This window comes from Schistocerca americana, chromosome X (genome assembly GCF_021461395.2).
Source record: "Schistocerca americana isolate TAMUIC-IGC-003095 chromosome X, iqSchAmer2.1, whole genome shotgun sequence".
Classification (NCBI taxonomy): Eukaryota; Metazoa; Arthropoda; class Insecta; order Orthoptera; family Acrididae; genus Schistocerca; species Schistocerca americana.
The window spans coordinates 264290363-265443795 of NC_060130.1; the positions used below are offsets into that span (position 1 = coordinate 264290363).

Below are 1153433 nucleotides of genomic sequence, written 5' to 3' on the forward strand. Positions count from 1 at the left end.
GCTCGCTCACAGATAGATCTGTACCTACTGATTGGAAAATTGCGCAGGTCGCACCAGTGTTTAAGAAGGGTAATAGGAGTAATCCATCGAACTACAGACCTATATCAAATGGTTCAAATGGCTCTGAGCACTATGGGACTTAACTTCTGAGGTCATCAGTCCCCTAGAACTTAGAACTACTTAAACCTAACTAACCTAAGGACATCACGCACATCCATGCCCGAAGCAGGATTCGAACCTGCGACCGTAGCAGCAGCGTGGTTCCAGACTGAAGCGCCTAGAAGCGCTCGGCCACAGCGGCCGGCTATTCAAAGAGAAGTAAGAGTTTTTGAATGGGCAGCAGCAAGATAAAGCAGAAAAGTTGTAGGCCGACCTTCGTAGTGTCAAGGTGCAAGTAGCCAAAATATTAGCTTCTCACAGTGGCCACGTGACCCCGAGTAACTGGAATGCGTGAATGTGAACTAAGGTATGATACGCAAGCGTCTGATGATAGAACTCCAGGATTATCAGCTGCAAGCAAAATCAACATGGACCATACTCAGATGTTAGCGGAAGGAAACATCCTCGGATATGGAAACTTTTGATTACAAACACTACATTTTGGTTAGAAAGCTCCAAATGTTCAAGGACAGCGAGAATTCGATGTACCCGAACTCTTGGTTTGAACAATTTGATCGATGTTTCCCACCATCCTAATCGTTTATGAATCAGTTAGATTTTATCTGTGGACTTCTGGATGGAGATATCACCGTAAGAACACAAACGATTCCGACATATAGGGAATTCTGAGATGCATTCTTAGGTAGCTATTGGTCTAAAGCTGTACAAGAGAGGGTGAAAGTAGATGTTATTAGGGGCGTGACTTCAAGGGCTCTGGACAGCATAGTGCCACGAAATTCATGGAAACCCAGTTTAAGAAAAATCAGTTCTTAGGTGCATAGTACAGTTCAGCAGAAATCATTTGATTTTTCCTACCAGAAGACACTAGGATACTTTTAGCACATTCTTGCAGGACGCAAGGGAAATGATATTGAGGCTTTCAGAATCTGCTGCAGGAACCTGAATTCACGCAGCGGGAAGACTATCGTTGACAACGGCCATATGATTCAGGACGCGGTTTCGTAGGTCCGCAACGACATCATAATGACCGTAGGAACGGACAGGCTCAAGGTAACGCTAGTGGAAATTTTCGCCCACCTCAACCGCACCGTGGCGGATGGAATGGCTTCCAATGCCATAACAACAACAATAATAATTCTGACTAGGAGAAAAATCTGGAACCACCCCAACCATCAGTGGAGACTGTTGAAATACGCCCACCCAACCCATGATTTAACCCTGTTGATGGCCCTTTATCACAACAGTAACGAGGAGCTCGCACAGGTTAAGTAGTAGAAGCACCTGGGCCCGACCTCAGAGCAAACGACATAAACGTCATAGACTATAAGGATTTACGAGAGGCTAGAAAGACGGGAAAGGAGCGAGCCGAAACGAATGGAAAATTTCGACAGTATCATGTGGGCCAGGAGGTACTTATCAAGTCTCATACGTGATCCAGCAAGCAAAAGGGCTTGTGCCGTAAGTTCTTTCCATTGTACAAGGGGTGATCGAAAAAAGTCCCTTTGGGGATATTGCTGCAGCGCATATGCAACGTAGCAGGTCTCTGATGCGGGTATACAAGCACCGATATGCAAGCAAAGGATTAGTGTCGCATTCCTGTCTTTCTGACACGCTTGCAGTAAATGCAGAAATGTGAACTATGGCGACATTACTACCAAATGCGACCAAGGAGGACGAACGTACTGCTATTCTTCTCTTGGCTACCGATGGACAAACGCTGGCAGGCATCCATCGGAGAATGAAGAATGTATATGGAGCAGCATTTCTGTCGAAAACCATTGTTGTGGAATGGTACACCAAGTTCCGTGGAGGTCGCAATTCGACACAAAATGCCCCATAACGTAAACGTCGTAATGCAGAAATTACACCATCTCAGATGGGAGACACTTGAGCACACACACTATAGCCCTGATCTCTCCCCATACGACTTCGGTCCCTTAAAACAACCTTAAAAAGTCGACGATTGCTGTCGGGCCAGGATGTGCACCAAATAGTTAAGGATATCTTCACGCAGCAGAACACCAAATGCTTATCTTCAAGCTGGTACATCGATGGGATGATTCCCTCAATGGTCACGGCGTTTTTGCCTGATTGGCATACCGATTCTGGACTGTGCAGCATTCAGACGGAAACTTTTTGATCGCCCTTGTACTACGGGTACCCTTTCGGAGATTCGCGCTTACAAATGTCAGGGATTTTTTTCTCTGCCTTGTGATGGCTGGGTGTTGTGTGCTGTCCTTAGGTTAGTTAGGTTTAAGTAGTTCTAAGTTCTAGGGGACTTATGACCACAGCAGTTGAGTCCCATAGTGCTCAGAGCCATTTGAACCATTTTACAAATGTCATTGAAGTTGAATCTCTGATTTCACAACAAATCTCGTGGAACCCATAATTTAAGCAATTTCAAACTCATCAGTGAATAAATATGTTAGAATTAAGCAATAAACATTTAAGGCGTTTTGGTTATAGGTGATTAGCCTAGTGGAGGACAGATACAATCCAAGGCAAAAAAAAAAGATACGCACCACGAAGACATTATCCGAATCGGACAGAAATAGGTAGATGTAATGTACATGTACAGACAATCATATGATTACAATTCCAGAAAAAACTGATGATTTATTCAAGAGGAAGAGCTTCACAAATTGAGCGCAAGTCAGTAATGTGTTCGTCCACCTCTGGCCTTTATGCAAGGAGTTACTGTGCTTGGCATTGATTGATAGAGTTGTTGGAACTCCTGAGGGATACCGGGCCAAATTCTGTCCAACTGGCGTGTTAGATCGTTAAAATCCAGAGCCGGTTGAACGGCCTTGCCATAATGCAATAAACGTTCTCAACTGGGGAGAGATCTAGCGACCTTTCTGGGCAAGGATGGGTTTGGTAAGCACGAACACAAGCGATTGAAACTCTCGCCATGTGCGAGCGGGTATTATCTTACTGAAATGTAAGCCCAGGATGACTTGCCAAGAAGACCAACAAAACAGGGCATAGAATATCGTCAACATATAGCTGTGCTGCAAGGGCGCCGCGGATGACAACCAAAGGAGTTTTGCTATAAAATGAAACGACACCTGAAACCTTCACTTCTGGTTGTCGGGCCGTATGGTGGGCGAGAGTCGGGTTTGTATCCCACTGCTGGCCAGGGCGCCTCAGACACGTCTTTAGTGGTCATCAGGGCTCATTTCGAAGCGAGACGCATGACTGAAGACAATTCTACTCCAGTCAATGAAATTCCAGCCCGAAAACGAGTCTGGAGACGCCCTGGGCTGTAGTGAGAAACCAACCTGAGAGTCGCCCGCCCCATGGCCCAACAATGAGGGGTGTCGTTTCACGTCATAGCAGGAGGACCCCTTTGGTTGTCATCCGTGACAAACTTACGGTACAGCGGTTCGTCGACGCTATTCTATTCCCCAGTTTGTTGCCCTTCATGTCAAGCCATCATGGGCTTACATTTCAGCAAGATGATGCCCGCCTGCGCACGACGAGAGTTTCCACTGCTTATCTTCGTGCTTGCCCAACCATACCTTGGCCAGCAAGGTGACCAGATCTCTCCCCAAACGAGAACGTTTGGTGCATTATTGGCAGAGCCCTCCAACCATCTCGTGAGTTTGATGATCTAGTGCGCCAGTTGAACAGAGTTTGGTACGACATCCGTCAGGAGGACGTCTAACAACTCTATTAATCAGAGCCAAGCCGAATAACCGCTTGCATAAGAACCAGAAGTGGAAGGCGTTACTGACTTGCTAAATTTGTAAAGCTCTTTGTCTTGAATAAATCATCCACTTTTTCTGGAATTGTAATCATTTGTTTTTCTGTACATTTGCATCAGATCTACCGATTTCTGTCTCATTCGGGTGATTCCTTCGTCGTGCTTCTTTTTATTTTCGTTTTCTTAGAGTGTATGTCGGTACTGATTGTTAGTTGTTGTGCCGGCCGCTGTGGCCGAGCGGTTCTAGGCGCTTCAGTCCGAAACCGCGCTGCTGCTACGTCGCAGGTTCGAATCCTGTCTCGGGCATGGATGTGTGTGATGCCCTTAGGTTAGTTAGGTTTAAGTAGTTCTAAGTCTAGGGGACTGATGACCTCAGATGTTAAGTCCCATAGTGCTTAGAGCCAATTGTTAGTTGTTAGTAAAATTCAAAAGATAGGGGCTGTGAGGGGAAAGGCGTACATTCTTCTGATTGAGTAAGGTGAGATATTGTTACGAGCATTCAGGGTTGATTTGGGGATCGGCTGGTCGCATATTTTTGTGTAACACTGTGTGTTCCCAGTCGTCGCGCGCAATCGAACACTTGCACGCGCTAAAATGAGGTAATGCACATACATCTATGAGTCCGTGACTTACCACTTCTTCAAATGCTAATTAACACTTGAAATGTGCCTTTTTCGGAAGCGATAAATTTAAACTAGGTGAGCAGCAACTACGTTTGTTCCGTTTGAGGAAACCAAGCGAAGAACACGTTTGGCGACACTGTCTCTGGCAGGCTATTTGAATTTGCGCACGCAACGACCTTATTTGCTAACTTCATTGCTAACAAGGGAACCTCCCCATCGCACCCCCCTCAGATTTAGTTATAAGTGGGCACAGTGGATAGGCCTTGAAAAACTGAACACAGATCAATCGAGAAAACAGGAAGAAGTTGTGTGGAACTATGAAAAAACAAGCAAAATATAGAAACTGAGTAGTCCATGCAGACGATAGGCAACAACAAGGATAATGTGACCTGCGGAGCACCGTGGTCTCGTGGATAGCGTGAGCACCTGTGGGACGAGAGGTCCTCGGTTCAACTCTACCCTTGAGTGAAAAGTTCAATCTTTTGTTTTCAGACAATTATCAAAGTTCAGGCAATGACACATCAATTTCGCTCTCCAAAATTCCAGGACATGTTCAGATTTGCTTGGACATATGCAGGATTTGACGGTCTACACAAGGAAAAATTTGAAAACGTTAAAAACATATGTTTTGACAGAGCACAGGGAAAACTGTACGACTGTGAAACTGTTGCATTCATTTGTTGCAGTTTGTGTGACAAACTCTTATGTTTTCATCACTTTTTTGGGAGTGATTATCACATCCACAAGAAAACCTAAATCGGGCAAGGTAGAAGAATCTTTTTACCCATTCGCCAAGTGTGCAAGTTAGGTGGGTCGACAACATATTCCTGTCATGTGACGCACATGCCGTCACCAGTGTCGTATAGAATATATCAGACGTGTTTTCCTGTGGAGGAATTGGTTGACCTATGACCTTGCGATCAAATGTTTCCGGTTCCTATTGGAGAGGCACGTCCTTTCGTCTACTAATCGCACGGTTTTGCGGTGCGGTCGCAAAACACAGACACTAAACTTATTACAGTGAACAGAAACGTCAATGAACGAACGGACAGATCATAACTTTGCGAAAATAAAGAAATTAAAATTTTCACTCGAGGGAAGACTTGAACCACGGACTTCTCGTTTTGCAGCTGCTCATGCTGACCACGGGACCACGGCGCTCCCGAGCTAAGAGAGTCCTTGATGTTACCTATCTTGCACATGGACTATTCAGTTTGTATATTTTGCTTTTTTTTCATAGTTCCACACAACTTCTTCCTGTTTTCTCGATTGATCTGTGTTCAGTTTTTCAAGGCCTATCTACTGTGCCAACTTATAACTAAATCTGAGGGGGGTGCGATGGGGAGGTTCCCTTGTAAGTATCTCGGAAACGGGGCAAGTTGTCGAATTTTTTTCTTAATAATTGTTTCTCAAGACAACCTCCCCTGTAACACCATTGCGAGCTTTTCACACTGTTTTTGACCACACTGTATAGTAGATGAGAGACAACCACCACATAAGGAAAACAAGGAGAGAAGAAATATAGATTCAAGAGGACAACCATATTTTAAAAGCGGCACCGGATGTTTCATCTCCGGTGAAATAAATAGATACAAGTGTACTAGTTGAATAAAGAGTCACAGAAAAGGCATATAACGAGGCTGAAGAAGAACACGAAGGTGAGACGACACGAGATATGATAGTCTGGCTTAGAAAACTGAACGGTACGCGACTTCAGGCATACCCGTTCGGCGCTGTGGCATCTGTGCGACAAGACGTGAGGCGTGTTCACTGAGCCCAAAGTGTGAGCAGAGGGTGAATAAAGGGGGCCTGGTGCAAACCGTCGTCGTCCCAAGGGTCTGGCGCCTGACAGCGCAAGCATGAGCTACAGCTTCACAGTGACCCAGGCCGCCTGTCAACTATCGAGTATCGATCCAACTGAACCTGTCCCAGGTAGCGGCGTAGCATGCCTCCGGACAGCTGACGCGACGTCATTTTAACGTCACAGGGTGTACCGAAGACGAAAAGAACTGCCTGTCGACTTTCGCGATCGTTTGGTTCATAACACGCGAACCGAACACGACGTTCAAAACGATAACATTCACCTCAAGCAGAGAAAACTTTTTCTTTACTGCAGGGTACGTTAACCATTAACCTCGTAGTTCCATCGTTTATAAATGTGTGAAACTGCTTCCATGTTGACGGGGCTGTGGATATGGGAGCGATTAAAAAGCGTTGGCAAGATTTCACTCCTAAACTTTCTTAAGAATTTGTATTAACTATTTTGCCTAATACGCCTCCACAACGCCAAAAGCCAGCCAGCATTGAATTCAATACCGCATATACAGGGTGAAAAGTATTTAAACCGACAAACTCTAGGACAGGGCCGGCCAGAAATTCTGCACGCGTGCGGTCCTCCTGCACATGTGCAACTTCCGGGTCACGGCGTGCACGCCGCAGCCATCAGCGTTCATGTAGTGCATGTTTCTACGCACAGATGTCGCTTTATCCACTTGCTGGGATACTCTGTACCGGCGCATTCTAGTGCTCTTTCCACAGCTTGCAAGCCAACCATGGGAAGGTATTTCGCGTATTAAACATTTAAAATACTGTCACAGTCTACTCATTGAGACGTCTACTTTTATGTTAACAGTTTAACCCAGTAAGACATGTAATACAGTTAACAACCGTGGGTTTTTATTAAGTCAGCTTGACTGACGGCACGTAAATACGCGCAATGTTTGTGATCTAGTATTTAAGAAAGAGAGCACTTAGTGACTTCCAACGAACCTGATTCACGATTTCAAATAACATTAAATTAATGCAAGGTTTCCTATAACTAATTCTCGGTGCCCTCAGCTACACCCACATAATTTCTGTCTTACTGACCTCTGAACAGAATGATAACCGCAGACCTCTCGATGATCACCTGTTATTTCAATACCATTATTGCTATATCTTTCATCATTTCCGTCTGAAATCTGCATAATAACCGACAATTAGATGAATGTTATGTTTTATCGACTTCTGCTGAGCGTAGCCCTTCACACATTAAAAAAAACCCTAAATGTAAGTATACATTGGAACAATCGGTTTAATGGCCAATTTTCCTGATAATAATGTAACATGGAACAGAATGAGGCAATAATGCACAGTTAGTAAACAATAATTTTTAATTATGAAAGGAATAAATCCAAACACGTTTATCACTGGTCATGAGAAATGACATAGTTAATATCGGGCACAAAAGCACAGCTCATTGACAAACGCAAGCAGTTGCGAAGATTTTCATCACTTATGCTTGATCGAAACCTTGATTTATTCATTTTCATCACCGAGAAAAATCATTCACAAACATATGTCGACCCGAACATGAACATAACTCTCGCGGCTTCTCAGTGCAGGCGCGGAAACTCTTGTTGCGAAAAATTTTCGTAGAATTCTTTTGTACTTCACACTGCAAAGAACTTGTCCTTCAGTCCTGTAGGTCGATCAATTCCATCTGTAGATCATTCGGAGCATCTTCAACTGACGACGAGAACGGTCGAGCCAAGAGGCGAATGACAGGAGACAAACTCATAACATCTGCAAATCGTGCTCGAAATTGTTCCTAAATTTTTACAATTATTGACACGTATTCTTGAAATCTAGCACTTGCATGGACCAGTACAAGAGTCGGGAAATGTGCAGTGTTTTCTGTCAATAGCTGGCTCTCCCAAAGCGCAAGCTTCCTTTCAAAGGCATTTACTTTTTCCAACATGTCAGAAATTAAATTATTTTCACCTTGCAAAATGACGTTCAGGTTGTTCATGTGAGACGTAATGTCCACGAGAAATGCAAGGTCTGATATCCAACAAGGGTCTTCCAACATAGGTTCACTTTTTCCCTTCTCATGTAAGACTGTTACTATGACCAAACGTAAATCAGAAAGTATTTTCAGCATTTCACCTCGACTGAGCTAGCGTACTTCGGTATAGTAAGGTATGTCGCCGTACTCCGCTCCTAATTCCTCCAAGAACCGCCGAAACTGGCGATGCGTAAGCACATGTGGCCTCAGATACACTCCCGGAAATTGAAAAAAGAACACATTGACACCGGTGTGTCAGACCCACCATACTTGCTCCGGACACTGCGAGAGGGCTGTACAAGCAATGATCACACGCACGGCACAGCGGACACACCAGGAACCGCGGTGTTGGCCGTCGAATGGCGCTATCTGCGCAGCATTTGTGCACCGCCGCCGTCAGTGTCAGCCAGTTTGCCGTGGCATACGGAGCTCCATCGCAGTCTTTAACACTGGTAGCATGCCGCGACAACGTGGACGTGAACCGTATGTGCAGTTGACGGACTTTGAGCGAGGGCGTATAGTGGGCATGCGGGAGGCCGGGTGGACGTACCGCCGAATTGCTCAACACGTGGGGCGTGAGGTCTCCACAGTACATCGATGTTGTCGCCAGTGGTCGGCGGAAGGTGCACGTGCCCGTCGACCTGGGACCGGACCGCAGCGACGCACGGATGCACGCCAAGACCGTAGGATCCTACGCAGTGCCGTAGGGGACCGCACCGCCACTTCCCAGCAAATTAGGGACACTGTTGCTCCTGGGGTATCGGCGAGGACCATTCGCAACCGTCTCCATGAAGCTGGGCTACGGTCCCGCACACCGTTAGGCCGTCTTCCGCTCACGCCCCAACATCGTGCAGCCCGCCTCCAGTGGTGTCGCGACAGGCGTGAATGGAGGGACGAATGGAGACGTGTCGTCTTCAGCGATGAGAGTCGCTTCTGCCTTGGTACCAATGATGGTCGTATGCGTGTTTGGCGCCGTGCAGGTGAGCGCCACAATCAGGACTGCATACGACCGAGGCACACAGGGCCAACACCCGGCATCATGGTGTGGGGAGCGATCTCCTACACTGGCCGTACACCACTGGTGATCGTCGAGGGGACACTGAATAGTGCACGGTACATCCAAACCGTCATCGAACCCATCGTTCTACCATTCCTAGACCGGCAAGGGAACTTTCTGTTCCAACAGGACAATGCACGTCCGCATGTATCCCGTGCCACCCAACGTGCTCTAGAAGGTGTAAGTCAACTACCCTGGCCAGCAAGATCTCCGGATCTGTCCCCCATTGAGCATGTTTGGGACTGGATGAAGCGTCGTCTCACGCGGTCTGCACGTCCAGCACGAACGCTGGTCCAACTGAGGCGCCAGGTGGAAATGGCATGGCAAGCCGTTCCACAGGACTACATCCAGCATCTCTACGATCGTCTCCATGGGAGAATAGCAGCCTGCATTGCTGCGAAAGGTGGATATACACTGTACTAGTGCCGACATTGTGCATGCTCTGTTGCCTGTGTCTATGTGCCTGTGGTTCTGTCAGTGTGATCATGTGATGTATCTGACCCCAGGAATGTGTCAATAAAGTTTCCCCTTCCTGGGACAATGAATTCACGGTGTTCTTATTTCAATTTCCAGGAGTGTAGTTTACTGTAAGCACAACAATTTGCGTGACGTTTGCTAACGTTGTTGATTTTGCACAAAGCGGCTCTCGATGCAGAATGCAGTGAATTCCAATCAACGTCTCGTCAGTGCGCCCTAGCTTTTTGCGCATCCGTGCTATGAGTCCTCTCTGATGGCCTTGCATTGATGGTGCTCCATCTGAGGTCACTGAGACTAACCGATTCCAGTCCATACCGACACCATCAATCGCTTGCTCGACAGCTTGGAGTAAGTCCGCACCTGTAGTAGTCCCTTTCAAAGATACTAAGTCCAAAACGTCCTCTGTTACACAAAGTGCGTTATCGACACCTCGTATGTATATCACAACCTGCTTCATCGAGCGCAACAGAGCACGCAAAAAAATCTTTAGCCTTATTTATTAGCTGCCTGTGCACATCGCCGGCCATAGCACCGATACGTCTTGTCACTGTTTGTTTGGATAGACTGATTTCTTGAAACCTGCTAACGTTCGTGGGACACAAAAGTTCTGCAGCATCAATCAGACACCCTTTCACAAACTCCCCTTCGGAAAAGGGTTTCCCAGATTGTGCAATTCTTAACGCGATTTTAAAACTTGTTCGCAGTGAAGATTTAGTGTGGTTGTCATTCTGGAAAATTGGGACCAGTACACTGTACAGCGTACAGTAAAATAGACATAAATGTAACACTAGAAACTAAGAGTTCAAGAAGTATCAGTTACTTTGAAGTACAGTAAAATCGAGTTGATGTGTCTCATCCATTTTCTTAAGGACATTTAATTTTGCTTGCCGTTCTTCACTGTTGAGTACACTAGACTCGTCTTTGTGATACGTATTGTAGTGTCTTTCAATTGAAACTTACGCTGGACACCTGTTATTCGGCGGCATAGCAAACTCTGTGAGTTTTCACCAACGGCTACAAAAAAGAATTGCAGTCCCAGTCATTTTTAAACAACTGAGAACATAGATCTCCCGTCCTTCGCTTTTTCACAGGACCTGCCATTTCTCAGTACTTCTCTGTTAAGGTTACGGTCACCAGGGGTACACGAGACTGGGTATGTTGCGCTCTTGCTTATACCACATAAACAGGGAACTGGAGCCGCCGCCGTTCATTTAGGACACATGTCTAATAACAGATGTCGCTGTCGCACACGTGCGCACATGTGCAGCACTTCCGCACGTCTGCACACTGTGCAGCGTTTGGCCGGCCCTGCTCCAGGAGGTTGTAGGGGACATCAAAACAAATATTTTTCCCTAATGTCATTTTTTCATATGAGGAGTATTTAAAACGGTAGAGGAAGATTTCTCTGGCGGCAAATTAATTAAACCAACAAACACTTTTCCATTCTTTTATGACCAAGAGACAACAGCTAGGTAGCAGATACGGCCCAAACAAACAGTCTCCAGCAGCACCGACCCACACATTAACAAATAACCGCACTTGATGAGCGCTAGTAACTGTAGTATGTGGGTTATCCTGACTCCAAACATGCGAATTGTGCATGTTGAGAACTCCATCACGCCCGAACGTTGCTTCATCGGTAAACAACACAGAGGATGGAAATGTAGGATGCATTTCACACTGTTCCAAGTACCACTGCGAAAACTGTGCTCTGGGTGGATAATCAATTGGTTCCAGGTTGTGGACACGCTGTAAGTGAAATGGACGTAACAATTGCTCTCGAAGGACTGTTCTTACATTCGTCTGTTTCGTCCCCATGTGAGGTACAATTGCTCGAGTGCTGACTGAAGGATCCCGCTCCACATGCTGCAGGACAGCTTCCTCAAATTGCAACGTTCTTACCGTGCGTCGGCATCCCTGTCCAGGTAATCTGCTAAATGACCCGGTCTCACGCAGACGTTGGTACACAGCAGCAAAGGTTGCATGATGCGGGATACGGCGATTAGGATATTGTTGTTGATAAACCCGCTGTGAAGTTCGTCCGTTGTGGTGCGCTATGTAGTACGCACCAACCATATCAGTGTACTCACTCCAGGTGTATCACTCCATTAGTAAACAGAGTCAATGCACTACTACACTGGTGGACAGCAGTTGCCTACAACTGAAGAGCGCAATACGCCCTCTAACAACTGAAGATCGTAATACGGCCTCCAACGGTTTAATAATCCTCGTAGGAAAAAATGACATTAGGGAAAAATATTTGTTTTGATGTCCCCTACAACCTCCCAGCGTTTGTCGGTTTAAATACTTTTCACCCTGTATTCAACAGTGTTAATTAAGGTATCTCAACAAAATAAGACTGATTTTAGACTCTCTGAAAACCAGTTTCAGGAGTTGGTCTGTAATCAGAAATGGTGGGTAGCCATTCTAGCAGACGAATTAAGGCAACAGTTCATTTACCTAAGTCCAATGAATAAATGCTATTTGAAAACGACACATTGAGGATTTCCTGAAAAAGCGTCGCTATTGGTAAATTAGTTGTAATAAAATGAGGAAAAGCATAATATTGGTGGCTAAAGATGTACTTTAATTGAAGACGTTTGTTTGGAAAAGAAGTGTCCTAAAAGAACTAGCTTGTAAATTGTCTTTTATACATTTCATAGATGACTGAGACTATCTTACCTTAATGTGTTAGTTTTTTCTATGATTTTTATTCTGAATAGTTATTTGCTTTACCAGATGATGAACGTATGAATATTTATTCGCATTTGCGGGTTACACGCTTAATTTGTAAATTATTGACATGGTTCCTGAAAAGGGGCAGCGGTCGGACTGTGAAATAGTCTGGATAAAGCTGTCAATCAAACAAGGATTGACCATTGTATTTTGATGTTTTTATAGACCACCAGCATCCGCAACAAACGTCGCAGAACGTTTCAGGGAAAGTCTTGAGTACATAGGAAATAAATATCCAAATTATCCATTAGTTATAGGTGGAGACTTTAATCTGGCACCCATTGACTGGGAAAATTACACGTTTATCACAGGGGGCAGAAGCAAAGACTCGTGTGAAGTTATTCTAGGAGCGCTCTCAACATGCAACCTTGAGCAATTGGTTAGAAAACCAACTCGAGATGGGAACTCATTAGATATCTTGGCGCCAAACAGACCTGATCTTTTCGAGGAAGTTAATCTAGAAGAAGGTATTAGCGACCATAAAGTCGTTGTGGCTTCTATGTCAGTGGAAGTTGCAAAAAAACCAAAGAAACAGCGTAGAGTTTTCTTGTTTGGTAAAGCAAATAAAAGTGTCATTAATGAATATCTTCATAGTCAGCTCCAAGCATTCACAGCGGGACACAAAGATATTGAGCATCTTTGGTCGGAATTTAAAGGTATTGTCCACCACCTGCTAGAGAAGTATGTGGCTCAAATGGCTCTGAGCACTATATGACTCAACTGCTGAGGTCATTAGTCCCCTAGAACTTAGAACTAGTTAAACCTAACTAACCTAAGGACATCACACACATCCATGTCCGAGGCAGGATTCGAACCTGCGACCGTAGCGGTCTCGCGGTTCCAGACTGCAGCGCCAGAACCGCGCGGCCACTTCGGCCGGCAGAGAAGTATGTGCCTAGCAAAAATATAGGGGAGGGAAAGGATCCACCTTGGTACAACAAACATATTAGGAAGTTTGCTGAGAAAGCAGAGAATTTTGCACAGTCGTTTTAAACGTAGTCACTGCCCCGTTGACAAACAGAAATTATGCAAAATGAAAGCAGCTGTCAAAAGGTCAATGAGAGATTCTTTTAACGAATTTGAAATCAATATTTATCTGCAGATTATAAAGATAACCCAAAAAAATTTTGGTCGTACGTAAAATCTATGGACGCAACAAATAATTCAATACTTTCTCTTGCTGACAATACGGGTAATGTGACGGATGATGATAAACAGAAGGCCGAAATTCTAAATCTAGCTTTCAAAAACTCGTTTACAGTAGAAGACTGCAGCACCGTTCCCCCTTTCAATTATCGAACAAACGCAAGGATGGCTGACATAGTGTTTAGTGTATCTGGGATTGTAAAACAGTTAAGATCCTTAGACGCCAGGAAGGCAGCTGGCCCAGACGGTATCCCCGTAACATTATATGTTGACTATGCTACAAATACAGCACCATTCTTATCCATCATCTACCAGAGGTCATTGGAACAGCGGACTGGAAGAAGGCCCAGGTCATAGCAATCTACAAGAAAGGTAGAAAATCGGATGCACATAATTACCGGCCAATTTCACTGACATCGATTTGTTGTAGAATCAAGGAACATATTTTTTGTTCAGACATAATGACCTTTCTAGACTCTGAGAAGCTCATCTGCAGAAACGAGCACGGTTTTAGGAAACAGCGGTCATGCGAGACACAGGTAGCCCTCTTTGAGCATGACGTACAACAGGCTCTAGATACCGGCTCCCACGTTGATGCCATATTTCTCGACTTTCGAAAAGCGTTCGACTCAGTTCCACACTGTCGCTTGCTACAAAAAGTGCGCGCTTATGGTCTATCCGATGACATGTGTGGTTGGATAGACAGTTTTGTAACAGACAGAGAGCAGTATGTCGTCGTGAATGGGGTGACTTTAACAGAAACAAGCGCAACTTCAGGTGTGCCCCAGGGCAGCGTAATAGGTCCACTGCTTTATATGATTTACATAAACGATCTGGTTGATGGTATTGACAGCGGCATTAGACTGTTTGCCGATGATGCTGTAGTCTACAGGAAAGTAGTATGACAAGAAAGTTGTGAACGAATCAATGAGGGTTTGCAGAAAACAAATGCGTGGTGTAATGACTGGCAGTTACCTCTCAATATTAGTAAGTGTAACCTACTGGGTATAACAAGACGAAAATCCCCATTAATGTACGAGTACAAAATAAATCCCAGTTTCTGGAAGAGGTAACATCCGTGAAGTATCTGGGTGTGACTACTCGAAATGATCTCAAATGGAATGATCAGATTACACAAGTAACGGGCAAGGCGAACTCTAGATTGCGGTTAATCCTGAAGCGATGCAGTGCTTCAACAAAGGAAATTGCTTACAATACGTTAGTTCGTCCAGTATTAGAGTATTGTTCGTCTGTATGGGACCCTTACCAGTTGGGTCTGATTCAAGAGATTGAGAAGATCCAAAGAAGAGAGGCAAGATTCGTGACTAGTACATTTAGCCATCGCGAGAGCGTTACTAATCTCATAGAAAGTCTCAAGTGGGACACACTTGCAGATAGACGATGCGCTAAACGGAAGGGGCTGCTCACTAAATTACGAAATCCGATCTTCGCCAAGGATGTAGAGCATATATTATTACCACCAACTTTCAAATCGCGCAATGATCACCATTCAAGGATAAGGGAAAGTATAGCTCGTACTGAGGCGTTGAGACAATCGTTTTTCCCTCGTGCGATCTGCGAGTGGAACAGAGGAGGGGAGTGGGGAATATGACTGGCGCAAATTATGCCCTCTGCCACACACAGCTTGGTGGCTAGCGGAGTATATATGTAGATGTAGATGATTGACTGACCTGGCCTCGTAACACCGACCAAAACGGCCTTGCTGTGCTGGTAATGAGTGTGGTTGAAAGGAAGGGGAATTACAGTCGTAACTTTTTCCGAGGGCATGCAGCTCTACCGTATGGTTAAATGATGGGGGCATCCTCTTGGATAAAATATTCCGGAGGTAAAATAGTTCCCCATTCGGATCTCCGCGATGTGACTACTCAGGAGGATGTCATCGTCAGGAAAAACAAATCTGGAGTGCTACGTATCGGAGCATGGAATGTTAGATCCCTTAACTGGACAGGTCGGTCAGAAAATTTAAAAAGGAAAACGGATAGGTTGGAGTTAGATATACTGAGAATTAGTGAAGCTCAGTAGCAGCAGGAACAAGACTTAGGGTCAGGTGAATTCTGGGTTATAAATACAAAATCAAATACGGGTAATACGGGAGTAGGTTTAATTATGAATAAGAAAATAGGATTCCTGGTAAGCTACTATGAATGGCACAGTGAACATATTATCGTGGCCAAGATAGACACGAAACCGACACCCATTACAGTAGCACAAGTTCACACGCCAACTAGCTCCACAGATGATGAAGAGATTGAAGAAATGTATGATGAGGTAAAAGAAATTATTCAGACAGTTAAGGGAGATGAAAATTTAATTGTGATGGGGGACTGGAATACGACAGTAGGAAAAGGACGACAAGGAAAAACTGTAGGTGAATATGAACTGGGGGAAAGGTATGAAAGAGGAAGCCGCTTCGTAGAAATTTGCACAGCATAATCTAATCATCGCTATCACGTGGTTTAAGAATTATGAAAGAAGTTTGTGTTGTGTCTAGACAAGACAGCCTAGACACAATGAGAGGAAGCCGAAAGGCACGCGCTACGCTCACGCAGATGGGCGTGAGGTCTGAAACAGGATACGTAATGAATGCTATAAAGAAAAGTACGTAGCTTCTGGAATACTTAACTTAAATCCATCCTTTTGGTACATCTGGAGATTGTGGCGATACAAGTGAGACTCTTTAGATACATGCAATGGCGCCTTGCTAGGTCGTAGCCATTGACTTAGCTGAAGGCTATTCTAACTATTGGCTCGGCTAATGAGCAATGCTTCGTCGATGTAGTCGCTAGCAAAGTCGTCCGTACAACTGGGACGAGTGCTATCCCGTATCTCGAGACCTGCCTTGTGGTGGCGCTCGGTCTGCGATCACACAGTGGCGACACGCGGGTCCGACATGTACCAATGGACCGCGGCCGATTTAAAACTACCACCTAGCAAGTGTGGTGTCTGGCGGTGACACCACAGTTTGTATACGTGAAAAAGACCAGTAGAAACCGGATGATTTCAGATTGATTGTATAATGGTAAGACAGAGATTTAGGAACCATAGTTTAAATTGTAAGACATTTCCAGGTGCAGATGTGGACTCTGACTACAATTTATTGGTTAAGAATTGCAGAGTAAAACTAAAGAAATTGCAAAGAGGTAGTAAATTAAGGAGATGGGACCTGGATAAGTTGAAAGAACCAGAGGTTTTAAGAGTTTCAGAAAGAACTTTGGGCAACGACTGACTAGAACAGGCGAAAGGAATACAGTGGAAAACGAATGGATAGCTTTAAGAAATGAAATACTGAAGGCCGCAGAAGATCAAAAAGATAAAAAAACAAGGCCTAGGAGAAATCCTTGGATAACACAGAATATATTGAATTTAATTGACGAAAGGAGAAAACATAAAAATGCAGTAAATGAAGCAGGCGAAAGGGAGTACAAACGTGTAAAAAATGAGACTGACGACAGGAAGCGCAAAATGACTAAGCAGGAATGGCTAGAAGACAAATGTAAGGATATAGAAGCATGTACCACAAGATTTTGCCGACAGGAAAATTAAAGAGGCCGTTGGAGAAAAGAGAGACAACTTTACGAATATCAAGAACTCAGATGGAAAACCACTCCTACGCAAAGAAGGGAAAGCTGGAAAGTGGAAGGAGTATATCAAGGCTCTGTACAAGGGAGATGAACTTGCAGGCAGTATTACAGAAATGGAAGAGGACGAAGATGAAGAGGGAGAGCCAACAATGAAAAATCTTTTCTATCAGGTGTGTAAGATATATGAGCCAGGCAGAATACCCTCAGGTTTCAAGGAGATTCTGGACAAAGGAGGGCACACGCGATGCAGTCCTAACCCTACGACTTATCTTAGAAGATATGTTAAGGAAAGGCAAACTTACGTTTACAGCATTAGCAGACACAGCGAAAGCTTTTTACAATGTTGACTGGAATACTCTCTTTGACGGTTCTAGGCGCGCAGTCCGGAACCGTGCGACTGCTACGGTCGCAGGTTCGAATCCTGCCTCGGGCATGGATGTGTGTGATGTCCTTAGGTTAGTTAGGTTTAAGTAGTTCTAAGTTCTAGGGGACTTATGACCACAGCAGTTGAGTCCCATAGTGCTCAGAGCCATTTGAACCATTTGCATCAAACCAGTGAAGCACTGGTGACCACAAAAACAAAGTATAACAAATCGTATCAAGAACGACGTGATTTTATAAACCTTCAACGTGCCATTGCCTTAAAACGGCATACTATCGTGACACGCAAGTTACAATACGAAATTAGGGAATCCAATATGGTGTTTCCCCAGCACCCAGCATCGAATGTTAACGAAAGTCGATAGCAGTTCCTGCGGTCTTCGATAAGTGAATGTGGCGTAGGTAACTGTAGGCTACCCGTCAGCAACTGTTAAGCCTCGAGTGAGCGCATAAACTCGACAGTATAATTTTCATCCGCGCATATCGCTGAGTCATGCGGGGCGTTGGCCACCAGGCAATACCTATTTCTGTTGCAAAACACGATGGAAACTCCGTAGCACACGCTACAGTTGAGCGAAGGGCTCTGACTGACATTCTTCCCTGTGTGGGAAGAACCAGCCGTTTTTCACCGAATACGTCTCGGTTCGAGTAAAGACTAATTTCTTACGGGCGGAACGCCGCGTTTAGTGAGTCCTGTTACGGAAATACTGTAATAATTCGCTCTAAGAGCACTAATTTGGAACGCACTGTCTTCGTACAGCCGAGCAACAACCAAATATTTGCACTTACGTCCATGTGGCTGACTACCAGTTGGCAGAGTCAGTGTGCAAACTGTTCACTCGAGGAGGAACTGTTGCATACACGTCATACATTAATCTGGACACCAAAAATAGCATCAATTCATGCTGCGCCCAAGTGAGGCCCATGGTAACGCCTCGACCCCGGAGACACGAGAGTGTGGCTTGTCACAACATCAGCCAAATAGAGCATAAATGCTCGATGACGGACGCAACAGTGCGGATATCGAGAGGCCTACAACCGGAGCGGCACCGCCCCTTTCGAAATGCGCACTCCGTCTTGAGTCAATGTTGTGTGTCAGTGCCATGTGACGATACATGGCGCCACAGTACACGGACTTAGGCATCTGCTTCATCGTTGTCTTGAGTGATACGTTTCTTTTATTACAGGGCAACTCGTTTTTCTGTATTATCATGATTTACGATGCGTAATACTGTAAAACTGTGTTTCATTGTGTAATATTCCTCATATTAGTCTTAGTATTTTCCATATTCTTGGACGATCTTTCCGCCATGGTCTTTACCTTAATGTAACTTTTTTCTCATAAACTGATTGTTGAAATCTACATCTACACCTACGTGATTACTCTACTATTCACAATAAAGTGTCTGGCAGAGGGTTCAATGAACCACCTTCAAGCTGTCTCTCTACCGTTCCACTCTCGAACGGCGCGCGGGAAAAACGAGCACTTAAATTTTTCTGTGCGAGTCCTCATTTCTCTTATTTTGTCGTAATGATCATTTCTCCCTATGTAGGTGTGTGCCAACGGGATGATTTTGCAATCAGAGGAGAAAACTGCTGATTGAAATTTCATGAGAAGATCTCGTCGCAACGAAAAACACCTTTGTTTTAATGATTGCCACTCCAATTCACACATCATGTCTGTGGCACTATCTCCCCTATTTCGTGATAACGCAAAACGAGCCGCCCTTCTTTGAACTTCTTCGATGTCACCCGTCAGTCCCACCTGATGCGGATCCCACACCGCACGGCAGTACTCCAGAATAGGGCGGACAAGCGTGGTGTAAGCAGTCTCTTTAGTAGACCTGATGCACCTTTTAAGTGTTCTGCCAATGAATCGCAGTCTTTATTTTGCTCTATCCACAACATTATCTATGTGATCGTTCCAATTTAGATTATTTGTAATTGTAGTCCCTATGTATTTAGTAGAATTTACAGCCTTCAGATTTGTGTGGCTTATCGCGTAATCGAAATTTAGTGGATTTCTTTTAGTAATCTTGTGAATAACTTCACACTTTTCTTTATTCAGGGTCAACTGCTACTTTTCGCTCCATACAGATATCTTATCTAAATTATTTTGCAATTCGTTTTGGTCATCTGATGACTTTACAAGACGGTAAATGACACTATTATCTGCAAACAATCTAAGAGGGTTACCCAACTGTCTTTCGCAAGAGCGATATTTTCTGAATCCGTGCTGAATGTGTGTCAATAAATCGTTTTCTTCGAGGTAATTCGTAATGTTCGAACACAGTTTATGTTCCAAAACCCTACTGGAAATCGACGTTAGTGATATGGGCCTGTAATTCAGCGAATTATTCCAGTTTTCCTTTTTGGGTATTGGTGTGGCTTGAGCAACTTTCCAGTCTTTAGGTCTTTGTGTGAGCGAGCGATTGTATATACGAGGGTTGTCCAGAAAGTACGTTCCGTCGGTCCCGAAATGGAAACCACTGGGAAAATCCAGTAAAGCTTTGCACAGATGTGTTGGGCAGTTCTCTAGTATCCCCGTGGATCGCGTCGCGTCACTCTTTTCAGTTTTGAGCGAACAGTGAGCACGTAAAGATGCATAGGGAATAGCGTCTCCCGCCAAGTATCAAGGTCTAGTTAGAGATATCGCCTGTGTCATGCACCCCGCGTAACACAACTGCCGAGCAGTTCCTTCTTCATGCCAATTCTCGGCCGCATACTGCAGGGGCAATGAAGACGCTCCTGCAGCGTTTCCGATAAGAAGTGTTTGATCACCCACAATACAGTCCGTTATTGGCTTCCCCTGAGTCTCATCTCTACTCACAAGAACCGCTGGCTCTGAAGACAAAATTTTTCCACAGACAACTAGCTGCAGACCAGTGCAGGTAATTGGCCGAAAGCACAGGCGGCTGCTTTCTATGTCGAGGATATTGGAAAGTTAATACAACACTACCGCAAAATTCGAAGTTGGAGCGGCGACTATGTAAAAAAGTAGGTGGAAGGTGTACCTAACTGTTGCAAATGAAACGTTTGTTTTCACTGTGGTTTCCATTTCGCGACCGATCGGCACTTACTTTCTGGACAATCCTTGTAATTGCTAAACATGGAGATTTGTATCAGCATACTCTGAAAGAAACCTCACTGGTATACAATCTGGACCAGAGGCCTTGCCTTTATTAAGTGATTTAAGCCGCTTTGCTACACCAAGGATATCTACTTCTATTTTTCTCATCTTGTCAGTTGTTCTTGTTTGAAATTCAGAAATATTCACTTCATCTTCTTTGGTGAAGGAGTTTCGGAAAACCGTGTTTATTAACTCTGCTTTAATGGCACTGTCATCAGTGACTTCACCGTTGTTATCGCGCAGTGAAGGTACTGATTGCGTCTTGCCACTGTTGTGCTTTATGTATGACCAGAATCTCTTTCTGTTTTCTGCCAGATACCGAGACAGAGTTTCGTTGTGGAAATTATGAACAGCATCTTACATTGGAGTACACACTATATTTCGAACTTTGGCACAGTTTTTCAGATCTTGGCGATTTTGCGTTCTTTTAAATTTGGTATGCTTTTTTCGTTGCTTCTGCAACATCGATCTGACTCGTTTTGTACCATCACTTATTAATTTATGTGGTATATATCTCTTAATTGCCATCGATACTATCTCTTTGAAATCATTCCACATCTTTTCTACGCTTATATGGTCAGATAGGAAGGAGTGGAGACAGTCTCTTAAAACGCCGTTAAGAGCATTTTTATCAGGTTTTTAAATAACGTACTTTGCATTTCTTTTTTATGGTTGTCGGTATTATGGTATTCAGCCTAGCAGCAACTGCCTTGTGGTCGCTAATCCCTGTATTCGTCATGAAATGGTGTATTAAATATTCACAGTCAGTGGGTAAATTTTCCCTTGCCATAGAAATAGACCCCTTTGGTCACAATTGGTCGTGTCCTATCAAAGGGTTTACATGTCATTAATAATATTGTCTTGTCTACTTTTTACACACGTTTTTTAAATGTTTATGTTGATATGCAGATCGGTAGTGCTTAAGTCAACGAGAATTTTCTAACTCTTTTTTAGATTATAATAATTATTGTGATTTTGTGATGTGTTGTATAAACATTTGGTGATAGTTCACGTCATTATTTTGTTTTAGAGTACAATGACTACATATTTGTTTTAGTGCAATTAAGAAGCGAGTGCTTGTTTGGACAAGCAATCACTTGGTTGAGTGAGTGTGCGCTTCTTCAATCGAGTGAGTATTGTTGCCTCACAGGAATGTTTGTACCCGACAGTGTGGAACCGTTATTGCCCAGATCCCTTGGCGATTCACGTATTTGTCTGCAATGGCTTTTTTTTATTGTAAATGATAGTAAATTTTGCACAAATTATTGGCTGTTCGAGGGTCATGGCTTGACCGATATGCAAGGGCATGAAACTAATAAAGAAAACTAAGCCGAACAGGCACAGTACCGCATTCAATTTCCCTCTTGTCCCCTCTGGTAACTGACGGTAACAGTTTGGGTATTCAGTGATTGACTTTAAATTTTGTCGTTCTGTGACGGCAACATTGGCTTAAATTTTTAACTCGGTCGCAAGGTTGCGTCCGGTTGCAGTCATCCTGACATTTCATTCTTATTAAGCACATATATTACTTCGCTAATGCGATATGCAGATTTTCTTTTTTATAGTGTAATGTACGCTGATGAGTCAAAACATTATGATCACTGCCCACCGCGAGGTTGAATGCCTCCTTGTGGTGTTGAGGGCACGTGACGCAGTAAGGTAAGAATGTAAGCGAGCGGAAGAGAGACGAATGGGCAGTGATTATAGTGCAGATACGGGTCACAAATATGGAAATCCACCGATATAAGCGGTTTTGACAAAGAGCACATTGTTATGGCCCTGAGGCTGGAATCAAGAATCTCTGAAACGACGAAGTTGGTCGCCTGTTGGCGTACTACTGTCGAGTGCACCTATGGAAAGTGGTTGAAGGATGTTGAAATGACGAGTAGGCTACATGGTATCGGACGACCACGTCTCATCACAAAACGTAGAGGTCGGAGGCTCTCCCGCTGTGTAATCCAGCAGAGGCAGCGGAACGCGTCGTTGTCGAATGAATTGCATTTTTTGTTACACCAGGTAGATGGCCGGGTCCTTACACGCCGTAATCCAGGCGAACAGCTGCACGAAACATACACCGCGCCACAGACGCAGGCCGGTGAGGGCAAATTATTGTATGAGGTACATTGAGTTGGGATTTCATGGGATACGTGGTGGTAATCGAAGGCAATATGACAGAAGTGAACTATGTGAACATTATTGCGGACCACCTGCATCGCTTCATGCTTGAAGCCTCCCGGCGATGACATCTTCCAGCAGGATAACGTCTGCGTTGTAAGGTCAGAATCGTGCTACAGTGGTTTAAGGGCATTGCAGTCAACTCACGTTGATGTTTTGGCCAGCAAATCTGCCTGGTATGTACCCACTGGAACACATATCGGGCACCAGCTGTGTGCCCATAAACCACCATCCCGTAAATTGCGGTAATTGCTTGACCTGTGCGTAGACATCTGGTGCCATATACTTCTGGAATCCTGTCAAGGACTTGTAGAATCCATGCCAAGCAGGATCTCTGTTGTACTGTGTTTTAAAAGTGGAACAACACGCTGTTAAACAGGTGGTCATGATGTTTTGGCTCATCGTTGTATGCATAATGTGGGGCTTGATTCATAAATGAAGTGAAGATTGCATAAATGATGACTGCTGAGTCTACACACTTCTGTTTTGCAATGTATCTTTCTGTAGTGAATCTAAATGTAGTTGGGAGGGCAGAACAACCGAGTCGTGGTCAAGTGTTCCATTGGGACAGCTCAAGGGGAGGCCAGGCCAGGCCAGGACAGGACTCTGGTGTGGCCGTGGACAAGCACTGTTTTATACTGCACACTCAGGTGAGCAGGCAGCTAGCGCCGTCTGAGGAGATTAACATTTCCGTGAACTGGAGTAGCCTGGCCGGTGTTGCTCCGCTAGCAGCCTAGCAGCCACAGTTTCCAATAGCGCACTTCTAGATTGCAGGAGACCGCGCGCATTGTTGGTGGGAGCGACTGGTTGTAAGGCTGGGAACAGCGACCGAGCATGAAAAGATCGTTTCATAACGTGGGAAGTGCGCAACACCACCGTTCAGGGCCGTCAACTTTGTAGTGTCCTAACGGCCTTCTGGTGCCGCTAATAACAGTCCACGTGGAGTTCTGGCGAGAACACTACGCAAACTGTAGGAACCGTGTCTTGCACTCGTCAGAACTTGCAACTTTCCGAAAGTAATCATGAAATTCTACATTAATGAGCAAGCCACATGTAAGGGACAGACGATCCTTCAAATAGGTCATTGTGTAATTTTGGCCGCATCACAAAGGCAGAAGCAGCAGAGTGTAAGTTTTAGATTCATCCCCCCTCCCCAGTCGCCCACCTTCAATTTCTGTCTAGCCTTCATCATCACTGTTTAGCCTTTCTATTCAAAGTAAAAAGGTATGCATTTCAGTAATTATCTTCTTTTGATACAGTTCAAAACTTGGAAAATGCACAGTTCAACATTACATTGATTGCAATCCAAATTATGTTTCATTTCCGATCAATCAGTGCAAATCCCTAACAAAGAAAAAACGAAAAATATACTCTTTATACTTTTATTGTGTTGGCTCACTTGGAAAAACGGGAATGGCTCCATCTAGAAGCTGACAACAAGAAACAGGCGTCTGCATACATCTCCACCTTCCCATTTTCTTGCCCTCCAATGTCCTCCTTTTTCCCACTCCTCCTCCAACTTTTCTTTTAAGCTTTCTCGTGTTCTTTGTGTGTCACAAAAATGCACTGACACAGAAATGGTATCCACGGCACATGCTTTGGCTACTATTCCCGAGTTACACTTCTGGCAGGGCAAATTCAAGTCAATCATTGGAAAACGAAAAATGTTAAAATGCATACCCTAACGCAATGGCACCACAAGAATGGGGTATTAGTCATATTTTACACAGGTTGTATGGTCTATACGACCACATTAACACTTTGAAGGGAATGCATTCTGCTCTAGTTCCACCTGTTGCTGCGACTAGTCAAGGCATGTAGCAGCTACACAGACTGTGCAAGGCACTACCCATGATGTTGCACACATGCCCAAGGAGGGCTCTCTCTACTATGTACACTGACCAGCGATTTTAATCAGTATAATACAGAAAACATTGAGGAACACCAGTTGCAAGCGCATAGGCATTCTTCCTCTGGAAAGGTACACTGCACTGACAGTGGATGTACACTGAGGAGACAAAAATCATGGAGTAGTGATATGCACCTATACTAATGGTGATAGTATCGTGTACGTAAGATATAAAAAGGCAGTGGATTGGAAAAGCTGTCACTTGTACTCAGGTGATTCTCGTGAAAAAAATTTCCAATGTGGTTATAGCCACACGACAGGAATTAGCACACTTTGAATGCAGCATAGTAATTGGAGCTAGATGCATGGGACATTCCACAATGGAAATCGTTACGTAATTTAATATTCTGAGATCCAAAGTGTCAAGAGTGTGCCGCAAATGTCAAATTTCAGGCATTACCTCTCACCACAGACAATGTACTGGCCGAAAGCCTTCACTTAATTATCAAGAGCAGCAGCCTTTGTGTAGAGTTGTCAATGCTAACAGGTAAGCAACACTGCACGAAATAACTGCAGAAACCAATTAGGGATCTATGACAAACATATTTGTTAGGACAGTGTGGCAAAATTTGGCATTAATGAGCTATGGCAGCATACGACCGGCATGAGTGCCTTTGTTAACAGCACGACACTGCCTGCAGAGCCTCTCCTGGGCTTGCAACCATACCGGATGGATGCTAGATGACTGGAAAACTGCGGCCTGGTCAGATGAGTCCCAATTTCAGTTGGTAAGAGCTGATGGTGGAGTTCACGTATGGTGCAGATCCCGTGATGCCTTGGACCCACATTGTCAACAAGACACTGTGCAAGCTGGTGGTGGCAGCATGATGGTGTGGGCTGTGTTTACATGGAATGCACTGGGTCCTCTGGTCCAACTGAACCGATCGCTGACTGGAAATGTTATGTTTGGCTACTTGGAGACTATTTGCAGCCATTCATAGACTTCATGTTCCCAAACAACTATGGAAATTTTGTTGCTGATAATCCGCCAAATCACCAGGCCACAATTGTTCACAATTTGTTTGAAGAAAATTCTGTACAATTTGAGTGAATGATATGGCCACGCAGATCACCTGACATGAATCCGCATTTATGGGACATAATCGATAGATCAGTTTGTGCACAAAAGTCTGCACCAGCGATGCTTTCGCAGTTGTGGACAGCTATGGAGGCAGCACAGCTCAATATTCCTGCTGGGGACATCCAACAACTTCTTAAGTTATCTTGCTGTTTGGTATCTCCATAAGAAATGCTGAAAGCATATGGTAACTGATCCTAAAAGATTCTGCTAGATACACTCCTCCAGTTGTCCTGGACAATGCTGCTCTCATCACTAAACAAAACAGTGCAACATTCATCTCTTCATTTGTGACTTTTACCTGACCATATAGGCAGTTCACATGGTAATTAGGTTGAGAGTGGCACTATCACTTGTAACCTAGCTTTAAGTACATGACTCCTAACAGTTCTATTTGACATCAGGTGTAATGTTGGTTTTAATTTGTCTTGCAATCACCCTGTAAGCTACAGTGACTGTTCATACATGTGGTGCATAGGAGCTGTGGCTCTGGATCTCACTGAAGTTCAGTTAATTGCATGAATTGTGCTTGTTGATGCTATTCTGTCCTGTCCAGAGTGTTTAATGACCCAGCTTAGTGCGTGAAACAACAAAACACTCTTTCATGAGGTCAAATACTGCTCTGTTAACAGAGACATATTCGGATATGATGTGACATATTTGGATGTTTTCAGTTCTCATTTTTCACTAGTGCCTACAGGGCTGTCATGGTGCCTTAAATGTTCTGCATCACAGCTTGCACGTCCCAAGTTATGTTTACATTTTTTTCTAAAGCAGTGGCAAAGTTTCTTCCGTGGCCTATCCATTTATCATCCTTATCACCATCTCAAAATGTCTAGATTTTTGTTGCTTAGGGTGCTACTTATGTTATACACTCACAATCCAAGCCAGGTGCACTTCATACTTGTATAGAATCTGTCTAAATGTCATATTTTATAGCAGAGTCAATATCTACTTGCTGTATTGTATAGACATGGTTCGAAAAATGCCAGTTTTCGTCCTGTAATACTGTTTTGTACATTAAATGATTTCTTTGTATTGCTACAAGCCACATGTGGACTAAATTTCATCTGTTTGTAATAATATGTTCAAGATGATGTGGTTTTCTTGAAGAGTAGTGTGTTTTGTGGTACACTGCAAACTATAATGCTGCAAAAATTTTACACCAGGATAAGTGGAAAGTGTCTTAAAATTAATTTTCCAGAACATAAATGAAGATCCAAGATTCACTAGTGAAAAAAGAAAAGATTCCTGAAAAGCACACTGACTGATGCCAAGCACTAGCAACAATTTGTGCCATGCAGGGTAGGCGTGTGGTCTGAGGCGCCTTGCTACAGTTCGCGCGGCTCCCCCATCGGAGGTTTGAGTCCTCCCTTGGGCATGGATGTGTGCGTTGTCCTTAGTGTAAGTTACTTTAAGTTAGATTAAGTAGTATATAAGCCTAGGCACCCATGGCCACAGCAGTTTGGTCCCCCAGGAACTTACCACAAATTTCCAAAAATTTGTGATGGAAGTTTTCTTGCAGCGAGGAAACATAACACATATTTATTCAGCAAAGCCACACCATTTCATAAGCAATGAAATGGCATCAATATGAAGAAGAGTCAGATACAGTGCAAACACAAGTGTATTGTTGATGAATCTGTACAGCCTACATATCACACTGTCATGCCTCAGTATTAAGAAGTAGACAGCACTTCTCACAAGGAAACCTCCCCATCGCACCCCCATCAGATTTAGGTATAAGTTGGCACAGTGGATAGACCTTGAAAAACTGAACACAGATCAATCAAGAAAACAGGAAGAAGTAGTGTGGAACTATGAAAAAAATAAGCAAAATATACAAACTGAGTAGTCCATGTTGAAGACAGGCAACATCAAGGATAGTGTGAGCTCAGGAGCACTGTGGTCCCGTGGTTAGCGTGAGCAGCTGTGGAACGAGAGGTCCTTTATTCAAGTCTTCCCTCGAGCAAAAAGTTCAATTTTTTAGTTTCAGACAATTATCAAAGTTCAGGCACTCACACATAATCAACTTCGCTCTCCAAGATTCCAGGACATGTTCAGATTTTCTTGGACATTTGTAGGATTTAAGGGGTCTACACACGGAAAAATTTGAAAACGTTAAAAACATATGTTTTGACAGAGTACAAGGAAAACTGTGCGACTGTGAAACTGTTGCATTCATTTGTTTCAGTTTATGCAACAAACTCTTATGTTTTCATCACTTTTTTGGGAGTGATTATCACATCCACTAGAAAAGTTAAATCGAGCAAGGTACAAGAATCTTGTTACCCATTCGCCAAGTGTGCAAGTTAGGTGGGTCGACAACATATTCCTGTCATGTGACGCATCAGACGTGTTTTCCTGTGGAGGAATCGGTTGACCTATGACCTTGCGATCAAATGTTTTCGGTTCCCACTGTAGAGGCACGTCCATTCATCTACTAATGGCACGGTTTTGCGGTGCAGCCGCAAAACACAGACACTAACTTATTACAGTGAACAGAAACGTCAATGAACGAACGGACAGATCATAACTTTGCGAACATAGAGAAAGTAAACTTTTCACTCGAGGGAAGACTTGAACCCAGGACCTCTCGTTCCGCAGCTGCTCACGCAAACCTTTTTTTTTTCTTTTTTTTTTTGTAATCTCATTTTGTTCATTTTCGTTCGTTGTATCTGCTCGGGGCGGACATCGGAAGACACCCGATTCAGTTCGTGGTTGATCCATTAACTCAGTTTTTTTTTTTTTTTTTTTAATTACATTGGGCAACTAACCCCCTGACCGAACACGCTGAGTTACTGTGCTGGCATCCATGGGACCACGGCGCTCCTGAATTCACACCCTCCTTGATGTTGCCTATGTTCCGCATGGACTACTCAGTTTGTATATTTTGCTTATTGTTTTCATAGTTCCACACAACTTCTTCCTGTTTTCTCGATTGATCTGTGTTCAGTTTTTCAAGGCCTATCCACTGTGCCAACTTATAACTAAATCTGATGGGGGTGCGATGGGGAGGTTTCCTTGTCAGTACGAACAATGTACCAAACCTTAGGCTAAAACATGAATCCCCGTCAATCTGTCAGCATCAGTTCTCCAGAATAAGACTCCATACAATTACTATTCAATTACAGAATATTCAAGTAATGCCTGGTGTATCTTGTTTGTCTGTCATCTGAGGATACATTTTTATGAGCTCCAATACAGTTATAAAGCCATATGGGATCAAAGAACATCACAGATGTATTTATGGGAAAAGTAAACATTTTACACATGAGTTTGAATATGTCTTTCTCTCAGTTGTAAGTTCATTATTACACTGTGGGTCATTAAAACTGCAATACACTGAAAGAAACATGGAACAAACATCAAACTGGCATGAACTATAATACTTGCTTGGTTATGCATGTGATTAGTATCTCACCACAACAACATGAAGCAGATATGTGTAATGTTAGCTACATTCTGTACATAGGGAAAGTTATGCAGTGGGTTTCTCATTCAAAAATTATATTTCAGTGACAACTGTTTTGTATCATGTAAGAAGGAGGAATGTCTACCAGCTCATGTTGGAATTTGACAGCAGCAGGTTTGTGGCCTACTGAGACTGGGGACTATCATTTTGCAGTATTGCTGCTTAGTTGGTCAGGATCACATCTCTGTCATGCAATTATGGAATCAACTGGTTCAGGAGGGCCAAACGTAACACCATGCAATGTAATACAGCCACATCACATACATTTGTGTCTGTAGTTTTTTGAGATTCCTTGCATGAATTTTCTGCTTGTCTGTAGTGAGTTTTTACTAAAGAGGTTTTAATGTTTCTCCATCTTCTTTTTACTTGAAGTCACACACAAATTTTTGCACTTCACTATAGTAAGGCTAAATGTCAAAACGAGCTGAAAAAGCACCTGTTTGTGACAGTCGTGGAAAATTGTACAATGCAGTCAATTTAATCCACAAGAAAGTGAACATCATATAATAACATTCACAATTCATTCGTAGAAGTGCAGCCATCTCTGACTATACATACTCCTTAACAGCAACAGCATCTTTGGTTGCTTTATTAAAATCTCTGTACACAACAAGCTTGCCAAAATTCAGCAGCCTCTGGACTTCCACAGATGAGAGGAAAATATTCTTTCCAAGTCACCAAATCTTTCAAGCCCTGCATAGCCACACACACTACACCTGCAGTGATTTCATCTCGAGTTGATAAAGACAAACGCTTGTGAAAATTCTATCTCACACACTGCCAAAATGGAACATGGAACATTTCTGTATAAGAAGGATTATTTATGTCCGCTTTCACAAAGGAATGGGGGAATATTATAGTTAAATGAGAAATTGACATAGTACACAGCTGAGAACAACACGCACAGCAGAAATGTGACTATAGGTCACAATGTGATCTACGGCAGAATAATATTTTCTGTTCTAAAAATATTGTTAATGTTATCCCGGACAATGAAACACTCCATAGCAAGGTTATAATGAAAGCTACCAGTAGTGCGACACTTTTTGGATGGCCAATGCCACTGCCCAATTGCCAGCCACAGGGAAGGTCTGTAGCCACTCCCCATCTTGCCCTTGCAGGGGTTCTTCCAAGCTAGATACTGTACGTGTGCTGTACAGTTGTCACTACTTCAACCACAAACTCTGAGTCAATTTATTTATCTATGTTAGCTTAGCAACTGATATTGTCGGCAGCTGAGAAGACTGCATGCAGCAGTAATGTTGCTGTAGGTTGTGGCATAATTATGCCAGAATATTATGTGCTGTTCTAAAATTATCATTAATCTAATGTTGAACAATGAAGCACACCACAGCTAGCCTGTCATGAAGTCTTCCAGTAGGGCAATACTTTTTGGATGACCAATACTACTGCCCATTAGCCAGCAATGGGGCAGAAGGCAGAGGGAAGGGACTGTGTCCCCACACTCTGCCTCACTCCTTGCAGGCATCCTTCTGAGCTATGTACTGTATGTGTGTGGAGTGCAGTATTTATTATTTCAACAACAAAATAAGTGTGAATTTATTCATCTACAATACCCAATATTCACAAATTAAAATTTTAGGTGCAATGTAAGCAAAAAATGAATCACTGAACACAAAAGCTTTGATTAATGCATACATAAATTCACATTTATTGGTCCAGCAAATTCAAAGTAGTACATTTACCACAAAGAGATATGCATGTCATATATAAATACAAAGCATGAAATTTGTAAGTATGAAATATAGAGAGTGTGTCCAGTCATACACATTTACAGACAATAATGAAGTTATAAGCTAAAATGCAAATATACATACGCACAGCATAATGCTGAGAGGCTCGCATGGATGTGGAATATATTTACATAAATATCTCCACGTGTAATGCATACGTTTCAGTAAACAGAAGTGTTCTTAGACCTTGTGGAATGCGTACAATACATTCTGCGAGAGCCAAGTGAAAGCCTTAAACCAGTAATAAAAATCTGAATTATCACACCATTATCCTAGAAGTTCGACAATGACATAAATATCCTGTAGTTGACAGTATAGTACCAATATATAAAACAGTTCCAGCACCAATTTACAACAATAGCTGCATCACATGAGAACTACATACTGCTTCTCTGCTTCTGATCAACCAACGAGAAGTCTACTGAAGGTGTCACACCATTCTGTATGTCTGTTCACAAAATGAGTGACTTCAACAATACCCTAAGTTACCAACTTATTTTGTGACTAAATAGATCACTGCAGTAGCTGCAGCCATTTTATTATAGAAAGAAAAACATTGATGCCAACAGAAACTGAAGTGAATTTAAATACATTCTTGGGTTTGTAGAATGCTGCACTTCGATTTCACAATATGCTAGAACTGAATGGATACCATTTTGAAGAGCTTTTAAACAAATAGACAATTTCTGCCAGCAATACACATTATGAGGGATGATAGGTGGGTCCACTTTCACCGAAGGACACAAATAACATGCTACAAATGGCAGCATTTCGGCTAGCCAAAATTTTTTAAGATGAAGTCTCACGCAGTGAATGTAATTCTCCTTCTGTCTGAGAATGAATCAGGCATATTCATTCACTATTACACAGATAAGGGGAACTGTAACCAGTGCACCATATTCATATCACATTAGGAGTTCATCTTTGGCTTGGAATCAAATCAGAGCAAAAGGATTTCATTTTTTAACATAACGATGTAAACATTTGTGAAATACATAAGGTGTAGCCAGTGAGTAGTTGCATTCTGACAGTCTTCCTAATACATCATATTTAACAGACTTTGCTCCTAGATGTTTCATGTTTCAATTACTGAAGAGGCACTAGGAAGGAGGGGATGGTCTCTTCTTACAAAAATGCATTAATAAAACTATCAATGTTTTCACCTGATTCATTCTCACATTAGCATCTTTCAAGTGCAATAATAAGACTGATATTGCTCACCTGAAAACAGAAAGTCATATACAGCAGTCCACACAGATGAACCACTCCCATGCATTTGCCCACAATAACTACTGCCTTTTTCAACTACAGAATCATTAATTTTTTATAATGGTTTTATATCTTTAATAGTTTTCTTGTTAACAACATAATGCTCAGTGTTCTGAATATATGTCGTCCAGTAAACAACTTCAGCAACAAATGAGACACTCTTAAGATAAAAAGGAACAGCAAGACAAAATATACATGTAACAGAATTAAAAATTACAGGTATCGTACATCCAACCAAATTTTTGATAAAATTATGGAGATTTCTGGAAACTATTTAACAGACTTGAGATAACATAAATGAACTGCATTGTTTATAGTACTATATTTCTTTCTACAGCCCCAAAATTTTTCAAACTTACTGTCACTGTCATGTTTTGATAAAGTATTAATCACTCAGTTGTCAGTGATCTGGCAAAACAACTGGTACTTTCATGAAAATTTAACACAAGGCAATCTCACAGAAGCTAGTCAACAGCAAGAGCAGAATACATAATAATAACTAATGTTGTTTTCAGTAATAAACATAACTGACTGCACAGAGAACAAGCTCACCAAAAAATGAACTCTGTTGATTTCTTAATAGCAACTGGAATACAATAGGCCTATGAACGTAATGCTTATGCCTAATTTATTAACAAGCATTTGTTGTGGTTTCTCAATGTCTTTTAATAACAGTGAAAGGATTCCTTCCATATTATTTCTCATTAAATAATTTATCTATGTATCAGAAACATCATGGCTAAATCTATATTTTTAGTAATTTTGTTCATTACATATAACATATGACAGATTTTCTATTTTTTCTTGGTATATATGTAAAATAATGTGATCCACTATCTCAAGTTATGAAATTCTAAAACAGAAAGTTTGGTTACTCATATCTATTTATTTTAGACACAATCGGATCATATTTAGAAGTGTGTGATATAATTTTACTGAACTTGCTGCTCTTTTCATAAATCTGAATTTGATTATGACCACCACCTATTCCAAAGTAATTGCTTTTGATGAAAATTCCTTTCTAAATTATAAGCTAAAATTCTGTGCAACAAAAGTTGGTTATGATATATCAGACACTTTCAACCACTGTATTACTGAGACATATAGGTCCCATGTGAAAATATCGGTGGGACACACGTCTTGCCCTTGCCAGCACTGGACAATGAAATGGCAGGAAATCTTTTTCATATTGTTACTTCTCAAAATTACATTAATTAAAATAACCATACATTAATGTCAATCATGTAGAAATAATGGTAATGAAAGGGTTAAGTGTGATGGAAAGCTGTATGATCGAAAAGAGTGACGCTGTTAAAGATGAAATTGCTTCTTCATATGTGGCTTTGAGGGCAGAACTTTGTGAGAAAGTTGACACTCTGGCAATCAAAGAGCAAAAGTGACAGAAGAGTTTGGCTGAGGTGGAAACTCGTCTAAAATCAGAAACTGATCTTATAAGAAAGAAACCATTTTCTGTACAGTCCAGCAGCAAAGAGAAATTTTAAAAAAGTTCATGATCTTAGTGAGCCAAAAGATGACAAATTAAAAATCGGAACTTTCAACACGCGAGTTAAAGAAAGTAGAATCTGAACCAACCAACAACTGGCAAATACTGATGTTAAATCACATAGCCTGCAGGATGCTGGTATTTTGAGACATAGTCGCACTACATGGGGCAATGTACCAGTGAAATGTTTTTCTGAGGTAGGAAAATACCACCCAGCAGACTATTCAATACTATATGGATAATTTTGTACCTAACATGTCAGATACTGAGAAAATTAAAGTTGTCCGAAGACTTTTGCAGGGAGATGCTGCGACATGGAGTAACCAAAGTAACTTATAAAATTTCAGTTATGAGGAGTTTTAAAAAAGTTATGATAGCAGTTTCTGGTCAGAAGCCACACAGGTTTTAAGGCAACCCACAGCAAAGGGGATGACACCAAAATGGGAATTCCACAGTGACTGGAAGGGGTAATAATAACTTCATAAATTATCTTCCTGGCAGAATCCGAGAGAGAGGTTTCAGATTTGATTCCCTAAGCAGAGGAAGAAACAGGCGTTTTCAAGGTGTTGAAGTCAGTAGATACAGGGACCAGAACTTGTAAACAAATGGTTCAGTATTCCACTACACAAACATTATGAGAAAGTAATGAGCGCTCCAGATGAAGACCACATTGCTGGGACAATGGATGCAAGTGATTCAGGATGTTGTAACCGCAGGAACAAGCCAAGTCTAATTGCAGTACCTTGAGAATAGTACGTAGGAAGAAGTTAAAGTTGTAGCGCTGGACGCCAGGCGTGGCCGAAGGGTCAGCCGAGCCAGCAGTCAAACTGTTGGGCAGTGGCGCTTGATAAGAAAGCAAACAGCCACCAGATACAAACTAAGGTCTGTGTAGGGACTCATGATAAGCAATCAATTAAGGAGTATCAACAGAAAGCATTCCTGGCTAGAGAGAGGTCTGGGAGTGGAGAGAGAAAGAAAGAAAGAGGGCCCTTGGTGGGGACAGCGCTACATCATGAGGAGCCATTGAAGGGCTCAGGACGCAGTGCGTGACCATATAGGGAGAGGCGCCTCTATCCCTCCACTCAGCCTCTGAAGAACAATAGCAACAACAATGCTTTAACGATACCAAATAAGGACAAGTTGCCTTTGACGCTACGTCATGCCAAGCGCTGGCGGGGTCGAAGGGGAAACGCTAACAAAACCTGAGAGCAAGCCGCTCTGAGAGTCTTGTCTTGTCTTGTCTTGTCTTCTTGTCGAGTAGTTAGCGTGATAGCAGCAGCCGACTTGGGCTGAGGAACGGGCTGTAGGCAGGCAGCCGGAGATAGTCGCTGAAGAGCATTAGGGCGTAGCCGCGGGACTCTAACGTAGGGTGCTAGGAAATATTGCAGAGCTTCTAGTAGGCAGTCGGAACAGTGGAGTCAGTCACCGTCTCTGTATTAGACTTGGCCTTCCTGTGAATTCAGAATAAACTGCAATTTGTTAAAGTTATCAATACTTTAATTCTACCCGCTTCCTAGCCTTGTACCTTCACACCAGGGATTTCTACATCTTAGCCAGATCAAAAAGTCTCCCTCTCACTAAGGTCAACCGGCTAAATCCCATCCACGAACCGTGTCGCTCAATCCCTCGCAATACCCACGCTTGAGACGCGACAGGGGGTCAGGGATACTTGTACATTATGTGGGTGTAATCTGAACACTAGTTTTATGGCCACAGTAAAGAACAGTTTCAAAATAAGTAAGTAAATGGGGAGATTCAGCATCAGACCACAGATTTTGCTGGTACATTATTGACAAAGTGTGCATCGGTGACAGAGAAAGAATTGTTTTCAAGATATTGGCCATTCTTAAATTTAAGTACTACTTCTCGGGACATTTCACCATTGTGTACTTGGATCATAAGACATTAAGCCAGAGATGCACAGGCCACTGCCCACCCCTCACTGTTTGTTTCTGTAATTTTTTTTACTCATTTTTCATTTCCTTCCAGGAAGGAGAGAGCAGGCAGTTGTAGAACTCAACTCTTTTGAGCCACACCTGTCTACCTGGCATTGGGATATGGGGACCCAATGCAGAAGACTAACTTGTCTCAAGGCATGTTATTTTTTAACTTGAACGTGGGCTATTACTCCCCCCCTCCCCCCCAGACATTTTGTCGTCTCAGTGGTGGGTTTGTGGCCCTGCATTAAGCTATTTGCATGGATGTTGATCATTCCATTTACAGCTTACTTGATTTGCTTTATTCTGTCAACAATTCAGTTACAAAACTGCATATATTCAAGGAATGGAAACAAGGTAGCAGATGCTTTATCATGGATTCCAGTACGCAAGAAGCAGTTCGGTCAAGGGTGTGATACAGATAATAAATTTACAATACTGTACTCGGTCTAGCAGAAATGGTCTACTACTTTCAACAGCTAGTAACTCATACTGCTCCACAGTGAGGATAAAACTGAGAAGATTAGAGTGTAGCAGGAAAGATGTCACTATAGTTACAGTGGAGCATTGGATTGTGACACACAGTACTTTTGTGACTGAAGCGTAATTCAAAAGTAGCACAGTGTGGTACTTACATAGTAGAAATTATGACAGCAATTTAAAATTAGGAGACATGGAAGAGTAACTGAAAAGCACACAGTTTGAAGGTGGGTTGATCAGCTTTGTGCTAATGTAAGTGCTACAAATAAGAACCCACTACAAAAGTAGAAGCGAGTCCTCGGTGTTTGATAAACACACATGCTGCAGTTTTACACTTGTCAGACAGAATTGTGTGCCACATTCTCCACAGTGATTTAACTTATCATCAGTACAAAATGCGGGTGACCCACAAGTTATCAGAGCATAACAATGCCTCCCGGAAACAGTTCAGTACAGACTTAATTGGCTTACTGCATGAGATTAGGAAAATTGTCCAACCTGATTATATTAGACTAGGCACAATTTGAACAGATAGGCCATGTCAATAAGCAAAACATGCAATACTGAAGCAATGGGAATCCACAGGAACTCCACAAAAAGACCCTCTATAGTGAAAAGGTCATGGGTTGCGACAGTGTTTTTGGCTTCCAGGATTATTGGACCCTACCTTTTTGAGGATCACCACAGAAATACAGTCATAGTCAATCTGGAATGTTACAGAGGCTTATAGATGACTTTTTTGATTCCTGAATTACAGAGGCAGGGTATTAATTTGACATAAATTTATTTCCAGCAAGACGGATCAACTGCTTATACTGCTTGACACAAGACTGCAAACATTACACGCAATGTTCATACGCTGAATCATCTCATTTTCAGGAGACATAACATGACTAACCAGATCTCCCAATTTGAGTGCTTGTGATTTCGTTTGGTGGGGCTATGTCAAGAGCTGCACCATGTGTCCCCAACTTCGACATTCTGAGACAATGCACCATCAAAGAGGTCCTGGCAATTATATCTGGAATGTTTGTCATGGACAGATAATGGAAACATAATTTGTGTTATTGTGTAATGGCCTTATATTACTTATCAATTACCACTTCTGTCCTTTACATTTGGTAGATTGTGTCTGCCACACCTGTACATATGCGTAAAAGGTGTAAAGGAGGAAAAGATTATAAGGGAAGTGTGCAAGGACTTGTGAAGAAGGCAAATTGGAAATCCTAACTGCATATTGATAAAAAGGAGTATTGATATGAAAGATCATGAGATGTTGAAGAAATTTTATAAGATTTGTAATGGTATCTTGTTCAAAAGAGAGGAAAAAAAAAAGAGGAGTGTGATGATTGGAAAACATGTTTCCGTGAGAAATACACAGATGAGTTGGTTATGTACGTCTATGAAAGCTATGGACACCATGGCCCACAAAAGTGTATAAAGAAGCTACAAAAAAAGTCTACTTTTACAACATGGCTGGGAGAGATACAAAGCTGTTTACAACACGTGACATATCTAAAAAAGTAAAAATAACGAATAAAGCCATCAAGGAAATATGCAATGTATTATTCCTGACAAGATGTTAAGTTGCAATGGTCCTGTATGAACCTCAACCAAAATCAAATGGAGGATTCTCATATGTTCTTGTGATCGTTGATATAATTTCAAAATTTATTGAACAATACACGCTCAGGAAAGCAAGAAGTGGGTAAAACGTTGGAAAATCGGAGAAAGGCTACTTCCCACACAGGGAGAAACCAACAGCATTACTGACAGGTAACAGAGTATAGTGTACATCGAATAGGTGAAGTCATTCATTGGATGCATGGGAATAAAACATATTAAAGTATCAGCTTATGACCCAGAAAGTATCTCTGCAGAAAGAGATGGATGAGTGTATTTGTAATGTGGGTGTAGAGTATATGTTTTATGTGAATTATTACTTGCCAAGGTGAACTAGTTACCCAGTAATAGTGGGAATTACCTTTGTCACATGACTAGATACAGTCACATACCAATTCAAAGGAGCAAGCATTAACTCTGTGAGAAAATTGTTCCATCTATGGGACCTGATTTTAAATGGTACCAGAATGAATGAGTTATTATCTGTTGACAAGAGAACATTAGATTTTTTAACAAAAACATGGATCATCATAACTAAAACAACCAGTGGTTTATTTGGACAAACCATGGATTCATACACACTACATGGTGTGCAAATTTTTCAAAGTGACAGTGAGTGAAGAGTATTATCAAAAAACAGTGCCAGGAAATGTTTCATTATTATGAGTGTAAAGTTTTGTTTTGTGTTGATTTCATCTCTATGACTCTAATAGAAACACTTCGGACTATCATGTACAAACAAACAGAAAAAAATTGAAACACATATAGATAACAAATCTTTAACATAATGCAGTGCTTCAGCAACCCTGAATTGTTCAGACAATAAGAAATTCAGCCTTCACTTGCAAGGTAATTTTTTTTTTAGTTTACCTAGGATTCAATGCTAATAATGGTTTCTCACTCACCCACCAACAACCTTAAAAAGAATTTAGTTCATTCTCTTGATAAAAGTACTGATAAATCATCCCTGTCAGGTGTATGTAAGATCACTTTTGCTGAATGTCCCTGTTATTACATTGGCCAGACAGGAAGGGCCCTGTCTGTTAGGTTTAAAGAGCATCTCCTGACTAAAAGCGGTGGCGGAACATGAGGATCTACATTTGCTGAACATCTTGTCCAAATGGCCCATGCTCTCAAGCCTCTAAAAGATCAGAACTTTTGCATAATGAAGTCAAAGGATGTAAGTTAGACACACTTGAAGAATTTCAAATTTTTAAACATCTTATTATTGATACAGAAAATTTAGTTAATGATCAGCTGCAACTAAAAAATAGAAATTATTTTGAAGGATTTCAACCTTTACTCCAGTGGAGTTGACCCGTGGTCCGCTTCGAATGGCCGATGCTGTTTCCTATCGGGTTTGCCCCTTTATTATAGTGCATTTGTACATTGTCTCCATATATTTTGTAATATACTGGTAATGACACCAGTTGCAAAGGTGTGTCTTAATTTGCCTGTTTTATGTTCAAGATATTTCATGCTTCGCCCGCCTGTGTCTCCCCCACTAATTTATTAGTTACTGGAGTGGGGTTTCGTCCTCTTATTACAATATTTGAATGTAAATTTTCTTGCTCTGACTTAGTAGTTAGTTCTTAGGAAAATTGTTTAATGTACTATACCATAGGTAGGCATTTGTCCATTTGCAGAACTGCTTCCTGTCACATTTTGTTTGCAATTTACATTGCGCTAAGTAATTTTGAGACAGCTTGTCTCTAGCACTCGTGCATGCACTTGGCAGCTGGCCGCGCCGCGGAACTGCTCGCAACGACTATTTTCCTTGTTGCTTACGTGTGATCCTTATCCTTGGCCCGGCATAGCTCCGTCTACATTTTTCTTATTGTTTTTAGTATAGACAGACATAATCTTATGATTATGTGTCTTTATTCTGCATTAGTTTTATTCTGTGACATGGCCAAAGTTTGGCTATCAAAATAAATTAATTTTTGTATCACGATTGTACTTATTATGAGATCATGAGATTGATGATGAATTTCAATATTTAATATATGTCCGTATGGGTTAATTTATAGGTTCTGAAGAAGATACCATTATTGGCATCAAAACCTAAGTAAACTAAAAAAATTTTACCTTGCAACTGAAGGCTGAATTTCTTATTGCCTGGACATAGAAATAAGGTAAATCGAACACTTGGCACTAATTAAGAAACACCGAACTTCTCACCTTGCAAGAAAATGGTTCCATTTCTACTGCCACAAAATCTAGAACTAAATTCTATACAACTATTCTGGAATCTCACAAAGAATAAGTTACATTGTCACAGTAAGTGAAGCATCTTGAACACTTGTCCAAAAAAATAAAGGCTCATACTTTTGCTGCTAATAAACAAACATTGTGTCACTTACCCTGGTGTAAGTCTTTCAACGTGAAGCCACTTCAGCAGACTGTTCACCGTTTTCCTGACTTTACTGCCAGAGAAAAATTTGAGGTGGGCACCGGGAATCAAACCCAAGTCCCTGTGTTACTAGCCAAAAATGCTAACCACTAGATCACATAATCAGTGAGTTTACATTCCTGTGACATTAACTTTTACTGCTGAAAATTTAGAAGACTAGAAAGTTTATGTAGCATATCCAAAAAAGTGTGTAATGACTACTGGATGACAGATAATTTGACATACAATGAAACTGAAAATATAATACAATCAGTTGGCACAGATTTACACAGAGGCAGGATTACCTCCCATGGCAAACAGCAGACTATGAATCAACAGACACAGCTGTGGAAATTAGCAATATCACCAGAGAACAGAGTTTTACAGATACTGTACGGCGAGATGTATTGCATGTCCTTTTACTGTTCTTGTTCTAGATGGCTACTTATTCAGTGTACTGATGTGCAATACATGACAACCGTCCATGTGAAAGAGCACCTGAATGTACATTGAGGGTTAATAATAATCAAATACAGGCCAAACTGTCTTCTTCCAGAAGTGACTTAGGGAAATCATGGAAAACCTAAATCTACGCTGATGAGGCTGTTAGTTCCTTACTAGTGCTGACCATTGCTACACATGTGGAATATTTGGAGATGATGACATATGAACTGGAGAATTTGAAGAAGGAAAGAAGCATGATGAGTGTTTAACATTCTTCGTATTACTGGCAAACAGCACCTTGGAGTATCAGATCTGTAGATGGTCGTCTAGTCAGATCAAAACTGGTCATCATTAACTTAAGAAAAACAGTGATCCATATGAAGTTTTCATTCATTATACCAACAGACATCACAGTTTCCCGAGACATGCCACCACTTATATTTAACACTATGAATGTAAGAAGGATGACAGATTTACGTTAAACATTGTGTCAACAGTGTGGTCATTAGAGACTGAGCACAGGCTCGGCTTACTTAAGGATGGGGAAAGAAATTGACTGTGCCCTTTTCAAAGGAATTATCCCGAGATTTGCGTGGAGTGACTTAGGGAAATCATGGAAAAGCTAAATCTGGTTCGTTGGATGAGGATTTGAACCATCATCATCCTGAATGCAAGTCAAGGGTGCTAAACACTGCACCATCCTGCTTGGTGGTGGTGGTGGTTAGTGTTTAACGTCCCGTCGACAACGAGGTCATTAGAGACGGAGCTCATGCTCGGGTCAGGGAAGGATTGGGAAGGAAATCGGCTGTGCCCTTTCAAAGGAACCATCCCGGCATTTGCCTAAAGCGATTTAGGGAAATCACGGAAAACCTAAATCAGGATGGCTGGAGACGGGATTGAACCGTCGTCCTTCCGAATGCGAGTCCAGTGTGCTAACCACTGCGCCACCTCGCTCGGTTCCTGCTTGGTGTTTAACATTATGTTGACAATGAGTTCAATAGATACAGAGCTAAAGCATGCCTTGGGAAAGGAAACTAGTTGTGCCTTATCAAAAGAACCACCCCAGCATCCACTTAAGTTACAAAATCACATAAGACCTGAATATGCATTGCTGGATGTCTTACTTCTGAGCCCCTTCTTTCCATAACTGGGGAAGCAGAATACTGTCAACGTATGGCTTAAGATGATTAGGTTATCATATTATGTGACTGTGTCTAAAATAAAAAGAAGTGAATAATATATCAATTACTCTTCTCCACATAAAAAATGTCACTTGTTGCAGAAATTCTGGTTTTTGCATGTTTGTAATTCCTCTGTGAAGTGGTTTTTGTGCGTTGTTTCCAATAGAGATTAATAACTTCCTAACACAAATGAAAATAAACAGACCAGTAATTTTTGGATGTCAAATATCCTGAAATTATGGCTCCTACATCTGGAGATAAAATTTCAGTTAATGTTAGTGCATATTTGCAATGACAACTTGATGTTATGAAACTACATCAGCAGAAAATATTGGCTGTTGAAAGCACAGGTACCTAAATACCTATCCATTGTCATTATGTTTTTCATTTTCACATTTACAGTTACTTTTAATTATGTAATAAATAAACATCACTGCATACTTTTTCCGTTCAGTTACTTCATGGGTCTTCCTGAAATAGGTTGTCAGGCTGCTTTCTTCTATATAATACAAAATTCGTTCAAATCTTAAAAAATTTACATATATGCAGCCAACTATAACTAATTATATGAGATGATAAATGGTATAGAAATCACACAGCTGAAAATGTCTTTTGCATAAATATGACAACATCAAAAAATTGACATTTAATCCGAAGGCAGCGTTGCCTTCATAAAACAGCAAAAAATAACATTCTGTTGCACAAACAAGAAGATTTATGTTCTATAAAAATATTTTTGAAGTTGCTCAGATATGGAAAAGCTACTCTAATGAAATATATTCACTTTTGAAGTTACATTCAATACACATAAACTTAAAACAAATACCACAACTGGAAAACAAATTTACCATTAACTTAGTTCCACTGCTTGAATTCTACCCTCTCTCACAGTCTGCATCTTTCTAGAGACCAATGACTGTAAATTATTCATCCCAGCTACACCATTTTCTTACAATTTATTGTGACATATAGCTTGCCAAAAAACAAATTTATCCTTACTCTAGAAATGAATCTATTCTTTTCTATATTCAATATAATAGAGGGAAACATTCCACGTGGGAAAAATATATCTAAAAACAAAGATGATGTGACTTACCGAACGAAAGTGCTGGCAGTTCGATAGACACACAAACAAACACAAACATACACACAAAATTCTAGCTTTCGCAACAAACGGTTGCTTCGTCAGGAAAGAGTGAAGGAGAGGGAAAGACGAAAGGAAGTGGGTTTTAAGGGAGAGGGTAAGGAGTCATTCCAATCCCGGGAGCGGAAAGGGGGAAAAAAGGACGGGTATACACTCGCACACACACACATATCCAGACACAAGCAGACATATTTTTTAAATATGTCTGCTTGTGTCTGTATATGTGTGGATGGATATGTGTGTGTGTGCGCGAGTGTATACCCGTCCTTTTTTTCCCCCTAAGGTAAGTCTTTCCGCTCCCGGGATTGGAATGACTCCTTACCCTCTCCCTTAAAACCCACTTCCTTTCGTCTTTCCCTCTCCTTCCCTCTTTCCTGACGAAGCAACCGTTTGTTGCAAAAGCTAGAATTTTGTGTGTATGTTTGTGTGTGTATCAACCTGCCAGCGCTTTCGTTCGGTAAGTCACTTTTCTATATTCACATTTAAGTAACACAAAAATCTATATGGTGTCAGCTTCCACCAAAAAATTACAAAATAATATTATCTTACCAATATTATTCTTGAAAACAGAAATGCATACTCTATGGACCAATGACAAATTACTGAGTGGCAAGAAAGATATGCAGCAACAAACAGAGACGGAAATTATTTCAACAGTGACTACACTGAAATAGTTTCTCTACAGTCTATTTTCACAGAAACTTTTAAAAAATCTTGACTTATTTATATTATCCAATACTGGTTTCCAGGTTAACAGTCTGGCTAAAACATACCTCAGTCTATGTCAGCTGAGTATTTTGTATTGAAGTAAGTCCTTTGTCCACTTCACTCTCACTTATTTGTTCATCTGGCTGTCATTATAGGCTGTGTGTGAATTTGATCAACCTCAATAATTTTTATATAATTTTTGAAAGTGAGGGTCACATGGTAGCCTCCATACAGTCCTATTCACTGTCAGGAACTGCAAGCTATAACTTGAGAATGGAAACTGCATGTATATCCAAATAATACAGAAGAAAAGCTGGCTGAAGTACCCTCATTTGATCACATTGAGCATTAAGGCTAACTGGAGTCAATGAAATTTCAGGGAGCTTACATTAACTACTCTCACTAAGAACCTGAATGTTGAGTGCACTAACTAAACACAATTACACCTTCTCAAACAGCTGGAAAGCTGCTGTCATTCCCACATATAGCAGCATGTATGTTCTACAGAGAGTTGTCATAAGCATATGACAGGGATACTGCCAAATAGGTCGACACAAGAAGTGCGAATTATGACCTGATCTGGTGAGGATCATTACTCTGAATTACAACACATCAGATATATATAATACATTTGCAGCTAATAATGGCACAATCAAAATACTATCACTAGTTTACTGCCATCAAGAGTGAATACTTCAAACATATAATATGAATTCTACCAAGTCCACTAACATTAATGCGATCATCGCTTATGTTCGACATCAACATGCAATAATCACTCACAGACAGCCAGTGGCAGCACTAGCAGAGAAGGATAGATAAAGCATAGCAGAGGGTGATACGAAAAGCAGAGCAGTGGGTGTCATAATGTGGAAACAAAGCAGTTTATCCAAAACCCAAAAGAGCATGATCACATTGGCTTCCAGGGCACGGCTGAAAGCATTTCTGAAATGGCTAAGTTTGTAAACTGTTCATATATAGCCTTGTTAAATTTCTGTACACCGTGCATTGCAAATAGCGCCAATTCAAATGGGTACTGAGACACCTGTAGTGCATGATGAGCCACAGATGATGGGGAGAACGACGGCTGTGGAGACGTGTGTGGGCGAACAAGACATGCAACTGTTGAATATTTAACCACCCAGATGAACCATGGGGCTACCAACACTGTCTCCTCAAGTACTGTTCAGCAAATGTTCCTGTGTATGGACCTCCACAGTAGGCATCAGGTTCATGCACCCATGCCAACTGCTGTTCATCGACGATGAAGGCTGGAATTTGCACGCCAGTACCCCAAATGGACATCCACTGAGAAGTGACAGGTGGCCTTTTGCAGATGAACCACATATTATGCTCCATCGGACAGATGGCCATTAGCGTACATGACATGAAATGTCTGAAAGCCTTAAAGATGAGGAAAAATGGGTACTGGGGCAAACTTTAAAAGCTTTCTGTTTCCTTCATGAATAATCTTTAAATCCACAGAAATGAAATCCCTGGCCTTGAGATCATTACTCTTCACTTGACAACAATGCCATCCAGTATCACCGCGTGGTTTCAAGTAAGTGAGATTTGCCCTTTCAGTTCTAAAACATTTTGCTTGAAGTAATATTGCTTCAGTCATCTTCACTGACTGCCCACCTCTTGATAGTACCTGAATTGTGAATATCAGGGTGTTGAGTTATCCACCTCCTTGTTAGAACCATTAAATTCCTCTTCCATTGATACAAATCCTCCAAGCAAACTAATGTAACATCAAGAAGAATTGTGACACCAGCAACTATTCATCCTTGTCCAAATGTAGGGCTTTCAAAGCAGTGTAACAGTAAAAGGAGGCACATGCCTATTTTGATAAACATTCTTACCAAAAAGATAATGGTACTAGGCCTAGTTCAGAATAGAGGGGGAAAATGCAGCAATTAGAAATGGGGGGGGGGGGGGGGGGGTCACAGAAAGACGAAAAAATCTGTAAGATGATATGTCAGATTTAATAAGCTATGATAAAATCTGTAAGATGATATGATGACCACAGATTGCCATCAGGCACAAATTCTCGAGGGGACTGAATGCCCAAGTCTTCAGGATCCCAAGAGTACCTACTTACATAAACATCATTTGAGAACACTTAGCTACGAGACTGTGCTCCCAGGGTTAGCTACTATACTACTAATTAATCACACAAGATAGCTGAAAGTAAATCAATTGTAATGAAGGAAGGAGTGGAGTGAAACAAAAGAGTATACTCAGTAATGATGATCACTACATTCCTTAGCATGCAACAGGAAAATAACAGCACAGAAAAATCAGTGTCTACAAGCTGTTGCCTCACAATAACTGCCTGACAATAAGGTTTGCTAACTTCAAAACATGTACATAAAAAAATAAAAATGATACCAACAAGTTATGACTGGTTGCAGTTAAGTGTTAAATATGTGGTTAACTTTCAGCAAAATGTCACTAATATAGCTACTGTAATAAGCTGAATCTTAACATATAAAAATTTTCAAGAAAAATGAGCACTGCACCGGTGTGTGTGTGTGTGTGTGTGTGTGTGTGTGTGTGTGTGTGTGTGTGTGTGTGTGTGTGCACGCACGCACAATAAATATTTCACTGACAATATGGATACACGTGCTATTACACAGCAATTTTCTGCAACTGTGAACAATAACAACTTTGTGAACATTTTGCAGTTTTGTTACAGAGAAAAAGACTTCATAGCTCACAAGAAAACTCTGAGAAAAATTTATTTTGCAGGATTTGCTTTTAAAAGTTACCAGACTGAATGAGTCATCACTTCAAAAAACATACTACATTTGATTAAAAAAGAAATAAAAAAATTGAAGCATCAGAATTAAAGCAACTTGCTATTTATTTAGACGAAATGTGGATTCATAACACTGCACTGTGAATAAAGTTTGACAAAGTGGCAATCAGTTGTAAAGTTCTTTGTTAATTAGCCCTATACAATACCTTAAGCAATGAAGTTGTTTAATGTGCAGGCTTCTTTTTTTTTAAAAAAAAAAACACAATTTAATGGCAGCTTGTACATACAGTCATACAATATTGCATTATAAGTAATAATACATTTCCTTGTCTCGCAGTGCTGGGTTTGAGGGAATGGCTTTTCCTGGCTTTTGACTGACTGGATGACAAAGAACAAAGGCCTCTTATAAGCTGAAGAAACACAAGGAAGACCAAGTATGGCAGTCATTGGATGTGAACGTGTTAGGTAAGGTCACTCATCCATGGACAAGGCAGATTTGTGTAAGTATGTACAAGATGTATCTGAAAAGTTTGGTGAATAGTCTCAAAAAATAAAGGAAACAAGAGTTACAATCAAAATACCTTCACTGGTCTTCAAAGTAATCACCACTGGCAAGAATACACTTCTAATGTTGGTTGTAAGGCTGTTGGAAACCTTCAGGAAATACTTCTCCTGACATCGCCCAATGCACCACAGTCACGTGATGTTGGACATCCACAATGTTTGTGAATATTCATGAACAATAATGCCTGCAATGTTGTTGCTCATCTTCAATTCATCTGCTCTCATCCTCAAAGACAGCTGCCAGCCATCTGCAGTGCAAAATGCAGCAATGTGGTAACATGAAATTTGACTAAAATTAGGGATAATGGTGGTGGAGGTCACGGAATGTTAGTGCAGTGTTGAAGTGGTGACTAAAAAGTTGTGTGTCCGAGTGGTTTAAATGCTTTAGGGATGAAAAGGATAGTGATGAGGATGAGCCGCGTTCTGGTTAATACGAAAAATCCCTGACAACATTTAACGAATATGACGGATGCTTGTGGATGATCAGTGGCTGTATTTGAAAATGAGAACACAAGAGTTGAAGATAAGCAAAGGCAGTGTAAGCAATATTGTTCACAAACACCTGCAGACATTGTAGATGTTCAACAACATATGACAACTGTGCATCAAACCATTCCACAAAAAAGCATTTCCTGACAGTTTCCAACAGCTTTACAACCAAAGTCAGAAGTGTGCTGTAGCTAAAGATGAAGGCCAGTAAAGGTATTTTATTCATAATTCTTGTTTCCTTTACTTTCTTAGGCCATTCACTAGACTTTTCAGACACACCTTGTGTGCTGTGGGGAACAATACTTTGCAATTTTCTGTGAACTTATCAAATACTCATTAGAAGTAAGTCACCACTTCATTACGAATGGTTTTATTCATTTCGCCAGTTGCAGTCAATAAAAAAGTCTTGGCGTCCTAAATTGCTAGTTAAATTATTGGCTATTTCCATCTGGACCACTCTTTGCAGCAGTATCAGAGGTGAGTGAGCAATGAATCAGCAACCATTTGCTGCATACTGCGACAAGTGACATCATTTGAAGATTTGAGGTGAGTAAAATTAGAATTCTGGGTGTGCCTGAAGAGTGCATGTGCATGTGCACCTGCAGCACACAGGGGAAATGTAGAAACGCTACAAGCAGTCACTATTCACATTCTCAAGTCCTAGGCTGTAACATGATGCGAGTGTGACACAATGTGTCATTGGATGCAGACAGTGACAGTTTTTTTCCCTTCTTCTTACTTCTCATATATGACACATGGAGAGCAAAAATTAAAAAAGCTTATTCCAGGATCACACTCATGAATGTAGGCTCAGTTCTGATAATTCTCCATACCTCAATGAGCTGGAGAATAAACCACCTTCCTCTAGTTCAAAAAATAGTGAAATACATTCCAAACTGTATAGTAATAACAAACATTAGCAGACAGAACCTTAACACTAGTTACAGAATACAAATGCTATATTGTTCATTTCATTCACAAAACTTTACAGGAAATAGATTTTTCCCCCTGTGGGTGCTACTATACTAACCAGTCCTTAGAGAAAAGCACTACGTCACATTAAAAAAGTGTGTACTGATTACTGAAAAACAGATGCTCTTATAGATGAGGAAATTTAAAATATAATAATGTCAGTAGCTGTGGATTAGGGCAAAGGGTTGGCATTATCATCCATGACTGATTCAACAGATAACAAATCAACACACACAGCTTAACAAAGGGTGAATGTGACTGCAGGTTTAGTTAACTGAGTAGTATCTAACAGCTATACATGATACCATTCATTAGTTAGTGGGACACCACACGAGACTCCTCTTCACTAAAATAAGCTGTGTGGGTGGTAATAAGCTGACAATGTGTCACCTGCTGTATCTTTTTTGAAATTTCACTGACGTCACACAATACTTTCTCACACAGTTGTCTGAAGATGAAATGCTACAAATGTATGCCAATAGCCTTCTGAAAGAATTATTTAGTGAGCAAGCAATATCCACCCATTTCACACTACCATCATCACCTGACCTTATCTGGTATGAACTACACACACATTGCCCAATTGAGGGATACCCTAACACAACACATCCACAGGAATCAACCACAATAGCTGCAGAGGCCTCCCAGAAAATGGTAGCCCAATTTCAAGCAAGCTCATACATCTAAAGTGGTATTTCCAATACTTCATGTGATCAAATGAGGATTGATACAGTCAGAGTACCACATTCAAGCCATAGCTAAAGCAATGTTAAACCAGTTCTTCATATTTTATATTTAACTTTGTGTCACATGGTGAGTAACTTAGAGGGAATTACAACTCTGTACTGACACTGGTATGTTTAGCTTGATCTGTCTTATATCTTTCCTGTGGCACAGTTTATTGCAAGGTGTTTCCACACATTGACACATCCAACTAAAAAGTCATGACTAAATCATCTGTTCTAAAAATGAAATGAGATACAATAATTCATGGGTTGTGGACAGGAATATGGTAATGCATTACAAGTTTCTGGGCTGTAATGGCACCTATACACTATGATACTTTTCCCCTTTAGTCTTTAAACAGTTATCCCCATTGCCAATACATGTCGCACTATATCAGTTTTGCTAGTCCACAGCTGTCTAATTTTGAGAGCAGAAGCTGGTAATGCAAAAATTAAGGTGGATACTATGAGTGAAATATGTGATACTTCTGGAAGAAGCAGCAGGAATAAACAGTTTCCTGTTTGATCAGGAAGATTTGAACACTAGTGATGTGATGGCTGAGGACTCAGGAAGTGAATACAATGCTTGTAGTGAAGATGACTTGGAAATCAGTGATACAGGAGAATTAAGTGCCAATTGTTTTCATTATTGTAAATAATGTTGGATGCTTTTTTGTTCCAGAAAATCTCATTTCTTTCCAAAGAAATGATTTTTTTTTTCATTCATTAGAAAAACAGTATATTAATCAGTGCTTAGTGATGAACTTTAGTTCTAGATATGACAGGAATTATGTTTTGCTAAGTATATGAACAACAATTGTGTGGGTTACCAACTCTTGCCAGTGAGTTAGCTAAGTAATTCGGCACATTACTGAGATATTAATATCTGCATAACACACTTCTCCACGTTTCTGAGGTACTAAAAATGAAATGTACGAGTACTGAATACAATACAGGGAAATTGGTGGAACACAAATGGTAGCTTAAACGTCACAGCAAGCAAGAGAATGAAATTGAACGGAGGAAAATACACAAGAGCTTGTGCAACAGTGGTAAAATATGATGATCTTACAATTGTATGCCTTACAAACATACTGGATGTAACAGTAACAATTTGTATTGGCAAATACCTTTTGAAATTAATATATACATTTATGTTTTTAAATAATATTTGGCATTTGTTTCATTACAGGAAGGGAGTATCGATACTCTGGGCAGCACCTTCATGAGAAAAGATAAATGGGAAGACTGTGATCATAAACTAAAATATTTTGAAGTGGTGGGTACAGAAATCAGAGGTATATTATTTACAGAATTCTGGCAACTTGGTAATAATGATCTCCAAAATGCTTATGTCCATGGTTGATTGTCAGTGACATCTGTAAAATATAGATTTACTCAAAGGGTGAAAGCAGCAGGTGAAGCAATAGTATCCCATATACTGTTTTGAAAGGTTCTAGTGCAACAAAGGTATGCAACACAGCATTTCTTAATGCACATGGGCTTCAGGAACCAGGGGAATGGCAGAGAATTTGGCTGAAAATATACGAAAAGGAATGAGCCCACTGCACTAGATAAAAGAAGGAAGAACATGTTCACAGAGGTGCACAAAGATTTTGTGCTTCAGCATAACAACAAAATTTTGATGTTTCAATGGCACTACTGCAGGCGACACAATATTGACAAGATATACACTGGCCATGAATTTGCAACAAGTATTATTAATGATGACTACCAAAACAATGTTTGCAAAATGAGAGACATTAATCCAGTCTCAATGAACAAGTACAGAAAAACATATCAATCATGTAGTATCTGTTTCAAACATCCCAAAAGCGACACTTGCAAAAAATGCAATTAATTTCATCTCAAAATTGGGGAATGCAGACTGATCCAGGATTCCGTTGCATTGAAGAAAGCACTTAAGGAGTAAGAATATCACTAAAGGAAGGCACAAGCAAGGATATAAATTATAAGAAATTCAGAAAATTTGCTAAGGATGATACAGATACAGTCATGTTAACATCTGACTTGCAAAAAGCTTTTCCTATTCTGAAATTGAGTACTGGACCAGCATTCTATTCAAGACAGATTTGAGGGTATGATCTCAACATACACAACTGCAAAAATGGAACAGGCTACTTATACCTCTGAGGTGACTCCACAGCTTGAATAGGTCAGAGGAGAGAGTAAGCTCCTGAAGAAACACTTTGAGCCATTGGACTTGTTGCATTCTGAAGTTACTTGGTTGCAAGTGGGTGTTTTGAAACAACAGAATATTACTTTCCCATCCCACGCCACACAACACTATCTTCTGACCCAGATTTAGGGCAAGTGGAAACTTATGTTACAAGTCATGTACAGTTTGTGTTCTCTCCTGAAGAGTGTCTGGAAATTTTAAAAATGCCCAGACACAAGAAACATTCTGCAGCTACACAGACACATCAAACAGATTTTGTATTGCTCAAAAACCTAAGGAAAAAATTCACATTCCACATCAAAAATGAAGAAGGAAATTCTGCAAAGTTTAAGGATGCTGTAACCTTTATCATCACAAAGCCTGATGTTCTGGAACTTAAGGTAAAGCATCATTACAGTGAGGGAGAGGTAAAATGAAATCTTTGTCATGGAGGACAAATAGGATGCCCGTGATCATCTCAGTTTTCAAAGCAGTACGACGGCTAGAGAAAAATTGATGAAGCTAAATTGAAAAATATAGCAGCTTTACAACAATATATTCTATCCAGTGAGTACAATAACTACTTTGAAAAACTGCAAAAAAGCAAAAAAACCTGAAGGAGAGTTGGATGAAGATATCAATGGAGATATGTGTATATCTGAAAGGGAATAAGTGTGTTCAAATGTTTCTGTAAGGAATTAGTATCAGATGAGACAAGTGTTCCTAATAACATGTAATAACTCAAGACAGACATGAATAGACTGCTCAGTATTTCTTTCTTTGTACTAAATGGAATCATACTTCTGCAATCACATCAAATAAATGCTTTTGTAATACTGACAACAACAAATTATCCACTTGAGTCACAAGGACTAAATAAAGGCTAAAATGTACAAATACAAGAATTTTAGTACATATCAACAAACCACTCATAAAATAGAGACACAGAAAACTGAATCAAGTAGATTGCGTTAGATCAAATGCCAGATGTGTAGTTAAACAAAGAAAAGGCCAATGATATCTGCCTCATACTACTGAAAAGTAATCTGTAAAGCTATTTAGGGATAACATCAGATAGATATTACGTGCAGGAACACTACAGAAATGACACACACACCTTGAATCAACTAACAACCATTTGTTTACACATGAGATAGAACAAGAGAGAAATAAAAATATTATGCAGGTCAGTAACAGTAGTCATAAATAGGAGACTACTATTTAAAGATTAAGTTTAAGTCTGCCATTCTAAATAAATAATAAAAATGTAGAACGATTACAAGTGTTGAATAACTTAAAATTTACCACAGTATAACTTCTGGAAAAAGTCATACTGAAACTTATTTCTTACATATAATTAACAACTAATGTCAACTCTTTGGTACAGTCAGTGAGATTATACTCACACTAATTACAACTTGTTCACAGCTACAGAGGCCAACTACAGAAAAAAATGCTGACAAAAGCAAAGTTTCTAAAAAATGTAGGTTTTATACAACACAAATCAGGTACACTGGTGAGAAAAAAAACACACAATCTGCTGTCACAAAACATGCAACAACAGATTACATGTAAATTATACAAAATCAAAAATTACCACACTTTAAAAAAATAAGAATGGCAAATGTTATGCTCATAAAAGTGAAAACACTTAACAAACAACAGCATAGAGAAATTCACATAGATCTCTATTATGCAGTCACTAGGACCGGTTTCTAACAAGATGATTATAATACCTTCTCATTGGTTTGTTAATCCTATTAATTAAAACCTCATCAATACTGATGTCATCAGAGAAAGAATAGATCACTACCATAAAGAATGGAGCACGCATATTCTGAAATACATATGCCCTTCCATTAGCTATTATGTGTTATGCAACACTTCTATATGATGCCTTTCTTACGATTGCCTTATACATTTGGTAAAAAGGTACAAACACCAAAGTTATGTCCACCTTTCAATAGCTATTTAATGGATGCTGCATATCTTTCCAATACTTAGACTTTTACAATACACGGACACAGACGTCACTTGTTCTGTATATATTTATTCTAGACTATCACAACGAATAATTTCTTGAACATAAATATTAACATTGACACACATAATACAGCAAATATGTATACTTTTGTACTGAATATCACTGAAAAGATTTCAAGATTAGTTTTCAGTCTTCATTCACACTGTTACCTGAACATTTTGTACAATATTACTCCATTCTACCTTAGATGGTACAAAGTAAAATGCTGGCGAAATTTTGGACCCACAGGGACATTGGCAACCTGTAAAAATATTTATTATGATAAGTATACTTAAGCTGATTGTTATAAATCAATGAGAAATAGCAAAATCAATTAAACTTATAAAGTTGTGTAGAATGAAAGTGTGTTATGGCATAAATAAAATGTAAAATGTAGTTTTAGACAAAAGACGTATATTCAAAATTATAACATGTTTGAAATGTGTAAAATAGCTGTTCCAGCTTAATGCACCATGATGAATTACACACAGCAGGCATGCAGACCACAGAACAGTGTGCGGGGCTGGTCAAGGGTGGTATTTACGGGCTGCATAGGAAATGCTGTTCACAAAGCTATTCTGAATTTCACAAGGCTCTGAAGAGAACTATTGTCACTTTGAAAGCTAACCTGCAACTTAACCATGAAGAGGACAGCCCCCCCTCTGATCTGCAATTCAGTCTATTTTTAAGTTGAGGCTACTACAAGTAATCACGCCTTTGACAAACTGTGTATGGATCACACACACCTGATTATCAAGCATACACAATATCTTCTGCATATGGTACTCAGTAATATCACCCTTCTAGTTGCCATAGTAAGGTGGCCTCACAAAAGAATTGAAAGTTCTTCAGTATTTCATATAACATCTCAAGAAAAAAGTTGCACTGTCCTGAGAGCAAATGTGAATCACAAGGTACTGTTCATGTAAGAAATTCTCTGTTAAAGCACAACTGTCACGTGGCCAAAACAATAACATTTTTCATTAATATACAATGACACAGGAGAACATATGCTTTGGCATGAAAATACGAAAAAAATATTCATTGCTGGTGGAGGATTTTCAATAGGTTTCCACCTGTAACCACAGCTGTCTGTAATGGCAGGTCCTTATTTAGATTTACAAACATAAAGCAAATAGTGGCCCTGATTTTTGTTCTCAAAAATCATATAGTTTTTTTCTTTGCAAATACATGTCTGCAATCTTAGTACACACAAATGTACCGCAGTACACAGCTAGAAGAGTTAAAACAAAATGACACAGCCCATTTATAAAATGGAATACATATGAGGGGGTAATCGTAAAGTTTTAATTATAACCTCTTAGTACAGAGCTAACAAATAGTGCACTGTTCTTCATAATCTTACTTGATATTTCATCACACCCATTCTTGCTTTGCTGGTTTCTTGTAGCTGCATGTGATATAATTGTCTCACAATATCAGCTTTGAAGAGTACTGCACATTTACTTGTACCAATAAAATTTTGATTTGACTCATTATCTACTGACAGAAAATGATTATCAAATTTTTTGCACTACTCTGGTAGGCCACAAACAGTTTCATTCTTACACAAAAGAGGTGTAATATGTTGAGCACTCATAGTCTGCCCTGCTGCCACTTTCAAAACTGACCATATAATGCTACTTTTGTTCTGAAACTTTTCTATTCTCTTGGTGTAATTCTTTATTTTAAACTGACTGAAGACAATCTTCAGCACTTTCCAGTACTGTCTGAAATTCTGTAACTGCACTGTGATTATCCTTCATGTAACAATATAGGTTCCGTCTCCTACACGATATACCAATGTCTCTGGTTGCTTATTAGTACTGTACATCTCCGTGTGATGTTTTACAGGATAAGAGTTATCAAAGGTATGTTACTTAACGAGGAGGGAAAAAAAAATCCTCTTGTATATGAATGACCATCTCCTACAGCTTGTTCAGAAGGTCCTGAAACATTCTAAAGAAAGTATTGGTCTTGGGAGGTAGAGAACAATACTTGTTGACATTTACTGATTAATATTTCGTCAAGGACAGGCAGAAACAGGAAATGCAGATGAGATTTGAAAGATGTAACAGGTTAACCTGTCTTTATTTACACCACTTTATTCACTAGTAGATATTGAACTGGAGATTTTTCTATCATGTCATTACACCTTCAGTCCATATTACGTACAACTATTAAGAGCTCATTCATTCCTTGCTATTTAAACATTTGGTTTATCTGTGATTGTGGTGTAACTTCTGCAGAATGGCAGAGGATGACAATGAGAGCACATTACTAAAATCTTAAGAAGAAAACGTTTATACAGAAAACATAATTGATCTGAGGCTACAGGTAATTAACAGCAGTGCTCATGATCAGAATTTATATTATGAATTGGGAAGATATTGTGATTCTAGAAGAAGCAAGTCACAGCGAAATTTAAGTTCTGCACAGATCATAAACTGTTCTGCACATTAATGCAGTAAAAATTGTGCTGTGATAAGCATGGTGCACAAACCTTATGTATTTTCTTTGATACTTGGTGTCTAATGGAACAGGATAGACTAACATAGAAGTTTGCTGGGGTGTTTTTCCTCACTTACCATCTGTTTGCCACAGGCTGTATTTTTTGCAACACCACTATAGAACCATGTCTGAAAGTGTGTGTATTCATGATGTTTACACAGAAACTAATTCTTTTTGAAGCAACTTTGAGGAAATAATTTAGTTAAAAAAACAGCTTATTATTTCACAGCTTGCAGTTTCATATCACTAGTTGATACTGAAGTAGCTATATTTCATTGATGGATACAGTTGCTTTGAAATTAACCTTTCAGACCCACTGGCTACAATTAATATTGTTTTGAAATTAACTTTTCAGACCCACTGGCTACAATTAGGTACATTAGATTTTACTGTCTCTTATTACACAAATATTTTTCCCCAGTGGAAAAATCATATACACATTTGTGAACATTTAATCTTTTTATCAAGTACAAGTGTTCTCACTTGTTGTTCACTATAAAATTATTAAGTCACTGTAGCCCCGTGTAGCAGCTTGTGCCCATCAGAGTACATGGAAGTGGTTGGTTAGTTATATTCCATTGTATAAATGAATGTTGTTGTTGTTGTTGTTGTTGTTGTTGTTGTTATTCTGCATGGTGATTTTTTGAATGATCAGTTTATTTATTAAAACAGTGACTATTTCAAAATTAGTTATTTTAGTTCACAAAAACGAGCTAAGTGTACATAGTATATTTTGAATACAGGTACTCCATTGAAAAATGTAGCTACCGGGTACTTTGCGTCATACATTGTTGTATAAGAAATGAAACTACGATAACAAAACTTTTTCAAAAGTTAAAAGTAGAGAAATATTTATACTCAATATAGACTACATAGATTTCATATAATGGAGGAGCAGTGGTGCCATCAAAGCTGCAGAGAGAGACTACGTCATATCCAGTAGCATATTTATCAATCCTTGATATCTGCAGTGCGGAAATTTTATTTATTAAACAATATCCAGTAACTGTTATCGTTACCAATATGTTAATGTCAATTTAAAGAAAGGATAAGTGCGAAAAAGTTTAATAAATTTCAGAACATGTACTGTTTAATCTGAATGGAACATGTGATATATTTTTTAATGATATCAAAAGACAAGACCACATAATTTTTTTTCTTTTAATGGTATCATTTATGCAGAATCAAGTCAGCTGGTGAGTAAACATCAGAACAGAATTTAAAGAATTAGAGGTTACAATGGAATCGCCCTCTTCTATAAAAGTTGTTATTGCTTTGGAACAAAAACTAAAAATAATTTTGGTGAAGCAGGCAGTATACTTGTGGCATACGCCATGACGAAGAAACTTTCCTTAGGAAAAAAGCCTTTGCCAGACTAAAAATTCCACAACTCGTGGTTGCTCAAAGCATGCTTACACTTGGAGGAAATTGCGACACTGATAGAAAATAACAGTTACAGTCCAACACTATTAACTATGAGGGGCAGTCAAATTAAAACCTTAAAAATGTAATGAACATTTGACTTCCTGCAGCACTGTCCTGTGAGTTGACAGTTCAGAGACAAGTGCTTTAAACAATGCCCAAAAGGTGGTAGCTTACTGCAGACAAGTGAAATATGGGCACAATACCAGTTTACAATGGTTGCATCACTTGCAACTAGGACCAGTGAAGAGCAGCACTCTGTCATATGTTTTTTCAGCAGTGAAATTCATCTATGAAAGAAATTCCAGTTGGTGGGGCACATTTATCACTGCAGCAGGTGGTATAAGTGGAGCAGAGAGTTAAAAATGGTACAACTTCTGTGGCAGATACTCCCCACCCATGTCAAGCATACCACATAGTGACAACAGAGTCTGTTGCAGCAGTGGAAGCCATGAGCCATAGCTCAGCAAATCACATTATTAATGAAGTGCTTAGAATTTCTAAAATCATCTTCTAGGTGGGTGCCATGGCATCTCATTCCATAACTGAGTGACATACTGATGCCTGTGAAGAATTTCTGTGGTGCTTTGAAACAGAAGGTGGTGGCTTCCATGTGAGAATTGTTACAGGAGATTAGACCTGGGTCCACTACTACCAATCAATCTGAAACCACGAGAATGCAACCCAAGATGTCAGAGGCACAACTATCTGCGAGAAAGTTACGCCAATTGGCCCTTGGGATAAATGAGGTGTTATCTTGGAAACCAGGAGAGAAGTACTAGCAGAAATAAAGCTGTGTGCATGGGTGCCCAGATAGCTCTGTCAGTGGAGCATTTCCCAGTGGAAGAAGGGCGATTTCATCTCGAACTATACAGGTCAAGGGCGAACGTGTCACATCACTATTTCAAAGTTTGCTGAAAAAAATATACATCGAAGTTCCATGTGATCTCTCTCCAAAACTATAATATTTTGATCTTCAGATGATTTGTTAAAATGCTACAGACCTCTCTAAAAGAGAGGATGTGTGAAAATGTCGTAATGAAAGGGAAAATTGAAAAATGTAATAAGTAAACCAAAAGTGATAGAGATCTGAATTTAGTTTCAATAAATACTTTGTTCCCAATACTATGAGACATGATTAATTCAGATTTTTTTTTTCCCGGGAAACCAAACCATGAAAAGTTGTAGCTTTTCGTGAATTGCAAAATTATGTTTTGAAAATATGAATAGTCACAGGATCTTAACCGTCTTGAGAAATGATAAAGTGGAAGAACTGCTAACAGTCAGCTATGATATTAATGCATAAAATTCTTAAGCTGTCGAAGCATTTGTACATAAAGGTGAAAGAATCTGAATTTTCTGGTTATTCTGAAATTATTTTCTCCAAAACCCCCATCCCAATGTTCTAAAAATTTCATGGTATGTTCGTCAGTCTTTGTACCTAGGGAATGTACAATCAGAGTGGGCAATACTCGTCTGTACAAAATGTGAGAAATTTTTTAGGTAGACCTAGCTCTACTGTCAAGGTAAAAAAAATCATGATCAATTTAAATATTTAAATTGATCGCTGATTTTAAGCAAATGTCATCAAAAACTGGTATTTCTGAATCAAAATTATTACTTTACAACACTGTAAGGGCGTGGGACAACAATTCATAACTTTATTCAAAAGAATTTTATAACAAAAAAAAGATATACGATATTTATACCCACTTTTCTTTTTATGAAATTATTCACACATTATTATTGTCTTCTGTCATGGTTTTACTTCTTCATGACTTTCCGCGAATTAAAATTGCCTACAATGTAGCAAGCAACACTGCACTGTTGAAAAGAGTTCAATAGTTTTTTCCGTCTGCTTCTTGTTGAACCTGTATAGCCGAGCTGAATTTGCACATGGACAAGGATGATCCAACAAGAGCAGTACTTGGGAAATGGAAACTGTACACTGATCTATTAATGATAGCCATTTGAAAGCATTAGCAGGATGGACCATGAGGTGCCATAAAGAAGAAGGTTATATCTTCCAGCTCATGAGAGAGACTTACAATCTGTGCCACCCACCACTGATTGTCATAAACACAAGAAATTAAGCAGCTCACTACAAAGTCTTCCCATGTATATTGTAGTCCCTGCATTTCACACACAGTAACAGGCTGCATTTCATGGAAAACTGTTCTTGGGATGTATGTGCCACTCCGGGATGCGACCCAGTAGTGACTCGATTGAATTACTATCACAGGATTCATAGCAGACCAATCTACTCTCTTTTTTAAACTGAATTTCCTTAATGTGCTTTCATTTAGAATTAAGAGTTTCATGTTTGTTACTAATTTTGACATGGTGTGTACAAATCCAGTAGCATCAACAGCTTCATGCTGGAGATTAAATCTTGTTGCAAGATGTTTACAGAGACCTCCTACAACATCACATGCAATTTTTCCATGACCTGTTGCTGAAAATATCGATTTTTTTTGTCTTAATTCCTGCATTACAGTGTTGAACAAGCTCATAAAGCTGAAAACAGCTTTTAGAATGAGGTGTTGCACCATCAGTCACATACACATGTTCAGGAAATGCACGGCCTCTAGATGCTACGTCATCAATTATCATGCTGACAGCATAGCATGCACGTGCACTGTCATGAATGAGATCACTGACAACAGCAAAACAATGTGATGTTCCAAGGAAGTGAGCAACACATGAATACCGATAGCTGTGATGTTTGCCAGTGGAAACTTTGAATTTTGTTCTGCAAAGCAACAGACCAGTTCTCAGCAAAGTGGAAATGAAGAACTAATGTGTCAGTATTGTGGGATGTGGCTGATTTTACTTCTGCTATGGTCTGTCTCTGAATCCTCCAGATATGACGGTGAGCTATTCCTTTCATTACCCCAATGCCTAATCTCTGTAACAAACTTCTCTGGCTCTGCTGTCTTCTTTGCCAACTCTCCTCCCTGCCACAATGCATAGATTACATCACTGTCAGTATCCTGAAGGTGTAATGCTTCAACACCAGGACACATTGCACACTTCTGCAGCCAACATTTCTCTTGCGGCTCTTGACATATACACAAAAGCTTCAGGTCCATCTCTGTGTACTTCTTTCCTATGACACTGCTTATGGTGAAACCATGTGCATACTTCCTTCACTGGCTGGCATTTTATCCATTTTGGTCACAAGGAGTAGAATTTTGTGAGACCAGTTTTTGAATTTGGGTTCTCCTTTTTCATTAGGAGATATGTGGTTAGGACTTTGCCTGCTGCAATCTTTGACATCACTTTGGTAATATTCCAGAGCAACAGGAAGCATATCATGTAGCAACGGATGCCCACAGTAAGAATCTGGGCATGCCCAAATATTTTTTCCATTCTTTATTTTACGAGCTTTTGAAATCAAGAGGAAGTGGTACGTATTTCTGTATCTGTTGCTTACAGTAGCTACCTGGTATCAGTGTCAGTAACTGTATTGTCTCAGTATAGGTGGCTGCTGAGATAGCAGTATTTAGGTTTAGAAACCACACATCACATTTTGTGTATCTATCACTATCTTCAGATTCTGCACACAGTGCATCTACATCATACACTTCACTAAGTTTTGGAGGTGTTGCTTGTGTAAAACTTGTTTCAATTTCTTCCACTTTTCTTTTTACAGTCTGTTTTCATCTTGTGCATCTTATGTTTCCTGGACTTTTAAGGAGGGGTATAGTAGGGGCTACAGCAGAAATGCATCAACAACTTCACACCCAGGAATATAAACATCTGCACTGTCTTCTTCAGTTTCACATTCGGGTGATGGTGATGGTTCAGGTGGGATGTCATTAAATTTCTTGTAGTGAGTGTAGCAATTCCTGCACAATGGACATGATGCTAATACCGTTACTTGAGGACCAAGATATTTCTGCAACACTCTGACAGATTTCCAACAACTGTGAAGTGTATTTTACTTTTCTTAAACACCATCTTCTTGTGTCTTTTTTTCATAGTCCACACACCTCACTCATTCAGTCCTGTATTTCCTCACTGACACTGTACCTAACAAAAAGTTCAAACCAAACACAAAACTTGGTGCAGAAACCATTATGTGCAAGTTCTTGCTCGTTTGTTATAAACACAAGAGTGCTGGAAACATTGTTGCCAACATGTATATTTTACACTAGAAATTCAGTGATGCGAATATGCAGAACATTGAAAATTTTTTTAACACTTTACACAGAAAAATATTGCCCACTGTGTTTGCGCTAACTACTAACATATTAACCAAACAATATTTTGTGTAACGCACAAAAGTTTTTGGATGGGGATTTTCGAGTAAATAATTTGTAAAAACGCAATTATTTTACATTTTTAGTAATAAATATTTGCATAATATAGATAGTTGGAGCAGAGAAGATGCTGTTTACAATTACATCAGTAGTACCTGGCAATATGACAGAAAAGATAGCATTCTGCGACTTTCCAAATTTGGAAAAAGAAAAAAATATATTAATGGAAAAATTAACTTAAATGTCGTATTTTCATGTTAAATTTGTAATTAAAGGAAGCCCATAAGCATGCAGGTGTCAACCAAATTTCAACACACTAAGAGGGAGGTTTAACACAAAACATCTGCTGTGTCTGCAGTACTTTTGGATTATTAGCTATATTTTTTTCTCTACTGTTTTAACAATTATTTACAAAATATACATTTTTCAAAGGGCCATACCATTTACAAAAATTAAGATAAAACGAAAATACTTTATTTCTTAACACTTATGATAGAGAGGTCTAATATATACTTTTTACAGAGAAATTCATGACCACGAGTTGACATGACATGTCTGATTTGAGATGAAATCACACAGGATTAAAATATGTGCTTTTCATTCTGAGGCAAAAATAAAAGTGTTTTTCATCTCGGCAAAGCTGTGGTGTCAAAATGTAACAGTTCTCATTTTAGTACCTTCCTAAGGTTGATGTACTGCACAAACTTTTTTAACACTAGTTTATTTTTGATTTGAGATCTAACCCACTTGCATATAATTAAATGTTTCCTCCTTTCTTCCCTCCTATTAGAAAGAAAGTTAATAATAGAGGTGTCTTTCCTTGGTGAAAGAACATTGTGAATGTGATGACTGCAGGGAATATTTAGCTATGCTGTGAGGTGTCCCCCACCCCAAGCTAGAGTGGCTATGCAGTGGATTACATTCTGCTGTGGGTGATCCTATAAATCCACTGCATTGACATACTGGTGTCATCAGAGAACTGTCATAGCAATTTCAGCCATGAAACAATCACATCAGCATGGAGAATGACCTAACAAGTAGCAGCATGAGCTGATTTTCAGTTTTCTTTCTCCATTCTGTCTCACTTCATATCCTCAAAGACTGGGATGTGCTTCTATCACTATCTTCCACAACTGTTATACCTCTTCTGACAATAGCTAGGCATTTTGGCCTTTTCTCAACACTTATTCTATTTCAACAAGAGTTTTCCTTCCTTTCTTCATTTCACATGATCTGTTCAGACCATGTCTCCAAACAGCTGTGACACATTGTAGAATACAGCTGTGACACTTGGAGTATCAATGATGTCTTCATCAACTGCACAAGGCATGTCATGCACCACTCTCATGTGCACAAAAGAGACACTGAAACAGGCCCCTGCAATCCACTGCTGTAGGGGGTTCATCATACACCACTGGGTGGCAATACCCACACCACCACATGAAGCCAGATTCCCGTCACTTCACTGCCTGCAACTGTGACTGCACCACACATCTTTTCAAGCCTTCACACTCAGATTACTCAAAGATTACGCCAAGCTTATAGACGGTTTTCAGAGGGACTAAGACTTCATGCACCTAGCACAGCAGTATTGCTGCTCCGTCTGCTACTGAATACTGGAATCCAGTACTAGTGGAACAAAGAGAGAGATTACAAAGAGACTTAAGGATACAAAGTTATGTTTGCCTAATACTGTAGACATTGTAAATAAACACATTTAGGTTTTAGTCATTCTATAGTTTTCATGTGTTTTAGAGTGTTCATCCACCTCACTGCACTGACAGACGCAACAGACATTTCTGGTGAAGAGTCTGTGATTACTGACTACTTTGATCCAAGGAAGAAGGTTCGACATCTCTGCATACTGAACTTATCAACATTTCTTTCAGTGTCAGCAGAAGTAACTGAAATTTTCCTTCCGAGAAACAACCGGACCAAAAGTGTCTGGAGTTCTTATTTTTGCATTATTCTTACAGTGTTCCTACAGTTGTAAAATGTAAACTTCCATGACTGCAAATGTTAAAGTTAATAAAATATTTTGGGCTAGTATTCCAAGGGCAAACGGATTTCTCGATGGCCATAGATACTGTAAAACACCCCAGGATTTCAGTAGCAACGAGGGAGGCATGGAACTGAATAACATGTGGATCCCAGTGCTGAAGGAGACGTATGTGACTCTTCCATCATGGGGCAATAGCAACAGCGGATGATGGTAACTGACAATGGCCAATTGCACCCGGGTATTCAGAGCATGTGACAACACACCACTGCAAGAGAGCTGCAGTAAGTACCAAGACAGTGTGTGAATCAGACACTCAAAGAAGCTACAATACTGCTTGGAAATGTCCTCCACAGACGGGGATGAAACATTGCATTTTAATGTGAAATTCATCTGACCCACAGTATTTTATTAACTTGTTCCTAAGTTCTTGAAGTGATTTAAATTTTGTATGGAATGGCAACTTCTGGAATGCCGCATTTCACTGTATTTATTCAGTTTCAGAGCCAACAAATCCAGATTCCGTACCAAGCATTAACAAATTGGTGGAAGCACAGGATCAAACATGACTGAAGCACAGAATGCTGCCTCCTCCCTTCCACCCTTTTGATGAAAACCAACAGCAATAGACAGAGTAATACATGCACCTTGAGCAGCACTTTGTACCTTACAAAATTACAGGTAGCTTATAATTTTTTTTCCTTGGCTAAGAGTGCATATTTTTTGTCAGTGTACGAAATTGTTCCCTCAAGTAGAGCCCCAAATCCTACCCCATAAGGAGGACATTTAGAAGTTAGATGAATTCTTTGAGGCTCAGATTCATGTAGCTGCTTATCATTTCAAATTTTATCATTTGCATTGTCATAGGAATCAATCGTACAAGAAATGGCTCACTGAACTTAGGGGCATTGCTAGGAACTGTAAATTTAACTGCACTTGTGAAGCTTCTTTTCAAGATGAAATGATTCACAATGCCATTGTTCAGAATCTTGTTGGCACCAGATTCTAAAGCATAACGGCTCTTGTGTCAATGATATACTTAACATAATAAAAGTTCAGGAAATACAAGACTTTGTGGAACTCAACTTCAAAGTGCCTGTTGTGCAACACTATCTGTGGGCACTATCACGTGTAGCACATGTTAACAGCCACAAGCCACAGCACATGCAGTGCCCAACTTGTATTGCTAACTCACATGTTCGGAAGTCTTGTGTCGAGCATTATCCCATGCACGATAACAAACACTGCTTCTTTTGACAAGCGGAAAGCCTACACTGGCACAAGTCAGAGGACACACAAGCAACTGTGCCTGCAAAACAAGTGCAAAGCAAACTCCATTATACTTCAATCTAGATTTGAGCAAATGGAGGTAAATATGATTTCACATTCTGAATCTCTATCCACTACTCCTGGCAATACTCAAAAGAACTGTAGATGCAGGTGCACAAATTGCAAAGCAACATGCATGTGCAAAACTTGGGTAATTCAAATTAGCCGTCCTCATGTGGACAAATGCAAAAGGCTCTGTCTCTCACAAAACAGATAAAAGCAGTCTTCTGAAAATGAGAACGGATAATAATACCCCGAATAGAAACCACAAACTATTCATATCTTTATAGAATTGTAATCAATCTGTACGATTTCAGTTACGTACTGGTGCTTCAGTCACACTGATTAATCAAACTACTTATGAGCAATTGGGACATCCTCAGCTCCAATAATTATGACTGTGCCTCACAGCCTACAATGGCTAAACTATCTGTGTTCTTGGTGTCTTGAAACCTATTTCTGCTAGTCAATGGTTAATGATTCATTCTCACCTCCACCTACTGAGAAGCTTATGGATCACCTAGTACTTACATAATTCTTTTCTAAAACTGATTTTGTCATATTTCCCTGGATGAGAACAAAAAACTTTATTGTTGACTTGTACCAATACCAGTGCTTTCCCTTCAGAAGCACACCAGCTTCTGTATTATTTCAAAGCAGTCTTGAACAAGTGATGTCCAATGCTTCATCATATTCACATTATCTGGATGACATCAATGTGTTTGGACACACATCGGAATAGCATTTCAAAAATTTGGAGAATCTTTTTCCAGTTTTAACTGACACATGGCTTAAGTGTAATTTACAATAGTGTTCATTTTTCAGTACTGAAATTAAATATTAAGGACATCTCACTGACAGCCACAACACTCGTCCCTCGATTAAGTATTTAGACGCCATCTGGAGATTATATTCTCCTAAAAATGTATGAGAACTACAGGCAGTCCTGCGCAAGTTGACCTATGTATCAAATTTATTCTGAATGCAGTGCAAACTGCTGTTACTTTGCATTGCCTCCTGAGTAAAAATCTTCCTTTGCAGTGGACTGAAGAATTCAAACAACTGTTACAAAGGTCGAAAAATGCAATGCTTAGTCACCCACGCCTTACTTATTTTTACCCACAAAAACTAGTAGTGCATCATCACATGAAACAGGGGCAGTTTTATCTCACAAAGTTGGAAACACTAAATGGCCCATAATATTCACATGGCCCAAGTCAACTGCTGTCAGCTGGAAAAGGAAACTTTAGCAATCACCTAGAGTGTAATGAAATATCATCAATATCTGCAGGGCTGAAAATTTTTTCTCAAGACTGATCATACACTGCTGACTGATGAAAGATGTGCCCGATCGTACAGCACAGAAGCTGCAATGTTAGTAACTTCTTCTTTCATATTACCTGTATGAAATTCTAGTGCACTACAGCACGGCATGCACATACAGACACTCTATCTCACTCACCAACAACAAATAATACACAATTTTATGAATAAAAAGCTTCCTGTCCTCAGCTGATCAATCAGTTTCAAAAGCACTGGAAGGTTTCCCCACTAACTGTCAGCAGGTTACACAAGCTACTGAACAGGAACAGCCACTACGAATGCTCCAGTATTACATTTGGATGGGTTTGCCTTGTAATATGAAATCAATTTTAGGTGGAGTAATATACAAATACTATGCACAACACAACAGCCTTTCTGTTCTGAATGGTGTAATTTTATTGCATACTCCCAATGAACATATGTGTCATGATTGTCACATCTTTGCAGCAACATGTTTTGAAACTATCACATGAGGGTCATTGGAGAATCATTAGAACAAAGCAGCTAGCACGACAGCACTGTACGCAGCATGGGCTTGACAAGCAGATAGAACAGGTGACTACCAAATACCACGCATGCGCGGATAACCAGGCAGTGCTTGCCAGCAATTTTTCAATTGGGCTTGACCTGACAGTGCTTGGCTACGCATCCACATTGATTTTGCTGGTCCTTTCGGGAATACAAGGTAACTGATTACCAATGCCCACAGTAAATATCCACTTGTCAATTCAATGAATATGACAACTAGCACTAACACGATATGAACTGATTGTGTAACTGCAATGTGCAAGATGGTATCAGCATCTCTTCATACCCTACAAAAATATAAGCTCTTCTCTCTTGAATTGAACAAGAAACTTTTACAAACATATATACTTCCAATTATTGATTACAACGATGTTATTCTGAAAAGCCTCTCCCAAGAAAGGTCACGGAGCTTGGAATAGGTCATGAATGCCTGTGTTCGTTATATCTGTGATGTTCAGGTCTTTGATCACATTCCACCATCATATGCACAGCTATCCTGGCTGCGTGCAGGCAAGCACAGAAATTTATATACCCCTCTGTCTTCTCTACCATCTTATCAACATACATTGTCCCTGATATCTCTCTGTGACCTTAACGCTCTTGTGTCAACAACATGGTAGAAACACCCAGTCCCATCAGAGCAAAATCCTTTCTTTCCCACTCCATCATTCAGCCACTTTCTCGAAGTCCTTCTCAGAAACAGGACCTAGACTCAGGGATAACCTTTTACAGTACATTAGAAAAGAATAGCATCTCCAGTTTCAGGTGTCAGTTAATGGCACATCTACCAAAGCAACAATAATGATTACCATTGTCCCTTTTGCACTTGTTACTCCTGTACACCCTTCTTTCCGCCCAGATGTTCCTCATTTCTCATTATTCTTAGCTGCTGCAGCCTCCTTAAAATTTCCTTTTCCCAGAATTGACTGTACCAGGGGTAATATCTAATTTGTACACTGTCATCATCATCATCATCATCATCATCATCATCATCATCATCACTATTAGTGGCAGCGGCAGCAGCAGCAGCAGCAGTAGTAGTAGAAGTAATACAGGTGCTGCCAGTGTAAACTTTAGTTCATAGTCAGTATTACTTACTCATATGAATGTGTGGTGTCCGTTCTTTTGGCCAAGTCCGAAAGAGCACAAAAAACCCGCAGCTGTGATACATTGTATGTAAATTGAAAGTTCAGAGAGAGTTGAGGGGGGGAGGGGGAAGGGGTGGAGGTGGGGATGGGGTTGGGGGGGAAGGGTGGGGAGGGGAGGGGGGAAAGGAAGGGATTATTGATGTCAGCTGCATGGGGATTTGACATGGAATCAGCAGTGATAAGTGAAAAATGTGTGCCAGACCGGGACTCAAACCCATGATCTCCTGCTCACTACACAGTTGTGTTAACCACTGCGCCATCCGAACAAAGTGTTTGCAACTGGGTGGACTATCTCAGCATGCCTCTTGGCTGACCCACACTCCCACCTAGCACCATCTATCCACTGTCCCTGTCAATGTACTCCATGCTCACTATTTCGACATGCCCACCCGAAAGAATAGACACAGCACATTCATATAATTTATTTGCCTCAATGGGCAATGAATAGACTTCAGTGCAGATGCAAGATGGACAAGGACTGCAGATAAGTGGCACTAGGCAGAATTGTGGGTTGGGCGACAGGTGTGCCGAAGTAGTCAGCGCAGTTGTGATAAACACTGTGTCCGGGTGGTGCAGAGGTTAACGCAACTGCCTAGTAAGCAGGAGCTCCCAGGTTTGAGTACTCGTCCCACACACTTATTTCACTCGTCGCTGATGACTCCGCGTCAAGTCCTGATGCAGCTGACATCAATAAACCCTTCCCTTCCCTTCTCTTCCCTTTCTCCCCCCTCCACTTTCAATTGCACTTTCATGTCTCAGATGCCCAAACTTCATGCTTCATACTTGAGGGAAAATACTTTGTTTTTGTTCTCAGCACCTATTGCACTTTGTTTCTTCAGCACACTTTGCTGGCAGAATTACTATGTGAACACCAATCAGGTTTCACTTTTGAGACCTAAACTTGGCCAGAAGTTGGAAACAGTGTGAAACAAGACTCATCTGACCACATGACTTTCTTCCACTGCTCCACAAACCAGGCTTTATCGCTTCAGCACCACATTTACTGTTAGGGGCACACCCACCTACAAGAAGGCTTGTAGAAGTGATCCACACAGTTACTGTTTAATATCCCTGACATGAATCTGCAGTAGAATCTTAGAACAGTCTGAGCTCAAATGTAACAAGGTATCCTGACCAGAATGATCTCCTCTATGCCAACCGGTATGGATTTAGAAAACATCGATCACACGAAACCTAACTTGCATGACATACTGAAGGCATTGGATGAAGGTAACAAGGTAGATGTAGTACTTCTTGATTTCCAAAAAGCATGACTTGGTACCATACCTATGCTCATTATCAGAAGTATGATCATATGGGGTACCAAGCAAAATTTGTTATTGGACTGAGGATTTTTTTGTAGGAAGGGTGCAGCATGTCATCTTGGAAAAGGAGGGGGGGAGAGAGGGGGGGGGAGAGACAGAGAGAGAGAGAGAGAGAGAGAGAGAGAGAGAGAGAGAGAGAGAGAGGGGGGGGGGGGGAGGGGGAGGGGGAGGGGGGGGGAGAGAGAAAGGGGGGCGGGGGAGATATGAAATGGAATGATCTCACAGGCTCAGTCATAGGTAAACCAAGTGGCAGCCTTCAGTTTATTGGTAGAATGCCGGGGAAATGTAATAAGTCTACAAAGGAGATTGCTTACAAATCACTTGGGTGAACCATCCTAGATTTTTGCTTGAGAGCGTGGGACCCATACCAAATTGCACTAATAGTGAATATTGAATGTATACAGTGTGGGGCAGAAAAAATGGCCAAAGCTTTGTTTGACCCTTGAGATAGTGTCACAGAGATGGTGATGGAACTGAAGTGGCACTGACCCACTCATAATGCTAGGAACAAATTCTAACAGATGGAAGAGTTGTTTGGCGAATTTTATCATAACTGTTATTTTTTTGGTACCTAATATTTTGGCCATTTTCAGGCTATGTGCCTTCTATCATATTCCTATTTAACTACTATACTGTACCACGGTGTATTTTTAGAAAACTCCTCCATCTTATCTTCTCCCTCTCCCTCTCGCCCCCTTTTCTCTCTCTCTCTCTCTCTCTCTCTCTCTCTCTCTCTCTCTCTCACACACACACACACACACACACACACACACACACACACACAGTGATGAAACTCTGATATTTTCAACAAGTTAAGTAGTCAGCTGTGTGATGGCAATCTACTTGCCATTCACTATGTAAAAAGAGAAATGTATACCTAATAAGACACATGTTCATGATGGCATGCAAGAACATTTGTGTGTCCCAGTAATAATTTTAAAAATTCTTAATTACAGTGAATCGTACAGAGCAAAGTGTGATTACAGAAGTCAAGAAGGATATTAATTTGATCCAGGAAAAAATAAACTTGATGTAAATAAATCTGGCTTTGTGGGTGGACAATAAAGCAGAACACAATTAAATGACTATAAAATTTTTTGAATTCTGGTTTCATCAAATTGGAAGTATATACTGTAATACATATTCAATAAATAAATCTTTAATGAATAAGATAAATAATTAATTAATTAATTTCAGACACAAGTAAACCTCATTTTTTAAAAAAGGAAAGAAAGAAAGAAAGGAAGGAAGGAAGGAAGGAAGGAGTGCTCCATTTAAATGTGTTTACGCAAACCTAAAATTACTGCATACGGTGGATAAATGGAAATAGCACTGTCTAAAGAAACTATTTTAAAGAGAGCATCATATCCTTATAACTGGATGTCAGTCACAGGCTTGTGAATTTAAAAGACAACTCGTATCTCAAATATATGTAGGTCACATTACTTCAAAAAATTTGTCACATGGGACTCTACAGAAAATTGTTGAGTGGCTACATCCAAAATACATTCTTGACTATAAAACAAGCTTTATGAGCAACAAAATAGGAAAAAATTATCATAAATTCCAGCAGATTCTAAAAGAATGATTAATTCTTCATTGACAGAATGCAAGCTATATACAAATATCTTATTTCTTTGGCAAACCCACAGTAGTCAAACATGAATTCCCCACTTTTATTAAACAAATTTTGCTAAAGGGGTATTAAATTGACATCTACATACTGTACATACTCCACAAGCCATGATATGGTATGTCGTCGAGGGTACATTATACCACTACTAATCATTTCCATTTCTATTCCACTAAAGGACAGAATGAGAGAAAAACAACTGTCTGCATACCTCCATATGGGCCCTCATATCTCTCATCTTATGTTTGTGGTCCTTAAGCTAATTGTAAATTGGTGGCAGTAGGACCACTCTGCAGTCATCTTCATATACTGGTTCTCTAAATTTTCTCAGTAGCATTCCTCAAAATGAACTTCATGTTTCCTAGAGGGATTTCTATTTGAGTTTCCAATCCATCTACGAACACTTGCATGTTGACTGACCCTGTCAGTAACAAATCTAGCAGCCTTTCTCTGAAATGCTTTGATGTCTTCGTTTAATCCAACATTGTGGGGATCCCAATCACTCCAGCAGTAGTCCAGAATGGATCACATTAGTGTTCTACATGTGGTGTCCTTTACAGGTAAACTATACTTTCCTAGAACTCTCCCAATAAACTGAAGTCAACGTTCCCCACTACAATCATTACCAACTCATGTCATTTCATACTACTTTCACATCTATTATGATCCCAAGCTGTGTTTGTTTCTAGCTGACGATTCTCTTTCAGAGATAACACATAGCAGCAGGGAATATTTGTTTCCAATGGCCTTCACGAAAATGACATCTGGAAACTGACAAATATAATTTTAAAGATTACAAACATGTAAACTACATTAAATATTAGTTAAATTACCCATTGTCCAGCTGAAGGAACCCAGCTTTGCATTACACTTTGGGCAGTAAAGCTTCCCTTGCTGGGAGTTGGTGACTACTTTCATCCAGGCTAATGGCTCCACAAAGTAAGTTAATGTGCAGACATCAAGCTCATTTGGCAAGCTCCATTTATTATCAGTCCACAATGGTTTCTCCTTTGCAATATGTGGCAACAAGTTCGATGCACTTGCCACAATTCTCCTGTTCAACAAGAACCATGTACAAATCATAAGTTGGAATTGCTTATTTACAGCTGAAGGTATATGCTAATGATCATTGGCCATAAAGAAATAGATACAAATAAGGCAATCTTTTCGGACTTGCATTCTGATTAATAAATACGTGTAGCAACAAATATGTGAATTATACGTTATGCCTTACATTACATGTATTTTTAGTCATTATAATTCAGTCATCCCTGATGTAATTTATTTCTGATTGGCAACAAAACAATTCAACTTAATTGTATCTGGTGAAAGGACTCCACTTGAAAGCAAATAAAATAAAATGAATTTTGACTTAAGGCTGATTAATATTTTTTTTCCACCTCCTTCACCTCATTATAAGAACACAGTAATTCTTTTGTTGATACCTGCACAAAATAATATGACCATCTCTGGAAGTGTACTTTCAGCTGATTGATATTGTTTTAAAACTACACAGATGTGAGAATTTTATATTGTGAATGTGGTGTCTTACCCTATTGACAACACACCCAACATTCTACATCCAAAGATTGGCAGCAACACATGTGACTGCCTTGCCAATCTGCAGCCAGCTCGTAGACAGCCCCTCTGCTACGCATGTGAATAGTGCTGGCACCACACCAGCTTAAAAAGACACAGCACCAATGATAGCCAGTCTAATTGTGAAGTTCACTTACAGCCTCCGCAGCTTTACTAATTTGTCTCTCTATTATTGTGATTATTTATGATGGATGTGCTTGTGTAACAGACTAGTTTGGACTTGCAGAAGAATGCTAAGTAAACGATGTTACATACATATTGTGTGTCATCCTAATTATTTTGCTCTCTGTCTTAGTACACACCTATTCCTAGCGTCCATTGCTGGACTGATCCAACAACTGGCAACAAGACTGTAATCACAGGTGTTCCGAACTTTGGCCTGCACTTGCCTGTGTTTTTTCACTTTTCTCTGTATCTAATTCACTTTTTTCAGTGACTGTGCAAACTTTTTATAGTAATTTTTGTGTTTATTCATCACAGCTAGTTCTCTGCAAAAACTGTCAGTAACACAGATTGTTCAGATTGTACAGCAGATGCAAAATTTGATGGAAATGATGACAGGACTGCTCGCAGTGCAAGCTAACACACCATCAGCAGGGCCATCATTCCGTACTTTTGACTCAATACATGAGAAATGGTTTGAGTACTGACCACAACTCAATGCACACATCACGGTGTATCACATTGAAGGTAGGGATAAGCAACCTTATATTCTTGTAACAATTGGTGTTTCAGTGTACGGGCTAAAAAGTTTTCCACTCCGCCCGGCCTGACAGCATTCTTGATGAATAATTAATTGCTGTGCAAGACACATACTTTGATAAACAGAGTCAGCTCCACATTACAAATACCTTCATTTGCGGAGGCAACCTAATCACACACATAAACAGTAGTTAAGCAGACTTACAAGGGCTTACACGCCATTGCATATTTAAAAGAGAGTGCGGACATTATTACAGTGATGCCACAATCAGGAATACCATTGCTCAAAACTTGTCAGATCCTTGTGTATGTGAACAGATTCTTAAGTATCCTGATTCTAGTTTGCAACGTGTTTTGGAATCAGCGGAGCACCTTGCTTATATGACAGTGCAGTGATTGACTTTGTTTCTTCTCCTATTTGCACCATACAGAGTAGTAGTAGTAGTAGTAGTAGTAGTAGTAGTAAACTGGTTTTGCTCATTGCTTGTGCACAGTGGCACACAAAGTCTCAACCAGGGCTGCATTTAAACATTCAGCTGACTGGCGGTGTTGAATCTTGCTCTTGGCATTTCACAGCACACATGCACCAGTCATGCCCATCACGATGCTAAGCGTTATCATTGTGGTAAGCACTGTCGCATTTAAGCTGTCTGCAAAAATACAAATCCAACAGGCACTTTACATGTTCTCCATAGTCTCAGACAGTGAATGTTAATGCAGTTTTTTCAAAGCCCAGTGACTCCAGTGTAACACAGTACACATGACACTCACTCCAGAGTTAGAGTGAATAAAAACAGGGCTCAGACAAACAGTAAACATAAAGGTAAAAGCTTTCAGTCTTGTAATATATGACATGTACTACAGAATACTATGAGGAAGTCTTATCCTTGGGGGTTTTTGACTCATGATCGAAAAGCATGTTGTTGTCATGATGCAAAATGTTTCCAGTGTGGAAAGCAAGGTCAAGAGTTTGTTTACAAGGCAACCCAGGCTCGAGCAACAGCAAATATGCTATGCAGGTATACAGCCGCAGCACAGCAATCAACAAGAGCACTCTGTAACTCCAAGGCCATTAAGCAACAGCTTAACAGCTTGCACTTTTGCATTGTGAACTCTTCCGCTGCAGTACGGAGACAGGAGAACAAACTTTGTTCAATTAAGAGCAACTCAAAGGAAAATTAAATTGCAGTTCAACACTGGTGCATCAGTCTCTCTTATTAATAAAAGCACATATGAAAGGATGAGTGACCCATAGCTACAGCAGCCTACTTTTGTTTTGTCTGAATATAAACAGACACAAAATTCCAGTATCTGGCATCTGCAGTTTGCCAACAACTTTTTATAAAGTTTCAAAATGCACAGTTTCGTGTACTCCATTCTTGAAACAGTGCAAACATTTTTGGTTTAGACATGTTTGATTTGTTCAACCTTTGCGTACAAGACAATGTTACAAATCAGTGTTTCAATGTCTCTCACTAATGTTTATGGCTTGTGTAAGATTGAATCAGGGTTAGGAATGGCTAAAGATTTCGAAGTGCACATTACTGTTAAAGACAATGCTCAACCATGATTTTTTCTTGCACAGCATTTCCCTCATGCAATACATGAGCAGGTTGCTCAGGAACCTGCAAAGATGTAACGGCAATGTGGTTATCCAATCTAAAAAAACCATCAGGTGGTTTACATCTGTGTGCTGACTTTAAGGCAACAGTAAACACACAATCTGTCGGACTCATTTCCTCTCCCACCACTGGAGGAATTAATGAATAGATAGGGATAAGGCAGATTCTTTACCATGACTGATTTAAGTGAGACATTTTTAAAGTTACCGCTGGACAAGCAGTCCAAGCAATATTCTACAATCAACACTCACCTGGTTATGCTCCAGTTTCAAAGACTACCATTCAGAAGTGCTTCAACTCCTGTTTTTCAAAGTTTCCTAGAACAATTAGCAGCCAAAGTCCTTTCATGTATAAACTACCAGGATGATAATGTTGTCACGGGCCATACACCTGCTGACCATTTGGCAAATTTAGAACATTTGTTTAAAGTGCTTTCTGCACTTGGCTTAAAGTGTAACAGGAAAAAGTGCTCCTTGTTCCACAAAGAACTTTAATATTTAGGGCATTTCATATATGCACAGAGTATGCATCCTGCTTCTTCGCACTTGTCTGCAATTAATGATTTACTGGTGCCCTGCAACATCAGGGAACTACAGGTTGTCATGGGCAAACTCACATATTACGTTAAGTTTATTGCAAATGCTGTGCAAATTGCTGATCCGCTGAACCAGCTGAGCTGGGAAGGTGTTCCCTTTGTGCTGTCCCAAAAGTGTCAGGACACATATCTGCAGTTAAAGGACGCACTGTTAAGCTGTTATTGTTGTCGTCGTCATCCTCTGATTCATTTCGATCCAGCTAAGCCTGTTTTGTTAGTATCTTCTTATGGGATACGAGCTGTGCACTCCCATAGAACTGTTTCTTCTGACAGGCCCATTGCTTCTGCTTCAAAAACTCAACAAAGAGCAGTGCAATTACTGTTGACTTGAAAATGGGGAGCTCTTACCAAGTTCTTCCAATATTTGTATGGTCAGAAGGTCTATTTGATTACAGATCATCAGCCTTTGATGGCTTCCTTCAATCCTTCCACACCTGTCTTGAAGATTGCAACTTTGGGGTCTGTTGTTGTTGTCTACTTATCAATATGAGTTGTTGTACAGACCCACTGCACACAACATTCGAACACAGAGTTATTGTCTCAGTTACTGGTTGATACCGACAGATCATTTGACTCATCTGAGGAATCATGTTATCAAATCAATACTTGAGATTTTGAAATTATCAAAAATTTTCCTCTTGACTTTTGGCATATTGCCGGGGCAACTACTTCTGACCTAGCTCTTCATGTTGTTTTGGAGTACATGCACCATGTATGGCCACGTGGTTTGAAAGAAATGCCCTACCCACTGACATGTTGTTAGTCACTCACTATCCACAGTCATGTGTTCTGCTGTTGCATACGGAGAATGACAATGCACGTCTTGTGATTCCCCACTCCCTGCAGTGAGTAAACAATGGACCACAATTCATATCAGCTGATTTTCAACAGTTCTGTGCAGCTAATAGCATCCACCATGTGACTACTACAGCTTTTCGCCCTCAGACTAAGGATGAAGCGGAACAGTTTATTTGAATGTTCAAAAGTCACATGGAGAAACTCTTCCTCCCACAGAAGGGAGCAAGCCTTAAAGGTTTTTCTGTCCTCCTACTGCTCCTTGCCACATGATAAGCCGCTGGCAGAATTATTACACAGTTGTGGACACTGTACCCTGTTGCATTTCCTGTGGCTGCCACGGAAACAATTCATTCCACCTTGTCAGAAAAGTTTCAGCAGCAGGATCAAGTCTTCTTTAAAGTGCTTGACAGGAAACAGTGTTGGGAACATGGCGTCATTACAAAAGCCATCAACTGATCTTTTTACATCAACCAGTGTTCCACTATGCTGCATCAGCATCACCAGAACCAGCTGCAGTGCACTTCCAAGTATGTTAGTGATTCTGCCACAGAATTTTTGCCCACAGACAGAGTATGCTACTGGGGTCCACACCAGCAATCACCTACACCTCTCCGCCACTCGCGGCTAGCACCATCCACAGTAGTGCCGGTGAAGGTAGACATCCCACTGCCATCGTTGATATAAAAAATGTCAGCATCCATCCTGCAGCCTGAACTGTGTCCCCTTCTGCTCACTTGATCAGAGTGTCAGCTTCTCAGGATGCAGGCGTGCACCCTGTGACTGGTTTTTCAGTCGGTGTTCCTGGTCACTCACAAGTGGGGTGCAGACAGGGAGCTGCCATTGGCTACTGTTACGGTCTCCTCATCTGCACCTGCATTCAGTCTTCTGGTCACCTGCCCCACACAACGATGGTGCAGAAGTTTGGGGTGGTATTTGGGGGGGGGGGGGGGGGGGCGGCTTGTTGTCAGACAAGCGAGGTGCCAAAGTGCCAAAGCAAGGTTGGTACTTCGCAACCACAAGAGAAAACAGTTGCTACATGCCGCATCAACAAAGGAGTGACACTGTGTAGCCACACCCAGAAACCTTTCACTACACTGCTGCAACCACTGAGCAGAGTACCATGCAGCCCAATCTGCAATCATCGACTAAGATGACAGCATCATCCTCTACTAGGCCAGTTGTGTGATCAGTGTACTAGGCAGAACTCAACACGAAGATAATTGTTAAATTTACTTTGAGTGAGACACTTGTATTTTATCTATATCAAGTGATATGTTAATGTTCAGAGACAGTACTAAATATTAACAATATTCCCACGGAAATGGATAGTACAAAGTTAAGTAATTCTCCTTATCTATGTTGTAACAAGCTGAACAAATATTTTATGCTTTAGAGTATCCACTTTGTCTCCTCCCACAGCAAAATAAAGAAACAAAACTAATTAAAAATACGATGAGAACAGTGGAACAGTATCTCGCACATGTGTGCACTCTCTCTCTCTCTCTCTCTCTCTCTCTCTCTCTCTCCCTCTCTCCCACACACACACACACACACACACACACACACACACACACACACAAATTGTATATGTTTCAAATTTAATACTAGTATCTTCAAACCCACTCCTCTTGCCAGCTACCAGTGAGTTACAAGTGGCAAGTTGTTACTGCAGTACTGGAGGTGCAACAAAACAAATAAAACCATCCAGGAACTAGAAGCAATTATTTCATTGGAATCCTTATTGTGAACAGTGTACTATAGATGGTAATGGCAAAGAGTATTACTTCCTAAACACTTCACACGAGGAGCACCAGTCTTATGTTCAAACTTCTCAAACAGACCTTCACCAACACAGTGCATTAAAAACTACTGAAATTTTCATAATAAAACCTGCTTTAGAACTGACTCCAGCAAGGTTAAGTTGTTGTTGGTGTATAAATACCCTACACAGAGTGACTACGGAGCTTACTGACCACTATGACCCAGATTGGTGGACCATTCATACCAACAGCTTTCTTACACAGTTTTTTTAAGGTGATGCTTTAGTACTTATTGGAGTATGAGATGCAGAATCAAGAGCCACTGACACTGCTGAATCCCAGTATCATAAGAAAGGTCGGAATCATTAGACCTGAAGTAAAACATATCCCTCTCCATGATATAACAGTTGGAGAAGGATATCAGATCCAGGTGGTCTGTGGTGGTAGTGTTGGCAAAAGACACTGCCATTGTATAGATGACTCTCCTCACCAAGCAGAGGCCCATTTTTCATGCATATTACCGGTTTTAAAGTGTCAACAATCCCCCTAATAACCCTTTTGGATTTAAGAGAATGAAACTTCTTAAATTTTTTCAGTACCAAAAAGATAGTCTGACATGCTATTTGTATTCTGTCCCTACTGGTTGTCTATCTTTTTTTTAGTGGTTTTCTTGGGAAGACTCAACAGTCAGCTATTTTTTGTTTGGTTGATTGTTGATACCCACCAGCAGCACGACCATTCTGCTGAGAAAGAGCACAATCTGAACATTTCATCTTCATCCTGCGAGTAGACAGATAAATTTAGGTTTATCCAGAAAGTGGCTCCCCATTACACAGCAAACATATTACATCTTGGTGGCAGATGCCCAGAGGTTGCCTGCCAATGACAGTTTAACCTCAACAACTAACAGAGACAAAAATTTGTTCCTTGCAAGAACGTCAATGCTCCAGTACACTAGTCAAAAATTTATATTGGTTTTTTGGCTGCAGTAAGCACCTAAAGCTGTTAAATGCATCACCTAGCCTCCACTTGAAGTTTTCACAAATGAAGACTTCACTAAAAAATTTTATGGAGCAATTTTCTAATAATGAAGAGATCTTGCAGCTGAGGTATTATAAACTTGCCTAGCAACTCAAAGACTCAGTGGAACAAATAGGTTAGTCACTGAAGCACTGTAACAAAAATGTATGAAAAGACCGCATAAAGAACTGCAGTTTGGGGAGATATTGGTGCTCAGTTCCTGTCTGAGATAGGGACATGGAATACAAAGCTTATAGCTTAGCCTGAACCAGCGGCCATTTGTACAGCCATTCAAACATCTGTCCTACTGTAGCTATGTTACAACAAATTAAGCAAGGTTTGAATGACAAGTCAGATCTGGTGTCCAGGCAAATTGAGTGAATCAATTAATTCCTTTTGCAAAAGATTTTAAGTGGGGTGAAATTAATGTTCAGTTAATGGCACTATTTGTATGTTTCAAACTTGTGTGAATCGGTTCAAAATTTTGTAAGAGGGTAGACAAATTCATTTCATTAATGGTCATCCTCTTGTTTTATGAAAGGTTTATCCATTTCCATGAGATAAGCATGGTTTAAAAGGCAGTACAAAAACCTACACTGGATCAGTCATAAAAGTCAACAAAAATCTACATTGGTTGCCAAGCTATGGTACTCTAATGTCAAACTTTTGGTATAGCGAAAGTTGGGAACCAGAATGAAAAATGCTCCTACCATATCACATAGTGGCGAATATGTCCTGGGCAGAGTTGGGGATGTAAAAGAACGGAACTAGCTGGAACTAGCTTTTCAATTCGTTTGACAGCTTCAAAGACATTTAAATCAAAATATCTTTTTTTTTTTTTCACACACACACACACACACACAAGTTAACCCTACTTCCCCACCATGCGGGGTTTCAGTGGTGTGGACCACGTAGATCCCCAAATCTTGTGGGGCCAAGATGGACACGACTGACGAAAATAAATTAAAACAAACTGAGGGACAAACTGAGACCTCAGACACCCAAACATCGGGGTCAAGACTGATGGAATGCACTCTCACTACTGAATCAGGGTCTAGACCTGAGCAACAAGTGGGAACTGTAACTGAGAAGTTGGACCAGATCAAGATCAAAGCCTAGCCTGGGGTCCAAAGGAGGAAACTTCTCAGGGAACAGTAACAAAAGGAAGGAAAAGAATGGCTTTGTAAACAAAAATGGGGGAATTCAAAGGGCTTAAGCCCAAGACCCTCAAGAGAAAACTGTCTCAGGTTGACGGGGATACACAGACCCCCACAATGTTGATGACAGGTAACAAGAGGATAAAGGAGGAATCTAAGATTCCCTTCTCTCAGGATAAGTGAGCCCAGAAAAAGCTGAAGCAAGAAATAGGGAAACAGACTGGCTATCCACTGGTAGGCATCACCTCGCAGCAGGAGCAGCATGTGCAGATGGCCCTCTTTGAAAAGATTAGGGGTGGAGATTCTGGTCCAGGACCCAATTTCAGGAGGGACTATCTAGATTGTGGGGCCCTCATCTTTTTCTGTGAGGGGGTGCATATGATGGAATGGCTCAAGGACAAGGTGCCCATGAGATCCCCGTGGGAGGATGTGAAGCTGCTGCTCAAGATGGCAGCTGAGCTTTTTACGACTACAAAGGTATTAATATGGGTACCAAAGATTCTTAAGGATGTTCCTTCAAAGACTCTGTTAGAGATAATAGGGGTCCACAACCCAAAAGTCCCGACAGAGGATTGGAGAGTAATCAACCAGAAGGCTGTACCGGAAGGATGAACCCTGGTGGTGGAGGTCCGAGAGAAGTGCCTGAAGGCGATGAGAAAGCAAGACCTGAAATTATTTTTAGGGTTCTTGCAGATCACCGTCAGGGTAATCAAAGACCTCAAGGCAATGATAGCAGCAAGACAGAGACTTGAGGTGCTGCAGATTAATCTGCAACACAGTAAAGGGGCCACTGCTGCCCTGAGCCATCGCCTGGGGAGACAGAAAGTGGACATGGCCCTGGTACAAGAAACCTACTTGTTTAAAGAGGATGTATCGGGCCTTGTTGGCACTCGAGGTAAGCTGATTTATGCTAAAAATCTAAGAAACTCCAGAACATGCATCTATATGAGAAATGGAATTTCTTTCATGCCAATGATGGATCTCTGTTCGAGGGACCTGGTGACCATCAGGATGCAGCAATGTGAGGAAGGTACAATGAGGGAAATTGTTTTGGCTTCAGCATACCTTCCTTACGAAGACAGCTCTCCTCCTCCTCTGGAGCTGAGGAGACTGACAGAAGCTTGCCATCGGCAAGGCAATAGACTGTTGGTTGGCTGTGATGCCAATGCTCACAACCTAGTGTGGGGCAGCAAGGACACCAACAGTAGAGGTGAGTACCTTCTTGAATTTCTCTTGTCTAACAACTTGGAGGTCCTGAACAGGGGTGACGAACCTACATTCAGGAATAGCTAAAGGGAAGAAGTAACTGACATAACTTTTGGTTCCATGATGATTGGCAGCTATGTCAAACAATGGCATGTGGCATTAGAGCCATCCTCATCGGACCACATGTACATTAAATTCAAGGTTGAAATGGGATTCAGACAGACCATGGCCTATAGGAGCCCCAAGAAAACAGACTGGGAGACATATAGGAGGGACCTTGACTTAAGCTTATCAGAAATTAAAACCTCGATAAGGAATCCAGTAAGTTTGAGGAAGTAGCAGGGGCTGTAACCTCTGCCATAGCGACCTCATACCAGGACAACTGCTCAGTCACCAAGAAGTGCACAAATAGGAGTATGTCTTGGTGGAAAAATAACTTGGAAACACGAAGAAAACAGGTACGAAGACCGTTTCACCTTGTGAGACAAAGGATAATGGGCAAAATATTATAAGGCCCTTGTCAACTAGACAAGCAAAGGAGGCATTCTGTGAGGAACTGGAAGACAGACTTCACAAAATCCTCACCAGAGAACCAACTAATCCAGGAGGTATGTTGAGGAAGGAGGATGTGGAATATACAAAGACAGCACGTGAGACGCTGGAACTGCTCCTTAATACTCGCTTTCCTCAATGTGCTCTGGCGGATAACATAGAGCAGAATGTGATCCCTGAGAGACAATGGTTCTCAGGCACTCCAAGAGAGGACTGGAAATTGGCCAAGGAGTGTGTCGACTTCAGTAAAATCCAACGGGCAGTGGGAACATTCCAACCGTTCAAGTCACCTGGCCCAGATGGAATCTTTCCAGCTCCCCTGCAACTGGCAGGAGGCAATCTTATAAGAGTGCTATACAGGCTATTCAGGGTTAGCCTAGCGGCAGGAATCTTTCCCAATACATGCAGGGCAGTGAAGGTTGTCTTTATTCCAAAGCCAGGGAGAATTGATCATACCAAGGCCAAGGATATGAGACCAATCAGTCTATCCTCCTCCATTCTTAAAACATTGGAAAAAAACAGTTAATGTACATGTTGAGGAGAGAAGGCCAACTAGAGAGAGGAGGCTAATTGGGGTTTCTCTACATTCAAACCAACACGCATATCAACCAGGTAAATCATGTGAGACAGCTCTCCATCAACTCATTGGGAGGGTGGAGAGAGCACTCCACTTTCAAGAAACAGCCCTATGCATCTTCCTAGGCATCGAGGGGCTTTTAGTAACACAATCTACGATTCCATGGTTAGGGCAGAAGAGCTGTTTGACCTAGGGAGCACTATATGTAGTTGGACTAGCGCCATGCTTAGTGGGAGGAAGATGGGAGGCCAGGGCACAGTGATGAACGAAAAGATGGTAATTAACACCACTAGGGGTAGTCCACAGGGTGGAGTTTTGTCTCCTTTACTGTGGAATCTAGAGGTGAACGAACTCATTAAGGAAATAAATTCCAGACAATGCTTTTGCCAAGGATACGCAGATGACCTTGTCATAGTAATACTTGGCAAATTTACTGAAAAAGTTAGGAATATGGCACAAGGTGCACTGGACATTGTGCAGGACTGGTGCATTAAACAGGATCTAATGGTTAATCCTAAAAAGACTGTTGCAGTACCATTCACAAAGAAGCACATCCAACACTCAAGTTGGAATCTAAAGCTTTTCGATAAAACTCTAGCTGTGAAGGGGATAGTGAAATAGCTAGGGGTAATCTTAGATGAGAAACTAACATTGACCTCTCACATTAAGAGCATCTGCTCCAAGGTGAAAGATACCAGAAGAGCTTGTGACAAAAACTGGGGCCTAAGTCCCAGAGGTAAGCACTGGATATACACCACGGTGATTACACCTAGGATCTCCTACGGGGCCGTAGTGTGGTGGAAGAAGGTAGAACAGCAGGTTGCAGCTAAGGAGCTTGCTAAGGTGCAGAGACTGGCCTGCTTAGCAATAACAGGTGGAATTAGCAGCACACCAACTGCTGGAATGGAAGCCATGCTGGACATGCTTCCACTACATCTTTGTGTCAAGATGGAGGCAGCAACTGGTGCAGGCAGTCTCAAAACTGGTAAAAAACTGGATCTCATTGGGATATCCAGAATCGCACACTAAAATAATGAGCGAGGTAAATATAAGAATAGCAGGGGAAATGCTGGCCGACTATATAACAACCCCTAACTGCTTCAACAAGCCTTACATTATAATAATTAGAAGCACGGAGCAGTGGGAAAAAACAGTTTGACATCATACGTGGGACATCGTCTGGTTCACTGATGGGTCGAAATCAGACCAAGGTGCTGGGGTTACAGTGTACAGGGCTCGGCCAAGACTGGAGGGCATCATTTCACTACGAAAACTGGCCTCGGTATTCCAAGCTTAAATTACCACAATCAGGGTGTTTGTGGAGGAGAATATGCATATGTGTTACAAGGACAATAGCATCTACATCTGTTCAGACAGCCAGGCAGCCCTGAAATCATTGGCAGCTCCTGCAACAAGATCTAAGATTGTTGCAGAATGTCATAGGTCTCTGGTGGAGGTAGGGGGAAGCAATAGCATAAACCTAGTGAGGGTCCCTGGCCACTCAGGGATCTGTGGCAATGAACAAGCCGACAGACTGGCAAAGATGGGGGCAATGACTCCATTCATTGGACCAGAACCTGTCCTGACAATCACCAAGTACAACTACATAACTAGCTTAGGAGACAGCACATAGAATACTGGACCAAGGTCTATAAACAAAAACATGGTAAGGTAATGATGCCAAAGCTGCATTTTAAAAGCTCTGTAACCTGGGCTTAAACAGGAAAGAGATTAAACTCATGGTTGGACTGATGACCGGCCATGGGAACTTCAAAAAACACCTACATACAATGGGTATAATGGAAGAAGACCCTGAATGTAGGATCTGTGATGAGAGTGAAGAAACTGCATCACACATAATCTTCGAATGCACGGCATTGGAGAGCAAGAAAGAGAGAATTTTCGGGACAACCAGATCGGAAGAAATTGTGTCTAACAAAGAACTGCTAAAGGGATTCCTTGCACTATTTAAGGGCATTGGTTTGCTTTACTAGGTATACAGGGAGTGATACTGCACAATAAACTCTCCCTGCGGACAGTGGCGGGTCAGACCAAAACTGTTTTAGCTTCCCTGCCAAAATCAAATCAAATGATAAAATACTTGGCTGATGCCTCACCCAACTCATGCCAAACTTTTTTTTTTTTTTAAAAAAGAAAATAAGAATTCTTTTAAAAGAAGTACTGCTGATTTATTATGTCACATTGAATCATAAAATTGTGTATTCTCAGCACAAGTAGTTCACATGTCTGAAATTCATGGCGATAAGATATGCACTACGTAAGTACATCAGTTTGCCTCTGTTGACCAATGCAAAATAGGTGTCGGATCAGAGGACTGCAGATGGCACGGAACTAAAGGAGGCAGAGCAAAGACTGATAAATATGAGGTCCTAACATTTTCTGTAGGAGAAATTAACAGGTTCCACAGATAAAAACAATTTTTGTTGCAAAACACAGATTGGGGGGGGGGGGGGGGTTTAATTTATCCAGTTGCTGCTTTAAGTTACTTACATCCTACTTTTCCTTTAAATTATAGCTCTTCTTTTTTCTCACTGGCAAACAACTGGGTCATATCTCAAATTGACAAGATTAATGATGTAAAACGTACCAGAACTTTCTGGAAAATGAGACACGGATGTCAGCAACAAAAGTATGGGGTGCAGTCTTAATGTGGAAAAACAGTGTTTGTGGTAAGGGAGAGGAAGATAATTTTGCTTATTTTGACAACCATAAAAATGATTGTTTTTTTAACAAAACTTACATAATTTTCTGTTGATAATAGGATCAGGCAGTAGACACTAGCTGAACAGCTCCCAAAAATGGCACTGCAAAACAATTAACTTCTCGAAATCTATCAGTTAAATGTCAAAGACTACCATCCTCGACAATTTCACGTTCACTCTGGGGGTTGGTATTTACCGATTAAGTTAATTAATTTGAAACGAGCTTACACTGTGTGGAACACTTCACTCAGTGGCTGTGTTTTCATCAGTAGTCATACAAGACATTCCATGTGATGTAATTTGTGAAGACAATGTACTAGGTCATTATAAACACGTCATTTACTCAAAAATATTATATGTAAGACTGAAATTGTTACTAAGAAGTACCTGTAGAACACAGAAAACAATGATGCTTTTAAATTAATAACAAGCTATTGTTGGGAAAGGAATCGATACAAGTAACTATCCAAAAAATATGTAACAATGAAACTGACCCTATATCAATGTATGTTAAAAAAAAAGTCCTCAAATAATTCTCTATCATTAGGGTAATTTACAGTTTCCCATACATCATCATCATCATCATGTGCTCTGCCAAAAGGCAGGTTTTCACATGGTAGTTCTTCAGGCTGTCCGGTCTTCTGCCATCCTCTTCAGGTCTGCATAATTTCCTCTTCCCTTTATGTTGTCTATCATCTTGTATCTCCTTCTTCCTCTCAGTCCTCTCCCACAAACCAATCCTTCCAAGGCATTCAATGAATGTCCCAACCAGTTCTTTTTCCTTTCTCTTACAACCTTCAACAGACCATCTCTCACCAACCCTTTCCAATAATCTTTCATTACTCACTCTTTCCATCCAGCTTATTCTCTCCATTCTCCTCCACATCCACATCTCAAATGCTTCTAACCTTTTTTCATCCTCTTGTCTCAGCATCCATGTTTCTGCCCCATATAGTGCCACACTCCAGACGAAACATTTGTCAAGCCTTTTCCTTAGACCTTTATCTAATTTGCCACATGAGAGTCTGCTCTTTCTGTTGAATGCCTCCTTCGCTATGGCAATTTGCGTTTTCACCTCCTAGTGACGTCTCAAGTCTTCAATTATTGTGCTTCCAAGATATTTAAATGCACTTACTTGGCTAATGGTAGATTATCCTATTTTAACATTGGACAGTCTGTGTCTTGTACTGATGACCATACTCTTTGTTTTTGCTGTGTTTGTTCGCATCCCATATTCCACACAACCTTCACTCAGATCTTTCAGCATGTTATCCACTGTCCGCTCACTTTCTGCCACTAATACCACGTCATCAGCAAATCTTATACATTCTATTCTCTTTCCACCAATACATAATTCCTCTTTTCCCATCTAAGCCTTTCGCAATAATCTTTTCAAGGTATGCATTCAACATCAGTGGGGAAAGGCAACAACCTTGTCTAACACCGCGTCCAATGCTGCTTCCTTCTAACATTTCATTTCCAATCCTTGTCCTCGCTTTCTGGTGTAAATATAGATTCTGTATCACTCGTCTCTCTTTCCAATCTACTCCTTTCCTCTTCAAAATATCCATCAGGTTATTCCACTGAACTCTGTCAAAAGCCTTTTCTAAATCTATAAAAACAGCAAAGATTTCTCTACCTTTTCTCATATAATTTTTAATATTGAAAAAAAAAAAAAAAAAAAAATGTCAATTGTTTGCTAGATTCACATACAAATATACTCAACCCATATAAAAATAGTTCTTAACCAGTGTGATATAAAGTTTTAAAAATGTTTGTAGTGTATGGGAAACTTTCTCAAAAAAATAGTCTAGGTCCAGAGAAAGTTTTCCATACACTACAAAAATTTTTAAAACTTTATATCACACTGGTTAAGAACTATTTTTATATGGGCTGAGTATATTTGTATGTGAATCTAGCAAATAACTGACAATTTTTTTTTCAATATTAAAAATTCTGTTAAGTATTTAAACAAATATTCATATTATACCGCAAATCCAAACACACTCAATATAGTTTGCATACTGGAGGCATCATGATCAACTTCTCAAACCGCATTTCTTGAAGCACCACAAGATATTAATTGAATGATTGATGAATTAAAACTTCAATTAAGCTACCGAAAAATAAATCTCAACAAGAACAGCAGCTGATAAATTTGCTACAAATTACCAACAATTTTTTGCTATAGCACACCAGAAAAGTAGAAATTTATAATGCACATCACAAGGAGTAGTAGCTGTGACATTTCACATTCAGTGCTCTAAATCCATAAAATTAACAATAAAGCCAACAACGACACACTGAAATTAGTAAAAGACATCTATCCTTAAATATTTCACTACATTTACATTCAATTTCCAAAGCTATCCTTCATATATATTGGTGCTAGACTGTGCTAAAGAATAAACATAAAAACATTCTGTAGTATATATATTAATAATAGAAAACAATAATTACATGCATCCTTCCAAGATGTGCACATGGGCAAAAAATCTGAAAACTGGCATCCATCTGAGGCTATTGTCATTGGAGTTGTCAAAATTTTACGTTTTGTTGCACATTTCTCACACTGCAATGAAACATTGTGTATGTTTAGAGATTTAAAGCTTTCTGGCAGATTAAAACTGTGTGCTGGAGTGGGACTCCAATCTCGAACTTGGCCTTTCAAGTCCTGGTCTACAACACAGCTTTAATCCGACAGGAAGTTCCAATCACAGCACACACTCTGCTGCTGACTGAAACTCTTTTCTTGTAGAGATTTATTGGTAAATGAGCTAATATGCAAACATTGTCACCTGAATCAGCTTGTTTTTTTAAAAAAGTAAATTGCACTGAATGTAAATAAATTTGATCCATATTCCCTATCCACTGCCAACGTTACAGTGTGAAACTCAGTATTATTTCCCACTTATAAAATGCTTGGTTCTCCTACAGTTCGTGTATATGTGAGAAAGAAACTAACATTTAAATAGAAAAGCATATCTAATTAGACTTTCTGATATGGTTATAATAGAGGGAAACATTCCCCGTAGGAAATATATATCTAAAAACAAAGATGATGTGACTTACCAAATGAAAGTGCTGGCAGGTCGACAGACACACAAACAAACACAAACATACACACAAAAAATTCAAGCTTTCGCAACAAACTGTTGCCTCATCAGGAAAGAGGGAAGGAGAGGGGAAGACGAAAGGAAGTGGGTTTTAGAGGAGAGGGTAAGGAGTCATTCCAATCCCGGGAGCGGAAAGACTTACCTTAGGGGGAAAAAAGGACAGGTATACACTCGCACACACGCACATATCCATCCACACATACAGACACAAGCAGACATATTTAAAGACAAAGAGTTTGGGCAGAGATGTCAGTCGAGGCAGAAGTGTAGAGGCAAAGAAGTTGTTGAAAGACAGGTGAGGTATGAGTGGCGGCAACTTGAAATTAGCGGAGATTGAGGCCTGGCGGATGACGAGAAGAGAGGATATACTGAAGGGCAAGTTCCCATCTCCGGAGTTCGGATAGGTTGGTGTTGGTGGGAAGTATCCAGATAACCCGGACGGTGTAACACTGTGCCAAGATGTGCTGGCCGTGCACCAAGGCATGTTTAGCCACAGGGTGATCCTCATTACCAACAAACACTGTCTGCCTGTGTCCATTCATGCGAATGGACAGTTTGTTGCTGGTCATTCCCACATAGAATGCGTCACAGTGTAGGCAGGTCAGTTGGTAGATCACGTGGGTGCTTTCACACGTGGCTCTGCCTTTGATCGTGTACACCTTCCGGGTTACAGGACTGGAGTAGGTGGTGGTGGGAGGGTGCATGGGACAGGTTTTACACCGGGGGCGGTTACAAGGGTAGGAGCCAGAGGGTAGGGAAGGTGGTTTGGGGATTTCATAGGGATGAACTAAGAGGTTACGAAGGTTAGGTGGACGGCGGAAAGACACTCTTGGTGGAGTGGGGAGGATTTCATGAAGGATGGATCTCATTTCTGGGCAGGATTTTAGGAAGTCGTATCCCTGCTGGAGAGCCACATTCAGAATCTGATCCAGTCCTGGAAAGTATCCTGTCACAAGTGGGGCACTTTTGTGGTTCTTCTGTGGGAGGTTCTGGGTTTGAGAGGATGAGGAAGTTGCTCTGGTTATTTGCTTCTGTACCAGGTCGGGAGGGTAGTTGCGGGATGATCTACGTAGATCAACACCTTCAACCCATTACGTGCAGTCTCCCATCCTTCATCAAAGACACCAACCACTTTCTCGAACGCCTGGAATCCTTACCCAATCCGTTACCCCCAGAAACCATCCTTGTAACCATTGATGCCACTTCCTTATACACAAATATCCCGCACGTCCAGGGCCTCGCTGCAATGGAGCACTTCCTTTCACGCCGATCACCTGCCACCCTACCCAAAACCTCTTTCCTCATTACCTTAGCCAGCTTCATCCTGACCCACAACTTCTTCACTTTTGAAGGCCAGACATACCAGCAATTAAAGGGAACAGCCATGGGTACCAGGATGGCCCCTTCGTACGCCAACCTATTCATGGGTCGCTTAGAGGAAGCCTTCTTGGTTACCCAGGCCTGCCAACCCAAAGTTTGGTACAGATTTATTGATGACATCTTCATGATCTGGACTCACAGTGAAGAAGAACTCCAGAATTTCCTCTCCAACCTCAACTCCTTTGGTTCCATCAGATTCACCTGGTCCTACTCCAAATCCCATGCCACTTTCCTTGATGTTGACCTCCACCTGTCCAATGGCCAGCTTCACACGTCCGTCCACATCAAACCCACCAACAAGCAACAGTACCTCCATTACGACAGCTGCCACCCATTCCACATCAAACGGTCCCTTCCCTACAGCCTAGGTCTTCGTGGCAAACGAATCTGCTCCAGTCCGGAATCCCTGAAGCATTACACCAACAACCTGACAACAGCTTTCGCATCCCGCAACTACCCTCCCGACCTGGTACAGAAGCAAATAACCAGAGCAACTTCCTCATCCTCTCAAACCCAGAACCTCCCACAGAAGAACCACAAAAGTGCCCCACTTGTGACAGGATACTTTCCGGGACTGGATCAGATTCTGAATGTGGCTCTCCAGCAGGGATACGACTTCCTAAAATCCTGCCCAGAAATGAGATCCATCCTTCATGAAATCCTCCCCACTCCACCAAGAGTGTCTTTCCGCCGTCCACCTAACCTTCGTAACCTCTTAGTTCATCCCTATGAAATCCCCAAACCACCTTCCCTACCCTCTGGCTCCTACCCTTGTAACCGCCCCCGGTGTAAAACCTGTCCCATGCACCCTCCCACCACCACCTACTCCAGTCCTGTAACCCGGAAGGTGTACACGATCAAAGGCAGAGCCACGTGTGAAAGCACCCACGTGATCTACCAACTGACCTGCCTACACTGTGACGCATTCTATGTGGGAATGACCAGCAACAAACTGTCCATTCGCATGAATGGACACAGGCAGACAGTGTTTGTTGGTAATGAGGATCACCCTGTGGCTAAACATGCCTTGGTGCACGGCCAGCACATCTTGGCACAGTGTTACACCGTCCGGGTTATCTGGATACTTCCCACCAACACCAACCTATCCGAACTCCGGAGATGGGAACTTGCCCTTCAGTATATCCTCTCTTCTCGTCATCCGCCAGGCCTCAATCTCCGCTAATTTCAAGTTGCCGCCACTCATACCTCACCTGTCTTTCAACAACTTCTTTGCCTCTACACTTCTGCCTCGACTGACATCTCTGCCCAAACTCTTTGTCTTTAAATATGTCTGCTTGTGTCTGTATGTGTGGATGGACATGTGCGTGTGTGCGAGTGTATACCTGTCCTTTTTTCCCCCTAAGGTAAGTCTTTCCGCTCCCGGGATTGGAATGACTCCTTACCCTCTCCTCTAAAACCCACTTCCTTTCGTCTTCCCCTCTCCTTCCCTCTTTCCTGATGAGGCAACAGTTTGTTGCGAAAGCTTGAATTTTTTGTGTGTATGTTTGTGTTTGTTTGTGTGTCTGTCGACCTGCCAGCACTTTCATTTGGTAAGTCACATCATCTTTGTTTTTAGATATATAATTAGACTTTCTATTATTTTAGATTGTTCTACATTTTATCTTAATGCAATTTCAAAAAAGCATGGGAAACAGACAATACTAAAGTTACACACTGCCCTTGAGCACAAGGCACACACTGCAATATGAGCACAAGGCACACACTGCAATATCAGTTACCTGGTTTGCTTAGACTTATAAGGAAGAAATTTCAATGCCAGTTTAGAACCAGTGATGTAAACTAAACATTTACCAAAACTCACCTACACTTACGGCAACAATAGACCAGAGGCTCAGGTCTAACGGTGATTAAACCCGGATCTGGCTTCACAACATCTGCACAGCTTTTTGGCAATATCTTGACTGTAACAATTTTCTCTTGTTATGTTGTACCCCAAATCAAACAAGTAAGGAAACTATTTTAGGTTGAATTCATACTAGATTCTTAAGAAGGCTGAAATGTGGTACAGTGGAACTTTGTTTACCTGGACCTCATTAACTGGATTAAAGGCAACAATCTGTGACAACAACGATTAAATTTAAATTCAACCGAGTGCTATATACAGATCCTGGCTATGTGTCAATTAACAAGTTGACTCTGAGCTGTAAAGTACTGTATTGTCCTATTTGTTGAGAGTGTAAACTGGCAACAAAGAAAAAGGAAGTTGTAGTGTCTGTGGACAAAAATTTACATGAACTGTATAGGATGGATAAAGGAAAACTGTTGAAAAACATTGCTGCTGAATTTGTCATGAAGCATTTGCAAAGATTTCAGTATGCTCAGACATGCTGTGAAAAAACAATGACATTGGTTACAGTGTGATTTCTGATGATGAAATTATTGCCATTTGTTTATCTGCAAACAAAGATAACAGAGATGGTGGATTACCTGATGGAAATGGTGCTCACTCTAAAGGCATTATGACACACATGTAGGCAACAACACAGTTGGTCAAAATAATGATTTATTTCCATGACCATGAAGATTTGCTCCTTGATTTAGTCCTACAAGACTACACGTGTAAAAAAAACTCTTTAGCTGAACTGATGCTGGTGAAATCCCTACATTACGATGCTGCATGTAGGTGACATACAGATATGGCTCAAAAGAAATTTATTATTTCAGTGTATAAATCTCACGATTTTTTTCCTCGATATCTAGTTGTATGCAGTTCACTTGCAGGCCTCTGGTCCTCCTGCACTGGTACATTTAGGTTTGGAGTGTATAGTACAAAAGGACTCACTAATCTCGCTTTATTTGCTCTCCACAATGATGAGATTTAACACAACCTGTTATGTAAAAATACTTTATTCCATAATACACAAGACGCTACTCCACAGTACTTTACAAACTGTACATTTCTATCTGCTGTAGTGCTTGGCTGGCCAAGATATACTTCTGTTCACTATGGTATCTCCAGGACACTCGATGTATCTGCTCTTAATGGCCACTTGGCAGAACTTGCATGTATATAAAACCTGGAAAGTCCAGTTCCATACATCTGAAGTTACAATATTCCCAGACAAGGAGAAGGTTATACTGTAGAAGGTGACCTATCCAGTTTGCAACATGCCACTAGATGGCACTTGGAGGGTGCAAAGTGAGTTATGGAACTCAACATACTCCCACTCTTAGATCAGATTCATTCCATAGACCAAAAAATGAGATGATTCTTCTGGGTGTGGAACATGTCAGAAAGTACGATATAAAACATTCGAATATAATACTTACTACCCTTATCATTTGTCAGGAGATCGTCAAACAGATGAATACATTACAATAAACTGGAACTGCTAATATTTACAGAATACACAGTCAGGATGAAACATAGTTATGCACTTTTAATAAATTCATTTTACACAAAAATCTACTCTTGACTGTTTTGACCAAGTGCTCTCAAAACTGAAATCTAACAGACATTTTTACTCAAGCAGGTCTAACAGTCTTTGTTAAGATTTTCATCTATAGAGTAGAACGAGTTGCCCATCAAAAAGTCTTTCAAACTCTGTTTAAACCGTGCTTTAACTGAAACCAAGATATTAATAATTGCTGGCAATTTATCGAAAATGGGGTTCCTGAATATTGGACCACTTTATGGACCAAGGTAAGTGATTTTAGGTCTTTATGTAGATTGTTCTTATTCCTCGTACTGACACTATGTATTGAGCTATTGGTTGGAAATAGATATATATTACTTGCAACAAATTTCATTAAGGAATAAATATACTGAGAAGCAGTGGTCAGAATACAAAGTTCCTTGAACAGGTTTCTATTAGATGTTCTCGAATTTACACCACAAGTGATACTTAGTACACACTTTTGCGTGCTAAAAACTTTTGCTTGGTTTGATGTGTTATCCCACGTATGACATAACAGAATGAAAGTAAGCAAAGTATGCAAGTTCTTTTTATATTTATTTTTCCTACATCTGACATCATTCTCACTGCAAATACAGACTTGTTTAGGCACTTCGGCAATTCTGTGGTATGCCCTTCCAAACTGAATTTATTATTGAGTTGTAATCCCAGAAATTTAACACTGCCAACCTCTTCAATCTGCATGTCTTCATATGATGTACACATGCTGGAAGGAAATCTCTTGCAGATTCTGAACTGCATATAGTGGGTCTTTTCAAAGTTTAATGACAGTGAATTAGCTTTAAATCAATTGTTAATGTCAGTGAAAATTTGATTAGCAGAAATCTGCACTTGACTAGCTACTTATTGCAATGTTTGTATTGTCTGCAAACAAAACAAACTTAGCATCTGGCAATGTAACAGATTTACGTACACAAGAAAAAGCAAAGGACCCTAGATGGAACCTTGAGGAATATCATATGTAATTAATTCCCAATCAAACGAAGACAGACTGCTTACTGAACAGGCATTTCACAATGACAACCTTTGTTTCTGGTTGGTTAGAGAAGACTCAAACCATTTCGTAGACTTACCAGTGACACCATAATATTCCAATGAGACTTCTCATTTTACGAGATAAATATAAATTTAATGAGCAACAAATGAAAATATCAATCCCAAACAAGGAAAACAATACAAATGAATATCACTAGATACAAAATCAGAGCACATAAAAATAAAATACAACATTTAGGCTACACAAAAAGTAACAAAATATTACTGTCAGAACACATACAAAACATGAAAAATATTAACAATTAAAAAGGGAGGGGGGTGAGAGACAGAGGGAGAGGGGGGGAGGGGGGAGGGAGGAAGGGAGGGAGGGGGGAAGAGATGGGGAGAAGGATGGGAAGAGGGGGAGGGGAGGGGGGAGGGGGAGAGGGGGAGAGGGGGAGAGGGGGAGAGGGGGAGAGGGGGGAGAGGGGGGAGAGGGGGGAGAGGGGGGAGAGGGGGAGAGGGGGGAGAGGGGGGAGAGGGGGGGAGAGGGGGGAGAGGGGGGGAGAGGGGGGGAGAGGGGGGAGAGGGGGAGAGGGGGGAGAGGGGGGAGAGGGCGGAGAGGGGGAGAGGGGGAGAGGGGGAGAGAGATTATTATTGGGAGGGAGGGAGAGGGGGGGGAAGAGATGGGGGAGTGGGAGAGGGAAGGGGAGAGGGGGGGAGGGGAGGGGGAGAGGGGGGAGGGGAGGGGGAGAGGGGGGAGGGGAGGGGGAGAGAGAGAGAGAGAGAGAGAGAGAGAGAGAGAATATTATTGTCACACTGCATAAGAGACATGAAGAGTACTTAACATTTAGGCCAGAAAAAGCAAGAAAAATATTACTGCATGAATATGGCGGTTAAGAAATTAATGCTGACAATAGTCACTCGATCCACAAGTGAAAATTTACAGTTTCTCAAGCTGAGATTGTGTCGTATGATTTGCTGCTGTAAATAGCAATTAGGTGATGGGCTTCTATTGTTTACCACCACACAAATGAGATGGAACACATAACTGATTCACTGCTAAGGCAGAAGAGACAGTTTTGCTGTAGGTCTCTTAATCTGTCCATTAGCAGTTTTTACTATCACTACACGCACACATTTGTCATGATTGGGAAACAGCTGCTCGACGACACCCAGCATCCACACCAAGGGAGGCAAGGATACGTCTTGGTCAGAACATGAATGCCAATCCAGGGCTGCATTGCTCCCTCTGATGTGCATTTACTGCATTGCTACAGCTGATGCAAGTATTCAATAGATCACCTCTTCCAAGAGGACTGATGCAGCTGCTCTGTGCAAACTGTTTGCAGGAATCTTAAGGACAGAGGGTTCAGGATTGGCACAAACAGCTGTCCAATTAGAAAATGCCCATGACTGAGAGCAGATGGAGAATCTATGTCATGAGAGAGAGCACACAATGGCCTTGAATTTAAACACACTTCTACCCAAGTTAACAATGTACTCAGGTCTTCATATGTCAATACTGTGTTGCCAATGACACGTTTGAGATGTGACTTCATACATTTGAGCCCTGCTTCCCACAGTCCACCAAAATAAGGAGCATGAGGTCGAGTAAAATTCCAAGTGATATCCTCTGAGGTTGAAAAGTTCACCACACTCATCTGTAGCATCACAGCAGAAAAAAAGTTTAAGTTCATTGTGTGCACCTAGACATGTAGTACCACTATTACCATACATGTGAGAAGGTTTCACTCTTCTCACAATGAATCTGCTCAGGACAGCCAGACATGAGTTCATTACTAAGTCACTAACTAACTATAGGTGGATGGCTTTGGTTGTCATACATAAAAATAAAGCAATATAGGCCTTGGTAGTAACTGTACACCATCTTCCACCATGCTTCACAATAACAGGGCCTACATAATCCACTACACAAAACTGAAAGGATGAGACTGGTTTACTCTAGATGTTGGTAGTTGACCCACAAGTTGAACTGCAACCTAGGACTTATACCTAAAGCATTTCAAACATTTCCCGATGATGCTTCTAACTGTTCTGCCCATTGGGAATCCAAAACGTCTTATGGAACATAGACAGCGAAAGCTGTGACTCAGAATACAACTGATTTTCATGTTCATACACAGTGAGAATTTTTGTCAAATGATCTCATGTAGTATCATAATAGGATGTCACTCATCATACGGTACATTAACATTCATCAACCTTCCTCCCACTCATAAAATACCTTCTGGATCAATGAACCGGTGCAAATCTTCTAATTTGCTATTATGTGGAACAGAGGCATTGACCTTCAGCAAAGTGATCTCACTGCCACATTCACCATGTTGAACTACGCCAAAGGCTCTTTTGATATCATTTTGGCATTCTTGTGAGGTGACTGGGCCAGTTATTCTGTCTGCTTGTTGCAACCTATTCTTGTTAGAAAACCTCAGTGCATAAGCCAAAACCCTGTTGGTTTTCTTGAATAAAGAATATTTACACAGCAATTCATCATCAAGCTTAATGACAGATGCCAAGGATACTTGGACACACATTCTTTCTGGTGTATCTTCTACCACAAGTAAAGGTCAACTGCTGTAGTCCAGGTCATAGTTTGATAGCCATGAAGGGCCAGACCACCACTGTGGGACTAATGCCACATGATAAGCTATCAGCAGGGCTGTCTTCTGATTTAACATGTCTCCAACTAGAAACTGTCTCAGTCCTAAATTTCACAGACCCTGTTGGCAACAAAAGTTTTCCAGTGACTAGGACTATGTTGCCGGCAATAGAGAACTATTGTGGAGCCCATCCACAGATGTACAACACTATTTTTTATGACGTCTAAGACAATTTCCACCTTGCAAATGAGTTGAGCAAAAAGCAGTGCACCACATGATTCCAGTCATGGTAGTGTGTGTTGTCCGACAGGTGCAAAACGAGATTTGGCTGCAGCCAACGAAACTACAACATCGTTACTGTGAAGAACATATCCGATACATACACAAGCACCATATAGCAACTGTGAAGCATCACAAAAGATGGATTTTTAGTTTATCATATTGACGACAGGGAATGATCTTACTTCTATTCAAAATATCATTTACGGAAGGCAACTACACATAAAGGGCACGCCATTCATTAACTGGGTTGGATGGAAGAGTTTCACCCCAATCAAGACTTAGTTGCCCCAAGTACTGTCTGAACAGCTTGCACATTATGACTGCTGGACCCAGAAGTCCTAGTGGGTCAAAAATAGATGCTATTGTAGACATAACATTATGCTTGCTAATCTTTAAGCACTGATGATTTTTCAACTGTACACGGCACTGAAATGTGTCAGAGTTAGGGTGCCATAAGATTCCTAAAGTTTTATGGCTTCTTCGGCAGTGAGATTACAAGGCAAATATGTTTCTCTTGTCCCGCACTGGAATTTGTTCCATAACTTTGTAACTATTGGATTACAAGGCAAATATGTTTCTCTTGTCCCGCACTGGAATTTGTTCCATAACTTTGTAACTATTGGAATGCCATTTCCTCAGTGAAAATTCCCCAAAAGCAGATAGTTGGGTCACCAAAGAAGTCTTTCACATAGCAGCTACACAACAAAGTTTATGATGCCACTAGAAACCTGTCCTGAGCTTCCACAGCCAACTGTTGTAGATATGTAGTCACAAGAAAGGCTGCAGGAGCAGTTCCATAAGTGACTGTAAGTAATTTATATTCCGGCATTGGTTTAGATGGCGATTCGCACCACTGAATTCTCTGCAGTTTCCTATCATCAGCATGGAGACAGAGAGACCTGTTGATACATTTTTGCTAGGTCATCTGACAGACTCACATTAATTTTATAATATGGGACAATAAATCTGGTTGGATAGTGGGACCAACCATCCTCCATGAGTCATAGTTCAATACACGAATGTGGCATATTCCCTTTTCAGATTCAGTTACCTTTTAAATCTCTGCTCAAGATGGTCCAGTCATCGAGAGGCCTTGTTGTCATGATTCACCTAAGGGTTAACAGTCAAGTTCCACTAGGTCCCAAAACCTTCGCAGTTTGGTGACTAGATTGTAACCAATAACAAAGCACGTGGCCACTGTAAGAGGAGGCATGATGCATGAAACTGAAGTAATTCTACCAGATAAAATCCAGCCACATTTAGTTTCAATCAGTCATGGTGATTTGGTTTCTCCAACATTTCTCTACATACAACATTGATGAAAATCTCAGCACCAAGAATTAAATGTACTATGACAGGCTTGTTGAATTCGGAATCAGCAACTGGTAGATCAAGTGGGACATTCCAAAATCTTATGCCTATATTGCTTGCTGGTAAGTCACTGGTGACATTGTCCACAAATAGCATAACTAGTTCTAATATGAAAGTTGCTAAACCTAGATGACACTTCAACAATATATGTATAAGACACTGAGTCTGCAAAGGCATTGTTTATGCCATTCACAGAATATTACTATTTCATTTCAATTTTAATTTATATGCCATGTTCTTAGATATAAAAGACAGCTGGATTGCACTACCTAGCAGCACTCTACAAGACTGCTGCCAACTCATGCCGCCTTTAATGTTGACAACAGCAGTTGCCAACAAAGTATCACAGTTTATGTGAGACCTCACCTCTGTAGGCTTCCAGATTCACAATTCTGTCTATCCTTTGAATTAGCTGACTTGTGGAGCAATAGCAGTACATTGTGCCTTCATTTAGAGGTCTTATAAGGAGAAACCTCACATTTATTTGAGAAGTTACCAGGGCATGTGCACAAGAGCAAAGCTTATTTCTTGTTACAAATGTCTGTTGCTAATCGATATTTAGTGCTTGAAAGCCCTTGCATTTGCTGATGGCATGAGATTCATTATAAAATTGACATGCCTCCTCAGCTTCTACATCTACATCTACATTTATACTCCGCAAGCCACCCAATGCTGTGTGGCAGAGGGCACTTTACATGCCACTATCATTACCTAACTTTCCCGTTCCAGTCGCGTATGGTTCTCGGGAAGAACAACTGCCGGAAACCCTCCGTGCGTGCTCGAATCTCTCTAATTTCACATTTGTGATCTCCTCGGGAGGTATAAGTAGGGGGAAGCAATATATTCGATACCTCATCCAGAAATGCACCCTCTCGAAACCTGGACAGCAAGCTACACCGCGATGCAGAGCACCTCTCTTGCAGAGTCTGCCACTTGAGTTTGCTAAACATCTCTGTAACGCTATCACGCTTACCAAATAACCCTGTGACAAAATGCACCACTCTTCTTTGGATCTTCTCTATCTCCTCCGTCAACCCGACCTGGTACGGATCCCACACCGATGAACAATACTCAAGTATAGGTCGAATGAGTGTTTTGTAAGCCACCTCGTTTGTTGATGGACTACATTTTCTAAGGACTCTCCCAATGAATCTCAACCTGGCACCTGCCTTACCAACAATTAATTTTATATGATCATTCCACTTCAAATTGTTCCGTACACATACTCCCACATATTTTACAGAAGTAACTGCTACCAGTGTTTGTTCCGCTATCATATAATCATACAATAAAGGATTCTTCTTTCTATGTATTCGCAATACATTACATTTGTCTATGTTAAGGGTCAGTTGCCACTCCCTGCACCAAGTGCCTATCTGCTGCAGATCTTCCTGCATTTTGCTGCAATTTTCTAATGCTGCAACTTCTCTGTATACTACAGCATCATCTGCAAAAAGCCGCATGGAACTTCCGACACTACATACTAGGTTCAGCTTTTTTTTTAAGCAGATGAGCCTTCCTGGCATGCCCTGTTTGATTTGAGTTACTGGTATTTCCTTGCAGATCCTTAGAAGTGATGTCCCTGAAGCCAATCAAATCAAGAGCCTGACCCTTTTTTTCTAAAAAGACACCGATCAGCTCAAGAGCCTGACTTTCTTTTCTAAAAAGTCTATTAGTTGATTCTAAGTGGTGAACATGGACACACACATTTTTGCCCCGCCCCCCCCCCCCCCCCCCCTCATGACAGTCGGTAGGTCACATAGCAGCCAGAATTGCTTCCAAACGAATGACTTCATGTAGTAGAATGTCAGGTTTAAGAGCCTCCAAGGCCTTCAAATGGCTACACACGATTGATTAATTGCCTGTAACAGGTTGCCATGCCATGATCGACTGCATACAAGGTCAACAAAGCCTTTGCATGTCTGGCTGCAATTATTTTTGTATTATCATACAGCCCTCCTGGTTAGCCGTGCGGTCTAACATACTGCCTTCCGGGTGGGAAGGCGTGCTGGTCCCCGGCATGAATCCGCCTGGTGGATTAGCGTTGATGTCCGGTGAGATGACCAGTCTGTGGATGGTTTTTAAGGCGGTTTTCCATCTGCCTCAGCGAATGCGGGCTGGTTCCCCTTTTTCCACCTCAGTTACACTATTTCAGCGACTGCTGCGAAAACTACACTGAGGTGACAAAAGTCTTGGGATACATCCTAATATTGTGGCATAGAGCAGCAACTTCATGTGGGATGGACTCCACAAGTCATTGGAAGTCTTCTGCAGAAATATTGAGCCATGATGCCTCTACAGCCGTCCATAATTGTGAAAGTGTTGTCGGTGCAGGATTTTGCGCACAAACTGACCTCTCAATTAAGTCCCATAAATGTTCGAAGGGTTTCATGCCGGGCAATCTGGGTGACCAAATCATTCACTTGAACTGTCCAGAATGTTCTGACATTGCACATTGTCATCCTCAAAAACTCTATCATTGTTTGGGATCGTGAAGTCCGTGAATGACTGCAAATGGTCTCCAACCAGTTGAACATAACCATTTCCAGTCAATGATCAGTTCAATTGGACCGGAGGACCCAATCCATTCTCTGTACACACAGTCCACATCATTATGGAGCCACCACCAGCTTACAAAGTGCCTCGTTGACAACTTGGGCACCTGGTTTCATGGGGTCTGTGCCACACACTAACCCTACCATCAACTCTTAGCAACTGAAATAAGGACTCACCTGACCAGGCCATAGTTTTCCTGTCATATAGGATTCAATCGATATGGTGACGAGCTCAGCAGAGGTATTTCAGGCGATGTTGTGCTGTTAACAAAAGCACTCACATCGGTCGTCTGTTACCATAGCCCATTAATGCCACATTTTACCACGATGTCCTAATGGATATGTTCGTAGTACATCCCACATTGGTTTATGCGGTTATTTCATGTAGTGTTGGTTGTCTGTTACCACTAACAGCTCTACACAAAGGCTGCTGCTGCTCTCGGTTGTTAAGTGAAGACCGTAGTGAGAGGTACTGCCTGGAATTTGATATTCTCGACACTGTGGGTTTCGGGATACTGAATTCCCTAACAATTTTCGAAATGGAATGTGCAACGCATCTAGCTCCAAATGCCATTGTGTGTTCAGACTCTTAATTCCCATTGTGTGGCCATAATCACGTTGGAAACCTTTTCACATTAATCCCCTGAGTACAAATGACAGATCTGCTAATACACTGCTTTTGTATGCAATACTGCCGTCATCTGTACATGTGCATATTGCTACTGAAGACTTTTGTCCCCTCAGTGTATTTCCACTTGTTATGTAAAAATACTTTATTCCATAGTATAAAAAGCGCTAGTGCATACTACTTTACAAATCTCACACTTCTGCCTGCTGCAGTGCTTGGTTGGCCAAGACATACTACCATTCATAATTGTGTCTCCAGGCTACCTGTTATTCTAACAGATGGCAAGAAACAATGGATTCCACTCACTGCAGCACTTGCCAGGCTGACACATCCAGTTGCTCGCTGTAGTGTCTCCAAGGTAACCTTTTCTCTAATATTATAACAATGCACTCTGCTCACTGATGTGCTTGCCTGGCTGACACACGTCTGCTCACTGCAAATTCTCCAAGGTAACTGACAATTTCTGCTCACCGTGGTCCTCAGCAATACCTGCCTGCCCTAAACAAGAGGACAGGTATGCACTCACAAATGCAGTTTCAAAGTTCCTGGTAGGGAGCAGTTTATACTGGCAAAGCTAATCAGTCCAGTTTACTAAATTAGGCACTAGACATCACTAGGAGTGGCAAAGTGAGCTATGGAGATCAACACCAGTCAGCATTACATGGAAATAATATGTAATTTTTGTCTTTACATAAAAAATAAATATAACGTGTTTATAGCATTCAACCCATGTCATTCTATTTTTTCCTGATCTCCTGGGTTTCAGGAATTTTGGTCATCTGCATGACCTAAGGTCCCACATATGTGGATAAATGAAGTTTCACTGTATCTCTTACTCATGTGTCCTAAGAATGCACTGTAACCAACTAAGGACTATATACATTCATCATACATAATTGTGTCAAGTAGTAGAGCAAGTCAGGCCACAATGTCATCGTAATTCATTGTGACTCTTATCAGGCTACAGCAACACCACTTGCTTTTCCTTCACAACTGTGTGCAAGTTTGACATTTGTGTTAGTGACATTCTAGACAGTACCGTTGGTTAATTCAATCATTTAACTGAGATGTTAAACTGTTGCGATAATAAATACAAGGAGAAAGTAAACAAGAAAAACGTGGTTTTTTTCTGTGAACAGTTTAACGGAACAAAGCAAAATTATTATGCTTTTGCTGAGTTGTAAAATTAATTACATAATTTTAATTCATCTGCAACTGTTTGGCAACAGTGGTTTTTCATTATCACCTGGAAAATAATCTACTAAACTCTGCAAAATTATCTTGGTGGCCAGGCATTTCGTCAGAAATACAAACATTTAAGTAGAAACTCAACTGTCTGAAGATCTGCACCATCTTCATCATCAAACAATGGATGACTGTTGGATCGACTCATGTCCCTTATATAGACAGCAATATTAGAATGCAGTCTTACAGAACAAAAGATCAGCTCTGAAGATACCACGTATCTCTCACTTCATTTCACTGGGACACTACAGTAAAAGCAGCAGCAATACTTTGTACATGCACCAGTAGAATTAATAAAAACAGTAGCTACACTCTTAGTGAAGTGAGTAGAAATTATAAAATTTTAGTTCACTCCACGAAGGAAAATTAGGGGAAAATTTTTGCACAGTGCTAGGAGGGAGTGTTCCTAACAACATCCTAAAAATCCTGACTGGTCGGGTGTGAGCATTGGAGTGGGGGTGGGTTTATGGGTCACTGTTTTGGCTTTTCTCTGATAACTCTAAGAGCATGTCTTCTAGCGAGAATGTTTCCCATCACAAAATTAAACTACATAAAATTTCCTACAAAAAAGGTCCTATACATTTTTTTCTGCATTCAGTGGCTGGAAAAACTGCTGATTGTAATGGTATAAAATTAAAGTCTATCTTTATGTGAAGTTGAGCTGTATTAAGAGAGAAATTGTGTTCTGGGGGTGCAACAAGGTGAACGGTGGAAGGTGATGGAGGGAGGAGGAGGAGGGGGGGGGGGGGGGGGGGGGAAGTAGAAGCACAAGGGAGTGTAGGTTGCGGGATTGTGGACATACACTTCCCTCCCTCATAGGTCTGCAAATTGAAGGTCAAGCAGGTCATTCCCACTCTGTCTACTCCACTACGTCACAGGAAGAAACTACAGGGTGTTTCAGAAAGTTTTACAGGCCCTCCACAGCACGACGTATGAATCATTGGTGAGGCAGTGTGCAGATGTGCACAGCGAGTGTTTATTTTAAACAAAATGTGTTAACACTACATGGAATGCAGGTATGAGTTACTAATAACACTAATGCAAGTACTGCATATGGACAAAATCCACACAAATCATTGCACAGTATTCTATACTGCTAGAGGACAAACTGATTCCTAAGTCATACTGTATGGCAGCTGTTGCGTTCTTCTGGGTAAGACAAATTCCCTCACTGTGATCACTGCTCCAGTTCTCTTACATGAGTATACAAAATAACTTCACTGAGCGTCTGTTTATACAGGGTGTTACAAAAAGGTATGGCCAAACTTTCAGGAAACATTCCTCACACACAAAGAAAGAAAATATGTTATGGGGACACGTGTCCGAAAACGCTTACTGTCCATGTTAGAGCTCATTTTATTACTTCTCTTCAAATCATATTAATCGTGGAATGGAAACACACAGCAACAGAACGTACCAGTGTGACTTCAAACACTTTGTTACAGGAAATGTTCAAAATGTCCTCCGTTAGCGAGGATACATGCATCCATCCTCCGTCGCATGGAATCCCTGATGCGCTGATGCAGCCCTGGAGAATGGCATATTGTATCACAGCCGTCCACAATGCGAGCACGAAGAGTCTCTACATTTGGTACCGGGGTTGCGTAGACAAGAGCTTTCAAATGCCCCCATAAATGAAATTCAAGAGGGTTGAGGTCAGGAGAGCGTGGAGGCCACGGAATTGCCTCTACCAATCCATCTGTCACCGAATCTGTTGTTGAGAAGCGATTCTCGTCAGCCCACACATATTGATTGTGAAAATTTACACATTTGCACTGAAATGAGGATTGACACATTGTTAGATGAACCATTCGCAGAAGTGTACCCGTGGAGGCCAATCAGCTGCTGATAGTGCCTGCACATGCTGTACATGGTACGGAAACAACTGGTTCTCCCGTAGCACTCTCCATACAGTGACGTGGTCAACGTTACCTTGTACAGCAGCAACTTCTCTGATGCTGACATTAGGATTATAGTCAACTGCACAAAGAATTGCCTCGTCCATTGCAGGTGTCCTCGTCGTTCTAGGTCTTCCCCAGTCGTGAGTCATAGGCTGGAATGTTCCGTGCTCCCTAAGACACCGATCAATTGCTTCGAACGTCTTCCTGTTGGGACACCGTACTGGAAATCTGTCTTGATACAAACGTACCGCGCCACGGCTATTGCCCCGTGCTAATCCATACATCAAATGGGCATCTGCCAACTCCGCATTTGTAAACATTGCACTAACTGCAAAACCACGTTCGTGATGAACACTAACCTGTTGATGCTACCTACTGATGTGCTTGATGCTAGTACTGTAGAGCAATGAGTCGCATGTCAACACAAGCACCGAAGTCAATATTACCTTCCTTCAATTGGGCCAACTGGCGCTGAACCGAGGAAGTACAGTACATACTGACAAAACTAAAATGAGCTCTAACATGGAAATTAAGCGTTTCCGGACACATGTCCACATAACATCTTTTCTTTATTTGTGTGTGAGGAATGTTTCCTGAAAGTTTGACCGTACCTTTTTGTAACACCCTGTATAGTGGAATTATTTTCAATTCATCAAGTGAGTACTTATTTGTAGTTTTTAAGTGAACTGTTATGTGAAAAAGCTCAACTGCTGGAGCTCTCAGCTGTCTGTCACATTGAAAAGCCTTTTCAAAGTGTAACACGCTGTCAATATGTATTTCACAATGTCGATTTCATTGCCTCCACTATCCCTGTCTGGAACACTTTTCACAGCACAAGGTGTATCAAATTCATCATCTCAGACTTGCCTCTCCCAAAATCTGAAGAGGCTTAAATTGTTTCCCTCTGCAATAGAAGTATGTCATCTAGGCGTTTTAGAGCTTCAGATATTTCAACACTAGGTCAAGAAATGGATTACAGCAGATTAATAGTCTGGACTTGAACACTATCTGTACCATTTCTTCAGATCATTCAACCATATTCCTTCTTTGTGACTTATTCACTGATAGCAATGTGTGAGTTATTTTGAGAGAATATATTTTACACATTTTTTAAACCTAAAATCATGTGAGGGCAACTAACTTCCCTATCCAACTCCTGTGAGGACTTAAAATGGTTCTCTCTGAGCAGTAATTTTAGTATAGCCCACAGTCCATCTTGCTTTACTGTGCCTAAGGCCTTGACAAGTCTGTAAAAGCCATACACAATGGATAGCTTTGAACTCTGTACTTCTCTTGCATTAGTTTGGCACTGAAAATTATGCAGGGCATGGTATCATGTAGTCATGAAATACATTCAAAAATCCATCAGTGATTAACAAAAGCTATTTTGCAAACTTAGCTTTAGGTAAGAATACTAATTACAGAAACTTGTTAGAAAGACCACTACATTTCATATGTTATATTTTGTTGTGTTTCTTAAGTTAATTTTTGAGAACTTCCAGCACATTCTCCTTCATTCACAATACATGAAATTGTAAAAAATATGCAGAATCAATAAAAACAAAGGATGCCAAAGTGACAACTATCTGATGACATAATAATTATTTAAAACAATAATAATTTCACTCCAAATGACATGATTACATACCTTTCTTTACATTTTCTGCTGCTATCTGTAGTCTGAAAAGACGAAACTGTAGGTTCTTTTTATCAATTTTCCACCCCATAACATGATAAAGTTGCAGCTGAAGCTGAAATCCTTGATTTGGCATTGTTACATTTCTCTTACTTTTCACTCTGAAACAACACAAATGAGTTAATCATAACTAAATCACAGTTTTCACATAAGTAATTCCAAGTGAAAACATTTAATCACTTGAGCATATTTATTGAGTTTTGAAGCTTTACACATTCACTCACTAAACATATATAGTAAGAAACACAGATTTCAACATAGCTTTATAAATGATATTAGTGAAACTCACAACATGTGGATGATTAGTATCAGTATGTATTGCCAATACAAACACTGCATCAAAATTTATGAAATTACATAAAATATTTTACTGTAAAAATGCTCATGAACAAGACATTTTGAATCACGAACAAATATTCCACTTATGTTCTGTAGGAATTTTGTTATTACGCATGCAGCAATTACATGTCCATTTATTATATTACTTCAAAGCAATGAGAAAAATCGAGAGAATCTGAAAATCCTGAGAAACTGAAAGAGTGGTACACCTACAGCTATATGACTACCCTGTAACCCAAACTTACATCTTGGTACAGGGTTCACAGAATCACTTTCAGATTATTTCTCAACCATTCAATTTTCAAATAGCAGGTGAGGAAAAATGAATACCAAAATCTTTCCGTGTGAGCTCCGATTTCTGTTATTTTATGACAGTGGGCATTTCTCCTTATGTAGGTGAGAATCCACAAAATATTTTTGCATTTGAAGGATAAAGTTGGTGATTGAAATTTCATGCAAAGGTCTTGCTGCAACAAAAAACATCTTTGTTTTATTGATTGCCATCTGAACTCTTGTATCATACCATAACACACTCTCCTCTATTTTGTGACAAACCAAAATGAGCTGTCCTTATTTGAACTTTTTCATTGTCCTCCATCAATCCTATCTGGTAAGGATCCCAAATCGGGTATCAGTCAATATTCTGGAAGAAGACAGACAAGTACAGCAGACATTGTCGAAGTTCTTCTTACATCCATCTTCCCCACAGTGAGCACAAGTGATTTCTTTCCTGGTGTAGGGTTATAATAATGATATTTGTTGCTGTGGTGGACTACTACATAGTCCTTAATAGCTATATACCTTTTGTCGTTGAGAAGGACTTTGCTCATGTCGGGTCCTACCTCTATTATGAGATGAACTACTTTCCTTCCTTTTGGTCCAGTTTTACATTCTGGAATAAACGGAGTCAAAATGATCCCTTTCATGTCCCCTTCAAAGTTCTGTGCATACACAATCTCCTTTAGTTGCAGCACCTCCATGTCTGAAGGGACATTGTAAGTTATAATGGAAGGGTTTATTTTTTGCGGTAGTTCGCAAGTGAGGCTCTTGCATAGTTGTATTATTCATTAATCCTGCAGTATCATCTTATGAAGCTGTTTTCACAATAACTGTATTTTTCATTCTATCCATCTGTTTTACGCAGATCTGCTTGTTTGTCCTCATTTGTACAAGACTTTACAAAAATAGTATTACTCTGTTTCTTAATTGCTATGTTAATTTTGTCAGTTACATTTTCTCATTTCTCTGCAGCACTTGTCTAGCCACAACACTGGTACGAGGTGTACTTATTTTCTTTATTTGGCTCTCAGGCCCTCATTTTCCTATTTGACTTGCTGTAATTTCGTTGTTGTGATAACTTATGAATTGCCCACAAGGCGATCATTTTCTTCATTTCTTCTGCCTTAACTGTTTTTTTTTTTTTTTTTTTAGATCCAGAGATCACTTTATCAATAAACTCCATAATTTCCTCCAAAATGTCGCCCACACTGAGCATGTTCATTAGACCTCTCTGTCGTTTGCCATGAAAAGCTCAGAACAGTAGCTGTACAAAGTCACTAACCTGTCCGCAACACACACCACAAGCCACACTGCATCAGCAGGGCCGGGTGCCACTAGCCACAGCAGTCAACGCCAGCCTGATCAAACCACTGACGTTGCAAAGTCCGCCCAGTTGTTGCTGATGCCACACCACAGCACACCCGTAGCATGGCCTACTCGCTGGCCCCATAGCCAGTTAACTGGCTTCATCGACCAGGTACTTTCCATTTTAACTTCACATGTCCACATTATTGACTATGTCCAATTGATCACAGCCGAGGAGCTCTTTCATAGAAGACTACCAGTGTACTCATTCTTAGCACTGATAATTATCTCTCAACATCACTTTTAACCATGCAAGTACTGTACTGTCATGGAGCTGATGTTACATTGCTATCATCACGGCCAGCATTCATCATTTATTATATTTGAACCTTGAATTTGTTTCATAATTCTGATCTTAAGAATACTGGTCCATAATTTTGCTGGTCTGTTCTTTCTTTAGGAACTTTGTTATAAATTTTTTTCACAGTTTAATGTTAAAATTTTGACATATAAAATGTTAAAATGTCTTTACTTTGTACATGATCTGACTGCACACACTGTGTATCATCTAGCAACCATTCATTGGAGAACCTCAAAACTATCGCCTAACCTGTGGGGAGGGGGGGGGGGGGGGGTAAAAAAATCTGCACTCCACAAGTTTTCAGCTGCCAGAGTTGCTGCTTCCTCTGTGTAGTGCACCCCTTTCCTTTGACAGGTCCTACAATTCCCCACCCCATAACAAAGGTCAAGAAATCTACAGCCAAGTCTGGCACAGAATAGATTGAGCCTCTAGTTGAGACCCTACATACGACTCCAAACCAAAATATTCCAATCATGAACTGTAAATTGTAATCTCTGCTTGTGCCCACAAGTGAGGCTAGTGGTCTTCACAATTACTGCCAGCTGCCCGAACAAACCGACGATGGCCTCCGAATCAAAGCAACAAGCATCATTTGTGTCAACACAACGTACAACTTGCAGGTGACTGCACCCTCCACCTTCAACACTCACAGGACCCCTTACATATGTGTGGCCCCCAGCAGCCATATCAAGCACAAACTAGACCTCTTTCCAGCACTGGACACTATTTCCCTAAAGGGGTTCTATACAGTACCTAACATTAGAGATCCTGGTAACACAAATCCTCCCCATGTGTCTGCATGGACCCCACTGAAGGAGCAGCCACTTGTCTATTCACAAGGTGTATGGGCAAGGTCATACAGCCACAGTCCCCACATTGATTCTCCATCTTCAGCAATGTGAATGTGTTACCTGCCACTGATTCTGCAGTGAGCGCAGATCCCACACAGTGGGTACACTGGAGGGTGCCTCATTAGCAGAGCCCATGGATGAAATGCGCGACATCTGAGACATCCCATTTGACATGCCAGTTTCTCCGTTGCTGCTACAACCTAAAGCAACAGCTCGCAGAGAGCTGACCACAGCCAACATGCCTCACTGTCTTCAGTTGTTTGCGAACTGCTATACGATGGTGGAGAAAATGGCCACAGGAGGGCGGTGTGTGTGTGTGTGGGGGGGGGGGGAGGGGGGGCGTGCATGTGGGGAGGGCGGGGGGGGTGCATGAGTGTTGTGCGGAGCCTGAGGGGGAGTGGGGGTAGTTTACATCATTTGTTTCATAAGTATTTAGTTCAGACTCATTACTGTTAGACACCAATATTAATAATCCACACAGCACTAATTTGAATTAGCTTCAGGAATTCACAACAAAATATCAACATTTTCATTATCAAGTTCCACAATCACATTATAAAAGCTAAATAGCTTGTTATTATTTCCAATTGGGTACTTACATTTCAAATGCATCATCATAGGAGAGGCAGTACTTCTTCATCATATAAGCGATCACAACTGCTGGGCTTCGAGACATTCCAAAGTAGCTATAACAGAACAAAAACCTGTTTGTTATTGTTGGGATAGGGAGCTCTCGATGAATTTTAAAAAGCTGACGTAGTTCATTGGATGAACTACAATACCTATATAGTCAGTCTCTCTCTCTCTCTCTCTCTCTTTTTTTTTTTTTTTTTTTTTTTTTTAGGGCACAAAACTGCTATGGTCATTAGCGCCTGGTCCGTGACTTAGGAAACAGTAAAAAACCGAAAATGGAAAACAGCAGCAATGGGAACGAAACTCAAAAAATTGGAGAAACTAAAAGTAGAAGGAAGGCTTAAACATCCACTACAGAAAGGGGTTGGTTGTCCCCAAAAAAAGCTTCAAATGACTGACGTCATTTCACTGGCACTAATAAACTCGAGAACGCAATCGGCCGAGCGTGTGTCATCTGCTAAAACTGACGAGATATCAGGCGAAAGCTGTAGACGGGCGTGTAACGGAGTAAAATAGAGGCACTCAATTAAAAGGTGTCTTACCGTCCACAGCTGAGAGCAGTGGGGACAGGGTGGGGGAGGATCGCCGCTTAAAAGATGTCGATGGCTAAAAAGACAGTGCCCTATCCGGAGTCTAGTTTAAATTACCTCCTCCCAACGACGCGTTCGGGAGGAAGAGGTCCAAGCATAAGGAAGAGCTTTCACGTCCCGCAATTTATTATGGGGAAGTGTCGACCAATGTGTGTGCCATAAAAGAACAACGCGATGTCATAAAATGCTCCGTGGATCGGCGAAGAGAATCGATTGAATAGCTGGCCGAAGAAGAGAGACTGCAGCCTTGGACGCTATATCGGCCGCCTCATTTCCACAGATACCAACGTGTCTCGGGAGCCAGAGGAACGCCACCGAGATGCCCCCCAGGTGGAGCAAGCGCAGACAGTCCTGAATCCGGTGGACCAGAGGGTGGACAGGGTAAAGAGCTTGGAAACTGAGGAGAGAGCTGAGAGAATCTGAACAGATAACATACTGTATCCGCTGATGGCGGCGGATGTAGTGGACAGCCTGGAGAACAGCGTAAAGCTCCACAGTATAAACCGAACACTGGTCGGGAAGCAGAAATTGATTTGGGGTGTCGCCAACAATATAGGGGATGAACGGAAGGAAGAGTGCCACAAAGCAGTAGTCTCCTTGATAGTGCAGAATTTATTAGAGGGTGCAGTAGCCCACCAGTTGTTGTTCCATCTCGAGATGAGCAGAGGCCTTAACTGCACCTGCAAATCTGCACCGGGGAGTGTAAAAGTGAATAATGGGAGGGGGGAGGGGGGAGGGAGGAGGAGCAATCGCTTCTCTAGTCACCCAGCCAGTTCATTCCATGGGATGCCCATGACTTGGGATGCAGAAAAAGGCAATACGATTAAGTTCAAGGAGGTCAGGGATAGTATATGTCACCACAGTGTGATACCTCACTGAGAAACCAAGGAAATTCAGGTCCTAAGTAAAATTGCTAAGCGAGTCAAAAGCTTCTATCCAGTCAGTTGTTGATGAGTCCGGTGTGGCATTAAAAGATGACAAAAGGGAAGTTGAAGTTTTAATTTCATGTTTAAGAAATCATTCAAGCAGGACTGTACAAATATACCATTGTTTGAGTGTCACACAGACTCTCATATGGAGGACACAGTAGTAGGCAATCCTACTGTTGAGGAGCAACTGAAAGAGTTGAAAACAAATTAGTTGTGAGGTCCACGTAGAATCCCAGTTCAGTTTCACAGAGAGTACTCTTCAGCACTGACCCCTTAGCTTGCATTTATCATGAATCTCTCACCTACCAGAAAGTCCCAGGGTAAAGAACGGACCTGCAAAATTACTAACTGATATCCTTAACATCAGTTTGCTTTAGAATTCATGAACACATTCTCAGTTCGTATATAATAAACGTTCTTGAGATGGAAAAGATTCTGTCCACAAATCAGCATGGATTTAGAAAGCATGGCTCAATCAAAACACAGCTTGCTCTTTTCTTGCACAATATGCTGCAAACCATGGATAACCAACAACAGATATATTTCATATTTCTCGATTTCCAGACAGTGTTTGACACGGTGCCAAACTTCAAACTGTTAACAAAGGTATGAGCATACTGAATAGGTTTTCAGATAAGTGAGTGGCCTGACGACTTCTTAAGTAATAGCACCCAGTACATTGTCCATGAAAGCGAGTGTTCATGAGAGACAAGGGTATCATCAGGAGCGCCTCAGAGAAGTGAGGTAGTACCGCTCTTATTCTCTATGTACATACACTAGTAAACCCAGCAATGCTTTGCAATTGCTAAATATGTATGGGAATTGTACGTTCGTCCTGAACTATTCCTCCCCCTCTCTCAGTCCATGACCTCTTCCCACCTCGTTTCACCCATCTCCTCTCCTCCTCTCTCACGGTCCATCTCCTCTCCCTCCCCCCAATCTCTCTCATCTCCTCCTCACCCCTCTCTCTCTGTCAATTTTTTCTCCCTCCCCCTCTTTGTCCATCTCCTCTTCCCCTCTCTACCTGATCTTGAAACTTGTTTATTGTTGTTTGCAAACGAGATCTCGATTGGGAAAGGAAGTCACTTCATATGAATGGGTAAATTGGTTGGGATCATTAACCTCTTGATCTAGAACAATGTGCAAAACTTATGGTCCAGAATTCGGACCAACTGTGATGATCACAAGCCTGGCCCATGACATCAGTCATGTGAAATGCAAACCTGGCGGGCCCAGCCTGTGGTATGATGGTCGCAACTTGTGATGTGACCTCCTACACACAACAGAGATCTCACTTGTGATAGTTCTTATTGTCACTTTGTATCACACCCAGTTACATGTTATTCTCGGTTACTTTCTCACATATAAATATATGTTGTTAAATCTTAGGGACGTATCCCCATAAAACATAAACGTTGTGAGGAGAACAGAGACTGTTATTTTGATACTTCTGCTACCAACAGTGACATCATACATCCTGTACGACAAAAATGCAGGTAGATTAGTTATTGAGGATGAACCGCTGGTGAAGATCAACTGCCAGAACCTTGGATTTGAAAGAAATCAAAAAGCGTCAAACAATACACAACTATACAATGACTCCAGGCATGAAACAGGCAATCTTACATCAAGTAGGAACAAATAAAAGTGAATAAGATATATTCAATACAGTATTTGATAACATGATCTGAGAGAGTACTGTAACTGAGACTAACCGGTATGAAGAACAAATACGAACCAATCCAAACAGAGTATGAAGAAGCATCAACAATTGCTTTCCTGTGAATTGTAATGTAGTTAAAAGATATTTAGCATTGTCCATAATACTGGTGCAGGTGAAAAATAGAACAATAATTTAACCGAACTGGTCAAAGATGGCTGTTACAGAAATGCCCATATTTAGAAAAACAATGGTGCTAAAAAGATATCTACAAATTACAAGATGGTTACACTTTGCAAATAATGATCTGCTTGCCAATACAGACAAATTGAGCAAAATAAGACCTGTGACCAGGTATCTGAATCAAGACTTTAAAGAAGTGTAATAAATGAAACACGACATTACTATCGATGATCATTCATGAAATTTAAGGGACGCGTATCTTACAAACAATTCAATCCATCAAATATGGGACGATTCCTCCAAAAGTGCTGTCAAAGAGCTATTGTAGTCAGTGTTACACAGAGGACACACTATATATCTAGATAATTGGTACTTTTCATCAAAATTACTTATGACACTATCACGCAATTATAGAACAAATATCACTGTAATAGTATGTGTGAATAGAAAGAATGTGCCAAAATATTTCGGAAAAGTTAAATTAAAGAGAGGGAATACAGAATGATGAGCTGCAATCGAATACTCGTAAAATGGAAACATAACCAAGATGTTCATTTTACGATGACAAAAATGAAACAGTCGATATGATTATACAGGGAACCAATCGTACTTTGAAACTGAGATGTGTTATTGAGTACCACAAGGGAATGACTGGGACTAATCAGCAAGACCAAATACTAGCATGTTTCCCAATCATCAGAAAATATGAGGGGGGGGGGGGGGGGGTTGTACCCAAAAGAAACCAAACTAATTTTTTGGTGGGCAGAACATTTGTAGTACTTTGTTTTGCCACTAGGATTGAATACAGCAAACATTACAGAGTCAATACGCCAAGTGCCATTGCTGAAGGAGGTCAGGAATAGTTTCAGCAGAATTTATAGACACCTGTTCTGTCTGACTTTCGTTTTTGCAATGGCTGATTTTCGTGAACAGCGTGCAGTGGTGAAATTTACAGTTTTGCCCAGACAAAAGAACAGAAATGCTTGAAATGTTAAAAATGGCATAAAAGGACTATGCTATGGTAAAAACTGAAGTGTGAGTGGTTTTCCCATTTCAAAAATGGTGAGATATCAACTGATGACAAATCTCATTCTCGTCATCTTTCCACAGCCTGAACACACAAAAATATTGAAAACACTTACCCAATCATCAACAAATATCAACAACGCACCACTGAAGAAATTGTGGAGCTGTTGGGAGTGACTTGAAGTTCAGTGCAATGAACTGTGACACAACATTTGGGAATGAAAAGGGTGGCTGTCAAATTCGTGCCATAACTGCTGAACAAAAACAAGGTTGTGTGGAAGCATGCTGTGCTTTGAAAGAAGAGTCCCAAAATGATCCAAACTTTTTCCAAAGTTATCACAGATCATGAAACTTGGTGATATGCTTATGATCCTGAATCAAAGCAACCATCAAACCAGTGGAAGACTTCAAGTTCACCTTGCCCCAAGAAAGCTTCTCAAATTTTGAAAATATTCCTCAACAGTGTGTGGCAGAAACTGTGATTTGTGGTAGTCAGGCGACTAGTTTTTCCATCAGGACAATGCCCCTGCTCACACAGCCCTGTCTGTAAGACAATTCTTGACCAAAAATAGAAAAATAGTATGACCCCTGTTCCTTGCACCCACACTCACGTGATATATCCCTATGCGACCCCCCCCCCCCCCCCCCCCCCGAATGGAAAGGCACGTGAGGGGAAAGCATTTTGCTGATGATGGTGAGGCGGAGAAAAAAAATGATGGGGCCATTATCAATCATCACAAAATGTGAATTTAAACAATGTTTTTAAAAACAGAATAAAAGATTAGACAGATGTATTAGTGCAAATGGAGAGTAGTTTGAAGTAGATTGAAGATTAGTGCTTAAAATATGAATAAATAGGTAAAAAAAAAAAAAAGTTCCGTTTCTTTTGAGAACCCCCCTCATATACGAAAGGACATCAAAAAATTCTCTTTTATCAATTTGTACATTTTGTGCAACAAAATAAGTAATGGGAAAAAACAGTTACGTTGATTATAGGATTGAAATAGTCCTATCATTACTGAAGAATATACCTAAACCAGATTATAAAGGATGAGGATGAATATATTGCAGTCAGGTAGTGGGCCCATTTTCCTTAGCATATTGACCCAATAGCATGAGAATCAAAGCCATCAAGACTATAAAGTTTGCGCAAAAAATAAAAATGTAGTGAAACAACGTCGGATTGCAACAGATGCAAAGTTCCATTACATGTACCCATATGTTTCAAATGATAACACACCCTTGAAGATAATTGATTTGCGTTGTTGGTTATTGTAAGAGTGCTAATTATGTGAATTGTGGATGTATTCAGGAACTGGAGATAAATAGTATTGATTTATATTATACTTTATTGTTTGATGATACATCTTTTGTGGTACTTCTAACACAATTATTGAATGAGGTTGTAATTACCTATCAAATATTTCAAAAAAAATTAAACCAGTTGGCTCTTACACATGTACTTATACACTCCGTAAGTCGTGCACAATTGGTAAAATGTTGGACCAAATTGCCAAATTGGGAAATGGCTCAAAGGCCGAGTGATCGTGTTTACATTTTGGGCCAGGCTGCTGAAACGTAAATCATAGGTTAAGGGGTTAATATAAGGCATACAGACACACCTCTCCAGCTGCTGAATCTGTGAGGATAATAACTTCAGTGACTGTATTCTCAAAGTTTTAATCTGTGAACCAGTACAATTTCAAAGTTTCGGACGATTAAGATACCATAGTACAGTAGTAGTCTGATCATAATTCAGTAAGTCATAAATACAACAGTCCCCTGACATCTTAAAACTGACTGCAATGGAGAAAACAAAACAGCACATTGTTGTTTATATATGTAGAAGAAACAATTTGTATAATGATGTAAAGCCCTTATACATAAGTTAAAACTGACTGTGATAAAGAAAACGATACCACACATTGCCACAGCTTGTCATCATTGAAATGGAAATGTCGTGTGGCTAGGGCCTCCCGTCGGGTAGACCGTTCGCCTGGTGCAGGTCTTTCGATTTGACGCCACTTCGGCGACCTGCGTGTCGATGGGGATGAAATGATGATGATTAGGACAACACAACACCCAGTCCCTGAGCGGAGAAAATTTCCGACCCAGCCGGGAATCGAACCCGGGCCCTTAGGATTGTTGATACAGCACAACTCAGACAAAACTTATAGTTGGTATGATGAATGTCAGCTTGCTCCAAATGTAGGAAAAGGTGTGTTAACACAGATGAATAGAAAAACAATCCCACAAAATACAAATAAAGCATTAGTAGGGTGCCACTTTACACAGTCATGCTGATTAAATATCTAGGTGTAAAGTTGCAAAGCTATATGAAATGCAACAAGCACGAAAGGACGGCACTACAAAGGGCAAGTGGTTGACTCCAATTTATTGTGAGAATTTAAGGAAAGTGTGGTTCATCTGTAAAGGAGACCACATATAGAACACTACTGTAACTAATTCTTGAGTACGACCACATATAGAACACTACTGTAACTAATTCTTCAGTACTGCTCATGTGTTCGGGATCCCCACTAGTTCACACTGAAAGACGATATCAAAGCAATTCAGAGGTGGGCTGCTAGATTTGTTAACGGTAGGTTCGATCATCATTCAAGAATTACAGAGATGCTTAGTGAACTCAAGTGGGAATCCCTGGAGGGAAGAGGATATTCATTTCGAAGAAACCTACTGAGAAAGTTTAGGAAACCACCATTTGAAGTTGACCGCAGAATGATTCTATTGCTACCAATGTACATTTTGCACAGGGACTATGAAGATAAGAGAAACCATGGCTCATATGGATGCATACAGACAGCTGTTTTTCCCGCGCTCTATTTGTGAATGGAACAGGAAAGGACATGACTAGCAGTGGTACAAGGTACCTTCCACAAGGTGGTGCAGTGGAGTGTGGTGTACTGTATTTACCTAATTATAAGATGAGATGAAATATTGAAGTCTGTTTGTAACGCCGGAAATGCATATCCTCCTATTTCCATCTATTGTACTATTATTTTTTTCCTTGTTTTGTTACCTCAAGATATGACATTTCTGTCTCTTTATATATTGTAATTGCTTTACTGTTTGGATATATATATATATTTATGCACTTATGTCGATGTATAATTGGTTTGTTTCGTAAATAGTATTTGTATTTTTACGCTGGGTCTTGCCTAGGGAAAACTGCTATCGAACGATTACATCGATAGGTCGTGTGAAGACTCAAAGTGTGTAGGATCTTTGGTAGTGTTAACTCTGCCGCGTGCAGCGCGGGCAGAGCAGTGAGAGTCTGGCGGGAGTAGCGAGTGGAGCAGGTGTTGTGTGACGCTCCCGCGAGTTGCCGCGCTTTCGGGGTTTGGCAGCATGTAATTGCGCTCGACTCGCGATGATAGTTTCTGACATGGTGTCGCGGACGGGAAGCATTAGCTGGCGCACATCAAGAGCCCGTTTCGCCTGGTGACCGTGTCGAGAAGAAGGCGCGCCAACATCCAGCTTCTGCAACAGCGACGGCCGACAATGAGTGACTGTCGCCACCTCCTCGATCGACGGCTTCAAACCTTCAATCAACCAACAAGGAAGACTGGAAGCACGTAAAGTTTTAGAACTGTATGGCAGACCTCAGCTTTTAATCTTGTTCCATTTGCCTCGCAAAATTACAGCAACTTAGCATGAACCTTTGTTGCTCATTGTCCCAATTGCATACCAAGCAAGGTCCCTTCCTTTTCCGGAATGAACCCGAGTGTCGTTGAAATTCAGACGCCAGCATTAAAGTAACATCATTTCACTGCTTTAGTCTTAAAGGTATTCATAGCTGGCTTCAATATTCAGATTACACAAGCACAAATTAAGAGTGCGAGTTTTGTTATCGTATTTTAGCTTACCTGTGACTGCAGCTCAGCTTGGTACGTACTACATTTTACTATTGTTAATTGTTCAGAATCATTTAAATCAAGATCAAAGTTAAATATCTTATTTCTAAATTGCGTAGATTCAAGTAGCTTTTGAAATGATTGTTGAGGTAGTCCAAGACTAACTGTATGTTACTGAATTTCGATGTGCTTCAGAAAGAAAGCTCACTATTAACTTCAGTCACTAAATTAACTTTCGATTTCCCGGTTTTAGTAATTCTTTTGCTAAATTAAGTCAGAGTGTAGCGAAATTTATTACTTCTGACAAACTTTCAGTTTTCACACTACACGTGTCAACCTTCAGTTGCCACGCTTCTAGTGCTAATTATATGTGTAATAACCTTTCTTTTTCAGTTACTATAGTAATTGTCCTTAGGACTGGCGACCGTAATTTCCCCCAAATCTCAAATACCTAATTACCGATAGTTAATTGTTAACGTAACGGCTGCACATTTACTTTCCTTATTAACTTTACCCCTTTTCAAAATTAATTTCCACCAGTTTCATTAGCACATTTCCTTTCATTTAGATGTAACCCTTTCCTCCCTCTTTACCGACAGGTTAACTTCGGTGACGATTGCTTTTCCAAAACTCCCATTAGGTACACGCGGTTTCATTTTTCACTGTCATTAAGGTCGATAAGTGAGGGGGAGGTTACACGTGGCGACCTGGTGACAGGACAATTTTCAATTTTGAGGTTGTTCTGGACACGAAGTTTGCATTGTGCAAATATCGTAACAAAGTACTGGTTACGTACAGGCCGTTACGTCAGCGAGAACAAGTAGTGGGAGTAATCCTAATTATATTTGAGATTTGTCATTTATATTGAAAATTATTAAAATGAGTGAAGGCAACAATTACCAAAATTTGGTAGACTTGGATACGGAACAATCGGTCGAACAGTGGGAAACGCGCACGGCGGTTCCCATTGTTCAGGGGCAGGCGGCTAGCATGAAAGACGCGACCGCCGAAACGCAACAAAGAGCAGAAATGGAATTCCAAACTTTAGAAAATGTTTCGGAATCGGAAGCGAAAATAAAATCTGTACCCCTTGATGATGAATTCGGGGGAACATGTATAGAGGAACCAGCTACGGAAGTAAAACCGGTAGTCTCCGGGAATTTAACTGATTTATTGAATGTTTTGATTAATGAAATCAAGAGTCAATCGGCAGAAATTATAGCTCTGTCTGCCAAGCAAGAAGCTCAGTCTGAAAAGATTGAACGAAAGCTAGACAATCAGAACAAAGCTATTAATGTTGTTAACAACAATGTTGGAGTTGTTAATACAAAAGTTGATAAAATCAAAGAAGATATTGTTGTAATTAATACCGAAATCGGTAATCTTAAACAGGAAATGATAGGCGTTCAGGCGGAAATTGCGAGCATAAATACTCGCTTTGATTCCGAAATTAGCAGAATCGAGAAAAGTGTAGGAGAAGCAGTTGCTCCGATCATCGAGAATAAGGTGACGGAACAAATTCAATTAGTGAAAAAAGAGGATCAACAGAAGGTGGAAACTTTAAAGGCTTTAGTGTCCGAAGTAGACACTAAAGTGAGGGAGCAGGCTAATACCTGCGAAGAGAAAAAGAGGGAAGTGGAAACGCTTGCGACAACCACTTGCCAAGTAATTACGAGAGTGTCGGAATTAGAAAAGAAATTTGATGAAAAACAGAGCTATGTGCCAATCTGTGCACATAGTTCGGAATTGTTGACGAAAGAGGAGCGGTTCGACCCCTTGAAAAAAGGCGGTATACACGCGACGGATTTCATTAAAAATTGTGAAAGAGTTTTACCCAGACCATGGACTAATGAGAGAAAAATTAATGCGGTTATTGATGTGCTGGCTGGTGATGCCAAGCGTTGGGGCTTAAACCTCGACATTACGAACCTGACTTTTGACGAGTTTAAAAATTTGTTTCTGGCTGAATACTGGTCAGAGCAAAAACAGCAAAGTGTCTGGCGCGAATTTGTCGTATCGAGGCCTTTCGATGCGAATTCGCGCGGTTCGATGAGGGAGTTTTGTGAGGGCTGGATCCGCAAGTTGGAATATTTGCGTGATCGCCGCACGGAATCCGAAATAGTCTGGGAACTCTACAAGAAGCTTCCAGATGATACAAAACGCTACGTAGGAAGCAATTACAGGACAATCAATGATGTCCTGGAAAGAGTTGAGGACGAGGACAATTGGCGCAATAATCGCGACAGTGGTGGAGGCCGTGGTAACAACAACAGGAATCACAACAACGATAACTATGGGAATAATGCATACCGCAATCTTGGCAGCAATAACAAAAATGGTTCGGACCGTAATAACAATCGGTACAATGCAAATAATAACAGGAATGACGGAAACCAGTATCACACTAACGTGATACGGGCTTCACAGAATAGTAATAACGCCAGAGGGTGTGATCAGCCGCCTCAGCAACATCCGGGGAGCGTATCTGCTGGGACGAGACAGGGAAACCATTAGCCGCGCCGGTGAGGGGCCGAGCGGGCGTGGAGAAATTTTGGCGGCCCAATAACAGGAGAAAACCCAGGTATCGTCATTATGAAAATTCCGTGTGGAATAATCAACGGCGGGAGAGTGTGCCAGTGTTAAGAGAAAAGAGTGCGCCCACAAGTAGTAGATCAGCTGTATACACGGCAGTAGAAAATACATTCGCTGTCAGTGAGAACAATTTAAGTAGTGTTCCGGAAATCGATCATAAAGTGGCAGCTGTAATACCCACAGCGGAACTGGAGATTGAGTTTAAGAATGATTCGCAATTGTTGAGAGAAGATCAGATGTCGGATAAAACGTCCGTCATTGAGCGAGGGGATGCAGAGAGGGATGAGGTCTGGTTAAGGCAGTTCGGTCGCTTATACGACGAACTAAGAGATTATAGGGGTCTGTATGGGAGAAGTGTTTATGGGGAGCGCGTGCAGTATTTGCCGCGTCTCGTCCCACAGGAAGATAGTATTTGTGAAATGATAGAAAGTTCTGGCCCTAACCGGCAGACTTTACCAGAAACAGTTGATGTTAATGGGGAGCACGATCAAGATGCGTCGTGTTTCGTCCCGCAGGAGTTGAATGTTGAAGTAGTAACGGAAAGTTCTGGCCCTAACCGGCAGACTTTACCGAAAGTTGTAATGGTAGAAGTAGCCGACCCATCCGACGCGAACATCCAGTTTAAACATTGCGAGAGTATTAAGGAGAAAGATTACGAAAATTTTAGTGATAGCCGGACACGATTGGTAGAAAAGCACATAGATTACAGCTTGTATGAGGTTAGAGCTGACATTATACAGTCAGACGATAGCACTGTGGGTTGCGCAGATCCAGAGGAAGTAATTTCAGATGCTACTGGGCACATTCCTCCAGGTAGATTGGCAGATGAGATCAATCTGACCAAAGTGGAATCAACGAAGGTGACAATTAGTGAAGTGATAGCAAAGCAGCACTCACTAGTTGACGAGTTACAGGAAAAGGTTTCGGTATTGGAGGCGAAGCTACAGACTAAGCCTCAGGACAAACGTGTTGAAATTAAAACTGTATGTGAACAGAGGCTGAAAAAGCCGCCAGATAAGCCGAATTTAGGATCAAAGCCGGATGGTTTTTTCTGGAATGACCTGGATATAGACGAGGATTTACTGTGGGAAAATAATGAAACAGTCGAGGACAAGTGTAGACAGATAGTAGTGTCTGTTAATATGCACGACCTACAACTAAACGTGTTGATTGACACCGGTGCAGAATTGAGTGCTGTATCTGGGAAAATATTTGAGTTACTGAAAGACAGACCTGGCATCGTAGTTATGCCAGTAACAGGAGTGAAAATTATCGGTGCTACTGGGAAGGCCAGTAAACCGGTCAGAAAACAGATTTTTGTCAACTTCGAGATATGTGGGGCACGATTTGAACAAGAGTTTGTCGTCGTGCCAGACTTAACTACGGAAGTAATTATCGGGTTAGATTGGCTATTAAAGTACCGTGCAGTGATTAACTGCGAAAGCAAAACTTTGACATGTGTGTCACTAGATAAAACGATAGTAGTTAGTTTTGACGAGGCAGGAGACGGTGTGCATAGGCAATACCAGCCTATACACATTGTTAACTGCCCGAATGGTATTGACGTAGGTATGAAGCTGAACTACTGTAATGTGAAGAATCTCGGCATTGACAATAATGTAGAAAGTGAATTGGAAAGTATTGTAGACGGTGTGTCAAACGTAACACACGAACAAAGACGAGGCCGACTTTCCCGTACCTATTGCCATCACAACCATAGGGCATGGGGCAAATATGTAGCAGTATTTGAGAGAATTATGAACACCTTGAGACATGAATCTACGGGATTTTCTCCAGAGGAAATCCTGTTGGATGACAGAAGTAAAAGTTTAGTGGAAGAGATAATCAAATTCCCTCCACGGATTGACATTAGTATTGGTGTGAAAAAAGATCGTTTGCGAGAAGTAATGAAGCTTAAAGCCGATGCTCGCATACGTCGTAATGACGCTAAAGCGCGTTTTGCTAAGTTTGCAATCGGAGACTTAGTACTTGTAAAAGCTCATGAGAAATCGAGCGAGTTAGAAGATTTAAGGATGTGCCATGTTGCGATGCTTTTGCCTGACCTAGAGATCATTAAAGAACTTGTAATTAACAAGTAATTAATTTTGATTAGACGTTTATCAATTGAAAAATCCAAGCTGCTAATTTAAGTTTTCAGCTGAGTCACAGTAGATTAAGCAACGTAAATATGATTTTGTAACTAGCTGTAAGATTTCATGAATATGTGTTTTACTAGTCATTGCCGATGTACTTAGACGCTGTTTTAAGTTTCAGGCTAGTACATGCGTGTGATGATGGACAGTGTTGAGTTATCCACTGTGATAGTATTAAGGGACTCCTTGAGATTACTCGGGAGTGAGTTTTTCCTAAAGAATTCAGTGAAACGGACGTTCTGGAAACGCCGTCACAAGGGCGAGTGAGATCAAGCGTGCCGCACACGCGGGCGCAACAATACTGGCGAGGCGAGCCGCTGTCGGCTCTTGTGCCGCTGTTGGCTCTTGTGCCGCTGTCGGCATTCTTTGTACTTGCGAGTACGAAAGGCGGAATAGTTTTTCTTCCCGGACAGCTGATGTGAAAGAATTCTGCTGTCAATATTTATGTTTTTTTCGATCTACTGAATATTATTTTCTTGTTTAGCGTTAAGTGGAACCTCATGACGAGATATTAATTATGAAAAGGTTATGTAAAAATGTGTATTCTATGTAATTAATTATTAATTTGCGTATTTTGATATACCTGTTTTCTATGACCATGTAATCTGATTAATTTTGTAAATAGTATTCCATTTCTTGATACTGCTAGGATTTTAATGATTTTGGAATAGCTAAACCATTTTCTATGTTTTCTATGAATTTTAATATGTTGTCAACCTGTTTTATTTTGTTCAAGATGACAGAGTGGAATAAGATTAGGAGTGTCTCCACTCAATTATTATGGTCTAAAAAAATTTATTTATGCTTAATTAGACGAATGCTAAATTTTGTTGATGTTTTGAGCATATGCATTTCCGCTGTTTCTTTTTTGGGACATTTTCTGAGTCTGTTTACGTTACACGAACATCCTCAGACAATGTGGGGCACGTGTAACGCCGGAAATGCATATCCTCCTATTTCCATCTATTGTACTATTATTTTTTTCCTTGTTTTGTTACCTCAAGATATGACATTTCTGTCTCTTTATATATTGTAATTGCTTTACTGTTTGGATATATATATATATTTATGCACTTATGTCGATGTATAATTGGTTTGTTTCGTAAATAGTATTTGTATTTTTACGCTGGGTCTTGCCTAGGGAAAACTGCTATCGAACGATTACATCGATAGGTCGTGTGAAGACTCAAAGTGTGTAGGATCTTTGGTAGTGTTAACTCTGCCGCGTGCAGCGCGGGCAGAGCAGTGAGAGTCTGGCGGGAGTAGCGAGTGGAGCAGGTGTTGTGTGACGCTCCCGCGAGTTGCCGCGCTTTCGGGGTTTGGCAGCATGTAATTGCGCTCGACTCGCGATGATAGTTTCTGACATGGTGTCGCGGACGGGAAGCATTAGCTGGCGCACATCAAGAGCCCGTTTCGCCTGGTGACCGTGTCGAGAAGAAGGCGCGCCAACATCCAGCTTCTGCAACAGCGACGGCCGACAATGAGTGACTGTCGCCACCTCCTCGATCGACGGCTTCAAACCTTCAATCAACCAACAAGGAAGACTGGAAGCACGTAAAGTTTTAGAACTGTATGGCAGACCTCAGCTTTTAATCTTGTTCCATTTGCCTCGCAAAATTACAGCAACTTAGCATGAACCTTTGTTGCTCATTGTCCCAATTGCATACCAAGCAAGGTCCCTTCCTTTTCCGGAATGAACCCGAGTGTCGTTGAAATTCAGACGCCAGCATTAAAGTAACATCATTTCACTGCTTTAGTCTTAAAGGTATTCATAGCTGGCTTCAATATTCAGATTACACAAGCACAAATTAAGAGTGCGAGTTTTGTTATCGTATTTTAGCTTACCTGTGACTGCAGCTCAGCTTGGTACGTACTACATTTTACTATTGTTAATTGTTCAGAATCATTTAAATCAAGATCAAAGTTAAATATCTTATTTCTAAATTGCGTAGATTCAAGTAGCTTTTGAAATGATTGTTGAGGTAGTCCAAGACTAACTGTATGTTACTGAATTTCGATGTGCTTCAGAAAGAAAGCTCACTATTAACTTCAGTCACTAAATTAACTTTCGATTTCCCGGTTTTAGTAATTCTTTTGCTAAATTAAGTCAGAGTGTAGCGAAATTTATTACTTCTGACAAACTTTCAGTTTTCACACTACACGTGTCAACCTTCAGTTGCCACGCTTCTAGTGCTAATTATATGTGTAATAACCTTTCTTTTTCAGTTACTATAGTAATTGTCCTTAGGACTGGCGACCGTAATTTCCCCCAAATCTCAAATACCTAATTACCGATAGTTAATTGTTAACGTAACGGCTGCACATTTACTTTCCTTATTAACTTTACCCCTTTTCAAAATTAATTTCCACCAGTTTCATTAGCACATTTCCTTTCATTTAGATGTAACCCTTTCCTCCCTCTTTACCGACAGGTTAACTTCGGTGACGATTGCTTTTCCAAAACTCCCATTAGGTACACGCGGTTTCATTTTTCACTGTCATTAAGGTCGATAAGAGAGGGGGGAGGTTACATGTTTCCCACTTGCTTAAGCACAGCACTCTGGAGCAGTTGGAGGGGGAACAGTGCTACCAGTGAGCCATGGTGCGCCTTTTCTGGTACGCCACCTCTTTGCCGTGACACTATCGATTACCCCGCTGTACTAGGATCTTTGCCCCAGTTGTGATCTTGTGGGTGTTTGGCACTCAGGGCAGTTGGTTGGACTCGCTACGAGGCACAAGGACATGCCTGCGTGGACGAAAGAGGAAAACATGCCTGCTCAGCCAGCAGTGGCACAGTGGGTCTACTTCATAAGGCAGTAACGAGTTTGTTGTGGACCTGCCTGATGTCAACTCCCGGCACTGTTCGTCGCATTGCTTTGGTGCCTGTTTTCTCGGAGAGACACAGCCATGGAGACCATCTCGAACACCGCTCTCCATCGAAGGTGTAAGTGATTTTGGTGGCTTCGTTTCATTCAATGATTTGTGTTGCAGTGAGTGTACTTGTTGCTCGGTTGCCCTAATGTACGTGTTGTTGAAGTAAGAGCAGCGGGCAGAGTGTGTAACCGCATGGAGACCAGCAGTTACTATTTCTTTTAAAAATCCACTGGTTGGATTACTATTAGGAAGCCGATTAGCTCAGAGGTGTGTGTGTTATATTTTGGCTTTTTGGGACAGTATCCAGAAGTTTATGTATTGTCTGTATCAGATTTTCAGTGTATTTTGATTGCCATCAAATTGACGTCCCTCGTATTTTGCTGTAAAATTTGAGTCACTTCTACTGAAAGCACTTACTCAGTTATTAGTAAGGACTCATATTCTGTAAAGCTAGTCATTTGTACGTAGTTCCTTCAAATATGTACATTTACTTGAAAGCACTCACTCAGTTATTAGTAAAGGCTCGTATTCTGTAAAAGGCAATCATTTGTACATAGAATTTTATACGCATGCATTTATTTGAATGCACTCACTCAGTATTAGTAAAAGAGCAATTGGTTCTTCATTTCTTTGTTGTTTATTGATCTCTTAACTTGTATTAATTGATGTTTGGTTGGTGTTTGTCGTGTCTTCTGTGGTCTGTTTGTTTTCCAGTTTTCTGCGAGTTGGGGTGTGTGGGAGCGGCGCCACGTTCCGCTTCTTTGCACAGAAGCTGTGACATGCCGTCTAATGGGAAGTGTCTCCCGGTTGGGCCCCGGGGGTTTAGGTGTTGTTTTGGACGGCTGGTCTGCTGCTTCTGGCATTTTAAGTTAAGTCACCTTTTGCCCAGGGCAGCCTGGCATCACTGCTCATTTGGTGAACATTTAACATATTTCATGTATATGAAAAAATTATATTGGTTTTTTATTTGCTTGGGAATGAATTGTACCAAATTGTAACTTCTTGTGCTGCTTGTGTTATTTGGGTTCTTAACGAACTGGTGTGTGTTTCATATATCAATTCCATAGTGCAAATTATTGCTCTTTTAAATAAATTGTCTGTACCTCATTTCTTTAAATCACTTTCTGATTGTAATTTATTGTTCCTTTAAGTACTGAAATCTCTGTGGCTCATCTCTTTAAGTCAGTTTTTGTAATTGTGATTTGCTGCCTTGCTTGAGAAGCAAGGTATCTGTGATATTTTGGTATTGTCTTAAAGGTGGCCACATGTTGATTTTCTCTTAGCTATTTTATAAATATTGTCTTTGAATAAATTGTTCATTTATTGATTTGGCGGTTGTTGTGTTTAAGGAATCACATTATAGGGGCCTTGACCTTCTACATCTACATCCATACTCCGCGAGACACCTGACGGTGTGTGGCGGAGGGTACCCTGAGTACCTCTATCGGTTCTCCCTTCTATTCCAGTCTCGTATTGTTCGTGGAAAGAAGGATTGTCGGTATGCTTCTGTGTGGGCTCTAATCTCTCTGATTTTATCCTCATGGTCTCTTCGCTAGATATACGTAGGAGGGAGCAATATACTGCTTGACTCCTCGGTGAAGATATGTTCTCGAAACTTTAACAAAAGCCCATACCGAGCTACTGAGCATCTCTCCTGCAGAGTCTTCCACTGGAGTTTATGTATCATCTCCGTAACGCTTTCGCGATTAGTAAATGATCCTGTAACGAAGCGCGCTGCTCTCCGTTGGATCTTCTCTATCCATTTTAAATCACTCCTAATGCGTACTCCCAGATAATTTATGGAATTAACTGCTATTTTGTAGCTAAATGATAAGGGATCTATCTTTCTATGTATTTGCAGCACATTACACTTGTCTACATTGAGATTCAATTGCCATTCCCTGCACCATGCGCCAATTCGCTGCAGATCCTCCTGCATTTCAGTACAATTTTCCATTGTTACAACCTCTCGATATACCACAGCATCATCTGCAAAAAGCCTCAGTGAACTTCCGATGCCATCCACAAGGTCATTTATGTATATTGTGAATAGCAACGGTCCTATGACACTCCCCTGCGACACACCTGAAATCACTCTTACTTCGGAAGACTTCTCTACATTAAGAATGACATGCTGCGTTCTGTTATCTAGGAACTCTTCAATCCAATCACACAATTGGTCTGACAGTCCATATGCTCTTACTTTGTTCATTAAACGACTGTGGGGAACTGTATCAAACGCCTTGCGGAAGTCAAAACATGGCATCTAGCTGTGAGCCCATGTCTATGGCCCTCTGAGTCTCGTGGACGAACAGCGCGAGCTGGGTTTCACACGCTAAGTGTACCCCCCTCATCCCGACTTTCTCAGTCACAACCAGGTTGACAGAGAAATACAAGAATGCAAGGACGGGAATAGTAAGTGGGCAGCAAATCATATCATGTTGCCAACCATGGGAATTTATACTGCATACTTTAGCTATTTAGGAACATCTGTTTGTTTAAACTGCACTTTGCCTGAATTCACTTGTGGTCAGAATTGAATTGACTTTAAAACTGAAAAAAATACTCAACAATAGTACTCATTTTTGCAGAAGATGGTAAAAGTCAGGATGGGGGTCAGTGGTATACTTAGGTATTTTTCGCTGCAATGTTGTCAATGCTCACCATGACATATGATGGGAACGAAAGGTGATGTGTGTCAGCTGCTGGTTCTATGCACCCAATGAGAGAGGGGCGGGCAGTTTCGGAGCAACAAACATTGTAACAACCTCATGTCAGCACAGAAGCTAAATTTGATGCGCATCCAGATACAAACGGCTGCGTTCTCATGTCCCACGTTAACCACAACCTCACCAATAGTAACATGTTTGGAAGAAACAAACAAATATTTGCGGTAACGAAGATGTAAATTTCACTGCTATGCTATTATTATGATGATGATGATTAAAAATAGTGATACCACAGACAACAGGATTAGTAAGTGAAAAATGTAGAAACAAAAATCGTCCGCAAGTTACTGTAACCCTTTTCTTTTCATTTATTTTATTCTTCCTTGTATTACCAAAATGTAGACAAACAATAAATGGCTTAAATTTAAAATAGGTATAATGTCAACTTTTTAAGCAGATACTTTATGTCAATAAAACAGTTGATAATTTTGATTCATCAGAATATGTTTTTCTCTGGAAGCCTTTTGGAAAGAAAGGGGTCATTTTATAATCAGGGTCGTCTTATACTTTGGTAAATACAGTATGGTTGTGGATGTAGATGTAGACGAATAGCCTAGAGACTGCTCACTGAGTCAGTACATATTAAAATGCGGTCAAGGGAGACCTGTTTAACAAAAATGAGGGCTCTGTTAATGGCCATCAGCTCGAGTGTAAAAACACTACATGTTTCCAGCAATGAATGGTGTTGTTGAATGGCAGAAGTAACAGCATAACCCACTCTATCCATGGTTTTCGAGCCATCAGTGTGAAAGATGGCAGCACTGTGATACTCCTGACAAAGTGAAAGAAACAGACACTGAAAGGTCAATAGGGCAACTGAGACTTTAGATCCTTGAAACAGACGGGTCCTAATTCACGGCCTAAAAAGTACCAACCACGGGAGGAGAACATGAGGAGCGTATTCAAAGGTTAGGCAGAGGTGCTGCAAGACACATTCCAAGTGGTAATCCCATTGAAGTGTGGGTGTCCGGGGGGAGGGGGGGGGGGGGGGGGGGGAGTTGCCCCACACACGCAAAAAGAAGTGATTTGTTGGATGATCAGGAAATTATCAAATGGAGATTGCATAAATGACCACAGGTTTGTACAATCAGAACTGAAGAAGGAAGATCCTTGCTTCGGCAATGAGACTGTCTACAGAACTATTCCGGAAGGTGCCAGTGTTTCAGTCGAAGTTCACGATGATGGACTGGGTCTAAATTTCGAAGCTGAAGTTGCCAACGGGCCATACATCTGGCAATCATAGTCCAAGTGGGGCTGGAGAATAGTGTGGTCCGCACCCAAGAGATGTTGGCAAGGTAGCAGACAGTGTTAGCCTCTTGCTTGTAGCTAGTTTTCAGTTGACAAAAATGGGGGCAGTCAAATCATCATCTTATCAAGGAGCAGCCCCCCCCCCATATATATATATATGGTTATAATAATGGGAACATTCCACACACACACACACACATATATATATGGTTATAATAGAGGGAAACATTCCACGTAGGAAATATATATCTAAAAACAAAGATGATGTGACTTACCAAATGAAAGTGCTGGCAGGTCGACAGACACACAAACAAACACAAACATACACACAAAATTCAAGCTTTCGCAACAAACTGTTGCCTCATCAGGAAAGAGGGAAGGAGAGGGAAAGACGAAAGGATGTGGGTTTTAAGGGAGAGGGTAAGGAGTCATTCCAATCCCGGGAGCGGAAAGACTTACCTTAGGGGGAAAAAAGGACGGGTATACACTCACACACACACACATATCCATCCACACATATACAGACACAAGCAGACATGTCTGGAAAGCACACTGACAGGGGGACAAAAGGACACGAGATTTGTGGACCCAGTATTAACGGCAGGTTACAACCCTTTCAAGCCTTTGCTGAGCACATTGATGAGTCTTCAGCCATTAACTGCCAACAGATGAGGGATTTTGCACAGCTTAAGGATCGGAATGATGGTACTATGTCACTATTGAGATGGGAAGACACCATCGAGCAAAATACAGTTGAACATCATGGAGACATGGAGCTGTTGAGTAACAGTCAGATGTTTATCATCTGACTGTAAATGAAATCGGGGCCTGGGACCATATCATGACACAAGGCAAGAAGCTGATGCAATTCTTAGTCAGTAAGGGGTTTATTACACAATTCAGCATGCTGATAGGCGATGGAGAGGGGGATGTACGCAGTTTGTTGCTTATGCATTTGGTAGGCAGCTGTACAAGAAGAGGATGCGGACACTGTCATGAAGTGGGTTGCAAGTTGTTCAGCACAAGCTGGTGAGTCAGTACAGAGACCATATAAAAGGAAGGGACCCAGTTCAGCTGTGGATCTTTGGCGATCCAGAAGACTAAGGAGCTTGGCCCACACCTGGGGTGAAGAGGCATACATTCCCAGGAGACATAGCACTCCCAGCATTCCTCCTTACTTTGTTTAATTAGATAGAGAGCCTGAGCATAGTCTCTTTAAAATGAAGGATGTCACTTGAAACACTGCAGGGTTCTTTGTCAATACTGAAAAACTATTGCAATGTATTCGGTTGGTTGATTTGAGGGAGGGGACTAAAGAGTGTGGTGATTGATCCCATTGGATTAGGGAAGGATGGGGAAGGAAGTCAGCCAAGCTCTTTCAAAAGACCACTCTGGCATTTGCCTGAAGCGATTTAGGGAAATTCCGGAAAACCTAAATCAAGATGGCTGGAAATGGGTTTGAACTGACATCCTCCCAAACGCAAGTTCAGTGGGCTAACCACTGCACCATCTCGCTCAGTGTCTCTGATCTACCATGGCACCAACTTGCAATGGTGGGGACCTATAGAAAGAGAAAGCAGTTCAAGCAGTGTGGGCGATCGTGTCAGATTGTCTTGCGCAACCTCAACAATGCAGACTGGCCGAGGGGATGACAGTAACAGGAGAAGCATACAGCTGACAGCTGGCTCTGTGAAGCAGCCAATGTGGTAGTCGGTCCATGTGGTGGTAGCAAGAAAGCAACAGGATCACTGGAAAGTGATCCACATCACCAAGATTGTCACATAGTGACCAATGCAATGAAGCCACGAGATTGGGAGAAAAGATTGTTAGAGCGATAGCAGAGGCAGCAAGCGAGACTGGAATAGAAGGGAGAACCGATAGAGGTACTCAAGGTACCCTCCGCCACACACCGTCAGGTGGCTTGCGGAGTATGGATGTAGATGTAGATGTAGAAGTGGGTTGGAGTAAAATCATTGAGAGGCAGAAGATCACAGTTGGTACGAAGCTGGTCAAGAAGAAGGCCCCAACCATATGAAGTGGAAGCCCACCCCCCACAGGTGGTGGTGCGCACTGAACACCACAAGTAGGAGAAAAGGTGGGGAAAGCTGTTGGATTAAGGTGGGCAACTCAATGTAAATACGTGGCCTGGCTGGAGATAGGTAAACATTGCAATTGCAAATGGTGAGCACTGAGGTCATTTACACCTGCACCACTGAATCTTCCAATGTGGCACAAAGGGGAATACACTCACTATCATCATCTACAGGAACCAACATACAGATCACTCCAGACGCCTTCTCAGGGTCAGGACAGTTCCAAAAGAATGCACAATAACCAAAGAGCACTGAGAAATGGTCATCAATGAAGCATGTTTCTTGTAGATCAACACAAATTGCAGAAGAGTACGAAATAAGGTGTTGCAGTTCCAGCAGGTGGTGGTAATATCAGCAACAGTTCCACTGAGTTATCAAGTTATGGGTGTCAGGTTATGCATGAAGGGACCAGAAGAACCAGTCACACCCCAGGATCACTGCCTGTGATTGATGGCGATAGAAAGACATCAGTGAGCATTGGTTCAGAATCCAATGGTTTGTGGGGATCAGGTGTCTTCAGGGTCACTTAAATAACCTTGTCCTCCTCCTCCCCTGAGAGTTTTGCTAGGGCCTATCCGCAATGAGTGTGGGGACAGATGAAAAGCAGGCATCCTATGAACCCTCAGGTAGCACTTCCTCCAGCCATTTGCTGGTGTCGGGCCTCTGTTCTGTTGGTTTTCAGGGAGACGGGCCTGGAGAGGAAGCCCCGTCATCAGCAGATGCCAGAGGAGGAAGCTACTCCTCCAGCCAGGTGCACGAAGTGTTTCTTGAAGATCATGCTGCAGGAACCACAAGAGATGACAGAACTGGACATGGATGTGTTTTTATGGGTGCACGACAGCAACGTCTTTAGCTCCACAAGAAGGGAGGATGGTAGGTGAACTGATTTGGAAAAAAATGAAATAGTTGGAGTGATAGCTGTGACTTTTGCATAATTGGTCATAATCAACAAGATGCGAGCATTCATATTTTTTTGTGCCTCAATATATGATGGGGTCAATAGATTTATATTCTTGTAATTTCTTTTTTTTTTTTTTTCCTTGAAGACTCAGAAAACTGGTGAACATGGAGGACAGTGTTCTGTGCAACTGACACATGAAGGTGGTTGTTCACAAGAATTACCTTTGTGGAGTGATCATTCACAGTTGCTGAATTTTGAGTCCACCCTGCAGTGGCATGACATACAACCAAAGTGTAAGCATCGAAAGCACCTCACGAGTGATCGGACATAAGGTTTCACTTCACACCTTTACACCATGACTAACTTTTTCCATGAAGAAATTCCATTCAAAGGTTGAGATAAAGGCTCCTGTTCCTGTTCGCTTATCCTAGAACTTTTTCAGATGTGCCCGATAAAATGTATGCCTCACCACTTAAGATTATCCCATAGCTCTGCACCTGCTTGGGGCATAAGGTCCTTGTGGAAGATAATCCCTTAGACCATATACAAAGTTTTGTGGGGGACAATGGTCACTTGTATGTCACCCAGACATTGATATGCCAGAACAACGGAAGACTGCGACACAGAGGAGGCTCTAATCAACAGTGATCCATTGCGCATTGTTCTCAGTGACTCTCACTTCTACAAATTTATCTTCAACATGTACCACAAAAATTAATGGCTTTGTTGTAGTAAAAGTATACCCACCAGTTCCAGTACACACTAAGTATTGGATACATTCTATTGCTTCCATATGTCTGGTTTGCCCCTCTTCCTTTAGGGTACCCAGAGTAAGAAAAGTAGAAGGGTTACATCTACCCATACTGAAATTTCTATGCCTGTCTGATGAGACGGCCACATCAGAACAGCCATTGTTTTGGTGTAATTTAATATGTTTCATATACAAAACATCTGCCTTATGCCAGCTACTCTGCTCAAGGGTTCTCCCCACAGGAGTCATCCAGCCACAGCAAGGGTCATCTGGCATAATAGCCACTGCCGCAGTACGAAGGGAATCCACTTCTTGGCATGTGTGGGGAGCTACCAGCTCATGCAGTGTGATGCCAGTGTTGTCAGGATGCTCAACTGAACTGGTACATAACAAAACCACTACTTCAGACTGGCTGCACCATTGGCTTGAAAGTGCAAATCAGAGAGCATGCGCAGTAGGTGCCGTTTACAGTGTTCTTCCCCAGTCCGTCCACACTACAGGAAAAAATTTGGAAAATGAAGGTCAACCCAGAATGGAGTCAAAAATTACTTCAGCCAAAAGATGATATAAAGTAAAGGAAAGCCAAACCTAGGGAATAGTGACGTTGACATCAAAGGCTGTTACCATTAGAAAAAGAGCACAGGAAGGAAGGATAGTCAACAAATGACAGACTGCACCACAGGGAAGGAAACAGGTGCTGCAATAGTTTGAGGGCCTTTGCTTATCACACACATACTCACAAAAGAGTCATGAGCTACCTGTGGGAAATTTCACCCTGGTGTATGCGCCAATCAACAACAAAACTATACAATAAGTGGTTACTGTTACTCCATCCATCATTGTATCCCACCCAGGACTTTGCAGTATTGTATTTATATAATTATGTATTTTTTTTGAGTCATACCATACCTAACATAAATTTACATAGCTATATCAGTGGACATGGCTGTCGTGATCTAGTGAGTAGAACACTAGGCTCAGGCACTGGAGATCTCAGGTTCAATCCTGGATAGGGGCAATGATTTTCCCTCATTCCAGTCCCTCCAGAACGGCCTCAGGTTCGCTCAACCTACTGTCAAAATGAGTACTGGGGATACTTTCAGGGGATAAAAGGCAGCCAGGGAGAGGCGCCTGCCACCCATCTCCTGCCCAGTGTTGTGGCAAATAGAAAGGCTGCTCTCTACCTGAGTCAGGCCAATAGTCCAGTCGCAGGCTTGCACCACAAACTTTCTACCTTATCGGTGTACACACACTAATTGTTATGCCTACAGTTTTTTTTTTTTTTTTTTTTTTACAGCAATCTGGCAATTTTTTAAGCAAACTTGACCTTATGACTTATCTTAGAAGAAAGATTAAGGAAAGGAAAACCTACGTTTCTAGCATTTGTAGACTTAGAGAAAGCGTTTGACAATGTTGACTGGAATACTCTCTTTCAAATTCTAAAGGTGGCAGGAGTAAAATACAGGGAGCGAAAGGCTATTTACAATTTGTACAGAAACCAGATGACAGTTATAAGAGTCGAGGGACATGAAAGGGAAGCAGTGGTTGCGAAGGGAGTGAGACAGGGTTGTAGCCTCTCCCCAATGTTATTCAATCTGTATATTGAGCAAGCAGTAAAGGAAACAAAAGAAAAAATTGATGTAGGTATTAAAATCCAAGGAGAAGAAATTAAAACTGAGGTTCGCCGATGACATTGTAATTCTGTCAGAGACAGCAAAGGACTTGGAAGAGCAGTTGAACGGAATGGACAGTGTCTTGAAAGGAGGATATAAGATGAACATCAACAAAAGCAAAACGAGGATAATGGAAAGTAGTCGAATTAACTCGGGTGATGCTCAGGCAATTACATTAGGAAATGAGACACTTGAAGTAGTAAATGATTTCTGCTATTTGGGGAGCAAAATAACTGATGATGGTGGTGGTAGAGGGGATATAAAATGTAGACTGGCAATGGCAAGGAAAGCGTTTCTGAAGAAGAGAAATTTGTTAACATCAAGTATAGATTTAAGTGTCAGGAAGTCGTTTCTGAAAGTATTTGTATGGCGTGTAGCCATGTATGGAAGTGAAACATGGATGATAAATAGTTTGGACAAGAAGAGAATAGAAGCTTTCGAAATGTAGTGCTACAGAAGAATGCTGAAGATTAGATGGGTAGGTCACATAACTAATGAGGTGGTATTGAATAGAATTGGGGAGAAGAGGAGTTTGTGGCACAACTTGACAAGAAGAAGGGATCGGTTGGTAGGACATGTTCTGAGGCATCAGGGGATCACAAATTTAGCATTGGAGGGCAGTGTGGAGGGTAAAAATCGTAGAGGGAGACCAAGAGATGAATACTCTAAGCAGATTCAGAAGGACGTAGGTTGCAGTAAGTGCTGGAAGTTGAAGAAACGTGCACAGGATAGAGTAGCATCGAGAGCTGCATCAAACCAGTCTCAGGACTGAAGACAACAACAACAACAGTCCTTCACGGTTCTCTCGATCAGTGTTTCCTGGTCCACTTGTAATTCTCACTCTTTTCTTCTTAAAAGAAACTTGTACATACATAGCCTTGTGTTTCTTGTTATTACTTACACTGACACAGGGGGACAAGGATGGAGCCTCCATGTGTGTATTCTCCAAGTAGAGGGTGTCTGCATCCCCTGGAAAGATTGCAATTTAAAGCAACACCCACTTCTTCCACATCTGGAAAACGAAGTGAAATGAGAGAGACAAATGGCACTTGTCACTGCCAACCTTGATCACTGAATGCATAAAAGTCAAAGGAATCACCAAAAATAAATAAGTAAAACTGTCAAAACTTTGCCACACACATGAATGGGATATACTGTGCATGCTAGAAACGCACCAAGGCAAAGGTGAAGTAAAACCACACATAGGGGGAATGCATTAAAGTATAGAAACTTTACACCCTAAATATGGTAGCGCAATCTCCATAAAGCCTGATACTGCCATAGCATCAATGAACAAAACCGAATGCAACAACACTGACCTATTAATAACTGAATGCAGCACATTCACCTCAGTGTCTATACACAAAATCTTTGGAGAGAGGCTCAAGCCTGACATTACTACAGAATTTCTATAACAGAAAACCACACAGGAAGCTTGTTTGGTTGGTTGGATTGGAGAGAGAGGGACCGAACTACAGGGTCATCAGCCCCTTTTTTCACATTCGAACAGGTTGCAGAGTAAAATCATTCCCCAAACGAGTCTGAGAAGTAAAAATGGCGGAAAACTAACTGGGAAACACACTGAAAGAGAAAATGAAAGAGGTAAGACAAAATAGGAGAATAAGCATCAAAAGGAAAAACACGGGAGAAGGTATTAAAAGAGCATAGCACATAGCCTGGGCTGGCTGAACACAAGAAGAAAAACAAATGAGCCAGCCACTCTGCAACACACTAAAATCTCCAGCATTAAAGACAAGGGCAGAGGAACACAGAGGGAAAAGACTAATACCAATGTGAACAAACTGCACAGAAAGAGCGAGGAAGAGTTAAAATGGAGATAGGGCAGAGGCCTGGGAGAGAAGGCCAGATGCCTATCATTAGATTGTGTGATGAAAACCCCGCTTCGTAAATAAAATGTAAAACTATATCAGCTATTGAGGCATTGTCTCCCAACACCTTAGGCAGTATGACAGGAAGGTTAAAAATCCACTGCAGAGTGGCTAAAGTTGGGCAGTCCAACAATATGTGGATGACAGACAATTGGGAACCATACCAACACTGAGGCAGGTTCTTGCGACAGCGGAGGCGACCACGAGTCAGCTAAGTATGGCCATTGCAGAGCTGGCATAGGACAACTGAGTCCCTGCGAGTGGCTTGCACAGATTAGCACCACACATTCGTTGTCTGCATGACAAAAGGTAGTTTATTTGGTGCATTGAGAGTGCGCCATTCACCATCCCAGATCCCGAAAACATTACAGTACAAGACCGATTGGCGATAAGTCTCCGGTGGGCCGATCTCCAGAGTTGGTTTACTGGTAGCTTGCTTAGCCAGCCTGTCAGCAAGTTCACTGCCCAGGATCTAAACATGTCCTGGGCTCCAAATGAAGGCCACTGAATGTCCACTGTTTCTGAGGGCATAAAGAGACTCCTGGATAGTTATTACATAAGTATGGCGAGGGAAGAACTGGTCGAGAGCTTGTAGGCTGCTTAAGAAGTCATTACAGATGACAAAGAACTCACCTGCGCAGGAGCGAATATGCTAAACAGCTCATGTGATGGCTACCAATCTGCAGTGAAAACACTGCAGCCATCTGGCAAGGAGTGCTGTTCGGTATGTCCAATGTGAGCATAAGCAAAGCCAACGTGACAGTCGACCATTGAGCCATCAGTGAAGACTATTTTTGAGCCCCAGAACTCGTTGAGAATAGAGAAAAATTGCTGGTGGGAGGCCTCAGGTGGAAGTGAGCATTTTGGGCCTTGGGATAGGTCCAAACAATGCTGTGGCTGAGGCATGGACCATGCAGGCATATGTCAATGACCTGTAGGAAAGGTGGTAGAAGGAAAGTATCGAGTGCAATAAGAAGTGACCGGACGCAGACTGCAATTGGAACCCACAATCTGGGACACGGTTGCGGGAGATGGATTGCAGTGCTAGGGAAAAGGCAATGGTAATTTGGATGGTAAGGCAAACTATGGATGTGGGCAGCATAATTTGCAAGCAGTTGTTGTCACCTGATCCGCAATGGAGGAACGCCAGCTTCCACGAGGAGGCTGTTCACTTGGCTCATTTGGAAAGCTCGCGTCACAAGTCAAACTCCACAGTGGTGTATAGGATACAGCAGCCACAATGCTGAGTGCGAGGCTGAACCATACACCAGGCTACCATAGTCAAGGCGGGACAGTACAAGGGCCTTGTACAGCTGCAGCAGTGTAGGGCAATCAGCACCCCAGTCAGTGTGGTTCAGGCATCGAATAATATTAAGATGCCACCAGCACTTTTCCTTAAGCTGATGGAGATGGGGAAGCTCAGTTAAGCAGGCAGTAAGTCCCCACTACATTAAGTAGTGATGAACTGAGAGCATGATCTAGCTCCCTCATGGTAAAGGCGGCATTGTAGCACTCACAATTCGGAGAAGAGAATGGTATCACCCAAGCCTCCTCCAATCGTTTCCGATGGCAGTGGTGATAGTGGGAAGAGCTCGAAACTTCCGCAAAATGAGAGCCCAAAGTGTTAGAGATAGCAATAGGGTCCACGATGACATCGTCTGCTACTGTCACGCCGGAAATTGGCAAATGGACCTTGGTCCCAGAGAGCCGTCATAAATTGGCCCACATGACAGAGGAAGGGGTGGAACTGTTCAAAGAACTAGTGAATGAAATCCAGCTGGTTTTTTTTTTTCTATCTCAAAGAACGTGACGAGATCTGCATTACCGGAATCCAGGTTTCCCGAACAGCAATGCAAAAAGCAGGTGTAATGCGTAACAGGTGTCATAACTCAGCCAGGTGGGAGAAAAAAAAACACTGCAATTCCACTGGAGGATGACGCTGTCTGTCGTCTGGGAAGGCAGGAAGGGACCAAGTAGGTAGCTTTTGCCTCAGGGTCACCTGCCGCCACCAGTCGGGTGCTGATATCCAGGACCACTGCGTTTGAAGCATTGGCAGGATCTATGTCCTTGGGAGATGCTAGAATCTCCACTTTCCTCGGATGTGGAACTGTTAAGGAGTGGTGGCATGGGGGTCACTGGAGTTCCAAGTTTCTTACCTATCTTCTTCTTGGACTGTCTGCCCCCTTACTGCTCTTTCTGGGTTTGCCTGGAGGGCTTCTTGGACGTAGCTTCAGGTACAGATGAAGACCATGAAGCCCTTCGACCAACAGCTTGTGGATCCTTCAGCCACTGGCTGGTCCACTTTTGCACAGGGGGAGACTTCGGAATAGAGTCCCAAAGGATATGAGCCAGAGGATCTGTTGCTTCCCCAGCTGGGGTGAGGGGACCGATGCCCTGGCATTTGGGAGGGGTATTGCTCTCAAAGTAGGTGCTTTGGGAGCAACAGAAGAAGAGGTGCCCCCAAACCACCAAGGGAGCAGATGTGTTCAGGCACCCTGGAGGGGCCACTGTACGAGGCAGAGACGTGGGGACTACTGTTGCCAGTGCGGGTGACGTCGATGTAGCAGCAGCACATGGAGATGTCAAGCGAATGGGGTGCAACAGTTCATATATCCGTTTAGCCTCCAGGTAGGTCAGCCAGTCCAGGGTCCTTTACTCCCTTATTTTCCACTCATTTTGGAGTACCGTGCAGCCCGGTGAGCAGGGGGAGTGGTGCTCTCCATAGTTCACACAGGTGGGACGAGGGGCACATAGAGTATTTATATGCAGTTGACGTCTCAGCATGTGGCACTGGAATTGCAGCAGGAAGACATGTGCCTGAACTTCCAGCACTTAAAGCACAGCACAGAGGAGGGACGTATTGTTTGACGTCACATCGCTATACCATCACCTTGACATTATCAGATTACGATTCACCCTCAAAGACCAAGATGAAGGCACCAGAGGCAACCCTATTCTCTTTGGGCCCCCTATAGACACACTGGACAAAGTGAACACCCCCATCATTCCAAATTGGCACAAAGCTCGTCATCGGACCACAACTGAAGGTCGCGATGAAAAATAAATCCCTGGGCCATGTTGAGGCTTTTATGGGGAGTGACTGAAACAGGGATACCATCCAGCGGGTCACAGGTGAGTAACACCCAGGACTGGGCTGGGGTGCCGTCTGAAACAGGACTGACCCATTGCACATTTTGGACAGCACTGTTACTACTCCAAACTTATCCTCCAGGTGTTCAACAAAAAATAGAGGTTTTGTATCCAGAAAGGAGTCCCCATCAGTTCTGCTGCACACTAAATAATGAGGTGAATATGGCTCTCTTCTTCCCGTAGCCCTACGTTCCTCCCATGGTGCAGCTTGGGAGGGGAACAATTTAGGGTCACACACAGCAGCATTGCATTCAACCTTCCCTTTTTTAGAGGCTGCAGGGGCCATTCGGTCCCCAGCAAAAGATGACTTCGTCTGTTTCATTGCCGGTATCTGCCCTGATGACACCCAATCCGACCAGGGGCTCTTGCCACGAACACCACCCAGCAACAGCAAAGGCCCCCTGGCATGATGGTTGTTGCTGGGAGTCCCAACGACCCAAGACAATGGGCATCTACTCCTTGGCATATGTGGGGAGTTTACATCTCAGGGATCAGCAGTGTGATCCCTGTGTAGTCAGGGGGCTATGACCAAGAGGGTACACGATGACCCCTCCACGAAGGACTGACTACCGTGCTGGATACTGGGTGTGTAGTTTGGGTCATGTAACAGTAAGTAAATTGTTTCAGCCCACTGTTCCAATAAGTGGCCATTGTCATCCATTGCATTGCAGTCTTATGTGATGCTGTGACAAAGCCCCCTATCCCCCTCCAGGTTCGGGGATTAGAATAGTCTTGAGGTATTCCTACATGTTGAAAGAGGCAGCTAAAAGGAGTCCACCACTTTTCAGCCTAATACATTATGGTCCCCTTTTAGGGTGCGACCTCCACACTGTCCAAATTTTCTGAAGTGAGGGCCATTTGGGAAAGGATGCCTTACATGGTGCATCTTATATCCCTCACACATTAGAATCTTCTGCACCTCGTATTGTCATGGCGCTGCAACTCTGCCAATATTCCACCTATTTGGGTGAGGACACCTTACATGACCTTACATGGTTCCTAATCTCCATCCATTGCCCGCAGTCCTCTTTGCCACATGACAATATTGGATTTCTAATTTGTTCCTTTAACAGAAAAATATGGAAGTGTGATGACAGCCCTGACAGCTGCTTTATTAGAGCAAATGTGCATAACCAATGTCTAAAAACTGCATTCGAGTCTCTCTCTAAAACACAACACAGGCTAATTGTAAGCCAGACATATGCTGCTATTAGAATCATAAAAACAATATTCTGCAGACGGTTTGATTTTAGAAAGGTCAGACTAATGATCTCAGCAGTTTGGTCCCTTAGGAATTAACACACACATTTGAACATTCAGAAAGGCCAAATAGGTAGACTACCTGAAAGGTTTCAAGGCAGAAATAAAGAAACGCAGCTCAAAACTGGGAAACTACAAAGGTTCATAGAGATTCTCCCAATATCTTCCAAGAGACATACTCTGTTAGGCTGCAGATAATATTTTATTTTAGGCCTCACAGATGAACCAAAAGATATCCTGAATAAACATGAAGCACTGTACATACAAGCAAGACCCTTTTGATGAAAATATTATCTTGTATGGAACTGCACTAATGGAAATGTTCAGTGAGACACAACAGAGGAAGCAGACTGAGACCCTGGAAGTACTGGGACATGACCAACAGCAGCACAATGGCCTGGAACTTAGTCAAAAAAGCTCAACTGTGATCCACAAGTAGTGGAATAAATGTCAAAAGTAACATCAGATCAAGCTCCCATCAACTCCTCCTAACTAGATAGTCCAACAAAGGATGAAAAAAGTCCAAAATCAATAGATGCCTATAGCAAGATTCAAACTACTTCATAGAGCCATTTTCCTTAAAAGAATTCATCCTATAACTAATCTCAAAGAAAAATGGAAAAGCAGCAGATATTGACAACAACGTTGTGCGGAACAGATAAAACAGCCAAACAATGGATCCTGGACCTTATCAATCACTGCCTCAAGACATGCGAGGTCCCAAAGATGTGGGAGGGGGAGGGGAAGAGGGGGAGGGGAAGTGGGGGAGGGGTAGAGGGGCATGGTGGAGAGGGGCATGGTGGAGAGGGGCATGGTGGAGAGGGGCATGGTGGAGAGGGGCAGGGGGGAGAGGGGCAGGGGGGAGAGGGGCAGGGGGGAGAGGGGCAGGGGGGAGAGGGGCAGGGGGGAGAGGGGCAGGGGGGAGAGGGGCAGGGGGGAGAGGGGCAGGGGGGAGAGGGGCAGGGGGGAGAGGGGCAGGGGGGAGAGGGGCAGGGGGGAGAGGGGCAGGGGGGAGAGGGGCAGGGGGGAGAGGGGCAGGGGGAGGCATGTGGGAGGGAGAGGCATGTGGGTGGGAGGGGGAGGGAGAGGGGCAGGGGGATGGAGAGGGAGGGGATGGAAAGGGGAAGAGAGAGGGAGGGGAGGCAGAGGTAGAGGGGGAGGGAGATGGAGAGGGGGAGGGAAGGGTATAGGGGGAGATGGAGAGGGGGAGGGAAGGGTATAGGGGGAGATGGAGAAGGGGAGGGAAGGGTATAGGGGGAGGGGTAGAGGAGGAGGGTGGAGGGGGGAGGGGAAGGGAGAGGGGGAGAGGGTAGAGGCGGAGAGGGGCAGGGGGAGAGGGGCAGGGGGAGAGGGGCAGGGGGGGAGAGGGGCAGGGGGGAGAGGGGCAGGGGAGAGGGGCAGGGGGGGAGAGGGGCAGGGGGGGAGAGGGGCAGGGGGGGAGAGGGGCAGGGGGGGAGAGGGGCAGGGGGGGAGAGGGGCAGGGGGGGAGAGGGGCAGGGGGGAGAGGGGCAGGGGGGAGAGGGGCAGGGGGGAGAGGGGCAGGGGGGAGAGGGGCAGGGGGGAGAGGGGCAGGGGGAGGCATGTGGGGGGGAGAGGGGCAGGGGGAGAGGGGCAGGGGGAGGCATGTGGGAGGGAGAGGGGCAGGGGGATGGAGAGGGAGAGGATGAAAAGGGGAAGGGAGAGGGAGGGGAGGCAGAGGTAGAGGGGGAGGGAGATGGAGAGGGAGGGGGGAGGGAGATGGAGAGGGGGGGTATAGGGGGAGGGGGGAGGGAGAGGGGGAGGGGAGGGAGAGGTGGGAGGGAGAGGGGAGGGGCAGAGCGGGAGGGGCAGAGGGGGAGGGGCAGAGGGGGATGGGCAGAGGGGGAGGGGCAGAGGGGGAGGGGCAGAGGGGGAGGGGCAGAGTGGGAGGGGCAGAGGGGGAGGGGCAGAGGCGGAGGGGCAGAGGCAGAGGGGCAGAGGCAGAGGGGGAGAGGCAGAGGGGGAGAGGCAGAGGGGGAGAGGCAGAGGGGGAGAGGCAGAGGGGGAGGGGGAGGGGGAGGGGGGAGAGGGAGGGGGAAGAGGGAGGGGGAGGGGGAGAGGGGAGGGGGAGAGGGAGGGGGGAGAGGGAAGGGGGAGGGGGAGAGGGAGGGGGGAGAGGGAAGGGGGAGGGGGAGAGGGAGAGAATGTATCACTGACTAATACTGAACTGCACAGCAGGCATCTAGGACCCAAGGCTCATCTGCCAACAGGCTGGTTTCAGACTAGAAAAATATCGCAGCAGCCAAATCTTATCTCTTACTGAACACATAGAGGAAGGATATGAAAAATAAACAAATAATAAGACTAGACTTGGTTGACCAAAGCTAACACAGTGAACCACAGGTTGCTCATGACAGAACTGTATGACAAACAAAGATTTACCAGCTTGTAAAATTCACTGAATCACTCCTGCAAAAATAGAATGTTCTATGTCACACTGGAGGGCAGAAAGAGCTAATGGCAACAACAGAAGAAAGGGCTCACGAAGCATGTGTCCAGGGCCCCCTCTGATTCAGCCTGTATACCAATGACCAACTGACACCAAGTTACATGACCCACTTCCCTTATGCCGACGATCTGGTCATCACAGCTAAATGGAAGATTTTTGGGGTGGTAGAAGAAAACCCAGAATGTGCTCTAAGCATCACGTCAGTATACTACCACAAAAACACCCTTAAATCTAATGCTGCAAAGACACAAATCAGGGTCTTCCACCTTCGCTCAAAACAAGCAAATTGAAAGCTGACTGTAACATGAAATGACATCATCCTGGAACACACAGATAAGCCATCATACCTGGGTACAATAGAAATAAATATTTATATCTGAAAAGATGACACGGAAGGAACTCACTGCTGCCACTAACCTCTGATGTACAAACATCACAGTAAGAAGACCCTTCAAAGTTGCAGCCAAAAATTACTTACTGAGAAAACTGCCTAACAGCAAATGGGGACCTAGACCAAAGGGACTATGAATCCCAGCCCAGGCACAGTACTTCTCCATAGCGCAGAATATGCTTGCCTGGTGTGGTCGAGATCTGTACATGCCAAAAAGATCAAATGCAACATGTCAGCTAATAACTGGTTGCATGAAACACACGTTCCTAAATAACCTATTCAAAGCAGCCGGACTTATGAATCTCAACTCCTGAAAATATGGTTACAAACATGCTGAGAAATTTAAGCATAATCTCAATGAATGACACACCATTTGGAGATTCCTGTGAACCTTGGAGACTTAAATCCCACAAGAGATTCATGGACAAAGAACTCAACGAGTTTTCAAATGACTGCCTGGCACTACAGAAGATACCCAGCGACAAGAGCTTGAGCTTGAAGATTTGGACAAGAGCATGAACAGCATCAGAATGAGCAGAGTACTAGTGAAAACAAAACTGATCAAGTGGGACATTATAGATGCTCACAATAGCAGATGTGATTGTGGCAAACCTCAGGATATGGAACATCTTCTCACCTGTCCTAACCGTCCCAGTAAATACACCCTCAAAGAATTCTGAAAATAAGAAAATACTGAAGCACATAACAGTGCACACTCACCAATGAACAAGTACTGCACCATCCTCTTGTCCAGCCTTGATAAATTCAAATGTATCCTCAAAATAACTCAAAAGATCTTCACGGGGGTTGTCTGTAACTGAAATACGCACATAGTTTAGTAAATCCAATGACATATAAGAAATAAATTATTAATACAGATAAATATTTATAACACCAGGAAAGACAGCAAATAACAATATTTTACTTATTGTGCACGTCCAGTAAAGCAGGAAGAATACATTATTAATTTTCTATGTCATTTGTGGGTATACATGTGTGTAATTCACTACACAGAGCTGTCACATCTGCCAGGAACAATGGCCGGTGCTCAACAGCGAGGTCATTAGTATCCTTACAAACATTAATAGGAACAAATTTGCTTGAAGTGTCATAATACTAAGAAGTCTTACACAAAAAGAAGCATTCTCTTTCATTCTCACTCTCACTCACAATCACTGGACATTTCACACTAGGTCACATGTATTAAGACAGCATAAATGTGGGCAGATGTTTGAAAACTGCCAATTAAAACAGAAGAAAGATAGAGGAAAGCTCAAATAATTATACATGGATATGTGACTGGCTGATCACTTACAACAAACATGGATAAGCCAGCCACCCTGATAATACATTAAAAAACTTCTAACTAAAATTTTAGGGGACAATTCGGACATTTCACAAAACTTTAAAAGTAGTAGCATTTTTTTTTTTAATTTGCAATTAAAACAGATGGCAAATGCATCAGCAAATGAGCTGCTGCCCTCTTGTCTGAATATAAAACACAGTCTACTGAAATGTGGTGCGTCACGGTCTGTATGCTCCAAGCATCACGCATTGGAAGCCTTCTATCGTCTCACTAGTCACAGGGCTGTGTTCTATGTGGAGACAGGTGAGAAGGACCTCATCCCATCTTCACGGCTGGAAGTCGGTGTTGTAGACTTCACTAGATGCAGCTTACTGTCTGCCACTTCCAGGCACTAGACTTCCCATTGATGCACGATTCTGTACCTCAACAGGGAGGTGATAGCATGTAGGGGGGATGGCACACATGGAGCTGGTTTGAGGAGGGGTATCAGAATTGCCTCCATCCATAAGTTGAGAAACTGGCCTGTTTGCCATATCAAATAAAAACAGTGTATTCCTTTGATGCCATTTTCAAGATCTGCAGCATACTACATCAGATTTTGTCGTGACCGGATGAAGTATCACAAGCCTCCAACTGTGATGAATCCAAGTTCTACATGGAGAATAGGCAGTTGTAGGACTAAGAATTCTTGGACCTGAAGTCCAACTCACTCCTCTCCAAGGTGGCATGGGAACAGTGGAACACAGGAGCTTGGCTGGCAGTGGGAGTAATCACCACAAAATGCTATGCCATTGTCTGGGCAATATATTTGGGAACTGTCTGGAGACAACCCTTGTTTTAGCACCACTGCTACAGGTAACTGACAGTGTTTACCAAAATTCCTCCTGACGGCTTCCCATATTTTCATAAAACAATTTGAGCAGTTGAGAGATTTCAGGAATACTTTTCATGACCTTTTCTTGCCCTCCTTGATTATGTGTCGAGCCCTGGCTTGTACTAATCGAAAGGCTGTGTGGTTTTCTGCCATTGGGCAGCATTTAAACCATCACAAAGCCATATGTCTGATGCAGATTGCTGAGTGGCACTCATTTGTCCACCGAGGTACAGGTTGACTCCAAAGATGACCTGAGGAATTTGGGATGGATAAATTAGCGGCATGGTGGATCACTGATGTGATGTGGTCCACCCATTCTTGGATGCTGCCTTTGTGTTCAAACACAGCCATCTGGCAGAACAGTGTGTAGATAGCTCTGCTGATCATCCATCATGGTGGTGTCCTTTCAAGAATTGCTTCATTCGATAAGTGAATCTAATGTGGGAAGAGGCCACTCAAATGAAGGTCATCACCGACTTCCCACTGGGCCGAATCCGCGAGGACTGGGGAGGAGAGTGAGAGGTCTACAGCTAAGGGTGCCCAGTAGCAGTGTTGAAATAAGTAGGATTGCCTATGTTGAGGATGCGAAGCTCTTGTGACATCATGAGACACTATAAATCTTGAGCTCTAAAAATACATTATGGGCATTGCAGTTTCCCAGAAGGAGAAATGGGAGTTGTTGTATAAGATCTCTGAGAGCCTCAGAATCTATTGCTCCATGTGCTGGTAAATACAGAGAGCAGAGAGTAATCTGTTGACCCAAATGAACTTCAATGGTAACTGCTCAGTAACGAGAGAGAGACTAGAGGAGTGGTGTGTGCTATTGACAAACACAGCAAACACTCCTTTGTCCCTTTCCCCAGTCAGGTCATCCTTTGGATCGAGGGTATAGTCCCATAGCACAGGGGCCTCAGTAACTTTAAAACATGTTCCTTGCATACAGAAGCATAGGGGGTGTTCTTGTGCTACGAGTTTCAGTTTCTCCACTGCCTGCAAAGGGTGGAGGCTGTCTTGGGGTGAGATGGTTGCCACAGGCATTCATATTTCACTGGCTCTGAAACATGAGAACCGTCAAATAGAATGAGGTCTGTATGATCTGATGATATAGAACCTGGCTTCTTCTGACGCTTGTCTGCCAAAGAAGGTTTTGTAGGAATGACTGAGGCAATGATAGTGACAGTGCTGGTCTGTTTACTGAAGCTTGCCATTTAACATGCCTGAAGCTCTGCCATGTTGGCAACCATGGTCTTTTCTGATGTTCTGGGGAGAGCTATGGGCTCCACAAAAACAGCACTTTTACAAATGCTTTGACACTATCAACCACCATTTGTGTAGAGGCATGAGCTTTCAGAATAGGCTTTTTAAGAACTGAAGTGAAAGAAGTAGTGACTGTGGGAGGCTGCATGGACTTCAAGATCATTTTTGCCTGACCATACTGGTAACACTTGATTGTTATCAGTTCCTGCATCTTCCTTTCTTCAAGACAGAAGCAGCAGTCCTTACTCCAGACAGGATGATCCCAGAGCAGTTTACACGGGTTGCCCAGAAAGTAATGCACCGCATTTTTTCCTCAGTTGAAAACAATGCTACGAAAGCAAAACATTATGTGTGTATTATTTGAAGTCTCCTGAGTGAGCACGCCAAGTTTCCGTCACTTCTGATAGATAGCGTAGCTGCAGGACAGTTTCAAAATGGTATCTGTAGGTGATGGATATTACAAGCAATGTCCTGTCATTGAATTTCTCACTGCAGAGAAAGAAAACTGTGGAGAATATTCACAAACACTTGTGCAAAGTCTGTGGAGCATCTGCCGTCGACAGAAGTACTTTTAGACGCTGGGCACAGAGGGTGACATCGTCAGAAGGCGGTTCAGCAGAGCTCCATGATTTGTAGCGGTCGGGCAGACCATCCACGGTTGTCACACCTGACATGTTGCTGCCAGCTGATGATGTCACCCACAGGGACAGATGCATTATGACTCGAGAAGACATTTCAAGGATGATGATGAGGTGATTCACACAGTGAAGCACTGGCTCTGCCACCAGGACAAGGGTTGGTACCGACAGGGCATGTATGCCCTTGTTTCATGGCGGAAGGAGGCCACAGAATGGGATGGAGATTAGGTGGAAAAATAGGGTGTGTAGATAAAACACCATTCTTTCATGTGTGTAATTCTCATTATGTTCAATAAACAATTGTTGAAGAAAAAAAAAAGTGGTGCATCACTTTCTGGACAACCCTCATGCATACTTTGGAGGAGATGAACAAATTACTCATTTGTGGGTGGCTTTACCACATTTGCCATAAATGGCTTCTCTTACATGCAAGTGTGATGTGCCCAAAGTGCTGCCATTTACAACAGTGCACTGGGTTGGGGAGATAAGATCACATGTGTAAATGAAGGAAACCTGCCTTGATATGCCCTGGAAGTTTCCTGCTATTGAATATAAGAATAAAGGAGTGCAATTTGAACAGATCGACATCAGTCATTTTCATTATATTTTGTACGTCAGTGATGCCTTCTTGGGCCCACTCATCTTTCAATTCTTCTTTGGGGATATCTACAAGTTTTCAACAAGACATAAAACGTTTGCTGTAGTTCAATATGTCAAGTAGTTCTGTTTTGATCACAAATTCCCAGACGAACTTTCCTTTCTGGAGATTTGTTGCTTGTTGGGAACTACAAATTTTGACCAACAGTATCCCATTTGAAAAATGCTTCACAGATTTTGAAGTGTCAGCAATGCCCTCTAAATCCTTTTGAATGTACACAGCTGTCCTCTTCACTTTTAACTATTAAAAACACATTCTAACTAGCAGCACGTGTTCTGTTACTAGAAACAAAGCTCTTTGAATTAACTCTTGTATCAGGAGAACTGGCAACACAAGCTCTCTCAGCTGGTGTTGGCACCCACTAGCTACACCCATTCTGCTAGGATCTGAAAGAGACAAAATTGGGGATTCCATCTTAGTCCCAAGTGCAGCTAGGGAAAAAAGGTCTGCCCAGACAGTGCCCTGCTTGTCTAGGTAAGCCTTCTAAAATTGAGGTGTGGCAGGTTCCTCAGAGGTTGACTGGTAATGACTGTTCACCTCAACAGCCACACATATATGATTGGTCTGTAGCACACTTTGAGACTGACAGCAGCTGCTTCTTCTTCTTCTTCTTCTTCTTCTACTACTACTTTTTGAGGCTTTTACCATCTCCTCAATTCGCAATCTGGGCGGTTAAGCCAAGATCCCCATTCCCTGTGACAACGTTCCACTGGCTTGCCACACAGTGATTGCCGAAGCATGGTCAGTGCTTACAGTGCCAAAGGACTGAAGGCACTCACTAGTCCCCAACTCAGGAAATCCGGGTTTCCTAAGGTCATAACACACCCAGCAATTGAATGCTGATTTCTCATAAGTGTTTGCCACTTAGCACAACCTGGGCAGGAAAGTGTGGCTTATCAAATGTCATGGACACAGTGAGCAGTATTCTGAAGTACATCATTCCATGCCACTTCGACTCTATACCAATCCGTTGTAGCCATGCTTTCTTGTAATGTTTTGTGTTCCTGGCTGGATGAGGAGAGGATGGTATGATAGGTGGGTGGCCAGTTGCCTCTCACTACTACACAAAACGCACACTTCGTTAAAATACACTTTATTACAGGAACCAATTGAGTACTTAACTTCAATTGTGTCCAATCTGAAGTTCTGTGGTTAACAGCAATCAATCAACATGTACTAATTCTTGAATCTTGCCCGTATTCATATCACAACTATATACAATGACTGATGTTTCCTCACAGCTAGCTAAGGTGCAAGGGGCGACAACTATCACTGTGGAATACTAGACCACAGTGCAACATATTGAGGTATGGAGATTGAGAGTTTGAGACAACTCAGTCAGCGGTGGTGGCCTATATGCATGCTGCCCCGGTGTGTAGCCTGAGATCATGTCTTGGTCTTCTCTTGTCATAGGCACACTTAGTTCAGCACCTCCCATACAATGTTTCCTTGTGTCAACCGGTGTGCTGGTGAAGGCATACGCCAACACACAATCAATGTGAGGGTTTGCTGTTTCCATGAAGGAAACTGTTACAAAAAAAAAAGTAAGGACTCCACAAGCAGTAGTTGAGAACTCTGCACGTCTGTGGAGAAGCTCTCTGTTTACAGTTCATTAAGCACCTGCAGTTAATTTACTGTGCTCCATTCCACTTCCTTCTACAGATCCTTTTCACTATTATATCAGCATTAAAAACTAAATGAGTAAGCAAGAGGGTAACAAATTGGTTACTCTCTACTGACCCCTCTAACTCAAACTGATTTTTATTTTGATATTATGAGTCAAAACAACAATGCAATTATTTGTACACAGCTTTTTTCATTATAATGTAGAATTTAAAACAAATTGCATTAAGAGCAAAACAAAAAATCTCTCACATGTATATATACAATGAAAGACCCTAGACCATCATGTAAGGAAGACTCATAGCACTCTAAAACTTCCCACACAAGGCCTAACAAAAAATATCTGCCAGGCACACTGAATATCAATACTTTACTAAAGACTGCAAAACTTAAACAATTGATGGATGTATTAAACAGATGTAACATACTCACACTAGCACTTCAGGAAAGCAGACACGGAGACGATAACATACTTGAAACGGAGGGCTACGGTACTTACAAAGGTAAACAGACCATAAAGAATAAATAGAAAGTCACTATGCTTGGAACAGCTTTTATGGTCAAACGGAATATAACAGAATCTATAACAAATTTTACATCCACATCAAAGTGAATATCACTCATCTCATTTACATCAGCAAACTATGGCTATATCATCATAAAAGCAAATGCACCTACCATCTACGACAATTAAAAAAATTCAGAAAAAGTCAAACAATTTTGGGAACCACTAGAAAAAGACGTATCAAAAATATGAAAGCACTATGGGGAAGTACTCTTAGAAGACTTCAATCCACAGATTGGCAGAGAAGAGAATTAATTACAAGGAAATTATAGGAAGTTTGACATATTGCCTGTTGGCTTCTGTCACAAGTTCTTTGGTCAACATTTGTTGGAGGATTTTTCTGATATTGGTTGGTTTAAAAGAGGGGGGGAGAGACCAAACTGCAAGGTCATCGGTCCCTTGTTCCTAATAAAACTACACCACAAGTGTGAGAATAAAACAGATGAGACATATAACACAAAACAGAAAGAAAGGAAAGACCACAAGAATGAAGGAAAGGCAATGAACACTATAAGAAACAAAAGGACAAGAAAATAGAGAGATGCGAGAAACAGTTAGAAGAGAGTAAAACAAGGAAGCAGATTACAGTGGCTGGCCAACCACAAAAATAAAAAGGAAAAGCCAGCCACCCTGCAACACATTTAAACCTCCACCCTGAAAGCACTAGGGTGGAGGACACAGAGGGACAAAGGACATGCGCAAAAACTCAGATCGAATGATAAAACCCACCCTCATTAATGAAACATAAAACCAAATCAGCCGATGAGGTGTTGCCTGCTAAAATCAATGACAACGAGTCCAGCAACTGAAGATGAAGTCACAGGGCAGCCAAAGAAGGATACAGCGAAAGAATATGGGCTACTTCAACTGGGCGCCGCACCGACACTCAGGCGGGTATTCACGGTGCAGGAGGTAGTAGTGGATCGCCCAGGCATGGCCTATGCGGAGCCAGCAGAGAACCATGGAGTCCCTGCGAGAGGCCTTCAAAGAGGACTTCCACACATTCGTGGTACCCTTTATGGCCCACAGTTTGTTGTGCGTACTGAGATTTTGCGATTCCGTCTCCCAAAGCTGAAAAATCTTGTGGCGTAATAATGAACGCAGGTCTGTTGGGGGGATGCCCTTCTACAGAAGTGGTTTCCGTGTAGCCTGTTTGGCCAGCCTGTCAGCAAGTTAATTTCCTGGGATTCCGACGTGACCAGGGGTCCAGATGAACAGCACTGAGCGACTGGACCGTGCCTGGGTATAGATGGGCTCCTGGACAGATGCTACCAAAGGATAGTACTGGTCGATAGTTTTCAGGCTGCTCAAGGAGTCAGTACACAAAATAAAAGACTCCCCAGGGCATGAACGGAGATATGGAAGTGCACGAGAAATGGCCACCAGCTCTACAGTGAATACACTGCAACCATCGGGTAAAGAATGCTGTTCAATATGGCCACCGTAAATGTAGGAAAAGCCAACGCGACCATCAGCCATCGAGCCGTCGGTGTAAATCACTTCAGAGCCCCGGAACACGTCACAAATCGAGAGGAAGTCATAGCGGAGAGCAGCAGGGTTAAAGGAGTACTTAGGGCCACGTGAAAGGTCCAGACAAAGCTGCGGCTGAGGCGTACACCATGGAGGCGTACGTGAACGGACCACAAGTAGAGGTGGTAAAGGGAAGGACTCCAGTTAGGAGAGAACGGACCGCACGTGAACTGCAAGCGTTAGCCCCGATCTGGGCTGTCGATGCTGGAGATGGACTGCCGCAGGCGGGAAAAGGAGACGGTAATTCAGATGCGCAGGAGAACTATGAATGTGTGCAACGTAACTGGCGAGCAGTTGTGCATGTCTGATTTGCAATGGAGGCACCCCAGCCTCCACCAGTATGCTGGTCACCGGACTCGCCCTAAAAGCTCCTGTCACTAGTTGAACCCCACAGTGGTGCACAGGGTCGAGTAAATGCAACAGTGAGGGCGCTGCCAAACCATAAACCACACTCCAATAGTCAATTCAGGATTGGACAAGGGCTCTGTAGAGCCGCAGCAGCGTAGAGTGATCTGCACCCCAACTGGTGTTGCTCAGGCAACGGAGGGCATTGAGAGCTGCCAGCACTTCCAGTTCAGCTGACAAAGATGAGGAAGCCAAGTCAATCGAGCATTGAAAACCAGTCCTAAGAGTCGATATGTCTCCACTACAGTGAGTGGATTGTCATGAAAGCAAAGTTCTGGGTTCAAATGAATGGTACGATGCCGATAGAAGTGCATGACACACGACTTTGTGGCTGAAAACTGGAAGCTGTGGGCTACAGCTCAGGACTGCGCCATGTAGATGGCTCCTTGTAGGCGATGCTCAGCAACACCAGAACTGGAGCAGCAGTACAAAAATACAGAAGTCGTCTGCATACAGAGAAGGTGAGACGGAGGGCCTGACAGCTGCTGCTAGACTGTTGATGGCCACCAAAAAATAGAGAGACACGCAATACAGAGCCCTGTGGGACTCCATTCTCCTGGATATGGATGGAACTATGGGAGGCACCAACTTGGACATGGAAAGTATGGAGCGACAGGAAGTTTTGGATAAAAATCAGGAGCGAGCCCTGGAGACCCCACTCAAACAATATGGCAAGGATATGATGTCACTAGGTCATGTCGTATGCTTTACGTAAGTTCATAAAAGATGGCAACTAGGTGTTGCCGTCTGGAAAAGGCTGTCCAGATGGCAGACTCGAGGGACACAAGATTGTCAGTGGTAGAGCAACCCTGGCAGAAGCCACCCTGACATGGAGCCAGTAGGCCACGTGACTCCAGGACCCAACACAACCGACAACATATCATACAGAATGAGATTTTCACTCTGCAGTGGAGTGTGCACTGATATGAAACTTCCTGGCAGATTAAAACTGTGTGCCCGACTGAGACTTGAACTCGGGACCATTGCCTTTTGTGGGCAAGTGCTCTACCATCTGAGCTACCGAAGCAAGACTCGCGCCCGGTCCTCACAGCTTTACTTCTGCCAGTATCTCGTCTCCTACCTTCCAAACTTTACAGAAGCTCTCCTGCGAAACTTGCAGAACAGTTTTAATCTGCCAGGAAGTTTCATATCAGCGCACACTCCGCTGCAGAGCGAATATCTCATTCTGGAAACATCCCCCAGGATGTGGCTAAGCCATGCCTCCGCAGTATCCTTTCTTTCAGAAGTGCTAGTTCTGCAAGTTTCGCAGGAGAGCTTCTGTAAAGTTTGGAAGGTAGGAGACAAGATACTGGCAGAAGTAAAGCTGTGAGGACCGGGCATGAGTCGTGCTTCGGTAGCTCAGATGGTAGAGCACTTGCCCGCGAAAGGCAAAGGTCCCGAGTTCGAGTCTCGGACGGGCACACAGTTTTAATCTGCCAGGAAGTTTCAACATATCATACATTCCAGCAGCTTACAAAGAATGTTGGTGGCGCTGATGGGCCAATAGCTATCCACATCAAGCAGGTTTTTACCAGGTTTGAGCACCGGAATGATGGTACTCTCCCGCCATTGCGATGATAAGACACCATCGCACCAGATCCGGTTGAAGATGACGAGATGTCGCTTGTAGTCAGATGAGAGACAATTAATCATCTGGCTGTGGATCCGATGAGGCCCAGGAGCTGTGTCGGGGTAATGCGCAAGGGCACTGAGGAGCTCCCACTCTGTAAATGGGGGGTTATAAGATTCACTGTGGGTGTAGTGAATGAAAGGATGTTCCCTTCCAGCCGCCGTTTGAGAGTGCGAAGGGTTGGGGGGTAATTCTCTGATGCAGAGGCTCGAGCAAAGCGCTCAGCACAGTGCTCGGCAATTGCATTTTCATTGGTAGATAACATGCCATTTATGGTAACACCGTGAACACCTGTTGGCGTCTGGTACCCGAAAAGACGTTTGATCTTTGCCCAGACTTGGGAAGGTGACGTATTGCACCCAATGGTGGAGACGTATCTCTCCCACCACTCCTACTTCTCTCGTCTGATAAGTTGGTGAACGCGGGCACGGAGCCGTTTAAAGACTGTGAGGTGCTCCAGGGAAGGGTGACGCTTATGCCACTGTAGAGCTCATCGAAGCTCCTTAATTGCTTCAGCAACTTCCGACGAGCACCAAGGGACTGCCTTACGCCTCGGGCACCCTAAAGAGCGAGGGACTGTGCTTTCTGCCGCAGAAACAATTGTTGTAGTCACCTACTCAACCATCACATCGATGTTACCGTGTGGGGGAGATTCAACGGTGACAGTAGAGGTGAAAGTTTCCAGCCCGCCTTGTTTAAAGCCCATCTGGGCAGGCGTCCGTGGGCCTGCTGCTGGGGCAGTGACAGGAAGCTGGGAAAGTGGCCACTGCCACACAGGTCGTCATGTGCTCTCCAGCAGATAGGTGGGAGATGTCCTGGGCTGCAAATTGATAAATCAATGACCGAGTAACTACCATGAGCCACAGTGAAACGTATGGCAGCCCCAGTATTTAAGAGGCAGAGGTCGAACTGAGACAGTGAAGTTTCAACATATCTGCCTCAGCCAGTAAGCACAGTGCCACCCCACAAGGGGTTATGGGAGTTATAATCTCCCAAAAGTAGGAAATGTTCAGGGAGTTGATCAATCAGTGCAGCCAATACATTCAGGGGTACTGCACCATCTGGAGGAAGATATACATTGCAGACAGTTATTTCCTGCATCGTCCTTATTCTGACAGCCACAGCTTCAAGAGGGATTTGAAGGGGCACACGTTCACTACAGACTGAGTTTAGGACATAAATGCAAACTCCACCTGACACTCAATTATAGTCGCTACGGTTCCTGTAATATCCCTTATAGCCATGGAGTGCAGGGGTCTGCATTGCCGGGAACCATGTTTCCTGGAGGGCAGTGCAGACAGCAGGTGTAAAGCTTAACAGCTGCTGTAGCTCAGCCAGGTGGTGGAAAAAGGCGTTGCAGTTCCACTGGAGGATGACATCATCATGAGACTGGGAAGGCATGGAACATTCAATGAGATAGTATACACCTCAGAGTCACCTGCTGCCACCAACATACTGCCTGAGCAGTCTATAACCATTGCGTCTGAGGGTCTAGTGACATCCACTTCCTCAGCAGACGCCAATATATCCACCCAATCCTCAGACGCAGTGCCTGTGGGTGCCACCACAATTTTCTTGGTCTTAGGGGTTTTCTTTTTGGATTTCTCTCGCTGCTCCTTGTATTTCCCTGGCTGGGAGGACTTCACTGGCTCAGTCTCCGGGACTGAGGATGAGCGTGAAGCCCTACAACCAGATGCTTTTGGGCTCTTCATCCACTGGCGGGTGTGATCTTTCCCATTAGCAGAAACCTGGGGAGGGAGTGACCCAAAGGACCCTTTCCTAGCAAGAGAAGCCAAAGAAGCCTTATACTTCTCTGGATCAGAAGTGGGGATGGATGTCCCCGATGGTTGAGGGGGGGTTGCTCCCGAAGTAGGTGGTGCAGGAGCAACTGGGAGGGAAATGCCTCCCGCCCCCCCACCATCAATGGGGCAGGTGTAGTCTTCCGGTTCTGAGAGGTGACTGGGGTTGGTGGAGCTGATGGTGCCAGAACTGTTGTAGTGGCGGTGTTAGGACGATGTCATATGTACAGGATGCAGGCGTTCAAATTTTCTCTTAGCCTCAGTGTAGGTCAGTCAGTCCAGGGTCTTGTACTCTGTGATTTTCCTTTCTTTCTGGAGAATCTTGCAGTCTGGAGAGCAAGGCAAATGAGGCTCTCCGCAGTTGACACAGATGTGAGGTGGTGCACGTGGCGTACTGGGATGTGATGAACGTCCGCAATCTCGACATGTGATGCTTGAAGTACAGCGGGAAGACATATGGCTGAACTTCCAGCACTTAACGCACCGCATCGGGGGAGGGGTAAAGGGCTTTACATCACAGTGGTAGACCATCACCTTGACCTTCTTGGGCAATTTATCACCCTTGAAGGCCAAGATGAAGGCACTGGTGGCAACCTGATTATCCCTCAGACTCCGGTGGACACGCAGGATGAAATGTACACCACGCCACTTTAAATTGGTGCGCAGCTCATCGTCAGACTGCAAAAGAAGGTGTGGTGTCACCGCCAGACACCACACTTGCTAGGTGGTAGCCTTTAAATCGGCCGTGGTCCATTAGTAGATGTCGGACCTGCGTGTCGCCACTGTCAGTGATTGCAGACCGAGCGCCGCCATACGGCAGGTCTAGAGAGACGTCCTAGCACTCGCCCCAGTTGTACAGCTGACTTTGCTAGCGATGCTACACTGACAAATACGCTCTCATTTGCCGAGACGATAGTTAGCATAGCCTTCAGCTACGTCATTTGCTACGACCCAGCAAGGCGCCATTACCAGTTTATATTGAGATTGTTATTGATGTATCAACAAAAGTGATGTTCTCCAATTATGGATTAAAGTTAAGTATTACATCAACTTCGTACTTTATTTGCAATTCTCAAGACATTGTCCTGTTCCAGACCTCACGCCAGTCTGCGTGAGCTTAAACGCGTGCCTTTCGGCTACCTCCGAGTGGCTTGGCTGTCTTGCCAAGTCACTACAGAAGGTCCCTGTGAAATATGATACCCTGGACCATATTTAACCTCTTATGGGGCGTGATGGTTACAGAAACATCCCCCAGCTTGTCACAAGCAAGTAATGCCCGTGACTGGGCAGAGGATGCTGTTTCGATCAAGACTGACCCAAATCTCATTTTGGACAAGCCCTCCACCTCCCCAAACTTGTCCTCTAAATGCTCAACAAAAAACTGAGGCTTCATCGTAATGGAATATTCCCCATCAGCTCTCGAACATACAAGGTAACAGGGCAAAGAAGAGCCGCTGCCATGGTGTGACCAGGGAGGGAAACGATTTGGGGTCGTACTTCTGTGTATTGAAATGAGCTTGTGAACGTTTAGAGACTGCTGGTGCTTCACCACCAGCAAGACATCATGTACTACGCTTCATCACATGTCATCAGTCCTGATGCCACCCACTCTGACCAGGGGCTGCCCCAGAGGTGCCACCCAGCTGCAGCAAAGGCCACCTGGCAGGATGGCCATTGCCGGGAGTCCCGATGCCCCAGGGGGATGGGCATCTACCCCTTGGCATACGTGGGGAGCTAACGGCGCAGGCATCAGCAGAGCGATCCCTGTGTAGTCAGGGGGCTACAACCAACAGAATATATGGTGGCCCCACCAAAACGGACTGGCTACTGTGCTGGATATCAGGTGCAAATATGTCCATGGTCATTGTCGGCGCAGAAAGCGACACTGCATAGAGCAAGGTGGAAAATGCATCCAGGAAGGTGTCCTCACCCAAGAGATGGAGAATGGGAGTAACAACGAGAAAGTGGGCTGAAGATCTCAATGCCTGATGGACACAATGCACCATGTAAGGTGCCTTTCCCCAATTGGCTCACTCTTCAGGAAAATTTTGAAAAATGAAGGTCAAACCCTACAGGGGACCATCACATAAAGGCTGAAACGTGTGAAACTCCTTTTAGTCACCTCTTATGACAGGCAGGAATACCTCGGGCCTATTCTTTCTGATTTTTCGAAAGCGTGAGTGGCTGGCATTGCCAGAGCTTCACCCTCAATTGCTGGTTGCCATGACTAGACTGGAGTCTAGCCCATAGCCAGAAATTATACGAACCTGTCATGTCAATGTCTGAAGGCTTTTTCCTGGTCATTTCCACAGCGCTTCTCCTCTTGCTACCTGTTACAGTAGTTCGCTGTAGCACAGGAATCCCAGATCCTTTTAGCTCGAGGCTTTCATCTTTCTTACAAAGCAGTTGTCATGTTTGTGGATCTCTGTGGCTTCCATGAACAAGCAACCATGGTAGCTCTTCTCCATAACAATGACTCCTGTGTCGACGGATTTTATTGTGTGGTTGGTCTCACGCAGCATGTGCTCTGTCATGGCCAATTTCTCCACCTGCTCCACCCTACAATGCCATTTATGTTCAGTGACCCACAAAATGGATCACCCAGTCATTCCCACACAGACTTTTCCACGTGTAAAGGGTACATGATATATTCCCAACATTGCGAGTGGGTCCTGAGACACACTTTGATCGCGGTATGTTTGTAATTCATCAGAATGTCAAAAAGTGGCCATGAAAGCCTCAATACTTTTGCAATAGGAAATTTTTCCCCACAAAAGCACACCAACAAGATCAGAGAAAGGTTTCAAATTCTGCAGACAATTCGACCTAAAAGTAACGTCAAGCTTTTTCAGAAAATTACCACAGAGAAGAAAGACCTTAATAACATTTAGGCGCATATCAACTGGATCACGTAGAAATAACCAAACAAAATCATTGAGAAATCATGAACATATTTGTCAGAATGGGACAAGGCACAGACGCTGATATCTTTTTAACAGTAATCAAAGCCAAATTTCAACCAAAACTATCAGCACCTAAAATTTAAGAAGTCCACATAATTGACACACAATTTTTGTCAGACAACAGGAATAAATTCATTAAACAGATTCACACAAAGACGACGGGACACTGGACTGAGATCAGAGCAGCCATAATAGAACCAGTGAAAGAACTACAACAACCACGAAAAAGAAGAAAACAAAGATGGTGGAACAAGATATGTGACTATGTGATAGAAGATATACACTGCATGGAAAAAATGGACCTGCTGCAAATAGAAAAGACGAACACAATCCCTGAGATCAGGAAACAGACACTTAAAAAAAATTAGAACAGAGAAACACAAATGCTACAAATACAATTAAAAGTAATGAATACAAATTTCAGATAGAACAACAATAGTTACTTCTATAAAGTTTTCAAAAAATAAACAACACAGTAAAAGCCAGTGAGATTTCACTTCAAAGATTCGGCAGGCAGACTGATTACCAAATATGAAGACAGATGCGAGTTATTAGCAAAATACTTCAGGAACCTTCTAACAGCGATGAAAACCCCCCTTCAGAACAATCATCACTGCATCAAGCTGAAAAATACATTGGCCAGTTGAAAAATATGGAAAGACAGGGTATAAGCTGAAATGTGGAAACTGAGAGGGAAGCAACCAGCTGAAATCATTCATGAGGTTATTACAGATTTCTGGGAGAAAGGAAGAATATCAGATGATTGGAAACAAGCCATAACCCATCTACCATATAAGAAGGGAGACATGACAGATAGCAGCCATTGCCGAGTCATGTCTTTACTTCCAGCCACCTATATCTTAACTCTTTCAGAAATCCTACAATTCTGTAGACAGACAGACAGTATTTCTAACACTAGAAGAAGCAGATATCAACAAAGCTACCAGACAATTAATTGAACAGACACTTACAGACATGACTTCGAAAAATTTCTGCAAGAAGTTCCTGAATCCTTCAGAATTAACTCAGGAGTTTAGCAGGGTGATAAGCTCTCACCAATTCTCTTCAATTTGGTGTGCGGGAAGGATAAACAACTACAAGAGAAAAACATTGAAGGAAACCATCTGGGACAAGGAAGAGGAATATTCGAAGTGAAGTGTCTCACTTGCTGATGCTAATGCACTTATTTTTAAGGAAAAATTAGTTGTAAAGACAATCACATAAAAACGTCATACAATTGCACCCTAAACCCAGACAACAAATATCGTATGAGGAAACACAATACGTGAGCACATGCACACACAGAGAGAAAATACATACAAATCAACATGGAGATATTGGAAGAGTTGATAAGTTTAAATATTTGAGAGAACGGATGCAATCAAATGGATCAGGCAACACCACATGTAAAGAAAGATGAAAAAACAAATGGAATTTGCGTACAATTTCACCCAAAACTGAATAATAAAAGATCAGTGTCATTTCAAACAACAGTAACGGGAAGCACTACACAGATCTGAATGTCTTACACCGAAAAAGACGGGTGAATAAGAATGACTGGAAGAGAAAGAAAGGCCAATACAGAGAAAAATTTTAGGGCCACAAAAGAACAAAAATAATGGGATTAATAAGAGAAATGAATATTTCAACAAACATACAGAAACAATTCCAGACACATTATGGAAGAGGCGATTAAAGTTTTACAGCCATATTCATAGGGTGAATGACAATAGGCTAATGAAGAACATTTTCAGTTTCATTTCAAAATAAAAAAAACTTAGAGAGAGATGGCTGGAATAGACAAGAAGGCACTTCAGAAGACTTACAATCACAAAAGACACCACACAGGACTGGAAAAATTTCAGGCTACTGATCAACACTGCAAAATCACCCATCCACCCAGAAAAAAAACAAAAAAAAACCTAGGAGAGTTATATCAAATGAACAGAGGTACGCCATTAGCCATCACATGAACTTCTGGGAAGATAAAGACTGCACCATAGTTTTACGATCTAAGTGGTCTACAAGTGGTAAAATTTTGTAGACCTAATAATAATAATAATAATAATAATAATAATAATAATAATAATAACACTGGAATATCATTCCTATTAATTATATTTTTTAAGTGCCTGGGACTTACTGATTCAAGTTCAACAGTGATTTCATAAACATCAAAATGAGTGGGGAAAAAAGTTCTTTAAGAAACCCTCCCTCTAGTTCAAGAAATGCTAAAACTTGCATCTGAAGAATTACATGTTTTATGACAGGAATTTGGAGAAGAAAAAGTAACGAGCTGCTAGTTAGCGAGATACATTCACAAAAAGGCTGCAGTTCTTTATCTTGTGTAGAACAAATATTTATTCTAGAGGTAATTCTGAAACTCCATTTTCTTCCTTTGGTAAACAGCCACTTTATACAACATACTAAATTTTGCAAAAACATGTTACTAACTCACCCTACAATAGTGAGACGAAATCAATAATCACCATAAAACTTTAAAGACCCATACAACGTCTCAAGCTTCCTTCTGGTACACTGGATATGTACAAGAAAAGATGCGCAAATTTCTCCCACCCTGGCCACCACTTGAAATGAGGTATCACTGTATGTACAAGCTGAAATGTGTTTTTTTTTCCACAGTCACTTTCTTATTATGTGCACTTTGGTTTCCAGTGAGATGTGACCTGCTTTTTTCAAATCATAATTATATCGAGACTGATGCATATAGGTTGTTGTGGTTGTGGTCTTCAGTCCTGAGACTGGTTTGGTGCAACTCTCAATGCTACCCTATCCTGTGCAAGTTTCTTCATCTCCCAGTACCTACTGCAACCTACATCCTTCTGAATCTGCTTAGTGTATTCATCTCTTGGTCTCCCTCTATGATTTTTACCCACCACGCTGCCTTCCAATGCTAAATTTGTGATCCCTTAATGCCTGAGAAAATGTCCTACCAACCGGTCCCTTCTTCTCGTCAAGTTGTGCCACAAACTCCTCTTCTCCCCAATTCTATTCAATACCTCCTCATTAGTTATGTGATCTACCCATCTAATCTTCAGCATTTTTCTGTAGCACCACATTTCGAAAGCTTCTACTCTCTTCCTGTCCAAACTATTTATCGTCCATGTTTCACTTCCATACATGGCTACACTCCATACAAATACTTTCAGAAATGACTTCCTGACACTCAAATCTATATTTGATGTTAACAAATTTCTCTTCTTCAGAAACGCTTTCCTTGCCATTGCCAGTCTACATTTTATATCCTCTCTACCACCACCATCATCAGTTATTTTGCTCCCCAAATAGCAGAAATCATTTACTACTTCAAGTGTCTCATTTCCTAATGTAATTGCCTGAGCATCACCCGAGTTAATTCGACTACTTTCCATTATCCTCGTTTTGCTTTTGTTGATGTTCATCTTATATCCTCCTTTCAAGACACTGTCCATTCCGTTCAACTGCTCTTCCATGTCCTTTGCTGTCTCTGACAGAATTACAATGTCATTGGTGAACCTCAAAGTTTTAATTTCTTCTCCATGGATTTTAATACCTACTCCGAATTTTTCTTTTGTTCCCTTTACTGCTTGCTCAATATACAGATTGAATAACATTGGGGAGAGGCTACAACCCTGTCTCACTCCCTTCCCAACCACTGCTTCCCTTTCATGCCCCTCTACTCTTATAACTGCCATCTGGTTTCTGTACAAATTGTAAATAGCCTTTTGCTCCCTGTATTTTACCCCTGCCACCTTCAAAATTCGAAAGAGAGTATTCCAATCAACATTGTCAAAAGCTTTCTCTAAGTCTACAAATGCTATAAATGTAGGTTTTCCTTTCCTTAATCTTTCTTCTAAGATAAGTCGTAGGGTCAGTATTGCCTCACGTGTTCCAACATTTCTACGGACTCCAAACTGATCTTCCCTGAGGTCGGCTTCTACCAGTTTTTCCATTCATCTGTAAAGAATTTGCGTTACTATTTTGCAGGCATGACTTATTGAACTGATAGTTTGGTAATTTTCACATCTGTCAACACCTGCTTTCTTTGGGATTGGAATTATTATATTCTTCTTGAAGTCTGAGGGTACTTCACCTGCCTCATACATCTTGCTCACCATATGGTAGAGTTTTGTCAGGACTGGCTCTCCCAAGGCCGTCAGTAGTTCTAATGGAATGTTGTCTACTCCCGGGGCCTTGTATCGGCTCAGGTCTTTCAGTGCTCTGTCAAACTCTTCATGCAGTATCATATTTCCCATTTCATCTTCATCTACATTCTCTTCCATTTCTATAATATTGTCCTCAAGTACATCGCCCTTGTATAGACCCTCTATATACTCCTTCCACCTTTCTGCTTTCCCTTCTTTGGTTAGGACTGGGTTTCCATCTCAGCTCTTGATATTCATAGAAGTGTTTCTCTTTTCTTCCAAGGTCTCTTTAAATTTCCTGTAGGCAGTATCTATCTTACCCCTAGTGAGATAAGCCTCAACATCCTTACATTTGTCCTCTAGCCATCCCTGCTTAGCCATTTTGCACTTCCTGTCAATCTCATTTTTGAGACGTTTGTATTCCTTTTCGCCTGTCTCATTTACTGCATTTTTATATTTTCTCCTTTCATCAATTAAATTCAATATTTCTTCTGTTACCCAAGGATTTCTACTAGCCCTCATCTTTTTACCTACTTGATCCTCTGCTGCCTTCACTACTTCATCCCTCATATAGGTAATGATATTTAATGTTAGTTATTACAAAGTATGTGAAAGAATACAAAACAATTCCGAGTTGCCATTCTTACCTTGAATAAATTTTGTTTTGATTCCTGGACCCATGACAATGCTCTTGGGAAGAGGACAAGAATCAACAGTCAGTATGTGATTTATTTTATATTTTTCCAGAGCTTCTAAATCAGTTGCTGCTGTAAGGTTTCCTGAGGGAGGAGATCATCACATGGTATAAATAGTACTTTCAGTAATTCATATATAAAGGCATGTAAAATATCATTTTAAAATATCTGAATGATAGTTCTTACTTACTTATTATACTTATCTAGTAAAGACCCAAAAGTATTATTAGAAAAAAAAACAGCATAAACATTCCAAATTATGTAGAGCAGAATTTGATCTTATGCAAGCAATGGTTACTAACATCAAACGTACAAAAATGCAGACTTGTACACTTCACTCAACTAAAAATGCAGTAGCAATTCACAACAGTATTAATGGCTCACAAATGTGCTCACAGGGTGCAAATATGTATATGAGCAGAAACACGATATGGAATGATTGAAAATTTAGTTGCATGTCACTGACTCTTCAGTACTTGAGGACACTGCAGCCTATTCACGAGAAAAGATTGTTTGCAAAATCCTAGTCAAGATCTGTTTGGAATATCTACATCTACAACTATATTCCGCAGATCACTGTAAATTTTATGGCAAAGGATACTTCCCACTGTACCATACATTAAGGTTTCCTCTTGGTCCATTAGCATACTGCGAATAGGAAGAATGGCTGCTGCCTCTGTGCATGGTGCAATAGATCTAATCCTGTTTTTGCAGTCACTATGGGAGTGTTACTTCCTTATGTTTGAGCTCATTATATGTTTTCAAATTCTACAATAGATTCACTCCAGAGTTATTGGATGGTACTTCTGTGGACCATTTCTGGTACTATTCTTGTAGACAGGTGTGACCAGTGTTTTCTTCCAACCATCTGATAGTTTTTTTTTATTTTTATTTTTTTTATTTTTTTTTATGATTAATCATACAAATGATCCACAAAACATGAAGCTAAATCTATGGTATATTATGATTAAAAAAGGGGCTATAGCACAGTCAGCAAGAGAGAATCCTTGACAGCTGTCAATGTTGTTGCTACCTTTAAACTGTGAAGTTCAAATGGCTACAGATGAAAACAAGTCATCCATTCAGTTGTGACTACACTGAGACATTGCCATAGACACACACACAAAATTGCATTAAGTGACTGGTTGACATAGATGTGCAAAGTAGATGCACCAAGACTATCGCAACTACCAGGGATATTCTTTCACTGACTCTACTACAATACCTTAAAGTGTTTATTAATGATTCTGTCAACAGTCATAGTATTTATATTAGGCAACTAGTTTCAAACTTTACAGGTTCTTCTTCAAGCCTGTTCTGACTGGGCTGCACAGACAGTGCTGATCTTAATAATAAACAGCAAAGTGGCATTCTGCAAACATTTATAAAGCATGTGTTGCCAGTCCGATTTTTATTATTACGATCTGGCACAGTCAGTGCAGCTTCCATAGGACAGGCATGAAAATGAACATGTAAGGTTTGAAACTAGTTGCCTAATATAAATACTGTGACTGTTGACAGAACCGTTAATAAACACTTTAAGGAATTTAATAAAGTTGCTGGTTCCCTGTCAACAAAATGCTGAAACTGAAGTATCTGCTACATTATACTAGAAACTCAGCCTGGCTCCACACAGGGGGCACTAAGTATCTCCAGCTGGAATTCCTTGTGGACTAGTCTACCTGTTAGTAAAATTGTATCAAAATCCCTACAGCACTTCCTGACATTAGTCTTCACACTGACAGAAAAATGCGGTAATGGACTTTAATTTATAATTTGTATAGAAGTTATCTGTTGCAAATTGTGTATGATTAAAAGCACAATAGGGGCCAACCAAATGCAGCAATGTAGCTGTTAAACACATATTCGGGAGGATGGAGTTTGCTCTATCCGACTATCTCCGTTAAATTTTACTAAATCATTCAATAAAATGCTGGAATGATTCCTTGAACCACTGTCAACCATCTGTTCTACCCTCTCAAAACATCTGTGTGTAAGTACATCAGAGTTATTTCTTTTCATTGTATTATGATGACAAATCACATAACTGAGAGACAATCCCTGCATGATTAAATAAATAAATATTACCTAAAATTCTGGAATCTTAAGTTTTGAAGCAAATACCGGGTGGTTATAATTAAACTTTCCCCATTTTACATGTTACAACATGGAAACTAATTACCACACAAGTACCAAACTTAGTAACATTAATGACAAGGACAAACGGAAGAGAAATACTGCAGAATCAATTCAATTGAAATACTTTTAATGTGCTGCTACAATACATCATACCATTACACACCAGGGCCATTACTGCTACAAAAGGGGCTCAATATGGTGCGCATCAGTGTCCAGAAGATTCTGAAAGCACTGGATTGCATTTTGCATAGCAGAAGGAAGCATATCCGTAGGTATGCTGGCTACCTCTCTTGATTTGCTGCACTTCAGATCAGCACGTGTGAATGTTCCCCTGATAAACCCTGTCCTTCCGGTAGCCCAACTACCAGAAATCACAGGGAGTGGGATCAGGTGATCATGCCAGCCAAGCATTTGGAAATGATCAGCTGATAATTTGATCATTTCCAAATGTATGTTGGATAAGCAGGTGAACTTCACAAGAAATGTGTGGTGGGCACCATCTTGCATGAAAATTGTTGAGTTCAATGTGACTCTCTCTGGTTGAGTAGGTATGACATGCTGGCGAAACATATCACAGTAGCGCTGGCCAGTCACACTGTACGTCTTTGGTCCTCGGGTGCCCATACAGTGACACGTTCACCACAAAGAGGAGCTTCATGCACAGTGACTGGATGTGAAGATCCCCACACTCAGCAATTCTGTGTGTTCATCTCACCCGTCAGAGAAAAATGAGCTACATCTTTCCCATAGGATGGTCCAGCGCCAACCCTCATCAACTTCAATCCTTGCGAGAAAGTGGAGGGCGAAGTCAACACGTCATCATGTGTCTTGTGGTGCAAACTATTGTATGATATAGATCTTGTATATATACCATTTGAGAATGGTTTGAAGCACTTTCTGTACAGTGGACCACGGGACGTTCAACTGTTGTGACATGGCATGTGCACTTGCACTGTCTGACAATCGGGAATTGTGTATAACATTGTCTGCCATAGGAACAGCAATTCCATCAATCACCTGTGGTGCAACTGGTTGTTAGCCTCTTCCCAGAGCGACATCCATTTCCCCAGTTGATCCGAACTACTACTTCACGCTCAGCACAGAAAATGGAGACAGATAGCCCTTCCATAATCCTTTCACACTGCTATATTCTCAAAGTGAGGCTGCAGCATTACTGTTGTTTTGATGTTAGAGATTCACCAATAATGACCTGCTCCTTCTGTCCAAGCTTATGTTGACACGTCAACACATGCAGTGCAACTGGTCAGGTATGTGAGACTATGAATCACAATGACTTATGATGACACACCTGGTGGCCATTGTTGTAGCTGGATGGAGGCGCCATGATGCATAGAAATCATGCACCCCATACTCTGAACATTAGTTAAATCACATTTGGTACTCATATGGTAATTAGTTTGTGTGTTATAACATGTTAAATAGGGAAATTTTAATTATAACTGCCCAATATATTGCTGAACATGGTGTGCAAGCAAACACGGAATATAAAATGTATACATGAAATAGCTGAATCCATGGACACATTTTACGTTCCACTGTTGAAAGATTTCAACAGATGAGGTGAAGATTTCAACAGATGAGGTGAACAATATTGAATAGAAATCACTTTAAGAATGACATTAATTGTCCCATGGAAATTTCAAGAACTGATTTTCAGAGGGAATATATGGTCAAACTAGTCTGTAAAATTTTATTGGATGACATCATAAAACAAAGAACAGAAGACACAAACAAAACTTCCTGATCGTATGCAATGTCATCTCCAGTGGACACAACACACTTTCGACAACATTATAAACTGAAAACCATCAACAAGGTTTCTAATCCAAGCACTGATGTCACAAGCCTTTGGGTGCATGTCAAAATACAATACAGACAGCTATATACTATGACTGTGTTGGGTGTTTACCCTTCTTTTGATCTGACCGGTACCACCAAATCTCATCACATGTTTTGAAGTTTGCAGAAAATATGGATCTCTGTCATATACATAAATGAAATCTAGTATTTTTTTCTTCCCATGATGCTTTCTGTTCATCAGTCAATTTGAGTGGCATAAACTGGGAATGGGTCATCTATTTATTCAAATATTTGTGAATTATAGTGGCCAAAATCTGCAGGAATGATTCCGAAACCAGTGGAAAAGGCCAACCGACCGAGGGTGTCACAGTGAGTCGCCGGAAAGTAAACAGGTGGACAACAACTAGAGAAAGAAAAACAATAGAGACAGCACAGAAGAGTTAGTCCAGTGAATAAACCAAGATCAAAACATGAGACATAGTGAATTCAGAACCAAGACAACAATGTGTAGCGAGAGCAATACAATAGCACAGAGAAAGCGCGACAGACTGACTGACCAGCTACATAGCTGGCTTTTAAAGGGCAGCTGTGAGCATTGATGGGTCGGCAAGATGGGCATGTCTGCACAGTCAGTGCTGCACCAGTGTTCACAGATTAGAGCAGTACTGTCTAGTGTGGTCGTCATCGAGATCCCTGTCTTCCACAGACTTTGAAACTCACTGAGCCAGGATATCAGATGAATGACAGCTAATAACAATGTCCTTGCTAATCCCCCATTGATGTGATATTGATCTCAAGAGGTAGTAGCTAAATTTGTACCACTACCTGTTGTGCTTGTTTGCACTTGTGGATCACTGACAGTTTCCTTTCTGGAAGAGTCGGAATCAGCTGTAAGTACATTTACACTTCCAGCATTCATTTTGTAAACTTTTACTAGTAATGAGTGTGCCCAAATCAATTTCAGTTCTCCTTGACATACATCTCTTTGCACATACATGCATGAATTATTAACACACACTGACATTTCATTTCATTGTAGGTCAGTTCACTAAATATTTTAGATGCACCTCATTTAAACAACACTCACCTACATTTAACTGATGTACAAGCCAAGACAGTAACAGTAATTGAAGGATATAAAGCAGGCACACAAGCAATCACTCTTCACATGTTCCTTCTGCAAATGTAGTGAGAGAAATGCATCAGGTACAGTAGAGCATTAAGTACCGGTACTCACTGCCATACATTTAAATGTATAACGTAGATATGGATACAGCAGTGCACATCTCTGTTGGAATGGTGTGACTCATTCTTTGCATCAGAGTGATAGCCACCATGTGACATCACATTGGTCTTTTTTTTAAAAAAAAATCAGTTACCATGCCATCCACGAGTGTCTGGACAGTAACTCTGACATCACTTACAGCCTTTACATACGACCAGAATTTCTTTGGGTTTTGTGACAGATTTTTTGATATGATGTTGATATGACTATCACTGAAAGTTTCACACATAGCCCATTTGCCAGTTAAATGTGTTTCATTCAGCACCTCTTTACCTATAGCCCTTTGCTTTCTTTTATATCTACAAGGCAATAGTTACTCTTTCTTTATAAGTTCGTTTACAGAAACTGTACTCTATGGAGGGTCCCTTCCAATATGAATTGTTCTACTAGGTACAAGGCTATGAAGTGTAAGTTGAAATACTCATTTAAACTTGAGCCACATGTCCTCTAAGGTAAATGTTTTGAATTCCTCTTTCAGATATGACACTACTGCCTCTCTGCTTCAATTACTAAACATGTAAATTCTTCTACTTGTTTTAGCTACCCTCTGTGCTTTCAACTTTGGTAATAATTGTTGATAAAAAAGCCACAGTGTTGTAGAGGCTATTTTAAATTTGTGTTTAACACAATGGGCACTAACTGATGAAGGAAAATGTGTGTTAGGAATGTACTTGTAAATCAGTGCCAAGGTGTGGATTTAACGAGATATTATCCTACTTTAAGGGTGTTGAAAAACAGTGAAGATAAAATTTAAGATAGATACTGTAAACCTGCTAGGTACGTGTGAACTGGAACTAAATATCTGAGAAACGAAGATAATGCCCTGCCTCTAAACGTTATAACTCAGACATAAACGCTAAAAGAAGAATTATGATCAGAGTAACAAAATGTCAACTATTGTAAAGTAAAATGTGTATCTCTTTCTAGGTGACAACTGTAATGAGGGTAGGATGTGTCAGTCATTATAAAGTAAATGTCCATCTCCTTCAGGGAAGTGATTTGAAATCAGAATAGGAAGTGTCTTTCATTGTAAAGTAATTATGTATTGCTTCCAGGTAACTAGAATTATAGTCATGGTAGGCAATAAATAACTGTCTAAAAGAAATGTAATCATTCATGCTAAAGTAATACAATAGACTAAAACTTACATAAAAATTTGTAGTCACAGAGCACAGTACCCATAAATTTTTCCTCAGTGGAGGGAGCTGTCCCATATGGGGTCAATGCAACCCCTGCGAGCAAGAGTGGTAGCCATTGTGACTGATTCTGCTTACTGAATACGAAGACACGCAAGTGAAAGGGCATTGACTGGGTGTAGCCCAATGTGATATATGGCCGCCACAAGGGATGTAAGGTGGTGGCACATCACCCAAGAGAGTTCAGTTAATCATGGAACAGTAAGTCAGAAGGCCCCTGTGTAGGTTGGGCCTCGACTCCGAATCTGCCTTGGCTCTGTTGTTTGATATTTGCTGTGTGTACCTTCCTCCAGCAGGTACTTTGTAGACTGTCTGGAGTGGACTACTGTACTTTCAAGTGTTCATTCAGGCAAGCACTAAAGTTGTTAATCAAGTGTTGCATTTTGTTTGTATTTTCTTGGCAGAGTGCCATAATTCCTCAAAATATTCGATTACCCAACGCCATAAATAGCTAATTAAATAGACCTCCCTCTGAATACTGTCAACAAGTTCCTATATCATTTGCTGGATGCGAAAAGATGTGGAGCACAAATGAATGAAATTCAACAGCATTATACAAAATGACCACCCCCCAAGAACCATGGACCTTGCCGTTGGTGGGGAGGCTTGCGTGCCTCAGTGATACAGATGGCCGTACCATAGGTGCAACCACAATGGAGGGGTATCTGTTGAGAGGCCAGACAAATGTGTGGTTCCTGAAGAGGGGCACCAGACTTTTCAGTAGTTGCAGGGGCAACAGTCGGGATGATTGACTGATCTGGCCTTGCAACACTAACCAAAACGGCCTTGCTGTGCTGGTACTGTGAACGGCTGAAAGCAAGGGGAAACTACAGCCATAATTTTTCCTGAGGGCATGCAGCTTTACTGTATGGTTAAATGATGATGGCGTCCTCTTGGGTAAAATATTCCGGAGGTAAAATAGTCCCCCATTCGGATCTCCGGGCGGGGACTACTCAAGACGACGTCGCTATCAGAAGAAAGAAAACGGGCATTCTGCGGATCGGAGCGTGGAATGTCAGATCCCTTAATCGGGCAGGTAAGTTTGAAAACTTAAAAAGGGAAATGGATAAAAAAAATGGTTGAAATGGCTCTGAGCATTATGGGACTCAACTGCTGAGGTCATTAGTCCCCTAGAACTTAGAACTAGCTAAACCTAACTAACCTAAGGACATCACAAACATCCATGCCCGAGGCAGGATTCGAACCTGCGACCGTAGCGGTCTTGCGGTTCCAGACTGCAGCGCCTTTAACCGCATGGCCGCTTCGGCCGGCGGAAATGGATAGGTTGAAGTTAGATACAGTGGGAATTAGTGAAGTTCGGTGGCAGGAGGAACAAGACTTCTGGTCAGGTGAATACAGGGTTATAAATACAAAATCAAATATGGGTAATGCAGGAGTAGGTTTAATAATGAATAAAAAAATTGGAGTGCGGGTAAGCTACTACCAACAGCACAGTGAACGCATTATTGTGGCCAAGGTAGACACGAAGCCCATGCCTACTACAGTAATACAAGTTTATATGCCAACTAGCTCTGCAGATGATGAAGAAATTGACGAAATGTATAATGAGATAAAAGAAATTATTCAGGTAGTGAAGGGAGATGAAAATTTAATAGTCATGGGTGACTGGAATTCGTGAGTAGGAAAAGGAAGAGAAGGAAACATAGTGGGTGAATATGGATTGGGGGAGAGAAATGAAAGAGGAAGCCGTCTGGTAGAATTTTGCACAGAGCATAACTTAATCATAGCTAACACTTGGTTCAAGAATCATAAAAGAAGGTTGTATACATGGAAGAATCCTGGAGATACTAGAAGGTATCAGATAGATTATATAATGGTAAGACAGAGGTTTAGGAACCAAATGGTAAGACAGAGATTTTGGAACCAGGTTTTAAACTGTAAGACATTTCCAGGGGCAGATGTGGACTCTGACCACAATCTATTGGTTGTGAACTGTAGATTAAAACTGAAGAAACTGCAAAAAGGTGGGAATTTAAGGAGATGGGACCTGGATAAACTGACTAAACCAGAGGTTGTACAGAGTTTCAGGGAGAGTATAAGGGAACAATTGACAGGAATGGGGCACAGAAGAATGGGTAGCTCTGAGGGATGAAGCAGTGAAGGCAGCAGAGGATCAAGTAGGTAAAAAGACGAGGGCTAGTAGAAATCCTTGGGTAACAGAAGAAATATTGAATTTAATTGATGAAAGGAGAAAATATAAAAACGCAGTAAATGAAGCAGGCAAAAGGGAATACAAACGTCTCAAAAATGAGATTGACAGGAAGTGCAAAATGGCTAAGCAGGGATGGCTAGAGGACAAATGTAAGGATGTTGAGGCTTATCTCACTAGGGGTAAGATAGATACTACCTACAGGAAAATTAAAGAAACCTTTGGAGAAAGGAGAACCACTTGTACGAATATCAAGAGCTCAGATGGAAACCCAGTTCTAAGCAAAGAAGGGAAAGCAGAAAGGTGGAAGAAGTATATAGAGGGTCTATACAAGGGCGATGTACTTGAGGACAATATTATAGAAATGGAAGCGAATGTAGATGAAGATGAAATGGGAGATATGATACTGCGTGAAAAGTTTGACAGAGCACTGAAAGACCTGAGTGGAAACAAGGCCCCAGGAGTAGATAACATTCCATTAGAACTACTGACGGCCTTGGGAGAGCCAGTCCTGACAAAACTCTACCATATGGTGAGCAAGATGTATGAGACAGGCGAAATACCCTCAGACTTCAAGAAGAGTATAATAATTCCAATCCCAAAGAAAGCAGGTGTTGACAGATGTGAAAATTACCGAACTATCAGTTTAATAAGTCACAGCTGCAAAATAGTAACGCGAATTCTTTACAGACGAATGGAAAAACTGGTAGAAGCCGACCTCAGCGAAGATCAGTTTGGATTCGGTAGAAATGTTGGAACACGTGAGGCAATACTGACCCTGTGACTTACCTTAAAAAATAGATTAAGAAAAGGAAAACCTACATTTCTAGCATTTGTAGACTTAGAGAAATCTTTTGCCAATGTTGACTGGAATACTCTCTTTCAAATTCTAAAGGTGGCAGGGGTAAAATACAGGGAGCAAAAGGCTATTTACAATTTGTACAGAAACCAGATGGCAATTATAAGGGTCGAGGGGCATGAAAGTGAAGCAGTGGTTGGGAAGGGAGTGAGACAGGGTTGTAGCCTCTCCCCAATGTTATTCAATCTGTATATTGAGCAAGCAGTAAAGGAAACAAAAGAAAAATTCGGAGTAGGTATTAAAGTCCATGGAGAAGAAATAAAAACGTTGAGGTTCGCCGATGACATTGTAATTCTGTCAGAGACAGCAAAGGACTTGGAAGAGCAGTTGAACGGAATGGACAGTGTCTTGAAAGAAGGATATAAGATGAACATCAACAAAAGCAAAACGAGGATAATGGAATGTAGTCGAATTAAGTCGAGTGATGCTGAGGGAATTAGATTAGGAAATGGAACACTTTAAGTAGTAAAGGAGTTTTGCTATTTGGGGAGCAAAATAACTGATGATGGTCGAAGTAGAGATGATATAAATTGTAGACTGGCAATGGTAAGGAAAGCGTTTCTGAAGAAGAGAAATTTGTTAACATCGAGTATAGATTTGAGTGTCAGGAAGTCGTTTCTAAAAGTATTTGTATGGAGTGTAGCCACTTATGGAAGTGAAACATGGATGATAAATAGTTTGGACAAGAAGAGAATAGAAGCTTTCGAAATGTGGTGCTACAGAAGAATGCTGAAGATTAGATGGGTAGATCACATAACTAATGAGGAGGTATTGAATAGAATTGGGGAGAAGAGGAGTTTGTGGCACAACTTGACGAGAAGAAGGGACCGGTTGGTAGGACATGTTCTCAGGCATCAAGGGATCACAAATTTAGCATTGGTGGGCAGAGTGGAGGGTAAAAATCGTAGAGGGAGACCAAGAGATGAATACACTAAGCAGATTCAGAAGGATGTAGGTTGCAGTAAGTACTGGGAGACGAAGAAACGTGCACAGTATAGAGTAGCATCGAGAGCTGCATCAAACCAATCTCAGGACTGAAGACAACAACAACAACATACAAAATGCCATAAATAAATTTTTGTTGAGGAAGGTTTTGAGGGAATGAACAGACACACCACGGTTTGACAGCCATTCCAAAAAGTTGCTACTAAAGCAACGAGAACATCACGGATTAAGCAAAGTCAAATACTTGCTGGGAAAAAAAGGGGGGGCTGGGTGCAGTTAAAGTTATAGTGACAAGAACCCAACAAATCCGAAGATGACAACAAAACCAATATCGGCTGGCCGACTTGGTCAAGAGTGTCGACAGCTAGTTGCCAAAGAACAACAGACGGACAAAATGAGAGAATGACAGACAATGGAGATGGCATGGCATAATAACAAGTCCAAAGGGCAAATCATATTGAATACTAAGACGGAGCGAATTCAGAACTAAGGCAACAGTGTGTAGCAAGATTGATACAGTAACACAGAAAAATCACAAGTAAAGGACAGAGTGGCCGCACTGCTGGCCTTATAGGGCAGCTGCGAGCCACAATAGGCTGGCTGGGCAGGTGTGGCTTGTGGTGGTGCTTACACTGGCACCCCAAATTGCAGCAGCACTGCCTAGTGGCCATCACTGATGTCCATACTGTCCTGCAGGTCTTCAAATGTGCTGCACTACGGTACCAGAAAAGTGATCATAAGGAGCGCAATGTGAGAATCAGTTCAATGAACTGAAAAGTAAAATCTAGCCAACTGATCTGACAAACTTCTAATAAGTTTGGCCTTTTGTAGATTAAAATCAAAATAATCTATTTAGTTCCTCAGTGATCATACTGGTACCGAAATGTAAGATGACAGAGAGACGGCTGAAACAATGTATTCGGTTTCTGGAATTGTTTCCTGCAGAAGATCATAATACATTTACTCCTTTCAATTCACTGCACGAATGCCGAAATGGCAGGTTTTGAGAGAATTTCTCACGGAAAAGAAAATGTGAAACTGCTCAACAGTGGAAAGGCATCTAGCCTGCACTTTATATTTTGCAGTTTTAAAACATTGTTTTCTAAATCCCTGCCTCACCAGTACATAATCTACCAGATATCACATGTCCGTAAGTCTCTTCCACATACACAGTTTTCTTTCGTAATTCTTAAAACAAGTGTTTACATTATTCTTCTCTGTGCAACTTCTACCAAGTGGCTTCCACTTTCATTCCTTTTCCCCAGATCATGCTTTCCTACCACTTTTCTTTCCTTTCTTCTGCCCTCTATAAAAACCCAAAATATCACCATAACTAAATTTTTATTTCCCTTAACATACTGAATAACTTCTTTTATTTGAATGGAGACTCCATCAGGAGTAGCATGCACCAGGATCTTTACACCAATATTAATAACAACTGAGTCAGTGTTGGCCATTGAAGTAGAAATCTTTATTTCTGTTGCAATTTGATTCCAATCACTGTGTGACCATCTTCAGTGCTGTCGATAAAACAAAAATTTGCCTGCCTGCCCAACTATACAGGTAACAACATACAGACAAGATTGTTTTCATCAACATACCTAGTATTAAAGCCCTGTGGACTCACAAATGAAAGCATTAACATTTGCAATATCTGCACATATCAATGAAGAGTACTTGTCAGACTGAAGGTACAAATGCAACTGAGCTAGCTGCTTACATGGACTTACACAGCTATGCTCACTGCCAACACCAGACACAACAGCGCCCTTTTTAGTGATCATTATTACAAGATCTTTTATTAATGAGAATCGAAGACATAATAATGAAATGTAGTATCTAATCCATGCATCACACATCAAGAACATTACACAGCTCACGCCTTCTGGCATGTGTTTCAGGAACCATGTCCCAAAGTATGTGATTTAGCATGAACCATCCTAGAATGTAGTATTGCAACCATTATATTAACATAACAGTGAAATAATTCCACCAAAACCAAAAGAATCAGGTTCCCCTATTATGCCATTCGACATTTATTTTTATATCCATACATTTCCAAATGCCTTTTTAACAGACAATGTCTAAAATAAAATGTAGGTATAAAAATACACAACACCGTGAAAACATCTTTCAAATATCTCTTGACCTACTCAGATGTTTGTTTACCAGATTTCAATGTTGTCACATGACAATTCTCAAATTCTCTGTCCAAACTCGCTATTAGCTTCTTTTAAAACTATGAAGAGACAGGTAGTCAGTCTGACAAAACCATTTTGAGCCTCGTACTTGAGGACAAGAAACTTATTCATGTAATGATCCCCCAAATTCTTGAAGCAAAGGCACAGCTGTGGGGCATATACGGCTTCCAAAGTTGGAAGAAATTTATGAGAAGATTTTCAGATCCAGTTCTGTTGAATGATTATGATGTCAATCTCCACTTGAGAAATAATATAATTAAGCTGCAGTCACTAGTACACAATCAATTCTATTCACCAGAAGTCTTATCAATGTACTGATATATGCCTAATATAAATCCACTGTTTGATTTTTGCCTAAATTAAATCATGATGTTTAGAGGATCACCCAATACAATTTGAAATCCTGCTGAATTTTGCTTTATATTGCGCTCTCCATTGTGTATATAATGTGAAGAAATTTTGTTCATTTTGTGTGCATGGCAAAAAGCATTATGTTTTAAGCATTTGTTTACAGATTATCACTATTTTAATGAGTTTGTATAACGATAATGTATTATTTTAATTAGCAAAATACACTAATGTGAAACGGTAAAAAAATATGAATATAAAACAACCATTTAAAACATAAAACAAATATAAGTAAAATAAATAATTAGAATACTAATGAATATTCGAATATTTTGATTAGATATGTTGCAAATAATTCTATAGCACATTCTGTGCAGCTTCTTTTACACACAAGTGGTATTTCAGAGAGCACCTTTATTACACATGAATGTATGTGGGCTCAACCTTCTGTAATTTATGTTGTAACAAAAGTTTTCGTTTCTCAAAATTAATTAATGGTTGTCGGGTATTTTACAAAATTTCAAATTATTACAAAAGTTGATTATACAATTTTCAAGAATATTAATTAAATATCAACATTTAAATGAAAAAAAAAAAAATGTTTTGTATATCATTGTTTCGAGGATATTCTCTCTAAACTAAATATGCCAAATTACCTATCGGGATGTTTTAGCTCTTAAAAAGTGAAATTGGGCAGAAACAAAAATACATGTATTGCATTATTTTGCTCCCTCTACACACCCACCAAGTTTAAACAACATCATTTGTTTATACTTCCAGGGAATGTCCACCTACTAGCTTTATATTATGTACATCCCTCATGAGAGAATACATGCACTGGAAACGGCAAAACTCACGAACGTTAATATTTAATTACTTTTCAGTGACTGGAGTATGCAATATTAATGAAAATTCTTCTGAACTGTGTTGCGATTGTCAAGAGTGTATAATTTTACTGTCATTGAAACCAGCTACTGTTTGACCCAGTGATTTGTGTAATGGACTAATTTAAATGAATCACCCAATTGCAATCACCTTTAACAAATTGCAAAAGACTATACTAAATTGGAACTGTGTCATTTTTTGATAAATTTGAACCATTAATCTTGTACAATAAGAGAAGAAGTTACTTCCCATGGTAATTGCAAATGCTAGTCTATAGGCTTACACTAATTATTTTTCATAGTGTAGAAAGTCATCACCGTAGTAAATGAGAGAATTCCACAAGGAATAAAGTGTGTGGGATGTCACACCAAACAGTTGGTGTCATGTACATTATTGAAAGAACATCATACCCCATTTATGTGAACTTCCAGCTTTGAGGTGTTCAAGAAGAGGTGGTACTGTGGGAGAGTTTATGAACACAAGATCAGCTATTAGCTATGCTGCACATGCAATTCTCCCATGTGTCTCTTGGCATTATCTGAAAATGGTAATACCAAAGACAAACTGTGACTTCTCCCTACTTATTGGACCCCCCCCCCCCCTCTCCCCCCAGATTAGACAGGCAGTAATTATTGCAAATGTCAATGTTACTTGTGCCACACTCTTTTAGTATGTAATGTATCCAGATGAACCAATGTTTAAAAATTACTTTGACTGCAGACAGGTTGAGATAATTCTATCACCTACACAGTGAAGTAAACTGGGACCAAATTATATAAGTAAAATGATCTATGGGCATATGTGTGGGCAGAAAATGGCATTACAGCAAACAAAAAATAGTTCTGAAACACAACATGACACCTTGCTTGCTAACATGCAAAATTAATAAATATTTAAGGGAATGAAATAAGTAAAGGAAAGGCTAATATCAATAATCATGCAACACTGATATATGGTACTGGCCTGTCTGTATCTAAGCATATTCAGATTACAATGTGAGTGTACATGTAAACAAACAAATATTCTAACAGAATTGTTAAGGTTCTTGTGGCTAATTGTTGACAAACTGCCTCTTGGCTTCTGTCTTGGGTTCTTCGGTTAATGTTTGCTTGACGATTTTAGTGACATTAAGCCAGTACGAATGGCTGGCATTGTCAAAGCTTCACTTTCCATCATCTAGTCCACCACCAGCAATGTAGGGTGAAGCTTTGACAATGCCAGCCATTCATGCTGGAGAAATGTCAGAAAAACAGAAGCCAACAGGCAGTTTGTCAAATATTCTAATTCTAATTCTCTATCACTACCCATATATCTTATAGAAGTATCAGTTGATGCACCAAAAAATTCGATTTAAAAAAGAACACCTCACAGTAGCACCAGTTAAAGATGATGTAATATCAGAAATCAAATGTTTTATTAAGAAGACACCATACTGAATCTGTATTTTCAAAGTCAAAAACATCTAATATTTGCTAATGTAAATGTTTTGTCATAAGTATCCTGGTTGAACATTACATTCAAGGCAAAAGGACACAGCAATTATTTTGTGAATTATACGGAAGTGTACTACTCTTTCACATCCAGCTGCTCCAATGTTACAACAATAAGAGAGCATCAGTGAATGAGTTAAATAAACAGACAAATATACCCTACAAAAATTCAGTCTGTTGTGGGAACCATCCAGCATTAACTGTTATCAACAAAACAGCAGCAGCACATGTTGCATGTCACAGATTAAATACGTACTGCAGCCTAACTTATCCATATTCATCTACTTCTAATGTGACTAATAATTCCTTCACCAATGAGATGTTAGGCTTCTTTCCTTCTGCATCCACACTCCAAAAGCAGCACTCCAGACAGTATGGAAGATACTTGTACACACACTATACCTCAATTAAAATAACTTTAAAATAATGTTTGAGTGGGTTAAGTGGTGGGGGCCACCAAATCATATTTCTTTCTCATGAGTAATGTGTTCACAGTGTTGCCAGTTTTTATCACCAAAAGGACGGACACATCAAAATCCAGCATATATACAGTATGCAACAACATGACAAGAATTGTAGTTATTCTCATTACATCACATTTGTTGGCATCACCAATTCAAACCTTATTGTCATCTTTCAACCTAACCTAAGCCTCAGGCTGTGCTACAGATCAGTCTGTCTCCACAACTTTCACTGCAAAGAGATTCTGGTCATACATATAGTATTCTAGCGCCAAGGAACAGTCAATGCCTTCTCTGCGTGATAGCAATGGAAATACTATCGATGACAGCACTACGAAAGCAGAGTTATTGAATGTAGCCTCCCAAAATTCCTTCACCAAAGAAGAAGTAGTAAATATTCCAGAATTTGAACCAAAGACAGCTGCCAACATGAGTAACTTAGAAGTAGATATCCTTGGAGTCGTGAAGCAACTTAAATCACTTAATAAAAACAAGTCTTCTGATCCAGACTGTATACCAATTCAGTTGCTCTCAGAGTATACCAATGCAATAGCTCCATACTTAAATCATATACAACCGCACACTCAACAAAAGATCCGTACCCAAAGACTGGAAAGTTGCACAGGTCACACCAATATTCAAGAAAGGTTATAGGAGTAATCTACTAAATTACAGGCCCATATCATTAACGTCAATATGCAGCAGGATTTGGGAACATATATTGTGTTTTAACGTTATGAATTACCTCAAAGAGTATGGTCTATTGGCACAAAGTCAACATGAATTTAGAAAACATTGTTCTTGAGAAACACAACTAGCTCTTCACACACACACACACACACACACACACACACACACACACACACACACACACACACACACACACAAAAAAAAAGTGCTACTGACAAATGATTTCAAATTGATCCCGTATTTCTAGATTTCCAAAAGGCTTTTGATACAGTACCACACAAGTGGCTTGTAATGAAACTGCCTGCTTATGGAACACCATATCAGTTATGTGACTGGATTCGTGATTTCCTGTGAGAGGCATCACAGTTCCCAGTAATTGACGGAAAGTCATCAAGTAAAACAGAAATGACTTCTGGTGTTCCCAAGGTAGTGTTATAGGCTCTCTGCTGTTCTTTCTGAGCAGCCACCTTAGGTTGTTGCAGATGATGCTGTCGCTTATCATCTAGTTAACTCATCAGGAGAGCAAAACAAACTGCAAAATGATTTAGAAAAGATATATGAATGGTGCAAAAATTGGCAATTGACCCTAAATAATAAAAAATGTGATGTCATTCAAGGGAGTACTAAAAGGAATCCATTAAACTTCGGCTACACGATAAATCAGTTTAATCTAAAGGCCTTAAATTCAACTAAACACCTATGAATTACAATTCCATACAATTTAAATTGGAAAGGACACACAGAAAATGTTGTGGGAAAGGCAAACCAAAGATTGCGTTTTATTGGCAGAGCACTTAGAAAATGTAACAGATCTACTAGAGAGACTGTCTACATTATGCTTGTCTCTCTTCTTTTGGAGTACTGCTGCATGGTCTGGGATCCTTACCAGATAGGATTAACAGGATACATCGAGAAAGTTCAAAGACGAGTAGCACATTTTGTATTACCGAGAAATAGTGGACAGATTGATGAAATCTTCTCGGGCTTCCATCTGGGTCATTCTCATCATCTTCTGGCGAAGTTCGCCATTGACAATGACACTCACTGAAACGTCGCAGATTTTCAACACAGCTACCCGGATGGAAGCCCAAGAAGATTTTGTTAGCAGTATACACCGGGAAAGCCTACATTCACAGGGGACAGATTGTCACAGACATAGTACACGATTTGGGATGGACACCATTAAAACAAAGGTGTTCTTCGTTGGGCGGAATCTTCTCACGAAATTTCCATCATTAAGTTTCTCCTCCGAATGCAAAAGTATTTTATTGATGCCAACTTACATAGGGAGAAACGATCATCATAACAAAATAAGGGAAATCAGAGCTCACGGAAAGATATAGGTGTTCGTTTTTTCCGCACCCTGTTCGAGTGTGGAATAATTGAGAATTACTGTGAAGGTGGTTCGATGAACCGTCTGCCAGGCACTTAAATGTGATTTGCAGAGTATCCATGTAGATATAGATGAAATAATACAGAGCCAAATACACAATATCAGTGTTATTTTTGCACACAAACTGGTATTGTGTCAGACACCACATAATTGCATCACAGATCATGGTTGATGCTTGGAATCAATAGGTCCAACCCACCCAACTGCTTTTGTATTTAAAAATTGTGTACTTTCCTCACTGCATATGTACTACACTGAGTTATTTCATCAAAACGACATTTTCCCGAGTACTCTTCGCACTCCTGTCAGTTATCTCATTCTGCTCTTTATTTGGTATAACAGGCATTACAGCACTATATCTTTCTTCTGTTGATTCTCCACAGTAAAAGACAAATTCTATTTGAATCACATCCATTTTGCCAATCTGATAACTGTATGTGACTTGTTTTCCCCAATCTTACTCAAGTCGTCTTGATACAGGTGATCTGAGTTCTCTTACCCCTTTTCCATGGCTTAAAGATCAGACAGACCAAAAAAGAATTAACTGAATTACATTCATGGAAAAAACATGAATAAAATAAATGACTTGAAATATTATAACTGAAATACGTTCCTGCACCTTAATCTACCCTTCAGGGATGTCAGCTTCATCCTGTAACCTAATGATAATGTGGCATGCGATGCCATACGTGAGCAAACGGAAACAGAACAAAACACTGTCAATGTTTCTTTTGCACCTTTATTAGTTTTGAGAACATATGAACTTCAGGTGACAGAATGGTCCGTAGTGCAGTGAAGGTCTAGGTTAGGTTGGAAGGTGATAGTTTGACTGCTGGTTAGTGAACCAGTATAAACACTTCTGTCACAGGTATGTGGGCCACAGGCTGGGAATCTTACAGGGCTTCAAAAGACATTTTTTCTCTTGCATGAAATTAGAAGCTCGGTGAAACTAAAACAACATGATGAATATTACTGTACAGGTAGTTTTTACTGCAGAGATTTTGTGACACCACAATACTGGCTCAGACACACAGGAACAAAAAGATTACTCTTTTGGGTCATGACATGACAAATTCAAACTTGTGTCTAATGAGAATTTAATCCTGGATTATCAATTTACGTGCCAGTACAGAGAAAAAATTTCCATTTGAAACAATTTTTCTTTCAGTGTATGTGAAATACTACATTTTAGATGGAAATTAATGTTTTGGGTTTTCTTCACAAAGAATTCTGATCAAATTGTTATTAAGAAATTGCAAGTCAACCACAGCTCATAGTACCACCCATCTGCTTTCACTGATTTTGTGACATCACGATGGTGTGGCGTACTGAAATGGATCTTGTTTGCAGAGGGCATGTTGGAATGATGGGTGGCACACTCTAGTGAGAGATGCATATGTTCATAAATTGTTGGTGAATGTTGCTTGTGATTCATTGGATTGTTTTGGTGCTGTGTGTAAGAATAATATTAGAAGTGTTTGCGGTGGTTTGTTAGCGAGTCATTCTGATATTGGCTAGCAGTTATGGGCAACAGAGTTGTTTTCAGGTCTGGAGTTATTAGTACAGTGTGTTGTTTACTGCTGGAGACTTTATTTTTTCCATTTTTTTTGTTAGTTACGGATATGACGACAAAGTTCACGAGTAGGTCACTGCATGCCACTATGGGGGTGACAGGTTGATCATAATTAAATTTCTACAGTCATTCAGTCTAATTGCAGAGTACATTAATTGTCATGCTTGTGAAGGTGGTACGAGACTGACCAAAGCTGCTACATCTCTGAGTATATATGAGGCATTGTCAGAGGGACAATGTATAGTGTTTTACCTAGAGGGTTTTATGGTTTGAGAAGTATAGACTGGCCAGTTGAGAAACTGTGCTGATAACATACTGAAGACATAAGGGGTCAAAGCCAAAGGGTGATATCACAATCTTTGGTTTTTGGTAGTACAGTGATCTCACAGGGTCATTAATGTTACTTTCCAACTGTATAGGCCACACAAGGCCCTTGTGTCACCTAATGATTTATTCTTTCTTACTGGATTTGTCCTCATCTCTACTAGAGTATAACCAATGCAAATCATTTGTTGATTCAGTAGAGCATAAGATGATCTGAATGACTGCCCTGTGAAATGGAGGAAAATTGCATCAGAAGTAGCAACACAGACACCGACTGCCATGAGCGTATCAAATGTAGTAGTACATATTTACAATGACTTGGAAATAAAACATATCTGTTTTACAGCCTATATATTTGTGAAGCGATTAGAAAGATGACTCAGTTCAAATTTTTTTTTTCTCCTAGAGAACATGGATTAATTTGTCTGATTCTAATTCTTGTGTAAAAACTAACTGGAAACATTGACACTTTTTTGTGAGCTTGTTGAATTTCGCTAACTATAGGCAGCTCGAACTACAATTCGACAGGCTAAGCATGGTTCCATAACATACTGGTCCCTTCCACTAATGGTAAAATGCATGTGACTCCATAGTGATCTCTCAGAGCCTGAGCAGCATTAAGGCCACATTGTTAATAGCAAGTTCCTATTTCTGGGCAGTTCATGTTATTAATTTTTTTCTCCTCTGATTTAATTCATTTCATTTAAGCGTATTTAAGTAAAAAGATACACAACCCTATTGCAGGGAACGCCGGTCCTCCACCCACCATATTTCCCCAATTTCCTGATATTCTATGGAAGAACGTCAAGTGCCAGTGTTTGAGAGCAACAGAGGAGTAAACATAATTAGCAATGAAAATCTGAGTCAGTTCTGGAGCGGTATCCTGATGGTGTACATCGATGGTAGCAATCAAAACCTCGTAACTCCATCTGTCTGTGAAAACCTCATGATTCCAGTAAGCAGTAAATCCGATATCAATGAGAGAACTGAAAGTGCATGGATTTCTCTAATCTGTCAATAACTAGGATTCCACCATATACACAGAAGCGTCAAAGAAACTGGCATAGACATGCATATTCAAATACAAAGAGATGTACACAGTGCTGTGGTCGACAAAGCTATATAAGACAACATGTGATTGGTGCAGTTGTTAGATTGGTTACTTCTGCTAAAATAGTACATTATCAAGATTTAAGTGAGTTTGAACATAGTGTTATAGTTGGCACACAAGTGATGGGACACAGTACATCTGAGGTAGCGATGAAGTGGGAATTTTTCCGTACAACCATTTCACAAGTGTACCGTGAATACCAGAAATCCCGTAAAACATCAAATCCAGATATCATTGCGGATGGAAAAAGATCCTGCAAGAACGGGACCAACGATTGAAAAGAATCATTCAATGTGGCAGAAGTGCAACTCTTCTGCAAATTGCTGCACATTTCAATGATGGGCTATCAACAAGTGACAATGTGCGAGCCATTCAACAAAACATCATTGATGTGGGCTTTTGGAGCCAAAAGCCCACTCATATACCCTCGATGACTGCACAACACAAAGCTTTACACCTCGCCTGGTCCTGTGAACATTGACATTGGACTGCTGCTGATTGGAAACATGTTGCCTGGTCAGACGAGTTTCGTTTCAAATTGTATTGACTGGATGGACGTGTACTGGTATGGAGACAACCTTATGAATCTATGAACCCCTCGTATGTCAGCAGGGGACTGTTCAAACTGCTGGAGGCTGTGTAATGGTGTAGGGTGTGAGCAGTTGGAGTGATATGGGGTCCGTGATACGTATGAGTATGACTCTGACAGGTGTCATATACATACGCATCCTGTCTCATCACCTGCATCCATTCATGTCCACTGTGCATTCCAACAGACTTGGGAAATTCCAGCAGGACAATGCGACACCCCACAAGTCCAGAATTGCTACAGAGTGACTCCAGCAACACTCTTCTGCGTTTAAACACTTCTGCTGGCCACCAAGCTTCAAAGACACGAACATTATAGAGCATATCTTGGACGCCTTGCAGCTTGCTGATCAGAAGAGATCTCCACCCTCTCGTACTCTTACAGATTTATGGACAGCCCTACACAATTCATGGTGTCCAGCACTACTTCAAACATTAGTCGAGTCCATGCCATGTCGCGTTGCAGCACTACTGCATGCTTGCAGGGGCCCTACATAATATTAGGCAGATGTACCAGTTTCTTTGGCTCTTCAGTTAGATACAAATGTAGCAAAATTATTTTTTATCACTTTACATGTTTTTTAAGAAACAACTGTTGCTTTTCTTGTAAAATTTAACAAAATGGAGTTATGAGATTTTCAATGCCTCCACTGATATGGTTTAGGTGACTGACTGCAAAAAAACAGGGGATTCGGTTTATCCGGAGTGGCACTTATTTTTTGTCATAAGATATTCACTGCATCACATGCCCAGTATTTTTACATGTATTTTAGTGATAAAATGTCACATCATTTACATCATACATTTCAATCAATGTAATGCAGTTGTTTCTGGTTCTGTTTGATCATTAAGCCATGGGAAAGGATGTGGGAATTCGGGTAAAGTTTACAACAGGCCACCGACGTGCAGATGCTGGCAACGCCTATGCGTGTATGATTAAGAGAAAACGTGTTGTTACTTTCAACAATAAAAACTGATCACTTATCTGAAACACTGATTCACAATTCAGCTGTTTCGCCATCTTACATTTCCCAGACAGCCCTTTGTACAGTTTGTCTGGGAGTTCGAAACATTTGTATCAAGGAGACAAGATGGAGCATTGGGGATAGCTACAGTCACTTACATTTAACAAGCTGACAATAGGGCTGAGTTTTACTAAAGCTTGGAGAACTAAAAGAAAACCAATGCAAGAAGAAATGAATAGTGCTGCAACGACTGTTATACAAAATAGAAGGCTGGAGGAGAAAACTACTGTGTTTGGAGAGTATACCAAAAACTGGCGTTTTGAGAAAGCTGTACCCCACAGCTCTTATGTATTTAAAAAACGCCATAGTTCACTACCAAGAGCTGCTAGTGAATGGATTTTTATACAGCCATTCAAGCTGTTTCAAATGTATTAAGTTACCTTATGAAGGTCTGAGGACAAATAGATAGTAATAAAGGAATATTAACTATCAGTTCCTGGTGGTGAATTGTGACATTATTTGATAAAATGTCATGTTTACGAAAGTAATACAATGCTAGTATCTAAAAGTAAAAAACGATAATATATGTGCAACGAGAAAAGCAGACAACATACACACATAAATTATTTGCTTTTGGTAGAAATCTAACTACGAGGCACACAAAAAGTTTTATTGCAAAAGCTGTCAAATTTCATAAACTAAGGCGAACAGAAATTCTTACTTCAGTGAATTATAGCACTCCGTATCTTGTCTAGAGATTTTACGTCAATTCATATCAGAAGTGTAGAAGAATTAAAATGGTTAGTTTCAGATTTTGGTTCAGGCTATCACTGAACTGTGCATGCAATGACTTACCAATCCATAATTTCGGCTCTATTTCATTAAGTGTAGTTGGTCCTGCGTTAAAATCGTCTCGCAACAAAACGCTTACTTCTTTCAGTTTCAAGCCTTTCGTGCAATCCATTCGATGATTATCTTCTAAACTTAGTGGTCAACAACAAAGTTCTAGGTGAAATTTCTGAGGACCTGTCAATTGATTTTTCAATATTTCTATTTCAGTCTACGAGAACATTAATGACAATATTACTCGTTTACTGAACATAAAACATATTGTACGTAAACAATGATTAAGAGGGAAAACACTAATAAATCATTGCTTTACTAAAATTTACCTATTTAGTTTCACTACGAGGACACAACAAGCAACAGTTTGAAAAACACACGCACAACACAATCAACAGAGCTGCCAACTGCCTTGACAGTTGACATTACCGAAAAAATTTTTGAGGTAAACGCAGCGAATATAGCAGCAGTAGTTCCAAGATTTGGTACAAGTTCTTTACAATTTCATTTATTTTAGTGTATTACTTTTCAACAATTTAAATTGGTTATTTGTAAAATATATAACTATAAAACGCATAAATTCTGTTTAAAAGTTAAATCCAATCTTTACATGTTTGTATTTAACATTCATGCACAAACAACAGTGAAAAATATTTTGTTTTTATCACCATCGGCGAATATGGAACTGTTTACATTACATACGCTAAAACTTATTTACAATAACAAAATAAATGCTAAGTAGCTGGAGCTATGTCAATAATAATGAAAATGCACCGCTATGAGATAGAGGAAAGTTGCCAATGTTATATAAAATATAGTGATACATTCAGAGAGTAAAGGGGTCCTCACACGCTCATTATTTCTTGCGCAGTAATTTGTGTCAATATATTGCACGAAAGTGCTAGGTCAAGAACAGTACATTATCGCTGCCTAATATTTATGCCAAATAGAACTCTTGTCTTCGTAGGGAACACGTCGACCCTCAGCGATGTGGAACTCGTATGTATTGCGATTGAGTTGTTTGCCTTGAAAAACATAAGCAGAATGTACGCAGGGTGGACGAAGAAAGTCTGAAAAGTTTCCAGTAAACATTTCAATGTACCAGGGGCTCTTTGACTCCAGCATAGATTCGTAAACCACAGCAACAACAACTAATTATAAATTAAACATCTCATGGTCATTCTTTTCCATTAGATATGTAAAACCGTAGTCACAAGATTTGGCGCTTACGATACCTAAGACTGTAGTGCCCAGACAGGTAAAGCCTAGCATACAGGTTTTAATCACTCGTCACATTGTACCTAAGTCGTGTTATGAACAGCGTACTATGTGTATAATGCTGACTTCCATGTATGAATAAGGGTAAATTATAATTATCTAGTTTTGTATGGCGCTAATATGGATAATTCATTTGCTTCAGATGTTTTTAATCTGTAATTGACGTACTTTACAGTATGTATAGTATGCAAAGTATGTATAGTATGTACAGTAAGTGAACACGAAAGTGTTCTTTGCATAAGTATTTGATTAACAGTAATAGTAAAGTTGTATTGTAGTAGTAATGAGTGGTTATACCGTGGGACTGGTGTGCACTGCTTGGACAGCGCTATCTAGTTGCCGGTTGTGAACCACTAGAATCGCAGCAGGTATACATGCGCGGAATAGGGCAGTGTGATGCCGACCGTTGTTAGTCGAGCAGCGATCACGCACCAAATAGTTTTATCTTGTGACTGCAGTTTTACATATCTTATGGAAAAGAATGACCATGAGAGCAGTTGTTTTTTATTTTTTGAGATAATGATTTTATATCAGCTGGTCTGCCTCATGTATTGTTGTATCCAAATGGTTTATAACTGTTAATCTACATTCAGGTATGAGGTACTGTACTAATAGTAATGTATATAGTGTAACTCACGTAAGCCCTCCCTCAAACCTGTCATGTTACATCTTCACAGATCCAATGATGGCACCTTTAGTGTGTTGGTTCAAATGGCTCAGAGCACTATGGGACTTAACATCGGAGGTCATCAGTCCCCTTTAGTGTGTTGAAACTGGGTAGCCAGTAAACAGTATTTAAGCGATTTTGGCTTTTGAATTATTTCATAAATCGTAATGATTTGTAACGAGTCATTTTACATTCACATCACAAAATAATTTGTAAATATGACTACATGCTGAAAATTTAAAACATACAGATGTCAGTTAGTAATTCTTAGCACCACCTTTTACACATTACAATAACACAAATTCTTTTACAGAATAGACGGAGTTGTCAAGGAGAAACTTAATCGCTTTCTTTGCAAATATTTGCTTTGCTGAATGTCTGACATTTTATATCATTGGGTAAGTTATCAAAAATTTTAGTTGCAGCATTGTGTAACCCTTTTTCTGCTAGAGACCATCTTAATGGGGAGTAATGAATGTCATTTTTCTTCTGGTATTGGATTAATCTGCATCATTGTTCCTTCTGTAGTTAAGTGGATTACTTACAACAAACTTTATGAGGGAATAAATATACTGTGAAGCAGAATTCGGAATGTTCAACTCCTAAACATATGTCTACAGGACGATCATGGGTGAGCACCACACACTATTCTCACAGCACCTCTTTGAGCGATGAAGACTTCCTTTCTTAAAGATGTGTTACCACAGAACATTATTCTGTATGACATTATTGAATGAAAATATGTCAGCTTACTTATTTATATGACTGCAGGGTATTGTGGCAATATGTAATGGCAAATTCTCTCGAGCTTCCAGCCATGTAAAGTGATTTAAAATCCTTGAGCTTTTGGCTGAGTACTCCTTGGCCATTGTCAACTGGTGACTGGTTTCCTGTTGCTACTGCCGTCCTTATGTAGCCGCACTGCCTCTTGTGACATCACTGCTGCCAACTCCAACGCCATACTTTGATGTAGGCCGCTGTGTTTATTGATGGTGTTGTCACCAGTTTTTACCTCGATCGCTTCATTAATTGCACTGTCCCAGAAACTTCTAGTTCGTGCTATAAATGATGTCTCTTTGAATGCAATACGATGCCTGTTTTTTAGGGCATGCATGTCTCGTGTTTACACTGTGCTGTTCAGTAGTGCTTGTCCAACATTTAATTGTCCACATCCACACAGTAGTTCATATACTTTTGGCCTTCTGAGGCCTACATCGTCTTTCACAGGCCTCATTAGTTTTCGGGTTTTTGTTGGAGCCATGAAGACAGAATCTATTTTCTGTTCTTTAGGTGCTGGTTAATCTTTCCTGTTATTGAGTAAGCTTCTTCAAGTCCTCCTTGGTGTCCCTTTGTTTCCATGTTTTCGGAAAGATGGCTTGCGAAATTTTGAGGTTGTTGTAGACGTTTTCCTTGAATTCTTTCCATAAGTGGCTTAGTTCCTGCGGCAGGCTTTCTGTGACTGAGACGAGTTCCGCTCGATGACCCAAGGTCCTCAAAACAGAACGTTTCTGTGACAGATGTTAGCGTGCAGATATAGGTCTGTGTGAGTGGGTTTCTGGTAATCAGTGTGGGTGAGACACCTATTTGCTTTACGGCAGACGAGAACGTCAAGGAAAGGCGAGGCACCATTAGTCTGTCCCTCCATAATGAATCTGATGTTGTTATGGATATTGTTGATGTGGTCCGAGAATTCTCCCAGCTTTTAATGGCCGTAAGTCCGCCCCGGTAGCTGAGTGGTCAGCGTGACAGACTGTCAATCCTAAGGGCCCGGGTTCGATTCCCGGCTGGGTCGGAGATTTTCTCCGCTCAGGGACTGGGTGTTGTGTTGTCCTAATCATCATCATTTCATCCCCATCACGCGCAGGTCGCCGAAGTGGCGTCAAATCGAAAGACCTGCACCAGGCGAACGGTCTACCCGACGGGAGGCCCTAGCCACACGACATTTCCATTATATGGCCGTAAGAACAGACAATGAATGTGTCGTTGACATAACGATAAAAACAACTAGGCTTTGCAGGAGCTGAGTCGAGGGCGATGTCCTCAAAGTGCTCCATAAATAGGTTGCCTATAACTGAAGCTAATGGACTCCCTATTGCCACGCCGTCCATCTCATTAAAATATTCTCCATCATACAGAAATACGTTGACATCAGAGTGTGCTTAAATATATCCACAACAGTGTCGTCAGATAAGTGGGAGAGCAGATCTATGGAATAATCGACGGGAACGCACGTGAATAACGACTCTTCGTCGAAGCTGACCATAATATTACCTTCTCCTAGATGCAGGCATTTAATTCGATCGATGCAGTCGGTCGTATTCTTGATGTGGTGCACACAGCGAGCAAAATGCAGAATAAGGAAGCTGGCCATATGTTTCGCGAGTCTGTAAGTCGGTGATCCAATGGTGCTCACAGTGGGACACAGAGGTGAGTTCTTCTTGTGAACCTTTGGAAGACAATACAGTGTAGTGGAGGTACTCGTGGGAGGAGTTTTTCAATGACATTCTCTTCCAGTGAAGACGTCTTGAGACTTCCAACTTATTCCTCATTCTTCTAGACGTTGCGCCCATTTGTAATTTTTGATATCCCTCCTCCTCCAGCATCAAAGGAATCTTCGCTTCATAGTCGGCTCATTCCATAATGACAACTGTATTGCCCTTGTCAACTGGCAAGACTGTGAGGAGAGAAGCGTTGTAGATTTCTTTAACCCTAGGACGCCCAAGCCTTTTTTTCTAACTTGGATGCCTAAGGGGGGGGGGTGTTCGGCGAGCCCACAGGTATTAAATAAGTTTACTGACGAAAAATTACAACTTTCAAAATGGTTTATGTATTTTAACTAAGGCATCGGTTTATAAATGTTGTTAATTGTTACAAATATTGGATTGAGTGAATAAAAAATTGACATATTGCAATACAAAATACAGATGTGTTCATATACAATAGGCTACTCTGAGTCCTCAACTTCAAGGCAAGAGACACACTTCACAATTTTTTCTGAACGTGTGTACACACATGTTTATGACACTGTCCACAATACTGTTTTGGTTTTTCTTACATTGTTGTACTTCTGTTTCTTTGTTTTAGCTTTTCTTACACATATGTGGCACCGACCTTTCCCTGCAGGAGGCTGATGTGCTTGTGTTGTCACTTCTTTGATTTTCTTTTGTAGAATAGTCTCCACTGATTGAACAATTTGGTTAGATAACCCTCTTGCATTGGCACTTCTTTCTTCTACCTGCAATTTCATTAGTTCCATCCCAGCTTGCAGAAGATAAAGTTTCCATTTGTTGTGTTTCTTTTCATTCCATCTTGGATGATGCTGGATGTATATGGTGATTGCATTGACAGCACAAATGTCAACGAGAGAGTAATATGCAGATAGAGGCTATCTCTTTGTTCCCCTCTTGCAGGTGTACATACGCGCCATTTGATCAATGATATCAATTCCACCTTTAGTGGAATTATAATATGCATTTGTCTCGGTTTTATTCTTCTCTCCTCCAACAGTGCCTTTATCTTGGTGCACTGTTACCAAACATCAGTAAGTTTTTACTTGGTTTCGTTTTTGCTGTGTAGGACACCAAAGTTACTGAAGGCCTGCGTGTTGGGAACTGCACTAACTCACTGCAAGTTTACAAGATAAATAACAGCTGACTGACATCAACAATCACTTCCTCTGAAAGTAAACCGATTGTTGTGAATATCAAGAATACCAACCAACAAGAAACTAACTTGCATTCTTGTAGAGATGAGAAATACGAAATCCCACTAAGGGAAATTTTCTATAGCATGGAAGCCTAAGGGGGGGTTTGTTGGACCCATAATAAGTTTATCTATTTTTTCTTTCAAAGCAGGAATTTTCTATAAAATATATTGACACTAACGTTTCATAAAATAGCCAACAAACAGTAACTCAAAGGGAATATGTAGTATGAAAGTTACTTGGGCAAAAGCAGGGGACATTAAAAAATTGTGGGTTCAACGAACCCCCCCCCCTTCCCCCTAGGCGTCCTGGGGTTAAGACCGTTACGTTCAGCTGTTGTCATGTTCGAGGTTGGCGGCTTGGATTTTGAAAGAATGCTGCACATTTATCGACGAATTTATTCGCAAAATGCCCTGTCAAACTGCGGAAGAAATTCGTGGAGAAACGAACAGCATTCTTTCAAAATCCAAGCGGCCAACCTCGAACATGGCAAGAGCCGAGCGTAATGGCCTTAAAGAAATCCACAACGCTCCTTTCCTCAGTAGTCCTGCCAGCTGACAAGGGCAGTGCAGCCGTCATTATGGAACGAGCTGACTATGGCGCAAAGAGTTGATTAATGCTGGAGGAGGAAACATATAAAAAATAATGAAGGGACCCAACATCCAGAATAATGAGGAAGACGTCACAGATTCCCAAGAGGTCTTCGCTGGAAGAGAATGTCATTAAAAATCTCCCCCCTCTCGCACCTCGACCATCTACATTCTATGGCCTTCCAAAGGTTTAAAAGAAGAACATACCTCTGTGTCCCATTTTGTGAGCACCATTGGATCACCGACTTTCAGACTCGCAAAACATTTAGTCAGCCTTCTTACTCTGTACTTTGCTCGCTGTGTGCACCACATCAAGAATACGACTGACTAAATCGGCCGAATTAAATGCCTGCATCTTGGAGAAGGAAATATGGTTGGCTTTGATGTGGTGTCATAATTCATGCGCATTTCCATCCAGAATTCCATAGATCTACTCTCCAAGTTGTTTGACGACACTGTTATGGATTTATTTAAGCAGACTCCGAAGTGATCGTATTTTTTTGTAGGGTGAAGAATATTTCAATCAGGCGGATGGTGTGGCGATGGGGAGTCCATTAGCTCCATTTACAGCCAACCTGTTTATGGAGCACTTTGAGTACATCGCCCTTGACACGGCTCCTGCAAAGTCTAGTTGCTTTTATCGTTATGTCAACGATACGTTCATTGTCTGTTCTCATGGACGTGAAAAGGTTCTTAAACCACATCAATAATATCCATAACAACTTCAAGTTCACGAGGTAGGTAGAGACTAATGGTGCCTTGCCTGTCCTTGATGTCCTTATGTGCTGTAAAGCAAATGGGTGTCTCAACCACACTGATGTTGTTGTTGTTGTGGTCTTCAGTCCTGAGACTGGTTTGATGCAGCTCTCCATGCTACTCTATCCTGTGCAAGCTTCTTCATCTCCCAGTACCTACTGCAACTTACATCCTTCTGAATCTGCTTAGTGTATTCATCTCTTGGTCTCCCCCTATGATTTTTACCCTCCACGCTGCCCTCCAATACTAAATTGGTGATCCCTTGATGCCTCAGAACATGTCCTACCAACCGATCCCTTCTTCTGGTCAAGTTGTGCCACAAACTTCTCTTCTCCCCAATCCTATTCAATACTTCATCATTAGTTATGTGATCTACCCATCTAATCTTCAGCATTCTTCTGTAGCACCACATTTCAAAAGCTTCTATTCTCTTCTTGTCCAAACTATTTATCGTCCATGTTTCACTTCCATACATGGCTACACTCCATACAAATACTTTCAGAAATAACTTCCTGACACTTAAATCTATACTCGATGTTAACAAATTTCTCTTCTTCAGAAACGCTTTCCTTGCCATTGCCAGTCTACATTTTATATCCTCTCTACTTCGTCCATCATCAGTTATTTTGCTCCCCAAATAGCAAAACTCCTTTACTACTTTAAGTGTCTCATTTCCTAATCTAATACCCTCAGCATCACCCGACTTAACTCGACTACATTCTATTATCCTCGTTTTGCTTTTGTTGATGATCATCTTATATCCTCCCTTCAAGACACCATCCATTCCGTTCAACTGCTCTTCCAAGTCCTTTGCTGTCTCAACCACACTGATGACCAGAAATCCACTCAAACGGATCAGTATCTGCACGCTAACATCTGTCACCATCTGTCACCGAATTGTTCTGTTCTGAGGACATTGGTGCACCAAGTGGAATCCATCTTAGATGCAGAAAACCTGCCAAAGGAACTGAGCCACTTACGAAAATATTCAAGGATAACGGCCACCACGACCTCCAGATTTCCAAGAACACGGAAGCAAAAGGACACCGAGGAGGAAGCAAAGAAGCTTGCGTTTTTGCCATTTTGTCGCTCAACAACAGGAAAGATTAGCCAGCTCCTAAAAAGGCAGAAAATCGATTCTGTCTTCATGGCTCCAACAAAAACTCGAAAACTAATGAGGCCTGTGAAAGACGATGTAGGCCTCAGAACCCCAAAAGTATATAAACTACTGTGCGAGTGTGGACAGCTTTATGTTGGACAGCACTGTGTAGAACTGCTTTCACCTTCGGTACCCTGAGAAATCAGTGATAGCGGAGCATGCTCTAGAAAACAGAGATCCTCTTGCATTGGAAGAGACATGAGTTATTACATGGACTATTAGTTTCTGGGATAGCGAAATTAAAGAAGCGATCGAGATAAAAATTTGCGGCAACGCCCTCAATAAAGATGGCGGCCTACAGGGCAGTACAGCTACAGACCCGGCCATCGGAAGGTTGAACCAAGTGCGGACAGGCGCGCAGTGAAAAAGTTATCTTATACTGCGTTGGAGCGGGCAACAGCGATGTCGCAGAAGTCAGCATGGCTGTGTGAGGATGGCAGCAGCAACCAAAAACGAGACACCACTTGAAAATGGTAGAGGATTACTCAGCCAAAAGCTCATGAATTTTAAACCACTTGATGCAGCTGGAAGCTCGAGAGAATTTTATCAACTTACTTGATTGTCTCTCCCCAAGATCTGCAATGAGTCTAAGTGCAAATGTGGCTGAACAAAATTGTTTTAGGAGTTCCAAAATGTGCTTTGTCCAGTCGAGGGCAACCATTCGCAGGGGCAAGGGGGCAGCGGCACCCCTCTCCCCCCTGTGCCGTAGCAAGGAAAAACTATAGTGCTTTCAGGTGTTTTTCTGTCAAGAAAATTATCAAAAATTCGCTGTTACGTAGGTATTTTACAGGGTCGGAACTGGACCTTTTTATTGGTTACTTGAAAGTTGCCATTTGTCTTCCAAAATATTAAAAATACTCCATGCCCCCATGTCTTGCCCCACTCCACCCTCTCTACAAACCACTGACTGGGCGCTGTTATTTCCAGTTTAAATTCTTATCACCATGGAAACCTAACAATTTTGAAGTTTCCACCCTATATATTATTTTCCCACTATGTGTTACCCTTATCAGTGGTGTAGTACCACGATACAGAGTGGTCCATTAATCGTGACCGGGCCAAATATCTCACGAAATAAGCGTCAATCGAAAAAACTGCAAAGAACAAAACTCGTCTAGCTTGAAGGGGGAAACCAGATGGTGCTATGGTTGGCCTGCTAGACGGCGCTACCATAGGTCAAACGGATATCAACTGCGTTTTTTAAATAGGAACCCCCATTTTTATCACATATTCGTGTAGTACGTAAAGAAATATGAATGTTTTCGTTGGACCACTTTTTACGCTTTGTGATAGATGGCGCTGTAATAGTCACAGACATATGGATCACAATTTTAGACGAACAGTTGGTAACAGGTAGGTTTTTTAAATTAAAATACAGAACGTAGTTACGTTTGAACATTTTATTTCGGTTGTTCCAATGTGATACATGTACCTTTGTGAACTTATTATTTCTGAGAACGCATGCTGTTACAGGTTGATTACCTGTAAATACCACATTAATGCAATAAATGCTCAAAATGATATCCGTCAACCTCAATGCATTTGACAATACGTGTAACGATATTCCTCTCAACAGCGAGTAGTTCGCCCTTCCGTAATGTTCGCACATGCATTGACAATGCGCTGACGCATGTTGTCAGGCGTTGTCGGTGGATCACGATAGCACATATCTTTCAACTTTCCCCACAGAACGAAATCCGGGGACGTCAGATCCGGTGAATGTGCGGGCCATGGTATGGTGCTTCGACGCCCAATCCACCTGTCATGAAATATGCTGTTTAGTACCGCTTCAACCGCACGCGAGTAATGTGCCGGACATCCATCATGTTGGAAGTACATTGCCATTCTGTCATGCAGTGAAACATATTGAGTAACATCGGTAGAACATTACGTAGGAAATCAGCATACATTGCACCATTTAGATTGCCATCGATAAAATGGGGGCCAATTATCCTTCCTCCCATAATGCCGCACCATACATTAACCCGCCAAGGTCACTGCTGTTCCACTTGTCGCAGCCATCGTGGATTTTCCGTTGCGCAATAGTGGATATTATGCCGGTTTACGTTACCGCTCTTGGTGAACGACGCTTCGTCGCTAAGTAGAACGCGTGCGATAAATCTGTCATCGTCTCGTAATTTCTCTTGTGCCCAGTGGCAGAACTGTACACGACGTTCAAAGTTGTCGCCATGCAATTCCTGGTGCATAGAAATATGGTACGAGTGCAATCGATGTTGATGTAGCATTCTCATTACCGCCGGCCGAAGTGGCCGCGCGGTTCTGGCGCTGCAGTCTGGAACCGCGAGACCGTTACGGTCGCAGGTTCGAATCCTGCCTCGGGCATGGATGTGTGTGTTGTCCTTAGGTTAGTTAGGTTTAACTAGTTCTAAGTTCTAGGGGACTAATGACCTCAGCAGTTGAGTCCCATAGTGCTCAGAGCCATTTGAGCCATTCTCATTACCGACGTTTTTGAGATTCCCGATTCTCGCGCAATTTGTCTGCTAATGATGTGCGGATTAGCCGCGACAGTAGCTAAAAAACACATACCTGGGCATCATAATTTGTTGCGGGTCGTGGTTGACGTTTCACATGTGGCTGAACACTTCCTGTTTCCTTACATAACGTAACTATCCGGCGAACGGTCCGGACACTTGGATGATGTCGTCCAGGATATCGAGTAGCATTCGTAGCACACGCCCGTTGGGCATTTTGATCACAACAGACATACATCAACACGATATCGACCTTTTCCGCAATTGGTAAACGGTCCATTTTAACACGGGTAATGTATCACGAAGCAAATACCGTCCGCACTGGCGGAATGTTACGTGATACCTCGTACTTATACGTTTGTGACTATTACAGCACCATCTATCACAAAGCGAAAAAAATGGTCCAACTAAAACATTCATATTTCTTTACGTACTACACGAATATGTAATAAAAATGGGGGTTCGTATTTTAAAAAAACGCAGTTGATATCCGTTTGACCTATGATAGCGCCATCTAGCGGGCCAACCATAGTGCCATCTGGTTTCCCCCTTCAAGCTAGACGAGTTTCGTTCTTTGTAGTTTTTTCGTTTGATGCTTATTTCTTGAGATATTTGGCCCAGTCACTATCAATGGACCATCCTGTAAATGCAGAACTTTCTTAATAACTGTTTCTCGGCACAATCTAACCCACAACACCCTTAGAAGCTTTTCAGACTGTTTCTGACCACCCTGTATAGAGAGGGGCTAAACAAGGGAAATGAACTTGAATGCAATATTACTGGAAGCGAAGAGGAATTAGGTGTAGATTGGATGGGAGGTATTCTGTGGGAGATATGCTGTGGGAAATATGCTACTGCTAGAACAATTTGAAGAGCACTGAAAGTCCTTAGTGGAAACAAGGCTCTGGGAGTGGAAGACATCCCTCAGAGTTATTGAGATCCTTGGGAGAGGTGACCATAAAAATCTATTCCACATAGTATACAAGATATACGAGACAAGCAAAATACTCTTAGCCTTATGGAAAAATGTAATTATTCCAGTTCCAAAGAAAGCAGGTGCTGGCAGGTGTGACTATTGCTGAACTGTCAGTTTAATAATACATGGTTGCAAAATACTGACACAAATTATTTACAGAAGAATGGAAAAACCCGTAGAACCTACCCTGTGGAAGATCAATTTGTGTTCTGGAGAAATGCAGGGTAATACTGAACTATGATTTAGCTTACAGGATTGGTTAAAGAAAAGCAAATCAACGTTTGAAGAGTTAGGGAAAGTTTACGACCATGTTGACTGGAATACACTTTTTGAATTTCGTAAGGCAAAAGGGATATAATTCAGGAAGCAAAATGTTTTTATACAGCTTGCACAGAAATCAGATGACAGTTATAAGAGATGAAGGGCGTGAAAGGAAAGCAATTGTTGAGAAGGGAGGGAGACAGTTTTGTTGCCTGTAGCCAATGTTATTCAATCTGTACACTGAGCAAGCAGTAATGAAAACCAAAGAAACATTTGGAGAAGGAATTAAAGTTCAATAACATTGTTATTTTGTCAGAGAGAGGAAAGGACTTGGAAAAGAATAGCTGAACGGAATGAACAATGTCTTGAAACAAGAATAAGCAAAAAAAAGGCCCATAAAAATTAGCTTCTACGTCAAGATGAATATTTCAACGCGATGCTAGTCTTTTCCAAGTAAACTCTACAACAGATTCCAAAACACTACAGCAAAACCACATCAAACTATTCTAAACACAAACTTCAGCAGACTCTGTCTTTCACATTACATAAGAACTAAATTTATACATGTAATTGTATACAGAACGTCACCTGCAGCTCAATATGTCAAGCACAAAACCGAAATTAACTGGCTGAAACAGGAAATTAGATGCCTACCTACCATGAAAGAAACTCAATGTAGAATTATTCAAAATTCGTCTCAAACGATGAAAATACATCAAAATCTGTGAAACATTAGTGACATAGCAAATACAGCCAAACAACATACAGAAACACTAATAAAAATAAAATGGGAAAAATAACAACAGGGACTAAACACATTTGAAACAAAACAAAACCATTAAATACAGAAACAGAAGGGACACAGACCATACATTCTACAAATGTACGGCCAGTCTTACTGACATAATTCACAAGCCAAGAATTGAATCTGCTAGAAAAAGGACACAAATACAATGTTGACACACACTTGACACACACAAGACAGTGAAGAATCCTAGCCCAGAAAGTGAGTACATAATAAAACAACAAGGAAAGGACAATAGTCCAACCTTCAATGCAGACCTGACAAAAGAATTTGTTGCAGAAGAAATTAGATGCATAACGATTGAAAACTAGAGTTACATACTCTCATGAACAAAATGAAAGAAAAAAAACTCCCAGAAAAAATTAATAAATCGAGAAACAATGAGGCTCTCATCACAAAATCAGTCAAAGTCAGCACTGTGTTAATAATGAAACAGGAGGAATGCAAAAATAAAATCTCAAATTTTCTAGAATCTGGTAATATACCAAAGATGGTCAGTAACCTAGCACAAAGACACCAGAAAAATACAGATACTTCTAAAAAATCTCACTCGCATTCACAAAACAGAAAATGAATTATGGAAAACAGATATCCAACAGCCATAAATGTATGGAATAATTGTATTACACTGTTAGTATCAGAGTCTCACTTACACCATCTTCAGGCCATTGCACAAATCAATAAAATCATCAAACTTACAATAGTATGCAAATGTGTTATTCAACTTCAATTGTCATTGTTTAAAATAATTACACAATACACATGCCTTAGTAAAACGTTAAAAATTGAGAGATCTAAAATACAGAGATGGTAAGATAAAATGTATGACATACAAACACTGGTCACTGTACACTGTCATGTAACTATTACTAGTACTAATAAAAACAGCTCAAACAAAATTCAGAATTAACATAACTTACAAAATGCAGCAAAAATTACTATATTATAGTAATTAGGAGAGCCTTTATTGAAAAATACGCCAAATCATGACATACAAACAGAAGTATCACATAAATTGGTCATACTATATCCAAATGGCATGAAGACAGAAAAGTAAGAAAAGGAAATGATATCATAAGTTCCATAAAGGAAGAAGGTGAACTGATTATAATGGCGTAATTCAGCTGTGTAGGAATGTAAAACCGCTGTAAAGAATAGAAAACCACAAATGGGAATCATGCACTTAGCTCAAAGCAAGTCTATGTTCGAAAATGTAAATTTTTCTGTTTTTCCTTTTTTGCTGTTGTGCAAATAAAAGAGAAAACATGTGAAGCACAACAAAATAAAAACAAAATACTGTCTTTAAGCTTGTATCATGTAGCTGTGACTTAGATTGTCCTATTATTTGTGTGACTTATCCACTGGAAAACCATTTTCATACAATGTAACCAAAGATATAAAATGGAAAAGAAAAATTTAAAAGTGAATTCAATAAAGCAAACTTTCAAACTGTGTATGCTAGTGTAGGAGTAAATAGGGAAATGTACTCTAAAATTCAGTCAACACCTATCACTATACAACAAACATATAATAATTATTGTAATAAGAAACCTTATGAATCATTTTAAACTGTAATAGTATAGAATAAAATAGGGTATGAGGGAAATTGATATGTTAAAAGAATATGAACTGATACTTAGAAAAACAATAGTGTTGGAAAAAAGGACAAAGAAAGGCTAAATAATATTAATAAGACAGAATATGAACCAACATCTGTCAAATTGTAGAAGTACTGCGAATAACGTATACAATAACACAGCGAAAGTTCGAAGTGCAGGTTTTTGCGGTGAAGAAAACGTAAGAGAAAACATGCTGCACACGTAAACACACACACACACACACACACACACACACACACACACACACAGATGCATAGAGAGAGAGAGAGAGACTTTTCCACCTAGAATAAAACCTTCCCAGTCATTAATTTCTGATGTAAATAATTTTATACATTAAGTTCTCTATGGTTGCAGATGACAAACTGCGAAAGAAAAACTGGAACCTAAAATACAGAAATCCACAGCATGTGATATCAAAGTGTACACGAAACATTTTGTCTATTATCAAATTTGCAAATACGTTTTCTATATGTGCAGATTGGAAAGAGTAAGATTGCTAGTTATTTAACAGAAAGGAAATAAAAAACCAAGTAATGATGCTATAACTTCAACAATACATGTCTGGGTAAAAAGAACAAAAAAAGAAATGTTTCCTCAAAGCAAAACCCATCCAGAAAAGAGATATAACAGGCTCGTTTCAGTAATTGCCAAAGAACTACTTTTAAGCATCAGAAAATAGGCATTGCTGTGCATGCGCATCTGTGATAATGTATGAACTCCATGTTCCGTGTATGTGCTGCTCAGACATGTCTACTTCCACATCTGATTATAAATTCATTGCTTGGTCATTGGTGACACTAGTTTGTAACCCCCAATTTATTTTACGTCATGCTGTATTCTATCACTCCAGAACTAAAATGCTGTGTTTGGCAGCTTTTGTACTACAATTTGCATACTAAGAAAACGCCATGGTTAGATACACTGGTGCTTCAAGGATGTATCAAAATAAGGTAATCCTATATAATGTGATGTATCATAGTTAAAATCGGGAAATGCGACTGCGAGGTACAAATGTGTTATCTTCAGCTTGTATACATTTACAATTCCGAATCAAGTTCCTTTTTCAGTCTTTTACGTCATGAATCCTACTTTTGTACTTACATAATAGTCGTAAAATATGTCCAGAAAGCATTCTTCTAGCAGAGCAGAAAAGGTTTAGCTGTATTTTATTTATGTTGGCAAGTTTTATATTTGAATTACTTGATGAAGAGGGCTATTTTTATAAAGACAATGTTTCTTTTGTGGGAACATAGTGAGTCATTTTATGTCTTGCACTTTGAGCATGGGCATGTAGTTTTTTTGCTGTTAGTTCCAACTATATCAGGTGATCTCAGTACGCTGCTAAAATGCAAAATAGGTAAAGTCTGCAAAACTAGGTTTTCCGCATATAAGTATTTGCTTTGTGCTTTCATTGCTCTTTCCTGATTGAGAACAATGTTCGAAAAAGGTTTAGAGAGCAATCATAATATGTATGAAGCCATTAAACTAGGTTTATTACAGCGTCAGTCTCTGGTCTCGTGTTGTAGTATGCACTAAATCAGTCTTAATTATTGTTCTTAAATATTGAAGTTCAGGAAAGTGTTTCTTCATATTTTCAAGTAGAAATCGATCTGCTGCATCATTGAATTTTTAGCATTCCAATGTAGTGACCATCAAATATGCAGAGCAAGGAAAGTTACCGAAATAAGTCTTAGAATGTTTGGTGTAAAGATTTTTTGTCCTTTTACTAATGTGTATGAATGAAACCAAGACAAAAGTGAGTGTGCAAAAGTATAAAAAACTGTTCACAAAATATACAATACATATAAACCAAAGAAACTGTATTACAGTGATAAAACGTGGTATGCTGCCAGTCTATAACATGCCACAGAATGACATTCTATAAATATCAGACGTAACACAAAATAAGAAATAGCCTAGAGAAGCTAACAGACAGGGGTCGAAACATGTCTTGTGATCGAAAAACAGTGTGTTTCACTGAAGAAAGGTGTGTAAAAGGGACCATTTATTCTGCTAAAGCTGTCAATATATTTGTAACAGAATATTTTATTCCATACAACTGAGCAAATGCGCCTGCTTGTACGTACAGCGTTAATGGATCTTACATTCTCCCATAAAAGGAACAAGACATCAGAGCATACACGAAGAGCATCAATATTTAGTAAACAACACTAAAAAAGCATAATTCGCCTTAAAGTGGATGTGCTTTTGTCCATGTTCACACTGAATTACCAAACTTTTCTGTGTGATTTTCGCGACGCCAATTTTCTTGGAGTATTCTCTCATATTCAGTTGTTTATTTATGCATGAGGAAATAAAAATTTTCACTTGAAATGGAGTGAACGATTGAATTCGTCAAGAGTGTGGAAAGAGGATAAAAGAACAGTTCGTTTTAGTTAATTTGTAAAAGCCAAAATTCTTCATAAATTCAACAAAAATAACTTCAGTGTTCTAAAGGACGGTTAATGTTGCTAATAACGTGGAAATAAAACGAAATCAGAAAACTGAAACAAATAACATGTTATGCTAGTCTTCTGCAATTATGTGACTATATTTCATTTCACTTGACAGCTCCCAGTCACAGCAATCCGTTTTGTTCTCATTTGATATTTGAACTGTGCCTGAAGTGAAAAAAAAAACAGCAAAATAACGAAACGTAAACTCAAGTCACAAAAAGTCAACCCTTACTCCAACGGAGTGAATGTTGCAGGTTGGCAACGCCAGAAAAATATTTCATGGTAGATTCTGGCTGCTTGCTACTCACTACTTAAACATCTATCAGTCACACTCCAAGTTGCCAGAAGCAGGAGAAGGGACAGCTTAAATTCGACTTCAGCTCTGTGCATGCACATGAGCCGATTGGCAGCTGCTTAAAAGAGCCGCATATGAATCACTGGGGTGTGTCAACTAATGAGGAAAGCTGTATTTCTTTCATCTGATTTGTAATATTTTATAGTATTGCTACCTCATTAAAGTAAGCCATACAAAGAGACAGAGAGAGAGAGAGAGAGAGAGAGAGAGAGAGAGAGAGAGAAAGAGAGAGAGAGAGAAACAAATTATACTGATTGTGGTGATTATATAGTGAGGCAAATGTGTAAATATTGTAAGTAATTAGTAGATGTTGAGTACACACATGTCAATTGAAATTTAATGAGGCACTGCAGTATTTACAGAGGTGGAATCTCATGTACTGTGTTTGTGTTTGTTAGTTTGTGTGTGTGTGTGTGTGTGTGTGTGTGTGTGTGTGTGTGTGTGTGTGTGTGTGTATGTGTGTGTGTGTGGGTGTGTAAAATTTGTAATGAGTTTCCCCCCCAGATCTGTGTCAACTTACCCTGAAACTCTATCAATTTTCCCCCCATCGCACCCTAAAAAGGTGTTAGCTTGTCCCAAAACTATGACAGCTTGCCCCCCCCCCCCCAACAAAAAAAGTGTCAACTTGCCCCCTAAACTGTATCAACTTGATCCCAAAACTGTGTTAACTTGCCCACCCCCCTCTCCTGAAACTGTACCAGATTGCCCCTAAAACCGTATCGTTTAAAAAACGGACCAGGTCGGAACACAGAGACCATTTAAAAAACAGAACATGACCAGAGTACATCTTTAAAAAAAGAGGACGGGTCAGATCACGCAGACTGTTTAAAAAAATTAAATAAATTCGAAGACACATACCGTTTAAACAAATCGAATCTGATCAGAACACACAGACCATTTCAAAATGGAGTGGAATCAAAACAAGACCACTAAAGAAACAGAACTGGATTGGAACATAGAGAGAAGCAATGGTGGTCAACTGTTCCATTCTGTTATGTTTTTTTTAAATGGACTGTGTATTTCGACCAGTTTCATTTTTTTAAGTGGTCAGTCTGTTCCAAAGCAACTTTCTATTTTTTAAGTGATCCATGTGGCAAGCTTCCAACACAGGTGGGTAAAGACAGTAGTACCCTAACTGATAATGTTTTTCTTTGATGAAGCTCAAAGCAAGAAAATAACTGTTTTCACAGTAATAAATGCTCCCTCTGATCGTGATGCACAGTTAGTTACAATAGGTAAAATAATGCAATACAGTAAGAATATCCCCTAATTGAAATCAATTAGAATCATAGTGACTCCAGGTCAAACAATTTTATAAATGGTTTACAAGAGATGACATGAGATGAAATTTATAATGAATCAAATTCTAACATATAAATTCGTATCATTATTTGAAAATAGCTTCCTACAGAAGCTAATCAGAAAAGACATTAAACATCCCTGTACAAAACCATAGATCACTAGAGGGATTAAAGTATCTTGTAAAGGGAAAAAGGAAAGATACCTGCTAGCTAGATCAAGTAGAGATCGTGCAGCAGTCGTGCACTATAAAAATTACTCGAAATTAGTAAGAAAAGTTATTGAAATCAAGGAGCTTGCGCATAATGTCATAAATCAGTCATTTCGACAACAGGCTTAAGGTTATATGGAATGTGGTGAAACAAGAGACAGGACAACCAGCCGCAGAACAGGATTACATAAATATTGAACTGAATGGAAGCGCTATAAACGATGTGTCACAGCTACAAATATATTTAGTAACATTTATTAAATATAATAGAAAGTATAGTGACGAAGAGTTCAAGAGAAAAGTCAAAACAGTGTGTTGAAAAAGCAACTCTCACAAAATTCATTCATTTGAATGTGTCACCAATTCCTAATTCTGTAATTAAGAGGATTATATATTCTCTCAAAAGTAAAAGCTCACCTGGTTTTGATGGTGTTTCCAATAGAGCACTAAAGATCTATTCTCATGCAATAAGCCCCATTTTATCTGAAATTTGTAATGCAACACTAACAAAAGAGATTTTTCCACAGAGAGTGAAATATGCTTTTGTTAAACCCCACTTTAAGAAAGATGATAAGAGAGATGGGAATTACTACCGATCTATGTCACTACTGACATCATTTCCCACTATTTTAGAGAAGGTGACGTGGTCTAGCAATAACATCCTCAGCGAATCACAGTTTGGATATGAGAAGAGTTGCTTTACGGAGAATGCCATTCCCATGCTCAGCCAGCTGGTATTTTCTGTGACAGGTCTAAGGCATTTGACTGTGTGAACCACATTATTTTCCTAGATAAATTAAAGTTTTATGGGACTGATGGTATAGGCAACCAATGGATAATCTCATTCTAACCAAAAGAATGCAAGAAATTGTACTTAGTAATTCAATCAATCTAGGCCTACGACAGTATTCTGACTGAGGAGATATCACATGTGGGGTTTCCCAAGGTTCAATCTTAGGTCTACTACTGTTACTCTTGTATGTAAAGATCTTCTGTCTAATACAAAACAAGTGAAATAAATTCTTTTTGCAGATGACACTAGTATTGAAACCAGTCCAAGAATACGTACAGAAATAAAACAAATGCTAATCACTGTCCTTAAAAGTATTATTGACTGGTTTTCTGTGAATGGTCTCATCCCCAATTTTAAAATGATACAACATATTCAATTCTGTATATCTATGGGTGCAATGATAAATGTAACACAGAGTGAGGAAAGAATAAATAAGGTGGAAACTTCAAAACTCTTATGTGTCTATGCTGACAAGAATTTAAATTGGAAAGAGAACATTTTGAAACTCCTAAAGCAGGTGAGTTCAGCCACATTTGCACTTAGAATCACTACAAATCTTGGGGACAGACAAATAAGTAAGTTGACATACTTTGCATATTTTCATTCAGTGCTGTCATAGGGAATAATGTTTCGGGTTAACACATCTTAAAGAAAGAAGGTCTGCATTGCTCAAAAACACGGTGTAAGAATATTATGTGGTACTCACCAAGATCATCTTGTAGACATCTGGTTAAGAAGTTCGGCATTCTGACTAGTGCTTCACAATATGTTTATTCTCTCATGAAGTTTGTTGTAAATAATCCGCTACAGTTCTAAAGGAACAATGACATACATCATTACAACAGGAGAAGGAAAAAAAGACATTCATTACTCCATATTAAGGTTGCCTTTAACAAAAAAAGGGGCGCACAATGCAGCAACTAATACTTCTAATAACTTATGAAGTGATATAAAATATCTGACAGACAGCAAAGTAAAATTTGGAAACAAACGAAAAACGTTTCTCCTTTATAACTCCGCCAATTCCATAGAAGAATTTCCATTGTTACAATGTGTAAAGAATGGTGATTAGGAATTAGTAACTCACATCCATATTAAAAAAAACCCTTACAAAAGTACAACATGTAGCCACATAACCGCATTTATAAATTAATCTGCAACATGAATGTAAAATAACTTATTCCACATCATTATGATTTATCATGCAAATGATCCATGGAACATGAACTCCCATTCCTTTTTTTTAAACAATTTGCGTGTTCCAACCCCATTCCATTTTTAAAAACGATATGTGTGTTCTGATCCTGATACATTTTTAGTGTTACGTATGTTCTGACCAGGTTTCATTTTTTTAATATGGTCTGTGTGTCCAGACCCATTCTACTTTCTTAAACGATATAGTTTTGGGAGCCAAGTTGATAGATTTTTGGGGGCTAGTTGACAGAGTTTAGGATAATTCATAGAAGATTTGGAGCACGTTTATTGAGTGTTGGGACGAGCTGACATAGTTTTTTCAGCAAGCTGATACAGTTGTGGGGGTATGTTGATACTGTTTTGGGTTCAAGTTGATATAGTTCTGGGGTAAGTTGATGCAATATCAGGTGTAAGTTGATATGATTTCATGGGCAATTTGAAACAGTTTTGGGGTTCAGGTTGATGCAGATTATGGGGCAAGTTGATACAGAATCAGGGTACGCTCATACAGTTTTGTGGGGAGGAGGGGAAATGGACACAAATATGGGGGCAATGTGTTATAAACTTAAATACTCTCTCTCTCTCTCTCTCTCTCTCTCTCTCTCTCTCTCTCTCTCTCACACACACACACACACACACACACACACACACACACACAAAATCACACTTACACACTATGCACATGTTCCACCTCACTAAAAACTCTACTTCCTCATCATTAAACTTTGTCCTACATGTACCCACACAGCTTCAAAAAATTATGTACAATATTTCCACATTTGCTTCATCACCATCATCATAATGAGTTAATATCATTGCTCTGATTTATATAACACCAGTCACAAAAACTGACACAGACAGGAGAGTGTTGCTCCATCTCCGCATCCAGTGACGCCAGTGGGATTAGTATGACACTTAGGCCAGCTGGTTCCAATGGGCCTTCAAGGCTCGTTCCGACGGAGCTTAGTTTTAGTTTATATAACACAGTATATTTCCTGTCTTTTTCTGTCTGTCTGTCCGTAAAACTTATTACAGTGAGTCAACAACATTATAATATACTACAGAGGGAATGAAGGGGCAGCTGTTTTCGCAAGATTCCACAGTGCAACAGCAGAAGATGATTACATTTTGAACTGAAAGATGAAATTAATAACTTATAGTGGAGTCACTAGGATACATGACTGACTTTGATATTGGAGGAGGTTTAGACAGAACGGGAAATAACATTTTTTGCTTTGGTAATTCTCGTTGACAAGTGCACTTTAAGTTGTAAGTTAGATCAGCAGTAAGGCCCATGTGTGTTTTCAGTGTTGTAAAACCATTTTTTATCTGTTAAGATCAATTTAATGTATGTTACAGAGATTGAACTACACTCGTCTGCTAATGTCCACACTTCAAAAAACGTTCTCCATCACCCGGGTTCCCAGAACTCCTGAAGACAGACGTTGACTGTGGATATTGTATCACAGACACAGTCCCTTTGACTGTAAAGATATGTCACTAAACCTGCCCAAAGACGTAAACAACCATGCATGAGCAGCGCCTATTAGACGGAGGGGGTCCGACAGCCAATCAGTTTCAGTCGTTCCACCAGGAAGGAGGTACACAGCTCGTGTTGTCTGTAGTTCAACCAAGCCTAGACGGTCAATATCGCCGTTCGATCGCGTCCGCATTGTTACTTTGTGCCAGGAAGGGCTCTCAACAAGCAAAGTGTCCAGGCGTCTTGGAATGAACGAAAGCGATGTTGTTCGGACATGGAGGAGATACGGAGAGACAGGAACTGTCCATGACATGCCTCGCTCAGGCCAACCAAGGAATACTACTTCAATGGATGACCGCTACCTACGGATTATTGCTCGGAGGAACCCTGACAGCAACGCCACTATGTTGAAGAATACTTTTCGTGCAGCCACAGGACGTCGTGTTACGACCGAAACTGTGCGCAATAGCCTGCATGATGCACAACTTCACTCCCGACGTAGATGGCGAGGTCCATCTTCGCAACCACGACACCATGCAGCGTGGTACAGATGGACCCAACAACATGCCAAATGGACCGCTCAGGATTGGCATCACGTTCTCTTCACCGATGAGTGTCGCATATTCCTTCAACCAGACGAACGTCGGAGACTGCTGTGTGCAGGAGTCCCCACAGCAGGTGGCTACACGGGTAGCAGGGGTTGTGTGGCGTGGACTGGGCGGTTTTTAAGGTTAGAAGACCTCGGGCAAGTACAGAAAGGGCAACAGCCTCAAAGGGTGCGGGGCAACGTCAAGACATGCGGGGACCAAGCAGCAGTCGGTATTGTAATTGTAAACTGTCGAAGCTGCTTTGGCAAAGTACCGGAACTTCAAGCGCTGATAGAAAGCACCGAAGCTGAAATCGTTACAGGTACAGAAAGCTGGCTGAAGCCAGAGATAAATTCTGCCGAAATTTTTACAAAGGCACAGACGGTGTTTAGAAAGGACAGATTGCATGCAACCGGTGGTGGCGTGTTTGTCGCTGTTAGTAGTAGTTTATCCTGTAGTGAAGTAGAAGTGTATAGTTCCTGTGAATTATTATGGCTGGAGGTTATACTCAACAACCGAGCTAGGTTAATAATTGGCTCGTTTTGCCGACCTCCCGACTCAACAGAATTAGAGGCAGAACAACTGAGAGAAAATCTGGAATACATTTCACATAAATTTCCTCAGCATGTTATAGTCTTAGGTGGAGATTTCAATTTACCAGATATAGACTGGGACACTCAGATGTTTAGGACTGGTGGTAGGGACAGAGCATCGAGTGACATTATACTTAGTGCAATATCCGAAAATTACCTCGAGCAATTAAACAGAGAACTGACTCGTGGAGGTGACGTCTTGGACCTACTGATAACAAACAGACCCGAACTTTTCTACTCTGTAAGCGCAGAACAGGGAATCAGTGATCATAAGGCCGTTGCAGCATTCCTGAATATGGAAGTAAATAGGAATATAAAAAAGGGAGGAAAGTTTATCTGTTTAGCAAGAGTAATAGGAGGCAGATTTCAGACTACCTAACAGATCAAAACGAAAATTTCTGTTCCGACACTGACAATATTGAGTGTTTGTGGAAAAAGTTCAGAGCAATCGTAAAATGCGTTTTAGACAGGTATGTGCCGAGTAAAACTGTGAGGGACGGGAAAAACCCACCGTGGTTCAACAAAAAAGTTAGCTAACTACTGCGAAAGCAAAGAGAGCTTCACTGCAAATTTAAACGCAGCCAAAACCTCTCAGACAAACAGAAGCTAAACGATGTCCAAGTTAGAGTAAGGAGGGTTATGCGTGAAGCGTTCAGTGAATTCGAAAGTAAAATTCTATAAACCGATTCGACAGAGTTTCCTTGGAAGTTCTGGTCTTACATTAAATCAGTAAGTGGATCAAAACAGCATATCCAGACACTCTGGGATGATAATGGCATTGAAACAGAGGATGACACGCGTAAAGCTGAAATACTAGACACCTTTTTCCAAAGCTGTTTCACAGAGGAAGACTGCACTGCAGTTCCTTCTCTAAATCCTCGTACGAACGAAAGAAATGGCTGACATCGAAATAAGTGTCCAAGGAATAGAAAGCAACCGAAATCACCCAACAGAGGAAAGTCCAGTGGACCTGACAGGATACAAATTCGATTGTACACAAAGTACGCGAAAGAACTCGCCCCCCTTTTAACAGCCGTGTACCGTAAGTCTCAAGAGGAACGGAAGGTTCCAAAGGATTGGAAAAGAGCACAGGTAGTTCCAGTTTTCAAGAAGGGTCGTCGAGCAGATACGCAAAACTATAGGCCTATGTATCTGACATCGATCTGTTGTAGAATTTTAGAACATGTTTTTTGCTCGTGTATCATGTCATTTCTGGAAACCCAGTTTCCAGAAATCTACTCTGTAGGAATCAACATGGATTCCGGAAACAGCGATCGTGTGACCCAACTCGCTTTATTTGTTCATGAGACCCAGAAAATATTAGATACAGGCTGCCAGGTAGATTCCATTTTCCTTGACTTCCGGAAGGTGTTCGATACAGTTCCGCACTGTCGCCTGATAAACAAAGTAAGAGCCTATGGAATATCAGACCAGCTGTGTGGCTGGATTGAAGAGTTTTTAGCAAACAGAACACAGCATGTTGTTCTCAATGGAGAGACGTCTACAGACGTTAAAGTAACCTCTGGCGTGCCACAGGGGAGTGTTATGGGACCATTGCTTTTCACAATGTATATATAAATGACCTAATAGATAGTGTCGGAAGTTCCATGCGGCTTTCGCGGATGCAGTCAGACATGCAAAGGCTTTGTTGACCACGCATGCAGTCGACCATGGCATGACAACCTGTTACATGCAATTAATCAATCGTGTGTAGCCATTTGAAAGCCTTGGAGGCTCTTAAACCTGATATTCCACTACGTGAAGTCATTCTTTTGGAAGCAATTCTGGCTGCTATGTGACCTACCGACTGTCATGAGTGGGTGTCAAAAATGTGAGTGTCCATGTTCACTACTTAGAATCAACTGATAGACTTTTTAGAAAAAAGAAGTCAGGCTCTTGAGCTGATCGGTGTCTTTTTAGAAACAAAACGCCAGGCTCTTGATTTGATTGGCTTCAGGGACATCACTTCTAAGGATCTGCAAGGAAATACCGATAACTCAAATCAAACAGGGCATGCCAGGAAGGTTCATCTGCTTAAAGCTGAACAGAGTAGATAGTGTCGGAAGTTCGATGCGGCTTTTCGCGGATGATGCTGTAGTATACAGAGAAGTTGCAGCATTAGAAAATTGCGGCGAAATGCAGGAAGATTTGCAGCGGATGGGCACTTGGTGCAGGGAGTGGCAACTGACCCTTAACGTAGACAAATGTAATGTATTGCGAATACATAGAAAGAAGGATCCTTTATTGTATGATTATATTATAGCGGAACAAACACTGGTAGCAGTTACTTCTGTAAAATATCTGGGAGTATGCGTATGGAACGATATGAAGTGGAACGATCATATAAAATTAATTGTTGGTAAGGCGGGTGCCAGGTTGAGATTCATTGGAAGAGTCCTTAGAAAATGTAGTCCATCAAAAAAGGAGGTGGCTTACAAAACACGCGTTCGACCTATACTTGAGTATTGCTCATCAGTGTGGGATCCGTACCAGGTCGGGTTGACAGAGGACGTAGAGAAGACCCAAAGAAGAGCGGCGCGTTTCGTCACAGGGTTATTTGCTAAGCGTGATAGCGTTACGGAGATATTTAGCAAACTCAGGTGGCGGACTCTGCAAGAGAGGCGCTCTGCATCGCGGTGTAGCTTGCTGTCCAGGTTTCGAGAGGGTGCGTTTCTGGATGAGGTATCGAATATATTGCTTCCCCCTACTTATACCTCCCGAGGAGATCACGAATATAAAATGAGAGAGATTCGAGCGCGCACGGAGGCTTTCCGGCAGTCGTTCTTCCCGCGAACCATACGCGACTGGGACAGGAAAGGGAGGTAATGACAGTGGCACGTAAAGTGCCCTCCGCCACACACCGTTGGGTGACTTGCGGAGTATAAATGTAGATTTAGACTTGTTTGGAGGCAACCCGGTCAGGCTGAACTCCTTAGACACACTGCCCAGCGAGTACAGCAAGGTGGAGTTTCCTTGCTGCTTTAGGGTGGCATTATGTGGGGCCAATTCGCGCCCCCATCGTGGACGTCTAGTGAATGACTTCCTTCAGGATAACGACATCGCTCGACTAGAGTATCAAACAAGTTCTCCAGTCATGAACCCTATCGAACATGCCTGGGATAGGTTGAAAAAGGCTGTTTATGGACGACATGTCCCACCAACCACTATGAGGGATCTACACCGAATCGGCGTTGAGGAGTGGGACAATCTGGACCAACAGTGCCTTGATGAACTTGTGGATAGTATGCCACGACGAATACATGCATCAATTCAAAGAGGACGTGCTACTAGGTATTAGAGGTACCGGTGTGTACAGCAATCTGGACCACCCCCTCTGAAGATCTCGCTGCATAGTTGTAGAACATGCAATGTGTGATTTCCATGAGCAATAACAAGGGCAGAAGTGATGTTACGTTGACCTCTATTCCAGTTTTCTGTACAGGTTCCGGAACTCTCGGAACCCAGGTGATGCAAAACATTTTTGATGTGTGTATAATTTTTTTCATTTCTGCCAGTAAGTGAGCTACGTGATTTTCAATAAGTAATAAAGATAACCTGAATGTGATAATGTTTTCTTTGGAGGGCGATTAAGCTTGCAAAGTATGGTGCAACAATCGAACTTTGTAGAGTGTAGAATAGTAACTGCTACAAGTCACAGTCGATATTTGGTTGTTAACAAGTCCCCTTGGCCTATAAATTTTTACCAATATTGGCAATACGCGAACCACATATATTTTTTAAGATCTTATAGAGTAATTAAATTACGATGCTACTACTATGTGTGCTAGGTGCCAGAAGTCTTCCATATTTCGAGAAATAATACATTTTTTGTTTGCTGCAAAATTTTAATTTTCATATTTGATAAGAGATCTGTTATTACACTTACATATTATGATAAGATTCCTCTGTGTGTGTGTGTGTGTGTTGTGTGTGTGTGTGTGTGTGTGTGTGTGTGTTGAATCAATAAATTGTTAATCATTTTATTTCGGTTCCAAAGTTTATATTTTTGAAATACTTGAATTCCATCCCCACCCTATTTTTTTCCTTTGCTATCTTTCATCTTTGTCTGATTCTAGCATCATCTATATTAATGTTTTGATGGATGTAAAGCTAGCAGACGTTATCCTTGTGCGTTACAAAAATACGTAGTTTATGTGATACACAGCATTAAAAAAATCTTATCAAAACACCTCCTTCCTTCCTCCCTTCCTGAAATAGTGTTTTGTCAGTTTGTTTGCCGTTTGGCTGTGTTGTATGTGAGTGACTGTATTCTACATCTTCTGTTCTGACCAGGTTATGACGTTATTTAGTAGCTGGATTAAGGGGAATACATAGTTCTAGTTGTTATATATTGCAGCTTTCTGTGTTACTTATCATTCCACATAACCTTGATAAAGCTCAGTTATTTGTAATGGAAAGCAATAATTGCCAATTATCGAATCTATATAAAATTGTGCATGATGAAGTGACACATGACTGAAAAAGCTCTAAAACAGCAGACTATGACAGTTCGTTCTATGAATTGCCAACAACATTTCCTCAGGTTGCACTGACAACGTCCTTTACATATTTTAGATGCGGAGATACCACTGTAGCACCTGACAAACATCACAGAACTACACTCCTGGAAATGGAAGAAAGACCACATTGACACCGGTGTGTCAGACCCACCATACTTGCTCCGGACACTGCGAGAGGGCTGTACAAGCAATGATCACACGCACGGCACAGCGGACACACCAGGAACCGCGGTGTTGGCCGTCGAATGGCGCTAGCTGCGCAGCATTTGTGCACCGCCGCCGTCAGTGTCAGCCAGTTTGCCGTGGCATACGGAGCTCCATCGCAGTCTTTAACACTGGTAGCATGCCGCGACAGCGTGGACGTGAACCGTATGTGCAGTTGACGGACTTTGAGCGAGGGCGTATAGTGGGCATGCGGGAGGCCGGGTGGACGTACCGCCGAATTGCTCAACACGTGGGGCGTGAGGTCTCCACAGTACATCGATGTTGTCGCCAGTGGTCGGCGGAAGGTGCACGTGCCCGTCGACCTGGGACCGGACCGCAGCGACGCACGGATGCACGCCAAACCCGTAGGATCCTACGCAGTGCCGTAGGGGACCGCACCGCCACTTCCCAGCAAATTAGGGACACTGTTGCTCCTGGGGTATCGGCGAGGACCATTCGCAACCGTCTCCATGAAGCTGGGCTACGGTCCTGCACACCGTTAAGCCGTCTTCCGCTCACGCCCCAACATCGTGCAGCCCGCCTCCAGTGGTGTCGCGACAGGCGTGAATGGAGGGACGAATGGAGACGTGTCGTCTTCAGCGATGAGAGTCGCTTCTGCCTTGGTGCCAATGATGGTCGTATGGGTGTTTGGCGCCGTGCAGGTGAGCGCCACAATCAGGACTGCATACGACCGAGGCACACAGGGCCAACAGCCGGCATCATGGTGTGGGGAGCGATCTCCTACACTGGCCGTACACCACTGGTGATCGTCGAGGGGACACTGAATAGTGCAAGGTACATCCAAACCGTCATCGAACCCATCGTTCTACCATTCCTAGACCGGCAAGGGAACTTGCTGTTCCAACAGGACAATGCACGTCCGCATGTATCCCGTGCCACCCAACGTGCTCTAGAAGGTGTAAGTCAACTACCCTGGCCAGCAAGATCTCCGGATCTGTCCCCCATTGAGCATGTTTGGGACTGGATGAAGCGTCGTCTCACGCGGTCTGCACGTCCAGCACGAACGCTGGTCCAACTGAGGCGCCAGGTGGAAATGGCATGGCAAGCCGTTCCACAGGACTACATCCAGCATCTCTACGATCGTCTCCATGGGAGAATAGCAGCCTGCATTGCTGCGAAAGGTGGATATACACAGTACTAGTGCCGACATTGTGCATGCTCTGTTGCCTTGCCTGTGTCTATGTGCCTGTGGTTTTGTCAGTGTGATCGTGTGATGTATCTGACCCCAGGAATGTGTTAATAAAGTTTCCCCTTCCTGGGACAATGAATTGACGGTGTTCTTATTTCAATTTCCAGGAGTGTATTTGGATCTTGAAATATTTCATTTGAGGATGCACTGTGTCTTACAATTCTGTAGTCCTTAATAATAAAAATACATTATTCCAGTAGTTGCCAGGGCGTTAGTGTTTTAGCTGACACGTGTTTTTATCAGTTATAAGCTCAGTCAGGTTAGTTATGCAACATCGTCTGATTTAGGCCTAAACTGAAATGTTACTTTTGTGTTTAGCATGTTATTTTTTACCCACATGTGTTTAGGTGTGAAAATAGCATTCAGACACTTACTTTGTGAGTTCATCAATTTCACATATATACAGGGTGAATCACCTAAAACTTGTACCGCAAATATTGCGGAGATGGAAAGAGCTATTGATGAGCAGCTTTCACAGAATAGTTTAACAGTCAAGGGTTCGTATTGTTAGCCAAACAGATTATAGTAATACTTATAAAGTGTATTTTTTGTGCAAACATACACACTTTAATTGGAACAATGCCTATTGACATTAACAAACTAAAAGTAGGGTAGATTAGAATTGTTGCAGGATTATAGTGTGTAATTCACGAGATATCATATTTTTAAAAGTTTCCACTCTGACACTTATTTGTGCCAATAGTTCTTAGGTACGATGTTGTTATGTTTGCTTACAGAGTGTTTGTGTGTTTCTTGAGTGCTTTGCGACTTGGTAGCCAGTTAGTGTGTGATAGTCCAAGCAGTAGGTCGTGAGGACACGATGGAATTTACTAATGTGGAAAAAGCTGACATCTCATGGTGTGTAGAGAGTATGCAAGGAATTGTGTGTGGAGGGTATGTGAAGAACGCTGTGTGTATGCAGCAAGATATCCCAATAGACGTCAACTATATGTCAACTTCTTCAACCAGTTACGTAAAAGTGGTAGTGTAACACTTAGACAACGTAACAGAAGGAAACAAGTGATGACAGAAGAGGGGAAAATTAATATTCTTGCTGCTGTTGCAGTTGATCCGCAAGTTAGTTCCCGTGCTGTCGCTCGATGAAGTGACATGAGTCAGGCAAATGTCCTACGCCATTCTCCATCGACATATGTCCCATTCCTATCACATCTCTCTCCATCAAGAGCTGCATGGGTACAATTATGAGTATCGTGTTAACTTCTGTACATGAGCATTAAGACAGGATGCTCCAGGTGTAGCATGTGTCTTATTTAGTGATGAAGCCACTTTTACGAATCATGGCTAGGTAAACCTCCGAAACATGCACTATTGGTCTGTTCGCAATTCCCATAGACTTCGTCACGTGGAGCGTCAGCGTCCATGAAGTGTAAACATGTGGTGTGGGATAGTGAACCATCAGCTTACAGGCCTGTGTTTCATAGATGGAACACTGAATGTGCACAAGTATTGCAGATTCATAACAGACCATCTTCCATGGACGCTAGAAGATGAAACCTGTGCTACCAACATGATGGCTGTAATGCCAGGAGTGCATGAAGTACTACAGCATATCTTCAAGGACTGTATCCAAATCATTGGTTTGGACGCAGGGGAACTGTATCTTGGACGGCCCATTCCCCAGATCTGATGCCTGTACACTTTTTTCTGTGTAGAAAGCTGAAAGACGCTGTCTACAAGGTCACATCAACTACATCCAATGATATGCAACAATGCATTACTGCAGCCTGCTCAGACATCTCCTTGAAATGCTAGAACACAGTCGTTTCATACCAGACTGAAGCGTGTATTGCCACTGTCAGTAGTCATTCTGGACACATCCTGTGATGGTCGATTGTCTCGTTAATGGCCAGAATCCACATAACTAGTGTATGCACTTGCGTTGTTCTTTAGTGTGTGCTACCACAAATATTGAATAAGTATCGGTGTGGCAACCTTTCAAATTACGATATCTCGTCAACGACTGGCACTAGAATCCCACAACCAGCACCACTGACATTCTAATTTACCCTACTCTTAATCTGCAAATGTCAATAGGCATTGTTCCATTTAAAGAAGTGTAAATTTGTGCAAAAATACTTTCTAAGTATTATTACAATCTGTTGATTTTCTAACAATACGAAACCCTGACCACCAACTCATTCTGTGAAAATCGCTCATCAATAGCTCTTACCATCTCTGCGATATTTGCAGTGCAAGTTTTAGGTGATTTTCTCTCTCTTTCTCTCTCTCTCTCTCTCATGCATACGGGTGTGGGTGTGGATGTGTGTGTTTGTGTGCGTGTGGGTGTTATGTGCACACACGTGTGTGTGTGTGTGTGTGTGTTTGTGTGTGTGTGGTGCGCGCGCGCGTGTGTGTGTGTAAAATAACATTGTGGCACTTGATGTAAACAATGCACTTTTTTTGTTGCTGACGAATTTCTCCAGGCATTTTAGACGTGGAAAGAACATTGTGACACTTGACATGCATAATAGAACACTTTAGATGTGGAAAATATTACATTTGTTGGGAATGAAAATTGACACTTCACATAAATATTTCATTTTTGTATCGCTGACGTATTTTTGCAGACCTTTTAGACATGTAAAGAGTAGCGTGTCATTAGAAAAGCATCGTAGAACAATTGAGACGTGGGAAATAAATAATTTGAGGTTCTGTTGTGCCTTACGCCTTCTATGGCACAGGAATCGCACTTAGCACATTCACTAGTGCTCCTTGCATGTACATCTACGTACGTACTCCACAAGCCACCGTAGGTGTGTGGCAGAGGGTACCACGTACCACTACTTGTCATTACCTTACCTTTTCCACTCGCAAGCAGAACAAAGGAAAAACGACTATTTGTAAGCCTTTGTGTGAGTTCTGATTTCTCTTATCTTCGTGGTCCTTACTCAAAATGTACATGGGCGAGAATACAATAGTACCGCAGTTGGCATCAAATGCCAGTTCTCTAACGTACCTCAATTGTATCTCGTGAAAAGAATGTCATCGCCCCTCCAGGGATTCCCATTTGAGTTAACAAAGCATCTTCGTAATACTGTGCTGACCGAACCTACCAGTAATGAATCTAGCAGCACACCTGTGAACTGCTTCGATGTCTGCCTTTAATCTGACCTGGTGCAGATCCCAAACACTGAAGCAGTACTCAAGAATGGATCGCACTAGTGTCCAGTACGCCTTCCCTTTATAGATGAGCTACACCTCCCCAAAATTTCCCCAATAAAGTGAAGTCGATCATTTGCCTTCCCTGCTACCAATCAGACGCGCTCATTCAATTGTGTATTGTTCTGTAACATTACGAATAGATATTTACTCATAATTACTGTCTCAAGCAGCACCCTACCAATGCGGTATAGGAAAGTTACAGGATTGTTTTCCCTACTCATCCACTTCGTCTTACATTTTTCTACATCTAGAGAAAACTGGCGTTCATCACACCAACTAGGAAATCTGTCAGAGTCATCTTGTATCCACCTACAGTCACTCAACGACGACACTTTCCTGTACACCACAGTGTCATCAGCAAACAGGCGAAAATTGCTACTCACACTGTCCGTCAGATCATTTATGTAATCAGAGACTAAGAATGATCCTTTCACACCTCACTGGGGCAACCTCATGATACCCTTGTTTCTGATAAACACTCGCCATCGAGGACAACGAGCTGTGTTTTTATTACTTGAAAAGTATTTAAGTCACTCACATATCTGACAACTTAATCTAAGTGCTCGGATCTCTGTCAACAGGCTGCAGCTTGGCACTGTGTCATATGGATTCCAGAAACCTAGGACTACGGAATTTGCCTGTTGCCCTCTTTGCTAACGTATGTTAGATGTAGAAATACTTCTTAAGTAATAGAACCCAGTACGTTGTCCTCGATGGAGAGTGTTCGTCGGAGGTAAGGGTATCATCTGGCGTGTCCCAGGGAAGTGTGGTAGGTCCGCTGTTGTTTTCTATCTACATAAATGATCTTTTGTATAGGGTGGATAGCAATGTGCGGCTGTTTGCTGATGATGCTGTGGTGTACGGGAAGATGTCGTCGTTGAGTGACTGTAGGAGGATACAAGATGACTTGGACAGGATTTGTGAGAGGTGTGAAAAATGGCAGCTAACTCTAAATATAGATAAATGTAAATTAATGCAGATGAATAGGAAAAAGAATCCCGTAATGTTTGAACACTCCATTAGTAGTGCAGCGCTTGACATAGTCACGTCGATTAAATATTTGGGCGTAACATTGCAGACCGATATGAAGTGGGACAAGCATGTAATGGAAGTTGTGGGGAAGGCGGATAGTCGTCTTCGGTACATTGGTAGAATTTTGGGAAGATGTGGTTCATCTGTAAAGGAGACCGCTTATAAAACACTAATACGACCTATTCTTGAGTACTGCTCGAGCGTTTGGGATCCGTATCTGGTCGTATTGAGGGAGGACATAGAAGCAATTCAGAGGCGGGCTGCTAGATTTGTTACTGGTAGGTTTGATCATCACGGGAGTGTTACGGAAATGCTTCAGGAACTCGGGTGGGAGTCTCTAGAAGAAAGGAGGCGTTCTTTTCGTGAATCGCTACGGAGGAAATTTAGAGAACCAGCATTTGAGGCTGACTGCAGTACAATTTTACTGCCGCCAACTTACATTTCGCTGAAAGACCACAAAGATAAGATAAGAGAGATTTGGGCTCGTACAGAGGCATATAGGCAGTCATTTTTCCCTCGTTCTGTTTGGGAGTGGAACAGGTAGAGAAGACGCTAGTTGTGGTACGAGGTACCCTCCGCCACGCACCGTATGGTGGATTTGGGAGTATGTAGACGTAGATGTAGATGTACTACAAGGCACATCTTTTGTGTTATTTTTTTATAAATAGTTTTCGATGTGATGCACAGTTAGGGATGGGTTGGGTTGTTTGGGGGAAGAGACCAAACGGCGAGGTCATCGGTCTCATCGGATTAGGGAAGGAAGTCGGCCGTACCCTTTCAAAGGAACCATCCCAACATTTGCCTGGAGTGATTTAGGGAAATCACGGAAAACCTAAATCAGGATGGCCGGACGCGGGATGGAACTGTCGTCCTCCCGAATGCGAGTCCAGTGTGCTACCACTGCGCCACCTCGCTCGGTGCACAGATGGAATTCGTGCTCTGGGGCTCTATGTGATGACTACTAAAATCCCATGCTGTGATTGACTCTTTTGTGTTGATCCTACAATGAAATTGTGTGCACAGAGGAGGGGGAGTTGAAACATAACATATAAAAAGATGTTTTATTTTTTATTATTTTTATGAAGAAACCACCAATCTGTAAGAAACTCTTATGTCACAAAATGTATATGTAATATCAAGGATTGAAGAACTTATGTCAACTACAGCTCACAGGCAGTGTGCACAAGACATAACCCCTGTATTACATTAATATTTTTGGGAAACAAACGATGTATTAGGAAGCCGAGACTTCCTCTTCTGGCTACTCACTTACTTTACAAATCTCGATGCATTAGGAGGCATGTGTAGCTAGTTCCGTGTCATATCTGATTTACTGAATAATAATCGTTTTATACATCGTCACTGGTGTCTGCAGTTACTGTAGAAACCTTTGTCATTATCATATTCAGTTTGTTTAATGATCTCATGTTTTTCAGGTAGCTGTATCAGGAAATTGTGCACACATTGTTTGAAGACAGAAAGACTGATTGGTTGTTACATCTCATGGTTTAAGTACTTTGTCTGCACAAGTCGAGCTTCCAGATCTATTTTTACAATGTCTTAATTAACGTTTATTATCACTTTTTACATGGAATTCAGCATATTATATTTAGATCAATGGCCCTTCGAACAGTGATGATCAATATCCACCAGGGCCTGATACATGAAAAGATCATTATGCATAATGACATAGGTATTGGAATGACAGTGATTCAGTCCAGTAGACAATTTGATTCTATCCCAATGTGTGTCATATTACTAACCCCATCATGCCATCACACTTATTGTGTGTCTTTTTCATGGCAAACCTTTACATATGCAGTAGAATATTTTTATCAAAATTTAAATATTTATATCGCTTTTATTTGTTAGTAAGGAAAGATAAGTTACAACTGGCGACTGTGCAGGACTCTTCTTGCGAAAATATTGAAATTTATGTATGTACATGTATTACAGATAATCTCTTCCTTGCTTGTGATACACCTAATAAAACAAAAAGTATATAAATGAGTCCAAGAAGAAGAAAGGGTCACGAAAGGAATGTCAAATTATATTTACTTGGATATAAGATAATTATATGATATTACAAAAATATTAGTCATTTCAACAATCAACAAAAATACCAGATAAGGACATCACTGCTTTTCTCTCTTGCTGTCAGATGTCACAAATCTTGAGATTCTGCAGTGGACATATCATATATTACGAAAAAATTTGAATTTTCAACTTGAGGAATTTTATTTATACTTATTGTTGGATTATCACAGATCATGACATCAAGACTGCCATTACTGCATTCCATGTAGTTCAAATCTTAGCGCGATTTTATCTTGTGTTGTAATGTTGCATGCATCTTCTTGAAAGTTCAAGAAGAATTTAATTATTGATAATGGGCCAAGTAATGTGAATAACATTAGTTTTCAAAATTAGTAAGAGTGTTATAGCGAAAATTTGCGAGATAGAAAATATGGCTCATAGAGAAGTAATACAGAGTCAAGAAAATGTTAAAAATGGCAACATGGTGGAGCCAAACGTCGAAATTTCAGATGCAGCTGCCATTGAAACTAAAATACAAGAACATCTGACTGCTACCAAAACAGTTCAACAAACATCTGCATGAGCAGATCAGTTCGTAGAGTTATATAAAACTTTAGAGGCTATGCTGAGTACCACATTAAGGAATATTGCGAAAGAGCAACCAGAACAATTAGAGAACAGTTTTACCCGCAGTTTGCAAGAGTTTGACATGAAACTAAACAAATTTGACAAAAGACAAGATAGTCAAATGAAGAACAATTTTGAATTCTTAGTGACAAAATTAGATGTACAGGCAAAAGAGAAATTAAATCATGTAGCAAATGAACAGTCAGTTCAAATCAAAACAATTCTTGATCAGGTCGTAAAAGAACTATCAGTTCAGATCAACGCAAATTTTGTTGGAAGTACATTCTGATATAACAGCATTAAAAGAAGTAGGTCAAGGAATACCAGACGTGATACAACAATTAACGAATGACATGGGCATGCTAATAACAGCGCACAGCAAAATATAAACATTAGAATAATGTCTCGCAACTCAATTTCAGAATTTACTTGTGGAGCAAGTGGGTAAGATCAAAGACAGTTTTGACAGGCAACGCCAGGAATTTGCAAATGAGTTTTAATCCTGGTGAAAGGTGCGACAGACTTAAAGTTAGTGAATCGACCAACAATGAATTACCTGCTGCTGCACAAAGTGTGAGTCAAGATGTAATGCGCGAGTGCAGCATCTATAATGATATGTAGAAAATGAATTAGCACAGATTAGGACTTAGTTTATATTATGGTGGTGTGAACAAGTGAATTCTGAGATTTATGGCCTGTGGCAAGAGACAGCAACGCTCTAAGTTGCTGTGCATGATAAGCCGCCGGTAAGCACAGATGCCGGTGATGTTTTCGGAAATGCATTTTTGCTACAGTGTAGCGAGGAGATGGGACCAGTCAGTCCCTGCAGAGATAGTTCATGGACTCATGTGGGGTCAGGTCCGACATTATCCACTACACTATTGGAAGAGAGCCTTCTAAAACACAAGTATTTCCAGGTGATTTTTCTGGCGAAAAAGTTATAAAAAATGGTTCAAATGGCTCTGAGCACTATGGGACTTAACATCTGAGGGCATCAGTCCCCTAGAACTTATAACTACACAAACCTAACTAACCTAAGGACATGACACACATCCATGCCCGAGGCAGGACTCGAAATTGCGACCATAGCGGTCGCGAGGTTTCAGACTGAAGCGCCTAGAACCGCTCGGCCACACCGGCCGGCTAAAAAGTTATCACATCCAGTTGAATTCTTAAGAGGGTTCAGAGGTGTATTACTCAAAATGTGAAACGATCAGCGAAAGATCAAATTTGCGGCCGTTTACATACAAAGGTATGATGCCTCTGGGTTATCGAAAGAGCCAAAGAGTGTCAAAGAATTTGAAAGAACTTTCTTAAAAAAATACTGGTTTGCAACCATAAAGGGGCGACTTCAGGAGGGAGTGTGCAATCATCTACATCTACGTCTACATCTACATGGATACTCTGCAAATCTATTTAAGTGCCTGGCAGAGGGTTCACGGAACCACCTTCACAATTCTCTGTTATTGCAATCTCGTATAGCGCGCGGGAAGAATGAACACCTGTATCTTCCCGTACAAGCTCTGATTTCCCTTATTTTATCGTGGTGATCGTTCCTCCCTATGTAGGTCGGTGTCAACAAAATATTTTCGCATTCGGAGGAGAAAGTTGGTGATTGGAATTTCGTGAGAAGATTCCGTTGCAAAGAAAAACGCCTTTCTTTTAAAGATTTCCAGCCCAAATCCTGTATCATTTCTGTGACACTCTCTCCCATATTTCGCGATAATACAAAACGTGCTGCCTTTCTTTGAACTTTTTCGATGTACTCCCTCAATCCTATCTGGTAAGGATCCCACACCGCGCAGCAGTATTCTAAAAGAGGACGGACAAGCGTAGTATAGGCAGTCTCCTTAGTAGGTCTGTTACATTTTCTAAGTGTCCTGGCAATAAAACGCAATCTTTGGTTAGCCTTCCCCACAACATTTTCTGTGTGTTCCTTCCAATTTAAGTTGTTCGTAACTGTAATACCCAGGTATTTAGTTGCATTTACGGCTTTTAGATCAGACTGATTTATCGTGTAACCGATGTTTAACGAGTTCCTTTTAGCACTCATGTGGATGGCCTCACACATTTCGTTATTCAGGGTCAACTGCTACTTTTCGCACCATTCAGATATTTTTTGTAAATCGTTTTGTAGTTTGTTTTAATCTTATGATGACTTCATTAGTCGATAAACGACAGCGTCATCTGCAATAAACCGAAGACGGCGGCTCAGGTTGTCTCCCAAATCGTTTATATAGATAAGGAACAGCAATGGACATATAACACTACCTTGGGGAACGCCAGAAATCACTTCTGTTTTACTCGATGACTTTCCGTCAGTTACTACGAACAGTGACCTCTCTGACAGGAAATCACAAATCCAGTCACATAACTGAGACGATATTCTATAAGCACGCAATTTCGCTACGAGCCACTTGTGTGGTACAGTGTCAAAAGCCTTCCGGAAATCCAGAAACACAGAATCGATCTGAAATCCCTTGTCAACAGCACTCAACACTTCATGTGAATGAAGAGCTAGTTGTGTTTCACAGGAACGATGTTTTCTAAAACCATGTTGACTGTGTGTCAATAGACAGTTTTCTTCGAGGTAATTCATAATGTTAGAAACACAATATATGTTCCCAAATCCTGCTACATATCAACGTTAATGATATCGGCCTGTAATTAGTGGATTACTCACACTACCTTTCTTGAATATTGGTGTGACCTGTGCAACTTTCCAGTCTTTGGACACGGATCTTGCGTCGAGCGAACGGTTGTATGTGATTGTTAAGTATGGAGCTAATGCATCAGCATACTCCGAGAGGAACCTAATTGGCATACAGTCTGGACCAGAAGACTTGCTTTTATTGAGGGATTTAAGTTGCTTCACTACTCCGAGGATATTTACTTCTACGTTACTCATGTTGGCATCTGTTCTTGATTCGAATTCTGGAGTATTTACTTCGTCTTCTTTTGTGAAGGCATTTTGGAAGACTGTGTTTAGTAACTCTGCTTTGGCAGCACAGTCTTCGATAGTGTCTCCATTGCTATCGCGCAGAGAAGGCATTGATTGTTTCTTGCCGCTAACATACTTCACATACGACCAGAGTCTCTTTGGATTTTCTGCGAGGTTTCGAGACAACGTTTAGTTATGGAAACTGTTAAAGGCATCTCGCAGTGAAGTCCGCGCTAAATTTTGAGCTTCTGTAAAAGATCGCCAATCTTGGGGATTTTGCATCTGTTTAAATCTGGCAAGTTTGTTTCATTGTTTCTGCAACAGCGTTCTAACCCGTTTTGTGTACCAAGGAGTATCAGTTCCGTCGTTTGTTAATTTATTTGGTATAAATCTCTCAATTGCTGCAGATACTATTTCTTTGAATTTAAGCCACATCTGGTGTACACTTATATTATTAATTTGGAATGAGTGGAGATTGTCTCTTAGGAAGGCGTCAAGTGAATTTTTATCTGCTTTTTTGAAGAGGTATATTTTTCGCTTATTTTTCGAGGATTTGGGGATTACAATATTCAATCTCTTTACGACAAATCTGTTCACTAATACTTGAATCGGTTTTGATGCTCTTTATTAACTCACGATTATTTGTTGCTACGAGGTCAAGTGTGTTATCACAACCGTTTACTATTTGCGTGGGATCATGAATTAACTGTTCGAAATAATTTTCAGAGAATGCTTTTAGCACAATTTCGGATGATATTTTATGCGTACCTCCGGAATGAAACATGTATTTCCGTAAACATATCAAGGGTAAATTAAAGTCACCACCAACTACTATCGCATCAGTCGGGTAGGTGTTTGAAATCAAACTCAAATTTTCTTTGAACCTTTCAGCAACTGTATCATCTGAACTGGGAGGTCGGTAAAAGGATCCAATTATAATTTTATTCCGGTTGCCAACAATGGCCTCTGCCCATACTAACTCACAAGAGCTCTTTAACATGAAACCAAGTAGTTTGAGAAAGTATTTCGAGTGACATCTCAGCATAATGAGATACTGAGACGAACCCACATCTCACAAAAATGTTATGAGACTATTAAAATTGAAGTCAGCAGCACGTATAAAGGAAAAATTATTCCTTGGGCAAGAGGCAAATCTAGTGCAACTGATGTTTGTTCTTGATCCACTGCATTTAGTACATGAAAATTGTAGGTCAGCTCTGGCAATGGTGCTGGCCTGCAGGTATCGGCCAGCAGCTGTCACAACAATCACAGCAGGAATGCCAGATGGCGTGGCAATGGCGCACAGCAACATGGTGGACCTACTGATGCGAACAGACAGCCACATCAAAATAGTACTCCGTTTTTCAATAAAACAGGGAGAATAATCACTGGTTTAACCCGGGATATAATAACAACCCACCTGGGAATGATAGTCAGAACTGGCAGGGTAAACATGGACAATATATGGAAGCCTCCTAGAATAAATTGCACTGGAGCAATCCATGCACGCAACACGAATGTTCGGAAAAAGCACAGTCGTAATCCCTGCGACAACCCAAATTTGTCGCAGTCAGGCAACCAGAACTTGTCGCTACCATAAAACCAATCTGTTAGAACAGTGTAGGTGTCAGAAGACCATGCTCCACTGACCCCAGTCGGTCGACTAAAACATGTTCATACTCAGCTCTCTGGTGCATGTCGTGGGGTGTAGTGTGGGCAATAGATTGATTCCAGCATAGATATGCTGAGATACGACAATATGGACATTCATGATGAGTTATGCAGTGACAATGAGACGCGCAAAGGGCAGACAGAGGGTTTGGTCCAGGAACCTTTAGTCTGTTAGTGGGAGAAGCTTTGCTATTGTTGAAGATACAGGTGCCATGATGAACATTGTGACTAGCAATTTATTTGATACACTCAGTGAGACATGATGAATACCCACTTTGCCAGTACAGAACTGCAAAGTTTTGGGAGCTACTGGCATGAAATCGCAAAGTGTGAAAGGATGGATGTATGTTAAATTGATATCAGGTAATGGGCTAATGCAATGCACATCCCTAATCGATAGAGGCTTAATTGTAAGTTGTATAACTGGTTAAAATTTAGATATGAGATGAACAGTGTCCTTGAACTTTCAAATGTTAAATGGATTTGGACAGTTCATGGCGAGGGAGTCATTTGAGTCTGTTAAAAACTAAAGCACCAAATGGTAGATACTGCCAGGGTAACAGGATAATCATTACACGTAATGAATTACTGTGTTTCAACTGAAACGTCCCCTTAGAAAATTTATGAATGACTGTGCTGGCAAAACTTCTTACGTTATTTGATTTTCAAACAGCTGAGCAAAACTGAACGTACTCAGACATTTCTCTCTTTACTTATTCTGATCATCACTAAACTGACACACAATATTTTTAGCGCAACGCAATCTGACTTTCAATAATCCCTACAAAAGAATGGCCCTGACTAACAATAACATACACCTTTGATGATTCACTTATCTCACAAAAATCTTCGTTACTCGAGCTACTGCAATACAGCGAGTGCCAATACTGCGAACTAAATAAAAGATTCTATCTACTGAATGCACTAACTACTGATAGGCATAGTTAGCAAATGAAAGATTTTGATAGAAAACAAACAATGTATTTACCTTAATAATGTTCAAAAGTCATCATATATATATCTATCAATTCCTGACATCCATCTTTACAAATTTCCTTTTTGTGGCGGACACACGTCCAGGTCGTCCGCTTATAGCAACCTCTCAAAATTCTGGCATCTCTCTCTCTACATCCACAACTGCTGGCGGCTCACCTCCAACTGCGCAACACTACGCACTGTTCACATCCAACTGCCCAACACTACAATAGCGAATATTCCAACAATGCCAACCAGCCACAGACTGCACGCAGCACAGTCAGTGATTTTTATACAGAGCGCTACAAGGTGTTACCAACATAAAAACCTAAACAGCCTACTTACACAACGAAATTCAGTCTCACTGTTTTGATGAATCAGAGTCATACACTAGTAACGTGAATGTGGAGTCTATTACGAACTGCATTCATGCTGCTTTGATGCTGCACAGCAAGCCAACTTGGCTGATCTACTAATGAAGTACATTAATTTCTCTTCTGACAAACCTGGGATCATTAAGGGTTACCGACTTAATATGGAGATAGTTCCCCACAAAATCTACTGTTTATCTACTTATACCACCCTGTGGACAAAATGTGAAGCCGTGGGGAAGAAGATTAAAAAAATGCTAGACTGGAGGGCAACTGAATCATCACTTTCAGTTTATAGCAATTCTTTGCAAGCAGTTGGCAAGCAAAATGGATAAGTGCATTTTGTTCTAGACTTATAGGAGATAGATTAAATAAGTGTACCAGTACAAACAAGACTGGAGAAGCTCAAAGAGCGTATCCAGAAATTTCATGGAGTTAGGTGCTTAAATAGTATCGACCTCAGGACTGGCAGAGTCTATTGTCAGAAAATTCCAGAAACTATGCAGCCTTTCCTTTTGGAGGCTGAAGCTATAAGCTATCAATTTAGGGCACTTCATTTTGCCAGTTCCAGGGTTTTTGTTGCAGTACTGGACACAAAATTGGAATTAGAAATGTTGGAGAAAGTGATGCTCCATGTACATGGCGTATTAATTGCTACATCTACATGGGAGGAGCAATTCAAGACAATAGAAAAGGTACTGTATACATTTTAGCATTGGAGTAAAAGTTAACCTAGATAAATCTGAGATTGGAAAAATTCCAGCTTAAATTTCTAGGTCATATCATATAACCAGAAGGCACTGTACTGAAGCAGAATAAGATAAAAGAAATGAAAAATGTTCTACCATGAACAACACAGAAACAACTGAAAGTTTTTCTAGAAGATCTGTGTCAGAGCAACTATCGAACAACGATAATTTACTGAAGTTGTTAAGAAAGAATCCTCCATGGTACTGGACAGAGGAATCTCAGATAGAATTTAATAAATTAAAGATGCCTTAGTCCACTGAAAAATATTACACTATCCAAATGTGAGCAAAGATTTTTGTATTGTCACCGACACTTCATGTTTAGGTCTTGGATCATGTCTGTTTCAAATTAAAGAAAACAATAGAACACCTGACGTATGTATAGTAGGTCTTATCAGTAGAGTGTTAAGAGAATGTGAAATGTGACATTCAGTAACAGAACTAGAGGCTCTAACTGTGGTCTGGGATTTCAAAAAAATTCAGTATTACATACATGGAAAACACATAAAGGTATACTGTGATTACAAAGCGTTAAGCTTTCTGCTCAATTGCAAATTACTACACCCACATTTAGCAAGATGGTCGTTATCACTACAAGAGCGCAATTTAGAAATATTGCAGGTAAGTGGTAAGGAGAACATGATAGCTGATGCTCGCTCCAGGTTACTTGAAGATCTGTCAGAACTTTTAGAAATTGTGGAACAGGAATCAAATTTATTTCAAGGTGTACCTATTAATGCCTGGAAACATTGTTTAGTTCCAAAATGTGCGCACAAATTAAGTAAGCACTGCTACTTTCCAAATTTATGCAGGAGAGGGCACCAGATTACGTGAATGTATTTAATCCATCAGAAAACAGAGCCACTCAATCAAAACAGAACTGCACCCTATTCTCAGAGAAAAACATTTAAAAAGTTATCAGTTGTAACAGTAGACCCTCTGCTACAGGTTATGGGAGGTGTCAAGTACTTAGCAGCCATGGAAAACTCATTTTATAAGTATGCCAGAACGTACACCATTTAGTCTCGCCGACAACTGCTCCCATTATCAAAAGAATTGTAAGCGACTACATCCCACACTTCGGCCATCCGCTAGAGATTTTATCTGATAATGCATCCGCCTACACAGGGAGGAAATATAAAACTTTGCTACGCGATAATGGTATAATACAAATTTTAACATAGAAATTAAATTCAGAAAGAAACCCCTATATAGAATCTTCAGGAATTCAATAGATATATAAGCAGATACACACCAGATAAACACTTCTACATTGCAAACACAGTCGGAAATATTATTGGCAAAAGGTGTAAACAATGACTGGTTAAAATCATTGGCACAATTACAGCAAGAGGAGGAGCCATGAGAGGAAAAGGTCAAGAAGATTATGATCTCATCAACTGAGGGTGCTCACAGGAGAAAAGAGGCTTGTGGTAATAGATTACAGAAAATACAAGAGTTTAACATAGGAGACAAGGTAATCCTTACAACCACCAAAATTTTCACTAAGTATGAAAATAATAAAAAATGGCGATTGATATATACCGGTCAGTTTAGATTCATGAGAATCCTTCATGCAGGGTGTTATCTGATAACATATTCATGCAACCATCGTATGATTTATTCAAGAGAAAGAGCTTCATAAATTGAGCAATTAAATAATTTGCTTGTCCACTTCTGGCCATTATGGAAGCAGTTATCTGCCTTGGCACTGATTGATAGAATTTTTTGTCCTCCTGAAGGATAATGTGGAGATTCTGGCCAGTTGGACCATTAGATCGTCAAAATCCTCAGATTGTTGAGGGTCCTGTACGAAATGCTTGTGTGGTGTGGCATCATGGGGAACAAACTCATTGGTCTATATTTCATCGATGGCACATTGAATGGACGAACATGTTGAACGTATTTGGAACAGGAACTATTGGTTCTACTACAGGACATTGTCATGGACGTTCAACAGTGCATGTGGCTTTAGCATGATGGTTACCCAGCACGTTACTCAATTCAATCACGGGAGGTATTAGACTGTCTTTGCACTGGTTGGTGGATTGGCAAAGGTGGCCTATTAATTGGCCCACTAGGTAGCCAGATTTGACGTCACTGGATTTCTTTCTGTGGTGATATTTAAAATATAAGGTGTACCAGCAAGTGCCAACTTTCAGTGAAGACAACCCTGTGGTGACATTCCACAGATTTGCTTCTGTCCTGCATATGGTCATTTGAAAAGTAGATCACTAAGTGTATTGAAGTTGGCAGTACTACGTTTGAACACTTACTGTAATTGGAAAGTACCACAGCATTAGCCTCAAGCCACGGCCACAGTGGTGCATCAAGTAGTCCCCTGTTCGATATATCAGAGGAATAAAACATTGCGAATGGGGTTTCAGAGTAGAAGTTATGAAATACTGACCTATACTACCCTTGCAGTATGGAGGTGGGGTCCCACGTGTCATTGGGTATTCAAGGGCCATTGATTAGCATGTTGTAAATTATGATTGTTTGTCCATTTCTATTCCTCTGATTACAGCATTGTCTGTGGCGAAATGAAGAAAACGCTTCATGCAAAGTGTATGTAGATTTTGCCATAGAATCATAATCTGCAATAGAAAATGGGGGTTCCCGTTGAAGATTTCAAAGTTACCGCCTGGCACCCACGTGCAGAGTGGGGTGAGGGGTCGAGTGTGATATCATTGGATGCCCCCTCTGTCACAAACATATTGGAATATGTAGTTTTCGAGATTTTCCAACGTCTTCAGTTAAAATAAACCCTCTGTATATCATTGAATAGTAATTACTATTAAGTTTTGGTGTATGCATTTTGTAAGTGTGAGTTTTAGAGTCTGTTTTCATTTGCTATACATACTTCTCAATAGAAACTATATTTCATGACAGTTTAATCGGGATTCATCATTTTTATGCTCAAAGTACCACTATTTCATGAATTTAGTCAATTAATATTGTAACGATATATGCTCATTAAGATTAATCACTTTCTGTGTACATTGTGAAGTGGTATAATGTTGCTCACTTGGCTAGAAACTGCAGTTTTCGTTAGAGCTGGCTCATTCTGTTTCTTTACACCTACAGGCTCCCAAAGTGTCACACATAGGAACTATGGGCGAGTCTGTGTTGTGGTATGCATGTATCAGAATAGGACTATGTTACAATAATATAGATGTGCAAATCTGTTTGTGTTGTATGTATTATCAACTAATCATATTACATGAATATATTTAAGAAATAACAGTTTGAACAAGTATATATATACAATGTTTTTGCGAAAATTATTAAGGGATATCTGTTTTACAGAAGTGTTTCTCCATGTCCTTCTTCTTCTCCAAAAAGTAATTAGTACAACGGGAACTCATAATCAGTGTATCATCCCATTTGTTTTTCTTTGAAAGAATGCACAGTCTCTATTACGCATAGCTCAGCCAGAAAACAACTACCGATAGATTATAAAATTCTTTAAATGACTGATGTCCAGTTGAAATTGTATAAGTTTGAATAGCATTAATTAAAGTTTAAATGGCACAGAAAATTATATTATTTACTAATTGAAGTACAAGACAAAATTGTGTTACATGTACACTTTTAATTACTAGAGTATTTTGTTCTAGTAATGAGGCTACATACAGGACATGTGAACTCAAAGTTAACAAAATTAGGTAAGCATGAAATGGAATACTAAATTCAGTTCTGGTGCATTGTTAACTTATGAAGTAGTAAGTACCATGTAGTATTGCAGATAAACTCATATTAATGTTTTCTATATCATCTAACTGTTATCACGAAAATCAGTTTGAAAAGGTGTGAATTGCAACAACATACAGTCATCATATAATCAACATCAGTGTTAGCCATATTTTTCAAAATCACATTTCATATAAATAAATTTCAGGGTAAAAATTTCATAGGTCATGCGGAATAGTCCTGCAGTATAACCATTGTTAGTAGTGTTTTAATTTTATCAAATTCAAATATGATACATAGCGTTTCATATATATATCGTCAAACGCATATCAATATATTTCAGAGTTGAATACAAATGTATTTTATCACATGTAAGGTTATGTTAGTTCTCCTTTCACAAGACTGTAGTCATTTGTTGTATAAAGATTTCTCTCTTTTCCTCTGTATATCTTGACAAGTGTAATACGCCTGTTGTATCTCCAGCTAATGTACGTCACATTTCTTTAATTTGTTTGACACTCGAATTAGTGAGGGTTGGCAAGAGCTAATAATGGCAAAACCTTCACAAAATCCTTGATACTATCGCTGTGTTAGTTAGTCATCAGCAGATGGATGTATTTCATCTCAAGATGGACATACAATGAGTTTGACAGTAAGTGGTAACATGAGTATTCATGTGTTTTTATCATAATAAAAGTGTGTTTTTTAAAAAGTGAATTACTAATTCTATTAAGATAGGGACAGTCAGGAAGGGCAGTAATAACATGGCTGTTTCCCTCCCAGATAAGACAATCAGTGTAGTTGATGTACCACCATGTGCATAAAGAAAATTCATATACATACAGGTTCTTACTCTGTAATATGTGTGACTTTACAATCCTTCCTCATTCAGCATAATACGTCCTCATTACCACTGGAAACTAGAAGAGTAGAAGAGTGATTTCATAGAGTATCAATAATATAGCAGTTTCAAAGTACATGACATTTGCAACATAGGTATTAACTACAGCGACATTGTATATTACATACATGTACAATACATTTAAATTAAATCTCCAGCATGTATAGTCTGTTAAATGTAGAGAGCTACATACAAAAGTTTGGTGGTATGGAGAAGATTTCAAAGTACTTTTGAGTATGTACAAACTTCCAGTGTGTGCATATATCTCATGTCTGTTTTAGTCTGGTTTTGATGCTTCAATTTTACTAACTAATCATTATTCCAATGCAATCCGCAACTGTCCTATCACAATAAGTTCACTACCCAAACTGTTATTTAGATCATTTGTAATTCCACTGATATTGCTTTTTAATTTAGCTAAATCTTTTCTTTGTTTATCAATTTCTTCCAGCACAAAACCCTTATTTATTGAAATACACTGTTGTTACATAAACACTGTCTATCCCACTCTTTCTACCTTACCATGTTGAACAATTTTGCCTGGCATTCATAGAAAAAAAAGAGAAAAATCATACAAGTTTACGCAAACTAACAAACTGCTTGTCACTATTACACCAAACAGAAAAAATCTGACAGAACCGATCTTTCTAGTCAATGATGTACATGTTCCTTGTAGTTAGTTTCCATTCATTGTTTTCATCATTTTCCTTTGCCCATTGGTCTCATTTGGTCCATATTGTGGTCAGTGTTGTTGACATTTGTAAACTTTTTGAATTTTGATAAAATTTCATTTTTGTGATGTGTAGGTGCCTGAAACTTAGAAATGCTTAACAAGACCATTGTGATGATTTTCAATGGATCCCAGCTCATCTGCCAAATTAAAATGTATGTACCTTTTGTGGCTACTGGGACATTATACTTAATTTGTTGTTTCTTGATGTTTGAAGATGAAGTGCATCTGTTCAGTGCAAATATCTCCATTTGTAAGAATGTATTGGGTTCACCAAAATTTTAGGATCTGTGCATCTTGGTTAATGAAATGAAATTAATGTGGCTGAAACAGTTAAACTCCTTTGAAATTGTGATTTATTTGTATCACAAATGATGTCACACTGAATGACTTCAAACAAGCCCTTACAAGTCTTGAGCAATACTGAGCCACCTTGGCTATTGGCAACATTCCCTACATAGTTAACAATAATCAGAACATGACTACTTGCATTATTTAAAGCATTAATTTCGAAGTTTACAATGAAAAGTTAAATAGTTTTCCAGAAATAGTTTGGATTTAGAAATAATGACAGTCACTTGAGAATAATAAACATGCCAAAATAATGCAGTTATAAAAGCCAGAATATTAAAATACTTCACCACAGCACTACTTTGTCTACAAATGGAACTAACTTTTAAAAATACAGATTTGACTCTGATGCTAGTATAAACACTGGATTCTTACATATTGTTGAATAGTAATTACTATTAGGTTCTGGTGTACAAATTTTATAAGTGTGAGTTCTAGTATTTGTTTTAATTTATTATGTATACTTTTGACTAGAAATTATATTTCATAACAATTTAATCATAATTCATTATTATTATACTCACAGTACCATTATTTTATGAATTTAGTCAATTAATATCGTAACAGTGCCTTCTCATTAAGAATCATCATTTTGTGCGAACATTGCAAAGTGGTATCATATTGATTACTTGGCCAGTTGGCCAGGAAACATTAAGAGTCAACCCATTCTGCTAATCTGGAAGCTCTGTCGAACCAGTCTTCAGACTGAAGACCACAAATCTGCAACAACAAGTAGGGGATAGCCTAGGGTTCAATATTATAACAGCTATTTTCTTTTGTATATATTAATGATAGGTCATAGGATTTTTCTATCACTTAATGTGTCCTTCATCTCTGTCAGTAATTTGTTTACGTGAAGAATGCCAAGTTATGCAATGGTGTGGAGACCACATTAAACTGTTGCCACACTATAACTGGTTGGGTAAGTCAGTTAAACCACTGGAGAAAAAATTACTGTACACCAGTATGGCATAAAGCAACAAATATGAATATCCATTGAGTATGAGAACTAAAAAATAGAAAGAAATACAGTCAGAGCTATGGGGAGACTTACATCCTGCAAACATAAATTTAGGGAACTCAAAATATTACCAGCACTGGTACATGAGTTGTATACACACAAAACCATTACCTTCTGTATAATGGTGGGTATAGTACTATCAAACAGTGACTTTCATATATAAGACACCAGACTGAGATAATTATCATAACTGTAGTAAAAAAACTTAAATAATTGACAAATTCCACATATGTAATGGGAATACAGGCTATCACCCAGTTTAAATAACGTAAAAGAGCTATAAGTTATTTTAAAGTAAATTAAAATTGTGTCTTGTCTGTGAATGCTGGCACAGTGTAAAGGAATACTTGTAGAAAAACTTATAGTAAGGTAAATTTGAGGAAATGTTAACAGTGTACAGAATAAAATGTATTTTGGTTATTTACTTGTGGAAACTCCGGCCATAAACTAAATGTGAAAAATGTATAATTTTAGATTTGCATATATTTTCCTCAAAATTCTTTTACATAATTTGTCAAACTTGTTTAATATATGCTACACTGTAAAAATTACATATTATTTGATGTACCAAATATTATTAGTTATTTAGAACTTTCAAGAAAAATAAATAATTATGTTTAGTCAGTGACTTTCAATATGCCAGAATAAAATACTCTCTGTATTCTAGTACTATCAAGTTGCACTGAAAATGGAAATGATTTCCTCAAAATTGTTAACTGTAAGCCAGTCAGTGCCATAGGGGAAATTATGATGAAACATTTTTGTTATGCCCAGTGTAATACGTTCTGAGCCATAAACTTACCTTTTTCTTTTCAAGTCTTATATATATATATATATATATATATATATATATATATATATATATATATATATTGTATTAAGGAAAGTAAATTTTAACATGAAGATAGTTTTGAAGACTTCAGTGCTTTATTGCACAGTAGCCTGTTGCATTTGTATTTGTTCCCTTTTAACACGATAACATAGAGTTTAACAGGAATGTGGTGTCTATCGACCACTCGAACAACACATTTGTGTTTTGACTGAACAGACTCTTTGGTTTAACAACACTTTTGTTTCCACATGCTGGCTGGTTCACATCTGTGTTCTTGTGTATAAAGCTGAGTTCATGAAGTTAGTGTGTGTTGGTGCTACTATTCCGTTGTATACTACAAGGGAACAGAAGTTACCACAGGGACTACCAGTCACACTGCTACATCGCATTGTTTACATATTCAGAGTGTTGCTGTAGGAGAAAGTTACACATAACAATACAATTCACATGATATCTGCATTGAAATTTCAGTGAGGCTGTATGTGAACAGCTTATTATTTTATTTAAACCTTGGTTCGGGAGTCAAACTTTGGTTCAGGACTCTACATTAAACTGTAGGTCCTTCTACAACTGGCTGTGTAATTCAGTCAGCCTATAATGTGGCCAAGCTTGTAAAGCACTATGATGTTCAAATCAACCTTCAGGTTGAGGTTAGCTACAGTTTTATTAGCATTTATCATCCCACAAACAAAGAGATTATGAGAAGATATTTCCTGCATTGGCCATTCAGTAGTAGCTGCTGAGAAAATAAGTGGATTACTGAAGGTATTAGAAAGTCCTTCAAGACACTGAAATATCTAAGTTCTTTACAGAAACGTGTTATATGAATGCAGAGTATCTAAATTAATAACACAATTATAAAAAGTTATTCAGGAGCACACAGCTTAATTAAAAAAATAATTTAATCAGAAAATAATATATAATACAGTGCATTAAAGTAAAGTTGTATGGGATGTTAAAAAACAAGAAACCAGAAAAAGCAGATACAGGTACAACAACGTAGAGATCTAAGATGGGAGTATATTAATACAAAATATACACACTGTAGCAAATTTTTTAAATGACTATTTTTCAGATATTGCACAGAAGCTGCAACAAAAGGTCCCGAAAACAGGCATGGAATCCACAATGAATTACGTGTCCCACAATAGAGCATTATATTAAGAAGACAACAAAAAAATAAGTCAGGAAGTCAATAGGCCTAGATGAGCTGCCAGTCGTTGTTCTGAAGACGTGCAGACACAGCATAAAAACTCAATCAAATTTGCTTTAGACTGTGTTCTAATGGCAAAACACTTAGAAGATGCAACAAATCTACTAAAGTGACTGCCAATGCTACGCTTGTCCACCCTTTGTTGGAGTGTTGCTGCGCCATGTGGGATCTTTGCTGGTGCAGGTGCAGGAGTCATTAAAACTTAGGTATTTTTCGTTGTGGAGAGATTTTTTCACAAAATTTCAATCACCAACTTTCTCCGTGAAATGCGGAAATATTTTGTTGACTCCCACCTACATAGGGAGAAATGAACATCATAATAAAATGAGAGAAATCAGAGCTCGCATGGGGAAGATTTAGGCAGTGCTTTTTTTCTTAAAAAAATTTGAGGGTACTCCGGCATTGGATATAATGCAGCGAAAATTACTTATAACTGAAGCATGGGATACCCTCCTTCTGCTTTTAGCCATGACGTCATCAACGTGTTTAACTACAAAAATAAAATGGTATCGGACTCTTCAGTTGACTTTACTACAGTTCAGAAGAATGTTTACAGTTTCACTTTCGTCATCCACTTATGTTGAACTTCCTGGCTTTTCACTCGCACGCGAATTATTGACAGTTTTTGGTTTTTTAGATGCAAGATAACAAGTAAAATAGTTTGTTAGTTTTCTGCTCATCTCTCGCCTCCAACATAACTTACAAGTTGCAACGAAAGACAGGACACACTGTAAAACTTCGCACAACCGACAAGAACGGAACAGCAAACGCAAACGAATAGAGAACAACAAAACAAAGATGGCAATGAATCGCGAAAGATCGTGGTAGCGGGACCGTAGAGACATCTTTCGGTAGCCCGGCATTTGAGCGTACACATATCCGTTTAGCACTACCATCGCCCACTATTAGCGGGCGAGGGCATTATATGCTTGTCGAACTGGCTGCCAGCGATTCAGTTGTCGAGAACGGTTGCCGCAGCTTCAAAATGCTTGAAACAGTCAATGACATCGCTTTTCCCACCAAAAACTGCACTGGTATCGTTCGTATTGCAATTACCAAAACGAAAATATGAAAAAAAATATACGTACGTGAAATAAATCTTTGGCACTCTTCCAAGTTCTCAACATCGTAAAAAAAATTACTTTGCCGACGAAAAAGTTTAGGGGTACGCATCCCCCAGCACTCCCCAAGAAAAACAGCACTGTCTACAAAGCTGGGGTGCTATTCCAATATCGGAGAGCCAAAGCAATACTGACGATTTAAGAAGGGGAAAATGAGATGAAGGCGTGAACTGAAGTTTGTGTTAGTAAGGGCGTTGGACTAGGGTAATCCGTGCAAATGTCGTAGCCACAATGCCACGGTAGTGTAGTGGTTAGCTCTTATATCTAGTAATCCAGAGACATAACTCCGAGTCTTACCATGAGTTTTAATTCAATACTTCAGCTTCTATCATTATTGAAAGCCGAGAAATTGTCTGAACGTGGTTCTGTGGACCTACTGCTAAACATTTCATTGTGACTGCAGAGTAGTGATGTTGACGTTAGACAGGCATTTCACACGTTTGGACATTAAAAATTAGTAAAAAATATAGAGGCACTAGATAAGAGAGGAACAGCTAATGAGTTGTTCCAAACATAAAAACAGATTTTTCTTTCTACAAGTAAATGATCTAGCTAAACTAATGTTTATCGATTAAATGACCTGCTTGTACAGTGTATTTCACAGTGCACTAGCTTACGAGAAAGAGAGGTAAGCCAGACACGTACCGAATCCACGCAGCAGATGAACAACTATGGGCTGATACACTGGCCAGCTTGAGTGTGGTTTTTAGGCGGTTTCCTACGCTCGTTTAGCAAAAGCCGGGCTGATCACCAAATTCTGTCTCAGAGAATACGATATGCGAAGAGTAAAAATACGATAACATACGTAAAAAGACTGTATGATTCACAGCTGGCAAGCGCAATATCTCTGCTTCAGGTTACTTAGACGACTGTGACACCAAGAAGGCCATCCGGCCATAAAATAATAAAATAAGGAAATACGGCAAAATAAGGAAATTTGTCAAATGCTGGAAAAGCAAACCCTATACTAGACGGGATTAACACTTGGGGAAGAAAAAGAAGCAGAATTCTTTTGGTGTAAATAATGACTCTACCTTTCGATGTTTTCTTTCACTGGCTTCAAACTTTTACGTTTACAATATGTTGATTCATGAAGGACAGCGCTACGACAGTCTTCTGGATTAACGAAATGCGATGAAAATACTGGGAACCAACAAAATATAGCACAGTTTGTTGGGAGTACGAAGCGTGCTGAAAAGTAATGCCTATGAATTTTTTATGTTAAAACTCCTGAACGTTTTTACATAAAACGAATGTTATTAACATTCTGCAGCTTTATTTGTCATGGCTACATATTTATTTCTCAACATAGTCACCCTGGCGCCCAACAGATTTCTCCCAACGAGAACGGTTCGTTGATACCGTCACAGCAGAATGTTTGACTTCGTTGACGGAGGTGCAACCTCACCTCTGCTTGCGTCGCTGAAGTGAAGTCCTCGAAGGAGTTTCTTAAGGTTTGGAAACAGATGAAACTCGGAGAGGGCCAAGTCGAGAGGATGATCGATGACAGTGAAACCAAGGCGTCGGATTGTTGCACATGTCGCAGCGCTCGTGTGTGGTCTGGCATTGACATGCTGAAGGAGAGGGTGCTCCACGTGTGGTCGAACTCATCGAATTCGAAACTCGATTACAGCACGCTGTTTTTCACGCACTACACACCGCCACGTTACACGCTACAATTCGGAGCCCTCTACCGAGAAAAATGGTTCAAATGGCTCTGAGCACTATGGGACTTAACTTCTGAGGTCATCAGTCCCCTAGAACTTAGAACTACTTAAACCTAACTAACCTAAGGACATCACACACATCCATGCCCGAGGAAGGATTCGAACCAGCGACCGTAGCGGTCGCGCGGTTCCAGACTGTAGCGCCTAGAACCGCTCGGCCACTCCTGCCGGCCCCTCTACCGACAGAGGGCTGCGAATTTGTAGACCCGACGAGTAAAGATGTAGAATGTTAATAACGTTTGTTTTATTTAAAACGTTTTATAGTTTTTCACATAACAACCCGAAAGGATTACTTTCCAGCTCTCCGTCGTATTTCCGTGAATTCGACGATAGAATTTTGGTGCCGTTCCTTAAATTTTTGCATAGTTTCTGCCAGACATGCAGTATGTATACTGTGCTATATGTTTCATAAATGATTATGATGTCTTAACGTATGTTTCTTATTTGACAGAATTTGTGCTGTGCTGGTGGCAGCAGGTGTTAAAATTTTTGGAAATTTGTGGTAAGGTCTTATGGGACCAAACTTCTGCGATGATCGGTCTTTAAGCTTACACACTACTTAATCTAACTTACGCTAAGGAGGACACACACTCCCATGCCCGAGGGGGGACTCGAACTTCGGACGGGAGAAGCCACGCGGACCTTCACAAGACGCCCCTGACCGCTCGGCTACCCCGAAGGCAGCAGGTGTTACAGTTGCTGTCTATGCGCTATATATTTTTACTTCAGTGTTTCAGATAATTCATAGCGGGAATGCTGTGACCATGCAAGAAATCATTCGTTCAAAATTTTCAACATATGACTTATTATTTTGAGCAAACATGGTTGCTGTGTTCAATTCTAATTACCATATCGGAAGATTTCTTCATTTCTCCAAAAAGTAGTAATAAATTCTGTAGTCCTACATCAAAAACATGAAATATAATGCTAATTTTGTTATTTTATACTTCTGTTCGTTTTCTTGAGTTGCCAAAACACGTTCCCCTCAATCCATGCACATCAACTCATGACAGTATGGTTCATATCAAGAGAAAATTGAACACTGTGTGAAGCAAACAACAATACAGTAAGAAAATAAAACTTCATCGACAAGCCAAATATTGCCTTAAATACAGAAAAGTAGTAATTTGAACAAAAAATTCTTAATGTAATTTAAAGTTTAAAATATCAATTTCAAATAGGACCGCTAGGCTCAACATAAAATACGTTGCGGTATTTATTTTTTGTCGACACATGAGGTAAATACTAGAAAATACTGTTTAAAAGGTTCATTCATACTGCTGCACTCCGAGATAGTTCAGCACATGAACTGCAAATTTTTAAAGTTTTATTCATTCTGCGACTAGCCAATGGAGGCCAGCCCAGATGATGTGCTGCTCAAGTAAGCCACTAAGCAGTAGCCGGCCGTTGTGGCCGAGCGGTTCAAGGCGCTTCAGTCTGGAACCGCGCGACCGCTAAGTAGTTCTAAGTCCTAGGGTACTGATGACCTCAGATGTTAAGTCCCATAGTGCTCAGAGCCATTGGAACCATTTTGAACCAAGCAGTATTGTTGACATTTAGTCAAAACATTCCAGCAAAAAGAGATTTACTTTAGCGATTTGAAAGATGAAACGCCACGCATTCATATAATTATTTGCATCGATGGGCAATGAATCCACAAACTTCGATGTGGATGCACATTTGCCTTCGATCTCCAGCGGGAATCTAAAATTAGCGAGCCTGGAGGACATACCTTGCCGCAGTGAGTACACCGGTTCCCGTGCGATCACCGAAGTTAAGCGCTGTCCTGCGTGGTCAGCAATTGGATGGGTGACCATCCAGGCCGCCATGCGTTGTTGCCATTTTTGGGGTGCATTCAGCCTCGTGATGCCAATTGAGGAGCTACTCGACCGACTAGTGGCGGCTTCGGTCAAGAATACCATCATAACGACCGGGAGAGCGGTGTGCTGACCCCACGCCCCTCTTATCCGCATCCCCCTCTGAGGATGACACGGCGGTCGGATGGTCCCGGTAGGCCACTCGTGGCCTGACGACGGAGTGCTGGAGGACATGGACGAGGCTGTGGATAGGTGGCGCTAGGTGGGAATGTGAGTCGGCCGGGAAATGTGGCGAGATAGTCTGCGAGTGTACCCTGCGAGGTCGTGTGTCCGGACGGTCTGCTTTCAGCGGCCGTCGCGTGCTGACCTCTGCCGCGAGCTGCGGCCGTCTCGCTCTCCTGCGCTTATCTGTCTGAGCGCTTGTTGCAGCTTTCCGCTGTAGTGTTTGTGTATTCGAGAATATCGGAAGATGCTAGTACGAGTCAACTCAATAGAGCAAACACTTTGACGTTCACCTTCTATCGGAACTTTATTAAACCGAACTCTTACGAATCTGGATCTTTTCCTGAAGAATCTGTGAAGATAGGTTGTGATGATTTACCTGGTGTCTATTTCTCGATCGTGAGTACTGTTGTGTATGTAAAACTGATTAATGCCGATCTTCGTGATAACATTGTCGAATCTAGTGGAGGAACCATTAGGTTCAAGCCATTCTGCCGGAAACGTTGGTGAAGTTAGTGTTACCCACGCAGGTTTCGGTATAAGAACAGTAAGGATTTTTGAATTACCATTCGAAGTTCCGGGCGAGCAAATAAGTGCAGCAGTCTCGACTTACGGGAAAGTGCTCAGTAATATTTCAGAAAAATGGTCGAACTCACATGAGTTTCCGTTGCTGAATGGTGTCAGACAACTTAAAGTGAAGCTACAGAAACATATCCCATCTTATATTAATGTTTGTGGCTACCGAGTTACGGTGATGCATGAAGGGCAGCTTACGTTCGCAGAGTCTGGCTCGACGGGGCACGTGCGGGCATCATGTATACAACGTCGTGTGGCCCAGCAGCCGGCCGACGAAAGACTTACGGCTACGTCCTCCATGCCGATAACGCACTTAGCAGCTGTCACTGCACTCCCATCCAGTGCCCCCTTCTGGTCACCCTCAAACTGTTAATGCTACTGCCGATACTCCAATGGAAGTCACTGAAGTAGCCCAGGGCATCCCGGCCGCACCGCAACCGACCGAACATTCCAAAGAAGCCCTAAACGACCCATTTCCGAATAGTATTCCGAAATAAGCTGCACCATCTACTGACGGAAACGTCACTGAACCTGACCAGGAAGTTGCAGCAGAAAATTCAGCAAGCTCACCGAAAAGCAGCTCCAAGAAACGAAGAATTGCACATCAAGCTGCTGAGCAATTTGTTCCACCAATGCGCGAAAAGGTCCAACAAGTAGTCCGGAAATTAAATGAAAGTTCAGAGGAAGGTTCTAATCGTACTGAGCCTGAACATGTTCACACACACCAGCCGCTTGTCGTGAACCCACCCCTGCAGAAACAAAACAAGACAAAAGTGCAGCTTTCCATCCAGGTACCACAGAAATCCGCTGTACAACCGCGAATATAATGAATTTCCTTGAGACAGAGAAGTTGCTGTCCATGCATCAGCGCGGCTTTAGAAAGCATCGCTCCTGCGAAACGCAACTCGCCATTTTTTCACATTATATCTTGCGAACCATGGATGAAGGGCATCAGACGGATGCCATATTCCTTGACTTCCGGAAAGCATTTGACTCGGTGCCCCACTGCAGACTCCTAACTAAGGTACGAGCGTATGGGATTGGTTCCCAAGTATGTGAGTGGCTCGAAGAGTTCTTAAGTAATAGAACCCAGTACGTTGTCCTCGATGGTGAGTGTTCATCGGAGGTAAGGGTATCATCTGGAGTGCCCCAGGGAAGTGTGGTTGGTCCGCTGTTGTTTTCTGTCTACATAAATGATCTTTTGGACAGGGTGGATAGCAATGTGCGGCTGTTTGCTGATGATGCTGTGGTGTACGAGAAGGTGTCGTCGTTGAGTGACTGTAGGAGGATACAAGATGACTTGGACAGGATTTGTGATTGGTGTAAAGAATGGCAGCTAACTCTAAATATAGATAAATTTAAATTAATGTAGATGCATAGGAAAATGAATCCTGTAATGTTTGAGTACTCCATTAGTAGTGTAGCGCTTGACACAGTCACGTCGATTAAATATCTGGGCGTAACACTGCAGAGCGATATAAAGTGGGACAAGCATGTAATGGCAGTTGTGGGGAAGGCGGATAGTCGTCTTCGGTTCATTGGTAGAATGTTGGGAAGATGTGGTTCGTCTGTAAAGGAGACCGCTTATAAAACACTAATACGACCTATTCTTGAGCACTGCTCGAGCGTTTGGGATCCCTATCAGGTCGGATTGAGGGAGGACATAGAGCGGGCTGCTAGATTTGTTACTGGTAGGTTTGATCATCACGCGAGTGTTACGGAAATGCTTCAGGAACTCGGGTGGGAGTCTCTAGAGGAAAGGAGGCGCTCTTTTCGTGAATCGCTACGGAGGAAATTTAGAGAACCAGCATTTGAGGCTGACTGCAGTACAATTTTACTGCCGCCAACTTACATTTCGCGGAAAGACCACAAAGATAAGATAAGAGATTAGGGCTCGTACAGAGGCTATAGGCAGTCATTTTTCCCCCGTTCTGTTTGGGAGTGGAACAGGGAGAGAAGATGCTAGTTGTGGTGGATTGCGGAGTATGTATGTAGATGTAGATGTAGAAGATCTCCTTTTGCGAAGAACTGGGCGAACGAGACCGTGGAAGATGAGGAAACTAGAGAAAGTCCTTTAACTTTCAGAGAAGCACTATCAGTCTCCGGTTACCTCTCCCAGACCAAGTAACGGGAGGCAGATGTGTATCCGACACTCATTGATAGCTTTCATACTGACTGCGTGTGATGAAGGTTGAATTTATAAAACGTAGTACTTTATGAACCCGTCTCAGGCCTACAGGATTGCAACTTTGGACATCAATAGCATACGCAGCTCCCTAAAATTAAGTATCTTGAAAGGCTTTCTGCATGCGGCAGACATTGATATTATTCTCCTTCAAGAAGTAACGGACATTTCCCTACACAATATCTTTGGGTACAGGGCTATATTAAATGCTGGAACTGGAAGTGAATTGGGGACAGCGATACTCTCTACAGGGGGTATAATAGTCATTCACGTTGAAAAACTCACAAATAATAGAAGGCTCGCTTATACTATGCATAACACCCGGGTAATTAAGTAATTAATTAATATGCTCCATCTTGTAGCAGTAAACGACGCAACCGAGCAGTTTTTTTTAAATACGAAATTGTCCCTCTCTTCGGAGTTTATCTGGAGATTTTAACTGTGTCCTACGTTCCAAAGACCAAGTCCCTAGTTTTAACTCCTCTGATGAATTAGAATATACAGGGTGTTTCAAAAATGACCGGTATATTTGAAACGGTAATAAAAACTAAACGAGCAGCGATAGAAATACACCGTTTGTTGCAATATGCTTGGGACAACAGTACATTTTCAGGCGGATAAATTTTCGAAATTACAGTAGTTACAATTTTCAACAACAAATGGCGCTGCAAGTGATGTGAAAGATATAGAAGACAACGCAGTCTGTGGGTGCGCCATTCTGTACGTCGTCTTTCTGCTGTAAGCGTGTGCTGTTCACAACGTGCAAGTGTGCTGTAGACAACATGGTTTATTCCTTAGAACAGAGGATTTTTCTGGTGTTGGAATTCCACCGCCTAGAACACAGTGTTGTTGCAACAAGACGAAGTTTTCAACGGAGGTTTAATGTAACCAAAGGACCGAAAAGCGATACAATAAAGGATCTGTTTGAAAAATTTCAACGGACTGGGAACGTGACGGATGAACGTGCTGGAAAGGTAGGGCGACCGCGTACGGCAACCACAGAGGGCAACGCGCAGCTAGTGCAGCAGATGATCCAACAGCGGCCTCGGGTTTCCGTTCGCCGTGTTGCAGCTGCGGTCCAAATGACGCCAACGTCCACGTATCGTCTCATGCGCCAGAGTTTACACCTCTATCCATACAAAATTCAAACGCGGCAACCCCTCAGCGCCGCTACCATTGCTGCACGAGAGACATTCGCTAACGATATAGTGCACAGGATTGATGACGGCGATATGCATGTGGGCAGCATTTGGTTTACTGACGAAGCTTATTTTCACCTGGACGGCTTCGTCAATAAACAGAACTGGCGCATATGGGGAACCGAAAAACCCCATGTTGCAGTCCCATCGTCCCTGCATCCTCAAAAAGTACAAACTGCCTTAGACGACACTGCGAACACCTCGTGGTTTATGCAAGATAGTGCCCGGCCACATCGCACGGCTGACGTCTTTAATTTCCTGAATGAATATTTCGATGATCGTGTGATTGCTTTGGGCTATCCGAAACATACAGGAGGCGGCGTGGATTGGCCTCCCTATTCGCCAGACATGAACCCCTATGACTTCTTTCTGTGGGGACACTTGAAAGACCAGGTGTACCGCCAGAATCCAGAAACAATTGAACAGCTGAAGCAGTACATCTCATCTGCATGTGAAGCCATTCCGCCAGACACGTTGTCAAAGGTTTCGGGTAATTTCATTCAGAGACTACGCCATATTATTGCTACGCATGGTGGATATGTGGAAAATATCGTACTATAGAGTTTCCCAGACCGCAGCGCCATCTGTTGTTGAAAATTGTAACTACTGTAATTTCGAAAGTTTGTCTGCCTGAAAATGTACTGTTGTCCCAAGCATATTGCAACAAACGGTGTATTTCTATCGCTGCTCGTTTAGTTTTTATTGCCGTTTCAAATATACCGGTCATTTTTGAAACACCCTGTACAAAGAATTCAGTTTAACTGACACGTGCGACCACAATAACGATGAAGCGCCTGTTTTTACGTTGAATACTAATTGATCGGCAAGTCGCTTGGGTAGGATATGCATATCTAACAACTTAGACTAATGCCCTGCACACAGAAGTTTCACTAACCACGCTGTATTTATATGCACAATGAACATGAATAAATAGGACACCTACCGCGCTAGAAGTTACTGGAAGCTAATAGTTGCACACTTGCAAGACGCCGAGTAGCACGAACGTTTCCACAGAACTTCGCAGGAATGTGAAAGTGAATTCAGAGTCTACAATTCTTCTCTGACCTGGTGGCTAAAATGCGTGAAACCATGTTTAAGGAAAACGTTGATCGACTCTTCTCGGGGAAAAAAGTTTCTGGTACAGGAAAACAGCCGAATTTTGTTTCTAGAGCCTGCGGGATCTGTGCAGACTGGGCGCCTCTGTCATTGGAAATTATGTTGCGATCAAACGAATCAAATCCGAAATTTTGGCTCTGAGGCGAAATTAGTTACGATTCCAAATACGTGCGGGAACGCAGGGTGACGTTTTCGGTGAAGAAACGTCAGTATTTCATGTCATACGCGAACAGAAAAGATTGTCACAGAACTTTAAAGTTCTGACGGGACTGTTCTCACAACACAGAACGGCATTAAAAAAGAAGTCTATGGCCATCTTGCTGACCAGATGTCGAGCAGTGTTGTTAATTGCGAAGCACAGAAAGACCTGTTACTAAATCTTCAAAGCAGACTTAGCACTGCGGCATCTCGGGGTCTTCTAGAAGAGATTGACGATGATGATCTGGTAACCACAATCACGCAGAGTCCCAAAAACAAAGTGCCGGGGCCTGACAGCCTTCCAGCAGAGTTTTGCCAGGTTTCCCAGGCGCAAATGAAATCTAAATTGCTCTCAGTATATAACGAACTAATTGTTACAGGGAAACCTCAAATGAATTTTCGGAAGGAATTGCGGTGCTAGTACAGAAACACCCACACAGAGCGTCACTAAAAAACCTAAGACCAATTAAAAACCAAAACTAAACTTCATCCGAACAGGCCTTGGAAGGCCCAACGGTACCGGTCGGCCGCCGTGTCATCCTCAGGCGTCACTGGATGCGGATATGGAGGGGCATGTGGTCAGCACACCGCCCTCCAGGCTGTATATAAGACCAATTACTCTCCTGAATAGTGACTACAAAATTATGGCGCGCATTCTTGCCTGCAGACTAAAAATGATAATGCATGAGGTAACCGGCCTGTATCAAACTAGTGTAGGTAAAGACAGACCAATTACCGAAACTGTTTGCGAATATAGGGGTATCAGAGCGATGGCAGATGTTCTCAGGCCTCTGTAGGCTATAATGTCTCTTGATTTCGACAGGGCTTTCGACAGGGTGAACCACCAGTACGTTCTCAAAACAATGACCGCGCTAGATTTTCCCCCATGATTTGTCAACATCATTGGTAGAATTTTGAAGGACATCACGTCGAAAATCATGATTGATGGTCGGCTAATTAGGCTACTTGTGTTCACGGGTTCGGGGTGACAAAGTTGTCAGATGCCGATAGGCTTGTTTGCCATTGCCATTGAGCTCCTGCTAGCCACTCTGCAGAAACAACTATGAGGGCTGCACATACAGGGCCAAATATTGTATGCAAGGCATACGCAGATGATGTGGGTCTTGTGACCACCGGTGAAGGTGACTTGGAGAAGGCATTGCAGGTCATCAGCAAGTACGAACTTCCATCAGGTGAGAAGCTAAGGAAAGCTAAATAACGCATCGTGAATGTATGGCCTGGAATATCTTTATAGAACACGGAAGACCTCAATGTGGTCACCCATATGCAAATTCTGGTTATGAATACAGGTCTAATATAAAGCATACTATAGCTGCAAACTCTAGGAAAATCTTTGCTAGGGTGCGACCCAGTGTTAAAGAACATTGCGTGGGAAGACTCGACGACATCAAAAGGCGGCCTTTGCAAATATGTACACGGTCTCTAAAGTCTACTATGTGCACAGGTTTTACCCAAACCACGTGTAACAGCAGCAAGAATTCTCTCTGATTTGGATTATTTTGTAACTCGTGGTAACATTATTCGTGTCATCCACATATAAGCTGTGGAAGAAGACACCCACCAGCCTCACGTCCCACTTACTTGACAGAATTACCCCCACTGTCTTGAATCCACCTGGAGACGTATGGCACGTCCCCAGTGGATTCTATCATTTCCAACAATTATTAATGGAACAGTTATATTCAGACCAGAGTCCGCCCGTCGGATATGGAAAAAGTTGAGAACTTATACGTGAAGTTAATAGAAAAGAAAAACAGAAATGCGATTGAACAAAAATACCCCCGTACTATAACTGGAAGCTCATTTGAAAAAATATCAGCACTCTTCAACCACCCACAAATGTGAAAACTACTTGGTACACGGCAATAAACAGGAAAGTAGCAACCAAATCGAAACTTCATGCAATCCATCTGCGTGATTAAACATGTAAGAATTTTGACCTAATAGACACAGAAGAACATAGGTTTGTGTGCACTCTAGTGAAAGACATTCTGGCGAGTTATCAGACAAATGTTGGTAACGATAACACGAACAGTACCCCCAAATATCTTGCATGCCGACATTTTTTATCCTAATGGTGTGCCAGGTCTCTTTACAAAAAGAAATGCTGTAAATTGGCTGAAAGACCAAACAATACATTACCTCCTGACTGTAGAAAATAAACGAAAGATGATTTCCACATGAAGCATCGCCACGTAGTGAAGGTGTAAGACTATAAGAAAAACTTGTCAAACTTTTTAGTAAATATAATTATGTGAAACATAGTGTCCAATGTGAAGAGAACAACAAAAAATGGTTCAAATGGCTCTGAGCACTATAGGACTTAACATCTGAGGTCATCAGTCCCCCAAAACAACATTTAAACTCAAGAACAAAATAACGAATTCTCGTTAAGTCATTTTTTTCTCTCTCCTACGATATTCTTTTTACTTGTTTACTTATTTTTTTAAAAAGGAAATAGAAATCTTCTCTGAAATACATCGCTCAGAAGCACCTTGTTTTGTGTTGAAGCGATCTCGGAGGGAAACTTTGTCCTCACGACGGAATACCTCGTACTTTTTATTATATATTACTTTATCCCGTTTGTGAAAACTTCTTTCAATCAGAAGTAGTGACTGCCCTAATTTCTTCTGTTCTGCGTTACATTTACCGTTACCCGAAGTATCCAAAATGGCAGCACCGAGCTTCCGGCGAGTGGAGTGCTAGGAATTAAGAGAAGACCAGCTTGGTAAATCAACTTCGGGAAACTGATACATAAAAAAAGATGGTTCAGTGGTTAACCCAACTGCCTACTAAGCAGGAGTTTCTGAGTTCGACTCCCAGTCCGTCACACATTCAGTCGTCGCTGCTGATTCTGCACAAAGTTCCGATGCAGCTGATATGATTAGTTCCTTCCCTTTCCTTTGCTTCCTTCCTCCTCCTCCTCCTTCAATTTACATATACTGACGCATAGTGGCCCGGAATAGGTTGCAATTAGTGTCAGTAAGTGGTCGTTACACTTCCCGACACGACGTGTTGTGTCGAGAAGCTATTGTTTGGTGAGAAGTGATCGTTGGGTAACTCTACAGATACAGACACTGTGGTCTGGTGTCGAGCAATAAGAGTGGGTACTTTGCTAATAACGTACGAGCGGTGGTATTTAGCATATCTCCAGTTCAGCAGTATCTGCTCAGCACAATGGGGGTGTGGTGAGTCTCACTTTATGTGTTCTCAGTTATTAGATTTAATTTGTGAGTACTGTATAGATTATGTGTGTGTGAATTCCTAAGGGACCAAACTGCTAAGGTCATCGGTCCCTAGACTTACACACTACTTAAACTAACTTATTCTAAGACGAACACACACACCCACGTCCGAGGGAGGACTCGAACCTATGACGGGAGGGGCCGCGCAGTCCGTGGCAGGACGCCTCAAACCGCGCGGTGATAGATAATGCTTAAGGTTACGTTTATGAAGCCACATGACTCTGTGGACTTACAGTTTTTAAGAGTAATGGTAGACCCGATAATCTAGTACCAGTAAGGTGTCAGTGTTGCAGTGTTGCAGGGTACGAATTACCGTCCACTAAGGCTGTAACATCCACATGCTTTACTTGAGGACGTTTTGGTCATTTGGCTTGCGATTGTTCAGAGTGCAGATGGGCTATGGTACGTCGGAAAAAGTAATTTTTAAGGTTTTTTGAGGACTAAGTGCATTTGTTAGTTATTAGTGTTTCTGGTATTGATTACGGTAAGAGGTAAAGTACGCAAAATGTTAGAACCACGAGTTGCTGCTGCTGCCACTACTACAGAGTCTGCAGCCGCTCTGACACAGCGAGTTCGTGTGGTAACAAATGAAAATTCTAGCCAGAAGAAGGAGCATGAGGAACTCCTTCGGAGATTTGAGGGTTTGGAGGCCGTCCAGGTTCGATAACAGTTTGTCAGTGGAAAGTAAGGTAGCATTGGGGATGGTTTCTTTTCTCGACCAGGCTGTAGCCGCACTTATCAGTCCCTTTTCGGGTAAAACAACGAAAGATGTATCGATATTAACGGTCCAACTGCAGCTGCAATGAGTGGTTGGTCAGGTGAAGTAGCCCTTCGTGCAGGTAATTTGCGTTTAACAGAGGAAGCTAACACACGAGTTGCATTATGAGACCCTGAGTTTCAGCTGTTGGCCGCTGGACTAAGCCAACGCCAGCCTTTTTTTTTTTTCTTAAAAAAAAAAAACAACAACATCAACTCTGTACTTTGTCTTTGAAACGTTATGAGTCAGCGGAAATATTTTCAGATAGGATTCGCAAAGTCAATGCACAGACTTATGTACCTACCCAAAATGCGAAGGCCAATAAAGTGTTACTGTAGAAAGCTGGAAACAACGTTAGACCTTTTCTTGCGTGGAATACGCACAGAAATATCACGAAGAGTTCGCATGGAGAGTCCTAGGAGAGGATAGATTTTGCCACGAAACAACATGTACAACATCGTGTAATTGCTTTGGAGCTCAAATGTTACAAGTGTGGACGTATGCAGGAACGGTGTAGGCAACCAGAGTGTTACTAGCGTGGGGAAGTGTGCCCTCGAGTATTGGATTGTCAGAATATTAAGAATGGGATGCGCCGTCCGGAAAAGCGACCATTAAACTCAAACGGGAATGCTTCGACCATCGGAAAGCAGTCCCAATATACCGTAACACTGCACAAGTTAGTGTACAGACGGAACGCTTCTTAATGGGCTTAGTGAGTGGTGTGGGCCAGAGGTTTCTTACAGATACCGAGGCGCACGTGTCTGTTGTCAGCTTGGACCTGGTGAGCAGGAGGAGACTTACGTGGCGTTGCCGATAATATTATGGAGTCCTTGGATACGACGATACTTGAGTTTATTATTGAGAAGACTAAGTTTTCAGAGCGCAAGGAAGTTTTCCAACATGCAGGTGAAGGATATCGACTGATTCTCGGGCTACATTTTCTCGGCAAACATTGTGCTAGGCTTGATCTTCGGCAGCTCAAAACTGAGCTCAGTGGAACTTTGTTTCAATTGGGTGAGGAGGAGAAGGAGGAGATTAGTGTTTAACGTCCCGTGGACAACGAGGTCATTAGAGACGGAGCGCAAGCTCGGGTGAGGGAAGGATGGGGAAGGAAATCGGCCGTGCCCTTTCAAAGGAACCATCCCGGCATTTGCCTGAAGCGATTTAGGAAAATCACGGAAAACCTAAATCAGGATGGCCGGAGACTGGATTGAACCGTCGTCCTCCCGGGTGCGAGTCCAGTGTGCTAACCACTGCGCCACCTCGCTCGGTTTCAATTGGGTGACATAGTTGCAAATGAAGCCATGTCAAAAGGCTCATCTGTCATGAAGTCGATACCAAATAAACTGCATATGAGTTCATTAAAAACTGATCAACAGGACAAAATACCAGAAGGTAAGGGAAAATTAGTGTGAGTGTCAGTGGGTACCGATTTGTCTTGTGGGGCTTTGTATGTGGTTAAGTCACTATCACGCAATGAAGAGTTGGATGGTTCACATTGTTTTGCATGCAGAAGTATAGTGCGCATGTATAATGTTAGTGGGTAGCATATGGTTCACATTAACATAGATAACTTTGGCAGAGCTGAAGTTAGTCGGTCAGAAGGCATAGTTATAGCCACTCTAGAAGTATTAGAAGAACAGGACTTTGATAGGTTGAGTCTGGATATAAACATGAACAAGCCGTCAATACAGCAGTGCTATGTAAGAAGGTGGGTCACTTGAAGAGAGTAGTGGGACAAGGCGAGCATGGCCCCACTCTGCATTGTTGCCAAATTTATTCAAGATGGCGGATCCAAGATGACGGCCATAGATGTGGCAATGTCACAATGGTGTGATGGTGGGAAGTACAAATTTTGGCAGGAAAATAGGCTAATTTGGCTACCTACACTTACCTTCTGCAGAAAAAAATAGCGGATAGTGCTCCCACACCGGCAACAGCAGCAGTTTGGCAGGTAAATTCACTAAGAGCCAACCAGAATGCTCCATTCACAAAACATGCAGGGTATAGGAGCCTCTACAAACTGGTTCAAACAAGACAGGGGTAAGGTAACTACTGAAAGTTCTATGAGGTCTGAGGGTAACGTGATGTCTTCTTTGTTTGAGTGTTCAGAGATAAGGTCAAGCAGACCAGCCTCCTCTGGTGGAATGCTGTCCCTCAACTGTCATTGTGGCTTTAGAGCATCTGCAGACCAGCAACTGTAGAACACCGAAAATTCAAGATATTTTTCTCGTCTGTAGGACAGTGCTTCGAATTCTGTTTGTGTAATTACTCTGATTTTCCCGTCTGTGCCTAGACATCAGTGTGTGGTTCGAGAAGTGAGGAAAAAATAATGTCCCTGACTCGAAGAGCAGCATATATCAACTAAGCCCACTCATCGTTTTAGAAAAGTGATGAACACCACAGCAGCTGTACGACTTATAAAGTTTTCTCTCTCTCTGGCAACATGACAAGCAGCTAAAACTCGAGAAGTGGTGAGTATAGTGTTTAGAGTTACAAAGATATTTGTTTCGACTTACAAATATCATCTTTTTGGTGTATAAAATTAGATATTGCAGCTGATATCGGTTTCAGGATCTGTTTCCCACAAAAGCGTGTGAAGTGTTTCTTGGACGGTTTCACAACTCTGTTGCAATCTTTTTCTTTTAGAGTCCATGTTCAAGTGTGTGGCAGTCGTGGCATTCCTTGGTATAAAACGTGTAATTGTTTAAGTACTCTCGTGTAATCTGCAAAGCATGCTCTCTCTCTCTCTCTCTCTCTCTCTCTCTCTCTATTTGTGCAGTGGTACATTTAGTTAATGTGATATCTTCAAGTAATGTGTGTTACAATATTCTACAACACCAAGTGTAATAACTCCTGAAGCAGTTTGTGTTCAATGACAAGGGGTATCTGTGTGCTGGGGATGGGAAGGGAGGAGGCTGCGGATATTTCCAATGCGACAGGAAGTGCTTAGCGGCTACTGCATGACTATGCCGTAAGCCAGTGCAGAGACTTGGGGCAGGTAGCCCGGCGCGTTGCCTGCCTGAGTCCCTGGGCCATTGGAAGAGGCCGCGTGCCAGAGTGGGTGAACGTCTTGCCTCTTGCATTTCGGAAGACTGACTGACTGGAATTTTATCAAATGATCTACATTTACAGTGCACACATTTATCAGTATGAGTTGCGAAGCATAACTTAGCCCATATTCGTCTTCACCAAATATCAATGCTATCAGCAGCTATCCTTCCCCAGCACAGACATCTCGTCCATTAAACACAGTAAACAATTACTCCCATCATCCCAGTCCAGCAGCTAGACACAGACTGAGTCCTTTACCTGCCATTTTTCCCCAGATCGCCATTTTGGATTTCGTCATGTGAGGGGTGAAGGGGATGGACGACAGTGTCCTCTGGTGAACTAGATCAGTTGGACTCTGGACCTCATGGTGCACACACTGGAAGGAGCAACTGTCTGTGACAACTCAAATTGATTAAATAAACAACGCATGGAAAATAAAGAGTTACATCTGTCCTATCCAGCAGCCCAGCACAGACTGTGTCCTTTTCCCGCCAATTTCCAGATGGGTGAGGGGGGTTCAAATGGCTCTGAGCACTATGGGACTTAACATATGAGGTCATCAGTCCCCTAGATCTTAGAACTACTTAAACCTAACCAACCTAAGGACCTCACACACATCCATGCCCGAGGCAGGATTCGAACCTGTGACCACAGTGCTCGCGCGGTTCCAGACTGAAGCGCCTAGAACCGCTCGGCCACATCGGCTGACGGTGAGGGGGGCAGTGTGGGTGGGGAGGGGAGTGGAGGGGAGGAGAGGGGAGGGTTTTAGTTTAGTGGAGATAACCCAATTGGCCTAATTTCCCATCAAAATTTGAACTTTCCTCCATGACGCCATTTCGACATTGCCACATCTATGGCTGCCATCTTGGATCCGCCACCTTGAATAAATTTGGCAACACTCCAGAATGGGGTCATGCCTCCTTTGTCCCACTACTGAAGGGCAGTGATTCCAGAGCTGTGGAAGACGAAAATTTAGTGACTTGTTTTGTACAGATGGGTGGTAACCAGCAACTCTTGTAACTCAGCATTGTATACCTGAAGGGGATAGTACACCAGTTTATAGGAAAACATATCACATAGTGAGGCATTTACAGCTGTTAATAGTGGAGATAATTGGGCATCATTCCGAGAAGGGATCTTTGAAACTAGAGATACACCCTGGAGTGCAAATATAGTTATTGCCCCCCCCCCCCCCCCCCTAGAAATCTTTAGCTGGAATGAAGAAATACTGTGTTTGCTGTGAGTATAGGTTTCTGAATGCACAAACCGTTACAGATTTTTGTCCAATCCCTAATATTACGGAAATTTTGGATAATTTGGGTCAGTGTCGTTAATTTACTACAATGAATCTAACGTGGTTATCATCAGATAGAAGTAGTGCTTGAGGATAGACCGGAGACAGCATTTACCGCACCATATGGTCATTTTCAGTATAAGCTCATGTTCAGTTTAAAAAAATGCGGTTGCTACTCTGCAGCGGTTACTGGGTGGAATTTTAAGAGGGTTGAAGACGGCAACTTGCATGGTGGGTTTAGATGACATATGTTTATTCAGAGGATATATCAGAGCATGTGAGACGAGTTAGAGATGTGTTTAGTGTATTACAGTCAGCACATTTGACACTGACCATGGTAAAGTGCCATTATACAAAAACTCAAGTTAACTTCCTGGAACGCGTAATTAGTGAGCATGGTGTTCAGGCCGATCCTCATCTTACAGAAGCAATTCAAAATTTTCTAGCACCACGAACGAGCAAATGGATAGAGTCATTTGTTGCTTTGTGATACTGCTACTGTAAATTCTTAAAGGATTTCGCAAAAATAGCCAGTGTGAACAGATTACTCAAAAAGGGTGTAAACACAGAAGTGTCAGTTAGCATTCTAGAAACTGAAGGGGGCATTGATTTTGGATCCGCTATTGATTTCTCCAGATTTGGATGAAGGCTTAATCCTCTAATGCGACACTTCCAATGAAGCAGTCGACTGTATTTTCAGTCAGATTATTAACAGACAGCAGTGTATGCTTTGAAGCAGAATATAACTGCTCAACTCTAAGAAGGAAATGTTAGCAGTCGTATACAGTATTATATATTTCCGATGTTACCTGGACGGTAGGAGATTTAAAATTGTGACCGATCATGCGTCACTGAAATGGGTGCTTGGACTGAAAGACCTATCTAGTTGTCTAACATGTTGGGCTTTCAGGCTTAGTGAACTTGCTTACGAGGACATCGATAAGCCAGGTAGAAAACACACAAACTTGGACATGTTAAGTCGCGAAGTGGGTATGTTGGGCACACTTGGATATAGTGTGTTGGGATTAGGGATGCTGACAAAATATGGATATATTTCCAAAAAATACCGATATCTATCGGCGATACTTTTCCCTCTGACATATCGATACAAAATGCCAATATCGTGTGCCGATATTTTTATTTTATAGTACGTTTTTTCACAATTTCTGGACAGTATTTTAAGTTGTTCTCCTGGAATTACAGAAGACAGCAATTTTACTTTCACTGTATGAAGGAGGTATACTATTTTTTGATCTTTCACCACGTCAAATCTTTCTCTTTGTCTGTGCGAAGCAAGTATATGTGGCATAAAAGTAGTAGTCCGATTGCACTGGGGGGGGGGGGGGGGGGGGGTGAATGGAATAACAAGAACTCCGATGTGAATAAATAGCACACCCGCTGCGTTAAAAACAATTTTTAACTCAACTACTGTGCTATTTCTTCACATCGGCAATCTTCAAAAACAGTTGCTGAAAATGACGAGCAAAAATCTGAATAACAAGATCAGTTTTTACGGTGGGTGGATACTTGTGAGGGGAAATGGTAACGCAATCGCCTCTCGGCGCTACCAACACAAATATCAGCTTTAGGTTCACCACGCAATTTTGACATTACAACTGCTAGGTCGCCGGCGTTGCCAGAAATGAAAAACGGGGAAGTCGACGTGAAATGTTCCGGACAGACCCATCGGACACCTTTTATTGTGCCATGTACATGCAGTTATCATTGGTAGCAAAGAGGTTATGGAAAAGCGTGAATGTACCTAGTTTTACTTTCAATTCTTGGTCTAAGGGGGATAGGCAGACTGATAGCTTGTTGATGTACAAAATGTTGTTGTTGTGGTCTTCAGTCCTGAGACTGGTTTGATGCAGCTCTCCATGTTACTCTATCCTGTGCAAGCTTCTTCATCTCCCAGTACCTACTGCAACCTACATCCTTCTGAATCTGCTTAGTGTATTCATCTCTTGGTCTCCCTCAACGATTTTTACCCTCCACGCTGCCCTCCAGTACTAAATTGGTGATCCCTTGATGCCTCAGAACATGTCCTACCAACCGATCCCTTCTTCTGGTCAAGTTGTGCCACAAACTTCTCTTCTCCCCAATCCTATTCAACACGTCCTCATTACTTATGTGATCTACCTATCTAATCTTCAGCATTCTTCTGTAGCACCACATTTCGAAAGCTTCTATTCTCTTCTTGTCCAAACTATTTACCGTCCATGTTTCACTTCCATACATGGCTACACTCCATACAAATACTTTCAGAAATGACTTCCTGACACTTAAATCTATACTCGATGTTAATAAATTTCTCTTCTTCAGAAACGCTTTCCTTGCCATTGCCAGTCTACATTTTATATCATATCTACTTCGACCATCATCAGTTATTTTGCTCCCCAAATAGCAAAACTCCTTTACTACTTTAAGTGTCTCATTTCCTAATCTAATACCCTCAACATCACCTGACTTAATTCGAATACATTCCATTATCCTCGTTTTGCTTTTGTTGATGTTCATCTTATATCCTCCCTTCAAGACACCATCCATTCCGTTCAACCGCTCTTCCAAGTCCTTTGCTGTCTCTGACAGAATTACAATGTCATCAGCGAACCTTAAAGTTTTTACTCTTCTCCATGGATTTTAATACCTACTCCGAATTTTTCTTTTGTTTCCTTTACTGCTTGCTCAATATACAGATTGAATAACATCGGGGAGAGGCTACAACCCTGTCTTACTCCCTTCCCAACCACTGCTTCCCTTTCATGTCCCTCGACTCTTATAACTGCCATCTGGTTTCTGCACAAATTGTAAATAGCCTTTCGCTCCCTGTATTTTACCCCTGACACATTTAGAATTTGAAAGAGAGTATTCCAGTCAACATTGTCAAAAGCTTTCTCTAAGTCTACAAATGCTAGAAACGTAGGTTTGCCTTTCCTTAATCTTTATTCTAAGATAAGTCGTAAGGTCAGTATTGCCTCACGTGTTCCAGTATTTCTACGGAATCCAAACTGATCTTCCCCGAGGTCGGCTTCTACTAGTTTTTCCATTCGTCTGTAAAGAATTCGTGTTAGTATTTTGCAGCTGTGGCTTATTAAACTGATAGTTCGGTAATTTTCACATCTGTCAACACCTGCTTTCTTTGGGATTGGAATTATTATACACTCCTGGAAATGGAAAAAAGAACACATTGACACCGGTGTGTCAGACCCACCATACTTGCTCCGGACACTGCGAGAGGGCTGTACAAGCAATGATCACACGCACGGCACAGCGGACACACCAGGAACCGCGGTATTGGCCGTCGAATGGCGCTAGCTGGGCAGCATTTGTGCACCGCCGCCGTCAGTGTCAGCCAGTTTGCCGTGGCATACGGAGCTCCATCGCAGTCTTTAACACTGGTAGCATGCCGCGACAGCGTGGACGTGAACCGTATGTGCAGTTGACGGACTTTGAGCGAGGGCGTATAGTGGGCATGCGGGAGGCCGGGTGGACGTACCGCCGAATTGCTCAACACGGGGGGCGTGAGGTCTCCACAGTACATCGATGTTGTCGCCAGTGGTCGGCGGAAGGTGCACTTGCCCGTCGACCTGGGACCGGACCGCAGCGACGCACGAATGCACGCCAAGACCGAAGGATCCTACGCAGTGCCGTAGGGGACCGCACCGCCACTTCCCAGCAAATTAGGGACACTGTTGCTCCTGGGGTATCGGTGAGGACCATTCGCAACTGTCTCCATGAAGCTGGGCTACGGTCCCGCACACCGTTGGGCCGTCTTCCGCTCACGCCCCAACATCGTGCAGCCCGCCTCCAGTGGTGTCGCGACAGGCGTGAATGGAGGGACGAATGGAGACGTGTCGTCTTCAGCGATGAGAGTCGCTTCTGCCTTGGTGCCAATGATGGTCGTATGCGTGTTTGGCGCCGTGCAGGTGAGCGCCACAATCAGGACTGCATACGACCGAGGCACACAGGGCCAACACCCGGCATCATGGTGTGGGGAGCGATCTCCTACACTGGCCGTACACCACTGGTGATCGTCGAGGGGACACTGAATAGTGCACGGTACATTCAAACCGTCATCAAACCCATCCTTCTACCATTCCTAGACCGGCAAGGGAACTTGCTGTTCCAACAGGACAATGCACGTCCGCATGTATCCCGTGCCACCCAACGTGCACTAGAAGGTGTAAGTCAACTACCCTGGCCAGCAAGATCTCCGGATCTGTCCCCCATTGAGCATGTTTGGGACTGGATGAAGCGTCGTCTCACGCGGTCTGCACGTCCAGCACGAACGCTGGTCCATCTGAGGCGCCAGGTGGAAATGGCATGGCAAGCCATTCCACAGGACTACATCCAGCATCTCTACGATCGTCTCCATGGGAGAATAGCAGCCTGCATTGCTGCGAAAGGTGGAGATACACTGTACTAGTGCCGACATTGTGCATGCTCTGTTGCCTGTGTCTATGTGCCTGTGGTTCTGTCAGTGTGATCATGTGATGTATCTGACCCCAGGAATGTGTCAATAAAGTTTCCCCTTCCTGGGACAATGAATTCACGGTGTTCTTATTTCAATTTCCAGGAGTGTATTCTTCTTGAAGTCTGAGGGTATTTCGCCTGTTTCATACATCTTGCTCACCAGATGGTAGAGTTTTGTCAGGACTGGCTCTCCCAAGGCCGTCAGTAGTTCTGATGGAATGTTGTCTACTCCGGGGGCCTTGTTTCGACTCAGGTCTTTCAGTGCTCTGTCAAACTCTTCACGCAGTATCGTATCTCCCATTTCATCTTCATCTACATCCTCTTCCATTTCCATAATATTGTCCTCAAGTGCATCGCCCTTGTATAGACCCTCTATATACTCCTTCCACCTTTCTGCTTTCCCTTCTTTGCTTAGGACTGGGTTTCCATCTGAGCTCTTGATGTTCATACAAGTGGTTCTCTTATCTCCAAAGGTCTCTTTAATTTTCCTGTAGGCAGTATCTATCTTACCCCTAGTGAGATAAGCCTCTACATCCTTACATTTGTCCTCTAGCCATCCCTGCTTAGCCATTTTGCACTTCCTGTCGATCTCATTTTTGAGACGTTTGTATTCCTTTTTGCCTGCTTTATTTACTGCATTTTTATATTTTCTCCTTTCATCAATTAAATTCAATATTTCTTCTGCTACCCAAGGATTTCTACTAGCCCTCGTCTTTTTACCTACTTGATCCTCTGCTGCCTTCACTACTTCATCCCTCAAAGCTACCCGTTCTTCTTCTACTGTATTTCTTTCCCCCATTCCTGTCAGTTGCTCCCTTATGCTCTCCCTGAAACTCTGTACAACCTCTGGTTTAGTCAGTTTATCCAGGTCCCATCTCCTTAAATTCCCACCTTTTTGCAGTTTCTTCAGTTTTAATCTACAGCTCATAACCAATAGATTGTGGTCAGAGTCCACATCTGTCCCTGGAAATGTCTTACAATTTAAAACCTGGTTCCTAAATCTCTGTCTTACCATTATATAATCTATCTGATACCTTTTAGTATCTCCAGGGTTCTTCCATGTATACAACCTTCTATCATGATTCTTAAACCAAGTGTTAGCTATGATTAAGTTGTGCTCTGTGCAAAATTCTACCAGGCGGCTTCCTCTTCATTTCTTAGCCCCAATCCATATTCACCTACTACGTCTCCTTCTCTCCCTTTTCCTACACTCGAATTCCAGTCACCCATTACTATTGAATTTTCGACTCCCTTCACTATCTGAATAATTTCTTTTATTTCATCATACATTTCTTCAATTTTTTCGTCATCTGCAGAGCTAGTTGGCATATAAACTTGTACTACTGTAGTAGGTGTGGGCTTCGTACCTATCTTGGGCACAATAATGCGTTCACTATGCTGTTTGTAGTAGCTTACCCGCATTCCTATTTTCCTATTCATTATTAAACCTACTCCTGCATTACCCCTATTTGACTTAGTGTTTATAACCCTGTAGTCACCTGACCAGAAGTCTTGTTTCTCCTGCCACCGAACTTCACTAATTCCCACTATATCTAACTTTCACCTATCCATTTCCCTTTTTAAATTTTCTAACCTACCTGCCAGATTAAGGGATCTGACATTCCACGCTCCGATCCGTAGAAAGCCAGTTTTCTTTCTCCTGATAACGACATCCTCTTGAGTAGTCCCCGCCCGGAGATCCGAATGGGGGACTATTTTACCTCCGGAATATTTTACCTAAGAGGACGCCATCATCATTTAATCATACAGTAAAGCTGCATGCCCTCGGGAAAAATTACGGCCGTAGTTTCCCCGTGCTTTCAGCCGTATGTACAAAATATCGAATAACAAATCAATACTTAAATATACAGCTCTAAAAGCGGCTGTATATTTACAACGTGCAACCGATATTTTTGGAGGCAGGTTCGTCGATAATTTTTCCATCAACGTATCGATAATTTTTCGATATCTCGAGAGCCATTAATACTCTTATGATGTATCGAATTCCCGATATTTTTATGAATATCAACAGTCATAGTTGGAATGGTAAGAAGCAGAGACAGAATAGGACGATTGTAAGGCTTTTAAGACACTGCCGTGCTTTATTGTACCTGAGGATTTGTTGTACAGAGACACGAAATTCGGCCTACGTGTCATGGTTCCAACAGTGTTTCAAAATGAGTTGTTATAACAGGCTCAAGACTATGTGTCGTCAGGTCATAGTGGCCGACGAGCAGCAGGTAAGTATTTTACGGAACGGCTTTAGTGGAGGAAGAGGAAACGTGGAGTTGTATGTCAGAGACTGTGTACCATGTGTGCAAAGAGCGGATATTTTGCATCAGAAAATCCCTTGGCATAGGTTGCCAGAGGCGTTGAAGCCATTTCAAATGCTTGGTCTTGACATTTGCTGGTCATTCAACAAAACACCTGCAGGGTACAGGTATGTGCTTAAGATCATCGACCATTTTTCATGGTTGCTAGTAATGGCAGCAATTCCAGACTAACAGGCCAGTACTGTGACACAGACATTAGTTAACAGTTGATTACTGGAATGTCTGATACCTTAGACTGGGATCAGATAAGAACTTAGTTTCAGAACTTATGAAACAGCTATGCCATGTTTTACCTGTTCAGAAGTTATGAACAGACTCGTTCCACTCTCAAACCAACGGTAGGATAGAGAGCGCCCATAAGACCATTTCGAAGGTGTTAAGCTTCCATGTTAATGCTCCACAAAATGACTGGGATACCTATCTTCCACATGTGAGTTGTGGGTACTGCTCGAAGACCTGTACAGGAACGCGCAGGTCACTATTTGAGGTGGTGTAGGGACGAAGATGGCGTTCCCCTGACGTTTTATGTCCTCAACTACGAATGGATTGCTAATCAGTAAATAAGTTTGCAAGAAGTGTCCGGGAAGTATGGACAAACGAACAAAAGGCAAACGCAGAGGCTCTGGAACGCAAGGAACAGCCGAACTGGTGTATGGGCAACTTACTACAGTATCATGTAGGGTTGTGGGTATTGGTCACTAATCCAGATTCACTGATGGGAAATCCCGATACACAGGAGATGACGTCATCGGTGAATGTAAAGGTATAACTTCCTATCAAAACGTCTATCGTTCATGCCAGTCGGTTAAAACCATTTAAAGGTATGATGGTTGCGGTACCACAATTATCTGCGACCGACCTGGTACGCAAAGGTGCAGACAGAAAGAATCTCCAGCGGTTACCCCCCTGGGGCTGAGTATTCGTTTGCTGGGTATGGGCTAGGCGACCCTGGGTTCCTGAGCTGGTGACTGGTAATTGCTACGATTCCTCTGTAACCGTAAGCTCCAGTAATGCTTCAGCGACCACCGTGTGGCGTGGTGGTGGCATATTGTATGTTTTTAGAGAATGGGGTCCTTGGCTTCACCGTCTGGACCACGAACAGGATACACACTTCTATAAAAAAGAAACCTCAACCTCGAAGTGTGCTATGTGCTGATGGGTGAATGGCTGCTGAGTTAAAACAGTCTCCAGTGGGCAACCTCTGGGGCACCTGCATCCGACCAGCTGTATGAGGCTTGGGATCCCTACGGAACGGCCTCATCAAACCACTACTCATGACAGGACGAGTGTACTGTCAGGTAGTATACCCACTTATCAAAGCCTCGGCTGGTCAGTCCTCCCGAGAAGAAGTCTTCGACTCATAGTAACAGGGCATTAGTGTGCCATAACACGTTCATTGTAATTGATAAACGGGGGGAACCTTTGACAAAGTCTCGCCTTTCTGTATTCACAAGCCATTGGAGGTTATTACTGAGTTCCTAAAAAGTGTCAAACGACTTCGTAATGGAACACTTCTAGCTGAAACTGCTAACTTAAACAAAGCATATAAGCTTATGGGATGTGAGGCCTTAGGTGACTACCCAGTCGAGGCCGAGTTGCGTAACACCCTTAACTTTAGTGAAGGCATGGTTACCTGCTCCGATATAATGGAGATGAACCCCGTGAAGTTACGTGAAGAATGGAAAAATATGTGCATCAATGAAGTGCAGAGCTATATGAGGAGACTCAATGGCACATCGGAAAAATCTGCAACATTTATTCTAACGTTTAGTACTCCAGAATTACCTGAACACATCCTTGCAGGCGATGTCTGTCATAAGGCCCACCCATTTGTCCAAATGTCATAGACTTGGCCAAACCACTGTGGTATGTAATGGGAGGGCTACTTGTGGAAATTGTGGACGCTCAGCTTACGGATCAGGCAATTCTTGTACACTTGCTCAGAAATGTATAAACTGCTCTGTGGATCATCCAGTATGGCGCAGAAAGTGTGAAGTTTAAAACGAGGAAAGGAAAATTAAAAAGTTTAAAATCACGAGACGCATACCCTATGGTGAATCTAAAAGAGTTATGCAACCTCTGGTTTTTGCTGCTACTTTTGCTAACTTAAACAAAGCATATAAGCTTATGGGATGTGAGGCCTTAGGTGACTACCCAGTCGAGGCCGAGTTGCGTAACACCCTTAACTTTAGTGAAGGCATGGTTACCTGCTCCGATATAATGGAGATGAACCCCGTGAAGTTACGTGAAGAATGGAAAAATATGTGCATCAATGAAGTGCAGAGCTATATGAGGAGACTCAATGGCACATCGGAAAAATCTGCAACATTTATTCTAACGTTTAGTACTCCAGAATTACCTGAACACATCCTTGCAGGCGATGTCTGTCATAAGGCCCACCCATTTGTCCAAATGTCATAGACTTGGCCAAACCACTGTGGTATGTAATGGGAGGGCTACTTGTGGAAATTGTGGACGCTCAGCTTACGGATCAGGCAATTCTTGTACACTTGCTCAGAAATGTATAAACTGCTCTGTGGATCATCCAGTATGGCGCAGAAAGTGTGAAGTTTAAAACGAGGAAAGGAAAATTAAAAAGTTTAAAATCACGAGACGCATACCCTATGGTGAATCTAAAAGAGTTATGCAACCTCTGGTTTTTGCTGCTACTTTTGCATTGACTCTTAATAAGCCAATCGCCAAGTGTGATGCCTCCACACAAACTCAGACCACAAATTAAAGTATGAGCACATGCACTTGACAGTGTACCTGTGAGGGAAACGCTACACTCGAACCAGAAATCATTCGGAAGCCTTCAGCGTCAGGCTTACCACCTAATCCACAAACCGCTGCCCACCATGAGAAGCCTACTAAACTGTCCCCTCAAGCAAAGCAACCAATTCCAATGAAAAATTTACTTCAAAAAGTCGAAGAAAATGGTAGTTAAGCGTTCGCATCAGCGAAATCTCTCCCTCTCAGATGGTGACTATACACTCTAGGATATGGTGACTATGCACTTAAGGATATGGACTTCCAATTGGAGGAACTGGAGAGCCGGGAACCGGCTAACGTTCCCCCTGACCTTCCAGGTAAATCACAGTCTCCAAGGGAGAAAGACAAGACCAGCGATTGTTAATCAATGGCCCCCACAGGGACGTGGAAGTTAAATGGATACCGATCCCATTTGGAAGAATTACAGCTCCTGGTTCAGGAGAAAGCGTTCTGCACCTGCTGACAAGAAACTCATTTTAAAGTAACAGAGGCACCTGTGTTACGGGGTTACAACTGTAGGAAGGAAGATACACACATAAAAAAAGTTTTGCATCACCTTGGTTCTGAGAGTTCCGGAACCTGTACAGGAAATTGGAATAGTGATCAACATAAGCATCATTTCCGCCCTTTTTATTGCTCATGAAAGTCACACATTGCGTGTTGTACCACACTGCAGCGAGACCTTCAGAGGTGGTGGTTCACATTACTGTACACACCGGTACCTCAAACACCCAGTAGCACGTCCTATTGCATTGATGCATGTCTGTATTCGTCCTGGCATACTAACCACAAGTTCATCAAGGCACTGTTAGTTAAGATTGTTCCACTCCTCAATGGCGATTCGACGTAGATCTCTCAGAGTGGTTGGCGGGTCATGTCGTGCCCTTTTCAATCCATCCCAGGCATGTTCGATAGGGGTCATGTCTTCGATAGGGGTCATGTCTCTAGTCGAGCGATGTCGTTATACTGAAGGCAGTCATTCACAAGATGTGCAAAATGGGGGCGCGAATTGTCGTCCATGAAGACAAATGCCTCGCCAGTATGCTGCCAATATGGTTGCACTATCGATCGGAGGATGGCTTTCACGTATCGTACAGCCGTTACGGCGCCTTCCATGACCACCAGCGGCGTACGTCGGCCCCACATAATGCCATCCCAAAACATCAGGTAACCTTCACCTTGTTGCACAGTGTGTCTAAGACGTTCAGCCTGATCGGGTTGCCTGCAAACACGTCTCCGACGATTGTCTGGTAGAAGGCATATGCGACACTTGTCGGTGAAGAGAACGTGATGACAATCCTGAGCGGTCCATTCGGCATGCTTTTGGGCCCATCTGTACCACACTGCATGGTGTCGTGGTTGCAAAGATGGACCTCGTCATTTCCGTCGGAAGTGAATTTGCGCATCATGCAGCCTATTGCGTACAGTTTGAGCCGTAACACGACGTCCTGTGGCTGCACGAAAAGCATTATTCAATATTATGGAGTTGCTGTCAGGGTTCCTCCGAGCCATAATCCGTAGGCAGCGGTCATCCACTGCAGTAGTAGCCCTTGGGCGACCTGAGCGAGGCATCTCATCGACAGTTCCTGTCTCTCTGTATCTCCTCCATGTCAGAACAACATCGCTTTAGTTGACTCCGAGACGCCTCGACACTTCCCTTGTTGAGAGCCCTTCCTGGCACAAAGTAACAATGCGGACGCGATCGAACCGCGGTATTGACCGCCTAGGCCTGGTTGAACTGCAGACAACACGAGCTGTGTACCATCTTCCTAGTGGAATGAGTGTAACTGATCAGCTGTCGGACCCCGTCTGTCTAATAGGCGCTGCTCATGCATGGTTGTTTACATCTTTGTGCGGGTTTAATGGCATATCTGAATAGTCAGAGGGACTGTGTATGTGATACAATATCCACAGTCAATGTCTATCTTCAGGAGTTCTGGGAACCAGGGTGATGCAAAACTATCTTTGGTGTGTGTATTACCAGAGACAGGGTTAGAGGTGGAGTGCCTGTTTTCGTTGATGACAGATGCCACTCCTCTCTTGTCCCTCTTACCATGACCATACAGACAGTTGCAGTGGGACGTTCTAGCTCCATTTAACATGACAGTGGGTTCTTTATGATGGTTTAGGTGCAGATGCACTGACAGAACTCTTCCAGGGACTCCCGCGCCCATTCATCATTGTTGGGGCTTCACTGCACACAATGTGCTATGGGATCGGCTACCACTTGCTCCAGGGTTCGGATGGTCGAGCGACTCGCCCTGGCCCGCATCTCGTGGTCGTGCGGTAGCGTTCTCGCTTCCCACGCCCGGGTTCCCGGGTTCGATTCCCGGCGGGGTCAGGGATTTTCTCTGCCTCGTGATGGCTGGGTGTTGTGTGCTGTCCTTAGGTTAGTTAGGTTTAAGTAGTTCTAAGTTCTAGGGGACTGATGACCATAGATGTTAAGTCCCATAGTGCTCAGAGCCATTTGAACCATTTGACTCGCCCTGTCAGAGAATATATTCCTTCTGAGCTTGGGTCAGAGAACACACTTTTCCACAGCTACAGGGTCTTTTTTAGCCATTGAGCTTTGTTTTTGTTCCCCAGCTATTGCAGACTCAGTTCAGTGGGAAGTGGCTACAGATTCACATCCTAGTGACCCCTTCCCAGTGGGGATCCATCTGCCGACTTGGACAGAGGTCGATAGGAGACCATGATCATGGATGAGTCAAAGTTGCAGTACATTCGGCAGGTTATTTTTGAACAAATGATTGTGCGCAGAAGACGGTGGTCCATATCACTTGTGAGATCCAACGGGCTGATGCATAGTCCATCTGCCAGTCTAGTAACCACTTCAGACGACGGCGTGTCCTCGGTGGAATGACGACTGTCGCTTGGCGATCAGAGCCAGATGAACAGCTCTGCAGAACTTCACACATCATACAACTACAAAAAGCTTTCGTGTGTTCCGATCTGCGAGAGCACATGCGAGGCGAGTGACAAAAGAACAGAAGAGGGATTCCTGGAAGGAATTCACGACTTCCATTAATCAGTCCTATTTCCCCTGCACAAGTTTGGGAATCAATAAGGTGGATTTCAGGAAAGGGCAGTATACATCCCCTTACGACCTGGTCAAGAAATGGGGTCTTGGTGGATGCGCCTGAAGTCATGGCTCAGGTTTTAACTGAAAACTTTTTTAGAGTCACTGCGTCATCCACACAAGCTTCTGAGTTTCAGGTGTTCCGTAGGACTGTGGAGATGAGGAAGCTCCATTTCTTCTCGCATAATTAGGAAGTCTACAACCTTCCACTCTCCATGTGGGAACTGGAATCAGCTCTGCCTGCAGCCAGAGATGCTGCTCGAGGACCGGATGAGATTAATTATGCCATGATGCGTCATCTGTGCCCTGAAGCGAAAGGACAGCTCCTCTCTTGTTCCAATCAGACCTGGTTTTATGCACCATACTCCATGACTTGGAAGGAGGCAATATTAATTCCATTATGGAAACCAGGCAAGAACCGTAGCGCTCCTAACAGTTACCAGAGTGTAGCACTTACCAGTTTTGGGAGTAAGACTCTTGAACACATGGTCAACTGCCGCCTCGTCTGGCTGCTCCAATCCCAAAGTTATCTGAGCAGCTCCCAGTGCGGTTTCAGTCGCTACCGTTCCATCCTTGCCAACTTAATTCTACTGGAGATGGCGATACAGTAGTCCTTCTTATGGCGAAACTGTTTGCTGTGCGTGGTTTTTGACCTCCAAGAAGCATATGCCACTACTTGGAGGTACAAAATCCTTCGCCAACTTCACGAATGGAGACTACGTGAACGTCTGCCACTTTTTATCCAAGCATTTCTGGAGGAACAGAGTTTTCGATAGTGCGGTGGTAATACCTTGTCTGACTGCTATGTTCCAGAGAATAGGTTCCTGCGAGGCAATGTACTCAGTGTCACATCGTTTGCTGTTGTTGTTGTTGTGGTCTTCAGTCCTGATACTAAGCATATTCCTTCTGAATATGCTTAGTGCATTCATCTCTTGGTCTCCCTCAACGATTTTTACCCTCCATGCTGCACTCCAGTACTAAATTGGTGATCCCTCGATGTCTCAGAACATATCCTACCAACCGGTCCCTTCTTCTCGTCAAGTTGTGCCACATCCTCTTCTCCCCAATTCTATTCAATACCTCCTCGTTAGTTATGTAATCTACCCATCTAATCTTCAGCATTCTTCTGTAGAACCACATTTCGAAAGCTTCTATTCTCTTCTTGTCTAAGCTATTTATCGTCCACGTTTCACTTCCATACATGGCTACACTCCATACAAATACTTTCAGAAACGACTTCCTGACACTTAAATCTATACTCGATGTTAACAAATTTTTCTTCTTCAGAAACGCTTTCCTTGCCATTGCCAGTCTCCATTTTATATCGTCTCTACTTCGACCATCATCAGTTATTTTGATCCCCAAATAGCAAAACTACTTTACTACTTTAAGTGTCTCATTTCCTAATCTAATTCCCTCAGCATCACCAGACTTAATTCGACTACATTCCATTATCCTCGTTTTGCTTCTGTTGATGGTCATCTTATACCCTCCTTTCAAGACACTGTCCATTCCGTTCAACCGCTCTTCCAAGTCCTTTGCTGTCTCTGACAGAATTGCAATGTCATCGGCGAACCTCAAAGTTTTTATTTCTTCTCCATGGATTTTAATACCTACTCCGAACTTTTCTTTTGTTTCCATTATTGCTTGCTCAGTATACAGATTGAATAACATCGGGGATAGGTTACAACCCTGTCTCACTCCCTTCTCAACCACTGCTTCCCTTTCATACCCCTCGACTCTTATAACTGCCATCTGCTTTCTGTACAAATTGTAAATAGCCTTTCGCTCTCTGTATTTCACCCCTGCCACCTTCAGAATTTGAAAGAGAGTATTCCAATCAACATTGTCAAAAGCTTTCTCTAATCGTTTGCTATTGTTATCAATGGTATTTCCTCCGCCGCCAGAAGCTCTGTCAAATGCTCTTCGTTTTTGGACGACTTCGCAGTCTTCTACTCTTCCTCCGATCTACAATGACGACGAGGCAGGTACAGCTGACAATTAGGAGGCTGGGTACCTGGGACAGGACAACGGGTTTTCGGTTCTCTCCAGAGAAGACTACATGTGTCAATTTTAACCATGCTCGTAGACATTACAAATCAACCAGTGCTCACAATGGTGGACAATATTTTACGTTTTCAGGAAATACTGCGATTTTTGGTTTTATTATTTGACTCGAACCTCTCGCACCTGAAAGACCTACGTACAAAGAGCTTCCAGTCATTGAATATTTTGAAATACCTTAGCCGAAAAGTATGGGGAGCTGACAGGTTCCACCTCCTCCAGTTTTATAGGGCATTTGTTTGGTCACATTTGAATTATGGCAGCGTGGTCTGTGGATCAGCCCGTATTTCCTACCTCAATATGTTTGACACTGTCCACCATGAGGGCATTCGGGTATCGACTGAAACCTTTTGGACCAGCCCACTCCAGAGTGTGTGTGCAGAGGCTGGTGGATCACCACTCTGGATTCGGCGAAGTATCCCTTTGGCTCGACATGCACTGAAAATCTGTGTCACCTTAGTCATTGGCACTTAGTGCAGTGGTCCAATCTAACTTTGATTGGCTGTTCTGGAATCGGCCCCATGCGACCAAGCCATTTCGGATACTGTCTCAAGGATCTGGATCTATCAGACCTCCAAATACACAGCCAGGGATGGATTGGGTTGCTGCCTTGTTGTCTTCAGAGGCCCAAAGCGATTTTATGCTTGATGGGGGGGCAAGAAAACTTGTACTCCAGATTATATTTTTACAACTTTGTTTTCTTCCATTTTAAGTATGTACCAAAGTTTTATCGTTGTTAGTATGGACCCCAGTAAGAGAATGTCCTCACTTGTTCTGCTGTTTTCCCTGATAGGGTCTTTAAAGTGCGTCTTCTAGAACAATTTACGAATTATGATGCATAGTTGTGTGGCATTATAATGACACTGGAGAGGATTCAGGCATCACCGTACAAGGATTCTTGTCTGTTCTGACGCGCTTAGTGCACGTCAAACATTTCACCAAATGTATCCAGTAGAGCAGTTGATTCAGCTCATCCATGACTCCTTACAGCGGCTCCAACACCGTGGCAAGGAGGTGCTGGATACCTGGCCACATTGGGATACAGGGAAACGACATGGCCAACAAAGTAGCCAAGGAAGCACGTCGGGATGGTGTTGTCCGTCAATGACCCATCCTGTTGCACGCCGTCATCTTATTTCCTGACAGACACATCATGCGTCAATGGGAGACTGTATGGTTGCAGGTGATTAAAAACAAATTGCAGTCGCTCAAATCGACCACACAGGCATGACGGACTTCATGTCAGCTTCTCTGCTGGAAGGAGGTTCTGCTTACCAGGCTGCGCATCTGACATTGCCCTTTAACACATGAATTCCTCATCTGGCGGGAGGATCCACCACTCTGAGGTTTCTGATGTGCCACTTTCACTTCAGAATGTTTTGGCAACGTTTGTCCTACATATTGATATTAGGACAGCCCTCAGTCTCGATGGAGATCCGCCCACCATCTTCGCCGATACTGATTCCGGTGTTACAAGTGTGGTAAAATTTTGCGAACTGTCAGGCCTCATGCCTAAATTGGTGGGGAAGGGAGGCAGACTATAATGCATTATCAACTGCTCTGCATATGGGGACAGACTTATTCCCTATCCATGAGATTTTCAGGTTGACTTTTCGTCAGTGCGCTGACGAATATGATGTTGAGTTCCCCTCACCTCAAATTATCCAGCGGTTAGAAAGCATAAGGCACATGATATGCCTTATGCTTTGAGGTCACATAATTAGTTGCGTTGTTAGTTCCCTTACAATGTTTTTGGGGTGTTAGATTTATTCTTGTTTTTGTGTTGATGGACATATTTTAGATTGTGTTATGTTCGGATGGATTTAGTGTTTTCATGTTACTGCCACAAGTATTTTTCTTTTATTGTTGTAGGGATGTTGTCAGGTCTCTTTGGCGTTGTTTCTTGTTTTCTGCTTGTCGTTAGTTACTCGTTTCGGCAGGACGGAGGGGATAATGGACAGTTCCTTCTGCAGGCGGCAAGGTCGTGGGAACATTCTGGGTGATAGATACGTATGAGGAGGCAAGAGGTAGCGTTGATTTCAGATAATAGGGAAGCTCGTGTAGTTATGGTGTTAGCGATTTGGAGAAATGCACTCAGGAGAGTATTGTCATCTGTCCAGACAGAGCAGTACAGACTGATACGCGGACATGTGAGGCGAGTATGTTTTTTCGTGAAAACGAATGGGAAAGTTGCAGAATGGAAATCTTACTCGTACGGTCCTACTTCCAAAAGGTCGGGGTGCTTTGGCTGTACTCGGTCTTCTCGCAGAAAGTGTGTTGAAGAAGAGAAATCTGAGGGATTGTGGAAATAAGAGTTGCAGGTAAGTGGTGTTAAAAAAATGGCTCTGAGCACTATGCGACTTAACTTCTGAGGTCATCAGTCGCCTAGAACTTAGAACTAATTAAACCTAACTAACCTAAGGACATGACACACATCCATGCCCGAGGCAGGATTCGAACCTGCGACCGGAGCGGTCGCTCGGTTCCAGACTGTAGCGCCTAGAACCGCACGGCCACTCCGGCCGGCCGTAAGTGGTGTTATTGACAACGGCATGGCTTGTGAGATCGTAGGGAAGGGTCTCCGTCTTCGGATTTCACTCACTGGTACAACTTTCATTTCAATGACACGGAATATTTTGTACTGGCCGGAAGGGTCACTAAGGGTATTATCCACCCAAAATTTCCCTGAACTTATGCATTCATTAGACACAACTATCGAGTCACAGCAGGGTAAAATTTCAATGGAGCAGATGTTACAATATTTCAAGATTTTCAACAAAGTCGTCAGCGCAAGTTTATATCGATAAGCATTTAAACTACAAGTTGTGGCGTGTTTCTACTACATATTTCCGTTTTTCTTTGTAATAAACAGACATGCACAGCCTACAGATTCACTGACACATCAGTTGCCAGTCGAGTGATTAGCTGGCATGGGACAAAGGAACAGTTGATGGAAGTAAAACCATGGTATTTATGTAGTATAAGCATTACTTTAAGGATCGTCCTATAATAAGGTTCTGAAAACCCCACTTTAAGAGTAAGCTCATGTTGTAATATATAAGGGAGATATCCATATGGGACAGATAATGGTTAAAAGTGGATGTTGCCTTCAGCATGCTACAGAGTTTTGTTGGTTAAGAGTAATTTCAAGGTAAAATTAGTCTTAGAAGATGCAATACATCCCGAAAAAGTTCAGCGCGCGAATTGTAACTTTTTAAAGTTTAATTCTAGCTGTGGACAGAAAATAAGGCCAGCTAGGACGATGTGCTAATCAAGTAAGCCACTAGTCAGCATTGTTGAGATTACGTCAAAACATTCCAGTCAGATGATCTTTGCTCCTCTCCCTGTGACCGAGGTATGCAGTACTGCGAACGCCTCAACACAGTGAGACCAAGAGTGAAGTAATACTTTGTAACTAAGAGCACGTGTGTGTTTCTGAGAAACCCACACTTGGCATATTTATCCGGGCCTAGCAACCTGTGCTTAGGGCATAGCGAGCTAGGAAGAGCCGACAGGGCAAGGAATATGGCAATCCCACTCAGCCCCTCCTCATCCATTCTACCCCCCACCCCCTCACTCCACCCCAGTAGGGTTAAGTCAGAAGCGTGGCTATAAAAGTGTAATTAATCGACGTTAGAGGCTCAAGGCATTCAGTCGCGCAGCTATTCTGTCAGCATCTTCAACCGGACAGAATGACGAGCTTTTGAGTTTCAGAGAAAGTACGGCTATCTCTGGGTGATGAAAATTGGCTGGCTACCTTTCCACTGATTAACTCATGATGTTTCGGCACCAAGCGCGCCGTACCTGTGGCGTGTCGTCTGAGAGACTTGGGACAAACTTCATCGATGCGGGGAGCAGGTATCCGGCCAGACTCCGCCCGCTGAAGGACTTCGGCCGACGGACTGCAATGTGTTCGGGAGGTGTGACCTGGGGTGTGAACAGTCCTCTGTGGTCGGTGTGGCCCCCTTTGAGGGGGAAAGGAGCGCGCCAACGGAGACGCTGGCAGTCATGGGGGTTTTTATCGCAATCAGCCAATCATCTTCTTCACAGTCAACGTCTGCTAAACGGAAACTGAATGATCAAAGACCCTCTCAGCTGCACCACAGTTCCTCGTGGTTTCACATGCTGAAGATGGTCAGTACTTTGCTATGGTAAATCCATTTATTATTCAGAAAGGTGCTGACGCAATTCCGGCTCTGTGAAACCATGCTCTCGTTTACGCAATGGCACTTTGCTTTTGGAGACTACTTGTGATTCTCAAGCACAAGTGCTTGCAGCTGCACTCCTCCATGGCTATCCTATTCGTGTCGAGGCCAATCGTATGGTGAATTATTCCCATGGTGTTATTTACACTAGGATACTCGACGGTCTGACCGAGGCAGAAATCCAAACGTACCTCTCTGATCATCAGGTGATGAAAAAGGTAGATGCATCTTTAGTGCCCACACGCACTCTTTTTCTCACTTTTGATAGAGTAGTGCTTCCATCAGAGATTAAAGTAGGCTATAAAGTAATCACAATCGGACCATACATTCCAAACTCGATGGGCTGCCACCAGTGTTATCCTTACAACCACACTCGAATGTGTTATTGAAACATGGCCAAATGTGTAATCTATGGTAGGGATGCGATGCGAGGATGATTGTCTGCCTCTTCCCCGGTATATCAACTGCAATGGCAGCCTCCTCTAGAGACTGTCCCGTGTATCCTAATGAGTGGGCTGTCCAGAGATCCATATGAAGGAAAAGGGGCCGGCCGCGGTGGTCGTGCGGTTCTAGGCGCTCCAGTCCGGAGCCGCGCTGCTGCTACGGTCGCAGGTTCGAATCCTGCCTCGGGCATGGATGTGTGTGATGTCCTTAGGTTAGTTAGGTTTAATTAGTTCTAAGTTCTAGGGGACTGATGACCACAGCAGTTGAGTCCCATAGTGCTCAGAGCCATTTGAACCATTTGAAGGAAAAGGTGCTTTACCCTGTTGCTGACAAGTTGTTGGCTTGTTAGACCCCTGCATTCTCCCATCTGTCGCTTACAATACTGTTCTTGCTACATCTCGCTCCACGAAGGACATGTCCATGCTGACATGCGACCTCAAATTCAGTACCACGGCTGTAAAATCGCCCAGTGTCACGTAGCATCCCTGATCCTCCTCCAGCTGTGCAACAAGCCATCAAACTTTCGCCTCATGGGGCGAAGTCACCTGCTACACAACAGGCAGGCCGGGAAGGACAGAAGGAATACTCCAGGGACACTTTTTACGTCCCTCCAGCCAACAAACATCTGAGTCTTTTTCTGCCAGCCAGAAAGGCTCCAAGAAATCAAACAAGGGCAAACGGTCTTCTCCTTCAACAACTTGGAGATCCTCTTCAACAGCGTCGCCATGTGACTGGACTCCGCAGACCGACAAGGGAGAATGCCAACGCCTCTGTAGATCTCATGAAGGAGGATCCTCCAGCCACTGCGCCCTGTAGCAGTGAGTTTTCGAAGGCTGGCACTCAGCAGCTGCCAACGTGACAGCCTTTCATTTTTTCCTTCTCCCGTTTCCTCGTCATAGCTCTTCTCCAATGGAACTTTCGCAAACTTAGATACAGGAAGAGGAATTATGGATGCTCTTGGAATCGCAGCGTCTACTTGTTCTCTGCCTCCAGGAAACAAAATTGCGTCCTCTCGGCCGCTTTGAGCTCTCTCTCTTCTTTGTGGTCCACTTTGACCTTCCACCTGAGGACGGCATTCCATGTCGTGGGGAGTCGTACTGCTCGTCCTGGACTACGTTCATAGTCAAACCATCACCATGGCTACCTGGCTTCCAGCTGTTGCAGTCTGCATTTTCCTTCCTCACTTCACATTCTCCCTTTGTACCGTTCACATCCCTCCATCCTCTCGTGGAACCAGGGCAAATTTCCTCCAGATTATTGGGCACCTCCCTCACCCCTTTCTGCTGCTCGGTGACTTCTCCCAGTATCCGTCCGAGAGGTGCCCTCAAATGCCTTAACACGGGAGTACCCACGTTTCTTTCAGACTCCACATACACCTATTCCCATTTGGACCTCTCCTTCTGCAATGCCCAGCTTGCTCATCGTCTCGAGTGGTCCACTCTCTCTGATATGTACTCGAGCCACCATTTCCTGTGTGTTATCCGGTTCCTGAGTCCTACCCCACCTACGTGGCAGTATTCTAAGGCAGTATTCTAAGGACGAATGGCAGTATTCTAAGGACGGCCAGAAACTTTACTCCTCCCTGGCGACCTTCGACGAACAACATTTCCTCAGTTGTGAGTCGCAAGTAGAATATCTTACAAATGTTATCCTTACCGCCGTAGAACTTTCCATTCCTCGCACTTCCTCTTTACTGCTCCAAGTCCCAGTCGCTTGGTGGACTGAGGTATGCCACGACGCATGCAGAGACGTGCTCTCCACGTTTTTAGCCGTCATCCAACGGTGGCAAACTGCATTCATTATAAATAATTGCGTGCTCAGTGTCATCGCGTTCCTCGGGCTAGCAAAAAGCTAGCTGGATTTCCTTTACTAGTTGTTTTAACGGTTCCACTCTCTATTTTGCCGTGTGGTCCAACCTTTGATAGCTCTCTAGGACCAAGGCCCATTCTCCAGTTTCCAGCCTGACCATAGCAGATGATGTCATAGTGGACCCTACTGCTACTTCCAACACCTTGGGCCGCTATTTGCCGGAGATTTCGAGCTCCATCCACTATCACCCTGCCTTCCTCCATCGGAAACGAGTGTAGAAGATTTGGGCAACACCTTTCTCTCCTCATAATCGTGAGTGCTACGATACCGTTTTTACTGTAAGGGAGCTAGATCATGCTATTACTTCATCCTGATCCTCCGTCCCAGGGCAGGACGTTGTTCACATTCAGATCTTGCAGAACCTTTCACTTGCAGACAAGCACTTTCTCCTTCATACATACAATCGCATCTGTGCGGAGGGCACGTTTCCCAGATGCTGGCGTGAATCCACTGTCATACCCATACCTAAGCCCGGTAAGGACAAACGCCTTCCTTCTAGTTACCGCCCCATTTATTTTACCAGCTGTGTTTGCAAGGTGATGGAACATATGATTCATGCCTGGCAGGTATGGTGGCTCGAGTCCTGCAATTTACTAACCACTGCACAGTGTGGATTTCGAGCGCGCCGTTCTGCAGTTGACCGTCTCGTCACTTTGTCAATCCATCTCATGAATGGTTTTCTCCGGAAATACCAGCCTGTGGCCGTGTTTTTCGATTTGGAGAAAGCCTAGAACACCTGCTAGACGACTGGTATCCTCTGTACCCTCTACACATGGGACTTCCGTGGCCACATGCCAGTTTCCTTCAAGAATTTTTAAAAGGCCGGGTTTTCAAGATGCGTGTGGGTTCTGCCTTGTCGGACATCTTTAGCCAGGGAAACGGTGTGCCTCAGTATTCCATCCTGCGCATCGTCCTCTTTGCTATTGCCATTAATCCTATTATGGCATGTCTCCCACGATGTAACTCTGGCTCCCTTTTCTTTGACGATTTTGCCACCTACTGCAGTTATCCACGGACTTTTCTCCTTGAGCGACGTCTTCAGCGTTGTCTGGATCGTCTTTACTCGTGGAGCATAGACAATGGCTTTTGCTTTTCCACTGACAAAACCGGTCTCTTCAAAACTGGACTATGGGTGTTTCGTTTATGCATCTGCACGTCAGTTCATCTTACGCCATCTCAATACAGTCCACCATCGTGGCATCCGTTTGGCCAATGGCGCCCTTTCCACTAGCTCGGTTGAGAGTCTGTATGCAGAAGCTGCTGAACTACTGCTGTCATATCGCCGTGGTTTGCTCCTCAGCAGGTACACATGTTGTTCGTCTACCAAGTTCGACCACCCATTCTATGCTCCTTCTTTGATGACTCCTTTGATCACCAGTATGGGGTGCGTCTCGCTTCTCTGTTACCTCCAGGATGTTTGCTTTCGGCTATTGCTCTGACAGTTTAACTTCACGCTACCTGACACTTACCAAATGGATGCGAATCCTTCACCACCTTGGCTTCGTGTGGCAGCCCGTGTTCACCTTGGACTTCATTCCCTTCCTAAGGACGCTACTCCAGCCACGCTCTACTGCTGTAAGTTTCTCGATCTTCGCACGGATGGTTCTCGGACTCATCGTGGTGTCGGGTGTGGCTTCATCATTGGCACAGACAATTTTCGGTATCGGCTTCTGGACCACTGCTCAGTATTTACAGCAGAGCTCTTTGCCCTGTATCAGGCCACGCAGTACATCTAGCAATACAGGCTTTCCAATTGTATCATTGCTCTCTCAGTGGCCTTCAGAGTCTCTTTGTGCTGTGCACCGTACATCCGTCCGTGCCAAGGCTGTACTCCTCGTACCTTGGCCCGCTAGTTCTTGCATTCGCTCCGATGATCTGTGTTGCCGTCTGTCAGCAGGTGGTGTCATTGTGACATCACCAATGGCCTTCCATTCATGGGAACAAGCTCCGGGGAATTAAACCTCTCCCAGCGGCTTGGGTGACTTCCTCTCGGCCCTCTCGCCGTGAGGAGATCGTTTTAGCTAGGTTGCGCATTGGGCACTGTCTTCTTAGCCTTCACCATTTGTTATGTGGTGATCCCTCAGCTCTTTGAGCTCATTGCCCTCAACCTTTGACGGTTCGCCATTTCTTGACGGATTTCCCTTTTTCTGATCATTCACGTTCTCATTTATGTTTGCCGTCTGAATTATCGGCCGTTTTAGACAACGATTCGCGGGCTGTCGACCGGATTTTACTTTTTATCTGTCGTAGCAATATGGCGAAGGACATTTAATCTTTAGTTCAGGACCTCTGTTGTCTCTATGGCGTATTTTATAGACCTTTCTCCAAGTCCCAGTTTTTAGTCGCCATTCATTCGGTCGACAGGGTTTAACGTGCAATCGGTTTCAACTCCTTTTTCGTCGTCGTGTTCTACGTTTCTGAGATGGGCGCGTATGACCCTAGTTGTTTTTGCGTCCTAAAACAAAACAAAACAGATGGACTGCAAGCTGTCTACGATCCGTCTTGGGGAGACTGCCCTCACGGCCTCCTAGCCACCTAGACGGCATCAGCCGTCATCCTACTTTACCCCTGGTGGTGACCAGGGCGTTGATGCTCGGCATCAGGACATGTAGTGTCGGCTATCGCATCAAAGTGCACGACATAGGGGTGACGAGTATGCTTGAGGATGCCTAGACGACACATCTCTGGAGGTCCTGGGCAGGCTGCTCTCGTCTTCGCCTGCTGGCGACCCACACGGTGCTACGGCAGCTGCCGCCTGCGACCCAGGACTACAGACATCACCTGCGTGATCAGGACTTCAGCGAATTCCGCAACCGGCTGCGTTTACATGCACACAGTATGCACCTGCGACGGGCCGGAGTGCTATATAAGGCAGCATGAACACACACGTCAGTACGACCACTGTTTAACTGCACACCATGCCTGAATTTGCCCCCCCCCCCCCTCCGACCAATTCTCTCTCCCATCCTATGCGTAGCGGCCCTGAAATAGGTCGGGTCATGGGAATACCTTTCAGGTGATAAATAACTTCCTTAACAAATATCCCTCCTATTTCAAACCCATCCCCTTCTCAAAAAGCTTTCGTTGTTGAGCAGCAATCGAACACATTAGTGGGTGCACAAGTTACCTAAGATTCTATGTATTTTAAACTATGAAATTTTTGTGAACAGCAAATAAATTTACTTGTTTGTCTTTAAGGGTTAAAGTATGTTCATTGATCGGTGTAAAATTTGCAGCAGCTAAGTTCTATAAAATAATCTATCATTCAATTCGAAAGTGTGTTCTAAAACAAAGCACGCACCTCATCCCTCAGGTCAAACATGTGGGTTAGTAGAATGAAATTTTCACTCTACAGCGGAGTGTGCGCTGATATGAAACTTCCTGGCAGATTAAAACTGTGTGGCGGACCGAGACTCGAACTCGGGACCTTTGCCTTTCGGGGGCAAGTGCTCTACCGACTGAGCTACCCAAGCACGACTCACGCCCCGTCCTCACAGCTTTACTTCTGCCAGTACCTCGTCTCCTACCTTCCAAACTTTACAGAAGCTCTCCTGCGAACCTTGCAGAACTAGCACTCCTGAAAGAATGGATATTGCGGAGACAAGGCTTAGCCACAGCCTGGGGGATGTTTCTAGAATGAAATTTTCACTCTACAGCGGAGTGTGCGCTGATATGAAACTTCCTGGCAGATTAAAACTGTGTGCCGGACAGAGACTCGAACTCGGGACCTTTGCCTTTCGCGGGCAAGGAAGTTTCATGTGGGTTAGTATTTTAACTCTATCTAACGATTTTGATTACCTCATCAAGAAAATTCTTATAACTGGGGTAGTAGCAAGTGCTTGCCTATGGATGGTGCAGTGACTACTACAACAGTTTTAGAAGTTATTCTTAATAACTTGTATCGTGTCATTAATTATGCCACTCGTGGCCTTTGCTCCATGGATGCAGATATTAATACCATTATCTCCTGGAATTTTATTCTCTTCAAGAAGAAAATTTAGGAGACCAAGTGTTTCATTTCCTGCTGTAAGTGTTAACAGAGATTTTCAAAAAAGAAAATCCTCAAGTAATGAGTTTTCTTGCAGATACCTCACTGTTATACTTAATACTGCGAGTCCAACTACCTATTTGGATTCATATGTTTGTAATGATAATTTGCATGGTTTGAGACGAAAAGTAAATTCATTCTTTATACACAGCCACAGTTATAACTATATTAAATGAAAGCAACATTTTTACACTTACGCTGTATTTATTTATACGTCTTCATTCCTCGACCAGTTCTGGCTTTTTAAGCCATTGTCCAGTGATTAGTTACAAAAAGGTGCCATACAACACGAGAACACGCTATAACTTTATAGACCTAACCATAGCGCCTTTTTGTAAACGCTGGATAATGACTTAAAAGGTTAAACTAGTTGTGAATACAAACTAAGTTTAAATAAACAGAACGTAAGTGAAAAATGCGTCATTCATTTATTTTTTATATTGTTTACTAAGTCTAATGTGCTGAGCTACCATGTTATTCGAAAGTGGGATCTTATCTATTTCTTTTTCTGATATTTCACCTAACAGACATTTTACTATCTTTGTAGTGGAAGGATTGTGGTATCGATAGCTACGATGCCACGGCGTAGGTACAAGTTCTTAGATTGGCACTACGAGAGCGGACGAGCCACACCGACGACAGCGCCCTCTAGCCGGCGCTGTGCAGCTCTACGAGCACGGCTCCAGATTCAGCCCATTTGATGACGAGCAGACGACCTAGCAAGATTGTTCCTACTGCATGGTGGGCGAGCCACTACAGATTTTGCCTGTGTAACTTCTGTGAGCTTTGATACATCCGGCTTCGCACCTACGTGTTCCTCAGTGCAAAGTTATGTATTCACGGTTATTATCTTGTTGTGATATAGTAAAACCACTTTTACTTTAATTGCAGTAGCGAGAGTTCTACCTCACCTGCTCCTCCTAGCTTCCTACATTCGGCCTACCCTTCAGTTTTCAGGAGCAGACCTACGCGCCGCCTCCCAGGTGGGATACAAAATGGATTAATAGAATTTTCCGGATGAGTAGGCTTCATCGCATTGAACTATCTGATAGCCGACTGAGTAGGAAGTCTCAGTTGCCTTATTTACTGTGAAGACCATGTGCACACTCAGTTCAATAATGTACGAGTGTGCGAAACTTAAAGGACGAAAGTAACTTTCGTATGATGTTTCACTGAAACTTGGACCATACACAGAAAGAGCTGCTGCAGTATAGTACAGAAGGTAACTGCAAGAAAGTCACAGACGAACAAAAATGACCCTTTTATTCAAAGACAATAACGAGACTTAAGTTGGGACGATTTATCTACATCTACATCTACATTTATACTCCGCAAGCCACCCAACGGTGTGTGGCGGAGGGCACTTTACGTGCCACTGTCATTACCTCCCTTTCCTGTTCCAGTCGCGTATGGTTCGCGGGAAGAACGACTGTCTGAAAGCCTCCGTGCGCGCTCTAATCTCTCTAATTTTACATTCGTGATCTCCTCGGGAGGTATAAGTAGGGGGAAGCAATATATTCGATACCTCATCCAGAAACGCACCCTCTCGAAACCTGGCGAGCAAGCTACACCGCGATGCAGAGCGCCTCTCTTGCAGAGTCTGCCACTTGAGTTTATTAAACATCTCCGTAACGCTATCACGGTTACCAAATAACCCTGTGACGAAACGCGCCGCTCTTCTTTGGATCTTCTCAATCTCCTCCGTCAGACCGATCTGGTACGGATCCCACACTGATGAGCAATACTCAAGTATAGGTCGAACGAGTGTTTTGTAAGCCACCTCCTTTGTTGATGGACTACATTTTCTAAGCACTCTCCCAATGAATCTCAACCTGGTACCCGCCTTACCAACAATTAATTTTATATGATCATTCCACTTCAAATCGTTCCGCACGCATACTCCCAGATATTTTACAGAAGTAACTGCTACCAGTGTTTGTTCCGCTATCATATAATCATACAATAAAGGATCCTTCTTCCTATGTATTCGCAATACATTACATTTGTCTATGTTAAGGGTCAGTTGCCACTCCCTGCACCAAGTGCCTATCCGCTGCAGATCTTCCTGCATATCGCTACAATTTTCTAATGCTGCAACTTCTCTGTATACTACAGCATCATCCCCTGGACATTACAAAAGGCGGGATGTGGTTCTTAATAGGGGATGTGATCACCACAGACAGCAGCGCATGCTCTGCGAAGAGCTCTCATGCTGTCCACAAATTTGACATCTGCTGAATGGCCGTTGGTGCATCTGAACGTGCTGCAGTACGCCTCCCAGCACATTACACTCGTGCTCGAATGAATTAAGGGGGGGGGGGGGGGAGGATGGTCAGGCCAGTCCATTCGCTGAATATCCACTCATTCCAAGAGCTCCGTCCGCAGCTCGTGGTCGTGCGGTAGCGTTCTCGCTTCCCGCGCCCGGGTTCGATTCCCGGCGGGGTCAGGGATTTTCTCTACCTCGTGATGACTGGGTGTTGTGTGATGTCCTTAGGTTAGTTAGGTTTAAGTAGTTCTAAGTTCTAGGGGACTGACGACCATAGATGTTAAGTCCCATAGTGCTCAGAGCCATTTGAACCATTTGAACAAGAGCTCCTCTATCTGCGTTGTTCGATGTGGTCGCGCATTGTCATCTATCAAAGGGAAGGAGTACAGTGTTACAATAATGTTGATCGGTGAGTGTCCGTGTTCAAAGGCGTGGATGTTGGTTGGTTGGTTGTTTTGGGGAAGGAGACCAGACAGCGAGGTCATCGGTCTCATCGGATTAGGGAAGGACGGGGAAGGAAGTCGGCCGTGCCCTTTGAAGGGAACCATCCCGGCATTTGCCTGGAGCGATTTAGGGAAATCACGGAAAACCTAAATCAGGATGCCCGGACGCGGGATTGAACCGTCGTCCTCCCGAATGCGAGTCCAGTGGATGTCAGTACGCCGATGCATAATTATGCCTCCCCACACCATAACACTCGTACCACCAAAACGATCATGTTCGACAAAGCTGGACCTTCCCTCGTATGACGAGACCCCCAGGAAAATTTCTAGAACACGATCGTTTCGGTCGTCCAGGTGTTACAGTGTGGGGCGGCAGCGTCAAGCATTTTCCGCGGTAACGCAGAGGCACGCGGAATTGGCGTTCCATCTGGAAGCACCAGACGCTAGCGATTGCCAGTGACGGATCGTCTCTGAGATGTGGATGGGGACTCAAGTAACGACTAGCATAATAGAAAAAGATTTATATGTCAACATTTAAATTCGTCCATGTTGTCCGACGATTGTATGTTAATGAGTGGTGCAAATCCGGTAGTGCATGTGATTAACTATACCACGAAAGTGTGCGAAAGAAAGACGAAGTCGCGTAAAGGCATACGGATTTAATTTCTTTATGACATGCTAGCGAACCCGGGAATGCTTCGCAGTTGCTTAATATACACTCCTGGAAATGGAAAAAAGAACACATTGACACCGGTGTGCCAGACCCACCATACTTGCTCCGGACACTGCGAGAGGGCTGTACAAGCAATGATCACACGCACGGCACAGCGGACACACCAGGAACCGCGGTGTTGGCCGTCAAATGGCGCTAGCTGCGCAGCATTTGTGCACCGCCGCCGTCGGTGTCAGCCAGTTTGCCGTGGCATACGGAGCTCCATCGCAGTCTTTAACACTGGTAGCATGCCGCGACAGCGTGGACGTGAACCGTATGTGCAGTTGACGGACTTTGAGCGAGGGCGTATAGTGGGCATGCGGGAGGCCGGGTGGACGTACCGCCGAATTGCTCAACACGTGGGGCGTGAGGTCTCCACAGTACATCGATGTTGTCGCCAGTGGTCGGCGGAAGGTGCACGTGCCCGTCGACCTGGGACCGGACCGCAGCGACGCACGGATGCACGCCAAGACCGTAGGATCCTACGCAGTGCCGTAGGGGACCGCACCGCCACTTCCCAGCAAATTAGGGACACTGTTGCTCCTGGGGTATCGGCGAGGACCATTCGCAACCGTCTCCATGAAGCTGGGCTACGGTCCCGCACACCGTTAGGCCGTCTTCCGCTCACGCCCCAACATCGTGCAGCCCGCCTCCAGTGGTGTCGCGACAGGCGTGAATGGAGGGACGAATGGAGACGCGTCGTCTTCAGCGATGAGAGTCGCTTCTGCCTTGGTGCCAATGATGGTCGTATGCGTGTTTGGCGCCGTGCAGGTGAGCGCCACAATCAGGACTGCATACGACCGAGGCACACAGGGCCAACACCCGGCATCATGGTGTGGGGAGCGATCTCCTACACTGGCCGTACACCACTGGTGATCGTCGAGGGGACACTGAATAGTGCACGGTACATCCAAACCGTCATCGAACCCATCGTTCTACCATTCCTAGACCGGCAAGGGAACTTGCTGTTCCAACAGGACAATGCACGTCCGCATGTATCCCGTGCCACCCAACGTGCTCTAGAAGGTGTAAGTCAACTACCCTGGCCAGCAAGACCTCCGGATCTGTCCCCCATTTTGCATGTTTGGGACTGGATGAAGCGTCGTCTCACGCGGTCTGCACGTCCAGCACGAACGCTGGTCCAACTGAGGCGCCAGGTGGAAATGGCATGGCAAGCCGTTCCACAGGACTACATCCAGCATCTCTACGATCGTCTCCATGGGAGAATAGCAGCCTGCATTACTGCGAAAGGTGGATATACACTGTACTAGTGCCGAGATTGTGCATGCTCTGTTGCCTGTGTCTATGTGCCTGTGGTTCTGTCAGTGTGATCATGTGATGTATCTGACCCCAGGAATGTGTCAATAAAGTTTCCCCTTCCTGGGACAATGAATTCACGGTGTTCTTATTTCAATTTCCAGGAGTGTATATCGGAATTGAATATATGTCCTAATCTCCTTCTCCCCCTGTCTCTCTCCCTCCTTCTCCTGTTCCCCGTCTCACGCTCTCCATCTCCTTCTACCCTTGAGACTTCCGCGCGACCGCTACGGTCGCAGGTTCGAATCCTGCCTCGGGCATGGATGTGTGTGATGTCCTTAGGTTAGTTAGGTTTAAGTAGTTCTAAGTTCTAGGGGACTGATGTCCTCCGATGTTAAGTCCCATAGTGCTCAGAGCCATTTGAACCTTGAGACTTGTTTATTGTTAATGCAATGGAAATCTTGAGTGGGAATTGAAGTCGGTTTAAATCAATGGGTAAAACGGTTGGGATCATTAATATACTGGGTATAAGCGTCCTCTCCTGCCGCTGGCTCTCTCAGGATAGGAGCTCTAATGACAGTCTTTCGCATAGTTTTAACCTGCAGACAGGTACGACTACTAAGTTTCGGACGATTCAGATTCTGTAGTAGTAAACCGATAAGCCATAAATACAACTTTCTCGTTTTCTGTTAAAGCCGGCTGCCAGGAAGAAAACATAACAGCACATAGCCGTGTATACAATTTTTAAAAAATTGTGCGTAAGGAAAAAGAAAATACAAGAAAAACAAATGGTCCAATGGTTTAAATGCCCTGATATTGTACTTAAAACTGACTGCGAGAAAGAAAACTACAGCGAAAATTTTCTTGGCACATTTTCTTTCTCGCATTCGGCTTTAACAGAAAATCTGTCGATTGTTGTTTAAAAAATATACAGCCTAAGTCCGTCTGAAGGTTTATTAGAGTACAGAGTAAAAATTTGAATCAAATCAGTCAATAACTTTTCGATATATAGCCTGTACCCGGCCGAACGCCGAACGTTTGTTAGAATATCATGAAAAATCTGAGGTAAATTAGCCAGGAACATTCCGAAATTTTTTGGTAACTACGTTACACGATGATTTTGTGTATATATTTTTCCCACGTGTATTAAAAAGTATGTAGCCCATGACCCTCCGAATGTTTATTAGAGTATCGTGTAAAAATTTGAAGTTAATCGGTCAAGAATTTTTCGTGATTTTTGTTAAAAACGTTTCCCCATTATATGGTACATATACAGGGTGAGTCACCTAACGTTACCGCTGGATATATTTCGTAAACCACATCAAATACTGACGAACCGATTCCACAGACCGAACGTGAGGAGAGGGGCTAGTGTAATTGTTTGATACAAACCATACAAAAATGCACGGAAGTATGTTTTTTAACACAAACCTACGTTTTTTTTAATGGGACCCTGTTAGTTTTGTTAGCACATCTGAACATATAAACAAATACGTAATCAGTGCCGTTTGTTGCATTGTAAAATGTTAATTACATCCGGAGATATTGTAACATGAAGTTGACGTTTGAAATCTCCGACGCTCAGTTGCGTGTTGTAACAAACACGGGCCACGGTCGCCGAGCAGCATCTGCAGGGACATGTTTACGATGACGACCGTGTTTACGAGTGTGGCTGTAGTGCAGTGTTGTGGTTTGGTCTAGCTGTCGCAGTGTCCGCATGGAGCGCTTGCTGCTATTGTTATTCTGCATTCGTCTCCGCACGCAGACCAACTGTAGTACACCGTGATACCAGACGTCTGTGATAGTGTAGTGTTGTAGGAACTGTGACCATGGTGTATTCGAACTCTGAAAAGGTGGAGACGATACTCATCTATGGCGAGTGTCGACGAAATGCAGCTGAAGCCTGCAGGGTGTATGCAGAACGGTACCCGGACAGAGAGCATCCAACGTGCCGCACATTGCAAAACATCTACCGCCAACTGTATGCAACAGGTATGGTCGTAGCACGCAAACGGGTCCGTAACAGGCCCGTCACAGGAGAAGCGGGTGCAGTTGGTGTGTGAGCTGCTGTTGCCATGAACCAACACATGAGTACACGGGACATTGCGAGAGCCGGTGGACTGAGTCAAAGTAGTGTCATGCGCATACTGCATCGTCACCGCTTTCACCCATTTCATGTGTCGCTACATCAGCAATTACATGGTGATGACTTTAATCATCGAGTGCAATTCTGTCAATGGGCATTGACAGAAAATGCGTTGCAGTTCTACCTGTTTACCGATGAAGCGGGTTTCACAAACCACGGGGCAGTGAATCTACGGAACATGCATTACTAGTCCGTGGACAATCCTCGCTGGCTCAGACAGGTAGAGCGACAGCGACCGTGGACTGTAAATGTACGGTGCGGAATCATTGGCGACCACCTCATTGGTCCTCACTTCATTGCAGGGGCCCAAACAGCTGCAACATACATCGCGTTTCTACAGAATGATCTGCCAACCTTGCTCGAAAATGTCCCACTGGAAACGCGTCGACGTATGTGGTATCAGTGTGATGGTGCACCTGCACATTCCGCAATTAACACTAGGCTGACCTTTGACAGGATGTTCGACGGGCGTTTCATAGGACGTGGAGGACGCATAAATTGGCCAGCCCGTTCTCCTGATCTTACACCTCTGGACTTCTTTCTGTGGGGTACGTTAAAGGAGAATGTGCACTGTGATGTGCCTACAACCCCAGAGGATATGAAACAACGTATTGTGGCAGCCTGCGGCGACATTACACCAGATGTACTGCGGCGTGTACGACATTCATTACGCCAGAGATTGCAATTGTGTGCAGCAAATGATGGCCACCACATTGAACATCTATTGGCCTGACATGTCGGGACACACTCTATTCCACTCCGTAATTGAAAACGGAAACCACGTGTGTACGTGTACCTCACCCCTCATGGTAATGTATATGTGCGTCAGTGAAAAAGACCAGTAAAATGTGTTAGCATGTGGACGTAATGTGCTGTTCCAGTCTCTTCTGTACCTAAGGTCCATCACCGTTCCCTTTGGATCCCTACGTAATTCGGTGCTCTCCGATACACACAATCGAACAGCGGAGGAGTGGTACTCAAGCGTCAACTTTAGGTTACAATATCTCCGGATGTAATTAACATTTTACAATGAAACAAACGGCACTGATTACGTATTTGTTTATATGTTCAGATGTGCTAACAAAACTAACAGGGTTCCATTTAAAAAAACGTAGGTTTGTGTTATAAAACATACTTCCGTGCATTTTTTTATGGTTTGTATTAACCAATTACACTAGCCTCTCTCCTCACGTTCGGTCTGTGGAATTGATTCGTCAGTATTTGATGTGGTTTACGAAATATATCCAGCGGTAATGTTAGGTGACTCACCCTGTATATATTCCACATACATTAAAATATGTAGCCTATGTCTGTCCGAACGTTTATTAGAATATCAAGTAAATATCTGTAATATGTTAGTCAAGAACCTTTCGAGATTATGGTAACAACTTTAAACAACAACTTGTTTATGTAGCATTATAGATTATCTCACATACTTCATTATTAATGTTTTCTTATTTTACCGTCAACAGATTTGACGAATTACCATTTACGATTATTCTTTATCTCATTACGTGGGTGAAAATATTTAGAAGAAGCCGTTTAAGTTGCTATGATTCTCATAACAGCTTTTAGTATTGCAATTGACAGTATTTAAATGCAGTTTACTAAATTGATAGTACATTACCTGTTATGTGGTAGGCGCTAATTTATAACAGAAAATTTTTGACAGTTGTTCCCCAGTATTTGCTATGTTAAGATCACGCATTTTCACCACTCTAGTTAACCAAACAATCAATGAAGTTGTATCACAGTACTCAACCCTATCTTTAAACTACTATTAGCATTATCTGAGCCAAGATAGACACAAAGCCAACATCCACCACAGTGGTACAAGTTTACGTGCTTATTAACACCACATATGATGGAGAGATTGAAAGAATATACGATGGAATACAAGAAATTATTCAGATAGTTCAGGGAGACAAAATTAGAAGTGTGATGATGAGTGGAATTCGTCAGTAACGAAAAGAAAAGGGAAAATAGTAGAATAACATAGATTTGGGGGAAGGAATGAAAGAGGAATCCACTTGGTAAAATTTTGCACAGACCATAATTTAATAACCGCTAACACTTGTTTTAAAATGCTCTAAAAAGATTCATATATGGAATAGACATGCAGGCTCTGGAGGGTTTCAGACTGGCTGTATAATGGTACGATAGAGGTTTCGAAACCAGATTTTCAGTGGTAAGACATTCCATGGCGCAGATGCAGATTGACGACAATTTAATGGTTATGAACAGCGGATTACAACTAAAGAAACGGTAAAAAGGAAATTCTGGAGATTGGACCTGTAAGTTAAGACCCAGAGATTGTCGAGAATCTCAAAGGAATCATTAGACAACTATTGACTGAAACAGGGGAAGGAATACACTAAAATACGAATGGGTAACTTTGAAAGATGTAGTGGAGGCAGCACTGGACGAAACTGGGAGTAAGGTACAGTAGAAATCCTGGGATAGCACACACCACCCTACTGAATGTAACCGACAAAAGCGGATAATGTAAAAATTGAGTAAATTACGAAGGCAAAAGGAAACAGATGTTTAAAAAATGAGAGTGACAGAAAGTACAAAATAGAACAGCAATAATGGATGGGGGAAAATACAAGACTGTAGACGTATGCATTGGAAAAGACAGATTCCACAAGTAGCAAGAATTAAATTAAAAAAGTTGGAGTAAAGAATTCTGTACGAATACCAAGAGCTTAGATGGCAAACCAGAACTAAGTAAAGAAGGGAAAGTTGTAACGTGGGAGAAATATGTAGAAGGGGGCTATACAAACAAACTTGGACACAGTGTTAGATTCCTATAAAATTTGTGGACACGTGAGACAATACTGATCCTAGAATGTATCTTAGAGGATATACCAAAGTAAGGCAATCTTACATTAATAGCATTTATAGATGTAGAGAAAGCTTTTGATAGTCTTGACTGGAATACACTCTTAGATAATCTGAAGGCGTCACGTATAAAACTTAGGGACACAAGGTTATCTACAACTTATACAAAAACCAGGCTGCAGTTACAAGAGTTCAAGGAAAACAGAAGCAAAGAGGATGTAAAATGTGAACTGGCAAGAGCAAGAACAGCTTTTCTGAAAAAGAGAATTTTGTTGACATCGACTATAAATTTCAATGTCTGGAACTATTTTAAGAGGTATTTGTGTGGAATGTCACCTTGAAAATTAGTGAAACGTGACGGCAAAGAGTTTCATCTAGAAGGGAATGGAATCTTCCGAAATGTGGTGCTACAGAAGAATGCTGAAGATTAGATATGCAGATCACGTAACTAATGCATAGGTTCTGAATCGAACTAGAGAGAAAAAAGGCAATTATGGCACAACTTAACTAAAAGGAGGAATTAGTTGATAGGACATATTATGAGGAAACAAGGAATCATCAAGAGTGGGACTTAAAAATTGTAGACGGCGACCAAGACTTGACAACAATAATAGATTCAAATAGATGCAGGATGCAGTAATTATATAGAGATGAGGAGGCTTGCTCAGGATACGCTAGTGCAGAGTGCTGCATCAACACTTACCTCAGGCTGAAAACCATAACAAACAGTGAGACGAACTGTCTTTCTGGTTAACACAATGTTGTAGCAACTGGAAACATCTTTGATTAGCTAGGTCAATTGTGTATTTATTGCCAGAATATTTGTTTAGTGTAGCCTCCAGTACATATCACTAGTTACATGCGTAGTTTCCATTAGTCACTGCAAACAGCATTACATTGGGAAAAGTTACAGCTTGTAATGCAGTGTACTTAAGGTGACTGACAGAAAGTGATAATGTTGTGTTACCGAGTTGGGCACTTTGCAGTTTCTGGAATTCCCTGTCAGGCAAGTCAAATCATCTGGAATATCATAAATTCCTGCATCAACCAATAACCAATGACTGGTTACATTTTATCCATGACTTCCGAATTCATTGGGAGTTCTTAAACTGTTAGAAACCATCGATGCCAAATATATCGTATTGCAGTTCTGCAAATGTCGCCATAAGTACTTGATACAGAGGACGCTTTTCTGCTGACTTCAGATATCATGTTATCATTCTCAGGCCGATTAAAGGATCCAGTAATCAGGTTAATCAGAAAACACATGCGGCAGTTTGGCAACCAAACGTCCAATCGATTGTTGTGTCGCATCAGCTAAAGTGGAAACTCTAAACTAACTATTGTGACCATTGTGGTCCTACATAACTACTTGAAAGACAAGGTCCAGTGACATTGCTGACATAGCACGACGTATTGTCCTCCAGAGCTTGTAGATGGTGATGATATACTGAATACTATATTTGGTACTTTATGCCAAGGTGTTTCACTGAACGATGCAATCGGCAATGTATAATCTTTCGGCAAAATAATCTGAATTAGTCAGAGGCTTTATTCCCCACTCATAAAAATTATTCTAGCCATTCTGAAAAGACTGTTTGGCAAGTTAGTGATAGTACATGAAGTTATAAAATATTCTAAAAGTTGCAGATAAGCAAAATGTCTTAATGCAGAATTAGATAATAATTATTTGTACTGGTTTAAACACAGTAGATCTATAGTAAATATTAACCTGTTCCATGCCACTGTACTTCTTACAAAGGTATTAAAGCTGTCAAAAAATACAGGGTGTCTTAAAAAGAATGACAAGATTGTAAATAGAATTATTTATTAGGAAGAAGGGCTTAACAGCAACAAATTGCATATTATATTAATCAGAAAAGATAGAACTTTATAATAATCCATCGTACATGTTCAATATGTCCTCCATTGGCTGCACGGACGACATCTAGCCAATAGCCGAATTCATCCCAAACTGATCGTAAGGTGTCTTCTGTCACTGAAGCTACAGCAGCTGATAATCTGATTTTCAGTTCATCGATGTCACGATGTAAGGGAGGAACGTAAACACATTGTTTAACATATCCCCACAGGAAGAAATCACATGGTGTTAAGTCAGGGGACCTAGGAGGCCAAGAGTGTAAAGCTTGGTTTCGCAGTCCTGTACACCCTATCCAACGTTGAGGCATGTTGGCATTGAGGAAACTGCGCACGTTGTTGTGCCAGTGTGGTGGTCCTCCATCTTGCTGATAGATGAAATTGTCAGAGTCAAGTTGTGGGAATAACCAGTGCCATAGCACTGCAAGATATGATTGTCGTGTTACGGTTGGGGTTGGGTTTGGGTTGTTTGGGGAAGGACACCAGACAGCGAGGTCATCGGTCTCATCGGATTAGGGAAGGATGGGGAAGGAAGTCGGCCGTGTCCTTTCAAAGGAACCATCCCGGCATTTGCCTGGAGTGATTTAGGGAAATCACGGAAAACCTAAATCAGGATGGCCGGATGCGGGTTTGAACCGTCGTCCTCCTGAATGCGAGTCCAGTGTCTAACCACTGCGCCACCTCGCTCGGTCTGTCGTGTTACGGTTTCTTCCCCAAAAAAGTAGGGTACATAAACCTTGCTTTGCGAAACAGCACAAGAAACATTCAATCACGTTCGAATTGAATTGTTTCATGAGGATTTTCGACCCCCCATATACGCACATTATGATGGTGAACCTTACTGCTAATATGGAAAGTTGCCTCATCGCTGAATATCAACCGTGACATAAAAGTGTCATCTCCCATGTCCTCCAGAATAGCATTGCTAAAGTCCACTCACTTCACTTTGTCAGTATCTCGAAGAGCTTGTACGGGTTGTAATCGGTATGGTTTGAGGGCTAAATGACGCCGTAAGACACGCCACACTGTCATGCGCGGTAACGCAAGTTCTCGACTAGCACGACGCGTAGACTTGCAGGGGCTCCGCTCAAATGCTCGTCGGATTTGTTTCACTGTTTGTTCAGGAACGCATGGCTGGCCAGGACTTTTGCCTTTACAGAGGCACCCTGTTTCTTCAAACTGTTAATACCACCGTCGAATGTTCTTTGGTGATGGTGGTTTAGCACGAAATCGAATATGAAGTGTCTGCTGAACTGCGATCATTGACAGAACGACTAAATTCAATAACACAATACGCCTTCTGATGCTCGGGCGCCGTATTGCACGAGACTGGTTGCGCGCTCCAGGTCAGCCCTCGTAGCGACATCTAGCGGATTTTTTCTGAAACTCCAGACCTTGCCGATTACATCTAGCGCTGTTTCAGTTACCTAGTGATATTTGTCTCAATATTATTACAAGTTAAAATCGGCTCATTCTTTTTGGGACTCCCTGTATATCCATCGATTAAAAAAAGTATAGTTACTTCCATATCTCGATAGATAAAAAAAATCGTGTATTTATCACACCAAAAACTATGTGACTCTTTGTGTGCTATCATTTGCAAAAAGTTCATTTCCATATCTTGAACCGTTACGACCACATGAATAACCAATGCTCATGGACTGAACTGGTCGAACCGCAAGTGACCTGCATGCGACGCATCCACCAGACTTCCAATCCAAAATCTCGAGAAAGGAAAGAAATATCTTTGTGCTTACAACTTTAAATACAATTTAGGTATGTTGGCTTCATTTCATGTGCATCATTGTATGACCTAAATCGAACCACATGCAAAGCCAACGCAATGCGTTTTTACCTCTGCATGCTCTTAATATTTCGGCAATGATTTACTTAATTTCGTGCAGCACAGTAACTATGATGACTAACGTAAATAAGTTCAGTATTTTAGCGAGCGAAGGTAAAGTGAGAAATAATCAAACTCTTTCACTGAATATTTTTCTTAAAATCGGATGATGTATGTTTCAGCGTGCCCGCCACATCCGCTACAGCTCATTGCCGAGAGTATGCATAACCCACTGTGGGCACAGATGACATCACACTCAGCTCGTTCCGTAATTGGCAGCATGGGCCTGCGGTTAGGCTCGGGGCAGCGGCAGCGGTTCAACATGCACAAACCGCGACATGGAGCTTGCCGTGAGATCCACATAGAGTTTTTTCTACCGAAATCCTGCCGCTGCCGTACACTTTTCCGCAGGGCAGCTCCTAGTAGTACAGTCAGCGTAGAAACATTAAGGGAAAAATTTGTGAAGTCACAGAATTTTGTGCGGTGGTAGGAGGGAGTGCCCATTAACGACATACTAAAAATACCCATCGGTGGAGTGTGTGGGGTGAGGGGCTCAAACGTAACTTCGTTTTTCTTAAATAACTCTCTCTAAAACCGCGGATTCTAGTGAAAATGTTTCTCACTAAAAAATTAAACTTCAGTAAATTTCCCACTGAAAAGGCCACAATTGTTTTTTTCTCTGGGACTAATAGGTTCTGCATAGCTGAGGATATTTTCGTTCCGTCGTTAAAACTACAAGAAAATGCCTGGTTTTCTCACCAGACACGTTTCGCTTTATTGAGGTAAAGCATCATCAGGGGTCTGTAATGAAAGATATTTACAATTTAATTAATTTTTAAGATCGAAAAACAGTTCGTTAACAATTTGTTGGTTTGTACTTACGGTAATTTCTGCTTTGTTTCTCGCTTACGTCAGGAAATGCAGTCTGCTAACACGTCTTTGGTTTCTTTCTTCATTAGACATTCATACTTACTTGTAGTCTAATTTTTTGCTGCTTTGTAGAAGTATGAATTTTTTACGTTTTACGCGGCATACTTTTTCTTTCACCACTGTTTACTGTTTATTTTTATAATTCGAAGCGCGTGTTGTGTTTTGTAGTGTTGCCAACATTGCCACTATTCTGTCTTTGACCTATGCATTTTTGTGGTTAATTATATGTTATTCTATTTGTGTTGCTGTGCGTTTGTATACTGTGTAAAAGTAATGAAGTAGTAATGGAGTGTTTTTTTTGTGACTGGGTGGGGAAAGGAGAAGCAAAGATGAGTGGACGTAAGTGCAGAGCAGAATGACGGAGAGTGAGTTGGAAGAAAAGATGAGGAGCAAGGAATGAAACGAACCTGGGTGGGAGGAGGGAAGCTGGGTGGGAGAAAACCTGAAAACACACAACCAGCTACCTCATGAACACACAGGTGAAACAATAAAATTGTTACACGTGTTTTAGTGCACAGTAACTGACGGCGAGAGCAAACAAGTAAATCAAATGCTGTAAATTAAATCAGAAGTATTGTTTAGGTACCGCATCCTCTTCAGTTAATTTTTCTTTCCTAATTCCAGGGTTAGGGATTTTTCTTATTCGCTCGTAAATACGCATGTTTTCGACTTGTTCTTGAAATGTGTATTTTTCTCCGAAATAAGCATAGTATACCTTTCCAACACCCATGTCCATGGCCTGTCAAATGGAAGCATATTACACAGGCTGCTCTGTTCTGTTTTGTCTCACAGTGCTGCTATGGAGAAGTTGGCCCGCCCGGTTAGCCGTGCGGTCTAACGAACTGCTTCGCGAGCGGGAAGGCGTGCCGGTCCCCGGCACGAATCCGCCCGGCGGATTTGTGTCGAGGTCCGGTGTGCCGGCCAGTCTGTGGATGGTCTTTAAGGTGGTTTTCCATCTGCCTCGGCGAATGCGGGCTGGTTCCCCTTATTCCGCCTCATTTCCACTGGGGGCCGAACCGCGCAATAACCCCGGATTCGGTGTGGGGCGGTGGTGGGATGAGTGGACTGCTGTAGCCTGTAGTGGGGTAGTGAACCACTGAGGTCTACGGCGAGGACGAAGCCTCTCCGTCGTTTCTAGGTCTCCAGTTCCATACAATACAATACAATACAAGGGAAGTCCATCCAAAAATTAAGGTTCAAACTGCGGAATCAATACTTTAGAAACTATATATTTCTGTAAATTTTGTGCATTTGTAGAACATAATATCAACTGCTTTTCCGTAAGTCAGTACGTATTGTGAATATTGATATTTTCCCGCTGTAGAAGCACTTTGCTAGAGTCCTTAACCATTTTATTGTTCCGTCTTGTACCTCATTACCATCTGAAAAAAATTGTCAACTGAGGTATTGCTTCGACTTCAGAAACAACTGAAAGTCCGTTATTTGGCGCGAGATGTGGACTGTGGACTACATGGTGGGTTTTCTAGGACTGAAACAGTTTGCGTCACATGTAAAGTGCGGACAGTTATTTACAAGTAAACAAATTACCTGCGACAGCATCTCTCAACGTTAAATGTGATGAGTCCAAAGCAGCTGTGTATCTTTTCACTGTAGCATTGATGTTCTGTTAACAGTTTGTGTCACGTGTAATGTACGGATAGTTGTTTTAAAGTAAACAAATTACCTGTGGCAGCCTCCCTCAATGTTAAATGTGATGAGTCCAATGCAGCTGTGTATATTTTCACTGTAGCATTGATGTTCTGTTGAGACAAAAATTGGACTACAAATGGGTCCTCGTATCCCAAAATTTTTGGAATTATTCTTTTTAGTTAAGATGATGTTTCGAAGGTTTCCCATGATATTCGTCGTGTTTTATAAGAGCTATAGTGAGCCGTACAAACTTTATCACCCTTCACGGGATTACGATTTTACAGGTTATTTAGACCTCACTTGTTGAGCACAACAGCTTTGCAGTGGAGGTCTGAAGAAGTAATACAGCAACCAGCACTGATATAAACTGTGGAACGAAATTTTTTTTCCAATGTTAGCTTACTCGCGTTACTTTTGTGTAACTCATGTAATTATACAGGAGTACAAATAATATCACTCCTTGTTAATTGCAGAACAAAGTAACAGTTGTTGAATGTGCAGTAGTGAGTGTCTTAGCTGCCATTTCTTGATTACTGTTTCTATAATATGTATTCCTGCTCAGAGCAGTAGAACATATCATTTCATCAGAAGAAAAAGAAGAAAAAAGATATGCATTATAACATTTCAAGTGGGATTCTTACTAAGAATTTATTCAGATTTTAATAGAAATGTCGGTACAGTATGTAACATATTGAAAATAAAATTCGTTATGATCTTGGCAATCACTGTATGTTTTCACCAAATATTTCTAAATTATTTGACGTTTACGTACAAGAGGCTAGCGTAATTACTTTCACATAGTTTTCAGAATACTGTTGTGAGATATTTCAACAGAGATAAATATTTTTTAAGTACAGAGCAGAACTCTTAAACCGCATAATAATTCTGTACCACATTCTTCAGTATGGCATGTTACAACAACAACAAAATTATTACAGGCTTTAAAAGTAGTTGGGTGGTGAAAGAAAATTTCCAGTATAAAGTTCTCCTTAGTAAGATGTAGAATAACTTCTTCTCTAGCTGCACATACACAGGCTTGGTTACGTCTGTATATTTAATCTAGTCTTGGTATATAAAAAACTAGCAGCACTTTTTAAGCACGACAAAATTAGGTGCCCAAAAGTCTGTTTCGTTACAACATTAATGTTTAACGTCTGTACCGTCCCGTTTGCTTATTTGTTCTGACGCGAGCCCACCAAAGCTGCAGTGATTTGGCATGATTTAAATTGATTACGACAAATGTTGTCAGCGCACAATATTCGTGGATGTATGGACTGAAGGCATTATGACATTAGCAACAGCGTCGATGTTAAGATATATAAGGTATATAACTGATCGTGTTGGTCTATTGCACTGAAGTGCAGGTAGCACCTGATACACATGCGGGCCTTCTTTGACAAAGGGCCGGGTGCGTTGACGGCGTCGATGCTGAGCAGCCGGAGAGCTGGGTGTGTGAGATACTACAGCTTTCCAGGATGGATAGCGTACTGGTCCGCTCGCAGCCGTAGGTTGGCGAAGCTGTTGCTGACGCAGCTGTAGCTGGGTAGCGGCTGGGCAGGTTGTGCTGACGCGTAATGCGCCGATGCTGCGCCTACTGAGAAAAGAATTCATTAAATCGGAATACATACAGTGTATGATTACAGTGTTCCAATTTAAACATGGCAGCCATAACAGTAAGGCACTACCAATATCTCGTGCGAGAGCATTTGCTAAATAGGCCGAGTAGGGAAAAAGATGCGTGATTAGTGAAAGCAAACCAAACGGAACCCAGAACGTCAAACTTACGCAGTCACCTCATCCACTCTCAATGAGATTTCAACTCTCACTCTACTGGGCTTTGGAGCCCATCCTAATATTCAGTCAGTCCCTACAGATTCAGCAGATTGCCGACTTCCCTTTCTATATTTGGGGATGTTCCTCTCCTCAACAGCACTGCTTTCCTTTTAAGAAGCTTGTTTGCAGATAATTCTTCTAAACTACCCCATCTCCATCGTCTCATAAACAACACTTCACATTAAAGCAGAGGTGGCCAAGAATTCAGCACAGAGCTGTGCCCTGGCCCGCGTGCCATAGCGCTCAGTCAGACTACACGTTTACCGTAGATATGACTGAAAGTCATGATACAGGCGTGCGATCATTGTAATCACAAGAATAAAAATGGCTTTAAAATAGCTAGTTGGTAGCGAAATAGTCACAGAATGTTTATGGACCCTTCTTTTATTCATTTCGCGTTTCAGGCTCTGCCCATCTTCAGATGACTTGGTGACACATATATTTTTTCACAATCTTCCAAAATTAAACAGGTGTATAAATGGAGCCCCTATTCTAAATCGCCATACAAGAAGACATTTAAGACGTAACACATACCCTTTGAAACAAAGTGAACAAACAATTCTGACGAAGTTGTCAATGAATGTCAAAAGCGATATCATCAGAGAATGCGGCTGTTGTCTACCGCGATGAACCTATTCGATTTCTTCAAGTGCCTATGGCTGATAATTGAATAGGCTCATCGCGGAGACAACAAGCGCATAACAGTTCCTGATTCCAAAGTAAGTAAACATAAGTTTGCCGATAGAGTGGTCGACTTTACAGACATAGAGTTCTCCGATGATTTTGACGTTCATTGACAACATTGTCAAAATTGTTTGTTCACTTTATATCAGAGGGTAAGTTTTACGTCTTAAATATCTCGTTATATAGTGATATACACTCATACTCATAAATTAAGGATAATTGCAGAATATGGTGCCACACAAGGTGGCACTACACAAAACTGGCGTTAATAGCATAGGCACATAGGGAACACACACGACACAGATCTGTAAGTCCACGGTATTGGTGATAAGTTGAGAAAACCGTCCCGAAACACATGTGCTGCAAAACGCCACTGTTTCATGCGCATGTACCCCGACATCAATATTGGATATGATCACCATGCACACGTACACAGGCGGCACAACGGGTTGGCATACTCTGGATCAGGTGGTCGAGCAGTTGCTGGGGTGTAGCCTCCCATTCTTGCACCAGTGCCTGTCGGAGCTCCTGAAGTGTCGTAGGGGTTTGAAGACATGCAGCGATACGTCGACCGAGAGCATCCCAGACGTGCCCGATGGGGTTTAGGTCTGGAGAACAGGCAGGCCACTCGCCTGATATCTTCTGTTTCAAGGTACTCCTCCACGATGGCAGCTTGGTGGGGCCGTGCGTTATCATTCATCGGGAGGAAGGTGGGATCCACTGCACCCCTGAAAAGGCGGACATACAGGTGCAAAATGACGTCCCGATACACCTGGCCTGTTACAGTTCCTCTGTCAAAGACGTGCACCAATCATAATACCACCGCACACCATCAAACCACGACCTCCATACAGGTCCCTTTCAAGGACATTAAGGGGTGGTATCTGGTTCCTGGTTCACGACATATGAAAACCCGGCGAAAATCACTGTTCAGACTATACTTGGACTCGTCCGTGAACATAACATGGGACCACTGTTCCAGTGACCATATACTGTGTTCTTGACACCAGGCTTTACGGGCTCTCCTGTGACCAGGGGTCAGTGAAATGCACCTTGGGGTCTCCGGGTGAATAAACCATGTCTGTTCAGTCGTCTGTAGACTGTGTGTCTGGAGACAACTGTTCCAGTGGCTGCGGTAGGGTCCCGAGCATGGCCGTCTGCGGGCACTGATGGTGAGATATCGGCCTTCTTGTGGTGTTGTACACTGTGGACGTCCCGTAATGTAGCGCCTGGACACGTTTCCTGTCTGCTGGACTCGTTGCCGTAATCTTGAGATCACACTTGTGGCACACGGAGGGCCCGTGCTATGACCTGCTCTTTTTGACCAGCCTCCAGTCACCCTAGTATTCTACCCCTCATAACGTCATCAATATGTGTTCTTTGAGCCATTTTCAACACATAGTCACCATTAGCATGTCTGAAAACGTCTGCACACGTACTCGCTTCATCGTACTCTGACATGCATCAACACACCTCTGCGTATGTGGACTGCTGCCAGCGCCACCGTGCGACGACCACAGGTCAAATTCACCGCATGGTCATACCCCAAGGTGATTTAAACCTACAAATTGCCCACCAGAGCGTAGTTTCACCATGTATCAGCATTATCCTTAATTTATGAGCATTATACGCGTGTGTAATTTTGCAAGATTATGAGAAAACACCAGGTCATCTGAAGATGGACAGAGCCTGTAACGCGAAATGAATGAAAATGTCGAGAAACATCCTGTGACTATTACGTCGCTACCAACCAGCTATTTTAAAGCCATTTTTATTCTTGAGACTACACGTTCCGAACGCCGTCACGCTACGATGTCTGGGCGGGAAGTGGGAGAAAAGGGGTAAACGGCGAAGACGCCGTGTTTAAATGGCAATGCAGTCGTACTGTACACGACTTCGTTTCTTATGTCTCAACAACACAGATGACAGAGGAAACAGGTTTTCGGTATTATTTTTGGCCGGCTGTAAAAATAACGTAATCTTTATCTGGTGCAAACAGTTGTCATACAGTCCGACGAAGAAAATTTCACAAATATTCGCACTCAGGTTCCCACGTAATCGTGACTTATTTAGTTTCATAACAGAAAGAAAGCCTTTCACACACATTCTGATCAAAACTTTTTGTCATCTTTGCAAACTCGTTGTGGAGACGTGTAAACTCTGCCTGGGGAAAACAGTGTAGGCATACTGGACATTTTAAAAGTCAAAGGATGTTAATTAATGAAAAGCCGCTCCCGTTGCTTTTTTTAGAAATTTATTAAGTTCCCACGATCGGTTTCGGCTTTCATATTACGTCATTAAGTGCATCTGAAAGTTACGCTGTAGGGAAGCAACATCAAATGATCATTTGACGTTGCTTCTCTACAGCTTAACGTTCAGATGCACTTGATAATATCCTAATATACGAGTAAAGACCGAAACCGGTCGTGTGAACTCAATAAAATTCTAAAAAAATCAACTGAAGAGGCTTTTCATTAACTGGACGTCGGTTACAGAATCAGCAGCATCATCAAGACAGTGTGAAACTAATAATGGTAAAAGGATTTCTCTTTAAACGGGAATTACATTGCAGATCAACCAGTTACATCTGCACATACACAGGGGCGCTTTCAGCTAAAACGGTAAACGGTCTCGAAAGCAGACGTAAGATTGGCGGTGTCCTCAAAAACGTTTAGAAAACTATCCTAGTTGTTGTTGTTGTGGTCTTCAGTCCTGAGACTGGTTTGATGCAGCTCTCCATGCTACTCTATCCTGTGCAAGCTTCTTCATCTCCCAGTACCTACTGCAACCTACATCCTTCTGAATCTGCTTAGTGTATTCATCTCTTGGTCTCCCTCTACGATTTTTACCCTCCACGCTGCCCTCCAATGCTAAATTTGTGATCCCTTGATGCCTCAAAACATGTCCTACCAACCGATCCCTTCTTCTAGTCAAGTTGTGCCACAAACTTCTCTTCTCCCCAATCCTATTCAATACCTCCTCATTAGTTACGTGATCTACCCACCTTATCTTCAGCATTCTTCTGTAGCACCACATTTCGAAAGCTTCTATTCTCTTCTTGTCCATACTAGTTATCGTCCATGTTTCACTTCCATACATGGCTACACTCCATACAAATACTTTCAGAAACGACTTCCTGACACTTAAATCTATACTCGATGTTAACAAATTTCTGTTCTTGAGAAACGATTTCCTTGCCATTGCCAGTCTATATTTAATATCCTCTCTACTTCGACCATCATCAGTTATTTTGCTCCCCAAATAGCAAAACTCCTTTACTACTTTAAGTGTCTCATTTCCTAATCTAATTCCTTCAGCATCGCCCGATTTAATTTGACTACATTCCATTATCCTCGTTTTGCTTTTGTTGATGTTCATCTTATATCCTCCTTTCAAGACACTGTCCATTCCGTTCAACTGCTCTTCCAAGTCCTTTGCTGTCTCTGACAGAATTACAATGTCATCGGCGAACCTCAAAGTTTTTACTTCTTCTCCATGAATTTTAATACCTACTCCGAATTTTTCTTTTGTTTCCTTTACTGCTTGCTCAATATACAGATTGAATAACATCGGGGAGAGGCTGCAACCCTGTCTCACTCCTTTCCCAACCACTGCTTCCGTTTCATGCCCCTCGACTCTTATAACTGCCATCTGGTTTCTGTACAAATTGTAAATAGCCTTTCGCTCCCAGTATTTTACCCCTGCCACCTTTAGAATTTGAAAGAGAGTATTCCAGTCAACATTGTCAAAAGCTTTCTCTAAGTCTACAAATGCTAGAAACGTAGGTTTGCCTTTTCTTAATCTTTCTTCTAAGATAAGTCGGCTTCTACTAGTTTTTCCATTCGTCTGTAAAGAATTCGCGTTAGTATTTTGCAGCTGTGACTTATTAAACTGATAGTTCGGTAATTTTCACATCTGTCAACACCTGCTTTCTTTGGGATTGGAATTATTATATTCTTCTTGAAGTCTGAGGGTATTTCACCTGTCTCATACATCTTGCTCACCAGATGGTAGAGTTTTGTCAGGACTGGCTCTCCCAAGGCCGTCAGTAGTTCTAATGGAATGTTGTCTACTCCCGGGGCCTTGTTTCGACTCAGTTCTTTCAGTGCTCAGTCAAACTCTTCACGCAGTATCGTATCTCCCATTTCATCTTCATCTACATCCTCTTCCATTTCCATAATATTGTCCTCAAGTGCATCGCCCTTGTATAGACCCTCTATATACTCCTTCCACCTTTCTGCTTTCCCTTCTTTGCTTAGAACTGGGTTTCCATCTGAGCTCTTGATGTTCATACAAGTGGTTCTCTTATCTCCAAAGGTCTCTTTAATTTTCCTGTAGGCAGTATCTATCTTACCCCTAGTGAGACAAGCCTCTACATCCTTACATTTGTCCTCTAGCCATCCCTGCTTAGCCATTTTGCACTTCCTGTCGATCTCATTTTTGAGACGTTTGTATTCCTTTTTGCCTGCTTCATTTACTGCATTTTTATATTTTCTCCTTTCATCAATTAAATTCAATATTTCTTCTGTTACCCAAGGATTTCTATTAGCACTCGTCTTTTTACCTACTTAATCGTCTGCTGCTTTCACTACTTCATCCCTCAGAGCTACCCATTCTCCTTCTACTGTATTTCTTTCCCTCATTCCTGTCAATTGTTCCCTTATGCTCTGCCTGAAACTCTCTGCAACCTCTCGTTCTTTCAGTTTATCCAGGTGCCATCTCCTTAAATTCCCACCTTTTTGCAGTTTCTTCAGTTTCAATCTGCAGTTCATAACCAAGAGATTGTGGTCAGAATCCATATCTGCCCCTGGAAATGTCTTACAATTTAAAACCTGGTTCCTAAATCTCTGTCTTACCATTATATAATCTATCTGATACCTTTTAGTATCTCCAGGATTCTTCCAGGTATACAACCTTCTTTTATGATTCTTGAACCAAGTGTTAGCTATGATTAAGTTATGCTCTGTGCAAAATTCTACAAGGCGGCTTCCTCTTTCATTTCTTCCCCCCAATCCATATTCACCTACTATGTTTCCTTCTCTCCCTTTTCCTACTGACGAATTCCAGTCACCCATGACTATTAAATTTTCGTCTCCCTTCACTACCTGAGTAATTTCTTTTATCTCGTCATACATTTCATCAATTTCTTCATCATCTGCAGAGCTAGTTGGCATATAAACTTGTACTACTGTAGTAGGCATGGGCTTCGTGTCTATCTTGGCCACAATAATGCGTTCACTATGCTGTTTGTAGTAGCTAACCCGCACTCCTATTTTTTATTCATTATTAAACCTACTCCTGCATTACCTCTATTTGATTTTGTATTTATAACCCTGTAATCACCTGACCAAAAGTCTTGTTCCTCCTGCCACCGAACTTCACTAATTCCCACTATATCTAACTTTAACCTATCCATTTCCCTTTTTAAATTTTCTAACCTACCTGCCCGATTAAGGGATCTGACATTCCACGCTCCGATCCGTAGAACGCCAGTTTTCTTTCTCCTGATAACGACGTCCTCTTGAGTAGTCCCCTCCCGGAGATCCGAATGGGGGACTATTTTACCTCCGGAATATTTTACCCAAGAGGACGCCATCATCATTTAATCATACAGTAAAGCTGCATGTCCTCGGGAAAAATTACGGCTGTAGTTTCCCCTTGCTTTCAGCCGTTCGCAGTACCAGCACAGCAAGGCCGTTTTGGTTAATGTTACAAGGCCAGATCAGTCAATCATCCAGACTGTTGCCCCTGCAACTACTGAAAAGGCTGCTGCCCCTCTTCAGGAACCACATGTTTGTCTGGCCTCTCAACAGATACCCCTCCGTTGTGGTTGCACCTACGGTACGGCCATCTGTATCGCTGAGGCACGCAAGCCTCCCCACCAACGGCAAGGTCCATGGTTCTACATCTACATCTACATTGATACTCCGCAAGCCACCCAACGGTGTGTGGCGGAGGGCACTTTACGTGTCACTGTCATTACCTCCCTTTCCTGTTCCAGTCGCGTATGGTTCGCGGGAAGAACGACTGTCTGAAAGCCTCCGTGCGCGCTCTAATCTCTCTAATTTTACATTCGTGATCTCCTCGGGAAGTATAAGTAGGGGGAAGCAATATATTCGATACCTCATCCAGAAACGCACCCTCTCGAAACCTGGCGAGCAAGCTACACCGCGATGCAGAGCGCCTCTCTTGCAGAGTCTGCCACTTGAGTTTATTAAACATCTCCGTAACGCTATCACGGTTACCAAATAACCCAGTGACGAAACGCGCCGCTCTTCTTTGGATCTTCTCTATCTCCTCCGTCAACCCGACCTGGTACGGATCCCACACTGATGAGCAATACTCAAGTATAGTTCGAACGAGTGTTTTGTAAGCCACCTCCTTTGTTGATGGACTACATTTTCTAAGCACTCTCCCAATGAATCTCAACCTGGTACCCGCCTTACCAACAATTAGTTTTATATGATCATTCCACTTCAAATCGTTCCGTACGCATACTCCCAGATATTTTACAGAAGTAACTGCTACCAGTGTTTGTTCCGCTATCATATAATCATACAATAAAGGATCCTTCTTTCTATGTATTCGCAATACATTACATTTGTCTATGTTAAGGGTCAGTTGCCACTCCCTGCACCAGGTGCCTATCCGCTGCAGATCTTCCTGTATTTCGCTACAATTTTCTAATGCAGCAACTTCTCTGTATACTACAGCATCATCCGCGAAAAGCCGCATGGAACTTCCGACACTATCTACTAAGTCATGGGGGGGTCTTTCAGGGTAATAATAAATTTTTCAAACGTCGCATTGTCTTTAATGCCATTCAACTTAGGGAAATGGGAGACGTTTTTTGTCAGAATTTGTCCATTCTACAATACGATTTTCTTTTTAAATGCATCCCCATCAAATGAAAAATAACTTGTTTTTGAAATTGTAGAGTCATCCCTTGGGCAGTGTGCAGCTAAGAACACTTGAAATGCGAAATCTGCAATCCGTTTCGAATGTTCTAATTTTCATTCCTGCACTTTTTTCCTTCATAAATTCAGCAATAGTTGGTTTTAAATCGAATAATCGTTACAGGCATGCCCCTTATACTTTGCAGTATAAGATCTACATCTACATCGATACTCCGCCAGCCACCGTACGGTGCGTGGCGGAGGGTACCCTGAACCACTACTTGTTATTTCCTTTACTGACCAACTCGCAAATAGAGCGAGGGAAAAACGACTATCTATATGCCTCCGTATGAGCCCTAATTTCTCGTATCTTATCTTCGTGGTCCTTACGCGGAATGTATGTTGGCGGCAGTAGAATCGTTCGGCAGTCAATTTCAAATACCAGTTCTCTAAATTTTCTCAATAATGTTCATTGGAAATAACATCTCCTTCCATCCACGGATTCCCATTTGAGTTCCCGAAACATCTCCGTAACACTTGCGTGTCGTTCGAACTTACCGGTAACAAATCTAACGGCCCGCCTCTGAATTGCTTCGATGTCTTCCTTTCATCCGACCTGGTATGGCTCTCAAACACTCCAGCAGTACTCAAGAAAGGTCGCACTAATATACTATATGCAATCTCCTTTGCAGATAAACCGCACGTTCCTAAAATCCTGCGCCGGCCTAAGTGGCCGTGCGGTTAAAGGCGCTGCAGTCTGGAACCGCAAGACCGCTACGGTCGCAGGTTCGAATCCTGCCTCGGGCATGGATGTTTGTGATGTCCTTAGGTTAGTTAGGTTTAACTAGTTCTAAGTTCTAGGGGACTAATGACCTCAGCAGTTGAGTCCCATAGTGCTCAGAGCCATTTGAACCATTTTTTTGAACCTAAAATCCTCGCAATAACCCGAAGTCGGCAATTCGTCATCCCTACCACAATCCTCACATGCTCGTTCCATTTCATATCACTTTGGAACGTTATTCCCAGATCTTTAAACGACATGACTGTGTCAAGCAGGGCACTACTAATGGTGTATCCGAACATTTTCGGGGTTATTGTTGGTACTCATCCGCATTAACTTACACTTTTCTACATTTGGATCCAGCTGCCGTTCATCAAATCAAATAGAAATTTTGTCTAAGTCGTCTTGTATCTTTCTACAGTCACTCAATTTCGACACCTTACCGCACACCACGGCATTATCAGCAAACAACCGCTGATTTCTGCCCACTCTGTCCGCCGAATCATTTATGTATACAGAGAACAACAGCGGTCGTATCACACTTCCCTGCGCCACTCCTGACGATACCCTTGTCTCTGATGAGCACTCGCCGTCGAGGACAACATACGGGGTTCTTTTATTTAAGAAATCTTTGAGCCACTCACATTCTGTGAACTTATTCTATATGTTCGTACCTTCGTTAACAGCCTGAAATGAGGCACCGAGACAAATGCTTTCCGGGAACCTAGAAATATGGAATCTACCTATTGCCCTTCAGTCATTGTTCGCAGTACACCCTGTGAGAAAAGGGAAAGCTGTGTTTTGCGCGAGAGATGCTTTCTATAACGATGGTGATTCGTGGACATAAGTTTCTGAATCTCAAAGTTTATTATATTTGAACTGGGAATATGTTCAAGGATTCTGCAGCAAACAGAAGTTAGGGACATTGATCTGTAATTTTGCGGATCCGTTCTTTTACCTTTCTTATATACTGGAGTCACCTGCACTTTTTTTCCAGTCGCTTGGGACTTTGTGCTGGGTGAGAGATTCACGATAAATGTAATGTAGGTAGGGGGCCAATGCCGTAGAATACTCTTCATAAAGTCGAACTGGGATTCCATCCGGACCTAGTGATTTATTTGCTTTCTCATCTTTCAGTTTTTTCTCTACGCCACGGATATTTATTACTATGTCGTCCATACGGGAGTCTGTCCGATCGTCAAATGACGGTATGTTGATAATATTCTCCTGTGTGAACGATTTCTTGAACGTGAAATTTAAAGCTTCGGCTTTCATTATGCTATTTTCAACTTACATATGACCATAATTTTCTCGGGTTCTCTGCCAGATCTTTTAGTAAGGTGTGATGGTAGTTGTTGTATGCTTCGCGCATAGATCTTTTCACAGACGCACTAATCTCTACTAACCTTCGCTTGTCATTATTTGTGCGTTCCCTTTTGAACCGAGAGCGCAACAGTCTCTGCTTCCTTAGTATCCGACGAATCTAGTTAGTAAACCAAGGTGGGTCTTTTCCATCCTTTATCCACTTACTAGGCACATAACTCTCCAGACCACGACTTACAATCTGCTTAAATTTTGCCCATAATTCCTAGACATCCATGTTACTGAAAGTAAGTGATTCCAGTTCACTGTCTAATTGAGATGTTAATAACTGCTTACCTGCTCTATCTAGCAGAAACACTCTCCCAGCCTTCTTGATTGATTTGTTGACTTTCGTAATCATAGTTGCTATAATATCATGATAGATAATCCTCGTTTCTGTACTGGCATTGTCAATAAGGTACAACCTATTTGCAGCTACAAGGTCTAAGATACTTCCATTGTTCCATTGCGTGTGGGCTGACGCGCTATTGACCGTAGACTTTCCATGAATGACTCTAGAACTGTCAAAGCGGAATCGGATGGCCGGTGAAAACATCGAACAATTAACTTGGTTTCACCTACACCTGATACACGTGACCAGATGACTTCACTGTCACACCCAAGCTCTACCTCAATAGAGACAACATATTTGTCAGTTGAAATGAACACTCCCCCCTCCTATGGCATCTAATCTGTCTTTCCGATGTACGTTCCACGACTCGCTAAACATATCAGAGCTTTCCAGTTCGGGTTTCAACCAGCTCTAGGTCCCAAGAACAATATGAGCGCGAGAACTTTGCTGGAGGGCAGTAAACTCGGGAACTTTATTACAAATACTTTGACAGTTTACTAATAAAATTATGACAGTTGAAGTGTCTTTATTCTGAACGCTGTTTGACTTCCCTTACTGTATATGGGCTGGAGAGTGATCATCAGACTACCTCAAACTACTGCCTAGTCTTAAAAACCCTCGTGTGCACTTCATAAGTACTCTGGTACCCGAGTAGCTGCTTCCTTTGTGCAGTGCACCCCTGACATATCAAGAGGAGTCCTACAAATCCCCAAACGACAAGGCAGGTCTTGAAATCTTTAGCCAAGAGCATCACAGAATTGTGGAGGGCTTTGGCTGAGACTGTCCACTCGGGTGCAAACCAAAGGACCCCGATCAACTCTGGGAACGATGCTGCAAATTGCAAGCTCTGGTTCCATCCCGTGCGCGAGGCCAGCAGTCATAACCTCCTCCGCCAGCCGCCTGCACGAACTGAGGATCGCCTCAAAACCCATGCGACAGGCGCCGTTGGTGCCGACGTGAGCCACAACGTGCAGACCACTGCACACAGCACGCCTGGCAGCCACATGCAAGGCAGCCTCCACACCTCGGATGAGGTACATAGGCTTTCTTTCCAGCCCTAAACGCTATCCGCCTAAGGAGCTCCATAACGCCCCTAACATTGGAGCTCCAAATGACTAGTACACCCCCCCCCCCCCCGCCCCCTTCCCGCCTGCCAGCTCGAACGCTGCTGGAGCGCCGACCTGTCCACTCATAGGATGAATGGGCAGCCTGTCTCTACATTGGCCCTCTGCCTTGAGTGACGCGAACGCGTTACCACCCGCCACTCATCCCGCTGTGAGGGCGGATCCACCGCGTCGGGCACACTAGGATGTGCCTCGGAAGCAGAGCCCGTGGGCAAAACAAGCGACACCGGAGGTGTCCCATGCGACGCACCATATATTTCGCCACCGCTACACCCCGAGACAGCAACCTGGAGATGACTGACCGTAGTCAAAAGCACATTCAGCTAGATGTATAGTCTCCATTCCCTTCGTTCAAATCCTCAGAAACTGTTGTAACTGACAGTGAAATAATATGTGCGGCTTCAGATACTTTGCTATTCGTACCAGCACTACTCGTACAAGCGACTTCTTCACGCGATCCTTGCCTGAATTTAGTTCAATGTCCTTCTCGATCGATACAAAAACTTTTTGCTCTTTCATTGTCAAGTAAGCCTTTAAAGCTTTTTCCTTGGTGTTGTAATGTCGTTTCATAGCAAATTCGCAGTACGCATTGATTACGCAACTGCATAATAGCTACTGAGAATTCTCATCCCTCTCTTCTATCATTCACAATCATTTTTATAGGTTTATGACGATACATAGCTAGACTACCTCTTCTTGTGCGAACAGCCACTGGACCTATGAACGAATGTCATACTACGAACAAATAGCGAAGGGTAAACAGCACTCACACCACGATTCTGCCGAGCTGAAGAGAGGCGTGCTGGCCGAAAAACGCCGCACCGCAACCCTAAATAAATTGTCGGCTGTACCGCGTACTTCCGAGAATGAACCGGCAAACCTGAAGCAGACCGAGGCTTGGCCCGCCCACGGACCGCACACCCCACACCCCATGTCCGCGTGCCGTTTGGCTCACCGTGGGCGGCCCTGTATAACAGCAAAACCATCAGGAGCCACCAAACGGATAACTTATATAATTACTTGATTCACATAATCCCCCTTAATGTTCCAGCCTCACTTTATACTACACTACTGGCCATTACAACTGCTACACCGACAAGAAATGCAGATGATAAACGGGTATTCATTGGACAAATATATTACGCTAGAACTGACATGTGATAACAATTTCACGCAATTTGGGTGCATAGATCCTGAGTAATTAGTACCCAGAACTACCACCTATGGCCGTAATAACGGCCTTGATACTCCTGGGCATTGAGTCAAACAGAGCTTGGATGGCGTGTACAGGTACAGCTAGCTGCCCATGCAGCTTCAACACGATACCACACTTCATCAAAAGTAGTGACTGGCGTATTGTGACGAGCCAGTTACTCGGCCACCATTGACCAGACGTTTTCAGTTGGTGAGAGATCTGGAGAATGTGTTGGCCAGGCCAGCAGTCGAACATTTTCTGTATCCAGAAAGGCCCGTACAGGACCTGCAACATGCGGTCGTGCATTATCCTGCTGAAATGTAGGGATTTGCAGGGATCGAATGAAGGGTAGAGCCACGGGTCGTAACACATCTGAAATGTAACGTCCACTGTTCAAAGTGCCATCAATGCGAACAAGACGTGAACGAGACGTGTAACCAATGGCACTCCATATTATCACGCCGGGTGATACGCCAGTATGACGATGACGAATACACGCTTCCAATGTGCGTTCACCGCGATGTCGCCAAAATCGGCTGCTACCATCATGATGCTGTAAACAGAACCTGGATTCATTCGAAAAAATGACGTTTTGCCATTCGTGCACCCAGGTTCGTCGTTGAGTACACCATCACAGGCGCTCCTGTCTGGGATGCACCGTCAAGGGTAACCGCAGCCATGGTCTCCGAGCTGATAGTCCGTGCTGCTGCAAACGTCGTCGAACTGTTCGTGCAGATGGTTGTTGTCTTGCAAACGTCCCCATGTGTTGACTCAGGGATCGAGACGTGGCTGCACGAACCGTTACAGCCATGCGGATAAGATGCCTGTCATCTCGGCTACTAGTGATACGAGGCCGTTGGGATCCAGCACGGCGTTCCGTATTATCCTCCTGAACCCACCGATTCCTCATTCTGTTAACAGTCATTCGATCTCGACCAACGCGAGCAGCAATGTCGCGATACGATAAACCACAATCGCGATAGGCTACAATCCGACCTTTATCAAAGTCGGAAACGTGATGGTACGCATTTCTCCTCCTTACACAACAACGTTTCACCAGTCAACGCCGGTCAACTGCTGTTTGTGTATGAGAAATCGGTTGGAAACTTTCCTCATGTCAGCACGTCGTAGGTGTCACCACAGGCGCCAACCTTGTGTGAATGCTCTGAAAAGTTAATCATTTGCATATCACAGCATCTTCTTCCTGTCGGTTAAATTTCGCGTCTATAGCACGTCGTCTTCGTGGTGTAGCAATTTTAATGGCGAGTAGTGTAATTTGATGCACCAACATTCTCTGTCAACTAAAACGTAATAGTACGAATCACTAATCAGTATTTCACTATGTGAAGTATCAACTCAGTTGCCTGATTAAAACTTGTGTTTAATTTTGTCCATCTCGTCTGCAACTGAAGAATCTTGAATATGGTTAAACTGACGCGGAAAAAATTAATTTTTTCATCTCAAGGAAGATGTGCTGTGTTTGCTTCAGAAGCATCTTGAATGCGGAGAAATGTCTTCGTACATTATTTACTCTTTTATCCCCCCACCACAGATTTCGAAATGCATAACTTCATTTTTACGTATACGCCGTCGTATGTTCACCGTGGCCAAAAGAGCACGATGAAAATTCAACTGTAAATCAGCCACAGAACACCTCTGTTGGAAATCTATACAAAACGAAGTTGTCATCGTAAAGAAAGAAATTTCTCCATATTCAATTAAAATTTTAAATAACTACTCTCTAATAAACATTACTTTTACAACACCTGTTTTACTTTTCATGCAGACTACTTAACTATTACAGATACAAACCAAAGGAGCGAGCAGGGGACAACGAAACAGGTAAATAATTCTGATAAACATAGGTACGGAAACAAATGGTTTTCGAGGTACGACTTACTATGACTTAGGAGGAGAACACGGCAAGTGCCATAATCCAATTTCCCAGAAACTTTGTTCAGTGAAAGGAGTCAAAGCAAACGTAAATGTGTCACAGCTTATCCATAAATACTGCACCCTTGCTGAGCAAACGACGCTCAAGATATTCGGCGTACTTTACAAGCATTTCAGAACTCGAAAATCTCAGCGAAACTGGTGACACAGTGGCTAGACTCGCAGCCTCTCAATTTTACGCCGCATGTTCGAAACCCCATTTTTATTTTGTTTTCTTTCATTTATCTACTCATGTTTATTGGTGGTTACTGCGTGAATGTTTCTTATCAAGCTGAAGGATAAGAGGGCGTTGATTAATTATAAAGTTACAGCTGGGTTCCTAAATGGCATACGTTTACTATATAATATGTACGTGTATTGTACTTTCAGGGGTTACAACCCATATTATCGTATATCGTTCTTGTATCAGTTCTTATATTTATTCTTATGTTTATTCTTCAGGAAGATTCTGTGCATTATCTTGGATAATTCCGATTGTAGAAGCATTCGAAACAGAAATTTCGAATACCACCAGTATCGCACGAAGGCAGATTCGCCGCAGTGACATTTCTTCATATGAATCTCACTCGGGAAAGAAATTTCACTAACAATGCTAAAGACTTCGTGCGTTGGCAATAATTTCACAGCAAACAGAGCATAACCGATCACCTTTCCGAAAACTTGCTCTGGCAATTGATTGTAAATCTAGATACACTACAGGAATTTCACCGAAAACAATTTCAAATAATTTTCTCATTCATTTATTATTTATTTTTAATTCATTCGCCAGACATACAATTATTAGACGAATAAGGACAACGTTATTTCAATATTCACTTCAATATTCTTCTACGGACGTGGGTAGATAAATCAAAAATAAAAAAATAATAATAGAGTTTCTAACTCCGCCACTGCTGGTCCCCAGCCCGGTGCCTCATCTCGCAAGTGGTGAGGAAGGAGGAGGGGTAGCACCTCGTAATAAACCTGGGTCCATCTGGCTCCAGATGGTAGAACCCCGTGAAGGCCCCTGCCTAGGGTTACAGTTGAAGCCCGGTCAACGGTCTCAAAGGCGGAAGAGGAATCCTAATTCACAACGGCAGAGAGAGAGAGAGAGAGAGAGAGAGAGAGAGAGAGAGAGAGAGAGAGAGAGGAAGAACATAATGGAGAAAACAATGAAAAATAATCATTTCGGACTAACAATCCGATCTTACCTTGGAATTTATTTCCTACCATGTACAATGTACAATTTCAATTGCAGAATGGAAAGTCCGCTAGAAAAAAACACTAACCCAGGTGGTAACTCGAAAGAGGAATCGACCATTGCTTTATGCAATGCATCGGCAGATAGGGTTCTGGGGAGTCTCAGCATCTGCATTAAGGATGAGTCGGAGCATTCTTGGTATCCTTCCAAACTCAAGTTCAAAAGAAAATTCTTTGCAGGCACCTAGTAAAAATTGGTGACAAAAAGAACTTAAAATTCTCTTAGATAAGCATGAAATACAAATTTTAGCAGTTCGAGAAACAAGATTTTTGGATGAAATGTTACAGAAACCAAAAATCGTAGAATTTTTAAGGGTAAACCAGCAACAAAACTCACGGAAGGCATGAAAATACTTGGTACCGCTTTCTATGGCTGGCTCTGAGCACTATGGGACTCAACTGCTGAGGTCATCAGTCCCCTAGAACTTAGAACTACTTAAACCTAACTAACCTAAGGACATCACAAACATCCATGCCCGAGGCAGGATTCGAACCTGCGACCGTAGCGGTCTTGCGGTTCCAGGCTGCAGCGCCTTTAACCGCACGGCCACTTCGGCCGGCCCGCTTTCTATGTTCACAAAAAAATTAGTAGATAACATTACAGAATTCAAATCCAGTTCAGAAAGACTATTTCTTCTCACAGTTAAATGCAAAAATAAACAGTATACCTTTGTCAATTGTCGTGCTCCAATCAGTGATGACAATAAGAAAAATCCGAGTAAAGTAGAAGCATTTTGGGAACTTCTAGAAGAAGAAATATCAAAAATTCCAAAATCAAATGTTGTTATACTATGGGGGATTTTAATGCACAAATAGGGAGGGAAAAATCGTTTCGAAAAATAGTAGGGTATTATCCAGCCCATAAAAGAACAAACAAAAATGGCACAAGACTAATCAGTCTTTGTAGAACATTTCAGCTGAAGGTAATGTCAACCTTCTTCAAAAAATGGATCTCTCCAAGTCCAATGTTAGGGGAGTTCCAGTCAGATCACGTGGCTATTTCTAAGTGCAAATTTAAGGAAATCATGTATGTAAAAGTTGCAAGAAACAGGGAATTTGATTCTGATCGTTACCTGACTAAAATTAAACTGAAACCTCCCCCCCCCCCCCCCCAATAAAAACCAAAGGAGACAGCAAAAATTAATTAAATATAATACAGACAGGCTCAACATCACCAAAAAGGTAATAAAAATTTTCAAGAAGAAATTAAAGTAACTAAATCAGGGAAATGGAAAGAAATATTGAAAGAAATCAACAGGGCAGCGAAAAATGTACTTGGAACAACAAAAATGAAGAGGAAAGTCTGGTCGAATGAAAGAGAAGCACTTACAGAAAGAACAAAACAGTGGAAGAAATGGAAATGTTCTGGGAAGCCTGAACACCTTGATGAATTTATAATGCAAACGAAAGAAACAGCAAGAATAATAAAGAGTGCTAAAAGATCTTTGAGAAATCGCAACTTCTTGACATATAAAACAACTTTGTACAAAATAGCTCGCGGAATTTCTATCAGATGTTTAAAAGTCATCTAAAAAGTTGCCAAGCTCCAAGTATTTGCTTCGCAGATGAAAATGGTAAAGTAGGCCTAAGCAACAGCCAGAATTGTGAAATACTAAGAAAGTACTTTAAAAAATTATTGAACTGTGAAGAACCAAACTGTAAGCTAGAATTTCCAGATCTTAGTGAAAATACAGAAGCAGATCTACCACCTACAGATGAAGAAATAAAAAAAAAGCAATAAGTGTTGTGTTGGCAGAAGAGCCAACACCGTGTTACTAGGGGAGGCCGAAATGGACGCGTTTTAGCTCACACAGGCTGGCGTGAGGAGGGAAGGACTATACTGACGTGAGGTCTGGAACATGACAAGGAATTAGAATTCAGAAAGCGGACGTAATTAGTTTGATTCTTAACTTTAATCCATTAATGATGAGCATCGCTCTTGACGGTACATGATTCACAATATTATCTGTTCAGAATAGTAACTGAATATGGCGCCCTGCTAGGTGGTAGCAAATGACGTAGCTCAAGGCTATGCTAAACTGTCGTCTCGGCAAATGAGAGCGTATGTAGACAGTGAACCATTGCTAGCAAAGTCGGCTGTACAACTGGGGCGAGTGCTAGGAAGTCTCTCTAGACCTGCCGTGTGGCGGCGCTCGGTCTGCAATCACTGATAGTGGCGACACGCAGGTCCGACGTATACTAACGGACCGCGGCCGATTTAAAGGCTACCACCTGTGTGGTGTCTGGCGGCGACACCACAATAAGTATCCCGAAAAGCAACTTAACAGCACATCGCATGCAGCGCCTTTCCTGGGCTCGTGACCATATCGGTTGGCCCCTAGATGACTGGAAAACCGCTTACTGGTAAATTGAGTCCCAACTTCAGTTGGTAAGAGCTGACGGTAGGGATCCAGTGTGGCGCAGACCCACGGAGCCCTGGATCCAAGTTGTGAATAAGTTAGCGTGCAAGCTAGTGGTGGCTCCATAATAGTGTGGACTGTGTTCACGTGGAGTGAATTGGAACCTCTGTTCCAACTGCTACATGGAGACAATTTTTAGCCATTGATGGACTTCCTGTCCCCAAACAACAATGGAATTTTTATGAATGATAATGCGCCATGTCACCGGTCCGCAATTGTTCGCAATTGGTTTGAAGAACCTTCTGGATAGTTGGAGCGAATCATTTGGCCACCCGGTTCGTCCGACACGAATCCCATCGAACATTTATGGGACATAATCGAGGGGTCCATTATTTCACAAAATCCTGCACCGGCTTTTTGCAGTTATAGACGGCTATAGAGACAGCACAGTTCAGTATCTCTGCAGAGGACTTCCAACGACGTGTTGAGTGTATGCCACGTCCAGTTGATGCACTACGCCGGGCAAAAGGTTGGACACGATATTAGGAGGTATTCCATGGCTTTTGGCACTTTAGTGTGTAATCCGAGACACGTGTTCCCTTATTTTGACTCCTCTTCCAGTGAGTGATGTTCCTGGGAAAACAGTTTATTGCACTTGTCGTGTTCTCCTCGTGAGTACACGAACAGCTTTTAAGAGAGTCCACGAGGATCCGAACTCCAGACATGCACTAGAAGACAAATAAAGTAGCACATGCGTTCCTCATGGTCACCGTTCATAGGAATGCTGGCTTCAGCATGTCTCCTTATCGATGCCTGTACACGCTCAAATATCCTAGGAGTGTTCTGAATCCATTGTCAACGACCCACAATCCATTTCCCGAGTTCACCACCACTATCAACATGGCTGGACTACGCCAAAGCATTTAAATACCCTTCCCCCCTTCCCCCCTCCACCACCAACACACACGCGCACAAACAATTCCACCGGGCTCATCTCGGGGTACCAAGGCTCATGGTATTGCCAAACCACTACCGATACACTTGTTATTGAAACGCTATTTACTAGTGGTTATTACTCGGCAAAGCGAAGTGGTCATCTTGCCACGGTGGTAGCATCGTCATGTTTACGTCCGATAAACAGGGAGGGGAAATAATGGTTCAAATGGCTCTAAGCACTATGGGACAACATCTGAGGTCATCAGTCCCCTAGACTTAGAACTACTTAAACCTAATTAATGTAAGGGCGTCACACGTATCCATGCCCGAGGCAGGGTTCGAACCTGCGACCGTAGCAGCAGCGCGGTTCCGGACTAAAGCGACTAGAACCGCTCGGCCACAGAGGCCGGCGGGGAAATAATGCTGGCGTATACTCCATATTCTTACAGATGGAGTGCTGTCACACATCGCCCGACGTCACCACGTTTACATGCGCCACAGTTTGTGAATGACGAAAATCTAATTTCGATATCCGAATGCGATATTTGCTCTTGTGGTAATATGTTAGGACCGAATACATTTTGATAACCCGATGAACCAGCGGTTCCCGAGTGTCACTTGTCTAACACCAATGGATTACCAGTATGTAAATCTGATGTTCCAATTTAGCCAATTCTATGAAGTGAGATTATCGGCGCCAAAGGAAATAGTATACGCATGGGTATTCAAACACAGAGACATGTAAACAGGTAGAATACGGCGCTGCGGTCGGCAGAGCATATACAAGACGAGTGCCTGGCGCAGTTACTAGATCGGTTACTGCTGCTACTATGGCAGTTTATCAAGAATTTAAGTGAGTTTGAACGTGGTGTAACAGTCGGCGCACGAACGATGGGACGTAGTATTTCCGAGGTAGCCATGAAGTGGGGATTTTCCCGTACAACCATTTCACGAGTGTACCATGAATATCAGGAACCCGGTAAAACATTAAATACAAAATTGTTAAGGCTTTCGTGGCCACTTGTTGACAAACTGCCTATTGGCTTCTGTCTCGGGTTCTTCGGCCGACGCTCATCTAATGATTTTTCTGACGTTTCGCCAGCACGAGTGGCTGGCATTGTCAAAGCTTCACCCTCCATTGCCGGTGGTGAACTGGAGCCGAGCTCGCGGCCGCAGACTATATGTACCTGGCGCGCCAACGTCCGAGGGCTTCTCCGCGGTCATTTCCGGTGCGGTTCTCCTCTTGCTACATGCGACGGTCGTTCGCTGCAGTACGGGAACCCAGGATACGTTTACCTTAAGGCTTTCCTCTTTCTTGTTGAAACTGTTCGCGTGTTTGTGGATTTCTACAGCTTCTCTGAACAAGCGCGTGTGATAGTGCTTCTCTACAGCCAGAACTTCCGTGTCGGCGAATTTTATTACGTGGTCGGTCACATTCAGTGCGTGCTCTGCCACGGCCGATTTCTCCACCTGCCCCAACCTGCAATATCGCTTATGCTCTTTGATCCCGGTGTTAATTGATCGTCCAGTCATTCCGACATAAACTTTTCCGCATGTGCATGGTATACAGTATATTCCAGACATTGCAAGTGGGTCTCTTTTCTCCTACGCCGATCTAAGCCACTCTTTGATCTTCCTTGTCGGTTTGAAAATCGTCTTTACGCCGTGTTTGCGCAATATACGGCCGATTCTGTCCGTCACTCTGGGAATGTATGGCAGAAAGGCCGTACCCGACATTTCTTTTTCTGGTTCCTTACTTCTGGACATTTTCTATCAACTAAGTAGCAGAATGCATCGAGACGACTGGGTCAAGATCGACAGCATCACTCACAGGAGCATGCAGAACGAACTCGAGCGCTGCACCGAGCGGCAAAAGAAAAAGTTTGAAAGATGCCGGAAGCAGACCGACAAGGCGATTCCCAACATGTCACACACAGTGGTCAACCTCACTGAACGACAATTGACTGAAGAAGAAGTGTCTGTTCTTCAAAAAGGAGGGAATTTCGCTATCATCCCGAGAACTATACCTATGGAGGACATCATTGCCAACACCGAAGCAGCCATTCGGACCCTTCCTTGTGAAAGGGCAGAGGAAATACGCACTGAAACAGCCAGGATACTGCGCCGAGCAAAACCACCAGCTTGCAACCTGAAGAAAGGAGAGGTACAAGCCATTAAGAATCTCAACGCCGACAAGAGTATATTGGTACTGCCTGCAGATAAGGGGAATGCGATCGTCGTAATGAAGACCGAAGATTATGAGCAAAAGATCCGAGACCTATTAGATCCGACGACGTACCGAAAACTAAGCGCAGATCCGACGCAGCGTATCACTCGGAACACGAATCGATTAATCAAGGCGTCTTCTCTGCCGGCGGACATACAGAGAAACCTGCGCAACACAGAAGCCCTACCACCTCGGCTGTATGGATTACCCAAGATCCATAAGAACAACGTTCGACTGAGACCGATCGTTAGCGCTCCTGGGTCACCAACGTATAAACTGGCGAAACACTTGGCCTCTCTGCTCCAGCCACACGTGGGGAAGACCGACACATACATTAAGGACTCAGGACATTTCATTGAGAAGCTGAAGAAACTGAAACTTGCGCCAAACGACATCCTGGTCAGTTTTGATGTTGTTTCGTTATTTACGAAAGTACCACTCAGTGACGCTCTGGAGCACATCGGTTCCATGTTCCCGCAAGACATCAAAAAGCTCTTCCATGCATGTCTCACCACGAGCTATTTCACGTGGAATGGCGATTTCTACGAACAGCTGGAAGGCGTCGCCATGGGTAGTCCTCTCAGTCCAGTGGTGGCCAACTTCTTCATGGAACAATTCGAAGCACAGGCACTGGAAACGGCGACTTGCAAACCTAAGGTGTGGTTCAGGTACGTCGATGATACTTTCGTGGTGTGGAGCCATGGTGAAGAACAGCTCGGTGAATTCCTCAGACACTTGAACAGCCTCCATGCCAACATAACATTTACCATGGAAGTAGAAAAGGACAAGAAACTGCCATTTCTAGATGTGCTGGTCACAAGGGACGGCGAAAACCTGGGACACAGCGTGTATCGAAAACCGACACACACGGACCGATACCTGCACAAACTGTCAAACCACCACCCGAGCCAGAAAAGAGGCATGATTAGTACGCTCGTAACGAGAGCAGGACGAATATGTGAGCCTCAACACCTCAAACGAGAAATGCAACACCTGGAAACTGTTCTGAGGAGCAATGGGCACTCCACAAATTACATGTGAAGTGTAACAGAGCCAAACACTCGGCGAAGTAAGGAACCAGAAAAGAAATGTCGGGTACTCCCTTTCTGCCATACATTCCCAGAGTGACGGACAGAATCTGCCGTATATTGCGCAAACACGGTGTAAAGACGATTTTCAAACCGACAAGGAAGATTAAAGAGTGGCTTAGATCGGCGAAGGAGAAAAGAGACCCACTTGCAATGTCGGGAATATACCGTATACCATGCACATGCGGAAAAGTTTATGTCGGAATGACTGGACGATCAATTAACACCAGGATCAAAGAGCATAAGCGACATTGCAGGTTGGGGCAGGTGGAGAAATCGGCTGTGGCAGAGCACGCACTGAATGAGACCGACCACGTAATAAAATTCGCCGACACGGAAATTCTGGCTGTAGAGAAGCACTACCACACGCGCTTGTTCAGAGAAGCTGTAGAAATCCAAAAACACGCGAACAGTTTCAACAAGAAAGAGGAAAGCCTTAAGGTAAACTGATCCTGGCTTCCCGTACTGCAGCGAACGACCGTCGCAGGTAGCAAGAGGAGAACCGCACCGGAAATGACCGCGGAGAAGCCCTCGGACGTTGGCGCGCCAGGTAAATATAGTCTGCGGCCGCGATCTCGCCTCCGGTTCACCACCGGCAATGGAGGGTGAAGCTTTGACAATGCCAGCCACTCGTGCAGGTGAAACGTCAGAAAAATCATTAGATGAACGTCGGCCGAAGAACCCGAGACAGAAGCAGTTTGTCAAAACATTAAGTCTCCGACATCCCTGCTGCCGGAAAAAGATCCTACAAGAACGGGATCAACGACGACTGAAGAGAACTTTTCAGTGTAACAGAAATGCAATCCTTCCGCAAATTGCTGCAGATTTCAATACTGGGCCATCAAAAATGTGTCAGCGTGCGAAACATTCAACGAAGCATCATCGACATGGGCTTTCAGAGCCGAAAACCCACTCACGTTCCCTTGATAAGTGCACGACACAGAGCTTTACGCGTCGCCTGGGTCCGTCAACACCGAAATTGGACAGTTGATGACTGGAAATATGTTGACTGGTCGGACGAGTGTCGTTTCAGATTGTATAGAGCGGATGGACGTGTACGGGTATGGAGACAACCCCATAAATCCGTGGACCCTGCATTTCAGTAGGGGACCATTCACGCTGGTGGAGGCTCTGTAATGGTGTGAGGCGTGTGCAGTTGGAGTGATAGTGGACCCCTGATAGTCTGTGTAGTGTGCGTACTGTAAGACCTTCGGTACACACACCATCAGATTATTTCACTCGTCGCTCTAACGAAGTAGGCGAGTGTCAGCAATATGTCTCGTGGTCTTATCGTGGCGTGTTTATCTTCTGCCGTTAGGTCAGACGATAGAAATGCCACTTGCACGCTGAGAGTAGAATATTGACAGTGACAAACTTTAAACAGAACTTGATTAATTTTCCCACACATTTACTAAAATAATAACGATCATAAACCGTACTTAACTTGATTCTGGATGCTATTTACAATTGACAATCTGAAGTTCCTTTGACCTTCGTACGTTAATCTTATTCTCACATATCTCTGATACTTGACAAAGTGTCTACACATTTATCTTCATGGCTATGTACAGGAATATAATAATCTTATTAGGCGCAGACTGAAACTTGACTATAGACTGGTACAGACTAATGCAGACTGGCTAATCGGAGGTCTGTACACTCGTTATAATACCTCGAGCGTTCAGGTATCACTGCGCGAGTGTTATCCGCCAGGAGAAAAGGTTCTACGTTAGCAGCAATCTCATTGGCTGCGTTAGATATTAATACGCGGATCGGCGGAAGCAGAATTTGGTCCGTCTCTATGACAGCGCCATCTCGTAGTGCGGAGACGGCCGAGCACTGCGCCTGCGCTGTTGTGCTTAGCGGGGCGCGCTCTATTGGGAAAGTTGTGTACGCGCTGACTACGCGGAACTATGTATACAACAGTCTGTATACGACTCTGACAGGTGACACATTCGTAAGCATGCTGTCTGATCACCTGCAACCATTCATGTCCATTGTGAATTCCGATGAACTTGGGCAATCTCAGCAGGACAATGCGACACCCTACACGTCCAGAATTGCTACAGAGTGGCTCCAAGGACACCCTACTGATATAAAACATTTCTGCTGGCCACAAAACTCCCCAGACAATAACATTATTGAGCATATCTGGGATGCCTTGCTACGTGCTGTCCAGAAGAGATCTCCACCCTCGCGTACTCTTACGGATCTAAGGACAGCCCTGCAGGATTATTGATGTCAGTTCTCTGGCACTACTTCAGACATTTGTCGAGTTGCGGCACTTCTGCCTGTTTGCGAGGGCCCTACGTGAAGTTAGGTAGGTGTACCAGTTTCTTTGGCTCTTCAGTGTATATCGAGAGAGAGAGAGAGAGAGAGAGAGAGAGAGAGAGAGAGAGAGAGAGATATTTAAGATGAGATGTTTAAAAGTCTTATATAATATATGCGAGAATGTTTTACTACTTCTGCCTCGTCATGAGCATTATGGAACATAACTGCGGCGTGATCACTGGTTGAATATTATTGTAATCAAACATTTTGGACACTTAACTGCAACGGCTGGATATATTTCGAATGGGTAAAGACACTGCGAGTGATTAACAAAAAGTATTTCGCGTGATGGGTGAATACATTAAAACAAACGTTTTCTTTGTCGAGCAGTGGACTAGCGTATAGGCTTAAGACGCATTTGTGTCAGGCAATAGGTTGAGAGTTCAAAGCAGATGGCGTGGTTTTAAAGGTAAGCTTTCAAAACTTCATCAAAATGATTTTATTCATTATTTTCATACAATTAATTGTATTTATCTTGTTCCTAATCCTTCGCCGCGTCACTTTAATTGTCTTATTAACGTTTTTATTTGCCGACCACCTTACATATGGTTTCAAAATGTCGATCCCACCTTGCTGCGTAACATACCGTATGTGTAGACTGCGGCACTTTTCTAGTAGCTTTGGTCAGTTAAGGTCGTACCCGCGTTACTGTGTAATGAGTGTGTTGCATACTTATCAGGCGTTGCCTCATAACGATCGCTTTCTTTACGTACCGACATGTGATCCGTGTCTTATTACATTCGCCCAAAAACCAGAAGCGGAGAACGATCTAGAAACTGAGTGAGGATATGTAAAGAGCCGTGTAATCAATGGGAAATTTTTGTTGCTTAAGAATAATTAGCATTTATAACAAAACTGAAATTTTCAATGTTAAATTTGGATTTTATTCGAAAACTGTTGGTTTGTAAGGTGAAACATATGTGGCAATAAAAATAAAGAAAACGATAAAGATATACCATATAGTCATAAAAACGCAATTTCCTCCTTAAAAATGTAAAATAACAAAACTCACAAAAAATAGCAAACGTCACTCCAATACGTTGTCGAAGTTATATAAAACATGTTTCTGTTATTTATAAGTCACGCGGGATTAGTCGAGAGGTCTAAGGCGCTGCAGTCAGGGACTCTGCGGCTGGTCCCAGCTGAGGTTCGAGTCCTCCCTCGGGCATGGGTGTGTGTATTTATCCTTAGGTTAATTTAGGTTAAGTAATGTGTAAGCTTAGGGACTGATGACCTTAGCAGTTAAGTCCTATAAGTTTTCACACACATTTGAACATTTTTTTGTTATTTATAAACAACTTTCGCATTTATCAGTAATAACAGGTAATTCTTACCTTTGATGATGATGAAGAAAGCTCTACTGAATACTAAATAATTATTATATATATTTTTAATGTTTCGGTATGCAAACTGTCTTTGTACCAAAAATAATTGCTTTTTTTGCATAAAAGAGGAGAAGTTACGCTATCAACTAATTTGTATTACATATAAAATGCAATTTATATACTGCGAGGATATAAAATACACAATGGAAGAACACTCAATGATGTATGGTTCTAATTATGTGCAAGACAAGGAATCCGACAAACAAAAAACAAGAGCAGCCATCGGCTCCCATTTTCTCTCTTACACATTCATTTACGTTTCTTTCACCACCAGTCTACGAATATTACCGGTAATCTTACTATTTACTATGTTATTTATATAGTGCACCAAAACTACCGAACTGCACGCCTTGTACACGAACAGTGTTGTCATACTGGCATGATTACACTTGTGTACGTTATATTGGGGAAACCATTGGTTTGAAGACCTATGGTCATTAGGATTATTTGATTGTTTCATTGTCCCTTTCGTTTGTATGTATAACAGTCAAACAGCCTATGTAATTTACTTGGCTGAAAGCCTTCGCATGTTTTACTAATGATAGCTCAATCTCTGTTGGTACAGCGCTAAGCGGACGAAAGAATCAATTAGTAAGCGAAAAGCTAATTAATAGAGGTGGCCCAGTGAATGTGACTCTGAGCTGATTTTGTAAATGATTGGGATTCAAATCTCTGTTCCATCATCATGATTTACGTTTATCTGCTTTCCGTAAATCTCAAAAGTTTCCTTTCCCATTTCTGTCTAAGAAAAATCGTATTGCATCTCTAATGAATAGGTCTTTAAATTCAACGTTTTGGCACCTATATTACGCCATGTGAAAGAGGAAGAGAAAGAAAACATCAACTAATATGAAGACATATGCGAGTATTGTCCCTTCTTTCACAGCTTGGTTACATTATTCTTAATGCCCTATTCTTATGTTGTTGGCAGAGAGGCCCTTGAAGTTCGTCTCGTCGTTTCGTTTTGCTCGAAAAGGGGCTCTCTTGAACTTCACTCGTTTCGAGAAGAATTACTACTTATTACTTCAAAATTTCAAACCATTCTTGTATGACATTTTGCTACCATGCTTAGATACATTTTTTATTGATAATAAGAAATTACAGGCAATTTTTCACACGTCTCTCCGTTTCACTACACATGTTGTTTCAGCACCTCACCGACAGTCTTTGCTCAATTATAAATTAATTAGCCGGCCGGAGTGGCCGTGTGGTTCTAGGCGCTTCAGTCTGGAACCGAGCGACCGCTGCGGTCACAGGTTCGAATCCTGCCTCGGGCATGGGTGTGTGTGATGTCCTTAGGTTGGTTAGGTTTAATTAGTTCTAAGTTCTAGGCGACTGATGACCTCAGAAGTTAAGTCGCATAGTGCTCAGAGCCATTTTTTATAAATTAATTTTTGTGTCGTATTTAAGATGTCGGCTTTGAATTTTGCGCAAGATGTCTATATGTTGCCGAATATGGGAAAAACGCTTGCATGAAACATACAATAATTGAAGGTCTAATGTCCCGCCAATCCAGCGATATGGAGACAGAGTGGAGGCGAAATTATTTGAGAGACAGATAGTTCCGCTTAGAGCTACCGCGCCTCCAGGGCTCGCAGCAAACACAGCACATGAGAATGGCCGTCGGCCCGCAACGCTACAGGATATTCACAAATAAAACTGGCACCTCGCTTCTCTGGATCTGAATTTTGATTTGGAACCCTGTTGATCTGGCTATGCACACATTACCTGATTTGCGGCAATGAACCGCCCAGTTCATGTCAGACTAGGACACAAAATAGGTGTGCTCGAATAAATTTACAATAGATACTCAAACTGTCTGCTTTGAGCCTCATTGCATGAGAGGACTCAGTTTCACATTGTGAAACCCATAACTAATTCGGAAAATCAACTGGGCTTTGGTGGTAATCGAAGTGATATACACAATCTTGATGAGCATCGCAGCCCCCCTCCGAAAAAAAAAAAAAAAAAAAAAAAAAAAAAAAAAAAAAAAAAAATATATATATATATATATATATATATATATATATATATATATATATATATAATGGTTCCTTAAAGCAGGAAAACGAACTGGCCTGGCTTCGGAGTAGGTGTTATTCGTCTTATAAGTAAACAATCTTCCTCAAAGTCAACAGATACTTGCAGTCGCACGCCAACGATGAAATGTGCTGATGCTTCGCTATATGTCTAGCAGTTCTACAAGCGTGGTATGCAGGCAGATGAGCCGGTCAAAGAAGATGATTATCAACCATTCACCCAAAGTGTTCAAGGTAAGTAAGATTTAACAGCTACTAATTAAATGAGGGACCTTATGGCTCTACTAACCTTTTCCCGCGACTTCTCCTATGTATGAATTTGACATACATATTGAAAACCCCTCCTCATCCCTCTCCCTCTCCCCTGACAAGTAAGCTGCCCTGCAAAGAGCTGGCTGGTTGATTTGGCAGGCCTATACCTTTCCTACATAGCATGCTTGTACTGCAGTGCAGTCTATACATCAAGGGCTGAAAAAGCACGTTTTTGCCTGTATCTCCACTCCTATTGGAGCTAGGAGGTTATGAACTCAGCAGTGTTGGTACTCGTGGGGCGTGCTGATGCTGTACCAAATTTGGTTGACATCGATCAAGAGGTTTTGGAGGAGATCTCAGTCATACACACCTACCCACATTCACATATGTACACTGCTTTATGTATATAAAAAATGTGTCTTTCTGCCTGCTAAAGTAACCAAAATGTATGAAGCAGACATCACCTGTGAGTTAAAAGTGTGTGTCAAAGGCAGTACCATAATATTTTGAAGAAATCATGATAAAAATGCAACTCGAGATATGAAATCTGGTGGTTCTAGTACCTGAAGATGGTGCATTTATGGGTTGTAATTCCGCAATACTCTCTGAATGGTTTCATGATCTGTCCTTGTAGCATGTTTACTGGTTGAGGGCACATTTCTAAACTTCTATTTGCTTCCACAAAATTTGACATTCTAACATCACACATTTCATCACTAACATGCTCAGGGCTAAGACTCCCTCTTTTGCAAAGATGTTGATAAATTGCAGCAAGGGTACTGTGCAGTGGGTCTCCTGTTAGCAAATCTCTGCTCTTACATATCACGAGTATTGTATGTTGCCCCATGTAGATATATACTCATGTCTATGAACTCAGTTTGTAGTTCAGGCTAGATCCAGAAAAATCACATGTAAGTATCACTAGTAAAGCGTATGGAAGGCTCAGAAACAGGACAACGAATTATGATCTGGTTTTGGTGCGTGGATCTTTTGTACACATACTTCATAGACTAGGTGTTAAAAATGGCTTTATGAACAAAAAATGATCTTCTGCGCGTGATCCGCCATCCCTCAACATTTTTTGATGAGTACCAGGAACATTGTGTTTGTTTCTTGTGTGTAAAATTTTCATTGATAGCGGTAGGTCCGATTTGCTGCTATTGTCTTGTTATGGACTAAAATACGAAATTCGTAAGAAAAAAATTACAAAAGCGTCCTTTAAAATTTTGCTGTGGGTTATGATTTCCTTATTTCCTTGTAAAGATACAGTGTTGTCACATTTAATTCACATTTTATATGATGTGAGAGAACGTTAGAACCTATAGGATACAGGAAGTACGCTTTAGATGGAGTGTACAATAAATATAAAACATTAAACACATTCTTAAGAATCAAAAATAAAATATTAACTCATGAATATAAATTATAATAGTGGACATTTATTACATGTAGAGTATTACTTGTGTTGCTTACATACCAATTTTTAGCTTTTGCATGAGACCTTTACTTTTCATCTGAGCTGCCTTTTCGGTTGTATTTGGTTAAACATCAATCACATTTTCATCCGCTTTGTTCTACCTATTACCCCATTCATAAAATTCTACTTGCGCTTTAATCTGGGTTGTGTATCAATTTAAATTGTAAGTGATGCTGCGTCATCGTAATGAATGCTATACCTGACTGTTATGGTAATAACACGAATGTGTAATTCAAAAGTTTTGCTTTCGAAGCCATGTCCTTTAAATCCGAATCATTCGGCTGATAGGTCTGTTTCTCTGTTTTACTGATGCAACTGGAGAATAATTAAGTTTTTGCCGCTAACATTTGTATCGTTTTCTGTAGTGACTTAACAAAACAATATCTTTAAAACTCAGTGAGGTTAAGGTAACAGACTTGTATTCGGCTAGAGTGGACTGCAAAAAGAGTCCTAAATTATTTGCTACGTTTCCAGGATGATTTCTCACAACTACTATGATACGAGGACAGTTCAATAAGTAATGCAACACATTTTTTTTCTGAAACAGGGGTTGTTTTATTCAGCATTGAAATACACCAGGTTATTCCCCAATCTTTTAGCTACACAACACTATTTTTCAACGTAATCTCCATTCAATGCTATGGCCTTACGCCACCTTGAAATGAGGGCCTGTATGCCTGCACGGTACCATTCCACTGGTTGATGTCGGAGCCAACATCGTACTGCATCAATAACTTCTTCATCATCCGCGTAGTGCCTCCCACGGATTGCGTCCTTCATGGGGCCAAACATATGGAAATCCGACGGTGCGAGATCGGGGCTGTAGGGTGCATGAGGAAGAACAGTCCACTGAAGTTTTGTGAGCTCCTCTCGGGTGCGAAGACTTGTGTGAGGTCTTGCGTTGTCATGAAGAAGGAGAAGTTCGTTCAGATTTTTGTGCCTACGTACACGCTGAAGTCGTTTCTTCAATTTCTGAAGAGTAGCACAATACACTTCAGAGTTGATCGTTTGACCATGGGGAAGGACATCGAACAGAATAACCCCTTCAGCGTCCCAGAAGACTGTAACCATGACTTTACCGGCTGAGGGTATGGCTTTAAACTTTTTCTTGGTAGGGGAGTGGGTGTGGCGCTACTCCATTGATTGCCGTTTTGTTTCAGCTTCGAAGTGATGAACCCATGTTTCATAGCCTGTAACAATCTTTGACAAGAAATTGTCACCCTCAGCCACATGACGAGCAAGCAATTCCGCACAGATGGTTCTCCTTTGCTCTTTATGGTATTCGGTTAGACAACCAGGGACCCAGCGGGAACAAACCTTTGAATATCCCAACTGGTGAACAATTGTGACAGCACTACCAACAGAAATGTCAAGTTGAGCACTGAGTTGTTTGATGGTGATCCGTCGATCATCTCGAACGAGTGTGTCCGCACGCTCCGCCATTGCAGGAGTCACAGCTGTGCACGGCCGGCCCGCACGCGGGAGATCAGACAGTCTTGCTTGACCTTGCGGCGATGATGACACACGCTTTTCCCAACGACTCACCGTGCTTTTGTCCACTGCCAGATCACCGTAGACATTCTGCAAGCGCCTATGAATATCTGAGATGCCCTGGTTTTCCGCCAAAAGAAACTCGATCACTGCCTGTTGTTTGCAACACACATCCGTTACAGACGCCATTTTAACAGCTCCGTACAGCGCTGCCACCTGCCGGAAGTCAATGAAACTATACGAGACGAAGCGGGAATGTTTGAAAATACTCCACAAGAAATTTCCGGTTTTTTCAACCAAAATTGGCCGAGAAAAAAAATGTGTTGCATTACTTATTGAACTGCCCTCGTATATTTATAGCGGTGTGACATATTAAATTATCTTATTGATATAGTTAGCCTCGCTGAAGAAGACGGCTACATAGCTCTCGGGTAGCTGACCTGAAATAATCGATTCTTCGACAAGTCTAACAAAACTGCCTCTGAAATAGATGACTGGTCCGAGAAAACGGTACGATAATTAATCGCATGTGTTCTTCGAATAGAGATTTCAGAGAGCGACCTCTCTGCTCTCTCTTTCCTGGTAATCCGACATCTGTCCATTCGATGAAGCAGAAAACGGGATTCATCGGAAAAACAACGTTTTGCAAATCAGCAGTTATCTGATTTCAGCCACTGCGTAACACAGAGTGAACAGAAGATTCGTGTTACACAATTCTCACTAGCAAAAAATATTTATGATGGCTTCTGTTTATCCAGTTTGTTTGTCCATGCAACCGTGTTCTTTGAAAATTCACTAAATCATATGTAATCGATTTCCGTGTGCTTTAATCACATTCTCAGGAAACTTCCAGAACTCGCAAGCAATCAGTGCAATTCTAAATCTTCAAAGGACGCAGCAGTGTGGACAAGCGAATTCAGTTAACAGAATTAAGATATTACAGCTGATCTGCACCTGTTCACCTTGCTATGAAATCTGTAAAAATGTTTTTGAGAAGAGATGAAACTGATTTATATTAACATAGAAAGTGTAGTTTTTGAAGAAATAATACCCAGATAAGAATCTTAATGAATAAAAATTCTCCAATTTTATTCATACCCCTCAATTATGCATAACAATTATCTATGCGTTCTTTAACTGCTGATTTGGTTCAAATGGCTCTGAGCACTATGGGACTGAACTTCTGAGGTCATCAGTCCCCTAGAACTTAGAACTACTTAAGCCTAACTAACCTAAGGACGAAACTTCCTGGCAGATTAAAACTCTGTGCCCGACCGAGATTCGAACTCGGGACCTTTGCCTTTCGCGGGCAAGTGCTCTACCATCTGAGCTACCGAAGCACGACTCACGCCCGGTCCTCACAGCTTTATTTCTGCAGTATCTCGTCTCCTACCTTCCAAACTTTACAGAAGCTCTCCTGCGAAAGTTTGGAAGGTAGGAGACGAGATACTGCAGAAGTAAAGCTGTGAGGACCGGGCGTGAGTCGTGCTTCGGTAGCTCAGATGGTAGAGCACTTGCCCGCGAAAGGCAAAGGTCCCGAGTTCGAGTCTCGGTCAGGCACACAGTTTTAATCTGCCAGGAAGTTTCATATCAGCGCACACTCCGCTGCAGAGTGAAAATCTCATTCTGGTAACCTAAGGACATCACAAACATCCATGCCCGAGGCAGGATTCGAACCTGCGACAGTAGCGGTCGCGCAGTTCCAGACTGTAGCGCCTAGACCCGCTCGGCCACCCCGGCCGGCTAACTGCTTATTTGCTATGCTTATTAAGCTGATCATCACACACAGGTGAAACTATTCTTGTTAAATGTTATTAGGACTACATAACACATAAGGGTGAAATGTTTTGTCTGACTGAGAACAGGCCTTAGAATATTATTACAAATGACATTAACGAATTGAAGTTTGTAAAGTAAGCTAACTGTTTGAAGCTTCCATTATTCGAAGACCAGTCCTTCGGCCGGAAAGGTTATGGCGACTTTCTTTTTGGATTCGACTATCTGGAAAAGGGTAAAATTATTACGGATGCATATTATTCATCGTTATTGGACCGTTTGAAAACCGAGCTGCAAGAAAAACGCCAGCAATTGGACCGCAAAAAAGTCATTTTCCATCACGACAATTCACCAGCACACACCTCAGCAGTTGTGATCACAAAATTAATGGAAATAGGATTCCAACTCGTTTCACATCCCCCCTATTCTCCAGACTTGCCTCCCCAATTTGAAGAAATGGCTGGTGGGACAAAGATGTCATTCAAGCGAGGAGGTGATTGCAGCAACTAATAGCTATTTTGCAGACTTGGACAGTTCTTATTAATCAGAAGGAATCAACAGATTAGAACAGCGTTGGGCGAAGTGTATGAGTCTAAAAGGAGACTATGTCGAAAAGTAAAATAAGGTTTATCCCAGACACGTAAGTAGTTTTTATTTTTGCACGGAATTTTCAAACGCCCCTTGTATATGAAACCTGTAGTGGGAAGTGAGGGGGGGGGGGGGGGAGGGAATGGGACGCGGGAAGACGGTGCAGTTGTCGTAATGGGGGACCGGAGCGGTTTATCTGACGTCCAAAAGGACATGATCATTTCCTTTCAGGCCAAGTGTGGAAGGATTTCGGAAACGACAAGGTTTTTTAAACTGTTCACATGGCCGCCGCGGTTGTGGTAAATTAGACCGTGCATGACAAAGTGGCTCTCTCCAAACCTGGAGCCGAAGCACCATGGGCCACAGACGGGAGGGGTGAAAGACGGCTGTGGAGATGTGTACGGGCGAATAGACGTGCAACAGTTGAGCAACTGACTACTTAGATGAGCCAATGAGCTACCAACAGTAATTCCTCTGAACGACCGTTCAGCGAACGTTGTTGTGCATAGGCCTCCGCAGTAGGTGCCTGGTTCACGTACCCATGCGGATTGCTGTTCATCGGCGACGAAGGCTGGAATTTGCACGCCATTATCGCAACTGGAAGTCCAGCGAGTGGTGAAAGATGGTCTTTCCAGATGAATCACGTTTTATGCTCCATCGGACATACGGCCGTTGGCGTGATCGATGTGAAACGTCTGACAGTAAACACACTGCAGCATTGATTTGAAGAGTCCAGGCTGGAGAAGGGAGCGTTATGGTCTGGAAAATATTTCCGTGACATTCTGGAAGGCACAATGGATCAACACAAGTATGCATCTATCTTTCGGGACCATAATCATGCAATTTGTTTTTCCTCGACATGATGGCATCTACCATCAGGACAGTGCAACGTCTCGCAAAGCTCACAGTGTACGTGCGTGGTTCAAAGAGCACCAGGATGAGTTTACCATACTTCCCTAGTCACTAGACTCTCCAGATTTAAACCAAATCGAGAATCTGTGAGACCACCTGGACCAGGCTGTCCGCACCATGGATTCTCAACCGAGAAACCTAATTCAGCTGGCCATGACACCTGCGATCCGTGCTGAAAAATATGGTTGTTGAGGGATTTGACAGGTGCTCACATTAATGAGACTGGGCGTGTGTAATCAATGCTCGTTGTAGGTGGACTGCATTTTCCTAGCATCCACGAAAGCGCCACAGCCACCCTGGCCTAATGGAAGAGTCTCAAGATTGACTAGCCTTGTTAATGGTTAACTATCCATTTAAAATTTCTGTAAGATACAGTCCTAAATCTTCCAGGCTATTTTTCTTCAATTGGCCAGCTTTACTTTTGTACACACACTACATTATTACGCTGACAACTCTTACGATCTGAACTCTTAATGACGAAACAAGTTAACAGGTAGGCACTTGCAACAATGACATCCTTATTCCACCACTGGCCTGTTATAGGCAATTGTTATCACGTTGTTTTTTCTTTTATTTAATCACATTCTTGCCTCATTTACGAATGTTTGTTCACAATAGAACGATTCGAGAAAATATGGTCAACTCGACCCTGATTCTACCAAGAATTTGCAAAGTTTTATATCTGTGTCTGTAAATAGGTAAGTATAGTGGATTAACCTTTATTATTGCTTTAGTTTCGTTGTGAAGGCTCAGTACACGACATACATAAAATCTAGACATATGAGCTGTCTGAGTCACACGAATAAATGTTTTAGCTCATTAAAAAAGTTTAAAAAACTCGGTTCTTCTAAAAACGATTAGTATTCAGATGGGGGTACAGGATATTGCATATTTAGCTAGCGAATTAAGAACTTTCGAACAGTAAATATAATAATTAAAATAAGACTTTGCTTCACCAACGTGTAATCGTAGTACCACAGTTTCCCAAGCAGTACATGGCATGTCTCTCCATGCGAGAGAGTCCAGAGCTAAAATTTCCCCTCTCTCGGATCTTCGGAAGGGAAACACACTGAGAGGTGACGTATATAAAAGGAAGAAGAGAAGAATGAAGGAAGGAAAGATAATGATTGTAACACGGAATATCCGCACACGGCAGCAAGCAGGAAAACTAGGAAGTGCAAAACACGAGATGAAAAGGATCGTATTAGATATGCTTAGCATATGTGAAGTAAGTAAGAGTCGTGTGACTAGTGCCTCCCGTCGGGTAGACCGTTCGCCGGGTGCAAGTCTTTCGATTTGACGCCACTTCGGCGACTTGCGGGTCGATGGGGATGAAATGATGATGATTACGGCAACACTACACCCAGTCCCTGAGCGGATAAAATCTCCGACCCAGCCGGGAATCGAACCGGGGCTCTTAGGATCGACATTCCGTCGCGCTGACCACTCAGCTACCGGGGGCGGATATGCGTGAAGTGAGATGGGGAAGAACGGGTAGGTAGAAAATGGCGATTTTAAGCTTTTTACACCGAAGGGAAATAAAGAATGGCGAAAACGGAGAGGGAATACTAATACGAAATTACTTGAAAAATAAGATAATGAAGGTGCAATGTATTGATAGAAGATTGATGATGATACGACCCTGCAGGGTTGTTCGAAAGCTATAGCGAAGGAGGCGTTCGATAGAAAGGAGGTTCTTATGTGTCAAATTAGATAAAAAGGTCTAAGGAAAAGGCTTGGTAAGCGTGTTACCTGGAGTGTGGCACCCTATGTGGCTAAGACAAGAAACATGGACACTGAGACGAGAGGATGAAAAAGAGGCTAGAAGAATTGAGATCTGGATGTGGAGGAGAATGGAGAGAATGAGCTATATGGAAAGCATGTGTGGCGAAGGAGTGCCGGAAAGGGCTGCTTGGAGGAGAAGACTGCTGCAGGTTATAAGAGAAAGGGAGAAGAACTGTATGAGACTTTCGTTGAGACGGGAGCACTTGCTAACAGACGCTTTGGAAGGAACAGTTTGTGGGAGAAGATTGATAGAAAGAAGATACGAGATGATAAACGTCATAAAGGGCGCCCAAATCATGCGGACCCGAGGAGGATGCCAGAAGACTGGAGAGCATGGACAGTTACCCTGCGAAAACCTGCCTTTTGGCTGAACACTAACGATGGTTACATGTAGTTATTTAACACAAAATGTTTTTCGAACTTTTCAGTCAACTTCACCCCGGCGGTCAGCTTCATCCTCTCTGACGGCATGACAGCGCGATCAGGAAATAACACACGACGTTCTCCAAGGTTCATTGAAGCTTTCTGCCACTACAGCTCTTGAGTCAGCTGGTCTGTAAAAGCGTCGGATTACTGTGTTTGGTACAGCTTTGATACTTACCTTCGTCCAGATTCTTCCGCGTTCAGAATATGTAGTCTAATAACATCACTAAAAATGATCGAGTTCTTTGTAGAAATAATTACATCAGCACCCGCGTCCAGCCTATCTTCGCGAAACGAAATTTAAGGTTCTGGTCGCTACTGACTTTCAATTTTGAGATCGCTTTCTGTTCCTATCACTATTTTGACATTATTACCGTTAATAACGGAGAAAAAGTATAGGACATTACTATGAACGATCCTAATGACTAATACCACGTTAGAGTCTTCTCATTTTGATATGCAAGGACGAATGAAAGGAGAGCGAATACCTACATTCGTAGGTGTAAAGAAGGACTTGAGACATTGCTACTACACACACAGCTGCTGGGCTTGACGATTAGGTTGCTTACCCGCATTTCTCTTTGGAAACGGCAAGTAATTAAACATCGATGATACTAAGGACTCTACCAACATAAAAAATAAACAGTTTGCACATCCCGTCTTCTCTATTGCCAGAGTAATCACTTTCCGCGTGTATTCCATGCCTGAGCCATTCAGTGTCAAAAAAATTCCCAATTCGATATCTTCTTAGAATCGTCTGAGTATCTGATACAAGGTTTCAAATCGGCGCCGGATCAAACGACCGTAATCGATTCTGGGCACGATGTTGGAAATCACTAGCGGTACTTCCCCATTATTAGTTCAGCCAGTTGTGTAGAGGAACGGAGGACGGCCCAAACAATACGGGCAAGAGGCGTCAGTCGTGTCAAAATGAGCTACGACTTACAGCCGGCTGCACACAGCGCATCAAATAGCTAGATCTCTGACCGGATATGAGACCCACAAGTCTTTTATCTACACCTGCGTATGCGGATATTAAAAAACCGTGGGTCGCTTTAATCAGTTCAGTCCGATGGAGCTCTAACGCTAGACTTGCCTCTGGCTTCAATTATCGTCTGCTGCAGCTAGTAATTACATTCCATAGATTAAGAACGTGGAGGCTGATCATACCCGCATTTAAATACAACATAGTCGGTCATATTCTGACACTTGTCTTAAGTTTTCTGTCATAATTCCTAAAAGGCATTTTCTAAAATTTTCACTGGAATATTTTCTCGATGTTGGGAAGTCAAATGAATTCGTGTTATGAAATATCTCATCATGCATACTGTTAAATATTAGCCATTCGTTCAGTTATCGAATGTAGGTCAATTCCCCAAAATGTTAAATCATCGTAACGTGCTACACTTGTCAATGTAATAACTGATGGATTCTGTATTTGTAGGCATATTTCAGAACAACGTTGATAGATTCACTGATTTTATGCCGAACTTCATTTATGTCATATGTGATTCACGAACGGGAGTCGAACTATAAGCGAAGATTCCACTGGATGGAGTGATCTAGAACCATCTTCATGTAGCTTTGTGACAGCTTCAGCCAACTGCGTAAGTAACCTGTGTTGAAGTAAACGAAACAGCAATGACTCAGACGTAAGACAGCTCTCGGTATGGCGGAAGCAAAATGTAAGTGTAATTTTGTAGAAATGCAGGAAGATTGACGTTATCGAAATCAGTAACTCTTGCATATGTCAATGACGCATCTACCATCTCGAGGACTCTACATATGCATGCCAATGCAGTGGCACTCAGTCCCGAACTGTTAATAGCAATGACTTAATTTATGAATGCATGCTTTCTTGGCGATATGTACTGATAAAATTCTCTCAAGCTTCCAGCGGCGTCAAGTGGTTTAAAATCCGCGAGGTTTCGGCCTAGTACTCCTCGACCACTGTTAAGTGTTGATTGTCTTTTGGTTGCTGCTACCGTCCTTACGTAGCCGCACCGCCTTCTGTGACTTCACTGGTGCTCGCTCCAGCACCACATAGGGTAATCGTGCCCGCTTCAACCTTCTGACGGCCGGGTCCCAAGTCGTGCTTAGCTGTAGGCCGCCCTCTTTATTGAGGGTGCTGTCACATATTTTCATCTCGGTCACTTCTTCAGATCTGATTTTTTTCCTGGAGGAAGAAAATTTTTTATTTATGTGGTAATGCTTTTAAGCGATTTTTTAATGATTTTAGAGACAAGATTTATTCAGAAATATGTACCTGTTTTCAAAACATAATTAGTAGAGATGTGCATTTTCTAGTGCATACCGGAGGATTAACAAAGATCCTACTAACAAGGCGACAATAAGGACTGCTGCCTTGCTGAACGCTTCATCACTACCGAAGGAAGTCATAAGAAGTTTAAAAGTACGAGGTGCAGTACCATCGGGATTTTATGGTCTTCCTAAAGTTCACAAGATGGGTAACGATGAGGGTCTAGAGGACTTGTCTATGAGACCTATAACGAGCAGCAACGTATTTTTCTGCCAAATATTTAACTTCCTTAATAAAACCATTGGTAGGAAAATGTAGTCACCACATTCGTAATTCTCTGGATTTTATTCAGAGACTTAGCAATGTCAGGCTAAATAGTACGGATGTGCTTTTTAGTTTTGACGTGGTATCATTATACACCAAGGTACCTTCAAAGTACTCTTTATCTCTCATTGGCCAAGATTTTGATAAGAACATTACGGCCTTATTTGAACATGTGCTTTTATCATCTTATTTTCAGTTTGACGATGAATGTTATGAGCAAATTGATGGTGTTGTCATGGGAAGCCCCCTCTTCCTTCTGGTAGCTAATTTATTCATGGAAGACTTCGAGGACAAGGCACTGGACTCAGCAAGTTTTAAACCAACGGTCTTCTGGAGGTACGTGGACGAGACATTCGTGGTATGGTCCCATCGGATGGATGAATTACATCGATTTATTGATCATTTGAATTTCATCCATGCTAGCGTTAAATTTACTATGGAAATAGAAAAAGACGGCTGCCTCCCCTTTTTGGATGTTGTCGTTTGCCGTAAAGGTGATGGCACATTAGGACATGCCGTATATCGGAAACCAACACACACAAATCTATATCTTCATGCCAGTAGCTGCCATCACCCTTCACAGACCATAGGTGTCCTTAAGACCTTAGTGCATCGGGCGCACTGTATATTCGATAAAGACAATTTGCAAGAAGATCTCACATACCTCAAGAGCATTTTTAAATCGAATGGATTTTCTCCGCAACAAATTCATAGAGCATTCGATGCAAAACCTAAAATGCAGGTATGTGATGGAGCAGAAGAGAGTAATTCCTTCAGATCTTGTGCGTTTTTGACCTATGTGGGTGCTCTTTCCTCGAAGATAGGCCGTATTCTTGAGAAACACTGTGTTAAGGTGATCTTCTGCCCTCCCCCCCCCCCCCCCACGAAGATTGCAGCTTTACTCGGCTCTGTGAAGGACGATTTACAGCTTCGTAAAGCGGGTGTGTATCAGATTCCTTGCGGAAATTGTGAGAAGTCGTACAAAGGTCAAACAACACGCATCGTCCATGAGAGGTGTGTGGAGCATCGAAGACACACACGCTTATTACAGCCAGACAAGTCAGCTGTGGCCGAACATTGTATTGATATAGGGCATTCCATGAATTACGGTGATGTGAAGATTTTAACATCCACCTCTTCTTTTTGGGAATCTGTCTTCAAGGAAGCTATAGAGATTAGATTAGCTAATAATTTAATTAATGGAGATAATGGTTTTAATTTGGACAAAGCATGGAATCCTGCTCTTAGGGTAATTAAACTACAAAGAAGTCGTCGTGGTGTTACCGCCACCGATCAAACATCGATAAGCGAACCGAATGTCTGTACGTCTTCGCCACAGACGGCGCATGGGTAAGCGTATTTCTTTGCCGCCGACCAGCATCTGTGACTCGCATGCGCAGTATCGCCGTGGTGGAGCATATAAGGCCGCGCTTGGCATCTTGTCGTCAGTCTTGTGACTCACTCTGAGGATGGCCGGACGATACGCGGCCGAAATGTCATGCCCGAAATTTTATGGACTATAATTTGTACACCTGGCTTCAATTTATGGATTAAGATCACTAATTACGAAATATTCTTTATTGTAATAAATAGTAAAATAATCATTCAATAATTAACGTTCAAAAGGACAATAACAATATTGGATTATACAGTGGAATATGGATAGTTTTATGTCGGGCAGACTGTGCGTACGATTGAACATCGCTGTGTAGAACATGAGAGATGCTTTCGTCTTCGGTATCCTGAGAAATCAGCGATAGCGGAGCAAGCTGTAGAAAACGGGCATCGTCTTGTATTTGAAGAGACATCAGTTATTACACTGACTAGTAATTTCTGGGATAGCGTAATTAAAGAAGCGATAGAGATAAAAAATTGTGACAACATCCTCAATAAAGACGGTGGCCTACAACTAAGTACGGCTTCAGACTTGACCATCGGAAGGTTGAACCGGGTGCGGTGGGCGCGCAATGGAAACATTATCTTATGTGGCGCTGGAGCGAGCACCAGTGACCTCACAGAAGGCAGTGCGGCTACATAAGGACGGTAACAGCATCCAATAGACAGTCGCCAACTGACAATGGCCGAGGAGTACTCTGCCGAAAGCTCGTGGATTTTAAAGCAACTGGCGTGGCTGGATATTCGAGAGCATATTATCAGCAAATTACAGTAATCACAGATGATGATGGCTCTGAGCACTATGGGACTCAACTGCTGAGGTCATTAGTCCCCTAGAACTTAGAACTAGTTAAACCTAACTAACCTAAGGACATCACAAACATCCATGCCCGAGGCAGGATTCGAACCTGCGACCGTAGCGGTCTTGCGGTTCCAGACTGCAGCGCCTTTAACCGCACGGCCACTTCGGCCGGCACAGTAATCACAGTTACCGATCGCTTATAGTGGCAATATACGAAAACTATAAAATTGACTCAGCCCTTTAAATTTTAGACGCAAGATAATTGTTATTACGGATCTGCGCAGATTAACCATTTAATATCCTCAGGCTTTGATCTCCAATGTAAATATTACTGTGGATATTCACGTTTATATCAGCCACGAATGGAGCCGCTACCTCATCTCCGACTCTCTGGCAAACATAACTCAATGGTCTCCAGCTACATTTCTGACGGGCTACATTACCCGACAAATGGGTGGTTGGTTGGTTGTTTGGTTTGGATGGTAAAGGGACTAACCTGACATATGCTGGAGCTCCAAGTGACCAACATACCCACCCTCTGTTCATGTCTGGACTTTCCTAGAAGATAAAAATCAGTAGACGAGTCATCCCGTGCTGTCTAAGGTGTGCTGTAAGTAATTTAAAGCACCTCATATCGGTTGCGTAGGCATCAAGACCAACAGTGTGGGCAGTGTGTACATTCGTTTTCGTCCTGAGATGCCACTCACCTTTGGGAGAGGAAGAAGCGGGTCAAAAGCGAGTGACTGCGTGTGAGATCGCTCTCTAAGTTTTTACATATTTTTAGGTTTCAGATACATATTTAGACGGTTTTTGTGATAATAGTTACTATATAAGTGACTTATTAGTGGTTTCTTCATTCACCTCTGCCTTTCTTGTGTTGTGACCTGATATTTGTGAGTGTTTCGTAGCGAGCAACTTAACCTCTTACCTGTGTTTACGCCGGCCGGTGTGGCCGTGCGGTTCTAGGCGCGTCAGTCTGGAACCGCGTGACCGCTACGGTCGCAGGTTCGAATCCTGCCTCGGGCATGGATGTGTGTGATGTCCTTAGGTTAGTTAGGTTTAAGTAGTTCTAAGTTCTAGGGGACTGATGACCACAGATGTTGAGTCCCATAGTGCTCAGAGCCATTTTTTTGAACCTGTGTTTACATTCCGCGCTGACCAGTTGCAGCTGTAGCGGCGCATCGAAAGCTAAGTACTAATTAATTGTGTGTGTATAGTGGTTTAGTTAGGAACTTTAGTAGTCTTCAACCGGTGTTTTTGGTGCTTTCTGGTGAAATAATTTCAGAAGAACCTTTTGGGAACTGATTTCAGTTTCTTTCCTGTGTCATTAGACGTTTGATTCTCTTTCTGTATTAGTCTTTTGTTATATTCTCATTTGTTGTTGATTAATACTGTTAATAATAGTAGTTACTTCCCTTGTAGAGTAAGTTTGTGATTATTGTAGTCAGGTTTTTAACATCTTCTTGTTGTAGTAGCGGAACTTAGATAAAGTAGTTTACTTGTTTCAATAAGTGTAAAATTTTACCATGAGTGAGAAGTGTGGGCTTTGCCGTAGGTACGTGAGTAGTGGATTGCGGTGTGAGACTTGTTCGAAGTATTTTCACTGGGGGGAATGCAGTGGGGAAGCCAGCGGGCATTCTGGTGAGATCCTCTCCTGGAATTGCAGGTTATGTAGCAAGATAAAGTTGATAGAGGAGCAGGAGCGTAAGATCTGTGCCCTTCAGGTGCAGTTGAAAAACACACAGGAGGATCTAGATAGGATGAGGAGGGAGAAGGGGGTTGGGGAATGGGAGCTGGCTGTTGGCAAGAGATCTGCTAGGAGAAGAAGATTTTCAGATAGTTTTACTATCGGTGTTTGCAATAGATATGACTAACTGTCAGAGTCTAGTGGAGAGGACTCTCTAGTAACTGTAGATGTAGGAAGTATGCAGCAGACCTCAGCAGTTACGGTGGCTAGGACAGTTGCAAAGTCGAAGAGGAAGAAGAAGGTTCTGCTGTTAGGTAGTTCTCATGGCAGAGGTGTAGGCCAGCAGTTGCAGGAAGTGTTTGGGAGTGAGTACCAGGTCACTAGCATTGCGAAGCCTAATGCAGGATTGGCTCAGGAGACTGTTAACATAGGGGGGTTACGTAGGGGTTTTACTAAAGAGGATCAGGTAGTGATTGTGGGTGGGGCTGGTAATAGTATTGATAAGGATGGGGAGTATGACATAGATGGTGACCTGGAAAAGATAGCCACTCAGACTGGCAACACGAATGTGCATTTCGTGGAACTGTTTCAGCGTCACGATCGGCCTCATCTTAATACAGCCGTCAGGCGTAATAACATGAGACCTGGGGGTGCGCTGATGACAGAAAGCATGGGTCACATTTCAGTGGTGTCGGTGGATGTGGTGTCACCGCCAGACACCACACTTGCTTGGTGGTAGCCTATAAATCGGCCGCGGTCCGGTAGTATACGTCGGACCCGCGTGTCGCCACTATCAGTGATTGCAGACCGAGCGCTGCCACACGGCAGGTCTAGAGAGACGTCCTAGCACTCGTCCCAGTTGTACAGCCGACTTTGCTAGCGATGGTTCACTGACAAATTACGCTCTCATTTGCCGAGACGATAGTTAGCATAGCCTTCAGCTACGTCATTTGCTACGACCTAGCAAGGCGCCATTATCATTTGCTATTAATCTTGTGATGCATGTACCGTCAGACCAATGTTCACCAATTATGGATTAAAGTTAAGTATTCCCGAAGCTACGTACTTATTTTACTAGACTCAACTCCTTTAACTGTTCCAGAACTCACGCCAGCCTGCGTGAGCTTAAACGCGTGCCTTTCGGCTACCCGTCATTGTGGATTGGCTGTCTTGCCAGTCCACAACAGTGGAGTCTATCAGCAGGACGGGGTTCACTAGACATGGCCTGCACCTCAACAGGTACGAGAAGGGGAGGTTGGCAAAGCTTATAGGTGACAGCGTAGGTGGGGGTGGTGGGATCACTCATGGGAAAATTCCTGCAGTAGTGGGTGTTAGAGCTGCACCTTTTTTAGATTGAAGTCAGCTGATAGGTATACCTGCTTAAGGGAAGTCTCTTTAACAAAGGAACCACTTTTGACAAAGCTTAGGTATCCGAGAAATGAAGGAATTAGTATATTTCATCAAAATATACAAGGTATTAGAGATAAAGTTAGTGAACTGCTTATAGATGTTGACTCTGAAATTATTGGTATATCTGAACACTTCTTAAATAAGGAGATAATTCAGAGGGTTCCTTTACTAGGATACAGGTTGGCTGGCAGCTTTTCTAGGAGCTCTTTGCGGTGTGGGGGAGTAGCCATGTATGTGAAAAACGGCATCCCATTTGAGTCAATTGATGTTTCAAAGTACTGCACTGAAAAGGTGTTTGAATGCTGTGCAGGTGTGGTTAAATTTAATGGAGCTAAACTTCTAACTGTTGTTATTTATAGATCCCCAGATTCCGATTTCACAACATTTTTGGCAAAGCTAGAGGAGGTTCTTGGTTCACTTTATAGGAAATACAAAAAGTTAGTTATATGTGGTGACTTCAACATTAATTGTCTAAGTGATTGCGCAAGACCTCCTTAATTCATATAATCTTATGCAAACCGTATTCTTTCCAACGAGAGTGCAAGGGAACAGTAGAACAACCACAGACAACATTTTTGTTCATTCCTCATTACTAGAAGGGCATTCTGTTAGCAAAAAGGTGAATGGCCTTTCAGATCATGATGCACAAATTTTAACTCTAAAAGACTTTTGTGCTGCAACACATGCTAAATATAGTTATCAACTGTTTAGGAAAGCTGATCCAGTTGCTGTAGAGACCTTTGTAAACCTTATCAAGGAACAAGAGTGGCAAGATGTTTTAGTGCTGATACAGTAGATGATAAATACAATGCTTTTCTCAAGACTTTTCTCGTGCTCTTTGAAAGTTGCTTTCCGTTAGAACGTTCAAAACAGGGTACTAGCACAAACAGGCAGCCTGGGTGGTTGACTAGAGAGATAAGAATATCTTGTAGAACAAAGTGGCAATTATATCAAAACGTTAGAAACAGGCAAAATCTAAATGCAGCAGCCCATTACAAGCAGTATTGTAAGGTGCTTAAAAATGTTATTAGGAAGGTAAAAAGTATGTGGTATGCAGATAGAATAGCTAAGTCTCAGGATAAAATTAAAACCATATGGTCAGTCGTAAAGGAAGTGGCTGGTCTGCAGAGACAGGTCGAGGATATAGAATCAGTGCGTAGTGGGAATGTCCGTGTTACTGATAAGTCGCATATATGTACAGTATTTAATAATCACTTTCTGAATATAGCAGGTGAACTAAATAGAAACCTAGTCCCAACAGGGAATCATATAGCGCTCTTAGAAGAAAGTATTCCGCGACTGTTACCTGAAATGCTCCTCCATGATACTGACAAGAGGGAGATTGAGTTAATAATTAAATCACTAAAGACCAAGAACTCTCATGGATATGACGGGGTATCTAGCAGAATACTGAAGTATTGCTCTATGTATGTTAGCCCAGTACTTAGCCATATCTGTAACTTTTCCTTTAGGAGTGGTCGGTTTCCTGACCGATTAAAGTACTCGGTAGTGAAGCCACTTTATAAAAAGGGAGACAGGGATAATGTTGACAATTTTAGACCTATTTCTATGCCATCGGTGTTTGCTAAAGTTATCGAGAAGGTGGTATATACAAGGTTACTGGAGCATTTAAATCCACATAATTTGCTGTAAAATGTGCAGTTTGGTTTTAGAAATGGTTTAACAACTGAAAATGCTATATTCTCTTTTCTCTGTGAGGTTTTGGACGGATTAAATAAAAGGTTGCGAACGCTAGGTGTTTTCTTTGATTTAACGAAGGCTTTTGCGTGTGTTAACCACAAAATATTACTGCAGAAGTTGGACCATTGTGGAGTAAGGGGAGTAGCTTACAATTGGTTCGCCTCTTACTTTAAGAACAGAATGCAGAAGGTAATTCTCCGCAATATTGAGAATGGTAGTGATTTTCAGTCCCAATGGGGCACTGTTAAGTGGGGCGTTCCCCAAGGATCGGTGCTGGGGCTACTGTTGTTTCTTATTTATATAAATGATATGCCTTCTAGTATTACAGGTCATTCAAAAATATTTCTGTTTGCTGATGACACCAGCTTGGTAGTGAAGGATCTTGTGTGTAATATTGAAACAGTATCAAATAATGTAGTTCATGAAATAAGTTCATGGCTTGTGGAAAATAATTTGATGCTAAATCACAGTAAGACTCAGTTTTTACAGTTTCTAACTCACACTTCAACAAGAACCGATATTTTGATCAGACAGAATGGGCATATTATAAGCGAGACGGAACAGTTCAAGTTCCTAGGCGTTCGGATAGATAGTAAGCTGTTGTGGAAAGCCCATGTCCAGGATCTTGTTCAGAAACTAAATGCTGCATTATTTACCATTAGAACAGTATCTGAAATAAGTGACAGTTCAACACGAAAAGCAGTCTACTTCGCATATTTTCATTCGCTTATGTCGTATGGTATTATTTTTTGGGGTAATTCTTCTGATTCAAAGAGGGTATTTTTGGCTCAAAAACGGGCTGTTCGAGCTATATGTGGTGTAAGTTCGAGAACCTCCTGTCGACCCCTATTCAATAGTCTGGGAATTCTGACATTGCCCTCACAGTATATATTTTCTTTAATGTCGTCTGTTGTTAGCAATATTAGCTTATTCCCAAGAGTTAGCAGCTTTCACTCAGTTAATACTAGGCAGAAATCAAGTCTGCATCTGGAATGCACTTCCTTGACTCTAGTGCAGAAAGGAGTGCAGTATTCTGTTGCATCCATTTTCAATAAGCTACCACAAGAACTCAAAAATCTTAGCAGTAGCCCAAACTCTTTTAAGTCTAAACTGAAGAGTTTCCTCATGGCTCACTCCTTCTATTCTGTCGAGGAGCTCCTGGAAGAGCTAAAAAATTAAGCAAATTCCAGTGTTATGTTGTTGATTTTCTTTATTTAAACTTACGACTTGTCGCCTGAATATGTTTTTTATATTTCATTTTATCTGTTTCTACTATCGTGTTATAATTTCATGTATTGACTCGTTCCATGACCATGGAGACTTCTCCTTAATTTGGTCTCACGGAACAATAAATAAATAAATAAATAAATAAAATAAACTCATGTGACTTGGAGGGCGCAGCAACATACACTGATCCGCCAGAACATCATGACCACCGACCTACCATCGATAGAAACGCGTCCTGGCGACAGCAGCGTCACCTGGCGAAGAATAACTGTTGATCATACACACGCACGATGCATGTAGTATCAGTGAGCATGCTGTCCGTGTGTACAATGCGGAAGGTGCGCGATCTATCTGAGGTTGACCGAGGGCAGGTTTGATGGCTGCAGAGCTGTGGTAAGCGTCTTCAACACGGGGCGAAACCAAGGTGAAACCACGTCGACACGTTGTGGGATTGGGTTCGTCACATCCAATTACAGATGTTGGATTCGTAGGCTGGGCAGATTGGTAAAACAGAACAGGCGGCGAACGGCGAACTGTGGCGGAACTAACATCAGACTGTAATTGGGCAGAGTACAAGTGTGTCTGAACACACTGCCCTGACCACCCTTAACCATGAGCCTTCGCAACCGACGACCTGTACATGTGTCAGTGTTAACACCATGACATAGGCAACTACGACTGAAATGGGCACATGACCATCGGTGATGAACATTGGCCCTGTGACAGAGCATTGCATGGTCTGATGAATCCTGATACCTTCTTCCTCACGCTGTTGGGAGGGCGCGAATCCGTCGTCATCAAGGGGAACGGCTCCTTGACACCTGTACTGTGGGAAGGAGACAAGCTATCGCCGGCTCCATTATGCTCTGCGGAACATCCACGTGGGCATCCATGTGTTCATTGGAGCTCGTGCAATGCACCATGACGGCCAAGGGGTATCGCGCACTGGTTGGAGACTTTTTCCACTCCTTCAGGACGATCATATCCCCTGACGGCAGTGGCATTTTTCAACAAAATCATGCGCTATGTCACAAGGCTGCAAACACTTCGACAAGGTGCCGTGTGGCCACTTGAATAACACCTTTGGCAACAGATGGATTGGGTCTGACTGCCCTGTAGCCTGGTTCCATCGCTCATCGGAACTGACGCCACTGGATTTGCATTTCTGGGGACACTAGTATACGAGGCACATGGTGAGTAGGGTAGCAGTGGGCATAGCGGAACACATAACGATCTTGTCACATCCGGTGTCAGGTTGGACACCCGGTGACAGGATCGACACCTCGGATCCTTATATTTTGATAAAGGTCAGACAGGGAAACCGCCACAAACGTTAGGTAACTACGTGTGCTATATCCAAGGTCATGGTATAACTTGATACTGGTCATGAAGTCCTATCCACACACACTAGGCAAGTGGACTATCTATAAACAAGGCCATGAAGTAACTGTAAAGATACTGGTCATGTGATACAAAATTGGCAAGAATCCCCTCCCATGTCTCTCTCACCACATTAAAATGATAGGAAACCTCTCCCATGTCTGTCTGCCAACAGGAGCACAATAAAATGGCGAGTAAACCATTAAGATTCGAGATCCCCTCCTCCTCCCTCTTATCTTTTATAAATATCTTAACTGCTTAGGCCACTTCATGCGAGGTCATAGTATCATTGGAGGACAGGTTTAGGCTTGCTATAAACAACAGCAATTGAGTACTGGATTATCAACAATAATTTTCTCTCTGTCTGTAGTTCAATTACTGCATGAGCCTAGTCAACTGTACTCTGCAGTGAAAAGTTTTGTAAATAATTACACTGAAACAAAAAAAACTTATGGTTTATTGATGAATTTTTTGTTAAGCTTTTGCATATTTATTAAAAATATTTTCGTAATTTACAAAATATTTACAAGCTTATTTTACAATAATTTTTCTTGTAATTTGCTTATACATTTTTCTTTAAAACCAATACTATCAGATACTGTTTTCACTAGAACTAGAACAACTTAACCAGTACATTTCCCATCCCACGTAATAACTAATTTCTGATTTAAAGTAAAGAATCGCTTTTTCGAAACCCTTTAATTGCCTCCCTTCCCGAATAGAAAGTTCGAAATTTGGCTCTAAGGTACCTACATCCTTCCTCTGTAATGGTGAAAATGTCGACGTCACATTGGGGCTCGACAGCAAGGTGTCGATACATGAGAAAAGAAGGCCAGAGGTCAGAAGTTGATGCCATGTGTAAAGTGGGTTAATAATGTCACGTTGGCACCAAATTTCACCACAGTTATACCCAGCGCCAGTGAGGGCGTGTCACACGATAAGGTCGTCACCGCCCCTCTTACTCACATTTCACTCCCTCTTTTGACGCCTCTGCGATGGAGGTAAGAACGGCGACGCCTAGCGTTGAAATTATGGGATTTCTAAAGAGTGGCTGAGAAAAAATATTTCAAACACATCACCGCTCAGAATCGAAATGAAGACGCTGCACGGAAGGCATAAAGGGCGTCAATGAAATCATACCTTTCCTTGGGGCGTTGATTCCACATATTTCGTGGTCGAAAACGATATTCCGCTGTGCGATGAGCAAAAGGACGACTTTGTTGACAACCTCTGACACTGTTGACATCTCCTGGGCGATTCAGTCCTTCTCGATGGACACCAAGGGACTGCAACCGAATTGAACGTGATCTCACCCCTTTGGAGTGCAGTCTGAGCGCAATTTTTGCTGTGTTGTACGAGGTGCATTCGAGTTCTAAGGCCTCCGATTTTTTTTCTAATTAACTACTCACCCGAAATCGATGAAACTGGCGTTACTTCTCGATGTAATCGCCCTGCAGACGTACACATTTTTCACAACGCTGACGCCATGATTCCATGGCAGCGGCGAAGGCTTCTTTAGTAGTCTGTTTTGACTACTGGAAAATCGCTGAGGCAATAGCAGCACAGCTGGTGAATGTGCGGTCACGGAGAGTGTCTTTCATTGTTGGGAAAAGCCAAAAGTCACTAGGAGGCAGGTCAGGTGAGTAGGGAGCATGAGGAATCACTTCAAAGTTGTTATCACGAAGAAACTGTTGCGTAACGTTAGCTCGATGTGCGGGTGCGTTTGTCTTGGTGAAACAGCACACGCGCAGCTTTTCCCGGACGTTTTTGTTGCAGTGCAGGAAGAAATTTTTTCTTCAAAACATTTTCGTAGGATGCACCTGTTACCGTAGCGTCCTTTGGAACGCAATGGGTAAGGATTACGCCCTCGCTGTCCCAGAACATGGACACCATCATTTTTTCAGCACTGGCGGTTACCCGAAATTTTTTTGGTGGCGGTGAATCTGTGTGCTTCCATTGAGCTGACTGGCGCTTTGTTTCTGGATTGAAAAATGGCATCCACGTCTCATCCATTGTCACAACCGACGAAAAGAAAGTCCCATTCATGCTGTCGTTGTGTGTCAACATTGCTTGGCAACATGCCACACGGGCAGCCATGTGGTCGTCCATCAGCATTCATGGCACCCACCTGGATGACACTTTTCGCATTTTCAGGTCGTCATGCAGGATTTTGTGCACAGAACCCACAGAAACGCCAACTCTGGAGGCGATCTGTTCAACAGTCATTCGGCGAACCCCCAAAACAATTCTCTCCACTTTCTCGATCATGTCGTCAGACCGGCTTGTGCGAGCCCGAGGTTGTTTCGGTTTGTTGTCACACGATGTTCTGCTTTCATTAAACTGTTGCACCCACGAACGCACTTTCGACACATCCATAACTCCATCATCACATGTCTCCTTCAACTGTCGATGAATTTCAATTGGTTTCACACCACGCAAATTCAGAAAACGAATGATTGCACGCTGTTCAAGTAAGGAAAACGTCGCCATTTTAAGTATTTAAAACAGTTCTCATTCTCGCCGCTGACGGTAAAATTCCATCTGCCGTACGGTGCTGCCATCTCTGGGACGTATTGACAATGAATGTGGCCTCATTTTAAAACAATGCGCATGTTTCTATCTCTTTTCAGTCCGGAGAAAAAAAATCGGAGGCCTTAGAACTTGAATGCACCTCGTATATGTTGCCACTATGAACCGTTCAAAACCATTCAACGAAATTTGAACGTGATCCGAAACAGCAAAGGCTTCTCATGCTCTTTCAGTGCTCCTGTTCACGCCCGCCTGTTACGCGACCACAGAGGGGTGTGACATTGATATATGTGTGAATAAAACGGTAAAGGATCCCTCTAATGATGCTTCAGTTTGGCAAAACCGTCGGAGACAGCCGTCCACATTTATTGAGTATTTTTTTTTAAATCTGTACAGAGAAAGCCAGCCTGAGGCACCGGCAGGTAGGCTACGTTTGACACACCTCTGAGGGCAGTTCCCTGTCTGTAGGCTCCTAAGAGTACTTCCCAGGTGCTCTCTGTAAAGGCATCATTCAGCTGAGATTGACCTTACGGAGCTGCTGCCTTGACACCGCTACCTTATTCCGTCAATCTTACATTGATTGGCTCGACTTTTCTGTTTTCATACCATTTGGATGACATCACTGCATCCTTACGAATTTATCCATAGCTTAAAATAAACTGTCAGAGTTACCTCTTGGTACTCTGCCTTTTATGCAGCACTCATCAAAGTTTTGCCTATATGGGCCCTCATCCAACAAGCTCAGTAAATACGTTTTAAATTTTCTTTGTCCTGCCTGAAAGCTGTAATAAGGTTCTATTTATCCTGGACCAATTGCTTTGTGGTCCTTGAGTATGTGTGGCTCAAATAAAATGTAACAACTTACGTGTGACGGCCAAAGCAGAAATGTTCCTAATATCATCCTGATTTTGCACTCTTACTTTGTCAAATATGAATAAGCTGTTTGGCTTCACTTCTTTAAGTGATGGAATATTGCTGCTTTCACTGAATATCAGGTACGCTACTCCCTCAGTGCTGAGTAATAACTTGTGCAATAGGTGAAATTTTTGCTAAAACTGTGCTTTTGATTAAATATATGTATGCTCGAAGTTGACCACCTCAGGATACGTAAAGTGTTAGAACAATATTAGTCCTCCTACAATCTGAAGGTTCTTTAATCAAAGCACCTGTGTTATCAGGAAATAATCAGCCATTCTTCTTTCTTCTTCTTCTTCTCCCTCCGGTTTACAGAACATCACTGCAGGAGCAGTAGGGTTCCACACGACTCTTGTGAAGATGTTTTGTCCAATCCATCATCATAACTAAACGCCCACATTGGCGTACAGAATATTTTGTTTGGAACACACAAATATAGCTCCCAAACGTTTATAAGCACTTAAGTACTGCAGGGTATATGAAGAGACTTAAATTGATCGCATTTCAGTGCCTATATGTGGCACAAGTGGCTCATACATTTATATCTCCATTATGGCACTATATGAATAGAAAAACTGAGCGACGATTTCTTCTGATGGGCAAAGAGATCAGCGAGAAGAGTCCAACACTTTACTCCACAATGTCTCGTAGAATCGATGGACGTAGGCCTGCCCCCTCAGTCGATAGTCTATAGCAGCAGTGCTCAAGATTTCGGCTTGTGGGAAATGCCTGGGCCAGAGTGCCAAAGTGCTCAGTCTCACTTCACATTTTTCCCGCCACAATGCCGCGCTGTTTGAGCATGAGAGGGAAGGGGGAAAACAGGGGAAGCGCCGCTTTTAAATGGCAGTACTGTTGCACTGCATATGACTTGGTTATATGTTTCAGATATCTCAACAACATACACACCTGAACAAAGAGGGGAATATCATAGAGTTTGCCTCAATGACTTCTTGTAGTACACTCATTGAGGTTTGTACAATACTTTATTAACACAATAAACATAATTCCTTCTGAAAACAAGAGCAGTTTTGGTTAGTTACAAAAAATCATTACAAAACAAAGCAGGCTCTCTCCTAAGCGTACAAAAACAGTGAAAATCTTCAGCTCATGATGATTATTATCAGTCTTTAGTAGTGAGTACGTCCTGGCTACACACGCATGAGTTCTTCCACTCTGCGAGCCGGCCGCTGTGGCCGAGCGGTTCTAGGCGCTTCAGTCTGGAACCGCGCGACCGCTACGGTCGCAGGTTCGAATCCTGCCTCGGGCATGGATGTGTGTGATGTCCTTAGGTTAGTTAGGTTTAAGTAGTTCTAAGTCTAGGGGACTGATGACCCCAGATGTTAAGTTCCATAGTGCTTAGAGCCATTTGAGCCATTTTTCCACTCTGCGAGGTATGCTCTGGATGAGACCAAGTTTATCTTGGGGTATGAGCTCCCACGCGTCAATGGCAGCTTCAGTGATGTCCTGAAGATTTTCAAGTGGTTTCGGACGCTGTGCAATGACCACCTTCAACAGGTCCCATGAATGCTCAGTTGCATTCATAGCTGGGGACTGTACTGGCCAATGCATTCGGTTGATGCTGCACATTTGAAGATACCAAGACACTGGTTGTTTGGTTGATTCGGGGGAAGGGAGCAAACAGCGAGGTCATCGGTCCCACCGGAATAGGAAAGGGTGGGGAAGGATGTCGGCCGTGTCATCACAAAGGAACCATCCCGGCATTTGCCTGAATCGATTTAGGGAAATCACGGAAAACCTAAATCAGGATGGCTGGACGCGGGTTTGAACCATCGTCCTCCCGAATGCGAGTCCAGTGTGCTAACCACTGCGCCACCCCGCTCGGTACCGAGACACTGCTAGAGTACAGTACGGTCTCACATTGTTATTGACTAGGATGAGGTTGTCACAGCTTTCACGTCTGCAGGCTCTTATAATCGTTTGTAGGACCTCTTGGAAGTATGGGGGGCCAGTCAAATAGCCGTCCAGAACATAGCACTGCTAACTGCAAAAGATGAACTTCCTGAACGTATCGGCGTTCCTGGTGACGTCTAGCGCTTCTCCAAACCCTAACACGTCTAGTGTCCGGTCGTAAACCAGTCCTGGTTTCGTCAGAAAACATGACATTACTCCATTCTGCAATGGTCCAGTGTTGATGTGCAAGAGCCCAGGTCATTAGATTTCTTCGGTTCCGTTGGTTTAGTGCAAAACTTCTCATTGGTCTTCCGGAATGAAGAACATCCTGATGCAATTTTCCACGCACTGTTTGGTCTCAGATGTGAACCTCTGTTGCCCGGAAGAAGTTATTTCCAATTTTTGTTGCAGATAATATTGGGCGCCTGCGAGCCGATAGTAGGAGGAAACGATCTTGTACTGTTGCTGTCCTAAGAGGACGACCGCTGCTATGTCTGTCATTCACATTTCCCGCCTCTATGTACCTTCTCCACACCTTAGACACACCACTTTGAGTGACATGTAACCGATCGGCAACATCGTGCGGGCAAGTAACTGCAGTGCTGAACACAAACTGAATGATACTGGATTACTAGCGGTGTACCGCAGCGGCAGCGGTGTGTTCACATGACGGGGAAACGGCCACAAAACATGCCCGTAGTAAACATCGTCCAGTATACTCGTATGGCCTCTAACTGGATAATGCATGATGTGCCTAGTTTCACACGTTGCCCCGTAATCGTGACTTATTTAGTTTCATAATCGAAAAAGATCTTTCACACAAATCTGTTGATCGAAATATTGTAGCACTTTTGCAACCTCATTACGGAGACTTGGAAAATCTAATTGAGATAACAATGTAGACGGCCTGGGCAGTTCTAACACAAAAAGATTTGTAACTAAAACTGGAATTACCTTGCAGGTCAATCAGTTACATCTGCACATGCACAGGGGCTCTTTCAACTGAAACGGCAAAGATGTCGAAAACAGTTCGAAAACAGGTCTAAGACTAATAGTGTCCTCAAAACCTCTGTAAAACTATCATAATTCTTGCAAGGCCACAATGAATCCTTCTAAACTCGCGGTTTCTTTAACGCCAGTTAGCGAAGGCAACTGGATTGCCTTTGTCAGAATGTGACCTTTCTACAACGCGATTTTCGTTTTAAATGCATCTCCATAAAATCAGAAAGACGTTACCTTGCAATTTCTTACTGCGTTCAGTTTGCAGTCAAGCCCTCTTAAAATGTTAATGTTCTAATTTTCGTTCCTGCACTCCTATTTCCTTGATAGATTCAACAATAGCGAGATTTAAATCGAAAAATCGTTCTAGGCATGCCCCTTGACTTAACCAAAGCACTTTGTAGTAATACACGAGGCGTATTCGGAGAGTAAGGTCCGATTAGGTGCGAAATGGAAACCGCTATGAAAATCCGACGGGACTTTGCACAGATGTGTTGGGCAGTGTCTTTAGCGTGCCTGTCGATCGCTTCACGTCGCTATTTTCAGTTCAGAGCGCAAAGCGATCACGAAGAAATGCCTAAAACAACAGTGTCTCCCGCAAAGTATGTCTATCTTGTGAGAGGTTTCTTCTGAAGCTATGTAGCCCACGTAACATAAATGCAATGCGTTTGTTTCTTCAAGACAATTTTCAGCCGCATTCTGCAGGGGCAATTGAGACGCTCCTGCAGCGTTTACGATGGGAAGTATCTGATTACCCACAATACAGCCCGTAATTGGCTGTCTCCGTTGTTCATCTCTGCTCACATGAACCGCTGGCTACGAAGACAACACTTTGGCACAAACAACATAAGGCAGAGCAGTGTAGAGAGTTGGCGGAAAGCACAGACGGCGGCTTTCTGTGCGAGGCTTTCAGCTTTCCCCACGGAAAAATGTCTACAGGTGTCAAATCTAGGCAAGGGGCGGCCAAGGTACAGCTCCTCTGCGTCCAGTCCAATGATATGGATACAATTCGTGAAGACATTTTGTAGTACTTCGTGCACTATGGACTGGACAGCCATCATGTTGGAACCATAGGTTCCTCTTAGTCTGCAGAGGAACGTCTTCTAGCGTCCGTGGAAGATGGTCTGTTAGGAGGCTGCGATACTTGGGCGCGTCCAGTGATTCATCTATGAGCAACTTAAACTAGAAGGGACACATAGAAAATGTTATGGGTAAGGCTGAACAAAGACTGCGTTTTATTGGCAGGACACTTAGAAAATGTAACAGATCTACTAAAGGGACTGTCTACACTACGCTAGTCTGTCCTCTTTTAGAATACCACTGCACGGTATGGGATTCTTACCAGATAGGATTGACGGAGTACATCGAGAAAGTTCAAAGAAGAGCACCACGTTTTGTATTATCGCGAAATAGGGGAGAGATTGTCACTGAAATGATAGAGGATTTGGCGTTTTTCGTTGCGGCAGAATCTTCTCCCGAAATTTCAATCACCAGTTTTCCCCTCCGAATGCGAAAATATTTTTTTGACGCCGACCAACATAGGAGAAACGATCATAATAAAAAAATAAGGGAAATGAGAGCTCGCACAGAAAGATATGGTGTTCGTTTTTCCCGCGCGCTGAACGAGATTGGAATAATAGAGAATTGTTGTAAGGTGGTTCGATGAACCCTCTGCCACCCACTTAAATGTGATTTGCAGAGTATCCATGTAGCTTTAGAAGTAGACGTATGAAAAACAGGCCTATGAACTGATAGTTCACCATCCCACACCACACGTTTACACTCCATGGACGCTGAAGTTCCATCTAACGAAGACAATGGGCATTGTCAATAGACTAATAGTGTGCGTTTCGGCGGTTTACACAGCCATCCATGATTGGTAAACGTGGCTTCATTACTAAACAAGATACGTGATAAATCTGGAGTATCCTGTTTGAATGCCCGTGCACAGAAGTTAACACGATTCTTGTAATTGTTTCCATGCAGCTCTTGGTGGAGAAAGATGTGATAGCGATGGGACCTATGTTAATGGAGAATGGGTAAGCACTTGCCTCAGTCATGCCACTTCCTCGTACGATTGCACGGGAGCTGTACGGATCAACCGCAGCAGTAGCAAGAACATTAATTTTCCCCTCTTTTGTTGGTTGCTTGATTTGGAGGATGGAACCAAACAGCGAGGTCATCGGTGCCATCGGAGCAGAGAAAGATGGGAAAGGTGGTCGGCCGTACTCTCTCAACGAAACCATCCCGGAATTTGCCTGAAGTGATTTAGGGAAATCAGGGAGAACCTAAATCTGTACGGCCAGACGCGGATTTGAACTGTCGTCCTCCAGAATGCGAGTCCAGTGTGCTAACCACTGCGCTACTTCGCTCGGTCCCTCATCTGTCGTCAGTTGTTTCCTTCTATTACGTTGTAGAGGTGTTACACTACCAATTTCATTTAACTGGCTGATGATGTTGATAATTGCCTGTATGGTTGACGTCTATTGGGATATCTTGACGCATAGACCGTACAAGAACGAACTGCATTCTTCCTACATTCTCCATACACCATGAGCATCTCGGCTTTTTCTGCATTGGTAAATCCCATCGTTCACTCACGACATACTGCTTGAACTCTCACACACAAAAGGACTAGCAAGTCGCACTGCACGCACAGAACACAAAATCACACTGTAAGCGAACATGACAACATTGTACTTAGCTATTACGCAGATTGAATGACACAAACAAGTGTCAGCGTGAAAACTTTTCAAAATACGATATCTCGTAAATCACTCGCACTACAACCCTGCTGCAAATACCAGTGACATTCTAATTTACCCTAATTTTAGTTTATTAATGCCAATAGCCATTGTTCCATATAAAAAGTGTTTGTTTGCACAAAAATACTTTCTAAGTACTGTTACAGACTGCTGAATGGATTGGTAGTCAGGGGCTCGTATTGTTAGCCATTCTGTGAAAACCGCACATCAATAGCACTTTCCATTTTCACTAATTTGCTGTGTAAGTTTTAGGTGATTCACCATGTATACTGCGAATGTGGTTCTTTTATCCTCCGACCGTTACCTCGCTATTTAGGCTGCACAACTTTGGTGTATTCAAGAAAACGACTTAATCTAGAAATTCTGACTGTTTCGATGATTCAGCTGGAGGGCTACGACTTCCAAGATGACGATGACGTGCGACTTACTGCTGCCTATCCCTTGTTCGAGGGGGTGAAAGCAATGAATATTTGTAAAGTGCCTTTGAACATCAGTAGGAAACTTACTGGAAGAATTAACGGTTTAAAAGTTGTATATATGGTTCTCGGGTGAGACGTCGGATGTCATAGTGCAAACTCCACAATATTTCGTCAGCGGAACTGGCCGACATCTTCAGATGCGACGAACACACTGCTAAGGCAGGACCAGGGCCCCCTATTTATGCCAGTTTTAGGCAGGAATTGCGCATGCGTGGAGGCGCCAAATTCGATGGCCAATAGCGACGATATCAGCTGGTAGTTGGAAGGACAGTAACGCCACCAACAGGATGAAGAACCAAATACTTCGGCGCACGCGCGGAGGCTGCCGCCGCTGCTCTGCGCTGCCATCGGCCGCCCCAGCGACCTCTTTCGGAAGCCGCAAGCGCGGAGGCTGCCGCTGTTACTCTGCGCTGCCATCGGCAAGCAAAACTGCGCGTCCACGTAGGCGCCTTGATTATTCTCCCGTTGTCAACAGAATATTTATGTTGCTGGCGAATCGTCGTCAGTCTCATGACCAATAGTATTCCTCTCTGCTCGAAGCGACTTCAATATGGCCAGTGCTGGATCCCAAGCTGTACTAAGCTGAAAGCCCGTGTCTCTGTTTACAAGATTCGTCTAGCTACGTATTTCCACTGCTTCCTTAATAACACTGTCCCAGTACGAACTCGTCGATGCGAGGATTTTTGTATGTTGATAATTCATAGAATGGCCTGTACTGAGACAATGCTCGGCCACTGCAGACTTTTCTGGTTGCTCCAGACGAGAGTAGCGTCGGTGTTCAGTGCATCTCTCTTCTATAGTGCGACAAGTTTGTCCGATGTACGACATGCCGCAGCTACAAGGAATCTCGTAAACACCGGGTTTTCTTAGGCCAAGGCTGTCCTTAGATGAGCCCAAGAGAGCTCTGAGTTTTGCGGGCGGACGAAAAACACATTTAACTTTATGCCTCTTCAATAATCTTCCTATTTTTTGAAGAGACACCGCCGATGTATGCAGTTGCACTGAATCATTCAGTAGTGCTTGATTCAGTGACAGCGGCAGTGAATGATAGCGGCAGTGTCCTAGAGGCTGCGGTGGAGGCGGTAGGAGCAACCAACATTGTGTATGAGCATTCTGCCTCCCGGTATGAAGAAGCTGTGTGTGTTTTTAATAGGTTGCCTGATAGAACGCAAGTGGGTGAGGGTCTGTGACTGAAACAACTCTTTAGGAAAAACATGCCATGCTTTATTCATTTATTAATGTATGTTTCATTGCGTTGTTCCAGCAAACAATTTTTAAAGTAGTTGCCTTCTGCAGACCTAAAAATTTGGTCTGTATGGCGTTCAGGCCAATAGGTGGCATCACCAACATACGAGTTCCCTCTGTCAACTCACCCTCTACAGTCTTTACAGATTCTAGAGATACAAATTTTGGTACAGGCGGTGCTCCGCTTGGTTCACTGTAACAAAATGTTCGCTCAGATAGTCTACAAACTCATAGTAAGCAGCTCTTACATATGGCTACCAATGGCACAGTCTTTCTGTAGCGATCAATAATCCACAGCACAGATTATCTACATTCACAACACTCGAATATTTTAAGTACAGGGTGTCCATAATTAAAGTTTCAGTTTCACAACGCTGGAAAAAGAGAACCACTGCTCAGAATGTCAAATTTAAACAGCGTACTATTGACGAAGGGGGAAACTCATGGGACATAAAAAAATACGAAATTTGACCAATAGTAAGCGACAGAATATGCACACCAACAGGTGCTTGGCACATGGCTGTTGCTCAGTTTGCGTCTGGAACGCCCAGCCTGACTGTCTCCATGGTAGTTCTGGACATTTAGTGGTATGGGGAAAAAAGGATTGGTCCGATGTCTGCTATCCGTCCGGAGAAAACTATTACAAAATTTGAAAAGAATGGTTCTTTTGATGCGCTTTGTGACAAAGGGAGAAAGGTAGTTGATCCTATGTCTGTCGAAGATATGGCCACAGCGTTGCATGATGGGTCGAGTGGTCGTGTGCACGGAGAATTGCCCGAATGTGGGCACGCCTGCGAGCGCGGCGCATAAAATCCTACCAAACATGCTGCATTGCTATCCATGCAAAATCGTCCATGATCAGGACTTGCTTCCTGCCGGCATGCGGGCAAGGAAAACGTTGGCGCTGGAACTTCTCGCTCTCATGTAAGTGGACAATGAATGGGCACGCAACATTCTTTGGACGAAGCCTATTTCCTACTCCAAGGACACGTCAATACGCAGAATTGCAGAATATGAGCAACGGAAAATCCGCACGCACATCAACCTGTACCACTTCATTATGCAAAGGTGTGGGTTGATAGCATCGTTAATCGTAGGGCCGTATTTTTTCGAGGAGACGAGTCCTGTGGGGGTCGTTACCTGTGCCGTCGCTGGTAAACGCTGTGAGTGTCTTTTGCGCACCAACGTCATTCCAAATCTTCAACAGCGTGGATGTGAAAGTAGGAACGTGTTTATACAAGATGGCACTCTTCTGTACACTGCACAGCCAGTGAAGCAGCTGCTGCGGAGGCTGAGATCTATTGTAGAACATGCCGTTTCTCGATTTCAGCTTGTGGTAGGAAACGGCGGAAAGCATATTGAACATGTCTTGTGCCAGTTTCATGACAGTTAGAAACCTATTCATTTTGCTTTTTATGTGTTTTTTTGGCCCCAGGAAAATTTAAAACAGATGACATTTTGCCTTTTATACTGTTTTATACCTCGGCACAATATGATAACAAGCAGATAGAAGAAGTGGGCAATGTTAAATTCTTGGGATTACAGCTTGATAATAAATTCAACTGGGAGGAGCACACCACAGAACTGCTGAAGCGTCTAAACAAATCTCTATTTGCAATGCAAATTCTCTCAGATATAGGGGATATAAAAATGAAAAAGCTGCCATACTATGCTTACTTTCGCTCCATAATGTCATATGGGATTATTTTTTGGGCTAATTCATCAACCGAAGCTAAAGTTTTCCGGGCATAAAAACGTCCAATAAGAATTATATGTGGTGTGAACTCAAGAACATCCTGCAGAGGCCTGTTTAGGGAACTAGGAATACTAACTATTGCTTCCCAATATATTTATTCCTTAATGAAATTTGTCATTAAAAATATATCACTTTTTCAAACCAACAGCTCAGTTCATGGAATCAATAGTAGAAATAAGAATATTCCTCACAAGGATTTAAAGTCACTTACTCGTCTACAAAAATGTGTGCATTATCCAGGAACACACATTTTTCAATAACTTGCCAGCAGCCATAAAACGCTTAACAACCAATGAAATTCAGTTTAAGAGAAGCCTAAAGGATTTATTGGTGGACAACTCCTTCTGCTCCATTGATGAATTTCTCAGTAGAACCAACTGATTTTGTGGTTGTGTGTGTGTGTGTGTGTGTGTGTGTGTGTGTGTGTGTGTGTGTGTGTGTACAATCTAACTTCTGCACCATTTCAGTGCAGCAATGTGTTCACTGTAAATATGTATTGTAGTAGTTCTATTGTATGTTTATTACCTTATAAATAAATAAAAAATTTTTTTAATTTTAAATTCAGTACATTAGTGTGATCTTAGTAAATGAGTGTTGTAAAATGATCCTTTCATATAGTGTTCATTTAAAAAAATGACGAACATTCCACTTGGGACCTGTGGAAGGTACATTAGCTTACGTGTTTTAGTTGTAAATATTGGTCATTATTGTTTTTCGGACATGTTCTACACCCTGGAGGACCTCCTCACTATGTAATAGTTGGAATTAAAGTAAATCTAATCTAATCTAAAAAAAAAAAAGACTTTTCCCATCTGATGTGGTACGAATTCGTCGTGGCGGATTGGCTTACCTAACTAATAGTGCCACAACTGTTGGCTGCCGAACTTTCGCACTCATGTACAATGAACAGTACAAATGGTGTAATGTGCAACTCAGACCATAGCCATTGTATTGCGAATCGTCTATCACGTATTGCGGACCCCATTTATGTTAAGATGCTTACAACTCCAACTACTGGTAAAGGTTTCGTTTACATTTTTGTTTTTGTTCCATGATATTTCCCCTGCGTCAGTAATTTGCTGTTAAAATTTGACTTCAATCTGAGCAGTGGTTCTCTTTCTACAGCGTTTTGAAACTGAAACTTTAATTATGGACAGCCTGTATATGCTTCTATCTCATGAAATAATCGCCGTACGTATCAACTACTGATACTTTACGACCATAGATATGAATGTCAGTTGGGGTATGGAATTGATCGTACTCGTCCATCATCTCATTCCTTACATAACCCATTATATTACACAAACATCCACACTTGAACCATGAATACTGAAGTCTGGTACCGACGCGTTGCACGTTTTCAACTTCAATCACCACGGCAAAATCATTGTCCGATAATACGAGGGTTGTTCGGAAAGTAAGGAAAGATCGGTCGTGAAATGGAAACCACAGAGAAAATCAAAACTGTTTTCTTTGCACAGTTAGCTACACCTTCCAGGTACTTCTCTACATAGTCCCCGCTCCGACTTAGACATTTGTCGGAGCGTTGTACCAAATTTACAACACCATCGTCATAGAAGGCAGCCACCTGTGCTTTCCTATAATTCTCTACGCTGATCTTTAGCGCGTAGCCTGTGCCCATGTGTTGTCTTCATATCCAGCGTTTCATGCGAACAGAGATGATACTCAGGGCGAGCCAATTAGGGCTGTGTTGTGGGTGATCGAACACTTCCCATCGAAAAGGCTGCAAGAGCGTCTTCACTGCCCCTGCAGAGTGCGGCTGAGAATTGCCATGTAGAAGGAAGTGCGTGGCAGTTGTGTTAGGCGGGCTGCTTTCATTAAGGCGAAGCCTCTCAGCGGGCCCTCTTACTTGGCGGGAGACATTGTTGTTCAAGGTACCTTTACTCGTTCACAGTGCGCTCACAAGTGAAAAGAGCGTGTTGATGCGACCTACGGGCATACTAGAGACACTGCCCAAAACGTCTGTGAAAAGCCTCATCGAATTTTTCCTTTTCGCGACCTATCGTTCCTAACTTTCCAAATAGCCCTCGTAGACCCACAATAACTTGTGTCGATCAACCTATTCTAACTTTATATGTGCTAGCGAAAACTAGTACTCTTGAGGGGGGACTTGCCTACGATTCTGTGAGTTGTGCCAGCAGTTGCTGCGGCTGCTGCGAAGCTGAATGCCTGGTCGTGGTGTGGGCACGTGACGCAGTAAGGAAAGAATGTAAGCGGAAGAGAGGCGAATGGGCAGTCATTATAGCGAAGTTACTGGCCAAAAATACGGAAATCCAGATATATACTCTGTTCTGACAAAGAGCACTTTGTTATGGCTCTGCAGCTGGAAACGATAACCTCTGAATGGGCGAAACTGGTCGCCTGTTGGCGTACTACTGTCGTGAGCACATATGGAAAGTGGTTGTAGAATGGTAAATAACGAGTAGCCCATATACACTACTGGCCATTAAAATTGCTACACCACGAAGATGACGTGCTACAGAAGCGAAATTTACCCAACAGAAAGAAGATGCTGTGATATGCAAATGATCAACTTTTCAGAGCATTCACACAAGGTTGGCGCAGGTGGAGACACCTACAACGCGCTGACATGAGCAAAGTTTCCAACCGATTTCTCATACACAAACAGCAGTTGACCGGCGTTGCCCGGTGAAAAGTTGTTGTGATGCCTCGTGTAAGGAAGAGAAATGCGTACCATCACGTTTCCGACTTTGATAAAGGTCGGATTGTAGCCTGTCGCGATTGCGGTTTATCGTATCGCGACATTGCTGCTCGTGTTGGTCGAGATCCAATGACTGTTAGCAGAATATGGAATCGGTGGGTTCAGGAGGGTAATACGGAACGTCGTACTGGATCCCAACGGCCTCGTATCACTAGCAGTCGAGATGACAGGCATCTTATTCGCATGGCTGTAACAGATCGTGCAGCCACGTCTCGATCCCTGAGTCAACAGATGGGGACGTTTACAAGACAACAACCATCTGCACGAACAGTTCGACGACGTTTGCAGCAGCATGGAGTATCAGCTCGGAGATCATGGCTACGATTACCCTTGACGCTGCATCACATATAGGAGCGCCTGCGATGGTGTACTCAAGGACGAACCTGGGTGCACGAATGGCTAAACGTCATTTTTCCGGATGAGTCCAGGTTCTGTTTACAGCATCATGATGGTGACATCCGTGTTTGACGATATCGCGGTGAACGCATATTGGAAGTGTGTATTCGTCATCGCCATACTGGCGTACCACCCGGCGTGATGGTATGGGGTGCCATTGGATGGGGTGCCACTGGTTACACGTCTCGGTCACCTCTCGTTCGCACTGACGGCACTTGGAACAGTGGACGTTACATTTCAGATGTGTCACGACCCGTGGCTCTATCCTTCATTCAATCCCTGCGAAACCCTACATTTCAGCGGGACAGTGCACGACCGCATGTTGCAGGTCCTGTACGGGCCTTTCTGGATACGGAAAATTTTCGACTGCTGCCCTGGCCAGCACGTTCTACAGATCTCTCACCGATTGAAAACGTCTGGTCAATGGTGGCCGAGCAACTGGCCCGTCACAATACGCCAGTCACTACTCTTGATGAACTGTGGTATCGTGGTGAATCTGCAAGGGAAGCTGTACCTGTACACGCCATGCAAACTCTGACTCAATGCCCAGGCGTATCAAGGCCGTTATTACGGCCAGAGGTGGTTGTTCTGGGTACTTATTTCTCAGGATCTATGCATCCAAATTGCGTGAAAATGTAATCACATGTCAGTTCTAGTATAATATATTTGTCCAATGAATACCCATTTATCATCTGCATTTCTTCTTGGTGTAGCAATTTTAATGGCCAGTAGTGTAGTATTGGACGACCACTTATCATCACGAAACGCAGATGTCGGAGGGTCCCCCACTGTTTAATCTATGATAGGCAACGATCTGTGCCAGATGTGACAACAGTGTACAACGCTGGTGCAGGCACAAGTGTTTCAGAGCACACCGTTCAAAGGCCACTGTTGAACATGGAGCTCCACATCACACGACCCCTACATGTTCCTGTGTTGATGACATCGTTTGTTATGATTGTAGTGGACACAGCATCACTCAGTTTTCACCGTGGATCCATAAAAACGTGGTGCCTGGAGAATGAATCGCATTTCTTGATACACCTGGTCAATGACTGGCTCGTTACATGTCGTCATGCAGGCGAACGGCTGCACGAAACATGCACCGCGCTACAGGTGCAGGCCGGTGAGGGCAGAATTATGCTATGGAGTACACTGAGTTGGGGTTTCATGGGACCTGTCGTGGTAACCGAGGGCATCATGATGGCAGTAAGCTACACGAACATTATTGCGGACCACATGCATCGATTCACGCTTCAAGTCTCCCCCTACAGCGATGACATCTTCCAGCAGCATAACTGTCCGTGTTGGAAGGTCAGAATCCTACTTTAGTGGTTTGAGGGGCATTATAAAGAACTCGCATTGTCTTTGGGAGGCGCCCTCAGAGCTGATCTCACCGTGAGGCGGTATGCAGACCTGCATTATGCTAACTCGTAATTCTACAAAGAATCCCCCTGACATTACTCCTGAACGCAAAATCTGACTTTCAGTCCCTTGGCCCTGTTGAAGAATCATGTCAGGTGAAGACGCACACCGTACATGTAGTAATCAATTTAATAAAAACACTAAAGTAATCTCCCAAAAGAATGACTGGGTTGAGGGGACTGGCGGGTAACTTTTAACTAGAAACCACAAATACTGTGCAAAATGAAAACATTTTTTATTAATACTAGGTTTTTACATTAACATATCAATATATTAATTACACTACTGGCCATTACAATTGCTACACCAAGAAGAAATGCAGATGATAAACGGTTATTCATTGGACAAATATATTATACTAGAACTGACATGTGATTACATTTTCACGCAATTTGGGTGGATAGATCCTGAGAAATCAGTACCCAGAACAACCACCTCTGGCCGTAATACAGGCCTTCATACGCCTGGGCATTCAGTCAAACAGAGCTTGGGTGGCGTGTACATGTACAGCTGCCATGCAGCTTCAACACGATACCACAGTTCATCAAGAGTAGTGACTGACGTACTGTGACGAGCCAGTTGCTCAGCCACCATTGACCAGACATTTTCAGTTGGTGAGAAATCTGGAGAATGTGCTGGCCAGGGCAGCAGTCGAACATTTTCTGTGTCCATAAAGGCCCTTATATGACCTGCAATATGCGGTCGTGCATTATCCTGCTGAAATGTAGGGTTTCGCAGGAATCGAATGAAGGATAGAGCCACGGGTTGTAACACATCTGAAATGTAACGTCCACTGTTCCAAGAGCCGTCAATGCGAACAAGAGGTGACCGAGACGTGTAACCAATAGCACCCCATACCATCACGCAGGGTGATACGCCAGTATGGCGATGAGGAATACACGCTTCCAATGTGCGTTCACCGCGATGTTGCCAAACACCGATGCGACCATCATGATGCTGTAAACAGAACCTGGATTCATCCGAAAAAATGACGTTTTGCCATTCGTGCACCCAGGTTCGTCATTGAGTACACCATCGCAGGCGCTCCTGTCTGTGATGCAGCGTCAAGGCTAACCGCAGCCATGGTCTCCGAGCTGATAGTCCATGCTGCTGCAAAAGTCGTCGAACTGTTCGTGCAGATGGTTGTTGTCTTGCGAACGACCCCATCTGTTGACTCAGGGATCGAGACGTTGTTGCACGATCCGTTATAGCCATGCGGATAAGATGGCTGTCATCTCGACTGTTAGTAATACGAGGCCGTTGGGCATCCAGCACGGCGTTCCCTATTACCCTCCTGAACCCACCGATTCCATATTCTGCTAACGGTCATTGGATCTCGACCAACGCGAGCAGCAATGTCGCGATACGATAAACCGCAATCGCGATAGGCTACAATCTGACCCTTATCAAAGTCAGAAACGTGATAGTACGCATTTCTCCTCCTTACACGAGGCATCACAACAACGTTTCACCAGGCAACGCCGGTCAACTGCTGGTTGTGTATGAGAAATCGGTTGGAAACTTTGCTCATGTCAGCACGTTGCTGGTGTCGCCACGGACGCCAACCTTGTGTGATGCTCTGAAAAGCTAATCATTTGCATATCACAGCATCTTCTTCCTGTCGGTTAAATTTCGCGTCTGTAGCACGTCATCTTCGTGGTGTAGCAATTTTAATGGAAAGTAGTGTATGTCATAGTGTGGGTAGATAAAAATGGCAACTAACACAAAAGTATTAATTTTTTTTTAGTTTTCAATGCGGATTGGCACCTCTCCTATCACTGACAGAACGCACGAGATTCTAGTTGATTTACCTATCAACATGAAGGTTAATGGCACACAGAAGAAAACTACCCTTTGAGAACACACTGCACTGCATATGTGGCCCACAAATAGCCCGCCTGTACCTATTTCGGCAAGAGCGATTTGAATACGGCCGGAGATGCAGATATTTATCCTGTGATGTACGGCAACACCACACCAGGCGGCCCCTATGTGGTGTCCCGATTTCTATCAGCGTGTTGTTGCAGCTGTGACTGTCCCACGCTAACCGACCCGAGTGACCGAGCGGTTCTAGGCGCTACAGTCTGGAATCGCGCGACCGCTACTGTCGCAGGTTCGAATCCTGCCTCGGGTATGGATGTGTGTGATGTCCTTAGGTTAGTTAGGTTTAAGTACACTCCTGGAAATGGAAAAAAGAACACATTGACACCGGTGTGTCAGACCCACCATACTTGCTCCGGACACTGCGAGAGGGCTGTACAAGCAATGATCACACGCACGGCACAGCGGACACACCAGGAACCGCGGTGTTGGCCGTCGAATGGCGCTAGCTGCGCAGCATTTGTGCACCGCCGCCGTCAGTGTCAGCCAGTTTGCCGTGGCATACGGAGCTCCATCGCAGTCTTTAACACTGGTAGCATGCCGCGACAGCGTGGACGTGAACCGTATGTGCAGTTGACGGACTTTGAGCGAGGGCGTATAGTGGGCATGCGGGAGGCCGGGTGGACGTACCGCCGAATTGCTCAACACGTGGGGCGTGAGGTCTTCACAGTACATCGATGTTGTCGCCAGTGGTCGGCGGAAGGTGCACGTGCCCGTCGACCTGGGACCGGACCGCAGCGACGCACGGATGCACGCCAAGACCGTAGGATCATACGCAGTGCCGTAGGGGACCGCACCGCCACTTCCCAGCAAATTAGGGACACTGTTGCTCCTGGGGTATCGGCGAGGACCATTCGCAACCGTCTCCATGAAGCTGGGCTACGGTCCCGCACATCGTTAGGCCGTCTTCCGCTCACGCCCCAACATCGTGCAGCCCGCCTCCAGTGGTGTCGCGACAGGCGTAAATGGAGGGACGAATGGAGACGTGTCGTCTTCAGCGATGAGAGTCGCTTCTGCCTTGGTGCCAATGATGGTCGTATGCGTGTTTGGGGCCGTGCAGGTGAGCGCCACAATCAGGACTGCATACGACCGAGGCACACAGGGCCAACACCCGGCATCATGGTGTGGGGAGCGATCTCCTACACTGGCCGTACACCACTGGTGATCGTCGAGGGGACACTGAATAGTGCACGGTACATCCAAACCGTCATCGATCCCATCGTTCTACCATTCCTAGACCGGCAAGGGAACTTGCTGTTCCAACAGGACAATGCACGTCCGCATGTATCCCGTGCCACCCAACGTGCTCTAGAAGGTGTAAGTCAACTACCCTGGCCAGCAAGATCTCCGGATCTGTCCCCCATTGAGCATGTTTGGGACTGGATGAAGCGTCGTCTCACGCGGTCTGCACGTCCGGCACGAACGCTGGTCCAACTGAGGCACCAGGTGGAAATGGCATGGCAAGCCGTTCCACAGGACTACATCCAGCATCTCTACGATCGTCTCCATGGGAGAATAGCAGCCTGCATTGCTGCGAAAGGTGGATATACACTGTACTAGTGCCGACATTGTGCATGCTCTGTTGCCTGTGTCTATGTGCCTGTGGTTCTGTCAGTGTGATCATGAGATGTATCTGACCCCAGGAATGTGTCAATAAAGTTTCCCCTTCCTGGGACAATGAATTCACGGTGTTCTTATTTCAATTTCCAGGAGAGTAGTTCTAAGTTCTAGGGAACTGATGACCTCAGAAATTAAGTCCCATAGTGCTCAAAGCCATTTGAACCAATTTGTCCCACGCGATCAAGGGCAAAAGTAATGCCCGGGCTGCCGGAAGAAATACAAAACTTCACTATCAAAAATTGGCTCTGAGCACTATGCGACTTAACTTCTGAGGTCATCAGTCGCCTAGAACTTAAAATTAATTAAACGTAACTAACCTAAGGACATCACACACATCCACGCCCGAGGCAGGATTCGAACCTACGACCGTAGCGGTCGCTCGGTTCCAGACTGTAGCGCCTAGAACCGCACGGCCACTCCGGCCGGCACTTCACTATCACTCCGTCGCACGGACCGGAGTAAAAGCGACCGCTTCCCTTCGAATTCAAAACGCGAGTCCGTAATTCCTGTAGGTATTATACGTACTTGGCGTCCGCGATGCCCATCCAGTAGTAGCAATTTTCTTATGGGCTATCCAATTTCGTCACTCCCGCTCGCTGTCTGGATGTCCAGCAACTGTCCAATCACCTCTCCTTCTGGGAGGCGCCCGTTGCCTGTGGTCTCTGGCCCGAGCACCACACCGGTGCGGTTTCCAGCATTCGCGGAAGGTCCCTCTGCTGGCTGGCGACGGCGCCGCCATTGTCTGGTACGGGCGTCCGGTCTCGGGTAAGATCTAAGGGACGCTTTTGCACCGGATGCCCCCTCTGTGTGTGTTATAAAATATCCTCCCCCCCCCCCCCCTTCTGCTCAACACCGACTCTGCCGCGGAATAGTTATTCATAATACGTAGTTTTCACTGCAACGCAACTTTTGCTCATTGTGCGTTTTAATAGACCTGTGATAATTCCAATTATGCGTGCGAACCCTTAACTTCCGCACTTTGCTGATTGCCATGGCAACCCTCAATTCGGTAATAAAGACACAAATTGGCAGATAACGTGGTTAGGTTAGTGTTTAACGTCCCGTCGACAACGAGGTCATTAGAGACGGAGCGCAAGCTCGGGTTATGGAAGGATTGGGAAGGAAATCGGCCGTGCCCTTTCAAAGGAACCATCCCGGCATTTGCCTGAAACGATTTAGGGAAATCACGGAAAACCTAAATCAGGATGGCTGGAGACGGGATTGAACCGTCGTCCTCCCGAATGCGAGTCCAGTGTGCTACCACTGCGCCACCTCGCTCGGTCAGATAACGTGGGTCTTGCACTTGCAGTACTGCTGGAATCGTGTCAAGGATTTGTAGAATCCATGCCAAGCAGAATCTCTGTTGTGCTTTGTTTGAAAAGTGGAACAACACGCTATTTAACAGGTGGTCATAATGTTTTGGTTCATCGTTTTTTAGTTTAACGGCGGTGGTTGCTGCGGTTGTGCAGTGTCGCTGAACGTCACCACATCTGATAAATCAGGAAACTGTGGACTTCTGATGCTGCGGCAGTGCGGCCAGTAGAACGTGTTCTTGTCCAGCAGTTCCATTACCACTGGTTCAGGTGTGTGTTGCTATGCTGGAGCAATAACAGACCATAAGTATATATTCGAATATATATTTCTCAATAACAATATTAATAATTCAATTATTGTTACATACTAACCTTCAAATCTGCCAGTACTATTCCTCTTGTGTTTGGGAGCGCTCGCTGGCCCCTGGTGCTGTTGCTGCTGCTGCTGCTTCATCATTCTCTCACTATGAAGCTCAGACTGCGAGTGAGTAGGGAAACCAGACGTCCGGATTTATCCCGACATGTCCTCCTATTTAGCTCTTTGTCCGGGGTCCGCGCGGATTTTTACAGTGTCCGGCTTTTTCGCAAAGTTGAGCGTAATACAGTTAAATTTACAATTCGTCCCGCTTTACTGCTCTTTTCTTAAATAGTTTGACTATTGGCACAGCCTTCGTGATAAACACGCACGAAGGCGGTGTTAGTAGGTGGCATCAGGATCGTCGATGTTATCGTTGATCGACCTATAAGCGAATGCAAATATCGGTTATTTAAAATTTTCCTTTCGTATCTTCGCTTTGTATTGGCTCGGCTTCCTGTAGTGGACGTGTGATTTGTGAGTGTAATTTTTAACCGAGTGAGTTACGTAAAATATTTGGCTATTGTTGTGACTTGGCAAGACAACCAAGCCACTCTGAGGAAGCCGAAAGGCACGCGTTTAAGCTCACGCAGGCTGGCGTGAGGTCTGGAACAGTTAAGGGAATTTATAGTAGCAAAGAACGTAAGTAACTACTGGAATACTTAACTATAATTCATAATTGGTGAACATCGGTCTGACGGTACATGCATCACAAGATAAATAGCAAATGATAATGGCGCCTTGCTAGGTCGTAGCTCAAGGCTATGCTAACTATCGTCTCGGCAAATGAGAGCGTACTTTGCCAGTGAACCATCGCTAGCAAAGTCGGCTGTACAACTGGGGCGAGTGCTAGGACGTCACTCTAGACCTGCCGTGTGGCGGCGCTCGGTCTGCATCACTGATAGTGGCGACACGCGGGTCGGACGTATACTAGCGGACCGCGACCGATTTAAAGGCTACCACCTAGCAAGTGTGGTGTCTGGCAGTGACACCACAGCTGTGCCTAAACGAAAGTGTACATTTTCTGATGTCCTTTCCTGCAAATATCCGGCTTTCAAGTAAGGGAGGAATGAAAGATATGTGGAGCTGGAACGTAAGTCTCAGTGGCCAATAAAGGTAAGAAATAACTCGACAGATTAACCGTCATGGTTTTATTCCATTGTTTCATAGTCATTCAATTTATTTGTATTTGGAAGGTTAAAGTGCAGTTTACATGTCGTCAGCCGCTGCTTCAATTGTACATGTTGGTAGTGGTGCGTCGAATGAAGGGAAGTGAATGGTCTTACGTTTTTCGCTTTGTAAACAATTCCGTGTTGTTGATATAACAAAATAATTGACGCCACACTGTAACCACAATCAATGTTTTTAATTTTTTTATATTGCTCAGTTAACCACCACCCGACCGTCAGTAACAATTGACAACTTTAATGGACAGGGCTAATAACATCTATGAGCCAATTTATTTGCAAGATGAATTAAGCCATCTGCGAACGGCTTTCAAGAGAAATGGGTACACTGACAACGAGATAGATCGAGCAGTCCACCCTAGAAGAAAAGTGTCCGAAAATACACGACAACAACAACCGTCGGCTGGAAAAGTTTTTCTTCCATTTATTCATAACATCACGGACCGTACTGGGAAAGTTTTGGCCAAGTTTCAAGTGGAGACAATCTTTCGACCTACCAAGAAAATAAGTGAAAGTTTAAGATCGGTGAAAGACGCACGACACCCCTTAGCCACCCCAGGTGTGTATAAAATTCCGTGTAGCTATGGCATGGTTTATATTGGAACAACTAAAAGGAGTGTTAATACCCGCCTAACGGAACACAAAAGGAACTGAAGATTGGGACAAATTGGCAAATCAGCTGTAGCGGAACACGTTTTCAAAGACAGTGATCACGAAATAAAATTTAGTGAGTTAAACGTGATAGCTAGGACCTCACTTTATTACACCCGCATGTATAGAGAAGCTATAGAGATCTACAGGCACAAAAATAATTTTAATAAAAAAGAAGAAGGATTAAAACTAGACCAGATACGGCGGTCGACTTTGTACCAACGAAGTGACAATCGATTACCTGTAATCGAGAGAGATGGCAGTAGCCAGAGATAGTTTTAAAGTCGAAATTACGTGATGAGTGGTGGCGCCATCTAAGCGCTCTATATAAGCGGGACCTCCAGCGCCTAACAGCCAGTCGCCGACTCACCTCAGAAGATGTTGCCCGCAGTAGGTAACGAAACGTCAGGAAGGAGAAGTTTTATATATGGACCACGGCAATTCAGCCCGGAAGTTTTAATTAATGAAGACGCCGGCCGTGAAAGCTTATACCTGTATGTTATGAATGGAAGATTTGAGTGGCATATCTTGTTTTGGTGTCTCTACTGATGGAAGTAACCATGGCAATATAAAAATGTTTCCGATTGTTGTACAATATTTCGACTACAAACAGGGTGGTTTAAAAACAAAAGTAATCGAGCTAAAATCTACTCTAAATGAAACATCTGAGACAGCTGCAGAGTACATTAAAGAAACATTACTGAATTTCGGTATTGTTATTAAGTGTGTGTCATTTACTGGTGATAATGCAAACACAAACTTTGGTGGTATTATCCGCAAGGAAGGCAATAATATATACAGCAGATTATAGACATCTCTGAAAAATGAGCATTTAATTGGAGTGGGATGTCCAGCTCACATTTTACACAGTACAATTCAGCATGAAGCTGATTGTCATTCTATTGATTTAGAGTGTATTATTGTGAAAATATATAATTATTTTTCTATTTACACAGTTAGAACAAAACAGTTGCGATCTTTCTGTGAATTTGTTGAAGTTAATTACAAACAAATCCTGTCTCATGTGAAGACTAGGTGGCTGTCTCTTTTTCCAGCCATTGAAAGGGTACTGAAAATGTATGCTGCTCTTAAAGCTTTCTTTCTCTCTGAAAGCAAACCACCAAAGGTTTTGTTTCAATATTTTGAGAACAGGTTGAGTGAAGCTTACTTATGGTATTTGCATTCATTGATGTCTTTGTTCAGTACAAGTATTCTGGAATTAGAAAAGGAGAACAACTCTGTGGTTGATGTCATTGAAATTTTAGAGTCAGTATGTAAAGTGCTTGAAGCCCGATTAAGTGAAAAATTTATTTGCCCTAAGGTCAAGCAGATCCTGAAAATTGCAACAGAGGAAGGCTTCGAGAAAGAAGCCAAACTTTTTATGGAGGAAGCTACTTTACTTTATCAATCATCCCATGAATATTTGAAACGGTGGCTTTGTATGTTTGAAGACTTCTCATGTTTTAGATGGATGTCACTTAAAAATGATTTTTGCTACAGTGATGTTGAGAAAAGCCTTGTGTATTTGCAGGAGAAATGTAAAGCCTTTGAAATTGAAGATGCAAAATGTTTTGATCAGTTCTGCAATTTCAGCCAATTTCTAAAAAGGAATAATAATGATCCAGAATTAAGGACTTTATTTTGAAGTAAAAATGAGCAATGTTTTTTGTGACAGTAAGTCAGTTGATTGTCACCGAGAGATGCTGAAACTTGCTGAATATTTTTTCAGTATTTCAGGGCGTAATGCAAATGCCGAAAGAATATTTTCTCTAATTACCACACAGTGGACTGATGAGAGGAATAGATTAAACCTTGAATCAGTGAAAGGTCTGTTGATGGTCCAGTATAATTTAAAGGAATTTTCATGTGTGTCATTTTACAATTATCTGTTAAATAAGCCTTAATTTCTGCAAACAATTGGTTCCTCCGAGAAGTATCAATAATTGTTAAGGAATGCATTTATGTTGGATGGGGAATACTGGAGATGAGGATACCACCCGTCAGGTTTGGACAAGTCACATGAAAGTAGCCAATCAGGAGTGGCGTTTAGGCAGCTGTCTTTACTAAATCTTAAAACAACGCGTAAATATAAAAACAACTGATGCCACACTGTCACCACAATCAATGTTTTTAATTTAAAATAAAAAAAAAATATTGCTCTGGGAATCGCTACCTGACCACCAGTAACAATTAACTACTAGTTTTACCTGTAATTCCCGGCAGTCACGTGACTTGTCCAAAGCTGACGGGTGGTATCCTCATCTGCAGTTGACCAGTTTGATGTGTTTTTTTTTCTTCCTTTGTCCTCCTTTTCGAAGCTGTTTGTCCTCCTTTTTAAACAATTGCATCTGGTCACCCTACGAATGAGGGGGCTAAAGCAGCTGGGTTCATAAAGTGATAAAGTGAACGGAGAGCTTGATTCCTATTAGCGCAAGGATTTCCCGCCATTTTAATGTGTTCTCATTGGCTGAGAGGGATAGGGATGGGTTTCTCGCCAATTTCATATCACGTGACTACTATCGGTAGCTCGTACAGTTGCCTAAGGTGTGTGGGGACTTCCCTGGCTGACGCTGATCAATTCGCTGTGGTTCCTCACGGGAGGGAAGTGGGGGATGACTTTAAATGTAAGGAGCACAAGTGTTCCGTCTGACACGGGATATGTAACCTGACAACGAATCTGATAAGATTATCTCAGCATGAACCAGTGTCAGTAACCTACTACCGTGGAGTAGCAGCTGTAGTCATCCATAACATGCCGAGAATCTTTCCAAGGGTTCGGCAAGACATCATCAGGCTATGTACAAAATGTATCGAAGTTGCTGGCATTTATATTGAGCACCTTCTTTAAGTGAACTAAACTGGTACTTTCTGACATTAATCTACAATGTGTAATTTACTCCTTGCCTAGCTCGTGGTTCCAATCCGCGTACGTCCTCTTTCACATTTCAGAAACGCTGGCACGCAAACGAAGCGTTTTCGAACATACGTTTATAAGCACAGTATGTTCACATGGTACCCATCCACCAACCATCATGTCTTGTAAAATTACTTTTGATACGCTCAGTATAATAATAGTAATGAGCTACGATGTGCTAACACACAAATCGGAGATTAATTACTCTTGGAAAAAGAGAACTACAATAGGAGAGCACCTAGGCTACTGACAAGGGGATAGTCAGACCTGCTGAAACGGATTTTGATGAGTCTTAGGTATGTTGTAGAGGAAACAGTTCTCAGTACCTGAACAGTGGCTTTTTATTCGACGGTCCCTTTTTTCCGAGAAAATTGTTGTTGAAGTTTTATGTGGCCCTGCTACACCTGTAACGTTAACCTTCCACCAAGTGAGAGCAGGGCAGCGGCTAAAGTTCACGGCTACCTCGCTGACAAAACAGTTCAGATCCTACCCTTGTACTTTTTTCTTTTTTCAGTTTCATCTTATAGCGTATCATTAAATACTGCGTCATTCTAGATACGAACGAAAGTACTTATCTCTACTTTTGATCTCTATTATATTACACCTATCAAACAGGCTGCCAGTACTAATCGACGTACAACAGACTCGTTGCAGAACAAGAAGCGATAACCGTCCCTATGCAGAAAAAATATCTGAATAAGATTAGCCATTCTTTCACAGCACACTGTTCTATAACTGCTTCAGGAAAGTTGGTTGGTAGGTTTAAAAGAGGGGGGAAAGGGACCAAACTACGAGGTCATCGGTCCCTTGTTCCTAATAATACAATGCCACAAGTGTGACAATAAAACACACGAGACATATAACACAAAATAGAAAAAAACCACAAGAACGAAGGAAAGGCAAAGAGCACTAAAAGCAACAAAAAGGACAAGAAAACAACAGAGAGACGCGAGAAACAGAAGAGAGTAAAACAAGAAAGCAGATTACAGTGGCTGGCCGACCACGAGAATAAAAAGGAAAAACCAGCCACTCTGCAACACATTAAAACCTCCACCCTAAAAGCACCAGGGTGGAGGACACAGAGGTACAAAGGACATGCGCTAAAACTCAGATCGAACGATGAAACCCACTCTCACGGATGAAACGTAAAACCAAATCAGCCGGTGAGGCGTTGTCTCCTAAAATCAATGATACCGAGTCCGGCAACCGAAGATGAAGTCGCAGAGCAGCCAAAGAAGGACACAGCGGAAGAATATGGTCCACTGTCAACCGGGCGCCGCACGGACACTGAGGTGGATCTTCACGGCACAGGAGGTAGCCGTGGGTCGCCCAGGCATGGACAATGCGGAGCCGGCAGAGAACCATGGAGTCCCTGCGAGAGGCCCTCGTCGAGGACTGCCGCACATTCGTGGTCCCCTTAATGGCTCGCAGTTTGCTGTGCGCACTGAGATTTGCCATTCCGTCTCCCAAAGCTGAACAACCTTGCGGCGTAATAAAGAATGCAGGTCAGTTGCGAAGATGCCGATCTCCAGAAGTGGTTTCCGTGTAGCCTATTTAGCCAGCCTGTCAGCAAGCTAATTTTCTGGGATTCCGACGTGACCAGGGGTCCAGACGAACACCATTGAACGACTGGACCGTTCCATGGCATAGATGGACTCCTGGATGGACGCTGCAAAAGGATGACGAGGGTAGCACTGGTCGATAGTTTTCAGGCTGCTCAAGGAGTCAGTACATAAAAGAGAAGACTCCCCATGGCACGTACAGAGATACTGAAGTGCACGAGAAATGGCCACCAGCTCTACAGTGGACACACTGCAGCCATCTGGTAAGGAATGCTGTTCAATGTGGCCGCCGTGAATTTAGGCAAAGCGAACGCGACCGTCAGTCATCGAGCCGTCAGTGTAAACCACTTCAGAGCCCCGGAACACGTCAAGAATCGAGAGGAAGTGACAGCGGAGAGCCGCAGGGTTAACGGAGTCCTTAGGGACACGGGAAAGGTCCAGGCGAAGCCGCGACCGAGGCGTACACCATGGACGCGTACGTGAACGGACCACAAGTAGAGGTGGTAAAGGGAAGGACTCCAGTTTGGAGAGAAGGGACCGCACACGAACCGTAATCGATAACCCCGACCTGGGCCGCCGATGGACTGATGTGGATGGGAAAAGGAGGCGGTAATTCGGATGCTCAGGAGAACTACGAATGTGTGCAATGTAACTGGCGAGCAATTGTGCACGTCTGATTTGCAATGGAGGAATCCCAGCCTTCACAAGTACGCTGGTCACCGGACTCGTCCTAAAAGCTTATGTCGCTAGTCGAACCCCGCAGTGGTGCACAGGGTCGAGTAAATGCAACACTGAGGGCGCTGCCGAACCATAAACCACACTCCCATAGCCAATTCGGGATCGGACAAGGGCTCTGTAGAGCTGCTGCAGCGTAGAGCGATCTGCACCCCAACTGGTTTTGCTCAGGCAACGGAGTCACTGAGGTGCTGCCAGCACTTCTGCTTAAGCTGAGGAAGATGAGGAAGCCAAGACAATCGAGCGTCGAAAACCAGTCTTAAGAATCGATATGTCTCCACTACAATAAGTGGATCGTTATGAAGGTAAAGTTCTGGGTCCGGATGAACGGTACGACGCCGACAGAAGTGCATGACATACGACATTGTGGCTGAAAACTTGAAGCCGTGGTCTAGAGCCCATGACTGCGCCTTGTGGATGGCTCCCTGTAGGCAACGCTCAGTAACACCAGTACTGGTGTGGCACTACGAAATACAGATGTCGTCTGCATACAGAGAAGATGAGTTGGAGGGCCCGACAGCTGCTGCTAGACCGTTAAAGGCCTCTAAAAATAGAGAGACACTCAATACAGAGCACTGCGGGACTTCATTCTCCTGGATATGGATGGAACTAAGGGAGACACCAATTTGGCCATGGAAAGTACGGAACGACAGGACGATTTGGATAAAAACCGGGAGCGGACCCCGGAGACCCCACTCATACAATGTGGCAATGGTACGATGTCGTCAGGTTGTGTCGTATGCTTTACATAAGTCAAAAAAGACGGCAACCAGGTGTTGCCGTCTGAAAAAGGCTGTTTGGATGGCAGATTCTAGGGACACAAGATTATCAGTGATCGAGCGACCCTGGCGGAAGCCACCCTGACATGGAACCAATAGGCCACGTGAATCCAGGACCAAACCCAACCGCCGACATACCATATATTTCAGCAGCTTACAAAGAACGTTGGTGAGGCTGATGGGCCGATAGCTGTCCACATCAAGCGGATTTTTACAGGGTTTGAGCACTGGAACGATGGTGCTCTCCCGCCATTGCGATGGAAAGACGCCATCGCAGCGGATCCGGTTAAAGATCACGAGGAGATGTCGCTTGTAGTCAGATGTGAGATGTCTGGCTGTGGATCTGAACAAGCCCAAGAGCTGTGACGGGGCAATATGCAAGGGCACTGAGGATCTCCTAGTGTGTAAATGGGGCGTCATAGGATTCACTGTGGCGTGTAGTGAATGAGAGGAGTTTCCCTTCCAGCCGCCATTTCAGAGTGCGAAAGGCTGGGGGAGGGGGGGGGGGGGGGAATTGCGTTTGCGTCGGTAGATATCACGCCATTTATGGTAACACTAGGGACACCTGTTAGGGCCTGGTACCCGAAAAGACGTTTGATCTTTGCCCAGACTTGGGAAGGTGGCATATGGCACCCAATGATCGAGACATATCTCTCCCAACAATCCTGCTTCCGTCGTTTGATAAGTTGGCGAACGCGGGCGCGGAGCCATTTAAAGGCTATGAGGTGCTCCAGGGAAGGGTGCCGCTTATGCCACTGTAGAGCTCGCCGACGCTCCTTAATTGCTTCAGCGACTTCTGGCGACCACCAAGGGACTGCCTTATGACTCGGGCACCCTAAAGAGAGAGGGATCACGTTTTCTGCCGCAGAGACAATTGTTGTAGTCACCTGTTCAACCATCACATCGATGTTACCATGTGGGGGAGATTCAACGGTGACAGCAGAGGTGAAAGTTTCCCAGTCCGCCTTGTTTAAAGCCCATCTGGGCAAACGTTCGTGGGGCTGACGCTGGGACAGCGACAGGAAGATGGGGAAGTGGTCACTACCACACAGGTCGTCATGTGCTCTCCAGTGGATAGATGGGAGAAGTCCTGGGCTGCAGAGTGATATATCAATGGCAGAGTAACCACCGTGAGCCACACTTAAATGTGTAGCGGCCCCAGTATTGAAGAGGCAGAGGTCGAACTGTGATAGTGAAGTTTCGACATCTCTGCCTCGGCCAGTAAGCAAGGTGCCACCCCACAAGGGGCTATGGGCATTAAAATCTCCCAAAAAGTAGGAAAGTTTAGAAAGTTTATCAATCAGCGCAGCTAATACATTCATGGGTACGGCACCATCTGGATGAAGATATACCGGGTGATCGAAAAGTCAGTATAAATTTGAAAACTTAATAAACCACGGAATAATGTAGATAGTGAGGTAAAAATTGACGCACATGCTTGGAATGACATGGGGTTTTATTAGAACCAAAGAAAAACAAAGTGCACAAAATGTCCGACTTATGGCGCTGGACAGCAAAACGTCAGTGACCGCGCATGACAATCGTGCATAAAAGGAGCTGTAATGAGGGAGAGAATCAGATGCGCCAGCAGTAGCAGCATGTTGACGTTATCTAAAAAGGCGCTTTTAGTGAAGCTGTATTATCAGAATGGGGAATGCGCTAGTTCAGCGTTACGATCCTATCGCCATAGGAAGGGGATTCGAACGGACAAAGGTCCGTTGACAAATGCAGCTGTGGCGAGAATGATTTCGAAGCTCGAAGCTACTTTTGTTTAGACGATAGACCCCATAGTGGCCGACCGAGCACAAGGCGTAATGCCGCTGAGACAGTTCAGGAAGAAACGGAGATTGTAGCGGGTTCGTCTATGCACGTGGAAGTCAGCACTCGTGCAGTCACACGTCGCACCGGCATTCCATACACTACTGTTTGGTTGGCACTTAGGCGTACCCTCCAATGCTATCCGTACAAAATCCATCGGCATCATGAACTGTTACCTAGCGATTTAGTGAAGCGGAGGGCATTTGCGGTGTGGGCGTTTCAGAAGATGGCGGAAGATGACGATTGGTTGAGTAACGTGTTGTGGACCGACAAAGCTCATTTCACGCTCCGAGGGTCTGTCAACGCCCACAACTGCAGAATTTGGGCTACCGAAAATCCTAGAACTGTCGCGGAAACTCCATTGCACGACGAGAAAGTCACGCTATGGGTTGGATTTATCACATTTACCGTTATCGGGCCTTTTTTCTTCGAGGAAATGCGTGATTCCGGTTTTGTAACTGCTACCGTGACGGGTGAGAGGTACGCTGAAATGTTACAGAATCGCATCATTCCCAGCCTGGCTGATAAACACCTCCTGGAACGTACGATGTTTATGCAAGATGGCGCTCCACCACATATTGCTAGACGCGTGAAAGATCTCTTGCGCGCGTCGTTTGGTGATGATCGTGTGGTCAGCCGCCACTTTTGTCATGCTTGGCCTCCCAGGTCCCCAGACCTCAGTCCGTGCGATTATTAACTTTGGGGTTACTTGAAGTCACAAGTGTATCGTGATCGACCGACATCTCTAGCGATGCTAAAAGACAACATCCGACGCCAGTGCCTCAAATGGTTCAAATGGCTCTGAGCACTATGGGACTTAACATCTGAGGTCATCAGTCCCCTAGAACTTAGAACTACTTAAACCTAACTAACCTAAGGACATCACACACATCCATGCCCGAGGAAGGATTCGAACCTGCGACCGTAGCGGTGACGCGGTTCCAGACTGAAGCGCCTAGAACCGCTCGGCCACACTGGCCGGCGCCAATGCCTCACCATAACTCCAGACATACTTTACAGTGCTGTTCACAACATTGTTCCTCGACTACAGCTACTGTTGTGGAATGATGGTGGACACATTGAGCATTTCTTGTAAAGAACATCATCCTTGCCTTGTCTTACTTTGTTATGCTAATTATTGCTCTTCTGATCAGATGAAGCGCCATCTGTCGGATATTTTTTGAACTTTTGTATTTTTTTTTTTTTTTTTGGTTCTAATAAAACCCCATGTCATTCCAAGCATGTGTGTCAATTTGTACCTCTCTATCTACATTATTCCGTGATTTATTCAGTTTTCAAATTTATACTGACTTTTTGATCACCCGGTACATTATAGACAGTTATTACTTGTGTGGTCTTTATTCTGACAGCCACAGCTTCAAGAGGGGTTCGAAGTGGCACAGGTTCACTACAGACTGAGTTTAGGACATAAACGCAAACTCCACCTGACACCTGTTTATAGGTGCTACATTACAAATGTAATGTATTGCGAATACATAGAAAGAAGGATCCTTTATTGTATGATTATATGATAGCGGAACAAACACTGGTAGCAGTTACTTCTGTAAAATATCTGGGAGTATGCGTGCGGAACGATTTGAAGTGGAATGATCATATAAAATTAATTGTTGGTAAGGCGGGTACCAGGTTGAGATTCATTGGGAGAGTGCTTAGAAAATGTAGTCCATCAACAAAGGAGGTGGCTTACAAAACACTCGTTCGACCTATACTTGAGTATTGCTCATATGTGTGGGATCCGTACCAGATCGGTTTGATGGAGGAGATAGAGAAGATCCAAAGAAGAGCGGCGCGTTTCGTCACAGAGTTATTTGGTAACCGTGATAGCGTTACGGAGATGTTTAATAAACTCAAGTGGCAGACTCTGCAAGAGAGGCGCTCTGCATCGCGGTGTAGCTTGCTCGCCAGGTTTCGAGAGGGTGCGTTTCTGGATGAGGTATCGAATATATTGCTTCCCCCTACTTATACCTCCCGAGGAGATCACGAATGTAAAATTAGAGAGATTCGAGCGCGCACGGAGGCTTTGCGGCAGTCGTTCTTCCCGCGAACCATACGCGACTGGAACAGGAAAGGGAAGTAATGACAGTGGCACGTAAAGTGCCCTCCGCCACACACCGTTGGGTGGCTTGCGGAGTATAAACGTAGATGTAGATGTAGATGTTAATCCCTTATAGCCGCGGAGGGCAGGGGTCCGCATTGCCGGGAACCAGGTTTCCTGGGGGGCAATGCAGATAGCAGGTGTAAAGCTTAACCTTTTGACTGCTGAAGACGCGCCACCTGCTTGAAGCGCTGAGGCGCCGCGGCTTGCGGCGTAATCCGTCTACCTGCGCTGCGTGGCTGTCCCTTGGAGCCGCTGCCGGGACCGTATCGGCCTGCGATGCTCAACCCGCCCTGTGCTGAATATGTCACGGCTGAATACGACTCGCGCAGATCCAGCGTGAATTTTTGGCGACTTTGAGCTGTAATATCTCGCGCCATAGTTTTTGTAAAGAAATAAAATTTGGCCACCTTGTTCAACTTTATGCGTTCTCTTAAGAATAATAATGAAAAGAATTTTACGAGCCACATTGAGCCAGAAAATTGTAGGTAAACCGGCCAAAAAATTAGGTTTGGCTTCTTGCATCTCCTGAACTAATACTATCACGAACGTGAAACTTGGCATGTAGTAACCTAACAACACAAGGTTCTTAAATATAATCTTTCATTTCTATTGCACTTTTCAGTACTGAATGAATTCCTCTACGTCAAAAATGCGCTACTTTCGTTCTGGAATGAAAGTTGGGAGCGAAAATCAGGCACGAAAACAATGTAAACTTCAGGATAGCATGCCTAGTAGTGTGAACGCATGATGAAAATGAAATTTAGAGTGCAATAGATTGAGTGCACAATGATAAAGAATAAAAAATTTTCTTCAAAAATGGTTCAAATGGCTCTGAGCACTATGGGACTTAACTTCTGAGGTCATCAGTCCCCTAGAACTTAGAACTACTTAAACCTAACTAACCTAAGGACATCACACACACCCATGCCCGAGGCAGAATTATTAGCCCCCTACTATTTTCCAATAATCTCCAAATTAGTCGAAAGGATGTTGATTTTTATGAAAAGATGAAAGCAGGGTGTATTCGATACTTCTTTTTCAAATACCGTTTTCTATTAATGCTTCAAAGCCAGTCTCATTCGAACAACAAATTTTAAGCCCCCCACCCTCCCCAGAACAGTGAGTTTAATTTTCAAAATTGGCTAACAACAGAGGCAAAGTAGCAAGAAAAATCGCACTGAAAAAAGAATTTTAACTTTGCCATGTTGTTTCTCGTTGACCAAAGGCGTTTAAATCAGTTATACAAAACATGTTTTGTACAAGTAGACCGATTGGGATATACATTTGTACTGCTAAGGATAAGAGAATATAAGTGTCCATGTTACGTGTTAATAATTTAAATGTATCGTACGCAGATTAATGTATGGGTTTTGTTATACTGGAGCAATGTACTATGCGTAATTACATTTGCCACAGTGCAGATATTACGCCATCTCAATCACCAAGTCCGTTCATTTGCCAGTAAACTGCTACATATGAAGAAGTCAGGCTTCGTTTGAATAATTTTACACCTGTTGCATCTATTTCCAATTCTTCTTTTCGATTCGGGCTTTGGACCGGCACTGGAGAAGTTAAAAATAGATTTACATTTTTTTTTACATTTTTGCCTTTTTTAAGTAATTCATTTAGAACTTCTCTAAACTTTCTCAGATTTAGTTCCCAATGATTAGTAATGCTTCTTTGTAAGATAAGTTTCAAAGCTGAGTGCAACACATAATGGAACGTTGCAAGTTTTGCATTGGTATCTAGTTTCCCGGCGCACTTTCTATTTCGTGCAAACCACGCATCTGAACATCTGCGAATGTCCGCTCACGATAACAGCCGGAAAATGTCTCCCTGTGAATCGCAGAGGATTCTCATCATCGTAGCGCCTTCCCCTACCAGCCTTTCTTCGTTCTGTAGCATATTTTTCTACAATCTCTCTTACGAGAGAAAGGTGAAACTCTGCGAGTGCCATTTTTGACCGATGGAGAGCATGAACATTTAGAATGCACAAATCCAGAATGTGAACAAATATTTCTTATACCATTTCACAGTCTTACGCACTGATCCCACTGAGCTCGCCGCCCTCTGTGGCCGAGCGGTTCTAGGCGCTCAGTCCGGAACCGCGCGACTGCTACGGTCGCAGGTTCGAATCCTGCCTCGGGCATGGATGTGTGTGATGTCCTTAGGTTAGTTAGGTTTAAGTAGTTCTAAGTTCTAGGGGACTGATGACCACAGATGTTAAGTCCCATAATGCTCAGAGCCATTTGAACCACTGAGCTCAGTAACATGTCACAACGATCAACTGCACCCATACTCGAATTGTACTCTACAATACATTGCGGTTTCTTTATTTTTTCGCCAGTATTTCTGTCACTCTTCTCTATTTCAACCATTCGTGTTGTCTGACTTGTGGCCAACATCTACACCTCTCTCTTATCGCACCATTTGATAACAAGGACCTTGTCAGTGGACCTAAACTCAGTTTCTCCTCGTTTTAATTTCTTCTGCAGTTTTCCCATGTTGCGCCTGTTCTTACGAACAGTGCCACTTGCGGCTGTTCTATGGTTGTGAAGTCAGAGGAACAGGTACGGGCTTGAGTACCAGTTATCGACATATAGAATATGACCCTGTTCCAAATATGGCTGCGTAAGAGTTGCCACTTCGTCGTCACTTTTTCCCAAACTGTGGAACCCAATTTCTGTTGTTGCGCCTGTTTATAGAATAAAATCTAAAATATACCCACTCTGACAGTCACACAGTCCAAATGTCTTTATTCCAAATCTACTTCTCTTAGTTGGAATAAATTGCTTAAAAGATAATCGTCCTTTGAACAGCAAGAGACTTTCATCGATACAAAGCTTGTGATGTGGGCGAAATGAATTACGAAACGTCTTACAAACTTTGTCAACAATCGTCCTAATTTGAAATAGACTGCCGCCTCCAGTACTCGCAGAGTTATCACTGAAGTGTAACATTCTCAGAAGTAGACAAAAACGGTCTCGGGACATAATTTCGCTTAAAACTGGTGTTTTCAAAAGTGTATCTCTGGACCAATAATCACTTAATTTTAACTTTTTAACTTGCGCCATTATAAGGCAAACAGCAACAAAACAATACATTTCCTCAAATCCAGTGTCTTTCCAATCTGACAGTTGAGAATTCACAGATTCTGTAGCATTTTCTCTGGTGTAAACATAAAAAGAATTTGTTTCGTTTGCAATAAATTGCAACAGTTCTTGAGACATAAATATCACAAAAAATAAAAGAATGCTTGGGTCACTATGTAATTGACATTTGTGTCCTGAACTCGAGTCATCGAAGTAAGGGTTTAACGGCTGGAAATCGATTTCTTTCCAGTCAAGTGTGTCACTTAAGCTCGCTCTTTTCTGAACCGTTTCACTGTCACTTTCTGATTCCTCGGATTCGGAGGAACTGCTGACTGTAATTCTTGCTCTCCCCTCTGATGTAAACGGCTGAGGACTACAGCTTCGAGATTCTGTTGAAGACTCATCACTGTTAGCAACGTCAGATAATTCACACCCACTGTCGCTCTTAGTGAGCATATCCAGGATTTCTTTATCTGTGCAACCACGGCGACGTGACATTTCTCACGTAGAAAATAAGAAAAGTGACGAAAATACAGGAATGTAAGTGGAATTCTACAAAGAGCGAACACAGCAACAAAGATATATGCACTCTCGAACTACACAATCAGACCACTGCACAGCTACAAGAAGAGCAGGGCGGAAAGGCAGCTCTGCGTGTATACACGTCCGTAGCGCTCCGGTAACTGTGACTCAGCTCACCAACATTGGTCTGTGCGGCTGGTCCCGGCGGAGGTTCGAGTCCTCCCTCGGGTATGGGTGTGTGTGTTTGTCCATAGGATAATTTAGGTTAAGTAGTGTGTAAGCTTAGGGACTGATGACCTTAGCAGTTAAGTCCCATAAGATTTCACACACATTACATTACATTACCTAAATTCGTCCCTAGCAGTGGGAAGGCCGGTGGCGTGGGACGCGTAAACACGTCCTTAGCGCTGTAGGGAAGACCCAAGGTCGCGTGTATACACGTCATGCGAGCCAGGGGAACGGCGAGGAATGACGAGTTAACACGTCCGCAGCAGTCAAAACGTTAACAGTTGCCATAGCTCAGCCAGACTGAAAAAAATCGCCGCAATTCCACTGGAGGATGACGTCATCGTGAGACTGGGAAGTCGTGGAACATTCAATGAGGTAGTTTGCGCCTCAGAATCACTTGCTGTCACTGACTTTTTGCCTGAGCGGTCTATATCCATTGTGTCTGAGGGTCTGGCGGGATCTAGGTCCTCAGTGGACGCCAAAATCTCCACCCCATCCTCAGACGCAGAGCTTGTAGGTAGCGGTGTTGTGGGTGCCACCGCAGTTTCCTTGGTCTTAGTGGTTTTCTTTTTGGATTTCTCTCGCTGCTCCTTGTATTTCCCTGGCTGGGAGGACTTCACTGGCTCAGTCTCCGGGACTGAGAATGAGCGTGAAGCTCTACAACCAGATGCTTTTGGGCTCTTCAGCCACTGGCGGGTGTCATTTTTCCCACTAGCAGAAACTTGGGAAGGGGGGGACCCAAGGGACCCCTTCCTAGCGAGAGAAACCGAAGAAGACTTCCGCTTCTCCGGCTTAGAAGTGGGGACAGACGTCCCTGATGGTTGGGAGGGGGGGGGGGGGGGGGAACGTATTGCTCCCGAAGTAGGTGGTGTAGGAGCAACAGGGAGGAAAATGCCTCCCACCATCAAGGGGGCGGTTGTAGTCTTCCGGCTGTGAGAGGTGACTGGGATGGCGGAGCTGATGGCGCCAGAACTGTTGTCATACCCGCAGAACGCAAGTGTTCAAATTTTCTCTTAGCCTCAGTGTAGGTCAGTCGGTCCAGGGTCTTGTACTACATGATTTTATTTTCTTTCTAGGGAATCCTGTAGTCCGCCGAGCAAGGCGAATGGTGCTCTCTGCAATTGACACAGATCGGAGGCGGGGCACATGGAGGGAGTACTGGGATGTGATGGGCGTCTGCAATCTCGACATGTGACGCTGGAAGTGCAGCAGGAAGACATATGGCTGAACTTCCAGCACTTAAAGCACCACATCGGGGAAGGGGTATAGGGCTTTACATCACAGTGGTAGATCATCACCTTGAGCTTCTTGGGCAATTTATCACCCTCAAAGGCCAAGGTGAAGACACCAGTGGCAATCTGATTACTCCTCAGAGCCCGGTGGACACGCAGGATGAAATGTACACGTTGCCGCTCTAAATTGGCGCGCAGCTCATCGTCAGACTGTAAAAGAAGGTCCCTGTGGAATATGATACCCTGCACCACCTATATTTAAGCTCTTATGGGGCGTGATTTACAGAAACGTCCCCCAGCTTGTCACAAGCGAGTAACGCCCGTGACTGGGCAGAGGATGCTATTTTGATCAAGACTGACCCAAATCTCATTTTGGACAAGCCCTCCACCTCCCCAAACTTGTCCTCTAAATGCTCAACAAAACATTAAGGATTCATCGTCATGAATGATTCCCCATCAGCTCTTGAAAATTCAAGGTACCGGGGCGAGTAAGATCTGTTGCCATCCTTAGCATGACGTTCCTACCAAAGTGTGGCCAGAGAGGGGAACGATTTGGGGTCGTAGTCCTGTGCGTTGAATTGAGCTCATGAACGTTTAGAGACTGCTGGTGTTTTACCACTAGCAAGAGATGATGGACTATGCTTCATCGCGTGCAATCTGCTCTGATGCCACCCACTCTGACCACAGACCCTCCCCACGGGCGCCACCCAGCTGCAGCAAAGGCCACCTGGCAGCATGGCCATTGCCAGGAGTCCCGATCCCTCAGGGGATGGGCATCTACCCCTTGGCATAGGTGGGGAGTTAACGGCGCAGGCATCAGCAGAGCGATCCCTGTGTGGTCAGAGGACTACAACCAACAGGGTACATGGCGGCCCCACCAAAACGAACTGGCTACCGTGCTGGATATCAGGTGCAAAGAAGTCCATTGTCATCGTCGACGCAGAAGCGACACTGCAAAGTGCATGGTGGAAAACGCACCCAGGAAGATGTCCTCGCCCAAGAGATGGAGAATGGGCGGGACTGCAATGCGACGACGAGAAAGTGAGCTAAAGATCTCAATGCACGATGGACACAATGCACCTTTAAGGCGCCCTTCCCAGTTGGATCGCTCTTCGGGAAAATTTTGAAGGATGGAGGTCAAACCCTACAGGGGACCATCACATAAAGGTTGAAACGTGTGAAACTCCTTTTAGTCGCCTCTTACGAGAGGCAGGAATACCTCTGGCCTATTCTTACCCCCGGACCCACAGGGGGACTTCACGAGAGACATTCCTTTACGTTTTCTTTTGTATGCAAGAACCATCCTTGAAGTTTGGTAGAATTGTTCGAAAAGGAGTTGACGCGTTGACTCATATACTGAAAAATGTGGTTGTGACCTGCACGGAATCGGGGCAGTTCACGAAAGAGCAGTACGAAGACTTTTTCAAATGTCATTCTTCTGTACATGGGAGAAGAAAAATTTCTATAACGTACTAATTCGTAGGAGGGCAGATGGTCAGACACTTTACCATCAAATCTTTATAGATGAACGAAAAGCATGCAGTGCACCGTGAGAACTATCCCACCAAAATGTACTCCACTTTGTCAACCCTGAGAGATTTATTTTTACAGGCAGGTTAAAATTATCACTAAAAAAAAGTCAAAATGCTCTGCACTTGCTAAAGACTAATAGAGAAATCGCTTCGTGGGATATTCCATAAAAATACCATCTTTAACCTTACATCAGTTTAGTGTACCAGCTGCCAGAGAAATGATCAAATATTCGTGTTTCGCATCGAAGTTGATCGAGGGGAGAATAATCTTTTTGAATTTAGACGAACTGTGTTTTCCGATATCGCTTCTGAAGAAACCTATGTGACTGCAAGGAGGTAACTTTGGTTAAATGTGCATGGTGGTTTCTGCAGTTTCTAAAACAAATGCCATACGAAATACTGTTCTAGCGCAGCAAGTGCTAGCGAGTAAAATGATTCTTACTTAATGGTATTCCATATTAAGTGAAGAAATTAAAAAAAATATTGGAATGATCTGTAACGCGGAAGTCGCGAGCATTAGCCGCTGCGCTGCTCTCACTTCGTCAACACAAAAAATGATTCAAATGGCTCTGAGCACTATGGGGCTTAACATCTGAGGTCATCAGTTCCCTAGAACTTAGAACTACTTAAACCTCACTAACCTAAGGACATCACACACATCCATGCCCGAGGCAGGATTCGAACCTGCGACAGTAGCTGTCGCGCGGTTCCAGACTAAAGCGCCTAGAACCGCTCGGCTACATCCGCCGGCTCGTCAACACAAAAAGATGATTAACGTTACAGGTATATGAGGTTCAAGGGTCGTCGCATAAAGTCACTAGCCAGATAGTCAGGACAGGTCCTACTACAACATACACAAGGTTCATCAAAATCCATGATTAATTGGTACGATGGACCACATGTGTGATGCTGCAAGAGGCGCAAAGCTATTGTACTAAAATTACGGACTACAAAGGACGAAAGAAAGGAAATAAATACGAGAGAGAGTGCAGTTTAGACAGCATAACACTAAACTGTTCCACAAAAAATAAAAACGCGAGCTATTGGACATGGGCTGACATTCCACACAGAGAATCGTTTGCGAATAACGGCGTTCAACTCTACGACGTTCAAGCCACATGGCTATGGTGCTGCAGGTCGCACGAAACTACACTACTGAAATTCCGAACTGTGAGGACTGAAAGGAAAGAAATAAATACGAGAAATAGCGTCGGTGACAGCAACACAGATAACGCACATAGGCGTACAAACCAGTTTTAGTTTTCAGTGGAGGAGCATAAGCTGCGATTTACATTCTACATCTACATACATACTCAGTAATCCACCATACGGTGCGTGGCGGAGGGTACCTCGTACCACAAAAAAATGGCTCTGAGCACTATGGGACTTAACTGCTGAGGTCATCAGTCCCCTAGAACGTAGAACTACTTAAACCTAACTAACTAAGGACATCACACACATCCATGCCCGAGGCAGGATTCGAACATGGGACCGTAGCGGTCGCGCGGCTCCAGACTGTAGCGCCTAGAGCCGCTCGGTCACTTCGGCCGGCCCTCGTACCAGAACTAGCTTCTTCTCTCCCTGTTCCACTCCCAAACAGAGCGAGGGAAAAATGACTGCCTATATGCCACTGTACGAGCCCTAATCTCTCTTATCTTATCTTTGTGGTCTTTCCGCGAAATGTAAGTTGGCGGCAGTAAAATTGTACTGCAGTCAGCCTCAAATGCTGGTTCTCTAAATTTCGTCAGTAGCGATTCACGAAAAGAACGCCTCCTTTCCTCTAGAGAAGCATTTCCGTAACACTCGCGTGATGATCAAACCTACCAGTAACAAATCTAGCAGCCCGCCTCTGAATTGCTTCTATGTCCTCCCTCAACCCGACCTGATAGGGATCCCAAACGCTCGAGCAGTACTCAAGAATAGGTCGTATTAGTGTTTTATAAGCGGTCTCCTTTACAGATGAACCACATCTTCGCAAAATTCTACCAAAGAACCGAAGACGACTATCCGCCTTCCCCACAACTGCCATTACATGCTTGTCCCACTTCATATCACTCTGCAGTGTTACGCCCAAATATTTAATCAACGTGGCTGTGTCAAGCACTACACTACTAATGGAGTATTCAAATATTACGGGATTCTTTTTCCTATTCACCTCCATTAATTTACATTCATCTATGTTTAGAGTTAGCTGTCATTCTTTACACCAATCACAAATCCTGTCCAAGTCATCTTGTATCCTTCTACAGTCACTCAACGACGACATCTTCCCGTACACCACAGCATCATCAGCAAACAGACGCACATTGCTATTCAACCTATCCAAAAGATCATTTATGTAGATAGAAAACTACAGCGAACCTACCATACTTCCCTAGGGCACTCCAGATGATACCCTCACTTCCGATGAACACTCACCATTGAGAACAACGTACTAGGTTCTATTACTTAAGAAGTCTTCGAGCCACTCACATACTTGGGAACCAATCTCATATGCTCGTACCTTAGTTAGGAGTCTGCAGTGGGGCACCGAGTCAAACGCTTTCCGGAAGTCAAGGAATATGACATCCGTCTGATAACCTTCATCCCTGGTTCCCAAGATATCAAGTGAAAAAAGGGCGGGTTGCGTTTCGCAGGAGCGATGCTTTCTAAAGCCGTGCTGATGCATGGACAGAAACTTACCTGTCTCAAGGAAATTCATTATATTCGAACTGAGAATATGTTCGAGAATTCTGCAACAAACCGATGTTAAGGATATTGGTCTGTAATTTTGAGGATCCGTCCTTCTACTCTTCTTATATACAGGCGTCACCTGCGCTTTTTTCCAGTCGCTCGGGACTTTACGTTGGGCAAGAGATTCGCGATAAATGCAAGCTAAGTAAGGAGCCATTGCAGTAGAGTACTCTCTGTAAAACATTCGTAACAAGTAGAAATTGCGTGTCATACTTGTACTCGGTCCCGAATGCAGGTGATACGTCACAAATTGCGGTATTCGTCGAAGTGACAGGCTTAAAGCATCAAACTGCCATTATTTTTGACGAGTGTAATTCTTACTCAAATGTAGCGAAAGGACTATGTTGGATGAAGGGTGTCTCACGGACTCAACAACTCCTTCTACGTGGCAGTCGATTTTCACAACTGCCAAAATTCGAAACAGCCATAATCGCCGCTGGTACTCCTGACAATCACGCCAGGGATGAGTAATAAAAGATGGAAACAAGGAAGATAGGGGTCTGACGTCCCGTCGACAACGAGGTTATTGGAGACAGAGCACAATGATGAGGAGAAACGCTGACGGAAAAATATCGAACACCAAAAAATAATTAATGTAGAGTAACGAAATTTCTAGAATACATTTGTCGAGGTAACATGTTTAAGTGATTAACATTGCAAGATCACAGGTTAATGTAAGAGTGAGATAAGCCATTGCAAATGTCAAATGCTGGTACATTAATAACCGGTGTAACAGACAGAGTGTTGCATGCAAGCAAGCAAACGTGCATGCAATGTGTTGTACAGGTGCTGGATGTCAGTTTGTGGGATCAAGCTCCATGTCTGTTGCACATGTGCGGTCAATGTAGGGACGGTTAATACTGATTGTTGATGACGCAGGAGTTGTTACCGATCATAATCCACATTTGCACGGTTTTCCAGCAGCTCTGGTGGTCGAGTAGGCCAAGACAGTTCAAAATGTAGACACTTTGTAGACCATGTTGGGTTGCAACAGCAGTACGTCGGCGAGCTTAATCCTGTTGGAAAACACCCCCTGGAATGCTGTTCGTGAATGGCAGCACAACAGGTCTAATCATCGTACTGACGTATAGATTTGTAGTCAGGGTGCGAGGGATAACTATGAGAGTGCGCCTACTGCCATAAGAAATCGTAACCCAAGTCATATCTCTAGGTATAGGACCAGTGTGTCTAGCAAGCAGGTAGGTTGGCTGCAGGTTCTCAGCTGGCCTCCTCCTAACCAACAAACGGCCTTCACTGTCAGCGATGCAGAACCTGCTATCATCGGAAAACCTCTACCCTACTCTCCTATCAGCTCTCGCTCGACAACTCTGAAGTCGCAAATGGAAGAGCTTTGCGGTCAGTGGAATGACTATCACATCTCCATCTACATTTATACTCCGCAAGCCACCCAGCGGTGTGTGGTGGAGGGCACTTTACGTGCCACTGTCATTAGTTCCCTTTCCTATTCCAGTCGCGTATGGTTCGCGGGAAGAACGACTGCCGCAAAGCCTCCGTGCGCGCTCGAATCTCTCTAATTTTACATTCGTGATCTCCTCGGGAGGTATAAGTAGGGGGAAGCACTATATTCGATACGTCATCCAGAAACGCACCCTCTCGAAACCTGGATAGCAAGCTACACCGCGATGCAGAGCGCCTCTCTTGCAGAGTCTGCCACTTGAGTTTGCTAAACATCTCCGTAACGCTATCACGCTTACCAAATAACCCTGTGACGAAACGCGCCGCTCTTCTTCGGATCTTCTCTATCTCCTCTGTCAACCCGACCTGGTACGGATCCCACACTGACGAGCAATACTCAAGTATAAGTCGAACGAGTGTCTTGTATGCCACCTCCTTTGTTGATGGACTACATTGGTTCAAAAATGGTTCAAATGGCTCTGAGCACTATGGGACTTAACATCTGAGGTCATCAGTCCCCTAGAACTTAGAACTACTTAAACCTAACTAACCTAAGGACATCACACACATCCATGCCCGAGGCAGGATTCGAACCTACGACCGTAGCGGTCTCGCGGTTCCAGACTGACGCGCCTAGAACCGCTCGGCCACACCGGCCGGTGGGACTACATTTTCTAAGGACTCTCCAAATGAATCTCAACCTGGCACGCGCCTTACCAACAACTAATTTTATATGATCATTCCACTTCAAATCGTTCCGTACGCATACTCCCAGATATTTTACAGAAGTAACTGCTACCAGTGTTTGTTCCGCTATCATATAATCATACAATAAACGATCCTTCTTTCTATGTATTCGCAAAACATTACACTTGTCTATGTTAAGGGTCAGTTGCCACTCCCTGCACCAAGTGCCTATCCGCTGCAGATCTTCCTGCATTTCGCTGCACTTTTCTATTGCTGCAACTTCTCTGTATACTACAGTATCATCCGCGAAAAGCCGCATGGAACTTCCGACACTATCTACTAGGCCATTTATATACATTGTGAAAAGCAATGGTCCCATAACACTCCCCTGTGGCACGCCAGAGGTTACTTTAACGTCTGTAGACGTCTCTCCATTGATAACAACATGCTGTTTTCTGTTTGCTAAAGACTCTTCAGTCCAGCCACACAGCTTGTCTCATATTCCGTAGGCTCTTACTTTGTTTATCAGGCGACAGTGCGGAACTGTATCGAACGCCTTCCGGAAGTCAAGGAAAATGGCATCCGCCTGGGAGCCTGTATCTAATATTTTCTGGGTCTCATGAACAAATAAAGCGAGTTGGGTCTCACACGATCGCTGTTTCCGGAATCCATGTTGATTCCTACAGAGTAGATTTGGGTTTCCAGAAATGACATGATACGCGAGCAAAAAACATGTTCTAAAATTCTGCAACAGATCGATGTCAGAGATATAGGCCTATAGTTTTGCGCATCTGCTCGACGACCCTTCTTGGAAACTTTCCAATCATTTGGGACCTTCCGTTCCTCTAGAGACTTGCGGTACACGGCTGTTAGAAGCGGGGCAAGTTCTTTCGCGTACTCTCTGTAGAATCGAATTGGTATCCCGTCAGGTCCAATCGACTTTCCTCTGTTGAGTGATTTCAGTTGTCTTTCTATTCCTTGGACACTTATTTCGATGTCAGCCATTTTTTCGTTCGTGCGAGGATTTAGAGAAGGAATTGCAGTGCGGTCTTCCTCTGTGAAACAGCTTTGGAAAAAGGTGTTTAGTATTTCAGCTTTACGCGTGTCATCCTCTGTTTCAATGCCATTATCATCCCAGAGTGTCTGGATATGCTGTTTCGATCCACTTACTGATTTAACGTAAGACCAGAACTTGCTAGGATTTTCTGTCAAGTTACAGAGCGTCTATCTCGGGGCTGTCAAACTAAACGATTTGTAACAGTTCGTTGTGTCATTATGGTGCCAACTACTGTTCAGATTGCTGCTGCTGATGCATTACGCACTACGATGCGCCAGAGTCGTACGCTGAACGCGGTGGTCTTTCGCCTCGGTAGTTCCACGTGGCCGTCCGGAGCCCGGTCTTCTTGTGACTACGTTCTCGTGAGCACTGCTGCCAGCAAATACGTACAGTAGCAGTGGCTACATTCCTACCAAGTCTTCCTGCAATATGGCAGAAGGAACATGAAACTTTTCACAGTCCTATACGCGACTCAGTAATGGTGCTGAAAATGGCGTCTTTGTTGCCTAAAAGGCATTCTTGACTGACATCAACTCGCCACGCCCAATGTCAAAGGTAACTAACGCTCACGACCGTTACAGCGTGTGTTTAAAGCAAACCTGATTTGCAACCTCGTAGTGGCGCTACTAGCGCCGCTCTAAGACGACTGGTGCGAAATCGGAATAGACATCTTTTAGATGTAGACACACGCCTACCAACTTTCGTTTACGTCGTACAATTCCTGCTTGGTGTTGAGATTTTTTCCGTCAGTGTAAATCTTTCGAGCCCCTTTTCAAAGCAACTAACCCAAGATTCGCCACTATAGATTTAGGGAAATCATAGAAAATCGATCGCCAGATAGGGATATGTGTGTCGCTCTTTGTGATTCCAATGCTTTAACCACAGCGCAAATTAAAGATTCAATAAGAGGCACATTTTAAAGACGATATCAAGAAATAAATTAGGAATATTGATGTGTAAAATACTGAAATAAGATATTCTTTCACCTGGAGTTACGAAGACACAGGAAGGAGAAGCTTCGGCGATGACTGGATACTGCGCGCCGCTAGGTGTACTGGATCTCCAAGGGCACTCGTAGCTGTAATACTCAGCACCTGCGAAAAAAAAGTTTGTTCACTGGTTTCCATAAGGCAGTGAAAAATCTCAAGAACCACGAGAACTCGACACCTAAGGGCCGAATCTAATGAAAAGAAACCAAAGGCGAAAACTTGCAACACAGTATAAATAAACTTGAAGATTTTGTCTGACAATGTATACATGCTCGAACGTGAAACATGTTTATGTCTACGATATGGGTGTAGCAGTACATGTAATGCAAGTAATGCCAACGCAGTGTTATTGTCAACTTCTCTCCTTCAGCAAAGAATGTAGGAGCAAGAATAGGTGACAATCTAATGTGGACTGAGCAGGTAATTGCAGTGTGCAAGAAGGAGTTAGCAGCTCCCTATGCCGTTTAAAAATATGAAAAGCTCTTTCTTCTTGAACTGAAAAAGAAACTAGTACGAGTACAAACACTTCCAGGTATTGATTACAGCGATGTTACCCTGCAAGGCCTTCCCCAGGAAAGTTCACTTCGCCTGAAACTGGTTATGAATGCCTGTGTTCGTTACATTTGTGTTCGAGTATTTGATCACATTTTAGCATCAAATGCTCAGCTATCCTGGCTGCATGTAGACAAGAGCACATACTCCAATATCCCCTGCCGTCTCTACTGTCTTGTCAATGAACACTATCCCTCGTATCTCTCCTCGATTTTAACGGTCTTGTCTGTACAATTTCAGAAATATCCAATCTCCTCAGAGCAAAATCCCTTCTGTCCCACTCTGTCGCTCAACCACTTTTTCGAGGTCCTTCTAAGTAACAGGAACCCGGATCTGGAATAACTTTTTATTGTTATATCAGAGAAGCGAATAACATCCCCAGTTTCAGAAGATAGTTATGACGGATCTGCTAAAGCAACAATAATGATATCGTTGTTCTCACTCGCATTAGTTATCCTTGTACGTCCCTATTTCCAACTTAACCTTCCTCATTTCTCAGTACTCTTAGCCGAGGCTGTCTCCTTAAATTTGCTTTTCACCAGAATTCGCAGTATCAGTAAACACCTATTTTGTACACCTATAAATTCGTCTTACATCTGCCACTATCATTATTATTATTGTCTTTATTATTATTATCATTATTAGTAGTAAAAGCTGCAGTATTACAGGTAATGCCAATATTAACTTTGTTAGTTCAACTCAGTAGGTATATAATTTACTTACATTTCCGCTTCAGACATTCAGATCATTTTAACACTAGTTGTCGTATTGAAGTTGTTATCTTTTAGGAAACTATGATTTAAAAGAGGTACTGCACTTGTGTGTGAAACGCTGATTCGATGAAAGAGATGGCCCTAATCAGATGCAAATAAATAAAACAAATAGATATTACCCAAGCAACACTACACTGAAGCGCGAAAAAAAAAGACTGGCATTGGCATGCCTGTTCAAATACAGAGATATGTAAATAGCCAAATACGGCGTTGCGCTCGGCGACGCCTAAGAAGGACAACACGTACCTGGCGCAGTTGATAGATACGTCAGTGCTGCTACAATGGCAGGTTATCAAGATTTAAGGGAGTTTGAACGTGGTGCTATAGTCGGCGCATGAGCAATGGGACGCAGCATCTCCGAGGTAGCGATGAAGTGGGGATTTTCCCGTTCGACCATTTCACGAGTGTACCATGAATATTAGGAATGGGACCAACGCCGACTGAAGAGAATCGTTCAACCTGACAGAAGCGCAACCTTTCCGCAAACTGCTGCAAATTTCTATGCTGGACTATCAACAAGTGTCTGCGTGCGAACCATTCAAAGAAACATCATCGGGCTTTCGGAGACGATGGCCCACTCGTGTGCCCTTTATGACTGAAAGACACAAAGCTTAAACCCTTGCCTAGGCCCGTCAACACCAACATTGATAAGTTGATGACTGGAAACACGTTGCCTGGTCGGACGAGTCTCGTTTCAAATTGTATCGAGCGGATGGATGTGTGGCAATTGAATCTCAATGTAGACATGTGTAATGTGCTGCGAATACACAGAAGGATAGATCCTTTATCATTTAGCTACAAAATAGCAGGTCAGCAACTGGAAGCAGTTAATACCATAAATTATCTGCGAGTACGCATTAGGAGTGATTTAAAATGGAATGATCATATAATGTTGATCGTCGGTAAAGCAGATGCCAGACTGAGATTCATTGGAAGAATCCTAAGGAAATGCAATCCGAAAACAAAGGAAGTAGGTTACAGTACGCTTGTTCGCCCACTGCTTGAATACTGCTCAGCAGTGTGGGATCCGTACCAGATAGGGTTGATAGAAGATATAGAGAAGATCCAACGGAGAGCAGCGCGCTTCGTTACAGGATCATTTAGTAATCGCGAAAGCGTTACGGAGATGATAGATAAACTCCAGTGGAAGACTCTGCAGGAGAGACGCTCAGTAGCTCGGTACGGGCTTTTGTCAAAGTTTCGAGAACATACCTTCACCGAAGAGTAAAGCAGTATATTGCTCCCTCCTACGTATATCTCGCGAAGAGACCATGAGGATAAAATCAGAGAGATTAGAGCCCACACAGAGGCATACCGACAATCCTTCTTTCCACGAACAATACGAGAATGGAATAGAAGGGAGAACCGATAGAGGTACTCAAGGTACCCCCCGCCACACACCGTCAGGTGGCTTGCGGAGAGTGGATGTAGATGTAGATGTAGATGTACGGGTATGGAGACAACCTCACAAACTGCGGGGGACTGTTCCAGCTGGTGAAGGCTCTCCAATGATGTGGGGTGTGTGCAGTGATATGGGACCTCTGGTACCTCTAGATACGACTATGACAGGTGACACGTACGTAAGCATCCCGTCTGATCACCTGCATCCATTGCGCATTAAGACGGACGTGGGCAATTCCAGCAGGACAATGCGACACCCCACATGTCCAGAACTGCTACAGAGTGGCTCTAGGAACAGTCTTCTGAGTTTAAACACTTCCGCTAGTCACCAAGCTCCCAAGACATGAACATTATTGAGCACATCTGGGATGCCTCGCAACGTGCTGTTCAGAAGAGATCTCCACCCCTCGTAGTCTTACGGATTTATGGACAGCTCTGCGGTATTCATGGTGTCAGTTACCTCCAACACAACTTTTGACGTTAATCGTATTGCAGCCCTTAGGCTCGCTCGGGGGAGCCCTACACGATGTTGGGCACGTGTACCAGATTCTTTGGCTCTTCAGTGTAGATCACATGTGTGATCCTGTTACTAACGGTGTCTGTTAATTACATAGGAGAATAATGACATTTTTGTTGAAAAGCTTTCCTTATTGTGGCAAAATTTCGAGAGGAGGTCTACGAACAGCAATATACGTCTCGGGAATAGCAAATGAGCTGTATCTGATTTCGATAAAAAAACCGAACTGTTTTCTGTTGGCGAGACGAGTGCAAAGTCTTCCAGATTTGTTGCAGTGTAAGATGAAATCGTCGAATGTTGCGCCAGCTTAAGGGGTTACACGAACTTCAGCGATGCCATCTTTATAGATCAGTGTAATCATAGTTCTAGGAAAAGACACATGAAGCCATGGGCGGCCACCTACAGGTATTTTATGTTCGAGCGGTTCTAGGCGCTACAGTCGGGAACCGCGCGACCTCTACGGTCGCAGGTTCGAATCCTGCCTTGGGCATGGATGTGTGTGATGTCCTTAGGTTAGATAGGTTTAAGTAGTTCTAAGTTCTAGGGGACTGATGACCTCAGAAGTTAAGACCCATAGTGCTCAGATCCATTTTTTGTTGTACATTTAGTGTGTTGCATACCTATTGGGCGTTACCTTATTTTGACCGCTTTGTTTTCGTATGTGATCAATGTCTTACTAGGTTCCCCTAGAGAACTGAAAGCGGTGAAATATCTTGAAACTGAGTGTGGGTATATAAAGGGTCACGTAACCTATGGAACATTATCGTCTTGTCGTGTTAAAATTCTTCTTATTTCCGTGCTTGTTAAGGAAACTGTGTGAGGAATTCCGCCTTATTCAAGAAACACACACAAAGGTATCTTGCATAAGGCGGGATTTCTCATCCAATCTGCGGAACAATTTCGTTATACGTCGTTATCGTCCTATCTGTTACTTAAAAATAAACAGTATTTGTGGCAAAATTGGAACTGTCATTGTTTAATTGAGGTTTTAGTCGAAAATTGTTGATTTATAACGTGAAACAGAGGGATATTTTTGAAAAAATTAAAAAAATGCAGATTTATCATATAGCACTAGAAACAACACACGGAATTTTTACAGAATATTTCGAGAAAATATGACAGGATATCAACCTCGAAGCTTATGCTTCAAAAGACAAGATGGAACACCGGAGACAAATCCGAAGAAAAACTGTGAAATATTAGCTCGATACGTTGACACATTACTCAACTGCGATGAACCAAAACAGAGAATACAGTTTACAAATCCAGAAACTAACCAGGACTCCGAACACCCAACACACGAAGAAATAGTGAAAATAATAAAATCATTGAAAAATGACAGAGAACCAGGAGAAGACGGACTAATTGCAGAAATATGGAAATTAGACCATGAAAACATTACACCCAAAACACACAGAATAATCAAAAACATCTGGGAAACATAAAAGGTGCCAGAAGAATGGAAGTCAGTCCTAATACACCCTCTCCACAAGAAAGGAGACAAAACAGACCGTAATAGCTACAGAGGAATTTCGTTAGTGCCTGTGACGTACAAAATTCTATCCAAATGGTCCAAATGGCTCTGAGCACTATGGGACTTAACTTCTGAGGTCATCAGTCCCTTAGAACTTAGAGCTACTTAAACCTAACTAACCTAAGGACATCACACACATCCATGCCCGAGGTAGGATTCGAACCTGCAACCGTAGCGGTCCCTCGGTTCCAGACTGTAGCGCCTAGAACCGCTCGGCAACTCCGGCCGACCAAAATTCTATCCAACGCTCTATTAAATCGCCTAGATCCTCAGATAGATTCACATGTCGGAGAGTACCAAGCAGGATTCAGGAAGGGAAGATCGTGCAGTGAACAGATCTGGTGCCTGAGAACAATATTAACAACGAGAAAGTCCAGAAACACCACAAAAACATCTGTTAATTTCAAGAAGGCATACGGTTTCATTGACAGAGAAACACTTTTCAGAACACTGGAAGAAATGAAGGTAGACAACAAGACCAGGAAACTAATTCGGGAAACATTAACAAATACAAAATCCAAAGCGAAGTTCATGGGAGAGATCTTGGAACCGTTCGAAATCAAGACAGGAGTGAGACAGGGATATGTCCTGTCATCCATTTTATTTAACGCAGTTTTAGAGAAAATAATCAGGACATGGGTCAAAGGAGTCAGTGGGGTAAAGATGGGGAGACACAAAAATAGAACCATAAACATAAAATGTCTTGCCTTTGCTGATGACATAGCCATCACAACAAATAACAGAAAAGAAGCCAAAGAAGCCCTAGAGACACTACATGAAATCGCAGCCATAACAGGACTACAAATTACGTATGAAAAAAACCAGTACATGGACACAAAATCCACAGACAGAAACCTATTGGTAACGAAGTGTGGAAAGATAGCTCAAGTAGAAAGTTTCAAATACCTGAGAGATATTATACGGAAAACAGGACTAACTTCGACAGCCAATGAAGAAAGAATTGCAAAGCTACAGACTTACATGGAATCATTACAACAAAAGAAGTATTTCCGTTAATGCCAAATCAGACACTACAAAACAGTAGTCTTACCAGAAGCCTTGTATGTCCCAGAAATGATAGTAATCAGGGGAAGAACGATTCGCCTGGGCATTAAGTCAAACAGAGCTTGGATGGCGTGTACAGGTACAGCTGCCCAAGCAGCTTCAACACGATACCACAGTTCATCAAGAGTAGTGACTGACGTATTGTGACGAGCCAGTTGCTCGGCCACCATTGACCAGACATTTTCAACTGGTGAGAGATCTGGAGAATGTGCTGGCCAGGGCAGCAGTCGAACATTTTCTGTATCTAGAAAGGCCGATACAGGACCTGCAACATACGGACGTGTATTATCCTGCTGAAATGTAGGTTTTCGCAGGGATCGAATGAAGGGTAGAGCCACGGGTCGTAACACATCTGAAATGTACCGTCCACTGTTCAAAGTGCCGTCAATGCGAAAAAGAGGTGACTGAGACGTGTAACCAATGGCACCCCATACCATCACGCCGGGTGATACGCCAGTATGGCGATGACGAATACACACTTCCAATGTGCGTTCACCGCGATGTCGCCAAACACCGATGCGACCATCATGATGCTGTAAACAGAACCTGGATTCATCCGAAATAATGACGTTTTGCCATTCGAGCACCCAGGTTCGTCGTTGAGTACAGCATCGCAGGCGCTGCTGACGGTGGTACGATGTCAAGGGTAACCGCAGCCATGGTCTCCGAGCTGATAGTCCATGCTGCTGCAAACGTCGTCGAACTGTTAGTGCAGATGGTTGTTGTCTTGCAAACGTCCACATCTGTTGACTCAGGGATCGATACGTGGTTGCACGATCCGTTACAGCTATGCGGATAAGATGCCTGTCATCTCGACCGCTAGTGATACGAGGCCGTTGGGATCCAGCACGGCGTTCCGTATTACCCTCCTGAACCCACCGATTCCATATTGTGCTAACAGTCATTGGAGCTCGACCAACGCGAGCAGCAATGTCGCGATACGATAAACCGCAATGGCGGTGGGCTACAATCCGACCTTTATCAAAGTCGGAAACGTGATGGTACGCATTTCTCCTCCTTACACGAGGCATCACAACAACGTTTCACCAGGCAACGCCGGTCAACTGCTGTTTGTGTATGAGAAATCGGTTGGAAACTTTCCTCATGTCAGCACGTTATAGGTGCTTCGTGCTTCGTGGTGTAGCAATTTTAATGGCCAATAGTGTATATGCCACGAAGACGACACTTTCTCCGATTCGTGTATTGATATGCCGGAGTTACCTGTTAGAGAAATCACCAGCAGAAGACGTCCTATCTCTTGCAAAATATAACAGCAGCTCCGCCCCAGGTAGCAATATACCAGAGCAACAAGTTGACGCGGTCACCAGTTCACGGCGCCCGATAAATAATCCCGTGAGACGACTCAAAAATCAGCGAACGCGATGTGCCGGAAGATGTAGCAGCACTCCACATGTCGAGCATTTTATCGACTTTGCTCTGTATACGTTAACTGGTCAAAAGTATCCGGACACCTGTTTGTGGACATTAATATGGGGTGTGTGCACTCTTCGACTTTATGACGGCTTGAACTATACTGGGGACACTTTCAGTGAGGTGTCTGAATGTCTGTAGAGGAATTTCAGCGCACTGTTATTAAAAATCCGAAACCAGAGAAGGTAGTGATGCTGGACGCCGGGTTCTGGAGCGAAGTCGACATTCTAACTCATCCCAAAAATGTTCCATTGGGTTCCGGTTGGAAGTTAGGAACAGGTCAGTCCGTTTCAGCAATGTTACTGTCCACAAACCGTTACCTCATGAAATATGCTTTATGATGACAAGGTACACTGTCATTCGGATACAAATAATCATCGTCCACGAAGTGTTCCTCTAAGTACGCAATACAGAATACTGCAAAATGAGTTCGTATCCTTCGGCATTTAATTTTTTCTTAAGCGTAATAAGGGGACCACACGATAACCATGAAAAAAACCCTATACCGTAACACAACCTCTTCCGTATGTCGCTGTTGGAACTACAGATGATGGCAGGTAACTTGCTCTCGGGATTAGCGAAATCCAAACCCTTCCATCGGACAGCTACAGAGTATAGCGTGATTCATCACTCCAAAACACTCGTTTCCAGTCATCCACTGGCAAGAGACGTCACTTTTTTCACCACCTTAACCGTCGCTTAGAAATGATTGCAAAAATGTGTGACCTAAAAGGAACTGTTTGACCATTGTACCTCATTGCTTTTTAACTCCCTATGCAGAATTGTTATCCTAGCAAGACAGCTGTTAGTACTTTTGGAACTAAAGAGTGATTCTATTCGTTGAATTCGTGCGATTTTTTGCAACCACCCTTTGCAATGTCCGACAGTTCTTGTCCGTCAGTATATGAGGTGGACCTGGTGTTGGTTTAGCTCTAGTTGTTACTTCGCGTTTCCACTTCACAATAGCATTGCCTTCAGTCGACTTGGGCAGCTTTAGAAGGGTTGAAATATCCCTGTTGGATTTGTTATCAGGTGACACCCAACGACTAGACCACGTTAGAACTCACTGATCTCTCCTGTCCGACCAGTTCTACATCTATATCTACATATATACTCTGCTAGCCACCATACGGTGTGTGGCGGAGGGCACATTTCGCGCTAAAGTCGTATTCCCCCCTCTGTTCCACTCGCGGATCGCGCGAGGGAAAAACGACTGTCTGAACGCCTCAGTACGAGCTCTAATTTCCCTTATCTTTGAATGGTGATCATTACGCGATTTGAAAGTTGGTTGTGATAATATATGTTCTACATCCTTGGCGAAGATCGGATTTCGGAATTTAGCGAGCAGCCCCTTCCGTTTAGCGCGTCGTCTATCTGCAAACTTTCTATGGGATTTGTAATGCTCTCGTGATGGCTAAATGTACCAGTAATGAATCTTACCGCTCTTCTTTGGACCTTTTAAATCTCTTGAATCAGACCCAACTGGTAAGCCCGCCGGGGTGGCCGAGCGGTTCTAGGCGCTACAGTCTGGAACTGCACGACCGCTGCGGTCGCAGGTTCGAATCCTGCCTCGGGCATGAATGTGAGTGATGTTCTTAGGTTAGTTAGGTTTAAGTAGTTCTAAGTTCTAGGGGACTGATGGCCTCAGAAGTTAAGTCCCATAGTGCTCAGAGCCAACTGGTAAGAGTCCCATACAAACGGACAATACTCTAAGACTGGACGAACTAACGTATTGTAAACAATTTCCTTTGTTGAAAGACTGCATCGCTTCAGAATTCTACCAATAAACCGCAACCTAGAGTTCGCCTTGCCCGTTACTTGTGTAATCTGATGATTCCATTTGAGATCATTTCGAATAGTCACACCCAGATACTTGACGGATGTTACCGCTTCCAAAGACCGGGCATATATTTTGTACTCGTACATTAATGGGTATTTTCACCTTGTGATACGCAGTAGGTTACACTTACTAATATTGAGAGATAACTGCCAGTCATTACACCACGCATTCATTTTCTGCAAATGCTCATTGATTTGTTCACAACTTTTGCGCCATACTACTTTCCTGTAGACTACAGCATCATCGGCAAACAGTCTATTGCCGCTGTCAATACTATCAACCAGATCGTTTATGTAAATCGTAAAATGCAGCGAACCTATTACTCTGCTCTGGGGAACACCTGAAGTTACGCTTGTCTCTGTTGAAGTCACTCCTTTCAGGACGACATACTGCTCCTTGTCTGTTAGAAAACTTTCTATCCAATCGCATATGTCATCGGATAGGCCGTAAGCAAGCACTTTTTGGAGCAAGCGACAGTGCGGACCTGAGTCAACCGCCTTTCGAAAGTCGAGAAATATGACATTAACCTGGGAGCCGGTGTCTAGAGCCTGTTGTATATCATGCACAAAGAGGGCCAGCTGTATCTCGCATGACCGCTGTTTCCTAGAACCGTGCTGGTTTCTGCAGATGAGCTTCTCTGAGTCTTGAAAGGTCATTATGTTCTGCTGCTATGTCAGCACAATACATCTCTCCTCCTGTTGTATTGGCGGATCCGGCTCTTGTGACATCTAGTGGTCAATTTGCATTTCATAGAGGTGTCCAGATATTTTCGATCAAATAGTGTACATATAAAAAATACATTTTCCAATGTTACATGGTTCCAAATTTTTGTCTGGACCAAATCGTCAAAGAACTAAATTAAAATTAGTTAACACTCCCTTGTTTTGACGAATATTTTCTGGAGATTTTCTCTGGTTGTGAGACAAATGCCGGAACTGGAAATGCCTAACCAAATATTCACAGTTTGGATTTGGCTCTGCCGCGCTACGAGGACGTCTTGTATTTATATGAAAAGAGCCTGATTCCACAGCGGCTTACAACTGTCACATCCTTGGCAGTTTCGTCCTTTTACAGCCGAACAGATTTGATGAAGAACACGCCCTATGTTAGAGTGCCATGGGTATCGTAAAATGAGGTGAATAGAAACTGCGGGGTGAATAGAAACTGCACTTCCAAAAAAGTTATATGCTATCGTGTCAGAAGACAAATGGGATTATCATTCAAAAATTTGTTTGTCTAGGATGGTAGTGAACCAGTGTAACAGGAAAATTATGAATTTCAACGTTGGCGACACTCTAAGTTCATATTTTGTTTACTGCGTGACAAACATAGGATGTGGCGCTGAATTTGCTTCGAACTTTATCTGTAAGTACGAGTCTAAATTGTGTCGTTTTAAGTACGTGGTTATCAAAGTTGCAATTCTTTAACTAACGGTTCAGCTTTAAATTATACTTCAGTCTGACTTGAAATTCGTCCAATTGAAAATGTAGGGTTTACGGAATTTATGAGGTGAACAGAAACAGTAATCGTTAGTGTTTCTTCAGAAGAAGGCCAAGAATTTGAGGGAAATGAAAAAGCATCTGGCACATTTCTCATCCCAGGAGAGTGATTAAACGGTTCAAATGGCTCTGAGCACTATGGGACTTAACATCTTAGGTCATCAGTCCCCTAGAACTTAGATCTACTTAAACCTAACTAACCTAAGGACATCACACACACACATGCCCGAGGCAGGATTCGAACCTGAGACCGTTGCGGTCGCGCGGTTCCAGACTGTAGTGCCTAGAACCGCTCGTCCACTCCGGCTGGCTAAGCTGTGATTAAAGTATATGGGAAAAAACAGCAGTAATTTAATTTTTATAATTTAACATTTGTAATTTAGGAGGAAAAGATTATGTTGGGCTTTCTTTTAACAAAGAAGACCGATTAATCACGTTTTATTTAACAGTTGTGGAGTCATTTTTTAATCAAGGAGATGTTGTTCGAAATCCCCCGTCACTTCTGGGGATACGACTTGTAGATTCAAAGACATGATCGTTCTTAACGATAGTGCCAGTACTGCATATATTCACAAGTAAACCAAGTCCAACAGTTTACTGTTACAGTAAAGTTTATTTATTGCTATCGTTTCGGCCTGCTATGGACCACGAAGATTTTTATCTCTTCCCTGATTGTGATTTCCTTCTTTTTCCAGTAGATTTTCATTTTGGCTGACTGTGCTTCTTTTCTCTGTTTTGACCATTTGCAGGCAAGACGTGGAACTTGCGTAGTTTGCGAAATAAGGTTTTTAGTAATTTTGACTTTTTCTCTGAAAACTTCTCGATCCTGAATGGCATCAAATGAAATTTCAGCTTCCTGTAAATCCTTTTTATCTTGGCTTGCCCATTTTGAATACGATTTTGTTTTTGAAATTGATGAATGTATGCGATGAGTAAGTCTTTGCGGGTTCATTCTTTCCAGATGACCAAAAAACATGATTCTCCACTTCATCATGCTGGTAACAATGTCTTCTGTATGTTCGTATAATTCACAGTTGTGTCTTCGGCGGAATTCTCTGTTTTCTTTGATAGAGCCAATGATTTTCCTCAAAATTTTCCGGTCTTTTATTTTAAGTTTTAGTAATGGTCCTTTCTAAGTCATGTTTGAACATTCTGATGCGTACAAATACGGTCTAATTACGGTGTTATAATGACAAAGTTTTACGTTTAAAGACAGGCTTTTGCTTTTGTATAAGTCTTTGCACAGATGAAAAGCACCTTCTAGTTTAGAACACCTACTTTCTACAGCTGCATTTTCTGAACCGTCAGGTGTAATTATTTCTCCAAGATATTTAAATTTCTTCGACTGCTTGATTTTCTCTTGTTGTATTTCAATATGAGGAGGAGCGTGTTTGATGTTTCTGATGAATTCGGTGTTAAATGGTACTTTTAGGCCAGTCTTAGCAGCAATTGATTGTAGGCTGGACACTTGAACCTTAGCTTCGTCAATATTATTTGCAATGTGTGCCAGATCATCAGCAAAAGTCAAACAGTTTCCTCCGAGGCGATTTCTTTTGTGTCCAATTTGAATCATATAACCTGGTGGTACGGTGCTTTTCCACTCTCTGACTATCTTTTCCAGGACACAGTTGAAAAGCAATGGAGAGAGTAGGTCACCTTGTCTCACCCCTGTACAGATTTCAAATGGTAGTTAGAGATATAACAAGCTTGATTAGGAAACCAGGATGAAATACAATAATTCGCGCAAAATTTTTAGTTTTTGTGTTAAGTCAAACTTTTTTTCAACCAGATCAATTTTGTTTCTTATTCTCCTAGATCCAAAACAGATTTCGATGTGTCCCTACTCCTCCGAGAGACCAGTACATAGAAATAATAAAACGATAACACTAGTATTCTATTTTATCATAAAAGAATGAGGTACGTATTAAACCTAATTATAAGTTTCAAGTTAGGTGCAAGACCTATAATTCCATGTAATTTTGATTTTCATACTTCTACTTAAAATCATCAATTTTTTTCTCCTACAGTTGAAAACTGTTTCTATTCACCTCATTTCATGGTAATCATGCCTTCCGACATGGAATCTTTTGGCCAGTTTTGTAACTATTCCATCGACCTGTTCGGTATGTATCTATTTTTATGCCTTACAGAACATGAATTTTAATATTGATATCACATGTCCTGAGAGGACTGAGGCACTAATAATACATTGTTATTAACCTCTTCCGATGAGTCGTCCTAGAATGGCAATGCTCTGTGCTGCATTAATTTAACGTCATGTGAATTTTCTAAAAGTGGTCTGAAAAGCTAATTGGATAACATGTATAGATGTAAGAACTGATCAAAGATTGCTTGGCAATTGAACCAAGTTAGTCGACTAGATTCGACAAGCTCAGATTGAAGCAACCTTGTTAGACAGACAAGAATAATGAATAACATGAGAAACTTTCGCTTCTCCATGTACTGCAGAATGATAGTAATATGTTCTGGAATCTTGCGTTATGTCCTTCGGGATGTGGTGACTGCAACGTTGTGAACGTATTTTCCAACTGATTGCCCATGATATGAATTCGCCTCGGCTCTGTGCAAATGCATTTCGAATACGCTCAAAGTTTCCATTTGACGCTATTTCGCTTGTAGATGCCATTTTTTGTAACGTTATTACGTTTGCCTGTGACTAGAGGGCTGTTTGTTGAACCGGTTGTGGATTTTATATTGCATATGAGCAATTAATTCACTCTTTGAAAGCTGTAGAATACAAATCAACTGTTCCACTCGCATCGCCGTTTTATTGCGAAGAGAAATCAGCACAGTTTTGTTGCACTGACAAAGAGAACTAGGTGGTATTTAATCTCTCTCCAACAACGTTCAATATAAGGTGCATTCAAGTTCTAAGGCCTCCGATTTTTTTTCTAATTAACTACTCACCCGAAATCGATGAAACTGGCGTTACTTCTCGACGTAATCGCCCGGCAGACGTACACATTTTTCACAACGCTGACGCCATGATTCCATGGCAGCGGCGAAGGCTTCTTTAGGAGTCTGTTTTGACCACTGGAAAATCGCTGAGGGAATAGCAGCGCGGCTGGTGAATGTGCGGCCACGGAGAGTGTCTTTCATTGTTGGAAAAAGCCAAAAGTCACTAGGAGGCAGGTCAGGTGAGTAGGGAGAATGAGGAATCACTTCAAAGTTATTATCACGAAGAAAGTGTTGCGTAACGTTAGCTCGATGTGCGGGTGCGTTGTCTTGGTGAAACAGCACACGCGCAGCCCTTCCCGGACGTTTTTGTTGCAGTGCAGGAAGGAATTTTTTCTTCAAAACATTTTCGTAGGATGTACCTGTTACCGTAGTGCCCTTTGGAACGCAATGGGTAAGGATTACGCCCTCGCTGTCCCAGAACATGGACACCATCATTTTTTCAGCACTGGTGGTTACCCGAAATTTTTTTGGTGGCGGTGAATCTGTGTGCTTCCATTGAGCTGACTGGCGCTTTGTTTCTGGATTGAAAAATGGCATCCACGTCTCATCCATTGTCACAACCGACGAAAAGAAAGTCCCATTCATGCTGTCGTTGCGCTTCAACATTGCTTGGCAACATGCCACACGGGCAGCCATGTGGTCGTCCGTCAGCATTCGAGGCACCCACCTGGATGACGCTCTTCGCATTTTCAGGTCGTCATGCAGGATTGTGTGCACAGAACCCACAGAAATGCCAACTCTGGAGGCGATCTGTTCAACAGTCATTCGGCGATCCCCCAAAACAATTCTCTTCACTTCCTCGATCATGTCGTCAGACCGGCTTGTGCGAGCCCGAGGTTGTTTCGGTTTGTTGTCACACGATTTTCTGCTTTCATTAAACTGTTGCACCCACGAACGCACTTTCGACACATCCACAACTCCATCATCACATGTCTCCTTCAACTGTCGATGAATTTCAATTGGTTTCACACCACGCAAATTCAGAAAACGAATGATTGCACGCTGTTCAAGTAAGGAAAACGTCATTTTAAGTATTTAAAACAGTTCTCATTCTCGCCGCTGGCGGTAAAATTCCATCTGCCGTATGGTGCTGCCATCTCTGGAATGTATTGACAATGAACGCGGCCTCATTTTAAAACAATGCGCATGTTTCTATCTCTTTCCAGTCCGGAGAAAAAAAATCGGAGGCCTTAGAACTTGAATGCACCTAGTACGTTTCTATCTTTAACAGTTGTTTGAAACGAAACTAAAAAGTTGGTTTCTTTCTCTCAAGAAACGGAGTTTTATTCACAGTTAGTGCTACTCAATTATTAACAATGTACCAAACGTGGCCCGGTCATAACTACAGCGTCAGACTACAACTTCTAGGTAATGCATTTCTATCTTCATTCGGTCTGATTATTTCTTTGTTTTTAGAGTTGAAGTGAATTTAAATTCTCACGACGTTTGGTGGAGTGAAAAACTCAAGTCCCTCTACAATTGACTGGTTCATCTGGGTCTGAGGTCGGGGAAAGCAAACGCATTGGGCCAACCACAATAAAGCACAATGGCACTGAAATGAACCTCAGCATGACAGATGAACTTTTAAATAATAACGTAGACATGGCCTTTGGATTTGATGATTACCTCAGTTCTGTATGTTAGGACACGCTGCACAGGCTATAACAGTGCAAGTATCAGGAGGTCCCAAGCTTTTTTGAGATTATGTGTCTCTTTGTGTGTGTCTTCCCTGTTTTCCGAAATTTCCACAGTTTATCTACTGCGCATCGCTTTTTGGAAGTAGATAGATAAGATAGCGCTTCAGAATGCTCATAATTTCATGCAAGGGCAATGCGACACATATTCACGCAATAACTGCAGTTTCAGGAGACAGGCGGTCCGCACATCTTTAGAACAATGTGGGTTTTTCTATGTATCAACATTCAGTTAACTGCCAGAGATGACCCAATTCGAAATACTGAGAAATACCACTCTACGTGAAAATTCTTCTTCATTTGAACAAAATTATCATCACGATGAGGATGAAGAGCTGCATTGGATTTAAGATGAACTCGTCCCATCAATCCATTTTGCCGTGCCCATTTCTCTGAAGCTGCTTTATGGAACATAAGCAGTGATATTTCCCATGGTACAGAGATATTTCTTTACTTGAGCGATGTGTCGTTGTTCAGACACGGGACCCGCGTCCACGATGGAGAGAAAAATGGAGGTGTATCGTCTCGTCAAGATATTCCGCAAGTCACAGTCGCACTGTGTTTGACCCGCCACATACAGCTTAACACCTTGCAATACATGAAGGTGAAGTACTCCCGGATCGAATCCGAGGGGAGATTTAACGAGCGATCGTTTGGTACCTTGAGCAGCCTGGCTATGGTATTTAGGCGGTTTTCCACTCTCGTTTAGGCAACTGGGCGAGTCAGGAATCTCCGCCTACGAAAATAAACAGTTAAAATTCGATAACATACAGATCAAAGTGCACATGAATCACAGACAAGTGGCAATTAAGACATTCTTCCATTAGGCTGACTGACAACTGTGGCGACAGAACGAGCATCTGGTCAAAAAGTTAAAATAAAATAAAATTTGACAAATTATGAAAACAACGGATGATGCCTTGTACTGTCTAACAGACACGAGATGCTAAGATAATGAAAGGCAGTGCATTACGTGTGTACTGTCTAAGTCGTGTTAACACCACAGAGTTACTAAAATAAAGACAACTAGATCGTTCATGGTTGATCATGTAGCATTCCCACATTGAACAGGAGTAGACTTGTCATTTGCAGGGCAACCCTGTGTAAAAAATGCTTTGTTCGTGTGCCGCTTCCTACTGCAACAGGAAGAATGGAAGCAAAAATAAAGATGTAAGTAATTTATGTTTCACAAGTTAATTTTTCATGGTTATTGTTTACGTTCTAATATTATTTTTCCATAATATTTTCTCAGAAAACAAATGGTTCTACCATAATCAGGTGATAGAATATGGATGTTCGTTTCCGTTTGAATTCCCTCTAACTAATTATTCCTTTAAGCAGAAGTGGATAGACGCGATTTCCAAAGAGAATTTTAGATCTACAGCAAATCACTGGCTGTGCTCTTCTCATTTTGAAGTGACTGATACCTATAAAAATATGGCAACACAACGTCAGCTAAAGGACGACGCTATACCCACGTCGTCTGTATATACACCGCAAAGATAAAGTACAGTTTCCTGGGAATCGCGTAATATATGTGGGAATAATCTCATAACTATCTAAGAGGTGCAGTTAAATGAAATCGAGACAGGTGGAAAAAGCAAGTTAACAGTTTATTATTTCAAAAGTTATCCCACTGTGAGACAAGACCATTGTTCATGGAAAAATGTCTGCGGTTGCTTACGGAACCATGATTGTGCCCAAGAGTGCACCTATTCGTCTGAAGCAAATCTACGGCAACGAATGCCATGCGTCAGTGCTCCAAAAACATGGAAATCGGATGGGGAGAGATCGGTACTGTATCGAGGATGTGTAAGGGTTTCCCAGCGAAACTTGTTCACCCTACTCGAAATAACAGGCAAACCAGCTCTGGAAAAGTCATGATAACCTTTTTCTTTGACTGAAAGGGCCCGCTGCTCATTGACTTTCCGGAACACGGCAGCACAATTAACACACAGTGGTACGTGGACACACTGCAAAAACTGAAGTGCACCAAGTTCAAACGGCCACAAATGTTGACGGACAGCATCATTCTGTCAAGGTTGTTCGGACAACGCTGCAGAAATTTCGCTGGGAATCCCTCACACATCCTCCACGTAGTCCTGACCTCTCCCCACACGATTTCCTTATTTCTGGAGACCTGAAGGAGGACATTCAATGTCGTCGAATTGCTTCGGATGAAGAGGTGCACTACTGAGTACAATTATGGTTCCGTAGAAAACCGCAAACATTTTTCTCTGAACGCACTGAACGTCTCGTTTCACCGTGGGATAAATGTATTAACAGTTATGGAGATTGCTTTTGAAATAAACAGTTTACTTCCTTTTTCCTGTCTGTCTCGTTTTCATTTGACTGCCCTTTATATAATAATTGTATCTTTTCTAGGTTACTGAGGAAGGTAAACCACGCAAGCCGAGGAAGTATATTGACTGTTCAAAACGAGTGTGAGAATGAAATTGTCGGTTCAAACAATGCAATATAAAAATATTAACATAAATGAAAAACAGTGAAAAGTACGTGCACAAGACAGAGGCAGAGTGTGTGGTAGTCAGGAAATTTTAAAAATGAATGAAAGTGAAACATTTAGTGAATGATAAAATAATCTAAAACTCTGCTACTTCTAAAGTTCCACGTAACGATCTTGAATCATTAACTTGCCGCATTTTCGCTCCCCCATCTCAGGAAGGACGCTACATTCTTGTACAGATATCTGTTAATTCCCGTCTTTTAATGTAGATCAAATACAGTAAAATAGGAAACTACATCCGTTTAAGAATAAGTTGAAGGAAGACCTGATTATTCAGTAGAATTTCCGAAGCAAACAAGATTTTATTTTGTTCTTTAATTTGCTTTTGTTGTAACTCATTCCGGCCAAATCAGTATGCCAGTATTTATATTCGTCCCGGCAAATGCCAGCTGCAGCTGTTACATGCTCCACTTTGGGAACAATTGCTTCAACTCTCCGCTATGGCGTCGGGCTTGGCTCTCAGTTTACACCGAGGTGACAAAAGGGCTTGGTTCGGACTTTACACTCAGCTGACAGGAGTCATGGGATAGCGATATGCACTTATCAGATGGCGGTAGTATGGCATACACAGTGCATTTGCGGAACTGCCATTTGTATTCCGGTTATTCACATGGAAATGTTTCTGACGGGATTATGGCCGCACGACGGGAAATAACAGGCTTTAACGCCGAATGGCAGTTGAAGCTAGACGCATGTGACATTCTGTTTCGGAAATCGTTAGGGACTTCAGTATTCCGAGACCCAAACGGTCAAGAGTTTGCCAAGAATATCAAATTTCCGGCTTTACCTCTCACCACGGACAACACGGTGGCCGACGGCCTTCACATAACAACCTAGGGCAGCGGCGTATGCGTTGACTTGTCAGTGCTAACAGACAAGCAACACCAAGTGAAATAACGGCACAGATAAATGTGGAACGTATGACGAACGTATCAGTTAGAACAGTGAAGTGAAATATGGCGTTAATGAGGTATGGCAGCAGACGACTGACGCGAAAGCCTTTGCTAACAGCCGGCCGAAGTGGCCGAGCGGTTCTAGGCGCTACAGTCTGGAACCGCGCGACCGCTATGGTCGCAGGTTCGAATCCTGCCTCGGGCATAGATGTGTGTGATGTCCTTAGGTTAGTTAGGTTTAAGTAGTTCTAAGTTCTAGGGGACTGATGACCTCAGAAGTTAAGTCCCATAGTGCTCAGAGCCATTTGATTTGAACCTTTGCTAACAGCACGACATCGCGTGCAACGCCTATCCTGCGCTCGTGGCCATATCGGTTTGACAGGAAAACTGTGGCCTTGTCAGGTGAGTCCCGATTTCAGTTGGTAAGAACTAATGGTACGATTCGTATGTGGCGCAGACTTCCCCAAGAAGCCATGGACCCAAGTTATCAACAAAATGGTTCAAATGGCTCTAAGCTCTATGGGACTTAACATCTGAGGTCATCAGTCCCCTTACACTTAGAACTACCTAAACCTAACCAACCTAAGTACATCACACACATCCACGCCCGAGGCAGGATTCGAGCCTGCGACCGGAGACTGAAGGGCCTAGAACCGCTCGACCACAGCGGCCGGCTAGTTATCAACAAAGCACTGTGCAAACTGATGGTGACTCCATAATGGTTTGGGTTGTGTTTAAATGGATTGGACTGGGTTCTCCAGTCAGACTGAACGCGTCATTACTGGAAATGGTTATGTTCGGCTACATTTCCAACCATTCATGGACGTCATATTGCCAAAAATCGTTGAAATTTTTATGGGTGACGATGCATCATGTCACGGGGCCACAATGGTTCAAATGGTTCAAATGGCTCTGAGCACTATGGGACTTAACATCTTAGGTCATCAGTCCCCTAGAACTTAGAACTACTTAAACCTAACTAACCTAAAGACATCACACATATCCATGCCCGAGGCAGGATTCGAACCTGCGACCGTAGCAGTCCCGCCGTTCCGGACTGCAGCGCCTAGAACCGCAAGACCACCGCGGCCGGCGGGCCACAATGGTTCGCGATTGGCTTGAAGAACATTGTGGGTCATTGGAGCCAATGATTTGGCCACCCAGATCGCCCAACATGAAACGCATAGACCATTTTTGTGGTGGTGATAAGTTCCTGTGGGACCAAACTGCTGAGGTCATCGGTCCCGAGGATTACACACTACTTAACCTAACTTACGCTAAGGACAACACACACACCCATGCGCGAGGGAGGACTCGAACTTCTGACGGGGGCACCGCGTGAACCGTGGCAAGGCGCCCAAGACCGCGCGGCTACCCCGCGCGGCGCATCGAACATTTATGGGGCATAATCGAGAGTTCAAAATCTTGCACCGGCAACACTTTTGCAATTATAGATGGCTACAGAGGCAGAATGGCTCAATATTTCTTCAGGGGACTTCCAACGACTTGTCGAGTTCATGCCAAATAGAGTTGCTGCACTACGCCAGAAAAAGGAGGTCCGACATGAAATTAGGAGGTATCCTATGACTTTCGTCACCTCGTTGTAGCAGTAAACAGCTTGTAATTTCGTAATGATGTTTGTAACACAGTGCCGCGGAGACGCCATATGAACCGCCTTTGTTGAGTGGAATCCTAGGACGACAGGGGACACCAGAAACAGGACAAAATAATAGTAGCGTTCAATAAGCCACAAGGGATCTTATGCTCGGTGGCCCCTAGCCGCTGTTCGAGAAGAGGCTAGACAGACAGTCTTACGGGACTTGGTAAGATTGTCTGCCGCGAGTAGTGAGTGTAATGGGCAGGGGCACTATGAATGTAGTGTATGGACGTCAAGTTGGGAATGTGGGTCTCACGGGGAGCGTGCAAGAGATAAATCCCTGCAGTCGTACTATCCTCTGTGACCTCGGTGGCGCAGATGGATAGAGAGTCAGCTATGTAAGCAGGAGATTTCTGGTTCGAGTCCGGGTATGGGTACACATTTTCAACTGTCCCCGTTGATGTATATCAACGCCTGTCGACAGCTTAGGGTCCTGGTTTAATTATCATTTCACTCTGATTATATGTGAACATGGGAGAATAACAGAAATAACTTTAAAGACAAGTGGTCCCCCCCCCCCCCCCCCCCCGATAGCCTATCTACATCCGGTAATTAGTAGCGTCTCCTCCACAGGCAATGTTGGTGCAATTTTGATTTTAATATAGGTAAAATAATAAAACTTCTGCCATATAACGAGGCTAGGTATTCGTGTTTTCTTGCTGTCGATCATTTGGAGTTTTCTCTGGGCTGAGGAATACGGGAGAACAGTCTCCTTTCATGTTCATCAGGTGGCGATGACTCGGGCGCCTGGGGTGACCTGTAATAGTTTACGTGCGCTTTTCCTTCCACGGGGCATCTAGTCCTTTATTTCGAATTTCTGGTTAGAGAGACTCCCGATCTCCTTTCAAATCATTGGGTCACATCAGGTCACGTGCCTCGTTATTAGTTTAGACGCGCTTGTGTTTCGTGGGTGGGGGGGGGGGGGGCGGGGGAGGGGGGCAGGAGGAGAAAGAACCAGAGAGTTTTTCGTCACACTGGACGTTGGCTCGGTGGCGTCCAGACCTAGCGAGGGCGAGTGGGGCTTCGCTTCTTTGGCTGGATTGAAACAGAATTGGAGAAGAGGTAGTTTCGGTCAGGCATCGTTAAATTTTAGAGTTCTCACTGTTATTATTCATTTGATGTGTAGCACATTAATAACTTCGGCGATTCGCGAGTGAACTTTCACTTAATAAGTCTCTGAGCACATACGAGGGCGTGCTGAAAAGTAATTCCTCCGATTTTCTATGTGAAAACGATAAAAGCTTTTTAAGTAAGCCAAACGTCATTAACATTTTACATCTTTATTCTTCATGTCTACATATTCACTCCTTCTTCCGCTAGAGGGCCCCGAATTGTAGCCTGCAAGATAGCGTCGTGTAACGTAACTACACTGATCAGCTGGAACATTGTGACAAGCGATCTACTATCTATATAAACCCGCCCAGGAGATAGCAACGTCACCTGGCGAGGAATCGGCAACGACGACTGAAATGGGCACTGGACGTTGGCGTAGTAGCAGAGCGTTGCATGGTCTGATGAATCCCGATACCTTCTTCCTCATGCCGATGGGAGGATGCGAATCTTCCAGGGGAACAGCTCCTTTACACCTGTGCTGCGGGAAGGAGACAATCTGGCGGCGGCTCCGTTATGCTCTGGGGAATATTCACAGGGGCATTTATGGGTCCAGTGGAGCTCGTAGAAGGCACCACGACGGTCAAGGAGTATCGTACACTGGTTGCAGACCACGTACACCCCTTCATGACCATTACACTTCCCGACGGTTGCGCCATTTTTCAACAAGATAATGCGCCATGTCGTAGGGCCAGGAGTTTGATGCAGTGGTACGAGGAACGCATTGGCGAGGTTCAACTGATGTGCAGAAGATCGAAGTCGCTGGCGCTCAGTTACCTCAAATGCTCTTCAAAACTTTGAGCTGGAACGCCGAAGAATGGAGAATGACAAACGTCGGAGACGTAAACTCCTCCAGGCTCAGCCACGTCCTCCACCTTCCATCAGCTGTAATGTCTGTGGCCGCCTGTTCCATGCTAGGATTGAATTGCTAAGCCATCAACGACACTTCCACGCCTGAACCGTGTCAAAGGAAATCTCAGGAGAGAAATGAAAACTCGGATACGAGTATCAGCCGACGACGACGACGAGATACTATTAACTGCTTTTGCATGTCTGCCTAGCACGCCTCCCCCTTCCTCCCACAACATGGTCTACGTAATCGTAGATTTTAGAGTGATCCCTGGGCTCAGTGTTTTCCGTTTAGTTGTTTCTCTCGTACCCTTCGGCCGACATATAACTGTCTAAAGTAAGATCTATATAACTAGATACTGTCCCATGTGCATGGATGGTATCTGAATGTAAATTTCCTTTATATGCCGTTTTCTATGTGTATGTAATTACAGCAAATAAATAGGACACTGACTGGACTTTTTCTATTAAACCTGTAGTTAGAGAATCCTTGCCCCTGGTATTAAATGATTTGGCAAAGACGACATCCATTATTCACTCACAAGGGCGTATTCCTTTTAACCTTTTGCGTAAATCTTAAATTACATGTCTGAATAAATGGGGACAGTTGTGACTGCCGGGAGGTCCAGTCGCCATCGCACATGAGAGACAAGTTACTTCGATACTCACGTGCGGCTCCTTGCAACCCTATACTTAAGGGGATCACACCGTGGTTCAGGTCGAAAAAAATCGATTTTCAGTTTTCATCATATTTCGATAGATTAAGGATTTATTTAAGTACTCTGAAAAGGATACTGCTGAAAAAAAAATTTTTTTCGAGCATTTAAAGAGCATTTTCCTTCCTCCCACGTGTGTTTATGTGCCACGCCCACTTTTCTGTGACCCACTTTTCTGCATATATTTTAGATCCTTATATCCCCTACATTTCACGTTATGGATTTTATTTACTCCCGAGCGTGTTGGCTATCCTTTGAATGCAACGGTTGGTATTCTTTTGTTTCTGCTGTTTGTAAACAACACGCTTTCAAACACGCGGTTAGTTTTGTTCAAGTGTGATTGCGGGTAGTTGTTATACTTAGGTTTGCAGTGCTCGTTGACGTGTGTTCTATTGTTTATTGAAGATGGCGAAAAGTAAAGGCATTTTCAAGAAACGACAATTTAGAGGAAACAAGTTAAGAAAGATTTCTGTGCAAGAGGTTATGTCGCCTGGCAACGGTTTTTCTAATTGTATTTCTTCAATAAGTGCATCATCAAAGAAGCTCTCACCATTTCAAGAGAGTTACAACGAATTTACTATAAGTGACAAGGGTTGCAGTAACATTATTATAAATTTGAGGATATTATCAGATGTAATTTCTAAATTTGTACAATGCTGAGTCACAGAGTGTGAAAATTTGTGAGAGTGCCAGTGGGAGAAAAGGTCTAGCAATTGGTTTGGATTTAACTTGCACTAAATTCTCAGCTGTGATTTCATTTATGAGGTCTTCAAAACCAAATGCAAGTGGCTCTTATGAAATCAATGCTAGATTAGTTTTTGCCTTACGATCCATTGGCAAGGGCATGGCTGCAGGGAGAACATTTTGGTCAGTGATGAACTTACATCAACCAGCAAATAAATTTGCTGCTATGGAAGCAGTGGAAGAAAATGATGGGTGTTCGGATATTGCAGTTGCACTTGATGGAAGTTGGCAGAAAAGAGGACATACTTCTCTGAATGGAGTAGTGACTGCCACGAGTGTAGATACCGATAAAGTGTTAGATGTGGAGATAATGTCTAAATATTGCAAATGTTGTAAAGTCAATGAGGAACAAGTTGTGGTATGGAAGTTCATGGAGTACAACAAATATGTCATCGCTCCGTAGAAACAAGAGGTGTACGGTACACCAAATATTTGGGCGATGGTGACAGTAAGGCATACAACAATGTGGTGAACTCTAAGCCATATGGATATGCCATTCTTATCAAAATAGAATATGTTGGCCATGTTCAAAAACGTTTGGGAACAAGGCTGAGAAAACTAACTATTGATATGAGAGGAAAAAAAATTAGAAGATGGAAAATTGTGGACCAGACAGGGTCGGTTAACTAAAACTGAAATAGAAAACTTGCAGGTATACTATGGGCAGGAAATTAGGAGAAATAAGGATAATCTGGAGGCAATGAAGGGAGATGTTTGGGCCATATTCTTCCATAAGTCCTCTACTGATGATAAGCCACGTCATGGATTGTGTCCATCAGGAGAAAATTCGTGGTGCAAATACAATAGGGCTCAGGCAACTGGAGAACCTTATTCTCACCAGAATTCTCTTCCTGCTGCTGTTATTACAGCAATTAAAGCTATTTTCAGAGACTTGGCTCATCCTGACCTTCTAATGAAATGTCTGCTTGGGCAGACACAGAACCCAAATTAATGTTTCAACAGCATAATTTGGAACCGCCTTTCTAAAACTGTATTTGTAGGCATGCATACATTGAAACTAGGAGTTTATGATGCTGTTATTACATTCACCTGCGGTAATATTGGAAAGTGTTGGCTACTGAAAAAGCTCGGAATTAATGCTGGTGAAAATATGATCACTTGGTTGCAACATTGCGATAAAATGAGGATAGCCGATGCAGACAGGTCTGCATCTAATATGGTCAAGAAAGCAAGACAAACATCCAGGAAGGTGAAAAAGAAGCTGGAAGACCTGCTAGAGGCCAAAGAAGGGCCATCATATGCAGCAGGACAGTTTTAAGTAACTGTAAGAAACAAATTTCAAAAGTTTTTCTTTAAAGTCAATTTCCCGCAAACTAAAATTTTTAGTACATATGTCACATTATTTCAGAAACTATCATAGATAAATGAATGAAATTTTCAGAGGCTCTGCATAACATAAAAAGCCACCTCTGCCATTACATTCATTAATATTCCCCCATTAGAAAGTTCATAAAAAATATTTTCTGCAGAAAAAAACTTAATACTTTTTGTTAATAAATTTAAAAAAGTATTTCTTAAAAACTACGAAGTGGATAAAGTAGATTTTAGTACAGTTGACTCTATTAGCGTCATGTAACATACAGAAAAAATATTTAGGTCCTGCATCAAATAGTTTTTTCAGAGATGGGTCAAATAGTTCCCTAAATTAAGATGGGTTAGATAGGCAGGATGTGGTCCCCTTAAACGTATAACTCTCTCACTTAGCGAGGCAAAGATGCCTTTGTGGGCGAAGGATAGAAAAAATTACGCAGTTAAGCGGCTGAACCTGCCCTTCGGGGTCTTCCAGTGAACAGTGCCATACGTCTTGACTTTTTTAGAGCATGCCATCTGTGTACCCGGTATAATCAAGTATGTCTCACACTTAAGACAGCGCAGAGACGGGATCTTTTGTTCTGCAGTCGCCACATAGAAACTGGCCCACGAATGGGTGCAGGAAGGTGTTCTTCGTAGTTGAACCACGCTTTAGTCGCCAATATTCTAGTGTCATATTCATCTAAAGGTAAATTGTTAGTCGATACAGTCACGGGAGTATCGTGGAAACAGAATGGTTTGTTGATGATTGTGTCCTGATGCGAATGGACATCACTTTTGACAGGCTTACTGGGCTGCACGTTTTCACTGATAGTCGAAGTAATAGTTTCAACGGAATTACTTTCGCGTGGTTTTTTCCATTTTATTTTTAAGGTGAAGATTTCTAGTTGCGATCAGAAAGTTCTCGTTCGAAAGTTGTAGAGTCCAGAATTGTCAAGCCAATGAGGCAAAACCGCCATCGTCATTTAGGCAATCATCCCATCGATGCACCAGGTTGGTGATAACCGTTTGGTAAAACATTGTGTCCTGCTACATGAAGAAGTCTGTAAATACGTGTTGCACGTCCTCGTTCGATACGTACCGTCGACCCTTTAAGGCCGTTTTTCAAGGAACGAAGGAGTGATAATCGCATGGGAAGAGATCAGGACTATAGGGCGGGTGCTCGAGCGTCTCCCATTTGAAATGGGGTAACTTCTGTGTTACGACATTTGCAATATGGAGACGTGCGTTGTCGTGATGCAGCAATACACCTTGGAGCACCATTCCACAACGGCGGTTTTCGAATTACATGTTGCCACATACACATTCTTCATTCTCCGATGGATGTCTACTGATATAAGTCCTTCAGCAGCCAAGAAAAGAATAACAGCACGTTGGTCCTGTTTGGGCGCATTTGGTAATAACGTCGCCATAGTTCACTGTTCTGCACTTACCGCACACACATCGAAAAGACACGAATGAAACACTGATGCCTTGGCAGGCACCTTTGTTCTTGAGGATGACTTCTCTCTTCCTCAGTGGTGTGAGGTACAAACTGTGGAGTTGCTCCTGCGCATATGGTTGCAAAGAAGCGTAGACAATTATATATATCCTCTATTTTGTTTGGCTTCTTTATTTTCGCGCTGCATTTTTATTTCTTCTGTGCTTTTCAGCGCTTTTATTAATTCCTTGCCTACATGTCGGTACTTAGATAGCCGCATCAGTCATGCTTTGTTGTATATTGCTGCAGCAACGCCCTCGAACTGAAATCGATCTAATCTACTCGAAAGGCTAACTGCGGCTTTCAGTATGGTGATTTTATACAATATAAAGTTGATATAAGGCAAATGATTTTATACAATATACCGGGTGATCAAAAAGTCAGTATAAATTTGAAAACTGAATAAATCACGGAATAATGTAGATAGAGAGGTACAAATTGACACACATGCTTGTAACGAATGGGGTTTTATTAGAACCAAAACAATACTAACGTTCAAAAAATGTCCGACTGATGGCGCTTCATCTGATCAGAATAGCAATAATTAACATAACAAAGTAAGACAAAGCAAAGATGATGTTCTTTTCAGGAAATGCTCAATATGTCCACCATCATTCCTCAACAATAGCTGTAGTCGAGGAATAATGTTGTGAACAGCACTGTAAAGCATGTCCGGAGTTATGGTGAGGCATTGGCGGCGGATGTTGTCTTTCAGCATCCCTAGAGATGTCGGTCGATCACGATACACTTGCGGCTTCAGGTAATCCCAAAGCCAATAATCGCACGGACTGAGGTCTGGGGACCTGGGAGGCCAAGCATGACGAAAGTGGTGACTGAGCACACGATCATCACCAAACGACGCGCGCAAGAGATCTTTCACGCATCTAGCAATGTGGGTTGTTTTTTTGGTTCTAATAAAACCCCATGCAATTCCAAGCATGTGTGTCAATTTTTACCTCTCTATCTACATTTTTCCATGGTTTATTAAGTTTTCAAATTTATACTTATTTTTTGATCATCCGGTACATATGATATAAGACAAGATTAAACCTTAAAGTCCGTGTTTTTCAACCAGTTAATTAAGCTGGATGTGAGACTGAACAAGTCATCGGGAATTCCAGGGTATGAATGAAGTGGGCAGTGTTTGACTAAATGTTCAGTATTCTGCTCTTCTTGATTACATTCACACACTGGTGAACTGATCCAGCCCCGTTTATACCTGAAGTAGCTACAACAACCATGTCCAATCCTTAACGTGTTGAAGCGGCACCAAAGTTTCCTCGGTAGGTCAAAACCTTTTGGCTTGTTTGTGGGATCAAGGTGATGGGCTCTTGTTCCCAATATTTTTGGTGACAATTCATGCTTCCAGCTTTCATTTAGATCAAAACCATCCGCGATAAGTTGTCCTGCAGTAACACTTGTTGGTCTTCTTGATCGCAATCGTTGCTGTGGCAGATGACAGAATTCCTGGTGCAGTGGTAGAGAAGGTGATGCAGAGATTTTCTTGGCCTCCCTCAGTAACTTCCGGGAACGCAGCTGGATAGCGTCCGGAGAAACTGTCGGTGTTTCAACAGGTGAACCTTGAAAACGACGTGTACAGTCGAGGACTGTACCCGGCTGCATTCCCAGAAGTTATTTGAAAATTCGATACGTCGGGAAAAACTCAAGTTTCACACCACGGTGCTCAGCGCCCGTAAATGGGATTCTTTGAAAAAGAGCTGCCGTTTTTTCTCCCGAAATCATGATGGCTCAATTCAAAGAAGATACGAGAAATTAGCGGGCGGAGGCTCGTATACAGTCTTTTTTTTGTTCTATTTAAAAATATATTTTCATGATTTCATGTCGTGTTACTTGATCCACGAATTTCCTCGAATGCAACCGTAAAAAAATATTCTCTTCATCTGATATAACTATTGCAAGACTTCCAGCTATTTTCTGAGCAATCTGTAAGACTAACAGGAGAGCTTTTCTTTGTGGATCGTTTCATTCTCCTCACGAAGGAGGTTGCTCTGCAACCAAATGATGTTAGAATATACACATTTTAACAAAAATGGTTCAAATGGCTCTGAGCACTATGCGACTTAACTTCTGAGGTCATCAGTCGCCTAGAACTTAGAACTAATTAAACCGAACTAACCTAAGGACATCACACACATCCATGCCCGAGGCAGGATTCGAACCTGCGACCGCAGCGGTCACGCGGTTCCAGACTGAAGCGCCTTTAACCGCGCGGCCACACCGGCCGGCACACATTTTAACAGTTTCAGAACTACCTACGTATATTATTTTGGCACAGTAGGCGAGTCACATAAGTACATTCGTAAATATACAGCACCCGTGGATTTGCTCATATTTTGGTCGTCGATTTGTCCAAAGTTGTAGATCCACGACGTTATAAACGGTATCCCAGGCGGAACTGTCAGTATTCAGGGATGTGACAGGAACGACCATTTGAAGCAAAAAATCTTTTTGTGGACATATGCCCTGTGCCGAGTAGTTTCCGAGATAATATACATATTTATTTTCTACATTATTTAGTAAATAGCCAGGTTTACACATCTGCACAAGTGCAACAGTTAGTAAAGGTTACAAAACGCGTTTTACAAAGTATCAACAGAAAAATGCGTATTTTTAACACATTCACCTCTAAGCATTATCATTCACGTCACATTACAGGTGTTGTACAGTTCGCCTGCCCACTTCAGTGTATCCGTGCACATTTGCGACATGTGTTGCTTGCCTAAGCGCCTCAACACGTTCCCTAATGAGGGCAACAGGGTTCATGGTGCGACCAAGCAGTCCATCACGCGTATTCACCTTTCGTTTGGACACCTCAGACTTCATCCAGCCGCACAAACGAAAATCTAATGACGTAAGGACTGGCGATTTTGATGGGCAGTTAATTGTACTATCACGACCAATCCAGCGATTAGGGTAAGCGCATTTGAGATGCTCCCTTACACGTATGGTAAAACGTGGAGGGGCTCATGCTGGAAGTACATAGATGTCTGCAAGGCCAAAGGAACGCCCTCAAGGTGTTCACTAAACGAATTTTCAAAAAGATGCAAATAATTTTACTCCGTCATCCAATTTTCTAGAATGACTGGACCTATCAGCATCTTACCGAACATGCCCCACCAAAAATTGATCGGAAAACAAACTTAGAACTTGATTTCGCTGTAGTGTGTGGATTTCACTGTGATCATCGATGATTATTACGTGTGTTGTTGATTCTATTCAGTGTAAACGTGGCTTCATCAGAGAATTGTTTTAATGGGAGGAAATGACGATTAAAGTACTCAGTAGTAAAGCCGCTTTATAAAAAGGGAGAAAGGGATACTGTAGATAATTTTAGACCTATTTCCATGCCATCAGTGTTTGCAAAAGTTATTAAAAAGGCTGTTTATGTTAGGACAACTGATCATTTTATATCACACGATTTGCTATCAAATGTACAATTCGGGTTTAGAAGCCTTTTAACAACTGGAAAAGCTATATTCTATTTTCTCTGTGAGGTACTGGATGGGTTAAACAAAAGGTTTCGAACGCTTGGCATATTTTTTGATTTAACTAAGACATTTGATTGTGTTGATCATAAAATATTGCTCCAGAAGTTGGACCATTACGGAATACGGGGAGTAGCTCACGATTGGTTCACCTCTTACTTTAGCAACAGGCAGCAAAAGGACGTTATTCAAAATGTTGATAATGGGTGTGATGTGGTGTCTGAGTGGGGTAATGTCAAGTGGGGGGTGCCCCAGGGATCTGTGTTGGGGCCACTCATGTTCCTTATTTATATAAATGATATGCCATCTAGTATTATAGGTAACTCTAAAATATTTCTGGTTGCTGTTGACACTAGCTTGGTAATAAAGGATGTTGTGTGCAAAATTGGCTCGGTTTCAAATAGTGCAGTACATGATCCAAGTTCATGGCTTGTAGAAAATAAACTAACACGAAATCACAGTATGACTCGGTTTTTACAATTTCTAACACATAATTCAATAAAACCTGACTAATCATATGATTAGTGAAACTGAACAGTTTAAAATTCTAGGTGTTCAGATAGATAGTAAGCTGTCGTGGAAAGCCCACGTTCAGGATCTTGTTGAAAGACTTAATATTGCCATTTTTACTATTCGAACGGTATCAGAAGTGAGTGATCGTTCGACACGAAAATTAGTCTACTTTGCTTATTTTCATTCGCTTATGTCGTATGGTATTATATTTTGGGGTAACTCTTCCCATTCTAAAAGGATATTTTTGGCTCGGGCAATAAGTGGTGCAAGTTCACAAACGTCTTGTCCAACCATATACACGAGTCTGGGTATTTTGACATTGGCCACTCAATATATATCTTTCTTACTGTCATTCCTTGTTAACAATATTAACTTATTCCCAAGAATAAGCAGCATTCACTCGGTTAATACTCGGCAGAAATCAAACCTACATTTGGATCGAACTTTCTTAACTCTTGTGGAAAAAGGTGTGCAGTATACTGCTGCATCCATTTCCAATAAGCTACCACTCGAATTGAAAAATCTTAGCAGTAATCCACGCCCTTTCAAATCGGAACTGAAGAGTTTCCTCATGGGTCACTCCTTCTATTCTGTCAAGGAGTTCCTTGAAAAAATTAAGCTGATTTTTATTGTATTGTTGATTGCGTTTACTTAAACTTATGGACTGACATTTTTCGTGTTCATGTACATTTATTTTTATCTGTTATTACTTTTATGTTGTAATTTCATGTACTGACACGTTCCATGACCTTGGAGATTTGCTCCTCAATTTGGTCCTACGGAACTTGACGTATAAATAAAATAAATAAAAAAAACTAGCGACAATATTCAAGTCATGTGGTGCTGTTACCAATGCGAGGATTGTGGACAAGCTGTATGTGAAATGGGTAAACTTTTCCGAAGATATGAGGGTGTGCTGAAAAATATATCTCAATTTTTTTTAATTATAACTCTTTAAGCTTTTTAAATAAAACTTTATATTAAAATTCTACATCTTTATTCTTCATGTCTACATATTTATTTCTCAACATATTCACACTAGCGACGAACACATTTCTCTCAATGAGAGACCATTTCTTTGATGTTGTCACTGTATAATGTTTGACTTTGTTGACGGAATCACAACCTCATCTCTGCTTGCATCGCTTCATCACTATCAAAGTGATATCCTCGAAGATATTGTTTAAGTTCTGGTAAAAGATGAAAATCGGGTGGTGTCAAGTCGGGGCTGTATGGAGGATGATTGATGACGGTGACCCCAACGTGTCAGTCTGCTGCAGATGTCGCAGCGGTTGTGTGTGGTCTGGCGTTGTATTGTTGAAGGAGAGGGTGCTGCGTGTGCGGACAAGGACTTCGAATTCGAAACTCGATTATTGCATGCTGTATCTCACTCACCAACAGTTACGTTACAAACCATCACGTTTTTTTGTTGTTTTTGTTGTGGTCTTCAGTCCACAGACTGGTTTGATGCAGCCCTCCATGCTGCTCTAACCTGTGCAAGCTTCTTCATCTCCTCGTACCTACTGCAGCCTACATCCTTCTGAATCTGCTTAGTGTATTCATCTCTTGGTCTCCCTCTACGATTTTTACCCTCCACGCTGCCCTACAGTACTAAATTGGTGATCCCTTGATGCCACAGAACATGTTCTACCAACCGATCCCTTCTTCTGGTCAAGTTGTGCCAGAAACTCCTCCTCTCCCCAATTCTATTCAATACCTCCTCATTGGTTATGTGATCTACCCATCTAATCTTCAGCATTCTTCTGTAGCACCACATTTCGAAAGCTTCTATTCTCGTCTTGTCTAAACTATTTATCGTCCATGTTTCACTTCCATACTTTCAGAAACGACTTCATGACACTTAAATCAATACTCGATGTTAACAAATTTCTCTTCTTCAGAAACGCTTTCCTTGTCATTGCCAGTCTACATTTTATATCATCTCTACTTCGACCATCATCAGTTATTTTGCTCCCCAAATAGCAAAACTCCTTTACTACTTTAAGTGTCTCATTTTCTAATCCAATTCCCTCAGTATCACCTGACTTAATTCCACTACATTCCATTATCCTCGTTTTGCTTTTGTTGATGTTCATCTTATACCCTCCTTTCAAGACACTGTCCATTCCGTTCAACTGCTCTTGCAAGCCTCTGACAGAACCACAATGTTATCGGCGAACCTCAAAGTTTTTATTTCTCCCCATGGATTTTAATACCCACTCCGAAATTTTCTTTTGGCTCCTTTACTGCTTGCTCAATATACAGATTGAACAGCATCGGGGAGAGGCTACAACCCAGTCTCACTCCCTTCCCAACCACTGCTTCCCTTTCATGTCCCTCGACTTTTATAACTGCCATCTGGTTTCTGTACAAATTGTAAATAGCCTTTCGCTCCCTGTATTTTACCCCTGCCATCTTCAGAATTTGAAAGAGAGTATTCCAGTCAACATTGTCAACAGCTTTTTCTAAGTCTACAAATGCTAGAAACGTAGGTTTGCTTTTCCTTAATCTTTCTTCTAAGATAAGTCGTAGGGTCAGTATTGCCTCACCCTGAAGTAACTAGAAGGTTTCGGATAGATCATGTTACAGGCTACGATTCTGAGCTTTCTATCGGCAGGGGGCAGTAAATATGTAGGCATTAAAAATAACGTTGTAATAACGTTGTTGATCGTTAATAATGTTTGTTGTATTTAAAAAGCTTTAAGGGCTTTCGCTCTAAACATTCTGAGGCTTTACGTTTCAGCACTGCCTCGAAGTTCGTCATATGCGTACTCTGGGGCATTGATACATGCAGAAAGTCGCCGTGTGCTGGTATCACGACTTTGCTGCACCATTTCAACATTCTGTTGCTGTTCCTGCACAGGTTTTTGAGCTACACGTTCAGAAGAAAAATGAGAACTTGGAAGAATACCTGTTTCGTACAACTCTATGCCCACGGTATCTTTCGACAGCAGCAGCAGCAGAAGCTCTACCTCCGCAGAAGTGGCAAACAGAGACCTTATTTGCATATTCTCCATTAGCGTATCAGAGGGGCATTTAGTCACCGCGTCTACAAAACACAGTTAATTGATGATTCTCTCCGATACACCGTCAGTCCTTCGCGCTACTTCACTCACAACCTTCGACCATAGATACTAGTAGACTGGCCTTGCTGTGCAGGAGCTATTGGGCTCATGTGGCTCCAACATAAACCACGTGACTGTTGGCGAAACGTGGCGGGATTTCAAATCAGCGGTCTGCCATCCTATGTTTGTATCGTATTTTCCCCACATTTCTCAATTGACTGCCAAACGCTTCCAACAAAAATTACTTTTTTATTTGCGAAAAATTATGCCAGAACTACATTTGACCTGGATTTGTTCACAGTACCATTTATAAAATCTAACAAATACATCGAACGCCACTCTGGTGGGCAGCGGGACGAAATTACTATAAACTATCAATTAAAGTAAAATGTCGTTAACATTCTTTTAAACAGTAAGAGTGGGCTCGTGTCAAAACTTTAAACATTGGATTCGCCACGTTTTGAGCTCTAGTCACTTATAAAAGAAAATGGGATATGGGAATTATTCTAACAACATTCAGACTTACAGGCATTGGAAGCACAGATTTCAGAAGACGAGGCATCATCTAACGAACGCCTTCCAGTGTGTGATTTGCGGAGCTTAGGCCTCTTCGATTTCATATGCTCCGGGAAATAAAAAAGTGTCGGAATAGCATCACTACTTAGCCAATTCCCTCCAGTGTTAGCCCTATAAAAACATCAGTTTTAAAAATGACAGACACTGTAAATACAAATTATAAACATACATTGTAAATAATAAATAACCTATCAAAACACTTCTCCTCGAAGTGCTTCGAGCACAGGCGCGTATGTGCAGATGGCTTAAAGTTTTTCCGTTTCAGGGCCTGTATCCAAAGCTGCCTTCGGTTTTCATCCTTAGGGAACCTATGAGTAGGAACGAGGAACAGTTATACTTACTTCTGTAACCGAATTATCACAGATTCTTTCCAAAATGTAATATGAGTCTGACTTGACAGGTATCACTTTCAACACTTTAATTTACGTGATACCCTATTTCAAGTGTAAAAAAACATATAAAAGTCACTTCAGCAGATTTCAATAAACGCATCTGCACTATCATAGAAACACACGTGAAATGTAATGCCATTTCCCCCGACAAAACGCTGAGTAGAACCAAAAGCGCAACACGAAACAACCATGTTTTGCCAACATTCACGTGACTTCAGCCCATAGATGTTGGAGCCACGAAAATAACGTCAGGGCCAGTCTATTATACTTATGGTCGAAGCTCACAACACACCATAGGCAACCGCACATTCAACGGGCCAATTTAATGGCGGAAAGACATCCCGAGCAAAGATATTGAAGGCAACGAGGTAGATTGCGCTAAAATAAAACATTAAAGAGGGTGGGTGGGTAAGACACGTGTGCGCCTCAACCCAGAAACAAATGTACATTAAATGTGATATTGCAGTGCATGTGTTGTTATGAAGAGTGATGCAATGTTCCTCTGGACATGCATGCATGTCCGAAGGAACTGCAGTATCTTATTTATCCGCCGATACCAGCCAGCGACTTTCAGTTAAACAATGTCCTCCCCTGTACGAGAATTACATGGTATGTGTAAGAGTACAGGTTGTGATGCAGGGATTACGATATATGGATGTTTGCGTCTGGCCGTGGCTCGTGCACGGATAGCCAAAGTGGTAAAAAAAAATAATTAAAAAAGTGGTTAAGGCGACCGCTCGCGTAAAGCGGGAAGTCCAGGTTCGAATCCCGGTCTGGTATAAATTTTCATTGTCGTCGTTCTATTACACAACTAATTTTTGTGCGTATTCGCAACTGCAAATACATTTCACGTATTACACTAATTGCATTCTATCAGGGAAAGCATTCGGAATGTGGAATGTGTCCGTGTGAAGGTTTTCGGATAAAATGAGCGTTCCTGTCATATCCCTGAATATTGACCACTACTTCTGGGACTGCCTGTATTATGTTAGAGGCGATATTGAAATTATAAATAAAAGCAAAATATTCTTTGTCGTTATTCGGCACAAAATAAAAACATATTGCTCCATTTCAATATACACTCCTGGAAATGGAAAAAAGAACACATTGACACCGGTGTGTCAGACCCACCATACTTGCTCCGGACACTGCGAGAGGGCTGTACAAGCAATGATCACACGCACGGCACAGCGGACATACCAGGAACCGCGGTGTTGGCCGTCGAATGGCGCTAGCTGCGCAGCATTTGTGCACCGCCGCCGTCAATGTCAGCCAGTTTGCCGTGGCATACGGAGCTCCATCGCAGTCTTTAACACTGGTAGCATGCCGCGACAGCGTGGACGTGAACCGTATGTGCAGTTGACGGACTTTGAGCGAGGGCGTATAGTGGGCATGCGGGAGGCCGGGTGGACGTACCGCCGAATTGCTCAACACGTGGGGCGTGAGGTCTCCACAGTACATCGATGTTGTCGCCAGTGGTCGGCGGAAGGTGCACGTGCCCGTCGACCTGGGACCGGACCGCAGCGACGCACGGATGCACGCCAAGACCGTAGGATCCTACGCAGTGCCGTAGGGGACAGCACCGCCACTTCCCAGCAAATTAGGGACACTGTTGCTCCTGGGGTATCGGCGAGGACCATTCGCAACCGTCTCCATGAAGCTGGGCTACGGTCCCGCACACCGTTAGGCCGTCTTCCGCTCACGCCCCAACATCGTGCAGCCCGCCTCCAGTGGTGTCGCGACAGGCGTGAATGGAGGGACGAATGGAAACGTGTCGTCTTCAGCGATGAGAGTCGCTTCTGCCTTGGTGCCAATGATGGTCGTATGCGTGTTTGGCGCCGTGCAGGTGAGCGCCACAATCAGGACTGCATACGACCGAGGCACACAGGGCCAACACCCGGCACCATGGTGTGGGGAGCGATCTCCTACACTGGCCGTACACCACTGGTGATCGTCGAGGGGACACTGAATAGTGCACGGTACATCCAAACCGTCATGGAACCCATCGTTCTACCATTCCTAGACCGGCAAGGGAACTTGCTGTTCCAACAGGACAATGCACGTCCGCATGTATCCCGTGCCACCCAACGTGCTCTAGAAGGTGTAAGTCAACTACCCTGGCCAGCAAGATCTCCGGATCTGTCCCCTATTGAGCATGTTTGGGACTGGATGAAGCGTCGTCTCACGCGGTCTGCACGTCCAGTACGAACGCTGGTCCAACTGAGGCGCCAGGTGGAAATGGCATGGCAAGCCGTTCCACAGGACTACATCCAGCATCTCTACGATCGTCTCCATGGGAGAATAGCAGCCTGCATTGCTGCGAAAGGTGGATATACACTGTACTAGTGCCGACATTGTGCATGCTCTGTTGCCTGTGTCTATGTGCCTGTGGTTCTGTCAGTGTGATCATGTGATGTATCTGACCCCAGAAATGTGTCAATAAAGTTTCCCCTTCCTGGGACAATGAATTCACGGTGTTCTTATTTCAATTTCCAGGAGTGTAGGATCGTCAGTGTTTCTACCTTACACATTAGAATCGAATCATATCAAACAGCTACTCCCATTACTGTATAGTAACCGGCGTAACTCACTAGAAATTCTCCAGAACTGTCCAAAACTCCAGCTTCTTTTTATAGTGGCTTGTGATATCATTCATATGACGTCAATAAAGCCTTGTGTCAGGATTATGAAACGTCATGAATTGCATAATCATTTGGTTCACATAACAATGTATTTCTTGAACTGGGCCGACCTGGTGGCTGAAGGGCTAAACAGTTCAAAAACGAAAATCACTACATCAGTGTCTAAATCATAACAAAATGTGGTAGATATAAAACTTCCTTTTGATTAACATGAATTAACTTATCGTCTTTTGAAAGAAACAAATTACTTGTATGGGGGTGAAGCGATATGAAATGGAACGAGCATGGGAGTATTGTGGTAGGGAAGGCGAATGGTCGAATTCGGTGTATTGTGAGAATTTGAGGAAAGTGTAGTTCATCTGTAAAGGAAATCGCATATAGGACGCTAGCGTGATCTATTCTTGAGTACTGCTTGAGTGTTAGGGATCCGAACCTGGTCGGATTGAAAGAAGACATCGAAGCAATTCAGAAGCGAGCTGCTAGATTTGTTACTGGCAGGTTCGATCAGCATGCAAGTGTTACAGAGTTGCTCGGGAGTTCAAGTGGGAATCTCTGAAGGGACGAAGACATTCACTTTGAAGAACCCTACTGAGAAAGTTTAGCATTTGAAGCTAACTTCAGAACGATCCTACTACAGCCAGCATACATTTCGCGTATGGACCACGAACATTAGAGACGAGAAATTTGGACACATGCGGAGGCATATAGGTAGTCGTTTTTCCCTTTCTCTATCTGCAGGTGGAACAGGAAAGTTAACGACTATTTGCGGTACAGGGTACTCTCCGCCGCGCACCGTTCGGTGGCTTGCAGAGTATGTATGAAGATGTAGTTGTAGATGTATTTTCACCTCATGCATCGAATGTGATACCTAAGTGGCTACAGAATTCTTATCAGAGAGAATGTCGAAAAGAAAGATGAGCAGGGCTCTCATATCAGAATTTTCGGAATTAGTTCACAGAGGCTATTCCTCACAAAACCTGTCATGTCGCTTCGTATAAGAGGCGTTTCTGACTTACAATAAATGTTAATTATGTTGGGGCTGATTCCTGAAAGGGAAACCAAATGCGACAACTCGAATAATACGATGGAAGTTGATAAAGGAGACGTAAGTAAGAAACTTGATATGAAAAGAGACGGATAACTGGAAGTACATTTACTCTGCAGCCGATAGTTTTTGTTATGTTACATAAGAAACAACTGTTTTTACACGAAAACTTAGGTTAGGGTGAACAAAGGGCCTGACTTGTGAAGCACTCAGTCAGGTATGTTTCGAATGTTTGCAAAATTATCACTGACTTTGAAAAAGAGCAGAGAATTCAGTAGAATGATATCACAAGTCAAGAGTATTATTATTCGCAGGAGAGCTTCTGTAAATTTTGGAAGGTAGGAGACGAGGTACTGGCGGAAGTAAAGCTGTGAGGACGGGGCGTGAGTCGTGCATGGGTATCTCAGTTTGTAGCCGGCATGGTGGCTCAGCGCGTTCGGTCAGAGGGATAGCTGCCTTCTGTAATAAAAAAAAAAAGAAAAAAAAAGAAACTGAGTTAATCGATCAACAACGAACTTAAAAGGATGTCTTACGACGTCCGCGCCGAGCAGATGCAACGAACGAAACCGAACAAAATGAGATTAAAAAAGAAAAAGAAAAGTTGGTAGAGCACTTGCCCGCGAAAGGCAAAGGTCCCGAGTTCGAGTCTCGGTCCGGCACACAGTTTTAATCTGCCAGAAAGTTTCATATCAGGGCACACTCCGCTGCAGAGTGAAAATCTCATTCTGGATTACTATTATTTTTACTAATTATTTATTTTGGAAACAGCTCTCTCACTGTCTCACACTCGCATGAGAAATTTACAATTTCTTTACATGATATTAGCTGAGCACCCAGTACTGTCCGGGTTGTATTTATTCCAATTCTACTATCCATCTCCTCCTACCCGTATCTGTGCACCTCCACCCCATATGTGTCCATGTCCTCCTTCCCCCTCTCTGTCTGTCCATCTCTTCCTTCCCCTTCACTCTTCACGCTATCAGCCCCACCCTAATAGGAGGTTGCTGGTTCTTAGCCCAAAAGGATTTCTTTCCAGATTGTAAGTAATACGTGTATCAGGTTTTTAAGTTTTGTTACCCACGGCTTTGCCTCATACGCACAAGTCACGTACAATTCGCATGTATTTAATACATTTCACACATATTCTCACGCGTATTTTATCTGCCTATAGCCAGTTTCGGCCTGAAGTTTAGTTTCCACGCACCTCGATATGTATGACGTCTCATCTCCTGAACTACGTGCCGTACAACGAATTATCTGGTAGGTATATTCATCCGCGTATGAGGATACTGTCTGCAAAAGTCTTGCAAATACAATTAGTAGCAAAAAAGTAATAAATTAAGCTGTCATGAATGATGCTACTATTTTCTGCATGAACAGAGAAAATGTAGTTTTTTTGGTGCTTGTCTGCGACAAAAAGATTCTTAAAAGTTTGTTAAAAGTCTCTAAGTACTCTCATTCTCAAATACTAAATAAATAAAGTCTGGGCATTCGTGCGTCGTGGGCTACACTTCTTTTCGCCCCCACATCCATCCCTTTATTAGATAGATGGTACTTACGCCCACAAAGATTCTTTCCAGACGGGAAGTGATGTGTACCAAGTTTGGTTGAAATCAGTCCGGTCGTTCAGGTGAGATGTGGAATATACATACATACACCAGATGAGTACCTGGTATTGCCCAGGTGTGTATTAATCCCAATGTTAGTCCATCTTCATCTCCACCCCCTTTCTGTTCATCTCCTCCATCCCCAGTCTCTTTCCATCTCCTCTGCTCTCACTTCCTTTCCACCTACATTTGCTTCCCTCTCTATCCACATTAACATCCCCCTCTCCTTGTTCATCTCCTCCTCTTTCCTTTCTTCATTCATATCCTCCTCTCACTTGTCTCTCTCCATCTCTTCCCCTTTCTCTGTCCATTTCCTACTCCCCCTCTCTCCTCTATATGCTTATCTCTTCCTCTCCCTTTCTCTGTCCATCTGCTCCTCTTTCCTTTCGCTATCCATGTGCTCTTCCTTCCTTTCTCTATCCATCTGCTCATCTGCTTTTCCTTCCTTTGACTGTCTATCTGTTAGCCTTCCCTTTATCTGTCCATCACCTCCTCTCCCCTCTCAAATCCATCTTTTCCCCTTTCTCTGTCCATTTCCTACTCACCCTGTATTGGTTCGTCTCCTCTTCTCTCCCCTATTTGCCTACCTCTTCCTCTCCCAGTCACTGTCCATCTCCTCCTCTTTCCCTTCCCTGACCATCAGGTCCTCTTTCCTTTCTCTGCCCATCTCCCCCTCTCCCCAGGCCGTCCATCTCCCCCTCTCCCCAGCCTGTCCATCTCCCCCTCTCCCCAGCCTGTCCATCTCCTCTTCTCCCAGCCCTGTCCATCTCCCCCTCCCCTGTCCATCTCCCCCTCTCCCCATCCCTTCCACCTCCCCTCTCCCCACCCTGTCCTTCTACCCCTCTCCCCAGCCCGTCCATATCCCCTTTTCCCCAGCCTGTCCATCTCCTCTTCTCCCTGCCCTGTCCATCTCCCCCTCCCCTGTCCATCTCCCCCTCACCCCATCCCTTCGACCTCCCCCTCTCCCCACCCCATCCATCTCCCCCCTCTCCACCCCATCCATCTCCCTCTCTCCCCAACCCATCCATCTCCCCCTCTCCCCACCCCATCCATCTCCCCCTCTCCTCACCCTGTCCATCTGTCCCTCTCCCCAGCCTGTCTATCTCCCCCTCTCCCCACCCTGTCCATCTCCCCCTCTCCCCACCCCATCCATCTCTCCCTATCCCCACCCCATCCATCTCCCCCTCTCCTCACCCTGTCCATCTCCCTCTCTCCCCACCCTGTCCATCTCCCTCTCTCCCCACCCTGTCCATCTCCCTCTCTCCCCACCCTGTCCATCTCCTCTTCTCCCCAGTCTGTTCATCTACTTCTCTCCCAACTGTGCTAATCTCCTCCTCTCCCCAATCGATCCAACTGTACCCTTGTCCTTCCACCTCATTTTCTCTCCATCTCCTCCTTCCCCTCCTCCCTCCACATTGTCACTCTCACTCCAGTAGGAGGATGGTAATTCTTACACCAACAGTGCTTCTTTCCAGATTGTAAATAATCTGCGCACCAAATTTGGTTATGGATAAGCTTTCCGCCTGTGGCTTCACCCATGTATGCACATGTCAAACGCATTTCACATATATTTATTATATATGTGGCTACTGTGTGTGTAATGTGTTGTGCCTAGACTTAGTAGTAAAGATGTAATAAATTAAAACGTCATGCAAGATATGGCAGTTTTTCATGCATCTGAGTGTTTATGGGCTTATAAGTCCTGAGCAATGTGCTGTACAATCGTATAATTTGACGGTATATATGGACACTGTCTACGAAATAAGCTGCAAATGCAGTTAGGAGAAAAGAAGTAACAAATTACAATGGCATGCTTCATGCTACAGTTTGTTACATGAACAGTGAAAATGTAGTAAGCCATAAACTTTTTTCCTTTCATCATTTTGCGGGGTCCGGCAGCGTGACAAGTATTTTAAATGTTTGAAATTACGTGCAAAGTTTGTAGCAAGGTTCTAAATGGGCTCATTCTCAAATACCTGATGACTACATCACGAATATTCGCGAGGCGTGGGCTACACTGCTTTTTCACCCACACCCCCCATCACTTTTATAAGTAGGTTGTTTTTACCCCCACAGGTGTGATTTCTAAGCAGTAAGTGAATTGTGTGCCAAACTTGGATAAACTTGTGCCAGTGGTTTAGGAGAAGATGTGGAACATACATACGTACATCTATTTGTATAGTATGTATGTATGTATGGATGTATGTATACGTACATCCATTTTTATAATATATATGAGTTATTGGTGTACACCTTCAGCAGTCAGCTACCTTTCACTATACAGAACTTAAAGAATTGTAGCCGTCCACTGTGGCCGAGCGATTCTAGGCACTTCCGTCCGGAACCGCGCTGTTGCTACGGTCGCAGGTTCGAATCCTGCGTCGCGCATGGATGTGTGTGATGTCCTTAGGTTAGTTAGGTTTAAGTAGTTCTAAGACTAGGGGACTGATGACCTCAGTCCCATAGTGCTTAGAGCCATTTGAACCATTTTGAAAGGATTGTATATTTGCAATCGAGTAGTTGAAGGGACTGGAGGCAGTACGAAATTTACACATGCTAACGGATGTTAGGAAGAAGCAACACAAAAGGTGAGAACTTAAGGAGATGGGACCTGGATAAGCTGAAAGAACCAGAGGTTGTACAGAGTTTCAGGGAGAGCATAAGGGAACAATTGACAGGAATGGGGGAAAGAAATACAGTAGAAGAAGAATGGGTAGCTTTGAGGGACGAAGTAGTGAAGGTAGCAGAGGATCAAGTAGGTAAAAAGACGAGGGCTAGTAGAAATCCTTGAGTAACAGAAGAAATATTGAATTTAATAGATGAAAGGAGAAAATATAAAAATGCAGTAAATGAAGCAGGCAAAAAGGAATACAAACGTCTCAAAAATGAGCTCGACAGGAAGTGAAAAATGGCTAAGCAGGGATGGCTACAGGACAAATGTAAGGATGTAGAGGCTTATCTCACTAGGGGTAAGATAGACACTGCCTACAGGAAAATTAAAGAGACCTTTGGAGAAAAGAGAACCACTTGTATGAACATCAAGAGCTCAGATGGAAACCCAGTTCTAAGCAAAGAAGGGAAAGCAGAAAAGTGGAAGGAGTGTATAGAGGTTCTATACAAGGGCGATGTACTTGAGGACAATACTATGGAAATGGAAGAGGATGTAGATGAAGATGAAATGGGAGATACGATACTGCGTGAAGAGTTTGACAGAGCACTGAAAGACCTGAGTCGAAACAAGGCCCCCGGAGTAGACAACATTCCATTGGAACTACTGACGGCCTTGGGAGAGCCAGTCGTGACAAAACTCTACCATCTGGTGAGCAAGATGTATGAAACAGGCGAAATACCCTCAGACTTCAAGAAGAATATAATAATTCCAATCCCAAAGAAAGAAGGTGTTGACAGATGTGAAAATTACCGAACTATCAGTTTAATAAGCCACAGCTGCAAAATACTAACACGAATTCTTTACAGACGAATGGAAAAACTAGTAGAAGCCGACCTCGGGGAAGATCAGTTTGGATTCCGTATAAATACTGGAACACGTGGGGCAATACTGACCTTACGACTTATCTTAGAAGAAAGATTAAGGAAAGGCAAACCTACGTTTCTAGCATTTGTAGACTTAGAGAAAGCTTTTGACAATGTTGACTGGAATACTCTCTTTCAAATTCTGAAGGTGCCAGGGGTAAAATACAGGGAGCGAAAGGCTATTTACAATTTGTACAGAAACCAGATGGCAGTTATAAGAGTCGAGGGACATGAAAGGGAAGCAGTTGTTGGGAAGGGAGTAAGACAGGTTTGTAGCCTCTCCTCGATGTTATTCTATCTGTATATTGAGCAAGCAGTAAAGGAAACAAAAGAAAATTTCGGAGTAGGTATTAACATCCATGGAGAAGAAATAAAAACTTTGAGGTTCGCCGATGACATTGTAATTCTGTTAGAGACAGCAAAGGACTTGCAAGAGCAGTTGAACGGAATGCATAGCGTCTTGAAAGGAGGATATAAGATGAACATCAACAAAAGTAAAACGAGGATAATGGATTGTAGTCGAATTATGTCGGGTGATGCTGAGGGAATTAGATTAGGAAATGAGACACTTAAAGTAGTAAAGGAGTTTTGCTATTTGGGGAGCAAAATAACTGATGATGGTCGAAGTAGAGAGGATATAAAATGTAGACTGGCAATGGCAAGGAAAGCGTTTCTGAAGAAGAGAAATTTGTTAACATCGAGTATAGATTTAAGTGTCAGGAAGTCATATCTGAAAGTATTTGTATGGAGTGTAGCCATGTATGGAAGTGAAATATGGACGATGAATAGTTTGGACAAGAAGAAAATAGAAGCTTTCGAAATGTGGTGCTACAGAAGAATGCTGAAGATTAGATGGGTAGATCACATAACTAATGAGGAAGTATTGAACAGGATTGGGGAGAAGAGAAGTTTGTGGCACAACTTGACCAGAAGAAGGGATCAGTTGGTAGGACATGTTCTGAGTCATCAAGGGATCACCAATTTAGTATTTGAGGGCAGCGCGGAGGGTAAAAATCGTAGAGGGAGACCAAGAGATGAATACACTAAGCAGATTCAGAAGGATGTAGGGTGCAGTAGGTACTGGGAGATGAAGAAACGTGCACAGGATAGAGTAGCATGGATAGCTGCATCAAACCAGTCTCAGGACTGAAGACCACAACAACAACAACAACGGAAGTAAAAGTGAGGTTCAGATAACTCTTTCAAGGGCGGTGGTTACCGATGTTAACCACTTATTTTACAACGCATGGTGGCCAAATGGGGCAGTGGTTGTCGTTGCGAGTCACACACATAGTTGTGGAAATTCTCCCTAGATAACATGGCATTAGATATCACCCGTTTCGCTTTTCTGTTTTCAGTACAATGCAGTTTATTTGTTGGCTTTCAGCAGTTTCGCGCGGTTTAGTTGGTTGACGTTTTGAAGATGAAATTTGGCACATATATACTACTTTTATTTTCAAGTAAGTATTTTCATATGTGAATGTAGTTAGGCAAATTAAGATTGATTTAATGAAAAACGTTCTGCCATTTTTAAAACAGACAGCCGAGGAGAGCGTAATCTGCAACTCCACAACTGAGTGCTGGCAGCGGCACATGGCCCAGCTACCGCCCAGGGACGCGGTCGAACGCACGGCCGGCGCTGTAAACACACCGCTGACGTACGCGGCCGCAGCTACGAGGGCAACGCAACCCCAACCTGTGACGTCAAACAATATTCTGGAAACGTACAATGAGAACGTCTCACAGACTGGTAACAGCACGCTGAGTCTACACATACCGATTCTAGTCAGCATAAAATGGGACCTACAAAAACAGCGAAAGTTGCGAAGTTCTCCTATCAAAATCCGTACCGACTGTCATACAAAACGTGGAAAAGGACAGTAACGCATCTGAAGAACGTGTTGCAACAACTCGTAGGAATAATACATTCAGCAGCTGAAACTGAGGCTCCCAAAACGAGAGGCAAATTGCGTAAAATCAATCTGAAGGACAAACCACAAAGTCACGACATATCACATTAACAAAAAGACTTTCCAGTACGAGTCGAGGCAAGGAAGACAGCAGAAGCAACCCCTTGCTGAGCCCAAATTAAAGAACAAACAGCGTAGAAAGCCAAGCAGCTACCGGTCGCTCTTCTGGAAAAAGGAAATCTGAAGTAAAAAATGAAGATAAAATCTTAGCTGCGGTAAAGTGGAGCTAAATGAAACATTTCAACTTTTTGGGCCCCTATAGCACATATTTTACTAGCCGTATTAAATTGTAATGGTGAAGAGATCATAGTTTTAAGTTATATGCGATAAATGTACGTTGCTTAAAACGTTCAAATGTGTGTGAATTCCTAAGGGACCAAACTGATGAGGTCATCTGTCCCTAGACTTACACACTAATTAAACTAACATATGCTAAGAACAACACACACACCCATGCCCGAGGGAGGACTCGAACTTCCGACGGGAGGGCCGGCCGAAGTGGCCGAGCGGTTAAAGGCGCTACAGTCTGGAACCGCACGACCGCTACGGTCGCAGGTTCGAATCCTGTCTCGGGCATGGATGTGTGTGATGTCCTTAGGTTAGTTAGGTTTAAGTAGTTCTACGTTCTAGGGGACTGATGACCACAGCAGTTGAGTCCCATAGTGCTCAGAGCCATTTGAACCATTTGAACCGACGGGAGGGGCCGCGCAATCCATGACATGGCTCCTCCGACGGAGACAGCCACTCGATCTATGTCAAGGCGCCTCTAACCGCGCGGTCACTTCGCGCGGCATTGCTTCAAAATCTATTATTCTTCACCGTAAAGAGCAAAATTTAAGACGTTGAAACAAAGGATAAATTAAAAATTCGTGAGGATATTTGAATCGTAAATGTGGCCACGTAAATCACTGAAAACTGTCATAGAGTTATACACAATATGGAAGATAATAGCCGCGGTGGGTAACCGCGAGGTCAGAGGCGCCTTGTCACGGATCGAGTGGCCGACCCGTCGGAGGTTCGAGTCCTCCCTCGGGCATGGGTGTGTGTGTTGTCCTTAGTATAACTTAGTTTAAGTCAGATTAAGTTGTGTGTAAGCTTAGGTGCCGATGATCTCAGCAGTTTGGTCCAATAGAACTTTTTTTTAAAAACAAGATAACATTTTTTTAACTGTTCCAGTAGTTGTTAAACGCGTTTCCCACAGCGGAATTGGTTACGACCACACAAATTCCGTGAAACCACTCCTTGCACTGATCACACCTGATCCAGTCCCCTTTCTTCACAGATATATGTAGTAATATTTGATGCTGCGAAACCACATGGTATGCTTTTTTCTCCGGACTCAACTTCCGGAAATGATGAAGAAGAGTCCTCTTCTGTATTTGAAGTTTCTCTTTAACATCCAGTGCGTTTCTGGAACCCTTGACATTCTTTCTTTGGGAGTTTTAAAATACAACTTTCTCTCTCCTCATGTAAGATTGAGATGAACTGGTGATGTTAGATGGTAAGCTGAATTTTTCTCCCTCCTCGCACGTTTGGTACCGAGTGATTTTCGTCGGGACTGGTACAACAGAAGAAAACAATTATGATGAAGTTTCTGAGTTTTGAATCTCTGAAATTGTTAGAAGATTAGGAGTTGAAGGGCCTGGATTTACTTCGATTCTGCTGTAATACAGCGGGTTTCATCACTCAGAAATGTGGACGAAGGAATGAATTTGTGTGATGGTATTATGTTTTGATTAAAGGGGAAAATTCCTGTGCACTCAGATCCCTTCACAGCATTCCCTTCATTACTTTCACGTCTTAAGCCGACGTCGAAAATTTTACAAAAACAAATTTTGAAACTGAGGCTGAATGATTAGTGTCTAAAAATTAGGCTAAATAAATACTTTAATAAGGAAGGAATAATACATATTATATTCAGATTCAGAAAGCACCACGAAGGCTGATTCACATAGCCCCCCTCCCTTATTTTTTTACGTGTGAGCAGTTGCTTAAATTTATAACAAATGTCGATAGTCGTTCTGTGGAGCGATCTGGTGGATATTATAAAACTGGTAGGGGAAAGATTATAATAAGCATCTACGTATTTCAACAATAAACATTATTTTAAAAATATTTATTATAAACAATGTCTTCCCTCTTCTGTTTCCATCTGAATGATTTGTGTCTAAATTAAATATATTTTGAAAACGCTCCTTGCCACTTGTGCAGAACTTGTCTTGCTACGTCCGAGATGTGCACACAAACTGAACAGTAATATATTTTCTTGTTTATGATTCAGAAAGTCCCACCCTGCCGTACAATGGATTGAGCCACTGAAACGGAAACTGACGAGGAAACCTGACATCGACAAGCAACGAATCAATCAAACGGTAACTGATATTTGGAAATGGTGACGACAATATTCATGAAATCAATTCTTGGTCACTTGCAGTCAAAATTAAAAAATAAACTTGTGTGAGCATATTAATCCATAAATTACAAGAAAGTATATTACTGAATAATGCCTAAGTGAAAGTGTTAAATTATATGGTAGAGATGGAACAAACTTACAACGTAATGACGTTAAACATCAAGATAATTTGAAGTCCACATAAAAATACAAAATAGAAAATACCTATATAATTCTGGCACCAATACTGCTGTGGTAATGACTCCATGTCTTAAGATTAAAACCTTTCTTAAAATTTTATGTCGATGTCGGTAACTTTATGGTCTACGCATCAATAAAATCGGATCCGTAGCATTTTAGGACACAAATTTTACATCGAAATTAAAGAGTTTATTAGACAAATTTTGCCAATGTGTTAAAGACAATATTTCATAAGGAAGGTATAGCTTTATATCGTAAGAAAATTATAGTAGGACACACAATCTGGTACAAGAAATACTGAACAAAAATGAACGCCACGTACTAGCTACTTTCACATGTTTGATTCAGAGATTAAACTGCACTTTCGATTCCAAAAATGTTACATAAATCAATGAACTACGTGCACCGCATACGTTACATTTGCTTTTAAACCTGTTTTAACTACCTTATGTAGGTGATGTAACACTCAATTCACATCAGTTCAGTACCATATATTAATGACTTTAAAAGAGGGACGAGTATTGTTCATATATGAAGAAAAAGACAATGTAGACTCAGATATATTCTATTGATTCTATTTTCTCTTTTTGAAGAGCATAAGCGCAAAAGGTTACTCTTATGAAGATTTAATTATTTGAGGAGCTGGTATCTACGTTTCTTGATTGTTGAGATTCAATCAGAAACAAATTAATTTTCTGGACGAATGAAAATTTTGGTCGTTACCATCTGAAACCACGCCGAGAAGGCCAAAAAAATTGATGAACTCAGGGAAGGGCTGAAGGGAAGGAAGGAGGGCCTTTAAGAAAGAGCAAATCGAGAAGTGGAATAAAAGTCGGCAGAGCATAAAAAGTTTGTAAAGTACTTACCCGTGAAAGGCAACGTCCCTAGTTCGAGTCCTGGTTCGACACTCGGTTTTAAGATGCCAAGAAATTTCCTTCGTGTATAGTTTACGGAAGTAAAACTAGCTTCCACGTCCGTTTTCATTCAGTATTTATATAAGGAAAGTTGCTTAAACTTTGTGAAAGAATTTGAGTGACGAAGTAATCAGTTGGTGATTGTGAGTGCAGAATCTTATATTCTCTATTAAATTTCAACTCGTATCACTAGCGTGACTTTGAAGAAACTACAGATTAGTGATTGTAACTTTTAACTGAATCAGAAAGCTGCCTGAGTTACTTAAAAGTATAGCAATGTTTTTGAAAGAGTATTGATATTATATATTGTTTCCCGTGTTATGTTCATGCATAATAGTAGTGAATTGTGTATGCATGTGACTGCGGTGCTGTAACGCTGCTAGGCTCCCTTGGGTGCACGTTGTTTTCGTGCGCTACCATTCCCCTGTAATCCCATCGGATATTCCATTTAATAAAGTAATGACTCCACAATATAAATAAGATAACGATATTGGTACTAGGTTTATATAGTCAATATTTTTTGTAGAGCGTTTGCTCATCCACTTCAAAACCTAAAACCGCAGCAATCACATCCGCGGAAAGTCCGACTGGTGTAATCAATATTCCGATTGTTAATAGAGAAAACAGCGGGTAGGTTGCAGTTTGTATGAATTCCGTATTACCTACCGCAATCGGAGGCCACAGAAATTTCACGGCTATGCTCCTCAGTGCAGAGGGGGCTGGCGGCATTTGACGCACCTGTGCTGGAGTGTTCGGCAGGATGCGGCGGTGTGAGGGGCAGCGCCGGTGAGCCCCTCTGTAGCAGCAGGCTGCGCTCGTTGCGGCGAAACTTGGCGCGCCTGTTCTGGAACCACACCTGTGGACACAAACACAGACGTCACAAGGAGAGCCAGTCTTGTCAAACTGCACCTATATGTTTATTCACCCTGTCCCGCGACCTATCGTCTACACAAATTTTTGGACTAATCTGCACAGTTACCCTGGTGGCACTGCTGTTACAACCGGTAGACTCTGATTCGGAAGTAGCTGGGACCAAGTTCCTACCTGAGCCAGACGTACAGATTCAAGTTTTACGTGCGCTTCTTAAATACACAGCTGGTCGTTAAAATTTCAACGCGAGGAAGGATCGAAAATCTTACTTAATGTCTGCAAACAGTAAGTTAGGTTGAAAATACGATTAAATTTCTAGGAGAATTGTGGGTGCACAGGGTCCAAAATTTGGTACACAGAGCTGCCACCTGTGACAGCAACAATGGCTCTAACCTGGCTGGGAATCGAGTCGAAATGACACTGGATGACAAATATGGGTACCTCGTTACTTGCTGTTTCATCTCTATGCCAGTTATTGGTTCAAATGGCTCTGAGCACTATGGGACTTCAACATCTGAGGTCATCAGTCCCCTAGAACTTAGAACTACTTAAACCTAACTAACCTAAGGACATCACACGCATCCATGCCCGAGGCAGGATTCGAACCTGCGGACCGTAGCGGTCGCGCGGTTCCAGACTGTAGCGCCTAGAACCGCTCATGCCAGTTGTAATGGCTGCTGAGTGTGGCATGCTGGTCTCTTGCAACACATGACCATACATTTTCAGTGGGTAAAAGATCTGGAGAATGAGCTGAGTATGGCAGTGATAGAGGTAGATAAGGGCGATTGTGGCAAGGTGAGGTTGTGCGTTATCTTGTTGAAATATAACTTCACAGAGCACAGTCACCGCCCTCAACATGTTAGAAATGTAACGGCTGCTGTTCAGATTACAGGCGAAGCTAACTAGAGGCCACCGTTTTGTGTACCCAGCAGCATGTCATACCATCACAACAAATGCTGGGCCGTATGAAGATGACAAATGCGATCAGACATGATTCATCCTCTGTACACACATACATCCACCGCAATACTGTCCGTACACAGAGCCGGGCCCAGTCATAAAAATGTGGTACTTAGTCCAAAGCTGTCACTGGATGCACCACTGTCTCTATGCTGCCTCGTCAAGGGAAGTCGCTACAAAGATCGATGCGCTGACAAGCCGTGGGCCTCAGGGTTGTAGTGGGGTAACCGATTGTTTTCAACAACCGTTTGGCTAGTCGACTGTTTTTTCCCAAACTTGTTTTTTTTTTCAATCGAAAGAAGCAGCCGAATGAAATTTGTCTAGAGCCACGTCACTACACGTTTGAATGGTTTCACTTACTGTGAGACAATCGGCTGACCTAAGTATCTGTCAGTTTCCAAGATAGCAGATACTGATCGTAGTGGCACAGGGGGTCACTGTACTCGCATTCTGGAGGGCTGCAGTTTTCAATACCCCATCCGAATATTATGAATTAGGTTTATCATGCTTCCTCTCACCTGCATAAGGCAAATACATCGATGGCTTCTTCGATAAAGAAACGACTGATTTCGTCACACTTTCTTTTTCCCGACCCGTAATTCTGCTACGTCTCTAATGACCTCTTCGTCGACGTCACTTTCGGCTCTTCATCTACATCTATATCTACATCTACATCATACATCACACTCCACTTGTCACTTGTGCGAGTAACTGACCCCCCCCCCCCTCTCCCCCGCCCCTTCCCTGATCCACTCGCGACTGGCGCATGGGAAGAATGATGTCGGTGATCCACTGCATTATCGCAAATTTCGCGAATTTGCTCGTCGTGCCCATTTCACGAGATGTGAGTGGGTGTTGTTCGACTCTTCCCGGAAAGTGCTGTCTCGAAATTTCAGCAGTAAACATACACACGAGGTACACTGCCTCTCTCGTTGAGTTGCCGCTGTCGATCATCTCTGAAATGCTCTCGCGCTGACAAAACGATACCGTAAGGAAACGCGCCGGTCATCGTTCGATCTTCTCTATCCTTTCTATCAGTCGTATTCGATAAGGATCCCAGATTGATGAGCAATACTCAAGAATCGGTCGAACGAGCACCTTGTAAGCCACTTCCTTCATGAATAGGATACATTTTCTTAATTCTTCCTATTTATCTTAGTCTAACATCTGCATTTCCTCCAATTTGCTTTATCTGGTCATTGTACTTAAGATCTCTCTGTATTGTTACCCCTAGATATTTTACGGTAGATACTGTTTCCAACAATTGGTCACCAATAGCGTAGTAATATTGTTACGTCTGCCACAGACGGCCCCTGCCAGTCAGACTACACTCAAGGCACCTCTGTGTACCATATAACATACACAAGCAATTGCAGGCGCAACCAAGAGGAAAACAATTCTTAAAAACAAACAGAACTTGCTAGAGACTAATGCGAATCTGTTTCTGCAGAGGTAGCCTCACAGATACAGGGAAAGTTGGAGTACTCCGCCGGCCTCCGCCGGCCTCCGCCGACTTTATAAGGCCAGCGCAGCAGCAGTACAGCCAGTTCGTCGCCGAGCTAGGACCAGCTCCGACGGACCTCACCGACGCTCTTGATGAATGGTTGTCTACAAGTTATTTGTTTTTGTGTGTATAGAGTGATTGTTCGAGAAGTGTAGTTCAGTGTTAATTAACGACATTATACTGAGTGTTCTACAATACTGAGTATTCTCCAAATATAGTAGGGGATTTCATTTCCTACGTATGTGTTATATGTTACATTTGTTTACTTTCAGGATCAGCTGCTTGAGACTACACCATTCCATCACTCTTCTGTGGGTCAAGCCGGCTGGTGTGACCGAGCGGTTCTAGGCGCTTCAGTCTGGAACAGCGCGACCGCTACAGTCGCAGGTTCGAATCCTGCTTCGGGCATGGATGTGTATGATGTTCTTAGGTTAGTTAGGTTTAAGTAGTTCTAAGTTCTAGGGGACTGATGACCTCAGATGTTAAGTCCCATAGTGCTCAGAGCCATTCGAACCATTTTTTCAGTAGTTTTACAACTCTACGCTGGAGTAACTTTCTGGAGGAAAAGGATTAAAACTCCAATCCCACATTTCTAGTGTAGGCCTTTTGTGGTTTCCAGAATACGGTGGTAAAACAAATACAAACGGAATTTTTCTTCCTGATAGTCTACGGTTGGTGCCAACGACCTTGCCGCAGTGGTAACACCGGTTTCCGTCAGATCACCGAAGTTAAGCGCTGTCGGGCCGGGCTAGCACTTGGATGGGTGACCATCCGATCTGCCGAGCGCTGTTGGCAAGCGGGGTGCACTCAGCCCTTGTGAGGCAAACTGAGCAGCCACTTGATTGAGAAGTAGCGGCACTGGTCTCGGAAACTGACGTACAGCCGGGAGAACCTTGTGCTGACCACATGCGCCTCCATATCCGCATCCACTGACGCCTGTGCGCTGTGGATGACGTGGCGACCGTCGCCAAAGTCATAATCGCCCCCCCCCCCCCCACCACTCTGTTCCACTCGCGGTTCGCACGAGGGAATAACGACTGTCTGAACTCCTCAGTACGAGCTCTAATTTCCCCTATCCTTGAAAGGTGATCGTTGCGCGATTTGAAAGTTGGTGGTAATGATACATGCTCTACATCCTGGGCGAAGATCGGATTTCGGAATTTAGTGAGCAGCCCCTTCCGTTTAGCGCGTCGTATATCTGTAAGTGTATCCCACTTCAAACTTTCTATGAGATTTGTAACGCTCCCGCGATGGCTAAATGTACCAGTCACGAATCTTGCTGTTCTTCTTTGGACCTTTTCAATCTCTTGAATGAGACCCAACTGGTAAAGGTCCCATACAGACGAACAATACTCTAAGACTGGACGAACTATAGTATTGTAAGCAATTTGCTTTGTTGAAGGACTGCATCGCTTCAGGATTCTTCCAATAAACCGCAATCTAGAGTTCGCCTTGCCGGTTACTTGTGCAATGTGATCATTCCACTTGCGATCATTTTGAATATTCACACCCAGATACTTGACGGATCTTATCGCTTCCAAAGACTGGGCATTTATTTTGTACTCGGACATTAATGGGGATTTTCGCCTTGTTATACGCAGTAGGTTACACTTATCAATATTGAGAGATAACTGCTAGTCATTACACCACGCATTCACTTTCTGCAAATCCTCATTGATTTGTTCTCAACTTTCGTGTGATACTACTTTCCAGTAGACGACAGCATCATCGGCAAACAATCTAATGCCGTTGTCAATACTATCAACCAGATCGTTTTGTAAAAGGTAAAATGCAGCGAACCTATTACGCTGCCCTGGGAACACCTGCAGTTACGCTTGTCTCTGTTGAAGTCACTCCATTCAGGACGACATACTGCTCCCTGTCTGTTAGAAAACTTTCTATCCACTCGCATATGTTATCGCATAGACAGTAAGCGCGCACTTTTTGGAGCAAGCGACAGCGCGGAACTGAGTCGAACGCCTTTCGAAAGTCGAGAAATATGGCATCAACCTGGGAGCCGGTATCTAGAGCCTGTTGTATATCATGCACAAAAAGAGGGCCAGTTGTGTCTCACATGACCGCTGTTTCCAAAAACCATGCTGGTTTCTGCACATGAGCTTCTCAGAGTCTAGAAAGGCCATTATGTCTGAACACAAAATATGTTCGATGATTCTACAACAAATCGATGTCAGTGAAATTGGCCGGGTAATTATGTGCATACGATTTTCTACCCTTTTTATAGATGGCTATGACCTGGGCCTTCTTCCAGTCCCGTGGACCTTTCCGATGTTCCAATGATCTCTGATAGATGATGGATAAGAACGGTGCTATATTTGTAGCATGTAGTTGTTGTTGTGGTCTTCAGTCCCGAGACTGGTTTGATGCAGCTCTCCATGCTACTCTATCCGGTGCAAGCTTCTTCATCTCCCAGTACCTACTGCAACCTACATCCTTCTGAATCTGCTTAGTGTATTCATCTGTTGGTCTCCCTCTACGATTTTTACCCTCCTCGCTGCCCTCAAATACTAAATTGGTGATCCCTTGGTGCCTCAGAACATGTCCTACCAACCGATCCCTTCTTCTAGTCAAGTTGTGCCACAAACTTCTCTTCTCCCCAATCCTATTCAATACCTACTCATTAGTTATGTGATCTACCCATCTAATCTTCAGCATTCTTCTGTAGCACCACACTTCGAAAGCTTCTATTCTCTTCTTGTTCAAACTATTTATCGTCCATGTTTCACTTCCATACATGGCTACACTCCATACAAATACTTTCAGAAATGACTTCCTGACACTTAAATCTATACTCGATGTTAACAAATTTCTCTTCTTCAGAAACGCTTTCTTTGCCATTGCCAGTCTACATTTTATATCCTCTCTACTTCGACCATCATCAGTTATTTTGCTCCCCAAATAGCGAAACTCCTTTACTACTTTAAGTGTCTCATTTCCTAATCTAATTCCCTCAGCTTCACCTGACCTGATTCGACTATATACCATTATCCTCGGTTTGCTTTTGTTGATGTTCATCTTATATCCTTCTTTCAAGACACTATCCATTCCGTTCAACTGCTCTTCCAAGTCCTTTGCTGTCTCTGGCAGAATTACAATGTCTTCGGCAAACCTCAAAGTTTTTATTTCTTCTCCATGGATTTTAATACCTACTCCGAATTTTTCTTTTGTTTCCTTCACTGCATGCTCAATATACAGATTGAATAACATCGGGGATAGGCTACAACCCTGTCTCACTCCCTTCCCAACCACTGCTTCCCTTTCATGTCCCTCGACTCTTATAACTGCCATCTGGTTTCTGTACAAATTGTAAATAACATTTCGCTCCCTGTATTTTACACCTGCCACCTTCAGAATTTGAAAGAGAGTATTCCAGTCAACACTGTCAAAAGCTTTCTCTAAGTCTACAAATGCTAGAAACGTAAGTTTGCCTTTCCTTAATCTTTCTTCTAGGATAAGTCGTAGGGTCAGTATTGCCTCACGTGTTCCAATATTTCTACGGAATCCAAGCTGATCTTCCCCGAGGTCGGCTTCTACTAGTTTTTCCATTCGTCTGTAAACAATTCGCGTTAGTATTTTGCATCTGTGGCTTATTAAACTGATTGTTCGGTAATTTTCACATCTTTCAACACCTGCTTTCTTTGGGATTGGAATTATTATGTTCTTCTTGAAGTCTGAGGGTATTTAGCCTATCTCATACATCTTGCTCACCAGATGGTAGAGTTTTGTGAGAACTGGCTGTCCCAAGGCCGTCAGTAGTTCCAATGGAATGTTGTCTACTCCGGGGGCCTTGTTTCGACTCAGGTCTTTCAGTGCACTGTCAAACTCTTCACGCAATATCATATCTCCCATTTCATCTTCATCTACATCCTCTTCCATTTCCATAATATTGTCCTCAAGTACATCGCCCTTGTACAGACCCTCTATATATTCCTTCCACCTTTCTGCTTTCCCTTCTTTGCTTAGAATTGGGTTTCCATCTGCGCTCTTGATATTCATACAAGTGGTTCTCTTTTCTCCAAAGGTCTCTTTAATTTTCCTGTAGGCTGTATCTATCTTACCCCTAGTGAGATAAGCCTCTACGGCTTTACATTTGTCCTCTATCCAACCCTGCTTAGCCATTTTTCAATTCCTGTCGATCTCATTTTTGAGATGTTTGTATTCCTTTTGCCTGCTTCATTTACTGCATTTTTATATTTTCTCCTTACATCAAATAAGTACAATATTTCTTCTGTTACCCAAGGAGTTCTACTTGCCCTCGTCTTTTTACCTACTTGATCCCCTGCTGCCATCACTACTTCATCCCTCAAAGCTACCCATTCTTCTTCTACTGTATTTCTTTCCCCCATTCCTGTCAATTGTTCCTTTATGCTCTCCCTGAAACTCTGTACAACCTCTAGATTAGTCAGTTTATCCGGGTCCCATCTCCTTAAATTCCCACCTTTTTGCAGTTTCTTCAGTTTTAATCTACAGTTCATAACCAATAGATTGTGGTCAGCGTCCACATTTGTCCCTGGAAATGTCTTACAATTTAAAACCTGGTTCCTAAATCTCTGTCTTACCATCATATAATCTATCTGAAACCCTTCAGTATCTCCAGGTTTCTTCCATGTATACAACCTTCTTTCATGATTCTTGAACCAAGTGTTAGCTATAATTAAGTTGTGCTCTGTGCAAAATTCTACCAGGCGGCTTCCTCTTTCATTTCTTAGCCCCAATCCATATTCACCTACTACGTTTCCTTCTCTCCCCTTTCCTACTACCGAATTCCAGTCACCCATGACTAATAAATTTTCGTCTCCCTTCACTATCTAAATAATTTCTTTGACTTCATCATACATTTCTTCAATTTCTTTGTCATCTGCAGAGCTAGTTGGCACAGAAACATGTACTACTGTAGTAGGCGTGGGCTTCGTGTCTATCTTGGCCATAATAATGGGTTCACTATGCTGTTTGTAGTAGCTTACCCGCACATCTATTTTTTTTTATTCATTATTAAACCTACTCCTGCATTACTCCTATATACTCTAAACACTATGTCAGCCATCCTTTCGTTTGTTCGATAATTGAAAGGGGGAATGGTGCTGCAGTCCTCTATCGCAAACGAGTTTTTGAAAGCTAGGTTTCGAATTTCGGCCTTCTGTTTATCATCATCAGTTACATTACCCGTACTGTCAGCAAGAGAAGGTATTGAATTATTTGTAGCGTTCATAGATTTTACGTACGACGAAATTTTTTTGGGGTTATTTGTAGAATCTGCAAATAAAATATTGCTTTCAAAAAGAATCTCTCATTGACCTTTTGGTTGCCTTAGCGAGTTTTGGGATTTCAGTTACGTCTCTTTCAGAGCTAGTGTTTATCAAAGCACAGAGACAGCTCTGTAATTTCTCACAGAGACTCTGTAGTCCGTTTCGCTGAGATTTTGTTGTATTAGAATTTACAGTCAATTTGAGCAACATCGTTTTCGTCCCTCTTTACTTCACATCACTCAAAACACACAATAAGATTTTAATAACATTTCTTTGCGTGAGAGGTTAACTTTCGTCACCTGTAGGTGACATTAGAAAGGCCATGAGGCGACGATTTCTCCATTATCGAAAACATGCATCAACAGTGGATGATATGCAGTACGTGCCTGTAGAATGAGGTTATTGGATACCTCCTAATCTCGTGTCGGACCTCCTTTTCCCCGGCGTAGTGCAGTAACTCTACATGGCATGCACTCAACAAGTCGCAGGAATATTGAGCCATGCTGTCTATATAGCCGTCCATAACTGCGAAAGTGTTGCCGGAAGAAGGTTTTATGCACGAACTGACCCCTCGGCTACGTCCCATTGATGTTCGGTGGGACTCACGGCAGATGATTGGCTGGTCACGTCATTCGCTCGAATTCTCCGAAATGTTCCTCAAACCAATCGCGAACAACTGTGACCCAGTGACATGGCACACTGTCATCCTCAACAATCGTTGTTTGAGAACATGAAATCCATGAATGGCTGAAAATGGTCTTAAAGTAGCCGAACATAACCGAAGACCCAGTTTATTCCATGTGAACACAGCTCACGTCATTATGGAGCTACCACCAGCTTGCACACTGACTTGTTCACATCTTGTGCACATGACTTCGTGGAGCCTGTGCCACACTCAAACCCTACCATCAGCTCTTACCAACCAAAATCTGAAGTCATCTGAAGAGGCCATGGTTTTCCAGTCGTGTTAGGTCCAACCGATATGTTCACGAGCCTAAGAGAGATGCTACAGGTGATGTCGTGCTGACAGCAAAGGGCCTCGGGTTGCTCTTCTGCTGCCGTAACCCATTAACGTCAAATTTCGCCACAATATCCTAGCGGATACGTTCTTCCTACGTCCCACATTGATTCTGCAGTTATTTCCAACCGTGTTGCTTGTCTGTTAGCACTGACAACTATAAGCTGCTCTCGGTCGTCAAGTGAAGGCCGTCGGCCACTATGTTGTCCATTGCGAGGGGTAATGCCTGAAATGTGGAATTCTCGGCATACTCTTGACACTGTATATCTCGGAATATTGAAGTCCCCCAACGATTTCCGAAATGTAATTTCCTATGTGTCTAGCTCTAACTATCTATCCACGTTCAGAGTCTCCTAATTCCTGTAGTGCGGCCATGATCACGTTGGAAACCTTTCCACTTGAATCCCTTGAGTGGAAATGGTAGTTCCGCCAGTAAACTGCCCTTTTATACCTTCACTTGCCTCGAGATGGCTCAAATGGTTCAAATGGCTCTGAGCACTATGGGACTTAACATCTGAGGTCATCAGTCCCCTAGACTTAGAACTACTTAAACCTAACTAATCTAAGGACATCACACACATCCATGCCCGAGGCAGGATTCGAACCTGCTACCGTAGCGGTCACGCGGTTCCAGACTGTAGCGCCTAGAACCCCTCGGCCACTCCGGCCGGCCGAGATGTCTGGGTGTTTGTGTTGGCCTCCTCATTTCATCATCATTCATGAAAGTGGCGAGATTGGGCTGAACAAAGGTTGGGAATTTGTATGGGTGCTGTTAACCACGCAGTTGAGCGCCCCACAAACCAAACATCATCATTATTATCATATTTTATACCTCGTGTACGCGGTACTACCACCATCTATCACTTCAGTGTGTACAGGAAATACGATGGAATCTGCATTACGGGACGTCCCGTTTGCTCACTTCTGTACGATCAAGAATATAGTATTGATTCATGAACATTAAATAAACTCAACTTCATAACTGAAAGAAACGTTACACCTTCTTGTTATATGATCTGCGAGCTGGTCTATTTTTTGTGTAGTGTAAAATACTGACACAGGGGCTTAGGTACATACGCGTTTGCCTTATTTTATCTGGCGTAAATTTTGGCAATAATGTGAGCGCTACGAGGGTTACCTAAAAGAAATAAAAGCTATATGTCTCCCGTAAAAACCGGAGAGTAATAAAGTTACGACACAAAAATCACAGGACAGCCATTGTGAAGAGCTGCCAATGTGTCTCAGTTATTTGTTAATGTACAACAGGGGCAAATATTAATGGATTTTTAAACGGAGACTATTGTGAATACACATTCGAAGGAAATCAGTGCAGTCTGTATAGAAAGGTGCTCACGTTCTCAGGGGGAGGCAGGTCACTACGGTAAGGCCTACAAATGATAAATGATACAGAAGACCCGGTACAAGAGGGGAATGGATGATTTTAATTCAAAAGCAGAGTGTTAACAAAAGAACGAAAACCTTTTGAGAAATGTCATAGGTCAAATACTACTTCAATTTCTCTAGCAGAACGACATTTTTGTCGTTAAAACATTTTTCCCGAACAAAGCAAATAGAAAATGCCTTCAACGAGGACAATATTTAATTAAATCTGAAACGAATATAGTAACTGAAATGTATATGACAGTCCTAAATTAATTCATTATTTCAAGCTATCACAGCCAAGAGAAAAAGACAGATATAAATAAACTTATGTAATCGAAAATTAGAAATTTTGTCTATGAAATGTAATTTAAAAATGCGGAGTATGTTGTATTAACTGAGGCTATAAGTTCAGGCCTTCCTAAATAGAAAATTGTACATAGCTGAAAGGGCGAATTAATTATAAAAAATGTTTAAGGAAACCTCCAAAGGTGGTGAGGTACGAAGAAGACAAATGGAAAGACCATCTCGAATGGAAGAAGGCAGCTATTAAAGGTGAAAGTTTCACACAAATGGATATAAGAACGCGATAAAATATGCCGATTTAACAAAACTGTTCGGAAATGCCTTCAACGCTATTTAACGAAGTAGAATGAAAATTTAGCTAGAAAAATAGAGAGTGATGAATTTTATGATAGACATATATCACATCTGAATATTGAAGATGGCACAGTAACTAGCAACTGATTTGAAGATTTCTTTAAATGTTTGTATAGCGGAGGTGGTGATTAAAAAAACACTTTTTTAATAATGAAAATAATAGCATTTCTGAAATAGCTGCAAGGACATTCGAGACATGGAGGAAGAGATGGTCTTTTGGAGGAAATAATTAAAAATGTTAAGAAAATTTGCATAAAAGGCACATTAAAAGTTGTTTATTGAATGTCGGTGAAGGAAGACAATTTCCCACTACTGGATCAATACTGTATTTGCTCCACTTAAAAAGAAAAGATAGGCAAGACATAAAACTGTAGAATAAGCAGAAATCTTTGAGTAATCACCAGATTTTCAGAAAATTGTCCCTAACCGCACAGAAAAAGTATTAGATTTCAAGCAATCGAAGGAAGAAGTAAACTTTTTAACTGGGTATCCCACAATTGGCCAGTGGGAAGTTGCGAAAATTTTATAGACCTGTCAGATGTCTGTCAAACAGAACGTTTCCTAGGGTTAACAGACTTTGAGAAAGCTTTTGACTTATTTTCAACAGACTCTGAACTAACAGCTCTTGGGAAACGACGCATGATTGAACCTATACTAGTATACTGAAGAATATACGTGCCAATACTACGGCATGCAGCGACTTCATCAGTATGGCGCTAAACTGAGCGGAAAAACGAAGGAGGGAACGTATAATTGGAAATAGCTGAACCATCACTCTACAGATAACGGCAGTGTTAACTTCTAGAGTAAATAAACTTCGAGGACTAATACTTCAGCAACTGACAGAAAAAGTTCATTATTCACAGTGTTGAGAATGGCTGTGATGTGGAGCCCGAGTGGGGTACAGTCAAATGGGGGGTGCCCCAGGGATCAGTGTTGGGACCACTCCTGTTCCTTATTTACATAAATGACATGCCCTCTAGTATTATGGATAATTCTTAAATACTGCTGATGACACTAGCTTGATAGTAAAGGATGTTGTGTGCAACACTGGCTCGGTTTCAAAAAAGTTCAGTTCATGACATAAGTTCATGGCTTGCAGAAAATAAACTAACGCTAAATCACAGAAGATTCAGTTTTTACAGTTTCTAACACGCAATTCAACAGAACCTGACGTTTTATTTTAGCAGAATGGGCATATGATTAGTGAAACTGAACAGTTTAAGTTTCTATGTGTCAGATAGATAGTAAACTGTCGTGGAAAGCACACGTTCAAGATCTTGTTCAAAGACTTAATGCTGCCATTTTTACTATTCAAACGGTATCTGAAGTAAGTGATCGTTCGACTCGAAAAATAGTCTACATTGCTTATTTCCATTCGCTTATGTCGTATGGTATTATATTTTTGGGTAACTATTCCCATTCCAAAACGATATTTTTGGCTCAGGAAAGGGCGGTTCGGGGAATAAGTGGTGTAAGTTCACGAACCTCTTGTCGACTCCTGTTCACGAGTGTGGGTATTTTGATATTGGCCTCTCAATATATACATATATTTCTTACTGTTATTTCTGGTTAATAATACTAGCTTATTTCCGAGAATAAGCAGCTTTCACTCAGTTAATACTCGGCAGAAAACAAACCTGCATTTGGATCGGACTTCTTAACTCTTGACCAGAAAGATGTGCAGTATACTGCTGCATCCATTTTCAATAAGCTACCACAAGAATTGAAAAATCTTAGCAGTAATCCACGCGCTTTCAAATGGAAACTGAAGAGTTTCCTCATGGGTCACTCATTCTATTCTGTCGAGGAGTTCCTTGAAAAATTAAGCTGATTTTTGTTGTATTGTTGATTGCGTTTACTTAAACTTATGGTTTGACTTTTCGCGGGTACATAAACATTTTATTTTTATCTATTTTTACTTTTACGTTGTAATTTTATGTACTGACACGTTCCATGACTTTGGAGATTTGCTCCTCAATTTGGTCCTACGGAACTTGACGTGTAAATTAATGGCTCTGAGCACTATGGGACTTAACTTCTGAGGTCATCAGTCCCCTAGAACTTAGAACTACTTAAACCTAACTAGCCTAATGGCATCACACACTTCCATGCCCTAGGCAGGATTCGAACCTGCGACCGTAGCGGTCGCGCGGTTCCAGACTATAGCGCCTAGAACCGCTCGGCCACCACGGCCGGCTGACGCGTAAATAAAAATAAAAATAAAATATTCAACAATAGTCAAAGTATGTTCACTGTGGGTTCTGGTCCTATGCCAAGCTTAGTTTATCTAATTCGTAGAGCTGGACTAGGAGTGGATATCCGCAGCCATCTCACGTTCTACTCCTTTTACTGTAAGATAGTACAAAGGTGTGTAAAACTTAAGCACGAAAGTAGCTTTCATGTGAAGTGTCACTGCGCAGTAACATAGCTCGATGAAACTTGGAGTACGTATAGAAAGAACTGATGCAGTATAGAACAGAAGGAAACTGAAAGAAATACGCAATGAGAGAAACAGAAATGGCACTTTCATTCAAAGATAATAATTACACTGAATACACCGCGATTTACGATAGTCCCCTGGACATTATAAAAAGCGGTACATGGTTCTTATTAAGGCGTGTGATCACCACGGACAGTGCTACGTGCTTCCATGCTGGCGACAAGTCTAGTAAGAAGATATTATGACAGGACGTTCCATTCCTTCTCCAGTGCGGTTAATAACTGCTGAATTGTCGTTGGTGCCTGTGGACGTGCTACAATACACCCCCCACAAGTTTAAGTCGGGGAAGCGGGCAGGCCAGTTCTTTTCCCAAATATCCTTTCGTTCCAAGAACTGCATCCACGCATTTCGATGAACTCGCGTATTGTCATCACGCATGAGTTCAATCATCGTTCCATAGGCAACCGGAAACTTTTTCCCGTGGAGGCAGTGACTGTCTTGTCTCGCAGTGGTATAAGTGTATTAATCGTTATGGCGATTTCTTTTGAAGTAATAAACAGTTTCCAGAATGAAATTTTTACCCTGCAGCGGTGTGTGCACTGATATGAAACTTCCTGGCAGAGTAAAACTGTGTACTGGACCGAGACTCGAACTTGGGACCTCTGAATTTCGCAGGCAAGTGTTCTACCGACTGAGCTACACAAGCACGACTCCCGAGTTAGTTGTTCTCACAGCTTTAATTCCGCCAGTACCTCGTCTCCTATCTTCCAAACTTCACAGGTCGTGAGTCGTGCTTGGGTAGCTCAGTTGATAGAGCACTTGCCCGCGAGAGGCAAAGGTCCCGAGTTCGAGTCTCGGCCCGGCACACAGTATTAATCTGCCAGGAAGTTTCATATCAGCGCACACTCCGCTGCAGAGTGAAAATTTCAATTTGGAAACATCCCCCAGGCTGTGGCAAAGCCATGACTCCACAGTATCCTTTCTTCCAGGAGTGCTAGTTCTGCTAGATTCACAGGAGAGCTTCTGTGAAGTTTGGAAGGTAGGAGACGAGGTACTGTAGGGAGGGGTGGTGGGTCGTGCTTTGGTAGCTCAAAAATGGTTCAAATGGCTCTGAGCACTATGGGACTCAACTTCTGAGGTCATTAGTCCCCTACAACTTAGAACTAGTTAAACCTAACTAACCTAAGGACAGCACACACATCCATGCCCGAGGCAGGATTCGAACCTGCGACCGTAGCGGTCTTGCGGTTCCAGACTGCAGCGCCTAGAACCGCACGGCCACTTCTGCCGGCTTTGGTAGCTCAGTTGGTAGAGCCCTTGCCTGCAAAAGACAAAGTTTCCGCGTTCGAGTCTCGGTCCGGCACACAGTTTTCAACTGTCAGGAAGTTTCAATAAACAGTTTGCTTACATTTTTAATCTCATTCGTTTTCATTTATACATTGTCCAGTCACATTAACGTGATTACCGCCCATCTTCGACGTCAGCGTGTAATAACCACTCATAGATGACGGGTGGCAGCACTAGCAGTGGAGGATGTATGAAACATGTCTGGGGAGTGAGGGGGGGGGGGGGGAGGGGACACCCGGGAACAGTGCAGTCGATGTCATAAAGCGGCAACGGAGAGATTTACGCGACGTCCAAAAGGGCAAGCCTGATAGAATTTCGGAAACGGCTAAGTTTGTAAACGGTTCGTATACCGCCATGGTTAATGTACACTACTGGCCATTGAAATTGCTACACCACGAAGAGATAGGACGACTTCGACTGGTGATTTCTCTAAAAGGTAACTCCTGCATATCAATATACAAATCGGAGAAAGTGTTATCTTCGTGGCATATACACTACTGGCCATTAAAATTGCTACACCACGAAGATGACGTGCTACAGACGCGAAATTTAAACGACAGAAAGAAGATGCTGTCATATGCAAATGATTACCTTTTCAGAGCATTCACCTATAACGTGTTGACATGAGGAAACTTACCAACCGATTTCTCATACACAAACAGCAGTTGACCGGCGTTGCCTGGTGAAACGTTGTTGTGATGCCTCGTGTAAGGAGGAGAAATGCGTGCCATCACGTTTCCGACTTTTACAAAGGTCGGATTGTAGCCTACCGCGATTGCGGTTTATCGTATCGCGACATTGCTGCTCGCGTTGGTCGAGATCCAACGACTGTTAGCAGAATATGGAATCGGTGGGATCAGGAGGGTAATACGGAACGCCGTGCTGGGTCCCAACAGCCTCGTATCACTAGGAGTCGAGATGACAGGCGTCTTATCCGCATGGCTGTAACGGATCGTGCAGACACGTCTAGATCCCTGAGTCAACAGATGGGGACGTTTGCAAGACAACAGCCATCTGCACGAACAGTTCGACGACGTTTGCAGCAGCGTGGACTATCAGCTCGGAGACCATGGTTGCGGTTACCCTTGACAGTGCATCACAGACACGAGCGCCAGCGACGGTGTACTTAACGACGAACCTGGGTGCACGAATGGCAAAACGTAATTTTTCGGATGAATCCAGGTTCTGTTTACAGCATCATGATGGTCGCATCGGTTTTTGGCGACATCGCGGTGAACGCACATTGGAGGCGTGAATTCGTCATCGCCATACTGGCGTATCACCCTGCGTGATGGTATGGGGTGCCATTGGTTACATGTCTCGGTCACCTCTTGTTCGCATTGACGGCACTTTGAACAGTGGACCTTACATTTGAGATGTGTTGCGCCCCGTAACTCTACCCGTCCTTCGATCCCTGCGAAACCCTACGTTTCAGCAGGATAATGCACGACCGCGTGTTGCAGGTCCCGTACGGGCCTTTCTGGATACAGAAAATGTTCGACTGCTGCCCTGACCAGCACATTCTCCAGATCTCTCACCAATTGAAAACGTTTGGTCAATGGTGGCCGAGCAACTGGCTCGTCACAATACGCCACTCTTGATGAATCGTGTTGAAGCTGCATGGGCGGCTGTACCTGTACACGCCATCAAAGCGCGATTTGACTCAATGCCCATGCGTATCAAGGCCGTTATTACGGCCAGAGGTGGTTGTTCTTGGTACTGATTTCTCAGGATCTATACACCCAAATTGCGTGAAAATGTAATCACATGTCAGTTATAGTATAATATATTTGTCCAATGAATACCCGTTTATCGTCTGCATTTCTTCTTGGTGTAGCAATTTTGATGGCAGTAGTGTATATCCTGCATGGTGAAACTGCGCTATCCAAAACCGGCGCGGAGGCAACTGTGGTGCACCACGGCACAGATGACAGGGGTGAACGATGGCTACGTAGATGTCTACGGGCGAATGAGACGAAAAACTGTTGAATAGTTGATCACCCACATGAACCAAGAGGCTACCAACAGTTTCTCCTCAACTAACGTTTAACGGATGTTGCTGCGTATAGTCTCTGTGGCAGGCGCCTGGTTCATGCACCCATGCTCACTGCTGTTCGTTGGCAACAAAGGCTGCAATTTGCACGCCATTAACAGGACGTCCACAGAGTGGCGACAGGTGCCATTACGTTTTACGCTCCATTGAATAGATGGCTGTTCGTGTGTACGGCATGAAACATCTGAAAGCGAACACCCTGCGAACAGGAGGGAGCGTTATGATCTGTTGAATGTTTTCGTGGCATGCCCGAGTGATCTCGTCATTCTGGAAGGTACAATGGCTCATCAAAAGTATGTATCTGTAAAAAAAAAGTTCAAATGGCTCTAAACACTATAGGGCTTAACGTCTGAGGTCATCAGTCCCCTAGACTTAGAACTAATTGAACCTAACTAACCTAAGGACATCACACACATCCATGCCCGGGGCAGGATTCGAACCTGCGACTGTAGCAGCAGCGCGGTTCCATACTGAAGCGCCTAGAACCACTCGGTCACAGCGGCCAGCATGCATCTATCCTTGGGGAGCATGTCCACACCTATTCGCAGTTTTTATCCTCGGCACAATGGGATCTACCAACAGGAGAATGCAACATGTCACACAGTTCGTAGTGTACATGCGTGGTTCGAAGAATACCATGGCGAGTTTACAATACTCCGATGGACGCCAAACTCTTCGATTTTAAACACAACCGAGAATCTGTTGGACCACTTCAAATAAATGGTTCAAATGGCTCTGAGCACTATGGGACTCAACTTCTGAGGTCATCAGTCCCCTAGAACTTAGAACTACTTAAATCTAACTAACCTAAGGACATCACACACATCCATGCCCGAGACAGGATTCGAACCTGCGACCGTTGCGGTCGTTCGGTTCCAGACTGTAGCGCCTAGAACCGCTTGGCCACTCCGGCCGGCTGGTCCACTTCGATCGGGTTTTATGCTCAATGGATCCTCAACCGAGAAACCTAGCCCAGGTATCTATGGCACTGGTCTCATCGTGGCCTTGTGAGAGATAAGGTTTGGTGATGATGTTTGGTTTGTGAGACGCTCAACTGCGCGGTTATCAGCGCCCGTACAAATTCCCAACCTTTGCTCAGTCCAATCTCGCCACTTTCATGGATGATGATGAAACGATGAGGACAACACAAACACCCAGTCATCTCGAGGCAGAGGCTGTGGTGTTGTCTCTCCCAACTGTCACCTGGAGCACGCTTTTGGAGTAGCACTGGTTCTGTTATTTGGCCGATATGTTCAGTTCTTCTTCAGAAGCGAATGTGAACCCCTGCAATTTATTTCCATAATCCAGTGCATACTGTTTGATAAACAAAATCAATAACTATGTAAATTGTTTCCAAATCTCTGAAATGAACTTTTCGGGGACACATCTCAACAAATGAAATGTTTCCGTGTACAGCAACACAATTAGCATTTCAGTCTTTCACTTCAGCAATTTTTCAGACAACGTAAACATCTAGGCAACAATCAAATGCTTCATGAAGTTCTTCAACGGTTTTTTTGTCACTGATGTATAAATTATGACACAGCTACAAAGTTTTAACAGCTTTAGTAAAATCGTACTGACATTGAACTGCATTTGGTGGACAATCGGCATCCTGAAACGCTTTGTAGCTTCTTCGAGTGAAGGAGGAAGGTCACATTTCCTTCCTAAGCTCGGTGCCGATTCATTTCCACTCTTTAATTTGATTTGCAGTGTGCTACGATGTGTTTTAAAATTTTCAACAGGTTGTTTTGCCCTTCTCAAATCTTCCGCAGTTCATTTTCTGCGCATTTGAAACAAAAAATTGAATAAGGTTAATTTACCGAATGACCAACACATGATTCTATTCGACAACTGTGAGATAAAAAGCAGAGCTTACCTTCGGGTCCGATTCACTTCCGCTCTTTAACCTGTCTCGAAGTGTGCTATGAGGTGTTTTAAAATTCCAGTTGTTTTTAAACTTCGGGAGTTCGTTTAGCTTGCTCTAGCTTCCTTGTATAATTGCTATACTATCTAAAACAGAAAGAAAATGCGCTATGCCAATACCCCAAATGCATGTCTTCAATCAACAACAACAATGTGACGCAAATTAGGACTTACCTTGATGCTATGAAGTCAACAGTATGCGGCAGTTAATTGCGATCTGTGTTAACACCGTTACTTGCTCGACGTCCAAACAACTGACAGGCGAGCTCACACTGACACTCTTAAATATAGAAGACTCCCGCAGTCACAGTTGTGAATGACAGTGTGGTTGTTCGATACCACACTTGTTAGGGGTTGCAGATATCGACCGTGGCCCGTAATAGGTATCGTTGGACCCGCGAGTCGCGACTAGCGCAGCTAGCGCTGCTCCGCGGCTTATGACAAGGATCTAGCTAGCTCTCGTCCGCTCTTGCTCGGGACGTCAACTAGGAATGTAGCATAGCCTTCAGCTGATAGGAAACAACCTCTAACAAGGCGCTTAGTCGGGTATGGCATAAGTAATGCCTCTCTAGATATCTGTTTGTAATTATATGTACGCAGCATATGAAGAAGCCTGTAACACAAGTACAATATACACTCCTGGAAATGGAAAAAAGAACACATTGACACCGGTGCGTCAGACCCACCATACTTGCTCCGGACACTGCGAGAGGGCTGTACAAGCAATGATCACACGCACGGCACAGCGGACACACCAGGAACCGCGGTGTTGGTCGTCGAATGGCGCTAGCTGCGCAGCATTTGTGCACCGCCGCCGTCAGTGTCAGCCAGTTTGCCGTGGCATAAGGAGCTCCATCGCAGTCTTTAACACTGGTAGCATGCCGTGACAGCGTGGACGTGAACCGTATGTGCAGTTGACGGACTTTGAGCGAGGGCGTATAGTGGGCATGCGGGAGGCCGGGTGGACGTACCGCCGAATTGCTCAACACGTGGGGCGTGAGGTCTCCACAGTACATCGATGTTGTCGCCAATGGTCGGCGGAAGGTGCACGTGCCCGTCGACCTGGGACCGGACCGCAGCGACGCACGGATGCACGCCAAAACCGTAGGATCCTACGCAGTGCCGTAGGGGACCGCACCGCCACTTCCCAGCAAATTAGGGACACTGTTGCTCCTGGGGTATCGGCGAGGACCATTCGCAACCGTCTCCATGAAGCTGGGCTACGGTCCCGCACACCGTTAGGCCGTCTTCCGCTCACGCCCCAACATCGTGCAGCCCGCCTCCAGTGGTGTCGCGACAGGCGTGAATGGAGGGACGAATGGAGACGTGTCGTCTTCAGCGATGAGAGTCGCTTCTGCCTTGGTGCCAATGATGGTCGTATGGGTGTTTGGCGCCGTGCAGGTGAGGGCCACAATCAGGACTGCATACGACCGAGGCACACAGGGCCAACACCCGGCATCATGGTGTGGGGAGCGATCTCCTACACTGGCCGTACACCACTGGTGATCGTCGAGGGGACATCCAAACCGTCATCGAACCCATCGTTCTACCATTCCTAGACCGGCAAGGGAACTTGCTGTTCCAACAGGACAATGCACGTCCGCATGTATCCCGTGCCACCCAAAGTGCTCTAGAAGGTGTAGGTCAACTACCCTGGCCAGCAAGATCTCCGGATCTGTCCCCCATTGAGCATGTTTGGGACTGGATGAAGCGTCGTCTCACGCGGTCTGCACGTCCAGCACGAACGCTGGTCCAACTGAGGCGCCAGGTGGAAATGGCATGGCAAGCCGTTCAACAGGACTACATCCAGCATCTCTACGATCGTCTCCATGGGAGAATAGCAGCCTGCATTGCTGCGAAAGGTGGATATACACTGTACTAGTGCCGACATTGTGCATGCTCTGTTGCCTGTGTCTATGTGCCTGTGGTTCTGTCAGTGTGATCATGTGATGTATCTGACCCCAGTAATGTGTCAATAAAGTTTCCCCTTCCTGGGACAATGAATTCACGGTGTTCTTATTTCAATTTCCAGGAGTGTATACTATTTTTTATCAACCGCTACTACACTACTGGCCATTAAAATTGCTACACTAAGAAGAAATGCAGATGATAAATGAGTATTCATTGGACAAATATATTATACTAGAACTGACATGTGATTACATTTTCACGAAATTTGGGGTGCATAGATCCTGAGAAATCAGTTCCCAGAACAACCACCTCTGGCCGTAATAACGGCCTTGGTACGCCTGGGCATTGAGTCAAACAGAGCTTGGCTGTACTGGTACAGCTGCCCATGCAGCTTCAACACGGTATCACAGTTCATCAAGAGTAGTGACTGGCGTATTGTGGCGAGCCAGTTGCTCGGCCACCATTGACCAGACTTTTCCAGTTGGTGAGAGATCTGGAGAATGTGCTGGTCAGGGCAGCAGTCGGACATTTTCCGTATCCAGAAAAGCCCGTACAGGACCTGTAACACGCGGTCGTGCATTATCCTGCTGAAATATAGGGTTTCGCAGGGATCGAATGAAGGGTAGAGCCACGGGTCGTAACACACCTGAAATGTAACATCCACTGTTCAAAGTGCCGTCAATGTGAACAAGAGGTGACCGAGACGTGTAACCAATAGCACCCCATACCATCACGCAGGGTGATACGCCAGTATGGCGATGACGAATACACGCTTCCAATGTGCGTTCACCGCGATGTTGCCAAACACGGATGCGAACATCATGATACTGTAAACAGAACCTGGATTCATCCGAAAAATTACGTTTTGCCATTCGTGCACCCAGGTTCGTCGTTGAGTACACCATCGCAGGCGTTTCTGTCTGTGATGCAGCGTCAAAGGTAACCGCAACCATGGTCTCCGAGCTGATAGTCCATGCTGCTGCAAACGTCGTCGAACTGTTCGTACAGATGGTTGTTGTCTTGCAAACGTCCCCATCTGTTGACTCAGGGATCTAGACGTGTCTGCACGATCCATTACAGCCATGCGGATAAGATGCCTGTCATCTCGACTGCTAGTGATACAAGGCCGTTGGAATCCAGCGCGGCGTTCCGTATTACCCTCCTGAACCCACCGATTCCATATTCTGCTAACAGTCGTTGGATCTCGACCAACGCGAGCAGCAATGTCGCGATACGATAAACCGCAATCGCGGTAGGCTACAATCCGACCATCATCAAAGTCGGAAACGTGATGGTACGTATTTCTCCTCCTTACACGAGGCATCACAACAACGTTTCACCAGGCAACGCCGGTCAACTGCTGTTTGTGTATGAGAAATTGGTTGGAAACTTTCCTCACGTCAGCACGTTGTAGGTGTCGCCACCGGCGCCAACCTTGTGTGATGCTCTGAAAAGCTAATCATTTGCATATGACAGCATCTTCTTCCTGTAGGTTAAATTTCGCGTCGGCAGCACGTGATCTTCGTGGTATAGCAATTTTAATGGCCAATCGTGTATAAGGGTCGTCCCGAAAGTACAAAACGTTTTGGCATAAGTAAATAAAGACGAAAGATATCAACACAAAGCTTTATTTGCGGCGTTAGAGTACCTTTCTCTATTTTCAATGTAATCGTCATAGCTGTCATAACACTTATTTTAACGTGAGACCAGTTTTTCCACTCCCTTGCTGTACCGCTCTACTGCCAAAGATCTGAGCCATGACGTCACTGCTTGCGTGTATTCGTCGTTTGCGAACTGTTCCTTCAGGTTCGTGAAAAAGTAAAAATCACTTAGTGCCAAGTCTGGGCTGAAAGGAGAGTGTCCAAACATTTCCCACTATAGTCGTTGATGTTCCTGCTCTGTTCGTGCTGATGCATGAGATCGCGCATAATCGTGAATCAAAAACACCTTTGCTGACAACATTCCGCGTTCCGTACTCATAAGAGAGGTAGACAGTAGTCGGCAAGGATCAAGACAGGAGCCGCATTTGTCGAATTAAACCGAAAACACATGCGAAAACGAATTAATGTGCAATACTGGAACCATTTCAAATAAGAGTCAAATCATTTTATACTCCAATTTTTTGTTTTGGATGAGTCATGGTCCCCCACTTCAAGTCAAAAACCACAAAGGGCGAAGGTGATTTAACCTACGGGACAGGGTATCCATGTTTTATACCTAAAAGGGACTCTTAATCCCGCATCTCGTGGTCGTGCGGTAGCGTTCTCGCTTCCCACGCCCGGGTTCCCGGGTTCGATTCCCGGCGGGGTCAGGGATTTTCTCTGCCTCGTGATGGCTGGGTGTTGTGTGCTGTCCTTAGGTTAGTTAGGTTTAAGTAGTTCTAAGTTCTAGGGGACTGATGACCATAGCTGTTAAGTCCCATAGTGCTCAGAGCCATTTGAACCATTTGACTCTTAATGTTGATTACCTTCTTCTTCTTCCCGCCATCCCGTAGGAACGGTGTCCGCTTTTGGGGTCAATGCTCGCTATTTCTTACAATCTAGCGCTTACTATGGATTTAGGCTTCTTGAGCTTAGGTCTGCGATTGTACTGTCTAGCCACCGTAATTTAGGTCTTCTACCTTGTCTCTGGCCTTAGACAGGGAGATGCTAGGCTGAGCTAATAGCTAAAGTAGGTGGTGCCCGTATGACGTGTCCACTGAATATTTTCGTTGATTGGAGCCACCAGCTATTTGTCGGATCATTGTATTGTTCAAATGGTTCAAATGGCTCTGAGCACTATGGGACTTAACTGCTGTGGTCATCAGTCCCGTAGAACTTAGAACTACTTAAACCTAACTAACCTAAGGACAACACACACGTCCATGCCCGAGGCAGGATTCGAACCTGCGACCGTAGCGGTCGCACGGTTCCAGACTGTAGCGCCTAGAACCGCTCGGTCACTCCGGCCGGCCATTGTATTGTTGATGTGGTCGATCAGAGAAATGCCTAATGACCTTCTCAGTATCCTTGCAATGAGTAAAATAATAACTGGTGAGAACTACGCAAGTTTTCTGGACGATAGTATTAAAAAATACATACGTATTCCATTTATCAGCAGAAATAGAACAGAATGATAGCTCACCACATAAAAGTACCTGTTGCTGTAGATGTTGAATTCGCTCTGTTCCGACATGCGTTGTATACTTATATTCCTCGACAATCGCTGCTTGTCGGCTGTAACAGTTTCTGGACACGTCCAAGCTCTCTCCAGCGCTTGCCTCTTTCAGAACCGGGAATAATTATTTCATTCCAGAAACTTCCCTCGATAGGTGGAAAACTGGAGAATATTAAATATGGCCTGCAGGAACATCTACTCTATTCACAAGATTTCACAGCCGCTGATATAAGCTCATTTCTTTACTCAAAGAAATTTGTGCCTCGAAACTTTTTTGAGTTCAGTCAAGTGGTTATGGTTACTGGCTACTGCAAATGGTTATTTGGTAAAACTTCTAGAATCATGCATCAGGAATGGGATATAGTTGCTGAAAAACGTAATTTCCCCAAAAGGGGACTAGATAGAAAAAATACGACTAATAAGTAGGTCGGGAAACTTTCACGTTGCCTTCTCATTATACGTAAGGGACGGCTAATGTTTTTGGTGATGCTACAGCCATTCGGAAATTGCGTGCTTCTATAGCGTAACGCGCAGCGTGCTAACTTTACGAGACAGGGAGGTGAACCAGACCCGTGCCAGATCCGCGCGGCGGATTAACGACAATGGTCCAGTACAGCACACGGGATGAGTGTCGTCACAGCCGATTTTTCACGCTCGTTTAGACAAGTACTGGGCTGGTCCTCAGTGTCCAACTCAGAAAATACATACACCAACATTTAAAATGAGAAAACATGTGCAACAAAGTTTACACGATTCAGACAGATGGCGTAAACGACTTCCCTGCATTATGCTGACTGCAGACAACGGCGATAGCAAAGGCATATGGCCACAATCTTAAAACAAAATGAATTTTCCAAATCATGACAAACAGCGCACTCTGTACTGTGAGATTCAAGAGGTAATAAAACAGGAGAGCTTTACATATGTAGGTGAGAGATGGCGGCCGACCACTGTACACCTGTGACTTGAGTCAACTCCAGAAGCAAACGTTATAATTTGGACGGTGTCGAGACATTGGAGATCAGACACTAGGGAGAGAGCTTCAGAGCTAGAAGTCTGCAGCTAGCGCTTACGCTCGCTCGAACTGCTCGGTGCATGTGGTTCCGCTTAAGTCCAACAGATGGCAACACAGTCGCGTTGGACGGGGATTGCAACTGCACTCGACTTCCATCACGCTAGTTCGAACAGAGACCCACGAGAAAGACAGGCAGTGGCGCATACGTCACATCACGTGACATGACAAGTCTCAGGCGGGGAGCGTGTAATTATTTCAGACTAGTTTAATAATTCTTAACTGCGCGCTTAAATGCATGCAAACGATCGACAGCACAAGACTAAGATCATGGGTGCGTACATTTTCGTTGACATATTGATTTACCGTGGATCTTACAAGGAGCCGAGAGTTCGCGAAGTATGGGGTACAAGACGACTCGAGGCCTACGAGAAAGACGAGCGTAGGCGCGTACGTCACGAAGGTAGGCCTGAGCTCGCTCGCTCTCTCAACTCGGCAGACAAGCTACGTTTCTGCACCTATTAACTCTTAACTAGGTGTGTAGGTACAAACGAAAATTGAATCTTCTACTGGAATCCGCTGTCATGGAGTCATACTTTTATTAGTTCTACGTTGATCGGAAGTCTATAGGCCTACTTATAATTCGTTACGGCTATAGTGGGGTACAATAAAATTAAAATCATGCCAGAATGATTATCAGCTGCATAAGGCACTACCTCTTTTATGAAATGAAGACTGTTAAGCGGAAGAGACTACATGCTATAAACAAACCATTATACCATTTGTGGGTATTGATATTAACTTAAATTTTGTTGTAGTACTGTTAATCAGTAGGGCTTCACAATAACAGAGTCCAGTAAAAGATGCAATTCTCGTTAGTACGTACATGCCCAGCTCGAGTTAACAAGTGTAGAAACGCCTTTTGTCTGCTGAGCTGAGCGAGCGAGCGAGTTCAGGCCTGCCTTCGTGACGTACGCCCTGCGGCCTGTCTTTCTCGTGGGCCTCGAAGCGACTACCGTGACGTCACAAGTTCGTTGCGCGGGGGGGGGGGGGGGGGGGGGGGTAGGGAGGGTCGTGTTTCTCATGGGCCCTGCGTCCGAGAGTACAGTTATCGAAAGGCCCGACCGTCTAAGGTCCCATTAAAATTACCTGTTAGTTGAAACTTCACTCGTTGGAGCCAGTTTCCTCCAATTAGAGCGCTCATGTCACATCCAGACCGTTCGCCGTTGCCAAACTGCCACTTCACTTTGAATTCCTCATCTGGAATTCTTTCCCAATGTGTATGCTTATCGAATCATAGGCCTCGCACTTTTATTTTGTATTTCATCATACATGATAACAGCCGGCCGAAGTGGCCGTGCGGTTAAAGGCGCTGCAGTCTGGAACCGCAGGACCGCTACGGTCGCAGGTTCGAATCCTGCCTCGGGCATGGATGTTTGTGATGTCCTTAGGTTAGTTAGGTTTAACTAGTTCTAAGTTCTAGGGGACTAATGACCTCAGCAGTTGAGTCCCATAGTGCTCAGAGCCATTTGAACCATTTTAGCCATACATGATAACAACACCACAAACGCCGGCCGGAGTGGCCGTGCGGTTCTAGGCGCTACAGTCTGATGACCTCAGAAGTTAAGTCGCATAGTGCTCAGAGCCAGCCAACACACATAATGATGCTGATGAAATACGCACGTTTCATACACAGCACTAACTAACCACTACTGCGATTCAGCGTCACATATGCGGTTATCTTAATCAGAGTGATCGGCTTACATTGCATAAGCTTTGCACGACATTAAGTGAAACCGAATTTTTGAAGGCTACAATTCATCATTGCGACAGTACGATGAGTTACAAACAGAGGACGTTGTCTATTGTTCTACTTTACCGCAATGGTTAGCGTTTTAACCTCCCATGTTAAAGGTCGCAGATTCGAATCTCGTCAAAAGCAGTCGCTTTTTTATTTCGAAATCTAACTGAAAGATTTTGATTATCATTTTTATTAAATTAACTAGTTTAAATGTATTTTTTTCTAATTCTCTGTCACGTTATTTTCATCATAGTATTGACTTATTTTTCTACCTATCATTATTTTTCGTATGGAATCTGCATGTGTCGTCTATAGCCTGCAGCCAAGTGCCAACCAGGTTTGCTCGTCGGTTGGTAACGCGGCAGCTCGTGTAGCCAGTGAGAGAACAGTTTCAGTAACCAGTGACAGCGAGAAATTATAGTTTGCTTTTAGCGCTGAAACTGAACTTTTTCTGTCTTCAGTTTGCTCGTAGAGATTAGCTTTAAGGGGCTCCGGAACGCCCTATACTTGTGATGTTAAAATAACGCTTATAAATTACATCTTTCCTCACAAAGTATTTGAGGTAGGAAGTTGAACTTTTTACAGATTATTTATTGGAATATGGGCTACAACTTAACACAGGGATTTTACAAAATTTTAGTTCAGTTATTAAAGATGATTTTTTTTCAATTGCAATGAAAATTCACAACATTTTTTTGCAATTTTTTATTTATATATTCAAAAATATACAGTTTTTTGGAAAAAGGCTGTGTTAAATTATGCAGAAGGTACTGTGTAACATTTACTGAAAGTTTGAAACAAATATGTTTGGAAGATCCTTAGAAAACATGTAATTAGTATGAGAAAATAAAAGTTTTGGGAATCGAGCGACAAAGATTGGATTAACTTTTTAGTGCATTCCAGGTCCATAGGATGGATTATCTTCATCCTCTGCAAACTCCTCCTCCAGCTTCCTCTTGTTCCTCCTCCTGTTTACTCTTGGTTGTATTTCTAGACTCTTTACAGCCCTGTCTGCAGCCCGAAGGCGTTCCTTGTCTAAAGCAAGCATCGCTCGTTGTTGTGTTCGTAGATTTTGCTACCATTTTCTTCAGTTGCAGTTACTGCAACACTATTCCAAAAGGTGGTCATGTATGAACACTTATCACATCTCAGTTGTATTTCACTAGCAAGTCCTACGTGCTTTATTATGGAGAGTTCCAGACCAACTTCACTACAATGAATACATCTTACACAGTTTGAAAAAATTCCTTTGAGAACCGACATATCAAATATTTCATTCACATCCGATTCTCCCATAAAACTTTCATAGTTTTCACTCATTGAACCAAGCTTCTTCTGTGAAGTATTTTCTTTCCCACTTTGACTGCTATGGGCAGGTGTACTTGAGAGGTTAGGTTCACTCACTTGGTTATCGTCTTTATTGTTTACAGTAATAACACATACCTTTGGCTTTCCAACATTTCTCCTTTTCTTAAAAGCCTTCAGAGGATTTCTAATAACTTTACTTTTACTCATTATTATACTTCAACAAAACAGAGACTCAAGAAACAGAATTAATTACGAATATTTTCGAGATAACGACAGAGTAAATAAACATGAAACAATCGACAATCACACCAGCTATATATATTGAACCATCACAGGTTAGCCACAACACATACTTTATCTCACATCACTAAAATGTACCTGATGAACACGGACGTTAATAATAACACCATTTGACAGCAGTTTAACAGCGCCACAGTGGGTCGCGCCCATGTAGAACACATTTCAAAAAAAATTTAAAAATAGTTGTAGTCTTCGGAATTGAATAAATTATATATCTATTAAAAGGTAATAGTCTGCAGATTCAGAAAACGCAAAAAAGTAAAAATTGAACTTTTCATGATTTTGAGCCTTTCCGGAGCCCCTTAACAGTCGCGAACAAAGCGATTGTGATTTTAGATTTGCCATAGATCGCTGACCACTGCTTTCTCGGATACATTACTGACCTCGAGGTTGTGGTTAGCTTAGGACACGAGTCGAAATTTAGGGCTGCAAAACGCGTCGTTTGCCATGGTTCATCATCAGTCACTTAGAATCAGCAGTAAACAAACTATCTCATACTTCCGACATACCTTGCGGCAGCCACTTCCAACATTGCTCCGCATTATACATTAACAGCATTTCAAAAAATGGCTCTGAGCACTATGGGACTCAACTGCTGAGGTCATTAGTCCCCTAGAACTTAGAACTAGTTAAACCTAACTAACCTAAGGACATCACAAACATCCATGCCGGACGCAGGATTCGAACCTGCGACCGTAGCGGTCTTGCGGTTCCAGAACAGCATTTGTGAAGGTACTTGCCGTGTTGTGTGTTATCTATAACCGAGAGGAAGTCAGTGATCGATGTGGCAACACTGTTGCGGCAAGTGACAAAAGTCAACTACCAAGTAATTTTAAACAGACAATAATTACCCGAACTGCGCTGAGATGCTCGTTGCAAGATCATGACTCGTGAACGTGACACGAAGGTGAGTATGAAAGCGAAATTGTTTCGAAAGAATATAGCCTGGATGCGAAAGATGGTGGTCGTAACAGCGTCTGGCAAAGATTTTCAGCAGCGTAGAAATCATGCCAGCTTCAGGAGGTGCTCCACTCTCCTGCCTTACACGTCCAATAACACATATCTAAAAGCACATGTTTGCAGAACACAAAGTGCGAGTTCGAAAAATTTCCAGTTTCAGTTAAAGGTACGATAACTAAAAAGTGTGTAGAAGTTATTGCAGAGATCTTTGTTCTTTTACATTAAGATCAGATGGTGAATTTAGGACTTTGTCAGGAGCTTGCGGAGAACTGGAGCCTCTGAAAAGCTTACTGGTTATAACGACAACGCTGCAAAAGAACTCGAGTCATGTTTAGACGCACTGAAAGCTGCAACAGAATTGCTGGAAGACGAGAAATATAATACAACTCAGTTTACTTTTTTTATGAGTGCATAAATTGGAAAGTCATTGTAATGCATAGTCTGAAGACATAGAGGTACAGTTTCTTGTTTAATATACACGGTGCTCGCCCTACAAATGAAAGTCGTACTTTACTACGAAACAATATTTTCAGTATCACTCATATTTTGCCAGTACAGTTTAAACTTCCGTATTATCGTCTAGGAGCTGTAAACCCTACGGTCGCTGACAGAGCGGTCTCTGCCTCATCGAGAGTGGAAGTCGGCATTCGGACTTTACGCAGAATAGCAACATTTTTGTTACCGATTATTAAAAATCATGCCCGTATCTGATAGAGATGTGACACTTCTATGATGATATATCGGTTCCAGGTAAGCTAGAACAAAATATGAGATAGTAATATCTGCCGGCCGATGTGGCTGAGCGGTTCTAGGCGCTTCAGTCTGGAACCGCGCGACCGCTACGGCCGCAGGTTCGAATCCTGCCTCGGGTATGGAAATGTGTGATGTCCTTAGGTTAGTTAGGTTTAAGTAGTTCTAAGTTCTAGGGGACCTCTGATGTTAAGTCCCATAGTGCTCAGAGCCATTTGAACCAGCCAGTAATATCTTACTCTTTTTGTGGTATCTGTAAATATTTATTTTATGTCAGTCGCGCTCATCAGCCAAAAAATGTAGTATTTGTTTTCAAGTGAATAGACTGTGCACCATGTCATACTCAATCCAAAAAAAAAAAAAATGGTTCAAATGGCTCTGAGCACTATGGGACTTAACATCTATGGTCATCAGTCCCCTAGAACTACTTAAACCTAACTAACCTAAGGACATCACACAACACCCAGCCATCACGAGGCAGAGAAAATCCCTGACCCCGCCGGGAATCGAACCCGGGAACCCGGGCGTGGGAAGCGAGAACGCTACCGCACGACCACGAGATTTGGGCATACTCACCACACCGATGAGGTTGCCTTGTATTTAATCCGAATGGAAAGTGGTGCCGTCGACGATCTGCTTGCGAGGTGGAAGCTCAAAAATGGTTCAAATGGCTCTAACCACTATGGGACTTAACAGCTGAGGTCATCAGTCCCCTACAACTTAGAACTACTTAAACCTAACTAACCTAAGGACATCACACATATCCATGCCTGAGGCAGGATTCGAACCTGCGACCCTAGCAGTCGCAAGCTTCCGGACTGAAGCGCCTAGAACCGCTCGGTCACCGGGGCCGGCGAGGTGGGAGCGTAACAGTAATATCTTCGCTAAGCTATCTAATCTAGCGAGAACAAAGTTTTGTGGGCAGCCTCAAATGCGGCTACCGAAAGATATTACAGTCGACATGGAACGTTATTTCGGACAAACGAAGCAAATTTCATCCGAAAAAAAGTTAGATTAAATTCTGATAATTCATTCTAATTACCACGCTAACAGTGAATAATTCGGAGATAATTTTGTTCCTCTTTGAGTTCTAATTTCTTAGGTTTCAAAATTCACACATGTAAATTTGAATCAGTTAGGCAGACGGCGTTATAAAAAACAGCATTGCGGTTTTTCACTCCTAGACTGGCTATCATTACAAAATTTGGTGGTTACTTAGTTATCTTGCGAGACTTTAAAATGTTTCCAAATTTTCGTTATTGTATAAACCAAGCTATTTTCTCTAATGGATGACGAAGTTGTCACGATTCAGCAATATTCATCTACAGCGTCGTAAATTGATCTGAATTTAGTTCCATTAGATGGTGGGAGTACGTCACAAGCAACACCACCATGCAGACACACAGGGCTACTACTGCTACTATTGGTAAAACGTTCACAATAGCAGAGCGGTGAGCGCGCCATGCCGGGCGGCCTCTCCCTTACCCCTTTCCCCCTATCCCCACCACCACATCGCCTCCCTCCCCTCCCCTCCCCTCCCACCGAGCACCGCATTCGACCACAGCCTGCCCCCTCCGAGCATTCACACTCGGCGCGCGGAGCTCACGAGCGAGTACTAGCGAGTAAAACGTCCAGTTCGCCGACCTCTAATTCAGACGCACTACTACTGTCACTTGCCGATTGTAACAGTTCCGGGATATGTAGAGGAACTCTGCCGTTGATGAATGTTACAACCTGCAGCGCTTGCCGCTCTTGTTAACTGGTAATAAACTTTTACTTTCATTTCCTTCATAACGCTCACCTGTGACAGAAACTGTCTGCTTTGTAAAAGAGAAAGGGCCTCATAATGACAAGCACGGTAGATTCTTCCGTATCTACAACCACATCAGAAGGCCTACTCCGCAAGCCATCTGACAGTGTGTAGTGGAGAGTTCTTCTAATACCACTAACTGATCTGATCTCTCCCTTCCCTATTCCACTCATGAATGTATTAGCTCTTAATTTCTCGAATTTTTCATCATGCTCGCGAGATTTATGTGGTAGGAAAGTAATATGTTGTCCGACTTCTCTCGGAAAGTACTCTCGCGAAATTTCAATACTACATCTCTCCGTGATGCACATCTCCTCTCTCGTAGCGTATGCCACTGGAGTTCGTTGAACTTTTCTATAAAGCTCTCACGACGACTAAACGATCCCGTGACGAAACGCGCTGCTGTTCGTTGTATATCCTCTCTCTCTCTCCCCTACAAGTCCTACGCGGTAATGGTCCAAGATTGCTGAACAGTATTCAAGAATGGCACGAACAAGTGCCTTGTAAGTCACTTCTTTCATGGATGAGTTATATTTCCCTAAGATTCTTCCTAATGCCCGCCCGGTTAGCCGTGCGGTCTAATGCACGGCTTTCCGGGCGGGAAGCAGCGCCTGGTCCTCGGCACGAATCCGCCAGGCGGACTTGTGTCGAGGTCCGGTGAGCCGGGCAGTCTGTGGATGGTTTTTAGGCGGTTTTCCACCTGCCACGGCGAATGCGGGCTGGTTTCCCTTATTCCGCCTCAGTATGTCGGCGATTGCTGCGCAAACAAGTTCCCCACGTACGCGTACACCACCATTACTCTACCACGCAAACGCAGGGGTTACACTCGTCTGGTGTGAGACGTTCTCTGGTGGTGGGGGGGGGGGGGGGGGGGCTCCACACAATAACCCTGGGTTCGGCGTGGGTCGGCGGAGGGGTGAAGTGGACTGCGGTAGTCGTCGTGGGGTTGTGGACGACTGCGGCTGCGGCGGGGACGGAGCCTCTCCGTCGTTTCTAGGCCCCCGGTTAACATACAATACAATACAAGATTGTTCTTATGAATCTGTTTGGCGTCTGCTATTCCTATTATTTGCTTTATGTAGTCATTCCACTTAGGGTCGCTCTGCTTAGTTACTCCTAGATATTTTATGGCTGGCTCTGAGCACTATGGGACTTAACATTTGTGGTCATCAGTCCCCTAGAACTTAGAACTACTTAAACCTAACTAACCTAAGGACATCACACATATCCATGCCCGAGGCAGGATTCGAACCTGCGACCGTAGCAGTCGCGCGGTTCCGGACTGAGCGCCTTAACCGCGAGACCACCGCGGCCGGCTAGATATTTTATGGTAGATACCGTTTCCACCAGTTAGTCATCAATAATGTAGTTGTACAGTAGTGGATTTCTGTTCCTATGCATGCGCAATGTGTTTATTTACGTTCAGGATCAACTGCCAGAGACTGTACCATTCATCAATCTTCTATAAGTTATTCTGCAAATCGATACCATCTTCCAACGTTGCTACTTCCTTATAGACAACCTCATCATTTGCGAACAACCGTAGAGTTTCCGATGCTATCTACTGGATCATTTATACACTTCAAGGTGGCATCCTATCTGGGCCATGCACTGCAAGTGCAAGGCCCAAATTATCCGCCAATCTCCATTATTATTACTGAATTGACGGTTGCCATGGCAACCAGCAAAGTACGGAGGTCAAATTAAGGGTTTCGCACGCGTAATTGTACTTATCACAGGGATATTAAAACACGCAATGAGCACAAGCTGCATTGTAGTAAAAACCACTATCCCATGGCAGAGTTCTCTGCCGGAAACCACTGCAAGTGGGCTCGGTGCTGAACAGCCGGGGGGAGATTTTATAACACCCACAGAGAGGGCCGCCCGAGTCGGCATCCTGTGCAGAAGCGTCCCTTTGATCTTATCCTAGACCGGACGCCCGTACCAGACAATGGCGGCGCCGTCGCCAGCCAGCAGAGGGACCTTCCGCGAATGCTGGAAACCGCACCGGTGTGATGCTGGGGCCACTGACCTCGGATGTTAAGTGAATGCCATCATCCACTGCGTTGTCCATGGTGAGAGATGATGCCTGAAATTTGGTATTCCCGGCACACTCTTGACACTATGGATCTCGGAATATTGAATTCGCCGGCCAAAGTGGCCGTGCGGTTAAAGGCGCTGCAGTCTGGAACCGCAAGACCGCTACGGTCGCAGGTTCGAATCCTGCCTCGGGCATGGATGTTTGTGATGTCCTTAGGTTAGTTAGGTTTAACTAGTTCTAAGTTCTAGGGGACTAATGACCTCAGCAGTTGAGTCCCATAGTGCTCAGAGCCAATATTGAATTCCCTAACGATTTCCGAAATGGAATGTCCCATGCGTCTAGCATCAACTACCATTCCGCGTTCAAAGTCTAATTCCCGCCGTGCGGCCATAATCAGGTCGGAAATCCTTTGCCGGTGTGGCCGATCGGTTCTAGGCGCTTCAGTCTGGAACCGCGTGACCGCTACGGTCGCAGGTTCGAATCCTTCTTCGGGCATGGATGTGTGTGATGTCCTTAGGTTAGTTAGGTTTAAGTAGTTCTAAGTTCTAGGGGACTGATGACCACAGAAGTCCCATAGTGCTCAGAGCCATTTGAACCATTTTTTGGAAATCCTTTCACTAGAATCAGCTGAGTACAAATGACAGCTCCGCCAATAAACTGCCCTTTTATACATTGTGTACACCATATTAACGCCATCTGTATGCGTGCATATAGCTAACCCATGAATTTTATTACCTCAGTGTATATAAACTGTGTACAACAGACAGGTCCTGGTGATCTCCGCTCTGGTAGGAGGCAGGAGCTCTACTGTATGTTTACTATCAGCAACAGTCGCGGAATCAAGTAAATAATGCGACACTAGTGACTTATTCACCGATTCCGAGAGGTTTTTGAAGTTACGCGTGGGTCTATGATGCTGACGTGCAACAGGTGGGTGCATTTACACTTACGTGAAGTGGCGCATCCGTCCAGTAGACGCTTAACAGTCGTTCTATAATATCAGTGTAATTCACAGAAATTTGACGTCTGCTGGAGACGACTGGTTTCATTTCATGTGGATACTAGCCAGTTGTGTCACTTTGGCAGCTGGGGCTCGGCAGAAACATCAGCATTGCACTATATTAGTGGATAACTATCAGTTTTGTGGGGGATAATAAGTTTTTCCTGGAATCTATAAAATTTAGTTCCTACGTCGTGACATGTCTCGCAACTGAACAACTTATTTGTATCAAAAGTGACAATATTAGTGTCCAGACGCCCCTCCACCCTCCGAAAAACTTTCCATGAATACGTCCCAAAAGTATTGCTAGATTGTGCAGGAATAATAATTCATAGTGTGATAAAACGGAAACTCTTTTCCTTTTGATGAAACTTCAAATCAGTAAGCCGGCCGAAGTGGCCGTGCGGTTAAAGGCGCTGCAGTCTGGAACCGCAAGACCGCTACGGTCGCAGGTTCGAATCCTGCCTCGGGCATGGATGTTTGTGGTGTCCTTAGGTTAGTTAGGTTTAACTAGTTCTAAGTTCTAGGGGACTAATGACCTCAGCAGTTGAGTCCCATAGTGCTCAGAGCCATTTGAACCATCAAATCAGTAAGATGTATTGCCGGCCGGAGTGGCAGTGCGGTTCTAGGCGCTACAGTCTGGAACAGCGTGACCGCTGCGGTCGCAGGTTCGAATCCTGCCTCGGACATGGATGTGTGTGCTGTCCTTAGGTTAGTTAGGTTAAGTAGTTCTAAGTTCTAGGGGACTGATGACCACAGCAGTTAAGTCCCATAGTGTTCAGAGCCATTTTTTAAAAGTAAGCTGTATTAATCCTATTTCTTGTATCTGACTAGCTATTTAGGACACTATCTTAACAAAAAGCAGTAAAACAGACTGTGGTTTTGCCGAAGCGACTGGTTGAATTATCTCTTTAGACAAGAACAAATTTTTAAGACGCTAACCAATTTTAGGCTTTCGTACCTCAGTCAGTAAAAACGGAACCCTTATGGGAACACTTTGTTGCTCGTCTGTGTGTCCGGCAGTTAAGATATCTTTCTTCAGGAACGGATATGAGTGTCAAGTTGGAATTTGTAAGGTACTGAGGTTTATGGTCCCTTGGCGGCTAGACTTGTATGCTTCTAAGTCAATGCAATCAAAATATACGGCTGTTTATGTCACATATTTCGATACTCGCACGCTCTCGTCAAAACCTGTAGGGCACTTCCGTTGACGTAAAACTGTAAAATTTCGGAAGAAGCACAGTTTCTCAGTACAAGTAAAGGAAGCAATACGAAAATTTTCAATTGTTAAATATATTACATACAATCATATTTTTTGCCATTTGTTGTCCGTCGTTCTGTCTTTTCCTCTATCAGTCTGTTGGAAACCTTTTTCCGAAAACTTTTAATTTATAATTATATCACATGGAATCTTTTTGCCGTTTGTTGTCGATCAGTCCGTCTGTCCTTTGGTTAAGACCCCTGTTCCTTAGGAACGTGTAGAAGTGTCAAGATGAACTTTATGTCAAATACTAAGGTCTACGGTTCCTTGGCGGTGTAAAAAATATAAGCTTTCAAGTCAATACGATCAAAAAGTAGTCATGTGTGTCATGTTTTGATACTCGCAAACTCAGTCATGGAAACCTATATAGATGAAGTGTCTATATACATGTCGAGCCTGGTTGTCTAGCGGTAAAGCACGCGCCTTGAAACGGAGAAATCACAGCATCGAATCTCGGTATGATCGCAGATTTTTCTGTCTTCATTTTAGTAGTAGTAATAGTAGCTTTATTCATCCGTAGATCACTTCTTACAAGGATATAGGACATGTCAAAGTATTTAGAAGTTTAGATCAATTTAAAATAAGCTCATTCGTATACATATACATTTACAGACTTCTAGTTAGAGACAATCATTAGATTTACTCCTGGTATACAATAATTTTTTTACGAATAACTTATTAAATAATGTAATGCCACACTGTTCACTCATATCTCACTATCAGTTACTGCACACACTACACACACATTGTTTCATAACACTCCACTCACTAGACACACAAACACACACACACACACACACACACACACACACACACACACACACGCACGCACGCACACGCTGGTGGTCTCAGGGACATTTTCTGTGCCACAACTTCTCATTTGCTATCCCGAAAAACTGAGTCAGCATCCCTCTATAATGAATGAGATGTTGAGCTCAGAAAGAGGAAGAGGTGTTAGTTCTGTGCAATGCATAGATTGGGGGTAAGTTTTTCTAGAAAAGGAAAAAAGAAGGGGAAAACAGTGTCAAGAAGTTATGCAGAATGTTGCATGTTTCGTAATAATAATTATTATTTATTTGTATAACATTTTTTACCAAACCCCTACGCTCTTTTATCTAAGTAATCCTTTGATGTATAAAATGTATTGCATAACAGGTACTTTTTAGCTGTCTTTTTACACTCGTAAATAAGTGTATTTTTGCAATTTCTTTTATCTCTTTTGGTAATTTGTTGTACATTTTTATTCCTTGGTACGAAATGCTGTTTTGAGTTTTATGTTTAACCTAGCTTTCACCACTCAACGATGCAATGAGTAGCCTGAAACAACACGTGGTTCGGATTCCACTTTAAATTGCAGATCTCTTTCCCCGGTAGAATGACTGGGTTAGGATAGGGACACACAAATCGCCAAAGTGGCGTCAAATAGAAAGACTTGCACCAAGTCTTGAGTCACACGAAATTATTATATAACCGGCCAAACCCGATTTTAGGTAGAACTAGTTTCACCTAGGTCAAACTCCTTCATCCTGTTACCGATAGGATAAAACAGTTTAGCCTAGTTCGTATCGGTTTATCCTAGTTAGAATTTACATGCTTTAAGATAAATTGGTACGTCCTAGTCTGAACTAATTCCACCTAGTTTGCATCTTCTATAAGCTTTCCAAAGTAAACTGAATGAAGGAATAGAAATAAAATAGTCAATATGATTGATTAAAGTTATTTATTAACTAATCAGTAATTTCACATCTATCAACAGATCAACTTACATATTGCTTATTTACTTATTTTTGCACTGTTTCCTTTGGTGGCGCTTAGAATTGCAGAGTACTTTGTTTTTCTTACAATTGCATTTGTTTGTTGTGCAGTTTTTCATGCAACTGCATTTCACGAAGCTTTGCCCTGATCCAACAGAATGTTCTGTGGCTGCAGTCCATAAAGATAGTTCAATACCTGGTTATTATGTCCCATATCTAAAAACTTCTGAATACAGGCATCGAAATCAGTTCTAAAAAAATAAAAAAGAAGTTAAAACAAATGTTTTTTAATATTTTATTACAAAAGATCGTGGAAAATTTTAATAACATTATACCTGCAATAATATTTTTGAAGTACACCATGTTTGGTGCCAACTTGGTAGAGGCCCTCATCAGTCTTTTGAAGTATTACTCCAATTATGTTTCGAAGGTCAGCTCTGACTTTATCTACAACTGGAATAGATATGGCTACGTTGTCTCCAATGTCAGCTGGTGTATGGGATTTGTGAGAGGAAGCTTTCATTTATTTAGCTTCTTTTTTAAAATTTTCTGCCCAAATTTTTCTAGCATTCTGAATGTCGTTTGTGTCAATTTTTACAATGTTATCATCATCACTGCCTTCGTAGTGTTCAGTATTGCTGTTATTTTCGATTGCCTTCTTTAGGTCACCTTCATCTTGAATATCATTCATGATTTCTTGAGGCAACGAGGAAGTGGAAATTCCTACTCTAGGTTCGATTCCAAATAATGCTTTGTAAGGCGATTGTTTTATACCAGAGTGGTAAGCTCGATTTTTCATGAATTCCGACCACTTCGTCGAATTGTTGTCCTTTAACCAAGAATTTATCATATTTTCAATGTCATGGTTGGCACGTTCAACAGAAAACCTGACTTTGGCTGTGCCTTGGTTTTCCACGCACAATTTTCAGTTCTAACCAAAGCTTTGAGAGTTCACTTATAACATTATTGCCAAATTCCCTGCCGTTGTCAGATTGAAGAATATAGTTAGGAATATTTCAATCAAATGATAAGCCACTTCCTCAGCCCTGTTTGATGTTAACGCACAAAGGAGAACAAATTTTGTGAGATGGTCTTGGTAAACTAGAATGAATTTTAAATTCCCGTCTGGTTGTGTTTGTAAAGCAATCAAATCGACTTGGTGTCTGCTATTCATTTCAGAATGGAGAATTGGCTTTGAAACTAGCCCTCTTTTCTTTTTTGTCTTCTTCTGTTGACAAATATCACACATTGATAATTAGAGGCATATCATTTCCTTTGTGATAGCGAAATACTTTTTTGATCCACGGCTAACATCCTATCGCGACCACCACGACCCACAGCTACATGAGCTGCGTCAATCACAAATTCAAATGGCTCTGAGCACTACGGGACTTAACTTCTGAGGTCATCAGTCCCCTAGAACTTAGAACTACTTAAACCTAACTAACCTAAGGACATCACACACACCCATGCCCGAGGCAGGATTCGAACCTGCGACCGTAGCGGTCGCGCGGTTCCAGACTGTAGCCCCTAGAACCGCTCGGCCATCCCGGCCGGCACGTCAATCACATCATAAAGTTCATCTGCGAGAACAAAGTATTTTATATTCCCTTCACACCGTGCAATGAGTTTTTTCGCATCACCGGTCTTGAAAACAGCAAATCGTTTCAGTCTTCTTTTTCTTTCCAACTTTTCCGCGTCTTCTAGTTGTTTAAACAAATCCACATATTCGTCTGCTAATAACACATTATAATGACAAGACTTTTTGTTTTCACTCTGCAGAATTTCCTCCAGAAACTTTTCTCTCCACAGCTGTTGATTGGCTTGTCTACTACACGAAGGCTCATCCATGATGAAACGCCTCACAATAATTATACTATGATTATAATAAAATCTTTTAAACGCAACCAGCAACTTAACACGCGCACTCGTCGATGAAAAATACCGTTCAAATCAAAGAACAGTGCTAGCGAAGAGCGGTAGAGAGGCGAGAGGGGGGGAGCCAGAGATGATTCGAGAATTCCCCGTTCGTACAGGCAGCGACATGCGTTTCGACTAGGGAAAATTAGTTCAGACTAGGACGTACCAGTTTGTCCTAATGCATGTAAATTCTAACTGGGATAAACCGATTCGACCCAGGCTAAACTGTTTTATCCTATCGGTAACAGGATGAACGGGTTTGACCTAGGCGAAACTAGTTCACCCTGAAATCGGATTTGGCCGTTAACATATACATAATTAAGTCTGCACGGAACCCTAAGAGCGGGAGACCTACTCCCACTTATCCGGTTTTTCTACTCACAGATGACTCACTTAATAACAACGTCACTGAGCCTACTTTTTCAGTGAGTATTCAGAGATACGGAAGTGTAAGCGCCGCCATGAAAAGGACACCCCTGCTGCGATACACTAGTTACGCCACTGATCACATGTGCTAAATTTTGTAACGATACACGCAGAGGAAGATACAAGTTATCGTCACTTTGTGCAACACAAAAAACTTTTTTGTTTCGAAAATTCACGTGAGCAACATTCGCAGGGCGTTGAAAATGTCGGCATTACACCTCGAGCACAGCTTGAGCTGATGTTTTCGCTATCCTCGCTTCTTACACGTGCTCCCATAAATCCTATTTCATCAAACATTTTAACCGCCTTTTTCAGTACGAAGCGAGACACAGACGCTTTATACTACTAATAAACTAGTTGTACTTTAACTTCGGAGTTCGGCAATGTACCTTCTAGTGCTACAAGTGTGTTCTGAAAAGTAATGCCTCCGAATTTTTTATGCGAAAACTCTTGAAGCTTTTTAAATGAAATAAATTTTATTAACATTCTACATCCTTATTCTTCATGTCTACATATTTATTTCTCAACACAGTCACCCTAGTCCGCCCCGATGGCTGAGTGATTTTGTTCAATAAAGATTATTGCATCTTCAAAACAAAACAAAAAAAAAGGAATAGTCAGTGGTCAACGTTGCGATCTGTCACCCCAAGGGGCCCGGGTTCAATTCCCCGCTGGGTCGGAGATTTTCTCCGCTCAGGGACGGGGTGTTATGTTGTCCTCATTATCATTTCATCATCATCAGTGGAAGGCAACGGGAAACCACCACTGGAATCACTTCCCTAGACGCTCATGCGGTGGACTTCTCTGAGGCTTCCCCCATGACAAGACCTGCCGTAAGGCACAACACAAAGTTTTCTATAGTCATCCTAAAGATGATCATATTTCTCCCAAGAACAGTCTAGTGTTAGTACCGACAACTTTACCTCTGCTTGTACCGCTTCATCACTACCATAGTGAAGTCCTCGATGGTGTCATTGAAGTTCTGAAGACTGATGACAATGGGATGGGGTCAAGTGGGGACTCTATGGAGGATGATTGATGACAGTGAATCCAACCCGAGAAGTTGTTGCCAATGTCGCAGTGCTCGTGTGTAGTCTGGCATTGTCGTGCTGAAGGATAGCGTGCTACAGATGTGGACGAACTCTTCGAATTCGTGCTGTCAGTTTCCTGAGGGGTTACAGCGTGCTGCTTCTCACGCACCGGCATAGTTAAGTTGCACTGCGCCGTGTTACAAGCTGCAATTCAGAGCCCTCTAGCGGCAGAGGGTTGCAATTTGTGCCAGCGAAGCGGGAAAGCCGGCCGCGTAATACGCATGATTTGTGATACCTCCACCGATATCGAGAACAAAATAACTTCGGAGCCATTACTTTTCAGTACGTGCTAGTACATCTACATCTACGTACATACTCCGCAAGCCACCTTGTGGTGTAGGTCTAATGCGGAGGGTACCATATACCACTTACTTCATTTCCTGTTCTACTTGAAAATGGAGCGAGGGGAAAACAACTGCCTATTTGCCTCCGCACGAACCCTAATTTCTCTTATCCTGTGCCGGCCGCTGTGGTCGAGCGCTTCTAGGCGCTTCAGTCCGGAACCACGCAGCTGCTACGATCGCAGGTTCGAATCCTGCCTCGGTCATGGATGTGTGTGATGTCCTTAGGTTAGTTAGGTTTAAGTAGTTCTCAGTCTAGGGGACGATTGACCTCAGCCGGCCGCGGTGGTCTAGCGGTTCTAGGCGCGCAGTCCGGAGCCGCGCGACTGGTACGGTCGCAGGTTCGAATCCTGCCTCGGGCATGGATGTGTGTGATGTCCTTAGGTTAGTTAGGTTTAAGTAGTTCTAAGTTCTAGGGGACTGATGACCACAGATGTTAAGTCCCATAGTGCTCAGAACCATTTGAACCATTTTGATTGACCTCAGATGTTAAGTCACATAGTGCTTAGAGCCATTTGAGCTATCTTATCCTGTCTTCGCGTTCCTTACGCGAGAAGTGTGGCGTCGTCCGAAGAACGAGATTCCAAGCAAGTTTGGTATCTCGCGACGGTGCCAAAAGTAAGCATAGTCGCTGCCAAGCGCAACGACGAGTAACAGACGTCGGCTTAGACACGCCATCGAGAGTTGTATACGCGGCCGCTGAGGAACGCGTCACGAGAAAGTGAAGCCGTGGCACGTACGACAGAGCACATGACACTGCGTCTTACGAGTGACAGCAGGCGTGTCCGGAGGGAGAGCAGATAACTGTCAGGCGAATTTAATAATTCTGGAATGCGTGTTTAAATGCACACGAAACAATTAAGACCTTTAGTGGGTACATTTTCAATTAAATACTGATTTTTCGTGGGCGCTGCACAGAGCCGAGCGTTCGCGAAGTGTGGGGGAAAACCCTACTAGTGTGACGTCACAAGTTCGTTGCAGGGGCCCGTATATTCGCGTTGGCCCCGGCAGTGCCGTTCAGGCAAGTCTGCTATCAAATGGTTCAAATGGCTCTGAGCACTATGGGACTCAACTGCTGTGGTCATAAGTCCCCTAGAACTTAGAACTACTTAAACCTAACTAACCTAAGGACAGCACACAACACCCAGCCATCACGAGGCAGAGAAAATCCATGACCCCGCCGGGAATCGAACCCGGGAACCCGGGCGTGGGAAGCGAGAACGCTACCGCACGACCACGAGATGCGGGCAGTCTGCTATCATCGCCAAAGACGACAGCATCCTCTCTCTACAGCCAGCAGTGCGAGAGATATATTAGACAGAATTATTCACCAAAGTATATAGACAATTGCACTTTGAGAGAAGAGACTTCTACTGTATCAAGCGATACAGTAACGAATATAAATGACATCTTTTTCTTCAAAATTTCGCGGCCATTTCAGCAACCGTATAGATATTAATTTTAATTTTAATAACCAACAGCCTCAGTTGCAATGTTTACCTAGATTTACCTACGTTTCAATCGGGTTATTAAAATTAAAATTAAAATTAATAAGCGTCATCTCTGTGGACAAGGATAGTTTCAAAGTTCAGTGTTTCATCTTGTTCGAGTTACAATAAAGTGATCTCATATTTTGTATTTGTTATAGTATGATCTCAGCCTAATCGGGAAGTAAATCCAAGAACCCACCACTGTACCGACGAGTGCTATTTCGTCAGGTGCAACAAAAAGTACGTTGGTGGCAGGTAGAATATTTTTGCAGTCAGGTGCAAATGCTTGTTCTCTAATCTTCTCAGTAGTCGCTACCCAAAAAGAACGTGGTCTTCCCTCCACGGATTCCCATTTGAATTCATGAGACATACCCGTAACTCTCGCATGTTGATCGAAACAACTGGTAACAAATCTAGCATCTACATCGATGCTCTGTGAATCATACTTAAGTGTCTGGCAGAGGGTTCATCGAACTATCTTCAAGTGCGCATATATCTTTCTGTACGAGCTCTGTTTTCCCTTATTTTATTATGATGATCGTTGCTCCCTATGTAGGTCGATGTCAACAAAATATTTTCACATTCGGAGGAGAAAGTTTATGATCGAAATTTCGTGAGAAGATCCCGCCGCAACGAGAAACGCCTGTTTTAATTATGTCTACCCCAAATCCTGTATCATGTCCGTAACACTTTCTCCCCTATTTCTCGATAATACGAAACAATCTGCCCTTCTTTGAACTTTTTCAATTTACTTCGTTAATCCAGTCTGGTTATGATCTAACACCGTGCAGCAGTACCCCCAAAAGAGCACGGACAATTGCAGTGTAGCAGTCTCTTTAGCAGATCTGTTGCATCTTCTAAGTGTCCTGCCAATATATCGCAGTTTTCGTTCACCTTCTCAACAACATTTTCTAAGTATTCTCTCTCCTTTTAGCACTCACGTGGATGACCTCACACTTTTCATTATTTATCGCCAACTGCCAAGTTTCGAAGCATACAGACACCTTTTCTAAATCATTTTGCAATTTGTTTTGATCTTCTGACGACTTTACTAAACGATAAAAGACAACATCATCTGCAAAAAACCTAAGACGGTTGCAAATACTGTCTCCTAAATCGTTTATGTAGACAGGGAACAGCAGAGGGCCTACCTTGAGGAACGCCAGAAGTCACTTCCGTTTTACTCAATGACTTTCCGTCGGTTACTACTAACTGTGGTGGCCTCTCTAACAGGAAATCATGAATCCAGTCGCATAGCTGAGACGATATTCCATAAGAACGCAATTTCACTACAATTCGCTTATCCGTTTGTGTGGTACAGTGTCAAAAACCTTCAGGAAATCTAGAAGTAAGGAATCAATTTGAAATGCCTTGTCGATAGCACTCAACACCTCGTGCGAGTAAGGAGCTAGTTGCGTTTTACAAGAAACATGTTTTCTAAATCCGTGTTGACTGTGTGTCCATAGTCCGTTCTCGTCGAGGTAATTCATAATGTTCAAACACAAAATACAGTATGTTCCAAAATCCTACTGCATATTGACGTTAATGATATGAGCCTGTAACTTAGTGGATTACTTCTATTGTCTTTCTTGAATATTGATGTGACCTGTGCAACTTTTCAGTCTTTGGGTACGGATCTCTCGTTGAGCGAACGGTTGTATATGACCTAAGTAGGGAGCTGTGTCATCAGCCTACGCTGAAAGGAACCTAACTGGTATACCGTCTGGACCGGAAGACTTGCTTTTAGCCGGCCGCGGTGGCCGTGCGGTTCTAGGCGCTACAGTCCGGAACCGTGGGACTGCTACGGTCACAGGTTCGAATCCTGCCTCGGGCATGGATGTGTGTGATGTCCTTAGATTAGTTAGGTTTAAGTAGTTCTAAGTTCTAGGGGACTGATGACCTAAGATGTTAAGTCCCATAGTGCTCAGAGCCATTTGAACGATTTGAACTTGCTTTTATTAAGTGATTTAAGTTGCTTCACTGCTCAGAGAATATCTGTTTCCAAGTTACTCAAGTTGGCAACTGTGCTTGATTCGATTCTAGAATATTTATTTCGTCTTTTTTGGTGAAGGAATTTCGCAAGAATGTATTTAGTTGGTTGGTTGGTTGGTTTAAAGATTAGAGGGCCCAAACTGCAAAGGTCATCGGTCCCTTGTTTCATAAAAACACAAAGCACATTGAATCTATCCACCAGTCAAGCGAAGCACTAAAATAAACCGAGCGAGGTGGCGCAGTGGTTAGCACACTGGACTCGCATTCGGGAGGACGACGGTTCAATCCCGTCTCCGGCCGTCCTGATTTAGGTTTTCCGTGATTTCCCTAAATCGTTTCAGGCAAATGCCGGGATGGTTCCTTTGAAAGCGCACGGCCGATTTCCTTCCCAATCCTTCCCTAAACCGAGCTTGCGCTCCGTCTCTAATAACCTCGTTGTCGACGGGACGTTAAACACTAACCACCACCACCACTAAAATAAAAAAATTCCGGGGGAAGAAAAGCCCCAAGGTCAATGGTAAGACAACCCGGAAAACGGAGCACGGCAACAAAAACAACACACAGAAGAAAGGCAGGAGGAATTAAAACTGTACAGCAGAGGACTGTGGCTGGCTGATCACGAAAATAATAGGATGAGCCAGCCACTCTGCAACACGTTAAAACCTCCAGCCTAAAAGATTTGGGTGAAGTCGAATTACAACACAAAACTAATTAAAAGATACAGCTAAAAAGAGGGTGACGTAATAAAATTAAATGGACCTATAAAAGTCGCATGCGAGAATAAAACTTAAAACCCGATCTGCCATAGAGACATTGTCACCTAAAAGAGATGATAAGTCACCCTGGACATTAAAAGCTCGCCTGAGAGCGGTTAAAAGAGGACATTCCAACAACACATGGGCCACCGTCATGGTTGCACCACAGCGACCATGAGGGGGCTCCTCTCGACGCAACAGATGACCATGCGTCAGCCAAGAGTGACCAATGCGGAGCCTACAGAGAATAACAGAATCTCTGCGAGAGGCCCGCATGGAGGAACCCCACACAGTCGTGGTCTCCTTTACTCGCCGCAGCTTGTTGGGTACAGACAGAGTGCGCCATTCGTCTGCCCACATCCCAAAGACCGACGGCGCAACACCGATCGGAGATCAGTTGCTGGAAGGCCGATCTCCAACGGCAGTTTGCGGGTAGCTTCTTTGGCTAACTTGTCGGCGAGTTCGTTTCCCGCTATCCCAAAGTGTCCCGGGGTCCATATGAACACCATTGAACGTCCACGCTGTTCAAGAGCATGAACGGACTCCTGGATGGCAACAACAACGGCATGGCGTGAGTAGCACTGGTCAAGAGCGTGTAGACTACTGAGAGAGTCACTGCAAATGACAAAAGATTCTCCAGCACTGGTACGAATACGCTCAAGGGCACGGAAACTGGCTGTTAGCTCTGCGGTGTAAACACTGCAGCCTCCCGGCAAGGAGCGCTGGTCTACATAGTCCGCATGAGCCTAAGCGTACCCCACACGGCCATCAACCATCGAGCCATCTGTATAGATAGCCTCTGAGTCGCGGGATGCGTCGAGGAGAGCAAGAAATAGGCGATGCAAGACTGCAGGAGGAACTGAATCCTTTTGCCATCGTGAGAGGTCCAGCCGAAGCTGCGGCCGACGAATACACCAAGGTGGTCTATGTGAGTGGACCTGAAAAGCAGATGGAAGAGGCAAAGATTCGAGTTCACTAAGGAGTGACCAAACACGGATCCCAATGGTATGGTCTCATCGCGGCCGCCGGTGTGGGATATGGACTGCCGCATTAGCGAAAAGGAGACGGTAGTTAGGGTGACGGGGCGAACAACGGACGTGGGCAGCATAGTTGGCTAACAGTTGTTGACGCCGAATGCGAAGCGGAGGAACCCCAGCCTCAGCAAGTAGGCTATTAACAGGGCTGGTGCGGAGTGCTCCTGTCGCCTGTCGAACCCCACAGTGGTGAACAGGGTCCAGCAGTTGCAACGCTGAGAGCGACGCTGAGCCATACGCCACACTCCCATAATCCAGTCGGGACAGCTCGAGGGCTTTGTAGAGCTGCAGCAGCGTATTACAATCTGCACCCCAAGTTGTGTTGCTGAGGCAGCGGAGGGCATTCAGATGCTGCCAGCACTGATGCTTGAGCTGACGAATATGTGGAAGCCAAGTAAGCCGGGCATCGAACAGCAATCCCAGAAAACGGTAAGTGTCAACAACCCTGAGCATGGCATCCTGAAGATAGAGCTCAGGGTGGGGATGGACAGTTCGACGCCGACAAGAGTGCATAACACAAGTCTTCGCAGGAGAAAATTGAAACCCATGGGCTAGGGCCCACGCCTGCGCCTTGCGTATGGCTCCCTGCAACCTACGTTCTGCAACACTAATGGTGGAGGAGCTGAAAAAGATGCAGAAATCGTCAGCATATAACGTGGGTGAGACAGACGACCCTACTGCTGCTGCAAGGCCATTAATGGCCACAAGGAAATGGGGCACGCTCAATGCAGAGCCCTGTGGAACGCCGTTCTCCTGGATATGAAGTGAAACATGGGATGTGCCAATTAAAACGCGGAATGTCCGAACAGATAAAAAATTCTGAATAAAAATGGGGAGAGAGCCCCGGAGACCCCACCTGTGCAACGTGGAGAGAATATGGTGCCGCCACGTCGTGTCATATGCTCTGGAGAGGTCGAAAAAGACGGAGACGAGGTGTTGGCGCCTGGAAAAAGCAGTGCGGATTGCAGACTCAAGGAAGACCAAAGTATCGGCGGTGGAACGGCCCTGACGGAAGCCGCTCTGGCACGGAGCCATAAGACCCCGAGACTCGAGCAGCCAACACAGCCGTCGACTCACCATACGTTCCAGTAGCTTGCACAGAGTGTTTGTCAAGCTGATGGGCCGATAGCTATCCACATTAAGCGGGTCCTTACCAGGCTTCAGCACCGGAATGATGGTACTTTCTCGCCACTGCGACGGAAAGACACCATAGCCCCATATGCGGTTGAAGATGGCAAGAACACATCGCTGACAGTCCGGGGACAGGTGTTTGAGCATCTGATTGTGGACGCCATCTGGCCCAGAGGCTGTATCGGGGCACTGTGCCAGGGCGCTTTGGAGTTCCCACAAACTAAATGGGGCGTTATACGCCTCAGGGTGGCGAGAAGCAAAAGAAAGCCGTTAGCCTTCCTCCCGGCATTTTAGCGCGCGAAACGCGGGCGGGTAATTCCCCGACGCAGAGGCCCGAACATAGTGCTGTGCGAAATGCTCGGCGATTGCATCGGCATCGGTGGATAGCGCCCCGTTGATGGTAAGCCCTGGGACACCTGTAGACTGCTGCAATCCAAAGATGCGCCGAATCTTCATCCACACCTGGGAGGGTGAAGCACGGGAGCCAATGGTGGAAACTTACCTCTCCCAGCACTCCTGTTTCCGCCTTTTGATGAGCCGCCTGGCCTGAGCACGGAGACGTTTGAATAAAATGAGATTCTGCAAAGACGGGTGCCGCTTATGTCGCTGAAGAGCCCGCCGACGTTCTTTAATGGCTTCAGCGACCTCCGGAGACCACCAAGGCACTGACTTTCGCCGGGGGCACCCTAACGAACGAGGAATGGTACGTTCCGCAGCGGAAACAATCGCAGCAGTCAGTGTCTCAACCGCCACATCGATGGTACCGTGGGGGAGAGATTCAACAGTTGCAGCAGAGGAGAACGTGTCCCAGTTTGCCTTGCTAAATGCCCATCTAGGCAAGCGTTCATGGGAGCGACGCTGGGATAGTGAAAGGAAGATGGGAAAATGGTCACTACCACACAAGTCCTCATGGACTCTCCAGTGGACCGATGGTACAAGCCCTGGGCTGCACAACGACAGATCTATGGCCGAGAACGTGCCATTCGCCACACTGAAATGTGTGGAGGCGCCAGTGTTTAAGAGGCAGAGGTCGAGTTGAGAGATGAGATTCTCGACATCTCTGCCTTGGCCAGTAATCTTCGTTCCACCCCACAGGGGATTGTGGGCGTTAAAATCCCCCAGGATAAGAAACGGCGTGGGAAGTTGGGTGACAAGTGCAGCCAATTCGGTCAGGGAGACTGTATCACCTGGAGGGAGATAGACACTGCAGACGGTTATGTCCTGGGTAGTCCTTACGCGGAGAGCCACAGCTTCCAATGATGTTTGAAGGGGCACAGGAGCACTATATACAGAGGTAAGGACATACACGCAGGCTCCACCTGACACACTATTGTAAGTGCTACGGTTGCAGTAATAACCCCTGTATCCACGAAGGACAGGGGTCCGCATTGCCGGGAACCAGGTTTCCTGGAGGGCAATGCATAAAGCAGGTGTCACGCTTAGAAGCTGACGTAGCTCAGGTAGATGGCTAAAATAACCGCCACAATTCCACTGGAGGATTGTACAAAGCGCGTCCTGTAGGGGCATGCAGGCACTGAAAAGGCAAATTACGTCGCAGGGTCACATGCTGCCACCGACTGAGTGACGGACGTCGCTACGTCCATCGTCTCTGAGGAGACGGCGAGATCCAGGTCATCAGGGGACGCAAAGAGCTCGACCTCATCCTCAGAGGCTGAGTTGACAGGAAGCGGTGGCGCGGGAACCACTGGGTCCTTATGCTTCTTGGAGAGCTTCCGCTTCTCTCTCTTGTCTTTGGGAGGAGGGTTTGCATGCTGGGAGGGCTTTCCTGACGCATTATCAGGAACAGAGGAAGAGCGTGAAGCCCTTGGACCAGCAGCTGGTTGCTTCTTCAGCCACTGGCTAGTGTCTTGTGAGACATTGGTAGAGTCCTTGGAAGGGACTCCCCCAAGGGACCCCTTCCGAACGAAGGAGGCTGGAGGAGGCTGTTGCATCTCCGGCGGAGTAGCCAGAGAGGGCTGTCGCTTCTCCGGCTGAGGAGCTGGAGAAGGCTGTCGCTTCTCTGGCTGAGAGGTGGGGACTGTCGCCCCCGTTGTTCGGGCCGCACTGCTCCCAAACTGGGCGTTTCAGGAGTAGTGGAAGAGAGAGTGGCCTGTACCAGCGGTGGGGCAGGCGTGACTTGATTTCTCTGTGGGCCAACGGCGAAGGGAGTCTTTGCAGGGACTGGTGGCGTCAACGTGACGTAGCATAACTCCTCAACATAGGTGTGGGGTTGAGTTGTTCGAGCTTCTTCTTTGCCTCTTGGTAAGTTAAACAGTCCAAGGTCTTAATTTCTTGTGTCTTCCGCTCTCGTTGGTAGACCGCACAGTCTGGTGAGCAGGGAGAATGATGCTCCCCACAGTTAACGCAGGTGGGAGGCGGAGGACATGGAGCATTAGGATGCAAAGGTCGTCCACAATCACGACACGTGGGGCTGGCAGTGCACCTGGAGGACATGTGTCCGAATTTCCAGCACTGGAAGCATCGCATAGGGGGCGGGACATAGGGCTTGACATCGCACCGGTAGATCATGACCTTGACCTTCTCAGGCAAGCAGTCGCCCTCAAAGGCCAAGATGAAGGCACCGGTAGCGACCCTATTATCCTTGGGCCCCCTAAAGACACGACAGACAAAGTGTACACCTCGTCGTGCCAAGTTCTCCCATAGCTCGTCATCAGACTGTAGCAGAAGATCTTTATGAAAAATAATCCCCTGGACCAAATTTAAGGACTTATGGGGAGTGACGGTAACGGGGATGTCACCGAGCTTCTCACAGGCGAGTAATGCCCGGGACTGTGCAGATGAAGCTGCTTGTATCAGAATGGCCCTGCTCCTCATTTTGGAAAGAGACGCCACTTCCCCAAACTTATCTTCGAGATTGTGCACAAAGAAAAGAGGCTTAGTCCCAAAAAATGAATCCCCATCAGTTCTGCTGCATACAAGGTATCACGGTGAGTATGGCTCCTGTCTGTCTGCAGCCCTACGTTCCTCCCATGGTGTGGCGAGGGAAGGGAACGAGTTGGGGTTATATGTCACAGCGTTAAATTCCACCTTACCACGCTTAGAGACATTGGCGGACAGGCCACCACCAGATTGAGATTTCACCCGCTTCATTGCGGGGCATCCGCCCCGATGCCACCTTCTCCGACCAGGGGCTCTCCCCACGGGCGCCACCCAGCCACAGCAAAGGCCACCTGGCAGGATGGCCGTTGCCGGGAATCCCGATGCTCCAGAGAGACGGGCATCTACTCCTTGGCTTACGTGGGAAGGTGTCAGCTCAGGCATCGGCAGTACGATCCCTGTGTTGTCAGGGGGCTACAACCTAGAGGGTACATGACGACCCCACCAGAACGGGCAGGCTACCGTGCTGGATTTTGGATGCCATGGGTAGTAGGGTTCGTTATGAATAGGAAGGTAGGGCAGAGGGTGTGTTACTGTGAACAGTTCAGTGATCGGGTTGTTCTAATCAGAATCGACAGCAGACCAACACCGACAACGATAGTTCAGGTATACATGCCGACGTCGCAATCTGAAGATGAACAGATAGAGAAAATGTATGAGGATATTGAAAGGGTAATGCAGTATGTAAAGGGGGACGAAAATCTGATAGTCATGGGCGACTGGAATGCAGTTGTAGGGGAAGGAGTAGAAGAAAAGGTTACAGGAGAATATGGGCTTGGGACAAGGAATGAAAGAGGAGAAAGACTAATTGAGTTCTGTAACAAGTTTCAGCTAGTAATAGCGAATACCCTGTTCAAGAATCACAAGAGGAGAAGGTATACTTGGGAAAGGCCGGGAGATACGGGAAGATTTCAATTAGATTACATCATGGTCAGACAGAGATTCCGAAATCAGATACTGGATTGTAAGGCGTTCCCAGGAGCAGATATAGACTCAGATCACAATATAGTAGTGATGAAGACTAGGCTGAACTTCAAGACAATACGCAAAGAAGTGGGATACGGAAGTACTAAGGAATGACGAGATACGTTTGAAGTTCTCTAACGCTATAGATACAGCAATAAGGAATAGCGCAGTAGGGAGCACAGTTGAAGAGGAATGGACATCTCTAAAAAGGGCCATCACAGAAGTTGGGAAGGAAAACATAGGTACAAAGAAGGTAGCTGCGAAGAAACCATGGGTAACAGAAGATATACTTCAGTTGATTGATGAAAGGAGGAAGTACAAACATGTTCTGGGAAAATCAGGAATACAGAAATACAAGTCGCTGAGGAATGAAATAAATAGGAAGTGCAGGGAAGCTAAGACGAAATGGCTGCAGGAAAAATGTGAAGACATCGAAAAAGATATGATTGTCGGAAGGACAGACTCAGCATACAGGAAAGTCAAAACAACCATTGGTGACATTAAAAGCAACGGTGGTAACATTAAGAGTGCAACGGGAATTCCACTGCTAAATGCAGAGGAGAGAGCAGATAGGTGGAAAGAATACATTGAAAGCTTCAATGAGGGTGAAGATTTGTCTGATGTGATAGAAGAAGAAACAGGAGTCGATTTAGAGGAGATAGGGGATCCAGTATTAGAATCGGAATTTAAAAGAGCTTTGGATGACTTATGGTCAAATAAGGCAGAAGGGATAGATAACATTGCATCAGAATTTCTAAAATCATTGGGGGAAGTGGCAACAAAACGACTATTCACGTTGGTGTGTAGAATATATGAGTCTGGCGATATACCATCTGACTTTCGGAAAAGCATCATCCACACAATTCCGAAGACGGCAAGAGCTGACAAGTGCAAGAATTATCGCACAATCAGCTTAACAGCTCATGCATCGAAGCTGCTTACAAGAATAATATACAGAAGAATGGAAAAGAAAATTGAGAATGCGCTAGGTGACGATCAGTTTGGCTTTAGGAAAAGTAAAGGGACGAGAGAGGCAATTCTGACGTTACGGCTAATAATGGAAGCAAGGCTAAAGAAAAATCAAGACACTTTCATAGGATTTGTCGACTTGGAAAAAGCGTTCGACAATATAAAATGGTGCAAGCTGTTCGAGATTCTGAAAAAAGTAGGGGTAAGCTATAGGGAGAGACGGGTCATATACAATATGTACAACAACCAAGAGGGAATAATAAGAGTGGACGATCAAGAACGAAGGTCTCGTATTAAGAAGGGTGTAAGACAAGGCTGTAGCCTTTCGCCCCTACTCTTCAATCTGTACATCGAGGAAGCAATGATGGAAATAAAAGAAAGGTTCAGGAGTGGAATTAAAATACAAGGTGAAAGGATATCAATGATACGATTCGCTGATGACATTGCTATCCTGAGTGAAAGTGAAGAAGAATTAAATGATCTGCTGAACGGAATGAACAGTCTAATGAGTACACAGTATGGTTTGAGAGTAAATCGGAGAAAGACGAAGGTAATGAGAAGTAGTAGAAATGAGAACAGCGAGAAACTTAACATCAGGATTGATGGTCACGAAGTCAAAGAAGTCAAGGAATTCTGCTACCTAGGCAGTAAAATAACCAATGACGGACGTAGCAAGGAGGACATCAAAAGCAGACTCGCTATGGCAAAAAAGGCATTTCTGGCCAAGAGAAGTCTACTAATATCAAATACCGGCCTTAATTTGAGGAAGAAATTTCTGAGGATGTACGTCTGGAGTACAGCATTGTATGGTAGTGAAACATGGACTGTGGGAAAACCGGAACAGAAGAGAATCGAAGCATTTGAGATGTGGTGCTACAGACGAATGTTGAAAATTAGGTGGACTGATAAGGTAAGTAATGAGGAGGTTCTACGCAGAATCGGAGAGGAAAGGAATATGTGGAAAACACTGATAAGGAGAAGGGACAGGATGATAGGACATCTGCTAAGACATGAGGGAATGACTTCCATGGTACTAGAGGGAGAGCCGGCCGGAGTGGCCGAGCGGTTCTGGGCGCTACAGCTTGGAGCCGCGCGACCACTACGGTCGCAGGTTCGAATCCTGCCTCGGGCATGGATGTGTGTGATGTCCTTAGGTTAGTTAGGTTTAAGCAGTTCTAAGTTCTAGGGGACTGATGACCTCAGAAATTAAGTCCCATAGTGCTCAGAGCCATTTGAACCAGCCACTAGAGGGAGCTGTAGAGGGCAAAAACTGTAGAGGAAGACAGAGATTGGAATACGTCAAGCAAATAATTGAGGACGTAGGTTGCAAGTGTTACTCTGAGATGAAGAGGTTAGCACAGGAAAGGAATTCGTGGCGGGCCGCCTCAAACCAGTCAGTAGACTGATGACAAAAAAAAAAGAGGGTAGTCCATAGTGATCGTAGGTGCAGATGGTGACGCACTAAGGGCGTAACTTACACAATCCATCAGGTGTGCATGCCCAAAATGAGGGATTGAAGAGGATTGTGAGGAAAAATAAGAGGACGAGAGCTGCAAAAGTCACTGCAGATCTGAATGTCGCACCAAAGTCACACGAAGGTGGCTCCATAAGCAGGAAATTTTAGGTCGAGCTGGAATTCCAAAACAACTTACGAGTGATGTCAATTCCCGTAAAGGGAAAACGTGGTGCTGAAGGCATAAAACCTGGACCATGGAACAATGGAAGAAAGTATTTCGATTGGATGAGTCGTGTTTCACACTGTTTCCAACTTCTGGCCGAGTTTACGTCTTGCACCATGACGCAGACCGCTTGCTACCAAGAGTGAAACATGGCGGTGGTTCGGTGGTGATTTGGGCAGCCGTACCGTTACGGTATTCAACGGGCCCCATGCGTAGTATCCTAGATGCCATTACTGCCAAGGATTATGTACCCATTCTGGCTGATCAAGTCCATCCCATGGTCCAGTGTTTGTTCCCGAATTGTTGCATGTTCCCTGGCCACTACAGTCACCAGTTGTCAATATTATTGAGCCTTTGTTGTTTACTAAAGAGAGAAGGGTGTGTGATCGCTATTCACCTCCATCGACTTTTCCTGAAGTTTCCACTATTTTGCAGTTAAAGTGGTATAAGATTCTTTTGAAAATCATAGGGGACCTGTTTTATTCATTCCGAGACGAATGGAAACTGTTTTGAATGGCAAAGGGTTTCCTGCACCCTACCGGGCATGATAACATGTTGCGATTTTGGTGGTACCATACGTGCGCCCCCTGTATCGGGGAACCTATTTTCTAAGTTTTGATCTTACAAGGGGACAGCGCGGGGCGGGTCTCAAACTGTGAGAGTAGAAGTACACTGTTCAGCCAGAACATTATGACGACCTGCCTAATGCCGCATTATCTTGTTGAAAAATGCCACTGTTGTCATGAAGGGGTGCACATGGTCTGCAACCAATGTACGGTACTCCTTGGCCATCATGGTGCCTTGTACGAGCTCCACTAGACCCATGGATGCCCACGTGAATGTTTCCCAGAGCATAATGGAGCCGCTGCCAGCTTGTCTCCGGCCTGCAGAACAGGTGTCAAGGAGCTGTTTCCCTGGAAGACGACGGATTCGCGCTCTCCCATCTACATGAAGAAGGTATTGGGATTCATCAGTCCAAGCAACGCTCTTCCACTGTGCCAACGTGCAGTGCCGATGGTCACGTGCCCATTTCAGTTGTAGTTGACGATGTCGCGGAGTAAACATTGGCACATGAATGGGTTGTCTGTTGCGGAGGCCCATCGTTAGGGTTGTTCGGTCACACTTGTACCCTGCCCAGCATTAATGTCTGACGTTAGATCAGCCACAATTACCGCCTGTCATGTTTTACCAGTTTGTCCATCCTACGATGTCCGACATCTGCAATGAGGGGTGGCATCCCAACCCCGCGTCGTCTGGACGTGGTTTCACCTTGGTTTCGCCACGTGTTGAAGACACTCACCACAGCACTCCTCGACCACCCGACAAGTCGTGCTGTTTACGAAATGCTCGTGCTGAGCCTCCGAGCCATCACAATCTGCCCTTGGTCAAACTCAGATAGATCGCGCGCCTTCCGCGCTCTACACACGAACAGCATGCTCACTGATACTACATGCCCCGTGCGTGTGTCTGACTAGTAGTCATTCCTCGCCAGGTGACGCTGCTATCCACTGGCTACCCAATTTTTTAATTGTTCATATTTTATTCCTCGCAGTGTTAAACTGTCTATTATATAACGTAAATAAAGTTTAACAGTTCAATTTATATACGCAAACTTAATATATACAGTTATTTACGATTACTTTAATTTGAATTATGAATATAGTTAACAGTTAATTTTCTTAACTGGGTGAAGTTTTGAATGGAAATAATATTTCCGAAAGTTCTAGCAAGGAATTATCCGATTTTTATTTGTTACAGGCAGATGCATTGCATTTTTTGGGTGATAATCGTCAAAGAAACATTTAAAACATTAATATTGTCCACACAACGCACATTTTATGAATGCATTTTTTGAATTAGATTTTTTCCTAAAATATGCTTCAATGGGAGGCATACTTCGTTCATGTCTTTAAATGGCCTTTTCTGAGTCAATTTTGATATGTGCCAATAACATCGAATCATTGGGGTGAGAAAAGGGGCACGGAATTGACGCTGCATGGTCGAATGTATTTTAATGACTTCTTCCCTTGACGACAATTCCCCCTGTTGTTGTAGCAAATCAAGGGCACCCTGTAATCTTTTAATTAGATTTTTGACTTGGCGATAGAAATATAAATAACTGGGCTGAGCAAGAGGGGTACATCTGTGTGGAATGATTTTTACAGTAAACGTTACTTCGTCTTCCTCATTCCTGAATGTCTCATCATACGCTGTCAAATCTGTTTGCCCCCCACTTTCCCCCACGAATTCCCCAATAGAAGGAACTTGTTGTTACCAAAGAATGATTTTAATGTAGTTTCGAAAAATTTTGCTTTAAACTCTTTTTTAGCTTTCCTGACTCCGAGCAGGTAACGACGACATTCTTATACACTTCTGATTTCTTCACGGTACCAGCAACTCGAGGACCAAATTTTCTGTCAGACTCTTGCATACATAAAAATACAAGGGGTAACAGTTTTCCTGAAAGGGTTAAATTGTAATGCGCTGTGTAAGAGTAGGTGGTTTTGGAGAGATTGAGTTTTTTCACCAAAATGGTTTTCGCTTTCTTGTAAGCCGGGGTCGTATTATACGTTGATTCATACTGGCGTCTTGTCCGGTCAGTGTCAAGTACATAGTCAAGTTGAAGTTTGAAACCATGTGTCTCGTCTGTATCCAAAATTTCTCTGCTGCTTCCATCGTTTCTTCCAAACTTGTAGCATAACTTTTACTAACAAATTTGGTCATTTTTCGCTGTGTTATAGAATGCTTACGTTTGAAGGTTCGCAGCTAGGTATCATTAGAAATAAATTGAAATTTTTCTGATATACATGAGAATGCGATTGTCATTGCTCGTTGTTGTAATGTCCTCGTCGTCTCCTGTTCATAACAACCTCTTCCATCCTGAAATCTTTCCCAAATTTCGGAGTTGATGAATGATATTTTGTCATTTCTAGTGCCATCTTGTTCTATTTCTTTCCTCCAAATCTGACGATAAACAATTTGTTTCAAAATTGGTAATCGCGATTTTAGTGATGGGAACTTCCATTTTGGATGAGCATCAGCAATATCGATCACTTTCTTCTTATCAGCCAAGGACACCAAAGTACTAGAAGAATATATGTCTGGATCGTAAGAATCATCCTTCGCGTCTGTACTGAAAGAAGGAATTTGTAACCAATAAAATAATACTGCATATAGCAAAAATGTATGTGGCACAGAGAGAAAGAGAAAATTCACATGTTTCTTCATAAAGACATTGTTCACCGAGATCGGTTGATAATATAAAATGTTCATAATTTGCTGTGAAATTATCAGACATAAATTCAATAACCTGCTGGGCAATTGCTTGATCTATAGCTATTGCTGCAGGAGCTGCAGACGCTGGAGGATTGTCGGCCATCATGCCATTTTATTTATACATTTAATAACGCAATGAAGAGCACTGGTGAAATTTTTTAAAATCTTTATCGAAAGTTTTAAATACGATGTTTCCATTTGTCACTTCTCTGGTAGAAAATTCTTGCTAGGTTTCTATTTTCCAATAAAATAAGTTTTTACGAAAAGCTACCGCAGACAATTGCGAAATGATTTTCATACTGTAGAGACCTTTGCAATAGCTTAGAAAATAGTTGAAATCACAAACTGTCAGACATGAAGTATTTAAAAACAGTTCCTGTTTAACTGTATTCATTATTCAAGTTAAAATAAACGTAATTAATCGTAAACTGTATATATATATATATATATATATATATATATATATATATATATATATATATATATTGAACTGTTAAACTATATTTCAATTTTATAACTGATATTTTAACATTACGAGACATAAAATAGAATGAAATTATCACTCCTACGCTTACTGAATACGCCACGCCACTAACTTTGCAATGTTGCTCAAACAATGCTCACAACGTAATTAGCTGCAATTGAACAGCTCTGTCAGGAGGCTGAATATGGAGTTAGATCAGTTGCTTCGGGCAGCTACTTCGTCAGGAATGGGTTTAGTTTCTGTTGATACTATTCGTGGGTGAAACTTCACAAGGCATGGCCTGCATCTCAAGAGGAAAGGAAAGCCTAAATTGGCCAGGATGATAGCTAAATGATTAAGGAGGCCACTGAAACCGATAGGAGTGCCTTATTTTTAAGCTAAAATCAGTGTTCAGTGATTCAACACTGAATGATATTGAACTTAATGAGAAGGTCAGACAGGCAGGTATTAGATATGTTAAAATATCACAAGATTCTCATAAAAGTACAGTAAATATAGTGTTAGTAAACTACTTCAGAATATCAGATGATTAAAAAACTAAGTAGATCAGCTTCTTGTTTGCTTAGAATATTTAGTTACTGAGGGTGGAACAGACGTACTATGTCAGAACATCATATAGTCAGAGATAGGGAAAAGGTAAATGTAGATGGATATAAGCTTTCAGCACATACGAGTATAAGTGTTAAAATTTGTCACAGTATGAAAAATTTAGAAACTAAAAAATTCTGTGGAGAGTGTCATACAGAAGCATGTGCCTGTGAGGTTAAACTGAATAATGATACTTTTACAATTGTATCTCTGTATAGTTACCCATTAGGAAATTTTCAGCTATTCCTGAAAAACTTGAATTTTTTGTTGTGTTATCCGTCAGACAGAGGGAAGCAAATTATTGTTTGTGGGAATTTCAATGTCAATTTTCTGACAGTCTGATAGAAAGAATGACCTAGAAGTATTACTTGATTCTTTCAGTCTGACATCAAATATGTGATTTTCCCGCTCTGGTGGTACAGGAAAGCAGCACACTGATAGAAAATGTTTTTTATAGAGCAAGATAAAATTAATCAGTTAAAAACTTAACCTGTTAAGGATGGCCTTTCTGATCACGATGGACAGCTAGCAACAGTATATAACATAGCTCCATTTAGTAATGCAAAACAGTCCTCCAAAATAGTGCATTGAATTAATGATATAACAATTGCAAATTGTTGAGAAAACTTGTACCAATCAGAGGTGTACAGGGAACCTGATGCTAATTTAAAATTTAACCTGTTTCATGATACCTTTGTGAGTATATTTGAAAACTGTTTCCATAAGAAAACTGTCAAATATAATTGTAAGAAACCATCTACAAAGCCATGGCTTACTAAAGGGATAAAAATATCTTGCAAATAGAAAAGGGAAATTTATCTTATAGCGAGAAGGAGTAATGATCCAGAAAAGAACATTAGAGAAACTAATGCACTGTACTAAGAAAAGCTATTAAAAAGTCTAGAAGTATGTGTGCATTCTGTCTCAGATTAGCACCTCTGAAATAAAATTAAAGCAGTTTGGAATATTGTTAAGCGGGAAACAGGGCAGCCAGGAGCACAGGAAGACTGTACTTCTATCAAACTCAATGAAAAGTTTGTTAACAAAAAGTCAGAAGCAGAAAATATTTTTAATAATTTTTTTAAGTGTTGTAAGGAAAATACAATACAGCTGTTCATTAGAAAATTCAAAGCTGTATATGGAACAGACAATACCTACGCAATTTAATAAAAATAAAATTCAACCCACATCTCCTACTGAAATTAGGAAAATGATATATTCACTCAAAAGTAAAACGTAAAAGTAATAGCTCGCATTGAACTGATGGCTGTTCCAACAGAGCTTGTTACCATCAGATTAGTAGGATTCACAGCCACAGGTGTAGTAGCTCACTGAAACAGGGTATTTTTCCAGACAGACTGAAATACACTATTGTTAAACCATTACATGAAAAGGGGGACAGGTGTGATGTTAACAACTACCTCCCAATCTCACTTCTGACAGCTTTATCTAAAACTCTTGAAAAAGTAATGTTTTTGAGAGTAGCTTCACATATTTGTGAAAATGAAGTAGTATCAAAATGTCAGTTTGGTTTTCAGAAAGACCTTTCAACAGAAAATGCTTTTTATGCCTTTGATGATCAAATATTAAAGCTTTGAATAACTGTATATCGCCTATTGAGATTTTTCTCTTATCTCTCTAAGGCTTTTGACTGTGTGACTCATGAAATTCTTCTAGATAAGCTTAAGTATTGTGGTATGAGTGGGAAAGTGCACAAATAGTTTAGTTCATATTTAACTGGAAGAATGCAGAATTTTGAAATTAACAGTACAGATAGGCTGCAAAAATCAGTAGTGTCCTCTAACTGGGAAGGTAACAAGAACAGTGCCCCAAAGGATTCATACTTGGGTCCCTTATAGTTCTTAACTTATATTAATGATTTGCCACTCTATATTCATAAAGATGCAAAGTTCATTCTATTTCTGATGATACAAGTATATTAATGACATCCCAAAAAACAAGAATTAGCTCAGGAAATTGTAAACAATGTCTTACAGAAAATTATGTTTTCTGCAAATGGACTCTCACTAAATTTCGAGAAAACACAGTACAGTTCCTCAGAGATAATGGCGTAACACCATTGATAAACGCAGACTCTTAACAAAAGTATGTTGCTAAGACAGAATATTCGAAATTTCTGGATGATGAGGAATTGAATTTGAAGAAACACATTGATGATCTGCTGAAACTGGGGTTATTGTAAATTTTGATGATAAACATATCAGTAAATTAGGCTACTATGCCTATTTTCAGTTACTGTTTTCATATGGCATCATATTTTGGGGTAGTTCATCATTAAGAGAAAAAATACTCATTGCACACAAGCGTGTAGTCAGAATAATAGCTGGAGCCCACCCAAGATCACCTTGCCGACATTTATTTAGGGAGCTAGGGATAATCACAATACCCTCACATTACGTGTATTCACTTACGAAAGATGTTATTAATAACCCATCCCAGTTCAAAAATAAAGCAAAGTGTATAGGTACCACACTAGAAGAAAAGATGTTCTTCACTATGCCGGGTTAAATCTGAGTTTGGAACAGAAAGGGGTGAATTACGCTGCCACAAAAATCTTTGGTCATTTACCAAATAGCTTTAAAGGTCTGACAGATAGCCAACCAAAATTTAAAAACAAATTAAAAGAATTTCTGAAGGACAATTCTTTTTAGTCTACAGGTGAAGTTTTAGATATGAAGTCGTAACAGTAAAAGAAATTAATTATACAGGGTAAAGGAACCTTACGATAAACTGACGTGTTACACATCATTACGAAATGTATTCATGATCTATGGAACGAGTATTAGTGTAATGTAAATGTTTCATGAGCAGCGCATAGATCGAGCGGGAGCCTCCAGTGGTTATTTGAGGGGTCGGGAATTTTACGCCACCGGATGAAATCTCCACTGCGTCGACGGTCGTGTATCGCAAGAAGCAGCCTGAGGCCACACTCCCCTTTTGTGGCCATTATTTTAATAATGTAAATAAAACTGAACGTGTACATGTGATAAAAGTGTGGAGTAAGAATGTATTGAGTTGCTGACGGAGCCACGCTCTCTTATACATTTATATAACAGTACTTAAAACGTTAATTCCTTGGCTTTTATTGTATTCAGTATCGAAAATAAACCACCTTAAAATTCTTGTGATGTTAAAGGTATTTCGGAGTTCTGAATTTCAGCAAGTATGTAGCATTCAGGGCCTTTATTTTCATTTGTGTTTTCATGATTATTTGAAAGACTATTGCTTCAGATGGGTATCTCTGGAGGGAATACGACACTCTTTTCGCGAGTCACTATTGTGAACATTTATAGAACCGGCATTTGAGGCTGACTGCAAAGCGATTCCAGTGGTGCCAACGTACATTTCGGATAAGGACTATGAAGATAAGAGAAATTGCTGATCGTACTGAGGTTTACAGACAGTCCTTTTTCCCTTGCTCTCTTATAGAGAGTAACAGGAAAGGAAATGACTAGCAGTGGTACGTGGTACCCAAGGACATGTACCGTACATTGGCTTGAGGCGTATGTATGTAGACGTACACGTAGATTGTTGGTACTGAAGAATTGTAAAGAAAGGGATACTGAACATTACGGAAACTAAAAGTTAATAATACCTCTAGCCATACAGTACTTCGACGAAGTAAGTTTACGACAGATTATTTGATTTTTTTTATGGAAGGAAGTAAAAAGTGATATAACATTGAAAAAAATATGAATTACTATTGTGGAAAGTGATTAGAATGAGACACACATCTTAAATTAAATTTGGATCAAACTGAGCAAAATGATTTGCGTACAGAAAGTAAAGCTAGTCGTTGGGCGCCAATGTAGTTTTACCCCTGGTTCCTACGGTTAAAGGCTATCAACTGCGCAGAGATCACTCAGATCCTTAAAGCGAAATTTTTACTGAAGGAAAATAGGATACCTTGTGTCCATATTCCATCAGATTATCGATTAGAATAAACCGCCAAGCTCAAATTAACTTCAGACAGAAAAGTGATCTACGATGTAGTAAAACGAAACTATTACAATTCTTTAGCGCAGAAAACTAATTCAGTAAGTCGCACAAATAAGCTTGGGCTAAATACGTGGGTCGTAGTCATTTTAAAATTCAATGAAAAAAATTACCTTCTCAAGGCAACACACCTTAGCTTACTAGAATGTTCAAAATCTGTGGAAAAATTGTGCGTGCAAAATTTAAATGTATAACAACTATAACAGATATGTAAATTTCTGATTACAATATCTGACTGATTAGTATTCGCAGTCACGAGTAGGAAAAAAGAGTGGCAGCTGGCAAATCCGTTTAAGTATTGATGGCCAGCAGTTGCTGCTTCGACATACAAGTGAAAGATTTATCGAGTTTGGTAAAAATGTTTCATTACTAAATAAACGTCATTCTCATTGTGTGAAAAAATACATCGAACTGATCAGTCTTTGGTTTTAGGTGTTTTCCCGTTGCTGTGTTTTCAGAAATAGTTACAGGAATCGTGTACACCGAAATAACTCTAAGCACATCTGTGCCTTCTCGGAGGGCCTTCACTTCGTATCTGAAAATTTTAAAAAATCATTAACAATTACAATCTGATAATTTTGAAGGCGTACACCTACTGCTATTAGTATTGTGGATTTCTTACTTAGTTTAATTAATAGACTTTTTGAGTGTATAACTCTTGGTTTTGTCAGTCTGACAAATTCAGGAAATAAAACAGAATCGTTATGGCAGAAAAAGATGTCATGGTACCGAGAGGAGAAAACGTCAACCTTGTTTTATACTTCTGTGAAGAATGTACGGTATACACTACCAGAAAAAGCTAATGTGTGTCCTTTAATCGTTTTATCGGCGCGGCTGTGTTTTAGATATAGACCGTAAATTCAACTAAATACTGAGGGATCATAATTACGAATAACTTAAATTGGAACGATCCCATAGATAATATTGTGGGAAAGCAAACCAAAGACTACGATTTATTGGCAGAACGCTTTGAAAATGTAGCAGGTATACTAAAGAGACTACTTAGACAGTTCCATAAGAAAATGTACGACATAATTTTAAATGTAACGTCCGCAACTACATCTCTGGTAGTGGTCTCGAATGTGTAATCAATGCGCTTTTGCACATTGTATAGATAAACAGCGTGAGAGTTGAATGTTTTGTTTTGTCGGTTGCAGTTTAAAATGAGTGCAAAATATCTGAAACATCACGAGGCAGTTTTCCTTGTATATCATCCAAAGGGACCAAAACGTTCATATGGAGCAGCTGCTAAAATTCATAGAAAGTCAAAGACATTCGTTGCAAAGTGGGTCAAACGATATTTAGAGGTAGGAAACGTGAATGATTTACCGAAGAAAGGGCTAACGTGCCCAGCTATAATCGATAATGGCGGCGATTGAATTAACTATTAGGTAGTTGTACAATTAGTAATAATATGTATTTTCATATAAATATATGTTTATAGTAGTGTCTTATTCCATACAGATAATGGCGTACACTTCCTTGTGGAACTGACTGTACACCACGCTTGTCCGCCTTCTTTTGGAGTATTACTATGTGGTGTGGGATCCGCGTCAGATGGGACTGACGGAGGACATCTAAGGGCAGCTCGTTTTCTATTATTGTGAAATAGGGGGAGGGGGGTTAGTGTGAACAGGGATGGCACTCATTAAAACAAACGCGTTTTTCGTTGCGGCAGGATGTTCTCGTGAAATTTCAATCACTAACTTTCTCCTCCGATTACGAAAATATTTTTTTGGCGCCCATCTACATAGGGAGAAACGATCATCATGATGAAATAAGAGAAATCAGAGTTGGCACAAAAAGACTTAAATGCTCAAGTTTCCCGTGGAATGGTAGGGAAACAGCTTGAAGATGGTTCGATGAATCCTCTGCCAGGCACTTAGTTATGAGTTGCAGAGTAGTTATGTAGATGTAAATCTGAAGATGGCATAATTAGATCACAGCTGGTCACTGAAATAAATAATTCTACGTGATTTAGACTACGCTTTGTTCATAAAAATCGCACTAGTAACAGCAAAAAGACTAGGCTTTAAAATTTGTTAACCACTTTGTAATTCTTACGACATGTTTTTGAAATATCTGTCACGAAATGTAGCCTATAAAGATTCTTCGATCATATTACAGGCATATGGGAAAATGTCTGAATAAACCAATAAAAAACCGTTATGTGTATCAGCAAAAACACCAGACTTTACGTCGTATATTCGCTGCGTTACGATGCTGCTCTTCGAATTATTGACTTTCCACATTTTGTGTTATTTTTGGATATCCGGGTAAGTTAAATTATTTGTGGAGGCGCATGACCAGGTGGAACAAGGCACTTTAAATGGTCAGATTCAGTTCCTTTGTTATTAATCACTTTCGTAACTTATTTCCTCACCTCTAAGTATTTAGAACAGAGACTGTACTGGGAATGCTGGCTACGAAAAAACAGTTAGTATGAGATGAATGCGTTTCGATTTTGGAAGGGACATAATTAACTACATGGACTAGGTAAATGGAGATGAATTCTATTTACAGATTTTTCTGACTCGAACGTGCGTCCACGCTTACTTGAATGCTGTTAGGCAGACAAAAGACGGGCACAGGTGCGGTGGGCGACGGGTTGAAAAATACTAGAGGCGAGCCGACTTGAAAAGTAATCCGATATCAGCCGAGGTGGAGCGACGTTAGTAAAGATTGGAGATGGCGTGTCTCCGTGTGGCAGTAAATGAGAAACACATGCCAAGTGGGCGCCTCGCCTACCATCACGCCCTTAGCACCGCCCAGTTTCTCCGCGTTGATGGTCGTACTCGAATGAACAAACGTATCAAAGCACATTTCACATGTTCTGACAAGGGAAGGTCACGGTAGTTGTCGCGGAGAACAGGACAAAACTATTTCTGTTTACTGACTAGAAATAAAAACTCTTTGTAACGTTTTAGCTGCTATTCTGCAACGGCAGGACAGGAGAAGCAGGAATGGATGGAGCGATAATAGGTTTGCCCTCTCTACTAAAGTCCTCCATTTACGTATCGCTCTGCAAGCAGCGTTCTGGTCGCAATACGTCAGATGGGTTTGTGTCTGCTGGCAGAGAAGAGCGGATTATCTTTGTGGTGTGGAGGTGTGTTTGCAGAGTTAAAAGGTGTTTTACGCCGGACAGTGAGACACGCAGTAATTATGAACCTGTTGGTGGAGTACTTTGGTATTGCAAAACAATTTACCTAAAGGAGCGGAGGGTGTTATTGATGAACAAATAAAGCTACAGTTGACAGAAGAGTATTCTGTAGGAGCAGAGGTCATCAGTCCCCTAGAACTTAGAAATACTTAAACCTAACTAACCTAAGGACATCACACACATCCATGCCCGAGGCAGGATTCGAACCTGCGACCGAATGTTACACATTCCAAATACATACTAACTTCATGTACTAACCATGTACACATGTTACACATGAAGTTATTTAAACAATACGGTTTGATCATTTCAGTTACGCTGATGTTAAAGAAAGACAACAGAAGATCGTGTTACTGACTAAATTACCAGAAACAATTGAGTTAAACATCAAGAAAAGTTTTTTAAAGACATTCAAACTTCAACCTGAAGAAATAAAATCTGCGCTTTGAATTACATGAGCTCCAATCTTTACAGAAGCATAATTAGTTCTTTATGATGGATATCAGCAAGTTGGTGGGATAATTTTAAATATAAAACAGTTTAATAATCATATGAGACAATTTCTGAAATACTTGAGAATGGCGGAAAGGAGATATATAATAAAGTTGACTAGCCTTCCAACTACACTTTCTGGAAATTAATTGAATGTTAAGTATCTGAAGTGATCAGACCTATATAATCAGTCTTTTACTGCGAAACTGACTTACACATCACAGTTCAAAAATGAACAGGGCAATGTGCCAGTCATTGAATATTACATTTATCAGATAGAATCTTATGGTTTTAACCAATCGATAAGGACATTTCTATAAAAACGGTCTATTTCCAGATTTCTAATATAAGCCAACAATGCACCTTTAATGTTTTGAGTTTTGACACTATTAGACACACAATCTCAATTTCACGTAAGTTCTGTACACTAACTTATAAATTTCAAAAACTACTCTCTGAAATAGAAAAAGCACACATCATAACTATACTGTAAAATCTTAAATTATATCCTTAAGGTAACTACAATACATCACTGTCAACACAGTCTTCTTTTTTTATACTAACCAATGCCCATTCTTTCAAAAACAATTTTTAACATATTACCGAATTTTTTTTTTTGTGATTCGAATACCTTCTAATTTTGTGGAATTCACACAGCATGTGAACCTCGAACTCTATGATGCTATCGGATCCTAATTTGTTAAGGACATAATTAACAAAATTTCCCAGCAACCAGTACACAGCGTTATTTTTTGCTTCTGGGAAATAGCCTGCTTCAGGCCTGTGTATCAATGACAGCGATATATACTCAGGGGATGTTCTTGTAATCAGAGCTATTTGCTCCTGGATCCACTTCCAGCTATTCATGTGACCACTGCAAGTATATCTATGAATTATTGTGTCAACTAGATGGCATTGTTGACATAAATTTGTTTCACAGAGTCCAATTGCGTGCAGTCTTTCATTGGTGCTAACTATGTCGTTAACTGTCTTGTACCATGACGTTTTTATATTAGACATGAGCACATTAGAACTAATGTTTTTCCAAATCTCAGTCCACTCAATGTTTGGGAACTGTCGTTCTATTTTGTTCCTTTCTTCGCTCTTCTTTCGTTCCCGCATTATGGCTCTCGATGTTAAGTGTCGTGACTTCCTGAGTCCGACACTGACATAACTAAACTCAACATAGAAAATCCTCACATGCTGTAAGCGACTGTTGATATTCTGCACGTCAATCGGGGGAAGCAGGCTTCGAGGTATAATGATCTCGAAAAGTTGGCTGGTTATGCTTTCTCGCGAGTCTTTTATTAAATTAACTTGCCTTTTCATAAAAAGTGCAGAGGCTTTATCCGTTATATCAGTTAATCCTAGTCCACCATTTTTAGGATCTAAAGTGGCTACTTTAGCAGGTACTCTGAACACTTCACCTCTCCACAAAAAGTTTGTGATTTTGGACGTTATTCTCCTCGCTATCATTCTCGGTATTGGAAACAGCTGGGCAGTATAATAAGCCTTAGCAAGGATGCATGAGTTGATATACTGTGTTCTTTGAACTTGGTTCATATATCGAGTTAAATTCTCTACAATGGCTCCTTGCACTTTATCTGCTGCAACTTTCCAATTTAAAGCCGTCATTTTCATAGGGCATGCTGTCAGGGTGATCCCAAGTGTTTTATGTTGTCGGACTAAGTCTGCCCACTCGACGTTGATATTATCAAAACCTCTGAGATTTAACATCTTACTTTTTTTTCCGTTTGCATTGGCTCCAGATACTCTACAGTACGAATCAATCACTGTTGCTAGCGTGGTTACCTCGTCACTGTTCCTTATAATGACCCCTATATCGTCAGCATAGGCTCTTATAACTGTTTTATTTCCTGATAATGTTAAGCCTTTTAATCTAGCATGAACATGTCGGACGAAAGGTTCCAGCGAAATGGCGAAGAGCGACATGGACAAAGGACTTCCTTGAGGAACACCTCGTTGTATTTGCATCGGCCTGGATTGTTGACAATTCACCGCTATTTTAGCATTTATTCCAGTTGCTATGTTCTTAATCAACTGTATGACCCTATCGTTGAAACCTATTTTCTTCAATGTCTGTAGAAGATATTCGTGATTTACTACATCGAACGCTTTATAAAAATCTGAAAACAATAAAGCACACTTTATGTTTGTTACAGAAGTTATTGCAATGATATCCCTGAATTCTGCTAGATTTTGAAAAATGGTTCTGCCTTGCGCGCAGTTTTTATGTTGACTAATAATTTCATCTGTAAGGCATGGAATTCTATTGTTTACTATTCTAGCTATTAATTTATAATCAGAATTCAGCAGTGAAATTGGACGAAAATTATTTAAATCTTTGTTTCCATTATTTTTTGGCGCCAGAACAATTTTACTCTCCTTAAACTCACCCGGAATCATTTTACCCTGAATAACCTCATTTACAATGTCCGTGATTTTCGCACCTAGTATTGGCCAGTAACGGATGTAAAACTCTGCTGGCAGACCATCCGGTCCTGGGGATTTTTTTGGTGGTGAGGCGCACAGAGTCTCATACACGTCTTCTTCACTGACAACCTCGAGAAAATTTTCGTTGTCATCTTCTGTCAGCTGTGGGGCTAGGATGTCGAGGAATTCTTCCAAGGAAGCATCACTACTTTGATGTCCTGAATATAGCTCGCAATAATAGCGATAAATCTCGTCCGTGATACTCTGCTGGGTTCCGAGAATCGTGGCGTGTTTTGTTCGAATTTCATCAATAAAAGTTCTTCTCCCGTTTTTCGTATGCTTCACTAAATGATATAGGGAAGTAATTTCAACTTCTGACATCGAATTTGCCTTCGATTTTATTTTCAACCCTTTCATTTGACTTCTCTTGATATTAAGTAACTTGGCTTTGACTTTTTTGATGTCTGCCATCCGAAGTGAGGAACCTGCTGAGACTTGATCATATAGATCTCTCAAAACGGAATAGTAATGTTCTATAGGGCATTTCATTTCCCTTGCGCTCTGAGCACTGTATTGAATAAGAACCTTCGTCAACTTTGGCTTTGCCATTTTAACCCACCAGTCAATAGCAGTGGCATATCTACTACAGGGACGCAAGCATATTGCCCATGTTTCTTTAATCAGGTCTTCCAAATCATGATTTACTAACAAGGAAGCGTTCAAATTCCACTGATTCTTGAATCGGCGAACCGGCTGTCTTGTTAGATTTATGCAAGCTAAGACACTTGAGCGGTCCGAAAAGTACGTAGGAATGGTTTCTACTTTTGTCACGGAAGTTTCAAGATTGTTAGAAATATATAGTCTATCAATCCTGCTACGTGATGTTGCCGTGACATAAGTGAACTCAACAATGGAGGGGTATTTGATTTCCCATATATTCTTTAATTCTAAACCAGTAACTAGTTGTTTTAGTTCACTTGAGAAATTAAAATTTGGTAACTGATCTTTTTGATTTAAAACACAATTAAAATCACCTCCAAGTAATAACTGTCTAGGAGTTTTCCTTAACAAGTATATCAGGTCATCTTTGAAGAAACGTGCCCTGTCAGATCGATGAGAACTTCCTGAAGGGCGTACAAGTTGATGATAGTCCCATCATAGATATTTAGTCCTATTCCCCTTCCGGATTCCAGTCTTTCCACCTCACTTACTGTAATCCCTTCCCTCACCAAAATAGCTGTTCCAACACTTGTTTTGGGAGACACATTTATGTAACTGACAAAACCGGAAATTACCAAATCCGAAATTAGAACTTCTTGTAACAGGGCAATATCAGTCGCGGATTCGTACAAAAATTCCTTAAGGGCCGATAATTTCAAACCGGTCGTAATTTTATTTATGTTTATAGTGGTGACAAAATAAGATTGCGTCATTGTGCTGTCACTATGTAATTGTTTTGATGAACTGTGGTTCAGAGTTCAGTTAAGCTGTAACAGTTTTCTCGGAAGGCTCAACATGGAATAACACTTCCATCAGTTTATTAGTTACTGCCCCGTTTTTTTTTCTACTTCTGATGTTTTCTCTTGTACCGCAAGCAGACTGATTTCCTGGTAAACTTTCTGATTTTTCCTCCAGTGATTCGTGTAGGACCGTTTCGGACAGAACATTCTTTGGGCTTGGATCGCCCCTACCGGATTTTCCCTTCCCTTGGTTACGAACTACATTCTCATTTGCTTGCGTCGGCATTTTACTTCGCGGCTTATCTGGAGCAGCAGCAGACGCTTTCGCAATTTCGGTTGCCGGCGACTGCCCTGAGGTGTTGACCGTGATTTCAGTTTGGTCACCACTTCCTCGTTCTTTATTAATTCCACTCACTTCCTTATCGAGGGAAACACATGGAGACTGCAGTTTTGTAACATCTCCCTGAATTTGTTTATTAGCAGATAGCTGCTGATCTTTGCAGTCGGCTACTGCACCTGTTGTTTCTTGCAAATTAATTCTGTTTACACCCCCTTCATTTTCTGGTACCGTATGTGTATTATCTTTCTGTTCATTAGTTTCCATTCGCATTTTTCCTTCAGGTTCCTCTACCTCCTCTTCGCACTGTTTTTGCTTGCGAAGTGAGGGAGTGGGACAAGACAGCTCGTCCTCTGAACAACTATCAGTTATCTCCAGAGGTCGTTTTTTCGGTTGCATTTCAGTTTCACGAGTAGTGGCAACAGGGTGTCTTTTTGTTGTTACCGGGGAAATTGACTGTTATCGTGAAGGGAGACATCAGCTTGGCCCGCTGCATTAACATCCTCAACCAGCTGATCCGGGATATTCTTTGGTAACAGATCATTTAAGGTAAGCTTCTGACGTTGTATCAAATTACTTTTAAGAACAACAGTTCGCCGCGGAAATTCCTGTCTGAAGTGGCCGGTTTCGTTATATACATGACATGTAGCTTCCTGACCTGTATAAACAATTTGTCCTTATACCCACAAACAGTTACGTGAGACGGAATATTCGTCTTGACGTCCACCTCTACACAGCGGACCCCGTTAAAACATTGCAGTTTAAAGCGAGGCGACCATCTTTCATTTGCAATTGATTTAAAGTCTCCGTAGTTTGAAAGAGCTTCCTTAATTTTATCATTCTCAGTTTCAATGGGAAGATTCAAGACACTAACGGTTTTATAACGAATGTCCGCTCTATAGATGGAAACCTTACTTTTATAACCATTTCTGTGCACAAAATCTACTTCATTTAGCAACAGTCGAAGCACTGATTAACTTGACAAAAACAGTATTTTTCCTGATCCAGTTGCCAGGTATGGACGGTTTCAGAATTTAGACCAGTCACCTGCGTAATCCAGTCATCTATTTCCAGGGATGTCGGCTGAACAGGACGCGATTCCTTGTCAAAAGCGAATACCAGAGTATTCTTCCTGAGGTTTGTACCCATGGTTAATCCAGCGACGCAATTTCGGTTGAACAACCGAAATTCCAAGTAGCAGCAGCAAGACCAGAAAGAGCGATCAGATCACAAGGAATAGGAACGAACACGGAGATTAACGGACGGACGGCACTCGGCGAAGCCCAAGTATAGCGAAGTAAACACGGAAGTGCAGCGCAACAGTTAACAGCGGAAACTCGCGAGCGCGGCTGAAACGTAACTGCCACTCAGCTACCGGCGCCGGCCTAAGTGGCCGAGCGGTTAAAGGCGCTACAGTCTGGAACCACACGACCGCTACGGTCGCAGGTTCGAATCCTGTCTCGGGCATGGATGTGTGTGATGTCCTTAGGTTAGTTAGGTTTAAGTAGTTCTAAGTTCTAGGGGACTTATGACCACAGCAGTTGAGTCCCATAGTGCTCAGAGCCATTTGAACCAATGAGCTACCGGCGGCGGACGCCAGATCAAGTAATTAATGCCGACTAAGCGAGATCTAATAAAGAGTTACGACCCCGCCGGACTCTCGCAGTGAAGGCAAGCAAGCATGTGTTTGGTGCGGCTGGACCCATAGCGGCTACCACACACTCTTATACGGTAATGCCTGGGATTGTGATGGATGGTACGCTGCTACCCCAATTTGTATGTCCTTGAATCGGAGCCCACCAGCTATTTTCCTGAAAATATAAACATAAATTTACCGAACTTAGAGGCGCTTGCTATTAAATTTGCTAATATAACAAATAGAAAAAAGCAGGTGCACCAGCACACAGACTGGGACCAAGACATAAGGGCATAGAATTAGACTGTTTAGCATTTGCTGATGACATGACACTGATCGCACAAGACATTACCGATGCACAGAAACAGCTAGAATTATTACAAGAACAAGCAGCTAAAATAGGATTACAAATTTCATTTGAAAAAACAAAATTTATGACTGACATCAAAGATGCACTTTCTGATCTCAAAATTGGTAATAACTACATCTCTCGAGTAAAAGAATTTAAATATTTAGGTGAATGGATTGCAGAAAATTGTAATGAAAACAAATCTGTCAGATCAAGAGTCCAGAAAATGGAGACGGCGTTTCAGTGAACAAAAAACATTTACAACAAAAAGAGTCTCTCGTGGAACTGCAAAATACGACACCATACAACAGTAATTAGACCCGAAGCTCTCTACGCATCTGAGACACTAAACCTTCAACACAGAACACTAAAAGAGGAATTAGAAGTGAAAGAACGTAAGATAATGAGGAAAATCCTAGGACCAAGAACTAAAGATGGGGTGCATTATCCAAAAGCCAATGGAGAAATATATAAAAATATCTCCAAAATAACAGACACAATGCGCATGAGAAGAATCCAATTCATGGGGCACTTAGAAAGAATGGACTCAAACAGGTTAACGCACAAAATCCATACATTTTTAAAAAACAAAACTACAAGACCGAACTGGTACAAACAGACAGAAAAAGGCCTGAGAGAATTAGGGTCTCCAAATTTACATGATAGAAATGAAATCAGAAAAATCACAAATACACGGGGTTTTGAGGAAGAAGAGAGAAAAATTAATCGACATACGTGGTCTACGCAACGAAAGCTAGCCCATTCGTTGTTTATGAAGGAATACTGGGCGAAAAGGAAGGCCAACAAATGTTGATTACGCGTGGTCCTAAGTGATCCATCCGCGAAGAAGAAGAAACAAAGGGGAATTTAAAAGTCTTCCTAGAGCAAGTTATGTGGTCACATATACAGAAAAAATTACAGCCGATCTCTTGGCTGACTCCTGGACAGCCAGTAAGAGATGAACTATACAACCCTACAGTTCGTGAAGGCGCTGAATCCGTCAAGAAGCTGATTTCGGCGAAGTTCACAGGTAGTGTGCAACCTGCCGACGTTTCCTTCTTCAGTCCCTACAAAAATTTAGTGAAATTTATTACAGATATAATTGTGATAGCTTCTGACAATGACACTAGCGTATGGCATAGAGACCACTTCTCACGCCTTCAGTCGTTTATTTCCAGTTCTCGGCGGCCCTATTCTCCAACTTAATAAAATTTGCATTTTTCCAATGCAGCTACATCGAAGACTTTCCTGGTGGTTTTCAAACACTCTTGGAATACACCGTCAAAAAAGGATTAACGGAAGAGTGTTTCCACGAGAACTGTGACCAAACTGCATCAACTGTGCACACTGCGAGACGTGTCTATGCATTGACCATGCTGTTATCGCTGACTTACATATTTTTTTGCCTCCGACAGCGTAGGAAACTCTGTTTTAGAGTGGTTTATGTCATTTTACTGACTATTTCTCTCAAATAATCCATTTGTGTAATAAATCATTCATACTTACAGTATCCTCATCGTAACTTCGACGACTGATTCTCCTGTTGTAATAGTCCGTAGCAGCTACAATTTCAGTAGTGTGTGTACACTTTTTCGGTTTATTAACTGCGCTATGTATTAATATAATTTGTGCGACAATATATCGTGACCTTCCGTTGTAAGATGGGCGCAACTAGGTATTCAGGTCCTTAGTTATTAAGGAAATTTGACGAGAGCTTCTTATCGTAAATTTTTCAAGGCATGTGAAACGCCCTTTACTGTGCCAGATGCCTATACAGACTCGACAAGTACGCGTAATTTGTTATCTATTGGTAATATATTCAGCTTTTCAGTTCTTATTAAATGAACGTTTAAGAACGTAAATATAGGTTCTGTGGTCTGTTCTTTGTTTGACCCTCATCAACATGCTAGAAATGTAGCAAGTTGGAGACGTCGGCCTATTCGTAATACATCTTAATGCAGATGAACTTAATTTTTTTAAAATTCCTTGTGTCCAACTAACAAGCGCGTTTGAAAGTATCTAGCACTTTTTTTCTCCTCTCAGTATCTCTTCATTTGTTTATTGTGTTTCATTTTACGTTCTTCAGTTCAGCGAGAAGTTTTTGGACTAGGCTTCTGAGCAAATTTGTGTTTATGAATTAAGGTTTTAAGTTTCGTGCTATCTTGGATAATTTCATTACGAATGACGAGTCCCTTTAAGCTTTTTTAGGGCTTCTGTTAGCCAATTGTACCGGTTTTTCATGGCGAACGCTAAGTTTAGAATTTTCTTCGTTGAGACCCGTTTTCTGTTACTTGATAGATGTCTTATGAATTATTTTTCTTCCACATTCAGTTTTCACGTTCTTGAAGCAAGATTGTTTGGAGAATTTTCGTTTCTTGCTTTCCAATTTTTATTTGGGGTCCCCCACCAATTATCGTGGTTTCAGATAAGTAAAGAACTTCTGTTTAATACCTGTCTTATAATGCCGTAATCTTTCCCCTATGTGATACAGACTTTTGTTGTATTTGTTCCAAGCGGGTACATGCTCTTTGTAGTTTTGCAATTCTTTCATTGTTGGCTTACCATTTAGACCAACCGGTTTAACAATTTCACCTAGATACTTGAAGTGGCCTGCTTGGAAGATTTTGCCAAATTTGGTGATTGAAGGTTGATCCTTCAATCATTATATGATCCTTTACATACAGTGACTCTCCTCATATGAAATATAAAGCCCACTCCTTGCTATTTCATGGAGTTTACCTAAAGACGGGATTTCTCCTGGTATGTTACTGGAGAGGACTGAAATTCCGTAAGGGAGTGCTAGACAATGAAGACGGATTTTATTTTGGGGACTTCTACCATTTTTCCATTTCCTGATCAGTTTTCCAGCACGAAACTGAACAGTAATAGTGATAATATATTCCCTTGTGTGATCCCTGTTTTGACATCGAACGGTTCAGAAAAGTCTCCAAAATATTTAACAGTTTTTGTTGTGATAGATAGTTTTCTTGGTCATTTACCTCGTTATTTAGTCACCTTGGAACTGCTGTAGTACGTTAAACGTGGTCCGTCTATCTGTGGAATGACATTTTGAAATCAGTAAATATAGATCTGTTTGTCTAGTTTTTCGAATGTAGAAGATGTTTTAAGGTTTATGACCTATTCTCCTCGTTTCTCCTTTTCCTAATTCCTGCCTGATGTTAGCCATTTAACTGATCTCTTTGTTTTTCTTACCTATTAAGTACGGCTTTAGAAAAAATTTTATAGTCTGCTATATGTTAGAACATTCCCCTGTAATTATTTTTATGTGGTTGGTTCCCTTTCTCATGAAGACAATGAAAATTAATGCAGACTCCTTTCTTTGGGGATTTTCTCACTACACAAGATATTTATTATTATTCCCTCTTCTGCTGGTGCCTTATTGTTTCGCAAGTTAAAACTTAAAAATACGAATCCTTTCATGTTCCATATCTCCAGCAAATCTTCGTAGCTCTTTTTACTGTAAAATATCTTTAGCTGAGGAATTGAAGTCGTACTCTCACCTTATATGTCATAATTTACATTTTCATTTCCTAATTAATGCGAATTTTATAAATGATAAGGTATTTCACTGCCTTTCCAAATATTAATGCAGCCCGACAAATGTGATAGTATAAAATGCGTGGCCGCATTGATGGGAGAAGTAGTAGAGAAAGGAGCTACACTGAAATATTAAAAGTAACGAGATGTCTCCAATAACGTGGATAACTATACAAAAACAGTCTTTTTATGCACAAGCCTGTAGCCGCTATAAATTTCTTGAATAAAGACGTTTTGCTACCCGATATTTTAAATTTGAAATAATCACGTTATTTCGTTATTAATGCTTAGATAGTTGAACTCCAGTAACACAACTGAGCTATATCACACCAAAACTAATGTAATGCTGAGGCTGGCGTAGATCAGTGATCGCATTCTTTTCCAACTCTATTCGTTTACATGGAACCACGAAAAATATTGTCTTCTTCTTGACGGAATGGTGTAGTTCTCTCTCTTCAACGTGCCAGAGGTCTTACACAACTGTTGATTGCACGTTAACGAAATCAAACGTTTGAGCTACTAAATATGTTTTAGTTTTGTTTACACAGCCAGTTTAGTCTCAGTTACATGTCATTTCAAGTGTATTACGTTTTAATACTGACGACAGCGCTGTCACATAATAAAATGTACAATTTCGGAACACTTGGGTCGCGATCTCATACATTTAATTACGTAATACACCTGAAAAATACGCGTGTTCGAGTTAAACATCGTTTTATTTATGAAACTTCAATACATCTGGGAAGTGAATCGTGTGATTTCAATAGGCATAACACATTCTTTATAAATAGTCTTTACATCTAATTTTACATGCTAGTGAGAAAGATTGTATACTGTTAAGTCAGACACCTGGAGTTACTTAAATTGCTGTTTTTTATCTTATTGATAGAGAAACTGAAAATACGCTTACATATAAAACAGTCGCAATGCTAAAACGTCAGTGAATTTGTTTCAGACTTAGTGGATACGTCTTACATCACAAAACATTCCCACAGTTCTAATAAAGAGCCTTGCCGGGCCGAATGTCAGCAGACGGCGTCCACTTAACTAAGTGTGGTCGTCATAAAAGGGACTTAAGTAGCTCAAATTCGTCACTTTAGCGAGAGTTTGTTATCCAGCTTTTCCAACAGGGATTCAAGCGTACCACACGTGCTATTTGTGAGGAGGAGTTCTAGTCAGAAGCAAGAAATCGGGCACCATACGGTACAGGCAACGCACAACCAACACTAGACAGAGGGCTGAAACTTTAATTGGACCTTGTATGGGTCGAAGAAGGCTTATTGAATACCCGTCACCGTCTTTAAACCTAAGACCTCTCGACTTCTACGTATGAGGGATCCTGAAGAATGAAGGTTTTCTACAGAGGGCAGCTGCGCTGAAGCCACTACGAGATAGTATCAAAGCGCAGTAGCCAGCTACTACCTGTTCGACAGCAGCAGTACTATGAGGGCTATTCGGGAAGTAAGGAACGATAGGTCGCGAAATAAAAACCACAGTGAAAATCACAACTTTTATTTGCAACGCTTAGCTACAATTTCCAGCTACTTATCTCCATAGTCGCCGATCCGATGTAAGACGCTTGGCGTGGCTTTGTATCAACTTTCCACTACCCTCGTTATAGAAGGCAGCCGCCAGCGCTTTCCGCCAATTCTCTACGCTGGCCTACATCTCGTTGTCTGTGCCAAAACGTTGTCTTCATAGCCAGCGGTTCATGTGAGCAGAGATGAAACTCAGAGGGAGACAATTACCGGCTGTATTGTAGGTAATCAAACATTTCCAATTGAAAACGATAGAGGAGCATCTTCATTGCCCCTGCAGAATGCGGCTGAGAATTGTCTTGAAGAAGAAACCGCACGACATTTAATTAATGTTGGCTGCATAGCTTCAGGCGTAATTTCTCACCAGGCCCTCGTACTTGGCGGGAGACACTATTGTTGTAGGTATCCTTATGTGCACCCTGTGCGCTCAGAACTAAAAAGAACGACGTAATGCGATCGGCGGGCATACTAGAGACACAGGCTAACACACCTAGGCAAAACTTCATCGGATTTTCACTGTGGTTTCCATTTCGCGAGCGATCGTTCCTTACTTGCCGAACAACCCTCGTATTTACTTCCTAATGTCAATCATTCAGATCGCCAACAACGCCTCAAAAATGACGCAAGGATATTCACTCCCTTAACGTTTATTTCAAAGGTACTGCCTATCAAAAAGAGTTCATAATGATTAGAGGGATTAATCAAAGAGAGAATTAACGCAGAACAGATAGACCATTTAGTGTTTGCTAGCCATCCGATAGTCAAGTGAAACCATAGAGCCTGCCGTTGTGGCCGAGCGGTTCTAGGCGCTTCAGTCGGGAACCGCGCTGTTGCTACGGTCGCACTCTCCAATCCTGCCTCGGGCATGGGTGTGTGTGATGTCCTTAGGTTAGTTAGGTTTAAGTAGTTCTAAGTCTAGGGGACTGATGACCTCAGATGTTAAGTCCCATTGTGCTCAGAGCCATTTGAACCATTTTTTGAAACCATAGAACTATAAACACCTTGGAAATGGCTTACGTTAATATGATTAAAGTGGTTTAATACTCTGAAACAACTGTTTTATACAGAATAAATGATAAAAAGTTGCCTCCAAGCAACTTCTGACGCGATTACATCGGATATGTTTTTCTAAATCTTCTAAGAATACGTCTGAAAGAAGCAGGCCAAAGCCAGTTCTTCAAAAAACATTTGAAAATGTAAATTTCTTAGGATAACCACATAGTTTGAATCTCGAAACCGAACTTTAAAGTACAGCGTGATAATTAAAGTACTTATGGCAAAGACACACTGATGGAAAAATAATCACAACACCGAGAATGAGGTGTGCGACGTAAACGAAAGTTGGTAGGCATGTTTCTATTCAGTTTCGTGTCAGTCGCATAAGAGCAGGGCTAGCAGCGCCGTTACAAGGACGCAAATCAGGTTTGCTTTAAACACACGTTGTAACGGTCATAAGCGTTGGTTACCTTTGATACAGGACCTGGTGGATTGATGTTAATCAAGAATGTCTTTAAGGCGACGAAGACGCCATTATCAACACTTTACTGAGTTTGAACGAGGTCGAGTAATAGGGCTATGAGAAGCTGGATGTTCCTTCTGCAATGTTCTGCAGAAAGACTTGGCAGGAAGGAGAATATACGATCGCAAGAAGACCGGACTCCGGACGGCCAAGTGTCATTGTGGGGAGGCAAAACCATGGTGTTCGACGTATAGCTTTGCATTGTACTGCATCTGCAGCAGCAATCTGAGCAGCAGTTGGCACCACAGTAACACAAAGAACTCTTACGAATCTGTTACCTCCAGGACAGCTCCGAGCCAAACGCTCTGTAGCGTGCATTCCACTGACCCCCAACTACCTCCGTTTGCGCCTTCAGTGGCGTCAAGCGGGAGTTTATTGGACGGAAGGATGGAGATCTGTTGTGTTTTCTGGTGGATGCTAGATCTACCTCGGTCTTAGTGATTGCCGTATGTTGATTAGGAAGAGGTCAGCTGAGCGCCTGCAACCAACCAGTAAGCGTGCTAGACCCACTGGACCAACATCTGGAGTTATGGTCTGGAGTGCGATTCTGTATGAAAGCAGGAACACACTCGTGGTTTCCCCACTCACTCTGACTGCGAAACTATACGTCGGTCTCTCGATTCGATATGTTGTGCTGCCATTCATGAGTGGCATACCAGGTGGTGTTTTCCAATAGAATAACGCACGCCTGCAATCCGCTGTTGTAACCCAACATGTTCTACCGAGTGTCGACATGTTGCCTTGGCCTTCTCAATCACCAGATCTGTGTCCAGTCGAGCACATATGGAACATCATCCGGCGACAACTCTAACGTCATCTCTACTAACCGTTCTTGCCCTGACCGACGAAGTGCAACAGCCATGGAACTCGATCCCTCAATCTGACGTCCGGCACCTGTACAATATGATGCATACACGTTTGTATGCTTGCATTCAACATTCTGACAGCTACACCGGTTATTATTGTACCAGCATTTTACATCTGCAATGGCTTATCTCGCGTTTACATTAACATATGAAGGGCTTATTTCAATAGTGGTACAAGTCCATTACCTCCACTTTTCTGCCTATAATGCTTCTGAAATTAATGACCCAAACGAACAGTAAGAAAGGTTCATCTCTAGCAAGAGGCAATAGGCTTGAATATTTCTGGTAACTCAACTGCAGTTTTTTCAGCGCTCATTTAACTTAACTCTGTATCTCAAAATGACCAAAAATGGACTTGTACCACTATTGAAATAAGCCCTTCATATGATCTTGCAAGATTAATCACTTTACTATGTTACCTAGACAAATGTATTCCCGAAATTTCATTACTCTACATTAATTATTTTTTAGAGTAGCGATTTTTTTCTGTTAGCGTATCTGTTGTTACTCTTGGATCCCTCTATAAACGATATGCGAAGTGAGATATCGATTTAAGAAGATACACTTGGTTCTCTGAATTTTCAGTTCAGTGGCACTTCGAGAAAATTCTATCATACCTATCCATCCTGAAATCATTGGATCTTAAAGCGGAGCTAATTTTTCGCTCCACTTGTTGACGAGATTGAGGCCAAGGAGCTGTGGTACGACGCTGCAGCAGCGAAGCCGTCGGAGTATATATATTACATGCACGGCGCTGTATTCCAGCGCAATGGTGGTGATGTGTCGCTGAAATGACACCTTGTAATCACAATACCTATTATGGGTCGATGAGATGTAGTCGACAATGGTAGCACCATCTAGACAAGTATTTTCATGGGCAATCGAATCATGTAAATACCTTTGAAAATCTATTCTGATATTGTGGAAATTAGATGGGAAAAATTAAATGTTTATTGACTCCAAGAATGAGGCTCTCTCTGTTTTTAGTATGAACAGCATAACTGTAAGACTGATCGTAACTGTTACTGTGCTATTGGAAGTAGGAGTTTAAACAGAGTAAAAAAACTGTCTTGCAGTAGCGCAACCGTGCTGTCGTCGTTTGAAGCTAAAATACACCGAGCGAACAATCTTCTAGAACCGGCCTTCAGCTTTAATGAGAAACGGAGGGAAGGCGATCCGAAGGGCACCCGTGGCTGTGCATACGAAACTGGCGGGAGTCTTCAGGCAGCCGAGGCTGCTGTCTACCACTGTCTCAGATGAATCTACTGCACTAGTGGAAATTACTATAAAGGTACGGACATTTCTAGGAAAGTTAACATTGTCAGCTGGAATAACTGTGCACAATGTGTATGCAATAGTATGAGATCTATTATACTTACAAATGTCAGTAGTACAGTATACAAGACTTCAACGATTCGGGTGGTAGAGGGTGGAACTCAGTATAAAGGCAGTCGGTTCTGTGTGATGTTATTGTGTGCGTATGTAGCTTTACTGGAGGTAGGAAACAGAAACCATTAGTGACAGTGTGTGCTGTGTACATAAACCGCAATAGTGACACTTCTACACGGAAAACGATTATCTTGAGATCGATTCAATATTCCTAGATTTCCAGAAAGCTTTTGATACCGTTCCTCACAAGCGACTACTAATCAAATTGCGTGCATATGGAGTATCGTCTCAGTTGTGTGACTGGATTCGTGATTTACTCTCAGAGAGGTCACAGTTCGTAGTGACAGACGGTAGATCATCGAGCAGAACAGAAGTGATATCTGGCGTTCCGCAAGGTAGTGTCATAGGCCTTCTGCTGTTCCTGATTTACATAAATGACCTAGGTGATAATCTGACCAGCCCCCTTAGATTGTTTGCAGATGACGCTGTAGTTTACCGTCTAGTAAAATCATCAGACGATCAATTCGAATTACAAAATGATCTAGAGAGAATTTCTGTATGGTGCGAAAAGTGGCAATTGGCACTAAACAAAGGAAAGTGCGAGGTCATCCGCATGGGTACTAAAAGAAATCCGATAAATTTTGGGTATGCGATAATTCGCACAAATCTAAGGGCTGTCAGCTCGACAAAATACCTAGGATTTACAATTACGAGCAACTTAAATTGGAAAGACCACATAGATAATATTGTGCGGAAGGTGAAACAAAGACTGTGCTTTGCTGGCAGAACACTAAGAAGATGCGACAAACCCATTGAAGAGACAGCCTACATTACACTTGTCCATCTTCTGCTGGAATATTGCTGCGCGGTGTGGGATCCTTACCAGGTAGGATTGACGGAGGACATCGAAAAAGTGAAAAGAAGGGCAGCTCGTTACGTGTTATCGCGCAATAGGGGTGAGAGTGTCACTGATATGATACGCGAGTTGGAGTGGCAGTCACTGAAACAAAAGCGGTTATCTTTGCAGCGAGATCTGTTTACGAAATTTCAATCACCAACTTTCTCTTCCGAATACGAAAATAGTTTATTGATACCCACCTATGTAGGGAGAAATGATCATTATAATAAAATAAGAGAAATCAGAGCTCGAACAGAAAGATTTAGGTTTTCCTTTTTCCCACGTGCCATTCGAGAATGGAATGGTAGGGAAGTAGCATGAAAATGGTTCGATGAGCTCTATGCCAGGCACTTAAGTGTGATTTGCAGAGTAACCATGTAGATGGAGATGCAGAAAAAGAAAAAACCGTCAAATCGCCATGAAGTTGAACCGTTCAAGTACAGTGAATGATGATTTCGTTAAATTGGGCGCACAATATGGACGGAACGTAAAATACGGACTAAGTAGAAAATTGTTTCAAGCATCGAAGCGGTTCCTTTTGCGCAAAGCAAGGGCCGCAAGTTCTTCTCAACTTATTGTTGATTTACGGTTGTCAATAACTGCCAGACGTGTAGGACAAATTGTGTAGAACGATAAACATCTTGCATACAAGAAACGACTGCAGAAGCCTGCTAGAATACCCAAACATAAACAAGTTACGTTGGAGACTGCTGAAAAAATTACGTATCGTCTTCAGAATGGGATAAAGTGATCTTTAGTGATGTGAAGAAATTTAATTTGGATGGGCCGAATGGATTTCAATATTACTGGCATGACCTGAGAACAGAGCAGCGGGTAAGCATGAGCAGAAATTTTGGTGGTGGCAGTGTTATGATTCGGACAGCCTTTTGCGCTACAGATAAGTCACGCATTGCCTGGCTGAACACTACAATGAACTCTAACATGTACACTGAGATGCTAGAGACAGAACTGATTACAATGTATGAGAACCTATGGAACGGAAGTATAATGTTTCAGCAAGATAATGCATCTGTGCATGTTTCCGCTACGACAAAAAGTCGTTTGAGGATAAAGATATTGATGTCTTGCCCTGGATTACACGTAGCCAAGTTGTGAACCCTATGGAAAACCTTCAGGGAATATTTGCAAGACGTGTTTATCGCAATGGAAGGCAATTTCAGCCCACATGTGAGCTCAAAAGTGCGATACGAAAAGGGTGGGCGACAGTTTCACTGCAACAACTGTAAACCCTAACAAAATCAATGCCGAAGAGAATTTTTGAGGCAATTAGGAAGAACAGAGGTTAGATGAAGTACTAACAGTGCAATAACGCAACAGGACAGTGAGTGCCTTTATACCAATTTCCACTCAGGAAATGCTAACGCCTTATGTTGTTACTCGTGCTATGAAAGAAACTACGTAATTCTGTCATGACAGAATTACGTAGTTTCTTTCATAACACGAGTAACAACATAAGGCGTTTGCATTTCCTGAGTGGAAATTGGTATAAAGGCACTCAGTGTCCTGTTGCGTTATTGCACTGTATATAGCTACTGCTTTCATAATAAATTCGATACAGTGTGCTACAGACACTGTACCACTACTTTCGTAGGAACCCTGTCTTTATAATGATTTCCACTGCTGAATGACGCTTCCTGACAGCTTTCGTTTTTGAATACTTAAATAATGCTTAAAAGCCTTCAGGCGCAAACGACATGTATTTATCAGAGCATGGTGTAACGAAGAAAATCCTAGGTACAAACTTGCATGTGAAATCTCGTAGCAAGATTTTCCGTGCGTACACGGAACAGCGCGAACAGTTGAAATGTGATATAAGTTGGACTGTCTTCAGTGACGTAGTCAGTCGTACATATGCGAGTGAAACCTAAAGCCCTGCGTTGTATGTTTTGAGGTGGAAAAGTCTGTTCATCCGTCGACCGAACTTTTTTGTGTGACAAAATACGGTCAAACGCGCATCATTAATAATGTTTCAATAATGGCTTAGTCCACAACGGATAGATCATGTCTGTAGGTTATGGTCACGCAGTATTTAGTTTTCATTGTGACGTCATCGTACCAGCGGAAGCACGTGCACTTCATTGTTACGAATTAACCTTGTCTAAAGATATAAATTGGTGTAGCGTGGAAACACGTTTATCGGGGTCATTGTTTTAGGTGTCACTGAATACATTGCGGAGCAATACTAGGACCAAAAGTGGGTCAATAAAAATAATCCCCAGAAAATAAGTGAAAATTGGTATTCAATTGAAAATTACAAGACAATGAAAGACGTCGTCTCGGAATTATGAAAAAAACACGCAAGTGAGAGGAAAGCTCGCCCCTAAAGCAATCAAGCAGTCCGAGTGAATGCAAGAGTTACGGCTGCGTCGAAAAGTTAGTTAGGTTCATGTTCCATGAATCATTTTCTACGATAAGTAGTAATGATGTAGAACGAGTCATTTCATATTCATATCGCAAATTAATTCGTAAATATGGCAACAGGCTGAACATTTATAAGATCTCTCTTTCCTTTAAAAAGTATGAAGGCGTCCTACACACTACCTTTTACACATTACAGTAATAGGAATAGGAGGAGTTGTCAAGCAGAAACGTTTTCTTTTTGTTTACAAATTTTATTTTACTGCCGGCCGCGGTGGTCTAGCGGTTCTGGCGCTGCAGTCCGGAACCGCGGGACTGCTACGGTCGCAGGTTCGAATCCTGCCTCGGGCATGGGTGTGTGTGATGTCCTTAGGTTAGTTAGGTTTAAGTAGTTCTAAGTTCTAGGGGACTTATGACCTAAGATGTTGAGTCCCATAGTGCTCAGAGCCATTTTTTGATTTTACTGTCTGACATTTTACATCGCTGGTTAAGTGATCAAATATTTTTGTTGCAGCATTTGGGCGCCCTTTTTGTGCTAACGACAACCTTAATGTGGAGTAATGAATGCCATTTTTTCTTCTGGTGTTGTACTTACATACATTACTGTTCATTTTGATCTGTAGTGATTCACTTAAACAAACTTCGAGAGAGAATAAATGTACTGTGAAGCAGTAGTCAGAATGCCCAACTCCTTAAACAGATGTCTACAAGAAGATCTAGAGTAGGTACCAAGTATTATTCTTACAGCACGTTTTTGAATAACGTAGACTTTCTTTCTTAAAGATGAATTACCCCAGAACAATATTCCATATGACATTATTGAATGAAAATATGCAGAATATTTTAACTTACTGATTTGTCTCTTCCGAAGTTTTTCAATGCTTCTAAATGCAAATGTGACTGAACTAAGTTGTTTTAGCAGCTCCAAAATGTGCTTTTTCCTGTTTCAATTCTCATCAATATGGACGCCAAAGAAGTCTGAACTTTCCACACCATTTATTGTTTCCTCAGCATCCGTCACACTTAATATTGGTGTAATACCCCTAGATGTGCAGAACTGAATAGGTTATGTCTTTTTAAAATTGAGGGTGAGACCATTTGCAGAAACCCAGACGATGATACTGTGAAGAACGTTGCTTACCATTTCTTCTGTTTCTGTATGTATGCTTGGATGATTACAATAGTAATGTCATCTGCAAAAAGAACTAGTTCTGCTTCTTGCACATGTAGAAACGGCGAGAAGCGATTACAGAGCTGGCCCATCAGACATAAAGCGGACAGTGACGGTCGAAATGTCTGCGGATCATGTGCAAGTGTCGTTGGAAGGCAACACAGAAAACACTGATAATACAGACATATAGGCAACGTGACAGCACCAGACGACTATTGTATCACTGGCACCAAATATCGTCGTCTTATGCAGTGTGAGGTGCATGTGAGTCAATGTAGTTGCCACGAAGCCGTGCTAAATGCGCCAAATTTGTCATTTGTCTATTATACAACCGTTATACTACTCTGTGTAGCAATTCTATTAAAGAGATTGATAATGAAATTACATATTAAGATGAAACACTTGTTATGATATTATACCGACGTTTTCGCCATAAATTTACGGCGCGGACACGAACTGTGCACACAGAAATTTGTATTTGTAATTTGTTGCTGAGCACAGATTCATAGGTGACGGGCGTTGCAAGATCACAATGACCTTGAAACTTCCTGGCAAATTAAAACTGTGTGTCGGACCGAGACTCGAACTCGGGACCTTTGCCTTTCGCGGCCAAGTGCTCTACCAACTGAGCTACCCAAGCACGACTCACGCCCCGATCTCACAGCTTTACTTCTGCCAGTACCTCGTCTCCTACCTTCCGAACTTTACAGAAGCTCTCCTGCGAACCATGTCTCCACAATATCCTTTCTTTCAGGAGTGCTAGTTCTGGCAGAAGTAAAGCTGTGAAGACGGGCCGTGAGTCGTGCTTGGGTAGCTCAGTTGGTAGAGCACTAGCCTGCGAAAGGCAAATGTCCCGAGTTCAAGTCTCGGTCCGGCACACAGTTTTAATCTCCAGGAAGTTTCATATCAGCGCACACTCCGCTGCAGAGTGAAAATCTCATTCTCATAATGACCTTGGCTGAAGATGTACCTAAATGATGGCGGTGGTGGGTGAACCTTGATAGGTGCAACAGGCCAATTTATAGATTTGGACTTAGCAAAAAAGTGCAAAGGCTGCTGAATACACATGCAGACAATAACACCATTTCGAAGAAAATGTTTATTATTTCTTAAACAACTGATAGCTCTCAAGTAGTATCTAAGGTAGAGCAAACTGTAGAGACCTAATTCTGCAAAGAACACTAAGGAGCATACGCTATGTATGAATAGTGCTGCTAGCTTAGCAAGATCCATATAATTTCTTTGCACAAGGAAAAAAAAGGATATATGCATCATTTACACTTGGCAGGTCTATTTCAGATAGAAACAGTAAAAATAGATATTAGGGTTGGGTGAGCAGACGTCCTATATTTTGGAGATCGTCTCTCAGTTAACTTAAGTGTCCCGTCGCCCCGACAAAATACATACGCGATGTGTATTGTCCTGTTTCTCATTAATCCTCTCGTATATTTTGAACTAGGGTGTTAAGTGATTTGTAACATAACAAAATGGAGAACACATGTTGTCGTAGAAAATACAGTCTTAGATTAAACCAAACTGAACAGCGTCTATCATTTTCAACTTCTTTGCATCTCAAGATATCTGCTGCAAGGATTTGCAGCTCACTACTGTGTTTGTGCTAGCTCTAACTGGCACTAATGCGGCCACAGGAAGAGTGTTCTCTATCACAAAAAGTTTATGGAATGATGAATAGTACAGCTTTAGTATGGAAACTATTAAAAACTATGAATCATTTTCAGGATACTACATGTTTTGAATTTTATAAAATTCTGTTTGACAGTATCAAACTTCCAAATAACGTACGAGGTTTGGAACTTTAATAGTGGCAACAATTTATTTACAGCTCATACAAAATAGATACGTGTTTCAAAGTTTCACTGAGGTTCAAAGTAGTCATCAGCATTGTGTATAACCCGTTGCCAACGATGTGGAAATCGTAGGGTACTCTTGGCAGTGCCAGTTGTGTTGACAACTCGAGCGGCGCGGTCTATTGCTGTTCATTTTTGGAACACAACCTACGACCAGCTTAGTGACAGAAGTGATGACACTTTCTGCAGGACCTGACCAATATTTTGCAGGACAATGCTCAAGCACGTACAGTGCAAGCTGTTACTGATTTGTTCAAATGGGTCAAATGGCTCTGAGCACTATGCGACTTAACTTCTCAGGTCATCAGTCGCCTAGAACTTAGAACTAATTAAACCTAACTAGCCTAAGGACATCACACACATCCATGCCCGAGGCAGGATTCGAACCTGCGACCGTAGCGGTCGCTCGGCTCCAGACTGTAGCGCCTATAACCGCACGGCCACTCCGGCCGGTTTACTGATTTGTTTGACTGATGAGGCTGCTAAGTGCTATACCACCTACTCCACTCCCCTGACTTATGCCCTCGTGAGTTCAACTCGATTTCTGAACTGAAGGAAACACTTCAGGGCATTCGCTTCAGAACTTCTGCAAATTCGTCGGGCAATAGACCGCGCCGCTCGAACTGTCAACACAAATGGCACTAGAATGAGGTTTTCACTATGCAGCGGAGTGTGCGCTGATATGAAACTTCCTGGCAAATTAAATCTGTGTGCCGGATCGAGACTCGAACTCGGGACCTCTGCCTTTCGCGGGCAAGTGCTCTACCAACTGAGCTACCCAAGTACGACTCACACCCCGTCCACACAGCTTCACTTCTGCCAGTACCTCGTCTCCTACCTTCCAAACTTTACAGAAGCTCTCCTGCGAATCTTGCAGAACTAGCACTCCTGAAAGAAAGGGTATTGCGGAGACATGGCTTAGCCACAGCCTGGGGGATGTTTCCAGAATGAGATTTTCACTCTGCAGCGGAGTGTGCGCTGATATGAAGTTTTAATCTGCCAGGAAGTTGCAAATGGCACTGTTAAGAGTATCCTACGACTTCCACATCGCTGACTACGGGTTATATACAATGAAACTCAGTAAAACTTTGAAACACGTATCTATTTTGTAAATAAGTAGTTGCCACTATTAAAATTCTAACCCTCGTACAATCTTCTGCGAAATATAACAAAATAATTTTTTAGGAACCACCGGCGCCGAAGCACCCAGGCCAACTGAGAGTGAGAAACAAAATAAAATGTGTAAATAATAATTATTTTCAACCTTACTTAAAAATCGCGTTATATTAAACTGATATAAATAATAAAACAATAACATATTTACTCGTTTAGTAATGCAGGATACGTTGGTGAGTGTGTGTGTGTGTGTGTGTGTGTGTGTGTGTGTGTGTGTGTGTGAGAGAGAGAGAGAGAGAGAGAGAGAGAGAGAGAGAGAGAGAGATTTCATTTCAACTCCCAGTTTTGGTTCCGTATAATGCTTTTGGAAATTTGGTCACGCTGTATGAGGAGCACACATGTTGTCAATGACATTACGAAATCCGGCACATAAATAAAGATATTAAAATAGAAAGTCAATCATTTTGCGTTCAAGCAAGAGGCTAAAGGCTAAAAGAAGAGTGAATTTAGATACGAAGAAGGGGGGGGGGGGGGGGCGGGGATGGAAGTGCCTGTAGCAGAATAGTGAAAGGTCAGATCACCTTCTGACTACTGGCAGCCAATCCTTGCCATATTATGCCAAGACTCGATAATTAGATATATTGTATTTCCTTTCATTCCTTCTGTGAAAATGCATTGCACAAATTTTCCTAATATTTGGCTACGTAGGCAAGCAGTGTCACGGACAGCCGAAGTACAGCAACTCTGACGGTGACCACTCGTTAATCCAATGAAGAGCGGCCACTTTTGTACGTGTGAGGCTACAGACAGCTAATTCTGGAAGATGGTGGTTCATGTCCCCCTCAGGCCATCTAAATTCAGGTTTTCCATAATTTCCGTAAATCGCTGTAGGCCAGGGCTTCACAACATACGTGCTCGGCTCGCGGAGCAAGCTGTGAGCAGCAAGGCGCGAGCACAGAGCAGCGCGAGCACGCTACCCCCACTACCGGACCAGAGCGGAGAGTGGGGAGAGTCACGTGGGGCACACAACAGCTGCCGCCAGTCAATGTAAATCCGCGGTCACCTGCAGGGATATCACTCACGAATTATTACTGCGACAAATGAAACAAATAAAGGAGAATGTACACTTCCCACATAATTTTATTAGCTTAGTGTATGCATCTACATTTGCATTAATTTGTGAACTGTTACACAATAAAAGGTGTCACTGAAGTGTGGGATTCTCGGTTATCATGTACTTTGTGCCCATTACAATTGCGTCTATGTTCGGAGTAATTGTTCTTGTGCATTGTAGGCGCAGCGTGCAGTTTAAATTTCGATCAGACAATGCGTTTCTCAGGCGCGTCTTGTTACATTTCATTGCAGAGAACAGTTGTTCACAAACATACGTGGAACTGATCATTGATATTATGTAGCCGCCAGTTTGTGCAAACGAGGAAATCTATCCTGAGGGAAGTGTCTGTAGAACTCCAAAATGTTTTTTCTTGTTCTGAAATTTGTCTCTGTATTCTCTGTCACACTGCAGGTCAATAATTTCTAGTTGCAGCTCAGGATGAATCTCTTCAATATTCGCTGAATATGGAGAGGAGAACAGATCAAAATCACTGTCTAGTGCTGTCAGATCTTGAAAGCGTTGATCAAATTCTTCCTTAAGGGCAACTAAACTACAGTCTTTGTGAACATCTTGCATGGATGATAATTTAGGAAAATGAGCTAGATTTCCTGTTTCCAGCTGACTCACCCAAAGTGTCAATTTCATTTGAAAAGCTCGTATTCGATCTATGAAATGAGTAATTAGCAGATCTTTACCTTGTAGTGAAATTTTCAAAGCATTCAGATGGCTAGTTAAATCTGCTAAGAACGCGAGATCACATTTCCATCAAGACTCTTTCAATTCAGGAACACACATGTTATTTATTTCCATGAACATATTTATCTCATCTAATAGGCAAAAAAATCGATTTAATAATTCGCCACGACTAAGCCAGCGGACCTCGCTGTAATAAGGCAGGCTACCATACTGGCTTTCTACATCCTCAAGAAAGCTTTTAAATTGCCTGTGTTGTAGCCCATGCTTCCTTGTATAATTGGTTGTACGAACAACAACACTCATCACGTTTTTTAGAGTGATACTCTTTGCACATAAGTTTTCCTGGTGGATCACACAATGAACGCCCCTTATTTCATTCAGCACGGTCAGTTTTTGCATTTTCTCCTTCAACAGCGCAACGAAACCTGATTTTTTCCCTGTCATCGCTGGTGCACCGTCTGTAGACACTGAAACTGAAGAATTCCACGACAATCCTATATTTTCAACACTTTCTTCAATACTACTTAAAATATCCCCCCCGGTTGTAGTGTTCTTCATAGCTACTACATCGAGGAGCTCTTCCCTCACCTGAAGATCTCTGTTAACACCTCTAATAAATATGGCAAGCTGCGCTGTTCCAGTGATATCAACAGTTCCGTCCAGAGCTAGAGAATACGCTATAAAATCTTTACAGATACTTGCAAGCTGGCTCTGGACGTCTTCTGCCATGTCCTGTATGTGACGCATAATGGTCATGTTAGATAATGGCACAATCCGAAACTGTTCAACTTGAGACGGACACAAATGTTCCGCTGCAACTACCAAACATTCTTTTATTAAATCGCCATCAGTGAAGGGGCGCAGGGATTTTGCTAAAAGCAAAGCAATTTTGTAACTCACTCTGAGAGCTGCTTCAGTTGATTTTTCTTCGCCGTCCAGATCTTCTTCGGATAGCTTCCTTTTAAGTTTAATAACTTCCTGTGCACGATCTGGTCCATTACATTTTCAACTTTCGTAGTCTTTCGCGTGGTACAACATATAATGTCGCTGCAAATTAAATTTCCTGAAAGAATTCAGCGTTTTGTGACATGCTAAACATTTTGCAACATCATCTTTTTCTGTAAACAGATACAATTCCTCCCAATGGGGGTTGAACAGCGAAAGCATGGTTGGGGTTACACAATGGCGACTTGACATGATTCTTAACCAGCGAAGTGACTGTTAGAGCTGATCGTAGTACTTTAAACGTTACACAGTCGGCGCGAATTCAATAGGCACGCTGCGGCCCTATTAAAAGTGCGCGTGCATTTCCCCTCCCTCCCCTCCCTCCCTACTCAGCGACCTTGCACCTGCTTGCGAGCACGTGCCTGAGCAGACGCGAGTACTCGCGCTCAAAACCGGCCAGTTGTTAAGCCCTGCTGTAGCCGAATGACGCGATGGTTCGTTTGAAACAGCACGGCCTATTTCGTTCCCCACAGCGAGCTTGTGCTCCGTCTCTAATGAGGTCATCCTCAACGGAACGTTAATCCCTAATCTTCCTTCCTCCCTTCCTTCCTTTCTACCTTGCTATAGACTGCGTATGCCCAGAATATTTACGGAAGTTGTAAGTATAAGAACTAGATAAGTTTGACAGCTTCATTTAAAGAAGTAGAGAATAAGTTAAGAAATTTACTTGCTACAATTGGAGAAATATTTACTGGTTGAGGGAAACAGCAATGACACGACTTGACAGGAGTTGCAAAAGATGCAGAATTAAGAAAAGGCTGGTCAAAAAGGCGTAGCAAAACAAAATACAGTCATAACTCCCATCTAGGAACAAAACTAAGGGCAACAATGATTAGCCTCATTCTGACGTGAAATGTCTTCACAAATGCTTTAAGAAATAGTGTTACTGTACCTTGCGAATGCAAAGAGAAAATATTTTCAAACTTTTGGCAATTCGGATGATTGGTCTCTCAAGCAAGATGTATTAGATCAGTTGTTCAACAAGAATATAAAAAGAAAAATATTTAATAAGAGGTAATATTGGAGGTATTACCACCTAATTAAAGTTGCTGTTCGCAGGGAATTATGACACCCGATCAAACTGGAACGCTGTGAAAAACAGTGCTTGGAATTTCTAAACACTCTGTTGTTGAAAAGGGAATAGACCACATCAGTAAATTTCCAAGTTATAAATCACACTACCCTCGAAAGGATGGAAGTGATACGGAACTGCCTGAACCTTAAATTTACGATTTATACAAAGCCGAAAATGAAGAAAAAGAACAGAGTAGGTTCCAGTTAAAATGCCATGTATTACAGTTTACTGTCGTACTATTTTCATAGTGACAAATGTCTTCGTTCTATTGCGGAAAAAGTGTGTCAGTAGACTGTGATCAGGCATTTCAATAATTCAGTTGTCGCAGGTTGCTCCACTTGACAATGTATAAAGTGTTATAATATCTCTGTTGACGACGGGACGTTAAACTCTAGTCTTATTTCCTTCATAAGTTTCAGCTGTTACAGAAATGCACTTCATAGTGATTCAAGGACGAGTGAAGTTAAAAAATATAAAGAATACGACAATATGAACTCGACAAACATTAGATTTAGCACAAAAAACAGTGCACGGTGATTTGTGCACTGCTAATGAGAATTAAATTATTTTGACATGGAGAAAAAATAAAAATACTTGCAGATATAACTTTCATAAGGCCTAAATGTAGGTACATAATAGTGGAATCCACTCTGGAAACGACAGATGGAAGATATACAGCTTCTGCTTGAGGAGGCACACACTGAGTCGTGTCAAAACGCATGACAAATGTAACATGTGACATATCTGACGAATATTCGCATTTTGGTAGTGTGAAATCTGCTTGAACGAAACAGTAACGATTCTATCTTGGACGACTTCATTCATGTAACGACATAATGTCGCAAGGAAAGGAAATTTGTCCGGTCCCAATTGCAAAATAATAATAAAAAGTCATGAAGTAATAATTAACCTGAAGGTGGACATGGAAGGAGGGCAGCTAGTTCGATGTTTAGACAATCAAAATAGAAAGGAGCAAGCCGTTTATCATCCACATTCACAACCTCAGGACGCTGAGACGAACGTTATAGGTCAACGGAAGGGGAGGCGATCTTGTAAGTTTTACTCAGTGAGACTGATTTCGCCATCGCCGGATGGGAATACTATAAGTAGGGAGAAAGTTAGTGACATACTTTCTATTAGTCATCTAATACCGTGTTACGAGAAACTGCGGTCTAGCAGTTCTGTTGATGGCACAAAAGACTAAGATTCTAACGGTCCTTATTGTTTTATAAATCAGGAAACCAAAGCAGAAATGGCAGTTCAAATAGGTGTTTTCAAATTTTCATATACAACTGCTAAATTAAACTATGTTACTATAGCAGGCATAATCGTCCTGAGAGCTGCAACAACTGTTTACATAATTAAGATAATTTTCATTTATTGTTCCATCTCAGTTGCACATTTTTTAATTAGATTGCATGTTTCGATCACACTGGATCATCTTCGGAACTAAGACAAAGTAGAATTAAATATGACCATCTAATATTTTACAATAAGTAGAAAAGACAGGAATTGTCCAAAAACGTAGAATTTACCTGAGTAGTTCGATTCTGTAAAAAGACGTCAGTTGGGCAACTGGACAGTGATTAGTTAAGGCTTTCTTCTCACCTTTCTTATAAAGAGGTTTAACAATGTTGGTACTTTATGTGTAAAACTGCTTGTTATGTCAAAATTCTACAGTGTCTTAATGTGGAATAAGATCGTTTTGTTAGCGTTGTTGAAGTGTACATAACATTTAGAGTTACAAAAACATGTTTTATTTACTTATACTTAAAATTACTGAAAGTTGTTTCATGTGTTAACAGCCATATAACTTTTTCAATGAAGAACACTGACAACTTTCTTTGGCTTATTCATTTTCAAGTTGTCTCCCTTTTTATACAAGTTGTCCAGCTGTATTATATAATAAACCATGTCATTCAGAATGAGATACAAAATACCGTTTCCTCCCTCCAAACCGAGTGAGGTGGCGCAGTGGCTAGCACACTGGACTCGCATTCTGGAGGACGTCGGTTCAATCCCGTGTCCGGCCATCCTGATTTAGGTTTTCCATGCTTTCCCAAAGCGCTCCACGCAAATGCCAGGATGGTTCCTTCGAAAGGTCACGGCCGACTTCCTTCCCCGTCCTTTTCTAATCCGATGAGACCGATGACCTCGCTGTCTGGTCTCCTCCTCCAAAACAAGCCAACCCCCTCCCTCCAAGTACATAGAAATTCCAAATTTTGTCACATCGGTAGTACAGAAGGCAAACACAAAATCCAGTATAGCGCGACAATATCTATCTCGTCAGCACTGAATAAAGGTAGCACAACCTGTAGCATAGCAACCACATTGCACTCATTTGATAAATACCAAGGTAGTGCAGCAACAGCACAGTCGAACTAAGAAATCTCAAAATTAACGAGTGGAGACGTCTAACGTTCTAAGTGTCAAATGTCACATTTGTCATGAAAATAAAAAAAAACTATGTATCTCCTTCTATACTTAACTAATTTGTATCCAGAAATTTAGTGTTAATCTGGTATTACGTAATTACCTTGTCCATCTTACTACTGAAAAAATAGCGAGACAAATTAGAACGTAAATAACTTATTAAGAACGTTCTAAGTGCCATATCGTGAAACTGACTGGTTCTAACTGCCAATAAGAAAGGTTTTATTTCAAGTACCATTGGTACTGTGGTACTAAATTTTATTTGTGATAATACAAGTACAGAAATACAGCAGTATTTTTTAACTAGTACAAAGCCATTTCTTATGCCTTTTAAATTTTCTAGAAGAGAACAACGAAATTAAATTTAAGGAATAAATCGACCAGTATTGACTAGTGTTTCTTACACAATTTTAGTCCCAGGATCAGATGGTGAAAAATTACTGTTAAACCCACTGTGCGGTTGAGGAAGAAATGGTAACATCGTCAACAGTTCTTTCTCTTTTTGCAGCTGATAAGCATGGCTTGTCTTTCAGACGAAGTACTGCATGACATACATCTGTCATCATCTTTCCTCTTTTGATTACAATGACATTTTTCCATTCTTCTTTTCCAGAGTAAGAATTTTTGTATACTTATTTGATATGGGCAGGTATAAGAATGTCGATCATACTGCATTTGGAGATCTTACACGCCTGAATTATCAACAACGGTTTAGTAGCATCTATAAAATAAAATCAGTTGTACGCACTGGAACATGATATAAGTTCATAGCTTTAGCTGGCTCAACCATCTTGTGTAAATCTTAAGGAAAAAACGGCTTGCTCACCCCTCATTTTCCAGACACACATTATTTTGTCTGTTTACTTCAACTTTTTATACCACTTTTTCAACCAAAATTATCTGCTTCCCTTACACAGATGTTTTATAAATATAAACAAAAGCTTACATACACTCTGCTTACCACACAAGCTGCGCATTAATTAAATGGGGGAGAATGTGAGACATTTCACTTGGATCTTCAAAGGGGGAACACTGTTTGGCACAAAGACCATGCACCAGTTGGTAGTGAATGTCGGAAACATTTTCTCTGTGATTTGGGGTCTGCAACGGAGTATCCAGAACACAATAGCTCTGAAACCGCATTTTGTGAAGTAATGACAATTCGAATGGCTGGCATTTCTATTCTTCATATATGCTTACTTTCCCGAGCATCATCAAACCTTGGATCTGTGTGGTCCAACAAGGGACGCCAAGGAAGTAAATTCTAATCCCCCCACCCCCAAAGAATTAATACAAAATAACGAAAAGTTGCAATAGTATAACTATCCATCACTATGACATTTATTTCTGACGAAATAAACGGTTTGGGCGGACATCAGCCATCCTCAGATAACAGAGTATAGGCCATGGTGTGCAGAGTCCATGGAGAATACAATGGCTGGTAGTTGCGCAGACGGCAGGCAGGCATGAGGAGAGTGGTAGTGGTGGGGGTCGCAAACAGGCGCTGTAGGGGAAATGCCGAGCGCTGGAGGGGAAGTGTCATTTTAAACTGAAGCCTATGCTCACATTTTTTTGTAAATATTAATATGGAGCCCCTCCATGCCCATACTTGCATATTTACTATTCAAAAAGATCTGTCACCTCGGCTTTGGTTAGTATCTAAAAAGAATTCCACCGAAAATGTAGCGATTTATTTTCACCTGGCTCGTTAACCATTTGTAAACTTTCAGAAAAACTTCATGAGTGGCAAAACCACCTAAAAACCTAGAAATGTGTAAAACCTACACATTTCTCTTGTTGGTATGCTAAAATTTACTTCTTTCGCCAAAACACAGCGGAGTTTACACCATCTCACTTCACTAACATTTTGTGCAGATGCAGTTGTGTGAGAATTCTGACACAGCAGTTTGTTAACAGAATGAGATTTTCACTCTGCAGAGGAGTGTGAACTGATATGAAACTTCCTGGCAGATTAAAACTATGTGCCCGACCGAGACTCGAATTCGGCACCTTTGCCTTTCGCGGGCAAGTGCTCTACCATCTAAGCTACCGAAGCACGACTCACGGCCGGTCCTCACAGCTTTACTTCTACCAGTATCTCGTCTCCTACCTTCCGAACTTTACAGAAGCTCTCTTGCATTTCCCGAGTTCGAGTCTCGGTCGGGCACACAGTTTTAATCTGCCAGGAAGTTTCAGCAGTTTATTAAGTTTATTGAGGAACTGAGACATGGTAAGGCCAGTATCTTATGTAAAACCACGTCCTCGGTACAAAATCAATGCGTAATGTCTTCACTTATGTTGTTCCAAAACCCATAGCGTTTCTCGTTTTACCGGCTATTGATGACCCTTAAAAATTTCATTGAAAAAGTATGTAGATAATGAACTTTTGCATAATAACCATACGGAATAATACTCTCCTCTTTGCATGCTATCATTTACCATAATCTCATTTCGATATCTCAAACCGTTTATGAAATACTAGGAATGGTGTGGATAAATGAGTCTTGCTTTATCGCTCGTGTGGCGCGATCGCAAATGAGTGTGTTATGTCAGATCAATTTTCTCGACATTAGTGACAGATAGAGACTTCCATCCAAGTCTAAATAAAAATTTAATTTTCTAGCTAAATGCAGTAACATACGCTGAAGCACCAAACAAATTGGTATAGGCATCTAATTCAAATACAGAGAGCTGGCAGTTGTGGACGAGCGGTTCTAGGCACTTCAGTCTGGAACCGCGCTACCGCTACGGTTGCAGGTTCGAATCCTGCCTCGGGCATGGATGTGTGTGATTTCCTTAGGTTAGTTAGGTTTAAGTTGTTCTAAGTTCTATGGGACTGATGACCTCAGATGTTAAGTCCCATAGTGCTCAGAGCAATTGAAAAAAAAAAAAATATATTACAGACATATGTAACAAGGCAGAATACGGCGCTGCGGTCGGCAACGCCTATTTAAGACAAGTGTCCGGCGCAGTTGTTAGATCGATTACTGCTGCTACAATGGCAGCTTATGAAGATTTAAGTGAGTTTGAGCGTGAGTTATAATCGACGCATGAGTGATGGGACACAGCATCTCCGAGGTAGCGATGAAGTGGGGATTTTCCTGTACGACCACTTTACCAGTGTACCGTGAATTTCAGGAATGTGATAAAACATCATATCTCCGATATCGCTGCAACACGTCTCAGCTGCTGACAATAAATATCAGTGATGTAGGTTACACGTCGGTGATGTTAAATTCTGCTGTCTAGGAAACCTGCTTTCTCGGATCGCTAGACAACATTCAAGCAAGCCAGCCGGAGTGGTTCTAGGTGCTGCAGTCTGGAACCAAGCGACCGCTACGGTCTTAGGTTCGAATCCTGCCTCGGGCATGGATGTGTGGGATGTCCTTAGGTTAGCTAGGTGTAAGTTGTTCTAAGTTCTAGGGGACTGATGACCTCAGATGTTGAGTCCCATAGTGCTCAGAGCTATTTGAACCATTCAAGCAAATCATATTAATGAGTTGTATTGCAAAATGAGCAATTCCAATACTTAACCCTTATTACACAGATGTGTCGCAAGCAAAGGGCGACATATGAAATAATCAAGTTTCTTCAGTATAACAGTTCCGAAGTCTGATCCATAGATGGTTCAAGCGAAGTAATGAGCTCTGACGCTTCTATGCACGTCGCTAGGCTTGAGGCTGCTGTTCGACTGGGCCGCGACCAGCCGGGCGCGGCGCTTATGTCCTCTTCACGTAGAGGCCGCTGCTGTCGCGTTGTCATCCTGGAGAGGAGTCGGTCAGCGTGCAATTTGCTGACGTCATCTCACAGCCCTCTCTGCTCTATCGTTCCCTACTGGCGTGCCGGCGCTTGACTTTACACCATAGCAGGGGAAGCAGTTAGTAGTGCAACGCACCGTCGCTGTTTTACCAGGTACATAACATCTTTTGTGGATTCGCGCTGGTCTTTGTACTGAGAGTTGCTGCTTTTTTTGGACTCAACCATCCATTTCTTCTCCTTATGTTAGCATAAGGACACCGTTACTCGTCACCAATAACGAATAAAGGTCGGTGTTGTTCATGAGCCAACTGATGATGAGCAAGCAGAGATGCACCTGCAGATTTTTGTGATTTTGGCTTAGAGCATGCGGTACCCATACACCCGATTTTTTAATATTTCCCATTGAATGCAAATGTCTCAATATGGTAGAATGATTACAGTTCATCGTATTTACCAGTTCTCGAGTACACTGACGTGAATCATTGTGGATTCATGCGTTTCAAACGATCTTCAACAAACCCCAAATGTCTTCCTGAACGTGGAGAGTTATTAATGTCAAAATAGTCCTCCTTAAAACGAGAGAATCATTTTCTTGTTATGCTCTATCAAAAATGGCTCTGAGCACTATGGGACTCAACTGCTGAGGTCATTAGTCCCCTAGAACTTAGAACTAGTTAAACCTAACTAACCTAAGGACATCACAAACATCCATGCCCGAGGCAGGATTCGAACTTGCGACCGTAGCGGTCTTGCGGTTCCAGACTGCAGCGCCTTTAACCGCACGGCCACTTCGGCCGGCTATGCTCTATCCAGTGGCATTATTCCCATACACGGCGCTAATGTTTCTGGCTGCCTCCGCTGCCGTCACCCCTCTACTGAACTCAGACAGAAGTATATGTTGGAAATGCTCTGATTTCTCCACTTGGCACTCCGTTTTCTAGCGTCCACAGCACCACTAACAATCTCAAAATTACAAAATCACGATATGTAAACTCAAATAGCAACTGAACAACAAATAAATAATGATAATCGATAAATAAACACTTAGCAACCGGAATACCAGCTTCCAAAACAAAAACGCTACGGACTTCTGCACCAACCTTATAAAATAATAAATGTCATATGGCCGGCCGGTGTGGCCGAACGGTTCTAGGCACTTCCGTCTGGAACCGCGGGACCGCTACGGTCGCAGGCTTCGAATCCTGCCTCGGGCATGGATGTGTGTGATGTCCTTAGGTTAGTTAGGTTTAAGTACTTCGAAGTTCTAGGGGGACTGATGAACTCAGATGTTAAGCCCCATAGTGCTCAGAGCCATTTGAACCAAATGTCATATGTTCGTTACTATATTATGCATTACTTTGTTACAAGCAACGTTTTATTTGTCTATACAATTCATTATTTTCTTTCTCCTCTTCTTTTCAAAATGGCTCAAATGGCTCTGAGCACTATGGGACTTAACATCTGAGGTCATCAGTCCGCTAGAACTTAGAACTACTTAAACCTAACTAACCTAAGGACATTACACACATCCATGCCCGAGGCAGGATTCGAACCTGCGACCGTAGCGGTCACGCGGTTCCAGACTGAAGCGCCTAGAACCGCTCCACAAAGACTCCACATTTCTGAACCTTCTATGAAACTTGATCTCAAATGTTGTAGCTATGTTTTTATTACAGTTTATTCGCAGTTGGAATATCATCTAGAAATGTTTGAAAATCTCTTCGTATACACTACTTCTTGTATTGTTCTTCGTTCCTGGGTCATGTTCCACAAACAAGGTGTTTAGCGGTACAGTTTTATACTCTTTCTGTGGTCAGTAGTCCACTCCCTGGCTATACTGGAAGCGACTGGAACTTGCTGTCACGTGGAAACCACAGGACATTCTGAAGGTGGCCTGGCCCGTTGCTGCGCACATGTGCGCCATCCAACAAGGCCGGATCGGCAGTTCCTAGAACTGCAGCTGACAGCTTGAAGGTCGTGTCTCCGCTAATACATAGGCGGAGACTGTAGATGTTCCAGAATCCGTCAGAAATATCCATCGCCTGTCTCAAACATCCGTTCGTATGTGGGCAGCTAATGCTGGTGCAGACAGTTCAGCGCAGGATTTGGGTTATCGCATATTATTATATCAGAAATACATATCAGCCGGCCGGAGTGGCCGTGCGGTTCAAGGCGCTACAGTCTGGAACCGAGCGACCACTACGGTCGCAGGTTCGAATCCTGCCTCGGGCATGGATGTGTGTGATGTCCTTAGGTTAGTTAGGTTTAATTAGTTTTAATTTCTAGGCGACTGATGACCTCAGAAGTTAAGTCGCATAGTGCTCAGAGTCATTTGAACCACATACATATCGAACAGCAAAGGTCCTCCCAAATTCTAAAGATTAGTACATGTGTAGAAGAGAAAAAATAATTCCCTGAAACTGGAGGTGGTAGCCTACACTTGTCTGAAGAAATCAGGAGATTCCATGATACGGCACAACTTAACACCGATTGTAGGTAATCATAATAGGTCTGTACGCTCTGCGGGGTGTAATAGCTGTCGTAAGTTATCAGATTTCCGTGATGGCAGTACACGTACCCTGTTGCGACACTGAAATACCTGTAAAGCTTCTCCTAGTAGTAGTGGCAACCTAATGGCGTCAGCAGAATCCATTGTGCTGGTAAAGTGTGTAACAATGTGTGCAAGAGATCTGCGGCCGTCCAGCACAGTTGCAGGAGAAGTCTTGCCAGATCTTGCGAAGATACTGACAGAAATAGGAGCACAGTATCCCACTGCAAGTGCAAGAGACATACTTTCTCACCCATCAACAATTTTTCGTAATGATAAAGAAACATCACACGAATACCGTGAGGCTATGATCCCCCAAGTGTTGCAAGATATGGAAGATGATGTGTGCGCGTGTACGACTGAGATGTGTACAGACGCGTACATTAAAACACATTATTTAAGTCTTATTACGCATTCAGTCTCGCGAGAGCTGCAGTGGAAAAATCAGGTCCGGTTCGTTGCACAGTTCCCATCTGATGTGGAAAAAAGTGCTACAAATACACGAGAGCAAGTTGAAACTAACGTGAGCAAGTTATGAATATTTCCATGCCATCTGTCGAGGGCTACGTTCATTAGTGATCAAGGGGTTAACGTGAAAAAGGCAATTGAGAACTACTGTCTCTTCCGTACAACAACCGCTCCCTCAGCACGGTTCTGCGCTACACCCTTGAGGATAAATGGTTACAGGAGAACTGTCGTGCCGGCCGCGGTGGCCGAGCGGTTCTAGGCGCTTCAGTCCGGAACCGCGGGACTGCTACGGTCGCAGGTTCGAATCCTGCCTCGGGCATGAATGTGTGTGATATCCTTAGGCTAGTTAGGTTTAAGTAGTTCTAAGTTCTAGGGGACTGATGACCACAGAAGTTAAGTCCCATAGTGCTCAGAGCCATTTGAATCATTTTTTTAGAACTGTCGTAACGTCCACGCGTTACTGGAATCAACAAAAATTGCCGTAACAAATTCAAATGGCTCTGAGCACTATGGGACTTAACTTCTGAGGTCATCAGTCGCCTAGAACTTAGAACTACTTAAAGCTAACTAACCTAAGGACATCACACACATCCATGCCCGAGGCAGGATTCTAACCTGCGACCGTACGGTCGAGCGGTTCCAGACTGTAGCGCCTGGAATCACTCGGCCACTTCGGCCGGCTATAAACAAATTGCTCAAGTGTTATGTGAATTCGGGAAAATACACTTGGCTGGGAACTGCGATCGCCAGGTAGCTGACAAATTAATTCAGTTTCTCAAAGTATTTCAAGAGGCTACCAAGGCTACGGAATATGATAGTGGTCCGACTCTGCAGTTGCTTGTTTCATTGGTGTACCAGGTACACGAACACTGACCTGAGAATGCGGCAAACAGTCAGGTAAGCACTCCCATATACGTAAAACGACGCATTTATAAACAAAACACACTGTCCAAACAGCCCTTGAAGTCACAACGGAACCGACCGGCCGCCGTGTCATCCTCAGCCCTTAGGTGTCACCAGATGCGGATAAGGAGAGGCATGTGGTCAGCACACTCTCCCTGCCATTGTCAGTTTAGGTGACCGGTGCCGCTACTTCTCAACGAAATAGCTCCTCAATTGGCCACACCAGGAGTGAGTGCACTCCACTTGTCAACAGCACTCGGCAGACCCGGACGGTACCCCATCCAAGTGCTAGCGAAGCCCGACAGCGCTTAACTTCTGTCATCTGTCGGGAACCGGTGTTACAACTGCGGCAAAGCCGTTGGCCATTCATACACAAATGAAATTTAAATTTTGGTTCAATATTTTGAACACTCGGAACTGGATAAGAGATCGTATTTAAATAAGACGGTGTGCCTAATTATTGTAAAACATTTGCGGGAAATAGCACTGCTGAAAGCACGCACTAGAAATCTCTTAGTCGAAGAAATGGAAATAAAGCCGCTGCATCTACGTGCGTCATTTCTAGTAGCACAGGCGCGTCATCTGAAGCGACGCTCGATAACTGAGAGAGGAAGTTTATGCCGAAGCACGCTCCGGTTGCGCTGCACTTTAAGGTAAATGCGATGCTGTGTAGGTCTGATAAGTTAATATTTTATCGGCGCTGACATTCTCAATGTTTGATCGTTTAGTAGTGAAAAGACGTAAATTCATGTGAACAATGCGGTTAATTTATTAGCAGCTACGCTATATAACATGTTTATCCTCCGTGCAGGCATGTTCTACTACGTATTTGCAGAATGTCGTACAGAGGACGAAGCCTCAGCATCGACGCCTTCAAAACCTGTAAAGAGTGTCTTTACATCGTCAGCAGAGGAGGAGGGAAAAATATGTATGTGAAATCTTATGGGACTTAACTGCTTACACACTACTTAACCTAAATTATGACTGTGGCGCCCTAGACCGCTCGGCTAATCCCGCGCGGCCAGGAGGAGGGAACTGCCGATGAAGTTTCTGTATATTTTTTGATAGGAAAACCACATGGGGGTCAGTCAAGAGCAACAACTTATCCCAGAGTGTCGCAAGTGGCATGAAAAGTTCTGTGTACACCTGCCTCTAGTGCCTGTAGCGTGAGGGTAATTAGTGGAGATGGGCTTATCAATATGGATAAACTTAATGGAATATCTACGGAAAATGTGAATGACTTGCTTATGGCGCACTGCAGTACTACTGCAAATTTCAGGTACATTTACATAGCATCATATTTTCGTTGTCATAAATCTCTAGCATCTTAACTGATTAAGTTACAAATTCGTACAAAAGTTCGATTAGCGTTACGAGACAAAGAATATTTCTTTGTTTATTTGAAGCAAGAAAGCTTTCAATAAACTTCACGTGCCTTTGTCTGCAGTTTGTGTTCCTTCATTATTTTGATTTTAATTTTAAGAAATATGTCTGCAGCCAATAGATAATTTAGTGGAGGCATCGTACGACTGTGATGTCGTGTAGAGATTTTTACATATACCAAAGAACAGTGGATCCTTAACGTTTTCGACTTGTGACCACCATTCACAAAAATCTAATATGTGCGGACCCCTGCCTTATGAAAAAAAGCGGTACTCACTGTGACACGGAAGTAATTGAATTCAAAGCAAATGTCTTAACAGCCATAATGCATATAATGCTTTACATTTTAGCTGTACCATTTTAAAAGGGCTGATGAAGGCTTTTACACCATGGGTAGGACTAGTATGCTATATTAAAGTATTTTACATTTTTTCGTTACGCTACTAGTTTTCATTATGGAAGCAGCTGTCTCATGCCCTCCTTGGAATTTTGTGAGAGGAACTGCCTGCTCTGCATGTGACAAATTTGAAATCAGGAATCACGGAAGTTAAACAAGTCTGAAATTACTTTCGCTGAGAAGTTCGTTTTTGGATATACTTTTTTATGTAAGCGCAGGAAGAAAAAGTGTTTTCGCATAAATATGTGGACGAGACAGGTAATAAATTTGTTATCTCTTTACTTAATGACACTGAAAACTTCGCCTATAAGCTAAACCAGAAACTTACAGGTGACAAAGATTTCTTTTCTGTAACTTAGTGACTATGAGTTTCGACTAGCTGCTCGTTTTAATTTACACTTCACATGGATTCCAAAAGTTATTGTCTGTTCCAAGCGGCCGGCCTGTGTGGCCGAGCAGTTCTAGGCGCTTCAGTCTGGAACCGCGCGACCGCTACGGTCGCAGGTTCGAATCCTGCCTCGGGCATGGATGTGTGTGATGTCCTTAGGTTAGTTAGGTTTAAGTAGTTCTAAGTTCTAGGGGACTGATGACCTCTGCTCTTAAGTCCCATAGCGCTCAGAGCCATTTGAACCATTCTTCCAAGCGATTGCGAATCCCTTTGTTATTACTAAATAGGGCAGGGAAATAGTCTTTGAAAGTTTTTCCAAATCCCTTCAAATATTCATTAATTATATTTTTGGTGTTTTCGTTGGAAGTAAGATTAATTTATGATAGTAAATCGTGAAGGATATCGAAGCCCTCAATTTAATTGGAATTTAGATTTCCCAAAGTGTAACATTTTAATGAACGATTCGGTACGGTGTTGCCTATTATACAGGCTTGTGTTTGGTACCTAAATAATAAATATAACCGGTTGCTTTTTAACAAAATGTCTGTTAAATAAGCCACAGTCTGAAGCCAGAATTTGCCTTGGGAAAGGTGTACAAGGTGAGATATACTTCATACAATATGAGAACAGTTCTGCCGTGATGTAACTAAGTTCCGTGTATGTCCTTGTGTGTCAATAAAAACTTTTTAATATTTGCCATTTCCTCATACAGTATTACAAAAATTCGATAGTAAAATTAACTATTTTCTCTACACCGTAAAGCACAGATTTTTTCACATGCACATAACAATAAGTTGATTTAACAATTACAAGCAAGTAGAATTGTAAGGACGGAATTTATTGTTCTTATGTATCACCAGGTCTGTTATGGATTTAGCTTCATCTAATTGAACTACGTTGGTTACACCACTGTTTTTGTTTGTTGCACATCTGAAGATGGCAGTAGCCAAAACCGATAGTATTAAAGTGTTATCAAGACGGACCTGTAAAATAAAGCGCCACAATATGATATCCGACTGATTTTCAGTCTTTATGTCTTCAGTTGATTTAGTTTGATGTACAGACAGACTGAACGAGCAGTTTGATACCACATTTGTTCTACCTCAGTGGCTGTTGATGAAATACGGCACAGCATCAGCCATGCTAAGTCGATTCTGGTATTAAGGGGCTCCGGAACGCCCTATACTTGCAATGTTAAAATAACGCTTATAAATTACATCTTTCCTCACAAAGTATTTGAGGTAGGAAATTGAACTTTTTACAGATTATTTATTGGAATATGGGCTACAACTTAACACAGGGATTTTACAAAATTTTAGTTCAGTTATTAAAGATGATTTTTTTCAATTGTAATGAAAATTCACAACATTTTTTTGCAATTTTTTATTTATATATTCAAAAATATACAGTTTTTTGGAAAAAAGCTGTGTTAAATTATGCAGAAGGTACTGTGTAGCATTTACTGAAAGTTTGAAACAAATATTTTTGGAAGATCCTTAGAAAACATGTAATTAGTATGAGAAAATAAAAGTTTTGGGAATCGAGCGACAAAGATTGGATTAACTTTTTAGTGCATTCCAGGTCCATAGGATGGATTATCTTCATCCTCTGCAAACTCCTCCTCCAGCTTCCTCTTGTTCCTCCTCCTGTTTACTCTTGCTTGTATTTCTAGACTCTTTACAGCCCTGTCTGCAGCCCGAAGGCGTTCCTTGTCTAAAGCAAGCATCGCTCGTACCATGTTAGAACCTATCTTCATTCCCATATTTCTAAATACCTTGCACCTTACAATGTTGCCATCATTGAAAGTCGCAACAGCATCATACACACCAAAGTGAAGTGTTTCTATTCCAACAAATACAGTCTTGGGGATTCTCGACTATATAACACTATCTACACTTTCATTGGGGTTTTGAGTTTTTCCGTGAATACACTTTTTCAACAGTTCAGGTGCTGCTAAGTCTCTGAAAATAGGTTTTATCACCTCCATTATTGCATGAGGCAGACTATGCTTATGAGTGTAAACTTCACCAGTTAGCAATCCTTTGTTATATTTGCACCAACTGTCTTCTTCTTTGGGACACAAGCTATGTTGGGGATTTTCATCGGTTGAAGAAGTATGAAAAAAAAGAGCCCAAACAGCCTTCTTCATTTCGTCGACACTTTGTGTATTTTGCCTAATAGCCATTCCGTAATAGTTCTGTACTTTGTCAATTACACTGTCAGTTAACCTTCCCTTCCCATCCAACCCTTTACCTTCACTGAGTTTTTGTTTTTTGTACGAAGCTTTCAGTCGCCGAAGTCTTGTTCCCATTCGCTTCTGTACGTGTCCAATACACTCAAATTTCTGCACTACAACATCATCACCATAGGGCTTCAGTCCTTTAACATGTTTGAAACTTTTAGAATCACCGTCACCAAGGTAAATAACATATCGCACTTTATCACACGCCTCAGAACGCTGGAATATACTGGCAACACCTGCCACTTCCATTCCTCCACTACTGCCACTATAGTTAGCTTTGCAATTATTTTCATGTGTACCTTTATATTTTTGTGGACATCTACAATACTTTGATATTACTGCTACATGTAAAACTTTCCCTGTATACATACTGGTGGCAGATACTACACCATGAAGAGATGTGTGTCCCCGTTTATGCCAGGTACCATCGAACGCTGCAGTCAAATCTCTGTTACCATTATTTTCCATTACTGCCTCTTCCACAGCGTTCTTCATAGGTTCCATACAGACATCTTCTACTTTAGACCCTATTAATTTATTATAGGTCGTAAACTTGGTTGGGGGATTTGGAAGATTCATGATGCCACAGAAAATTGCACCTGCAGTAGCACCCTTACCAACTGAACGCAAGGAATAAACAAATCTAATGTTGTGTTCGTAAATTTTGCTACCATTTTCTTCAGTTGCAGTTACTGCAACACTGTTCCAAAAGGTGGTCATGTATGAACACTTATCACATTTCAGTTGTATTTCACTAGCAAGTCCTACGTGCTTTATTATGGAGAGTTCCAGACCAACTTCACTACAATGAATACATCTTACACAGTTTGAAAAAATTCCTTTGAGAACCGACATATCAAATATTTCACTCACATCCGATTCGTCCATAAAACATTCATAGTTTTCACTCATTGAACCAAGCTTCTTCTGTGAAGTATTTTCTTTCCCACTTTGACTGCTATGGGCAGGTGTACTTGAGAGGTTAGGTTCACTCACTTGGTTATCGTCTTTATTGTTTACAGTAATAACACATACCTTTGGCTTTCCAACATTTCTCCTTTTCTTAAAAGCCTTCAGAGGATTTCTAATAACTTTACTTTTACTCATTATTATACTTCAACAAAACAAAGACTCAAGAAACAGAATTAATTACGAATATTTTCGAGATAACGACAGAGTAAATAAACATGAAACAATCGACAATCACGCCAGCGATATATATTGAACCATCACAGGTTAGCCACAACATATACTTTATCTCACATCACTAAAATGTACCTGATGAACACGGACGTTAATAATAACACCATTTGACAGCAGTTTAACAGCGCCACAGTGGGTCGCGCCCATGTAGAACACATTTCAAAAAAAATTTAAAAATAGTTGTAGTCTTCGGAATTGAATAAATTATATATCTATTGAAAGGTAATAGTCTGCAGATTCAGAAAACGCAAAAAAGTAAAAATTGAACTTTTCATGATTTTGAGCCTTTCCGGAGCCCCTTAAGGAATCACTGAACAAGAGCAACATGCTCGTAAATCTCAGTGTCTGGGGCATCAGTTGGTAAGACAGGGAGTTGAATAAAGTTTGTAACAAATATAAGGGTCAACTGAATCTACCAATACAAGATGACGGTTGACGTAATGAGGTTGTGGCGTGTGACGTCATACATGGGCAAACGAGAAGAAGTCAGAACAATGACAATTTTTTTTTCGTCTATGTTTTTTGGAATGTAGACAGCGGCGACAGAGTGATCAGTAATGTAGCCCGAAGTATAGATTAGTCTTGAAGGTGGCACTTTGTGTTTTTTGCGAAACCGATGAATGGGAATACATCTCAGTTGTGGTGACATAGTGATCTGTATCGTAGCTCGAGGTCTACGTTGGGTTGAAAGGTGACAATTTCGTTGTGAATTGGTGTCTCTTATGACCTCGATGTCGACAAGAGCTAAACCCTAGCATTCCTTCCTTCCTTTTTCAAAGAATCCACTTTGTCTCAAAAACGCACGTCGAATCCACGAGCCTTATTATGGTACACAAGCTGGCCTAAGTTTAGTTTTTAGGCGATTTCGTACATCCTCTACGCAAATGCCTGTCTGGTTCGCCAATTCCGTCTCTGAAATACTATACACAAATAATTTAAACACCAGCCGGCCGGAGTGGCCGTGCGGTTCTAGGCGCTACACTCTGGAGCCCAGCGACCGCTCCGGTCGCAGGTTCGAATCCTGCCTCGGGCATGGATGTATGTGAGGTCCTTACGTTACTTAGGTTTAATTAGTTCTAAGTTCTAGGCGACTGATGACCTCAGAAGCTAACTCGCATAGTGCTCAGAGCCATCTGAGCCAATTAATTTAAACACCAAAACAAGAGCAAATTTATAGGTTTCTGAGACAGATTAGGTACATAATTGACAAGAATGGCATCCGACCACAGAAAACAGTACTAAGTACAGATATGTTAACGTTTTCGCGGGCAGACCCCGTAAACGGGAATAATTCTATGAACGAGAGACACTGAGATAAATCAGAAAATACATCAAATAAAATTACAAGTGAGTATTGATGAGTAGCGCTGGGATTGGCAGCTAACCCTGAACGTAGATAAATGTAAGCCGGACGTCAGACTTCATGGTGTTCGAGTGATTAGCGTTCGAGTTTCTTAAGACAAACGTATATGAGGCAACGGTTCGACTCCCGCTTCATCCATTTTTCGTTTTTTCGACACTGGTCATTTTATTTTATTTATACGACATTCGCGGTCCGCAGCTCGTGGTACTGCAGTAGCATTCTCGCTTCCCGCGCACGAGGCCCCGGGTCCGATTCCCGGCGGGGTCCGGGACTTTTCCTGCCTCGAGATGACTGGGTGTTGTGTCGTCTTCATCATCTCCATTCAGCCCCATTACGTGGGAGGAAGGCAATGGCGAACAATTTCCTCTAGGACCTAGCCTAGTACGGCGGTGAGGGTCTCCCGCATCGTCCCCTACACTCTTCGGAGTATGGGACCTCATCATCATCATCAAACGAACAAACGTGTAGAGTTTTCCTGAAAATGTATCCCTGTCGTGATATGCGAAAGGTACCCGAAACTACTTCGCATCTCGACGCTTCGAGTTGCGGACGCAGAGGGAGACCCCATTTAGCAGTTTCCGTGCGTAGCTGTGAGACGTTGCTAAAGTATCCAGAACAGTGTAGGTGCAATTTTTTTGAGTATCACAGAATCTACACTTCTACTACAGAATTAAATCAAATTATGTGACCAGTGTTGAAAAAATACAGATTAAAAAATAAATGTCATCGGGATCGAACCGTCACCTCGTCCACGACCATCTTGCAACGCACGCGCGCTAACCAATTCACCACAATCACTTCTAAAAGCCAGCCCCGTCGCACAGATACATCAGTTACATAATAATTTCTCTATTGATTTTCTCTGAATTGCCACAGTAGTGTACCTCACTACTCGCACATTAAGTTGTTTTCGTGGCCTAAAAACGGTGTTCAAAGTTTGAAGCAAGTCCGTGATCCAACGTCGTGGCTTCCTCTTGCTAGCACAACTGTTAATGATATATTCTGCAACGGCACTATAAAGTGTCTTAGTTAGAAAGTCTCAATCAAGTTAACCTCTGGATAACACTTATAGCTATTACTGGAATTCATTGTATTGTCCATCAATTACTTTACAAAAAAATGGTTCAAATGGCTCTGAGCACTATGGGACTCAACTGCTGAGGTCATTAGTCCCCTAGAACTTAGAACTAGTTAAACCTAACTAACCTAAGGACATCACAAACATCCATGCCCGAGGCAGGATTCGAACCTGCGACCGTAGCGGTCTTGCGGTTCCAGACTGCAGCGCCTTTAACCGCACGGCCACTTCGGCCGGCAATTACTTTACACTTCATCAGTTAAAATATTAACTCTGACTTGTGTTCCTCAATTGCTATGTTTCTGACAGATCCGTGGTAAGCTCTTGCTAATAATAATGACGTACAAATTATAATAAAATCAAGACTAACGTTTTAGTTTCTTTTAAAGCAAACATTAATCAAACGGAATCAAAGACATAATTTTTATACCTAAGGCAGATAACTCTTCAGAAACTGTAGCGAGTAAAATTACATGTCAAGACTGCAAGATAGAGTACATAGGGCGGACTGGAAGGTCCTCCGATGTTTATTTCAAGTAACACGTGGAAGAGCAACTGGTCAGCGTTGGAACTTCACCTTAGCAGAGCAAGACATAATAATACTAACAAGAATCAAAATGTTCCTCCCAAAATAAAATTCCCGAACAGAATTGGAATTAGAAATTTGTTACCTAACTGACCACAATCGGTTCGTAAGGGCTATCTTTGGCGATATTTTATAAACACTTGGTTCCACCTGTGATCTGGAGCTGTATGTGAATGCCTTGACAACACGACGGGTCGAGCGTACTTGCAACCTACTCGCCAGAGCGCTGTCCACAAGGAAGCGAATACGCGTGCAGCAGGCAGGACACTGGACTTCCGTGCCCTCTGGTGGTCAAAAGCGAAATTATCTACATCATGTAGCTCCCCTGAATATGATTATTGGTCCCTTTTAGAATTAATGTTTTTGTCAAGATTTCATTTCGTACGAAGTATTTAGAGGATTTTAAAATATTTTGATTTAAAAGGTATAAAGTTATTACTATACTTTCATATCATTTTACATTATACAACAGCTTGTTACAGCTACAGCACATCTATGTGGATTCGTGATTTCCTATTAGAGGGGCCACAGTTTGTAGTAACTGACGGAAAGTAATCGAGTAAAATAAAAGTGATTTCTGGCGTACCCCAAGGTACTCCTCTTCTCGGATGATACCCTCTCTCCCTCCATTTATCCCTCCTATCAACTCTGATCCTCACTCACCCTCCTTTCCTCTGTCCTTTTCCTGGGCTCCCTCTCCTCCCCTTCCATCCTCTTTCTTCCCCACCTCCCCTCTCTTTGCCCCCTTCTCTCCCCCGAGTCCTTTTACATTTCCCTCCTCTGCCTCCTCTCATTCTCCCTCGCGTCTGCCCTTCTCCCCATTTATTAGTCCTCTCCCTCCTTGGTTCCCCCCCCCCCCTTTTTCGTTTTTTTCCTTCCTCCCTCCTTGTTCTTCCCCTCCTCCAGGTCCCCCCCCCCCCATCCCCCCATCTGCCTTTGGCTTGGGAGTGTCATCTTTGTGCCGCCACTTTCGTGCAGTGTTCTACATTAAATGTTCGACAGTGAGTGTTTTACAGTGAGTGTTCCGTGTTGTGTTTTTTTTGGGAAGTGTTGCGAACGGTCATCATACTATCGCTGGGTGTGCCTTTTATCTCTTGCGAACAAAAACCAGACTTGTCTGATTCCTGTGTCTTCTATTAACGTTGCCAACCCCTTTTGCTTTCTGTTTTAACTTTCCGCATTTTTCCGCCATTTTACACTTGACGTCACCGTTTTATCGCCTGTTTTTCTTGTTTCTTTTCTTCTTCCGTTTTTTAAAATAAAAGTCTCTAGGCTGTAGAGCAGCGTACTAAGCTGCTGCCATCCCGCCCCCTTCGGAGGGAATTGAAAATCAATAAAGGAAAAAAAAATCCCCCAAGGTAGTGTTACAAGCCCTCTGTTGTTCCTTACCTATATAACGATTTAAGAGACAATCTGAGCTGCCGTCTTAAGTTGTTTGCAGATGATGCTATCATTTGTCAACTACTAAAGTCATCAGAAGATCAAAACAAGTTGCAAAGCGATTTAGACGGCCGTTGTGACCGAGCGGTTCTAGGCGCTTCAGTCCGGCACCGCACTGCTGCTACTGTCGCAGGTTCGAATCCTGTCTCGGGCATGGATGTGTGTGATGTTCTTAGGTTAGTTAGGTTTAAGTAGTTCTAAGTCTAGGGGACTGATGACCTCAGATGTTAAGTCCCTAGTGCTCAGAGCCATTTGAACCATTTTTTTGCAAAACAATTTAGAAAAAAAATCTGTATGGTGCGAAAATTGGCAACTGTCTCTAAATAATGAAAAATGTGAAGTCATCCACATGAGTGCTAAAAGGAACCCGTTAAACTTCGGTTAAACGATAAATCAATCAAATCTAAAGGTCATAAATTCTACTAAATATCTAGGAATTACAATTAAGAGCAACTTAAGTTGGAAGGAACATATAGAAAATGGGGTAGGGAAGGCCAATCAAAGACTGCGATTTACTGGCAGAACACTTAGAAGGTGCAACAGATCTACTAGAGACACTGCCTACACTGCGCTTGTCTGTTCTCTTTCGGAGTACTGCTGCGCGGTGAATACGTCGAGAAAGGTCAAAGAAGAGCAGCACATTTTGTGCTATAGAGAAATAGGAGAGAGAGTGTCACGGACATGATACAGGATTTGGGATGGACATCGTTCAAACAAAGGCGTTTCTTGCCTTGTCACAAACTTTCTCCTCCGGAAACGAAAATATTTTGTTGACGCCGACCAACATAGGGATAAAAGGTCGTCATAATAAAATAAGGGAAATCAGAGCTCGCACAGAAAGATATACATTATGTGTTCATTTTTTTCCACGCGCTCTTCGAAAGTGGAACAATAGATAATTCTTGTTAAGTGGTTCGATGAACACTCCGCCAGACACTTTAAGTGTGATTTGCGAAATATCTAGGTATATGTAGATGTATGTCAAATAATACGGTAACTGCAGTTTTTGTAATGCATTTTACTGACTGAAGTACTAAATACTTCTGTTAAAATTTTTATTAAGAGGTGCGCTCTACCAAATCCACAGTTCGGTAATTTCAGTGCACAACGTAAATGACGCAGTAAATGGTAGGATTACTGGTAATATCGGTAGATTTTATCATCCACTTAATTAGAACCGCACATCATTCAGTGTTGGTCCATTGCGTATTTTATACCCTTACAGAATATAAATTGCATTTTATTACTAATAAAAATTAGTTGCTCGTGTAACTTCTGCGCTTTTATGTAACAAACAAATTGATTGTAATGCAAGTGCAGTTTGTGTGGACAAACATTATAATATATATATATATATATATATATATATATATATATATATATATATATATATATATATATATATATATGGTGTTTCAAAAATGACCGGTATATTTGAAACGGCAATAAAAACTAAACGAGCAGCGATAGAAATACACCGTTTGTTGCAATATGCTTGGGACAACAGTACATTTTCAGGCAGACAAACTTTCGAAATTACAGTAGTTACAATTTTCAACAACAGATGGCGCTGCGGTCTGGGAAACTCTATAGTACGATATTTTCCACATATCCACCATGCGTAGCAATAATATGGCGTAGTCTCTGAATGAAATTACCCGAAACCTTTGACAACGTGTCTGGCGGAATGGCTTCACATGCAGATGAGATGTACTGCTTCAGCTGTTCAATTGTTTCTGGATTCTGGCGGTACACCTGGTCTTTCAAGTGTCCCCACAGAAAGAAGTCACAGGGGTTCATGTCTGGCGAATAGGGAGGCCAATCCACGCCGCCTCCTGTATGTTTCGGATAGCCCAAAGCAATCACACGATCATCGAAATATTCATTCAGGAAATTAAAGACGTCGGCCGTGTGATGTGGCCGGACACCATCTTGCATAAACCACAAGGTGTTCGCAGTGTCGTCTAAGGCAGTTTGTACCGCCACAAATTCACGAAGAATGTCCAGATAGCGTGATGCAGTAATCGTTTCGGATCTGAAAAATGGGCCAATGATTCCTTTGGAAGAAATGGCGGCCCAGACCAGTACTTTTTGAGGATGCAGGGACGATGGGACTGCAACATGGGGCTTTTCGGTTCCCCATATGCGCCAGTTCTGTTTATTGACGAAGTCGTCCAGGTAAAAATAAGCTTCGTCAGTAAACCAAATGCTGCCCACATGCATATCGCCGTCATCAATCCTGTGCACTATATCGTTAACGAATGTCTCTCGTGCAGCAATGGTAGTGGCGCTGAGGGGTTGACGCGTTTGAATTTTGTATGGATAGAGAAGTAAACTCTGGCGCATGAGACGATACGTGGACGTTGGCGTCATTTGGACCGCAGCTGCAACACGGCGAACGGAAACCCGAGGCCGCTGTTGGATCACCTGCTGCACTAGCTGCGCATTGCCCTCTGTGGTTGCCGTACGCAGTCGCCCTACCTTTCCAGTACGTTCATCCGTCACGTTCCCAGTCCGTTGAAATTTTTCAAACAGATCCTTTATTGTATCGCTTTTCGGTCCTTTGGTTACATTAAACCTCCGTTGAAAACTTCGTCTTGTTGCAACAACACTGTGTTCTAGGCGGTGGATTTCCAACACCAGAAAAATCCTCTGTTCTAAGGAATAAACCATGTTGTCTACAGCACACTTGCACGTTGTGAACAGCACACGCTTACAGCAGAAAGACGACGTACAGAATGGTGCACCCACAGACTGCGTAGTCTTCTATATCTTTCACATCACTTGCAGCGCCATCTGTTGTTGAAAATTGTAACTACTGTAACTTCGAAAGTTTGTCCGCCTGAAAATGTACTGTTGTCCCAAGCATATTGCAACAAACGGTGTATTTCTATCACTGCTCGTTTAGTTTTTATTGCCGTTTCAAATATACCGGTCATTTTTGGAACACCCTGTGTGTATATATATATATATATATATATATATATATGGTCGTTTATTTGTACTCAGTAGAACAGTCTTCATCGTACCAAAGGCAACCGTTCCTTTTATTATTGATAAATGCGAAAGTTGTTTATGAAGAACAGGGGTATGTTTTATTGAAGTTCGACGCAGTATTGAAGCGATGTTGTTGCACTGCGTTTTTTAAAATTTTACCCTTTTGTTGACGAAATTGTCTTTTCTAGCGCCATATGATAAACCTGTATTATTTCATTTATTTTTCCTACAACATCTCTGTGTATGACGTTACAGTTGTTAAAAAAATCCTTAACTAAACATAGAAAATTTCAGTTTGCAATAAATACTGTTTATCATTAAGTAACAGACAGAAGGACAACTACATTGAACAAAAAAATTTCGTACGTGACCTGGCTCTTTATACAGAGTGGTCCATTGATAGTGACCGGGGCAATTTTCTTACGAAATAAGCATTAAACGAAGAAACTACAAAGAACGAAACTCATCTAGCTTGAAGGGGGAAACCAGATGGCTCTATGGTTGGCCCGCTAGATGGCGCTGCCATAGGTCAAACGGATATCAACTGCGTTTTTTAAAAATAGGAACCCCCATTTTTATTACATATTCGTGTAATACGTAAAAAAATATGTATGTTTTAGTTGGACCACTTTTTTCGCTTTGTGATACATGGCGCTGTAATAGTCACAAACGTATAAGTACGTGGTATCACGTAACATTCCGCCACTGCGGACGGTATTTGCTTCGTGATACATTACCCGTGTTAAAATGAACCGTTTACCAATTGCGGGAAAGGCCGATATCGTGTTGATGTATGTCTATTGTGATCAAAATGACCAACGGGCGTGTGCTGTGTATGCTGCTCGGTATCCTGGACGACATCATCCAAATGTCCGGACCGTTCAGCGGATAGTTACGTTATTTAAGGAATCAGGAAGTGTTCAGCCAGATGTGAAACGTCAACCACGACCTGCAACAAATGATGATGCCCAAGTAGGTGTTTTAGCTGCTGTCGCGACTAATCCGCACATCAATAGCAGACAAATTGCGCGAGAATCGGGAATCTCAAAAACGTCGGTGTTCAGAATGATACATCAACATCGATTGCACCCGTACCATATTTCTATGCATCAGGAATTGCATGGCGACTACTTTGAACGTCGTGTACAGTTCTGCCACTGGGCACAACAGAAATTACGGGACGATATCAGGTTCTTTGCACTCGTTCTATTTAGCGACGAAACGTCATTCATCAACAGCGGTAACGTAAACCGCCATAATATGCACTATTGGGCAACGGAAAATCCACGATGGCTGCGACAAGTGGAACAGCAGTGACCTTGGCGGGTTAATGTATGGTGCGGCATTGTGGGAGGAAGGATAATTGGCCCCCATTTTATCGATGGCAATCTAAATGGTGCAATGTATGCTGATTTCCTACGTAATGTTCTACCGATGTTACTAGAAGATGTTTCACTGCATGACAGAATGGCGATGTACTTCCAACATGATGGATGTCCGGCACATAGCTCGCGTGCGGTTGAAGCGGTTTTGAATAGCATATTTCATGACGGGTAGATTGGTCGTCGAAGCACCATACCATGGCCCGCACGTTCACCGGATCTGACGTTTTCGGGTTTCCTTCTGTAGGGGAAGTTGAAGGATATTTGCTATCGTGATCCACCGACAACGCCTGACAGCATGCGTCAGCGCATTGTCAATGCATTGCGAACATTACGGAAGGCGAACTACTCGCTGTTGAGAGGAATGTCGTTAAACGTATTGGCAAATGCATTGAGGTTGACGGACATAATTTTGAGCATTTATTGCATTAATGTGTTATTTACAGATAATCACGCTGTAACAGCATGCGTTCTCAGAAATGTTAAGTTCAGAAAGGTACATGTGTCACATTGGAACAACCGAAATAAAATGTTCAAACTTATCTACGTTCTGTATTTTAATTTAAAAAACTTACCTGTTACCAACTGTTCGTCTAAAATTGTGAGCCATATGTTTGTGACTATTACAGTTCCATCTATCACAAAGCGAAAAAAGTGGTCCAACTACAACATTCATATTTCTTTACGTACTACACGAATATGTAATAAAATATGGGGGTTCCTATTTAAAGAAAAACGAAGTTGATATCCGTTTGACCTATGGCAGCGCTATCTAGCGGGCCAACCATAGCGCTATCTGGTTTCCCCCTTCAAGCTAGACAAGTTTCGTGCTGTGTAGTTTTTTCGTTTGACGCTTATTTCGTGAGATATTTGACTCGGTAACGATCAATGGACCACCCTGTATATCCTTAGTTTCTAGACGGTTCACTGCTTGCGGCTTTTAGGGAAATCTATTAAGAGACTGTTCGCATATGGTCGGCCGAAGTGGCCGTGCGGTTAAAGGCGCTGCAGTCTGGAACCGCAAGACCGCTACGGTCGCAGGTTCGAATCCTGCCTCGGGCATGGATGTTTGTGATGTCCTTAGGTTAGTTAGGTTTAACTAGTTCTAAGTTCTAGGGGACTAATGACCTCAGCAGTTGAGTCCCATAGTGCTCAGAGCCATTTGAACCATTTGTTCGCATATGTAAAGAATGCGATCGTTATGATATAACGTCCAATACGTATGCAACACACCTGTAGTACGAGTAACGTGGGTACAACCTTAAGTGACCAAAGCTACTAGGAAAATTACCGTAGTGTATGCTTACTTGCGATAGTCTGCTGTAGCTTGCGGTAGATTTACGACTCTACTTACTGAGCGAGGTGGCCCAGTGGTTAACACAATGGACTTGCATTTGGGAGGACGACGGTTCAAACCCGCGTCCAACCAGCCAGATTTAGGTTTTCCGTGATTTCCCTAAATCGCTCCAGGCAAGTGCCGGGATGGGTTCTTTGAAAGGGCACGCCGATTTCCTTCCCCAGCCTTGAGAAAATCCGAGCTTGTACTCCGTCTCTAAAGAACTCGGTGTCGACGGGTCGTTAAACCCAATCTTCCTTCCTTTCCTTGCTTACAACTCTACTTGCGTGTAATTTTTAAATCAGCTTATTGTTAAGTGCATGCGAACAAACTCTGTGCCTTACGATACATAGAAAATAGTTAATTTCACTATCGAATTTTTACAATACTGTATGAGGAAATGGGCCGGCCGTTGTGGTCGTGCGGTTCTAGGCGCTTCAGTCTGGAACCGCCTGACCGCTGTGGTCTCAGGTTCGAATCCTGCCTCGGGCATGGATGTGTGTGATGTCCTTAGATTAGATAGGTTTAAGTAGTTCTAAGTTCTAGGGGACTGATGACCACAGATGTTAAGTTACATAGTGCTCAGAGCCATTTGAACCATTTTTATGAGGAAATGGAAAATATTCAAAAGTTTTTATTGGCACACACGGAACGTCGCTATGTCACGACAGAACTGTCCTCATATTGTATGTAGTATATCTTCTTCTCACCTGGTACACCTTTCCCAAAGCTTCAGAATGGCTTATTTAACAGACATTTTGTTAAAAAGCAACAATTAAACCATAGCGGCGTTGTCATGCTGGAAGGTATCGATTTACAGATGCGATTTTGTTTTCAAATTTTTTACACTGGCTTTTACACAACTGCGTGTTTTATTTTGCCGGGATAGGAGCTTCCCATTGTTACTGTTTGCACTTTTAATGTGGATTTAAAGTATGGATCTAATGCGACATCTTGTATGTCAGTACACGTTTTGTTGTCAGACGCTCATTTTGTTATGTGAAGTAATTTTAATTAATGACTACCCATACTGAATTTATAAATTTGTTATACTGGTTGCACATGTACCCTAGCTGTAGTGCCCTCTGCTGACGACAGCTATTTGTATAAATACCAGACGCATCCAGGTCATCACCAGCACATAATATGTACCTACGTGTATAATTTGACGTTATTGCCTACATCAGCATATTTTTGGCAAGTATGGCTGGTATACGTGGCTGTTATTCATGTAAATATTTTTTATTGTTCTTATGTACCACCAGGCGTGTTATAGATTTGGCTTCAGCTAACTGAACTTAATTGGTTACACCACTGTTTTTGTTTGAAAGCAACTGAAACTGCACTCAACCTAAGGGATGATTTTTTAACATAATGGTGCTTTACTAGGCATTATCTTAAACCACGGCTTAACAACTGGCCGGTTTTGAGCGCGAGTACTCGCGTCTGCTTAGGCACGTGCTCGCGAGCAGCTGCAAGGTCGTGGAGTAGGGCGGGAGGGGAGGGAGGGGAAATGCGCGCGCACGTTTGAATAGGGCCGCAGGGTGCCTATTGAATTCGCACCGACTGTGTAACGTTTAGAGTACTACGATCAACTCTAACAGTCACTTCGCCGGTTAAGAATCATGTCAAGTCGCCGTTGTGTAACCCCAACCATGCTTTTGCAGTTCAACCCCCATTAGGAGGAATTGTATCTGTTTACAGAAAAAGATGCTGTTGCAAAATGTTTAGTATGTCACTAAACGCTGAATTCTTTTAGGAAATTTAATTTGCAGCGACATTATATGTTGTACCACGCGAAAGACTACGGAAGTGGAAAATGTGATGGACCAGATCGTGCACACGAAGTTATTAAACTTAAAAGGAAGCTATCGGAAGAAGATCTGGACAACGAAGAAAAATCAACTGAGGCATCTCTCAGAGTGAGTTACAAAATTGCTTTGCTTTTAGCAAATTCCCTGCGCCCCTTCACTGATGGCGATTTAATAAAAGAATGTTTGGTAGTTGCAGTGGAACATTTGTGTCCATCTCAAGTTGAACAGTTTCGGATTGTACCATTATCGAACATGACAATTATGCGTCGCATACAGGACATGGCAGACGACGTCCAGAGCCAGCTTGAAAATATCTGTAAAGATTTTATGGCGTATTCTCTAGCTCTGGACGAAAGTGTTGATATCACTGGAACAGCGCAGCTTGCCATATTTATTAGAGGTGTTAATAGAGATCTTCAGGTGAGGGAGGAGCTCCTCGATGTAGTAGCCATGAAGAACACTACAACCGGAGGTGATTGTTTAAGTAGTGTTAAAGAAAGCGTTGAAAATATAGGATTGTCGTGGAATTCTTTAGTTTCAGTGTCTACAGACGGTGCACCAGCGGAGACAGGGAAAAAATCAGGTTTCGTTGCGCTGTTGAAGGAGAAAATGCAAAAACTGACCGTGCCGAATGAAATAAGGGGCGTTCACTGTGTGATCCACCAGGAAAACTTATGTGCAAAGAGTATCACTCTAAAAAATGTGATGAGTGTTGTTGTTCGTACAACCAATTATATAATGAAGCATGGGCTACAACTCAGACAATTTAAAAGCTTTCTTGAGGATGTAAAAAGCCACTATGGTAGCCTGCCTTATTACAGCGAGGTCCGCTGGCTTAGTCGTGGCGAATTATTAAATCGATTTTTTTGCCTGTTAGATGAGATAAATATGTTCATGGAAATAAATGACATGTGTGTTCCTGAATTGAAAGAGCCTTCATGGAAATGTGATCTCGCGTTCTTAGCAGATTTAACTAGCCATCTGAATGCTTTGAACATTTCACTACAAGGTAAAGATCTGCTAATTACTCATTTCATAGATCGAATACGAGCTTTTAAAATGAAATTGACACTTTGGGTGAGTCAGCTGGAAACAGGAAATCTAGCTCATTTTCCTAAATTATCATCCACGCAAGATGTTCACAAAGACTGTGAACGTTAACACATAGTTTAGTTGCCCTTAAGAAGAATTTGATCAACGCTTTCAAGATCTGACAGCACTAGACAGTGATTTTGATCTGTTCTCCTCTCCATATTCAGCGAATATTGAAGAGATTCGTCCTGAGCTGCAACTAGAAATTATTGACCTGCAGTGTGACAGAGAATACAGAGACAAATTTCAGAACAAGAAAAACATTTTGGAACTCTACAGACACTTCCCTCAGGATAGATTTCCTCGTTTGCACAACCTGGCGGCTACAATAATATCATTGTTCGGTTCCACGTATGTTTGTGAACAACTATTCTCTGCAATGAAATGTAACAAGACGCGCCTGAGAAACGCATTGTCTGATTGAAATGCACAAGAACAATTACTCCGAATTGTAAAGGGCAAAAAGTACAAGATAACCGAGAATCCCACACTTCAGTGACACCTTTTGTTGTGTAACAGTTCACAAATTAATACGAATGTAGAGGCATACACAAAGCTAATAAAATTATGTGGCACATGTACATTCTCCTTTATTTGTTTCATTTGTCACAGTAATAATTCGTGAGTGATATCCTTGCAGGTGGCTGCGGATTAACATTGACAGGTACATTCTCCTTTATTTGTTTCATTTGTCACAGTAATAATTCGTGAGTGATATCCCTGCAGGTGGCTGCGGATTTACATTGACAGGCGGCAGCTGTTGTGTGCCCCACGTGACTCTCCCCACTCACCGCTCTGGTCCGGTAGTGGGGGTTAGCATGCTCGCTCTGCTCCGTGCTCGCGCCTAGCTGCTCACAGCTTGCTCCGCGAGCACGTATGTTGTGAAGCCCTGTCTTAAACCGACATTGCAATTAACATACACCGAACCGCGATGCAGTTTCGCATTTTTGCTCAATTTTGGCAAGTCGTTTGAAGTCCCCTGAAGAATATTGAGCCATGCTGCCTCTGTAGCTCTGTATAATTGCGAAAGTGTTGCCGGTGTAGGATTTTGTGCGCGAACTGACCTCCCGCAGATATGCGATGGGATTCACATCGAATGATATGGGTAGCCAGTTTATTCGCTCCAACTGTCCCGAATGTTCACGCCAATCACGAATAATTGTGGCTCAGTGACATGGCGCATTGTCATCAACAAAAAATCCATCGTTGTTTGGGAACATGAAGTTCACGATTGGTTGCAAATGGTCTCGAAGTAGCCAAACATAACAATTTCCAGTCAATGATCGGTTCAGTTGCACCAGAGGACCTACTCCATTTCATGGAAACACAGCCTACGTCGTTATGGAGCCACAACCAGCTTGCACAGTGCCTTGCTGACAATTTGGGTCCATGGTTTCATGGGGTCTGTGTCACACTCGAACTCTACAATTAGTTCTCACCATCTGAAATCGGGACTCATCTGTCCAGGCCACGGTTTTCCAGTCGTCTATGGGTTCAACCGATACGGTCACGAGCCCAGGAGTGGCGCTGCAGGCGGTGTCGTGCTGCTAGCAAACGCACTCGCGTCGGTCGTCGGCTGTCATAGCCGGTTAACGCCAAAATTGCCGCATTGTCCTAACAAATACGTACGTCATACGTCCCACATTGATTTTTGCGGTTCGGGCGGTGTCGCTTGTCTGTTAGCACTGACAACTGTACACATCTACATCTAGAGCTACGTGATTACTCTGCTATTCACAATAAAGTACCTGGCAGAGGATTCAACGAACCATCTTCAAGCTGTCCTCTACCGTTCCACTCTCGAACGGCACGCGGGAAAAACGAGCGCTTAAATTTTTCTGTGCGAGCCCTGATTTCTCTTATTTTATCGTGATGATCATTTCTGCCTATGTAGGTGGGTGCCAACAGAATGTTTTCGCAATCGAAGGAGAAAACTGGTGATCGAAATTTCATGAGAAGATCCTGTCGCAACGAAACACGCCTTTGTTTTAATGACTGCCACTCCAATTCACGTATCATGTCTGTGACACATCTCTACTATTTCGCGATAATACAAAACGAGCTGCCCTTCTTTGTACTTTTTCGATGTCATTCGTCAATCCCAACAGATGCGGATCCCACACGGCACAGCGATATTCCAGGACAGGCCGGACAAGCGTGGTGTAAGCAGTCTCTTTAGTAGACCTGTTGCACCTTCTAAGTGTTCTGTCGATGAATCGCAGTCTTTGGTTCGCTCTACCCACAATATTATCTATGTGATCGTTCAAATTTAGGTTATTTGTAATTGTAATCCCTAAGTATTTAGTTGAATTTACAGCCTTCAGATTTGTGTGACTTACCGCGTAATCGAAATTTAGGTGATCTCTTTTAATACTCATGTGAATAACTTCACACTTTTCCTTATTCAGGGTCAATTGCCACTTTACGCACCATACAGATATCATATCTAAATCTTTTTTGCAAGTCGTTTTGATCATCTGATGACTTTACAAGACGGTAAATGACAGCATCATCTGCAAACAATCTAAGACGGCTACTCAGATTGTCTCCTATGTCGTTAATATAGACCAGGAACAATAGAGGGCCTACAACACTTCCTTGGGGAACGCCGAATATTTCTTCTGTTTTACTCGATGACTTTCCATCTATTACTACAAACTGTGACCTTTCTGACAGGAAATCACGAATCCAGATGCACAACTGAGGTGATACTGCTTAGGCACGCAGTTTGGTTAGAAGACGCTTGTGAGGAAAGGTGTCGAAAGCCTTCTGGAAATCTAAAAATATGGAATCAATTTGACATTCCCTGTCGATAGCACTTATTACTTCATGAATATAAAGAGCTAGTTGTGTTTCACAAGAACGATATTTTCTGAAACCGTGCTGACTATGTGTCAATAAATCGTTTTCTTCGAGGTACTTCATAATGTTCGAATACAGTATATGTTCCAAAGCCCTACTGCAAATCTACGTTAGTGATATAGGCCTGTAATTCAGCGGATTACTCCTACTTCCCTTTTTGCGTATTGGTGTGACTTGAGAAATTTTCCAGCGTTTAGGTACGGATCTTTCTGTGAACGAGTGGTTGTATGTAATTGCTAAATATGGACCTGCTCTCGGTCGTTAAGTAGAGGCCGGAGCTGCTCTCAGTCGTTAAGTAGAGGCCGTCGGCCTCTGCATTGTCAGTGGTGAGAGGTAATGCTTGAAATTCCCGGCACACTCTTTATACTGTGGACCTCGGAATATTGAATTCCATAACAATTTCCGAAATGGAATTCCACATGGATCTTGATCTAACTACCATTCGTCTTTCAAAGTCTTAGTTCCCATAGTGCGGCCATAATCAGGTCGGAACCATTTTCACACGAATCACCTAAGTAAAAACAACAGCTCCGGCAATGCACTGCCATTTTATACCTTGTGTACGCGATACTATCGCCATATCTAAGGGCTGTCAATTCGACTAAATACCTAGGAATTATAATTACGAGCAACTTATATTGGAAAGACCACATAGATAATATTGTGGGGAAGGCGAAACAAAGACTGCGCTTTGATGGCAGAACACTTAAAAGATGCGAAAAACCCACTAAAAAACAGCCTACGTTACACTAGTCCGTCCTCTGCTGGAATATTGCTGCGCGGTGTGGGATCCTTACCAGGTAGGATTGACGGAGGACATCGAAAAAGTGCAAAGAAGGGCAGCTCGTTTCGTGTTATCGCTCAGTAGTGGTGAGAGTGTCACTGATGTGGTATGCGAGCTGGGGTGGCAGTCACTGAAATAAAGGCTGCTTTCTTTGCGGCGAGATCTATTTGCGAAATTTCAATCACCAACTTGCTCATCCGAATGCGAAAATATTTTGCTGACACCCACCTACGTAGGAAGAAATGATCGTCATAATAAAATAAGAGAAATCTCAGCTCGAACGGAAAGATTTAGGTGTTCCTTTTTCCCACGCGCCATTCGATAGTGGAATGGTAGAGAAGTAGTATGAAAATGGTTCGATGAACCCTCTGCCAGGCACTTAAGTGTGAACTGCAGAGTAACCATGAAGATGTAGTTGTACATATCGCTATCCCATGACTTTTGTCAGCACAGTGTATCATCTACAATTTTTTCTTTAAACGTTTCCAAAAAAAAGTATGTTGTCTTTTGTTAAGGAAGCGATGTTAAATTTTCGAAATGACGAATGCGCAAACGAAAGCGGTGAGAACGCAAGAAGTCAGAGGTCGCAGGATGTTGGCCAGGGAGGGCGGCGGCTTCCGCCCACGGCGTGCGGCTGATTGATTATCGCCACAAAAGCGCCGCCACACTCCCAGAGCAACAATTGCTCCGTAACAAACTGGGGAGGGGGGCAGCAGCTGCGTGGAACTGTGCCTGGAAGAACTCAGGGCGACGAGGCAGTCGAGAAAGCACGAACGACGTAAACTGCAAACACTGAACTTTAGCGAAAGTTCTTCGTGTGTTACGTACTGGAAAGATAACATTACGAGGTGCGGTAAAAGAATGAGGAGCAAAAATATATATGTGTGTGCACTTCGGGTCCGTGCCGTAGATTTTTTGTGAAAATATGATATTGTAGTGTCTGTATTATTCCGAAATACGGACATGCATGCACATCAGAAGGAACATTGTATCGTAATTCGGAATAACACAGGCGCTGGAATATCGTATTTATCAACCGACGTCGGGCAAGCGACTGTCAAGTGTAATGTCTCCCCTGTACGGGAATATACGTAATGGATGTACGAGTACAGGTCGTAGACACACGGTTGACGGCATATGAAAGTTTGGATGTGGCCCTGCACGGATAGCTAAATGGTAATGCGACCGCTCGCGATAAGTTCCGGTCAGGCACAAATTTTCATTGTCATTGTATGATACAGCTGATGGTCTCCATATTCGCAACTGCGAGTACATTAATATGTGATTTAATTATCAGTCTATTTAATACAGTGGTTATAGAGAGGTCTATAATGGTTACGGAATAGATAAATCACAAGTTTGGACTGTCGCTGGGCGCTTATGCCCGACGGGCAAGCTACGTAATCGCTTTCCGCCGGTTTCTCATTTCCTTTTCGACGTTGCCGTACCTCTCGTATTAGCTCCACACTGGATTTATAGCTTTTTGGGTTCCTTTCGACTCGGGATTTCCGCCGATTTGCTCTTTTTGTAATTCCGAGCATATTTAAGAGTCACATTAGACGGTATCTCTCATTATTTTGTAATAGTCAATTTAATACCGATTTATATTGCGGTGAATAAACAGAGGGGTCCAAAAAAATGTATCCACTGTTTAAAAGTCCATAACTTGCAAACTAATTGGCGGAGTTGTCTCATTTTTGGTGAAAGTGTAGCTTAAAGTCCAACTTAAAGATATCACTGTAGGTGTTGAAAATTGTACGCATTAACATCCACACACAAACGATGCCGCTGAACTGCAGCATTAACTACTGACTGCAATGTGTTCAGTTGCATATTTGCACATGAATGTACGATGGATTCTCGAAGTTCATCCAATGTGCGTGGCTTTTGTCGATAAACGACGTCTTTTAGTGTTCCCCACAGGTAAAAGTCCAGAGGAGTTAGGTCTGGGGAACGTGGTGGATACTCTACAGCACCTCTACGCCATATCCATATTTCTGGTAGATTTTCGTCGAGATACGCCCTAACACGATTTTGATAGTGGGCTGGGGCACCATCTTGTTGAAAGTAAACTCTTCCCTATCCATACAAGTCTCAGATGGCAGGTAAAATGGATGTCTGAAGCTTCTGAAGGTACACCTCACCGGTAACTGTGCCGTCAAAGAAGAATGGCTCAATGAAGCCCCAGTAAGACAACCCACACCACACATTTACTCCCGGCAAATTCACGGCTTTATCTACAAGGACGTTCGGATTTTCGGCGGCCCAGTAGATGCAATTGTGGCGATTTACTGTACCTTCGAGTTTGAACTGTGCATCATCAGACAACACAATCATCTCTGCAAACTCTTCATCGTTGCGCACCATGTTAGTAAACCACTCGCAGTACTCCATTCTACATCTGCGTCGTCGTCGTTCATTGTATGTAGCAATCGTGGAATGTACAACGCTTGTGTGTCCATTGCCGGAACTACAAACTATTACACTAACAAAGATGAGACAACTCCGTCAGTTAGTTTGCCAGTTATGGACTTTTAAAAAGTGGATATATTTTTTTGGACCCCTCTGTATTTGTCTCAGTTTTTGTCCTAATAGCGCTCAGCAATCTCTTCACAGTGATACCAGAATCACTGTCCTAGCTAAACGAGTTGCCACCCTATACCAGTTTACGTTACGCAAAGCTAATTCGTAACAATCACGCGCATGTGCCTCCACTGGTTCGGAAACGTCACAGGCAAAACAAATACCGAACGACAAACACGTACAGTCAAGGTCTATCCAGTGTAACCTAAACACTTGTTTAAGCGTTATTAGACTCGCTGTTATTAGTGATTTCGTCACACAAGAAAGTTCGACTGATGAGCGAATATAAGTTTTCACGTCAGAAAGGTAAAAGAAACCAAACTATCATTGGAAACGTCGCCTGAACAGTAGTGAGAGAATCGCTTACGTTGATGGATCATGTCGATATTGGGTGACACTAGATGATCTGTCGATTCCTTAATGCGCTGAGGGTAAATACTGGGATGGTTCCTCGAAAAAGACACTGTCGATTTCCCTCCCTATCTGTCGCCTATCCAATCTTATGGTCCGTTTTTAATTCCCTCGTCGTGGGTAGGACGTAAAATCCTAATCTTTCTTACTCCCAGTTGATAGGGAGAGGTCATTACTACATAAAAACCAAGAGCACATTCTTCTTTTGTAACACTGATGCAAATAATGTTATTAAATAAGTTTGTTTTTGGATAGTTTCCACCTTGAGAAAACATAGTTTTTTCTTCTTTTCTACTCGGATATGTTTCGCTGAAGCTACAGTACCATCGGTGGGTTTGTATTTGTTTTCTGTTAATTACACTACTGGCCATTAAAATTGCTACACCACGAACATGACCTGATACACACGCGAAATTTAACCAACAGGAAGAAGATGCTGTGATATGCAAACGATTAGCTTTTCAGAGAATTCACACAAGGTTGGTGCCGGTGGTGACACCTACAACGTGCTGACATGAGGAAAGTTTCCAACCGATTTCTCATACACAAACAGCAGTTGACCGGCGTTGCCTGGTAAAACGTTGTTTTGATGCTTCGTGCAAGGAGGGGAAATGCGTACCATCACGTTTCCGACTTTGATAAAGGTCGGATTGTAGCCTATTGCTATTGCGGTTTATCGTATCGCGACATTGCTGTTCGCGTTGGTCGAGATCCAATGACTGTTAGCAGAATATGGAATCGGTGGGTTCAGGAGGGTAATACGGAACGCCGTGCTGGATCCCAACGGCCTCGTATCACTAGCATTCGAGATGACAGTCATCTTATCCGCAGGGCTGTAACAGATCGTGCAGCCACGTCTCGATACCTGAGTCAATAGGTGGGGGGACGTTTGCAATACAACAACCATCTACACGAACAGTTCGACGACATTTGCAGCAGCACCGACTATCAGGTCTGAGACCATGGCTGCGGTTACCCTTGACGCTCATCACAGACAGGAGAACCTGCGATGGTGTACTCAACGTCGAACCTGGGTGCACAAATGACAAAACGTCATTTTTTCGGATGAATCAAGGTTCTGTTTACAGCATCATGTTGGTTGCATCCGTGTGTGACGACATCGCGGTGAACGCACATTGGAAGCGTGTATTCGTCAGCGCCATACTGGTGTATCACCCGGCGTGATGGTATGGGGTGCCATTGGTTACACGTCTCGGTCACCTCTTGTTCGCATTGACGGCACTTTGAACAGTGGACGTTACATTTCAGATGTGTTACGACCCGTGGCTCTACCCTTCATTCGATCCCTTTGAAACCCTACATTTCAGCAGGATAATGCACGACCGCATGTTGCAGGTCCTGTACGGGCCTTTCTGGATACAAAAACTGTTCGACTGCTGCCCTGGCCAGCACATTCTCCATATCTCTCACCAATTGAAAACGTCTGGTCAATGGTGGCCGAGCAACTGGCTCGTCACAATACGCCAGTCACTACTCTTGATGATTTGTGGTATCGTGTTGAAGTTGCATAGGCAGCTGTACCTATACACGCCATCCAAGCTCTGTTTGACTCAATGCCCAGGCGTATCAAGGCCGTTATTACGGCCAGAGGTGGTTGTTATGGGTATTGATGTCTCAGGATCATTGCACCCAAATTTCGTGAAAATGTAATCACATGTCAGTTCTAGTATGATATATTTGTCCAATGAATACCCGTTTATCATCTGCATTTCTTCTTGATGTAGCAATTTTAATGGCCAGTAGTGCATATGCAACCATAGAGAACTGGATATAGAAATATTTTCACATGAAAATTTACGACTGATACTGTTTAGACTGTTACTGTTAAGGTTATTTTATTGTATGTGGAAGTGTGTGTGTGTGTGTGTGTGAACGCGCACGCCCGCGCGCGCTCGAGCGCTTGCGTGCGTGCGTGTGTCTGCGTCTGCTCGAGTAGAAAAGAATAAAAAATCGGCTGAGAAATGGTGTTTGCAGAAATATACCGCATTCTCAAAAGTACTTCTACTATCGTACTCACCATTTAAAGTCGTCAAGATAGTACCTGCAGATTTTATTTAATTGCAATCTTTCATTTATAAATTGCTACGTTACATTCGCAATTGCCGAGTGATAGTAACTTATGACCATTCGATTCATGTGTATATTCATATTGTATACTGTAGACACAGCAGTTGAGGGCCACACCACACCACATCATTTATTGTTTGAAAGCCCGCAACTGGGGGCTCGTCCGGGATTTGTGTCCTGCAAAGTGGTAATTCCTTTGCTAACTGTTATTCAGCGTATTACGCAAAGTGTAAAAACCTTTGCAAAACGAGTAGAGATTTCTGTAGAGTGAACCTCTCACAAAACACAATGTGAGATCGGTTTTTTTCCCGCAAGTAGGTTTCTGGAAATAGTGAAATTACGCAGTCATTTTCGCAACTAACACATGCTATCGATAGAGTTCCTAATCTATCACGTTATAGGCAATTTGCGTGGAGGCTCAGAGTCCAGATAAGTTGTGTGCAGGGAACAGTAGCGGTTAGCGATTAAAGGCAATTTGCGTAGGGGCTCAGAGTCTAAGTACGTTGAGTGCAGGGAACAGTAGTGGTTAGCGTGTTTAACTGACAGCGGTATCGGAGACGGTTGGAACACGCCGTAAGGAGCTACATTTACATCAGGGGATATTCTCCAGTGGTGGACGTAGATCAACAGTAATACGACGGCAGTGTCTTCGAGTACTCCAGAGCAGTCTTCAATGTCGACTTCCACTACAACCGACGGCATCACCATGGCAGAGGGAACCATCTCAGATCAGGAAAGTGCCTGCACAAATAGTGAGATAGTGTTTAACTCTGAAGTTCAAGCTCCACTTATAGATCTCACGAATACAGGGTTATTACAAATGATTGAAGCGATTTTACAGCTCTACAATAACTTTATTGTTTGAGATATTTTCACAATGCTTTGCACACACATACAAAAACTCAAAAAATTTTTTAGGCAGTCACAAATGATCGATATGTGCCCGTTTAGTGATTCGGCAGACATGCCGAACATCATGATGGAAGTGCGGTGGAGCACCATCCTGTTGAAAGATGAAGTCGCCGCTGTCGGTCTCCAATTGTGGCATGAGCCAATTTGCCAGCATGTCCAGATACACGTGTCCCATAACGTTTTTTTCGCAGAAGAAAAAGGGGCCGTAAACTTTAAACCGTGAGATTGCACAAAACACGTTAACTTTTGGTGTATTGCGAATTTGCTGCATGAATGTGTGAGGATTCTCTACCACCCAGATTCGCACATTGTGTCTGTTCACTTCACCATTAAGAAAAAATGTTGCTTCATCACTGAAAACAAGTTTCGCACTGAAAGCATCCTCTTCCATGAGCTGTTGCAACCGCGCCGAAAATTCAAAGCGTTTGACTTTACCATCGGGTGTCAGGGCTTGTAGCAATTGTAAACGGTAAGGCTTCTGCTTTAGACTTTTCCGTAAGATTTTCCAAACCGTCGGCTGTGGTACGTTTAGCTCCCTGCTTGCTTTATTCGTCGACTTCCGCGGGCTACACGTGAAACTTGCCCGCACGCGTTCAACCGTTTCTTCGCTCACTGCAGGCCGACCCGTTGATTTCCCCTTACAGAGGCATCCAGAAGCTTTAAACTACGCATCCCATCGCCGAATGGAGTTAGCAGTTGGTGGATCTTTGTTGAACTTCGTCCTGAAGTGTCGTTGCACTGTTATGACTGACTGATGTGAGTGCATTTCAAGCACGACATACGCTTTCTCGGCTCCTGTTGCCGTTTTGTCTCACTGCGCTCTCGAGCGCTCTGGCGGCAGAAACCTGAAGTGTGGCTGCAGCCGAACAAAACTTTATGAGTTTTTCTACGTATCTGTAGTGTGTCGTGACCATATGTCAATGAATGGAGCTACAGTGAATTTATGAAATCGCTTCAATCATTTGTAATAGCCCTGTATAAAAGTCGCCTAGTATGTGTGATTCTGAAAACGGAAGTGAGCCAGTTAGTCCGAAATCAGATCGCGAAAGTGTAACTAGTAGGAATTAAGGTAAGGGGAACGAATGTGAGGGAGATATGATGTATCAGCTTATGCAAGTGATCCCAGGGAATGGCAAATAATATCAGTACAATTCGAACAGATATGGGTACAATGCGGATTGAAATAGGTTCCGCTGTGAAAGAGGGAGTTGAAAAATTATGGGTAACCTTGAAAAAGCAACTGATGATAAATTAAAATGTGTCCGAGTGGATATGGTGAAAATTACACACGAAGTTGTAATAGTGAAATCTAAAATCGAATCAGTTGAAAAAGATCTTGGGGAAAAATGGATAAGCCGGCCGGAGCGGCCGAGCGGTTCTAGGCGCTACAGTCTGGAATCGCGCGACCGCTGCGGTCGCAGGTTCGAATCCTGCCTCAGGCATGGATGTGTGTGATGTCTTTAAGTTAGTTAGGTTTAAGTAGTTCTAAGTTCTAGGGGACTGATGACCTCAGCAATTAAGTCCCATAGTGCTCCGGGCCATTTGAACCATTTTTGAAAAATGGATAAGATGCAGTCGGAACTTGAGGGCAAGGTAAGCGCCTGTATAAAAGCACAAGGTGCTCATAAAAGCGATATACATTTAGCAACTAGTGACATTGCCAATCGTGTAGGCGAGGGCGAGAAAGAAATGGGCAAAATTAAAGATAAAATAGAGTCCAATATCACTAGTAACAATGAATTTAAGAAACAAATGCAACAGATAAAAAGTGATTTAAATTCGTTAGCCTCCCAACAGCCACGCCGGTTATAAATATCCCTTGGGCAAATATCGGATCTGTGAAATGTTACACAGATGACGGAAGATATCACCCAGTAAATTTCTTGGCTATGTGTAGGGACGCTTTTCTTCACGGCATGTCGGCCGAAGCGAAAATAAAATACATTAAACGGCATTTGGAGGGAGACCCACAGACTTGGGCATAAGTTAAATGTAGTTCGTGCGAATCGTACGAAGAGTTTGAAAAGTTTTTTTTTGAATAAATTTTGGAGCGAGGCCAAACAGATGCAGATCCAAAATGAATTTTTAAACGGGCCGAATTACAAGTACGGTAATGGGATGATGTGAGATTTCTGCAAGCGCGAACTTGGCAAACCTATGCATGTGAAACATCTGTTGGGAGGTTTGACGGAAATCACCACGTCAAAAAGGCGATTACCTGAAAATTTACAGTGGGATCTTGTCCATAGTCCATGTGATTCCGTGGACGAACTTCTAGAATTTGTAGAAAAATTAGAGAGGGCTTTGAAGTTCAAACCTCAGAGCAAACCGGGTGGTAGTTATCAAAATGGAAATCCAGATAATCATCACCAGAATAATAATTGTGAGAGAAATCGGAGTACTTCTCAGGGAGATAGTAGATAGAATAAGCAGAATGGTCGGAAAACGCTCACGAGTGATAACTTCCGTGAACTGGACCCAAGTAAAGAACGCAGATTTGACGGGGGAAATTCGCGCGAAGTGCAATCGCGGAATATCCGGTTGGGAAACTGATGTTCGCCACATCTCAGGTCCGGGGATGGCGATCTGAACAGGTGATGAAAAGGACTGGAGATAATGGTAATGATAGAAATGTTGATAGGTTTGGAGAAAGGTAACAAATATGTAATATGGAGCATGTTAAAGAGGAAGGCTATATACGAGTAGGAGGCTCTTTCAATAAAATCAATTGCTACTATTTGCTAAGACCTCTTCAGAACTCTTCACACAATTCGCTTTCACGAAATTCACCTCATCTTTAACTTCTTTTTGAACCACTGAATCTTTCCATTCATCACCATTCACAACTTATTTCATTCCCCGCAAATTAATTCCCATTACTTTTACGTTAGTTTCTCATTGTAGACTGAGCAGTATCCCAGCCCCCAGACAGCGAAACCAACTAAAACTTTTAATATTTCAACTCTGAGTCAGTGGGTTCGTAGTTTTTTTTTTTTTTTTTTACTTTATTGTTATTTTAAAGCCTGTACAACAGGCAGGCGGTCAGCAGCACACTACGCTGCTCTTCAGCCATAGAATATACAAGCAGAAAAAACAGGAGAAGACACATAAGTTACAGAATGTGGGCAATAAAACAGGAGACACATAGAGACAAACACGGAGCCGTTCACACTCGTCGATAATCCACACTGCTAACTGATGAGACGACGCACAAACACTGAAGATGACGATGGCACTGGTGAACGAGGGAGTGTGACGGGGAACACTGAACACTAAACACGACGGCACACACTAGACACTGATGGCGATGATCTCCGGCGCGCGAATGTTCACTATGCGTGTGCGAGTCCGGGGACCTGCCAAGAGAGGAGGAGGAGGAAGGGGAGTGGGAGAGGGAGAGGGGAGAGCAGAGATGCCACGGGCAGGGGAGAAAGGGGGGGAGGGAGGAAGGGGGAGGGGAAGCCCGGGGGGAAGAGTGGTGGAGGGAGGGGACGGGGGAAAAGGAAAGAGAAGGGGAGGGAAGGGAAGAGAAGGGAGGGAGGGAGGGTGCCTAAAGGAAAGGACACCGGAAGTGGGTGGTGGGGCAGGGTCAAAGTTGATAGGAGGGGTAGATGGAGGGGAGGAGGACATCATCAGGGAGGGGGAGCTGGCGGAAGCCACCTTGGGAGAGAGTAAGGAGGGTGGAGAGATGGAGACCGGGCGGGACGTGGGAATACAGGCGCGGCAGCGGGCGGGGATGGGAGAGGATTGGGGAGACGAGCGGGTGAGGAGGATCGAGTTTACGGGAGGTGTACAGGATCCGTATCCTTTCAAGGGAAAGGAGGAGGTTGGGGAAGGGGATGAGATCATACAGGATCCGCGTGGGGGAGGGGAGATGGATGCGATAGGCGAGGCGGAGAGCGTGGCGTTCAAGGATTTGGAGGGATTTATAAAAGGTAGGGGGGGCGGAGATCCAGGCTGGATGGGCATAACAAAGGATAGGGCGGATGAGGGATTTATAGGTGTGGAGGATTGTGTAAGGGTCCAGACCCCACGTACGGCCGGAAAGGAGCTTGAGGAGACGGAGTCGGGAACGTGCCTTGGCTTGGATTGTACGGAGATGGGGAGTCCAGGAGAGGCGACGGTCGAGGGTGATGCCAAGGTACTTAAGGGTGGGAGTGAGGGCGATGGGACGGCCATAGACGGTGAGATAGAAATCAAGGAGGCGGAAGGAAGGGGTGGTTTTGCCTACAATGATCGCCTGGGTTTTCGAAGGATTGACCTTGAGCAACCACTGGTTACACCAAGCGGTGAATCGGTCAAGATGGGATTGGAGAAGGCGTTGGGAGCGTTGCAGGGTGGGGGCAAGGGCAAGGAAGGCGGTGTCATCGGCAAACTGGAGAAGGTGGACGGGGGGGGGGGGGGTGACGGCGGCGGCATGTCCGCCGTGTACAAAAGATACAGGAGGGGGGAGAGGACGGAGCCTTGGGGCACACCGGCGGAGGGGAAAAAGGTGTAGGAATCCGTGTTATGGATGGTGATGGGTTCGTAGTTGAGGGCCACACCAATTTATTGTTTGAAAGCCCGCAACGTCGACAAAAGCCGGGAAGTTCAAACGAAGTTCTGGAATTTACGTTATTACTACTGTTATATGATAGATAATAAAGTCAGTATCTTTTTCGATGATTAACACTTAGCGTGCGGATGACGTACTATGACGGCGCTTGCGGGAAAAGGGAACGTGCGGGCGGGTTAACGTACTTTTACAGCTCCCGCAAACTTGTGTGAGGTCTGCACACTTCGTAGTTTCTGCTGTGATCGGTAGATGGCAGTTGCCGTATGGGCAGAAAAATTCTTCAGTTTTGAAACCTTTCCTATTGCCTCTTGCTTTGTGGGCGTTAGCTGACGTTCAAATTCTCTCTGTTCCGAGCGTTTTGTGTGCTTTTGAGTTGATTTTGCTTCAAAATGTGCAGTGAGGAGGAGAAAAGTTTGGAGCAAATGATTTACAAAGTCCTTGACGAGTCTTCAGATGATGGAAGAGAAGCATTAGACGATGAGTCAGATTACACGTCTTCTGAAAATAGCAGTAGTCCTAGACTTTTTGAAGACGAGTTGCTGCATACGTTTATCTCATTATTTTCACAGATTGTGTTGTTCTGAAGGATTCTCGACAGGTACACGATGAAGTGAATCAGAGCATACGAGTCCAGTGAATGTAAAGTTGGACTGCGTACCTCTCCACATTTCAATATGTATCCCACTTTACTCCTCTATGAACACTAAATTTTGCTTTGATTTAGTGTTTTGTGTGTTTCTGTACACGTAAATTTGCTGTTAAGGAAATGAAACATAAAGATCGCGTGTCTGCATGTGTATTTCAGTACTATAACTTCTTTTCAATTTTTTGTGGGATAATTACTGTTAAATTGAAGTTTCATGTGTAGTCAGGTTTAACTCTAGCGATACCAAAACATGCATATTTAAAGTAGAAAGTCCAATAAACATAAAAATCTTGTGAAATTCCAACAACATATTTGTACAGACGAGTTGTAACTTTCGAAAAATCACATATTTTAGCTAGTCCACGGGTAACGGCAGCTACCTGCGAGACCAGCACCGTATGGATTATGGAGAAACAGCCATTACTATTGTGAACTCATGAGACTTAAAAGGAAAATATCGTAAAAAAGAGTACTGGGTACACCCTCTTTGGAGTGGCAGGCTAATAAGTGGAAAGTTTTATATAATGTTTCATAGACTTCGACAGCATTCAAAGAAATTTTTTCGATATTTTCGAATGAGTGTCGAAAGTTTTGATGAACTACTTCGCTTATTAACTTTATCAACATACATTTCATTCAACTCGCTGAAACAGGCAAACACAGTGTGCAATTATGGAATTGGCATCAGTGTCCTGTAAGAGTTGCACTATGTTTCGATTTTAGTTTTATGTGCGGCATAAAATTATTAAGACAATATACGGACAGTTTACGAAAATGCATTTTCTGCCGATGCTACCGAATTTTCGACACGTGGGAAACTTTTTTGGTAATGAACTTATGTGAACATCAATGCGAGAGAAATCTTGCGAATACGACACATTTTTATCTACTCTAAATGGGAACTGTTAGAGTTTTTTAACACGAGATAATTTCAGTTAAATATGATGCCCCACTGTCGGCTCACTAAGCGGTCACCCCTGCAGCTTCGTTACGAGAAACCGGTCTCAAGATTTGTAACTAAGCAGTTATTAATTTTTCTAATGTTTTTTCTCTCAGGTTCAGATGAAGTATATTATCCGATACGCTTTATTCATAAAAATTCCGAAAATAACGTGCATTCTTCGTTTTATTCATACGACCTATTGTGCTGACAGTCGGCAACCCAACGTGGAGCGGAGAATGCACGGAAAGTGACAATTTTGTCACCCACCCGCGCGTGGGTATCAATCCTAGCAACGCAGTGACTGTTCTGTCATTCTGCATTCTTCGTTTTATTCATACGACTTATTGTGCTGACAGTCGGCAACCGAACGTGGAGCGGAGGATGCACGGAAAAAGACCATTTTGTCACCCGTCCGCTCGTGGGATCAAATCCTAGCAACGCAGTGACTGTTCTGTCACGGGCTTGTTCGCGGGTTGGCGGAAAAAGCGTTACCCGATTGTCACGTCCTAACATGCGCGCATTTCCGTATACACCCACGGGCTGGACAAGAGTGACAAAACAATTACGGTGACAAAAATAACCCGTGTCCGCTAGCCCTAAGAGTTAAAACAGGAACGACAAATTTTCTTCCGTGTTTTTGTTTCTCTTTGCTACGCGACTTCGGAAGTTGGCAAAACATGGCCGGCTGTGATGTCGATAACAGACCATGCAGCAGGGCTGGAGCACGTAAATAGCTGGACTGCGTGCACGTCTCAAATTCACACAACTAATATGCGCCGTTAATTTGTACACAAGCATATACTGTAAATAACGTTTTTATAGTGTAAGTTAATGAAATAAGTATAAAAGGTGACGAAATATAGATATTCCATTGTGATCTGTTTAGTCAGATTAAATGCCATGTTGGTATCACAGAATGTTAACGTGATGTTCAGTTGTTGGTATACAATGCGAGTTATTGTTCATATTTATGATAAAACGTGGAAAAATTTTGCGGTGCCATCATAGGAAAAGTAAAAGGCACAATAGCATATGAAGCGTCTTATAAATTCAAGTTTCCGTGGATCAAGAGAAGAAATGTTAAAACAGATGCTACGTGTGCATGGTGCAATACTTCAATAAAAATTTCTTCTGTAGGCCAAGCAGCTCTTACCAGTCACACACATCCGATGGAATACAAGAAAATAGAAGAGTGACAGTCACGAAGTGAATAAAAGAGTAGAAGCCATCTGCAGTGATTCTTCAGAAGAACGTATGTTCTTAAAACAATGTAACTTGTTGAATATGTAAATTATTTAGTTTTATTATTTCAGTATATTTTATTCATTTATTTATACAAATACAAATGCTCGAATTAGCCGGAGCACACATTTGCAAACCAGAGTGAATTGGTGTGTCCCATTGTACCAGTTATTAGGGTTTCTTCCTATTCCATTCACATATAGAGCACGGGAAGAATGAATGGTTAAATGCCTCTGCGCATGCTGTAATTTTATTAAATGCTTCTGTGCATGCTTTAATTGATCTAATGTTGTCCTAGTAAGTCCTGTGGGAGGAAAACGTAAGGGGGTGTACTATATTCCTAGGGTCATCGTTTAAAGCTGGTTCTTGAAACATTGTAAATAGGCTTTCTCGGGATCGTTTACATCTGTTTTCAAGTCTGCCATTTCAGTTTCTTAAGTATCTCTGTGATACCCTCCCATGGATCAAACAAATCTGTGGCAACTCGTGCTATCCTTCTCTGTGTACGTTCAGTATCCACTTATCGCCTGTTAGACCTATGTGGTATGGGTCCCACACATTCGAGCAATATTCTAAAATGGGTTGGACAAGTGATTTGTAAGCAATATCCTTTGTAGACTGATCGCACTTCCCCCGTGCACTGCCAATAAATCAAAGTCTACCACATACTCCACCCACAACTGAGCCTGTGTGAACATTCCAATTCATATCCCTACAAAGTGGTACACCGAGCAGGTATGTGTATGACTTGGTCGATTCTATCTCTGACTCACTGATGTTATATTCACAGGATAATATGCTTTTTGTGAAGTGCACAGTTTTATATTTCTGAACATTTAAAACAAGCTGCCAGTCTGCACTACTTCGAAATCTTATCAAGATCTGACTGAATATTTGTGCAATTTCTTTCTCACTTCATTATGGATAACTGCATCTTTTGCAAAAGCCTGATTTTACTATTCATATTGTCTGTAACGTCATAAATATACAACATGAACAGCAAGCGTCCCAGCACACTTCCCTGGGGCGTACCCAAAGTTACTTCTGTATCTGACAATGACTCTCCATCTAAAATAACACTCTGTGTCTTCTCTACCAAATAGTCCTCAATCCTGTCACAAATTTCACTTGAAACCACATATGATCGTAGTTTTGGCAATAAGTGTTGGTGTGGTACTGAGTCAAATGCTTTTTGGAAATAAAGAAACACTGCATCTACCTGGTTGCCTTGATCCAAAGCTTTGTCATGTCATATGAGAAAAGTGAGAGTTGGGTTTCACATGATAGATGTTATCGAAAACCATGCTGGTTGGCATTAAGGTCATTATGTTCAAGTTACCTCATTATGTTTGAGCTCAGAATATGTTCAAAGATTCTATAATAAATAGACGTCAAGGATATTAGATGGAAGATTTGTGCATCATTTCTACTACCCTTCTTGTAAACCGGTGTGACTTATGCTTTCTTCCAACTACTGGGCTTGGGTTTTTGGTTGAGGGATCCATGATAGATTATAGTTAGAAGAGAAACTATCTCAGCTGCAAATTCAGTATAGAATCTGACAGGGATTCCACTGGGCCCTGGAGCTTTGTTCAGTTTTAACTATTTCAGCTGTTTCTTAATACCGCTAATACTAATACTTATTTCACTAATATTTTCCGTGGTACGAGCATTAAACTGGGGTAATTCTGCTAGATTTTTCTTTCTAAAGGAACACTTGAAAATAAGAGTTAAGCATTTCAGCCTTTGCTTTGCTTTCTTCAGTTTCATTTCCTGTCTCATTAGAAAGTGACTGGGCACTAACTTTTGTGCCACTAACAGTCTTCATGTACCACGAGGATTTCTTTGGGTTTTGTGAAAGATCATTTGACAATATTCTGCTACCGTAGTCAACGAAGGCTTCACGCATTACACTCTTGACAGCCAAACGTATTTCATTCAGCATTTATCTATCTAATGCAGGGACGCGATCGCTCGAATTCGTGAAAATTTACCGAATAGGTAAGGTACTGTACAAACAAACGAATAACAATAGAATAAGCAAATTCAGTGTTGCCAATATGCGTAAGAAAGAAACGTAATGCGTTTTAAACAAGGCGCAAAGATCGGCTGCAAGGCTGTTTAGAGCATGTCGCTACTGCTTAAGAAAGTGAAAAGAACTTTTATTGCAAAAAAAATAAATTTTCTTCCTGGTTGCATAACTTGAACTATGGAATCTCTTTCAATAAGTGTCTGCAAGATAGTCTTTGACCACTCACTGATACTATCTTTATAAATGTTAAAATGCAAAACTCCTTACATTAAGTTTGTGTGATAAGCTTAATGTAGAGGTTTTGTTTTCAGGGAGCACTGTGATTGCATGTGGCCCTGAAAAGACTTCAACTTCTGCAAGTTCTACAATCGAATTAAAGTCATTGAAAGCTGAAACATCAACGTCACTGAAGTCACTCATGTTATAAGATGATCTTACCAAGTCAGAAATACTACTCACTGATACTATCTTTATAAATGTTAAAATGCAAAACTCCTTACATTAAGTTTGTGTGATAAGCTTAATGTATAGTTTTTGTTTTCAGGGAGCACTGTGATTGCATGTGGCCCTGAAAAGACTTCAATTTCTGCAAGTTCTACAATCGAATTAAAGTCATTGAAAGCTGAAACATCAACGTCACTGAAGTCACTCATGTTATAAGATGATCTTACCAAGTCAGAAATATAGTGGTGTCTTCGTACTGTAGTGAACCACATCTCATTCCGTAGTTCAAATGGTTCAAATGTCTCTAAGCACTATCGGACTGAACATCTGAGGTCATCAGTCCCCTAGACTTAGAACTACTTAAACCTAACTAACCTGCCCGAGGCAGGATTCGAACCTGCGACCGTAGCAGCAGAGCGGTTCCGGACTGAAGCGCCTAGAACCGCTCGGCCACAGCGGCCAGCATTCCATAGTTCTTCCTAACGTGCATCCGTGTTTCCACTGATTTTTCCCGATTCAAAAATAGCACAAAGAATACAGCTACACAGAGCGACACTGGCATAAAATATATTCCATGGTTTTGCTCCCCATTTTACCAAAGAACTGCTCTCGTTGCTTACCTGTTGTGAGGATATAGTTGTAGGACTAAATGAAAGTTTAAACACTGTTGCACAAAAAGCACAGATGGACATCAGTGTAACATGCTGAAATCCAGAATCATCTCAAATATCAGAACAATACATTGATTCTGTTTTTATGCAGGGAACTTTTGCTGTTGACTAGTTGGAAGGCCTAAAATATTCTGCTGGAATGTGTAATTTGAATAAAATTTTACAGGTTTCTATGGATGGCCCAAATGTAAACTTTCAAGTGCTCAAAGATTTAAGAGCAGCAATTAAGGAATCTTTTAATGGGATGGGATTCGTGTGATGCATTGAGCATTTAAGATTTCTTATAAGAAAACCTAACTTGAACATTATTGCCTTTTTACGAGCAATTTATTATTTATTTAAAGATTCTCCTGCTAGAAGAGAAAAATATGTAGAATTGACTAAATGTACAATCTTTCTTAAAAAAATTTTTGTTCAATGAGAGGGGTAGAGAGTATTCAAAAATGGTTCAAATGGCTCTGAGCACTATGCGACTTAACTTCTGAGGTCATCAGTCGCCTAGAACTTAGAACTAATTAAACCTAACTAACCCAAGGACATCACACACATCCATGCCCGAGGCAGGATTCGAACCTGCGACCGTAGCGGTCACGCGGTTCCAGACTGAAGCGCCTTTAACCACACGGCCACACCGGCCGGCGGTAGAGAGTATTGATATTGTTCAAAGAGCATTAGAAATTTTGCCTAATGTGATAAAAATACGTTTCTGACTCGATAAGAAAGAAATCTGTGCCTAGAGCTTCAAAACTATGTCTGCTGCCCTCAACAATAAAATGCTTGCACCAAAACTTGCTATTTTTGGTGCAACAGCATCATTAGTTGAGCCTTTTCTGCGGGAGTACCAGACAACTAATCCCTTGGCTCCATTCTTGCACAGTGACTTGCGGTGTTTACAGCTTTCCCTGATACAGTGTATTATCAATCCTGATGTTTTAGAATCTACTCCTTCTTTTTGGAAATCAGACCTTACGGATAAAAACGATTTAGTTACAGCAAGAAAGTTTGATCTTGACGTTAGTACTAAGGAAGCGTTAAAGAAAGTGAATAGCCCATCAGAGTTAGACATCCATCTGAAACAAGAAATGCAAGCATGCATTATAGAAATATTGGTCAAAATAAAAAAGCGTTTGCCTTTAAAGTAGAAATTTACGCAGAGGATTTCATGTTTAGATCCGTCAGTCGTTGTCAGTTTTTCTTCAGCTGAAAAACGGTTATCATCACGCTTAGAAATTCTAGTTTCTAATGTTCGACTCTCTGGCATTAAGGCTGACCGTGTAAAACAAGAATATATGGATCTTTTAGTCATTTGTACGTAAAGGACGTCTGTAGACGCTTGAATAGGTCTGGAACTCGTCCTGATAAATTTCGGATGGATTTAATGCGTAATTCACAAAAACCTTGTGAAAATTTGAAGGATTTTGTTAAAAAGATTCTTACTTCATCCCATGGCAGTGTAAGCATCGAGCGTGACTTCTCTGTGAACTCAGAGCGTTTACTGGGAAATTAACACAAAGAAACCCTGGTGGCACTACAGCGAATTTATGATTCTGTTCAAGATGCAGGAGGTGTGGAATATATAGCAATCAACAAAAGTTTCATACATTCAACGCATAATACACAGTCCAAGTGTAAGGAATACTTGGTTAAACTGCGAAGCGATAAAGAAAAGAAACTGGAGGAGGAATCTCATGAAACACGCAAAGTTGTAAAATCAATATCGGTGGAAATTAACAGTTTTTCTGTTTTCACCATTCACTGTCACTGTTTTGTGAAGTGTAATTACTGTTGTCATCGTTCAAATTACTCACATCGCTCACACTTTCATCCAGTATTTCCTATACTGCTTTAGGATTATTATTTAAATTAGTCATTTTTGTTGTTACGGTTCCTAATGAAGACTTTCGAGGGAACTAGAAACGTGTAAACAAAACAATAGCGGCATGCATTCGACAACTGCGTTGCGTAGTAGTTACTGGATTGGTTCATAATTTCGTAACGTTTTTCCGTAAGTTTAACCAACTCAGCAGACGTAACAAAAAAAATTAGTCATCAATAATATATTATCCTTCTCTATTTACAACAGTCTGCCAACTCAGGGGCGAATTTTGTTTTCGCAGCTGTAGAAATCACATGGTTTTGATGCGAAGAACTCGGCGAGTCATGTTCGGAGCGTATTTTCATCTGGAAAAGATGAAGGTTATCCGATAGCGCGTGGAAAAGGTGAAAATCTGAGAGCGCAAGATCAGGTGTATAAAGTGGGAGCGGAATGACTTTCCAACCCGACACCTGTATAGTGTTTCTTGTCGGTCTAGCAGAATTCGGACGGGCGCTACATTGGAGTAACATCATCTGGTCCGCAGCTCGTGTCTTGGAGTAGCGTTCTCCCTTCTCGCGCACCGGGTCCCGGGTTCGATTCCCAGTGGGGTCAGGGATTTTCCCTGCCTCGAGATGAGTGGGTGTTATTGTGTCGTCTTCATCGTCATTCATCTCCATTACGGTCGGCATAAGGCAATGGCAAACCACCTCCGCTAGGACCTTGTCTTTGTCTATTTGGCGGTGCGGGTCTCCCGCATCGTCCCCTACGCTCCTCGGAGTATGGGGCCTCGTCATCATCATCATCATCATCACCTCACGCCATCTTCCTGGTCGTTATTCCTGATTCTCGCTTCATAAAAAATAACTTTCCAGCCAATTTGAGATCCAGATTTTCAGTCGGCATAATTGTATACGAATGCGTTACGGCATTGATGTTAGCTATCTTGATACATATCTGCATCTAATTTCCAAGGTTCCTTTCATATGCATTTCGTCTTCAAATCCCGACTTACTGAACGATGGGATAAGTTTGTTTATCTCGACTACAAATTTTCGGGCCGATTCCGCAATTTGCTGTGCATCGTCAAGTTAACGCTTTGTTTGAAATTTTGTTATCTTCCAATTCTATAACATTGTTTGAAGTTATACAGTCATCCACTGCTTCCCTTGAAATCACTGTTACCTATATCGCGCGCAGTTTGATGTGCATAACGCAGTAGATCACTACCACACACATCCTATAAATTGTATCGAGCATCCTTGAATCGACAAACACCAATTTTTGTAATAAGAGCGCCTTATTCTCATTCGAACATCCGTAGTTTTGTTATGCACTACAGATCATATTGCTGCGGACTTACTGTTCACAACAGTTTTTTACTGTGCTGCGGATGATCTTCCATGTACGTAATTATGTTTAGTATCCGCTCCTTGGAGAGCGATTCTCCTTTACTACGTTTCACTGGAGAGGAGATTTCTGTCCGACAAGGACGATGAACTACAGTGACTTGACACCTGGTTCAAAATCACTTTCACCTGTTAGGCACATATCGGCATTATTGTCCTCCTCATACACATTGACCGCGCAGTATAGTGTATACGACACCACACGTTCCAGTTACTCATCTTGCAGAAACGCTTGTATTTCATCTGCCACTTCTCTCTACGAAATTCCTTAGGTTCCTTTCGGACGAAATGTCAACTTCGGCAACTGTTGTTGCAGATATAATGCAATGTTTGTTTTGTTTATCGTTGCCATTTCTCTGCTTTGTATCAACACCACTAGCGCTCTAGTGTTGTTGTGATTATCAAATGGTTCAAATGGCTCTGAGCACTATGGGACTTAACATCTATGGTCATCAGTCCCCTAGAACTTAGAACTACTTAAACCTAACTAACCTAAGGACATCACACAACACCCAGTCATCACGAGGCAGAGAAAATCCCTGACCCCGCCGGGAATCGAACCCGGGAACCCGGGCGTGGGAAGCGAGAACGCTACCGCACGACCACGAGCTGCGGACTTGTGATTATCATCGACTAAGCAGTGCAACTACTCTCCGTAGCCTCATGCTGTGCTCACCACTGGATACCTTCAGTACCGCCCCCTGTTGCCATTAGCAGCCAATATTGTGGTCGCACGGTAAACACCGTGTGGGGCGTCGAATGCCGTAAACATCATTGGCCTCTTGTGACCTCGTACTCAAGAAGTTCGTTCCTAGAAGATTAAATATTTTACTCTGCGAAGGAACCATAGACCATAGGAACTGACATAAATTTGAATTTGATACGCCAACCGGTTCGAGAGAAAAAGGCTCGTAACAAACAGACGGACAGATGGATAAAAAATGACAAAACATATTTTTTCGTGTGATATAATTACAAATTAATAGTTTTTACTGTTAAAAAGTTACTTTTTGTAAAACTTCACGATTCTAGTCAACCGGAAGTACCCTATAAGTTTTGATGTGTGATTTTTCGAGTATCAAAATATATAAGACAAACGGCCGGAACTTTTGATTGCATTGACTTAGAAACGTAAAATTTTTACACCGACAAGGAACTACAGACCTTAAAGTGTGACATAAATTGTCTACCCGTTCTTGAAGAAAAGAGTTCTTAAGACAGTCAGTCAGTCAGACAGATGGAGCCTATTACGGTTCTGTTTTTACCGACTGAGGCACGAGACCCTAAAAATTAAACTAAACTCTGTGGCTACGGTCGCAGGTTCGAATCCTGCCTCGGGCATGGATGTGTGTGATGTCCTTAGGTTAGTTAGGTTTAAGTAGTTCTAAGTTCTAGGGGACTGATGACCATAGATGTTAAGTCCCATAGTGCTCAGAGCCATTTGAACCATTTCTGAAACTCTGTGATAAGTCCCTGAGGACAACGTGATACCGAACCTAATCATATTACCACCAGCGAACCGCATTGACTGTCGGCGCATTGAGGCGACGCAATCGAATGGTGCCTGTACACGTGAGGCACTCCGTGGCTGACACATTCACGACATGGTGAGAAGCCTGGTCTGTGGTCTATGGGATCCAATACCCCGGGCCACACAATGAGCTCCTAGAGCACTGCATACCACAGGAATCACGTTTAGCTTTCACTGGCCTCGGGCGGTGTGGCGCCGTACGTCAAAGGCTGTGGGGTAGATAGATAGCTGTAGGATACGTGGCGCTGCACGCAGCTGCGCTCAGGGAACCACTTCAATTAACTGATTAACAATTAATCTATTACAGGTCAAAGGTACTTAGATATCGCGATGAAAATTTATTCTCCTCTTTAACAGAAAGCACAAATCAGCAATCAGTTAATACCCCCACTACGAACGAAATATACAGGGTGTTTCAAAAATGACCGGTATATTTGAAACGGCAATAAAAACTAAACGAGCAGCGATAGAAATACACTGTTTGTTGCAATATGCTTGGGACAACAGTACATTTTCTGGCAGACAAACTTTCGAAATTACAGTAGTTACAATTTTCAACAACAGATGGCGCTGCGGTCTGGGAAACTCTATAGTACGATATTTTCCACATATCCACCATGCGTAGCAATAATATGGCGTAGTCTCTGAATGAAATTACCCGAAACCTTTGACAACGTGTCTGGCGGAATGGCTTCACATGCAGATGAGATGTACTGCTTCAGCTAATCAGTTGTTTCTGGATTCTGGCGGTACACCTGGTCTTTCAAGTGTCCCCACAGAAAGAAGTCACAGGGGTTCATGTCTGGCGAATAGGGAGGCCAATCCACACCGCCTCCTGTATGTTTCGGATAGCCCAAAGCAATCACACGATCATCGAAATATTCATTCAGGAAATTAAAGACGTCGGCCGTGCGATGTGGCCGGGCACCATCTTGCATAAACCACGAGGTGTTCGCAGTGTCGTCTAAGGCAGGTTGTACCGCCACAAATTCACGAAGAATGTCCAGATAGCGTGATGCAGTAATCGTTTCGGATCTGAAAAATGGGCCAATGATTCCTTTGGAAGAAATGGCGGCCCAGACCAGTACTTTTTGAGGATGCAGGGACGATGGGACTGCAACTTGGGGCTTTTCGGTTCCCCATAGGCGCCAGTTCTGTTTATTGACGAAGCCGTCCAGGTAAAAATAAGCTTCGTCAGTAAACCAAATGCTGCCCACATGCATATCGCCGTCATCAATCCTGTGCACTATATCGTTAGCGAATGTCTCTCGTACAGCAATGGTAGCGGCGCTGATGGGTTGCCGCGTTTGAATTTTGTATGGATAGAGGTGTAAACTCTGGCGCATGAGACGATACGTGGACGTTGGCGTCATTTGGACCGCAGCTGCAACACGGCGAACGGAAACCCGAGGCCGCTGTTGGATCACCTGCTGCACTAGCTGCGCGCTGCCCTCTGTGGTTGCCATACGCGGTCGCCCTACCTTTCCAGCACGTTCATCCGTCACGTTCCCAGTCTGTTGAAATTTTTCAAACAGATCCTTTATTGTATCGCTTTTCGGTCCTTTGGTTACATTAAACCTCCGTTGAAAACTTCGTCTTGTTGCAACAACACTGTGTTCTAGGCGGTGGAATTCCAACACCAGAAAAATCCTCTGTTCTAAGGAATAAACCATGTCTACAGCACACTTGCACGTTGTGAACAGCACACGCTTACAGCAGAAAGACGACGTACAGAATGGCGCACCCACAGACTGCGTTGTCTTCTATATCTTTCACATCACTTGCAGCGCCATCTGTTGTTGAAAATTGTAACTACTGTAATTTCGAAAGTTTGTCTGCCTGAAAATGTACTGTTGTCCCAAGCATATTGCAACAAACGGTGTATTTCTATCGCTGCTCGTTTAGTTTTTATTGCCGTTTCAAATATACCGGTCAATTTTGAAACACCCTGTAAGTCAATCAGAGAAAGTTCTAGTATTACGAAATTCGGTAGAGCCCCGGTATTTCGAGTTTCCGTGCAATTCGAGCTGGTCTTAAGAAAATTAAAATTTTACGGAAACTATAGCAAAAACCTGTTTTCATGCGTTGTCCACGTGTACATCTTACGCACTTTCGAATGTGTTATATTTTACAATACAGGTATAATTGTCCCATTTAGGGTGTTCGTTCGTAACACGCAGAAATAATTTTGGCCACCACTTCTGATATACACTACTGGCCATTAAAATTGCTACACCACGAGGATGACGTGCTACAGACGCGAAATTTAACCGACAGGAAGAGGATGCTGTGATATGCAAATGATTAGCTTTTCAGAGCATTCACACAAGGTTGGCGCCTGTGGCGACATCTACAACGTGGTGACATGAGAAAAGTTTCCAACCGATTTCTCATACACAAACAGCAGTTGACCAGCGTTGCCTGGTGAAACGTTGTTGTGATGCCTCGTGTAAGGAGGAGAAATGCGTACCATCACGTTTCCGACTTCGGTAAAGGTCGGATTGTAGCCCACCGCAATTGCAGTTTATCGTATCGCGACATTGTTGCTCGCGTTTGTCGAGATCCAATGACTGTTAGCAGAATATGAAATTGGTGGGTCCAGGAGGGTAATACGGAACGCCGTGCTGGATCCCAACTGCCTCGTATCACTAGCAGTCGAGATGACAGGCATCTTATTCGCATGGCTGTAACGGATCGTGCAGCCACGTCTCGATCCCTGAGTCAACAGATGGGGACGTTTGCAACACAAGAACCATCTGCACGAACAGTTCGACGACGTTTGCAGCAGCATGGACTATCAGCTCGGAGACCATGGCTGCGGTTACCCTTGAAGCTGCATCACAGACAGGAGCGCCTGCGATGGTGTACTCAACGACGAACCTGGGTGCACGAATGGCAAAACGTAATTTTTTCGGATTAATCCAGGTTCTGTCTACAGCATCATGATGGTCGCATCCGTGTTTGGCAACATCACGGTGAACGCACATTGGAAGCGTGTATTCGTCATCGCCATACTGGAGTATCACCCGGCGTGATGGTATGGGGTGCCATTGGTTACACGTCTCGGTCACCTCTTGTTCGCACTGACGGCACTTTGAACAGTGGACGTTATATTTCAGATGTGTTACCACCCGTGGCTCTACCCTTCATTCGATCCCTGCGAAACCCTACATTTCAGCAGGATAATGAACGACCGCGTGTTGTAGGTCCTGTACGGGCCTTTCTGGATACAGAAAATGTTCGACTGCTGTCCTGGCGAGCACATTCTCCAGATCTCTCACCAATTGAATACGTCTGGTGAATGGTGGCCTATCAACTGGCTCGTCACAATACGCCAGTCACTACTCTTGATGAACTGTGGTATCGTGTTGAAGCTGCATGGTCAGCTGTACCTGTACACGCCATCCAAGCTCTGTTTGACTCAATGCCCATACGTATCAGTGCCGTTATTACGGCCAGAGGTGGTTGTTCTGGGTACTGATTTCTCAGGATCTATGCACCCAAATTGCGTGAAAGTGTAATCACATGTCAGTTCTAGTGTAATATATTTGTCCAGTGAATACCCGTTTATCATCTGCATTTCTCCTTGGTGTAGCAATTTTAATGGCCAGTAGTGTAGATGGACAGGTAACATTAGGTTTCAAGGAGTGCGTTTGCTCTTTCTTTGTCGACCCTTCACTAACTGGGCTCTCCTGAGAATTAGCTGTACAGTGCATGCTATCCTTACTGTTACCCCTCTTCTTGTGCCTACTAAGCAATAGTGGTCATTAAAATAGAGTACGCCTAATTAACAATACAGTACACATTTTACAACATTACCTGGTCATTGTTGTATATACTGTGTAGTAACATCTGTACTGTAGTGAGCCACCTGCGTCACGTTAATTTTAAAGTGTTGTATGTATGTACATACATAATTGTATGTTTCTTAATGTTTTATTCATACATTACAATGAGTGATAGGAGTAAGAGAAAATATGTGCCGTTGAATGTGAAACTGGAGGTCTTGAAAAGACTAGACAAAGGAGAAACATTAAAAAAATCTGCTGCTGAGTATGGAGTCGGTGAAGTGACAGTTGGGGATTGGCGTAGAAAAAAGTTAAGAAGTTTTCATCAAACAAGTGATCTATTTCGTCATTTGAACGGATGTCAGTGAAGTAATATGAGTATGAAAAAACGAGTGAAACTTTCTTCGCTTGGTTTACACACTAAAACTCCAATTGTAGGGGCTATTCTGAAAGAAAAAGCTGTATTTTTTAGAATTGAGTGAAAGGAAGATGAGGACGATTTTGCTGCAAGTTCAGGCGGCAGAAACGATACGGCATAAGTCAGCTTGAAATTCGCGGTGAAAAACTTTCTGTGGACTCTCAAACTGTTACATAATCCTAAATAGAGGGTAAGGAACAATCAGTATATCAAATTTCTCATAAAAGAGCTTTGGACAGAATAAGACCTGTGGCGAAACAAGAACTCTATCATTTGAGAGATACAGAGGCGAGAGAGCGTGTCGGGACTTACCCCAGTTCACTATAACGCGTGGCACACAAGTATTGCACCATAATTTAAAAATGAAATTAATTATAAGTTAAAGTTGCTTTTCAGCAATTTGTCAGCATGTGCTTTAGTATATTAATGTTTAAACCGCCAAATCTCGAATTGATCAGATGAATATCTTTCCCCAAACACATGGTTTTAAGAAAAAAATAAGTGTCGCTAAATAATAAAGCTAGGAAGCCAAAAATTTGTGCGAAGCTTCAGTTCGACATAAAAATAGTAACTGCATGACCCCATTACGCTACGTCTAATATTTTTGAGCAATTTACTGAAAATTAAATTTGGAACCAAAACGTTCTCATTTGTAGTGCATTAAGTAAATGTTACACTAATGCCAGAAAGACCCGCCAGGGTAGCCGAGAGCGCTAACGCGCTGCTTACTGGTCTCGGGTAGGCGCGCCGGCCCCGGATCGAATCCGCCCGGCGGATTAACGAGGAGGGCCGGTGTGCCGGCCAGCCTGGATGTGGTTTTTAGGCTGTTTTCCACATTCTGCTACGTGAATACCGGGCTGGTCCCAACGTTCCGCCTCAGTTACGCGCGTCGCAGACATGTGAAACACGTTCGCACTATTACACGATTTACACTAGATGCAGGTAGCTTGGGTACACTTATTCCATCCCTGGGGATACGTGGTGGCGGCAGGAGGGGCATCCGGCCACCCCTTAACTAACCTTGCCAAATCCGTTGTAACCACGCCGACCCTGCGATCGCTGCGGGACTATAGCGTAAGCGAAAGAAAGAAAGAAATACTAATGTTAGAAACCTATTAAATAATAGAGCTATAACAAGTTTCAAGACATGGAAGCAAATAATAACAAACAAAAGGTTTCTTAAAGTTGTATGTAGTTCAGAGATCATGTTCTACTGTCAGTTCCGTTCTAAAAATTCTTGATGACAAAGGTTAAAAGCAGGCGAGCTAAAACTTATTCTGTGATTTTAACCAACTTAACTACATTAATACAAGAATTACGAAGATTCTAAATTGACTCATGACAGTGTTATAAAATATTGTGTGCCTGAGAAAGCGGCCGTTTAAAAGGCTACTGCCGTGGGCATAGAGTGGATGACAGCAGTGTTCCCTTGGTCGTCTACTGCGCCCGTATATAAACTATGTGATCAAAACTATCCGGACACCTGGCAGAAAATGACTTACAAGTTCGTGGTGCCCTCCATCGGTAATGCTGGAATTCAATAATGTGGTGGCCCACCCTTAGGTTTCTTGTAGAATGGCAGCCCATCCTTCACAGAGTGCTGCACTGAGGAGAGGTATCGATGTCGGTCGGTGAGGTCTGGCATGAGGTCGGCGTTCCAAAACATCCCAAAGGTGTTCAATAGGATTCAGGTCAAGACTCTGTGCAGGCTAGTCCGGTACAGGGATGTTATTGTCGTGTAACCACTCCACCGCAGGCGGTGCATCATGAACAGGTGCTCGATCGTGTTGAAAGATGCAATCACCATCACCGAATTGCTCTTCAAGAGTGGGAAGCAAGAAGGTGCTTAAACCATCAATGTAGGCTTGTGATGTGATAGTGCCACGCAAAACAACAAGAGGTGCAAGCTCCCTCCATGAAAGACACGACCACACCATAACACCACCGCCTCCGAATTTTACTGTTGGCACTACTCACGCCGGCAGATGACGTTCATCAGGTATTCGCCATACCCACATCCTGTCATCGGATGACCACATTGTGTATCGCGATTCGTCACTCCACACAATGCTTTTCCAATGTTCAATCGCCCAATGTTTAGGCTCCTTACAACAAGCGAGGCGTCGTTTGGCATTTACCGGCTTATGAGCAACTGCTCGACCATGGAATCCAAGTTTTCTCACCTCCCGCCTAACTGTCATAGTACTTGCAGTGGGTCCTGATGCAGTTTGGAATTCCTGTGTGATGGTCTGGACAGATGTCTGCCTATTAGAGAGAACTACCTTCTTCAACTGTCGGTGGTCTCTGTCAGTCAACAGACGAGGTCGACCTGTGCTCTTTTGTGCTGTAAGTCTCCCTTCATGTTTACACTTCACTATCACATTGCAAATGTGCAGTGTGTAAATATCGCGTGCAGACGTATGACACAAGTGACACCCAATCACCGACCACGATCGAAGTCCGTGAGTTCCGCAGAGCGCCTCATTCTGCTGCCTCTCATGATGTCTAATGACTACTGAGGTCGCTGATATGGAGTACCTGGCAGTAGGTGGCAGCACAATGCACCTAATATGAAAAACGTATGTTTTTGGGGGTGTCCGGATACTTTTGATCACGTTGTGTAAATACGGCCTGACAAGCAAGACTTCATTTCGCACCCAGCTACCGTATGGTCCGCGTCTGTTAAACGCTGGAGTACGCGGTGCCTCGGATAACGTCACAAACAGGCTGTTACTAAACGCATATTTTCAGTAATAATAGAATGTGAAATCGCGAGAACTGTACGCCGTATTGGATCACTTATATTTCGCAGAAGTAACTGTTAAGTGCGCCACCCGTAAAGTTAACAAATCCGCATGGCAAGTGGTGACGATTATTTTCCACTATTGTGGCGAGGAATTATTTTGATTATCAGAAGTCAGGGCGAAAGACCATTTAATGGGAACTTATTGTAGAAGTCGCCTCTGAACTGCTCATAGTGCTATTTAGCTAAGAGAGATTTATTATCAGTATTAACATCATGAATGCTAAGATGTTGTGCGTGTGAAAATTTATCAAATATATCTAGCAATTAGAACTCATAATCTTCATTTATAATCGTAGTTCCCGACCCCACTGAGTAAACACAGAATAGAAACATTTCTTTCAGTGGGCAGGACAAGAATGTGGAATTGCAGACTGGGAACTACGGTCAGTATGTTCTCCATCGCTTTCTGGCTGACCACAAAAATGGCTTCCAGGCTCTCGTAAAAGACTGCGAACAATATTCTAATATTTCCTATTACTTATGATTTATTATTATTAACCCGCCACCCCACAGACGGCATGTCGCAAAATCTTCCCCCAATAGTTTTAACATTGGTGAACTAGTGTTAATCAAAACTAAAGAAAAATCTAATAAAATTTCAGCTGAAACAAAAAAAAATTATGCATGTTTATCAAGGACCATTCGGGACAACAGGCAAGCCTCATTCAAACGCATATCGTCTGGAATATTCGAAAAGTAAGAGGGAAGTAGGACTAAGCAACGTTGTAGATTCGAAGCCTTTCAAAATTAATAATAATTACATTTTGCAGGCGGGTACACAGTTTTGCGTACTGTGCGGTCCCAACTGGATGAGACTTTATTTCTCTTTCAAGTTTCACTCTTTTCTTCTGTTCTATCTATAGTCAGTAAGGAATATATGCCTTCATGTTTTACAAATGCTATTATTTTATGTCTTCATTGTAAGTAAGAATTGATTCCCAAAAATGACTAAATCCGAATGATGACTTTAAAGAGAACGCTAGAGGTAGTTTGCAGTAGTAAATTCTAAATGTTGAAATAACAAAGGGTAACTTACGAGCACGAATCAAAGAAAAGTAATGGCTAAAACAAATAATAAACGAGATCCACAAAAAGGATTAGTAACAGTAAAATACAGATAATTTGCGATGAGAGAAGTAATTGAAGCTGGAAATTCCTAAAATCTGAAAGAATAAACTCTGCATGAATTAATAATTTTCATGTTGCAAGTAAGATTGTCTGTAGGTCAGAGAGAGTAATAGTATGGTGCCAATAGAGACAAGCCAAAGGGTTTTCATACTAATTAAAAAAGATGTGTAGAATTTGTGAAGATTACACCAAAAATATAAGTAAATAATAAGGTCAGTAGGCTGACTTAGATAAAAGGGAGAAAGAAGCGTAGAAATACACTGAAGCGCCAAAGAAAGTGGTATAGGCATGCGTATTCAAATACAGGGATATGTAAACAGGCAGAATACGGCGGTGCGGTCGGCAACACGTACATAAGACAAGAAGTGTCTGGCGTAGTTGTTAGATCGGTTACTGCCGCGACGACGGCGGATTATCGGGAGTCAAGTGAGTTTGAACGTAGTGTTATAGTCGGCCGCGAGCGATGGGAAACACCATCTTAAGGGGCTCCGGAACGCCCTATACTTGCAATGTTAAAATAACGCTTATAAATTACATCTTTCCTCACAAAGTATTTGAGGTAGGAAGTTGAACTTCTTACGCATTATTTATTGGAATATAGGCTACAACTTAACACAGGGATTTTACAAAATTTCAGTTCAGTTATTAAAGATGATTTTTTTTCAATTGTAATGAAAATTCACAACACTTCTTTGCAATTTTTTATTTATATATTCAAAAATATACAGTTTTTTGGAAAAAGGCTGTGTTAAATTATGCAGAAGGTACTGTGTAACATTTACTCAAAGTTTGAAACAAATATGTTTGGAAGATCCTTAGAGAAAATGTAATTAGTATGAGAAGATAAAAGTTTTGGGAATCGAGCGACAAAGATTGGATCAACTTTTTAGTGCATTCCAGGTCCATAGGATGGATTATCTTCATCCTCTGCAAACTCCTCCTCCAGCTTCCTCTTGTTCCTCCTCCTGTTTACTCTTGCTTGTATTTCTAGACTCTTTACAGTCCTGTCTGCAGCCCGAAGGCGTTCCTTGTCTAAAGCAAGCATCGCTCGTTGTTGTGTTCGTAGATTTTGCTACCATTTTCTTCAGTTGCAGTTACTGCAACACTGTTCCAAAAGGTGGTCATGTATGAACACTTATCACATTTCAGTTGTATTTCACTAGCAAGTCCTACGTGCTTTATTATGGAGAGTTCCAGACCAACTTCACTACAATGAATACATCTTACACAGTTTGAAAAAATTCCTTTGAGAACCGACATATCAAATATTTCACTCACATCCGATTCGCCCATAAAACATTCATAGTTTTCACTCATTGAACCAAGGTTCTTCTGTGAAGTATTTTCTTTCCAACTTTGACTGCTATGGGCAGGTGTACTTGAGAGGTTAGGTTCACTCACTTGGTTATCGTCTTTATTGTTTACAGTAATAACACATACCTTTGGCTTTCCAACATTTCTCCTTTTCTTAAAAGCCTTCAGAGGATTTCTAATAACTTTACTTTTACTCATTATTATACTTCAACAAAACAGAGACTCAAGAAACAGAATTAATTACGAATATTTTCGAGATAACGACAGAGTAAATAAACATGAAACAATCGACAATCACACCAGCGATATATATTGAACCATCACAGGTTAGCCACAACACATACTTTATCTCACATCACTAAAATGTACCTGATGAACACGGACGTTAATAATAACACCATTTGACAGCAGTTTAACAGCGCCACAGTGGGTCACGCCCATGTAGAACTCATTTCAAAAAAAATTTAAAAATAGTTGTAGTCTTTGGAATTGAATAAATTATATATCTATTAAAAGGTAATAGTCTGCAGATTCAGAAAACTCAAAAAAGTAAAAATTGAACTTTTCATGATTTTGAGCCTTTCCGGAGCCCCTTAAAGGTAGCGAGGAAGTGGGGATTTTCCCGTACGACCACTTCACGAGTGTACCGTGAATATCGGGAATCCGGTAAATAATCAAATCTGCGACATCGCAGCGGCCGGAAAAAGATCCTTCAAGAACGGAACCAACGACGACTGAAAAGGATCGTTCAACGTGACAGAAGTGCAGCCCTTCCGCACCAACAAGCGTCAGCGTGTGAACCACTCAACGATACATCATGTATATGGGCTTTCGGAGCTGAAGGCCCACTCTTGTACCCTTGATGACTGCATGACACAAAGCTTTACCCGTCACCTGTGCCCGTCAACATCGACATTGGATTGTTGATGACTGGAGACATGATGCGTGGTTCGGACGAGTCTCGTTTCAAATTGTATCCTGCGAATGGACGTGTACGGGTATGGAGGTAACCTCATGAATCCATGGACCCTGCATGTTAGCAGGAGACTGTTCAAGCTGATGGAGGCTCTGTAACTGTGTGGGGCGTGTGCAGTTGGAGTGATATGGGACCCCTGATACGTCTAGACACGACTCTGACAGGTGAAACGTACGTAAACATCCTGTCTGGTCACCTGCATCCATTCATGTCTATTCCGCATTCCGAAGGACTTGGGCAATTCCAGTAGGACAATCTGACACTCCACACATCTAGAATTGCTACGGAGTGGCTCCAGGAACACTCTTCGGAGTTTAAAAACTTCAGCTGGCCACAAACTCCCCAGACATGAACATTATTGAGCGTATCTGGGATGCCTTGCAACGAGCTGTTCAGAAGAGATTTCCACCCCATCGTACTCATACGGATTTATGGACAGCTCTGCAGGATTCATGGTGTCAGTTGCCTCCAGCACTACTTCAGACGTTGGTCGAGTCCATGGACGTCGTGCTGCGCCACTTCTGCATGCTTGCGGGGGCCCTACACGATATTAGGCAGGTGTATCAGTTTCTTTGGCTCTTCAGTGTATAGGGATAAATGAAAGTATGGAGAAATAGAAGTAATGAAGTTAGTAGGCTGGCATATGGTAAAATGGTGGAAAATTGGTGAGTCATTTTTTCAAGTCTCGTAAAAAGGTAGAGAAACGCGTAATCCTACTTGAGGCAGATGGCCATTTAACAGATAAATATTGACATAGAGGTATACAGACAACAATACAGGCAAACGAATGTTTTAAGAATTGCAGTATCTAGAGTAGTAGTATGTTATGATAAATGAGCTTTTTGATATTGTGAGTAAGAAAGCAAAGTACCTGCTGTCAAGCAAATGAACTATTTAGCATACTAATCCGTACGATAATTGAGCCACATGGAGATAGAGTTTACAAAGGTTACTCAATTTCCTAAGTAAAGCAGCATCCAAGGTAGTGAAATAAATTGCAAACTAACCCAACATCTGACTATTTTAAAAACCTATGTTGACTTTCAGAGCAGAATAGCAATAGTTAAAAAAATAATAGCGAAGTTCGTGATTCAATCTTAATAGTAAAGTAAAAAAATGGTTCAAATGGCTCTGAGCACTATGGGACTTAACTTCTAAGGTCATCAGTCCCCTAGAACTTAGAACTACTTAAACCTAACTAACCTAAGGACATCACACACATCCATGCCCGAGGCAGGATTCGAACCTGCGACCGTAGCGGTCGCGCGGTCCCAGACGGTAGCACCTAGAACCGCTCGGCCACCGCGGCCGGCAGTGAAGTAAAATGTAACGATTTTGTGAAGTAACGTATCGCGAATAATCATTTTGAAAATGTTAATAATGGTTATCCAAATAATTAAATTTTAAAAAGTAAAATAACTTCTGATAACTTTTCAATTGTTTATTTACATTATAGAAGATAAACAGAATATAGACTGCATTTGTGCTCTCTTAGATGTTAGTTGAGAACAGAAGCTTAGGCTTTGTTACCTGTTTCTCAGGGACAGGGAGGCTTCATGTAAGGCAGCATACAAGCTGTCTCGAGACAGAAGCGGGGACACCTACCACAGTGACCCACACCCCTACAGTGGTGGTAGAGTATCGCAAAGAACGCCACGCATAGTGAATTCCCAACCTCTACCTAAAATGTTTCAGTGAAAGTGGTACGTAAGGACACACAACACGCATATATATACCCACAAATACAGAATGCATGGTTTCGTCCAAGAAGGTGGTACTGTTCCTCATACATAGTGCATTAGCGTCCTCTCCTGCCATAATCATTGGTAATGTTGTGTCTGATTCACTTCTCTTGCTGGCTCACCTTTAGTGGATGTGATACAGCGTTGTACAAAATGGTTCCTTATTCGAATCGACAGCTTGCCAACATGGTATTTACTTACGGAAAGGCAAATGGCTACGTGCAGCAGGGTTGTACCTGTAGATGTATCCTCGCCGACGATAACAACCACAGCATTCAATGTTCGCGGCAGTGTTTCACCATTTGCCTGAGACAGGGCTGTTTCAGGAAGCAGGAAATCATGAAAGACCTACCCGAAATGCTCAGACACCAGACGTGGAGGTATATAAGATTAACACTGTGGAAGGCGACCGCCATGTCAGTATCGGGCGGTTGGCCCGCCAGTACAGATGTTTCAAATGGCTCTAAACACTATGGGACTTAACATCTGAAATCATCAGTCCCCTAGACTTAGAACTATTTAAAGCTAACTAACCTAAGGACATCACACACATCCATGCCCGAGGCAGGATTCGAACCTGCGACCGTAGCAGCAGCGCGTTTCCGGACTGAAGCGCCTAGAACATCTCGGTCACAGTGGCCGGCCGCCAGTTCAGGGTAAGCCAGACGACCGTGTGGAACATCCTCTATGGTAATCGTTAATACCCTTTTCACTTACAGCGTGTGTAGGGCGTACTAGCGACAGACTTTCAATATCGGGAGCAGTTTTATCACTGGTTTCTTCACCAGGCAACCACAATTTCTGGTTTTTGTGTCACCCATTCTATTTACAGATGAGGCCACCTTTCCGCGGAACGGTCATAACAGTCATATCTGGATAGTATACAAAACCCCCCATGGTATGGTGACAGCGAATCATTAGCATCGGTACAGCCGGAATGTGTGGGCTGGGATAATTGGTGACAGTATTTTGGGACCAGTCTTCCTTCCACGTCGCCTAACAGGCCGGAACTATCACCGTTTGTTGCGGGTGACTTTGCCTCCCCTGCTGGAAGAACTGCCATTGATGATTCGAAGGGTTATGTGGGTGCTACATCATGGTGCTCTAGCCCACTTCGCCATTAACGTCCGGACGCTTCTCAATCGTCTCTTCCGTGGTCGATGGATCGGACAACGGGGGTCCAGTTGCATGGCCTGCTCATTCACCAGATCTCAACCTGTGCGATTTCTTGTTATGTGGCTATCTCAAAAGTATCGTGTATGCAGAGTCCATTCCAGATGTGGAGACACTGGAGCAGCGTATTCGTGCTTCCTTTGACAGTGTTCGGATGCAGCCTGACCGAAATGAACGCGTGAGATAGAACATGCTACATGCATGCGTTGAGGCACATGGAAACCGTTTTCAATACGTACTGTATCTGTGGCCGCATGGTACAGTGTGTATTACACCGCGGTCTCTGTGACAATGTATATTTGAATAAATGGTCTCCAGTATGGAAACTCTGCATTTCTGTACATTTGTTCATTTGACCGTCTTAGTGCCGTATGCTTTCATCGATCAATCCCTAGATTTCATACACGGTGGAAAAAAATCAGCCTGTGTAGGTTAATTTTTATGTGTGGTATTAAGGAAAATTTCGCTAAAATCGATTTCATTTAAAAGAGGTCAGCTATAGTGACATCACTTGTTTCTAATTTTTAATTTTGATCAAAAATAATTTTGTTTACAAAAATAAGTAGTGAGTGATGCGGGGAAACGAGCGCTGTGAGAGATACAAAGGCAAGAGAGTGTGCCGTGTCTTACCCTAGTTCGCTAGCGCCACGTCATCATAACGTACCTGTGCGTAGTGTACAATGTATTGCGCCATAATCTAAGAGTGAAATTAAAAATTAAAATAACTTTTCTAAACTTCGTTAGTGTATGCTTCAGTATATTAATGTCAAACATTGTGAAGCCTCAGAATGATCCAATAAATCTGTTTCACTAAATATATTATTGTAAGAAAAAAATAGGTGGCGCTAAATAAGAAAATTAGAGAACTAAAAATTTTTCAGAATGTGCAAATGTACGTCGCAATGAAAAGTTACTAGTCTCAACTTGATCAGTGCAATATTTTGGTCAAAATCAGCGTTTTTACGACAAAACTGAAGACGCTAAATATTAGCTTCTGAAAGATGAAATATCGTATGTAGCGTCACTCAAATATAAAACTACTAAATATGTAACTCCATTAAGCTACCGCTATTAATTTTCAAATTATTCACTAAAAACTAAATTTGAAACGAAAACATCCCTCCCGGCCGGAGTGGCCGAGCGGTTCTAGGCGCTGCAGTCGCAGGTTCGAATCCTGCCTCGGGCATGGATGTGTGTGATGTCCTTAGGTTAGTTAGGTTTAAGTAGTTCAAAATTCTAGGGGACTGATGACCTCAGCAGTTAAGTCTCATAGTGGTTGGTTGGTTGGTTTGGGGAAGGAGACCAGACAGCGTGGTCATCGGTCTCATCGGATTAGGGAAGGATTGGGAAGGAAGTCGGCCGTGCCCTTTCAGAGGAACCATCCCGGCATTTGCCTGGAGTGAGTTAGGGAAATCACGGAAAACCTAAATCAGGATGGCCGGACGCGGGATTGAACCGTCGTCCTCCCGAATGCGAGTCCAGTGTCTAACCACTGCGCCACCCCGCTCGGTAAGTCTCATAGTGCTCAGAGCCATTTGAACCATTTGAAAACATCCCTATTCATAATAGATTAAGTATCATTTGTATTTGTTGTAGAAAGTTCTAATTTCAGCATTCGATTACATTGATGAGATAATACAGCTGTACAAGGTTTCAAGACTTAAGCGTAAGTAACGATCATTATAAGGAATCTAAAAGAGGCAGTTCAGATGACATGTTCTACTGCCGATTTCGTTCTAAAAATTCTAGCTGGCAAAGTTTAAATGCACTCGAGCTAAAAAAGTTTCAGCAATGAAAGCCAACTTAACTCCATTCATCTACATCTAAATCGATACTGCGCAATCCACTATACCGTGCGTGGCGGAGGGTACTCTGTACCACTTCTTATATTTCCTCCCCTGTCCCATTCACAAATAGAGAAATGGAAAAACTATTATCTGTATGCCTCCGTACGGGCTCTAATTTCTCATATATTATCTTCGTGGTTCTTACATGCAATGTATTTTGGCGACAGTAGAATCGTTCGGAAGTCAGCTTCAGATGCCGGTTTTCTAAATTTTCTCAATAGTGTTTCTCCAAAAGAACGTCGCGTTCGCTGCAGGGATTTCCATTTGAGTCTCCGAAGCATCTCCGTAAGACATGTTGTTCGAACCTAGTGGTAATAAATCTAGCAGCCCGCCTCTGAATTGCTTCAATGTCTTTCTTTGATCCGAGCCGGTACGGATCCCAAACACTCGAGCAGTACCCAAGGCGCACCAGCAGCCTACATGCTGTCTCCTTTACAGGTGAACTACTCTTTCCTAAAGTTCTTCCAATAAACCGAAGTCGACCATTCGCCTTTGCTACCACAGTCCTCACCTGCTCATTCCATTTCACACCGCTTTGCAACGTTACGCCCAGATATTTGAACGACGTGAGTGTGTCAAGCAGGACACTACTAATGCCGTATCCGAACATTACGTGTTTGTTATTGCTTCCCATTCGCATTAATTTACATTTTTCTACATTTATATTTAGTTCCCATTCATCATACCAACTAGAAATTTTGTATCAGTCATCTTGTATCCTCCTACAGTCACCTAACTGCGACACCTTTCTATAACCCATAGCTGTTCTAGGTGCTTCAGTCCGGAACCGCGCTGATGCTACGGTCGCAGGTTTGAATCCTGCCCCGAGCATGGATGTGTGTGATGTCCTTAGGTTAGTTAGGTTTAAGTAGTTCTAAGTCTAGGGGACTGATGCTAAGTCCCATAGTGCTTAGAGCCATTTGAACCATTTTTTTATAACCCACTGCATCATCAGAAAATAACCGCAGATTGCTGTCCATCCTGTCCGCCAGATCTTTATGTACACTGCTGGCCACCGTAAATGCAACACCCTGAAGGAAGCATCCGAATCAAGTGAAATTCACACCATGGGTTTGCAGCGATGAGATATGCAACTGATTAGAATTTCAGCGGAGACGCACATCACGCGCGCCTGTGGCGCCACCTCATAGCGCCATTTAAGGCCTGGCGATTTCGTCGAGTGTACGTTCGGCACGTGTGTTTACCTTGTGGTTGTTTCACAAGACGATCAGTTATGCCTCGTAGACACCAGCGAACATCGTTTGATCAAGTATCCGAGTTCGACAGAGGAAGGATAGTGGCTTACCGAGATTGTGGATTATCATACAGAGAAATCGCTAGTCGTGTTGGACGAAACCAAACAACTGTAATGCGGATATGTGACCGTTGGATGCAGGAGGGTACGACGGACCGACGTGGTCGATCGCATTCACCTCGGTGCACCACTGCACGTGCTGATATGCAAATTGTGAGCATGGCAGTGACGGATCGCTCAGTGACATCCCGAACCATAGCACAGCACATTGCGTCTGTAACGCATCATCCAGTGTCTGCGCGTACCATTCGACACCGTTTACAGCAGAGAGGTCTGTCCGCAAGACGTCCATTGCTTCGTCTACCATTGACGCAGAACCACAGACGTCTCCGTCACCAATGGTGTGATGACAGACGGATGTGGACGGCAGAATGGAATGACGTTGTCTTTACTGACGAGGCACGCTTCTGTCTGCAGCACCACGATGGTCGGATTCGAGTGTGGAGACACCGTGGAGAGAGGATGCTGGACAGCTGCATTATGCACCGCCACACTGGTCTTGCACCGCGTATTATGGTATGGGGCGGTATTGGATATTACTCTCGCACGTCTCTAGTACGCATTGCCGGTACTTTAAATATCCGGCGCTACATATCCGAGGTGCTGGAGCCAGTTGTCCTTCCTTACCTTCAGGGCTCGGCCACAGCCATATTTCAACAGGATAATGCGTGACCACACGTGGCACGCATTGTCCAAAGGTTCTTCGTCAATAACCAGATTGAACTGCTTCCCTGGCCGGCTCGCTCTCCGGATCTTTCGCCGATAGAAAACATGTGGTTCATGGTTGCTCAACGAGTGACCCAGATTACATCCCCACTGCCACACCAGATGATCTTTGGCAACGTTTGGAAGCTGCTTGGGCTGCTGTACCCCAGGAACGCATCCAACGTCTCTCTGACTCAATGCCGAGACGTGTGGCAGTGGTGATCTCCAACAATGGCGGCTACTCTGGCTACTGATTCTGGCAGGAACCACATGTCACAGACGTCTGTAAACGTAATCATTTGATACTTGGTCAACATGTTATCTACAAAATAAATTTTGTTGTGCTACCTCTTGTCTTTCTTGGTGTTGCATTTACGGTGGCCAGCAGTGTATATCGAGAGTAATAGCGATCCTAGCACACTTCCCTGAGGGACTCTTGGCGAAATACTTGTCTCTAATGAACGCTTGCCTTCGAGGACAACATACTGGGTTCTATTATTTAAGAGGTGTTCGAGCCACTCAGACCTCTGTGAACTTACACTGTATGCTCGTATCTCCGTTAACAGCTTGCAGTGGGGCACCGTGTCAAATGCTTTCCGCAAACCTAGAAATATGGAATCTGCCTGTTGCCCTTCATCTATAATTCGTAGTACATCATGTGAGCAAAGCGCAAGTTGAGTTTCACACGAGCAATGCTTTCTAAAACCATGCTGATTCGTAGACATAAGCTTCTCAGTCTCAGGAAAGTTTATTGTATTCGAACTGAGAATATGTTCAAGGATTCTACAGTAAACAGAAAGTACGGATATTGGTCTGTAATGTTGTGGGTCGCTGAAAAGCATTTTCCTGGCACGAACACTGCACACGTTACACCTAATGGTAGCAATGTATTTGCCACCTACCACTGTTTACGTGCACACAGCATGAAAAAGTTGCCATTAGTGAGAATCTGAAATTAGAGACAGAGTTCCCATTTCTTGGTTTATCGTGACTCTTATCAACTAATACGTATAAAGAATATCACGTGCGATCTTTTACATGCAGTAATTCTGTCTTTCATAGACTACTCCTTAACATTGTTTACAGCTGAGGAGGTCTTTCATATCTTCTACGTGAACGAAGATAGAAACCTGGGATAAGCTTTAGCTTCCGCATTTAAATGACAAGTTTCGCTCCCGTTGTGGTTGCCTGCAGGGGTCTAGCTCGCTCGTTCGTGTACAGGAAACACGTACGACGATAAATTGAAGATATAGCAATTTATACGATTCTGAGAACAAGCCGACAATTTAATTCTTCGATAGGATGGATCACTACCGCACTGGCATATGTATGCAAGAGCGGTTCATAATAACAGGCTGCCTCAACGACGGATTGGTCGTAAGGGGCGTACGAATCTCGCATTTCACCATTCGCCTCTAAGGTCGCATCATCTGACAGCATGTGATTTTCTTTTCGTTGGGATTTGTGAAAGATTCGGTGTATGCGATTCCTCTTCCAAATTTCGACAAACCTCTGCGCTGCATATTAACAGCAGTGAATGTATTAACCCCAACAATTCAAGGGGTGAACGGAAAATTGAATTTTTGTGACATGAAAACGCAAAAGTTTGATCTAAACGTAACTGTTACATGTGGAATGTAAAGTGAAATAGTTCTGTGGAGAAAAAACCTTGTAGTCCTATATGTAAGTTAAGCTACCCAAGTTTCTACAGTCATTCATATTGAAGTTAGCCGGCCGGAGTGGCCGAGCGGTTCTAGGCGCTACAGTCTGGAACCGCGCGACTGCTACGGTCGCAGGTTCGAATCCTGCCTCGGGCATGGATGTGTGAGGTGTCCTTAGGTTAGTTAGGTTTAAGTAGTTCTAAGTTCTAGGGGACTGATGACCACAGCAGTTAAGTCCCATAGTGCTCAGAGCCATATTGAAGTTATCCGTCTCTCTACCTTCCTTCTTCTCCGGCTTCTAATTTCCTATCTTCTATCTATACATATACACTGTCCAGTCACATTAATCTAACGACCCGCCATAAGCCTGAATTACCACCTTTTACAGTGCGGACCAATGTGAGACGTGCAGAAAGAGAGCCATTGGGTTTGTGGAACGTACTGACAGGGATGTGGAGCCATGCCGATTCCAGTGGACAGCTGTACTAGATTTCTTGGCTGAGGATCCTTGGCGTGAACAGCCTGGTGTTGGTCGCCCTACAGATTCTCGACTGGCTTCAAATCCGGCGAGTTTGGTAGCAAGGGGTGTTGAATAAAGTCATCTTGGGCTGTGCGAACCATGCACGTACATTGCGAGTAGGGGTGGACATGGTCCCCAAGGGTAGAGGCTTACTTGTGGTGATCCATTGCACCTTTCAGAATCACCCACGGAATGTCGCGAAAACATTCCTCAATACTCCATCCTCTGGCCTGTGCCTTCCGATGATTGTTGGACGGTGTTTGCTTTCAGATGTTTCACAACATACACGCCGAAGGCCACCTGCCAGTTTTGGACAACGCCATTTTGCCATGTAGGGCATACTTTAACCACGGCGGCAATTTACGAACTTAGCCGTTTCGGAAATGTTTGCACCCTTGGCCCAAAAGCCAATGATCATGCCCTTTTGGATGGCAGGTAAATCACTCCATTTTCGCACTAGGACAACGACTGCACTGTTTTCAGCATCCCCCCATACCTTGTTCCCTTCACTGCTAGTGCTGCCACCTTCCGTCTGCGAGTTATTACACGTTAACGTTGAAAGTAGGAGGTGCTCACATTACTGTGACTGGACCGTGTATAAAATGAAGTCGCATGCTGTGGTTCCGTCTCTATGTTCGTTCTAAAGCACTCACTCCGTCTTCAGGCCACGAGTGGCCTACCGGGACCATCCGACCGCCGTGTCATCCTCAGGGGAGGATGCGGATAGGAGGGGCGTGGGGTCAGCACACTGCTCTCCCGGTCGTTATGATGGTATTCTTGACCGCAGCCGCTACTATTCGGTCGAGTAGCTCCTCAATTGGCATCACGGGGCTGAGTGCAATTTACACGATTCAGAGAACAAGCCGACAATTTCATTTTTCGATAGGATGGTTCACCACCGCACTGGCACATTAAATATTTCGCACAAACTGGCTAAATTGTGATGAATTAAAGACCCCATCGCTATGAAAACTATGCCGTTGTCATCTGGCTGTGAATACCAAAACTCATTGCAACCGCGTTCACTCGTGTGACCTGGCACTGTTTGGGTGGCAAAGCAACCTTCGTACCAGTGTTGCATGGCAGAGGGTGTTTTGGAGTGGTGTTGCATTTGCAGTGGGTGCTACATTCCAGTTCTGCGTGGCGGAGGGTGCTTCTTACGAATTTTGCGCAGCAGAGGGCGCTTCATACCGTTGTTGCGTGGCAGAGGGTGCTTCGTACCGATGTTGTGGGCAGAGAGTGCATTCTACCGGTGTTGTGTAGCAAAGGGTGCATCCTATCGATGTTGTTTGACAGAAGGCGCTTCGTATTGATGTTGTGTTACAAAGGGTGCTTTGTACTGATCTTTTGTAGCAGGGAGTGCTTCGAACCGATGTAGCGTGGTGGCTCTGAGCACTATGGGACTTAACATCTGAGGTCAGCAGTCACCTAGAACTTAGAACTACTTAAACCTAACTAATCTAAGGACATCACACACATCCATGCCCGAGGCAGGCTTCGAACCTGCGACCATAGCGGTCTCGCGGTTCCAAAGTGACGCGCCTAGAACCGCTTGGCCACACCGGCCGGCTGTAGCGTGGTACAATGTGCTTCATATCAATGTCGTGCAGTAGAAGATGCCTCCTTCCGAAGTTACACATGGTATAATGTGCTTCGTACCAATTCTGTGAGGCATACTTCGTAGCAACGTTATGTTGCAGATTGTGCGAGTGCTTTTTACTTATTTTATGTGGCAGACGGTGCATCTCACTCTTGTGGGACAGAGAGTGCTTCGTAGCAAAGTTACATTGGGAAAAGGGGCAACAGTCACACAGAAAATACAGCTCGTGCCGTACTTGGGAAATGGGGAAAGGTCACACACAAAATATACATTGAGAAGCCAAAACATTATGACCGCTGCCCACCGCGACGTTGCATGCCGCCTGGTAGCGTTGCGGGCACGTTACGTGGTTAAAAATTCCTAGCGAAATTATGGGCTGCAGATTGGGAATTCCACTGAGATAAGTGACTTTGACTTAGGGCAGATTATTATTACGCAGAGCCTGTGAACGAGCTTCTCGAAAACGGCGAAGCTTGTTTCAAATGGCTCTGGGCACTATGGGACTGAACTTCTGAGGCCATCAGTCCCCTAGAACTTAGAACTACTTAAACCTAACCAACCTAAGGACATCACACACATCCATGCCCGAGGCAGGATTCCAACCTGCGAATGTAGCGGTCACGCTGTTCCAGACTGTAGCGCCTAGAACCGCTCGGACACTCCGGCCAGCTACGGCGAAGCTGATCGACTGTTCACGGGCTACTGTCGTGAGCATCTACGGAGAGGGGGTAGAAGGACAGTTAAACTACCACTAGGTGCTAAATGGTTGGACTTCCCCACAACTCTTCACATAACGTTGGATTCGGAGGCTTGTATGCTATGTAAAGTAGGATAGATGGTGATCTGCGGCATCTCTGCCGTAAGGACACAATTCTGGTAAACTCACAAGTGCTCCGGAGCACACTGTTCACGATACATTGTTGGACATGGAGCTCCGCAGCAGACCATTCCTTTGTGTTCACATGTTAGCGCAACGGTATAGTCAATTACGATTGCAGTAGGCATGGGACCATCGAGATTCATCGATCAATGGAAACATGTCGGCTCTTCCGGTGGATCAAAATTTTGCTACATTAGGTCGATGGTCGTCTCCCCAACTACTGTCATCGTGGTGAACGGCGGATTGAAACGTGCAGCGTGCCACGGATGCAGGCTGGTGGGAGCAATATTATGCTGTGAGATACATTCTCCTGCACTTGCATGGGTCCTGTGATAGTAATCGAAGACACGCTAACAGCTGTGAACCACCTGCATCCCTTCATGCTTGAGGTCTTCCCCCAGACGGCAATGCCATCTTTCAGCAGTATAATTCCCCATGTCTCGGAGCCATAATCGTGCTACAATGGTTTGAGGAGCATTATAGTGCACTCATGTTGATGTCTCTGTGACCAAATTCGGGTGATGTAAATCCTATTGAACCCACTTGAGTCACTACTGGGCACCATCAACGCGTACGCAAATGAGCACCCCGTTATGTAGGTGAATTACATGAGGTGTGCGTAGACATTTAATGCCACATACTTCCACGAACCTACCAACAAAATCTCGGATCCCTGATACGCAGAATCAGCAATGTATTTCGTTCCAAAGACGGACAAACACGTTATTAAGCAGACGGTCATAATGTTTTGGCTCATCAATGTAGCCCGGCCGTACTGGCGATCGGGTGTGGCGGCCGGAACGTGATCGTAGCTCGCGGCGAACTCCGTTGCGGTCAGGCGGACTGCGCCAGACTGGCTGGTAATGCAATCAGGTTGACTGGGGTGCGGTAGCTCGCAGCAGCACCCATCATTCCCACGAGATATCACTCCAAATGTCAGTTACATAAAGAGCAGATAACAATCGTGCATCCCGAAAACTTTCCTGATGTGCGCTGCTTAAATCGTTTAAATTATGTGATTAATTGTATTTAGTTAGCTAAATTGTTCTCTGAATTTTGATTATGACTCTAAACAGTTGCCCGTCAACAAATATATCACTACACCAGCCGTAGATACTTAGTGCTACCCGCGTGAATCTGTGGTGGTTGCTAATAGTCTTATGAAATCGGATGATTTTTTTAATACCGTGTATTACAGATAGTGGTATACTAACAATGATGACAGCGACAATCGTGAGGCTACGAATGTGACGGAAAACCTGCTTCTGGAACCAGTCAGGTAAGGTAATGAAGAAGTGAGCCCAATTTACGTGCAGTAAATGTATCCTCTATAAGTACTTTAGAGAAAGTTTTATGCAGGGTACGGGAGCAGATATTTACCTTGGAGGCTGTGGGGTTAATCGAAGATGACTAACCAGATATGTGAGCTTTGAAGCGCACTAGACGTAGTGTAGCAATAATGAGAAAGAGGAGGTTACTACTTACGACTCCCGGAGAAGATAACCACTCGATTATATTTTAAAAGTGCTGCGAATACACCGAAATTATAGTTGTGCTCACGAAGCCACCTATAGAAAAAGTGAAGTCATAGGCGCAGGAACGATCGCTGACAAGCGTTGCGAAGTAAAAAACCCCACTCTCACAATAAATGAAACTTGAGAAAAAGAGAGATTGGCAAACGATACGTGAGGATGTGGACGGTAATTGGGTTACTGATTCTTACTGATCAGTTGCAGAACATCAGTCTCATACAGTGAGTCAGAAGGAACTTTGACAAAATCATTGCGTCTAATCTGCCTGAGCATAAGATAAGTCTTCGATGCATCAAAAGAGGCTGCCGACTGATGTTGAACAGAATACGTTGCACAAAGCGCACGTTGTGCGCATATCACAAGCAAGTGTAGCGGTAGATTTGTCTCAAGTAACGTAGTTTTCGTGTTACAGTTTCGTCGATGTATCTTAAACTGAGTGTAACGTGAATTTTTTTATATCAGTGTTCTTTTTGTTCATTTATTTCTTCCAGCGTTGGGTATGGCGCGGTTTTGGTGAGTGTTTGCGGATGTACGGAGTAATCAAGTTTGGTAAAAAAAATGTGATCGCAACTTGCCGATAGTAGCCTGATATAGAATTTATTCATGATCGGACTTGTGGTCGTGACTGTACTCTACTTGAAAATCAGACCCAGCCACACACAATGCAAATGCACTAATTTCATGATGGTATGAAGGAACGTACCATCATCATTTGAAATATCTGCACACAAGAATCTTCATACATGGCTTACAGACAGAAAAGTTCGTTCACAGAAAGTCTTCGCAGTTATGTCATGTGACCTGATGTGTGTGGTCGTGTGCCATTAATATGGTACTAATATAAAAATGCACCACACTTGTCTACCAGAGTATTTTTATGAGTATGCTGGGCAGTAGTTTTAGCTTATTTTATTTGTGTTAATAAACATTAACGAATGATCTCATTTTATTACATTCTTGTTTCATAAGTGTAGCTTCTTTCAGTTCCATTTTGCGACAACCTGAGTGTGTGTACTTAAATAATTTACGGGGATGCAGCATGGCGACGTTATCGACGAGAAAGACGCTACTCGCCTGCTTTCTGGTAAGTTACTTGGACATTCGACGCGCCGGTATAAGATTAACTGCATATACACTGCCGGAAAAGACAAATTAATATTCCTGAAGAGACGATGTCGATTTTGATCCGATGACAGGATATGCCACCTGCGGGGTAGTAGATGTACTGATAACGGTTTCAACGTCGTCAATCAACAGATGGCCTACTAGAGCACCATCTGTGTCTACCGTTTAATAGGGTATGTTCACAGTGAGAAAGCTACCCGCCAGAGTAGCCGAGAGCGCTAACGCGCTGCTTCCTGGCCTCGGGTAGGCGCTCCGGCCCCGGATCGAATCCGCCCGGCGGATTAACGACGAGGGCCATGCCGGCCAGCCTGGATGTGGTTTTTAGGCGGTTTTCCACATCCCGCTAGGTGAATACCGGGCTGGTCCCCCAGTTCCGCCCCAGTTAAAGATATTTGAAAACGTTCGCACTATTTCATGACTTACACTAGACGCAGACAGCTCGGGTACATTACTTCCGTCCCAGGGGGTTTGGGATGGCGGCAGGAAGGGCATCCGGCCACCCTCTGCAATTAACGCTGCCAAATCCGTCATAACAAAGCCGACCCCGCGTTGGAGCGGGACAAAGGCCCGAGAAAGAAGAAGAAGAAGAAGAAGTTCACAGTCAGAAGGCTCAGTGTAGTGGAAATATGTGAAGCAAACAGGCAACAATGCCATGGAGACGTACTCGTGCTACCTACAGCCAACTGAAAGCGGTCACACTGTGGCCTTCCGAGTGGCGGGATGGTCATTTCGGAGAAATGCCACCTAAGTTCGTCGTACTGCGTCAGGCAAAACCACTGGTATCAGTGGTCACGTGAACATTCTCACATCCATAGGCGAGGTTCTGGATGTACACGTAACACAGACGTTCGTCAAAAACTTTTTCGAAGCGTTTATTAGCAGTGCGGCAACGAGCACACACACCTGTAGCCCGTCTTCCAGTCACGCCACAGCACTGACGTGCATGGCTCGACTAGTGCCGTCAGAGGATCGCTTGGAAGATGGAATGGCGCGCCGTAGTCTTCAGCGATGGAAGCAAGTTCTGCCTGCATGCAAGTGATGGTCGTTCGCTCGTACGACATAGAACTGGTGAATGCTGTCTCCTAAAGTGCAATCGTTCAAGACTCAGACCTCACGGTCTGGGTGCAATAAGCTAACTCCTCTTTACTATTGTTTCTGAAGGAGACGCTAACCAGCGCTCGGTACGTGCGGAATGTTGTTAGACCCGTTGTTTTGCGTTCTTGTAACAAGAAGGTGATGAGATGTTCCAACAGGATAATGCTCGCCCACACACTGCCCGTGAAACTCAACGTGCTCTGCAGCTTCTCCCCAGCACGATCTCCGGACTTGTCTCCAATCGAATACGTGTGGGATATGATGGGATGAAAAGTGATTCGTGCGATTCGTCAACCAACAACTCTTGCAGAACTACGTGAGCAGATCAAGGGGACGTGGTATAACGTATCCCAGGACAGCTTTCGCCATTTGCACGACTGACTGGATGCCAGGATAAGAGCCTGCCTCGTCGCCCTAGAGCTTACAGCACGTACTAATATGGGTATTTCAGCATGGATCGATACCTGTCATGTAAATGTAATCGTTTCATGTACTCCATATGCACTGTTGCAACAATAAATCTTGAGTGAATTGGAAACCTCTAAAAGGGTGTACAATTCTTTTCCGGCAATGTAGGTTGGCGAGAGAGGCCCAGTTTCCTCCTGGAAATTAACTAACACGGCATGGATGCATAATGAGGCCCATCGTTCTTCTTTTCATGTGGCTTTTTCGCATGTTAATTTGTTTGCTGGTATCCAAGCATTATCGTTTTTTTAGGGCACGTTTGTTGCAGTTATTGCAATTGCATGTATACTGCTTTAATATCACATATGATTTATGAAAGTGAGTATTTTTCTTGTGCACTGATTGTGTTATTATTTTATTATAATTTTCAAGAGACTACAACCATGATATGTTGGAATTTTGGTCGTAAATTATTTTTATACATGTTTTGCCAATACAGTTTGTGACTTAGCCTGGTGGAACAATTTACCCTGTTTGTTACCTTTTATTGTTGTGATGTACATCAGTGAAACATTTCGAAATTATCATTATCAAGAAACAGTGCCTGAAAGTAATCAGTAGATGAAGCTGTAAAGTAACCCAAATCAAAGAGTACACCAAGTTATGCTGTCAAGATGTGGCGAGAGCTAAGATGACTCTTTCAAGTTCTTGTGCAGTAAATAGATAAGTAATGACAAGGAGCTATATGTACACCCTTCTGAAATGTGGAAGACATACATTTGACGTTCGCTAGTAGGATCAGCCCATCCCCGCCTCCGACGCGCCTCTAAATCGAATTTATTCTTCGGCACAACTGTTTTTCGCGTGATGCAACAACTGTTATCCGTTATTCGTTCACACAACCTGGTACTAACTTAATAAATAATACCTAGAATGTGGCCGGGCTCACTTCTTGCCAAAGCTGTTTCGACTACGCCGCAGAGGTTCAGCTGGGAACCCCTTACACGTCCTCCAAACACACAGTCCTGATCTCTCCCTATGCGATATCCATATATTTGGAGGTCTGACGAAGGATGTTCGTTGCCGTCGATTTGCTTAGCACGGAGAGGTTCAAATTGTTCAAATGGCTCTGAGCACTATGGGACTTAACTTCTGAGGTCATCAGTCCCCTAGAACTTAGAACTAGTTAAACCGAACTAACCTAAGGACATCACACACATCCATGCCCGAGGCAGGATTCGAACCCGCGACCGTAGCGGTCGCGCGGTTCCAGACTGCAGCGCCTAGAACCGCTCGGCCAATCGGCCGGCCACGGAGAGGTGCTCGCCTGAGTGCAATCATGGTTCCGCAAACATATTTTCATGAAGGTATTGTCAGCCTTGTCTCACAATAAAGTAAATGTATTAACAGTGACAGCGATTACTTTTCAATTAATAAACAGTTTACATATTTTTTCCATTTGTCTCGTTTTCATTTGACAGCCCCTTGTAGATAAAACATGTATTTTCTGGATTTGAAGGAGGTCTGATGTTATTTGTAAACCTGAAGAGGAGATGGTGTCAAGTGGAAAACAACGAATGCTCCCGACCTATAATTTTTTTTAAAAATTCAGTTGTGAAACGAAAGCATCAGAGTAGGTAAAATATTTGTACCACTTATGACGGAAAGGGACAGATTCTGTCATATTTTAGATGACCGCTTTCACACGAGCGTTTCGCAACTGCCAACAAGGCAGTGGAGCTTTGAGTTGTAGCACCCAAACACTTTAATACATCTTATGTCATCAAAAGTATCCCGACATCTATTAGTGGACATTAATTTGGGGTGTGTCCACCCTTCACCTGTATGATGGCTTGAACTCTGCTGGAGACACTTGCAGTGAGATGTCTAAATGTCTGTGGAGAAGTGGCAGTCCATTCTTCCCCAACAGATGAAACCAGAGAAGGTAGTGATGCTGGACGCTGAGACCTGGAGCTAAGTCGACGTTCTATCACGTCCTAAAGGTGTTCCATTGGGCTCCGGTCGGAACTTTTGGTAGGCCAGTCCATTTCAGACATGCTTTGTCCACAAATCATTCTCTCAGGCATGCTGATTTATGGCGGGATGCATTGTCATGCTGATAAGAACAACACAGTACTGTAGCAGAAAAACGACTAAGAAATAGAAAAAAAAGTGAGCAGTGTCGTTGCCCCCAGATCGCGTGGTGTCTGGTTCGATTCCCTGCCAGGACCGACATTTTCTTCGCTCGCGGACCGGGTAAATGGGCTGCCCTCATCATTTCATTACGTCTTCATCTCCGGAGTCTGATCAAATGGAACAACTTGCACAGACAACTTCAGAGGGGGTCTAAAGGCCAATAGTGCCGTACCACTTCATTTTTATCGCTTCCCCATCCCTGTCCAACTGAAGCTTGTGATCAGTCTCTAATGAATTCATCCCCAACGGGACGGTAAACAGCCTCCTTGCTACAAGTCCCTGACCAGAAATGTAACAATATACGTTGACGTCTGTTGCTAATAGTTTAGACGCTTTGTGGTAGTAATTCATCTAAGTAAAATGACCAAGAAGTTGGCATCAGCTGCTCTTGCAACAAAGTGAACGCCTACACGCTGTTAATGCGATGATATCTACATCTACATCTACATCCATAATCCGCAAGCCACCTGACGGTGTGTGGCGGAGGGTACCTTGAGTACCTCTATCGGTTCTCCCTTCTATTCCAGTCTCCCATTGTTCGTGGAAAGAAGGATTGTCGGTATGCCTCTGTGTGGGCTCTAATCTCTCTGGTTTTATCCTCATGGTCTCTTCGCGAGATATACGTAGGAGGCAGCAATATACTGCTTGACTCCTCGGTGAAGGTATTTTCTCGAAACTTCAACAAAAGCTCGTACCGAGCTACTGAGCGCCTCTCCTGCAGAGTGTTCCACTGGAGTTTATCTGTCATCTCCGTAACGCTTTCGCGATTACTAAATGATCCTGTAACGAAGAGCGCTGCTCTCCGTTGGATCTTCTCTATCTCTTCTATCAACCCTATCTGGTACGGATCCCACACTGCTGAGCAGTATTCGAGCAGTGGGCGAACAAGCGTACTGTAACCTACTTCCTTTGTTTTCGGATTGCATTTCCTTAGGATTCTTCCAATGAATTTCAGTCTGGCATCTGCTTTACCGACGATCAACTTTATATGATCATTCCATTTTAAATCACTCCTAATGCGTACTCCCAGATAATTTATGGAATTAACTGCTTCCAGTTGCTGACCTGCTATATTGTAGCTAAATGATAAGGGATCTTTCTTTCTATGTATTCGCAGCACATTACACTTGTCTACATTGAGATTCAATTGCCATTCCCTGCACCATGCGTCAATTCGTTGCAGATCCTCCTGCATTTCAGTACAATTTTCCATTGTTACAACCTCTCGATACACCACAACATCATCCGCAAAAAGCCTCAGTGAACTTCCGATGACATCCACAAGGTCATTTACGTATATTGTGAATAGCAACGGTCCTACGACACTCCCCTGAGGCACACCTGAAATCACTCTTATTTCGGAAGACTTCTCTCCATTGAGAATGACATGCTGCGTTCTGCTATCTAGGAACTCTTCAATCCAATCACGCAATTGGTCTGATAGGAGCTATCAATAACCTCGACTGAGTGGTGACCTCACATCTTCAATATTCTCGCGATCATACTTTTCGATCTAACACCTATTCAACAATCTATGAAGGAACTTCTTCGATATCAAAATCCTTTTCAAAGTGCGTTAATAAAATGTTCAACACAAAACGAGCTGTTTTTTATATTTTAAAGAGAGACACTTATCCGGCGCTGGAAGAGAGGTGTGAATAGTGGATAATTCGTCTAAAACAATAACTTTTACCACAGCGAAAGAGCTAAGAACTTTTGCAAGAATCTAATACTATTATTTCTACTTGTGAAAGAGGTGTGTGGAAATGGTCACCTGCACGCGCGCCTCGGTGAGGTTGACGCGACGCGCCAGCTGCTCCCGGGCGAACGAGTCCGGGTAGTGCGTGCGCTCGAACACTCGCTCCAGGGCTGCCAACTGCGCCGCAGTGAACATGGTACGGTTGCGTCGCGGCCGCTTGCGTCGAGACGCCCCCTCGTCCTCTGAAACTGCAAACGGGGCTCCACTCACCGCGGTGTTCTCACACAAAAGTGAAACACATCAGATAAATTCACAATTGCGAATAATGACTACCATCAGCTGTAGAATGGAATGACGACAACGAACATTCGTGCCGTACCAGGATTCGAACTCGTATTTCCTTCTTTTCGCGATAAACGGGAAATCTCGGTTCGAGACCAGGTCCGGCACAAATTTTCATTGCTGTCATTCCATTCCACAGCTGATGGTAGTCATTATTCGCAATTGCCAATTTATCTGGTGTGTTTCGTAACGACTGTGGTCACCGCAGTGCATCGTCATCAGAATAACACAGGCACTGCAATATCGCAAAAATGAAACCTACCTCGTCTCGCACCCTGCTTTGCAGCGCTTCTGCACAGCTCGTGCATGCACGCCACAGACCTCAGATTTCATCGTAGATAACCTGCGGTAGCACAGAGTGGCGCACGAAATGATCAAACGTATGTTTTGGCTCTGAGCACTATAGGACTTAATTTCTGAGGTCATCAGTCCCCTAGAATTTAGAACTACTTAAACCTAACTAACCTAAGGACAAAAAAATGGCTGTGAGCACTATGGGACTCAACTGCTGAGGTCATTAGTCCCCTAGAACTTAGAACTAGTTAAACCTAACTAACCTAAGGACATCACACACATCCATGCCCGAGGCAGGGTTCGAACCTGCGACCGTAGCGGTGCCGCGGTTCCAAACTGTAGCGCCTAGAACCGCTTGCCACTCCGGGCGGCACTTATGTTTTGGCATTAATTTTTTCATATTATCAGTTATTACTGTAAGTTACATTGGAAGAAGAGAGAGTAGCTCATGGAGATTAGTTTCTTTTACTTCCCAGTGCACTGTTTGTTTATCGTTCCAAGATGACTGATAAAAGGGGACTGACTGTGTAATACCGCGTGTGCTATTTTTTAATGAAACCACGTGTGCTACTTTTTAACAAAACGAGAAGTGTGATGTTTTCACAGAGACAGTTTCGTCAACATTTTAAAACTCGGTGGTCGCCCTCATTTAAAACAATATATAGACTTTACGAAGCATTTACTAATGATGAACTGCGCGGAGTGGCCGCACGGTTTGAGGCATCATGTCACTGATTGCGTTGCCCCTCCCGCCGGTGGTTCGAGTCCTCCCTCGGGCATGGATGTATGTGCTGTTCTTAGCATAAGTTAGTTTAAGCAGTGTGTAAGTCTAGGGACCGATAACCTCATCAGTTTGGTCCCTTGGGAATTCACACACATTTTAACATTTTGAACTAATTATGGTTGTATCCGTACAAAATAACGTTGCTGTGTAAATCAACGACGGACAACAAACGTCGAAGAATAACATTCGCCGAATGGGCTGTGAATCATTGTGTACTGTTGAACAATGTTAGATTTTCAATTGAGGGGCATTTTCACCTTGATGCCAATTGTTAATAAACAAAATGTACGCTTTTGGGCTTCCGTGAATCCAAACGAGCTTCATGAAAAGGTGCAGCACACTCCAAGAATTACTGTATGAGGCACTATCTCAAATCATGAGGTGGTAACAGGGCCATTTTGTTTTAAAGACGCAGTGAACAGTGAACGTTATCTAAATATGTTGCGTAATAGTTTTGTTTCTTAGCTGCTTGAAGAAGGATTTCAATTAGAAATTCTACACAGGAGGCAGCCACACCACACACAGCTAATGCTGTCTTCCACTTCTTCCATAACATTGTTAAGGTAAATGACATTTCAGACAGATTTCCTAATCGTCTCGCTTGTGGACAAAACTGGCCCCCGAACAGTTCCTATCTGAATCCATGTGATTTTCTTTCTTTGGAGATTTCTAAAGGAAAAGATTTTCTCTAAGCTTCCTCATACAGTGATGGAATAGCGAGTGCTGATAACTGAGGCGTGCAACGAAATAACAGAAGATAGGTGTCAGCGAGTAATTCATAGCATAAGAGGTTGTGTTGAAGAAGTTGGTAGAGGTGATGGTCGTCATACTGAACACGTCTTAAGCAGAACATAATCTTGAGGTATACTGTTAACACGTTGTACGTTACATTAATGCATTTCGACTGAAAGAGATAACTTTGTACAGAAATAAAGTGTTGGGATTGTTTCGTGTGCCACGCTATACGTAACTTTCGCTAGCTACTTTTCTGTTGTACGCTTCATTTATGCAGTCGATCCATTTTACGACAGGGATAAAAAAATTACTGAAAGCGTTTATATTTTTAAATCTACAAATTTCCAAGTTTCTCAGCTGACTTTCGGAGAATAAAGGAGAATGGCCTGGAATTCTAGAAGTTACAAGTTACGTTTAACGCAGGGGTACTTTCCATTTGGTGTGGGAAGGCTGGTCTACTTCCTTGGGCTTGCAGACTGATCGCCTGCAAAGAACGTACAGCCAGGAGAACGAGCATTCCTTTTAACTGTCTTTCGGGGCGCGCCCAATCAGCCAACACAAAACCCAGCCCCTAAGCGGATAAATCTACGATTCGGCCGGGAACCGAACCCGGGCCTCCTACACTTAGCCATCTGCTGCGCTGACCGTGCAGCTGCCGAGCCGGAGAACGCGCATCTTCACCGCCTGACTGTAGCTCCTGTCAACAACAAATCCTCTACGTATTCCGAGTCCACTGAAGGGGCAAATCACAGGGAGTCGAGTAAGCCGAGACATAAAGGGAAAGACCCTCTCCTAACAGAAAAGGCTGACCCCCTGAACGTAGTAGCAAACAACAGAAAGAAATAGGATTCGCTTTATTTAAACGCTCGCTCTGACAAAGTCTGCAGACCTGTATTTACAATCCTAACGCTAAATGAAATATTGATAATGGTGAATACAGAACACGATTTTATTTCATGTAAACTATGACGCTTTCGAAGTTGCAGTTGTCAGTGTCCATGGCTATTCTTGAATTAATTGCATGTCGCATGCACTTCTAAAATTTTCAGTCAAATGTTTTTGAAATGCCGTATTTCTCTGAACTGTAATTTCTTGGAATTTAAGCTAATGTTACGTGTTGTGCACTACAATAAACAAATTGTTGTTATAGTAAAACAATTTAAATATTTTATTGTCACTGAACTGCCTACTACTATTACGTAAAATTTTTATGTATTTTATTGTTGTTGCTATTAAAATGGTAAACATTTTTGCTACATTAAAAGCGTGGGGATGACAACATGTTATCCGGGGGGTTGGAAGGAAAGGAAGGTGGTAAGTCCCTAGTGGACCAAACTGCTGAGGTCATCTGTCCCTAGGCTTTCATACTTTTTGATCTAACTTAAACTAACTTACGCTGAGGACAATACGCATACACACGCACGAGGGAGGACTCTAACCTCCGACTGGGAGAGCCGCGCGAACCATGGCAAATCGCCCTAGACCGAACGGCTGGTTTTGGGGAGACGGAGGGAGGGAGGGAGGGGGTGCAGGAAGAGCTGGCAACAAACTGCGACAATAAGACGGCCTACAACACCGATTACTAAACATTACTTGTTTTTGAGTTTAATAGTTTCCGGACAAATAGCTGTAGGAATTTTTATTCTAGTTTCTCCAGCAGGAATATAGGACACTTTTTTAACCGCTCTCTCTCTCAATATTTCAAAACATTTCGCTTCATTCTCCACGTCTTTAGTACCGGGAGAAAGAGCCAGCAGCTGAGTATGTCATCAGCCACAAATTCTGATATTCTCTGAATACATGTTTGTTCTGTATCTGGTTTACACGCATAAATTTAGTATCTGTGTTCCTTCTAGCTGCCTCGCACTTTATTATGATTTGTTAATATTGTTCTTCTATCATTCTTTCTCATTCCTCCCGTCTTTGAATGACAGAGTAAGTGAATACGTCTCTCTAGTGGGTTTTCATAATGTTTGGTAGCCGGAAAAATTCTCGTTTGCCCTGTGGCAGTTTAGCCAACTCTTGGACAGGCTTAGAACGAGGCAATGAGGTTTGATTCGTTCTGGTCGAAGCGCTATTGTGTCTAAGTTGGCAGGGTGCGGAAAGGGTTTTCTCTGAGCACTTCTGAGCCGTGTGGAACCCGATTTTGCTAGTATGCTCTTCACTCGTTCCATGGATTTTGGTGAGCGAGGTCGCTTGTCGGACCGCGTTTGCTGTGGTTGAATATGGTACTAAGTTTATGTGTCAGTCTAGCCAAAGTCTTAATCTACTTCGTTTACAACTTCAGATCATAAAATGATGTGTAATATTTTATTCCGTATAGGGAGTGGTGCAGTTACTGTAATAGTTCGATTTTATGGTTAGTTACTTTGCTCAGCCGGAACTTAGGAATATGGGTGCGTGGTGTATGAACTGAGCTAGCTGTCAGTTAGCATTCGTGTTTCTCAATGGCGATGTTTGTGTGGTTGCGTTTCTTATATTCTTAAGTCGTCTGTCTCGTCAGTTTCATTTCTATTCTGTAATTTCTCTCCCTTAGTACGTGTACCTTTGTTTGTTCTATCCGACGTGCTAGTATATGGTTCAAAAAGCCTTGAGTTCTCGGGGTCTGTTTCCTCTTGACATTACCTTGCGGCAATTTCCTTATGTGGATAATTCTTTCACCGGAATGAACGACTTTCAGAATTTTCATATTTACTCTTGGTTTAGCTTTGTGAGGCTTGGGCCGATTTGTGTTTGGTTTATCTGTATTTCTGTATCTCTCTATTTCCGATCTTAATAACATTTCGTGTCGTACTGTCCACTTCCTTCTTCGGTACGAAATTTCGGTGTTAATCGTTGAAGAGTTAGGCCGATGAAGCAAACCTCTGCTGACTATATTTGTTCGTGGGACATGTGGTAATTCTTCTAGTTTATTTTCTTTCTTCTGTTTGGTGTGAGTATGGATGTGAAGGGCGTGTGTGTTTCCCTTAGAATAAAATTATTCCCATTTTACGGGCATCCAGTGATTTACAAGTCCATCAGACAAGGTATTTAGACAATTTTTGCACTCACTTGGCTATACAAAGCAGGCACCAGTCACCATTAGGCTTTTATGTAAAATTATTATGTTTCTCTAATTATTTGCATAGAACAAATGTTCAGTCCTGTTTGAATTGATTTTCGCTGTTACTGCTAGTGATCAATCCTAAACATCCCAATCTCTATTTCACTGGATACAACCTACACTATTTTCTTTTGTGCATTGTATACAGGCCATTCATTTATTTCCTTATTAAGTAAAGATTCATTTTGTAGTGTGTTCAATCTAGGAACAGACTGACTGTTTGATTAACGATAGATTTAAGCTGTGACTGGTCTATTCTCAGCCCAAGGACCAGTATTTGAATGTGCACTATCTTTTCATTAGAGAGAGAATGACATGCTGATGGAGATACTTCTAAATAATATCGAGGTTCAGCTACCAAATGCACCACTGTCTGAGTTCAGTCGATTATTCTGAATTGAATCAATTAACCAGTCGATTGTTATGGAAACCAATATTATATACCAACGACAATCTTTTAATAGCGCCCTGTATTAAATCTGCATTGAGTTAAATCTTTATTAAATATATTTGTAACATACAGGGTGCACCGACACTGTCCGTTCCAATTAATAAAGGTCGTACAAAACCTCAAAACAAATATATTTAGTTACCAGAATGAAAAATGGTCCTATCATTGCACAAAGAAAGGCGAATATGTCCCGGCCAGTGTTATGGATGTAAAAGATGGGAACTAGCTTTCCTACTTAACTGACAGCTTCAGGGGTAATTAAATGAAATCGTCTGGACATACTCGCGATTTTTTACTTGTTAGTAATACTCGCGCTTGTTTTACGTTTTAATAATATTCGAACTTTTTCATTTGTCTCTATTAGTACCATGTCATTAATAATAATGTGTCGTGTCAAGCAAAGTAATATGATACTTGATGTCATGTCGTATAAAATAAGATATGCATCATGTCATCCCACATGGCATTTACCGTTTCGTGCAACATGACACAATGTTTCATTAAAGTTTAGGATGCATGCGTGCCCACTCTGGGATACTTCTTATTACAGATTCACCCCCACTCTTGTATACTTCCTATTGTAGATGCATCCGACTGTCTACAAACACATTAATTTGTATCTATTTGTTCTTACACCCCTCCGCCATACTTGTAAAAGGGGGTGAGTTTGGGAAAGAAATGGTCTCCTTGGGGGAAAAAATCAACCACCCTCCCCCAGTAAGAAACCGAAAAATTCTTGTAGTATCCCCGAGCAACAAAACCACGCCCAGAAATTTTATAACCACCGAAAAGCTTTCTTAGCTATTACATGTATGCTCTTCAGCCATATGTTATTATATATTGTTTACTATAGCTGGCGAATCTTCTGGATTTGGACATGGGATCAGGAACTTTAGCCTATAAATTGCGAGATGCACGCGTGCCAACACCTTGTAGCTAAGGGAGCTCACTACGCTGGGGAAGTAGGGTTACCTCGTAAAAAGGCGCAAACATGTTCAGGTTTTAATTTAAATGTCTTTGAAGCTGCTAGATAAGTCGAGAAGCTAGTTCCTTTCCTTTGCGTCTCTATCCCTGTGCGGGACGTATTCGCCTTTTCTTTTACTACGATAGGAGCATTTTTCATTCTGGATCCCAACTTCTGCTATATCACAATTTTGACATTAGGCCACTATAGCTTGGCAATTGATGTAGATTTTTGTTTACTCGGTTGACGAATGATCCGGAATAGGTTTTTTCATTGTCTATCGAATCATGTTAATTGAGTTGGGCATTGTTAGTCTGGCAGCTCTACGGTTATCTGGCTGGTATGGTTGAATCTGACCAGTATAACCTAATGTGTCCTCGAAGCACACAAGCCTGAGCACCACGTCACGTCACATACCCACGGGAAGTTTTTTTTACCTTTTTACTTTTAATGTTTTTATATTTTTATTATTTTGTTGGTATTACGTTTTATGTTTTTTAATTTTTTTTAAAAATTATGTTTACTTTATTTTAAAATTTTTATGTTTTGTAGTTGCAGACGTTCTATTCATATACGCGTGAGAATGTATACACAAACATATGAAAAATAACTATAAATATTAAAGTTGTGTACAAAATAACAGCAATCATAAATACGATACCGAACTAAATATTAAATACTGTGCGAAGCTTATGATAATAATAAACTTACGATGCGAACAAAAATGTAGAATGATTGTTAAAAAAAAAAAAAATAACGACGTGATTACATCGTTTAAGTGTAGTATCCGTTTCGAGAAAGGAAATCGTGCGAATCTCTCCGTTTCGATATAGTGTTAAAACAGTTACTTGCCAAATGGCCTCTGAAATGCAAGAGGCTTTCGCTTAATTTAACAGCTGCATGAGAATATTCATTATTGTGCTTCTTAAAAGTAGTTGCAAAGTAGCCCACAAGAACCATGCCATCAACCACGCGATGAAGCAGTAAGAAGTAACACATAGACGAAGTTACAATCAGTCGTTATATTATGTGAAAGTATCTTTATAGTGAATGACGAATTGCCGGCAACAATGCACTAGGATGGGCTGGCTCTATGACATCCAATGATCTGACGAACAGCAGGAAGAAGCATCCTAAGACAATTTAGTTAATTTGACTAACTGACAATTCATTTGACCGTTTTATTAGTTGAGAATTTAATCCGTTGACCAAATAACTGCTGGATCAAAATATGTCCAACTTTTGGGAACCCTACCGATCTGTGGTTAAACCTGATGTACCTATCAGTCGAGAGAGAGTATCTTTTCGAAATATTTGAAAATTTTCCGAATTATTTTGTAAATGAAACGTTGCATCTGAAACAGAACAAGAAAGAAGGTGGCTGTGTAATGAATCATGCACTACGTGAACGCTGAACGATTCCCCGCTAAACATAATAAACCATTCAAAAGCATACAGCTCGCTATCATCTCTTATCTTAAAATTCTTGTCATTGTTTATTTAAGGTGTGCAATAATAAAAATTAAAAATTAAGAAACCGCCTCTAGAAAAAGTGACGTGAATAATTTTGGCACGAAATGTTTGTCCGAAATTAAATTTTCTACAAGACAGCATTCTATTTTCTGAGGAAAACGTGGTAAAACATTTTGTATTGATAACAAATTAGGTGATCTTTTTTCGTATAGTTATTTTTTTAACAGTTTTCGGGTTAACTTAATTTTTTACATGATCATCGATAAATCTTTAAATGCTTGATCAAACAGTGTATCGTTTTATACAGGGCTAGAGATAATTCCGGTTTGGTACGTTCATTGCTTTGCACACCCAAAGGTTTCTGGATAGTTGTAAGCCACTGATAATTAAAATTTTTAACTTACAAACAACGAAACGATAATCAACTCTAATGACAAGTTTTTTAAATTATATCCTAATGCAACGCTTAAAATGCAACGCATTTCTACCAAACACAGTTTCATGCGCAAACTCGTGATTTTTCGTAAGCAAAAAACCCAAACAATGAAAGATTTTTGCAAATGCTTCTTATAATTACCGTAAGAATATTTTTTTGTCGTCATCTGTATCACTTTAAACCGTCTCAGTAAGTGCGATTCCCGTAAAACGGGATTTTATGTGCATTTAATGTGCAGCTTCAGATCGCTATATCGTGGCAACGGATGAAGCTTTCACAAAACAGGAAGACAATTAATTACATTTATTTGTCTAGCTTCTTACAAAATTTGAAGCGATTCGTACAAGTTTGAAACATAGACGTGGTGCACGTAAAAATACTCATAAAAAAACGTGATCTTTAGACGTAAAATTCGAATGAAGCTAGATTTTCGAAAACGAGTTTTCAATTCTATCGTAAGGACGCATTTTTCGTTTATCTGACTCACTTTATACCTTTTGCGCGCATTCAGTTCACATAAGAACGAATTTTACGTGCTACATAAAGCTCGACTTTAAACCATCGTATCTCGACAACAGATGAAAATTATTGGATGAAAAAAGGCGTTTTGACTTTATCCATTTATGTACCTTCCTGCGACGTTTGGAGCGATTCGTACGAGTCTAAAATATAAAAGTGGTGCTTCAAGGACTCCCAGAGAAACTTATTTTTTGCATGTTATAACCAAATGAAGGAAGATATTTTCTAACTGTCCAGAGTAATTTAAGGGCGACTTTTTACACGTAGAATTCGAACGCTGCACATACAAATGGTGCCATTAGGTTAGCATAAATTTTAACTCACTTAAAATATTTTGCAAACGGAATCAATCGATTCGCACAATTTGGGCGCCAGGTCCGGTTCGTCGTCCAACCGTTGCTTAATATACTGTACTATTGCTACAGTAAGACAGATATTGGAATGACTATACAAATGGCCGCTGGTCAGGGCTAAACCGAAAACTGTTTACTCCATGTTCCTAGGTCAAATATGAACGCAGCATCAAGACCCTCCCACCCAAACAGCTATACTGCGCGCGGTCTTCTCATATATATTTGTTATATGGTCCCTGGCGGCAATTTCTGATGCTAGGGACCGATTTACACAGAAAGTAGTTTAGCATTCTAATTACAGCAGTGGCACTCTCAGGAACTGCTCGAATGTACGACCATTGGCCGGTATGCACGCAGTCCATCGTCGAGCCATTGATTCTCGCGTTCGTTCAAAGATTTCTGACATGTCCACAATGGTACCAGCAGCGTCGTTAACTCTAGCTACGAAGTATTTTTGTGTTTCCAGAACGGTTTCATGTAACAGCTGTTTCATATACCCCCAGAGGAAGAAATCCAGACACGTGAGATCAGGTGACATGGGAGACGAGGCCACAGGGTCATCTCGACTCCTGAATGTGGCTCTCAGACGATTCCTCACAGCAATGCTAAAACTGGTTGGCGCCCCATAGTGCCGCAAGTATATCTATTACCTAACATTCAGAGGTACATCCTCCAGTAGCTGTGGCAACAAACGTTTCAGGAAGATGTGAAAAAGAAATTGCTCTGAGCACTATGGGACTTAACATCCGAGGTCATCAGTCCCCTAGACTTAGAAGTACTTAAACCTAACTAACCTAAAGATATCACACACATACAGCCCGAAGCAGGATTCGAACCTGCGATCGTAGCAGCAGCGTTGTTCCGGACTGGAGCGCAAGATGTGATATCTCCATCCTTTGAGGCGGAATGGTATTATGTATGGTCCAATCAACCTATCACCGAGAATACCAGCCCGCATATTAACACCGAATCGCTGTAGATGTGCCAAAACATGCGAATTATGGATACAGAAAGAACCTTCACGAGTAAACAATGGACCATCGGTGTACAGAACCTCGTCCAGAAGTAAGCGGTACAGAGCAGTCTGTTGTAAAAATCACTGTGCGGACTGCATGCGTTGGAGAAATCTTCAGCTGGTGCTGCAGGATGAAGCTGCTGATTATGTAATACGTTCCACACAAGGCTATGTCTGACGCCAAGGATGTGTGCAATATGTCGTGTACTTGTAGATGGAATGTCTTCATCATGTCGCAGAATCTTGTATTTCGTTTCGGGAGTTCGCACTGTTCGAACCCAATTTGTATCAGACATACTTTCACGAAAAGTACCTGTTTCACGTACAGGCGCTGCAGACGTCTGTGTGTTTGGTGTTGTGGTACCCGTCGCTCGGGAAAGCGCTGTCGACACTCTCTCACTGTATCTCGTCCATTTTAGTTCTCAGGCCCGTGTACCAGATGCGTGTCAGCAATTTCAGCGTATGTAAACCGCTCCATGTTTGCTGTGGCTGTTACAAAGCTGTAATGGCTGCGACTGAATCCGTGTGTTTACAAGGAAGCCACCGTTGTTGTCACAAGTTGGTGATACTTGCGAATGAATCGGTGTGTTCCCAAACAGACCTCAGAGCCAACCATCTGTACACAGAGCAGTTTTGAATGTCTGTGTACACTCCCAGTCAGCGACGCCGACACAGCAGCTTACGTCAGAACCATAAACAGAATTTTCCCTGACATTACAAGTCGACTTCAGAGGCCAAATGTTCCTTATCGAAATATATGCTTTCTATGTTCTCTACCTCTTGTATTAATTTGAACCAATAGTTTCGGGAAACCCTATATACATAACGTGCACAAATTACATATATTATTTATAATGTACATTGTTGTTGTTGTGGTCTTCAGTCCTGAGGCTGGTTTGATGCAGTTGCTACTCTATCCTGTGCAAGCCTCTTCATCACCCAGTAACTAACGCAACCTGCATCCTTCTGAATCTGCTTAGTGTATTCATCTCTTGGTCTCCCTCTACGATTTTTACCCTCCATGCTGCCCTCCAATACTAAATTGGTGATCCCTTGATGCCTCACAACATGTCCTACCAACCGAAACTTCTCTTCTCCCCAATCCTATTCAATACTTTCTCATTAGTTATGTGCTCTACCCATCTAATCTTCAGCATTCTTCTGTAGCACCACATTTCAAAAGCTTCTATTCTCTTCTTGTCCAAACTATTTATCGCCCATGTTTCACTTCCATACATGGCTACACTCCATACAAATACTTTCAGAAATGACTTCCTGACACTTAAATCTATACTCGAAGTTAACAAATTTCTCTTCTTCAGAAACGTTTTCCTTGCCGTTGCCAGTCTACATCTTATATCCTCTCTACTTCGACCATCATCAGTTATTTTGCTCCCCAAATAGCAAAACTCCTTTACTACTTTAAGTGTCTCATTTCCTAATCTAATTCCCTCAGCATCACTCGACTTAATTCGACTACATTCCATTATCCTCGTTTTGCTTTTGTTGATGTTCATATTATATCCTCCTTTCAAGACACTATCCATTCCGTTCAACTGCTCTTCCAAGTCCTTTGCTGTCTCTGACAGAATTACAATGTCGTCGGGGAACCTCAAAGTTTTTATTTCTTCTCCATGGATTTTAATACCTACTCCGAATTTTTCTTTTGTTTCCTTCACTGCTTGCTCAATATACAGATTGAATAACGTCGGGGATAGGATACAGCCCTGTCTCACTCCCTTCCCAACCACTGCTTCCCTTTCATGCCGCTCGATTCTTATAACTGCCACCTGGTTTCTGTACAAATTGTAAATAGCCTTTCGCTCCCTGTATTTTACCCCTGCCACCTTCAGAATTTGAATGAGAGTATTATAATGCACGTATATTGTTCAATGTTTATCTGTTGCGACCTTCCATTCACACTGACGAGCCAAAACATTATGACCACTGCCCACCTCGTCGTTGGATGCCGCCTGGCGGCGTTGAGCGCACGTGACGCGGTAAAGAAGATATGTAAAGGAAGCAGACACGGACAGGGCATCACGGTAGCGAAGGTATGGATTGCAAATCGAGAAACCTATTGAGATAAGCGACTTTGACCTAGGGAAGTTTCTTAGAGCCGGTGAACAAGTATATCGAAAACAGCGAAACTGGTCGAATGTGCACGTGCTACTGACGTGAGCATCTACGGAAAGAGTTAGGTCAGTGAAACAACCACTAGGAGCTAAATGATTGGACTTCGATGACTCTTCACAGAACGTGAGATTCGGAGGCTTGTCTGCTCTGTAAAGTAGAATAGCTGATGATCTGTTGAATCCCTACCGAAAGAGCACAATGCTGGTCCATGCACAAGTGTTCATCGTACAATGTTGAACATGGAGCTATAATCGCGCCAGCAAACATGAAGTTGTAACATTTGATGGGAGTGACACTTGCATGGAACCTGGGGCTTTTGCCTGGCAAACCGGCTATCCACAGGTACGTGCTAAAGACGCGAGATTTAACCGACAGGAAGAAGATGCTGTGATAAGCAAATGATTAGCTTTTCAGAGCATTCACACAAGGTTGGCGTCGGTGGCGACATCTACAACGTGCTGACATGATGAAAGTTTCAAACCGATTTCTCATCCACAAACAGCGGTTGACCGGCATTACCTGGTGAAACGTTGTTGTGATGCCTCGTGTAAGGAGGAGAAATGAGTACCATCACGTTTCCGACTTTGATAAAGGTCGGATTGTAGCCCACCGCCATTGCGGTTTATCGTATCGCGACATTGCTGCTCGCATTGGTCGAGATCCAATGACTGTTAGCAGAATATGGAATCGGTGGGTTCAGGAGGGTAATACGGAACGCCGTGCTGGATCCCAACAGCCTCGTATCACTATCAGTCGAGATGACAGGCATCTTATCCGCATGGCTGTAACGGATCGTACAGCCACGTCTCGATCCCTGAGTCAACAGAAGGGGACGTTCGCAAGACAAGAACCATCTGCACGAAGAGTTCGACGTTTGCAGCAGAATGGACTATCAGGTCGGAGACCATGGCTGCGGTTACCCTTGACGCTGCATCACAGACAGGAGCGCTTGTGATGGTGTGCTCAACGACGAACCTGGATGCACGAATGGCAAAACGCAATTTTTTCGGATGAATCCAGGTTCTGTTTACAGCATCATGATGGTCGCATCCGTGTTTGACGACATCCCGGTAGAAGCACATCGGAAGCGTGTATTCGTCATCGCCATACTGGCGTATCACCCGGCGTGATGGTATGGGGTGCCATTGGTTACACTTCTCGGTCACCTCTTGTTCGCATTGACAGCACTTTGAACAGTGGACGTTACATTTCAGATGTGTTACGACCCGTGGCTCTAACCTTCATTCTATCCCTTTGAAACCCTACATTTCAGCAGGATAATGCACGACCGCATGTTGCAGGTCCTGTACGGGCCTTTCTGGATACAGAAAATGTTCGACTACTGCCCTGGCCAGCACATTCTCCAGATCTCTCACCATCTGAAAACATCTGGTCAATGGTGGCCGAGCAACTGGCTCGTCACAAGACGCCGGTCACTACTCTTGATGAACTGTGGTATCGTGTTGAAGCTGCATTAGCAGCTGTACATGTACACGCCTTCCAAGCTCTGTTTGACTCAATGCCCAGGCATATCAAGGCCTTTATTCCGGCCAGAGGTGGTTTTTCTGGGTACTGATTTCTCAGGATCTATGCACCCAAATTGCGTGAAAATGTAATCACATATCAGTTCTAGTATAATATATTTTTCCAATGAATACCCGTTTATCATCTGCATTTCTTCTTGGTGTAGCAATTTTAATGGCCAGTAGTGTATATCGTTGATGCGAAGAACGGGGGGCAGCTAAATAAGAAACATGGTGTTTATTACGACTGTTGCAGCCCTATAACGACTCCCTTTTTAGGACATAATCTAAATTGACAAATTTATGTTTCGTTACCATTTTAATAAAACGTTAACCATAAAAACACAGAATGTCAATGGATATCACTTATTTTGCTTTTTACTAAAGGTCATGTACCACGTTTCGATTAATACTAATTCGTAGACAAGCACGTAAGTTGAAGTCTACCACTTAGCTTCTGTGGGTGGATTACATTCCCTTCATTGCGTAAAAAAGCGGCATGTATGTGTAAGTTTAAACATCGACATAATCGTTGCTGCAGACTTGTAAAGCCAAGAAAATTAACATTACCGGCCGGAGTGGCCGAGCGGTTCTTGGCGCTGCAGTCTGGAACCGCGCGACCGCTACGGTCGCAGGTTGAAGTCCTGCCTTGGGCATGGGTGTGTGTGGTGTGCTTAGGTTAGTTAGGTTTAAGTAGTTCTAAGTCTAGGTGACTGATGACGTCAGATGTTAAGTGCTCAGAGCCATTTGAACCATTTTTGAATTAACATTGCGGAAACAGAAGTCTACGTGACTAATTTTGCTGTGAAATTAATCACGCAGTCACACTACAGCTGTTGTAAAAAAAAAAATCTTTATTCTTCAATATATATGATACATAATAACCCACCACCTTATGCAATTAGTGGGTCCTAGTTGATACAATTCAAGTGTTAACACTACAGCTTACTCTATGTTAGTTATCTTTTGCTCTCACTATGGGCACTACTGTTATGTCTTTCTATGTTATTTTATTCTAGTTATGCTAATCAACTTCTACCTGCAGCGTTACAGACGTGCCAGCGTTGAATAAACCTGTGATGGTGGCCCTGTTCACCGAGTTAATCCCGGTGGACGTGCCCCTGGCACCGGGCTGGCCGGAGTTGTTGATCGCTGCAGCACTCTACTAATGTTGTTATCCTAGCTTATCCTACATCTAACCTAACTTAACCTAGTGTCAAAATCGGTGAGTGTCTAGATCGGTAATTGGGCGCACCCTCCTCCTAATCCTAGACGTGGCGGATTCCAGCCGAGAGGAGCTGGCCAAGTCCACGCCTCGGCGGAAACAGGACAGGTGCGCGGAGTCAGATTGGGTGCGATGACATCTTAGTCGTTGTTCCTAAGATATTCCTTTATCACTTTAAGTGAGATCTCATTTGCTAATTTGTTCAGGATTGAGAAATGGTCCTCATGCCTGAGCAGATGATACGCGTCGTTGTTGGGTAGCTGGTGGCGTAATTGCGCCGCTACGTCGTCGAAGAGGTGGCACTCATACACCACGTGTTCTGGGGTGCCTGGTGTGGCCCCACAGTCACACGCTGGTGTAGCCCGTTTCCCGAACCGGCATAAGTATGCCGGGTATGGTCCATGACCTGTGAGTGTGAGGAAGTGCAGCAGTCCTCGTGACGATGAAAAGTGTTTTAATTGCAGTCTTTCCCTGATATTGGGCAGCAGTTCGTATGTTCTGCGACCGGTTTCTTCATTGTCCCACTGTTCTTGCCAGAGTTCTTCCCCCCTGCGTTTGATTTCCATTTTGTTTCTCACATGAATACCCATTAGATCAACTATTTTATCCCTGTTTCTCTTTTTAACCCAATACCATGTTGCTTGCTCTCTGATTTTTATATCAAGCGGACAGAGCCCCATTAGTACTGTTAGCGCTCCTCCCAGTGTTGTTCTATATGCCCCTACTGATCTGAGAAGCATGTTCCGCTGCACTCGTCTCACAGCCGTGGCAGGCATAACCCTCGTGAGCCTGTGGGCCCAGACTCCTGACCCATATCCTACAAATGATGTCAGTATGCTGTTGTGGTATAGTTTGATTAATTCTGGTGGCAGGTGGAATCGTTTGTGACCAATCGATATTAGATTGTTTAGTGTTTCTAACGATCTCTGTGTGACGGTGTCAATATGTGATGCATAAGTCCGCCTCTCATCGACGACTACGCCCAGGTATCGCGCCTCATGGTGTCTAAGAACTGGTGAGCCATCTATTCTTACAGTCGGATTCCTGACTAATTGTCCTTTTAGGAGTAAGTACGTAGACTTAGTTGGTGAGATCTTCATTTTGGTCATGTGGCACCATGTACTCAGGATTGATATGGCACTCTCAATTTTCGGCTCTAAGTCTTCGCGGCTACGGCCGCCAACCAGCAGGAGGAGGTCGTCCGCGTAGGCTATGCCCTCTAGCACATCGTCGCTGTTCTGTAGGTTGTCCAAGAGGGGTTCCATGTTAATATCCCAGAAGAGTGGCCCCAGGACAGATCCCTGTGGACACCCCTTGGTGATCTTTTTACTCATTCTCCCGCTAGGGGACGATAGCCAAACCTCCCTGGTCTCACAATAGCTCCTGAGACAGCCATACAGCGACCCCGGGCACTCCTTCTCTCGCAAGCGGGAGAAGAGCAAAGGCCACCACAGGCTGTCAAAGGCGCCACCATGATGCCGACCACGTATTTGTGCGGGGTAGAGGCACAGACCTCCGCAGCCAGGGCGATGGCGTCAGACGCCGATCTCCCGGCCCTGAAGCCGAATTGTCTGTCACTCATCCCGCACAAAACTCGGTGTGCTGCCAGTGTCTGCTAGCAACCTCTCAAAAAGTTTCCCCAATGTGTCTAGTAAACAGATGGGCCTGTAGGACTTAGCTTCTTGTGGATCTTTGTCTGGGCTTTTCTTGATTATTACTACTGTGGCCTTTTTCCATATTCGGGGGAATTTCCCGAGCCGCAAGCACTCGTTGTATAACTTTGTGAGAGGTGCTACCAACTGGGGAGCCAGGAATTGCACCACCTCTGCAGTGATGCCGTCTGGGCCAGGAGCCTTGCCTCTTTTAAGGGCATTTATCCGAGCGGCTACTTCTTCTTCAGAGAAGGGATATACCATGTTGTTGTTCCGGTATTCCTCTTGATATTGTCTTCGAATCTGTTGTTGTGCCTCAGAGTCATCATTCTCGCCATCGTCAGGCAGCAGGACACGGAGGAGGACCTCAACAGTTTCCGGCCAGATTTCCGTCATCCTACCCTGATCCCTGACGGTGGACAGCACCATGGGTGACCTAATCTTTTCCCGTACTAACTTGTACAGTACGCCCCATGGGTCCGTAGCTAATTGTGTTTGTTCATACTTCTCCCAGCTCTGTAGCCTTACTGCCTTAAGCTCCTGTTGGAAGTGCTCCTTCGCCTCTCTGTATCTTTGCAACCAGCGTTGCTTTTCCTCCCAGACGACACTCCGCTAGTAGTACCTCCTTGCTCTCCTTACGGACTCGCGCATCTGTCCAAGTGCGGTTGATCATGGCGATGGAGAGGCCACTACGGCTCTCCTCCTGGTTGGTACGGCAGCTTTTACCGCCCTAACAACTGCTTTCACCAGTTCTTTGGCGTATCCTTCGATATTTTCGTCACCATCTGGCAATGTCGGTATTTCACACTCCCTTGACAGGCGGTTCCAGTCAGCCCTGTTGTAGTTTCACTGTGTCTCCCACCCCATGTCCCAATGGCACTCCTTGTCTCCCAATGAGAATGTAATAAAGTTATGATCACTGGTTGTTACTTGATCCCAGACCATCCAATTTGTTACTCTGGTGGCGAGATTGGGCGTGACCAATGTGACATCAATGTTCGTGCCCTCACCCCCACCTCCTGCGTAGGTGGGTGGGTTTCCTTGCTTGCTGGCGACCATTAACTGTAACGCCATGATGGTCTCCTCGGCCTTTTCTCCTCGGTCGTCTCGTGTGCCGCTGAACCACAGGGGGGACTTGGCATTTATGTCGGCTGTAATGACACATCGACGTCCCCGCAACGCCGTGGTTACTTGTGTGAGTTTGTCTAAGAATTCATCTATTGCCCTGCCGTACTGGAAGTACATATTGATGATGTACAGTACTCCGGCTGGTGATTGTAGTTCCACGACGTTGCAGTGGTCGTCGGAGAACTGAGAGAGGACTGTGGCTCTTAGCGCTTTATTAATGATCATTATAGCTGCTCTGAGTTCTGCTCCGATGTGAATGACTTGCCAATTTGGTGCTGCGAATGGGATGCGCCCAGCCAGGGAGTATGGTTCCTGCAGACAGAGCACATCCAGACTCCTCTCCTCCACGACTCTGCGGAGTTCCTGCATGACTAATTTACTGTTGTGTGAGTTAATCTGTCCTACGTTTCAATGGGTCACGTGCGTAGTATGTTCTAATGTGTGATTCAGGCCAATTCTTGCTCCAATCGTGAGCTAGTCTTCCGTTTGTAATGACAGATTGACTGTAAAGTTCGTCGAGGTCGAATTTCTCATTTCTCCTTTCAAAGACTTTTTTGACTAGGTGACGCAGGGCTCCAAAGTCAGTGGGGAGATTCATTGTCTTCAGCTGTATTCTATCTACAGCCTCCATTACCGAGAAGCTGACATCTCTGCCGTATTCATGACCAACACGCACCACATGCCTCAGGGCTGTGGTGAGGATCGCCGGCTCCTCCAGGCGCGCTAGTTGTAAAGCGTGTTCTAGGTTGGGGTATACCCTACTGGGATCTATGCCAAAACCTTTTTGTGTGAAAGGGTTTATAGAGGATGATGTACTGCTTATTGTGTTAACTTGTATTTGTTGTTTCTCTGGTGTTTCCATTTGTTGTTTTGCCACAGGACGCCCTTTTGGTCGTTCTAGCTCTTCAAGCGACCTTAATCCCCGGTTTGGGGGAGAGGGAGCACTAATCTGGCCACAAGGGTCCGTTTGTACACCAGCATCTTTTGTGTCTACTTTTCTGGTCTGAGTTTTGGTGGCTCCTTGTAAGAACTCCCTAAATCTGCTGGCCCTTAGTGCATCCCTTACCCTTTTACTCGGAGACTTTCTTTTAGGCTTCCTGTTGCCTGATATGGACTCAGCCATAATCAGTCCTCAAAATAAGTCTTTGTTCTAGTAGCCTGTATGTGGGGCAATTTCTTCCTGTGGCATTGCGGTTCCTTTTTCCTCTTCTTGTACAAGGGATACATATCCCTGTTTTGCCACAAGTTTTCCTTGTATGATCTTCAGCGCCGCACCTGGAGCAAGCCAGCTTTCGCTCACAGTGTTTTGTGAACATGGTCGAGGTCTCCACAGTTGTGACACTGGGGAACTACGAGGTAGTCCCTTACGTTTATCGAGTGGAACCCCATGTATATTTTGCCCATAGTGGTGAGCTTACGCCACATACTCCCCGAAACTTCGGCTACATGATGCACTACATCACGCTCTCTGGGTTCAGTTCTGAAGCGCAGTTTGAATTCTTTTTTGAAATTATCCAGACTCATATCCTCAAAATTCTGTTGATTTATTGTTTCATAAATATCATTCTCATTTACTGTGGTGGGCATGTCATACAGGATCACTAAGGGATTCCGCTTTTTGGGCAGTTCACACTTAACGACCTTTTTAAGTTTGTCGTGATTAAGTATCTTGTCCCTGTCTTCTTCAGTGGCAACATCTACTATTACAGCATTTTTTGTTGCCTTAGCCTTGTTTATCTTTATCTTGTCTGGTGCCGGGTTTACAGTGGTTGTGAAAAGTTCTTGTACCTTTTTGATGTTCTGACCTGGCAGGGGTCTTAAGAACACAGCCGTGTCAGGCCTTTTGGACACCTTTTCAATGGTCTCTTTGGTTGTTTGTGTTTTTGTGGCCGCTTGTGCGACCACCCCTGCCCACGTTTTGGTGGGCTGTTTTCGCAGTCGTTCATTCTCTTTTTCTAGTTCCTCTAGTTGCACCTCAAGCTTCGCACTAGCGATAGCCCAGGCAGCGAGTTCCTTTTTGATAGAAAGTGCTGCTGTGTTACTTATTTTACCATTTTTTATACTAGAATCTAACAGTTGGTTTATTCTAGTATGCCATTCAGTTACGTTTTCTGCGTTCTGCCCCAGGCCCTCTTCAGGGGTGGGAACAGTAAGTGTCGAACACCTTGAAACAACACTCGAATCACTCGTCTCTTGGTCAGCCATGATTGATTTGACGAGTGAAAAAGGTTGGGAGACCCTCTCTTGCCCCAGACCGGCTCCTCTGGCATGGGGGTGGTGGGTGGGGGGGGGGGGGGACTGATGCAGCTCGCCCACCGGCCTCGCCCCAAGGCCAAGGGCACCCTGGAACTGCTGGGTTCAGCGCGCCGTTGCCAGCGCACTGGTCCCTGTCGGTGGCTCCGTCATCGACGATTTCACGCGACGCTCCTTGGCAAGTGCACCCCACACTCTGGAGAGGCGCATGCACCTCTCGTCCTTCGGCGCCTACTAGCTCGAGCTTCCATCTCTCGGCCAAGGACCCACTCCTACTCAGGTGGTGGGTCGGTCACCCAGTCGCTCGGCGGTCTGGACCCATCTAACCTGGCCCAGGTGGTGTCACCACCTCCTGGGTTTGGCAGAACACGCCCCGGTTACCCAGGGGCGCGGCGAAGCACCCTTGCCGACTCGCACCGCGATCCCACGCCGACAAACGAGGTCGCCGGCATGCAGAGCACCTGCTGGTCTGTACCCTGCGAACAGAAAGGGACAGATGTCCGGTCCCTCGACACAGCTCCCCCTGTGCCACGCATCCTTCGCTTTCGCATCGGGATGGGTCGCAGCTCTCCCTTTTGTCGCAAGGTAGAATGCCGAGCTTAACGTCTGGCATCACGGGAAGGCGGAAAGAGCCACTTGGGAAGGAGAGGCTATTTGAAACACATCACTTCCCCTTGTGAGGACTGCCGCTGCACGCCCGACCAGAAGCGATACGCCCTAGTGCGAGCCTCCGTGCCTTACGGCGCGCCGGCAGCGGACAGGGCCGCGCCGGACGCGCCGTCAAGCGACCGACCTCACGCCAGGTGTTGACAGTTCTGGCTGTAGCGGAGTTTCCAGAATATGTCGCAGATATTTTTATGGATGACAATTCACCATGTCAAGGGGCCTCAGTTTTTCGCGATTGGTTTGAAGAACATTCTGGACAGTTAGAGTGAATGACTTGGCTACCCAAATCGCCCCAGATGAATCCCATCGAACATTTATGGGACATAATCGAGAGGTCAGTTCGTGCACAAAATCTTGCTCTTGCAACAGTTCCGGAGTTATGGACGGCTACAAGGCAGCATGGCTCAATAGTTTTGGAGGGGACTTCTAACGACTTGAGTCTGTATCACGTCGAGTTGCTGCACTACTCCGGGGAAAAGGAGGTTCGACACGGTATTAGGAGGTATCCCATGACTGTCGTCACCTCACTGTAATAGGGTAGTCGTTTGTGGAATCTTCTCTCCTGATTGCAAAATGGTTCAAATGGCTCTATGCACTATGGGACTTAACTTCTGAGGTCATCAGTCCCCTAGAACTTAGAACTACTTAAACCTAACTAACCTAAGGACATCACACACATCCATGCCCGAGGCAGGATTCGAACCTGCGACCGCACCGGTCGCGCGGTTCCAGACTGTAGCGCCTAGAACCGCTCGGCCACTCCGGCCGGCTCCTGATTGCAGGACACTGGTTTCCGGCGCTGTTATCTTGATACTATTTCATCAAGCTCCATACATGTTATGTCGGTGAAGTTTACTTAGCAGTTTCTTTCAAATACCGCAGGAAAAAAGTTGACTGTTCGATTAGAAAAAAGCAAAGTCGTGTCGTACTGGGAGACTTATGAAAGTCAGGAAATTCGTCGTATTGCCAGCTATAACTTGGCGAAAACCGCACCTCGATATATTTATTCATTCTGCATATGTTTGAGGTGGCCTGTCTTAGTTGCCTCACCTTGTATATCGGGTGCCCCTCCTAAGAGTCGTCAAGCATTTACCCTCATATTTCGGCAGATATTTGCAATTTGGTTTTTGTAATGTGTAGCTGGAGGCGGCCCAAACAAATATTGCTCATCACGTCTTCCATGCGTCGCCCACTGTCAACAGAAACCATTGGTTTTCTTCCCGTTACAAATAAATTGATTTTTAAAGCTGAATTTTACGTGCTCATTCGATGGAGCGGTCCCATATTAGTCAAATGCGATATTATTTTCATCAATATGTGTAAACTGGGACTGTAAGACACAGAGAATGACTAATACTCCGGCACCGACTGCGCAGCGCTGCAGCATTGCTATAGCTGCCAGAGCGAGCCAGGGCTGTGCTGTCGCTGGATCACTGGTTATTCTTCGTGTTTCTGTTCCTATTAATACATATCGATGAAACGAATATCAAACTAGACTACTTTGGGAACCCTCTATATAACTGCACGTAAAGTTCCGCTTTAAAAATCTCTTGCTTTTAGCGGGAAACAAACCGACGCTGTCCTTCGACGCTGGGCGTCGCATTTGAAAGCCGTCAGGAGCAGTATTTGAGGGCTGACTCCAGCTACACAATGTAAAAACGAAATTGCAGATATCTACCGAAACATCGGAAGAAATGCTGCTATGAGCCTGACGACTCTTACACCCCCTCTGATTTAGTCGTAAAATGGCCTGGTGGATAGCTCGTCAAAAACTGATCATAGATCAGGCATGAAAATAGGAAGAATGTGTACTGAACTCTGAAGAAAGAAGCACAATGAGAAGTGAACGCTCCAAGCTCAGCCGGCGGCTGTGGCCGAGCGGTTCTATGCGCTTCAGTCCGGAACTGCTCTGCTGCTGCTGTCGCAGGTTCGAATCCTGCCTGGGGCATGGATGTGTGTGGCGTCCTTAGGTTAGTTAGGTTTAAGTAGTTCTAAGTCTAGGGGAGTGACGACCTCAGATGTTAAGTCCCATAGTGTTTACAGCCATTTGAACCATTTTTGTGCTCCAGGCTCAAATATGCAACATTGAGTAGATGGTAACGGTACCGTCGTTGTGGTTCTGTAGTCATGGTGTAGGATACCGAAGTGGGAGGTTCGTAATCAAATTTCCCTTGCGCATTTTTTATATCTTCCACAAAACTATGAACTTTCCATTTGGTCATCAAGTGTCTGTTTTCTTTCTCTAGTCTTGGCAATTGTCATACAATACGTTGGTTATAGAACATAAGTCATGCGGTAAGAATATGTTACTATCGCAAGTAAATATGATATATAGTGAGGGCAGTCGAGATCCCACTTAGACCTATTACAGTAATGAAAACCACAAATAAACGGGAGTGAACTACTTTACGACAAAGAAATTCAAGAGTCGACACTTCCAAAACAGAGCCGAGAGTTATAATATCCGGTACTTGTGTAGAACAAATCGGAAGTATGTATTTATGGAGGTCGCTTCCATTCACCTCGCTGTTACAAATGGATGTTACAAGGCACAGGCACAAATCTGAATATGGCGAACAGACACGTCAATGACCGGACGGACAGTTCATAATTTTGTGAAAAAAAGGGCACAAGGGAGATCTGAACACGGATCTCCTCAGTCGGAATCTAACAATGTTTGGAAATTTGTGGTAAGTTCCTTAGAGGCCAAACTGCTGAGGTCATCGGTCCATAGGCTTACACACTACTTAATCTAACTTAAACTAACTTACACTAAGGACAACAAACACACCCATGCCCGAGGGAGGAATCGAACCTCCGACGGGAGGAGCCGCGCTAACCGTGCAAGGCGCCCGAGACAACGCGGCTACCCCGCGCTGTGTAATCCAACACCATAATCACACAACCACGACACCACGGCTACCGAAAGGTGTTCGATGTAAAATATCTTGAACTTAAAGCGTTCGCTGTTTCTATTTTGCTTCTTTCTTCGGATTTCAGTACACCTTCTTCGTATTTTCATGCTTGATCTGTGTTCAGCTTTTGACGGGCTATCCACTGGGCCACCTTACCACCAAATCTGAGGGGATGCGATGCAGAGTTTCCCTTGTTAGTAGAGACACCATAAAATGAGAACGAGGCAGCTGGAAAAAAAGGAAGCAAACTATTTGTTATTTCAAAAGTAATCACCACAAATGTTAATGCATTTATCTCACTGTGAGACAAGCCATTCAATGCCTTGTTGGGAAAATTTTTGCTGTTGCGTACGAAACAACCACGGCAAAATGTGGGCCCACCTACATGTTACCAAAGTTGTTTTGAGGACGCTGCAGAAGTTTTGCTGTCAGGCCCTTACACAAGCTGCATTAAGTCCCCATCTCCCTCCATGCGGTTTCCACAATTTTGGGACCCTGAAGAAAGACATTCGTGGCCGTCGATTTGCTTCGGACTAAGAGGGTACAGTCATAGATCGTAGGCACTCAAACATTTTTCTATGAAAGCACTGACTGGCTTGCCTCAAAGTAGGATAACTGTATTAGCAGGTAGAGCGATTATTTTTTAAACAATGAAGAGTTTACTTACTTTTTTTCTGTCTGTCTCGTTGTCATTTTACTGCCACTGTACATGTATAACTATTTTTCTGGAGGATCACAACTCCACCGACAAATTTTCAGAGGTTGTTCGCGGAGACCTTCAGATTATTTTGGGATAATGTGTCTACGGTCTTCAGCAGATCGTTACAGAATAATAATGAAATTATAATTTATTCCGTTTCTTACCGGATTTACCCTTGTTTCTGTGAAAATATCTTCACAACATCAAAGAAGCCTGTAATATACAATAACCAAAACGTACAACACACAACACAGAGTAATGTAACAACCATCGGACGAAACACGTACACTTTCTTCACAATGTGTTTAGTCTGATCTGGCAGTGTACAGTAAAACACGTAACTTGTACAGCGAAGTACCATCGATCGTCTTACACGCTCAAAAATTCTAGGAGTTTGGCGGAATACTGCGCGGCTGCGACAATCCTAGCAACCAGGTCTCTGCGAATATCGAGAGGTATCTCAAAATTAGGTTCTTCACATGCCCCCAGAAGAAGAAGAAGAAGAAGAAATCAAAAATGGTTCAAATGGCTCTAAGCACTATGGGACTTAACGTCTGAGGTCATCAGTCCCCTCGACTTAGAACTACTTAAACCTAACTAACCTAAGGACATCACACACATCCATGCACGAGGCAGGATTCGAACCTGCGACCGTAGCAGCAGCTCGATTCCGGACTGAAGCGCCTAGAACCGCTCGGCCACAGAACCGGGGAAGAAGAAGGAAAAGACCACCTTTGGTGTCATGTTTTGCGGCAGAGTTGGCTGTGCGTGTATGTTTATGTGGTAATGAAATAACATTTAGCAGGTTTACTATCATTTATTACACATTGATTATGAATAAGACATCTGAAATGATCTTTTTTGATGGTTTCAGTTAATGAAAATGCTAAGTTGTGTGAGTTTTATGAGGTACTGGGGAAGACTGCGTGTGTGTGTGTGTGTGTGTGTGTGTGTGTGTGTGAGAGAGAGAGAGAGAGAGAGAGAGAGAGAGAATATGTGTGTGTGTGTGTGTGTGTGTTAGCTTGGAGATTTACTGGAACTGGCGTATTCAGCGTAACAATCAATATTTATATTTACAGTGAAAAGTGATTAACCTCTAACCAGTAGGAAATTAAAATGGAAGCTCGCCAGAATCCATCACAACCTAATGAAAATAAAGGTACCCCATATGAAAATGAGGCTGAAAAAGCTCTAAAATAGGAGTATGGAGATAAACAAATGTTTCAAAAACTGATTGGTTGCAATTTTTTGTTTTTGTATTTAGTACACAACTACAGGTTTTATAAAATCCGTGCCGACCGGAGTGGCCGAGCGGTTCTAGGCGTTACAGTCTGGAACCGCGCGACCGCTACGGTCGCAGGATCGAATCCTGCCTCGGGCATGGATGTGTGTGTTGTCCTTAGGTTAGTTAGGTTTAAACAGTTCTAAGTTCTAAGGGACTGATGACCTCAGAAGTTAAGTCCCATAGTGCTCAGAGCCATTTGAACCATTTTTATAAAATCCGTAATTCAGTGCCCGAGTATGTGCTTAGTTTTGCAAGATTAAACTTTCTGTACCATTCTGAAAAATAGTCGTTTGCTAAGTCAATTTATTCATTTAAGATGGTACGGGGTGAATTATGAGTATTGGTACAAACCTGTAATTTTTTCAGAAGGTCCGTCTTTACCCCGTTGTCTACAATGTGTGATGAAATAGGACCCCTTCGAATGTTAATCTATCTAGAAATGGCCGTGTTCATCTAATAAAAATCGAGGAACCCTCAAACCTCTCTCCTGATTTCTTACGTACATGAGTTTTGAGGTAACCGAAACCAAAAATATTTAACTTTTCTCAGGACTAATTGATTATTACTGTCGCATAGGCAAGCAAGGTTCAGAAACCTATAACTTAATGAGTATTCACACATTCGTCAAAATCAATAACATTTCCCCCTAACAAAATATTTCACCGAATATTCTGGACGATTCGTGGTAGGCTACTGTTTGCTAACATAATGACGGTCACTGCACAATTGCTCAGTACACAATAATCAACCCGATAATTGGCGTAAAAACAAAGGAACATGCAAATAAAAACTAAAACAGTCGAACAAAACAAATAAATATTCACAATCGATTAAAAAACTGAACACTGAAAACTAAATACTGAAAAACCTTGGTCTCACTAATTACAATAGTAGTTATTTGCAAAAAGAAGGACAGTGTTGGAAGCTAACTGTTTTGCAGAATTATATCGTCTATACTACAAAATGAACGAAACAACATTTGATTATAATTCTGAATATTACTGAAAAGAAAAGAAATGCTGTTCAGTGTGATAATTTGCAGTTACGTAAAAATCAAAGACAACGAGAAATTACCGTTGCTTCTGGAAAAACTCTTTACGGAATTGTTTAGAGAAATAGTTCGCGAGAGATGAGCTTTTTAACAGAGTTTTTCAAAGTCAGTCTCCACCTAGGTGGTGCAGGCGGCGAGTCTGTGACGTCCATAATCCTTGAGCTAGCAGTCCAGTAATTATCGTCTTGCCTTTTCTCTCGATCGTAGCCACCCTTTGTGAATGCAGCAGGAACGCGCGATGTTTGTAGAACTATCTCATTTAGCGCAGCTACGAAAGTAAGACACGCTTCTTCCAATTAACGAGTGACGTATTCCGACGTCATAATGTTTGTTAGCCGTTACTAGTCACAGTTTCAGATTTATGTTTTTCCGTTCGGTCGCCGCGTGGTACGTTTAACAGTGCAAGCCTTCGCATTAAGACAAAACATTAATATATATTTATAACTGAATTACCAGGGGCGGTGACAAGTGGGGGCTATGGGGGCTATAGCCCGCCCCCCTCTCCCCCAATGAAGTATCATATACACTGGATAAAATGACTTCAGAAATCAGCGAATATATTACTCCAAGAGATTCAATCTTTATTTTTATAATTATGTAGCAATATAGGTTGCAATGTATTTCAAACACATTTTAACAAAAGAATGAGAGCAGCAAATACCTTACTATCTAAACCAATAAATATCATTTAACTTAAAATGGACGTCTTATTATTTATTAATATACATTTTTTACCCTGAACTCCAAAACATTTCCCAAACACTATTTTCAGCAAAACCAAATTTTACGAGTTTGTCGGAGGAGCACCCGAACCCTCCTTTTGTTAAGCGATATTCCATTTTCCTAAACCCCCTCACCCCCCCCCCCCCCCTCATAACACACCCTCCCCTTAACCGACTTCTAGAATCGCCCCTGTGAATGACCAATCTGCGGTATGCATCAAACAATCCGCACTGTTCAAAATAGTCACCGCACGCTAACATTAAACGCACGGCGATCGACACACCGTACTAGCATAATTAAAGTTCTTAGTATTAATTCACGACACGGAAATACATTATAATAGTTCTGTTTAATTTCACTGTCCCCGTTATGCACTAAACAATCTGTGCTGTGTACAATCAAAACAGCGCACTCATCGCGTTCACGCAGCTTAGTAGTCTGCACACCATAGTTCTTATGATTAATGTTCCGAGTAGCAGTTGCAACCAATCAGCAGCGCGACACGTATGGTTATCAATTTCCACACTGTCATCACATCTCACTTCCCATCACTCTTCCAAAAATTTCGAGTGCATCGATTTATAGTTTCATACAAAGTCGCTACATAACGTTGTTGTGTCAATGGAAAATGAATTTAAATATATTATTAAGTGCGAGAACACACAGCATCAGAACAAATCTAAATGGAAATTACATTCATTACAACGGCGTGACGTAAACATAAAAACAGTTGTATAAGGAACTAATTTTATTATGAATGTAAAACGAAGCTCATGCAAATCCTCTATTTCGTAGATTTATGCGTTAAATAACTTCTTATGATGCAATAAGTTGTTTTACATTATTCGGAGTGCGTCTGCGATAGGTGTTTTAGTTATGGAATAAGTATGCCATGCTATTATTTTCCTTCTTTACATATTACTATGTATTTTTGTTGATTTTCAAGTTTTCTTGATAATTTTGTTTGCTTCATGATATAGAGAATTTTGTTCATTCTGGATTAGTTTTACCGATATACTGGCTATGTTACTGCTCTTAATTAGGTTAATTGTTAATTGTTTTTCTCAAGTTTTGTGGCAATATCGTGTTTATGCCATTTTTTTAGCATATTTAATTTTGTATTTTTGAAAACAACGTTAGTCTTATTAATTACTCTATCAAAGAATTTACGTTGTTAACGGGTGGGTTTGTCTGAGATCTGGTGGATTCAGAGCTTTCTCTTTTATTTTGACGAATTTCTTCCTCATTATGCATAATTGTCAACGTATGTCAAAAAATTTTAGAAGTTGGACTGGATTAAGACAGTCCCATAACTCTGGATGCATCCTGTAGAGGTCTTTGTTCAGTATGTCTCTCTTTTCTGTCGTAATGAGACCTGTTTTAATTTTTCATCCATGTGGTTTCACATTTTCTTTTGGCTGCTTGTGCTGATTTACTTTGGTCCATAACTATAACTCTGACATAATTACGAGTAACATTCACCGAAACATATCGCTTATTGAATATAATGGCGAGAATAGTTTTCATTAGCTTCAGTTTACATTTCCTGTATGTTTCGATTGTCTTTTCTGTCTGGCTAGGTAGTGAAATAAAACTGTTATTCATTATGCATTTGGAACACCGCAAAAGGGATGAGTGAATGTTTCCAGTAATGACTGCAATCAATCGTATTTTGTGGTCGTACAAAATTTATTTTTTCGTTACCGGTTTCTAGTCGCTTAGTGACTCATCATGAGCTGGTACAGTTTTAGTATTTGTTTATAGCATTGAGGGAGTGGCTGCCTAGGTATGCAAAGACAGAAAAAGACCGAAACCGGTAAGTAGCAACGTTGCCGGTTTATGTGCTGTGTTCTCGATCTCGTTATTATTTTGTAACCTATCTCGTACAATATCACCTTTTACGCAACAACAAATGCTACAATGAATCGAATTGTAACCAAGTAATAATAATATATTTATGAATTTACATATGTAACTAACTTTGTAATTAGGGCAATAAAGCATAATCTAACAGCCTTATGTAGAGCTTTGTACGTCACATAAAATTGAAGGGTTCAAAGTAGCTAAGTAACTCATACTGTGACATCATAGTAATTTGTTCGTGGTATTTTGCATCTGCGTCTAAGCTAAATGTTTTAACAGTTCTTGGTTTATCTTCTGTAGTGTTGTTCCCGCTGAAAATGTGCATCTTGTCCGACACCGGTACACCTTGTTTTCGAATAAATAATGTTTTTTGCTGCTTGTGTTGATTTCAGAAGCGCAGTGTGTTCTTCAGATAGCAAGCAGGTGCCTGTGTAAACACTGTAGACAACATCAGTAATACAAAACTGTTGAGGCTTCCGTAACCACTTGTTGACGTATTACCTGTTCAATTCTGCCTCGGGGTCTTCGGCCGGAGTTCGTTTAACAATTTTAAAATATGTTTCGTCAGCACGAGTGGCTGGCTCTGTCAAAGTTTCAGCCTCCATTGGTGGTTGCATCCGTCTACCAAAGATTGCGAGACAGAAGCCAACAGTCAATATTTCAACACCACTAGTTTCGTACTGCAGGACTTTAACCAGGTTAAAAACCCTAGGAATGCATGGAATGTTTCGCATTTGCGACTACGAACAACCGTGTACAGTATAAGGGAATGACGGCAGTGAAAATTTGTGCAGGATCGGTACTCGAACCCGGTTTTCCTGCGTTTCGCGAGTGGTCGCCTTAACCGCCTTTTTTTTTGCGTCACGCTGACCACTTTTTTTACACTATAGAACATTTATTTGTTGGTATTCTATTTGGATACAAAATTAGGCAGTTCACAAACAAAATGAAATGCATCCTCTGCAAAAAAAAAAAAAAAAAAAAAAAAAAAAAAAAAAAAAAAAAATCAAAAATTTTCAATAAAGATCACTCTGTTAAAAAGAACATGTAGATCATTTCATGGTATAGTATGTGCATTACATATTGAGTGGTGAGAGAAGCGTGAGGTTCATTATCAGCCTTCAAATGTGCACACCGACTGCACCCGGCACATCCCAACTGCGTGGTGGGTCGAGGAAGACTGCCTCAAGATAGTTGGCAAAGGTTTTCGATAGTGTGACCATCTATGAACCACATTGTGGCCTTGCTTCAAGGAATACCAGAAGTCAAGTCGCGACTTGGCAGCATCCCCCTTGGCTGTCCCTGCACACGCAGGGCCCGACCCAAATTTCGATATATCGTCAGACCTGCGTCACACCATGTACTCCTGCACATTATGTAATTCCCGTACAGGGGAGGACATTAAGGAACATTGCACCGTTCTTCTTTACACAGGCTCTGCCGTATCGTACCTTTGGAATGAATTAGAGCGTCAATTGCAGATAGTATAATTTCGTCTAAAACCGATAAAACTATTCATTAAGGTTCATGAAGAATGGAAATGAGCTTCACCTTCACTGCAGCTGACGTTAGTGGAAAGCTTTCCTCAAACAATAAACACTGTAATAGTAGCGAGAGGGGCGCCGAAACTCTGTTAGATACGTTGGCGATACCTATGGAACTACCAGCAAGGTGACCTTTCTCCCTAGTTCACGTTTCGTGCGGTTTCATCTGACCTGCCAGCAACTACACTCATTGTCCCGCCAGCGGTGTGGCCACAATATTGTGGTCCAGCCAGAGGGCGCAACAAAAGCAGCCGGCTGCTAGTTAGACCCGGCGTACCTGTTTGTTCTAGCACTCCTATGAATACACCTGCCTTCAATGGCTGATTTCACACACGATCGACCGTCACTGCGACGCTGTTGAGCTTTGTTCTTTAGCTGGAACTGAATCCACCCGATGACCGTTTAGCCGTTGTTGAATGGTAGTCTGTTTTCGTTTCGCTTCCAGTGTACCAGTGAAGCTCGCAGAACAAATGTTGCCTGCTAGCAATTTCTCTTATTTTCAGTTATTAACTGCTTGCACATGCACCCTGTCCTATACGTTTAATCACCCTGGATGGACGGCTGGCACGTCCTGACGTTCTGTACAGTGGGGCTGTCTCAGGCTCATTCCTACATAACTAGCTTTCCAAACGCATTCGCCATTTCAATCGAAGCTAAGATTTTTCCAGTACGAAAGCACATATTAGGAATTATTTGTGGTGTGAGTTCGAGAACTTTCTACAGAAACCTTTTCAAAGAATTGGGTATACTAGTATACAGGGTGAAAAGTATTTAAACCGACAAACTCTGGGAGGTTGTAGGGGACATCAAAACAAATATTTTTCCCTAATGTCATTTTTTCCTATGAGGATTGTTTAAACCGGTAGAGGCCGTACTACGCTCTTCAGTTGTTAGAGGCCGTATTACGCTCTTCATTTGTTAGAGGCCGTATTACGATCTTCAGTTGTTAGAGGGCGTATTACGCTCTTCAGTTGTAGGCAACTGCTGTCCACCAGTGTAGTAGTGCATTGTCTCTGTTTACTAATGGAGTGATACACCTGGAATGAGCACTCTGATATGGTTGGTGCGTACAACGCAGCGCACCACAACGGACGAGCTGCACAGCGGGTTTATCAACAACAATATCCTAATCGCCGTTTCCCGCATCACACGACCTTTGCTGCTGTGTACCAACGTCTGCGTGAGACCGGGTCATTTTGCAGATTACCTGGACAGGGACGTCGTCGCACGGTAAGAACGCTGCAATTTGAGGAAGCTGTCTTGCAGCATGTGGAGCGGGATCCTTCAATCAGCACTCGTGCAATTGCACGTAACATGGGGACGGATCAGACGAATCTAAGAACAGTCCTTCGAGAGCAGTTGTTACGTCCATTTCACATACAGCGTGTCCACAACCTGGAACCAGTTGATTATCCACCCACAGCACAGTTTTCGCAGTGGTACCTGGAACAGTGTGAAATGCATCCTACATTTCCATCCTTTGTGTTGTTTACCGATGAAGCAACGTTCGGTCGTGATGGAGTCTTCAACATGCACAGTTCGCATGTTTGGAGTGAGGATAACCCACATGCCACAGTTACTAGCGCTCATCAAGTGCAGTTCTTCGTTAATGTGTGGGTCGGTGTTGTTGGGGACTGTTTAATTGGGCCGTATCTGCTGTCTAGGCCATTAAATGGCAGGCACTATTACAATTTCCTCGCCAGAGCATTGCCAGAATTACTGGAAGACGTCCCGCTCCCTACAAGACAACACATGTGGTTCCAACATGACGGGGCGCCGGCACATTCCAGTAGTCGTGTGCGTCGATTCCTGGACCGACGGTTCTCAGAAACGTGGATTGGCAGAGGTGGTCCTGTACCATGGCCTGCTCGATCCCCATATATGTCTCCTCTAGACTTTTTGTGTGGGGAGAGATGCCCAACCTTGTTTACGGAACTCCTGTTGCATGAGAAGAGAATCCGTTTGCCCGGATAGTAGCAGCAGCAGGAACAATTCAGGATACTCCTGGGGCTTTTGCCCGTGTCAGACAGAACATGATCCGACGGTGTAACCTTTGTTTACATGTCAATTGAGGCATTTCTGAAAATCTACTGTAATAGAAATTGGGTTGTGTTAATGTGTTGTCTCTTGGTCATAAAAAAATGGAAAAGTGTTTGTTGGTTTAAATAATTTGCCGCCAGAGAAATCTTCCTCTACCGGTTTAAATACTCCTCAGAGGAAAAAATGACACTAGGGGAAAATATTTGTTTTGATGTCCCCTACAACCTCCCAGAGTTTGTCGGTTTAAATACTTTTCACTCTGTATGTTCTAGTACGTTCTGAGTATCTCTTTCTCAGTGAAATTTATTGCAAATGATAGAGCTTTCCTTTCTGTCTACAGCTCAGTTCACGGAATAACTACTATGAACACAACAATCTATCGACAGCAAAAAGTACAAACAGTTGCCATGATTTTTACTGCAGACTTCTTACTTGATAATACAAAGCCACTTTCTTAAATTTATGTGCACACGTCTTGTAAGTAACCAGTCAGTCTCACACTCACATAAGAGTTCCAATGGTTACTTATACAAAACTAGCTACTTGAATACACTACAAAACCCGTCGTATCACTCCAGTAGGGGTCGTCGCTCTTAGGGGTCTAACAAGGGAACCTCCCCATCGCACCCCCCTCAGATTTAGTTATAAGTTGGCACAGTGGATAGGCCTTGAAAAACTGAACACAGATCAATCAGGAAAACAGGAAGAAGTTGTGTGGAACTATGAAAAAATAATCAAAATATACAAACTGAGTAGTCCATATGCAAGATAGGCAATATCAAGGAGTATGCGAGCTGAGGAACGACGTGGTCCCGTGGTTAGCGTGAGCAGCTGCGGAACGAGAGGTTGTTGGTTCAAGCCTTCGCTCGAGTGAAAATTTTAATTTTTTATTTTCGGTTTACATGACAAACTCTTATGTTTTCATCACTTTTTTGGGAGTGATTATCATATCCACAAGAAAACCTAAATTGGGCAAGGTAGGAGAATCTTTTTACCCATTCGACAAGTGTACAAGTTAGGTGGGTCGACAACATATTCCTGTCATGTGACGCACATGCCGTCACCAGTGTCGTATAGAATATATCAGACGTGTTTTCCTGTGGAGGAATCGGTTGACCTATGACCTTGCGATCAGATGTTTACGGTTCCCATTGGAGAGGCACGTCCTTTCGTCTACTAATCGCACGGTTTTGCGGTGCGGTCGCAAAACACAGACACTAAACTTATTACAGTGAACAGAGACGTCAATGAACGAACGGACAGATCATAACTTTTCAAAAATAAAGAAAGTAAACTTTTCACTCTAGGGACGACTTGAACCTAGGACCTTTCGTTCCGCAGCTGCTCACGCTACCCACGGGACCACGGCGCTCCTGTGTTCAGACTATCCTTGATGTTGCCTATCTTGCGCATGGGCTATTTCGTTTGTATATTTTGCTTATATTATTCATAGCTCCACACAACTTCTTCCTGTTTTCTCGATTGATCTATATTCAGTTTTTCAAGGCCTATCCACTGTGCCAACTTATAACTAAATCTGAGGGGGGTGCGATGGGGAGGTTCCCTTGTAAGCAATCATTCTTCCTGCGCTCCATACATGAATGGAACAGTCAGAAGTTCTAACGAACGGTGCACTGGGAATTACACTTGACATGTACTTCGCAGTGGTTTCCAAATTAGAAAGTTAGATGTAGACCAGCGGCCTGCCCCACATTCGCACAGGTCGTTTTAATATTTGCTGTCTGACGACTTGTCTGGTGGATCAATTCACCTATTAATGGGTAGGGTTGTTTGGGGAAGGAGACCAGACAGCGAGGTCATCGGTCTCATCGGACTAGGGAAGGAAGTCGGCCGTGCCCTTTCTAAGGAACCATCCCGGCATTTGCCTGGAGCGATTTAGGGAAATCACGGAAAACCATAATCAGGATGGCCGGACGCGGGATTGAACCGTCGTCCTCCCGAAGGCGAGTCCAGTGCCTAACCACTGCGCCACCCCGCTCGGTCCTATTAATGAAAACTGTGTTAAAATATTTATACTTGTTTTGTAAATAAAACCGCCTTTTCTTGTTGCAACTTAATTTATTTTCCCTAGACGCGTTTCGCTTTTTCTTGCTCTAAGGTATCTTCAGTGGGATAGTTTGCTCAGATCTGCGTTTCCTCTCATCTAGCCTGGAAGTCGCACTACCATTTTATTTCCGAAACAGATGCACAACTTTGTATTCCGAACTTTCTCACACTGTTCACCATGTTTCTCCTTGTTTTTGTGGCGTACAAGGAGAAAGGAAGGAGAAACATGATAAACAGCGTGAAAAAGTAAAAAGTTTGAAACAAAAAACTTTGCTTATGTTTCGGAAATAAAATAGTAGTGCGAGCTCTAGACCAGAAGAGAGGAAACGCAGATCACAGCAAACTACCCCACTGAAGATACCTTAGAGCAAGAAAAAGTCGAAACGCCTCAGGGAAAAATAAATTTAGTTGCAGCAAGAAAAGACTTTTTTTTTGACAAAACAAGTATTTCTTTGCTGCGGAGGATGGCCGCGCAAACAAACTTGTTAAAATATTTAAGGAAGCTCTTGAGGTTTACCTTCAGATGGAGACAGAAAAACGCGGCAGCAGACTTTAATTTATGATGTGTATAGATGCAGAACACACATACACACTTCGTGTAAGTAACTACTCACATACTTATGTAAGTGTAACGATGGTTACGTATACGGAATGTGTAGATAAGGTCAAGTCCATAGCTTTGTATTTTCAGCTTTGAAATTTGTAATATATGGCATGGAAATCGTTTACCATTCACAGTAAGAGAGGAATAAATGCGTGTATTTGAGAGACGAAGTCACCAAATTACTTTAGGTAGCTTTTTCTTATGCGAATAGGCCATATGAGCACCACGTTCCAATATCAGTTCTTCATTCTTTGCTCTTGTCTTTCCTTACAGTACGCTTTCATCCGTTCACTATGTTTCTTCTTTCTATCTTCACACCATTTCGAACCAGTCTTTTTAGCTACCCTGCCTTGGAATTCTTCCACTTCAATACTTTTTCCCGAAAGGCTTCTCTATTGTTTAAATCTTCTGTTTCTATATTTTTTCTTACTAAATCCTTTTTACTTCGTTGACACAGCTTGTTGTGGACTTATTACTCCTCAAAATATTTGAAAATCTTGTTAGCTAATCTACTGTCTTTCATTCTAAATAAACGCCCAAAAAAGATGAGTCTTCTTTTCCTCATTACGTTTGAAATATTTTTGTGGTTTGGTATATTTCGCATTACTTCGTGATTTCCAACATTCTACTATTTTGTGGTCCTAATATTTTGCTTATAATTCGCCTCTGTAGTACTTCTAATTTATCTAAATTATAGTGTAATGTCAGGCATTCACTTGCATATAAGCATTCTGGCTTCTCTACGGTAATGCCTTACTTTTGCATTTTTGGACAGGCGCTTTATAGTCTAGAGGTTTTTGGTGATGCCATATGCTCTCCCCATATTATGCAACCTTTCCTCTATTGCAGACTTTTCTAAAGCATTTTCTTTGATTATTTCCATTAGATATCATAATTTTTTTATCCTCTCCATTTGGCCAATATCTATTTTCAGGAATTTTGGAGCATCCTTATTGTTTGTTACAAATTTTGCTTTTCTGCAGAAATTCTTAAGCCAGTTCTGCTGGCTATTTCTTCCAGGAGATTTATTTGTGTTATAGCAGATGATACGTTTTCGGAAAGTATAGCAAAATCATCTGCAAATGCAAGACAGTTGATTTCGATCTTTTTGTTTCTTCTTCCTAACCTTATAGGCGACATGTTGAGTTCAATAAGTTTTTCGTCTCAAAGTCTTAGTGTTTTCTCTAACACATATTAAAAAGAATTGGGGATAAGCCATCTCCTTGTCGCACACCTGTTTTTTTACTTTAAAAACTGTGCCTGTAGGTGTTTCACGGATTAGGTTGGCCTGTTTAGACTTCACGCCAAATTCTCGAATTATTTTGTCTACAATTTTTCCGTCAATGGATTCAAAAGCCTTTTTGAAATCCACAAACATAACTACAATGTCATTTGAGTTAAGTAATCTGTGGCGAATTACTGACTTGAGATTAAATATTTATTCTGAGCATGACCTTCCTTTGCTAAAGCCGCCTTGATATTCACCTAAATGACTATCTACTATTGTCTCTATTCTGCTTAATAAAATCTTGGAAAATACTTTATACGCTACTGGCAGTAAAGACATTCAACTGCAGTTGTTTACATCCGCCTTATTATCTTTTTTGTGGAGTGGATGTATCAAGGCAACTTTCCATTCCTCTCTGATTTTTTTCTGTTTTCTAGATTTCTTCAAAGAGTAAATTTAGCTCTTTTGCTATTTTTGGCAAGGACCACTTCAAAAGTTCAGCTGTAATAGAATCTCCTCCACCCGCTTTTTTATTTTGAGGGTTTTAATCACTTCTTCAATTTCTGCTATCGTTGGTGGTAAATCTCCGTCCAAATTTTCTTTAATATCTAAGAATTCCAATTTGTGACTTAGTTCAGGACAGTTCAGAAGCTGATTAAAATATATTGCTAGTATTTCACAACTTTCAGTATTACTTAAGAAAATTTTGCCGTTTTCATATTTGGAACAGATATTTGGAGTTTGGTACTCCTTTAATTTGTTCTTAAAAGTTAGATAAAAGTCAAGGGTATTATTTTTCACAAAGTTTTTGTCTATGTCCAAAAGTTTCTCCTTTTCAAAGACTCGTTTGGGACTTCTGATTAACCTGGATGTTTCCTTTCTTTGTTGTTTAAATTTATCATAATCTTCAATTTTCTTTGAACATTTCCATCTTTCTAATTCTGAGCCCTTTTCGCTGTGGCTTCTTCACATACTTCATTCCACCATATTTTCCTTGTGATTTTTAATGACCCAGGTGTTTTCTATGCAGTATTATAAATTGCTTTGGATATTTCTTGCCAGTTGCCATATTGAGCCACTTTAGTTTCATCTTGATAGTTTTAAATTGATTCTTTTGTTATAGTAAGTCTGTCGGTACTAAATTTTATTAACCTTTGTGACTTTCCTTGTTCTTTATTGGGTAGGACTTTGACTTTGATTTTAGAGAGGTAATGATTAGAATCAAATTCACCATTTCTTACTACTTTCACATTCATAATTTCCATTGCATTTCTTTTGTGAAATAGCCACATGATCCAACTGAAAGTCTCCTGACATTGGGTTGGGAGATATCCACTTTTTAGCTTTTGTTGGAAGTTTTCTAGAGAAGACTGACATTAGTTTCAGGTGAGAGCTTTGACACAAACTTATTAGGCTCGTACTATTTGCGTTGGTTCTCTTATGAACTGGGTGTTGTGCTACTACATTTCTAAATTTATTTTCTCTTCCTATTTGTGCACTGAAGTCACCTAATAGTAATATGGTGTTCATCTTTGGAATTTTAGATATTTCAGTTTCTAAAAGACCCCAGAAATCCTTTGTTTTTTGTGGATTTTTGCTGCTGTCTTCATTTATTAATGAATGGCAATTAATAAGTGTGTATGTCTCCTTTTTGCTTTTAGCCGATAGAAAGAGATGGATTTAAATTCTGTTACATTTCTTATTATAATTTAATGAACATAGAAAGTTGTACACAATAATGACATCTGATTCATAATTTTGATTGCTGGTTTTCCTTTGAAGATTTGTAGTTTCAGGAATCTACTACATTTTCATGTAGGAACCTTGTTTCTTGAACTACTAACATTTGAATTTTGTTTTTTGTAGAAGTATTTCTAGTCCTTTTTGTTTACCACTCTTCATTAGAGAATTTACATTTAAAGTGCCCAGAAAGAATTTCTTTTTGAATTTTATTTTAGAAGGATTCCAAGGTTGCTCCGATTCAACCTCCTGACTGCAGTTGTTGGAAGTCCCCAGAACCCTTGCCCCCCCCCCCCCCCCCCCAATGCAATGCTTGACGCAATCGTGGATTTCTCTCTCGAGTTACCACCTGGGATAGTGCATTCATTTTGCGAACTTTCCATACTACAATTGAAATTGTATTACATACAACGTAAGGAATTGATTTCCAAAATAAGATCTGATTGGTAGTCCGAAATTTGGTTTTTTGTTCGTGGGTCACTCCACTACGCTCTTCCGTTCTCTCCACCGTTGGGAATTAAATCAGAGTTCCAGTTCCGCCTTCGAGACCGTTGGCCACGTTTTACTTGTAACCCTAGGCAGAGTAGTAGCAACCGGAGGCAGATGGACCCAGGTTTTTTAACGAGGTTGTTACTCTTGCCCCTTCTCTTTCCCCGTCACTAGCTAGACGGGGCCACGCGCTTGGGATCGGTGATATTCTCATATCTTTATTTTATGACGTAAGGTTTCTGCAGTCGGTGTTCATTTATTTACATCTACGCTGGGAATTTTATCTTGTTTATTCCGATATCATGTTTACAATTCTCTTGGATATGAAAACAGTTGAAGATGAGCTTTGGTCCGTAATATTTTCAGTGTGAAAATAAAAGTATCTGCCGTAGCCAGAGGTGCAGGATGATGGTGTCAGACTGTTTCTGCTGGCTGAAAAGCATGGATCCTACTAAACATAATTTGTTACATCATGAAAATTCAGTAATACCGTTTCTATATGTTTCTTAATTAGAAAGTACCGTTCAGCTTTCTATTTCTTCTGCAGTCGTAACATTTGCTGAAGTTGTTTCATATCTTGTAAGGTGTTAGAGTGGCTTACAGAAGCGTATTACAGATGTACAGTAATGTCTGAACTTCTTCCTTTATGTCTTATCCACTTACAGTCTTCTTTTAGGGAACTTCCCACCATATTAAGCTATAGGAATTTCGTAACTGTACAATGAAAATTAGCTTTGTATGTTTTGTAAATTTATGCTACGACAATTTAATTACCACACTGTTTTATTAGCGTGTCAGATAACTATTTAATTTTTAACGAGATTTAATTTTTCTCTCTCTTTAATAAATAAGACCTCTGTGTTACCACCAGTTGCGTTTACGCTCACCTAAATTTTTTTGCGTGCTATTAAAACAGATGCTGTTTCTTTCCACTAAGCATCCATATGTAGCCGAGAGCTATTAAAACTCACTGGTTTTTGTTTAATTTTAGTTCCGACTTTTAACGTCGTGTTAGCAAAGACGTTGTTTCAAACGATGCACTACAGAATACATTTCACGGGTTCCGTATCAGTTAGCGCTCCGTCAAGCTCACGAAGGCGTTAAGTTAAACACAGACAACGATAATTTTTAATTGTTCCTTTGCGAGTTTTTGGGGTGCGAATAGCTTTCGTTGATTTTTGCTTCTGTATTAATGGAGAAATTCCCTAACTGTTACAGAGTTTCTCAAGCTCCTACAGAAAATGTTTCGATTGCCCACAACGAAAAAATCAATTTTCATGTGTTACAGACCGCATTAACAGAATGCTCCATAGGTACTTTCAATAAGTGAAACACAATTCTATCAACTTCATATAACTGAAAGTACGCTTTTGCTTGTGGAGATATGTCTGGTGGCTGCAAATAAATAATTTCAACTGAAATTATAGAAAGGTAAGCAACAGTAGCATAAAAATTTTGTGTAATGTTACTAAATTTCTAGAGACAAGTCGGAACTGAAAAAATTAAGATGAGTCAGTGTAGAAAGAACCTACAGAGATCTCTTACTTCCTTTATTTTTTATTTGTTTCTACAACTGCCGTACGTCCGTCTATCGCTCCAATATAGTACCATTCTTAACACAATTGATACTTTCATTTTATTTAGTATTATGCCTCGTTTGGACAATGATGGGAAAGGGAATAGGCCATGACTTTTCACAGGAATATTCGCAGAATCCACCTGTAGTGATATTGCGAACTAGGGAAAATCTAAATCTGGGTGATCGGATAGGTATTTGAAATTTTGCAGTTCAGAATGAGTGTGTCACGCCCGCACAAATCTTATTAATCTGAGGTTTTGCTGCTACAAAAAGATACACACGTACAACTTCTAACAACCCTACCACAACAAATGTCAAAAATAAATTATGATTGTAGTGTTGCTCACGCTGCTAAATATTGCATTTTCGGGCAACAACAAAGTTATATTATGTGGCAGGTGTCATAAGAGCACAGTTAATAAAGTCTTTTCTTGAAATAATGGATAAACTAGGCACTCATCTTTTCGTGTTTCCCACGCTGGTCTCGTTGTGAACTCATGACTCAATCGTCGAAAATCTAGGTAGCGATGATTCCAAGCTCGGATGCAAATAGGCCTAGGTGTTATTCTGCGATATTCAAAAGTTTTATAGATGTGTTTCGTAAACCATTCTTGAAGATTAAACTTTTGCAAGTTAGCACTCCGAATTTAAGTTACACTTCTTTTTTATTACTTTTGTTGCAATATCACGTAACTCGTTCTAAAACATCACTTCACAATATAAAACATACTTGAAAATACCTTCCTCACTGTTAAAGTTCATATTTCATAAACTGACTACAATTTGCGTCTTTTCAACATGACGACCAAGACTTGATTTTCTAATAAATGCTTACGCACCCAAAAATCAGAGTTACAAGTACGACAAAAGGTCGTAGTGACAAAAGAAAGAATACACATAAGAATAATATCATTGCAATATAAACATATCGATGTATCAAAGTACCTCTACATTAAGGAAATCAAATCTGAATGTTGTCTCAGAAATATGTTACCTACTTTGCAGAAACACAGTAGAATACTGCTGGTATCGAGAGGTTGAGGTGAGGTGCCGCAATGGTTACGTAATTCAAGTACCATTATAACGGGAAAGGGAATAGGCCACGACTTTTCACAGGAGTATTCGCAGAATCCACCTTTAGTGATATTGCGAACTAGGGAAAATCTAAATCTGGGTGATCGGATAGGTATTTGAAATTTTGCAGTTCAGAATGAGCGTGTCGCACCCGCACAAATCTTATTAATCTGAGGTTTTGCTGCTACAAAAAGATACACACGTACAACTGTAAAACTGACAAGAAATAATATAGGAGCGTCGGCTGCAAAAATTCAGTCAAAATGCATGATATTTATGGGATATTATTTTCCCGTTCCTTACAGTACAACTGTCTCCTATTTCGCACGTAATCGTCCCTGTGAAATTGAAAGAAAACTTTTATTCTTTCCAGATCTTGATTGCACGGACTCCCATCACCCTGAAAATTGCAAGCTACTTCCTAGAGACGGTGGCGAAAGAAACTCGGCTGAGTTTTTCCGCGAATGCGACAATGGTACACCATTATTTCCGAACTCCTCAGAGCTGGTGCGCGGCGCGGAACCGAGCGCCTCTTCAGAACATATGCGCTGCATTAAGAGCGTCATTTGAGAAGACTTCTGGCGGCAAGCCGACAGGAGTATCAGCGAACAAGGCGATGTTTCATCTCAAATCACGTACAAGGGGCCGCTTCAGACTTTGTGGGAACACTTAACACGAGGCTGGCCCTTCCCTCTCGCATCCCTCTTACGAGGGCGCGCGGCTCTGACACGCCCCAGAGCAGAGTGCTCGCTTAACACGTCGGCCAAGCTCTGCCACGGAAGCGCTAAATGAAAATTACGACGTCTAAAATATTTACCGAGTGAGGTGGAGTAATAAGTCTCTACAGCCATCAAATTCTCTTATATTCTTCTTACATCCCGCTTTTCCGTTGTTGAAAAATGTTGATATACCCTTTTTGGTGTCCCTTCTTTTTGTTTACGCCAGCACGCTTCGTTGGTGATAGTGTCCAGGGTGTAATATTTCTGGCTTATTTAGCCATCATATTAGGCTCCAGGAAACTATTCCCAGGGCAGTGGAGATGCAAGAAGCATAGAGATGACGCAATGTGGGATGAGGTACCGGTGACAGATGTTAGATTCGGTACCATTCCCGTGAGAAAGACCGCCTGCATGATGCTGCTGTTCTGTGATTGGCTGCTGTGTTCGGTGGTAGGGCGCCAAAACGTTAAACTTTAGTTGCTATTATTAATTAAACCTGTCATCCAAATTACATTATTTTTTTAAATAAACATCTCTCAACAGCCAGTCATTTCAAAATTATTAAAATCAAAGTATTACTAAAACAAAAGACTGACGATATTACTGCCGATCACTTCGGTGGCGTTCGGGTCACGCCTTGCTGGCTTGGCGCGCGAAGTGTCTCGGGCAGCCCGGCTCTCCAGTTCTGACCGTTCCAGTAGACAGACATGTTGTCTGTTAAAGCAGTATTTGTTTCATGCAATTTTATTTGCTACAGTTCAGACCGTCGCTAGGTACAGACATGTTGTCTGTAATAGTAGTATTTGATTCATGTAATTTCATTCTCCAGCTCTGACGTTTCCAGTAGACAGACATATTGTCTGTGGCAGGATGTATTTCATGTTATTTTATCCAGATATAATGACTGTGGAAAGATATGTTCAATACGTTGCGATCAAGAATAGTTTCTCGTGTCTATGTCAATAAAAAACGCGAGTGGCATCCCAAATGAGTTAAAGTTTATTCCTAGCAGCAGTTCCTTGCGAAGTTAATTTCAGCCTCAAGAAAAAGAATCCACGACCTGCGTGCTGTTTTCTGCGCTGGGGACATCATCATAATGAAGACAGCAGGTTAGTGAAGTGTACAAGAACTTATGTATTCCACACAGGGCAGTGGAAACAACTAGGCACCTCACGTGTACTGCATGCACAGTACAACTGTGCTCAGTGACACGTCATCTGCAGTAATGCAGAGGAGGTAAGGAAGGATGAAAGTATTAACACTATTTCACTTTTATTCCTTTTTCTTGCCGTAAGGGGAGTGGAAATGTTAAACGTTCTAGTCAGATCTCACTTTTTCCGGGAGAACCATAATATAATGTATCTCGATTTGCAAATAACTCATTTGTGTCTAAACAAAATTGAGGTGGTTTTCTGATACCATAGAATTATACTGTCTGCCACAGTACTGCAAAAACCAAGGAGAAAAATTAGAAAATAAATAACGTATGATGAAAGTTCTAGGCACCATACCAGGAAACTGACTCGTTCCAAATTTCAACAAGAAAGTTTTTGTTTCAGATATAATTAACACTAAGGCACCACACTTTTTTGTGACAGTATGGGGCGGCGCGGTTCTTTCCGTCCCTTTGCGACAGACCTGCACCTACCTGTGAACATTGTCTCAGCAGATCATGAGTAGGGAAGCCGAGTGAAACCTACTGTAATTCGACGTGAACCAGCCTGCAATTAAGGTCACTAATCTTTGTTTCGGGAGAAAGTTTTCATATGAAATGAAAGGCTGGAAATTTTGTCCTCAATTGATATATTCTGAAACTTAGGTGAACAAATATCACTGCCAAGCCCGTGCTAGTCTTAACACAGTCACTCACAAACCCTTTCACTCACGTTAGCAAGTTTATGGTGTTGCATTTCCCGAAAATATAATAGCTACAAAAATACTGATTGTTTTAGATCGATAATGCTCGCCAAATATTAAGTCTGTCGGTACCAAATGCAGTCACAGATTTTTATCCACTGACCTGCTCAATACACCACGCGGAATGTATGTCTTTTCTCGTCACAAAATTCACTTAAAAATTCCCAAATTTCTACACTCACAACGGAATAATTATGTCGTCACTTTCCAACACTTTTGATGTATGAAACACTGCTAGATCCGACAACTTATCATTTCCATCGGAACTACTATTACACTCGTCCGATCTGTTTCATGGCTGGGTTTCGACTCCTCTCTAGAATACTCCAAGTCTTCTCTACCAGCAGAGAAAGGCGCGCGAAGAATATCGCTTTACCATTGGTCAGTTTAGGTAATAGCCAATAGCAAAACAACATTCTCCCGTGTCAGTCCGCGCTTTTCATCCATAACCAATGGCAAAATAGTAAACTTAACGACTGCACCTATTACCGACGTAATTATCTAATAAGCCGAAGTTTTGCTTATGCATTAAGATATTTACTATTGTTATTTATACCTTTACCATAAACTTACTTTACAAAACTATTCTACAAAAATCCCCTTTGTCCATATCCATACTTCTTCGAAATGTTCCCACACTAAATCCTACTACACAAATCGTTAAACAATTATCTTCATATTAACCTTAAATCACACTCACGCATCATTCATACTGCTAAAACACATTTATAACATTTTACATACACAAAAAGACATAATAACACTTCATGAATGTACTAGAACAGTTTATGAAAAACATTCTATTACTTTAGTGCACTCTAGTGGGCACAATCGAAAATAAAATCACTGTCCCCCTATCCAATATTGTCCTCTATCGGCTGATACAGAAACTACGTGCGCGTCCAGTCTCGCGTCACCATCTGTCACTCTCCAGCTCTGAGACACATCTCCCACTTAACCGCCTCCAAGGCAGGATCGTTATACGGCGCTACGCCTGAAGTACAAGGACAGAAATCCAGAAGTAATCTTTTACTAGTAGAACTGTAGTCAAGAAAAACCATTTCATGTATCTTTTAAATTTTTTACAAGATAATAACAAATTAAATTCGAGGAAAAATCTATTTTTTGGCTTATGTTTATTACACAACTCCATTCTTTGGATAATTGCAAATATTGCTGCAGCACACCCTGAGCTGTTGAGGAAGAAATGGCAACATCGTGAAAGATGTTTCTGTTTTGCGACTGATAAACATAGTTGGTCTCTGAGATGAAGTCCGGCATGGCACACATCAGCCGTGGTCTTTCCTGTTTTGAATACTTTGACATATTTCCATTCTTCTGTTTCAGGATTAGAATATTTAATAGCTATTGGAAATGAATGAGTATGGGACGCTTTGATCATTCTGCAGTTGATCTTACACGCCTGTATAGACAACAATGTTGGGGGCAACAACTTTAAAATCACATAAGGCAGTTGCAATCATTGGAATTACATGGATTTAGCTGACTCAAGAATCTTGTGTAAATTTTGGGGAACTAAGGCCTTGCTTAACTCTCTTTCTTTCTCTGTAACTGCAAAATCATTATCGCAACTCGAAAAGCTTTAATCACTCACCAAAAACCTGTGTGGTATTTACGCTAACTATCCTAACCTCACCATAACCATCGTTAAAAACCATGTGGACTTGACGCATGGCGCTTCGAACTACAGAGGGAAGCACTGCTTGGCACAAATACTGTGCGCCATCTAGTAAAGAATGTCTGAAACATTTTCTCCATCATTTGGCATTTTGGACAAGTCTAAATGCACGCAACAGGGTACTGAGAACACTGTAACACTGAGAACGAGATTTTTGAAAAATAGAACGTTGAACACATCAAATTTTCAATTCCTCAGTTAGTTTGCTTGCATGGCCATCATATTTGTAGATTATAAAACAGTACACGTCTTATTTTTTACGTAAATAAGTGATCGCTTACAGTTATTGGAGATTTTGGCTGGCATCTGCGTTTCCTCTCATCTAGTTAAATGCTGGAGTTCGCACTATAACTTCACTTACGAAACATAAGCAAATTTCCACGTTATGAACTTTTTTTCTTCACAATATTCATGTTACTTGCGCTAATTGCTGTGGAGCACTATTATTGTTCTGTCACTAGCCGTATGTATTTTACCGAAAACTGTGATTTAAAGTCGTAACTACTTTGTGTTTACTTTATGTCTCTCTCTGTTTGATTTATTTATGCGCATCTTGTCAACCTAACGAAGTATATACTGAAAATTTACGTATATTCATTTCTGTTCTCTCTCTCTCTCTCTCTCTCTCACACACACACACACACACACACATATATATATATATATATATATATATATATATATATATATATATATATATATATATATAGACAGGTATAAAGAGAACAGAAACGGACACACATTAGTTTACAGTATAATTTCGTTAGGTTGATGACATGCATTTAAGCGAACCAAACAGGTAGAGACATAAAGTGAACACACATTAGTTACGACTTTAAGTCACGGTTTTCGGTAAAATATCTACAGCTAAAGACAGAAGAATGATAGTCCACAGAAATTACCGCAAAGAACATGAAAATTGTGAGGAAGTTCGTAATGTGAAAATGTGCTTATGTTTCGTATGTGAAGTTACAGTGCGACCTCCAGTATGTGACAAGATGAGAGGAAACGCAGATTCCAGCCACAAACTCTTATTACTGTAACTAATCATTTATTTACGTAAAAATAAGACATGAATTGTTTTATAATCTACAAACATCGCATATCAAAACAAAAATGTGTCATTCTACATTCCACTGACGATGCCACAAAGAAAAGGCGAGACGCGTCTGTAACAGACAAAATACTTTGCAGCGGTTTTTCTTCACAAAACGAATCTTCAGTTAGTCGTCAAATAATGTAACGACCCATACAAAAAATAAAGCTACGTTTTGTATCAAAAACAGACGAAGAAAATGCAAAGATGGCCGTAAAAAGATAAACCGACAGGAAACTGGATCCCTTCCTCTCCAGAAGAAAATAAGCGATTTAAGGTGAGAAATAATTTGGAGGACGCTTAACACACATTATTCGAAACAGAGAAAAGTGTAAAACTTGGTAATAAAATTCGTTTACTGTCTTGTAAAAAGCGTTTTTACTTTGCCAAGGTAAATTTCGAAACACAGCTTCAATAATTAAGTTCATTACATAACTGAAGGCCTGGGTGATGAAGCTGTGTTCGGATATGAGCATTGGAAACCTAAAAATTATTTATAAGACAGTAAACGGATTTTATTATTAGGCTTCCCATAAATTTCACTGTTCCGGTTTGCCAAGGATGGCCACATTGGCCACCATGAAGGAAAAACACAAATTAAACTAATCTGTTACCACCCTCATTCTATTGGTGCTGAATACTTGTAAGCCTCACTCTACATCTCAATAAAATACATCAGCGCAATTACAGGGTGTTACAAAAAGGTACGGCCAAACTTTCAGGAAACATTCCTCACACACAAATAATGAAAAGATGTTATGTGGACATGTGTCCGGAAACGCTTAATTTCCATGTTAGAGCTCATTTTAGTTTCTTCCACCTACGCTCAATGGAGCACGTTATCATGATTTCCACGCTCTCCTGACCTCAACCCTCTTGAATTTCCTTTATGGGGGCATTTGAAAGCTCTTGTCTACGCAACCCCGGTACCAAATGTAGAGACTCTTCGTGCTCGTATTGTGGACAGCTGTGATACAATACGCCATTCTCCAGGGCTGCATCAGCGCATCATGGATTCCATGCGACGGAGGGTGGATGCATGTATCCTCGCTAACCGAGGACATTTTGAACATTTCCTGTAACAAAGTGTTTGAAGCCACGCTGATACGTTCTGTTGCTGTGTGTTTCCATTCCATGATTAATGTGATGCGAAGAGAAGTAAGAATATGAGCTCTAACATGGAAAGTAAGCGTTCCGGACACATGTCCACATAACATATTTTCTTTCTTTGTGTGTGAGGAATGTTTCCTGAAAGTTTGGCCGTACCTTTTTGTAACACCCTGTATAAAAAAATAAACTAATAGTGTTTACATGAGGCGAATTTTCAAAACACCAAATTTTTCATACCTCTCTATTTTTTATGTGCAAAGTCTTACAGCTTTTTAAATAAAACAAACGCTATCTTTATTCTTCATGTCTACATATCTGCAGCACCTTGGCGCTAGAAGGTTCCGAACTGTAGCGTGTACCATGGCAGTGTGTAACGTAATTATGTCGGTGCGTGAGAAACAGAATGCTGTAATCGAGCTTCGAATTCGATAAGTTCGTCCGCATATGGAGCACCCTCTCTTTCAGCATGACATGCTCGACTACACACGAGAGATGCGACATTTGCAACAATCCGACGCATTGGGTTCACTGACATTGATCATCCTCCATACAGTTCCGGCTAGGGCCCATCTGATTTTCATCTCTTTCTAACACAACATCTTTGATGACTTCCCTTTGATAGTGATAAAGCGGTAAAAGCAGAGATGTGGTTGTGGCTCCGTCAAAGAAGTCAAACATTCTACAGTGACCATATCAACAAACTCGTCTCTCGTTGGAAAAAATGTCTTCGTCGCCAGGGTGACTATGTTGAGAAATAAATATGTAGACATGAAGAATAAAGATGTAGAGTGTTAATGATTTTTGTTTTATTTTAAAAAAATTATGAGGCTTCACATAAAAAGTTCGTAGGCATTACTTTTAAGCACGGTCTCGTAAATAACACTGAAAGTTCTTGTTTTACCAGTGACATATTGGGTGAAAGAGAGAATAAAATCTAGCAATGAATTATCCAAACACTGAAGAACGCTCTAATAACGTCAAATAATGACGTTAAGTTACCTTGCAGCTATTCAATTATCCAAGAAACTGAGAACAGCGTATAAAATTCTTTAAAAATTAATGCATATTACTCCAGCTATTTGCTAACACCTGTTTGTTCTTTTCTTCCTTAAGGAAAATATTTAAAACGCCTCATAGAGACTGTTTACCATTCCAGTTCAAAGTTTTTGCTGTGCGCTGTTATTTCGTGTCTTACAGCCGTCGGTAACTCTGTATCAGAGCTCGTTTTTATCCTTCGTGTATCGTATGGATTTTTCATTTAGTTGAAAAAATTCAATTTGCGTGTCTCTTCTTTCAGACGACAGCCTCCGCTTTAATTCTAATGCCGTTAATTAAAGATCAAACGCAATAAATTTTGGTAGCGACGTATGCTGGGATCTGGTGCAGAAATCCAATCATACCTGGAAAACGTTGTAAAGTAGTATAAAAGCTTCAATTTACTGTCACTAATTGAGCAGAAGTCCCCATATTCAAGTATTATAAAATCAGCAGCCTTCATTACGAACCAGAATATTCTGTTTTACTGGCATAGGACGCCCTCCAAATGAACGTGTTACGTTCAACAGCCCGCGGTTCTAGTTTCTGTAATTAAATTGCAACGTTCCAGAGGCTCCTGCTGTTGCACAGAAGTTTGCATGGATTTGTAATTACCTCTTATAATCAAATAAAATATTTATATTTTTTACAGATCAGTAGCTGGGATGCTAACATGCCTAATAACTGTTCATCATCTCATGTAATATAAAGTAACTTAGTTTTCGGTAGCGTACATCAGTTTGAATAACTATTTTACTATCATTAGAAACGCTGTGTCCTAATTTATTAAATACCAATACATGCTATAAGTGTTCGTAAGAAGTTAAAATTATGGCTTTCTTATTTACTATTATTCAACACACATATTCTCAACACACCTAGCAGTTATAACACATCAAAATACAGCCGAAGCAATATGGTATCAAGTAAAAGAGGATTTAGTTTTACGGTGATATTTTATATTTGTGCAGACTGTTGCCTGACATGCGTGTGTAAGTCCTATTTTCAAACATTCGTCTTCGTGAAAACTCCATCACTACGAGACAACCGTGAGTAAAGAATAAGATTTACACCAGTTCATATTGGCAATGACAAAGTAAATGAATGACTGCATCGAAACAAACGACTGAATTTACACACGAATTCAGCTTTATTGGTCACACTAAATCACCATTTCTTTTAGGGTCTTTGGCCTATTATCAGGCAGTTCGTGTGTTCTGGGACAGAATCATTGAGGCAATTTATCCCGTTATACGAGGGGCGTCCAGTAAGTAATGCAACATTTTTTTTCTGAAAACAGGTTGATTTTATTCAGGAGTCCAGTACACTTTTTTCCGCAATTATTTGGCTATAAACATAATTTGGCTACAACGCGATCTCCACCCGATGTGACGGCCTTCCCACCACTTTACTTGGAGGACCTGTATGCTCGCATGGTACAACTCTACTGGTCGACGTCGGACCCAGCGTCTTGCTGCACCAGTAATCTCCCCATCATCCTCGTACTGATTCCCGTGGAGTGCGTCCTTCTTTGGGCCAAACGGATGGAAGTTTTCTGTTAGGAGGCCAGGAACCCAGCGGGGACACAACTTTGAGGATCTCAACTAGTGAACAAGTATGTCAACACCACCAACAGACACGGCCAGTTGAGCAGCCAGGTGTTTGCGTGTGATCCGTCTACCATCTTGAATGAGAGTGTCCGCACGTTCTGACATTGCATGAGTCACAGGTATGCGCAGCCGTCCGGCACGCGATCGGACAGGTTTGCGCTACCTTGTTGTGATGATAATAGACACTTTGCCCAACGACTCACCGTGCTTTTGTTCACTGTCATGTCTTCGTAGAAATTCTGTAAGCGCCTATGAATATTTGCGATGATCTTGTTTTCCGCCAAAATAAGCTCAATTATAGCTCTCTTCTTGGAACGAATCTCCGTTACAGATGCCACTTTGAAGGGTACGTATAGTGTCGCCACCTAACGGAACTTCAAAAACTATACGGGCTGAAGCGGGAATATCCCACGATGTCCCATAACAAATTCATAGTTTTTTCAATCGAAATTGGCAGAGAAAATAATGTGTTGCATTACTTGTTCAAAGCCGTCGTATAATGTTTCCGACCTGCTCAACTTGGAGTCAATAACTGGTGAACCAATTACAGCACGTTGGTACTGCCAAGTGACAGTATGGACGTTCAGTGGAGGTAGACAAAAAATCTGCTGTGTCGTGAAAGTAACTTGAACGACGTGGGTACAAGGTCGTTCTCTAGTTGGAATATGCACATATTGCCAATTTAATCTGATTGTTATGCAGTGTTATTTCCGTCCCGACGGCATCAAGGTTTCGTTGTTCTATGCACGCCATGAGGCAGTAATATCTTTGTAGAACCGTGGAAATCAATTATCACTTTAACAGTAACCAATAACTCTCAGTGACTGGTCCGCGCAGGTTTCAAGCTCTTACGTTCTTCTCGATAGCATTCCAGATGAGCTCGAAATGACTGATATTAGAAAATTTCGAGACCGAAGAAATACCTTCATTTTCGTGGAATGCTCCAACTGAATTTCACACAGTTTAAGGAACGTCTGGGTGGCGTACAGAACAGTCGTGTGATGTTTCAAACCAACAAACGGATGCACATAATTCGTTAGTGAGTCTCTGCATAAAATATTAATGAGGAACTATGAAAATACCATGAGTCCAATTCTGTCACACACAAATATTGCCCGTAATAGGCAGCCACGAGTGGCCTGAAATATATCCCACTGATAAGACACACCCGTATCTGCATGCTCTTTACGGTTCAGCCATACTAATATCTATTATCATACATTGCTCTATGGACTCTTACCTATTATTCGAGGGTACAACAGAAATGTTCACTCTCATATTCTAATGTCTGTGCCCTGTGACAGACATTTATCAGAAGAGCGCGTCAGAATTTATGACTTCTCTGATGATCCTGAATAGTATGGCTGCTCGGACGTTTCTACCCAGCACTAAATTGCTGCGTAACGTGTTACAACTGCCAGTTGTTGTAATTAAAATCAGCCGAAAACGATACCTATGTTTGATCCATACGTTTTGACCACAGCAGTTGAATTTAGTCTCAGCGGAATCACCGAATAAAGATTCTCACAGTTGACCTTGGCCTTGCAGGGAAATGGTTAGATTTATGTCGAAACGAGCCTTGTTATTTGACACTCATCGTTCAAATTAGTTAAAATCCACATTCTAAATTTGAGCTGCCAATATGACCTAGAAGATGCTGAGAAAAATTAGGAAAGTGTCATTTTTTGCATTGTTTCCGTCGTTGAAACAGCGTAGTGTACTCCTTGAACTCTATCGCCGCGTGACGTCGTGTTCTCTTGTCACCGCTGCTGTTAGCTTGGGGGCGAGCTCTGAGTCTCCAGTTCGACGAGACTGTAATATTATCAACTATCTATGGAGAAACGAAAGTGCAATTTTATCCATAAATTTCTTTACAAATTGGTGTGGAGTACAACAAGTAAATACAAAGTTTCCGGCATGTCAGCAGTACCTTTATTCCTCGTAACTACTGAAAAAGTATGGAATATTGGTGCTGGGTTAGAACTTTATATTTTTTGTGCACCATGAACGTATGATTTAGGAAAAAAATTGACAGTCTTGGGAGTCACGCCGTGACGTAGTCATTGTTAGACAAAATGGGCCGAGTTAGGAATGGGTTATCGATATATTCTGAAGATTGCATCGAGGAAAGGAAAACTGATACGGTACTAGCGATTGCAATCTGATAATATTGTCGCGGTGGTAGAATGCAAATTTCAGTGACCCCTTCATAATAATCTTCTCTGTTAATGTTCTTTAAAACGCCCTCCACTGACGGAAAAATTCTATGTTCAATCGTCGGTTCGTTCGTCGCACTTAGAAGATTCCAATGTATCTTTACTTCTTTGTTAATGTGAGCCTCAAATGCGGCAGTTAATCATTATGAACATTTATGACTAACCAAGAATGTAGAAGAACAGGAGATTTATTTCCACAAAACGAAAGAGAAGCATGAGGCATGAAAAGAAAACGGTTTTCACTCTCCATTTTTCCAGATTGATGAGTGTACCACAAGATAGTCTGCGCAGATCATTGATCTCTTCACACGCGTTCCAAAATTTCCGTTTGATTCTTGAAGAAAAACGCATTGCACAAAGATCCGTACAGACTGCTTACGGGCAATATTGTGCGTGAATGTGTGATCGCAGTCGTTGACTGCGCAGTCGACTCTGTATGATTTTCCCCTGGAGTAAAAGCGTCTTTTCAGCTCGTATTTCTTTTTCAAAACTGGACTGATCTGTACTACAATCACAAGACTCACTAAAACTAGCAGTCTTATTACGCTTTATACATTTGTAATAAAATCATCGATCACTTCATTTTGAGTGACCTCATTCCCCAACCTGTTCCTCAATACAAATTTTATCTTTCTAGCCACAATGTTATGCTAGTTTCTTGCAACTCCAAATCCAAATACGAGAACCTGTGACATATTTCTCGCCTGTATCGTTAGCAATGTCAAAGGCCTAGTCACGCAATGTGCTATCGCTAAAACGAAGTTACTTTAGTCTGGTTTTAGAGAGAGAGAGAGAGAGAGAGAGAAAAGGACTCACGTTTAACGCATTATATCCCATCGGTTCTTGTGCCTTTCTCAAACATCGTTTTCACGCCTGTTCAGTTTATGTTCAGAACTACCAAAGGGTAATTCCTCGTAATGATACTCACAGGCGTTTCTTACAGGTGACAATTATTGGACTATATGAAATAAAATCGTCATAACTTCTGGACAGTTTGCGTTAGAATGTTCAAACTGGATGGTTGGCTGCGGGGCATGATTGGAATTAATATGCACTGCAAGGTTTGGTTTAGCGGTGAAGCCCTCTTTCATTTGGATGCGTTTGTCAATAAGCTATATTGGAGCATTTGCGGGACTGGGAATCCGTATTTCGTGACCGAGAGGTCTCTTCACCCTCAAGGGGTGACTGTGGGATGCGCAATTTCCAGTCACGGAGCAACTGGTGCCATATTCCTTGATGGCACGGTGACTGGCGAACGGTACGCGAAAATTTGGAAGATGATTTCATCCGTATCATACAAAATTACCCTGATTTCGACAAGATATGATTCATGCAAGACGGAACTCGACCCCATTGAAGCAGGAAAGTGACTGATGTCCAGGAGGAGCACTTTATGGCCGCGTTCTGGCTCTGGGATACCTAGAAACCACTGGCATGAGCCTCGATTGGCCGCTATATTCTCCGGATCTGAACACATGCGACTCCTTTTTGTGGGGCTATATTAAAGACAAGGTGTACAGCAATAACCCCAAAACCATTTGCTGAGCTGAAAACAGCCATTCAGGAGGTCATCAACAGCATCGATGTTCCGACACTTTAGCGGGTCATGCAGAATTTCGCTCGTCGTCCGACACATCATCGCCACATCGAACACGTCATAACCTAAATCCGAATATCTGTAGTGACACTTACATGTTGAATAAAGGGTGTGCACGCCATAGTTTGCAACTAATTTACTTTTTTCATGTAGTTCAATAATAGTCACCCTGGACTACTTTTGTTCACACAATACACCACCGTTTGTTCTTTGTCTGATAACGTAATTTTAGTTCTTGGCATTTCTTTCGGAGATGTCTAATAATTAAATGTGGCACTGTGATGTTGCGGCCTCCAGTCCACAGACTGGTTAGAAGCATCTCTCCATGATACTCCAGCCTGCGCAAGTCTCTTAATCTACGTATAACTACTGCAACCTACATTCATTTGAACCTACTTCCACACTTGTCTCTTGGTTCTCTCTACAATTTTTACTCCCCATATTTCCCTCCAATAATAAGTTGATGATTCCTTAATGTTTCAGAATGTGTCTTATCAACCGACTGTGGCACTATCAGTCGAAAAATATTCACGATGACAACATATTTCAGATTTTCGTCGTCGGTGGATTCACAGTCTGCAGTATGAAGTATTATGGTCGTTTCTAAGCCCATATACTGAGGTGACAAAAGTCATGGGATAGTGATATGCACATCTACAGATGGCAACAATTTCGCGTGAAAAAAGTATAAAAGGGCAATGCATTGACGGAGCTGTTGTTTGTACTCAGACGATTCATGTGAAAAGCTTTCCGACGTGATAATACCGGAACGACGGGAATTACCAGATTCTGAACGCGGAATGGTAACTGGAGCTAGACGCATGAGACATTGCATTTCGGAAATCGTTAGGGAATTCACTATTCCCGGATCCACGGTGTCAAGAGCGTGCCGGCAGTACAAAATTTAAGGCATTACCTCTCACCATGGACAACGCAGTGGCTGACGGCCTTCACTTAACAACCGAGAGCAGCGACGTTTGCATAGAGTTGTCAGTGATAACAGACATGCAACACCGCGTGAAAAACCCACAGAAATCACTGTGGGATTTGGCCATCCAAATTGCCAGATATCAACCCCTTCAAACATTTATGGGATTAATCCTACAACACTTTCGCAGTTATGGACAATAATCTTCATGCGTGTTTTCCGCTGATGGATTCAGCTGGCAAAACATTCACAGGGTTCCCCGTTCACCTGCGAGGCGAGATTGACTATATAGATTATTTTTTTTAAACTCGAAGTAGGTTCGGAAAGATGTGCTTCAAAATAATTGACAAAAATTAAAAGAAACGACCCCGAAAAACGTATATTAGTTTTCCTCTTTTACCTAAACCATGAAGTGGTATTCCACTTCAGTGAGCGCTGCGGAGATAACAAGACGGCAGAACTTTCCTCATCATGTGCGTAACGCTCGCTTCGCCGCAACAAGAGCCAGGGAGATCCATGGGTCTCCATCTCTTAGTTGCAACCGTTACGCAAGGAATTACCCGTTTTTGTAATTTTTCTGTTAACTTCCAGTTCATTTTGACATCTGAAATTTAGCTTATGGATTTCAACTGAGATTAACCACGAGTGATAAAAAAAACACTCGAAATTTTGACATGACAGCTCTGGCCATCGCCTTGTCACTGAACTATAGAACTTGCAATGTCTTCGCGACTTCAGGGAAGAAATACACTAGGTGACAAAAAGTAGAGCACTAGAAGGGGGCCGGCCGGATTGGCCGAGCGGTTCTAGGCGCTTCAGTCTGGAACCGCGCGACCGCTACGGTCGCAGGTTCGAAACCTGCCTCGGGCATGGTTGTATGTGATGTCCTTAGGTTAGCTAGGTTTAAGTAGTTCTAAGTTCTAGGGGACTGATGACCTCAGATGTTAAGTCCCATAGTGCTCAGAGCCATTTTGAACTAGAAGGGGAGGACGAAACGAATTGTAAATTCACGGTTTGTGAGGGTATGTGATTTTGTTTCTGGGCTTATAAAATAGAATCAAATTTACAAACAAACTGGCGCCGTGACCCATTTGTTAGTTTAACGTTGCACCCCCTGTTCCCTGGATGGATGCAGTGATCCAATTGGAAACGGTTTCATAAAGCCGCTACATCCTCACGTGAGGTGAACTGGCCCACAGTTGTTGTAACTTGACCTCGATATCCTTATAATGCGTTAGAGCAAATGTCTAAAATTATAAGTCCCCATTTTAGAGGTGATGTACACAATCCACTCAAAATTTCATTACATAAAATAGGGTCATGATCGAAAATGTAATGATGACTGGTTGATCTTTGATATGCATACATTTTACGTTGTTATCTCTGTTCAACGTCAACTTGCATGGCAAAACTCTACCAAATACGATATATGAATGTCAACCAACTGCGAAATTGGTTGTACATACTATTACTCCCATACTATATTGTTCTCAGTATTTTGTCTTATGCATTGTAGATGCTTGAAAATGGCACAGATGCCGATTTCGTAATAGTAAAATAAAAACAGTAACACCTAAAACAAATACGTCATTTAAAAAAATTATAGGAACTTTGGACAAAGTTACAAGAAAGTGATGAAAGATAGATAACTTGTCCGCCCCGGTAGCTTTGCCGTACAAAGGGGGCCGGGTTCGATTCCCGGCTGGGCCGGGGATTTTCTCTACTCAGGGACTGGTTGTTGTTGTGTTGTCTTCTTCATCGTAATCGTCTTGTGTTGTCCTCCTCATCATCTCACCCACCGGGATGGCGAGAAGAAGGGCATCCAGCCGGCCGGTCAATTAACCATGCCCCGTCTGATCTTAACCATGTCGATACTGCGAAACTGCGGGACAAAGGCACAAGGAAATGAAGAAGATGAAAGACAGACAACTTATCAGAATAATTTTTCCCTCTCTCTTTTCCAAGTGAATATGGCACACTGGGAAAAGTATTGTTGTACCTCTGCATAAGCTTGCCGTTTCTTATTACGCCCTCGTGCTCAATATGCGAGACGTATTTTCGAGGAAATAGTAAGATGACGTCTCTTGTCTTAGATCGGAACATGGACGGGGTCTCCCAATGATATTGACTGGACATTTCTGTGATGTTCTCGAGCTGACAAAGCCAATCTGTCCAAAAGTATATAAACATACAAAGCCGACAAATAGTACTTAAGAATTCGTCGAACGACTGTTAAGCCACTGGACCTTCAGCAGTTTAGCAGGAAGGACCATTGCTCAAAGTTCCGTCCGACGATCCGGATCCAGACACTGCTACCCTGACTCTATTAAGCTGAACTCCGAGAGGATTTCTTTGTAAAACGACACGGCTGATTTCTTTCTCCATCTATGTCTTATGCGAGAAGAGTTCATTTTTAACTAATTTGTGCATATTTATGACTTTTTCAACGATGATTCTTGAAATAGAAGTATTTCACTACGATACTTTAAGAAGAAGAGAAAGACACGAGCAAATTTCTTTGTTATTGCTCTGTTTGTGGGGAAGGAATGACTCTTATCTACCAATAATCATGAGACAAATCTTCGAAGTTCGGTGCAGCCGTCGCATCATACGACTAGATAATGGTTTGTATTATGTTACAAACGACGCTGTCTGCCACATCTGTAACATTTCCAGGAATTAAAAAAGTGCCATTTTCAGTTAGGCTGTGACTAGTGTGCTGTTCCCCGTAATTTCCGAAGCGTGAGCGTAATGCCCACATTCTCGATTGGAAGTAGTTGATTATTATTGTTATGTTGCAACGTTGACATCCAAATTTTATGTAATTTAGCACCTTCCTCTTTTCTGTTAAAATGATTACGGTGTTTATAAACCTCAATAGCCTCACCATACCTGCGCGCCTGATAATGCGATGTTTTCGATATGACACTCGTCTCAGTGAATTTTATTACGTGATCGCCCTCTAGGTAAAGATGTTCCGCTACGGCCGATTTATCCATATGTCCCAGGCGACAGTTCCTCTTGTGTTCAACCAGACGAGTGTTAACACTGCTTTTTGCGGTTACAATATAAACCACTCCACAACTACAAGTAACAAAGAGGAATAAAACTCCTCCGTTGATCTACTGAAAGTGATTTCGTATCACACATTATTCAAAGTCACTATTAAAAATCTCTCCAACCGTTGTTTGTATTTCAGATGTGAAATAGTCTTGGTATGATCAGTCTTTGCCATTTGAACAAAATCTAACAGAAATGATGTTTGTTGTCCATCGCGTAATGTATATGTTGTCCTAAAACCGACGTCCAATCTCGCCACAGTATGTGACCTAAGATTATTTGCGTCTCCCTGATGCTGATCGTAAAGGCAACTCTCTTCTTCTCCCACATCCAAATTTCGTAGTGGGGGGTGGTCTTAGTTCAGTTTCATGTTGGTCTTCTCTGAGGGTGTGGTATTATTGACCATTTCATAACATGCCGCTATTACGCTAGACGTAAGATGACATTGCTAATATTATTCCACACCCTTTAAAAGTCTGCTTTTCGGTGTTTCACTCCTATTAGATGTCTTATGAAATTGGCTGACAGTTCTATACACAGAGCTTTCTTCATTGTTAGTTGTGTTGCTTCCTGTAGGTAACTCAGTTCCAGATAATATATGCGCATATAACCCAATTCTAAATTTTTCTCCTCCAAACTGATGTGCGAAATTCTTAGATAGGCATCTCGTTATTGACTTCATGTTCTCTTATACACAAAAGCAAGTACGTACCCTGACTTAACATAGCAGTGCGTTGGTCTAGTACGTTTTGATGGCTTGGTCCCCTTGCTTCATTGGCAAGGTGACTGAAATAAAAAAAAGAGTCTTAAAGGTCTTGTTTCTCAACACGAACCCCTCCTTCTGGTGGTCAAAGTAAAAACTGGTAGTATAGCAACTATGTAATTTATTTTCCCAGATTCATATCTCTTGACGATATAAACAATCTGTAATTTCGTATGTCCACTTGGGTGATGTTCGCTTATTGGTCCCTGAAGTCTTTTGATTTTTCTTGTCCATTTAACTTTTGCATATGTTGTCGATTGGTTGTAATCAGAAGACCTATTTGTACTCTATTTTTAGACTTTTGTGACCAGTCTTCAGTGAAGGAATTATTTTCAGTATTTACTTCCATAATTTTCGACTTATGACAATTAAGCTAAGCGCTTCACTAAATTGGATGAGTTTCATTTTAGACCAATGCTGTCATGATTCCTTTGACAAGCTGATCGCCAATCTCATCTCTACCCTGATCCATTCGATTAAGCCTCGTCGGTAGATACCGAAAGAGGCCACAATGATACAATTTTGAGGAATGTAGTTTGCTACCTCGTCAGACTATCATGATTTAGGTTTTTGGGGGTATTCTACAATATTTAGAGTAAATACAAATCGTTTGCTTCTCCAATCTTTGTCCAATTCGAGCTAATGCTCCGTCACGATAAACTGATATCACGAAAGAATCAGTCCAACATTATAAAATCTGAGTCACGGAGGAGTGGTCTTCACATAAGAAGAGTGCTGTGTAATATCTTCTGTGAGGATAGGGACACAGATTACTATTAAATGTACGTTCTGATCATCCTACATCAGTTTCTCCAGCTGTTCTCTCCTTCCTATGCCGGGTTATGCTGCACAGGAGGGGGGGCACCATTTCTATTTCCGACACCTTTTCGAAAAATTTATGAGTGCGGAATACCATCGCTAACGCTTGTTAATGTGGTAATTGCCATATGTGATCACTTCATGCGCAGAAAGTCCCTCGCCAAGCGTGCTCTAACATCGTTTAAAATTCATCGAGAGTTCATAGTGCACGCCCCAGACAGATGCGGTAAAAGGACGCTGTTGAGAGGTCCACCGTCTCTTGCTGCTGGACATCACCCTGCTCGCTATCTTACATGCATATACTTTAATACTGATGTAAATGATAGTTTAACTATTCAGTTTAGTACAATTATGTTGAGATCAATTATCAAATGCCTTGTAATGTGCTAAGCGGAATTATAGCAACGGTTCATTTGAAATTTTCTGACGTATTGTATGCCATGCTGTCTGTACCTGTGTCTGCAGTTTATTTGAAGTGACTTCTCTGGGAGACATACAGATAAGTGGACTTGTCGGCAACCCTTAGTTTAACATACAAGCCAGATGCCGTGAAGATGGCTTGAACATTCCGAGCAGTACTGACAGAGTGTTTTATGTTGAAATACAGGTCCGGGGGTGTGCGGAAAGAAGGATATTACTGTGTGCTTTGTAGCAACATGTATGGGACATCTATGGAAATATCTATGGGACACCCACAACTCGTAACTGCCGGGATTGTTTATGGTACACATAGCACACCTGCCATTCATAGATTCTACAGAGCGCGGGTAAACGTTACAATCACCTAATGCACATGTCATCATTGTCGTAACTACTCTAAAATGGAACTCGTCCGACAAAACGATGTGTTGTCGGTGTGAATGCCCCAGACAGTATACAATATATTGTTGCAGGCTGAAACTTCAATGATATGAGATCACGTTCATGTGCAAGTACATGAAATGGATCGTTACACTAAGAGAACAACCAAATAGGAATGACAGGAAATAAATTTAAATTATGCTTATCCATTATGGATATTTTAGAACCATAACTGTATACTGAATGTAAATAAGTTACACAAAACTGCAACCAGTAACTTTTTGAATAATTATGTTTTATTCCACGAACCGGTTTTCGAACCTTTTCAGGTTCATCTTCAGATGGTTTCAGGATGTTACATCATTATTGCTAGCATAATGCTGGGTGCTGGCTCTACGACAAAAAGATGCAACACACTTTACTGTATCGCTATGACTATAGGTTATCTGTCGATATGGATGTAAATTTAGTTTTTTATTTACTGCGACAGTATAGGCGGCTTTTTTCGGTTAGTGTCCATCTGTGTGCCTCCATTTTGATATCCAGTTGTTGTATCACTGCACACACTTCCACACAAACTATATTAATTACACTCTGACAGCGAGACTTTTCCAGCATCCAGCATGCGCTTTACAGCTGTTGCTTGTAACAAAGATCTTGACAGAAAGATATGGCATAGGCCTTCTTTGCACATAGATGTAATTTCTTCTTCTTTACATATATTAAGATCGATATAAGGGCAAAGTGAGAGCTCATGGCAAGCTGGATGACGATACGATGGGTATCTGTCTCCCCATAAAGCAGGAGAGCATCAGTAACGACTGTCAAACGATTGGAGAGGCGACACAGTCCTGGAGCTGTGGATTAGCGTTGTTTGAAAAATATTTGGGCCACTCATGGAGCACATAATGCATGGCCTATTGTAAGATAAGGTCGTTGTGTATGTCTGCAGCGATATTAGCTGTTGTGATGAGAAAATCATCCAACGTTTGGCACCATTCCACATCGATGTGGAAACAGGAGATTTTCGTGTTGGTCAAAGCTGGGTCTGGTCTCACAGATAGACGGAGAGAGCATCTGCATTTGTGTGCTCGTATTTAATGGCATATCTACAGGAGCTGAGTAAAAGCACGCAACGCTGGCGCCATTGTGCCATTCACTCTGGCAGCCGGGGATGTGGTCAAAAGAATGCTACTAGCGGTTCGTGGACTGTAACGAGTGTAAACTTGGTCCTGAATAGGTAGACATGGATCTTTTTAACGGCAAATGTAATCGCCAAAGCTCCTTTTTTGGATGTGCAAGTAATTATTTCGAACAGATATCAGTGTCTTCGACACACAGGCAATCCGTTGCTCAGTACCGTCATAATTTCTATATGCCATAGCCATGTGATGTGAAGGGGGAAGGGGCTGTGAGGCATGGCGCTGAGTGCAGCAGATGCTTCAGCTGTGTGAAAGCGTGGTCATAGGTGATCGTCCACCTTTACTGAATGCCTTTCTTCCTCAACTTGTTTGGTGGATGCACAGTATGGACAGCTTGTAGCAGAAACTTCGAATAATAATTCACCCCTCCCGAAGAAGCCTGCAGCTTCTGTAAGTTTTGGGGACAAGGAAGAGAGCCAGTACGTGCGATGTTGCTGTAAGTGGATTGGATCGCTTCTTTGTTGAGCAAGAGCACTTGCTCTTGAAGAAACTAGAATTTGTGTGAGTGATACTTGTGACCATCATCTCAAAACACAGTAAAGAGGGTGTGAAGGTCGTGCAGGTGGTACTGACTTTAAGTGTCCATGACAATTATGTCATCGAGCTAGTTAGTGAAAGTGGGTAGAGACGTGGTTAACTGTTCCAGATATCCCTGAAACGCTGCCAGAGCAGAAGAGATCTCAGAATGCAAGAGCTCGTATTTGTATAAGCCAAAGGGAGTGTTGATAACCATAAAGCTTTGCGACTCCTCAGCCACCAGGATGTGCAAATATGCATCGTCTAGGTCTATCTTTGTATTCACCCCTGACCAACTTTGTGAGGAGGTTCTTTGCACATGGTATGCGGTAGGTTCCCACTTGGGCCTGGGATTGAGGATTTAAAAGTCTCCACAGATCCAGAGGAAGCCATTGGGTTTGCTGATCATTACCAGGGGTGTGGTCCAAGCGGTTGTTTCAACATGTTCAATCAACCCTGTATCGTGAAGGCGACCGAGTTCGTGCTTAATGGCTGACTGAAGGGAGATGGGAATGGGCCATGCCTGAACGCAAGGAGAAATGAACCTGGAAATCTGTGGTTCACTCCAGGCTAGCTTCGAATATAGGTGCGAAAGCAGCACAAAAGTCGTCGATTTCCTGGAAGGCAACCATGTAAGAGACAACCTGAACGTGATCACTGATGGGGAATGCAATCAACGAGAACCTAACCTAACCTAACCTAACCCAACACAACCTAACCTAGCCCATACACTAAGACATCCAGACCAAATTTGTTTCTGACTGAGAGATTATCGACAATGAACAGCATTGTTATCTGTGCGACACTTTTTTCTGCAGTGGTGATTATGATTTTTTTAAAGTTATTGAAACTCAGGGCCTGCCCATAATGACATTTCAACAGTCGGATACCAATCATGATGATACGAACGGAAGGACAGCAAAACACCCAGTCCCCGAACAAAGAAAATCTCCGATCCGCCCGCGAGTTGAAACCTGGCCCCTTCAGTTAGCAATCTGTCATGTTGACTGTGCAGCTACCATGAGGACATGACTGTGACTCGACCCCAAAGAAGAATCAAAATGTCGCCATATGTGACCAACATTCGGGAGGGTGGGGGAGGAGCCCACTCACTCAGGGGAAGTGAGACGAGCATATGCAATGAAGTTCACTAACGAAATGGTAGCGCTCATGTCCACCTTGAAACGAATGTCTTAATTCGCAACTGTGAGGTCGATAAACAATTTGGTAGCACAGGGATCGCACTAGGGAACAATCGCCTGAAGTTCATACACTGTAGTGTGCTGTACGTCGTCTAACTGTCCAGATAGTATACGGAAGACAATCTGGAGCTGCCCGTCTTTTACATAATAAGTGCAGTGCACGCACCGATCTGAGCAGTCAGCATGCGGGTGCACTGTGAACCAGTCAGGACAAGACAGCAGGCTTCGCTGCTTACGCCAATTGGGTGTGACTGGCTTTTCAGAAGACAACACATCAGAAATCAAATAATCACGAAACTGTCATCGGGCCAAACCCTTCAGAGTGTTTTGCCCCCCTTCCCCTCCCCCCCCACCCCCCCCCCCCCTCGCCCACCCCCTTTCCCGGTCGGGCATGATGCAATGGCTGGACCGTTGTTACTTATGGACGAGCCACCACGGATTCATTTGCTCCCTGTGGGATGTGGGATTTTCAAAATATCTTATAAGGCAAGGATGCCCAGTTTAATAGCTGCAGTGCGTACTTCTGGATCGGGAGGCAATTGGGCCACTACATCCCGAATCTGGAAATCGGCATGTGAGGTTTTGCAAACCATGTCCGCAAAAGTGAAATCGCAAGCCTACTCAGTTCTTTGCAAATCCGCCACACACAAGCGATACGACTGACCAGGTTGCATGTAGTATTGATGGAATTCAAGACGCGATGTTGACCATTTGGAATCGTTGTGAATAGTAATTTGAAAGCAACGTACATATCTCCTCGAACATGAGTGAGACAGAATTCGAGAAGGGATGGAACTTGTTCACTAAGAAGAACGTTTCCGGGGAAGTCTGTGACAGGAAGATCGACCACTGGAGAGCATCAGCAGAGAAAAAAAGGGGGGGGGGGCGGCAAAGTGCCGTTTCACCCGCTGCAAATACGAGGGGTATCCGGAAAGTAAGTTCCGATCGCTCACGAAATCGAAAGCACTGCGAAAAATCGATTAAGCTTTGCACATATGTGTTGACTCACGAAATCGAAAGCACTGCGAAAAATCGATTAAGCTTTGCACATATGTGTTGAACAGTGTCTCTAGTATGCCCGTCGATGCCTAGAAAATAGTGTCTCCCGCCAAGTACGAAGGCCTGGTGAGAGATTTCGCCTGATGTCATGCAGCCCACGTAACTTAACCGTCCTCCTTCTTGGTACACTATTGGCTATTAAAATTGCTACACCAGGAAGATGACGTGCTACAAACGCAAAATTTAACCGACAGGAAGAAGATGCTGTGATATGCAAATGGTTACCATTTCAGAGCATTCACACAAGGTTTGCGCCGGTGGCGACACTTACAACGTGCTGACATGAGGAAAGTTTCCAACCGATTTATCATACACAAACAGCAATTGACTGGCGTTGCCTGGTGAAACGTTGTTGTGATGCCTCATGTCTGGAGGAGCATTGCGTAGCATCACGTTTTCGACTTTGATAAAGGTCGGATTGCAGCCTATCACGATTGCGGTTTATCGTACCACGACATTGCTGCTCGAGTTGGTCGAGACCCAATGACTGTTAGCAGAATATGGAACCGGTGGGTTCAGGAGGGTAATACGGGACGCCGTGCCGTGCTGGATCCCAACGGCCTCGTATCACTAGCAGTCAAGATAACTGGCATCTTATCCGCATGGCTGTAACGGTTCGGCCGGCCGCGGTGGTCTAGCGGTTCTAGGCGCTCAGTCCGGAACTGCGCGACTGCTACGGTCGCAGGTTCGAATCCTGCCTCGGGCACGGATGTGTGTGATATCCTTAGGTTAGTTAGGTTTAAGTAGTTCTAAGTTCTAGGGGACTGATGACCAAAGCTGTTAAGTCCCATAGTGCTCAGAGCCATTTTTTCTTTTTTTTTTTTTTTTGTAACGGTTCGTGCAACCACGTCACGATCCCTGAGTCAACAGATGGGGACGTTTGCAAGACAACAAGCATCTGCGCGAACAGTTCGACGACGTTTGCAGCAGCACGGACTATCAGCTCGGAGACCAAGGATCCGGTTACCCTTGATGCTGCATCACAGACAGGAGTGCCTGCGATGGTGTACTCAACGACGAACCTGAGTGCACGAATGGCAAAACGTCATTTATTCGGATGAATCCAGGTTCTGTTTACAGCATCATGATGGTCGCATCCGTGTTTGGCGACATCGCGGTGAACGCACATTGGAAGCGTGTATTCGTCATCGCGTGACCGCTACGGTCGCAGGTTCGAATGCTGCCTTGGGCATGGATGTGTGTGATGTTCTTAGGTTAGTTAAATTTAAGTAGTTGTAAGTTCTAGGGGACTGATGACCTCAGATGTTGAGTCCCATAGTGCTCAGAGCCATTTTTGTATTCGTCATCGCCATACTGGCATATCACCCGGCGTGATGGTATTGGGTGCCATTGGTTACACGTCTCGGTCACCTCTTGTTGGCATTGACGGCACTTTGAACAGTGGACGTTACATTTCAGATTTGTTATGACCAGTGGCTCTACGCTTCATTCGATCCATGCTAAACCCTACATTTCAGCAGGAAAATGCAAGATCGCATGTTGCAGGTCCTGAACGTGTCTTTCTGGATACAGAAAATGTTCGACTACTGCCCTGGCCAGCACATTCTCCAGATCTCTCACCAATTGAAAACGTCTGGTCAATGGTGGATGAGCAACTGGCTCGTCACAATACGCCAGTCCCGACTCTTGATGAACTGTGGTATCGTGTTGAAGCTGCATGGGCAGCTGTACCTGTAGACGTCATCCAAGCTCTGTTTGACTCAATGCCCAGCCGTATCAACGCCGTTATTACGGCCAGAGGTGGTTGTTCTGGGTCCTGATTTCTCAGGATCTATGCACCCAAATTGCGTGAAAGTGTAGTCACATGTCAGTTCTAGTATAATATATTTGTCCAATGAATACCCGTTTATCATTTACATTTCTTCTTGGTGTAGCAATTGTAATGGCCAGTAGTGTAATTCTCGGTCGCACTGTGCAGGGGCAATGAAGACGCTCCTCCAGCGTTTTCGATGGGAAGTGTTTGATTACCATCAATACACCCCGTAATTGGTTCCCGCTGAGTTTCGTTTATGCTCAGATGAACCGCTAGCTATGAAGACAACGTTTTGGCACAGAAAAAGAGCTGTAAATCAGGTAGAGCATTGGCGGAAAGCGCAGGCAGCTGCTTTCTATGACGAGGCTGCTGGAAAATTGGTACAACGATACGACAAATGTCTAAGTCAGAGGGGTGAATATGTACAGAAGTGGCTGGAAGGTGTAGCTAACTGTTGTAAACAAAACATTTTTGGTTTTCACAGTGATTTCCATTTCGGAACCTTCCGAATAGCCTTCGAACGTGTCACGGTCCTCTTTGGCGTTGTTCAATGGCAGAAAGGCGGGTGGACGGCTCTCGGCATGGGATCTGATGGGTACCCTGAACCTGCAGTTAATCCTTCAAAAGCTGAATTTCCTGGTGGACCAACTAAGTTTGCCGGTGGAACTGAAGTTGCAGTTGCTCCTGCAAGAGCAGCTGTTGCTGTTCCACGAGCTGCAGGAACTTCACGTCCCTGGGACACTGCTAACCTTCAGCCTAGAATCTCATTGACTGGAGCGCAATTGTCTTCAGTGATGAGTATTAGCTCGAAATGAGCTCTGATGACCAGTAAAGACGTGTCTGGAGATGCCCTGGCCAGTGGTGGAATACCAATCCGGCTGTCAGCAGCCATACAGCCTGACGACCAGGGGTGATAGTCTGAGGTGCCATTTCTTTTCATAGCAGCACCACATTGATTGTCATCTGCGGAACTCGTGCAGCACAGTGGTATGTCGACGATATTCTACTTCCCATTTTGTTGCCGTTCATGACAAGCCAGCTTGGGCTTACATTTCAGCAAGCTAAACTCGCCCGCTCGCAGTGAGTGTTTCTACAGCTAGTATTCGTGCTTGCCAAACCCTACCTTGGCCTATTTGAGAACGTTTGGAGCATCATGGGCAGGGGCCTGCAACCAGCTCTGGATTTAGGCACAATATCCCTCAAGAGGACATCCAACAACTCTATCAATCAATGTCAAGTCGAATAACTGTTTGCATAAGGCCCAGATGTGGATCACATGTTCTTGAGTTGCTCTAGTTGTGAAGCTCTTTCTCTTGAATATATCATCCATTTTTGCTGAAATTGTAATCATTCGTTTGTCCGTACTGTATACTACTGGCCATTAAAATTGCTACACCAAGAAGAAGTGCAGATGATAAACGGATATGCATTGGACAAATATATTATACTAGAACTGAAATGTGATTACGTTTTCACGCAATTTGGGTGCATAGATCCTGAGAAATCAGGACCCAGAACAACCACCTCTGGCCGTAATAACGGCGTTGATACGGCTGGGCGTTGAGTCAAACACAGCTTGGATGGCGTGTACAGGTACAGCTGCCCATGCACCTTCAACACGATACCACAGTTCATCAAGAGTAGTGACTGGCGTATTGTGACGAGCCAGTTGCTCATCCACCATTGACCAGACGTTTTCAATTGGTGAGAGATCTGGAGAATGTGCTGGCCAGGGCAGTAGTCGAACATTTTCTGTATCCAGAAAGGCCCGTACAGGACCTGCAACATGCGGTCGTGCACTATCCTGCTGAAATGTAGGGTTTCGCAGGGATCGAATGAGGGTAGAGCCGCGGGTCGTAACACATCTGAAATGTAACGTCCACTGTTCAAAGTGCCGTCAATGCGAACAAAAGGTGACCGAGACGTGTAACCAATGGCACCCCATATAATCACGCCGGGTGATACGCCAGTATGGCGATGACGAATACACGCTTCCAGTGTGCGTTCACCGCAATGTCGCCAAACACGGATGCGACCATCATGATGCTGTAAACAGAACATACACTCATCCGAAAAAATGACATGTTTCCATTTGTGCACCCAGGTTCGTCGTTGAGTACACCATAGCAGGCGCTCCTGCCTGTGATGCAGCGTCAAGGGTAACAGCAGCCATGGTCTCCGAGCTGATAGTCCATGCTACTGCAATTGTCGTCGAACTGTTCGTGCAGATGGTTGTTGTCTTGCAAACGTCCCCATCAGTTGACTCAGGGATCGAGACGTGGCTGCACGATCCGTTACAGCCATGTGGACAAGATGCCTGTCATCTCGACTGCTAGTGATACGAGGGTGTTGGGATCCAGCACGGCGTTCCGTATTACCCTCCTGAACCCACCGATTCCATGTTCTGCTAACAGTCATTGGAGCTCGACAAACGCGAGCAGAAATGTCGCGATACGATAAACCGCAATCACGATAGGCTACAATCCTACCTTTATCAAAGTCGGAAACGTGATGGTACGCATTTCTCCTCCTTACACGAGGCATCACAACAAAGCTTCACCAGGCAACGCCGGTCAACTTCTGTTTTTGTGTGAGAAATCGGTTGGAAACTTTCCTCATGTCAGCACGTTGTAGGTGTCGCTACCGGCGCTAACCTTGTGTGAATGCTCTGAAAAGCTAATAATTTGCATGTCACAGCATCTTCTTCCTGTCGGTTAAATTTCGCGTCTGTAGCACGTCATCTTCGTGGTGTAGCAATTTTAATGGCCAGTAGTGTACATCACGTCTACCGATTTCCGTCCATTTCAGATAATTTCTAAGTGGTGTGTCTTTTTATTCTCTTAGAGTCTATATTTTTCATTAAACGAGATGTATTTGTGGGATATTGTTTGCTTCGACCCATCTCCATATTTCAGTCATGCTTATTGTGCGGTCACAATACCGGGTGAGTGGCCTGATGAACACGTGTCCACTTTGTGACATGTCTAAGTAACGTGCTGTTGAGCGTTGGTGTTCTGCTGAGAAGACTTGGACATTCAGAACATCAACTAGCAGGGAGGTGTCTTGTTGGACTTTAGAGGCACATTATGGTGAACTTTATTGTCGTAATCCTCCATTATTAGTGGCCATTGCTGAACGTTTCTGCATTTGCAATCAATTTGATGATCGACTGTCGCACATGATGCTTCACATATTCACTTGCTTTTTGACCAGTGCAACGCTCAAAAAGCTCTCGTAAAAACTAACACACCATCTCACTGATTCGGCCTTAGGCTACAAATCATTTCTCGTGGACAACTACTTCTATTCCATTGACGAATTTTTACTTAAAAACTGGTAGCCCAAAAAAAGAAACTTGTTTTCAAGTGTAGTTGAATGAGTAGGAATAAATTAATAATGTGTTCATTAATGTTAGCATTAATCATGTATACATATCCTGTAAACCGACGCGTTCCACATCATTTCGATAAAAGAATCGTTCAAATGACCGATGGAATATGTAAGTAACTAACCAACTAATTAACTAATTAATTACGAGAATACTATCAGTGGCGCGCAGACGGTACAGTTCGCATACATAATCCAGATATAATGTTACTCCCGCCTGCGTGTTAGATGAGAGCTATGCCCGTCTATGCAATTTGGAACTTCATAATGGACATCGTCGATGTATTTTGTTACTAACGACCTGTGTTACCAATACACGATGGCTGACTCTCCAACTTACTAGCCGATGTTCACAAAAATTTCTTCTTCTCAACGTTTCACCAGCACACATAGTTAGTATTTTGAACGGTTTGCTACCAGTGATTGATCTGTTGGTCTCCGCCTCACTTTACGTTCACATTTTTACGCCCCGATGTGATTAGCTGCCAGACTCGTTGTAGATCGGAAATGTGAATATAAATTTAAATATAGACCAGTGATCAGTGCTAGGAAACCCTTGCTAGTCACTCACACTGCCTAAACTCCGGGAAGGAGAAATATACGTGGACTGTGGTCGAAACGGTATAGTAATCCTCAGCAGCTGAATTCTACAAACGACAACTGCGAAAGCCTGAAAAACTGTAGCAGCAAATACTATGTAGAGAAAATAACGGTAGGTTCAGTTATGAGTTGTTTCATTACATTCCCTCATTCGCAGGCAAAAAACGATAAAAGTTTGCCACCTGATTTTGCTACTGTTGAAATCTTCGACACAGTTCACTTCACATCGCTTTATTCGTGACTTGGCAGTAGACCTGGAGTTCCGCCGATCGAAAATTTATGCTATTATATAGATTTTCAGTGTGGTCGTAACATTTGTCCAGAAGCTATTACACGTTACTTGCATTGAGATGTAGAAACATGCTAAAAATACCTTCGAATTGATGCCACGATGTAAAGAAAAATCTAACGTCAGCTTTGAGTACCGTAACAACATACATGTTTCATTTTGCTAATGTAATACTGTTTGTCTGTGAATTCTGTCATGCACTTTTGTCACTAACAGGTAAACGTGTAATAAGTATATATTTCTATAATTATTCTTTCTCAGTGGTGTAATGTTTTAGTTACATGTGAACAAATATGAAACAACGCATACAACACGAACAAAAGACGAAAGATAAACACACAGCGACAGTTGGTAACACTACACACTGTGAACGCACAGAGGCCAACACACAATGGAAAATGCAGGTGAAGTGTTGTAATAAATGGGGGTGACGAAGAAAAATGGCTCTAAGCATTATGGGACTTAACATCTGAGGTCATCAGTCCCCTAGACTTAGAACTACTTAAACCTAACTAATCTAAGGACATCACACACATCCATGACCGAGGCAGGATTTGAACCTGCGACTGTAGCAGCAGCGCGGTTACGGACTGAAACACCTAGAATCGCTCGGTCACAGCGGCCGGCGGGTGACAAACCACCAGAACTCGGCCGCCTGGAGTATGGGGACCGAGTAAACACATCTCAGGACCACACGTAAGGATTAACAACAATGGAAATCGTGAGTATCACCGAACGATAATTTAACTTCACGAAACTTCTGCTACAGAAGTTATATCTAACCTGAAAAATAAGAGAAAAAGACGAGAAAACGTAGCATAATAACATACTTATAACGACTACATAATGCATTTATTACACGTATAAAAACAAACTTGTATTACGGGCCACTGAAGATGCTTCACAAATGAAAGAAGCGAAACGCGTATGGCGAAAAACAAGCTGCCTTTCATTTAGCTGCAAAGACGAATTATCTAACAGTTCTGGATTATGTACTGCCTAGAAATACACTGCAGTGGCAGTAGCATAATCAGCACTACGTAATGGTTCACATAGTCCTTCTTTGTGGGTCGTGTGTGCAGCGTTAGTCATTAATATGCATTATAGCTTCCATAGTCAACTATTCTTTAAAAGACGTTATCGTCTTCGATCTTGATTGTACGAGGGCAGTTCAATAAGTAATGCAACACATTTTTTTTCTGAAACAGGGGTTGTTTTATTTAGCATTGAAATACACCAGGTTATTCCCCAATCTTTTAGCTACACAACACTATTTTTCAACGTAATCTCCATTCAATGCTACGGCCTTACGCCACCTTGAAATGAGGGCCTGTATGCCTGCACGGTACCATTCCACTGGTCGATGTCGGAGCCAACGTCGTACTGCATCAATAACTTCTTCATCATCCGCGTAGTGCCTCCCACGGATTGCGTCTTTCATTGGGACAAACATATGGAAATCCGATGGTGCGAGATCGGGGCTGTAGGGTGCATGAGGAAGAACAGTCCACTGAAGTTTTGTGAGCTCCTCTCGGGTGCGAAGACTTGTGTGAGGTCTTGCGTTGTCATGAAGAAGGAGAAGTTCGTTCAGATTTTTGTGCCTACGAACACGCTGAAGTCGTTTCTTCAATTTCTGAAGAGTAGCACAATACACTTCAGAGTTGATCGTTTGACCATGGGGAAGGACATCGAACAGAATAACCCCTTCAGCGTCCCAGAAGACTGTAACCATGACTTTACCGGCTGAGGGTATGGCTTTAAACTTTTTCTTGGTACGGGAGTGGGTGTGGCGCCACTCCATTGATTGCCGTTTTGTTTCAGGTTCGAAGTGATGAACGCATGTTTCATTGCCTGTAACAATCTTTGACAAGAAATTGTCACCCTCAGCCACATGACGAGCAAGCAATTCCGCACAGATGGTTCTCCTTTGCTCTTTATGGTGTTCGGTTAGACAACGAGGGACCCAGCGGGAACAAACCTTTGAATATCGCAACTGGTGAACAATTGAGACAGCACTACCAACAGAGATGTCAAGTTGAGCACTGAGTTGTTTGATGGTGATCCGTCGATCATCTCGAACGAGTGTGTTCGCACGCTCCGCCATTGCAGGAGTCACAGCTGTGCACGGCCGGCCCGCACTCGGGAGATCAGACAGTCTTGCTTGACCTTGCGGCGATGATGACACACGCTTTGCCCAATGACTCACCGTGCTTTTGTCCACTGCCAGATCACCGTAGACATTCTGCAAGCGCCTATGAATATCTGAGATGCCCTGGTTTTCCGCCAAAAGAAACTCGATCACTGCCCGTTGTTTGCAACGCACATCCGTTACAGACGCCATTTTAACAGCTCCGTACAGCGCTGCCACCTGTCGGAAACTAATGAAACTATACGAGACGAAGCGGGAATGTTTGGAAATATTCCACAAGAAATTTCCGGTTTTTTCAACCAAAATTGGCCGAGAAAAAAAATGTGTTGCATTACTTATTGAACTGCCCTCGTATTTATTACCAAACATGCATTTATTTGTACATGACCGAGAGATTTAGGCTTATGCCATTTTCAAGTGGTAGTGTACGAATCACAAATCCTACATCATATGTCTACACACATAATTTGTAGCTGCCATAACAACACAAAAACAAGTCCTGTGACCAGTGCGATCTAAGAAAGTCGTTTTGTGATCGTCAAAAATTAAAGTAAATAACACTATACTGTGCGTAACAGTAAAAAGTAAGATTGTGATATTAGAAACAATAACGAAGTTAGATTTAGAAATGGTTCAAATGGCTCTGAGCACTATGGGACTCAACTGCTGTGGTCATAAGTCCCCTAGAACTTAGAACTACTTAAATCTAACTAACCTAAGGACATCACACACATCCATGCCCGAGGCAGGATTCGAACCTGCGACTGTAGCGGTCGTGCGGTTCCGGACTGTAGCGCCTTTAACCGCTCGGCCACTCCGGCCGGCCAGATTTAGAATATTTCTCTTTTGTACACATAGTTGAAACTGACAATGATTTTATATTAAAGAAGCATACACCGAAACATTACAGTAAAATTTAATTTAACCAGCTGAAGATTTATTTGAGTGAAGTTTTTTTTAATAAGAGCGTCTGGAATATAAAGACGTATCTGCTGAAATGCCGGTAGAATAGCCTCCCGGATAAAGACGGCGAGAAGAGGGGAAGGAGGTCTCGCAACGGAGTTCCGCATTCCTGCAATTCCGCGGGGGACGGCCCCCTCTGATGAACGTCAGCCACCAGCCGCCCTACCCACGGGGAATGAAGTTGCTGTAATTCGGCAGCCCGTGTTACTACGGCGCTGGGGAGCCCTGCAGTCAGAGCTGTGGCTGCAGCACCTTGTACGCGATCGAAGGGTTTCCTCCACACCCATTTCACGATCTACATCTACATCGATGCTCCGCAATCCACCTTACGGCGTATGGTGGAGGGTAGCGTGTACCACTACTACTAGTCATTTCGTTTACTGTTCCACTTGCAAAGAGAACAGGGGAAAGACGCTATCTACATTACTGGCCATTAAAATTGCTACACCAAGAAGAAATGCAGATGATAAACGGGTAGTCATTGGACAAATATTTTGTACTAGAACTGACATGTGATTACATTTTCACCCAATTTAGGAGCATAGATCCTGAGAAATCAGTACCCAGAGCAACCACCTCTGGCTGTAATAACGGCCTTGATACGCCTGGGCATTGAGTCAAACAGAGCTTGGATGGCGCGTACAGGTACAGCTGATCATGCAGCTTCAACACGATACCACAGTTCATCAAGAATACTGACTAGCGTATTGTGACGAGACAATTGCTCGGCCACCATTGACCAGACGTTTTCAGTTGGTGAGAGATCTGGAGAATGTGCTGGACAGGGCAGCAGTCGAACATTTTCTGTATCCAGAAAGGCCCGTACAGGACCTGCAACATGCGGTCGTGCATTATCCTGCTGAAATGTTGGGTTTCGCAGGGATCGAATGAAGGGTAGAGTCACGGGTCGTAACACATCTGAAATGTAACGTCCACTGTTCAAAGTGCCGTCAATGCGAACAAGAGGTGACCGAGACGTGTAACCAGTGGCACTCCATACCATCACGGCAGGTGATACGCCATTATAGCGATGACGAATACACGCTTCCAATGTGCGTTCACCGCGATGTCGCCAAACACGGATGTGACCATCATGATGCTGTAAACAGAACCTGGAATCATCCGAAAAAATAACGTTTTCCCATTGAACACTATCCCAGGCGCTCTTGTCTGTGATGCAGCGTCAAGGGTAACCGCAGCCATAGTCTCCCACCTGATAGTCCATGCTGCTGCAAATGTCGTTGAAGTGTTCGTGCAGATGGTTGTTGTCTTGCAAACGTCCCCATCTGTTGACTCAGGGATCGAGACGTGGTTGCACGATCCGTTACAGCCATGCGGATAAGACGCCTGTCATCTCGACTGATAGTGATACGAGGCCGTTGGGATCCAGCACGGCGTTCCATATTACCCTCCTGAACCCACCGATTCCATATTCTGTTAACAGTCATTGGATGTCGACCAACGCGAGCAGCAATGTCGCGATCCGATAAACCGCAATCGCGATAGGCTACAATCCGACCTTTATCAAAGTCGGAAACGTGATGGTACGCATTTCTTCTCCTTACACGAGGCATAACAACAACGTTTCACCAGGCAACGCCGGTCAACTGCTGTTTGTGTATGAGAAATCGGTTGGAAACTTTCCTCATGTCAGCACGTTGTAGGTGTCGCCAACGGCGCCAACCTTGTGTGAATGCTCTGAAAAGCTAATCATTTGCATATCACAGCATCTCCTTCCTGTCGGTTAAATTTCGCGTCTGTAGCACGTCATATTTGTGGTGTAGCAATTTTAATGTCCAGTAGTGTATATGCCTCCATAGCCTTAATTTCTTGTATCTTATCTTCATGGTCCTTACGCACAATTTGTGTTGGAGGCAACAGAAGCGTTCTGCAGTCGGTTTTAAAGTGGCGGTTCCCTAAATTTTTCCTCGAAAGGAACGGCGCCTGCCCCCCAGGGATTGCCATTTGAGTTGCCGAAGCATCTCTGTAACACTTGTGTGTTGTTCGAACCTACCAGTAAGAAATCTAGCAGGCTGCCTCTGAATTGCTTCGATGTCTTCCTTTAAGTCGACCTGGTACCGACCCCATACACTCGAGCAGTACTCAGGAATTAGATAAGATTAGATTTAATTTCATTCCATTTGATCCGTAGTGAGGAGGTCCTCCAGGATGTAGAACATGTCAGAAAAACAACAGTATATGACAAATATTTACAACTCAAACAAATGAGCTAATGTACCATTCCTTAGGTCCCAAGTGGAATGATCGTCATTTTTTAATGAACGCTATATGAAAGGATCATTTTACAAATACTAATGCACTGAATTTAAAATAAAAAAGTTTATTTATTTATTTATAAGGTAATAAACGTGTAATACAACTACTATAATACTTATTTACTATGAACACATTACTGCACTGAAATGGTGCAGAAGTTAGATTGTACTTACACACACACACACACACACACACACACACACACACACTTATTTACAATGAACACATTGCTGCACTGAAACTGTGCAATAGTTATAATGTAAATCAGTTGCTTCTACTGAGAAATTCATCAATGGAGTAGAAGGAGTTGGCCACCAATAAATCCTTTAGGCTTCTCTTAAACTGAATTTCATTGGTTGTTAAGCTTTTTATGGCTGCTGGCAAGTTATTGAAAATGTGTGTTCCTGAATAATGCACACCTTTTTGTACAAGACTAAGTGACTTTAAATCCTTGTGAAGATTATTCTTATTTCTAGTGTTGATTCGATGAATTGAGTTGTTGGTTTGAAAAAGTGATATATTTTTAATGACAAATTTCATTAAAGAATAAATATATTGGGAAGCAGTAGTTAGTATCCCTACTTCCCTAAAAAGGATTCTGCAGGATGTTCTTGAGTTCACACCACATGTAACTCTTACTGCACGTTTTTGTGCCCGGAAAACTTTAGCTTGGCTTGATGGATCACCCAAAAAAATAATCCCATATGACAGTATGGAATGAAAGTAAGCATAGTATGCCAGCTTTTTCATTTTTATATCCCCCATGTCTAACACAATTCGCATTGCAAGTAGAGATTTGTTAAGACGCTTCAGCAGTTCTATGGTGTGCTTCTCCCAGTTGAATTTATGATCAAGCTGTAATCCCAAGAATTTAACACTGTCCACTTCTTCTATCTGCTTGTCATCGTATGTGAGGCATTTACCCGTGGGACACCCCTTACAAATTCTGAACGGCATTTAGTGTGTTTTTTCAAAGTTGGCTAGGAACCAGTGATTAATGTCCACAAATATTTTATTAGCTGATCTTTCCAACACTTCACTAAGACTAGATCGCACTGGCGTCCTGGTTGGCTGGTTGATTTGAGGGGGGGGGATACCAAACAGCGAAGTCATCCATCCCATCGTTTTAGGGAAGGATAGGGCAGGAAGTCGGCCGTGTCCTTTCAAAGGAACCACCCCGTCATGTTAATGGAGCGACTTAAAGAAATAACGGAAAAAATGAACCACGATGGCCGGACGAGGGTTTGAACCGTCCTCCTCCCGAATGCGAGTCCAATGATCTAACAACCACTGAACCATCTCGCTCAGTACACTAGCGTCCTAAATGCAGTCTCCTTTACTGATGAACCGCACTTTCCTAGAAGTCTCCCAGTAAACCTAAGTCACCCATTCGCCTTTTCTAGTACAACCCTCACATGCTCGTTCTATTTCATACCACTTTACAACGTTACGTCCAGACATTTAAAGGATGTGAATGTGTCATGCAGGACACCACGAATCCTGTATCCGAATATTAAGGTTTTGTTTATCCAACTCATCCACACTAACTTGCATTATTCCACATTTAGAGCTAGCTGCCATTCATCACCACAACTAGAAATTTCGTCTGTCATCTTGTATCCTCCTACAGTCACTTAACTTCGACACCTTACCGTACATCACAGCATCACCGGCAAACAACCGCAGATTGATGCCCGTCCTGTCCGTCAAATCACTTATGTACACTACTGGCCATTAAAATTGCTACACCAAGAAGAAATGCAGATGATAAACGGGTATTCATTGCACAAATATATTATACTAGAACTGACATGTGATCGCATTTTCACGCAATTTTGGTGCATAGATTGTGACAAATCAGTACCCAGAACAACCACCTCCGGCCGTAATAACGGCCTTGATAAGCCTGGGCATTGAGTCAAACAGAGTTTGGATGGCGTGTACAGGTACAGCTACCCATGCACCTTCAACACGATACCACAGTTAATCAAGAGTAGTGACTGGCGTATTGCGACGAACCAGTTGCTCGGCCACCATTGACCAGACGTTTTCATTTGATGAGAGATCTGGAGAATGTGCTGGCCAGGGCAGCAGTCAAACATTTTCTGTGTAGAGAAAGGCCCGTACAGGACCTGCAACATGCGGTCGTGCATTATCCTGCTGAAATGTTGGGTTTCGCAGGGATCGAATGAAGGGTAGAGTCACGGGTCGTAACACATCTGAAATGTAACGTCCACTGTTCAAAGTGCCGTCAATGCGAACAAGAGGTGACCGAGACGTGTAACCAGTGGCACCCCATACCATCACGGCAGGTGATACGCCAGTATGGAGATGACGAATACACGCTGCCAATGTGCGTTCACCGCGTTCTCGCCAAACACGGATGCGACCATTATGATGCTGTAAACAGAACCTGGGCCATTCGTGCACCCAGGTTCGTCGTTGAGCACACCATCGCAGGCGCTCCTATCTGTAATGCAGCGTCAAGGGTAATCGCAGCCGTGGTCTCCGAGCTGATAGTCGATGCTGCTGCAAACGTTGTCGAACTGTTCGTGCAGATGGTTGTTGTCCTGCAAACGTCCCCATCTGTTGACTCAGGGATCGAGACGTGGCTGTACATTCTGTTACAGCCATGCGGATAAGATGCCTGTCATCTCGACTGCTAGCGATACCAGGCTATTGGGATCCTACACGGCATTCCGTATTACCCCCCTGAACCCATCGATTCCATATTCTGCTAACAGTCATTGGACCTCGACCAACGGGAGCAGCAATGTCGCTATATGATAAACCGCAATCGCGGTAGGCCACAATCCGACTTTTATCAAAGTCGGAAACGTGATGGTACCCATTTCGCCTCCTTACACGAGGCATCACAACAGCGTTTCACCAGTGCAACGCCGGTCAACTGCTGTTTGTGTATGAGAAATCGGTTGGAAACTTTCCTCATGTCAGCACGTTGTAGGTGTCGCCAACGGCGCCAACCCTGTGTGAATGCTCTGAATAGCTTATCATTTGCATATCACTGCAAACTCCTTCCTGTCGGTTATATTTCACGTCTGTAGCTCGTCATCTTCGTGGTGCAGCAATTTTAATGGCCACTAGTGTACATTAGTCTGCAACTCCAATGTTTGGTGCTCGTAGCGTACAGATCACTATGCGCCACATTTTACTAGACCGTGTTTCATTTTCGAGCCAGAGGGCAGCGTAGATTTGCCCGCAGATCTGCTTTCTATTTTAAGTAACCTTGAAACGAATGTGGTTACTGTTTTAAAGTTTTATAATCTTTCGAACTAGTTTCCAACATTGCCGTGAGTGGGGGCAGTAGGTACAAACTGCTCAAAAAAGTTTTTTACTGCAGATATAGAGACGCGCGTTATGAGCAGCAACACCCCTTTCCGCAGTTTTCCCAGACGTTTCGCCTAAATTTCACACCGTAATTTCTTCAGCGTTGCACAGTACCGTTTCCCAGTGATAGTGACACCAGGTTCCTTGAAATGGGGCTGATCTCCCAGATCTACCGGCTCATAGTGGGCTGGTTTTGAAAAAAGGTGGGCAAAAATCGAAAAAAAGTGATAGTCATCGAATAAGGTGCCAACTATAGAATCTTGTAGAGGAGGCTTTCGAGCATGATACTCCAAAAGAAAAGTGGAATATCTCTGATATCTGAGATGTTCTGTTAGAGATGTTACCCAAAGAGATTCTGGTCTTACATAAAGCACACCAGTGGCAAGACGCAATCAATACCTTCACTGCACGATAACAACGGTGAAGTCACTGATGACAGTGCCACAAAAGCTGAGTTATTTAACGCGGTTTTGCGAAACTCCTTCACCAAAGAAGACGAAGTAAATATTCCTGAATTGCAATCAAGAACAACTGCCAAGATGAGAAACATAGTAGATATCCTCGGAGTAACGAAGCAGCTTAAATCACTTAATAAGGGCAAGGCCTCCGGTCCAGACTGTATACCAGTCAGGTTCCTCTCAGAGTATGCTGATAAAATAGCTCCATATTTAGCCATTATATACAACCACTCGCTCACAGAAAGATCCGTACCTAAGGAATGGAAAATTGCTCAAGTCACACCAATACCCAAAAAGTGAAGTAGGAGTAAATCCGCTGAATTACAGGCCTGGATCACTAACGTTGATTTCCAGTAGGGTTTTGGAACATATACTGTATTCGAACATTATGAAGTACCTCGAAGAAAACGATTTATTGACACATAGTCAGCACGGTTTCAGAAAATATCGTTCTTGTGAAACACAACTAGCTCTTTATACTCATGAAATAATGAGTGCTATCGACAGGGAATGTCAAATTGATTCCATATTTTTAGACTTCCAGAAGGCTTTCGACACCGTTCCTCACAAGCGTCTTCTAACCAAACTGCGTGCCTAAGCAGTATCACCTCAGTTGTGCGACTGGATTCGTGATTTCCTGTCAGAAAGGTCACAGTTCGTAGTAACAGACGGAAAGTCATCGAGTAAAACAGAAGTAATATCAGACGTTCCCCAAGGAAGTGTTATAGGTCCTCTTTTGTTCCAGATCTATATGAACGACATAGGAGACAATCTGAGTAGCCGTCTTAGATTGTTTGCAGATGATGCTGTCATTTACCGTTTTGTAAAGTCATCAGATGATCAAAACGACTTGCAAAATGATTTAGATAAGATATCTGAATGATGCGAAAAGTGGCAATTGACCCTGAATAAGAAAAAGTGTGAAGTTATTCACATGAGTACTAAAAGAAATCAGCTAAATTTAAATTACGCGATAAGTCACACAAATCTGACGGCTGTAAATTCAGCTAAATACTTTGGGATTACAATTACAAATAACCTAAATTGGAATGATCAAATAGACAATATTGTGGGTAGAGCAAACCAAAGACTGCGATTCATTGGCAGAACACTTAGAAGGTGCAACAGGTCTACTAAAGAGACTGATCACACCACGCTTGTCCGCCCTATTCTGGAGTGTTGTTGTGCGGTGTGGGATCCGCATCAGGTGGGACTGACAGATGTTATCGAAAAAGTACAAATAAGGGCAGCTAGTTTTGTATTATCGAGAAATAGGGGAGATAGTGTCGCAGACATGATACGTGAATTGGAGTGTCAATCATTAAAACAAAGGCGTTTTTCGTTGCGACGGGATCTTCTCATGAAATTTCAATCACCAGTTTTCTCTTCCGATTGCGAAAACATTCTGTTGGCACCCACCTACATAGGGAGAAATGATGATCAGGATAAAATAAGAGAAATCAGGGCTCGCACAGAACAATTTAAGTGCTCGTTTTTCCAGCGTGCCGTTCGAGAGTGGAACGGTAGAGAGAAAGCTTGAAGGTGGTTCATTGAACCCTGTGCCAGGCACTTTATTGTGAATAGCAGAGTAATGACGTGGATGTAGATGTAATACAAAGTCACAGTTCTCGGTGTGGCGTTAACGACATGTAGCAGCTTCGAAATATCACCGTTATTGAAAGTGCATGTAACTTTTTACTCGAGTGTCCCATTTCAGTTCTATTCGATGGGGGATGTTCAGGAAGGTGTGTAGAATATTAGCGTATATAATGTGTTGGTGAATTCATGCTTCTGTGTATTACAAATCAGTGTCAGATATGTCTACATAATGGTTTTCCTTGTAAAAATTTTTGCCGAAAATTAGCAAAACAGTTATGTATTCAGCTTTGTTCAGGAATTTCCGACGCCGAGCCATGTGGGGTAGCTGCTTTGGTAGACTAAGGTCGACCGCTATGACCACTGTTGCTTATTTTTTTTATTTGTAATACATATGACGCGTATGTTACTTTAATGTGTCATTAAATTTTTATCATTTGTGTAACTAATAATTCAAATGGATGTAGGAAATATGAAAGCGTGTTGGTAATGTGGAAACGAGTAGTATATGCCTAGTCTTGGGTATGTGCCCTCTATAGCGCTGCCCTCCAGTGGGATTTGCAGGAAATAGCTGTAATGGATCCTGTCTTTCATGGTAAAGAGCAGTTACTATTATTACACTGAATTTTAGATTTGCATGTTTATAAAATAATCTGCATTGGTCGAGAATAGTTAGAGGCTGCAGAGAACGATATGAACTTGGACTTAAGCACGTGGCTTAAATTTTTAGAGCAACATTTTGCAACAAAGATGAAAAACTGTTGTCAAATGCTGAATGAAGATAGACGATCTTTGAAGGTGTTGTTCACACTTATGTGTAGATGAAAGTAAACTCAAAGAACAATGAGTAGTTTCTTCAAAACAATAAAGAGTGGCTCCTTCTTCCACGTTTATTTTCGTGAGCGTTGAAATTAAATACTGAAATACGGAAACTTAAATTTAGTTAGTGTAAAAATCTAAAATAAGACCCAAATTCCGCAAAACAATTTCACTGTGAACTGTAGAGATTGTTTGAAGGAATAATAATACACAAAAATATGTCTCATATAAAATTTGATATGTAATTAACGTTCTTGAAATCTGTATAAATGAATTTTGTAATAATTTGAAGTTTTTCAAAATAACCCCAACAAAATAATCAATTTTGAAAAAAAAAACTTTTGCTACAATATAAATTAAAGAAGCTTTCGAGCTACATACGTCCATGTGTAATAAAGCTAATTTCTGAAATACAATTTTCGGAAAATAAGCTGTACACAGTGTGTCAGGGTATTTTTAACGTGCCTAATTAAGATGTCTAAAAATTCATTACTAGTGAAGTTATTTATTTTACTTATATTTGTTTTATATTGTTATTTTACGTTTTCCATTCATGTTTTGTGTTTTAGTTTACCGTTTCACATACCTGTATTTCGTTAACTGAAAATAATAAGTAACTCATTATTAGGTGCGAAATCATTACAATAATTATAACCTGTAAATAAAAGCTTAAAACATAACGTTTTCTTACAGCATGCACATAAAATGACGAATTTTCTTCGATATAATATACACGACAGAGAACACAATATAAAAAAAAAAATACAACAGGATTTCAAATTGTCCTGGGCGACGCTCTGAATACGTTGGTTTACATCAGGCGTATTTCAGTACATTGATAAGGCTTGGCGAAGAGAACTGATTATGTACTATTGGCTGTAGCTTGAGTATATTGTTTTGTTTATGTTGTAACAATAGTTTCCATTTTTCAAAGTAATTGATAGTTGTGGGGTATGTTACAAAATTTCAGATTATTACAAAATTCGATTAGACAGATTTCAAGAACATTAATTACTTATCAGCTTTTGTATGAGAAGCATTTTTATATATCATCGTTTCGAAGATATTCCCTCCAAACTTAATATGCCAAATTACCTTTTGGGGTGTGTTTTCCCCTTAAAACTGAAATGAACCGTGGACCTTGGCGTTGGTGGGGAGGCCTCAGTGCCTCAACGATACAGATAGCCGTACCGTAGGTGCAACCACAACGGACGGGTATCTGTTGAGAGGCCAGACAAACGTGTGGTTCCTGAAGAGGGGCACTAGACTTTTCAGTAGTTGCAGGGGCAACAGTCTGGATGATTGACTGATCTGGCCCTGTAACACTAACCAAAATGGCCTTGCTCTTCTGGTACTGCGAACGGCTGAAAGCAAGGGGAAACTACAGCCGTAATTTTTCCCGAGGGCATGCAGCTTTACTGTATGATTAAATGATGATGGCGTCCTCTTGGGTAAAATATTCCGGAGGTAAAATAGTCCCCCATTCGGATCTCCGGGCGGGGACTACTCAAGAGGACGTCGTTTTCAGGAGAAAGAAAACTGGCGTTCTACGGATCGGAACGTGGAATGTCAGATCCCTTAATCGGGAAGATAGGTTAGAAAATTTAAAAAGGGAAATCGATAGGTTAAAGTTAGATACAGTGGGAATTAGTGAAGTTCGGTGGCAGGAGGAACGAGACTTTTGGTCAGGTGAATACAGGGTTATAAATACAAAATCAAATAGGGGTAAAGCAGGTGTAGGTTTAATAATGAATAAAAAATAGGAGTGCGGGTAAGCTACTACAAACAGCATAGTGAACGCATTGTTGTGGCCAAGATAGACACGAAGCCCACGCCTACTACAATAGTACAAGTTTATATGCCAACTAGCTCTGCAGATGACGAAGAAATTGATGAACTGTATGATAAGATAAAAGAAATTATTCAGGTAGTGAAGGAAGACGAAAATTTAATAGTCATGGTTGACTGGAATTCCTCAGTAGGAAAAGGGAGAGAAGGAAACATAGTAGGTGAATATGGATTGGGGCTAAGAAATGAAAGGGGGAGCCGCCTGGTAGAATTTTGTGCAGAGCATAACTTAATCATAGCCAACACTTGGTTCAAGAATCATGAAAGAAGGTTGTATACAAGGAAGAACTCTGGAGATACTAAAAGGTATCAGATTGATTATATAATGGTAAGACAGAGATTTAGGAACCAGGTTTTAAATTGTAAGACATTTCCAGGGGCAGATGTGGACTCTGACCACAATCTATTGGTTATGAAATGTAGATTAAAACTGAAGAAACTGCAAAAAGGTGGGAATGTAAGGAGATGGGACCTGGATAAACTGAAAGAACCAGAGGTTGTACAGAGTTTCAGGGAGAGCATAAGGGAACAATTGACAGGACTGGGGTAAAGAAATACAGTAGAAGAAGAATGGGTAGCTTTGAGGGATGAAATAGTGAAGGCAGCAGAGGATCAAAGAGGTAAAAAGACGGGGGCTAGTAGAAACACTTGGGTAACAGAAGAAATACTGAATTTAATTGATGAAAGGAGAAAATATAAAAATGGAGTAAATGAAGCAGGCAAAAAGGAATACAAATGTCTCAAAAATGAGATCGACAGGAAGTGCAAAATGGCTAAGCAAGGATGGCTAGAGGACAAATGTGAGGATGTAGAGGCTTATCTCACTAGGCGTAAGATAGATACTGCTTACAGGAAAATTAAAGAGACCTTTGGAGAAAGGAGAACCACTTGCATGAATATCAAGAGCTTTGATGGAAACCCAATTCTAAGCAAAGAAGGGAAAGCAGAAAGGTGGAAGGAGTATATAGATGGTCTATACAAGGGCGATGTACTTGAGGACAATATTATGTAAATGGAAGAGGATGTAGATGAAGATGGAATGGGAGATATGATACTGCGTGAAGAGTTTGACAGAGCACTGAAAGATCTGAGTCGAAACAAGGCCCCCGGAGTAGACAACATTCCATCAGAACTACTGACAGCCTTGGGAGAGCCAGTCCTGACAAAAATCTACCATCTGGTGAGCAAGATGTATGAGACAGGCGAAATACCCTCAGACTTCAAGAAGAATATAATAATTCCAATCCCAAAGAAAGCAGGTGTTGACAGATGTGAAAATTTGCCGAACTATCAGTTTAATAAGCCACAGCCGCAAAATACTAACACAAATTCTTTAAAGACGAATGGAAAAACAAGTAGAAGCCGACCTCGGGGAAGATCAGTCTGGATTCCGTAGAAATACTGGAACACGTGAGGCAATACTGACCTTACGACTTATCTTAGAATAAAGATTAAGGAAAGGCAAACCTACGTTTCTAGCATTTGTAGACTTAGAGAAAGCTTTTGACAATGTTGACTGGAATACTCTCTTTCAAATTCTAAAGGTGGCAGGGGTAAAATACAGGGAGTGAAAGGCTATTTACAATTTGTACAGAAACCAGATGGCAGTTGTAAGACTCGAGGGACATGAAAGGGAAGCAGTTGTTGGGAAGGGAGTAAGACAGGGTTGTAGCCTCTCCCCGATGTTATTCAATCTGTAGTTTGAGCAAGCAATAAAGGAAACAAAAGAAAAATGCGGAGTAGGTATTAAAATCCATCGAAAAGAAATAAAAACTTTGAGGTTCGCCGATGACATTGTAATTCTGTCAGAGACAGCAAAGGACTTGGAAGAGCAGTTGAATGGAATGGACAGTGTCTTGAAAGGAGGATATAAAATGAACATCAACAAAAGCAAAACGAGGATAATGGAATGTAGTCGAATTAAGTCGGGTGATGCTGAAGGAATTAGATTAGGAAATGAGACACTTAAAGTAGTAAAGGAGTTTTGCTATTTGGGGAGCAAAATAACTGATGATGGTCGAAGTAGAGAGGATATAAAATGTAGACTGGCAATGGCAAGGAAAGCGTTTCTGAAGAAGAGAAATTTGTTAACATCGAGTATAGATTTAAGTGTCAGGACGTCATTTCTGAAAGTATTTGTATGGAGCGTAGCCATGTATGGAAGTGAAACATGGACGATAAATAGTTTGGACAAGAAGAGAATAGAAGCTTTCGAAATGTGGTGCTACAGAAGAATGCTGAAGATTAGATGGGTAGATCACATAACTAATGAGGAAGTATTGAATAGGATTGGGGAGAAGAGAAGTTCGCGGCACAACTTGACCAGAAGAAGGGATCGGTTGGTAGGACATGTTCTGAGGCATCAAGGGATCACCAATTTAGTATTGGAGGGCAGCGTGGAGGGTAAAAATTGTAGAGGAAGACCAAGACATGAATATAGTAAGTAAGCAGATTCAGAGGGGTGTAGGTTGCAGTAGGTACTGGGAGATGAAGAAGCTTGCACAGGATAGAGTAGCATGGAGAGCTGCGTCAAACCAGTCTCAGGACTGAAGACCAGAACAACAGCAACAACACTGAAATTAGGCACAAACAAAAAAAATATGTATTGCATTACTTTGCCCCCTCTACACACCCACCAAATTTCATCAAATTCGTTTATTGACATTTATACATGTTCTCTTGTCGGTCGACTTTTCTGCTTCACTGACTCAAGTTGCAACACTCTGCCGCTAGAGGGCTCCGAATAGTGAAAGCACGAATTTGAAGAGTTCTTCCACACATTGAGCACCCTTTTCTTCAGCAGGACAATGATAGACCACACACGAGCTCTGCATCAACTGCAACAATTCGACACCTTGCGTTCACTGTCATCGATGATCCTCCATATACAGGGCGGCGCACGCAATGTGTTACCATTTTTTTTTTTAATATAAACTTTATTGTCAATACACTCTCAAAGGAACATGTACTACAATGAAGAGCCGTCCATGGAGATTTGCTCTAACTCAGCGCATGCTCAATATGTCCACCACTTCGTTTCCTAACTTCCTTCAAACGAACACTGAAGCTAGTGATTACCCTACGGCACATGTCTTCCGTAATTTCACTGAAAGCTTGAAGAATAAGTCTTCTGAGCTCCATTAAATCACGTGGACGTTTCGGGAAAATATTTCCTCTAGGTACCCCCAAAGAAAAAAGTCACATGTATTGAGGTCTGGACTGTTGGGGGGCCAATTTTGTTCTTCATTGAAGCGACCTGGAAACCTGAGTGAAATGATCAGCATGTCGAAATGCTCGTGTAAAAACTCCAACACAGTGTATGCAGTACGTGGCCTTGCTCCATCTTGCATGAACCACTACGTGTTGAAGGGCAAGGCAGTAGCAGGAAGCTGTGGAATGAAGCTATTGCGAAGCATGCTCAAATAACGCTCCCTGTTCACAGTTTCTTCAAAGAAAAAGGGTCCAATAAGTCCGTGACTGGAAATTGCTGCCCACGCTGTAATCCTCGGAGCATAATGTTGTCGTTCATGAAGCACTTGTGGGTTTTCAGTGGCCCAAAAGCGTACATTTTGTATGTTAACCACACCGTCTAAATGAAAATGCGCCTCGTCTGAAAACCAAACGTTGTTGAGAGTTTCTTCCCTATCCTCCGCCCACTGAGAAAACAGTAGTCTCTGCTGCTTGTATTCTTCAGTGAGCTTCTGCGCACGGGTCATCTTGTATGGGTACATATGGAGGCCACTTTTAAGAATGCGTTGAACGGAGCGTCTGGATATTCCCAGTTGCACTATTGCCTTTCTACACGATTCCCCGGGACTTCTCTGTAAAGCAACTCGTACCACTTCAATATTCTTCGGCGAACAAACAGGCTTAGGCCGAGGTCGCTTCGCTTCCATTACTGTTTCTTCCTGTACAAATTTATCGTACAACCTGTGGATGGTATTCTTGCAAGGGACCCATCGTGTGTTAAACTGTTGTCGAAAACGCCTCTGAGTCACAACAAGGCTTTTCGTTTCTTGAACGAGTAACACAAATGCCGATCGTTTCTGTGTCGTCAGTCTTCCATTGTCAGCCACTGCTGCTTACTAGTCTCCTAGCGGCAGTATCGTGAATTACACGTCATTTCGTAACTCATTTATTTTTCCATGCTCTGCTGATACTGCTGTAGAGATCCCAGCGTGATATCTAATGTGCGTCGTAAATTGTGAAAGAAACAATTGGTAACACATTTTGTGCGCTACCCTGTAGTCCCGACTTAGCCTCATCTGATTTTCATCTTAAAGAACACATTCGAGGACTTCCTTTGACGGTGATGAAGCGGTGCAAGCAGAGATGAGGTTTTGGGTCCGTCAACAGTGAAACATTCTGCAGTGACTATTAATAAACTGATCTCTCGTTGGGAGAAATGTATTCGTTGCCAGGGTAACTATGTTGAGAAATAAATACGGAGACATGAAGAATAAAGATGTAGGATGTTAAAGAAGTTTGCTTTATTCAAAAAGCTTTAAGAGTAGTCGTTACTTTTCAGCACGCCCTCGTAATTACGGCTAAACAACTTCGACAAAGGTAGCGACTAGTTGCAACGTTTTAATCAACGTAAAAAATACATATTGCGTGTGGAGTTATTTCTCCCCTCAGGTCAATAAACGTGATTCTAGAACTGTTTGTCATAACATCTTTGTGCAGACGTAGGTTCCAATAAAATGCTGTATTTCCTTAGCAACTTCTAACGCAGAAAAATTAACCCACCTCAGACAACAAGTTGACGGGCGAAGTGTGTCACTGCCGAAAAAGTATTCATGAACAAGATTCGCGACAATAATTATACTTTAGTAGTCTATATTTACAACGAAATTATTTGGAAAGTAAAATTATGGAACAGCAAAAAGCGGAACACCTGCTGTGGTTACTAGTGCTGGTGGATCCTTATGACTGGAACTGGTTCGTTCAGCTTACAATGTTTTCAGTCGTCTTGCAGGCTGTTGGGTCACGTTACTGTGATAAAACTATGATGTGCTTAGGAAGTCAAGGGCAAAAAAAAGTAATCGCTTGAGACGAAGACGAAATCTTGCTAAGGTAAAAATTCAGCTGTACCATGCCGGAATCTGAGTGGCGTAAGGAAATTGTCTAGGACGTGTAGATCCGCTAACTATTATGGTAAGGAGACTACTTCGGTGTGTGGAAATGGGAGGTTCTTCATATCAACGAATTTTTTTTATATTGGTACAACTCCTATATTAGCATGCGTACCAACTGCATGTACTGGATAGTTTGAGTTGTGTTTCATGTGATTTGTTCAAATGTATGATCTGAAATGCCATGTCATCATTAAATACGTTTATTTAGAATGGCAACAAAACTTGAGATCCAGCTGCGAAGACCCTACGTTAGGGTTGCTGCTCCCTATGAAATTAGCTCCTCCTTCTAGATTACTGCCGTTGGGGATGGCTCCGGGATTATCACCTTAAAAGTCTCCAGATTTCGTTTTCAGATTTGTTCGAGACGTAATGAGGTTCAAGCGTAGTATATCAATGAGAAAAAGAATTCTTCGTGATGACGCTGCTACGTAAATTAAGGGAGTAAAAGCAGATAAAAAGGTTTTAAAAGTTCTGTTTTGCCTCGAGGCTGCTTTTACTTCTTTCCCATAAAAATATCCGCGTAAGGCATGGCATGTGGCGTTTTAAATTCGCAGAATAAGATGTAAGAGAAAGATTGACTACTCAGTTAATTGTTAGCGCCGAGTGAGTTTTCGTGACACTTATTTTAATCACATAGAGCCAATCTGTGCTTTCAATAGTCGTCACTATATCAGATAACTTTTGATATACTGAAAGAGCTACCGCCCTGAGTGTGAAATAAATTCCATTAACCGCGTATGCATTTAGAATTTCATTATCAGTTTGTTTCAGAGGCAATTCCCCTTGATGTTTTTGAAACGACTTTATTGCCACGTCGGCGTACTGAATTCCTGAATTAGAGCGAAATTACATTTAGCTCTTTATTCGTGTTGCGAACTGGCTCTTCCAGCCCGAGGCCCTATTCGACCTCAAAGATCACAAAAATAATATATTGACAAGCAGAGTATTAATAAAAACGACGAGTACTGCCTGGCACTGCGTCAGCAGAGAATGAATATTTTCCGTCTAAAAGCTGAATACTCAAATAAACTTCAGGGTGCTGCAATATATTCACAGTGCTACCTTACAGATTGTTGTATTAACTAAATGAAACACTTTTTTAGCCTTGTTTCACGATTTATTATTACTGTACGACGTAGGCTTCGAGTTATAAACCCATTTTCAAGTATATAACTGATTGAAATGATCATAAATTATTTGTGCAAGACGAGTGGAGGTTATTCAGACATAAACGGTAACTATAACTTTACAAAAAAGAGGTTGGTAACAAGTAACTTCATTAATAGTCTCATGTCTTCTGCATGCAGTCTCAGAGCTGGAGGGGACACTTTTCCTGAAACAAGTCTGTCGTCGTTTCTTCTGTGTAAAGTTCATTCATTCTGTTGCCAAATCTAGTTTTAACGTAACTATAGTGTTTCTGCTATCTCATTTAAGTAAAAATGTTTAGTTGTGCGGAAGTTTTAGTTGAAATTCACAGTTACCCGTCGCTGAAAATTGTGTATATGATATGTGTGCTTCTTTCTTCAGAACCACATATTTTTGTTGTACTTATACAAGTAACGTGTGCAGGCGTTTTCCAAATACGCGTTTCGTCAGTACCACTCTCAGACAATGGAGACAGATTTATTTTGTGGAGGTGATGCTCCACGTCATACACACATAAAAAAAAGTTTTATATCACCCCGATTCCCAGAACTCCTGATGATAGACGTTGACTGTGGATATTGTATCACAGACACAGTCCCTTTCATTGTTCAGAGATGTCACTAAACCAGCACAAAGGTGTAAACAATCATGCATGAGCAGTGTTCATTAAACGGAGGGGGACAGACAGCCAATCAGTTCCAGTCATTACACCAGGAAGGAGGTCCAAGGCTCGTGGTGTCTGTAGTTCATCCATGCCTAGACGGTCACTACCGCGGTTAGATCGCGTCCGCATTGTTATGTTGTGCCAGGAAGGGCTGTCAACAAGGGAAGTGTCCAGGCACCTTCGAGTGAACCAAAGCGATGTTGTTCGGATATGGAGGAGATACAGGGAGACAGGTAATGTCGATAACATTCGTCGTTCAGGCCGTCCGAGAGCTACTACTGCAGTGGATGACCGCTACCTACGGATTACGGCTCGGAGGAACCCTGACAGCAACGCCACAATGTTGAATAACGATTTTCGTGCAGCCACAGGACGTCGTGTTACGACTCAAATTGAGTGCAATAGGCTGCGTGATGCGCAACTTCACTCCCGATGTCAATGGCGAGGTCCATCTTTGCAACCACGACGCCATGCAGCGTGGTACAGATGGGCCCAACAACATGCCGAATGGACCGCTCAGGACTAGCATCACGTTCTCTTCACCGATGAGTGTCGCATATGCCTTCAACCAGACAATGGTCAGAGATATGTTTGGAGACAACCCCGTGAGGCTGAACGCCTTAGACACACTGTCTAGCGAGTGCAGCAAGGTTGAGGTTCCCTGATGTTTTGGGGTGGCCTTATGTGGGGGCGACGTACGCCGCTGGTGGTCATGGAAGGCGCCGTAACGGCTGTACGATACGTGAATGCCATCCTCCGACCGATAGTGCAACCATATCGGCAGCATATTGGCGAGGCATTCGTCTTCATTGACGACAGTTCGCGCCCTCATCGTGCACATCTTGTGAATGACTTCCTTCAGGATAACGACATCGCTCCACTAGAGTGGCCAGCATGTTCTCCAGACATGAACCCTGTCGAATATGCCTGGGATAAATTGAAAAGGGCTGTTTATGGACGACGTGACCCATCAACCACTCTGAGGGATCAACGCCGAATCGCCGTTGAGGAGTGGGGCAATCTGAACCGACTGTGCCTTGATGATCTTGTGGATAGTGTACCACGACGAATACAGGCATGCATCAATGCAAGAGGACGTGCTACTTCGTATTCGAGGTACCGGTGTATATAGCAATCTGGACCATCACCTCTGCAGGTCTCCATGTATGGTGGTACAACTTGCAATGTGTGGTTTTCATGAGCAATAAAAATGGAGGAAATGATGTTTATGTTGATCTCTATTCCAGATTTCTGCACAGGTTCCGGAACTCTTGGAATCGAACTGATACAAAACTTTTTTTGGTGTGTGTAGTTAACCACCAAAATAATAAATATTTGTTTATTACAACCTGTTTCAGCTTCAGACTGTCATTAAGTATCATAAGACATTTAAAACAGATTACATGACGATGAAAAACCTTTTGCGTCAAATAGTATAAAATGTATAACATGTCGCTCTTATCGCATAGTAAAATATATTATATTGTCAACAATATTATGTATCGAATACTGTCAATCTTTGTTCTGTAGATCATGTCTGGTTCTAACATTGTATGTGGACGCAATCAGTATATTGGCAATTACACAGCTTAACTTATACTGCGCTTTCAAAGTGTTTGGTGAATGTTATTATTGACAAGTTAATGTATTTTACTCCATTACAGCGGTAACTTACAATACATTTTATACTATTCGGCGTCTTAGGTTTCATATCGCCATGTAAGCTGCTTTAAACGTCTTATGATACTTAATGATGGTCTGAGGACAGAAACTGATTATAATAAAGAAGTGTTTATTAGCAGATTTGACTGTGAACTATGATTTTTTTTGTAAAAAGAATCAAAGTTAATCGTATAACTTCTTTTTCCCAATTGTCTGGTATCTTTATAGGTGTCATTACAAATAAATCTCTTATTAGAATCAGATAATGAGCTCGTAATCTTCTTTGTATGGCATGAATGAATGGAGTTGACTGCAAGGACATGAAATAATATGAAAATATGCTTCCAACTGACGCACAGATACTTAAGTCGCTATCTGTTTTCAATCGTTTGTTTTACTATATGCTATAATATCAATGTGATCAGGATATAATTCCTTATCATTTGTTTAATTTTTCGGCCCTTTTCCCAGCAATAAATTGCTATTCACTCTGTCCACAAGAAAATAAGAGCGGACCTATCACACTTACCCGGCGCACTCCTGACAATCCCCTTGTCTCTGTAGATTAAAATTGTTCTGCCTGACCAATATCTGAACCTTTTCACAGACAATGTGATTACACATTGAAATACGTAGGTAGTCCTCAACGAATAGCATAAAAACTTCTTTGCAGACCAAATATTCCTTCGGCTGCGGCTTAACCATCCTTCACCATACTCATTCTCGCTGGGGCGACAGACAAATAGAGTATCTACATCTACATACATATTCCGCAAGCCGCCACACGATGCTTGGCGAAGGGCATCTTGTTCAACTACTTGTCATTCCCTTTCCTGTTTCGCTAGCAGCTGGAGCGAGGGGAAAAATGACTAGCTGATCTATACATTTCGGCACGAGCTGTAATTTATCTTAACTTGTATTCGCAGTCCTTACGGGAAAAATACGCTGGCGGCAGTAGAATCGTACTGCATTCAGCCACAAAAGCCTGTTGTCTAAATTTCCTTTGCAGTGTTTCGCAAAAAGAGCGTCGTCTTTTTTTCCAGAGATTCCCATTTGAGTTCAGGGAGCATTTGCGTAAAAGTCGCTTGTTGATCAAACCTACTAGTAACACACTTTAGAATTGCTTGGATCGCTTCCTTTAATACGACCTGGTGGGGATCCCAAACACTCGAACAGTATTAAAGAAGGGATCCACTAGGGTTCTATACACAGCCTCCTAAAGAAGAGTTACACTTTCCTAGAGTTATTCCAAAAAACCAAAGTCAGCCATTCACCTTCCATACTAGCGACCTTACGTGCTCGTTCCATCTCATCTACAACGACATCTGCTTACATACGTCGCCTGCTTAGCTGGGAGGTAACGTGCTCGCCTCCCATGCAAGCGGTCCCGGGTTCGATTCCCGGTCGGATTGGAGATTTTCTCCGCTCGGGGTATGGGAGTTGTGTTGTCCTCATCATCATTTCATCCTCATCACCGGCGCTTAAGTCGGCCAATGTGGCGTCGACTGAAATGAGACTTGCAGTTGGAGGCCGTTATTCCCCGTATGGGGCCTCCCGGCCTACGATGCCATACGCTCATTTCCATTTACATACATACACCTCAAACCACCGTACGACGGATGGCGAATGGAACCAGGTGCGACTATCAGTCATTTCCTTTCCTGTTGGACTCGCAAATAGAGAGATGGAAAAACGACTATCTATAAGCCTCCGTAGGAGCCCTAATTTACGAGTATCTCATCTTATCTTCATGGTTTTTACGCGAAATGTACTCTGGCAGCAGTAGAATCTATCTGCAGACGACCTCAAATGCCAGTTTTCAAAATTTTCACAATACTGTCTCCCGAAAAGAGCGTCGTTTTCCTCCAGCGATTCCAGTTTCAGTTCACGAAGCATTTCCACAATACTTGTGTGCTGATCGAGCCTACCGCTAACAAATCTAGGAACATGCCTCTCAATTGCTTCGATGTCTTCACTTAATCCGACCTAGTGGGAGTCCAAAACACTCGAGTAATACCGAAGAGTGGGTCGTAATAGCGTTCTATACGATATCTCTCCTTTATAGATGAGCTACACTTTCGCAAAATTCTCCCAATAAAACGAAGTTGGCAATTCGCCTTCCCAACACCAGCCTGACATCTTCATTCCATCTGATACCACCCTGTACCGTTACGCCTAGAGATTTAATCGATGTGACCGTGTCAACAGCACATTAATATTGCCGTGTTCGGACGTTGTTTTTCCTGCTCTTCCGCATTAACTTACATTTTTCTACATTTTGAGCAAGCTGTTATTTATCATAACAACCAGAAAATTTGTCTAAGTCCTCTTGTATCCCCCTACAGTCACTCAAGGACGACTCCTTCGCGTACTCCAGAACGTCATCGGCAAATTGCTGTTCACTGTGTCCGCCAGATCATTTATGTATATACAGAATAAGAGCGGTGTTATCACACTTATCCGGGGCACTCCTGACTATACCCTTGTCGCTGATGAACAATCTCTGTCGGAAGAATATACACGATTCTATTACTTAAAAAGTCTTCGGCCCACCCAGATGTCTGGGAACCTAATCAGTATATTCAGACCTTCGTCGACAGTCTGCAGCGGGCTTACGTATCAAACGCTTTCCGGAAACTAGGAATATGGACTCTGCTTGTTTCCCCCTTTCATGGATATCATGTGCGAAAAGGGAAAGTTGAGTTTCACACGAGCGACGGTTTCTCCATCCGTGCTGATCTGTTGACATAAGCTTTTATGTCACAAGGAAATTTATTATATTCGAACCGAGAGTGTGTTCGAGAATTCTGAAGGAAACGGATGTTAAGGATATTGGTTTGTAATAACGCGGGTTCGTCCTTTTACCTTTCTTATCTACGGAAGTCACCCGAGCTTTTTTTCCAGTCGCTTGGGACTTTCGCCTGGGCGAGAGATTCGCGATAAATACAAGCTAAGTAAGGAGCCAATGCCGTAAAAAACGAATTAGGATTCCATCCGGAACTGGGACCTTATTTGTTTTCATCTCTTTCAGTTGTATCTCCACACCATGGATGCGTGTTTCTATCTCCTCGATGCTGGAGTCTGTGCAAAAGTTATACGACGGTATGTCCGTACGACCCTTCTGGATAAATAATTTCTTAAGCGTGAAATTTAAAACTTAAACTTTTCTTTTTCATGTCTTGTGTTGCCTCACTCGACTGGTTGATGAGTGACTGGATAGAATCCTTTGACCCGCCAAGTGATTTTCCCTATGATCAGAATTTTATCTCGTTTCCGGCAAGATCTTTCGCTAACGTATGACGGTGAAAGTTGTAGGCATAGCGCATTGATTTTCTTACGGACGCACGAGTTTCTATTAACTTTTGCCTGTCGACATTTTTCAGGCGAGAGTTCTACAATCTCAGTTTTCCCAACATTTCCCGAATTTGATTATTAAACCTCGGATTCTATCCTTAATCCACTTACTTGGCACATGTCACTCCAGAGCGTGATTAACCACCAGTTTAAACTCTGCTCGTAGTTCCTCTGCATCCTTCGTGTTTGAATTGTTACACCAAGAAGAAATGCAGATGATAAACGGGTATTCATTGGACAAATATATTATACTAGAACTGACATGTGATTACATTTTCACGCAGTTTGCTGCATAGATCCTGAGAAATCAGTATCCAGAACAACCACCTCTGGCCGTGATAACGGCCTTGATACGCCTGGGCATTGAGTCAAACAGAGCTTGGATGGCGTGTACAGGTACAGCTGCCCATGCAGCTTCAATATGATACCGCAGTTCATCAAGAGTAGTGACTGGCGTATTGTGACGAGCCAGTTGCTCGGCCACCATTGACCAGACGTTTTCATTTGGTGAGAGATCTGGAGAATGTGCTAGCCAGGGCAGCAATCGAACATTTTCTGTATCCAGAAAGGCCCGTACAGGACCTGATCCTGCGGTCGTGCATTATCCTGCTGAAACGTAGGGCTTCGCAGGGATCGAATGACGGGTAGAGCCACGGGTCGTAACACATCTGAAATGTAACGTCCACAGTTCAAAGTGCCGTGAATGTGAACAAGAGGTGACCGAGACGTGTAACCAATGGCAACCTATACCATCACGCAGGGTGGTACGCCAGTATGGCGATGACGAATACACGCTTCAAATGTGCGTTCACCGCGATGACGCCAAACACGGATGCGACCATCATGATGCTGTAAACAGAACCTGGATTCATCAGAAGGAATGACGTTTTGCCATTCGTGCACCCAGGTTCGTCGTTGAGTACACCATCGCAGGCGCTCCTGTCTGTGATTCAGCGTCGAGGATAACCGCAGCCATGGTCTCCTAGCTGATAGTCCATGCTGTTGCAAACGTCGTCGAACTGTTCGTGCAGATGATTGTTGTCTTGCAAAAGTCCCCATCTGTTGACTCAGGGATCGAGATGTGGCTGCACGATCCGTTAGAGCTATGCAGATAAGATGCCTGTCATCTCGACTGCTAGTGATACGAGGCCGTTGGGATCCAGCACGGCGTTCCGTATTACCCTCCTGAACCCACCGATTACATATTCTGCAAACAGTCATTTGATCTCGACCAACGCGAGTGGCAATGTCGCGATACGATAAACCGCAATCGCGATAGGCTACAATCCGACCTTTATCAAAGTCGCAAACGTGATGGTGCGCATTTCTCCTCCTTACACGAGGCATCACAACAACCTTTCACCAGGAAACGCCGGTCAACTGCTGTTTGTGTATGAGAAATCGGTTGGAATCTTTTCTCATGTCAGCACGTTGCAGGTGTCACCACCGGCGCCAACCTTGTGTGAATGCTCTGGAAGGCTAATCATTTGCATATCACAGCATCTTCTTTCTGTTAGATAAATTTCGCGTCTGTAGCACGTCATCTTCGTGGTGTAGCAATTTTAATGGCCAGTAGCGTAAAATATCACTTTTATATATCAACTTATAGCTAACTCTTCCAGGTATGTTCACAAAAAATTTCATTGTCCTCCTGCAAAAATTAAAAAAAAATAGAGACGACTGTGCAAAACTTTTTGAGCGCCCTTTGTATGTACTACTACAAACTATTATTATTAGAAAATGTTAGCAATGTTATATATGACATAGAAAACCAACGATATAACCAGTTACCTGCTGTCACTTCACGTATCTCCTTTTCTTTTTTTGCGTCTGAAACCTACTGAAGCGAAACCCACAGTAAAAGAGGAGGGCGGAAGGCTTCTTCGGAAAAATTCCCAGCGTTATCCATCCGTGTGACAGCCGTGAATGGATGCTGGGGGGCACGAGAGCGAGGACAGGCGGGAGGGAGTGGGTGGGAGGGCGGCAGAGGGTGGAGGGTGGAGGGTGGAGAGCGGCTGAATGTGAACCAGGGGAGGGTGCGTTCTGTCAGGGGCCTGCGCGGTCCCCGGGGGCCACACCTAAATCTATATCTCACCGCCGAGGGCGCTGCTTAAAAGGATATTCATTTTACCGAAGACCACATGCACACTTCTTCTCTTACGAATTACTCTTTGAACAACACTTCAAAAGCAGTAGATCAGTGGATCAACGTCGGTGCAATTTAAAGGGCCGAAGCCTTTCAATGGAAAATATGTCGATTTTGTCGTAACTAGTTCCTAGCCTTGCAGTTAAAGGTATTGAAGTTCGTCATCTTTAAGCGTTTCTACATCTGCGGAAACACCAAGACAAAATTAATGAAGAGTAATGAAATTTCGGGAATACGTTTCTCTCGGTAATATACTTGAGTGATTAACGTGCAAGTTCACAGGTGAAGATAAGCGCGAGAAAATCCATAGCAAATGTGAAATGCTAATAACCGGTGGAACCGCAAGAATGTTAAATGCAACCATGCAAACGTGCATACATTGTGTCGTTCAGGGGCCGGATGTTAGTTGGTAGAATGGAGTTTCTTGCCGGGTCCTTCTCTGTCTACATCTACATCTACATGATTACTCCGCAATTCACATTTAAGTGCTTGGCAGAGGGTTCATCGAACCACAATCATACTATCTCTCTACCATTCCACTCCCGACCAGCGCCCGGGAAAAACGAACACCTAAACCTTTCCGTTGGAGCTCTGATTTCTTTTATTTTATTTTGATGATCATTCCTACCTATGTAGGTTGGGCTCAACAAAATATTTTCGCATTCGGAAGAGAAAGTTGGTGACACAATTTCGTAAATAGATCTCGCAGCGACGAAAAATGTCTTTGCTTTAATGACTTCCATCCCAACTCGCGTATCATATCTGCCACACTCTCTCCCCTATTACGTGATAATACAAAACGAGCTGCCCTTTTTTGTACCCTTTCGATGTCCTCCGTCAATCCCACATGGTAAGGATCCCATACCGCGCAGCAATATTCTAACAGAGGACGAACGAGTGTAGTGTAAGCCGTCTCTTTAGTGGACTTGTTGCATCCTCTAAGTGTCCTGCCAATGAAACGCAACCTTTGGCTCGCCTTCCCCACAATATTATCTATGTGGTCTTTCCAATTGAAGTTGTTCGTAATTTTAACACCCAGGTACTTAGTTGAATTGACTGCCTTGAGAATTGTACTATTTATCGAGTAATCGAATTCCAACGGATTTCTTTTGGAACTCATGTGGATCACCTCACACTTTTCGTTATTTAGCGTCAACTGCCACCTGACACACCATACAGCAATCTTTTCTAAATCGCTTTGCAACTGATACTGGTCTTCGGATGACCTTACTAGACGGTAAATTACAGCATCATCTGCGAACAACCTAAGAGAACTGCTCAGATTGTCACCCAGGTCGTTTATATAGATCGGGAACAGCAGAGGTCCCTGGGGAACACCTGATATCACTTCAGTTTCACTCGATGATTTGCCATCTATTACTTTCTGTGATTGTTTCGTTTGCTGCTAATGGATGCAAACTAGTCCGATTCACAATATTTCGCTTTCACCAGTACAGTGAATTTGTTGATTAAATACATTCATGCAAAACTTAGTAGTAGACGAATGTTGAGCACAGTAATTGTATTTTCACAGTAACGAATCAGTTCACTTAACTTGTTTCTGACCGAATCCTATACCTCATCTCTGTGGGTATATTGGTTTCGTTTTGCCTAAGAGCGTGTTTAATTCTTGCTTCACTGGAAAAAGTCGACGGGTCTCCATTCTCGTGCGATGCTAACCACACACGCACACACACAAATGGTTTCAGGTGAGAGCTGCATTTCAGATTTCATTTTATTCTTCTGTTACTATCAGCTAGTTGGTATATGTACTGTCATACCAAAAAGTATTCGAACTATCTGAAATCCGTTTCGCCCGATTTGCATGCAGCCCACATAATGTTGTTATCTTGCAGGTCCTCTGATCTCTTTCCAATACAGTCGTTTTAGTATACAAAATGGATACGGCAAGAGATCCCTAGAGAACACTGTTCTTTAAGGTAATCAGTACACACGTAAATCAACAACACGATGTTGCAAATGCTAGGAAACGCATCATTAGAGACGAGACAGTCCTTGTCGCTTGTAAACTCAAACTTATTAAAGTGAGTGACATTTCAAAATCACTACCACACTCATTAGAATTTCAGTATAACTCCGTCTATAAGTCATTCCAGCAATCTTTAGTCAGAATTTAATAGTTTTATGAACAAGATATTTTGAGACAATATGTGCACTCTAATATACCTTGGCAATTCCAAGAATTTTTGCATTTTAAAAGGTTTTCCTACATCTGTAAAAAGTCATTCCTGCTACGAGTGGTTTGTCATAAACTGGATGTTGAACCAATCAGTTAAAAGCAATGCGATTAAGAGCGGTAAGCGCTCTGTGGGAACCTCAAAATTAATATCGTATCACCAGTAATTTCTCTGTACTCATGATTAAATAATTATTTGTCCACATATTTGAAATTTAAGCGATATAACAGACATTTCTGTTCTGTATCTGGATTGAAACCAAGCACCTATAGTCACTGTAACTAAGCAAAGCTTTCGTGCCTGACCGAGACTCGATCACAGCACCGTTCGTTATTGGCGACTAGGCACAAAGAATCGAGAAATATCTAAGTTTTCACCAGTATTAGCTAGCAAACCTGAACTTAAAATTATTTGTGCTCTGCCTGGAATGCCGTCAAGACCCTTATCTCCTTGTTAACTAACCACGAAAAATGTTTAATATGATTTCAAGTAATAATGTTTGCACGTGTTTAAAACGTAGTGCCATGATGTAAGGTTCGGTTCGGGGACTGTAATCGGATTTTTCCATTAGTAAAATTAGATGTTGGATATCGAATTTTTTCACCTGCAGCGAGATGTCTGAATTTGAAATGAAGATGCAAATTTTTTCCTAACCAGGAATGGAACTCGGCACTTACTGCCGTTGTTTTCTATCCACGAATTGTTTCAATCAGTAGTGAGATGTGTGCATGTTTGATCAGAAATAAAGGCACCTTCGTTGCTGTTGACAACACATGAGGAGACATTAAAAATGAAAATTATTTAGCACTAGTAGCTCGGCGTGCATATGCTAGGGTTTGAAATGAAATCACGAATATTTTTGTGCTAGACGAGGATTCGGAGCCACATATGTGCCTTTCGTGGAGACCTATAGGAGTCTGCAATCAACGATATAGGTCTATAATTGTGTGGATCTGTCTTATGGCCTCTCTTAGAAACGGGAATGACCTGCGCTTGTTTCCAGTCGTTAGGTACCTTTGGTTGCACACGCGATTTACGATAAATGACTGCTAGAAGGGGACAAGTTATTTCGCATAATCTTTATAGAAGCTTGTAGGTATCTCATCTGGTCCTGAAGCCTTTCCACTACTAAGCGATTGTAGCTGCTTTCCAATTCCGCGATCGGTTATCTCAATATCTGTCATTTTGACGTTCACACGACGATTGAAAGGAGGGACAGTGTTACGATCTTCCGCGGTGAAACAACTTCGGAAGACCGAATTTAGTATTTCGGCCTTCTCCCTGTTACCTTCCGTTTCTGTGCCGGTGTGGTCGCTGAGAGAATGAATAGATGATTTTGACCCACTTACTGATTTTACATACCACCAGAATCTCTTAGATTTTTACTTAGGACGGTTGACAACGTCTTACTTTCGAAATCATTGAACGCTTCTCTCATTGCTCCCCTTACGCACATTTTCGCTTCGTTCAGCTTTTGTTTGTCAGCCAGGTTTTTACTTCTCTTAAATCTGAGATGAAAGGCTCTTTGTTTATGTAGCGCTTTTCTAACACGGCTATTAAACCATGGTGGATCTTTGCCATCGCTTAAAACTTTACTCGGTACATACTTGTCTAGGGCATATTGAACGATGCCTCGGAATATTTTCCATTTGTTCTCCACAAATTCGTCCTCATCACAGAATATTTGATGCTGACTGCTGAGATACTCTGAAACTTGTATCCTGTTACCATTGCTGAGCAAATACATCCTCCTACATTTCTTAACATTCCTTGTAGGACCCGTCGCCATAGATGCTATCACAGCCTTATGATAACTGATACCTTCCTTCGATAAGTTCAGGCCTATTGGTTGCCAGGAGGTCAAAGACGTTACCCTCACGAATTGGTTCTCTAACTATCTGCTCAAGGTAATTTTCGGACAAAACATACAGAACAATGGCACACAATTCCCTGTCTCTGGCACTAGTTTTGGTGGCATAACTCTCCCAGTCTATACCTGGTAAGTTGAAGTCACACCCTATTACAACGGCATGATCAGGAAAATTACTAATGATATTCTGCAAGCTCTGTCTAAAGCGCTCTACAACTACAGATGCTGACCCAGGTGGTCTATAAAAGCATCCGATCACCATTTTTGACCGTTCTTTGATACTCACTTTCACACAGACTAATTCACATTTGGAATCCGTGATAACCTCGCTAAATGTCTCTGAGCACTATGGGACTTAACATCTATGGTCATCAGTCCCCTAGAACTTAGAACTACTTAAACCTAACTAACCTAAGGACATCACACAACACCCAGTCATCACGAGGCAGAGAAAAATCCCTGACCCCGCCGGGAATTGAACCCGGGAACCCGGGCGCGGGAAGCGAGAACGCTACCGCACGACCACGAGCTGCGGACTCGCTAGATTTTATCGAGATTTTTACTGCAATAAACACGCCGCCACCACTGGCGACTAAACTATTTTTACGATAAATATTCCAGTCTGAACTTAGGATTTCGTTGTCATTGACGTCTGGCTTCAAGCAGCTTTCTGTTCCCAACACTGTCTGCGCATTATAACCTTCTGCAAGCGATACTAATTCTGGGACCTTTCCTTGGATGCTCTTGCAGTTTACTAAAATCATATTAATCTTTTCTATTTCTGATCTGCGAGGACCTAGATTCTCTGAGGTCGCTGTGGCTGATTTAACAGGCAAGTCGTCTTTGCTCCCAAGGGAGGGGTCCTCTTACCTAAAAAAGCCCCATGTGCGCGCCACACGTACTCCGCTACCCTAGTAACCGCTTCCTGCGTGTAGTGTACGCCAGACCTATTACGGGGAACCCTACAATTCTGCAACCGATAGCGGAGGTTGAGAATTCGCATCCGATGCCGTCGCAGAACCGTCTGAGCCTCTGGTTTAGTTCATCCACTCTGCTCCAAACCAGAGGACCGCGATCAACTCTGGGTACGATGCTACAAATAGACAGCTTAGCCTGCACCCCGCGTGCGTTGCTAGTTGCCTTCACCAAATCAGCCAGCCGCCTCAAGGATGGTCTCAGAACCCAAGCGGCAGGCGTAATTCGTGCCGACATGTGCCACTGCCTGCAGCCGGTTGCACCCAGTGCGCTCGACAGCCGCCGGCGTGGCCTCCTCCACATCACGGATGGGACCTCCCGTCAAACATATCGAATGCACACGGGAATTCTTCCCCGCCTTGCCTGCTATCTCCCTGAGGGGCTCCATCACCCGCCTAACATTGGAGCTCCCAATGACTAGCATACCCACCATCTGCACTTGTCCGGACTGGGCAGGAAAATCGACCGCTGGCCCAACAGGAGAGGCATACTGTGCTGGCTCAGAGTTATCATCAACACTGGGTGATCAGTAATTTAATTTCCACCAACGAGCGTCTATATCATATCGAGATCAGTGATACGGATAAATGCAGTAGGTCTGCATTCCTAGATACACTACAGCACCTTGTCTCCACCAGGCAGCAACTGGCTTTCCTCACCCGCTGTGTTGAAGCTGCGTTGTCTACCGATATCATTTTGCGGCCGGCTGCTTCTTTTTTTTCCGAGGACAAAGACTAAACGGTAATTTCACTGGCTGGTCACTTTGTACATTTTGGCGTTGCCGGTGAAGGTGATGATGACCATTTGGCTTCTCGCCAGTTTATGTCTACTGCTTTCTGGTCCTGCTTGCAACTGCCCCGATTTCGAGAACGCTTTCCCATCATACTGAATCTTACTTTTCAAAGACAGGTGTTGGATAGTTCCGGCACCAGCTGCTGCCCTCACTGAACTTTTATTTTCTCGTCTCTGGTTTTCCTCTGTATTCGTTCCTTTTGAGGTATACTCAATATTTTTAGAAAATGCAATAAAAAAAAAGATATGAAGCTATGTGAGGGAGAAGGACGGGGGGGGGGGGGGGGGGAAGGCACTCTCGTCAGGCCTCTGGATTAGACGCCTGCCTACCTTGTCTCCGCCTGACTGTGGCCATTACTGATAGCGCTTAGTAAAATGTATTTCCTGTTTGCACGAATATTCAGATACTTCTGTTGCGAATTTTCTAATTAATTCTACTTTACTATATGTAAACTGTGTCGTGCTCATGTTTGCGATCTTAATTTCAATGTAAGTTAATTGTACATGTCCACCATTCAGTAAACTACCGTATTAAAAAAGTGGTCTCGCGGATTGCTCACGGTTGCTTAGTTGCGAGGCATGAGTTCGATTCCCACTTGCTTCATATATTTTAAACAAATACCAACAGATCTCCTACTTGTCTAGTAATGCCAAGTGAAGAACGTCACGCTGCACCGTAGTACAGAATCCGTATTATAAACATCATATCCCTTCGCAAACAGCTGCTGCAGAGCCGTTTTACATTGGACCACAGCAGAGGCGGAAGCCGCTGCAAACAAGAACTCTGTCAACAGTGAGCTCCTTACACTAGAAATTTTATTTTATTTAATGAGTCAATGACCACTTCAGGTCACAGGACTCTTATTTTATTTGATCTTGAGAGGTTGAAAAATTTGGTGCGGGACTGGGATTCGAATGCATATCTCCTCTTTCGTGGTATCTGATCCACACGGAACAACGCAGTTCCATTATTTCGTTGGTTTCTCCAAAATTTCAAACTCCTCTAGGTCTCCACGAAAGGGTTCGAATTCAGGCCACCACAAAAATACTCGTGGTTTCATTTCAAGTCCTGGCATATGCACACCGATCTACTAGTGATAAATAATTTTCATCTTTAATAATTTTTCATGTGTTGTCAACAGTAACGATAGGTTCCGTTATTTCTAGTCAAACATACACACGTCTCGCTACAGGTTAAAACAGTTCGTGGATAGAAAACAACGGCAGTAGGTGCCGCGTTCGATTCCCGGTCAGGAAAGAGTTTGTATCCTCATTCCAAGTTCAAACATCTCACCGCTAGCGAAAGAAAAAATCTATATCTAACATCTGACTTTACTTAGTGTTCCCAGCGCAAAACTTTGCATCATGGCACTTTGTTGTAAACAAGTGCAAACTTTGTAACTTACGTTAAAAGTTTTTCGTGTATAGTTAACGGAGAGATAAGGGTCTTGACAGAATTCCAGGCAGACCACAAAATTTTTCAAGTTCAGATTTGCTAACTAACACTGGAGAAAACTTGAATACTTCGCGACTCTTTATGCCTAGTTACCAATGACGAAAGTTGCTTTTTGATTGAATCTCGGTCAAGCACGAAAGCTTTGCTTAGTTACAATGCCTATACGTACTTGGTTTCAATTCAGATCCAGAACGAAAAAGTTCGTCATATCGTTTAAAGTTCAGACGTGTGGACAAATAGTTGCTCTGTCATGAGTACAGAGAAATTGTTGGTGTTCCGATGTTAATGTTGAGGTTTCCATAGTGTCCTTGCCCCTCTCAATCGCGTTGCTTTTAACTGGTTAGTTCAACATCCAGTGTGTGCAAACTACTGTTATCAGGAACAACGTTTCACAGGTGTGGGAAAATCTTTTAAAGAGCAAAAATACTCGGAATTGTCAGAGAAATTTAGGAGTGCAGATATTGTCTCAAAATACCTTGTTCATAATAATATTTACTTTTGGCCAATGATTGCTAGAATTATGTGTCGGACTTTGAAGTGTCACTTGCCGTAATTAAATTGAGTTTACAAGCATCAATTACTGTCTCATGTCTAATGACGCGTTTCATGGGATAGCAACATCGTGGTGCTGATGTACATGTGGATTGATTGCCTTATAAAAATGTTCCCAGTGGTCTCTAGTGGCATCCATTTTGTATAGTAGAACGACTGTGCTCCAGAGAGAGTAACACAAAAGCACCAAGAAATAAATAACATTATTGATAGTGATTATTGATGTGGTCGACATTTAAATATGATACTTTAATGAAGAAGATATCGACCGTCGGCTAAACCATTTAAGTTTCTGTACCACACTTTTTATACTTCTCATAAATGTACAGCCATGGTCTAAAGTTTCACAGGGTCCAGACCGAAAGCAGGAAGAACGTAGATGCAGGAACCATCGATATAACAGTTGAAAATTGTCATAGCTGTGTTGGGAAAATATCAGAGCTGTAAACCCTAATAGAAAGCACTCATGCACGAATCGTTGTAGCCACTGAAAACTGGCTAAAGCCGCAGATAAGTTCAGCAGAAATTTTTGCGAAGAACGTAACGGCGTTCCGGAAGGGTAGGCTAACCACAGTTGGCGGTGGCGTGTTTGTTGCTGTTAGAAGTTGTTTACCTTGCCGCAAAACTGATGTAGATAATTCCTGCGAGTTAGTATGGGCAGAGGTCATTCTTGACAACCGGAATAAAATAATAATTGGATCCTTTTACGACCTGCCAATTCAGATGATACATTTGCTGAAACGTTCAAAGAAAAATTGAGTTTAATTTCAAAAATGTACCCAATTCATACAATTATAGTTGGTGGTGACATTAATTTACCCTAGGTATGTTGGCGAAAACAGATGTTTAAATGCGGAGGTATGCATAAACCGTCATCTGAAAATGTTCTAAAGTCATTCTCTGAAAATTATTTCGAGCAGTTGTTCGTGCGCCCACGCGAATGATAAATGGCTGTGAAAACACACTTTACCTCTCAGCAACAACTAATCCTGAGCTAGTATCAAGCATCATAACGGGTGCAGGGATTATTGGACACAGGGTTGTCGTAGCGAGATTGAATATTGTAACCCACAAATCCTCCAAAACTAAACGAAAAGTATACCTATTCAAAAAACAGATAAAAATTCACTTGATGACTTCCTCAGAGACAATATACACTCCTTCCAAATTAACAGTGTAAGTGTAGACCAGATGTGGCTTGAATTCAGAGAAATAGTATCTACAGCAACTGAGAGATTTGTACCAAATAAATTAACAAACGACGGAGCTGATCCTCCTTGATACACAAAACGGGTCAGAACACTGTTTGAAAAATGGTTCAAATGGCTCTGAGCACTATGCGACTTAACTTCTGAGGTCATCAGTCGCCTAGAACTTAGAACTAATTAAACCTAACTAACCTAAGGTCATCACACACATCCATGCCCGAGGCAGGATTCGAACCTGCGACCACAGCAGTCTCCTGGTTCCAGACTGCAGCGCCCAGAACCGCACGGCCACTCCGCCCGGCGAACACTGTTTCAGAAGCAACGAAAAAGCATGTCAAATTTAAACGAACGCAAAATCTCCAAGAAAGATGGTCTTTTACAGGAGCTCGAATTTTAGTGCGGACATCAATGCGAGATATTTACAATATTTTCCACAACGAAACTTTGTCTCTGGCGGAAATTCTAAAGAAATTCTGATCCTATGTGAAGTATGCTATCGGCAAGGCAATCAATTCCTTCTCTGCGCGATAGCAACGGAAATACTGTCGACAACAATGCTACCAAAGCAGAGTTACTAAACACAGCCTTCCGAAATTATTTCACCAAGGAACACGAAGTAAATATTCCAGAATTCGACTCAAGACAAGTTCCAACATCAGTAACTTACAAGCGGAAATCCTCGGAATGGTGAAGCCACTAAAATCACTTAATAAAAGCAAGTATTCTGGTCCCGACTGTATATCAATTATGTTCCTTTTAGATTATGCTGATGCAATACCTCCATACTTAGCTATCACATACAACCGTTCGTTCCACGGAAGGTCTGTACTCAAAGACTGGGAAGTTGCACAGGTCACACCAATATTCAAGAAAGGTTGTAGGAGTAATCCACTACATTACAGGCTCATATCATTAACGTCGATATGCAGCAGGATTTTTGAACATACATTGTGTTCGAACATTATGATCTACCCCGAAGAAAACAGTTTATTGACACACAGTCAACACGGATTTAGCAAACATCGTTATTGTGAAATACAACTAGCTCTTTACTTACACGAAGTGTTAAGTGCTATTGACAAGGGATTTAAAATTGATTGCCGGCCGAAGTGGCCGTGCGGTTAAAGGCGCTGCAGTCTGGAACCGCAAGACCGCTACGGTCGCAGGTTCGAATCCTGCCTCGGGCATGGATGTTTGTGATGTCCTTAGGTTAGTTAGGTTTAACTAGTTCTAAGTTCTAGGGGACTAATGACCTCAGCAGTTGAGTCCCATAGTGCTCAGAGCCATTTGAACCATTTAAAATTGATTCATTGTTTCTAGATTTCCAGAAGGCTTTTGACACTGTACCACACAAGCTGCTTGTAATGAAAATGCGTGCTTATGGAATATCTTCTCAGTTATGTGACTGGATTTGTGATTTCCTGTAAGAGAGGTCATAGTTTTTAGTAATTGACGTTAAGTCATCGAGTAAAACAGAAGTGATATCTAGTGTTCCCCAAGGTAGCGTTGTAGGCCCTCTGCTGCTAGATATCTATATAAACAATCGCTGTTCAGCTGAACGTGTCTGTTGATAGCGGTGACACAGTCGTCCACCAATTGGGTTACTCAAAGTTGGGTGGCCGATAGGATCCTTGCCGCCTGAAAGGAACCATGAAGAGCAACGAAGGACCATCTGTGCGGAATTGCTTGAGCATTACTAGGCCGATCGTGACAACCTTTTGTCGAAGATCGTCACAGGCTATGAAACATGGATTTATCACTTCAGAATCGGACACAGAACAACAATCCATGTAGTGGCGCCACACCACTTCTCCTCCGAAGAAAAAGTTCAAAGCCACACCCTCATCCAAGTAGTAAAGTCATGGCGACGGTTTTCTAGGACTCTGAAGGGGCAGATTGATTGTTAGCTCTGAAAGATGTTGATGAATATAACATAAGCAGAGCTTCCTGATACATTTCATCTGATTATCTGCCATATCCCAACTTACCACATATGATTTCAACCTCTAAATTACGCTTCGAGTTGGGCACATCCTTTTGACAATCGAAAGCAGATAATCATTCACAGATGTAGTGTTAGGTTAACGAAAGTTGGCAGGCGTGTATCTACATCTGAAAGATGATGTCTCTTCAGATTATGCGCCAGCCGTCCACCATCTCCATAGTAACCAACTATTTCGTACATCTATGGAATGTCATCTGCTGAGCACCACCTATTGATGCTCACCGCCATCTCTTTCAAAATCGCCCTGCTGCTACATCTTTTGAATGGCGTCCACCATCTCCATGAAAACGAAGAACATCATCATTGTTTTCCAGCATGCCCCTAGAGGACAACCTATACACAACGATTGCGATGTTTATTTGTTTCGTTTTTAAAGTTCTTAGAATATTTATTTGACACTACCTGCATTAACTCATTGCCTAATACAACCGGCTTCAAGTTTCTTTTCTCTTTTAATAGATAACATAACACATTATATTCCATTGGAAAGCTGAGAAATTGGTCTACTTAATGGTACATAATAAACTCGATTTCTTTCGATATTTTTCGAATTCGTCGAGTCGTTTTCAGATTTTGTAAAGAGTTATCGCTGCCAGTCGCGTAAGGAAAACTATCTCCAGAAATTGTGTGGTGTGCAAAGCAAGGAAGAAGGAAAGCGACAAACGTATGAATGTGACAAATGTCTGGTGACGTGGCAAATACCTGTATTTTTTCGCCATAAAAAATGGTTAAAATGTTTCTGAGCACTATGGGACTTACCATCTGAGGTAGAACTTAGAACTGCTTAAACCTAACTAACCTAAGGACATCACACACATCCTTGCCCGAGGCAGAATTCGAACCTACGACCGTAGCTTTCTTGAAGAACTGACTTTGGCCTGCTTCTTTCAGACATAGTCTTAGAAGCTTTAGAAAAACATATTCGATGTAATCGCGTCAGAAGTTGCTTGGAGGCAACTTTTTATCATTTATTCTGTATAAAACAGTTGTTTCAAAGTATTAAACCACTTTAATCATATTAACGTAAGCCATTTCCAAGGTGTTTATAGTTCTATGGTTTCAAAAAATGGTACAAATGGCTCTGAGCACAATGGTACTTAACATCTGAGGTCATCGGTCCCCTAGACTTAGAACTACTTAAACCTAACTAACCTAAGGACATCACACACACCCATGCCCGAGGCAGGATTGGAGACTGCGACCGTAGCAACAGCGCGGTTCCAGACTGAAGCGCCTAGATCCACTCGGCCACAGCGGCCGGCTTTTTCGCCATACCACACCAGCAAAAACTTCTAAAACAGTATTATCTTCACTCCTCATCACTTCAATAAATAGTAAGGATATATGTATAAATCATTACTATCAAAAAATTATATGATTTCGAGGAAAGTGTGTAAGCTAAATATGCTGATTTTCATAAATTTAAATAGTCTTTGTACAAAATTCTTTCCACTTATACCTGATTGTCCAACGCTTATATCATGCTGTCAGCTGTAGGTTGAGTGCGCAGTATTTAAGAAGTAGCTTTGCTGCTCTCTTCAACAGTTGACTGTCGTCATTCAGCGGTTACTTCTCCGTGTAGACCCATTCTCCATCAGTGTGGGTATATCTGTGTTTTGTAACTTTATAGTTAATTTTAAGTTCTTTTTATATACCTCTCAAATTTATATTCTGTATCATATTGCAGTTTTGAAAGTCTGAAGATGATCATATGTTGATCGAAAACCGTCACATCGCAATAAACGTGCCTTCGAGATCTATAATATTCTATTATTAACTTCAAATATTCTATTTTGATCGCTGATTTTCTCCTGCAACGTTTTAAAAAATTATTACAGACGAATGTCGAAAATTGAATGGATAGGTCGAATAACTTATGAGGTACTGATTCAAATTGAAGAAAAAAGGAATTAATCACTTAGCTTAGCTAAAAGAAGGGACTGGTTGATAAGACACATCCCGAGGTATGAAGGAATCGTCAGTTTGGTAACGGCGGGAAATATGTGTACGTGTGTGTTTGTGAGAGGCGGGGGAAGGGGGTGGCATATAGTGTGAGATCAGAGCTTCATTACAGCAAGCAGATTCAAATGGGCAGAGGTATGGAGGCCGGACAATGTTTGCGCAGAACAGGCTAGCGTAGAGAGCGGTATGAAACGCGTCCTCAGACTGAATACCACAACCACGAAAGGCAATGAAATGGCACCACGGACATTCGGAAGTCACCATCCATGGTATACATCCCACTTGAAAAGCAACTACTTTCGTCTGGCCGTAAGTGTAGGTTCTTTGATCCCCTGGGAGAAGGCTCATCAAACAAGAACACATGAAAAATTAGTTCATTGTGTAATATTAATGAATAAAAGATTTACTTAACTTTGACACAGTTATTAGCCACAGGATTGCTTGATGATGCACAACGGTCATTGTTTGTGAAAGCATCACTTGAAGCACAGCTTAACAAACTGTTCTCTTGAGGCAAAAAATGCAATATTAACGAAAGTACGTTGCACTGGATATTTAAACTGTCACTCCCTATATGTTGACTGCTGTAGCTGAGGTCTCGAACTAGGGTAGAGCTTTTGCATTCTCGACGCCACACTGACGAGCTAAAACTTTGTTACCACCTGCTTAACAGCTTATTGGGCCATCCATGTAACGCAATACATCACCGATTCTGCGTATCATCGATTCTACAAAAAAATGGTTCAAATGGCTCTGAGCACTATGGGACTTAACTTCTGAGGTCATCAGCCCCCTAGAACTTAGAACTACTTAAACCTAACTAACCTAAGGACATCACACACATCCATGCCCGAGGCAGGATTCGAACCTGCGACCATAGCGGACACGCGGTTCCAGACTGTAGCGCCTAGAACAGCTCGGCCACTCCGGCCGGCTTCGATTCTACAGTTCGTTGGTATATTTGTGGAGCTATGTGGCACCAGGTTTCTACGCACAAGTCATGTACTTCCCGTAAATAACAGGCCGCTGATTTGTGTACGGGTCGATGGCGCCTGATAGGCACCCAGATGGGAACCATCGGTTTCAGATCAGGCGGATTTGGTGGCCAAGACATTAACGTGATTCCATTATCATGCCCCTCGAACCACTGTAGCACGATTCTGGCTTCGAGACAAGGTCAATTATACTGCTGAAAGATGACATCGTCGACAGGGAAGACATCGAGCGTGATGGGATAAGGCAGTCTGCAACTGAACTGATGTCTTCGATTACAGCCACAGCTCTCATGCAAGCGAAGGAGAATGTCTATCATAGCATAATGCTGCTCCCACCAGCTTTCGTCCGTGGAGCGGTGCACGTTTCGAGCAGTCGTTCGCCTGGATGACAGCGTTTGTGGAGACGACCACCGACCTGGTGTAGCAAAAACGTGATTCATCCGACGAGCAGACAGGTTTCCAGTGATAAACAGTCCAATCTCGATGTGAATCTTCAGGTTTTCGCGGCGCAAAGACTGCTCCATTAAATTTCGGGAATGCAGCCGCATAAATTCTGCTTCTTCTTCTAATATTTCGGCTGTATATCTTTCAGCCATCTTCAGAGAGAGCCGTACGACTGACGCTCCAGCGCTCGCTCCATCCTTTTAAACTCGCGGACCGCGCCACTGCGCATGCGGCCACAGATGAACAAGGCGCCAGTGATGTTGATCGGCGGCAAAGACGTAACATATGCAAGAGTTACGTCTGTGGCTGCGCATTCGATCCATGCTGGGAGATCGATGTATTACTGGGAGCTGAACTGTAGCGACGTCTTTGTAAGTTCAATATTGAAAGTGCCGGATTCCATGATCTATCTAACGTGAAACCGCTGTCTCTATTAATTAAATTCTTCGCCAAGCGGATTTCAATGGCCTCTTTTACTACGGAGTCCCAGAAAGATGAAACAGAAGTCAGAATTTCGACATTTTCATATACCATAGAGTGACCTGAATCAATACAATGCTCTGCCACGGCCGATTTACTGGGTTGTAAGAGCCGAGTGTACCTGCGATGTTCCGTACAAATCTCTTGGACTGTACGATTCGTTTGTCCGATATATGAAAGGCCACATTCACATGGTATTTTGTAAACTCCAGGTTTGCGGAGTAGTAAGTCATCTTTAACGGAACCCAGGAGTGCAGCCGTCTTCGCCGGTGGACGAAAAATCACTTTTACTTTATGTTTAGTGAGGATCCGTCCTATTTTGGATGAAAGGCTTCCCACATACGGCAGGACAGCCATGGATTTAAATGTTTCCTCGTCATCTTCTGCATTCCTTACGGACACCTTAGGTTTTATTTGTAGTGCCTTACGTATCTGTTGTGGAGAATACCCGTTGTCCTCAAAAACTCTCTTCAAATGTAAAAGTTCGTCTTTTAAACTACTTTCATCAGATATGATGTGTGCTCGGTGTACCAAAGTTCTTAGAACACTACTCGTCTGCGAAGGATGGTGACAGCTATTTGCATGTAAATATAAGTCCGTATGGGTCGGTTTCCGATATACTGCATGACCCAGAGTGCCATCTTCTTTACGCCGAACCAAGACATCCAAAAATGGAAGACATCCCTCGTTTTCCACTTCCATTGTAAACTGAATTTGTCCGTGGATGGAATTCAGATGGTTTAAGAAGTCCTGCAATTTGTCCTCGCCATGGGGCCACACTACAAAGGTGTCGTCAACGTACCTCCAAAAAACTGTAGGCTTCAAACTAGCAGATTCCAGGGCCTTCTCCTCGAAATCCTCCATAAATAAATTGGCCACCAAGGGTGACAAAGGACTACCCATGGCAACACCGTCAGTCTGTTCAAAAAAGTCGTTATTAAATAAAAAGTATGTGGAGGTCATCACATGGTGAAACAAAGCTAAAATCTCCTTATCAAAACTTTTTCCAATGAGATCTAAAGATTCAGAGAGAGGTACCTTAGTAAATAGCGACACTACATCAAAGCTGACTAATAGATCAGAGGTGTTCAGTTTCAAAGATTTTAATTTGCCAATGAAATCTGCAGAGTTCATTGGCAAATTAAAATCTTTGAAACTGAACACCTCTGATCTATTAGTCAGCTTTGATGTAGTGTCGCTATTTACTAAGGTACCTCTCTCTGAATCTTTAGATCTCATTGGAAAAAGTTTTGATAAGGAGATTTTGGCTTTGTTTCACCATGTGATGGCCTCCACATACTTTTTATTTAATAACGACTTTTTTGAACAGACTGACGGTGTTGCCATGGGTAGTCCTTTGTCACCCTTGGTGGCCAATTTATTTATGGAGGATTTCGAGGAGAAGGCCCTGGAATCTGCTAGTTTGAAGCCTACAGTTTTTTGGAGGTACGTTGACGACACCTTTGTAGTGTGGCCCCATGGCGAGGACAAATTGCAGGACTTCTTAAACCATCTGAATTCCATCCACGGACAAATTCAGTTTACAATGGAAGTGGAAAACGAGGGATGTCTTCCATTTTTGGATGTCTTGGTTCGGCGTAAAGAAGATGGCACTCTGGGTCATGCAGTATATCGGAAACCGACCCATACGGACTTATATTTACATGCAAATAGCTGTCACCATCCTTCGCAGACGAGTAGTGTTCTAAGAACTTTGGTACACCGAGCACACGTCATATCTGATGAAAGTAGTTTAAAAGACGAACTTTTACATTTGAAGAGAGTTTTTGAGGACAACGGGTATTCTCCACAACAGATACGTAAGGCACTACAAATAAAACCTAAGTTGTCCGTAAGGAATGCAGAAGATGACGAGGAAACATTTAAATCCATGGCTGTCCTGCCGTATGTGGGAAGCCTTTCATCCAAAATAGGACGGATCCTCACTAAACATAAAGTAAAAGTGATTTTTCGTCCACCGGCGAAGACGGCTGCACTCCTGGGTTCCGTTAAAGATGACTTACTACTCCGCAAACCTGGAGTTTACAAAATACCATGTGAATGTGGCCTTTCATATATCGGACAAACGAATCGTATAGTCCAAGAGAGGTGTACGGAACATCGCAGGTACACTCGGCTCTTACAACCCAGTAAATCGGCCGTGGCAGAGCATTGTATTGATTCAGGTCACTCTATGGTATATGAAAATGTCGAAATTCTGACTTCTGTTTCATCTTTCTGGGACTCCGTAGTAAAAGAGGCCATTGAAATCCGCTTGGCGAAGAATTTAATTAATAGAGACAGCGGTTTCACGTTAGATAGATCATGGAATCCGGCACTTTCAATATTGAACTTACAAAGACGTCGCTACAGTTCAGCTCCCAGTAATACATCGATCTCCCAGCATGGATCGAATGCGCAGCCACAGACGTAACTCTTGCATATGTTACGTCTTTGCCGCCGATCAACATCACTGGCGCCTTGTTCATCTGTGGCCGCATGCGCAGTGGCGCGGTCCGCGAGTTTAAAAGGATGGAGCGAGCGCTGGAGCGTCAGTCGTACGGCTCTCTCTGAAGATGGCTGAAAGATATACAGCCGAAATATTAGAAGAAGAAGCAGAATTTATGCGGCTGCATTCCCGAAATTTAATGGAGCAGTCCAATCTCGATTATCCCGAGCTCACTACAATCGTAATTGACGATGTCATTGAGGCAACATGTGTACACTCAAGGGTCGTCTGCTGCGGTTCCCGTTGTTCAACAATGTGCGCTGAGTGGTGTGCTCCAAAACACATGTACGTTCACCGGCATTGTGAATTGTGGTCTTTCGACAGAGGCGTCACAGATTGCCATCTAACCTACTTTACAGAGCAGACAAGTCTCCAAACCCCACTTTTTCTGAAGAGTCGTCCAACCACTTAGCGTCTAGTGGAAGCCCTTCTGCCACTATCCATGGGTGTCCACGACAGTAACACATGAACATTAGACCAGCTTCGCCATTTTAGAGATACTCCTTCACAGTCTCTGTGTAATAATAATCTGCCCTTTGGCAAAGTCGCTTATCAGAGTGGATTTCTCCATTTGCAGTGCATATCTTCGCTAGGGTAATCCCACATGCGTCTCTGCTCAGCTTACATATTTTTCTTAGGCTAAACGCAAATTGAGACGCGTATAGCACGTGTGACGTGACACGTCACTACAGCGCGACGTACACGTTCCGCACATGCCGTGATGGTCCGACGCATGTTGAGTCGCGTACACAGACTTTACACGCGCCGGTTGGCGACGCTCTGCGCTGATAGAACCGAAGCGCGCGCACCCTGTAAACTTTCTCAACGGTTTTACAGGAACTATTCAGTAAAAATATTTGATTTTTACCTTGCTTGTAGCGTTATATGTCAGCTTCGTGGCGAAGTGCTCATCATTTCGCTAATGGCCATAATTATTGTGATATACACATTGTAATAAGACACTACGCAAAATTTGAAAAGTTTGCAATGAAAAATAGGGGTCGCTATGATTTTGCGTTTGGTGCGTATTACACCATACGTTGCTGCGTATGAAATTTAGCTAACATACTGAATCTTTCTTTAGACTTTATAGCAGGTCTCTGTCTCCGATCTCGAGAAAATGGATCCTATGTAGCGCGTTCACTCCCGATCTCACGCTCGTGGGAATGAAATATTTAGTCCGCAGCTCGTGGTCGTGCGGTAGCGTTCTCGCTTCCCACGCCCGGGTTCCCGGGTTCGATTCCCGGTGGGGTCAGGGATTTTCTCTGCCTCGTGATGACTGGGTGTTGTGTGATGTCCTTAGGTTCGTTAGGTTTAAGTAGTTCTAAGTTCTAGGGGACTGATGACCATAGATGTTAAGTCCCATAGTGCTCAGAGCCATTTGAACCAATGAAATATTTACCTCATATCTCCTAAACCGCTCCAGATATCGAAACGAGATTTTGGCGAATGATGGCACACAAGGAAAATCGTATTTTGCCAGATCGTATACACAATGAACTTTCCTGTCGATGGCGATATATCAGAACTTGTACTTAATATATATATATATATATATATTTTCCAGTGACTGTAATTCTTTAACAGCTATCTACAGCTAATTTCATCTCTTATGTCACCGCAAACCGACACAATGTGGTTTTAGGTAAGCTATTGAGCTCTCTGGTCGCCAATTACTTGTTTAATGAGACACTCTGTTTCAGAATTCCGTCACAATAGCTGCTGCAAAAATGAGTTTGTGCATATTATACTGCGTTTTGGCAAAAGAAGTACTATTAAACCCGTCAACAACAGAAATGTGGCCGTTACTTATAAATGGTGATGCTTCTTCGAATGAGAAAAGATTAACAATTCACACAAAATAAATCTCCTGTTCTCTTGGAATTTTTGTTGAATCCCATAACTCATCGTATTTTTAACACTGAACGACTGGAATGGAAACTTACCAAAGGTTTTTATTCCTTTTCTTTGTCGGAGCGGTATTAAAATAATGACGAGCTTATCTTTCAGTAGGAATGACACGCAAACGCCATATGTTGGTTACTCACCTACACCTTGCCAAACTGACATTGTGTGATTCACGAATAAAATGGTTGCTATTGAGAAAAGTAAACAACTGATACGTCGCACAACACAATGGTCAGTGTATCTTCAGCATCTGAGAATAACGCGCGCGACAGGAATGCGGGAGCTAGTCAAGTGGGCTTTGTGAGAGGAAGAGTTCAAAAAATGGTTCAAATGGCTCTGAGCACTATGGGACTTAACATCTATGGTCATCAGTCCCCTAGAACTTAGAACTACTTAAACCTAACCAACCTAAGGACATCACACAACACCCAGCCATCACGAGGCAGAGAAAATCCATGACCCCGCCGGGAATCGAACCCGGAAATCCGGGCGTGGGAAGCGAGAACGCTACCGCACGACCACAAGATGCGGGCAGGAAGAGTTCACGTCGTTCGTAAAACATTGTAATGAAAGTCAGCAAAACGTTTCAAGAAATTAAATATATCAAATCACCACAGTCTTACAAGATACTCATACTTTTGGAATAATACCGACCACTACTATTCCGGCGTAACGATAAGCGACGGCACGAAGATGAAGAACGCAAGATCAAAGAAGGCTGTGAGACGACATCAGCCAATAGACCGCTAACAAGGACCGCACCACGCCAGGAGCGGCCTCTAGCCGAAGAGAATATAAGCGCCGCTTCTGTCAGCCACGGCCGCACACTATTCGGACAGTACCAGACCGGGACTAGCTGACCAGGGCAGTAGTTGCACAGAACGAGGAGAGCACTATGATAGTAGTGACATGTGACCCATATCAATTGCTTACATGAAGCTTGTATACAGCAAAGGACTTCGTTTGTATGTCGCCCATCGCTTGCGACGCCGTTGCAAATTGAAAGTTAAGTATTGTCTATCTTCCTTATTGTAATAAAAACTATTAATGTTATTTGCTTAAATTGTTGTATAGCATTCCAAGAACGTAGCATTCTGTAGGCATCCTATACGAGGCGATTGGGCAGGATCCCACAACTACTTCATTTGTGTAGCTTCTTGTGTAATTAGTTTATTAATGCAGCCACTGAAATTCTTTTTCTCGTCACGACAAGCCGATTAAACCATGGTTATTAGCTAGGGTTTCTCGACTGTTTCTTGTTGGCAGTGGAAATGTGATTTTCACATGCACGTAGTATAATGCCTCTTATTACATCCATATCCAAACAGTGACAGTGAAACTCGTGTACTTCATATCTTGGAAGCTTTTTACCATGAGTACAAAGGAGTGATACCTGTGGAAATTACGCCTTTTTGGCTTTTTGTAACAGATCGTGGAGACATGTCAGCATAACAAGCAGCAAGTACACAACCTTGTTTTGCTTTCCTGCCTTGCTTCTAGATCACATGATTTTTAATATTCCTTACTTCCTTATTCAATACCCTCACGGTGAATCGTGTGTCCCTTCTTACGATCTTAAAACGTTGTGAAGGCAGAAAATATAGTCCCAATGTCTAATGGTTCACCAGTTATTGAACTGTGCATTGTTCTTGACAAAAAGAATAAACGAAACAAAGAATTATACAGATATACGTAACTGAAAACTATTCTAAATTAACGAAAAGAGATTGAGCGCTTAAATGGCGAAAAATGAAACACCAGCCAGTGATAATAAAATTCAGTATACCGTAAGGCTGTATTTTTCGGATGGGCAATACTTCCACTGCCCATATGCGCCATGCCGAAGTGAGCACACGGAAGGACTGCCTTCCAGCCCTCCGCCTTACCCCTCCCGTAGTGCTCGAGTGACGCGAGGCGCGAGAAACCGTGCCACAATCACAACGTCGCGCGACCTGGCGCAGGCGCGTGTCGCGTCCAGGTCGAGTCGCTTCGCAATTTGTGCGGTCCCATTTGAACCTGTTAAGTTACAAAAAATCACGCTGTAGTGCGCCGCGCCACACGCGCTATACGCGTCTCAAAATGGTTCTGAGCACTATGAGACTTAACATCTGAGGTCATCAGTCCCCTAGAACTTAGAACTACTTAAACCTAACTAACCTAAGGATATCACACATCCATGCCCGAGGCAGGATTCGAACCTGTGACCGTAACAGTCGCGCGGTTCCGGACTGAAGCGCCTAGAACCGCTCGGCCACCGCGGCCGGCTTACGCGTCTCAATTTACGCCTAGCGTTACTACGTCACGTGCCAGTAATGCCACCAGGAGGCATCCAACGTTTCAGTGGGAAGTGGTCATAATGTTTTGGGTTATCAGTGTATCAGGCCGCTGCTATACTAAGAGGGAGAACGTGTGTTCTGAAATGTCTCTCATTGGTTGTTGCACACTGGGCAGCGAGCCCTCAGTAATGTCTCTGGTGTCGATTCGCGTTGCCAACTATGCTGTGGCATCGCGGTCTCTGGCAGATACCACGGTACCCACGACAGCTTCAAGGACGCTGTTATGTACTGCAGATCAAAGTGAATAAGTCATACATTGATAAGGAAAGCAGAGGAAGCCCTCAGAATTGTTAAATCACTGACTAATATATCGTAATCTAACACTGAACGCGAAGAAGTCAAAAGCGACTAAGGTTCGCCGAGGTAAAACACTCGATTCGCATTCCTCAGGACGGCACTTCTAATAATTATCCTAAAGTCAACCAGGTTTACGATTTATTCGCTTTCCCTAAATCACAAGAAGCAATGTCCTTTGAAAAGGACAAGCTCTATTTACCCTCCCAACCTTTGCTACTTCCAGATGATACACCGTCGCCAATGATTTCGACAGTACGTTAAACCCTAATATTCTATTTCTTTCTTTGAATAAAGAAATCAACCTGAATTTCAGTTTAAAGGGGGAAAAGAATAATGGCAAACTGAATGTAGATGACAAATCCGAAGATTGTGTATACTCACACGAAGTTTTTAGGTTTATCTATTTGTTTAGTCCTGTCTAGAGGTTACAGCGAGTGCCTTGTGAAATTCCAGCGGGCCCTGATGACCTCAAACGTTTCGCGCCATAAAGTTAAAAAACTGTTTTTCCTATGTAGACGCCAGCTTTGTCTATGGAACCACATTTTGCCGGCCGCGGTGGCCGAGCGGTTCTAGGCGCTCCAGTCCGGAACTGCGCTACTACTACGGTTGCAGCTTCGAATCCAGCCTGGGGCATGGATGTGTGTGATGTCCTTAGGTTAGTTAGGTTTACGTAGTTCTAAGTTCTAGGGGACTGATGACCTCAGATGTTAAGTCCCATAGTGCTCGGAGCCATTTGAACCACTTTTTTAGACTAAAATGTCAAAATATGAGCACAGTTTTCTAACTACAGCACAGATTGTACTGATTATAACTAAAAATCATAATCAAAATACCGGTTTATAAACTTGTGGTTGGATAGCTCTTAGTAGTCCTTATATACATTAAAAATAAAACATCTGCTTTTTTCTATAATATCCTCTCACTGCTAATGTATATTACTGTAAAATCTTATGCTCGAAAACGATTATGGACAATACAAATCTCCTTTCAACTTCATGAGCTCAACACTGGATTTAGCATGAAGAATGCTGACTTAGTTTTTCGACAAACGTATGCAGAAGTTCGAAAGATATAACATAACGGTACTAATGTTCTCATGGTCCACATATCAGAGTGTACGTGTGTGGAAAGGGGAGATGAGGTATCAGTATGTGCACTGCGTGTAATATCTGCACTGAATGGAAATTGTGACTTTTTTACATTATTAAATACATTATGTACAAACGAACATTATAAACAACGTAAAAGTCGTTTTCATAATATACGTGCAAGTCATTATACGTCTGTTTCTTAATCTCTTTTTTATTGAGGTGGAAAATGTCATATCGTTGCAAAAGAGACCTATGAGTGAATAAACAACTTCTTACTCATCACAAGAGCACATCTACTGGACCACTGTCAACTCAGTATGGGCAAACATAAAAAAGAAATGATATCAGATAGTTACCTTCCAAAAATATTTGTCCCTTTTTCTCGAAGTAGTGGCATACCTAAGGTCCTAAGTAATTCCTGACATGGAGGTATCACTGATATTGAGGAAGTCGATTTTCCTAGTTATATGAAAGAAAGTCTGCACTGTGGAATCTCTTTCAGTGTGTAGAAAGAAGGGATGAGGTGTCAATATGTGCCCTGCTGTAGCATCTTGTAGTGCTACAACGATGAAAATTAATATTACGACGATGTCAAACCTTATTTTCATGATTTAAAGAAGTAATCATGATATTAAAAATGTAATTACAATTTTATTATTTTGATTTTTGTGCTCAGTGTATCAAAGACTTTCTAGTGCATGGAATAAATTAGCATTGTTTGTACTACGAAACTATATGCGATTGTTAAGGGTTAAGCATGTAATAATTCGATGTAAGACATTTTGTTGATTCTGAATTTTGTTCTCGTACTGGTCGGTAGAGAAGGAAAAGTTCCTTAATCGATGTGAAGGTATAAAGGCTGTAAAAAGGAGAGAGAGAGAAGGTAAATGCAAGTTATTCAAAACAAATATCTCTAAAGTGTAACGTCTTGTGATTTCCTATAACTAAGAATTGCAAGGTCTAATCTGAGCAGCCTTTACTGAATAACAGCGAAGAACATTTATGTTATCATATATTTTCTTCTTTTGATCACGGTTGTGATTCGGATGTTTCTTTTTGTTACGCGACGTGTTATGAATATTTTCATTATACGCGCAAAAGTGCACATAGCTTTAATCGAAGGTGCGTCTTTCGGAAACGATAACTTTTAATCTGTACAATTACGCGAATACCGTCTAAATCGCAACCGTGATTGCGAAAGTGTTTCCTGGACCAAATAATTCTTCTAAAATGTGTATTCTCCAAAGCGAGCAGCATTGCACTATCGCTGACTCGCAACAATCGAAAGAGTAAAAACAGTGCTTAAATAAAATTGCCACCTTTTAATAATTATTATTATCCCATTAAATAAATAAATAGCAATTCAGTGGCTATCCAATCAATAAACAGAGAGGGCAATTCAGTGGCAACCTATTGACAGGACTAGCTTATATGTGTGTGCTAATGTGTGTTTTTTTCTATTTGTTTCATGCTGTAATGAGCGGAAATCTACGACGACCCTAAGCACGATATTTTTGCTGTACCATTCCATCCCAGCGGCAGCAGAACGAAGCACTGCGTAAGGTAGGCACAACATCTTCTTCAACCTGGCTCTGTATCTTACTAAAAAAAAAAAAAAAAAAAAAAAAAAAACATTTTGTGAGTGTGTCCTCTTAGGAAGCTATAAGAGTCAATTATAGTTAAATAACTGCGAGGAGGATCAGTAAAATACAGCATCAAGTGTTTTCAGTAGAAGTTAACTGAACGAGATTGGAACTGAATGTTAATCAAACGAAAGAACATTTATGGTACTGATTCCAATCTGGTGCAGTGTAGAAATTATTTTATGTTTTGTGTGACGGAATAACTGATGTGTTGCGTGTGACGTTTTCCCGATTAGACTTGCACCCAAACATTTGCAAACATGGTGAAAACAGTGCGACGTGTAAGAAAAGCTACACAGCAGGAAGTAACTGTTGAACATTCAGAGGAGGAAGGAATAACTAGTGATGTAGAAATTGATAATATTTTTTCAGATCAGACAGAGGATATAGAACAGGACACTAATATTAAAGTCAGTGATACATCTGCTGTAGAACACTCAGGCAGAATACAGACGGTAGTTCAAGTGCATACTGAAGCAGAACCACAAGAAACACCAGTTACAGTCGATTTACCACCGGTAAAGCCAATACAAACAGTAATGGATCCATTTTTTCTCTTAATGATGAAAATGGAACAAATGTTTAAAATACAGGAACAATCACAGATACAGCGTGAACAAGAAACTGCTAAACAGCTTGCAACTGAGATTAATAATAATTTAGATAAACGTATTAGCAGAGTAGATGAACGGATTAGGGCCTTGGATGAACGCATCAGTCAATTAGACGAGCGTACGCAGTTAAGCTTTTCACAGTTCTCAAAAGAGATAGATCAAAAGCTTGAAAACCGGTTAAAAGAACACGATCGCCAGCTGCGACAGCAAATAGATGCCCAGTTGTCTGCTATACAGAACAACATTTCAAGTATGCAACAAACATACCATGACTTACCACAGAATGTAAAGCAAGTAACCCAGGATGTGGACAAATTACAACACACACACACTTCTTTGGAAGCAGAAATACGCAACATAAGTACACGTATAGAAAACCTTACGGTTGATAATCAAAAAGTAATAGAACAAAAATGCAAAGAACAAGAAGAGCGCGTTGTGACCACATTCAACACATGGCTAAAATGACAAAGACAAACAAATTAGTACTGTTATACAGAAGGAACTACCTGTGATGTTACAACGAGCAGGAACACAACTGATACATGAAAGCAACAGAAAGATTCATGAACTCCAGACTGAATTACAAAACGTGCAGAAAGAGCTTAATGAAACACGTATGCAAACATCTCATAACAGTTCACCGGGGTGTGTTAGTATCACAGAAACACACCCTGATCATTATGAAACGCCTTTAACTGAAAGTAGGGGGCAGACGGTCAATAATTTCAATCCAACACGTGGAGTAACATCCGTTTATCAAGACCATACACAATCGTTGGTGACTCAGGATGCTTTAGTGAAGAATTCACAGTTTCAGAAGTTTACCAATGATAAGAACGGACCCCATCCAATTGTGTTTATCAAAGGGATCCGCGGAATAATGCCAAAAAGTTGGAACGAAAGGGAGAAAATTGTCTTTACCATTACCCATATTCAAGGTGAGGCAGCGTTGTTCGCGACACAGAAAACTGAACAGTGCAGCTCCTTCGATGAATTTGAACAAGCTTTTCTAAACAAGTATTGGTCGCGTGGGGTACAAGAACGATTAAGAAAAGAAGTTTATAGTCCTGAGCCATTTAATAGAAAAGGCGGTACTTTGCGGAAATATTTCGAAAAGTATCTGGGCAAAGTGAAATATTTATCCACACCAGTTCCTGAGTGTGATATTTTAAAGATATTAAAGGAGAAGTTACCGCGTGATCTAAAGGAGAAATTGTTTCACATTCCTGAAGACAACGTGGAACATTTTCTATCTGTACTGGACTCTTTAGATTTGGTTATCGAAGAGGACAGACACCATTATGGGAATAATTCGTCGAATAGTGGTAATGGTAATGGCAACGGGCGAAATCACAAGAACAATAGTAATAGAAACACCTAATATGGGAATCAAAATCATTGGAATAGTCCGAATTATTCAGGATGGCAGAACCACAATATGAACATAAATGGACAGTACGGTAATGCACCGAATCACAATTATCATCCACAGAACAATAGTGGACAAAACAATAACGGAAACTTTTCAAAGAAACGGAAGCGAGATTTTAGAGCTAACGGCAATTACAATAACGGTAATTTTTCAAATAATCAGCAAAACATGCAACCACCAAATAGCTGGTCAACACAGAATTATGCACAACAACAATCATATATAACCCCCGTACAATACAAATATGTCAAATAACATGCAGCAGCATACGAATGTGCAGCCACGGCAACCACCGAATCAAAATATCAAGATCATTGAGGTAAGTAAACCGCAACCATCAACCAGTACCAGTCAGTCAAACTAGATGCGACGACATTCTGCTCCCGTGTGTCAGTCGCAGGGTGTCTAGGGGGCACCTGCATGAATGATGTTAGTAATAATGAGCAACCAAGCGCGCAGACAACCAGCTGTAGTAACAATGAGAATGTGTGTCGCATAGAATCAGCAGCGATCGGGTCGAACGACGCAAAAGATGCAGTGTGTAGGAAGAATTCTGTTGATGTTGCTCAGCAACGTAGTTCAACTATGCAGATGTTAAGATATAATGACGGAGTCGATATAGGAGAGGAATTGTGTCAAGATTTTCGGAGGAAGTGTAATTTGTTTGAACGGGAAGTTGTACAATCAGCTATAGTTTCTGATATTTATTCGTAGTATTCAAACTACGGTGATTTTAGATACTGGAGCATCGGTTTCTGTGCTAAATGAATCGTTCTTTCTTCACTTAAAGAAGATTAGAAAGATTCCGGTTTTTCCAGTCACTAATTGTCGAGTTACAGGAGCCATTAGTCAGAAAGCCCAACTAGTTCGGGAACAGACACGGATTTGTATTAATTTTGGAATGGGAGCCAAAGAGTGCACCTTCCTTATTGTAAAGAATTTAGCCGTGAACTGTCTCCTCGGATTAGATATTTTGCGAGAGACGGAAACTATAATCAATGTCGCAAAGGGTGAATGCAGCATGTGTTTCGGTGACACGAGAGTCAGGTTAGACTTGGTAAAGACCAAAGAATTGCATGGCAAATATTGTCAAATTTTAAAGATAGAACCGATTCGCGCACATTTATGGCGGCTTCAAGATAGTTTCAATTGCAGTATATTCCCGGTCATGGAAGATGTGAAGGACGAGGAGAATATCCACCTCTCTGAAATAGTAGAAAAAGTACAACAATCCTCTGGTCTTGACAGTCTGCAACAAAAGCAATTATTAGACACACTTACTAATTATCGTAAAGTATTTTTGAAAAAACCTGGACTAATTAAAGGTTACGTGTACGACATGCAAGTGTTTCCCCATGAAATTTACTGTCATCAAACGTACTCAATACCCAGCGCGAAAAGGGAAGCAGTAACAAAAGAAATTAGACGAATGCTGGAATGGGGAGTTATTGAGACCTCGTTATCACCATATAGTAACCCACTTCCAAAACTAAATACCGAACCGGAAGACTGGGAGGACAAAGTTAGACAAGCATTGGTTACACTATACGAGAATGCACAGAAACGGCAAGAATCACACAACCGGAGACTACAGAATACTCAACAATTTAACGTGGGAGACATGGTGTTAGTAAGGAATTATCCGACGTCGTCATTATTAAAGAGAAAAATAGAGAAGTGGTTTCCGTTATATTCAGGACCATTTGTGATCTTAGGTACACCACATGAAAATAGTTATTTCTTGGTCCATCCCAACTCAAATAGACAGAAAGGACTATACAATCACAAAGACTTGAAAAGATATGTATCTTAAGTACAGTAGATGACCTTGTACGTGTGTCGTAATGAGGTGAAGTCAAACATCAAAGACTCAAGTACTGTGCGAGTAGGCTAAGTGACAATTATTAATTAATGGACTATTGTATAAGTATTTCATGGACACACTGCGATGTGGCGTGTGGGAGAATAGGAACATACAACATTGGAAGCATCAGTACTGCTTGGAGGAAGAGACTCTCAGAATACCAATTAGTTGTAAGAAAATTTCAGCTCCAGTTCGACGAAGAAAAGGACGCCGAGCTGCAGCAAGGAGAAGCAGAATTGCTTCAAGATGATTCCACCCTAAGACACTTAATCGAACATAATACAAACTTGTTGAGATTTAGTAAACTTTCAGGAACTTATGCGTGTGAAACTACGAACAGTGAACAGAACTGCATATTTCAGACAACAGTAGGATATAGTGACTTTAGAAAATAAACGTTTCATTTTTTTGATTGTTAACTATTTTGAACTCGAAACTTCCTGGCAGATTAAAACTGTGTGCCCGACCGAGACTCGAACTCGGGACCTTTGCCTTTCGCGGGCACTAGGGTGAACAGGTTATGTTCTTTTTTTTTCAGACTGTGTACAGGATACACTTACAACATGTAAAGTTTACGCGAGTTACGTGTAGGTTTAACAAATTTTCCACCGTAAGTTAGTGCTCGGACTTGCATGAGCTATAAACCAGGTCGAACAAGATGTCCATGACTGAACAGATCATTACACAGACAAACATATACAGACTTGTGTTTATCACTGCACAATTCTTTGTAAGTCCAGGAGCACCTTTTCGAGAAAGTATGTGACTTAGGATTTGCTTTTATATTGTAAATGACTACAATTATGTACTTCATTTGATATGTACAATCATTCAGTTATTTATAATTATGTAACTAGACTGTGTAAAGACATTCTTATGGGTAGTACAAGGACTTTACCTTGTCAGACTTGATAACTGTGATCAAGTGACTACGTGGTGGAGTGAACATGTCACAGATGACCTATGAACAAAGACTTCCTGTGAACATTATCCTCTGCGCGTACGAACTTTATTTCACTGGCGAAAGAGTGGAATTTAACACAAAAGTGGACGCTCATGATTTCGTTTTCAAATTTTGTGCTACGAGTGTTTAGTAATGCCAAGTATTCGGAGTGTTATTGGGACCACATGCGTGAACGTAACAATCCAGGAAAACTAAAACTCAAGAGCAAGTGTTTTATCGATCAGTCAGCAACAGTGGTGAGTCGTAACAGTGTTGGGAACTGCTACTGACTATATCATTAAACCCGTTGCAGAACTGTATCAATGTTGGAACGTAATTACATGAACCTTTAATTGCAGATAGCCACTCATCGGAAGGACGAATGGACTTGCATCATGATAAAAAAACTCACAAACAGTCGAACACCTCACAAAAAAAAAAAAAAAAAAACACATTCTTCTTGTTGAGTGAAAGAGTGCGTGAAATATGATGTAATTTAGATGTTAATTTAAGGAACTGATACTGCTGTTTGAATTTCATGTGACTGTATGCTGGGATGCTGAGCACACGTGTCGGTGAGGGCAGCATACTGCAGCGACATCATCCGTCATCCCTTGCGCACCCTGCCACGTCATCGCAGTCCATCGCAGACTTACCTGATGGGGCGAGACATCGGTGTTGCAGTACACGAAGTCGCCAGCTGTCGTCACCAGCAGCACTATCACGAAATTGTACCATTATTAAATGTCATACGAAGTGAATATTCAAATGTTGAAAATTAAAAAAGAGGGTATGGAAGATGTGCTCGCTCCGCCGTGGTTTTTTTCCGGGGTTTTTCCCATTGGCCTTTGCCCGAATGGGGGAGCGTAACTCAAAATCCCTGAGACTTAAAAGTAAACAAAGCACATGCTTCCAAGTGAAAGAACACAGTGAACTTTAAACAGAACAGACAAGGAAAATAAGTCTGCTTGGATGTCCAGTCAAACAAGTGTGACTGTACATCCAAAGGGGGCAATGTAGTGCTACAACGATGAAAATTAATATTACGACGATGTCAAACCTTATTTTCATGATTCAAAGAAGTAATCATGATATTAAAAATGTAATTATAATTTCATTATTTTGATTTTTGTGCGCAGTGTATCAAAGACTTTCTAGTGCGCGGAATAAATTAGCATTGTTTGTACTACGAAACTATATACGATTGTTAAGGGTTAAGCATGTAATAATTCAATGTAAGACATTTTGTTGATTCTGAATTTTGTTCTCGTACTGGTCGGTAGAGAAGGAAAAGTTCCTTAATCGATGTGAAGGTATAAAGGCTGTAAAAAGGAGAGAGAGAGAGAAGGTAAATGCAAGTTATTCAAAACAAATATCTCTAAAGTGTAACGTCTTGTGATTTCCTATAACAAAAAATTGCAAGGTCTATTCTGAGCCTTTCCTGAATAACAGCGAAGAACATTTATGTTATCATATATTTTCTTCGTTTGATCACGGTTGTGATTCGCATGTTTCTTTTTGTTACGCGACGTGTTATGAACATTTTCATTATATGCGCAAAAGTGCACATAGCTTTAATCGAACCTGCGTCTTTCGGAAACGATAACTTTTAATCAGTACAATTACGCGAATACCGTCTAAATCGCAACCGTGATCGCAAAAGTGTTTCCTGGACCAAATAATTCTTATAAAATGTGTATTCTCCAAAGCGAGCAGCATTGCACTATCGCTGACTCGCAACAATCGAAAGAGTAAAAACAGTGCTTAAATAAAATTGCCACCTTTTAATAATTATTATTATCCCATTAAATAAATAAATAGCAATTCAGTGGCTATCCAATCAATAAACAGAGGGGGCAATTCAATCTGGATTCCAAAGGAATGTTTCTTCGCTACCATATTAATGGAAGATCGCTCTGGATGCTTAAATAATAGGACTCGTATTCGGAGGACGGCGTTTCAAACCTGCTTCCGGCAGTCCTCATTTAGGTTTTCCGTGATTTCCCTGAATCGCTTAAGGCAGATGCAGAGATGGTTCCTTCGAACGGGCACGGACTCTTTCCTTCTCTGTCCTTCCGTAATCCGAGCTTGTGCTTCGTCTCTGATGACCTTAGTGTCGACAGGACGTTAAACTCTAATCTGCTCCTCCTGCAATTAAATAACAGAACATTTTCGAGGTACCGCTAATTGATCGAAAGCACGCAACCGTAAATCGAACAATATCAGTTGACGAACACTCACCATAAATACTTTTTTATAGTGGCAGCTGTTACTTTGTGCTCCAGTGTTGTATCCGTTGTCTGACCAGGTTTTATTTGTTCTTAGTAACTGTTTCACTCAAGGATAACTGCAGCTAAACTCCACCGTAAAATTCAAATTTAAATTGGTCCCAATTTTGGCCGCACACTATTCATCGTCCAAGGAAAGCAGGACCTCATGAAACCTAAATTTGTCGGTAAGATGATGTAGCAGATTGTGCTCCCTTAATTGTTAAAATCTCTTTTGATTTAATACGTAGCTATCAGTTTTGATGCAACCCACTGTATGAATCTTTTAATTTATGATTTCATTGGAAGCAGCATTTAGGCCTAGTACTGGATGAAGGTGGTTTAAAAAACGAAGGTAAATCTGAGAGTCACCAGAGGAAATACATTACCCAGCCACTTTTTCTGAGATGATGTATTTAGAACTTTCGCCCCTCGTCAGTTGGTTTAACAGTCACATATTTTCTGAGTACATGTCAGCATCAGTTGTACATTTCTTTTTAAAGTAAGAGAAAAGTGCAACTGATGCTGAAATTTTCTTCAAACCATTACTTCAGTTGTGGAATCTACACCAAGATACTCCTGGACAAGAAAGTTACATGTTTATCTTCAGTTTGTCGAATCCATTGCGAATACCACAGCTGTCCTATGCAAAATACCAAAATACCACATTCTTTGCGCTTCCATGTTTTCAGAGTGCCCTAGTAACAGTAACGTCTAAATTGCAAGGGAGGTACATTACCATCATTCTGCAGTCGGTGCCTCATTGTTCCAGTACTGCGAACATATTTTACATATTTTTGCACACTAATAACAAAATCTCGCTTTTTGTTAGGCCGCAGCATATTTCTCTTAAGACTTCTTCACTGCTCGATATTTCGATCCTTCGGCTGCTATGTTCTTCAGGATTCCACTGGTATACCTGGATGGCTGCACACTTTCGAAAGACAGTGCCGCGTTCACTCATAAAAGGATATCTTCCCGCACTTTTTCGGGAATGTGTAGTAGTAGTAGTAGTAGTAGTAGTTGTTGTAGTTGTTGTTGTTGTTCTGGTCTTCAGTCCAGAGACTGGTTTTATGCAGCTCTCCATGCTGTTCTATCCTGTGCAAGCTTCTTCATGTTCCACTACCTACTGCAACCTACATCCTTCTGAATCTGCTTAGTGTATTAGTCTCTTGGTCTCCCTCTATGATTTTTACCCTCCACGCTGCCCTCCAGTGCTAAATTGGTGATCCCTTGATGCCTCAGAACATGTCCTACCAACAACCAATCCCTTCTTCTAGTCAGGTTGTCCCACAAATTTCTCTTCTCCCCAATTCTATTCAATATCTCCTCATTAGTTATGTGATCTACCCATCTAATCTTCAGCATTCTCCTGTAGCACCACATTTCGAAAACTTCTATTCTCTTCTTGTCCAAACTATTTATCGTCCATACTTCACTTCTACAGATGGCTACACTCCATACAAATACTTTCAGAAACGACTTCCTGACACTTAAAGCTATACTCGATGTTAACAAATTTCTCTTCTTCAGAAACGCCTTCATTGCCATTGCCAGTCTACATAAATAGCGAAACTCGTCTTCTGCTTTGTCATTTCCTAATCTATCACCTGATTTAATTCGACTACATTCCATAATCCTCGTTTTGCTTTTGTCTAAGTCCTTTGCTGTCTCTGATAGAATTACAATGTCATCGGCAACATCAAGGTTTTTATTTCTTCTCCCTGTATTTTAATTCCTACTCAAAATTTTTCTTTGGTTTTCTTTACTCCTTACTCAGTGAACAGACTGAATAATATCGGGGATAGGCTACAGCCCTGTCTCACTCCCTTCTCAACCACTGCTTACCTTTCATACCTTTCGATACGTATAAATGCCGTCTGGTTTTGTGTACAAATTGTAAATAACCATTCGCTGCCTAAATTTTACACCTGATACCCTCAGAAATGTAAAGAGTGTATTCGAGTCAAAGTTGTCATAAGCTTTTTCTAAGTCTACAAATGCTATAAACTCAGGTTTGCCTTTCCTTAACCTATGTTCTAAGATAAGTCGTAGGGTCAGTAATACCTCGCGTGTTCCTACATTTCTACGGAATCTAAACTGATCTTCCCCGAGGTCGGCTTCTACCAGTTTTTCCATTCGTTTGTAAAGAATATTCGTGTTAGAATTTTGCAACTGGGGCTTATTGAACGGATAGTTCCATAATTTTCACATCTGTCAGCACCTGCTTTCTTTGGAAATGGAATTTTTATATTCTTCTTTAAGTCTGAGGACATTTCGCCTGTGTCATACATCTTGCTCACCAGATAGCATAGTTCTGTCACGGCAGGATCTCCCAAGGCTACTCTGTTCCAACGGAATGTTGTCTACTCCCGGGGATTTGTTTCGACTTGGGTCTTTCAGTGTTTATGTCAAAGTCTTGTAGCAGTATCATATCCCCCATCTCATCTTCATCTGCTTCCCCTTCCCTTTCTATGATATTGCCTTCAAGTTCCTTAGCTCTTTATGGTCCCTCTGTATACTCCTTCCACGTTTCAGCTTCCCCTTCTTTGCTTAGAACTGGTGTTTCTTCTGAGGTCTTCATATTCATACATGAGTTTTCCATTTCTTCAAACGTTTCTATAATTTTCCTGTAGGTGATATCTATCTTTCTCCTGGTTACATATGCTTCTATATCATTATATATAATAAATTTGAAAACTGAATAAATCACGGAATAATATAGATAGAGAGTTACAAAGTGACACACATGCTTGGAATGACATGGGGTTTTATTAGAACCAAAACAATTCAAACGTTCAAGACATGTCCGACAGATGGCGCTTCATCTGATCTGAATAGCAATAATTAGCATAACAAAGTAAGACAAAGCAAAGATGATGTTCTTTACAGGAAATGCTCATTCTCCATCATTCCTCAACAATAGCTGTAGTCGAGTAATAATGTTGTGAACAGCACTATAAAGCATGTCCGGAGTTATGGTGAGGCATTGGCGTCGGATGTTGTCTTTCAGCATCCCTAGAGATGTAGGTCGATCACGATACACTTGCGACCTCAGGTAACCCCAAAGCCAATAATCGCACGGACTGAGGTCTGGGGACCTGGGAGGCCAAGCATGACGAAAGTGGCGGCTGAGCACACCAAACGACGAGCGCAAGAGATCTTTCACGCGTCTAGCAATATGGGGTGTTTTTTTTTGTTCTAATAAAACCCCATGTCATTCCAAGCATGTGTGTCAATTTTTACCTCTCTATCTATATTATTCCGTGATTTATTAAGTTTTCAAATTTATACTGACTTTTTGATCACCCGGTATTTGTTCTCTAGCCATTTCTGCATATCCCTTTTGCTCGTCTTGTCATTTTCATTTTTTAGGCGTTTTTATTTCCTCTACCCTTCTTCATTTGCTACATTTTTATACTGTCTCCTTTTATCAGTTACATTCAATATCTCGTATGATTTCCAAGGTTTTGTACTAGGACTTATATTTGTACCTATCGCTCCTGAAATTCAAACTTTCTTATAATTATGAAAACAAAGTGATAACGTGGTGATTGTTTGGAACAAACCAGCTGTTCGTTGCAGTGAACATACATATCCCAGAAACGATTCTGTATCTGATATGGACAGTTTTGTGGAACTAAACACATCACGAGCTTGATTAATATTTCCTCGATTCTCACACCCCACAATTTTCCCCAGTGCCTTTTCAGAGCCAGTATAAACTGACTGAAGCTTAGGCCAGACACGCGCTTTAATCTTGTGTCACAGCGCGTCCTTTACCCTGGTAGCGTGCCAGGACTGTCTATCTCCCTCGCATTTTCTTGCGGTTGCCTGCCAGCGTTTTGGCAGCCAATGCGCAAATAACTTCCGATGGCTTGTTGCTTCCGTAACTGTTTTAGCCGCTTCCGGACACTGTCCGTGAAATTCATCGATCGTGTTTGATGGAACTATGAGGCGACACTAGGATTTAAAATGTGCGCAATGCATTTCTCGAATACAGAACTAGTTTTTCATTAATACGCGTAAATATGTCACTGAAGACCTTACCAAAAGAAATAATTGCAACTTACATGTGTATAAAGGAATAAAGTTTTGTTTTTCGAAGCATAATTATTGTTGCCAGCGTTACTCAGCAATATGGTATGAAACAACATAACAGTCTATGAATGCAAAGAGGCAGGGTGCCAAGAACAGGTGTTCTTAGATTTCTCCTTTTCTTGTCGAAGAGGGATTATAGAAGGTTAAGAGATTTGAAATGAAGTAAGCACTACATATTTTTGAAGAGCACGCTTAGTATAATTCGTTATCACATAATCATGGCATCAAGACGTTTTGCAAGAAAACTGTAAGTCAGATTAACCGTAGTAACTTTTGATACTACCAAGAAACCATCATGTTGTGACTATAACCGTGTGACAGTCCGAGATGTGAAAATTTACCCAACAAGTGAGAGAGAACATTACATATTCGGACCACACGAAGCGTTAAGTCAGTTTTAAATTAGGACAGTCCGAAAAATTCCGTTGTTCATATCGAATTTGCATCGACATATGATTGTAAAATAAGAATATATTTAAATTTACTACTTCACCTGTTTGTCTGGTGTTAGAACGTAAAATTTGAAATCATTTACTTAATAAAGTTTTACGTTTTTTGTGTATTCTACCTAGCTCATTGAAATAAATTAAAAATCTCTCGTCTTTCTCTCAGTTCTGTTAAATCTCACAAATCGGCTACACAGTCCTATCATATTAATGTGACCACCGCCGATGTTCGACGTCAACGTGCAGTAGCCATTCATAGACGGCAGGTGACAGCTCTATTAGTGGAGGGTACATGAAGGGTATCGGGGGTTGGGCGGGGGGGGGGGGGGGATGCTGAAAACAGTGCAGTCGTTGTCATAATGCGGAAACGACGAGGGAAGTAATGTCCGAATCGGTGGATTGGAAGGAACGGTCCAACACGCTGTCCACCCCGCTTCCCAGACATTACTCCCCTTGACTTTTTTTTCTGGGGCTGTATCAAGGACAGAGTCTTCGTCACAGCAGTTGCTGACGTCGACGAACTGAAGGCTAGGATACAGGCTGCTGTGGGTACTGTGACAGAACACAGGTTACGAAACACCTGGCGGGAACTGAAATACCGCCTCGACATTCTCCGAGCTACCAAGGGAGCACACGTTGATGTTTACTAACGTAAGTGGTCTTAAAAAAAAACCAGTAACACTAACCTACGTAACGGCAGCAAAGGTAAATTATTATGTCAAACGGTTATTCTGTAATAAATTGTTATAATCAGGGCAAGACTTTGTGCGCACCCTGTATATGATGACACTGAACGGTTAATATAGCATGTAAAGATAATCTAATAGTCATGGGGGATTGGAACGTGCTTGTAGGGGAAGGAATAGAAGAAATGGTTAAGAGAGAATATGGGCTTGCTGATAGAAATGGGAGAGGAGAAAGACTAATTGAGTTCGATAATTAATTTCAGATGGTAACATTGCGTCCTCTGTTCCAGAATTAAAAGACATGGAGGTATACATGGGAAAGACCGGGAGACACGGAAGGTTCCAGCTGGATTATATCATGTTCAGCTGGAAATTCCGAAATTAGATATTGGATTGTACAGCGTACCCAGGTGCAGGCATAGACTCAGAACACAATTTAGTAATGATGAAGAGTAGACTGAAGTTTAAGAGAATCGTCCGAAAGAATCAGTGTGGAAGGAAGGGGGATACTGATGCACTGAGCAATGACGAGACGCCGTTGAAGTTCGCTAAGGAGGTGGATACTGCGATAAGGAACACTAGAGTAGGCATCTCAGTTGGACAGGAATGTACATCTCTAAAAAGGGCAATCAGAAATGAGGGCCAGACAAATATGGGTATAAGGAAGGTAATTGCAATGAAAGCTTGATAACAGATGACACACTTCTCCAATTGATCAACGAAAGAAGGAAGTACAAAAATGTTCAGGGAGAGGCAGGAATACAGAAATATAGATCCCTTTGGAATGAAATAAATAACAAAAAATGGTAGGCAAGGCGCTATGGCTGCAGGAAAAATGCGAAGAAATCGAAAAAGAAGTGATAGTCACGAGGACTGATTCAGCATTTAGAAAAGTCAAAACAACCTTCGGTGAGTTTACAAGCAATGGTGAATGGTCGCAATATTAAGAGTGCAATATGAATTCCACTGTTAAATTCAGAAAATAAAGCAGATAGGTGGAAGGAATACACTCAGTGCCTCTATCGGGGAGGGGGGGTTAGAGGGGCGGGAAGGAGGGGGAGAGGGGGGGGGGAGGACTTGTCTGACGTGTTAGAAAAGGAAGGTGGAGTCGACTGGTACGAACAGGAGGTCCAATATTAGGGTCGGACTTTAAAAGAGCTATGGAAGACTTGAGATCAAAGGCAGAAAGGATAGATAACACCGGACTCTCTAAAGTCATTGGGGAAGTGGCAACCGAACGACTATTCTAGTTGGTATGTAGCATCTATGAGGCTGGAGACGTACCATCAGACTTTCGGAAGAATATCATCCACACAGTTCTGTAGATAGCAAGGGTAGATAAGTGCGAAACTATCCCTCAATCAGCTTAAAAACTCACGCATCCAAGCTGCAGACACGTACAGAATACAGAAAAACGGAAAAGAATATCGACGATTAGTTAGATGACAATAAGTTTGGCTTTAGGAAAGGTAAAGCCACCAGAGGGACAGTTCTGACTTTGCACTTGATAATGGAAGCAGGGTTGAAGAAAAATCAAGGGACGCTCATAGCATTCTCTACCTAGGAAAACCGTTCGGCGATGTAAAATGGTGCAAGATCTTCGAAATTAGAAAGATGACTAATATACAATACCTACAAGAACTAAGAGGAACAGCAAGAGTGGAAGACAAAGAAAAAGTGCTAGCATTAAAAAAGGATTAATACAGGGACGCGCTCTTTCACCACCACTGTTCAATCTATACATCGAAGAAGCAATGTCGGAAATGAAAAAAAGGTTAAAGAGTGGGATTAAGATGCAGGGTAAAAGGATATCAATGATAAGATTCGCTGATGGCAATGGCATCTACAGTGAATGCGAAGAAGAATTACAGAATCTTCTGCATGGAATAACAGTCTAATGAATACATAATATGGACTGAGAATAAACCAGAAAAAGACAAAGGTAATGATATGTAGCAGAATTGAGAATAGCGAGAAGCTTAGCATCATAACTGGAGATCACGAAGTAGACAAAGTTAAGAAATTCTGCTTCCTTGGAAGCGAAAATACTCATAACGGATGAATGAAGGTGTGGTGTCACCGCCAGACACCACACTTGCTAGGTGGTAGCCTTTAAATCGGCCGCGGTCCATTAGTATACGCCGGACCCGCGTGTCGCCACTGTCAGTGATAGCAGACCGAGCGCCACCACACGGCAGGTCTAGAGAGACGTCCTGGCACTCGCCCCAGTTGTACAGCCGACTTTGCTAGCGAAGCTACACTGACCGATACGCTCTCATTTGCCGAGACGATAGTTAGCATAGCCTTCAGCTACGTCATTTGCTACGACCTAGCAAGGCGCCGTAGCAGTTGATAATTAATATTATGAAGCATGTACCGTAACGAGAGATATTCTACAATTGTGGATTAAAGTTAAGTATTACATCATCTACGTACTTTATTTGCAATTCTCAAGATATTGTCCTGTTCCAGACCTCACGCCAGTCAGCGTGTAATTAAACGCGTGCATTTCGGCCTCCTCTAGAAAAACAGTGTTGGCTCTTCTGCCAACACTACAGAAGGAGCACATAAAAAGCAGACAAACACAGACGAAGAGGGTATTTCTGGACAAGTTCTGGTTTAAGTAGTTCGAAGTCTAGGGGACTGATGGCCTCAGATGTTAAGTCCCATAGTGCTTAGAGCCATTTGAACCATTTTCTTAAAACATTGACTGAGATATTGTTACTTAAATGACACATGTGGATTCAACGAAATTTAGATGTGTCCCTAAACTTTCTGCAAGCATTCGACGATCTAAAACAGGAAATATTTTGTTGCAGATCTGTCCCCAATATTTGAATCTTCCAGTCGGAAGAAAAGACCGACAGCATTGTTTCAAATATTGTGGCTGATTCCAGAGACAATACAGATGTTGTATCCATATCACTGAACCTGGGAGAGCCTGGGATGAGGGAGAGAGCTATAAGTTCCATTAACTGTTTGAGATGGACATACAACTTTCGTGCAGATAAACAAAGGTCTTGATCCCAATGGCACAAGTTTGCCTAAGAGGAAGAAAATGAGTGTTGAGGACAAGATGTATGTCCTGCTCGAAAAAAAAGTCAGCCTGAAAGGCAGAAATCATTCGCAGGATTGAAAATAAAATACCTAGAGGCACCTACGAAAGAATATATAAATTTATTTCTACAAGCATGGGTGTGGCTATGAGAACATCCCACTTCATTATTTTAGTTGAGTCAAAAAAGCGTATGGAAGTTACGAACTAAGTGATTGATATAGAACTCAAAAATGAAAAGTAGAATAGTGTCGGAACAAACTGATATTATTAGAAAATGGGCCGGCCGGTGTGGCCGTGCGGTTCTAGGCGCTTCAGTCTGGAACCGCGTGACCGTTACGGTCGCAGGTTCGAATCCTGCCTCAGGCATGGATGTTTGTGATGTCCTTAGGTTAGTTAGGTTTAAGTAGTTCTAAGTTCTAGGGGACTGATGACCATAGGTGTTAAGTCCCATAGTGCTCAGAGCCATTTGAACCATTTTTTGAGAATGATTACCTTATGGACATGATGTGCTTCCTTTTAAAGTAAAATTAAAATGTTGTATAATTTTTTTACTACGTTTTGTAAATTTCTCAGAAGCAGTTTGCCATTTTAATAAAAACAGTTTGTATTGAGTTCTCTGTTTCTTCGTTGCTGTAAACCTGTTGATGATGGGAGAGTAAATAAGGGCTTTTATCACAGTGATTCAGTACTATGCAGAAGTTTTTACCTAAATGATATGCAAGAGTGTTAATAAATAGCTATTTTCCAAACTATTCACTGTTTTCACCTTAAAGGAGAAATGTGACAGCTTGTAGCAGGAAGGGGTTCAGTTACCATCGGAAAACATTCGTTCTTAATAATAAATGAGGAATTACGTAACGTTCCATGATATGTTAAAATGTTACGAGTTGTTGAACTATTAGAACTCTGACGAAGAGAAAAATTATTTAAATAATTTTATCTAAGAATTTGTGAATTACATAAGAAAATAAGCGTCACTGAAAGTTTTTCAGCTGAACGGATGGATTTCCTGAATAGATCGCACTTTTTTCTGTAAGGTGCAAAATATGCGCAAACTAATCTAAAATAAAGTCTGAATTTTGTGCAGTCATTTAAAACGTGCCTATTAATCAAAATGCTGTTAACATCCTTCACTGTCATGAGCCGTCAAAATACTATTAATCTTCTTCTTCTTCATCATCACCAGGTTGAGGTGCCACGATAATATTACCATGTCATTTTCTTCTTGTAATAAAATATCTAAGTAGTTCACAGTCAGATTCAATTCGGCCGCGCTTCTCTCCATCCCGGTGTCGCTGGTGTCGGAGCTGCGCCTGCGTCGCGCTTTGGGAAACAGCGGCAACTTGCGGACGAAACTCTGTCGCGTCGCCGTATACCTGAGCGAGCGGGCAACCAATGTCGCCGCAGAGGGCCTGTTGCGGCCGCAAGCCGCCGTCAGGCCTCGGACAATGCACCTGTAGCGACGCGAACAGTCTCGTTTCTTTTGTGATCAGATACGGCATATTACACTTGCGTATGTATTTAATTTTGTAGAACTTTTTCAGTCATTACTCAGATTATCTCTCTTTCCAAGCATTAATGCCGACTTTGCGGGGTCTGCTGGTATGGTTAATTTTTGGCGTGTTAGTTTGGAAAGGGTGGCCGGATGCCCTTCCTGTCGCCACCCAGTACCCCCCCCCCCCCCTCCCCATGGGACGGAATCGGTGTACCCCAACTGTCTGCATTTAGTGTAAATAGTGAAAGAGTGTGAACGTGTCGCAGATGTCTGCGAGCTGTGTAACTGAGGCGGAACGGGGGGACCAACCCAGTATTCACATATCGGGATGTTGAAAACCGCCTAAAAACCACATCCAGGTTGGTCAGCACATTGGCCCTCGTCGTTAGTCCGCTGGGCGGACTCGATCCGGGGCCGGCGCGCCTACCCGAGTACTAGAAGCAGCGCGTTAACGCTCTCGCCTATCCTGGCGGGTTCATTACTCATCACGCACATTATGTTCCCAAAATAAATACAAAGATTGGTTTGTGATTACATTCTTACCACAAAATCACGTGTCTCTTAGTGGGTATAGTGCACCTTCTACGTGCTTGAACAGTTTCATTTCTTGTTGGTCTGAGGACACGCAAGTGCGTCATTTTTAATGGCCGTTTGTCCACCACGTGTTCAGATGAGCTATGCGGTACTGGCCGCAATCCGGGTGGCCGCACCTTCAAGTACATGCGCCGCCGGTAACGCCGCCGCGTTTCCTATAGCCGCCACCTCGGCACGAGGGTGCTGCAACGAACGATTCCGCCGCTGCCAATGAGATGCAGGCGTCTCCTCTCCGGAGATCCAGCGGTGAGTGTACTTACGTTCGAACGTTCATGCACTGACCCCATTTTGCGTGTTTTCCAGTTGAATAACATTTACAGACTTACGTAGTGGACAGGGCTCGACATCTTATGAATAGACATTGTACTGAAGAGTGACAAATTTATAAGTCTTTTGTATCTGCATATATTCCTTCATTCATATCGACTGTTAGCAAATGACGCTGCAAATGCCGGCCGCGGTGATCTCGCGGTTCTAGGCGGGCAGTCCGGAACCGTGCGACTGCTACGGTCGCAGGTTCGAATCCTGCCTCGGGCATGGATGTGTGTGATGTCCTTAGGTTAGTTAGGTTTAAGTAGTTCTAAGTTCTAGGGGACTGATAACCACAGCAGTTGAGTCCCATAGTGCTCAGAGCCATTTGAACCATTTGACGCTGCAAATACAACAAAAAAGTTAAGAGTTTTTTTTTACTATTTGATATTAGATGTAGAATGAATTAATATCTAAATTCTCAGCTCACGAACAGCATCTATTCCAAGCTCCTGTATCCACTAAAGAACCACGCAATGTGCAAAGAGAGCCATAACAAGCTACATGTACAGAGATACTGATAAGGAATAATACTAGACATTAGAGGATTGACATAACCCGATTGTTTATTATAACCCAACGCTTAAAAAGCAATACACATTCAAAACAATAATTTATAATTGTTACGTCCCCCAGAGCCATGTATGGTGCAGACATAATTTAATAAGTTATTCAATCTTATGCAGACGTCATAGTACATGTAATCTTTCACGACGTTTGTTGTTCACGACAAGTATTTACTTGAAAGGAACAGCTGCGTCCATCCACTGAACACATGACAGTGATATTATCAAATGTTTAAATGTGTGTGTAATCTTATGGGACTGAACTGCTATGGCCATCAGTTCCTAAGCTTACGCACTACTTAACCTAAATTATCCTAGGGACAAACACAAACACCCATGCTCGAGTGAGGACTCGAACCTCTGCCGGGACCAGCCGCACAGTTCATGACTGCAGCGCCTTAGACCGCTCGGCTAATCCCGCACGGCGTGAAATTATCTGCATGACAGAAGCAACGAGAGAAGTCTGCGTTACATGCACTTTCATTCTTAGCATTCCTTCACGTACCACGTTCCAACTAGATCCAGTTGAAAGTCGTCTCTTTCAAAACTTTGTCTACTTTCCCCGCAAGTAATGGAGATCCATTTCAATGCGGCTGCTGTACTTGAATGTACTAAAACGTCCAGAATGCCGGAAATGTCTACTCTAGTTTGTTACTTGGTAGAGCCATTCTGATGTACGTTCGTCGTGGTTTTGAGGAATCATTACAGGTGAATGATGGTGATCGTTCTCATACTCTGTCCAACAGCAGTAACAAATCAACATCCTGTACATTAACATTATTATTATTGTTATTGTTATTATTATTACTGCTACGGTCGCAGGTTCGAATCCTGCCTCGGGCATGGATGTGTGTGATGTTCTTAGGTTAGCTGGGTTTAAGTAGTTCTACGTTCTACGGGACTGAGGGACTGATGACCTCAGAAGTTAAGTCCCATAGTGCTCAGAGCCATTTCAACCATTTTTTTTTTGTTATTATTATTGTTTTGGTCCATAGTTTTCTTAATTGAAGTGTCCATATAAAATTATTAGTTAGCAACATGATTTTTACTTTCTCATCCTTCGAAAATCTTACCAAGAACCTTTCGTTCTTATAATCATATCTTGCAACGCCTATTTTCTGTGAATTTGTGCACATTATTTGTGTTCTAAAGGCTACACGATTTATTATGACGTGTTATGTGCATTTCTTGTAAATACCCCTTTGTTTCTACTAGGCCTTTAATCTTGACCTTGGAACAGACAATCTTAAATAAGATTTTGATACGTCTGCTATTGTCCATTCCGTAAATATTTCTACAAAATTTTATGAGTAGCTTGCGCTTGGCTTTACACGTTTTCAGTATTTTCTTTATCTAAACTCGATTTTCTGGTGAAGAGTCATATAACTTCCTAAAAATTTTCAGTATTTTGTTTTCAATGTTTGTAAATTTAGAGTGAGCTATAATGGATATTTTAGGCGCTTCAGTCCGGAACCGCGCTGCTGCTACGGTCGCATGGATGTGTGTGATTTCCTTGGGTTGGTTAGGTTTAAGTAGTTCTAAGTCTAGGGGACTGATGACCTCAGATGTTAAGTCCCATAGTGTTTGCAGCCATTTCAACCAGTGGATATTGTTTTTGTTGCATATGAGGCATCTGGTAAAATAGCTGCCTTATGATGTATCAATTTCGGATAGTTGTAGAGACCGTACGATGGTCTACATGCCTTTTGAAGTTTGATGGCTCAACCAGTGTCCGAACCACTATTCAGTTCCAACGACAGTATGATCTCCGAAGGGTATCTGAAGTAGAGTTGATATTGAAGTGATACATCATCACAAGAAAACCCTGCTATGTAGATTTACACGTTGTGTTTTCTTATGCGCCATTTCGATGACTGCCTTCAAATCCGTCACCTTCAGTTTTCCCACGGCAAACTGCTACATCGTCAGTTATGGCTAAGCATTTAGCAGTAATTTTGCATCCAGAATTTACGAAGTTTATACAGGTTGTCACAAACGTTAAGCGCCAAAATACACATTTGCTAGGGGATGCTAAACTGAAAACTTTGAGATGGTCGGAAGCGAATATTTACATAAACTACACTCCTGGAAATGGAAAAAAGAACACATTGACACCGCTGTGTCAGACCCACCATACTTGCTCCGGACACTGCGAGAGGGCTGTACAAGCAATGATCACACGCACGGCACAGCGGACACACCAGGAACCGCGGTGTTGGCCGTCGAATGGCGCTAGCTGCGCAGCATTTGTGCACCGCCGCCGTCAGTGTCAGCCAGTTTGCCGTGGCATACGGAGCTCCATCGCAGTCTTTAACACTGGTAGCATGCCGCGACAGCGTGGACGTGAACCGTATGTGCAGTTGACGGACTTTGAGCGAGGGCGTATAGTGGGCATGCGGGAGGCCGGGTGGACGTACCGCCGAATTGCTCAACACGTGGGGCGTGAGGTCTCCACAGTACATCGATGTTGTCGCCAGTGGTCGGCGGAAGGTGCACGTGCCCGTCGACCTGGGACCGGACCGCAGCGACGCACGGATGCACGCCAAGACCGTAGGATCCTACGCAGTGCCGTAGGGGACCGCACCGCCACTTCCCAGCAAATTAGGGACACTGTTGCTCCTGGGGTATCGGCGAGGACCATTCGCAACCGTCTCCATGAAGCTGGGCTACGGTCCCGCACACCGTTAGGCCGTCTTCCGCTCACGCCCCAACATCGTGCAGCCCGCCTCCAGTGGTGTCGCGACAGGCGTGAATGGAGGGACGAATGGAGACGTGTCGTCTTCAGCGATGAGAGTCGCTTCTGCCTTGGTGCCAATGATGGTCGTATGCGTGTTTGGCGCCGTGCAGGTGAGCGCCACAATCAGGACTGCATACGACCGAGGCACACAGGGCCAACACCCGGCATCATGGTGTGGGGAGCGATCTCCTACACTGGCCGTACACCACTGGTGATCGTCTAGGGGACACTGAATGGTGCACGGTACATCCAAACCGTCATCGAACCCATCGTTCTACCATTTCTAGACCGGCAAGGGAACTTGCTGTTCCAACAGGACAATGCACGTCCGCATGTATCCCGTGCCACCCAACGTGCTCTAGAAGGTGTAAGTCAACTACCCTGGCCAGCAAGATCTCCGGATCTGTCCCCCATTGAGCATGTTTGGGACTGGATGAAGCGTCGTCTCACGCGGTCTGCACGTCCAGCACGAACGCTGGTCCAACTGAGGCGCCAGGTGGAAATGGCATGGCAAGCCGTTCCACAGGACTACATCCAGCATCTCTACGATCGTCTCCATGGGAGAATAGCAGCCTGCATTGCTGCGAAAGGTGGATATACACTGTACTAGTGCCGACATTGTGCATGCTCTGTTGCCTGTGTCTATGTGCCTGTGGTTCTGTCAGTGTGATCATGTGATGTATCTGACCCCAGGAATGTGTCAATAAAGTTTCCCCTTCCTGGGACAATGAATTCACGGTGTTCTTATTTCAATTTCCAGGAGTGTACTTATTATAGTAACACATTAGGCTCATAGCAACTCTTCAAAAATGACGACCACCAGACTTAATGAATGCAGTACAGTGACACAAAAATCTTTGTCGTAATCTTTCAAATACATTACCTAATCAAAAGTATCCGAGCACTGTAATGCGGAATTGACTACTAGGTGTTAAAAGAGGCGGACCTGGTGATACAAAAGAGGGCGGGTAGCACTCTGTTCTCAGTGGATAAACAGCAAAATCAGAATGGGTTGGTCAGGAAATCTCAATAACTTTGAACGTGGACGAGGCACTGGATGTCACCAAGAGAATTTCAACCGTTCTAAAGCTGGCCAAGTCGAATGCTGGTGATTTGATTGTGGAGACGCGAAGGAACAACTACAGCTAAACCCAGACCAGCCGGAACTGATGTACGACAGACAGCCACCTTCAAGCACTGCGGATAATAGTTCTACAAAATCGCGTGATACCAGTGGAAGGAATCACTCGTGAGTTCCAGAGTGCTACCAGTAGTACAGCTGGCAGACTGACGTTGCGTAGCGATTTTTTTTTTATTTTTTTAAAGGGTACAATGGTCGTGCAGCTCCTCATAAGCCACACATTTCAGTGCTTAATGACGCATGAGAGGGTGTAAAGAGAGGCGCCACTGTGCGGTAGATGAATGGTAACGAGTGATTTGGAGCGATGAATCACCCTACACCTTGTGTTATCCGGATGGAAGGGTTTGGGTCTGGTTAACGGCCGGAAAAAATTACCTGTCATCATGCGTAGTGCCAATAGGGAAGTACAGATTGTTTGGGGGTGTTTCTTGTTGTTAAGGTGTATTCCCCTTATTGCGCTTACTCCTACCGCACAGGCCATGAAGGCCCAAAGGTACCGACCGGCCGCCGTCTCATCCTCAGCCCACAGGCGTCACTGGATGCGGATATGGAGTGGCATGTGGTCAGCACACCGCTCTCCCGGCAGTATGTCAGTTTCCGAGACCGGAGCAGCTACTTCTCAGTCAAGTAGCTCCTCAGTTTGCCTCACAAGGGCTGAGCGCACCCCGTTTGCCAACAGCGCTCGGCAGCCCTATTGCGCTTATGAAAATGCGAAATGCAGAAGGACATGAAGACATTTTACAGGAATGTTTTCTGCGTACAACAGAAAAACAGTTCAGAGGCGGTAACTGTTTGTATGAGCGTGACTATACATCCCGTCCGAAAGTGACGTCTGGGTGGCAATAGTTTTTGGAACATCTTTAGGATGAGTTAGAACGTAGACTTCGCTTCAGACCCATGGTAAAACATCACTACATTCTCTGGTTTCGGCTCTTCTACCACACTGAACCACTGTGAAGTGTACGGCAGAGGGTACGTCCCACTGTGCCCGTTATTAGGGCTTTTTCCTGTCCCGTTCACGTATGGAACGCGGGAAGAATGAGTGTCTAAATGTTTTTGTGAATACTGTAATTATTCTACCCTTGTCTTCACGATAACCTAAGGGAACAAAAAAAATGGCTCTGAGCACTATGGGACTTCACATCTGAGGTCATCAGTCCCCTAGAACTTAGGACTACTTAAACCTAACTAACCTAAGGACATCACACACATCCATGCCCGAGGCAGGATTCGAACCGCTCGGCCACCCTGCCCGGCTAAGGGAACAATCTGTAGGGAGTTGTAGTATATTCCTAAATTTATCATTTAAGGGCAGTTCTTCAGATTTTGTAGATAGTCTCGAGGTAGTTTACGCCTATCTGCAGGAGACGGCCAGTTAAGTTCTTTGAAAATTTCTTTCACGCACTTCCGCGGATAAAAAAGCCTGTGATCATTTGCGCAGCCCCTCTCTGCACGCGTTCAACATCTCCTGCTAGTCCTATTCGGTAAGGGTCCCACACACGTCAGAAATATTCTAAGATGTTTCTCACGAGTGATTTGTAAGCACTCTCCTTTGTAGATTTATTGTATTTTCTTAGTATTCTACCAATAAACCGATGTCAGCTACCTGCTCTACTTACGACTGAGCGAATGTGATCGTTCCATTTCATGTATCTACTTAGTGTTAGAGGAAATGGTCTAACATTGGGCTACCATTTACTTTTTAAGATATAACTTATGTTGCAAATAAATTAAAAAATTATACAGAAAACAATTCTTTGAAGTTACCTGCTTTAAATCATTATAATGAAATGTGACGTATCCACACTATCTTTTCTTATTTTGCGTTTAAAAAAATAGTGGCAGGTTGACACAACTTTGAGATGTAGTCTAAATTTGGGCAGGCTCAAAAAATATTGAGATGTCATTGAGAAAAACTCAATAAAACGAAGGAAATACAATTTATTTACAGAATACTGTATTAGAAACATTTTATAATGTAATTGAAAAATAATACGGCAAATTTCTATTTTTAAATCACAGTTGCTCACAAAAATGTGGTCACATAATGTAAAACAAACTAACCAATCAAAAAAAGACACTAAATTTCTCTATCAGCTCCTCCACATTTGTTGTGGGCCCACGTGTTACACATGACGCACAGCTCTCCTTGCACGCCATCAGAAAGTTGCAATCCGCATCTTCAGTACCTGGCTTTTTTCTTTTTTCCTTTTTTCGGGCTGGGAAGTCTAAATCACTCAAGTCGTCATCAGTGAGTGGCGCGACCGGTTCACCTAACCGTCGCTCATCTGAACTATATTTTTGCTTTTTTCGTCCATTTCCGTTTCTATTTTTTTTGTTTTATTTTTTTCATTCTCCATCTTTATGAATGAGACTTCACCCTCTTTTTTAAACTTCTGTTTCTTTTTTGCAGCGTTTTCTTTGGGGGGATTGGTAGAAAATTCTTCCGAAGGTCTAGCACTTTTTTTGTAATATTATTCTTCATAGAGCGCCAGTTATCAGAGCAAATCCTGTGACTTTACATCCTGTGTTGCTTTTCACTTTGTTTGTCGTAGGAATAGAAGCAATTTCGTAAGGATCAACAGCCGATGAGGTAGGCGTGTTTGGCTGAGGCTGTTGCGTTAGAGTAGGTGACACTTGTGATGTTCCCCGCCTAGGACTATTCGAGATGGTTCAAAAATGGTTCAAATGGCTCTGAGCACTATGGGACTTAACAGCTGTGGTCATCAGTCCCCTAGAACTTAGAACTACTTAAATGTAACTAACCTAAGGACATCACACACATCCATGTCCGAGGCAGGATTCGAACCTGCGACCGTAGCGGTCGCGCGGTTCCGGACTGCGCGCCTAGAACCGCGAGACCACCGCGGCCGGCATTCGAGATGGATGCGAGTTCTTGAGAAGGTTGTTCTTGGTCGTTTTCCTGTGGTACTGACAACGAGCTACAGCCTTTCGCTGCTTCATTCGTGGACTCCAAGTCGTCAGTTTCAGTACATATACAGGATGTTACAAAAAGGTGCGGCCAAATTTTCAGGAAAGATTCCTCACACACAAATAAAGAAAAGATGTTGTGTGGACATGTGTCCGGAAATGCTTAATTTACATTTTAGAGCTCATTTTAGTTTCGTCAGTATGTACTGTACTTCCTCGATTCACCGCCAGTTGGCCCAATTGAAGGAAGGTAATGTTGACTTCGGTGCTTGTGTTGACATGCGACTCATTGCTCTACAGTACTAGCATCAAGCACATCAGTACGTAGCATCAACAGGGTAGTGTTCATCACGAACGTGGTTTTGCAGTCAGTGCAATGTTTACAAATGCGGAGTTGGCAGATGCGCATTTGATGTATGGATTAGCACGGGGAAATAGCCGTGGCGCGGTACGTTTGTATCGAGACAGATTTCCAGAACGAAGGTGTCCCGACAGGAAGACGTTCGAAGCAATTGATCAGCGTCTTAAGGAGCACGGAACATTCCAGCCTATGACTTGCGACTGGGGAAGACCTAGAACGACGAGGACACCTGCAATGGACGAGGCAATTCTTCGTGCAGTTGACGATAACCCTAATGTCAGCGTCAGAGAAGTTGTTGCTGTACAAGGTAACGTTGACCACGTCACTGTATGGAGAGTGCTACGGGGGAACCAGTTGTTTCCGTACCATGTACAGCGTGTGCAGGCACTCTCAGCAGCTGATTGGCCTCCACGGGTACACTTCTGCGAATGGTTCATCCAACAATGTGTCAATCCTCATTTCAGTGCAAATGTTCTCTTTACGGATGAGGCTTCATTCCAACGTGATCAAATTGTAAATTTTTATAATCAACATGTGTGGGCTGACGAGAATCCGCACGCAATTGTGCAATCACGTCATCAATACAGATTTTCTGTGAACGTTTGGCAGGCATTGTTGGTGATGTCTTGATTGGGCCCCGTGTTCTTCCACCTACGCTCAATGGAGCACGTTATCATGATTTCATACGAGATACTCTACCTGTGCTGCTAGAACATGTGCCTTTACAAGTAGGACACAACATGTGGTTCATGCACGATGGAGCTCCTGCACATTTCAGTCGAAGTGTTCGTACGCTTCTCAACAACAGATTCGGTGACCGATGGATTGGTAGAGGCGGACCAATTCCATGGCCTCCACGCTCTCCTGACCTCAACCCTCTTGACTTTCATTTATGGGGGCCTTTGAAAGCTCTTGTCTACGCAACCCCGGTACCAAATGTAGAGACTCTTCTTGCTCGTATTGTGGACGGCTGTGATACAATACGCCATTCTCCAGGGCTGCATCAGCGCATTAGGGATTCCATGCGACGGAAGGTGGATACATGTATCCTCGCTAACGGAGGACATTTTGAACATTTCCTGTAACAAAGTGTTTGAAGTCGCGCTGGTACGTTCTGTTGCTGTGTGTTTCCATTCCATGATTAATGTGATTTGAAGAGAAGTAATAAAATGAACTCTAACATGGAAAGTAAGCGTTTCCGGACGCATGTCCACATAACATATTTTCTTTCTTTGTGTGTGAGGAATGTTTCCTGAAAGTTTGGCCGTACCTTTTTGTAACACCTTGTATATTTGTTAAGAGGATATATTCCTGTGACTGTGAAATCATTGAATGCATTTTCTCCTCCTTTTACTTTCAGATACGCTTTTCCAAACAATTCTACCATTTCGTAAATGGTTAGTGGTCTATCTGAATGGTGAATCCATTACCTTACCTCTTCACTGTAGCAAACTTTTAAAAGTACGATGAAAGTTTTGTCTAGGGACTGGAATTTGTGTGCGCAATCTGGCGTGGGTGAGACAATAATCACGTGATTACTGCTTGCACTACCAATGAGATCGACGTTGCACACATGAGTGAAATGCCCGTGCAGGATGAGTAAAATTGGAGATTCCTTTGAGGGCTTTACTTTTTGCAGAAAATCGTTGAGCCATGTACAGAAGATGTTGGTCTGCACTCATCCTGACGTATGTGTAACACCAGTTTTCCGTGGAGAAATTCCTGTCTTTAGTTGGTTGCTCATGTTCTTGCAAGGAAGCATGGCCAAGGGTGGGGCATAGTACCCAGAATCACTCCTGCAGGCAGTCACTGTACATATTATACTTCTTTTCGTGGAACAATACTGAGAAAATTTAGAGAACCGGCATTTGAAGCTGACTGTAGAACGATTCTGCTGCCGACGCCATACATTTCACGTGAAGACAACGAAGATAAGATACGAGAAATTACAGCTCATACGGAGGCTTATAGACAGTCGTCTTTCCCTCGCTCTTTCGCGAGTAGAATTGGAAAAGAAATACTTAATAGTGGTACTGGGAACCCTACGCCATGCATCTTACGGTGACTTGCGGAGTATGTATGTAGATGTAGATGCACAGGTAAGGGCAGCAATTTGTCGCTTTCATTTCCATCCAATAATAGAAGGAATTTTAATTTGTACAATTGTTAATCCCGTCTCATCTACACTGTAAATCCTGTCAGGCGGAAAATTGTGTTTCAGATAAGCCTCTTGTAACAGATTAGAGAAATGTACAGCATTTTCTTTATTAAATCCTAGAGCACGTGAAAAAGAATTTCCAGAGGGCTTACGGAATGGCACAATCTTCTTATGACGTTGCAGAAATAGATCTACCCACGCTCTTCCTGCCTCTCGTATGTTGTAGACCATTCCTAGTCGCTAACTGGTAAGCCATTCGATGTAGGTCACCGCATGTGACGCCATAAAACTTCTCTTCTGTGTGATGTAGGTATGACATACGCTCCTTTTCTAATTCTGCATCTAATACGGGTTTTCTTCCAGTTTTCGGTGAAATTAATTGTGAAGGCGGAAGTTTAGCCTTGCAAAATGCTAGTAACGTCGATCGTGGGACATTAAATATTTTAATAGACATTAAATATTTTAATAGCCTTTAGTGTCCCCATGGTTTTATCTGTGACTGCACGAATCGCTTTGTTCATATCTGTTTCATTCCATTTCTTCCTGTTTCCCTGCCGGCTATATTTTGGCTTCGTTCTCGGCATTCTAGAACGAAAACAGCTCAGGTTATTTACTCATACAAAATGGTGCAAAATCCGGCTGAAGCCCAAATTTGGACCATACGTACTAGCTCGAATTTAGACCATTACTGCTGGGTACTTTTTATGTTAGGTACATAACAAAGAAAAATAGTAGCAACTGAAATTAAAAAAATTCTAAAAGCTAAGATTATTCTCAACATGACATACTAGAGAGAAAACTGTACATAAATACAGGAATTGTATAAAAAATAATGAACTTGTCCCTACAAAATGGTGTTCATGTTAACTACAATCGAGGAGGAGGAGGAGGATATTCGTGTTTAACGTCCCGTCGACAGCGAGGTCATTAGAGACGGAGCACAAGCTCGGATTAGGGAAGGATGGGGAAGGAAGTCGGCCGTGCCCTTTCAAAGGAACCATCCCGGCATTTGCCTGGAGTGATCTAGGGAAATCACGGAAAACGTAAATCAGGATGGCCGGACGCGGGATTGAACCGTCGTCCTCCCGAATGCGGGTCCAGTGTGCTAACCACTGCGCCACCTCGCTCGGTAACTACAATCGAATGCGACAATGAATTGACATGGCGTTTCTCAGAACAACTGACGTGGCCTAAAGCGTTGTTTTACATTGCTTGCGCTACAGCATTTACCAATACGAAATATCGAGTTAGACTAAATTTAGACCCTAGCCGAAATTTCGACCAATTCCTCCGCATCCAAGTTCTATGTGTTAACCAATTCCAGCCGCGTCTCAATCATATTATATTCATAGAATACTGTGTGATTCTTGAGTTTCAAATGGCTCTGAGCACTATGGGACTCAACTGCTGTGGTCATAAGTCCCCTAGAACTTAGAACTACTTAAACCTAACTAATCTAAGGACATCACACACATCCATGCCCGAGGCAGGATTCGAACCTGCGACCGCAGCGGTCGTGCGGTTCCAGACTGTAGCGCCTTTAACCGCTCGGCCACTCCGGCCGGCTCTTGAGTTTCTCCCGGCGTATTTGATAATCAAAATATCCACGGGTATGCTGCCGGTCTATAGTGTCCAACGGGCACAATATTTCGGCGATCATACATGTCGTCATCATCAGGTGAACTGACGGACTGAGCTCCTGTGAACGTGCCGGCACGGAGATCCGTACGCTATGGCTGCTCAGAGGGAACTGGGTTCGGTCGCGGCGGCGGCCGATTTAAATACCCTCCGCCCGCGGCGTGCTCCCTCCGCCGTCCGCGCCCCGCGCCACGGTCGCGCGGTGGAACATATTGGGACGGCGTCTGACATGACGTCGGTGTGATGGCTCTGTCCGCCGTGGTCGTCACAACTATACGTTTGCTCGAGTTACTCTTGACTAACCCGATCGCTGGTTCCCAAGCCTTGCTAAGATTATAGCCACAGTCACGGTTTATGAGGTCGTCATTGGTGCGACTGTAAAAAGTGTGGCTTAAAATTGATGTTATTCACATTTAAAAGAAACAGATTACTTTCATTGTTTTAAGCATATGCAAACTTTCTATATTGCCAATTTCTGTTGCCACACTGATTATGTCGGTTACAAAGTTTCTTCGTTTCTGATTGACACAATGATATCGTAGTCATCGAACTGAAGAGGAAATCTTAATTTACCACGCCTGCCTAAGTTTGGACCTAAAAGTAATCTGAAAACTTCTTCTTGCGAAATTTCACCTGCATTTTGTTCTAAAGGCCATACAAATGTTCCATTTTCTCTCCCATTTCTTAAAAATATAGAAACAATCTTTCACGCAAAGTGTTTCCTTACTTCAAATTTCACTAAAGCTTATTGTCCAGAATGTAGTGCTTCCTGTGAGTCTGTGCATAAATAAAATGAAATGTCATCTACTTTATTTCCTTCTGCTTGGCTTTGCAACAGGAAACCCTTCAAACTCACGTTACACAAATCAATTGTACTGGTATCACTGTCTGAAGTAGAATCATCTATAAGTTTCTTCTTAGTTTTCCTTCTTTCTAGTGTTAAAGTTGCTTTGTCCAATATTTATTCTAAATTCTTGAAGAACATTTTTACATTCTTAGGCATAGTCTTTCGTGGCATTTCATGAAGTCAGCATACAATTATTTATCAGCTTCCCTCTTTATTACCCCAAGATGGAGGCATGCTTTTATTCTGAAATGTACGAAAGTGAAATTCCAATTTTTCTTAATTCATTTCGAGAAAATCTATAGTGCATTTTGGATGCAGTTATCAGGTAACCAACCAACTCATTTGCTTTCTTATATCTAAATATCGGTTTGACAGTATAATTTTTGTAATTAACATAATTAGGATTTTTTAAATGTCTCTGTAGTGTGGCTCTTGAAATACCAAAATGTTTCGCTACTTTTCTCACTAACAGCCCAGCGTCCACAACAGCTGCAACTTCGGTCAGAGCTTCTGAGAAAGTTGGTGGTTTTGTTTTAGCCGCCTTTGCTCTCTGGCAAAGTGGTGGTACAGTGCCACCAACTGGCTCAACATAAAATTTCCTCTCATTTTAATGAAAGCGGTACATACCCTAAAGAACTAAAAGTGCAGGAAAATCCACAGCATAGTTATTAAGACAAATTTCTATCAGAATTATTTACCCTTTAAGTTTAATTTTATATGTACATGTATGGGGGAAAGAAAGTTGAATAAAGAGCAGCAAAACTTACTTTTAGATGACAAAAACAACGATTTATGCAGGAAACTGAAATAGTTACTCCTTGCTCCTGCAACAACAGCTAGCTATACTTATATCATGGTGGGCAATCTCTGGTGTGAAAAAAGACTGAAGTTAGAGAATAAAGACCAGGGATATAAGACTGGCTGAAGGTACATCCTAGCTCAAGGCACAAGCCTCTCCACTATATGATATTTTTAAACAGTCTAATCATGTAGATCGACTTAAAATTAAACTACTACTAATACTACTAAATCGTTGGCTACAAAAATGCCTCTGCGTGGCTTCACTTCTGTAAATAGCTCTTCTGCTACCTTGAGAGTACAGTTAACGAGTATTAATGTGTTTGCGTACGCATATTTGCGCGTTCTTAGTGGACGGTCATTTTTTTACCGTGTGGCAGTGGCACTCGGTAGATAATTATTTTGCTGTAATGGACAATATTGTGGAAATTATTGAGCAATAATGCAGTATGATTAATAAATTAATTAACAATCCATTAATTAATTGCTTGAATTAATCACTCAAAAGCAATCAAATACAATGCAATGTGAATAATACTGTGATCAACATTTTGAATGATTTGTTTTTCAGCATCTACTTCCTAATCTAAAACTTACACACGTAGGGAAATATTGCACTTTGTGCAAGATGGATGGCAGCGGGCACTGACAGTTGGATCGCTGCTGTACAGTCAAAATTGTCTGAGGACGTATGCAGTCCGTTTCGGCTGATTGCTGCTGATGAAGAGTATTGATATTAACTTTGTCCAGATTGTGGATAAAGTGGAACCATGCTCACCGGAAATGCGACCTATTTGATGTTCCGAGTACACAGTGGTTGAAGGGATGAGTTACATTTGTCATGGACACCATTCGCTTTCGTATTATTTTTTATTTAAGCAATCTTATATTAGTGTGATAATATTAATTTTCCATTATAGAATCGCTCAGAATAAGGATATCTGATGTTAGCGAGAAGATTTTATACGCAAATATTTCCGAGAAAAAAACAATGCCTGACACATGCTATTCACTTCTAGAATTTTCGGATCTATTCATGTCGAGTTTCCAGAAAATGACAGTTGAGAAAGATAAACACATGCCACCTGAAGTGAAAGATATGCATTTTTCGAACCATCTGTCAGTGGACAACTTGACAGTAATCTTTCTGTTAGCAATAACGACGTAAGTGATGAATGTGACTAAGATCAGCGACCTCAGAATATCTTATACCCAATGCTTCACTCGAATCCGCTAAATTTATAATTTTTCCGCCATATCAACTCAGTCATTTTTTAATCCCACATCGAATTCGTAAACAGCAACCCAGAAAATCTAAAAAGAACACAGTTCTGAAGGATTTCATATCAGCTTTTTTTTATTATCTCCAGATTTCGAAGCAACTTGCACTACTGTGTGACAGGCGGATTCGATCCAAGGCCAGCGCATCTTCCCGTCCCGGAATTAGCGCTTTATCATCCATGTCTACCCGAGTGGTTCAGTTCTAATCTGTGCTTCACAACCAATAAATTACGAGGGCTATTCGGAAAGTAAGGAACGACAGGTCGCCAAATGGAAACCACAGTGAAAATCAAAACTATTTTATTTGCATCTGTTAGCTACAACTTCCAGCTACTTATCTCCGTAGTCGCCGATCCGACTTAGACGTCTGGTCGTAGCTTTGTACCAACTTTCCAGTACCCTCGTTATAGAAGGCAGCCGCCAGTGCTTTCCGCCAATACTCTACACTGGCCTACAACTTGCTGTCTGTGCCAAAATGTAGTCTTCATAGCCAGCGGTTCATTTGAGCAGAGATGAAACTCAGAGGGAGACAATTACGGGCTGTATTGTGGATAATAAAACACTTCCAATTGAAAACGATAGAGGAGCATCTCCATTGCCCCTGCAGAATGCGGCTGAGAATTGTCTTGAAGAAGAAACCGCACGACATTTATGTAATGTTGGCTGCATAGCTTCAGGCGAAATTTCTCAGCAGGCTCTCGTACTTGGCGGGAGACACTATTGTTCTAGGTATCTTTATGTGCTCCCTGTGTGCTCAGAACTAAAAAGAACGACGTAATGCGATCAACGGGCGTACTAGAGACACTGCCCAACACACCTGTGCAAAACTGCATCAGATTTTCACTGTGTTTTCCGTTTCGAGACCGATCATTCCTTACTTTCCGAATATCCCTCGTATAATCGTTGTCCACATATGCAGCTGAATGTGTCTTACAGCTTAAAATATGGCTTTTACGATTATGCACTGATGAGCCAAAAAATTATAACCATCTACTTAAAAGCGTGTTGGCCCACCTCTGGAACGCAGTTCAACAGTGAATCCGCGTGCCATGAATTCGAAAAGTCCTTGATAGGATTCCAGAGGCCTGTGGCACCAGATGAGTACCCACAGGTCTCATACTTCCCGTAATTTACGGGCCATTGGTTTGTGGGCCCGAAGATGGCACCCGATAGCGTCCCTGTTGGGTTTCATCGGATTCATATAGGCCGAATTTGATGGTCAAGACATCAACCTGAGTTCACTATCATGCTCATCAAGCAATTGCAGCACGATTCTGGCCTTGTGATGGGGACAGATATCCTGCTTCAAGATGCCATCGTTGTTGGGGAAGACAGCATGCATAAAGGGTTACAGGTGATCTCTGATACTGTTCACGTAGTCCACAGCTATCATGATGCCTTCGATTACTACCGCAGGTTCATGGAAGCCCAGGTGATTGTCCCCAATAACATAATACTGCTCCCACCGGCCTGCGTCCGTGGCGAGCTGCATGTTTCGAGCAGCTGTTCATCTGGATGATAGCGTATCTGGACACAACCATCGACCTGGTTTAACAATAAACGGGATTCGTCCGACCAGGCGACACGATTCCACTGATGCGCAGTCCAGTCTTGACGATCCCTTGCCCACTGAAATCGTAACTGACGATGTTCTTTGGTCAACATGAGAATATGTAGAAGACCATTGCTGCGAAACCCCATGTTTAACACTGTGCTCTGGACAGTGTGTTCCAAAACGCTTGTGCAAGCGCCAGCATTGTACTGTCGCCAGATCTGCCAAAGCTCGCCGCCTATCCTGCTTTGGAGAGCGGGCAAGGCTTCATGTTCTGTGGTAAGGTATGGATGTTCAACTTCTTGTCGCCTACTCGTGGTTTCAGCATTCTCCAGCCACTTTCCAAAGATGCTCACGACAGTAGCACGCGAACAGCCGACCACTTTCGCCGTTTTCGAGATGCTCGCTCCCAGGCATTGGAAAAAAATTAGGAAATTTGTGGTAAGGTCTTATGGGACCAAACTGCTGAGGTCATCGTTCCCTAAGCTTACACACTACTTAATCTAACCCAAACTAACTTACGCTAAGGACAACACATACACCCATGCCCAAGGGAGGACTCGAACCTCCGACGGGGCGAGCCGCGCGGACCGTGACAAGGCGCCTCAGACCGCTCGGCCGCCCCGCACAGCCCAGGTATTGGGCCACAACAATCTGGCTTTTGTCAGAATCGCTGGTGGATTTCCACATTTGCGCCACTTATCGTTACTAGAATGATTCCCCATTCGTCTCTGCTCCGCTCTTATACTTCTCTTACCACATGACGTGCCCTCACCGCAACCAGGCACCATACAACCTCACGGTGGGCAGTGGTCATAATGCTTTGGCTCATCATTGTATAATGAATCTGAAATCTTTAGGTGGGCCAAAGTCTCTTCGACGTATATAACCTTCTTTCACGATTCTTAAACCAAATATTAGCTGTGATAACATTAAGCTCTGCTCAAAATTCTGCCAGACGACTTCTTCTTTCATTCCTTTCCCCCTGTCGATATTCTCCTGATATTTTTCCTTCTCTTCCTTTTCCTACTACCGAATTCCACTCAGCCATCACAATAAATTTTTCGTCTCCTTTAACTACGAGAGTTGGAACTTAAATAGTGGCAACTACTTGTTCACAGCCGATACAAAGGAGTTACATGTTTGCACCTGTTACTGTCCTTCAAAGTAGTTGCCAGCGATGTGGAAGGCATGGTATACCCTTAGCAGAGCCTGTTCTGTTGATGTTGCGAATGGAGCGGTCTACTGCCTGTCGAGCCGGCCGCGGTGGTCTCGCGGTTCTAGGCGCGCAGTCCGGAACCGTGCGACTGCTACGGTCGCAGGTTCGAATCCTGCCTCGGGCATGGATGTGTGTGATGTCCTTCGTTTAGTTAGGTTTAAGTAGTTCTAAGTTCTAGGGGACTGATAACCACAGCAGTTGAGTCCCATAGTGCTCAGAGCCATTTTTTACTGCCTGTCGAATATCTGTAACAGTTCTGAAGCGAATGCCACGAAGTGGTTCCTTCATCTTCGGAATGAAATCAAAGTCACAAGGACTTAAGTCCGGGGAGTATGGTGGATGGTACAGTACTTCCCAGTCCCATCGACCGAACAGTGCGCTGTATGCGCCCGTGCGGTGTCGTGCAGAATGATGGGTGGCTTGTGCAGAAAGTGTCGCCGCTTCTTTCGCAAAGCTGGTCGCAGTTGATGCTTTAAAAACGAACAGTAATACGACTTAAGTCCTTGTGGCTTTGATTTGATTCCGAAGATGAAGGAATCACTTCGTGGTATTCGCTTCAGAGCTGTTCGAGAAATTCGACAGGCAGTAGACCGCTCCATTCGTACCATCAACAGAACGGGCTCTGCAAACGATATACTACGCCTTCCACATCGCTGGCAACGGTTTATACACAACGCTGGTGACTGCTTTGAAGGACAGTAACTGTTTCAAACATGTGACCCTTTTGTATCGCTTGCGATTAAATAGTTGCCACTATTTAAGTTCCAACCCTCGTATATGAATAATTTTCGTTATTTCTTCATACGCCCTTTCATTCTTTCCGTCATATGAGGAGCTAGTTGGCATATAAATTTGTACTAGAATCGTGGATGTTGGCTTCGTGTCCGCCTTGGTTACGATAGTACTTTCGGTATACTGTTCATAGAAGCATACCCACATACCTCTTTTCTTGTCCATTATTAGTTCTACTCCTGCATTACGACTATTTGAATTTGTATTCATAATCCTGTACTCACCTGACTAGAAGTCCTATTCTTCCTGCTCAGTTGCATACACACTATGTGATCACACTTCACTAATTCTCACTATATCTAACGTCGGCCAATCCATTTCGCTTTTCCGGTTCTTTAACATACTTACCCGATTAAAGGATTCAACATTCCATCCTCCGACCTGTAGAATACCAGTTTTTTTTCTGGTGACGTGAAATATGCACGGGACTATTAACTTTCAAAAAATGAAATGTTTACACACAACTCCGTTGTGTACTATTCCTTTAGAAAAAAGCGTATCACTATGAAGCAAAATATGCTTTGGACGTTGTTCACCAGTCCAGTGTACACGATACTACTACACTGTAACACTGTGCTGACAGAAATCCAAAAACTATAGATTATTAGAATGGAATTCCCTACAAAAAATTTCAACGTTCTCCGCGTTATTTATTCACTTGTTACTGGTACCATTGGTATGCTTTCTTGAAACATAAAACAAGAAATTCGGGATTCGTCATTCTGCTGCATTATACATTTTATCTACTACCGCATATAGAGGCAACATGTTTACTTCAGTAAACGTAGAAAATACAATAAAATGAGGAATCGCTATCAAGGTGCCGGGCTCGAGACATTCACATAAAGAATGGAGACTACGAGATAAAAGTGAAGAAAGAGTATATCACAAAGGAACTCAAGGTACTACGATGCATTTGCCGTTTTCTGGCTTCGTTCGCCTTTCTGCTTCGGCTCCATGACATACTAAACAAGGTTTTCTTTCGTAGGCGGATGGCGACATGGGGGAGGAGGAGAATTTTGGTAGAATAACCAAAATATTTGCATATAATGAATTTGGAACTCGGTTACGCAGTATGGAAGACACAGTTCTGTTAAATGTTCAGTCATATGTTTTGCCACTGCCGTATCATCGCCATTATAAGTCAGCATTTAATTTTAAACAATAGAACATGTCACATGTAAATCATACAATAGTTTGTCGTGTTCAGTACTTTGTCGTTTTCAGTCAGTTGCCTTAAAATAATTTTTGGAAGAAAGTACATCAACCTTTCGTTCACTAGTATTTCTTTTCGACATTCTGATTATAATAAATCATCAAAGAAGTACAAATAAAAGTTACAATTTACGGTTTGATCGAATTACAATTAACGCTTTGTCTAGATCGCTGACAAAGTTTTCGCTAATAACTGTCAAACGTTTTCTTCACCATCAGTGTACTCCACACAGTGCTATTCTAGACACGATATGCACTGACATAAATAGTCCTTGAAATACGGACTGACGAAAATGACACTAGAAAGAAAGTGTTATTAATAATTTATTAGGATTGCTTGGTACAGCTTATTATAGCAGGAAAGGCGAGAATATTTACCTGATACTGAACTCTTGAAATTACACTACTGGCCATTAAAATTGCTACACCACGTTCTACAGACGCGAAATTTAACCGACAGGAAGAAGATGCTGTGATATGCAAATGATTAGCTTTTCAGAGCATTCACACAAGATTGGCGCCGGTGGCGACACCTACAACGTGCTGACATGAGGAAAGTTTCCAACCGTGAAACGTTGTTGTGATGCCTCGTGTAACGAGGAGAAATGCGTACCATCACGTTTTCAACTTTGATAAAGGTCGGATTGTAGCCTATCGCGATTGCGGTTTATCGTATCACGACATTGCTGCTCGCGTTGGTCGAGATCGAATGACTGTTAGTAGAATATGGAATAGGTGGGTTCAGGAGGATAATACGGAACGCCGTGCTGGATCCCAAAGGCCTCATAACACTAGCAATCGAGATGACAGGCATCTTATCTGCATTGCTGTAACGGATCGTGCAGGCACGTCTCGATCCCTGAGTCAACGGATGGGGACGTTTGCAAAACAGCAACCATCTGAACGAACAGTTCGACGACGTTTGCAGCATCATGGACTATCAGCTCGGAGACGATGGCTGCGGTTACCCTTGACGCTACAGCACAGAAAGGAGCGCCTGCGATGGTGTACTCAACGACGAACCTGGGTGCACGAATGCCAAAACGTCATTTTTTCGGGTGAATCCAGGTTCTGTTTACAGCATCATGATGGTCGCATCCGTGTTTGGCGACATCGCGGTGAACACACATTGAAAGCGTGTATTCGCCATCGCCATACTGGCGTATCACCCGACGTGATGGGATGGGGTGCCATTGGTTACGCGTCTCGGTCACCTCTTATTCGCATTGACGGCACTTCGAACAGTGGACGTTACATTTCAGATGTGTTACGACCTGTGGCTCTACCATTCATTTGATCCCTGCAAAACCCTACATTTCAGCAGGATAATGCACGACCGCATGTTGCAGATCCTGTGCGGGCCTTTCTGGATACAGAAAATGTTCGACTGCTGCCCTGGCCAGCACAGTCTCCAGATCTTTTACCAATTGAAAACGTCTGGTCAATGGTGGCCGAGCAACAATACGCCAGTCACTACTCTTGATGAGCTGTGGTATCGTGTTGAAGCTGCATAAGCAGCTGTACCTGTACACGCTATCCAAGCTCTGTTTGGCCGGCCGGAGTGGCCGATCGGTTCTAGGCGCTACAGTCTGGAGCCGAGCGACCGCTACGGTCGCAAGTTCGAATCCTGCCTCGGGCATAGATGTGTGTGATGTCCTTAGGTTCGTTAGGTTTAAGTAGTTCTAAGTTCTAGGGGCTGATGACCATAGATGTTAAGTCCCATAGTGCTCAGAGCCATTTGACCCAATTAATACCCGTTTATCATCTGCATTTCTTCTTGGTGTAGTTATTTTAATGGCCAGTAGTGTATTTTTGCGACTTTTAGTAGATTCACCTCATAATCTTTTTTTCTGTCACCCAAGTCTTGATATCTTACTACATTTTGTGTTTGATAACTCGTTAACTAGTTTTCCGAAAGCGTAGCATAAAGATTGCTGTAATGTAATTCTTCCTTACACAGAGCACTGCAGAAGAGTCGACGCTGCAGTAATTAGGTTATACATCCATCAGAGGCCTATTTACAGTAGAACTGTAGATAGTCTAGTCTCGCTTCCACTCCAACGTGTGGAAAATTTAAAGTACAGCGACTGACTTATAGGTATTCCTCTCTTGGCGCGTCAGTATACGCCCCTATTCCTTGTACGTTGGCGAGCTAGCCATCTGCTGTACGCTAATGGACTTCCCTCCAGCTTTTCCTTCCCAAACAATACGTTTCTGCCTGTGATCCCTATGCATGAATCAGTAATACGACCAAAATTTTTTCATTCATGAAACACACATAAAATGTTCATATTTACTACAATTAGTGGAAAATACACTCCAAGCCAAAAAAATGCACCGTGAAGAAATTACTGAATGGGACGGAAATCAGTAAATACACTCCTGGAAATTGAAATAAGAACACCGTGAATTCATTGTCCCAGGAAGGGGAAACTTTATTGACACATTCCTGGGGTCAGATACATCACATGATCACACTGACAGAACCACACGCACATAGACACAGGCAACAGAGCATGCACAATGTCAGCACTAGTACAGTGTATATCCACCTTTCGAAGCAATGCAGGCTGCTATTCTCCCATGGAGACGATCGTAGAGATGCTGGATGTAGTCCTGTGGAACGGCTTGCCATGCCATTTCCACCTGGCGCCTCAGTTGGACCAGCGTTCGTGCTGGACGTGCAGACCGCGTGAGACGACGCTTCATCCAGTCCCAAACATGCTCAATGGGGGACAGATCCGGAGATCTTGCTGGCCAGGGTAGTTGACTTACACCTTCTAGAGCACGTTGGGTGGCATGGGATACATGCGGACGTGCATTGTCCTGTGGGAACAGCAAGTTCCCTTGCCGGTCTAGGAATGGTAGAACGATGGGTTCGATGACGGTTTGGATGTACCGTGCACTATTCAGTGTCCCCTCAACGATCACCAGTGGTGTACGGCCAGTGTAGGAGATCGCTCCCCACACCATGATGCCGGGTGTTGGCCCTGTGTGCCTCGGTCGTACGCAGTCCTGATTGTGGCGCTCACCTGCACGGCGCCAAACACGCATACGACCATCATTGGCACCAAGGCAGAAGCGACTCTCATCGCTGAAGACGACACGTCTCCATTCGTCCCTCCATTCACGCCTGTCGCGACACCACTGGAGGCGGGCTGCACGATGTTGGGGCGTGAGTGGAAGACGGCCTAACGGTGTGCAGGACCGTAGCCCAGCTTCATGGAGACGGTTGCGAATGGTCCTCGCCGATACCCCAGGAGCAACAGTGTCCCTAATTTGCTGGGAAGTGGCGGTGCGGTCCCCTACGGCACTGCGTAGGAATCTACGGTCTTGGCGTGCATCCGTGCGTCGCTGCGGTCCGGTCCCAGGTCGACGGGCACGTGCGCCTTCCGCCGACCACTGGCGACAACATCGATGTACTGTGGAGACCTCACGCCCCACGTGTTGAGCAATTCGGCGGTACGTCCACCCGGCCTCCCGCATGCCCACTATACGCCCTCGCTCAAAGTCCGTCAACTGCACATACGGTTCACGTCCACGCTGTCGCGGCATGCTACCAGTGTTAAAGACTGCGATGGAGCTCCGTATGCCACGGCAAACTGGCTGACACTGACGGCGGCGGTGCACAAATGCTGCGCAGCTAGCGCCATTCGACGGCCAACACCGCGGTTCCTGGTGTGTCCGCTGTGCCGTGCGTGTGATCATTGCTTGTACAGCCCTCTCGCAGTGTCCGGAGCAAGTATGGTGGGTCTGACACACCGGTGTCAATGTGTTCTTTTTTCCATTTCCAGGAGTGTATAATGTACAGTACATGTACTGACAAACAGTTGATAACAATTTTAAAAATGATTTGATCGAGAGAAGGAGCGTCACAAACTGAGCAAATCAATAACATGTTGGTGCACCTCTGGCTCTTATGTTAGCAGTTATTCGGCTTGGCACAGATTGACTGAGTTGTTGGATGTCGTTGTGAGGAATATAGTGCCCAATTTTGTCCAATTGGCCTGTTAGATCGTCAGAATCCTGAGATGGTTGGAAGACCCTGCCCATAACGCTAAGAAAAAAAAAACTCTCAATTAGGGAGAGATTCTTGCTAGCCAAAGCAGTGTTTGGTAAGCACCAAGGCAGGCAGTAGTAACTCTCTCCGTGTTCGGACGAGAGTTATCTTGCTGAAATGTAAAGCCACGAAGGCTTGCCATGAAGGTCAACAAAACGGGGCTTAGAGTATCGTCGACGTACCGCAGATGACAACCAAAGGGGTCCTGCTATGAATCGAAATGGAACCCCCGACCAAGCTTCCTAGTTGTCGGCCGTATGGTGGTCACAGCTGATCGTGAGGGCTCAGTTCGAAGCTGGACTCAAACCTGAAGACAATTCTACTCCAGTCAATGAAATTTCATGCCGATTGTGCTGGGCTTGTTCGTGTACAGAACTCAATAGTAGTCGTGAAAGGGGCGCCGTGACCGCAGCCCCTTTCTGTGAGATCCCTATTAATGGTCCTCGTGGTCACTGGAGCACCAGTTGTACATCGGATCGATGATAATGATGAATCCGGGGCTCTGAGAGCTGCTCATGTTTATCGTCTCTCTAGGTCGACCGGTTCGTTCTGCACGCTGTGTTCGGTCGTGGTTCATCCGTTCCTGCCAACATCGTCAAATAGTGTCATCATTCCTATTCGAATGTCGAGCCATCGCCGATTACTCCAACCGACTTCTTTGAGCCCAACTACACATCCCCTCTCAAAGACTGACATCTGTGTATACTGTTCACGCACCTGTTTGCGAGGCATGGTTATTGTCCAACTGAGTACACGGAGTGAAATTCTCAGACTTAATGCCCTGGTATAAACATGTCCCCTTGCAGCGTCACACATTCACCCATCGGCCGCCCAAGTTAACAAATTTGCATCTTCTGTCGATACCTGCATGAATAGCAATATGTCACCAACTTGCATAACTCCTTCGTGTTGCGCTGTTTTTTTTTTTTCTTAGGGTGTATATACGTTTATGAACAGAAAATAGTAGTAAAGCAGTAGTTAAATTAATAGCACATAGTGTTGGTGTTACAAATTGTTCTTCGAGAAATTACAGCCTTTGGGAAATGAATGAATGAATTAGATCAGGCATTGGAATTAATGCTGTTGATACCTGCAGAAATAATATCATCCTGCGGAGTTTAGCATCTCACTGCTCGACTTTATAATTAACTTCAGCATTTTATTGTAAGCATCCCCACTGACGATGCCACCGACCGAACGTCTTACCCCAAACGACAGAAGAAAGACAATTCTGGTGAAGTGGTAGCTAACATACTCTTCCACAAAATACGTGCCGTCCGTCTTCCGATAGTCAGCCAAACGAACGGCTCTTAAAGCGTCTTTCCGAGGGTGAAGTTAATTGTCTGTCGGTGTACTTCCTCCGTTTCATGCGCTGACAGGAACTTGTCCATAATCACAATAAGTGAAGAGGAGACTGGCACGTACAGGGGGTAGGGGAATAAGAAAGTGAACAGTGGTAGTAATGGGATGGTTGTCTTTGACGGTCAACAAATCAGGTAAGGCGTGAATTGCGCTGAACTGATCTTGTTCAGTTGGGACTAGGTATCAGTGCAGGCTATTTACTAGTAGTGCACACTTCGTGTTTGCATTCAGCGCCGCGGTGGCCGAGCGGTTCTAGGTGCATCAGTCCGGAACCGCGCGGCTGATACGGTCGCAAGGTTCGAATCCTGCCTCGGGCATGGATGTGTGTGATGTCCTTAGGTTGGTTAGGTTTAAGTAGTTCTAAGTTCTAGGGGACTGGTGACCCCAGATGATAAGTCCCATAGTGCTCAGAGCCATTCAGAGGCCGGGGTAGACGTGCAATTAAAGACCTAACAGAGTTACAAAGACGGCAGATTGTGGGGGCCTGATTACCTGGAGCATCAGTAACCAAGGCAGTCAACTAATTGAATGTATCAATAGCAACTGTTTCAACAGTCATGTCAACCTACACAAAACATGTAAAGACATCATCGTGTAAACGTAATAGTGAGCGCAAATCAAAACTAAATGGCACAGATCGTCGTACGCTAACAAGAAATGTGTCAACACAAAACTACGGCGGATAAAGTGACTGCAGAGCTCAATAGCCATCTTCTAGATCCCGTATCCAACGACGCTGTCGGCCGAGAACTCCATAAAGCGAATATTCACGGATGAACTGCTATACCGAAACTATTAGTGACGACAACCAACACAAAGAAGCGTAAAACATGGTGTCAGGAGCATAAATCCTGGACGGCTGATCGGTGGAAACACTTCATATGGTCCGACGAGTCAACGTTTTCGTTATTTCCAACATCGGGCCAGGTTTACGTCTGGAGAACGCCAAAAGAAGCCTACAGTCCTGATTGCCTGATTCCAACGCTTAAGCATAGAGGTGGTACTTTGATGGTCTGGGCAGTCATACCATGGTATTCTGCTGGTCCCATCGCTACTCTCAAAGGTCGTGTTACAGTCAACGGTTATGTGAGCATTTTAGGTGATCAGATGCACCCCTTGATTCGAGTGTTGTTCCCCAACTACGACGCCATATTTCAGGACGACAGTGCACCCATTTACACAGCAAGGACAGTAAAATCGTTTTATGAGGAGCATGCAACTGAACTGCAGCGTCTTCCCTGGCCAGCACAGTCCCTTGTGGGCGGTATTGAAGCGCAGACTCCGGAGTAGATTTCCGCCTCCCTCGTCACCACGGGAGTTAGAAGAGGCTCTAATTGAAGAGTGGCATAACATTCCACTGGAGACTGTACAATTATTATATGTCAGTATTCCAAGAAGAATCGCAATTGCACTACGGGCAAATAGGGTTCCAATCAGTCATTAATAAACCATTCCATACTGAGTACAGGTGTTCGCATTATTTTACCTATGCTCTGTATCTTGTCCAAGATACGTTTGTCATCTTTTTCATTGGACGCATGGCGTCGTTCACTTGCATAATGAGCCCTTGGTTAATTAAATAATGATTACGGTAGCGGTCAACACGCAATGCATTTGGTCCCCTCGAATACAAGACTGGTGGATTCGCGGATGTCTGTAACGAGTACCGGCTGTCAGGTGACACAACACTTGGCGAAATTCACTGTTGTAGGCAGCAGTCAGAACAGTTCGTAATTCATTCAATATGTCGTCGTCAAATTAAAATTAGAATTAACGTCTCCGACTGAGCATTTCTTTACGTACTGGTCTAGTAATTACACAGCGATTATTCGCAAATTATCACTGATAGTTTCACAATAACTATGACTTTAGGCATAACAACCGAGAATAATTAGTCGTAAATTCGAAAGACGGCTGTTGAATGAGCACGTCAATTTGCAGTATGCGTAAGCCAGAAGAAGACAGTAGTAACCACTGCTGCATAGAAATCGTACCTTAACACCTCACCAATTCATAATTTGTTGTATAAGTTGCTATAATGGTCGAGAACGGTATTCCTGTCTACGGTTTAGCCTCTTAGCACAGTTACTGAAATGGGAATAAAGCTCAGTGTGAATTAGTGCCGCTAATTATTATTACACCCATATTTTATTTTCAGGCATATAATTACGAAGTTCAATTTATAAATACAATTTCTGATACGAAACGTTTGGTAAATGTACAGCACTTCATTTTCAACTATTTAATATCGAAAATACAATCTTTTCTTTTACATTACATCTGCCATAGTCTTTTTATAAAGTTACCGTATGTATTCTCTGTTACTTTATGGTTGAGCTCTCGAAACCACTCGAGTAGTTTGGGTACAGATAGTAGAGTACATGGGAATTGACAACATCGCACGAAATGTTTGATAACTCTGGACTTCCACTTACTTTCTGGTGTGCGCTGAACTACCCGTCTACATTCACTTGATACTTTATTGTCATGTCGATTCAATATTCTAAATGATTCTCATTGAAGCTGAGACACTGAAGAAGCAAAATTCATTGTTTGAGCCCAGGATGGATTTTCGGCGTCTATGCTACAACTGCTCACATCTTTTGATGTTCTGTGCAATCTTTCTTAGATGATGGATTACAAGCAAGTCCGAAAGAACAGACACCATGCTTCTATAATATGCAATGATCAGCGAGAACATTATGACCACCTGCTTTTGGTACGGATAACAGTGGCGACGCGTCGTGGCATGGAAGCAATAAGGCCTTGGTAAGATGCTGGAGGGAGTTAGCACCACATCTGCACACACAAGTCACCTAATTCCCGTAAATTCCGAAGAGGAGGGGGATGAGCTCTGACGCCACGTTCAATCACATCCCTTGTGTTCGATCTAGTTCAGATCTGGAGAGTTGGGGGAGGGGGCAGCATATCAACTGGAACTCGCCACTGTGTTCCCCGAACCACTCCATTACACTCCTGGCTACGTGACACGGCGCATTAACTTGTTGAAAAATAATACTGCCGTCGGGAAACATGATCCTCATGAAGGGGTGTACGTGACCTGCAACCAGTGTACGATACTCCTTGGTCGTCATGGTGCCTTGCACGAACTCCACTGAACACATAGATGACCACCTGAATGCTTCCCAGAGCATAATGGAGTCGCCCCCAGCTTCTATCTGTCCTGCAGTTCAGCTGTCAAGGAGCTGTTCCCCTGGAAGACGACGGAATTGCGCCTTTTCATCAGCACTATGAAGAGGGTATCGGGATTCATCAGACCGTGCAACGGTCTGCCACTGCGCCAACGTCCAGTGCCGACGGTCACGTGCCCATTTCAGTCGTAGTTGCAGACGTCGTGGTTTTAACATTGCCACATGCAAGGGTCGTCGGCTGCGGAGGCCCATCGTTATGCGTGCTCGGTGCACCGTGTCTTCAGACACGCTTGTACTCTGCTCAGCGTTAAGGTCTGATGTTAGTTCCGCTACAGTTCGCCGCCTGTCCTGTTTTACCAGGGCGCCCAACATATGACGTCTGACAAGTGTAATGAGTGGTGGCCGCCCAGCTTCACGACGTCTGGACGTGGCTTCAGCTTGGTTCCGCCAAATGTTGAAGACACTCACCACTGCACTCCTGGAATACCGGAAAAGTCGTGCAGTTTCCGAAATACTCGTACCGAGCCTCCGGGCCGTGACAATCTGCCCTCGGTCGAACTCAGATAAATCGCGCGCCTTCCCATTCGACACATGGACAGTACGCCGACTGTTCGCCGCACCGTTCGTGTGTCTGAATAGCAATCATTCCTCAACCAGGTAACGCTGCTATCGTCTGGACGGGTGTATATCGATAGTAGGCCAGTGGTCATAATGTTCTGGTTGATCAGTGTATATACGCCAGGTTGCGTTATGATTTTTCATTTCGAATGCACGACACACAGTATCCGAATCCTTGGAGGAATACAGATAGGTTGTGAGCAAGTCGATTAATGGATAGAGGGCGCTACTATGTGCTGTTCGCCATATGGATATTTGGGTGGGACGGAGGACATCTACAAACATCCGAAGCGGTTAGGCGACCACTTCCGTAAAGTAGGAAATTCGGGTTCGGCAAAAATTTTCATCTGTAGCCGTTTCGTTCGCTCAGTGGCCCACTGCAGCTAAATGTAGGATATTTCTTTCGTCATTAGGTGATGGATGTTGTAGTAGAGTCTCGTTGGCTCTGTGATAACGTGCTAGCTCTCTGAAGCGCTTGCGGGTTTAGATATCTGTTCAGATCTTGGTGAAGAAACGCTATGGTTTGTACGTTCTCTTTTTCTTTTCCTTTATTCGATCTATAAGCGGCCAGACCGAAATTCGATAACGAAATTTTAATATAAGCTCTGCATCATCCATCTCCCAGCGTCGATTCAACACCTCGTACGATTAACCATAAATTTACAGGGTGAACCACCTAAAATTTGCACCGCAAATATTGGGGGAATGGGAAGTGCTATTGATCTGCGGTTTCACAGAATGGATTGGTAGCCATGTGCTCGTATTGCTAGCCAATAAACAGCTGGTAATAATACTTAGAAAGTCTATTTTTGTGCAAACATTAACTTTTTAAAATGGAACAGTAGCTTTGATATTAACAACCTAAAAATAGCCTAAATTAGAATGTCAATGGTTGCGAAATTCTAGTGCGAGTCGTTTACGTCATATCCCACCGACACTTGTCTGTTCCATTCTACCTACGCAGTTGCTAAGTACAATGTTCCGAAGTTTGCTTACAGTGTGCTTGTGTGTTCCTTGAGTGCAATGCAACTGTCTAGTCAGTTAGTGTGGCAGACCATGCAATAGGGAATGAGTAGACGATGGGATATACCAGTGCAGAATTAAACCGACAGGCTCATGATGTATGGAGAATGTAGGAAGAATGCAGTTCTTTATTGTACGGTGTGTGCGGCAAAACTTTTACTTTGCGTTCTGCCTTACGGCAGGTCTTGCCACGGCGGAAGCCTCGTCAGAGAAGTCCACCGCATGAGCTTCTAGGAAAGTGAGTCCAGTGGTGGTTTCCAGTTTCCTTGCACTGATTATGATGAAATGATAATGAGGACAACACACCACCCTGTCCCTGAGCGGAGAAAATCTCCGACCCAGCCGGGAATCGAACCCGGGCCCCTTGACGTGACAGATCGCCGTGCAGACCACTTTTTTTTTATTATTTTTTAAAGATAGCATGCCAACTCTCTTTTTTTTATGGCAGACGCCCTATCCATCTTTTTTTTTTTTAATCGCATTAGCGCTCTTTTTCTTCGTGATTCTACCATCTTTTTTTTTTCGTTTTCGCGTTCTTTTTTTTTACCTTTGCCCTTCGCAGGCAATTGCTCTACCAACTCTTTTTGGTTTTTTGGTTTTTGTTTTTTTGTGTTTTTATTTGTTTTTTATTTTTTTAAAAAAATTTTTAATTGTAAATTATTTCCTCTGCCAACCTATTTTTTTTATATAGATGGAAAAAGGCGTCTTTCAGTTACGACAAACAAAATTAGAATGTACATCCGTAGCAACAACAGAACAAGAGTTCCTTCTAAACTATGAAATAGAATTTGAAACCAATAGTGTGATGATAGATAATAAAGAAAGAAAAATGTAACCAAATCCCGCACGCCATTCCGATTGCATGGCCTATCTGCGTACAGATTCCATGTTCCAAATTGGTACAACATTTCGCAGCGTGTAGAGCCCCATGAAGGCGGCCATCCTCTTCCCGGTACTCCCCAACTGTGAGGGGGGTTATCGAAGACACTGCGCAAATAGTTCGCAAATAGTTGTCGGTATCGTGGTGTACACTCAAGTGTGCTATGACTATCCTGGAGAAATTGCCAGTAATCAAGCACCATCTTCTCATCATCTCGAAAGAGGTAGTATATGGACATGCCTTTAAACCATGTGAGAGCGTGAGTCATCGCAGGTGGGAAATAAGTATCCTCTGGACAAAGGAGGAGCCGTGGCTCAATTGTGCGAGGCGCGATACGTAGGTAGCAGGCGAGGGTCTTCTGCACTAGCAGCCATACCTCTAACGCCGATCCACATGTTAAACGGTGTTCATCAGTATCCACGAGGTGGCAACGTGGGCAAAGGGGGGAATCCGTCATCCCAATAGCGTGCAGCCTTTGTCGTGTAACAACCTTCCCGTTCACCACCTGGTACCACGCGGCTCGTACCCGCGTGGAGAGGAACGGCTTCTGGACCGCTCTCCACACTGCAGGCCATAGGGTCGTAGGGCTTTTCCTCTCAATCACTTTCCGAGGGATGGACCTTAGCAGCAGTCTGTAAACGTCTCTCGCCTTGGGAGTGCGAGTGTTGGGAAGGTCTGGGTGCACGTAACTATACTCAAGAATAAATGCCGAGAGGTGCGAGAGTGAAGGTGTAATGTGCGCAACCGTGACAGGTGGCAGAAGAGACGCCGGCAGCAATTCCTCTAACAGACGTCCCGTAAGGGAAGCATCTTTGCGGGTCCACAATTTCATCATTGTGCACAAGTATAATGCTGTAGCCCTCGCTCGTGCATTTATAAGTCCCAGTCCGCCATGAAGCGGAGGGAGGGTGAGTGTTTCGTAGCGGACTTTGAATAGGTGTCCGGCGGTAAGGTAAGGTCCATCCGTCGAAGTAAGTTCCGGCGAACTTCTGTGCGTATTGCCTGTAGTAATCGTGCATAGTTCGTGGCAGCCGTGCGGCGCACATCCTGTGTAAATGTTATGCCCAAGAACCGGATCTTGTTAACTAGTGGGAGTGGGGCTAAAGCTTCCTCCTGTAGACCTCTCCCAATGGGCATCGCTGCCGACTTGGCCACATTCCACTCAGCTATCGCGACGGATTGTATGCGGCAAGATATCCCAATAGGCGTCAACCATCTAGGCATTTATTTATCAACATCATCCACCAGTTACGTGAAAGTGGAAGTGTGATACTGAGACAACGTAACACCACGACAGAAGAGGGGGAATGATTTTACTGCTGTTGCAATTGATCCGTACGTTAGCTCCCACGCATTCGCACGACGAAGTGGCATGAGTCAGGCAAGTGCCCTACACGTTGCCCATCGGCATAGTTTCCATCCCTGTCACATCTTTCTCCATCGAGATTAGAATTACACTCCTGGAAATTGAAATAAGAACACCGTGAATTCATTGTCCCAGGAAGGGGAAACTTTATTGACACATTCCTGGGGTCAGATACATCACATGATCACACTGACAGAACCACACGCACATAGACACAGGCAACAGAGCATGCACAATGTCGGCACTAGTACAGTGTATATCCACCTTTCGCAGCAATGCAGGCTGCTATTCTCCCATGGAGACGATCGTAGAGATGCTGGACGTAGTCCTGTGGAACGGCTTGCCATGCCATTTCCACCTGGCGCCTCAGTTGGACCAGCGTTCGTGCTGGACGTGCAGACCGCGTGAGACGACGCTTCATCCAGTCCCAAACATGCTCAATGGGGGACAGATCCGCAGATCTTGCTGGCCAGGGTAGTTGACTTACACCTTCTAGAGCACGTTGGGTGGCACGGGATACATGCGGACGTGCATTGTCCTGTTGGAACAGCAAGTTCCCTTGCCGGTCTAGGAATGGTAGAACGATGGGTTCGATGACGGTTTGGATGTACCGTGCACTATTCAGTGTCCCCTCGACGATCACCAGTGGTGTACGGTCAGTGTAGGAGATCGCTCCCCACACCATGATGCCGGGTGTTGGCCCTGTGTGCCTCGGTCGTATGCAGTCCTGATTGTGGCGCTCACCTGCACGGCGCCAAACACGCATACGACCATCATTGGCACCAAGGCAGAAGCGACTCTCATCGCTGAAGACGACACGTCTCCATTCGTCCCTCCATTCACGCCTGTCGCGACACCACTGGAGGCGGGCTGCACGATGTTGGGGCGAGAGCGGAAGACGGCCTAACGGTGTGCGGGACCGTAGCCCAGCTTCATGGAGACGGTTGCGAATGGTCCTCGCCGATACCCCAGGAGCAACAGTGTCCCTAATTTACTGGGAAGTGGCGGTGCGGTCCCCTACGGCACTGCGTAGGATCCTACGGTCTTGGCGTGCATCCGTGCGTCGCTGCGGTCCGGTCCCAGGTCGACGGGCACGTGCACCTTCCGCCGACCACTGGCGACAACATCGATGTACTGTGGAGACCTCACGCCCCACGTGTTGAGCAATTCGGCGGTACGTCCACCCGGCCTCCCGCATGCCCACTATACGCCCTCGCTCAAAGTCCGTCAACTGCACATACGGTTCACGTCCACGCTGTCGCGGCATGCTACCAGTGTTAAAGACTGCGATGGAGCTCCGTATGCCACGGCAAACTTTCTGACACTGACGGCGGCGGTGCACAAATGCTGCGCAGCTAGCGCCATTCGACGGCCAACACCACGGTTCCTAGTGTGTCCGCTGTGCCGTGCGTGTGATCATTGCTTGTACAGCCCTCTCGCAGTGTCCGGAGCAAGTATGGTGGGTCTGACACACCGGTGTCAATGTGTTCTTTTTTCCATTTCCAGGAGTGTATATTAATACCTTCAATCAGAAAGAACAGACATCATATCCATACCGGCCATGACCTTCTGCTTCTGTGCGGATGCACGCATATTCCCCGAACTCTTACGGGACTTGGTAATAATGTCTTCTACGAGTAATGAGTGTGTTGGGGTGGGGCACTACGAACGTAGTGTGTGGACAAACAAGGTGAGAATGTGGGTCTCGCGGGAGGCGTGCTCGAGATAGTTCCTGCAGTCCCACTATCCTCTGTGCCCTCGGTGGCTCAGCTGGATAGAGGGTTTACCATGTAAGCAGGAGATCCCGGGTTCGAGTCCCTGTGGGGGCACACATTTTCACCTGTCCCCGTTGATATATATCAACGCCCGTCAGCAGCAGAAGGTATTAATATAACTCTAATTTCGTTCTAGACGGCTGCAGATCATCAATGTTGTCTGTTCTTTCGGACATGTCCGAAAGAACAGACACCATATCCATATAAGTATATTCTCCATCGAGAGCTGTATGGAAACGATTTTCAGAATCGTGTTAATTTCTTTACATTGAGATTAAAACTGGCTACTCCAGATGTATCACATACCTTGAAGCCACATTTACCAATAATGGCTAGATAAACCACAAAAATATGAGTTATTTGTTGACAGTCCCCGTTGACTTCGTCAGGTGGAATGTCAGCGTCCATGGAGTGTAAACGTGTGGTGTGGGATAGTTAACGATCAGTTCATAGGGCAGTTTGTCATAGACGGGGCACTGAGCGCGCACATGTATCGTAGCCTCCTAACAGACCATCTTCCACGGATGTTGGAAGACATTCCTCTGCAAACTAGGAGAAACGTGTGGTACCAGCATAATGGTTACTCGGCCCATAATGCACGAAGTACTACATCATGTCTTCACGAATTGTTTCCATATCGTTGGACTGGATGCAGAGGAACTGTACCTTGGCCGGCCCTTTCTCCGGATTTGACGCCTACAGACTTTTTTCAGTGGGGAAAGCTGAAAGACACTGTCTACAAGAACATACCAACTACATTCGATCATATGCAACGACGTATTACTGCTCGAACATCTCCTCTGAAATGCTAGCACGTGTTCAACAGTCGTTCCATACCAGACTGGAAGCGTATATTGCCGCTGCCGGTGGACGTTTATAACACAATCTGTTATGGTCAATTGTCTCCTTAATAGTGTATACACTTGGCGTTGTAATTTAGCGTGCGCTACCACAGGTATTGTACAAGTGTCATTGAGGGAACTTTTCAAAATACGATATCTCGTAAACGACTAGCACTAAAGCCCTGCAACAAACACGACTTACATTCTCATGTACCCTACTTTCGGTTTTATAATAGGTATTGTTCCATTTTAAAAAACTGTATCTTTGGACAAAAAATAGACTTTCTAAGTATTATTACACTCTGTTTATTAGTTAAGACTAGGAGCTCCTGATTACCGCCGGCCGCTCTGGCTGTGCGGCTCTAGGCGCCTCTGTCCGGAACCGTGCTGCTGCTACGGTCGCAGGTTCGAATCCTGCCTCGGCCATGGATGTGTGTGATGTCCTTAAATAAGTCAGTTTTAAGTAGTTCTAAGTCTAGGGGGCTGATGACCTGAAATGTTAAGTCCCAAAGTGCTTAGAGACATTTGAAACATTTTGAACCCTGATTACTAATCCGTTCTGTGAAGACCGTACATCAATAGCACTTTCCATTTCCGCAATATTTACGAGTTTTAGGTGATTCACCCCGTATACTTTGAAATATTGAGTTACTTCACAATGACAGTGATTGGTGTTTCACCCACCATGTAGGCAGTCACCATCCCGGAGAAAAATTACGGAAGCAATGGACACACATAGTGGCACTTGTCTGAGGTAAATCTGAAGGTGAAAAACGTATTGAATAGCAGAATTTTGCGCTTGTTCATACTTTTATTATCGTCTCTACTTCGCAAGAAATACATTTTTCTCGTAAGTACAGATTTTGATTAGTGTGTGATTTAGAATTATTTATCTTCCGGTTTCCCTTAAGCCTCTACTTCCTGCACCATCTTTTGCACATTGTGGCAGGTGTCCTGAAATTCTGCCTATATCAGAGACCCGACCGCACATTTGAATAGGGTGCAGTATGTTCCTGCTTCCTAGTGTTTTGATAAGTTGATTTTGCTATTACTTCCCCTTTATAAGGGCGGATATATTAACCTTCCCTCTTTTAAAGTTTTAACAGCCATATATTTTAATCATGTTGGTAGATTATATGATTCGAGGATTCTCGTCTCATATGCTGCAGGAGCAGTTGCTGCCTGAGTGACGTTGCCATCTCTATATCGAAATTTTATGACATTTGTGTTATCAATTACTATGTATTCACACCCTCCCACACTTGGCGTCTCCAACAAATGCACTTCTGATAATATCTAGTAGAATACCTAGTACGTAACTTTCAATCAACTTAACGTCTTTCCTAACTCCATTCATGGTATATAAAGTAAGACTGCCTGTCTGTATTTCCATCGAAGACGTAGTGCACCGCTTTCTACATACATCTACATACATACTCCACAAGTCACTGGATGGTGCGTGGCGGAGGGTATCTTGTACCAATACTAGTCATTTCTTTCCCTGTCCCATTTTCAAATAGAGCGAGGGAAAAGCGACTGTTTATATGCCTCCATATGAGCCCACTTATCTCTTATCGTCCTTACGCAAAATGTACGTTGGTGGCAGCGGAAACGTTCTGCAGTCAGCTTCAAATACTGGTTCTTGAAATTTTCTCAATATTGAGCAAAACTCCTTACGTATAAATATGTTTACCCTAACCCGGAAAGTTAATTAAGAGCTGAACACGCCTTTGAAACCCCTAGCCGTAATTATTGTGCACTATGGGATGGCTGTAGATATAGACACTAAATTTGAGAATTGCAAAGGAAATAATTTTAATATGAGTGGAAGGTTTAACAGAAACAAGCTACGGATTTACACATTAATTTATTGGATTAAAATTCACATTAAATGGAACTGACTAAAAAAAATCAATTGTTATTACAAATGTATGCTACATGAATTACACCAAGCAAAACTATTGGTTTCCAGCGTTACTTGAATGAACAAGAGAACATGTCCCTTAGACGGGGCAGTTGATGATCTGAAAATTACTCACGAACGTATATCAAAAGGAGTACGAGGCTGTAGGCCTGATCAATATCGAGAGACTCATGTATCTACTAAAGCAATGCTGGGCTTGAGACAGATGATCGCATTGACCAAGAGTCGTCCTAGTACATGCCGATGCTGATAATATTGTTCACCGTAATTACTCAGCATGAGATGTGCAGAACGTCACCATTGTGGATGTGGTCCAGTGGTACAATATAAGTGTTGAGCTTCTGTCGGCACGAACTCTGGACCCCGCTCGTGTGCTAAGACGCGCGCCAAGTGTGCACAGCTCTCCATCTCCGGATCAACGCTGCTGATGTGCACAATAAGCGTACACCTCTCCATCTGCCAACGAACTCCAAGATTTGGAGCTGAACCGTGCAGCTTGCTATTCCTTTGCACCAAACAGGACATGCCAGCCAACCGCAGAATATGAACATTCTACCGGCCAATGGGGACGTCCTTTCACGCACAAAAATCTCACCAAGACAACAGCGCTTCGGTTAACCCTTTCAGGGGCAAAATAAAAAAAAAATAATTTTTAATTTTTCCTTGTTTTTATTGTATTAATTTTCATACAGTGAGACAGAAAAATGTAAAAATTAAATGAAATATACTTAAACTGAACACATACAGGGTGGTTTCGAATGGAGCCACTGCCCGCTAAATGTCATTACTTTTGATGATACAGTAAAAAGCAATTCCTTTCTGCAGATAAGCATAAGGCTACCTGGCAGTGACTACATGTCCATCTGCTTCTTTGGGGTTCTTTCTTTGTGCTGCAGTGCACACAGCGCCTTGAGGTTCCATGTTTTGGCAGATGTTTTGAATTTTTTTGCAGATGGTTCTGACGGTGTACTGGGATGGCCAGGACTAACTTTGAAGACATTACTGCCTACCAGGCCTGTGGCAACACGTTTTCGAAAATCCTTTAGCACTTGCTTCGCTGTTGGATTACATAATCGAAACAGAATAAATGCATTTCCAATAGAAATATAAACTATATACCAAAATAATCTCAGCCACCACCTTCGTGATTTCTTGTCTATTGCATAAAAACTGTTTATGATATCTGCCTTATCGACACATCCCATATTTGAAATACATGATTTCACTATTTTTGGGCAAGGTACTTTTGTGATTTTTCCATCCTTTTCTTTATGGCTGACTTCTTCAACACTTACAGGCAAATCAATTGTAGACAGCAACATGACTACACGTTTGTCTTTCCATTTGATGCAAGCAATGCCATCAGAACGAACTGACCAATCAAACTCTCCTCCCAGCAGCTCTTTGTCTATTTTTAGCGTAGGAAGTCCTGTTCTGTGTGATCTAATTGTTCCACAGGCAAAAAGTCCGTCATCTTTTAGCTTCTGTAAAAGTGAGACACAGAAAAAATTGTTAAAGTATATGTGGTATCCCTTTCCTTCCGAGCCTTTACATATATCTCTCACAATTCCCTCTCGTAAGGATTTTTCCACTATGCCTTCAACTTTTCCAGTATATATCTGAAAATCACAAATATATCCAAGCTTATTAGCTCTGAAGCAGATTTTGTATCCCCTCTTGATTGGCTTTTGGGGCATATATTGTTTGAATGCGATTCGTCCTTTGAACTTCACCATGCATTCACCTATAGCTTGCTCCTTAGTAGGTGCACAGAATTTTTTGAAGTTTATCAGTATCTGATTGATTGGTGAACGGATTTTATATAGTCTGTCATAATTTCTGCACAAAAAAATCTTCTGGTTGCATTCCTTCGCTGTCATTTTTAAGTTTTCCTCGTACACCAGCTTCCTCTGAAAAATTGGCAGCAAAGTTCATTGCACTGACATCCTTTCTCCATGAAAAATTTGCAATGGAAGACAGTGGCAAATCGTCATTAGTGCTGAAACTATCATCACTGTCATTGTCCAAATGGTCCTCACTCTCACTTTCCGAAATAATTTGAGATAAAACCGGTGTTTTCATTCGCAAATCCAGATTACTGACTTCAGCTAGCACATCACTTTCACTGTCACTGTTAGTGTCAATCCGTGAGTGGGGATCTGAAGGAATATGTGCGAAAAGGCACTCCAGAATTTCCTCATCCTTTAGTCTGTGAGAATACAGCACGTGAAACAGGAAAAAAAAAAATTCGTCACACCTACTAATGCTGCCGTTACTGGAGCAGTGGTTTCAAATGGAACCACCACAACATTCACAAAAATAAATGCATTAGTTTGGTTATTATTGCAGTAAATATAGTATTAACGTAAACAGAACAGTATTCAGCATTAATACATGCATAAAAGTTACCTAATACAGAAGAATAGAGTCGCAATTTGAGAACAAAGACGTTCGCTCACAGCGTACAAAAATGGCTATCCAGCTCGCCTCACTACTTGCTAATATTTACAGATTTTGAAGCGCTTCCAGTGACAGCCACCAGAGGGCAGCACCAACTAGGCTGCTGAATGGTGTCCCCAAAAGTAACCACTGCCCTTTTGCCACAAAATGAGAAAATTGTACGTGGTTTCAAACGGAACCACTTCCCCTGAAAGGGTTAAACGCCAATAACCTTCTTCTTCCAAAAAAGTTGCTGCATCAGCTCCACCCTGTGACGTCACAGACATTTGTATCAATCGTCCATTTTCGCGCCCAGTAAGTAGCCTGGCATCAGAGGTCCTCTGAAACTATAAACTGCGGTTGAAGCTGGAGTTTTATTTTTCTGCAAGCCGTGTTTCTTAAGGAAAGCCTGAAGGCACTCTTCGGAACACGAGAAAGCGCTAGCTACCCTACGACGGAGTCCCTTCCGAGAACTCAACTCGATCACAGGGCAGGGCTCGGTCGTAAACGCACTACTGACAACCCCCGCCCCCGCATTTGTGTACGGCCCGGCATGGCCACTTTCATGGAGTCAACATCAGAGGCTGCCCTCCTGTACCGATGCCAGAGGGCCGCTTTTTACGTTACGTCACTGCCTTTCCTGCTCCAAATCCAGCGTAGTTCTCGTTCCCATGCACTCACAGAAAGCATAGAGAAAAGCATGGAAGCCCTACACCATGTGAAATGTATTTTATATTAAGTTACTTGAAAGCCAGTATGTACAGCCGTTCCAATCCAGTTCACTTTAATAAAATATCATTATCGTATTCTGCTCAATCATTATCCTCTAATTAGAGTGTTATTGGTTCAAATGGTTCAAATGTCTCTGAGCACTATGCGACTTAACTTCTGAGGTCATCAGTCGCCTAGAACTTAGAACTAATTAAACCTAACTAACCTAAGGACATCACACACACCCATGCGCGAGGCAGGATTCGAACCTGCGACCGTAGCGGTCGCTCGGTTCCAGACTGTAGCGCCTAGAACGGCCGGCGAGTGTTATTATCATATTAAATTAAAAGGGGCATGCGAAATGGCTTGCCGCTTTTCAAGTTGTTTTGCGGAAAGAACATCGTCTTCCCTCCACGGATACCCACTTGAAATTACGAAGCATCTCCATAATACTCGCGTGTTGATCAAAACCACTTGAACATATCTACCAGCCCACCACTGAACTCCTTCGATGTCTTCCTTTAATCTGACCAAGTACACAAGAATGGGTGACAATAGTGTTCTATACGTGGTCTCCTTTACATATGAACCACACTTTCCGAAAATTCTACCATTAAACCAAAGTCAACCATACGATTTCCCTACTGCAATTCTTACGTGTCCATTCCATTTCATATCAACTTGCAATATTAAACCCAAACATTTAATCGATATGTCAGTATATTACTAACGCTGTACTCGAACATTACGGGATTGTTGTTCCCATTCATCCGTATTAAGCTACATTTTTCTACATTTAGAGCAAGCTGCTGTTCATGATGCCAACTAGAAATTTTGTCTAAGTTTTCTTATATTCTCCTACAGTTACTAAACAACGGCACCTTCACGTACACCACAGCGTCATCAGCAAACAGCCACGGACTGCTGTACACCCCATCCGTCGGATCATTTACATATACAGAGAGTAAGAGCGACCCTATCACACTTAACTTGAGCGTTTCTGACAATATCCTGCTCTCTGATGAAGAATCCCTGGTGAGGACAACGTACTGTCTTCTATAACTTAAGAAGTATTTGATCCACTCACATATCTGGGCACCTATTCCGTATGCTCGTACCATTGCTAGCAGACTGCAGCGGTGCACTGTGTCAAACACTTTCCGGAAATCCAGGAATATGGAATCACTCGAGCTATCAAATTCTTTTCCATTGAAACTAACACAACAACTATGAATATCATTATACTAGCCAAAACGAAAGCTGTGGCATGCGCCATAGATCGTAAGCAATCGCTGTAACACGCAGGCAACACCAGATCGTAGCTAGCGCCCGCGCCAGCTGTGTTGAGGACTCTCTCCGGAGCACGAAAGCTTTGTGGATACACAGCCTAGAACTGTCGAAAAAATACTTCAGCGCTACACTCCAATTATCGGCGTGCCAAAAAGTGAAGGTATGATAAAAAGCACTCCGTCTTCAGGCCACGAGTGGCCTACCGAGACTATCCGACCGCCGTGTCATCCTCAGTGGAGGATGCGGATAGGACGGGCGTGGGGTCAGCACACCGCCCTCCCGGTGAAGGTATGATGGACATACAATTTTAGTATACAGACAAATGTAGTATACGTAGTGGACTTCCATGCAATTCTTACCGCCATGTAACACCAGACTACTACCACACACAGCACGGAATAGTTCTAGCAGTTGACAACATATTTTCTATCAATTTCCGCATCCTACGGTGTGGCCAGAGTTTGCAGATTGCCAGACATAGAGATCTGATTGTGGTCATGTTTACTGCCGCCTGAAAATGTCATTATTTGATATTTAACTATGACAAATAGTAACAAAACGGCGCGCTTTTGATCGATAACTGTGCCGCAGAATTGAAACGGTATACTTGCATAGCACACAATGTGTAACACAAAACACATCAAATAAAGGATGCCCTCAATTACCGATTTATAGTTACCAGTGATTTTATTATAATACATCGTAGCTAAAGCGACGCGTTTTCGAGATACCTCTAATTTGCTGGTGCTTTGAAACAGCTTATATTAATACCACGTCGTCTGTGATATAGAAAACCTGCCAAATACACTGTTTGACATCAAACGATATGGCGGCTCCAGAATCCTACTTGTGATGTAAAAACGGTGTCGCATCTCACTTACCACGTTCCTCTCGACGAGACAAAAATCTGACATACCAAATTCTTCATTTCACACTATGAAGTGTAGTGGAACGTGGAGTTCCACGCTGAAATGTCACCAGCTCCCGGACTAAGTGGGTTTTCCCATCCCGTGAGAGGACGGCTTAAGGAATTTGTTCAGTCTTAACTGCTGCGTAGGCTGTACGGCGGCCAGATATTCTTGTCATTTTCGAATACTTTCGAAGTGACGTACGTTAGAAGTGAAATTTAGTTTGGATAGTGTTTCAGGGAAATGTCTGCCCGACTATTGTTTGTTTCTAAGCAAAGTGTTGACTTCCCAAACAACATTTTACCATTCGGCAATAACAGAGTACGTGAGTGCTAGGATTACGTAGTAATTAAATTGGTAAATTTGTAAGCTGTAGATCTTGAGTTCGAATACAGTCACATCTCAAATTATAATTTGTGGTAACAGTTATTTAAAATCGTAGCCTTTAAAGTATTTGTGATTATATAGCGTGAGTCACGCTTCATTTCGTGAATTGTTCCAGATATCGAAACCAGCTTTTCTGCAGTTGATATTATGTTGAGAGGCACTTAATGTTTTGTAAGATAATGCTCTGAACTTTGTTATCAACCGAGATATTAAAACAAGAATTTTTGTAATGGAATCGTATACGTTTCATAATTAGCTGCATTCAGTAGCTCTTGGAAAGACAATTACAATGATACAGCGCCTGTTAATGCTGACGTTGAAAGCTTTCGCAAAAGAATCTGAAAATCTACTAAAACTTGAAATCAATACGGCCAGCATCGGCTATTACGGTGTAAACACCTCGGGCACAGCTCTTATATGCCAGGATTCGTCGTTATATGCAGCAAGACAGGCCTATGCGACTACGGTAAAACCTTGTTGTTTTTAAGAGATAAACAACTGTGCCTGCAAAACATTTATCACTGGTTGCTGTATTGTCTTGCCATGAATTGGAAAAAGTTCTAAAATCTCAGTGTTACGTTTCCAGGTTTTTATGGAAACAAGTTCAATTTCATCAGGTGGTTTTTCACTTAAGCCCTTCCCATTGCTGGTTACTTGTTAAAACCGAAACAGAAACGTCGCTCGTTCGTAATTCGTAATGACAAACGGCCCTATTCGCCACAAAAAGGAAACTACAGTATCAATATTTTTTAGATTTGAAATAAAAAGTAATACCTGACCTGTCTTTGCCTGGAGACTCCCTGAAGGTAAAACACTTGCTGTCGAACAAATATGTCTATAGGTGCTACTCGAATTAATAAGACGGAACACACTTTAAATAAACTAAACTTTTATTCAGAATGACTGACGATGTGTCACTCACAAAATAAATGCCTTTCTTAACGAAATGTTATTTTACATTTTAGTTAAAGATGTGCTCAAAAAATGGTTCAAATGGCTCTGAGCACTATGGGACTCAACTTCTGAGGTCATTAGTCCCCTAGAACTTAGAACTAGTTAAACCTAACTAACCTAAGGACATCGCAAACATCCATGCCCGAGGCAGGATTCGAACCTGCGACCGTAGCAGTCTTGCGGTTCCACACTGCAGCGCCTTTAACCGCACGGCCACTTCGGCCGGCCGGATGTGCTCAAACTGTTTACTATCGACTACAAGACACATTTGCAATCGCCGTTCGAGAGATAAGTGCATAATATGCCGGTGGATGCTGTGGCTATTCGACGTTGCATATCGTCTGGCGTAGTTGGGGATTCGTGATGCACTGCCACTTTCAGTGCTCCCCGTAGAAACAAATCAGAGGAGTCGAATCAGGGGACCTGGATGACCATTTCGCTGCACCATTCTGTCCTACCCTACAATCACGAAATTTTTAATGCCGTATTTGCGTTGCAAAACGGGAAGAAAGAGGTGGGCAGCCGTCTTGTTGGAACCACATACACTGTCGTCTATCCACTTGTGCAGCTTCTAGAACAGGTAGAATATTCGTAATAAAGTGTGTTTGGTTATTTCCATCTAATGCACGTGGGATGAGGTAAGGACCTAAAATGGAATTTCCTCTGGTGCCGCACCATACCTTTAATCTCCATGGTCGTTTGTGTTTTACCTGACGAAGCTAGCGTAGATATTCAGCTGCCCAGTAGTGCACGTAAAGTTCAGTTTGCGTTACCGTGGTTCGGAAACGTTGCTTACTCGGTAAAAAGAGCATATTGAAAAATGCAGCGTCGTCTCCCAGGCGCTGAAGGTCAAACCGATAAAACTCTATGTAAGATGCGAGTGACACTCGTTTGGCTGGTCCCACGTTCCTTCGTGATACTTCTCGTACCGCCATGTGGATTGATAAGTGTTGTAGCCAGAACAACATCATATGCTCTGTCAGTTACAGTGTTTGTCCTCGTCCTCTGTTTGACGTTGAAGCTGCTTGTTGACATTAGTGACCTAATAATTCGTGCGAGTGCCTGGCGCGTCGGACAGCGACGATCAGGCTAGACTTCCCTACACCGCTGTAGCGTTTCGCAGCCTCCTTTTTTTTACGTTCGTCATATGGAAGTAGCATGTCTAACTTCTCCTATGACACAGTTCCTGCTAGTTCTGAAGCGCAGAGAACTAAACAGTCGAAAGGCTTGATACAACAGCGTGGCCTGGCATGAGCATATTTATAACGCAATAGACGATTTCGGCCGACTTGCCTTTCAACGTAAGAAAGTTTCTAGGATTCTTTTGCGAAAAATTTTAACTTCAAAATTGATAAGCATTATATCGCTGCACTCGTCTTTTCGAGCGCTTTCGGATACCGTTCAAAAAAGTACATCGTTCTGTTTAAAAAATTATACTTGCTTCAATATCTCGATCGACACAGGAGTTAAGACCTTTTATCACATAATAAAATTATGTGCCCCTTAGCGAACTATCATTTGCCCAAAACTCGTTTCGATATCTGGAACTGTTCACGAAATAAAAGGGGTATCGTCCTACGTGACTCACCCTGCACGTCTGAGGAAAACGGGCCAAAAACGTTCGCCTTTGCATCTAGATAACAGGCCGCTCATCATTTTTTCCTTTAAATATTGTGCCTTCTGCTTTGTATTGAGAGTGTATTGCCTGCACCAAATAAGCAGAAACGAATATGGTGCCTTCTCTTTGACTTAAAAATACTAAATGTTCTGTCTTTGGTGCCTATGTCGGCATAATTGTCACAGTGGTCTTGGTCTTTTTGATCAATGGTCGTAAAGGAATTTAAAATCAAGTGTCGATATATATATATATCCTTTCAGTCGATCATTCGACACTTGTCGATATATATCTTTTTAGTCTTTCAATCGTCACTTGATTTTAAATTATTTTACGAGCATTGATCAAAAAGACCAAGACCACTGTGTACCTACATCGCAGATGTTAATGCAATAACATCTGCGGTTTAAGTACATCACACTTTTATTTGAAAAAAAAAAAAAAAAGACAAGAGACGTTTTCAAAAATGGTTCAAATGGCTCTGAGCGCGCACTATGGGACTTAACTTCTGAGGTCATCAGTCCCCTAGAACTTAGAACTACTTAAACCTAAATAACCTAAGGACATCACACACATCCATGCCCGAGGCAGGATTCGAACCTGCGACCTTAGCGGTCGCGCGGCTCCAGACTGTAGAGCCTAGAACCGCTCGGCCACTCCGGCCGGCGAGACGTTTTCCTTTTGGTCATATTTACGTTGTCCGCCGTCATAGTTTAGTGGTCATCCTCTCTCTCTGCTTCTGGCCGTTATGTTTAGGACACGGGTTCGAATATCAGTACAACCCGGGAGTTTTCCTTGGAAGGAGGTCTGGAAAGGGGTACACTCCGCCTCGCGGTGCCAAAACTGAAGAGCGGTCTTCTAACACCACACCCCTCCACACCGCTTCCAATGGCTCCTCTGGCAGAGCCGGCCGGTGTGGCCGAGCGGTTCTAGGCGCTACAGTCTGGAACCACGCGAGCGCTACGGTCGCAGGTTCGAATCCTGCCTCGGGCATAGATGTGTGTGACGTCCTTAGGTTAGTTAGGTTTAAGTAGTGCTAAGTTCTAGGGGACTGATGACCTCAGCAGTTAAGTCCCATAGTGCTCAGAGCCATTTGAACCATTATTTTTTCCTCTGACAGAGGATCACACAGCGGTCGGTCGGTTCCTGCGGTTCCTGTCGGCCCTTCAGGGGTGCGACGCGGAGATTTGCTTAGCACAGTACGTTTAACGGCGAAGAAAAGTATTCGAAGGTTAAACATTCATTTACTTTAAACAAAGTTTCCTTCCATATAACACCGTAGGTTCAGTACCACGTCCAGTTTCCATCCACCTCTACAACTGAATTTGGAAAAAAAAGCAACAAGTTTCCGAAATAATCTGCGACATCACGCAGCATGACGTGCTTCGGTGAGCGCTACCTCGAGTATTGGCGCAGATCTTCTACTCCTAGTAATTTTCTTCATATCTGTGCATAAAAGCTCCATAAGTCTATAGTACTGAGATCGGCACCTTCGGGATGCTAGTCCAACACATCAACGTCTCCGTTCATTTGGATGCAGCGTCTTCACAATCGCTGTGTGGACTGGGGAACGTTCTCCCGAAAATCTGAGACGAAGTGAAGGAAGCATTGTGTTCTCCAGTAGCTGATATTAGTAATTTCTAGAAAGCGAACCGTAAAGGTCCCACAATAATCGGTAGCTATGTGCTGATAGCCAGCTCCAGATTATGATGGATGTTCTCCCACAAAATAGACTCTGATGGATACACTTACTATGGAATGCGTTCCTCTTGAACGACATACATTGGCAGAGTTATTATGGGCAGTGGAAAATTCCCTCTCGTCCGTGAATGTAACCTTGTCCCAGTATAAAAGCGGCTTCCTGTACTCCAATACGAAGTTTACCTGACAGCCATATGTTGTTCTTTCAGCCGAGTGTCGTCCTTACCTTCCTTCCCTGTTGAGCTAACGACATATGGTCGACCTTGTCGCACGTAAATGATGTTCTTAATTTCTGTGCTGGTCCTGAAAGAGTTTTCATCACAGCGGTAGAGTAAAATTATGTCTTCATTATCTGTAGTAGTCCTCGGACGTCCAGAACGACGACAACGGTTGACGTGGCTTTCATCCGCCATACTCTTCACCCAGTAATGAATTGTAAATTTGCCGTATCCTAGTGTACGGGTGCCAACGGCCTTGCTGCAGTGGTAACACCGGTTCCCGTCATATCACCGAAATTAAGCGCTGCCGGGCTTGGCTAGCACTTGGATGGGTGGCCGTCTGGGTCTGCCTAGTGCTGTTGGCGACTGGAGTTCACTCAGCCCTTGTGAGGCCAACTGAGGAGGTAATTGAATGAGAAGTAGTGGCTCTGGTCACGCAAACTGACAACGGAGGTCAGAGCGGTGTGCTGACCACATGCCTCTCCTAACCTAAACCAATGACATTTACAGGCTAAGGATGACACGGCGGTAGGTTGATACGTTGGGTCTTCCGAGGCCTGTTCGAATGGAGTTTAGTTCTAGTTTTCTAGAGTATTGGCAATGGCAATCATACAGTAGCCATCTTGACAAAATCCAAGAATGCGACATTTATCAAATCCACTGAGTTGCAATGTGTCGTCTTCACGGAAGTATGAATATTCTGACAAGACAAGAGAGACGAAGTGTTATAAGTGGGGGAGAGCATTTCCTTCGCCACAGAAGTCGTACTCATTCCCAACTATATGCTATGAAAAATTTGAACACAGATTTTATTCATGATATCGCTGAAATTTTAATTTTAATTAATTATCAGTAATTAATGTCTTTTTCGACTACTCAGTTATATCAGATAACTGCACTCAATTTATGAGTATTTCGGCCAAATTCATCGGTTCTACAAACGCAGCTGTGGATTTTACCACTTATATGTCAAACATAAATACTTCAAATAATTTTTTAGGCTTCCGGTTTTACCGAAATCCTTATAGGATCGCTTTGTTGTCCGTCTCTCTGTCTGTCTGTCCGACTATTAAAACTACTTTTTCTCAGGAACGGACAGTGGTATCAAGTTGAAATTACTATCACATCCTGGTGCGCAAAAAGTAAGCTTCAAGTCAATGAAATCGAAAGATACCGCCAGGTATGTCACATATTTCGACACTCGCAAACTCATATATCAAAACTTATAGATGAATTATCTACAGGTATGACGGACCTGGTGACCTAGAGCTAAAGCGCGTGCATGGAAACCGAAGAGTCACGGCATCTAGTCTCGGTCGGTTCACGTATTTTTCAGTCTTCGTTCGAATCGCCAGAAACAACACGTGGTTCGGATTACACGTTAATCCCCTGTCGTAATCTGACGAGTCTGACTCGTGATAACAATTTTAGACCAAACACGAGGATCTCGAGACAGACTCGTGGAAATAAATTCAGGCCATAGCTATATATCACGAGTCACACTCTTATGAACGAAAGTCAGACCACACGTAAATATAGCGCGTCAAGCTTCTCACCATTACGCAGTGAGAATTAATCACAATTCATTAAATCTAAATTACCAAGCCAGCGTGCTAGTGGTTTCGTAGTATCGTTTTTGAAGAAAACTTTTAATAAATTCTTACATAATGCTAAGAGAGGGACGTTTACATGGAAGTATCGATCAAGATTCCAATGCTAGCGAGGTGGCTGTACAAAACAGGGGGCGTGCAAAACATTTAATTATAGGTGACGATAGAGAAGAGGAAAATTCAATACCTATAATATGTGTACTGTGGACTCCGCAACAAGTAGAAAACACACCAGAACAATTGAAAATATTCAGAGAAATAAAAGCATCTGTTTCAAATCATTTAAGGGAACATAAAGGATAACTATAACTATTTTCTAGGATGTTTCATTACAAATTTTTGGAAATACTTGCTACGGAAATAAATCTCTTCGCAAGTCAAATAATAGAAAACAAAAAGGGGACTACACTTGATACCCTGTAACTTTTGACTAAATTAAGGCCTACTACGCACATTTTGATGACCCAAGTCAGAAAACAGAATATCTAAATGTATTTGACTAAAAGACCAATAGTAGAAATACTCTATTTAAAAAAGTAATGCATTTTAAAAGATTTAAGCAAATGTCGAAATTCTTACGTTTTTGCCATAATGAAACTGCTGACAGTACTGATCAGCTTAGAGCTTAGAGATGAGAACTATCATCATCCTTTGGAATGAGCAATTTAAAGAAATTTTTATACCGGATTTAAGTGTCGGCTTACACTTTTAGTATGTTAACAATTTAATCCATCGAAAAGAGCGAGATTTGGATCAAAATTTTACAAGCTAAGTGAGGAAAGTACCAGTTTTTGTTATGGTTCCAAAATGTATACCGACCAGAACAAAACGACGGAATAATAGTGCATCAGAGAACGTTCCCATGGAGTTGTCAAAATCCCAAATGAATAAGGGAAATACCTTGTTTATCGACAACTGGTACTCCTCCCCCAACTTATTTTTAAAATAACACCAGAAAAACATAGATGTTATCAGGTCAGTACGCAGCAACAGGTAAAGTATGCCACAAGATATTAAAAAAATAAAGAAAGGAGAATATTTGTGAGGAAGTTGTAATAATTTATTTGCCCTGTGATGGAACGACATGCGAGACGTTTAGATCAACCAAACCTGGAAGTATAGAGATGGTTGAACATATAAACAAACACTTTAGAAAAAAACCCGAAAGCATCCTCGAATACGTTAAGTGAATGTTTGGAATTGATCGTTACGATCATATGTCGGCTTATTTCCCAAACATGAAACAAAGTCCTCAGAGAATACCGAAAACGTTATTTTTTTTTGTATGTCAGGTATGGCTTTCTTCAATACGTACATTACGCATAAAACAATACACGGTAAAAGAAAGGCAACATGTTGATTAGCGAATAAATATAGCTGAGATAACTTCCAAAAATATCCAGTTAACGGACTACGAAAACAGTGCAAAACCTTCACTAGGTGAAACACCTCTTCGACTCCAAGCGCAATATTGGGCCCTTCTCCCAAAACATGTCGACTCGACGCCTAAAAGAAAACACTCAACAAGGATATGTAATGTCTGCATAAGCCGGCCGCGGTGGTCTAGCGGTTCTAGGCGCGCAGTCCGGAACCGCGCGACTGCTACGGTCGCAGGTTCGAATCCTGCCTCGGGCATGGATGTGTGTGATGTCCTTAGGTTAGTTAGGTTTAAGTAGTTCTAAGTTCTAGGGGACTGATGACCACAGTAGTTAAGTCCCATAGTGCTCAGAGCCATCTGAACCATTTGTCTGCATAAAACAAAAAGTGCGAAGCGAAGCGAAGTGGTAATGAAAAGAGTGTAAAGTGGGGTAACACCTACCACACTGGTTTCGAAACTACCATACCATGCAGGACTACCGATTTTTTGAGCTGTAGGTATTTCCCTATTAGTAATTCGCTCAAGAGTAGCATGTCTTCCCCTAAATTTTTTTGTTGACAGTATCCCTTTTGGCTTCATGTTATTAGATTCCTTCTGAAGAAGTCACTCTTGAAAACGCCCAAGAAGATTATAATTTCTATTAAAATATTGTTTATGTATAAAAACTTATATACTGAAGTATTGTTTGAAATAGCGTATTAATATACAGGAACAAGAATTAGATTAGTTAGACGTCCACAAGAGCAGTATTGGGTGAAACAAATAAGCTTATAGCTACATAGCACATATCCGTATTATGCGGACAGTATATCGTGGCAGTCGACTAGGACCGTAAGCAAAGGAGAACTTGGACTCCCCAAGGGAGAGGAGAGGTGCGGGGAATAAGTCCCGCCTCTGTTTCGAGAACTGACATAATCGTCACAGGGGTTGCTGATTCCTTTTGTTCTGGTGAGAGTCTCATTCGAAAACCATTCATGCACGAGGATTAGTCTCTTCGCCCACTTCAAAATAAGAAATAAAAACAAGCAATCCACAACACAAAGCAAACTGAAGTACACAAAGCGTTTGGTAGTGGCTACAGAGCAATGGTTTGATGCAGTCACAGCGGTAGTTCAGGCTCGACCTCTACTTGTGTTTTACGCAACCATTGTTATAAACACACCCCACCTAAAACTGCCATGACACTGTCGACATGATACTGTATCTCGGCTTGTACTGTAACTGTCTCGCGAGTGACACTGGCCCGTTTAGCTCGCGTCGTCTCCCACCGCTTGGGTACAGACTTCGTAGAACTACTTGGTACGGCAATAGGTTAACCTATGGGTCTCCTTTCCCCCACTGGATAACTGGGTTACGTTAGGGACACGCAGGTCGCCGAAGTGGCATTCAGTAGACTGACCTGCACCAGCAATTGCGCCACACGAAATTGTTATTATTGTTATTATTATTACTATATAAGTTCGTAAAGAATCCTCAGATCGCGGGTCCTACTCGCACTGACTGGTCAGCTTTTTTTTTCAAGGAATTATTTTAGTTGGCAAATTACAAATGTTTGGCAAAGTAGAGTATGATCAGAAATATTTCATGGTTGAGGTTAGGTTTTGCAATAATTCCTCCTTATACTACTTGAAATAAGTTATCAGCAAATGGTGACCATGACATTAACGTTCTCCGGCTATTTACTACGTTTCGGGGTTTTGTAAGTGTAGTTGCGAAACTCAAATAAATGAAGTAATTCAGAGCGGTTTTTGATATGAGGTATTGTCTCCATAAATAAATTTAATTTTGATGTAACTGATGAATAATTCGAGATGTTCATATCACACTGGAAAAAAAATCCCTGCCCATAGAAAGAACTAAATAATTATTTGCTTCTAAAAATGTCCAAAAAGAATTAAATTCTTCTTGCAAGCACACCTGTAGCAGAAACCGAGTGAAGAGATAATACTAATAACGACAGTGATAACCGAATTATCTTACAGTTCCATACACTGAAGCGCCAACGAAACTGGTAAAGTCATGCGTATTCAAATACAGGAATCTGTAAACAGCAGGATATGGCGCTGAGGTCGGCAACGCCTATATAAGACAACTGTCTGGCGCAGTTGTTAGATCGTTTCCTGCTACAATAGCAGCTTATCAAGGTTTAAGTGACTTTGAACGTGATTTTACAGTCGGCGCACGAGCGGTGGGACACAGCATCTCCAAGGTAGCGATGAAGTGGGGATTTTCCCACACGACCATTTCACGAGTGTTTCGTGAACATCAGGATTCCGGAAACACATCAAATCTCCGACATCGCTGCAGCCGGAAAAATGTCCTACAAGAACGGGATCAACGACGACTGAAGAGAATCGTTCAACGTGACAGAAGTGCAACTCTTCCGCAAATTGCTGAAGTTTTCGATGCTGGGCCATCAACCAGTGTCAGCGTACGAACCATTCAAGGAAATATCATCGGTATGGGCTCTCGGAGCCGAAGGCCCAATCGAATACTCTTGATGACTGCACGACACAAAGCTTTACGCCTCGCCTGGACCCGTCAACACCGACATTGGACTGTTGATGACTGGAAACGTGTTGCCTGGTCGGACGTGTCTCGTTTCAAATTGTATCGAGCGGATGGACGTGTACGGATAAGGAGACAACTTCTTCAATCAATGGACCTTGCATGTCAGCAGGGGATTGTTCAAGCTGGTAGAGGCTCTGTAATGGCATGTGGCGTGTGCAGTTGTAGTGATAGATAAGACTTTGACAGGTGACACGTACATAAGCATCCCGTCTGATCACTTGCATCCACTCATGTCCATTGTGCATTCCGACGGACTTGGGCAATTCTAGCAGGACAATGTGACACCCCACACGTCCAGAATTGCTACAGAGTGGCTCGAGAAACGTTCTTCTGAGTTTAAACACTTCCGCTGGGTACCAAACTCCCCAGACATGAACATTATTCAGCATATCTGGGATGCCTTGCAACGTGCTGTTCAGAAGAGATCTCCACCCCCTCGTACTCTTACGGATTTATGGACAGCCCTGCAAGATTAATGATGTCAATTCCCTCCAGCACTACTTCAGACATTATTTGAGTCCACGCCACGTCATGTTACTGCACTTCTGCGCTTTCATTGGCTCTTCAGTGTACTATGTAGTGGCAATTCTCAAACTCAAATATTTGTGGAAACAGTGATAATTTTCAAACGGTTTCGAATTGGAGGTATAACGGCAAGAAACGTCTTTACACCCCTCCCTCTAAACATAATTTCTGCGTTAGAAACACGCTGATAATTAATCAGTGAACAGAGAGCCAGTGTTTCTTCACCGTGCACCGTGTCCAATTTTAAGCTCCTTTTAATCTCTTCACTGCCAATCCCGTTAACAGACGGGACGCGAAAATTTCGGTAGATTGCTGTTCCCGTCATTAGATCGGTACGATTTCTCTCACTTTTATATACGAAATCACGTATTTCTATTGGTGCGATCTGTTTTCATTATGTTGTGAGGGAGATGGAGTTTGTAAAGCAGCCTATAGCAACGGAAGCTGTTCGTTCAGTACGTAAAGAAACGAAAGACATGGCTTCACGTTTTCTTAGGTCGACAAAGTTTTGGGCTAACTAAGAAAGAATTTGTTGACGGTGACAACGAGAATGACGTTACCGATGAGTCAGATGATGATACTGTCTCTGTGCAAGAACAACTACGTTAAACGTCAAGTGAGTACTTTTCGTTTTCATTTAGTAAAACGTATGCTGTAATTACTGTTTGTGCTTTTTTCGATGTTTCTTCATTTTCTGTAGCAGGAAAGAGTTTTTGTTATTTGTTGTAGGTTCAGAAAATGAGGTCAGTGATTGTGCTAAGAATATAGAACCATGAAATGAAATGTCAGTAGTAACAATACCGAAAGGAGAAAAAGAGGAAGGGATATCACACAAAGAAGTTATAAAATGCGAAACAAACTGTAACAATTTATAATTATGGTTTCAAGTTGTGAGTTTTTAATTGTTGAAAGTATAATATTGTACAAGACTGGTAAAGAAAAATTATTTTTACTCTGGTAAACTTTTTTTTGTAAGACCTACAATTCATTAAAATATATGGAACAAACATATATTCAAAGAAGCTGGAAATATGTCCTCCAGAAGAAAAAAATTTCAGGATGTCATAATAGTTGTAATCACAGTTAAATACTGGCTAGTCTTCTTAATAAAAAAGTATTAAAAAGCAACCATTCTAAGAAACGGCAAGGTTTACGTGGCCTGCGGTCGAAGTATTGAAGCTAGTGTCACAAATTAACCATAAGAGATGAGCAGTTAAAACTGCGTTATAAGCTGGTTTCGGTGATTATTTCAACACGATGCAAAATATGATTAAATTGTGGGGCTTTTGGAGGTACTGAGTATGTTGAAAGTATGCGTTAATTAATTTTAGGTTTTGCAAAAAATATGGAAGTCTACTAGAGTCAAAATAATTTTTATTTACCAGTCTCGCGCACTATTCTACTTTCAACAATTAAAAACTCACAACCTGGAACCATAATTATAAACTGTTACACTTTTTCACATTTTATAACTTCTTTGTGTGATATCCCTTAGTGTTGGCCTCCTTTCAGATTTTTTAGTAAGTGAAAGACGATCTGGTCGAAAAGGATTGCAACAGAACAGAGAAACAAATGTGTTGAGCAGGCTGGAATCCACCTCCAAGGAGTCAGGAGTCAGAAGTCTCATACAGCGTGTCACATCTCCCGCTAAAAGACAATCACGAGCTTGCCAGGTGGTGGTTTTAGTGCTCTTGTTGATTAATACAAGTTTGGTGTGTGCAAAGTATATGTTCGATACCTGCTTAAACATCCATTTTTAACAGACACTAGCAGACCTCCATCATCAAATGAAAAAGGTCGGTTTGGATTGTGGTTCGGAATCCACATCAAACCGACGAGGGCAAGGTCAGTTTAGGCTGAGCCATGATAGACGTGAATGTCAAGGCAAAAAGAACGCTATCACCACTTAGCTTTCTTAAGCTAGAAATATATTTTATTTAATGAACCAATCGTTAAGTAAGCTCACATGACACTTATTTCTTATTTTATCTGAATTTGAGACGTTGGAAATTTTGGTGCTGGACTGGGATTTGATTCGGGGTTTGACCCTGTTGACACGTTAAGTTCCATAATTTCGTTGTTTCACTCAAGATTAGAAACTTCTCTATGTCTCCACTAAAGTCAGGAATCTGGTTTCGATTACTGATCTGGCACAAAAGTAGCCGTTATTTAACTTCAAACTCTACCAAGTGCACTCCAAACTACTGGTGAAAAATAGTTTTGATTTCCATGGACGCAAACTCGGAGGGAGCTGGAAACGTGGCAGTTGGTAGAGTTCGCAGGTGGAAGCTTGTTGCTTGATATGCTGTTTAGCGATGGAGGTACCAAGTCCAATTCTTCGTACTTTGTCAACAATAACGATAGGTGCCGGCTTCAAGTACTATCCAGAAAATCACATTTTTATCACATCCACACACGACACTCCTAGCTACCGGCCGAAAAAAATCAATAGTTAAAGTCTCTTCGTGTTGAGTCAACAAAGACAATATTTGTCGGATTTGACTCTGTCAGCGCAGAACTTTCCATCGTCTCGTTCAAGTCAGATATGCTAGTCCTAGCTACTGGTGAAGAAGAATTCGATAGTAACGTATGTTCGTGACTATGAGTGCCGGATTACACTCACAGTCAGCAGTGAACATTTCGTAGCGCCGTTTCTATTCAAATATGCGAACATCTCGTTACTGGCGAAAAACTGTCGCTATTTAACGTCTGATCGTGGCTAGAAAACAACGGCGATAGGTGATTGGTTCGAATAATGGTGGAGCACAATGTATTTTATCGTCATTTATTTTCAAGCTCAAACTTGCTAACTGTTGTTGATGGAAGTTTCGACATTTCACGACTCTACATGCCTAGTCGGCAATGACGATTGGTGTCACGGTCGAGTATCCGACAGGCACCACAACTTTGCTTAGTTAGCATTGACTATAGGTGATAGGTTTGAATCCAGATCCAGAACAAGAAGGTTCGACATTTAATTTAAAGTCCAAGCATGTGCACAAGTTACTCCTCTTGAATGCCATAGATATTCAGTCACAAATCGTGATAGACAACGAGGGTGGTAGGTGACTTTCGAAGTGCACGTGGATCCAAACGTCATCAGGAGTACAGTGAAATTACTAATGATACGCTGTAAGTGTTGATGTTCCCATAGCGCTTGCCGCTTAATCGCGGTTCTGTAACTGTCTCGTTAATTAATCAGTATATGTAAAATCACATGTCTTGCGAATGACAGTAGGTCGGCTGTTGGAAATCCTCTTGGACAGCAAAAATACTTTTATTGCCATAAATCTTTTGGAATCTAGATTATCTTTAGGAAACACTTATTCATAAAAGTATTTAGTTTTGACTGAGAATTACAGAGTGATTTGTGTAACAGAATTATGAGTGTTATTCCGTTTTATATAGTCAAACAATTGTACCACGAAGAGATTAGAAGACTTGCACGAAAGCTACGTTATGTTGGCTAGATGCAAAGAAGGTAGAACGTAATTACGGTCGAAATGGCTCTAAGCACTATGGGACTTAACATCTGAGGTCATCAGTCCCCTAGACTTAGAACTATGTAAACCTACCTAACATAAGGACATCACACACATCCATACCCGAGGCAAGATTCGAACCTGCGACCGTAGTAGCCTCGTGCTTCGGACTGAAGCGCCTAGAACCGCTCGACCACAGCGGCCGGCAATAACGGTCGTTTGGATACATTTGAGCATGATAGTACATATGCTTTCAACTCACAAAATATGTCAAGTCGAGAATGAACGTTTAAAAATGGATCTTACGGTGTCGCTCAGCTATATTTTACGAACTATTAAGAGAGCGTAACAATTCACATTTTAATGTTTGAAGGTGAACGTAGATAAAATGTAATAAACGTGTTACAAAACATATGTAGAGGAAAATAGTAGTTAGGTGGTTGTAATAGTAAGTAGAAAATGAGTAGGAAGTTCTTCCTATGCTCCTTTGTACAGCCCGACTTTAATGACGACACTGTCGACAGAACGTTAGGTTTTAATCTTTCTTCTTCTTCTGTCTACAGCGTCCATATCATCTATGTGTGTGGTTTCCTGGTTACCTGTTTCAGTCTCAAACTATTTATTTTATTTATTTGACGATAATTACGGGATTCAGGCCCTATCTGAAGAGCGCCTATATAAAAATAATACATTACGGATGAGCCTTTCATTATAAAGATACAAATTTTGTATTATATTATAACAGCATTATGCTGCCATTAACTTACGTACTAAACTACAGAAGATTAATCCTTACAAAAAGCAAAATATGGTATGAGCTAGAAATAACTATGTAATCTGTAAGGAAACGACTTTTATTCGTCACGGGAATGAAACAGGTATCATTCGTCCGAAGGCAGTGAAAATGTGCAGAAGGAATAATAAATATAAACCGCACCATGTGAATAAATACAAAAATCAATATTCGTTTTTCCAGAGAAGGACTTCTCTTTGATTATTTATTTCACGCAGCTATGAAAATCGCGGCGTTTAGCTTATTTCTTCGCTTAAGATGAAGTACAGGTACGGTGCAATATGGGAAGCGGTGCTATCGACACATTACAGAGTGCAATATTTAACGAATATCTTTGTAATGGGTCCCACTCGTTACGAATTAATTTTACACAGGAACGCCTGAAAATGGGGCTGTGATTCGTAAACTAGCCGCGAAGAAAATGAAATATAATAAAACAAAATAAAAACTTAGTGTAGCTGCAGTACAGCTATGTATAAAATAAATACATCATCAGCTAAGGACACGCAATTAGAATTCTCCGTCGAATTTAGTGCAGGTCATGAAGTATGTATGTAGATACTTAACAGATTAATTCTACATAAAGTCACCATGAAAAATTGATGATGTGACTGTATTGACATTTGAAGCACCTAATATAATCTGCCTGACACATTAGCTCAATAAAAGATCGTTGACCCTAAAAATCTGGAAATTTAAGATTCAGCGTCACATGAGGAGTAAACTTACAGACGAAACTATGTCCACCTGAAAAAAATTATTGTCGGAATTCCCAATAAACTGCACATCTGCCGAAAGCGGCTAGTGTAATTATGGCACAGGGCGAAGGAAGGGAAGAAAGTACTACATCTAATTCACTGTTGGCAGTATGCATGAATTTTAGCGGTTTTTGCTTAATGTAAGATTAAATGGTAAGAACAAGAGTCCAGTGTCTTAACACCACAGTACCCATCTCGGCGCAAAAATGAAGTCATGACCATGATGAGAAAAGAAAAAATAAATCACGCTCTACCAAACATAAACATTAAAGTAATTACAGTAGTACGTGTTGGTTCACCAAGAACGATATATTGCCAAGAGAACAGACACTGATAAGCGAAAGGGAATTTCTTTAGAGGAAACCACTACGGCATACGTCAAAGCGGAAATACATCTGCAGTGTGAGTTATTTTTTCAACATTCACCACCTCTGTCAGAGCCAACAATAGCAATTATCTGTGTTTCATATTTAAGGGCTCTTCTTCCGCGTTATTCATTCACTTCTCATTTATACCTTAACCCCGTAACGCCAGAACAATTATGTTTGTTTCTTTTTGATTTGACCTATCACTTACTGTACGTGGCTCGGTCACTAGATATAGAACACCCTTTCAGAAGACAAGTTTGAAAACGGAAATGAACAGCAAGCAGTTCGTCGTGATATATCATCTCACCGTAAGTTCGGAGAAACCTAAGAAAACGAGATCACTGATGCACGAACTACGATTTATTCATGCGGTTCCTGAAATGATAACAGGAGATAAATCACAACTGCGCCCATTGTTACACGTGGGATTAAATACGAAAGGCTTAGTCCTGATGATTATTGCTAACACGATATTTAGTTTACGAAATATTCTGAAGAAATTATTGAGTGACGAATGCTAATTGGATGAAGATCTATAATGATTTTAAAGAGCAACTTTCATCAAAATGAGCCCATGGAAATATAATGCATGCTAATGCTCCAGAAGAACTGAAACGGTATGTATTGCTCCAATGGATTTCAAGTATAATATGCGTATCTGACGCACTCATTGTGTCTGCACCAACGATATGTAGTAATATTATTTTTTGTCAGATGATTCTGTTACTGAATAATGATAACGGCGTGCCAATAGCTAATGGTAAGATGCGAAAAAGTGATTTGGGAGCTCTTGAACTACACATAATATTTAAAGTGGCGCGAGACGACTGCTTCTATTAAATCTTAAGTGGGAATGAATATAAACTTGTTTTAAACAAGCCATAAATTCAAAATTTAGCTAACTAAGGTTCTTTGACACTGACTTTCTGCCGCAAATCGTTGATAAAATCCAAAGATCTGTCCTGGTCCTGAAAATAGGCTGAAACGTACTGTTGACAAGCACATTCTTGTTTTAGTACTTATTTGATGCTTGTAACTCATTCGTCGCTGACATTTATGAAGCAGTCAAATACACGACGAATACAACGCAGTGAAAAACGACTGAAACACTTTCAGAGTCTAATACTTGGTATAGAGGAAACTGCAAAGTGTTTCAACTTGGGCGGATAGAATTTACTGTGGAAATCTGTTACACATCGCCCTGTTGTCTGCGACAAGCGTGTCGCACGTGATTGCCACCAATTATGTTCCCCCATAATAAAACTATTTTCTTACAACTAAGATAGTCCCTCACAGAAGGCTCCTTCGTGCTATCGCGAGTCTAAGAGCTGACGTGCTGTAAAAATGCTTGCAATTACGTCGACAAAATCGCCTGGTTGTTTACAGACAGAGGAAAGGCAGAGAGAGAGAGACATCCTTTCTTACCTTGCAGTGTCATTCAACAATGCGAAAACTGCTCAAAAAATTATTTCGTTAATCATAAATAACATGTAAATATGCAGGAAAATTCCTGACCTTACATACTATGCCTGGTTATCCTTTACCGAAGTTTCATATTCAAAAGTTACACATAACACAACATTTTTATTATCACTGAAACAGAATTTTCAGGTTTATATACGACAGTAAATGCTATGAATGCGTAACAGGAAAAATAAGTGTAGCTTGCTTGGTTCTCGACCAACGAATTAGCACATTAATGTGTGAAAACGTGTGCGGAGTGTTGATGATTTGCGATTCAATGTGTTGCCAGGAGTCCACAAAATACAATTTGACATGAACAACCTCCTGCGTTTACACTAGTGCCTTTGATGAGTTCTTCCACGTTGAAACACGCTCAGCTATTCTGATGGGCTGCACTTAAGCATTCATTTGAAGACCGGTTAACTATGGAAACTGAACAGTAGTGAAAACAAAATACAGGGATGTTTGATTTCATTCAGTGTCAGCCAGTGTGGTAAAATGTTAACTTTAGGACGCTGTTGCAACCATAACAATTATTTATTTTCTTCTCTTTTTTTAAAAAGCTCGATACTTGTTAATCATTATGTTATAGCTTTGCGCGTACCATTTGTATATTTACGCGCTGTAAAATAATACAATACATAAATATATGAAAATACATGCACATTGTTGCTTAATTTACATTAGATGGTTTGAGTTAAAATACAGTGCCAGGAAGGAGTTTCTTTCAATTGTCAGAATATGTTACTTGCGACGTGTACTCAATGCGAAAAGTGACCAAAGCGCTTATCAGCCATTAACATATTTCTAAAACGAATATTCACTAGGCTGTTTTGTATGTGTATTCTCAAGAAACAGATTGTAGGCTTAATCGTTTTCTAATTGGATAGTTCTGAAAATTGACTTCATTGCTCCTTTTCTTAACAGTTAACGTTAATGATTAACACTATTTTACGAATATGAGTTGACAAATGTAATTTCAAGAAATAGAAAATCGTTGAGGTGCATATACGTGTCAATTTTTTTTTCTCTGCTGGTGCCTGCACAATGTACGTCTGTTGTAATTTACTTGCAGTACTACTAAGGTGATACCAGGCGTTGGAATGTCGTTCACGGGAAAAAGCCGCTAGCTATTTAATTAGACACTCTGTAAATTTAAGGTATTATCTTACCTGTATTGGTGGGTTCGTTTCTTCGTTTGTCGCACTCCAGCGCTAGCAAATTGCTCACGGAAAATCGTCTCGCGTTGTCGGTCGCTGATGATGCCGCATCTTGCAACAACATTCCACTGTAGCTCATCATCTTGCCTCTGCGTATTTTACGACTTACTGCGGCATGGCTCACGGTTTAGAAATTACAAAAAAAGTTTTCGAGGCTGTCGGTTGCGAAAGAAACGAACTGTCATACGAGTTCGAACTAATCAGTCTTCCTTCTCGAAGAGTAAATGCCAAACCACAAACGGACGAATGTCTGTGAGAGATGTGGTAATACGCGAACGATTTATGCGGTGTTGTCAGTGGCGACAAGTGATTCGTCAAATTACTGAAATGTAGCGAGCTGGTCCGATGCACCGAAGAGGCAGGCGACCGAAGCGGTTGTAAGGGATACGAGTAGGAGTTGCGACGGTGATATCCTCCCCCACTCTTTTGGGCGCCTAGGCTCCGCCCCCCTTCCCAAACACGTGCTCCTCGCCACAAAAACAGTATCAACCGCCCCTCTCTCCCCTTTTCTCTCATCCCTCCTTTCCGCGGCAGACACGCTGAACCATAGAACACGCCTATAGGCATATTTTCTAATCAGCGCATCAAATGGAGTTGTAATAAATTGCTAGATAATTCACCTGCGGAGTGGATCTGCTTATTGCTCGACGTAAAGAGGCGCTTCAACACTTCTGTTGCAGGCACAGCTTAGGTACGGTGAGGTATGCCGTCGGGCGTCAGACGCCGAAACGGGCTGAGTGGTGATGCTGTATCATAACAATGACGTTTCGAAAATTCGGTTACTTTTACTTTCAATAGAGTATTTTCGTAGTCAACCGTAGTACTTGTACGTAGCCTTAGAGCACCGTTGCAGGTATGACAGTCGATTTTTCTCTGGTATGTCCTTCGTGTACATATCGTATTGTTGTACGAGTGTGTAGTGTGGTCCACTAAGGGGTTTTGTGTACGTAGCAGGGAAAGTCACAAAGCTGTAAAAAAACCGTTCATACTACTCCTCAAAGATAATAAAACTATTTAATTTGTGATCTGTAGAAGAAAGTTATTGACAAAAGACTAACCGAGGAACACTAGAGAAAAAAAAAGAACAAATCAAATCTGATTTTGGGAACTGGTCGCTGTGTTAGTATGTAGATGTAATTACCAAACAAAAAAACGATCGAAACGATTATGATGGCATTTACTCCACTGCCTGCATATAACTTTCTTGAGCATACAGCCATTTATTCGCAATGTAACATCAAAACATTTCAAGGTACGGTACCATGGCTTCTGATAACTGATGGTACGTGAATCGGTGTATACTTTGCTACCTAATTTATGCTCCTAACTATTTTACGTGCACACATATAGGAGCAACTACGATACTTCAAATGGTAGTTTCCACATTTTAGTGTCATTCTGGAACCCTTCAAAAGAGAAGTGTTATGATATGGTGCTTTTATAAATTTGGAGTGAAGCTTATTAGAAACAGAAGTGACGAATCTGCTAGATGTCCAGGCTAAGAGTGACGACAGGATGTAATTTTTCGGATCCACTGTCTGATGTTTACATGGTGAAGCGAGTCAAAATGCTGAGGTCGCGGGAATGAGTCCCGCCTTAGAACACTGTATGTCTTTTGTGTCAAACGGGACTAGATCAATTTGAGGACTAAGAAATACCGAAAGTAAGAACTAATGAAGTTGGTGTATGGTTACATCGTCAAGAATTAACTTTTTTCTTAAAAGCGGAAATTTGCACTGAGCCGGAATTTTGGATCCTCACATTTAACACACCATCTGCTTATTTTTGGAAAAAGTTTTACCGCAAATCGCAACAGTGATAGTATCCCTATACTTCTCTATTCAAGAGTTCTCTAATGTTGTTAAAAAATTACACAGTTCAGTTCTGGCAAGTAAAATAGTTAGATATAGCCATCGGATAGATAACTATTCTCTCCTTTGCTTAGCAGTTCTTGTCAAGAACATTGTTTCATCATTTTGAACACTTGTTGGAATATTATGGGAACCTCGCTACATTGAACAGTGTGCGTGTGTAAGCTATGTTTGAGGGTTATCCGCTCCATCACAGTCTGCAAGCCTCCTTATGGTGCGTGGCGGACGGTACTTTTTGTACCACTAACTGAGCCCTCCAGCTCTGTTCTACTCGCGAATAGCGCGTGGGAGGAATGACTGTCGGTAAACCACTGTATTGACTCTAATTTCTCGAATTTTCTCCTATTGGTCATTACGCGAGTCCTACGTGGGAAGAAGCAAAATGTGTCCGACTGCGCCGGCCGTTGTGGCCGAGCGGTTCTACGCGCTTCAGTCTGGAACCGCGCGACCGCTACGGTCGGAGGTTCAAATCCTGCCTCGGGCATGGATGTGTGTGGTCTCCTTAGGTTAGTTAGGTTTAAGTAGTTCTCAGTTCTAGGGGACTGATGACCTCAGATGTTAAGTCCCATAGTGCTCAGAGACATTTGAACAATTTTTTTTTTGTCCGACTCTTCGCGGCAAGTGCTCCCTCGCAGTTTCAACAGTAAATTTCTCCATGATACACAACACCTCTCTTGTAAAGTCCGTCAATGGAGTTTGTTGAGCATTTCCGTAACTCTCTCATGCTGGCTAAACGATCCCGTGGCGAAACGCCCCGCTCTCAGCTGGATCTTCTCTCTCTCTTCTATCAGTCTTACCTGGTAGATATTCCAGATTAATGAACAATACTCAAGAATCGGTCGAACGAGCGCCTTATAAGCCACCCACTTCGTGGGTGAGTTAAACTTCCTTAAGTTTCTATCTATGAATAGGTATGGGTGTATGTGTGTATGTGTGTGTGTTGTTCTTAGCGTTAGTTAGTTTAAGTTAGATTAAGTAGTGTGTAAGCCTAGGGATGGATGACCTCAGCAGCTTGGTCCCATAGGAACTTACCACAAACTAAAAAAAAAAATTATTGATTCTTGTATGTGATTTTCCCACTATTTGTTTTATGAGGCCATTTCACTTAAGGTCTCTCTGGATAGTTACTTCTAGATATTTTGCAGTAGATATTATTAGTACCATTAGAGATGACACAGTGATTAAGTAACTGGACTTGGACGGGAGGGAAATCAAGTTCGGCCATCCACATATACATTTTCAGTGGTTACCTCAAATCACTTAAGGCGAGCGCCAGCATTGTTGTTTGAAATTGCTGCGACCGACATTCTGTCTTATTTTTATAAAACTGAACAGATTTTTCATCCGTAATAATCACGCTGTCAACAGGACGCTTGATTCGATTTTTCTCCCCATCCTTCTCTACCTACAACCTATTCGACTTTACTTCCTCCCTTCATCGTTATCAGTGCCTGGGAAGAATGATTACATTTACTTAAAATTCAAGTCAGTGGGTTAGATCTCTTTTAAGAACAACGTATGGCAATGCAAGTATTTTCATCACGCAAACGACAGATGCACGCGAAGATCAACGCCGTTGGGGCTTTATAAAATATGCTAATGTTATCTACGTGTCAGCTGATGACAGTGTATGCTTCTTAAACACGCAGACCTATCTGTCAACTAAAATTACTTATGCACTCTTATTCCCGTCTAATATTAAATCGATTGCTGAGCCTGTTTCTTGGAACATTGAAACACACTTGCCGTCTACATATTGATGCCTAGATTTTCTTATCATTTGGATATCTATTGGTTATAGCTTATGGGTATTTAAATAAATATCTGTATCACCAGAAACGATGATATGAGATCATATTTACTTATTTGAATTTTGTAGATAATAAATTTCTGTCGTAGCAACTTATATGGTTATTGAAAGCCACTTCCTCAAAAATATTGCTACATATTTCACAACCATCATTAAATAAAAATAAAACCTTATCGAGAACCTGTATCTTAAATCAGTATTTATTGCGTGAAATTGAGCCCCTCTTAATGATCGTAAAACGACTATGAAACTTTGAACAGAATGAAACACTACGGAAATGCGTTCTATGCGTAACTGTGGAACAGTTACCGGTTACGTGTGTTTTTGCATTGGCAATATTATGGTGTAAATAAGTACCTGATGGGTTGCTCATTAAAACCGTATTTGCGCGACGGAGAAATTATGTAAGTTTTATATCATTGCAGCATAATAAAAGCTGCCACAATTTCAATAATAGTAAAATTAAGGAATTCATGTTTAATATTCATGTACATACGGACAATGCAAAGACTCTGGTCTATGACATTACAAAGGACAGAGAAAAAACTAGATTTCTATGCGTTGTTTTCTTTATGTACGGCAAATGTACTTCTCCAGCGGAACACCCCAAGACAAAATAGGCGATCAACAGGACCTAATGAGACATCAGATGAAATGATTGCACTGGGGAAGGTATTAGATTGCTTTCGTGGAGAAACTGAAGACTAATATTGTCAGTTATAGTCATTTACATAGTCAGAAGTCAGATAATTTGATCTATACCAGCTAGCAGAACGTATTGAGCCAAGTATAGAGTAATATGCAGTTACCACTCCATATGAATGTCTGCTATTAAAGAGTGACAGTGTATCTAGACTAAAAATAAAAATCGGTCTGTGATAATATGTGCCATTTCGTTCACTCCAGAAGGGATTTATTTTGCGCGCAATGACCGGTGCAAGCAACAAATCACGAGCACTGTTGATCCTGCGAGAGAACAATGATATTGCCATTGAACAATCAATATACAACTTTTAACAAAGGTGTACCGGCGCAGTTAGAGAGTATAGTTTGATTACTAGAACTGTACAACAATCTTGTGAAGCTTCCACTTTTCCGACGAAATTTAAAAATTGGTTACCGTCACTGGTCTTTCAACTCACAAAATAAACTATAAAAAGTCAATGCTTCAGTTATTATACAGAAAAACAGTAAACCGGGCAAAGCGTGTAACGGCATTCGATATACAGTGATGGGTCGAAATCAGGGTGTTTAGAAACGGAACCATATGACCGATTCTTTCTTTATTCGCACGTGATCCCTTCATCATATAGTAATATCCTATGGTCGTATTTTGATTTGGCACATAATTACCAAAAAAAAATAAGTTGTTTCATTATACAAATTCGTAATTGTTTGACAAAAAGTGAGTACAGATCAAAGAACTATAAAGCCATATTCTGCGTACATCATTAAATAAAAAACATGATGAATATTCTAGTTACATGCATCAAGTTAAATTGTCAGTAACAATAGATTTTATCTGATGTTCAGCGCGTCATGAAAGTTTAATTTCTGTTCGAAGTGTTAAATAATTATTCCTATCTTCATTGGGACGATTAATAGCAATGGAAAATAAATATCAGTACATTGGGTGGCAAAAGAGCAGTAGTATCTTACGGTGTTCAAATAATATTCGAAGCTGAATTTTCACAGTATAAGTTTACATTGTGTTTGCTCCTTGAATTTTCACGTTGTTATTATGGACTTCCATTAACTGTGTAACTTACTTTCAGTAGATACTTCATCAACAGATCGTAGATAGTAGCATTTACTCGCTGAAAAGATTTCTGGTTGACCCCATGTGATGCAGTCGGTCGCCCCTCGTGACCGTTTTCTGATAGACCAAGATTTTCAAACACTTACACGTACACCCTTGACGAACTACCATTTACTGTTCGGTAACTTCGTTGATACACCATTGAAATAAAGTAAAGTATCGTCACCTACAACAGTTCTGTTCACACAGCGAGATACACTATTTTCGAGTGTTTTGGACATTCATTTATATCAAATGCTACAGCGTTCCACTTGCTTCTCTGTCGAAATGGGTGGCAAATAGCTTTAATACTGAAACTTGGTGGCAGATTAAGCCTGTGCGCCAGACCGGGACTCGAACCTGGGACATTTGCCTTTCTCGAGTAAGTGCTCTACAGGGAGTGATCGACTGCCTCACATGCAGTCCACCAGATATCTTTTCTTTCAAATCAGCACACAATACACAGCAAAAGGAAAATATGTTCTGGAATCTTTGATTTTATCTTACATAATCGATGAGAATTTCTGTTACAGAAATTTAGAGAGTATCGTCCATCCTGAAACTAAACAGCACGGAGTGGAGCAAGGAAAAAGGTATATTTAACCTATTTTGACATCCATAATGTAAATTCCGTGTATTATGGTATCTGAATTTTTTGTTTACTTGATATCTAAGGTTCAAATATAACTCAAAGTTTTTTACTTAATCTGGGTTGGGCAAATGCTGGAACATTAATTCTGTTCGGATTATTAGAACAGCAGTGTTCCAGTGAGGTAATATGAAAAGGGATCAATGTCTTGAGCTTAGCTTTTCCTCAGCGACAAAGTCATTAGCGACAGATCACTAATTCAGCTGAATATGAAAAGGGGAAGGATCTTGTTTCACTTTATTATTCCGACATTTTCTTAATATATTTAGGAAGAAGGAAGGAAGAGTACTAATCTTTCGTTTATCGTTAGTTATGGAGCACGAGTTGAAAAGAGAAAACGATGGAAAAGGAAATCAGCAGTGTCATTTTCGAAGGAATTGCTGCGGCATTTGCCTTAACTAATTTACTGAAAACACGAAAACTCTAAATTACAATACTCACACAGGGATACAAATCACTCTCCTCGTGAATCAGAGTTCATTTCTTCAGTCACCTCTCAGCCACTCTTGGTGACAGATTCTCATTCTCCTTCACCTCTATCTCGCATGCTAACGGTCGACGTAGCGCATTATACGAGCAGCTAATTTGTTTTGATTTAGATAAAATAAAGGAGTTGTTCTGAGTTATCCTTGGGTGCCATTTTTAGAGAATACGAATTTTTCGTGCTAATTGCCTGAACGGCGATAATTGGGGTTGACTGTAGTATGTGCACTTCTTATCAGAAAATATTTCTCGCCATAAAACTCACTTGAACCTTTTTTAAATGATTTCGTGATGCGTTTACCTGATATTTTCTTTATCTGATGTTCGTCTGTAGAGTTTTGGCCTTCGGCCATTTTCTAGTATCGAAAAAGGAAGCATTATAATTGGATGCATTAGTACCAATTATGAATTTAACACAGGAACAAGTCAACGGAAGACATTACGAAATCATTTAAAACATTCATCGCAGCTGCAGACCCTATCGCAATGAAGACTGTAGAGTCACTTGAACATGTGTACACCGCTGGGAATTGTCACATGATTCAGTTTTTGGATACTATCGATCGATTATGGCACTCATATTACTGTAGTTCCCACACATCCAAGGGCGTAAAAACACATCAAGTTTTAATGTTTACGGTCTTCGTAATCCTGTGGATCTTTATGCGGTAGTCGTTCAACAAAAATATTCTTAATGGAGACTGGTCTTTCAATCCTTTTCGCCGCTTTACTTCTTTTTCATGACATGGTATTGCCTTGTTTCTGCACTCCAGACAGGTTAACTGTAGTCCTCCCTTCTTTCCTTCCTTCAGATATCTTTCACATCTATTCGTATACATCCAGTTTCTACGATTCGCTTCGATCTTAGCATCCAGGAGCGTAAAATAGTTCACGTTTTACTGTAATGCAAATTAGTCTTTCCTCCAATACTCGCACTGGTAGCTCGCTTCAGAAATACACATTTCCTGTTCTTTTGTTTCCGTTACGTCATGAACTTTCGTAGCTTCAGATAACTTCTAACACAAAATCATCTTTAGCAATACTCTGTTAAATTTCTCATATTTCCTCAGCTGCGATTAAATTCTTATCCAACTTCTTTCTGAATGTTTCTTTCAACAACTGTATTTGCAACCGAAAACTGTTACTTTATTGCAGAAATACGTTCCTTGGCCATGTGAGCCATCTTCAACCAGATTTCTACTATCAACAGGAAAGCCTAAATATGGATAGATATTAACGCGTTTGCGCCGTCATTATAAATATAAGTGTGTAAACCTCTGTTGACAATGATAATACTCATTTCTATTCATTATAGAAAATCAACTGACGATGCGCGAGATAAGCATGAAAACATATATGAGTAGTAAATACAACAAATTTCAGTTGTAAAGACGGTTAACTGCTTAAAGAAACATTCACACCAACATCAAATAACATTTCAGGAAAGGGGCAACCATACCATAAGACTATTAAGGATTGGTTTTAGACAGTGGCCGCTCGTGATTATACATACTGGGTGTTCACAAATTTTTAGATTCAGATAAATTTGAGAGTGTGAAATTAATAGCATCTGCTGTATAACAGTTATGCTTATCAACAAGTTTATACACCTACAGCCAGTAATAATAATAATAATAATAATAATAATAACAGTAATAATAGTAATCATATGCATAGCTTGTCTGAAAAAGAAAGAATTGCGTTTGAGGAATTTTGTTGTTTTGTACATAATTAAGTACAGTTTAAGGTAAGAACGAAATAATGTTTAAGCTTTCGCTACTCCCCGTTTCGCATTTTTCTGTAAGAGGAGTTTTCGCTCTTCTTTATTTTTTTGCAAGATCCTTAACGTGTGTATTATTCCACGAATTAACTTTCGGGACATTCTTACGTTGGACCTACCGAACAACTTAAGCTTATTATATACTTCTTCATTAAATGTTCGCTTGTAGGCACGCTTATTTGATTTCGTCACTTTCTGACTCAATGGATCTGGTGTGGGAGACCTTAGTTTGTTTGTGACTAACGTGTCCTGGTAATTTTCGTCTCTGCTAGCACAAACATGTTGACACTACAGACGAAAGCCGATTCCAGAACAGTAAACAACAAACACGAAAATGCCGTTTGCGGAAGCGATTAAATTCAGGTAGTAATGTCTACCAGCATGGTCGCTTGACTAGAATACAAACTAGGGGCTGAGAACCATATGGACCAAAGGCACACTACTGTCGATCCAACATTTAAGTGAATATTACCAGTGAGACAGTTCGTGAATGTTTATGTATACAGTGTGTGCCTACAGCACAGATAAACCTGACCCTGACCCGCCCAAAGATCAACAGATGTCAGAAGCATGAATAAAAGCCACAATCTCAGAATCGAGGATGATGCACTTTACGGTTCTCAGCGCATCAAATATATGGTAAAATTCAAAACTTAATAAACTATATCTCATTCAGAGACCCAAAAATGAATTTTGTATCAGTATAACTGTAATATATACTGACATCTGATATAATTTTACTATACAGTGAATGAATTGGCATATCTGAGGAGTGTGCTACCATCTAGCGGGATTTACACGGAGGAAACTGGGATAAAAGTCTGCTGCAGTGTGAAACCACTGACGTAAACTTGTAGTGATAAGGGCTAGCTGTGCACGCCATGAAATTTGCACACTGTTTATTAAATCCGTATGTATTTGGCCAATAAGGTAATTACATCACACCAGTTGCGCATGCGCGAAAGCTCCTTAACACGTGCACAACTGAAGGTGTGCTCACGACCCTGATTCCTAGTTTAACAAAGTCTAGAGTATCATTACAGCATAGCGCGTAATATTTACTGCCTTGTATTACAGATTACGACATCTACGTTGCGTTTAACAACATTCAAAACAAAACAAAAATAGCCAAAAAATCCACATGGTGTCAAAAGTTAGGGTGTTCACGTGCTCTTACGCAGCAGCCGCCACTGACTTTAGAGTAGTTTAGATAAGAAGTTGTCTGACAATATGAAAATTCATGGCGTAGTTTTAAAGGAAAAACGAAAGCGGAAATAAACTGTGTTCGTAAGTTAACTTAAGGAGAAACTGATCTGCATTATAACAAACAAGTTCATAATTTTGTATTGTTGTACAGAATTCCAAAATACACATCAAACAAATCGAATTAATCAGAATATATTTAAAATGGTATCTGAAAGAAAGAAAGGGAGAAAGTTTATGTCTCAAAGTCCCGTAGCAGTCTAGTTTTTTTTTTCTTTTTATTTTTTTACGGAGCCTTAGCTTAATTAAACACTGATGGAAAGGATTTGAACTACACTGCTCCAGAATTGGATTTAAGGACACTAAATATACCGCCTAGCTCGGTGTACGAGAAAGCGACAGAGATAGCAACAGTGTTCGCTCTTCTATACTTCCAAAGGGAGCTTCGTCAGGTATTAAATATCTAACACACATTCATCGTCACTTGTTTGACAATACTCCTCGCACACTGTCAAGCAGCAAGAATTTATTCAAAGTTTAATGTGCCGGCCGAAGTGGCCGTGCGGTTAAAGGCGCTGCAGTCTGGAACCGCAAGACCGCTACGGTCGCAGGTTCGAATCCTGCCGCGGGCATGGATGTTTGTGATGTCCTTAGGTTAGTTAGGTTTAACTAGTTCTAAGTTCTAGGGGACTAATGACCTCAGCAGTTGAGTCCCATAGTGCTCAGAGCCATTTGAACTGTTTGATAGTTTAATGTGAAAGAATCCACATACATAAATGTACCACCGCGAGTTTCAATTCCAATGTTTAATTTTTTTTCTTAAAAACGTAAATCCCCGAGACGGAATAATTGTCTGTCAGTTTCTCTGAAAAAATAAAGGTTGTAAAGGTTCCACAAGAGTGAATTAGTAGATACTTTTATTGTTTATTGCAAGCACTTCGCTCCTTCACTTTTCGGCTGGGTGTGGGATTACTTGTCCCTGTTGCATCGTGTATGTACTTCCGTAATTTGATCACCATCATCTTATTCCATGTGAAGATACTTCAAGGACAGTCTGTCGCATTCTCCATGGCTGCATCAATCCGTTCTCCTTCGCATCGCTACTAAACTGAATGACGCTAATAGCAAGCAGGCGAGGGCCTGCGTATTTTCCAAGAGCACTTTCTTGATTTTGCTTCTTTGATCTTGAACGCGACTGCAGTTAAGCTCGTTACTAATTTAGTTCTTCCTACGTTGAGGACTACAGTTTACTCTGCCTGGTAATTCTCGGACGAACAGTCGTATTTTCGAAACACGAGTAAGCCTGCAGTGTAGTCGAGAGGCCTGGCGGATGGGCGTCGTGAGGCAACCTGCAGAGCGGCTCGAGACGAAGTGGAGACAGGTGTTCCGTGTAAACACTGCCACCAGTATTAGCCTGGAAGGCAGCGTATTTAACAAACTCACAACACTCGTAATTTATATGCCTGGCGTGGCACGCCGCGGCGACGCACTGCTTTATGAAGCCGCCCGCTCACAGGTTTCGTGTCGCTTCCTTAAGCAAATTAGATGTTCCAACTTCACGCCTACTTTACTGTGAAATCGGAACGCCTTCTGACGGCTAAGCGCTGTGCACTTGCGTGTCGCCATGCGACTGTGATGTCAGAACGCAGACGTTGCCTCTTATACACGAAATTTGGAAATTCATTTCGTTTTCACCGGTGGGTTTTCCCGGGGAATGGAACGCCATATTAAATCCTTCTTTCTTATCAGCTTTGTGCCACCGAGCGGCAAATTGCTAAGAACCGGCTAGAAATGAGGGGAAAATTTGTCTCGTTACTCCCAGATTTTAATTTCGCGTACTTGGAATTAGACTTGAATGTCCGTGACTGTGATGACTCTGAATAGCGTATCGAATGAATGAAACCAGTTATATGTTTGCATGGCAATCTAACGCAGCAGCTGTTAAAATCAAGTGTTACTGGTTTCTCCGTCTTAAGCTTATTGCTATTAATGAAAGAGAACTTTACGCCAGACGCGTTATTTACTAAGCATCTTCTGTGGTCATTGGTGTTTCTGCCTCTCGTTCACGTATTCTGCAAACTACTGCTTTTTCCTTCGTTGTTAGCAGAGGTGGAGCTCGAAAAAAAAAAAAAAACTTCGTTGTACATATACACTTGGCAGGTTTTTTTCCTGTTTTGAAAGCACCGTCCGCAGCTCGTGGTCGTGCGGTAGCGTTCTCGCCTCCCACGCCCGGGTTCCCGGGTTCGATTCCCGGCGGGGTCAGGGATTTTCTCTGCCTTCAATCCTTCTTTCCACGAACAATACGAGACTGGAATAGAAGGGAGAACCGATAGAGTTACTCAAGGTACCTTCCGCCACACACCGTCAGGTGGCTTGCGGAGTATGGATGTAGATGTAGATGTAGATGGCCGGCCGAAGTGGCCGTGCGGTTAAAGGCGCTGCAGTCTGGAACCGCAAGACCGCTACGGTCGCAGGTTCGAATCCTGCCTCGGGCATGGATGTTTGTGATGTCCTTAGGTTAGTTAGGTTTAACTAGTTCTAAGTTCTAGGGGACTAATGACCTCAGCAGTTGAGTCCCATAGTGCTCAGAGCCATTTGAACCATTTTCTAAGTTCTAGGGGACTGATGATCATAGATGTTAATTTTTGAAAGCACCTTCTCACACACTTCATTGGCGTTATTTTCACTTCACCTCACTTTATAAATAGAACTGCAGTTACATATGTTCGCACTCAGCACGGTATTACAGTGTCTATGTTTGTCAATTTTTTATGAAGGAATGCAAATACTGTAATACTGTGCTCAGTGCGAACACATGTAACTGCATTTGTATTTCAAAAGCGAGGTGAAGCGCAAATAACGCCAATGCAACGTAAGAGAAAGTGCCTTCAAGAAAGAGACAACAAATTGCAAAGTGCGTATGTACAAAGAAATTTCTTTCCAGCTCGACTTCCGTTAAAATCTAGGCAAAAGCAGAGGTTTTCAAACTATACCAACGAGAGACAGAAACAGCAATGACCACAGAAGGTGCTTTGTAAATAAAAGCGAAATGCGTCTGGTCTAAAATTCTCTTTAATTAAGTGCAGTAATCTTAAGACTGCGAAACCAATATTAATTCATCAAAAACCATTTATTTTTACCTTTTATCTGATATGTATTCGTAGTTACAAAGCCAGAAAATAGTTCGTACTTTTTCTTAAACATCGTAGATGTTAATAGTTCTTTATATTTTTATTTTGAATACCACAAGTCCTATACTTTTTTACTACAAAAAGCTACAACTCTCAGAGATAGTGCGAGTAGAGAATGCATTTCTCTATTGTCTTTTGCCGCGCGGTATTAGCAGAGCGGTCTAAGGCGGTGCAGTCATGGACTGTGCGGCTGGTCCTGGCGGATGGTTCAAATGGCTCTATGGGACTTAACAGCTATGGTCATCAGTCCCCTAGAACTTAGAACTACTTAAACCTAACTAACGTAAGGACAGCACACAACACCCAGCCATCACGAGGCAGAGAAAATCCCTGACCCCGCAGGGAATCGAACCCGGGAACCCGGGCGCTGGAAGCGAGAACGCTACCGCACGACCACGAGCTGCGGACGGGTCCCGGTGGAGGTTCGACTCCTCCCTCGGGCATGGGTGTATGTGCTTGTCCTGAGGATAATTTAGGTGAAGTAGTGTGTAAGCTTAGGGACTGATGACCTTAGCAGTTAAGTCCCATAAGAATTCACACACATTTGAACATTTGAATATTGTCTTTTCGGCAGCATAAATATATCAAGGGTGACAGTATTAGATAATTTTTCTGGATACGAAACTTCTCAACACAGCAAGATGTCAGTGGTCGTCATCATCATCATCATCATCATCATCATCATCATCATCATCATCCCCATTTCGTACCGTATTCAACATACTGTGTGATAAATGATCGCCATGCGTTTCTATTACCCGCTACGTCTTTGGCTTTATCGCTGAAGATTCTGTCATTCCTGAATCTACTTAAAGCGTTTCAAGCAAGGTGTTTCGCGATAACTGTTGTTTCATTCATTGTTCGTGTGTTTTATGGCGCAAATCGATTTATTACTGTAGCTGTTCTATATAGAGAAGACTGCTTACGCTTTTTGCTGAAATGTAACTGTACAAATAACCTCTTCATATTATCCTGTTCGAGTTCTCCTCTCTTAAGCCGAGGTCAATGTACGTCACAGGAAACCCTCAAAGAAGTCAACGATAATTTTTAATACTTACGCACATAATTTTGTTTAGATTGCGTATTACTGTATTATTTAGTTTCAAAAAAATATTCAAATGTGTGTGAAATCTGATGGGACTTAACTGTTAAGGTCATCAGTCCCTGAGCTTACACACTACTTAACCTAAATTATGCTAAGGACAAACACACACACCCATACCTGAGGGAGGACTCGAACCTCCGCCGGGACTAGCCTCACAGTCCATGACTGCAGCGGCCTAGACCGCTCGACTAATCCCGCGCGGCTATTATTTAGTTTTCCATCAGCAGTCGCCACCACAGGATCTGTTCACAAGAGAAAGATACGTAAAGATCAGATCAATGTACAATAGTCAAATTTACAAGGCTGGATATGACGTGACATCGTAAGAAGATGAATACATGTCACAACGAAGAAACATAAAAATCTGGGCACAACGTTTCTCGTTATAGCACGTCAAACTGAATATCGTAGCCGCTGACGTAAGATGAATCAGTCGTCTCACGGATCTCAGTCACATTACAAGCTAGCAAACCAGTTGGGCAATAAACAAATGAACTTTAATCAAAATTAACAAGAATCTATGTGATGTGATAGGTGTTTCAGGCCGGTAAAGAGTGAGACAATCAGCTCCTTACAGACGATTTGTGTTCAAGGTCCTGTCGACAGCTGCATCACTAGTGAAGGAGTACAATCTCGAACTGGGGAAGGACGAGAAAGAAGTCAGCCGAGCCCTTGCAAAGGAACCATCCCCACAATCACCTTAAGCGATTTAAGAAACTCACGGGGAACCTAAACCAGGGCGGCCAGATGGGGGTTTGAACCACTGTCTTCCTGACTATGAATCCACTGTCTTAAAACTACTTCACCATCTTTCTCCTCGAAACAAAATGACTCAGACAAACCTAACACGTACGGTGACGCCACGCTGCCAGGCGTGGTAGCTCGGGGAAAGGCCGACGTCATGCACAGCGTGTTCCGGCTGTCGGTGCCGTCTAGCTTATGTTTTGTTTACTGCGTGGGTCGGATTTGCCTCAGTGCGTGGCCGTGCACTCATCAGTGAATGTCAGTTGCGATTTACTCTTGGTTTATCTTTCTCCCGCCAACGGCCTTGCTGCAGTCGTAACACCGGTTCCCGTCAGATCACCGAAGTTAAGCGCTGTCGGGCTGGGCTAGCAGTTGGATGGGTGACCATCGGGTCTGCCGAGTGCTGTTGGCAAGTGGGTTGCACTCAGCCCTTGTGAGGCAAACTGAGGAGCTACTTGATTGATAAGTAGCTGCTCTGATCTCGTAAACTGACATACGGCCGGGAGAGCTGTGTGCTGACCACACGTCCCTCCATATCGGTTTCCAGTGGGCTGAGGATGACACGGCGGCCGGTCGGTACCGCAGGGCCTTCCAAGGCCTGTTCGGACGGAGTTATCTTTCTACCATTCTGTAGTGAAACTCTGTATTGAATTTATCGCTCTTTATTATTATTATAATTATTATTACTCGTATTAACATTAATCCCCCGTTAAGGATAGCGCTAAAACACAATCAATTTTCATGGCATTTTTTCTGTCTCTTTCTTTTCTCTTCCCAAAATCCTGTCATATATTTACTGTGCTTCCTCTTCCTCTTTTCAATCCACTTCTTTCCGGTTTTCTTCTCTTTGGGGCCGGCCGCTGTCGCCGAGCGGTTCTATTCGCTTCAGTCTCGAACCGCGCGACTGCTATGGTCGGAGGTTCGAATCCTGCCTCCGGCATGGATGTGTGTGATGTCCTTAGGTTAGTTAGGTTTGAGTAGTTCTAAGTTCTAGGGGACCGATGACCACAGATGTTAAGTCCCATAGTGCTCAGAGTCATTTGAACTTCTCTTTGGGCGTTTGCTGAAATTTCTTTTTTCTGGCCTTTTCTCTGTAATTTTCCCTGTCTGTTATGTCATCCGTGGAGACGTTCAGTTTCATTATGTCTTCCATGGTTTCCTTTACCCAGTTGGTTTTCACTGTGTTAACTGTCACTATGTTAAAAATTTTCTTGCTCACTGATTTTTTGATCATCCTGTGTATGTCTGTGGAACTCTGCCCTTCTTTCCCTGAAGTTGTTTGTAATCGTCTCTGTCTGTTCGCACAGTTCTTTTGTCGGCCTCTTTATCCAGATCCCCTCTTCCCGAACTGGCCCGAAGATCTTTCTCGGTATTTTCCTCTCTTCTTTCTCCATCTCCTTAATTTCAGTTCTTCCCTTGATTACTGATGTTTCTGAGGCATACAAGGACTGTTGTAAGACTACTGTACTGTAGTGTCATAATTTGGCATTGATGGAAATACTTCTTTTTTGCAATGGTTCCATGTAAGTTTGTATGCTTTTTGTAGTTTTGTGATTCTTTCTTCATTGGATGTTGCGTTCAATCCTGTTTTCTGTATAATCTCTCCCAGGCATTTGAAACTACTCGTATCTACTTGTGTGATCCTTCCATACTTTGTTACTAATGTGTGTTTGTTTGTGGATTTTGTGTCCATGTATTACGTTTTTCCATGTGAGATTTGTTGTCCTGTTTGGACTGAGGTTGTCTCTAGAGCTTCCTTGGCTTATTTTCTGTTACTTCTTTTGATGGCTTTGTCATCGAGCTAAATCGCAACCGACGTTCACAGCAGAGTGCCCGGGCACGGACTGACGCAGATCCGACCCACACAGTAAACTGACCAGACGGCACCGACAGTCAGAAGACGCTGGGAGTAGCGTCGTCTGCAACCGCGCTGCTGCTACTACCGCAGGTTCGAAACCTGCCTCGGGCATGGATGTGTGCGATGTCCTTAGGTTAGTTAGGTTTAAGTAGTTCTAAGTCTATGGGACTGATGACCTCAGATGTTAAGTCCCATAGTGCTTAGAGCCATTTGAACCATTTTTGAGTAGCGTTGGCCACCTGCCATTCCCTGAGCAACCGAGCCTGGCGGGGCGGGGACACCGAAACTGTTCATGACACCCTTGCGTACTCATACTGTTACCCGTTCCGTACTCTTTCACTTTCTCATACCTTTCAGTTAATTTTACGAATACTGAAGGGAATGCTGTTGGTTCTTGTTACTCCCCATGTGTAATGATTAAGCTGTTTACCCCCGTTCGTTCAGATAGTACATTATTTCCTACTCTTTTTATAGTTAAATTTAAGTTTTAATATATCTTTACGTTCCACAAATAAATACTGTCTCCTTATATTTCTACCATTCCGACGATTGGGGGATCACTTATTTAAAACTTTTATGGAAACAAATTAATTCGATATTCCTTTAGTAATATATAATTTCATTTGGTTATTTCCTGTATAATGGGGAAGTAATTCTATTTTTTAATCATTAATACTTGTTTTTGGGGGAAGAGACAAAACTACGACGTCATCGGTCTCATCGGATCAGGGAAGGACGGGGAAGGAATTCGGCCGTGCCCTTTCAAAGGAACCATCCCGGCATTTGCCTGGAGCGATTTAGGGAAATCACGGAAAACGTAAATCAGGATGGCCGGACGCGGGATTGAACCGTCGTCCTCCCGAATGCGAGTCCGCTGTGCTAACCACTGCGCCACCTCGCTCGGTAATTGTTGTGGACTGGCAAGACAGCCAATCCACAGTGACGGGTAGCCGAAAGGCACGCGTTTAAGCTCACGCAGGCTGGCGTGAGGTCTGGAACAGTTAAAGGAGTTGAGTCTAGTAAAATAAATACGTAGCTTCGGGAATACTTAACTTTAATCCATAATTGGTGAACATCGGTCTGACGGTACATGCATCACAAGATTAATAGCAAATGATAATGGCGCCTTGCTAGGTCGTGGCAAATGACGTAGCTGAAGGCTATGCTAACTATCGTCTCGGCAAATGAGAGCGTAATTTGTCAGTGAACCATCGCTAGCAAAGTCGGCTGTACAACTGGGGCGAGTGCTAGGACGTCTCTCTAGACCTGCCGTGTGGCGGCGCTCGGTCTGCAATCACTGACAGTGGCGACACGCTGGTCCGACGTATACTACCGGACCGCGGCCGATTTAAAGGCTACCACCTAGCAAGTGTGGAGTCTGGCGGTGACACCACAGTAATCATTAATACTCTTTGTGTCATTTCATTTCTTCTCAGTATTACTTTTCAGCACACAAACCAAAATTGGTTATTTTCTTCACATACGTTCCGTGGCTAGAACTTTGAGACCGACAAGCTAAACGCTCCCTGTGCGACACCAGATACAATGACTTACCACCACTGGCGCGTTTTTTGTCGGACTGAGTAATCGTAGAGAAACGAACGAGTTCTAACGTGGTATGATTTTAGTGACCCACAAGTTCAACAGACTCTTTCAGAGAACTCATGGGTGTTATAAGCACTGTTATCAATATTAAGCTATAAACGGTACGGAAGCACTAAAAGCAATCACGGTATTTGTTAGGCCAAGAAATTGGTAGCGACAGGCTAAACCTAAATCATCAGATATATTTTTCTGCCATTTTGGAGGACTTACGTTGCAGCTCACATACGAAGGTAGGTGACAGAACGACATGTCAAGAAGCTATACATTTCAGTTGTTCCGATTCTTATCCTGCATACTAGAAGAACGAATAGACAACGCTTCTTCGAGAGGTTCGACCAACGCTGTTGTTGTCTTGTGGAGAATATATTTTGAAACTACCACTTACTGTAGAACATGTGGCTCTCATATGTGAGAGTATGTCGCTGATGGCTTGCCCTAAGAAGGCATTATTTACCTTAGTGATTTCTGGCGATTGTTCAGTAAAGGGAATATATTGGTCTAGGACTGTTTTTCCTAGTTTGCACTCAATCAGACACTGTTCATGATTATCCGGAAGTAGTATTTATGAATGGATCTTAATTTATTATAAAAAAACGAAATTCAGGATATCTGCAATTCGCCTTCGTGAGTGTGCAAATTTTAAAACTTGCCTGTATTTATAGATATTTCCTCTATATTTATCCAGTAAGCGGTAGAAGCAAGAAAATCAGTTGTTACCCATTCGAAATTTTGTTTCTATTTGTGTCAACAATAAATAAGCCTCCGGAAAACGATGCTTATTTGAAGTATCTAACGTGGTGACAATTCGTCATACACATTTTCTACGTGAAAGAAGTGGGCTGCGTGTCTTACGTAAGGAGCATTGACTAGGCTCTGCCTAATTTCCATGTTTGTTGGAAACTTGATAAAGTGGTTGATGATGAGCATCGGCGATTCATAACTTTTAATAAACAGCTTTAGTCTGACGAATAATTGTAATACAAACAAAACCTTTAGTAGCTGCTAAAGTTTATGTGAAATGTTGGAAGCCAAATCACGAAGAATGAATAAAATATGATTTAAATGATGAAACACTGCAACATTTGTGTATTTATTCGTGCTTAGCACGACGCGTTTCGAAAATTTGTTCTCATTTTCAGGTGCAAACATTTACATAAGCATTTTGTGTGATGTTTACATATATGTTTTTCTGCCTCTCTTCCACTGGTGTCGTCTTTTAGACGTTATACTGTAATCGGAAAATCGCACGTAATAAATCTTCGGATATTTTTACAAGGTAATGTTAGAAATAGTAATTTTGTCTGATTGCCTATAGGTAGTGTGCCTCCTCCACGCCGCATCGAAACACACTCACCCAACCATCATTTACACTCTTTTTTGTGTAAGTCAAAATATGTTACGTAGATATTACGACTGGTTGGCTTCATAAAGATTTTGGACACAGTCGCAGATGCTACATTTTGTGTGGATCACGTTCTTCTACATACAGTTGTGAATTGTGAATTTTATCTTCGCATTTAATATATTGATCATGCTGTATATTATATTTTGTTGAAAATATTGAGCTGTGTGTATGAAGAAATGAACAAATTTAGGGAAATTGCTACAGATATTACATAAGGGAGAAACCCTTGAAGAAACTGCTTCACTATCTAGTTTGTCACTGAGAAATTTTCCCCTTGCTTGTTGCAGTGTATAAAAATTTCCAGGCCTTCCATTGAAAGCATTATATGTGATCTCTGGAAGTAATGGAGTATCTTAAAATCGTTTTCTATTTTTTTGAATGGGTCTCCTATTACATAGGATAGAATGGGAGGAACTTTCATAGGAGATACACTGAACACATCACCTGTTAAACACATAACCAATTCACGAAATGAGCAATTGTAACATACTTAAAAAGCGACAGACATCTTGAATGATATAGTTGTAGGCTTTTCAAAAGCATGGATTATGATTGTGGCTATCGTTCAAAGATCGCGGTGTTACATCAAAGTCGGTAACTGCGAATGATTTGTGAGGTAACTGCGAATGGTTTGTACTGATCAGCCACTGGTTTCAGTCAGATATATTGTCCTAGTTAGTACAAATCCACTTGAAATGTAAACTTTTTCATTAAGTGCCCATATAATTGGGCTCAAATTTGACGTGAACCAGTTTGCTGTTCATGAGTCATCATATAAGCGATATATCTGTCTGATCGTATGATTAGGGGTGCCAGGTGATCTTCCTAGTGGGCCACAAATTCTCCCAAGATATCTTTGATTTCTGCGACTGGATGTTCTAGGATTCTTCGAGATGGTTCCTCTTGTGCATCGTTGGGATATGTAGTACATGCATGATGGACATCGGTTCATTTTGATGCTGATGTAAGACGGCATACAATTCGCCAGGATGATCCAGTAGCAGGACGTGTATCTTGCTCTCAAATATCGCCTGATCTCAAATCTCTCGATTTTTCTGTCTGTGGCATCTTGAAGGTGAAGCGTACAGCACTTACGTTATACGATTGAAGAATCGGAGCAGCGCAATAGCTTCGTCAAGTTTTTCGAGATGACCTGTGTGTATTTGAAAGAATTCTAAAATCGCTACAGAGACGGGTACAGTAATGCAGCAAAATGCGGGGACGATGCGTGGCACACCTGCTTGTTAATATAGCCTCTGGGTGAAATGTGGGGCCAATTAGATTGGGACATAATTGAAAAGTTTACATTTGAAATACGTTTGTACTAACTACTCGAATATTTTATTCTGAAGTCAATGGGTATTCGTAACAACACATTCGCAATTACCTCACAATCGGTTTGTTTGCGAACCCATGTTTGCCAGAACATTTATGTTTTCGTTGTCGCGTACTTTCACCTCGATAGTTTTCGTTATAAATTATTACTAGCAGAAAAATTCTCCTGTCGGAGCACAAGAAATCTGAATATGTTGCTGTTTATTTAAATGACTATAACTGAAAAGTGGGAGTAAAGTTGCCTTACGCTACCTTCCTCAGCACCTTTAAAAGTTTTCCAAAAAATTTTGGCATGCGAACCTATTCGCGCTTTTTTTAACATGGAACTCACCTTCCACTCCCACAAGCTCCCATAACTGTAACTCAATCTAATCCACTAATCCATCACTGTAAGTCGCTCATACCCATCCATTTCCAGTTGCCCTTTCTCACTCGGTCATTTAGCCGAACTTATTGTCATTATCTCTTTGTGTCTCTCTGTCATTGTGTCACAATCCTCTTCGTTCTCTCCTATTACTACATTCTCCTCTCACTGTCACTGTCTGCTTCTTGCTCTCTCTTACTGCTACTATCTCATTCCTTCCTTCCTACTGCTGTCATCTATTCTCACTGTCACTCTTTCTCCCTCCTTGTCATTTTCATATACTCTGTCACTGGCTCTCACCCACTTCCACTGGCTCTTTCTTTTTATTCCTCTCCCCTTGACAGTGTCTCCTTCATTCTTTTCCTAGCACTATTCTATCACTGTCAAATATGTTCCATTGCCACTGTATACCACCTTTCTCTCACTCTACCGTTGTCTCATTCGCTCTTTCTATAACACAACCACTGTCTACTATCTTCCAGTATTTATTACTTCTCAGTCTCTTTGTCATTGTCACTGTCTTCTCCTCTCTCAGCATAAAAAGCACGAATTTGATCCCATGAAAAAAATTTTGGGGAAATTTTTAAAGGCAGAAAGAAGCAGCTCGTACTCCACTTTTCCGTCAGTGCATTTTAAATAAACGGGAACATATTCGTATTTTTTGTACTCCCATTGGGGTATTTTTTCCGCTGGTTCCCTTCTTTTCCCTGCTGCAGCAGGACATTTAACTCATATGAAAAGAGATGTACTGATCAGTAAAATTTAGATAGTTTATTTATGTTAAACTAAGTAAAACTAATTTTACTCTCAGACCTGATTTTACGCCCAAAAAATTGAGAATGTGCTTCAGTACTACAATATGGGGTTCCCAGACGACAACGAAGATAGTTTACAGCATATTTCTCCATGCTACGGCACTTTATAAACTCCGTTTTCGCCATACACCGGATTTTATGTGCGTCGTTTACGTGTAGAAGTACGGATAGATCGGAGAAGAGGACCTATCCACTATTTTCGAATCCGGCTGTTTTGTACTATGACATGTCGTCTTTTAGCGGTGTTTCATTCTGACGGACAACGAATGTTGGGTAAAAAGGTTCAGATATTTTCCACTCTAATGTTTTAGTCATACGTCCACCTGAAGATGTGGCTTTTAGTGCCACGAAACCGGTAGTGATCCAACAATAAAGGACTAAATAGACCTGAAGTGATTATTAATACCCAAGATGTCTGCTCATAGCTGTGGTTGCCTCACCTACAAGGTTGTCTGCAGTATTTAGATTTCGCCTCATACCGGGTTGAAGTAAGATATCTTTGAAGCGGATAAAGATATCAGGAAAATTTCCAAGGTTGTTCGAGATCGTAATCTTACTAATACATCGCAAAACTTTTAGCCATTTGCTGTGCATAGCTGTTTTGGAATCCTCGGCTGGGGTTTGGTTCGGTGGTGACAGCGAAAATACAGTAAAAAAAATTTAAAAAAATTTGCGGTTTTCCGAGAAACCGCCTGTGAACTAACAGCGCCTACATAAGTCCCATAAAGCCCACCTTAGACCACATCAAATGCAAAAAGAGCCAACAGAGTTGTTCCATTTGCCTAAGCAGGAAGAAGTGTGAAATGTTCATACTTTGACCCTGTAGTGTAGAATAGTGACACGAAGACGCTCTTTCTGTTGAGTAAACAAATGGTCCCTAGTCCAATGCCTATCCTAAACGCTTGACCTTAACTTTTCAACTTTTCATCACCAACAGAACCCGACGTCTCAGCACCAGAAACTCCCGTTTCTAAGCGCGGTGTTTTGGAACATGTTCGGGACGCATGCACACCAATACACCCGTAATCTGAGCACCAAACAGCCATGCTCTTATGAAAGTATTGTGTTACACTAGAATGGGGAAGGATTTTCTATTAATTTTGTGGAATTTTTAAAGTCTCTTCGACTGCGAGACCAGTATATTAGAAAAAATGGTTCAAATGGCTCTGAGCACTATGGGACTCAACTTCTGAGGTCATTAGTCCCCTAGAACTTAGAACTAGTTAAACCTACCTAACCTAAGGACATCACAAACATCCATGCCCGAGGCAGGATTCGAACCTGCGATCGTAGCGGTCTTGCGGTTCCAGACTGCAGTGCCTTTAACCGCACGGCCACTTCGGCCGGCCAGTATATTAGAGAAACACTGGGAATAAAATAAGTTGACGGGGAGACGGAGTCGTCTTGAAGTAATCTTTGCAGTATTTATTTGTAGACCCGTGGAAGAGACAAGAAGATGAGACTATAAAATGAGATATCCGAAAATAATAGCGCCTGGTGTGTGACCGAGTGCTTCACTGCGTAGTACTTCTCTGTAGCATCGATCTGACTTAACTTGGGAGAACTCTTTCGTGACTGCGTAAAACTGCGTATAAACGAAATGAAGATTGGCTGACATTTCGGAATTCGGACTTTATATACGCTATTGATTAATACCAACTCTGTAGTTGCCCGTGGCTATGAAAGTCTTCTGCTAAGCCACCCGCCCGAATCACGGCAGCAGTCTTCCTCTTCTCCATCGATCACCATCTCTTATGTCTGCGCTCCAGGCTCCGCAGGAGAGTCGCAGTTATGATTGAAATCGATTGGAGAATGAAATTGGAAATTGAAGCCGTGCGGCTGGGGGGCGACGCTTTCTCGGATCTCAGATGGCCACAGCGTTGCGTGCGTCTTTGGGCAAGTCACATCACGTAGAATTTGCCAACACTCGTATTTTACGATCACATCCGAATACCGGAGATTTGCAATATTTTGAGTGTAGATTGCAGCCTGCCTTAGGCGAGGAAGCCATACATGTGATATCCTCTTCGGATACTTCATGCTGGATATCGAAAAAATGAAAACACCTACGCTGGCAGGAAATGATGATGATGTTTGGTTTGTGGGGTGCTCAACTGCGCGGTCGTCAGCGTCCGTACGAAGTTCCAATTTTTACACAGTCCAATTTTTACACAGTCCAATTGTCACGAATGATGATGGTGATGATGATGAAATGATGAGGACAACACAAACACCCAGTCCCTCGGCAGAGAAAATCCCCAACCCGGCCGGGAATCGAACCCGGGGCCCCGTGATCCACAGGAAGCAAAGGAGGGAACGATACGAACGTCTGGGCATGGACTCAATATTTTCTGGGACACGTTTTCTCGGTTACTTGTAACGCCTGTCATGTTATTTTGTTCTCTCTTTGTATTATAAAATCTCTGGGAATCGTTATGAGCAGTTAGTAAATGATCGTTGTTGTAGTATGTCCATCTACTCTTCTGTCTGCCGAGGACGACTGTATGGCGGTATGCAGAGTTCGAGTGGAAATTTGGTCTGCTAAGAACTACAACGGAAGAGAGCCAAACTTGCTAATTAAGATATGGCCATTTTGCAAAAGGATTGTTAGCTCTAATTGCTGTGCTTAACGTGCTTCTAGAGAGATCAGTTTCAAGGAAAAAGTTCAAAAATTTCGTTGTAGAGAAACCATTTCGCCCACATCTCGTGGTCGTGCGGTAGCGTTCTCGCTTCCCACGCCCGGGTTCCCGGGTTCGATTCCCGGCGGGGTCAGGGATTTTCTCTGCCTCGTGATGGCTGGGTGTTGTGTGCTGTCCTTAGGTTAGTTAGGTTTAAGTAGTTCTAAGTTCTAGGGGACTGGTGACCATAGATGTTAAGTCCCATAGTGCTCAGAGCCATTTGAACCATAGAAACCATTTCCAAATCTCTTGTAAATCAGGTACTTGCAACGAAGATGTTTCGTTTATGCGAAGAGCATAAAGCTAGAACTTCCGACCAATTATAAATAAGTATAATCCGAGAACTCCATTTTTTTTGTACTCTCCACAAACAGTAAATGTTTATCCATGGAGAACATGAAAAGAGGTGTGCAATTCAGAAAATGTATTTCCAACTGTAACCCAAAATCAAGGTTTTGCAATGGCTTGTATTTTCAGGGGTCCCATGCTCTCACTTAAAAGGCAGGTAACTGTTAAAGTCCATGAAACCATACTTGGTGACCATTTTATTCATTGTGGCAGCCATTATTCGTAGAAGGGAATAGCAATTTCCATAACAATAATAATGGTCCTTTGCTATAGGGCTGCAAATGTCCTATATAGGTTATATCAACATGACGGTAACTAACACTTTTTCACTGGTGTACTTAAACACTGAATTTGATTTTCATGTGATGGAATTTTGTGGAAAAAAACTACCTTCTTCCTACACCTCTATGTGCTCTTTTGATAAGACGCAATGGTTTTACATCGTACTGGGTCGTTGCTGATATTTTATCCTAATCCAGCAATAATATTGTTTAATAAAACAAGATCAAATTTATCTGTAGAACTATGTGGCAGTTTCTTGTTCAGCACTGAGTAATGATGTGGGCCGAGCAAATGTCCAATGGGCAGGACAATTACAAATGGGCGTTAGCCCGGGAATTTGCCCAAAGCAGTTTTAAACGCCCAAAATCTGGTCATTTATAAAAAAGTAAATTTAAAGTTTTTACTGCTGGAATGTATAATTTACTCATTAAAATAAAGGATGGGATGATACTCCCGATATTAGAAGTTAGTAAATGTTTACATTCAAACATACGTACGAGGCCTGTTCAAAAAATCCTGGAACATTGTCCGCAAAATTTTTCTAAGCTTACTGTTTACTTATTGTTCAAATGGTTCAAATGGCACTGAGCACTATGGGAGTTAACTTCTAAGGTCATCAGTCCCCTAGAACTTAGAACTACTTAAATCTAACTAACCTTAGGACATCACACACATCCACGCCCGAGGCAGGATTCGAACCTGCGACCGTAGCGTTCGCGAGGTTCCAGACTGTAGCGCCTAGAACGGCTCGGCCACTCCGGCCGACTTACTTATTGTGCTTGGTCTCCTTCGAAATACTTTCCTTCACAGTTAGATACACCGCTCCCAACGGCGTTTCGTATTCCGAAAGCAGTCTGCAAATTTTCTTTTATCTCGTCTATCGTTGTCAACCCTCGTCCTTTCAATGGGGTTTTCAACTTTGGAAATAAAAAAAGAAGTCCTCAGTGACCAAGTCTGGAGAGTACAGAGGATGAGGCAGCACAGTGATTTCGTTTTTTGTGCAATAGTCACGCACCAACAGGGATGAATGTGTGGGTACGTAATCGTGATGCAAGAGCCATGAATTGTCTCGCCACATTTCAGGCCGTTTCCTTCTCACATTTTCTCACAGGCGTCGAAACACGTCCCGATACTACCATCGATCAACAGTTTGTCCCTGTGGCACGAATTGATGATGAACTTATCCTTGAAAGTCAAAGAAAACTATCAGAATGGCTTTGACATTTGACCTGACCTGACGAGCTTTTTAGGTCTTGGAGAATCTTTCCCGACCCATTATCAAGGTTGAATCTTGGTCTCGACATCATAACTGTACACCCACGTATTCTCACCAGATATGATTCTCTTAGGGAACATCTCGTTCTTATTTGCGCGATCCAAAAACTCCTCACAGATTGTGGGGAGAAAGTCATTCTGGTCTTGAATCATGAGTCGTGGGACCAAAGTGGGGGCAACACGATGCATTTTAAGATGCTTTGTCAGGATTTCATGACATGATCCAACTGAACTGTTACATTCTTCTCCAATCTCTCAAACAATCAGTCTTGGATTGGCACGCACAATTTCAAAAAATGGTTCAAATGGCTCTGAGCATTATGGGACTTAACATCTATGGTCATCAGTCCCTAGAACTTAGAACTACTTAAACCTAACTAACCTAAGAATATCACACACATCCATGCCCGAGGCAGGATTCGAACTTGCGACCGGAGCGGTCACGCGGTTCCAGACTGAAGCGCCTAGAACCGCACGGCCACACCGGCCGGCCGCACAATTTCGCTTACGTTACATGAGCGTTGTCGGTAGACGTCGAGGGGCATTCTGAAAGAGGGTCATCTTTAACTTCCGTCCGGCCATTTTTAAACCGTATGAACCATTCGTAACACCGAGTACGTATTAAGCATTCATCACTGTAGGATTCCTGCAATATTTAATATCTCTCTGTAAAGGTTTCCTTGAGTTTCACGCAAAATTTAATGTAGAGGCGTCGCTCTTCTAACTCTGCCATCTCGAAATTCGCAAACGTTCTACTGAATACAGCGCTGAACAATAACTAACAGACATACAACAATGAAATTTCTCGCAGTTACACATTAAACACAGGCGCGTGCAGGGATCAGGGATGCCAACCGCATTCCACTCAAACACACACCGCTGGCTCGAAATTACGAACATTCTGGAATTTTCTGAACAGACCTCGTATGTCATTCATTGTCCTTTTTATTTTTACCAGTCCTGCTGCCCCCCCTCCTCTCTCTCTCTCTCTCTCTCTCTCTCTCTCTCTCTCTCTCTCTCTCTCTCTGCCTCTCTCTATCGTGCGCCCCCCCCCCCCCCCCCCCACTCCCCACACAAACCGCATTTAGCTTGAACAGCTGTGTAGTGATAAGTCGCTATAAAAAACATTGTCCTTAGGTCATCGCTTTGTAATGTAACACACTTTATAATCTGTGTCAAATCTCTGAATAAGAACTATTATTGATAGTAAAATTATTACTGAATGTCTTCAAGAGCTGGCATGTGTTTCTTGATAACATACGTATTCTTAAATGTTAAACTATTTTCAGTGAAAAAAAAAACAAAAAAATGCTTTATTGTCAGATGTATCAACATGTGAGGCAGACTATAGTTTTCTGTGCTGCTCCTTTCATTATCTACTTTGTATGACTGCACTGCTGTGAAGCTAAAATGGGAACACTAATATAAAAAAGATTTAATAACAAAAAACATATGTGCAACACCCTGGAATCGTTAGATTCTTCGAGAACTGGCGATTCTTGGGCTTGTGGAATCGGAATCGGAAAAGGACCCATCCCTAATTAAAATCATTATCGATGAGCTTTTTTACTGTAATTTTTTTGCAGTGGTAGAGTGTAAGTAAAAGTACTACCTACAGGCTACCTTCTTAATATAAACTACACTTTATTTCAAGAATTAATTTTCAACCTGAGTTTAGTTTTTTTGTTATAGACTACCCCAAGAAATACCTCATTAAAAATTTATAATTATGTTTACAGTCCAGTTTATTTCTCCTAACTCTCAAGCAGCTTTTCAACTTGGTTACCCAACCACTACAGAAACAGTGTTGCAAAATACCTTATCCAATAGAAAATATCAGTTCTAAGGAAATTTTAAAGAGCGGCCTACCAATTAATCTTTAAAATGCATAAACCCCGGGCATTTATGAATTTTGGACATTTGTCTAGGTATTTACCCTGGGCATTTGCCCCCACGTATAAATGCCCAAGCGTTTTACATCACTAGCAATGAGTAATAATCAGGAAAGTCTTGACGAGACCTTCTACTTATTTTGTCCTCTTTAGTTAATTAATTAAATTTTTTGCGATTAGCAGCTTCCAGAATATCAATGAGCGCCGGGATGTGTTTATAACATCTTTATGAGGTGGTATTACCGAACATCCCCAAGCCGCCGCTGTTGCTTGGGTCCCATGCTCTCACTGCAAGGGCAGGTAAGGAAGGAAGCTAACCTATCTTCCACTTTGTTACTTTGTGTACAAGGTTTCATCGTCGATATTCATATCTTCACTGCGTTTGTTTTAGGCACTTCATCTAAATTCCGGTCTTTAATTACGACAGTAGCTGGTCGTGCGAAAAAAGTTTTTATGCCATCAAAACCACCAGTTAATGGAACTCACTCATAAATACAGACTGTATACAGTACATGGAACACCTGGCCTATGTGATCTACTCCACTCGAATACACCAATAAACAATGATAGGTTTACCTCGCATCTCCACTTGGATTCCGTTGCATGCGCTGTCCCGTCACGTCAGTCTCTACTATAAATGCATATCTGTTTATTATACATCAAGTTGGATGTATGGTATTTTCGACATTTTCCAGCCATCTCTAGTTGTAGGAATTATGCCGAAGGTTGTTGCTATTTATAATAACAAAAATGATGAAACGTATCGTGAAATTGTCACAGTTTGTCGCCAGTTCAGTGGCATACGGACATCTTAAACCACAAACTCTCCTGTACACTGTTATTGGTGTCAGTACCATAGAACACGCCTCAGCCATTGTTCACAGAGAATAAGACGGTCCGGTGAACAGTCCTCTGTCTTCTTCCCGCATCACGTTGAGTTGAATGCTACTGTACTGCAGGGCTGTTGAGAGATTTCTCTGGAAATACTGTTACACGGCACATACGTATACACACCACCAAATAATTGGCTTTAAACCTCTTGAATAAACCTTTTAACGTCACGTTCCGCTGCGTTCTTCGAGGAGCGAAAGCTTCCCCATCTCTCTGCATCGGAGAATCTCAACATATTCTGGATTTGTGGGGCACTCGTCACCGATTGCGTGGCAAAGAAACAAATGCGACACTAACGACGGACTATCGACTGTTGACTGCAGCTATGTGCTTTCATTACGCACCAATCTGACAACTGTTTAAAGTTATTAGCCGGTATACGAGATGGCATCCTAGTAAAAGAAGCTCAGCTCTCTCGACCAATTCTGCAAGAATCATGATTACCTTGCGGGCTTTCATAACAATATGAAAATGCACGAAATGAGGTGGCCCTCAACTATGTACCCTCCGACTCAACGTTGAAATATTAAAAGTTTTGGCTGGTTTCGTTGTCTAGGGGCTGGGATACGTAGTTGCCGCATTACAGGCCAAATACTGCTGCGTCTACAGTATACGATAAGAATACACACATGAATCGAATGGTCGAAGGTTTCTATCACTCGGGAATTGTGAATGTAACATATAAATTTATAAATGAAAGATTGTAATTAAATAAAATCTGCAGGTACGATATTAACGATTTTAAATGATGAGTACGATAGTAGAAGTACTTTTGAGAATGCGGTATATTTCTGCAAAACACTTATTGTTGTCGATGGTCCAGCAGTAAAATAAAATATAAGTTGAATAACAGGGAAGCAATAGATTCCTACAGCACGTAATTAGTTATGAACAACAACACACCTCGCGAGATATTCACTTCTAAACGCACACTACGTCTTCAGTGTAGGAGCCACGGAGATCTCACAAGTGCACAAGTCGGCACTCCAAAGTATTTCTATCTGCCACGTCACGCGCAAACCGCTCCACACTCTCCAAGTCTCTCTGCGACTCCACGTCCGTCGCGTCGTCGCGTGCAGCAATTTCCGTCTCCTGTGCGACTGTCACTCGCGCCGCCCTGTTCCAAACTACCTCGTGTCCTCTCCGGAAACGATGCTCCTCCACAACTTCAATACGTCTCTCCTAGTAATGAGCGCTGTAATTGGCTAGAGCGCTCCCTCGATGTCTCCAAGCCAATGTGCACTCACAAACACATTGAAGCACATACCAAACACTGGATTTACATTTAAATAACTTGAAATTAAATAAAAATTCCTACAGGTGGACCATAAACACGCTCTAACGCACATTAGATACATAAACAAATTAAATAAACATATATCAAAGGAATAGGACCAAAGGTAGGCCAGTAGCCTTATGTCTCTGTGCTTTCCAAAACACAGTAAATATTAAACCAATTTCTTCATGAATAGTATATATCGGATATAAACAAGAAATAGATGAATAAATGTATTTACGAGCATGCTGCTACCGTTTTTCGTGTAACTGTGGAGTACTTATGGCCTGACGCGATCGATAGTAATCGGCCACTTTGACCTCCAATAACTCATGTACTATTCAAGTTACATACCTGTAATTTATACCAATTTAGGTTTACACTAATAAATTTCTAAAGACACGTCTATCGACGAAATCGGATGAAGCGTTTAGATTTTGCAAATTCGTACTCGGTGTTACTTGTACTAAACTAAACTTTAAACTAATAAAGAAATTGAAAATCTGATTACACCATCAGAATCGTCGTGCAAATAATACTGATATTTATTTTCGAGGTATCATGATTGTCTGGCTACTATTAATTTCTATACGAACTGTGTCCGCAGCTCGTGGTCGTGCGGTAGCATTCTCGCTTCTCACGCCCGGGTTACCGGGTTCGATTCCCGGCGCGGTCAGGGATTTTCTCTGCCTCGTGATGACTGGGTGTTGTGTGATGTCCTTAGGTTAGTTAGGCTTAAGTAGTTCTAAGTTCTGCCGGCCGAAGTGGCCGTGCGGTTAAAGGCGCTGCAGTCTGGAACCGCAAGACCGCTACGGTCGCAGGTTCGAATCCTGCCTCGGGCATGGATGTTTGTGATGTCCTTAGGTTAGTTAGGTTTAACTAGTTCTAAGTTCTAGGGGACTAATGACCTCAGCAGTTGAGTCCCATAGTGCTCAGAGCCAGTTCTAAGTTCTAGGGGACTGATGACCATAGATGTTACGTCCCATAGTGCTCAGAGCCATTTGAACCATTTTTTTATACGAACTGTGAAATGTCTGCCATTAAGGTTTCACAAAGTCCGCCATCTTTGGCCCTCCCGGCACACAGCGTCACCAAGGAATTCCCAGCCACGTGCTCGATGGACCACGTGGTTTGGCCGTTGCGAGGCACCACGCGGATGCTAACGAGCTCGGCCCTGCCGCCGGCGCGAACGGTGACCGCCAAATCTGAACTTAGAATATTTCCAGGACGCCGCAACTCGCCCATTACCTCACAACCTCATGTACCACTCTGAACAACAAATCATTTACATACATACTCCGCAGCCGGCCGGTGTAGCCGTGCAGTTGTAGGCGCTTCAGTCTGGAACCGGGTGCCCGCTACGGTCGCAGGTTCGAATCCTGCCTCGGGGATGGATGCGTGTGATGTCCTTAGGTTAGTTAGGTTTAAGTAGTTCTAAGTTCTAGGGGACTAATGACCTCAGCAGTTGAGTCCCATAGTGCTCAGAGCCAGTTCTAAGTTCTAGGGACTGATGACCACAGATGTTAAGTCCCATAGTGCTCAGAGCCATTTGAACCATACATACTCCGCAAGCGTGCGCGGTGGAGGTTATCCTGTACTACTACTACTACTCATCTTCTTTTCTTTTCCACTCGCAAACAGGGCAAAGGAAAAAAGGCTGTCCGTATGTAGCCGTACAAGCCCTAATCCCTCTAATGTTAGCTTGGTGATCCTAACGAGAAATGTATATTGGCAGTAGTAGAACCGCTCTGCAATCAGTCTCTAGTGCCGGTGCTCTAAGGTTTCTCAATAGCGCTCCTCGAAAAGAACGTAACCATATGTCCATTAATTTGCATTTGAGTTACCGAAGCATCTCCGTAATACTGGGGTGTTGTTACCTACCGGTAGCAGATCTAGCAAACCGCCCCTGGATTGTTTCGATGTCTTCATTTAATCTGACCTGGTGCGGATCCCAGACATTCGGACAGTGCTCGAGAGTGCTCCACGAACAATTTGTTGATACGAATGGCATATTACAATAGGACGGATGCAAATATGCGTGTAACTTTATTGGAGAGTTAATATTCCGTTATCTGAGATATTCCGGTGCGACGATCCGAGGCAACGATGAAATGGCGATTTTCCCGTACAACTGTTTCACGAGTGTACCGTGAGTATCAGGAATACGGTAAAACATCATATCTCCAACATCGTGGCGTTCAGAAAAAGATCCTGCAAGAACAAGACCAACGATGACAGAGGATCGTTCAACATGACAGAAGTGCACCCCTTCCGCAAATTGCTGCAGATTTCAGTGCTGGGCCTTCAAATAGTGTCAGTATAAGAACCATTCAACGACACATCATCGATATGGGCATTCGGAGCAGGAGGCCCACTCGTGTACACTTGATGACTACACGACATAAAACTTTATTCCTCGACTGGGCCTGTCATCACCGACATTGGACTGTTAATGAGTGGAAACATGTTGCCTGGTCGGACGAGTCTCGTTTCAAATTGTATCGAGCGGATGGACGTGTATGGGTATGGAGACAACCTCATAAATCCATGGATCCTGCGTGTCAACAGGGTACTGTTCAAGCTGGTGGAGGCTCTGTAATGGTGTGGTATGTGTGCAGTTGGAGTGATATGGGACACTTGATACTGTAGCGTCGCCGCTATTACGCGACTGCAAATTTTTGCAGTAAGTTGTGTTGCTTTATGGCTAGCTGTTTTGGAAGCCTGCAGTATAGTAGCATTCAGCGGCGGCCGACTTGTGGCCTGCCGTATGCGTCATAGCCACACATGTCGCTAAAGCGGACTGTGAGAATGCACACTGTGGCGCGTACTAAAATCACGTATTCACCTCACCTAAGAAACTAAACAACTATGTTAAATAGTATCTGTTTTATTCCAAATTTGGTACATGACCTTTTGTTCTTCAGACTAAATTTGTGGCAAAATTTGGTACCGCTAACTTTAATAGTTTGAGAGATATAAAAAACCCATTAAAAAGTACTTAGCCAGCCGGTAGTGACAGAGCGGTTCTAGGCGCTTCAGTCTGGAACCGCGCGACCGTTACGGTCGCAAGTTCGAATCCTGCCTCGTGCATGGATGTGTGTCACGTCCTTAGATTAGTTAGGTTTAAGTAGTTCTAAGTTCTAGGGGACTGATGACCTGAGATATTAAGTCCCATAGTGCTCAGAGCCATTTGAACCATTTTTGAAAACGTACTTAACCGAAATATAAAGAAAGTAAATTCAGATAGGATTAATAACAGTTTATATTTCTTTTGTTATTTGAAAACAGTAATAGCACTCTCATTGTGCTGATTTATTTTATAAAGATTTTCAGTTCTAAACATTTGATAATTTTTCTTTCGTAATGAAAATAACGGTTAAAAAGTTAATATTTATGGCTGGTTCAAATGGCTCTGAGCACTATGGGACTTAACAGCTATGGTCATCAGTCCCCTAGAACTTAGAACTACTTAAACCTAACTAACCTAAGGACAACACACAACACCCAGTCATCACGAGGCAGAGAAAATCCCTGACCCCGCCGGGAATCGAACCCGGGACCCCGTGCTCGGGAAGCGAGAACGCCACCGCGAGACCACGAGCTGCGGACTTAATATTTATATTTTGCGTTAGGATGAGAATTAGTGTGAGTGTGTATGTGGGACATACGTCAAATTTCAATTCCGTATTGTATTACACCTTACGTAACTAGCAAGTGTTACGTCACTAGGGTCTCACGAAAAGTGTAAATTCCCCTAACTGACGGATGACGTATGTCTACGAATGTTTGCTTTTGTAATAAGGCAGCCATAAAGGTAATAAGCGGATAATCAGTTCTAAAGTATATTTCAAGCATAGTTTTCGTTTGGTTTGTTTGTTGGAACATTTTGTTAATATTTACAGCATGAGATGACGTAAATCTCTCTGCGAATGTTGACTGGAGTAACACAGTTCAAGCATATGATCTTGAAAGGTTGATCTGATTGACTGTTCGTTTTGATCAACCAATCAGAGTAAAGTCTTACCCACACATTGGAATGAGTTATATGCCCTAAAAGCAACGGCATTCAGACAGTCGTGGACTAGCTGCCGGACGAGAAGGTCGTGTTAGACTTGTCCGGAAAAGTTATTTGTAAAATAAAGAAGTGACTGTTATTTCGCGTTCGGTTTATACCGCCGTGCAATCAGATGTTTTTACGGACAGTTCTGTGAAGTTTGGGAGATTTTATAGTTTTTTCTTGTAGAGAAAACCGCGTGTGAAACTATCGGACTTTCTGATGAATTCTGCGCGGCGTGTTCAGTATGCATTTACAGAACATTTTTTAGCGAGCATCTTCCTTTGAAGAATCCACTAAAAAAGACCGAGTGTGAAATTCATTTCGTAGCAGAGTATTGACTGTATTAATCTCGTAATATTTCGGGTTGGTCTTAGTACGTTTCTGGTTGTCTTGTGTGTGATATAAGCTGCATGAACTGGTAGTAGATGTGCTATCGACGTAAATGTGGGCTTGTTGACACCATAACTAAAAGACAATAAAAACATTAGTATCGGGAAGCGGACATTTTCAATGAAGGAAGGAAGCATCCACTTTTGCCCTTTATTACTAGAGATTTACACGTTTATTTTGTTACCTGAGTTATGTGGACTATGCAATCGTAAGTATAGACGATGGTTTTCTTCAACGCTGCTTTTAACATCGTCTACATAGTACCTACTAATGCAGAGCAAGCTGGCCGAAGTGGCCGTGCGGTTAAAGGCGCTGCAGTCTGGAACCGCAAGACCGCTACGGTCGCAGGTTCGAATCCTGCCTCTGGCATGGATGTTTGTGATGTCCTTAGGTTAGTTAGGTTTAACTAGTTCTAAGTTCTAGGGGACTAATGACCTCAGCAGTTGCGTCCCATAGTGCTCAGAGCCATTTGGACCATTTTTTTGAATGCAGAGCAACGGATGGTGAACCAAAGCTGTACTGAGATAGGTGTACATTAATTTGCAGCTTGCTTCACTCAGTGCTAGCGAATTTTTTAACACCGCTACGCCGCAATACGTCTAGATACGACTCTGACTTGTGACACATACGTAAGCATCCTGTCTTATCACCTGCATCCATTCATGTCCACTGTACATTTCGACGGACTTGGGCAGTTCCAGCAGGACAATGAGACGCCCTACACATCCAGAATTGCTACAGACTGGCACTCTTCTGAGTTTAAACACTTCCACTGGTCACCAAACTCCGCAGACATGAACATCATCGAGCATATCTGGAATGCCCTGCAACGTTCTGTTTAGAAGAGGTCTCCATCCCCTCGGTATTCTATCGGATTTATGGACAGCCCTGCAGGATTCGTGGTGTCAGCTCCCTCCAGCACTACTTCAGACATTAGTCGAGTCCATCGCGAGGGCCTTGTACGATATTAGGTAGGTGTACCAGCTTCTTTGGCTCTTCAGTATATAACGGTTTAATGATAACATTGTTTTGCTGCGTTTCGCAGCTAGACTGTTCTTTTTCTGCCTATTAACAATGTAATGCGATGTGTAACATCTTCGTACATCAAAAATTTTTCAGAATTTGTTTAGATCTACCTATGATTATAAGGTTTACACATAAATCTACTCAGAGCACATTTTCATCCCTGTGGCACTGGAAATTCGTGGAATTATGAAACAGAAGTTGAAATAAAGCTATTTCTTGTGTAAACATGACGTTTCAGGCAGCGTTCCACGGGGAGAGAAATCGGTGGTATTTTAAGCACAGTGGGAGATATAATGAATACGGGCCCCAGGCGCATGCGAACATGCCATCAAAACTCACTACTCAAATCGTAGCTTAAAGAAGTGCGAAGGTGAGTGTGCGATTAACTTAGCAATGCCATCCCTCAGGATTTTATACGTATGAGCAACACTAAGTTAAAACAAAGAACAGATTGACTGTGTCTTTATAATTTATGCGAAAATGGGAATATGTATCAAAATGAAGTCTAGCACAAGTTTGTAATGTTAGACTTCAATGCACAAATACGAAAGAAGAGAAACTGGTACAATCCGTATCTTCTGAGTAAACGTGAGGTTATTGTTTGTTCTCCTTTAAAATTTGTGTGATTATTAGATGCATTTTAAGAAAATAATTGTTCTGTGGCATTTTAAAGAGTTCGATTTTCAAATTTCCATGATATAATATATGTTACAGTTGAACTGCTTCAAATGGATCAAATGGCTCTGAGCACTATGCGACTTAACTTCTGAGGTCATCAGTCGCCTAGAACTTAGAACTAATTAAACCTAACTAACCTAAGGACATCACACACATCCATGCCCGAGGCAGGATTCGAACCTGCGACCGTAGCGGTCGCTCGGCTCCAGACTGTAGCGCCTAGAACCGCTCGGCCACTCCGGCCGGCTACAGTTGAACTGATGAGAGGTGTTGCGTTAATGGGTTTTACACGTATTATAGCTATACCCAACTTTCAGGTACTTTATACAAAAAAAATTCTATGTTATTTGCATTAAGATTAAGGTGACATGTACAAATTCGTGATACATATTAAAGAAATAGGAGCATCTGTAATGGTTATGGTTTATAGGGGCGTATAGGTAGTAAAAACAAGTTCAAAAAGATTTGAAACCTGTATTGTTTACTCTTTCTTTCTTCACCATAGACGAATTTTTGAAAGTTAATATTTATGTATCGTTTGTCCGTATTTGTACATGCGCATGTATTTCAAGCAATCGCATACAGTTACAATGAGAAGCAAAAGGATTGCCCGGCCCGAATAATTTAGAGTCCAAGAACAGAGCACGGCGCATGCCCAAGTTCAGAACCGCCAGTGTTAATAACTCTAGCGGTCTGTGGAGATTCAGCCTGGTGTTCACATCGTCAAATGTAAGGAAAATAATAGTTAGGATACACTACATGTAGAGATTCATTGCAATTTAACTGATCGTATCATTTCTTTTGCAACTCATTATTCGAGCACGTGGAAATGTAAGAACTGCACGTTGGTAGAGTTACTAAATCGATGAGCTTTTCACATCTGCTTCAATGGCTGAGTAGACAGTTGCGAGCCAGCCGCCGAGCGGGTGGACGTGTAGCGAAGTCCGACGTTCTGCCGATACAAACAACGGTTATGTCGCCGCGTACCACCTTAGCCTGAGTTGCTAGCTGAGGCTTGTACGCTTCACCATATTGTTTTGGAATTGCTATGAGTATTTCAAATTATCAAGGAAAGATACGATTTGATTTGGATTTGACCGTAATTCCATACGACCTAAGGCTACTGAATTCATACTGCGGCTACATGAGAAAGTAGGAGTATTTCCAGAAGACATTGTGATCATTCACTTATCTTGTTACAAATACTGTACTTCTGCACATGAAAAATACTGAAATATGCTGGTCTCTTGTGGAGGGATGTGGTGGTGCGTAAAGTTTAATCATTCTTATAGAACACTTAATGACGTTATTGTGTCTTATGCTGGTTTGGCTATTCGCACAATTAGAATTTTTCACTTTCGTTTGAGTTCCCTGCTGAGGAAATAAATTCTGCTCTAAAAGGTTATGGTAGATCATATCGAACATTGCAGAACCATACATAGAACCTGTCCTCAACGGAGTGCGACAAATAAATATCGAACTTCAGAAGCACATTCCGTCTTTTATAAATGTGTGCGAGTATCGTGCTCTTGTGATTTATGGTGGGCAACCTCGGACATGTGCGTTGTGAACTTCTACTGAACATATTCGTGCAGAATTTAACAGAAGGCGCTTTCCGCAGATCCCTACCGGTGAGGCTCCTAGTCTAAGCCCTGTAACAGTATGTTTTGTTATACGCTGATGCCACGGCCGTTCGCGATCTCCGTGAACAGGAACTGTCCGGACAGTCGGTAGAATCCTGGACGCAAGGAGACTCGAATAAGAATGTGGCGCTTCAGTCTGGAACCGGGGGACCGCTACGGTCGCAGGTTCGAATCCTGCCTCGGCCATGTATGTGTGTGATGTCCTTAGGTTAGTTAGGTTTAAGTAGTTCTAAGTTTTAGGGGAATGATGACCTCAGATGTTAAGTCCGATAGTGGTCAGAACCATTTGGACCATTAAGAATGTGGAATTACCTTCTGTCCAGGGCAAGCAGATAATAAAACCATTGAAATTTCATGTGAGCACCACCTCGTCCATTAGCGATATGGATTGTACTGTATCACCATCTGGTGAACATCACACTGAGCAGTGGTCGCAAGAACAGGATAAAGTAAATAAGCTATCTCATGAGGATAGCGTCTCCGGAAATGTAATCGAACCAGTCATACCGGTGGCACACAGTGAAGGAGGAACACAACAGGAATTATTCTATCCCCGAACGATGTTTAACGCAACAACGGAGAGGGAACAGAGGGGGACAAAAATGACCAAGACTCGAACCATGGCGAGGAAATAAATAAAGCAAACGTGCAGTATGTGGACCTGTGTGCACGGAGAGAAGTGACACGTTGTGATGATGTCACGTCATGCTGGAAGAATGGGAGGCAGTCGCCGATGTTGTCGCCTTCGAGATCGCCGACGGCGTCGCCTTCGCCATCTCCCAAGAAATTTCCCAAAAATAAGAAACGGAGACGTGCACCCCAGGTGGCAGAGAGTCTGGTGCCCGCAATAAGAGAGAAACTGAGAAAGATACTACAACGTTAAAAAGGGATTGACGACTGTACAATTGAACAGCACACCGACATGGCGATGTTGTTTAAAAGTCAAGGAGGAACCGACTGTGCGAGAGAAACTGACACCGATGTGGACATGACAGGCCGGAATATACACCGAATAGCCGAATACTGGTACACCTGCCTAATATCGTATTCCCCCCCCCCCCCCCCTCCCCGAGTATGCTGAAGTGTCACAACACGACGTCGCATGGACTCGACTAATGTCTGAAGTACTGCTGGGGGGGGGGGGGGGGAATTAACACCACGAATCCTGCAGGGCTGCCCATACAACTGTAAGAGTAAAAGGCGGTGGTGAACTCTTCTGAACAACACATTGCAACGCATCCCAGATATGCTCAATAATGTTCATGTCTTGGGAGTTTGGTGGCCAGTGAAAGTGTTTAAACTCATAAGAGTGTTCCTGAAGCCATTGTGTAGCAATTCTGGATGTGTGGGGTGTCTCATTGTCCTGCTGGAATTGCCCAAGTATGTCGGAATGCACAATGGACATGAATGGATGCAGGTGATCAGACAGGATGCTTACGTATGTTTCACATGTCAGAGTCGCATCTAGAAGTACCAGGGGTCCCATATCACTCCAACTGCACACGTACCACACCATTACAGAGCCTCGACCAGTTTGAACAGTCCCCTGCTGACACGCAGGATCCGTGAATTCATGAGGTCGTCTCCATACCCGTACACGTCCATCTGCTCGATACAATTTGAAACGGGACTCATCCGACCAGGCAACATGTTTCCAGTCATCAACCGTCCAATGTCGGTGTTGACGGGCCCAGGCAAAGGCCTAAAGCTTTGTGTCGTGCAGTCATCAAGTATACACGAGTGGGCCTCCTGTTACGAATGCCCATATCGATGATGTTTCGTTGAATGGTTCTTACAGTGACACTTGTTGATGGCCCAGCATTGAAATCTGCAGCAATTTGCGGAATGATTGCACTTCTGTCACGTTGAACGATTCTCTTCAGTCGTCGTTGGTCCCGTTCTTGCAGGATCTTTTTTTGGCCGCAGCGATGTCGGAGACTTGACGTTTTACCGGATTCCTGATATTCACGGTACACTCGTGAAATTGTCGTACCGGAAAATCCCCACTTCGTATCTACCCCGGAGATGCTGTGTCCCATCACTCATGCGCCAACTATAACTTCACATGAAAAGTCACTTAAATCTTGATAACCAGTGATTGTAGCAGCAGTAACCGATCTAACAACTACGCTAGACATATTTTATTTTATATAGGATTTGGCGACCGCAGCGCCGTATGCTGCCTGTTTACATATCTCTTTATTAGAATGCGCAAGCCTATCCAGTTTCTTTGGCGCTTCAGAGTATGTTGCTTCTATTGGAAGATGAAAACACCAAGCTGAAGCGCTACAGTCCGCTAGAGTTATGAACAAAATGGTTCAAATGGCTCTGACCAATATGGGACTTAACAGCTGAGGTCATCAGTCCCCCAGAACGTAGAACTACTTAAACCTAACTAACCTAAAGACATCACACACATCCACGCCCGATGCAGGATTCGAACCTGCGACCATAGCGGTCCCGCGGTTCCGGACTGAAGCGCCTAGAACCGCTCGGCCACACCGGCCGGCAGTTATGAACACCGGCAGTTTCTAAGTTGGGTATGCGCAATGCTCTGTTCTTGGACTCTAAATTATTCTGACTCGGCTATCTTTTTGCCTCTCATTATACGTAGTATGAAATTTTCTCATTGTGCTTGTCATATTAAATCTGTAAAATTCGAAGCTGTCAACTATATCCACTATTATTTTCGTCAAGAAAACATCAGATTTTCGAAACGATGATGGAATTGCACACATGAAAGAAAGGTAGTGGTGCTGCTTCCAACCAGATATAATATTATCACGGGAGATGAAACGTAATTCGCAGCTTCAGTGTTCCGATCACGAGGTATGATATGAGAAATAATTTCCTGTAGTCTCCTAATATTTAGCATTCGCTTTCACTCACTACAGGGTCCACAGCTCGTGTCGATATTAATGCTACTGACAGACTTACTGAATTCCACAGCGTTTTTATGCATAAGTCCCAATTGTTTGATGTGTAGGCTACCTAATAGCTGGTATGTCCTCCTTTGTCCCAGATAACAGCGGTGCAGCGTCGTGGTAGGGAAGCAATAAGACCTTGGTAGCTCGCTTGTGGGAACTGGCACAACATTTGCCCAAGCAAGTCACCTAATTCCCGTAAATTACAGGGGGAAGGTGATGAGCTCTGACGCCACATTTAATCACATCCCAGATGTGCTCGACCCTGTTCAGATCTGGCGAGTTCGGGAGACAGCACATCAACTGGAATTCGCAACTGTATTCCTCGAACTACTCCATAATACTCCTAGCGTATTAACATGGCCGATTATCTTGTTGAAAAATGCTACTGCCGTAGGGAACCAAAATCGTTATGATGGGGTGTACGTGGTCTGCAGCCAGTGCACGATACTCCTTGGCGTCATGGAGCCTTGCACGAGCTCCACTGGACGGATGGATGCCCATGTGAATGTCCCCCAGAGCATAATGGAGCTGCTGCCAGCTTGTCTCCATCCTGCAGTTCAGCTGTCAAGGAGCTGTTCCCTTGGAAGACAACGGACTGCGCCTTCCCATCGCCACGATGAAGAAGGTATCGGCACTCATCAGACCATGCAACGCTCTACCACTGCGCCAACGTGTGGTGCTGACGGTCACGTGCTCGTTTCAGTCCTCGTTGCCGATGTCGTGGTGTTAACATAGGCACGTGCATGGATCGTCAGCTGCGGAGGCCCATCATTGGTAGTGTTCAGTGCAATGTGTGTCATTCCACTGCACAGTTGTAGGTTGTCTGTATTCGCAACTGCGAATACATTTCCTGTTTATCCTGCCTTTGAACGCACCACACGCAAGTACATAACAGGTGTGGGCGTGACCGTGAATGTACGCCACACAATTGTCCGAGAGGTCTGGAAGAAGGGAGCAACTGCCGGCCGGTGTGGCCGTGCGGTTCTAGGCGCTTCAGTCTGAAACCGCTTCACCGCTACGGTCGCAGGTTCCAATCCTGCCTCGGGTATGGATGTGTGTGATGTCCTTAGGTTAATTAGGTTTAAGTAGTTCTAAGTTCTAGGGGACTGATGACCACAGATGTTAAGTCCCATAGTGCTCAGAGCCATTTGAACCATTTTTTGAAGGGATCAATTCTCCGGATGCGTAGGTGTGACCTTGAAATAAGATAATTATCTCTCTTCATAATCTCACAACTCTAGTACATACACGTGGGTGTACTCTGTCTCAGTGCCAGTACCCGGAGTATAAAGGACAGTTACGACGGTTATGGGCTAGTTTGCCTCAGGAGAGGATACATCGGCTTTATGACACTCTGCTCAACCGGATCAGTACATGCATCTATGCCAGAGGGAGTTCAACGTCATACTAATAAGTGGACTCATACTGCCCAGTTGTTTGTAAATTTGAGTCGATTTTGTAATAAATGAAATATCATCACTTTCGCTCTCAACTCGTGAAGTTTCATTTCCTTTCCTTCTTCCCTTCTGAGTGGTACAATTTTTTGTCACGCGGTGAATAAAAGAAAAAAGATTTTCTTAGTAATGTAGCCGGCTTAGACAGGCGGTCTAACGCACGGCCTTCCGGAGCGGGAAGGAGCGCCTGGTCCCCGGCACGAATCAGCACGGCGGACTTGTGTCGAGGTCCGGTGAGCCGTCCAGTCTGTGGATGGTTTTTAGGCGGTTTTCCTTCTACCTCGGCGAATGCACGCTGGTTCCCTTTATTCCGCCTCAGCTACACTATGTCGGCGATTGCTGCCCAAACAAGTTCTCCATGTACGCGTACACAACCATTACTCTACCACGCAAACATAGAGGTTACACTCGTCTGGTGTGAGACGTTCCCTGGGGGGTGTCCACCGGGGGCCGAACCGCACAATAACCCTGGGTTCGGTAGCCTGCAGTTAACTGGCACACCACTGGAGGTATTTTTATGTCCATTGTAGATTAGGTGCTAGGTACACGTCCAATTATGCTCCAGTATGGAGGACTACATAGGATACAAATCAGGCGGGAAGCTACCAGGTACCTTCTGTTTGATCAACGTGCAGGACTGCTATGAATGTTAATTTCACCGAAAGTAACTTGAACCTCTGGTATCTCTTAGGCCCCCAAGTCAAAATATGTCTTCAACACACAACCAGTATTACATTACAATAAGCAACGCCCAGCCACATGACTTTAACATATGGATAGCCGATGGCTACTGTAATGCAATAATTCCCCTCCTCTTCACAACACGGAAGTAAAACTTTTTTCGTCAGTTTACTATTCACTCAGTGGATGGACGATGTAGACCTGACAGTATATAATACGGTGAATAGTTGGTCTGTTAATGCCCTGCAAATTTTAGTACAAGTAAGTCGTAGAATAGCTTTGAACAGACTGCTAGGAGCTACTCTGTTCCCTAACGTCCTCGGGCAGCCCATTTTTTACGCTTTTTGCAACTGTATGCTACGCGTGCAAGGTTATGCAGATGTTCAGAAAAGTGTGTCATAGCATTAGGAGGTGGTACTAGTTAAAAACAGAAAAGAGTCCTGCGAACATATGCCTATTAAGATTTGACGTATGGACCATCTGACTTACGTCGGGAACAGGCAGCTCTCAGTAATGCAAGCTGACCTCTTAAAGACGTTTGTTGCTCATTTGTTAATGGTTGTGTTTGCCTTTGTACTTATTCGTCTAACTGTGGTGCTGTTCTCAGACATACAACGGACTGATTTTACCTTTTGAAGCTGTACTGATGTCAGTGCAAGACTATTGATTTCACAGGGTGTGAAAAGAACTGTTATTCCACATGGGGAATGACAAACATCTTCTATAGTTTAGCATACGGCTTTAATTGACGTGTCATACACGCAGAACGACATCTATAATGCAGCATTTGATGAGAAAATATTTAAAGCAAATGGTTCCAGCAACTTTCAAGGACGGGACCATTCGCTAGAACGAGAAGGCGTTGCAGAAGGACTCTCACAGTTTGCGCACCGTCTATGGGTCGGCGAGTGTTGTGACGAAGTTAAGACGATCCTGAAACAAGCCTCGAGTTCTGGAAGTGATCGTGGCTTGTCTGCGTGCAAATAAGATTTCAAGTACATCCACAGAAAGAAATCATTTGATGTCAAATCACAAGATCTGGGTGGTCAATTCACACCACCGTTGGAGAAGTCACCAAGCCAGGTATTGTTGCAATATATGTCTGACAGGTTACGCCATCTTGTTGAATTCAAACCTCTTCAGTAGTCGCACGATCCAGTTCAGACAAAATATTGCAGTTATTCTCGCCGTCCACTGTTAACGCGTTTTCGGGGCCATCTTCGAAGAATCACGGCCTAATTACAACCTCAGTCCAATATCCACGCCACACAGTCACTAGTTGTGTATGTAATGCCTACTCCATAATTGCACGAAAGTTTTCTCTGCCCCAAATCCTACAATTTTGCTTGCTCACGAAGTCATTCAACAGAAAGTACGTCTTATCACTGAAAATTATTTTCTAGATGAAACTGTTGTCCGCTCTTTGTTTCGCAAGCACGCAATAGGCAAATGCTCGGCATTTATCTCGGTCGTTTGCCTTCAATTCTCATGTCAGTCGTATTTTATAGGCCGAAAGATGCGTATCGTGTTTCAAAATTGGTTGCATGCTGGTTCTGGGTATATTTAGTTGTTCTGAACGTCGACGAACAGTGTATAAATTCCTATGTTCATTAAGTGCCAAAGTATGCAACTGCTGACCCCGTAAGTATAAAATTCATAGAAGCGGAATTTAGATGGAATACCATGTATTTTGTTGGTCCTATAGGGTTGAATGCGATTCAAGGCAATTTAAGGCATAGAGTAAGCAATTATTTGAAAAATATCGCAGAACAGAGAGACTATAATTTTGTGATGTTGACAAAAATGGTTCAAATGGCTCTGAGCACTATGGGACTCAACTGCTGAGGTCATAAGTCCCCTAGAACTTAGAACTACTTAAACCTAACTAACCTAAGGACAACACACACATCCATGCCCGAGGCAGGATTCGAACCTGCGACCGTAGCGGTCGCGCGGTTCCAGACTGTAGCGCCAGAACCGCTCGGCCACCAGCGGCCGGCTGATGTTGACAGTTTAGAATTAGAAAAGTAGCTTGTATACAATAACAATAATATTTCCTACAAAATTGTTTCATTTTCCTCCCGTCTTGTCACTGAGATGTTGGTTGAAGATGGGTAGGCACAACTGGCTATAGCGTGGTGGCCGCTCGCACGTCAGATGCAGTGACATTTTCTTTAAGTACGCCCACTGCTATTTGTAGTTTGTTGCAATATTACCGATATTTTTCTAAATCCTCACTCTAAAGGCACACTTAAATGCTTGAGTGAACAATTAGCACGCTGCAACAAATACATACCAAGTGTAGGAGGAACTAGCCGTTGCACATAATGCTGCAGATACTACCATCGTCGCCGTTCTCTTGCATACATTAGGCTGACAAAAAGGGATGGGAGAGAGATATGCACATATACAGGGTGATTTTCCACCATGTACTAACTCTAGGGATTGATCGATGAAAGGATACGGAACAAAAAAAAGGTCCAATGAACTTATTTCGGGAAATACATGGTTTCTATGCTAGAGACCATTTACTCAATCGTACTTTGTTTCAGAGAGTGCGGTCTAATACGTGCTGTACCATGCAGCTGCAGTTACAGTATGCATGGTTTCCTTCTAGAGAGTGTTATTGTTCCTCATACTTCATGTCCTAGAACCCTCTCCTGCCATAGTAATTGGTAATGCTGTGTCCGATTCATTTCTCATACTGACTCACCTTGTAGTGGGTGTGATACAGCGTCGTACACAATGCTTCCGTATTCGAATTGAGAGCTTGGCGGTTGGCGGTGGGCAAAAAGGTTCTATCAGGAGACCTATCCCCGCCGACAACCGCAGCGTTCAATGTCTGCAGTAGAGTTTCGCCGTTTGTCTGAGACAGGGTCGTTTCAGGAAGCAGGAAATCATGAATGACGTATCCGATATGTTCGGACACCAGACTAGGAGGAAAATCTGATTAACACTGTGGAAGGCGACCGCTTTGTCAGCACCAGGCAGTTGGCCTGCCAGTACGGGGTAAGCTAGAGGACCATGTGGAACATTCTGCATGACAATGTTACTCCCTTTATCACTTCACCGTATGCAAGGCTTACTAGCGACAGATTTTTCACACCTGGAGCTGTTTTGTCACTGGTTTCTCCACCAGTAACCACCATTTCGGGATATGTGTCGTCCATTCGATTCACAGCTGACGCCACTTTTATGCGGAATGGTATCTTCAACTTTCATAACAGTCATCTGTGGCATAGTACGCAGAACCCCCATGGTATAGTGACAGCGAATCATCAGCATCGGTGCAGCTGGAATGTGTGAGCCGGGATAATTGTCGACCATATTATGGGACCAGTCTTCCTTCCGCATCCCCTAACTGTCGGCGTTTCTTGCGGCTGACATTCCCTCCCCTGCTCGAAGAAGTGCTGTTGATGGTCCGAAGGGTTATGCGGCTGCTAGATAAATGATGGTGCTCCAGCCCACTTCGCCGTTAACGTTCTAACACATCTCAATCGTGTCTTCCCTAGTCGATAGATCGGACGAGGAGTCCAGTTGCATGGCCTGCTCGTTTACTGGATCTCAACCAATGCGATTTTTGTTTATGGGGCCATATAGGAACTATCGTTTATGCGGAGTCCATTACATGAGCAGTGTATCAATGGTGTCCTTGACACTGTTCGGATGCAGCCTGGCCGATGTACATGCATGCATTGAGGCATATGGAAAACATTTTCAACACATACTGTAACTTTGGCTACATGGTACAGCCCTTATTAGACCGCAGTCTCTGCAACAATGTATGATTGAATAAATGCTCTCTAGCATGGAAAGCACGCATTTCTGGACATAAGTTCATTAGACCTTTTTTGTTCCGTGTCCTTTCATCGATCAGTCCCTAGAGTTTGTACACGGTGGAAAAATTTAACCTGTATAGACGACGGTAGTGTCACGTACACGAGGTATAGTCCGCAGCTCGTGGTCGTGCGGTAGCGTTCTCGCTTCCCGCGCCCGGGTTCCCGGGTTCGATTCCCGGCGGGGTCACGGATTTTCTCTGCCTCGAGATGACTGGGTGTTGTGTGATGTCCTTAGGTTAGTTAGGTTTAAGTAGTTCTAAGTTATAGGGGACTGATGACCATAGCTGTTAAGTCCCATAGTGCTCAGAGCCATTTGAACCATTTGAGGAGGAGGAGGAGATTAGTGTTTAACGTCCCGTCGACAACGAGGTCATTAGAGACGGAGCGCAAGCTCGGGTAAGGGAAGGAAATCGGCCGTGCCCTTTCAAAGGAACCATCCCGGCATTTGCCTGAAGTGATTTAGGGAAATCACGGAAAACCTAAATCAGGATGGCCGGAGACGGGATTGAACCGTCGTCCTCCAGAATGCGAGTCCAGTGTGCTAACCACTGCGCCACCTCGCTCGGTCTGAACCATTTGAACACAAGGTATAAAAGGGCAGTACACTAGAAGAGCTGTCATCTTTAATTGGCTATGGCAGCAGACGAGAGACGCGAGTGTCTTTGCTAACCACATGACATCATCTGCAGCGTCTGTCTCAGGCTAGTAATAATGTCGGTTGGACCCTGGGCGACTGGAAAACCGTGGTCTGGTCAGACGAGTCCTGATTTCAGTTGATAAGAGCTGATGGTAGGGTTCGAGTGTGGGTAGAGACCACGAAGCCATGGACCCAGGTTGTCACCAAGGCACTGTGCAAGCTGGTGGTGGCTCCATAATGGAGTGGGCTGTGTCTGCATGGAATGGACAGTCTTCCCTGGTCCAACTGAACCGATCACTGACTGGATTTCATGTTCCCAAACAACAATGCGCCATGTCACCATGCCATAAGATTTCAGGATTGGTTTGAAAAACCTCCTGGACAATTAGAGAGAATGATTTGGTCACCCAGGCCCCCCAATATGAATCCATTGAACATTTATGGGACATAATCGAGAGGTCAGTTCGTGCACGAAGTCCTGCACCGCCAATACTTTCGCAATTATGGATGACTACAGAGGCAGCATGGCTCAGTATTTATGCAAGGGACTTCCAACAACTTGTTGAGTCCATGCCACGTCAAGTATCTACACGGCGCCTGAGGTCTGACAGGATATTAGGAGATATCCCATGACTTGCATCGTCTCAGTGTATATGCCGTACAGCGCCCAAACAGGGAGATGTAGCTGCAGGTCCACTCTCGACAAGCCAGTAGGTGTCATGCCGCCGACGCACATCCAATCATCCCAATGGTAAGAATTATCCTACACACCTGAGAGGAGAATCCTCGTTCTGTGCCGCTCCTTCTTAAGGGCGAGGAGTTATCCGTTTCAAGGGGAAGTCTGCACCTACACACACATACTTGTTAGATAAATCTATTGGGGATGGCTTTGGCCGCTCTCTGTCACATGCTAAGTATACTGGTAGTATTCACGCGCAGCCTACCCTTCCCAGCCCCCACACAATACTTACCTGAGATAAATAATAATTCCACCATTCCTCCGAATGTGGCAGCAGTCAGGATTCATATGTGAGTTAAAAGTTAATAAATGACTGTAGTCATCATGGCTCCATGTATGATTCTTAACCAGAAATAGTTCCTGTTACCATAATATAATCAACTTGCAAAATTTTGATGACTATATGTATTATTATAACTTTGCTAAAAAAGAAAAAAAAATAATACATTGAGAAAATATTTTTAATTGTTTCTTTCTACAATTCTCACAGTGAAGTATAGCAGGAGGAGGGACATCAGATTAACGTCGTGCATTCATATCTTAATGCTTGTAGCAAGGTTCCTACTTAGAAATAAACGCCTCACTCTTAAAAACTTGAGACAGCCAGTGAAATCTGTATTGAATATCACATAACAATGGTATAAGTTGTGGAGGAAACAAATAATAATTATTTGCATTGAAACTGCGATTCCTTTCTGTATGTTTCCTATAAATGTTTAAAAGTAGTTTACACCAGTCTTTATATTTTATCCAAGTGGACATGTAATAAGCATTAACACATTAGTCTTCCTTTTCGTCAAATCTGTAGCTCTCGAACTGACGCTTCGTGACATATTGGGGTGTAATTAGTTCTAAAATATTTAGGACTCAGGGCTCATGAGATTTCCTAAATAGACCAACGTCGTGCTGTCGTCATTCTAATTTAAGATTGACTTCATGGATGTCTTCAAAGTATGGGCAGATGATTCTGTGTTCAGAACTTGCAGTATACATTCACCCCCTCACACAGGTTAACAATGAGTACTCTCGCTCTGCATTTATTGGGATTAGTGTCAAGGACCTTAACCTTGTTTATTTTGCACGAGCGATAGTGATCAACCCAGAGCGTATTTTTCTTTTGTACCAAAAAAATAAAAGATGATGTAAACTAATTTTTGTTTAATGCTGCGTGTACTGCTGCTAATATTACATACATTTACGGTGGTTGATAAATCGTTCAGCCACCTGTGTAATAACTCTCAAAGGGTAAACGTGTCGAAACATATAGCAACACTCACCGCAGCAAGACAGCCATCATTTAAGTATTAATGAATATAAAGAATAAGAACGTAGTTGTAAAAAAGTTAAAATATCTCTAGCTCTTCTTTTTTTTGTTATCGTGCAGGTCAGGCGAAGTCACTGCAGCAGCTACCTAAAGTGAAAGAGGGCTGCTTGATGTTACTTGCAGTTTAAATGGCAGTGGAAGTAAACACATCAATGTGGCAATGACCTCGGATCGTGAGTTCTACCCAGTGCTGGCTTTCTAAAATTCTCGGTATAGTGATGCCAAAGTTATATCACCCTGGATGAGTGGTTTTGCCTACATGATACATCAATGCAAATTTCCTTTACGTCCTACGGAAATGCCCTCTCCATCACCGATACTAGATGATCAGATGTTCTTCACAAGGGACTTTCCACAAACAATTAAACTGCGTTACTTTATAGAGTGCACTCATCTACAATAGCACCAGTTTAAAAACCAAATGCATACCAGTTACACGATCCAGCATGCTCTAGACCAGTCATACTCAAAATGTGCTTCATGGAGTCTTGGGGCCTCTGCGAGGGCACCACCAAAATAATATCAACCTAAAGAAGAAAGCACATCAAGGCTTGTCACACAATGAGAAAAACAAATATTATAAATATCACATCAGTGTCGGTTTATAAAAGTAATGTTTTTTTGTCTAGACACACAGTATCCGAAAACGAGGCGACGAGCAGCTTAATAAATCCACAATAAAGCTACGATCAAAAACTACAGACAAAAGAATTTAGCTTGTACGAGCAGGTACGTGGCAATTCGATACTCATCACTGCACAGGAACCCTCCCTCACTCCATTTCCCCTCTCTCGCTCCCTCCCTCCCTCCCATCAACCCCCTCTTTTCTCACTCTCTCACTCTCTCTCTCTCTCTCTCTCTCTCTCTCTCTCTCTCCCTCTCTCCCTCCCGCTCTCGCTGCGTGTTGTTGCATCTACACATGCCGCGAACATTCCACTATGCTCTCTCTCTTTCTCGATCTTTCTCTTTTTCATCCACAAACACCCCGAACCGCCTCGAAAGATTTCGTCACTTCTCTATCAATGCTTCAACGCTAGGGCTATATAATCCCATGCCGCAGGCACAGATCACAGTTCCGGCTTGAATCTGCAATTGATACATGCAGCCTAATTCGACGTGCAGAAACCGTGCTTCGCTCTCGGGTAACTGTATATTAAATTTGTGATTGTTATTGACTACAGTGGTAAAATTCATTATCCTGTGACAATATTGTTGTTATATTTTAAAATTAAGCTGTTAGTTGTAAAAGACAGAATGGAGCGTTGACTTAGAGGTGTTGCAACAAAATATTCCATTGAAAGCTCAAAGGCGGTTCCCGCGCAACCGCTACGGTCGCAGGATCGAGTCCTGCTTCGGGCATGGATGTGTGTGATGTCCTTAGGTTAGTTAGGTTTAAGTAGTTCTAAGTTCTAGGACTGATGACCTCAGATGTTTAGTCCCATAGTGCTCAGAGCCATTTGAACCATTTTGAATCAAACGCGGTTCGCCCAGGAAATGTGGTGTCAACCTCAAGGATTTCCGATCGATACCATGAGATTCAAGAAGGCGACGAAACGACCTCAAGTTCCATCGTTTCAAGCAGTAAGACATCTAACGACTCACTAAAGGTTCCGAAAAGAAAGTATGACGATTCTTACATCAAACTCGGATTTGTTGATTCTAATGGCTCACCTCGCTGTATGATTTGCAGCAAACTACTTCCAAATAGTTCCATGGTACCTGCTAAGATGTGCTAACATTTACAAACCATACACCTCGATTGCAAAGACAAGAATGAACAATTTTTTATATTTGAATAAGAACAACTATTACGATGTCAAAAATCTATTAATCATACGACCCAAAACGTGAATATAAAGGCTTCGAAGGCACCGTCTTTAATCGGCTGTCACGCTACACAAGCGGGCGAAGCACACAGTCTTGCTGAGAAATTAATAAAACCGTGGATGGCTACCGTACGTGGGTGTCAGATAACGTATGCATGGCGAAAGAACAGCTGACCATCTTTCTACAGTGCCGCTTTCGATTGACACTGTTTCGCGTGGAATTAATGACCAGGCTATATCTAACAAGAAGTAGTTGGTCGCCTTCAACACATAAAATTCGTCTTGCAAATGGATGAGTCGGTGGATTTCGCCTTAGTGGACATCTTGCTGATAACGATATCCCTATAAACATTCACTCAAAGAAGACGTCCTTATGTGTGCATCGCAGCCAACTAAAACTACCGCAAATTAAATTTATAAAATGATTAAATTCTTGTTTAAGAAATCATCTCGATTGGAACGATTGTATCGATATTTGTGCAGATGGCTGCAAGTCAATGACTAGTAAAACCGCAGGAGCAGTATCGCTAGTAAAAAGTAAAGCACCAAACTGTAGTCCCAGCCATTGTATCCCAAACAGGTAAGCACTCGCGATATAGAAGATACCACCAAATCTAAACCAAGCTCTTGATGAAGCAGTAAAAATAATCAATTACAAGTGACGCCCTCTTTAGTGGCGATTGTTTTCAGTACTGTGTGAACATTTCGTGAATAGACATAAAAACTACTGCTACCCACCGAGGTTAGATGGTTATTTGAGCGTAAGACCGTAACAAGATTATTTGAAGCAAGAGCAGAATTACGAAGTTTTTATGACTGACTTTTCTTTTAAATCAAAATAGAATTTCAGCACTCTGACTTGGTTGCTCAGACTAGCTTTTTTGGCAGATATACACTGACGGAAAGAAATCGCAACATCGAGAAGGAGTTGTGCGATATAAACGAAAGTTGATTAGACGTGTTTCTACGTGTGAAAGATGACGTTTATTCAGATTTATCGCCATTTGCATTAGAGTAGCACTAGCAGCACCACTATGAGGATGTAATACGCTCTGCACCGATAATGAGCAGATTGGGCGTAGTGCGTTGATGTTAGTCAGAAATGCCTTTTAGGCGATGAAGACAACATTATCGTCACCTCCCTGAGTTTGAACGAGGTCGTGTAATAGGATTATCAAAAGCTGGATGTTCTTTCTGCGATATTGCAGAGGGACATGACATGAATGTAGCCACTGTACACGATTGCTGGCAGCGATGATCACGAGAATGTACAGTCGTAAGAAGACCGGGCTCCAGACGACCACGTGGCGGTACCGAGAGGGAAGGTCATCGTGTCCGGCGTATGGCTCACAGCTGCAGCTGCAATTTGAGCAGCAGTTAGCACCACAGTGACACAACGAACTGTTACAGATCGGTTCTTTCAACGACAGCTCCGAGCCAGACGCCCTAAGGGTGCATTCCACTGACCGTACCCCACCGCCGTCTGCCACTTTAGTGATGTCAAGCGAGAGCTCATTGTAAGGCAGTTGAGGACCTGCAATCAACCTCTCGACGAGCTCGACTCATTAGGCTTCCAACTGGATTTACAGTCTGGGGTGCAGTTTTGTGTGACAGCAGAAGCACTCTCCTGGTTATCCCACACACCCTGAACGCAAATCTGTATATCAGTCAGACGATTCGACCTGTTGTGCTGCCAGTCACGAACAACTGAGAGTTTGCAATACTCTCTTAGGATTTAAAGGTTGGCTACAGCCCGCATATACAAACTCTGGAATCTAAGATAGTGTTGTCACGCTTCGCAGCGCACGGATTAATTTAGTGGCAGTTTGGAAGCCAGTGTAGGAGCCCCGTCTGCTGTGGTGGACACGTGTGTTGGGCGAGGGGTCGTCGCCGAGCTGCCGTACTGCCGTGTCCGCCAGCAGCGACACAGGATTTGGTATTGAGTTGAAATTTTTTATAATTTGCAGAGCGCTTATTAATTTAAAGAAAAGGGTTTGTGTATGTCTGTAGCAACAGACGGTAATTTTGATAATGATAGGAGTTGAATTCTTAAGGGAAACCATTGTTTGGCAAATAGATGAAGTATTGATTTTTGTCATTGGTTCAAATGGTTCAAATGGCTCTGAGCACTATGGGACTCAACTGCTGAGGTCATTAGTCCCCTAGAACTTAGAACTAGTTAAACCTAACTAACCTAAGGACATCACAAACATCCATGCCCGAGGCAGGATTCGAACCTGCGACCGTAGCGGTCTTGCGGTTCCAGACTGCAGCGCCTTTAACCGCACGGCCACTTCGGCCGGCGATTTTTGTCATTAATTTCTTTTGTAATTGTCAGGGAATTGTTTCACTACGTATTTAATTGAGAAGTATTTCAGTCTGTCTCAAGAGTTTGATTAATTTGTGATATTGCTTTAATGCCACTGGAGGCAGATTTACATACGAAGCGATTGTTCAAAGAGCTTCTAGCGTTTTGTTAATTGAATGAGAAAGATTCGCATTCAGAATATAGTTTTTGAAAAAAGGAATTACTTGTTTGGGTTATCATTTATCGAGTTTAGATTTCACCAAACCCTTTCTCTTGAATTATTTGTAGTTGTAGTAAGCAGCAGCAGCCGCAGCAACAGCAGGACCCGCCATACAGAACATGCATTGCGCTCAGCATGAATAATAGGTTTTTTATGTTTTTGATAAATAATGGAATGCAGCAGATCAAGCAGTGGCAGCAGGAAGACCAAGTAAGTTATTTGTTGCGCACAGGACCAATTTAAAAAAAAATAAAGTCTGGGCGATCTCTGTAATAGTAAAATTAACAAGAGTACAAGCACGAGCTTTTCAGTAGAAAACACGAGGTAAGAAGATAGAGCTCGCGACTTTCACAACATTCGTGTTTTTCAACAGGACAGCGCTCGTCCACATGCTGCTATTGTAACCCAACATGCTCTACAGAGTGTCGACATGTTACCTTAGCCTGCTCACTCACCAGATGTGTCTTCAATCGAGCACATATTGGACATAATCAGACGAGAACTCCAGCGTCACCCACAAACAGTATTAGCCGTCCTTGCATTGACCGAGCAGATGCAAGAGGCATGGAACTGCAGGCCACAAACTGACATTCGGCGTCTGTAAAACACAGTGCATGCACGTTTACATGCTTATTCTGGTGGTTACACCGCTTACTAATGTACCAGAATTTCACAGTTGCAATAGCTTACCTTGTGCTTACATTAAACTGTGAGCTTACGGTGTTAATCACTTAAATACATTACCTAGAGAAATGTATTCCCGAAATTTCGTTAGTCCACATTAATTATTTTTTGGTGTTGCGTTTTTTCCCATTAGTGCATTTGGCAGACTTAATGAATTAAATCTATCTTTACAAGGAAAACAGATAAGTTTTCAATACCAAGAACAAAATAACTGCCTTACAAAAATTAAATGTTTTGGATCGTTTACGTTGACAAGAAAGAACTGGAGAGCTTTTTAACTCTAAATGTCTTCGTTGATGACACAGAAAAATTACCAAATGAAGTATTTTAAGAATTGGTCCAATTTCTCCATGATATGTACGCATCTAATGAAAATAATTCCACGAAGAGCAGAATACAAAACCTAAAATGAATTCATGGGTTCAGTAGCCCTTTGTACCGAATTTTCAGAAGCCAGGAAATGTCAAATGAAACCCGTGAATACTTTTTAGCAACGACATCAAATTCAGCCATGGATTAATTGCTCAAAGCAATATCACTTTATAATTTTTGTTGCAGGGTTGATGATGAATGTCTACAATTTGTTGTTCTCCCATTCCCAGCAACATAATTGTGTAAAGCAGGATCCTCAGCATATGGAGCTACAAACACAAAATACCTCGCTAGACAGATTGGTGAACCTCAGTGTCTTAAACTCTCTTCTATCAAGCCTGACATTAAACAATTGGTCAAAAATAAAAAAAAAAAAACAAATTCATGCCCTCTATTAATTTTAACAATTTTATCAACTTACAGTGCAATAAATAGCGTTATTTTGTGTCTCATATTATTGTGTGTCGTTTTGAATGTTGTTCAAATGTTCAAATGTGTCTGAAATCTTATGGGACTTAACAGCTAAGGTCATCAGTCCCTAAGCTTACACACTACTTAACCTAAATTATCCTAATGACAAACACACACACCCATGCCCGAGGGAGGACTCGAACTTCCGCCGGGACCAGCCGCACAGTCCATGATGCAGTTTGAATGTTGTTGTACAAATCAATAGTGTATAATGCACCTCTTTTTGTATGATTTTAATTAAATGAATATAATTTAAGAATGAACAGAAAATCATGTTTTGCGTGTTTTAGGGCTCCATAAAAATTTAGTATTTCAAAAGAGTACCATCACCAAAAAATTTGAAAATAACTACTCTAGACAGGCGGCTTAGCTGGAAACATACGTATGTGTACCGATTGTAGGAGAGAATATGATGTAATATGTTGGAGTTAGCATGCCAAATTCTTGGTCCATTGGAAGAAACAGTCCGTCAACTTACGATTTATGTTGTGCACCAATATATATATATATATATATATATATATATATATATATATATATATATGTGTGTGTGTGTGTGTGTGTGTGTTAACCAACTGGGCAAAATGTAGGCACAGAACTACGTTCTTATTTAAGGATAGTCACATATTCTCGTATACGTAAGAGATTATAAACAAAAGGTATGAGAGCTGTACGTGTGTTTTTTATTTTTCTATATAATAGATGTATGCTAATGTAAGCACATAATAATCACCATGATCGAGTGGGCAAAACACCTCCACCACAAAGGCCTCGAAGTAACCGACTGGAGAAATCGAAGCAATAAATGGTCTTAAAAATTGTACCACAAAATCTAAAAATATCAGCAAAACCCTTAAACGTTATCCTATGGAAATGCAAACGTTAGGAGGTGCTGTGAAAACAGTAACAGCAAAGATCCATGAAACCTAAAAAAGCTTTATAAGATATGGAAAAAGCTACTTATGTAAATATTAAGGAAAAAAATGCCTGGGGAGAAAGCAATAAAACCATCCTGAGACTGATCAATGTAGTAAATCCGAAGGTTGAGAGATGAAAGAAGAAATCATATATGAGCTTTTCAAACAACTGCACGCAGTCAGCGGTGCCAGCGGCTAAAAGTACCTCGAAGCAGAAAGGAGTAAGGAGAAGATGGGTTAAAATTCCTAGGGTTCTACCAATACCTAAGGTATCTAAGGGAATTATCTCATTCTTAATTACAGGTTCTATGGAACTAGCACCTATCAGCTCTTTAGCTGGAGGGGTGGGAGACATGGCCCGCATAGTGAAGAATACACAAAGTGCAGTGGAGCAACTTCAGAAGGCAAAAAGGAATAACAGGAAGATCAAAACCATCACTATCAGACCATAATTAAAACCACACAACAAAGGATCTGGAATATTCACAAAACAGCTTTCTTGCTATACTCTCCAACAAACCACTTACAAATCCAGATCTGATTAAAGTACTCAAAAAATTCGACATCTCAAGATTAGTTTGAGTGTTTATTCAGAATACATTGCCAAACACTGTATGTAAATTTAGATAATGTGGGATTGTAAATGTAGATGACACAAAAGGATCTGGAACCCACTGGATTGCATACGTTCCAAAAAGCTGAGTAAACTTTATTACTTTGACTCATATGGAGATTTATGCCCACCTGAACAAATGTGCTGTTATTCCATCAACAACTGTTGGATATCTCTGCTTAATGTCCCTCCTGACAAAAATGTAAAAAGAAGCAGCATGCACATCACAGCGTCAGTTGAGATTTAGATGTGATACCATATACTCCAACTTTAAAGAAAAAGGTTGTCCATATTGCGCCATATTTACTTTCCCCGAATCCTTCCAAGCGAGGGGGAATGTAGTATTTCATTGACTGGTCTCCAAAAAAAGAAAAATTGGGTTCTATATTTGAATACGTCTAAGAAGTGACAAAGTTGTGGAAATACCCCCTGGCTCATATACATCGATCACCCAGAGCATTCTGACCAGCTATGTAAATAGCTGGTATGTTCACCTTTGTCACAGATAACAGCGTTCCCGCGTGGTGGCATGGAAGAAATGAGGCCTTCGTAGGTCGCTGGAAGGAGGTGGCACCACATCTGCACAAGCAAGTCACCTAATTCCTATTAATTCCAGGGAGGGGGCCCAATGAGCTCTGACGCCATGTTCAATCGCATCCCAGATGTGTGCGATGGGGTTAATATCTGGCAAGTTGGGGGAATAGCGCATTAATTGAATTCCTCGAACCACTTCATCACGCTCATAGCCTTGTGACATGGCTCATTATCTTGTTGAAAAATGCCACTTCCGTAGAAACCATGATCATCATCAAGGGGTGTACGTGGTTTGTAACCAGTGTACGATACTCCTTGCCCATCGTCGTGTCTTGCACGATCTGCACTGGACCCATGGGTTCCCATGTCAATGGTCCTCAGAGCATAATGGAGCCGCCGCCAGCTTCTCTCTGTCCTGCATTACATGTGTAAGGAGCTGCTATCCTAGAAGACGATGGATTAGCGCCATCCCATCGACATGATGAAGAAGGTATTGGGATTAATTAGACCATGCAAAGCTCTGCCACTGCGCCAACGTTCAGCGCCGATGGTCACGTGCCCATTGCAGTCGTAGTTGCCAATGTCGTGGTGTTAACATTGGCACATGCATAGAACCTCAGCTTCGGAGGCCCATCGTTAGGAATGTTCTGTGCACTGTGTGCCAGACACAGTTGTACTCTTCCCAGCATTAGAAACAAATGTTAGTTCCACCACAGTTCGCCGCCTGTCCTGTTTTACCAGTCTGGCCAGCCCAATGACGTCCAACATCCAGAATGAGGGGTGACCGACCAACTCCAGGATGTCTGGATGCAGTTTCACCTAGATTTCTTCACCTATTGAAGACACTTACTACTGCACTCCTTGAACACCCGAAAAGTCATGCAGTTTCTGAAATGCTCGTGCCAAGTCTCTGGGCAATCACAATCTACCTTCAGTCAAACTCAGACAGATCCTCGCCCGGTGACGATGCTATCGCCTGGACGGGTTTATATCGATAGTGGGTCGGTGGTCACAATGTTCTGGCTGATCAGTGTAATATTACGATTTAAATACATGTATAAAACTGTCTGTAAAATACTTTGAGGTAGATGCGAACATTAACAAATTTAAAATGGAAATAAAAACGATAAAACAGAGAATAAGCTTAAGCTAGGAAGGTTAAATAGTTTCTCAAGGAGTCACGTTTTTTAGAGAAATACTGATAAAATTTACGAGATTGATCAACCGGTGGGTATACTACCAGCTAGCACGATTTGTGTTGGGTGTAATATCGCAATGAATGCATATCTCAGCAACAGAGTTATTCATACAATCTGCGGATTGTTCCAATGTGCCAAGACAGGGGAATGCGTTTCCACCACGGAAAATGCTAGGATGGTGTTCCAATGGCTTATGAAGGTATGGCGACATCGCACCAAAGCTCTGAACACATTGACACAGTCATTTGCATCAAAAGATGTGAGAAGATGTTGTGGGTGCATGACATTTACAGGAATCCACCTATTTAAAAATTCAAATCGTACGACAGTCCAGTATTATCTGACAAGTGTCTTCAGGGTCAGAGGTGGTGTTCTGATTACACATTCACAGAATTCCCATGGCCATCATGTGATGGAAGTGTGTCATCACTTCTCACTCACAAGATAACACAGTAGAAGATCTAATGGAGCTGATAGGCATTTCAGATGGTAGTGGAGGGTTCGGAATTTGGGAACCACAACCTTCAACAGGCGAATTTCATGACTGTAAGTATACGTTTTCTATACACACTGAAGCGCCAAAGAAACTGGTATAGGCATGCGTATTCAAATACAGAGATATGTAAACAGGCAGAATACGGCGCTGCAGCAGGAGACACGTACATAAGACAAAAAGTGTCTGGTGCAGTTGTTAGATCGGTTACCGCTGCTACAATGGCAGCTTATCAAAATTTAAACGAGTTTGAACATGGTGTTATAGTCGGTGCACTAGCGATGGGACACAGTATCTCCGAGCGACTCTCGAACGACTACTGAAGAGAATCGTTCAACGTGACAGAAGAGCAAGCCTTCTTCAGATTGCTGCAGATTTCAATGTTGGGCCATCAACAAGTGTCAGCGTGCGAACCATTCAACGAAACATCATCGACATGGGCTTTCGGAGCCGAAGGCCCACTCGTGTTTCCTTGATGACTGCACGACACAAAGCTTTACATCTCGCCTGGGCCCGTCAACACTGACGTTGGGCTGTTTATCACTGGAAACATGTTTCCTGGTCGGACGAGTCTCGTTTCAAATTGTATCGAGCGGGTGGACGTGTACGGGAATGGAGACAACCTCATGAATCCATGGACCCTACGTGTCAGCAGAGGACTGTTCAAACTTGTGGAGGCTCTGTAATGGTGTGGAGAGTGTTATTGGTCAAGAGAGAAAAGGGGAATGCCATTTCCCACCATTTTAATGTCGTCATATTGCACTGGAGAGAAGGAGTGGGAGGAGAGCTGCGAGTGTGGTGGGAGGGATGGGGTGAGTGGGAGGGTGGCCTTCATTTTTATGTCATGCAATTACCCATGATCCATGGGCGCAATAACAAATGGTTCAAATGGCTCTGAGCACTATGGAACTTAACATCTGAGGTCATCAGTCCCCTAGAACTCAGAACTACTTAAACCTAACTAACCTAAGGACATCACACACATCCATGCCCGATGAAGGATTCGAACCTGCGACCGCAGTGGTCGCGCGGTTCCAGACTGCAGCGCCTAGAACCGCTCGGCCACTCCGGCCGGCTCGCAATAATAGGTTACATCCTGATCTTGAGTGTAACACACACAAGTTCAAATGGTTCAAATGGCTCTGAGCACTATGGGACTCAACTGCTGTGATCATCAGTCCCCTAGAACTTAGAACTACTTAAACCTAACTAACCTAAGGACATCACACACATCCATGCCCGAGGCAGGATTCGAACCTGCGACCGCAGCAGTCGCACGGTTCCGGACTGCGCGCTTAGAACCGCGAGACCACCGCGGCCGGCAACACACGCAAGTGCCTGACAGGCATGGGTGGTGTATCAGGTTACACCTTAACCTTGAACGTACCACAGAAGAGGTGTGGGCAGAGGGGGAACTTCCCCAGAAGTATGGGTGTGACATTGAGATAAGATCATTATCTGTTTTTGTACTCTTATAGCTCCATCGGATATAGATCTTGCGATGTTGGTGGCCATGGTACTATCTCAGCATCAGACTGACAGCTCGTGGCGGGATAAACCATGTGTGGGCAAACATTATCCTGCTGAAAAATCACTCCGCTGTAGTATTGAATGGGAGTTAACACATGAAGCTGCAAGATATCTGTGATGTACCGTTGTGCTACCACAGTTCCTTCAGTCAATATCAGCCGTGACATGAAGTCATACCGCATGGTTCCCCACATCATGATGCTAGAAACACCACCACAGTTCCTCCTCAAAACATTGGAAGGATATGGCCTGTCATCTGGTCGCCACCACACACACCGATGAAGGTCACCCGATATAGAACAGGGCTGTGATTTGTCGCTGAACACAATACAGCGTCATAAACACGAGTCCATGCTTCCCAATCACGGCACCACTCCTAACGCAGCCGTTTCTGATAAGGTACGGTATTAACTGCAGTCTATGTATGGGACGCTGCTAGTCTCTGACCAATGGTGCAGCATAATGCCGAGTGTTCACAGACAACAGACGCAGATGAGAAGGTTTTACGATATGGTTGGTGCGCAATGCGGCGATCCTCCCTTGTGGTAGTCAGATGTGATCGACGTGAACCCTGTCGACGAGTGTGATGCCTTCATGTTCTCATTCAGTCGAGCATCAGGCCACTGTTACATCCGGATGCCCCATAAATCTAGATATTGTGAGATTCGACCAACTGGCCGAGTGCAGCCCCTCAATAAGGCCCCTTCCAAACTCTAGCAGATACTTATAATGCGATCTCACACGATTACACCGTCTCTCCGTGCCCTTCACAGTGATCATTGAACATTTGACGTTGTTCACGCCACTTATATACCGTATCAGGCTTGGTAACAACACTAAACATGAACAACAGTAACGGACTCTGGTTGGTATTCTACCTGTCGAACCATTTACATACCCGATGATGGCATCTTTATGTACGAAGTTACCGTGACCATGTGTTCTGAATGCTTCACGTTTTTGTGAGGCAGTGCGTTATTGTAATTTAATTCACTCTTCATACGTGAAGCACGGTTAGCCACAGACATAATTCTCCTCTCTTCTGCGAAAAGCCATAGAGCCGATCCGATTGTATAAACATCGCTGTTTGTGGATCAGTTTTGACATTAGATCAGAAACTGACCTATTTTCAGGGCTCATCTCTATTGTATAACGCTAAAATTCGAGCCACCGAACCAGGTTCAGATATGATCTAAGGTAACACGTAACAAGCTTGGCAACACAGTTGAAATCAGCTATCGACACGATTGTTGCGCTTTGACCTCAGGTATTTACCGTACATCATACTACACAGTATGTATTATCGAAAGTATGCTATAACGATGGAAACAAGTAAATAGAAGAAAGTGTGATCCTCAAACTTTTCTCAATACGAGAAAGATTTGCTGCTGGAAATTGTGTTGAAAAAAAAAAAAAAAAACAGATAGAGTCACTGGGGCCAACAAGGTAAAGGTGTGGAGAGAACTTGCTGTTGACTTTCCTTCTCGGGACTGATAGTGGCTTGAAGCGTCTGAGAATGTGAATGTTAAGAAAAGGACCAAGAAAGCATTTTGGAATGGCCAGGTATAATTTCAAGACGTAATTATAATTATTATATTTCATTTTTTACGTATGTGGTATGTAAACGAGAGCAAAAATAGTGTCGAATCTCTTCAAGGTTGAAGTGTATAAAACTGGAGGCGGGAATTTCGTGAGGTGTAGTGTTACAGAAAGTGGACAAAAGCTAATTGCAGTCCTGAAGCAATATTTTATTCATATTTCCAACCCCTATGATGACGATGCAGATTTTCATTCTGAAGCTATATGCAGTGGTTTTTAAACATTTTGATGAGATAACATAGATTTTTTGGAGCAAATTTGCTGCGTAAAAGATAGTTTGTAATGTTATGTGAACATATACTCAAAGTACAGTGCTTGCTCGCAGAACATGAAATAAGAATGGAAATCTTCAAAATAGATAAAGAAATTAAAGTGTTGGAATTTAAAGAAATGAAAAGATAATCAGACTTTTAATCTGACACATTGTAAATTTCTTTCAATCTTGTAAATTTTTGTATAAATACCTTGTTAATAAATTTCAGAGTAATTGCATTGTGACTGCTGTTACCTTAGTTTTCTGTTGGTACATAACCCACTGGAATTTCTTCGTGGACAGATTTTAATCCAGAAGTTACATCTTGTGTTTTGTATACATTTTAATACGCTCTGATTAACATTTTGAGACGAATGACTTGCGTAAAAAGTTACAATATTATTCTTGGTGTTCTTGTTCTGATACAGAATTCAATAACCAGGAGACAGAAAAGTCAGTAGAACTAAAAGAAAGGAAAAGACCATCTTACTTTCAAGCTGACGCTTTGATCATTCATTCCAATTTTTTAAGAAACGCCACCGCCATTGCATTATGATCCCTGATGGCTTCGAATTCTGCGAGTACTGGAATTTCTGCGTACTCTCTTCTCCCAGAAAATACATTCTCATCAGTTTCAAGCTGCTCCTCTGATACATTGACAGCCATACTGTGCAATACAATTGTTGCAACTGTCAGAAGTGCTGCACGATTTACTTTCATTATGAATCCTAAGCTCAAACAGGGAAATCGTCTTTTTACTACTCCAGACTGTATGACGGCCAGCCTGGATGCGGTTTTTAGGCGGTTTTCCGCATCCCACTAGGTGAATACTGGGCTGGTCCCCACGTTCTGCCTCAGTCACACGATTCACAGACATTTGAAAACTTTCGCACTATTTCATGGCCTACACTAGACGCAGACAGCTGGGCTACACTACTTACGCCCCGGGGTGTTTGGGGTGGCGGGAGGGAGGGCATCCAGCCACCCTCTGCAACTAACACTGCCAAATCCGTCTTAACACGGCCGACCCCGCCTTGGAGCGGGACAAATGCCGAAAGAAAGAAAGAAAAACATTCTTTCAACTGCTGATCTTCTTGTGGGCACGATTATAGATTCGCTCAGCCAGCGTTTCTTCACGAAGCACCGGCGTCAACAAATACCTGCAACACTGTCCCCCAGAAGTATGCCTTCCGGAATTTCTCCCGTTACCAACTGCGCATGTACGGGTGAGTTTCCGACAACATTGCTGGCATGGACAGATCATGGCCCTCTAGCCACGATTTTTAAACATCGCAACTTTGTGCCTGTGATCAGTTGTAAATTTAAAGAAAACCACCTTTCTTACTGTGATGCTATGTGTCTATAAAATACTATTGAACTAATCTCCTAAGAGCTGTTATGAAACCGATCATTACGTACACACAGTAGCCAATAATTTCCTTACCCTAAGTTCCCAGATCGAAGAAAAAGTTTTTAGAGCATCAGCAGCATGGGAGTGACGTATTCACATATTTACTTACCATTTTTTGTGTTAATAACAACCTTTTTATATCAGTTGGTATCTGCTAAAAGCAAAAGCGATGGATCGCAATGCCACTACACTATAACCTGACGATTAGAGCTGAACCTGACAAATGCGAAGTGAATTTTCGCAAGTCAAATATGATCCGACTTCCCGGCGATATGATCTGGAAATAACGTTTATACAACGCAAATTTCCAGGTTAAGCGTGATCCGACGTCAATTTCTACCTTAACCGAATGCTTTATACACTGAAGCGCTAAAGAAACTGGTGTTGACATGAACATTCAAGTACAGATATATGTAAACATGCAGAATACGGCGCTGCGGTCGGCAACGCTTACATAAAATAAGTGTCTATCGCAGTTGTTAGATCGGTTACTGCTGCTACAATGGCAGGTTATCAAGATTTAACTGAGTTTGAACGTGGTGTTATAGTCGACGCGCAAGCGATGGGGATTCTTCCGTACGACCTTTCCCCGAGTGTATCGTGAATATCAGGAATGCGGTAAAACATCAAGTCTCCGACACCGCTGCGACCGGAAAAGATCCTACAAGAACAGGACCAACGACGTCTGAAAAGAATCGCTCAACGTGACAGAAGGGCAACCGTTCCTCAAATTGATGCAGATTTCAATTCTGTGCCAGCAACAAGTGTTAGCGTAAGAACCATTCAACGAAACATAATCGGTATGGGCTTTCGGAGCCGAAGGCCCACTCGTGTACCCTTGATGACTGCACGACACAAAGCTTTACGCCTCTCCCCTGGGCCCGTCAACACCGACATTGGATTGTCGATTACTGGAAACATGTTGTCTGGTCGGACGAGTCTCATTTCAAATTGTATCGAGCGGATGGACGTGAACGGGTATGGGGACAATTTCATGAGTCCATGGACTCTGCATGTCAGCAGGGGACTGTTCATGCTGGTGGAGGCTCTGTAATGGTGTGGTGCGTGTGAGGACGGAGTGATATGGGACCCCTGATACGTTTAGATACGACTCTGACAGGTGAAACGTACGTAAGCATCCTGTCTGATCACCTGCATCCATTCGTATTGTGCATTCCGATGGACTTGGCAATTCAGCAGGACAATGCGAGACCCTACACTTCCAGAATTGCTACAGAGTGGCTCCAGGAACACCCTTATGAGTTTAAATACTTCCTATTGCCACCGAAGTCGCCAGACATGAACATTATTGAACATACATGGGATGCCTTGCAACGTGGTGTTCAGAAGAGATTTCCATCCCCTGCAGGATTCATGGTGTTAGTTCCCTCCAGCACTACTTCAGACATTAGTGGAGCCCATGCCACGTCTTGTTGCGGCATTTCTGAGTGCTCGTCGGGAACCTACACAATATTAATCATGTGTACCAGTTTATTTGGCTCTTGAGTGTACAATCGGCCCATACAGATTTAAAAAAAATGGTGCAAATGGCTCTGAGCACTGTGGGACTTAACTGCTGTGGTCATCAGTCCCCTAGAACTTAGAACTACTTAAACCTAACTAACCTAAGGACATCACACACATCCATGCCCGAGGCAGGATTCGAACCTGCGACCGTAGCGGTCACGCGGCTCCATACTGTAGCGCCTAGAACCGCACGGCCACTCCGGCCGGCTGATTTATAACATTCTAAGACAAAGCCTTGCACGATTTATTAAAATTATGAAAAGATCATTTATACACTGATGTCATTAAAAATTGATGAGATGAAAATGAAATGAAGAATTTAACTACTCTGAACATCACAGACCCGATTAAGTTGAGAGAGGAAAGATGTAGTTGACTGAGGTATGAAGGTAGCAATGGAGAAGATAGCATGAGTTGGGGGTGTACTGCGCAGCGCAATGGTAGGAAAATGTGGGATCTGAAGTAGCGGTAAGTATGGCGGAAATCAGCATGTCATTAGTAAGACGGAAAAGAGAAAAATGTAGGAAGAGTTCCTTGGTGCGGTGAAACAAAAATTAGGGAAGAATGGGTTAGATCTGACAGGACGAGTAAATGTAAGGAGAAAAATGATTGTTGGGAAGAAGGGATTTGTCGAAGTTGTGTAGGAGTGGACATGGAGTGTGTGTAGATGTTGAGCTGGCTTAGCAAAAAGTGTACTACTAGTATACTCTAAATTGAGAGTACTTTTTCATCACTGACATGAAAATATCTTTTAGACTGTCGAAAACCTTGAGTAATGGACGGTACAATACTGAATAACTAATTTAGAAACACTTCTCTTCCGAAGCATACTAACATTCCCAATTATCTTGACAGTGATGAAGAATCCTAAGTTATTTACTATCCAAAGTACAAAAATCTTTAGGGGAACAATACTGATCCAAGATCATTCGACGCCAGACTGTGATTCGCAGAGACTAGTCAGAACAAGGTATAAGCTGAACACATCCCTCTTAACAACACTACAGGTAAGCTCAAAGGATTATAGTAAGCTAGGAAGAATCTCCAAGCTCGAGTGTCACGAAATAACTCTTGTAATGCTGAAAGTTTTTTCGTTTTCTTTTGTTATATCTGTGCAAGGTACAAACCTTCAGTCACTCAATACTATTATCACTGCCTGTATCGCTCGGTAATTATATGGTTTTCGATGTTACTTCCTATCATCTGGTATTTGCTGTTAAGTCGGAGGGGACAGTTTTAGGTACATCTATACTCCGCTAGCCACCAAGCGGTGTGTGGCGGAGGGCACAATTCGCGCCAAAGTCATATTCCCTCCTCCCCCCCCCCCCCCCCCCCCCCCGTTCCACTCGCGGATAGAGCGAGGGAAAAACGACTGTCTGAACGCCTCAGTACGAGCTCTTATTTCCCTTATCTGGAATGATGATCATTACGCGATCTGAAAGTTGATGGTAATAATATATGCTCTGCATCCTCAGTGAAAATTGGATTTCGGAATTTAGAGAGCAGCCCCTTCTGTTTAGCGCGTCGTCTATCTGCAAGTGTGTCTTACTTCAAACTTTCTATGAGACTTGTAACGCTTTCGCGATGGTTAAATGTACCAGTCACGAATCATGCCGCTCTTCTTTGGACCTTCTCAATCTCTCGAATCAGACCCAACTGGTAAGGGTCCTATACAGACGAACAATTCTCTAAGACTGGACAAGCTAACGTATTGTAAGCTATTTCCTTTGTTGAAGGAGTGCATCGCTTCAGGATTCTACCAGTAAACCGCAATCTAGAGTTCGCCTTACCGTTACTTGTGTAATCTGATCATTCCAAGTCGATCAAGTCAGCAAATCTAGAAGTCCATGCCGTCATGCGGACTACGACCGCTCCCTCATGTGAGTAGTTGGCAGACCACGTGTTGCTTGCTACATTATCTTTCACTCCCGTAACACCATCTGGGTTCAGAACTTAGCGGAATTACTTTTTGGGCGTTTGCAGTAAACGCAGCGGCTTTCAGGAAGACCGGAGTGTAGTACCAAGGGAGGCCTCTTGGAACCTATAATATACCGTTGCATAGACTGTGTCAGCGTTTCATCTCAAAATTTTATGTGTATTATATCACAAATAGGTAAGTGTATTACACCGCGTAATTCACAATTAAGGGAGTCCTGATGTATGGATCGAAGTTTTGGACTCTTCCTTTTATTAAGGGACTGAACAGCCCGATCAAGGTGTTCCCCCTGATTCTCGACTGGGTTAAAATCCGAGGAATATGGTGGCCAAGGGAGTACGATAAACTCATCCTGTTGCTCTTCGAAACACGCATGGAAAAACAAAGTGCATGTAGGGGTGGCCATAGTTCCCACGGATAGGTACATACTTGTGTTGATCCATCGTGCCTTCCAGAATGACGAGTTCATTCAGAGGATGCCACGAAAACGTTCCCCAGATCGTAACGCTCCGTCCGCCGACCTGGTCCCTTCCAACGAATGTTGCAGAATGCTTCCTTCATGAGACCATTGTCGTACACGCCAATGGTCATCTTGCCGATGGTGCATAAAACGTGGTTCATCTGAAAAGACCACCTGTTGTCACTCAGTGGATGTCCAGTTGGTGTACTGGCGTGCAAACACCAACCTTCGTCGCCGATGAACGGTCGTTGAGTAGAGACTGTTGGTACCCCCTTGGTTCATCAGGGCTGTCAGTTGTTCAACAGTTGCACAATTATTCGCCTGTACTCATCTCCGCAGCAGTCGTTCACCCTGCCTTCTACGGCCCCTTGATGCACCGCAGTTGCCTCGGCGCCGGTTGTGGATAGCGGCAGTTTGCCATGCACTGAGTATTTTAACTACGGCGGTACTCGAACTTTTTACAAACTTAGCCGTTTTGGGAATGATCCCACCCTTGGACCAATGATCATGCCCTTTTGGTCGTCAGATAAATCGCTCCGTTTCTGCACTACGCTTCCCCCAGACACGCTTTATATACACTCCACTGGTAATGTTGTCACCTGCCATCTATGAGTGGCTATTGCACGTTGACATCGAACGCAGGTGGTGGTCACATTAGTATGACTGGACTGTGTATTTGATGTGGCATCTCTTAGCTGCGTCACGCTGTATAGATTCCCCTTAATGTCAATACATACATCGGGACTATGCCTCCTTTAGTTCTATATTACGCGATGGAGTACATGTATCCACATCTGATGTAATATACATAAGATTTTGAGATGAAATACTCTTACAATCTATGCCACTGCATACTATGGGCTCCAAGGGGCCTCCCTTAATACTACACATCATCCTTGTCAAAAGGGGAGAAGTGTCGGCATTCGAGGTGATGTATCTTTGATGTATATTATCTTTAAATTTACGTGACCTTACTCAAGTTATTAAGCAGCTCAGGTTGCGCAGCAGCTGTTTCGTAGGTGCCACGTGTTGGGATTGGGTGGTGATCCTATTCCTTTGAGTACATTACACAAGGCACGGTCATGAAAGGGAAGCAGTGGTTGGGAAGGGAGTGACACAGAGTTGTAGCCTCTCCCCGATGTTATTCAACCTGTATATTAAGCAAGCAGTAAAGGAAACAATAGAAAAATTAGGAGTAGGTATTAAAATTCATGGAGAAGAAATAAAGACTTTGAGGTTCGCCGATGACATTGTAATTCCGTCAGAGACAGCAAAGGACTTGGAAGAGCAGTTGAACGGAATGGACAGTGTCTTGAAAGGAGGATATAAGATGAACTTCAACAAAAGCAAAACGAGGATAACGGAATGTAGTCAAATTAAGTCGGGTGATACTGAGGGAATTAGATTAGGAAATAAGACACTTAAAGTAGTAAAGGAGTTTTGCAATTTGGGGAGCAAAATAAATGATGATGGTCGAAATATATAAAATGTAGACTGGCAATGACAAGGAAAGCGTTTCTGAAGAAGAGAAATTTGTTAACATCGGGTATAGACTTAAATATCAGGAAGTCGTTTCTGGAAATATTTGTATGGAGTGTAGCCATGTATGACAGTGAAACGTGTACGATAAATAGTTTAGACAAGAAGAGAATAGAAGCTTTCGAAATGTGGTGCTACAGAAGAATGCTGAAGATTAGATGTGTAGATCATATAACTAATGAGGAGGTATTGAATAGAATTGGGGAGAAGAGGAGTTTGTGGCACAACTTGACAAGAAGAAGGGACCGGTTGGTAGGACATGTTCTGAGGCATCAAGGGATCACAAATTTAGCATTAGAGGGCAGTGTGGAGGGTAAAAATCGTAGAGGGAGACCAAGAGATGAATACACTAAGCAGATTCAGAAGGATGTAGGTTGCAGTAAGTACTGGGAGATGAAGAAGCCTGCACAGGATAGGGTAGCATGGAGAGCTGAATCAAACCAGTCTCAGGACTGAAGACCACAACAACAACAGCAACGATCATCGCTGTGAATCTTGATCGTCCTTCACTAAACTTTCTGGATGCCAAACCAGGTTTTAGAATATATTGACACTGTCTGTGAACAACAGAACGATGAAAAGAATTACGAATCAGGAAACGTGTATTATTATTTGTCCTCCCTCCAATCTGCTAATGACCCTGCAAGTAGTTTACACTATAAATGGTGTCATCACATCAGGGCCCGGGTTCGAGTCCCGGCAGGGTCGGTGATTTTTCTCCGCTCAGGGACTGGGTGTTGTGTTGCCCTAATCAGCATCATTTCATCCCCATCGACGCGCAAGTCGCCGAAGTGGCGTCAAATCCAAAGACTTGCGCCCGGCGAACGGTCTGCCCGACGGGAGACCCTAGTCACACGGCATATACAGTGGTGAACTAGTGGGGGTGGGGGAAAATGATGGCCTCCGATGGCCTCTGGTCCTATAGGATGGGGGCAGAGGGGAGGGGACCAGCGGATCCAAGTCTCGAGGCCCAATAAGAGGCAGTTAGGGGTTCGAACTTCCATACGTGTGGAAAACACAACGTAAACCTACATAGTGCGCATTAATGTAATTTTTTCTTTGACTTTTACTGTGGCGTGTTACGTGACTTTAATCAGTGACTGTAATCGTATTAGTGTATCTAAGGAGAGCCCGAAAAGTAAGTACCTATATTTATAATTAGGTCATTATTATCTAGAGATATTCTGGTACATGCTATCAAGATCAAAAATGCATGAACACCTAAAATTATACAATCCTCTGTATTCATTACATTTTTTCTTTACACAGTTTTAGCAAATAATACTTTGGTAATATCGAAATGTGATACAAACGATGGAATCATGATATTTAACAGACACATAATGATTTATCAAATAGTAAAATAAAAATAATTTTTTTATCCACTGAATTTTTTTCAGCCTTAACATAAAAGCTATAGACAATATTCCATTGGAAATACCATGTATTTATGACATGACGTTACGTATCTACTCTCTACTACGAGACTACAGGCTACACGGAGATAAAAAAATACTGTTAATAGATGGTAGGCAATTATCTGTCAGCGAAATAATATTCATATACTTTTTTGCAGTGAAAAGGATTCACGCTTCTGGTGCTCGGAAAAGAGAACTAATAAAAGCAACGACTGAAGAGGTTAAATCACTTTGAATCTTTATATAAATACATTTCCATTCATGGAGAAAGTAAAGATAGCGAAGGAATGAGTTATCAGACTGTTGAATCTGGCTTCGGCGTACAGTTAGTTATTGTTGTTTGAGACTACAAACACATGTGAACAGCCTACTGTATGTAATTTTAATGAAGACTTGAACACAAGTGACACTAAAAAAAAACAGAAGATGATGAAGATAGTGATTATGAGAAAATTACTCACAATGAAAATATGACTTCGACTCCTCCTGTTCCAGAATATATCAGAATTGTAATTATTGAAAAGGGTAGTGAAGCATATGAAAACAAGGGGGGACGTTTCGAATCTATAGAAAAACCAGGTGAACACACTAAGGGAAAACATCGTTGTTTAATTTCGTCGCTGTTATACTGAAATTTGAACGAGACCAAATATGTAAGGAAACGGATGTTATACACACCATCAACAAAGAAACTGTATTGTTTCTGGTGCCGATTATTTGTCTCCGAGGGCAATACCAACAAAAATAAATTTCTGGCTTCTTACAGTGGTGAAAATTCAAGCCGAAGATCAGAGCATGAATGATGGCCTAAATATGTCACACATTTGGAAACATAGAAAACACTACGAGCATGAAGCTTAATAATTCCATTGACACAGATAATCTGAAGAATGTAAATGACAAGACCAAGATATGGAGGAACATTTCAAATCACCTTTTATATATTGCACTATTTTTAGTCCAGCAAAACATTGCTTTCCGCCATCATCGTGAAGACGTTTCATAGGAAAACAGAGGAAGTTTCTTAGAACAGGTACTTTTGATTGCGGAATAAGATCCAGTTGAAGAGTTCGGGGATGGATCAAAGAGAGTACATCCTTATTTCTCAAAAGGGATACAATATTAAGCAAAAAAAATTATTGAAGATATAAAGAATGCTATTACGGAGTAATTTTTAACAGCACTCCAGATCAAAACAGAACTGATCAAATGAGTCAAATAATTAGATAAGTCTATATAGAAGCCAACATTGTGGAAGTTCGAGAATCCTTCTTAGTGTCGTTTTATGTCAGGAAGGACTGTAGAGGATATGTCAAAAGATATTTAGTAGCAACTGGAAAAGATGGACTAGATTGTGCACAGGTCAAGTTTATGACAGTACCACGTCAGTGTCAGCTGTACATGGAGGAGTACAACGAAAAATTCGAGAAACCAGTTCAAGAGGTCTGTTCAGTCCCTACAGTAATCATTCCTTAAATTTTTGCGATGTTCATACATTCTCATGGGTTCCCTCTAGCGTCACCTGTTTTGGAACTGTAGAAGAGTCATATTCATTTCTATCGTCTTCTACGTACAGATGTTAATTACTAGCAGAAAAAAGTGGAAGAAGTTTGAAACTACTGTCTGCTTCTCGCTGGAGTGCTCATTACAATTCAGTTAAAGTCACAAAAGAAAAGATGGAAACAATTGTGAGCACTTTAGAAAATAAGCAAGGTTCATCCAAAGCAAACCTTGACACTAGAATGGCGGCAAGTTTTCTCCTTCGAACTATACGTGAATTTACCTTTTTGATCTACAACAACTTTTGAGACACGATAGCTGAGGCAGTAAATTTAGTCCAACAGTATCTACAGTCTCCAAAATGACACTGGTTTATGGACCCGCCATGTTAAAAATACTTAATGACTTTTTAGTGACGCAACGAACTATCGTTTTTTCGGTGCAGTTAGTATTGGAAATGCAATGATATGTTCATTAACATTGACCGACGTAGAAGAAGGAGGGTAATTAAAACAATGCCGGGTGAACTACCTCATAATGCTGGATTGTCCATTCAGAAGTTCGTTGATCAATGTTTGAATGCGTAGAAAAATGGTTCAAATGGCTCTGAGCACTATGGGACTCAACTGCTGAGGTCATTAGTCCCCTAGAACTTAGAACTAGTTAAACCTAACTAACCTAAGGACATCACAAACATCCATGCCCGAGGCAGGATTCGAACCTGCGACCGTAGCGGCCCTGCGATTCCAGACTGCAGCGCCTTTGACCGCACGGCCACTTCGGCCGGCTGAATGCGTAGACCAATTTATACAAGCAATGTCACAATGATACACGGCCATGAAAGAAATCACAAAAATTTTCCAAACTGTTGAAGCCTAATTTATGCTTGAAGTTTATATGACGCTCTGGCTGTAGCACTGGAGAATTTGGTAGAAATTTACGACTCTTATAAGGAGCAGTGGTTCCAGAAATAAAAATGTATCATAGGCATCGACATGCAACCGATAAGAGTTTGGTCGTTGCTACCAGAGGGACTGTCCAAGCAATCCTTCATTCTATAATTAAATGGGCCTTCAGTGAATCATTACCTTGTACGTCATTTATAATCCAATATTTCTTGACCATTCGTGTCTCAGTTGCATCACGCGAGAGAGGATTTTCTAAACTAAAACTATAAAATATAAAATTTGCCCTTCGATGAATCAACCTGCCCATTATATTAAGTGAATGAAAAATGTCGAATGAGATAGATTTCAACGCCATTATTGAGAAATTCAATCAAATAACGACAGGAGAAGGTGTAGTAGAAAAATATCAATAATTACTACTATTTGGTACTAAAGGTACAAAACTAACTGATATTATTATTGCAAAAGCTTTGTTTTCTGAGACATGAAATTTCATTTTCTGTTTCTCTTCTTTATTATTTCTTTGCACTCTACTTGATTGTCGGCGTGCTAAAAGCTAATTTGCATTTTAAGTTAATCACCTATATCTTTAACTATGTTTAATACAAATACAGAGCACAGAGTGTACATATTCCAAATACTTGTTCCTTTTGTCAGTCATCATTTCTATATTATCCATTTTTTACAAAATGTGCATTTAAAATGCAATAATTTTTAAGCAGACGATAGGCTTCATTCAACTTCGCCGCCCCGGTCCGCCGATGGGCTTAATCCGTCACTGCTGCACGTCACTGTATTAAGTGGGTTATTCCAGTTCTGTTGAGCCACTCTCGCTGTATCAGCTGATCTCATATAGGTGTCTGTTTTCTACTCGTGGATGACGGTACAGAATTACGCTGCCATCATTGCTTCATCTGCATCACTCTGCGAATCTTCATAAAGTGCGTGACAGCTTTTCAGTACTCTGGAAACATTGGCTCTATTTGGTTAGAGTTACGAATTATGTGTTTTAAGTAATCTTCAGAAACAAATTTTACAACTATTTAGTAAGAAGTTTTATCTCGAATTTTGCTTAGAAATCGTATTTTTCTAAGTTCGTTGTGGACTAGCTAAAATTTTTCTCGCACTTAAGACATTACTCTGGAATATGTACACTAGTAAACTAAGCTATTCTCTGAAGTTTTCGGTCACTTATGCAGATAATGGTGGGAGAAGGACAAGAAAATCACTGGATGGCGAAACCGATTAATAGAGTGTAAAGTTTAGAATTTTCGAATCACGTGTCATTATCGTGATGGAACATAATTTATTATAGTCTGCAATAGAGGCTACAACTTTCATTGAGTCCTTGATAGATTTTCTTCCTGAACCATTTGTCATGCAAACTCCATTTGTACTTCAGGTTACCTAACATTCTTCTATACTACTGACAAGTCGCCATCTCCTCTCTCAGGTGGCCTGTATTTTCTCTAAATACTTAGATTTGTCCCAAATATCTCACTGGCATAAATATCTGGCAATATTCAACTCTCATTTGCGAATGTTATGCGAGTTTTACAGCTTTTAAATACCTCTTCAAACCACGGTAATGTCAATCATTAAAATCTTTAAGAGGACAGTCAGAGGTGTCATTTGGAATGTGTATTTGGAATCCCTACGCAGCGACATCCATCCTGACTGGACGAAAAATCGCGTAACGTACAAAACCAACGTGCTATGTTCCCGAAATGGCGCTAAAAACAGCACTTTTGTGAAACAGCACACAATTCGCGATGTAGGTCGATTTTACGGTTAATCTACTCTGTCCAACGACTAGAGTCGATGTCGGATAAGCAATTATGGAAGGTATGCAAAATAGCCGAACTTTATTGGACTGAGTTTCTCACCCACGAGTTTATTAGGTATAGGAACAGCTGGGAGTTAATGGATGCTAAGTACGGTTGACAGACTAGCTGTTCCAATAATTCCTACTTCAAATACCTAAACTGCAACTTCAAAGCACGTGTCTCTTTGACAGGATGAAAGGCGGCGAACTTCATTTTACAACCCAGGACTAGTATTTTTTAAGCATTTAGCGCAGACGACTTGCTTTGTATTGTCCACTTATTATTTAACCCTTTTGAAGATAATCGGCGAGAAGAATTTCACTAAAGGTGTTACAAGTGGACGCTTTTACAGTGGAAGTCAGAAGCTGCCCGGTTATGAAAGAGGAGTCTTGGTAAGCTACAACAGGTATACGATTTGGAATAAAGCGGAGCTGTTTCACACTTGGTGTGCCGTCTAGCAGCGGAAGCCCAGATCCCTCTGTGGCGTCTCCCGGATATCCCTGTAGCAGATGGCTGGGGCAGGATTTTCCCCCGGGATCCCATTACCCCCGGCAATGAAGCGTCACACACTCACCGCGGGTAGATACTAAATTTCTCTGCTCTCTCCTAATTGCGTCTCGTTTCCTACCCTAGTCAACGCTCCTCTTCTGAGGGCGGCCTTGACAGGTCCGAATTTCTTATGTGTTAGTGACAGCTAGAATGCCTTCTTCTTGTTTTTCTTCTTCTTCTCCACTTCATGTATTAGGCGAACTGCCTATTACGGTATCCTATCTCTTGTGTACTCTTCCTGCATTTCTTCTTCCAGTGCATTTACCGGGGGCCTTTCTCTACCCACACGATCTACACATTCCTTCCATATCCTTTCCTTTTCCGTTATTTTTTCATTCAGTTTATATATTCTTAAATCATTCCTTGTATCCTCATTTATTTTACTATCTTCTCGTGTACATCCTTCGCTTCTTCTTAGAAATCTCACTTTTTGAATCTGTATTCTAGTCTCTTGGTGTCTTTCTGTCACCCATACTTCAGTTCCATAAATAAGAATTCGTACTGCTGTGGTTATGTAAAACTTAATCTGGGTTTCTTCCCTGGCTTTTTTCTGCAAATTTTTTACGATCGTTCTACATAAGAAAATAAATTTATTTAACTTTTGATCGACGGCAAGGTTATATTCATATGTGATGTCGGATCCTAGATATTTAAAATGTTCAATTTGTTATGATTTTATTATTGTAAACTATTTTTATCATTCCTGTTGTATGTTCTGAAATGCCATCTCTGTCGTTTTATCTTCAGAGTGTTTTATGTTGTAAAAACGAAATGATAGTATGGCATTGTTGGCCGGGAGGCCCCCTCCGGGGAAGTTCGGCCGCCGTGTTGCAAGTCTTATTTCATGTGACGCCACATTGGGTGACTTCACGCGTCGATGAGCATGAGATGATGATGATGAGGAAAACACAACACCCAGTCGGAAATCGAACCCAGGCCCGCTGCATGGTAGGCAAGCACGGTACCACTCAGCTAAGCAGGCGGATGTTTTATTTTGTAACTGAGTCTAACTGCAGACACCCCATCTGGGGGTCATCTTCATTCTATGCAGTCAGTGTCCGGTCATCTGCATATGAAACTGCATTTAATACGAGGGCAGTTCAATAAGTAATGCAACACATTTTTTTTCTGAAACAAGGGTTGTTATATTCAGCATTGAAATACGCCAGGTTATTCCCCAATCTTTTAGCTACACAACACTATTTTTCAACGTAATCTCCATTCAATGCTACGGCCTTACTCCACCTTGAAATGAGGGCCCGTAAGCCTGCACGGTACCATTCCACTGGTCGATGTCGGAGCCAACGTCGTACTGCATCAATAACTTCTTCATCATCTGCGTAGTGCCTCCCACGGATTGCGTCCTTCATTGGGCCAAACATATGGAAATCCGACGGTGCGAGATCGGGGCTGTAGGGTGCATGAGGAAGAACAGTCCACTGAAGTTTTGTGAGCTCCTCTTGGGTGCAAAGACTTGTGTGAGGTCTTGCGTTGTCATGAAGAAGGAGAAGTTCGTTCAGATTTTTGTGCCTACGAACATGCTGAAGTAGTTTCTTCAATTTCTGAAGAGTAGCACAATACACTTCAGAGTTGATTGTTTGACCATGGGGAAGGACATCGAACAGAATAACCCCTTCAGCGTCCTAGAAGACTGTAACCATGACTTTACTGGCTGAGGGTATGGCTTTAAACTTTTTCTTGGTAGGGGAGTGGGTGTGGCGCCACTCCATTGATTGCCGTTTTGTTTCAGGTTCGAAGTGATGAACCCATGTTTCATCGCCTGTAACAATCTTTGACAAGAAATTGTCACCCTCAGCCACATGACGAGCAAGCAATTCCTCACAGATGGTTCTCCTTTGCTCTTTATGGTGTTCGGTTAGACAACGAGGGACCCAGCGGGAACAAACCTTTGAATATCCCAACTGGTGAACCATTGTGACAGCACTACCAACAGAGATGTCAAGTTGAGCACTGAGTTGTTTGATGGTGATCCGTCGATCATCTCGAACGAGTGTGTTCGCACGCTCCGCCATTGCAGGAGTCACAGCTGTGCACGGCCGGCCCGCACGCGGGAGATCAGACAGTCTTGCTTGACCTTGCGGCGATGATGGCACACGCTTTGCCCAACGACTCACCGTGCTTTTGTCCACTGCCAGATCACCGTAGACATTCTGCAAGCGCCTATGAATATCTGAGATGCCCTGGTTTTCCGCCAAAAGAAACTCGATCACTGCCCGTTGTTTGCAATGCACATCCGTTACAGACGCCATTTTAACAGCTCCGTACAGCGCTGCCACCTGTCGGAAGTCAATGAAACTATACGAGACGAAGCGGGAATGTTTGAAAATATTCCACAAGAAATTTCCGGTTTTTTCAACCAAAATTGGCCGAGAAAAAAAATGTGTTGCATTACTTATTGAACTGCCCTCGTACATTCACGATCTAAAAATTCTAATTTTTATTCAACTAGAATGTGACAAATAACTGTCGCTCTTAACTGGCAGTGGACCTATGACAATCTCTCGGCAAAAATAAAAAAGTCTATAAAATTGTTTTTCTGTTAAGTATCAGTTATCCAGAATCGAAATCAAAGAAAAAGTGGAAAAGTGACATTACTGAAAATCTTTACACATAACCGTATTTGTGCAAATTGTGAATGCATGTTTAACTGTTAACCTACAAGAGTACTCGGTTAGAAGTCATTTTAATTTATGGGCCACAACGAGTTTCGGAGACCTCCTCCACGTGATAACCAGGGTAAGCTACGTAGTTCGGCAGTATAGCTCCCATGAATACAATGTCGTTAGATATTCTGCAGTTTTGTCTTGTTTGTGCTTTGTGTTATCCTGGCGAGCTTCACATCAGAACTTTACACTTTTCAACGTACAATTGTCTGTTCATTCTGTGTGAGATTGAAGAATTACATATTCAACTCACTAATTTCGTACGTGGTAAACGTTGTAAATGTTACAGATATTATATTTGAGATAATGATTTTTAGTCAAACTTTGTGGCTTTTAAACCATTGTTATTTATTGATCTTAACGTCTCGTTTCGCCTCAGCCTTCCAAAACATTTGACTGGCTGGTCTTTCCTGGAGTTTCCGACTGGGTTACAGAACTGATAGTCAAAGACATACCGTTTAGATAATATTATACCAATAGCTTTCATAGGATTATTTTGCAAAGTATGTACCGATGACTTAATGGAAAGCAGTAGAAAGGAATACATTGTGTAGCCAAAGAGTCATCATAAAAGTGAGCGAAAACGGTAGCAAGTCACAGACGGCTGCAGGAATATGAAAAATAACTTAAAAAGTAACATTTTCATATCTGATGTTACATTTATGAAAGCTACTGTTTTCAGATTGTGAATGCTTGTTAACTACGAACTTCATTAATGAACTAATCGTATTTTAGTCATGTAATCAGTTGTCCATAAGAGTTTCGAAGGTGTATGTCTTCGTTACAAAAAGCAGAGGTATTATAGAGTAATACCGTGCAGGATATGAAGTAGTGATGTCCACTACACTCTTGGTTGTCTTCGGATGACGAGATATTTGTGTAACTTTGTAGAGTCTTTGTCAGCTGCGTTCGTAGCTGCAAGTGTTTACTGCCGGGAACGTCAGCAGCCATGGGCGGCTTTTGTCTGCAGCTGAAGGCGTGCAGGAAATACACGGGCCAGTTGACGTTTGCGCCAACCACATTTGTAATCCTGTTTACACGACCTCAGATCATAACTAGAACTCTGTGAAACAAGACGCTCTCTCTTCTAAAGTACAAGTCATCCGCAGCCGTTAATCATCGTATGGAAATAAACTTCTGAAAGCACAAAAGTGGTGCGGTGCTCGGAGTAAACTACTAACACAAAACCAGTTAAATTATGACTACGTTAAATGCATGTCTTCTTATGTTTCGGAACATCTAAGAGAAAACAGTACGAATATATTTCCTGTTCTCAGAAGACTACATTTTTTGTACGTATTACGAGCCTGTTGCTAATGTTTTGGAATACGTCAGAGGTAATATTCTACTTTTAAAGCATCAGTGCGGTGGCTTTTACAAGGGGCAGAGCTTTTAAAAATTTGACCTCCAAGACTTTCAAGGCTACTTGAAATTTGCTGAAGATTTTACCGGTTAATTACAAGTTTTTTTTTTTAATATCCGTTTGGATGTATAACCGACAAAAATAAAATGTACTACCAAGTTACCAAATGCATGGCGGCACTCATCTGTAAACACAGCCAATATTTGCCCCTTTCTCTGTCTCATTTTACAGCGTCTGGAACTGTGTTAACGGATTATTTACCTTCATTACATTCACACAAACGACTGAGTAAATATGGACGCGATGAAGTCTGGCGCCATTCAGTGATCCATAAGACGAATACTCAAAGAAGTACTTTATTTACGAAGCAAATTAACTGCAACACTGGAGTTCGGCCCTGCGGAAGACAAACCAAAAACTGCGCGTTACTGGTAGAACAATCAGAAGACGCAACGGATCTACTGCGGAAACTGCCCACACTATTCTTGTTAGTCCTTTCATGGAGTACTGCTTGTGGCGCGGTATGGGACCCTTACCAGATGGGACTGACGGAGGACATCTAAAAAGTTCGAAGAAGGGCAGCTTTTTTTGTATTATCTCGACGCACGGGAAAGAGTGTCACGGATATGAAAAGATAGAAGCGGTGGAAATCATTAAAATAACGAAATTCTTCGTTGCAGCGAGATCTTTTCACGAAATATCAGACACTAAAATCCCAAAATATTTCGTTGACTCCCAGATCATTGGGATAAATGACCATAGTGATAAAATAAGAGAAATCAGAGCTTGCACGAAAAGATTTACTTGTTAATTTTTCCTGTGTTCTATTCTAGTGTGGAACTATAGAGAAATAATGTGAATGGGGTTCTGCGCACCAACTGCCAAATAATTAAGTTTTAGCTGCAGAGGAGGCATTCAGATGCAGATGTAAACTGTATAGTTCTTTCTAAAACATTGGAAACAGCCTACTAAGAGCACTTCACTGACGTAGCACGTATGCAACTTACTTAAACAGCAGCAAGACAACATGTCCAGAAACCATTGTGCTACATTAGGATAAGAAGTTCTACAAATTCTGCCTTAGAGTGCCTTATGAAAGCAAACAGGCAACTCTAGAACGGCTCGTTTGTTTCAATGTGCGACTGAAGTCTGTCAGTCTGTGCTCTGCTGTTAATAACTGTACAAGCAAATTGTCTGAGCGCTACAAACACTTTTAAAATGTATGGACAGTTTAAAGAACATATACAGTTTTCGTTTGTGGCCGACATAGTAAAACTGTGAGAGCAGCGGTGCGGTTATATGTTCAAGGGTAACATGGTCATGCCATGCCCACAAGCTCTTTCTTGCAAACATTATTCAAAAAATCAAGAAACTGAAAGTATTAGCAAATCAGTGCAGCTGGACATCGTCCTTAATGCCTGATGGCCCCCAGACCGTTACAAGAGGTGATCGTCCGGTAAGAGAGTACATGGTTCCCACTACTTCAAGTGCGTGTGAGAGATACTTGCCCTTTGCTGTACTCTAAGAGGGCAATGTGAAAAACTTTCGATGTGATAGAGAGGTGGAGTTCACATTAAAGAAAGTTTGTTTTATTACGTTGGTAAATGATGCTAAATATTGTAAATCAAATGAAAACTAGATTTCCTGAGTAGTTTAGTTTATATGGCTAAGTGGTTGTATTGGGTTCTTCGCGCAGTTGGGTGGACTGGAATACCTTTTCGTCACAGAGTTATTTGTCATCGACGCTTTATCGCTCACAGAATCGATGAAGGTTTATATGCAGTCTTCTCGTTCACTTTGAACAGTAGAACCTTCTCTTAAGGTTTCGAAATGGAAAGGTAACCTTTGGAGCTGGTCAAGCTAGAACACAACGGTTCTGATGTGATAAACGGCTGAGCACAGTAGCAGAATATTTATTGGTTCTCTTAGTTTACTTAAACATACACAGTTATACTGAAAATTTGTACTTTATTTTACATGAACATTAAAACAAATAATCCTTAAGACATTAAAGTTATGCAAATATTTTTTATAATGTCGACTGAGGTGCTGAACTTCGCAAATTTCCCTTTTCTTAACCATGAGGACCAGTAACCTTTAAAAAAACTTAAGATCATTCATAATATTTAAAGGTTATTACTGAATTTCTAAATCACCCAAAATTCCATTTTCTGTAAACATTAAAACCAATGACCCTAAAAAAGATTAAAATCATCTAAGGTATTTAGAATAATCACTGAAGCTAGAGATTGCCGAAGTTTCATTTTCTTTAAACATTAAAACGAATAACTTTAAAAAAAATCAAAATCATCCAAGGTATTCGTTTTAAAACAATTAAGCTTAAGTTCAAAACCACTTTCGCTTTAGTGTACCATAACTGGCCATAGGGATACGGACATATGAATAACTTAACGCCAGTTCAACCAGTCCGGTGGTCAGAAAACCAACGTTAGGATAGTTACTAGAAAAACCTATAACAAAATTTAATTACAATTTAGAGAAGCACAACATGCGCTAATGCAGTCGCTCACAAATCATGAGATATCAGTTACATCGGTGCATGGTTTACTTTACTGCAGTTCCAAGCTAAGAGCAAAAGCTGCAAGCGACAAATTATCACTATCAGTCTTAACCAACTTTATGTTCACCCTGCCTCTTGAACATGAGATTTGGAATAATTCAGTTAAACGTAGCTCTGCAATCGCAGAAATTAACTAATATCCCTTACAAGCAAATTTTGGCCAGTGGAACCCGAGAGCATGTATCCGCAATTACGGAGTGCCCTCAACTTGACATCACTTCTCTAGAATATCTTGTACATGGTTCAACATGATTTTTACTATAGAAAGGCATCCGATTAGCCAGACATAACATGGAAATTTTCCGAACACTGCCAGGGTACAATTCCGTGACACTACAGTCAATGATAAGCCCAACCCGCTCTTCGGTGCTACATCAAATGTGATGTGTCCCAGAAGAAACAGGAAAATTACTCCCGAGACTTGCTAACAGAAAACAGTATAATTTACAGTAGGATCCTGCACCTTACTGGAGTCGATCAGAGACAGAGGAATTACTGTTCCTGCCAAGGCGAATGACAGTTTAAATTCTAAACTGAATATCGACGCTGACCAAATTCAGTAGGAGTGCGAGCCACTAATTCCGATGTGATGCGCTTCCCCCCATCGCGGTTAAAGGCGCTTCAGTCTGGAACCGCGTGACCGCTACGGTCGCAGGTTCGAATCCTGACTCGGGCATGGATGTGTGTGATATCCTTAGGTTAGTTAGGTTTAAGTAGTTCTAAGTTCTAGAGGACTTATGACCACAGATGTTGAGTCCCATAGTGCTCAGAGCCATTTTTTGAGCTTCCCCCCATCGCCGACTAAACAGCAACCTCCGTGCCCGTGACCAATCACTGATTGTGAGACGACGCCGTAGCACTTGCCGCGCTTGCAGTCCACAACTAACATGCACCCTGCTCTCGCTACATGGCGTACTCGGACACTTGTCGTCCAGACCACCAATCCCATAAGGCTCGCCCTGCGCGCACTTGAAATCGCTATCCACGCCTGGCCTCTCTGACCACAGAACAATTTTGACTTGCGTAAAGGCGCACTGCTGCCAGAAATCGATACGGTGGCATGTATGCATCGCAGAAGAGCAAACCGAAAACCATACTACCATATCAATCACTTAAGAAATGGGAAACCGAAATCAATTGTGGCCCTACTTTTCTTGCAGAGACGATTCGTGTCTCAAAAGTGAAAAGGTTAAAAACATCTAGATAGTGTGTAATACCGTACTGGAGATCGCGAATAAAACATATTTCAGTATCTGATGCCGTGAACGTATGATACGTGGTACATCTTACATTCATTTTTTGTAAGAGCGCTTCGTGCAAAATGGTGACGCATATTTTGTGAAACGATGATCAAAAGCGAGTGTAAAAACACATTTCTCTGCAACGAATAGACAATACTGAAAACACTGTAACATAAATTACGCAGTGATTTGTAACTGCAAATGAGATATGGATCTTACACTACATGGTAGAAACTGAAACAGCAGTCGACGTAGTATGAGCCAAAAAAGACAAAGTGACATGCATCCATTGAAATACTGGGTGATCAAAAAGTCAGTATAAATTTGAAAAATTAATAAACCACGGAATAATATAGATAGAGAGGTAAAAATTGACAAACATGGTTGGAATGACATGGGGTTTTATTAGAATCAAAATGCAGGTTGGCGCTCCACCCCATATTACTAGACGCGTGAAAGATCTATTGCGCGCGTCGTTTGGTGATATTCGTGTGCTCAGCCGCCACTTTCGTCATGCTTGGCCTCCGAGGTCCCCAGACCTCAGTCCGTGCGATTATTGGCTTTGGGGTTACCTGAAGTCGCAAGTGTATCGTGATCGACCGACATCTCTAGGGATGCTGAAATACAACATCCGACGCCAATGCCTCACCATAACTCCGGACATGCTTTACAGTGCTGTTCACAACATTATTCCTCGACTACAGCTATTGTTGAGGAATGATGGTGGACATATTGAGCATTTCCTGTAAAGAACATTATCTTTGCTTTGTCTTACTTTGTTATGCTAATTATTGCTATTCTGATCAGATAAAGCGCCATCTGTCGGACATTTTTTGAACGTTTGTATATTTTTTGTTCTAATAAAACCCCATGTCATTCCAAGCATGTGTGTCAATTTGTACCTCTCTATCTACATTATTCCGTGATTTATTGAGTTTTCAAATTAATACTACCTGTTTGATCACCCGGTAATTGTGTGCTGTGTCCTCTGGGATGCAAAAGGAATTCCTTGTACTTATTTATTAATTTATAGTATGACACATAACAGTCACACGTACAAATAGAAATAAAGTAATAAAAATGAAAACAAACGTGTAACACGTGTTAGAGAACATAAAGGACGTAATAAGTATCACATAACAAACACATAGAATGAAGATATGTAGCATACGAGACTACTTTTTTGTACACATCGATGACTAGATCTTATATCCATCTTGCAGCATGAGGTTTAGCTTCTTTAAAGTCCTCAACTGATCCATAAAATTATCTTATAGGGCAGAGTTTTATGATATGGCCCAGGCACTGCTCAGGAACTCCACAGTCACAACTTGGGCTGTCCACAAATGCCCCTCTGATAAGGCATGGCCTTGCATATCATGTGGCCGCTTCAGATACGGCTGAGTCTAGTCCACTCTTTTCTTGGGAAGTTGAACCCTTAAAGTGATTTTGAGGCATCAGTTATAAGATGATGACTACTGAGTTCTCCTAGTCCTTTTTCTACGTGTCTACTAGGTTAAAGGTGTTCTGTTCTCTTAAACAATTGTTATTACTTTCTGGCTTTCGTCATTTGAAGGGGAATTTGATAAATTCTCTACTACATCTTGAATAGGTAAATTTTTTGCGTGGTTTGTATGTATTATATTTTCCCCATTCTTTTAGTACACTCCTGGAAATGGAAAAAAGAACACATTGACACCGGTGTGTCAGACCCATCATACTTGCTCCGGACACTGTGAGAGGGCTGTACAAGCAATGATCACACGCACGGCACAGCGGACACACCAGGAACCGCGGTGTTGGCCGTCGAATGGCGCTAGCTGCGCAGCATTTGTGCACCGCCGCCGTCAGTGTCAGCCAGTTTGCCGTGGCATACGGAGCTCCATCGCAGTCTTTAACACTGGTAGCATGCCGCGACTGCGTGGACGTGAACCGTATGTGCAGTTGACGGACTTTGAGCGAGGGCGTATAGTGGGCATGCGGGAGGCCGGGTGGACGTGCCGCCGAATTGCTCAACACGTGGGGCGTGAGGTCTCCACAGTACGTCGATGTTGTCGCCAGTGGTCGGCGGAAGGTGCACGTGCCCGTCGACCTGGGACCGGACCGCAGCGACGCACGGATGCACGCCAAGACCGTAGGATCCTACGCAGTGCCGTAGGGGACCGCACCGCCACTTCCCAGCAAATTAGGGACACTGTTGCTCCTGGGGTATCGGCGAGGACCATTCGCAACCGTCTCCATGAAGCTGGGCTACGGTCCCGCACACCGTTAGGCCGTCTTCCGCTCACGCCCCAACATCGTGCAGCCCGCCTCCAGTGGTGTCGCGACAGGCGTGAATGGAGGGACGAATGGAGACGTGTCGTCTTCAGCGATGAGAGTCGCTTCTGCCTTGGTGCCAATGATGGTCGTATGCGTGTTTGGCGCCGTGCAGGTGAGCGCCACAATCAGGACTGCATACGACCGAGGCACACAGGGCCAACACCCGGCATCATGGTGTGGGGAGCGATCTCCTACACTGGCCGTACACCACTGGTGATCGTCGAGGGGACACTGAATAGTGCACGGTACATCCAAACCGTCATCGAACCCATCGTTCTACCATTCCTAGACCGGGAAGGGAACTTGCTGTTCCAACGGGACAATGCACGTCCGCATGTATCCCGTGCCACCCAACGTGCTCTAGAAGGTGTAAGTCAACTACCCTGGCCAGCAAGATCTCCGGATCTGTCCCCCATTGAGCATGTTTGGGACTGGATGAAGCGTCGTCTCACGCGGTCTGCACGTCCAGCACGAACGCTGGTCCAACTGAGGCGCCAGGTGGAAATGGCATGGCAAGCCGTTCCACAGGACTACATCCAGCATCTCTACGATCGTCTCCATGGGAGAATAGCAGCCTGCATTGCTGCGAAAGGTGGATATACACTGTACTAGTGCCGACATTGTGCATGCTCTGTTGCCTGTGTCTATGTGCCTGTGGTTCTGTCAGTGTGATCATGTGATGTATCTGACCCCAGGAATGTGTCAATAAAGTTTCCCCTTCCTGGGACAATGAATTCACGGTGTTCTTATTTCAATTTCCAGGAGTGTAGTTTCTGTTCTTCATTTTAGTTTTGTTGAAGCTATGTCACTGATGACGGAGAGCCACGGTATTGGAGTATACCTTATGGTATCGATGATTATACACATGGTTTCATGGAGCTGGTCGTCTACTTTGCTGGTATGGTGACTTCCTTGCCAGAACGTAGGAAAATAATCTGCAGTGGTGAAGGCTGTTGACGTCGTGCTTTTCGCAGTGTGAATGTATCTGCATCCTAGGAACCACCAGCCAATTTTCTAATAATATTATTTCACGTCTTTAGTTTTCGACCAAATTTTTAAAACACTGTTAATAGGTTTAGGAATTTTCCAATGTAATTCCCAGATATTTGTGTTCCAATCACTGTTAGTTAAATAACACCTTCAGCTGTTCATTGGCGATCTTATTCTTGAGATGAAAGGCACAGAAGTCAGTCTTAGATGGACTCAGGCACAAACGTCACCTTCTGTAAAATCTGTCAATGGTTTCAAGATCATCAGTCGGAGTCCTGGCAAATGAACGTTGAAAGCCTTTCTCATGACAATTTTTTTGAACTGACTGTCTCTCAAAAATAGAAAACTGGCGTGTGTACACTACGCAAGTCATTTGATCCAGATGAATGAAAAAAAGGCAACAAGCTAGACGAGGCCTTAATTGCTACATAATCATCTTTCAACAGCAAAATGAAAGGTGCTTTGACAACGGGAAAAGTAAAGAATCTGAAGTAACAGTTGTTGAGACATACACTTTACTCATCAAATGTGACTTCTACATATTACCGCACCTTAGAAAATTTATGGCTCGCAATACTGAGAGTTCAATGAAATGGTTGTGTGTTTATGTTAACCGGGGACCTAGAAACGACGGAGAGGCTCCGTCGCCGCCGCAGCCGCAGTGGTCCACAGCCCCAAGACGACTACCGTAGTCCACTTCACCCCGTCGCCGCCCCACACCGAACCCAGGGTTATTTTGCGATTCGACCGCCGGTGGAACCCCCACCAGGTAACGTCTCACACCAGACGAGTGCAACCCCTATGTTTGCGTGGTAGAGTAATGGTGGTGTACGCGTATGTGGAGAACTTGTTTGAACAGGAATCGCCGACACAGTGTAGCTGAGGCGGAATAAGGGGAACCTGCCCCCATTTGCCGAGGCAGATGGAAAACAGCCTTAAAACCATCCACAGACTGGCCGCCTCACCGTGCCTCGACACAAGTCCGCCGGGCGGATTCGTGCCGGGGACCAGGCGCTCCTTCCCACTCCGGAAAGCCGTGCGTTAGACCGCTCGGCTAACCGGGAGGGCACACAATGGAATGGTAATGCCAGCCCTAGATATGTATTTTGGAAATATCCCAGACTTTCACTTTGGTGGTGGAATAAATTCACTGGAAAATTTTTGACAATGTTTATTGACTCAGTAGGAGACTAGGTCGATAAATAAGTGGATTTTTCGACTAGAAAGCATAGCCTTTCACAGTTAAACCAAGAACTTACCTTGGTGCCTTAAAAAGTATCGAGCTCTAAAGAAAGTGCTATTTGCTCCCAGTGAGTAGGTAGTTGTCTATCTTAACATGCAAGGAGTAGACGAATGTGCTTTCGATTTTACGTCATGGATATCCAGCGCAGGTGAATAATTGTTGCAATACAGACGACAATACGCCAGAAAACTGCAGGGTCACATATTGATACGCCAATGACAGCGTTCCATCTTACAGCCAACATCTAGATGAGTCTTCATGGGATATCACAGCAATGCGTATTGGTGTCTCTGACCGATGACGACGTCACAGGTCGTAGTCCATCACCTGGCTTACAACTGGTCCGGATCTGTTGGGCACACGCCTCCCACACAAACAAGTACATGTAATGTATTTATGGTCTGGACGGGGCAGCAGTCTCACAATATGACAATTCACGTTCGCAAAAGCTAGCTCTTCCGTAGCGTTCAAACTAAGTGATGTAGTCAGGCTCACATTTTGACCACAGCGAAACTTAGTAATCCGTAATACAAGGTTACCCATTGTCAGGCAGCGATGCTTTACTTTCTACATTTCACCACAGCCCACCTAACAGTGTAGGGGCCATTCGTTTCATACACGTGCTATCAAAAAGAAAATGGTTCAAATGGCTCTGAGCACTATGGGACTTAACTTCTAAGGTCATCAGTCCCCTAGAACCTTGAACTACTTAAACCTAACTAACCTAAGGACGTCACACACATCCATGCCCGAGGCAGGATTCGAACCTGCGATCGTAGCGGTCGCGCGGTTCCAGACTGTAGCGCCTAGAACCGATCGGCCACCTCGGCCGGCCACGTGCTATCTTTCTGTAACACTACCTCCGTAGCCAAGGTCGTAAACACAGGCCTCTGCCGTGGGGCTCGGCAAGGGGTAAGGCGGTTCGAATTCTGCTAGTGAACGAAATTTTCACTGCCAGTATTTGGCCAACAATGGGAGGAGAGGTGATAGCCTCTAGTTACCGATCACCAGTCTCTTCGCCAACATCCTGGATTCAATAAGAAACCGCTACACAGTGTCTTACGAAGTGAGGTCATCTCACATTGTTTGTGATGATGCGTTCGTCGAATGTGGACGTTAAACTCGGCCGCCCCGTCGGTGTTATTAAAGTGAAGTATTCTGTGTGCCAGTACCGGGTTTCATCCTCTCCCTTTTCTCATCATCATACAACACACACATAACACTGCACTATACACTCACCCATTACACACGCCTACACTCCACAAATGCAAATGCAACACAGCCGTCACAAACCCGCAAGAAAAAGGGCCAATGTGCGCGGATAAAAACACATTTTTCGCCCGGCAGCTAAACCCACCCATGGGATACCCTGCCCAACAATGTCATAGGCCATTTTAATTTAATCTCCATAATGCTGATCATAAACGTGCCGTAGCCACGTAAGTGTGTTCTGTGACGTTTGCGTGTTGCCTTTGTTGTTTCCATAAATCTTAGTACATAATAACAGTGAGACAAAGTTGTTGATTTTTGTTAAATTATTACCTTTAAATTTTACCGACCGTGTGGTTCTAATAGTTTTACAGGGTATAAACGGTATAAGGCGCCAAAATTATACAGATGGCGCATCTCGCAATGCTTGACAAAAAAGACTAGTAACATGTTTGCTTATTTCCTACGGTTGTCCCAGAAAAAAAAACCAGTTCGTCTCAGGATAACGGTTTTCGCAAAGTAGATACTTGGCCGTGCACGTACGTAAGCAATCGGTTTCTGTTATCGTCCGCTGCGCGTATTGACATCGCGAGCGTAAATCGTAAACACATAGGCAACTGCGGCCTGAGTGGCTGCGTCATTGTAATACACCGAGCGACGACAGTAGGCGAGTAACCTGTGCAGATGTTATTGCAACTCTGTTAACTGTTAGGATGGAAAGGAGATTTACTTTAGCTGAACTATGCGATATGCATTTAATTTATGGCGAGGCAAAAGGTGTTGCGAGGGCAGCTGTACGAATTTATCGAGAACGCTTCCCACAACGACGACTTCCTGCACGAAAGACATTTGCTGCTGTGCACCAAAGGTTTGTGTCATTGTAATTCTCTACTTGTATGCGATTATTATGCATTTACATCTTAATAAAGTACAGTAGTTATCTGCACCTTTGTAAATTTTCGTCCTTATGCGAAACGTATCTTCTGTTCTGATATGCTTTCCGTTTTTGTTACATCATGATAGAATACAACTGACGAGTACGTATATAATTTCCTTAGATTGAGAGATCCTGGCTCTTTACTGCCCCGCGCAGAAGGCGAGGCCCACAACGCGCCGATTGTACATTGGAAGCTGAGGAAAGAATTTTGGACCGCATCCAGGAGGATCCTTCTCAGAGTACTAGAAGCATCGCCCGCCACGTGGGTATATCGCACACTGTCGTTCATCACATTTTGCAAGAGGAGCGTCTGCGGCCTTACCACATTCAACGCGTACAAGCATTGGACGAATAAGATTTCCCTCCACGACGTGAATTCTTAGAGTGGTTTTTGTTGCACAGTGCGCAGCATGATTTTGTCAACAAAATACTCGTCACAGATGAAGCGTGTTTCACTCACGACGGAATAATTAATTTCCATAACATGAACAGGTGGAGTGTACACAATCCTCGCCACGTAGTGGCAACACATTTTCAGGACGACTTTCCGTAAATGTGTGGGTGGGTATGCTCGATAATTACATTATTGGGCCCTATGTTTTACCTGCACGTTTGACTGGTAACTGTTACCGAACGTTTCTAGAGGAAACATTGTTACCAACGTTGTTAGAAGACATTCCGTTAGGCATACGTCATAACATGTGGTTCCTCCACGATGGTGCTCCACCCCACATTGGTCACAGAGTATGCAGATTTTTGGATAGTCGATTTCCAGGACGATGGATCGGGCGTTCGAGTCCACGTCGATGGCCAGCACGCAGCCCAGATTTAAATCCACTGGATTTTTACTTTTGGGGCCATATGAAGGAACTTTACGCTGAGCCAGTAAATAATGTGGACGAATTGACGCAGAAGATTTTAGATGCTGCCAATACCATAAAGGCCAATGTGCATGTGTGTGAATGAGTGCGACGAAACTGGGTTCGCCGTAATGAAGCATGTGTAGAAGCGAATGGTGGTCATTTCGAACATTTATTGTAGTATTGATGTAAGAGGAAACGAAGTAATGGGTTTTCTTTTCGTTACGATGTTGTTGTACAGAAGGAAAATAATGTGAATTTAGTATTCGTTATGGAATTGCCGTAAAAAGGTGAAACAGTTGATTGTAATTAATGCACAACTATCTACTTGGTGACTGATTGAATTTGTACTAATGGAAATACATTGTGTTTGATATTAGCATGTCATTGCTACTACGACCTTCGTTATCGACTTGCTGAGAAACGGACTGGTTGTATTCAGTTCACGTAAAGCGAATTACACATTCTTGACAACCCAAAAACCGTTTACATTCCTTTTTTCGGTACCACCTGATTAACACACCACGTCGTTGTACACGTCTAATGATTTCAGTCCTCTGGTCAGCTCGTTGCCTTTCTCTGGCCGCCCGGTCATTGTACCCAATAAGCTCGGTACGCCTTGTACTGTCGGTTGACTACGTAAACAGAAATGCGTATACTATCTATCCTACGAACATTAGGTTTTAATAATACAAAAATAGAGTACATCATACAAGAATATGTCATTAGAATATTTTGTCAAGCACACCGAGATGTACCATCTGTATAATTTTGGCGCCTTATACCGTTTACACCCTGTATATGGAGATACAAACTTTCTTCTGCGCTACAACAGCTTTCTACACCAGGACGCAAAGTTCATTTCCTGTCCACAATTACAGAAATCTTTTAAATATAGCGCGCTCAATGGAAGTGGTCTACCGAAAGAATGAGATTGACAATGGAACTTTCCAAACTCCACAGAAGCTCTCCTGCGAAACTGCAGAACTAGCACTCCTGGAAGAAAGGATATTGCGGAGACATGGCGTAGCCACAGCCTGGGGGATGTTTCCAGAATGAGATTTTCACTCTCCAGCGGAGTGTACGCTGATTTGAAACTTCCTGGCAGATTAAAACTGTGTGCCGGACCTTCGCAGAAGAGCTTCTGTGAAGTTTGGAAGGTAGGAGACGAGGTACTGGCGGAATTAAGGCTGTGAGGACGGGGCGTGAGTCGTGCTTGGGTAGCTCACTTGGTAGAGCACTTGCCCGCGAAAGGCAAAGGTTCAAATGGCTCTGAGCAGTATGGGACTTAACATCTATGGTCATCAGTCCCCTAGAACTTAGAACTGCTTGAACCTAACTAACCTAAGGACATCACACAACACCCAGTCATCACGAGGCAGAGAAAATCCCTGACCCGGCCGGGAATCGAACCCGGGAACCATGGCGCGGGAAGCGAGAACGCTACCGCACGACCACGAGCTAAAGGCAAAGGTCCCGAGTTCGAGTCTCGGTCCGGCACACAGTTTTAATCTGCCAGGAAGTGTCATGAGAAATATGCATTATTGGTCCATCAAGAATACATGATGGCTACGCCAGACAGAGCATCAGCATTCATGGAACGATAATGTTTGGTGCAGAATTATTGGAGACACAGCTATCGGACCTTTCTGTGTAAATGACAACTAAAATGGAAGACAAAAGCCCGATTTCTAAGACTCACTCTTCCTGTTCCCTTGGACGCCGTACCTCTGAATCACAGGAGTGTCATGTGGTATCAGCATAGTGGATGCCCTGCACATAACGTTACGAGCACGACAAATTCTGGACAGTAAATACCCCGGTAGGTGGATTGGATGTGGTGGGCTAGTTAGTTGGCCTGCCCGATCTCCAGACCTTACAGCACTGGATTGTTTTCTGTGGAGAGCAGTCAAGAATGCTGTCAACCAAAATGTCCCAACAACACCCGAGGACATGCAGCAACGGATTATTGAGGCTTTTACAGTCATCAAAGAGGAAGAAATAGTATGATGTAGGGCGTATTTCATTCACAGAGTGATCCTATGTATGAATGCCAATGGTCGCCATTTTGAGCATGTGATCTGAACATTCTCCTTTTCATGTAGTGGTCGTATCACAGTAAAAATTACTACAAAGGACCATCTTACTTCCGCATTGTCAGAAGTTCTATAATACGGTAGTGTACAACGCACTCCGTCTTCAGGCCACGAGTGGCCTGCCGTGACCATCCGACCGCCGTGTCATCCTCAGTGGAGGATGCGGATAGGAGGGGCATGGGGTCAGCACACCGCTCTCCCGGTCGTTATGATGGTATTCTTGACCGAAGCCGCTACTATTCGGTCGAGTAGCTGCTCAATTGGCATCACGAGGATGAGCGCACCCCGAAAAATGGCTACAGCGCATGGCGGCCTGGATGGTCACCCATCCAAGTGCCCACCACGCCCAACAGCGCTGAACTTCGGAGGTCTCACGGGAACCGGTGTAGCCACTGCGGCAAGGCCGTTGCCGTTGTGTACAATAGCAACATCAAATTACTGTACAGTGCATTACTGGTCAGGTCAGGTCAGTGTTGTTTAACGTCCCGTCGACAACGAGGTCATTAGAGACGGAGGGCAAGCTCGGGTTAGGGAAGGACGGGGAAGGAAATCGGCCGTGCCCTTTCAAAGGAACCATCCCGGCATTTGCCTGAAACGATTTAGGGAAATCACGGAAAACCTAAATCAGGATGGCTGGAGACGGGATTGAACCGTCGTCCTCCCGAATGCGAGTCCAGTGTGCTAACCACTGCGCCACCACGCTCGGTAGTGCATTACTGTTGGATTCAACGTTTATTGGTAGTATTTAAAATTTTCGAACGCGACTTGAAGAGGTTAGATGTATCAGTTAATGAAATGCACTGAAGTGATTTTAAATTAGACAAGTTTTGCATTATTTATCATTTTTAAAGTTACTTGTTTCGCATATAAAATGTTACAGTGTGATACATTTTTGAATAACTGTTGGAGAGACTGTATTCTTGAATAAAATGTACTTAGCTCAATTTAAAATAATAAAAAAAAAAACCTTAGCCGGCCGTGGTGGCCGTGCGGTTCTAGGCGCTGCAGTCCGAAACCGCGGGACTGCTACGGTCGCAGGTTCGAATCCTGCCTCGGGCATGGATGTGTGTGGTGTCCTTAGGTTAGTTAGGTTTAAGTAGTTCTAAGTTCTAGGGGCCTGATGACCTAAGATGTTAAGTCCCATAGTGCTCAGAGCCATTTGAACCATTTTTGAATTTTAAAAAACTTAACTTCCACCCCGTATCTCCTACATCGGTGGGTATACGTAAAACGTATACCCTGAGCAAGAACTACCAAAAAGCACTGCTTGAAACAATGTTTCATTTAATGCATCAGAAAAAAGTTATTTTGAGTGAGTGAGATAAATGGGGCACCCTGTATACCACCTGCTTCGAGTGCCCAATACACAGTTTGTCGGGAAACAATAACTCGTCAGTTGTTGTAACCTATATAGACATTCTTCATGCAGACATCTTTGGATTATATCGTTCAAAAAAGGCGTCCGATAATTCCTGTCTCGCAGCTGTTGCTAAAACCTTGAAATGACGCCTTGTGGAACATTGTACATTGCTCAGACTGCGGTTTGTAACTTATTTCCTTGAAGGCGTTCTACCGAGGTAGACGGCGAGGTAGTTAGCGCACTGGACTGGACTAGCTTTAGGGAGGTTTGGGATTAAAATCCCTGTCTGGCCCCGAAGCATTTCGGTCAGATGCCAGGATGGTTCCTTTGAAAACGATGCGAGTGGTTGTCCATCATTTTTCGATTCGACAACGTGCATGATTTCTAATGACCTCGTTGCCGGCGGACGTAAAATCCTTGTTTTCTCTAATGCCCAGGTGTCTGACTGCCATTCGAAAGACCCTCGTTCAATTCCTGACACTGCCAGTAATTTTTCTTCCGAGGAAGGACTGGAACGGGATTCAATTAGTACCCCGTGAGGCCAACTCAGGGGCTACTTGAGTGAGAAGTAGCGGTGCAACGTATGGAAAACAGTCAACGGCCAAGAGAACCGTGTGCCTACACCATGCAGCTCCTTTCCGCATTCCCGTGACCACACATGGCAGAGGATGACGCTTAAGAGCGTCCAGATAATCTCATGGTGGCATTGCGTTTAAATTCAGCTAGGTTCAAATGGTTCAAATGGCTCTAGGCACTATGGGACTAAACATCGGAGGTCATCAGTCCCCTAGACTTAGAACTACTTAAACCTAAGGACATCACACACATCCATGCCCGAGGCAGGATTCGAACCTGCGACCGTAGCAGCCGCGCTGTTCCGGACTGAGGTGCCTAGAACCGCTAGGCCACCGTGGCCAGCTAATTCAGCTAGAGAAATGAAAGACAAAACACCATCTATAATTCAGACCAGTGGTCAATGTACCACTGTTCGCAGCTCGTGGACTAGTGGCAGGCGCTGCTGCCTCTGGATCACGGTGCCCCGGGTTCGATTTCCGGCCGGGTTAAGGATTTTCTCTGCCCGGGAACTGAGTGTTTGTGTTGTCCTCATCATTTCATCATCATTCGTGCAAGTGGTGAAGATTGGACTGTGTAAAGATGGGACATTTTACTGGTGCTGATATACCGCGCAGTTGAGCGCCTCACAAACCATCATTCTCATCCTCAACGTACCGTTTTCCGTTATCTTTAAATCGCGTCCTTTATTCTGAGCAGGGAGTACCACTTTGTTGCATAGATTAGGTTATCGGAAAACGTTTATGATCACTTACAGTGGCTGTTCATCTTTTGTTTTCCCAGTTGCTATTATATTTGCGTGGATACGTACAATAAAATTATTCAAAGACGTTGGTTATTGGGGAGGTACATTTAGACTGATTTAACATTTACTATCAGTTACTACACAAAATAACTTCACAAAATAGTAACTGTTTGCATTCTATGTATCCACTGCAGATAACGAACTGCACCTGTGATTTAAATTGGCGGTTTACATAAGTTATATGCAACCAGTTGCCTTTTGAATTAGATACGATCTGTTGTACCATTAACTAGTCTTCGAGTCACTGCAGGCACAACCTATAATTCCTCCATCCGATGATGAGCTTGAAGTGGCTCGAAAACTGGTTAATGGCGCAATCCATTTTATCAAATTCAAAAGTCGACTGGTTGTACATAATACGTACACCAACCGAGAAGTACACTACTGGACATTAAAATTGCTACACCACGAAGATGATGTGCTACAGACGCGAAAGTTAACCAACAGGAAAAAGATGCTGTGATTTGCAAATCATTAGCTTTTTAGAGCATTCACACAAGGTTGGCGCCGGTGGCGACACTTACAACGTACTGACATGAGGAAAGTTTCCAACCGATTTCTCATACACAAACAGCAGTTGACCGGCGTTGCCTGGTGAAACGTTGTTGTGATGCCTCGTGTAAGCAGGAGAAATGCGTACCATCACGTTTCCGGCGTTGATAAAGGTCTGATTGTAGCCTATCGCGATTGGGGTTTATCGTATCGCGACAAAGCTGCTTGCGTTGGTCGAGATCCAATGACTGTTAGCAGATTATGGAATCGGTGGGTTCAGGAGGGTAATACGGATCGCCATGCTGGATCTCAACGGCCTCGTATCCCTAGCAGTCGAGGTGACAAGCATCTTATCCGCATGGCTGTAACGGATCGTGCAGCCACGTCTCGATCCCTGAGTCAACAGATGGAGACGTTTACAAGACAACAACCATCTGCATGAACAGTTCGACGACGTTTGCAGCAGCATGGACTGTCAGGTCGGAGACCATGGCTGCGGTTACCCTCGACACTGCATCACAGACAGGAGAGCCTGCGATGGTGTACTCAACGACGAACCTGGGTGCACGAATGGCAAAACGTCATTTTTTCGGATGAATCCAGGTTCTGTTTTCAGCATCATGATGGTCGCATCCGTGTTCGGCGACATCGCGATGAACGCACATTCGAAGCGTGTATTCGTCATCGCCATACTGGCGTATCACGAGACGTGATGGCATGGGTGCCACTGATTACACGTTTCGGTCACCTCTTGTTCGCATTTACCGCACTTTGAACAGTGGACGCTACATTTCAGATGTGTTACGACCCGTGACTCTACCCTGCATTCGATCCCTGCGAAACCCTACATTTCAGCAGGATAATGCACGACCGCATGTTGGTCCTGCACGGGCCTTTCTGGATACAGAAAATGTTCGACTGCTGTCCTGGCCAGCACATTCTCCAGATCTCTCACCAATGGTGACCGAGCAACTGGCTCGTCGCAACACGCCAGTCACTACTCTTGATGAACGGTGGCATCGCGTTGAAGCTGCATGGGAAGCTGTACATGTACACACCATCCAAGCTCTGTTTGACTCAATGCCCAAGCGTATCAAGGCCGTTATTACGGCCAGAGGTGGTTGTTCTGGGTACTGATTTCTCAAAATGTATGCACCCAAATTGCGTGAAAATGTAATCACATGTCAGTCATAGTATAATATATTTGTCCAATGATTACCCGTTTATTATTTGCATTTATTCTTGGTGTAGCAATTTTAATGGCCAGTAGTGTAATTACAGGATGTACATAAAGTCCGGGAACACTTTCAATTATTTCTTGGACGAGAGCCAAACATTGTACGGATTATCATACATATGTCATTTTGAAGAGACACCCTGAAAGTTTTTTCCATGTATACCGCCACAGCGTAGTTTGGTAATTTGCCGATTGTCAGCGCTTGCCTCATACATGGCGGCCCTGCTACAGAAGGGGACTGCTGTTTCATGAAATGGCCTCCCCGATCACCAGATCTTACTCTGTGTGCCTTTTTTCTGTGGGGACACATTAAAGGTCTGGTGTAGGTAACGCCTCTGCCACGTGATGTACCAGAGCTGTAGGAGAGAACACCGGAAGCGACTGCCACAGTCGACAATGTCATGCTGGGACGGGTATGACAAGAATTCAATAACCGTATGGACGTCTTCTGGATCACTCATGGTCGCATATCGAATGTTTGTAAAAAATAAAAATAAATAAAAAATAAAAAAAACTTTCAGAGTTTCTCTATAAAACATGTATGACATCTGTGCAGTGTTTAGTACTTGTGCAGTAAATAATTGAAAGTGTTTCCGGACTTTATGTACACCCTGCATTTGTTTAATATTTTGAAGTGACATTATACAAAAAAAGACGCACATTTATGAAATTCAGAACTCATCGCAAAGATGAATGAATAACTGTGCAATTAAGTGCTGTGTTGCATTAATGAAAATGAAAGGATGAAATTCCTTCTAGAAGAGCAACAAAGAACGCTTTGCTTAACATCCACATCCGACAGACGTATCATCGGTACAAATGACGCATGCACCTTCGCCATGAAATATTGCACAAGCCACAGAGATTTATTCAGGGGCAACGGTACAAATTATGGTTACCACGAACATACGTCACTAGTGATGACGATATAAATTTCTGCACTGCAAGGGATCGAACCTGTATATCCGAGTCGAGCGCCACCGTACTAGCACGCATTAGCGAACACTGCAGTACATGTGGGTCCTTCCAATTAATACTGCCGCCTCACAAAGGAGCACATAATCCGCTCATTATTATATGCAGTGCGAGAGATCATTATTGACAGCCCTTTGCAAGTAGCTAATAGTGCAACCGTTGGTGTTAAATAACAATAGTATGAGAAAAAAATATCGAGACCCCTCACATTAATAAGAAGCTACTTCTCTTTGCGTATTAGTGGAACTATGTCCTTGCTCTGTAATAAGTTTCATCAAACTCCAGCAACACACTGTAAGTGGACGAGCAGGTTGTTACAGATATTTTGTTGCCCTGCGCTGGATGGCGAAAAAGCGGACCTTCTTCGCAGAGTGACGAAAACTGACATACAGAAATATTTTGAACAGAGGAAGGAAGGAATGCCGACTTACGTGGACTCAAATGGTACCTACTTTGACCGCATCACCAACTATCGAGTGAATTTGGTAACTACAAAAGTTAGCATCGTAAGTCTGGAATGTTTTGTTATTCCACATACGAGACATTTTATGGCGGAGCGTAAGAATATGCCCGTGGTAAATCCGTTTACTCCTTCGAGTTTATGAATTTTTATGAAAGCTGTCATAGCGTAGGAAAACAGTTCTAGGTCGGAAAAAAGTCCAACTCTAATACGCCATGATCATTATTACTCACTAGTAATGTCTCGGGGTAATATTGTATTCCTTCGATAGCGATTCATGAACAAGCATAATAAATAAGGAATATTAGAGTTTAGTGCCCTGTTGGTCGTGTAGCTCATTAATGATGGAGCGCAAACTCTGACTGAGGAAGGATCATCATCAGACGCTAGATTGAACACCTTGTTGATGCAACCATCCTCATTTGTCTTGCGCCGTCTTTTCCATTTAGTTGTAGTAGCAGAAGTTTATTCCACTGATAAGACATTCTAGTGTGAAATTACTACCCCTGCTCCTTGATTTTTTCCCAGAGTTTCCATTTTAAGAGGTTTTTCATGAAGCTTTTATGTCCAGTTAATTTAGTTTTTCTTCTCTGAATCGCGTTAATCAACGCCTTTTTCTATTTAATTTCTCTTAGTATTCTTCACTGTAATTACCTTTAGTCAAGGAGATTTTTGTGACTCTTCTCCGCCGGCCGAAGTGGCCGTGCGGTTAAAGGCGCTGCAGTCTGGAACCGCAAGACCGCTACGGTCGCAGGTTCGAATCCTGCCTCGGGCATGGATGTTTGTGATGTCCTTAGGTTAGTTAGGTTTAACTAGTTCTAAGTTCTAGGGGACTAATGACCTCAGCAGTTGAGTCCCATAGTGCTCAGAGCCATTTGAACCATTTGACTCTTCTCCATGCTACATCTCACTTCTTTCTAATTTTTTCTCTTCATGTTCCACTTGAGTCTGCCTTTCACAATTAAAACTTAAAATGCTCGAAACAAATGTCTTGAAGAATTTATTTACTAGTTCTATATTAAGGAGACTATTTGTTAAAAATTACTCTTATTTATGAAAGCTTGTTTGGTTATTGCAATTATTTTATTAATATCCATTAAACTAATGTTGTCATCTCTTATCTTACTACCCAAGTGGCAAAACTCATTTCCTTGTATTAGTATTACACTTCCTATCTTAATATTTGCTCTCACTTGTCTTTTTGATTTACATCTCACCAGTATTTTCGTATTAATGTTTATTTTCAATTTTTAGTTATCTGAGGAGTAAGACAAAATTTTTAGCCCATAGTTCATATTGTTTTCAGAATTTGCTAAGAGTACTGTACCAAAGCAAATTGAATAGAACTTTTTTTTACTGTAAATTTTGATCTGTTTGATACCACTTGTCAGTGTTTGTATTGAACTTACTGCAAATACATTAAAAAGTATGGAGAGAGAGAAAGAGAGAGAGAGAGAGAGAGAGAGAGAGAGAGAGAGAGAGAGAAGAGAGAGAGAGAGAAGACAGCCTTGTCGTACATCTGTTCTTATTCTAACCTATTTCTTAATATCATCAATATACAGGGTAGTCCATTGATCGTGACCGGGCCAAATATCTCACGAAATAAGCTTCAAACGAAAAAACTACGAAGAACCAAACTTGTCTAGCTTGAAGGGGGAAACCAGATAGCGCTATGGTTGGCCTGCTAGATGGCACGGCCATAGGTCGAACGGATATCAACTGCGTATTTTTAAATAGGAACCCCCATTTTTTATTACATATTCGTGTAGTACGTAAAGAAATATGAATGTTTTAGTTCGTCCACTTATTTCGCTTTGTGATAGGTGGCGCTGTAATAGTCAAGAACATATGGCTCACAATTTTAGACGAACATTTGGTAACAGGTGGGTTTTTTAAATCAAAATACAGAACGTAGGTACGTTTGAACATTTTGTTTCGGTTGTTCCCATGTGATACATGTACCTTTGTGAACTTATCATTTCTGAAAACGCATGCTGTTACAGCGTGATTACCTGTAAATACCCCATTAATGCAATAAATGCTCAAAATGATGTCCATCAATCTCAATGCATTTGGCAATACGTGTAACGACATTCCCCTCAACAGCGAGTAGTTCGCCTTCCGTAATGTTCGCACATGCATTGACAAGCGCTGACACATATTGTCAGACGTTGCCGGTGGATCACAATAACAAATATCTTTCAATTTTCCCCATAGAAAGAAATCCGGGGACGCCAGATCCGGTGAACGTGCGGGCCGTGGTATGGTGCTTCGACGAGCAATCCACCTGTCATGAAATATGCTATTCAATACCGCTTCAACCGCACGCGAGCTATGTGCCGGACATCCATCATGTTGGAAGTACACCGTCATTCTGTCATGCAGTGAAAAAACTTGTAGAAACATCGGTAGAACATTACATAGGAAATCAGCATACATTGCACCATTTAGATTGCCATCGATAAAATGGGGCCCAAGTATCCTTTCTCCCATAATGCCGCACCATACATTAACCCGCCAAGGTCAGTGATGTTCCACTTGTCGCAGCCATCGTGGATTTTCCGTTGCCCAATAGCGCATATTATGCCGGTTTACGTTAACGATGTTGGTGAATGCCGCTTCGTCGCTAAATAGAACGCGTGCAAAAAATCGGGTCATCGTCCAGTAATTTCTGTTGTGCCCAGTGGCAGAACTGTACGCTACGTTCATAGTCATCGCCATACAATTCCTGGTCCATAGAAATATAGTACGGGTGCAATCGATGTTGATGTAGCATTCTCAACACCGACGTTTTTGAGATTCCCGATTCTCGCGCAATTTGTCTGCTACTGATGTGTGGATTAGCCTCAACAGCAGCTAAAACACCTACTTGGGCATTATTATTTGTTGCAGGTCGTGGTTGACGTTTCACATGTGGTTGAACACTTCCAGTTTCCTTAAATAATGTAACTATCCGGCGAACGGTCCGGACACTTGGATGATGTCGTCCAGGATACCGAGCAGCATACATAGCACACGCCCATTGGCCATTTTGATCACAATAGGCATACGTCAACACGGTATCGACATTTTCCGCAATTGGTAAACGGTCCATTTTAACCCGGGTAATGTATCACGAAGCAAATACCGTCCGCACTGGCGGAATGTTACGTGATACCACGTACTTATACGTTTGTGACTATTATAGCGCCATCTGTCACAAACCGAAAAAAGTGGTCCAAATAAAACATTCATATTTTTATACGTACTATACGAATATGTAATAAAAAATGGGGGTTCCTATTTAAAAAAAAACGCATTTGATATCCGTTTGACCAATGGCAGCGCCGTCTAGCTGGCCAATCATAGCACTATCTGATTTCCCCCTTCAAGCTGGACGAGTTTCGTTCTTTGTAGTTTTTTCGTTTGATGCTAATATCGTGAGATATTTGGCTCGGTCACTATCACTGGACAACCCTGTATATTCCTGCACTCTGGATTTTGTATGGATTCAGAATCAGTTTTTTATCCCTCCGGCCCACTTCAGCTGGACTTAGCCCTCCAGTCAGCACCTCCCAATCAACGTTATCGAAAGAGTTCTCCAGGTCAATGATTGCTGTTTACGTTTTGCTGTTCATCTCCACTCTTCTTTCTAAAATCATTTGTAACGCCATTCCAGCTTCCCTGCTTCCTTTTCCTTTCCTAAGTCAAAATTGGTATTTTTCTAAGTGTTTCTTTCGTGATAAATAAGTCGGCTTCAGTTGTAATTGAAAATCCTTTATTTAGATAAATAAGTAGGCAAGGAAAACTAAGGGGGATTTTTCATAAAATTAATTAACACTAAAAGAGCCCATAAAATTTGAACATCAAGTTATATCTCGACTGCGCAGGAGAAAGTTGTACCAGTCATACAAAAAATTCAGCAAATTAATCAAGTAGCATGCGACATCCCGTGCAGTTGAGGCATGAAATGGTTCTCTGGGTCGACTGGTACCACATCGGCTAAACGGGGCCTAAACGTGAAAATACGAATGTAACAGGAAAGAAGCACATATTGCCACTCTGATGTAACCCAGGAAGCAACAGTGAACGACTAGACATGTGGCATGGGTTTAATAAATCAAAATGGAGGCGTAAAAGCAGCAATATGTCAATTTGCTAACCTCAAAAGCAGCTTACCATATACGTACCAGCCCGCCACATATCGCACACAGCCAGCAGGAGCGGTCATCAGACCGCCATGGGGCTCCTCTGTACACAGAGGGGCCGCCACCGGGACTAATACCGAGGGCAGCAGGGACCAACGAAGAAATCGTAGGTAGCCATAACGCAGCACACCACGTTTCCTTCCAAAAGCCACCCGCTACTACTGGTGGTGAAACCACCTTACTTATGCATGTTATTAGCTAATACAGGCCTAGTACAGAGCAAACAATAAAAGCAAGACATGCGGTGTATAATGCAATTGTCAAGAAAAGAATAATAAAAAGGTATAATGAAATTGTCAAGAAATAAAATTGATAAAACGGTAGTATAAAATAGAAAATGGACTAAACCGATATATGAAAAATTGAACATAGTACTCGAAGATATGTCAATATACAGAGTACATCATATAAGAATACAAGGCTATGGACGCAGATAGTGCAACACAACATATAGCGTAAAATACATAATCATGGCATACAAAATCTCCAGTAAAGTACAAACAAGAGTGACTGGTAAACTCCAAAAAATATTAAAGTAATAGCTTAGGTACTAAGTTGAGGAACAATATATTACCAACAACCCATTAAAAGAAAACTTGAAACTAGGTTTCAAAATATTATGCGACACCATACAGATGACATGGCATGCAACCTCCAAGATCAGGGCACCGAATGTTACAGATACAACTTACGTGACCAAATACAACAGCTACTGTGGTGGAGATCACTGTAGAGATTGCTTATAGTTGCTGAGCATATGTTGTGTACATAGTTCCGCGTATCAGCGCGTACACAACTTTCCCACTAGAGCGCGCCCCGCTAAGCACAACAGCGCAGGCACAGCGCTCATCCGTCTTCGCACTACGAGATGGCGCTGCCTTAGAGACGGACCAAATTCTGCTTCCCGCTGTCCGTGTATTAATATCTAACGCAGCCAATGAGATTGCTGCTAACGTAGAACCTTTTCTCCTCACGGATCACACTCGCACAGTGATACCTGAACTTGCGAGGTATTATAATGAGTGAACAGACCTCCGATTAGTCAGTCTGCATTAGTCTGTACCAGTCTGCATTTGTCTGCATTAGTCGGTACCAGTCTGCATTTGTCTGCACCAGTCAGTACCAGTCTGCATTAGTCTGCATTAGTCTGTACCAGTCTGTAGTCAAGTTTCAGTCTGCACCTAATAAGATTATCATATTCCTATGAAGAGAAATGTATAGACACTTTGTCAAGTATCAAAGATATGTGAGAATAAGATTAACGTACCAAGACCAAAGGAACTTCAGATTGTCAATTGTAAATAGCATCCAGAATCAAGTTACGTAAGGTTTATGCTTGTTACTATTTTAATAAATGTGTGTGAAAATTAATCAAGTTCTGTTTAAAGTTGGTCACCGTCAATCTGCTACTCTAAGCGTGAAAGTGGCATTTCTATCATCTGACCTAACGGCAAAAGATAAACACGCCACGATAAGACCATGAGACATATTGCTGACACTCGCCTTCTTCGTTAGAGCGACAAGTTAAATAATCTGATAGTGTGTGTACTGTAGGTCTTACAGTACGCACACCACAGCATACCTTTATTTTTAAGTTCTGTTAGCTCATTGAGACTACTTTCTGGACAACTTGCGCTTCATGATTTCTGACGCTTCCAAAATGTTAAGGACCGGGCCTTTTTATTGTGTATGCGAGATTTCTAAGTAATATTGCTTACGCAATCAAGCTACGTATAACCTGACTTTGATATTTGTATGGGCGAAAAGGCGGAACCCATATCCTATAATTTGTATGGGCACTTTTGACATAATGGACCCCGATGACCTCGCTTCTTGGCGCCCTATACATACCACCACCACAACCACCCCTAAATTTTGATGTTAATTAATTTCATGAAGAACCCTCTTAGTTTTGCCGGCCGCTGAGGCCGAGCGGTTCTGGGCGCTTCAGTCTAGAACCGTGCTGCTGCTACGGTCGCAGGTTCGAATCCTGCCTTGGGCTTGGATGTGTGTGATGTCTTTAGGTTAGTTAGATTTAAGTAGTTCTAAGTCTAGGGGACTCATGACCTCAAATGTCCCATAGTGCTTAGAGCCATTTGAACCATTCGAACTTCTAAGTTTTCCGTATTTCTTGTAGAGCCTGAAGAAGGGATTTACATCCTGAAACCCAGGTCGTGTGTATGATTTTATCCAAACAAAGGATTTGTCAAGTACGTCTGGAGCCGATTTACCCATCATGAAAAATTTTAGCAACAGTTGTGGATGTTTTGCAAAGAGTATATTATTTTTTTTAAAATGTTGGTTAACCTTTGCTTTTCATTATTTTTTTAGAATACTGAGCAAATTTTCTGAAGCATGGCGTATTAAAGCCAAGGATTGATAATTTGGATGAGCATTGGCATAGTCCTTCTTAGTTTTGGTTGTGGGAGGAAATCGGCAGTATTCTTGCAAGTAACCTGGTTCAAATGGCTCTGAGCACTATGGGACTTAACATCGGAGGTCATCAGTCCCCTAGAGCTTAGAACTACTTAAACCTAACTAACCTAAGGACATCACACACATCCATGCCCGAGGCAGGATTCAAACCTGCGACCGTAGCGCCCAAGTAACTGTCTCGGTATTAGCTAATACTGGGAGATAATGGAAACCTTGATCTGGATGTCAGAACGGTCTCAACCAGCGATCTCTGGAACGTGAGTTCACCGTTCTACCTCGCTCATTAGGTAAAAAAAAAAAAAATCTCTCTTTGTCTCTCTCTCTCTGTCTCTCTCTCACTCACACTCACACACACACACACACACACACACACCTCTCTCTCTCTCTCTCTCTCTCTCTCCCTCTCTCTCTCTCTCTCTCTCACACACACACACACACACACACACACACACACACACACACAGGCGGCGCGCGTGCGTGCGCGCGCACCCACGTACGCTCCCGCGCGTTGATTACGCGCCTGTGTTACCAAACTAGTTAAGGCAGTAGCTATAAAACGTGAACCCATCCCAACTCGCTGCCTGGAAGCCAATACCACCGCAGTCGATAATACTAAAGCCAAGAATTGCGCTGAGTATCTCATCGATCTTGACAGAGACCAGGAGAAGGCGAGCCCTTTTACAAGGTTACTCTCGGGGGTTTGATGGATGTGATTACTGGAGATGGGAAACCAAGAGCGTTGAGGGGGCGGAGGAGGAGGAGGGTCTGCCGGGGATAGGGCAGAGGGCGTGGGCGGACGCACGTGGGCGGGCATCGCAGCTAATGAAGGCCGTTCTGCACACGTGCGGACGGCCTCCTCCGTGGCGCCACCCTCGCTGTCTGCGCCCCATCCGTTGCAATATCCACAGCTTCTACAATACAGGATGCTACGACGCGCACAAGACTGTATGTGTTACCATCTCGGCTCATCGCACCGCATAGAACCTTATAGGCGCACCGCGCACTCATGTTTAACTGATATGCAATTGTAAATAAATTTCATGTCATATAGGATTATTATTATTAATTTATTTATTGGTTGGATAAACAAATAAAATAGTTTTCATTAAAAAAACCTTTACCAGATATAGAACGTAAATACGCAGTCCTTGCAATATACTTAAATAGCCACTTAGCACACTATCTTTTCATAACCACTTCTTCTTGACAGCCAGAAATGAACCCTCAACGTTTTTTTTAATTTTTTTTATTTTTAAATAACTTAGATATAGATTTAAGTGTCAGGACATCGTTTGTGAAAGTATTTGTATCCATGTATGGAAGTGAAACGTGAACGATAAATAGTTTAGACAAGAAGACAATAGAAGCTTTCGAAATGTGGTGTTACAGAAGAATGATGAAGATTAGACGGGTAGATCGCATAACTAATGAGGAGGTACTGAATAGAATTGGGGAGAAGAGAAAGTTGTGCCACAACTTGACTAGACGAAGGGATAGTTTGGTAGGACATATTCTGAGACATCAAGGGATCACCAATTTAGTATTGGAGGGCAGCGTGGAGGGTAAAAATCGTAGAGGGAGACCAAGAGATGAATACACAAAACAGATTCAGAAGGATGTAGGTTGCAGTAGGTACTGGGAGATGAAGAAGCTTTGCACAGGATAGAGTAGCATGGAGAGCTCCATCAGACCAGTCTCTGGACTGAAGACCACAACAAAAACAAGTAATTTAACATTCAATCGTGACAGATGATCGTTTATATCTGTATTCTCTGCCTACGTTTTTTTATTTCTTTAATCCATAATTTCTAATTGTTAGCACAAACGCATATGGTCACATTTACAACAATGTTTGTTTTCATTGCTGATGTCTACTACTTCTTTTGCGTGCTGCTCTGCAACTACAAACTCTATAAAATGCAATGGAATGATAGTCCACCAGAGCTGACTTCTTATACACTCCTGGAAATGGAAAAAAGAACACATTGACACCGGCGTGTCAGACCCACCATACTTGCTCCGGACGCTGCGAGAGGGCTGTACATGCAATGATCACATGCACGGCACAGCGGACACACCAGGAACCGCGGTGTTGGCCGTCGAATGGCGCTAGCTGCGCAGCATTTGTGCACCGCCGCCGTCAGTGTCAGCCAGTTTGCCGTGGCATACGGAGCTCCATCGCAGTCTTTAACACTGGTAGCATGCCGCGACAGCGTGGACGTGAACCGTATGTGCAGTTGACGGACTTTGAGCGAGGGCGTATAGTGGGCATGCGGGAGGCCGGGTGGACGTACCGCCGAATTGCTCAACACGTGGGGCGTGAGGTCTCCACAGTACATCGATGTTGTCGCCAGTGGTCGGCGGAAGGTGCACGTGCCCGTCGACCTGGGACCGGACCGCAGCGACGCACGGATGCACGCCAAGACCGTAGGATCCTACGCAGTGCCGTAGGGGACCGCACCGCCACTTCCCAGCAAATTAGGGACACTGTTGCTCCTGGGGTATCGGCGAGGACCATTCGCAACCGTCTCCATGAAGCTGGGCTACGGTCCCGCACACCGTTAGGCCGTCTTCCGCTCACGCCCCAACATCGTGCAGCCCGCCTCCAGTGGTGTTGCGACAGGCGTGAATGGAGGGACGAATGGAGACGTGTCGTCTTCAGTGATGAGAGTCGCTTCTGCCTTGGTGCCAATGATGGTCGTATGCGTGTTTGGCGCCGTGCAGGTGAGCGCCACAATCAGGACTGCATATGACCGAGGCGCACAGGGCCAACACCCGGCATCATGGTGTGGGGAGCGATCTCCTACACTGGCCGTACACCACTGGTGATCGTCGAGGGGACACTGAATAGTGCACGGTACATCCAAACCGTCATCGAACCCATCGTTCTACCATTCCTAGACCGGCAAGGGAACTTGCTGTTCCAACAGGACAATGCACGTCCGCATGTATCCCGTGCCACCCAACGTGCTCTAGAAGGTGTAAGTCAACTACCCTGGCCAGCAAGATCTCCGGATCTGTCCCCCATTGAGCATGTTTGTGACTGGATGAAGCGTCGTCTCACGCGGTCTGCATGTCCAGCACGAACGCTGGCCCAACTGAGGCGCCAGGTGGAAATGGCATGGCAAGCCGTTCCACAGGACAACATCCAGCATCTCTACGATCGTCTCCATGGGAGAATAGCAGCCTGCATTGCTGCGAAAGGTGGATATACACTGTACTAGTGCCGACATTGTGCATGCTCTGTTGACTGTGTCTATGTGCCTGTGGTTCTGTCAGTGTGATCATGTGATGTATCTGACCCCAGGAATGTGTCAATAAAGTTTCCCCTTCCTGGGACAATGAATTCACGGTGTTCTTATTTCAATTTCCAGGAGTGTATATATCTTACATGAAATACATTCGCAGTTGCGAATACGAACAACCATCAGCTGTATAAGGGAATGACGACAACGAAAATTTGTGCCGGAGCGGGACTCTCGGACTTAACACCTGAGGTCATCAGTCCGCTAGACTTAGAACTACTTAAACCTAACTAACCTAAGGACATTACACACATCCATGGCAGAGGCAGGATTCGAACCTGCGACCGTAACAGCAGCACGGTTTCGGACTGAAGCGCCTAGAACCGCTCGACCACAGTGGCCGGCACTCTAACCGTTTATTCATTTTATTTTTTACACAAAGTAGATGTCTGTTGATGCACGAAAACGAAAGGGAGTCATTTTCATAGCCAGTGACGTGTGAATAAACCTGTTTCTTTTTCTTGTTTTAAAAACTATTTACATACTGTATTTCTCACTTAGTTCATATTTCATAAGTGTTCCTCAAAATGAGATTTTGTGACCAAAGTGGCAGTTAGCTAGCGAAAGACAACTGTAAATACATTAACATTTACCACCTTGATCTTAATGTGATACGAAGGTAGTTGCTGATAACATTATGTCCTCAAATACCGAAGTTCCATTCCAAAAGTAATTATGCCTAGAATATTTTCATTCATTGTAATATGAAGACACTACCCTGATAGATTACAGCAATGAATGAATTATTTACATTATATGTTTATGTTTGAAGCTTGTTACTTCCGTGGGGCGGCGAGTGGAGTAATTGTTATATATGAATGTTTTGTATTTCCCGGCCGATTAGCAACATATGTGGGGCGGTGGGTGGTATAATTGTTATTAAAGGTTCCTATTATTTATTTAATGCTGTTGTTTGCTGTTCTCAACACTGGCTCTCTAACTACAATATTGGCAACCAGAAAGTGATTAGCAAAATGTGAAGCCTGTAATTAGAATTCCTAGTGCCCACTTCATCTGAGAAATACATTTATAGCTACAGCTTATAGCTCTGAGGAATTAGGAGATTGTCTGGGATTCATAATAAAAAAATCATTCTCTCTAAAATGTTCACTATATTCTGAAAGTCACAGACCAAAAAGAATCCACACAATCCAAGTACCAGAGCAGTTCAGAGTCTAATGCGCTGATGCAACTATAACTGTTCAAATTAAATGTTTAAGTGAATGCTCGCCATAATTTGATGATAATGTTCATCAAACGCCACGCTAAATAATGGTAGAATGTCTGTCCCGCGGCGGCACGTGAAAATACGACATACGCAAACTGAAGATAGATCATTAAAGTCATCCCAGAATTAACACTTCACTCGAAAACGATTTCATGGTTACGCGTATCCCGAGTTACTTATTACGGCATCCGAGGCTGTTTATAGCAATGATACCGACGCGACGTGACTACCTGCACAGGTGGTGTGCTAATCAGCGTCTGGACAGAACTGGAGCCTTTTTTCCACGCGCAGCATTCTTACATATAAAGCCGCGGTGCGGACGGCTAAGGGAACGCATGATCAAATCCGCTCTCCCGACTAGCCGCTGGGCTATTAATGCACCACTTTAAGTTATTGAATAAATCATAGCTTCCTTTGCTGATGGCCGATGAAGCTCTCAATTTAAATGTGCAATCAGCACACAGGTAAGTAATCATAATCAAAGTCTGACGTGGCTAAGTCAAATATTTTGGGCGAGAGAATTAATTTCGTTACACTACACGCAGTAGACGAGCTCTGAACTTGCCCTTTGGAGATACGCTATCGCTATAGTTTTATAGTTATTCAATTGAAACTTCTCACATTTTCATGATTATAGCGGATCTCCCTTTGACTTAAATTTAAACATACTAGCCTTATTTATTCGCCTACTTAATCTATCTTGCTTCCTTAATTTTTAAGACAAAAACCAGAAAATCATGAATTTCAACTAAAATTTTAATTTGTGAGATCCCGAATACTGTTTCTACTAAATTATTATGAAAAAGGAATCTAAATATAAATTTTTAAGGTTCTAGCTCTTTTCTGTTGCGTCAATGATTTTTACAGAAAAAGTCCAAATTTCGAAAATGGGTGAAGTTATTGAACTAACACATATTGATTTAGTATTACTCCTGACATGTTAGAAATGTTTCAGGTTATTTACTTGATTTTTAAAGTATTGCGCAACATTTATGACGTCAGAGCTAGTTACAGCGGACTAGTCTGGCACACAATGGAAAGACTGATTTAAATTTAATAAGGCGTGAGTAGGCTGCTTCACTACATCACCCTCTACTTAATTTTTTTTTGAATGTAAATGGAAAAAAAATTAATTACAAAAATGGAAGCAAAAGTACAGATTAACTCCCTATGAAAATTAAAATTGAAATGTAAACATATATAGATACTAAAAGAAAACTTATTACCTACTTCAATTATTTAAATTGCTGGGATGTTCACTGCTTAATAAGCAACATTATCACTCAAAATTTAAGCATAATCAATGAAACACTTTGGCATACATATTGTCTTAGACAGACAAACACATAAAATATGTAAAATTATGAAAATCTTAAATCCATTAAATATATTTTTACATACGCATATTCAAAGAAAAAAACACAGTTATTCATGATGCATAAACAGATAATTATATCTTAGCAGTCTTTTCTGAACCTGAAAGAAAATTTCACAAATCATGTCAATTTCATTTGTACACATGTGGTTGTAGCCGCTTTGGCTGGCGTTTTACACTTCCATTCACAAGGGTAGAGGAGGGGAAGTTGCCATGGTGTGCATCCTTCACGTTCACTCTAAATTTCATGGGGAAAGCGGAGGGGTCACTTTGAGTTGTGTCCAAGTCACTCCACGCTTTCACGCAGCTACCAGGCTGCCATTATCTGGTTTGTCCTGTAGAACAAACAAAAAGAGTGCCTCAGATTCTGTTCACTTAATATCTATGGGTGGGTCACAATGAAATGGGGATACATGTTACTGGAACAAAGTTAACAGAACTTTTTCAATTTTACTCTCGTGGTTACTTAACTGTCATAAAATCGATAAACAAATGGCTCAAAACGCCGTTAGTCACGTACTAGAGAAAATTTATGCTCAAGACATACAATCATAAATTCTATTTAATCTCAATTTATTATTTCTGGGCCGGAACACTGAACCAATGCTCGGTACATTCCTGATACATTTGTATTTTATTTACTTAGCTGACTCATCTTCGATTACCTTATTCTTAGAGATAGTATGAGTATATTTGATTAGTAGTTGTCTTCTCAGCTTCTTTGTACATGTGAGTAACTTGTGGTAATAGTACAGTTCTGAGTGTTCAAAACACACTACGTTTAGTTGACTACTAAATCCACTTATTGGTCCTCTGCTGCTGTGTCAGTTATTGAACTGATATTTAACACATATTGATTTAGTATTACTCCTGACATGCTAGAAACGTTTCAGGTTATTTACTTGATATTTAAAGTATTGCGCAACATTTATGACGTCAGAGCTAGTTACAGTGGACTAGGCTGGCACACAATGGAAACTCTGATGTGAAATTTATAAGGAGTGAGTAGGCTGCTTCCCTACACTTCCTTTAAATTGCTTTGGTTATCTGTGCACGATTCACACCCAGTCCCAAAATTCCAGATTTCGTCGTTTCTGTGTCACAACCTGCAGTCGTACACACATTATGTAATTCCCGTACAGGGGACGACATTTCACTTGAAAGTCCGTGCCTGGTATAGGCGGATAAATACGACATTGTAATGCTTGTGCTGTTATGAAGAAGGGCATGTGGCAGGAACGTTGCATCGTACTTCATAACCACACAGGCAATATCATACATCTGTTTTATTTATTGCTACCGGTTTCGAGCATGCCTCATTTTCAACGGAACCTAAATATAATCAAACTATTATCAGTACATATAGCTCATAATAGATTGATTTCATTTAGGTACCACTGGAAAATAAGCATTGCTCGAAACCGGAAACAACAAATAAAAAGATGAAGCAGTTCTGGTGGACTATCATTACGATGCATTTCCTCTGGTAGGAGTTGTTTCCTTAGTTGGTAATACACTACTGGCCACTAAAATTGCTACACCACGAAGATGACGTGCTACAGACGCGATATTTAACCGACAGGAAGACGATGCTGTGATATGCAAATGATTAACTTTTCAGAGCATTCACACAAGGTTGGCGCAGGTGGCGACACCTACAACGTGCTGACATGAGGAAAGTTTCCAACCGATTTCTCATACACAAACAGCAGTTGACCGACGTTGTCCAGTGAAACGCTGTTGTGATGCCTCGTGTAAGGAGGAGAAATGCGTACCATCACGTTTACGACTTCGATAAAGGTCGGATTGTAGCCTATCGCGATTGCGGTTTATCGTATCGCGACAGTGCTGCTCACGTTGGTCGAGATCCAATGACTGTTAGCAGAATACGGAATCGCTAGGTTCAGGAGGGTAATACGGAACGCCGTGCTGGATCCCAACGACCTCGTATCACTAGCAGTCGAGATGACAGGCATCTTATCCGCATGGCTGTAACGGATCGTGCAGCCACGTCTCGTTTCCCGAGTCAACAGATGGGGACGTTTCCAAGACAACAACCAGCTGCACGAACAGTCCGACGAGGTTAGCAGCAGCATGGACTATCAGCTCGGAGGCCATGGCTGCGGTTACCCTTGACGCTGCATCACAGACAGGAGTGCCTGCGATGGTGTACTCAACGACGAACCTGGGTGCACGAATGGCAAAACGTCATTTTTTCGGATGAATCCAGGTTCTGTTTACAGCATCGTGATGGTCGCATCCGTGTTTGGCGACATGACGGTGAACGCACATTGGAAGCGTGTATTCGTCATCGCCATACTGGCGTATCACCCGGCGTGATGGTATCGGGTGCCATTGGTTACACGTCTCGGTCACGTCTTGTTCGCATTGACGGCACTTTGAACAGTGGACGTTAATTTCAGATGTGTTACGACCCGTGGCTCTACCCTTCATTCGATCCCTGGAAACCCTACATTTCAGCAGGATAATGCACGGCCACATGTTGCAGGTCCTGTACAAGCCTTTCTGGATACAGAAAATGTTCGATTGCTGCCCTGGCCAGCACATTCTCCAGATCTCTCACCAATTGAAAACGTCTGGTCAATGGTGGGCGAGTAACTGACTCGTCACAATACGCCAGTCACTACTCTTGATGAACTGTTATATCGCGTTGAAGCTGCATGGGCAGCTGTACTTGTACACGCCATCCAAGATATGTGTGACTCAATGCCCACACGTATCAAGGCCGTTATTACGGCCAGAGGTGGTTGTTCTGGATACTGATTTCTCAGGATCTATACACCCAAATTGAGTGAAAATGTAATCATATGCCGGCCGCGGTGGTCTCGCGGTTCTAGGCGCGCAGTCCGGAACCGTGCGGCTGTTACGGTCGCAGGTTCGAATCCTGCCTCGGGCATGGATGTGTGTGATGTCCTTAGGTTAGTTAGGTTTAAGTAGTTCTAAGTTCTAGGGGACTAATGACCACAGCAGTTGAGTCCCATAGTGCTCAGAGCCATTTGAACCATTTTTTTGTAATCATATGTCAGTTCTAGTATAATATATTTGTCCAATGAATACCCATTTGACATCTGCAATTTTTCTTGGTGTAGCAATTTTAATGGCCAGTAGTGTAGATTTACCTGTAAAATCGCTCCTGCCTCTTTATGAAATTTTTATCTCGTTATTAGGCTCATTACTACCACCTAAATCGATGCTGGAAGAACGGTGGTAAACGTTTGGTAGGGCATTAGGCCTAAATTTACGTTTGCTAAGGAGATTGAACAGTTCACTTTTCAAATCCCTTTCGTACTGCGCACACAAGCGTCAGCAACTTTACACGAGTCAGCACGGTTACAAGCGTTTACCTGCTTTTGTTTTGTCTCATTGTTTTTAAGAAATACCTACGGTTTATTCATAGCTTCTTCAGTTGTCTGCAGTCGTTACTAAAATTCGTGATTACACAGTAATATAGATTTTTGAGTGGAGATTATTCAAAATATACTCTCAGAAACCAGGGATGAATAGAGTGTGATGACTTAGCTGTTTAGTTTCCTTAAACACTTACTCAGTATCAACAGGTAAGTGGGAAGGCACTTTGGTTTTTGCGGCGAGTGTCACAGGTCAGATAGTGCTTTTCTGTTATAGAAGAAGAAAGGACAATCACCGCTATTCATAAGAAGATATTAGTCACACTTTCTCATTCTCCGCGTCAGAAATACTAGCACTATAGTTTCGTATTGCGACTAATCTAAAGTGAACTCAGTGCTTTGAAATTATAAATAATCCGGAGATAATGACAAGGACTCTTGTATACAAATGTTACATGTGAATATTTCTAGAAATGTGTGCGCACTCGACGGATTGCATGACTGTCAGCACTCTCACCATCTACCGAATTCGTGTAGCACTTGGCTCATAAATATGTGGCTTTGCAGTAACGTAAGTTAGCCGCACGATATTAACTTTTTACTGTGCTGTATCTCGATATTTTTCAACACATGAAGTTCCTCTTACTATTATGTTGACTATAATGAGATTTTTGTGCTACTTACCTATTGAAAGTAACATTTCCTCCTTCAATGTATTTCGATTTTCATCTGTAACATCAGTTATTCGGGAAAATAAGCGTAAAACTAAATTTTCGGTTTTAGCGTTTAGCGCTGTACTGAAGTCTCGTGACATTTCCTGTGTGTAGTTACATGCGCGGCAAGTGACACTCACATTTTAGACATTCCTACTCTATTGCACTGCAGGCGATATTTTGAAGACTACTTCTTGTACAAACAGCATGTTTTAAGACTTCGACGAAGTATAAACCTGTATTGGACCGGGACTAAATTTCGCTAGGTGCTTTCGGTGATTAAAGAGCTACAAGTTCTCTCTTTCCTTTTTATAAATTGACCTCCATCAATCCCCGTGTATGCAGTCTTACTCTCGTTTTTAATGCCTCCTTTGGCGTTTTTTGTAAAAAGAATAAAAGAAATAAAGAAATAAATTTCTTCTTCATAAACTTGGATGATATTCTTGAGAACTAAAACTCAACTTGCAAACCTGAAATGTTCTTAGAAATTAGTTTATTCCTGAAAACTAAAATTCTTCTGAAGATATAAAATCTTCCTGTAGGCTGAAAACTGCCTTTTGAAATGTAAATATTCGTCCAACAAACTATGTTCTTGAACTCCAATCGCCAATTGAGGTTTTATTCAGGTACTGGATCTACAAATTTTGTAAGTTATTATAGAATTTGCTTCTTTACCTTTTTTTCATTTGTCGCTGTGTCATCCAATGCTGGAAACGAAGGTAATCTAGAAAGTACTTTCGAGTTCAATTGTTGGTATTCACAATGTAGGATGTGAAGTGCCTTCCGTTGAGAAAAGGCTTTTAGTCAGGCCACTGGTATTAGTGCTCCCAATTACTTGAGGAACTATCCTCATAAAGATTACGTTTTTTCTTCTCAAATTCAAAATAGGTATGGGTTCTTGGAATAGGAAGAGGTGATATGCAGTAACAGCCAAATTGCACACACTGCTACGTGAACCGGAAATGAGATTGAACCTATATTTTTTTTATATGTGATCGGAAACGTCTCTGCGATTTCCTCAAAGCAGACAGCTCTGACATTTTTTCGTGGGGAGGGGAGCTGAGATCGAGTATTTTTCCAAATTAAAGGTCAGTCTGTTCGTTAATACGTGAAGAATATACATGGGAAGTCTCCAGTTAGGATTTGTTATATCTGTTTACCTGTTTTTCTTGAAACGCTGACGCAGCTGCGATCTGCTCTCCACGGATTAACATCTAATTGTACTGTGGTGTTCGGGAGGCAGTGAAAACTTTTCGTAATTACATGTAAGAGTGCATCGAGGATCTTGAAGTCTGTTTCAGATATTTTGCGACTCTATGTTTATGAACGCGTTATTCTAACCAAGATAAAGCTAAGACCCACCGCAATATGTAGGTACACTGGGTGATACTTACTGACATTTATAATAAGTCGAAGCGACATAAATGAAGCTGGACCAGTAAATCAGTATGAGAGATATGGAACCACAAATCTAGGGAAATACCCCAAAAGTGGACGACAAATATTGAACATGTGACGTCACATCCAAAATGCAGAGGGTATTTTCGAGCTTGTGCGTGAAGGGATGATTGATCGATGCAATACTTGCATTCCAGTAAATGGTGCAAATTTCGAACACGTTTTGTAAATGAGACCTGTTGAAATTGTAGAAGTTACAAAATTATTTTCCTCGCTGGAATGAAGCAAAAGCTGCTCTTATTTTGCGTTTCTTTCCTTAGGTCCCTTTTGTTTAGAGACGTTATTAGTAAAGATAACATATGTCATTCAGTGGTAAGGTTGCAGTGCAGAAGCTTATAGTCATTTACTTGTTAAGCAATATGCTTATTTGTTGTGTTGTACCCTGCAATAAACCAGCGGAGAAGCCGGCAGCGGTGGACGAGCGGTTCTAGGCGCTTCAGTCCGGAACCGCGCCACTGCTACGGTCGCAGGTTCGAATCCTGCCTCGGGCATGGGTGTGTGTGTGATGTCCTTAGGTTAGTTAGGTTTAAGTAGTTCTAACTCTAGGGGACTGATGACCTCAGAAGTTAAGTCCCATAGTGCTCAGAGTCATTTGAACCATTTGAACCAGCGGAGAACCGCGAGAATGGTAAATAAATTAATAAGTCAATACCTGGAACGCTGAACCCACCTGAAAGTTTGACTTGGACTGAGACGTTGGAGTGCAACAGATCAATAGGCTCAAACGCTGCACGTGCGGCGAGGTACATCTGCTGACGTCCCATGTTCAACATTTGTCATTCTCTTTTTGGGTATTTCCCGACGTTTGCGGTCCCGTGTGTCTTACATTAAATTATAGGTTGACTCTTACATAGAAAATTAAAGCAACCAGCCACTTTTTACTATGCTATTTATTTATTTAAACAGCGCCGTCACCGGTTTCGAACCGATAAGTTCGTCCTCAGACCGTTAGTTCTCCTTTTTCATTAGATATCGCCTTTAGTTTCCCCAACTGATGAAATTTCCTTGGGGTGGTGGTGCCCTACGACCAAAACAAGATGTGAGACAATGTCTTTTTAATTGTAATTGTTCCTCACAACAATTTTAAGTGAAGTAAACAAATTATTAAGGGGAAGATGTTTCGGTTACTTATAATGAAGCATCCGCGCCATTATGTTCCAGTGCAGACGGCTTATGATCTTGCAGCAGCGGAAAGATGAACATGTCGATTCGAAACCGCTAACGGCGCTGTTTAAATAAATAAAAGGCATTGTAAAAAGTGACTCGTTGTTGCAATCTTCTATGTAAGAGTCAACCTATATTTTGTACACAGCTACGGGCTCAGAATGTCAGTTTTTGACAAAATAGCATTACTTTAAATTATGTGCCTTAGCGTTATCTACGTCGCTTGAGAGGTGTCTAAAACCTAATAAGAATCACCGAGTATATGCCGAGTAGCTCCGAAGATGATGAAGAGATTGAAAAAAAATTTAGAATTAGGTAAAATTAATTATTCAGTTTGTTAAGCGAGTCGAAAATTTAGTTATGATGTGGGCTGGATTTCGACAGTAGGAAAAAAAGAGAAAGTAAAACAGTCGAAAATGGACCGGGATAAAGGAACGAAAGAGAAAGCCATCTGATAAAATTCTGCACAGAACAGAAATAAATCATTGCAATCACGACAGTATACGTGGGAGGGACATGGATACACCAGGAGGTATCAGGTAGATTATGGAAAGGTAACACAGAGATTCTGAAACCAAATTTTACACTTCAAAACATTTCTAGGGGCAAATCTGGACTCTATTCATAACATGAAATGCAGACTGAAAGTGAACAAATTACGGAAGTGAGTTGGGCCCCGGATAGGCCGACAGAAACAGAGCGTTTCAAGGGGATCATTAGGCAACCGTTGACTGAAACAGGGGAAATGAGTGCAGCAGAAGTTGAATGGGTATCTTATGAAAATGAAATTGTCCCTAGAACTACGCCTAATGCTCATACAACAAAAAACGGCAATAACACAAGCCCCGTAGAAATTCCTGGATAACTCATAATGTATTACATTTTATTCATGACGGAAGACAGTATACACCGTCCAGTCACATTTTATACGTGTGACTAGGCCCTCCCGTCGGGTAGACCATTCGCCGGGTACAAGTCTTTCGATTTGACGGCACTTCGGCGACTTGCGCGTCGATGGGAATTAATTGTGATGAGTAGGAGAACAAAACACACAGTCCCTGAACGGAGAAAATCTCCGACTGAGCCGGGAATCGAACCCGGGCCCTGAGGATTGACATTCTGTCGCGCTGACCACTCCGCTACCAGGGGCGGATAGTTATAAGATGATGACTACTGAGCTCCCCTAGTCGTTTTGCCACGTGTCTACTAGGTTAAAGGTGTTCTGTCCTCTTAAACATTAATGTGACTTATTTGTGGACGCGTTATCGTAGCCAAGAAAAGCTAAGACCTACGGCAGTATATTCGTACACAGGGTGATACTAACGTTTGAAAACTCCCCGAAGTGACGTAGCTGATGCTAAGACTAGTATATATGAGAGACACGCGACCACAAATGTAGGGAAACATCCCAAAAGTGGACGGTGTGACGTCGCATCCAAAATACGGAGGGTATTTTCGAACGCGTGCATGAAGGGATGACTGACCGTTGCAATACTTGCATTCCGGTAAACGGTGCAATTTCGAACACCTTTTTTAAATGAGAGCTGTTGAAATCGTAGAAGTTACAAAATTATAACTACCTTTTGCAGCATGAGACGTGCAGGAAGAGTGTCAGTGAGGTTCTAGAAACTATAGATGGGGCTGTGGAGCCACGCTGACTGCAGTGCCGTGGTCAGCTGCGCAAGATTTCTCGGTTTCGGAGCCGTGGTGCGAACAGCCCGACAGAGGTGGTCCCACACATTCTTAGCTAGGTTTTACAATCCAGGGAATTTGGTGGCCAAGGGAGTTCGTTAAACTCATCCTGGTGCTTTTCGAACCACGCACTTACACAGCGAGCTATGTGACACGTTGTATTGTCTTGCGGTGTGTGGCGGAGGGCACAATTCACGCCGAAGTCATATTCCCCCCCCCCCCCTCCCCCCCCCCCCCCCTCTCTTTTCCACTCTAGGATCGCGTGAGGGAAAGACGACTGTCTCAACGCCTAAGTACGAGCTCTTATTTCTCTAATCTTTGAATGGTGATGACTGCGCGATTTGAAAGTTGATGGAAATAATATATGCTCTACATCCTCGGCGAATATCGGATTTCGGAGTTTAGTGAGCAGCCCCTTCCGTTTAGCGCGTCATCTATCTGCAAGTGTGTCTCACTTCAAACTTTCTTGAGATTTGTAACGCTCTCGCGATGGCTAAATGTACCAGTCACGAATCTTGCCGCTCTTCTGTGGACGCTGCCCGCTGAGCGCCTAGCGAGCCTTACTCGTTACTTATGAAATCTGATCATTCGATTTGAGATCATTTCGAATAGTCACACCGAGGTACTTGATGGATGTTACCACTTCCAAGGACTGGGCATTTATTTTGTACTCGTGCATTAATGGGGATTTTTGCCTTGTTATACGCAGTAGGTTACACTTACTAATATTGAGATATAACTGCCAGTCATTACACCAGGCATTTGTTTTCTGCAAATCCTCATTGATTTCTTCACAACTTTCGTGTGATACTACTTTCCTGTAGACTACAGCATCATCACCAAACAGTCTAATGCCGCTGTCAATACTATCAACCAGATCGTTTATGTAAATCGTAAAATGCAGCGAACCTATTACTCTGCTCTGGGGAACACCTGAAGTTACGCTTGTCTCTGTTGAAGTCACCCCATTCAGGACGACATACTGCTCTATGTCTGTTAGAAAACTTTCTGTCCAACCGCATATGTCATCGGATAGACCGTAAGTGCGCACTTTTTGGAGCAAGCGACAGTGCGGAACTGAGTCGAACGCCTTTCGAAAGTCGAGAAATATGGCATCAACCTGGGAGCCAGTATCTAGAGCCTGTTGTATATCATGCACAAAGAGGGCCAGCTGTGTCTCGCATGACCGCTGTTTCCCAAAGCCGTGCTGGTTTCTGAAGATGAGCTTCTCAGAGTCTAGAAATGTCATTATGTCTGAACACAAAATATGTTCCATGATAATACAACAAATCGATGTCAGTGAAATTGGCTGGTGTTTATGTGCATCCGATTTTCTACCCTTTTTATAGATTACTATGACCTGGGCCTTCTTCCAGTCCAAGGGAACTTTCCGCTGTTCCAATGCTTGTGTTGACCCATTGTGCCTACCAGAATGATAAGGTCACCCAGCCAATGTCCCCGGCTGGGACCCTTACACCCCGACAGCCATCTGTCCGATGGAGATAAAAATGCGATTCACCTGAAAGACCACGTGTCGCCAGTCAGTGGACGTTCTGTTGCAGTATTGGCGGGCGAATTCCAGCCTTCGCCGCCAATGTTGAGCAGTCAGCATAGGTACGTGAAACAGATGCCTGCTGCGGTGGTCCGTATGCAACAACGTTCGCCGAACAGTTTTAATATTTTTGTGGGATCTTAAATTTAAAAACCTCTCTCACACCGGCCTGATTTGGCTTCACTGATCGGGATAGTAAAAAACATGCGTATATTGAGGGAATTTTCATTCACAAAGCAGGCTTATCACATTCACACAGTTCAATACTGTTCTATCCTGATTAAATTGAGCTTAACTTAAATTCCATAAGACAGTGAAGCAATTTCGAAGTCTCGGTGCGACGAAAATTGTCAGTCGATCTCCTGAAAACATTTGTAATAATTATTAACTTTCGGTGATCACATGGGGAAGACCGGAGATCTGCTGGTAAGACCGTGTTAGCCTATTTATTGAAAGTAATAAGCTGGATATCTTGAGCATACAAACCGGCAGGTCCGTCCAATGTAAATCAGACGTTCCCCACTGATCCCGTGCATCACAGCGTAGTAAGCAGACACTGTCAATAATAATCAGTTAAATAATACGCGAACACACTTACTTTACTTTAGTTCATGTATTAAATTCCTTCTCATACAGAATCTCATCAAGATGGCGACTAGCTCAACAATACATACATATACATCTTCGTTCTTTCACAGCTAATCGGCAAGATCTCAATCATTCTTTTCAGAAGAGAAAACATAGATAGCAGAGAAGCTATTCCATGGACGCTCCAAGGAATACTAGGGCTTGAAACTACTTTGCATTGATAATCATCGTATATTAAAGTTTAGGAATCGGTAATATAAGATGAGATATTTCGAGATATGTACTGAGTTATATAATTTATAAAATTTCTGAAAATATCGCGGAGAGACCGCTGCAAGAGACATTACACAGTTATTGAGGAGACATTGTTAGTAGGCTCAGGTTCATTTTGGCGGTCGGTTCGACAATAGTTGCACTTCTACTCGCCCTCGTTCACCCCTGTCGCCTATGGCCGTAATGCACCACTGTTGCTTCGGCACCGATTGCCTATAGTGCCATTTTGCCATGCGCAGTATACCTTAACAACGGCGGTGTGCGAATAGTATACAAACTTAAACATTTGGGAAATTTTTCCACCGTTGCCTCTAAACTCAATGATAATACCCTTCTGGACGTCAGACAAATCGTGCCGTTTCCATATTACGACGTGACTATAGTGTTTTCCAATTTCTCCAGAACTCTTTGCTTACAGCCGTCTGTGAGTGAATATTGCACTTTGATGTCGAACGTTCGTGGTGGACACAATGTGATTGAACGTGTAAAAATGCGTTAATAAAATAGGTAAAAGGGAATACTGACAAATAAAAACGAGATTGACAGGAAATGCGAAACAGCAAAGCGAAAATGGATATTAGAGAAATGGTTAGAGGAGAAATGCAAAGCTGCTGAAGCGTATATGTCTTATAATTATCGGTGCGGCGTACAGGAAAATTAAAGAAATCTTTGGTGGAAAGACAAATAGCTGTATGAATATCAACAGCTCAACCGGCAAAAACAGAAGGGAAGTCTGAAACGTGGAAGGAATATTTTGAAGAGCTATGTAAACTTGAAGACAAGTTTATGGAGAAGGAAAAGGAAGTAGAAGAAGATGAGGTGGGAGACGTGATATTGCTAGAAGTATTTGACAAGGCTCTGAAAGACTGAAGTCCAAACGAAGTACATGCAACAGGCAACATTCTCACAGGATTATTGACTTTAACGAAGGTAATTGTTGATAGGTGTGGACATTACTAAACAAACAGTTTAATAAGTGATGGCTTCAAAATATTTACACTAATTATTCACGAAAGAGTGGAGAAACTGGTAGAAGCTGCCCTGGAGGAAGATCAGTTTCGGTTCCAGAGAAATGTAGGGAAACGCGATGGAATATTGACCCTATGATTTCTCTGGGTAGATATATTTAAAAAAAGCCAGCTTGCATTTGTAGCAAAACACAATATACGCTAGGCGGCCGCAGCTGTGGAAATACATGTTGATAAATGAAGAACCGGCACAACTGTTATTATTCTTCATTTATTAAGATAATGGAGGTAATGGGTATAAGTGTGTAAAATTCTGTTGGTGACAGATGTAATGGTATTTGAATTACGCAAACATTACGGCACCTCACCTGAACCTCTCGATAGCAGCTATATTCTACTGTGTTTCTGCAAAGTAGTTGACATATTTCTCAGACAACATTCAGATTTGATTTCATTTTGTGGTACATCGATATGTTTGTATTGCAATGATATTATTCTTATGTGTATTCTTTCTTTTGTCACTATGATCTTTGACGTACTTGTAACTCTGATTTTTGGGCGCGTAAGCGATGATCAGTTAGTTGTTAACTTGTTATAGAGTCGGACCTTGAGAAGGTCAAGTCTTGGACGTCATGTTGGAAAGACGCGTACTGTAGTCCGCTTATAAAATGTGAACTTTAAAAGTGACTGTGAGGAAGATGTTTTCAAGTATGTTTTGTATTGTGAAGTGATGTTTTCTGTTTACCTGATATTACAATAAAAGCAATTAAAAGGAAGTGTAACTTAATTTCGGAGTGCTGATTATTTTTTTACATCACCATTGTCCAGCAAAAGTGTAATCTTCAAGGATGGTTTGTGAAGCGCATCTACATAACTTTTGAACATAGCAGAATAAAATCTAGGCCTTTTTGCATCCGAGCTTGGAATCATAACCACCTAGATTTTCAACGATTGAGCCATGATTTTACGACGAGACCAGCTTGGGAAACACAAAAAGATGAGTGCCTAGTTTTTTGATTATTACATGAAATGACTTTATTAACTCTGCTCTAATGACACCTGCCACATAATATGACTCTTGTAGCCCGAAAATGCAGTATTTAGCAGCGTGAGCAACACCACAATCATTATTAAATGCTGACCTTTGTTGTGGTAGGGTTGTTAGACAGAGGACAGTGCACTGAACAACATTACATCAGTATTTACGTTATTTGCGGACTAAATAATCACAGCTATTACTAGTCGTATGTATTTAGGTTCGGTACTACTTCGAAGTACCGGGTGATCAAAAAGTCAGTATAAATTTGAAAACTGAATAAATCACGGAATAATGTAGATAGAGAGGTACAAATTGACACACATGCTTGGAATGACATGGGGTTTTATTAGAACAAAAAAATACAAATGTTCAAAAAATGTCCGACAGATGGCGCTTCATCTGATCAGAATAGCAATAATTAGCATAACAAAGTAAGACAAAGCAAAGATGATGTTCTTTACAGGAAATGCTCAATATGTACACCATCATTCCTCAACAATAACTGTAGTCGAGGAATAATGTTGTGAACAGCACTGTAAAGCATGTCCGGAGTTACGGTGAGGCATTGGCGTCGGATGTTGTATTTCAGCATCCCTAGAGATGTCAGTCGATCACGATACACTTGCGACTTCAGGTAACCCCAAAGCCAATAATCGCACGGGCTGAGGTCTGGGGACCTCGGAGGCCAAGCATGACGAAAGTGGCGGCTGAGCACACGAACATCACCAAAGGACGCGCGCAATAGATCTTTCACGCGTCTAGCAATACTTTTCTTGGTTCTAATAAAACTCCATGTCATTCCAAGCATGTGTGCCAATTTTTACCTCTCTATCTACATTATTCCGTGGTTTATTAAGTTTTCAAATTTATACTGACTTTTTGATCACCCTGTACATGTAGCAAAGGCAAGCCATTAGTGTTTATTTTCCTTTGGGCAGCAGGTCAGATTTTGAAGTGTGGATGCACGGACGAAAAACTGTCTTTGCTGACAGACGTAGTTCACTTATGTTGGATCTTGCCCACTCTTCGCTCATAGGGTGCCTAAAGGATGCTGCGTTCTCGGAATGCTATACAACAATTCAAACTAATAACATCAGTAGTTTTATTTCAAATAAGCAAATTGACAATACTTAACTTTAATTCCAGCAAATGTCGCTAGCGAGAGGCGACATGCAATATACATTCCTGGAAATTGAAATAAGAACACCGTGAATTCATTGTCCCAGGAAGGGGAAACTTTATTGACACATTCCTGGGGTCAGATACATCACATGATCACACTGACAGAACCACAGGCACATAGACACAGGCAACAGAGCATGCACAATGTCGGCACTAGTACAGTGTATATCCACCTTTCGCAGCAATGCAGGCTGCTATTCTCCCATGGAGACGATCGTAGAGATGCTGGATGTAGTCCTGTGGAACGGCTTGCCATGCCATTTCCACCTGGCGCCTCAGTTGGACCAGCGTTCGTGCTGGACGTGCAGACCGCGTGAGACGACGCTTCATCCAGTCCCAAACATGCTCAATGGGGGACGGATCCGAAGATCTTGCTGGCCAGGGTAGTTGACTTACACCTTCTAGAGCACGTTGGGTGGCACGGGATACATGCGGACGTGCATTGTCCTGTTGGAACAGCAAGTTCCCTTGCCGGTCTAGGAATGGTAGAACGATGGGTTCGATGACGGTTTGGATGTACCGTGCACTATTCAGTGTCCCCTCGACGATCACCAGTGGTGTACGGCCAGTGTAGGAGATAGCTCCCCACACCATGATGCCGGGTGTTGGCCCTGTGTGCCTCGGTCGTATGCAGTCCTGATTGTGGCGCTCACCTGCACGGCGCCAAACACGCATACGACCATCATTGGCACCAAGGCAGAAGCGACTCTCATCGCTGAAGACGACACGTCTCCATTCGTCCCTCCATTCACGCCTGTCGCGACACCACTGGAGGCGGGCTGCACGATGTTGGGGCGTGAGCGGAAGACGGCCTAACGGTGTGCGGGACCGTAGCCCAGCTTCATAGAGACGGTTGCGAATGGTCCTCGCCGATACCCCAGGAGCAACAGTGTCCCTAATTTGCTGGGAAGTGGCGGTGCGGTCCCCTACGGCACTGCGTAGGATCCTACGGTCTTGGCGTGCATCCGTGCGTCGCTGCGGTCCGGTCCCAGGTCGACGGGCACGTGCACCTTCCGCCGACCACTGGCGACAACATCGATGTACTGTGGAGACCTCACGCCCCACGTGTTGAGCAATTCGGCGGTACGTCCACCCGGCCTCCCGCATGCCCACTATACGCCCTCGCTCAAAGTCCGTCAACTGCACATACGGTTCACGTCCACGCTGTCGCAGCATGCTACCAGTGTTAAAGACTGCGACGGAACTCCGTATGCCACGGCAAACTGGCTGACACTGACGACGGCGGTGCACAAATGCTGCGCAGCTAGCGCCATTCGACGGCCAACACCGCGGTTCCTGGTGTGTCCGCTGTGCCGTGTGTGTGATCATTGCTTGTACAGCCCTCTCGCAGTGTCCGGAGCAAGTATGGTGGGTCTGACACACCGGTGTCAATGTGTTCTTTTTTCCATTTCCAGGAGTGTAATTTAGAGTCGTTGGCTACGCGTAATGTTCCTGGAAGTTGACATATGTCACTAATACTGTTCGGCGAATCCTGTCCACTACTGTCCACATACGGAAGCGATCTGAGCGGCCGCGGCTGGCCGGACTCGCGCTTGTACTCACTTCTTGCAGGGGGCGCTCCAGGCGCGGCTCGCTCCTTGTCAGCAGTCTGTTGGCTAACATTTCCTCACCGCCTTCTCTGGTGTTGGGTTCTTCGTCTTCGTTCCGACTCTTGTGGTTAGGTCAGAAAATCCCCCGCCCCCAAGTAATGGAGCGCTGTCGTGTATGGAGTGCGACTACGGCAGGGGAGGAGTGTGCGCGCCTCGCCGGGCTGGAAGCTGTGGCTGTAGGGAACGTCAAGCTTCTGGCCGTACCCCGCCATCCGGTCTGCGCTTTGGCAGAAACTTCCACCGGAAAACGACCAGAAGCGTAGACGTCCACCTCCTGCTCCCATGAAGGCGGCGACTGCTTCGGTGTGGGCGGGTCCAGCTCCATTCGTAGGACGAGAGGAGGCGGATGACACCATCTGGTTGCTGCTGCGGCCGCGCTGTCCTCCAGACCCGTGAATCTGGGGGAAGAGAGACTGAAAGACCATCGCGTACATGACTGCTGCGAAGTTGATTTTGATGGAGGCTCTGCAAGCCATGTGGACCTGAAAGAAGATACGTGGAAGCGCCAAGTCGACGGACGATCTCGCCTTGCGCCCACCGACTGCTGCCGTTAAAAATCCTGTAAAAGACAGTATCATGTAGCGTAAAGCGATACTTGTGGTCCTCCGTGGGCGCCGGATGCTGAGGAGGGTGGAGAAGTGTCCGATGGCGGCGGCCGTGAAGCAAATCCGCCAGCGATGATCCATCTCGTGGGTGCGAACGATATGACGCGAGAAACAGTTGCAATGCTTGATCTCTGGTGTGTCGGGAGCAAAATTTGGCCATCTGCTCCGTGAATGTTCTGACAAAATGTTCCGCTTTGCCGTATGACTGGACTAGTTAGATGCTGGATACTACTGCGTTCACAGAATGTTTCAAATTCATTCGACGTGAACTAAGGGCCATTGTTTGACACTATTACTTCAGGCAAGCCTTCTAGGGAACAAAATCGATGACAACACCTCGATTGTGCTACATGACACTGTCGAGTTCATTGGCACAACAAAAGGAAACTTGCTATATGAGTCAACCACAATCAACCAATGAGTGTTCCAAAAAGGTCCTGCAAAGTCTATGTGCACACGTTGCCGTGGCGATTGCGACTGAGGCCAAGCAGAGAATTTTTGTAGCGGAGCGGACTGATTTCCTACACATGCATGACAGTGTGACGTCATCTGTTCTACTTGGGCGTCTATACCCTGCCAAGCACAATATCGACGTGCTAACTGTTTCGTACGAAAAACCCCCGGTGTCCTTGGTGAAGTAACTGCAACGCTTCTTTTTGTAAAGCTTGAGGGATCAATACACATGACTGTAGATGGCATGACGGAGATACTGCAAGTCAGGTTCAAATGGTTCAAATGGCTCTGAGCACTATGGGACTTAACTTCTGAGGTCATCAGTCCCCTAGACTTAGAACTACTTAAACCTAACTAACCCAAAGACATCACACACATCCATGCCCGAGGCAGGATTCGAACCTGCGATCGTAGCAGCAGCGCGGTTCCGGTCTGAAGCGCCTAGAACCGCTCGGCCACAATGGCCGGCAGGGACTGTACTACTTGGTTGTAATTAAGTTCACTTGGAACAGAGTTAGGAAAGAGCTTTTGAATTACTCTGAACACTGCACTTCCTACCATGGATAATGGATGGGTAAGTTTCACAGTGAAATTAAATGATCGTGTGGAATTGTCGGTCGGGAGGCCCCGTGCGGGGGAGTTCGGCCACCGTATTGCAAGTCCTTTTTAGTTGAAGCCACTTCGGCGACTTGTGGGTCAATGATGATGAAAATGATGTAGGACACACAACACCCACTCCGCTGCCGGGAATCGAACCCGGGTCCCCTGCATGGTAGGCGGAAACGCTACCGCTACACTACGGAGGCAGACAGTTTCACACTACCTGCAACATTGTGAATAACGACGTGCGCTTCAAACTGAGAGCCACTCGAGCCATTTCTCTTCCTGTTCACTAAACTGTCGAATAGGTGGGCGGACGCGCAGCGTTGGCCAGTAATTGCTGCACCGTGTTGAGTAACGTGGAGATTTGTTGAGTCTAGAACTGAAACATCTGCATTAGCTGTGTTGCGTGTAACGCTCGCGGCTGGGAGCCTGAGCAGGCTGCGGGACAGGATTGATGGACGTGTTGGAAGACACAAATGCAACAAAAAGTAAAAAATATGAACAAAGGAAGTTTCGACAACGCCCACCTGAAAACACTGATTAGCAAAAACGACAAGAAACTGTTAAATCAAAGTGAGCAGCTCTGAAAAATAAAGACAATAGAGAATTAAAGCGCCCGCAAAAATACGTTCGTGGCCGGTGGCACAGACTGCGTTTGTAACATCTCGTCACCAGTTGTTGGATCTTGCCCACTCGTCACTCATAGGGTACCTAAAGGGTGTGTCGTTCTCGGAATGCTATACAACAATTCAAACAAATAACATTAGTAGTTTTATTTCAAATAAGCAGATTGACAATACTTGACTTTAATTACAGCAAATGTCGCTAGCGAGAGGCGACATGCAATATAGTTTAGAGTCGTTGGCTATGTGTAATGTTCCAGGAAGTTGAAACACGTCACTAATACTGCTCGGCGAATCCTGTCCACTATTGTCCGTATACGGAGCCAATCTGTGCAGCCGAGGCGGTGCTTATATTCACTTGTTGCAGGGGCCGCTCCCGGCGCGGCTCTGTCCTTGTCAGCAGGTTATTTGCTGACGTTTCCTCACCGCCTTTTCTGGTTTTGGGTTCTTCATCTTCGTTCCGGCGCTTCGTTCCGGTTACGACAGAACAACTTAGTGCCGCAGTTATGAACATGAAGAAAACATCAGTTAGAAAATTATTCTACGTGTTTGTATGAAGACTATTCGGTGCAGAGAAAAACAACCAACACACTGATGTGTGTCATATTAAGGTAACACATATAAAAATATCTGCACTTAGTATTGTTAAAACCTGTATGTTTATAGCATTTGTAGATTTAGAATTAGGTATTGAAAATTTTGACTGGAACACACATTTTTAAATTCTAGAAGTAGCAGGGACAATATATAGGAAGCGATAGGTTATCTGCATCTTGTACAGAAACTGGATTGTAATTATAAGAATCAAAGGACACAAAGGGGGGGCAGAAGTTGTGAAGGGCCGCGCGGGATTAGCCGAGCGGTCTAGGGAGGTGCAGCCATGGACTGTGCGGCTGGTCCTGGCGGAGGTTCGAGTCCTCCCTCGGGCATGGGTGTGTGTGTGTTTGTCCTTAAGATATTTTAGGTTAAGTAGTGTGTAAGCTTAGGGAGTGATGACCTTAGCAGTTAAGTCCCATAAGGTTTCACACACATTTTTTCAGTTCAAAAAAATGGTTCAAATGGCTCTGAGCACTATGGGACTTAACTTCGGAGGTCATCAGTCCCCTAGAACTTAGAACTACTTAAACCTAACTAACCTAAGGACATCACACACATCCATGCCCGAGGCAGGATTCGAACCTCCGACCGTAGCGGTCGCGCGGTTCCAGACTGTAGCGCCTAGAACCGCTCGGCCACCACGGCAGGCCATTTTTTCAGTTGTTAAGGGAGTGATACAGGGTTGCATCCTATCAGTCACTTTATTCGATCTGTAAACTAAGAAGTATCTTGCTGAAACGTAAGCCCAGGATAGCTTTCTATGAATGGCAACAAAACGGGCCGCAGAATATCGTTGACAAACCACTGTGCTGTAAGGATGGCGCGCTATGAAAGGAAATGGGGTCCAAGCCCATGACTCTTGGTTTTTGGACCATATGGCTGGCGACATCTAGTTTGGTATCACGCAAGTGTCCGGAGCGATTCCAGACATCTCTTCTCTGTTCATGAGGGCTCAATTCGAAACCTAACTCCACACTGATGACAATTCTATTCCAGTCAATGAAATTTCCGTCCGCAGAAATGTCTGGACACGCCCTAGACAGCGATGGGATACCAGCTCGATCGTCGCCCACCATACGGCAAGCGGGTGCGACGGTCTGGGTTGCCATTTCTTTTCGTAGCAGGGCCCCTTTGGTGTCCTACGCGGCACTCATTCTGCACAGTGATGAGAGTTTCTACTGTTTGTCTCCATGCTTTCCAATCCCTATCTCGGCCACAAAGTCGCCGGACCTCTCCTAAATTGAGAATCCCTTTGGTGTCCTACGCGGCATTTATTCTGCACAGTGGTACATCGATGATATTCTACGCCCCGTTTTGTTGTCCTTCATGGCAAGCCATCCCAGGCTTACATTCCAGCAAGATAATGCCCGCCCGTACACGGTGAGATTTTCTACTGTTTGTCTCCATGCTTTTCAATCCCTACCTCGGCCACAAAGTCGCCGGACCTCTCCCCAATTGAGAATCCCTTTGGTGTCCTACGCGGCACTCATTCTGCACAGTGGTACATCGACGATATTCTACGCCCTGACACCTGAACAAACTTTTCGACATTCTTCCTCATCGCACTGAGGCCGTCATCAAGGCTAGAGGCAATATTACACGGTATTAGCGTAATATATCCTGGGGATGACTAATCTTTTGTCAGTTGTGGTTATCAATAAGTAACTGCTGGACATAAATTCGGACTATGAGGCTTGCTATGGTGGCAGTCACACGTATCTAGGGTTGAATGGTGTTCGTGCAACCGAATGTCCATCAAAAGAAGTTTGCGGATTAAATTATGTAATCCATGTTCGGTGTTTGCATGACACAGCTGAAGTCACCGGCTAGCATGTTTTGTATCCGTAGTTCAGTAATAACGTCTGCCAACGGGTTTGCATAAAACACACTCTTCGTTATCTCCTCATTTCCTACAGAGTGTGCATGTACGTTTATAATACACTGAAAAGCCAAAGAAACTGCTACACCTGCCTAACATCGTGTAGGGCACCCGCGAGGACGCAGAAGTGCCGCACCAAGACGTGGCATGGACTCGACTAATGTCAGAAGTAGTGGTGGAGGGAACCGACACTATGAATCCTGCAGGGCTGTCCATAAATACGGAAGAGTACGAAGGGTTGGAGATCTCTTCTGAACAGCGCCTTCCAAGGCAGCCCAGATATGCTCAATAATGTTCATGTATGGAGAGTTTGGCGGCCAGCGTAAGTGTTTTAACTCAGAACAGTTCCTGGAGCCACTCTGTAGCAATTATTGGCGTGTGGGGTGTCTCATTGTCCTGCTGGAATTGCCGAAGTCCGTCGGAATGCACAATGGACATGAATGGATGCAGGTGATCAGACAGCATGCTTACGGACGTATCAGGGGTCCCATATCATTCCAACTGCACACGCCCCACACCATTACAGAGCCTGCAACAGCTTGAACAGTCCGCTGCTGACATGCAGGGTCCATGGATTCATGAGGTTGTCTCCATCCATCCGCTGGATACAATCTGTAACGAGACCCGTCCTACCACTCAACATGTTCCCAGTCAATAACAGTCGAATGTCGGTGCTGACGGGCCCAGACGAGGCTTACAGTTTTGTGTCGTGCAGTGATCAAGGTACACGAGTGGACCTCCAGTTCAGAAAGCCCATATCGACGATGTTTCGTTTGGTCGTTCACATGCTGACACTTGTTGATGGCGCAGCATTGAAATCTACAACAATTTGCGGTAGGGTTGCACTTCTGTCACGTTGAACGATTCTCTTCAGTCCTCGTTGGTCCCGTTCTTGCAGGATCTTTTTCCGGTCCCAGCGATGTCGGAGATTTGATATTTTACCGGATTCCTGATATCCACGGTACACTAATGAAATTGTGGGACGGGAAAATCGTCACTTCATCACTGCCTCGGAAATGGTGTATCCCACCACTCGTGCGCCGACTATAATATCACGTTCAAACTCACTTAAATGTTGATAACCTGCGATTGTAGCAACAGTAACCGATCTAAGAAATGCTCCAGACACTTGTTGTCTTATATAGGCGTTGCCGACCACAGTGCCGTATTCTGGCTATTTATGTATATCTGTATTTGATTAAGCATGCTCAAAAAAAAAAAAAAAAAAAAAAAAGGTTCAAATGGCTCTAAGCACTATGGTACTTCATATCTGAGGTTAGCAGTCCCCTAGACTTAGAACTACTTAAACTTAACTAAACTAAGAACATCACACACACTCATGCTCGAGGCAGGATTCTAACTTGCGACCGTAGCAGCTGCGTGATTACGCATGCGTATACCAGTTTTTTTGGCGCTTCAATGTAGGTATCCCCGTTAAATTGAAGGCTGTACTAGTAGCACAGTAGCTGCACATTTTAAGCCTCGCCTGTAAAATATCACCGTGGCTTTTAACGGTCAATTTACATTCTCCGTAAATTCGCTTTTTTATTCACTGACAATATCTTAATATAAAACGTAGTACTGGAATAATGCATTGTTAATGTTTTGTTGCGTGATGTGAAAAGGGAAGCAAATGTGGGAAAGTCCCATTTTAATTGTTTTTGGAACCTCCGGAGACGCAAGAATGTTCGAGTCGCCAGTCAGATGCGCACTCCAGGGAAGGAAGTATCAGCACTGAGGAGGCGCAAGCGGCGAAGGAGAGAAAATAATGAGCCAGACAGCACGGTGTCTACAGATGCTGTTGTCGTGCCAAAAGAAGACGTGATTAAAACTTTCTACACGCCAGCCTTTGTCTTGGGTTCGTTACTGAATGACGTAATCTTTTCTTTGTGCCAGGTTAGAATAACTGAACTTAATATTGCTTGATTTTAATTAAAAGATAGTTCCCTATTGTCACGAGCCGCAGCGAAGGAATTGTTATTAGAAGAATATCGAGGAATATTTGTGTTCAGCAATTCTCTGTTTTTCTTTTACTTGGTGGTAGCTCATTAGTGACGGTGTGGTGAATTATTTCAATTAATTACAGTGGAGTACAGTTTTCTTTTTATTTCGTGATTACTTCGCCAAGTGGAGGAAGTTGTTTATTCTTAGAATTAGTGTGGTGTATTCTTTATATTATCACAAGCGTGGAGCGGGGGCACTTTAGTATCGTAGGAAGGCGGAGCCATTAAACGCAGTCACATCGATATGTTTTAAGGACCCAGTAGGGCTTTTGTAATGGAAAAGTTACAATAACAGGGGATTTTTATAATAGGCCGCTTCTAGGTCCACCCGAACAGAGGAACTTCTAAGGTTTTACGATACGTTCGGGAATTATGGTGGGGACTCTTGCAATAAAAATCACTCATTCAGTAAAATAGCAGTAACACCTCAGACTGCTTCATCCATGCATATTATAAAAATGTATACACATATGTATGTATGTTCCATATCTCTTCCTAAACCGATGGGCTGATTTCAACCAAATTTGTTACACATGTCACCTATTGTCTGGAAAGAATCGTTAACGGGGTAAGAACCACATACCTATCACAGGGATGGAGGTGAAGAAGGAGTGTAGCTCCCAATGAACGAATACTGAAACTTTATTCATTCAGTATTTGAGAATGAGAACACTTAGTGATTTACAAAAGTTTTAAACGTAATTTCAAACCTCCCCTGAAACTTTTTCTCTCTGACAACCTTGACAAAATCATAACAGGAAGAAAATTAATCGCTTACCACTGTACATTTTCGCTGTTCATGCAGTAAAACTGCTGCGTCGGGCTTGACGTTTAAATTTTAACTTCTGTACTACTAGCTGCATTCGCGACACACTTTGTAGTCAGTATTCACGTCTACCACTGAATGTACTTGTAAAATAATATCACTGAACGACACATAGTTCATGAAATATGACGTCATAAACTCTGAGCTGCGTGAAAAACTGCCGCACCATGGGTGATATTTAAATTTTGCTACTAACTCTATCTGCAACATATTTCGCAGACGGTATCCACATATGCCTCTGAATGTACCTACAAAATTGTATCTTTATTCGACACACAGTTCAGAAGATATCGGGAGGACGACGTTTCAATCCCGCGTCCAGCCATCCTAATTTAGGTTTTCCGTGATTTCCCTAAATCGCTTCAGGTAAATACCGGGATGGTACCTTTGAAAGGGCACGGCCGACTTCCTTCCCCATCCTTCCCTAATCCAATGAGACCGATGACCTCGCTGTTTGGTATTTTCCTCAAACAACCCAACACTCATAATATATGACGGCATAAACAATGAGATGTGTGAAAACTAAACTGCAGTGTGAAATTCGCTAGCCATAAAGGTGTAATATGTGCACAAATATGTGTGAAATATGTTAAATAGCTGTGAAATATATATGATATGTGGACAAAGCTATGGATAAAAAAGCTTCTCCTAAATACCTGAATCGATTTCACCCAAACTTGGTACTCATATTACTTATGATCTGGAAAGAAATACTGTGGCGGTAAGAACCAGCAACCTCGTGTTCGCGTGGGTGTGATAAGGTGGGGAGATAAAGGGGAACGAAGAGACCGACAGGCAGAGATGGGAGAGGAACAGATGGACAAAGATATGAGGATGGTGGAGAAGGGCAGAACAGGGGCAGGGGGAAATGGAAATGGAAAGAGAAAGGGAAGAGAACAACATGGACAGAGAGAGGTGGGAGGATAAGGTGGCTGGGGCGAGGGGGGGTGGGGTCAGGAGATGGAAAGAGAGATAGGGAGGAGAAAATGGACAGAGAAACGGCAGAGGAGGTGGGACCATTCCTGTTCCTCTCAATATATATTCATTACTGTCGTTTCTTGTTAACAATATCAGGTTATTCCCAGGAATTAGAAGCTTTCACTCAGTTAATACTAGGCAGAATCCCAACCTGCATTTGGAACGCACTTCCTTGACTCTTGTGCAGAAAGGTGTGCAGTATGCTGCTGCATCCATTTTCAGTAAGCTACCACAAGAATCCAAAGATGTTAGCAGTAATCCACGCGCCTTCACGTAGAGTTTCCTCATGGGTCTTATTTTGGGTTCATAAAATTTTTATTTTATCTTATATCACTTTTATGTTGTAATTTCATGTACTGATATGTTCTATGACCTTGGATATTTGCTCCTCTGTTTGGTCCTACGGAACTAGATATGTAAAATAAAATAAAAATGACAGAGAGAGGGGAAGAGGGAGAGGATGAGATGGAGAGATGGGAAGAAGGAAGTAGGCAGAGGGGTGAGGAGCAGATGGACGGAGAGAGGAGGAAGTAGCGGATGGACAGAGTGGCAGGAGGAGATAGGACAAACAGTTGGAAAGTTCTATGTACTGACTTGGCAGAAAATCCTAAGAAATTCTGGTCTTATGTCAAAGCGGTAGGTGGATCAAAACAAAATGTCCAGACACTCTGTGAGCAAAATGGTACTGAAACAGAGGATGGAAGACCCAAATGCCGAAATACTAAATGTCTCTTTCCAAAGCTGTTTCACAGAGGAAGACTGCACTGTAGTTCCTTCTCTAGATTGTCGCACAGATGACAAAATGGTAGATATCGAAATAGACGACAGAGGGATAGATAATCAATTAAAATCGCTCAAAAGAGGAAAGGCCGCTGGACCTAATGGGATACCAGTTCGATTTTACACAGAGGACGGGAAGGAACTTGGCCCCCTTCTTGCAGCGGTGTACCGTAGGTCTCTAGAAGAGCGTAGTGTTCCAAAGGATTGGAAAAGTGCACAGGTAATCCCCGTTTTCAAGAAGCGGCGTCGAACAGATGTGCAGAACAATAGACCTATATATCTAACGTCTATCAGTTGTAGAGTTTTGGAACACGTATTATGTTCGAGTATAATGACTTTTCTGGAGACTAGAAATCTACTCTGTAGGAATCAGAGTGGGTTTCGTAAAAGACGATTGTGTGAAACCCAGCTCGCGCTATTCGTCCACGAGACTCAGAGGGCCATAGACACGGGTTCCCAGGTAGATTCCGTGTTACTTGACTTCCGCAAGGTGTTCGATACAGTTCCCAACAGTCGTTTGCCGGCTGCGGTGGTCTCGCGGTTCTAGGCGCTCAGTCCGGAACCGTGCGACTGCTACGGTCGCAGGTTCGAATTCTGCCTCGGGCATGGATGTGTGTGATGTCCATAGGTTAGTTAGGTTTAAGTAGTTCTAAGTTCTAGGGGACTGATGACCACAGCAGTTGAGTCCCATGGTGCTCAGAGCCAGCCCACAATCGTTTAATGAACAAAGTAAGAGCACATGGTCTATCAGACCAATTGTGTGATTGGACTGAAGAGTTCGTAGATAACAGAACGCAGCATGTCATTCTCAATGGACAGAAGTCTTCCGAAGTAAGAGTGATTTCAGGTGTGCCGCAGGGGAGTGTCGTAGGACCGTTGCTATTCACAATATATATAAATGACCTTGTGGATGACATCGGAAGTTCACTGAGGCTTTTTGCGGATGATGCTGTGGTATATCGAGAGGTTGTAACAATGGAAAATTGTTCTGAAATGCAGGAGGATCTGCAGCGAATTGACCCATGGTGCAGGGAATGGCAATTGAATCTCAATGTAGACAAGTGTAATGTGCTGCGAATACATAGAAAGAAAGATCCCTTATCATTTAGCTACAATATAGCAGGTCAGCAACTGGAAGCAGTCAATTCAATTAATTATCTGGGAGTACGCATTAGGAGTGATTTAAAATTGAATGATGATTTAAAGTTGATCGTCGGTAAAGCAGATGCCAGACTGAGATTCATTGGAAGAATCCTAAGGAAATGCAATCCGAAAATAAAGGAAGTAGGTTACAGTACGCTTGTTCGCCCACTGCTTGAATACTGCTCGGCAGTGTGGAATCCGTAGCAGATGGGGTTGATAGAAGAGATAGAGAAGATCCAACGGAGAGCAGCGCGCTTCGTTACAGGATCATTTAGTAATCGCGAAAGCGTAACGGAGATGATAGATATCCAGTGGAAGACTCTACAAGAGAGACGCTCAGTAGCTCGGTACGGGCTTTTGTTGAAGTTTCGAGAACATACCTTCACCGGGGAGTCAAGCAGTATATTGCTCCCTCCTACGTTTATCTCGCGAAGAGACCACGAGGATAAAATCAGAGAGATTAGCGCCCACACAGAGGCATACCGACAATCCTTCTTTCCACGAACAATGGGAGACTGGAATAGAAGGGAGAACCGATAGATGTACTCAAGGTACCCTCCGCCACACACTGTCAGGAGGCTTGTGGAGTATGGATGTAGATGTAGATGTAGGAGGTGGACAAGGAGAAGAAGGAGGTGGACATGGACGCGGGAGGAAGAGACAGAAGGAGAGAGAGGGAAGTAGGAGATGGACTAATATCACTGGAATAAATACATCCCAGGGCAACGCGGGATACTCAGTACTTTCCCATGTTAATAATAAATTTGTATCTCGTAAAACTGGCTAATATGAAGGATGCTACCTTCGGCAACACTAAATTTAGATCAGTTGAACGAAATTACTGTTGGATGTTAAGTACTTTAGTGGTGGCCGATGTTCTGGTAACACTGGCCGTCGTAGGCTAATAGGTTTGCTGCATGTCTGTATTAATGCTTCTGCGTCTCTTACACAATTTTATGAGTAGGCTCATTGGACAATTGAGATACCTTAATCTGCTCGTTTACCATTGTGGTTTTTTGGGCTAGACTGCCTTAGGTTGAGGGTCTTAATTTACGTGTCACTTTGTTCAGTTTCCTACTTACTGTTTCTCCGGTTGGGTTTTTGAGTGCTTAATAATCTTAGTTCTCGATCGATGTCTCGTCTCTCCTGACGGGTCCTGAGTTTTCGTTCTGGACTTCCGCATTCTATCAGGTAAGGTCCTGGAAGCGTTGGGTATGAATCGAGATACTGGTTGCGCGCTAGCTTCACGCTATGAGAGGTGCGCCGTGCACTTCAGTAATGTTCGAGTGTCGTGTTGCATCTCCACGCAATCATTTATCACCCTCACCTCAAGCATGCTCATACTTATTTTTGAAATCTCTTATAAAAAGCGGGAGGTTATTCGAGAGCCTGGTTCCTGCTACTGCAAAGCACTTCGAGAAAGTGACTGAGTAATGGAATGGGAGAGAGACAATTTAGCTCTGATGGTAACGAGAGTTACTGACATGTTCTTCAGACAAGAGCATTGAGGTCGAGGAGAGATGTGAGATACAACGTTCGTTGATAAGACAATAGTGCATGGAAATCCCTGCACTTTCCAGCACACAGCCAGGATGACGCAGCATATGGTAGTGAAATGTGATAACGGAGTCGAAAGTCACACATACACCGAACACAGGAATTCATAACCAATTTCGGCACCTTGAGCTCTCTTGAGAAAGACATTGCAGGATAACGTCACAATAGTCAACAGTTGGAAGTACAAGCGTTCGTACAAATTTCTTTTCCAGGTCAAGAAGGAAGACCTTTATATGTCAGGTTACCTTCCATTCAGAAAGCTGTTGCACTCAGCGACTGTTATATTGACTTGTAAATTATAGATTGCAGCGATCAGTCGTCCTTTTTCAATTTTATTATGATGATCTAGAATTCGGCTAGAAGCTATCCATTCTCAATGCACTATTCTTTTTTTTCGCTCAGTGCACGTAATGCCTGTTGGTCGGGCTTCATCCACAGTTCATTCAATGAATGATAATCTTCTCTTGACGATCCATGGAAAGCTTCAGGTCATCTGTTATATTTATTACGGCAAATACTGTGCTGCGTTGTTTACGGAAATCTGATTGGTGTTCGTCCAGTGTGGTGTAGTCAAGTGGCTGGTTAGTTAGTCGTGGACTACATATTTTAAAGCCTTGGAAAGCGCCGGAATAATGTAAATAGGTAGGTAATCAAAGGGTGCTGTGGTAACGCACTTTTAGGTAGTGGCTTAGCTAGTCCTTGTTTCCAGACCTGAGCCGGCCGGAGTGGCCGAGCGGTTCTAGGCGTTACAGTCTGGAACCGCACGACCGCTGCGGTCGCAGGTTCGAATCCTGCCTCGGGCATGGATGTGTGTGATGTCCTTAGGTTAGTTAGGTTCAAGTAGTTCTAAGTTCTAGGGGACTGATGACCTCCGAAGTTAAGTCCCATAGTGCTCAGAGCCATTTGAACCATTTTTCCATACCTGAGGGAAAAAATTTTTTGTTGAAGAGGGTTTGAATATATCTGTTACAGGAGTAGTGGTGGGTCAGTGATAAGCTTCATCATTTGTATAGTTTATTTTTTTTAATTTTTTATTTCGTCCATATCAGTTGCATTAATAAGTTATCCAATTTCCTCAGCACTGAACAGTTGCGGACCTACCATCCCGTGGAAGCATGCCTCGAATAAGCAACTTTATCATTTGGACCGTGACGCTATCGTGTGCAGTAGGTGCTGATCGGATACTGACGATGGCTTTTTTCGTGATACTGCAAATAACATGCTTTAGACAGAATATTTCGCGGGTACCGTCGTATATTCCGATGAAGTAATAGTGACAAAAATAAGCGTATGCCGTTATTAAGGACTTCGAAAGGTAAGCTGCGTACTCTCATGAAGCGCTATCCGAGCCCTGCACTGATGGCTGTCACTTTACTTTTTTCTCGATGTCGCTTTGAATTTCACGACACTACTAGTTCGCATCTGTCGTCTGATACACTACTGGCCATTAAATATGCTACACCACAAGATGACATCCTACAGACGTGAAATTTAACCGACAGGAAGAAGATACTGTGATACGCATATGATTAGCTTTTCAGAGCATTCACACAAGTTTGGCGACGGTGGCGACACCTACAACGTGCTGACATGAGGAAAGTTGGTCGAGATCCAATGAATGTTAGAAGAATACGGAATCGGTGGGTTCAGGAGGGTAATACGGAACGCCGTGCTGGATCCCAACGGCGTCGTATCACTAGCCGTCGAGATGGCAGGCATATTATCCGCATGACTGTAACGGGTCGTGCACCCACGTCTCGATTCCTGAGTCAACAGATGGGAACGTTTGCAAGACAACAACCATCTGCACGAACAGTTCGACGACGTTTCCAGCAGCATGGACTATCAGATCGTAGACCATGGCTGTGGTTACCCTTTACGCTGCATCACAGACAGGAGCTCCTGCGATGGTGTACTCAACGACGAACCTGGGTGCACGAATGGCAAAACGTCATTTTTTCGGATGAATCCAGGTTCTGTTTACAGCATCATGATTGTCTCATCCGTGTTTGGCGACATCGCGGTGAACGCACATTGGAAGCGTGTATTCGTCATCGCCATACTGGCGTATCACCTGCCGTGATGGTATAGGGTGACATTGGTTACACGTCTCGATCACCTCTTGTTCGCATTGACGGCACTTTGAACAGTGGACGTTCATTTCAGATGTGTTACGACCCGTGGCTCTACCCTTCATTCGATCCCTGGAAACCCTACATTTCAGCAGGATAATGCACGGCCGCATGTTGCAGGTCCTGTACGGGCCTTTCTGGATACAGAAAATGTTCGACTGCTGTCCTGGCCATCACATTCTCCAGATCTCTCACCAATTGAAAACGTCTGGTCAATGGTGGCCGTGCAACTGGCTCGTCACAATAGGCCTGTCACTAGTCTTGATGAATTGTGGAATCGTGTTCAAGCTGCATGGTCAGCTGTACCTGTACACGTCATCCAAGCTCTGATTGACTCAATGCCCAGGTGTATCAAGGCCGTTATTAGGGCGGAAGGTAGTTGTTCTGGGTACTGATTTCTCAGGATCTATGCACCAAAATTGCCTGAAAATGTAATCACATGTCAGTTCTAGTATAATATATTTGTCCAATGAATACCCGTTTATCACCTGCATTTCTTCTTGGTGTAGCAATTTTAATGGCCAGTAGTGTATTAACTTTACGTTAATCATGTTTGTTAAAAAGTCGTATAGCAAATCGACAACTTCGTTCTCCTTCAATTTGACTATCTTGGCTAGTCATTATTCTATAGGTTGGGACAAACGGAAGTGGCCTGGAGAAGTGAGTTCCACGGTACAAAAATCGCAGCAGAATAAAGGAAATGCAATACTAACCTGACTATAGGAGATGTTGAAAGTGACCACCATTCATCTCTTGCCACTTTAAGGCCCTAGTCAGCAAGTTTCTGAAGGTGATTCGAAGCTGGATACCTTAGACTTGAAAACTCTCCACACAAAGTAATCGCACACTCACAAATCAGGTGACCTGCGTGGCCAGCTAGGGGAGCGAACAGACAGACCTCTGCTAACAACTCGGTCAGGCGTGAAGACAGTGTAAATGTGCTCCACGTTCCGGTCGGCTGTATGGGCATTTGCTCCATTCTGTTGGAAGTAACTGTAGGTCTTTTGCTCCTACGTTAATGCTGTCACAAATGGTTTCAAAATGTTGGCAGTATAACGCGCCGAAGTCAGCGTCTGATGAAAGAAGCTGGAACAAATAGTGCGACGTGCAGACACTGCAGACCCAACCCTAAACTTCTGATCACGCAGTGGAATTTTTTGGAAGTTACGAGGATTCTCCACCGCCCAGAACCTGAGTCTGTGAGTTGACATGACAACTCAGGCGGAACCAGGCTTCATCAGACGTAAAGAACAGATTCATGTCCAACCCATTCATTGATATCTCAGTCCGCCCCCGGTAGCTGAGTGGTCGGTCAGAGGGTTTCGCTACCCTCTGTAATAAAAAAACTGAGTGAATGGATCAACGAACAACCTGAACAGATGTCATCGGAAGTCCGCCAAGAACAAACACAACGAAAAATACAGAACAAAAATGAGATTAAAAAAAAGTGCTCAGCGCGACAGGATGTCAATCCTAGGGGCCCGGTTTCGATTCCCGTCTGGGTGGGAGATTTTCTCACCTCAGGGACTGGGTGTTGTGTTGTCCTAATCATCATCATTTCATCCCCATCGACACGCAAGTCACCTAAGCGACGTCAAATCAAAAGACTTCCACCAGGCGAACGGTCTACCCGACGGGAGGCCCTCGTCACACGACATTATTATTATTGTTATCTCAGAGAACAACCACTGACGAAACTGGAGGCGCTGAGGAGCATCTACTGTTTTTAATTCATGAACAACAGACACTCGGTAGGGATGCATATGGAGGTCCAGGTGGAGTATTCGTCCGCTTGATCGACGTAATATGCCGACCTCTTGCTGCAGCCATCAGGTTGACTTGGTAGGACTCTGAAGCATTTTTTGATGAACTGCAGCCACATTTTCTGCTGTTCGGGCATGTTTCCGAATGTTTTCTGAATTGCTCAAAGCAGATCCTGTCTGACGCCATTTTCGAACTAAGCGTTGCATGGAATTCGCTGACATTTTGACACCAATAAACTTCTCAGAAAACAACGGACCACACCGCTTCCACGATTTTGTTGTCACGTAACTTTCCACAACGAACACCTGCTGCTCCATTGTGAGTACTTTCACTGCTCCACTCACAACACCACAGCCCACACTACTCTCTGAACCAGTGTGGATCACGTGGTGGGCGTACACGTCGTGTGCGCGTCACAGGGTGTGGTTATATGCATACATTCGCGTCCAGGCGCATCCACTCGTCCGGGCCACTCTTATCTGCCCCACCCTGTATTAATGCTATCTTGGGACGTTCTTCTCCAAAAAGGAGTCAGAAAGGCGAAGTGCATCTTGTTACTGCACCTGCTTTAATGCGCCGCAGCTTCCTTACAACCGTCGAGGCTCACTTGCCTGTCGCAATACAAGCAGACGGAGACCTGTCCTATTAGTGCAGCGCCACGAAACTGCTTTCTCAGAGCGCGCTGGAGGGATGCAAGCCGCTACAAGTGCACTTCACGAAGCGCAGCAGATAGTTAGAAGCACTGACTAAAAGGACCACCTGTACCTTGCAATGTAAAGCAGAACGTGCCACCAGCGTGCAACTAAATAATTCTGTGAAATATAAAACTGTTTACAAGTAATTAAAATGGTTCAAATGGCTCTGAGCACTATGGGACTTAACATCTGTGGTCATTAGTCCCCTAAAACTTAGAACTACTTAAACCTAACTAACCTAAGGACACCACACACATCCATGCCCGAGGCAGGATTCGAACCCGCGACCGTAGCAGTCGCGCGGTTCCGGACTGAGTGCCTAGAGCCGCTAGACCACCGCGGCCGGCTACAAGTAATTAATTGATCACATCATTAAAGTATAAATAAATTTCGTAGTGCCGGCCGGTGTGGCCGAGCGGTTCTAGGCGCTTCAGTCTGGAACCGCGCGACCGCTATGGTCGCAGGTTCGAATCCTGCCTCGGGCATGGATGTGTGTGATGTCCGTAGGTTAGTTAGGTTTAAGTAGTTCTAAGTTCTAGGGGACTGATGACCTCAGATGTTAAGTCCCATAGTGCTCGGAGCCATTTGAACCATTTAGCCAAATTTCGTAGTAACACTTCAATTACAAAATTATGTTTCTTTTCACGTCCGTGATCTGCAGTATGCATTAAAAATGAGTCAAGCTCAAAGGATTATTTCTAACGAAAAAAAACTCTCAAATAAGTTTTATGCAAATCTTGTGTCTGTAGCCAGCGATTGTTAAACGATCTCCTATTGCTGTACTGATCCAGTCAGGATGATGGGTTTGCCACATATAGTGGAGAGTCTTGCAGTATCGGTCGGCTTACACCATCGGCCGCTACTGTGATTTCCCTTTATGGCCTTCAAATGGCAGAACTGTACAGTAACCAGAAGCAAGCTTGTACATTCATGTGGGCTGGGGTCGGATATCTTCTTCCTCTCTTCAGTGCTTTCTTTGCTCTGAGTGCTTGTATTTTGTTCCTGCATCTCTTATGGCAAGAAAGATATTTTGAGGGCTGTATTACTAGTTTTTAAGGCAACTGATTTATTTCATTGCTGTATTTCTGTTACCTGTGTTGTGCAAGGAATGACATATAACAGATGTTTCACGATAATTTCTATAAATGAACATTAAGTATGACTAGATTCGCAGATGATAAAGAGACTGAGGAAATGTGTATGATGAAATAAAAGAAATTATTCAGATAGTGAAGGGAGAGAAAAATTTAATAGTCATTGCGGAGTGGAATTCGACAGTAATAAAAGAAAGAGAAGGGAAAGTAGTAGGTGAATATGGAATGGGGGTAAGGAATGAAAGAGGAAGCCACCTGGTAGAATTTTGCACAGAACATACCTTAATCATAGCTAACACTTGGTTTAAGAATCATGAAAGAAGGTTGTATACGTGGAAGAGCCCTGGAGACACTGGATAGTTTCAGATAGAAAATATAATGCTAAGACAGAGATTTAGGAGCCAGGTTTTAAATTGTAAGACATTTCCAGGGGCAGATGTGGACTCTGACCACAATTTATCGGTTAAGAACTGTAGACTAAAGCTGAAGGAACGGCAAAAAGGTGGGAATTTAAGGAGATGGGGCCTAGATAAACTGAAAATACCAGAGATTGTAGAGAGTTTCAGAGAGAACATTAGTGAACGATTGACAAGAACGGGGGAAATAGGTACAGTAGAAGAAGAATGAGTAGCTTTGAGAGATGAAATAGTGAAGGCAGCAGAGGATCAATCAGGTAAAAAGACGAGGGCTAGTAGGAATCCTTGGGTAACAGAAGAGATACTGAATTTAACTGATGAAAGGATAAAATGTAAAAATGAAGTAAATGAAGCCGGCCGGGATGGCCGAGCGGATCTAGGCGCTACAGTCTGGAACCGCGCGACCGCTACGGTCGCAGGTTCGAATCCTGCCTCGGGCATGGGTGTGTGTGATGTCCTTAGGTTAGTTAGGTTTAAGTAGTTCTAAGTTCTAGGGGACTGATGACCTCAGAAGTTAAGTCCCATAGTGCTCAGAGCCATTTGAACCATTTGCAGTAAATGAAGCAGGTGAATAGGCATACAAAGGTCTCAAAAATGAGATCGTCAGAAAGTACAAAATGGCTAAGTAGGGTTGGCTAGAGGACAAATGTAAGGATGTAGAGGCATATATCACTAGGGGTAAGACAGATACTGCCTACAGGAAAATTAAAGAGACCTCTGGAGCAAAAAGAACCACCAGTGTGAATATCAAGAGTTCAGATGGGAAACCAGTTCTAAGCAAAGAAGGGAAAGCAGAAAGGTGGAAGGAGTATATAGAGGGTCTATACAAGAGCGATGTACTTCAGGGCAATATTACAGAAATGGAAGAGGACGTAGATGAAGATGAAATGGGAAGTATGATACTGCGTGAAGAGTTTGACACAGCACTGAAAGACCTAAGCCGAAACAAGGCCCCGGGAGTAGCCGATGTTCCATTACAACTGCTAATTGCCTTGGGAGAGCCAGCCCTGACCAAACTCTACCATCTGGTGAGCACGCTGTATGAGACAGGCGAAATACCCTCAGACCTCAAGAAGAATACAGTGATTCCAATCCCAAAGAAACCAGGTGTTGAAAGGTGTGAAATTTACCGAGCTGCCAGTTTAATAAGTCACGGTTGCAAAATATTAACACGAATTCTGTACAGACGAATGGAAAAACTGGCAGAAGCCGACCTCGGGGAGATGAGGTTAGATTCTGTAGAAATGTTGGAACACCCGAGGTTATACTGACCCTACAACATATTTTACAAGATAGATTAAGGAAAGGCAAACATACGTTTCTAGTATTTGTAGACTCAGAGAAGGCTCTTGACAATGTTGACTGCAATACTCTCCTTCAAATTCTGAAGGTGGCAGGGGTCAAATACAGAGAGCTAAAGGCTATTTAAAGTTTGTACAGAAACCAGATGGCAGTTGTAAGAGTCGGGGGGCATGAAAGGGAAGCAGTGGCTGAGAAAGGAGTGAGGCAGGGTTGTAACCTATCCCCGATGTTATTCAATCAGTACACTGAGCAAGCAGGAAAGGAAACAAAAGAAAAATTCGTAGTATGAATTAAAATCCACGGAGAAGAAATAAAGAGTTTGAGTTTGCCGATGGCATTGTAATTCTGTCAGAGACAGAAAAGGACTTGGAAGAGCAGTTGAACGGAATGGACGGTGTCTTGAAAAGAGGGTATAAGATGAACATCAACAAAAGCAAAACGTGGATAATGGAATGCAGTCGAATTAAATCAGGTGATGCTGAAGGAATTAGATCAGAAAATGAGACAAAGTAGTAGATGAGTTTTGCTATTTGGGTAGCAAAATAACTGATGATGGTCGAAGCAGAGAGGATATAAAATGCAGACTGGCAATGGCAAGGAAACCGTTTCTGAAGAAGAGTAATTTACTAACATCGACTATAGATTTAAGTGTCAGGAAGTCCTTTCTGAAAGTGTTTGTATGGAATGTACTCATGTATTGAAGTGAAACATGGATGATAAATAGTTTAGACAAGAAGAGAATAGAAGTTTTAGAAATGTGGTGCTACAGAAGACTGCTGAGGATTAGAGGGGTAGATCACGTAACTAACGAGGAGATACTGGATAGAATTGGGGAGAAGAAGAATTTGTGGTACAACTTGATTAGAAGAAGGGATCGGTTGGCACGACACATTTTTAGGCATCAAGGGATAACCAATTTAGTATTGGAGGGAACCGTGGAGGGTAAAAATTGTAGAGGGAGACCAAGAGATGAATGCACTAAGCAGATTCAGAAGGATGTAGAATGCAATAGTTACTCGGACATGAAGAAGCTTGCACAGGATAAAGTGGCATGGAGAGCTGCATCAAACCAGTTTCAGGACTGAAGACCACAACAACAACAGATCATATTGGGTGTTTGTCTTGCAGTACCGGTCACCTGACTGTCTTTCAATAGTCACCAGACATAATTTCAGTTTTTAGATTATATTTTCTTCTGCCTAGTTCTTTTGACATTTAAACTGGGGAAATTGAAAAAAATAATAGGAAAATGGAATGAAGAGTGCATGAAAATTGCTGTGAGCAAGTTTATGCCTAACAAAATGACCGCGAGGGAAGCAACTGAAACTTCTTCAACGTTTTTCTTTATATATATATATAAAAAAAGAACGCCACCGAAGAGGAGAGAGTTTAAGAAAGCTGAACTTAAGTCGGGTGTTCGAAAATGAAATTAACACTCAAAGGATGGCCATGGAAAGTAAGTTACAAAGTGGCGAAGAAAATTGGAATCTACTCGAAATAATGAGTCAACAGAAGATTGTGAACAGTGCATTATGTGTTGGGAGTCTTTTGAAGAAGACTGGATGTTGTGACCAAGTACGTGGTGGATGTGTGGCTCGATATAATATTTTGTAATTTATTTGCTATCTCTGTAGAACAGTGACCTAAACCTGGGCAACTGAGTCGAAATAGGAGCAGTAAGTTCTCGCGCTTGTGTATTCTACTATTATTTAATAGATACCAGTTCAGTGTATCATTAACAACCGATATTGTAGCAGAAAAGACAATGACCCATCCTGCAAGACACTTTCCATGAACCTCGTAATTGTAGCTTTTTTACTTTCGATATAATTAAGTGCCGTAAATAACTAATAAGAATCATTACAGTCTGATAATCATGGAATATATCATAAGGTAACAGAACAGTATATTACTATTCCGATCATCTACCACAGTTACGCGGTAGAGCCAAAAAACTTAAGCCGGCCGATACTTTACGACTCTCCCCTACCCGTACGTCAACCAAGGGCAATCAAAAATTCTCTAGCTCATCTAGAGGTGATATTGAGCGAGAAGCTCATTCATTCTGAATGAATGACAGACCTTTTCCCAACTGACGTATCTCAACGAAGGGGAAACGTTAAGACCCATATCGATTCCATCCAACGATGTAAAAGTCTGCACTCCTTCTTTCAAATATTGCACGTCGTAAATACGACTGTAAATGTTAATCCTAATATTGTGTAAATATTCGTCCCGTATTACAATACCGACCCTAGACGCCAGCGTCACGTGAAGTCACAAAATAAAAAACAGTAACCTCGCATCACGTAAATTAGAGTAGCACGTGGAAATTCCGGTGTCAGTTTAACTTGTTTGCTTATATTTAAACTTTAATCTGCTATAGGAGCCAGCAGGAGCATTGTTATTACGTTAGACTGGATAGCTTAAATTATGTGTTATACGAAGAACAGATCATTGTTGTTTCATGTAATCCGCTACAAATGTTTCTTCTGAAAGTCAGGTTTTCTTCTTGAGCGTCATGTGGATTGACTCTCTTATACAAATGCGAGTGTAAGCGGTGTTTAGTTTTAGTTATTCCACGTTCTTAATTCTTCTCGTCGGATGAATGACATCTATGCTGACTTCGTTCGTTGTGGTACAGTAAAAATTAGTCCAGATTACAGACTATTTCTTCTAGCCAGGCACGATGGGACCTCTGTGTTAGAGAAGATGTAGGTCTGTCTTGGTAGCACTTCCCGTAATTATTGTAACCTGTTATACACAGTTTTGAACATTTCTGCATCACGAAACGTATTCCGACTGTAGCGATCATTAGCTAAGATGCCTTTTTCCGAATCATAGAGCCATAATAGATGTGACCGACCTGTTATTCAAGTTAGCTGTAATTGCTCGTGTCAGTGTAGAGCATACTAGTAACATACCATGTAATGTGATTAAAACAGTTTCCTGTAGTTTTATAAGTTTAACCGTACAAGTTAAACAAGTCTAGGTATTGCATATTGACGATTAATTATGCTACCAAAAAACGTCTCGCTGACGGACTCAAAGATTCACCTTGTCTTTTGTTTCTCTGCATACCCTCGAACAAGTACGCAATTTCTCATACGATGCTTCAGCCCTACAAACTATGTGAGAAAGGATCTAAGTTCGACGTAACCAAAGCCTCAGGGATGTTACTAGGATGAAATTATTTTACTTGTCAGAAAAAATATATACTGCGATGTCAAACTAAAGTGCGTGGCACAGGGTGGAGACGTGAAATAAGTGATAGGGAAGAGGCCAGTTAGTGACTTAAAACTGTAGGCAAGATTTTGGGAAAGAGCAGTGCATTGGGGGGCGGAGGGGGGGGGGAGGAGGGTGGGAGGGGGGAATTAGGAGATGGACGAACCTAGGACAGGCAGTGGCTAATATTGATATTTGGTATCCTGCTTAATGCACTATACACTGTTACAATGACATGGTGAGTATATGCATAAATTTCAGTGTAAAATGAATGGAATTTATATCGTGTATGTCCTGTACTACGATAATATGCCCGCGAAGGTGTATAATGAGTACCTTTCAAAAATTTTTGAAGTGGATGATCAGTTCGCTCAATAATCTAAAACCACAAGCAGGAGGGAGGGGGAACTTGATGACAAATCCAAGGATATTCTGCGGGATTCATAACCGAAATTTGGTAAGGGCATCGGAAAAATCCTCATGATTTCCTCACGACCACGACATCACAACATTAATCTCGTAGATATGAGACATATTGAACTACTGGGCATTAAAACTGCTCCACCAAGAAGAAATACGGATGATGAAGGGGTATTCATTGGACAAATATATTATACTTGAACTGACATGTGATTACATTTTCATGCAATTTGGGTACATAGATCGTGAGAAATCAGTACCCAGAACAACCACCTCTGGCCGTAATAACAGCCTTGATACGCCTGGGCATTGAGTCAAACAGAGCTTGGATGGCGTGTACAGGTACAGCTGCCCATGCAGCTTCAACACGATACCACAGTTCATAAAGAGTAGTGACAGGCGTATTGCGACGAGCTAGTTGCTCGGCCACCATTGACCAGACGTTTTCAGTTGGTGAGAGATCTAGAGAATGTGCTGGCCAGGGCAGCAGTCGAACATTTTCTGTATTCACAAAGGCCCATACAGGACCTGCAGCATGCGGTCGTGCATTACCCTGCTAAAATGTAGGGTTTCGCTGGGATCGAATCAAGGGTGGAGCCACGGGTCGTAACACATCTGAAATGTAACGTCCACTGTTCAAAGTGCCGTCAATGCGAACAAGAGGTGACCGAGACGTGTAACCAATGGCACCCCACACCACCACGCCGGGTGATACGCCAGTATGGCAATTACGAATATACGCTTCCAATGTGCGTACACCGCCATGTCGCCAAACACGGATGCGACCATCATGATTCTGTAAACAGAATCTGGATTCATCCGTAACAATGACGTTTTGCCATTGGTGCACCCAGGTTCGTCGTTGAGTACACCATCGCAAGCGCTCCTGTCTGTGATGCAGCGTCAAGGGTAACCGCAGCCATGGTCTCCGAGCTGATAGGTCATGCTGCTGCAAACGTCGTCGAACTGTTCGTGCAGATGGTTGTTGTCTTGCAAACGTCCCCATCTGTTGACTCAGGGATCGAGAGGTGGCTGCACGATCCATTACAGCCAGGATGCTTACGTGCGTATCAGCTGTCAGAGTCGTATCTAGACGCATCAGGTGTCCCATATCACTCCAGCTGCACACGCTCAACACCACTGCAGAGTTTCCACCAGCTTGAACAGTCCCCTGCTGACACGCAGGGTCCATGGATTCATGAGTTTGTCTCCATACCAGTGCACATCGACCCGCTTGATACAATTTGAAACGAGACTCGTCCATGTTTCCTATTATCAACAGTTCAATGTCGATGTTCACGGGTGGAGGCGAGGCGTAAACCTTTGTGTCGTGCAGTCATCAAGGGTGCACGAGTGGGACTTCGGCTCCAAAAGTCCATATCGACATGTTTCGTTGAATGGTTCGCACACTGACAGTTGTTGATGGCCCAGCACTGAATTCTGCAGCAGTTTTCAGAAGGGTTGCACTTCCGTCACGTTGAATGATTCTCTTCAGTCGTCGTTGGTCCCGTTCTTGCAGGATCTTTGTCTGACCGCAGCGATGTCGGAGATTTGATGTGTTACCGGATTACTGGTATTCATAGTACTTCATCGCTACCTCGGAAATGCTGAGTCCCATCACTCGTGGGCAGACTATAACACCACGTTGAAACTCACTTAAATGTTGATAACCTGCTGTTATAGCAGCGCTAACCAATCTAACAGCTGCGCCAGGCACTTGTTGTCTTATACAGGGTGGTCCATTGATCGTGACTCTGCCAAATATCTCACGAAATATACATCAACCGAAAAAACTACAAAGAATGAAACTTGTCTAGCTTGAAGGAGGAAACCAGAAGGCGCTATGGTTGGCCCGCAAGATGGCGCTGTCGTAGGTCAAACGGATATCAACTGCATTTTAAAAAAAATAGAAACCCCCATTTTTATTACATATTCGTGTAGTACGTAACGAAATATGAATTTTTAGTTGGACCACTTTTTTCGCTTTGTGATAGATGGCGCTGTAATAGTCACAAACGTGTAAGTACGTGGTATCACGCAACATTCCGCCAGTGCGGACCGTATTTGCTTCTTGATACATTACCCGTGTTAAAATGGACCGTTTACCAATTTCCGGAAAGGTCCATATCGTGTTGATGTATGGCTATTGTGATCAAAATGCCCAACGGGCGTGTGCTATGTATGTTGCTCGGTATCCCGGACGACACCGTCCAAGTGTCCGGGCCGTTCGCCAGATAGTTACGTTATTTAAGGAAACAAAAAGTGTTCAACCACATGTTGAAACGTCCCCTTTGAACAATTATACATGACTGTGCTTAAACTGACACACAAAATTTTTAGCACAACGCAATCTGACTTTCAAAAATCCCTACAAAAGAATGGCCCTGACTAATATTAACCTACACGTTTCACAAATCACTTACCTCACAAAAATCTTAGTTACTCGAACTACTGCAATACAGCGAGCGCCACTACTGCCAGCTAAATAAAAGATTCAAACTACTGAAGGCACTAACTACTGATAGGCACAGTTTTGATAAAGAGCAAACAATGTATTTACCTTAATATTGTTCAAAAGTCATATTATATATCAGTTCATGACATCCAGTCTTACAAATGTACTGTCTCTGATGAACACACGTCCAGATCATCCGCTCTCAAAAATCCGCCATCTCACTTCCCCACATCCACCACTGCTGGCGGCTCACCTCCAACTGCGCAACGCTACGCGCTGTTAACATCCAGCTGCCCAACACTACAATAGCAGACAACAATGCAAACTAGCCACAGACTGCACACAGCACAGCCAGTGATTTTCATACAGAGCGCTACAATAAGAAAACCTAAACAGCCTACTTACACAGCCCCCATGCTCCCCACAAAAAATTTTACAAATTGTTTTGGGCACTGGCCAATACATATTTGTTAAAAAATTTTTCACAATTACAATAACAAAGAAATCAAATGCACACACTTATTGATACAATGTTGGTCAAAAGCTAAAATTTTCTCACAGTCCTGATCGTTCATCACAGTAAAATAGCACTGTTTTTCTCAAAGTCTGAGCAGTAAAAGAAAATGCACACGAAAGTAGTGGATTTCCATGCAGTCTTGAAGAAGTAGTGTTGTCCTTCCAACGGAAAGACAGTGCTGACTCTTGACATGCAGACAGGTAATGGGCTACAACAGAGCAAACCCACAGCAGTCAGTCGAAGTTTTGAAGAATATTGGTAGGTAGGTCATCACAGAGCAGACCCACTGTAGTCGTGGTAGAGAGTATGGTATTGGTGGGCCACCAGAGGTGCAGACCCACTTCAGTCCTTGTAGAGATAATGGTATTGGTGGGTCATCAAAGGTGCAGACCTACTGCAGTCCTTGTAGAGATGGCCAGCAGCCATCTGCTGTGACTGTGCAGGTGCACAATCACCATCGAAGAGTCTTGTGGACAGTATAGCAAGTCCATGAACCACCACTTGTGCACTCACAAAAATTTTTTTGAAATGTCCTTAGAACCAGCAATGCTGTTAATCAGTCCCTTGCTGAATTATTAAGACACATGCAAACACTAACAGTTCCAACTTCTCACATATTGTGCATATACTATGACCAACAGAAACGTGTGCAATGAAATGTAACTTAATTTGAAGAACTGGTGTCTATACAATTATAAATTTACAACATAAGAATACAACAACAAAGGTACAAAATACATCATTAAAGAACATAACAATACAGATAACATTTGTGGTAATGCAGGCTTTACAAAAGAATCGAAATAACATATACATCAGCGTTACAGGAATTATGATATAAGTACATACATAAAAGGTCAGAATAACTTTCGAAACATCAACTTCATGCGTGAGCATTAAAACAAAACAGAATAAATAATGTCTAAACATCTTTACAAAGTAAATAATACATTATTAGAAAATCCTACAACATAACTCTCATCAGCTAAACACATAAAGACAGGAAAAACACAAATAAACGAGGGTACACAAACACATAGCAGAATAACACAAGAGGAAAGTGCAGGATTTGTTTTCAGTGTAACATTTGGTACTGCAGTCCAACCCAATACTTCATTCCATAGATATTTCGTCTTATTTCAACATTTGTTTCCACCAAAAAAAATCCAATCCAAGCATGCTTTCTGTATTTATATATTCACATATTTCTTACCTCATTATTTATTTTCCATTATCTTACCTCATCATTTATTTCCAAGAAAATCCTACGTAACCCTGTTGTCTCTAAACCCTACTTTTTTGTTCATATCCTCTTTCAAAATACTTTTTTGGCCAAAACATTTTCTTATAGTTTCTCAATGCATTTCATCCAATTAATCACAACTCGTTCTCTTATATATCCTACCCTTTCTTAAGCTAACTTAAATCTACGGAGCTCAGATGCTAAACTAAGGGACGAGGCAATGCAGCAGCACAAAACAATTAACACAAACAGCAATGACAAAAAATGCAAATTGGAAAAGCAAGCAGTAGTAAATCTAAATTAGCAGAGTAAATGCAACATTACAACTAATATGAGCCAATGTGCAGCAACAAGGAAAATAAATCAGTAGTAAAACTGGCTTAACAGAGTAATACAAAGTGAAATTCAGTAGCACTATGCCTGGCAAACAGCAGCAGAAAATGCAATAACTTATATCTAATCATGACAAACCCACAAGCAAAAAAAAATTACAGTAAAGATGGCCATATCTAATACCTACGTCACATCTTAGTGTCTATGTAATTAAAGTGGTGCACCACAACAACTTATTGTAAAAAAAAATTACCATGTACTTGAAAAGAAAATTATGTATGCAGTTACTGTTACTAGTCCCTTCTTATTGTTCTTTCCTTTCCAAGTGCTCCTTTTTCGAAGAATGTGGATCATAAAATTATTATTTAATAGATCTGTTGACAGAAAGTTTTCACATTAGCAAATACATTTAATTTTATTTTATAAAACCAATGCTGTAACACAGCTGGAAACCAGATATCAAATGAAATAAGCAACTATCTACAGTGAAGCATAAAAATATCATTCAATAGTCATGTAACATTTCATAAGTTAGTAGAAATTCTCTCAACGCTCGTAGAAAGACGCTTGTCATAATCAGGTGTGCAGATGTAAGAATATTTCCCATCAGTTCATAAGCATTTCAGTAAGTAGCACTAAGTACAATATGTTTCCAAGTAATGAGCGTGTCGTATTTGCGACGCTTTCTACAAAGGAATGTCAATAGCGAGGATAATGGCCCCTTTTTTTTCTCCACCTGTGCCTCTGAAAGCACACACTAATGGCTTTTTTCCAGGCGACTGTCGCGCAGCTGGGTGCTTACAGTGACCTACCTTCCTTACCGAAATATTTACATCAGTTTCCGCTACAGTGACAGTTCGATATAAATAAGATTTCACAGGTTGAAATATTTGCGTTACAAATCTGTGTAAACAAAATCTTATAAATATAACAGTGTCCAAAAAATTTTCGCCGACATTGTGATACATTCACGCATTTACACACATTTCATAACTCTTAAAGTACGATTCCTGGTTTCCAACATCCTTTTTCACAAACCAGAGTCGCTAACCACTGCTCATTATTCCTTGCCTTATTACACATATACATAGTCGTCGACACTTCTTCAGTATTTCATCATAATACGTATCATAATAGACATTCCTCAACAGCATAATACACATCGTCGTCGTAATAGTAACATCGTAACACCTCAGTCAAATCTCAAAATCGTCGTAGCTTCCTCCAATAATATCAAAACCTAAAGAAAATTCTCTGCTCATTTCAGTAGTGTCATCTACCTCAAACGTACTATAAAATCGTGATCCCATACAAAATATATCATTCAAAGCTCTCATAGTATCACAATGGTTCCGAAAAAATATGAACAGTACACAAAGTACAGACAAAATACAATTTCATAAGTGTGAAATTATCCAACTGTGTAATTACGTAAACATCTGTCACTGATGTAGTAAAATAAATGTTTGTCTCTCTGTTAAATAAACAGGTAGCTGTGTAATTTATGTGTTAGAGAAATATGGTACCGATGTGTAAAGTTGTATTAGCAAATACCATATTAGCTAGGGCTCCTTGTGCTTGCCAAACACATGGTACACAAAGTAAGCGTGTACCCCCCTGAGGATTAATGTAATTATACCCTCAGGTGTTACAGATTACAGCAATGGAATGAAATGTATCACAGAAAACCTTTGTATCATTGTAATTCAAAAATCTTTAAAAATAAATGTTTTAAGTACAAAATTAATCACTCAAATACGTGTACTGTAGCGCTAAACTGTGCGTCTTGTTGAAAGATAATCTCTGTGGAAGTGTCGTAGTTACCGTCCTCCGAAAGCTAAGTTCTGCAGAAGTCAATGTACTTACCTCGTGATAAACAAAAGTGAAATGCTTTGCGTACAGATATCTTACTTATTACGCTTATTGCCATGATGAAGAAAGTACTGTGCTGTAACGTATTGTTGTGCTACAGAAAAGGCTGTCTCATTGTAGCTATACCACAAAAGTTACTACTAAAACGTGTTTTCCTTTCCAGAAGAATTCAGAAAAACTGTGCAGATATAAAACAGAAACACCGCAAAAGCAACATTGCAAATTGTCACTTATTAGTAGCGTCGTGATAAAATCGTGTAGCTGTCACATAAACTAACCACTGTGTCAGCTGGTATCTCGCAGAAAGTATTTTAAATCCAGAATGTATTTTCAAGTAAACCAAAATGTTGCATTAAAATATCATTAGCAGTACCAGTATATGTTCTAAGTATGTAAGCCTGATAGTCGTTACGTAATCGTGCAACTAACAAGCAAGAATGTACAAATAACAACACTGTATCGTCTGTTCACTATAACAATGCATTCGTAATTTCGGTTTAAAAATGTTCGCTAGGTTCTCGACTGGATAGTTAACTTCAAAACATTGTTGCATGTTAACAGTTTCTCAGAGTGACAAATTGTACTAGTAGCGTGAAGTGAAAAGTTTTATAGCAAAGACTAAGTTAAAAAACAGATTATCTTTCAATTAACGGTTTTACATGTGAAATGTGGTGTAAACCTTTACTCTTCCTAGTACGCAGAGTTTCAACTTCAACGCAATTATCATGTGGTATACGTCGGATTCTGTAAGGTCCATTGTAAACTAGAAAGAATTTGTGACTCAAGTGTTTCTTCTTGTGTGACAATGAATGAGCTTTAATGAGAACTTTCTGACCGATATATAATTTCTTTGCATTTGCTTTACCATGTAGCTTTCTCCTTTTGTCTGCTGCAGATTTTATATTTTTAATAGCCAAATCAATTATGTCTTTCTGTCGAAGTTTACGTGTATTCGGGAAAGGTACAATCTTTTTGATTCTGTTTGATGGTTCTTCATTCTTCAGTACAAGAATAGGTGGTAAAGCAGTGGAGTCATGAGGCATTTCATTCAGCACGTTTTGAAATAAGTGTAAATATCTGTCCCAATACTGATGCTTTCTGTGACAATAAAGTCTGCAAAGCTTATTGATTTCTTTCATAATCCGTTCAGACGGGTTACAATGTGGTGAGTACAATGAAATAAAAACAGGTTAGATTTTATGGTTCCGAAGCATGCGTGACCAAACAGCAGATCTGAATTGACGTCCGTTATCTGAAATGACTTTACTAACGTGTCCAACTTTACGTAAGAAATTTTTAACAAAGGCGTTGGATACAGACCGTCCAGTGGCTTTACGTAACGGAGTGAAAGAAACAAACTTTGAAGTAAGTTCAACAGCGACTAGAACGTACGAAAATCCATTCGATGTTCTGACAAGGGGTCCCAAGATATCAACAGCAGCAAATTCTTTTAATTGAGAAGGAATGATAGGAAACAACGGAGCACGATGTGAGATAGTAGATGGTTTCGCCTTTTGACAAAGTTTACAAATAGACAAGACTCTTCGAATTCTCTTTTCCATATTGTTAAAATAACAAGTCGTCCGAAGAATATGATAACATTTTCGTGGACCAAAATGTGCGTAACTGAAATGAATGTACCAAATAAGCTTATTAACAAAATTGTCAGGAATGCAAAGTACCCATAGCTTGTCATCAACAGTGCAGCGTTTGAAGAGTATGTTGTTTCTAACCAGATAATAATGCCGAATTTGTGTGTGTGTCTTTTCATGACATTTACTTTTGTTGTCTTTCCAAATCGGATCTTTATCTTGTTCATGAGCAATGTCCTTTAAAGATGTGGTGATGAAGTTTTCAAAGGCGACTTTCTGAATGTAAAGAATACTGAAATTTTTCTCGAGGTTGCCTTCTGTGTTACTTTTCTCTAGCCCAGCTGGTGCGCGTGACAGTGCGTCCGCAACAATGTTCTCCTTGCCCGGGATGTAGACTATTGTGAAGTGGAATCCTTGCAGAAACAATGCCCAACGTTTTAACCTGTCATGATTTAATTTTGAAGACATAAGAAATTGTAATGCACGATGATCACTATATACTTTTACGTGCTTACCAGAAAGAAAGAAACGGAATTTGTTAAATGCCCAAACGATAGCTAAAGCTTCCAATTCAGTAACGGAATAATTTTTTTCAGATTTTGTTGGGACTCGGTTAGCAAAAGCAATGGTTTTCTGAACAGTAGTGTCATTTTCTATGACTTCTTGAAATAAATGGGCACCAAGACCGACTTTAGAAGAATCCGTGCTAAGGCAGAAATCTTGTGACAGATCTGGATGAGCTAGTATTGGTGCGTTAAGTAGCGATTCTTTCAAAGAATTGAATTCCAACTGTCCCTGTTCGTCCCAGTTCCAAATAGTGTTTTTTCCAGTGAGAGAACAAAGTTTAGGTGTAACTAGAATTTGCATATTCAGAAAACGACGGTAAAAATTTACGAGACCTAGAAAACTGCGGACTTGTTTTTTTGGTAGTTGGACCTGAAATGGCTCTGATTGTTTCTAACTTTTCAGGATCCGGCTGAATGCCTTCAGAAGAAATTCAGGCTTTTCTAAGTTAACTGTAATTCCAGATTCTGCAAAAATATGTAACACGCTGTTGAGGATGCGATTGTGTTGTTCCCATGAGGCTTCTGCTATCAGAATATCGTCCACATATAAGGTGATGTGACGTTTGAAGAAATCAGGTAATATGGAATTTAGCCCGCGAATGAATGCTGCCGAAGAAATGATCAAACCAAAAGGAAGTTTCCGAAACTGATAACAAACGCCGAAACAAAGGAAAGCTGTGTATTTTGTACATTCTGGATGAAGTTCGATCTGATAAAAGCTGGATCTGAGACCAATAGAATACAACACTTTTGCACCACTAAAATTTTGAAGAAGTTCTTCCAACATTTGCGGCCTGTCTGTTTCATGAATAATGATAGTATTGATTTGCCTCAAATCTAAGACAAGCCTGATCGATCCATTTTTCTTCTCAACAACATGTAATGGATTGTTGTATGAGCTTACTGCAGGCTCAATAATGCCCTCGTCAAGCATAGATTGTATTTCTGTTCTAACACGGTCCCTATAATGTGCCGGAATTACGTATGGTCTAACACAAAATTTAGTATGCTCACTGTGGACCGGCGGATGGCTGTTGTTATCAATTTTATGTTGTTTATATATTTGTTTGGTTTGTAGAATGTAAAACCAGTTCCTATTATTTAGAATGTTATTTATGCTGTCTTTCGCCGTTCTCAACACTGGCTCTCTAACTACAATATTGGCAACCAGAAAGTGATTAGGAAAACGTGAAGCCTGTAATTAGAATTCCTAGTGGCCACTTCATCTGAGAATACACTTATAGTTACAGCTTATAGCTCTGAGGAATTAGGAGATTGTCTGGGATTTATAATCAAAAACAGTCGTGAAAAAACGTCCTGTATTCTGAAAATCACAGATGAAAACAAAAGAATCCACACAATCTAACTAACAGAGCAGTTCAGAGTCTAATGCGCTGATGCCACTATAACTGTCCAAATTAAATGTTTAAATGAATGCTCGCCATAATTTGATGATTAGGTTCATCAAACGCCACGCTAACTAATGGTAGAATGTTTGTCCCGCGGCGGCACGTGAAAATACGACAATACGCAAATTGAAGATCGATAATTAAAGTCAACCCAGAATTAACACTTCACTCGAAAATGATTTCATGGTTACGCGTATCCCGAGTAACTTAATACGGCATCCGAGGCTGATTGTAGCAATGATACCGACGCGACGTGACTCCCGACACAGATGGCGTGCTATTCAGCATCTGGAGAGAACTGGGGCCTTGCTTCCTCTCGCAGCGTTCTTATATATAAAGCCGCGGTGCGGACGGCTAAGGGAACGCCTGATCAAATCAGCTCTCCCGACTAGCCGCTGGGCTAGTAATGCACCACATTAAGTTATTGAATAAATCATAGCTTCTTTTGCTGATGGCCGATGAAGCTCTCAATTTAAATGTGCATTCAGCACACAGGTAAGTAATCTTAATAAAAGTTTGACGTGGCTAAGTTAAATCTTTTGGGCGAGAGAATTATTTTAATTACACTGCACGCAGTAGACGAGCTCTGAACTGGCCCTTTGGAGATACGCTATCGCTATAGTTTTATAGTTATTCAAATAAAACTTCTCACATCTTTATGGTTGTAGCGGATCTCCATTCTACTTAAATATAAACATCCTAGCCGTATTTATTAGCCTACTTAATCCATCTTGCTTCCTTAAGTTTTAAGACAAAAACCAGAAAATCATGAATTTCCACTAAAATCTTAAATTGTGAGATCCAGAAGACTGTTTCTATTAAATAATTATGAAAGAGGAATCTAAAAATAAATTTTTAACTCTCTAGCTCTTTTCTGCTGCGCCAATGATTTTTACAGAAAAACGTCCAAATTTCGAAATTGGTTAAAGTTATTGAACTGATATTCAACACATATTAATGTAGTATTACTCCTACATGCTAGAAACATTTTAGGTTGTTTATTTGATTTTTAAAGTATTGCGCAACATTTATGACGTCAGAGCTAGTTACAGCGGACTGGCTGGCACACAATGGAAAGACTGCTGTGAATTTACTACGGCGTGAGTAGGCTGCTTCCCTACATCACCCTCTACTTAAATTTTTTGTTTTTGAATGTTAATGAATGAAAAAAAATTAATTACAAAAAGGGAAGCAAGAGTACAGCTTAACTTCCTATGAAAAATTAAAATTGAAATGTAAACATGTAGAAACATTAAAAGAAAACTGTTTACCTACATTAATTATTTAAATTGTGGGCATGTTCACTGCCTTTTAAACAATATTATTGCTCAAAATTTAAGCAAAATCAATAAAACACTTTGGCATACATATGGCCTTAGACAAACAAACACACAAAAATATGTAAAATTATGAAAATCTTAAATCCATTAAATACATTTTTACATACACAAACTCAAAAAAAATAAAAGTTATTCAAGATACATAAACAGATGATTATATCTTAGCAGTCTTTTCTAAACCTGAAAGCAAATTTCACAAATAATTTTTACACACTTGGTTGTAGCCGCTTTGGCTGGCGTTCTACACTTCCATTCACAAGGGTAGAGGAGGGGAAGTTGCTATGGTGTGCGTCCTTCACGTTCACTCTAAATTACATGGGGAAAGGGGAGGGGTCACTGTGAGTTGTGTCCAAGTCACTCCACGCTTTCACGCAGCTACCAGGCTGCCATTATCTGGTTTGTCCTGTAGAACAAACAAAAAGAGTGCCTCAGACTCTGTTCACTTAATATCTAAGGGTGGGTCACAATGAAATGGGGATATATACATTTTATCCTTCAATATGTTACTGGAACAAAGTTAACAGAACTTTTTCAATATTACTCTCGTCGTTGCTTAATTGTCATAAAATCGGTAAACAAATGGCTCAAAACGCCGTCAGCCACGCACTAGAGAAAATTTATGCTCAAGGCATACAATCATGAATCATATTTAATCTCAATTTATCATTTCTGGGTCGGAACACTGAACCAATGCTCGGTACATTCTTGATACATTTGTATTTCATTTACTTAACTGACTCATCTTTGATTACCTTATTCTTAGAGATAGTATGAGTATTTTTGATTAGTGGTTGTTTTCTCAGCTTCTTTGTACCTGTGAGCAACTTTTGGTAATAGTACAGTTCTGAGTGTTCAAAACACACTACGTTTAGTTGACTACAAAATCCACTTATTGGTCCTCTGCTGTTGTGTCAGTTCCACATCTGCCATTATGTACCTACTTACTTTGAAGTGTATTTATGCTGAGCTATCAATAATGTTTCACGTCTGTCACTATGTTACTTATTTAGTTTGCTAGTGTATGTACTTATTTAACACTCACTCTATTAATATTTAAAGCATAGGATAGCAAATTTACTTCATATCTTTAGTGTATTGCAGCTGATCAGCTTGCTCACGTGGCAATCCATTTCCACTCGATCGGACGCTGAAACCACAGGTAGTCTCTCTCGACCTACCAGTAAAATGCATTAAGGAATTATGGACAAGCGTAATGCTAAATTCCTTAAACCTATAGGACACCATGAGCTGCTCTGTCTCATCTAACGTAAGGGTACCTATGGTCGCATTCACGCCTCCAACTCATAACCTCAATACGTGTAGGTGTGTCCTGTCACACACTACACCAAATAACGGCCAGCTCCAACCTTATAAATACTTCAGGGACGTGTCCTTCACGTCTCAACCACGAACACTGCTCAATTCTATTACACTGCCATTCCTTGCTACACGAGGTGAGTTTATTCTTACAACTTATCTGCATATTTTTCGTAAAGCAACCTCTTTTACTATTTATTAGTTAGCTCTAATGCGTACGCTAGGTCTCATTGCCACTTCAGATCCTGCTTGAACACGAATTTGTACATCTTTTTAAAATATTATTGTGGGACCATTTCCAATAAAGCAACACTTTGTACTTGCAATATTACCATGGTTCTATACATAATTGTTACTCAAATACATTTATATCTTAATTACGTCATACTTCTTTATTGTTTATATCACTGTTAGGTTTGTCACATTAGGTATTTTTTTTCACTAATCGGTGGATAGAATGGTTACAGAACTCATGGCTTGATAGCCATGACGGAAAATTTTAGTATTGGAAAGAAGGGGTCAAAATTTTTGTAGATAGGAAAGATGAAGAATGAGTGAGACCTGAAAAGGAAAGAAGATCTCACACAGCTGGGACTGCACAGCTGCCACACTGTGTAGAGGTTACAGAACAACCTCCTCCCTACAGCAGTCATTCACTACCTATGAATTTCTTTAGGTCGATCACGTTCCTGAGACCTAATAGCTTTTTACTTTTAGGGTACTCTAGCCTATATGCATTGGCATGTGGTTTTCCTATGATCCTGAAAGGTCCTTGGTACACGAACATGAATTTCTTTGTTTCTGCATTTATTTTCTTTGATTTTTCCTTGGTTTTGACAAGGACTAACTGACCTATTTCAAAACTAGTAGGTACAGCTTTTGCGTCATGACGCTTCTTCCTTTCCAATGCTCTTTTTCTTATATTTGCCCTAGCCTTTAACTTCTTCTCGTCTGTGGATATTTGCGTTAGAATAGGGAATTCTACCATATCTGCAATCACATTGTGCGGTTCTTGACCAAACATCAACTCGCAAGGTGCAAAACCAGTTGCGTCATGCCTTAAGTTGTTAATTACATCCTCAAAATACTTAATGTGCTCTGCCCAACTTGAGTGTTTCCGAGCACAATAAGTCCTGCAAAGCCTATTCAATTCTCTCATAATACGTTCACTCATATTTCCTTGGGGGAAATACGCAGATATTTTCAGATGTTTCACTCCGGCCTTAGCCAGACATTCTTTAAATCTATCAGAAGTAAACTGAGGCCCATTGTCTGACAGCAAATTCTTCGGAATGCCAACGTTCACAAAGAAATCTTTTTCCAATTTTTCTACCAATGTTTTTGCATTTGCTCTTTTAATTGGGTATAGCTTAACATATTTACTGAATCCATCCACAACAACAAAAACATGGGTGCAACCACCTCTCGAAACAGGAAGAGGGCCAAACAAATCACAAGCCAGTAATTCTAGGGTTTCAGTTGGCTCTACTGAATGCATATCCCCTTGTATTCTGGTGTTAGCAGCACGGACTTTCTGGCACACTACACAAGATGCTAGATGCTTGGCCACTCGGCGGTACATGTTGACAAACACAACCTTCTCTTTTAATTTTGCAATGCACTTCTTTGCACCGTAGTGCCCATACCTCAGGTGTACATAGTCGATTAGTAAGTCTACATGTTGTGAGGGAAAGCACAGCTTCCACTCAGAAACACCTACCTTTTTCCTCCTAAACAGAATACCTTTATGCAGACAATAATATTGCAAAACCTTAGGATAGTTCGCATTTACTAAATAGCTCTTCACTAATTTCAGTTGGTCATCTGCATTCTGCTCACGTCTCAAGTTCTTAATCACTCTCTTTAATGCACTTTCTTCCTTTACTTCGTGCAATGCAAACATTCGAACTTCATTTAGTTCTGTTGCTGTAATTCCCGCGTCATCACAGAGCTCCGCACTTCTAGATAACCCATCAGCTACCAGATTGTCTTTCCCTTGAATATATCTAACCTGAAGGTCAAACTGCTGGAGATACAATGACCATCTTACCAAACGAGCATTCCTCAACTTACAGGTCTTTAAAAAGGTCAACGCCTTATGGTCACTGTAAACAATTATTTTGTGACCTAATAGATACTGCTCAAACTTTTGTACCCCAAATACAATTGCCAATGCTTCTAGTTCTGAGATGCCATAATTTCTCTCTGCTGCCTGTAAAGATCGACTTGCGAAAGCTATAGTCTTGTGCAATTCTTGTTCGTTCTCTATTTCTACTTGGAATATCTCCACAGCTATACCATAGCCACTAGCATCAACAGACATACAGAATGGTTTTTCAAAATCAGGCTGATATAAAATAGGACTATTAATTAAAGATTGTTTAAGCACCTCAAACGCCTTTTGACATTCTGCTGTCCAAACCCAAGGGGTATTCCTTTTCAGCAGGAGGTGAAGACAGGGCGCATTAAAAGCCTGATCACTAACAAAACGCCTATAGAAGCCGAACAGACCGAACATCGAACTCAACTGCTTCTTGTTCCTGGGAGCCTCAAATTTTTCAATAACTGCTAGCTTTCCTGGGTCAGGCAGAATACCTTTTCCACTTATCATATATCCCAAGAAACCTATTTCCTCTTTAACACACTCTGTCTTTTCAATCTTCAGTTTCATGCCACCTCTCTCAATAGCCTCTAACAGTTCCTCTAATAAAGCTATGTGTTCTTCCCAGGTAGGAGTTGCTATTAACAGATCATCTACGTAGACTGTTATTTTATTACTTAAGGCTGGTCCTAAAACATGGCACATCACACGTACGAAGGCACAAACAGAGATATTAAGTCCGAAAGGTACCACACGGTATCGGTAACAAACTCCTTCGTACAAGAAAGCTGTGTACTTCCTTGAATTTTCCGCCAGTGGCAAATTCCAATATCCACACGTGATGTCCATAGAAGTTAAGAATTTTACTCCCCGGAACTTTTGCAATAACTCGTCCATGTTCTGCGGTCTATCACTTTCCCTAACCACTATTTCATTCAACCAACGAGCGTCCAAGACCAATCTGACACTCCCGTCTCTTTTTGGTACAACAAGAGGATTATTGTACTCACTGACCGCTTTTTCAATCACACCCCACTCTAGCATTCTCTGTATCTCCTTTCGAACTGCCTCTTTCCTAGCTACATGTATTTGGTATGGCTTCCTGAAAAAGATTTGGCCAGGTTTCACCTTTAATTGACATTCATAACCTTTGATTACGCCAGGCCGATCTGAAAATACCTTATGATGCCTTTTTAGAACCTGTCTCAGTTCTTCCTTCTGATTAGCTGAAATTTTATCGATTTCCTGCAATTTAGCTTCTATTTTGTCCAAAATAATTGCTTCTTCTGTGTTTAGCTTACTGTTACTAAGATTAAGACCTTCATCCCAATATCTCCTGTTTTTCAGAACTCGTATAGGCAGCTCCCAAGTGTCATCATTAGTTACCACATGTTTATCACTAAAAGGGACTGTAATTACTCCGGTTATCGGCAAGACCATTTTTAACTGGCTTCTTTCAAAGTTAACAACACTCTGATATTTCGACAAGAAATCTATGCCAATTAAAATATCAATACTGAGATTGTTTACAATTAAGCAGGGATGATCAATTAAATTACCATTGATGTTAAAGGGCAGCAAAGCTTCTTGTTTACTGTTTTTGACACCTTGCCAGTAGCACCAATTATTCTTAGTCCTGATACCCTCATTACTGTAAGCTTGTCTTTACCAGGTAATGCATCAAAGAAGGACTGTGATATCGCACTCACCTCACTTCCACTGTCTAAGAGACAACGTACATTGATACCCAACATATTCACTATTATTATAGGGTGGCTTATTCTAGGTTGTACAGGTGGTTCCTCAAATTCATCCAATAGTTCGTTTTGGATTTGTCTCCAACTAAAGTGATCGACATCTGTCTTGATTACATTTAGGTCAAAGTGTGTAGGGGTTTCCTGCATTACATTTTCAGCTGCCTTTTCCAGTCGGTCTATTAATTTCAAATCGAAACACCGCACGACTTCATTACATTTAGTTTGCTGAACATGACCCAAATTACTGTAGTCTTAGCGATTCTGCGCCTCCAGACCGGGCATAATACTAGTTACAGCTAAACCACTTTCACCATTATCGTCGGTTTCCTTCTTAAGTGACAACTGGTCACAGCTACTGGGTTCATCGACCCCCAACAGGCTACCCTCTACATTCTCACTTACCTCCTGTCCTAAAGCTATTAGTACTGTATCAACATCCTGCACAGGCACTTTAGATAAGAGCACATCATCCTCATCGTAAATATAAGCATGAATTTCTTCTGCTTCTTCACTTGACAATTCAGTATTTTGTAGCTCCTCCCTATCGTTACACTGCTGCGCCTTCTCTTTCTCTTCCCACTTAGAAAGCGTCTCTAACACGGTATCCATCAAATACTGTGAGTGATCTAATATTTCTGCTGTATTCTTAGATGCTACCGACTCTTCATCCACATGTTCAGTCTGAGTATTCTGATCTGTCTTACCAATTCCCGTAACTACTGGCTTAGGAAAAGTAACCGCCTGGTGAGCGCCAGTGTCCTCATAGACGGGAACTAGTTTTCCTGCCTCGGCCTACTACTGTTTCCTTTATTTTCATTATAGTTAACTGGCATAGCATTGCTTTCCGTTCTGTTGTTTACATGCATAATTTTGTTTGGAACAAAATTATTATCACTTGGATGCCATTGTTGGTTCTGATAATTATTTCTCCAATTCCTACCTCTCTTAGGATGGCGAACACCTACTGTTCTGATGTTTACATTGCCATCCGGCTCGTTCCTAAAATTACTACTATTGTTATTAGCATTTCTGTTATTACGTGCTTGCTCCTCATTGGCAGCAACACGTTCTACACGTTCCAAATATTAAATGAAACGATCCAGATTGTCTCTAGGGGCAGATACAATTCTAGTTTGCCAATACCATGGCAGTTTGGCTTCAAGACCTAGTATTATCATTTCCGGTTTTAGCTTTTCCGCCAAATGTGACAAACGTGAAATCCATGACCTAGCAAATTCTTTAATAGATTCCTTGCCTGCATTGAAGCGTTTTCCACTCCAAAATTCTCTCAACACTTCATTTTGCTTATTGCTAGACCAATACTCATTAATGAAAGCTATTTTAAACTCCGCTAATGTTTTACACTTCAACATAACATCAGCTGACCAACGCATGGCGTCACCTGCTAAATGGCTTCTAATAAATGAGATTTTCTCTCGTTCAGACCAAGTTGGTGGAATCACATCTTCAAAATCGTTCCAGAAATCTAGTGGGTGGATATTTTTATCTGGATCGAACCGCAAGAACTGCCGACACCCAATAAAAGTGGCGTTTGCAGCTACAATTTGTTGCATACTACCATTACCAGAAGTTACTGAAGCTACTTTACTCTCAATGTTAGCAATGTTAGTACTGATATTTTCTACTCTCATTTCAACATTATCTACTCTTGGCACAATATGAGTAGTATCAGTTTTGATTGCATCTACTTCTGCTTGACATATGTTTACTTTTATATTAACATCTTTAAACCCATCTGAGCACAGTTCAGATTCCGCCTCGATCTTTTCTGTTAACTTGTGCTCCAGCTTCGCATCTTCCATTTGGAAGTCTCTGCGAACCTCAGCAACTTCGGATTTTATTGTTTTCTACATTTCAGAAAACTGTTGAGCAACCTTTTTCTTAATATCCTCATGATTGTAATCAATTTTATAATTCAAACTGTCCAGATCCTCTTTCAACTTATTGCAACCAGCCTTGAAGAAAGTTTCTAATTCAGCTTTACTGGATTCTAATTTATTGTCCATTACCTCAATGCGTTTATTAAAATTGGTTTGACTGGCCACAATCATGTTATTTACCTCAATTATATTAGATTTTAATTCAGCATTACTGGCTGACAATTTTGCATTACTGGCAGCTATTGCTTGTAATAAAACATTTAAATCAATAGCCCCAGTATCTTTCGGTTGCTCACTAGCTGGCTTTTTATCACACTCATGTGACGAAAAACTAGCTCCAACACCATAATCATCAAAACTAAAAGAAACTTCTGATTGATCAGTCATATCTAACTTATCCTTTTTAAACTCTACCACCTCTGATGGCTGTTTCGTTTTTAATTCATCAGATAAACTATCATCCAATAAATTAACAATTTCTGATTTCTGTTTTACTACAGGGGTCTCTATTATTGAATCATTGCCCCTTCCCACACTACTGTCAGGAGACAATACTTCATATTTCACTTTAACATTACTACTTTCATGCATATTTACATTTGAACCGTTGTCTGGATTTACAGTTCCTTCAACAGACATAGGTTCTGATTTAAGTTTAACCTCAGTTTCTTTTGGCGGTTCCATCGCCGACAGTCTTTTAGTGCAGGTTAGTAAAATTTTTAACAGCTTTTCACTTAACTTAGTTCCTTCTGCACGACGTATGGCGTTGCCGGCGTCGCGTACGAGGATTACTGATGCGTCGCAGCTCGCTGAATTGCAGACGGCACTCCGACGGCTGTTGTGTGTTTGCGTGGCCCGCAACTGCAGGCGCGGCTCCGGCGGATGACTGCGGTGCGGCGAAACTGGCTTCTCGCGATGCCGGCAGCGCCGCTAGACTCAGTGCCAGCTCCGTCAATCCAGATGCGTTGTTAATCCAGTTGCGTCGTCCACATGCACACGTAACACTTTCACTGTTCTATTACTCAGTTGCGTGTCGCATTTTACTCGCGAATCCGAATGTTTAAAAATCACTTTCACTTCTACTCAGTTTGTTTCCTTTACCGACCGATGCACCATATGTGGGGCGGCTGGTAGAAAATTTACTGTTGTATAAATGTTTGAATGTTGAAACACTTCCCGGCCGATGCACCATATGTGGGGCGGCGGATGGCTGTTAGTTATCAATTTTATGTTGTTTATATAAATGTTTGGTTTGTAGAATGTAAAACCAGTTCCTACTATTTAGAATGTTATTTATGCTGTCTTTCGCCGTTCTCAACACTGGCTCTCTAACTACAATATTGGCAACCAGAAAGTGATTAGCAAAACGTGAAGCCTGTAATTAGAATTCCTAGTGGCCACTTCATCTGAGAATACACTTATAGTTACAGCTTATAGTTCTGAGGAATTAGGAGATTGTCTGGGATTTATAATCAAAAACAGTCGTGAAAAAACGTCCTGTATTCTGAAAGTCACAGATGAAAACAAAAGAATCCACACAATCTAACTAACAGAGCAGTTCAGAGTCTAATGCGCTGATGCCACTATAACTGTCCAAATTAAATATTTAAATGAATGCTCGCCATAATTTGATGATTAGGTTCATCAAACGCCACGCTAACTAATGGTAGAATGTTTGTCCCGCGGCGGCACGTGAAAATACGACAATACGCAAATTGAAGATCGATAATTAAAGTCAATCCAGAATTAACACTTCACTCGAAAATGATTTCATGGTTACGCGTATCCCGAGTAACTTACTACGGCATCCGAGGCTGTTTGTAGCAATGATACCGACGCGACGTGACTCCCGACACAGATGGCGTGCTATTCAGCGTCTGGAGAGAACTGGGGCCTTACTTCCTCTCGCAGTGTTCTTATATATAAAGCCGCGGTGCGGACGGCTATGGGAACGCCTGATCAAATCAGCTCTCCCGACTAGCCGCTGGGCTAGTAATGCACCACATTAAGTTATTGAATAAATCATAGCTTCTTTTGCTGATGGCCGATGAAGCTCTCAATTTAAATGTGCATTCAGCACACAGGCAAGTAATCTTAATAAATGTTTGACGTGGCTAAGTTAAATCTTTTGGGCGAGAGAATTATTTTAATTACACTGCACGCAGTAGACGAGCTCTGAACTGGCCCTTTGGAGATACGCTATCGCTATAGTTTTATAGTTATTCAAATAAAACTTCTCACATCTTTATGGTTGTAGCGGATCTCCATTCTACTTAAATATAAACATCCTAGCCTTATTTATTAGCCTACTTAATCCATCTTGCTTCCTTAAGTTTTAAGACAAAAACCAGAAAATCATGAATTTCCACTAAAATCTTAAATTGTGAGATCCAGAAGACTGTTTCTATTAAATAATTATGAAAGAGGAATCTAAATATAAATTTTTAACTCTCTAGCTCTTTTCTGTTGCGCCAATGATTTTTACAGAAAAACGTCCACATTTCGAAATTGGTTAAAGTTATTGAACTGATATTCAATACATATTATTGTAGTATTACTCCTGACATGCTAGAAACATTTTAGGTTGTTTATTTGATTTTTAAAGTATTGCGCAACATTTATGACGTCAGAGCTAGTTACAGCGGACTGGCCGACACACAATGGAAAGACTGCTGTGAATTTACTACGGCGTGAGTAGGCTGCTTCCCTACATCACGAACATGAAATTGGTATTGAAATCCCTTGATTGTTCCTGTTTTGTGAGTAAAAACTGTGGAATATGCTTGTAAAATATCAAAAAGGTTTTGCCTATCAGTATCATTACAATTCTCAATTGTTTGAATTTTATTCTTAATTAACTCATTAGTATCAAATGTGCCGTCGGTATCATCCCTGTCAGTACTTGCAGAGTGATTGTTAGTGTCAAGTTCCGTCGAGAATTCCGAACTGTTGTCTAACGGAAGGTAAAGCCGATTAATTTCTTCGTCATGGTTTGAGAGCCAATGTTCAAATTTCAAAGCTATTGACTTACCTTGTTTCTCTGAAGTTATTTCAGCATCGTGACAGTTTAAGATTGCTTTGTATTCATTCAGAAAGTCTACTCCCAATATAATTTCCGTCGACAATAATGGAACAATAAGAAAGTTCATAGAGAAGCTGTGGCTTTGACAAAAGAATTCTAAGTTGGTTTGTTGGCGTACATCTACAGTTTTTCCAAAGATTGTACCTTGTAATTTAATCTTACGTAACGGAAGTGTGGGGTAATCGTTCAATTTGTTGCATTTGCTAAAGGCTGTTTCACTAATTACTGAAATGGGACTGCCAGAGTCAAGTAGTGCCATAAATTTTACGTCATTTACTGTAATGTGAATCACAGGATATGCAATGTTGTTATGTTTTACGTCATGTTCCTGGAGTAAGATGTCCCTAATGTCTTCCATTTTTACGTAATTACTAGCTACGGCAGCTGCGTCGTCAGTTTCACAAGTACGTTTTGTGGCTGCCAGCGGTATGAGTCATTGCCTATTGTCTCTTTGATGGCGCCCGTCGTTATTGGGATTTGGATACCTAACTTCTACAAATTCATCTTGTCGAGAGGGCCCTGCCCTATTTGAATCCCGCCAGTTCTGATGCAATTCAGGTCTGTCGTTTCGATCATATCGTCTGTCGTCATGTCGGTAGATTCCATAGTTTCTTTCTTGCCGGTCACGTGGTGGAGAATTTCTCCCTGAATAGTAACTGCGCGCTGGACCGTTGCGTCTATTCTGTCTCCCTTGATAATAATTATTTTGGTTCCCATATTGTCTGTTTCTCTGATTGTCTCTGTGATAGTCACTACCACAGAGAGGTGATCTTTCCCTGTAATTATTACTACTCTGCCAACGGTTGTCATACAGGTGGTGTCTGTTTTGGTCACGATTTGTGTTGTGAGAATAGCCTTGTCGTGTCCAGTTATTATTTCTTTGATCGCGGAATTGCGACGGATGTGACCTGTAATTGTTGTGTTCCTGTTTACGCGTTCCACGATTGTCAGTGTCGATTTCTAATTCTTGTAAGAGTCCCTGAAAAGCTTCAATCTCGTCTTTGCAACATCCTGCCAAAATAATATGTCGTAAATGTTCAGGTAATTTGATTATGCAAATGCGGATGAGTTCTGAGGGGCTGTATGGGTTTGACAGGTACTGATTCTTGTTCAACATGTCTCCAAAATATTTCACAAGACTGGAAAATTCAGATTTTTCGAAATGTTTCATCATTATGATGCTATGTTTTACTCGGTCTTGTGTAGCTTGAGACCAATATGCTGAGAGGAAGCCATGATAAAATTCTCCTTCACTGTGACAATCGTGGATGACCGATCGTATTCTTTTAATTGGTTCATTCTCTAAGTAGCCACACATAAATTCTAATCTGTGCTCTAATGACCAGTTGGGAGGAAAACAATGAGAGAATTGATGGAGCCACGCTTGTGGATGAATGTCATTGCCAGAATTCTTAAATGTTTTGAATTTACGTGTAGTAATGAACAGCTTATAGTCAAAATCATCGTGTCGGCGAGTAGCATATCGACCATTGTTACGTCGTGTCGGCGGTTCCATCTCACAATTCGGCGCACCTTGCCAATTTCTTTCATAATTTCCGAAATGCCCTGTGTTATTATTTTGTGACTTTTCCGTATTTCTAAGTCCCTCTTCCCGTGTTGGAGCGCGAGTGTCCTCTGAAATATGTAATTTTTGTATTACTTGTGCCAACTGATCTTGTACTTTCCGGATTTCTCTTTTGTGTTGCGTATTAATTTGATTCTGATTTTGTTTGAATTTCTTAATTTGTTCATACTCTTCTGTTTCAGTGATGGCTACAGGTCTTGTGTCATTCAGATCATCATCTACCTTTGCAGATAAGTTAGTGAACTGATCCGAAAGTTCGGCTACTTTCTCCGATAGTGTACTTATTTCCTCAGTGTGTTTTTCTGAACCAAGTTTCAGAGTGTCCATTTGTGTTGAAATCGTACCTACTGTGTCCTTTAAGTTTGCCTGAGTTTTTGCAAGTTGCATAACCGAATCGGTAGATGCAACTGAGTCAATTTTAGCTTGCGAGGTCTCGTGATTTTCATGAACGATAGTTTGCAGTTCTTTTATGGCTGCTTCGTGATTCTGTAATGTATTTTCATGCCGCGAAAAAATAGGTTGGAAATGCTCACAGATTTGTGTTTTTACGTCATTACAGACTTTTTGATATTTCGATTCGATTTTATGCAACTCAGTAGTTAAATTTCACGTGTTTGTTCATGCGTATGTTCCACTGAGTCTAACTTTTGAAGCTTTTGTTCCATTGCGTCTAACTGTTGCTGTGTTTGTCTCTGGTGTTGTTCCATTGTGTGTAACTTTTGAAGATTTTGTTCCCTTGTGTCTAACGTTTGAAGACTTTGTCCCATTTGTTTCTGATTTTGTTTAAGCGTTGTGTCTAACTTTTGAAGATTTTGTCCCATTTGTTTCTGATTTTGTTCAAGCGTTGTGTCTAACTTTTGTAGACTTTGTCCCATTTGTTGCATTAACCGTAATAACAATGCACTGTTCCTCAGTGCTTTTCGGCAGTGAAGTTGCACCGGCAACATTCACATTTTGACAAGCAGAAAATGTGTCTTGACTTATTTGAGAAAAAGGTGAGGACCCAAAACCAGAATCTGCAGTATTTGCAAGATTGTGTCCGGTCATTCCCAATTCCTGAGGCGGGCTGTTGCCGACTGATCGATCGATAATGCTTCCCTGTTCACTAATTGTTTCACTGTCTACACCATTGTTTGCCGCCCGCTCCATTTCCCTGTGCACAATTACCAAATTACTATGTTGAACATTAGTTAATTCATTACACAGTGGCGCTAACGCACTGCTTTCGTCTTCACTGTCATTTCTCAGTTTACTTTGGAGCCTAGTATTACATTTTTCACACGGCATAATTGTCACAATATTTCACATGATAAGACAGAAAAGCACAATTTGAAGAGCAAAAATAAGAAAACACATAAACATAGCAGTGAAAATAATATCTAGTTAATCGCAAACGCAGCTGTGAAATACTTGGTGCAAATCTAAATGCATGCCACAACTGTTTTACCGTACAACAATGAAAGACTGCAACTACAAAGGAGATTCTCTCTACAATGACACGCTAGCAATAAACAAAAGCTACACTAATTACACAAACTACAAGAAAAAATCAGAAGATTCCAGGTTCGAACCCTGGCAGGGTCGCCATATGAAACGTCCCCTTTGAACAATCATACATGACTGTGCTTAAACTGACACACAATATTTTTAGCGCAACGCAATCTGACTTTCAAAAATCCCTACAAAAGAATGGCCCTGACTAACATTAACCTATTCGTTTCACAAATCACTTACCTCACAAAAATCTTAGTTACTCGAACTACTGCAATACAGCGAGCGCCACTACTGCCAGCTAAATAAAAGATTCAAACTACTGAAGGCACTAACTACTGATAGGCACAGTTAGCAAAAGAAAGATTTTGATAAAGAACAAACAATGTATTTACCTTAATATTGTTCAAAAGTAATATTATATATCAGTTCATGACATCCAGTCTTACAAATGTACTGTCTCTGATGGACACACGTCCAGATCATCCGCTCTCAAAAATCCGCCATCTCACTTCCCCACATCCACCACTGCTGGCGGCTCACCTCCAACTGCGCAACGCTACGCGCTGTTAACATCCAGCTGCCCAACACTACAATGGCAGACAACAATGCAAACCAGCCACAGACTGCACACAGCACAGCCAGTGATTTTCATACAGAGCGCTACATGGCGTTACCAATAAGAAAACCTAAACAGCCTACTTACAATGTGAAACGTCATCCGCGACCTGCAACAAATGATGATACCCAAGTTGGTGTTTTAGCTGCTGTCGAGGCTAATCCGCACATCAGTAGCAGACAAATTGCGCGAGAATCGCGAATCTCTAGAACGTCGGTGTTGTGAATGCTACATCAACATCGATTGCACCCGTACCATATTTCTATGCACCAGGAATTGCATGGCGACGACTTTGAACGTCGTGTACAGTTCTGCCACTGGGCACAAGAGAAATTACAGGACGGTGACAAAGTTCTTGCACGCGTTCTATTTAGCGACGAAGCATCATTCACCAACAGCGGTAACGTAAACCGGCATATTATGCACTATTGGGCAACGGAAAATCCACGATGGCTGCGACGAGTGGAACATCAGCGACCTTGGCGGGTTAATGTATGGTGCGGCGCTATGGGAGGAAGGATAATTGGCCCCCATTTTATCGATGGCAATTTAAATGGTGCAATGCCTGCTGATTTCCTACGTAATGTTCTACCGATGTTACTACAAAATGTTTCACTGCATTACCGAATGGCGATGTACTTCCAACATGATGGACGTCCAGCGTTTGAAACGGTATTGAATAGCATATTTCATGACAGGTGGATTCGTCGTCGAAGCACCATACCATGGCCCCCAAGTTCACCGGATCTGACGTCCCCAGATTTCTTTCTGTGGGGAAAGTTGAAGGATATTTGCTATCGTGATCCACCGACAACGCCTGACAACATGCGTTAGCGTATTGTCAATGCATGTGCGAACATTACGGAAGGCGAACTACCCGCTGTTGAGAGGAATGTCGTTACACTTATTGCCAAATGCATTGAGGTTGACGGACATCATTTTGAGCATTTATTGCATTAATATGGTATTGATAGGTAAGCACGCTGTAGCAGCATGCGTTCTCAGAAAAGATAAGTTCACACAGGTACATGTATCACATTGGAGCAACCGAAATAAAATGTTCAAACAGTACCTACGTTCTGTATTTTAATTTAAAAAACCTACATGTTACCAACTGTTCGTCTAAAATTGTGATCCATATGTTTGTGGCAATGGACCACCCTGTATACAGCCCAGCTACAGGCTGACTAACGATAAGCAGACCGAAACGGCCTCACTTCCAGATGCAATAATATTGTGGTTCACTAATAGCTAGGGAACATGTGTGACTAATGTCGTAGATTGAACTGTCATTCTGAACTTTGTACTTCAAGAGAAGAGTTCAATAAATGTGTTCTAGAAAAAATTGTAAGGATCTGGAATTCGGAGCTAAAAAATCACAAAATCAAACCAATAAGTCTGGGAAGGAAAACAAATGGAATTAAGGTAAACTGCTTGGCTTTTGCGGATGATTTCGCAATACTTTCAGAAAACCTGACAGAAGCAGTTACTCAGATAATCATTCTGGAAAAATTAGCAAACAGAACTGGTCTCAAAATTTCCGCTGAAAAAACAAAATTCATGACAAATATAAAAAATACACCAAAATACATAGAAACACAAATAGGTAAAACAGAGTGAGTAAATAAATTTAAATATCTTGGAGAAACTATACTTCAGAATGGACTAGAAAAATCTGGAATAGATGTAAGAATTAACAAAATGGAAAGAGCGTATGGTTTGACCAAACATATTTACAACAAGAAATGTATATCTAGAAAAACAAAACTAAAACACTACACCACAGTGGTACGACCAGAATGTTTATATGTATCTGAATGCCTAACGATGAACTATAAGATGGACAAATTAGAGGTACTGGAAAGAAGAATTATTAGAAAAATAATGGGTGCAATGAAAACTGCAGATGGTTGGAAAATAAGAAGTAATGAGGAGTTCTACAAAAATATAGAGAGAATATCTGAAGTAATGGCCAAACGAAGATTAACCTTTTTTGGACATCTCTACCGAATGGATGGAAATAGACTAACAAAATAAATACTCCTATATTTCTGGAAGAAGAAATCGAAAATAGCATGGATTACAGAAGTAAGAAAAGATCTTGAAAGAAATAACATCAAAGAATCAGAAACAGCAGAAAGAAACCGTTTTAAAAACAAAATACTGAATTTGGAAGGCTTTCAAAGCAGAAGAAATAAAAAATCGGGAACAACATGGAGAGAAGAAAGGAAGAGACTTCATGGGGAGAAAATGAGGGGACAGTTGTGAATATTTGGCGTAGTATCACGTACCGATAATATCCCACGGGCGCCGCAAAGCTGGTAATGGAATTGCAAGTTCCCTTCCGACGCCGATAGCTGTCACGCGGGATCTGGTGGACCCAATGGCGTGCGCCCACTTAACCACACCCCAGCGGCTCCGTACCACGAGCGCCCTCTGCCGCCGCGGTAAACAATGGCCAGCGGCAGCCGCTCAGCCGACTCGCGTTCGGGGCCACTTCGCTACGACACCATCGTTCGTGCTATTCTTCAGGGAGCCTCATCCTTGTTCACAATGGGATAGCTAGACTCTGCTTCTAGCTGCATTATTTGTAATCAGTCTTTATACACTTGGAGAAAAACGAATTACGTAAATCTTCCGTTGCGTTAACTTGTTCGCTAATCATTTCTGTTGCTATTTTGTCTAAAACTGACATGGTGAGACCGTGGTTGCGTACAATTAATGTAGGTTAATTCTTACAAAGAAGAAAAGAGCAACCAGCCACTATTAATACTGTTATTTATTTAGGTAAATAGCGCCGTTACCGGTTTCGAACTGGCAAATTCATCATCAGACGGCTGTTCACATGATTTTCAAGATACGGAGAATAATGTAAAGTGTATCTTGAAAATCATGTGAACAGCCGTCTGATGATGAACTTGCCAGTTCGAAACCTGTAACGGCGCTATTTACCTAAATAAACAGCAGTATCAATAGTGGCTGGTTGCTGTTTTCTTCTTTGTAAGAATTAACCTACATTAATCATTTCTGTTCCTGTCCAACTTTTCTGCAGCAAAAGTTGCCGCAGCACTTTGTTGCCTACATGTTCTTACCGTTGTGTATGAAGTCGTACACAACATTCGTCACTTTCCTGTGGCAATAGATTGTATAAAGCTAAATAAATCTTTTTATCATTCTTATAATAAAGTGAACTAATATTCCATATGTTGTAGTTCCACTCCACCACCTCCCAGAGCTATCAAGGAACTTACAGTTATACTGAACTATTCTAGTTTTGAGAAGTCATAATAATGTACTAGGGTTGGAACTTAAATAGTAGCAACTATTTATTCACAATCGATACAAAAGAGTCACATGTTTGCACCTGTTACTGTCCTTCAGGGTAGTCACCAGCGTTGTGTAGAACCCGTTGCCAGCCATGTGGAGGGCGTAGTATACCGTTAGCACAGCCTGTTCTGTTGATGGTGCGAATAGAGTGGTCTACAGCCTGTCGAATCAATGGAACAGTTCTGAAGCGAATACCTCGAAGCCAAAACTGCCAGTCCAACAAATGGCGTCATTATGGATCGCCGCGAAAGTCGAAAGTGCGTCAGGCTGCCAGTATGGTGAAAGTTATGGTGATTCTCGTGTACGACTGTGATGGTGTTATCCTAACGCATTACCTAACGCATTACGTTCCTCCACGGCAGACCGTCAATGCACACTATTACTGTTCCTTTTTGGAGCATCACCTGCGACCAGCTTTGTGAAAGAAGCGGCAACCACCCATCATTTTGCAAGACAATGCGCGGTCGCATACAGAGCAAGCTGTGGCTGCTCTGTTCAAAAATGGTTCAAATGGCTCTGAGCACTATGGGACTCAACTGCTGTGGTCATCAGTCCCCTAGAACTTAGAACTACTTAAACCTAACTAACCTAAGGACATCACACACATCCATGCCCGAGGCAGGATTCGAACCTGCGACCGTAGCAGTCGCTGCTCTGTTCGGTCGATGGGACTGGGAAATACTGTACCATCCACCATTCTCCCCGGACTTAAGTCCTTGTGACTTTGATTTGATTCCGAAGATGAAGGAAACACTTCGTGGCGCTCGCTTCAGAACTGTTCCAGAGATTCGACGGGCAGTAGACTGCTCCATTCGCACCATCAACAGAACAGGCTCTGCTAACGGTATACTACGCCTTCCACATCGCTGGCAACGCGTTCTACACAACGCTGGTGACCATTCTGAAGGACGGTAACAGGTGCAAACATGTTACTCTTTTGTATCGGTTGTGAATAAATAGTTGCCACTATTTAAGTTTCAACCCTCGTATTTCACTTGCTGTTCCAAATAGCCACAGAAATTTTCAATGGGATTAAATTAGGATGATATGGAGGGCCAATCTAGCTGCCGTATGGAGCCAGAGTTTCGTCAGACCAGGAACGTATGCATTCAGCACAGTGAAAGGGGCTGTTGTTATTTTGTAAGATGGGAATGAATGTCCATAGCATACTCATGATGAAGATGTAGAAGAAAGGTCAACCCTCGATCACGAAAAATCGAAATATGTGATTCCAGAGATCTTTTCAAGTCTTAAACACCTATGATGTGTATATTCAGACTGAAGTAATGAATTAAAATTTGTATAATGGCCGGGATTAAAGACTGCATCTCCTGCTCACTAGGTAGATGCCCTAACCACGACGCTACCCTGGCACACTGGCTATGCACAACTGCAAGGGCTACCCTACCGCCCCTCCCACCTCAATCTAAATTCCCATTCACGCCTCAGTCCACTTGGTGTTCCCCTAAACTCGAATAGCATTGGATAGCGTCTCCAACAGTATTAGAATAACACCTCAGCATTGAACGAGACGGAGAATCCTGCCTCACACTCGGGCATAGGTGCCTTAATCAAGTGAAATTATGTGGTTCCAGGGACCTTCATAAGTCTAAAACAGGAGACTCGGGTTCGAATACCGGCCTTGGTACAAATTTTCTTTCATCAATTCAGTCTGCATGTATAAATCACTGATGTATAAGACTTGAAAAAAATCTCTGGAGTCATATAGTTTCATTAAAGCATCTATATCTGGGTTCCAGGCAGGATACCTAGTTTGGTTCGACGCTGAGGTGCTATTCCAGTACAGTTGGAGACTGTCTGCAGTGCTGTTAGAGTTTAGGGGAATATTAGGTGGGCTGCGGTGTAAATTGGAATTTGGATTGAGGAGGGAGACGTGCTAGGGTAGTCTGTACAGTTATTCAAAGCCAGGGTGGCGTAGTGGTTAGCGCATCTTATTACATCAGGAAACCCTGTTTCGAATCCCTGGCCTTGGTACAAAATTTCATTCGCCGCTTCAGTCTGCATATGTACATCGAGAATGTTGAAATAAATAGCCTGCTTCAAGTCAACAGTAGCCTGAATGAGTGAATCAAGTCATGGTAAGAAGAATACTCCCAGTATATCACAGAAACACCTTGAGCCTGACCTGCACTCTCAACACACTTTACGTTAAACGTCGCACTGGGCCGTCGGTGCATTCGATTGATTGGATTATGAGAAAAAATGCCATATCGCGACTCATCATACTAAACTACGCGCCTCTAGTCAGGTGCTCTCTAGTTTCTGTGTTGTTTGATAGGGTGAAGATGTGCAGCTTACGAGTCTCTGTGAGAGCGACTTTTAGTGAGTTACCCGACGCGAAAAATCCACTGCATTCAGTGTCCTTCAGAATGTTCGACCGGACTGCTTAACAAAAACTTGCTATTATTGAGAGTAACAATTCATGTCGAGCGTGAAACCGGCTATCATTAACAGAGAGTGACAAACGTCTCCGCTCCATGTCGGTGTCACGACCATTATTCACAGATAAGACAATCCTTAAGGTTTGTAAGCTCACATTTATTACAATAAATGACATACCTGAAATGTTACCACTCTCATTATTACGTCAGATAGGTAATGCACGTTGTAAGTTCGTCGTATTCATGATTTCCTCTTCAGAGTAACATACCGTGCTTATTATTTAACACAAAATGACATTAAAAATTTAAGTCATTCACGAGCAGCTAGTTGAGAATATGTATCAACTTCAAATGACACGACGAACCGTTTCGTTCTGCATATGGATTCAAACCCAGGTCATGCAGACTAAGCAAAGACTTCTTGACTGACGGAAACTAACAGTCATTTCTGACTATGCAAACAGAGAGTGATATACCTCGATTTTAGACATTTTCAGTTGGCAAATATAAACTTTAAATTACATAACGTAAACATTTATAACGGACAGGAATTCCTACCAATCAACTATTGCCCCTGTTAACGAACTACGAGAGATGTTAAATATTGCTTCTACACAAGTAAATTACTTCAAATGCCGTGTGGTAAAGCTTTGTGTTGGACAGGGATTCGGACCCAGAACCTAATCAGATTGTTATCGAAGCACAATCAACTGTGCATATCGGATTTTCTCGGCACTAACTAGATGTTTTAACTGAAATGACGAGACAAAACATTAATTTTTTCCTTCCCTTGCACGTGGAAATCGCACCTAATCTCGTCCTTTAAATAGCTGTTTACGAGTTCTATGCACTATTGGGCTTGTAAGAGGAACCTAAAATACATACCTCTTTGCCGGCTCTGTGTTTGCGTGCTAACTTGTTAAGTAGCGTCTGTTATTGTTCGCGGTTCCAGTCTCGCTGAGAGTAACGTTTTTATCCCTTATGTGAATGACCTACAAGCAGTCAGATTACACATCGATAAGGAAATCGCAAGAAAATATTTTCGGCTCAGAGTGCAATGGTGAAAGACGTACAATGCTGCACTACAGGTAACGCCTCTTTCCGCTGCTGACAAGCAAATTTTGGGTTTCTATGAATACATAACTTTGTTTATGAAATGCCACATTTGCATACCTCTTGAGTATGATACAGCATACCAATTAAGCACAGACTCAATCGAAATATAAGTGAGTATTATTTTACCAATTTGTGCCAATAGAGACACACTTGTGGCAGATACTCAGTTTTATTAAAACAGACTTTCGTCGTAAGGTTATCATTGGTAGTTTTATTTCATTTCTTATAATACAGCGCACAATTTTCATAAGGTTTCTTTTAGTGTTGTTAAAAGAATAGTAAACATGAGAGAGAAATTAATCATCAATGATATATGCAATTTCTCTGATGTTCTCTATAACAGTATGACAATGCAGATGCAGTTTATTGATTACATGCATGTAGAAAACTTGTTCTGAGTTAAAAATATCAAACTAGGTTTGAAGAAGAATAAAATGCCACTACCAGACGACAGATAATGTAGAAAATACTTTTCTGACGTATTTCGGCACGATGCGCTCTCCCCATACATAATACAAAAGTTTCGAGATTCATCTGCTTCCTGGCCGTCTATTAAAACTGAAAAGAACAAAATGTCGCAGAAGCTAGCCCTTTTTCCACGTGCGACTATTTTGGGTTGAGAAGTGAAGGGATTATGTTCAAAGTTCCATTAGATCGATAACTTCAGCAGACAGCAGAATTCCGTTTTAAAACAGTGGCAGTGACTGCACTCGAACTCGCGACATCTTATACACGGTTCGCGAAGCTTACCTTTACGCTACTAACTGATACGAAAGTACAGCACCTCCAGAAGTCAATAACAGTTCCTCCAGAATTTCCGCATTCCACAGTGCTGTGAGATAATGCATATGACCGGATCTAGACTTCTGAGAGACAGACAGTTACAGCTTTTCTTTTGCACTGCACGACGTTTTCAACAAACAGATAGCGAAATAGAGTAGCTCAAGTGGAAAGGAACACTTCCTATTTAAATTTTTGCATCCTACACTGTTGGCAGTTCTGTGTAGGTGGCAGTTACATGGTTTTATTTTGGTGATTACAAAACAGAGTCGAATGTTTGCACTGGTAACTGAGGCAGCTAGTTCATGGCGATTCGGTCAACCAAGTAAATGAACGTACTGAACATGCTGCAAACCACTACAGGGAGCCTCTGTGTCAGAATTCTGTTCCAGAGTGGGGCAACAGCATTTTGAGCACCGTATTCGGTGGGCTGTTGGATTGATAATAGGTTCATATGCTTATGGCCTGGGTTCGGTTCCAACTTCTGCCGATGATTTTTGATAGGGAGAGACAGATTCTGTTCTCTTCTGGCTACGCCAAGTGAAGAATGTATAATGGCATTGTGGTCTGAAATTCACATTAATCATGATTTTTCTTCCGTACCAAGTAGACGTTAGGTTGAACCACAATAAAGTCAGGTGTGGTGACATGTAGTAACCTTTATTATACTAGTTATTTATTTCTAGTGACGAAACGAACGGTATTTAGGGTCACAGGTCGCTTATTCCATCTTCTGTCTGAGCTTGTGTATGTCGATAAAATTGGTTCTGAACTGGGAATGCAACTCAGACCGCCCTTAACGCTGAATTTGATCCCTTCGTGACAATACAGCTCGACTACAATTTGTTGTCTGTTCAAAACTGCAGGTTCTTCAACATCTCCACATATTGCGCGTGAATAGGTTCGAATCCTGGCCCAGCACTAAAGTTTTCATTATGTATTATCAAGCTCTAGATGAGAACACCTATCTGCTGGTGGATAATAATTTTGATTTTTAATGTATTTTCAATCGTTGTCAGCATTAACGATATCGGACGTTCTTGACTCCCAGTGAGACACAGAACTATTTGCGAGATCACTGTAAGTTCAAGGATGCTGGTGGAGAAAAATTCGGTAGCTGACGTCTCTTTTTGTGTAGTCAACAGCGATATGTGTGGGGTTCGACTCCCAGTCGAACTCTTCGTCATATTATTTCTAGTTCAAACATGCTCACATGTCGCTGCTGGTCTAAGAAACCCATATTTAACGTTCGTTTTCTCTCGAATGTATAATATCGATAGGTGTCGGGTTGGAGCCAGAGAAGGAAAAAATTAATGTTTCGTCTCGTCGTTTCAGTTAAAACATCTAGTTAGTGCCGAGAAAATCCGATATGCACAGTTGATTGTGCTTCGATGACAATCTGATTAGGTGCTGGGTTCGAATCCCTGTCCAACACAAAGCTTTACCTCACGGCATTTCAAGTAATTTACTTGTGTAGAAGCAATATTTAACATCTCTCGTAGTTCGTTAACAGGGAGAATAGTTGATTGGTAGGAATTCCTGTCCGTTAAAAATGTTTACGTTATGTAATTTAAAGTTGATATTTGCCAACTGAAACTGTCTAAAATCGAGGTATATCACTCTCTGTATGCATACTCAGGAATGAATTTTAGTTTCCGTCAGTCACGAAATCTTTACTTAGTCTGCATGACCTGGGTTTGAATCCGTATGCAGAACGAGACGGTTCGTCGTATCATTTGAAGTTCATACATATTCTCAACTAGCTGCTCGTGAATAACGTAAATTTTTAATGTCATTTTGTGTTAAATAATAAGCACGGTAAGTTACTCTGAAGAGGAAATCATGAATACGACGAACTTACAACGTGCATTACCTATCTGACGTAATAATGAGAGTGGTAACATTTCAGATATGTCATTTATTGTAATAAATGTGAGCTTACAAACCTTAAGGACTGTCTTATCTGCGATAAGGTGTTTCGTGATATTTGTAGTATCGTGGTATAACTTTACATCTTGAGTTATTGCGATACAGAGCAGTGTTTTCTAGTGGTGACTTATTGGAACCATTTTCAATAATCAAACGACTGTGCCGAGGAGCGATTAGAGGACCTGCTAGACAGCTGCGTTATGCGGGTTGCATGCAAATCAGGGGAAATGCAATTCAGGTCATTCGGATACTTTTGAGCATGACTGTACATACACAGACAAACAAATCATTACAATTGCAGAAAAATTGAATTCTTTATTTAAGAGGAAAATTTCATAAATTAAGCAAGTCAGTAACGCTCTGGCCCGTATGTTGGCAGTTATTCAGGTTGGAAATTACTGATAATGTTGTTGGCTGTTCTCCTGAGGGATTTCGTGCCAAATTTTGTTCTACTGGCACGATGGATCGTCAAAATCCCGAGCTGATTGGACCGTCCTGCTCATAATTCTCCGAATGTTCTCAATTCGGAAGAGATCCGGCGACTATGCTAGCCGAGGTACGGTTTGACAAGGATGAAGACAAACCGTACAAAATCTTTCCGTGTGCGGCCGGGCAATATCTTGCTGAAATATAAGTCCAGGATGGCTTGCCGTGAAGGACAACAAAGAGTGGCGTGGAATATCGTCAACGTATCGCTGTGCTGTAAGGGTGGCATGGATGACAGCCAAAGAGGTCCTGCTATGAAAAGAAACGGTACCTCCGAACATCACTCATGACGGTCGCGCCGTATGGGTGGCGCAAGTCAGGGACATCTCCAGACACGTCCTCACCGGTCATCGGGGCTCACCTTGAAGAGGGACTCACCACTGAAGACCATTCTACTCCAGTCAATGAGATTCCAGGCCGAAGACGCGTCTGAAGACGCCACCAGATGGGATACCAACCTGATTGTCGCCCCCCATACGACCCAACAACCAAAAGTGATAGTCTAGGTTGCTGTTTGTTTTCATGGCAGGACCTGTTTGGTGGTCATCCGCTGCTCCCTTATAGCACAGTGGCACATCGACGATACTCTACGTCCAGTTTTGTTGTCCTTCGTGACAAGCCATCCTTTGTTTACAATTCAGCAGTGTAATCTCCGCCCGTACACGTTGAGAGTTTCTGCTGCTTGGCTTCGTGCATGCCAAACCCTGCAATGGACAGTAAAGTCGTCGGATCTCCCCCTCAGTTGAGAACGTTCTGAGCAGTATGGGCAGCGCCCCCCAACAATCTTGGGATTTTGATGATCTGACGCGACAAGTGGACAGAATTTGGCTCGATATCGCTCAGGAGGACATTCAACAACCCTATCAATAAATGGCAAGCCGAATAACTGTTTGAGTAAGGGCCAGAGATGGATCAACGTGTTACTGACTTGTTCAGTCTGCGAAGCTCTTTCTCTTCAATGACTCATCAGCTTTTCTGAAATTGTAATGCTTTGTTTGTCTGCACATGTACAGTCGTGCTTAAATGCATCCGAACGACCTGAATTGCATTTCGCCTGATTCGTATGCAACCCGCATAACGCAGCTGTCTAGCAGGTCCTTTAATCGCTCCTCGGCACAGTCCTTCGACTATTGAAAATGGTTCCAACAAGTCACCACTAGGAAACACTGCTCTGTATCGCAATAACTCAAGATGTAAAGTAATACCACGATACTACAAATATCAGGGAACATCTTGTCACAGATAAGACTGTCCTTAAGGCCTGTAGGCTCACGTTTATTACAATAAATGACATACCTGAAATGTTACCACTCTCATTATTACGTCAGACAGGTAATGCACGTTGTAAGTTCGTCGTATTCATGATTTCCTCTTCAGAGTAACATACCGTGCTTATTATTTAACATGACATTAAAAATTTAAGTTATTCACGAGCAGCTAGTGGAGAATATGTATGAACTTCAAATGACACGACAAACGGTCTCGTTGTGCATATCGATTCAAACCCAGGTCATGCAGACTACGCAAAGATTTCGTGGCTGACGGAAACTAAAAGTCATTCCTGACTCGGCATACAGAGAGTGATATAACTCGATTTTAGACAATATCAGTTAGCAAATAACGTAAACATTTTTAACGGACGCGAATTCCTACCCATTATCAACTGTCCTGAAAGACCTAAGTCGAAACAAGGCCCCGGGAGTAGACAACATTCCATCAGAACTACTGACAGCCTTGGGAGAGCCAGTCCTGACAAAACTCTACCATCTGGTGAGCAAATTATATGAGACAGGCGAAATCCCCTCAGACTTCTAGAAGAATATAATAATTCCAATACCAAAGAAAGCAGAAAAATCACCGAGCTATCAGTTTAATAAGTCACTGCTGCAAAATACTAACGCGAATTCTTTACAGACGAGTGGAAACCTGGTAGAAGCCGACCTCGGGGAAGATAAGTTTGGATTCCGTAGAAATATGGGAACACGTAAGGCAATATTGACCCTACGGCTTATCTTAGAAGATAGATTAAGAAAAGGCAAACTTACGTTTCTAGCATTTGTAGAGATAGAGAAAGCTTTTGACAATGGTGACTGGAATACTCTCTTTCGAATTCTGAAGGTGGCAGGGGTAAAAAACAGGGAGCGAGAGACAATTTACAATTTGTACAGAAACCAGATGGCAGTTATAAAAGTCGAGGGACATGAAAGGGAAGCAGTGTTTGGGAAGGAAATGAGACAGGGGTGTACCCTCTCCCCGATGTTATTCAATCTGTATATTGAGCAAGCAGTAAGGAAACAAAAGAAAAATTCAGAATAGGTATTAAAATCCATGGAGAAGAAATAAAAACTTTAATGTTCGCCGATGACATTGTGATTCTGTCAGAGACAGCAAAGGACTTGGAAGAGCAGCTGAACGGAATGGACAGTGTCTTGAAAGAAATGGTTCAAATGGCTCTGAGCACTATGGGACTTAACAGCTTAGGTCATCAGTCCCCTATAACTTAGAACTACTTAAATCTAACTAACCTAAGGACATCACACACATCCATGCCCGAGGCAGGATTCGAACCTGCGACCGTAGCAGTCTCGCGGTTCCGGACTGTAGTGTCTAGAACCGCACGGCCATCGCAGCCGGCAGTGTCTTGAAAGGAGGATATAAGATGAACATCAACAGAAGCAAAACGAGTATAATGGTATGTAGTCGAATTAAGTCGGGTAATGCTGAGGGAATTAGATTAGGAAGTGAGACACTTAAAGTAGTAAAGGAGTTTTGCTATTTGGGGAGCAAAATAACTCATGATGGTCGAAGTAGAGAGGACGTAAAATGTAGACTGGCAATGGCAAGGAAAGCGTTTCTGAAGAAGAGAAATTTGTTAACATCGAGTATAGAGTTAAGTGTCAGGAAGTCGTTTCTGAAAGTATTTGTATGGAGCGTAGCCATGTATGGAAGTGAAACATGGACGATAACTAGTTTGGACAAGAAGAGAATAGAAGCTTTCGAAATGTGGTGCTACAGAAGAATTCTGAAGATTAGATGGGTAGATCATATAACTAATGAGGAGGTATTGAATAGGATTGGGGAGAAGAGGAGCTTGTGGCACAACTTGACTACAAGAAGGGATCGGTTGGTAGGACATGTTCTGAGGCATCAAGGGATCACCAATTTAGTATTGGAGGGCAGCGTGGAGGGTAAAAATTGTAGAGAGAGACCAAGAGATGAATACACTAAGCAGATTCAGAGGGATGTAGGCTGCAGTACGTACTGGGACATGAACAAGCTTGCACAGGATAGAGTAGCATGGAGAGCTGCATCAAACCAGTCTCAGGACTGAAGACCACAACAACATCAACTGTCCCTGTTAGCGAACTACAAGAGATGTTAAATATTGCTTCTTCACAAGTAAGTTACTTGAAATCCCGTGAGGTAAAGCTTTGTGTTGGACCGGGATTCGAACCCAGAACCTAATCGGATTGTTATTGAAGCACAATCAACTATGAAATATGGGATTTTCTCGGCAGTAGCTAGAGTTTTTAACTGAAATGACGAGACGAAACATTAATTTTTTCCTTCTTAGGACTCCAACCCGGCACCTATAGCTGTTATATTCTAGAGAAAACGAACGTTAAATATGGGTTTCTTACACCAGCAGCGACATGTGAGCATGTTTAAATAGAAATAATAAGACGAAGAGTTCAGTGCGGACTGGGAATCGAACCCCACAAATATCGTTGTTGACTACACACAAAGAGCCGTCAGCAACCGAATTATTTTCCACCAGCAGCTTGGAATAACATCCTTGAACTTACAGTGATCTCGCAAATAGTTCTGTGTCTCACTGGGAGTCAAAAACGTCAGATATCGTTAGTGTTGACAACGAATGAAAATACATTAAAATCAAAATTATTATCCACCAGCAGATAGGTGGTCTCATGCTAGAGCTTGATAATACATAATGAAAACTTTAGTGCCGAGCCAGGATTTGAACCCATTCACGTGCAATATGTGGAGATGTTGAGGAATCAGCAGTTTTGAACACACAACAAATTGTAGTCGAGATTTGTTGTCACGAAGGGATCAATTTCGCGTTAAGGGCGATATGAGTTGCATTCCCAATTCAGAACCAATTTTATCGATATACAGAAGATCAAATAAATGATGTAATAAGTGTCCTGTGACCCTACATAGCGTTTGTTTCGTCACTAGAAATAAATAAGTAGTATAGGAAAGATTACTGGTGATTGAGTTTCTACATGTCGCCACTCCTGACTTTTTTTTGTGTTCAACCTAACGACTACTTCGTAGAGAAGGAGTATAACGTTTAATGTGAATTTCAGACCACAATACCATTATAACTTCTTCACTTGGCGTAGCCAGAAGAGAACAGAATCTGTCTCTCCCTATCAAAAATAGTCGGCAGAAGTTGGAATCGAACCCACCGTAAGTATATGAACCTATCATCAATTCAACAGAACACCAAATCTCTGCTCTGTTACTCATTTTTCTATCGTAACGCCGTTTCGCCATACTGGATGAGAATTCTGACACACAGGCTTCTTGTAGTGGTTTCCAGCATGTTGAGTACATTCATTTACTTGGTTGACCGAATCGCCATCAACTAGCTGCCTCGGCTACCCAGTGCATACGTTGGAAAGAAAGGCAGTGCGTTTTTGTCATCAAGTAACGTCTTCGTCAATTACTTTACTTTAAATGTAAGCTACGAGTAATTGCTGTTATTTGATATTAACATGAAAAGGATTCCGTAGACAGAGAAAGAACCTGTTCTTTGGCAACTACTTCTATAATGACCAAAAGGCATTAAATGATCTTCAAGTACATGTGTTCCAGCAGCGGTATGAAGAAAATTATAATAATAATGACGGTACTAAACGAATTATCCTGTAACTTCACACTTCACAGTGGATTTTATCGAACTAAGAAATTTGCTGAATAAGTGAAAATTTTAAAAAGGCTTCACATCGAGGCTATGATGCCTAGAAGAGTCTTTACATCATGCTGACATGAGAATAGCATACTCTCCGCGTAACAAGCTTGTTTCTACTTAACCATTTAATAGACTCGCATTTTTTCCACCGTGACTAATTTTGTAAGCTAAGCACACCATCCGTTACAGCGCACTCCTGGGGCTGGGAAATGTGGCCACAATGGTCTGGTGCAACTAACTATCACAGGTGCAATGCGTGGGTGCAGGCACGTACTGTTATGAGGCACAAACAGATATACTTTACCTCTGGTAACCACAAGAGAAAGACGTTATAATCCAGAATCCGCATTAAACATCACGTTCCTTCATTACCAAGTGGGCAGAGCCGGTTTACGTTGGGAAATAACATAGGCGGGGTTCGATTACCAGTCAGTACTGAACTCTTCGTCATATTATTTCTAGTTCAACACGCTCATATGTCGTTGCTGGTGTAACAAACCCATATTCATCGTTCGTTTTCTCTAGAATATAACAGCGATAGGTGCCGTGTTGGAGTCCTAAGAAGGAAAAAATTAATGTTTCGTCTCGTCATTTCAGTCAAAACATCTAGCTACTGCCGAGAAAATCCGATATGTCACAACTGATTGTGCTTCAATAACAGTCCGATTAGGTTCTGGGTCCGAATCCCTGTCCAACACAAATCTTTACCTCACGGGATTTCAAGTAACTTACTGGGTAGGAATTCGCGTCCGTTAAAAATGTTTACGTTATGTAATTTAAAGTTGATATTTGCTGGCTGATACTGTCTAAAATCGAGGTATATCACTCTCTGTATGCCGAGTCAGGAATGACTTTTAGTTTCCGTCAGTCACGAAATCTTTGCATAGTCTGCATGACCTGGGTTTGAATCCATATGCAGAACGAGACGGTTCGTCGTGTCATTTGAAGTTCATACATATTCTCAACTAGCTGCTCGTGAATAACTTAAATTTTTAATGCCATTTGTGTTAAATAATAAGTACGGTATAATACTTTGAAGAGGAAATCACGAATACGACGAACTTACTACGTGCATTACCTATCTGACGTAATAATGAGAGTGGTAACATTTCAGGTATGTCATTTATTGTAATAAACGTGAGCCTACTGGCCTTAAGGACAGCCTTGTCTGTGATAAGTTGTTCCCTGACATTTTTAGTATCGTGGTATTACTTTACATCTTGAGTTATTGCGATACAGAGCAGTGTTTCCTAGTGGTGACTTGTAGGAACCATTTTCGATAGTCAAACGACTGTACCAAGGGGCGATTAGAGGACCTGCTAGACAGCTGCGTTATGCGGGTTGCATACGAATCAGGCAAAATGCAATTCAGGTCGTTCGGATACTTTTGAGCATGACAGTTCATCACATCTACCGGTATCCGTCCCTTTAAGATACTTCCTTCGTGGTGCGTCTTTTTTTGTTCCTTTTTTTCGCCTTAGAGTGTGATTGACACACAGTAAAAAATATAAATTGGTCACATAATATGAGAGCATGCAGGTACAATTTTAGCAAAGATCTGCTGTTTATTGATGTATAGGTAGGATAATTTACAGGAGGTTTTGGTACCATAAAGGAAAAGGTGGAAGAACAGTATCACAATATTAATGATTCACAATGTTTTGCCAAAAATACAAATAAATATGCAAGTACACGTATAACAAAAGCGTTTGATATGCTACGTAAAATTGGACACGGTAGTCAGTTGTTCTGTCACCACATATTTATGATATATGAAAGTAGTATCTGTTCCCGAATGAACAGATACCATTGATGGCCGTGCAGCTGCTCTAGAATGAAATGATAATTAAATATAAACAGGAGATCCCGGGTTCGAGTCCCGGTCGTTGCACACATTTTCAACATGTCCCCAATGATGTATATCAACGCCTGTTTCCAGCTAGGGTATCGATTTAATTATCACTTTATTCTAGAGAAGCTGCACTGTCATCAATGGTATCTGTTCTTTGGGGAACAGATACTACCTTCATATATAGTTAAAATATGGCTACCCGGCCACTGACCTTCTTGTGCGAATGCACACGCTATGCCCGAACCTGTACGGGACATGGTAGATTAATCTACCACGAGTAATGAGTGCGAAGGGCAAACATCTATTAGGCGCACTACGAACGTAGTGGTGTGGACATGTTGGGAATGTGGAGCTCATGGGGAACGTGAAAGGGATAAGTCCCTGCAGGCGGCCGGCACGGTAGCTCAGCGTGTACGGCCAGGGGGTTAGCTGCCCTCTGTAATAAAAAAACTGAGTTAACTGACCAACGAAGAACTTAAACGGATGTCTCACGACGTCCACCCCGAACAGATGCAATGAACGCAAACGAACAAATTGGGATTTTTAAAAAAATGATAGTTAACATAGTTCCCAGTGCTGCGTTATAGCTATCAAGATCAATACAGGTAGTTACAACAGCAAATCGAGCCACTTCATTCATGGTGTTGCCACGGTAAACACGATACCTCCGTTGTGCTATTCTTTAACGTCTCAGTGTCAGTCCTTCCGACTGTGCTGATTCCATACAATCGAATGGTAGCTATCCATCACTTCTCTGCCGTAATTAACGTCAGCGATGGAGGCTCATATGATAGTCTGGTATCAGTTCTACGCTGTCTTATACGCACCAAAGCGACTTGTGGGCTCTATAAGAGGGTGAATAAATTTTCTCCAGAGATCTTTTAACTGGTGTTTGTGGTAGCTTGTCTTTTCCTTGTACATTGCTACCTGCTATACAATGCTGATCCTATTTCAATACTAATTTGAAATTTATTTTGGAAATAACTAATGTGTGAACCAAACATTTTTCTAACTTACAACCTTATTAAATCATGTTAAATAATTTTCATTAGAATGCTTGGTTCCGTTAGAACAAAGTACTATTAATCTTAATTCTGTTTGGTTGTTTAAGTGCCGTTTTAGTAAACATGAAAGCATTAAATAATTTTCGTCTATCACACTGGAGGAAAAAAATTATTTAGAACCTTTATGTTACGTGTGCGTATTTTATAGCCTGAATGTGTGGTATTTCAGCGTTGTCTTGTATATTGTGCACCTTTACTATGAATGGTAATATAAAAGGTGTGTTTGTTTTATTAGTGGGAACCTTACATTTTGTTACAAACCTTAAATTTTTGTGTCATTTCAATTTATTATTATTACACAGTCGTCACACATATGCGTCTCCAGATTAAGAGATTTACTGTGATCCGAACCAGTTGGATGAAATAGTATAATCGTACTGTGCGAACTGGCTACCGTATTATTGAACTATTAGGTTATTTGAGAATCATTTTTGGGGGCATTCTAAACCAGGATAAAGTTTTTCGCTATCTCCGTTATTAATTATTTTAATCGACTAATTTGTAAACAGCATCTTGATGAGAAGAAGTAATATAATTGAAGCGCTGAGAACCATAAGGTCTTAAAGCACACCGTCATCGATTTTGAGATATTGTCATGTATGAATGTTCCTGACATCTGTTGATCATATGGTGAACCAGCGTTATCTATATATGTAGCCCCGCAATTTATATACGAACATTCATGATTTTTCGGATATTCATTGCCATATGGGCCTAAAGCGCAATGCATAATTTAGTTGCTTTGCTCTGCTCAATTCTTATCTAGGGTTGACAACAATAGAGTTTAGCTTCTACATCATGTACATTGTAGTAATACATCATAATCAGAGGTATATTGGCAGATTTATCTGAATCTTAAACAACAGAATGTTCGTAATTAAAATGTTGATAATAAGAACCATGAAGTGTTGGAAAAGGACGTAATTACGTGTGCGGTGCACTTATATCTGTTGTTTATATTCTGATTCTAGTTTCACGTTAACTGCAAACTTTACAACTGCCAAAAGACAATATTGTCATTAATCTACACTCCTGGAAATTGAAATAAGAACACCGTGAATTCATTGTCCCAGGAAGGGGAAACTTTATTGACACATTCCTGGGGTCAGATACATCACATGATCACACTGACAGAACCACAGGCACATAGACACAGGCAACAGAGCATGCACAATGTCGGCACTAGTACAGTGTATATCCACCTTTCGCAGCAATGCAGGCTGCTATTCTCCCATGGAGACGATCGTAGAGATGCTGGATGTAGTCCTGTGGAACGGCTTGCCATGCCATTTCCACCTGGCGCCTCAGTTGGACCAGCGTTCGTGCTGGACGTGCAGACCGCGTGAGACGACGCTGCATCCAGTCCCAAACATGCTCAATGGGGGACAGATCCGGAGATCTTGCTGGCCAGGGTAGTTGACTTACACCTTCTAGAGCACGTTGGGTGGCACGGGATACATGCGGACGTGCATTGTCCTGTTGGAACAGCAAGTTCCCTTGCCGGTCTAGGAATAGTAGAACGATGGGTTCGATGACGGTTTGGATGTACCGTGCACTATTCAGTGTCCCCTCGACGATCACCAGTGGTGTACGGCCAGTGTAGGAGATCGCTCCCCACACCATGATGCCGGGTGTTGGCCCTGTGTGCCTCGGTCGTATGCAGTCCTGATTGTGGCGCTCACCTGCACGGCGCCAAACACGCATACGACCATCATTGGCACGAAGGCAGAAGCGACTCTCATCGCTGAAGACGACACGTCTCCATTCGTCCCTCCATTCACGCCTGTCGCGACACCACTGGAGGCGGGCTGCACGATGTTGGGGCGTGAGCGGAAGACGGCCTAACGGTGTGCGGGACCGTAGCCCAGCTTCATGGAGACGGTTGCGAATGGTCCTCGCCGATACCCCAGGAGCAACAGTGTCCCTAATTTGCTGGGAAGTGGCGGTGCGGTCCCCTACGGCACTGCGTAGGATCCTACGGTCTTGGCGTGCATCCGTGCGTCGCTGCGGTCCGGTCCCAGGTCGACGGGCACGTGCACCTTCCGCCGACCACTGGCGACAACATCGATGTACTGTGGAGACCTCACGCTCCACGTGTTGAGCAATTCGGCGGTACGTCCACCCGGCCTCCCGCATGCCCACTATACGCCCTCGCTCAAAGTCCGTCAACTGCACATACGGTTCACGTCCACGCTGTCGCGGCATGCTACCAGTGTTAAAGACTGCGATGGAGCTCCGTATGCCACGGCAAACTGGCTGACACTGACGGCGGCGGTGCACAAATGCTGCGCAGCTAGCGCCATTCGACGGCCAACACCGCGGTTTCTGGTGTGTCCGCTGTGCCGTGCGTGTGATCATTGCTTGTACAGCCCTCTCGCAGTGTCCGGAGCAAGTATGGTGGGTCTGACACACCGGTGTCAATGTGTTCTTTTTTCCATTTCCAGGAGTGTATATACGGAAATATTGTGAATAATATTAATAATAAATATGCTCTTAAATATTAATTAATATTTCATAACATGAAGTGGGCACATTATTTTTTTCGTGAGAGGTATAGAATGTTGCGACTTGGTTAAAAAACAATTCAGTCCTATGAGACTGGTGGTTTCTCTGTGAATTTGAAAAACGCAAACACCTGTTCTTTTTTTTTTCAAAACTTTGGTTCTGTCTGTTGTGGTTTTATGGTTCTGAGTTCCTCAATTTCTTTTCACAACGTTTTATGTATACGCTCCTCATCAGTGTCCCGTGTACTTGGGAACTGATGCCTTATTTCCAGTCTACTGATTTACCGATCAGAGTAAGGAGGATGTTACAGAGTGAAATGAATTGTCACCAGATTTTTCATTGTGAATCATACCTGGAGAACCCAGTCATCTGAAGAATTTCCTGCGAAAAATAGGATTCTGGATTCTATTTATCAGAAACTTTGAAAACGGAGCACGCTCCTCTGTAGAGCAAAAGATGCGTTTGGGAAAAGAGCATTTCTCCGCAATACTCTTTCCTCCAAGAACCTGCCCAGATATCCACTCGCTTTAGCACGCGGGTCCGAGACTCGGGGAAGGAGTGCCGGTCCCGAATTGAATCCGCTAAGCGGACTGACAACGAGGGCCAGCGTGCTGCCCAGCCTGGAAGTGGATTTTAGGTGGTTTCCCACACCAGACTAAGTGAATACCAAGCTGGTCCCACATACCACCTCAGTCTGTAATATTTCTGGCTTTACAGCCATCATATTCAGTTACAAGAGGGTCTTCCTAGAGCAGTTGGGAAGGCAGCAGTGGGAAGATGTACTGTGGTGTGAGGTACGGGTGACAGATGGTTTGCTCGGTACGGGTATCGTGAGAAGAACTGGCTATATAGTGGTCCTTCTCTGCGATTAGCTGCTGTGTTCGGAAGTATCGAGCCAAAATGATAACCTTCTGTTATTAATATTAGAAAAAATAAACAGTGAATTTACGAAAAAGTAAACAGTGAATTTACTTGCCTTCCAATATGAGCGTCTCTCAACAACAGACTATCATCCCATTATTTCAAAAGTGTTACTTACCAGCAGAATAATAAACAATTGCTAAACGAAAAGGCAGACGAAGCATTTCGGAGATCTTTGGACCGCGCTTAGCTTGGATGACGTGTGACGTGGTTCGGCTGTGAGATCAGCGCTGGTTCGGCAGTCTCGGAGGACATGCATGTTGTCTACCTTGATCGGTATCGGCTACGAACTTAATTGGTAATCTCTGATTGTTTGGATATGTAGCTGAGAACAGTTTGATAGTGATTACGCAAGTGCGCAGTTTATTAATTTATTAATATTTTATGAAAGTGTGAAGAATGGAAATTATTTGTGATTCGTAAAGTGGACTACAATTAGGCAGTTTCTCGTCTGCTAATAAAAACAGCTGGTGGCATCCAGTTTAAACATACCAATTCTAAATTTAATTATTTATACAATACCAGTTCCTCACTAACAGTTCATTACAGCCTCAAGATAACGGACTCACGACTTACGTGATGTTTTCTGCGCAGTGGACAACAATTATAGAAGACTACAAGTTGGTGAACATTATTTAGAACTTACGCATTCCATTCAGGGAGCTGGAAGCACCTAGGCACCTCGCGTGTACTGCAGTCTAACCACAAATGAGATCGATGACACTTCATCTGTGGTAACACAGAGGAGGTATGAAGGAGGCAAATTTTCGATGGAAGGGATTTATCATACACACTTAAACCTCTCTCGCCATATATCTCTGCCCGTCTCTTTCACTTGCCGTAAGTTACACGATCCGCAAACACGTATTAACTGTTCTCACACTTTCCCAAGGGATAATACCACACGCTGACATGTGGAGTGCACAAACTACGCCCCAGGCGAGAATGAAATGAAGGATATCCGGCGACCCTCTACCACTAACATTGCCAGATCCAGATTAACACGTCGCCCCGTGAAAATACGGGATAAGAGCAGGAAAAATAAGGCTTCTCCTTCCAAGTGTGCTGTGTGGAGCTGTAGCTGCGGGTCATGACTCGCGGCTGGATAGCTCAGTTGGTTAGACAGTTACCTGCATAAAACAAGTTCCTGGTTGGAGTAACGGTTCCATACATAGGTTCAATGTGGCGGGAAGTTTCAAAACGACACATACTCCATTGCAGAGGGAAAGATTCATTCAGTATATATTATTATTAACTGGTACCTTAGCCTCACTGGTGCGGAAGCATCCATAACAAATCCTTTATAGGCCAACGTGGAGGCATATTACAATGCCTATCCATACAGACTAAACCAAGCGACTTCTCAAAATGTTACTTTTCCCCTTATAGTAAGGGTCTGGGTTTCCAAGTCGTAGGTGTTTGATATGAGTCTCCCCTATATACTGTGACAATGCCCTGGAGAACGATAAACTATGATAAATAAACTTCGCTTTGAACATACACGATGCACAAGCGATTTCACATGATGAAGTTTGTAGTGTTAAAACCGTGTCGTTTATTCATATAAAACTGAGCTAGCCATAATGGATTCACTTGACCAATATGACTATGAGAGATACGTGTATTTACAAATAATTACTTTCACCCACTGTGCCGGCCGGGGTGGCCGAGTGGTTCTAGGCACTACAGTCTGGATCCGCGTGACCGCTGCGGTCGCAGGTTCGAATCCTGCCTCGGGCACGGATGTGTGTGATGTCCTTAGGTTAGTTAGGTTAAAGTAGTTCTAAGTTCTAGGGGACTGATGACCTCCGAAGTTAAGTTCCGTAGTGCTCAGAGACATTTGAACCATTTTTCACCAAGCGTTTTTAAGTGAAGTGCTTTCTTAGCGACAATGTCATAATACATAAAATGTATTCGTAGTTGCGACAACCATAAGCTCCACAAGGGAATGACGACAAGGAAATTTGTACCGAACCGGGACTCGAAGCAGGGTGTCCCTCTTTACCCGAGAGCTCACCTTAACAGCGTTTGTTTTTTTTTTTCCACGAGATCTTTCTTATGTGCAAATTCGTTGAATTCAGTTTCTTTTTTCTCGTAGCGGCAGGGAAAGAGGGACACAGTCACTTCAGGCTCACTGTGCTGGTCCCACACATGGTACTTGGCCTTTTTTTATTTTCTCTCTTTATTTATTTGTTTCTTTCTTTATTGAAACTTTACAACTTGCTATTCAAAAAAGAAACAAAATCTGACATTATCCCACATGGTATCCACCACTTAAAAAAAAAATTCATGTCCAGTCGTGGCCTGTAACAATTTTTGTTTATTTTCTACTAATTAAACAAAAAAAGGCAAACAGGGCCACAAAAATGAAATAAAGTGTCTAACAACACACCTAAAAAGGGAACATGACGAAAATACCAAGGGGACCAATTAACTCAACAGTTTTAAAATTTTTTCTCAAGTTTACCAAAAGCAAGGTAATAATAATGAAATACTCGAACAGAAAAGAGTTTCTACATTTCATCCAACTCCTTGACGATTAAATACCAGACAGACATATTCGTACGATAGCGTGGCATCTTTTGCCATATACAGTGGGCCATAACCATATACTGGTTTGTTGGTTGATTTGGGGGAGGGGACCAAACAGCGAGGTTGTCGGTCCCATCGAATTAGGGAAAGATAGGGAAGGAAGTCGGTCGTGTCCTTTCCAAGGAATTGTCCAGGCATTTGCCTGAAGCCATTAAGGGAAATCACGGAAAACCTGAATCAATATGGCGAGACACTGATTTGAACTATCGTCCTCTCAACGCAAGTCCACAGTTCTAACCACTGCGCCACTACGCTCGGTCATATACTGGGAAAAGGCGCAAGGGTCTGGGTCATTTCCGATCCCCACCATGTAATCAACATAATACTCGACAAGCAACGTAACTGTATTGTTTCTGATTCTGGGAAAGAAGATTGAATCGGTACGCAGGAAAATCTCACTGTAGATTGCCGCTTCCGTCGTCCTGGCAAGGCAGGCTTATCGTCGATAGAGCCAACTCCAATGTCGGTGTCCACAGGCGACCAACGGATGATATAATGTACCCGTTTTATAGTAACGACTACATAGGTCTGTCTCACTAAGGACAATGCAAAAAGGGCCGACACTGGTGGGGACGAGGTTATGAAGACTTGGTACCATGAGGATGACTTCCATCGGAAAAATAGGTAAGCTATATTAGACCAAACAACCTTCCAATATGCCTCTGGCGGTGGGAACTCCACAGAGCGACTGGGAAACGTCCAGCGACATAACAGCATTTTTACAGAGAGATGCGACTGGGAAAGGATATTAACTCCCAAATAACTGCCATCAACAAAAAGTCCGAATATACTTTCATTTATCATTTATCCTACCAACAATTGTTAGAGGGGTGAAACTCGCAGGTAGAAGACAGGCAGTAAGGCGAGTTGTAGGTGATTGCCGGCCGCGGTGGTCTAGCGGTTCTAGGCGCTCAGTCCGGAACCGCGCGTCTGCTACGGTCGCAGGTTCGAATCCTGCCTCGGGCATGGATGTGTGTGATGTCCTTAGATTAGTTAGGTTGAAGTAGTTCTACGTTCTAGGGGACTGATGACCACAGATGTTAAGTCCCATAGTGCTCAGAGCCATTTGAACCATTTTTTAGGTGATTGGGGAACGCGAAGACACCGAAAAATAGTGTTTCGAAGCAATAAAGCACAAGCCTTGGCCCTAACATCAGGGAGACCGAAACCTCCCATCAACTAGGGACTCACTATAAATTCAAAGAGCAAAAAAAATTAAAAAAAATGGTTCAAATGGCTCTGAGCACTATGGGACTTAACTTATGAGGTCATCAGCCCCCTAGAACTTAGAACTGCTTAAACCTAACTAACCTAAGGACATCATACACATCCATGCCCGAGGCAGGATTCGGACCTGTGACCGTAGCGGTCGCGCGGTTCCAGACTGAAGCGCCTAGAACCGCTCGGCCACCCCGGCCGGCTTCAAAGAGCACCCGAATAATAGAGTTTCGCCAGATAAACTTGCGAGATAATTGTTGTAATTTTCGGGACAGCATCGCAGGAAGGAGGAAAATTTGGTCAACTAAATATTTTTTACTCAACTCTCAAGTTTCCAAGATCCAAACCTTATGAAGTAATGAGAGGGAGCGACGCTCCTGTTCAAGGATCGCTCCTTGAATCCTGTCCGCAACGAACTTCCGATTCAACGCAGCCATCTTCATAGGACGACAGTCAATAAAAACACCCAAAGATCAATGGTGGGCGATCGCTACAGCCCATGGAATACATTAAATGTGTTCGCAATTGCGAATATGGAAACCATGAGCTGTGTAAAGGAATGACGACAATGAAAATGTGTGCCGGACTGGAACTCGAATCCGGATTTTCCGCTTATCGCCTACCATTTGGCTTTGCGAGCGGGACTCACAGCAAAGAGCTGAACCTCCGTAGGTCATCAACCATGTGTCCACAACCTGTACTCGTACATCCATTATATTATATTACCGTACACGGCAGACATTTTACTCGAGAGACGTTTGCCCGGTGTCGGCGGATAAATACATTGCGCGTCCGAAGGAATTTTGCATCGTAATTCGGAATAACACAGGCGCTGCGGTTCACTTCCCAAACTTAGTTGAAAAGATATTATCAGTTAAACATTTCACCTGGTCCGAACTTTCAGTGTCAGTTATAGAGATAGTTCCAGGATCTGACTGCTGACCTGGAGTCCCTAATTAAGATACCCTAGATTCCACTGCGTAATCATAAATTAGTAATGCATGTTAAAATAGATATTTCTTATGAGAAATAATATACAAACAGAATAAAATGACAAAATCAATGACCCATCAAAAATAAACTTTCTGATCTACAGAATTTACCAACTATTATAATTTAAAGAAGCTGAACATTATTTATAAGGCCAAAGCTCACGCTACTTCATTCCGTCTTACTTTGGCTTTCGTTCAGGCCTGTAACAGCTACACAAAGGGCTAACCTTGCAGCCTCCTTTCTTTAGCCCATGCTCGGGAACTCTTTGAGTTGCATCTCCGTTCGTGCAAACTGGACTGAGAGAACTTATCCTAAAAAATGGTTCAAATGGCTCTGAGCACTATGGGACTCAACTGCTGAGGTCATTAGTCCCCTAGAACTTAGAACTAGTTAAACCTAACTAACCTAAGGACATCACAAACATCCATGCCCGAGGGAGGATTCGAACCTGCGACCGTAGCGGTCTTGCGGTTCCAGACTGCAGCGCCTTTAACCGCACGGCCACTTCGGCCGGCAACTTATCCTACAATAATAAATAATCACAATATGTGTTGGATTATTCTAACAATGTTTGTGATTAACAATTCTTCTGTGACTTTTTATATTTAACTGCGTGTGGAGTAAACTACGTTCACTTCACTTGTACTATGTCAAATTTTTATTTTGAAGAAATAAGAACTGTTATGCTCCGCGTATGTCGGAGCTAACTAACTGTTTGTAAACATTACAGGCTATGAAAGACCTGTGATTCTTCAGTTTATCCCGACGTATTTCTTGATCGAACAGTTCACAGGTGTACTGCCGGTCTTATTGTCCAATGGGCACTGTTCATCAACAGTAGGATCTAAAAGACGGGATTAAAGACCGGTAAACTTTCAAATCTGAGTTTAAAAAGAAACGTCTGCCTATTCATTTTAAGGATAAGTCCTACTACAGCACTTTCAGGTGGCGATCCAGCGAAAGTTCGCAGCTACAAAGACTTATTTCACAACAGGTAGGACAACTCTACGTGACATAGCCTATAAAAATTCTGCTTCACGCAATGTGCTGCGAAGCTTATGTAATGTAAGCCAATCTCTGTGACTTTAGCAACTGTATGTGTAATGCTGAATCGCGTCTTGTGTAGGAGGATCCAGTACTATTTGGTTAGCACCTTTGTGTGTGTGTGTGTGTGTGTGTGTGTGTTGTTTTTGATGTGGTTATCACGTGTTATAAAATAAGAAATGAAAGGGCCAGACACAGAATTCGGGTTCCAAACACATTAAGAAAGGAAGCCGAACAAGTAACTGGAAATAAATTAAGTAATTGTAGCGGCAGTTTGGCAACGGCGAACAGTTCGGGCGTGACGTTGAGCGCTTTGATTGGAGGAAACCAGCTACAACAAGTGAAGTGTCAACTATCAAGTAGTGTTAGTTGGACTGTAATTTTCTTTCGTTCATGTTTTTTGTCTCCCTTTGCTCTACATTGGTAAATGGAAGGGGCAGGCTGCCAGTAATAACATTTACACCAGCTTTTCAGCAAAGTTGTTTTGAAACGAGTAAGAGGAGTATTGAAATCTTAAAAACACGTTCCAATATGAACGATTTAAGAATTTAAGTACAGTTCGTTGATGACGCAACAGAGGGTACGTGGTGATTCTCTTTTGTAACGAAGTCCACAGTAACTAGTCGTAAACAGCGGATACACAAGCAGTCCGGAGAATGTCCATTTACACTATCGTGAAGCACCCAAAACGTGGCAGAAGGAATCCGGAGGTACGATGAGAGCGTCATGTTCACAAACAACTGAAAAGGGTGCCGATTATAGGCAGCGGTGTACCAGACGTGTGGCCAAAATGACTCTCAGCGTCCTACGCTATTGCAAGTGACGCCATGCCATTCGATGAGCTCCTACTTGATGTTTCCAGCAGCATGGGTGTCACTGATGGTTCATCATTTAAATCTCCGCTGGATACCAAATATCTTCCACTTGGGTTCGGCACATGAGGAGATGGGTGATCGCTGTGGTCACGCCTTTGGCGGTGTTGACGCCACGGTGTCCAAGGAGGATCCAGAGGAAACGTCCTCAGAGTGGTTCAAATGGCTCTAAGCACTATGGGACTTAACGTCTGAGGTCATCAGTCCCCTAGACTTAAAGCTACTTAAATCTAACTAACCTAAGGACATCACACACATCCTTGCCCGAGCCGGGATTCGAACCTGCGACCGTAGCAGCAGCGCGGTTCCGGACTGAAACGCCTAGAACCGCTCCGCCACAGCCGCCGGCTCCTCAGAATGGCCAGATTCAGTATAGCCTAGTTGTCATCTGGAAAAGGAACCTCGTCTTGGGGGAAGGTGAAGGCAGCCGTTGGGAAAAGCGGAAGGCAATGGTGTTTGTGCTTACTGGGTCAGGCATGTTTACATCTCCAGAGACTGCATCAACTATGCCCGTCTTCTGGCAAGAGTTGGGGTGCAATCATACTGGTGGTGCCCGTCAACATGGTGGTCCTGGAATTTGTACCCTTCAAGGTCCACCTGTGGTGCTGAGACGGTGTGAGCATTGGTGGAACTGAGCTAATACGTTGATAACATTTGGGTGTTAACAGGCGTCTCTGCTAGACGGACGACACTGCTCCTGTTGCTGTGGAGATCGAGCGGAGCGGTGTCTGGAACGACAGCGGATAAACTTGATTTCGTTGGCACTTTCTGAATTCTTCAGATGTGGGCATAGTGTACATTATCGGTCCACGTGTTTCATCCACCGTTGAAGACATCCATATGCATCCTTCTTGAATAGCGCTCCCATATTAAGGAACCTAGTCTTTTCCAAGAAGCAAAAGTAGGGGTGCAGAGAGGGGTTGTAGTCTGGGTATTTAAAACAGAAAAGTGAATGTGACTGATATTCCACAATGTTTCAGTCGTGAATCCGATATTTCCGCTGTTAACCGCAGAGTCATGTTGAAGGTGAGTCGTTGACTGAGTTATAACGACTTGATACAATGATATTTTGCGAAGCAAAACGAGCAAGCGTCACGGATAAGACAGTTGCCACAACAGCGTCTGTCATAGACGAAACTTCATCTGTCTGAGAGCAAACCATAGCAAGTGCCAAAACAGCACATCCATATTGCTCACAAATTACGTGGTTAATTATTGAAATTATGGTATGTGTTGGAATGTCAGGGCAGCAAATACTCGAGCCCATAATTCTTCTGTGAGCACAGACTTCAAATGAGTGGTTTCTGTGAATTTTCGAGCTGGAAACCCTCGTCTCGGTTGAGTAGTGTATCTGCCAGTGGTTTTCCTACAGCCTCCTTGACTCCCAATAAGATGAGGCTGTGGTTAGTATCTTGGCTTTTCCATAATCCGTGCTATGGCCAATGAAAATATGATTTTGAGACACTGTAGATGTGTTGTCATGTAGTAGGTGTGTGTGTCGCTGGGGTTCGTGGCACCGTTCTTGTACAGTGCGTGTTGTTTGTCCTATGTAACTTTTAACACATCGACAAGGGATTTCATACATACCCGCCTTTCGTGAAAGTGTGTCATCTTTTATAGATCCAAGAAAAGCTGCTGACCGGTGCGCGGAACATCGCGATGACTGTGTGCTTCTTCATTACTCTGGCAATTTTTGAAGAAACATTTACAACATAAGAAAGAAAGGCTGTAGACTTAACATATCTTTCCTCTTCCTCTGGTTGATCTGGCCTTTTTGTCTGCAGATATTCTTTGATCTAAAGATCTATATACGAGGGTTGTCCAGAAAGTAAGTTCCGATCGGTCACGAAATGGACGCCACAGTGAAAACCCGATGAATCTTTGCACAGATGTGTGGGTAGTGTCTCTAATATGACCGTCGATCGCATCAAGAGGCTCTTTTCAGTTGTAGCGCACCGTGAGCGAGTAGAGGTGCCTAGAACAACGATGTCTCCCACCAAGTAAGAGGCCCCGCTGAGAATCTTCGCCTTAATGAATGCAGCCCACCTAACACAACTGCCACGAGCTTCCTTCTTCATGGCAGTACTCAGCCGCACTCTGCAGGGGCAGTGAAGACGCTCCTGCAGCCTTTTCGATGTGAAGTGTTTGGTCACCCGCAACACAGCCCTAATTGGCTCGTCCTGAGTATCATCTCTGTTCACATGAAACGCTGGATACGAAGATAACACTTGGGGGCAGGCTACGCGCTATAGACCAGCGTAGAGAATTATCGGAAAGCACATGAGGCTGCCTCCTACGACGATGGTATTGGAAATTTGGCATAACGCTCCGACAAATGTCTAAGTCGGAGTGGCGACTATGCAGAGAAGTGTCTGGAAAGTGTAGCTAACTCTTGCAAATAAAATGTTTCTGATTTTCACTATGGTTTCCATTTAGCGACCGATCGGAACTTACAAACTGGACAACTCTCGTATCCATTTTTACTGAATACCTCTTCCAGCTGTACCAGTGCTTCATGTAAGGTGTCAGCGTCAGACACTATAGTGTTAAGTGACATCACAGTTTGTGAAGGTTCGTGGCAGGTGGACGCCTGGAAGTATAAATCGTTATGGATGGGCTTACGGCACACATAGTGCCCTAAAAACCTATCCTCCGTACGTCGAGTTGATACACCCAAAAGCGGCAGATAGTCATTCGTCTTCCGATTCACCGGTAATCTTCGTATTTGTTAACATGCTCAGGAAATTCCATCACTTTGTCCTTACCATGGGGTAAAATTATGAACGTGCCACTGATCTTTCTCTAGAGGCCTGTCGGTTTTAAAATGTGCTTTTTCCCCAATACTCTCAATACATGAATTAGCTACCAAGGCTGAGAGAGGGCTATCCACTGCGACAACGTCAACCTATTGAAAATATTGGTTATCAAAATAAAAAGTAGGTGGAGCGACAACGTCAACCTATTGAAAATACTGGTTATCAAAATAAAAAGTAAGTGGAGGTTATAGTGCATGCTTAAATAACGCAGTTATGTCGTCCTCAAGCTTGCTTCTAATCACTGATAAAGAGCCATCAACAGGCATTTTAGTAAATAAGAATACGACGTCAAAGACAAGTACTAAATAACAGCTATTGAGCTTCTAAGTTTCTAACCCACTAATAAAACCTGATTAATTACGGATATGCTATTGATAATTACCCACAAAATATCTCAACAACGAGGCCAAATATCTGTCTGTCCAATAAACAGGTGCACCTGTGTTACACAGTATTACACTGTAAGTCAGTACATTTAGTATGTGCTCCAATCACAGTTTTTGTCTTCCATTTCCTTCTGAACCAGTATGTTTCCCATATAACTTCATGGACCTTGGGAAGGCCGTATAATGTTGCAGTGAGACAGCTGTTTCCATTCAGTCTGTTGGTGACCTTCTTGGGTAGAAAGACAGAGTTCAGCAGAGAAAAAATAGTTTTTCTTTGAACACGGGCAGAGGGGACTTCTCTATGTTGACGTCACTCGTCAGCAAAACAGTGGAATTACCCTTGTCCGCAGGACGGACCACAGTCTGAGATTCGTTCTGGAGATTACAAAGGGCAGATCTCTCAGACTAGCATACGTTACTTTTTTGTGAAGGGGATTGTAATAGTGTTCGGCAAGTTCCACAAATTATTTCTTCAGCACTGTCACCAAGTAGTTTTCTGACGGCTTCTTCTGTTTCTCCGACGAAAAATGTTAATGGAAAGGACTGCGGTGTAGAAGCAAAATGCAGTCCCTCTCTATTTGTTAAATTAAAAACAGAGCATACCTCTTTCGCAAAATCTAAAAAACTGATAACCACGCTCTATACATACAACAAAAAATACACCGTAAGAAATTCGAGAACATTAGTCCACAATATAAAAGACAAACAAATCCCTCAAACAGAGAAATTAATTTCATTTGACATAACTAACACATTTACAAATATATCAATAACAGAAAAAATAGAAAGCAGATTTAGATGTAAAGAACACACACGAAATTGCCAACGCAAACAATCCACATTATACTTACATTTAAAAAGAGAAAGAAAAGGTAGAAAATGTTGAAAACGACCTAAAATTTCTACAAAAAGTACCTAAAGGATATGCAACCAACATTTTGGAGGAAACATAAATTCACATCCATACGAAAAAATACCCAGAAACATCCTTACTGATAAAACGGATTTCAATCATAAAAAATGGCTTGAACATTTTATTTAGGTTATACAAGAGAAAGGGTAAATGATCACCACAAATACGAAACAATAGAACATTTATTATGTACATAAAACCATAAATAGTATCTCTGAAAATCAAACGTAATCACTGATTTTCCGCGAGACATCATTTCTTTTATAAAAACATATCATCATTAAAGCCATAGCTGACAAAAAGCTGTGAAAAATAATGTCACTGAGATCAGACAAGAAAAAGTATGTAGAAATAACGCGATCGTAACATAACAGAAAGACGACTGAAACTTACGCTCCAAGATGCAACATGTACCACGTCATACCAACTAAGACGTAAGCATGATGATCCACATGTAGGCACAGAAACTAACATCGACGTAAGGAACGGTATTATACCTGTGATGTATATATACAGCCTTGAAGCTATGAATGAAAATTTGTACCAAGGGTCTCCTGCTAGCTATGTAGATGCGCTAATCAGTACAGAGTTTCGCACAACTGCATGGACTACCCTAGCACACGTACCCAAGCCAAAATTCCCATTAATGTCTCAGCCCGCTTGGTATTTTCCCTAAACTCGAACAGTCCGTGCACTTACGCAAAGCCACTGTGCAAGGGTGGCATAGCGGTTAGCAAGACTCAACACAAGCACCTCTGAAGATGTCCAACGTAGCCTTGGACGAAACGTCAGGGATTGAAAAATACCATGGACCACGGCCATACAACCCAGAAGAATTCTCAGCAGCGGTTAGCATATCTGCCTAATGAGCAGGAGACCTAGGTCCACATCCCCTACAACACTCGTACTTCAGTCTGTATATATATATATATATATATATATATATATATATATATATATATATATATATATATGGAATCATATAGTTTAATTTCAATCTTATACCTGTTATACCATTTGCGCAGGACTCTTTATAATGGCAGAAACGCCGGAAGGAGCTCGTCGTGTAACGTTGTAATCACTACGAGTAAACAAATCGAAAATGTAGCAGAAACCTTTACCAATAATAAAAACATATAGAAGTAGCTTAATGTTGCAATAGAGTGGCTAGGCTTATGGTCAAGCAGCCCTTCTGTTGAATTCTTTGCATTTACCGGTGAAGTATAATAAGATCTGAGCAGGAGAGATAAAACTGCTTCCGTTGATGCCTCAAACACTGGCCTGCAAACTTCATATTTGAATGTCCTGACCACTCGCTCTGCTTATCCGTTACTTTGTGATTGGTATGGAGACGAAGTGACATGATGAATCTGGTTCGTTGTACAAATGGTTCAAATGGCTCTTAGCACTATGGGACTTAATATTTGAGGTCATCAGTCCCCTAGACTTAGAACTACTTAAACCTAACTAACCTAAGGACATCACACACATCCATGCCCGAGGCAGGATTGGAACCTGCGACCGTAGCAGCAGCGCGGTTCCGGACTGAAGCGCCTAGAACCGCTCGGCCACAGCGTCCGGAATTCGTTGTACAAGTCTTGGCATTTCTACGAAGAGTTTTGCCTCAGTTGTGGGTTGATTAGAGCATCACTCGGAACATATATTATTCCCAAATTCATCTACGTAGCCTTCCCATGATGAGTGCGAGTCAGATGTCCGTCCGGCCGTTTCCTATTATTCCACGACATCGTTTAAAGTAAAAGGCGGGTTGGCTCCGAGGAGAACAACACAGCTGATTTCCTTCTCCATCATCGTCAGTCCCGTGCTTGAGCTTCGTATGCAGTGACATTAAACTTCCTCCTTGTCTTATTTCGGCGACGCATATTTCTATTGGGAGCGGCAAAGACCTCCGCGTGTCGCACAATAAAACTTTTCTCAAGGATAAAGGCAGAATATCTCTAAGACGATTTGCTTATTGTATTAATTGTTCTTGGTAAACTCGTTGTGTTGATGCTCTACGAATGATAATCCTCTGTGAAAATCGGAGCTTTTACAGTAACCAACATCGTCTTCTTCAGGAAAGTAACTGACTGTTGAATATGTAACGGTATCACACTTATGTAGCACATGCAGTACTGCACATCGCGACCAGAGATTGTATTCACATACAACTTAACACACTGATGAGCCGAAGCATTGTGACCACCTGCTTAATAGCTTGTTTGTCCGCCTTTGGAACGAAATCCATAACTGATTCTGCGCATCAGGGATCCGGCAGTTTTCTGGTAGGTTTGTCGAAGTGTTTGGCATTAGATGTCTACGCACAGATCATGTAATTAACGTCATGTAGTTTGCGTATGAGGTGAAGGCGCCCCATAGCGACCCATATGGGTTCCATAGGATTTGCATAAGGCGAATTTGGTCGCAGGTACATCAACGTCGGTTTACTATAATGCTCTTCAAGTGACTGTAGCAGGGTTCTGGCTCCGAAGCACGGAGAATTGTACTGCTGAAAGATGACATCGCCATCGGGGAAACATCAAGCTTGAAGGGCTGAAAGTGGTTTGCAGCTGTCAGCGTGTCTTCGATTACTACCACAGGTATCTTGCAATCGCAGGAGAATGTCCCTCATAGCATAATTCTGCTACCACCAGCCTGCATCCGTGGTGCGCTGCACGTTTCGAGCCGCCGTTCATCGCGATAACGGCGTTTGTGGAGACGACCATCGACTTAGTATAGCAAAAAGGTGATTCAACCGAAGAGCTGAAACGTTTCTACTGATCGGCGGTCGAACCCCGATAGTCTCATGCCCACTGCAATCGTAACTGACGATGTCGTTGGGTCAACGTATGAACACGTAGAGGTGGTCTGCTGCGGAGCCCCATTTTTAACAATGTATGATGAACGGTGTGTTCCGAAACTGCTGTGCGTGATCCAGCATTCTGCTCTTTCGGCAGAGATGTCACATATCACCATCTATCCTATTTAACAGGGCGGACAAGCCTCCGAACCCCACGTTCTGCGAAGAGTCGTGGACGTCCAACCATTTAGGGCCTAGTGGTAGTTTCACTGTCCTACCTCTTTCCGTAGATGTTTACGACAGCGAAGGTTGGATGTTAATATTTCTTTGGAAAGTTGGCTACCGATTCTGCTGTAGTGTGCATACACAAACTCTGAGTCTGCGATATTATTATCGTGAGCAGTAGCAAGTACACAGGTGTTGGGAGTAGTTTAAAGGCGTCGAACGCAGCGTGCGCTGGAGAGAAGCCCCGCGACATGAGAGGTCGCAGCCTGCCATGATCGTGCTAGCAGCGCCGGAGGAGAATTTAGTATTAGTTGAGAATTTTTTGGTAATTTGCCTTTTATACTGCACGTAGTCGTTTTTTGCTAGATCAGTGGAGGGATTTTGACAGAAATGTATATGGATATTCGTATCTTTGTTGGGTCAGAGACGTTATCATTAATTATAGACATTGTGGAATAATTAATGTTTTTGCTAATCATGCAGTCGAACAAAAGAAAAGGCCTGTGTATAGTCTGACACTGTGTAATTCATCAATTTTCTGAATATTGTAAATTAAAAGGTTTCCCTCAGTTTTACGCTTATTAAGGCTTGTTGACCAAACACCTCCTGATCATCCACTTTTTATGTTAAATATGACAGTAATTGTATCAGAAGTTGTGACCATGTTCTGCACTTTTCATGGATCGCAGTATTTCTTTTGAATTATTTCAGCATGTTACTGGTCACGCAGCTGCAGCGGCAAGACGAGGTAAGTTGTCTGTTGCGTACAGGAGCATTGCAGTATACTTGTTAGGAGACGTTAGAGAATACTTCAAACTTGCAGTCAGATACTAGAGAACAGATTTTTTTATGATTTTTAGGAAGAGTAATTAATTTCTGGTCTTTTGTTTTCAATCAGAATACTATTATTGTCAGAGATCGAACTTCACATAACATAACGACTTTCAACAGTAGCATGCGAACATTCGACCAGCTTCGTCGTTTTCGAGACACTCGTTCACAGGCTTTGCGTAATAATATCTGCCCTTTGTCAGAGTCGCTTACCTGAATGGATTTCCCTATTTCCAGCCCATATCTTCGCTAAGGTGTTCTCTCGTCCGTGTCTGGTCCGCTTACATGCTTTTGTTACTGCGTCATGTGCCCATAAAGCTACCAGGCGGCGTCCAACGTTACGGTGGACAGTGTTCATATTGTTTTGGCTTGTCGTTGTAATGTGGCAGCTACAGCTGTTGATATTCATGTAAAGTGAACTTGCATCAAACTGCACACAGCTGTTAAGTGATGTTTTAGTCACGATCGGTTGCGCTGCCCTAAAGCAGCGTATCCAGTTGATTAATAATGTCACATGGATTAGCACACGGAGACAGTCACAGATACTAACGTAGCCGGTCGGTGTGGCCGTGCGGTTAAAGGCGCTTCAGTCTGGAACCGCGTGACCGCTACGGTCGCCGGTTCGAATCCTGCTTCGGGCATGGATGTGTGTGATGTCCTTAGGTTAGTTAGGTTTAAGTGGTTCTAAGTTCTAGGGGACTGATGACCACAGAAGTTAAGTCCCATAGTGCTCAGAGCCATTTTTAGATACTAACATCGGGGGCGTCGGCGTGTGCTGATCTGTGTGACACTACTAACCACCTAGATATGCTGTTTTAACGCAGCGAAACTGGTCGCGATTAAATCATCACTTAACAGCTGTTTGAAGTTTTATTTAAGTTCTTTTTGTTGGGATTATATTCTTGCCAAGAAGTTGGTTTACGAAATAGTTATATTACTTACACTGATCAGCCAGAACATTATGACCACTGACTTGCTATCGATATAAACCCGTCCAGGCGATAGCAGAGTCACCTGTCCAGGAATCACAGCTAGTCAGATACACGCACGGAGCGTGAGCGTGTTGTCCGTGTGTACAATGGGGAAGGCGCGAGATGTATCTGAATTTGACCGAGGGAAGATTGTGACTGCCCGGTGTCTTGGCACGAGCATTTCGGAAACTGCACGACTTGTCCGGTGTTCTAGCAATGCTGTGGTGAGTGTCTTCAACGGGTGGCGAAACCAAGGTGAAACCACGTCGAGACGTCTTGGGTTTGGGCGACCACCCTCATTGCTGTGTCGGACGCCGTAGGCTGGGCAGACTGGTCAAACGGAACAGGCGACGAGCTGTAGCGGAACTAACATCAGACTTTGCTAGGTAAAGTACATGTGTGTCTGAACACACAGTGCACTGAACACTCCGAATGATGGCTCACAGCAGCCAATGTTAACAACACGGCATCGGCACCTACGACTGAAATTGGCAGGTGACCTTCGGCACTGAACGTTGACGCAGTGGCAGGGCGTTGCATGGTCTGATGAATCCAGATACCTTCTTCATCACGCCGATGTGAGGGCTCGAATCCATCGCCTTCCAACGGAACAGCTCCTTGACACCTGCAGGACAGAGAAATACAGGCGGCTGCTGTGAGGAATATCCACGTGGGTACACATTGGCCCAGTGGAGCTATTGTAAGACACCATGACGGCCAAGGTGCATCGTACACTGGTGGCAGACCACGTACACCCCTTCATGACCATCATGTTTCCTGATGGCGTGCCATTTTTCAGCAAGATAATGCACCATGTCACAAGGTCAGGAGTGTGATGGGGTGGTTCGAGGAACACAGTGGCGAATTCCTATTGATGTGCTGGTCTCCATAACTCGCCATATCTGAACCCGATCGAACACGTCTGGGATGTTATCGTTGTGGCATCAGGGCGCTTTGCCATCCTTAGCGGAATTTAGCGGAGTTAGGTGACTTGTGTATGCAGATGCGGTGCCAACTCCCTCCAGTGACCTACCAAATTCTTATTGCTTCCATACCATGACGCGTCGCTGCTGTTACCTGTGCGAAAGGTGGACAAACCGGTAATTATGTAGATGGTCATAATGTTCTGCTTGATCAGTGTTTTATTCCGTAAGAAAGTGCTGTTTTGGATGAAACTGAGACTGTGTTATCTTTGAAAATATTATAGCTACATCTAATGTATGGAAACAAATCGGGGACTGTTTTGACTCCCTTGACACTTTTCTCCCAGGTCCAAATACTTCACCAAAATGTTTGACTATTGAATTACGAGGGGACTTCAAAATGTTATTTACATATTATTATGACTGCCCAAGTAAGTTTTATTGGATGCTGCACAACACTTAAAAGTGACACAGATCAATGACACAATTTTTCAACGTGATTACCAAATCTCTGTAAATAACGGTCGGAACGTTCTACCAATCGTTGAGTTTCTTGACAATAAAAATAGGCTCCTTGGTTACGGATCGATTCTAGAATTTCCTCAGCGTTCGAAAATAGCTTTCACAAGATATTCTTCCTAGACTGTCAGGACATTGTCGTCTGTGGTCAATGTGGACGCCATTACTTCCCGATCAACATCACCCACGCTTGCACTGCCTTGGTCAAACTGTTGGCACCATTTCACTACGTTTGGACGCGACATTGCGCTAGGTGCATATACCGCCAGAATTTCACGGTGCGGCTGTGAGCATATTGGGCGCCTTGTCCATCATTCTGTCTCATTACTTCAACTTTGGAGTGTGCCTACATTTCCAGTTGCTGCGCCATTTCACTCCAACAGTATGTTGCACCTGATAAAAATAACAGCAAAACCGCAGCAAAACTTTCTCTGCAGAAAACTCAGAACATGTACTGTCTTCTGACAATGCGCCACTCTTGTTGCGCATCGGTCTTAGCGTGGGACGACATGCGTAACTTTCTTTTCCGAGTCTCCTCGTATATATGAGTTAAATGGAACGCCGTTACGCAAAGCAGTCACAGAAGTCATTCGAGTTTGAAAGTAGCTGATGGCAAATGGCAGTCTTATTAAAGGAGAAAAAAATCGTAATACATTAATACTTTAATGTACAGGTGACAACTGGTCTCGTCCCAAGAAAATATGGAAAGAATTTAAGGTATATTATAACGAATTTGAGCCGTTTATATTAATGACTGGCTAAAACTGACAGTGACTGTTACATACAGGATGGACACCATGAAGACGGAAATGTATGTAACACAACGAGTCAGTGGTCACTTAGCAGATGTACCTGGAATCGCGCCCTGTGTACTGCTTGTCTTGCCTAATGGAGTATTTGTTCCGAATGATCTCATTGTGGAAACAACATTCCAAGTGGTGTCACACGTACCTAACTGTGTTCGGGGAATTAGACAGTCACTGAAGCACGTGGACGTACAGTCCAACCGAGTGACATGTTCACTATCGGGATGATAGTTCCCAGAAACTCTATTAAATACAAATTAGTCTGCGTGAGTGAACGTGAATTTTGGTCGAGACGATATTCTCATTGTTTGGGCTCTCCGTATAATCCTGAGATATCTTAGGCAGGCGGCAGTGTTATCAGCATAATCTTGAGTTCTACCACTATCTGATTAGAGATTATTTTGTGTTATTTTTTGACTGATGGGGGTTATAAGATACAAGGAGAAAATATTTTACCAGTCAGAAAGTTTTCTGCTTCTGTACCACTACGAAAACAGTAGCCTCTTCTACTGAGAAAATGTCTTCAGCACAGTTCCGTACGTTCTCATTTGTTTCAGGTCACTGTAAACAGAGGTATTGGCACATCGATTGTGTGAGAAGAAAGGGTGACGGCTTGCTGGTTCATTTCACGACGAGTTCCTCCCCTCTAACGTAACCTCGCTAAGCAACTACGTGCCGACATACACATCGTACGTCAATAGCAAGTGGTGCTCCGCGATTTCCGCAAAACTCAATCGTAGTAGTAGCATGTCACGAGCTATGACACAGTCCAACTGAACAAGACAAAGATGCTACTCTACAGAAAGCGAAACCGCAAGTCTCACGTCAGCCACTGCTAATGGAGCAGTTCGGCATTTCCCCAACTGAACTGTCGTCATAGCTAGCACTGATAATTAGCGTGGCAGTAAAACTCAGAACCGCAAAACGAGAGATGAAACTTTCTGTCAGTCTAATACTTCGCGCTGGATCGGGAATCGAACCTGGGACACACCGAGCTCTCCAAGAACGACTCAATACCTGCCCTCACAGCTTCACTTTCGTCACTACCTCTTCATTATGAAGACGAGAGATTTCAGCGCATTTGATCATGGCTAGATCATGGGTGCTCCATGCATAGGGTACTCATCGCGTTCCAACATCTCAAGGGGGTACATCAAGTGGGGAAACCACCACCACCAGATTCATCTGGGCTGGTAACAACTTGTTGGCATCAAGGATCGCCGTCATCATTCAACTGCTGGATGCTGCACAACAACAGCCTGTGTTTAACCATACCATACAGGACAACCTCTCCGCTACAAGGTAGATAGACCACCACCCTACATGTGTTCCTTTGGGCGCTGCAATGCGCGTTAAAAGTCACAGAGATTAGCATGGCAGCAAGATCTACACTGATCAGCCAGAGCATTATGAACACCTACATGATAGACGATATGTTCACCTCTGGTACGGATAGCAGCGGCGACGCATCGTGGCATGGAAGCACTGAGGACTTGGTAGGTCGCTGGAGAGATTTGGCATCACATTTGAACACACAAGTCACATAATTCCCGTAAATACTGTGAAGGGTGGCGATGAGCTCTGACACCACGTTGAATCTCATCTCAGATGTGTTCGATCGGGTTGACATCTGGCGAGTTGCGGGGGAGGGGGGGGGGCAGCGCATCAACGGCAATTCGCCACTGTATTCCTCGAACCACTCCATCATACTTCTGGCCTTATGGCATAGTGCATTATCTTGTCGAAAAATGCCACTGCCATAGGGGAAACATGATGGTCATGAAAGTGTGTACGATACTCTTCGGCCGCCATGGTGTCTTGCACGAACTCCATTGCATCCATAGATACCCAAGAGAATGTTCCCCAGAGCATAATGGTGCCAGTGCCAGCTTCCCTCTGTCCTGCAGTGCAGATCTTACGGAGCTGTTCCCCCGGAAGACGCACTAGGGCCCTCTCGCCGGCGTGATGAAGAAGGTATCGGGATTCATCAGACTATGCAACGCTCTGCCACTGTGCCAACGTCCAGTGCCGATGGTTACTTGCTCATTTCAGTCGTAGTTGCCGACGTCGTGGTGTTAACATTGGCACATGCATGGGTCGTCGGCTGTGGAAGCCTATCGTTAGGAGCGTTCGGTGCACTGTGTGTTCAAACACATTTGCACTCTGCCCAGTATTAAAATCTGATGTTAGTTCCGCCACAGTTCGCCGCATGTCCTATTTTACTAGTCCTCCCAGCCTACGTCCGACATCTGTAATGAGTGGTGGCCGCGAAACCCAACGACGTCTGGACGTGATTTTACCTTGGTTTCGTCATGTGTTGAAGACACTCACCACTGCACCCCTCGAACACCCGACAAGTCGTGCAGTTTTCGAAATGCTCACGCCCAGCATCCGGGCTATCACAGTTTGCCCTCGATCAAGCTCAGATAGATCGCGCGCCTTCCCAACTGTTCAAATGTGTGTGAAATCTTATGGGACTTAACTGCTAAGGTCATCAGTCCCTAAGCTTGCACACTAGTTAACCTAAATTATCCTAGGGACAAACACAGACACCAATGCTCGAGGGAGGACTCGAACCTCCGCCGGGAACAGCCGCGCGTCTTCCCCATTGCGCACACGAACAGCAAGCTCGCTGATACTACATGCAACGTGAGTGTGTCTGACTAGCGATGATTCCTCGCCAGGTGAGGCTGCTGTCGTCTGGACGGGTTTATATCGACAGTAGGTCGGTGGTCACAATGCTCTGGCTAATCAGTGTACATCTAAATCTAAAAACACCCTCAGCTGGCAACCGTACAATGCATGACAGAGTGTACCATGCACCGCTACTAGTCATTTCTTTTCCTGTTGCACTCGCAAACAGAGCGACGGAAAACAACTGTCTGTAAGCCTTCGTAAGAGTCCTAATTTCTCTCGTATTATCTTCGTGGTCCTTAAGGGAAATGCACGTTGGCGGCAATACAATCGTTCTGCAGTCGTCCTCAAATGCATGTTCTCTAAATTTCCGCAACAGTGTCTCGCAGAAAGAGCGTCGTCTACCCTTCAGGGATTGCCATCTGATTTCACAAAGTACCTCCGTAATACTTGGCTGTGGATCGAACCCACCGGTAACAAATCTAGCAGTACGCTGCTTCTTGAATTGCATCGATCTGTTGGGGCTTCCAAACACAAGACGAATACTCAAGAATGGGTCGCACTCCTTTACAGATGAGCTCCACTTTCCAAGAATTCTGCCAACAAAACGAAGTCTAACAGGCGCCTTCCCTACTACCAACCTGATGGGCTCATTCCATTTCATTTCACTTTGCAGCGTTGCGCCTAAGTCTTTAATCTATGTGACTGTGTCAAACAGTTCACTACTAATACAGTATCCGAACGTTACAATATTGTGTTTCCTATTCATCCGCGTTCACCTGCATTAGAGGAAGCTGCCATTCATCAGACGATCTAGAAATTCTGTCTAAGTCACCGTGTATGCTCCTACAGTCACTTAATGACGACATCCTCCCGTGCACCACAGCTTCATCGGAACACAGCCGTAAATTGTTCGCCCTGTCCGTCAGATCCTTTATGTATATGGAGAATAAGGGCGAACCTATCACGTTTTCCTCGGGAACTCCTGACCATACCCTTGTCTCTGATGCACACTCGCCGTCGAGGACTACGTATTGCGTTTTATAACTTAAAAAATCTTCGATCCACTCACATATCTCGGAACATAATCTGTATGCTTGGACATTCGTCAATAGTCTGCAGAGGTGCACAATGTCAAAAGCTTTCCGAAAACCTCGGAATATGATGAATGCCTGCTGTCCTCCCTGATCGTCACTGGACATAAAAAGCATGGAAAAGGCTTGTCCTCAGTGATGAATGGTGGTAGACGCCGATGGCGCTTCGCAAACCAGTGAGGCAACCCACCGTGCTTATCAACAGGGCACCGTTAAGGCAGGAAGGTAAGAAGTTCACAATGGATGATATGGACCACTGTTATTTCCGCCATAGTCATTCATCGAAGCAACCTACTGTACGATCATGTGATCCACTTCGTCGTCTGCAGCACCCTGCAGGCGCCCTGCACCTGTCGCAAGGTAATTCAGCACTCCATCTCTCCTGTACTGTGTGCGAATATTTGAGCGATTATTTGACCACCCTTCATACCATCAGTCCTCAGTGCTACTGACAAGGGAACCTCCCCATCGCACCCCCCTCAGATTTAGTTATAAGTTGGCACAGTGGATAGGCCTTGAAAAACTGAACACAGATCAATCGAGAAAACAGGAAGAAGTTTTGTCGAACTATGAAAAAAATAAGCAAAATATACAAATTGAGTAGTCGATGTGTAACATGAGCCACATCAAGGACAGTGTTATCTGACGAGCGCCATGGTCAGTCGGTTCGCAGCCGTGCTAGCGTGCGGAGCTGCTCCGCGCGCCGTCCGACGCTCCGCTCTCGGCGGTGTTTACTTCCGCGTCGCGGTGTTTGTGTCTATCGAGTCCAGTACTAACGTACACCATGGCGCACTCGTACCGCCGTGCAACGATCAAAGTAACGTTTCAGGCCGAACATCCACGACCCAGAGCTTTCGAAGTCGAACAGTTCATACGTGAGGATCTACGTTTGAACCCCCAGGACGTAATCGGCATACATTTTTCCATCACTGGAAGTGTTGTCTACATCAGGATGTCGACGGAGAAAATTTGCAATGACATAATTCACCGTCATGCCACCGGACTGAAATTTAAACACTCTGACGGACATATGGGTGCTGTGACTGTCGCCCATGCTGGATTCGGTCTCCGGACATTGCGGGTGTTTGAGCTCCCGTTCGAGGTGCCTCAGGATGTGGTCATTGCCGCTTTCCAACCATATGGCACCGTCTTGGGTCACGTCGCGGAGAAGTGGCAAACATTTACGACCTACCCCGTATTAAATGGCGTCCGCCAAATAAAAATTGAGCTGACGAAACATGTCCCATCGTACCTGCTGATTGGCGGTGTGAGGGCCATCGTCATGTATGATGGACAGCCACGAACGTGCGCAGGATGTGGCCAGGAGGGACATGTACGTTCCGAATGCTTACACCGCCGTTTAATACAGACGCCGTTACGTGAAGAGACCCAGGCTTCGACGGTCACGTCCTTACCCATCACCTACGCCAAGGTTGCACAGGACCCCGTCGTACCAATCTCGATTGCGCCAGCAGCATCGTCAACGCCACCCGCCGCAGCACAACGCGCCGAGGACACAAGCACGGCATCACCTCCAGTGCTCGCTTCAGGACCGTCCGGTTTGCAGACCGAAACCGATGTTCCTGTTGGAACCATGGACGTCGACCTCGGTGTCGTGCCGACGTCTGCCTTTGTCCAGACAGGTTCGGCGTCAGACGACGGGCGACCACATTCTGATTCAGAAGGCCACATCAGAAAACAGCGGTCGCCTCGCAAACACAGGAAACGACGACGAACGCCTTCCGATGACGCCCTTTCTCAGACGGCCCCACGAGATGTCGACCTGATGTCTGACGGTGATCTCCCACATTGCGTCCAGTCACGCGATGTGGCAGCAACAGGCGCCGCTCCTGTGACGCCTACTCTCCCAGCCAGGGACGTGTCCTCGCCGTTGTCAACGAATGATGACGGCGGTCCCCCTGCCACTCATGTTGCGGAATCCACAACACCCGTTCCGGAAGTACGTGACCGTCACATGTCCACGTCGTCAGCTTCCTGGGCCGATGACGTTGAAGAAGAAGCGGAACAGACTGCCAGCGTGTCTGCACAGGAGTCCACCTCGGCGACACTGGGGCTGGCGCCCCGCCAGTAATTATCACCACTGCGGGACCACCGGCGGGTCTCCACCTGCCGGCTACTTCTACCGCACGTTCTGCAAATACTGAGGATGGCCGCTCACAGAAATATCGTATCGCCACGATGAATCTTGCCACCATTCGTGCCCCCCATAAACTGGCCATGTTCAGAGACACTATTTACTCTGCGGATGTGGATATAGCACTCTTACAAGAGGTGTTTGTGGCTGACTTCCTAGTTCCCACCGGATACAACGCCCATGTTTCCCCCGCATCCGATACCGGTAGCGGCGTCGCCATCCTGCTACGCGACGGACTCCCTGCAGAGGACGTCATCTACCTCCCCACTGCGCGAGGTATGGCCCTCACACTGTTCGGCGTGCGTATTATTAATATCTACGCTCCGTCCGGCACTGGCCGCCGTCATGACCGATAAACTTTTTTTGCCGAAAGCGTCACACCCCTCTTCACCGGTCCGCAGGACGATTTGGTACTCGGTGGGGATTTTAACTCGACACAAGAGCCCGCGGACCAACTCCCGCGACATTCCCCTTGTGCATCTCTCTCAGTGGTCATCGACCGTCTCCGACTTGTTGACACATGGAAGAAGCTCCACGGAATTCAACCGGGCTATACATTCTACACCTCTCACTCGTCAAGCCGCATAGATCGCATCTACGTTACCCGCTCCCTTGCTGATGGCACACGTCATGCGGAAGTCTGGCCCTTGGCCTTTTCAGACCATGATGCGTACCTCTGTGACGTCACTCTCGCCCGACAGCAAGTGTGGCATAGTCGTGGTCTGTGGAAACTCAATGTCGCTCACCTGACCTCCTCAGACTGTCGCCGTATGGTCGAAGAAGCGTGGGCACGCTGCCACCATCGTCGAGAAGCCTATGACTCCACCTTATCATGGTGGCTCTCCTGTGCAAAGCCGACCCTCAGGAAGACTCTGATGAGTTTTGGGAAGGAATTAAAGGCGTGGCAAACTAATACCCTGCACTTCTACTACACCATTCTACGTGACTGTACGACGATGCCTTTCTCGCCAGCCCGGCAGTCGATGGTCCATCGCACGAAGGCGCAGATCTCCTTGATCATGCGGCGTAACTTGGAAGGCACTGTAGTCCGTTCTCGAGCTTCTAATCGAATCCCTCAAGAACGTCCGTCGATGTTCCACCTCCTTCAGGAAAGACAACGACGACGACGAGCTCTGATCCAAGTCCTCACTGATGTGGAAGGGCGCCGGCACGACACCCAACAAAGCATCGGTCGTGCTATCCATGCTCATTTTGCCGGGCTATACGCAGCCGTACCGCATTCTGCAGCACTGATCACAGAAGTCGCTCAGCTTACTACGAACACTCTTCCGGAGGACGCAGTGCATGACCTCCAAGACGACGTAACCACAGATGAAGTGGTAGATGCTATCAAGGCGGGTTCAGATAACAGACCTCCTGGACCTGACGGTATACCCATCGATTTTTATAAAAGTTTTCACTATTTGTTGGCTTCCACGTGGACGGCAATCGCTCAAGAGCTGATGTCACCGATGACAGTGGTCCCGAGCGCCTTTCTAGAAGGAATTATTATCCCCGTACATAAACCGCGCGGGTTATCGAGGGTCCAGGACTATCGACCAATTACTTTGCTCAACAGCGACATGAAAATATTCGCACGGCTACTGGCATCGCGACTCAAGAACGTCGCACGTTGCGTCACCTCCTGCGACCAGACTTCCCTAGGGGGCGACAACAACATCCGTACGGCCCTTTGCCGTTACAGAGACATGATAGCATTAGCGCATCATCAGCGTCTCCCTGGCGCCTTGGGTTCACTGGAGTTTAGCCAGGCTTTCGACCGTGTTGACCACTTCTATTTACGGACAATTCTTCAGTATATGGGTTTTCCTGGCGGTATTGTAACAGTGGTTATGCGCCTGTTGAGTAGTGCAACCTCTAAAATCATGTACAATGGTCGTCTTACACCGTCCCTGGTCATCGCACGATCTGTACGACAAGGATGCCCTCTTTCCACGATTTTGTATGCTTTCGCCTTGGAACCCCTTCTCCAGGGCATGCGCCAACGTTTGGAAGACATGGCTGTACAAGGCCACCGTTTTTGTTGTACAGCCTACGCAGACGACATAGTACTATATCTGCGCAGTGAAGATGAAGTACGAGCAGCACTGACATGGGTGGCGACTTACGGCGAAGCGTCGGGGAGCTGCCTCAACGTGTCAAAATCCAAGGTCCTGCTCATTGGTGAGGGCTTGCCGGAGAGATGCGCTGCCCCCCTTAGTGTCGCCGCCACCATACGGTGTCTTGGACTTGATTTCACAGCAGACCTGCGCCGCTCAGCGACTATCAATGGTAGACACTTGCTACAGACAATCAGAGCAAATCTCGCAGATCACCGGCTACGAGCTCTCGACGTTATCCAACGCGCGCACTACGTGAACATGTATCATGCTTCCCGTATACCACACGTGACTCAAGTACTACCAGTCCCAAATCTCCTGCCGCGACGACTGTTGATGGCTTTCGGCTCCTTCGTCAGCTCGGGGATGTTATTCAAGGTGCAGTATGAATCCCTTGCACTGCCACGAGATCGTGGCGGGGTGGGACTCATCCACGTGCCGACTCGTGTCAAGGCACTATACGTCAGCTCCCAACTAAAACTTTGGCATCATTGCCCGCAGAGCCTTACTAGCCTCCTGCTTCACAACTTTGCACCGGCCTCCTTGTCCGCCCCAGTACTGGTATCGACCATTCCAACTCCCTTTTATTACATCTAACGATTTTTCCTGGAGTTCAGTTATATCTACCGGTACTTACCACTTACACGTTTGTACCTCACGAAAACAGTCTCCGAATTGTTACAACAGTGCCGCCCGTCCAACCCCATCGAACGTAAGTATCCACAGTACGTATGGCGACACATATGGAAGGCGATCCATGCGCGTTTTCTCGAATCAGACGTTCAATCAGCGTGGTACATCACCGTGAATGGCAAACAAGTTAACCGAGATCGTCTGCACCGCATCCATCTCGCCGATTCATCCCTCTGCACCCACTGTGGCGTGGATGACGCGGATGTCCACCGGTTCCACTGTGGCACAGCGCTAGACGTCTGGACACTTGCGCGCCGAATTTTGGCGTTTCTTACTCGCCAGACACCGGCTCAGATCGACGTCCACATGCTTTTGTACCCCGATAAGACTTTCTACCCCTCCGCCAAAACTAACTCTGTGAATTGGATCTGTGGCCACACGATCCGCTATCTTTTTACTTCTGGCGACAAGTCTACGCTAGGATATTGGACTTATCTCAACGAACGACACTGCGTCCTGATACGCAACCCACGCTATAAACAATATTTTTCCAATTTCTTACGGAGCACTTTCGATGACCCACCTAGTAGCTGGAACGTCCAAGCCCTGAGAAGCTGCAAACTGTATAAAACGAACCGAACTGAATAGATCTGCTACCCAGAACCCACGCCTACGCCATGAGAAGACACGTTTGGACGAGCTGGCATGCTGTAGGCGGATACACTTCAGGAGCTCCTGTAAGAACTGGACTTTAACTACAAGTCGCACGACGACTTAAAAAGCTTTTCCTTATTTCTTCCTCATAGTTTGTTCTTAAAGGAAAAAGAAATTTGATTTTGGCTTTGAGAAACTTTTTTTTTGTTCCAAAAGATTGCTTCTTCGCCAACAAGACGAAGGAGACTCATTTTTGTTTACAGGAAGGAGAAACCAGTATAATCGGAGTCTTTGTTTTCTTTTGAGAAAAAAGAAACTTTTCCTTATTTATTCCTCACAATTTGTTCTTAAAGGAAAAAGAAATTTGAGTTTGGCTTCGAAAAAAAAAATTTTTTTTGTTCCAAAAGATTGCTTCTTCGCCAACAAGACGAAGGAGCCTCATTTAAAAAAAAAAAAAAAAAAAAAAAAGAGGGGTTGGGCTTCTATGCGAAAGGTTGTGAGTTCAAATCTTCTGCAGTGCTTAATATTTTCATTATTTTAAAAACAATATCGAAGTGCCTAAAAAAAATAATGGTCTCGTGGTTAGCGTGAGCAACTGCGGTACGAGAGGACCTCGGTTCCAATCTTCCCTCTAGTAAAAATTTTAACTTTTTTATTTTCTAGCAATTGACGTGTGTCAATTATCAAAGTTCAGGCACTCATACAATCGACTTCGCTCTCGAAAATTCCAGGACATGTTAAGATTTGCTTGGACATATGCAGGATTTGACGGTCTACACACGGAAAAAATTGGAAAACGTTAAAAACATATGTTTTGACAGAGCACAGGGAAAACTGTGTGACTGAAACTGTTGCATTCATTTGTTGCAGTTTATGTGACAAACTCTTATGTTTTCATCACTTTTTTGGGAGTTATTATCACATCCACAAGAAAACCTAAATCGGGCAATGTAGAAGAATCTTTTTACCCATTCGCCAAGTGTACAAGTTAGGTGGGTCGACAACATATTCCTGTCATGTGACGCACATGCCGTCACCAGTGTCGTATAGAATATATCAGACGTGTTTTCCTGTGGAGGAATCGGTTGACCTATGACCTTGCGATCAAATGTTTTCGGTTCCCATTGGAGAGGAACGTACTTTCGTCTACTAATCGCACGGTTTTGCGGTGCGGTCGCAAAACACAGACACTAAACTTGTTACGGTGAACAGAGACGTCAATGAACGAACGGACAGACCATAACTTTGCGAAAACAAATAAAGTAAAATTTTCACCCCAGGGTAGACTTGAATTAAGGACCTCTCATTCCGCAGTTGTTCACGCTAACCGCGGGAGCACGGAGCTCCTAAGCTCATACTCTCCTTGATGTCGCATATCTTGCCCATGGACTGCTCAGTTTGTATATTTTGCTTATTTTTTTCATAGTTCCACACAACTTCTTCCTGTTTTCTCGATTGATCTGTGTTCAGTTTTTCAAGGCCTGTCCACTGTGCCAACTTATAACTAAATCTGAGGGGGGTGCGATGGGGAGGTTCCCTTGTGAGTACATATCGAGCGAAATCCCTGTGATGGTCGAATGATCTTGGAAACTGATGGGTCCTCACTATTGCAGAGTCCCGTTGAACCTGTGACGTAACAAGTGACCTCTTATCATCAGGGTGAAGTGGGTAAGTTTCTGTTCAGTTGGGCACAAGTATCAGTCAACGGCACTGTGATTTACGCTCCAATTATTGAAATTTTGTAAGAGTGTTTTAGTGACTATTCAATTACTCACGAATATGATTCTCTCGATGGCAGTGTTGTTTATATTTCTATAACTGAAGTTCTGTAATAGTGATCGCAGGTCTTCTCATCAATTGTGTAATAAAATCTTGTATTTATTCTGTGGTTATTAGAGTTTACGAATGCCAGTGCCTCCTTACGGCGTATAAAAATGAGAGTTAGAGTATTCCACCTTACTGATTACAGAGATCATAGGCATCTGTGGTTGTACATGATTTTGTAATCCCCCATGATAGACAACTGTGGTTCTTTGAACGACATGCAGGAGCTAAACTAAAATAAAAGGTAATGGAAAGTACTCATATTACATCTGGTGATGCTGATAGGATTCGAAAATGAGACACTAACGGTACCAGATGATCTTTATTATTTGGCCAGCAAAATAACTGACGATGGCCGAAGTGGTGAGGTTATAAAATGTAAATTGCCTATAGCAAGATAATAAGTTCTCAAAAGAGAATTTTTCTATCATCAAATATAAAGTTAAGTATATATGCTGACTGAAGTAACCAATGAAAACTTGTACGAATGTAAGGTCTCCCATTCAGTAGGCAGATGCGCTAAATGCTATGCCACCCTGGCATAGTGGCTTTGTTTAAGTGATCAGACTACCGTAACTCACCTCCCTCCTGAATCCAAGGTTCTCTGTGCCAGAGTGGTGTAGTGGTTAGGGCATCTGCCTACGGAGCATGAGACCCGGGCTCGAATCCCGCCTTTGGTACAAATTTTCATTTTTCACTTCAGTCGGCATATACGCATTACAGTTGTTTGAGACATGAAATGGTCTCTGGAACCATACAGTTTCATTTGATAAATTTTAATTGTTGGGAAGACATTTCTAAAGGCATTTGTATGGAATTTAGCCTTGTGCGGAAGTGAAATGTGGAAGATAAACCATTCGGACAGAATGGATTAGAAGCCTTTGAACTGTGGTCCTACAGAAGAATGCTGAATATGAAATAGGTAGATCGAGTAACTAACGACGTGGTACTCAATCGACGTGGCGAAAAAAGAAATTTATGATACAATCTCACTAAAGGGAGGGATCGGTTGACTGGACAGGTCCTGAGATGTACTGGTAGTGAAAAAAGTGCGCAGGGCAAAAATTGTAGATCGAGTCGAGGATTTAACCGCAGTAAGCACGTTCAAGTGGATGTAGATTGTAGTAGTTGGGCAGAGCTGAAGAGGCTTGCAGAAGATAGATGAGCGTGAGCTGCATCAAATCAGACTTCGGACTGAAATCTACAGAAATAACGATGTGCAAAGGTAAATGAAAGTGGATATTTCTTGATCTCTTTGTCTGACACAATAGAAACGTGTACTGTATGCGCTCGTGCTTTCTCGCTCTCTCTCTGTCTCTCGCCCGCGCACACACACTCACACACACACGCACACACAAGCAGAGAGAGAGAGAGAGAGAGAGAGAGAGAGAGAGAGGCGGGTGTGGAGATTTAAAATAGGATGGTGATGAACAGAGAAGAAGAAAGGTAGAACAGAAAACATTTTGATATTTTACGATTAAATGAAACGGTGACTGTATTTGTTACAATTGTCTTCTTCGGTAAACTCAATTTAGGGTGACTAGTTTTTGATATTTGTTTTTGCTGTTTGTTTAATTAAAGTGTTTAATTAAACTGTTTTTCGAAGGGGCGTTCGTTTCTTTGAGTGAAAAGAATACACAGCTAAATGACTTTTTAAACATTATGAAGTTGCCACAAAGAACCGGAATCAGAAAATAAATGAATTATAATGGGATAAGAAAATTTAGGGGACTACCGACGTTCGAGTACCGCGTTTACAATCTTTCTTTGGAGGAGAGCAAACGGCCAGCCGTCCCGCTGGAAGCGTTAATGAGGTTTCAGAAACAATGCAGCAGCTCTTCGCTTTGTTCCCAACGCTCTTCGCAGTTTTCGTCTTTGCTGTTCGGAGAAATCCGTGAACAGTAATGAATTTAGCTATGGCCATTACGTCTCAAACAAATACAGAACAAAAGATAGTGCTGGATTTGAGAGAAGACTGGTCATCGAGAGTTGTCTTGTTCCTTTAAAGAAATGATGTCCTTAGATTCGTGTCACTGTAGATTCTTTTACCTTTTTGTAGTTATGGTACTGTGGTGTTTATAAGTGGAAAATTTTGTAGAAACTTACGGCAAATAAAATTTATTAAGCACAAGTTTTGCCCGTCTGGATGAATACTTATTTGTTTAAAACTCGTAACTATTAACTTCCATTAACCTAGGTGTTTTATGGGTGGTATGATATTTATGCAGTAGCCTATAAACAAATAAGCAGTGTCTTTAAAACCATACTGGTCTAACAAAATTGAACTTATAAAATTTTCAATTTTTATTTCGATTCTAAATGATCTGCTTGATACTTGATTCAGCTTGTACCTGGCTGTTTCAAGATAACACCAGATTGAATAAATACTTGATTAGTTATTTAAAGAATACAGAATTTAGTAATACTTTTTCTTTAAATATCATTTTAAATCAGCCTATCCTTGGTGATTGAGCTAACACGGCTCAAATACTTGAAAGTACGAAATAATTAATACGTATTTTGAAGATAGGTACATCTTAATGTCAAACCTTAATACACACCTAAATCTGTACTCTGGCAGTATGTGGCAAAGAGTACATGGTGTACTAGTCCTTCTTGCGCATTGGCGAGAAGAATGACTTTCCGTATCCCCCTATAAGGGCCAGAAGTTCTGTAATTTTAGCATCGTAGTCACTGTGCAAGATATACACACATAAACAAAAGTGTTACATCACCCTTGATATATCGTGCAGGTGTGTTGCTATTGTGACCGTTCATGTACCGACCAGAAGGTCACTCCTGACGTTGTTTGTAAACATCACACAGTTACAATGAGCGCTACCTGCTGGTAGAACGCCACACTCAAATGGTTTGCAGCATTTCAGATTAAAGTAGACCCCAGTAGGGACGCATTATAAATGGTTCAAATGTCTCTGAGCACAACGGGACTCAACATCTGAGGTCATCAGCCCCTAGAACTTAGAACTACTTAAACCTAACTAACCTAAGGACATCACACACATCCATGCCCGAGGCAGGATTCGAACCTGCGATCGTAGCAGTCGTGCGGTTGCGGACTGAAGCGCCTAGAACCGCTCGACCACCGCGACCGGCGGACGCATTATAGACGTCTATGGAAGAGTTGAGAGAACATCCATCATGTTACGAGGTATAGTCGCGATCAATGATCGGGCCCGCATCTTCACGTTCCACGCAGAAGGCTTTTCAACTAGCTAAGTTGGTCGAAGTGTGCACTGGAGTCAAAGTGATGTGCTGTGGACATGGAATAGGTTTCAATTTTCAAGTGATGTCGAGGACTTACACCGCACAAGCTGTTCACGTTCGACAGGTCCACAGGATGATTGATACCTACGACTCTTGAGTCCAAGAAACCGCGGGCCGAGTGCTTCAGGACTGAATTCGGTGTTCAAAGACGTTGCAGGTGTCATGTATCACATCAAACTGTTAGGAGACGATTGCATGATGCGCATCTCCATTCCCGACGGCGTTCTCCGGAAATGAACACAATGGATGATGTGTGCGATCGATTGAAACGGATTGTTTCTGGACGTCGACAATGCCCACGCACTCTGCTCAACTTAAGCAGTATCGCCATTGAAAAGTGGGACAATTTCGACCAACTGTATGATCTCATCGATGGTATACCACGGAGGAATCAAGCCTGCATTCAAGCAAGGGGACGTTCCGCTACTTACAGGCTTTGTTCTGTCAGCTATGAAAAACTCCTACGGGAAACAGACGATTTTACGTTACACAAATGTTTTTGATGTCATGATCTGGAGAAATCACAAATGAATAGATATGCATGCCTCAGAGCCAGTTTTTGTTTTCTGTGCCATGAATTTCGAAATAAAGGGTTAATACCAAACTTCTGGTGATATGTGAGTTGTAGGAAATAATATGCTACTTGACTCATCTGGACCGTGACCTCTCGGAATTTTGCGAGTATGGCTATCCGCGATGCATATCGTCACTCTTGTAACATTTCTTCTCATTTCAATATGATGAGCGTTTTCGTGAACTCTCACGCTGGGTAAAGCACCCTGAAGACATGGCGGATGCTAATGTAACTTTGTGGATGTACATTTCACCCGCGGGTATGTAAACGAATAGAACTGCGATTCTCTCTGTAAGGTAGGTTGACCATCAGAGTACATTAGTGTTGCTCGTGTTAAGTACTGTTACGGTGCGTAGTAGGGTATAAAAAGAGCGTGAATAGCGACAGATGTTAAGTAATAACTGTGAAAGAAATGGAGATTCCGTGCACTCATGTGAGACAACGTTATCAGCACTTGACACGGTTTGAAAGGGGCTTCATTGTGCATCTGCATTTGGTCAGCGTGTCGAGTCAGGCAATGTCCAGGTGTGTGGGACAATCGGATGTGACAGTGGCCCGATGTAGAACTGCACGGGAACGTTAGGGCAGGCACGCCCAAGCATCACAAGGGAGGACTGCCATATTGTGCACCAAGTGCCCTGGCTCAGCTAGCTCATCAGGCAGCCCCCTGCCTTGGCACTGCCAGCTCATCAGGCAGCCCCAGCTCATGTGCTGCTGACTCCTGCACTGTGAGCTCTGGCGCCATCGGCTCTGGTGCCACATGTATCCTCGCTGCTGGTCCTGGCATCTTTTCCAACTCCAGCATCACTGGTGCCCTCCACTCTGTCAGCCCTCACGCTGTGGGTCTAGCTTGTTGCTGTTGTCATCTGTAATTGTTTGTAAGCAGGCAGTGTGGACGACCAGAATTATGAATGCCACGTGTGTCTGGCTGTGGCAGACGATGCCAAGGGGTGCAGCAACGCGCCAGCGAATGATGTATGCTATGGTGGCAGTGGCCAGACAAGAGGCCAGATAGTATAGAACCTCCTCCTCTAAAAAGAGATGGCGAATCTACTGGGATGCAGACAAAAGGAGGGAAGGAGAAGATGCACAGAAGAGTGGAGAATGGGTCTGCACAGTGGGTGCGACGCAGGTGCCTAAAAGGTGCAAATGAGCATGAGAATGCAAGGAGTTCGAAGGGCAGAGAACGGATCTGTGATGCAAGCGCGCCAGCTGTTGGAGATTCTCGTGTTGATGATGCACTAGAAAGAAATGAATTGAAATTTTTGTAGAAAATGCACTGAAGGAAGAGGAAAACTGTGCATAAGAAAGGCACAGAAGAAAACACATGTGTCAGTTTGGCACAAAAGGAAAACAGAAGACCCATCTGGAAAACTGGCATTGACTGGGAAGAAAGAAGGAGCAGTTCCACACAGAGAGATGAGGGGCCCAGTCCTGGTGTGGGGGCTGCAGAAGGTGCGTAATGCTGCGGTGTCAGCGCGGAAGTGCCCAATGTAAGGTTGTGGCAAGGCTGCAACATGAGCTCAGCATGATGCAGTGGCAGGGATACTGCAGTCACCCAGTGAGCTACATACTTCTCATGGCCGCTGTACAGTGAAGATTGAGGGGTGGAGCCATTCTCGAGGGGAGGGCCAACCATGGCTTCATCATCTACGCATTGTGGCATGACAGTGTCGGCCTCTGACGCCGCAGGGCAATTGCCTAGCAGGACAATGCGGCGAGTAAGGCAAGAAGCAGACCCGCAAAACAAGAGATCTTTTTGGTTTTTGCCAACAAAAGGCAACCAGGTTGCCTGTAGGTGTCGAGTCCTCAAATGGCAAGGCCTTGTGGTGGGAGTTCCAAGATCAGAGAACAGGACCTACAAGAAAGTCCATGGAGCCGTAGGAGATGAGCATGAACAGATAGATCCAGCAACAGGCAGGTTCCTACAGAATGCACAATGAATGCCACGGAGTCGTCTGTCAGGAAAAAAAGACGAGAGCATGAGATTAGTGCGACTCACATTCAAAAGGGAAGACGCCCAGGAGGGGAAACGGGCCACTGAGAATGTGGGGCAAGTGTCTGAGACAGAAGGAAAGAATGATGGATTAAAATTTGATGTGTCAGGGGGTGACAGGCCAGAATCACTGAAGACGACAGGAGTTGAAGGAAGTACAAAAGAGGGTCCAATGGAGGAGAGCATTTATTGGGCTAGTGGTAGGTTGTCTGGCTGTAGACAGGTCAGCGACATGTGGCCTGACACAGTGTGCACTGGTGGCATGTGGGCTGATAGCATGTGGGCCGGCAGCATGCAAGCCAGTAGTGTGTGGGCCAGTGGCGTGTTGACTGGCAGTGTGAAGACTGACAGAGTGGAGGGCATCAGTGGTACTGGAACTGGAAGAGGCACCAGGGCCAGCAGCGAGGGCATCCACGGCGCTGATGCTAGTGGCACCAGAGCCAATGGCGCCAGAGTCCACAGTGCAGGAGTCAGCAGCACAAGAGCTAGCAGTGCAGGAGTCAGCAGCACATGAGTTGGGGCTGCCTGATGAGTTGGTAGTGCCAAGGCAGGGGGCTGCCTGATGAGCTGGCGGTACCATGGCAGGGTGATAGAAGGAGGTGGCAGCACCTGAGGTGGCAGTAGGGCCAGAGGGGATGATGTACAGTGCATGTGTCAGAACTGGAGAGGGAATCAAAGCCTGGAGACGCATCCGAGCTAGAGAGAACATTGGATCATAGAATGCATTGGAACAAGAAGGGCAATAAGCCAGAGGAGTCAGTGCCTGAGGTGGGTGTCCCAGAAGCAGAGGGGCTGAAGGCAGCCAGGTCAGAAACAGCAAGAAGTGCAGAGACATAGAGAAGTAGGTTCAGCGCTACAACCAGTGTAGATCTGCAGAGGCAGTGGAAACAATATTATCAAATCAGGGACAGGGGCGGCACCAGGACGGGTAAGTCGCCCATGGAGAAGCTCAGAGGTGCATAATAAGAGCTGAGCATGATGCAGAAGCTGTACTATCCCATTCATAGCATTTGGGAAAGTTGTCACCAAACATTGCTGAGTCAAGCTGCTGTGGCGTCCTAGACAACTGGCGCTGCTGATACCACACAATATATATACATCATGCAAGTTTCAGAAAGCTCAGACCCTGCTGTTCAGATGACATAGGACTTCTGAACCTCGGAACTCAGCGGCCAGGCCAGCAGAGGGCATCAACAGCGCTCTGGGCAGGCCACTAGATGGCACACACTGCGACGACAGACATAGTTGACAAACTGCACCTCTTCATGCATCCACCATGTGGTGTGCTGAAAATAGACCTGCAAGTATCTATACATGAGATGTCTATTGAGGGCAGCACACGAGCTACGGACAGCAACCAAAAGACATCCACGTCAAGAATTCAGCTGCCACCCTGCTGGACAACATGCTGCCTCCACAGACCTGTGACTCTATATATTTGGTGGCATGTCATCTGGGACTTGGTATCATTTGTACTGTTGTCCTATTGACCGACAAGATAATGCCAGACTTGAAATTTCCTGTCCTTGTTGGACTTAAAATTGTTCGTTACTTTGGACTCTTGTTGCTTCAGTAAGTGAAGTACCTGTAAGTGTTTGTTCTTTCTGTAAACTGAATTTAGCCGCAGGCTTTTTTAATAAACTGGAACCGAGGAAAGCTTTTCTATGTTCAAGTTTAAGTGCTGAATATCGGTTTACTTCGTTACTTAAAGAGATCGAGTATTCAAGCAGTGTGAAAATTATTTATTTATTGAACTTTGAAAGTTACACTAATTGCATTGATGAAAAACCATCATTTATTTTGTTTTTGGTGACTTTTGGCCTGTTTAGATTTATAGAAACTTTAGACGTGTTGGAACTGTGTTTATCAATAAATTTGTGTGATTGTGACTGCTTGCTCTCTTTTGTGGATGTCTCCCTTGAACAGACACATCATAAGTGAGGAACGTCCTGGATCAAATGGTACAACTGATTAACTTTTAAATTGAAAAGCTGCGGGGCGATAATTTCACCAGGAAGATGATACCACGTGGGACTGAAGAATGCTCATCATCATCATCATCATCATCATCATCATCATCATCATCATCTTCAGCTTTTCTGTCTTGTTCCTTACGAAGTGGCAAGGATAGCACGTAACAAAGTTGGTTTTCAGACAGAAACAGCTTTATTGCGAAATACACAAACGAAAGTTCACAGTTTTGCAGGGAACAGCCAGCATTGAGCCCATAGCGTGAACTATTGCGTTCAGCAAGTGGTCAGGCGTCGTGCATTTTTTGTAAGTTGTCACGTGACTCGCGGACGTGCGTCGTGTGGCATGCAGACGAAACTAGTGACGTGTTTGCAGCGCAGCAGTTGACTGCACGCATGCTGTCAAGTGATGCTGGTATCTCTCGTGCAGCCCGCTGGAGTTCGGTGTGTACACAGAGTGACGTGTTATTGTTGTCGTTTGGCGAGTACACAGAATGGCGAATTGCTGTTGTCGTCTGCCATTGTTTGTAAGCAAGCGGCGTCTACGACCAAAATATTGTGGTTGCCACGTGTGTCTGGCTTCAGCGAATGACGCCTAAGTATACGGCATCCAGATGGACGCTGATGTTTGCCGTGGTGGCAGTGGCCAGATATCCCAATATTAAAGTTTGGTCATAGATACGTGTAGTGTATACATACCAATTTTATAACAGTTTTATCTGTTTTCCTATAAATGGACTTAAATTTGTACATAGATAATAGTCAAAACTGGGGATATTTCTTATACACTACTGGCCATTAAAATTGCTACACCAAGAAGGAATGAAGATGATAAACGGGTATTCATTGGACAAATATATTATACCAGAACTGACATGTGATTACATTTTCACGCATTGTGGTTGCATTGATCCTGAGAAATCAGTACCCAGAACAACCACCTCTGGCCGTAATAACGGCCTTGATATGCCTGGGCATTGAGACAAACAGAGCTTGGATGGCGTGTACAGGTACAGCTGCCCATACACCTTCAACACGATACCACAGTTCATCAAGAATAGTGATAGGCGTATTGTGACGAGCCAGTTGCTCGGCCACCATTGACCAGACGTTTACAATTGGTGAGAGATCTGGAGAATGTGCTGTCCAGGGCAGCAGTCGAACATTTTCTGTATCCAGAAAGGTCCGTACAGGACATGAAACATGCGGTCGCGCATAATCCTGTTGAAATGTAGGGTTTCTCAGGGATCGAATGAAGGGTAGAGTCACGGGTCGTAACACATCTGAAATGTAACGTAAACTGTTCAAAGTGCCGTCAATGCGAACAAGAGGTGACCGAGACGTGTAACCAATGGCACCCCATACCATCACGCCGGGTGGTACGCCAGTATGGCGATGACGAATACACGCTTCCAATGTGCTTTCACCGCGATGTCACCAATCACGGATGCGACCATCATGATGCTGTAAACATAGAACCTGGGTTCATCCGAAAAAATGACGTTTTACCATTCGTGCAGCCAGGTTCGTCGTTGAGTACACCATCGCAGGCGCTCCTGTCTGTAATGCAGCGTCAAGGGTAACCGCAGCCATGGTCTCCGAGCTGATAGTCCATGCTGCTGCAAACGTCGTCGAACTGTTGGTGCAGATGGTTGTTGTCTTGCAAACGTCCCCATCTGTTGGCACAGAGATTGAGACGTGGCTTTACGATCCTTTACAGCCATGCGGATAAGATTCCTGTCATCTCGACTGCTAGCGATACGAGGTCGTTGGGATGCAGCACGGCGTTCCGTATTACCCTCCTGAACCCACCGATTCCATATTCTGCTAACAGTTATTGGATCTCGACCAACGCGAGCAGCTACGTCGCGATACGATAAACCGCAATCGCGATAGGCTACAATCCGACCATTATCAAAGTCTGACGCGTGACGGTACTCATTTCTCCTCCTTACTCGAGGCATCACAACAACGTTTCACCAGACAACGCCGGTCAACTGCTGTTTGTGAATGAGAAATCGGTTGGAAACTTTCCTCATGCCAGCACGTTGTAGATGTCGCCACCGGCGCCAACCGTTTGTCAATGCTCTGAAAAGCTAATCATTTGCATATCACAGCATCTTCTTCCTGTCGGTTAAATTTCGCGTCTGTAGCACGTCATCTTCGTGGCGTAGCAATTTTAATGGCCAGTAGTGTACGTATAGATGACGGTTGGCTTTATGGTCATGAAATCAGAAGCGAACAAATTGGGGAACTGACAAGTTTTTTGTGCGTTCTTCATCTTTTTGTTTTATAACTGTTGTATTTATTAATTATCGATTAAAACTAATTGGAACTAGTTGATCTTCACTTGTCCTATACTTGAATCACAACTAATTTAACATCCGACTAGTAATTAAAAGCGTGTGGATATCCTTGTTTCCGTCATCTTCTCTTAGAACACCTTCCACTATTTTTCAGTAAGTTTTCCCAGTACTTTTGTAACGACATTTAATGTATAATCGTGTAGTGTTCGGTTCTGTATAATACGGTCTCAGCTTTTGGTCCCGTAAATATCTGTTGTCTGTGATTGGAAGCCCAAATGATTTTCCTGGCTCTGATTACATAACAGTGATTTGTAAAAGAGTGTTCAGCTGATTCTCCAACCCAAGCAACAACGCCTTATCTCCCATGGTTCCCCGATCACCCGCAGCGTTTTGTATGTGAAGGCCCAGGAACTGCTGTGCTGATTTTTATATGATTGTCACTAATGGACAGACTGGCACACAAGGAAGGTTTATGTATACATGGTGTCCAGAAAAACATCTAAAAGCCTCAGGGACAGACTCCTTGTACAGAAATAAGTAAAAAAGTCTAGAAAACATGTGCTCTAAAATACATACGTTAAGAGGTATTAGCATTTGTTCATCTTCGATACTATGAAACAATCTCTTATACTGTAAGGTCTTTGCTTTCCATATTTTTGGAGGAGGAAGTATTGACCAAAACACGAAAAAATATACAGTAAACAGGGAGTCTAAGATCTGTGAGCACTTGTTCATTTGCTAGTAGAAACCACATCTATTCCACTTAACAAGCGTTCATTGTGGGAGACGTCCTCCGAGTGGATCTCACCGTGAGGCGGTATGCAGACGTGCATTATGCTAACTCGGAATTCTACAGAGAATCCCCCTGACATGACTCCTAAACGCAATATCTGACTTTTAATCTCTGGCCCTTGTGGAAAATCATACCAGGTGAGGGACACACTGCACATATAATAAGAATCAATTTGATGAAAAATACAAAAACAGTCCCTAGAAAGAATGACGGGGTTGAGGGAACTGGAGGGTAATTTTTAACTGAAAACAAGAAATGCTGTGCAGAATGAAACAAACTTTTAGTACTATCAGGTTTTTACATTCACATCTCAATATACCTGATAAGGTGATGCCTCTTGATCAATTATAGCACAGTGTGGATAGATAAAAATGATAACTAACACAGAAATACTCATTTCCTTCAGTTTTCATTACGGATTGGCACTTCTTGTATCACTGAAAGAGCGCATGGGATTCTACTTGATTTATCTATCAACATGAAGGTTATTGACATACATAAGAAACCTACCCTTTGAGCACACACTGCACTGCGTATATGGCACACAGCTAGCCCTTCTGTACATATGCTATGTAATGAAAAGTATGCGGCACCCCCCCCCCCCCCCCCCCCGTATTATACAGAACCGAACACTACACGATTATACATTAAATGTCGTTACAAAAGTACTGGGAAAACTTACTGACAAATAGTGGAAGGTGTTCTAAGAGAATATGACGGAAACAAGGATATCCACACGCTTTTAATTACTAGTCGGATGTTAAATTAGTTGTGATTCAAGTATAGGACAAGTGAAGATCAACTAGTTCCAATTAGTTTTAATCGATAATTAATAAATACAACAGTTATAAAACAAAAAGATGAAGAACGCACAAAAAACTTGTCAGTTCCCCAATTTGTTCGCTTCTGATTTCATGACCATAAAGCCAACCGTCATCTATACATACACTACTGGCCATTAAAATTGCTACACCACGAAATACTCATTTCCTTCAGTTTTCATTACGGATTGGCACTTCTTGTATCACTGAAAGAGCGCATGGGATTCTACTTGATTTATCTATCAACATGAAGGTTATTGAAATACATGAGAAACCTACCCTTTGAGCACACACTGCACTGAGTATATGGCACACAGCTAGCCCTTCTGTACATACGCTATGTAATGAAAAGTATGCGGCACCCCCAACCCCCCCCCCAAAAAAACATACGTTTTTCGTATTAAGTGCATTGTGCTGCCACCAACTGCCACGGACTCCATATCAGTCACCTCAGTAGTCATTACACATCGTGAAAGAGCAGAATGGAGCGCTCCGCGGAACTCACGGACTTCGAACGTGGTCAGGTGATGGGGTGTCACTTGTGTTATACGTCTGTACGCGAGACTTCCACCCTCCTAAACATCCCTATGTCCACTGTTTCCGATGTGATAGCGACGTGGAAACGTGAAGGGACACGTACAGCACAAAGACGTACAGACCGACCTCCTCTGTTGACTGACAGAGACTGCCGAAAGTTGAAGAGGCTCGTAATGTGTAATAGGGAGACATCTATCCGGACCATCACACAGGAATTCCAAACTGAGTCAGGATCCACTTCAAGTACTATGACAGTTAGGCGGGAGGTGAAGAAACATGAATTTCATGGTCGAGCAGCTGCTCATAAACCAGACATAGCGCCGGTAAATGCCAAAATATGCCTCGCTAACACTGGACGATTGAACAGTGGAAAAACGTTGTGTGGAGTGATGAATCACGGTACACAATGTGGCGATCCGATGACAGGGTGTGGGTATAGCGAATTCCCGGTGAACGTCATCTGCCACCGTGTGTAGTGCCAACAGTAAAATTCGAAGACCGTGGTGTTACGGCGTGGTCGTGTTTTTCATGGAGGGGGCTTGCACCCCTTTTTTTGCGTGGCACTATCACAACACAGGCCTACATTGATGATTTAAGGAGCTTCTTGCTTCCTACCGTTGATGAGCATTTAGAGGATGGCTATTGCATCTTTCTGCACGATCGAGCACCTGTTCATAATGCACGGCGGAGTGGCTACACGACAATAACATGCCTGTAATGGACTGGCCTGCACAGAGTCCTGACCTGAATCGTATAGAACATCTTTGGGATGTTTTGGAACGCCGACTTCATGCCAGGCCTCACCGACCGACGTGGATACCTCCCCTCAGTGCAGCACTGCGAGAAGAATGGGCTGCCATTCCACAAGAAACCTTCCAGCACCTGTTTGAACGTATGCCAGAGAGAGTGGAAGCTGTGGCTCTGAGCACTACGGGACTTAACATCTGACGTCATCAGTCCCCTAGAACTTAGAATTCCTTAAACCTAACTAACCTAAGGACATCACACACATCCATGCCAGAGGCAGGACTCGAACCTGTGACCGTAGCGGTCGCACGGTTCCAGACTGAAGTGCCTAGAACCCCTCGGTCACACCGGCCGGAAGTGGAAGCTGTCATCAGAACTAAGGGTGGGCCAACACCATACAATTCCAGCATCACCGATGGCGGGCGCCACGAACTTTTAAGTCATTTTCGACCAGATGTCCGGATACTTTTGATCACATAGTGTATCTCACCTAGAGCGGTTTGAATATGTCTGAGCTGCGGATGTTTTACCCTCTGATGTTCTCTGTAACGTCGAAACCACAGTAAGAGGCGCCTTCGTGGAGTCGAGATGTGAAACGGCGTGTTGTTGGAGCGGTGACTGGCCCACGCGATTGTGTACGTACCAGACTGCTGGACGAAATTCCAAAATTCGAGTCCTTAATTGGTGCAGCTATCAGATGGACTTGGCGCTACGCGCCACGGCCCGTCCAATAATAACAATTTTCTTATGAACTAGCAAATCGCTGTCACTCCCTCTCGCTGTCTGGGTGCCCAGCGGTTGTCGAATCAGCTTTGCCTTTTGGAGACGCCCATTGTCTGAGGTCACCGGCCCGAGCACCACACCGGCGCTGTTTTCAGAATTCACGGAAGGTCCACATGATGCCCGGCGATGGCGCCGCCATTGTCTGGTACGGGCGTCCGTCCGGTCTAGGGTAATATCAGAGGGACGCTTCTGTATTAGATGCCGATTTGCGCGGCCATCTCTGTGGGTGTTGTAAAATCTTCCTCCGACTACTGAACACCGAGCCCACTTGCAGTTGTTTCCGGCAGAGAACTCTGCCACGGAAAAGTTATTCACAATATGTGACTTTTACTGCAATGCAGCTTGTGCTCATTGTGCGTTTAAATAGACCTGTGATAGTTACAATCATGCATGCGTAACTCTTAACTAGATCTCCGCACTCTGCTGGTTGCCATGGCAACCCTCAGTTCAGTAATAAAAATGGAAATCGGCGGATAATGTGGGCGTTGCACTTACTGTTCATGGCCCAGATAGGACACCACCTTCCAATCGCTCTTAACGTATGCGTTTTACAGCCCATGTATACTAAACATTTTATTTCTAGTTCTGGTACATATTACTACCTCCTTTCAAAACATGAAAAGCAAAGATCTTGCTGTTGAAGAGCTGTGTTTCATCATATTGTTGAACAAGTGCTCATTTCTCTTAAGGTATGCGTTTTAGACCCCTTGTTCACGGCTTTTTTTTTTCTTGTTTTGGTGTAAGCAACCTGTCCCTACAGTTTGTCGGTGTTTTTTTTGGAAAATCAAGCGTAATTTATAAAAAGTTAGTGCAAATTAGATAAATATGATGATGACTGTCGATTACGTCGTGCCATCTGTGAACTTCCTTGGTATGCATTGCTTAAATTCTGTAAGTTGTACCAGAATTTGGAGTACGTATTCAGTTACCTAACGTTTTTCTCTGAATTTTAAAAGTAACTTTATGCAGTTGCTTATAAACAAACTTAATGCTATACCAGGCAAGCCGAACGTCAGTACACGCTTCGTGCTGGCTGGGCGAAGTCGGGGCGCCTCGCTAGTTACGTAGGTCTGCCCTACGCACGGACCGAGCAGAATATAAATGTATTCTCTTTCAGCATACTAGATACGTTCATAGCTGTTCGAGTCTACTTGAGGTAGGAGAGACCAAGCACACTTTCTCGCTGCATGTAATCGCACGTACAACAGTGAAAGTTTTCAGTTTCAAGGTACATTTTTTTCAGTAAATTTAAATTAAAGTTAAAACTTTTAATCAATAAATACGTTCAGTGCATTCAGAGAACGTCTAGTTCAAATCAGTTTAGCATTCAGTTTTCAAGGATTATGTTTAAATCCTCTAGACAAGCAAAACAAGACCTATTTCTTCCAATAGTATTATGTAGCTGTTATTTGCAGCTTTGAAAGTTAACCCCGGAAACGGATCTTATATACAGAGTGTTGCAAAAAGGTACGGCCAAACTTTCAGGAAACATTCCTCACACACAAATAAAGAAAAGATGTTATGTGGACATGTGTCCGGAAACGCTTAATTTCCATGTTAGAGCTCATTTTAGTTTTGTCAGTATGTACTGTACTTCCTCGATTCACCGCCAGTTGACCCAATTGAAGGAAGGTAATGGTGACTTCGGTGCTTGTGTTGACATGCGGCTCATTGCTTTACAGTACTAGCATCAAGCACATCAGTACGTAGCATCAACAGGTTAGTGTTCATCACGAACGTGGTTTTGCAGTCAGAGCAATGTTTACAAATGCGGAGTTGGCAGATGCCCATTTGATGTATGGATTAGCACGGGGCAATAGCCGTGGCGCGGTACGTTTGTATCGAGACAGATTTCCAGAACGAAGGTGTCCCAACAGGAAGACGTTCGAAGCAATTGATCGGCGTCTTAGGGAGCACGGAACATTCCAGCCTATGACTCGCGACTGGGGAAGATCTAGAACGACGAGGACACCTGCAATGGACGAGGCAATTCTTCGTGCAGTTGACGATAAACCTAATGTCAGCGTCAGAGAAGTTGCTGCTGTACAGGGTAACGTTGACAACGTCACTGTATGGAGAGTGCTACGGGAGAACCAGTTGTTTTCGTACCATGTACAGCGTGTGCAGGCACTATCAGCAGCTGATTGGCCTCCACGAGTACACTTCTGCGAATGCGACGGAGGGTGGATGCATGTATCCTCGCAAACGGAGGACATTTTGAATTAATGTTAACATGACTTGCACGTAATTGGTGTATTCACTTCTTCATTTACTTTTCGTGAGCATTCAACCAAAATGACATCTGCCACGAAACAAATATTTGTCATAGTTACAGTCAAGGAGCTTTCTCAGAGTTAATTCCTTACTTATAATTAACTGTCTCTTTCCTGTGATATGCATCTAGCGTCCGATGTTTCGTCCAGCTTTAATCAACAGTCATCCAAATCGACATTGTGCACTCTCTCAATATTTTCATCTATAGGTACTGCACTGAGATCTAGTTTTGACATGTATCACTTTCGACAGATGTACCGTCGCTTTCCAATTCAGACACCCATTTCGCAGGTGATGAAAAACAGGGATACCCTTCATCAACTTTGGATGAATTTTTGTCGACGTTTAAAGTTACAGGGTAAAGCTCATTTCACAACACTACCTAAAAACATGACGCTATTTTGACGTCACGCACATCAACGATCGTAGAAACTAATACCGACATTCGTTAGCGTTCCATACGGGCCTCTCACATGGCTTCATACACACGTATCGTATAATTATTGTTATAATTAGATGTCACATAAGTATTTATCGATGGTTAATGCCTTCTTATAAGAGTGTTCTCTTGGGAGTGAGTTATTATCGATAATTTACAAATTAAGCCTGAAACACGCTTGTGCTATAACTTGAAGAATGCTGTCTCAAAGTAACGGAGCATTGAAAATTTATCACAAAAACTTCGCCATCATCATTCAGTTTCAGTTAATAACCCATCAACGATGTAAGCCTACAAGAGATATTATGATAAACACGCCAAGAGACAAACATCACATGACCAAGTGCTACTGTAGTGGATAACGTCGTGATTTCTAGAGCCGAAAGATGAAGGTTCGCATCTCACCGTATGCAAATATATTTTTTTCCTTTCAACGTTGATAACATATTTTGGTAATTTCTTATGAATTTAATACAAAATTGTTCTACAATATTCTACGCCATTTATATTTCCATGTGATTAGAGAACGAAGGATGAAATAAATATCTAGCAATCTCCGAGTGTGTGGTTAGGCAGGAACCTAAGAGGACAGCTAAAATCGCAGAGAATGAATTGAGGAGTAATAACATTTACGTTCTTTCTCCCTTGTCACAAAATCGATAGCTGATAATGTGTTTGTCGATATTACGCGTTACGTCAAAATGATGGCCGGCCGCTGTGGCCGAGTGGTTCTAGGAGCTTCAGTCCGGAACCACGCTACTGCTGCGGTCGCAGATTCGAATCCTGCCTCGGGCATGGATGTGTGTGATGTCCCTTGGTTAGTTAGGTTTAAGTAGTTCTAAGTCTAGGGGCTGATGGCCTCAGATGTTAAGTCCCATAGTGCATAGAGCCATTTGAACCATTTCAAAATGATATCACGTTTTCAGGAAGTGGTTTGAAATAAGTGTTGTTCATCCTTCCAAAACAATGAATTTTCTGACAGTACGGTATTCCAGGTTATCCGTGTGAAGGAAACACTTACGTCTTGGTCGTGAGTCTTGAAATTTTTCCGGCGTAAAGGTGTTCCGTGAAGATTCGGGATTGCAGCCGGTTAACGTCGACTTCCTGCTACGATATTTCGGTTGACAACCATTCAGCCATCTTCAGTAAGTTCAAAGCTCATATAACAACGCTATTTCATCATGAAGTTTCCTCAAGATACATTTTATTCAACAGTGAATGTTCTGAGGAAATTGACGGTGTTGCCGTGGGTAGTGCTCTCCCTCCTCACATAGAAAACTTTTTATGGAAGACTTTGAGGAGAGGGCACTTGATTCTGCTAAACTTAAACCAAAAGTCTTCTGGCAATATGTGGATGATTCTTTTGTAGTGTGGCCTCACGGTGAAGAGGAACTGCCACGCTTTTTGCAGCATTTGAATTCCATCCACGAGAATATCAGATTTAGGATGGAAGTAGAGAAGCGCGACTGTCTGCCATTTCTGGACGTTTTAGCCAGACGAAAAGTGAATGGATCGTTAGAGCATTCCGTTTACCGTCAGCCCACACATACAGTCCTGTCTTTGCAGGCGTCTAGCTGCCAATATCCATTACAAACTATGGGCCTCCTTCGATCGTTGGTGCATCGGGGACGTGTTGTGTCTGATGGAAACAACCTTGCAAAGGAACTGGAACATCTACAATCAACGTTCAAAGATAATGGATATTCTCCACATCAGTTCAGCACAGATTTAATGAAGAACAAACGGACCACCTACAAGAGGAGGAGGAGTGGTTTAAGTGGTTTAAGTCCAGGGCGTCCCACACGTACGTCAGCAATGTTTCATCGAAATTAGGTAGAATCTTAAGAAAAGTCATGTCAAAGTACTCTTTCGCCCATCTATAAGGACTTGTGCTCTTATTTATTCGGCGAAGGATGATGTGGGATTGTAGAAGGTTGGAATCTACGGAATACCTTGTTAGTGTTTCAAAGCCTACATTGATCAGACGACGCGCACTGTGCGTGAAAGATGCATTGAACATGATCGCCACACCCGCTTTTCGCAGCGCAGCGCAGCGGAGTATTGTCTCTCCACAGAACAATCCGTGGATTACTCTGCCGCGGAAATCGTGGTGTCTGCGGGATACTTCTGGGATTCGATTATTAAGGAATCGGTGGAAATATATTTAGTGCAATATCTTATTAATCGTGACTGCGGTTTTCAATTGGATAAGGAGTGGGATCGGGTGATTAATTTCTTCGGAAAGAAAACATTTTATGACCAATGACACATCTAGTGATATTTACTTTTATTACTTTTGACATCTGAATTTTAAGTTCACGAGTGTGCATTCCGACAGAGAGCGTTCGTGTAGTATCACATTACGCATCCGCCTGCGCGCCATAAATGGAGCAGTATTCGAAGAGAGTTGGTAACTCGACAGACGTCGCTCATGCAGCGGCTGTCTTTTGCGCATACGTCTTCGATCCTTTTTTGGTATAAAGGTAGTAACATGAACTATCAACGTCCAGTGCAAAACACTCACCTGAAGATCGTTGAATAGTTGTCAGCCGAAAAGTTGTGGCAGGAAGCCGACATTATCCGCCTGCAACCCCGAAACTTCAATGGAATACATACGTTATGGTTGTTTTATGCGTAGAAACAAAACTATCCAGCAAACGTGCGACATTGCGACATAGACACCGTATTCGTACCAGGCCGAGAAATTTGTCGTTACTTTCACACATGCAAGGCAAATTTGCGTGAAGAGGTCACAAATCGTATGCAGTAGCATTGCAGAACACATCCTAGAGGTGTAACGCTCGGTGGTGAAAATGTGCCGTTCATGCACTGAAGGGTGTGAAAAACAACTAAACAATCTGTTTTCGTTGCATTACGCAATGCTCAGTAGTTTGAAGTCAGGTGTCTTCGTAACTGAGAACCTTGACCTAATCCTCTTTTGTCTAAGAAGTAATGCCGCGTGTCTAACGAGTTCAACGGTCGTGCGATTTCGAACAGCAAAAAGAAAAGTGTAGCTTGACAAAAGACACGACTCTCGATTCGTAGCCTTTAATTTACAGAGTTACGCGCTCGATAAAATTACTTTTCTCGTGGCGCCGTAATTGCTAATTATACTTACCGAGGGCGCGTTAAGGAAGGCCTAAAATATTGCGCTGTCGCGTTAAAATACAGGGCGTTTCCGTTTCAAAGGCTTTCGTCGCGCTTTGTGCGCGCGTGACGCTGATTGTGTGTGACGTCTGGGGCGGAGCGAGCCCGAAATAAACGAGCAGGAAGTGCGCATATGTCGTGTCACGCTGCGCGCCCGCACGAATTAATACTGCCGGCAGGTGCATACATTACACGACACTCGTTACCACCAAACGCCGACGCCACTCTCTGTTAAGCCCGCCTGCGACATCACACGCGCGAAAAAGTTCTGGCAGTCCTCACGATAAGCGAAAAAAAAAAGATAGAGCTGCGCTAGGGGAGGCTGACCTGTCCCCGGGGCCAATCAACTAGTCGAACTGACAACTACTGAAACGTTAGTAGCTCCCTGGGTAGATTCTCAGACGCCTAGGGGGGGGGGGGGGGGGGGCGCTGTTACATCGTTAGAAAAATGTTTGGTGGTGCAGCAAGACTTTCAATTGATCGGCACTTCGTGGAAACACTGGTAGCTGGCCATCAAAGCAGATAAATGTAATAAAATTCCCGTCCACAGACAAAAAAAGGCAGTGACTTTTTACTACACGATAGGCGATAATTTACTGGAACTCAAGTTGATTCCGTATTTCTATATTTCCGGAAAGCTTTTGACACCGTTCCTCACAAGCAACTTCTAATCAAGCTGCGGGCCTCAGTTGTGCGACTGGATTCGTGATTTCCTGTCAGGAAGGTCGCAGTTCGTAGTAATAGACGGCAAATCATCGAGTAAAACTGAAGTGATATCAGGTTTTTCCCAGGGAAGCGTCCTGGGGCCTCTGCTGTTCCTGATCTATATAAATGACCTGGGTGACAATTCGAGCAGTTCTCTTAGGTTGTTCGCAGATGATGCTGTGATTTACCGTCTAGTAAGGTCATCCGAAGACCAGTATCAGTTGCAAAGCGATTTAGAAAAGATTGCTGTATGGCGCGGCAGGTGGCAGTTGACGCTAAATAACGAAAAGTGTGAGGTGATCCACATGAGTTCTAAAAGAAATCCGTTGGAATTCGATTACTCGGTAAATAGTACACTTCACAAGGCTGTCAATTCAACTAAGTACCTGGGTGTTAAAATTACGAACAACTTCAGTTGGAAAGACCACATAGATAATATTGTGGGGAAGGCGAGCCAAAGGTTGCGTTTCATTGGCAGGACACTTAGAAGATGCAACAAGTCCACTAAAGAGACAGCTTACACTACACTCGTTCCTCCTCTGTTAGAATATTGCTGCGCGGTGTGGGATACTTACCAGGTTGGATTGACTGAGGACATCGAAAGGGTGCAAAAAGGGGCAGCTCGTTTTGTATTATCACGTAATTGGGGAGAGAGTGTGGCAGATATGATACGCGAGTTGGGATGGAAATCATTAAAGCAAATACGTTTTTCGTCACGGCGAGATCTATTTACGAAATTTCAGTGACCAATTTTCCGAATGCGAAAATATTTTGTTGAGCCCAACCTACATAGGTAGGAATGATCATCAAAATAAAATAAGAGAAATCAGAGCTCGAACAGAAAGGTTTAGGTGTTCGTTTTTCCCGCGCGCTGTTCGGGAGTGGAATGGTAGAGAGATAGTATGATTGTGGTTCGATGAACCATCTGCCAAGCACTTAAATGTGAATTGCAGAGTAATCATGTAGATGTAGATCTGCTCACAACAGTTGAGAGCACATTATGATCACCTAACTGATAGCCGGTATGTCCGTGTTTAGCACGGATAACAGCGGCAATGCGTCGTGGTATGGAAGCAATGAGGACTTGTTATGTTGCTGGAAAGCGTTCGTACAACATAGCACACGCAAGTCACCTAATTTCCGTAAATTCCGGGGGGGGGGGGGGGGGGGTCCGATGAGCTGTGACGCCACGTTCGATCACATCCCAAATTTGTTCGAACTGGTACAGATTTGGTGAGTTGGTGGGGCCAGCGTATGAATTGGAATTCGCCACTGTGTTTATCGAACCAATCCGACACACGCCTGGCCTTGTAACATGACACAGTTTCTTAGTGCAAAATGCCTCTGCTGTCGGGAAACAGGAGAGTCATGAAGGAGTGTACGTGTCCTGCAACTACTGTGTGATGCTCCTTGGCACCACTGAACCCATGGATACCAACTTGAATGTTCCCCAGACCATAATGGAGCCGCCGCAAGCTTATCTCCGTCCTGCAGTACAGGAGCCGTTCTCCTGGAAGACGACTATTCGTGCCTTCTAGTCGGCATGATGCAGAAGGTATCGGGATTCATCCGACTATGCAGCGTCCAGTGCCGATGGTCACATGCCAGGTTTAGTTGCAGTTGCCGATGTCGTGGTGTTAACATGCTTGGGTCGTGCTTAGTGCACTGTCTGTTCAGACACATATGTACTTTGCCCAGCGTTAAAGTCTGATGTTAGTTCCGCCACAGTCGCCGCCTGTTGTATTTTATCAGTCTGCCCAGCTTACGACATCCGACATGTGTAATGAGGGGTGTCTGCCCAACTCTACGACGTCTGCACTAGGTTTCAAGTTGGTTTCTCCACGTGTTGAAGACATTCGCCACAGCACTCCTCGAACACCCGACAAGTCGTGCAGTTTCCCAAATGCTCGTGCAGAAATGAAATGAAATGATCGTATGGAATTGTTGGCCGGAGGCCCCATTCGGGGGAGTTCGGCCGCCGTATTGCAAGTCCTTTTTAGGTGACGCCACATCGGTTACCTGCGAGTCAATGATGATGAAAATGATGATTAAGGACACACAACACCCAGTCTCCTGTCGGGAATCGAACCCGAGCCCCCTGCATGGTACACGGGAACGCTACCTCTACGCTACAGAGGCGGAATGCTCGAGCAGAACCTCCGGGCGATCACAATCTCCCCTCGGTCAGCCTCAAACAGATCGCGTGCCTTCTCCATTCTGCCCACGGACAGCACGCACATTGGTACTACATGCATCATGCATATAAAACGGCAGTGCATTGGTTGAGCTGTCATTTGTAATCTGGTGATTCAAGTGGAAAGGTTCCTGACGTGATCATGGTCGCACAATGGGGAATGGTAGTTGGAGGTAGGCGCCTGGGACATCCCATTTAGGAAATCGTTAGGAAATTCAATATTCTGAAATACACAGTGTCAGGCATTACCTCTCACCAAACGACAACGTAGTGGCCGAAGGCCTTCACCCAACGACCGAGAGCAGCGGCATTTGCATAGAGCTATCAGTGCTAAGAGACAAGCAACACTGCGTGAAATAACTGTAGAAATTAATGTAAGATGTACGACGGACATATCCATTAGGAGAGTATACGAGTGGAAAACTGTGGCCAGGTGAAATGATCACTGATTCCAGTTGATACGCAGGGTTCGAGCGTGGCGCAGACCCCATGAAGCCATGGACTCAAGTTGTCAACAAGGCACTGTGCAAACTGATGGTGGCTACATAACGGGGTGGGCTGTGTTTACATGGAATTGACTGGGTCCTCCGGTCCAACTGAACCGATCATTTACTGGAAATGGTTAAGTTGGGCTAGTTGGAAATCATTTGCACCCGTTCATGGAGTTTAGGTTCCCAAACAAGGATGGAAGTTTTGTGGATGACAGTGCGCCAGGTCACCGGGTCACAAATGTTTGAAGAACATTCTGGAAATTTAGAGCGATTTATTTGGCCACATATCGAACATTTACGGGGCTTAATCGAGAAGTCGGGCAAAAGGAGGTCTGACACGATATTAGATACTAGGCTGTATCCCATGACTTTTGTCACCCCCCATCCCCCCCCCCCTCTCTCTCTCTCTCTCTCTCTCTCTCTCTCTCTCTCTCTCTCTCTCTCTCTCTATATATATATATATATATATATATATATATATATATATATAGGGTTATTACAAATGATTGAAGCGATTTCACAGCTCTACAATAACTTTATTATTTGAGATATTTTCACAATGCTTTGCACACACATACAAAAACTCAAAAAGTTTTTTTAGGCATTCACAAACGTTCGATATGTGCCCCTTTAGTGATTCGGCAGACATCAAGCCGATAATCAAGTTCCTCCCACACTCGCCGCAGCATGTCCCCATCAATGAGTTCGAAAGCATCATTGATGCGAGCTCGCACTTCTGGCACGTTTCTTGGTAGAGGAGGTTTAAACACTGAATCTTTCACATAACCCCACAGAAAGAAATCGCATGGGGTTAAGTCGGGAGAGCGTGGAGGCCATGACATGAATTGCTGATCATGATCTCCACCACGACCGATCCATCGGTTTTCCAATCTCCTGTTTAAGAAATGCCGAACGTCATGATGGAAGTGCGGTGGAGCACCATCCTGCTGAAAGATGAAGTCGGTGCTGTCGGTCTCCAGTTGTGGCATGAGCCAATTTTCCAGCATGTCCAGATACACGTGTCCTGTAACGTTTTTTTCGCAGAAGAAAAAGGGGCCGTGAGATTGCACAAAACACGTTAACTTTTGGTGAATTGCGAATTTGCTGCACGAATGCGTGAGGATTCTCTACCGCCCAGATTCGCACATTGTGTCTGTTCACTTCACCATTAAGAAAAAATGTTGCTCCATCACTGAAAACAAGTTTCGCACTGAACGCATCCTCCTCCATGAGCTGTTGCAACCGCGCCGAAAATTCAAAGCGTTAGACTTTGTCATCGGGTGTCAGGGCTTGTAGCAATTGTAAACGGCAAGGCTTCTGCTTTAGCCTTTTCCGTAAGATTTTCCAAATCGTTGGCTGTGGTACGTTTAGCTCCCTGCTTGCTTTATTCGTCGACTTCCGCGGGCTACGCGTGAAACTTGCCCGCACGCGTTCAACCGTTTCTTCGCTCACTGCAGGCCGACCCGTTGATTTCCCCTTACAGAGGCATCCAGAAGCTTTAAACTGCACATACCATCGCCGAATGGAGTTAGCAGTTGGTGGATCTTTGTTGAACTTCGTCCTGAAGAGTCGTTGCACTGTTATGACTGACTGATGTGAGTGCATTTCAAGCACGACATAGGCTTTCTCGGCTCCTGTCGCCATTTTGTCTCACAGCGCTCTCGAGCGCTCTGGCGGCAGAAACCTGAAGTGCGGCTTCAGCCGAACAAAACTTTATGAGTTTTTCTACGTATCTGTAGTGTGTCGTGACCATATGTCAATGAATGGAGCTACAGTGAATTTATGAAATCGCTTCAATCATTTGTAATAGCCCTATATATGAGAGAGAGTGGAGAGAGAGGAAGTGAGGTTGCACAATTGACAATTGCTGGATCACAGTCAATCAAATGTTTAAAATGACTCACCAGGGAGGGATTAGGAAAAATGGTCACAAACTGATATTCATACTGCTATCAACGGAAAATCAAAGTCGTATACTTTGGCGTCCGATGGATGAACGTGTGACGCTGCAGCGCAATTTCGCTGTGCAACTGGCAAGTGTAGCATACATAGAACACCAGGGCATAAAATCTTTGCGTATTTCACTCCGTGTATTAGTCGACCACAATATTATGGCACTTGGAAGTGAAGGCACTTCGGTCAATTTGTCGTGAGTCAGCACGTAATTAGTGTTTCGGAGGGAAGAAAGTAAGGTACAGCTACATTTATTCAATGTAAACTGCCCTAATCTTGATGATTTGAGTTGTGAAGTGAATAGTCCACGACACAAGCGGTAGACTACAAGTTATTCATCGGGTGTATCAGATTCGCTGGAACCTTTCCGATTTCAATCGCTGTGTCATTTCCCATATCACTGTTGTCGTCATGTACTGGATATTGATTTTCAGTTTTCAGGCCAACAACGATTATTGCGTTCTCCATTGCTTCTTCTATTATGCCATCTCTGCGCCAGTATTCACTTTCAGTTCCTTCTACATTTTCACAAGCTTTTAACCAGTCATATTGGGTAATCTTAGATACAGATTCTTTGGATATTTGATTTAGGATAGTTAAATTACTGGAAGAAACGTTTTTTCTCCAGTTTTGTTTTGTTTCATTGTATTCCACATGAGGGCTGTAGGGTTCCTATCACAGCGGTATGATGGGTGGGAGCCTCAGAATGTTATAACCTATACGCTTTAAAAGTACGTTTATTTTAAAAACAGCTGTTGGCTTATTATAACTCACAATTTGTAAAAGCGAATTTATACTTTAGCTCGGTTCAAAACTAATGTTGTTCCGAATGTCCCGTTCAATTACATCCTTCTAAGGTATTAGAGTAGTTGGAGTTTTATTTGCCTAAACAGTATGATACGGTGCGTTATCAAGAACAACAATATTACTTGCTGTGATGTTAGGAATCGGATTTTCTTCTAAACATTTATGATTATTATCCCCATTCATATAATCGTGATAGCCTTCGAATTTAGATTTAGAATCATAAATTAACTCTGCTCCATTTATGAAATTCGTTGCTGCTCCAGCATGGACAAGAATAGCTCTTTAACCTGCAGTGCTGTTAGTCATTACACCCAGAGCTACTTCATGCTGCCAGCAAATCATTGTACACTGCAAATGAACGCACGTTCCATCTGCGAATATCTCTGGTTGATTTGTCACGTTTCATTATTTATGGTTGCTCCTAAGTATTCCATATGATTTGCAAAAAAGACGAAACCTTCTGTTAGGATAATTTTCTTATTTCTTTCACAATTTTCAGAAATGTTTCCTTTCCCCTGAAAATTCATCTCAGTTTTTGAAAATACAAGCAAGTTTCTCAATGTTGAAATGTCCTTCACCTTCTCGTAACACAGCATTTTTTTCGAGTATGTGCTTTAACGAAGTCATCAAGAGAAGCTGATTTTCTAGAACGCCTTTGTTTCCTGGGAGTTTTAACTTCTTCCTCGATTGCTTTCGCATTCTTAAAGTTTTTCGCAATATGTTTTACTGCAGTTTATTACTTCTCTACCATTTTTGCCGCAGAATGATCTTTTTCTATAGTGGTATCATTCCTGATCCTGCTTTTTTTATTCCGGCCAAAATTGTATAACTCCGAATATAAGCTCTTTTTCACTCTCAAGGGTATCATGATTTTGGGTAACACGGTACTGCATTACTGGTGATATTTCTGGAGGACACGCTGATAGTCCGCCCCCAACTGACCTGAAAGCACTGATAATGCGACCGTTTTCCTTAGTCACAACTGCACTTGCTAACTGCCCGCATCTCGTGGTCGTGCGGTAGCGTTCTCGCTTCCCACGCCCGGGTTCCCGGGTTCGATTCCCGGCGGGGTCAGGGATTTTCTCTGCCTCGTGATGGCTGGGTGTTGTGTGCTGTCCTTAGGTTAGTTAGGTTTAAGTAGTTCTAAGTTCTAGGGGACTTATGACCACAGCAGTTGAGTCCCATAGTGCTCAGAGCCATTTGCACTTGCTAACTATATCATGAACACGTGTTTTCGATAATGGCCACTGGAGGCCAGGTGCAAAAATAATCGTGGTTGGGTAGTACTCAGACTGTAGACGTGCAACGTAGACAAGCGCGTGAACAATATACGCATTTGAGAGAGGCCGTGTAGTTGGGCTCAAAGAAGCCGGTTGGAGTAACTGGAGAATAGCTCCACATCTGAATAGGAGCTATGCCACGATGTGGGTAGGCAAGAGTGAACCATGGTCGAACACAGAGTTAAGAGGGAAGCGGTAAATCTAGAGACGACAGAACGTGAGGACCGAGCAATCGTCAGAGAGGCACTCAGAGCCGCGGATTCATCGTATCGTCAATCCGATGGGCAACTTCAATGATCAGAAGGACCATTAATAGGCGGCTCACAGAAAGAGGGCTGAGCTCACAGCGCCTCTTGTGCTGATCACCATGACCTCTATGTATCAACAAACACGTTTTCAGTGGTGTCGCGCACATTCGGCCTGGACTCTCATTGACTGGAGTAGAATTGTCTTCAGTAATATATCCCGCTATGAACTGAACCCCTATGACAAACGAAGACGTTCTGGATACAGCCCGGAGAATGATTGAATAGCAACCAGATTGTCAGCCACCATACGGCGGAACGAAGAGGAGTGATGGTCTGCGGTGCCTAATCATTTGGTTGTCAACCGCGACACCCTCACAGCACAGCGGCACGTCGACGACATTCTACGCCCCGTTTTGTTGCTCTTCATGGCAAGCCATCCAGGGCTTACATTTCAGCAAGATAATGCCCACCCGCACACGGCGAGAGTTTCTACCGCTTGTCTTCTTGCTTGCCAAACCCTACCTTGGCCAGTCAGGTGGCCGGATCTCTTCCCAATTGAGAAAGTTGGGAGCATTATGGGCCGGGTCCTCCAAACAGATCGGGGTTTCGACGATTTAACGCGCCAGTTGGACAGAACATGGCACGACATTCCTTCAGGACACCCAACAACTCTTTCAAGCCGAATAACTGCTTACGTAAGGATCAGAGGTGGACCAACGTGCTATTAACTTACTCAATTTGTGGAGCTCTTTCTGTCGAATAAATCATCCAGTTTTCCCAAATTGTAATAATTTTTCTCTCTACGTGTACATCACAACTACCGATTTTGGTCCCATTCGGGTAATTCTTTCGTAGTATGTCTTTTTCGTGGTAGAGTGTATTTAAAAGGAATCTCCCGTACAAAATATTTGTCACCCCCTTAAAAGGTAGTTTCCGAGTGCCGTAGATGGTTCGGAACTTGTGTTAGGAGATCAAGTGCCCTCCCCTCTCCTTCCCTCCACTGACGTACGTCACGATAGGGAAGAGATGTGCACGTGCCAGATGGTTTTATGCAGTCAGCGTCGTGGAGACGTGACGGAACGGCAGAGACGAGCTGTCGTGTTTTGACCACATCATTAAGACGTTGCCTGATCTGGTGGTGAGTCGACGCGGACTGTCTAAAGTGCCTACAATGGTTGGTGTAGCAGTCGCAGCCATGTAACACGGTCGGAAAAAGATCGTAATCGAGATGGACCGCAGACGAGTGTCATGTCTTGTAAATAACAATATGTTTCAAATCCAACAGAAATTGCTGCTGTAAGTGAATGTAAGTCCATCCCAAAAAGCTTCCGAGCGAACATTATGAAGATATTTGTATGTAGTTAACGTGAGGATTCAGTTTCTCGTAATACGCCATTGCTCCCAGTGACACATAATGTTGCACGCCCTCAATGGGAAACTGGACAGTAGGTGACTGTACGCGTCTGTGGTCCATCGAGACGCGGTTCTGAGCTTTTAAGTGATACAAGGCGGCTGCTTAATGAGGCGATTACCTCGCAGTGTGTGAAGAGCGTTGTTCAGGCTAGAGGTGGCTCTGTAACGTCATGGGGGTGTTTTTCGTGGCATGACCTGGGCCCACTGGTTCAAATGGCTCTGAGCACTATGGGACTTAACTTCTGAGGTTATCAGTCTCCTAGAACTACTTAAACCTAACTAAACTAAGGACATCACACACATCCATGCCCGAGGCAGGAATCGAACCTGCGACAGTAGCGGTCGCGCGGTTCCAGACTGTAGCGCCTAGAACCGCTCGGCCACTCCGGCCGGCTCCCGGGTCACTCCCCTCTAACTCACAACATGAACCAAGATATTTACTTGTACATTCTCGGTGACCAAGTGCTGCCCTTTCTTCTATATCTTCACGATGTTTATACTGTGAACACTCCCGTCCTCAAGATAACAACAGCGGTGTTCACGGAGGTGCACGCTTACGTTCTTATTTTTACGAATACTCAAGCACCGTATTGTACCTCGACGGGTCTACTGAATCATTTGATCTTGATCTTAATCCAATAGAAAATGTCTGTAACTACTTCGAACAGTGGATGAAATATAGCAATCATTCTCGAAATTTGGTAACGTTACGGGATCAATCAGCACTGAGAGACTCCAACTGAATGTGGCATATCTGAAGAAGTTGGCAGACGCCGAATGGAGGTGATTATCGAGGTTAGAGGTGGTGTTGCACGGCATTAGCCTGATGTCTCATGGAGGCAACCAATGTTTTCTCCACGATATTGGAGCGCCTGTGTTATTCCGAATTACGATGCTGTGACCCTTTGGACAGGCATGTCTTTGTTATTCCGAACTACGATGCTATGACCCTCTGGACATTCGTGCATGTCCAAAGGAACATTGCAGCGTAATTCGGAATAACACAGGCACAGCAATATCCTGTTTATCCGCGGGCACCTGGCAAGCGACTTTCAAATAAAATGTCTCGCGTATACGGGAATATCAAAGTTTTGCATCACCCCGGTTCCCAGTACTCCTGAAGATAGACGTTGACTGTGAATATTGCGTCAGACACACAGTCCCTTTGACTGCTCAGAGATGTCATTAAACCCGCCAAAAGATGTAAACAACCATGCATGAGCAGCGCATATTAGACAGAGGGTGTCCGACAGCCAATCAGCTCCAGTCATTCCACCAGGAATAAGGTACACGCCTCGTGTTGTCTGTTGTTCAACCATGCTAGACGGTCAATACTTCGGTTCGATAGCGTCCACATTGTTACTTTGTGCCCGGAAGGTCTCTCAACAAGGGAAGTGTCCAGGCGTCTCGGACTGAACCAAAGCGATGTTGTTCAGGCATGGAGGGGATACAGAGAGACAGGAACTGTCGATGACATGCCTCGCTCAGGCCGCCCAACGGCTACTTCTGCAGTGGATGAACGCTACCTACAGATTATAGCTCGGAGCAACCCTGGCATCAACGCCACCATGTTGAATAATGCTTTCCGTGCAGCCACAGGACGTCTTCTTACGACTCAAACTATGCGCAATAGGCTACATGATGCGCAACTTCACTTCCAACGTCCACGGTGAGGTTAACCTTTGCAACTACGACACCATGCAGAGCGGTGCAGATGGGCCCAACAACATGACGAATGGATCGCTCAGGATTGGCATCATTTTCTCTTCACCGATGAGTGTCGCATATACCTTCAACCAGACAACTGTCGGAGACGTTTTTGGAGGCAACCCGATCAGGATGAACGCCTTAGACTCACTGCCCAGCGAGTGCAGCAAGGTGGAGGTTCCCTGATGTTTTGGGGTGGCCTTATGTGGGGCCAACGTACGCCGCTGGGGTCATCGAAGGCGCCGTTACGGCTGTACGATAGGGCGGGTCATTCGTCTTCATGGATGACAATTCGCGCCCCCATCGTGAACATCTAGTGAATGACTTCCTTCAGGATAACAACGTCGCTCGACTAGAGTGGCCAGCATGTTCTCCAGACATGAACCCTGTCGAACATACTGGGATAGATTGAAACGAGCTGTTTACGGACGACGTGACCCACCAACTACGCGGCCGCTGTGGCCGAACGGTCCTAGGCGCTTCAGTCCGGAACCGCGCGACTGCTACGGTCGCAGGTTCGAATCCTGCCTCGGTCATGGATGTGTGTGATGTCCTTAGGTTGGTTATGTTTAAGTAGTTCTATGTTCTAGGGGACTGATGACCTCAGATGTTAAGTCCTATAGTGCTCAGAGCCATTTGAGAGCCCACCAACCACTCTGAGGGATATACACCGAATCGCCGTTGAGGAGTGAGACAATCTGGACCAACAGTGCCTTGATGAACTTGGGGATAGTATGCCACAACGAATACAGGCATGCATCTCTGCAAGAGGACGTGCTACTGGGTATTAGAGGTACCGGCGTGTACAGCAATCTGGACCACCACCTCTATAGGTCTAGCCGGCCGAAGTGGCCGTTCGGTTAAAGGCGCTGCAGTCTGGAACCGCAAGACCGCTACGGTCGCAGGTTCGAATCCCGCCTCGGGCATGGATGTTTGTGATGTCCTTAGGTTAGTTAGGTTTAACTAGTTCTAGGTTCTAGGGGACTAATGACCTCAGCAGTTGAGTCCCTTAGTGCTCAGAGCCATTTGAGCCATCTATAGGTCTCGCTGTATGGTGGTACAACATGCAATGTGTGGATTTCATGAGCTATAAAAAGGGCGGAAATGATACTTATGTCGATCTCTATTCCAATTTTCTGTACAGGTTCCAGAACTCTCGGAACCAAGAAGTATGCAAAACTTTTTTTTGATATGTGTACATAATGGATGTAGAATTACAGTGTGTAGACAAATGGTTGACGACATACGGAAGTTTCTGTCTTACTGTGGGTCGTGGACTGATACACTAATGGTAAGGTGGCCGCTCATGATAAGCGGGAAATCAGGTTTGAGTCCCAGTCCGGCACAAATTTTCGTTGTCGTCTTTCCATTCTACAGCTTATGGTTGTCCATACTCGCAACTGCGAATACATTTAACGTTTTCCCTGGAGTCCTGGAGTACTCACTTAAGAGTATCTGGCCCGAGCAGTTTAAGGTCGGAATACCAAGTACCACTCTGAGATTAATCGGAGGAATTCTAAGCAAGCGTAACAGACCCGCTTGCAAAATCATTACTCAACCAATTGTGTGTATTATTCGTCGATCCAAGACGTATGAAGCTGAATTATATTAAAGGAGGGTGAGGGGACAGAGAGAGAGAGAGAAAGAGAGAGAGAGAGAGAGAGAGAGAGAGAGAGAGAGAAGATTCAAAGAGGAGAAATACGATTAATCATGAATCTGCTTGACAAGATGTGTGTGTCACAGATATGCTCAAGAAACATCAATTGGCGAGATAAAAAGAGAAGCGTGATGTTTCTTGAAAAGCTGCACTAACATATACAATCTAGTCCAATTCAAGAAGCATATCACTCTCACAACTTATACGTGTTTCGCCTAATGACCATGTCGATGAAATCAGAGGAGTGGATACTGGAAAAATTTCTTCCCACGTGCCAATCGTAAGTAGACCATGAAGTTGGGAAACGTCCAGCCACCATACATTGTATTATGGCTTACGGTGAGCAGAAGTAGATGTAGATGTACGTATCACATCAGCATCACTTTGATGAATCTGAGATTTATAGTCCGCAGCTCGTGGTCGTGCGGTAGCGTTCTCGCTTCCCGCGCCCGGGTTCCCGGGTTCGATTCCCGGCGGGGTCAGGGATTTTCTCTGCCTCGTGATGACTGGGTGTTGTGTGGTGTCCTTAGGTTACTTAGGTTTAAGTAGTTCTAAGTTCTAGGGGACTGATGACCATAGATGTTAAGTCCCATAGTGCTCAGAGCCATTTGAACCATTTGAGATTTATATGTTCCCTCCGCCATACACACAGACAGACAAATTCTGACTCTCAAACTAAACTTTCACTTTGCTGTGCTGTATGAACTGATGAACAATCCTAACAGATTAAAACTGTTTACTACATCAAGACTCGAATGTGGATATTTGTCTTACTAGTCCTGGGAAACAATACGATTGCAATCTGTCGTGAAGATTTGCCTCACCATACTCACTGCTGCAGGGCGAGGGTTTTATCCTATATTCATCCTCTAGACCGACCAGCAAATCTTAGAGACATCTTGACCAACGATATTACGAGTTCGTTATTCCTCCACAGCGTGAAGTTATCAAAGATATAATAGAAGGAGTCGTCCTCAGTAGGGAAAGTTGAAGAATGGGAGAGGAAGTTAAAGTAGGTTTTACATCTACCGATCAGATTAGGAATACAGTCTACTAGGTCAATCCCTACATTTCCAAATGGTACCACCCGTCAGGGAGATGTTCTGGTCCTCCGCGTCGTTGGATGTATCCCCTCTTGTCAAGGTACATACAACCACAACTTATAGCGAATCTGGAGCTTTTAGTTGGTTTATATGACCGTACAGCCTGCATCATCACCCAGAGTCGTTATTAGCTAACTGGCCCAGTCTGCAATAATCGACGATGCTCAGTGTGCTTAGCACATTGTTGTCCACGGTAGTTGACTTTGGCGGCAGTGATTTTCCCTGAAACTTAGTGCCCACAGTACACGCTTGGCCCCTCTGGTCTGTGAAACGACGGTAACTACGAGGTCAAGTTTGTGATGGGCGAAAGAAATCTTAGTTTCGAAACCGATCTAATTTAATCACAAAAGCTACGAAATACTTGTTGCTTGAAATTAACCATATAGAATATGCAGTTTATCGTTAAACGGAAGAAGTAATGATCCTGGCATGTTAACGTTAAAGTGTAATTAGTCATAAGCTATGCAATAAGACATCGCTATGTAACATTAGTCATAAACTATGCAATAACACATCGCTATGTAACACGACGTACTAAATTTCACTGCAGTAACTTTACAAAAGCAAAGTCAAAATAATGTTCCCTTTAAGTGATAAGATTTAAATTAGCTATTCGTGGCCTGAAAAACACTATTTGTCTCTTTATAGGCTATACCAATTTCTGTGAACCTAATACACAGTTACGAGTCCATTTCTGAAGCACTTTAACGCTGATACTTTCAGTGATTATCCATGTAATGATTCTGCTACACGCTTTTTTCCTCATGAGGGCGATGCCGCTACTTAAAACTGGTAGGCAGTTCAACTCATCCCTAGAATTTCATTTGTAAATCTGTTATATACGAAGTCGTCTATCAGATACAGTAGGACGATTATTTATTTTATACTTTAGCCAATTCAGTAGTTTCGTATGTTTATACCAGTATAAGTCGTCTGTCATTAGAAGACGTCGTTAAACTTTTATGTTCTGCTAGAGTGATAAAAATAGTTCACAATTTTTATACAAATCGTTCGTGAAATACGTTCTAAGAAGAAGAGGAAAAAGAAAGAAAGACGCACCACGAACGAATTATCCGAATGGGACGGTAATCGGTAGATGTGACGTACATGGCCGTCCGCTGTGACCGAGCGGTTCTAGGCGCTTCAGTCCGTTACCGCGCTGCTGCTACGATCGCAGGTTCGAATCCTGCCTCGGGCATCGATGTGTGTGATGTCTTTAGTTAGTTAGGTTTAAGTCGTTCTAAGTCTAGGGGTCTGATGACCTCAGATGTTAAGTCCCATAGTACTTAGATCCGTTTGAACCATTTTTTGACGTACATGTACGGACAAACAACTGATTATAATTTTATAAAAACTTAATGATTTATTCCAGAGAGAGAGCTTCACGAACTGACCACGTCAATAACGCTTTGGTCCACCTCTGGCCCTTATGCAAGCAGTTATTCGGCTGGTCATTGACTGATAGTGTCACTAGACGTACTCCTGAGGGTTTTAGTGCCAGATTCTGTCTAATTGCCCCGTTAGATCGTCAAGACCGTCAAAATCCCGAGCTGGCTGGAGGGCTTTGCCCACAGAGCTCCAAGTTATCTCAATTGGGAAGAGATCTGGTGACCTTGCTGACCAAGATGGGTTTTGGCAAGCACGAATGCAAGCAGTGGAAACTGTTGCAGTGTGCGAGTGGGTATTTATCTTGCTGAAATTGAAGCCCAGGATGATTTGCCATAAATGGCAACAAAACTGACCGTAGAATATCGTCGAAGTACTGCTATGCTTTAAGGGTACCGTGGATGATAACGAAAGGGGTCTGCTACGAAAGGTACCCAAGAGTATTGCTCCTGGTTGTCGGGCCGTATGGCGGCTGACAGTCATACTGTTACCCCACCGCTGTCCAGCACGTCTTTGCTAGTCATCGGGGCTCAGTTCGAAGCGGGACTCATCAGTGAAGACAACTCGACTCCAGCCCGGGCCCCGATGACAAGCAAAGACGTGGTTGTAGACGCCCCAGACAGTGGTGGAATACAAGCCTGATTGTCGCCCGACAGCCAGGAGTCATGGTCTGAGGTGCGATGGACCTCTATGGTTGTCATCCACGGCACTGGCGATATTGCCCATTTTGCTGCCCTTCATGCCAAACCAACCTGAGCATACATTTCGGCAAGATAATGCCCGCCCACAAACGTTGAGAGTTTCTACTGCTTGTCCTAATGTTGCCGCGCGGGATTATCCGAGCGGTCTGGCGCTGCAGACATAGACTGTGCGGCTGGTCCCGGCGGAGGTTCTTGTCCTCCCTCGGCATGGGTGTGTGTGTTTGTCGTTAATTTAGTTTAAGTAGTGTGTAAGGTTAGGGAATGATGACCTTAGCAGTTAAGTCCCATAAGATTCACACACATTTGAACATTTTTTGCTTCATGTTTGCAAAACACTTCCCATGCCAATAAAGGCCACATATGTCTCCCCATTTGAGAAGTATGGATCATATTGGACAGGCCCTTCAACCAGCTCAGTTGTATAGAATTTGGAACGATATCCTTCAGGAGGACATCCAATACGTCTGACAATTAATGCCAACGGCCAGAGGTGTACCAAAGCGTTATTGAGTTGCTCAGTTTGTGAAGCTCTTTCTCTTGAATAAGTCATCAATTTTTTCTGTAATTGTAGTCATTTGTTTCTCTGTATATGTACGTCACATCTTCCGATTTCCTCCCATTCGGATAATTCATTAGTGGTGCATCGTATTTTTTCTCTTGGTGTGTATTAACAGATGGGAGCATTCATTTCAAGAAAGTATTCAAGAAAATATTACTGAAATTTGAGGCCCTCGTAGTTCATTCTTTAGCACATTGAAAGAACATAAAGCAGGTTGCCGTATTAAAACTGTTAAGTTGAAGCAGAAAGGTGAGACTACCACACTATACCAAATAAAACAGTCATAACCCACAAATGAAATTCTTGTTAAATAGAATGAACTCAGGACAAGAAAAAGAAGAGTTATCTGGAAAATGATTACAGACGTACCAATAGCATTGCAACAAACAAATATATTGTCCTTTTCAAATACGAGAGGTATAAAGAAAGAAAGCTGGTCTCCCTTTGCAAAACTAAAAGCAGTGATGAAATATTTTGCTTTATTACATTTGCACAATGCTATGTAGCTTCCAGTTAGAATTTTGCAGACTTTTCAAACCGTACAAAGCAAGTTATGCCCCAGTTCTGAACGACTATTCGGTCGCTTTCAACGAGCAGCATTCCCCGCTGTATTAAATCTAGACTTTTATTACTAGATCCTGGAACAAGCATCAATACGGCCCGCTTGTCTCTGTATTTTTCCGTCAGAGGCAATTTAACTTTCGTATCATTGCAATAGTTTGAAGCTGACTGACTTTGACGGTAGCTAAACGGAGAATCACTATGCTGTCGCAGTGCGCGCCAAGGCTCGATGCACAAAATGCATTACTGTTTTCCCTACCTCTTGGTAGAAAATTTCATTAAAATGTAATGGCATTTTTTCCCTCAGGGAACGACTAACTTATCCAGAATTGCATTAACTAGGTAGTTCACCTACATCCACATCTACATCATCACTCTGTAGCTCACAATTAAGTGCCTGGCAGAGGGTTTATCGAACCACCTTCAAGCTCTTTCTCCACAGTTCCACACTCAAACAGCGCGCGGGAGAAACGAACCCTTAAATCTCTCCGTGCGAGCTCTGCTTTCTTTTACTTCATTATGATGGTCATCTCTCGCTATGAAGATGAGCACCAACAAAATATTTTCACACTCTGAGGTGAAAGTTGATGATTTAAATTTTAATGAGAAGATTCTGCCGCAACGAGAAACCCCTTTGTTTTAATGACTGCCACTCAAATTCGCATATCATATCCATGGCATTCTCTTCCCTATTTCGTGATAATACAAAATGAAGTGCCCTTCACTGAATTTTCACGATGTCCTCCGTCAGCCCTACCTGATGTGGTTCCCACACCGCACGGCATTACACCAAAAAGTGGCGGACAAGCGTAGTGAAAGCAGTCTCTTTACCAGACCTGTTGCATATTCTGAGGATCCTGCCATTAAACAGCAGTATTTGGTCTGCTTTCCCCACAAGATTATCTATGTCATCGTCCCAATTTAATATATTCGTAACTGTAATCCCTAAATATTTAGTTGAAATACAGTTTCATAACAGTTTCCACAGTGTTTATTTTACAGATCAAAAACAATAAATTCAAATATACGAGGGTCGGTCAAAAAGTAATGCCTCCCATTTTTTTTCTACTTAAAGAAATTAAGTTAAGTGAAAAATCTGAATTTGGCGCCATTCCTCAAACCTTCTTCTGCAATCCACTGCAGTAGTAACTTTCTGTGTCAACAGGTGGCAGCACAGCAGAAGTTTGTAAGATGGCCGACATCGATGTTCGTTTGAGACAGCGTTGTGTGATTGAATTCTTGAATGCAGAAGGTGAAACGCCCATACGCATTCATGAAAGACTGAAGAAGGTGTATGGTGTTGTGACAGTGGATGTCAGCACTGTTAGACGATGGGTTCGTCGTTGTAAGGAAGCTGAAGGGCAAACACCGTTGACTGACGAAAAGCGGAGCGGCAGGCCGGTGAGTGCAGTGACTCCACACAACATTCAGCAAGTTGATGACATCATTCGTGGTGACCGTCGGGTGACTGCAGATGAAGTGTGTCGCATTATTTCTCTTAGTAAAGGCAGTGTGATCACGATTATTAAACAATTGGGGTACTCAAAAGTTTGTGCACGGTGGGTTCTAAGAATGTTAACCGATCAGAATAAAGAGGCAAGGAAAACAATAGCCTCCCAACACTTGCAGCGCTTCCGTTTGGAGGGAGATGAGTTTCTGAAAAAAATTGTGACTGGGGACGAAACATGGGTGCATTTTTTTGAACCCAAATCAAAGAGGCAGTCAATGGAGTGGCGTCACACAAGCTCGCCGAGGAAGAAAGAATTCAAAACTGTGCGATCGGCAGGGAAAGTTATGGCAACAGTTTTCTGGGATACAGAGGGTGTGATTCTGGTTGATTTTTTGGAGCAGGGATGCACAATAAATTCTGTTCAATACGTCACAACCCTCAACAAACTTAAAGCACGTCTTCAGCGAGTTCGCCCAACAAAATCAATGGCAGATGTTCTTCTTTTGCATGACAATGCAAGACCACACACCAGTCGTCACACCTCTGACGAGATTGTCAAAATTGGATGGGAAGTTTTGCCTCATCCCCCATACAGCCCTGACCTGGCACCATCAGACTTCCATCTGTTCGGGCCACTAAAAGAAGCTCATCGTGGGATTCATTTTGAAGATGAGGAGGCCGTCAAAACATCCGTGCGTCAATGGCTTAGGAAGCAGAGCTGTGATTTTTACCGTGCTGGGATACATGCCCTTCTTCAAAGATGGACCAAAACTGTAGAGATGGGCGGAGATTACATTGAAAAATGACAAAATGATCCTCAATGTTGTGGTTTTCAACCTATGTAATTGCATTTAAATTTCCTGACAATTAAATGTAGAAAAAAAAAATAGGAGGCATTACTTTTTGACTGACCCTCGTAATTAAAGCAAGTACTAACATACACAATGTTTACTACTAAGTCATATAGGAAGGAAATTGCAATGTAGTATAGTTAACAGGACCAGACAATCTCAGATCTACGCAGCTTTGTGTGTGTAGTGTAATGCTACTAGTCCTCCACGTAAAAGTAAAATACGAATTTTTGTCAAAATTTCTCTTGTTATTCAACATACTCCACATGCACTTCAATACACTTTGCGCAACACTTTTCCAGGGAGCATTTTATGTCCATGACACACAATTCTGGAAAGCCTGAAAACTGGTCTTCTAGTGCTGCTATTCCCTCTTTATTGGTTCCAAGCCACAAATTTCTTTGTCTGTGGAAAAAGGAGGACGTCAGAGTATGCCATTTGGATGTTTCTTCTAGATTTGAACTACATGCACCTTTTTCCAGTGGCTCTATTGTTACAGGTACTTGCAACTATTGCTAACAGAGGGACCAGTTCTTTCTCGTATTCGGTACAGAATCTAACGATAGCACGGTGTGACAGCGCGTTCACTACACATGGAGTTCAAATGGTTCAAATGGCTCTGAGCACTATGGGACTTAACATCTATGGTCATCAGTCCCCTAGAACTTAGAACTACTTAAACCTAACTAACTTAAGGACATCACACACATCCATGCCCGAGGCAGGATTCGAACCTGCGACCGTAGCAGTCGCGCGGCTCCGGACTGACCGCCTAGAACCGCTAGACCACCGCCGCCGGCACACATGGAGTACTAGCTCATTCACATACGTGTGCAGAAAAGCTGCTGAGCTCGTTTCGTACGCACCTTCCTTGCATTCACCTGAATTTCTTTAGGTCAGTGTCTTAACCAATGCGCTACGTTTCTGGAGCATCCCCTGCCCCCTTCCCCCCTGTTGGTTTGTCTATATGGAATTTGGATATTTAATGAATGCACAATTACTGGAAATTCAACTTCGCGTATTATGTATAAATATTTATGTTGGTTTAAATCATTCTGTTTCTCCTTTTAATAATTTACCAATAGAGATTTTAGTTTTTGGTATGACTACCATGCCAAATGAGGATGTCTGACATATTCCCTAATGGTGTCAACACAACAATGAATGTTACATGTGCACACGTAACATGACACATGATGCGCGACCTGTGAACAGGCTAGTACTATAAGACCTAGAAATATAATCTCTAAATGAAATCATTTTCCTCATAACTGTAATCTACTACATACATTTTACGTTAAGTTGTGTAGTTGGCCCTTCTCCTTCACGTAGCACCTGTAGGTTCCAATAGCTGTAACACAATATAGTGTGAAGTAACTGTGCTGAGATGGTGTAAGCAAATTATGGTTTTCCATTATTATTATAGCACCGAAGAGACACACAAAAAAGGTCACCCAGAATATATACCATGTGTTACTGGTTCTAAGGTACCATACCACGTCTTTGTTACTAAATAACTATTGTTTTATTTTTAGACTGACGGGTGCATCTCATTAAAAGGCCTGGCATAATCTTTTACAGCCTGAACTGTGCACAGTAATATCTAATACTATATGTGATATGATATTTGATGTATTACTTTCGATCCACTGCTTTTAGTAAGGTAATGAATGTGAGAATAACGACATAATATGCAAGTGAATATGGCGCCAGTGATTTAGCTAATGTTATCAACCATCCCCAGATAGGTTCTAAAAATCTTTGGTTATATGATAGCAACTGTGACTACACTGTGAGATGATATCTTTCTGTTTGTGACCTCTAATAGGCCTAACCATGTACAATAATATATTAATTTTGTGCCACGTAAGCACAGAAGTAAGATATAGTCCTGTCCACATGAACCAGCGATCTACTACACTACTGGCCATTAAAATTGCTACACCACGAAGATGACGTGCTACAGACGCGAAATTTAACCGAAAGGAAGAAGATGCTGTGATAAGAAAATGATTAGCTTTTCAGTGCATTCACACAGGGTTGGCGCCGGTGGCGACACCTATAACGCGCTGACACGAGGAAGTTTCCAACCGATTTCTCATACACAAACAGCAGTTGCCCGGCGTTGCCTGGTGAAACGTTGTTGTGATGCCTCGTGTAAGGAGGAGACATGCGTAACATCACGTTTCCCACTTTGATAAAGGTCGGATTGTAGCCTATCGCGATTGCGGTTTATCGTATCGCGACATTGCTGCTCGCTTTGGTCGAGATCCATTGACTTAGCAGAATACGGAGTCGGTGGGTTCATGACGGTAATACGGAACGCCGTGCTGGATCCCAACGGCCTCGTATCACTAGCAGTCGAGATGACAGGCATATTATCCGCATGGCTGTAACGGATCGTGCAGCCACGTTTCGATCCCTGAGTCAACAGATGAGGACGTTTGCAAGACAACAACCATCTGCACGAACAGTTCGACGACGTTTGCTGCAGCATGGACTATCAGCTCGGAGACAATGGCTGTGCTTACCCTTGGCGCTGCATCACAGACAGGAGCGCCTGCGGTGGTGTAATCAACGACGAACCAGGGTGCACGAATGGCAAAACGTCATTTTTTCGGATGAATCCAGGTTCCGTTTGCAGCATCATGATGGTTGCACTCGTGTTTGGCGACATCGCGGTAAACGCCACGTCACGGTCACCTCTTGTTCGCATTGACGGCACTTTGAACAGTGGACGTTACATTTCAGATGTGTTACGACCCGTGGCTCTGCCCTTCATTCGATCCCTGAGAAACCCTACATTTCAGCTGGATAATGCGCGGCCGCATGTTGCAGGTCCTGTACGGGCCTTTCTGGAAAGACAAAAAGGTTCGACTGCTGCCCTGGACAGCACATTCTCCAGATCTCTCACGAATTGAAAACGTCTGGTCAATGGTGGCCGAGCAACTGGCTCATCACCATACGCCAGTCACTACTCTTGATGAACTGTGATATCGTGTTGAAGGTGCATGGGCAGCTGTACCTGTACACGCCACCCAAGCTCTGTTAGACTTTATGCCCAGGCTTATAAAGGCCGTTATTACGGCCAGAGGTGGTGGTTCTGGCAACTGATTTCTCAGGATCTATGCACCCAAATTGCGTGAAACCGTAATCACATGTCAGTTCTAGTGTAATATATTTGTCCAATGAATACCCGTTTATCATCTGCATTTCTTCTTGGTGTAGCATTTTTAATGGTCAGTAGTGTATAATGGAAAATGAAACTGAAAACTTAAGATACATAAGTAACTTGAATTGTAAAGTATACTTATATGTGAGAGCTTGTAGTAGTTGATGCATAAACTGTGTCACTATTTCTGAACGTATTACAGGTGCTTGCAAATGACCAAAGGTTGAAATCGGCCAATCGCATAGATAATAAAAAAGTGATACAGCCTATCTGGACAATGTTTTCATTCTCAAAACGGAAGGTCTAAATTGCGAGAAGTGAAGGTTTGTGTATTTTACAAGAAAAGAAGGAGAGCTCTGTAGGCGGGGTCTGGTGTTAGATGAATCGGTGTGGTGCGGCCGATCCGTTGCGGTGAGCTACTCGGCCTGGGGGATCCGGCGGTGCTTTCCGGAAACGCGGCTGCCCCCTCGTCTCCAGGCAGTCGTTTCGCTCCAGGCCGGCAGCGGGGAGGGCCGCTTTCCGGGGGAGAGGCACTGCCCTCCGTTGTCTGGAAAGCAATCTCTGTAAACTACTGAAACACTTTCCTGATACTCATTGGTAGGAAGACGTTCATTCTCCCGAGAAAACGAACCTACAAAACAGGAGCAACCATTATTCAGTAAGGATCTACATCAACATCGATACCCCACAATCCACTGTACCAGTACTAATCATTTCCTTTCGTGTTCCACACGCAAACAGAACGAGGAAAAACGATTGTTTCTGTGCCTCCGCATGAGCCCTAATTTCTCGTATCTTATCTTCGTGGTCCGTACGCGCAATGTACGTTGGGGGTAGTAGAATCGTTCTGCAGTCAGCTTCAAACGCTGGTTCTTTAAATTTTCTCAGTTGTCTTCCTTGAAAAGAATATTGCCTTCCGTCAAGGGATTCCCTTTTGAGTTCTCGCAGCATCTCCGTAATAAATCTAGTAGCCCGCCTGTGAATTGCATCGACGTCTCCCTTCAATTCGACGTAATACGCCTCCCAAATACTCGAGCAGTACTCAAGAATAGGTCTCACTAGTGTCCTATATGCCTTCTCCTCTACAGATGAACCACACTTTCTATAATTCTCGCAATAAACCGAAGTCGACCATTCGCCTTCCCTATCACAGTTCTCACATGCTCGTTGCACCTCATATCGCTTTGTAACGTTACGTTGAGTTATTTAAACGACGTGACTGTGTCAAACAGTACACTACTAATGCTTTATCCGAACATTACGTGTTTGTTTTTTCCACTCATCCACAATAACTTAAATTTTTCTACATTTAGAGCTAGCTGCCATTCATCACACCAACTAATGCCTCCTGTCGGGTAGACCGTTCGCCTAGTGCAGGTCTTACGAGTTGACGCCTCTTTGGCGACTTGGATGTCGATGGGGATGAAATGATGATGATAAGGACAACACAACACCCTGTCCTTGAGCAGAGAAAATCTTCGACCCAGCTGGGAATCGAACCCGGGCCGTTAGGTATGACATTCCGTCGCGCTGACCACTCAGCTACCAGGGGCAGACTTGTTTACATCAAATTGTATTCTCCTACAGTCAAATGTTCAAATGTGTGTGAAATCTTATGAGACTTGACTGCTAAGGCCATCAGTCCCTAAGCTTTCACCCTACTTAACCTAAATTATCATAAGGACAAACACACACACCCATGCCCGAGGGAGGACTCGAACCTCCACTGGGACCAGCCGCACAGTCCATGACTGCAGCGCCCTTGACCGCTCGGCTAATCCCGCGTGGCAGTGCGGAGCTCTAGTTAAAGAGTTACTCATGCATGATTGTAACTATCACAGTTCTATTTAAACGCACAATGAGCACAAGCTGCATTGCAGTAAAAATCACATATTATGAATAACTTTCCTGTGGCAGAGTTCTCTCCACAGAAAGGGCTCGGTGTTCAGCAGTCGGAGGAAGATTTTACAACACCCACAGTCACACAACGTCGGCACCTTACGGTACACCAAAGCACCATCAACAAAGAGTCGCAGCTTGCTGCCCACCCTATCCGCCAAATCATTTGCATAAAAGGATAGTGTGCATATTGTCTCCCGTTTGTGACGTTGGCAATTTCATTATCATCACTAGAGTTCTATGTGGATAAGAAAAACGCTCTTGGCATGTGCATTACATCCGTAAGTCCCTTATCCGTGTCTGCTAATCATTTATCCGAAAATGGAGATATATAAATATTGCGAAGCACTATAACGCCTCAATTTTCGCCTGCTGAAGTCTGACAACGTAATTTAAATTTAATAACTAATAACACAGAGGCCAATTATGTACTCATTTGAATGCAATATAATGTGTCATATTCTTGATACACTTCTTAAGTGGGGATGTTGAGAACATACGCGTGTACATATAAGCTCCTGTAACTGTCACTGTCTGAAAGATAATTGAACCAAATTTTGTACATGTTGTCATTATATTATGGGCTATAATCTGGGATATTTCAATCCTTCTTTTTCAAATAATTTTATCTTGGTGTTGTTGGACACTATTAGAGCCGGCCGCTGTGGCAAAGCGGTTCTAGGCGCTTAAGTCTGGAACCGCGCGACCGCTACTGTCACAGGTTCGAATCATGCCTCGGGTATGGATGTGTGTGATGTCCTTAGGTTAGTTAGGTTTAAGTAGTTCTACGTTCTAGGGGACTGATGACCTCAGATGTTAAGTCCCGTAGTACTCAGAGCAATTTGAACCATTTGACACTTTTAGAACACATATCATTAAATGAGGAACGTTATTTCAATTATTACTTTGCTTATCGCTTTGAAAATGCGATAGGTTATTCTCAGTAATTAGATAAAATAATGTGTGAACCAGTTTCTCAATATCAGCCTTGGAATTCTTGCACAATTTTTAAATTTACGTGTATGATACTTAGCAATTTTTATTTCACCAAAATTTAAACAAATTTTATAGTAATGCACTTTAAAAAAATTTTACCACAGGAAGTTGTATTATAGTATGCATAAATGTAGAAACTTGATCTTTTTACCTGCAATGGTTCAGCAGAAAAAGCGCCTTATACACTGAAAAATGAAAGTTGCGAGAAATGCAAAAAAAGATTTTTTTAGCATTTATGCCAAAAAAGTACCTTAATGTTGACCATAACCATACACGTGATTGTTTTGGTCTTCATAAAGCTCTTTTCTTCCAGTTCGATCCTTGTGGCGCGCCCTTTTGGCAGTATCCTTAACTGAAATTTCAGGACTAACAATAAGCACATAATGAATCTTCTTCAGTAGGTTTTCAGTGAAATAACCTGTATCAAATCCTGGTCCCATAAGGGTCCTGATTATTCCAGTGTTACCGTGATTGAAAACCAGGGAAGAATCATATGAGGATAAAAAATGGCTCTGAGCGCTATGCGACTTAACTTCTGAGGTCATCAGTCGCCTGGAACTTACAACTAATTAAACCTAACTAACCTAAGGACATCACACACATCCATGCCCGAGGCAGGATTCGAACCTGCGACCATTGCGGTCGCTCGGTTGCAGACTGTAGCGCCGAGTACCGCACGGCCACTCCGGCCGGCTATCTGAGGATATTTTATCTATAGAAGATGAGCAAAATGTCTTTTGGCGTCTCTTCTAAATGAGGTTATTAAAGCTTTCATTCGGGTTTGTGTTCCACCATACGTACATTTCTGTAATATATCGTAATTAATCGCATCGAAAATGGGCTCAAAGCCTTTTACACTGTATAGATATCTTATCTGATGGAAACAAGTAATAAATTATCGCAAACAAGGACAAAATCGTGTGGAGGAAGAGGTGTGGCACTGCACACTCGTTGAGAAAAGATGGGTTTTACACCATATGTAGCACAAATAAAACTCTGAAAATTGAGGACAATATTTTTATCATGCTGCAGAACAACGGGGCTTGCAAAAAAGTTTCAACATTTTTGACCAATTTTACATACATCCCCCTTAAGTAACAAGTTTCTATCGTTATTACGGAATATTTTGATAACACTGGGAAGTCATATGAACTCTTGTTAAATGTTGTTGTCATATCTTGCATAATACGAGATGTTAATCGTATAGTTCTTGTATAACAACTCGGTCCGCCTCCTTTTTTCTCGCCTTATGACGTGTCAACACAGAGTCAGCATGTTCATCTGAATTTGACAACTCTAGTGGTAGAGGGTGGCTGGATGCTGTTATAACTGAGGGTTGGCGTGGCTACGAGCCAGGTATTCAGCTAGTCGGGTGTGGGAATCCACCTTGGCTGGCCCACATGCCGTCATCGTCAATCCACAGAGTGTGTTCGATCTAGGGCGCTAGGCCCCCCGGAATCAAGGAAGCGACGAGCTAACTCGCTCAGCTGTCGGGGAGGGTACATTTAAAAAAATATTCATTAATTTAACCATAATGTTACATGACAACGTTTTCGTAGTTAAAGAAATTCATATATCACACTAACATAACATGCAGTTTTGAGCGTTGGGACAACTATATTCCATATAGGAGTAGTGCAGGGCCAGCCACGGCGTGCCAAACTTCACGGAGACGCCTGGGCCCCGCTTGTCACTCGAGTTTGCTTGGTCCTTCTCGGAAGTACCTGGAATAGCGCAACATTTCATTTAGCAATGCGGTGCGGCATTTTTCAGTCGGCACAACACTCTGAGTTCAGCAGAATCGTGTTGTCAACGCTGTATACCCTTTGCTATTTATTCGCGGTAGGACGAACATTAAAAGGTACAGTGCCTGTTCCGTAAAATAGGCAATCTAGCGATCTATCGTCACAATCCTTTAAAATGAATGAGAATGACAGAAGAGAAGAATGAGAATACTCAATTCGCGTTACAGTACCACGTAACTCCTCCCGAACAGGCCTTGAAGGTCCAACGGTTCCGTCCGGCCGCCGTGTCATCCTCAGCCCACAGGCGTCGCTGGATGCGAATATGGAGGGGCACGTGGTCAGCACACCGCTCTCCCGACCGTATGTCAGTTTCCGAGACCGGAGCCGCTACTTTTTAATCAAGTAGCTCCTTCGTGAGCGATCCCTGACAAAACTCTAACATCTGCTGAGCAATATGTATGAGACAGGCGAAATACCCTCCGACATCAACAAGAATATAATAATTACCGATCTATCAGTTTAATAATCCACGGCTGCAAAATACTAACGCGAATTCTATACAAACGAATGGAAAACCCGGTAGAAGCCGACCTCGGGGAAGATCAGATTCCATAGAAATATTGGAACACGTGAGGCAATACTAACCCTGCGACTTATCGTAGAAAATAGATTAAGGAAAGGTAAACCTACGTTTCTAGCATTTGTTGACTTAGAGAAAGCTCTTGACAATGTTGACTGGAATACTCTCTTTCAAATTCTAAAGGTGGCAGGGGTAAAATACAGGGAACGAAAGGCTATTTACAATTTGTACAGAAACCACATGGCAGTTATTAGAGTCGAGGAGCATGAAAGGAAAGCAGTGGTTTGGAAGGGAGTCAGACAGGGTTGTAGCCTATCCCCAATGCTATTCAATCTCTATATTGAGCAATCAGTAAGGAAACAAAAGAAAAATTCGGAGTAGGTATTAAAATCCATGGGGAAGAAATAAAAACTTTGAGGTTCGCCGATGGCATTGTAATTCTGTCAGAGACAGCAAAGGACTTGAAGAGCAGTTGACGGAATGGATGGTGTCTTGAAAGGAGGATATAAGATGAACATCAACAAAAGCAAAACGAGGATAATGGACTGTAGTCGAATTAAGTCGGGTGATGCTGAGGGAATTAGATTAAGAAATGAGACAAAGTAGTAGATGACTTTTGCTATTTGGGTAGCAAAATAACTGATGATCGTCGAAGCAGAGAGAATATAAAATGTAGACTGGCAATGACAAGGAAAGCGTTTCTGAAGAAGAGAAATTTGTTAACATCGAGTACAGATTTAAATGTCAGGAAGTCGGTTCTTACAGTATTTGTATGGAGTGTAGCCATGTATAGAAGTGAAACATGGATGATAAGTAGTTTGGGAGAGAAGAGAATAGAAGCTTTAGAAATGTGGTGCTACAGAAGAATGCTGAAGATTAGATGGGTAGATCACATAACTAATGAGGAGGTATTGAATAGAATTCGGGAGAAGAGAAATTTGTGGCACAACTTGACTAGAAGAAGGGATCGGTTGGTAGGACATGTTCTGAGGCATCAAGGGACCACCGATTTAGTATTGGAGGGCAGTGTGGAGGGTAAAAATCGAAGAGGGAGACCAAGAGATGGATACACTAAGCAGATTCAGAAGGATGTAGGTCGCAGTAAGTACTGGGAGATGAAGAAGCTTGCACAGGATAGAGTAGCATGAAGAGCTGCATCAAATCAGTCTGAGGACTGAAGCCCACAACAACAACATCCTTTTAGAGGTCGTGCTGTAAAATAATGCTTTCGAATTTTGTAAGTGAAAGCCCTTAAAGCTTTTTGGATAAAGAAAACGTTATTAACATTCTGCATCTTTATCATTCATGTGTACATATTTACAAATATCTGCCGCTAGAGGGCTACGAATTGTAGCGTGTAACATGAGGATGTCTAATGTAACTATGTCGGCGTGCTGTAATAGAGTCTAGAATTCGTAGGTTTCGTCCACACACGAAGTACCCTCTACTTCAGCATAACAATGACAGACGATACACGAGCGTGATCGATTGGGAGATCGTTCCAAATTCTGGCAGGCAGCGAAAAACTTTCCGAGGGGCCGATCGTAGGGCCTCCCCGGTTCGTTTTACGAAAAGGTTTCGGGCATTATCTGTGGCTGACGAAGTCTCTGAGCGGAATGCAGTCGTCCACCCTGTCCCAGGCCTGGGCATTCACAGAGGGTGGGTTTGCTGGTAGTTGGGAGCTCCAACGTTAGGCGAGTAATGGGTCCCCTTAGGAACATGGCTGCCAAGGAGGGGAAGGAAACCAGTGTGCACTCCGTGTGGGAGTTATTCCTGATGTGGAAAGGATGCTTCCGAATGCCATGAAGAGTACTGAGTGCAGCCAGCTGCAGGTGGTGGCTCATGTCGGTACCAATGACGTGTGTCGCTTTGGATCGGAGGAGATACTCTCTGGTTTTGGGTGGGTAGCGGAAATGGTAAAGCCTGCCAGTCTTGGTTGCGAGATTAAGATGGAGCTCACCATCTGCAGCATCGTCGATAGAACCAACTGTGGTCCTTCGGTGCAGAGCCGACTGGGGGATCCGAATCAGAGACTCAGTAGGCCGCAGATTCCTTGACTTGCGCCATCGGATGCTGGGTTTCCGGGTTCCGCTTAACAGGTCAGAAGTCCACACACAGGAAGCAGCTACACGGGTAGCGGGGGCTGTGTGGAAGGGACTGGGAGGTTTTTTAGGTAAGAGGGTCTCAGGAAACCACAGAAAGCTTTTCCTTCTAAAAGGGGACAGGTAAAACACAGTAAGTTAGTTGTAGAAACGATCGGTACTGTAGTGGTAAATTGTCGTAGCTGTGTTGGGAAAGAGCCAGAGCTCCAAGCCCAATAGAAAGCACTGAAGCTCAAATAGTTATAGACACAGGAAGCTGGCTAAAGCCGGAAATAAGTTCAGCCGAGTTTTCTTCAAACGATCTAACAGTGTTCAGAAAGGACAGATTAAATAAAGTTGGTGGTGGAGTATTTATTGCTGTCAGAAGTAGTTTGCCTTGTAGTGAAATTGAAGTAGATAGTTCCTGCGAAATAGTATGGGTAGAGGTTATACTTGACAATCGGGCTAAACTATTAATTGGATCTTTTTACCGACCCCCCCAGACTCAGAAGATATAGTTGCTGAACAGTTCAAAGAAAGCTTGAGTCTCATTTCAAATAGATACCCCACTCATACAGTTAAAGTCGGTGGTGACTTCAATTTACCTTCGATATGCTGGAAAAATTATACGTTTAAAGCCGGCAGTGGGCATAAAACGTCATCCGAAATTTACTGAATGCTTTCTCAGAAAACTATTTTGAACAATTAGTTCATGAGCCCACTCGAAGCGTAAATGGTTGCGAAAGCATTCTTGACCTTTTAGCAACAAATAATACTGGACAAATAGTGAGTGTCGTGACGAATACAGGGATTATGGACCACAAGGCGGTTGCTGCTAGGCTGGATACCGTAACACCTACAACCATCAAAAAGAAACGCAAAGCATATCTATTTAAAAAAGCTGATAAAAATGCTCTAAACGCCGTTTTAAGAGGCAGCCTTCACTCCTTCCGATCTGATCATGTAAGCGTAGAAAAGTTGTGGAATGATTTCAGAGATAGTAGCGACAGCAATTGAGAGATATATATCACATAAATTAATAAGTGATGGTACTGATCCCTCATGGTACACAAAACGGGTCATATAGCTGTTGGAGAAGCAGCGAAAAAAGCATGCCAAATTTAAAAGAACGCAAAAATTCACCAAGACCGGCAAGGTTTTACAGAAGTTCGAAATATAGCGCGTACTTCAATGCGAGATGCTTTTAATAATTTCGAAACTCCTTCACCAAAGAAGACGCAGTAAATATCCCTGAATTCCAATCAAGAATAACTGCCAAGATGAGAAACACAGAAGTATATATCCTCGGCCGGCCGCTGTGGCCGAGCGGTTCTAGGCGCTTCAGTCCGGAACCGCGCTGCTGCTGCGGTCACAGGTTCGAATCCTGCCTCGGGCATGGATGTGTGTGATGTCCTTAGGTTAATAAGGTTTAAGTAGTTCTTAGTCTAGGGGACTGATGACCTCAGATGTTAAGTCCCATAGTGCTTAGAGCCATTTGAACCATCTGAAGATATTCTCGGAGTCGCAAAGCAGCTTAAACCATTTAATAAAGGCAAGGCTTCTGGTCCAGTCAGCTTCCTATCAGAGTAAGCTGACACAATAGCTCTACATATTTAGCAATTATATACAACCGCTCGCTCACAGAAAGATCCGTACCTAAGGACTGGAAAACTGCTCAGGTCACACCAATACCCAAAAAGGGAAGTAGGAGTAATCCGTTGAATTACAGGCCCATATCACTAACGTCGATTTGCAGTAAGATTTCGAACATATACTGTGTTCGAACATTAGGAAGTACCTCGAAGAAAACGGTTTATTGACACATAGTCAGCACGGATTCAGAAAATATCGTTCTTGCGAAACACAACTAGCTCTTTATACTCATGAAATAATGAGTGCTATCAACAGGAGATGTCAAATTGATTCTATATTTTTAGATTTTCAGAAGGCTTTCGACACCGTTCCTCACAAGCATCTTGTAACCAAATAGCGTGCCTGTGAAATATCGCCTCAGTTGTGCGACTGAATTCGTCATTTCCTGTCGGGAAAGTCATAGTTCGTGGTAATAGACGGAAAGTCATCGAGTAAAACAGAAGTAATATCCGGCGTTCCCCAGGGAAGTGTTATGGGCCCTCTGTTGTTCCTGATCTACATTAACGATATAGGAGACAATCTTAGTAGCCGTCTTCTGTTTGCAGACGAGACTGTCATTTACCGTCTTGTAAAGTCATCAGATGACAAAAACGAATTGCAAAATGATTTACATAAGATATCTGTAGGGTGCGAAAAGTGGAAATTGACCCTGAATAAAGAAAAGTGTAAAGTTATTCACATGAGTATTAAAAGAAATCCACTAAATTTCGATTACGCGCTAAGTCACACAAATCTAAAGGCTGTAAATTCAACTAAATACTTAGGGATTACAGTTACAAATTACCTAAATTGGAACGATCACATAGATTATGTTCTGGGTAGAGCAAACCAATGACTGCTATTCATTGGCAGAACACTTAGGGGGTGCAACAGGTCTACTAAAGAGACTGCTCACACCACGCTTGTCCGCCCTATTCTGGAGTACTGCCGTGCGGTGTGGGATCCGCATCAGGTGGGACATACGGATGACATCGAAAAAGTAGAAATAAGGGCTTCTCGTTTTCTATTATCGCGGAATAGTGGAGATAGTGCCACAGACATGATACGTGAAATGTAGTGGCAATTTTAAAACAAAGACGTGTTTCGTTGCGACGGGATCTTCTCATGAAATTTCAATCACCATTTTTCTCCTCCGATTGCGAAAACATTCTGTTGGCACCCACCTACATAGGGAGAAATGATCATCACGATAAAATAAGATAAATCAGAGCTCGCACAGAACAATTTAAGTGCTCGTTTTTCCCCCATGCCGTTCGAGAGTGGAACGGTAAAAAGACAGCTTGAAGGTGGTTCATTGAACCCTCTGTCAGGCACTTTATAGTGAATAATAGAGTAATCATGTAGATGTAGATGTAAATGTAGATGTAGATGAAGTGCTACGACATCTGGAACAATCCAGCGCCTTGCGTTCAATGTCGTCGGCCGTCCTCTATACAATCCGACTTGTCCCTATCCGATTTTCTTTTGTTTCCGAAACTTAAATAAACTTAAAGGACACGTTCGAAGACTTTTATTTGATAGTGATGAAGCGGTGCTAGCAGAGGTGAGGCAGTGGCTCGGTTAACGAGGTCAGATATCCTACAGTGACGGTATAAACAAACTGATCTCTCGTTGGGGGAAATGTGTTCCTTGCCAGGGTGACTACTTTACTTATTTATTTATTTAAGCTGATATGATTAGGACCATCAGATCTTCTCTTACACGAACCAGACATACAGTACCTTTTTTACATTATAGTTACCTCAGAAATATCAAATTTAATATGACAAATAGTATTAAAATGATTTCAGTGTTTATACCGACAACGCGAGTAAACAATACTGTCCATGAGCTAATAAAATTAATACTGGCAGTTCTTCTGCAACTGCTACCACTAATAATGCTAACAGTAATAATAATAATAATAATAATAATAATAATAATAGAACCATAATGATAGCGGCTGATATAAAAAGAATTTAAAGGTGTAGAAAACAGTTGTTTTCTGATATAGCGAATTCTGGGGAAGGGAAATTTGATAGACTTCACCAGCTAAAAGAACTGGGAAGTGGGGAACAACTGGTTGGAAAGAAGGATTTACAAGGGTAACGTGCGTGTACATGAACAATGGTAATCATTATTATTGCTTTAACTGGTATGTCGATAACGATCTTCTGAGGCTGTAGATGTTATTCGGCTCTGTAATATGTTGCGGGAGTTCATTACAGAGTCGGGCTCCTGCAAGTGAGGAATCCAAGGAAGTGGTTAAACGATCGGATGGGACAGAAAGGATTTTGCTCTGATGGAAACTGGCGTTTGTGCCATGTTGTTCAGACAAGAGCGTTAAGTTCGGGAAGAGATATGAGGGGCAGTGTCGTTGATAAGAGAGTAGCGACGACAGGGGGGTATGGAAATCTCTGCGCTTGTGTGCACGCAGCCAGGTTAGCTGAGCGTACGATGGTGAAATATGATCAAACAATCGACCATCGTAGATATGGCGAACACAGGCATTCATAATGAGTTCCACGCGCCGTCAGGTGCACTGAGAAAGACCTTTTTAGATATCATTACTGTAATCGATAACTGGAAGGAAAAGTATTTGTGTAACTTTCTTTTTCAGATCAAAATGGAAGAGCTTTTTATGACCATTTTGAGAAATAAGTATGTAGGCATGAAGAATAGCATATAAAATGTTAATAGCGTTTATTTTACTTAAAAAGCTTTAAGAGTTTCCACATTATAAATTCGAAGTCGTTAAATACTTGATTTGCAAATCAAACTGCCTTTTCCTGCTGCTAGTTATTTTATTAATCCCATACGCGTTTCGCCTTCTCCTTTTCTAAGGCATCATCTGTGGGATCAATAATGATACAGTTTTGTTAGTTATAGATTATCACACAGTTGACTTCGCGATTTTTAAAAAAAATGTAATTACTTACGATTTCCTGATCTGCGTTTCCTCACATCTGGTCTGGAGGTCGCACTACCACTTTTATCACTGTTCTATATTCACATTTTTGTATTTTTGCCATACACACGCTGTTTACCATGTTTCTCACTCTTTTTTGTGGTGGCCTATCGTTCTTCTGTCACTTGATACAACTATTTCTTCGTTACTTCTTTTCAGAGCGCAAATATTGCGACTCCGTTACGTGTTTCATCGCCTTTGGTATGTTTTGATGTTTTGTGTGTGTGTAGGGAGGGGGGGGGGGGGGGGTGGCGGTTATACTAGGTGTTAGCGAGTGGCTGAAAACTTTGGTGTCATCTGTTTTGACTTTTCGTTTCAATTGCTTGGCATGTGTAATTGGTCATTTAACAGGATTTTCCCCTCTGCTTTGGAATTTTCTTGCATGGTCAGAAGGTGCTTTTTTATTGTTGATTCTAATTATTCTCATGTCATCTTCTCTAGTGGTTGGTTTGTGGTCATTTTCTCTTAGGTGTTCTGCAAATGTGGAGTGGTTTGTCCAATATTTCCATGCTCTCATGTGTTCCTTGTATCTGACATCAAATGTTCTCCCTGTATGCCCTATGTATGTGCCTTCACAAGTGTTACACTGTAACTGGTATATACCTGCTTTCTGGTATATCTCTCCGTTTTTTGTTAGTTTTGGGGTGTATTTTTGTATAGAATTGTCTGTTGTGTATGCTATGTTTATTCCGTGTCTTTTGAAAATGTTGGTGATTTTATGGGTGAGTTTGTGTTTGTATGTCATTGTGTACCATCTTGTGTTTTCTTTCACCTTTTTCTGATTATCCTGTGTAGTTGTTATGGGACTGCATGTTTGTGTTTGGTTCTGTTGTGTTGTTATCTGTGGTTTGGAGCTTTCTGCTTTTATTTTACTTTTAATTTTGTCATTACTTTCCAGCAACAAACGTACATTACAAGTTTTCCATATGGCCACCGTTCAAGTAAAGGTAGGCTTCAGCACGTCTCTCCATCGATGCCCGTACATGTTTACAAATCGTAGGAGTGTTCTGAATGTATTAACAACCATTCGCAACACATTCCAGGAGTTCATCGACACTATCGACAGAGCCGAAATACACCGAAGCTATTAAATATCCCCACACAAAAAAATCCAATGAGTTCAAGTCGGGAGAACCTGGCGAACCACGACCGATACACTTCTACATCTACATCTACATCTACATTGATACTCCGCAAGCCACCCAACGGTGTGTGGCGGAGGGCACTTTACGTGCCACTGTCATTACCTCCCTTTCCTGTTCCAGTCGCGTATGGTTCGCGGGAAGAATGACTGTCTGAAAGCCTCCGTGCGCGCTCTAATCTCTCTAATTTTACATTCGTGATCTCCTCGGGAAGTATAAGTAGGGGGAAGCAATATATTCGATACCTCATCCAGAAACGCACCCTCTCGAAACCTGGCGAGCAAGCTACACCGCGATGCAGAGCGCCTCTCTTGCAGAGCCTGCCACTTGAGTTTATTAAACATCTCCGTAACGCTATCACGGTTACCAAATAACCCAGTGACGAAACGCGCCGCTCTTCTTACTATCGAAAATACGTGCTACCTAGTGCGTTCCTAAACAGCCACATGAAAGTGAGGTGGTGCACCATGATGCACGTACCACTTTCGCATCGTTTTTCAATAACGAGCATCATCCATATCAGATCCACCAACAGCGTGCCAAACTTCACGCGTACCGAGTGTGCCGACCGCGTGTGGACCACGACTCGTCCTTTTTCGGCTTTGCTCGGTCGTTCTTGGAAGTACCCGCTACAGCGCGATATTTCATTTCAGGATACAGGGTACAATATTTTGTAAAAATCAACACCCATTTCTTTCAGGCACTGTTTATAATGCGTATGTTTTACAGATTTTTGTTGATGAGAGGTAATGCAGCACACTTTCTAAACAAATTAGAAGTATTTAGAATAATTTTGAACCTGATTAGGGGTATTAAAAATATTACAAAGAAATTGATGCAATATTTTGTCCAAAATGTTTCCTCAAATTGAGGTACCATTTAATCCAAAAAAATTCGAAGGAGACCAAATTTTTACCAGATATGCATGACATGATCGCTGAGGTACTAGAACTATTTAATTCCACCTATTATGTATATTACAAGAATAAATAAATATCACATCTTATATTTTAGTTTTTATGATTTTTTTCCTAATACAAACGATATTTTTTCTATAATTTAGTTGATTCTGCAATAAAGCTTAGGTCTGCTACATAAGTATGGACTATTGCAAGTCACGGAAAACAATTAGAGCAATGCTTTATAAAATTTAGGAAATATTTGTACCTGAATTCTGAAAAATACAACTTGGGGGAAATTGCGAATGAAGACATGAGTCCTATTAAACTGTACCTCAGAACATTCCTGAAGCATAGTCTTCATCGTGCAGAATTTTTTCATCTTCAAGCTTCCTCTTGGCATTCCTTTTAGCACTTCTTGCTTCTTTGGTAGCTTGAAGAGCGAATCTTTCAGCTTCATGCACCCGTTGTCTGTCAAACGCAAGCAATTGATCTTCCATATTAGAGCCACATTTTATGCCTACATTTCTCAGAACTTCGAATCATCCTATCACTCTGTCGCTGAAACAGATCACTGCATTTAGTACACCAACTTTTAATGTATTTAGTGCTTTGAAAACATTCTTGGTTAATCTTTCCCATACGCAATGGTTTAAACTGTCATTTGTATTCTGAGTGCCTCCATGAAGACATTTACTAAGCAAACCAGGGTCACTCAGGTCTCTAAAAATTGGTTTTATTTCATTCATAACAGGCTCAGGAAGAAAATGCTTATGATGGTATGTTTGACGACTTTCTTTTGCATTTTGGTAACCACATCAAGAAGCTGCTCCTTTAGGGCAAAGTCCGTGAACAGGGTGGTCATCTGTGGACAACTTCTGAAAGTAGGTGGCCCATACAGCTTTTCTAATTGCTGTAACACCATTCAGAGGTGCAGGTCGGCTAATGGCCATTCCGTAACAACTTTCAAGAAGGTCTATTTCAGTTTCTGTCAATCTGCCTCGGTCAGACAGAGATTTTCCATCATATAGCAATTTTCCTTTCCTTTCTCTTCGTAGCTTCCTCAATCTAGCACCCATCCTCTTTTGTACATGTACACCACACTCTAGCTTTGTTAGCAAGGTATCACACTAAACATTGAACTCATTAATTTTATTGAAAGCTTTAGAGTCTCCAGCGCATAGGTACTTCGTATATCTAACGTTATAAACGAGCGCCGACCTCTGAAATACGAGGGCAGTTCAACAAGTAATGCAACACATTTTTTTTCTCGGCCAATTTTGGTTGAAAAAACCGGAAATTTCTTGTGGAATATTTTCAAACATTCCCGCTTCGTCTCGTATAGTTTCATTGACTTCCGACAGGTGCCAGCGCTGTACGGAGCTGTTAAAATGGCGTCTGTAACGGATGTGCGTTGCAAACAACGGGCAGTGATCGAGTTTCTTTTGGCGGAAAACCAGGGCATCTCAGATATTCATAGGCGCTTGCAGAATGTCTACGGTGATCTGGCAATGGACAAAAGCACGGTGAGTCGTTGGGCAAAGCGTGTGTCATCATCGCCGCAAGGTCAAGCAAGACTGTCTGATCTCCCGCGTGCAGGCCGGCCGTGCACAGCTGTGACTCCTGCAATGGCGGAGCGTGCGAACACACTCGTTCGAGATGATCGATGGATCACCATCAAACAACTCAGTGCTCAACTTGACATCTCTGTTGGTAGTGCTGTCACAATTGTTCACCAGTTGGGATATTCAAAGGTTTGTTCCCGCTGGGTCCCTCGTTGTCTAACCGAACACCATAAAGAGCAAAGGAGAACCATCTGTGCGGAATTGCTTGCTCGTCATGTGGCTGAGGGTGACAATTTCTTGTCAAAGATTGTTACAGGCGATGAAACATGGGTTCATCACTTCGAACCTGAAACAAAACGGTAATCAATGGAGTGGCGCCACACCCACTCCCCTTCCACGAAAAAGTTTAAAGCCATACCCTCAGCCGGTAAAGTCATGGTTACAGTCTTCTGGGACGCTGAAGGGGTTATTCTGTTCGATGTCCTTCCCCATGGTCAAACGATCAACTCTGAAGTATATTGTGCTACTCTTCAGAAACTGAAGAAACGACTTCAGCGTGTTCGTAGGCACAAAAATCTGAACGAACTTCTCCTTCTTCATGACAACGCAAGACCTCACACAAGTCTTCGCACCCGAGAGGAGCTCACAAAACTTCAATGGATTGTTCTTCCTCATGCACCCTACAGCCCCGATCTCGCACCGTCGGATTTCCATATGTTTGGCCCAATGAAGGAGGCAATCCGTGGGAGGCACTACGCGGATGATGAAGAAGTTATTGATGCAGTACGACGTTGGCTCCGATATCGACCAGTGGAATGGTACCGTGCAGGCATACAGGCCCTCATTTCAAGGTGGCGTAAGGCCGTAGCATTGAATGGAGATTACGTTGAAAAATAGTGTTGTGTAGCTAAAAGATTGGGGAATAACCTGGTGTATTTCAATGCTGAATAAAACAACCCCTGTTTCAGAAAAAAAATGTGTTGCATTACTTATTGAACTGCCCTCGTAGTTTTAGAGCTCCATCACACTCCATACCACCACTGTAACCATCATAATTCTTAGAGCACTGATTTAAATATGTCCTCCAGTGTTACCATGGCAGATGTGGCAATACTTAGATAAGCACTCAACTTCAACAACTTTTCCATTCTCCAGAGAAGTACCACTTACAACACCATTCAAGGAACGATGTCCTCGACGTTGCCATGTCCCATCAAGTGCAACAGCAATGTCCCTTGTTCCACTAATATTTACAGTTTCTCCTACTGCACGTTTCATAGATGCTTTATACACAACCGTCAAGGCACCTAAAAGTATTTTTATGTACTTGTTGAACCAACTGGGAGGAGGAGGAAGGTCCAAAAACCACAAAACGTTTGAGCAGCCTTTTTTCCTTTTCCTATTGCACGCACTGCATACACTAACTTCAAATTCACATCATATGGATTATGCACAATGTTCGAAGTCATTTTCGAGGTAAAGTTATTGCAGGATGTACACAGAACAACTAATTTTGCCTCTAAACCCTTCCTGCTACTTTGTTGTTCAATTGTTTCCAGACAACCTACACCATCACATTGTTTACATTTCGCCGACTGAGGTGGCTGAGCGTTTCTAGGCACTACAGTCTGGAACCGCGCGACCGATGCGGTCGCAGGTTCGAATCCTGCCTCGGGCATGCATGTATGTGATGTCCTTAGGTTAGTTAGCTTTAAGTAGTTCTAGGTTCTAGAGGACTGATGACCTCAGAAGTTGTCCCATTGTGCTCAGAGCAATTAGAACCATTTTTGTTTACATTTCGTCACTTACTTTATCAAAGAAGACAAGATGCCCTCATCAACAACAACAAATCAACTACAAACAGCATCATCGTTAACACAAAAGTTTGAATCACCAGGTGGCGTGCCATGTGGGAGTTTCTGCCCTGAAGAACTGATACATAGGTTACTTTCAACAGTGTGGCTTGCTTTGTTTGTGAACTGGTTACCACAGAATTTCCTTTTATTGAACTTCTTGATGCGTGGCATAGTTCGTATTTATTGCCCACCGAAGGATATGTACCTCCACAAATGTATGTAGCACTTGGGCAACAAACATTCAGTAACACGTGCACAAACTGCTTCAGCGAAACAAAAGTAAATACTAGCAAAATAATCATTTACAGAAACTAGTAACCTGCACTGTTACCAACATATACAACGTATCATACGTATAACCGCTGGAAACAGAAAGTTGACAGATCCTTTCGAAATAATACTGGTTTCTGTAACAGAAATGAATGGGGCGCGACGGCATACATGACCGTAACTTTAAAATTTGGTATATATAAAGGTCATTTTTCATTTGAAAGCCTATAATATGTACATTAATGTAATCAGGAAAGACTATAGAATTTAATAAAATCATTAAAAAAAATTTCGATTTTTCCACCATTTACAAGTACCCGGTATCCTAAAGTACTGCGGTGTGGTATTTTTAGGTTGTCAAGACTCTCCTGAGTTCAGTAAAGTCAAAGCGTCGACGCTGTTACCCAACATTATTTGTTCGTGGTAAGAGCGACTTTCATAGGTAAAGTGGCTGTTTGCACAAAAAGAGGCGGTCTAGCGATCGATCGTCACAAGTCTTTACAAATGAATGAGAATGATACATGAGAGGGATGAGAATTCTCCATATTTGTTATGCAATCGCATAAGCGACAGCTACTGCAAATCTGTTATTAAACGACATTACAATGCGATGCAGAAAAAATTTAATGACTTAGTTGATAATGAAAGAGCAAAAAACTATAACGGTGGGGATACATTGTTCCGTACAAAACGAATCACTTTGTGCTAAATTTGCAGACACGCAGCACGTGTAAAAAGTGATGATATGAACTGTAAGATTTCTGAAGTCGCATGCATTATTGCGTTGTTAGTTGCAACAGTTTTCAATGAAACCGAACGAAGAGTACGCCAACTTTATCTCTTACTGTAAACTACGCTGGTTAAGTCAAAGACCATACCTGGAACGATTTTTCGATTTAAATCTCGCTTTTGTTGAATTTATGACGGGAAAAGGAGAGCATAAACGAAAATTAGTACATCAAAATGATTTGCAGACATTGCGTTATAAGTGAACTTGACTGCACAATCTCCACAGTATACGACCTGCAAGTTGAGAAACAACTAGTTTCTGATTTGATGGGATGCATTTAAAAATTAAACGGCATTGCAGAAGGGACGCGCTCTGACAAAGGCAGTCCGCATCCCTAAGCTCACTGACGTCAAAGAAAACAATAAGTGTGAAGAATTCAATGTGACCTTGAAGGAATTACGAGGACAGTTTCCTAAACGTTTAGTTTTACATCTGTTTTCGAGCTGCTTTTCAAGACAGTTTGCATTTTTAGTTGAAAGCGCGACTGTGCATGTGCAGATATAACTGTTGATCTACAAGGTAATTCTCATTTTAAAGAAGGAACTTGCCCCCATTCTTGCAGCTGTGTACCGTAGGTCTCTAGAAGAGCGTAGCGTTCCAAAGGATTGGAAAAGGGCACAGGTCATCCCCGTTTTCAAGAAGGAACGTCTAACAGATGTGCAGAACTATAGACCTATATCTCTAACGTCGATCACTTGTAGAATTTTGGAACACGTATTATGTTCGAGAATAATGACTTTTATGGAGACTAGAAATCTACTCTGTAGGAATCAGAGTGGGTTTCGTAAAAGACGATTGTGTGAAACCCAGCTCGCGCTATTCGTCCACGAGACTCAGAGGGCCATAGACACGGGTTCCCAGGTAGATTCCGTGTTACTTGACTTCCGCAAGGTGTTCGATACAGTTCCCCACAGTCGTTTAATGAACAAAGTAAGAGCACATGGTCTATCAGACCAATTGTGTGATTGGACTGAAGAGTTCCTAGATAACAGAACGCAGCATGTCATTCTCAATGGAGAGAAGTCTTCCGAAGTAAGAGTGATATCAGGTGTGCCGCAGGGGAGTGTCGTAGGACCGTTGCTCTTCACAATATACATAAATGACCTTGTGGATGACATCGGAAGTTTACTGAGGCTTTTTGCGGATGATGCTGTGGTGTATCGAGAGGTTGTAACAATGGAAAATTGTACTGAAATGCAGGAGGATCTGCAGCGAATTGACGCATGCTGCAGGGAATGGCAATTGAATCTCAATGTAGACAAGTGTAATGTGCTGCGAATACATAGAAAGAAAGATCCCTTATCATTTAGCTACAATATAGGTCAGAAACTGGAAGAAGTTAATTCCATAAATTATCTGGGAGTACGCATTAGGAGTGATTTAAAATGGAATGATCATATAAAGTTGATCGTCGGTAAAGCAGATGCCAGACTGAGATTCGTTGGATGAATCCTAAGGAAATGCAATCCGAAAACAAAGGAAGTAGGTTACAGTACACTTGTTCGCCCACTGCTTGAATACTGCTCGGCAGTGTGGGATCAGTACCAGAGAGGGTTGATAGAATAGATAGAGAAGATCCAACGGGGAGCAGCGCGCTTCGTTACAGGATCATTTAGTAATCGCGAAAGCGTTACGGAGATGATAGACAAACTCCAGTGGAAGACTCTGCAGGAGAGACGCTCAGTAGCTCAGTACGGGCTTTTGTTAAAGTTTCGAGAACATACTTTCACCGAAGAGTCAAGCAGTATATTGCTCCCTCCAACGTATATCTTACAAAGAGACCATGAGGATAAAATCAGAGAGATTAGAGCCCACACAGAGGAATACCGACAATCCTTCTTTCCAAGAACAATACGAGACTGGAACAGAAGGGAGAACCGATAGAGGTACTCAAGGTACCCTCCGCCACACACCGTCAGGTGGCTTGCGGAGTATGGATTTAGATGTAGATGTAGAAATATCCTTTTACATTAAAACTATCCGGGACGTCTACATTGCTTTCCTCAGGTAAGGTTTCCGCAGCTCCACAATGTGGTTGCAAAAGTGCTATAATATTGTATCAACATAAGAGTATGAAAAGCTTTTTTTCGATCATGAAAGTAAGTCACTACTACATGGCAGTCAGAGTGCGAAAATCTGTGTAATTGTGTCTGCCTGCATGCTGACAGTTTGTACCAGATAAAAGTTATATTATGGCTTCAGCGTGCCAAAAATAATTAAATAATACTGTTTGTTTTGTTTGTTATATGTGCTGTTGATAAGTGTTAAATATAAATCCAAGTTGTATGCTGTGCGACTGCAATGCCAGTTAAATGCTTGGCAATTGGGGTTTCCCCCTCTTCCCCCTCCACGCGCTCGGTCAGCGTGGCAGGGCTGTGGGGAAATGTGCAGTGGTCGCGGGCGAACGCTGTGGCGTTCGAACCAGGGTACGGCCCGAGGGCCGATTTCTTGGCCGTCCCTAATCTGAATAGTCTTTTATAAGATGTTCATGTACTCCGCCGTGATACACCGTATCGGGAAGACCATCGATTTCCGGACTTATTTTTACGAGGACTATTTGCCTATTTAATTGTCTACTCGCCCCTCACGTTTGTACCTGCAACAGTCAAACACCCCATACAGATGGCCGAGAACGATCAAATGGGGCGACCTGTTTTTATAGCTGGCGCAGTGCACGTGTTTCACGAAAAACAGATCATATTATCATCTAATCTAGCCCTAGAATGTCTGAAGTAGCTGACTGTGTTTACTTAAACATTACAGACATTATTTTGAAACATTACTACTCTCATCAGTAATTCTGTTGGTTTTACGTAATTTGTATTTAGTAGGACTTACACGCTCCAAAAAACTTCGTAGAATGTAGAAAAGGTTGACATGCGATAATGCTAAACCATCATGATTTTTTTCTTGAAATTAAAGTTTCCGATATTTCTTGTTTTTTAATTTCACGAGAATAAACATATTTTGGTACTGATGTGTTTTGCTGTTTTTTTTTTTTAAGTTTCTGCATGTCCCACATCCTCAATTTTCAGAATCGGTCAACTTAACTTTTTTGATAGTTATAGTGTGTAATTAATCATTACGGAAGAATGTTTTTGATCTTTTATTTTTCAAACATACATAAAGTAAATTTTAACCATAAAATAGTTAACGTGCTACATTCTCAGTGTTCAAATGGTTCAAATGGCTCTGAGCACTATGTGACTTAACTGCCAAGGTCATGAGTCACCTAGGACTTAGAACTAATTAAACCTAACTAACCTAAGGACATCACACACATCCATGCCCGAGGCAGGATTCGAACCTGCGACCGTAGCGGTCGCTCGGTTCCAGGCTGTAGCGCCTAGAACCGCACGGCCACTCCGGCCGGCATTCTCAGTGTATTGACCGTTGCACTGTGCACGTGTCAATATATTTAAGGAAAACTTTGATAGTTTCACTGATTTCATTGCCAACATTATTTATGTCATATACGATAGAGAAACAGGACGAAGACTATGAAGTGAAGATTGGTTGGTTGGTTTGGGGAAGGAGACCAGACAGCGTGGTCATCGGTCTCATCGGATTAGGGAAGGATGGGGAAGGAAGTCGGCCGTGCCCTTTCAGAGGAACCATCCCGGCATTTGCCTGGATTGATTTAGGGAAATCACGGAAAACCTAAATCAGGATGGCCGGACGCGGGATTGAACCGTCGTCCTTCCGAATGCGAGTCCAGTGTCTAACCACTGCGCCACCTCGCTCGGTGTGAAGATTCCGACGAACGGACTGTCCTAGAACGTCCTTCACTTCTCTTTCAGAAAGCTATCGGTAATTACTTATATAATCTCTGTTAGATCAAACTAAACAGAATTGTCTCTTACGTAACGGAGCTCCGGGTACAGCGGAAACAGGATGTACCCGTAACTGTGCGGAAATCACTGTGTTGCCATCTTTAGCCTTCGCAGACGTCAGCAACTGATCCATAACCTTCAGGATACTGCGCATTCAGACTAATAAGCGTCACTCCTTTTGGATTACGTAATAACAATGACACAATCAACAGGAATTGTTATTACCGATGCGTCGTCATGCAAAAATGGACTAAAATCCTACTACTTGCACTGTTCTTTAACTTGTAACTGAAAAGTTATTATTATTGAACATATACTCACATACACCTGCAGATAAGAGTATCATCTCAGGCTTTTGTCAGCAAAGGCGATATAATTGCGGTTATCCGTATCTTCACAACATATAACCATTATTATAACCATCATGGCTTAGCCTATGCGGGTTGTTTTGATTTACTTGTCAACATGGGACATATTTAATGTTTACTGTTTATTAATGCATTTCAATAGCAAGTTTTTTAAGCGGTCATGAATGTAAATATGTAGGTCGACAAATCTACAAAATTTTTGGAGAGCGTACTCATATTCTACAGACTAGTGTGGGCAGAGGTCATTGTTGGCAATCGGAATGAAATAATAATTGGATCCTTTTACCGACCTCCGAATTCAGATGATACAGTTGCTGAAAGGTTCAAAGAAAGCTTGAGTTTGATTTCAAACACGTACCCGAGTCATACGACAGTAGTTGGTGGTGACTTTAATTTACCCTCGATGTGTTGGCCGAAATACGTGTTTAATTCCGGAGGTACGCATAAAATATTATCCGAAATTGTGCTAAACGCATTCTCTGAAAATTATTTCGAACAGTTAGTTCATGAGCCCAAGCGAATAGTAAACGGTTGTGAAAACACACTTGAACTCTTAGCAACAAATAATCCTGAGTTAATAACGAGCATCAAAACCAATTCAGGGATTAATGAACACAGGGTTGTCGTAACGAGACTGAATATTGTAATCCCCAAATCCCCGAAAAATATACCTATTCAAAAATGCACATAAAAATTCACTTGACGCCTTCCTGAGAGACAATCTCCACTCATTCCAAATTAATAATATAAGTGTAGACCAGATGTGGCTTAAATTAAAAGAAATAGTATCGGCGGCAATTTAGAGATTTATACCAAATAAATTAACAAAAAACGGAGCTGATCCTCCTTGGTACACAAAACGGGTTAGAACACAGTTGCAGAAGTAACGAAACAAGCACGCCAAATTTAAACAGACGCAAAATCCCCAAGATTGGCAGTCTTTCACAGAAGCTCGAAATTTAGCGCGGACGTCAATGCGAGATGCTTATGACAGTTTCCACAACGAAACGTTGTCTCGAAACCTGGCAGAAAATCCAAAGAGATTCTGGTCGTATGTGAAGTATGTTAGCGGCAAGAAACAAGTAATGCCTTCTCTGCGCAATAGCAATGGAGATACTATCGAAGACAGTGCTGCCAAAGCAGAGTTACCAAACACAGTCATCCGAAATGCCTTCACAAAAGAAGACGAAGTAAATACTCCAGAATTCGAATCAAGAACAGCTGCCTGCCTGAGTAACGTAGAAGTAAATATCCTCGGAGTAGTGAAGCAACTTAAATCACTTAATAAAAGCTAGTCTTCTGGTCCAGACTGTATACCAATTAGGTTCCTTTCGGAGTATGCTAATGCATTAGCTCCATACTAACAAGCATATACAACCGTTCGCTCGACGAAAGATCCGTACCCAAAGACTGGAAAGTTGCACATGTCACACCAATATTCAAGAAAGGTAGTAGGAGTAATCCACTAAATTACAAATGGTTCAAATGGCTCTGAGCACTACGGGACTTAACTTCTGACGTCATCAGTCCCCTAGAACTTAGAACTACTTAAACCTAACTAACCTAAGGACATCACACACACCCATGCCCGAGGCAGGATTCGAACCTGCGACCGTAGTGGTCGCGCGGTTCCAGACTGTAGCGCCTAGAACCGCTCGGCCACTGCGGCCGGCCACTAAATTACAGACCTATATCGTTAACGTCTATATGTAGGAGGATTTTCGAACATATATTGTGTTCGAACATTATGAATTACCTCGAAGAAAACAGTCTATTGACACACAGTCAACATGGGTTTAGAAAACATTGTTGCTGTGAAACACAACTAGCTCTAGTGCTATTGACAAGGGATTTCAGATCGATTCCGTATTTCTGGATTTCCGGAAGGCTTTTGACACTGTGCCACACAAGCGGCTCGTAGTGAAATTGCGTGCTTATGGAATATCGTCTCAGTTATGTGACTGTATTTGTGATTTCCTGTCAGAGAGGTCACAGTTCGTAGTAACTGACGGAAAGTCATCGAGTAAAACAGAAGTGATTTTTGGTGCTCCCTAAGGTATTGTTATAGGCCCTCTGCTGTTCCTTATCTATATAAATAATTTGGGAGACAATCTGACCAGCCGTCTTCGGTTGTTTGCAGATGACGCTGTCGTTTATCGACTAATAAAGTCATCAGAAGATAAAAGAAAACTCCAAAAAGATTTACAAAAAATATCTGAATGGTGGGAAAAGTGGCAGTTCACCCTGAATAACGAAAAGTGTGAGGTCATCCACATGAGTGCTAAAAGAAACTCGTAAAACTTCGGTTACACGATAAATAAGTCTAATCTAAAAGCCGTAAATTCAACTAAATACCTAGGTATTACAATTACGAACAACGTAAAGTGAAAGGAACACATAGAAAATGTTGTGGGGAAGGCTAACCAAAGACTCCGTTTTATTGGTAGAACACTTAAAAAATGTAACAGACCTACTAAGGAGACTGCCTACACTACACTTGTCCGTCCTCTTTTAGAATACTGCTGCGTGGTATGGGACTGACGGAGTACATCGAAAAAGTTCAAAGAAAAGCAGCATGTTTTGTATTATCGCGAAATATGGGAGAGAGTGTCACAGAAATGATACAGGATTTGGGCTGGAAATCGTTAAAAGAAAGACGTTTTTCATGCGCCGGAATCTTCTCACGAAATTCCGATCACCAACTTTCTCCTCCGAATGTGAAAATATTTTGTTGACACCGACCTACATAGGGAGGAACGATCACCACGATAAAATAAGGGAAATCAGATGGTTCAAATGGTTCAAATGGTTCAAATGGCTCTGAGCACTATGGGACTTAACATCTGTGGTCATCAGTCCCCTAGAACTTAGAACTACTTAAACCTAAATAACCTAAGGACATCACACACATCCATGCCCGAGGCAGGTTTCGAACCTGCGACCGTACCAGTCGCGCGGTTCCGGTTTGAGCGCCTAGAACCGCTAGGGAAATCAGAGCTCGTACAGAAAGATATAGGTGTTCATTCTTTCCGAGCGCTATACGAGATTGGAATAATAGAGAATTGTGAATATGATCCAATGAACCCTCTGCCAGGCACGTAAATGTGATTTGCAGAGTACCCATGCAGATGTAGATGCAGATGTAGACTCGACTGCAGGTGCAGTTTCACACCTTTCTTTTTATTTTAAGGATGTCTTGTTAGTATGACCAACAAGTGAAACAAACGACAACATTAGATACTTTGTATATTTGTTTATTTATCAGTTACAAACAAGAAAAGATAATAGCACTGATACTCTAACGCAATTACACACATCAAAAAAAGTTTTGCATCATCCCCGTTCACCGAACTCCTGAAGACAAATGTTGACTGTGGATATTGTATCACAGACACAGATCCTTTGACGGTTCAGAGACGTCAGTAAAACGCGCTCAAAGATGTAAACAACCCTGCATGAGTAGCGCCTATTACACAAAGGGGGTCCGACCGCCGATCAGTTCCAGTCATTCCACCAGGAAGGAGGTACACAGCTCATGTTGTCTGTTGTTCAACCATGCCTAGACTGTCAAAACCGCGGTTCGATCGTGTCCACATTGTTACTTTGTGCCAGGATGGGCTCTCAACAAGAGAAGTGTTCAGGCGTATTGCAGTGAACCAGAGCGGTGTTGTTCGGACATGGAGAAAACACAGAGAGACAGGAACTGTCGATGACATGCTTCGCTCAGGCCGCTCAAGGGCTACTTTTGCAGGATGACCGCTACCTACTGATTATGGCTCGGAGGAACCCTGACAGCAACGCCACCATGTTGAATAATGCTTTTCGTGCAGCCACAGTACGTCGTGTTACATCTCAATTTGTGCGCAATAGGCTGCATGATGCGCAACCTCACTCCCGACGTCCATGGCGAGGTCCATCGTTGCAACCACGACACCATGCAGCGCAGTACAGATGGGCCCAACAACATGCCAAATGAACCGCTCAGGACTGGCATCACGTTCTCTTCAGTGATGAGTGTTGAATATGCCTTAAACCAGACAATCGTCGTCATGCCTTACACCTTATGGTTGAAATGGCTCTGAGCACTATGGTACTAAACATCTCAGGTCATCAATCCCCTAGAACTTAGAACTGCTTAAACCTAACTATCCTAAGGACATGACACACATCCATGCCCGTACGCCTTAGACTCACTGTCCAGCGAGTGCAAAAATGTGGAAGTTCTCTGATGTTTTGGGGTGGCATTATGCGGGGCCGGCTTACGCCGCTGGTGGTCATGGAAGGCGCCGTAAAAGCGGTACGATACGTGAATGCCATCCTCAGACTAATAGTGCATTGGCAGCATACTGGCGAGGCATTCGTCTCCATGGACGACAAGTCACGCCCCCATCGTGCACATCTTGTGAATGACTTCTTTCAGGATAACGACATCGCTCGACTGGAGTGGCCAGCATGTTCTCCAGACATGAACCCTATCGAACACGCCCAGGACAGATTGAAAAGGGCTGTTTATGGACAGCGCGACCCACCAACCACTCTGAGGGATCTAGGCAGAATCGCCGTTGAGAAGGGGTACAATCTGGACCAACAGTGCCTTGATGAACTTGTGGATAGTACGCCATGACGAATACAGGCATGCATCAATGCAAGAGGACGTGCTACTGGGTATTAGAGGTGCAGCAGTTTGGTCCACCACCTCTGAAGGTCTCGCTGTATGGTGGTACAACATGCAATGTGTGGATTTCATGAGCAATAAAAAGGGCGGAAATGATGTTTATGTTGATCTCTATTCCACTTTTGAGTACACGTTCCGGAACTCTCGGAACCGAGTTGATGTAAAATTTTTTTTGGTGGGTGTATAATACACTGAAGAGCCATACACCTGCCTAATATCGTGCAGGACTCCGCAAGCAGGCAGAAGTGCCGCAACAAGACGTGGCATAGACTCGACTAATGCCTGATGTGATGCTGGAGGGAATTGACACCATAAATCGGTGAGAGTACGAGGGAGTGGACATCTGTTCTGAACAGCACGTTGCAAGACATCCCAGATATGCTCAATAATATTCACGTCTGGGGAGTCGACCGGGGTGGCCCAGCGGTTCTAGGCGCTACAGTCTGGAAGCGCGCAACCGCTACGGTCGCAGGTTCGAATCCTGCCTCGGGCATGGATGTGTGTGATGTCCTTAGGTTATTTAGGTTTAAGTAGTTCTAAGTTCTAGGGGACTGATGAACTTAGTAGTTAAGTCCCATAGTCCTCAGAGCCAGTTTTATGGTCAGCGGAAGTGTTTAAACTCAGAAGTGGTCCTGGAGCCACCTTGCAACAAATCGTGACGTGTAGGGTGTCGCATTGTCCTGTTGGAATTGCCCAAGTCCGACGGAATGCACAATGGGTATGAATGGATGCAGGTGAACAGACAGGATGCTTGCGTACGTGTGACCTATCATAGTCGTATCTAGACGTACCAGGGGTCCCATATTACTCCAACTGCAATCGCCCTCCACCATTACAAAGCCTCCACCAGCCTAAACAGTCTCCTGCTGACACGCAGGGTGCAAGGATTCATGAGGTTGTCTCCATACCCGTACACGTCCATCCGCTCGATACAATTTGAAACGAGACTCGTCCGACCAGTCAACATGTTTTCAGTCATCAACAGTCCAGTGCCGGTGTTGACGGGTCCCTCCGAGACTTAAAGCTCTGTGTCGTGCAGTCATCAACGATACACGAGTGGGCCTTCGGTTATGAAACCACTATCGATGATGTTTCATGGAATGGTTCGCGCTCTGAGACTTGTCAATTTGTGGAAGGGTTGCACATCTGTCACGTTTAACGATTCTCTCCAGTCGCCGGCCGTTGTGGCGGAGCGGTTCTAGGCGCTTCAGTCTGGAAACGCGCGACCGCTGCGGTCGCAGGTTCGAATCCTGCCTCGGGCATGGATGTGTGTGATGTCTTTAGGTTAGTTAGGTTCAAGTAGTTCTAAGTTCTAGAGGACTGATGACCTCAGATGTTAAGTCCCATAGTACTCAGAGCCATTTCAACAATTTGAACCATTCTCTCCAGTCGTCGCTGGTCCAGTTCTTGCAGGATCTTTTTCCGGCCGCAGCGATGTCTGAGATCTCATCTTTTACCATATTCCTGATATTCACAGTACACTCGTGAATTGTTCGTACAAGAAAATCCCCGCTTCATCGCAATTTCGGAGATGCTATGTCCCATCGCTCGTGGGCCGACTATAACAAAAATAGTTCAAATGGCTCTGAGCACTATAGGACTTAACATCTGAGGTCATCAGTCCCCTAGACTTGGAACTACTTAAACCTAACCTAACCCAAGAACAGCACACACATCCATGCCCGAGGCAGAATTCGAACTTGCGACCATAGCAGCAGCGCGGGTCCGGACTGAAGCACCTAGAACCGCTCGGCCACAACGGCCGGCCGACTATAACACCACGTTCAAACTCACTTAAATCTTGATAACCTGCCATTGTAGCAGCAGTAGCTGATGTACAACGGCGCCAGACACTTGTTATCTTAGATAGGCGTTGCCGATCGCAGCGCCATATTCTTCCTGTTTGCATAACTGTGTATTTGAATACGAATGCGCATACCAGTTTCTTTGGCTCTTCAGTGCATAATAGAACTAAGTTTTGCTATCACAGAAGCTATTTCACACTAACACACTAACAGTAGGAACTGGCATGCTTAACTCGCAGCCTGTATCGACCTATTGCTTATATCAGGTAAAACGGATGCTTTAAAAGCTATGGCTCCTGATGTTATTGATCGAGCGTCAACCGAATTAGACATCGTAATGACATGACATATAAATCAATGGATATATAGCGTTGTTTCGGAAATGTCTCTGCCATTTTGCAATGGTATGTGGATCTTATAATTTTGATTCAGGCTGAAGCCCATTTACTGTACTTTCAATTATTTATAATACAAAAGGCAGTATCAGAAAAAGTGCCAGTTCTGTATGCATGCACCTCATGTATTTGTGATATATACTGAATTGGGTTCACATGAAGATGGTAGAGTTATACAATGATAATCCAAAACACTACGACTACTGCCCACCGCGACGTTGGATGCCGCCTGGTGGCGTTGCAGATACGTGACGCAGTAACAGAAGTGCAGGGCTATTACAAATGATTGAAGCGATTTCATAAATTCACTGTAGCTCCATTCATTGACATATGGTCACGACACACTACAGATACGTAGAAAAACTCATGAAGTTTTGTTCGGCTGAAGCCGCACTTCAGGTTTCTGCCGCCAGAGCTCGAGAGCGCAGTGAGACAAAATGGCGACAGGAACCGAGAAAGCGTATGTCGTGCTTGAAGTGCACTCACATCAGTCAGTCATAACAGTGCAACGACACTTCAGGACGATGACACCCGATGACAAAGTCAAATGCTTTGAATTTTCGGCGCGGTTGCAACAGCTCATGGAAGAGGATGCGTTCAGTGCGAAACTTGTTTTCAGTGATGAAGCAACATTTTTTCTTAGTGGTGAAGTGAACAGACACAATGTGCGAATCTGGGCGGTAGAGAATCCTCACGCATTCGTGCAACAAATTCGCAATTCACCAAAAGTTAACGTGTTTTGTGCAATCTCACGGTTTAAAGTTTACGGCCCCTTTTTCTTCTGCGAAAAAAACGTTACAGGACACGTGTATCTGGACATGCTGGAAAACTGGCCCATGCCACAACTGGAGACCGACAGCGCCGACTTCATCTTTCAGCAGGGTGGTGCTCCACCGCACTTCCATCATGATGTTCGGCATTTCTTAAATAGGAGATTGGAAAACCGATAGATCGGTCGTGGTGGAGATCATGATCAGCAATTCATGTCATGGCCTCCACGCTCTCCCGACTTAACCCCATGCGATTTCTTTCTGTGGGGTTATGTGAAAGACTCAATGTTTAAACCTCCTCTACCAAGAAACGTGCCAGAACTGCGAGCTCGCATCAACGATGCTTTCGAACTCATTGATGGGGACATGCTGCGCCGAGTGTGGGAGGAACTTGATTATCGGCTTGATGTCTGCTGAATCACTAAAGAGGCACATATCGAACATTTGTGAATGCCTAAAAAAACTTCTTGAGTTTTTGTATGTGTGTGCAAAGCATTGTGAAAATATCTCAAATAATAAAGTTATTGTAGAGCTGTGAAATCGCTTCAATCATTTGTAATAACCCTGTATGTAAGCGGAGCAGACACGGATGGGGGATCACCCTAGCGAAGATATATGGGGAAAACCACCGAGATAAGTGACTTTGAACAAGGGCAGAGCCGAACGCTTATCTCGAATACTGCGAAGCTGGTCAAGTGCTCACGTGCTAATGTTGTGAGCATCTACGGTAATACGTGGAAGGACAGTGAAACTACCACTAGGGGCTAAATGGTTGGACGTATACGACTCTTCACAGAACATGGAGTTCGGAGGCTTGTCTGCTCTGTAAAGTAGAATAGATTTCGGCTTTCTGCCGAAAGAGCACAATGCTGGTGCACCACAAGTGTTTTGGAACGCACCGTTCATCACACACTGTTGAACATGGAGTTCCACAGCGCGCCACCCCTACGTGTTCACATGTGGACCCAATGACACTGCAATTACGAATGCATGGGCTCGAGACCATCGGCATTGGAACGTCGATCATTGGAGACGTGTCGGCTCTTCGGATGAATCACATTTTTGCTACACGCTTTGTACAAGCATCGTAATCGAGGTGAACGGCGGCTCTAAACGTGCAGCGCGTCACGAACGCAGGCTGGTGGGAACAGTATTATGATAGGCGAGATATTCGCCTGCGCTTGCATGGGACCTGTGGTAGTACGGTAATCGACGACACGCTGACAACTACGAACCACCTACATCCAGCTTGATGTCTTATCCGACGGCGATGTCATCTTTCAGCAGTGTAACTGTCAGTGCCTCGGACCCAGAACAGTGCTGCAGTGGTTTAACGGGCATTATAGTGAACTCATGTTGATGCCTCGGCAACCAAATTCGCCTGATGTAAATCCTATGGAATTCATCTGCGTCGCTATCGGGCGCCGTCACCGCTTACGCAAATCAACGGTCAGTTATTTACGCGGATTACATGACCCGAATGCAGAAATCCAAAGCCACATATCTCACAAATCTACCAACAAACTGTCGGATCCCTGATACGCAGAATCAAAGATGTACTTCGTTCCAAAGACGGACAAACAAGCTATTAAGAAGGTGGTCATAATGTTTTCGCTCATCAATGTATATACATTTCTGGCCATGAAAATTACAACATAATGAAGACGGCGTGCAACTCACGTCAAACTGACATCAAGTACGCAACTTGGATATGCAACTGATTAGCATTTCAACGCAACATTCCTTATGTTGCAGCAACAAAAGCACTGAAAGGGTCGTTGGATAAACTAACACACTAATATGATAGGGGCTAAAATACCTCACCGGTATAATCTAATCGAACAGTTTTGTGTTAATAACGATATAAAAGGAGCAGATAAGCTCTATGATTCGGTATGTAAACATTTTAAAAACGTAACAGTGGTTGACACAAACGATATTTTGGTTTGTAGCGACACCACTGCTATGCCCTCAGTAAATCTTGCATTGTAACAAAGCTTGCCATAAACCACATAGCACCTACACTGATCAACCAGAAGATTATGACCACTGGCCTACTATTGAGATAAACCCGTCCAGGAGATAGCAGCGTAAGGGATAACTCCTAGTCAGACACACTCACGGTGCATGTAGTACCACAGAGCTTCCAGTCCGTGAGTCGAATGGGGAAGACGCGTGATCTATTTGAGTCTGAACGGAGGACAGATTGTGATGGCGCAGAAGCTCGGCACGAGCATTTCGGGAACTGCACGACTTGTCGGGTGTTCGAGGAGTGCTGTGGTGAGTGTCTTCAGCACGTGACGAAACCAAGGTGAACCACGTCCAGATGATGTGGGGCTGGGTGAATACCCCTCATTACAGATGTCGGACATCGTAGGTTGGGTAGACTGGAAAAACAGGACAGTCAGCGAACTGTGGCGTAACTAACATCAGACTTCAATTGTGGGCAGAGTGCACGTGTATCTGAACATACAGTGCACCGAACACTACCAACGATGGGCCTCCGAAGCCGACGACCCATGCATGTGTCAATGTTAACACCACGACATCGGCAAGCATTACTTAAATGGGCACGTGACCATAGGCACTGGTCGTTGGCGTAGTAGCAGAGAGTTGCATGATCTGATGAATAGCGATAGCTTCTTCATCACGCCGATGGGAGTGCGCGAATCCGTTGTCTTGCTGGGGAACATCTCCTTGACACCTGTATCAGAGGACGGAGAAAAGCTGGTGGCGTCTCCATTATGGTATGCGGAACATTCATGTGGGCATATGTGCGTCCAGTGGAGCTCGTGCAAGGAAACATGACGCCCAAGGAGTGTCGGACACACCTTCATGACGGTCATATTTCTCAACGGCAGTGTTATTTTTCAACAAGATAATGCGCCATATCGCAAGGCCGTGAGTGTGATGGAGTGGTTCGAGGAAAACAGTGGTGGGTTCTAGTTGATGTGCTGGCCTCCCCCAACTTGCCAGATCTGAACCTAATCGAACATATCTGGGATGTGATTGAACGTGGAGTCAGAGCTCAGCACCCCCCTCCCCGGAATTTACGGGAATTAGCTAACTTGTGTGTGCAGATGTAGTGCCAGCTCCCTCCGGCGACCAACCAAAGCCTCTTTGCTTGCATGCCACAACGCGCCGCAATAGTTATCTGTATCAAAGGTGGACATAGCGGCTATTGAGTAGGTGATCATAATGACCTGGATAATCAGTGTAAATGGCTTGGGAAATCAATTACAAGGAAAAAAAAACAGACGAACCTGTGGAGACGAAAAAATACATAGGCTTCAGTTTAAAGAGCCAATACAGGGAATCCCAGGCGTGAACAAGCCTGATGCATGTTGGATTTCGCCACAACAATCTACAGTGAGCAGTAAAGAAAACGCAGCAGAGGAAGGAATAAGTGTTACCCCCAAAAACAAAAATAATTCAATGGTATTGTGAGGGCGTGCTGAAAACTAATGTCTCCGAATTTTTATGCAAAAACACTTAAAGCTTATTAAATAAAAGAAACTTTATTAACATACTGCATCTTTATTGTTCATGTCTACATATTTATTTCTCAACATAGTCACGCTAGTGACAATCACGTTTCTGTCAACGAGAGACCAGTTTGTTGACACCGTCACTGTAGGATGTTTGACTGCGTTGACCTAGCCACAAGCTCACCTAAGTTTGTACGGCTTCATCAATACTAAAGTTAAGTCCTCGAAGGAGTTCTTTGTCTCTTGGAAGCAGATGCCAGAGGCGGTCGGCTTCTCGGAGCTCCGTCACACACATTGTGGTTAGCAGCCCGGTTCCTTCATTACGAATATGAACAACACATCGTCGCACATTACTGATGTCTATACAGTCTTCACCGTACGTAGCTTTGATCCCTTATGGGTTTCAATCGGAGGTGTGATTTCTGCGGTTAGAAACTAGATTACAGTACACTGTTTCTCACGCACCGACGTAGTCACGCCATACACCTTCATATCACACGCTACAGTTCGGATCCCTCGAGAGGGAGAGGGTTGCAGTGTGCATCAGCAAAGCAGGGAAGTCCACCGAGTAACAAGTATGACATATAATACCTCAGCCAATATTGAGTGGAGAATACAAAATTCGGAGGAATTACTTTTCAACAGGCACTCGTACATGTTACTGTACAATCCTTAAGAAGTAAACTTAATCAATTACATTACTAGTCACACAAAATAAACTGCAGTATAATACGCATTAATGAGCACTAGATGCATAACTCAGAAATAGACATACGAGTACCACATGGCAACATATTAGCCACAAATTAATGTAGAACAAATATTGCACATGATGGAGTGGCAGTTTACATCAAAGAAAATCAAAATTTGTCACCATTGAGTGATAGACCTAAGCAAGTACTACGTTGTAGATGCATTTGAAGCAGCAGCTTTAGTACTGCACACATAAAAAATTAACATTGCTTCTGTGTAATGTACGCCAGCCTCTGATGAGAAAGTTCTTATAGATAAAGTAAATGCATTAAATAAATTGTTCACTAAAATAAAAATCACAAAATTCTTACTGCGGGAGACACAGACATAACAGAAACTATAAAACGTATGTATCACATGTTTCATCGTCTACAAGCACTAAAATGCTAACGTATAAATAAGAAACCTACCAGATAAGGTGCTTGCCTTCACAGTGAAGTTGGAAATGTAAAAAGGGATCAACTAAAGTATGGTGTGATTAAGCTGGAGTTGTCTGATTACATTGGGGCATGGATCAGAATACTCGTACGAATCCTCATAGTACTAAGCAGGTACTCACATGCAGAATATTAAACGAGGACAACAATGAGCAAATGAAACATGAATTGACCGTGGTAGATCGGCCAAACATACTGCGTAGTTATAGAAATCTTGCTAAGTGTTTTACAAGTTTTTATCAATAATGAAAAATGCAATAGAAAGGAAATGCCCAATTTTTTACAATAAAACTAGCAATAAGCGTAGCACAGAAAGTGGTAGTGGTTAGTGTTGTGACTTGGCAAGACAGCCAAGCCACTATGAGACAGCCGAAAGGCACGCGTTTAAGCTCACGCAGGCTGGCGTGAGGTCTGGAACAGTTAAAGGAGTTGAGTCTAGCAAAAAAAGTACGTAGCTTCTGGAATACTTAACTTTAATCCATAATTGGTGAACATCGGTCTGACGGTACATGCATTACAGCATCAATAGTGACTGGTAATGACGCCTTGCTAGGTCGTAGCAAATGACGTAGCTGAAGGCTATGCTAACTATCGTCTCGGCAAATGAGAGCGTAATTTGTCTGTGAACCATCGCTAGCAAAGTCGGCTGTACAACTGGGGCGAGTGCTAGGAAGTCTCTCTAGACCTGCCGTGTGGCGGCGCTCGGTCTGCAATCACTGACAGTGGCGACACGCGGGTCCGACGTATACTAACGGACCGCGGGCGATTTAAAGGCTACCACCTAGCAAGTGTGGTGTCTGGCGGTGACACCACAGTTAGCACACTGGTCTCGCAATCGTAAAGACGACGGTTCAAACCCGTCTCCGGCCATCCTGATTTAGGTTTTCTGTGATTTCTCTAAATCGTTACAGGCAAATGACAGGATGGTTCTTTTGAAAGGGCACAGCCGATTTACTTCCCCATCCTTTCCTAATCCGAGCTTCTGCTCCATCTCTAATGACCTCGTTGTCAACGGGACGTTAAACACTAATCTCCTCCTCCTCCTCTAAGTGGTACACTCCAAAACTAAGGCAAATGATGACACTGCTGCTTATGCACAAAAATAGGAGTGGCGAAAGTGAGGAAGCCAGAAAACACTATCTGACCCGTAAGAAATTGTACAAATATAGTATAAAATAGCTAAATGTAAAGTAAATAACGAATATATGACACGCTCAAAAACAGTTGTCAAGCAGCTCGGAATATCATAAAAAGTGAGGTCAGTTTGGGAAAAGGACAAACCACAGTCATAATACACTGCAATACCCTTAATGAATACTTTATAAACTGCGCCAGCGTCTGTTCTTCTGTCAGTAAAAATATCTCTGCATAAGCAACAAAAACTAGCAACCAAAAAAATTTCGCGGAAAAAAATAACCTCAGGTAACATCATCAGATTTATTTATAAACTTAAAAACTCAAAAAAGAGGATTACTATGGGATTAGTAACACAATTATTAAGTAAGTAGCCTTTGCAGTCATGATACCACCAACGTATCTGACTAATCGTATTTTTATGTTCCCTGGATGTCTGAAAAACGATTACATTCCCAATCTATAAAAAAGGTGACTGAAAAATGTCGAGAGGTTATAGACTAATATTAATAGTTCTCACTATATCTAAAGTCATTGTAAACAGTATGCACATGCAAATTTACGGTTATTTTTAAAGTAGTTTATTTTTTTATTCCTTTCGTTGTTGATAGTTGACATTGAATACCAAACTGGCTAATACTCAATAATTTATTACTAATTAATAGCCAGTTTGGAATTCGACATCAGCTGTCAACAACGAAAGCAATAAAGCAGCAATTTAACAGTAATAAAGCAGAAATTTATTAGTGAGGAATAGCCAGTTTGGAATTCGATATCAGCTATCAACAACAAAAGCAGTAGATGTCTCCTCAGTAATGTATATGAAGGATTTGGGAATAAAAAGCTCACTTGTGCAACACTGTTAGATTTAAGTAAAGCCTTTGACTCTGTCACACGATATTGTGATAAAAAAGCTAGAGAATTATCTTCATCTACATGAATACTCTGCAAATCACCCTTCAGTGGCTGGCAGTGTGTTCATCGAATCACCTTCACAATAATTCTTTATTATCCCAGTATCGTACAGAGCACGTAAGAAACGATCACCTATATCTTTCCGTGCAACCTCTGATTTCCCGTGTTTTATTATGATGATAGTTTCTCCCTACGTAGGTAGGCGCCAACAAAACATTTTCGCATTCGAAGGGGAAAGTTGGTGATTGAAATTTCGTGAGAAGATCCCGCCGCAACGAGAAACGCCTTTGTTTTAGTGACGTCCACGCCAAATCCTGTATCACGTCCGCAACAATCTTCCCCATAATTCTCGATAACACAAAACGTGCTGCTCTTCCTTGCACTTTCTCGATGTACTCCGTTAATTCTATCTAGTAAGCATCCCACAGCAGTACTCCAAAAGAATACGGACAAGCGTAGTGTAGGCAGTCTCTTTATTACTTATGTTGCATCTTGTAAGCGTTCTGCCAAAAAATCGCAGTCTTTGGTTCTGCTTCCCCACAATATTTTATATGCGGTCTGTACAATTTTAATTGTTTGTAATTGTAATTTCTAGGTATTTAGCTGAATTTACGGCCTTTAGACTAGACAGATTTTTTTGTATAACCGAAGTTTAACGGATTCCTTTTAGCACTCGTGAATTACCTCACACTTTTCATTACTTAGGATCAATTGTCAATTTTCGCACTATTCATATATCTTTTCTAAATCGTTTTGCAATTTGTTTTGATCTTCTAACGAGTTTACTAGACGATCAACGACAGTATCATAGCATCATCTGCAAACAACCTAAGAAGATTGCCCAGATTGTCTCCTAAATCGTTTGTATAGATAAGGAACACCAGAGGGCGTATAACACCACCTTGGGGAGCGCCAGAAATCATTGCGCGGCCCCTCCCGCCGGAGGTTCGAGTCCTCCTTAGGGCATGGGTGTGTGTGTTGTTCTTAGCATAAGTTAGTTTAAGTAGTGTGTATGTCTTTGGACCGATTGTAACGTGCGCGTGGGGCACACAATACTCATTAAAGCCTGTACTATGGTAAGTGAGTGGGATTTACCTAACGAGACAGGATTTTTGTATAGATATTGACCGCGTGTACCTGAATGGTGGCAAATCTGACCTACACCCACTCTGTAATAACAATGATACGTCAAGCAAGTCCGAAATACAACTACACGTCAGGACGGACAAAAAGCAACACAGTAGATGCTACCAATTTGTTAATAATATGGCCGCCAGCCTAATTAGGCATTAACTGAGTTTCTTCCCTGTACAAGTTGGCAGATATTCGTGCAAAGCGACAAGTAGTAACACTGCATAATATAGTAGAATTTTAGAACCAGAAAATCTATTGAATTGATAGTTTCACGTTCTGTACTGATATGAAAAAACCATAAATACATAACACTACACTATAATGTATACTACATAACTTCATACTGTCTATTGATCTGATTAAAATCGGGCATAGGTTACCCTAGAAATAGCACTTTCGAGTCACACATACAATGTCAATTTTGATAAAGATAAAAACACTGATAAATTTTGGCTTTTATATTGACTTTAACTTTTGCTGGTCAAATCAATTTAGAACACTTCAGAATTCAAATGAATAAAAAAGGGGTGGGAGGGAGGGACCCTGAAACTGTTATGATCACTGTATTAAAAAATATTGATTATTGAAATCATTATGCGCTCAAGATTTCCAATATATGAGTTACTACTCCTTTTATCTTATTTCCTGCTCATTTAAATACTATTATATCTGTCTCGAAATAATTAAACTTCATTACTAAATCAATATTAAAGTTATCTTCCAACTTTGTCAGACCTTCGTTATTCATTTACTGGTTCATTAACAAAACAGTTCTTTAAACACCATTCTAACATAGCTAGGTCTGCAAGTTATTACTATTAACACCAAATCTAATTTTTCATCTCGGGACACTCGGATTGCACCACATTTGGAAAGGACCCTATCTAGGTTAGTTGTGAGGATAATTAAATGATAGGAAAGTTCTGGTAAAATTTAAGTTATTATTGCATAAGTCATTCTCTGGTCCATGCGAATACAGTACTAAAAGTTTCAACCTGTTTGTATCGATGCGGCGGTTGGCGGGCGGCGAGATGGCGAGGCACAGAGCACACACACAGCCACAGCTATGGCTCTTGATGTATCGGCACTTTAATTCTTCTTAGCATCGCAATACTTTCCCATTTAGTGCCTATGGAATTTTGCCATGCTGTATGGGCGTTGGGACGGCATACCCGAGGTTCAATGAAACTACGTCTTCCAGGAGAGCATCCTCGCTCCAGAACGTGTTGCTCAGACCAATGCCAAACTCCAACTACTACTGCTGAGCCCGTTGTGCCGTGCAGTGACCGTGCGCATTTTCCCACGCTCGCCTGCCATCCACCTTTTACCGCTCCCTTACAGACAGGGTATTCACCCGAGGTTTTGCATTCTACATATCCTAACACATTGCCTACGTATGGACCAGACGCACATTTACAATTTTAAACATCTTACAACAGTCTCAACATTTGTTACATTTCAATTCTATTACAATATTGCTTGACATTTGACCTAAACATTAATATTCACATTGAAACTTATTTTCAGTTTCCTTAACATAATGACATGAAACAAAAAAAGAAATGAAATCACAACATCAATTACACTAGTTTATCGAAAAATCAGAAGAAAAAAATTGCTTATATGTACAATAGTACAGCGTCGTTGTTGTTACACGATGACCTCAGCAATTTGGTCACTTAGGAATTCTCATCCATTGGAATTTTTTTTTAACTTTCTGTCAATTGCCACGAATTGCGACCTGTCTGACAGGAAGTCACAAATGCAGTGACATACCTGAGACGATATTACATAAGCACGCAATTTCACTACAAGCCACGTGTGTGGTGCAGTGATAAAAGCCTTTTGGAAAAATAGAAATACGAAATCAATTTGAAATCTCTTGTCACACATTCGTGTGTGTAAAGGGCTAGTTTTGTGTCACAAGAATGATGTTTTCTAAATCTATGTTGACTGTGTATCAGAAGACCGATCTCTCCGAGGTAATTCATGATGTTCGAACACAATATATGTTTCAAAATCCTGCTGCATATCGACGTTAATGATATGGGCCTGTAATTTAGTGGATTACTCCTACTAGCTTTCTTGAATATTGGGGTGACCTTTGCAGCTTTCCAGTCTTTGGGTACGGATCTTACGCAGAGCGAACGGTTGTACATGATTGTTAAGTATTGAGCTATTGAACCAGCATACTCTGAAAGGAACCTAACTGGTATAGAGTCTGGACCAAAACACTTGCTTTTCTTAAGTGATTTCTTTTCTGCTCCGAGGATATCTACTTCCACGTTACTCATGTTGGCAGCTGTTCTTGATTCGAATTCTGGAGTATTCACTTTGTCTTCTTTTGTGATGGCATTTCGGAAGGCTGTGTTTAGTAACTTTGCTTTCACAGCACTGTCGTCGACAGTATTTCCGTTGTTATCTAACAGAGAGGGCACTGATTGTGTCTTGCCGCAAGCATACTTTACATACGACACGAACCTCCTTGGATTTTCTGCCAGGTTTCAAGATAAAATTACATTGTGGAAACTATTATAAGCATCTCGCATTGAAGTCCGTGCTAAATTTCGAGCTTCTGTAAAAGATCGTCAACCTTGGAGATTTTGTGTTCGTTTGAATTTGGCGTGCTTTTTACGTTGTTCCTGCAACAGTGTTCTGATCCGTTTTGTGTACCAAGGGGTATCAGCTCTGTCGTTTGTTAATTTACATGGTATAAATCTCTCAGTTGCTGTCTATATTATTTCTTTGAATTCAAGCCATATCTGGTCTACACTTACACTGTTAATTTAGAAGGAGTGGAGATTGTCTCTCAGAAATGTGTCAAGCGAATCTTTATATGCTCTTTTGAGTAGGTATGAGTTTCGTTTATTTTTTTAAGGATTTGGGGGTTACGATATTCAGTCTTGCTACGACAACCCTGTGTTCACTAATCCCTGAATCCGTTTTGATGCTCGTTATTAGCTCAGGATTATGTTTTGCTAAGAGGTCAAGTGTGTTTTCACAAACGCTTACTATTCGCGTGGGATCATGAACTAAGTGCTCGAAATAATTTTCAGAGGATGTGTTTTGCACAATTTCGGATGATGTTTTATGCGTACCTTCGGCTTTAAACATGTATTTTCGCCAACATATCGAGGGTAAATTAAAATCACCACGAACTATAATTGTATCAGTCAGGATGCGTGTTTGAAATTAAACTCAAGAGTTCTATGAACCTTTCAGCAATTATACCATCTGAGGAGGGAGGTCGGTAAAAGGATCTAGTTATTGTTTTATTCCCGCTGGCAAGAATGACGTCTGCCCATACTAGCTCACAGGAATTATTTACTTAAGTTTCGCGAGAAGCTTAAGTACCTCTAACAGCAACCAACATGTAACCGCACACTGTGTTTAGCCTATGATTTTGGAAAACCATTAGATTCTTCGCAAAAATTTCTGCTTAATTTATCTCCGAATTTAGCCAGCTTTCAGTGCCTATAACGATTCGAGCATCAGTGCTCTCTATGAGCGTTTGGAGCTCTGGTACTTTCCCATCAAAGCTACGACAATTTACAGCTGTTATACCGATGCGTCCTGTATCAATTTTTGTATTTCCCTGAGATCCTCTAACCTTAAAAACCGCTCAGTCCACGCCACACAGCCCCCGCTACCTGTCTAGTCTCTTCACGCATGTAGTGGACTCCTGACCTATTCAGCGGAACCCGAAACCCCACCACCCTATGGCGCAAATCGAGGGATCTGCAGCCTACACGGTCGCAGAACCGTCTGAGCCTCGGATTCAAACTCTGCACTCGGCTTTGTACCAAAGGTCCACAATCGGTCCTGTCGACTATGCTGCAAATAACGAGCTTTCCTTTTCTCCTTTCATCTCGGGAACAAAACTGGTAGCCTTTACCACTACTGTTAATCGCTTGAAACCAGAGAGAATCTCTTCCAGTCTAAAGAGACACACATCATTGGTACCAACGTGAGCCACCACCTGTAGTTGGCTGCACCTTGTGATCTTCATGGTATTCGGAAGAATCCTTCCCACGTCTGGAATGGCTTCATCCAGCACATACAAGAAGTGCACATTGCCTTTCTTCCCCTCCTTAATATCTGTGACCCTAAGGATCTCCATAATGCGCCTAACACTGGAGCTCCTAACTATCAATAATCCCACCCTATGTGATTGCCTGTATCTTGCAGGCTGAGTGGCTCCCTCTGAGACAGGAGAAACGACTGCATCTGGCTTAGGGACAGTGTCAACCACAGACAGCACCTAGAACCTGTTTGTCAGTCTAACCAGGGAGGCCTTATATGCGGTCCCCTGGGAAGCCCTTTGCCGCCTGCCACATCCTTGGCGACCTCCCACTCGATCTCGGGTGTTTTTAGCAAACAGAACACAGCATGTTGTTATCAATGGAGAGACGTCTACAGACGTTAAAGTAACCTCTGGCGTGCCACAGGGGAGTGTTATGGGACCATTGCTTTTCACAATATATATAAATGACTTAGTAGATAGTGTCGGAAGTTCCATGCGGCTTTTCGCGGATGATGCTGTAGTATACAGAGAAGTTGCTGCATTAGAAAATTGTAGCGAAATACAGGAAGATCTGCAGCGGATAGGCACTTGGTGCAGGGAGTGGCAACTGACCCTTAACATAGACAAATGTAATGTATTGCGAATACACAGAAAGAAGGATCCTTTATTGTATGATTATATGATAGCGGAACAAACACTGGTAGCAGTTACTTCTGTAAAATATCTGGGAGTATGCGTACGGAACGATTTGAAGTGGAATGATCATATAAAACTAATTGTTGGTAAGGCGGGTACCAGGTTGAGATTCATTGGGAGAGTGCTTAGAAAATGTAGTCCATCAACAAAGGAGGTGGCTTACAAAACACTCGTTCGACCTATACTTGAGTATTGCTCATCAGTGTGGGATCCGTACCAGGTCGGGTTGACGGAGAAGATAGAGAAGATCCAAAGAAGAGCGGCGCGTTTCGTCACTGGGTTATTTGGTAACCGTGATAGCGTTACGGAGATGTTTAATAAACTCAAGTGGCAGACTCTGCAAGAGAGGCGCTCTGCATCGCGGTGTAGCTTGCTCGCCAGGTTTCGAGAGGGTGCGTTTCTGGATGAGGTATCGAATATATTGCTTCCCCCTACTTATACTTCCCGAGGAGATCACGAATGTAAAATTAGAGAGATTAGAGCGCGCACAGAGGCTTTCAGACAGTCGTTCTTCCCGCGAACCATACGCGACTGGAACAGGAAAGGGAGGTAATGACAGTGGCACGTAAAGTGCCCTCCGCCACACACCGTTGGGTGGCTTGCGGAGTATCAATGTAGATGTAGATGTAGAGTGCGGGCCGATCGGAGGACTCAGACAGACTGGATGTCAGTTGGATCGGCATGGCTGGACCACAACAGTGTTGCCCATCCACCGCAACTTTATGTTGTGTAACCGAAGCCATCACAGCCTGGAGATGAGAGAGAAGTGTCACCAACGTGGCTCCCATTCGCACACAGCCATCACAGTTCCTATTCATACTAAACACCATGGAAAACTGCTCTACGCAGCCAAAAAAGCACAGTCGACACGGAACTTTACAGTAGACACACACGAATTGCGTCCAATATGTTAGATTAACACATATAATTCGCTCCTGATTAGGAACTCGTAATATGTCACACAATCAGTTTACTTTCCGAAGCAAACGAAAACATGAGAACTGTGCCTATTAGATATTAAATTGACACACAGAAACTCAAGAAACTAGACTTCCAAAGCACACAGACAAAACTATACAATTCGCTCCTGGTTAGGAACTTGTGAAATGCCACATATTCTTTACTTCCCTGTGGCTGCTTGTGTCTCGGCTGACTGCTGCTGACTGCTTATGGTGTCTTAGATAAGCCATTACAGCTATTTCAGTCATACTCAAGCAACAGGGTACAATCAGTAAAGGCAAAGTACCAAAAGTCAACACCTATGAAAATAGGGAAATCCCACAAGGCTCAGTGGCTGCACCTTTCCTGTTCATTATGTATATTAACAACATCCCAAATTATCGGATGTTCATGATTAAAATTCCAATTTCAAAACTCAGTAGAAAGAGAAATAATGAAAGAAATACATTTCCGGCACATCACATACATCCTTCTTGCATGTTTCTCTACAGTAAACTATGGTAACAAATTGTAAAATGAAAGCACAGTCGACACGGAACTTTACAGTAGACACACACGAATTGCGTCCAATATGTTAGATTAACACATATAATTCGCTCCTGATTAGGAACTCGTAATATGTCACACAATCAGTTTACTTTCCGAAGCAAACGAAAACATGAGAACTGTGCCTATTAGATATTAAATTGACACACAGAAACTCAAGAAACTAGACTTCCAAAGCACACAGACAAAACTATACAATTCGCTCCTGGTTAGGAACTTGTGAAATGCCACATATTCTTTACTTCCCTGTGGCTGCTTGTGTCTCGGCTGACTGCTGCTGACTGCTTATGGTGTCTTAGATAAGCCATTACAGCTATTTCAGTCATACTCAAGCAACAGGGTACAATCAGTAAAGGCAAAGTACCAAAAGTCAACACCTATGAAAATAGGGAAATCCCACAAGGCTCAGTGGCTGCACCTTTCCTGTTCATTATGTATATTAACAACATCCCAAATTATCGGATGTTCATGATTAAAATTCCAATTTCAAAACTCTGTAGAAAGAGAAATAATGAAAGAAATACATTTCCGGCACATCACATACATCCTTCTTGCATGTTTCTCTACAATAAACTATGGTAACAAATTGTAAAATGAAAAAACTACTTTCTTAAAATATCGATTCTGTGTGATGCATGCACAATGTAGCTTTTCAGAGATGTATAGCACCCATTGTTCACATCCGATCACGGTTCAGAAATCATACTATGCTCGCATCAGTCCTTTATAAAATGATCGTTAATAACAGAGAATACCTCTTACAAGGAAACGGATAAACACGTAGCAGAGGCGTTTGACATGTGAAATTACACGTCATGCCGCCACTAAGTCTGTAAACAGGACATCTGTCAAGCAGATGTATACACGGGAATTGCAGTGCCCTACGAACACCTGTCCCTAACTTAGAATCACTTTAGTTATGAAACTGAAGTCTCGATTTTATACCCAAGGTGCGACAGGAGAATGGAGTACCCCTCACATAAATCCTCGTTTGTGTAGAGGAATGTATCAAAACAGGATGCTCACGTATCATCACACATGAGATGGAAGTCCTCTGATGTACGAGAGGCTTCCTGTTAACGATAGCAAGTAGATAGTATTCCAAGTCAGACACAGAAGACGGTATACAAGTCGAACGCAGACTATGTCACACGACTGATGCATCCTGACAGCACAACGGGAAGAAATGGTCAAATGACCTGCAGCAACATCTCCCTCCCTCTCTAGAATGCATTATCAGTTTACCATTAAATAGTACCTCGTTACAGCTCCATCTCAACCGATCACTCCATCCATGGCCTATCATCTTTAATGCAGATGCATGTAAGTTTAGAGGCAGATTTTCTCTGTTTCCCTGGAAAGCGTCAAATACGGTAGTCAAGTCACTGTATCACTATTACCTCAGTAGACATACAGCAGAATGCTGAGTCGACGGAAAAAAATGACTGTTTCAGTGGCTTCTGGCGCTTCCATGTCAACATTTTTTGGATTCCTCTTGCTGTCGCATACTCGTTCCCATGTACAAGAATTGTTCTGCACCAACCAGAAGACATGCAAGTACTTCCTCAATTTCGCCTCATTTCAGTGTATTTTCCCTTAGGTTATACGTACTTTCCATTATTTTTCGTAATTCTATAGATTTTTCATAATTCTATAGATCTACCCGTGCGATCATGACATCACTTCTCGTTCTGTGTTCTGAAATTGCTTGTAAACGTAGTACAGCTGCCAACACCTAGCGAAAATGCACTATTTTTCTGATCAGTATAGCACTGTAGTCGATTGCTTCCAATAGCCACATATTCTACATTTGCAGTGCCTTTGCTCTGTTTTCTGTATGTCTATGTGCATGTGTTGCAGGTGGCTCCTAGGAGCTGACAGTAACATGGTCGTTGGGATCGCATTTTTAGCATCTGGCGGCTTGTAAGACGACTACGCCTCTCTCTCTAAGACACAGTGGTACCACTCGCCGGATAAAGTGAAGAGGAGAGATGAGAGGGGGGGGGGTAGGAGGGGAGGAGAGGGGACTAGGTTAGTGGAGGTAGCTCAATTCTACTGTTTCTCAACCAAAATTTGAAATTGCGGCCATGACGTCATTGTGGTGTTGCCACATCTATATCTGCTATCTTGGATCCGCCATCTGGAATAAAATTGGCAACAATGCAACTTGGGACCATGTCCTTGTTGCCCCACTGCTGTTGTCCTCTGAAGCTGGCAATAAGGTGAATGCAGCCAGTACGAGAGGAAGAATCCATCACTAGTGAAATGGTATTTTTGATTAAGAAGTAGAAACTGCATTAAGAAATCATGACCCAGAGAATACAGAAGAATTGAAGAAATTCTCAAAATCCTTTAAAAAAATACAGGGTTTCCCAAAAAAATGGTTCAAATGGCTCTGAGCACTATGGGACTTAACATCTGTGGTCATCAGTCCCCTAGAACTTAGAGCTACTTAAACCTAACTAACCTAAGGACATCACACACATCCATGCCCGAGGCAGGATTCGAACCTGCGACCGTAGCGGTCACGCGGTTCCAGACTGAAGCGCCTAGAACCGCACGGCCACACCGGCCGGCCAGGGTTTCCCAGGAGTAATAGTTAATAATCAGGGATATGATAAGAAGGTTCATATGAAGCAAAAAATCTGTGTACAGTCATATACCCTATTCAGAAACGTTACAGAGTAGACGGCATTTAATGAACAATTGCTTTTGGGATACTGACGCACACGTATGTGTCTAACCCACCCAACTGCTTTTGCGTTTTATTCTAGCCCAACCTACCTCATCGCTTCGAACTTCTTCACTAGGGATGTCTTTTTGTCATTAAATCAGCCTATAAAATTTGCAGTTGTCCTTGGTGTGTTGCGAGTGAAGTAATGAGAGGAACAGAGAGCGTATGAGAGAGAGGCATCGGTTAACTGTGTTTGTACACCCTAGATCTGCATTAATGAAGAATATGCAGATATGGTGTATATTTACTGCTTCTGCGGTAGTAGTGCTACTTCTGCTGTCGAAGGATACCATCGACGCTTTATGACACGTCAAATTCCTGATTGTGGAGTGTTTATCAGAGTTTTCAGCACCCTGCGTGAAAATAGATATTCTTCCAAGTTCCTGTTTTTCTTCTGAACGTGTAATGTAACAATCTCTGCAGGAGCATCAACACATTGTTGAAATAGTGCAGAATAGTTCTAGTAAAAGCAAACGGCGACTTTCTGCACGTATCTCTGTCCCACGAACAGTGTATGACGAATACTATATGTGGAAAACTTGTACCTATTTGACATAGAGCGTATCCACAATCTTCACATTTCACGATTCGAATTTTATCAGTGGTCGAATGTGTTGTGACCAGACGAAACTTCTTTCGTCCGGCCATAACTGTCATGGACTAGCACAGTAACACTTGATGCACTAATTAACAAACTGTTCTCTTGAGGTACAACGTTAAGCAGTAAGAACAGTACAAGCTCATCTGAAACTTTTAATGTTCGTTGGTCCTAGACTATGCATTGACTGTTGTAGCTGAGGTTTACATCTACATCTACATCTACATCTACATTTATACTCCGCAAGCCACCCAACGGTGTGTGGCGGAGGGCACTTTACGTGCCACTGTCATTACCTCCCTTTCCTGTTCCAGTCGCGTATGGTTCGCGGGAAGAACGACTGTGTGAAAGCCTCCGTGCGCGCTCTAATCTCTCTAATTTTACATTCGTGATCTCCTCGGGAGGTATAAGTAGGGGGAAGCAATATATTCGATACCTCATCCAGAAACGCACCCTCTCGAAACCTGGCGAGCAAGCTACACCGCGATGCAGAGCGCCTCTCTTGCAGAGTCTGCCACTTGAGTTTATTAAACATCTCCGTAACGCTATCACGGTTACCAAATAACCCTGTGACGAAACGCGCCGCTCTTCTTTGGATCTTCTCTATCTCCTCCGTCAAACCGATCTGGTACGGATCCCACACTGATGAGCAATACTCAAGTATAGGTCGAACGAGTGTTTTGTAAGCCACCTCCTTTGTTGATGGACTACATTTTCTAAGCACTCTCCCAACGAATCTCAACCTGGTACCCGCCTTACCAACAATTAATTTTATATGATCATTCCACTTCAAATCGTTCCGCACGCATACTCCCAGATATTTTACAGAAGTAACTGCTACCAGTGTTTGTTCCGCTATCATATAATCATACAATAAAGGATCCTTCTTTCTATGTATTCGCAATACATTACATTTGTCTATGTTAAGGGTCAGTTGCCACTCCCTGCACCAAGTGCCTATCCGCTGCAGATCTTCCTGCATTTCGCTACAATTTTCTAATGCTGCAACGTCTCTGTATACTACAGCATCATCCGCGAAAAGCCGCATGGAACTTCCGACACTATCTACTAGGTCATTTATATATATTGTGAAAAGCAATGGTCCCATAACACTCCCCTGTGGCACGCCAGAGGTTACTTTAACGTCTGTAGACGTCTCTCCATTGATAACAACATGCTGTGTTCTGTTTGCTAAAAACTCTTCAATCCAGCCACACAGCTGGTCTGATATTCCGTAGGCTCTTACTTTGTTTATCAGGCGACAGTGCGGAACTGTATCGAACGCCTTCCGGAAGTCAAGAAAAATAGCATCTACCTGGGAGCCTGTATCTAATATTTTCTGGGTCTCATGAACAAATAAAGCGAGTTAGGTCTCACACGATCGCTGTTTCCGGAATCCATGTTGATTCCTACATAGTAGATTCTGGGTTTCCAAAACCGACATGATACTCGAGCAAAAAACATGTTCTAAAATTCTACAACAGATCGACGTCAGAGATATAGGTCTATAGTTATGCGCATCTGCTCGACGACCCTTCTTGAAGACTGGGACTATCTGTGCTCTTTTCCAATCATTTGGAACCCTCCGTTCCTCTAGAGACTTGCGGTACACGGCTGTTAGAAGGGGGGCAAGTTCTTTCGCGTACTCTGTGTATAACCGAATTGGTATCCCGTCAGGTCCAGTGGACTTTCCTCTATTGAGTGATTCCAGTTGCTTTTCTATTCCTTGGACACTTATTTCGATGTCAGCCATTTTTTCGTTTGTGCGAGGATTTAGAGAAGGAACGGCAGTGCGCTCTTCCTCTGTGAAACAGCTTTGGAAAAAGGTGTTTAGTATTTCAGCTTTACGCGTGTCATCCTCTGTTTCAATGCCATCATCATCCCGTAGTGTCTGGATATGCTGTTTCGAGCCACTTACTGATTTAACGTTAGACCAGAACTTCCTAGGATTTTCTGTCAAGTCGGTACATAGAATTTTACCTTCGAATTCACTGAACGCTTCACGCATAACCCTCCTTACGCTAACTTTGACATCGTTTAGCTTCTGTTTGTCTGAGAGGTTTTGGCTGCGTTTAAACTTGGAGTGGAGCTCTCTTTGCTTTCACAGTAGTTTCCTAACTTTGTTGTTGTACCACGGTGGGTTTTTCCCGTCCCTCACAGTTTTACTCGGCACGTACCTGTCTTAAACGCATTTTACGATTGCCTTGAACTTTTTCCATAAACACTCAACATTGTCAGTGTCGGAACAGAAATTTTCGTTTTGATCTGTTAGGTAGTCTGAAATCTGCCTTCTATTACTCTTGCTAAACAGATACACCTTCCTCCCTTTTTTTATATTCCTATTAACTTCCATATTCAGGGATGCTGCAACGGCCTTATGATCACTGATTCCCTGTTCTGTACATACAGAGTCGAAAAGTTCGGGTCTGTTTGTCATCAGTAGGTCCAAGATGTTATCTCCACGAGTCGGTTCTCTGTTTAATTGCTCGAGGTAATTTTCGGATAGTGCACTCAGTATAATGTCACTCGGTGCTCTGTCCCTACCACCCGTCCTAAACATCTAAGTGTCCCAGTCTATATCAGGTAAATTGAAATCTCCACCTAAGACTATAACATTCTGAGAAAATTTATGTGAAATGTATTCCAAATTTTCTCTCAGTTGTTCTGCCACTAATGCTGCTGAGTCGGGAGGTCGGTAAAAGGAGCCAATTATTAACCTAGTTCGGTTGTTGAGTGTAACCTCCACCCATAATAATTCACAGGAACTATCCACTTCTACTTCACTACAGGATAAACTACTACTAACAGCGACGAACACTCCACCACCGGTTGCATGCAATCTATCCTTTCTAAACACCGTCTGTACCTTTGTAAAAATTTCGGCAGAATTTATCTCTGGCTTAAGCCAGCTTTCTGTACCTATAACGATTTCAGCTTCGGTGCTTTCTATCAGCGCTTGAAGTTCTGGTACTTTACCAACGCAGCTTCGACAGTTGACAATTACAATACCGATTGCTGCTTGGTCCCCGCATGTCCTGACTTTGCGCCGCACCCGTTGAGGCTGTTGCCCTTTCTGTACTTGCCCAAGGCCATCTAACCTAAAAAACCGCCCAGCCCACGCCACACAACCCCTGCTACCCGTGTAGCCGCTTGTTGCGTGTAGTGGACTCCTGACCTATCCAGCGGAACCCGAAACCCCACCACCCTATGGCGCAAGTCGAGGAATCTGCAGCCCACACGGTCGCAGAACCGTCTCAGCCTCTGATTCAGACCCTCCACTCGGCTCTGTACCAAAGGTCCGCAGTCAGTCCTGTCGACGATGCTGCAGATGGTGAGCTCTGCTTTCATCCCGCTAGCGAGACTGGCAGTCTTCACCAAATCAGATAGCCGCCGGAAGCCAGAGAGGATTTCCTCCGATCCATAGCGACACACATCATTGGTGCCGACATGAGCAACCACCTGCAGATGGGTGCACCCTGTACCCTTCATGGCATCCGGAAGGACCCTTTCCACGTCTGGAATGACTCCCCCCGGTATGCACACGGAGTGCACATTGGTTTTCTTCCCCTCTCTTGCTGCCATTTCCCTAAGGGGCCCCATTACGCGCCTGACGTTGGAGCTCCCAACTACCAGTAAGCCCACCCTCTGCGACTGCCCGGATCTTGCAGACTGAGGGGCAACCTCTGGAACAGGACAAGCAGCCATGTCAAGCCGAAGATCAGTATCAGCCTGAGTCAGAGCCTGAAACCGGTTCGTCAGACAAACTGGAGAGGCTTTCCGTTCAGCCCTCCGGAATGTCTTTCGCCCCCTGCCACACCTTGAGACGACGTCCCACTCTACCACAGGTGAGGGATCAGCCTCAATGCGGGCAGTATCCCGGGCAACCACAGTCGTAGTCCGATCAGGGGATGCGTGGGACGAGCTGGCCGTCCCCGACAAACCCCCATCCGGACCCCCACAGTGATGCCCATTGGCAACAGCCTCAAGCTGTGTGACCGAAGCCAACACTGCCTGAAGCTGGGAGCGAAGGGATGCCAACTCAGCCTGCATCCGAACACAGCAGTTGCAGTCCCTATCCACGCTAAAAACTGTTTTGCAAAGAACGTCTGAACTAATCTACAGAGAGCGCAAACAAATCGACAAAATTTAAACGGTTATTAAAATACAAGATTGCCTAGTAAATGCAGTAATGCTGCTACTTGCGCACTGCTGACACTGCTCGGCGGCGGAAGGAGACTACGCGAATTTACACTATTCAGGTACTAAAACGCGATGCTACACTCTCAAATACTATAATACGCCCGAAATTTATGAATTAAACAATGCAAGTACCAAAAACACGCAAAGAAATTAAGAATTAAACTATGTAACAAATGAGCGAGTTAGGAGTATACGACTTGCTGCTGCAGCTGCTTATCCAACGGCGGCAGGGAGCACACTGACTGTGACCAACCGACACTGGCTGGGCAGAGCCCTACCTAACTCGGATCTATATTGACCTGACGAGAAGGCTCTGCTGAACCAAGTTTGTTATGGTACTACGATTCCTCTCCCGTCTTCCCCCCCCCCCTCCCCCCTTCCGAACCACTGCAGCTCACAGTCGTCGTGCAGGGCGGACGCACGTGACAACGGCTGGGAGTCGGGGGGGGGGGGGGGAGGTGAACTGGATGAGGACGCAGATGAGGAGGCATGGAGAGTAACTGTAGTTGACGGCGCCTCCCTGCCCGTGTCCCGCTATCCACCGCGAGGCCGTCCGGAAACATCAGCCGAAAAACGAGACGGAGGGTGCAATCCGCATCTAGAGATGCAGTCGCTGTGGTCGGCAGGACGACGGGGGATCTTCCGAAGAGCTGTGATGACTTTCCGGGGCCAGCACGTCATCGGACATACATTCGAGCAGCTAGGCGGAAGCTGGCGCCCTTGACGTCAGCGATGGCAGCGGCGGCGGCGGTAGATCGTCCTCCTCCGTGGGCACCACAGCGGACGGTGGCGGCCGCGGCAGGTGGAGAGACGGCTGCGGGTGCAGAGTGCAGACGAGGACCCCAGCGACGTGCTAGTTTTGAGCACAAGCATTCTGCGACAGGATCACTGAAACACTCCAACGCACGGCGTAGCTGGTGGCGCCGCAGTAACCCAACAGAACCGTCGACGACATAGGACGAGCGTCCGATTTCGTTGGTAATGACTCCAAGCTCCCAACGGTGTTTCTTGCCAAGGACTTTGTAAAAGACTTCATCCTGCTGCTGAAGCTTTGTCCGACCTGGCGGAATGAACTGTAGAGTGGAAATCAATAATGGGTAAGATGCCAATAAACTGATTACGAGATACTCATTTTTTTGTTTTGACAAAAATATTTTAATGAAAAAAACTCAAACATTTTTATTTGTTGTTTACAGTTATGGTTACAGCTATTTCAGGTATCGACAAAAAACTAGGTAATCACTTATCAGCTTTCTAACAATAAACTTTCTACACATAATGATGTGATTTACATGTGATTAAATTATTTTTAATCCTTCCTTTAATTTTATTGTGGACAAGACAATTTTAATTGATTAACTGTTCGAAAAAAGTTATATTAGCTGCTTCCAAATACGGAAGCATCTGTCGCAAATTTTTTTCATTTCAGTTGACAAGTTGCTTTTGTGCAGTTGTGACGGTAAGACAAAGTTATCAGTAGTAATCTTTTTCTAGAAAATCTTGTTGGTACTCCAGTCTTCCAGTTCGTTCGCGTCTTGACGGCACCACGTGCATATTTTTCACTTGAATGAACTGCAGTTCGAAATATTTATTGACGTTGTGTCAGTATGTGTATCGGCTGCTTTTTTAAAATTTCTCGAAGTTGGAGCTTACTGACCTCAAATGTGTTGTTAGGTATCGCATTCTCCATAAGTTTTACAAGACCATTAGATACTTGACACACTGAAATTCTTCTAGCCTCTTACGGTTTTCATTCTGGGCAAAATCTCTGTCAGACGGTTACAAAGTTTTGTGGCGCTTAGACTGCTTTAGCCTCATCAGTCGGCCGGCACATACCGTTCATGCTATCTTTCGGGCCTTGCATGCACTACTAGGAGTGATCGTACCGCTTACTCCGCTTTTCAGGTTTTTGGCAACGGTACTTAACTTGGTTTTTCGGGTATAATTTAAAAAACATTTATGCACTTAGTCCGTTATTAATTTCCATGCTACAACTGTTTCCATGACAGCCGCAGAAGGTATAACATGGAACGGTTCTTTCGACCTTGTAACAATTCTGGTGGTGACTTCCCGTCACGTGGCAAGCAGCGGTACGAGGACGAAAAAGTTTCAGTGCCTTAACCTGTGTGTATGAGTTTTCAATGTTCGCACGAACGGTACAACTTTACAGTTAAGCTAGGCTCTGGGTGATGAGGTGCAGTGGTCACATGGTGTATGCCACTGGAGGCACAAAACTGTTGGTCACCGGCTGACGTGAATTGAGAACCATTGTCCGAAAGAATGACGATCGCCAGCCGTACTGCCCGACAACCGTAAGTCGTGGTCTGGGGTGCCATTTCTTTCATAGCAGGACCCCTTTGGTTGTCATCCGCGGTACCCTTACAACACAGCGGTACATCGATGATATTCTACGCCATGTTTTGTTGCCCTTCTTTGCAATCCAAGCTGAGCTTACATTTCAGCAAGATAATGTTCGCCCGCGGCAAGAGTTTCTTCTGCTAGTCTTCAGGCTTACCAAACCTTACCTTGGAGAACAAGGACGCCTGATCTCTCCCCAGTTGAGAACGTTTGCAGCATTATGGGCAGGATCCTACAACCAGCTCGTGATTTCGACAGCCTAACGCACCACTTTGACAGAATTCGGCACAGTATCCCTCAGGAGGACATCCTACAACTCTCTCAATCACTGTCAGTCGAGCTAATGCGTCCCGCTATCGCTTCCAGACATTGTGTGATACGATTTTTTTCCGATCTCATTAGATGTTTTCTCCATTTGTTTCGTATTCAAAAAAATTATCTTACATCGAATTCTTTTCCGTTTCCTTACGTTACAGTTAGTTTAATGATCTCTTTTATACCAGCTTCAAATGGGAATCTCTCTTCTGCTGTTTGGATATAGAATTTTAATATACATATTTCACTGTAATATAACAAAGAGGGAACTGTCACTTCGTTTGATGATATTATGTTCCTTTTCTGAACTCCTACGTATAGTGTCATATTTTAGACTAAATCGTGACTGTATGTCCATGGCTCGGTTATGTTTCTAAAAGAATTCAAGTGGCTCTAAGCACTACGGGGCTTAACATCTGAGGTCATCAGTCTCCTAGACTTAGAACTACTTAAACCTAACTAACCAAATGACATCACACATATCCATGCCCGAGGCAGGATTCGAACCTTGCGACCGCAGCAGCAGCGCGGTTCCGGACTGAAGCGCCTAGAACCGCTCGGCAACAACGACCGGTTTATGTTTCTAGATGATGTCTCAGACGAACTAGCTTAAATTGGTAACCTAATCCAGTATTACACTGACTATACATATCTTAGATCAACTGGACCTTTCCCCTCGAAACTCCACGATCTTCGTTTTTGCTGTCAGCATTTTAGGATTATACAGAGTGAACATTAATAAAATCGAGGAACTGCTGGGACTTATTCTTGACTGGAAATGGTAGGAAAAAGATCCTACGAACATATGCCCAGAAATGCATCATTTCCACGCTAGATGGTGGTGACGAATGACATTTCCTTTGTTAGATGCCGTGTGTTCTTTTCGTGTTGCAAGTGATAGGGATAGCAGCTGTTGTCATACAGATTCACATACTCGTAGTTTGCCATACACCTCGTTGGCAGACCACATGCATGACGCTTGTACTGGGGTCATCTAAATATCCTGTAGGTTAAAATGGCTCTTAGAGCTACGAGACTTAACATCTGAGGTCATCAGTCCCCTAGACTTAGAACTACTTAAACCTATCTAACCTAAGGACATCACACTCATCCATGCCCGAGGAAGGATTCGAACCTGCGACCGCAGCAGCCGCGTGGTTCCGGACTGCAGCGCCTAGAACCGCTCGGCAACAACGACCGGCTTATGTTTCTAGATGATGTCTCAAACAAACTAGCTTAAATTGGTAACCTAATCCAGTATTACACTGACTATACATATCTTAGATCAACTGGACCTTTCCCCTCGAAACTCCACGATCTTCGTTTTTGCTGTCAGCATTTTAGGATTATACAGAGTGAACATTAATAAAATCGAGGAACTGCTGGGACTTATTCTTGACTGGAAATGGTAGGAAAAAGATCCTACGAACATATGCCCAGAAATGCATCATTGCCACGCTAGATGGTGGTGACGAATGACATTTCCTTTGTTAGGTGCCGTGTGTTCTTTTCGTGTTGCAAGTGATAGGGATAGCCAGCTACAGAAAGGACTTGAAACAGACAGTCTAAATTTGCTCAATTTTCAGCAGGCGTACGACCTGTGACGACAAAGTCGTCTAAATAGTTTGTACAAGAAGGAAATTTTGCTGTTAACTGTTCCAGGAACCGTTGAAAAATTGCAAGAGACGAAGCATTGTCAAACGCTAGTCTGAAACTGGAGCAAACCTAAGTGAGTGTTTATCAGCAAGTATTGTGTGTGTGAATTCCTAAGGGACAAAACTGCTGAGGTCATCGGTCCCTAGACTTACACACTACTTAAACTAACGTATGCTAAGGACAACACAAACACCCATGCCCGAGGGAGGACTCGACCCTCCGGAGGGGGGCGGGGAGCGCAATCCGTTACATGGCGCCTCATACCGCACGGCCACCTCGCGCGGCCTCAAAGCATTACTTGGACTGTTCGTTCAGCAAAGACTGTACACATGTCTCTTTTAAACCTATCTTTGGAAAGTATCTGGCCTGTCACAGTCTGTCCATCAAATCCTCCGGATGTAGAAGAGGAAAGGAATCCACTACATTTTGTGGGTTAACTGTTGCCTTAAAGTCAACACACTAAAGTAAACCACCTGAAGGGTCCTTCAGAACGACCAAGGATGATGTCCATTGGCTTTTAGAAACGGGTTTGATAACCCACTGTCTTCCTGCCCTTGCAATTCCTGAGCATCTTGTTCACGTACTGCTTGAGGAACAGGTAGCGCGCCAAAAAATCCTCTTTGTGCACTGTCCTTCACAAAATAGTTAAAATGGCTGTAAGCACTATGGGACTTGACATCAGAGGTCATCAGTCCCCTAGACGTATAACCACTTAAACCTAACTAACCTAAGGACATCACACTATCCTTGCCCGAGGCAGGATTCGAACCTGCGACCGTAGCAGCAGCGGGGTTCCGGACTGAAGCGCCTAGAACTGCTCGGCCACAGCGACTGGCTGTTCTTCACAGTGATGTGAGCTTCAAAGTATTTTGCCATTCTATACCCGGTTCATATTGTTCCTTGAACTTACTACACAAGTCAGAAACCTTAGTGAGAGGCACAGAAATACTGATCTGTCTTCTGAACGCACAAATTGAATAAATCAAATAAATCTAACCCAAATATGTTTGCACTGTTTTTAGAATTGAGTGTATGAAAAGAAACCCACTTTGTCATTGCGTGGAATATTGCTAGAAAACTACACAAGCCAGACCAGAATAGAAATATCGGTAAGCTGCTCTAGCGGTGGTCTACCGATTCTGGCATAAGTGTCTTTGTTTATCAAAGGAACAGAAGCACCGGTGTCCAACTGTAACTTAATAGTCTTTTGTTTCACTTTCAAATGAACTAAAGGTTTGTTGGCCTACCTGCGTATTGCAGCGGAGATTTACCGCGATGCGAAAGTACTTGGTTCAGCTCGCACCTTTGTGAGTGGCGTCGCTTAAACCGTTTAACACTTATTGACAGCGTTGTTATGGCCACTGTGCGGTAGAACGATGGAGGCACTCGCATTTGCCCTGCCTTCCGTGTAGACACATAGTCTGACTGTGACCTTCGTGTCGCAGCTAGATTAAGCACGAAATTTTTTTCCAATCACACCTCGAAAAACATTGAGGACACTGGTTTCCTCCAGAGTTTCGTTACACATGCGATGTGCTACGAAACTGAAAGGTTTCACATTTACTGTTAATGCTGTTCTTACTATTTACCTGAGCTCTTCTCCTAGATACTTCAACACTATTCTGTACATGAGACTGAGTGTCCAATGCCCTGCGGACAAAAGAAATACATGAAGCCTCATAATCAGCCTCTGTTGAGTCAATAATTATTTGAGATACCGCTATAGATAGAACCCTTTTTAAATTAAGGTGAATCAGTTCGACAATTGCAGAGCGAATGCGTACATCAGGTATATTCTGCATAATAGAATAACGAAAGAGAATCACGTAAACATCGACATGCAGCAGGATTTTGGAACATATATTGTGCTCGAACATTATGAATTACCTCGAAGAAAACGGTCTATTGACACGCAGTCAACATGGGTTTAGAAAACATCGTTCCTGTGAAACACAACTAGCTCTAGTGCTATTGACAAGGGATTTCAGGTCGATTCCGTATTTCTGGATTTCCGGAAGGCATTTGACACTGTACCACACAAGCGGCTCGTAGTGAAATTGCGTAATTATGGAATATCGTCTCAGTTATGTGACTGTATTTGTGATTTCCTGTCAGAGAGGTCACAGATCGCAGTAATTGACGGAAAGTCTTCGAGTAAAACAGAAGTGATCTATGGCGTTCCCCAAGGTAGTGTTATTGGCCCTTGGCTGTTACTTATCTATATAAACGGTTTGGGAGACAATCTGAGCTGCCATCTTCGGTTGTTTGCAGATGACGCTGTCGTTTACCGACTAATAAAGTCATCAGAAAATTAAAACAAACTGCAAAACGATTTATAAAAGATATCTGAATGGTGCGAAAAGTGGCAGTTGAGCCTAAATAACGAAAAGTGTGAGGTCATCAACATGAGTGCTAAAAGGAACTCGTTAAACTTCGGTTACACGATAAATGAGCCTAATCTAAAAGCCGTAAATTCAACTAAATACCTAGGTAATACAATTACGAACAACTTGGAACGCGCAGAAAATGTTGTGGAGATGGCTAACCAAAGACTGCGTTTAATTGGCAGGAAACTTAGAAAATGTAACAGACCTATTAAGGAGACTGCCTGCACTACGCTTGTCCGTCTTCTTTTGGAATACTGCCGGGCGGTGTGGGATCCTTTCCAGATAGGACTGACGGATTACATCTAAAAAGTTCAAAGAAAGGTAGCACGTTTTGTATTACCGTGAAATATGGGAGAGAGTGTCACAGAAATTGTAGGGGATTTGGGCGGGACATCATTAAAAGAAAGGCGTTTTTCGTTGCTACGGAATCTTCTCACGAAATTCCAGTCACCAACTTTCTCCTCCGAATGTGAAAATATTTCGTTGACACCGACCTACATAGGGAGGA

At 42.7% G+C, this 1153433-nt stretch overlaps 2 protein-coding genes and 3 pseudogenes across 2 annotated transcripts; 3 read left to right on the forward strand and 2 right to left on the reverse strand.

Moving 5' to 3' along the window:
• Positions 1-53751: 53751 nt before the first annotated feature.
• Positions 53752-188568, reverse strand: LOC124556567 (dual specificity protein phosphatase MPK-4). The gene is made up of 9 exons (XM_047130522.1): positions 188504-188568; positions 188187-188357; positions 164840-164971; positions 145520-145616; positions 110332-110418; positions 106550-106698; positions 91706-91805; positions 71910-72130; positions 53752-53855 (listed from the first exon to the last, which is right to left on the reverse strand). Exons 2-9 carry the CDS (start codon positions 188293-188295, stop codon positions 53752-53754), a joined length of 999 nt encoding a protein of 332 aa, XP_046986478.1. The 5' UTR covers positions 188296-188357; positions 188504-188568.
• A 111712-nt stretch (positions 188569-300280) lies between these two features.
• LOC124556672 (paired mesoderm homeobox protein 2-like) lies at positions 300281-826441 on the reverse strand. The gene is made up of 5 exons (XM_047130638.1): positions 826033-826441; positions 624072-624244; positions 447446-447563; positions 397755-397862; positions 300281-301088 (listed from the first exon to the last, which is right to left on the reverse strand). The coding sequence occupies exons 1-5, from the start codon at positions 826160-826162 to the stop codon at positions 300958-300960; spliced, it is 660 nt and encodes a 219-aa protein (XP_046986594.1). The 5' UTR covers positions 826163-826441; the 3' UTR covers positions 300281-300957.
• On the forward strand, positions 450719-450836 carry LOC124557433 (annotated as a pseudogene).
• Positions 812158-812276, forward strand: LOC124557283 (annotated as a pseudogene).
• A 14567-nt stretch (positions 826442-841008) lies between the features above and the next one.
• LOC124557030 lies at positions 841009-841126 on the forward strand (annotated as a pseudogene).
• The last annotated feature ends 312307 nt before the right edge of the window (positions 841127-1153433 follow it).

Excerpts from the sequence above, each read along its gene's own strand:
- LOC124556672 (XM_047130638.1), bottom strand. The coding sequence starts at position 826,162 with ATGATGAGCTACAGTGGAATGTTGTTGCAAGATGCGGCATCATCAGCG. Across the intron at positions 447,564-624,071 it reads TCACCGAGGCGCGCGTGCAG|GTGTGGTTCCAGAACAGGCG; the intron begins GTGACCATTTCC and ends TTGTGTCCACAG. Across the intron at positions 301,089-397,754 it reads CTGTGTCTTCGTAACTCCAG|GCGCAGCATCGGCGCATTAC; the intron begins GTGAAAGAATAT and ends TTTTCTCAGTAG.
- LOC124556567 (XM_047130522.1), bottom strand. The coding sequence starts at position 188,295 with ATGGATTGCACGAAAGGCTTGAAACTGAAAGAAGTAAGCGTTTTGTTG. Across the intron at positions 106,699-110,331 it reads TATGATGATGCATTTGAAAT|AGTGAAAAGTAAGAGAAATG; the intron begins GTAAGTACCCAA and ends GTGTTGTTTCAG. Across the intron at positions 53,856-71,909 it reads TTCCTTCAGCTGGACAATGG|GTTGCCAATGTCCCTGTGGG; the intron begins GTAATTTAACTA and ends ATATTTTTACAG.